This window comes from Talpa occidentalis, unplaced genomic scaffold, assembly GCF_014898055.3.
Source record: "Talpa occidentalis isolate TD23 unplaced genomic scaffold, MPIMG_talOcc4v2.1 talOcc4.8, whole genome shotgun sequence".
In the NCBI taxonomy this organism is placed as follows: domain Eukaryota; kingdom Metazoa; phylum Chordata; class Mammalia; order Eulipotyphla; family Talpidae; genus Talpa; species Talpa occidentalis.
Window position 1 is genome coordinate 108232911 of NW_023605194.1, and position 1019004 is coordinate 109251914.

At 41.8% G+C, this 1019004-nt stretch overlaps 5 protein-coding genes, 3 long non-coding RNA genes, 1 other non-coding gene and 3 pseudogenes across 22 annotated transcripts; 6 read left to right on the forward strand and 6 right to left on the reverse strand.

The window, feature by feature from the left end:
- The first annotated feature begins 66152 nt into the window (after positions 1-66152).
- NR3C2 (nuclear receptor subfamily 3 group C member 2) lies at positions 66153-356695 on the forward strand. Its single transcript, XM_037497992.2, has 10 exons — positions 66153-66191; positions 67189-67464; positions 68858-70607; positions 212380-212519; positions 277528-277644; positions 304538-304888; positions 306056-306200; positions 329205-329335; positions 334148-334305; positions 356508-356695. Exons 2-10 carry the CDS (start codon positions 67398-67400, stop codon positions 356661-356663), a joined length of 3015 nt encoding a protein of 1004 aa, XP_037353889.2. The 5' UTR covers positions 66153-66191; positions 67189-67397; the 3' UTR covers positions 356664-356695.
- On the reverse strand, positions 349588-358303 carry LOC119234905 (uncharacterized). 4 transcript variants are annotated; one of them, XR_008549933.1, is made up of 6 exons: positions 357752-358303; positions 356384-357402; positions 352740-355550; positions 352082-352230; positions 351896-352001; positions 349588-351754 (listed from the first exon to the last, which is right to left on the reverse strand). It is a non-coding gene; the product is annotated as an uncharacterized LOC119234905 (long non-coding RNA). The 4 variants fall into 4 exon arrangements; XR_005122707.2 differs by having other exon boundaries at positions 352082-352224; positions 352740-357402; XR_005122708.2 differs by having other exon boundaries at positions 349588-350080; positions 352740-357402.
- A 5016-nt stretch (positions 358304-363319) lies between these two features.
- ARHGAP10 (Rho GTPase activating protein 10) lies at positions 363320-616597 on the reverse strand. 7 transcript variants are annotated; one of them, XM_054690272.1, is made up of 28 exons: positions 616284-616597; positions 614014-614188; positions 610921-611041; positions 604838-604935; positions 595394-595487; positions 589442-589551; positions 527830-527925; positions 527695-527756; positions 511704-511775; positions 503976-504077; positions 501726-501836; positions 499806-499910; positions 494390-494519; positions 489902-490008; positions 488081-488175; positions 473355-473436; positions 471101-471146; positions 468881-468946; positions 452502-452576; positions 446399-446486; positions 439095-439153; positions 431560-431665; positions 430052-430211; positions 405155-405305; positions 389199-389343; positions 370375-370527; positions 369214-369305; positions 363320-365670 (listed from the first exon to the last, which is right to left on the reverse strand). In XM_054690272.1, the coding sequence occupies exons 3-28, from the start codon at positions 610968-610970 to the stop codon at positions 365582-365584; spliced, it is 2544 nt and encodes an 847-aa protein (XP_054546247.1). In that variant the 5' UTR covers positions 610971-611041; positions 614014-614188; positions 616284-616597; the 3' UTR covers positions 363320-365581. The 7 variants fall into 7 exon arrangements, with proteins under 7 accessions (XP_054546247.1, XP_054546249.1, XP_054546250.1 ...); XM_054690274.1 differs by lacking the exon at positions 610921-611041 and adding an exon at positions 608762-608895 and having other exon boundaries at positions 616284-616596; XM_054690275.1 differs by lacking the exons at positions 614014-614188; positions 616284-616597 and adding exons at positions 608762-608895; positions 610346-610595 and having other exon boundaries at positions 610921-610956.
- Positions 382116-386899, forward strand: LOC119234602 (uncharacterized). 2 transcript variants are annotated; one of them, XR_008549934.1, is made up of 4 exons: positions 382116-385677; positions 385788-386002; positions 386236-386348; positions 386718-386899. It is a non-coding gene; the product is annotated as an uncharacterized LOC119234602 (long non-coding RNA). The 2 variants fall into 2 exon arrangements; XR_005122663.2 differs by lacking the exon at positions 386718-386899 and having other exon boundaries at positions 386236-386437.
- LOC119234763 (AP-3 complex subunit sigma-1-like) lies at positions 610987-611533 on the forward strand (annotated as a pseudogene).
- Positions 616598-617147: 550 nt separating the features above from the next.
- Positions 617148-633178, forward strand: PRMT9 (protein arginine methyltransferase 9). The gene is made up of 12 exons (XM_037496282.2): positions 617148-617352; positions 618810-618958; positions 620112-620348; positions 620883-621050; positions 622584-622686; positions 624011-624117; positions 626176-626365; positions 627815-627998; positions 629408-630116; positions 631686-631839; positions 632233-632355; positions 632621-633178. The coding sequence occupies exons 1-12, from the start codon at positions 617164-617166 to the stop codon at positions 632834-632836; spliced, it is 2529 nt and encodes an 842-aa protein (XP_037352179.1). The 5' UTR covers positions 617148-617163; the 3' UTR covers positions 632837-633178.
- An 857-nt stretch (positions 633179-634035) lies between these two features.
- On the reverse strand, positions 634036-648336 carry TMEM184C (transmembrane protein 184C). 2 transcript variants are annotated; one of them, XM_054690278.1, is made up of 11 exons: positions 647991-648168; positions 647720-647745; positions 643064-643194; positions 642939-642975; positions 642036-642241; positions 640694-640768; positions 639565-639658; positions 637577-637689; positions 636201-636300; positions 635553-635724; positions 634036-635340 (listed from the first exon to the last, which is right to left on the reverse strand). In XM_054690278.1, the coding sequence occupies exons 1-11, from the start codon at positions 648121-648123 to the stop codon at positions 635075-635077; spliced, it is 1353 nt and encodes a 450-aa protein (XP_054546253.1). In that variant the 5' UTR covers positions 648124-648168; the 3' UTR covers positions 634036-635074. The 2 variants fall into 2 exon arrangements, with proteins under 2 accessions (XP_054546253.1, XP_037352280.1); XM_037496383.2 differs by lacking the exon at positions 647720-647745 and having other exon boundaries at positions 634037-635340; positions 647991-648336.
- Positions 648337-683128: 34792 nt separating this feature from the next.
- On the reverse strand, positions 683129-731597 carry EDNRA (endothelin receptor type A). The gene is made up of 8 exons (XM_037497531.2): positions 731548-731597; positions 727352-727834; positions 707160-707287; positions 696300-696498; positions 691910-692062; positions 687963-688096; positions 687125-687233; positions 683129-685641 (listed from the first exon to the last, which is right to left on the reverse strand). The coding sequence occupies exons 2-8, from the start codon at positions 727769-727771 to the stop codon at positions 685501-685503; spliced, it is 1284 nt and encodes a 427-aa protein (XP_037353428.1). The 5' UTR covers positions 727772-727834; positions 731548-731597; the 3' UTR covers positions 683129-685500.
- Positions 731598-795388: 63791 nt separating this feature from the next.
- Positions 795389-795523, reverse strand: LOC119234963 (U11 spliceosomal RNA). The gene has a single exon (XR_005122734.1). It is a non-coding gene; the product is annotated as a U11 spliceosomal RNA (small nuclear RNA).
- A 45011-nt stretch (positions 795524-840534) lies between these two features.
- On the reverse strand, positions 840535-842375 carry LOC119234764 (putative elongation factor 1-alpha-like 3; annotated as a pseudogene).
- Positions 842376-899063: 56688 nt separating this feature from the next.
- LOC119234541 (uncharacterized) lies at positions 899064-976968 on the forward strand. Of its 3 annotated transcripts, none has more exons than XR_005122644.2 (5): positions 899064-899130; positions 911569-911681; positions 944739-944927; positions 946946-947039; positions 976804-976968. It is a non-coding gene; the product is annotated as an uncharacterized LOC119234541 (long non-coding RNA). The 3 variants fall into 3 exon arrangements; XR_008550118.1 differs by lacking the exon at positions 976804-976968 and adding an exon at positions 961854-961908; XR_005122643.2 differs by lacking the exon at positions 976804-976968 and having other exon boundaries at positions 946946-947318.
- Positions 900877-901285, forward strand: LOC119234540 (cytochrome c oxidase subunit 7A2, mitochondrial-like; annotated as a pseudogene).
- Positions 976969-1019004: the final 42036 nt, after the last annotated feature.

Below are 1019004 nucleotides of genomic sequence, written 5' to 3' on the forward strand. Positions count from 1 at the left end.
CGTGTACTTTGGGCCTCACCCACTTTTGGTGCTGGGAAACTTTCCACCACCAAGTTAAGTAGCCCAGGTTAACCTCCTGGAGAATCACAAAGCATGTGGCACAAAAATGAGCCAAATCTGCTGAAAAGCTCTAGGCTCTCCAACCTGCCAACTGACGTGCATGCAAGTGAAATCCAACAAGACCATCCACCTTGGTTGAGTTGCCAGCTAACTGCAGGGATTATCAGAGCTGGCTTAGCAAAGAAAAATCACCCTGCTGAGCCAGAAAATTGTGAGCAAATAAAATGATGATTATTTTCAGACACAAAGTTTTGGAATGATTTGTTATACAACAGTAAATAACTGACATTTGCCACGTTTTAGGGTTGCATAAGAAATCATTTCACTTGTTTTAAACAATTTCTAAATTTTAATCTCTGGTATAGGAGGAAGACCTCACAGCAGGCAAACTTCACCTCTGCTATGACTTTAACCAGAAAGACATACTCCACATAAGCATATTTTAGAGACACATCTTAAGTCATGACAATTTAAGTAACTTGAAATTTAATCATAGTTAATAGCTTGGATTAAGTATGAGTTAAGACACAAGCAGCTTTAACAAGTTTTTACCCTGTAGCTACTCATTCCCAAACTTCCTCATTGTCTTGAAGACACATAATCAGAGTTTTTAACCAAACAATACAGTAAGCTTATGACTGGCCTTTTATTTTATTTTTGTTTTAAATCCAATAGATGTTCTAAAAGCTATTTGAGATGATGCCATGGACATTTCTCAGAAAAATTCAGGATGTAAATATTTCCTAATAGATATGCACATTGCCACAAAAATTTCACAGAATTCTTTCAGAATGCCCATCTCACAAGATAAAATTAGTTTTCTTAAGATCATTATGGACAAATGTTATGAATTATTCATCTTTGTAACACCCATACTCCCTCCCGTTTAGGATGTACTTGATACATATTTGTTGAATGAGCAAGTGAATGAATTATTGAGTGAGTGAATGATTAATGGGCCAATTGCATTGTTTCAGACTTTACTGTATGTGGTGGTTGTGCTTCGGGAGATGCGATTTGACCCATGATGCTACTGTCTCGATATAATTAATGAATCATTTCATAATAAGGTTCTACCAGTATTATACTCATAAGTGAAACCACGCTAATGACTCTGAAAGAATCATCTGAACTAAGAGGTCCCTCTAAGTAAGTTAGATCTGCAGTTTCTCTCCAGTATCCATAAGGGCTTGTATTCTCTTTGAAAAAGAATAATTTCAGCCAATCTAACTTCCACTGAAATTACAAATTGTGGAGTTATACACTCAGATATATAAAATATATACTTATCTTTATATTTAGAGATAACGCTACCAATGGCGATTGTTATCTGAGTGAACAGGTGTGGCTGGAAAAAACCTTTGCCTGACCAACTGTTCCTTCCCTACTGTACATATATAAAGACTATTCTCTGGTTGGCAGCTGTAGCCCCTATTTGCAGAGCCCACAGCTATTTGCCACTCCACCATCTAAGATCATACTTTGTCTATTACCATGATGCATTAATAGCTATGCATCTAACTGATGCTAGTAAAGATGTTCTGCCTACCATTGCTTGGGATTCCAGAATTGCACTAATATGCAGTTTTCCACTGTTGAATCTTTATGGCTTTTTGTCGCTCGCTCTGCTGTTGCTTGCCATCTTTCAGCTTAGCAAACAGCACCTATTTGTGTTGACTATTCCACAGGAATATACACACACTAGCTAAGTGTGTCTGACTTGCCTATTTAAAGTTAAACTTCACTCATGAGAGGAGCAGATGAACAAATGAAGCTATTCAAGAAATGCTTCCTCTCTGCAAACTAGGATGTGATTTTGTTCTTTCCAGACTTAGATCCAGGCTATGGTGCTGTGTTTATTCTGCCAAGCTTTCCATATGTTTTATTAGCACTACTCCTCTGTGTCCCAGCTGTACTCCAGGTGTGCAGGTATGGGCTCACGGCACGCAGAGCACTCATTTACCTACTTTCTGTGTCTAGGAGCTCAAGCATCTTTGAGGTTTATTTATTACCTGGTTATTTATTCCCAAGACGATACTTTAAATATGCCTCAAGAAAGCTATGAAATGTCCTTACTACAAAATTTCTCTGACAAATCCTACCTACCTTACTTCATGCATCTTACTAAATGTAAATTCTCCCCCCAAAAAGGTTTTATTGGTTATACCCCTAAATTTACACTCAAAAGGTTAGAGGCTTTATTATCTTATCCAAGTTTCATTTCTCTTTGGACTTGTAAAAATGCTATGCATTTCCCAGCCTTTGCCCACTATATAATCCAAGAGCAAGTTGGAGTGGAGGCAAGAGAGAGAAAGTATGATAAAGATTATTAACAAATAATAAATCATATACTTAGAAAACTAGGAAAGGCAAGTAGGTAAATTGATTTGTATTACGGTCTGGATAGCAGAATTCTATAGCAGAATTTATGAATATATTTGTTAAAAACTCCGACTGTAATCTCTACCCCTGAAGACCCAAACCATAGCGTAATCAAAAAGCAGTGTCTATTTTGCACCTTCTATGTTCAGAGCAACAATCAAGTTCCTATGAAAAGGAAAAGATTATCATCCTCCCCCAAGAATTTCTAAAATTGTAGTGAAAAGACCAGATTATGAGATACATTGCCAACAATAAGATGGCATTTCATACTGTTTCACCAAATTGCAAATATCATCATCATTAAAAAGACAATATCAATGGCTAATTGAGTGGTCCCACTAACTAGCACTAGGGGGATGCCCAAACAAGAAGGCACTGAGTAGTCCGGGGACTTCACACAGAGCAAGTGTTCTCAAAAGAGGGACCATGTTTATATAGTTGCTCCTGGCACTTGGGTTCTTTGGCATGAGGGAGGAATTAGCATGTAAGTGACAGCTGGTAGGGGATGGGTGGACATGTGCCACACTTCCATGGCTGTGCAGGAACTTTTGAACACACTTATAGGAGGGAGCCTTTGTATCCCCCTAACACAGAAGCTAGGAAATTTCTTCCCCAGCTTTTCTGGAAGGAAGGGTATGGCTCATGCCCTGGGCCTCTCCAGTGCATCTCTTAGAGACGCAAACCTGGAATAAGGTGGCGTGAATGGAGGAGCGCAATGTTCAACTAATGCTGCCAAAGGGCCAAAGATAGTCAGCCTTCAGCCTCCCCTGCAAGCATCATAGCTTATACCCAGCAGCCAGCTGTCCAACAGAGTAGGGACACACAGCAACTTGGAGAGTGTTTCTGGCTACAAGGCCTCAAGCTGACTTTTGCAGAGACTCTGATACCTGTGATAACAAACAAACCCTATTATTCTTTATCTTATTCTGCTTACAATTGTGCAGATTGATTGTTTTGTCTGTAGCTACAACCTTAATGGCGACCAGACTGGTGAGAGCAGAATATGCCTCTTGAATCAGTATTCCTCTAAGAAGAAAGGGAGGGGGAGTAAATTAGTAAAAATAATAAGTTCAGAGCAAGTTCTAGAAAATCAGGGAGAAAAACAATGAGGAAAAAATACCATATGGTAAATGTAATAGAATGGTGTGACATGCAAACCAGCACCAGAGCTGAAACACAATATTCAGAAAAGTAGTTAACCACAGGGGGTGGGAGAGAGGAGGAGGGGAGTAAATTAGATCTTCAGCAAATCCTATAATAATTATTAATTTGAACATTAATATGGCCAGGTTTGCATGGTAGACGTTGGGCCTGTCTATTTTACACCACCATGTCAATACTATTTTTTCTTAAGATTCTATTCTATCATCTCTTCTTGTCATGCTGGCTCATATTACTCTATCTTATAAGGATATATACTTTGTCTTAAGGTGAACAAATCTGCTTCAGCTCATGTATTTTACCAATAATTTAGCAGCAGTTTTTGTATAGATGTCAAGGTCATTGTGAAGGTTGTCCATGTTCCTGTCCTACTTAAGTGTCAAAATGCTTGCAAGAGGGTAGTCTTGATTTTGGGGAGTTGGACACATAATCTTATTCCTTACCTCTTTCTTCACCCTCATATCAATACTTTACCACTTTAATCATCATTTCTTTATCATGACTTGATACTATACCATGTAAGATCATGTTTAAGTTTAGTTTTTCTTTTCAGATTACCCTGGCTAATCTTGATCCCTTACATTTCCCCATAAATATAAAATCAATTTATCAGACTTTACAGATCCAACAAACAAAAACTGTTTTTTGTTCTTTTGTTTTCTTTTTATACTGTTATACTTAATTAGGTACAGACAAAATTGGGAAGAACTGTCATCTTTATAATATTGAGTGTTTCAATTATCAGATTTGGAAAACTTCTATCAGACTAGGAAAATCTATCTGACATGGAAAATATCATTTTATTAAGTTGTTACTTATATCTATAATATTTATAGTTTTATATGGAAAATTTTCTCATTTTTGGTTAGATTTATTCATAGATGTTTGATCTATGCTATTTTTTTAATTTTGTTTTCTAGTTTGTTGCTAGTGTAATAAAGTATACTGTTCTATGGACATGAAATTCATTTTTATATTAATCCTAAATCTAGTGATTTTTGCCAAATTCACTTATTAATTTACACATTCTTTAGAGTTTTATATGTTAACAATCATTTTGTGTGAATAATGACAGTTTCTTTAGTGCTTATGGGTCATTTCTGGGTTTATTTAATTTAATTACTTTATTTATTTATTTGCTTTGTTTTACCAAGACCCCAAATACAGTGTTAAATGCAAGTGGTAATAGCAAATACCTTTCTCTCCTATCTTAAGGAAATATATTTCAATATTTCATGACTATGTTTGCTGTGAGTTTTGTACATGCTACTTGTCATATTGAGGGATTCCCTTCTATTTCATGTTTGGTAAGAAATATTTTACCATAAACAAGGATTTATTTTTTAGAAAACACTTCTAATGTATCGATTGAGATAATCTTATAATTTTTCTCCTTTACTCTGTAAATGTGATGGATTGATTTTTGCATGTTAAACCATCTTCCAATCTTGCTTTTTTTTTTTAAACTTGGGTTCCGCTAAGACTCTGAGACAATGATTTCGTTGTAATCAGTGTATTAGGGAATTGAGGGAAACTTTGACAGGGGGAGTGAAGGAGTGACGCGCGAGAGAGAGGGAAGCCAGCAATAGATGAATGATCGAGCCCGTGAGCATGGTGGGTGCCTGGAGCTTAAGTCCAGCAAGAAACTCCAGAAAGTGGTGCAGGCACATGTCTCAGAGTTACCCCTCCTGAGAGAAGAAACTGGACTATTTATAAACAAAACCTCCCCCACCAATTGTTTGTTGAGGACTGTTCCTAGAAAGTGTTAATTCTCTAGCATCTACAGCCTCCATGCATAAAGACAGAAGTCTTCTGAGTTCCAAAGAAGCCCTCAGACAAGAAATGAATAGACTGAAAAGTAAAAGCTGACACCCCCTCCCTACACATACACACAGCCTCTATCTCTGGCACTTATGAAATATTCTTTTATTATGGGAGTCGCTTCAAAAATACTGTGTTTGGTATTTTTGCTTTTATATTCATGACTGAGGTGACCTGTTAACACTTTTTTGTTAAAGTGATTGTTGGCAATTTCTTCCTTAAATATCTGGAGCATTGATTGGATCTAGATACTGGTTTCTGACAAGATTTTAAAAGCAGATTTCCATTTCTTAAATAGAACTATTCTCACGTTGTCTTCTTACATTAGTTTAATAGGTTAAGGTTTTAAGGCGCTGGTTAATTCTACCTGAATTTTCAAATTTATAGTCATACAATTTTATCTGCAGTACGCTTATTGACACAAGATAATATCTTTTAACCAGAACACTTGACATCTCTGGGATAGATAACTTCACTATCATTCAGACCCACCCCAAGATTAAATATTAGTCTTATATTTATATCATTTCAGAAAGCAAAGATCTGCCTCCACAGCTAAAATTTGCTAGTTACTCTTCATTGCAAATCATTTATTGGAAACACAATTCCACCTCACCTGGCACTAATGACACAAGTTTTAAAAAGTCAAGAAGCCACTGCAGACTCAAGAGTGCAACTCTGGTATCAGATCAGAAGAAGAGAGTTACATTTTCAACTATCAGAGTAGCCATGGCAGTTGAAGTCATTAGAAAAAGTCACATACCAGAAAAATATGGAGGAAATTAGTGCCAAGTTTAAAGAGGGGGAAAATAGAAAGAAATTTCCAACAAAACTAAAATGAACAAAGCAAGGGAAGGAAAGAGTGATGATGCTTAGGATATCAATGAAGGAGCAGATCAAGAGGAAAGAGTTGGTATCCCAGCCCATAGTGCTCCTGGAGAATGTCAACTAAGACCCTTTGCTTTCCAGTGACTTTCCAGAAAGGCATCTTAGTAAAGCAGTAAGTGTTAGTAAGGTAATAAATCATCAGAAAATGTGGATGATAGGTTGTTTCTCTGATTTCAAGGACAGGCCCATGCTGAATACCTATAGTGCCAAGCACTCAAAAGATTTTGAATTTTCTGCATAGAAGAGGGGGGACCATTCTACACTATAGCCTCAGCAATCAAGGTGTGAGAAGGAGCAAAAGGTGATGTAAGGAAGTGAGGGTTAACACCCAAAGGATAAGGAAATGACAACCCAGAAAATAAACCCTTCTTTCTTCAACCTGGTATTTAAAGTCCCATAAGGTTTATATTAAAAGAAAACAATGATTTTCTTCTGACCTCTTGTATCACTTGAGGTGTTTTATCAATCTCTAGAATAAAAGAAAAAATACAGCAACTCCAAGAGGAGTCATCACACTCTGTCCTTTAGGTATGTTTACATGAGACAAAAGGTGATGTACTGTCTGGGAGACTAAGCAGAGTGAACTCCTAGTAAGGGCTGTGAAAACTTCAGGGATTTCTAGAAATTTCAAAGACATTGGACCACCCTTATTCCAGAAGCTCACCCTGTGATAAGTTGAAAGGTCCTGACCGTGGGATTACTGCCCAACCCTGTTTTGAAGAGTATTTTTTTAAAATCTCTTACTTTCAGGGGGGAAACTTCTATTGGAAACTTGCAATATCTTCAAAGAAAATCTTTTTTTCTTTTTTGGGGCGCTAGGGGTGTCATTAGTACATGGAAGAAGCTTGCTCAGGAAGACATCTACTTGACCAAGATAGTTCTCATGTTACTGCAGAGTAACTGCAGTGCTTCAAAAGAGTAATCAAATTGCATAAGAGCAAAGAGACTAATTATTTACAACAAATCTCTGTTAAGCACTTATTAATGGCACAAAAGATAGGGATTTCAACTAGTCCAGGGTCCCAGTGTCGCAGGGTACTTTTTAGCTCTGCACATTCTTTCTCTGTGACAGCAGCTCCCCTTTGCCATCTGCAGTAGAGGTGAGAAGACCTTCTTCATTATGCCTATGCTATGGGGCAGGGCGTGGGAGACAGAAGGGAAGAGCTGAATCCTCAGGAAGCTTCCAGGCACCCCCTTCCTTATTAGATGAAACAGTGGACATTATTAACTTGTAAGGCTGGTGGATTTTTGTGTTTGTTTGTTTGTCTGTTTGTTTGTTTGTTTTGTCATTGCTCCAATCAGCTGAAAAAAAATTTCCTGCAACTGAATGTGTGCAAATGAAATAAAGACTAGGTGAGTTATTCCTCATGGGCCGTGTGAGTTGCATTGTCAATGCTGTAACATGGTGGAATAGGAAGGGCCTTTTCGAAGGTTCTGGCCCAAACTTTTCATGAAAAGTTTAGTGAAAAGGAAATGAGGGCCCAAAGAGTTGTAATTACTTCTCCTTACTTCCTTCACCAGAAGATTAAGCACTGAAAGGAGCTGTGTTCTTCACCAAACTTTTCTCGCAAAAATAAATAGCTGATTACATCTTTTCCTTTTTTTTTGTTTCCCTTTTCGTCTTTCCTTCCTTCCTTCTTCTCTCACCCACTCTCTCCTTCCCCCATCCTTCCATCCCTTTCTTCCTTCACCCTGATGTTTCATCTTCCTTCTTTGAGTAAGAATTGAAAGCCAAGATTAAAAGCATTGTGTACTGTAACCCACCACACCGGCTACCTACCCTCCAGGCTACATTTTGAATCTTCAGTTTCTTTGAACTGCAACTTGTCATACAGGTTTTCATCCTAGACACAGCTCATTATTTGTTTGTGTGTGTGTGTGTCTGTATATTTGAAAATAACTCAATGTATTTTTTATTTTTTAACTTTGCAAAACTCAGTCTATCACTTACTTTGGTTTCCTCTATATGAATGAGAAACACAATCGTTAAGCCATTTAAAATATATCCTTTGAAGCCATGAGTGAAATTTTGTGATGCATGTCAACAAAATTTAGCACAGGATTCATGCATCTAGATTTATTTCAACACATTAGATATAATTTTAGCTTGACCTTTACACTAGTAGAATTTCAAAATTGAAAGCTTAAACTTGAACACTAATCTAGTTTTTCAAGGAACTGTTCTCCAGAGGAGTTAAATGGCATGCAGGCCAAAGTCATGTAGGTCATATACAAAGGAAGCTGCACTAGAACCCAAGCCTGCTGGCTGGACTACCTGTTCATTTATTTACCCCACCACCCCTTGTTGACCTTCCCAGAAGGATTTCATAGATGAACACAGAGTTATTTGCATTTTTCTAATCTTAATGTTCCTAAATAGAGTTTTATCTTCAAGGTTTTCTTCAATAACCATCTTCTTTACTTGGGGGAGGAGACGATGATTTGATTATGCCTGCCTTCCTTGGATCTACTTCCCTTTCATCTCTGGGCTTTTGCTTCTCCTGCCTTGATGAAATGGTAAACAAACCTCTAGGTACTTGTCTGATCTCACCAAAGAAGAAGAAAGGCAATAAGTGCTTTGTGCTCTGAGAGTGGGGCTTCAACAGCTTCATGCTAATCCACATGCCAATCACATGAAATCTTTGAGACCTGGAGTCTTCTACTGACCTCCAAATGTCTCCCTACTTCTATAATCTCCTGATGATAATCTTTGCCAAAAGTTTCCATTTTACTTGAATGCTCCACAGCATAAGACCGTCAATGACTTTTCGTCACTCCTTTCTTCACACTCTCAATTTCTTTGACTATCCAACCTACTTCCTCGCCTGTGTTTCCCTCCAACACTCCACTAATCCTTAAACATGGCACCTTCCTCAATTCTCAGTACACAGCTCTGCCAGCCAAATGCACTTACCCAACCAGCACACTTAACTGATCTCGCTCTCACACCTTAGAGATAATATCTAGAGTTATTCTGTCCAGTACAAAGGCCACTAGATACAGGAGCTATTTAAATTAGTTGAAATGGAATAACATTTAAAATTCAATTTCAACTTTTCACTAGTTACACGTGGCTAGTGTTAAGTACATAGAGTATTTTCATCAAAGCAGAAAGTTCTATTGCATAGTGCGGCTCTAGAACTTTCTATAGATAGCATCAAAAACCAGATTTCTTCCTTAAAATACCTAAAATTGTTTTTACATGAATGTCTAAACCTGCTCCTTCGTATGAATTTTCTGTCCCCTCCACATGAATCCAATTGCTATTGGCTTGTTTCCCATATACTATGGAAGAAGAACCTAATGAACATCCATTCCTCTCCCCACCCCCAAATTCATTTTTCACAATACAGTCAAGGGTCTCTTTCCAAAATGTAAATCTCTTGTGTTAATCTCCTAGTGAAAATCTTTCAGTGGTTTCCAGTGACTCTATGAGGTGACCACACTATCTATTATGGAAACCCAGGTAATTTTGATAGTAAAAACTTACTATTAATAACTACACTGCTACAATTGGACTAACATGCAGCTCTCAAGTAGATCAGCATGTGTGGTCACTGTGCAGGGAATCTGAATTTCATAGGATGGTTTGAGGGGCTCTTGCATGATCTGGCTCTGTCTAGCTCTTCAGTTCTGTAGGTCTACACAGCATTCACCAACTGTGATTTTTATACTTCTGTGAACTTCCTTATTCAGATCCCAATGCCTAGATCTGTTGTATATCCTTATCATACATGCTAAATATAAATTTTAATATATGTAGATAAACACTATTACTCTCTTATTCCAAAATATATATTTCCTGCTTGTCAAATAATGTATATACTCAGAGAAATTTGGGAGATAAAGAAGTTTTTAAAAAATAACAAAAGTATCCACATTTCTACCACTCAGAGACTACCATTTTTCTTTAGTTGTGTGTACAGATATGTTTTGTCCCCCCAATTTTTTCTAACAAGTTTTTATCATATATTATTGATATTTGTGACTTATCATATCATAAATATGTATAATATGAGTTTTAAGTCCTAGATAATAATTTATTGTATGAAGATGCCATAGATTGGTTATTCTTGCATTAGATATTGTTTGAAATTTGTAAACTTTATAAGACAATTTAATATGTTTTCTTATAATAAAAGCAATTCATATTCACTGTAGACCTTTGGAAGGGCAATACACAAAGAAAGGGAATATTTCATATTCTGAAAAATGATTTACATGATGTTTGAAAGATAAGTCTTATGAAAACACATTTCTGAAATTGCTATTAAGTCAAAAGAAAAATATTGCATTTCTAGAAATACAGACATGCAAAAGTTTGAGAACACAAATTTTGTACAGAGGTAGTATTTTTTTTACAGCTGCTGATAATTTACCTTTTTTTCTGAAATGTCTAATACTGCCACTAAGTTAAATTCTTCTAAATGCATATATGTTAAATATGTTTGTAAGAAATGTTTAAGACATGTAACATCATTTCAGAAATTTCACCCAAGAGTATTAAGGTGGCACATAAACTTTCTGAGAATTTCCACTGTGCTTTAATCACAGAAGAAATAGAGATTCATTTTTTAAATGTTATGTAAAGTTTCTGAGCTGGGAATTTTTGAAAATAGAAGCTGTTTTTCCCAAAAATCTAAGACTTAACCAAGCATAATTGTACCTGAACTCATGGTTCTAGACAGCATAAACTTAATGACTGTCAAAGGTAGAGGCGCCATTTGAGATTTCACCCAAGTAAATGGTAGACATATGAAGAGATGGCAGTGGAGCGCTGCCCCAAATGCTACCATAATTTTATTTCTGTCACTGTTCTGTAATTTTAAAATGACTTCAACCTCATTTAAACTTTTGACAAGCTATACCTTGACACTTGTTTGGCAGGAAAATGTCACAAACTTATTCAACTTATTCTGATGGTGTCTACACACTTACCTATGCAGAACAACTTTAACTACCTCCTTTCAAAAAGAAGATATCAAAATATTTACAACAGATAATGTCTAAGCTAGGAAACAAAGTAACTGAGTAGCATTAATATACAACTGAATCTTTAAGGAAATACTTCAGAGCTACAAGAATATCAAAAATTCTTCTCTACTCCAACACCTAAACATGTACATAGTGTAAGACCCAGAAATTCTGGTTGAGAAAACACAACCCCCAGAGACTGGGCAGAATCTCAGCAAACTCACACCAGCATGTAAACAATGCCAGCCATTAGGCCCAATTGTGCTGGAGAAACCAGGGTGTGCAGGGCACCTTGACCCTTCTGAGTGGGCCTTGAGAAAGCCTTGCTACTTATTCTTGTGGGTGGAGTCTCAGTGTATCTGGGAACCATGAGCTTCGAGTATATGGCCCACAGTCAGCTCACACTTGTGCAAGCTGATAGTAGAAATGTAAAAGTGCCAGCAAACACCCCTCGGGTGTCTGGCTAAAGAAGAAAGGCAAGGTCAGCAATGGCTCAGAACAACTCTGACCACACTGAAAGAATGCTGGTTATTTCACGGAGCATAGCCTGGATATGTTTACCAGCGAGCCAAGCGTGGCATGTGCGAACGCTGGCATGAAAATAGGTACTAATCCTGATGTTTAGGGATGAGTCCAAACCAGTTCAGAGATACTAGTTGGACTCACCGTTCAGTTTATTTGAGGTCATTTAAAATTGCCAGTACGTTGATAGCAGAAGAAGGACCTAGCTATGCTTGCACGAGTCTTTATGGATGCTGAGTCTCCATGGCTTTCACGAGCCCCAGAGGGAGGAGCAGGTGACAAGTGATAGCAGAGTTGATACCACTTGGCTGGGCCACTGAGATAAAACCTACAGCTGTCCTGGCACCGGTGAGTAAGCATCTCCTGTGACTTGCACTTTTCATGGTGAAATGTCTAATTACTCTCTTGACTCGGGCATAATGCTAACCTTTTTTCCTACTGCATTTACAAACATTCTTCCATGCATAATTATTCACACAAATGCATTTTTTTTTTGCTCCTTTAGCTGTAAATGTGACTGACAAAACAAATATTTTTTATAAATTAAATCACATTTTCCTTTGGTTTCCATCACGATTTTGTAGAATAGTCCTTAAGGCACATAAACTAAATCAATGATCATGGCAGGCAAGTAAAAGAAGGTGTCTTGCATAGTAATAGTGCTTTACTGTTGCACAGGTTTCACGGGTTTTAGATGACTTTTGCATAGATTACTTCAGTGTATGCCCACAGCGGCCTAGTAAGTAGAACAGGCTTAATCATCAGCGTACCTGTGAGTAAACAAATCTGGGTTTAGAGATATTTCATGTGTTGATCAAGGTCCCATGACTGGTAAGGATTCAGGTTTTCTGATTTAGATTTCAGTATTCTTTCCTGTACCATGTAATTGAATTATTGCCATATTAATTCAAACACACACACAAGTTTCCAGGCAATTTTCTCTAGATAAGTTTCTTATATGTCTCTCTACATTGACATCTTTATCTGGCAATTTACATAAGGAAATCTATATAAAATTTATGTATATGTTATATGTGTGTTATATGTTATACATATATGTATATTATGCATGTATATGTGTCTGTATGTTTGTATAAAACTCTTATATGAGTTTTTAAAGAGGAGAGACCTTGTCTACCAATATTCTCTAATTCCACCCCTGTCATAGCACTGAGAGAGGACAGGACTAGAACATTACTTTGGAAATTCAGGTAGATTAGGAGGCAGACCCTTCGCTCTGCCTACATGGGAAGAAATGCAGAAGTAAGTAACCTCTCCTGTAAATACATACCACATGAGTCATCTACTTTGATGTTATGACAATGGTTTTTATATTCCAAAGTCATTTCTTACACTTGAGAAATTTAGCAGAATTACCTCCAGTCAGGAAGTGGGCTATTGAAAGTTTTATTTAAGTGATCTTTCTTTTTAGCAAAGTGTGAATGTGAAATTTCCTTCCACTCCTACAGACCTTAAGGCTGAAATAAAATAGGGAAAATAGAGGAATAAAAACACCAGTAAGAGTTGAATAAATGATACAAACAATACTACCAAAGTACTAGATGTCCCCAAGACAGTTAGGTACAAAACATGAAAATATCATGAGAAGTGAAGGTAACATTTATCTCCTGTGATTTGAATTTCTTAATCACTTAGGAATTTTTTTATTAATTGCAAAAATCTTAAGAAATATTGAATTTAATTTGTTAGTGCAACATCGTTGGGGCTTAGATCTTGTTTTATTTGGCATTGCGGAGCAGCACTTTCACACAATAATGTCAACACATTGAGTTAGCCTTTGTCAAGAGAGGCAAGCACATGAATTGTTGTCAGTCAGCATTTCAGTATTAAAAAGGATCTAAGAGTCAAGAACAATAGACAGCTATTCTCGGCTTCATTACTCTCTCTATTTTGATCTTCTCCTATTGACACTCTTTCTCAGACACATCTGGGCAAGTCTAGGTACACTAAGCCCGACTCAAGGAAACTGAAAATTCCAGTGAAGTTCTCCACTTGACTGAAAGATTTTCACTCTCAGGAAAAGTGAAAATTGAATTTGATTATCTTCCACTTTGAGGTTCATTTATACTAGGAGCATGTGCATCAAAGCTAGGTTGGGATTAGAAATGAAAGGAAAGAAACTGCAGTGATCATTTAAGTTCAAGATGCCACCAATTTTAGCATGAGTGGGGCAGAGAGTTTGACAGAGAGATGATATCAAGGCTAGATTAAATACCACAAATCATCTTAGTCAACCCCTAGGACAAGGAGTAGGAGGACCGTTCCATCATATATTTTGAAATGAAAGCAGACATATTGGGGAGAGACCATAAACGTTTAATTACCAATTAGATACATAAATATGACTTAAGTGGTTCATACTTCCTAAAGTAAACACTCAGAAATGATGTTTAATTCTCTTTAATAGCATGTTAGAAATGTGGAGCAGAAAAAAATTCCATTTCCTGAAATTGTCTACCTGTACCTCTCATGCTACCAGTATTTTTAAGTGGTTTCTTTGTAAAAATGGAAATATTTTTAATTATTTTTAATCCTAGATGTAATCAGAGGCCCTGCCTCTCATTAAAGGTTATTGAGGGAGATTAACTATGTCGAGGCTTTGGGAATCTTTAAGTTTACATTCCACTGGGAAAGAAGACTCTGTCTTTCCAAGGAAGGTTTAAAAGAATGCCTCCATAGGAAATAAGTGCCGACTTTAGAGACAAAATGCAAGAATCAAATGGCTGCTTTCTATTCGTTTTCTCATAATTATTTCTTTCTGTCAAATAACATTTGGGCACCTGAAATCATTCCTACAGATAACAAGCAGTTGTGTTTATCACCTTATTATAACAGGTAACTACCAGACTCCTTCATGAGGTAGTACCACTTGGATAGGGGTCTCTTGTTCATTGTGTTCAACAATATAGACTTGGCTCTCATCGCAATGCTTAGGATATAATAAAAGTTCAACAAATATTTGCAGAATAAATGAGTGAATTGCACTGCACATTTAAACTGACTTCTTAAATATTAAACATGTCAACACCCCTTCAGAAGGTGCATGAGGAAAGGAACACAGACTTTACAGGTAGACAATTCTGGATGATAATCCAGGCCAGTTGGTTTCTCTTATATAAAATGAGATTTATAACTATCACTGCCTAGCAGCAGAGTAATTTACAGAAAATGCATACACCGAGTCCAGCAATAAATCGAAATTATTTTTACCATTTATTTAGTACCTAGCAAGTTAAAATGAGATGTCAAACCAAAGACAACTGCAACCTCTCATAGGTGAGAAAAACTGGTCTAGAAAGTGCAAGTGATTGGCTGAAAAACCCAAAGCAAATACGGAAAGCAAGTGCTCTTCAGGGAAACAGGAGCCTGTAGCAATGCATGTTGAAGGGCTTGAGGATAGATTGCATTGGATCAGTCCTCTCTCTTTAATTGCATTTACTTTGGTACATATCAGCATGTTTTCTTAAGTCCCACAAAACTAAATATATATAGATTAGTTAGATAATCTCTTTTCGTATCAGTTTTTTATTAATCTCTTTTAAAGACCTTCTATCACCAAAACAAAGGATATAAACTTAGCCTATACGATGAATTAGCTCTCCAAATGGTTCTAGCAGGTGTCAATTTAGATCAGTTCCACTGGATCATTTCAACTGGTTTTTTCTTTGGATGAATCACTTCAACTTTTTAAAGTTTAATTAAGAGCTAAATAATGCTTGGGAAAATGCTCCCTCACCTTATAGAAATGCTTGAAAAACTCAGTCTGTGCCTCAGGTAAGGCGTGATACTGTTAGATGGCATTCTGCCACTTTCCAGAGGCCTCAAATCACACCATTCTTTTAGCAAATTAAAATTATCCTGGATGGCTTGCAAACACCTGCAGATGCTGCGGGCTCATCCACCTCTTAGCTCCCAGTACTGCAGTTTGCTCTATCGTAACTGCCTCCCACCATCACTCCATGTCTTATCCCTGCTTCACTAGCCACTTCTGTCCTAACCCACTGTATGCAGTTGGGGGTAGGTCCCACCAGCACATTTATCTAGCATCCACTGTAAACTGCAGTTGTGAGACACGTACAGCAGTGAGCATGGATTCAGGACAGATTTTAAGTCCTATCATACAGAGGCCATGGGCCTTAGCCATTCTTACCTCCCTTGACTGAAGCTACCTCATCTGGATATCAAAGGTTGTGAAAACATTGACTATCACCATTCTTCAAGGATATTCAGAAGCTCCAAGTCTGTGAAAGCTCTTTGAAAATGTTCAATGTCCCACAAATATTAGTTGTGAAAATAGAACTGATACCAAAAGATCTCTTTTCTCCCAGGCTTGATTGCAACTTTAAAGTAGGAGTTGATAACCACTCGGGGGGGAGCTACAAAATAAATGAACTCAAGTACCCAGAAGCAGCCTTCATCAACTTGGGTTGCCATAGCAGAATAACATAGACTGATAGACTGTGCAGCTTAAACAACACATATTTATTTCTCACAGTCCTGGAGACTGGTGAGTCCAACACCAAGATGCCTGAGGATCGGGTGTCTGGTGAGAATCCTCTTCCTGGTTTGTGATGTTCCCGCCCATGGTAGAAAGAAAAAGAAAGTTCTCTCCTTTTTTTAATTTTTTTTAAAAGATTTATTTATTTATTTTATACAAGGACCAGGGTACAGACCAGATGCACGGGAGGGTGAGAGGATTCACCAGAGACAGAGCGCTTTCCTGTTTCTTGTATGGACACTAATCTTCTCATGAGGACTCCACTCTCATAACCTCACCGAATTATTATCTCCTAAAGGCCCAACCTCCTACTGCCACCACATTGGGGGTTAGGGTTTCAACATATGGATTTTTAGGGCACACAAATATTTAATCCATAACCCAAAAAGTCAAATAATTTTGAAATATCTAAGACATCACAATATATGAGCAATGTACTAAACTGGGAATTAGGTATAAAAATGTTAATTCACACTCTTTTATACTTTTATCAACTGGGAAAGTCACGTAGCAAATTAGCAATTAATTATTTGCCATATATCATGCTAGCTATACAATTCACTTACATCTTAAAGTATTACAGCAAGTTAAGTATAATTACCCCAGTTTTGCAGATAAGAATGTGGAGACTCTGAGTGGTTTAGTAGCATACTACGAAACAGTAGCCCCAAAGAACTTGGGCCCAAGTTCTTTTCCCAAAGTCGCTCTTCCCCACTCTGACATGCTACTGCTTTCCTCCTGGGTTGTCTTATCTCTGAACTGAGCGGTCACTCCAAAGGATTTCACACGTCCCATTGAGCTCTAAGATGTGATGATTGACTAGAGGTGATGAGAATTTAAGCCAGTTAATGGACTGCTCAGATGAGCCATTAAAGTCCCCCTAAATAGCTCAACCTATGTGCCTATGAATAGACTGAGTATTCCAAGATGTTGAGGTTCTTACTTTTCAGGCTTGATAGGAGAAGACTGGTCCTTTCACTGTAAGAACCTTCGTCCATTTATAGCAGTTTGTTATGCACATAAGATTATTTTGGCTGTGTCATGGCCCAAAGTGTTTGAGAAGCTCTACAATAAATAAAACACATAGCTACAAATGACAAGAGATTGCAACTATTGAATTTATATCATGTGGGCCATGTCGTGGCTGTAGAAAGGACTTGGTTTCCCCAGCAGAAAGCCACCACATAACACGTAGATTCTTTCCCTTGTATAGTTGGAGCAGTACCTAAATTGTAGAGGCAGATAGACTGACCAAACCAAACTAAATATCAATCTTTTGGGCATTTCTAGGTAACTACATGAAATTTTATTTAAACTAGAGTTTGCTACACTTTTAAGACTTTATTAAAGTTAACAAGGTTTTATGTGCCATGTTCCCCTGCCACTGCTGACCAACATAAGTTTTGAATAGTGCAGCACAGTATGAAGTTCTACTTAAATGTACTAATCTCTTTCATTGATTCAGTCATTTTTAAAGTATAGTACATTGTAGAAATATGCAGAGTAGTTACCACAGAATATACTCACTGACCTTGTAGATGTTTAAAAGGTTACCAAGCATGTACATCTTTGAAATATTAAGATTAGATTTTCCTGGGCAAATTATAAAAGTTGGTACTTCCTCCTGATTTGGAAGTCAGCTTCTACATTTTAGAAGCAGAAACTGATCTTGACACTCTTCTTCATGAGCCTGAGCTGTGGTAGTTCAGGTGTCTGTGACTCCTACAGAGGCTTTCTTTCCCATCAGTCTTCAAGGGATGAGATGGACATGAAGGGACAAAGGAAAAAGATTCAGAAATAGTTACCTGTGGGCAAAACTTCACCCATGCAACTAACTAAAGCTGCAACCCATTAAAGGGATCTACAAATCAGCATACCACAAATCAGCTTTTCCAAGAAAAAGGGCAGATATTGCAAAGTTAGTGAGAATGTACCGCCCTGATTTAGGACAAGTAGGGATACTCTCCTCACATGCAGAAGAAACCAAGTCTCCACTGATTCTCTCTCTAGTCTTTTGCCAACCTGTACCTGTGTTTGGCACAGATGACTGTACGTAAAAAGTTGTAGACCTGTTCACACTTAGAGTTAAGAGGGGCCTCCCTAGTGGTGCAGCAGGTTGTGCACAGCACTGTGAAGCTGTCCTCAGCCTCTGCAGCATGGGTTCAATTCCCAGCCAGCCAGAGAGAAACCCACATGATGTGGCAGACCTCTCCTGCCTCACCCGCTGCTCCTCTCAGCAGTGTCTTTGGTCCGTCTGCCTGTTCTGCTCCCCGCTCTGTCTCTGGTGAATTCTCTCACCCTCCCACGCCTCTGGTTTATACCCCAGTTCTTGTATAAGTAAATAAATCTTTAGGGAAAAAATAGAGTTAAGAGGAAAGTAAACTTTTCTTTAATAGAGAAAAGGAAATTATTCATTTTAATTACGAATCATAAACCACATTCTCTGTCAAGTGCATTTCATACTTAAGATGAATAAGGTCAAGGTTTTGTCTAACACAAAACCTGGTGACTATTGTTGTTAACACTATATGGTACAACTGAGATTTGCTAAGAGTCTAGAACTTAAAAGATCTCACCAAAACACACACACACACACAAAAAAATGTAAATATGTGAGCGGAAGGATGTGTGATTAACTAGATAAGGCAAGTCCTTTCATCACACACACACATACTCACCATAATGTACCCTATAAATATTCATAATTTTATATGGCAAATATTCACAATTTTATATTTTATATACCTCAATAAAGCTGAAGTTTCTTTAATGTACTTCATTATTTAGGGTGTACTAATAATATTAAACATTTTAAAGTTGGATACTAGTATTTGTGTTAGGTTTAGAAAAGCAAACCATTCAAAAATATAAATATGACAAACATTTATGTCTTCCTCAGAAGTCAAATTACCATTTCACTTTACTTCCTGTCTTACAAATGAAAAAGTTGATTGGGGCTCAAGCTTATTATTCTTTAGAGCTTTCACAAATTACGAAATGAAGACAAGTTAGTTTTATCCACATATAAAAAGTATCTCTAATTCAGTTTATTAAGTATAAATATTGATTTTTTTAATGCAAAATGCAATAGACTTTTAAATAAGGCCACCAGATTTATAAAAACCTTCACTGAGACTTTCCAGATAGAAGCTGGAAGTTCCAGCCACCACCAATCCTATCAACTAGTAAGTTTGGTGGAGCATTTTACAAAGTTAGTAGCAAGTCAAGCAGCCAACAGAAAGTGTTTTGTTTTGTTGTTTTTAAAGCTCTGTGTCAATTAGGTGTTTGTTTTTGTTTGTTTTGTTTACTCTTTTCAAAGAGAAAATGCCCAGAGGCTCTGGTAAACTCCACTTCAAATTGCTCACTGAGCGTGGTATATGTACCAGGCCTAAGTGCTGTCCACAGTCGGCTCCCCTTGCCTTGAGTGGCCAGCACTTTCTTCTCCTTCTGGCAAATGCAGAGTCATCACTTAAGACCCAGATCCTATGTGACCAACTCAAGTAAATCATTTTAAGTCTTGGTAAGACTGGTCCATGGCTTGACACCAGTTTTTCTCCCATCCTTTGGGGAACAGTACAAAGATGTCTAGTAAAAGAGCACCCCAGGCCCCCTCCAAGATTTGGGCTGATCCCCACATTGTCTTGCAATCTAGCCCTTCTATTATCCTCATGAGTCACACTTCTGCAGCAACTTTCCCCTCAGTAGGGTTGAGAAATGCAGTAGTCTCTTTACATCAGTTCTTTCTTTCTTACTATTACAAAAATAAAAATAACAAAAGACCTGAACTGAGCTGTCTTGTAGGCTGACTTATTCAGTAGAGATGACAGCTGAAGTCCACACAATCCAGGAAAATGAAAAGTTCCACATCTGTCTCATCATAGCAACCAGGACAAGAGCATGAATCCTCTCCAAGAGACAATGAGAGACGTCATCACCTAAAAAGATAAAGAAATCGAATGAGTTGCATTATGGGCTCTTTAAATGGCTTTTAAATTGTCTGTGTTTTACATTCTTCACTTGCCTTCCTCATAAGCTGGTTAAGACTATCTAGCTGAGTGCCTGTCTCTTAGTTGGCAAGAGGAAAACTGATATCAAGAGAGAGTTGATGGGGGGAAAAGGTATATTTTTGCCACCACCAGATTCTTCCCTGTGTGATTCTATTCTTCTAACACAATCCAAGGCTCTGGAAAAGCACTTGCTTGGGGAAATCTCAGTAATACAGTGACCGTTTTGGAGCCAAACAAATTCTAAAAATGTGTTTTTAAGAAATTGAATTGACAGACACAAGTACATGAATTAGGTAAACATGAAAAATCACTAGATCAGCATGTATACTAGTTGGATATTTTATTTATTCTTACTAGCTAACTTCCAGCTGATCAGGATAAACAAGATTAATTTTCTGCTTAATATTGCTCAGAATTTCTATATTCAGGATTTTTATAATATGGGATATTTTGCTTAACTGATTTTTATAAAAATTAAATAGAATATAAATCAAATGTCATAAATTTTAGAACTTTGTCATGTTAAAAGGTGTTATCACTAAATTTCCCCTTATTGAGTTTCTTTTGTCAAAGTCTTACTTTGTCATATTTTAGAAAGAAGCAAATGATGAAATAATAATTATTCTGGGGTTGATTTTCTCAAAATAATTCAGAACTGGAGGAAAAGAGAAATTCTGACCAGGGAATGTTACTTTCAGATTTCTGATGGTTACTTGGGGGGTGGGGGGTCACTATATTAATCTCTCTATTTTTATATATATTTCACACGTCCCCTGTCAAAGAGTTGAAAATAGGAAGTAGCACTTAAAAATTGAATAGGATAAAGACCAAGAAGAAAATAAAGACCAAGAAGAAATATGATAGGTAAACATGATTTTAAAAGGGAACACTGGACGCATGTCAGGGTGAGTCAGGAAACTTCAGCTTCTCTGGTTTAAGCATTTGGAATCCCCAGGGAACCAAGCTTGTTATCTCCTGTCACCATTGTGGACATTGATGGGGGTGTCAGTCATCCCCGAGAGTAGTGCTTTGGGGAATAACACTGTTGTGTCAGTGCCAACTGGTGCTTGTGCTGTTGTGATATTCTCTGAGGTCTTGTCAGTCAGCAGCTGTAGTTCTGAGAAGAATTTAAAAACCAAACACCAGAGAAACTTTCCTTATCCTACTAAACTAATAATGGTGTGGCAAAGTATCAAGAGGCAGATGGGCCTCCCTTTCTGTCCATTGACCTTAATCTTGTGGGTCCCACAAGATGAAAAAATAAACTCATTCTAGAATTATCTATTAAGTGGTATGGGGTCTTACCGAGTGTTACAAGGAGTACGCAAAAGCATCAACCATCCTGATTTCTCTGAAGGGCTCACAACCAAGTTGGAGGTGAGACACAGGGAGAAATCAGTTCAAAAGACAAGGTCATGATGTTCAGATTAGGGGAGGGCCTGGAATTGGGGGAGTAAATTAGAAAAGCTTTACTGAGAGAATGGGATTGAAACAGAGGTGTCCACATTCACACCCAAGGAAGTCAAGCACCATACTAGAGGCACAAGGTACAGTGGAAAGAGGGAAACCAGAGTCAGATAGACCCAGTTCGAGTTCCAGCTGCTATCTCTGAGCTCTGCTCTCTCATTTTAAATTCTGCAAGGCTGTTACAGAATTTAAATCATGAACATTTCGGGGACTGCCTGTCAGTAAGTAGGCCCCCTGAAATTGCTTTCTCTTTCTTAGTATAGGAAGTCCCAGGACAAAAATTGCAGTCAGATTGTAGAGACCTTGAACATCACACTAAGAGCTTTAGACTTTATTCTAAAGGTATCCAATGGCATTAGCAGAGAAGGTCACGATGAAAAAAGTATTTGGAGAAGATTAAGGTTATTGCGTGGTTATGCAACCCAGTTGAGAAAGGAAACTTGATCTAGAGAAATTCATTAGATTAAGGCAATGATCTGACACAAAGTATTAAGGGACAGAATTAGGGTTGTGGCCAAAGGTGAATTTACCATGAAACTCATAAAACAACTTTTGTCCACTTATTTGTGTGAACTCTATTCAAGGACCTAGAAAGGTTTCTGGCACTAGCTTCACGCAGTCCTTTGTCAACTTTGCAAAATAAGACATATTAGGTTAAGAACATTCCTTCTACCCTGTCTTAGCTTGGGCTGCCATAACCAGATGTTAGACTGGGTGGCTTATACAGCAAACTTTTTTTTTTTTTTTTCCTGGAGCTTCTGGAGGCTACGAGTCTGTGCTTAGGGCACCAGTGTGACTGTTCTGTGGTTGAGGTTTGCACTTGGCATATACATCTTCCTCTATGTGTGTGGGGATGGAGAGAGGGCAGGATGGACATCAAGATCTTCCTCTTCTTATAAAGTCGTTAATCCCATCAGGAGGTCACCACCCTCTTGACCAAATACCATCACCTTGGCGGTTAGGACTTCAACATATGAATTTTGGAGGAACACAAACATTTAGTCATAACACTCTCCTACTTTCCTTCCATGTCACTTTCCTCATGTGCTCTGAAGCTGTGGGAACTTAGAGAATTAGATTCAGGGGATTTTAGTTGGAGAGAGATTTAGATTGAGTTTCGTGAGGTATATTTATGTGGCTTATAGTCACCTCCTCGTATGCTTAAGTTATTACTAGCTTTCCCTGTACAGAAATGGTTTCAGAAATACTCCCATGCCTCAGTACCAGCTTACCTGGAGTCTTGACTTGAAGGTTAGGCCACAGGCTGTATTTGCACATAACATGTCCTAAGGCCCCAAAGATGTGGGTAGTAGTGGAGAGACACATTTTGAGATGCATGGAGCCAAAGTCTGTGGAAAATGCTTCCAACCATCAGATGTGGTTTGGTTCTCACTGATAACTAATGAAAACAGGCATTCTCTCCTGTAAGGAATATTGTTGATAATACATATACATTATGACTATTAAACTATGCTGTAATTTAAAATACAATATAAAATATAGAGAATGTATCAGAATTCTTAGGTTTACAGAACATAAACTTTTAGTCCTAACTCACTAAATGTCAAACACAGCTTGTTTATGAAAAAATCTTCATAAAATTTTTTATTTTTTATAAATTTGAGAACAATCTAATAGCATTACCAATAATGAGCTGCGATACTGAAAGGACTTTTTCGAAACTAAACTATTAATATGTTTTTCTTTCAATTCACCAACATGGAAAAAAAGATTATTTTGTTTTTCTGTTCTTTTTATAGAAAATATAGCATAATCTTTAGCCTATGAAGAGTATCAACAAGTATATAGCCTATACAACGGGAAGATAGTGTGGTGAGGTCCATCAGGCATTGCATTAACAAATGTATCACTTAAGGCCTCCCTGGTGGCGCAGCAGTTGAGCATTGGGTTGCGAAGCTGCCCGCAGCCTCTACAACACTGGTTCGATCCCCGGCTGCTCCCTGGCCACCGGAGGAGGGTCCCACATGGTGTGCAGACCTCTCCTGCCGCCCGCTGCTCCCCTCAGCAGTGTACTCATCATTCTGCCTGCTCTGCTCCCTGCTCTGGCTCTAGTGAATTCTCTCACCCTCCCGCCCTTCTGACTGTACCCAGTGCTTGTATAAATAAATAAATAAATAAATCTTTTAAAAAAGTAAAAATAAATGTATCACTTAATGGAGTTTGTAATGTTGGCTATATTTATCAGTTATGATTCCTTTTTCCAGTCTAAATGAAAATTAATGTACATAAATAATTTCGTATTTGTAATGTTAAATATTTTTCCTAAAAGCAGCCCCTCTGAATCTCGATCTACCCCTGGGAGGGAAGGTATCTTACCCTAGGTAATTGGACTAATGAAAGCGTCATCTTGAGTTGGGTTTTTAATTAGGCTGGGTTGAATTAGAGCAGCTCCAAAATAGAAATACCTAATATATACTAGAGAATTCCAGAATTCGAGCTCAAGACTGTTTAAGGTAACGTCTTTCCTAGAATGATCTTAAAGCCTGCTTAGTAAAAGTAAAGTAGCCCTCAATCTTCTATTCTGTTCTGTGCAGATGCTGTGTGGTACTTCCAAATGGCAAAGACAAAAGTCTGTGGGTTGTTTGTGGGTATTGCATGAAAGAAGATATTCCCTGGCAAGTATGTTTGGGAAGCTATGGATCAAAGAAAATTGGACTTCTTTCTTTCACAGCAATTTCTCAGATCTTTCATGGCTAATATGCACGTGACTCTCCTAGAGAAGACTGCTGTTTTATTGGCCAAAGAAACATTTCCCAACCCTCTTTGGGGTGAAAGATTTTCTAAGTGCTCTAACGACACAGTTTAAAACACTCGAGACTAGTAGAAAATAAACAGAAATTCACCCCATGCCCTCAATGTTTCTCTGCCACTACCTGAATTACCTTCTCTCTCACCTGCAGCAAGTTCCCAGGGCTCCCCGGAGAGCTATGTTATTACTCTAGCCGTGGCTGATAGGTCTCATTCCCTGCACTCTGGAAGTTTGAGATGGAAGGAGTCAGTGGTCACGTGTTCATTTATCTGAAACTTAGAAGCCGAGGTGTCATCAGAGAGAAAGTAGATGTACAAAGATGAGTGTGTTGATGGCATTCAAGTTCTTGCTTTCAGCTGCCCCCGTAAACTAGCCCCACTGCACCTTTGGATTCTGTAGATGGTACAGCATATTTATCATAAAAGTCATCTCACTTGAGTTTGTTGAGATATGTTCCAGGTCCTGGCATTCCAGGTCCTTTACAAATGCAAACAACTTATAAAACTTCTCATGATCTACACTCTGTTTAACTATCCAAGCTCTTCTCTGGCTACTTCCCACTTCATCTTGAATGTTCATTCAATACCACAAACATGTGAGGCCACTCCCACCTCCAACCCCCTTCTTATGCAATCTCTATTAAGATGTATCTCCTTACACAGATATTTGCTGACTCCCAAGCCTGGGTCACATGGACGTCATAGCTGCTGGCCTCCTAGGAGAGGCTTATCTGACTGTACATCACTTCCTGTTTATTTGTTGCCTCTATTTTGGATTTCTTCACCTCAAACATCTTCTGAAAAGGTGGAATCCATGACTATCTCATTCATTTGTTCTATTCTTGCTTTCTAACACATGCTTGATAATGAGTAAGTAAGCTAATTATCTGTCAACATGAACAAAATGGCAGTAAGTGAACAGAGAATAGCTAAGCATCCATGAGCCTGTACCTAATGTTAGAAGTTGAGAACCACTGAATCCAGACATTCTCCATGCTATTCCATTCTTCATCTTGCCACCCAGTAACCCCCTAAGGTCACCACTAACCCTGAATTTGTTTTCCTTTTTCTTATTGCCTCGCTTTGTCTCTAGTCATACCACATATATAGGTAAACCTAAACAATAACAATGTGCGACATTTTTAACTCTTTTGAACTTTGTGAAAATGGCAATGTACAATAAGAAAGATGTGACTTTCACATTTAAGGACACAGTATTTCTGTTTCCTCCATGTTAATGTATGTAGCTAGAGTTCATGTCTTTCACCACACTGTAGTATTACTGCATTGATCAAATTTACTATCAATTTAACCATCTTGTTCATGTTCTTCTAGCCACCCAACTCCTTGACTCTAACAGATTTTATTTTCCAAAGATGACACATCAATATTTCTCATACCCTTTGCTCTTTTAGTATATAACTTTGCCACTACCTCACAAAGAAGTGGAATTTCACTTCTTTCTCTTGCCTGACCAGACTGATAACTCCTTCAACAAACAAGGTATAGTGGAAGAAACACTGTGGTTTCTGAACCATAGATTTATGATGCAGCTTCCAGTATTTACTGACATGCTTGGACTTAGGAACCACCATGTAAGAAGTCCAAATGCCTGAGGGCACTACATTCTGGTGAAGTCAGCTACATGGAAAGACCATCTGTGGGAATTCCACGTGGCTTCCTTAATCTTCAAATTAGTGCAGGCGCCAGACACAGGAATGAAGGAGCCCGAGGATCTATCAGTTACTTCTGGCCTTTGAGTTTTACCAGTTGAGGTCCCAGATATCCTGAAGATATCCAAGTTAGCCCCATGTGCCCTCTCCAAGTTCTAACCCATAAGCACAGTAAAAAGGAAATTTCTGTGAACTACATTTTGGGGTAGTTTGTTGTAACTGGATAACCTCTTTAGTAATTGTCCCTCCTCCAAGCACCACAGGGACTTGGCAAAAATCCCCCCCTTACCTTCAAGTTTCTTCGAACTCTTATCAACCGAAGTCTTGGCTTGTGATTCCTGCTGTAGCTCCTTCTAAACATATCAACTCATCATTCTTTGTTAAGGTTTTACAAAAATCTGCTAAAATCCTTTCTCCCTGCCCCCATCAATTTCACAGATCTTTCCGCCTCCTGCTCAAGCAGAACTGGCAACCATTTGTCTCTCATTACAACATACAACTTCTTGAAAGACTTCTTGACCTTTGACTGAAGTTCCCTAAACATCGCTTCTCACAGTATGGTCCACAGACCATCTGCATCAAAAGCACCTGGGTCCTTCCTGATGCTACAATTCTGGGCAGCACCCGGGACGTGCAGAATCGGGACGTCTCCATGTGCAGCGAGCACTTCAGGTGGCCTGAAGCACATTCAAGTGTAACAATCTTGAGTCTCCTGGGAACAGTTTGGCTGAGGGAGGGGAGTAGCATTTGGCAAAAATTTGAGAAAAGAGACCTGGAAGAACTCAGGCAGAAACTCTTTTCTCTTTGCCAACTAAAGCAATTAAAACCCCAGTGTTCTAGACTTCTGGAACCTGCTTCTTTTCCCAGGCACTCTAAAATTATGATGCCAAAGTTATACAACCTGAGAAATTCTACCAAATCTTGAATGTATGATGACTAGATAATGAACAAATAAAGAATACATAAATTATTGCCTACAGCTCATTCCAAAAGAGATTCTGATTTTCAGATCATAGTAGGGACTAATGTCGAGGCTGGGGAATGTAGTTATCATTTTCAATGAAATCAAAAATACATAATGATAACAGGAGTAGACATGTGACAAATATTTTGTGTCCTACCCCAGGAATGGCTATTTTAACTAATGTTAAACAACCTATCTCTAGAATTTGTCTACCACTGTGTGCCTTTATAAAAATGCTTTACATTTTTATTCTCCAATTTTATAGTGAGTTAGGTGTGTGTCTGTATATACCTGTCTCAGTTCACAAAGGCTTTGGAGTATTTGCTCCATGTATATATAGAGACAAAGAGGGGTCAAGAGTATTATGCTCCTGTCAACTGTTAACCATATTAAAGGATAAAAAGCAAGAAGCAGACTTCTCCCCACTTCCATTTATCTGAGAAAATTATAAAATTTGCTCACTGCTTAACTGGTCATGAAAATATCCACTAGTGTTTAAATCTAACGTTGAGAAACGTGTTCTGAGCTATGCTCTTGGAAATATAGTGCATTGTTATATATTCCTCTTTCTTAATCACTATGATTTGTATTCTTGTAAATCACCTTAAAATATATGTACGAGAGGCAAGAAAAACAAGAAAGGAAGGAAGAGGGCAGTGTGTGAATTGATATAGACAGACATATTCCTAAATAGAGAAATCCAGTTCTTTTGTTGTAAGAAGCACTGAATTCTCCAGTCTCACTGTATGGTTGAGTTGACCTGATACCTGTCTCACCTCTTTTTCTCTTCTACTTTGCTTTTTTTGTTTCTACAGTCTTCCTCTAGTAGTTTATAAACTTTTTGAAGATAGTGATATAGTGAATTTTCACTATTTCACATCAATATTACAGCAGTTGCTACCTGTCCTTCAAATTTTCCTTCAAAGAATTTCTCTTTCAATGAGACAGAAAACAGTTGATTTCACAACAATAAGCAATAAAGTACAAATGACAATGGCAATGAAATTGAACATAGTACTTAATAATAACAGAGCACATGTATTATTTCATATAACCTTCACACACCTCTATAATGTAGGTGGAAAAGAAATTATTATTTTGCTCAGGCTTTTTTGTGTGGCCTCCCTTCTTCCAGAAATGCACATTGCCCTAATATACACATGCTTTCTCTCCCTCATTTCTTTCAAGTTTCACTCAAATGTCACCTATTCAAAACTCTTCCTTGACTATCAAAGTCAAATAGTGTCTTTCTCCCCAAAAGCACTTTTTGCCATTCAACAAAATATGGTTTGTATCTGTCTTTTTCTCCTTGAGTACAAGCTCTGTTGGATGGGAATTTATTTTGTTTGCTGCTATTCCCCTAGTCCCAAAACAGTGCCTACCATTTAGAAAATGTTCAATAAATAAACAATAACTGCATCATCCCCATTTCATAATAAGAAGTCAGGGACAGTAGGCTTAAGAGATTTGATGAATGTGGCATGTTTATGATATTAAATATTATAAGCTATTAGACTTTATAAGTTATTAGTGGAAGATTAGTTCCTGGATCTACAGCGTTAATTCCAAGTCCTACTATATTTTCAGGACCATTAAGAAACATTGTGCTAACTTGATTCACACTGTTGACTTCACTGGCTTTAATTTCTAGAATAACGTGAGATCTGGATCCCCTTACTTTTATCATTTCATGAATATTATCTAGACCAAAAAATGAAATAAAAGCAGGTCTCATTTCCTGATACTGGATAGAATGGTAAAACAAAAAATCATCAAAATTGTGTATTAGTAAGGCAGTCTACACCACACCAAAAACTGATGCATATTTCCTTGGGTGCTAATCTTACATGGTCAGTGAACAATCCCTTGGAGAACCATTCCAAGGTAGTGTTTGTCAATAAGCAAACTGTTATTTCTGCTACAATAACAGCATCTTGAGATATGATGCTATTAAGGTAACAAAAGCCATTCGTTTCTTTCCATTAGGGGACCATTTAGCAGCATGAAAAGTATATGATATCATAGGAGCACTGGAGAGGGGAACAGGCTTTGCAAATGGACCCAATAATTGGAGCTGAGTCTGATTATAAGGATAGCAGTAAGGAACACCAAACGTTTTCTGCAGCATTTTCCACCGTTTTTAAAGATGACTAAAACACTTCTAATACTAAACACAGTTTTATTTAAATTAACTCAGAAATAGAAAACCTTCCTTTGCTGACATTCTATTAACCTAATAACCTGCCTATCTCCTAACAACCCACACTTTTAAGAATTCAATAGAAGTAAAGGTTAATATGTTAAAAATATTAAAAATTGCAAAAGACCTAACAAATCATTCATTAAAAGCCCATCACTTTAAAGGTGAAGAAATTTAGGTTACATTGTGTTATCAGTCATACCAGCCAGGAAGCAGCCAGACTTGAAATCCCTAGCGCTCTTTCTATTGCGCATAGTAGGATCACATTTTTCACAGGTCTGCCATTTCCAAGCTGGTAAGGGAGAGACTCTGAAATGAAAGGCCTTGAAGTACAGCAACATCATGATGTAATTTCGAATAATTTGTAAATCATGGTAGGGCTATTCACTAAATGATCATCATTGTACTTTTAGTGTTCTTTGATTTTTTTTATAATTTTTTTTTTATTAAGCTGTCATTGGTTTACAACACTGTATGTGACTCAAAAATATATGCTCCCTGCCTCTGGATCACTTACAGTGTTGCAAACCAATGTTTCCTCAATATGAATAGATAAAGAGCAAACAAACAAACAAAAAGAAATACAGGACCCACCTCTTCAGATTTATTTTGCCGCATTTATCTTGTTCTTTAGATAGTGGTCAATTCTGAAAATTAACAATGTCCATACGAATTAGATATAATAAATATTATACATGAAAATAGTCAATAAAATCAATTTTCTGATCATGTTATAATTAGACATAGGATATAACCATGTGCACAAAATTGTTTTCTCGAATTACATGTTAGAGGCCAATAAAGAATCTGAAAGGCAAGAACATTGATGTAGAATTACCTCAGCTAGTGCCCATTCTATCATAAGTGAATCCACCCACGCACAGATACTAACCATATCCCACGGGCCAGAGTGGAAGATACTTATTGGTGGTTCATCAAACCATTTCCCTTTTCCTCCTGGGCATGGCAAGACTGCTATTTTCAGCCTCCATTGCACTTAACAGCATCATCTGACTGAGTTCTGGCTGCATTGTTGGAAGCAGCAGTCGGGAATGCCATAAGCACTCCCACATGCGCGCCTCCACTTACTGCCCTCATCTTCCAACTCGAAGATCCTGGAAGAGGGACTAGTGCAACATTCCTAACCCCAGAAGATGGCAAAGCCACAAAGGAGAAATGTCCTGAGTCCCTGAATCACTGTTTGGAGGCAATAAATGAGTGCTGTGGGAACACTTAAGAAAGTCTTTAAAATATTTTGAAGTCATTGTATCAGAGATGGACATTCAACTAAGATTTAAATTGGAAGAAAAAACAAACTCACCCTGGATAGAAGAGGAAAGATATATAGAGCTTCAAATAATAAAAAAAAAATGTTAGGGTAAATGTGTGGCTGATACAAGAAATTGCTGAATGTATTTGGAACATACAACAGAACACAGGCAAAGCTTTGAGCTTTGAGACAAGTGAGGTGTGTTTATGAAGAATCCTAGCATGTGCCCACCTAAGGAGTTTAGCTTTTGCCCTATAGACATTAGAATCCAGAAAACATTTGAAAGGTGGGGAAGACTTAAACAAAACAGCCCAGTCTAAGGTAAACTCAGATGCAGTGTGAACGGTAAATCAGAACGGGAAGCAAGTGTTGGAGAGAAACTACCAGACTAGTGGTCCAGACATGAGATAACACACGGGCTGCTAGTTTGCATCGGAAGAAACGGACCACAATAAGATACAAGAGGCCATTCAGAGAAGGTATGTCAAAGGCAAAATGTTCAAGTAACTATGAGGTGAGAGATAAAATAATTTGAAGTGAGGCAGGGAACACAAGATAAGATACAGGATAGAAGAAAAAGATGGTGAATTCACTTTTAAAGATGTTGAATTTGAAGTCCAAATTAGTGCAAGTATCCAGTGTGCAGTTTGCATTACATATGTAGAATTCAGGAAAGAAATTCAAATTTGGAATTATAAATATGGGAGTTGGCAACATGAAGATGATGGTTTAGCCATGGAATGGATATAATCTGCCAAGAAAAGTGTATAGAGTGAGAGGAGAAGGAAGGAGAACTTTTGTGGGCATTTGAAAGAGTGGCTAAAGGTTTAAAAAGCTTCAAGAAAGGAGAGTGTCATGAAACCAGGGCAGGGGAGACATTAAGCCTCCCACCCACACAGCAGAGTTTAGACCAGACCTAGGAGGGAAATGAGATATGCTAAGTAGGCATAGAATAGGATGATAAAGCCTGGAACTCTATCAGACACTGTGGGCATGTTGCAGAAATTTGCCAGAGAATGCAAATCTGTCATCAGATTCAAGTGATAAATGCTGGCTGGAAATCAGAGATGGAGCAAGAGTTCAAATATGAAGTAAATGCAGAACCAAGGAGGTGAAGGATCTCGACTGGGAAGGGCAGAGAGACCCAGGATTTCTGCCAGCACGCCTCTTATCATGTCCTGACCGGATGGTAGACTGTGTCAGAGTGAACTCAGGAGATGGCCACAGTTCCAGTAACGAGAAGCCCAAAGGACTACGGGGATTGGCAACTAGATGCTGGAACGATAGTGTTAGTTTTGGAGGCATAGGCCGCGTTGCCCTGGCGTGAAGGCGAGCGCAGTAAGTGAAAGTATGAATTAAGATGTCTTCCTCAAGATAGCTGGACCTTAATGGAATTTTGCAATGGGAGCTTGAGTAACAGAGAGTTAAGAGAAAGCTTGTTTAGGATGTTGGTAGGCTGAAAGGAAGACTCTACTGAGATAGAGAAATGTGATCTTAAAAGAGCACAAAATTTGAGGAATCAAGGAAGAAGCCACAGAGATGAGAACAAAGTAGCTATCAAGTCCTTAGATGGGCAAATCATCTTGCACCTTGCTTTACCTGCTGTTAGGGAAAAAAAAATAAAGAGAAGAAAAATAGGACTAAAGAATAGATGGTGAGGGATATTGAGCAGTTCATCACTTTTGGCCTTTCTTTTCTTAGTGAAGCCAGATAGGGTCATCAATAGGAGAACAGGTAAGGGTTTGAGGAGAGTCAACTCTGGGAACTGCCGGTGCCAGGAAGGATGGCTGTCTGGGCTGCCTGAGGCAATGAGTCAAAGCAGAAGGATGTTTTCTGGCAGTGATGAGAGTCAGAAGGTCTGCAAGGGGGAAAATAAATAAAACAGTTGTTTTGGAAAAACTAGAAAAGAGGATGAGGAATCCAAAACACTTGCTGATAGTCTGATGAAAAGTCAGGACTAAGATGATGGCCCAAATCCAGAGCCGGCACATAAAAGGCGCTCAGTGCATATGGAGTGAATGAATGAACCAGCACATACTGGAATTTCAGGCTGGTTAGTGGGAAACAAAATGGGAGAACCTTCGTAGATGGAAAGCTACAAAGCACTTGAAGCAGGAATGTGTGATGAGGCAGAACAGGTTTTGTGAGAGAGTCAATGAGCTTGAGAAGAGAAAGAATACAAGGTTGTGAGCAGAGAGAATTATTTCAAAATTCAAATGTTTAAAGGAGCAGTTCCAGGTGATGAAAAGGTCCAATATGAGCTTTTATCAACAGGACTGGTGGAGTGAAATGGAGGTAAAAGTCAGTGTGAGGGCTATTGATGTTTATCATGAGGTCACTTAGGATAAGGACAGATGCTAAAAAGAAACTGAGCCAAATTCCCAAGTCCTTGAGACTTAATAAGAAAAAAAAGAAACAAAGGTAATGTAACAAGAACCTATATATATATATATATATATATATAGAGAGAGAGAGAGAGAGAGAGAGAGAGAGAGAACCTTATATATATAGAGAGAGAGAGAGAGAGAGGAGATATATATATATATATATATACATATAGATAGATATCGTTAAGATAATATTGGCCCTTCCTACCACCACAATTCTTGTGGAAATCAAAAGAATAATTGTATAAATATTTTTCTTGGGAAGTGAGAGACACAAGTGTGCAGCATGTCATGTAAAGAAGAGCAACTGATACACCAAAAGTAGAAGAGTTTGTCGGGAAGAAGTCACAGGGAATCAGGATAATGCTGAGTCCTCTCCAAGAAGTCAAATTAGAAGAGCAACACCTCAAGTGTTATGGGGGAAGCAGCGTCACTGGGTTTCAGTCAAAGGAAACAGCCAGAGAAAATCATTTTAGCTACTAATTATGTGCTAAGTTCCAGGAGCTTTAACGATTATCACCTGAAATTTCCAAGGCAACCAGGCAAGGTAGATATTATTACCTTCAGACGACAAATGTGGAACTGGGACTGTGGTTAAGTAACTTTGCTGAGACTTCACGATCAGTGCACAGAGGGGTAAGAATTAGAGCCCCACTCGGAGATTAATCCCATTCTTTTGCACTTGACTGCTTCACATGAAACCTTGATGCATTCAGTTTTTCTAGAGGAAGAGAGAATCTAAAATGCCAGAATGCTGCACGAAGAACTAGCAGGGAACAGAAGCAAAGATGATGGAAAATGAGCTGGAGGAGATTAAAGGATGAGCAAGGGCAGTTGATAAGAGGGGCCTGCCATTACTGACCGATGGCTCTGGGAATGTCGGAAGCTGGGAGGTAGGAAGGAGAGAGTAAATGAAACTGAGTCTTGAGTTCCAAATGGAACTTTAAATTTCAGTGGTTTTACTGCCTGTAGCAAGTCCATTCCCACTAGCAGGGAAGTTACTGCTTTTTTTTTTTTTTTAATTTACATGAACAGTCAAGCTGCCATCTTGCCATTTTAACAAGCACCCTTGAGGAATCAATTAAAAATTCCCATCTCAGAGGACTTACATATGTACAGTAACAGCTTGGGTTAATTTACTAATTCATCTAATCAGCCTGCCATATTATTAGCCAATTTTCCTAAATCTTGTTATAATTCACACATTAAAGAGGCAATGCCTTCTGATTATCTTTGTGTAAAATTAGAGAAAACATATAGATATATCCTGTTCAATCATCAGTCATGACTTTAATGTATTTTATGGAGGACAGTTGATTAAATTGTAGTCCTAAAGTATTCAGGGTGTTTGAAAATTGCTCTTTCAAGCATTCTGAGTGTCATTTTTATGATCCTGTTTGTGGTGCTTTTTTCCTTGATAAATCCCTTCTTTATATATAGCATAGAACTACATATCAGCCAGGCCCCAAATGGCTCATCAAAAATTCTGAATTAGAAAATTTAGAATAAAGAGAACTATTATTTAGTATAAATGCTGTGAATCAGAGGCAGCTTTCAGAGCCGGAGATTTTTAGATTTGCAAGAAATCTTATGTAACCCAAATATGACTGGGCCTTTGGAGCTAACTTCTTTTCTTACTTCTAGTCATGTTCACCCCTAGATGCACTTAGTTGTACTCGTCAATCTGTTCACAACCTCTTCCAAACCTGCCCCATTATTATAATTCCAAAAGTATTGGCAAGATTTATGGTAGTGACATCTCACTTTCTCTACTTGGTTTTTAAAAACCTCTCTGCTGTCCTCAGCCATTCAGCTTTTCCTCACCATCCTTTAAAATGCAGAAAGTAATTAATTTGTTTAATTGCCCTCTCCTGGAAGGAAATCATATATACCAAAACTCTAATTTGACTGATCAAAAACTATTGTCTAAAGAAAACATGTGCGACCCAGGTAGGGACAGAATAGGATTTTTTTTTTTACACTATTACTCTTTTTTACCCCCATATTCAGTAATCTCTTTAGTTCCCTCTAGCTTTAAAATTGTGTCATTTGTCTGCTCTGTGGCACATGATGAATTTGAGCATTGATATATATATATAATGACCTAAATAAGATTATAATAATGTGAATGGGAAGTGGGATGAGACAGGAGGGCTTCATGTCTCTACTGTGATAGAATAGTCCTTGACTGATGTGAAATGTCCAAATACAAGGGAGAATTAATGGCTTTTCATCATATCATGCACATACAATGGCTAACTGTGCATAAATCTGCTTTATTCCTTTTTAGTAGGTATGGCAGGACTTGTTTGAATCATCTCTTTGGTTTTCGACTTCTAATTATTTAATATTTGACATGTCAATTAATCAAGCAGGAACACATTCTTTGTATGGTTCTACATAATGTAAAAATGTAAATGTTTTTATATGGTAAATAATGTTTTAAAGTCACCAAAGGCAGTGGCAATAAAAACTGTATACAGTTTTGCAAAATACATTTTAACAAATGGTTTAAAGGTGTTAGTCCTATAGAGATGTGGGTTAATGTGCTGTTGTCTTCAAGTCATGAATATATTTAGCCTGTTCTCTGCTGGTGCACCACTAGTTAAGGACACTGGGGTATTAGCAAATGACATTATGTCTGTGTATCAACTTGCATTTAGCCCACAGCAATTTAGGCTAAGTTCAGCTGGGAGGTTGTTCTGATGGCAGCTGGACTCCATGGTCAGCTCTCGACCCATTTCAGGCCAGATCTGAAGCTTCAGGTCAAGTCTTGACCTTGGCTGTGTTCCTCAGGTGTCTGGGGCCACTCTTAGGATAACTGAGCGGACATAGTTCTGGTCCTTGTAGTTTCTCCCCCTCTAACTAATTAACCAGATCTGAAGGAAGAGGTCCCAAGAAAGTGGGGCTCTAGATTCCATGTCTTGATGAAAAGATCTACAAATCACGTTGCTCTGAGCATGGATACCAAGGGTATGTGCCACGACACAAGCAGGTCACAGTGAGCCTCCAGCACACTGTTTGATTTCTCTAAAAATGTGTCCAATTAAATATTTAATGCAATAAATGCAAAGGACATTACTATCCTAGGGTTATCTTAATTAACCCATAAAACAGACTAAGTAAATTCTTCACACCTATTAAATATACATAATTGTATGCCAACGTTGCCTTCATAAAAATAAAATGAAATGATAAAGTGGATGCATAGCAAATGAAACTACAAAAATGCTTTAATAGAGAAAACTCTATTTTATAAACACAGAGTGATCCTGAAAATGGACATGATCCTTCATAGGAAATTCTCACTTACTGGGACATGGGCTAGCTGAGCTCGTTACATGCTTTCCTGAAGGCTGTGCAAAGACAGCAACATTAGTGTCTCATCTGATGTGAATTTGCTCCTGGAATTGTCTAGGTAAACAACCTCTTAGGAATTCCTCCAGCCTCTTCCCTGATAGTGGTTCAAGCAGCTTTACCTACCAGACACCAAAAACTTTAAATAACTTCAAAAATCTTTCATTGTACCAGGTCATAGCACTTCTGAGTCTATATTCTGTAGTTTATAGACTAAATGTTGGTTGAAACCAGCATTTTATGAAGTGCCACAAGATAAGGAGTTTGTTTAGAATAAGAATTTAAATTGTTTTCATTCTCATTCATTTGATGAGCAAAGTAAAACCTGAACCCAATTTTTAAGAAACTAGTTCTATACCCTATAGCTTCATTCATCCCATTTAAGTCTTACAGAGATGCTGAACTGGCAAGGCAACAAGACAAAGCTCTACTTACCTACTTGAAAATGCTGCATTGATTTCACTTTTTACACCAAAAAATGTGGAATGCACTTTTCTGGGTACCTTGTCTAGTACCCTTATTCTTTTTGAAATCTCACTCTGTGAAGCATTTTAGTTTCTTTGGTTGGTAGTTTCATGTTTTATTCTTTTATATTCAGTGATACTGGATTCAATGGCAGATTTCTTTCTTACACATTCAGATGTGAAAAGATATGATCATTTTTTACTTCGCTGATGAAGACTCAATTATAGATCAGAACTAGAGAGTAGCTGTTTACTGGGGCTTTAATTAGCATCTTACCAGTGCCTCGTTGTCTTAATAATTAAGTGCCATCTAATTTAGTATAAGAAATTTGCCAAAATGGCTGTTGATTTATGAACTTATGAATGTTTTAAACTACTTACCTTCAATGAAGAGAGTAATTAATTATATTTATTGCATAGCTAAGCTATGATTACTTTTTTGTATTTGAATGTAATATGTAACATTACACAATAAAAGAAGCAATAGAAAACCAAATAGAAAGCAAAACCTAGATTCAAGACTTGAATATTTATGTATTCAGCTTTAAAAAGACACTTTAATTTTCCTTATCTGCTAACATACAGTATATTTCGACAGAAAAGGATAAAATTAATTTCAAAGCAATATTTTTTGATTAAATGTAGCACTTAAAATTATTTTTTGTTTGAAAGCCTATTTTCATCCTAAGTTGTTGGGGTTATTTTAGAAGAGTCTGAGAATCAAGATTAGAACTTTCTAGAAGTTGTTACTAATCTCAAACTAAAATGATCTTGGAAACGGTCCTCCCTCGTGGCTCAGGCAGTTGAGCACAGTGCTGTGAAGCTGTCCTCAGCCTCTGCAGTGCCGGTTTAATCTCCGCCGGCCATGGAGATACCCACATGGCGAAGCAGACCTCTCCTGTCTCGCCCACTGCTCCCCCCAGCAGTGTATTTCGTCAGTCTGCCTGTTCTGCTCCCCACTCTGTCTCTGGCGAATCACCTCACCCACCCGCACATCTTGTATAAAAATAAAAAATCTTTAAAAAAAAATAAAGTGATCTTGGAAATTTTTGAGATCAGCATTAACCTTTCCTCTTTTCTGACATTGAAAACTTTGAGTTGGAGCAAACCACACACTTTTAGAAGTTGGGGGTAGGGAAATTTAGAGAGAAGAAGACAGAGGTTTTTTAATTACCAATAACCCAACTCAAGAAAGTAATTACTCCAATTTACAAATAATGGGGATCATCCTTTTAATTCTCTGGAGGATTTTTTTTTATTCTGGCTTCAAGGCAATAGGAATGATTAACTATAGTGATAAAAATAATGTCCCACTCCAAATCTCACAGCCATTCCTCATAATTTAATTAAAATTTCTAATTGACAGGATATCATCATTTAATATGTAACTTAAAAGCAATCAATATATTTATGACACTGTATTTTGTTCTCTAAAATTAATTTTTTTTTGTTTGTGTGGTCTGACACTCTTCTTAGAGAAAACAATTTCAAGTCAACATAAAATATGCCGATTTCTATGTGCCAAAGATAAGCCAACTAAACAATCACAATGACTTTGAACTCTTCATCCCAAAGATGCATTGGGTGCATTTTTTATAAATTGAAATAATAAATAATAGATTGGGTCTAAAAGTAATTTGTGTTTTTGCTGAGCCATCTACTCCCAAAATATCTGGATTGTGAGTCTCTAATACATTGTGCTATGAATTTTATTCCTATCTCCAACTCGTACATGTGTAGGCAAATGCAAGACTTTGCTCATTTTTTTGTGTTTCTTTTAAAAGTTTGTCTTTCTTCTTGTCATTTAAATAGTTCCCTCTTAATTCAGAATACATATAAATAAAGAGAAGAAGTTTAGAATTTACCCAAAATTTTGTTCCATTCATCCCGGGGTGTCAACCACTCTAATTTATTAAAATGTGGTGTTTTCATCAAAAGAAGTAATTCCTTACCTCATTTAAATTTTGCAAGGAGAAAAAAATGTATAAAGGCACAGGCAGTGCTCAGTCCTGCCTCCTGATTCCTAGGGGCCATTTTCTCAGCCTGCAAGTGGTGCTATAATTTGCAACAATGAAAGGTAGGCAGGCAAGCATTTTGGACCTTATCAGATAGGGAACGTGGCAAGGATACTTTTGTTTTCTTATATCACAGTGGAAATATACAGAATGTTCATCACCCTAGTTGTTGTGCTTAAGAATTTGAGTTCTTATACATCACACTCCAAGTAAGAAACTCAGAATAATATGACTGACTGAGAGCCCCAAAATTCAGGGAGCCCTTGATTCCTGGTAATATTCGTGGGAGGGAGACACCAACTCCGCCCTCATGGAGGGATCCTGGACAACCTCAAGGCTCTGTCTATACATACTCATCTGGCAGTGATGATATATTTACTTTTGTTTTGCTTTCTATGTGTCTACATAATATCTTTGCAGACATGTTGCAGTTTTAGGGGATTAAGAACCTCCTATCCAATACATATTTGTGTTTCCTGGCCTGCATACCCTATCTGTTCATTGATTGACTTTGAAGGCAACTAAATGTTTGGGCTTTGTTTTACAAGTCGATTCTATTATGATTTTGTGCTCATAGAAAGGCTTTTAGTTTTTGAGCCTATTGTAAATAAGTCCCAGTTCCATCCTCTTCACTTCTAAGTAGACCCGCTGGGTGTATTTAATTCGAATGGAAAGAAGAAGATTGCTTAGGGCATAGTTTCCAAAAATGTGTTCCTCTGTCAGATGTTAATAGATGTTATTTTTAGGGTTCCATAGTCAAATGAGTTTGTGAAATGGAAGATTAAAATTAGTTAAAACAGGTTTCTTTATGGAAAGACTCCAGTGGAAACTTAATATGCCAACAAGCAATTATAAATCCCTCATAGAGTGATACAGTATGTGGCTTCCTACCTAGCTGATCATACAAGCAGAAACTTTGGTGAGTAGTTCTGATGACTAGTTTTCTGCAGAACTCGTTTTGTGAAACCCTAGTCTAGGAAACAAACAAGAATGACTAATAGATACAGAAAAAGAACTGCAATTGGAGATGGCAAAAAAAGTATTGAATCAATACTATCAATAGCTAGTATCAGCCCAGATACCTGGGAACAAATAATTCCAATATATTAGTGATTTGTAACAGTGTTTACTTTTTGTTCATGCCTAATGTTGATCAAAGATGGCCGAGTGTTTTGTTGCACACATTCTACTTTAGACATGCAACTACAAGAGCCTGTGCAGGCTTGGAGAGTCACAGATTGCAGAGGCAGCGGGGTTTTTGGAGAATCACATCTGGAGTATTAAAAATTTCTACCCGGCAGTATCTCATGTAACTTCTGCTCACATTCCATTGGCCAAAGCTTGTAACATGGCCACACCTAACATACAGGGCACAAGGAAATATAATTCTACCGTTTGTCCTGGAGAAAAAAATGTTTCCTGTGACTACAGAGACGCAAAGGAGAACATCTCCCAAGGTCATGCGCCTTCCCACTGCCACTGACTCATCCTGCAGGAGACCAAAGGTCAGCACTCTCACCCCGACTCAGGACAATTCCTGTTTCCTGGGCTTTTGGAGGGTTTAACTGAGGCCTTTGTTAAGATTGCATCGAGATCCAAAGTCTCCCTTAGCCAATCTTGCATCCTCCATTTCCTTCTCACATACTGTTCCCAAAAAGCTCTCCTTAGGAACCTTCTGCTTGGCTATACCTGTCTCGGGTCCTGGTGTAGGGTTACCCAGTCTGCTGTACCATATACAACATAAGATTGTGACTGATATCAAATACCATTCTCTGGCATTGTGTTATACATATTTTACAATTTATCTTTTCCTTCAGATTACGCTTTTGGAATTTATTCATGTTTATTCATGTAATTTTAAATCATTTCTTTTAACTGATTTTTTGAAAATACAATTAACTATCATCCTATATATAAGAATTTGGGTTTTTCCCCATTTACACAATTAAAATTTTGCAAAGGGATAGTGTACGTATCTACTTATTTACATATACTTGTGCTTCTCATATATGTGTGTGTATATATATGAAGAATTGTGTTAAAATAGGGTATGTGCATTCTTAATTTTATTAGATGTTTTAATTTACCAAATACTAGTAGACTATATACTATGTACTAGTAAGCAAATGGTCATTTCCTTTACTTTTTTCGTGAATTTCCTATTCATTTCCTTGCCTATTTTTTTCTATTGAATTCTTTTATTGAGCTTAAAACATGTTAGTTCCTGATACCATTCTTCATCAAATACATGATCTGAAACGTCTTTTCCTAGCCTGTGCCATGCCTTTCAACTTTCTGTATGATGTCTGTTTTTATAAATAGACATTAAATTTTAATGAAGTGAAATTTACTCACCCTTTCCCTTGTATGACCTTTGTATTTCTGTATTATTGAGAAAAATTGTCTCTACTTCCCTATTATGCCTTGAAAGCAATTTGTATTTTTCTTGAAGATATTATAGTTTTTGCTTTTTCCATTGGAGGCATTAATTTACCTGGAATTTGTTTTATTTTTGTATGTGATGTAAAAGGTATATTATTTTTCATAGAGTTAACTAATCGTCCCAGCATCATTTTTTTCAACTTGATATTCCAGACTAATTTGTAATACTCTGTGTGTGTGTGTATGTGTATGTTGGATTTAGACCTTGCAATTAGTCTATTTGTCTCTCTCTGCACTAGCATCATTCTGATTTAAAGACTATAGCTTTAAAATAAATCTTTGATATCTGTGAAGTTAAGTCCCTTTCTCAATTTTAGCCTCAATCTGTTAAATCCACCAAATAAAATTCTCAATTGGGGTTTATTGGACTTGCAGCAGATTTTTATATAAATGATGTTTGTATGATATTGGATAGTCCCACCTAAAAATAGTATGTCTCTAGAGAGATTCTTTTTATCAGATGCGTACCCAAGTCCTGCTTCTTCGATATTATGATTATCTAAGGGAGTATAAGAGTGAAGAAGCAGGTTACACCCATGTCGTACCCTCCTGTTTTCTCTTTGGGTATAAATAGATCAAATCTGGCATACATGCAATTTGCAATAAGTTCAGTGGTTTAAGAAATACCAGTGCAGTATTTGAAATTATCTGAAAAGCCAAGAAATCCCATGGAGGAAGTATCATCATGAGAGTGAAGAGAGCTGGGGAAAGGCCTTCAACATTAGTTGGGAAGGACAGAAAGACTGGTCTTCAGTACTGGAAGCCCTAGTCAACTCCCAGCATGTAGGACTAGTGAGTCTATCGTTAAACTTATAGACTTATATAACGCTGAGACCTCCCACTTCTTGTCTTGAACCCCCAAATCTAGACTTAGTCAGATGTCAAAACTCTTCTCATACTTCCCGCAAATTGCCAGGCACTTTCAAGGTCACTCTGTCTGTAGCACCTGCATCCATGTGTGTTGCTTCTGTTTTCTCCCTTGACAATCCACACCCAAAATCCTATCCCTTCACCAATTTCCATAAAACACACATGCTCTCCAAGCATTTTATGAGTTTATTTTAATTTCCTGAGCAATCGTGAATCATGGGGAACAACACATTGGACTGGCCACAGCCTCCCAATTCATTCTTCTCTCCCTCTCCCCTCTGCTCTTCATTTCTGCTCTTCTGAGTTGCTTGCAAGAACCTCGTATTCTGCTCCTTTTCATGAGCCCAATTCAGTTCTCCATCAATCCTTGTCCTAAGCCATCATACCCAAAAAAATCAAGCTGCTCATGAACAGAGGATGATCGCCTCTCTTAAAGGCAGTTAAGTTTGTAAGTAATAAGCAAAGCGAAGTATTCTCTTACACAGAAAACATGTCAGAGAACAAACCAACACAGAAAAGTGAGTAGGTTTCGGACAACCTGGTAAAAGCTGGGAATAGAAGGGCTACAGTAGCTCAGAGGAAAAGATCAGTGAAGAAAGGGTTTCAAGGAGGAGATAGGTCTTGAATTGGACCCTGAAGAAAGTCTAGAATTAGTGTTGCAGAATGAGGGGCGAGAGGTCATTCAAGGTAAGGAAATAATTGAAAGAGAACCACAGAGGGAAGAATGAGCCTGGCATCTGGGAGAAGGCAGCTCTCAACAGAGAATTTAGACGCGAGATAAGGCTGACTGGGTGCTGGAAATGCCGGATTGTCAGACTCAAGGGTTTGGACTTACTCCAATAAAAATCAAAAGAAGCTCTAACAAATATGTTTTGGAAGGCAGGACACAGAGAAGCTTTGAAGGGGACTCTCAGAAACCAGAAGCAAGGGTCCAATACCATCAGAATTCTCTGTTTCTGGAAGCTGCTGCTTTCTGTGCATTTGAATTCAATTTCTTCTGCTACAAATGAGTTTTCTCAATCCAGAGACTGAGGTGACTCAGCAGATTCCTGGCTGACCATCCACGGAGAAAATTCTCTTGCCTCTTAGCCCAGCTCTACCAGGGGATTTAACTTGGTTGGAATCAAGTGCCCCTACCCAGAGCCAAAAAGATTCAGGGAAGTGGGAACATGGGGAGTAAAGAAGGAGACAGGGACATGGCCACTAGGGGAGACTTGTGAGTGAGGAAACAGAAAGAGTCTGTGGCTAAGATTTGATCCACTGGCAATTCCTATATGAAGAAAACATTTATTTTTAATTTTTTTTAATATTGATTGATTGATTGATTGATACAAGCACTGGGTACAGTCAGAAGCGCGGGAGGGTGAGAGAATTCACTAGAGCCAGAGCGGGGAGCAGAGCAGGCAGAAGGACCAAAGCACACTGCTGAGGGGAGCAGCGGGCAGCAGGAGAGGTCTGCGCGCCATGTGGGACCCTCCTCTGGTGGCCGGGGAGCAGCCGGGGATCGAACTGGCGCTGCAGAGGCTGCGGGCAGCTTCACAACCCAGCGCTCAACCGCTGTGCCATGGGGGAGGCCCAACATTTATTTTTTAGCAAGCATTATTGACAGCCTATTATTCTTCAGTTTGTTTCATATCTCTTATTTTTTTCTTCACTTTCTTCAAATTTAAGTCATCAGCCAATTTTGTGTGTGTGTTTCTAAGCCACCTTCAATGCTTTCTGAAAAAAAATGGGGGAAAAATTAAAACCAAGTCCTTGACAGTTATTGGAACACTTATTATTTTTAACATATACTTCCTGTTTTCAAGGGGCTCTTCACCTGGGGGTAAAGATTCCGTGTACACAAGTGATTATTACAACAGATAGGGGATGATAAATGTCACCAAGAGGCAGAGATAAAATTGAGTTCAGAGTATATCTGACTAAAATAATATTATTGAACTGGGTATTTTGAAGTAGAATTGACTAAATTAAATAGGCAATCAAATCTGGCATACATGCAAGGACCTGAAGGAGTAAAGAGGAGTAGTTAGAAACTAGTAGTTAAAAACTAGTTTGGAAGGAAAGAGCAGGAGATGTGCAGACCCAGCTTCTCTGTGACAGGAGAACCCTGACTCTAAAAGAGGAGTCAGCCAAGAGAAGTGGGACCCTTCCCCACCAGTCCACAGGCGATCCTCAGACAGCCCTGGGAAGGTGACAACGTCCATGTAAAATGTTTATAGAAAAATGTTTGGATCATGCTTAGCGAAATAAGCCAGAAAGAAAAAGAAAAGTACCGGATAGTCTCACTCATAGCAGGAATCTAGAAAACTTAAATAAGGGACCAGGAAAAAGAATAACTATAAGAAAGTGAAAATCAAAATCAACAAACAACTATGAACCAGAGACACTCTATGGAGGGTGGGGGGCGGGGAGGGGAGGGATTGGGGTCAAAATAAAGGGGGTTGCAATTGTATGGGGAATATAAAAATAAAATTTATTTAAAATAAAATAAAATAAAAATGTTTGGGTTATTGTGACAGGATGATCAGGGACCATATAAGAGACAGAAGTGCAGGAGGTTGGAGGTTTTTAGGGTGATGACTGAGCAGTGTCCTGGGCAGAGCTGCCTTAGATGGTAAAGTTAACCTCACTATGAAACAAGATCATCTCTTGTTTCTGGAGCCCCAAGTTGCAACCCTAATTTCATGAGAGGCACAGGGAGAGGAAATGAACATCTTCATGTGCTCCCACGCTCAGCCTTGCCAGGGTGGGTGGGCCTCTGGGGAGCTGCACGGGCCTCCGCCAGTGCTGTAGAGTGCTCCTGCCCCTCTAGGCCCAGAGGGGAGTTATTCAAACCCTCTATCCCTCCTTATGGCAATCCAAAGATTTTGGTGCAGGCCATCTTCAGAATGCTTACTTTGTTCCAAGATGCCATTTCCTCTGAACGAAGAAGCCTTTTCCTGTGGGCAGTCCTGTTCCACACCACGTCAGCCCAGACAGGGTGCCTGTGCTTGCTCAATAGCCACAGCTTACCTGCTCTCTCGTGGCGCTGCTGTCCACAGCAGGCTTTTCTGAAGGCTGGGGATGTGGAAGAGGGTCCATCTAACAGAAAACAGCTTTGAGCTGCCTTATTTTTTTTTAAGTTCTATTTTATTTATTTTTTAATTAATCTTTTTTATTTTCTTTACATCATTGTTCATTTTTAAAAAATATTTGCTTCCCCCACCCCCTCAGATTGAGTCCCCATGGAGTTTCCTTCCCCAAGGCACCCGTGCACCATCACCTCAGTCCCCTGGGCTCCTCCCTCCCGCCCTCTGATCCCTCTCCCGCCTCCTCCCCTGCAGGATGTCTCTGATTGTAATTGTCCATTTTTGCTTTGCTGTGTTTTGTACTGTTACTGTTTTTTTACACTGATGTCTTATTTGGTTCCCCTATATTCCTGCTGTAAGTGAAACCATCCGATATTTTTCTTTTTACTTCTGGCTTATTTCACTGAGTATAATTCCTTGTAGCTCTATCCACGTTGCTGCGAATGGCATGAGTTTATCTTTTTGGATTGCTGAATAATAGTCCATTGTGTATATATGCCACATCTTCTTGATCCGGTCATCTATTTTTGGGCATTTGGGTTGTTTCCAGGTTTTACCTATCGTAAACAGTGCTGCAATAAACATAGGGGTGCAGGTGTTCTTTTGAATCAATGTTTTTGTGTCCTTTGGGTAGATCCCTAGGAGTGGAATTGCTGGGTCATATGATAGCTCCATTTTTAGTAGACTGAGGAGCCTCCAGACAGCTTTCCATAATGGTTGGACCAGTTTGCACTCCCACCAGCAATGTGGGAGAATTCCTTTTTCACCACATCCTCACCAACATTTGCTGTTGCTTGTTTTTTTTGATATGTGCCATTCTCACTGGTGTAAGGTGGTATCTCAATGTGGTTTTGATTTGCATTTCCCTCATGATAAGGAATGTTGAACATTTTTTCATATGCCCGTTGGCCATTTGCATTTCCTCTTTGGAGAAATGTCTTTTAAGTTCTTCTGCCCATTTCTTGACTGGACTGTTTATTTTGTTTTTGTTGAGTCCTGTGAGTTCTTTGTATATTTTTGTGATCAGTCCCTTATCAGTTGAATGGAGTGCAAATATTTTTTCCGAGTCAGTGGGGTGTCTCTCTGTTTTGGTTAATGTCTCTTTTGCTGTGCAGAAGCTTTTCAGTTTGATGTAATCCCAGGTGTTTATCTTTTCCTTGACTTTCTTTGCTTTGGGTGATGAGTCTTTAATGATGTTATTGTGGTGTATGTCTTGTGGTGTTTTACCTATATTTTCTTCTATATATTTTATGATTTCAGGTCTTATGTCCCGTTCTCTTATCCATTTTGAGTTGATTTTTGAGCTGCCTTTTAGATATACCCGTTTGGGGGTTTGTTTTTAAAGCTTTCAATTCTGCCATGACTGATGATTTCTCAGAGGCCACTTCTCCTCACCCAGCGCGGGACCTTGCATTATCTAGAAAGCTCTTCCCACCTCACCTCACTTCTTCCATATGGCAATCCTCCCCTATCCACCACTCCCCACTTTTGAAACTTCTCACTCAATTGCACGGAGCAGAGCTTTTCAGTCAAGGGTGATATTGCTCCCCAGGTTGGCAATATCTCGATAAATTTCTAATTTCACAACTTTGGGGTGGCAGGTACCACAGGCCACTAGTGCATTAAGGCTGGCAGCGATGCTGAACATCCCACAACGCACTGAGCAGCCCCCCACAACAAAGAGCTGTCCAACTCAAAGTGTTGATAGAGCCCAGGTTGAGAATCCACGATGGAAGGCTGCTCTCTCCAACCACCACAGTCCCATACTCCGGTGTCCCCCATCATCATATGTCTGTCACCTTTGAGGCATCGTCTCCTTTAATTGCAGGGACCATGGGCTCCTATTTAACACACATGAGCATCAGACCCTGAAATTTCCTTTAACATGAGCTGCCCTTCTTAGAAAAAGTTGTGGTTTGGAATAGAATTGTTCCTCAATCCATATAGAATAAAGTTCTCATCCATGCTCAACTATACTGACTCTGCCAGGAAGAGAAAGAGAGAAAGAGAAGAATGTAAACAGAGTGGGTGATTCTATCCCACGTTCCACTAGAGCATATGCCCCAGAGGAGCGCAGGGAAGGAGATGTGAATCTGGTGTTCCTTCAGCTGGTCTCAGTTCCTGAATTGCTCTCATAGTATGAGCCTCTCACCATGCTGAGTGTGATTCAAGTGTTTAAAGATACATTTTTTTTTGGTACAACATGGCCCCTAAATGCAAGCCAACTACTTCATCAGGTGTTTAGCTGAGAAAACAGCAATCTGTTCCAATGCTGGAGGAAAAACTGGCTGAGTTGGATGGTTTATCAGCTTCAAATGTGCATTTTAAAAAGTGGCCATGTATATTGTACTTTAAGTGTAAATTAAGGGATTTTTTTTCCTAAGGTGCATCTGACTTTATATGATTTTTCACCTTACTTACCGACTTTAGGGTCGCACTCTATGTAAAATGCAATTCCACATGGAGGGGAGGGGAGTAGAGGTCTTAGGATAGAGCTCTGAGGGAAAATATAGGTTGGAATGGCGAGAAAGAGAAAGGACAAGAAATAGTGAATGAAAATCAGAAAGGCAAAGAAGCCCAAGAGAGCACAGAACTACTCTCATTGGTATTCAGGGACATCTATTTGATAATTTAAAGAAAAAAATTATTACTTTTATAAAAGCAAGGCTATACCCAGAGTGGGCACTTCAGGAGACATTTACTGAACAAAGGAAGATCCTATTGTCATATCCACTATAATATCTGTTCAATTGTTAATTCTCTTTTCTGGGTGCCTAATGTAAGAGTTTGTCATATTGTCTTTTAATTCAATTTAGGTATATATGATCTGGTTATTTTAACTTAAAATGTTACCAGTCTATACCATAAATTCTAAACAATTTGTTTAAATATTAAACAGCAGTTAACAATGGCAGCTCTTGCATGTGTGCCTTTGAAGTCTGTTGATATTGTGTGTGCAAGTGGCTTGGGTGTGTGTAAACAGAGCAGTGGAAAAATAGGTGAGCACTACTTATCTCCGTCTTTGCTGGTGCACTTTCTGCCTATGGTCCACCCTCAATAATTTGAAATGGAGGCTATTCTTCTGATTATTAAAATGAGATAGGGAAAAGGAAAATTAACTCATGAATATTGCATGGGTCAAGAAATGTGTGTGAGGGTTTGAAAGATAAATTTTATTGTAATCATTTCAGAAATTCCCATTTTAATTAAACATAATATTTTCAAAACTGTGCTGTGGTCCATAGCATAGGTTTTCTAACTTGGGAACTTTCTGAATAATGCACTAAATAAAGGAGAAAGTGTTCTCTAACTGCTGTTTTCAAAACATTAAATGTTATATTGATTATATTTTATTTGGACACAAATTAAGCATATGGATACTTACTTTCTCTGGACTAAATTGCTAGACTTTGCTGTCAAGAATTTAGACTAATATTCCCATAAAGTCAAATTTATGAAAAGTTCTTTGGGGTGGTAAATCACAGAAATTACATGTTGTAATATTGGACCACTGGAAAGGGTGGAGGGACAGAAGAAAGATACTTGCCAGGTTTTAGTTCATTACCCAATTACACTATTAAAAAGTATCATCTGTATTCCAGAGAGAACATAGAAAAGTCAAAGTTATAAATGTTTGAGATGGAATTCGAATCTGGTTCTGTGGGATTCTGTAATCCATATGCTTTTCTCTACAACATTCTGCTCAGCTACCTAAACAACATAATGAATTCAGTAATACTGTTTCTTTAGTAGAAATGCGTGCAAACTGCCCTATAATGCTATTCGCTGTAGACTTATATCCTGTCCAAATACTTCTGTCTGTACCATCTAAATTAATCAGTGCCATGCAGCCAAATCTCATGGAATGTGCACACTAAAGATTGATTTCCCACTCACATCACAGTCGATTGCAGTTCAGGCACCTCTCCTTGGTAGCTTTTCTCCAAAAGATGACTCTGGTCTCCAGATGCCTCCCACACTCTGAGGCTACCCTCTTCTACTTGAGACCTCCCACACATTCATGGTCAGGGATGCAGGCATTCAGACAGCCACTGCAGGGGGTGCCTGGCCAGTGGACGCTATCTACCAATATACCAAGGTCCAGAACCAATCATGTAGACCCAACCTTAATGCAAGGGAGGAACCATGTTAGCTTCCCTAAAGGAGAAAAACGAAATTGAATTTGGTGACTCCTTAGTGGTGTCTCTTCCACAACTCCCAAGGGAATTTACTTCTGCAAGTAGCAAAAAAAGACCCTAGAAATATTAACTAGAGATTGAGGTCAAGTTTATGTCATGGAACCTTAGGTGACCATGAGGAGTGGATCTGTGGCATGGGAGTAGCGTGTTTAGTAAAAGGTGATTTGAAATAGCAGAGGAAAATAAGTTTGAAGTTACTGGGAGGATGTCAGGTAGACAATTTTGAATATCAAATTACCCAGTAAGGAAAATACCCAAAAGGGGGAAAGTGATCAATAAGGTCCTATGTCAAGTGTAGGAAAGAATGTGGAGAGGAATGGGTAGAAGCAAATGGCTTAGGATTAATGCTATGTGGACATATTATATTTCATGCTTATTTTGTGTGCTTTGACCTACCCATTATATAGGTTGATAGTCCTCATAACAATTCTATGAGCTAAATTGTATCATCTCATTTTATAGATGTTGAAACGAAACCCACAGTTTAAATGATTTACCCTGAGTCACCAGCTACTCAGAGGCAGAGCTGGAATCCAAACCCAAGCTCATTCTAGCCTCTGAGCCTGTATTTTAACCTTTATACTTTACTGCAAACATTGCTGATGTCCTGTTTTTTGTGATACCTGGTTTATGATATAGAGGCAAGTTCTCAAAAGAAAATGTAAAAAGCTAATGTCAAAGTTCCAGTGCATTTCATCACCCACTGATTCATCAGGCTATATTGGGCCTTTCTTCCTGATCTCATTTCCTCTTTGCAAAATAATTATTTAAAAGGCTAAACAAACTGATAGATACTTTATTATATCAACCTGCTTATAGATAGCCCTCTGCCTTTGCCTTTTCAGATCAGAGGAAATCCTACTTCTAAATTCCTCCAGACTAGGAAGTTCACAACTTCCTTTGCATTCTGTCTCAACATGTTGTAATGTGTCATCTCAATTTGTTATAATCCAGATGTGGCATCAGGAATGTATGGAAAGTCATCAAAATTCCAGGAAGGTCAGTAAATTCAAAAAAGCATAAGAATCAAAAGTGGCAAGATGCATGCTTTCTGCAGAACCTCCCCATCTATCTCACAGTTGTTACAGATTGGAGAAGAAACTACCATTACTTCTCTTCAGAATCCTTCCTTGACCCTTTGATCTAAACAACCTTGAATAGCCCCTCAGTGTATCATATGGGTTATGCTCAGTGACCTGTGCACTGACCAATCAGGCATAAGCTTCAGGCATGAGTGTCAGAAGGGACACAGGAGTCCATGTATCTCAATAGTGACCAAGGGCATATCAGTACTGCCCTTAACCTTGTGCTTTGGTTCAGCAGGCACACTGAAGGAGACAGTGACTTCCTGGCCTTCCTCCTGTGCTAAGGTCCATGCAGAAGGTCATACGCTAACTCTCTGGCATATGTCAGGCAAAGGTTACGATGGGAGCTCTTTGGGCTTTCGATCCAGTAATATCGTTTGGCTTTCATACTCTACTGATTTAGCTCACATAATTGGAATTGTATTTCAATAGTTCTTTTGAGAGTTTGTCTCAGATACATTGCTTCTCGCTTTTAAAAAAATCACTAATTATATCTAGTCTGTTCTGCAAACTTACATGTGTCTTAGTGAAAGATTAGTGCAGCTTCACCAGGATATTTACTTACCTGATTGTATTATATGATTTATTGCAAAAGATGGCCTTCTTGATTTCAAGAGTTTCAGTCCTGACCCCAGCATCTAGATCCCAGCTCCTTCTTTGCTCAGTGGATTGTAAATTATCCCCTATATCTATTCTCCCCTTGTCAATTTACTACTAGTAGAACTCCAGTTTTAGCAGGGAACTGGGCCCCTCAACCTTTATCAAAGATTGCTCTGGTTGATGGAATGGAAGCAAAAGTGACGTGCAAATTACTTGGTCAAGGTTTTTGTGGATGTGACATGAAAACCATGGATGTGATGGTATCTGCCACAGTACAGGCAAGGACAACATTCCATGGAATTGGGGAGTTACCAGGGACCTGGGTTTCTAAAGACCTCATGCCACAGAGCCTCCCATGCCCCTGGACAACACTTATTGAACGTGATTTGATGTGAGATATAATTAAAATCTACCCTATTTGAGCCACAGTATTTTGGAGGTCGCTTTGTATAGGAACTTCATCTGTACCTCACCAGTATATCCATATATATATATATATATATATATATATATATATGAAATACCTACAGATTATTCATAGCTTAAAGGTCAATTGATTGACAAAGAAAATGAGAAAAGTAGTGGTTAAAAGTAGTGGGATTAGGAATACCTAATCCCATTGCTATATAAGTCTAAAGGCTTGTTTTCCTTCCCCAATTTTATGTTGAAACCATAATTCCTTGGGTGATGGTTTTAGGAGATGTGGTCTCTGGGTGATTCAGTCATGAAGGTGAAGCCTTCATGAAGGGGATCCATGCCCTTATTCAAGAAAGCCAAACGAGCTCCCTGGGCCCTTCCAGGCTGTGAGGATAGAATAAATCAGAGATAAGGATCCTCACTTGGATGTACTGGCACCCTGATTTTGAACTCCCAGCCTCTAGAACAGTGAGATATAAATTTCTGCTGTTTATAAATCACTCAGTCTCAGGTAATTTGTTACAGGAGCCCGCATAGTCTAAGAACCTGCCCAGTTTGGACTGTACAATGGCCAACCAGTCAAATCATTGTGCAATGATTTTTTTTTTTATGTCAATCCTGCAATTCGTTGAGTAAAAGGGGGTTAGAATTGAATGAGCTAAGAAGATCAGAAAGTGACCCAATAAGCCATAGCACTGACGTGAACTCAGTTTGAATTGCTCAGTTCCAAGAATCTGTTGCTCCTAGGTTGGCAGTTCTCGTTGCCCTGAAGTCATCTTCATTCCTGGGGATCTCATGGAAAACTTTTTAATCCCTACCCTCAACTGAACCCTTGAGCTGGTACGATCATACCAGTCTCCTTTTGAGTGTGGTGTGGATATAGTAAAAGCTAATTCCCTAGAGATCTGAGGGCAGGGACACTATCCTCAGGGCTTATAACAAAGGGGGTGAAAGCACCAGGGGATGAAATTTCTACCACCTATACTCTGACTCCCTCCCTCTACAACAGTGACCCCGATCAAGTGGGAAAGTCTCACTGCCATGCAAGTTTTAGTACTTCTACAGCAAATGAGACAAAATGTTCCCACCTCAGAATATGAGGGTGGCGATTACATTGGAACCTGTGATTATTTTTTGGTATGCTTGAAATGTTTTATGAAAGATTTATAAACTTATAAAATATGTTATGCTTTATAATATTATAATTAAATATTAATATGACAATATTAAAAAAAAGCAGCAGTCAGAAACTCTAAGTGATTTTCACAGTAGCAAAAACAAAAATGAATTCATTGAGCTACGCGACTCCCTATGATTCACTTAGCATCATACCATCATCTACCAGGTAAAATATATTTTTTTAAAGATTTATTTATTTATGTGTACAAGAGCTGGGGTACAGGCCAGAGATGCAGGGGGTGATGAGAGGATTCACCAGAGACAGAGTAGGGAGCAGAACTGGCAGATGTACTGAAATACACTGCTGAGGGGAGCAGCGGGCGAGACAGGAGAGGTCTGCTGCGCCATGTGGGTTGCTCCCTGGCCGGGGATTGAACACATGCTGCAGAGGCTGAGGATTGCTTCATAGTGCGGTGCTTAACCCCTTGTGCCACCAGGGAGGCCCCCCAGGTAAAGGAAATTTAATCACTCCAATTTTTCTCATATGTCTTACTGCCAAAAACTGTTAGTGATGTTTGTCTTTCTTTCTAAACTGTTTCTACAACCATGGATGACATGATCTAACCCAAATCCACTGCTAAGTGTAATACCAAGTCTCCTCCTAAGTAATTTATCATACTCATCCCTTTTTATCTTACCCCAGGTCAAGTTTAAGGTAACACTGGGAATGTGACTTTATTCTGTTTTTATTGGTTTTCCTTGATTGGTCTTCAGGTCCATCTTTGTAAATAGAGGAATTTGAGCCACCTTGAATAAGTTTCATTTTTCAACTTCTTAAGGTTACATCTTCTGTAAGTGGTTACATCACTTCCTAATAAAGGGGAAAATATTATAGAAGTGAATAGGAGACTTGGGTTTCCAAGAAAAATATTGGAAATCTCCTTACAAAATGATTGGTTAAAAACTAGGAATAATCAGTATAGTCCTAGCATCATCATGGCCAGTTTAACTAATGTTGCCTTTTCATTGGATGAAAGCTGAGGGGGTGTGGGGGGAACATAGGTAAAATCTAATTCAAGGTAAATGAACCCATCTTCATAATACACTCAGGACAGAGGGAAGAAAACGATGTGGCCACCACGAAATCTACAGAGGTGAATGAAGTTGTAGCTTATCAATTCTCAGCTCTCCCGAACAAACCAGTTTATTAGTGATTTAAGATAATACAGTAATAAAGTAGTAGTTTCTTTAAGCACCTGAAAGAGGTAAACACTGATTCAGGGAAGAGTCAAAGGGTCATGAAAAAACCAACTTACATTCTGAGGGTTGTGTATTGAAAGACAGAGGAAGTCCTTGCCCTCAGCTAGTCAGCCAAATTATACCCATGATCTGTGATTGTGAAGACCTCCCCCCTTTTTATCACCACCTGACTCGTCCTTTCTTCTGTTCCCTAATTCCTGCTTCTCAGCCTGCCTTCTGCCTCACCCCCAACAGCAGCTGCAAACAATGACTTAAATTTTGCAAAAGAAACAACCCAAAGGCCATCACTGCAGTTACTGGATTCTGGGGCATTGGTTCTCAAAGAGTAATCCCAGCTCAGCAGCATCAGCATCAATGAGGCATCTACTTGGAAACCTGTTAGAATTATGCCATTGTTAGGTCCCACCCAGACTTCCTGATAGGGAGGCTCTGAGGGTGGGATCTAGCTGTCACTTGGAACACGCTCTCCAGGTTATTTTGATGCATGCTATAATTTGAGAATCACTATTTTTGCAAAGAGAATTCTTTGAACATTAAATGCTTTGAGGACCTCAAGAGAAACTAATTCGTGAGGCACCTCAAGAACCCTTTGAGTTAGAATCAAAATTTTCAAACCCGGAAAGAATCAATCTTGATTTTCTGTTACAAATCTCTGGAGGTAGATATCTAACATTTTTTTGAGAGCACTTACTAGGTAAATACCACAACATATCCTATTGTGGTAATAATTTTGTTTTGACAAATGAGAAAACCTAATTGTGCAAGACTAAGTAATTTTCCCTGGGTCACAGAGTCAGTAGGTGATAGAGCCAGGATTGTAAACCACACAAGTTGACTCTACTGAACTGATTGATTTTCTGGTTCTGTGAAAAGGGCTGAAAAGTTTCTGGATTTTTCATTTAAGGAGATTAAGTCTTAGGGCTCTTACACCTCAAGTTTTTTGAATTATCCGCAGGAATTAGTGTTTGCTTGACTTTCTTAGTGAATGTACTTATTGTGGTTAATAATCTTTAATCTGCTACTAAGTCAATATCCTGTTAATGTGCTAATGGTTCTAGAAGTCTATTATTATGATGCCATGGAAATAACAAAGAGTGGATGAAAAGATATGAACATAAGATATTGCATTGTTACTTGACAGTTTTTATCAATTAATAGTAATTTTTAAGGTAACTTTTTAAAAGTTAAAAAGGTAACTTTAAAAAAAAAGTAGTTATATTTTCAAACAGAGTTTCAGCTAATATACTCAAACTGGAAATAAAATAAACATAATTTATAAATAAGTGGGGTAGTGATATAAGTGGAAGTGATGTATCTGGGATTTTTCTTCTTTGAGATATAAAATTATTGTAAAAAACAGGTGCTTTTGCATTAAATCAAAACAAAAGAGTTACATTATAAATGTATTAGAAGAAAACCTAGGACCAAGTAAGCACCTAATTGCTATCCTATATTTGCACCTAATCCTATAAGCAAGCAATCTCCACTGTCACTGTAGTATAGCATTGGACACTCACTCAGCCTCTACTTAGAGGACATGGTTCCACCACACTCATGGTGAAGGCCATTAAAAAGCTTTTTTTTTTTTTCTTAAGTAATGAGCTAGTTTAAATGGAAACGTCTACTTTTTTGATAAAATATTAAAGTTAGCTATAATTAGCACTAAGCGCTTGAAAATAGATTGTGGTTTACACATTAATATTTGATGTGGTCTATAAGTCCCATGTAGAAAGTGTTTATACATGTTTCATTTTTATACATGGATAGTTAACATCAAAACTTTTGCACTAGAAAACTATCCAGTGCTCTCTGAAAAATTATCAACACCAAGAGATTTACATATGCAGGGGTTTGTACTGGGCAAGAGGAAAGCATGTCTAACCCAAATTTTTAATAAAATTGAATGTCTGTTGAAAAAATTCCTAGCCAAAACGCTTCACTGTGAAAGAGTTAATAGTTCCGTGCCCCACCCCCAGATTAGAAAGAACAAATGCAATAAATAAAAATATCATTTGATATAAGAATGCATAAATTCCCTACTGTGCCAGCTAGATGAAGTGGGAAATACTCAGCTGCCTTACTTGGGACAAACTCAAAACTTGGATTAGGGCCTCGAAATGCACAGATGACCTCTGAATAAGATGATTCAGTATGCTGTTTTAATAATATTCCATTACCCATCCTTTCCATGGAACAAAAATCACTCAGTTTGGGGAGACTGCAGGTGAAAGGGAAATTTGACACTTGCAGAGATTTAGTTTTAGTTTGCTTTGTAATGTATTATCCACAGCAAATTTACCTCTATCTTTAGGAATAAAGATGACATCTGTCACGAAGCTTCTTACATTTTCCTGTCTGCTATCTCCAGTGTCATATATCTGACATGCGATAACCTCCCTTTATAAACTCGAATGTTAGGGGAAGATTTTATTCATTTCGGGTACCCGCATGGCTATTCTTGACCTACTTGCAAATATATATGAGAAGATAGAGTGCACATTCTCTTATTCTGACGTTTCTATTTTTGACATTGAACACCCCTTTTAAGAATAAAATCTGTATTATGTGTACATAGGCATCAGAGAATGAAATGTAAAAATCCACTTGGCCTCATTTTATGTGGATACCGTATTTCCTGCCCTTGATGTCTTATTAACATTTTCTGTCATAAGAAAATATCTTTTGTATTTCTCATAGCTAAACATTTAAATCCTGAAGCATTCTGCTTCTTTGCAATCATCTTTGTTAGAATTAAAAAAAATTAGTGTTGATCAAAATGTTGTCTTAGTTGTTACTGACAGCTGTTAAAATGCTGCTAAAAATAAAGCACCAACTACTGAAAAGCTAACTGCTCCTGTGAAGTCCTAATGAGAAATTCTAAATGAGTTTTTTATCAAGTTCAACAGAGACTCTTATGTTCCCCACACCTGACCCGATGCATTGTTTCACTTTTCTGTGGTTGTTATTGCACATAATATCAGAGAAACAGTCTGCATGCATAATCCTAATGAGCACACAAACCATGCAGTTATTTATGTAAGATTAGCACAGTTATTTAAAGGTGATAAATTCCCTGTACTAAACCAAGAAAAAGAGAAAAAGAGAAGAAAATGAAAATATCTTTATTTTTACTAATATATACTGCTGTAGGTTCCCCCCCCTTTTCAACTACTGTATATTATTTCTAAATTTAGAACATCAGTGTAGGCACAGTGAAATCTGATTTGCTTCTAATAATATGGCATACTAATTGTGATGCATGCGCTGTTTGGTGCTCTGTCATCTCAAAATCTGGCCATAGAAATGTATTAGGTTTGTGTGTTTTCTATTTCAAATGACTGCAAATGAAATTAAGGTGGACAGATGAATAAATAGCTAGGTAAACAAATGGAGAAATTAATGAATAACCAAAGCTAAGAGACATATTCTAAGTAGTCTAGAATATCGTGTTTGGTCTATTTTGGATATTAACAAAAACCCTGATATGTTTTGTATCTTTCTTCTGGTCCACAATTTCTTATTTGCTTGCAATGTTTATAAACTGTAACATGTGTGTTTTGCAATAAACAAAGAAGAAGTTCTATCTTATATTATTCTCCTATTCATCTCCTCTCTCCAACTACCCCCTCCTTCCTCTCTCTGACTCTCTCTGTCTTTCTCAACTCTTTCCAACAGCTGGTAAGAGACAGGCTGGGGGGGGGTGTGTGAGGGAGGAGCCTAGCATTTTAGAAAGAAAAAAATAAGCCAGCATGGTTAGGTTCATTAATGAAGCTAATTATGACCAAATGCTTAGACTTTTAAAGTTTTTTAGATTATTGCGTGCAACGAAATTTGAGGATGCCTAGTGGTCTTTACATGTTAGTAAATAAAGATAGAAAGGAGAGGCATTTAATACATTTCAAAATCTATTAATTTTTTTTGGCTTGTGATTCCACAGCTTAAAAAAAAAAAAATCATGCCTTCTTAATTTCTCCCCCAGTGTGAGCTGTTCAAAGAAATGGGATTAAGATCAGGGAGCTAAGGGGTGGCTGTGCATAAAACTGAAATAAAGAGAAGGGAGGATTTTTTCCAACACAAACTTAAATGATATTAGGCTTTGTATCTGAAGTTATGTAAGAGAGGATGTGATGTCACACATGTAAATTGCAAACGCTGAGTCGTGCACTTTACAGTGGCAAACCTCAGGGAGTTTGACACTAATGGTATGAGGGAGGGAGGTGTCCTGAGGTTCAGCGACTGTGAAGGGGGGAGGGGTGAGCAATTGTCAAGAGGAAGATATTTGATGCTGCTTGGAGATTTAAGACTATTTGGTACCTTTAAATTTAGAGTCTCCAACTATTTGTAGATAAAATTAAGGTCCTTTTCTGCACTTTTCTTTCTCTTTTTCTTTTTTTCCAAAGGAATATACTTGTCTGAAAGGATGCAAAGGACAAACTTTGTTACAAGACAGCTTTAAAAATATGCCAGAAATGACATTTCTAAGTGTATAGTTTTAAGGTTGATAGGGGCATTTACTAATAGGCATTGGAATGAAGAATATTCCAAACAACAAGAAAACCCTACAACCCCATCTTTGATGGAATCTCTCAGAGGCACCACTTGTGGGGTGATTGTCAACAAAGCCAGTGGCAACTTCTCTTCAGATGAGGGAGTCTCAGACTTTATCCTAGGGCTGTGCAATTTCCTTTTGGGATGTGCAGGACCACCTCTCGCCTTATGCCAGCAAACCAATAAAGGAATGAATAAATAATAAAATAAAGAGAAAATGAAAGCTTAATTATTCAAATGTTTGCGCAAATATTTAAAGATGGATATTTAAAAACAAAGCTTTGCCTATTGAAAATTGCAAGGTCCTATAACATTTCCCCCAAAGGATGAGAAACTGATATGTGTACGCATTTGGAACCACCCTCCCAAACCTGTTTTGTTGTGAAAAAGTTTCAAAATAATGGCAATATATGCTTAAAAACTCAATTTAAGTTTTATAATAACAATTTTAAAGATAGGGAAGATTAAAATCTGAGAACAGAGGAAGAAAAATATAGGAAAAAATCTCCTAAATTTCGAAAATGTTGCTACAATAAAACTCTACTGTGCACAAGTCTGATCCCTGACAAGTTGTCTCTTATGAAAAGTATTGATTTTAATATTGATGAAGGGCCTCGGTGAAGATTTTTATGGTACATTATTTTGTAAAGGGGGAAGGGAGAATAAATACTAATTGATCAATTTTGTGATCAGAACTTACATCTTATAGGTTACCTGAAATGAGGGATTTTTCCCTTAACATTTGATTATGAACAATTTTAAACAGAAAAAAACTGAAGGCCTGTTACAGTGAAGACCTGCACACCCCACCTACCCTCTACCGTGGATACCGTGCTATGTACTGTTGCACCACAGCCACCCTCTGTGCAGTTTATAATCCATCAGCGTCATGTCATCTGGTTTATGACACATTCCAGATGACAGTCTTTGCCATCAGTGCGCTTCTAGACGGAGGTTCTTTTAAAAGTTCATTGAATACAGATGAACATTAATTTCGAAAACATGTATTATGTGCTTGATTTCACCTAAGACCTTAGCAATAACATTTCTACCTATAAGAAAACTGGCCAAAGACTGTTCCTGGTGCACCCAAGAGCCCCCTTGAGCCCCCTGAGAACCGCGCGGTGCCAGCACAGTGGGCGATGGAGGCTCGAGAATCGGACAGGGGGATGTGGCTGAAGAAAGGCAGAGATGGTCTTAACAGGAGCTTCGCGCGTGCCACGGTTTTGCGTGGGAAGGGATGAGCAACTTTCACGGCTATTTAAGAAGAAAATGGGAAAGAAGTGTCTGGGGGGGATCCACAGAGCCGCTTAGAGAAAAGAGTGTCCAGCTAGGAAGGGGGTGTGCGTGGCCAGTTCTCGGGGCGCAGCCGAGTCAGGACGCGTAGGGGCGCCCACCGGTGGGGGTGCCATTCACCACGCACCCCTCTCCGCCCCACTGTTCCCCCAGGGGTAGGTGGAGCGGCGCCCTGGCAGAGTCTGGGGCAGAAGCGTCTCTCACACACGTGAGTGCGCGTGAACACGCACACACACGCGCACACCTATCTCCTCATGGAGGTGCTCAGTGGATCTGGCGGTGGGGGCCGCGGGGCTTGGGGAGGCTCGGGGGCCGGGAGGCGGCCGGGGCTCCCCGGGGCAGCGGGACCCGGGACACCCCGGGATCTCGGGTCGCCGCTCCATCCTCCGCGCGCGCGCCGCCGCCCCCCGCCGGGCTCCTCGCCCCCCCTTTCACTTTCGCGTGTGCGTAGGTGTCTGCCCGGGCGGGCGCGAGGGCGCGGGGGCGCGCGGGGCGGCGCGGGGGCGCGCGGCGGGGAGCACTCGGGCCCCGGGCCCCGGCCCCGCTCGCCCCGCCGGGGGCCGCCCGCGGCGCCCCAGCCCTGGCAGCGCCGGGCACCCGCGCGCGCCGCGCCCCGCCACTCCCGCCGCTCGCCCCGCGCGCAGACACCGTCCTGCCCGGCGCCGCTCCCCCTCCACGGTGGGGGTGGGGCGAGGCGCGGGAGCCCGGGAGGGGGAGGGCGCAGCCTCCCGGGTGGGCATCGAGGGCGCAGCCAAAGAAACTTTTCCCTCCCGCCCCTCGCGCCCGGTCCCCAGCCCGCGCCGCCCCCCGCGAGTAGGAACCGCACCTGAGGCCCCTGCGCGAGGCCGGGGCCGGACTTGGGGGGTGTGAGGGGGTGGAGGGCTCCGTGCATCGGGGTGCCGCTTTCCCTGCGCCTCCCCGCTGCCGGTAGCCGGGGTGCGAGCGCGGCCCCTGCGCCCCCCGCGCCCCGCGCGCCCCCCGGCCCCGCGGCTCGGGTTCCCACCCGCCGGCGGCTGGACGCCGCGCAGCCTCCTCCGCGGGCGGGCGAGGGTGTGACCCGGGGAGGGGGCCGCGCCGCCGCGGGCTCCCCCTGCGGTCGCCCCCGCACACAGACGCGCTCCGCCGCCGGAGCTGTCACCGGCCACCCCGGGCCCGAGGAAGGGGCGCTGCGGGGCGCGCAGCCGGGAGCGGGCGCGGGGTCCTCCCGCCGGACTCGCCGGCTCCCGGGACCGCCGCCGTCCACGCCCCGGAGCCGCGCGGCGCGCAGAGGGGCCGCCTGAGGCCCGGCGGCCGCGGCTGGGGGCGGGCGGGCGCCCGCGGCCCCTCCGGCGCGCTTTGGCGCCGCCGCTCTCCTCCCGCTGCGGGGTGGCAGCACCGCGCTCCGGGGCTCTGCCCGCCGCCACCGCCTCGCCGCCTCCCGCGCGGTCGGCCAGCCCTGGGCTTGCTGGCGGCGGGTGCCTCGCGCCCCCCCGGGCCCCCGCCCTGCGCCCCAGCCTCCCCACCATGTCCTAGAAAAGGTGAGTGCAGCGGCCGCCACTTGGCGCTGGCCGCGGCGGGAGGGGCCCGGGGTGCGCGGGGCCGGCCCGGGGGACCCCGAGGTCCGCGCGGGGAGTGCGGGGTCGCGCGCCCAGGGGGCTGCGAGCGGAGGCGCGCTGCCCGCCGGGCCGCCTCGGGCAGGGGTGCCAGGCGGCGGGCGAGCGCCCGCGGCGGCTGTCCCTGCTTGGTTCTAACCTAGATTTTGCAAGAAGCTGAGATCCAGGGCGAGACCGGCCCTCCGCAGAGGAGGTAAAAACTTAGTACGAGACGCACGTCCAGCTCCTTGAATAATGAATAACTGGGCAGCGCCGACGAGCCGCCGCCTCCCGGGCTGCCCGGGCGCCCGGCCCCGGACCCCCCTCCCGCCGCCCGCCGCCCGCGCGCGGCCGGGGCGCGATCGATGCCGTGGGGAGAGCTCTCGCCGGGCCCCGCGGGAAAGTTGGGGCACTTGGCGGGGACTCTCTGCGTCGAGGGCCGCCGGGCACCGGAGTAGGGGTCCGGACCTGCTCGCGCGCGCCGCCGCGGTGCTGCCCGCCGCCGGGGGGGGGGTCCCCGTGGGGAGCGCCTGAGTTTCTACGTGGAGTCTCCTCGGGGTCAGGGTTTGGACGCTCAACTGCAGGGAGAGGAAGGGCCTGTGGGCACCGGATGACTCTGCGCCCCAGGACTTTGGCGGGTGCGGGACGAGGGTGAGGAGGGCGATTGCACAGCCGCCGGCGCCGGGCAGCGGGGGGCCGGGGGTCCCGATTTGGGGGTGTACGTCACTGATGGGACTCTGGGCCAGCCGGGAGCCTGAAACGGAGCTTCGTAAGCGGAGCCTCAAAGTCCGGAGAAATCAAAGTTAAGCAGCTCATCCTTCTGCTTAGTAACTACGGCGCTGGGGTGGGCGGGAGGGAGTCCAGGTGGGGGCGGCTGGAGGGAAACCGAAATTTCCTTCTGCAGACGCTGGATCCTGAGCACATAGTTTGCTTCCTTTCCTCCCGCTGTATGTTGCTCCCCATAATGTGCACCCCCTCCCACCCACCATGGAGAAGTGAATATCCTCGATGGTTCGCTCCTTCCATTGGAGCTAATGGAAAAACCCAATCCTGAAGCAGTAAATACAGCAACAAAATTATAAGGAAGGAGCCCAGCTGCTCTTGACCCTGGCTTGCTTTTTTTTTTTTTTGTGGGGGGGGGCAGGGAGGGAGGGCATGTTTAAAGGGCTTTGCCTGCTCTGAAATCACCCGCTTATTTCCCCCCCTGCACGTTTGCACCAAGGAAATTCAAACTGAGTGGGAACGTGCTCCTCTCGCTCGCTGGCAGCGGACGCTGCGACTGCCTTGCTGGAGGTAACTCGCAGGACCCAGCAAAGGGGCCCGCAGAGGAGCCCGGGGAGGTGCTGGGTCGCGCGAAGCCCGCCCGGGGTTCCCCGCTGCGCACGAGCGCAGTGGGCGGCGCCTGGGGCTGGGCTGCCGCTCACCTGGCGCTGCAGGTGGAGAGCCGGAGGGTGCACCGCCCGGACTGCCCGCGGTAAAAATGACTTCTCCGCGTCCCCACACTTTGCACGTCTTTGCAGGCATCCCGGGGTCGGGCGGGAGGGGAGCCGCGTGGGGTGGGGGGCGCGCGCGAGTTTGGGGCGGTGGCGCGCGCGGAGGGCGCCCGGTGCCCGCGGCCGTCTCCCTGCCCTCACCCCGGGCGCCCGCCGGTGCTGCGGCTTTAAGGGAGCTGCGGAGTCCAGGCTGTGTCGCAGCAACTTTGTATCAGTCATGTCGCCTCCCGGAGACTGACAGCGCGCCCGGCCCAATGAGCAGCTCGCCTGACCCGTGCAGCGTGGAGCCTGGCTTCCCTCCGGGCCAATGGGAAGGGCTCCGGGGGGGCGGGTAGGCAACCTGAACTCTATGTGGACATGTGACCCGCTTTTAAAAGGGCCGGCCCCGGCGCTGGCCCACTCCCCCTCCGGGCTTTCGCCCGCCCTCTCCGCCTGGCTCCCTCCCTGCTGCGCCCGCCCTGGCCCTGGCCGTGGCCCTGCCCCTGCTCCTGCCCCCTCCTCCTCGCGTCCCTCGGTGCCCCGGGTGTCATTGGACTGGGGAGACGCCAGCCAACTTCTGGCTGCTCGGAGGAAGCTCGTGCAGGCACCTGGGTGCAGGAGCGTGGCTGCCGGGCTCCCCTGCAGCAGGGAGAGCGGCGCTCGCCGGCCTGGATGTGGCTGGATGTGAGGGGGCTCCGCCGCGGGGGTGTCGTGGCGTAGGCGAGCGCTGCAACAGGTAGACGCGGAGACGCGGACCCCGGCCGAGGCAGGTGTGTAGGGGCGCGCGGCGGGGTGCCCGGCTCGGCGTGCGGCCGCGGCGCGGGAGCGTGCGCTTTGCAGGGAGAAGCGGCTGCGTAACCCGGAGGCTCGGTCGGGAGGGTGCTGTGGGCTTGTTGTTTTGTTTGGGTTTTCCACTTTTTCCCCCCTTGGGCCGCCAGAGGACTATTTTGGGAAAGTTTGGCCACTTTGGATAAATGCCCTCGAACGAGCAGCTTGCAGCCGCCTTTGGCAGTGGGAGGTCTGCCACCCTTCCCTGTCCGCAAAGATGTGTTTCACATCGCTTTCCTGGTGCACGTTTTAAAGGACGCTTGAATAGTGTTTCTTTCCTCTGTCCATTGCGGAAGCACCCACATCTCAGCTGGAGGTGTAGCCGATAAGGGCAGTTGAAGGAGATACGGAGACTGATAGATACTGGTGGAAGGGCGCACTGGCAATTCGTGCACTTCCCTCTGCCTCGTATTCACGAAAGTCCTGAGAAGAGGCTTTGCTTTCCGGGGCATCCGTTGAATGTTTGGGCCACCAGAGGAGGTGAAGCTGCTTTGGGTGGCATCCTTACCCGCCTAACTGATGTTGGGTGCGTGGCTTTTCCTGCTGAATTTTCAAGGATCAGGTGTAAGTTATATTGGTCAGTGGCACCGCCAGGTTTAACTGTTTGTTATCACATGGAAGTTAGGAAAACTTTTGATAGCCCCGAGGTTTGGGGATCGCTGGCTTTCAGATGCCCTAAATTGCTTTGAAGCGTTTGTAAAGGCCTTTTCTCCAGGTGCTGTTATTGACGATATTTGCATAGTAATGATACCAGCTTCCTCCATCTGTGAAGGTGTGCTGTGAAGTTTTAATTTTATACTTGGCTTCATGGCGCGCTGTCATGAAAATATTTCAGGAGAAAAGTTTTGTTGTTGTGTTGTTTTTTGTTTTTTAATAATCTAGGTGGGGAGCTTTTTCCTTTAAGGGAAATAGTTTTGTTTGGGGATTTAAGAAAGATCAGGTGGCTCAGTGAATTAGGTGAGTGAATAGAAATCAGGTGTGCTCAGTTCTAACTGGTTCTCCAGCTCTCTTGGGTGACCTTGGGCAGGTTTCTATCATTTACCTCATCTGTAAAAGCGGAGAACATACTAATAGGTATGCAGTGGGCATAGCAGAAAAATAAAAAGTGAACTTTGATACTCTGCAGCCAGTGAACATTATAACATTCTTAAAGTTCTGTTTTTAAACGGTCCTATTATAGTGAAATAATTATAGGAAAGGTTGCATTGAAAATGGGACTATGTTGGGGGGATATTAAAAGTGAAAGTATTTTTATGCAAATTTGCAGGAATCTTTGTTAATATTCCTGGAAAAAAAAAAACTGCTCAGGGAAAGGAAGAATTTATAAAACAGACTGTAAAACAAAACATTGTAAACTCAGTTTTTCCTTTGCAAAAATTGTGCTTAAGAGCATATATTTGGTTTAAGGTAGCGCTTCTATGAGTGCTTCCCTTTATGTGAAATTTCTTTATATTTTGTGGGGAGAGAGCACTAGTAGGAAAATTAAAGGGGTATAATATTTTTGTCTTTGTCCCTAGAGGGTCTCTATTATAGTTTCCATTGTGAGGGAGACAAGTTTGATGCAATGAAAGCTAGATTTGTAAACCAGTATCTGCCTCATCTTATACTTTAGTAACAAACTTTCCCTTTACTCTCTGGATAATAAGTTCTATGAGCATCATATTCATCAGTTAATATGTTCAGTATCTGCTACTAAGTTCAGGTTGACTGAAGTTTCTGCTCCAGCCATAGTCAGTATGCCAATTCCAAAAGGACAACCTGGGTTTCCTGGACAACGCAGGAAACAAATTCCTAATCTGGTTCATTTGTTTACGAATTAAATAATAGAGTTATAAATTAAATAATAGAGTTATGAATTAAATAATAGTTATGAATTAAGTAATAGCGGTATTGTGCATAAAATATCTCAGTAAACCTAATTTTTAAAAATCCTGATCTTTGAAAATGTTTGCAATGGAAGCCACACAGATGTTAGTTAGACGCCCTCCATTCTTTTGTGTTTGACTGTTGCCAACCTTTGCTCTATTTTCTTTGTGGAGAGCTGTATTCAATTGGTAGATGAGAACAGTACCTCAAACAAGCCCTCATTTAGATTTAAGAAAACCTTTTGCAAATTCTTTAATGATAGCCTCTCTCCAATAAATGCAGGTTGTTTTATATTATTGTTAAGGGCATTCAAGGCTAGCCAAACAGGACTTGGAAAATGGTGATCAGCTGCATGATGTTAGCTGATAAGGTGTTTCCTTGTAGAGTGCTTTAAGATTGACCTTGTGGCCATCTCCAATATAGTTTCTCTGCAAATCTTCACAGAGCCCCACACATCTGAGATGTGGCTTGAGCCTTAGGACCAGTATGGAAATTGTCCCCCAGAATATTAGCAGGCGTTCTGTGCAAATAGGACACAGTGGCCAAATTATGTTGGGAATGTTCGATTAACAAGGAAAAAGATTTCTGCACCTTGGAACTCCCCAGGAGATTTAGCATGCAGCTTTACTCTGTGAAACTTCTAAGAAGTAAGTGATCTTCCTTTCCAAAAGACAATTTGGTGGATAGATTTTTATAGAAGATCAGATGAGGATCCCCCTTCAGACCCAGGGGCCTGTAGATAGGCCTGTTGCCTAGGGCCTGGGCTGTAGGTGTGGGAGTGGTGGCCTCTGCAAGTCCCAGGGAAGGCTGACTTCCAGGCCTTGGTGGAGAGGGTGGTGCATTTCACTAACAGGGCATGTGCTTTAGGGACATGGTTGGGGGAGGGCAAGATACATGGAAGATACTTAGTTTTGAACATGAATAGACAAGTTTCCTAGGGTGTTCAATAAATTTGAACCACGGACACATATGCCTTAGATATACATCCATTCAAGTTAGATATGGGGAGGGCAGAATATTCTTGGGTAGAAGTAGCAGCAGCGCACATGTACAAGGTGTTTTTCCATGCATGGCTCTGAGTAAATGTTTTTTCTATTAAGTAGATAGACCATTCCTTTATTATTTGTGATTTAGGTCCGAGTTCACTATTATATTTTTTGCAACTTTTATTTGGCTTTCATCCACTCTGAAGATTTGGCTAGAATTGCCAGAGCACCACGTCAGACTTTAATTTGACATATTTTCCACTGATTTGTGATTAGTTTGTGATTAGGAACTTGTGGAATAATGAATGTTCAAGTAAAAGGATGCTGTTCTCTATAACTGGTAGATTTTAATGTGCACAACTTGTCAAGTGATGATTATAGAAGCTTGATTTTTTTTTTTATTTGCACGATGCTATCTGCTTAGTTTATAGAAGTGAATAGATGAGTTTTCTGTCTTCTCAGAACTTAAAATCTAGTGCAGGACACAAAAAAGTAAGAGGTAATTACAATACTTAAACAGTTTGGGCATTAAATTTTATTTTAAGCCTTAGGTATCTAATGCCAATTTAGTATAATTATTATATTTCTCTAGTATAAGTTCTATACCAAATAGACTTCCGAATTTTGTTATTTTTTAATGAATTTTTTTTTATGAAAGGCAGGTAAAGAGGATGGAGGTAGAGGAAGAGAGGCCTGCAAAATATCTGTGCAAAACTGCAGAAACTGCATCTTTGAGATACAGACCTTTATTTCAGTCAGCGATCACCTACCCATCTGAAAGGATTTGAAGACTGCATGAAGATTTTATGAGTTTAAAATATTAAAATATACAAAAATTGTTCTGAAAAGGAGTTGATTTCCTTGGATATGTGTTTTGGAGCAGTGGATCTCAGCTGGGGGGGTCATCAGCCACATCTGGAGACATTTTTGATTGGTAAATCTGAGTAGGAGTGCTGCTGGCCTCTAGTGGGTAGGAGGCGGGGATACCCCTAAACATCTTACAGTGCCCAGTGCCTTGGGACTGACTTCCACTACAAAGAATTACCTGGTCCCAAAACATCAGTAGTGCCAAGGCTGACATACCTTGGTGGGTGGGGACAGACTAGAAGTCAGATATTCCCACTCTGCCACTTTGCTGTATGATCTGTGACTCAGTTTCCTCACTAGTGTCATTGCATAATACTTTTACCAACGTACAGGGTTGTTTGTCAGCATAAATTATATATGTGAGGCTAATAATGTTGCTTTGAATTATATCACGAATAAGAATTATAAGAATATAGCCTATTGTAATAATTTTATATATAAAAGAAATTCAAATAGCGAGCCAATGGATTTGATTGCATGTCTGAAGCAGTCCTGAGGGTTCCCTGAGGGTGGGGCTGTGCCCCTCTTGTTTACCACTGTAGACTCAGTGACTGGTTGTAAGCCCAGGATGTAACACACACTTGATAAATATTTGTTGAATGAATGAACACATAAATTGTGAAGACCCATCTTGAACTTCCTCCATTGACTGTTGAGAATAAAAATGTCTGTTGGGAGTGTTTTTAGCAGAGAAACCACTAGGTTAGGGTGCATGAGAAAATCCTAACTAGTGTTGAAATACAGACCAGAGAGTCTCTGCTTTTTCAAGTTTTCAGAGACTTCCTGGGCTCTTAATCTGCTTTAACGAGATAGGAAACATCACCTTTCAAAATTAATATTAAATTGTCTTTATCACGAGTCCATTTTAAGAAAATCATTGTTCTTCAGTAATTTTTAATTTCTCCTGTGACAATTTAGTTGATCAATATATATTGGGAAATGTTAACATCAGTTGCATCTCTTTATTGCTTTTAATAAAGCCATGCATTAGCTATGGAAAGCAGCTTCCATATGCTGCAAAGACTCCAAAAGCTTTGGAGTGACAAGATTTAAACTCAGCTTTGTACCTACTACGTCCTTGACCTTGCGCAAGTCACCTACCTCTGTCTTAGTCCTCAGTTTCCTTCTCTGCCTCATCAGTCTCCAGGGTTACTTTGAATACTAAATAAGTTCTCACATTTGTAAATGTTCTTTGCAAACTCTAAAACCTGTATTATAGCATATATATATTGCTTTTATTTAGATGCAAAATAGTTTTATATGATCGCTTATATTCTTGTTATAGTCAAAGCTGTTATATCAGCACTTAAAAAGATAGCAACTTTGAATATCACTGTCCGTGTTGCTTTTAACAAGGAGACCGTGTAAATATGTCTAGCTCCGTAACTGCAATTTTAGAGGGTCCTTTGGAATAATGTTGCTACACATGACTAACTTTTTAATTTACATTTATTTGTTAGCTATGGAGACCAAAGGCTACCACAGTCTCCCGGAAGGTCTAGAGATGGACAGACGGTGGGGTCAAGTTTCTCAGACTGTGGAGCGCTCTTCGCTGGGGTCCACGGAGAGAACCGATGAGAACAACTACATGGAGATTGTCAACGTAAGCTGTGTTTCCGGTGCTATTCCAAACAACAGTACTCAAGGAAGCAGCAAAGAAAAACATGAACTACTCCCTTGCATTCAGCAAGACAGTCACCGTTCTGGGATTTTAACATCTGATATTAAAACCGAGCTGGAGTCTAAGGAACTTTCTGCGACTGTGGCTGAGTCCATGGGTTTGTACATGGATTCCGTGAGAGATGCTGACTTCGCCTACGATCAGCAGCACCAAGGAGGCACGAGTCCAGCGAAGTTGAGCCAAAACGTTGACCAGCTGGTGAAATTTTACAAAGAAAATGGCCATCGTCCTTCCACTCTCGGTGGTGTGAGCCGGCCCCTGCGATCCTTCATGTCTGACTCGGGGAGCTCTGTGAATGGGGGGGTCATGCGGGCCATCGTGAAGAGCCCCCTGGCTGGCCACGAGAAGAGCCCATCGGTGTGCAGCCCGCTGAACTTGACCTCTTCGGGGTGCAGCCCCGCTGGCATCAACCCCGTGTCCTCCACCTCGGCCAGCTTTGGCAATTTCACAGTGCACAGCCCCATCACCCAGGGGACTCCTTTGACGTGCTCCCCTAACGTGGAAAACCGGGGCTCCAGGTCGCACAGCCCAGCACACGCCAGCAACGTGGGCTCCCCTCTCTCAAGTCCATTGAGTAGCATGAAGTCCCCCATCTCCAGCCCTCCGAGTCACTGCAGCGTAAAATCTCCGGTGTCCAGTCCCAACAATGTCCCTCTGCGATCTTCTGTGTCCAGCCCTGCTAATATCAGCAACTCAAGGTGCTCCGTGTCCAGCCCTTCCAACAACAGGTCCGCGCTCTCCAGCCCCACGGCCAGTACCGTGGGGTCCATGTGTAGCCCTCTCAACAATGCCTTCGGCTACGCCGCCTCGGGCACCCCTGCCGGGGCCGTGGCAGCCCGGGATGTGGTCCCCAGTCCAGACACACACGAGAAAGGTGCCCCCGAGGTCCCTTTCCCTAAGACCGAGGACGTGGAGAATGCCATCTCCAACGGCGGCTCGGGCCCGCTGAACATCGTCCAGTACATCAAGGCGGAGCCTGATGGAGCCTTCGGCAGCTCGTGTCTAGGAGGGGGCAGCAAGATCAGCTCGGAGTCCCCCTTCTCGGTACCAGTAAAGCAAGAACCCACCAAGCACTCGTGTTCAGGCACCTCGTTTAAAGGGAATCCCCCAGTAAACCCGTTTCCATTCATGGATGGCTCGTATTTTTCCTTTATGGATGATAAAGACTATTATTCTCTATCAGGAATTTTAGGACCACCGGTGCCCGGCTTTGATGGGAGCTGTGAGGGCAGTGGGTTCCCAATGGGGATTAAGCAAGAACCGGATGATGGGAGCTATTACCCCGAGGCCAGTATCCCCTCCTCCGCCATCGTTGGGGTGAATTCCGGGGGACAGTCCTTTCACTACAGGATTGGTGCTCAAGGTACCATCTCTCTGTCACGATCGGCGAGAGACCAGTCGTTCCAACACCTGAGTTCCTTTGCACCTGTCAACACCTTGGTGGAATCCTGGAAACCACACGGTGACCTGTCAGCTCGGAGAAGCGACGGATATCCGGTTCTCGAATACATTCCAGAAAACGTGTCAAGGTAGGTTGACCTTTTCATCTCGTTTTCGGAAAGTGGGCTTTGATAAAATGTTGGAAATTGGCATTTTCTTTACAGTTGGAAATTTGAACACATTTCAGTTTACCGTTTTATTTTGAAGTTTGGTCAGGTCATGCCTTCCCCTGCATTTTTGTAACAGAAAGAGAAAAAACAAAGAGTTCTTAAAATTTCTTAGAAAACATTTGAATTGATTTTCAAGGAGAGTATGTAGGTGTTTCTCCCCCATAGTGCCTGTTGCAGGTGTTTGGAAAAGTTTTCTGCTGCCTGTTACTATGTTGACTTTAGTGGACTTGTGCTGTTTTTTTTTTTTGTTTGTTTGTTTGTTTGTTTGTTTGTTTTTGGTTGTTGTTCATTAGCTGTATACTGACTAACTAAAATCACTCTAATGTAGTTTCTTTGCGGCCTGAGTTTCTTCTTGGCTTTCTTTAGTAATCACTTCATTGGGAAAAATGAGATGAACCCCAAATCTGTTACCCACAAGTTCCCCCACTCTCTTCATCCTTTTCTAGGTCAGTTAATTGTAAGTTGTGGTTTTCAACCCAAGTAACAACCCAAATAAATCATTTCCTTAAATGTTAAGGGTTTTTAAAGAGTCAGCGCATCTGAAATTACTAAGTGGGCAGTCCTGCTCTCTTATATTGGAAGTGAAACATGTCACTGCAGTTTTCAGGTGGTTTAGTTTAGACTTTTAAGGTCTGCAGAAGACATTCCTTACTGTAAAAGATCTCTTGGCTTTCCTTGTTGTAGATGGCACATTGTATATATTTAGAAAAAATAAGGAAGAAGTTTTAGATATGACTGTAAAGGGTGGTTCTAAGTTATATAATGAACACTTGCATTGGACTTTGCTTCAGTACTATTTTTATTACATGGTTGTAATAAATGATCTTTTATTGAACATATAAAGAATAGATTTCCTACATACAGTTCATCCTTTTGGCATCAGAAGTATGTGGCTATTTTTTCTTAAACACTTATTTTGTGGGAAATCGGTCCATCCTTTTGACAGGATGTAGGGTTTACTATCCTTTCTCCTATACCTTTCACCCTGGTTTTTGTTTTTTGTTTTTTTTTTTTAACCCAGCAAAACTTTAATTCTGCTTTTTTCCCCCTTTCTTTGACTCACTCCTTGCTCTTCTTGCTTTTATGGAAGCAAACCTACCATACAGGATACATTCTTATAACTTTCAATAGCATAAACGATTCATTCCCATTCCAATACTACCTTAGACTCTCAATTCTGTACGGTAACACAGTCATGAGATAACATGGTCTTCATCGGCCCTAACTCAGTGTGTGTTCTTGGAATACTTTGTTTTACTTCCAGACAAGGAAGTTTGGAACATGATGTGGATACTTTTTGAGTGATGTTTTTGGTGAGTTAGTGTGAGGGAGTAGAGCCTGGTAGCTAAAACTGTGGCTGGACACTTGTTTTGTGTCCCTGTGCGTATCCCTTCTCATGTCTGAGCTTTAGTTTTCTCATCGGTAAAAAGGGGGTTAAATAGGTAGTTAAGACAGTGAAGTGACTTAAATTATGAGAAGCATTTTGAATAGCAGTGGCACATAGTATACAGTATATACATTTTAGCTATTATGGCGAACATTGAGTCCCATTTCCATAATTGTTAGTTTCCCTTTCTTTGGTTTTCTATCACAAAATCCTTTAAAAAATATACATAAAGGAAATATTTGTTGATCAACCTATGATTAATTTCCATTGATTTTTTTATAATTAGGCACCATAGATTTGTGACTACATTTTTATTTATGCTCTTCTAATTTGAAGGCTGATGCTTTAGCTAGTGAAATTTCTAGTAGAAATACTAGATGTATAGTAAATGCAATAATTAATTTTCTCATATTTGTTTCTACTATTTAAATGGTAGTTTTCACACTCCATCTATGAAGCTCTTTACAGTCCAGTAACCCATCACCTTGAACATATAATCTCAGCAACTTTGACATTCCTTCCTTTGTAGGCCCTGGAGGTTTTGTCTGGTGTCCCTTCTTGAGTATTTCCAAATTATGTATGTACTTGTTGATATACTTTTTGGGATTCATTCTGTCCACATACAAATGGTTACTGTTAATATCAGTTTTCCTAAAACTTTAACATCAAAGTTTTAATCTCATTTAAAGTCTCTTACAGATTACTAATTATTTACATTTTTCTTGGTGTGAATATTACCCAAATCTATTTGCTTTGGTCTTTCTCAGGATAAATTCTCAAGGATTGGAAGATACTTGGACCATTTTCTAGATTTCAATCTGTATATTACTCAATGTAACTTCATCCATGGTTCATTGGTTCCCTGTCTTTGACCAATGGACAACCCTTTGGCTATTTTACAGTTTATGTTAATGATGATCCAGCATTCCAGGGGAATGTTGACTAAATTAATGAGTTAAAGATTGGAAAGGATCAAGGCAGTACATAGCTGCTTGTAGGTTAAATAATATCTTTCATTTTTAGGTTGAACTTTAAGCTCTTTTCTTGTAGACCTCAAAGTATAGTTTGGGCTTCTTGAGATCCTTTCATAGAGGCTCATGGAGTAAAAAATCCTACTTTGGCTAAAGGTTCATTATTCAAAATTGAAGACAGACCCAAGGATTTAAATGTAATAGTGTAAGAAAAGTCCATTGATACAGTTCCAGATTCCACATGGCCACTAACCTTTAAAAATCTACTTACTGTAGTTTCAAATGTAGTTTCAATGTAGCAGCAAAGAAATGTATCTACACTTCACTGGAAAAACCATTACAATGTTCCTTTTTCCAACAGTATAGCTGTTGAAGCAGATTTTCTTCATTACTTGAACCCAAACTTATCACCCTCTGAATGCAATAGTAGATATGAAAAGCCAGCTGTTTTCCATTAAGTGAGACAATAGCCTCGCAAACATGTAAAACAATGCCTCTCTTCTCACCAGAGTTTTTTTGTTTGGGGAAATAGGTTTTTTTTTTTCTTTTTTCATAAACAAATGTTTATATAAACATGTAGGAATTTATTTTAAAATGATCTAAAATAAATATTAGTTTTAATCTCTAATATGGTAAATGTCACTAGATATAATCCACAAAAACAAAAGCCCTTTGATATCCTTAATACATTTTAAGAGTGGAGAAATGTCCTAAGATACCAAACCACTGGTCTTGTTTAGCCTGTACATTCCTTCCAGGTCATTGAAGAGAGAGGGTGTCTCTTTGTGTTACCCTTACTGCAAATTATGGTGAGGCAGTAGTGTCCCATTCAAATAAGAAAAATTATTCTCATCTGGATTAATTTTTCAGGCTGGTCGATATGAGTAATGGCTGTGAAGTATGTTGTCTTCATTTCAGTGGAGGGGTATTCAGCGAGTGTGGTGACCAAAGTCAGCTGTCTGTTAATGATTTCCAGTGACTGGGTTGTCTGAGCGCTAAATGGCAAAGTAAATTATGACAAAGCTGGATGTAAAGCTCAGGGTGGACGCCGGACCTGCTGCTGGTGTGTGGGTTGGAGTTTCGCTGCCGGCTGGTACACAAACAAACTTTGACCTGGAGTGAGTCATAACTTTTCCGAGCCTCAGTTTCTTCATTTTGAAGGGGCGAGTTGAACTGGATGGCCTCTGGGTCTGCCAGTGAAACTGTTGAGGGACCTTATTTTTTCTCACGAGTAATGGATATTAACACTTCAAAGAGTAGATCTTCACACCTTTGGGGGTAGGTTTTAGTGACAAGCCTAGCTTTGGAGCTACCAGGGTAATCTGTATAGAAAGAGCTTATTACCATGTACCATTAAGCAAAAGTGAGTAGGAGTGACCTCTTGTTTTAAAGCAGAGATTTTTTTTATCTGATGTTTTCCTCTGATAATATCTCACACTCACCAAGCATTTCTTGTTCTTTTAATTTATACTATTCTTTTGGATATGGTATTTTGCTGTTGACACAACATCAGATGTTTATAGCATAGTCACAGCCACTGGTGGCATGACTTTTGAATTTAAAGTTCACTGTTTTAAAAGGGATGTTCTGATAGTTTCCAAGACAAGTAATTAGGTATTTATCTTAACATGGTTTTCCATGAATGGAACCATTTAGTAAATAACTTATTTTTTTATTTTTCAATTCTCCCTGGAGCTTTTTGAAACTCACCTTCTATAATAAACCAAAAGCTTCAAAATTAAACATTTGTCAGAAAATTTGTCCTGTCGCTTTGTAAACTTCCTGAGACCAACCGTGGACATGTAAATATCTCTGTATAATGCAAAAATGGTGTGGTTGGGAGAGTGAGAAGGGGTGCTTAGTATGACACATTAACCCATTACAAAATTACTTAGAAAACATGGAACATTTTCTAATTTGTCTCATTTTCGTTTTGAAATTGCTGATGTACTTAGAATTTCTCCAGGTTAGCATTTTAATGATATTTTCAGAATGATGTTGAATTAAGACTCCTGATGTTTCATTCATTTATGGTATTTCTGGTGAAGGGGGTGATAATTTTGTTCAAAACAATTTCAGTGTTTTTTATGTGCAATTCACTGTACAGTGACTCTTTATGTAGTTTTCTCTTAGTATCACATGTACCCTACATTTATATGTCAGTATGTCTACCTTATGTCATCCAAGTTAGTGGAATATTTAGAACTGTTTACACCATGCTTAAAAGTTGTGATCGAAGCCATGGTTTCTGTTCAGTAAACTCAAATTATTCAATTTAAGGCAGTTTTTATAATTCTCCATTATTCACCATAGGCAGTGGTTTGCTGAAACGGAGACCCAGAGAGTCGTCATTTATAGATTTCATGTCTTTTGCAATATTGAAATACTGGGTGTGTCTGACCTTTTCCATCCATGTAATTTCAGAGTAATAGCAGATGTTATATTGACCACCAGTAATTTAGGAGTAACACTTCACTTCCCCTAATGCTTTGATGTCATTCATTATTTTTCCAAAAAATAATACTTTTTTCCAGACATTGAACTGTGTCTTTAGTTTTATATTACTCATCCACTGATAAAATTTCAGCTCTGCTGTTAAATGTGTTGCTTTCTTTCATTTACTAAAATCAGATTGAGAGAAAAATACTGGATTCTTGATTTCATTGATTTCATTTTATTTAAATTGTATGGTTTTGTATACTGCATTCTGAAATTTCATGAAATGTTCAGTTTTAAATAGGTAAGATGTTCCTATTAAATGTTAGAATTTCTATTTTTAAATTTTTCAGGTATAGATTTTGTTTTTAATTTAAGAGTTTTATTTTTTCCAAACATAATAATGATAAAAATGTAATTATGTATAAACTTGTGTTAACTTAGTTGATGCTGTGGAAACATCTGGATTTATGATAGTCAGCAGTATGGCTAAGACCATACCACTTTTCTATGCAGAGAAGAGAAATAAATTTTATTTTGTGTAAGAAATAGAAAATTCTAGTCTAAGAAAAGAAAACCAACAAAATGTAATTGAATACTTAAGATGTTAATACGCGAGGGAGAGAGTCTGAGATAATAACTGGCAATCTGAATTCATAACTGTGGCTATGACTTAATTTCATTAATGATTCATTGGTATGTAACCTCACCTTATATACTAGGAATTATTGAGACAGACAAAAATTGCAACCTCAAACAGAATGAAATGAGACTAGGAATGGGCAAAGTTGACTTTGGGCATGCTGATAGAAAAAAGATTATCTTGAAAAAATGTCTTAGAGAATGAGATTGAGGGTGTGTAGAACTGGTGTTTATATGTAGCTTTGAAAAATTTGCAGGGGCTCTGGTGGACACTTCCCGGCGGAGGGAGTTTCCTGAGCAAAAACCCTGGAGACAGAAAATACCAAGTGTGGTCAAGCTGTGTGCCTGGCTGCAATTTAAGGAATCAGGGGCAGAGAGCCTGGAGAGGTTAGTTGGAGCTAGAAAGGAGTGAAACTAAGAAATTTGTACTTAATTTGGCAGGTAATGAGGAGCTGTGGAACTGTTGGAGTAGGGAAGTGGCATGAACTAAAGGACACTTTGGAAAAACCTTAATGAGGCAGTGGTTGGATGGTGGATTGGGCATAAAGAGCCTCGTTAGGAAGTTATTGCAACAGTGCAGGGGACTGGGGACTCGATTGTCTGCAGCAAGATTGTCGGGTAACGGTGAAAAAGGGACAGATGGGAAAAATTACCAAAGACGCCTTTGTAGGAGTTAATTTTGTATAAAAATTTTATTTTGAAATCATCATAAGCTAACAAAAAATTAGAAGTGCATTGCAAAGAACTCTACGCAAGGACAGCCTCTTACAAACCCACGCCACCATCATCAAGAGATTGCCATTAAGTTGCTGACATCTACGCCTTGGACATCACGCTGGTTTTACCAGTTGGTACGATAATGCTTTTTCTAGCAAAAGGAGCCCCTTCAGAATTGTGGATTCTGCTTCCTGGCCATGTTGTATACAGTCTCTCCCCAGTCTTTTCCAGAGTTTGAGTTTACAGTGATTTTGAAGAGTAAAGAGCAGTTATTTCCTAGCAGGTCCTTCCATTTGTGCTTCTTGTTTATTTCCTTGTGATTACATCTGGGTGTCAATGCGATGCTCTCTCATCACTGTGATGTTCTCTCATCACTGGCCAGTTTCTCTTTGTGCTGCTACAGGGCTGAATTCAGGTTCCCCACAGTAGCGTTCCTCTTCTCCCCCGTATTTTGGGGAGAGGTACTTTGACATTCTAAACAAGTCCCTTTCTTCATCAAACTTTGTTATGCCATGCCTTGATTTAACTTTCATTTTTGTCTTTTTCAAGTTGGTCCCATTGCCCTGTCATGCAGATGTCAGGCGTGCGCCATTCAGAATCACACGTGTGCACCCCGAGAAGCCTCCTGTGTTGACACCTGTGTGGCCTCTCCCTCCCCTGCCCCCGGACTACTGTTGATGTTCCTCTTGCTGGTGATGGAGCCAGTGGGAGCCCATTCAAGCTGGTCGCTGTCCTTGTACCACATTCCCATCCTCCTCTGAGCGCCTTTTCGCTTTAGGCCCATCTGTACTTCTCCTGCCCCAGGTCTGGACTTAGTTGTTCCTCCCAGGGCTATCCCCCTGACTGTTCTCCCCTCTGACTGGGGTCTTGCCCTATGCCATGGATTGCAGAGCCTTAACCTCCCACTCCCGTGGGGACCCTCCTCACCCTGCTCGGCCGTTGACTCCTGCGCTGGGATGTCTTCACCCGCCTTGGGTCCTGGTTCCCTGCATTGGGCGTCACAGCCACCCTTGACCTCGATGCCCAGGAGGGCCACCCCTACCTCGAGTGCTGTGAATGTCTACTTTGCTCTGCTTGTGGAAGGGCTTGAGGACTCAGTTGTGAAGCAAGAGGAAGGAGAAGAGTTGATATTTGAGTACAAGTGAAAAGTATGTGTATAGTGGGGAAAAGTCCTGTGAAGAGCTTGGTGGTCCTGGCTGATCTTGGTGGTCCTGGCTGATGGTGAGCAGTCAGGAGGAAAGGAGCGGTCAGGAGCAGGCTGGGAGAGGAAGTGATGACTTGGCCTGGGCTACAGAACTCTTAAGTACCAGAACTAGAACTACCTCTGATGGAGGAGCTCTCCCTGCAGGAGGGCGTACAGGGGCGGAGGTGTGGGAGGTCTCCTCAGAAGTGGGGGAGGAGGTCAGTGTGGGTGCTGCTGCTTCTGCTCAGGAAGAGAAGGCACAGTTGACTCAAGTGTAGTTTCCAGTGCATTCTGCTAGGGATTTGGAGGAAGAGAACCCCAATTAGGGGATGAGCAACACAGCTAATAAAGGAGACAGGGAGTTGTTTAGAGGCTCAAGATAGTGCCGAGTCATGGATGCCAGAGGGGAGAATCACGTAGTCTTCGAATTTCCAAATTAGAATCTCTAAGGCCACCAATAAATCCCGCCCTCTGTGGGCACAGACACCCAAGCCAAGGCCCAGGAGGTCACCTGCCTTTTCCAGTCGCTTACAAAGCGCTTGGTAACAGAGCTGAGGGGAGAGGCCCTCGCCCTTTTGTCTTTCTGGTTCCAGTAGGAGGCAGTGGCTCCAAGCCCGAGGCTGGGGCTGGAAGACCAGGAATTAGACCCTAGAGCTGGTGACAGGTGTGCTGGCGATTCCTCCAGGTGGAGCCCGCAGAGTGGGGGGGGGGGGGGCGGGGGGTGCGCTTAGACTGGTGAGGCCGAGGATGGGCCCGTGGAGAGGAGCAGGGGCAGGACGGGCCCAGTGGGTGCTCTTGGAGGCGCGCTCAGTGTGAAGAGGAGGCAGGAGAGGGGAGAGAGTAGTGCGAAGAGACCACAGCACAGGATCGGAGTGTGGATTTTGGGGACAGGCGAGCGTGAAGAGGGCAGGGAGCTGGGGCAAGACGGGGCTTCGGCATCCAGGAGGGCAAGCAGTGATGGATGGGTGTGGGGCTGCAGAGGGGAGGGTGGGATTCGCCATCAGTCCTGGACCTGGCCTCGGGTGATGTGACAGGCCTGCATGAAGCCACCCGAGCCGCTGCTGGGCCCGGGGGTCTCCTCTCCCGGGTCCTGAGTTGGACCCCCACACACCTGAATGTCCCCAGCCGCAGGTCCTGGGCTAGCGAAGGCCCTGAGGGCAGTGAAGAAACACTGGCTGGAGGGAGAGCAGAAGGAAGCTGATTGCCCCCAAAACAATAGGCAGCCAGATGGGGCTCTTTGGAAACATCAATCAGATTATAAGGCTGACATGCAGCCCTCCGGTGGCTCCTTGTGGCAAGCAGCATACAGCCCAGTCATCCAGGGCCTGCTAAGCGCCAGGTGTGGGGCCTCTGCCGACCTGATTTTGTGTTTCCTCCTTACCAGGTTCCCCACCGACCCTTGCTGTGGCTTAGGCCAACCCTGCCCCTCCTCGGGGGCCTCTGCTTACTCTTCCCTCAGCCTGAGGGCTCTGCCCCTGATTTTAGTTTCCTGCCCATTTCTTGTCACTTCAGAATCAGTTCAGTGTCACCTGGTGGCCAGAACTTCCCCGGCCATGTTCTCTAAGGCAGTGCCCCCTGCCACCACCCGGCTCCTCCTCACAGCTCCCCCTCTCTTGTTTCCTTCACAGCCCGCACCTGTCAGAAATCAACTTTGCTTTCTTCACTTCTAATTAGACAGAAACTTTCTAGTATCAGAGACCTGTGACCTGTCTCCCTGCACGAGGGCCGTCCCTCAGCCAGAGCAAGGGGCCGACGGGCTGCTCAGCGAACCCTGGCTGAGTGGACGAGTAAAAGGGATGGTTGGTTGTGGGGGCTATGATGAGGGCAGGTATGGATCTGGGGTGACTAGATTAAGTGTGGTGACTGTATAAGGTTAATAAAATTACTGTTCAAGTGAAGGTTTAGCAAAAAAAATTGTTGTGACCTCTATCAGCTTATTTTTAGGATTTTCATGAAATAATCAGTCAACAGATGCTCTTCTTGCTTTTGCTAATGCCAACATAATAGAGTAGTGGGTATTGGTGTGTTCCAAGCTACATGGTGACAAATTCTTAGTCTTTATTATGAGGTCATTTGTGTATTTATAATTTACAAACAGTAAGATACTCTTTCTTGTGCAGTTCTGTGAAGTTTGCCAAGTACATAGTCATGTAACCGCCGCTTATTAAAGACACAGAACAGCTCCATCAGCTCCCCGTTTACCCTGTGTTACCCCTTCATCACTCAGCCTTCCCTGCACTCACAAACCCCACCCACCGTAAGGTCCCCATTCCTGTGGTTTTGTTGTTTCTAGATTGTCTTACAAGTGGAACTGCCCTTTATGTAGCCTTTACATTCTGCCCTCTTTTCTTTAATTTAGCATAATAAATGTTTGAGATTCATCCATGTTGTGCATGTATCACTAAGTACTTTTTAGTGCTGTGTAGTATTCACTTGTGGCTATTACTGTTTCTTAATTGATTCACCTGTTGTTGGAGATTTGAGTTGTCTCCACTCTGGGCTCTTCCAAATCAAGTTGCCATAAATCTTCACATACCAATCTCGTAAGGACATATGCTGTTATTTTTTTCTTCAATAAATACCCACAAGTGGGATGGCTAGATCATAGGATAGAGGCAGGGTTCGTTTTTAAGAAACTATCAAACTGTTGTTGCGAAGACTGCACCATTTTAAGTTCCCACTAGGCTGTATGTGTATTTCAGTTCTATTCCATGGTGGTCAGTGCTTGAGAGAGTAAGTCTAATCTTTTTGACTGTAGGTAACATGATAGGTGTGCAGTGATACCACATTGTGCTCTAAGCTGGCATTTCTCTCAAGCCTAAATGCCACAAAACATCCTTTCATTGCTTACTTGCCAACTATATATCTTCATTTCGTGTCTGTTAACACTTTGGTTTATCCTTATTGGGTTGTTTTCTTTTTAGCATTCTGTTGTCAGTATATTTCTGTGTTAGATTTTTAATAGAGGACCTAGAAATAAGGGAGAAACAGCTACTCAAAGTTTTACATTGGCAGAGAGAAACCTAGTAACCAATTTTCAAATTATTTGGTATCTACTGTGTTCTGAATGTGGATAAACAAGCCAAAGGAATAGGAAAGAAACCAAGTATCCCCACTGTATCCCCCACCTGCCTGGGGAGATGTAGCAAATCCTTGTTGACAGCTTTTGCTGCTGCTGTTCCCCTAAATTGTGTTTGATTAGATGATGCAGATAAGAACTCTTAGATTAGCTAGAGCAGGGTTCTGTATGGGCTGAAAGTCAAGGAAAGTTCTCCTAGGAGGTGAGATCTGAGCTGCTGTTTGAGGGTTGCTGCTGTTCGGTGAGGGGTAGAGGGGGCAGAGGAGTGATTGTTAGCATAGGTCCGGCATCGAGCCCGCTCGGAGGGGTGTTGCTCGTTGGGGAGACTAGAGTATGGAGTCTGTGATGCTGACGAGGTGGCTGGGACCCTGCACCTAGCACTGGGGAGGACACAGACGGGCAGAAGGTCAGCCTGGTTAGGACGGTAGGAGTCCGTGCCCAAAAAAAAAACAAGCACTTGAGAGTTGGCCACAGTGGAAATCCAGGCTGAGGGTTCCAGCCTGGTGGAATGGCGGACGAGGGAAGGATAAGGCCAATTTAAAGGGAGAAATAATTGAGTATCATAGAAGTCTGTTCATGCCCCCCATACTACTAAGTCATGGTGCATGTTGACAGGCCCACAGAAAGATCGCCAAGGAGTGCAGGGGAGAACAGCTGAGTTTTATAGTGATAAAGAGAGATTTCAATATAATTATGACTCTAAGAGTAAAAGAGCTCATTAGTTTTATTTGGATGAAGGTAAAACCCAACCATTTCAACATCAACATAGAATACTTTTCATTGAACTGCAGGGAAAAAAATAAAAACCCAGGGAAATGGAGACAGGAAGAGATACTCCTGGTTTGCCCAAATGGGGAAGCAAACTGGTGAAAGATGATGGAAACGAACCAGAAAATAGTGACCTAAGGAATTCTGATGGCATCACAGGACAGAAAGGAACAGGCTCTGAGGCTGAGGAAGGCCGCCTGTTGCGTAACAAAGAACCGGTGCTCTTTCCGAATGTGGAAAATTGCCCCTTTTCTCCCAGCACAGGGTAGCGTTTGTATTTACTTCAAAAATATTTTTGAGATAAGTTTTGAGAAGAGGCTCTGAGTGCCGTGTTTGGAAGTGTAGAGATGTAATGAGAGAAGATATTCATTTAATTTACTCCAGTTTGGATAGGCTATTTTTGAAATGGAAATTATGTTCAGAGTCTTTTGCTCTTGGAAACTTTAAGGTATGACTGGAGAATTTGTGGTCCTACAAGACAAAGTATTTTTTTCTCCATTTTGAGACCCAGTTGAGGTGAGTGTACATGTGAGACATGCCTTTGAAATTTCTGCAAGTGTTTTGAGCTTTGTATATGTGGTAGAAATAGGATAATTTTGTTGACATATACCCTGTATTTTGGACTTGGTTGCTATGATTTAGGTGAAAACAGCACTTTTTTTTTTTCCCTCCTCCTAAGTGCTATTTTTTTAGCGAACTGAAGAAATTGACAGATGCCCAGAAAAGGGGAGGGAGGAGTTATAAACACAGCAACCTTTCATCATGAAAATCTAAACCTGGTAACTCTTGCATTTATGACTTCTGAAACATTGAACTCCATGGGTGGCTCCGAGATGCCCATCAGCAGGTACCCCCTATTTTTTGAGCTGATGTTCATTTAAAAAGCCAAAGATTTTTCCTAAGAGTATAATTGTGTGAGCTGTGCCTTTTTTTAGAGGGTGAATTTGTTGCCAATATTTGAGAATGGAAGAAGTAAAGAATAGAACTCTAACTGTGAACACGGCCTAGTCTCTCTGATTTCATAACACTGATGAAATCTGCTGTTTAAAAGATTTAATCCTTGCCAGTTCTCCTCTAGCAAAAGTAATCAAATCTAGTAGTAGGAAGGTTTTGTGGAAAGTAAACATAAAACAAGTTTAAATAAATCAGAGTTTTATTTAATGGGGAAAATGATTAAATTTCCATGATTGGGTCATCGTCCACAGTCAGTCTCTTCCAGACAGGACTCTGATGAAGAGCAGCAGGCCCCTCGTCAAGGCTGTCAGTCAACGAAAAGGATTCAAGAAGTTCATCACGCGGCCCTCAGATCTGTTGTGATGTTTTTGATGTTTCAGTTACCTGGCTTTACAAGAGGGTGCCCTGCCCTGGACCTTAGCCCAAGAGAGAAAAAAAGAGAGTATTACAAGACAGAGAACAGAGATTTTTAAAAGAAGAATATGCTGCTACCTATAAATAACTAAATCAAATACCAGTTGTATTTACTAAACTCCCTAGAATCTGTAACAAAGGACAAGGCACATGAAAAGTACTTCATCCAAAAACGTACCGGATGTGGCTGTGGGGATGTTTGCACAACAGTGTGAATGGATTTATTGCCACAGGCTCTCCCCTTGCAAGTGGTCAAGATGGTTAATTTTGTGATAGGTATATTTTATCACAATAAAAATAGCATGTAAGCATAAAAATGGGGAAGGAGAATGATGCCTTGCATGGATGGAATTTGTCACACAGTAAAAGATACCAGGATGTAGCGAGAGTCTGGAATGTGAGCCCCTTGGGCAGAGACTAAGAAGGAGTCACGTCACGCCCGACTCCTCTGCACTCATAAGTCCAGCGTCGCACAGGTGCTCTGTTCAGTGCTAATTTTCAGGCAACAGGCTCTTACTGAGCACTTGATTCTGCAAAGCATAGTCCTGCTTGTGTAGTCAGAGCAAGAATGAAAAAAATCCTCCTGCTTTAGGAGCAGCCAATCTCGATAGATCCAACAGTCCTTTGCAAAGCAGAGGGTAGCAAATAATTTTCTGGAGCTACTTTGAGATGATGGAGAGAGAAGACTTAGAAATTATTAACTTTATTCATATAATTACAGGATGGTCATAAGTGAATTTAATGTGATTAGGGGAAACTCTTGGTTTGTGGACAGTATAGGAAACCATCTCATACTCGCTTAAGCAGATTGCAAGCTCTTGGCTCATGGGAGAAGTTCAAGGGGTAGACCTGGGCTTGTCTACATACCAGGTTTCAAATTGTGTCACAGACTTCTTTGTCTCTCCATCTGTTGGACAGTTTCTATTTTCATTCAACTTTGTTTTTGGGATCTGTGGCTAGCCCCTCTCTGGGCTTGCATTTTCATTAATTATCAGGTGCCAGGGAAAGGAATAACCTCCTTCTTGACAGCTTGAGATCAGCCTGCGTGGGCCTCATGTCTGATGTTGAGTAAGCATGGTGTGTGGTGCACGTGGGGTGAGTGTTTGGCTTCACTGACAACCCTGGGGACAAAGAACACAGGAAGATGTTTCTCCAAAGTGTTCTGGGCAAGAAGACACTGAACACTCAGTGGTTTCCAAAACTCCTTGTATTATCAGTTATTAATTATCCCCGGTTGAGCTGAAGTATTAACCACATGGTTTGATTCTGTACGTACTATTAAGAAGACTTTAATGTTATTCAAGTGAACCATCTAGAAACATTGAGAACCTGTGGAGGACAGAAAATTGATGATTGGACAGAGCCAGTGTGACTATTATAGACGGAGCGAAACTCTGTCTTTTTCTTGGAATAAATTTACAGATACTTTAATGATGAGAAAAATTAGTAGTAACCAGATGTGCTCCAAGAACAGTGCACTGCAGACTCAGTTCCAACTCTGATAGGCAAGGAAAAGTAGCATTGATATAACTCTAAATGGTTCATTGAATTGACCACATTGCTAAACACGGCCCTGGACTGTCCAGCATTGGCCATCATTCCCACCTGGGGGCACCTGAGAAACATTTTTTGACTTGTTTGTTGAAAGCCTTTACCATTTTTTTTTTTTTTTTTTAAATATTTATTTACACAAGCACTGGGTATAGTCAGAAGCGCGGGAGGGTGAGAGAATTCACCAGAGCCAGAGCGGGGAGCAGAGCAGGCAGACTGACGAAACACACTGCTAAGGGGAGCAGCGGGCGGCAGGAGAGGTCTGCGTGCCTTGTGGGACCCTCACCTGGTGGCCAGGGATTGAACCAGCGCTGCAGAGGCTATGTATGGGCAGCTTCACAACCCAGCGCTCAACCGCTGTGCCACCTGGGAGGCCCGCCTTTACCATTCTTGCTACAAGCATTTTCTTAGGATGGGAGAATTACTTAAAAAATGTACTTGTACTTGTTCCCCAGTGCAACATGCATGTGTGTTTATACAAATCACTTTGCCTACAATGTCAGACGATTCATGGCCCTCCTCCACCAATCATTTCACAAACCTGTGAAGGCCACATTACAAACCACTTCTTTTGGTCATTGTTAAACCGATTTTATAACTACAGAAAGAGGACCATGGTGACTGGCCACCAACGGAACATTTATAGTGGAAGGTACAATTTGAACTCTTTGTGCAGCAGTAGCTCACAGCATCTGATAATGTGAATATGCAAGATGAGTATCTGGGCAAAAGAATCCCTTGGAAATGGAGTGCTTTTGTGACCCGTGTAAGCAGGCCTTAGATAACAGCTGAAAAAGAAGGGGATCAATAAGTGTAAGATGTTGACAGAGAGAGAGCATTGTCTAGGGGGGATAGAATCAGGAGTCAGAGTGGTGGTAATTTGGGGAAAATATAAACAATGAACATGGAGGAGAATGGAAGTAAGTGGGTGGAAGGCCAGTGTTGCAGGCAGATTTCCAATCGCTTCTTGTTGCCCAGGGCAAATGACCTACCCTCTGATTGTGCATTTCCACAATCAGATGATACTTCCAAACTCCAGTGGCTACTGGGAAATTGTCTGAGCTAATCCATGTAAAACGCTGGCAGATTGTGAGCACTCAGTAAGAATCTTATTTCTTACCATTATTGTTGTTTTTTTTTTTTTTATTAGTTTCACTTAGGGTTGAAATAGAGGAATAGGAACAAATAGGAACTACATGAGTAAATAATTGCTCACACGCAAGTATGACTTAAGTGATTCTGTCGTGAAAAGAATTAGCAATGTAGTTTTAATAAATTCAACCGCAAAACTAACATTTTTTTTAGAGAGAGGAAATCCTTCCAATTCTTTGTGCCCTCGTGAGATCATTAATTGAGAAGTCTATTCTTCTCTCAATTCCAAAAATAGAGATTATTGTGAAGATGGTTTAGACTAGTGATTCTTAACTCTTGTTCAGAGCAATGCAAATGAAGATTAATATTTGCATATATCCCATACTCCATGGCAGATTTGATTTAAAAGCGTTGCGTGGGTATGTGTGTGTGGGCAGTAAAGCAAATAGCACCGGGAGCTTTTTGTTTTTGTGGTATTCATAAAAATCAATAGTCGACATAAAATTATTACTCACCAAGAATTGCCTATTATGGGCTGTCACATAGATAAGATAGGCTGCACAGTGACACACTGATGGTTTTAGCTTCTGCCTCTTCTCTCGCTTGTGAAAATATTAGAATGCAAACAAGTGAGTTGCTTTATTATAGGAAGAATCACAAACCTGTTCTGTGTTTTCATTATTCCTAGACGTCAGTATCATTATTAACACATTACTTGGTGCACAGCTCACAACGGACCATGCCCTGCTGGCTTCTGCTTTGATTATAGGGGCCTCTGGTTTAGAAGAAAGCTTGAGACATCAGCACAAACATCGTCTCTCCTCCTCCAGCAAACAGTTGAAAGCCCTACCTGTAATAATGCTGTTCAAGTGTAAGAACTGTAAAGCTCTACTATACACATGGTTGCTATCTTTTTTTTTTAAGATTTATTTTTATTTATGCATACAAGAACTGGGGTGCAGGCCAGAAGTGTGGAAGGTGACAGGATTCACCAGAGACAGTGGGGAGCAGAAAAGGTGGATCTGCTGAAATACACTGGTGAGGGGAGCAGCGGGTGAGCCAGGAGAGGTCTGCTGTGCCATTTGGGTAGCTCCCTGGCCAGGGGATTGAACTCATGCTGCTGCAGCGGCTGGAGTTGGCACAGAGACTTAACCATGGGGGGCCTATAGTTGCTTTCTTCTAAAGATATCAGCACAAAATAAGAAATCCTATTAGAGATTTGAAAAATCTGCTGACTTTTTGTATTATTGTTAAACTTTAGGCAAGAATTATTGCTCAGGGAAGGTCCACGGCAGCTTTAATTCTGTGGGTTGTTAAGGGAAGAATAATCTTCATGTTTGAGATGCTTTTGATGTGGCTGCAACCAGGACAGAAGTGTCTTAGATTATGAATTTTTCTCAGATTGAGTAATCCTGCTCAATAAATCAGCATATGTTACTGTCTAGTCTAAAAACTAAACAAGGATTAAAACATTATGTCAAGCCATCTCTAGTACCAAGTCTTGACAATTCCACTCTGCTTAAGATTTAATGCCAACAGCGTATACCATATAATTTCCAGATGGCTTAAAGAGAACCTCCGTGGAGAAAAACATTTCGGTGAACACACATCTCACTCCTGGATAGAGAGGTGCCTCATAAGAATAGAGAAGTGCCTCATAAGAGTAGAGCAGTGGGAGAAACACACACACACACACACACACACATGCTCACGTGTATACACACAGAGAGAACATTTTGATTACGTAAAAATTCAAAATACCTATATACCAAATGAAGACTAAGGATGGGGAATGGTGATTAGGTTAATATCTCTATATTAAGAGCTAATATAAATAGATGAGGCCATGAAGACTCCCAGCAGGAGTGAGAAAAAATAGACAAACAACATGAGGAGACAACTCCTAGAAAAGCAAATATAGATGGATGACCTTCTGGACTATTTAGTCATGCTAATAAATAGAAATATAGAAATGAGAGCAATGTGGAGATGACATTTTTCTAGATTGGCAGAAAGCAGAACAAATGGGGGGCAGGCAACAACTCTGGGAATGACGTCAAGGAGGTATAACGAGGGAGAAATACTTTGGAATAATGAACTGGCAGAAGCAAGTGATGCAGTTCCAGAGCATGAGCTCTCCAGCTGTGTGGTGCAGTCTCAGCTTTACCACCTGTGTGACCTTGGGCAGGTTTCTCACCTTCTCTGTGCCTCAGCTTTCTCACATGGGAAATGGTGATAATGATAACGTTTTCTAAGTAAAATTGTTATAAGGGCTCTATGAGTTAGTGGATGTAAAGTGCTTCAAAAAGTACTGGATCCAGGCCTCCCTGGTGGCCAGGGGTTAAGTCTCAACGCTGACATCACTATGGCCTGAGTTCAATCCCTGGTCAGGGAGCTAACCCACATATGATGAAGCAGACCTCTCCTGTCTCGCCCTCTGCTTCCCTCAGCAGTGTATTTCAGAAGGTCCACCTGTTCTGCTCCCCACTCTGTCTCTAGTGAATCCTCTCACCCTCCTACCCTGGCACCTCCAACTTACACCCCAATCTTCTAAGTAAAAATAATACTCAACCCATAGAAAACCCTATATAAATATGTTATTATCGTTGCCTTTATGAACTTCAGGTCATTTCAAGCACTGTGTTACCAGAAAATACTATACACGTGGACCAAAATTTATTTTTAATGGAGTTCATTTCACCATAATTTATTTTAAAAAATCTAAATAGTCCCTTTTCTGATGAATTGAGGGTTAGCCAAGTCATACTAAATTTCATTTTGTTGTGTAACATATGCAGCCATTTCTGTGGAGAAAATAACACGGGAAATCATTAAAATCTAAGTGCTTTCATTTTACAGTATATATGCAACTGTATTTACAGAATGCATGCATGCATATATGTGTATATGTATATTTCTTTCTTAGTGGAAATAATGTGTATATTTCATCAAGAGATGGAAAGACCACAAAATTATTAGAGGCTATCTCTGAATAACATAATGACTACTTAATTTTTTCTTTTTTAATTAAAGATTTATTTTTATTTATTGATGCATACTAGAACTGGGATGTAGGCCAGAGGTGCAGGGGGTGAGAGGATTCACCAGCGACATTGTGGGGAGCAGAACAGGTGGGTCTACTGAAATACACTGCTGAGGGGAGCAGCGGCGAGACAGGAGAGGTCTGCTCCATCATGTGGGTCAGCTCCTTGGTCGGGGATGGGACTTGTGCTCCAGTGGCTGGTGATATCTTGATAACGCTGAGACTTAACCCCTTGTGCCACCAGGGAGTCCCTAATTTTTCTTTCTTGTAGTCACCAAAATTTTTATAACAATGTATTTCTATGCTAAGAAAATTATTTAAGGTGCACCAGAAATGGTTTCATTTGAGAGTATAATACATCTGGGGTCTGTAAGAACGGGGGCATCTTTGCCTCCAGGTGGCGCTACCATTTTCACAGAGAAGAGTTCTGGGGTGCTGGGCTGCTGGTTGAGTGGTGATCTGTGCTTAACAGATGTTTTCTGTGCCCTCCAGTCCAGCCCTGGAAGACCCTGGGTGGGAGTAGGAAGAAGACAGTAAGAGACGGGAGGGCCCTGCACCCCTCAGAATGCTGCTCTGTTTCTTGTAGGTTTTGCTGCTTCTAGAGGCTTTAAGGGGGTAGGACCGTTTGTTGTGTAACAACTACTAAAACTACTTGAGAGTAAATTAAATTGTTATGTTTATAATTGTCTGAATAAGCAAGCATGATGAATAAAGCAGGTTTTTCCATAATATAGTTTATTTCTTAAGCTAATAAAGGAACTTAAGAGCTATTAGGACAGAATAAAAATATTGCATAAAAAATCCATTATCCTCACATTTATTACTTCTCTACCTTAATGATCTTTCCTTCTGTTCTGTCATGGGGTCCTAATTTTATCAGGCCTGAATTCTGAGGCCTTCAATTACTGAGATTTTCTAAGAATAGTGGTTCCTTCAAGTACTTACATCAGACAGACAATCCTTTTCTTTCCTTCCCATTTATGTATTTTTTTATATTGTACTGTTCTCACATAATCCTTTAGCTTTATGATGAGAAGAAAAAAATGTGTAAATAAATAAGAGCTTTCTTTATTATATTAGGTGAATCTCTAAAAGCATGTTGAACCTGGTAGCTATTTTTGATGGGCTAATCACTTGTAAAGTATTTCACATGTAATTCATGAAATTATCTTCTTAATTCAGAGGTTGCGTTTTTGCTTCTCCTTATATGCACATGCTCCACTTAACCCTCCACCAAACTATCCTTGTCAACTCTCCCTCTGCCTACCCACCCTGCCCCATTCCCTTCTGCTCTCTCTGGTAACCATTAAGTTCTTCAACTGAGTTCGATATCTATTCCTACTGTATTTTGTCTGGTTATGTCTTTTGGTTCTTTATGTTTAAACCATTTGATATTTATTTTTTACTTTCTGACTAATTTCACTTAACATTATCACTTAAGGCTCATTCATTTTGTCCCAAAAGTTACTATTTCATCTTTTTCACAGCTTAGTGGTATTCCCTTGAGTATATGTCCCCCAGTTTGTTTATCCATGAAAGTCTTAGTTAGAAAACCCCTAATATTGTTAATAAATCAAGGTTAGGATTTGTTCCCTGAGTGGATAGTATATTTATTGGGGCTTTGATTACCATGGAAATAGTGATTTATCTAGATTTGTATTTATAATTTTTATTTAGTCATTACTGCTGAGGATTATGTTTTTATAGATAAAAACTGAATTGTTGATGAGACAAAGGAAAATAATTTATACATAAATTTCCTTTCAGAAGTTCTCATGTTTAACATCAGTCTGTATGACAAATTATTTTTGAAAAAGAGGGCCTTCCTGGTGGCGCAAGGGGTTAAGACACAGCCTATGAAACTGTCTGCAGCCACTGAAAAACGAGTTCGATCCCCAGCCAGGGAGCTACCCACATAGTGCAGCAGACCTCTCCTGTCTCACCCGCTGCTCCGCTCAGCAGTGTTTTTCACTCAGTCTGCCTGTTCTGTTCCCCACTCTGTCTCTGGTAAACCCTCTTACTGCCTCCCCACACCTCTGGCCTGTACCCCAGTTCTTGTATGGATAAATAAATCTTTAAAAAAAAGAACTTAAGGTTTTTAAGTTTGACTTGGCAATAATTTGGGGAGTCTTTTTCAAAAGTGCATAAAGTTCAGGATGGAACTGCTTACGGTAGGCAATATTCAACCTCCATTTTTGGGCTCTCCAAGAAGCTGAATCAGTGAGCAGACATAGGCGACAGATCAGGAATTTTCACATCATCCCTTATTTACCCCTTTCTTTTATATTTTTTAAATTAAATTACCAAAGACAATAAGAGCCATAATTTGCCACCCAGAAGCAACACATTCTAATTTGTCATTTGTTTCAGATCTTTCTTTAAAGGAAAGACAAAGCATTACAGATGAAGTTCAAGTCCTATTTTGATCCTTCCCCCTTCCTTTTCCTCTCTCTGTCTTTTTAAAGACAGTCTGAGTCAAGAATGTCAAGTGTATTCTCTGCCCCTGTTTCTTACCCTGTGTGTGTCTGTGTGCACTGGAGCATGTACTTAACAATTTTGCAACAAATGTAATCTTACCCTTGCAAAACATCTAACAATCTTTGAGCCCTCTTGTGGTGATGCCTTAGTTTATTCCACTTTAATTGCTTTATATAGTATTATCTTGCTTATCTGGCTTTCTATTAGTGGACATTGAGGTGGTTTCCAATTTAGTTGCTAATAAAAATTGTGCTGCAGAGACCACTTTTGTAAATGTCTCCTTATACACATGAGCACAGATTTCTCAAAGATGCACAGAAGTAGAATCTGAGTCATGGAGAATGTGTGTGTCTTGTCTTTTACAAGTTTTGCATAGTTCCAGGCAGCATATTTGTCCTGGTTTACATTGTCAACAGCTCCGTGAGGTGCTAGTTCCAAGTTCTTGTTGAAACACTGTAAGGAGCAAGCAATGTCTCGTTTTTAGTTTAAGTGTGGATCACCTTATTAGTGAGAATGGGCACATTTTCATAGTTACACCAGACTGGGTTTTCGCTTCCATAAATTGATGTTCTTATATCTGTTTACCTGAATTTCTTTTGACTTCTGCTTATTGATGTGTAAAAACTGTTCATCCATGCATTAAGCCTTTGGTTACATGGACTGCAAATACCATCTCCCTTTCTATGGACTGTTGCTTAACCTGGTTAAAATACTCTTTCTTATACATCTGCTTTATATTTTGATGCAGTTTAATTTTTTTTGTTTAGTTTGTGCTCAATATTCCTTGAGCAGGAAACCTTTCCCTTCTTCACACTCATAAAGGTGTTTTCCGACATCCTTTTAGTAATGTTTCTGGTTTTCTTTGTTTCTACACTTTTAATGGAGTCAACCAAATAATTAATTTTTCCAGAAATGTTATTCCTCTAGGAAAGGATGCATTGCTTGTCTCATCCTCCAAAATAATCTTCACAACAACAGGAGTAATTTCCAGTGACATGTAGGATCTAAGAGCAGACAGCAGTTACACATGGGGCTGCTGCCCCATTGCTGCTTAGAACTTTGATACACTTGGGATGAGGCACAGAAGTCAGTGTTCTGTATTTCTCTTTGGGTTTTGAGTTTCAGATATTTGTGGAAGTTAACTGCTGGTGTGGGAAGATGAAATAGAGCAGATGTGTATTTCGATGATCATGATATTCAGTGGAGATTACAGACCTTAAATATTCCAGTAGTCTAAGTGCGTGTCTTGCATTCTCAACCCAGTGTATCCCCTGAAGTGTGATGGAGCACTTTGTCCTCCTTTGGCAACGACCCTAAGTAAGGCACATTGACTCACAGTGGAGTGGGTCAGATGTTAAAAGACAAAAATGACATTCCTTTAGAAAGAAAATTGAAAGAAGGGTCATAAGCTTGGGAAGTGCTGGTAGTTGAATTTCCGAGGCTACAGCTGGTCCTGCCCTTTCTGAAGACTCACACTAACCAATTTTTTCTTCCTAAGCAAGGAAGGAGCAATTTTTTAGTGTCTTTCTCAACTTCTCTCGCTTCTGCCTTCTCTCTTCAATTTAAATTACCCATAGATACTTGCCTGCATTTTATCATTGGAAGGCTAAATCTGAATCCCCAAACTGTGACTACTTAGCCAAGAAGCTAGTTAGAATTCCAGCTTGATCTTTTTTTATTTCACTTACGTATTCTAACACAATTTCAGTCTTCCAAAATTTAACTAAGTTGAACTGCACTTTGAGGAACAAGCCAATCCCTAGAAAATAAGCGATTGAGTTGAAGAGACTCATGACTCTCCTGACAGTCAGGTGGTGTGGCTGCAGCTCCTGCTTCCTGCACAGAACAAGCCTATGGACACAGGGGAGGTCAGCTGCCTCAGCTCCCCGAACTTTCCTTGCCTTGGTCTCTGTGGCAGCCCTGCCACACAGGTGTGCCAGCCTGCTTTGCTGATGAGGAAAACAGATGCTTCAGAGAGGCTGATCCACCTGTCCTAGATCTCACAGTAAAGGCTAGAACCAGGCATAAGACCCGGATCTAACAAACTTGAAACCCCCTTTTGTCTCTTTTTATGGACGAAACATTGCAGTGTAAGTTTCAGGTGTTGACTGTTGAGAAGCCGAGTGATTATACTACATGAAGGTCACCCACGGGAGTCCAGATCGCTCCCTCACCTTACCACTGTCCCCTTTCTCTGATTTAGCTACCCCAACCCTCTCGTGTCTGATAACCACTGACTGGTTTTGTAGTCCACGAGGTTATTGTTTTATTTATTTAGTCCTTTTGTTTCCTCCGCATACCATGTATGAGTGAAATCACATGCTCTTTGTCTTTTTCAATCTGGCTGCTGTGTTTTAGCACATTTCCCCCTCCCTACATCTACGTTGTTGCAAATGGCAGGATTTCATCTCTTTTTAGTAAGCTGAATAGTATTCCATTGTGATGTGTACCAAATCTTTATCCTTTGTTGATGGGCATTTAGGTTGTTTCCATATCCTGAGTGTTGGAAATAACACTGAAGTCAACACCAGAGTGCATGGATCTCTTAGAATTAGTGATTTTGTATTTTTTTGGGCAGATACCCACAAGTGGGATTGCTGGATCACATGGAATTTCTATTTCAAAATTTTTGTTAACATCTTTTTTTTTTTTTAGATTTATTTATTTATACAAGGACCGGAGTGCAGGCCAGAAGTGCAGGAGGGTGAGAGGATTCACCAGTGACAGAGTGGGGAACAGATCAGGCAGACTGACAAAATATACTGCTGAGGGGAGCAGCGGGCGAGATAGGAGAGGTCTGCTGCACCATGTAGATAGCTCCCTGGCCATCTGGGAATCCAACCCACGCTCCAGAGGCTGCAGACAGCTTCACAGCACGGCGCCCAACCACCTGCGCCACCAGGGGAGGCCCTCTATTTCAAAATTTTTGAGGCATCTCCCAACTATTTTCTGTAATGACTGCACTGATTTGCATTCCCCCAGCACAGGCAAGGCTTCCCTTCTCATCCTCTCCAGCTCTTGTTATTTTTTATCTTGTGTATAAAAGTCATTCTCACAGAAGTGTGGTGATAGCTCATTGTGCTTCCATTTGCATTTCTAGTAACAAGAGATGAACTTCCCTTCATGTGCCTGTTGGCCACCTCTGTGCTTCCTGAAGAACTCTCTTCAGAGCCTTTGCCCAGTTTTTAAACAGGTTGTTTTATTGTTGAGTTTGGGTTCTTTGTGTAGCTTAGATTGCTAACCCCTTGTTGGAGATATGATGTGCAATAATTGTCTCCCTTTGGTGCAGTGTCTTCATTTTGATGCAGCTTTCTCTCACAGTGCCAAAAAAACTTTGAAGTTTGACTTGGACCCATTTGTTTATTTTTGCTTTTGTTTCCTTTGCCATTTTAAATGGCACAAAAATGAGAGTAGGACACTATCGGTTAGTGACAGGAAGAAAGGCACTCAAATGGCTGGTGTGCAAGTGCTCACTGCGCACCGGTGGGGAGACTTCATTCCCCTCAGAGTCTAAGATGCTGGAGTGAGCACGCCCATGGAGAAGAAAAGTCATTTTTTGGGAGACCCTGCCTTGGTCCATAGTGCGGGCCCCCAACCTTATCCAGCTGACCACAAGAACCTAGCTTGTGATCTAATTTTATTTCTCTATCTTTAAAACTTTGATTGAAACTTCTGCAATTAAACTAGAATGTGGTGTTAACAGTTCCCTGAATTAAGTCTATAAACTTGAAGCCCATAAACTCCTCTTACTGCTCAATTAAAGGGAAATATGCTGGGAACTGAGGATTTGAGACATTCTGATTTGTTATCTTTTGTCGGATGGTCTACCCTCGTGGGAACTTCTCTGCCCATTGTCATATTTTTAAAGTTAATTTTATTTAAAACTCTGTCAGTGACTTTTGTTTAAAACTCTGTCAGTGACTCTGTCAGTGTCATTTCATTTATTGGCAGTATAGGAGGCGATTTGTTTGGGAGTAGTACATGTAGGTAAGAAGCAGCCACCAAGTTTAGTATGAGCTTGGTTCAGAAAGCAATTTGGTAACTCCTTCCTTTTCATAGTAACTAGAAGCTTATGCATACAAGATTAATAGTATATTTTCTATAACTTTGAATGGTTTTTGAATTTGACAATCCAGAAATTGAGAAATAAGTAAACATAGGCAATTCTTTCCTTTTAAAAAATAAAGTAGTTTTTTAAAAGGATCAAAATTTTGATGTGACTTTCATATAATTTTTTTTTAATAGAAAATACCATCTATGATCGCTTTTGGGATTTATGAAGAGGTTTTCTTTATTTTTGTTTTCAACATAAGACAATTTAAAAGACTTTATAAAAGACATTATGTCATTTAGATTGATCACATCCCACTTATGTGGGATTTTATCTTACAGTCTCCATTGATAAAGTACTAACCTTCATGACCATGACTAGGAATTCTTTTTTAGATAACTAACTCTCTGGGGAATAAAGTTAATATTTAAATATACTTAACTGTAACTAGAAAAACGGTCCATCAGAAACAAGGAAGTTCAGATTTACAAGCTTTGACAAAGGTATTTTACAGCAATGCCGATAAGGCCTGGCAAAGAAATACTTGGAAGTGCCTGGTTACCCTGAAAATGGTAACTCGTGGGTTATTAAAATTAGTTCTGAGTAGTTTAGGATCAAACTGATAAGGGAAAGCACTACGATTTTTTTTTAAATAAAATGTGATTGGGTAGTGAACATAAGAGATGTTTGATCTCACTTCACATCAAACAAATCTATGTTAAGACAGTATTGCTTGCTTCCCATATTGACAAAATTTTGAAAACAGATTGTTTTTTAAAATGAGAGATGCACATGTACTTCTAATGAGGGTATAAACAGCGATGTCTTTTCTGGAAGCAGTTTGGTAATATGTTTGGAGCCTTGTCTTTTTACCCTTTGACCTACATCCCCACTTCTAGGAAACTATCCTAAAAGAATAATGAGAAAAGAGCACAAACATTCGCTGCAGTGTTAGCGAGACCTAGAAAGCATCGTGGGGGAGCCAGTCAGCAACCTTTGGGACACTCCTGCCATTTGGGATAAACAGCTAGAAATATTTTAAACATTTTCCAACAGCTTTCCAGAAATACAAAAATATTGAATAAAAAGGGCAGGGTAGAAAATAATATATTCAGTATGATCATACACATGCAAAAGTACATTCTCATATATATTCATACATAGCAGTAGATTCAATGATGTACACTGACGAGTAGAATATTTCTCTATTTGGTGATATGAGCGGTTTCATTTTTCTTAATGCTTTAAAAAAAACCTTATCTATAATTAGTCTATTTTTATAAACAGAAAATGAAGTTCACAGCAACTGCTCATTAATAAGCAAAGAAATACCTGGCATTTAAAAAAGTCTTTGAAATGTAAAAAGTTGTTATAGACCATTTTGATCATTTCACCTGAATATAAAAATGAGTTTGATGCTACGGAGTATAAAGAATGATGGCATGTTCTCTGCCTTGCAGGAGTGTGAAACTTGATGGGGGAGATAAGATAAAGCCCCACGAAAGTCCTACAAATGAGTTCTCTCAGTTTCCATGGTCTACCTCTCTAGTTTGATTAAAATAGAGGGTGGAGCCAGAGAAAGACAGACAGAGGACAATGATGTGGTAAAGAGTAGAACTGTAGTTTAAGGGCCAAACTGAATCTGTATGCATGTATATACACACTTTGCGTCTCAATTATGAACCTGAGGCTTGCGTGATGTTAAAATGCCATGGGTGGGCCTCCCTGCTGGCGCAGCGGTTGAGCACTGGGTTGCAAAGCTGCCCACAGCCTCTGCAGCACTGGTTCGATCCCCGGCTGCTCCCCGGCCACTGGAGGAGGGTCCCACATGGTGCGCAGACTTCTCCTGCTGCCCGCTGCTCCCCTCAGCAGTGTACTTCGGTCCTTCTGCCTGCTCTGCTCCCCGCTCTGGCTCTGGTGGATTCTCTCACCCTCTCGCGCTTCTGACTGTACCCAGTGCTTGTATAAATAAATAAATAAATCTTTAAAAAAATTAAAAAAATAAAAAATAAAATGCCATGGGTATATAGAAGATGGAAATCTAGTTTATGCCCTCATAACTACCTGATAATTGGCAGGGATTCATAGAATTATCCATTTTAATCATTAATTTTTGAAATCTGGTTTGGCTTAGATTTGTTCCATGTGGCATGTTACACAGCACTCATCACCTTTTCCATGTTTAGCTGAAAACTTTGAAAACACTTACTTGGAAATCCCTGCTTATTTACAGAAGACAACTAAGAAGGGAGCCTTTTAATTTTTAGCTGAGGATATTAATTTGGGTTATCTCCTGCTATAGCGTAATACAGGAGAGGGGTGGTAGGAGGATTCTTTAAATTTTTTTTTCATCTATAATTGTTGCTTTTTAATTTCTAGGAAAGTTACGAGGGCAGGTCCACCAGTTGTCAGAAATGTGTTTAAAATAATTTGTTAATATGAATTGTTGAAAATACTAAGATTCTAGACTGAGCACTTTTGCAGCAGTAAACAGTGAGGTGGCAAGGACACTGATCTTTTATTGAAGTAAATCTGGCATTTTATGGTGCGAGAGTGATACTAAAATAGTTGAAAGAGCTGATAACTGATGTAACAATGGGACGGTGAACTCATTTCTTTAGGAGGATGTATTTCTAATGAAGTGGGACCTCTGATAGATTTGAGTGATTTACATTCATTTAGATTCATTATGTGCATATGCTTGCAAATCATATTCTAAAACTATGAAAAAAGATATTTGGCATACTTGGAAGTCTAGTGAAATCCTGTCTATCCGTGGTAATTTATGCAAACTTTAACACTGTTTTCTTTGAAGAATAAGCTGTTTAATGAGTGGATCAATAAAATTTCACAAAAGTAAACCATTCAATCAAAACTAATTATATGTTTGGGAGGCATGATAAAATCATTTAAATATGGAAGATTACAGAAAAAGATCTTTTTATGACCACATATACAGTTTAGGACCATAGAATGATTTTTTAAAGACAAATCGCAGATGGTTTCACTTATATGTGGAATATAAAGAAACAAAATAAAAGGCCAGATAAAGCCAAACCAGTAACAAACCCTAGAAATCAGACTATAAAATTGAGGCTACCAGAATGGAAGGGGAGACAGTAAAGTTGGGAAGGGTCCAGTGAACTGTGGGGGGCGGGGGGGCTGTGGGTGCTTGGGAGGTGGGTGAGGCATGGTGACATGCACCAGAAAGGTATGATCTTCCACTGCTAAATCACATACATTGTTACAAACCAATGTCACCCCAACAAGAAGGTGGTTCAGAAAGTCTTCATCTGAATGATTATATTCAAGTGAACTCTTTGTTTAGCCAGGTTTTGCTATTGTTATGCCCTCTTTCTCTAATATTATAGGTGTTATTTCCTAATAGACATTTAAGAATCTTATGTTTCTTTTTCTGTAATCTTCCATATTTAAATGATTTTATCATGCCTCCCAAACATATAATTAGTTTTGATTGGATGGTTTACTTTTGTGAAACTTAAGAATCTTAAGTTTCTTAAATGTCTGTTAGGAAATATGTTAGGATGACTGTGTAGCAGAGGAGTATCAAAGCTGACTTGCATCCGAATTCTAGTTCTAGACAGTTGTTAATATGGTAACATTAGAAAGTGTTTAATTTCTGGAAGCCTCTGTTTCTCCATTTGTGATAACTGGCTTACTTCGTTGGGTGGTTGAGCACGGAGACTTGATGAATTAAATACATAGAGTACTCAGCACACTACTGGGCACTGACGGGACTGTTCGCTAAGTGATTGTTTGCCACCATTTAAATGAGATATTTATTTTCAGTTGTTTAGTATTCTGCTATCTTAGATTAAAACATACCAGTTGCAATAAGTTTGCAACTTTAAACTCCCTGAAACTATCAACTGTCAGATTTCAACTCTGAGAACACTGAGATTTTATATTACATTGTAATATTGTATTTATATTATTTACTTATCATGTTGTGATTTCCAGACCATACATCTAGATGGTCAGAAATTGAAGAAAAAGTTTCTCTTTCACAATGATCTTCTTATGGTGATGAACTGTTTTAACCTTCTTAGAGTTTAGTCACACTAAATGTTAACATTTAGGCTCTTGTCAATGAGGAATCTTGAGTTCTAACCATTGCTGGTTTCCATTATCCTTAGGATAAAAAGTCCAAACTAATATGCCCTGCAGGACCGGAGTCTGGCTCTCACAACTTAGTTTTCCTGCCCAGACCAATTCTCTTTGCAGATCTCCCAGCCATACCAGTCTCACTAGTCTGTCCTGCCTTCTAGGGCTCCATGAAACATTTCTCCATCACGAAGGCATTCCAGACACTATGACCTGGAATTCTCCTATATATGCTTTCCATTTGTCATACTTCTCTATCAAATCTGTGTTCTTAGTATTGTAACTACTAGTACAACTACTGTTTTATAACTTAACTGGCCATGCCTCTAGAATTCCTGCCTCATGTGATCAGTACTCTGTCTCTCATACTTACCCTTGTCTTATAGGGCTCACTGTTTGAAGGTTAGAGACCACTGAGTTGGGGAATATTCACCAGGCCAGTGAGAGCTGCTGGGGCCAGGTGGCACCTTCTGAGTGGTTTACACACAGGTGCCCTGTCCCTGCCCATTGAGTGTGAAGCTGTTACTTCCCTTTAGAGAACTTCCTTAACTTCCCTAGAGACCTTGCATTTACAAAATGCTTTGTAAAGCCAGCCATCGCTCCAGCTGTCATCAATACACTGCATTCAAACTTTGCTGGAGGTGGGCTGATTCCCCTTAGTGTAGGTATAACCCAGTGATGACTGGCTGAAGAACTAGTCAGGATTTTATTGCAGTGGAATTTTTGTTACACTTGGTAACTTCCCCAAGTGGTGTTTCTTACTGGGGATGGGAAGCCTTGTGCCTCTGCTGTGCATGTGTCTGTGAGAAGAGGTGATAGGGTCCCCAGGGTTGACGGGTGACTAGGTGAGAAAGGTGTGTGTGTGGGCATGCATGCATGTTTGTGCATGTGTCTGCGTGTGTGTGTGATCACATGTGTCATTGGGGAAAGACCTGCAAGATTTTGAGAGTTAAGACAGGAAAAGTGATAGATGCATATAATGTTCTTCTTATCACCCTTTGGTGCGAATAGCCTACGTATTTTTCTGTACAAAGCCATATTGCTTGTCAAAAACATTGATATGATTTATTTCCATCTATTCAGTTTTCTTTAAGAAAAACCAGTCTGTTTTGAATTTTGGAGGTTATACGAGCAGAAGACAATCTCTGAAACATTACCATCTTATTAGAAATTAATCTTTAAGAATATAAAGTGTTTGAAATTTAACACTCCACTGACCGTGTGCTGAAGTAATTTGCGTAAAGTCCAGCACAGGTATTTGAAACCATTTAATCCTTCACATGCATTTTAATGTATAGGTTTAGAAGGTTCTGCTCAACATGCGCTTTTATTTCTGGTTATTTTAAGTCAGTTAAATTTGATTATAATTTTTTCCTTCAGGTAACATTCTGAGATGCAAATATTAACAAATAAATTGTGAGCGTAAATGAAAAACATTACATAGACTTTTATCATTACTGCAAGTATGCCCCTAAGTACATTTCCTCTTTTTTATTATGTTTTCTTATGCTTTAATATTATGTTTTAAAATCATTTTATCATTTTTCTTCCAAAAAATCATCAAGATCCATGTTTATTAGTTTGAATTTGAATGTCTAGATGAGCTGGTAGATCATAAGTGCTAGAAAATGATTCCTTGAAATTAACAGAGCATTACACTAGCTTGATACTTAAGCTTATGGCAGGAGATCTGAATTATTTTCTGTTTGCATCTTTGTATGTAGATACGTCTCTCCCCTCCACTCCCAAAGAAAAACCAAGACTGGGAGACTTGGGTTTTTACCCAGTAACAAAATTTTGGCTTTTAGCTACTAGTCTACCTCATTTAATGAATGTGTGTTCATGCTTCTCTTGTGAACTTAAGTCCCATAGATCATATTTAAAGTTTATTCAGAAGAACTTTAATTTTAAATGAATCCTAGTCTAAAGGAAAACACTTTCCACTGTAAATAACCAGTGAGTACTTTCTGTTTTGAAATACACATTTTTATAAACTAGTTTTATGCAGGTATGCCAAGCGTTAAGCTTATTCTGTAAAATGAAATGAAGACAAATTGGTCATGTATTTATACTCCAATGAAGAGTTTCAAATAGAAAGCACCAGGAGTATAGATTTCTGGAATTAGGTATATTTGAATTCAAAATCTTACCACCTCTCTTGAGCTGTGTATGTGACAGTTTTCACACCTGGATTTTTTCCATCCAAGAAATGGGGGTAGTGCTTACCCAAGAGAGCAGACAAATATGTAAAGTTTAAATGGAATGTGAAACTTCATATATTTAACAGATTATCAGTGGCTTCCTCTGGGTAAACATTCTCCCTTGTACATTTAAAACAGCAAGTAAAAAGAGGACTTAAAGTTTGTGGCACTTGAAAAGACTTGGGGGAAATGTACCTTTATTTTAATCATAAACTAGTGATCAGAGTACATGTGAATATGCTCTTAACTTTTAAAGTCACGAGCTTCTACCCTGGTACTTTTTCTCCTGCTTAGATTATTTGGAATATTTCAATTTGCAGATTACTGCGGTCAAATCTAGTACAGTAAAAAGCTTGTTTTAATTTTATGGCTTCATTTTTCATTCAGTATCTGGATCTGTAGAAAAATATATCTTCTGAAGCATGAGAGTAATTTGTAAAGAACATTCAGAAATAAAATTGAGTGATATTATAAAGAGGGCAGGCGGTGAAATCTGCTGGAAGGAGACATTTCCCTCCCTCTCATTAGAAAATGGAATTTCTCCCTAAACTCGTATTTTCCTTTGGGCCTGATCACCTCCCTTTCAGCACTTGACTCCTTTCTAATGGAAGATTTCCTTTTGAAGTCAAGAGGGATTTAGTCTGTAATAAAGATATTATTACTCAGTAAATGGAAAGCAGACCATAACAAAGTATAAAAAAATTAAGGACTGGTGGACTAGAGAATGCTCTTTTTCCTTTTAGTATGCAGTATATGGTTTGTATCTCAAATAGTAATTCGTTGACATTTGTAGTAATATGGGAGGGAAATGTAAAGATTTAATGTTGTAGACATTTTGTGATTTCAGTTTGTGAATTAAACTAGGTATATCTTTTTGCTTAGACTCCTCAGGGAATTTAAGTTATTTTAAGTGCTTTATTATAGAATACACTTTTAAAATATATGCATGCTAGCATGTCTGTGTATATACATACTACTATATACATAAAATGATATACAAACATATAGTATAAAATGTTGCACATTGCCCACCCCACTACCTCCAAAAAAAATGCTATTCTCTCAGAACCAAAAGGACCACCATTTGGTACGTATCTTTTCTGAGATTTTTCAATGTATTTGCCAATTATTCTATTCTCTGATAGTAATTTTAATTTAATAACAACTTTGGGGCTTATTTCCATGTCAGACAGGAAGACCAATTGGTAATTATTGAGAATTTTTTTTTAATAAATGACAAATTATTTCAGCAGTACCACAGACTGACTTAATATCTGCTTATAGTGCACAGTAACCACCATGGGTGTAATTAATATCTGTCAGTTAAAATTTTTTTTTCTTGTGATGAGAACATTCATATATTTTGAAAGTTACCTTTTACTTAAATCTTTTTGTCAAGTGTTTACTGTGAATTTCTTAATTTCCTCTCTCCTTGATAAAATGAAGACTCCATGAGGGTAGAAATCAGTTGTTATGGTTACAGATTTAAAACTGCAGAGCATGCAGTAAGTATTTTTGAATGAATGAATTGGGAATTTGAACACCGCCCCACCCAGCACCATCCCTTGCTATCTGGGCGGTAACTTCAGACAAATTTAATATTTAACCGTTTGAGTCTTTTTTCCCTCACTTCTGCATGTGGAATACTTGTATCTTGCTTTCCTGTCTCAGGTTATCTCCTGTGAAACAGGACACACCTTGTGTGACACGCTGAGGGTGGAGCATGTGCGCCCCTGTACAGAGATGTGTCTGTTTCATAGCATGGAGCTGTCAGAAATGGGGTTCCAGAAAGGCCAGGATAACCTAGTCAGGAGAGGGGCTACTTGTTCCCTTCCCCCAGGATGGCAATGGAAGGGGGAGACCAGTTCTATTGGCATTTCCTGCCAGGCAGCTGCTTTGTCACATGGTCCATCTCTGTAAAAGGCCAAGGTAGTTACTCCAGCTCAGTACGGTTCATCCGGAGAGTTTTGATGCTGGAAGTCCTAAAGAACACCTGTAAACAGTTGTTTACACTTCATACTTAAAGCCTTCAAATTCTTCAACAGGTAAGGGTCTTGCATTTTAAGGATGTGCAAACATCCGCTTCCACAAATGGAGTTGTTCTTTCTGGACCACAGTAGGGATTGCAGAGAACCTCTTTCTGTCTTGTAATGTACTTAAGTCGTAAGGAAAAGTGAGGGAAGTTAATGAAAAGATTAAAAGTTGCTTTAAAATTATTCAAAGTTTATTAGTCAGACTGTATTAAGTTTTTCGCTAATCAAGAGTAAATTTTACCTTATGGAATACACTCAAATGAACATTGTGTGAATTCTAAATGAATTAAAAATATCTTATAGAGCCTACACTGTTTTCTCAGAAGGTAGTTTTATGGGAACGTGTTTCCTGAGACTTACACATTTTTGTTCCCATATTATCATTTAGGTTGAAAAATATCAAATTCATGACATGAAAAATACTGCCTTTTTTTTTTTAATGAAAATGTTTCCACCGACTTACTCAGTTGACTATAGAAAGAAAATAGTCTCTTCTTCTGGGATTGAAAAATCAAGTTAAGCTTCAATTATTTTCCTAAAGTCTTTGTTAGTGAGAGGCCCTTAGTTATAGCAAGTTGAGGGTAATTTAGATGTATACAGAATGGTTGGATATAAATTGTTCTCAAATTGCTTGAACTTTTAATGGATAAAATGAAGAAACTTTGCCCGAGGGAAAACATAACCATTTCAAGTTTTATTACTCCTAAGTACTAACATATGAATTTTTAGTCTCTGTTTATATATGTAATTTATTTTATGTGCTGCTTTATATTTATATGATGTATCGTGAAATATTGCATATGATATGTTCAGCACAACTTTGGCATTGGGATTGCTCCAGAGAGCTGAGAGTTTGCTTAAAATTCAAGACGATTTTGTTTTAGACATTTGGAATAGAAGTCTGTCTAAAATAAATTGCCTGTATTCCTGTCTTCTTAAATAGATTATACTAAGCAAAAAGTCTCTCCTTGATGAATGATCAAGCTGTGGCTTATTTTAAGCAACTTGGGAGCTTACTTGCTTTTCCAAGGGTAGTGAAGTGACTTCTCCCTAATTTCACTCCTACTTGGACCTGCTTGTAAGTACCCTGGAGGCACAAGCACTATGGTTTGTCCCTGGGACCTAGCATGGCACATGGCTGGTCATTGTAGTTGAATGAATGAAGCCATCATGTCCAAGGTGATGCCTTCAGACCAACTCACATATTTTGTGTACTTATAAAAAAAGATTTATTTATTTATGCATATAAGAGCTGGAGTGCAGGCCAGAGGTGGGCTCTGAGAGGATTCACCAGAGACAGAGTGGGGAGCAGAACTGGTGGAGTGACTGAAATACACTGCTGAGGGGAGCAGTGGGTGAGACAGGAGAGGTCTGCTGCGCCAAGTGGGTAGCTCCCTGGCCAGGGATTGAACTCATGCTGCAGTGGCTGCTGATAGCTTCATAGTGCTGATGCTTCAGTCCTTGCACCACCAGGGAGGCCCCATGTATACTGTGCCTTCAAAATAAATGATCTCAGGCTACTGTTGCTGTTTCCAGGTTTGGGCAGTCATCTTGTCCACTTTGTAGAGCTCCTTCTAAACGCCTGTTTCACCTGAGTCTGGACAGTCTAACTGAGCGCATGGCTTAGTGTTCTGTAGCGTGAGGGTGAAGAAACTGAGGAGGAGCTTGAGCAACTCCAACAAGGGCGCTCTGCACGTGTTGATCCAGCGTCCTGTTGGGAGCCCCAAGGTCTGTTTTTCTGAAATTTTCTGCCATTTCCTTCAGTCATTTCCTTCTGAGATGTGAATCATGAAGATCGGGATGATCCTTGGGGCACAATTGTAATCCATGACTTCTCATTTCACGCCCACCTAAGGTAATTCCAGAATCCCCAAACTTGACTTTTCTCCTCACCGCTCTGCCTTTTCCACCAGGTAAGCCCCTCCCCCACAAGGAGGGGAAGAAGGGTTCTGGATCCATCCCCAACCAGCAGCCACAAGAATGAAATTTCTTTGAAGTCTTATTTTTGTCTTAAACCCTAAGGCCAATTTAGAATCTCTACTCAGCATAATCACAGTTACTTTAATGTAAAGAGTATTTTATATATTCAGTTTAAATAGTAATAAAATAGTGTGTCTATACACACAGGTGCGCAGTGAAATGTAGATCTTGATTTTTCAAGTATTACTCAGCACCCACCCCACCCCCACCCCCAACACACACATTCACATTGGTCACCCATCCCTGAACACTTGGAGGATGAGGGGCAGACATTTCCAACCCACCAAATCCTGGGCTCTTTCCCCACTACATTCTGCTTGCAAAGTCAACAGTTCCTTCTCCAACATGTCTTTGTTTGCTTGTTTTCTGAGGCTTTATTTAGGGCAACTTAAAGAAACCAGGTTATATAATCAGCGCTCTTTGTAGAGATCTTCTTAGCCAGATCAACCCGTACATTAAGTTCAGGTTTTATTTTGCAAGTTATCTCAGCGAAGATGCCCTGGCTTGTTTCACCACACAGGCTGCTCTGCCTCTGACTTTTAATTGTCTACTTTTTCCCTCGCTTCAGTCTGCCATCAGATCCAGAACTGATGTCACATTCTTCAGTGTTTTATTAAGAGTTTTTATTTTTGACCTTTATTATGGCAACATTCTACTTTCTACCATTATCTGCTTCAGTTTTCTCTCTGCTTAATCAACCTCCACTGGCTGGCCAGTGGTCAAAGCAATGTCTCTTTATTTGCTCAAGATTCCATATTTTGGGTAGGCCTGGCTGGGCCATCTTCTGGGCTTAGCTGGGCCCTCAGGCAGCAATGGTCATCCCTGGCAGGATGCATCAGGACTGCAGAATTTGTGCTAGGGTTCTTGGGCTGGGTATCAGGCAGATGGGAATCTTCGAGGTCCCGTTGGTCCCAGCTCTGGGACACAAGCAGTGTCACTTCTGCCATGTTCTGTTGGTCAACATAAGTCACGGGCCAGCCAGACTAGGGGCAGGAAAATGAACCCCACTGTTTAGTGGGAAGAGCCACAAAATACTACACCCATGCTTTTGCAAACCACTACCCACTGTTCTGTCCTTTGTGAGTACTCCAGTCAAGAAGCAAAAATCATTCAGTGATATTGATTTCCTAAATTGTGGATCACAAACTCTTTGCCAGAGCCTCAGTGTGATGGGGGCTTCTTTTAAGATTTAGAACACAAGCAACTTTTGATTCAGTGCAACCCAGAATTCTGTTTTCTCTTAACAAAATGGAAGCCCTGGTTATGCCAGACTTGCTTCCTCCAGAGAGCATGAGCTATATAGGTTGCCTCTTTGTGGAGAGGGTGTATTTGCTGTTAATGGCAGCCCTGACTGCTGTCCACTTTTTAGTTCACATTACCCATCTGGCTCTCAAGGCCTGTGGGCCCCTGTGGGTTCCTCCTCAGCTATGGCTGTGTCAGTCACTGTGCAGCATTTAACACTCAGGCCGCGACCTGAGACCTCATGAGCTAGATCCGCTGGGAAGCAGGAGCGGAGTAGGTGCATTTCCATCCAGCTTCACAAGCGAATACACACCCATCCCTTAGAAACACTGACTCAAGAGAAGGTTCCCACTTATTTGAATAATATTGAATAATTGAGAAATGACTCTACTTTGAATTTACTTATTTCTCTACTAAAAATATGCCATGTGCTTTCACATTTTTCATTTTTCCTCATAACTGCTCTGTGACGAGAGTACAGGATGAAACTAAGATAGGGAAATTAATTTGTGAATTGCTGGGAAATTTAATTTTGTCTCCTGAAACTCTACCTTTTTCATATTTCAAACAAAAAAAATCTTTGGCATTTATTATAGCTTCAGGGATATTCCACTTATAGGAAACGCAAATCGAAACAATAAATTTTAGCAGCTATTCTTTCACTAGCACCTGCTCTCTAGCTACTGAAAGATAACTTTCTAAGGAAGGAACCGAATGGTGCACATGAACAGCTGCTGGTGACTTGCAGACGGTGCCAAGGAGCTAACACCCTCTACCCTGAAATTAAGGGCAGTTGATGAAAGGGAAGAAGAAACAGGTATGTATCTTTCTCCTCTGCCTCGGAAAGCGGCGTATTTTACAGGATTTTAATTTTTTTTTTAGTAAGATGCTTGTACTTGACAATGATCAGAATAACATGTTTTTGAGATGTGGTCAGCACTTGAGTTTCAAAAGAACCATCTTTGAAGCTACGTCCCGCCCTCCCACCCCTTGATCTGTCTTCTCAAATTTGGTAGTCAGGTCTGCTCTACGGTGCAGTGCAGGTTCAAGTGTCCTGAACAGATAATGGCTGGGTCCTGGGGACCCCAGCGAGCCCCGCCTGCCCTCAGCGAGCTTGGGAGCCAAGTCCAGCGCATTATACATCCTCTCAGAGAGTCCCTGTCCCCCCCTGAGGAAGTTATTACCGCAAACTCAACTGTTGCAGGCACATTGAGAAACACACTTGATTCCCCGGATGAATTCAGTGAAGTCTGAATCCTGAAAGCAGGACAATAAGTGAATTATTATCTTTCCTGTTTCATATTTTCAGTTATTCCTAGAAAATCTGCATTGATAATATGAAAACAGGTTTGGTGTCTTTAAACTCTCTACCAAAGTCTCTTTTGATTCGAGTTTCTCTGTGAATATTTGGTGAATGCATCTTATAGTCCTGTCACATTTTTTAAGTTGGGTGCATAATTCAGTATATTTGGCTGACCAGATTCTTTTTAGGCCTTAGAAATATTGCCCCAGATTTCAGGTAGTCCTACTCTCTGTTTAAACCAAATACTGGTAATATTAATTTTGTATTAGAAAATTATTCCCTATCTTTAGACATGTAGATTTCTTAGGTTCTGGAAAAGCTTTCTGCTCTTTTATTATCATAATGGTTTATTATATAAAAAAAAAACATTTCTCACAGAGTCTCTACTACATTAAAAAATGACCTTTTATTTAAGTACTGTACATATTACTTATTACTGTAAGATCTGTCAACATCCTGGTAAATTTGGATCAGGTCCATGGCATTCTCTTGGAGAAGCCTCTACTTACCCCAGCGATTTGGTGGATGGACAAGGTTAAATAAAAGTGTATCAAGGTCAAAGACATGATTGTATGAATTATACAATACACTATTTAAAGATTTTCTAAAATTAAGAAAACCTTGGTTTTTTTTTTTTTTGTACTTCCATATTTTTACAGCTCACTTTAAGTATCTAAGTCCCCAGTTGTGAATCAAAATAAGAAATAGAACAGAAAACCATTTGTGTTAGCTATTTCATGCATTGTTACATGTCGTGGTTTTGTGAAATAGATTTTATAAGCCTTGGGATCTAATAAGAGGCTGAGGCCCTGTTTGGTTTATAAATATGTGTGGGATATTATTTAGGTCTTCAGAAATAAAAGCAGAGAATCATTTCCTTATGTTATCAGTTCCTCTATGGGAAAGCATATTAAAATGTAGAAAATATAATAGTATATAATTTAGCAACATAATATACAATGTGGGTTGAGAGACAATTACAGTGTTTTATTTCCCTATATTTTCCATTTTAACTGAATGCATTTTAGCAACAATTGGTTTCTGGCTGTACCATTATTTTAGCTGTTTCATAAAGCTTTATAGCAAATTACTGTGGTGTACCAGATAAAATAAATTCCTGACTTTACTCTTAAAAGTCATATTATGAGCAGGCATAATTTTTTTACTTTTATAGGTAAGTGTGGATTTTACAACAATTTTTGTTCTGTCAAAATTTTAGTTCATGATTGGTGTTCCTGACACATTTTTGTGTTTTCCTCTGTGTTTAAGGTTTCATTTTACACAACAAAGGGAACAGCCTTTTCTCTGGATCAGAGTAAACTGGTCTACACTACACGGGACTGAATTCTGGGGTCATGCTTCATCAAGTGAAAAGCCTCTGCTTGGATAGGGTCTTACTCTGTTCCTGCCTGCAGTGCTGTCTCTGCAGAAACTCCAGTTTCGGCTGCTGCTGCCCCTGCCCCACAACAGTAGGCTCTGCCACTGTCCCAAACACAGGTTCTTCTAGCGTCTGGCACTCTTACCTGACACCACCTGGTTATGTTTCACCTGAGAATATGACTATTTCACCCTCCAGTTTTTCCATGAGAAAAAGACTAGAAAATAATAGAACAAACATTCTTGCATGCTGATTTGTCAATGTTTTTGCTATTTCTTGCCCATCCCCCCAACCCTTGCCTTTTTCATTCTGTTTTATTTATGTATGCATACAAGAATTGGGGTATAGGCCAAAGGTGCAGGGGTTGAGAGGATTCACCAGAGACAGAGTGGGGAGCAGAACAGGTGGATCTACTGAAATGCACTGCTGAGGGGAGCAGCAGGTGAGACAGGAGAGGTCTGCTGCGCCATGTGGGTAGCTCCCTGGCCCCGGATCAAACTCAGGCGACAGTAGCTGTTGATGACTTGATAGTGCTGAGACTTTAGCCCCTGTGCCACCAGGGACCCCCACCTGCCTTCTTTTTAAAGGTACCTGTCATTGGAAGTTCTCAGTCATCCTTTCCCTCCTACCTCACATTACCAACCTCCTGTTGTTTCCTTTCTAGAAAGAGCATGTTTTGCACTTTTGCCACATTCCTTTATATCCACAAGCAATTTGAACTATTGCGTTACATGTTCTTCATTCTGTGTATATGAAAAAGTAATGAATTTTAAAATTGAATCAGTGTTGCGGGTACAATTTTAAGACTTTTTTTAGAGTAGTTTTAGATTTGCAGCAGAACTAAGTGCAAAGTGTAGAGATTTCCCATAAACTGGTTGCCCCTAATATCCATAATCTCCGCTATCAACATCACTCAGCAGAAGGGTGAGCTTGTTACCATAGGTGGAGGTACAGTGACACATTATCATCACCCAAAATCCAGCTTGTTGGGGTTTTCTCTTGGTGTTGTATATTCTGTAGGTTTGAACAAATGTTTAATGATGTCTCTATCATTATAATATCAAATATTTTCACTGGCCTAAAAGGCCTCTGCTTTGCCTATTCATCCTTGAGTCTCTGTGGTTTTGCCTTCAGAATGTAAACTTTTCAATTGGCTTCCTTCTATTAGTAACACACATTTAAGATTCCCTCATGTATTTTTATGGCTCAATAGTCCCTTTCATTTTAGTGCTGAATAATATTTTATTGTTTGGATGTAACACAGTTAATCCACTCTTACTGAACAACATCTTGTTTGCTTTCATTTTTGATAATTATGAATGAAGTTGCTATGAAAACTGGTGTTTTGTATGGATTTAAGTTTTCAGCTCATTTGGGTAAAAACTTAATGTGCATGATTGCAAGATGGTATAAGAATTTTAGTTTTGTGAAACAGTCTTCCAAAGTGTCTGTAATATTTTGCATTCCCACCAGCAATGAAGGAGCGTTCCTGTTGCTCCACATCCTTGTTAGCATTTGGTGGTGTCAGTGTTTAGGGTCTGGCCATTCCAATAGGTGTGTCAGTGGCATCTTGTTTTAATTTGGATTTATGTTCCTGATTGCATGTTGTATGCAAGTGAAGTTATTTCATAATATGATTATACTCTTTACAATTTAAATTTCTTAATTCATTTTCTAATATGGCTAGGAGCTTGTGAGTGCAGGTGTTGAGCCTCAGCAATATTATTTATCCTTCCACTAATTTTGTTCTTACTACTCTTTTATAGTTAGTAACCAATAGTGTGCCTTCTTATAATGCAAATCAACTAAAATATATGAAAGACTTGATTATCTCAGTGCAGCAACTATGAAATGCATAGAAGATGCAGGGTATCTCAGGCGTAGGGGAAGAAAGTTCATTCTTGTTTTCTTTTTGTTTCTGAAAAGTTTACCTTTTCATTTCTTTCTGATCAGATTCTCATTAAAAGGTAAACTGCCACCCTCTTGAAATGAGGCCTGGTTCCTATCATGACCAGAACAGAAACTTCATATTTCACAGAAGTAATAATAGTAGGAGATAAGTGAAGAAAGGAAAGAGCAAAGGACAAGATGACTTCTCAAACTACCCAAAAGTATATTTATTAAATAAACTGTAATGAGCAAAGGGGTGATTTACTCAATTTCCTGACACTAGTGCATTTACACTTGAAACCTGCAGCCAGCCCACTTTTTGTGGATACTACAGAATCATAGCAAAGCCCCTGCCATCTGTTCTTTTCAGACACAGGTAGACCAGTTTCTCTGCTCACCTGGGGCACTGCTATTTCCGCGAGACCTGGCCAGGCCCCAGAGTTTGTGGTTAAGAGACTTTCCTTGGGTCTTAGGAAGAGCCTTATGTGATGCTTTGGGAGATGAAAGTGGACGGCTGAGATCAAAGCTGGAACTCTAAATTGAACATTGAATCAACTGAGATTTAACATATGTCTCTTGAAATATTGACAGGTAGCCCAACTTTGTTATGCTTTTTAGTCAAGCAAAGCTTTCTCCTGGGAGCCAGCCAGGCAGCATGTATGAGAGCTCATGTCCCAGCCAGCCTGCTCACTGTGGGTGGATGCCCCCCCCCCCCCAGGCCCCTCACCTCTAGTTGTCCATCTGTTAGGGAGCCAGGGAAACTGCTTTCTCACCTGGTCTTCTGCTAAAGAGGACCTGTCAGTTGCCAGATCTCCCTTCTTACTGTTCCAGTTATCACCCCTTGATGAGTATTTGGACAAAAGGCTTACTAATACATTTATAAGAAATACATTTGTTTTGTTCCAAATAAATTATTTTTAATGTTTGCCTTCCTACCTCTAAGCATCTTATCACTTTATGATTTTCTATGTTGAATTTGGTGTTGATGGGCGCTATATTGGGTTGTCTGAAAAGTCTTGATGTATTTTTTCTATGGTTTTGTTGCAAAAATGTGGCATGGCTTTGCTGACAACCCAATATTTGTATGTGGAGTTGTGATGTGATGTAATAGCCTCTCTGGAAGAGTAACACTTGTGTAATTTAAAATTTAGAAGCATGTGTATCTACGGCTGGCAGAGCCTTGCCACACTTTATTGCTTTGCCCTACATAGTGGGCTTTTATTTACTTGCCTGATTTTCTGAGAAAAAGTAAAGGAAACTACTATAGCATATAAGTTATTTTCTGAAGCCATTTCCCCATTTCAGCTTATTAGAATTTGCTAATGAGACAAGAATAAAAATAAATGTGTCTGGCAGGGGTAGTAGCAGTTGAGAATTCTTGGTTCATCTCAGGATTGATAGAAAGGGACTTAGAAATGCAGAATTTTCTGTGGCATGGTTAGTATCTGTTTCTGGCCACTAAATGTTTGAGGGAAAAGGGTAATTGATAGTCTCCATGTCCTTTGTGCCCACCTAGAAGATGCTGCTTGTTCTAAATTTCACATTTAACACACTGAGACAGCGACTATTTAGAATAAAAGCACGTCCTTCTGAGGACACAGTGTCCCCAGTTTATGTAGGGGATATTGCTCACCATGCAAGTGAGTGACAATTTATGTCTTTTTTCCTCGGATATACGACCATTTTAGCTCCCTGTGCACTGAGGTGACTGATTTCTACAGCGGGATGTATAGATACCACTTTCAGGCATCACCTTCTACCCCAGCAATGGCATCACATGTTCATTCAAATAATCAGCGGTCAGTGATTAGTTTCAATATGCCACCATTTTTTAAAAAATGAATTATATAAGAGCATATAATATGGTGGGGTTTTTTCCCTCTTGATCATGGTAACATCCACTGACACCTGATACACAAACCAGCAGTAATTGCAGCCGTGTATAGCAGAAAACTCAAGCACAGTGACTTAATCCTATTGAGGTCTTTCTTTTGCTCTGCTCTTAGAGGAAGGCAGCCAGGGCAGGTGGGGCGGGGGCTCCCTGGCACCATTGCAGTTTAAGATTTTTCTATTCACCACCCCCTTCCCCTGGTGTTGTACAGTTTTCTTCTTCAGCCTTCTTGTCTCATGATGGCAAAGTGGCCACTGCCCCTCCATGATGCCCCTAGTAACAAAGGTGGTGAAAGACAGAACTAGTCAAGAGCTTTTCTGGAGGCAACCCCAGTCAGGTGGCTTCTGCTTCCGTGTCCCTGGTGGGAATTCGGTCTCTTTGTCCACATAGCCGAGCGAGAGGCAGGCCAGTTTCTTAGCTGGGAGCTCTGCACAAAATAGGGGCTGGGTCTCCAAGTCACAGGAGGCGAGAGGGAGGGTGAGGACCCCTCCAGCCTGTGAACACAGTAGACATGGTGGAGAGGCAGAGAGGGCCGTGGGAGAGCACTACACTGTACAGCAGTGACTTCCGAGTTAGACATAAAACTCTGAGGAACCGCAGCAGAAGTTAGCATTCGGCGGGCCTTTCTTTTGAAATTGACCCAGGGGGTTCTCAAATGACAGCAATTTGTAGCGTAAGAGAAATGCTGCAGACCCCTGACCTTGGAGACCCCAGCTTTGAAGCTGGCCCCCCAATAACCTTACTTGGTTATGCTCAACAAATGGCTGCTTCTTCTTGGCACAGAGGTTCCCTTCCCTTATCTCTATGATGAGGGAGTTGGGCTCACCTGGAGCCCCTCCAACCCAGCACCCTCTCCCCTCCGCCTGGAAAGGCCTTTGGATGATCTGAGTCTGTTGCTTACAAACTTCCTCGGCTGGACTCCAGATCCGGCTGGCTTTGTGACACCGCATATGAGGTGGATTCGATTTATATGGGATTTGTGGTCCTTTTCATGAGACGCAGCGGCAGGCTGCTAGTTAAGTCTGTGGTTTGCAGGTGGGAAGGCGAAGGCACGCCGTTTCCTGGAATGTCGCCCCGGCAAGACTCATCTGTGGCTCGGACCTGTGACCACAGGAGGGTGTGAGAGGCCCTGCTAATTTTGGTGTTCGAGTTGGATTTGTTTCGTCAGACTCTCTAGAGCCAGTGGCGGGGAGGGCAGGGGTGGTGGGCCTCAATTTCAGGTGCATAAGGGCAGCACATTCTTGGAGGGCCTCCCGGCTCAGACAGGCAAGCTTGCTGGGTTCTGTTCCAGTGGGCATTTCTGTGTGGCCCTGCCTCTGGGGTGCTGCATCCCATCACCCCTGTCCAGTGGGGAGTACTTTGGAGACACCATGTGTCTGAAATAGGCAGAGGATGAAGCCAGTGTCTTCAGGGGCACGAAGTGCAGAAAGCTGCCCGCAGAGGCTGCAGGGTGTCTGCTGATGGTCCTGGAAAGTGGTCTGGCCTGTTGGCCTCAACCCCGCCTCCTCGGGGTTGGTGGACTCTGAGAGCTGCAGGAATGGGCGGGCTTGGGGCAGTGTGTACAGGAGGAGCATCCTCAGGCCACCTTGTCAGACACGAGGTTGGCTTAGGCTGACGAGATTGTCTGTTTCCTTTTTCTTTCCCACCCCCACTTCCTTCCCCACCCCCAACCTTGGTCTCTTTTTAGCTTTAATTTAGTATTTTCTTCTAAACAAGTATATCTTTGTATTCAGCTGAAAATACTGGATAGAAATTTTTGGTCTCTTAGGACATTTGCCCTTGCATGGGGAGGGGGGAAAGTTTTCAGATAGAAATCTGAGCAACCTGAGGTTTCTGTATGGAATATAAGAAGAGTTGTAATGAATAATTAAACAAGTTATAGCTAATAAAATATACAGCACATTGCTTCAAACTAAAACATTCTCACTCTGCCTTAGGGATGAATGCTTTTCATTATTTTTTAATTGTTGCCAGGGTTGACCTTGAAGGTCTTTTCTGGCAGATAATTTGTTATGGTAAGCGTGAGATCACTAAGCATTTTAGCGCTAGCTGCATGATGCATAGAGTTTCTTCCTATTATACAGTGGCCGTGTACGGAGTCTGTTTCCTAGGAATTTATTCTTTCATTGAGGTGGCAGTTAATTTCTCAGATCCTGTTTGCGATCTCAGCTTTGCCTTCTGACAGGAGAACTTCAGGTTATAATGCAGCTCTCGAAATATATGTCATATCCGTCCTTCTATGTCCACTAAGCTCTGAAGACCCCGTGGACACCATTTGCTCTATTTCAGTAGAACAGACATGGCAAGATCAAGGGCCTACTTCTCCCCTCAGGAAGATGGTGTTCTGGTAGGAGATGCTTCAGAGTCGTGCAGATCTTGCCTGTGGCCTCTGTGACTAGTCAGGTTTCCCTCACAGATATTATGGGACTCGTAATCGCTGTGGTTATCAATGTGCTAGGTTACTGGGATTTTTACAACTGATTTTGAAAGGAAGCAGTAAAATGCAATTATGTGGATTATTAATTCCTACTTCTCCATTGACATTGCTGCTTATGAAGAACAGATAATTAAATATGTTCAGTATACAATGAAAGCCTAGGAAAATCTATAGTTTTCATCACATAGAACAATGAAACCTGTTGTATTCAGTTGAATATCAAGTGTAGTGAATACAGTTTCTTGTTTGCTTACAGTATTTGTAGTAAGTTCAAGACCACATGGTGTTGATTTGTGCAGTATTAGCAACTCGAGGTACAAGTTGAATTTTTTAAAAACTCAGTTGACTGGGTCATATGGTATGTCTGTCTTTGTTAGTAACATCTAGAGTAAAATAGCTGTGCAATTCTCATGATCCTTTCATATTAACAAAGAAAATCCGGTATGCTTTTCAGTAAAGATGAAGATTTACACTACATGTGAAACACACAAATGAAATCACCAACATGTATTCACATACTGATGTGTAAAATTTTTAGCTTCTGTTATTCCATGTAGAAAATATTTGCTTTAACTCTTAAAAATATTTTTGGCCGTAAGAAAACATGAAGCGTTTATCGCACCTGATCATTTGAATTCCATTTCAAATGTGCAGAACAAGAGTTGGCAAGGACAGTGTACTTATTAAATGTGTTGTTTTCCTTTTCCTGAAGTTGCCAATGAATCTGGGTTCTTGGAAAACAACAAAACCCCAATGATAGTTTACTAAGTTTGTAGCTTCCTCATTGCTGTCATTCTGCTTTAAAAGGGACTTGTTTATAGACCTGCGAAGTCAAACCGTGTCCTTGGATTATGGTGTTAAAGTTGTAAACTTGGACCCTTTGCACTGGCGATGTTAGTTTACATTTGGTATGAAAAAAATCTCTAGTTAGACAGCTGTGTAATTTATTCTAACTTCCTAAAATTGTGGCAAAGCTGTCACATTTAATTTCAGATACATCCAAAATATAGAAAACCCATAATTGCTAACCAAAGGCAAAAGTATGAACTCATTCCCAAAAAATCTACCAGTTTTCTAGGTTACTATAAACCGGAGCATAAGAAAAATATGACTAAGTTGTTTCGATTTACGTGAGGGTAAAACGCTTCTTCAGAAAGGAGATTATCTCCATCCCTCATGCCTGGGGCTTGGTTTCCTCAGCTCAGAAAGGGAAACCCTAGAAAGTCATTGCAAATCCTGCTTTAACTCATAGTATTGCAGCCGCTCGTTATGTAATTTGTTGCAATGTGCAGCATGATGGATTCATGCTGCAGAGTGAAAATAGTCGAGCTGTGGCTATTTTAACTCATCACAGATTAATTTTGAGAATATTGTACATCTTCTTATGTATACTTCAGGTACATTAGCTTGTGGTTACAAGCCACATTTGAAGAGGCTGTCTGAGGAAATGGAGACTTAGCCATTTACATTTTATTTCATCATGGGGTGAGTAGCAGGTCTCCTCTGTTGGCAAGAAGACTTAATATTATTCCAATGCTTTTTTGTGTTCGCCCACTTTACTTACTAGATCATTCTCTTTATGTTAGTTATGGTGACTTTTATTTTACTCTTTTCTCCGAAATAGAGCTCTTGATTGGCAACAAGAACTTAGTCAACTATAAACAGGTTGTGTTGTTAAAAATGCTAGTAAATTGATTACTGCCATTCACAGCATATTTTCAAAAGAGATGTTGTTATGAAGTAAAAACACCCAGGCTTGCCATACTATTTAACGTATGGCAGCATGGAGATGATAAACATTAATTTTATGTGTTATAAGTGCGTAATGACTGCAGGTATATAGCATGTAGTTTACATTTTTCATGCACTCCTTACCCAGGGAGCTGCTCGAGGCTGTGTGGCTGGTTGGTTCTGGAGCTGGGCACATTTCTCCTTTGATCCTGCCTGCCTACTGGTTGGCTTTGGGAGTTTGGACGAGCCCTGGAAGTTAGAAGTCTATTTTCTCTAGGCAGTGGATACAGCAGTCTGCTCTTCTGGAGGTTAAAAATAATGCAGGTGTGCAACAGCTGCACAGGGTAGGTATTTGACTAGGTATTAAGTGCACCACAGACCATCTTTTTGTCCTTAGCTCCTAGTTCAGGATCCACTTAGGAGGAGGTCGAAGAAATGTTGAATAAATAGTAGCTGGTTCATTTAGAGAGCCTCTAAAGGATGCAAATACTTTGTGCCTTCCAATAAGGAGGCTGTTCTCTGTGACTTCATTCACACCTTCCTAAGCTTTTGTGAATGGGAATGTGACCTTCTCTATAGTTAGCCAATCTAGCTTTAGCTTTGATTCTTCAGAATCAAGTTGCTTTTATCTCCCTGTGCAAATTGAGCACATTGACATTTAGCAATCGTTTAACTGTTCAGGGGAAGCTCTAGGCAGGTACAGCTTCCTTCAAAATATGAAGCTTATGTTGGAACTGGGTAGATGGCTGTGGTGAGGAAGAAGATGCAGTAAAGAAAGTTCCAGATTGGGAGATTCCCAGGAGCACATGTCTAGAAGTTGGAAGTACACCATATAGCTGGGGGACAGGGAAGCTGGTCAGTGGTTAGATCAGAACATCTAACACACACACACAAAATAGCTCATTGGAGGTTTGGTACTCTCATTGGAAGAATTATGGTGTGGTTGACTAAAAGGCAAGGTCAGCTTATCCTGAAAGACCACAGCCTGAGCGAGGCAACTGCTGCAATCGGCAGTGCCTGGAGCTTTTTATTATGTTTTTAAAAATAAATATTTTAATTGAATTTCCCATGTTTTAATCATTAGTCCCTTACTAATTTTATTGAGCAGAGGTCTTGTACACGATGAGTGTAGGCATGGCAATAAGTTTTGCTGTGAGCAAGTATACGTTCAGCTGCACAAATGAAAAATGAAATGTTTCTGAATATCATTAAAGTTCATATTTTGATCTGGTGAATAGAAAGGTCATGGGAGTAAGTTTTAAATAAATCTAAAGACTTTAACAAGCAAGGAAATGTTGAGTGATTATTTAGAATTAGTACCTTTTTCTAGAGAATAATAAATCACATTTGAATAATTGTGCTAGCTCATTTACTGTCATTTTCTACTTAGCTATAATATACTTAACTGCTTTTTTCCTAACTTTATTCTTCGCCTAATAGTCCTTTGATCAACCATTTTTGCTACAGGAGTTTGTGTTTTATAAGCACATAAATATATCAAATTTTGTATCATAAATTCATGTAACTTTGTATCAGTGCAAAAAAAAGTTAGATTAACATTTCTATCATGTAATAGTTAACATTTCTAAATATCATGTAATAGTTTCTTTATTCACAATAAAAACTTGCATAAGTCGGGCCTCACCTGGTGGCGCAGGCGGTTGAGTGCAGTGCTGTGAAGCTGTCCAGCCTCTGCAGCACAGGTTGGATCCGGCCAGCTAGGGAGATACCCACCCAGCGAGGCAGACCTCTCCTGTCTCGCCCGCTGCTCCCCTCAGCAGTGTATTTCATCAGTCTGCCTGTTCTGTTCCCCACTCTGTCTCTGTTGAATCCTCTCACCCTCCCGTGCATCTGGTCTTTACCCTGGTTCTTGTATGCACGAATAAATAAATCCTAAAAAAAAAAAAAAGGGTTGCTCAGCTTCACTAGTAATTAAGAAAGTGTAAATCCAGACCACAGTGAGATAGTGCTTCATGCCCACCCTCCAATGGCTGTAATCACACACAGCGCCCCACATTTGTAGATATGGGGAAATGAGGGTGTTCATGCTTTGCATGCGGGAAGGTAAAGGGGCACACCTGTTTGGAAAACAGCCTGCTATTTCTTCCAGAAGCTAAATATAGAATTGTGATGTGATCCAGCAATTCCAAAGAAACTGAAATATTTGATCACATGAAAAATGTACAGAAGCATTATTTCATAATGGCCAAAAAATGAGCCAAAAAGTCCCTGAGCTGATAATGGATAGCACATGGGAGGTGTCTACTTCTACACTGGAATGCAACTGAGCTCTAAAGCGGAATGAAGTACTGATTCCTGCAGCATGTACGAACCTGAAAGCAGATGCCTGTGAAAGGAGCCACACGCCAAGGGCCACAGAGCCGGCTGCCTTATGCAAGTGTCCAGAGCAGGCAACTCCGCAGACAACATTAACTTAGCATCGTCAGAGGTGGGGCTCTTGTCTGTCACTCACACATGGCCCTCCAGCCTTTTACACCCCCTCTCACCAGGAGGAAGGGAGGAGGCACATCCCTGCCTGGATTCACTGACTAATCTCTAACTGCTTCCATTGAGAATTTCTGGCATAAAGAATACTTGATTTACAATCTTCAGCTGAAGTTTTAAATAAAAGCTATTTTAATATAGTAACAGGCATCCATGGAAAGAGGTACCTAATTTTCAGTAGAGCTAAATTTAGACACATAATTTCCTCTTACCCTCATTCCTTTCCCCCTTGAACAACCACTTTATTTTTCAGAGTCCAGGCATTTTTTTTTGTTGTCATTTGTTAGTTCCTTTGCATTGGTTATTTATATTCCACAAATGAGAAACCATCCGGGAGTTGTCTTTTACTCTAACTTTCTTTGTTAAGCATAATTGCACGTTCCCTCCATGCTGTCACAACAGGCAAGACTCCATCTTTTTTAATAGCTGAGTAGCAGTCCACCCAGTGTATACATTGCAAGTTCTTTAGCGACTTATCTGTCCATAGGCATTTAGTTTGTCTCCATGTCTTGACTATTGTGAATAACAGCTACAAACACAGGGGTATGTGTATCTTTTTGAGTTATTTTCATATTATGAGATAAATTTTAACTCCCAGTCCTTAGATGCTTCATCTCTCTGTAGTGTTGTTTTCCAGCTTTTAATCTTCACTTAATATATCCGTATTATATATTCCTTAATATGTATTTTGCACCCTTTTGTATTTTGCTTTCTGTGTTTATCTGCCAATTTTTTTAAAAGTTTTTACTGGCACAGGTTGATTTACTAAATCATTTTCACTGCTTTATAATATTCTCTGAATATGATTTATTTCCTTTTGATGAAAGTTTATAATTTTTCTCTAATCCAAACCCTAGTGCAATGAATACTTATTTTATGGGTATGTTGTTGCAAAGGAAATTGACAGGGTGTGGGGGCTATGCATATTTTTATTTTTTTTCACTTGTTGCCAAAGTTCTTCTATTTATAGTTCTCATTTTATGAGAGTCCTTCTCATTTTACATTCTTGCCAACACTGTTAATAGAAGAGTTTAAGTTTTTGCTAACTCTCATGGATAGGAAGGTTTTCTTACTGTCTTTCAGTTTCTCTTCTTGTCTTAAAGAGCCCCTAAGCAACCACGTTGGAGGGAAACAGAATCTCCTAGTTTATATTGTTTTCTCTAACCAGCTCTGTGGCTGATAGGACAGACCCAGCGCTGCAACACCGAGCTGAGAATTTGGGGAGGTCATTCTGGCTCTCAGCAGACACACCCTACCCCCATGTAACCCCTTCAAGTGGTGCTGAGATTGCTATGCCTGAACAGTCTCTATTTGCACCCCCCGCTTCCCCAGGTCCCAGGAACTGGGAATCTCTGCTGCCTGTAACTCGGAGAAGTCCCCCATCTGTCCCCACAAGGAAGGAAACGAAACAAAACAAAGCAGCGGGAACAGATCATAAAATCTCCACTTAGGACCCTGCTGTCCGAGGCTGACCTGGTCTCGGAGCTCCCTCTCCTTGACACCCAGACCCTCCTGAGCCTCCTCAGGCTGCAAGAGTTTACAAACGCTCATCACAACGTCCAGCTGGTATAATAAATCTCTTAATATTTAGAACACTACCCAAAACTTTTTCTCCTCAGGTCATCCCCATCTGTTGCTTTGCTGCTCCTTTTTCATCTAGTTTTTTCTTTTCTGTTTTCTTAGATTCTTTCCAGCTGTAGATGTTTCTTCTGACCCAAAGTTATTTCTCCTCCAGTTTTTTGGGACTAGCCTTGATGGTTAAAACTTCTTGCTGTTTCCTCCCACTGTCACCTCCCTACCCTGCCCACACTTTTGGAAGGAGCTAACTGAGTGCAGAAAGCCTGTACTTTCAAAAAATTAGGAAGGATGTAAAATCATAGAGCTTCATTAAAATTTTTTAAATTGAAAAAAAGAGTGTTTACTTATTCCTTTGGAAACCCATTGGCGCTGGTCAGAAGGCTCTTGTCCGACCCCTCAGGCTTGTTCCTCCTGCTATGCAGAAGTGGCTACAAATTCTCCTTCCCTGAGACCTTTCCTGCTTCCTTATCCATAATTCTGTTCTCCCTTTCCCACGTTGCCAAGTCAAGTCACCTCATTCCTTCTTTATTTTTTCTCAAAGGAAGTTTCTACTATCTAGTACTCTGTATCACACTTAACTTATTATATTTATTTACCTTGCTTTTGTTTTCCTTTTGCACTAGAAGCAAGATGTTAATGAGAAAGCCAAAAGTTAAATCAGGGATGTGTTATCCTTTGCATTGTTACTTAGAGTGAAAACTTTTTTCCAACTAAGCAACATGTGGTTCCAGGTACAATTAACGAAGTAGAAATTTCGGTATATTTAATTTTAGTTTATAGAATATGTGGACATAGTTTCCAAAAAAGTATACCTTTGAGGATAAGAATTTTTGTTGATGTTAATATGTTGGTCATAAAACTGCAACTCCATAGTTTTTATTTACTTCTGGAAATAAACTAGGAATATATGCTCTTAAAACAGGGATTGTGTTCCTAGTATAATTTCCCTAATGTTCAATGCATTTCTTTGCTAAAAATTTCTAATAATGGAAGGAATACGTAAGAAATCATACCAAGAAAATTGCAGTTAAGGCTCTTGCTTCATATTTACCTGCTCTTGGAAAACAGAATTACCGGTGTTGTTAAACATCATGTGTTTTTAAGCTTTTGACATTTTAAACTTCAAACAGAGTGGATATGTTGCCGTCCTCATCAGCAAAATGAATGGTTATTGAAAGCTGAAGCTACAACTCTTTGAGCTGAAAGCTTTCTCGTGCACTCAGATGGAAGCTCTTGACCGTAGTTTGAGTCATCAAAGAGCCATAAAAAAGGAAAGGGTCTATTGCCTGTGGGGCCACCTTCCTTCTCGCGACAATATTTGAAATGCACAAAACCAGCAGCATTACACTGAGCCCTTTGTTCTTCCTGTTGAGCAAAACACTGGGTAACTTACTGTAAATATGGCCGACTGCCAAGCTGTGGCGCAGATTCTTTTTTTTTAATACTGTAAACTGGCCCAGGCTCAAGAATTACAGTTCTTCCTTTTATTTACTTTCTCCTTCCACACTGAAGAGTTTCATCTATCATAAGAGAGAAAAACAGTTGTTGTGGTCAGGGGATCAGAGTGCCCAAACAGTCCATTTTTTTCCTGCCTCGCTCCTAACCTTCGTTAGGTTTCTGATGACATAAGCAGAATAACTGTCTCACTCTTAAATTTGAAAAGAACGATGTCTTGTCATTACAAATGGAAAGAATTTGGGTTGGACAGGGTGAACTGAGTTGACTTCGGAACACTTCTTGATACCATGCTATTTTAAAAGTCGATTCTGTGTTGATGTTTTCTCTGCTTCTCGTTGTTATTGTGCTTTCACTTCAGGCTGTCCTAGAGCCCTTTTTGTGCTGGAGTCCAGTTCTAATGAGCCTGCTTGATCTCTGACTTCACCACCTTGCCTTCCCCTGGTGTCATCATTTGTGTGGCTGCAGATGAGTTGAATAGAGGTGCAAGGAAATGAGGGCTGTGGAGTCTGCCTTTCAACTCTGGGACTTGACCCCATTTAAACTTTTTTTAATGTAAGAAAAGTCTAGGGAGGTTGTGGATTTTGTTTTCTGTTTTGAGATAACACTAGAACTCAGCACCGTATGTGATTTAGAGGAACAAGTTCACCCTCCTCAGATGTACATAATCATATCATACCACCACCCAAGCACCCATAGTCCTTCATCCTAGACCACGGGCCCCTGTCCACCCTTTGTTCCCACTCCTGCCCTCTCTCCCCTTTTAGTAGCTACAGTTCTGCAGTCCTATTTCTAGGGTTTGATTGGATTTAGTTTTGTCAGTTTGTCAGTTCCTTTGTTCTATTTCTCTATATTCCTCATATGAGTGAACTCATCCAGTGTCTGTCTTTCTCCTTCTAACGTATTTCACTTAGCATATGCCCCTGCACTTCCATCCATTTTGTTGCAAATGGTAAGGAGTTCATCATTTTTTATAGCTGAGTAGTATTCCACTGTGTGTGTGTGTGTGTGTGTGTGTGTGTGTTTGTGTGGGTGTGTATGTGCACCACCTTTTCTTAGTCCACGCCTGTATTGTTGGGTACTTGGGTTGATTTCCATTTTTACAGGATTATTTACCATAATATTAAACTAGAGGTGCTAGGAAAAAAGTAGGCATTTTGTCAATTAAATAATATCATTTTTTAACTTTTGCAGTTTTATTAGTTTTGCATGTAGAAAATTTTAGATCTAAAAGTAAATTAAATGCTTATTATGGTTATTTTTTTTAAAAAGCTGAGAATCTATCATCCTCACCAACTTCATTGAGTTAAAATTATCTGGGTAACTTCGTTTTGCTCATTAATTGAATTCTTATAAAAGAACTTTATGGTGATATAATTGGGATATTTGCTTTGTCTTCCAATACAGTTCAGGGTAGGGATTATTATACTGATAGCCTTTTAAAGATATATTGAGGGGCTGAGAAAGCATAGGAGAGTAACAAAAGTTGGGAAATCTGATTTTACAAAGATGAGCTGTCAGTTACTGTGATTTATTTTCTTTGTATCCTAATACATTAGTATTTTGAAGGGGGGATTTTCATTGGACTAGACTAAATGTATTAAAATTTTGGACAAAATGTATTGGCTATTTGTGCTTCAGATTTTTCACATGAAGAAGTAGTATTATAGCTGAGTAGTATCTAAAATTTCCACTGAAAGCATATACATATCTGGATAATGAGAATGGAATGAATGATATGGAAAAGTTAGTTGTAAGAAATAATGGAAATAATCTTTAATCCCATCAGAAATTGGGATTACTTACATAAAGTGCTGGTTTCTTCTAAGATCTCACAAATCTTTATTTACCTCCTTAGGATATTTTTTTCCCAAATTACGGAACAGTTGTGCACATATGTGCACATGTGTGTCTGCACACATGCAAATGTATATGAAATCAGATCTTGCTGAAAAATCTTTCAGTTGCAAGTGGCATTTAAATTCCCCTAGCAGTGACAGAGTGCTGTACTCCTGATTTTTTAACTGAGGTATAAAAGTTACTTACAGGGATTGATCTGAAGGATACTCAGAATCCTGTGGGAAAATAGGCATATCCCATCCTCTGTTGTCATCCTTAAAAACATGCTCTAATAAGCTGACTTTGGGATTGATCCATTGAAGGTCTGCATTTAAGGGGCAATCAGTTTGAAGAATAAAAATATTAATTTGGTAAGAAATCATTTAAAATAATGTTTCCTGACACAGAATTACAATAAGCTCCTAATGCATTGGATTGCTTATAGGCATGTTGCATTTCTGATTGCCAGTAGGAAAGGTTTTTCTCAGGCCTTGAGTCAAATATTTTCTTACATATTAAAAAAGCCTTTTTAGTGTTTAGCTGCATTCTTTCCGCTTTTGGGAAAGCCAATATGACCAGTCACGTCATCTTCAAATATATGAATAGAATCACTGCGAAGCATTGGCAAATGCCAGCACTTTTGTTTGAAGAAAATATTAACAGGGCGTGTAAATGAGAGGAAATAGCATATTTTAAAAGCAAGAGGTCATGGCATAGTATCTAGAATTCTATTTTTGCCATTGTCACTAGTACATTAGATTTTTCAGACGGCAAGACGTCTGTCCACTTTGGTTTATATATCCATAGAATGAATTTTTAGGAGGCGGTTTCATGTTCTGCTAATCAGAGAGTAGATTGTCATTTAAATTGGTTATGTTGGAAATATAAAAATATATTTGTTATGTTGGGAAGACTAGACTTGATCTGTGGAAACATCATGCCAGTGTGTTTTATTCTTAGTTTTAGATGTAGATATATAAAATATTATAATGATAAATATTATACTATTTTAGAGCTATATTATATATGTTCTACTAAAATTTTCTACCTGATTTCTTTGTACATGAGCAATAGTCATTCCTTGTTATTCTTTTTCTGACTAAGGCACCAACTGTGGTTAGTTCATGTTAGTAACAGATGTGTATGGATTGAGTAAAGGACAAATCCAGGGTGTAGAAATAATCATCTTCATAGTTAAAAGTTGAAAAGTTGAGTTTCTTCACCATGTCTACTATATTGTACTATTTGGGGTGCTGTCACTCACTATCTCATGAAGGTAAGCAGAACCCTGATTTTCCATGTCTTTAGCTGTCATTTAACTATCAGTCAGGTTATTGAGAATAAAGCTTGAAAATGTTTTCATTTAACAAAATTTTAAGGGAAATGTTTGGTGTAGCTTCTCAATTCTTGAGGTTCTTGAGTGTTTTCTCCCTTCATTTTTTTTTTCTCCTCTGGTGAATTAGAAATGACAGTTACAGGGCCTGTTTGTACACAAGACTATTAAGTATAAAATTTCTCACTTCTCTAAGATGGGACATGCCTGTTTCAGTCTGTGGTGTAACTGTACCTTGGCCAGCCTCTTTAATCTCTGTATGTTTATGGAATTGTAGAATTCTATAGTCATCAAACCAAGCATCCAGGCATTTATCTAGTTTCCTGTGCAGATAGGTCCAGGGAAATTGTTTCCCAGCTGTCCTTTTTCCCACATGCTAAAAGAATTAGAAGTAATAAATGGAACTTAGCTTTCATAACTTATTCTCTGAATAAATACTTATCATTGAGATTATTCTCCTTTATTTTAAAGCAAACCAGACTAGGGGCGTCTCCTGTTTTTCCCTAAAGATTTGAATTCTGCACCCCCTCCCTTTCATCCATTCACATTTCTTAAAAACCCCAGATCTAGGGAAACTCCTCCTGAAACCTCTTGATGTTGACAGCATTCCGTGCAGTTCTACCCCCAAAATGCACCTGTTTCTTTTACATGTAGATACACTGACCTAAACACATATATGGTATTGAAAATCTTGTTACCTAGGAAGGCTGATCACCTGATTCTCTTAACCATACCACTTTTGCAACTGTCCATGAGAAAAATGTGAACAATGTTAATTGCATGGCACTCTTTTCATTGCCAAGTGAAATGTTGTTGTTACAGCTGATTTATTTTATTTGTCTTGCACGGAGGCTGCCCCAAGTTGATCCTGGGAGGCAAGCATTGCCAGGACGAAATCCTTGCTCTCTGTGCTCTGTTGATTTCTGGTGCCTTGCTTCCCTTCTTGCACCAGGTTGGTCGTGGGCTTTATGGGGCCCAAGGTATGGGTTTCTTTCCATAAGAAGCAGGAACTCTGCTTTGTGCTGTGGTCAGAGTACTTGGCTGACACTGTCCTGCACCTGCCTCTGGTCATCTGTCCCCACAGCAAATCTTGCCATCCACCCTGCTAGAAAACCACTTCAAAGTGCCTGCCTCCCTGTGGGTGGACTGACCATATCATCTCCAGATACAAGAAAGCATGTTGTTCCTGATTTGGAAAGTTGCTGCTTCTAACCATGAGCTCAGAAGCAAGCCTTGCTGGGTTCTGCAGTGCACTCACCTCCATGACTTCCCTTCTAGAAAACAGTGGTGTTTGTTTTGTCTTGTTCTTATAAACATTCTGCCAACGGGGCAGATAGGTGTCGCTGGATGAGGAGTCCTGTAGTGACATCAAGGTGCACAACACCCAGGTGCTGTGGAGAAATGGCAGATTATGTTTTAAATTCATAGAAACTCTGAAGTGAAATGTTGAGCGTGGTGATGATACTCAGAAGTGCTGAAGATGTATTTAAATGTCAGTTTTCAGATCTGTTGTCAGCTAAGTTCTATCAGTTGATTCTTATACTAACACTAATTTTTCATGCTGCAAATGAAATGTATGTTTGTGATAATGCCTCCATTTGAGGCATTCAAATGTCTTTGGACAAATGGTACAGTCATAGAATGTAACTGGAAAGTGCAAATTTAAGAGCATCAGGAGGGGCTTTTATACAGCTATGTGAAATTGTATTCTGATTGCTTTTTAATAAATGTTATGGCACCTTAAAATTCTAAAGAGCTCTTCATTTATCCACCTATAGCAAATATTTGAAAAACTACTTAAAATAACTAGTGTAACACCACACACAGAATCACAATTTAGATACTTGCCCTTGTATTCCATTCTGGATCGTTTTTTTGCATAAAGTCTCTCAAAGGAAATAATTTTTTCCCCAGCTAACAGGTGATTGCCAAGTGTGACCAGTCCCTACTACTTGCGAAGAATTCTAAAGTACAGTTTCCATTTTTACAGAAAATAGCTTATGACAGTAAGCAGTAAAAAGTTGCTGAATGTAATAAGTTTAGAAAAGGCCAAGAAGGAAAATTAGTGAGGACCAGGGAAAATATCCACAGTCTGGGGTAAACAAGCTGTCTCCACTAGGCTGTGTCCTCTGGGAAATCATTGCTGGACAAAGTGGAGCCAAGACTTAGGCTCTAGGTTGATCTCTTTCTGGGATATGCCCTAGTAATCATCTGTGCCTTTCACAGTGTCTTCTCCTTCATTCCTGCTCTCCTAGCACAGCTCTTTCTGCTGCTTCGCGTTGAGAATTCGCTGGACATTATATACTGAGAGAACATATACGGCTTCTGTGCACTCTGTGTATCTAGAAACAAGATAAAATATGTGAGTGTATGTTCAAAATAAAATATAAAATAAAATGTAGTGAACTTTTAAAAAGCATTAAAAACCTCTTTTTCTTATGTTTGATGCCAACATATTGAAAATCAGAAATAGAGAGCTGAGAGACCCAGCAAGGGGTGGTGATGTCTGAGGGGGTGTGGAAGAGGAGCAGATGACTGTATTCTGTGGAGAGGTGGGTCTGTTACCCCAACAAGAGCCTTCAGACAAGTGATGGATCTGGGAGATGCCTGAGTGTAATAGGTTTATGTGATGGACCTGGGACCTGGTCTGGGCACCTGGGTAGTTGGTACAGGAGATACAGCAGGATGGCAGGGTTTTTGAGGAAAACTGAGGGCACTTTGGTGTCTACGGATGGAAATATACCACATAGGGTGCTGACTTTTGTTGTATATTTAAAGAGGGATGTATTTCTGAGTTTCAATATGTTGGCATCAAACATAAGAAAAACAGGTTTTTAATGCTTTTTTAAAAGTTCACTTCGTCCTCAAAGACTGTTCTACTTTTTCCTTGGCTGTCAGTAAAGTAATGCTGAACATAAATCCTTCATGATGTGAATAATGAAAAATTTGTGTAGTTCTCTAAACTTAGGAGGTATATTACACTTGCCTTTGTGACTTTATGGATATTAGGTTGGGATTGTGGTTAAGCTAATGAAGTGAAGAACTCAAGCTGATGGCCTCATCATTCAATCCAGCAGCTTGTCTTAAATTTCAGGCTAATATCTGTGTTTATACATGATTGCTTAGCTAGAATTCTTTTGGTATGTTAACATTTTTCATGTTAAACCCGAGCAGAATTTTAATAGACATTTTTTCAGTTTGAGAGGAGCTTTAAACTTTTAAATATTTTATAGTTTCCACTTAAAAAATGATTCTTTTGATTTAGTTTTACTATGGTATTTATGTAATATGACACAGGCCAATGAAATGATTATAGTACATTGAAAGTTTACGTCTAATATAGTACATTGAAAGTTTACGTCAGCTCAAATGATTGTGCATTCATTGAAACCACTGCTTGATTTAAACTTTTTAAATGTAGCGAAGCACATTATCTCATGACAAATCCATTTGATTATATGCATATTTTTTGGTATAGTGACTGTCACATGTAGATGTACTAGAACCTGTTTGCATTTTTGAAGTGGTATGAATTCTTTAAAATGGGTAAAACCTTGCAGGTGACAAACTCAAGACTAGATTCATCCCTTCTGAACCCTAAAATGACTGTTTTCCACTTAACATAGCATGTAGTATTGCCATAGCCTCATAGGATGTAAGTCACCAGACACAGAACATAAGAAGAAAGTATTTTTTGTAGGTTGACATTATTGAAATCACATCGCCAGAGTAATTGTACATTTTTTAAAATAAAATGCAAGAATAACTAACAGAAGGCCATTTTACTATTGGATAATTTGAGATTCTAGAAAATTCCTTTCTATGGTAATTCCTATAGAGATTATTTTCTTTTGGGTAAGTTTTGCTTTTGATATGCAGGATGAAGTATAATTGCTGGGTTTCAGTATGTGAGAGCAAGAGGAAATAGAATTTTTTATGATTAGATGGGTCTTATCCTTGCCTCACGTGTGAGAAGCCTTGTGAATTGATGAGAAAAGAAGAAAGCCATTTGTTTGCTTTGAATTTCTCAACTTAGATTTTACTAATTTAGTAGGTACAACATACTGAAATTTATAAATGAATTCTAGAACCAGTATTTTTTTCTTGTATATGTCTTCCAGAATATATTTCTTTAAAAAAATAAATGCATAAAAAAGTGAGTAGCTAAAGTTACTAGAAAATTCCTGAGCACTTCAATCACGTAATTGGCCAAAGACTTACTTAGGTATGTATACCAATTATAGTATAGGAGACTCAGCCTTATCTTTAGGAAGAGAAAGAACCTGCCCACATGTTCTAGGAATTGTTCCTGGAGCATTCTAATGTCAAGTATTTGCTTTACTTGTCAAATCATGTCTTGGGTTTAGAAACTCTGGTCTCTATCTACAAAGAATGAACTTGGGGCTACTTGGAGACTCCCTACTTTGAGAACCGTGATGCTAACTAGGGCTAGGATGACATTGAAGATTTCAGGGAGAAGCAGTGAGTATACAGAATTCTTTGGAAAAGGTCTAAAAATGAGGATTTTGGAAAAGATAGAAACAACTGTCTCCCACTTTGTAATTTTAAGTATCTTGTGTGTGGCTACAGCTTTTGTGTTAACTTTTTCCTTGCTTTGGAAACCAAAGTAAACTGATCCAACATTGTATTTTCAGCTAGTCCTAAAATCCATATTTCCTGAAATCTTTCTAGAGATTTATGTAAAGATTTGATATATTAAGACATGGAAGTTGGGACATAAAGCTTTGAATTGATGAAACAAAATTTTCTGACTTACTTTGGGTTTGATTTTGATATCGGAAGCTAAGGATGAATTTTTGTTATGTATAATGACTGGCCTGTGAATAGGTGAATTTTGGGTTAAGAATTGGCAAGTGTTGTAATGAGTTCATCTTTTCAGGAGAACTTCCAGGAGTTTGTGAGCGGGCATGGGCAAAAAATAACTAATATCTAACTAAAATGTAGCATTTCCCTTAATTATGAAAATAAGCAGTAAACTGCAGTAATATTGACAGCCTGTGACTTTGCCACTGGTAGAAATCACATATATTTTCATGTCACATTATAATTGTCATAGACAGTATCTCAAAATGTTGAAGCTCATCACTGCTTTAAAACTGCAGCATTTATTAGGTTCACAGCCAGATCTTGTTATTAATGCATTAATATAGGAGCTTATTACTATAACACATTTTAAAATATTTTGATATCTGCCAATCTAATTACTATCTGTGTAATCCAGTTTTAAATTTAAAAGAAAACATCATTCTGTGGATGGCCCCATATACTATTCCAGATTGCCAAAACTATATGATGTAAAAAAGGGCCCTTGGGCAGGGGAACAGAGGAAATGATTACTCTGGAGCTGACTTTATAAGAATCCCACTGAGTGACCTTGGGCTATTAGATCATTTGGCACACTTGGGCCATATGATGGTGACTCCTATTAATTTATGAAATTATTGTAAAGATAAATTATAAGAAAAGTCTTTTTGAAAAATTTTAGTATTATAGAGAAAATGTTATTAAATTCCATTATAAGAGTATAAATGAGCTATTTAATAGAAATTCGACTTTCACTCCAGTGTGGCTCCGTGTCATGGCACCTTACAGTGAACCACTCTGGAAACACCCTCCAAAACATTCCCACTCACACAGGCGAAATAAAAAGGGCAAAGCTAGCAGACAGGCTATATCTCTATACATCAGAGACATTAAGCAGTGGAGGGGGCAGGAGAGCGATCAAAACAGTGAGGGAAGAGTACAAGGGACTATGGTGACCGTTCATGGGTATGTTGGTGGTGGGAATTTTATGGGGATTACACCTGAGAGGGGAATTTATAAATTAAAAAAAAAAATTGCTTTTCTCTCCACATATTCCTTCAGTTGCATTTAAAATTTGTTCTATGTTTGTTGTCTTTCCATTCTTAAAACCCCAATTTCTGTGAGGTCATCTGTAAACAAATACTTCAGAAATTTACTATAAGGCGCCAGAATATGCCATAAATAACACATGGTTTCTACCTGGTAGGCGCCTAGAGTCCAGTGAGGGCAGGACACGTAGGTCATCACAGCCCAGTGTGGTAATGCCACAGTGGGACTTGAGCGACCTCCTGGGGTGGATGTTGAGGGTGACAGCTGTGGTCAGAGACATCTGCTCCCACCCTGGAGCCTCAGGCCTGCAGGGTAGAAGTTGCCATTATACTTCCTCATGGATCCGTATTTAATATTGCGCCGTAAGAGATGTTAACTCTATGTAATTGAAGTGAAAGTTTAAAATACCTGCCACAACGCACATGAAGAGTTTTTAAAATTCTTTTATAAACCTGGTCAATTATAGTGTCCATTGGACTCCTGCAGAATCTGAATGATCGTGTTTCTAACATTCAAAGTATGATTTTGTGGCTAACCCAGCCACATCCTAAATCCCAATAGGAGTGATGACTCTTTAATTAACATGTCTCCGATGCTGTCAAGTGTAAAGAAAAAGTTCTTTAGCGGAAAGAAAGTATAATTCTGCTTATAACAAGGTTTTGGAGATGCTTTTGGCTGAGCTACTTGCCTTTTCTGTGAGCACCTTAGCATCAGTCTCTTTCTACCCTTAGCAAGGAGCAGACGTTAATCCACATACTCCTGCAGTTACATAGCGTGTGGATTTTGGCCTGCGGTCCTGTGATCCTGTTTCAGTTGAAGCTTGTTTTGGGTTTTGTTTAAAGAAGCTCACCCTGTACAGGGGAGGAGCATACATGCCATCTCTGTACGTGTGTGTATGTATAAATTAATAGTGCTAATTATGTATAATTAGTTTTATTTTTATATAGAAGTTAAATTATTTTTATAGAAGTTAAATCGTAACTTCTATCAGGAATGTGTGAGAACAATCCAATAAATCCTAAAACTTTTATCCATAGTGCTTGATGCTAAATAAGCCAAATGATAATGAAGGATGAAGTAGAGGGAGATGAAAAATGCCTTTGTATTGCCAAGATTTTGTTTAATGACATGCTAGCCCTTCTATCTTTTGTTGCTCCAACAAGCTAGGCCTGCCTTAAAAAATTCCAATCCTTCCCAGACACTCTGGCTAAGAACTTTCTTCTACTTTATTTTGCTACTTTGCTTCCTGCTTGAAATGAGCAGAGCAAACCACCCTGTGCACCCCACAGACATTCACCTCTGCATCCGCCTGCCTCAGTCACAGGCCTGCACTGCCCTGTCTCAGTCCCTCAGCAATTGTAGGACGTAGACAAGCTGATTGATTGATGGTGTGTAAAGATACATGACGCAGCCTTTTCTTTTTTTTTTTAAGATTTATTTATTTATTTATTTATACACGCACTGGGTACAGTCAGAAGCGCGGGAGGGTGAGAGAATTTACCAGAGCCAGAGCGGGGAGCAGAGCAGGCAGAAGGACCAAAGTACACTGCTGAGGGGAGCAGCAGGCGGGCAGGAGAGGTCTGAGTGCCATGTGGGACCCTTGCCAGTGGCCGGGGATTGAACGGGTGCCGCAGAGGCTGCGGGCAGCTTCGCAGCCCAGCACTCAACTGCTGTGCCGCAAGGGAGGCCCAACACAGCCATTTTTAAAGCTTATAAATTCTTAATTTGGAAGCTTCAATGTGTTTCTGGAAATTAGGTCTACATTTTGTATCTAAGTCCATACACAAAGGGGGGTGGGTTCATAGCTGGACCTCCAGGGGTTTGGAACATCAAAAACATGAAGGAAAAGGAGGCACTGATTGCTGATACTATCCTGTCCTTTTCTTGCTTTTTTTTTTTGTTTTGATTTGTTTTGTTTTTAACTAAACTCTGATTCTTGAATAGCAGTGAAAGATGTAGTGATGACTAATTTATTTTGGCACATAAAAATGTAGTGCTAGTCATTTGTTTCTCTTATGGTTTTATAGTTATATCTGCCAATTATGAGTGGTCAGACCAAAGGTAATGAGAATCCTTTTGTTTGGGGAAGGTACAGCTCCTATGTGTGATCCTAGTGGATTTGAGAATTGTAGGTCATGAAAATGCTAACTTCTGGGCCTCCTTGGTGGCGCAGGCGGTTGAACACAGCCCTGTAAAGCTGTCCGCAGCCTCTGCAGCACACGGATTCGATCCCTGCCGGCCAGGGAGAGACCCACATGGTGGTGCAGAGCTCTCCTGCCTCACCCGCTGCTCCCTGCTCTGTCTCTGGTGAATCCTCTTACCCTCCCATGCCTCTGGCCTCTACCCCAATTCTTCTGTAAATAAAAATCTTTTAAAAAGAAAGAAGAAAAAAAAAAGAAAATTCTACCTTCTATCAGGAATGTGTGAGAACTATCCAATAAATTCTAAAACTTTTCTCCAGGTTATGAGGTGTTCAGATTATTAGCTTTTAAGAAAAAAATATTTATGGTTCAGATAAAACACAGAAACGAACATTTGGTTGGATGTGGTATTCTAAGAGAAGCTGCCGCAGGTCTTTTTGCAGGATATCCAAATTGAATGGTCAAGAAAAGAGTGAGGATTGTGTAAGGAAATAGGACCAAAAGTATAATTAGCACAAGCAATTCATTGACCCCCTAATTCTAGCTTTCTTCTGGAATGATGATGCTAAACCAAAGATACACCAAATAGGTATCTTTTGGTGACCAAGTCTTGTTTTGTGAATTGTGGTTTAGCCTATTTTATATTATCTACTTAATAGGTTGTTTGTTTTTTGTTTTTTTTTTTTTTTTGGTAGATGCTTTCTCTTTTTCAAGACCACACTTAGCTTATGGAGACACTATTATTGGTATGCTGTTACCATGCTTTAAGGAAATTGCCAATTAAATATTAACTTATTAGCCAAGTTCTCTAATGGACCAGTATATACACAGTTATAAGTGTCTTGGAAATGGGAACCTTTCTTTTTTTTTTTTTTTTACTTACAAGTCTAGGACCTTCTACTTTCAGAACCTCAGTGATTAAACAGTGTCATATAATTTAAATTTAGCAAAGAACTGAGGCATGGTATTTTAATAAGGGGTTTACCTTGTACTGGGAACACATAGTTGAATAAATATAACCCTTTAGAAAGAGGACACTTTCAGTGCATTTTCATAATTTATATTCTGTACATTGAGAAGTAAGTTTTTTATAATACTATGTGCATCTAGAAATAAAAATTTCTGATGTCAATAATTTCATCCCTTTTGGACCCCCTCCTTACCTGCATAGCCTTATTTACATTTTAACATGCTAGGAATGTGTGGCTTATACTGCCATGGCATTTTCCTTCTAATGATAATCACAGAGGAAAAGTTTTCACTGGAATTGATAAACAGTAGAAAATCAACATAACAAATGTTACATGGCTGCAGAAAAAAAATTATTTTTTTTTCAGCAAGAGCCCCTGGAGATTTTATTATACTTCAAATCAAAGCTTATCATGATGCCATTTTCTTGGATTCTTCTAGGAAAAAGTTTAAAGTCTTTTAGGTGTCACAAACATGATTTCTATTTGGAGCAATATCAGTGTGCACTAAGTTTGCTTAACTTTGGTGAAATTATGACTTGGAAGAGACTACCTTGTTATAGCTCCTCTATAAAGAGATATTGGTAGTCTACCCATTTAAAAGCACATGAATATATATTGGGAAACATACCTGGGGATTCAATGCTCTCACTACAGAGGATGATGAAGGGGGTAACATTTTAAAGTAGGTGTATTTTTTCACTAGATAAATGGGCTTGTAGTATACTAAACCTTTAGGTACAGAAGTGAATGGATCCTAATTTTAAAGACTTGCAAATGAAGATTTAACTGGATTATAAAGTTCTGACTGGGGAGTTGTGGCAAGAAAAGTTTTTATTTTGCTAACAAGACTCTACTTTTACATCTACACACATATGCTACTGTGACAGTGGTTTAGTAAATGAGTCTGTTTTGGGATATATGCCACATACATCAGGTGGCTTTAAGAAGTGGTCTCTCTGATTGTGAAGTAGTGTCCTAGTAATAGGTGCTAAGACTCTCTTTAGCACGTTCCACTGTCTAGCAGATAGGCTTACATGAATAGCATTCATATGTAGACTGATATCTACCCATGTAGAAAATTGCATCTCAGTAAGATGCAAGTTGCAAGATGTGCATCCTTTGTGGATGAAACTACTGAAAAAAATATTCCATCCCCCCCTTGGATGTCTATTTCACAGATGTCTGTCTTCAGCTGAGAATTTGCTGTCTGCACATTTATATATTTTTCCTCAAAATAATATATACACACACAGGCACACATTTAGTGGTATGAAATTATAGTTTCTTTCAGTATTTTCAGTACCCGTAGTGAAATTTTCTCAAATAGAGAGCAAACTTCCAATATGATAGCAACAACAGCTCTTCGGTTTGATAAGGGCAACATATAAAATGTTTTTATACCTTGTCCCTTTTCCTGATACTCACCTGCACTATGAGAGTTTTGTTCTGTGTATCTGCAGTTATACGTTGATTCTATGTGACTTCCATGTTCACGCTCTTGATCAGCAGACCCTGTCTGATCTCGTCCCAAGACACCTTGGGAGCACTGTCCAGAGTGCTGCCTGGGAAATATGGCGAGAGCTTTCTTCTGGCTTTTACAACAGGACAGGTTAAACAGTCATTGATCTGGAAAAGAATCATGTGATGGTGTGGGGCAGGGTGTTCAGGGGCAAAAGAGAGAGAGAATAAGCCACACCAGATGTCAGAGATCGAATAAGCCGGAAACAGGAACTCAGGATAAGGGTAGAGCCTGTGAACATGTTGATGATTTGTGTGAGATGCACTTTTTTCTTTTTTCTTTTTTTAATTTTTATTTTTATACAAGAGCTGGGGTACAGGGCAGAGGTGCGGGAGGGTGAGAGGATTCACCAGCGACAGAGCGGGGAGCAGAACAGGCAGACAACCGAAATGCACTTTTGAGGGGAGCAGCGGGCAAGACAGGAGAGGTCTGCTGTGCCATGTGGGATTCTCCCTGGCCGCCGGGAATCAAACCCATGTTGCAGAGGCTGCGGACAGCTTCAGAACGCTGCGCTCAACCCACTGCACCACCAGGGAGGCCCCACTTTTTTCTTTAGTGAAGTAAGAAAGAAATGCCTATCTTTGAGATATTCTACCCATAAGGTTAAAAAAAAGTAAGGGGGCATTGTGTGGCTTTTCTTAGGATTTCTCACCTCTTTGCACTCCTCATTTGCCCCAATAGAGGTGAGGGTCTCACCTTTGAGTTCAGGTTGTCTCCGGAGACATTGAAGAGGGGTGTGAAGAGTGAGAAGCCTCCTTCCTGCATGAGGAATGTCTACTTCTAGACAACCTCTGGTGATAACAACAGCTTCTTTTAAACTTTGCGATATTATTCAACTAGGTGGTAGTTTAATTTTGCTCAATTCCAATAAAAATTCTTATCCCCCATCAAAATAAGTTATTGATGTTAGTTCTGTAATAGTATTTTTTTAAATATAGCATAAACAGCATAAAATCATCAAATCACTTTTTAATTTCCCTTGCTAATTTAGAGTGTAGTGTTTTGTTGTTTTATATTTCTACTAGCTACAAGAGATGTTTAATTTTATACTTATAAAATGAAGCTAGCCTTGATTAAAATGAATCATTATCATATATAACTGGTACCATTTTATGATAAATTTTCATAAAAAATTCATGAATTATCATCTTTTGGAGATACTTTGTGAAACAATAGCATTGAAAAAAAATTGCATTTTCTTATAATTATGAGTTTTTTATACTTGTGCCAGGATATTTCATTTAAAAATATCTAGCACAGACTTGAAAAAAATTGATGTTTACATCTTTTGACAGATATTTATCCTACATAATAATATAATTCACTTTATAATACAATTCTTCAGAAAATGTATTTCATTTTTCGATGCTTACTAAAGGTTGTTTAATTATTTCTCTTCCTGGGTGCATGGAAATTTGCAAAGTATGAGTAATTTTGAAATAATTTTCACATGCCCTGATACATAGGTTAGGACTTGTGATTTGTGTGATAAGTTTCGAGCTCTGTAATACTACATTCAGGAGATGGGGGAGAGGTTTTCTTCCTACGTGAAAAGGACATTAAGCACCTCGGGGCCTCCCCTGGTGGTGCAGAGGTTTAGCGCTGGGCTGGGAGGCTCTGCCAGCAGCACTGGTTCGTTCCCTGGCCGCCAGCGAGGGTCCCACAAAAAGAGACATTAAGCACCTCCTCTTTTATATGCAGTGAGACATTAGTAGGATGTAGTTCCTTATTTACAGTACATGGGTTGGCCTTGGGTAAAACTATCCTATAAAACCATAAAGTCTTGATAAAATATGTTGCCAGTAAGATAAATAATGGATCCTCTACTGTTACTCATCAACAGGGAGGGTGTTGTTTTGCAAAGCAGGACTGGTCTTTAACACAAGAATAAGTGATAGAAAAAAAAGCATTTTTCTTAAAGGTGCAGTTTTACACTTTATAAAAACAAAACACATTTATCAGAAAACTTTGGTGTTAATTATCTCTGTAACCACCTCCATTTACTGCATCTTATGAAAAATTTCCAGTCTTGTTATACACCCTAGAATATATAATATGGTGTGTGTGTATGTGTGTGTATACACGCATGTATGAGAATGTCTATATGGTTATTTTATGTTGATATATTTAAACAATCCACTATTATTAGGTGTATTGTTTCTTATTGTGTTTTTATCAAGCAACAAAGTCAGCATTCACTCTTGCGGATTTTCCATAATTTAAAAATTAAAATGAATTTGTATTAATAAAAACATTGTTGTGTCAGTTTTATATTTTTAGAATTAATTTTAGTTGTGTTTTTATTATACGCCTCTGTGTTTTGGGGAATAAAACAGGATATAAATAAATATTAAAATACATTATTTGGATTAATCATAGCTTGGAGCATTACTTAGGCATTTCAGATCGAGTCTACTAATTTAAGCAGAATAAATAAGACCTTTCTAGTTTTCTAAAGACTGACACATCACCCTAATGTGAATATCACTTTTTTGCTATCTGTAATTGATGCAGTCTTTGAGCTTTTTAAATGTTAAAAACTGCATCACTCCTGGTGTTGTATGAATGTTTGCTCATTTATTATTTGACTTTATATTTTACATTTTCTTTTCCAGAAAATGTGTTAACTTGTTAGCTAGTCTACATTTCAAAACCACTTATATATCTATTTCTCAGGGGTTTACTTAGCAAGGTTAGTATTCAGATTATTTGCATATTCATCATTAAAACAAATCTAAATAAGCAGGTTGTTTACTATTTCCCAAATATATGTTGTTAGTAAGATACAGTTGTAAAAGCATGAATAATCTCTAGTTTTCCCTCTACTGGGATTTTGTTTTGTTTTGAGAAATCTCGTTGCTGATTGACTTCAGGAATAAAATATATCACTGACTAAGCTGAGCATAGTTTCTCATCCTCTGATTGCTGATACCAGGAAAGGGAACCCACAGTGACTCTGGCAGGCAGACCGTTCAGTTTGGTCTGAGCAAGCACCACTGGCTGCGAGTCCCACGTTATCCAGACCCCCTGGCCACAGAGACTCTTGAAGAAGCAGCAGCAATTTGGCTCGATGAACAAGGGCATGTATTGTCATTGCTCTATGTAGAGTTAAGATTTATTGTTTTAATTAACACAGAACAGAGGAAACAAATGCTCTGAAATGACCTCACACATTAAGGACAAAGTAACACCCCATGTCACCCCACAAACAGCCTCTTCTCAAGATGACGTCCAAAAACAGAGTCCAAAAAAGATTTTCAGGTGTTTCATGGCTGGAAAGTGGGCAGGAGTTCACCCAGGAAAATGCTGCAGAATCTACCCTCATAGCTTAGGAAAGTCTCCAAAGGAACACACCTGATCTCCCTATAGCGCTCCTCCCTCCAGCAAGTGGACGATTAAATAACTTACATTTCCATTGGTTAGTTCAGAATAAGTTTCCAAATTTCATATCTGTGCAATTCCTGTTTCCACTACCCTTCTGAGGTCAGGGTGTATAGGAAGCATCCTGTGGTACTTGATCAACCAAAGCTTTAGAACAGAATGGAGACCGACAGATGCAGAGCAGACTGGTAGTGGCCAGAAGTAGGGCGTGCATGGTGGATGAAAGAAGTCAACAAGTACAAACATGCAATTAAGCATAAATAAGTCCTGGACATGCAATGCATTACTTGGTGACTATCATTAACAATATTGTTTTGCATATTTGAAAGTTGCTAGGAGACTAGATCTTAAAAGTTCTTATCACAAGAAAACAATTTCTAACTATGAGAGGCGACAGACTCCTCCTGGTAATCATCTTGCCATAGGTACATACAGCAAATTATGTGGTACGCCTAAAATCAATACTAGGTCACATGTCAGTTATGTCGCAGTTGAAATAAAAGAATGGAGAATGCTGTCTTTGGGGGTGTTTCATGGCCTCACTGACTTGTTATTAAGCAGTAGGGTTGGGTATCACATGGGACATTAGCCCCAGCTCCACAGCTGGGAAAGGGGAAGGTAGAGCATCCTCTGAGAAGCAAGGAAGTAGCTCTTCCCATCAGCAGGAAGAAAGAGGCAACAGTTACACATGAGAAAAGCCAACATGGTGTAGACTATGACACTGATTCTGAAACTGAGGACTTACTTGGATTTCATTTTTCAGTGTTAAGAAATGGATACATAAAAATAAATTATTTTTAAATATTTTGTAGAGGAACTGGGGTGCAGGCCAGAGGTGAGAGAGGTAAGAGGATTCACCAGAGACAGAGTAGGGAGCAGAACAGGTGTGTTTACTGAAATACACTGCTATGGGGAGCAACAGGTGAGACAGGAGAGGTCTGCTGTGCCATGTGGGTTAGCTCCCTGGATGGGGATTGAACTCAGGCCATAGAGAGTGCTGCGACTTAACTCCTAGGCCACCAGGGAGGCCCAAAAATAATTTTTTCTTGAGCAACTACTCCAGCACACCAGCTCCTTTGGTTTTCAGAAATATATACGGCATTGTTGTTGTTTTTTCTCCCAGGATGTACAAAAAGGAATAAGACATTAAAAAAAAAATAGGAGGATAGAAGAGTATTTTTGGCTTTGTTTAAGGCTATTATTCAGTTCATCACAATAAACATTTCTTGAACGAATAAAATGTGTTTCTTGTCCTTGAGCTCGTAGCTATTTTTATTTTATTTTGCTGTTATAAAGACATTGTAATTTATTACGTGTCCTCCCTGTTGGATCAATAGGTTATATTTAGTTTTCCATGCTTAGAAGTGAGTCTATAGTTTATATGTTTTTGCATATCAATGATCACTTCTTTTGTGTAAACACCTTGATTTTCTAGTTCAAAAAGTATGTACGCCTTTAGGATTTTGATGCTTGTTGGCAAAATATCCTCTAGAAATGTGCCAATTTTCTCTCTCCTAAAAATTCAATCAGCATGTCCATTCCTTCATGTCGTCATCAATTTTACAGATTTAATAACCAAAATTTTCATCTCATTTTAGTGAACCTATTCTAATTGCTTAGTTAAGGGAGAGGGTGATTTTTCATGTTTGGTCATTCTATTCTTTCCTTTTAAAATTCTTTTAATTTAATTTAATTATTTTTTTATTGAGATCACATTGCTTCATAGCTCTGCACGTGATTTAGGAGCACAGGCTCTCCCCACACCAGATGCAGGTGTCCTCACCATCCCCAGGTAAGAGAAGTGAATGGCAGCCCAGGGCCTCTGCACTGTGTCCAGGGCTGGGAGTGTCCAACAGGGAGGACACGTAACAAATTACAGTGTCTTTACAACAGCAAAATAAAATAAAAAATATCACGACCTCAAAGATGTTGTCATTTTGAAACTTGGTTTAAGAAGAAGAAAAAGAAAACAGCCTTGTAGGGATGATTCTAAGCCTTTGAGCTTTTTTCATTAATGCATGAGCCAGTTTAAGTACAAGGTAAGAGTTGGCCTTATTTATCCAAATGTACATCAACCCAAAATCGTACTCAAAGGTAAGAAGTAGCAGCTCCATTAGTTATAATCCACCCCTTGAAATTACCTGGAAATTCAGTACTGATCAGGGTATATATAGATGATTCCAGAAGGATGAGCATGCAAGGGACTGACTTTAGAATCAAACAGCCCTTCCTTTGTCATTTGTTAAAGTGGCTCTTGGACAATGTAATCTTTCTTAGCCTCAATATTCTCAGGTATAAAATGGACTTAATGCCTGATTTTCTGGCCTGTGGAGCTAGGGGGATAAGTGTGATAAAGACCAACAAGTATCTAACACAATGCTGGCTAACAGTGTCAGCTATATGTAAATGCTTCTTGTATCTATAATAAAATTATCTTTCAGGAAAGAAAACTTCATTGTAATTCGGGGCCACTTGGTTCATTTTGCCACTTGTGTAATAGGACCCTTGTTTGCATATTTCCTTAATTTTATGTTTATCTTTTATTCTTCCTCCAAATGTTCTCCCTCAGCCTGATAACACTGCCTTGGGAGCAGTGTAATGCCTTGTTATTTGATACCAACAATATACAACATAAACCTTTCTTTAACATTTTTCTGGGGACTCAGAGAAGTTTAGCAGATAATGAAAAATTGTCTAATGGGAAATGGAAGTTGTGAAATTAGCTAGAATATTGCATGTCATACACTGACATCGACAGCAAGAAATCGAGTCTGCTGGAAACACTGAGGAGAGTGGTCATTATGAAGTCTTAAGCAACAACAGATGCAGATGATTCTCATCCAAAAGTTTTGTTCATCTTTTAGACCAGGAGGCATTAGGGACCCCTTTCTGTAGGAATTTTCATGGGGCTACCCTAAGGAAGATGACCAGCATTCACATGCCCGCCCTTCTCTGAATAAGATTTCTGTTCTTTCAAGTGCATTTTCTAGCAGACCATAGTATCCCCAACAGGTGAGATCCTGAGCTGTCCCCGGGAAGTTGCTGCATCTCAGATGAGGGTGAAGTCCCAGAGAGGCATAAGGAAATTAGGAAAAAAAAATTTAGACAGCCAGATAAAATGAAAAAGGAGAGACTCTGTGAGGAGAACATTGTTAATACCAGAAATAGGAAGATTACTTTATATAGTATGTAATCAAATTTCCTGCACTCAGAGGTGACACATTTTGAAACTATTATTTTATCCATGTCAGGTTCCAGGGTTTTGATAGTAAGGTTGCTTACCCGCCAGACCTTTAGAGGTGGTTAGCACTTCTCTGAAACAAATTGATTTATTGCATGTTAGGCTATGCTGTTTTCCTTGTGCTTGGTTTTAATGCTTTGAATGCAAAAAAAAAAAAAAAAAAAAAAAGTATAACAAGTTACCCTTAAGGCTTGAAAATGCTTAGAAAGTCAGAAGGAAGAAGGGATAAAAGTCATCCTAAAAGTTAAAATAGAGATCAGAAAATTCATGCACTAAAACTCACACTCCTTCAGTCAGGCCAATAAATATGTATCAGTTTTCATGGATTATCTTGTATGCGAAGCAGCAAATTAGGGGATGAGAACCAACATATTGAAAGTGGTAGGAGAGAACATTAAAAACCCTTACAAGCACTTAGCACAGCAATTAGGGAGCTATCTGTTAGCCAGGCAAACGACCCCATAAACCTCATTAGCTCCCAATGGCATCGCTGCATTTACAACCAAGTACAAAAATTGGAGTTCACGATGATGACCCTGGGAAGGTAGAGTTACATTTATTCTGCACTATACAAGAAAGCAGACAAAGAGAAGATTTTGGTTAAAAATAAAAGTTTGCACATATTATGTGCATTCATTTCCTAAATTTGCGAAGTTTAGTTTCATTCATCTAACCTGTGTTTGCAGAAGCTCTCCTAGCAACTTTTCCTGGGAACTTAGAAAGATAGGCCAATTTGCTGTCTTCTTGGAATGTGCAGAGCAGAAGGGGAGTCAGGCACAGGGTCTGAGCCACCACCTGGCTATGCTGCTCTGGGTTGTAACCTCAGGCACATAAATGGTGACTACAACAGCCAGATCTCGGAGTGATTACTTCTGCCCAGGCACTGTGTGCCTCAAGGACTGGCTGCTCTGTCTTGATTTTTTTTTTTCCCCATCTGTAAAATAGACCTAATGAGTAGGCTAATCCTTGCATTCATTGTGAGAGTGAATTAAGTAATAGTTGTAATGGGCCTAATGACATGGTGATCGGCGTTTGCCAGCCTTATAAACTGCCATGGCTGTCGTTACTTCTATCACTCTGAAGCAAAGCAGTTTATTTTTGTGCCACTAGATTGTAAGCCCAATGAGAGCAGGGACTTCGTTTTGTTTACTGGTGTTTCTCCAGTGGGGCAGATAGTAGGCTTTCAAATACTTGTCACGTAAATGCTTTGGGGGAGTCTGCGGAAACATGCAGGTGTTTACTCACAATGAGTGTGTTTTGTGAGACTGCCATATCTTGGAAGGACACTGATTCTGTGGAGGACAGAATGAATAATTATGGGGAGATGTATGTAAATTTGGAAGAATTTTAGAGACCTAAGTCAGAGACTGAAGTCATAAGCAGACATGACCCAGTCCAGCCAATAGCTGAATCTTGAAGCAAGATGTGGTTTGAAAACAGTGGGACTTTATTCTGCTCTTTGATATGTTTTAAGTCATGGTAGATCTGTTTGAGATTTTAATACTGAAGGGTATTTCAGGAGTGATGGTGAGTGGCTCAAGTTAATGAAAGGTGAAAAACTTTTGATTTAAAAAAAATAAGCCAAATGGACTATGATGGAGGGTTATGGGTGCTTTGGTAGGGGTATGACATAACATCTGAAAAGGGGTGAACTTATACCCATGGATCACATATAGTGTCATAAGCCAATGTAACCTCAATGAGAAAAAGATACAATTGAATAAAATAATATGGCAGTTGTAAGGCAATGCAATAAGAATATTGAAATTTGTAAAATACACATAAATACAGGTAAATTAAGTGACTAATGTAATTGTTTCTTCAGTATTATTTTAGAGACTGTGTTCTTCTACCTGTGTTCTGTCTTAAATATGCTTTTGAGGCCTTGTCTTACTCAACCACCCAGGGGCACTGGACCCTGCTGTTAGCTCTGCTGGTCAATCTCTGCATGTCTCCTGTTGTGCTGTGTCCATCGTCCAGCTTGATCACCTCACCCTGTGCTTGCTGCAGCTCCTTGTCACACCCACGGTGTATTGAGCCCTGTAGCTTCCTCAGAGACTAAACTTGTTAATATTTTTTCTTACCTAACATCACTACCTGGACCAGTGCTGCCCCATAGAAATATGTGGATTGCAATGCCAACTTCATATGAAATTTTAAATTTTCCTAGTAGCCACATTTAAGTTAAAAAAAGAACTCAATTTTAATTTTTATTAAAACTGATTTTATTAAAACTGATAAACCTAATTCAACATAAAAATTACTAATGATATCCTATATTCTTTTCCACACTGTCTGAAATCTAGCATGCATTATAGATATAGATAGACAGACAGACAGACAGACAGATATAGATATATCTCACATCTGTTTGGCTTAGCCTTCTCCCTGCTGCTCCATAGACTCCTTTGCAGACTGGCTACCATATTGGATCCTGTTCTCTTTAGCCTACAACTTTCACGGGGCTGTAGATCCAATTTGACCAGGAAATCCCTCAGACTCAGCCAGTAGAAAACTGAGCTCAACATCTTTTCCTACCCCCAACCTGCTTTACCTTTAGTATTTATATCCCATAAACTCACCTGCAGCTGCTAAGTTGTCCACATCATGATGCTTCACCTGTGCCTTGACTTTGCTTTCTCTGTTGCCCACACATCCAGTCCTGCCACGTGTCACTGACAAATCTTTATACCTCATCATTTGCTCTCCAGAATCACTGTCAGTTCCTTGGGCTGTGTCACAATCATTTCCTCTCTGGACTGTGGAAATAGCTTCCTAGCTGGTCTTCCTGCCTGTCTCCTTGCCATGACACAACGTGGCCCATAATTCTTGCACAATTCTAATAATCCTTCCACAGTTTAAGATCTCTCGATGGTTTTTATTGCTCTTCAGATAAATTCCAAACATCTTTGTTGTGCCCCAAGTCTGTCCCCTGCCTTCCAGACTCTACCCGCCCCGCCCTTCATTTCAGCCATCCTGGCTTTCCTTTCCTTCTTAGTCTTTCCTCTGCCTGGACAATTTTCTCTCCTCTTGTGCAGCTAACTTCAATTTGTCCTTCCTGTGGTTTTGGTAGAGAAGTCGCTCACTGCCCCAGGTCTCCGTCTCTCTCTCAACCTTCCCCTTGGCTCTCATCTGGTCTGTAAATCCTTGTAATCTATCTTCTCTACTGGACTCTGAGCTCCAGGAAGCCAGACATGGGCCTAGCTTTTGCCCTACTGTACATGTAGTGTGTAGTAAGGTACTGACTTCAGTAAATGTTGAGTATTTAGAAGGATGGGAGAATAAACAAATCCAAGAAGGCCAAATGTAGAGGTTTCCAGATCTAACTTGCCTGCATCTGGTACACAAATTACCTTTGCAACATCCCAGCCTCTGCTTGAATACCTACTGATGGAGTCTCACTAACTAGAGGGGCATTTCTTCTTTTGAACAGGTCATTATTAAAAAGCTATTTCATTATATAAACGATAGAGATTTATTATTCTAAATACTGTTTTGACTTGTTATTGTGTCCAGTTAATATCTGCATCGTGGATTTCATTTATCATTGAAAAACAGGGGTATGTGTGTGTGACTCTGATTAGTGTCTACAATGAAGAGAACTAAAACGCATGTTGGTGTGTTTTCTGTCTTATTTATGTGGGTCTGTGTGTGTGCTCATATACATCTGTGTGTATATGTATTACCTGTTTCTTGCTGGAAACAAAAGTGATCTTTCTAACTTTGAAGCATCCAGTGTTTTCCATTAGCTCTCGTTTGTTACACATTTCTGCTTTTAAATTACTTCTGAACCACAGACTCTGGCAGGCCTCATTGGAAGGCATTTGAGGATAACTACTCTATCTGGAATCCAGCCATTTACAGTATTTGAAAGCAGAGAACAAAGCAAAGCAAATTGAGATTATTTCACTGCATGTTTAAAAGTTTGGGAAAGAACAATTAAACTTAAAAGAAATCAGTCGTTGCTGAATGCTTTGAAAATACCAAATTTTCTCAATCTTTAATTTTGTGCATCTGAAAATGAACTTGAATTTGTTTGTCTTTAATCCTTTACTAATCAGTGGAAAGTAAACTGGCAGAATTGCTAATCTTATATGGCCTTGGAATAATGTTAAAAGGAACCAGCTTAGTTTATAGGTTAATCATTCTTTCTACTCCTAGAAGTAGATGCAAATCCAGCAGAGAAGCACATTTTGATCATGTGTGTTATCCCAGTTCCTCCGCAAAAGAATTGAGACTTCAACACCTCATTTGAGAATTTCTAAACTTTGAATCATGTTAAGCATGTTGAGCAATAGCAGCCGTATTGACCTCAGACTAATAATGGAGAAGCCAAGGGGGCAACTCCATGGGCTTTGGAGGGAGACGGTTGCAGACTCCATCCCTGGCTCGCCACGTCCTGTTCCCCAGCTCCCGCTCGGAGCAGCTACCAGGACCCGTTCTGAGGAGGGCCACGCACGGCACTGGTGCTCCAGGTACGTGTTCTCACTGACGCCAGAGTGGCAGCTCCAGTTTATAAACGACAGAGGCTGAGGACGTGTCAAGTTGATGTAATTCCCAAGAGAGTTTGAGCTGCAAGCCTGGTGTGAGGCTCTCTAGCCCCTTCTTTGCCAGCCACGCAGCCTGCGTGGTGCTTAGGTTTCTTGAATTAGTAGCTTTGCCCCAACTTGTAATTCAAAGAAGACACTGTATTTTAGAAAATGCTGATAACATCCTAGTTGGACTGAATATAAGGAATGCGCTTGAATTTTTTCAGGAGTTTAAAAAGTGTTAGTTATTCTTATTTCTGAAGATACTAAAAATCAATCATTTCTATTCCTTTAAGAGAAAAGTTGGAAATGAGTTTTCTTGATGGAGTAAAGTCAATCCTAGAAAACGGAATAAAGGTTCTAGAAATATTTGTCGGGAAGGGTCTCTTGTCCTTTTTCTGGATACAGTCTGGGCCCGAGCTGGCATTCAGCAACCAACTTAAAGGTCTCTCGGGAATTGTCAACAACTTTAGTCCTGCTTATCGTTCCCAGGGCTCAGCAAACACCCATGCTGCCAGCCTGGTGATTTCATAGCTGAGCCAGGTGCTCTTGCTGCCTCTTTCTATGGCAGAGTCCTACTTCAACCCCCAAATTTTGAAGTCCCGACCCACGAGGAGACTAGCACTTATTACGTGTACTTTTACTTGGCGGTTTTGGGGCGTGGATATGTCTGTGTGCCCGGGTCTCTGTCACTCAGGCTTCTGCTGCCTAATCTGACTGGCTCCGACTTTTCTCGTAGATCTTTCAAGTGCTGCTTTGGGGGAATTTTATTTCTCACCTATAGAACCCTTTAGCCCTAAAATGTTTAGTTCTAAAAGTTTAGGTTGGAACTGTGAGCAAGCACAGTGAGGAATCTGGTCTATGTACCACTCAACTCAACCCAAAGCCTTGAGAGATTAAAAGGGGTGAACTAAGGGATGGTGGAAAGGATGAAAAGGGGTCACAGGGTGCAGACTTGCAGTTACAAGATCACTAGGTTGGGGATGTGATGTGCAGCCTGGTGATGACAGTAACACTGTTGTGTGTTTGAACATTACTCAGGGTAGATGCTAGAAGTTGCTATCACAAGGAAAATAAAATGTGTAGCCCTGTATGGGGAAGGTGTCAACTAGACTTATTGTGGGGATCATTTTGCAATATATACAAATATTGAATCATCACATGGTATATCAGAGACAATGTTCTATGCCAATCATATCTCAGTTTCTTGGAAAAAAAAATGTACGAAGTATATGGAATAAGTGTTCAGACTTTGGACAATGGACAGTGCGGGATTACTATCCCCAAAGGATGGGAAACCAACAAGGTGAGCCCTGTAACTACCTGTGTTTCTTTCTTTTTTTTTTAAGATTGATTGATTGATTGATTGATTTATACAAGCACTGGGTACAGTCAGAAGCATGGGAGGTGAGAGAATCCACCAGAGCCAGAGTGGGGAACAGAGCAGGCAGATTGATGAAATACACTGCTGAGGGGAGCAGCGGCCACGGCAGGAGAGGTCTGTGCACCATGTGGGACCCTCGCCAGTGGCCGGGGATCGAAGCGGCGCTGCAGAGGCTGCGGGGCAGCTTTGCAACCCAGCGCTCAACTGCTGCGCCACCGGGGAGGCCCTGAAACTGCCTATGTTTCTGCCTGTAGACAGTTTGTACCTGAATCATGGGGAGGTGAGGGGAGAGAATGGGAGAGGATCTCAGGTAGATGATGGTTGCCTCAAAAAAAAAAAGGTCATCTAAAGAACAAACCTAGTAAGATCCTTTCGACCAGTCAGTGTGGGGGTCAGTGGGGAGAAGGCAGCTGGTCTTACGAACTCTCCCCACTTCTAGTTCAGGTTGGGCAAGAAATTGGGACACCCTCCGTTGCATTGGTGCTTAACCTATAAGATGCAGGGAGCCAGAGCTTGCCTAAAGCTAAGGTTCTAAACTCTTCCATTGCTTAACAAGCTCTTTTTCAAGGGCAACAGAAACTCATGAAGACAAAATAAGTGAACTTGGGAGAAAATAATTCGGCCCAAGGGAATGGAAGGAAGCAAGGTGATGGGTCTGAGAGGTTACCCATGGCAGGAAGCCCTGAGGTGTTGGGGTGGTGGGGGTGTGTCTTTGCTTTGCAGTTTCCCGAGTTGGGGCTGCTCAGTCTGACTAGGGAAAGAGGGGTGACAGCAGGCTTGATAATTACTGTGCAGCCGGGGGAGCTCCAGTGGTGTTCCCTAACATACTCATCTCCACTCATCTCCTCTTGGGCTCTGTTTTGCTTTCCAGAAATGGGCTAAAGTTCTGCACTTGTCTTTAGTAAATAAAGAAGTGTTACTTTATCTGCGAAGTAGTTGCATCCATAAGGCGTTCGTCTCGTGCCCTTTGGATGTCTCAGGGCCCGTAAGAGATATCAGTTAACCTGAGAGTTGAAGTAATTCACAGACAAAATGACTGAAATAGTATTTCCGTGAAAGTCATGCTGTTGTTCTTTTTAAAATGGTGAGGTTTAGAAATAAGATAAGATTTTTCACAGTTCTTTAATGCTGCAGCATGATAATTGCATGTGTTAATAATAAAGGCATAGCAGGGGATTAGAAGTTTTAGTCACTGCTAATAGCAGTTTAAAAAAATCCCACAGCAGGTTCAGCTATGCCGGGAAGGATTAGAGAAAAAGCACAGCTTAGCCCGTAAGGGGCTTATATGGATCAGCCAGCCAGGCACACCAGACGCGAATACAGGTGTATCCTCAGTGTCTCACTGGGCTCCGCCTGACCCTCACCCTTCCTGTGTGGAGCACCCGGCCCTAATGGAGGCGTTTCTGCGGTGCTTTTAAAATGTCCATTCTCCAGCTGCTGGGTGCTTTTAAAAGGCATCATGATATCAAAAACAACCCAGTAGATTTCCTCCTACGCCGTTCCCCTCACTCACTCTCTCGAGGGTGCCTCCTCTGAGTGGGAATTCCTCTTTGTTCACTTGCAGGGCTCCCCTCTGGTTGCTCTTTGCAGCTCCTTGTGTATGTCCTGAAGCTGGATTCTTTAGAAAAAGCTGCCTTGGGTGCACGCTGCAATCTTTCTTCAACATTCTAGGGCCTCCCCTGGTGGCGCAGGTGGTTGAGCACAGTGCTGTGAAGCTGTCCACAGCCTCTGCAGTGCCAGTTTGATCCCCACCAGCCTTGGAGCAACCCACATGGCGCAGCAGACCTCTCTTGTTGCGCACGCTGCTCTGCTCAGCAGTGGATTTCGTCAGTCTGCCTGTTCTGTGCCCCGCTCTGTCTCTGGCGAATCCTCTCATCCTTCTGCGCATCTGGCCCGTACCCCAGTTCTTGTATAAATAAATGAATAAATAAATCTTTTTTAAAAAAGACATCATCCTAAGTGATACAGGAAATGCACGCTTCCCCAACTTCGTGTTTCTATCATTTGCTCTCAATCCTTGGAGTAAAAAGAGAAAAAGAACACACATTAATTCACGAAACAGAACACTCTCCATAAAATTTAATGCTGAAATTCAACAAGTGCACTTGCTCCTGAAGTTGACCCCTGGAGTCCGGTTCTGTCTTTCACCTTTCCATCCAGTAGTGCAGACTAAGAAACAGTCACCTACAAATGGTTCCCTTCTTTACGATGCTCCATAGTTCCCCTTTTCTCTGTTCTTGGCAGTTGTGTGTTAGAGAAACAAAGAGCCGTTCCTCATAACAAAACTGCACAGCATCACTTCCTAAAGGCTAACTCAGTGGAAGTTCAGCAGAACAAAGGCAGGCGTATCTGATGGTAGCACTTTGCCTGCACCGAGAGGAAGGTTAATTACTCCCTTTTACTTTCTTGAGGGAGAAAGAATATCATCTCCTGTTTTCATCAGAATGTGCCATCGACAAATCACGGAGTTGGTTTTCAAAACTTTTATGTAGCTGGACTAGATCACACTTAGATGAACAAGCATTCCTTGAGTGACTGCATATTGGGGCAAACTTGTTTTTGATCCATTCTTGGCTGACTAAAATGCTTAAGCATCATAGAATTCATTCTTTAACTTACTTGTAGTCACCATTCTGATTTTTTTTTTAAGATTTATTTATGCATACAAGAATTGGAGCTCAGGGCAGAGGTGTGGGGGGTGAGAGGACTCACCAGAGACAGAGTGGGGAGCAGAACAGGTAGACCTACTGAAATACACTGCTGAGGGGAGCAGTGGGTGAGCCAGGAGAGGTCTGCTGCACCATGTGGGTAGTTCCCTGGTCTGGGATCGAACTCATGTTGCAGTGACTGCGGATAGCTCCACAGGTTGTGTCTTAACCCCTTGTGCCACCAGGGAGGCCCTACCCTTCTGATTTTAGAACGAACAAAAACACCCTGTCTGTACCATTAAGAACTCTTAAGAGTTCAAGTCCAAATTTCAGGAAAGCGTAAGTGTTTAATCCCTTAAGAGAAAAGCACAGACTGATTTAGGTTGTAAAGCACTTCAGAGAGAGTCTCACCTGTAAGGAAAATAATTCATGTCAAGTTTTTAAAGACCATGCTCTTGCACATAACAGATTTCCTAGGTGTCCGTTGAATTAAGCAGCTATTTTTCTGAAATGTAATGTGACCTTCATGTACCTTTGTCCTGAGAACCCAGAACCACAATTTGCATATGTGCATGTGCTGTATTATTTATAGTACTCATCTGAACTGTTCAGTACAGAAAAGCCACAGGCCCTTTGGTTGAGTGCCTGGCGATATTCTGATCTGTGGTCAGATTGGCAACGTGACCCTTCACCAGAGGTCCTGGCTCTGACTCTGGGCTCTGTGTGGCTCTCTTTGTCTGGGTGTCTTCCTGTCTTTTTTTTTTTTTTTTTAACTATCAGTTCTATTGTTACCAGTTGGATTGTCTTCAGCAAGCTACTCTTCCCCTAGACTGAATGCAGAGCATGTTAAACCAGAGTAAGAGAACTTAGAAGGGGCATCAATGTTTTCTATGTATGCCCAGTGTGGGAACTTGTAACATGTTTGCTGCTCAGAAGCTGTTTTGGCTTGTTGGTTGGCTCTAGACTGTGTTGGGGCTTGGCATTGTTTAGGGTTATCAGGATTGCAGACTGAGTAGTTATTCTGGTTTCAGGTGCTTTTTATTTAACTTGAAAAATAAATGGATACATCTTTAAAAAAAAAAAAAAACTCAAAAAGAGATCAGACTGGTGGATAACAGATATAGAGGTTGGGGGACCAAGGAGGTCGAGAAAGAGAGAGGACTGAAGGGAAGTGGTCAGAAGGTACAGCCTTCCAGTTATAAGATTAATAAGAATCAGGGAAGCACCATGCACCACAACCCACAACTGTAGCTGACACTGCTGATGATCCAGAGGAACAGTGTTTGGAGTAAATCCTGAGACTACTTATTTCAAAGAGAATTTTTCATTTCTTTTTAGTGTATCCATAAGACAGTGATGAGCTTTAGCTGGACCAACAGTACTAATCCTCAAACAGTATGGGTGAATCAGAACACTGCTCGGTGTGCCTTAACCAGTGGTATTTGTCAACTATTTCTCCACCAAAGTAGAAGGAAAAAAATCAGAGGCTGTGTTCTAATTAGACCTATGCAGAGAAATGCAACTTTTTTGCTTCAATTTATTTTTCTGTTTCAAACACCCAAAAGGGATGTTGCTGAAAATGTTGCAGGTGATTGGGAACACTTACATCACAGGTCACAAACTGCCACCAGTGCCAAATATGTCCCTGCACTGTGTTTTATTTGGCCCCTGTAATTTTTTGTTGTTGTCATTTCAAGTTAAATTAGTCCCTAACTCTTAAAATCAGATTCTTTCTGGTTCTTCATGGGAAGAGACCAGACTGTCTGGTGCACTGGGGTCTGCCCTGTCCAGAAAACATGCTGCTCTGGATGCACGCGACTGCTCCTGCCTGCTCCAGCCATGGCTCCACATCACCAAAGTCGCCGCCTTCCTGCCACGTTCTTTTGTGTTAAGACCACAGGTGTGTTGCCATTCAGCACAGATGTGCACCTTCCCACCCCCAGAGATTTCCCCTTCTGTTTCACCTACCCCACCCTAGAAACATTTGAGGTTTCACCTCTGATTTTTACATGAATGGACCAACCCCAGGTAAGTCGTTGGAAAACTTTTGTGTCACAAAAGGAAAATGTATTGGTAGGATTCTACCCTCACCCCTATTTAAAAAGAACTCTTTGAAAAATCACAGTACATTTAACCTCATAGATACTCTGTTTTTATTATCATTCTGTACCTGTACTTTCCTGAACTTAATACTTGTCAGTAGACCAGATGCCTGAACTTGGGGAGTGATGGGTCTGCTTGATTTGTCTCTGACTTGACAGATTTTTCATAACTGGTTGGATTTTGTGTTATAGTTCATTAAAGAGGAAAAAGTTTATAACAAAGTGTGTTTTCTTCTAATGTAGTTAATACTGTGAGAAACAACCAGGGTTTCTAAAGGGAAGGCGACTTTTATGAGGCCTTTGATACCATATGCTTTTGCTGTTCCCCATAACAAAAGGAAGCTTTCCTTTTTGAGAGTAAGTCCTGTTCCTAGAATAACAATAGCAACGGGGAGATATGCGTATGCGGTGGTGCTTGCTTGTTGACAAGTATTTAATCCTCACAGTATCTCAGAGTGACCAGTTCTCCCGATGTGATAAGGTGGGGTAACATTTAACCAACATGCGATTTCCAAAACTAAAAGGAAAAACATCCTTTCCTCATCTCCCCTCCGTCAACAAACAAAGATCAGAAAATGAATCCCCACTTTGTATATTGAAATCATTGCATCATAAATGTGTTAATGAAAATACTGGTCTTTTTGTTGTTGTTTTGCCTGAAATGATCGCTTAATGTTGAAAATGACCCGTATATTTTTGCTTGTCCAAAGGAACACTTTTTCCTTTCAGTTTTTAAAAGAAGCAGTCAGACTTAAATATTTACCCAATACAGAAACCAGAGCTTTTCAGACCAAATTAAACCTGTTATAAAAACAGATATATTACGTTGAGTGTTGTTATCAGGAAATCCTAATTCTTAAATATATTTAAAAGTTTAATAAAAAGGCTTTTTCTCCCTAACGTTTCTACTTTGCAGTGTACCTGCTTACAATCCAGTCAGCCAACGCTTGAACTCTAACTCTGTGTCAACAGGTGATGCTGTGAAGGTCAGCACTCATGAAAATAATCAGCCACAGGAACTAAAAATCAACTTCAGTTTGAAAGGAAAGAATATTCTAATCATGTATTTATTTTGAGTTGTTTTTCCATTTTAAAAATTAATGCTCCTTTATTATACTAAAAAAAAAAAAGAAACTAATATCTTCTCTTCCCATCCCACTGAAAAAGAAGAAACAGCAGCTTTTGGCATTTTGATTATATTTCTTCACAGGCTTTTTCCCTCTGTGCCTTTAAAAATGACTTCCATGTATTTTTGTATTTGGTATTTGTTCTCCATAACAGATTACAAAAACTTCTTGACATAATTAAATGTTCTCTTGGCATTTTAATGGTTAAGTAATACACTCTTGATCTACAAACTGGAGTGTGCAAGAAAGTTCTACTCCGTTCTTGTAACTTTGAGCAACCCTGCGCTGACACCAGGGAGAGCAGTGTTCAGCCTCTCACCTGTGGCTTATTCCTCCCAGGGCCTGGTCAGGATCCGAGGGCCGGGGAGTGTCGGGGTGCAGGATCTTACATAGTCCCCCAGTTATGAGTCCTGTTCACCCCTTCTTTTCCAAGCTACTTTGAACCTTCAGAGTTTGCTGAATCCACATCTTCCTTGTGCCCTTGGGCCTGAGAATCCCATCAGGTCTGTGACCTCTGGAGCATGTGCTCTGCCTACAGAAAGCCGCCAGATCACCATTTCTGGCAGCCGACTGCCTCCTCCCCCGACTCCATAGGCCTGCCCTCCTCTTGGCTTGGATAGATCACTCTTGGATAGATCAATGCTCAGCCTCAAGACAGGCTCCTCTCTTCCCTTCCCACCCATGGAGCACAGGTCTCATCCCATTCAGAGCGCAAGCTTCCGCGAAGTGTAAGAGCACCTACCTGTCTGAGGAACTATCACCTGAGCAAGAGGAGGTCTCCGGGGTCCTGCTGCATGTGCTCACTCCTACACACATGCACACGTGCATACACACACACACACACACACACGCACACAGTGCGAAGATGGTAGCAGATATCAGTGTGATGCAGCCATGGATTCCCAGCAAACCACCAGAAGCTAAATCAAAAAACCCCATTTTAACCATATTTTTATATTCTTAATAGTTTTTCTGCAGGCTGGTATAATTTTTACTTAAGTCAATTATGGGATTCTGGTTGTTGCAAATCCACCTTATTGTTTTGTGTTTTCTCCACTTTTCAACCTCACAATTTCTATTTTCTAATTATCAAGCTATAGTCTCAGTTGAAAATTGTAAATGATTTTGATTTCCTAAGTGTACCATCAAAAATAGAATGTACAAAACACTGGTTTTTATCCAGTTTTTCAACAGTATTTTCAGGGAAAGCTAGCTTGTGTGGGCTTCTTGGGGCCAGCCTGAAATCACTAATTCCCACTTTCTGATTACAGAAACAAGTCTAGGGGGCAGAGTCCTAGGCAAAAACATATCTATTTCACGTGGAAGCAGACTTGCTTTTCCTGGTATTTTTTTATTGGACACACTAGGTTCAGCTGTGCCCACACACTGGGTGGTTTAAGTGTGATTCTCATGGAAAAACAAAACAAAACTGTCCAATGTGTCCAGTGATTATCTTGGAGGCATGAAAGACTCAGGGTCCTCCCTACTTTCCCTTCTCCCATTCTAGGGAGATTTTTAAGCCTTACTGGAAGTTCCCTGTGACCGTTCTGCTCATAGCTCAGCAGCTGGAATGGGATCTCCTGGTCACACAGGGACCGGGCAGTGTGGACCTGTGGGCAGCAAGTGCCCAAATTAACGTCAGACTGACTTTGCTCCCAGGGTGTCCTGGACATTGGGTATCCACAGATGGTCCAAAAATGCCAACTTTTCTGGTTGTTTACCAGCAAAGAAAGTTGTTTTTTTTTTAAATTGAGTACATTTGTTATGAAAAACATACAAGATTAGTACATATGGAAAAGACATGTACATAGATACATAGATTTTACTTGTACTCTTATGTCCACATACAAAAAAAAAAAAAACCTTTGGGAAAATAATTAAAACTTTCTCCCAGAAGAAATAAATTTGATATTCCATGAAAGGGTGCCACCGTATCCCATGGCACGCTGGAACATTCTGCTGTATTCTGCCCTGTGCCCATGAGATACGAGGACCCTGTGTGAGAAGCAAGTTTCTGGTCCCACAGAAGCATTTCCTAGTCTTGCTGCAGAGACACGATGCTTTGACTTTGACTGAGATGTTTTGCCACAGATACTAGCATCCTAAGGACAGTCAGATAGCTATTTAATGACAGGGTATTTTGACACAAATCATAAAATCAAACAAAGATCTGAGAGATAAATACTGCTAGCAAGTGCTGGTGTCTATTCTTCTACACTTGATAGACAGGAGGGCTTGTATACTCATGTAAATATCACTTGAGAGTTAAAGAGGAAAAGAAGACATTCCCGGTGGGATTCGGTCTCAATGATTATAGTAGTTTTACTATCAATATTAAAGACTTATTGTGGGGGGGAGCCTCTGAAAAGAGTGACTCAGTTTCCTATAGTAGTACACTTTTGTATTTTGTAACCTTGGGCAAAAAAATTGAAGTGATTTTTGTTTGCTGTATTTGATTGCCATGATTACCTACTTGCGTAGACTTCTTGAATCTGTTACTTTGCTGAATTTTATGGAGATACAATGCACATACCATTGCACAAGCCTCTTTAAAGTCTGCAGTTCACCGGTTACTGAAAGTTTATAGACAAGTGTAACCCACCACTACAGCATCATTTTTTTTTTTTTTACGGATTTCAAAAATCTTTTCAAGTTCTTATTTAATCTGATTTGGAAAGACTAGCGTTTAATCATCACAATCTGTTGCTTGTATATTCTTCAAGTTTGTAAATTGCTTTACCATTTTTAAAGTCCTTTTTTACCCTAAAGAATTAACTACCAAGTGTTAGGATTTCTGGTTTCCGTAGAGGGTCTTGGAACACTTTCCAATCCAGCATTCATAGGACAATACTGACCGTGGTTCTGATCCTCTTATTAACCCTCAGCCTTCTAAATTTCTCTTTAAGAAACAATGTACAGGTATTCTTTTTAAAAAATACTTATGCATACAAGAGCTGGGGTACAGGCCAGCGCTGTGGGGGGTGAGAGGACTCACCAGAGACAGAGTGGGGGACAGAGCAAGTGGACTGACTGAAATACACTGCTGAGGGGGGCAGCGGGTGAGCCAGGAGAGGTCTGTTGCACCATGTGGGTAACTCCCTGGCCAGGGATGGAACTCATGCTGCAGTGGCTGCAGACAGCTTCATAGTGCTGAGACTTAACCCCTTGCACCACCAGGGAGGACCAAAAGCAGATATTATTACTGCAGCTCAGAGCTAAGAAGAAGGATGGATGATCCCAAATTGAGAGCAGACAGGTGCACTTATTACTTAGTAATTAAAGATGAGACTCTTGATGTGACAAGGTCAGATGTCCTGCAAAATGTCACAGTGTGTTCTTTCACACCCTTTGTTCTCCTGGTCCTGGAATGTCAACATCTGTAGGTGTCTCGTGTCTGCAACTGCACTTTTTCTTTTCTAGGAAGCTGCTTATTTGCTTTCTGCTTCTAACATCAAAGTTTGTGTATCGGTGTATACCTATATATTTATTAAAAGGATAATTTTTTCTTAGCATTCATAGAAATTTTGCTTATGTGTGAAAGAAAAACTTAGGTTTAAACTACTTCGGAGCCTTGTAGAATGTTATTTACATAATTTCTTCCTGGAAAGACCTTTACTTTGTCAAAGTTTTCTACTTGTCAGGTGTTTACTTTCGGAATGAGGAGCCTCATGTTGGTCATTAAGGACTTATTTGCCCCCAAAAGACACTGTGACCCTTTGCTCCACTGAGTGGACTTTACCAAACCCTTAGCCACTGACACTCTTCACGTTTGGGGCGATCTTTTTTCATACTTTGACCTGTCTTTTCTCTTATAAGAAGAAAGTTCCAAAGACTTCTAAGTATAAGTTTTGCTACTGGCAGAATGATGTGGGTTTTGGTTTTTGATTTTGCTTTTGGCATCTGTTGAGATTGTCAAAGACTAGAAATAGATTCCTGTGCTGACTTTCTGTTGACCAGTTTGGGAGAATGTGTGTATCTTGTGGAGACACTGGAGTGTCTGGCATTTCAGGTGTGTGCATTTTTCTGAAGGTTGGAGTTTTAAGAAAATGAAAGCGTGTAACTGATTCTGTCTTTTCCAAAACTAGAGAAAAATATTAGTAATGCAAGTATAAAAAGATTGTATGAGATCCATGATTATACACTGATGTCTAAACTGGTTTGCCTCTGCTTGTGCCACAGAGGAAGTTAATTCTGGGAGTTGGCAGTTCTGACCTGCCAGAAGGCAATGCCAGGAGATTGGATGTGAGGCCCACTGGAGCCTCTGGGGAACCCTGGGTCATCCATGGGTGAGGCTGAGCTTGTTTTTGTACCAGGGCTTGTGACGGCCAGTTGTGAATCTAAGCCCCTAATTCATAATGCATGTACAGACCTCAGAAATTTTGAAACCACAGTCTGGCTAGTTTTCATATGTCTGTTGAGAATAAGTTTGACCTTATGTGGTCAGATTTTATGAGGATTAATTAGCTAATATTTGCCTAGCTTTGTGAAGATGAAAAGCATGTGTAGGTGCTAAGAAGCATGTTAATTTTTCCACTTACATTAGCACCAAAATATTTTCTAGATAAGGAGAGATTAACCTTAGAATCTCACAGTTGAATTTTCCACTTAATCACCCATTATTTTAAACTTGCCCTCAAATTAGTACTGCTTCGATGTTTACATTGTTGGACCACACACTCCCTGTCTAGTCAGAGAGATAAGAGGGAGCAGCAGTGCTGAGCAGGTAAAGGCAGGAAGTAATCTCGGAGTGCAAGGCTAAGCAGTACTGGTTTGTTAGGTTTCCTGTGAGGCTGAGGAGTTAAATAAAATATTTTCCTGTTTCTAGATGACAGTTCATAGAAAAATCACATAGAATTTTTAGTTGAATGAATTGTTGACTCTTGAATTGGTCAGCGTTCAATTCCAGTCTTCACACTTGGATAAGTTACTTAAACTTTCTCCACCTCAGTTTCCTTAAATGTTATCTCGAGAAGTTCCCAGAGGTTTGTCTAGTTTCTCCAGGAGTTGCTGGAGGTTGGAGCAAAAGGATGAAAAGGTACTGGTGGTGCTCCCTGGCAGGCGGTGGGTTGGCTTCCTAACTCCTTTTTATTTTACTTAAAGGAATTACCAGTTAACAGAGATGTCTCTTGCGATGTCAGATTGGCATTGTGGAAGGAAGGGACATAAGAAAAGAGCTACGAAGTGTAGAATCTGTTATGATTCTACGTGAAGACGTGAAAGAAACCCTAATGGTTGTTGAATGACTTGGACAGTGAAGATGTTTCAATTTAGATGATTCATATCAAAGTAGGAGTTTGAATGTGTGTTGAAAAAATAAAAGAACTGATACAGAATATAGAATGCACACGTGTATGAATATGTATATGTGCGTGTGCATGTATATTCATTTTCTAGACTCCAGTGCTTTCTAAGATTGAATCACATCAGTGGGGGAGGCAGAATAGAAAAGAAGTATAGAAAAAAGAAAAGGGGGTAAGTATATTACTCTTGCCAGCACATAAACCAGAGAGGTTCTATAAAGCTGCACCCTCGGATGTTGAGGGGACCTGGGCAGGTGCATCTGACCCCCAGACCCTGAGCCTTACTGACTCCTGGGTTCCTCCTACATGCGACTGGAATCACTGGGCCCCTGAAGGTGTTTGCAGATTTAACCTCTGATAGACGTTCATCGTGGGATCTTGTTTTCTAGTCTGCTAGAGATTTAGAATTTTGAAATTCCCACAGGCATGGAAGATGAAAGGGGAGAACATGAAAACTAATCCTACCCATAAGAAACCTGGCAGAAGTTTAGATGGCGACTGGTTGAGATTGTGCCGAAGGAAGGTTTGGAAATAACTGAGCATTCATTTGGATCAGAAACCCCTGGGGCGGGCTCTTTGGTCACCGTTAACCTGTCCTTAATTTCTGAGTTGAGAAATGAATATAGTTCTGTATTACTGTGTTAATCATGCTGTCTGTGCTAGTTAGACTAGAGGAAACAAATTTAAGGATCTGAATTACCAACGTGGTTACTCCTGAAACTGCGGACAGGTAGCCCGGTTGTGTTGCTTGCTAAGGAGAAGTCTTTTTCTTTGCTTTTCTTTTATTCTTCCGCTCTCTCTCTCCCCCTTCCTCCCACCTTTTTCTTTCTTGGGTACTTCTAATCCCTTTATACTGTCCAAAGCTGGTCATCACTTCTGTTTCCTGGGCAGAGAAGGACAAGGGATGGTGTTAGGATCTGCTTCAAAGGTGAGGCTTTAGCTTGAATCTTCCTTTGGGGCATCTCAAGAAAGAGAATCCAGAACGTCTGCAGGTGGAAGCAGGTCTGTTCTGTGCCACAGGGATGCCCTCTTTCCTGCAGGCATATCTACCTCGCCTTGCCCATTCTTTTCCCTCTCCCTTCTCCCTACGGTGGGGAAGAGAACCTTCCGTCATTGGCAGCCCCTCATGCTTGTGCCCTTGTGACTTCGGTTGCTGCAGGCAAAAGGGAAGCAGAACAGCTCACTCCTCCCGCAGCTGCTGCCCCCTCTTTCCTGTCATGCCCGTCATTTCTCCAGCAGATGCAGCCCAGGCTCCAAGAGGCAGAGCCCTGGCCGGAAGCCAGTGGGGAATAAATACCCACAGCGGGTGGGTCCCGCTGCTGCCTCCAGTAAAGGACAAGCTGGGGGGAGAAAGGACAACTGCAAAGACCACTCCCCACCCCAGGAAGGAAGAGCTGCAGGGACCAGGGCTGGGGAGATGCAGCCATGAAGTGTGGATTTGCGTGCTCTCGGGCTCAGCTGCATAGCTTTACTGGAGGGAAGCGCATGTACGTGAGAGGAAAAGTATGAAGGAAATGGAGAGAATGACTGGAAATCTAGCTTAAGTCTGTGCTGATAGGACCGGACAATGTCATCTTGGTTGGGTGAACTTGAGTCCTTACGTAAAGCTTATGATCTGAGGTCACTTTATAAATAAATGCATTCAAAAATGAAACCTCAGTGATGCCTACACCAACCTGGCTTCATTCAGTGTTCTTGCTGGTGCACTTCACAGCTCAACTTAATTGTGAACTCAGAGATTAAGTATGTTTTTGAGGATCAAAATTCTTTGTCCAGAAACTTGGAATTAGTGGTGACCAGAAGGAAAGTGGATGAAATGGGGAGAGACAGGACAATTGTGTGGTGATGGATTAAATTAGACTTTTAGAGGTGAACTTAACGTAGGATGATGCACACGTCGATTCTCATGGACACATACCTAAAGTTATGTTACAGTACAGTGTCACCTCAATAAAAAAAAAAAAATTAAATACTGCATTGCATGTTTGAAAGTTACTGACAGTTGCCCTTAAATTCTCATCATGTGAAAAAAAGCTACAATGATAGATGTTCATTAAATTTATTGCAATTGTTTTGCTCTCTGCATGTTGTACACCTTAAACTGGTATGTGTTAAATCTGAATAAAACAGAAGGAACCACAGAAATGATATGATTCACAGAACAGAACAAAACAAAGTCTACAGAATCTTGTTCAATACCAGCATAGTCATGTATATGTACATCTCCGGCTGAACAGACTAAACAAGATCTTAAATGTCACCTAAGTACCATCTACTACGCTAGGGCTGCTCCTCAGAACATACCAGGGGATAAGCAGTCCTGCTTTCTTGGCCGTAGTGGCAGTCTGGGTCTCTCTCCTATGGATAGCTCCTCCGTGGTGTCCATGTTGACAGTAAACTTCCATGCCACCACACACCCGATGGGTGCTGGTCACTGTGGGACACTCTGCTCTCATAGGGAACACCCTCTTCCCATGTCGTCACAGGGATAGCCTCACAGGACTTGCTCCTCCCAGCCTAATCCAGCCCTCTTTCTCGCTGACTGCAGCACTCCTCTGGGGGGGTGCCGTCTGTGCCCTTAGGGGGCAGATGACTGGGACTGGGTGCTAGAGAGAAGAGACACTAAGACACAGACCACGGGACGGCTTTGTAACTCTACTTCCTCGTCTCATTTTTTCGTTGGTAATCCGGTTCCTAGTTCTCTTGGAATTTTGTTAATTCGTAAAGGCAAGGTAGGAAGGAATGCCTTGCTCAAGGTTGCAAAACTAGGAGTGATGAGAGATTTTCACGTGAAGGGATTTCATGCCCACGGTTGGTCTTATTCGCCGTAGAGGCGCACTCCGCCTGCTCTCCTCACAGCACAGGCCTCGTGGCGCTTACATTAGAAAATTGTCTTGTAAATTAATCCCTAAGGACCAGTTATCCAGTCACCTGTTGATGTCCCTGCTATAGGATTTTGTTTTCTCTCTAAGATCCTTGAAATGTTTGAAGTCACTTGTGACTTTCGCACAAGTATTCCGCAGAGTGTTTAAGTTGCCGACCTGTGGCCTTTAAAAAATAGAAGGCCAGTGATTTCTGCAATAGAGGTTAAGGCAGAGAGAACCATTCCTTATCCCACTAAAGATAGCCAACCTTTCTCAGCATTCTGGCATTTTCTCTGATGAATGTTGGAGCATAGAGAAGATAATAGGAAGGCCAGGTCCTGGTCTCGCAGGCTGTGGTTCTGCACGGGCATTTAGGTCCATCTGTGTGAGTGCTCTGTAAAGGTTGGAAATGAATTATTTTGTGAAATGAAAACAAATGCAGAATTTAAAATTATATCGTGTTTAGAAAAGCCTGGGGAATTGAAGACTCAAAAGTAAGACATCTTTCCTTTTTTTTTTTTTTTTTTTTGTTTTAATTTTTACTTTTCCAGCAGACGCATCAGCTTTTCATTTTTTACTGCTAACATTTCTCCTTCATTTGTACATATTTATGAAATAGTGACTAAATGATTTATGACAAATATTTCAAGGGACGTTAAAATGAAGTCCCTTTCTCTTAGAGATCAATGTGTACTTGTTTGAGTGACTCTTCTTCAAATTGCTTCCCTCCCTCTCGGCATCATCGTCAAGTCCACGCCACTTGGATTTTCTTTTCATGTAGTGTTTAATCTTGTTATGTGTGGCTCGAAATAGGTACAGAGCAACACAGCTGAGTTCTATTTAGCTGGCCCACTGCAGTTGCGAAGAAAACTGATAAGATAGTGTTGCCTTGACTTTTATAACTGGAAAATTTTTAAGTACTTTTTTCCCCACTCAAATAGCTGTCTTAGGTGTGAGTTTTTTAACATATGGGTTGGCTGTCTAGTGTCAGACATCAGTCCATTCCTATGCATTGGTCAAACTTTGATTTCCCCCATAAAAATACAAATCCTAAGCATAATTTTGGTTACTGATAAACATTTCCTCAAAACAAATTGAAAAGAGAATTTCACAAATACCTATGATTTTGTTTCTCCACATTTTCAACACTGTATATGTTGTATTACACCAGTTTCTTCATCCCATCCTTTTGCAGAAAATAGAAGATCCTTCCCCCCTGCACCCCTATAAGAGCTGGCACTTGGATTAAACAGTGCCTTACAGTAATTTGTCCACAGAAAATTAAAGCTACATTTACATGGGTGGTTTATTCCCAAAAAGTAAGTGTGTTTTTCCCCACTTAAAAAGGGAATAAAAATAATTCACTCTCATTATAATATATAAATATATTTTCTTTTAAATACATATAGCTATATATTTGCATATATAACTAAAAATTAAACCATTGTTATTAACCACATCAAAGATAGTGATTATGGATATTTTATATATTTCTTTGCAGTCTGTATGTGTGTGTACTAGCTCACATGTATTGAATATGTGACATGTTTTATATTCCAGTTTTCTGCTTTTTCAAGTTAAAACATAAGCATTTTTAATAGACATTTTTGTGTCTGAATAAACTTATAAATTATCATATCTCATATGTTTAAATTCTCTCTTTTTGACCATTCACATCCATATTGGTTTTTTCTCATACAGCTCCTGTAATGTCCATATTGTACTTATTTTCATCTGAATTCTGATACTTTAAGCTGAATTCCAAAAGAGGGATTGTAGCATCAAAGGGTAATAATTTTTAAAAATGTTTTTTATGAATGTAGTGCAACTTACAATTCTATCCACATTAATTTTCAGAGTTCTATGAAAACAAATTATCCTTATAAGCTACACCAAGAAAACAAAATTCAGAAAGCTTTGCAGGATCTTGCAACCTAAGCATCGTTATGAAGCAGTATCAATTACTGATTAGAGGGAGCCTCTCTGGTGGTGCAGGGGTTAAACTATCAGTGCTGTCAAGCTATCCCCAGCTACTGCAACATGAGTTCTACCCCCGGCCAGGGAGGTGTAGCAGACCTGGTACAGCAGACCTCTCCTGACTTGCCCGCTGCTCTCGGCAGCAGTGTTTTTCTGTAGATCCACCTGTTCCACTTCCCACTCTGTCTCTGGTGAATCCTCTCACCCCCCGCATCTCTGGCCTACACCCCAGTTCTTGTATGCATAAATAAATAAAAATAAATCTTAACGAATATTATCGGTTAGAAAGAGAGTAGGGAAGGAGGGATCAGAGATTTCCAGAAAAGTTTATTTTTATTTTGCTCAAGTTTTATTTAGGTGCTGGATTTTTGGGAAGAGGAAGAACCAAGTATATTAGCTTGGAGGTGGCAGGTGAACTCAGGCAGTGGAGTAACTTCAGACCACCAAGAGTGACTGTGGTTTGTCATGAAATGAGTGTCCAAACAGCCGAGGGGGTAGGAACAACACTGGGAAGACCCCAGTGGACAGCGCCAATACTGGCAGATCCTCAACAGAAGAGTGATCCCAATTGTAGGAAGAAATTGAGAGCTGGCCCTGACTATTCTGGTCCCATGACATACTGCAAAAGCAGTTTTTAAAAAATAAATTCTCCTAGCAACTTTAATACTGTCAAAACATTGGTTATTTAAAACTCCTGTTTCCTGAATTATAGATAATCAAGAGTGTTCAAATACATAATTGTCATTTATCACATAATGTTGGCAAGACTCTTGTCACTGGTAGGACCTTACATTATAGAGATTTTTATATCATTTTATAAAACACTCACATTGTTTACCATGTTAATTGAAGACACTTGGGTAATTACCGGGTATATGTTTTCTTAGTTATGAAGACATTATGGTAATTTCATTTGATAACGGAAATAGGTATAGAATTAGCAATGGGTTTTATAAATGAGTTGTAATTGAAGGCTTTGGGTTTTAATATTTTTAAATCCTCTGGATGATTAGGTAGATTATTAGAAAGCTGTTCCTTAGTTTTCACTTCACAACCCATATACACGTTAAATACCAGCAAAATGAGTCATGCTTCTAGGAAATTGCAAAACTATCTTTCTTAATAACATCAAGATCATGTTTAAAATATGGGCACGAGGGTAGTTTTTTATTCTATTAAAATACTATATTGAATAAAGGCCTTGGGCACTCAATTTTCATAACGGTAAATTGCAAAATATAATATAAAATTTATTTTGATACCAATTAGACCATTAATCGGAAAGCACCTGTGAAACTGTGGGCATGTTAACTCACAGCACCTTTTCCATGACTGATACTGAGTCAAATGTGAAAACTATCTCATATTTTAATTGTGGTTATAGGTCTGAAAGAAGGGTAATGCTTTCACAGAATGGATAAATGGCCAAGTTTAATAATGTGCAAAAAAATAGTGCATTTGTATGTGAAACCCAGTGACTTTCTGGTGAAGTGTGGGAATGCAGGGCGGGATACTTCACTTTCTTGGGTCCTCCTTGCTGTTCTCTTTCATTTCCACCTGAATCTCTGTGATCAAATTACTTTTGAAGACCTTTCCCCCCTCACTGTCCTTTTGTTGATTCTTTTAACTGAGTCCATTCTTAATTGCTTTCAGTAGAGCGTGAGTCCTGAGCCCATTCGAAACTGCAATGCCATGCACTTACCCTTATGATAAAATACACCACTTGCAAAGCATAGTTGGGATTCAGGCAGCTTCTGGAAATGAGACCCTTCTCATTTACATCCACTTTCCTCCTAGAAAAGATGTAAGACTCAGGTTATTTCAACTTTTTTTTTTTTTTTTAAACAAAGCCTGCAAGTATGTGCTAGCAAGAAAGACTTGCTGCAGGATTTGAGATCTTCTTGTTACTCTTGAGTTTAGCAAGACAGTGGCTTGGCCTGAGGGTGTGTTTCCCACCTTTGCAAGATGCTTCCTACAGGAAGGAGCAGAACAGGTCAGAGCAAATCGCATTTAAATACTGATATATAACAACAATTAGCAAATGCATTGAAAATTTGGAAACTTTCTTGCATTTTTAAAAAGGGGTCAAAATATCCACCCAAGCAAATTTGTCCCCAGATTGATTGATTGATTTACAATAATACATTTTTTATTGAACTACCATGTTTCATATCCTCGTTCATTTTTGTTTTTACACTGTTACAGAATTTGCCCCCTCAGGAGTGGTCAGTACAGTTCTCTCACCACCAAAGCCCTGATAGTCCTCCACCATAGTCCTTTGCCAGCGTTGAGCTAAATGAGCACTAACAATGCTGTATTCTTTTTCCTTTGTAATGTCAATTGCAAAGTTTTGCAAGATCCAGTGCAAGATCCAGTAGGGACCACATCACAGTGCATTACTGCTGTCCACTAGCTCAATTTTGTCACAAGTGCAATGCACTGGATGGTGTACAAATATTTTCATATTTCAAAACTTGCTCTGGGCATGCTACAGGTTTGAAGTCTTTCAGGACTAAGTATGTAAAAACTGATAATGTTGTACAGGTTTTCTTTAACCGATTGTAATAAATGTACTTACCGCTCACAAGAGAAACGTTATTGGACTGTAGCCCAAGGACTTTCTAAAGACTGGACCATTTCCTTTCTCTGGTAAATTATCTATCGTGTTTGATCTTACTCGGGTATGGCTTATTCTGTGCAGTTGGTAATAAAAGAGAGTCCTGGGTCGTTTAAGCAAGTAATTAAGAGGACCATTCGCTATTTTGTGCCTTTGAAAAGTGTTAATTTTATTTGTTGTGGGTTAATGATGCATTTATTGTCTGTACTTACAGCTTCCAGGAGTTCAAAGGTGAATCACTACAACAGTTAAAAAAATTTCGTTAATATGTCATTGTGTTAAAGATCTATAACTGAAGACGTAAACTTATAAAAAAAAAAAAGGCCTTCTTCCAAATTTGCTGAAATGCAGTATTAAATGTAACTCTGGAGCAAAAAATGGATTAATTTTAGAAGTATGATTGTTTGGAAAATGCCAGCTGTAGCTAAGTGGAATCATCATTTTGTGAGGCATTTCTTTGAATTAATGTGACATTATTTAATAGAGGACTAATAAAAAGCTGTATGTGACTTGTCAAGTGAGAATACGTAATACCTCTGCAGTTTCTTTTGTGAGGCTTTTTCAAGGGACTTTCAGAAAAAGACATTCTCTCATCCTTTCACTCTTTAGTGCCTACTTTGTGCCAGGCCTAGGCGCTGAGGAGAGCCGTCCGGGCGGTGAGAAAGGCAGCACTAAACTGATGATGGTAAATGTTTTACCAGCTTCTTTCCCATGTAGGGAAGAAGGTCCTCATTGTCAGTGTTTCTCGATGTCTGTGGTGTAAATGCTCCCACCGCAGCTAATTTTAAGTTAAGAATGTGACATCATTGAAAGTAAAGTTGGGAGATGTTATTAAGTCATACACAGTTATACAGGGTTTCCACTGTATTGATGAAATAACGTCCGTGATCTGAAGAGTGCACCATAACATGTTGTAATGTAACTAGGAAGCAATGATGTAAGGGTATGTATTAGCTTTGTTTTTAATATAATTATTATAGAAACTAATTTTTTAAGATTTATTTTTATTTATTTATGCATGCTAGAACTGGGGTGCAGGCCAGAGGTGTGGGGGTGAGAGGATTCACCAGAGATAGAGTCGGGAGCAGAGCAAGCAGACTGAGTGAAATACACTGCTGAGGGAGGCAGCAGGTGAAGCAGGAGAGGTCTGCTGTGCCGTGTGGGTCAGCTCCCTGGCCAGGGATCACTCATGCTGCAGTGGCTGGGGATAGCTTGATAGCACTGAGACTTTAACCCCCTGTACCACCAGGGAGGCCCAATAGAAAGCAATTTTTATTTTTGTTTTTATTTTTTATCTTAACATTTATCATTTTTTACATTTTTTAGACAATATTTGCTTCCCCCCAACCCCCAGATTGAGTCCCCATAGAATGTCCTTCCCCAAGGCACCTGTGCACCATCACCACAGTCCCCTGTGCTCCTCCTTCAGAAAGCAATTTTTAAATGATAGCTATAGTTTAACAGTCCACTGGCAAAACTCCTGAAAATTTAAGAATTGAGTTTTATCAGTAGATACACGCTGTCTCTCGTACACCAGTGTGGGACAAACAAAATAAAAGAATAAAACATATTAAATAGTGATAAGTGTTACCAAGAGTCAGGGAAAAAAGTGGCCTAGGAGTTGCTGGGTGGGGGCATGCCCACCACACATGCACACACCATGCTTTAGGAAGGGGTGTTAGTGGAGACCTTGCTGAGAGGTTGACATTTGAGCCACCATCTAAAGGAGGGACCGGAAGCAGGCATGCAAACTCTGGGGAAGAGCATTCCAGGCAGAGTGGCTGGCTAGCAGGTGCAGAAGCCCTAGGCAGGAGTGACAGCACCTTCCAGAGTCCTCAAGCTCACCAGCTGGCAGCTAAGGGAGAGGGTAGTGTGGGAGGCGTGGGGGCAGTGATGAATGGGCCGTGTCATATTGGTCCTTGCTGGCCTTTACTCAAACTCAGGCTGTTAATCAAATGAGATAGGAAGCTACTGGGAAGCTTTTGGACAGATGAAGGACATCTGTTTCAGGTGTCACGGGCTTCCCTGGCTACCCTGTGATTCTGGGGAACAAGGACAGAGACAAGGAAACCTGCCAGGCCCTGTTTGATGATCACTTGGCCATGGCAGTGGCAGTGGAGGTGGTCAGAAGTGACCCAGTCCTGGGTAGGTTTTGATCTTGGAGGTGATGGGATTTGCCAGTGTGAGGTTTTAGGGAGAAAAAGATGACCCCCAGGATTTTGCCTTAGTAGCCATAAAAACGGGGTTATTAGCTGAAAGGGAGGACGGCTGCTGAGTTGGAGGGAGAAATATGTCTGTTTGGATGTGGTCACTTTGAGGTGCCTCTAGGCATCCAAGCAGGTTTGCCTCAGAATCTGGGGAAAGATTGGGCTTGAAAATTTATTCAAGAGTCATAGCAAGAAATGGATGAGGTTACCAAGAAAATGGAGAAAAGGTGAAGAGAAATCTACCACCGTGGGAAGGTGAGGAGCTGGTGGAGGAGCACACTGCCAAGAGGTGGCTTCCAGTTGCCTGTGTGTTCTTCTGTGAAAGGAGAGGTGTCCATAGATATCTAGATACATATGAGTCTGAATAGACTGGGGAAATGCACCGGGATGCCTAGAAGATTTATGGGCATCACTAAAGGTTCACTTGCATTTATCCGTGTTCAAATGAGACCTGTTGATTGAATCTCATGCTGTGTCATGCACATAGACATGGAGCTTGTAGGTGGAGACATATGAAAGCAGGGCTGGGATTTCCTGGGCAGGTGTGATGGCACAAGTGCTAGGTGCAAGAGGAGCTGTGGATATATGCTAGGGGATGGCTAAGATACATGGATTGGAATCCCCTAAATTCTAGCAAGTCTACGTAAGGATCTCAGGAACTTACACAAGATTTTTCTGTATAAAAAATGTTCCAGTTAATAATTATGATTAAATCATTGAGTCACATTCATTGTAGTTCTGAGTAGCAGGGATAGTATCTTCACAAACCCATGGTTCCTTCTTGATCCTCTCTTCCACCACCTCCTACCCCACCCTGGAAAATCTGTATGTTTTGTTTGCTCATTTATCACTCATTAAACTTGTATTGATCAAATGGCTATGATGTGTCAGGTGTTATCATCACATTGTTCACTTAACACATCTTGCAAGTTTTATAGTTGCTGTGATAAGAGATAAATAAGGAATGAAATGATTTGAATTCCCATACCACATGGCTGCATGTGAACTGAGCGATGCCCATGATTTTCCAAGACTTCTAAAGCCTATTCCTGCCCATAAAAACACAACATATTGGGCCTCCCCTAGTGGTGCAGCGGTTGAGCGCTGGGCTGCGAGGCTGTTTATTCCCCGGCCGCCGGCGAGGGTCCCACAAAAAAAAAAAAAAAAAAACACCCACAACATATTTTTCCCAATTATTTTTGTTAAAGTACTCAAAATTTACCATGTTAGCCATCTTTGAATATATGAGTCAATGATGTCAAGCAAATTCATAATGTACTATGTCATCTTCATCGCCAAGCTCTGTTCATCTTGTAAATCTGCTACTTTGTACCAGTGAAGCAGGAAACACCACATTTTACAGTCAGGTATATGTCTTCTTACTCAGTTGTGAATCCCTTAAGGATAAAGTTGTGTCTTGTTCATAACTGGGCACATTCTGTAAATGTTTACTAATTACATGCATTTTAGTCTTCAACATAGAACTTTTATAGTTGGCATCGCTTTTGTTTTCTATTTTACATAATATTTTCCAGCACCTAATAGGTACCAATTGTCTTCTTTTTACAGATGGCAGGGGTGTAATAATTTGATAACAGTGTACTTCAGATTATATGTCTCTTCTTGATATGGTTGTGGATTTTAAGTAAGCAAACAGGGTGATGAGGATATTTACAATTCAAGTTATTTCCAGCTTTGCTAACATATTCCTAATATTCAAAATGTCTGGGGAAGGTTATACTTTAGAAATTTTCCCCTTTGATGCATAAAAGCATATGTTCCAATATGGATTTTTATTAATGCATCTGTGTGCATTTATATCTGGTGTTTTGGGGAAAGCAGAGTGGCCTTTGGTCTGCATGGATCAGCAGATGCTACTCCCACCTTTACCAGGACTGGACCTAGGCTTAGCTTCCTCCTCTCTGGTTTTTTCTAAAGAATCCAAACAATGTAAATTTTCTTAAATCTTTTGTCAAAAGGCTGTTGCATCTCAAAACCCTGCTGGGTAACTTATCTCTTATAGGCCCCTGGTGACAAAATTCTTTTTCCGGAACCCCCACCTGGTCCTGTTGCTGCTCCCTCCCTAATAACCCTGCCCCTGGCAGAGTCCAGCCTCTGCATCCTCTATGCCCCACTCATAGATTTTTTATAATTCATTTGTTTATGTGTTTTTGCATCATTGTTCATTTTTGTACCACTCCTAGATTTTTAAAAGTATCTTTAAATGGCCCTTTCCTTTATGACGCAAGGATTAGTTTTAAGCTAGCCCTTTGCCTACACACAAATTTACTTCAAACAGCTTCCTTCTGCCCTGTGACCCCCCACCCCTCAGGAGCACAGTTTTCATCATCTCTTGGCATGCACTCTTCTTGGGGGAGAAGCCTGTTCTGAGTGTTTCTTTTTAATGAAGTAACACTGGTGCTTTCAACTCAACTATCAGAAAGGAAAAGGTGATGTCATGCTTTTGCAACAACATAGTTGGACCTCAGTGTCCAGTGTTTCCCAAGTAAGGTAACCCTCCCCACCACCAGGCAGTGCCAGCACCATCTCCACGAGATTGTGTATTAACTAGCTGTGGATGGAACTCCTGAAGCAAGGCCTCGTCTTAGCAAGACCTCAACAGGGGTGGATTTGGGGTTCTATCTGAGCATTCGTGAAGTGCAATGTCTTGGTGACTTTTGTATGAGATTCTTTTAGTGCTACTTGCTTTGTGTCCTGCACACATCTCGAATGTTCTCTGAGTCTCTTCACTGGTCAAATGTTGTTGCCAATCTCATTTTATCCTTGTACAAATCTGTAAATTAATACTATAGGCAGTTACATTGAAAATTATAAAGCGTGGTAGAAATGCGATATGGAATACCTGCTTCTAATTCATCATTTCACTTTCACCTTCTGATTAGATCTGAAATAAGTTAGATCAGAAATCATCAAAAATGACTGCTCCGAGAGTGAATTCAACAGGGAAAACTATCTTAAGTAGAAACATTTATTCAAAGATTGTTGTCATTTCTCTTTTATCAAATATATCGCTTTGCATTTTTTGCCTAATACAATAACTATCTCCCTAGTGTTTGAATGTGACTTGGTTTCTTTTTAATGAGAAAATGGAAAAACATTTAAATTCAAAACTCCTAAGCTGTCACAAAAATATTGGTTAAAAGGAAAACCTTTCCTCTTATACTGTGTTACGATATTAAGATGTAAATTAAGGAAGTAGTTTCAAGTGTTATTTATAAAGTTGTCACATTTAATCCATTAATTCTATTAAAAGGGACAGAGAATTGTAAACAAGTGTTATCTCTTAACTAAGAGCTTATCCACTACAAAATGCCTTTTATCATTTTATTTGCCCCATCAGGCATTCTATAATCTATTTTTAATGTCTTGCAATGTATTTATAGGGTGAAATTATGCATTTAAATCTATGGTATGTGTTCAGAAACCATCTGCTAGAATGTATTAGAAAATGGAAACTCCCTTCATTAATGTGATTCCTTATTTTGGGAGCTTACACATTTAATATTACCCTTCCTGGGTCACAACTGAAATAATTCTATTATTCTATATATAAATGAGAATTTTATGTGGGTATGTGTGTCTGTATATATAATATATATGAGAATAATGAGAAACATTATTCAAATGAATTCTGTTGTGTTCCTGCAGGAAAATTCAAACTTTACTGTTTTATATTTTAGAATTGTTGTGTTACAAAATTAAACAGTCGTGATTTACTAACACAGCCAAAAATGTGTCCAGTTAATAGAAACTTAGTATTTGAATTTTGGGATATGTTAGAAGAATGTTCATGATAGACTTGCCTGAGATACAGTAATGATAAATCTGTTTATCTGAAAATTTTACTTGGCCAGTTGGAGAAAGCAAAATCGGGGGGTGAATTAAAAAATGAACATACCATGGTCCATGGTTTCAAGGAAATTTAATAGAACTGTAACATATGCACAATAATTCATAACCAAGGAATGGAATGTATCTCTCCGAAGAGGGCTATAAGAATTTTGCACAAATTGATCCCAATTTATTTCAGTGTAATCAGTCAATTTATAGGTAATTGCTCTAGGAAAACTTTTACTTGCCTGACTTTCATCCCTTTAGGAAGTGAATTGGTGTTGTCAGATGTGTTCTCTCTCTTTGTTATTTTCTTAATATCCAGAAAACTTTTACTCTTTCTAAAAGTATATGAAGTCCCCCAAACCCTCAAAAATTGACGAAATGCTTATAGAGGACTTTAGGTATAAAATACATTCCCTTAAGAATTGCAAGGGCAAATATCTGATTGAGCTACTATAAAAGTTGTCATAAAACAAAAGTAGATATGAAGGTATTCATGATGTTTGCGTCTATTTTAACACATTTCAGCAAAAATAAAAAAAAATATGTAATAGTCAAGGTTGGCCAGGGAACCAGAATGTGTGTGTGTGTGTGTGTATGATTGACTTGTGCAATTATGGAGACTGTCAAGTCCAAAATCTGGGCCATGAGCTGTCAGTCTGGTGAGCTCGGGAAAAGCTGACACTGTACTTAAAATCTAGAATCTCTCAGGCTGGAGATGTGGCAGATCTGATGTATATAAGTCTGCAGGCTGCAGAATCCCCTCTGGGTCAGAAGAGTTCAATCTCTGGTTAGATTCAGGTTACCAACTGCTTAGATGGGACCCACCCACATTATGGAGGTTAGTCTACTTTAACTTAGAGTCTACCTATTCAAATGTTAACCTTATCGAAAACACCTTCGCAGAAATATCCAGGATGAAGGCTGATGGAATATCAGGGTGCCGTGGCCCAGCCAAATTAACCACTGTGCTGTATCTATCCTACCTATGTATTTATAGACTGAAAACAACTAAAGGAAAATGTTAAGAATTAGTTAATCTGGGGAAATTGTCTCCTTATATTTCTAAGCCATCCCACTCTTTGTAGGTTTGAACATTTTCACACTCAAAAGTTGGGGATAGCAGAGCAAAGTATGAATTATGATTGCCACCATGCTCCTTGTGATCCTGGTACTTTATAACATCTTGCACCCCCAATTACAACTCCAGTGGACAAAAAGATAAGGTACCCCAGGATGTCTATCTTGAATATCAAAGAAAGAAATGCTTTTCCTTCCCTGGGGACCACCTGCCATGCACAGTCCCTCACATGTATGCCAGAGAGGAGAGCATTGCCCTTCCGTTCACAAGTCTACCTCTCATTTTCTCGGATGGCAACTTCACATACTTCCTTTTGAGGGGAAGTGTCATTACAATTGCCTCAAACAGTGCATGAAATTCAGCAGTAGAATAAATTAGTTTGTAGTAACATGTCTTAGACACTAACGTGCTTTATAGACAAATACAGAGCAGTGGCTCGGAGTGTGCTGTTGGCTGGGTGGCTTCTTGGACTCTTTCATTTTAAAATAGAATCAGCACATGTCCTTTCCTCAGTCAAGCCTAAGGATCACTCCTTGACACTCCAGCTCCTGCCAGTCTTTCTGGGAACCCGGGGAGCAGCTGCTGGTGTGGTGTGTACCAACACAAGCAGCCGGAGTAGTTGGGCCACATATTGAATCTGTAACTTCATGCATTTCTATAAAATATTGACACTCTTGAGAGAGTAGTCACCTGTTTTAGTAGGAACATTTCTTTCTTTCTGACCACCTGCAGTTCCCCCTGCCCGTGCCTCCCTCTTGTTTTCATGCAGAGATGAAGTAATGTCCCTGCTCACTCACAGAGGGGCTCTTGTGTGCACAACTGGAAATGAAGGTCTTCCTAAAGTTCCACCCAGACATAGCTTTCCCTTCATTTTAGAGTCTTAGGGAAGTTTTGTAAGTAGCATTTTTTTTTTAAAAGAAAGAATGGGATCCTTGGCAGATTAATTGATCCAGTGGACACAGTACCTTGGTGGCCTTTGGAGAAGATTGTGTATATATTGAAGGGAAGCAAGGAGAAGTCTCTCTTCCCCCTGGATCCCAAGGAAATTTGACCAGGACCAAACTTGAGGAAAAGTGAAGCAAGAATGTGCATTAATTAAGATGGAAGATGAATGACTTTATTCTACCCTTTTCAGTATATGTGAAATAGTATTTAAAATGTTCCCAATGATACAAAAAGTGCCTTGCAATTTATTTTGCAAATGTGAACTTTTTTATTTCATCATTTCATTGACCACTCAAAAATAAGAAATGGTAAAGAGCATAGAAAACTACCTACACGTTAAACCTGAGTATTCACTAAGGATCTTTTCTAAATGTGAAAGCTGTAAGTTTTGGAAGACATCTTTGCAACAGCATTTGTCTTTTCTCGCCAACAGGAAATGAGAGTTTTTGTGCCTTTTTGAACTGTGCCGCCTACATGCTGATTCACAGTGGATGAGGAGAGGCTAACAGGGCATGGACGGGTCCTGCTGAAAGTTCTCTTTGATGGTTATTCTGCTGTCTTTTTTTGAGATATCTACATCAACCATTTGATCCTTTGTCACAACTCAGTGTCTGAAGTCATTGTTACTGAGTTTTGAATTTGCCATGCTGCTGCTAGTAAAGACGAAACTAAATTAGCAATTAATTTCCTCTTCTTTTATTCCAGTTCCTAAATTTAGTTAAAAAGCAAAACCTATAAATTCTTAAAATAGCCCTCAAGATACAACCCATTTCCATGACCCCATTCATTCCCTTCCCTCATCTTCTTCCAGAGGCAAGAGTTGTTTTGGGATTTGTTTTGTTGTTTTATATTAGGTCAGTTTATCGTGTTCTCAAGCTTGATATAAGTGGAATCACATAGTATGTTCTTCATCTACTTATAAAATTTTAAGACTTAGTCATGCCATTATAAAATTACTCATTGTTCTTTTTAACAGCTGCATAGTATGCCGTTGTTCAAATAAATCACAACTTACCTCTTCTAGTGATAAATACCTAGCTTTCCCTCCAGTGCTTTTTGGCTGTTAAAAATAAAACTTCTGAATATTCTGCTTTCTTTGAATAAGTGTCTAGGAGGGGAATTTCATCTTGGAGGGGAATTGTTCGGCCATCGGGCTGAGAAGTGTTTATTCTTAGATAAAACGGCCAATCTTTTTTTGAGCAGCATTTTAGCACTCCAACTGACATCTGACAGTTCCTTTTCCTTTCCATGCTCACCAACATCTTGCATTATCCCTCTTCTTTAATTTTAGCCATTCTTGTGACTGGATAGTGTGTGATTTTTTTAAATACATAGGTATATTTTCAAAAATTCTAAGGTTAATTTGAATGCTGAGTTATACATACATAATGGTATTTTAAAAATTCAGAAAATGTAGACTCTTCAAACTTGCAGATATTTTTGTTAATTGGTTTGAGTTGAGATATTTAACAATTAAAGATTATAGGTAATTAGGTACAAAAGATAAAGAAACTAGGCAATTATCCTTTGCATTTAATGTGGAAGCATTTTAATAGTTTTGTTCACTAAATCATTTATTCACTGATTCATACAGTTTTTTATTGTTATTAATTAGCAGCACTATTCAATAGAACTTTCTGTCTTGATGGCCATGGTCATTTTCTGCTACTCAATGTGTTGGGCACTGGCCACATGGAACTTACTGAGCACTGAAATGTAACCAGTGCTACTGAGCAGTAGACTTTCTAATTTTATTTTTTGTTATGGTGAGTGGCTGCTTTATTGCATTGTGCATGTCTAAAGAAACCTATTCAGGTGTTACCTGGTCTTAGAAAACATCTTACTTCTATACTAGAAAGTGCAAGTCTGGTTGTAATGATTACATTTAACACACCTCAAGTTTTTGGTATTTGGAATTGTTTAAATTTTTAGTTGAAGATTTCATTTGAATTATTGAGACTAATGCTCAATACACATACAGTTGTGAGAATAAAGATCTGGAATGCCCTTTAGCCAGCACCCCCCCCCATGTAATATTTTGCAAAGTTATCCTATAACATCATAGTCAAATATCTACATAGATGCAATCAAGTCAAAATGTCCCCGGATTGTGAAGGTGTATTTTGCATATACTTGATCTGATGCTTAGAGTATTTAGAATTAATAGCCACCTATAAATACACATGTTCTGCTGGTCAGTTGTTTCTGTGCATGAAATGAAATGGGCAACTCACTCAGAGCCCCTCCATTTAATGGTGTTAGAAACTTTCTCATATGTTCCGTTGATGTTATAGGCACATGTGTTTTTGAAACGAGTTGCATCATAATTGAGCAGATTGAAGTCATAAAGACAATGAATCATTAAAAACAATCCAGTTTTCTTAAGAATGAAGTCATTTGCTTTCAATGATTATGTGATTATGAAAGGTATAATGTCTCAGTGTTAAAAAAGAAAACAAATAAAAGATCCTAATTAGGCAGTGTTCTCTTTTATTATTGAATATAATGGGACAAAATAAAATAGCACTTCTTCCTGGTTTTTTCCAATCTAGAGTCTTTTATAGAGCTGAAGGAATAACTATGAATACTGTTTTTTGGTTCAATTCCCAGAAATGTAGTAACATCTTCTTAAGTGATGTCGGAACGTAGGTAAGTGAGTTGAGTGTAAAAAGATTACTTTCATCCTTCAAAATAATCTTTTAAAATAATAGGTGTTAAGTAAGTAGATGTTTGGGTAGTTGATTTTAGGGAGATATCAGTCCACTAAGGTATTCTGTAACCTTCCTAAGGTCTGCCGGCCCTGTTTGGGTGACACGGCTCCATTCTTTTTTCTTTCCCCTCAGCTCACATGAAGGCGCGCTCTGCTGCAAGCAGGTGTTCCCTTGAAAAAAGCTCTTCTGTGCTTTCTGTGCATGCTGTGGATGAAAAGGGTTGATTCTGAAGTAAAACATAGATCTTTGCTAGCTGCTGTCAGGCCTCCATCTGTGTGTGTCCTGAGTTGTGTACAGAGAGGTGTCTGGGGAGGGGAGGTACCTTCAGCGCCCATCTCTTGATGCTCTGAGTGAGAGTCGCTGGGTTGTGGTATGTGGAGGGGAACCACTGCTGTGCTGGCTGTCGGGGTCTGTAGAGGAGGGTGGGTGTGGAGCTGAATCCCAGGGGCCCCAGCTGTGACATCTTGGGGCTGCAGGTGTTGGTGTTTGGTCACTGTCTTACAGGGTGGGCAGGATTTTTGGTGAACCAAGATGGCAGGAGTAGGCTCCAGATGGAGGGGTGACATGGGTAGTGACTTGGAGACCAGAAATAGCAGAAGGGTCTGCCTGTTGGTCTCTGGAGTAGCGTGGGGCAGAGGGAAGCAAGAAATCTGGGAGCAGTGGTTTCTAATCAGTGCTGTGACTTTGGGACTTTTTTCAAGAAAATACTTATTTCACACTTAAATGTACTTCCCAGTTCATTCAGTATTCGTATTTTCTCTACAATGTTTCCTTCCCTTATTATATCAACATGTCTTAAATATTAATTAGGCTTCTGAAAAGATAACCTGACAGCATATCTGATTTTAAGGCGAAACCTCCATTTTGTGTAAGGTCTCAAGTCAGTTAAAATTTAGTGGCCTCTCCCCCTCTTTTTTGTCTTTTACACTTTTCATTTCTTGCTAGATACATTCAAATAGATTTTAAGACATTTCATCTTTTGTCAGTGTCCAATAATACGGGAATGCTTAGCTCCTTGCCATTTGAGTAACAGTGCTGCAAAGGGATGCTATGGTTTAAATATTTCCAGACAATATAAATATCAGAAGTAGCAAGGCACAGGTTGTGTATGAAAAAAAGTAAGGCAGATATATGTAGGATACTGATGAAATCACCTCAATTTCATTAAAAATAAAGAATGGAACTGCCATGCAAAAAAATTGTACAAATTCATGTTGTAATTATTAATACCGAGTCCTGATCCCGTGCCTACTCCTGTGTCAGGCATTTTTCTCAGTGTATCCCCAAATCTCCAAGCAGGCCCTGTTCCCCTTTACAGGGGAAGAAGCTGTGGTGCTGAGCAGCTCAGGCTCAACTCACAGCCTCACGTTGCCAAGTAGGACACTGATTTGCCCCTGGAGCTGCTGCTTCTACCCACCAGCGATCTCACTGGGCCAGCTGTTGGAAGCAAGTGCTGGCACCTAGGAGCATACCCAGTAGGGCCAAAGCCCTCATCTGGGGGAGGGGTTCATGGAGAAGGACTTTGAGCTTCAAAATCAGCCTTCTGACCTGCCGTGAAAACAGGCATGACCCTGGAGAGGACTTGGTCCTGACACAGAGACCAGGTGAAGGGGTGACGGCCAGGGTCGTGTGTGGATAGGACTTTCACAACTTTTGCCTCTGGGAAATCTGAAATGATGATGGCTAGCAGTGAACTACCACACTGATCCTTACTCCACTGGAGACCGTGAGCACATCCTACATCCCGCAGGTGACTTCGCCTCTCCTCCTGGCCCCTGAAGTGTCCTGTGTATGTAGCCCAGGCTCTCTGTGGCTTGTGTTGGATGCAGAAAGCACAAGAACACATTTCTCAGAAGAGCAAGGCCAGTTGTGATTGTGAGAAGACAACTTCAGGTGTCAGCATTTCAGGGGAATACAGCTTGTTAAGGCTGTTTCTTGTCAGTGGTGGGCTGGAGGAGGGAACAGCTCACCCGGGCTGCACCAGCCTGAGCACCAGGAGCATCCCTGACAGCTGAATTGTGTCTGGGAGTTCCCAAGCAATTCTCATTCCACAGAGTATCCATGGCATAATCTGATGGGATGCCCTTTATTTTCCAGTGATTTTGATAGGAGTTTGATCTGGATACAACCCTCACAAAATTATTTCCCCACACAGTGCCCAAGTGAGACATTTTGTCTTCCAGTGAATGGTTATAAGTTCACTCAGCATTTTTTTTTTGAGAAGTGTTAATACCTCACTTGACCTTCCTGTTGGCCAATGTTCTCATATCAGCCATACTATATATTATATATTGCATTTGTTGAAAAAGGCTATAAAATTTTACTCATTAAAATCATAAGTTAAATTTTTTAAAAAAGTGCTTACGTAAATTCAGATGCTCTTATTTTGAGCTTGGTCAAGGTCTCCTAAGCAAGGTTAATTGTTAACTTTGTTTCATATCATGCATTCTTTCAAAAGCTCTAAATCAATATGGTTTTTATTCTGAATAGCTGTTATTCAATATCATCTCTGTATGCCCCCACCTATCTAGAAGGCAGTGAGTCCAGTTGAATTACCTATTTAGCTGAGGATATAAAATATTCTTTTCTAAAAGGTTATCTGTCAAAGTCTATTTTTTATAGGCTTTAACCTAACATATCAGAATAATGGCTGCTTCTGTTGCCCAGTGCCTGGCACTCGATAATCTAAAGACCTTTGAGGGCTACAGTTGGGAGTCAGTCAAAAATTCAGCTGTTGGATTTTTTAAAAACCTTATTAAAATTCTTTATTCTCTGATTCCCCATTCCCGTTCAAGCCAAGTCTGAGAGAGACTCACACCTTGTCCACTAATCTGGAGTGAAATGGAATATTTGGAACTTAGGGGCGGTTGGGCAGCATGTGGGAAGCCATGCTGATTTTACATTTAGTTCTTGACTTTCCAACTTTATAAATCAGTATAGCAATATGTTGTTAAAACAATAGAATTTCTCTTTTAAATCCCTTTTTAAAATGTGCTATGTATCATATTAACCTGACATTTTATATCTTGATTCTTAAAATAAACATTTAGTGGGTGTTAATTCATGCCAGACAGCATTTCAGTTGTGAAAGTAGGAGAGGTAAATCTAGCACCAGAATACCAGTTTCTTGCAGACATTATCAGAATGACAGCTGCTTTTACATGAATGAAGTAGTTTATCTTCTCTATGCTAAATATGAAATCTACCCATAGAGAGTATAGATCAGAAGGAGAAAGATTTAGAAAAATAGGAATGTAACAGGAAAGTTGGGGAAAGCTAAGTTTACTCCAAATAAAGAAAAACACTACTAGAAATTGATACAAGAGAATACAGTTGAGAATGGCAATGCTTCAGTAGTAGTTGCTCAATGAGGAGCTCGATAATACTTTTTAAAAATTTTAAGAAATTCACGAAAAAGTAGCTAAACATCTCAGCTACTAGAAAGTAGCTGAATATCTCAGTTAAAAAAAATCAAGGGAAAAAAGGCAAGCAGACTTGCTCATGACATAAAAATGCAGGTAAGAACACAATAAAAGGTAATGCTTACAGAGAAGAATTGAATTCCATTTGCTAATTTTTAGTAGCTTAATGAAATGTTTGCTAATAACAGGAAAAGAAATAATTGCTTTTAAGATTAATAAAAATAATACATAAAAAAATACTGTACAAAGCAGTTCTCCTAAGATTTCTCTCCTAACCAACAGCTATATTAAAGACTAAACCAAAAATAAAAAGTTTTTTAAAAAAGATAGCAACTCCAAAAATATAAACACAGACATTTTTGGATAATAGTTATATCAAAAGGCTGAATTTGGAAAGTCATCCATAATTTTTACTTTACATAGTAAGCTAGAAATTCTTAGCATAAAGATTTAATTGGCATTTTTGAAATTATTAGAAAAATAAAATTCTAAATCATAATCTAGTAATAGGTTTATAACAAGGAAGCATTTTTTGGCCTTTAAGTATTGTTGATCACTGATACTAATAAATGGAATAAAGGGTAGTTGTCAGTCTAGAAAGGTGATGATACCTTACCTGTGCATCTTCAGTAAAAATGCTGACTGACTTGATTAGGGCTGTAAATGGACGAGGCTAAGGGTTGTTTTGTATATAAAGGTGAATGAAAGGAAAGAAATAGAGATGATAAAAATCTTTGTATTGCTTATTCTAAAGGGTAATTATAAACCTAAAAATCAAAATGATAAACACAAAGCAGAGATGACCATCCCTCTTTTTGGCCTTATAAACCTCAAAGTTTTCAAAATACTGTGTTTTAACAATATAAGGGCTGGAGGCACCAAAAATACTGACAAACAAGGACATGATGGAGAGGCATTTGAGATCTGGAATTGGTGCTCACAATCTGGACATGTCCCACATTCAGGCATGATAGTAGCTCAACGATTATTGGCACTGGAAGACCAGCAGTGACCACTTCAGGCATCCATATCCTCAAAGCAGAGGGAACAGACTTTTAAGTATATATTAGAGTTTGTATAAAAAGTTTCAAGAAAGGGCCTTCCTGGTGACTCAGTGGTTGTCTGAAGCCTCTGTGGTGCTGGTTTGATCCCCTGCTGGCCAGGGAGATTCCCACACGGCATGGCAGACCTCTCCTGACTCCCCCGCTGCTCCCCTCAGCAGTGTATTTTGGCCCTTCTGCCTGTTCTGCTCCCCGCTCTATCTCAGGTGGATTCTCTCACCCTCCCACACCTCTGGCCTATACCCCAGTGCTTGTATAAATAAATAAATCATTTATAAAAAGTTTTAATAAAGTTGTTTTGTGTTTGTTAATAAAGTTGATTTGTGTCTTGCCCAGAATTCTTCTCTTGAAGCTCCAGCACTCAGCATCTCAGAATGTGACTTATTTGGCGATAAGATCTTTGAAGATGTAATTAAGTTCAAAAAACACAGGTAGGGTAGGTCCCAACCCAACGATATGACTGATGTCCTTATTACAAGTGGAAGTCTGTGTGGGGACTCAAAAGACAGTCTTCTGTAAGTGAAGGAGAGAGGCCTCAGGAGAAAGCACCCTCAACCTCAGAGTCCTAGCCTCCAGAGCTGTGTGCAAGTGAGCCTCTGTGGTGTAGGCTCCTAACCCGTGGCCTCACCACTAACACACAGTGTCAAGGGCCGCAAACATGTCAAGGCTGACCTAGGAAGGATCGGCCACCAAGCACGCCCTTGTGACTGTTAGCTGGACTGAGTTCTTTGCAGAGTCTTCCACTGGGTGCATCCTGTTTTTCACAAAATGCTCTAAGGTCCAGGGGCACTGTGCATAGGACAGCTTGTTGTGGCAAAACAAGCAAGAGAGAAAGACAGAGGAGCGGGGGTCTCTGAAGTGACAGCTCACGACTTCTGCTAAGAAGTGAGTCTCTGGACCCTGCCCGGGCCTGGAGGAGAAAGAGGGTTGTCTAAGGGTAGAGACTGGAGGTGCTGGAGGTGGAAACCTTGGGGACTGTCTCAGGTCTGCCCACCATACCTGCTTGTCGGAGGGTTTTACCATCTCTCTAAGGACACATCTGCCATCATGTTTATCTGTATAATAGAAAAATATCAGAGTATGGGTAGAGACTCATCACACAGTAGTGATTACATGTAATTTGTAAATCATCTCTTTTCCTTATGGTGGTTAATGAGTCAGTTTAATTTTTTTTATGCTGTAATTGGATTACATAACTTTTAGTACAAAGGTAATAACTTGTGTAACTAAAGGAGGTTTTAGGAATATTAAGAGTCAATAAATACCAATAGACATGGAGCATACCATAGACAATATTTAAAAGCTTTTTCTGGTTCAATATATCAAGTATACAGAGAGCCAAGAGAGGCTTTCATTTGGGGCAATTTAGCAATTGCTGACTGTTATAATGGCTTATTTTTTAGTTTTAAAATTTACTTTTAAAAGTAAAATTACCAAGAGCATGATTTTTCATCTCTGAATAGTTCTGTGCTCATTTTCTTAAAAAGCTTGTTTTGCTACATAACATACTGGCTTAGTAATACTTAGTAATATAACCCATATTGAGTACCCACTTCGTATTTAAACGTCCCAGGATCATTTCAAACTTGCCTTTCCGTGACTGACTTGTTCAAAGCAGGAGCCTGTTGAGAACTCCCCAGTTCATTTGGCTTTCTCCTCTGGGGAGTTCCTTCCAGCCTAGGCTATATCCCAGACCCCCCTCCCTCACTTCTTTTTCTGTCCATTGACTTGTTAAAGAAGGAGACATATTTTAGGTCAGTGATTGTTTTTTCCATTCTCCAAACATTCCTTTAGTACTGAAGTTATTTATTCACAGCAGAATCTTGCACTGGAAGCCTAGCATATTAAGTAGAAGGCATAGAACATAAAATAGAGATATCTCTGCAATGTAGGCAGGGCTGAGAGACCTGTGTCCCCAAACCACTGCCCCCCACTACCACCCCCTTCCCCAGGCACCTTCCTGGCTGAAACCCTGCGTTTGTTGTAATTCAGAGGCCTGATGTTAGACTCCAGAGGGTTGAGATTGGAAGACCGAGTAGGAAGGAAAGAAAGGAACAGCCAGAGAGGATGAGAGCTGCTCCTGCAAAGCAGCTGGGCAGGACTCTCAATTCTTACCCCTTTTGTAGATTCCATAATGGTTGGAGGGGACCCCAAACCTGAGGTGGGGAAGTGTGAGGACCTGCTGATCCAGGGGCCAGGCACTGGCCTTCCTGCCACAAACCAGCCTCTTCTTGATGATTCCTACTCTAGCAACAGACCCACATAGGCAGAGCCTAGAACAGTGCCTGGCAAGTAAGCCTGCCCAGTTAACACTGGTGGAATGAATGCAGAGATGAATGAATTGCAGGTGAACTGACATATGCACAGTACTCATTTTATGTTGGTTAAGTTTTGTGTCGTTCACATAATTAATAAATTGTTCATGTTCTGGGCCTCCCCTGGTGGCACAGCGGTTGAGCGCTGGGGTGCAAAGCTGCCCGCAGCCTCTGCAGCGCAGGTTCGATCCCCGGCCACCAGCGAGGGCCACACATGGGGCAGCAGACCTCTCCTGCCACCCGCTGCTCCCCTCAGCAGTGTATTTCATCAGTCTGCCTGTTCTGTTCCCCGCTCTGGTGAATTCTCTCACTCTCCCGCTCTTCTGACTATAACCAGTGCTTGTATAAATAAATAAAAAAAATAAATCTTAAAGTGTTCATGTACGACTGGATCCTTGTGGGGGTAAGCATCCACCCTCATCATCTTACAGATAAGGAAACTGAGCTGCAGAGAAGTTGGAATTTGCCTAATATCAAACCAAGGTCTGGAAAACTCTAAAATACTTAATGCTGACTTGAGAAAAACTAGCAAGAGCTAGGAGAGTGAAACTAGAAAGAAAATGGCTTTTTTTACATGCTATTGACAGACTTTCATTTTATGAACATCATTTTGGTTTTCTCTTCCACCCCTTTATAAAAATTGTAGGTAATTATATTTATTTTCATGGCTCAATTTTGAAAGTAAACTTGATAAATGTTTTAGAAACTTTTAGAAAAAGCTTGCACTCCATTCTCCCTTCCCCCCCCATAGTGTCTACTATAATGTTTAGCATGTAATTGGCACTTAAAAATTTTGTCAGACATTAATGCTTCTGAGTGATCATTTATACCTGTCATTTTGGGCATGGAATGTCTTTGTAGTACCATGTAAACAAAACCACTATACACTTCTTCAGGAGTTACTATGGATAAATAATATTTACCATACATGACCAGGGAACTGTGTGAAGTATTTTATACTGGAACTTCGTTGAAGAGCAGAGTAAACAAACATGAAATTAATACGGCACCTGATTATTTTATCACACTTTCTCATGCTATTCACGTTAATAGAATTTGAATTTTTTACGTATAGTCATTTTATAGGAAAACTTTGACAGTTTAAGTTGGCAATTCCAAATCAACCCACTCATTGTGTTCACGAAAGTGTTCTTCCAAAAATAAATGAGTAGGCTGGCATTGTGTTTTAAACATCAAGCTAATTTTGGTTAATTATATAAATCTCAAAGCCATGGGCAAGGCAGCAATTCAGTATTACTAGATGACGATCAGTGAAATTGCAAGACAGCTTGCTGAATGATGCACATCAAGCTAATAACCTGAATGCATTGTGTCCAAGAGGACAGAGCCTGGCAGAGCATCAGATAGGAATCCTTCCCAGTGCTTTAATAAGGGGCTTGTGAAAGCTTGCAAAAGAGGGTACAAAGTTAGAAACAGTAGTAACAGCTCTGATCGGAATTCAAAAACATTAGAAGAAAAAAATGGTTACCATGCATCGCTAATAATTTTCTGCTAAATAATGGAAAGCTGGGATTGAGCAGTCCTGAGGGCCATGCCTTACTAGCTCCTTATCTCTAGTTTTTTGTTTAAATAAAAGGAGAGAGCTGCATTCTGTGGGGCTTTCATTTAAATTAGTTGAAATTAGCATTCTGCCACTAGCTAGCAGGAAATACAGATGCAGAATAAGAATGTAGAGGGGCAGGGGAGTTGAGAGCTCTTGATTCTCTAAAGGCTTCCCCCTTCAGAGAAGAATCATGGCTCCCTCTATACATGACTGTAAATAAGAATAGGCAGAAATTATGTGAGATTTTGGCTGTAACTGAATTCAGTTGCAGAGGTTGTGTTGAAATCTACAAAATACGTGGTTGAATTTATTAAAATATTCCTATGATCGGTGAGAGAATTTTTTAACCCTCTATTCGTCGCCTATCTGGAAGAGGCTGTATACAATTCAGAAGACCTCCTTCAGCTTGATCCCCTTATCTTGATTGGATAATCTGTGGTCATCTCCCGGATTCGTTCAGATGAGGTGCATGTGTCCTTCACCCAGATTCGGTTGGATGAACCAAGAATGACTATTCAGGCAACTTTATTTCTTGAAGTAATAGATTTGACTGATTTTCTTTTTTCAGTGACCATGTAGTCATTGTTGGATTCATGCAGTATTTGTAGAAGTGAATCACCAAGAATTTTTTTAGATTGATTTTTTTTTATGCATACAAGAACTGGGGTACAGGCCAGATGTGTGGGGGGTGAGAGGATTCACCAGAGACAGAGTGGGGAACAGAACAGGCAGATTGACTGAAATACACTGCTGAGGGGAGCAGTGCGGAGACAGGAGAGGTCTGCCGCGCCATGTGGGTAGCTCCCTGGCCGGGGATCGGACTCATACTACAGTGGCTGCTGATAGCTTCATAACATTGCGTCTTAACCCCTTGCTCCACCAGGGAGTCTTCAACAGAGAATTTTTTTTTTGAGTCTTGACTTTTTTAATTTATTTGAACCTTTATTTTTTTTTTTTTAATATTTCACTGCCTCCACCAAACCACCTGTGCCCATACTCTACCCACGTCCTTACCCCATCCCTGCCACCCTTCCCCTTACTTACTCCCTCTGGTAACCATTATCTTTTTTGCCAAGTTCAAATTTTTATTTCTTCTATTGTTTGCATGTAATTGATTTTTGGTATTTACAGCTTCAGGTGAGTGAAGCTGTTTCTCTCACCAGATGTGTTGCTTCTCTTACCGCAACTCTAAAAACTGCACTTGAACCTCATTCTTCTGGAGAGTTGGATCGTCTTTGTCCTCCTTGATTCAAGTTACAGATTAGAAAACCCTGAGTATTTTTTCAAGTGTTCCCTCCATGAGAAAGGCTGCGACAAATGGAAAATCACTTCCTTCTTGGGGCAGAAAGCACTCTGGGCCCTGATCTCTTTCACTACCCTCCATCCACTTTTTGGGTCTGATTACCCCCGAGAGTTCAGGAGCAAGAACATGAGAGCTGGGCCAGCTTTTATCCCGAGATCTGGGCTTTGGAAACAAGCATGTGTTGTATGATCCAGAGAAATGGAAAGAGAACAGGCGTCCCAGTTTTACTGGCCAGGTTGAAGCATGTCTCTGGCAGACACCGCCCTGTAAATGGGGGGTGGTTCTTTTTCGCCTTTTCTGGACCTGAGTTTGCTATGTATAAAATGAGAGTGGTAATCTATAGGAGGAATGTTTGTTTGTAGAATTCATTAAAATAGTATATGTAAAGACTGTAGCCCCCAGTGCTCTTAGATTCCACACATGTGAGTTTCCTTCCTCCTCCCATGAAGGTCGGGAGGTTTGGACAGCAGCCGGGGTACAGTGCTGCAGGCCAGTGGGGCATCCGATGGCAGAAGTGCTAATTGAGCTTTGCCTGTCAGCGTCCCATAAAGCTTGGCTCACAAGGTAGAAAGTAATGGGTCCTGGGCCTCCCCGGTGGCGCAGCGGTTGAGCGCTGGGTTGCGAAGCTGCCCGCAGCCTCTGCGGCACCGGTTCGATCCCCGGCTGCTCCCCGGCCACCAGAGGAGGGTCCCACATGGCGCGCAGACCTCTCCTGGCGCCCGCTGCTCCCCTCAGCAGTGTACTTCAGTCCTTCTGCCTGTTCTGCTCCCCGCTCTGGCTCTGGTGAATTCTCTCACCCTCCCGTGCTTCTGACTGTACCCAGTGCATGTGTAAACGAACAAACAAACAAATAAATAAATAAAACATGCCTCTATTAAAAAAAAAAAAAAAAAAAAAAAGAAAGTAATGGGTCCTTTCATCTTTCTTGTTGGTCAAAAGACTGTAACGGGGAGATTGTTGAGGACAGTATGATGGCCTGGCAGGAGTCCTTACGGTAACTCACCAGAAAGTATTCATGGACCCAAATTATTACAAAAAGACGCAAATCTGGGCCTCCCCGGTGGTGCAGCGGTTGAGCGCTGGGTTGCAAAGCTGCCCGCGGCCTCTGCGGCGCCGGTTCAATCCCCGGCTGCTCCCCGGCCACCGGAGGAGGGTCCCACATGGCACGCAGACCTCTCCTGCCGCCCGCTGCTCCCCTCAGCAGTGTACTTCGGTCCTACTGCCTGCTCTGCTCCCCGCTCTGGCTCTGGTGAATTCTCTCACCCTCCCGCGCTTCTGACTGTACCCAGTGCATGTATAAACAAAATAAATAAATAAATAAATAAAACATGCCTCTATTTAAAAAAAAAAAAAAAAAGACGCAAATCTGTTCTTTGTCTAGGTAAGAATAACTATCACTGGTCAGTACCTAAACTCAGCCCTGCTAGGAGTGGTCTTTGGAAACTCAGACACATTCTTGTACCCTTGGTTCACTCATTGATACAGTGATAGCTGCAAACATGCATTAAGTATCAGTATATGTCAGATTTTTTGCTGGGGGAGTCATTAAGTATATGGGGGTGCATATGTATGCAGAGAACCCAGAGGAATCAGCATTACTGGGGCCACATCTAAAGGGGCCCACCTTTGTTGTCCTGTCGTGCCCTATCTCTTCACTGTCCCATTCTCTGCAGCCTTATCTCTTACCTGGTATAAGGTACAGCATAGGTGAATGAATAATTTCCTAAAGTGAATTTTATTGGTTAGGAAACAGCTTAGAAGTAGTGATTACTCACAAGAGTAGAGGTGAGCTGGTACCTTTCCTCATCCTACATGACATGAAGGGTTTCATGCAGAATTGGGGCTACCCAAAGGGGCAGGGGAACCGGTGGTCTACGGTGGAGGATGATAGTGGCTTTGACGGTGGGTGTGGCTGCAGCATACACCTGAAGAGCTGTGAACCTGTACTCATAAATGATAGTGTTGTAAACCAACGTTACCGCAATAAAAAATAATATGAAAAATAAATAAATAAATTTTATCATTACCACTGTTTAAAATTGAATAATGATTTACTAGAGACTGATGTAATCAAATATGGATTAGTGTGCTAAGTTATTTGTTGTCCAACCAACAGTTATGAATTAACCAAGACTCCCATTATAAGTTGCTGGTTTTTATTGTATAGGTTGCATACTTTTTTAATACTTTTCTTGCTCTATTCTGAAGACAGAAAAAATTTAAATGCCTTTTGCCAGTTGCATTACAAAAGGGGACACATGGGGCACTGAATGTATACTGTCACTGCAATTCATCTAAAAAACATTGTCTGAATTTGAGGTTGCTAATACTACATTTCTTGATAGTCTTTCAAGATTCTTAAAGCACTTGTCAGCAGCCATCACAATGGGAAAAAAACTAAGAGTTGTGAGGATCAGAATCGTTCTTGTGTTTCCTTTATGGATGGGTTCTTTAAGAAAATATTCCTTGGTATAAGAAAACACAACTCAGAAGTCCTAAGGATTATAAACCTGACATCATTTATGTAAAAGTTTCAAGTATTACTGGCTCTAAAATAAATTAGTCACTTCTTACTTTGTTTTAGGGACACTATTTCTATGTACTTTGTAGGATTACTACTATGGATGGTAATCTTTACATATATTTGTATTTTCCTATTATTGTCTCCTAAGGGCAGAAATCTGCTTTCTACTTTCCAAAGGATTTGGCATGGTGCGCTGCGTAGCGTGGGTACTTGTTGACTATTGTTAGACTGCGTGGAGAGGTTTAAAAGTGAAGAAAAGGAAATCTCAGGAGGCATAAGGCATAGGATGGAAAGGGTCAGTGGAAGCTTGGGAGAAGATTAGGACTTAAATTGAGAAAGCACAAAGTAGAGGACCTATTACAGAAAATGCTGATTTCTGAAGCTTTAAAATACATGAGTCGGGCCTCCCCGGTGGCACAGCAGTTGAGCGCCGGGTTGCCAAGCTGCCCGCGGCCTCTGCGGCGCCGGTTCGATCCCCGGCTGCTTCCCGGCCACCGGAGGAGGGTCCCACATGGCGCAAAGACCTCTCCTGCCACCCGCTGCTCCCCTCAGCAGTGTACTTCGGTCCTTCTGCCTGCTCTGCTCCCCGCTCTGGCTCTGGTGAATTCTCTCACCCTCCCGTGCTTCTGACTGTACCCAGTGCTTGTATAAACAAAACAAACAAACAAACCAGCAAACAAACAAATAAAGCATGCCTCTATTAAAAAAATAAATAAATAAACTCATTTAAAAAAAAATAAAATACATGAGTCTTTGGTTGTTTTGCACTTGAATGTTCTTGGTTGTGAAGGAGAAAATATAAATAAAAATATCTGCTAATGGCTGAATGTGAGTAAAAGTACATGAAGTGCTCATTCTTTTAAATTAGAAAAGGGCATAAGTCATCGTAATAACACACAGCAAAGAATGCATTCATCAGTGTTCAAATATATTGAAACTTTGTTTCAATTAAATTTAATTAACTAGAGTTCAAAAATCACATTTGCATAGGACTAGAGGCACTAGTTGTAGAGAGGGAAATTTAAAATGCTCTCTCTCATCTTTCACCCACTTTCCCCATGGCTCTAACTAATATCATAATCGATCTTCTCTCTTTTTGGAATTACAGTTCAACCGGAGGGTGGGGAAGGAAAGGCATGCCAGCTGGAATTTGGGAAGCTGGGGAGCAAGAAAGAATGACTTGGCAGTGGAGATGAAGTGAGACCCAGGCTGAGTGGCGTCTCAAGGCCATGGCCACACAGGCACCCTGGGCCTCAGTTTCTCTTTCCACTTCTTGCTTTCCGAAGCTCACCTTACTCCTCTCAAGCATATTTAAAGGAGCAAAAATTAGAATCAAAGCAAACAGGAACCTGTTTCTCTTACCTTCATGTAGGTTTACTGGAGAAATGCTCTTAAATAACATTAATCCTATTACTTGATCTACGAGGGCAAGTGAAAAGTCTTGTCCTTTCTGTTTCTAAGTACACTGAAGTTTTCTTTGCCATAATTGGCATTCTTTTAGGTATTGCTCTTTTCTTTCCAGTTAACCCTTCTAGGTAAACAATAACTGGTTTACACACTGAAAAAATCACAGAACAAGTCAGTTTTATTTCCCCCCGGGAAATAGGATCTCGCTAGCTTTGATAGTAGTTTGCACAAAGTACATTTCGGAAAAATTGTGCAGCTACATTAGGTTTTAACATTTCTTTGAGCAGTTGTTGAAAACTACTCCCAGAGGAACTCAGTGAAATTCTATTCAAGGATAAGCTTATCTGCTGTTATTAAGTTTTCATTTTTCCTCATGTAAACAGAATAGTTTAAGGTAAAAATAAGGTGTTTTTGTCAGCTTGAAGCCAGCTAAAATCACTACTTTACAGTGGTAAGGAATGAATGCATGCTTGACTTGGCTCAAGTTAAATTCTTAGTTCATCGACATCAAGGGTAATAGCGCATTTGATGTTTATATTCAAATTTGTCAATATAACTTTTGTAAAGGCTTTGAACCCTCTGGTTGGTGCTCTGAGCTGGGAGATGTAGGGTTTGGCTTTGCTCTTTCTCCCTTTTTTTTTTTTTTTGAATTGTTAGTCACGAAGGTTTAGAGTGTGTTGTTTCCTCTTTCCATGAGCCTGGCATCAAACTCGTATTCTTGATAGTTACAGCACTTCCAATAACAGGAAGACAAGGAATTAAAGATTGTGCTCATTTAGTGTTTTCTCTCCACCAAGTTTTGGCCTAATTTAATAACTTACTTTGCTTGAGAATAACAATTTCGGAAAATTTTCCACCGACATGTTAGGATGAAATTCCACATTTCAGCCAGCCAAGAAATCCATTTTGATTTTTCCCTCTTTGCTAATACTTGAGCTCACCACTCAAGATTGCCTTCAAAACTAGACTATTTTGTTTTGTTTTGAAAAGCGAGTTCTCGTGTTAAAGAAAATCTGCTTATTCTCTGCTTGGTTGTGTGAAGTAGAGTCGATGGCATATGTTATGTGTGACGTGTATTTTAAGTCCATAAATTAAGTGCAGATGAAGTCTCCTAGAAAGGTATTTTCTGACAAAGTCATAAGAAAAACTGAGGTTTCTAGACATGAGAAGGTTTTGGGGTGTGGTAGAGAAGAGCCGTACCCAAAACCTTGAGAAAATATTCAGGTCATGACAAGAGTGTCATATTTAGTCACTTCTATCTTCCTCTCTCATCAGAAACCAGGGTCCTCTGGAACTTGTACCCACCATGTAGCAAATCTGAATTCAGTTTGTCTTCAACTAGTACAATCGTGGTTACTTCAAAACTTGTTTCTGGAGGTCCTTTGAAACGTTTCTTTCACACCATTGCTTCAGCTGAATGATGTCATTCCTAGCAGGGAGTTCCATCCTGGGATGGTGAGGAATGTGGGTTTTTTTTTTTTCTTTTCCTTTTCAAGAACACAGTGTGGTCTCCAGAAAAGCTGATTCTTACCTTGCTGAACTGGTGATTTTGAACTGGTGAGTTCAGCTGAAGTGCTGAGCACATTGATTTTGAAATCAGTTAATTTGTTAGAAATTATATAGTTTATGATATTTTAACCTGTGCCTCATTTCATGTGCCTCATATGAAGTGAGTGACCCCCAACTCCGAGGGTGCCAAGCCATATTGTTTCCTAGATCTTGATGAATCACTTTCATTTTCTTTTTTTTAATATTTAAATATTTTATATAATTCTTACATTTTTTTTTCATCTTTGCACAATGTATGCATTTTCATTTTGGTTATATTCCCCATACAATTGCACCTCCCCCCTTATTTTGACTCTAGTCCTTCCTTTCCCCGCCCCCCTGCCCCTTAGTGTGTCTCTGGTTTATAGTTACTTGTTGATTTTGATTTTTACTTTGTATTGATTAGTCTTTTTTCCTGGTCTCTTATTTAGGTTTTCTAAATTCCTGCTATGAGTGAGACCATCCGGTATTTTTCTTTTTCTTTCTGTGAATGGCATGAGTTTATCTTTTTTGATTGCTGAGTAATATTCCATGGTGTATATGTACCACATCTTCTTGATCCAGTCATCTATTTTTGGGCATTTGGGTTGCTTCCATAGCTTAGCTGTTGTAAATAGTGCTGCTATAAACATAGGGGTGCGGTGCCCTTTGAAATTACTGTTTCTGTGTCATTTGGGTAAATACCTAGGAGTGGAATTGCATTTTCATAATCTTCAGATGCCCTTTTGGGTATTCACTAACTTGCTTAATATTACACAGCCAGAGATTTGAATTTTTTAAAGCTGAACTTTGTTTACATATTAACACATTGTATATGATTTTATACTAATACATACTTTTAAAAATAAAGTGATGCTGATCTTCAAGTTGTTACTCTGTTAAAATGTTTGAAGCCAAAACAAGATATTACTTGTGAGTGTTCTGAGTTTCTTGACTCCTCCTATGAACTGAAGATTTGCTCTGGAAGATCAAGTGAAAGCCATACTGTAGTGCGGTATTAGCAAATCACTAACACGTAGTAAATTAGGTTCAGGCTTCATCTTGCTTGAAATAATATGCAAACCAGTGTAATCAGCTATTTTAAATAGAGTGAAAGATAGCTGTCAATATTCTCGAAACTGTTCATAAAAGAAATGTATCACTGGTTTGTGTTAATGTTATAAAATTAGCAGTGAATTATTTCCTACTGTAAAAGAACAATAGTAACACGATTGTCTTCTACCTCTGTGAGAGTATTACCCCAGTTTCTCTTGAACAAACAATAGGAAACTGGCATGTTTCTGAATGATTGACACTTGCTTCTCAGCAGCAGCCTATTACTGATTATGGGGAGGAAGGGCGTCGGACTCATCTATTTCCATCCAGCTCCATTTGCCGAACAGACACCGTTACGTAACTGTTGTCACCAGACTGTAGTCCTTTATCTAGTTTTGGGGAAGGCTTGCTGGGACTGTCTTTAGGCAGAAGAAATCCCTGTTGCTGTATTGCTGTAATGCTTTATTTGTTTGATCCTTATTCTGGGTCTTTTATCTTTATACAATTACAAATAAAAAGATGAAACTCTTGCTGTCTATTACTGTATTCTGGGTCAACTTCAGGATCTATCAGATGCAAATCCTAAGACTCACGGCATCAGAGTTACAAGTAAATAACAGTTAAATATATTCAAATTAATTAGAACTTGCAATTACTAATTGGTGTGCAGAGTTTCAGTGGTTAATAGGAAATCATCAACAAAATAGCTCCTTATGCCTGTGGTGTCCCCCACACTTGCTCTGTATACCTGCTCCCCTCCCCTGTGCCAGGAAATATTCTCAGGCAAAGCGAATGAAGCCCTTACTGGGCTCCAAGGATCAGAGAGAAGGGAATATTGTCTGTTGGGTTCACTAGATTCTGTATGTTTTAGAATGAGTTAAGCAGTAGTTTTAAGAAAAAAGATATTTATGAGTAATATTCAAGTAATAATACAAAATTTCATGAAACTCCCTTTTTTCATTATTGGCTATTCATCATACATAATGCATTTATTTTCACAGGCCTGTAAAAGCTATTTTTCCCTATTTCAGGACTTGTCCATTGAGTTATGAGTTTGTTCAAAGTTGGTTGGTATCTGTTGACTCTTGGAGACTCCAGTTTTCCTTGTTAGTTGCATGTCATGTGGTGATATTATTTTCCTCATGCTTCATATTTTTCATATGGCTTATAATACAAGTTAGCCTTAGCTGCATTACAAGCAATTGAACTCATAAACTCCTCTTTGCGTTTTTATTATTTAAGTTCTAGAAATAAAAGTAAACAAATTTTAGCTTCATTTTAGACTCAAGAAACTATTTTCTCACCCTGCAAACAACAGCAGAAAAATTTTCTAACAAATCCTTTTTCCTACCTGTGATTTCTTCTGACTTATCACTTTCTAATCTTTCCACTTCATGTGGCAGCAGCTATTTCAATTAATAAATAGTCATCTCTGCCTGGAAGATAAATACTAAACTTAGATGCATAATTCAGAATTATTTTCTCTCTATCTCAAATTTATTTCTATCATTATGTTCCTGTTCCTTCCTTGGAAATACAAGCAATTTTTAGGTAATGTTTCTAACAGAACTTGCACATGTCTACCTTTCTAGGACTCCAGTAAATTATTTGCCATTTGTCTCATTGAACCCCAGGTGTTTTTAGCAGCAGTTCCTTAAAACACTTACCATGTTTGGAAACTTTATGCTGCTTGTGGACACCTATTTTTTTTAAAGATTTATTTATTTTATTTATACAAGCACTGGGTACAGTCAGAAGCACAGGAGGGTAAGAGGATTCGCCAGAGCGGGGAACAGAACAGGCAGACTGACGAAGTACACTGCTGAGGGGAGCAGCGGGCGGCAGGAGAGGTCTGCGCACCATGTGGGACCCTCGCCAGTGGCCAGGGATCGAACCGGCGTTGCAGAGGCTGCGGACAGCTTTGCAGCCCAGTGCTCAACCACTGCGCCACCAGGGGAGGCCCCACCTATTTTTTTCCCCAAAAAAGATTTATTTTTCTCGCTTTCCCTTCTCACCTGTATTAAATATCTTTTCTTCATGAACTGGCTTTCTGTCACCTGTTGAACTTGCTGGCCTGTCTTACTGTGACATGGTCTGGACTGAGCAGCACCATGGCTGGAGTGGCAATTAGTGGGGCTCCCAGGGTGGGGTGAGCCTCTGAAATAGAGAGCTTGTCCCTCCACCCCAAGCCAACCCCAGCCTAGGACAACTGAATTGCAGGTCAGCTGCCTCTGAAGGCCTTGCCCGCTGCACATTGGGCCTGATTCTGCAGCCTGCACCCCCTGATCCTTGCTGAAAGGACCTTCCTGTCTTCTCTGTGGGCATCTCTGAGCTCACAGGCTCCAGCTGGCTGCCTTCCTTGGCCGTGGAGCTGCTCTGCCTTGCAGTCTGCTCGCTCTTCTGCTACCTGACCACTGTCTGCTTGGAAGTCACCTCCTGCCCTGGCACCCCCCTGTGCTGGGTTCACAGCACATACCCCTCAGAAAAGACTGTTCTGAGTTCTTAAAATTCTATTACTGGTATTGGATCCAATTTACAAAATTAAGGGGGACAGTAAAGGTCTGAGTCCTGAACATTATTTCATAAGGTTACAACCATACTGTGCAACTCTATTCTTTACAGCACAGCAAAATCAGCCCGTGTCTATGCATGACTGCACCTTTGTACCACGGTTGCTACATTGGAAAACACTTTTTTCATATTGTTTCAGATTTATTCTCACTTTTTTTAAATTAAGGCTTCATATTTTTAGAGGAGTTTTAGGTCCATAGCAGAAGTGAGGGAAGCTGTGCCCTCCCAGGGCTGCCCCCATCAGCGACGCCCCCCATAGGGGTGTACACTTACTGTGTCCTGTGAACGAACATGGACACGTCGTTGTCATCCAAAGCCCAGTGTTTACTTGAGGGTTCTGAAAACACTTTCTGTTTCTCTACCAAAAAGTGTGTGTAGTGTGTGCATGGTTTCAAACACTAGAAAAAATATTGATACAGATTTCTAGAATTTTCTTGCATACAGGTGTGATCATGCGATGATAATCCAGGACACAGGCAGCGCTTGAAACCAAGTGGGGTGCTTCTTGCTTCTGGGTTGATGGCCCTGAAATTAAATCTAAGAGCTGAACATTAACTGAATGCAGAACATTTTGTTTTCTTTGCAGGTAGGAGGGGCTCTCTGATGAAGGCGTCAATTTGATTTTGGGTGTTTGCAGATGATAAAACAGAAGGGCCAGACTCCCTTACTTTGGCACTGGACTCTCAGGGTGGGTCCGGGTGTTTCTTTCTGGCTGCCATGTGGCACGGAGACTTGAAGGCAGGCAGATCTGAGGACCCGCACTGAGGCCCGCCTCGTTGCAGGCGCGGTGCAGAAACGCCCTTCCTCAGCTTTTTCACCATCTTTCATCAGTATTTCTAGGTGCACTGAAATCTTTTTTTTTTTTTTTTCCTTCACAACTCCATGGAACAACTTCTGCCCGCTAAACAATGTCATGTTTGCTTTGATATCTATGCCATTTGCCATGTTTTTAAAAAGTTTTTCATCTTCTCTCAGATCTATTCCAAAGGCAAAAGTCTAACTTAATTTTTAAAACTTTTGAGAAAAGCTTTTATAATTGCTTTTAAGAATGTCAGGGAAATGTTAAAAGTTATTTGGGTATGAGTTAACAATTGTCTTTTCCAAGTACAGATTTTCGCAACTTTGGGAAGTAATTTAATTGAGCATTTAAGCCAGTAGTAAAAATATGGGTCGTTTTTCATTTGAAGGACTACCAGTTTTCCCTGAAAGCAAGAAAAGGCTGTTACATTTACTTAGATAAATGCCAAGGATATTCACACACACACACCAGAACTAAGCATTGAACAAGTATGTGTTCAAATCCTAATCCACCACTCTGGGGAGCACTTGTTTAATCTCCATGATTCTCATCTCATTTATTCATTCAGGTTAACTGAACATAGAACTTCAAATCTGACTTTTCTTGCATCAAGAAAGTTATTTTAAGTAGGCTTGATCTATTTCTGGGAGATTGAAAAAAATAAAATGGGGGGGCCTCCCCTGGTGGCTCAGCTGTTGAGCACAGGGCTGCAAGGTTGCCCGCAGCCTCTGCAGCGCCGGTTCATTCCCCAGCTGCTGGCAAGGGTCCCACAAAAAAAAAATACAATAAAATAAAAATTAAAATTGTTTCAGGAGTTTTTATATATGCATTATATAATAAAATGATAGATGCATAAAATATATTTACATATAATATATATATAATTATATGTAAATTACAGGCAAACATATAATGTATAAATATCCCTTTACTTTGCAGTAGAGACTTGTCTACACTCCTACCACCCCTACCCCAGCACTGGAACATGACCTCAAAATGCCAGGGATTTTTATGTATTTTATTAGCTGATAAGTGTCAGAGACCCAGATCTCTGCCTGGCGTTTGCTAGGTGTTAAGTTGTGTTGAATAAATGAAGAGAGGGACAAAACATTGTCTCAGCACCTCCTGGTTGGACATAGCCCACAGCCTGCCGTCTTGGAGAGAGAGTTGGGGGTCGCTCTTCCTGCTTCCTTGTACCAGAACACTAATAGGAGTTCTGCAAAGCAGGGGCGGTATTAGTGAGCTTGACAGAAAAATGGTGGGCCCTGATGAGTCTTCCTTCTTCCACTCCAAGTGCTGGCAAATATTTAAGTGATCCTCTTAATTTAAATATTTAAGTACCTTTTTAAAAAAAAATTGTATTTATTGTCTTTATTAAGGAAATACTGGTTTTCAACGTTGTGAATGACTGAGAGACATAAGCTCACAATTCTTGGATGGTTACCACACCACCCCCTCCACAAGGCCCCTGCAGCCCTCTATCCCTGAGCCCTGGGCCCTCCCCCCTCTTGTGATGCCACCATCCCCCCAAGCCCCTACCCCCGTCTCTGGTAGACACAGATTTCTAGGGATTGTTTGGTTTTGTCTGTTCCTTTCTCGTGTTTCTTTACATTCTACATATGAGTGAAATCCTCATCCAGTATTTGTCTTTTCCCTTCTGATTTAATTCACTTAGATCATCCTTACCAGTTCCATTCACGTTGTTGCTGCTCTGATAAGACCATAGACACTCGAAGCTCGGATAATAACAGTGGCTGTTTTTCCTCAAATCCCAAAAGTATGTCTGAATGTTGGTGAAGCAGGAAGAAGGGAGGCAGAGATGGGAAGAGAAGGAGGTACAGAAAAGGCAGAGGCAAAGTCTATGGATATGTGTTCCTGATTTTTCCTTAAGCATGAGGGAGGGTATAAGAATCCGCAGGAGGTGGCAGCCACTGGGCCGATCCCACATTTGTGCACAGCGTCGTGGCCCATCTGGAGCGGCACTGAGTCGGTGACCTGTGTTAGCCAGCGTGTGCCCGGACCATCTCGGCCCAGACCTGCCTTTCTAAAACTTAGGCTTCAAATGCTTGTGGAGAGAGGAGATCAAAGAAACAGCCCTGAACTTCAAGCCCTAAGGAAACAAAGCCCCAAAGAAAATCCTCAGGATTCTGGCATTGTTCTGTTCATGCCAAGTCAGGAAATGAGCCTACAGTTTTGTTTATTAAAATCATTCTTAAAAAAAAAAGCATTAAAATTATAAGTAAAGAAGTTCATCCAAAAAATGAACAAAATGTATATCAATTTGAAAAATAATAGCCAAAAGTGGTGGAGAATATGGAAATGTTAGGGAACTCGCCTGTCTGGGAAAGAGGGTGGGCCAGGTGTCACCTCACCTCTGTACCCCAGCACCACCTTGGGCACCTCAGCCTGCCAGGCTTAGTAGAGTTGTGTCAACACATAGTTGGAAATGGTCGTCTTCTTCAATGGGAAGTTCTGTCCTACTACAGACCCCAGTTTTATCATTAAAACCGCAGGCAAGGCTAGAAATGTGCTACCTGGAACCATAAGAAATCCCTGATTTTTGCAGCTTAAAAGTGATTGAGAAGCAGCAAATCTATTCGATCTTATTTATATGTACATTCCTTAGCACCTTCAATGTCTTGTTGTTTTCTTAGTAGTTTTTGAGGGATGCTGATCTGTCCAAAATCAGACACTGAGTCAGTTTCGAGTAAATACTGCATGGTGTCACATCAGCAGAAGTACTGTGGCATTGCCATTACATGTCATCGATGCCCTTAACTTAAAGATGTTGAAATCAGCTTCTCTAAACTCATCACAGGTAAATTCTTGAAATAACAACGGCTATCTCTTTATTCTATGTGAAAGAGACTTAGCATAAAGCAGGTAGCCCAAATGGTCCGAGTTGATAGGAAAGCCCTGGAATCTTATGCACAAGTCATATGTGGCCATAGGAATAGCTGAATTAAGTTGACGAATCAGAGGGCAGTACAAGCAGCAATGAAAATGATTAGATCTAAAATGCAAGAACAACCACTCAGGGTTGAAAAGCTGAGCTTTGGCTCATTAATTAAATTTATAGAACGAAGACATATTCTGTTGCTCAGAAAGGCCACAATAAAGTGAATTTTGCATCAACTTTTTGAAAATGTGCTAAAGAAGAAACATGCTGAAATCAGTAACTTTTAAATTACTCAGGTGCATGGTTCACAGCGAGGACCAGTACCCATTAGCACTTGGCTTCTCCTGCCATCTGTACCCACATCTAGGTCTACATTGTATCACAGAGATAGTTAATGTTCAGGAGAAAAAAAAAGATCATGTTTAATATAGTGTGTTTCAAAAGCAAAGTTCCTGTAATTAAAAACACTCAAGCATCTGTCATAGCTTGCTATATTCTCCTTAGACATATTCTGTGCACTCAAGCAAGCATCTCGAGGTAATCTCCTTAAAACATATTTCATAAAGTATGACCCACAGACAGTACAGTAAGTGTGTGATTCCCTCCCTGGGTATTGTAAATAGCTTCTCATGCCAGTGGTGGCAGAGGCGAAATAAAATGGGCGGGCGTTTTCTTAGCACATGTATCTGACATGTATCTGGTCATGCTTTTAGCAACCACTGATCGGCATGTACGTGTTCACCAGATGTTTGGAGATGATTTGATGTTAGATGTTTTTAAAGAGTCTGCATATGCTCAAGTGTATTATACTACCAGGTACAGTTAAGTGACAAAGATAAGTTTCCTGAATAGGGAAAGTTTTTTTTTTTTTAAAAAGATTTATTTATTTTTATACAAAAGCTGGGGTACAGGCCAGAGGCACAGGAGGGTGAGAGGATTCACCAGAGACAGAGTGGGGAGCAGAACAGGCAGACGACCGAAATACACTGCTAAGGGGAGCAGCGGGCACGACAGAAGAGGTCTGCTGTGCCATGTGGGAATCTCCCTGGCTGGCCCGAAATCGAGCCCACACTGCAGAGGCTGCGGACAGCTTCACAAGCGCTGTGCTCAACCCACTGCACCACCTGGGAGGCCCAGGGAAAGTTTTTAATAGAAAACAAAGGGAGTAGTTTGCACTTCAGTGTGGTTTCTAGATCCCTCTGTAGGCATAAGAAACCATCATTCAGATCAGTGGTATGAATAGTTGCCACATCCTCAAGGTCAGAGTTAAACCTTGTGCTCCTAGTGACATTTGACACTTGACCTCCCTTGACTCTCCCATGACTCCTAGCCATTGAGTGTTTCTGCCTCAGGTTTGGTGGCTGCTTCTTCCCCTGCCTAACCAGAAATGTCAGTTTTTGTAGATTTCCATCTGTGATCCTCTTTCCTCCTTTTTTCAACTGTTCCCTGGGTGAGTGCATTCTTTGTTCTATGAATAAAATTTAGAGACCTCTCTCTCTAAGAATAACCTGTTGTTGAAGTTACAAACTTTCTCTTTTTTTTGCTGTTTTTTTCCTGGAAATATTTATTTTTTAATCAAATTTTATTTGCCATTTCCCTTACAAAACTATATAATTCAGGGTGTTTTTAAAATGAAATTATGTACATGCTTGTGTGGTTTTCAGTTGCTTATGATCCAAACTATTTTTTAATCCATGTCAGTATATTTTCTTCTGTGCTGAAGCTAAGCAGCCTTGATTATAATTTAAATCCTGTATGTGTAAAATGCATTCATTTAAAAAATGAAATTTAGAACAGAGAAAATATATAGCTCCCACTCTGAAATATTATTAATGGTATAAACTGTTGTGAAAACAAAAAAGTAAATTTGAAAAGGCTAACAAGCAATTGTGCTTTGTTTTATTTTTCAAGCTTGTTATGTCCTTGACTTCCTGTGTCAGTAACATTAGCCTTGACTTTATTCCAGCAGCTGAGGTGGTAGATTGCATACCAATTCCTTAACTCCTATTGTGGTACACTAGGAATCATGACCTAGGAGATGAACCTCACTTTGTTTTGGGGCATGAGTTATTCCCCAAGGCATGAATGATTCATTTATTATCAATGGTTATACCATAAAAGAAAATACACCACAAGAATCACTCCCAAACATTCCCCCTACGTAAAGGGGAAAACCAGAATGAGATAGTTCAGGTTAAAGTTTGCAACTCAAAAAATACAGCTATAAAAACAAAATAATGGGTTTGGGTAAGACTATTTTATATATATGGGTAAAAATAAGGATTTTGTAAACCCGTTGTTAAAGGTTGATTTACATTTGTGTTGTTTTTTTATTGCATTTTTTCCAAATTCTTAGCTTTCTTACATTTAATGTTTCCTATAGAGAAGAGTATATATTTGAATCTCCATAATTATTTACCTTCAAGATCTGATGTGGGTGTTTTCCTACTAGGAACCCAGAAATGCACATGCAGGAAATGCACCCACACACCCAGCACTGCCTGCCAGGAAATAAACCAGTGGTAGCTATTGTAGTACCACTGTTTTGTAGTATGTTTGTTTTTTCCCCAAAGTTTTGGTTTTTTTTTTTTAATTTATTTAGTTATTTATGCATAGAAGAACTGGGGAGAGGTAGAGGTTGGTCAGAGGTGCAAGGGGTTAGATGATTCACCAGAAACAGTGTGGAGCAGAACAGGTGTCTACTGAAGTACACTGCTGAGGGGAGCAGCAGGTGAGACAGCGGAGGTCAGCTCCCTGGCCGGGATTGAATTTAGGCCACAGTGGTGATAGCATGTTAGCGCTGAGACTTAACCCCTGAGCCACCCAGGAGGCCCTGTTTTGCAGTATGTTGTGTGTGTTTTTTTAAAATTAATTAATTTTTTACATCATTGTTCATTTTAAAACAATGTTTGATTCCCCTCCTCAGGTGTAGTCTCCATAGAATTTCCTTCACCAATGTGCCTGTGCACCATCACCTCAGCCCCTTGTGCTCCTCGCTCCCTCCCACTGTTTTGTAATGTTTTAAAAAAATGTTTTCTGCTGCTTCTTACCAGTGTTATACATGCATATAGAAAAGCAGAATCCCCTGTAATTCTCCTATCATGATGATGGTTTACATATGGAATCACTTAACCTAACAACCTCTAGGACCCTGTGTTATCACTTCTTCATAGATGAGGAAACAGGCCTAGAAAGGTCAAGTCTAGTCCCCCTTTTTCCCCTGGGTAGGATGTTAATATTACTGTCCTTGTTTCACTTACAGAAAGTACCATGAGAGCATACCAATATTGTTCAACAACCATGAGATCCAAAACCACAGTCCCTCACTCTGTCTTCACCAGCCTTAGACATTGATTAATATCACCACCATCCAGGTCTTCTGCTAGTTCGCTCAGTACTGTCTACCTGAAGTATAGGGAGAAACCCCTCAATCCAGCTTTTCCTTACTGTCTTTACTACTTTCAGCATCATCTAGGCCATTATCGTTTCCTGTCTGCATAACTGCAGGAGCCTCCTTGGCTGGTCTCCCCACTTCCAACATCACCCAACCCTGCGGTCCATTTCTACCCACAGCCAAAGTCAGTTTCTAAAATGTCAGTCAGATCATGTTACCTTCTGCTTAAGCAGTATCCACAGCCCTCGGGATGGCACTTAGAATAGCATTCTAACTCATCACCTTGGCCTCTGTGACCCTGGGGTCCATTCTACCTCCTGCTAGGGCCTCACGTCCTGCCACCCTGTCCCTGCCTCCTCCATGTGGACAGTCATAGTCCTTGCTTCTGCCTGTGGAACATGCCACGTTCATTCAGGGACTTTGTGCTTGTTCTTCACCCATTTTTGGCCACTTCACTTTGCAATTTCAGACTCCCCAAAGAGGCCACTTTTCTGAAGAACACTGTCTGACCTTTTTATCCCCCACCATCCCATCTCATCTCAGTCTCTGTCATTTTCTTCATATTTCTCAGTAGCTACAGTTATTTTCTTCTGCATTGTCTCTACTACTGCAATAAAAATTCTCTGGGAATAGGGACTATCTCCTTGTTCATTGGAAAGCCCAGAACAGTAGGGTGCATAGTAGGCTCTCAATAAACCATCAGTGAATGATTCAAATGTACTGGTGTGTTCAGGTTAGTGTGTAAGAAGGCTTGTGTGTTTAGGGTATGGTTTGTACAGTCCTCCAGGTTCTCACTGTGCTCTATACAACTGAATGAATGCTTGCCTGAGCACACAAGGAAGAAACTCCTTTGAGTAGCTGGTGGTGGTCACAGATGCATGTAGATAATGGAGAGCGCAAAAGAAGCTTGTTTCATTTAGATTGAGTGAGGTTAGGAATTGAGACAAGGTATTTATTCCATATGAGGTTTCTGGTCACTGAATACTGGATCGATCACCACAGTATTGTCATGTAGTTGTAAAGACAGGGAGAGAGCTTCACATATGGTAATTTATGCAATAACGTAGTACCTTATAGAGTCTCAGTGAGCTGGATTCTCCAGTTTCCTTTTATTTGGGAGGTGTCTTTATTGATGAATACATGACATAAGACATCATGTTAGTTACAGGTATATGGTATAATAATTTGATATTCATATATATTGAGAAATAAATGATCAGAGAAAATCATGACTTCTTGCCCAGCTTCTTAATTTTTCTCCCAAAGCATCCAACCATTATGGAGACAGTCCAGTAAGTGTGTCTTGATGACTGGCCGGTCTTTCTCCTCCCAGCTTTCCCCAGGCTCAGCCTTTACCTTTGGTCAATGTCTTCAGTCTCTTTGCTGGGTCATTAGAACAGTTCTATTTGGTACTGAAAATAGCTGCAGCTTCCTTGTGTTTCCCTACAAGAAACACTGTCTTTGCAAATAGAAATATGATACCCACTCAGGATGCATTGTAGTATTTTTAATGTTCATATAAACTCCTAAGAACTACCTTTCTTGATTAGAACCTTCTTTCTATCAACAGTGTTTCTTAGATAACCAAGACCAAAATGATCAGTTTGGATGTTTTTTCCCAACTTGTCAATATTGAAATAGATAAATACATTAGTACATGTAGATTGTCTTATGCCTGATTCAAATAATGGTTATTTACTCCCTGGAGTACATTGTCTTTAACTGGAGGTTGAAATTCAACTTGGATATTACCTGACCATGCAGACTGTCCCATTTATCTTTTGTATCCATCTTCAGTAAAAGGGTATCTTGGGGCCTCCCTGGTGGTGCAAGGGGTTAAGCACCGCACTATGAAGCAATCTGCAGCCTCTGAAGCATGAGTTCAATCCCCAGCTATCCAGGGAGCTACCCACATGGCACAGCAGACCTCTCCTGTCTCGCCCACTGCTCCCCTCAGCAATGTATTTCAGTCAATCTGCCTGTTCTGTTCCCCACTCTGTCTCTGGTGAATCCTCTCACTCCCCACATCTCTGGCCTGTACCCCAGCTCTTGTATGCATGAATAGGTAAATCTTAAAAAAGGGGGGGTATCTTTACAAAGATCTCAGAGAGCATCTGATAGTCAACCATTTTATGGTGAGATTTATGGCGCAAAGTGGAGAGGTGATTTTGCAAAGGATTCATTGGGTGATGGCTGAGCCAGGACCAAACCCAGGCTTCGTTCTTGAGTCTCTTTCCTTCCTAGTTCTTGCAGGTTTGGCCCTATAGTTTGGATCTCACATCCGGTGTTGATGCTTCTTAAATAGGTTATACCATAAGTGTAAATTCTGACCTACAAATTCACTAAATAAGCTTAGCGTTTTGATCACCCTAAGAGGTAAGTTTCACATCTGCCTCCTCTTCTGCTCCTTCCCTCTCTCCCCGACCTGGTGAATATGCTAATGTATTTCTCAAAACTGGATCTCTGACCTCCCAACCGTGTGCCATCTTTCAGTTTTAAATGTAACCACATGATGGAGCATCAATGGAAACTAGTTTTCCTGTCCATCCACACTCCGTGGGCTGCCGTCTGTGCTAATAACGCATGTGTTGGTGAGACAGCTGGCAGTGTTTTGAGAATCATCTGTGTCCCTGGATGTTATTTTTTTCCCCTCTGTGCAAAACGAAATGAACCGCATGGGAATTGAACCAATAACCTTGGCCTCATTAATTTAGTTTCTGTAAAATCGCCTTTTGGAAATTTATGTTCTACTATAATGAGATTAGGAGTGCAATTTCATTCGTTCAATAAATAGAACCAGCTCTATTCTAATGGCAGCCGGGAGCACAGAGATGTATAGGACAAGGATTTTGCCCTCAGGGCCTCTAGGATGTGTGCACAGGTCACTAATATCCAGTTAAAAGTGATGACTGCTGCAGAGAGGGGTTAGCAAAATGCTGAAATCAATCAGGAGTGGTCCTTCCTGCTGGGTGAACATCAGGGGCCCTCAAAGGATGGGCAGCGTGGCCAGGAGTGGAGGTGGGGAGAGCAGTGCTGGCTGCTTAATGGTGGCGTCCACAGCCCTGCGCAGGGGTGTGGGGTGGGACTCCTGAGGCTGGGAAGTGTGAGCACCTGCAGGGGAGGGGTGAATAGGGAGTACCACTTAAGTGACCTGTTCTACTAAGGTTACCATTTATGGTGGCATTGGGGAGGGACACTCAGAGATTAATGAACTAGGAAGTAGAACAGTTAGGCCTCTTTCTCAGCAAAGTTCATTTGTCACCCACTGCAGAATGAACTGGAGGTAGGAGACTCTGGAGTCAGGGAGAACCCTCAGGGACTCACAAGGGACTGAAGAAGAGTCCCAACAGCAGGGTGAGGAGAAGGGAGGCGAGAGCATGCCAGGCAGGAAGGAGCAAGACTTGGTAGTGGATTAGACTTGACAGGTAAGGTTTGAAGCTGAATGATAAGCAGATGGCAATCCCCTTCCAGAAGCTAATAGAACAAAGGGCAGTTCTGTATAGGGAAGGAAGACACAAACTTGGAAGATGGAGAGGTTGGAGCTGGATGTGAAGTGTTGATAAGCCGGTCACCCGAAAGCTGCTTGGGCCAGGCCAGTGGATGAGGTTGTTGAAAGGTAGAATATAGAAAAAGGAGTAAAGATGGCTAAGAACCAGCGACTCTGAAGAAAACTGACAGTCAAGAAAATAAGAACTTGCCCGAAATAGAGAAGTTGTCCTTAGGATAACAAGCTCAGCACAGCTTTACAGAAACTGAAGAGGCCGAGAGCTACAGAGAGGCTCCTGGAGACCGCTTGGCAGTTTTGTCATGGAAAGATGCTAGTGAACAGAAGGGAAAATCATTTGCTTGCCTTAACTGTGTAATTGAACCGTGGTTGTTTAAATCTGGGCTGCACAGTACTTCCTTTTTTATGCTAGACTTTCTCTTCACCTTCTCTGAACTTAGTGCCTCTGTGGCCTTTATCATCCTTCAGACAGTCAAAAACACATCGCCTCCCTTTGTAGGAGGCAGTAGGGCTTCAAAGCTGGCCATGATGGTTCTCCTGAGAAGGCTACCACTTGCGCAGTTGGGAGCCTGCGGTGTGGCTGGGACAAGTCCAAGCTCTTGGGTAACAGTGCGAGTCACACAGGAGAAAGTCTTGGGCTCTGTTGAGCTTCCTTTCTTGGGTGGTTGAGCCGTTAAGTAACAGAGTAAAAAAGTAAACTAGACAACACGTTAGACATGATAGGTGCTATGAAGAAAAATAAGGCAGAAAGGAGACAAGGGCGCTGAGGAAAGAGACTTGTCAGTAGAGCAGTCAGGGGTGTGTATCTAGGAGAGTGGCATTTAAGGAGGCGCGGGGGGGGGGGGAGGGTTAGATGTGAGGGGGAAGACCAAGCAGCAAGTGTAAAGGCCCTGGGGTAGGAGCACCCTGGTGTGTCTGAGGTCAGTGTTGCTGAAGCAGAGAAGATAAGGCATCAGGTTAGAGACATGTCAGGAACCAGACTGCCATCCTGTGGCTACAGGGATGACCTTGACTTTGCTCTAAGTGTGAAGGAAAGCTGTTGGACGGCTTTGAGCAAAGGAGTGAGTGAGGATCATCCTGGCTACAGGGGAAGGAAAGGAGCAAGCAGAGGAAGCGCAAGTAGGAGGCTTTTTTCAGTCTCGGGGAAGTGGTGTTGACGGGTTGGAGAAGAGTCCTGCAGAGGTTATGGGAAGTGGTCAAATCATGGCTCTGTGGTGAGAGTGAAGTGAATCTCATTGGACAGATAGGGTGTGTGGTGTGAGGAAAGAAAGGCTTCAGGGTGCAATCCAAGGCACTCTGCGTTTGCTGGGGCTGCCATAACACAGCACCATAACCAGGGAGACTTGAACTGTAGGGATTTATCACCCCACATTTCCGGAGGGTAGAGCTTCAAGGTTACATTGTGAGCAGATCCTCCTGAAGACTGAGAGAGAAGCTGCCCTATGCATCTCTCCCATCTCTGGAAGTCTGGCAACCCTGGGCATTGCTTGGCTTGTGAAAACATCGCTGCCTTCATCTCTGCCTTCATCCTCACGTGTCCTCTCCCCATGTGTCTGTATCCATCTCCCCTTTTATATTATACTAGAACCGGGGTACAGGCCAGATGCACAGGAGGATGAGAGGATTCACCAGAGACAGAGCAGGGAACAGAACAGGCAGACTGATGAAATACACTGCTGAGGGGAACAGCGGGTGAGACAGGAGAGGTCTACCGCACCATGTGGGTATCTTCGCGGTTGGTAGAGATCAAACCGGCACTGCAGAGACTGCAGACAGCTTCACAGCACTGCGCTCAGCCGCCTGCGCAAACATGGAGGCCCCCATCTCCTCTTTTAAATGAGGACACCAGTCCCATTGGATGAGGGGCCCCCCCTACTCCACAGTCATCTTCTCTAATATCATTGCTCAGAACCGATTCCCAAATAAGGCACATTCTGGGGTTCTCAGGACTGGGATTTCAACGTGGGAATTGGGGGATAGGACACAATTCAGCCTGTGACAGCTGCCACTAACTTAGGTGGAAAGTTAGGGGCAGAGCAGCCCTGTTCAGGGAGCATCCTGTGGGCGGTTGGTAAAGTGAGTCTCAAATTCTGGGGAGGGCTGTGGGCTGGAGATAAACACTTGGATACCCCCCACATTTGGGTGGTACTTAGACACAAGACTTGCCATCCCCAAGAAAGTGAGTTTGGCTAGAAAAGGAGAAGTCTAGTGACTAAAGCTGAAAGGCCCCTAAGTTTCAGGCGGTGAATACCATCCATGCACGCGTCCGGCGGTGAGAGAGCAGTTGCATCCTCATGCTGATACTCGGTTATGTTCTAAATGTTGACAAAGTCGTGGCATTTCCCTGTGACGTGGAAGAGAGTTGGATGGAATGTGGACCGAGCTTTACTGGCTAATACACTGAAGAAGTCACTGATGCCGAAATGGAATGTTTTGAATGCCATAAAGAAGTCAAAGGACACAGTAAAATCAGTAAAAGGCACTTTTCTCAGAAGCAGAAACAATGCTGGAGGCTTGGTTTCAGTCCCGGGTTTGAGAAGTCATTTTCTAGAAAGTCTGTCATGCCACAGTGCTCTGGGCAACTGAGTCCTTCCTTCATCTCCTTTCAGTGAGAGTCGTTAAAGCGTTTAAAACCATTTTTTAATTACCTAAGCAATATGACCTCGGGGTAGCTAATTTGAAAAACAGATCATCGCCTGCACGTGTCCACCCCACCCTTTCCCTCTGCCCCTGAGCGGGCCCCTGCGTCTGCTGCTTCTCAGGGCGACAGGAGCCGGGACAGCCAGGCGCTGTCCACCCAGCTGGTCTTCCCAGCCCCTCCAGCATTTCTCTGAGCCACTGCACACTCTGCTTCCTCTGTCACCTGCGCAGGATCCAAAACTCACTCCAATGTCACCCTTTGGGCCCTGCTCTCTCACTGGGGTGTCCCCACCTTCCCAGCCAGGAGGGCTGAGCCCACGCCGCCATCATCACTAAGCAGGAGCGTTCAGGTGCCCCCAGGGCAGGGTCAGAGGTTGGGGTCTCATCACTATCTCTTCAGGACCCCACACAGCACCTGCAGGTGAACACTCACTAAATGTCTGCGGATCGTGGGTGCAGAAAGTCAAGCTCTTTGCTGTGGGTACACATCTGTCGCCGAACTACGATTCTTTATTAGAATGTAAAGCATTTTGTTCAGAATGTGCCACTAACAGAGATGGTGAGAGAGATCTTGAGAAGCATCTTCTTAGAATGTTTCTTTTTTTTAATGAATTAATTTATTTATACAAGCACTGGGTACAGTCAGAAGCACAGGAGGGTGAGAGAATTCACCAGAGCCAGAGCGGGGAGCAGAGCAGGCAGAAGGACCGAAGTACACTGCTGAGGGGAGCAGCGGGCGGCAGGAGAGGTCTGCGCGCTGTGTGGGACCCTCACCTGGCGGCCGGGGATCGAAGCAGCGCTGCAGAGGCTGTGCAAGCAGCTTCGCAGCCCAGCCCTCAACCACTGCGCCACTGGGGAGGCCCCTTAGAACGTTTCTTCAAGACTGTTGTTTGAAGGGCTGCACTTGTCCCTAAAGCTGGTTGCCTAGAAATTTTCCAATGAGCAGGCACAGAATGAAGTGCTTTGAGCAAACCTGTATAAGGTAACAAAAAATGCAGGAGCTTGGAGGGGTAAAATTGCTGGCAGTCGAGACAAGACAAGAATTTTTTAAATTGTTTATTAGTGGATTGTTTTGGAAAGGGAAGATTTTTAATCTGGCATAATTGAGACATATAATCTGAGTCCAGGTGAAGAGAGTTGAGAAGTATTTTAATAGTTTTTGATGCCAAAAATACTTCCCCGATGACTCGACTCAGGATTCTGCTACTCGCTGCCCACCTAGAATGTAAAAGAAAAAAAAAAAATTTTTTCCCTTTGGTAAAATTTCTCAATACTAGAAAAGGCAGAATAAAGTTTACATGTGGTTACCTGTTTCTCAGTTTCTCTGTACTGAGAAGAGACTTTGCTGCACAGAATCCTTGATAGCATTTTTCCACTGGGGGAGTTTGAACCTTCATTCTCTAAGCCACCGTAATATGTGACCATACAGACGAAACTGGTTTTCATTTATGGGACCGTGATTATGATGTTTTGAGCTAAGCTGAACAGCGTGTCAAATGTACCTTCACAGTGTAGTTACTTAAATCTTGATTTCTTTCCCCAGCTCTACTTTACGAAGTGTTTCTACTGGATCCTCAAGACCTTCCAAAATATGTTTGGTGTGTGGGGATGAGGCTTCAGGATGTCATTATGGGGTGGTAACCTGTGGCAGCTGCAAAGTGTTCTTCAAAAGAGCAGTGGAAGGTAAATGTTCATGTGGGTGTTCCTTTTACACATTTTTTTTTCATAGTATGTAGTTGCACAGTTAACTCTATAGCATTATTGCAAAATTCCTTAAAGCTATTTTTTTATGTCATCTGTTAGTGACAAACAGTAATCATGCCTTACCTAAAACTACTGTCTGGAGCTCTTTCACTGAGAAGTATTGAATGGGCAAAATGTGAAATTGTGAACTGAGATCAACTGATGAAGGGGGGTTTGTTGTTGCTGTTTGTCTGTTTTTCAGTGAGACTGAGAAAAAAATCATTCTGTCCTCATAAATTTGCATGATTTGGAAAAGCATTTCACCAGGCACATACGGAATACACCATTGCTACATTTTCTGTGTTGCTGTATAAATATACATGTTTGGGGCAAATAGAATATTGATAATCAGGTTCACGGCTTTGATTGAAGTTGTGTGCCATGCATTTTATTTAACAACTGCTTTAGACACCAGGGTTGACTTTGAGTTCAACCTTTGTTCTGACTGAGGATGTGCAAATGAGTCATTAAATGAAAAATGTGAGATTCTCTCTTAGGCTCACTTTTGCTTCTGTCCAAGTAACTGCACGTCCCCAGGAGGAACAGTCTAGTTTGTTTCTGCTTTCCATCTCCCTCTCTCAGCAATTAATTAACAGCAGACTTGGGCCAGATGGTTTTATTGAAGCTGAATACTATGACTGGTGAAAGTGTAGACTTGTTGCTATTAGGAGAAGTCTTATTGTGTCATTGACACTTAATGTTCAGTAAGAAATTCAACATTAAGATGCCCGCAGGTTTACCTCTCAGGGCAGTTTTCTAAGAGATGAATCGGTGCTTCCAAGACTTGAGCATAAAGGCTCAAACATTTCATGTCCGTTTTGCTGGAGATGGCAAGACAGTGCCCTTAGTTCTGGGATGAAAAAGCTGAGCAAATAATTACTTCTTGGATTCTGGGATTGATGTCGCACTATTTCACTGATATTAGGTGATTTTGCATTATTTACCTTTCCATTATTTAATAGTCCCCAAAGTCCATATTGAGTGGATCATAGGAATTCATCTTTCTCAGGACATGGGTCTCAGTCGCGAGTGACAGAGACTTCAACACGAACTGGCTTTTATGCCCGTGCAGCCCATTGGTGCACGCAGACCCAGAATGTCTAGCGTGGACTTGGCCTCCAGGCAGCCGAGGGCTTCAGCCAGGTGGTTAGAACACAGTCCCTCTTCCCCATCGTTTGACCTTGCTCTGTTCTCACGCGGATTCTCTTGTGGTGATGAGCCAGCTCCCGGGTATCCCTTAAGAAGAGATTTTTTTTGTCCTGATAAAGCTCCGTGGACTATCCTTAGGCCAGACCTAGCTCACAGGCCCCTCTGAGCCAGTCGCTGGGCCCCGGAGAAGCAGTGGTTGAGAGGCGTGTCCTGGCTGTTTGCCAACGTGAACCATGTAAAGTGAATTCTTTTATAGAAAGTCAATTTCCAGCAAATGAGAAAAATTTATTTGTGCAGTATTAAAATCATTATTATTTTTCAACCCCCCTCCCCTTCCCTTTAGTCAGTAGGAGATTGATAGGTGAAATTAATCTCTGGCACTTTCCTAATAACCACCTTTCAGCTTCCAATGTAAGCCCTCCCCACCTAGGCCCATGAACTGGTGAACAGAGTAAGGTGGTGTGTGAAAATGAAGCACTGTAGAGAGGGGCATTCTGGGGTAGACAGGGAAGGCTCTCCATTCCCCTATTTCTGGACCCACTGTTGCATCAGAACCCCCGTGTTAGCTACTTCTAGAATCTGCTTTTCTCTACTGCTGCAGCAAAGAATTTTCTAGCAATTTTAATTAACTTTTACATTTTAAGCAGCTTCTATGGAAGTAAATGAGGAAATAATAGTGTTTGTTACTAAGATATGAATAAATATGAAAAATTCTAAATGTACATTTTTCTCCATTGTGGAAAAGCTGATCAGTTGTTAGTGAAGCTTGATGCATGCCTTTTAAGACTTTTCTTACTATAACTTATTCCCTGTTTATTTGGAAATTCAAATTTTAGCAGTCACCCACATGAGACAAGGTTATAAATTAAAATTTTAAAGTTGATGAAAGTAAGACCTATTCGTTGGCTTTTTAGTTTGTTCTCTGTCTTACTGTTCTTGTGTGAGAGGGTGTGTGTGAGTGAGAGGATAGCTATCTTTGTATCATAACTTTTGGATTTAATAAGAAATAACTTTTAGAGTACTTCCTATAGTGTGAAGCATTCATTTGTCAAATTACACCCAGAAGTGTTACTTATTCCCCTTTACAGATGAAAACATTTGGGATCAGACCCAGTCAACTAATCTGTTCAGAATAAGAGGAAACTTAATCCCATTGCAAGAATTTGATTCCAAACCTGGAATCCACTGCAAGTCTCTTAATCCAAACCTCACAAGCTCTTCTTTCCATTTTCCTTATCGGTTCTCAAGTTCATGAAAACTATCATTTTCTTCATGCCTGCCTGATGATATAGGCAGCAACGGAGGCATGAAGAAGACACAGGCGACACCCTTAGGTGTGTGTGCGTGTGACTGTGCACACTCACATAGACAACGTCCATGTCTGTTTTATAGTTGAATCTTTTGCTAAGTTTGTTCTCTATTTTCCCTTGATAACTTGAAGCACCAAGATATAAAGGCAGATAATTCTGAGCAGAGCAGGTAGAGGGAGATGAGATGAGGGGCATCTGTCAAACCGAAAGGACCTCCAAGATCCGGGGGCAGAAGCAAAGCAACACGGGTCTGACTCTTGAGTTTATCAGAGCAAGGCTTCCAGGCCTCAGCTCCCGGCTCCAGGGCTTGCTGTAACAGCACAGTGGCGACTGGGTCCGGAGACAGCAAGTCATTTTTAAAAGCATAAATTTTGTTTTTTGTGTTCTGTTTAATGGGGACGTGTGTATGTGGTTATTTTTTTCTTCTGAAACATTTAATATAAAAAAACTTAGGGGCCTCATCCAGAAAACCTTTTTTGCCAATAATGTCAGTTAAAAGCTATGTTGTTGTACCTTACAAATGGAAGTTTATAATTTTATTTTTAAATTTGAGTTGCTTATTTGCCTTAAAGTTTTTTCAAGAATAAGCTTGTATTTCATATATATATATATATATATATATATATATGGAATATGGAATATACATGCTATATATGGCATACATGCTTATTCTTTTTTGAAACCTTTTTTAAGACCTTAAAATTGTTTTTTTGTTGTTGTTTGTTTTTAGTGGAAACTGTATAGGCTCTGAGATCAAAAGAATTAGTTTTAATTTCTGGATCTGCCACTCACTAGTGGTGAGAGTCAGGCAAATTGTATCAACTTGGGCCTCAGTTTCTTTGTCTGCAAGGAAATGTCCTGTTTCCCTGCCTTAACACTGCTATGAAACAAAATGCTTTTGCAGATTTTATAAATTGCAAAGTGGCGCCAAAATGTGCAATCTTTATTGTCTCAAAGAACAAATGTGCAAGTTCTCAGGTAATATCTGTGCAGAGAAGCAGCATAAATGATACGATAACTTTACAACATTGCTCTGTCATCTTCAGTTTTTTCTTGCTTAGACCTTCATTTCCCCAGCAATTTGTTACTTTTGTCCATAGAGCCCCCTGGTAGGATTATCCTTGCAGACTTGCAGATCTGACTTGCAGATCTCAAAGGACATGGCGGGAAAGTAGGAGGAGTAGAGAGTCTGTCCAATTTTTCTGGAGGAACTTCTCTGCATTTTCCAGTGTGAACTTGATTGCTGAGACTCTTCCTATATGAACCGCTGCAAGGGATTGGACTGTCCAGCTTGAGGACCTGCACTTAGGGGAATCCTTGAGACCCCTCATCTGTGCCCATGCACTCAGCTCCTCTCTTGGACATCTTTGGGAGTAAGACACAAGTCTTGGCTCCAGAGCCGAGCAAGTCTTTACGCATTTAGCAGCCACCAAAGAAAGGTTTGACTATGCACAAGGATGTAGCCCTATGGCATAGTGCAATCAAGGTTAAAGGACTCCCCCCAAGCAGTAATTTAACAGAAACTGGCCCCAGAATTTATGCAGGCCATTGAACTTTTAATCTCTAACTTCTAAATCAACTCTGAGTTTTTACTGTCTCGGTCTCTTTCCAACCACAAATTGTCCTGAGTTTTCTCTCACGTGCATTTTACTCAGTGCTCCCTCCCTGTATAGAGCTGACCATGGTCGGCACTGTTTTATAACCTAATTTCCTTTGTGGGTACTCAGTACACAAGACATGCCTGGGAGACTCAGCTCCCGCAAATCACCAAAGAGTTAGTTATAAGCTTGTAAAAGAAAAGCTCATTATGTAAAGTCAACTGGGCTTACACTTTTTTGTTAGCCAGGCCTCATAGCCAAAAAAGTCCACATCTTAGTAAGGTCAGTTGAGTTACAGGATGTCGCTTCCACACCCAGGCACTTGCCTTTAAGTGAGAGACTTGATCATGTATTTCCTGAATGAATGAAATTGCTTTACAAGATATAATTGTAGATTATCTCGGCGTTTCCCAATGCAATATTTTTACAAAGAGCCTGCGAACATGTCTCATTCCTTTCACTTGTGTTTAACAGCATGTAGGACCATGGACTTTTGAGCATATAGATTGATAATGCTATGGGGGAATGGTTTTAAGGAAATATAATGGTTGAATAGTTGTTCCTTGTTTTTTTTTTTTTTTCTTTTCCAAAATTAATGAGTAAACTGAACCTCCTTTCCAAAGAAAAGCCTGACTTACTGTGTCCTATGCCCAGAGCACCCCATCTCATTTAGGGTGCACATGTTCCAGAGGAGACTGACATGGGGGCCAGGAATAGGCAGTGCTACTGTGCCACACGATTTGGTGGACACAGGCCAAATCAGGATGGAGCTGTGTGGACTGAAGCTTCGCTGTCCCCCTATAGCTGGCCAGATATAATTGAGGAAATGAGAAAGCCAACAAATAATGCATATTTAGTCTTCAGTCTGTGATGTGATGCCACAGCCCTCATTGTTCCTCAGGGCCATGTGCGGGGAAGGCTGATGGACATGAGAAACCACTGTCACGCCTTCCAAAACACCAAGTCAGGGCTAGGAAAACAGCCACTTGGCTGGCTTACAGTTTTCTCACAGAACACTAAGTTTTTTTTCTTTGCCAGAAATTAGGAAACAGGTAACTTGATTTTTTTTCTGATTCCTTCCTAGAAGAGCTTAAATCAATACCTACCCAAGAGATCCTATCTAAGGTTTTTATAAACCTTCCTTTCCTCTTTACTAACGCTTAAGGCTTTAGTGTTAATTGCAAATGTTTGCCCGGATTTTGATATCCTTGCCTTCAGTTGGTTGCTATGGGAACACACAGAGCCATGACATTTAGGCCAACCTGGAAGGTCAGAGAAAGGTTCTTAAAGAACTGACCCCCAAACTGTGAATCTTGAGAGATTAGAATTGGCCATGCCGAGGGGAACAGGACAGCAGTTTCCTGCCCCCCTGGGAAAACCCAAGGGGTGAGTTGATAGAAGGTGAGGCTAAACGTGCAGCTTGGGTCCAGATGCTAGTGCAAAGGAGGCTCCTGAGTTTATCCTTGAGCAGAAGAGACCCTCTGGATGTTTTCATGCAGGACGTAAACTTGAGTTGGCATTTCAGCATCTAGCTGTGGGGCGGTGGGGGCAGTTCTGGTGGTGGCTTTCAGCCACTCGAGTAAGCGATGCCCAGGGACAGCTCTTGAGGATAGTGTCAGGGTGGTGAGGAGGGGGCAGTAACAGGCTGAGAGGTAACACAGGGTCCTTAATTGGAGGTGGAGAGGCAGAGACCTAGAAGGATTCCCCACGTTTGGCAGCTGACGCCTTCTGCTGAGGACATCACAGAGAAGGGGCTTTGGGGGAGTGAGAGGGAAGGCTCTTTCACTCAGCAAACATTTCGTTAACATCTGCTTCATCAGTGTCTACTGAATGCCAGACACCATTCTAGGCACACGTGGAGAGACAACTTGCATAAAATGCAAGTGGACATAATTGACAAAGATCTCTGCACTGATGTGGCCACAGTGTCATCGGGGATAGGGGAGTGATTGAACATAAGTGAATCATTTATGCAGCATATAAAATGTTGATAGGTGCTCGAGCAGGAAACAGCACTGCCAGGATGAAGAGGAATAGAGCAAGGTTCAATTTCAGACACGTTTGAAATATCTATAAGTCATTCAGAAATGTCTAAAGGGAGGTTGTATGTGTGATTCTGAAACCTGGGGAAGAAAGCGAAGTTGAAAATGAAGATTTTGGAATGATCATCCATTTAAGTAGATACATTTGTCTAAGAAATGGGGATTTAGAGAGACAAAGAGCAGGCTAAGGTTAGATGAGAGAACAGGGATCCAGGATGTGTGTGTGTGTGTGTGAATATTGGTTTCCTTTTCTTTTGCTTCATCAAGTTGCACAAAGAGTAGTCTTAATTACTTGGTCTCTGGTTATTCAAAGTTCAGCTGAACTTCAGACATGATTGCTCCTGAGGAATTTTGTTCTCAGTTTTGGTTCTTTACGTATCCTGAAGCTTTGAGTCGTGATGGATCTTAGCCAGTCCAGAGTTCACAACCAATCACGCTCTCAAGGGTTGGATTTGCTGAATTGTGCAGAGATAATGCCAGACACACCACAGGTGCTCCAGCCACATTTGTTGATGGATTGTTTGATAACAATTTCAGTATATTGGATGAGACTCACCCTGTTTATGTCACCATGCCATGTGATTACTTCTCAGAAGCAGAAAATATGTTAAGGCAATTTATTAGAAAAGGACAATGTAGGGACATGTGGACCAACTTTGTATTATCCAAAGAGAGCTTCCTATGGCTTAAAATTTTTATTTAAGATTGTGTGCACATGGCAACTTTGAAAAGTATAGGTTGGGGTGTGGCAAGTCATCTTCAGAGTTACTCCCCATGTTAATTATTTGGTCTCTGGTTATTCAAAGTTTAGCTGAACCGCAGACATTTCTCGTTTTAGAACAAAACCAAGGCATCTCATAGATTTGCACGAATTAAAAGGAAACTTTGAGTAAGTGAAGTGAAAGACTGCAGAAAGAGGGGATGAGACCAAGGAAGAGAAAAACAGGGGTGGGGAGAATGTGTGCTTTAGGCCTATATGGAGATTAGTTACTTACGTGGTTCTTGGCTTCCTAAAACCAGCCTGAAAACACTGATGAATCCCCCGACCTACTGTGTTCTTAAAAACTGGTTTAGGGGTTTACCTTTTATTTTTAAAAAAAGTCTTCATGAACCACTTTAGTTTTAATGTGCCTGTTCTCACTGTGTGAATTGTAACCTGTGATTTAAAAAGTTGCTGCCTCATTGGTATTAATGGAATAGTTTGGTTTATCTTGAGCGGCAGTGCTAAAAAAAAAATTGCTTTCTTCTGCCAACCACCTGCTGCTGTATAAATAACTACCATTTATTGAGCATTTACTAGATGCCAGGCACAGTGCCAAGTCCTCCATGTTTTATCTCATTTAGTCTTCATAACAGCCTTCCTCAATCAAGTTTTTGTGAGTTTTGAAAGGTAATTATCTTTACATCCAAACCCTGTAAGTCATTGTTGTGACAGGGAAATCACTGAGGATTTCTAACAAGACTTAATGGTATGATCCTTTCACTCTTCAAAATAATAGCAATAATAGTAAATATTTGAGTACTTATTTTGTGCTTTATAGTCAAGTCTGAATTCTCACAGTAATCCTATGAAATCAGTATGATTATTATCTATCCTCATATTAGTAGACAACAGATCAGTCATTACCATCATCTAAGACCTAAGTCATTAGCCCAAGGTCACGCAGATGGGGAAAGTGGCAGAGCTGGGATTTGAACCCAGAACTCTGTGCACATAAGGCATAAGCTATACTGCCTCTCATAGAGTTATATCAGATCCCGACTATTTTTACCTGTCAAAAAAGTAGGGCAACATCTCTGGCTTCAGAACACTTAGGAAGAGCACATTATAATTTAGCAGTTATCTTGCTATACTCTAAATAATTAACTCCTAGCCATTCTAAGTTGAAACTCTCATTTGAATTTCTGTTGCCCTAATGGGAAAGAAATTGGGTAGTCTCTATTTTTTCTTAGGTAATGAACTCTGTTTTTAAAAATTATCATTACCATCCTGCACCTCTTTAACAGCTTGATATTAATCGTGAGTTTTATTTAAAATTTCTATCTTCCTGTGTTTTATTTCCAGTGTGTGATAAAAACTAGATGTAACTATAGAGTTTAGAGAACCTTTGAGAATGGCCTTCCTCCCACAAAGCTGAAAGCTACTAACTCATCAGTGTCCCTGTTAGGCCTGGCGACTCAGGGTCTAATTTGGATCATTCAGCTTACATGAGAGAAACTGCTGACTTGACTGCAGTCATTTGCCCAAATAGATCCCTGGAAGACCAGGGAGTATGAGGAGGCAGCTGGGCTGACAGACGTGGGGGTGGGCAGTGGAGACATGGGAAGGTGGAGCCCCAAGTTGGAGCTCCGTGCGCTAGAGATGTGGAGGAGACTGAGCAAGACAGAGGGCTCAGGTTATGTGAGGCTTCACGTTAACATGAGAAATCTCAGCCCTTTTCTTCAACAAGCGGATGCTGTTATAAGAATCTTCTCTGTGGAGAAGTCAGCAGTTGCTGGGCAGTTCTGTCACTGGTTCCATGCAGGGTTCCTGAGGGTGGGAGGAGCCAGCGGGGTGAGACTGTGAATGGTGGCCTGAAAGCAGGCCTGAGCTGGAATGGAATCGGTAGGGTCTAGTGGAAGGCCTGAGCTGAGAGGTCAGAAGGAGGAATTGAGGATCCTTTGAGTGGGTTAGTTGTGGGGATGATGGTTGTCTCAACAGAGTAGGCAGAAAATACCTGAAGGACAGAGATGGTGAGTTTAGAACAGTTGGGGTGGCAAGGTCATTTCTCCAAAAGAGATGAAGCAGTCCAGGTAAATAGGAATAATAAAGCTCACTTTCTACCTGTAGATATTTTCTTTAAAAATATAAAGAAACCGGGCCTCCTTGGTGGCGCAGCTGGTTGAGCACTGTGCTGTGAAGCTGTCTGCGGCCTCCACAGCACCGGTTTGATTCCTGGCCAGCCAGGGGGGTGCCCACATGGCGTGGCAGACCCCTCCTATCGCACCCACTGCTCCCCTCAGCAGTGCCTTCGGACTGTCTGCCTGTTCTGCTCCCCGCTCTGTCTCTGGTGAATCCTCTCACCTTCCCACAACTCTGGCCTGAACCTCAGCTCTTGTGTAAATAAAAATAAATCTTAAAAAAATATATATATAAAGAAGCCACATAGTTAGGTGTTAGGCAGGGTGGCAGATGGGCTTAGTCTTAGACTCCAGATGTAAGTGGCTGCTGTGGTTATTTGCCACATGGGAAGCTGCATATTGCAGTTGCAAGCCGGGCCAAGGTGCTGGCACCTGCAACCCAGGGAGCAGGTGTAGTGTTGTCACTCCTTGCCATGGAGACACTAAGAGACGATTGTCACAGCTCATGCCACTATAGGAGTCACAGCGTAAAAGCATTCATGATTGAGATGTCAAAAAAGCCCTCTAGCAAATTAAAAAAAAAAATACTAATGTTTCAAGTCCCCCCAAATTTTCCAATAATTGTTTGTTCTTTAAGAACAGATATTTCTAGGAGAGTAATTTTTTTCCCTTTTAAACTTACTCCAAAGTATCGACATGCACCACCCATCCTGACCACTTAGATAGGAAAAGAGACTGATAAAGATTTTTCTAGAGATAAGCGGATATGGGTAAAGCACATACAAGCACACCCACACTTCAGAGCTCACCCACCCTGTGTTCACTGGGTGATGGTGCCCTGGGACTCGGGGGCAGGTGGGGAAAGGGTGAACGTCAGCAGGAAGACTTCAGAACAACCTGGGCTTATTGTGAAACCAGCTGAGCCCAGGCTCACAGTCTCTCTTTCACACACACTTAACACACATCCCTTCAGTAGCACCCACCAAATGGAGACGAGAGCAGACTGACCCCCCAAAAGCAAGTTTGTTTCCATTTGCCCTGAAGTTGCCCCTACTGAAGCTGTTTAATAAACACCACCTCTCAGAATCTGTTGACAATGACATTACGTTTGAAAAAACATCACCTTCCTGTATGTGCTGTGTTGCTAATTAGCAGTGAGCGCTCATACGTCACATAGCAAACAAAGATCCCTGAGGAAGAGTAAGGAGTGCATTTTCTCGCCTCACAGGTAGAAGGCTAAGGGCTCCATGGGGTCCTGGGCCTTCCACAGCCTCATGCATCTTGATAGGAGTCTTTTGCTTACTTTTCTAATGGTAAACACATGAAAGGAAGCAAACAAAATAAAACAAAAGATTAAAGGCCATAGGGAGCCTCCCTGGTGGTCCTGGCTGGCCAGGAGCAGCCCACATGGTGCAGCAGACCTCTCCTGTCTCGCCTGCTGCTCCCCTCAGCAGTGTATTTCACTCAGTCCGCCTGTTCTGTCCTCGCTCTGTCTCTGATGAATCCTCTCACCCCCCGCATCTCTGGCCTGTACCCAGCTCTTGTATGCATAAATAAATCTTTAAAAATAACAATAATAAAACCAAAAGATTAAAGGCCATAAATCTAGAAAACATCCTAATGTCCACAAGAATTGAAAAGTCACTTATAGCAATATCGCTGAGAAGTCGATGGGGTAAGCCTTCCAGGAAGTGTTAGCTCATCCCTCCATGCCCTGTAGGTGTAGCTGAGGCTCATTAAATTACATTTGTGGCAGTGGGATCAAAACAACATCGTGCAGGGGGATGGCAAATGCCACTTCCTCCCTCCTGATCACTTTGTGTGCTTTTCCTGCTCCAATTCAGAAGGAAGAATTAGGGCTGGAGCTTGAAATCTCACGTCGCCCTCTTAGAAGCCACACTGACCACTTCCAGAGTTTTTAGGGAAAGGCCTCAGTAGGAACGCTTCACTGTGAGTTCTCAAGTGAGAAAGCGTGAAATCAAGTGCAGCCGAAATAGGTTCCAAGGTCACTTTGGGTGAGGGGCAGTCTGAGGGGGGAGGAGCTGGCCCCACGGGTCAGACTCACAGGACTGCAGTCCAGAAACCCAGTGCCCACTCTGAGACTTTGAGCCCAGAATCAGTGTTTCTTCCCCCATCTAGAAACAAGTTGTCAAAGCATCTGCCCATCTGTCTCTCAGTTAGGAAGATAAAAAAAAATGAATCTGTGTGTGTTTCAAGAGCTTTGCAGACAATAAAGGCTGCTTTGCAAACATTACATTTTAAAAAAGAATGTTCCCCTTCAAAACCTGCAAAACTGGGCCTCCCTGGTGGTGCAAGGGGTTAACATGCAACCTATGAAGCTTCTGCAGCCACTGTAGCATGAGTTCGAGCCCCGGCCAGGGAGCAATCCACATGGCACAGCAGACCTCTCCTGACTCGCCCGCTGCTCCCCTCAGCTGTGTATTTCAGTCAGTCTGCATGTTCTGCTCCCCAATCTGTTTCTGGTGAATCCTCTCACCCCCACACCTCTGGCCTATACCCCAGTTCTTGTATGCATAAATAAATCTTAAAAAAAAAAAGAAACCTCCAAAACTAACTTAATCAATATACCTTAGTTCTCAATACAACTTGGGCTATGTGAGGGTAGCAACTTTATTTGCATGTTCACTATTTAATTTGCAGGGGGGAACAGTGGAAATGAAAGGAAAGGTATCACTCAAGGCCAGACTAGGCGTTTCCACATCCCTGCCCGCCTAGGCTGTGGGTGTGTCTGCAGAGTTCCGGGTACTGTGCCAGAGGCACCCGCTGGGCATCCCTTGTGTCTAAATGGCAATGTCAGTTCGAATTGCCTGAATATTATAGCGTCAGACAAAAACAAGGACCTTCTCCGCACTCTTTCTGTGTCTTCAACAATTGGGAGGTTCACAACTCCTTTTTACCTTCTTTTGTTATTTTTTTTTTTTATTATGCAAGATTTGAAAACACACTGCATTCCCCTACCTTCCTGCTCTTGTTGAAGGACTTAATTGGAAAACCAGCACAGAACTGGCCCAGGTTGATTGTTTTCATCTGGCTGCCCCATAGCATTTTCCCAGTTGAACTGGGCTAGGGAATCAGTATTGCCAGTGTTACGTAAGCACTCATTGTTTTGTTTGTTACTATCAGTATCAAGATGCATTTAAAAAAAAAAAAAACAAAAAAGGACAAAAATGAAGGGTAGTAGCTACCATTAATTCGAAGTCTTAGAACCACTCTTGTGAAAAGAGAACAGGTGGAGAAATTGTGATAGAAATGCCACCATGAAATATTAGATTGAAAAAATTCCTTTTCCAACAACCTTCCCTTTCGCTTTGAAAGCTAAGGGTACTCCTGACACATCTGTTAGGGTTAGCTTGACTTGAAGAGCTTCCATTGCTGTAACTGGGGAGAAATAAAATTCAAAATATTTGTTACATCTCCCCAAGACAGAAGTAGCTGCCCTTTGCCTGAGTGGACCAGTGTCCCACATAGCAGTGTCCCACTGGTGACTAAGGTCAGAGATCACGGAAACAAGAAAAGCCAGGTCCAGAATTTGGAGAGCAGGTGTTGAGAAGACAAATGAAAACAGGTGGGCCCTCCAGGTAGAGAGCCGACCTGGGAGAAAGCAGTCCATGGGAAGGGAGCAGGTGAGCCTGTGCCTCTAGCTCATCTCCAGGCCTGTAAACCAAGGTTGTCTCTGTTTTAAAAAGTCGTAAAAAAGAGTTACCATGACTTGGGCCAGTGTAGACACAAACAGGAACCGGGTATGTTCCATTCATGCTGCAGATATGCGTGGCCTTTGACTACACAGGAGGCACTGGGCGTGTCCCACACAAGGGCGGGCCCATGGTCCCGATGGCACCCTTCTTTCTGAGCCATACCCCTTTTTATAAATCAGCTACTGTATCTTGAAAATGGCCTAGAAGGCAAAATAATCATAGTGAGCCTTACTAATGAACTTTTTCTTTTCTTTTCAAGATTTATTTATTTATTTATATAAGCACTGGGTACAGTCAGAAGCATGGGAGGGTGAGAGAATTCCCCAGAGCCAGAGCGGGGAACAGAACAGGCAGACTGACGAAACACACTGCTGAGGAGAGCAGTGGGCACAGCAGGAGAGGCCTGCCGCGCCATGTGGGACCCTCACTGGAGGCCAGGGATCGAACCAGTGCTGCAAATGCTGCGGGCAGCCTCTCAGCCCAGCACTCAACCACTGCGCCACCGGGGAGGCCCCACCAATGAACTTTTTCTTTTTCCATGAAGTGGTATAAATTGTGCCCAAATCCAGTGGAACCAGGAGAGATTCCCCTTCTTGTTTCTCACTGGTGAACTTACTTTACCAAGCATAACATTGGAGTTTTCAAGTGCTGGTCGTGGTTTTCTTTCTCAGATGGTGTAATTTGTAATTTATAATTGTGACCCACAGGGAGGGTCTGGGAACAAAAACCAAAATTACTTCAGTAGCAAAAATTAAAATATTCTTTGTAAAACAAACAAGAAAATTAAAGGATCATTTTTTACATTACCTGAAACGGTAAGGAAATTGTTTCCTACAATGAGGGGAACCCATCAGAGTGTAGCTGAGAAGGATGAGTCTTCGTTTTCCATAGGAAAGGAGAGTAGGCTTTCTGCTCTGGCTTTACCATAACTTACAGAGGTACTTCTTCCAACTATTAATAGTTTTTTATAAAAATCATTGTTTTTTAAAAGAACATCAATGGAGAAATAAGAGAGTTGCCATTATTAAATGGTTTTAGATAAAAGAATTTCTTGAAACCTTTAAAAATCTTTAAAGGTTCTCTTGACATATCTCACTGTAATTGTTTCCAAGGTCATTGCAGAATCAGATACTTGTAGTATTTGCAGTAATGTATTGTTGTTATTTATTTTTTATTTATATATGTATTTTTTACATCATTGTTCATTTTGAAACAATGTTTACTTTTTTTCTGCCCCCTTCAGGTGTAGTCCCCATAGAATTTCCTTCCCCAATGTACCTTGCACCATCACCACAATTCCCTGTGCTAGGCAACATGGTGTAAAGCACTGTGGGGGCTCATCCCTCTGCAGTGACCCTGCTGCACCAAGGAACCCAGGTCTACTCTGTAGGAAATATTTTTTACAGTTACTGCAAAAAGTTTTAAGATTTAAGTTGAGACAGTAGTAGATAATTTCAGTATGTAACTGGCTCCTTTAGTAATTGCATTATGACATCATCCTGCTATACATTATGAGTGATTTGATTTTTTATTGTTTGAGGGGAAACAGTTACTAAAGGACGTGTCATTTTGCAGAGAGAGGTGTGTGCCTGCAGATCACCATCACTTCTTATAGACCTGTCTCCCTCAGAATCCAGCTTGCCACTCAGAGTCATGGAAGTGTCTTCTGCTGCCTGTCCCCTCCTCTGACCAGGGGGCAGTGGCCACTGTCTAGAGCTCACTGCATGTGCCTTCCTTCTTATTGACTCTCCAATTAAGAAGTCCATGGGAAATCAATCCCAGCCCATTTATATTATCCAGGTAAATTATAGGATAAAATTCTTCCCACTGTTTAAGTCTCTGTAAAGGTCATAAAAATGCAATAATTACAATAATACAGTAAATATAGTACAATAAAACAAGTACTGTCATATAAAGTAGACCCCAATTCTGTCTCATCACACAAAATACTCACCCAAGACAGTGTTTCCAAATTCATTCTAATAAAACCTCATGGCTTTAATTATAGTAAATTCCATATAACATGAAATTTATGTTCTAACCATCTCTAAATGTACAGCCCAGTGGTATTAAGCACATTCCCTGTTATGAAACCATCACCGCCATCCATTCCTACAGCTCCTCATCTTGCAGATCTAAAGCTCTAGGCCCAATAAAAAACTCCCCATCCTGCCCTTTAACCTGGCAACTACCATTATGCTTTTTGTTTTGGGTGGCTTTTTTATTTGACATATGCTTTATTTATTTATTTTTTTTGTAATTGCAACTACATGATAGTATCTCATTTTCCAGATTCTGTTTAGATAAACCACGCTACAGCAGGACTGCAGGACTCCTAATCTTCGGAGGCTGCGTTCAAATTCTAGTGTGACTGTAGATAGTATTCTTCATTATTAACATTTATTAGTGTTTCCACAAGCCAGGCACTGAAATGGACACTGTGGCTTTGTTTCTGTATGTTTTCTCTAGAAATTAAGTCGTATCCTTATTTTTGAGGAAGTTAATTAGAAGAGTAAAGCACTTTGCCCATAGTCACACAGTAAAAGACTGAGACAGGAATTGCATGAGGTCCTTCTGACTGCAGACGCTTTCATTTGCTTCCACCATGTGGGCCTTGGGCACGTTACCCAGCCTCTCCCTGATTCTTAACAGTAAAATGAAAATCACGTAATATCTAGCTTATCATGCTGTTTTGGCAATCCGAGATGATGTGTGCCAGCTGCCTGGCACACATGGATGTTAAATAAAAGATAGCTGTTCACAGTGCTCTCATTACTTGTTGGGCTGGACATATACCACCCAGTATGCAAAACTAGCTAAGTGGTTACTTGATGGAATGCTACATAAAATGTCAGAGGCACAATTATCTGCTATGTCAGATACTAACCCCTACCTAGGCATTAAGTATAAAATGTGTATTTGAAACCAGTAAGGAGTTGCTTTGCATCCTGGTGAGAGTAAACACCATTGAAATTGGATGTTGGGCCAATTGAAATTGGCCTAGGGCCAGCAGCTTTTCCAGTGGTTAAGATGACTCTTGTTTCATTATCAAAGAGGATAATGGATGACATTAAAAGCTGTAATAGTATTTTTCTGTTTTTTTTTAAAGATTTATTTATTCATGCATACAAGAATCAGGGTACAGGCCAGGTGTGTGGGAGGGTGAGAGGATTCACCAGAGACAGAGTAGGGAACAGAACATGCAGACTGACGAAATACACTGCTGAGGGGAGTAGCGGGTGAAATAGGAGAGGTCTGCCACGCCATGTGGGTATCTCTGTGGCTAGCCGGGATTGAACCCACACTCTAGAGGCTGTGGACAGCTTCATAGCACGCACTCAACCACCTGTGCCACCAGGGAGCCCTATAATAATACTATTTTGGAGAAGAGAGTCACTGAATAATATTAGGTGGGGTGCACAGACCAAAAGTCCTAAACTATAATTTTTCTAAAAGGAAACATTTACATACTAGCTTGAAACAAAATTTTACCAAAATTCTGTCCCCGTAGACCATGGTACAAATGTAGCCTTTAAAAAAAAAAAATTAGAAGAGAAGGGAATGTAATGATTGATTGATTGTGTGTGTGTGTGTGTGTGTGTGTGTGTGTATGTATATGTGTATACAGCAGTTTGTTTCTCTTCTTTCAAGACCAGATCTACAGAAACTGATCCACTGGCAATCTTGCTCAGCCTAAATTAACCTGTGGGCTCGCTCCCCAGGAGGATTGCTCAGCAAAGTCAAGCTCCATTTCTTCATGTGCAATTGTGATAATAACAGCCTACATTTGTACATGTCTTCATACCAATAAATGCTTGCAATTTAAGTGACTTAGGCAAGATCGCATAGCTAATAAATGGCAAAGCTGACATGCAGTCTTGAACCTGGCTCCAAAGCCAGTGCCATTCTCTGACAAAGTTGTTAACGCTGAGTGAGGCACGTGGGAGGAAGTGGGGAGAAGGTTAAAAAGTGGCCCCTTGGTTAAGCATTTCAAACAGGAGTTGATTTACTGTGTCCCCAAAATAGCTGTTTTAAACTGCTAATGGTTTTGCCTGGAAATTCCTGGGATGCCCCACACACTCTGGTCAAAACCTGTCGCACGCCCTTTCGAAGCAAGCACGTAAACTAAGATGAAGTGGGGTCTGGATACTGAGAATGGCTTTGTGTTGCAGCTACAAAAACCAAGGGAGTGAATGAAAATCTCAGGACCTGGCTAGGCTCCATCTGCCAGGCATTGTCTTGTCGGGAGTGGACTGCCAGTTCCACCTAAACTTGCAGCTGACCCTCTTGGTGTGAAGCCAGAATGTGCCGTGATATAAATGCATTCTCTTAGTGACTGTCCCTCAAACCAACCCATCTTACTAATTTCTTACACAGTGCCAGTTGTAGGTGTTTTAACCACAGGAAACAGTGCTGCTGCAGAAGTGACAGATTGTCACATAGCACTTGTCTTCAATAAATGGCACCAAAGTCGTAGCTCAGTGTTCAAGTCAACAGACGATTTGCTTTCCAAGGTTCCAGAGGCCAGTTTGGGGCCATCGTTAGAAACTGGAATGGCTTCTTGGTTTTGATCTGAGACTGTGTCATGGTGGACTTTCTTTGACATATTTGGAGTAACAGGAAACTGGTCGCAGCAGTGTAATGAGCTGTACAGGGCCAGCCATTTAAAGATAGCCCTCCGTGGGGATGGTGTATTTGTTGACATGAACATGACGATGAGTCTTTAGGGCAGATATCTTACTCCTCTGTGTGTGGGGAGATGCCTGAAGCCTTTGGAAATCCAGGGAAGCAGGTCTAGACTCAAACAGAACTCTGAAAGTATACTAAGTAGGTACTGGAAAGCCTTCTAAAAACAAATTATTGAGGCAGTTAAATAAAGTAAAATTAACTTTGCTCTGAGTTGTTTTTTATAATGGGAATCAGCTTATTAGTGGTACTTGAGGAAACCCTTTCTATCATGCAGTCATCTTTCCCAAAATTAGACTTTATATCCAGCTACTTGTCTTACATAAACAGACAAATCAGAAGCTATCCTGCCCCCTAAAATGGTGCCCTTTGTGCAGCTAAGCGATGTTCCTGCTTCTGTTAGAATCAGTAAGTCTCATTGAGTAAACATACAATTTTTGACTTGGTAAAATATTTTAGAGAATTAAACATTGGATTCTTAATAACAGTCACCCTTAATACCTCATCTTCAAAGAACTTACTTTGTACTCGACTTTCACAACCTCTAAGCCTAAAGAATGGTTGATCTAATGATAAAATTGCCTTGATTTCATCATCTTTTTTATTAAGCTGTCTTCTCCCCCACCTTCTTATGTAAGAAAATATTTTCTGTAAAATTTTAGGAAAGAATGAGGGAAACAGAGAAAACATCCATCCTTAGCATGGCAGGGAATTAGGGGATGGCAGAGCCAGCAGGGACAGGGTGATGTTTGAGATCTGTGTCCCGGAAGCGCAGGGCCCAAAGCAATCCCCAGAGAGGTGAAGGTGTGTTATGGGGTCATGCCCTGTGGAATGAGAAAGTGGCCAGAAAGACTTTCCTCTGTACATTCCCACTTTTATTACATGTCCTAGGTTTCCAGGCCAAGAGTTCTGGATCACGTAGGATTATAATTTTAAGAAATGTTGCCAGGCGCTTTCTAAGAGATTGAAATAATGTACATTTGCACTAGGAGTGCCTGTGAGTACCTTCCTCCAGCCACAGCTACTGCTGTGCTTTTTGTTTTGTTCTACTTCAGCGTCCATCATTGTGATTTGTTTTGTGGTAAAATCCACCTAGCATGAAATCTGTCATCTTCACCATCTCAAGTGTGTGGTTCCATTCAGTATGCTCACAACCACTGCCCCTTCCCTCCCTGAAACTCTGCATCTTCCCTACCTGAAACTCTCTCCTTCGCTTTCTGGTTCTGTGGATTTGGTGACTCGGGGTATCTCGTGTGGATGGAATCCTACAGCCCTTGTCCTGTTGCGACTGGCTTGTTTCATTTAGCATAATACGCTCAATAAAAAGATGTTTCTTGTGATGAAAGATAATTCCTCAAGATGTGATTCACCCTAGCACTTAATGATGGACGTATATTTGAATAGCTCTCATTTATTCCTGTAATCATGAAATATTTATTGAGCATCTCCAAGGTGCCGGAAGCTGTTCTGGGCACTGGGAGCCAAACAGTCCTATTGTCCTCACAGAAAATAAATTTCAGTGGGGAAGGCAATTTACAAATAAGCAAGTAGGTAAAATAAGGGAGGAGAAAGAAAAGAGTGATAAGAAAATAACTGGGGTACAGGAGAATTGTTGTATTAGTGAGATTTGGAAAGACTCCCCAGACAATTAACTGGGACATGAAGTAGGAAATAAGATCCCCCAGGTGTGGCCTGCAGTGTAAAGGCCCTGGGGTAGGAGTGGGGAGCTGATGTGAAGGAGGAAGAAGCCCCCTGTGACTGAGAGCAGGGGAGAGGGGCATGAAATGAGGGTAAAGAGTTGGGACTCAGAGGAGGTGAGACCAGATCATGTAGAAGTGCAAAGACAATAATAAGGAGCTTGGATTTTATTTCTCTAAAGACACTTGGAAGCAAGTCCTGAAGTGGTTTTCATTCTTTATAGTTCCAGGCAGGTACACATTTTATCCTAACAGTAAATCCAGGAGGAAGTAAGAAAAATGACAAAGGCTGACCATCGGGCTCAGCCTTCCCCTGTCAGCCTGTCTCCGAGGTGAGGAGGCCACCAACATCTAAGACTGGCTCCCCGCGGCCTTGCTGCAGCAGGGAGGGGTCGAGCAGGGTGTTATTCCTGGACCCTTGGTCTTTTTATTTTTAACCACTTTCTTGAGATACGATTAACATATAAAAGTTGTTCTCAGACCTTTGGTCTTAAATAATAGGAGTGGATGTCCACCCCTCCACACCCTGCACTTTCTTCCGCTGCCCCTGCCGATGCTGGCTGGTGCCCAGTGAAACTAGCACAGCCTAGCAGGGTGTCTCCCGAGTCCTGGGCCAGCTGCCTCTGCCCTGAGACAGAGGTGTGTTCTGAAAGTTCATGGTGTTTGCAGATGGAATGGTCAGCGGAATTCTCTGACCTCACACTGTCTGGTACAGCACCCCTCATCCCATGAGGCGCCCCAGAACTTGACATGGGCCTGGTCCTCACGGAGATGGGTCGCCAGGGTGATGTACACAGTGGATCTTGAAGATTTAGCATGAAAAAAGTAGGATGGTAAAATATTTAAAGATTGCATGCTCATTATGTGTTAATTCGATAATATTTTGGCTAAATTGAGCAAAAGAAGGGATCACTAAATTCATTTAGGTGTCTCCTGGCAGCACCTCCCAACACCTGACCAGTCACCTGTGCTCTGCATCTTCGTAGTGACACAGATCTTTCCATGTATCAGACACTCAGAGGGTTAGAAGACGTGACATTCCTTGTCCACTTTTGTGTTACCTTCAGTCGTCTGCACCAGAGGAGACCCGGGTGTTCTCAGAGGGCAGACAGGTACCAAGGTCAGGAGCAGCCAGGTGAGGGGGGACGGGGGCCAGAGCGCTGAGCTAGCAGCAGACCAGCGAGTCCAAATGTTGTGAACTGCATGGGCAAACTCACCTTCCCAGTCTAATGGCCCAGGCTCAATGGAAAGTTCTGTCCACTTCATTAATGTTGCAGAAGGGCCCTTTGGAATCACTGCAGTGAGGGGGTTCATGGGGAGCTGCCATGAGCAGGTGAGCCGACCCCACATCCAGTCATCCACTCGGCTTGGCTTTTTGAGATTCCTCGAATCCTCAGCATTTTATGAGTTTTAGAACCTGTCTACACCTCTAGCTTCATTGCCATCCACTCACCCCTTGAAATCTCTTCAGTGGCACTTGACTTGCCAAACTTTCACCCCCTCCCATCTGTCTCACTGACCCTCCCACCTCTAGCTCTGCCCAGGCAGCACCCCCACCCCATCCCATCCCCTGCATCTGTGACACGTGAGCGTTGAAGGCACTATTGGAAGGGCCCGCTTCTGTCTCCAAACTGGACCTCCGTTGGACCCCCACGGGGCTGTGCCTTGTTGAATCTTTCATTCCTACACGTTACACAGTACCTGGAGCTTTGTGGGAGACTAAATAACTGAATGAGCTGGAACTCACCCATCTCCTCCAGGCCACTGCGGATGCTAGACAGCTGAAGGTCTGTCTTGTTTCAGATCTTAGAAAATATAATATTTAAACACTTAACTAGGGGAGAAAAGTGGACCCTTGCCATCCCTTGCCTGGGTCTCTGCAGCGCACCCCCATTCAGCCTCAGGGATGGTCTCCTGATGTACTTTGTGTCTGTTACTATTTTTGAATTTTTTCTCATACTTTTGTTCCGTTTCTGAGTTGGTTTCTCTGACCTCTCCTTTGTCTGGAAAAATGACCTTTCTTTGTTGCCGGTGTTAGTCACGGTGATTTGCTCAAATCTCTCACATTCTCACGGTTGGTGTTGAGAAATTGAAGGCATTTTTGACTTACAGGATCAACCCAATGGGGAGATTCAGCAGAGGGAAAACACAGGCTGGGCTTTAGGAAACAGGCCACAGAGACAGGACGCCATGTCCATCTGTGCCAGCACGGCCCCCCCAATGCTGAGGGCCCCTTAGGTGTCTGGCCCAGCCCCTTCCTCAACCCCAGACCCACATGCTGACCACGCCAGGTGAGTGCAGTGTCCTCAGAGGGATTTTGCTGTAAACACTAGCAGAAAAATTATATTAATTGTTTCTTATTTGGGCTCTTCAGAATTTCTCCTAGAATCTGCTGTGCTATTGTGTATAAATGGAATAAACTGTCAGAAGCCAGGCGTGAGCTTCCACTAAATATCAGAGTATTTAGGTGAATGATGTTAGTCGCTGGGGAAGCTCATTCAAAAATAGTTTGTGCCTGTATATCCTTGTGTCTTCAGGGGGAGAGTCACATCGAAGCTACTTAATTCTTAGCCTCATGGAAAAGGTAGGGCCCATGAGTTCACTCTACAGATGGAGCACCTTGATATATTAACGGCCCTAACTTGATTTTTAATGCCACGGAATTTATTCTCTCATTTTCAAATGTAAGTCATTTTGACTTCTGCGTAAAAAAGCCTCAAGAAAAAAAAAAAATCCCCTTTTCGCTGCTGGGCGGTGCTCCAACTTCACGAAGTTATTGAAGTGCTGCAGTACGTAAATTCATTTAGTTAGACTAATAAGTTCATAAAATTGGGCCACACTTCATTATAATCTCTTTACCGAAGTGGAAAATCCTTTTGGTTTATAAATTCCAGCTGTTTTTAAGTTTGATTTGGTTTTAATGTTCATGGACACAAGTGCTGCTGAGAATTTTAATTATGGCGTTTCTATGCCGGGAGACTTGAACGGAAATTAACTCTGGTTCTCAAACCCTACGGCCTTCCAAAGGATACCAGCAGTCCTGGGAAGCTCCTCTGGGCGCCCTCTTTTTCTGTTTTGGATTTCTAATTAAGTGTTCACTCTGAGTCTCAAATTTGTTGTTGGTATTTTACAGCGCATGTGCATTTGGGCAGTATTTCTTAAGCAATTAAATTATCCAGTTGGGGAATGAAAGTGTCTTCACTAGATTGAATGTTGTTTTCTGCATTTTGTGGTTGGGCGATTGTCATAATTCCCATTGGATAAATTATAATTATTTTGTCATTTCTATATTGTTCATAGTTCAGTGACGTGTACTGTACGTGCAAAGGTAAGGATGTTAATGGTGCAAAGGTGAAGCATCAGAGTTAAGGGGGTGGGACTAGCGAGGTTGTGTTTAGCTCCCGACTGATGGCTGAAGCTTTCCTAAAGGAGAAGCTTGAGGATAACTACAACCCTATCCTCACCCCAAATGTGGAACTATAGCTTAAAACCATTCATCTTAGTGTTTTCCCATCGACTTGCTTGTGTCCATTTTGCTTGGGGTGGTTTTTAGCTTATGCCTGTCGCCTGGTGTGATTTTGAATGATACTCCTTTCACGTTCAGAAGTGTTTGGATAGTAAGTTGGGGTCACTTCACATGACATGTGATTAATTATGATCCCGAGTGTCTGGCTACGTATGCAACAGTTCTCCAAAAGCGCTTAATTTTTTTAAATGCTCAAAACAATGAAATATGGACATGATTACGGGTTGTGCAATCATAATTTTTATTTACCGTGTCCATATGCCTTGAAAAGTTTTCTGATTTTTTTTTGATGTAGAAAATATCACTTGCTTCCTGTGTATATTCATGTGTCATTACATGTTATCTTTTTTGCCTATAGACAAATCTATAGGATTTTCTGAAGAAGAATTAGTCTTTCATTTTCATTGTAAAGTCTGCAATTGTGTTCCAGTTCCCAACTGAGACTGAGATTTGAAAATGAAAGCATAAATACCTATTCCATGAACTGAGACTGAAATAGCACAGGAAGATTTATATAGAAACAAATATCAGAGGCCATTGTTAGCTGGATGATAACTTACCTCAACACTCTAAAGCCTGGGTAGAAATGATGGTGGAACATCAACAAAATTGAATTTCCTGACAGAATTTCCCATGTAGCCTACTCTCAGATAGTCTTTTCCATTTCCTGAGAAAAGGGAAACATAAATTATTTTCCTCCCTTCCCAAGGGGACCCAGGATGGGGGCGAGGGATACCTCTTCCTGAGCTCCCCTGGTCTAGTCCTAGAAACACAAAAGAGCCAATTCAGTCCCCATGTTTGCCTGCTGCTGTTCTCTGTTCTGGGGAGCAGTCTGCCAAGAGAGAGGTTTCATGGGAAGGGGGATAATGTGTATGTCTTCCTTATAACTTGGCAAGCAATAAATATGTCAATAAAGATGGAGAAAAAAGACAGATTTAGTCTCAAAATATAGTTGCTGATAAAGACTTTTTTTAAGGATTACTGATATTTCAAGAAGAAAAAAATGGCATGGTTCTAAAGCATAGCTAAACTTCTGTGCTAACCATTACTTAAGAGACACTTAGTTTCACAACCAAAATTAAAGAATACTCCCCACAAGAAAATTCTCCTGACTTAAAATTAAATCATTGTTCTGTTGATTGTACAATTGTACGAGCTTACTAGAAATCCTTGAACTGTACACTTACAATGGGTAAATTATATGGGTATAAATTATGCTGCAGTAAAACAGTTAAAAGTTTAAAAAAATTATTTTTTAGAGTGGTTTTATTGTGTGTTTACACTGAAATTTAAAAGTCCACTGAACCACTCTATTTCTAAATACTTACATCTTAAATATTTGTAACTTTATTAGGGAGAATTTTTTAAATGTACAAAGAAAGATGAAAAAGTATATCCTCGTGCATCTGTTACCCGGGTCAACAATTAATGCTATATTTCCTTCCCCGCCACACTGGGCGATTTGAAAGCATGCCCTGGCCTTTTGTAAATACCTGTCTTTAAAAGATAACACACACATATATAATTGTCACTTTAATATGTTATTATCACTAAAAGAATAAAATGCTATCATTATCATATAAAAGAAGAGTCTTTGAAAATTTCCTTAGTACTGTATCATAAATGTCTTTTTATGTTTGTCCAAATCAGGAACCAAGCAGGCTCCACAAATCTTAATTTCTTAAATAACATCTAACTAGAATCTTAGAGGCTGTAAGTTGTCATTTTAAATGTGATTTATTAATCACACCAAAGGTCTGGTAAATATTTTCACAAAATATCATAACAGATATAGTTTAGCCCAAATATTTTGTGAAAAAATATTTTCACGTAAAAATTTTTTTAAAGATTTATTTATTCATACATACAAGAACCAGGGTACAAATCAGACGTGCGGGAGGGATTCACCAGAGACAGAGCGGGGAACAGAACAGGCAGACTGAGGAAATACACTGCTGAGGGGAGCAGCGGGCAAGCCAGGAGAGGTCTGTGCTCCATGTGGGTTGCTCCCTGGCCGACCGAGATCGAACCCGCACTGCAGAGGCTGCGGACAGCTTCACAGTGCTGTGCTCAACTGCCTGCGCCACCAGGGGAGGCCCATAAAAATAATTTTTAATTTAAATTTCACAAGACACTATTATTGCCACCTTCCTGAAATCCAACATGAAGCTACCCATTGTTGTGATATATTCAGTAGGCAGAAGCCTTAACAACCTCCATTGTGAGGCCTCCATGGTGGCCTTGAGATTAAGTCTCAGAGCTATCACCACAACGGCCTGGGTTCAATCCCTGGCCAGGGAGCTACCCACATGCTGCAGCAGACCTCTCCTGTCTCACCTGCTGCTCCCCTTAGCAATGAATTTCAGTGGGTATACCTGGTTCTGCTCCCCACTCTGTCTCTGGTGAATCCTTTCACCCCTGACACCTCTGTCTTACACCCCAATTCTTCTATGCAAAAATAAATGAAAAAACAAAATGTATTCAGTGCCTTAAGATCCTTGACAGTCAAGGCAAACTTGCAAGCAGAGGGAGTTTTTGGCCTTTGCTCCTGAGTGACAGTCTCGTAATTACTCAGTAAACATGGGCCATTTATTTCAAATGATTTATAGGTAAGTTACCATATCCTCACAATGAAAATACAAGTTTCAACTGTCATGACAAGTCTAGTTTGTTTTTTAGGGGAAAAAAGATAATTTTTTTTTTATTGTAACAATTTGTAAACACTGAGGTGACTGGGACTTACAACACTGTTAGGAGCGCAGGCTCACAGCTCTCTGACCATGTGTCCCCACACTTCACCTACCGCCAAAGTAGCCCTCCCTCTGCACCACAGGGTGGGCCTCTGCTCCCCGTTGCTCCCACTGATCTCCCCCTCTGTAACTTCAGTGCTCCAATGAGAATCCAGAGGTTGGTTTGGGTTTGGTTTTATCTGTTTCTTTGCTTTGTTTCTTTACACACCACGTGTGAGTGAAATGTAGTATTTGTCCTTCCCTTTCTGACTTGTTTCACGTAGCATCATCCCGTGTTGTCATAAATGTCAACTGAGTAGTATTCTGCTGCATCTATGTACCATCTCTTTCTCTAGCCATCCGTTGTGGGGCTTTCAGCTTCTTTCCATATCTTGGTTATTGTAACTAGTGCTACAAAGAACATAGGAAAGCATGTGCTTCTAGAATTTAGAGTGTTTTATATTCTTCAGAGGGACACCTAGGGGTGGGATTTCTGGATCATATAGAACTACTTTTAATTTTATAAGAAACTTCCATATTATTTTTTCAGAGGTTGCAACAGTTCACGCTCCCACCAAAAGTGTGAGAGAATCCCATATAGATAAAATCGAAAGTTTTAGTCGGTTGAACAAAATTATCACTAGTTGTTTTTCTGGACCTGGACCATAGGTCTTTATTTCCAGTAGAGAATTGTGTCTCTTAATAAGTGGCACTTCTAGACATCATGTCCAAATGCCACACTTTCAACAGAATACTTTTAGAGATGATTAATATGTCATCGGAATTGGACTACTCACTGAGCGTGAAAATCACCTTGACAAATAGGATCTGAGACACCCTCTCGATGGTACTAAGAATAAAAATCCATCTTATTTGCTAGGCTATATGACCACCTTGCACATTTATGAATTTCACATGTTGGAATTCATCTCAAGTTGCTATTACAAGAGTTTATTTTCAGTAACTGATGTTTAAATTTTGAAAATTTGCTGAGCACATCTTTCTTACTCTCTAGCTACTGCTGAACTTTAATGTGATACTGAGAAACTGCATGGTCTGGTGAATCGAGTACTAAGACTTAATGCAGAACTACATCCTCCCATTTTTCATGTGGAACTTGAACTTGTACTTTTATTTCATCCTACTCTATGGTTAGAAGTGAGCTTGCAAGCTTAAGTGAAACATGGGAAAAATTAATTAGCTAAGCAAAGGTGTTGGGTGTTAAGTAGGATATTTTCTCATTTGGGATGCCTTGGGCTCTAAGTAATTTTCAAAAGTCCAATGCAGAATATTACTGATTCGCATAATTGCAAATATAGAGGGAAGGCAAGTATAGAGATTAGTTAATACAAGAAAATAACAATATCAAAGTCCAAGCCCTTATCATCTGTCTGTTCTCCCTTCTAGGTGCCTGATTTTAAGTATGTGATTCTTACTATATACAGGAGGAGAGAGAATATGCTCTGATGAAAATAAGAGTTTTATTTTTCCAGAAGCCCTCAGCGAACTTTGAAGCTAAGACTCACAAGCTCACTGTGAACAGTTGTTGACTAGGGGGTTGGAATTAACCTGTAGGACCTAGTGTTTCCCAGAGGAAAGCGCTCCATCTTAGGGAGGTAGCTCCCTTGAAACACATCAAGGAAGGAATGGAAAGGGGACCATGTGGAGTTCTCTGGGAAAAGGAGGAGAAAATGGGTGGTAGGTTGGCTGCAGTGTGCCCACCACAGGGTCTCTCTAATTTCAAGTGCTTATGAAAGAGTAAACATTCTTTTGGTACTTAAATGGGCATCTGCGACTTTGACTGGGGAGGTGGGGGTGTTAATGCTTTGCTCTGGCAAGTCTCAGCACCTGGGAATTGCAGGACAGTCTGTGCCCTGCCATGACCTGCATCTGCGAGCTGAGAATCTCACCCCTTTCTGCCTGGAAGCCACAGCCCAGACCTAGTCTGTTTCCTCAGGGTCAGAGCCTGGGATGCTTTCCAGTCATCGAGCAATCATGTACGCTGGTCTGTGATATCCCTGGCCTTGGTCTGCTCTGCATAAAATGCTAAGACAGGGCTTTGTTACCTACTCCTTGTTTCTCTCCTCAGTGGCCTTTTTCATAGTGTCTCATTATTATGTTTTCCACAGACCAGCGATCTTTTACCATAATTGCGAGTAACTCCTGCGCCACACAAATCTTTTTTTTTTTAGTTTTATTTTTAATTATTATTATTATTTTAGTTATATATATATATTTTACATCATTTTTCATTTTTGCACAATGTATGCATTTTCATCTTGGTTGTATTCCCCATACAATTCCCACCCCCCTTATTTTGACCCTAATCCCTCTTCCCCGCCTCCTCCCCATAGTGTGTCTCTGGTTTATAGCTGCTTGTTGATTTTGATTTTTACTTTATTATAATTAGTCTTTTTCCTGGTCTCTTATTTAGGTTTTCTAAATTCCTGCTATTAGCGAGACCATCTGGTATTTTTCTTTTTCTTTCTGGCTTATTTCGTTGAGCATGAGCCCTTCCAACTCCATGTTCCTGCAAATTGCTTGAGTTTATCTTTTTTGATTGCTGAGTAATATTCCATTGTATATATGTACCACATCTTCTTGATCCAGTTATCTATTTTTTGGCATTTGGGTTGTTTCCATAGCTTAGCACAAATCTTTTATTGACATCCTACGGAAGTTTGCTCTATGGCCTTGCCTTTCTCCCCTGTCAGTAGTCTGTGTGCAGTGGAAAGATACTCTGAAAGTTGTTGTTATATAGACTTGAATATGAGGTTTCCAGAACTGTATTTTTATAGTTTGCATAGTTGATATTTTAAAAAAAATACTCAAATTTCAATAACTCTGAAGAGTTTTAAAACCTTTATTCTACAAATTGTGCTTTGAAAAAATTGCCCAGTAAAAAACTGGCAAAAATTCATTGTAGCTTGCTTTTTTAATGCAAGATATTAGAAATAACCTAAGTTTTAATACATAGGTGAATGATTAAATAAGCCATGATTTATCTGTGCAAGATAGATCTTCTTGAATTGATATGGAAGAAATTTCGTTAAGTAAATAAAAAGCAAAGTACAGAAGTGTATCTGCACAATTCTGTTCATATGAGAAGGAAAATACAAGATCCAATATGTTTATATTTGCATGTTAGTACAAAAGTAATACAGCAAAGGTAAAACAGAAATCAGTGAAATTGGTTACAATTTAAGTAATGAACCCTGTTTCATTGGGTCGGAGCAGGAAATAGCAGTATGAACTCATGATTTAAAATATATACTTAGATGTACACGTACATATATGATGTATATTTATTTACATACATATGTACAGTTTCTTGTTCTGTCTCCCAAGAGCAGTGAAACCCAGTAGCAATAAGCACACCTAGTATTCAGATTCTGGCTTCTGATACCATTCACCAACAAGAGTCAGTATGAGAAATGAGATCAGGGCAGGGAAAATACAAGATCATCTTGAAACACCTTGTGGCACCAAGGAGTAAGGATGACTTAAAAAAAAAAAAAAAGATGGAGACATGTCAGAAAAACACATGAGTCAAAGGAACTCCAGCAATAAATATGGAAAAACTGCACCAGCAAAATAGATGAATGGTAATAATGAATTATAATGCCTAGCATAAACTAAATATCCATTATTCCATTTACAATAAGTAAAGAAACAAATCTTCTTTATAGTACAAGTCCTTCAATGAATGTTGAGAATGAGTGTTAAATAGAAAACCACCGCTTGGGTAACACCATAATAATAAGTATGGTTACTTACAAGTAAGAATGATTAATAGGTATAAACTAGTGGGCAGAAGTATTTAAAGCAGGGTGTTTGCTTAGTCTTGAAAATCTCCCCATGAGATACTGACAAATAACAAAAAGAAAAATAGTAACAGTAGTGGAGAAAACTGGCAGACACCACCTTAACAAAATCATCAGTTAATATTCCCAACTGTGTACCTCCTGCTATGATGCATTGAGAAGTCACACCATCATTTTTGTCATACTCTTTCCCAGAAGGCCTAACCTGAATTTAAATGGGACTTTACATCAGACAATTAAAGCTAAGAAACAGCCTACTAAATAACTGGTCAGTAGCCTTCAAACAATGACAAGGTGACTTTCCCCAATCACAGGAAGGAATCTAAGAAGACTTGATAACCACGTGCAATGTAGAATCCTCGGTTGGATCCAGAACCAGGAAAAGGACATTGGTGGGACAGTTGGTGAATTATCAATATGGTCAATGCATTAGTTAATAATAGGGTATCATAAGTGAGTGATAATTCTACTGTGGATATGAAAGATATCAACATTGGAAGAAATTGAATGACAAATAAAAAGAAACGTTGGAATTTTTATCCCAAATTTCTTTCCCCCCTAAAGATTTATTTATTTATTTGTATAAGCACTGGGTACAGTCAGAAATGCAGGAGGGTCAGAGAATTCACCAGAGCCAGACTGGGGAACAGAACAGGCAGAGTGATGAAATACACTGCTGAGGGGAGCAGCGGGTGCAGCAGGAGAGGTCTGTCGCGCCATGTGGTACCCTCATCAGGTGGCCGGGGATCGAACTGGCGCTGCAGAGGCTGCGGGCAGCTTCGCAGCCCAGCACTCAACCGCTGCACCACCAGGGGAGGCCCTCCCAAATTTTTTAAATCTAAAATTATTTAAAAATTAAAAGTTAAAAATATGAGCTAAAAAGATTTGAATACACACTCCACCAAAGATGCAGGCCTATGACTCATAAAAAGATGTTTACATCATTAGTAGTCAGAGAAATATTCATTGAAAATTGAATCCTCAATGAGACACTATTTTTAACATGTAAAAATCTCTGCTAAAGACAGATATCAGTAAGTGTCAATGAGAATATGTTTTAGCTAGAACCTCTTATAATTTGCTGGTGGGAGTATAAAATATGACAACCACTTTGAATAACAAGTTGACAGTTTCCTCTAAAGTTCATATATATTTACCCCATACCTACCTAGTACATATAGGTAGTACCCAGTACCCTGGAACCTGGAAATATTTCCATACATATGCACACAAATATGTGTACATGGATATTCATAGCATCTTTATTCATAATATGATAAATTAGGCATATTCATATACTGGACTATTACTCAGCAGTGAAAAGGAATTAATGACATGTACAACAACATGGATGAACCTTAAAATTTTATACTAAGTAGGAATGAGGTGCCAAAAATTGCTTACTGTATGGTTCAAGAAAAGGCAAAATCAAATTATGGTGATTGCAATCACAGCTCTGCTTGACTGGTAGTAGGTGGGTGGAGAGTGCCTGAAAGGGGATACAAGGGCACTTGCCAAGATAACGGAAATACTTGGTATCTTGATTTGATGGTTCTGTGCGTTTATCCAAATTTATCAAATCATGCAGTAAACTTTATCACAAATGCAAAGCTGAGAATGGAGCAAAACAACAGCTACTGAATAAGCTCTTAGTAAAATTATGAAAGAAGTATAATTTAGCAAGAATGGCATGTACAAAACTGGAAAATTAATATTTATTTGTTTTAGTAAGGATTAGCTGGTACATGCCTTAAGGAAATTTTACTGTGATTATCTTCTGATTAAACATATATCAGGAAAGACTAAGAGTTTATTTAAAATTTATAAATATATCTTATGGATTTCAGACTTCTGAAAATATCTACTCTTCAATCAACTTCTGTATAAATCTAGGATTGTTATCCGTGAGTCATAAACATCCTCTTTGAAAGAGAGAAAATGACCCAACGAGTAATAGAGTAGATTGCCAGATGCTTGTGCACAGCTAAGAGTGTAAAATATTAGGATTATAATCTCCTAGATTCGTCTGCTGTTACATACCTTGCATTCATTCCATTTTCTCAGGAGGTTGGTTTTTGTTAATAAAAAATGTTTTTCCTTTTTTTTCAGTGACATTTTCCTGGAACTGAGTAAATCTATTACTAGTATAGAAGAGATATTGAACTTTCCTTTCAAGACAGCTCTAATTATTTCAAATTAGTCAAGTTTTAATATTCAAAAATTATATGTAATTCATTAGGTGATGATGGGAAAGAATATTTCTAAATGAATATTTGTCAGTTGCAGCAGAGAAAAAAATTTCCTTAACAGAATTCATAAAATTATTGTGTATAAACTTTCAGAAAGTTCCAGAGAGGAAGGAATTTATATTTTTACATGTATCTTTTGAGGCATACATAATTCACATTTTTTTCATAATGAATTATATTTGCAAACATTAACTCATATTTCCTAATATGTTGGCAAGTAAACTTTTCTGGACACTCACATGGCATTTTATAAAGACTTATTTTATCAGTCCTCCAGCAGAAAATCTGTCAATTGTCCATCCTCTACATATTTCCTATAGTCTACACAGGCCCCAGGGATTTGGTGACAGGATTCTAGAATCTAATGTTGTTGGGGAAGGTATTGAGAACACTGGATCCAGTTAGATGAGTAGGCTTGCAGGAAAGTTGGATATGATAGATCTTTTTGTCAATAGCATCTTCATGCTTTCCACTCTGCCCCTGAAAATTTAAGGTTCCGGTTCTATACATGACATCCTTGCTTCAGTAATAATTCCCTCACACTTAAATCCTCATACATCTTCTTTGTTCATCAGTTTTGCCTTGATTTGGCAGAGAAGTACTTGACTGAAACAAATGAGATGCTGAAATTGGCTTTCCTGAAATAAGGAAAATAAGCTGACACTGCTGATGCCTTCCTTAGTCAGATCCTATCACATACACTCCCCCTTTCGCTCCTCGTAGCCGTCCTGTTAGATATTGCTATTCCCATGCTTAAAAGAGGACAGTGATATGTGCCATTCTCACTGGTGTGAGATGGTATCTCATGGTAGTTTTGATTTGCATTTCCCTGATTACAAGTGATGTTGAACATTTTTTCATATGTCTGTTGGCCATTTGCATTTCCTCTTCAGAGAAGTTTCTTTTTAGCTCTTCTGCCCATTTTTTGACTGGATTATTTTCTTTGTTGTTGCTGAGTCTCATCAGCTCTTTGCAGATTTTTGTGATCAGTCCTTTATCATTAGTGTTGGGTGCAAAAATGTTCTCCCAGTTGGTGGGGTTTCTCTTTGTTTTTGTTATTGTCTCTTTTGCTGTGCAAAAAAACTAGCAACAACAAATGTTGGCGAGGGTGTGGAGAAAAAGGAACTCTTCTGCACTGTTGGTGGAAGTGCAAACTGGTCCAACCACTATGGAGAGCTGTGTGGAGATTTCTGGACCTACTAAACATAGAGCTTCCATATGATCCAGCAATTCCACTCCTAGGTATTTACCCAAAGGACACAGAAACATCAATTCCAAAGAGCACCTGCACCCCTATGTTTATAGCAGCACTGTTTACAATAGCTAAGCTTTGGAAACAACCCAAATGCCCAAAAGTAGATGACTGGATCAAGAAGATGTGGTACATATATACCATGGAATATTACTCAGCATTCAAAAAAGATAAACACATGCAATTTGCAGCAACATGGATGGAGCTGGAAGGGATCATGCTCAGCGAAATAAGCCAAAAAGAAAAAGAAAAATACCGGATGGTCTCACTCATAGCAGGAATCTAGAAAACTTAAATAAGGGACCAGGAAAATGAATATAAGAAAGTGAAAATCAAAATCAACAAAAAACTATGAACCAGAGACACTTTTTGGGGGTGGGGGGCGGGAGGGGAAGGATTGGGGTCAGAATGGGGCGTTTGCAATTGTATGGGGGAATATAAAATTAAAATTTAAGATTAAAAAAAAAAAAGAAATGGAAAAAAAAAATAAAAATAAAGATGTTATTGAGCACTTTAAAAAAAAAAAAAAAAAAAAAAAAAAAAGAGGACAGTGAAGTCGTTCCTCTGGGAAACTATGGAGTTTTAAAAGAAACAGCAGCACTGGGACTCTCACCCAGATTGTTCAGCTCCAAAGCTGTATTTTCTGCTGCCGCTCTATCTCCTGAAGTTTACAATCTGGTGAAATCCATAAAACGTGGCAAGATTTTAAATGACCTTCAGCCATGGAATATAAATACGGGATCTATGGTAGAGCTGGGTGAGCCCTCATTTTCCCTGGTCTCTGGAAATCCAGTGTATCTACTTCACTGCTCCTAAGCAGATCCCTTTTGCACACTCTGAGGCATTTACTCACGGCTGGCTTTGAGCTGTTCAGTGTGGAAATAGATGAAATCATTGTGTTTTTTTTTTTTTTAATAGAGGCATGTTTTATTTATTTCTTTGTTTGTTTGTTTGTTTGTTTTGTTTATACATGCACTGGGTACAGTCAGAAGCGAGGGAGGGTGAGAGAATTCACCAGAGCCAGAGCGGGGAGCAGAGCAGGCAGAGGAGCGAAGTACACTGCTGAGGGGAGCAGCGGGCGGCAGGAGAGGTCTGCGCGCCATGTGGGACCCTCCTCTGGTGGCCAGGGAGCAGCCAGGGATCGAACCGGCGCCGCAGAGGCCGCGGGCAGCTTCGCAACCCAGTGCTCAACGGCTGTGCCACGGGGGAGGCCCTGAAATCATTGTGTTTTGAATGTCAGGTCATAATATAGTTACCTTCCCTGCTGACTGATCTGTCTACGTGCATACAGTCTTTTATGAAATCTATAAACTAAGATTCAGTTTGTCCCTTAATCATAAATGTCTTGATTATCCAACTCATTTAACTCATTGCAAGACATCTTACTTCTTCCTGAAGTTAGGGACATCCATATTTTCTGTGCTAAATCACTATTTTCCATATACATTTTTGGGAGTGACTTCTCTGACTCATATTCTTTCCACCTAAATTGGGGTTCTTGTTCATTTCTTTTTCTCATCTATTCAATCAACATACGCGTGGAAACACTCCCAGACTAAACCCTCTCTCTGGCTTCAGTCCTCAGCCATGTTCTACATGTCCCTTTTCCTATAGGAACTTTCTATGCATGTAGTTTGCAGATGCTTAAAAACAGTAAGATGAGAATTTAACTTCCAAGCCTTCCTGCAAACTGAGCAGTTCTTTCTAACTTCTGCATCATTATTGGTACTAAAACCATTATTACTTCAAGGCTAAGGTTTATAACCTTAAAGTTCACATCTATTTTCTTTTAAGTTAACTTTGGGTTACAGCACTGTATGTGATTCAGAGGCACCCCCTCAGATACATGGCACCCCAACACACCCACCACTCTAGCACTCATAACCCTCCACCCTAATCCATTGTGACCTCTCCCTTCTGTCTCCCATCCCCCCTCAACCTTGTAGCCTCCGTTCCACAGTCAGATTTCTAGGTTTGTCATTGCCTTGGCTTTGTCTGAACCTTTGTGTGTTTTCTGTATGTTCCACATGTTAGTGAAGCCACCCCATATTTGCCTCCTCTGCCTTATTTTGCTTAGGTATTATCCACTCCAGCTCCATCCATGTCGTTACTTGGGTCATCTCTTGCCTTTGTTCTTTATGTGAAATCATTCTTCAAGTCTTATTAACATTTCATTCAAAATATCTCTGCTCTCTCCTATTTATTCAGGTACTTACTCTCTTCTTTTTTTGGCAGGTGTTTATTCTGTGTCACTTGGCAGACCCTCCCCTATACTACAGCTCAGTGTTCATTCCCCAATATCTATTTCTTTGTGCCTGCCTTTAACATGAGCTTATCATAGCTCAGTCAGGTTGACTTGGCTTTTAAATCAGACTCTACCTTAATCAACTACCAACTATTTATTGGAAGCCTGCCAGGCACTGTAGGGGCGCACAGATTTGTATAATACACAGTCCATGTGCTCAAGCAGTTTATGGTCTAGTTGGAGAATTAAAACATATGTGTGAAAACAACACTAACAATACATGGCAGTGCTTAATGAGGACCAAATGAACGCTTCCTTATGGGTCTTCAGCTGAGTCTTGGAGCATAATGAGACTTGCAGAAACTGGGAAGGATGTGTTTGGGACTGGGGAGAAAGATGAGTGGAGATTTGAAGGGGACATAAGGTATATCTGGAGTGTAATGTGTGGCTCTGTATTCTGACTGTCAGTGTCAGTGTGGGCAGAGTAGATGATGAGGTTGAAAGTGGGGCTGGCATCAGAGTACTTGTTTCTCCTTTAGCTATTCAATTGTCCTCCCATTTTTAATATTCTTTCTAAAGCGTTTCTAGAGAAACTTCATCCCTGTTACTCCCTTTGACCCAGCAGCCCATCTTTATACTTCACTATATCTTTACTATACATTTTTACACCTGCTATATTTCTCTTTCTTCTCCTCCTTTCTTTATCTCGCCTTCCCACACATCTGTGTATATAGACTTGTCACATCCAGCCTGTGCCATGAACTCCCCAGGGCAAAAGATGTTATCTGAAACATCTTTATATTCCTTTTGCACCTACGAAGCTGGCAGGCACACAGTATGTGATCAATAAACACTAATCTCATTGGATTGCAGGAAAATAAATGGTAAACTTCTTCATTGCCTGCTTCTTTCTAGTGGCTATTTCACATGAAATGCTATAAAATTATGTGAACTAAATAAGTAATTTCATGTAGAATGAATAGCCTGTATTTTTAATTGCATTGCTTTTATTATGTTTTCTTAATTTCCTACATGATAATATTTGTAATGAAAAAATGAAGTTTACTGAAATTTTCAGTCAATAATTATAAATCAGTGTATATACCACTAGGTACATTGTTTCCTCTCCAATTATCTTTTATAAATATCAAGAATTATTGCCACTTTTACCAGGCAGCGGAGTTGCTATTGAAGAAAATATTAATTTGTCCAGCTTCTTCTTAGTAGCACTGGATAACCAAGATGATTTTCTTTCAGGTAAATAATGCAGGCTAAAGTGGGCTCTGGACTCTTTTACTAAATCAACAGGATTTCTTCACTTAGCAACCCCCCATCCTAAGAAACAGGAATCTGTTGGGAAATTTCCATTGCTCATGCTCTCCTCATACCCTATAACTGCAAATAATAAAAAATTAGTCCTTTAGATAATGTCTCCAGATGTTTTAATTCCAGTGATGTTTCATTTAATTTCAAGGCAATATAGTGATGTCCCATAGATCAAACAAATAAACCTATTTAATATCAATGAGTTTCTCATGTATCAGTGACAGTCATGAAAGCTAACACTTACTGATTACTACTCTAGTGGTTAAGCTAGGTAGTAATCTTAGTGACTGCCAGACGCAGCCCATCCTTTTACATATTGTACTAACACATGTAATACACACACACACACACATCTCTAAGTTATTATAATTATTCCCTATTAGAATATTAAGATTTTGGTACTGTTCCTAAATGGGCTTTGCAGTCTAATAGAGGTGTGTTTTAGCTTTGATTTGAATCTTGAAGCTGTTGAGTCTCACTAGATAGAAAAATCTCTGGTCTCACTAGAAAGAAAAAGGGTAATGAAACTTCCATCTATTTGTTTTGAAGACACTTTTATAATTTATAGTTTCCTCTTCCAATTTTTAATCACATTTGTTTTTTCATTGGTGATGACTCGTGACATATTGTGACCAGCAGCTACACAGAGTCCCCCTTCAAACTCCAGCATGTCTAAGAATAAAGTACAGTCATAGAGAAAGAACCACTCTTTTGAGTTGTACATCTCATTTAGAGATGTAGTTCAAAGAGAGTTTTTGCTAAGGTCACATAATAGTCTTGTAATTCACCTTTCAAGCCCTCCCCCAGCTGCACACCATCTGACAACAGTGTCCCGGGAGGTGAATGACAGAATGGTGTTGTGTGGGGGAAGCCTCAACCCACAGGCTTGCTGGTTTAGACCCATATAATGCACAGAACAGGCTACAACAATAATCTCATGAGAAATGTGGCCTCACCTCTAGATACTCTTTATACTCATTCTCTTGGTTGCCGGTTTCTTTATTTCACTCCTCAGCATGTGATGGCAAAGACCTCAAAGCTTTCAAAAATGTTTATTGAATGTGAAGTAAAGAAGCAGATGTTAAAACCCTGGGGTTAATAAGAGGCCACTCTGGGTCTGGAACCCCCATGCAATGCGTTTTCCCCATTTCCCCCACCCCTTCTACCCAGCACAGATGAGGAGCAGAGACATCTCCCACCCCTGCCAGCCTTTTCAGACTGGAACTGGTCCTTCTTGGCTGCACCCCCCTGGGTTCCTGCTAGCATGAAACATGCTTCTGATTGCTTCTGTGATCACAAGTCACTCCAGTATTTCCTTAACTTAGGGTTTTCCCACCTCAGTGGTTTCTAAGTCTTTTGTTTGCAGGATTTCTTGACACTTTTAAAAATGTCAACGATCCCAAAGAGCTTTGGTTGGTTCAAGTTAGAGCTGTCTGTATGTTTCACATAAGAAATTAAAATAGACATGGTTAAAATATGTATTTTAAGGATAGCACTAAAAAAATTCATATTAACATAAATTATATATTTTTATAAAAGAAATTGGTGAAAAAGTGGCATTTTATTTTTTGGCAAGTTTCTTTACTATCTAATTTAACAAAACAGCTGGATTGTCGTGGTGGTGGTGTTTTTTTGTTGTTGATATTTTTGTTTGAGATAGATGAAGAAAATCTGGTGTCACAGAGATAAATAATTGGAAAAGGGAAGTGTGTGTTCAGAGCCTTTCCTATAATTGACACTTAGTTCAATTAAGTGACCACTTAATTGTGGACACTTCTAGCCTCTAGAAAACTCCATTATGAATGAAAGCATGAGAATGAAAAGGACAATGAATGTCTTAGTCCCTAAATATCAAGATACTCTGACTGCTTGGACCCTCTATAGAACAGTCCTTAAGACCCTGGACCACAACTTGAGACCACCCCCTTTTCTCACTCATCAAAGGAAAGTTAAAATTAAATTCTAGAATTCTGTGCAGAATCTAAGCACTGGCTAGGCACTTGTGTCCAGAATAAATAAAGAATCCATATAGTTGAATAATAAGAAAAAGACAACCCTTTAAAAACACTGAATAGACATACCTAAAAAGATACATACATGGCTAATCATCTCGTGGCAAGAGTTTTAACATTATTAATCATAAGGAAGCGCATGCTAAGCCATGGTGAGATTTCACTTCACATCCACTAGATGGCTATAATAAAAATATAAATATAATATAAATTAGATAAAAACTAAGTGTTGGTAGGAATGTGGAAAAACTGGAACCCCCAAGCACTGGTAAATGTCTAACCATATAAAGCAGTTTGATGGTTTCTTAAACATAAATTACCTTACAACCTAGCAATTCCACTTCTAGAAAAATGAAAATAGATAAATAGATGTCCACACAAAGATGTTTATATCATTGTTCATGGGAGCATTATTTGAAGTAATGCTCCAGTAGGACAACATGGAAACTACCCAATAGTAATCATGAGTGAGTAAATAATGTAGAATAGCCACTTCATAGAATATTCTGCAGCAGCAAAAAAGGAGTAAACTACTGGTACATACTTTAACATGGATAAATCTTCAGTACATCTTGCTAAGTGAAAAACACCCATATATATTACATTATATTTCATGGTTCTATTTCCAAGAAATGTCCAGGAAGGCAAATCCAAAGAGACAAAAGGCAGGTTAGCAGGAGACCAAGGTGGAGGAGAGGATTGACTTGGCAGGACACAAGGCCCCTCTTTGAGTGATGAAAGTGTCCTGAAGCTGAATTGAGGTGGGGGGAGCCCCTCCATCTGTCAACTAATAATTTTTGAGTTATATACTTACAGCAAGTAGGAAAAATACATACCTCTGTGTTTTAAAACATACTGTGTACCTGAAAAACAAGACACGCACCAAAATGTTAACCAAAATAGAACCATAAAGCCACTAGGCTCTAATATTGCACTCTTAGTACCTTCAAGACAGTACGTGGTTATGTGTGTGGCCTTTTAAGACCCCTGAGAACAGAAGCATTTCCTGTGATCCATCACACTTGTGAGAAATTCAAATGTAAACATTTTGTATTTCAGGATACACATTGGGCCACTCTCTCAAAAGCACCATTTTGTTTTTGTCTTTCTAGTCTTTTAAAAAATATTTCCAGTGGCGTCCTTACATCCTTGGTACTGAAATACCCTCCTGATTCCATTTTTTTCCCCTCTTTAATGCCATACCTAATCGTCGTAACTCTCCAATTTCACCTTGTTTTCATAAGCTTAAAGCACATTCACAGCATTCGCACACACCAGACACTGGACTCGTAGGGCTGTAAGAAGTTGAGACCAAATGTTGGTGAGTTTTTCTTTTACCACTTTGCTGAAGTTACACGGTATCCCTGAGAAAATGACATCTAGACGGCAAAACTATTTATCTGATGGAGTAAACCTCCCAGCAAGTGAAGACATGTAGCTGCAGCACATTTGCCCTGGTTTTAAGAGGTTTTTATTGGCCTTTATATTCAAAAATGCCATTGCTGAAGTTTCTTGCTAGTGCCGATGGGTGTTCATTACTAGAGCCGCGTCCATTACGTGGAGGTTCTGTCGCCCAGTAGATGTATAGGCCTCGCTCGTCTCTCTGCTGGTTGCTCCAGGCTTCTTATCTGATAAGCAGCAAATGCCCAGTCCCCTAGCACACGGTGAAAAGTTTTAATGTATTCTGGGTGTTGGTTCCTGAATCCACATTTGGTGTCAGTGACATGTAAATTAGTCAAAAGGAAGGAAAGGTTGGCCAGTGGCCACAGACAGCCTACAAGGGTCATCAAAAAGAAAAAGAAAGGGAGGAGGCAGAAACTGTCCTGGGAGGGTGATGCCACAGCAGGGGGTGGAGATCCCCCACCCCAGCACTTCAGTAGAGGCAAGTCACAGCACCCCCGCGGGCACCACTGGCTTCTAACAAGAGCAAATTCAGGAAAACAGGATTGTCCCTGTCCCCAGGATGAACATCTCTGAGGTGTCAAGTACCAGTGGGCCTTGAGAGGTTCCCTGCTCCTACCCTGGAGCTCCCCAGGCTTGGCTTCTGCGGTCGGAGCACACTCCCTGGGCAGGTTGCCTTCTGTGTGGTTTCCGTGGGCTGAGCTCTAGCCAGGGAGGTCACAGCGCTTCAGAGGGTGGGGCTTCTCACGCAGAGACTTCAGTACTTTCCAGAGCTAGAACGGGGTTTCCCACCAGTGCACAAACCCATGGAAGACCCACAAATAAATGGGTCACCCCAAATCAGGTCAGTCAATCTGTGCTGCTTCTGTTTAAATGTATTATTTAAACTTCATACGTCATCCGTTGCGTTTCCTCACAGTCTTGCCTTTTTTTTTTTTTTTGCTCCTGATATGGTTTAGGCCTCCAGTTTCACTTCAGTTCTGGCTCATCCCCAGCTCTGTGGCAATAGTTTTCAGCAAATATGGCTTTGGTCATAAGGCTCTGGGCACCATCTGGGACTTAGCTTCTTGTGGGCCTGATCTATAACTTGATACCTATAAAGAACATGCCTGCGATTTTGAACACTAAATAATAGGTTCAAATAGCAGAGTGACCTGCAGGCAGGATACATACAGTATTTATCAGTAAGTAGGTCCATATCATGCTAATCTGTGGTCCCACAAAGCAAGGCTCTAGGTATATAATAGGTCCTCATTGATCTCCAGATCAATGAGTGGGAAACTTGTGTTTTAATATCGGATACCAGGGTCCCCTGTCAGCCAGTGTTGCTGGCTGAGTACATTGGGGGCATCCAGGTGTCTTTTGAAAACGCCACAGAGAGAGGAACTGTCCCCTGACCAGGGTTAAAAGCCATTGTCCATTGGTTGCCTCAGCATGGAGCCAGGATGCTTGGCTCCAAATCTTGACTCCTTGCTCCCTGTCTGTGTAGCCTTAAGACAAGTTACTAGTCTGCTCCAAGCTTCAATGTTCAATGTTCTCTTTTATGCTCTGGAGATATAAGAATATACTTCATAGGGTTGTTGTCATAGTTAAATAAGGTACTTAGCACAGTCTATGTCTGGTTATTGAACCAGAAAATGCTAAAGTCTCCTATTGTCTCTAAATCAGAGGCCAGATCTGGCCCACTGACTATTTTAGTATGGTCTGCAGGCTACGAGTGAAAAGGGGAGATGGAGGGGAATCCAAAGAAAAATAATAATTTGTGATACATGAAATTCACATTTCAGTGTCCATAAAGTTTTATTGAAACACAGCCATGCTCATTTCACCAGATCCTGGCAGAATGGAATAGTCATAACATAAACTGCATGTCTCACAAGGCCTCAGATGTTAACAGTTTGGCCCCTCTGCTGGAAGTCTGTCCGCCCCTGCTCTAGATCCTTCCGTGCAGCACTCAGAGCCAACCTGTCAATCGTCCACTCTCTCAAACAGGCTAAGGAATGAGGAAGGCCTTTCGCCTTGATGTCCTTGTTTCAGTTTGGGGGTGTGGATGCCCAGTGCTCCTTTTCTGGGGCTGGGGAAGGAAGCCCAAATTCAATAGCTCTTTTCATTCCGAGGTTGGGAGCCGGTCTTAGGTCGTGTGTGGCGTCACTGTGATTCCAGTGAACCAGGGTCTCCAACTTGTTTCTCTGTATCCAGCTGCCCCTGGGCACTCTCAGAGGCCCACGCGGCCTCCCTCAAGGCAGAGCAGCCCCCACAGTACAGCCCAGGGTGGGTACATGCCTCAAGGGCATTTAATAACATTTGCAGGTTACTGAACTGGAATGGTTTTCCAGAGCACCACGAGTCGATCTGAATGTTTTTTCCCAATACTCTGTGAAAGGCCAGCGGCACCGAGCCCTGCATCCCAAGGGCAGAGGGGACGCCTTGCAGAGACACACCTGCATTTCACATGTCCAGTTTTCCCATCTCCTACTCTGAACAGGGCTGGGTTCTCTTCCTGATGCCAGTTTCCAGGATTTGCTGTAAATACATAGGCATAAAAAAACCCCACAAATGCAGAAGGCCAGATTCCTGCCCGGCAGAGCTTTGGTGGTGGTGCCACTCCCTGCTCCAAGCCCCCGTGCAGCTGTTGAAGGTTGCCTGCAGCCCGGGCCCCACCTTGGCGCCCTGGTCCTTCCAAAGGGCTTATACTCATCTTCCCAGATTGAAATTCAACTTGCTAAGGTGTTTTGTTTGACCAATACAGATTTTGGGGGGGAGGGGAGTGTTGGAATGTTTGAATCCATTGGCTGCTTTATAAAGTCAGGAGATTTCATATAAAATCTAGATGCCCAGTCTCTTTTGAAGCAGTGGAAGAGATGGCATCCCCACCCGTGCATTCCCGAGTGCCAGCAATTGGCAAGCCCAGCGTAGCAGCTGTAGCAGCTGCTCCTCCTTGGAGCCAGGGCCTGTGTCTCCTGTAGTTTGTCTCACTGCACGGTCTCTGGGCCCAGCTTCCTTGAGTTTGCTCGCCTGACCTCTCCTAGGTATTGCTCAAGTGACCCTTCAGCAGAGTCTTCTCTACTCTGGCTTCTTAGTTATGGCCCATTTCCAGGTGTCCACCTGAAATCCACAGTGGTCACAGGGCCACTTGCATTTATTTTGACCTTAACTGCAACTTGGGAAATGGTTTGGTTTGGTTTGGGGATGCTGAAAAGACAATCCAAATTATAGAAAGTGGGTTCTTGGCTGTTCTATCACTCTCTGTCTCTCTGTATTCTGTATTTAGCTTTTCAAAGCAGAGCAAAGTAAAAACAGTCCAGACAATATGCGGGACTGACAATAGTAGGTCTTGCTTGGTTCAGGGCTCAACTTCGTAATCATGTGTTAATACTGAGCTGTTTACAAACCTACTCAGTGTTATATTTGGCACCTTAAATCTGTCTTTTTTCCAGCCTTTACAGTACTCTAGCAAGGTAGATTGTATTTTTGCAATTGTACAGAGGAAAAAACCAACCCATAGGAAGCGACATAACTTATGCCAAGTTACACAGCTAGTAACTTGAGTTTGACTTCAAACCCAGGTCTCCTGATTTAAAGTCTGGCCTCTCTCTGTTGTTATCTCCATGACCTTGGGTAAGCCCTATGTTGGAATGAGCTGTTTTCCTCCAGTTCTAAAATTATATAATTTTCTAAGTCAACAAATAACAGCCTTTTCTTCTATGAAGAGTAAATCTTTCCATTCCATAATTCAAGGTAATGTGTAAGATTCAAACTTCAGGGAGAACCATTTGTATCATTTTCCCCTGCCCTTTTTAGAGCTCAAATGGGGCTGTGCAAGGTGGAAAGAGTTCCACAGACAACCATGGTGAATGTAGTTTCATGCCATTTCTTTCTATGGCTTGACTAGATGAAAAGGAATCAGATTACAAGGATCTCATTTGCAGAAGTTCTAAGAACCTTGCATGCCCTATTGAAGAGGATTTGATTTTAACGTTAATCAGAATTCAATTTAAATTGTGTGTTTTTAGGCAGAACGGCCATCTGAAACATAATGTCTCCTTTTCTTTGACCATTAGATTGTATCGAGTACATGAGAAAGACCATATCCTTTAGAACTGGTGCATAATAATGTTCAGCTTTAATTTCTTATGGAATAAACATTCAATTCAGAGTACTATAAATATTAAAGTGGAAAACTGATTCTTTAGTAAGTCATCAAGTAACTCTAAGCCTCTGTAAGAATTCCCTCAGTTTGGGGGGTCAGTTTCTCGCCTTTTGACATTTCTTGGACTTAAGAATCATGTCTAATTTCTATTTTTTTCCTTTAGTTTGGCAACAAGATTCTCTTGACTAATGTTTTTTTACATTGTTTTATACTGACTTTACAGTAATTCCATCATTGTTGAATTTTATTACACACTTAATGATTTTTCTCAATCCTACATGCATACATAGCACGACTGTGCTATGCAGTCGTGTTGAGGCAGCTGTGGGGTGTGGTCTTGTCTGGCAGAAAGCATCTTCCCTTTCCTTTCTCAGTTTCAAGAAATTGCATCTGTCCCATAAAGTCTAGATAAAAGATGACGACTTCATCAAATCTTCTAGTCACTCCTGCTGTCGTTCCTTCTTCCTTGTCCATTTCTTTTTCCTCTCTGATCTCATACCATTTTTTTTTTCAGCTTTGTTAAGGTATAAATGACAAACAAAATTATACTGTAAAGATACAACATGGTAACTTGATACACACACACATTGTGAAGGGGATTCTCACCATCAAATTAACAAATCCATACCCTGACATGTTTAGTTTTTGGTTTGTTTGTTTTTTTCCCCCTTCGTGAGAACGCAAGTTCTACTCTCTTGGCATATTTTGTACAATATATATTACCAACTGTAATCTCCATGTTTTACATTAGATCACTGGACCTTATTTATCATGTAGTTGAAAGTTTGTACCCTTTACAAGCCCCTCTCTTTCTAACCCCCAGCCCCTAACAACCACCATCTTACTGTGCTTCTGAGTCCAGTTGCTTTTTTTATTCCACATTTAAATGGCATTTCACTTAAATGTGGAAGGCCACTTAAATGTGTTTAACTTTTCTTTGTGTGGTTTTTCACTTAGAATAATGCCTTTGGTTTATCCATGTTGTCACAAACAGTGGGATTTCTTTTTCAAGGCCAAGTAATATTCCCATGTTGGGCATGAGTGTGCACACACATCAAGGCAGTTGATATATACATGCATATATTTCACATATTCTTTGTCTTAAGTTCTTAAGTTGTTTCTATACCTTGGCTTGTGAACAATGCCGCTGTGAACATGGAGATACAGATATCTCTGCAAGATGATGATTTTATTTCTTTTGAGTATATCACCGGACATGGAGTTACTCGATCATATGGCAGTTCTGATTTCTTGAGGAACCTCCATTAGGCTTTCCATAGTAGCTGTCCCAGTGACATTCCTGCCAAAGTGCTCAAAGTGTCCTTCTCTCCCCATCCTGGGGGAGAATAACACTCGTGATCTTTGGTCTTTTGGATACTCACCATCAAATGGGTGAGAGCTTCGTTAGATTTTGTAGACCTTAAAATGCACTTGGCACATTTTATCAATGGGAATTGTATGTACTTACATGAACTCCTTGTGAGCAGCGATTTATTTTTTTAGACCCCTTTGTACACTTAATACACAGTGATGCCTGCCACACTGTAGGTGCTTATAAAGACACAGAGGCTGAACCCATGTGATTCAAAAATACTTTTGTTTTCTCACAATCATTTTGTATCATAGGCTCAACGTGGGACTAAATGAGCATCTATTTCTTTAAATCTCATTGCAGACCACTAACAATAGTCAGTTTTGTTTAAATTATCTTTCTGTTCAACCGAACTCCTCATTCACATTCACCAATTTTCTGGACCCTCATGTATTTTTTGCCTTGTAATTTGGTGACATGATGACAAATATCTCCTCTGGGGCAAGATTGTGAACTGCTCTTTTCTGCATTAAGAGGAATGGGAGGAGATCACAGCTCACAGACTAGGTTTGCTGCATCAGGTGAGAACCCAAGGAAGGCACCCCCACCCCAGGCACTGCCCTGCTGCTACACAAGCGCACTGTGCACTTTACCTCTGAGAGTAAGGGCACAACTGTCTAGGCCATATGCATTTGCCACTTACCGTGGACCAGGCCCGCAGGCTTCATTGATGCTTACAGCTGGCTCCCTACCTCGGCAGTGTTCGGGCATGGGTATGAGGATGTGGCATGCAAGCACTCAGCCTTCATGTAGGACAGCAAGCAAGAACTGCAGGCCAGAGCTTACTGGGGTAACGAGAATATGAAGTGTGAGACATTTTTATCGTATCTTGTATCCTCACCCATCTTCATTAAGAGAATATAATGTTTGGGACCCAACTCGTAATGCTTCTCCACTAACATTAGCTGGATGCCTGAGGTTCAAATAAAGCATGAGGGTATTTCAAAGAGAGGAGATATTTCTGTCCAAGGTCAGAGGAGATTTTGCACTATGCTGAGGCTTAGTAGAGGCCTTAGATATGTTTAGAGAAGATGTGTAAGTGCTCCCACCCAAGTTTCCAGAGAGGGGGAATGGGCTGATGATAATACCCTAGTCCCCATCGCATAAATATTTATGGAGAAAAATCTTTACTTGATGGCTGATTCTTATTATGGATAATAAAACTAAGTCCCCCAGAAAACTGAATTAGTCCAGTTCTGCAAGCTCTGCTGGTATCAAGAGAATGCCATCTACCTTATTTTGACAGATGGAATTCAGAGTTGGGAAAAATGAGGCTATTTTTGGCCCACAAGCTGTATTTTGTTTATCGCCATCCTGCTTCATACAGACACATCATCTCAAGTAACTTGATCTAAGGTGTTAACCACAGAGTACCTCTTTCTTTAAAATTCTTCCAGCAAAACCACAGCTTATCAAGTGGAATAATCTCTATGTTTTCTCTGACTTAAAATACTGCTTCTAGACCTCTTGCCAACACATTTTAACAGTTTCATAATTATAACATGAAGATAAATATGTAAATAAAAAGGCCTCCTTAAAAACTTTCAGGACTGTAGTGAACAGAGGGGAGAAAGAAGAGGGAGTGAATTTTCCATTTCTGCATTTTATTATCTTGTAATACCTAATGAAAAATGCTACAAATTTTTTAGAACATTGCTTCAAGCTTGTCGTGTGATCTCTATTTAAGTTTCAGCACTATTACAGCTATTTAAAATATGTGGATGAATAGCTATCTGTGCACATATGTACATAATCTTATTTTTGTTTTTATTTATCTCCTGGAGCACTTTCCTTAGAAGTTGTTTTTTTGGTTTTTGTTTTTAAGTAATTTCCCTTATCTTTGACTGCTTTTTTCATCAAAGGCCACAGTGGCTGCTTCTGAATTCTTTTAACTAATTTGCAATTCTAAGACTCTTACATGGAATAAGGATGGTGATTACAGCTCCCTCTCCAACCTTTAGCAATTTGCTCTTGCTTTGCCTTAACCTGTTATACTGTGCATTTCTACAGGGCCAGGTAAAGCCTCATTGCCCTGCTTACTGCCTGTTCGTTCTAATGATGGCTTTCTGTCTTTCTCTCATCTGTCCCTCTTTCCAGGACCACAAAGGCAAAGTGTTAGTGGAACAGAGAGACTACAGAGAACATCTCACCCCAATTCTATGTTTATAGCTAAGAGAAGGGCCTGAGAAAGGCTATTTCATGACCAAGATTTACAGATTGCAGAGCAGTTCATAAAGCTTTTAACATGTTAAAGTGATGATGTGTTGGCACTTGTGGATAGAACAGGTCAATACATCGCCACTTTGTCATAATTCTGGATTTCTTCATAATCCTTCTTAGGGAAAGTAAGAATGTGACCTAGTGTGGAAGGGACAGACCAACCCCCAGTCACAGTCCAGGCAAATGTTTGTCATGAGCCCTCAGATCATGGAGCAGAGGGATGTTGTAAGACTAAGACTCCAGGTAGATCATGGGCAGGTTGGAAATTTTACCCATGTCTGTGGAGCTTACACCACATTGTAAGGGAGCAAGAGGAAGAATAGGGACTAGTAAGCACCCCCAGGAATGTCAGACAGATGTCTGGGAAGACAGCGTGGTTGGGGCCCAAGTCCAAGGTCTAATCCTGCTCCAACCCCAGCTCTCCCCCACTTTGGGAGGATGCATACGAGCACTGACAAGTTTGGAAGCCAGTTAGCTTTATTATAATTCACTTGGCTGCATCCTGACCCCCCTGGAGAGGATACTAGAAACCCAGAATGATCAGGCACCACATCTCAGCAGGCAGGCCTGTCTGTTACCTTCACTCTCTGTTAGCAAAACGGGACTGCCCTCTAGAAGCTGATCCATCCAGACCTTTCTGTAAGGAGAAGAGGACATGGAGTGGAAGAGCTTTGCAGAAGTGTGACCTGGGACCCAGAGGGAAAAGTCAGCCTGGGAAACTGGCCCAGTGGGAACATTATGCACAAGAATTTTTGTTGCAAACATCACAATTTCTGAAACATCTCTACTGGAATAATTGGAGAAAAAGGACTGGCTGGCTTGGAATTTAAAGAGAGACATCCACTCTGTCTTGCCAAGCTAAGCAGGTACATCCAGGGCTCTGGTTTCATCTCAAGCACACGCGTTTTCTGCTTTCTCTGATACCACGACGGGACCCAGGAGGTAGAAGTCAACCAGGTTGAGCTCCGAAATCAGGAAGTCGTGGCCTATTTGCAAGGAGGACCGGAAGTAAATATAAGAATGGCTCCTGCTTCCCTCACTTCGGTAGTGACTGGATGTGAAAACAGTTAAAATGGGGAAGACACTCGGGGCTGGCGAGTACACGTGAAAGTTGTGTCTCCTGCCCACCCTCCTCTGCTGGAATTACCTGGATTCTGAACTGGACCAGCCCCATCACCCCTTCCAGGTGACCTCCCTAGATTCGGAAGTATTGCTGGAACAAACAGCCTGAAACCCAAGTTAGACCTGGACTGCCCACCCCATGCCTGAAGAAGCTTCCTGTCTGGACCACACGCCATGTGGAGCAAGTCTGCAAGGCGCGTTCAGTTCCTCCACATACACCTCCACACCATGCCCACCTGGTCCTAAACACATAATGTCTTTTGGCAACCTTCAATTTTATAACACGTTGTTTCTCTAGTTCAGAAACTCCTTTGACTCTCTTTTACCCATCGACAGTCCTCAAGATGCAGGCCTACTGTTCCTACCTCTGGGAAACCTTTTCTTACTTCCCTGGCAAAGATCACTACTTCCTCTTCTGGGCCCCGGCTCAATTCGGTGCTGCACGTGCTCCCAAGATTTGCTATAGTTAGGAGCATCTTCTTCCCCAGACCCAGATCACAAGCCCCTCAAGGATTAGGATTCTGGGCTGATCACAATAACTGGCATGGAATAGCCACCCATTAATTATTTGTTGAATAATCAGTGAAAGAATAAGCGCATATATTGAATTAATCATGCCTAACTTATACCGATGTTTACTGTGGTTAAAAACATGTGTGCTAGGAAACCTCTGGAAGGATGCAGAGATATTGGTAACACTGAGAAAGAGAACTGGGTAGTGAGTGGATAAGGAGAAAGTTTTTGACTTATGCCCCGTATGTTCTTTAATTTTGTACTATGGGGGTGTATTCTGTCATATATTCAAAGCCAATCTCATTTTGTATGTCTCTGTGTCAACAAAACAATCTCCTATCAATGATTGCAGAATTTCTTTTCTAGCAAAAACTTAGGTTGCCAATAGAAGTATATGATAGAATTGTCCCCTGTTAGTAATATAGCTCTGAGTTTCATTTGGGCTTCAAGCTATAAAAGTGTTTAGAAACTACTGGACTATGCCTGAGATAGCAAATAAGGACCCACTGAGCTGTGTGGAGATCATCAAATCTTACCAAGTAGTTTGAAGCCACAGTGGCTGAGCAAAGAGTCCCTTCTCTCTGCCTCTTGAAATCCCAGGGGATTAAATGGTTGAGCAAAAATGAATGAAATATGGTTATTAAGAACCCAACACCCAGGATTTCTCAATTCCTGAAGAGCTGTGCACACGTCTGCTTCAAATCTGGAGTTTATACCCCTGGATCAGACAAAATGCAGTGGGTCAGGGGGTTTATCAGTTCGCATCCTAATGTGTGGTCAGGATGCACCTTAGACGCATAAATTAAGTGTTCGTAAATTCATGCAGTTTCCTTTTCCAAGTGTCAGAGAACTGATGTTTAGAGTACGTGTCATCCTGCGTACTGTCTAAAGGCTTGTTACTGCAAAGATTCTGCTTCTGTTCCATTCTACCTCCCAAGTATAAATATCTTAAGGATACGTCTCGTGTTACAGAGCCACAGAGACAGTGAGCACCGTCGTGTATAAGCCCCAGACATGAGTCCAGCCTCTCAGAGTGTGTTTCCATCCACAAAATGGGAATAATAAAGCCAACCTCCAGGCAGCACCACCCCTGGGATTTTTTTTAATTAAGAATTAAATTATATGATTGGTAAAGCACTTGCCATTTGATAGGAATTCAATAAAAGTTAGTTTCTAGCCCACTGCCCTGAATACCTTATTAGTTTATCTAGATAACAGGTGTTTCACATAGTGAAGTACAACTATGTGAAATTCCTACTATTAAATGTATGTAGGATGTTAAGTTGCTCCTCCCCCCGAGAAAAAAATGTTCCTTGTTCCTTGTCAATAACCTGCTCTCATTGCACATCATGATAAATGGTTCTCAAGGTTAAAAGCATCCAGCGCTTGATTTTTGTCAATGCTCTTTTCTTTAGCTTTTACTTAAGTATGCAGAGTGCCTAAAGTTTAATGCATGATACTTAGAAGGTCTATTTTTTAATTAAAAACTAACACCGTTCCCACTGAGAAGAATGTTTATCTGGGAATTTTGTGCTTACCCAGAGAAGGACTCTGGAAACACCCCGGGGGGGGGGGGGGGGAAAGAAGCCCAATCTGACTGCTCAGTGAAAATCTTAGAATCCCAAAAACATAACTTCAAAAGATTTCTGTTTAAAGGTGGCACAGGCAACCTATACTTATTTCTCAAGTGAGTTGCTTTTTTCCCCCCCTGGCATTTTGAAGCATGTTAATCCAGGCGCTCTCATAAACCTCAGCGGCAGGGGATTGCTGTTCATTGGTTTCTTACGGGCAGACCGAACTGGTTTAAACTGAGCAGAGGAAGTTAATTATCCAATGTTTTAGTTGGCTCCGACAATGAATAACCAGTTCTTGTCGGACACTGTCTTACTCACCCTGCAACAGTATGAGAGGTGGGGAGGTGAGATGAGAAATCGCCCATCAGAATCTGCAATGAGAGAATTTGCAGGGACTGCCCTAATCTGTTTCCCAGGTTGTTCGAGCCAGTTTCAAGAGCAGTTAAACAAGGTTATGTAAGTGACATGTGATGGAGCCCAAAATAGTGACTGCAAACACAGGCTGCTGTTGCTGGGCAGTTGTCAACTGCTTAAAAAAAAATCCTCCAGCAGGACAACAAACAGACCTTTAAACATGAAAAAGATTGAAGCAAAAAATGAGTTTTCAAAGGGAGTTGGTGAAGTTGCCCTTCTGAATGGGGACGCATTTTTGGATAAGGAAGCTTACGTTGTATGTAAGGTCTGGTTGTTTGAGTTTCCGTGGAAGGATCTTGAAGTGAGGAGGACTCTAAAAGTTTGCTTTCCTGCTCGAGCAGAGATCCCTGTGGTATGGGCAAGCGACAACCAAACCAGCAGATTCGCCTGTAACAGTGTTGAGTTACGTATCTTTCAGGGCATGGTACATATTGAACTATTTTAGTTACTGTCCCTTTTAGTGAGAAGCTCTTGTAGCTTCAAGGTGTGAAAAAGAAAATTGCACTTCACAGGACATGGTAAGCAGGAAAATAAGGCTTGAAAAGAAAGCAGGATTGTGGTGAAATGTCTTCGACGGATTATGTTTTTAAAGGAAAACAAAAACACCAACAGAAAAGGGTTTAAAGTATGTCTGCACTGTCATCAAGAGGTTTGCACCCAGCATTTGCATTCCCACAGCAACCACATCCTCTGGGTGCCCTGCCTTGTCACAAGCTGCAGATCTGGGAAATTGGAACTCTGGGAGCAAGAGACCGGGGAGCAGGAGAGGCCCCCCCTGGGCTGTGTTGCTGGAGTCAGCCTCGGAACCTTCCTTGCCTGTGTCCCAATTACAGACCTGAGCCTCAGCAACTCTAGTACCAGGCTCGCTCTTGATCTCTTAAGGGACCTGTGAAATAGCCCCTCACTTCCCCACCCATATTCTGGACAAATTGAGAAATAAAACAAGAGCAGCTGGTGAAAATGTTAGCTTTGTTTGGTAAATAAGTGGAAGTTTATGGCTTAGTGGTAAAAGCCAGGAAAAAAAAAAAAAGGCAGGGGGAATGCTTTCTGACCCCAGGAATGAGCCCAGGTGCAGGCAGTACTAGTGAGCCAGATGCCCCCCCCCCAAACTAGAAGCTGCACCTGTTCCTTGGGGAGTTCAACCCCAAGAAGGAAGAGAATCGAGCAAAGGAGGCAGATTTATTCTTTAGACTCGGGGACTGAGAGAGGACTGAGGTGTGGCATCCCTGGAGCTGCCTCCAACTGGATGAAAATTGTGGGGGAGGCGGGGGGGAATCCGCCTGGCAGAAATGTTCCCCTCCAGGAGGCTGGATCTGAAACCCCAGACACAGCTGCTTCAGGAGTGTAAGGAAGGACCTGGGGGGTGCGAACGGGGGCAGCTGTCCGCTTTCAGCATTTCCTTATTTGTCACAGTCTCATGTGTAGAGAGTTGTGCTCTGGACATGTGAGGTTAAGTCTGTTTTTCAAAACATGCAACTTCAGGCATTCTGTTGAGACGAGGATCACTTTAACCTCCCACCTGAGTAAGTGCCTGCTCCTAAGGGCAAGTTCAGCCACCTCCTTCTCAGTGCACTGTCTTTAAAGATTCTAAAAGGTGTTTGTAGGTTTCACTGTGGATTTAGAACTTCTAGAACATAGAACTTTCCTCATCTAGTTTTGTCTGAAATGGCAGCCTTTGACTTGATACCAGACAACTGATGTGGTGATGAGCCGAACCGATGGCTCCGCTTCCAAATGGATAAAGGAGGTGACATATAGTTCCAGAGGTAGACAGAGGAGCAGAGTATTGCTGGAAGCTTGAGAAAGGTGTATGCATCTCAGTACTACTGAATATGAAATCAGTGGAGCCAGAAGAAAGCAGAAATAAGACTCCTTCCTAAGGTAAAAAGGAAAAAAAAAAAAAAAACCAGCAATGGGGCAAATGTGCCACCAGAGAGAGCTGCCACAGCCCAGGCTGAACCTCAGCCAAGGTCAGCAGAGCCCAGGCCTGCACCCAGCCAAGGTCAGCACAGCCTAGGGCTGAACCCTGCCAAGGTCAGCAGGTGGGGCATGCAGACTGCAAGTGGCACCACCCTGAGCTTTTAACATGCCTCCAAGGGTGGTCTTTGTGCTTTAGGGCCCACCTGTATGAGTATTGCAAGTGTAGAGAGGACCAGTCCTCTGCAGCTTCCTGTCTTGTTAAAATAAGCCACAAAATATATTGTCTTTCACACTAATAGTGATAACAATAATAAAAACAGCAATAAAAATAACAACCCAGTGTTATGGGATCCATGCTCTGACCCCAGCTCTGCTGCCTTTCCTGAAATGGCATTAAGTCTTGCTGATAAGCACATTTGACTCCGCTCACCTGCTCACCTTCCCTCCTGTGCCCGTGGCTTGGTGCCACTTTGAATAGGGACCCAGAAGTTTCAGACTTGGAGGCGTAGGTAGTGAAGGACTCTGGAAGACCCCATCAGAAGGATGAGGTAATCCTACTGAGGGTTCAGAGGGATCACCAGCAGGCTCTGTGGCAGGTGGAGGCGGAATTTCTCCAGAAGCGGGTCTCATCCCCCACTCAGATGTAATCACTTTCTTCGTTATGGGATTCAGCCCCACATGATTTATCTCAATCATTTAAATTTCCTCAGCCTCACCCGCTGCCTAGAATGTAAGGCCTTGGAAGGAATGAACTGTGTTAATTAACTCTTTATCATTTGCTTTAAAAAATTTTGCCAAATGGAGTTTAATGACTATCTGGGGACACATATAAAATCCCAGAACCTGGGTCCTTAAAATACCTGCTCACCCTGCCTGCTCATCCTCTGGGGTGCCCTCTCCCTCCAGGCTCTTGGCAGATTGGAATTCAGCCTCCCAGGTTCCCCTTCCGCTCTGCCCTGAACAGCAGGCTGCTTACTGTCAAGAGTTTTGATATTAAATAATACTAGAAAACGGGGAACATGAGCAACAATGCAAAGAAGTCATAGCTTTCCAGAATCTTGCACCACTGTGGCAGCCCCCTCCTCTAGAACCTTTAGTGGAGCTGCAAACATCCAGGCGGCTTGTGTGTTTACCCTAAGGGTCCAGTTTCCTTCTCTCACACCCTCGCAGGCTTTAGGGAAAGTTGGGGCTTGAAGACAACATCAGGGCTGAGTAGTATTTGTCTTGTCTCAAGTGGCCCTTTTCATGGAGAGCCTTCCTACCTTGGGGTGATACTGTGCTCCCGCAGGAAGTTCTTCACTCACTTCTACTTCATCAAGAGCTGACTGTTTGTTCTTTGGGTTTTCTCACACTACATAATTTTTTTAAAAGATTTATTTATTTTGTACTAGAACCGGGGTACAGGCCAGATGTGCAGGATGGTGAGAGGATTCACCAGAGACAGCGGGGAGCAGAACAGGCAGACTGACAAAACACACTGCTGAGGGGAGCAGCGGGCAGCAGGAGAGGTCTGCGCACCATGTGGGACCCTTGCCGGTGGCCGGGAATCGAACCGGCGCTGCAGAGGCTACGGGCAGCTTCACAGCCAGTCCTCAACCACTGCGCCACCAGGGGAGGCCCTCATACTATATACTTTTGAAAAGACTGAGCTAGTCAAATAAATAAGAGATGATAGAATCACTGAATCACTATCACCTTTTTTATTTTTCTGAGTGCTAACTTCAGGCCAGGCTTTGTGCTTCTTGCTTTCCAGGTGTAAGGGCAGGACAGGACACAGTGCAGGTTTTCCGATCCCATGCAGACCAGGTAAAGGAGGAGTCAGAGTCCTCAGTGGTTTTGCAGGTCTTTTATTGGGGTTTAGCAGGTACGTGCAAGGCAGGGGTGCTGGCTGGGGGGGCGGGGGCTGGGAGGCTAGCAGACCTCCCAGCCCCCAGCAAGTCTTCACTCTATCTGGGCTCTCTAGCGTTCGTTCTGCTACTTCTCGGCTTCTCTTTCAGCTTCTGCTTCGGCTTCTACTGCTGCTGCTGCTACTGCTGCTGCTGGCGTCCCCGTGACGCCGCCCTTAAAAGCACAGTCTCAGCCCAGGTGAATCCCATCTACCTATGCCCACACCCTATTCCAGGTTCCCCTCCATCAGGCATGCATTCAGGACAAGGATCCATCATCTATCCTGATGGCGGGAGGGCAGAAAAGCCTGATATTTTCTTTACCCTACACCAGGTATTCATTCAACCCATCCAGCACCCTACAAAGTCAGCATTATTATGTCTGCTTCATGGAGCAGGAAACTGAGGCTCAGGAGCCTTAAGCAACTTGACCAAGAATCTCAGCTTTCCTCCTGAGAGAGGATTGTTACTCAGCTGGATTTGGCTTCCAAAACCACCGGCTCTTCTCACTGCCCTTCTGCACCTCCACCTTCGAGTCATACATCTTCCCTCCTCTGTGCTAGTATCACTGATGCTTCAGGGCAAGAGCCACGTGCCACCCCATCTGTATTTTCTCACTGGGGACCAGCCCAAGTACAATAAAACATTGGTTTTTGACTTCAAAGTCATTGAACACTTTTCAAGATAGTGTTTATTGAGTTCAATAACTTCTAAAACAGTGAAGTTAACTTTTAAACACTTACTGAATTACTCTACACTTCAAAGCAATACCACAATATAATAGAAAAAAGTGATAGTTTTATTTTTTTATTTTTGAACTTTTATTTACTTCCTTTTTTTTAGCACATAGGCATCCTCTCTTTGATTTCAGTACTTCTGGGGTTCCTGTTCGTCTGTGATTTATATAACACATACAGTAATTGACCTGAGCCTCTGCCCCATCCAGATTTGTTTCACCCTGGCAGTTTTCTGTTATCTAGAATGACTGTGTTTTCTCTATAGCTGCCACTCCCTCAACCAGAAGTTACGTTGAGCTAGAGGGCATTCACGGATGGGTAACTAAAGTCTTCCAAGTCCGACTGGACAGATTTTCATTCTTAAAACCAGATGCTTTTACAGTCTGGATTTGCCATAAAAAAACTAAAAATGGAAATGCTGTATGACCCAGCCATCCCACTTAGGATCATCTGTCGAAAGAACATGAAGTCATCAACTCAAAAAAAAAAAAACCCAAAAAAAAACTGGGCTCTCTACATGTTTACCAATAACTGTGAGTTCGTTCATTCTTTCAACATTTATTCAGTATCAGCTGCGTGCCCAGAAGTATGCATTTTGTAGCCTCTGCTTTCTCAATTAGCTTCTAGACTAATTCCCCACAGTGTCCAGTGGCACACCATGTGCTTGGGGATGGATGCTCACCAGTGTGCACAAAAGTTTTATTTTAAAGGGATATTTTTGAAATCTTCATATCGTATTTACTAAAAGCTTTTATTTACCTCCATATTGTGGAAACATGATTTTTTCCCTTTCAGTATCTGCTAGAATGGTTATTAACTGTAAGACAGAAATTTCTCTTAATTTTTAAGAGCAAAAATAATTATCCATAAGAGATCAGGAAAAAGACTGATTATAATAAAGTAAAAATCAAAATCAACAGGCAACTATAAACCAGAGACACACTACAGGAGGGGGAGAAGGGAGTAGGATCAAAACAAGGGGGGGGTGGGAATTTTACAGGGACTATAACCAAGATGAAAATGCTTATATTGTACAAAAATGAAAAATGATATAAAAATATATAAAATAAAATGTAAAAAAAATAATTATCACTTTGAAAATAATGAGCCATTTTCCCTATTGGCTTTTGTTTCCAAGTTTTGGCACAGATTTCTGCACATATTCGTATTGGTATCCGACATTGATGATAGGTTATAGGATTTGGGATTTGATGGGTGGCTCACTAGATTACATTCATTATTGAAATATTCCATGGATGTTTATTTTCTTCTAGAGGGAAATGTATAGCTTCTCATAATATTCTGAAAATTTTTGTTATTTGTGCAGAGGGCCCTCAACTTTATAGAAATTAACAACCAAAAAAATAATAACCTATAACCTTAAAACATAATGGTGTTCTAAACCAACATTACCTCAATTTAAAAATAAAAACAACCAAGGAATAATGGTTTCATGCTTCTGAGAGGAGCTGCTGTGGAGACTGGACCTCATGCTCTCATTTCATGGAGCTGTTCCCCACTGACTTCCTGTCTATTTCCAGATCTTTGCCTTCTGCCCACAAAGTAAGATGCCAGTTCCTGCCCCCTTGTGGTTCGGTGGGATCATTGGACTAAGTCTGAGCAATGAGGAGGAATTTGTTCCCTCTGGGCTGGAACATTAGATTTCCTAGATTCTACAGCACCTTTCCTCCAAGGCTCACTGCAGTCCCTAGGTAGCTCTTCCGTCAGCCTGTGGCCCAGGGTGAGGAGACATGAAATAGAGTCTCAGCCTGTCGGCTAAGTGGCTCCTTCAGTCCAGCTTTACAAAGAACCAAATTTGGATTTTGTTGGTTTTTCCCTATCACTTGTCTTTTTCTGTTGTCATTGATTTCTGTGTTATTTATTCTGTTGACTTAGGTTTAGTCTCTTTTTTTTTCTGACTGCTTAAGATAGAATCTTCAATCATCAATTGTATACTTTTCTTCTTTTCTAATATAAATACATAAAACTAAAAAAGTATCCTGTGATTAGTTCTTTACTTGTATATCACAAGTTTTGGTATATTGTTTTCATCAGCACTCAATTTGAAATATTCAGTCATTTCTCTCTGATTTTTTCTTTGAACCATAAATCATTTAGCAGTGTACTGATTAATATTCATATAAGTGGTGCTTTTCTGGATATCTTTTTTATTTCTAATTTAATTATTTTATGAGCAGAGAACAGATTGTGCATAATTTCAATCCTTTTAGAATTTAAGACTTGGTTTATAGCTCAGGACGTGGTCTAGCTCAGTAAATTTTCCATGTGTACTTGAAGAACACGTTTTGTGCAGTTGTGTGACCTAAGTGTTAATTGGGTCAAGGTGTTTGGTCATACTGCTCACTGTGTTCAAACTGATTTCTATATAGTGATTGCTCTATAGGATGTTGAGGGGGATTTTTATATCTTCAACCATGATTTTGAATTTATCTTTTTTCCATTTTATTCTGTCCATTATTACCTGTGTTTTGAAGCTCTGCTACTAAATGAATTTTTATTTAAAAGGTTGTATCTCAATGTAATCATTATAAAATGACTATCTCTATCTTTGTTGATGTCTGGCCTTAAAGTCCACTTTGTCTGACTTTAATATAACCACATCAGCTTTTTTATGCCTATGTTATGATTTATATCTTTTAAACTTTAGCATGTCTGTACCTTTATATTTAATATGCATCATAACACACATAATGGGATTTAATTTTTAAATCTAGATTACCATCTTTGACTTTTAATTGGAGTGTTTAGACCATTTACATTTAAAGTAACTATTGCTATACTTGGGTATATGGGTATCTGTTATCAAGGTGTTTGTTTCCCTTTTGTTCCTGTTGTATTCCCTTGTTTTTCCTTTTTTTTCCTCTTTTGGGTTGAGTATTTTTCCTTTTTTTGGCTGAGTATTTTTTTACTATGCCATTTGATATCTCCATTACTGTTGAGCAAATTTCACAGTGTAATTGTAGTAGTTGCTTTATGGCACTATTTCTCAGATATTACATAACCTGAAGAGTTGTATAATTGGTATATAATTGATTGGTAGCCTGGAATGGTCCTGTGAACTTAAATTTCTGATAACTTCTTAGGTGGTGCTGATACGCTTATGCAGAGACTATGCTGTGAGAATTATTGCTTTAGGGATTACAGATGTACTCTTACACAGTCTACCCTGAATTAATTTATACTATTTCAAATACAATGCAGGGAACTTACAGCATACAATTTCATTTATATCCCTCCCTATTCTCTGTGCTATGTTCTCAGATATTTTTCATACATATTTTATAATTCCCTTAATACATTTTTTATTATTTTTCTTTATACAGTCATTTGGCTTGTAAAGAATTTTTTAAAAGGACAGTTCTTTTTACATGTAGCTATTTATTTATCATTTCCAGTTGATTCCTTTCTTTTCTGTACATCCAAATTACTATCCAGTATCATTTCTCTTCAACATAAAGAATTTCCTTTTTCATTTCTTGTGAAGTGATTCTGTTATCAACAGATTTTCTTAGTTTTAGTTTATCTAAAATGTCTCTATTTTACCTTCATTTCAACAAATACTTTCATTGGTTGTAGAATTATGGGTTGACAATATTTAAAGATACATATAGTCTTCTGACATTAAACATTTCCATTTTGAAAAATCAGTTATTATTCATAGGCCTGTATCTCTTTGTTTAATGTAATTTTTTTTTGTTCGGCCTTCTTTTAAATTTTTTTCACTAAATATTTGTTTTTTAGCAAGTTAAGTTTGTTATGCCTTCATGGATTTTTTGTCTTTGGGAGATTTGGGAAACTATAGGTTTGTTGGTTTTGTTTTAGTTAAGCTTGGAAATTTTTGTTTATTTTTTCTGACCTATTTTGTCTCTCCTTTCCTGCGGGCTTCAACTTGATGTCCATTAAATTGATTAGTGCCGTCCTACAGGCCACAGAGGCCTTATTCACTTACTGTTAATATTTTCCCCTTTGTACTTGAGTTTGGACGATTTCCATTTATATGTCTTTAATGTCACTGATCAGTTTTGCTTAGTGGGCAATATGTTGTTAATTCTAACCAATGACTTTTATTTGTGATACTTTATATTTTAGTTTTTGGATTTGTATTTTCAGTTTCCAAAATCTCTCCTGATGGTTCCCATTGCTTTATACCTTTCATTCATATTTCCTTATACATTCTAACATATCAATTTAACAACCCTTATCTGCTATTTCCAACATCTGAGTCATTTGTGAGTTGGTTTCTACTGACTAAATTTCCTCTGGACTCTAGTTCATATTATTCTGGGTTTAAATATAATAATTATTATATTCCAGACATTCTGATATTCCAGATTCTATTATATTTCTCTGAAAAGTGCTGTTTTGTTTCAGTAGTCAGTTGTATAATTGATATCAACTGCGTTTGTAGTCTTTGTTTGATACTAGTTTGGGATAGGTTGCTCTGGCTATGCCTTCACCCCTGGGATAAATGCCTTAATCCTGAGATAGGGTGCTTCTTCAGAGGGCAGGAACCAGGTAGAACTTCCTTTGAAAGCTGGAGGTGCATTTATTCTAATTTAGTGGGATTCCAACCCCCTCTTAATGGCAGCAGCTGAAATATCTGTTCAGCTCTCGCAATCTTCATTTGTTGCTTCACCCCCAGACTTTGGAGGTTCATGCTCAATTCAGGGGTCAGCTAAAAATTTGAGGGAAGTTAATACATACTTTTCATCTCCCTCCACACCCCATAGCATACTTCTTTCCAAAATACCCTCTTTCTATACACTGTTTTAAGTCCAAAAGCCTGCTCTCTGCCTTGTCAGATTCTAAAGCTGAGGCTTTTGCTTGGTTTCTCTCCACCCTACACTGAATACAAGGTCCAAGGGGAGAAAAAACATTGAAATGTGAATCTATGGTGATTTTCTCTTTTCAATAATTTTGTTTCTGCTTTTGGTTGCTCCTCGCTGCCATCAAATCTTTTTTTCTTCCTTTTGTAGATAATTCCTAACGGTTATCTGTAGATTTATCTGATTCAGGCTATTCTGCTACTACAGAAACTGAATGCTTCTCATATTGGTCATGTAACTTGAATGAGAAATAAGTCTTTATTTCCTTTACCACTGAGATTTTTCTTTTTTAACCACAAGATTATTTCTGTGATTATAAATTCTAGTATATAGCTACCAACTTGCATTAATGATCATATCTGAGAGCTTTGAAGCAGAGTATTAATCATATCACCTACTTCTATTTTGCCTACCTGGTATATAAAGTCCAGATCAAGGTTCTAAAACACATCTTTGACTTTGACATTCTGTAAGCGGGAATCTGCACTGATGATTTATCAACTGCTGAATAAAATGAGTTCCTTAGCTTGTCATTCAAAACCTCTACTCCCCAGTCCTCTGTGTTCCTGTTGTCTTCCCTGTGGAAGCATCACAGTGGAAAGTCCTTTCCCCTCAAATCCAGCATGTCACTTATTTCAGATTAACTATCTTAACACTAGGAGAGCACAGTGTTTTAAAAGGGCACAATCCTAAGTTGTTTTAAAGTCTTCTAGGTGCATTTGCTTGTTTTCATTATGGGTTTTTTTAATTTGGATTTTTGTTAATATAGATGCAGGAATAGAACACATTACATATGCATGTAGGTATACTTGAATCATTGCTGCTACCACAACTCAATATGTAAATGACGGAGTCGTCTGCAAACTGTCCTACCATTCCTGCAGCCATCACTTCCGATTGTTCCCATCCTGTTTGTGGAAGATGAACTGGTGGCTGCAACCACATTGCTTGTAAGAAACCAGGTGCCCTGTTCAGATGTTGCACCTACAAGGAAACTGTTCTGTAACTGTTAAAGTGACGAATTTTTTAAACGTGTCCATGTCAAAAACAAACAAAAAAAACTATATAGAATAATCCCAGCTTTTGAAGTCTCTGTTCTTAAAACTCCCTAAGAAGAAAAAGTCTAGTATGTATGTAGGATAGTGACCGATTCTTCTGCATTCTTGTATGCCTACAATCTAAGACACTCGGTTTTCTTTTTTTGTAGATTCACAGAAGTGGAAAGAATTATCCCAAGCTTGAGTGTTTTGTGACCTTGCACACATAGTAGGTTTAAATTAATATTTGTTGAATGGAAACCAATTAAAATTGCACTTAGCTCTCTCTTTGGGCTTTAAATTGTACTCAACCATGTAAAATTATTAGTGAAATAATAGGGTTTTCTACTGAATTTCATGCCATGCAAAAGTCATATAAAGCTGGTTGCCAGTGGAAATACTGGTGCTAGTGTAGAAAGTGCCTGGTTCAACAAATGTTCCTTTGCTTATTTTCTTTGAGGAGCCCTCTCAATATCCTGTTGGATCAACTTTAAATTATATTTGCAAATGAATATTTAGAAAAGTCTCTGGCCCTAAGGTGCGGTAATAATGTGGCTCTTCTGACTGGTTTCCCTCCTGCCTGTAGGGACAATCCCTTGCCTGTTCTGGCAGGAGCCTCTTCTTGTGAACAATAGCAATGCTGATCTTGCCTGTGTCCTGGGGATACTTACTGTCAGGCTTAAATAAGCTAGTGCTCTGTAGACTGTGCTGGAAGACCAGGGTGCCTTGGGTGTGGGTGTGGTGCACTAACCTGCATCTGAATCATATGCAATGTTATAAGCCAGTGCAACCTTAATAAATCAATTTTAAAAATGAAATAGGGCCTCCCTGGTGGCCTAGGGGTTAAGACTCAGTGCTAACACCACAATTGCCTGAGTTCAATCCCAGCCAGAGAGCTAACCCACATCAGGGAGGTGACCCATATGGCACAGCAGACCTCTGCTGCCCCGCCCGCTGCTCCCCTCAGCAGTGTATTTCAGTACATCTGCCTGTTCTGCTCCCCACTCTGTCTTTGGTGAATCCTCTTACTCCCTGCACCTCTGGCCTACACCCCAGTTCTATGCAAAATAAATAAATAAATAATCTTTAAAAAAATCAGAACTTTGAAATCGGACATTGAAAAGCAAAGTTAGCACTCTAACAGGACCTTAAAATTCTATTCTAAAAGGGGTAATGCCTTCTAGACCTTACCGTGCTGTGCAGAGTCAGACAGTGTTGCATTCGTCAATCCAGTCTTCGCTGTGGCACCAGCAGCCTTGTGTGCCTGTATCACTGAGCACCCTTAATTTCTTGAAAAATCATTAGATTATTCTGATTGTAGGTTTTACTTCTTCATTTTGGTGGATTCCCCTCTGCTATTAATGTTGTTTTACTGCTATCATTATTACTAAGATTTACCATAATGTTGTTGAGAATGGGCTTAGATTAAATTATTTTAATTACATTAAGTGATGCATATTATTTTTATTGCATTTTTACTGTAATTTACTTAGTCATTCTCGGCCAAGGGAATGTGATGGCACAAGACAGAGGGGGTACTTTAGGGCCTGTTCCCGGCTCTGCAGACCTCAGTGTGACCCCACCCTCTGTCTGCACGTCACCCTGTCCTGAGGCTCAGTCCTGACTTCTCTTTCCAGTCTCTGCTCCTTCTCACCGTGACCATGCTCCGCCTTATGGACGACGTGTCCAGCCTCTCTCCTCACCATAGCCTGTGTGTCTGACTGCTGACTTCACACGGCCACGTCGAGCCCTCCCAGGCATCTCCAGCCTAACGTGTGCGCGGCTGAGCCGGGGCAGTTCCCCATCAATCACACACTTCTCTCTCCCCTCATTTTAATTCATGGTGATTCCACTTTCCTCAGCCAGTGAATCTTAATGCCTCTTTCACTCCTGACTCTCTCCCGTCCATCGGCAAATCCTTGCTTCTCTCTCATGGCATCCCGAGCAGTCCTGCTCCGCGTGGCTCTCCCTGCTGCCACCCCGGCCACCCACCGGCATCTCCCACCTGATCAGTGACCACCTCCAGCCCCCACTCTGCCTGCCTCTGTCCTTGGTCCTTTGCAGCCATTTTTAAACACAGCAGCCGGAGTGTAAATGTAAATCAAATGTAACGTCAAATGTCAGTCATCTCGAGACTTGTCTCTGCTCCCAGCCCTCTAGGGTAGCAGCTTCCCATCCTCTGAGTAAAAGTGAAAGTCTTGGACCTGAGCCACAGGTCCCGCTTCACCTAACTCATGTTAGCAGTTTTCTTCATCTCCTCTTGTTTTCTAGTCGTTCTTTCTGCTCTTTCACACTTGGATCTTCTTGAAACATAAAGAATCCTCCCGACTCTGTCCCTACCTCATTTGCCTTTTCCTCTGCTCAGTAGATTTCCTCCCTGCAGTGTTCACACAGCACCTTCATTTCCATCAAACCTTTGTTTAAAAATCACCTTTCAGGGCCTCCCTGGTGGCTCAGGGGGTTAAGCACCGCTCTGTGAAGCAATCTGAAGATTCTGCAGCACAAGTTCAATCCCCGGCCGGCCAGGGAACAACCCACATGGCGCAGCAGACCTCTCCTGACTCGCCCGCTGCTCTCCTCAGCAGTGTACTTCGGTCAATCTGCCTGTTCTGTTCCCCACTCTGTCTCTGGTGAATCCTGCCACTCCTGCATCTCTGGCCTGTACCCCAGCTCTTGTATGCATAAGTAAATAAATCATTAAAAATAATAAAAATAAAAATCACCTTCCAGTGAGACCTTCTCTGTGATTTTTCTAAAATTCCTGCATCCTCCCATACCTTTAGCATATCGTTCACACCTTCCTTTCATTTTGCTCCCTAGCACTTATTACTAACTGACATTTGCACATTTTACCTAATTGCTTTGTCTGGTGTCTGTCTCCCCCCAACCAATGAAAGTTAACATGAACAAGAACGTGTGTCTTATCCACAGCCCTAGCCCCAATGTTTCTGGTAATGCCTGCCATTATGCCTAGTGAATGTTCAGTATATGCTTTTTAAATAAATAAATGAATGCTAGAGCTAGGCGATCACTGTATCTTGCCAGTAGATGCCACATTATAAGCATATGTTGTGCCCATGTCTGGATATTTTCAGTTCCAGCTAGTTCTGCAGAGTGCAGTAAGCATTTCCAGTTGTATGATCTGAATGTGTTCTCAGGAGGTCACATGTGTAAGTGGTGGACAGGCTTGTCCACTGGAACAGCTGCAGCAGCACCATTGCTTAGGTCGCTGCTGTTGTGATGTCAGGATGAAATCTGCATCTGTCTCCTGAATCTGGGCTGATGCAGCTATCAGGCTCCAACATTGGGGGAGAGTGACTTTACTTATGTGACAACCTGTTGAAATTAAACAGTACCAATCTTCTCATCTGTCATCAAAAGTATCAGCTGTGTTGAGATGGTCTATGTCTAGTTTATCTGCAAATTATGGTTCCCTTTTACTTTTGTGAAGATTTCACAGCAGCACAGAAGAAAGTTCCATGTTCTGATTGTATGTTTTAGTACTTTGTGTTAGCGTAATAGTCTAACAATTGCTTTTCATTATTTTAATCAGGGCAACACAACTATTTATGTGCTGGAAGAAATGATTGCATCATAGATAAAATTCGACGGAAGAATTGTCCTGCCTGCAGACTTCAGAAATGTCTTCAAGCTGGAATGAATTTAGGAGGTAAGTTCTGTGTTTTTAGTTTAAAAGGATTAATATTTAATATAACACCACTAGACTGTTTGTGCTACCAAAGTTAAGATGAAGTCAACATGGAGCAAAGATTTCTAAAAATCTAAGGCGTCTTGTTTTCATGCTAAAACATTTTAGGGGAAAATTATTTCTTTGCAGGAGTTAAAATGAAGTATGTGATGTGGCTATGTTCCTAGTGAAGTTTTCAACCCTAAGTTTGCTAAGGTTTCAAGAACTGGGCACATAACCAAAACTAAAACAAAAATGAATGACTTTTTCTATAAAACTGTAGCTAACAGTTTTTATTTCCATGTCTATTTAGAAATAAGACCTAGGTATGTTAAACATTAAACAGATAGGAATAAATCCCTAACTCTAGGAATAAATATAATAAAGGAAAACTTATATATAAAAAAAAAACTTTTAAATGTTACAGAAGCTACCAAAAGAGTGGGGGAGGCAAAGACTTGAACCAAACAAAAAGTATACAACATCCATGAATGGGAAGATGCAACATCTTAAAGGTATCAGTTTTCACTAAGCTAATTGATCAGTATAACAAAATCCTAACAAAAATACCAGTTGATGATTCCATGATTCTGAAGAACAGCCAGGAAAATTCTGGAAAAGATAAGTAATGATGGCACTTTGCTCTATCAAATTAAGCATTTGATACAGCTACAGTGATTTGAATTGTCTGTGTATTTAGCATTGATTGTCAGATTAACAGAAATCAAGAAATAGATTCAAATCATATGAGAATTTTGTAAATAATAAAAATTGGCATTTCAGATCAGTGGGGAGGGGATAGAACAGAAATTATTGTTATAACCAGGAAGCCATCTGCAAAACAAGAAAGTTAATCAAAACTCTTACCATATACCAAGATAATTTCAAAGATTTAACCTTGAAAATATAACCATAGAAATAATGGAGGAAAAACATGGATTTTTTTTATACTCTCCAAATAATGAAGACCTTTCTGAATATGAAATAAATCCAGAAACTATGAAATAAAAGAATTGAGAAGAATGCTTCTACTTTCAAATCAAATACATCATGTATTATTCCAGAGGCAAAAAATAAATTAAAAACTGGAGGAAATACTTTTAACTTACACAAAGTATTTATTTCTAACATTGACAAAGAACTATAATTCTGTAAGAAAAGGAAACTAACTCATTAGAAAAATGAAAATTAACAATATTCATAGGTAATATTCATAGATAAACAAAATACAGTTTGCTTTGAAACACAAGAAAATATTCTCAATCTAGTCATAGTAACAAAATTGCAAATTTAAGATGAGATTTTTCTTATAAATGACAAAGAGAGAGCATTTTATTACATATTATTTTATGAATACAGAAATTAAGTGAAGCTTGTGGTCATCTCATGCATTTTGGTATAAACTGATACAACCCCTGTGGAGGGTAATTGAGCTATTTCAGTAAAATGCTAAAAGCACACATCCTTTGAGTCAACAGTTCTACTTTTAGGATTTATCTAAAGTATATCCTTGCAATGTATGTATGAAATGATATACATATAAGGTATTCATTGTAATGTTAAATATCAGGATTACATTAAATATTCATCTGTTCAGGATCAATTATTTAATTGATCTTCAGACATTGGTAAAAATAAGGGGAAGTCTGTATGGACTGAGCTCCAAAATGTTTAGTGAAAAAAAATCAGGTTGCAAAACAGTATGTTTATTAAAATCTATATATCTTTTTCAAAAAAGAATATAGAGATTTGTGGAATGCTATATAACAAATCATCAATGGTGGCTATCCCTGTAGGTAGCTGAGAGATAAGGATAGAAAGAATTGATTTTCACTGCACATTCTTCTGTGCCTCTGAATTTTGTGTTGTATTTAATACATGTGTAGGTAATATCAGAATTACTGATTTAAAAGAAATCAAGTAACACCTAAAAGAAATAAACTTGAGATTTCAACCTTTTTGATGAATGAATTAACTGGCTTGCTGGCCAGGACTCTGAGGTGAGCACAACTCCTTGCCAAGCAGAGTGACTCTTAGAACCCAGGAGAATGAGCTGGGCTGCCTGAGGCCATGCCTGTACCAGCCTGTCCTCCGTGCCTCAAGCTCAGCTAAGAGGCGATGCTGGTAAGAGGGCAGGCTCTGGAGCCAGACTGTCCGGTTCCCTTGTTCTGCCATTTCCTGACCTTGCAGCCCCAGGCAGGCGACTGCCTTTCCGCGCCTGTTTCCCTGTCTTCAGCTGCCTTTGAACATCAGTGATCTACTGTCTAGGCGGCAGTGTGGGTTACATGAGGCGATACCTAGGGAACAGAGTGGCTCATTGCAGTGCCCATGCAGGTCCACACGTGGTCAAAAAAATATCGCCCCTTGTTTTGGAGATGGTGAATCCCTAAAGATGCCATTGCCCCTAGATCCTAGATCTCCGGACTCCTGGTTCTTCTAGTAAACCACACTACACCCTTGATGGAATATCCAAATCATCACAGAGGTGGCATAAAGGACACCATCTAAAGCACGTGAGAATAGGGAGAAATTTATAACTTAAAATCCAGATGGCATAAAATTACCATTAGATGTAAAGTGAACTGTCAGTCAAATTTGTAAAATCCATCATCTGAATTGAATCACATCTACACACTATGAAGATATATTTCAAATATCTATGTAGAATGCTGATGTAGCTTTTAAAATATTGTGTAATGCTACGTAACATACTATACATATTGTGTTCTATAAAATAGGATTACTATTGGCTACTATAAAACGATAACATAGTGGTCATACTCACAGTTCCTCTCGCATCTCCTGGAGCTGTGTTCAGGATTAACTGAGTTCACACAGCATCTTTAGACCAGGGTTGTCAGCCTCTGCCCTGCTGGCATTTAGAACCAGATAGTTCTGCGCTGTGGAGGCCCAGCCTGGGTAGCAGAGGAGCTATTCATTGTGAAGCCTTTAATTGTGAGATGTTTTCTGCTAAGATATACATTCCACCCAGGATTGTTGCTGGCTTGGACATTGCTTCATCCCAGTGGCTCGGGCTGTGCCTGGCACCAAGTAGGTGCTGCGGAGCTTGCTGCTGAATGGGTAAAGGAGTGATGAGTGGTCTCAGGACCTCTGATTCTGAAACTTTCTGCTCAACCCTCTCAATGTGTTATCCCTTTGAAGCCTCGTGTAACACTGTGCAGTACATACTATTAATCTATCCTTTTTAGGAGTGAGTTCGTGAAGGCACAGGGAGTTTAAACATCTGGCCCAAGGCCACACAGCCAAGGAATGACAGAACCAGAACTCAGATTTCTATTTCCGGCACCAACGCCCATGCCCAGCACTCCTCTGCTGTAGACACTGGGTCCATGTTAGTAGGTTAGTGTTTCCTAGCCCAGATTATCTAGTAATGGCAACCGGGGCATCCAGGGTATTTACTTGGGTTTACAATGGTCTGTAAATGAGGTTTGGACAGTACATGATACAAAATTTGCTTAATTTGTTGTTGATTTCTGTGTATGCAGAATAGGTTTTTGTGGGTTTCAGTAAAACATTTTGCTAGCAAGAAAGCTTATTTTTAATCCTTAGGTCATTGATAGGAGAGATTCCCAAAAAAGGCAGAGTGAAAATTAATATTCATGAGTGTAATGTTTTTAGGTTCAAGCTATAATTTAACCATTTCTGGTCCATAAGCTAAATAATTTACTCGGAACCTCATTTTTTGTTTCCATTTGGGCAAGAAGAAATGCAAGTGATTTTATCATATTAAAAAAGGAGAAAATGGGGCCTCCCCTGGTGGTGCAGCGGTTGAGCACTGGGCTGCGAGGCTGCCCGCAGCCTCTGCAGTGCCAGTTCATTCCCGGGCCACCGGCAAGGGTCGCGCAAAAAAAAAAAAAAAAAAAAAAAAAAAAGGAGAAAATGTAAATGTTGACCTCTCAATGTGAAAGTCTTTTAAAATGTGAATTAAATGAAAACTTTTTATACATGTTCCAATCTCACCCATGTTTTCCTGGCGAAACTCATCTGTCCTGTCTTTTTTTCTCCACCTGCTTCTGCTCTCACCCTTGGGGCCTAAGGCAGATAGCAACCTGGTAACATGCTTGGAAGACATTTTCTGTTCATAAACTCTTATGTCTTTAGGAACAAAACCCTCTACTTCCAAAGGCTACAGGAATCCCAAGTACTTTAGAGTCATTTTTCCTGTCTACCAACTGCTGAGTGTGGAATACTGTCCATATCCCCAAACTAGCCTCTCCTTTCGAAAGTGGAAGAAGAGTAGAAGATTGTTATTTCTCAGAAATAAATTAAAGCTATAAAATGTGCCTCTTTGCTTTTCTCTAGCTCCGCTCCCTCCCTCTTCCCACAAGTACTATTCCTTTTCTTTAAAATCCTGCTGAGCTTTAGGCTGCATGCAAAGGAAAATAGCAGAAGATGTGAGAATGTCAACAGAGAAATTGAAAGGAAAATAACAGCTTTTCTGGCCCCAAGCTGGGCCTGCCACTCATGCTATAGCCCCCATTGGTAGATCTTTAAAACTCATGGTTGTGTAGACATGAGAATGTGCTTCTTGCTTAGCCCTGCCTGGAAATGATCACTTCTTTTGTGCGTGCCAAGGTTCTGAAGAAGTTGAGCTGTGCATGTCCTTTAAAGCTTCCCCTGAAATCTGCAAAGCACAGGGTTAAACCTAAGTGGCCTTCAGAGAAGAATTAGTCCTTTGGGATATCTGGAGCTTAACTGCCCTCTGACCACAGGAGATAGGGGAATCTCAGAAGCCTTCCTACCCTTCCCCTCCCATTTTACAGACGAGGAACTTGGAATCCCAAAAGCAAATCATTGGAGATTTGAAAAGTGCAAGGCAGGGACTCTATTTCAGCCTTTTCTCCTTTCCAAACTACCCCTCTTGTTTCACTTTTCTGGATTTGCTAAGAATTCCACTTTCACAATCCTTTCCTGAAGTCTCTGAAATATTACCGTCTTGCTTCAGGTAGCTGTGAAAATACAGATTCACAAGCCACGGGGTGTCCTTCATTTTACTTCCAGCTTACTTCCAGTGGCTGTCTGGAACTTTCCTTAACCTCATCATCACTTTCATTTAGTTTAGCAGGAACCTTCAAAGGCAGTCACATCGGGCCACCTTCTCCTCTGGATGAAACGTGTGGTGTGGGAAGAGAGAAGGCTCTCAGACCCAGAAGCAGGCTCAGTGGTAGCCGTGAGCAAGAAGGCAGCTAAAAGAACAAGGAAGGGGGGAGCACATGCTTAAATGCTGGGGATGGTGCAAGGAAACAGGTCCTTTAAGACTGGAACCAAGAGCAGGAATCATTTCAACTAAGGTCCATCCCTATAATGTAGTATTAATCAGTCAATAGCTGATAGCTGTGAAAATCCACAAGAGTTTGCAAAATCAGGTCAGTCACTTATTCCTGTGATTACGACTCCATCTGAAAACACCTGCAGGACTCAGAAGGCTTAGAGGAAATGACAAGCTAGTGGAGTAGGATCAGGAACTGGGTCCTCTTCTATGTTTTCTAGTTTACTCATCACGCATCACGATCACGTGTTTCGTGATATAATTGAAAGAACATAGAGTTGGCCATTTTGAACTAAAATGAAGAGGATCTTCAGACTAGACAATATTACCACTGAGCAAGAGAGGTAAAGATCTAGAGGTTCTGAGAACAAAAAGACTGTGCCCTGAGCAGGAAGACAGAAAACAGGAAGCGTGAGGGAACTGGGAGACATCAGTAAGTGGAGAGGGCTGTGAAAGGCTTTAAACCTGAAATGGAGAAGTGAGCCACGGAAGGGCAGGATTACTCCTGGCTCAGCAAGCCCAGAGGCCCCTGGAGCCGAGGAAGGTGGGCTCTGGCTGCCGAAGGGAGCGCCAGGCACCTCCTCGGTCACCTGCAGATCTCACACCCATGCGGGCCTGGTGAGAGAAATTGTGGAATCACTACCAGGGAGAGTGTAGGTTAATATCTGAAATCCAATAAGAAAAAGCATCTTTTATATCCATGAGGGTCTCCTGAGGCAGGATATGCAACCGTCTGCAGAAGTTTAGAAGCCCAAGCGTGCCGAGTTTTATGAAGAAATACCATTCCTCGGATGATATTTTTACTTCCATCCCTCTTGCTTATAGACAATAAGAATTTCAATGGGACCTTTGAACAGTGACTTGTGGGGGGAGAACACGTTTTTATAAACCAGTGAAAGTGTGTTTTTTGAATCTTCCTATGTAAGTTAAGCCATATTAATTGTTCTAGAACTATAACTTGAGTTAAACAACTGGCTTTTTAAAAAATTCAGCAATTGGTTTTGTTTTAGAGAATATTTGAGAGAAATTGAGTTTTTTTTTTTTTAAAAATTGTTAAATGTACAGTCTGATTAACTTCATTGTTAGAATTGCCACTTCTAAAGCATGAGGCTCTTACCCCACGTTTTTAAAGTTCTTTCTCTGGTGATGACCTGCATTTGTGAATAACTGTAAATACAGTGTCATTTATAGAGCTTCTTCCTGCTTATGTGCATAAAGTTAAACAGAGATAACATATAGAGAAATGGAGGAATGTGTGTTCTCCTTGTCTGGATACTTGAACCACTGGCATTTTTATCCTGCCACACTTTCTGGAAGAAAGTGCTCCCAAAGCAGATCGAATTGAAAGATTTTCTCCACTTCTTCAATTCCAAGACTTACTTTCACTTTCATAGTTTAACTATTGTGATTAGAACCTGCGGTCAATAGGTACTTGTAATTTTCATTCCTTTCCCTCAAAACCCTGACTTGAATTGCTGTTATTTTCGGATTGAGGATGTTGCAAAGCAAAAACGGGTCCAGGTCCTCAATGCAACGGGTTCCTCCCTCCCAGAAATCCCTCACACCCCCGCACATGCTCACGCCTCATGAGCTCTCACAACCAGCTCCTTTTCTTGGGTCTTTTAAAATAAGTCACCCCGGGGTGCTGGGAGCCCTGTGCTTGGACGCAGTAAAGCGCCCACTTACTCTTTAATTCTCATATGCATCCTTCCGGGTGGGGGTGACACCCCCGCTTTACTTAAAGGGCCTCATTGCTTCCTGGCCTCTGGGGCCCAGGACATCTTGTCATTCGACTGGACGGGCTCGGGAGATGTAGCGTCGGAGGCTCCCTGTCTTCTGAGGAGCGTATCAGAGACACGGTCCCTTGGCCCGTCCACAGCGCCTGTCAGCTCCTGTGCCCCTGCGTGCGCTCTGCGATGCACCTTGTTTCTGACTCGCTAAAAGACTGGGATTTTGATGATTCTGTTTGTTTGTGGTGCTTCACACTGTTGTCACTCTGGCAACTTCAGATGATGGAGTTTTATGATAAAAACGGTGATCAGTTCAGCTAGTCTGTGGGATGTACCGGGATGGCATGGAGAACAAAGTAAATTTCAATTTCTAGGCTTTTCCACTTTTACTATTTTAACTTACTGTTGACCTGCTTTCTACCAAGTTCTCGCCTCCTTGCCCTGTTGCTTTTGCTTGCAGCTTCTACCACACATTCCCCCCAGCTTTCCTCTAGCCCTCAGCTTCATAGTCACCTGGACTGTCTTGTACTAAAATTCCCCAGAAGAGAGTCAGGTTCAGCGAGACAGTGCCTCCAGGACGGAGCTCCTGATTGCTCCGAGTCCTCCTGAGCGTGGAGACCGGAGGCTGCGTTGCCTCAGCCTTTGCTGACCAAGGCCCCGGTGGCTCAGAGCACGATGACAAGATACAGTTTGACTCCATTTTTCAGAAGGGAGCTGTGAGCATAGCGTGAAATCAGCCACAGCGGCCGCCTCTCTGGCACCAACCCCACCAGCTCCCGGCATCTTGGAATCGTGGCGCTTCCGTCCCATCATAGCAAGTTTGCCCACACCCTGATTTTTATTCACATATTGTAAATTATCCCTATATTTAGGAGTAAAAGTGTCCATTTTTAGTAAGCAGATTGATGAAGCAAAATAGCGGCTTTATTGTACTGTTCATGCAAGGCTTTGCTGTAGAGCTCAAGACTTTCTGATAGGGCTACTTGGGAAATACACAACACAAAACACAAACAAGCTTATGGGAAGCAAACTTACGCCTTTGTTTTCAACCCCAGTTAACATATAAAGTAGATACTTTCTCTCTCTACTTGAATGTTCTCTATCCCCAAATGTCAGACTCTAAGATCATGGGGGAGTGGAGCCCCCTGGGCAGATTAGGGGTGCAGGGACACACTTAGGGCCACAGGCCACAGGTTTGCTGCACAAGTCACCTTAGAAAGGAGCCATCAGCCTCACGAGGAATCATGTAGGGTTTGCCTCAGACTCTGGCTTCTTCAAGTTACATTCATCAAATTCCTTTACTTTCAAGTAATTGGCATGTCCATGGAGCAATAGAACAACCTTTTATTTTCACCTGAAAATCTAGTGGGTAATTATCTGCTACTCGTAGGCTTTCTTTATCACTCACCTCTTCTCCCTTTCTTCACAGTCAAATATTGTGTTTGTGAAGACGGGGAGGAAGCTATTTATGTTATCATAATTCCTCTGCATTTTCACCTCTCAAATGTGCAAAACGCCATGCAAGTAACTCTCCGTAGATATTTCATGTCATTGTATTTTTCAGGGTGGTGGTTTTTCTGGGACAGATACTATGTCTTTTAAAGGCTAACCCAAATCTAACAGATTTTTAAAGTATTTTCATTGCTGTGTGAAATTATAAAACACATCCTCATTCTAGTGATTAATAAAGGCAGAAGTTCTCTGTAGTAAATTGAGGGAGTAAGAATAGAATAACAATCAAGATTGTTATTTGCGTTATTTATGATTAAAAAGTAATGCTTTACATTTTGACACAGCGGCTCTCAAAAGCTGAAGTAGCTGAGCTAATAAAAATGACTTCAGGGCCTCCCCTGGTAGTGCAGGCGGTTGGGCACAGCGCTGTGAAGCTGTCCGCAGCCTCTGCAGTGTGGGTTCAATCCCAGCGGGCCAGGGAGAACCCCACATGGCGCGGCAGACCTCTCCTGTCTCGCCCGCTGCTCCCCTCAGCAGTGTATTTCAGTCAATCTGCCTGTTTTGTTTCCCACTCTGTCTCTGGTGAATCCTCTCACCCTCCTGCACATCTGGCCTGTACCCTGGTTCTTGTACGCATGAATAAATAAATCTTAAAGAAATAAAATAAAAATGACTTCAGAATGTGCTACCTTGTTATTTTGAAGGAAAAAAAAAAAATCTGTCAACAGTGATATAAAGGCGGTCATTGAGGCAGGTCCTGAGAATAGGAAACTCCAAAGTGTAATTGTTCTGTGTTCTTCCCTCAGTGTTTTGTACAGTATTTGCTTGGAGAGTGCAATAATGTGAAATAATGTTTAAATAGTGATGAGGATAAACAGTTCTCCATTTGGTGTCATTTTCGTGTGTTATCCTGAGTTTACACAAAAGGGCTCATTGTGTTTGAAAAGTGCATCTCTGGTCAATGCGGCCATTGGTGGCCCAGAAGGGCCCATAGCCTGCCGCTGCTCTGCAGGTGTCCAGGTGACAGCGCAGAGAGGTGGTGAAAGGGCCAGCTCCCAGCTGTTTTCAAGGACTTAAGCTGTGTGAAAGAAGAGCCACTTTCACAGGCCAGATGAGTGCCAGGCATGTAGTAACAGGGCACTTGAGAGCACCCCTGGGGTTAATGGTGGCCCACGTCTGAGTTCTTTCTCTTGGCTTTGGAGAAGGCATCTATGGCGTCTTGACTATCTATCGAAGCAGGTGTTGGCCCTCAGGATGTCATGCTGTGTCCAGGCCTCAGTACCGAGTGGCTTCACCCCAGGAGCTTCCATTATGTATCAATAGATCCTGTCCACTAGCCTGATGGACTCTCTTGTTAGATCCTTGGACTCAGGCTATGAAAACCAGCTCTTTGCATTCTCACCAGAAGTCTGAATCCCACTTTACTGTAAAGATTTCAAGCCACCTCAGACTTTGTTCAGCCGTTTCTCGACTGAGGATGACAGGCCAGGGCAGCTCTGGTCGATCTCTTGAAACTCTTGTAACAGATAATCAGAGGGTTGTGTCTCAGGGTTAGATTTCTGCCATGTCCCTTGGGTCCTCATCCACCCTGGCCTGTCACTGTATCCCTGGGAGCTACATCTCCAGCAGCTGCCAAGGAGGCAAACTTTTAAAGCCAAAAATTTTTAATCCTCAAAGATTTCTTTCAACCTAAAGTTGTCTTAATCTAGCCATCTTCAGACCCAGCCATTTGTAAAATTAGACTCATTCGCCAGTAAAAATTCAAGCAGTTTATCATTATTTCCTATAAAAATGGAAGGCATTTTATACTAATTACATGGAACCATTTGCTCACTTTTGAAAATTTTTAAAGCAAAAGTTTAAAGCCATTGGAACAAAAACACTTTCCCATTCTGTATATAGTCTTTTTTTTTTTTTAAGAAGTTAATGTTGAGTCAGATTAGAAATTTTAAACCAAGTTCAAGTTCACAGAACGGTAAGAAATCAAGGCTATAATTAAGTGATCATATTTTTTTTTAACCTGAAGTAACATTGGCCCCAGTGTTTAGTTTTCAGGATACAGTTCTCACCAGATGATTGTCACATTGTGCATACTACCCAAGGTCCAGTTACTATCCATACACCCCTCTACCCAGCTCCCCAGCCTCTGCCCTGACTGGTCACCACTGTTCTGTTGTCAGAATCCAAGGGTTTGCTTGTGTTTGGATTTTGTTTATTCTCTCTGTTCCATCCCATCAGGCCATTGCTCTTAGCTCTCACTGTGTATGGGATTCATCTGTTAAGTCTTTGTTTTGTTTGGTTTTTAAAAGATTTATTTATTTATGCATACAAGAGCTGGGGTAAGACCAGAGAGGCAGGGGGCGAGAGGATTCACCAGAGACAGAGCAGGGAACAGAACAGGCAGATTGACCAGAAGTACACTGCTGAAGGGAGCAGCGGGCGAGACAGGAGAGTTGGGTTGCGCCATGTGGGTAGCTCCCTGGCCAGCTAGGGATCGAACTCGTGCTGCAGAGGCTGCGGATTGCTGTATAGTGCGGTGCTTAACCCCTTGCACCACCAGGGAGGCCCTTGTTAAGTGTTTGTTTTAAACGTGCTCCTCTGAGCCTGCCCCTGGAGACTCCCAGGCAGAAAGTCTCACTGGCACTGGGGCAGTTTCTGTAAAACTCCATGTCATACATCGCTGGACCAGAACTGAGAAGCACTGCTTCTGGGGCTGCTGTGACACCAGTAGCATTTTTCTTAGCATGTCAAAGCCCTTTCATCAACTTTTAAAAACCTTTGGTCTTATTTTTCTACTTAGTATTATTATATTTCTCAGTTAAATCAGTAATTAGCATTTAGTAAAAATTTCTTCATAGGGTGAAGTCCCCTAAAAATGGCATTTAAGTTCATATATTTACATTTATCTTGCCAACCTTAAAACAGAGTCTTCTAAAGTTCCACATTAACTTAGTCTGCTGATTTCACAAATTGTGTCCCTAACTAAGCAATAACTTTTAAGTTTTGATAAGTTTTGATTAGCTCTACACTTAAATACTATAAATATTCAGAGAAGTTAAGCTCAAAGGTTGAAGAAAGGTCCTTATCCTCAGAGAGGACAAATACGGACACAGTGACGTCCATTTCTGCATGGAGAGCCAGCAGTTGGGGTGGAGACAAGCAGGTGAGGAGTCTTGGGAAGAAAACTGAGAGAAGGTAGCCTCCTTTTCTTACTGGCAGCTGGGGGTTAGGAAGAAATGTCTGTGTGTCTCTTCCGAGGCTCCCAGCAGGTCCGCTCAACTCCCTTCTCCCTTCCTTCAGAACAACCCCTTCACCCACGTGTCCATTCATGGTCAACAGAGTTGCCTTGGGTCACATTAAACATTCTCAGATAATATTAGTGGGGACACTATTGTTGGCTCTCCAGTTGCTTTATGCTTTAAGAAAAGTTCTAATCTGACTTTAAATATTATATCAGACTTGGGTTGATTCAAGACAAGACTTGGCTTTACTTGATTTATTTACTCTAATACTCACTAACTCCCCTGTTCCCAAACAGACCTTAATTCAGTGGGTCAGTTTTTCTCAAAATGTTGGATTTATTTTCTTGTTTAATAAACAAAATCTGAAGCCTTCCCTTAGGTTATTGAAAATTCAAAATAAATGGAATCCTATGACCAAGTTGGACTGAAAGCTATTGCAACTGCTCCCCACTCTCCTTTCTGCCTCTACCTGCTGCCCTGTACCTTAAAAGGTCTTGAGCCACTCGGAGGCTGTCCTAGGTAACTTGCCCTGCCACTACTACACTGTACCTGCGCACAATCAGCTACTCCTCCTGCCTTCACTCCCTCTGGGCCCGGTGCTGTGGGGCAGTTTCTGCACCTTCATCAGCCCTGCTGAGTTAAGTTGTGCCTCTTTGTCTGGCATAGTGAGGCATCTCTTTTTCACAAGGGACATAGGAAAGTCACAAGGGAGCTACCTGTACTCCTCTGTGTATGAGTTTACTGTTGCTGCTATAACAAGGATCACAAGCTTAAAACCACACAGATATATTATCTTAGCCTTGCAGACATCAGAAGTCCATGGGTCTCACTGAGCTAGAACAACTCTTTTTCCTTTATAGAAGCTCAAGGAGAGTTTTTTTTCATCTCCTGTGTGTTGTTTGCATCCCTTGGCTTGTGGCCTTCCAGCCTCAAAGTCCTATTAAATGTGTTACGCCTACCTCTGCTTCTATCACCACATTCACTTTTCTGCCTATTTTTCAAATCCAGTCTCTTTCACACTAGGGAGACCTTGTGATAATATTGGACTCAACTGGACAATTCAGGATAATTTACCTTATTTTAAAATCCTTCATTTAGTTAAATCTGCAGAGTGCCTTTTGTCATGTAACATAACGTGTTCACAGATCCTGAGGATTAGGAGATAAAAGTGTTAGGGGCATCATTATTTTGCCCATCATACTAGGCCATGGTGAACCTTTTCCAGCAAGACAGTTTACCACTCTGAAAGCTGTCCTGCTGTGGACTCTCTGCATACCCATCTCGTCCCCTTCCCCCCTAACCTACCTCTCCTCTCCATCAGACCATTCTGGCTTCTTCATAGCCTTCCATTTGTGCCTTGTGCACAGGGTCCTAAATCTGCATCTTTCTATCCTATGTGAATAAGCCTCTGTTGCCCTTTCGACCAAAAAACTCACCATCTCCACATTAAATGCACCCCTCACGGATCATGGTGGAAAAATTCTCGTCCCCTTTTAGATAGTTCTAAATTATGTATGCAAAAAATATATTAAGACCTCACCTTTAAAGCGCTGTAAGACTTCCTTAGATGAAGTTAATTAGTACCTCCTATGTGCTGCTATTGTAGTGCTCATCAGATTTTACTGTAATTATTTGTTTATAGGTATTTCTTGCCAAATAGTCTTTGAACTTCCCAGGAACAAGGCTGTTCTTTTCTCTTTCTATCCAGATCACATAGCACAAGTAGATACTTAATGCAGTAACAGTCTACTGAGTAAGTGGATGGAATGGATGAACATATAGTAAACTTTACTTATAGATTACTGAGTCAACTTAGCAAAAAATTTGACATTTGATTATATAATTATTAAAGACACAGTAGACTTCATTGTAAAACCACTTTTGTAGCAAAGATATGATGGATGGTATTTTAACGGAAGTCTGATTCAATTTTATTTTTCCCATCCCTGTGCCAGGAAGGTGCAGTTGCCAATAAACATGGAAAAACATGAATTTTATATTGAGTGATATAATATAATTTGGCAACCTCTTAAATGATAATATATTTCAGAAAATATATGCGTGTTTATTCCCTGGTAAGGAATATTATTAAGTAAGGTTTGAGCTTCTCAATTCTATTTAACCACAGTTTTGGGCACTAGCATGGGGAATGGCATTTCAGACAGCGTTGGTGCTGTTAAGGAGGGAATTCCAGCCCTGATCTGATGGTTCGTAGTGAAGCATTAAGTTCAGGGTCAAGGATGTCAGGGTATCGACCTAGAGAGAGTTGGAGTGAATTTGGAGGCATGCACCTCCAAAGTACATGTGTAAAGAAGAAGAGCTCATGGAAACAAAAGAAAACAAAGGAGCAAGACAAACCGAAGATAGGTAGGTTCAGATAAAGATTTATTGGAGAGACTTAGTGGAATAAATCCCAATGGCCACACGTTAAATCAGTAGAACCCACAGTCTCCAAAGCAGTTGTAACCCAAGGTCACGGTCAGGGACATGTGCCGGTTTCAGGTGGGAGAAGGCTCTGCCTTTGCAGGGGCTTCACCCAGGTGGGCAGAGACTCCCAGCCCACGTTCTGTGCCCAGCTGAGCAGAGTGGAAGCAGGCAACGCTGTGTTCACGGCACACAGGCTGGTTTCCAGCCCACTCCTGGGACACAGAAAAGGCTGCCGGCTGAGAGGAGAGCTAGAAAGCCCTTCATTCATGAGAAGAAAACGCGCCTGCACACCTCACACATGAGCAGGGTGAAGCCACACTGAGGGTTGGATAACTGCGCGGGCTGTGTGGCTGGGCATTCCTTCCCTGGCAATCATGCTCATGTGTCCACGTCAGCTGCTGGGTGCAGGGCTGCCATTCATGGGGCAGGCGACAGGGTGCAACTTGGAAGAGGGAAAGCAGGCTATAAAACGAGGGGTGTGGACCTTTAAACCTCCTGGTGGTGTGTGTGGTCAGTTGACCAGGAGAGCAGGGCCCACAACCCTGCTGAAGGAAGGATCTGTTTGGGGCAGGTTTGGTTTCATCACAAGAACAAATACTCTTTTCTAATGAATGGGTAGGAAGGAAGCTCATTGGAGAAAGCCCAGCTTGAAATTTAATACAAGAATGAATGTTGAAATTGGTCAGTCATTACTCATCTTTTTATGAGTGTAAGAGCACACAGGATACACACTTGTCAGGCAGTATCCACACCCTTTGGGTGTGGTGGGGCTGTCACTGTGCCTCATGGATTGAAAAGCCCGACATTCGGATCACGCTGAATTGCCGGAGCTTCCCTCGGATTCCCTGTGCCCTGCTGGTGTTGCTCGTAAATTATGTTTGCAGCTAACAGGTGTGGTGCTGATAATAAGATTTGGATTTCCATAAAACTAAGTATGAGTTTTAATTAGATGAATAAGTCCTAATCTTTTACAGCACCAATGATTTATATTAAGAGTTTGTATAGAATCCGCCTTTCTAGAAAACATAGCAGAAAAACTTCACTGACCCTCAAAAGGGGTGACCAGCTCTCAGCTGCAGCCATTTGTTAACACGGGGGAAAGTGACAGATGGTAAGATGTCTTTTCAGGTATCAGAAATAGGCATTTTTGCGTGAAATAGGCCAAATTCTGAAAGATAAAAATGAAGTTTTAAAATTATAGTTAGCTTGCTCTCTAGTTTGACTTCTGCTCTCAAGGAAATTAACTTGAGGAGCTCTATGAATTAGCCTGCTTTTTGTTTCAGTTCCTGGTTGATTGTGTTTTATGAGGTCTCTTTCTAGCATGTTGTTCTTGTTTATAATAAGTGGCTCAGGGTAGACCAATGGTTTTCTCAGTCAAGGGCAATTATACCTTCAAGAAGGATATTGAGCAGAGTCTGGAAATATTTTTGGTTGCCACACGTGAAGTGGGGAGATGCTATTAGCATCTAAGGAATAGAGGGACGGGGTATGCAAAGTGTTCTACATTGCACAGATAGGACCCAACAACAAAGAATCAGCTGACTGGAAATGTCAGTGATGAAGAAGTTGACACTCTGGCCTAGCCCATATTTTTATCCCCGTCACCACATTCCACAGAGCCACATAGCTGTGTTACCATCACGACACACAGCTTGTTGGAATGAAGGGAAGCCTGGCTTCTTTCCTTACTGCCCCCCTTTTAAGCAATTTATTTCCCCAGGTTCTCTGGTTCTCCTTTTCTCATCTCAGAGCTTTTAGTTTGGTAGTCTGGAATTTCTTAAAAATGAAAACTCCTGCTCAGCATTTGTAGATACCCTGATTTGGGACCTGGGGTGGCCCAAGATTCTGGATGACCCAGGATTCTGCCACTTGGGCCTTTTTAACCACCACATCTCTGCATCATTATTTCTCCCACAGTGATTGACCAAGGGGAGGACATTTCTGATAAAACCCTTTCTCCCCACCCCCACCCCCAAAAAGGAACCCATGCTGATGGGTCTAAACCAGTGATGCCAGTTGGGCCTCTTTGACTTGACTCCTTCTCTGGAGTGTGTGTCAATGAAGATAGTGAGGTGAAAGCTTCCTTTTGACATCTCCCTTCTTCATCTCTCTTTAGACCTTCTCAAGGGTAGACAAGGCTATCTCTCGGGGGACATCCAGCCTGCCTTGGTTACCAGAGTAAAGCTGGGTTAAGCCTTGGCTAACATAGTTTGCTTGGGAGACTTACCTGGCTCTTTGGGATGAAACCTGACATCCTCCCTGTATTTCCCTTAAAAAGTTTGTTAACTTTCCTTTAGGAACATGGAATAAGAAATCATGACTTTATAGTTAATAAACCAGGAAAATCCAAGAAAATAGTATGACATATTTATCATGTGTTTTATAATCAAGTTAGGTCCAAAACACACTTTGTTAGAGAATGATGGCACCAGTCATCACACTAAGAAATCGAACAGCTTTAGAAGGTCCACGAGGCATTCATTCATTTTATATATACTTTCGTCCACTTTGTCCAGTAAGCACTTAGTTCACACCTACTGTGTGCCATGCAGTAAAATGCTTAGATAAGGATCAGCCCCGCAAGACTCAGAATCCAAGCACATGAACACAGGGCATGCGGCCTGCTGCGCCACATGGCCTCCTGGTCTTGGTTATCTCTTGTCCTATCTGTGAAGGGAGCGTATTTTCATCTAAGAGAATTTCTAATCTGGGCCAAAAGGAAATACCAGTAAAGGACAGAAATTCTCTAAAAGAAAAATTGTAGGCTGGAACCATCCCCATTCAGTTAATGGAAGTTAAAAGTAGGGGTTAAAAATTGTATTTTACACTGCATGTGACTTAGAACCAAATGGTCCATTTGGAAATCATAGCATGAAATTGCCCATCACCCATGTCAGCGGTGAAGAATGGACCCAGATCAAGGCTTCTGCTCGGTGGTGGCAGCTAGGGGCCTGTTCTGACATTTACAAACCCACCAGTGGTTTCCATCACCGCATCCCGCAGAGCCACGTAGCTGTGTTACCATCACGACGCACAGCTTGTTGGAATGAAGGGAAGCCTAGCTTTGGAACATAAGCAGAATTACTGTAGGAAAATGGTGAGCAACTGGTGATAGAAGCAACTGGTTTTGTTTAATCTCCTGTGGTAAATGTGATATTGCTTTAAAAATAATAGTCACTTAAACAGGAATCACAACCCCAAAAGAAATACTTTCAGAAATGGCTCTGTTATCCTTCCTGAACTACTTAAATGATGTTCAGAAACCCTCCTTGGGGCACCTCATCATCACAGCTTTGATGGAAAAGGGCTGAGTTGTTTCCACCTACGCCTGTGGTTCCATCTCAGACGTGAAAAAAAAAGTACAGATTAGAAGAAGCCACTGAAAATAAAAAAGCAGTTCACGTTTCTTCTCCTAAAAGTTTATTTTTGCTGAGAAACATTTTTATCATATTTATGAAGAACTTTTATAAATTCTCCCCTGGACTTTTTTTAATGGTGTTAAATGAGAGAAATTTGAAGAATATTTTTGAAACTTAAATGGAAACCATATTCTTTTAAAGATGCTTTTGTTCAGCCTGCTGGGCTGCACTGGGTTTCGAGAGTCACCAGAGCTCTGGAATTTACACTGTGGCAGAAAAACAAGTGAAAAAATAGCAGTTAGTCTTCTCCACAGGCCTGGGCTCTGCCGCCATGGCCCTGGTCACCGCCGGCCGGCGAAGAGACTCCTGGTCAGCTCATCAAAGCACCTCAAGATGTTCCAGTGCTAACCCCGAGTGCAGAGAGGAGCCGAAATAAAAACATGGGGAGCAAAGGCAAGAGAATCACTTATTCAAAAAAAAGAAAAAAAAAAGGGGGCCAGTTGGTTTGGCTCAGCATTATCTGGGAGTTTCCAGACCAATTCAGCCTGTGTCCTGAAGAGATCCCAGCCTAGAAAAATAATTTTTTTTCAAGTGCATGCTTCATTGGCTACTATTAATTCTTAATTTAGCTTCATTCTGATAATGTCAGCGGAATAAAATGTAGAGTAATATTTATCTAAAATGCATAAAAGCTGTAAACATTGACATTTGTTTTCTCTTCCCTCAGTCCTGTTTAATTCTCCCCACCCCCAATTTGAGTGACATCCTGTTAACTCATTAACATGTAGTTATTAAATGCGGTCTTTTTTTATTCTAGTGTCAGCTCCTAATGGAAGATTTTTTTTAAAATTCTGCTTGGCTGCTTTGTCTTGTGATGTAAAATGTCCTTTGAACTAGCGATAGCCCTCAGAAACCCAGTGTTTCTGTGTTATACCAATTGTGGTATGTTTTAGTATCAACTCAAAGGGATTACTGTTTTATGTTTGATTATCTGCCTCACCAGTTCTTTATCTTACTAAGCAATTTTAATGATTTTTAAGCATTCAGTTACCATTGCAACACCGGTAGCCACAGCTCAAAATCTAGTCAGCTCATTTTCCATATAAATCATGTAGAGTATTCCTTATAATTTGATTAAAATTAAGGTGATATTGTATAAAGTGTGCTGTTAAATGATAGCCTTTGAAAAAAATTCTAACGATGAGGATGTCATTCTGAGTAATTATTTCACAGAGTGACTATTGAGCTAAGAGGTATGAAATAGACGAAAACTGCTATTGGGTTTATGACCATTCTCCCAGTTTGTATATTTTTCCTTTCCACTCCATAGTTTTAATTTGTATAGATACAATTGCATGGATACAATTACAAACCGTATTTTTTTTTTTTCTGAAATTAAATGTAGACGACTTCCATAGTTGCTTTAGAATTCTTAGATACTCCAAATTGTTAGTACTCGACACAATTAAAGGGACCGAGATGTGGAAATAATTGCAGCAGATGCTAAGAGGAAGAAACAAGGTGGTTAATTTTAACTTAGGCCTAAACCTAAGTGCCCAAGGACAGAAGAGTAAGATGTGGTGTATGTCCACAGGTGTGTGATGGAGTGCCACACAGCTATAGAAAAAGAGGTGAACTTTTGTCATTTGCAACCACATGGGTGGGACTGGTCATGCTAAGCAAAGTGGCAGAAGGAGAAAGACAATCCTGGATGGTGTCACATCCATGTGGACAATAGGGAAATAAAGCAAGGGAGCCAACAGAAGCTACCCAGTAAGCAACCCTAGAAATCTGAGTGTGGAATCTAGTCCCAGTGGAAGGAGCACATTGGTTGCCTTGGAGGTGGGTACAGAGTGTAACGTGCATCTAAAGAGGTGTGATCCTCTACCTCTAAACCAGTGTTGCCTCAATTAAAAAAAAAAAAAATAGAGCAGGCCTAAAAATGATGAGAAAACAAGTGTTCATATATTATACTCTACAATTTCTTTGAGAGCTTCTTTAGAGACTCTTCTGAAAATTTTATAATGAAAATTGCCTTTACCCAAGATAAATAACTTCCTAATACATCTATTGGGTAAACTTGTGTGGGGGTGAGGCGTATTGCTTGAGGCCACTCCTGCCTAGCAGACTTGCCAGATTGCGGAGATGTGCACCGGACCCTTCCTGTGGATTTGCTGCCCAGTTTCTGTTGTAGGTTCTGACCAGTTGGTTTTGGCCCGAACCTAGAAAGGATCGCGTGAGGATTTGGGAAGGCACCGCATGTTCACCTGGAGCTGTCACCTTCTTCCAGGTCACTGCCTTTGGCCTCTTTTTCGTATCTTGTTTACCCCTTGACCTTGTTAGAACAGTAATATTTCTTCATAAAATATTTGTAATGAGGCTGTTTACCTTGCATTCCCAGTGAGATCGTGCTTCGTGCAATCAATTCTCTGCTCAAGCATAGACCACGGGAGCAGCCCTGGCAGCTGTTAAAGAATTACCTTTTTAACTGAGGGAGGGACCATTTGCTGGGTGTCCACAGCTAGCTCTTTCCTTTGTCCAGCCCCCAAAGAGCCCATTTTAAATCCAGAACTGCGCAGAGCTCATGGTGAAAGTATTTTTAAAGATGGGGTGGGGGTGAGCACAGGGGGCGGGTGGAAGGGAGCAGGGATCTAGGGTGTTTCTTCCCTGATGCTGGACGTTCCTGCAAGCATGAGGTCAGTGTTTGTTTGCCTTTGAGCATATTTTGGAAAAATATTTCTAAAATTATCTCTTAGCACACTTACCATTACTAGGGCTTTATTCCTATTTTTTAACCAAATCTGAACTGGGAAGTTCTGTTCAGACCAACAGGACCGGACCACACATAGGGTCTCATTTGCATCCTTGGTGGGACCACCTCATCGCCGTGACTTATTCAGTTACGTTCTACCTCAAGGCAGCCTGCACTTGGGCGCACAGGGCACCTGCCAACTTGTTCTTTAGAGTCTTTGGAAAGGAATATTGTGTGTTAGTGCAGGTAATACATTCCGGTCTCTCCCCAAACACATTCCAGGACACTTGGAGGAAACGCTCCTGAGGTCTAAGCCTTCTTCGTCCCTTTAAACCCTTTATATCTCACCCTGACCTGAATGGAAGTAGAAACCAGATGTCTTCCATGGTTTGGCAAATGTCCCGTTAAGTATTTGAAGTTACTACTGGTTTTCTCATATTCCTCGCCCTGTACCCTAGAATCAGTCAATCCCAGTCTTCCAGAAGCATTTCAGTCCCAGGCTTAGGGCGAGGATTTGTCAATTTACTATGCCCTTCTGACAAGTCTTGGAGATAGATGTCAGCACAACATCAGCGTGGCCCAGGCAGCCGGTGTCCCTTCCAGTAAATCTACCACTTACCTGGCAGGGGACACACCTGCCTCATTCCCCACCACTTTTTGCTCTTCTTCAGAAGAGGTGCCAAAAGGACTTTGGGAATCATAGTGACTCAAGCCCACTGCCACTCAGCCCAGCAACGGTCTGTTATTTTAATACAAAACTAGCTAAGTTTCCAGCAGAACAAAGTTCTGGAAGCTTTCTCTATCAGCTAGGGGCTGTTGTTTGACACACTCTTCTCTCTTTGGAGGTTCCTTCTTGGTTTAAACCCAGTCGTGACCTGGCTGGAGATGGAGCCCTCCCCATACATGCTGTGGTGTCCACATGTTCCTGAGTCTGGTTGACATTAGGAGAAGAAAAGGAGAGGAAAAAATGTTGCTAGATATTAGAAGATGAAAAGGAGAGAATAAATACAGAAAATATAAATGCCCTAAAAATAGCCATGTCAGCCATCTGTCTAGCCCCAGTAACCCCAGCTACTGGCTTGACCCCTCTGACTCCCTGTCCCAGCAGGGAAAGTATCAAAATGTCATTGGGGTTCTTTTAGAACCTTGTTACTGTCTCTGCAAAATCAGAGACCCCCTAGCTCCCTCAGATTTCCTTTAGTCTCAGACCTGTCTTCTGGTCTGAAGGTCTCTCCTCAAGGGGCATCATGGGTTCTGAGCTTTGGTTGGTTTCCTAGACAGGCAGTTAGCTCTGTCCACTTGGATCCACAGTGTTACCTGAGTCACACCCAAAGCAAACCAGGGTGTGGTGGGAATTCACAGGAGCACGGTGTGAGCCCCCAGGACAGTGCCTGCCCTTGGCTGACCCAGAACTTACCATGGCCCACCTCAGAGACCCTCCTCTCTGTCCTCTGTACTGATCCAGCTCTGCCAAGCTGTAGTCTCATGTCTGGCCTCCAATTCTGTCCAACATTTCATCGCTCGCCACCCAGAACACTAAACGACGAGTGGATGTTCCTTCTTGTCTAAATCATTGATAATCGTACTGTACAACAAAACTATATTTAATATAGATATAAAGACACTGTGGATACACGTGTTAAAAGTTAATATATAAAGAGATCTGTTAATTCAGAGTGTATTTTTTCCAGATTTATTGGGGTTTGATTGACAGATTAAAATTGTTTAAAATGGTAATTGATTTAAGTAGACCTAGGTAATGACTACCACGATCAAGCTAACTAGGATTTCCATCACCTCACACGGTTGCCAATGCCTGATAGGGTGAGAGGGACGTGGAATGTCTTCTAAAGTGGTCAGAGGTTGCGTTTGAGTTTGCCTTGCCATATTTTCTGTGCTAGTAAAACCAGGAATGGTTGTTAATTTATTAAATTTTCTAGGTTAATCATGAATTTTTAGTGATACTTTAAGAATACCTTGTTTTCAAATTCCTTAGCCACCGGTGGGGTGTTTGTAAACAATGGGGTGCTCCCACTTCTTTGTGGCGGAGCTAATGACTTGCTCACTAGGCAGCACCTCCTGGACTCAGTTCACTTCCTGCAAGTTCCTTCATAGCCACTCCTGGGCTCTCTTTCTATCAGTAAGAAATGGCTAAACCTGAAGAAACATGGGGTCCTTCTTGTGGTTTCCTGACTCACAAGTAGGAGGAGGCCCCCCTAACTCAGAATTTCCTTCTTCTGGCAGTAGAAAGAAAAGCCTGACAGCGAGGAAAATAGACAGGCTTCCACAGGGTAAGGGGGGAAAGAAAAATTGTCTGTGACAGAAAGAGGGTGGGGGCGGGGGCTGTGATTGTCCTATGGGTTTAAACCAGTGATTACATTTAGCCTGTGAACAGAAAAATACATGTTTTCATATAACCTCAATATATCCTCTCCTGTAGTTCCTGCCAGGACCTAAAAGCTCAAGACCTGGCACGAAGCATTTCTAAAATGACAGAATTCTCACTCTGAATTTTTCCAGCAAAAGGTTGTGATTGAAAAATTCCATATTTCTCTAGATAGCAGTTTTTTATTCCACTCCAAAAGAAAAAAAAAAAATAACCCTTCTGATTACCCACTTACAAGATTAAAGAATCTTTAATTGAATGTACTTGAGAAAGGCAGTGATGAAAGCACCTCAAAAACTCTTCATCTGCTCCTTTTCCTGGGGGATGCAGGAACATTCCGGCCGGTCCTCGTCCCACACCTATCCCAGCCTCAGGACGTGGCGCCAACCCACAGGAAGCCTCTCCTGCCATGTGCCAAGGCCTTTGCGACTCTTGAGATCCCAGTGGGAATTTTTCTCAGTTCTATAGGATACCACCTGGATTGGTCAGGGTGGGAAGCATGGCCTTTCACAGCACAGCTCCTGGGGATCACAGAGCAGCACAGTTCTGTTTCCCAGAGGCATCATGAGAAAATAGTTGCCATTGTGCTGCTGGGAATTGAGGACTTGGCACCTTAGGGCAGCCACAGAACACTAGTCCCTCGCAACATCCAGGCAGAACAAATGAAACTCCCCCGGATTTAAATGGGACTGGGAGATGTTTACAGACATATAAATGCACCCCACCTGCTCCCCTCCCCACAACACACAGCCACACGGCGCTGTTGCTGGCAATGGAGAAATGCACCGTAACTCTGGCCACCTGGGAGCTTGGGCACCCAAACCCGATGGCCATTAACTCTGTGTTAATTTAGTAGAATGGCAGGTAGGTGTTCAGAGCCAAAATGTACGTTCACGGTTGCTTGGGATGATGGAAACATGTTCATTAAGTATTTTTGGCCAAAGATTTTCCTGTGTGATTAGCAAGCATCTTAATTACACTCTTGGATTTGAAGCTTGTGCTCTCTGGAAGTACAAAAATAATACAAATTAGATAGACGGAGGGACGAGAGGAGAGTCTGCATACATAGAAGTTAGGAGGCGGAGGCTGAGCCATGGCTGGATTCAAGTCCAAATCCTGTGGATTCAAGTCCAAGCTCTGTGACCTTGAAGTCCTTCATCGCTCTGAATAGGTTTCATCACTTACAAAATGAGCGGCGTGGTAGGCAAAACACCAAACGAATGGTTCAAACACCAAAAAGTGTTTTGAACTATGCTTGGCACATAACTGCTTGGTAAACATGCCCCCTGTTATTTAGATGTGGCACTTCAAGAGTACGACTCTACCAGTGGATCATTATGCAGTAGAAGTTTTGAAAAAGAATACTAATTGGCAGTTCAGAAATTTTATCTTGAAATCACAGAAATGTGTCTCCATTACTTACATAAAGTAAATTGATAGGTCACTTGTGGAGCAGAATAGTTTATTAAATAGTTTATTAGCAGTATTGAATTTATTCAAATAGTTTATTTGAATAAATAGTTTATTAATAGTTTATTAATAGTCTATTAGCAGTATTGAATTTATTCAAATTTGAAATAAATTTATTCAACAAACATTGAGTTACTTATAAGCTTCATGGAAGTAATGTTATTGGAATACATTAGACATTGTTACCAACTTTCAGGAGCCTTAATTTTAGAATACGGCATATATTAGAAGAGCTCTATAAAATTTCCAAGCATCAGAAAGACTACTTTGAGTAATATAGTTGCAATTAATTATGTCACTGTATTCCCCACACTTTTGAAAGAGATACCAAGTGGATATACTTGGCTGGAGAATCTGTGCACTGAAAGTATTTGTTATCTTCTTAAGTATAGGTTATTACTCAATTCCAAGTATATCCCACATATATCCCCAAAATGACATCGAGTTAAATGTAACTGAAATGCCATGATAAACAATGTTGACAGCTGCTCAATTGATTGTGCTATAGGCCACAGCCTTGTGTGTAAGTGCCAAAGAAAATATTAAGCATTCTTCATAATTTTTCATGGCCTTGACCTTAAATCAATGATGAGAATAAACACAGCACTACAAACTTAAGGCCTAAAGCAAATAATGAATTTTATAATTAATTTGCAAGCAAATACCACACTTAATAAAATTTGAAAATATCACCCAGGGCTGTTTGTAGTTAATCAAGTGATGGTTATCATCAGATAAAGTTTTGTAAAGGAGAAGGATAGTTTCATAATCGTTTAAAATTTTTGCAAAATTATAGAAAAGGGTGGAAATAATGTGGAAATGTTTCAGATGTCAGTAATAATTTTGAACATGGTTTTACTTTTCTTACCCATTTAGCCCTCTGTGACATGAGAGGGAATTACTTTGGCGTCCATTTGTGAGATGAGTTACCTGAGGCTTAGGGGAGAGTTTATGTGACACACAGTTCCCAGATCTCTTTCCTCAGATGACCAATATATGCTCGTGAGGATTTTCTCAAGCTCTTACAGAATCATCCGTCACCGGCATTTTTCATTATTGACATCTTAGGTTCTCTCTTGCTGGTCGAGTTTTTTGAGCTACTTTGCCAATTATTTCCTCCATCATCCACTCACGCCTTCATCAGAAACCTCATTACCACTGAACGCTCAGCTCCTGGGCAGGACCTTGTCAGCAGCTACCCATTAGCAGACGTGAATATGGTGCATCTATTTTTAATTCAAATAAATCTAAAAACATTGTTCTGTCTCAAATCTTTTTTCTGAAGGAGGCAGACTATATCAAAATGAAATTATTTGATGGAATAACTGAAAATATATTTATTGTTCTGCTCATTTTAAATTCCTTAAAGATAGGAATTATAACTTGTTCATCTTCTAAGCCCAATTTCAGTGTTTCAGGAATGTGTGGCAGATGCGTGTCTATTGTCAGATACCGGCTTGTCTTTTATCGAAATCAGTGTTTCTGTGAGGGACGCGGTGAATGTTCGCATAGTAACTGTAAACGTGCATTTATTTTAATCAAGTCCATTCGTGTGGTATAGCCCCATTCTGTGCTGAGTTTGTATCCTGAAATTTCCTCCCATTTATTAGAACTAAGTAAAAGGTATCTGGTTCTTCAACTGATTTTTACATTTAAAACCTTCAAGAAAATAAACCTTATAAAGTAAGTTATTACCACAGCTCAGAATTCATTTGGGTACTTCTGAACTTTCTTTTCTTTTTTATCCTTTCATTGATTCAACCATCAGTGCATCCACCAAAACTGTTCTGGACAAATCAGACCATGTGGTGACTTGTATGTGGTATGTTTTCCTAAAAATCTAAAGTTGGATTCCTGTGTAGTAGTATATTTTTTTCAGTGATAGGTTATATAATGTGTATCATTTGTCTTAAAAATACAGTGTGGGGCAGGTGTTTACAGATTCATCAGTGCAACTTACACCTGAAGAGATTTGTATTTGTCAATTCCTATTCATTGACTGGTTAGCACAACTTGGGATCATCCGGATATTTAATGTCTGTATGTTGCTTACTCTGAGGTTGATTTTTCTGTTCTTTCAGTGGCCATCTCTACATCACTTTCTTAGGTCCAGCATTTCCCAAAGTACCCTAGTGACTGCCGAGACCACGCAGCCTTCCTGTGGTCCAGCAGTTAACCATAGAGCTGGGAATAGAAGACCAGCAGCACTTGCACAAAATCATTAGTTGGCATAAGCAAGTGATTACAGATGGTCCATCACAGGAGAAGTGGCACAGAAGCACCCGCCAGGAGGAAGCAAAGGGGCCAGGAGAGCTAATGAGGGGGCAGAGATAGCGCTAAGTTCATACATGCATGAGGATATTCTAGCACTTGCTGGCAATTCTTTGATGGATAGAAAGTGGGGATTATTGGCTTAGATAAGATTTAGTTACGAATATAGAACTTACTAGCCCTCTAAGTGATTTATCCTTCCTCTGCCCACATATCTATTTCACATACACTAGCTGTGTGATCTTGGACAGATTTCTAAACCCTTTTAGACTCAGGTTCCTCATTATAAAGTGAGAATCCTAATAGTACCTATTCATAAATTTCTATAATTCGTTAATTTGTATAAAGCTCTTATAATAGTGTCCGGTATTGACTGTTGACATAGTTAGAGGAAAAGTATGCTGGAACCCATCCATGATACTGACTGTGGTTTACCTCGTGGGGTAGATCCCAAACATAATTTCATTTTGCCCTTATTGTTTATATATTTTTATAGCTCGAAAGTCAAAAAAGTTGGGAAAGTTGAAAGGGATTCATGAAGAACAGACGCAGCAGCAGCAGCCCCCGCCTCCGCCCCCGCCCCCCCAGAGCCCTGAGGAAGGGACAACCTACATCGCGCCGGCGAAGGAGCCCTCGGTCAACTCAGCGCTGGTGCCCCAGCTCTCCGCCATCTCCCGGGCACTCACGCCATCCCCCGCCATGATCCTGGAAACCATCGAGCCCGAGGTCGTGTATGCAGGCTACGACAGCTCCAAACCAGATACCGCTGAGAATCTGCTGTCCACGCTCAACCGCTTAGCGGGCAAACAGATGATTCAAGTCGTGAAATGGGCAAAGGTACTTCCAGGTAGGCCGGCCGACCCTCCTTCCACAGCCTGATCCTACCTGGACAGGTGGAGGGGACACTCTCCACCATGCCCAGGGGCCGCTTGGAGTTAGCTTTCTGCACAATCCTAACTTTAAATTGGAAATTGGCATCAAGTGAATAGGCTGTGTAGAAAAAAGCCATTGATTGTGTTCATTTCTCCAAGGCGTTAGGAGTAAGGGTTCTGTTGTTGATTTAGCATACACATTACTGTTGTTGATGATTAAAATGAAAATTTTCATCTTGAGGCTTTAAATAAGGTAACATGCATTGTGAAAGCACTGACTGAACCCATTATTAGCAGGCCTCACCTGAGCATGAATCAGGTAGACCAAGACCTGTTGTAGGAGGGATGTTGTATGAGACCCTAAAAGACTCTTCTTTCTAAAAACACTGTCTTAGCCCCAGTATCCTTTACGTTGTCCTTGAAATTCCTAGTTGTTCTTCACATTGTAGGATTTTGTTGCGATGGCCCCTTTTCATCTATAGAAACAGCACTTAGAATTGCTGTCACTCTGTCCCTGTTTGTTCATCCAAAGTGGTTTCTTGGGTCACCTATGGAGGTGAAACTCTAGAGAGGGAACACTGTCTCAAAGCCACTGGATACACATGGGATGAGAGAAGGGTCCAGAGAGAGACTTAAGGCCCTGCAAGGCAGACAGTAGGAGAGGTGAGGTCAGGTGCCATGGCTGCTTATCACCTCCAAAGTCTAAGTCTGGTATTACCCCAGACCAGGAGGAGCAGAAGTAATGCTTTTCAACCCCACAGACTCATGAAAAGTAAAATTTTGCACCACTAGTATAGATGTGCAGGTGTGGACAGTTACTAAGTCTCCTTTGTTTTGATGGTTTTAATTGTGAGGAGTTACAGGTTAATACAAATTCTCTCTGTCTAGCCAAGCATGTTAAACCATTATTCACAGTGAATCTCCCCAGTTTTATTTGCCCTAGCTGTTCACCTTCATTGAGAATTTAGGGTGAATTTGAATGTTGAACAGGGCCTGGCACATCATGGGTGCCCCATAAATGACAGTGGAATTTATTGTGTCTATTCAAGAGAGGTGGCTGTTTGGGGGTTGACTTAACAAGCATCTTCCTGGAATGTACTTATGCTAAGTGTATTTCTGTGATTAATTGTTCTGTTCTTCAGGATTTAAAAACTTGCCTCTTGAGGACCAAATTACCCTAATCCAGTATTCTTGGATGTGTCTGTCATCATTTGCCTTGAGCTGGAGATCGTACAAACATACGAACAGCCAATTTCTCTATTTTGCGCCAGACCTCGTCTTTAATGAGTAAGTACCTATTAATTAGCCTTCATAAAATAAACTGCAGAGTTATTTGTTATGAATTTTTGTGATTTCTAAACAGATGTACGTTTGTGAAAGAATCCACTAATAACTAGCTTTTTTTAAGAGTTAAAAAGCTATCATTCAAAAACTTAAAAATAACTTCTTACAGAATAATAATGCCCCTGTCTACGCATCTATAAATCAGTGTATATAGGTCTCACGTAAGAATATGTAGGAACTGTCCCAAAAGAGAGATGATCCAGTTGGCTCCCAAAACTTGACTGGTACAAAGCCACAATTAATAGAAAACAGTCTCTTTGGGTATCTGCTCCAGTTGGGAAGACGATCTAATTTCCAGGAAATGTGAGTGTGTGAAGTGCCAGGTTTTGTGAGCTTTCATATAATGGTTCTTTTGTTAACACTATACAGCTGTTCAATGTGTTTTCATGACAATCATAATTACCCTTCTTTGCAATCATAAAAGAAGCCAAAATGTTATTCTGTAGTAAAACATTTCTAGTTTTATGATGCATATTAAAAGACTGAAAGAATCGTAATAGATTTTTCTTTGGCCGTGAACTCCTTCCTATGTTAAGTTTACATTTTAATAGTGTTTGCATTCCACATTAGCACATTTCACTTGTGTTTATATCCAGTGGTGCTTCTTTGTAATTGTTGGGTCAAGAAATACTTAAAATGAAAAGGAACGTTTGAATTATGATAGTATCCACAGCCACATTCTAGCAGATGGCTGGCTCTCTCTTGAGATGTGAAAATAGGCGTTTTCAGTAGGGAGGGAAGCAGATGAGAAGTAAATGGGTGATAAAAGAAAGAAAAGCTGTGCAAAAGATTAAAAGTGGACACAGCATGCCAGACACCTATATAGTAGCAGCAGGTATTATCTAAGGGCACCGATTGACCCAGATCAAGGATACCGTAAAGACTATTGTATTCCAGTGATCAATTAGCTGCTGGTTCTCAAAGTGACCCCTCGTTTGGCAATTAGTCAGAAAGAATAATTCTAGTACTGAATAAATTTTCACCAAAAGCATGAAGTGAGGCCAAACAAGTGACATGCACATTTTCATTTACTTGTTTTCGTCAGTAGTAAGCTGATATTGTTAAATAGTAAATCTGTTTTGAAATGTGGCCTATAAATCAAAAGAAAAACATACTAAAGAGGGTCTTTGTTTCACAAGTGTGGGTAAATAACAGTCTCTATTAGTGCCATCCAAGGTGTCGATGTGATTATGTTTTAAGAGAAAACTCAAATAATCCTTTTAATCTTATTTAGTCCATCTATTGATTTTTTTCAGCATAAGATAGATAAAACTTGGAATTTTCACCTTCACCATTTTGAAGTGTGTGACTCAATGGCATTAATTATATCCACAATCTTGTGCAAGCATCATTACCATCCATCCCTGTACTTTTTCATCATCCCAAACACAGCTTATGAGCCCACTAAGCAATCTCTGCATATTCTCCCCCAGCCCCTGATAACCTTTAGTCTATGAATTCACCTAGATGTTTCATATAAGTGCACCCATACAAGAGGTGTTCTTTGTGACTTACCTGTTTCATGTAGCGTGACGTCTTCAATGTCTTCAAGAGTCCGCCATGTTGAGCGTGTATCAGAATTGCACTCACTGGCTGGATAACATGCCACTGTATGTCCATAGAGTTAATCACTGCTGTCCACAGATGTGTGAATCGGCCTTTGGCTCCCTTTATTTGTGACCTCAGAGTCAGAACTTGCAAAGTCAGCACTTGGCCGTCATTACAGATCTGCACAGAGTAGCCATGAATTTGATTCCCCAGGCGTGCACAGCTCGGCTGCCAGCCGGTCTTCTTGATCCATCTCTTATCTGATACACAAGTGTTCTTTTCATGATCTAGTTGGTGCCACATTCTTGGCATCTTTGTGCTTCATGTTGGTGATTTCACTCTCCGAAGTGGCCCCCAGGCATAAGGCCGAGTGCTGTCTGGTGTTCCTAGGAAGGCTGCAGTGTCCCTCGTAGGCCATCACATGTGTTAGATAAGCTGCTTTCAGGCCTGAGTTGCAGTGCTGTTGCTGTGAGTCCAGTGCTGATGAACCGACAAAATCTGTCAATGAGGCGTCTTTAAACAACGTACATGAGACAGGATGGCGTATAGACTAGCAGATGAAGGTGTCCTCACCACGGGCTCTCCAGAACCTAATCCAGCATGCCCCTACGAGGACCAGTTCAGCGATTGCCAACTCAGTGTTCCTGCAACCCTATGGACCATCACCAGCTCAGAGAGAACAGGCCGTGTCTGTGCACACACCCCTATGTTGATGGCACCTGGAGTTGTTTCTACCTTTGGGCTGTTGTGAAAAATGCTGCTGTGATCTTTTGTGTGTAAGTGTCAGCTGGAGTTCCTGCTTTGGGGAGGTAGAGAGAGGATTGCTGAGGCAGGTGGTCACCCCACCTTTAACTTTTGAGGAAGCACAGCAGTTACATCATTTGACATCCTCATGGCAATTTACAAGATTTCCAGTTTCATCACATTCTTGCCAACACCTGTTTTCTGGTTTTGTTGTTGTTCTTCGTGGCTACACCAGTAGGTGTAAAGTGGTCTGATCCTGGTGGTTTTGATTTGCATTTCCCTAAGGATTTAGAATGAGCATCTTTTCATGTGCTTATCAGCCAGCTTGTATCTGCCTTGGAGAAAAGTCTATTCAAGTCCTTTACTTGTTTTTAACTGGCTTGTTTGTCCTTTAGTTTTTGAGTTGGAGGAATCCTTTATGTATGCTGAATGGAAACAACGCGTGCACACTTTCTCCCATTCAGGGGCTGGTCTCCTCACCCCTCGATAGTGTCCTTTGTGCACTTTAAAAATTAATGGTTTTAATTTTAAGACCAGTTTCCCCATTTTTCTTTTGTTTCCCATGCTTTTGTTATCACCTATTAATTTTTAATTGTGTGCAGACATCTGAGTGTACAGATTCCAAAGTGCAAAATTGTAAAAACCCTTTTTAACAAGCGAAGCTTAGGGGAAAACACCTTATATTTGAAACTGGGGAAATTAATGTCATTAAAGGGTTTTAGAAGCCAATAAGAAATAAAACACAAGGAAAAGAAAATAGAAAAGGTCATATACACCTTGTTTGCATTTGTCTGGTCTAGAAAATGAGTAGAGTTAAAATGGAAACAAGACAAATTTGTTTTATAATGTTTTATAATGGTATAATGTTTTATAATGTTATAATGTTATGTTGATAAATGATAAGTGAAAATTTTGTTCCTTGTTCTTAAAACTGTGCACCTCAACTTGTATGCATTCTATTCAAAGAGCATTTACTAACTGTTGCCTGTGTCCTAGGTAGTGGCTTTAGAATAGTGAGAAAGAAAAAACAAGACCCAGTCCTGCCTCCTGGGACATGCAGTATAACAAGGGAGGCAGAAAGTAATCAAAGATCTTAAAATTATAATCGTGACAAGTGTTGAAAGGAAATGTGCGTTGGGAGCGGTTTATAGGAGACATTGATCTGGTCAGGAAAGGCGTCCCTGGAATTGGTTGAGTGTCAGCCAGGTGCCAGAAAGAGCCATGTGTCACATTCTGGTCAACAGTGGATGCTATAACAGTCTAGTGGCCCCACTAGACTGTTCCATCGAGCCTAGGTGTGTGGTACGCTGGGTTTGCCTGGTTACAAGGAAATTGCCTGGTGACACATCTCAATATATCCCCATTATTAAGAAACACGTGACTCTAGAGGGGGAAAGCTGGTCTCGGCTGTGGGGCCAGAATGTGCAAAGGTCCAAGGGCAGGATGGACACGGGAGCAAGTACAGTGGCTGGAGTGCCGGGGTCGGCCAGGAGCCTGGAGGGGAGCTAGAATCAGGCCGTTTGGGCATTGGAAGCCAATATCAGATCTTGATTCCTTATTCTAAGAGCAGTGGAAAAGCCAGGGAAATATTCTCAGTGGTCAGATAACATTACCAGATTTGCTTCCAGAAGAGATCTCTCTGCTTATAAAGAGAACAGCCTGGAGGTGAGCAGAGCAGATGCTGAAGACCAAACAGGGGGCTGAGATGGAAATCCAGGGAGGGAAATAGCAGCTTGGACAGGGACAGTAATAGACATGGAAAGAAATGCAAAGAGGTTAAAGGTGAAACCAACAGGATCAGGTGGAAGGATTCTGGTAAACATTGTAGGGGAGGAAGAAGTTGGTATCTGAGGGAACTCCCCTGCCTCTGCCTTAGGTGCTGACTACGATGGGATACTACTTTGGGGAGCAAGTAAAGAGGACCCAGGTTTGGAGGGGAAGGAGAGCTTGACGCTGGTTTTGAACATGATAAGAATGAATTGCATTTGACAAGTATCGAAAAGAAGATGTCAAATAGGCAGTTATTTATACATGTCCGTCACATAAAGAGATGTCTGTGCTGACGGTAAACTTTGAACTTATTTTTTTAAAAGATTTATTTATTTATTTATACAAGCACTGGGTACAGTCAGAAGCGTGGGAGGGTAAGAGAATTCACCAGAGCCAGAGTTGGGAACAGAACAGGCAGACTGATGAAATATACTGCTGAAGGGAGCAGCGGGCGCAGCAGGAGAGGTCTGCGTGCCATGTGGGACCCTTGCTGGTGGCCGGGGATTGAACCAGCGCTGCAGAGGCTACAGGCATCTTCGCAGTCCAGCACTCAACCGCTGTGCCACCAGGGGAGGCCCACTTTGAACTTATTTTTAAGGCAGTAGTTAGAGAAAGACAGCAGTGTATTATGTCACAGACCCCAGGCCCATGTGAAATGCTATTGCTGTCCCAGCCAAGACCTCACACCTTTGTGTGGCCTGAACCAGTCCCTGCACTTCCCTGCCTCTGGTCCTTGCACTTCCACCCTGACAGGAGTGACCCAGCGCTCAGAGCAGGGCATGAAGAGTGAGGGTAGAAGCTGCAGCTGTGCTGCTGCCTGGCTTTGCTGGCCCCTTCCTGCCAACCCCCTTCACCACCACTACCTCCCACTCCCCCAACCCCGCTGTTTCAGAACAAGGGGCACCTGCAGGGACCTCCCCTACTTGGACCTCACCTGCACAGGCAGCCCTTGTGTTACTGGCACCTCCTCATTGAAATCACAGGCTCCGAGTTAATCATTTTTAGCTTCCAGCGCCCGTCATCATGCCCAGGTCATAATAGAGACTCCGTTAATATTTGCTGAATTATTGCACAAATGGAACAGACACCCGGTGGTGAACCCAGAAGAGACTTAAGTTACCACGGCTTGCAAGGATGAGGGAGCATGTGAGCGGTGAGCAGTGGGGGTGTCTTCTTTTCATGAGTGGAGCCATCGCTGTATTTAAAACAGCGACTAACACTTGAATAGCTGATCCCCTGTGCTTGCCTCCACGGTGGAAATGATCTAAAACTTCCCATAGATCTTATCCTTCGGCTGTGTACTCGGCGTTATTGGAATTGGGGGAAGGTGGGAAGTAGGGAATAATTAAGGAAGACATTCTTTCTGATTTTTTATTAAACATTGGGGTGAAGATATGAGTTAATACTTTAAATTAGCATAGAACTTTTTCTTATTATAAACTCAAAACTTTTCAAATATGTGTTAAATGATTAATTATTCAATTTTACCTTGAAACTGCTTATCACATATTGCTACAGATCGCTGCAAGTATTCAAATTCCTTATCAATTCAACACACATATTAAAACTCCTATTTAAGCCTGTAATGAAATTCCTTCAAATTGTTTTTCTTTAATTTCTGAAACGAAGATGCCCTGTATTCCTCTCTTAAGAGTCTTGGCCAGGGCCTCCCCGGTGGCGCAGCGGTTGAGCGCTGAGCTGCGTAGCTGCCTGCAGCCTCTGCAACGCCGGTTCGATCCCCGGCTGCTCCCCGGCCACCGGAGGAGGGTCCCACATGGCGCGCAGACCTCTCCTGCCGTGCCCGTTGCTCCCCTCAGCAGTGTGTTTCGTCAGTCTGCCTGTTCTGTTTCCCAGCTCTGGCTCTAGTGAATTCTCTCACCCTCCCGCGCTTCTGACTGTACCCCGTGCTTGTATAAATAAATAAATCTTTAAAAAAAAAAAGAGTCTCAGCCACTACCGGAGGATCAAAAGTATATTTTAAACCATGTTTATATTGTCTCAGGTAGCAGCCCCATAACATGTTTTGGGGGTGACCTCTCCTGTCCCCTAGTTCCACACCTTTCATGACAGCCACACACTGAGTGACGATGCTGTGCTCCAGGACAGACTGCACCGGGACCCCTGCCGCCACGGGGTGGAGCCGTCTAGGCCTGCTCGTTGCCCTCGGCGACGTCTGCACGCCTGTCACTGATGGACATGTGGCCGTATTTGGGCACAGAGCCTGTTGGTGAGGAGAGGGATGTGGTCTCTGCGCCCAGGGTGGCTGAGCGCCTCCACGCCCCGCCACATGCTGGCTGGAGAGGGTGTTTGCCTCCGGACTCGGGGACCAAGAGAGCTCGCCCCACGCTGTCCTCATACTAGTCGCGGGCTATGCTGGCAGCACCAGTAGGAAAGCGCTTGACTCAGGGGCCAGTCGTTGTCTGTCCTGTCCCTGTGTGCCCCCAGTGGGATCACTGTGCTGCTCACCTGGTTGTCCTGCTGAGAGGCCCTCCCTGCTCGCCCTGCTGATGGGACTGCTCGCTCGAGGTCTCTCTGGCCCTAAGGCCGGAGCTCCAGCAGGTCCGGCTCCTCCTGAGGGCACAGGGCCTGCTCACTGGGGTCAGGCTGAGGTCAGGGCAGCTCACAGAGCATAAGACATTGGAGCTAGATTGTGGGGCGCCCATGATTGCAGGGTGTCCATACTCCTGGGCCAGCAGCGGTGACCATGTGCCGGGACCCTTGCTCCGACGGGGCTGGGGTTCCAGCCAGAGGAACCAGGGAGGCAGGATGGGGGAGTCAGCTTCACATCAGCCTGCTCCGTTTGTTTTGCTCTCCCGTGTCCAGGCCGCGATTTCCTTCCTTTGTCCCCTTCCTGCCTCTTTCAAAAGGGATTTCTTATTTCCCCTCTGCCCAGCAGGACACTGTCCTGTGCAGATTCTGCAGTTTCCAGCCTCTGAGGCCCTCCCTGTCCCACCCTCTTCCCCATATTCTCCTCCCACCCCCCACTCCCTCCTCCTTTTCTCCCTGTCTCTCTCCCGTCTCTCTCTGTCTCTCACACACTCACATTCCTTTTCCTGTCACTGAGAAAACAGCAGCTTTCTTGAGATTTCCATTTTTTTGGTGGTGTTCCTAGGTCACTATGAGGAATAGACTTTAAAGAAAAAAGAAAGTCCTTCTCCGGCCTGGCCAGTCTTTCCATTGGTCCCTCTGAAAACCTAGGCCTGGTGCCAGTGGCCTGAGGACCGGGTCTGTCCCTGGCTGTGCCTGACAGGATGGTGCTTTCCCCGCCCGCCAGGCCCAGGACTCCCTGGCCGCCTGCTCTTTTGCACCTGGCCCTCCCAGACCTGGTCCCTGTGGGTGGTGAAAGAGATAAAAGCAGTGTCACCTGCACAATCCTTGCCTGCAAAGGGTGGAAGCACCACAGAATGGAATTCTCTTGCTTGTCACAGAGGCCTAGAGGCCTTTTACACTGACAGGAACAGGGCAGAATGGGCTCCAGGGAGGTCCGTGGGTCCCAGCCACGAGCGAGAAGTCATCACCTGTCAGACAGAGCAGGGCACACGGCAGCTGGGTCCCCCACACAAGAAGTACTTCCTTTGCCTTCTTTTTTCTCCCTTCTTAATTTTTATAAAGATTTATTTATTTATTTATACAAGCACTGGGTACAGTCAGAAGCGTGGGAGGGTGAGAGAATCCACCAGAGCCAGAGTGGGGAGCAGAGCAGGCAGAAGGACCGAAGTACACTGCTGAGGGGAGCAGCGGGCAGCAGGAGAGGTCTGTACGCCATGTGGGACCCTCGCCCGGCAGCCGGGGATCGAACTGGCGCTGCAGAGGCTGCGGGCAGTTTCGCAGCCCAGTGCTCAACCGCTGCGCCACTAGGGGAGGCCCTACTCCCTTCTTATTTAACAGTATTTCTTCCTCTTCATCAGCCTGGCATAGTGGTAAGAAGTAGAGTTGGTATAAAACGGCAGCCATTTCAGCAGAGGAGCTGCGAGGAGGAACATTCTGAAAGGAATGAGGAACCTGACTGTGGGTGCTGTTCTGCCTCTTGGCTCTGCTCAGGAGCCAGGATCCCTTTCCCAGAGATGAGACAGGCCAGAGGGTATTAGCCGGGCTCTCTGCTTCACTTCACCCGGCAGCTCTTTCGCCAAACCCTGCCTCTGCCTCGGACCTCTCAGGAGGAGACAAGTGGCATTATTTTTCCAGGGCACTCATGAGCAGATATTCCTTGAGCAACTTCAATATGCCACGTACGGTTCCCGGTGCTGAGGCTGCCGGCTGCGGCTGCCACGTGGCGCTGACCCTCTAGTGCGAGGTGGGTGGAAGAGGGGCAAAACCCACCCGCCGTACCCCAAGGATCGCTGCCCCGTAACCGTCCAGCATCCTTGTATACGGCCACGAGAGAGCGGTGTTGCAAATGCTGTGCTGGGTGGTTGGATTTTTTAATTATTATTAATTTTCTTTCGTCGTCATTAATTTTCAGACATTGATTTCTCCCCTCACGTGTAGACCCATCGCCCCCATCCCTTGTGCTCCTCCCTCCCCTGGGATGACGCCTCTCCCTCCCCCACCCCGATGAAAATCTAGGCTGAGATTTTAATGGATCCTTTGAGAGGCGTCCCCAGGATCTCTGCTTGGCCACACGGACCCCCTTCTCCTTTGATAGATGCAGCCCGTGACTCTTGCTGTCCGCTCCGCGCAGGAGGGAGACGCTGACTCACCTTCTGTCTCAGCCCACACTTTCCCTGATTCAGACAGGTCTCGCCTGACCCCCGGGGCAGTGCAGACCCCTCTGGCCAGCCCCTCCCACGAAGTCACATTTGCTTTCTTCCTGCGCATCTCCTGCCCCTCAGGGAGAGCAGAGCCCAGGCTGTCAGTTATCTTCGCTCTGCCAGCGCCTAGAGTGTGGTCTGGCATTGGTCTTGATGAACTAATTAATTTTAAAATGCCATTTTCAGCGTTATTTCCTGCTGTTCGCCTGCGCCGGCCAAATTAGCCTTATTTTCCCTCACTCCACAACTCGCTGCAGGCTCGTTCCTGGACTGTGGAGCTGGGTTCTCCGGCAGCTACACACAGCGTAGAACTTTGGGGTTTGGAGCAATGCTGGTTTCATTAGGTGGTTTCAGGGACTGAAGACCAATCATATCACTGTCTTTTCTCTGCTAAGACCTTGGTTCCTAACATTTTCATCCTCCCTCCATTGACCCCAGCCAGAAGGACACTTCCTGTGGACTTCTCTTACCATCGAAGTCAAGAGTGACTTTTCCCAATAAAACCTCCCACCATCACTTGTTTTCTAGATTAAGCATTTGGTGCTTTTTTGTGTTGTTGGGTGTGTATGTATTTTTCCTATTCTAGATGTACTGTGACTGTTAGAGTAAAGAAAGTGTACTTTTCAAGCCTTTTCTATAGTGTCTAGCAAAATACTTTCTACATAATTGGTGCTCGGTGACTATTTATGGTTTGGTAATGAGTGTTCTAACTTCAAGGGTCAAAAAGCAAGAGTCTTGCTGTGGGCTTACTCTCTGGGGCTTTGGGGGCCCAAAGCACTGGAACTTAATGAAAAGAATCCATTCTTGTTCAGCCTTCTTGTTCAACTTTGACTTCAAGAACACTACTGTCCATAGCTCTCTCTGGCCTGGTGTTTCTCGCGCTTGAGAAATGTTCTAGGCAGTTAATGACATGGGGTGATTGCCAGCATTGTAGGAAATTAAAGCCAAACAAATAGGAGACTGCGAGCAGAGTGAACTGTTCCAGCTACATGAAACTATATTGGGATCACACAGCATAGCAGTGACGTCAGAAATCTATCCAGGCTTTACCCTGGCTAACTAGAGGGCACTATTATTTTAAAGAGAAGTCAACACCAGTTTAAGCTCCTGTGTTATCTTTAAAAGGCTTAGTGAGGCGAATATTCACATGTTGCTTATTATTCCCATTGACATGCTTTCGGACTTCATCTCTCCCATGAAAAATACTCCTCAGCAGGCTTTTACATGAGGCATCTCATTGACAGATAATTAAATTTTCAGGCCGGTGTCATTGTCACTGTTTAATAACGATGCAGCTGCTGTCGCCAAGAGAGTCCAGAAGAGGATCCAGGGTCCCAGGGCTATTGACAGGCAGACCTAAGATTTGAGGGTTTCCCCCAAAAGTACCTGCTGTTTTCATTTTACCACCTGCCTCCTCTGCAAAGGAATGGGGACAGAAGAGTATAGAAGGTCCCTTCCAACCTCCTTTCATTTCTGCTTCTGTGATTTCGCTTTACCAACAAGGTAACTTATTCTTAGAACCATGAGAACTTGTGGTTAGAACCAGGCGGACTTAAAGGAGGAGATGACATTGTAAGTGAGCATCCTGGTCACTTCCCCTGAAGTGAAGTCTGAATCTCTTTATTTTCATTGTTGAGCTCAAAAGAAAATTGAGCACCGGCCAGTGTCCATCCAGTCCGTGGTGAACACTGAGGAGCCCGACAGTATGCAAAGGGCTGTGGCTATTGTAGGGAGTCCCACGAAGCGAAAGCCCCCGTTCCTGTCCCCACCCTCTAGAATTCTCCCAGGCGGTCGGTGAGTTATGACAAGGGGCGGAACTAGTGGACCAATAAGATGAAGCTCACGGCAAGTGACAAATGAGCTTTCTTTCAGGTGGGTGCGCCAGGGGCCCAAGGGAGCCAGGAAGCTTCCCTGCAGAGTCACCGAACTGGCTTAAAGGCTGTCGTGGCTTTCAGGACGGTTAGCCCTGGGTCAGGCAGAGTAACGAGGTTGTACAGCCCCGCCGCGAGGAGCTGGACCCGAAAGGGCGCAGGGGTGGGTGTGTGAGAGGCAGAACTGTTGCTGTGGAGCCGTCAGGTCCTGAGGAACGAGGGGCTCACACTTCAAACAAGGGGATCACTTCTCCCACATTCTTTTTTCTCCCTCGCCATTTCTGCCTCCCCTCCTTTCACTGCTGCTTGACCCTTTTCTACCCATTTTCTGGCTTGCTTTCCCTCCTGCCCCCTTCTCCTCCTTCCCTTGCTCGGGCAGCGTGAGGCCGTGTCCCCCAGTAAAGCATTTACTGAAAAAAGTTACATCCCCGCATCATGGAAGTCGGGCCTGAGGAAGCTTTCATCCCTTTCCCGGGGAGAAGGAAGTGGGCTGTGCGCTGCTCTGCGGAGCGGGGTGAGATCAGCCTGGAAGCCAGGGGGCGGCTCCGCCGGGCAGCTTTCCTTGCTCACGCGGCCAGGATCTGAGATGGGAAAATTTCGTTCACAAGCTCCACCAGGCCTGGTCTTAAAACCATTGGCCCGTCAGTGGCAGCAGTTACTTGAAAGAATGACTTTGCTGTTCTCATTTTCAGCAAAAATTTCTGCCCTTTGTCCTGTGGCAGAAAACACGGGCACCCACTAGCTGTCTGCATGCACGAAGTCCCAGGTGCCGAGCAGGGCGGGGTGGAGCGGGGTGGCACTTGTCTCTGCGCAGGGAGCTGGGGCCTGCAGGGGGCTTGGCTATGGCTGGAGGGTCCTTCTGCTCTTGTATCTCCTTTTGAAGGGTTGGCTTGAACTCCTCTGAGCCCCCTGAGCAAGGCACACAGAAACCCAACGGGTCGTGTGCTTGTGAAAGAGGAGCTCATGCCTGTCGCCCTGAGGTGAGAGGAAGTTCAGGAGTCCAGAGCATTTCACGGGAGAAAGGGACGCATTAGCCCTGCGCTCAGCTCTCTGGAAAAGCGATTGTCCCCAGCGGGGGAGCATGGCTGCACCCCCAGCCTTCAGGAGTCCCCGAGGCCGCACAGGAAAGGCTGTCCCTCCCGGTGGCCTGCAGTGTCCTCACTGCTTCCCACAGCCACGAACCATGTGGTTGTTCAGAATGTCCTGAACAAAATCTGCTTTGTGACAGATGTGCAGAATCAGTAACCAGAAAGGACATGTGGCTAATCTCTAATTAATTAATTGAGTTGAACACCTTTTTTTTTTTTCCAGGCAGATGATTTATCAGCTTTTAGCAGGATTCAAACAAAAGAAACTACCTACCTCCCAGAGTGAGGGGACCCAAAAATGGATTCATGAGTTGAATCCCCATTGGATTCATGAGTTGAATTGTGTCTGTGATACACGGACTCTGGAGGCGTTAGCTGTTTTCTTCTCCCAAAACGAGACTTGGAAGTGCAGGGAGGGAATCTGAGATCCTGTACAGTGAACACAGTCACTTTCTCGCCCCCACAGCCCCCCGCCCCCCGCGTGCACACACTGCTGTGTCACCTCTGCAGGTGTCAGCCACGCCCGCAGTGCCCTCAGAAGCACGGTTGCTCCCCAGCCTTTTGCAGAGTAAATGTCCTTCCTTATAACCCACGCCTGCTTCTGCTCCCAAGAATAATGTGCTTCTTGCTCCGGGAAGAATATGACTCCCAGCGTGGCAGCTTAATACACATTCTTGATTCTGCTAGGGAAGAGTGATTCGCTATCACCTTTTACCCAAACAGTAGCCTCGCAACACTTCTAAACTCAGCAATTAGCTTTTTTCTTGAAGAGTGCGCAGATAACGAGCAGGAGTCTTCCCTGCTCCGGCTCCGTCTTACAGGTGAGGCAGCTACAGGTGAGGCAGCTACGGCCGTGCGGTGAAATGTAGTGTTGCCTTTGAGTGCGTACCCCACTCGCCCCTGCTTGAAGCAGCAATCGCTCCCTGAAGGGGTTGGTCTTCTAGGAACCCTCTGTGTGCTGCACATCGTTACATTTCTGGAAACTTGGTGTTGAAGTCTAGAGCCTACCAACATGAGGCTTGAGAATGAAAAACCAAATTCTTTCATTAGCAAAAATTGTTCTTTTGTGTCCTTTCTGGTTGTGGTGATTCTGGTAATAAGTTGTATTAGCTGGGTTGGCGTTTATTAAGAGCTCATTAGATTCCAAGCATGCTGGTGGGTGCTTTGACCTTAATGTAGCAGCTCAGAGTGCAGGCTGGGGTGCAAATCCTGCAATGCTATTTTCAGGGCTGTTTGACTTTCTGTCTTTTTAGTCTGCAATAAATAAGGCACTTTAGTCAAGAACTAGAATGTGCTCCTCTGTCGGGAACATACATAACCCTCTATCCCAAACCTAGAATCAAAACATTTGGCTCACTAGGTCTTTCTGGTGGGTAATCAGGCTGGGCTGTGTGCCCGCTGCTAGGAGGTGTTCATCCACTTGCTGATGCCACAGGCCCCCGCTCACCCTATGAATGATCGACAGTGAGCTGTTTCTCCACTATCCTTGCTGTGTTCCTCACCTTGCTTTAGAGTGAGAAATTAGTCACGTGTTTCCAGAATAGACGCCCCAGGTGAGAGGAGAAGGAGACTCATGAAAAGTGGCTTGGAAATCACCTCCCTGAGTGAACTATATTGTAACTGGCCTGAGGCAACTCACAAGTGAGTGAACACTCGCATTCAACCTTCGGTCAAGGCAGAACATTTTTGTAATGGGATTTATCACGGTTCCACCCAGTTTCACTTTCTCTCCAATCTGAATTTTCACAGTGGGTTATGGCTGTGTGTTTTCTTTCCTCTACCAAAAGAAACTGACCTGTGTAAATATTTAAAAATCTAAGGTGCAAAGGAATGTTTTTACCAAAAGACTATATATAACATTTATGATCCAAAAAAATGTTTCTTCTAGACTTCTAGCACCATCCATGGCCACGGATGGTTGCCATTGTAACCAGGCCCCATCTAGATTTTTAGATTGTGTTGTTTTGACCCGTGTCACATCCCTAAGTCAGTGGAAATTATGATGCTAAGTTCAGGGCCAGTTCTGTAAAAAACACAGCCCTTCTGGAACATCAATTAAGGTGACAAACACAACACTGAATTACCTTTTAACTACTACTAGAATTGACCATGTCATGTTCATAGAGACCATGTGAATGCGTGGGAGACCACGGGAGGCCACGCCCTGCAGGGCAGTCCAGCAAAGCAAACCACAAACATTCTCCAGCGATTCCTAGACCCGAGTGAGTGAGTTCTGCCCTGGTGGGAACTGAATGATATAATACTATAAAAATGAACAGACATCAAAAATGCAACTAGAGGCCTCCCTGGTGGCGCAAGGGGTTAAGCACAGCACTGTGAAGCTACCTGCAGCCTCTGTAGCATGAGTTCAGTCCACAGCCAGGGAGCTACCCACATGGCCCAGCAGACCTCTGCTGGCTGTCCCGCTGCTCCCCTCAGCAGTGCATTTCATTAGACCCACCTGTTCTGCTCCCCACTCTGTCTCTGGTGAATCCTCTCACCTCCCTGCACCTCTGGCCTGTATACCCCAGTGCGTGTATGCATAAATAAATAAATCTTAAAAAAAAACTGCAACTAGCACAGGGTCCTCCTATGGATATATCTTTCTCAGTTAAGGAAAAATCCAGTAAGACCATGAAAAAATTTCTAACTGTCAACTGGAAGGATTTGAATGCTCAAATTGAGGTCATTTTTATTCTAATTAAGGTTTGAGGGGGAAAAAACCGTGTCTGCATGCTGTTTTTTAGGAGAATAACAAGCCTGAGACAGGGACCATCTGTTACACTGACCAAGTAACAAGATGTTAGATTTATTCAGACATAATGGTGTGGTTTGCAGTATCAGACATGAGGTCTGGTCTTCAGATCTGCTGTGGTCTGTGCGTGCACCACAGCACTCAGGGTATTTCGCTCTGTTCTAAGATTGATGCTCTTTCTGCATACATCCTAACCGTGTAACACATGCTCATGAGCGTGTGCACACACACACACACACACACAATCTACGGGCAATTTTTGGACCTCATAGTGTGTCAGCCACCATGTTTGTTAAGAGGCCTCTTGAAACTCCAAAGACTTCTAGGAGCTCAGCCTGGAAGGAGCGTTGCTTTGTTTTGGTGGTATATCTATTTCAATAGCAACTCAAAGGTGAAGCCCAATGGATGTACCTGCTCTGCCAATGTCTTATTAACTGGAAAGACACAGACCTTACAAAGATGAGAGTTGTCTATTTTTTAGTCAAAGAATGAAACATTCCAAAGGGTTTTGTTTTGTTTTTGTCATTATTTACTAAGTAAGGAGCGCCTGATATACCTGCAGGTTACTTAGGTGACAGCATACAGTTCAGGACACTATTGCTAAAGGATCTTGAGTTTGCAGTCACAGGGTCCCTGTGCAAGGCTCCCACTGGGGCAGGATCTGGGACCCTCCTGTGCTTTGGTTTTCATAAAATCAGCCCATGTGGATGGGTTGTGTTCACTAAATGTCAATTCTTGGAAAGAGAAAGGATGTGATAAAGAGAGTTCCATTTTCTCTTCCCCGTTTAGGATACTGCAATTACAGACAGACCTTCGAGGAACTGTTTCTGAAATTATGGTTTATTAGGGAATCATTAGTTTTCCTGCTTTCAAAAAGCATACAGCACTGCCTTACTAAAATCAGATACATAGACTAAAAATCCATCAAGACACACAAAGGCGAAAGGCAAGTAATAAAAATAGAAAAAGAGAGTTGATCCAAAAGAAGAATGGATGAAAAGCTTGATCTTAAGTGAAATATTTAATAATTAAACATCTTAATTTCTTAATCACAATCAAACCATAGCAAGTAAACTCATGGGTTGCAATGATTTTGTTTTAATTTTTGTGATAAAAACCCACATCATAAAATTTACCATCTTAACCATTTTTTAAACTATACGGGTACAATAATGCTCAACACATTACTATTTCCCACTGCTCACTCCCAGCTGCTGGTAACATCCTACTTTCTGTTTGCAGTATCTATCATTTGTAACTGGCTTATTTCACTTGGTGTCACGCCCTCCAAGTCCATCAGGCCATAGTCTATGTCAGAATATCCTTCCTTTTTAAGGCTGAGTAATATTCCACTGCATGCATGTTCAACATGTTGTTTACCGTTTATCTATTTGCCTTGCTTTCACCTGTTGGACATGGCAAATAATGCTGCTGTGAACAAGGCTGTTCAGGGAACTGCTTTCAGTTCTGGCAGAGTCTTCCAGAGCAGTGACATGAGTCTTTTTGTAAGGATGATGGGGACAGAAAATGCAAGTCATTCCAGCAGCCAACTTGCAGAGATCTGGGGCTCTTCCAGCTGGCCTGCTTCTCCAGGCAGCGGTCAGTAAGGGCTGATGTTATAAACACTGTCTCTGTAAGAAGCGCTGCCTTGGAGGCCTGTCTTTCGGACTTTCTGGTGGCCTGGCTTCATGCCAGGGGCCACCCACAGGTGGCCTACAAGAAGTGAGAGGGAAGCGTGCCCCTTTAACCATCACCTCAACAGCGAAGTCCACTGAGCTCATGACAAGATCATTGCCAAGTTGAGAATGGAGCTGGCTGGTGCGGGCTTGGAACAGCTGGGTGGCAGGTTTGAAACCATCACACCAGTTCCCAGGTTGGAGCAGAGTGAGCCCAGCTTGCATCCTCACGGTCCCCGGCCAGAGCAGGAGAAATCCCTGCAGGCCTCTAGCCGAGGCCCTTAGCTCCTGAGCATAGCGGCTGCCATGCCTGCAAGGTTTTGGGGTTGATCAGATACAGACTTCTATCTGAGGAGAACATGAATAGGACCCCAGGATTGTGTCTCGTTTAGGGCAAGAATTTCCCAAATCAGTGCCTGCAGATGGACCTGCAGATACCAACCAAATTTTGGGCGTACATTGTTGGCAGAGTCTGGATAAGCCAGCACCTGAATACTGATGGAGCAGGGTCTCCTGACAGTGGCTGGCTAGTGGTTTTGATGGACTTTTCTCTGATGTGAAACAGGGTGACACTATTAGCATAGAATGATAGCAAGAGGGCTTGGGTCTGATAGCTACAAAAGCTCTTCAGATTATTTAGCTACTAAGTTAAAAAGCAAGCAATTAGCATACAAATCTTTGCATCTTGACTGCCCTTCCACACCAATTTTAATAGGTTTTTTTCATAAATCACACTCATTATGTGAATAAACAGCTGTCTCCAATCCCAAATTTCTCACTAGCCGGGAATAAGATATCTTCTAACCCTGTCCTTATTCACTTTTGTGCCACACGAATCAGGTTTGGAAATGTTAGATTATTTAATAATTTAAAATTATGCCCAAATGATCATATGGTTGTAGTTGAGTTTAATGTATGTTCAGGATGAACATCCAGATGAAGTTACAAATAAAATAGGTTTCCTAGTTTGAGAAAATAGCAAATTTATAAAACCACTGAGATGTTTCATTCCCTTTAGTATTTTTTTTTAAGTTTTCTGCAAAATATTTTACAACAGGCATTCTCACAAATTCTAATCCAAGGTCAAGGTCTGTGCACATTTTGGTGGTTGTACATTTATTTCTAAAAGGAGAATTTATCCTGTTCCTGCAAATGAGATGTTTAGAGATGGATGATAGGACCCCGGGCTCAGAAACAGAGATGGACAGCTGTCCGTCAGGTCTGGGGTTGATTTTAATACAGGGATTTTCTCACATCAGACCTCTCTAGCCATCTTTATTAGGCCACTGTCCGAGGTTGACTTTGACATTTACATTTATTTTTCAGAAGATTTACTCAAAAGAAGACTTTATCTTTTACATTATTCTACTCAAAATGAAGTAAGATAAAAACTGAAGTACTTCGGTGAAGTGATACTGCACAGTTAACACTACCAGTTTCATACCAGAAGATTGTCTTTGTCTTCAGCTTCTTTGGATGCACACTTCTGTGCCTTTAATCTAATTGTGCAAAAATGATGTGTGATATAAAATGTGTTTTTAAGATAGTCTATTTTCTTGAAATGTCAGGCTATATTGAGTCTACTGTACTCTGCATTTAGAGAACTCAATTTCATGCAGTGCAAATAGGAATGGTGTTTGAAAACACAAATCTAACTACATAATGGGGAGCAGAGGATAAACAAATGAGTGGATGTAATAAAGCATATGAGGTACCAAATATCACATTAGCTGTAGAGATACTCAGGGGAAGAGCTAACTTGGCTTGCTTGGGCTGGCAGCTTGGAAGGAGGAAAAGACCCAAGTGAAGTAAAAAATCTGGCGTTGGGTCCTGGCTGCCCTGTATGTGTTAATTCGTTGTCATGAGACTGAGGATAACTCTTCACCAGGGACTGAGAACTAGCAAGAAGTCATGGCGCTTTGGGGCATGGTAGGCACGCGGTGAGTGGTTGTGTGAGGACCGCACAGTTATTCAGGTAATGATTCTCAAACACAAGTTGGAGATGCTTTCTTTAGGTGTTTGGGCACACATCAACGTTCTGATCTGTTTTCAAGTAGAATCTGAGACCTCTCTTTAACCTTTGATCGTCTGCGGATGTCTTGTTAACACATCGGACAAAGAAACACCTCAAACCAGAGGTGTTTGGTTCTCGTGTTCTGCTCTGTCAAGTCACTCCAACCTCCCACAAAATCTCCATTGTCTCTGGTTTTTCTCTTGATTTGCCATCTACTGTTTAAGTAACAATAATAGCAATTTTATTTTCCTTAAAAGACATTTTAAGAATTTGAATCTTACTAAGAAGCATTCAAACCAAAAAAATATATATATATATCATTTTGCTTCAACCCAAACAATCATTGGTCTCTCAAGGAGATGTTCTTTCCCTATGTCCACAAAAAGAAAAGTTAACATTGGTGCAGTGCTTTTTGGGGGGGGATTATTTTTTATTGAAGTATCATTGACGTCTAGCCTGTATGCATCATTATAAATCCATGTGCGTATAGACCAGCTCAAAGTCACCACTTAAAGTCCATCCCATCCTTTTCAGGCTTGACCCCTCATCCATCCACCCGCTCCCCTCCCCTCTGGTAGCTGGTGATTTAGTCTTATGGTCTAAAAGATCTATTTTCATTTCATACACTTCACTCACTGCATATGTTCCAGTGTGAGTGAGACAGGCGGTGTGTTCTTCTCTCTGACTTTCTTCACTAAGCATAGTACCATCCGTGTTGCAGATGGAAGGATTTCTTTTCCAATAACTGGGTGGTCATCTCTTGTGTGCACAGACCACATCTTCTGTCCACTCATCTATCAATAGGCCCTTAGCTTGTTTCCAGCTCTTGGCTATTGTAAACAATGCTGCAGTGAAAATGGGTGCATATGTCTCAAATGAGTGTCTTAGTCTTCCTTGGGTGAATACCCAGATGTGGGATAACTGGACCGCATGGAATTTCTACTTTTAATTTTTTGGGGAAATCCATATTGCTTTCCATAATGACTTTGCACAGTGGTCGATTCTTTAAGAATGGTCACGCAGCTGCTTCCTACATTCCTGCAGGCTTGGGATGATGACTAGTAGCCTGCTTTTACATTGGCTACATCTGGTCTCAGAACCGAGGTTCAAAGGTCCCAAAACCAGTGCGCTGAAGGGTTAGTGGGCTGCAGTAGCCAGGCCAGGTCCGGACCGCTGCTGGCTGGAGAGACTCTGAGGGCATCGTGCACGCAAGAGCACCGTGCAAGTCCCAGGTCCGTGCAAGCTGTGCTGGGTCCCCTGCACATTCTGGTCTGCAAGATGCTTTACCCCATTTCACCACCTAAGTCTCTCCTGGGCTTATTTTTCTTTTTTGACAAACTTTTCAAGAAGTTGCCAATACCGTGGTTTTTTTAGGCATTTGATCCTACTTTCTGTAAATTTGCAGCATTACCATTCTCTGATCATCGTCACCGTATGCAAATCTGTATGTGTTCGGTTCGTTCGGTTGCCTGCGCTTGTTCTCTTTCGTGAAATATTTATTGAGCAGAGGTTGACACGTGCACTTGTCTGTCGTATCTTTAGCATCCAGAAAGGTTAATCAAACATGGATTCTGCCTTTAAGAAACTTAGTGTTGGCGATCAGAATGGTGGGACTGAACTGAACCTTTTTTTGCCCTCTAAACACACAAAAATTCTGCATTGAAAAAATGCCCTGGATATATAGCCAAGCTCAAAAGAATAAAAAAGTTCAGGAACAGAGACTTCACAGCCAGAGCAGTTTAACATGGAGGCAGCACTACAGTGACCCAATGACTAGGGGATGCCGATAAGTGCCTTATGGGAACAGGGAGACAAGAGTAAGTTAAGAACCCAGCAAGCCTGGGGGCTGAGATGGGAACCCCGGCATAAAGTTGGGCTCTGCAGAGATTCCTCTGACTGTGAACCAGGACAGAGGACTCAACAGCCAGCATGCCCAGGAAGCTGAAAGTAATCAGAAACCCAAGCCTGCACGACATCAAGTGCACAGTCTAAATTTAAACTATACACATCTTGCAAAAAGCAGTTAAATGGAGAAATCAGAATAAAAAGTGGCCCAGGACAAGTGACATGCTTATACCCTGATAGTTACAAAAGCTAAAACTTCACGTAGCAGCCCTTCCACAGGAGCCTGGGATTCACCCAAAGGACAATACCCGTTAGCACCGTCCCTTAATAGCAAAGCATGCGCATAAAATGCATTCAGAAAAACTGAATTAAAAAACTGAAACTGGGCCTCCCCTGGTGGTGCAGCAGTTGAGCACTGGGCTGCAAAGCTGCCTGCAGCCTCAGCAGCGCCGGTTCGATCCCCAGCCGCCGGACGAAGGTCCCACCGGACGAAGGTCCCACATGGCGCGCAGACCTCTCCTGGTGCCCGCTGCTCCCCTCAGCAGTGTACTTCGGTCCTTCTGCCTGTTCTGCTCCCCGCTCTGGCTCTGGTGAATTCTCTCACCCTCCCGCGCTTCTGACTGTACCCAGTGCTTGTATAAATAAATAAATAAAATCTTTAAAAAACAAAAAAACTGAAACTATCAAATAAGCATGTTAGACGTTTTTGCAGTTATAATAAAGATATAATGTAGAGAAAGGAGATATATTGACCCTAAGGTAAAAAATTTAGGTGAACTTTAGATTTTTAAACATACAAGCTCATGATTTAATAATTATTGGAAGAGTAAAAGTGAAATGGACACCTTCTAAATCCAATAAAGAAGCAAAGAGGGGCTTTCTTTTTTTTTTTTTAAGTTGGAGCAGTCCAATAAAAGCAAGGAAAGGAAGGAGAAAAAGAACAAAGTTCAAATGGTGGGAAAAAATCCAACTATATCAGTAAATATGGTAAATGAAAAACAGATTAAACTGAGCTGTTAAAATACAGAGACAGATTTTTTTAATCCAGCTTTTTTCTGTTTATAAGAGACATGTGTGAAATATAATTATGTGGGAAGTTTGAAATTTAGGGACTGTGAAAGGGGCATATCAGGCAAGTTTTAAAGCGAAAGAAAAAGACAGGAAGGGAGGAGGGAGAATATTAATCAGACAAATTTTTAAGGCAAAAAATAATGCTGTGACTAAAGATGTTCTTTGTCAAAAGGCTGGCAAAAAATACATCAGGAGACGCATCTCCTAAGAAAACCCCATTTCTACCCAAAAGAAATGGCCAGCCAGCAAATCTTTGAAAAAGAATCAACTTCTCGGGATAATGAAAATGCAAATAAAAGCAACAATGTGATTGCCCTTTCACCCCTGTCGGAGGGCAAGTCAGCGTAAACCGGATGATGGCCGCGTGGGCCGGAGGTGGACCAGAAGGACTAGCTTCTGGCCTCACGCTGGAGTGAAAGGGCAGATGTGCCCAAATCCGTGACTCGGCAGTTCTGTTCCACGCTGTGTCCTAGGCCGTGCACGAGGATGCATCACAGAAACAGCTGGAAAGAGGAGGGGACCCACGCGCCCGTCAGTAGTGGTGCAGATAAAGAAACTGTAAAGAAATGAAACTTGCAGCAATGGAAATGGATTAACTTAGAGACGCCTGTACGCAAATGGACACGCCTCAAAGTGGCAAGACTGCGGAAGAATAGGTTGCAGGAGAAGGTGCATGTCTGACTTCCAGTGTGCAGAGAGCAGAGCAGCCCTGTGTCTTGCAGATGCATGCGTACACGGGAGTATGTTAAAATACATGCATCTGAGAAGGAGGGATGATCAGAGCGGGCTGTTCTCTCTCCTTGAATGAGGACGATGAGTGGGAACATGGAGGGCGGCTGAGTGAGCCTTCGCTTTGCCATGTTGAACAGTTAAAGATCGGAGGATAGCCTGGCAACATTACGTGTTATTTACATCGTGGGTTCTGGGTGGTAGTGCCGTAGGCTCATTGTGGGGAGAACAGAGATACTCATAATCACGCAGCATGAGTGTCCTCTGTTACGCTGTGCGTCCTTTACAGCTGGCTTCCAGAGTTGAGAGGAGAGAGATTTCTGCCAGCCGCATGGACGCAGAGTGTGTCGGCAGGTGTCATGTCTTTATCAAGTCCTTCCCTTCTTGTCACTCTGGTTATCACGAAGCAGGACTTTCTCAGGGCTGCCCAAAAGATCTGCTATGTTGAAAAAAGAAAATCTACGTAACAAAGCAATGTTTTGCTTACTTTACAGAGTAAGAAGAAAAGCCAACTTCAGTTGACACATAATGTCGATTTTTATGGAAACATTTAGATTCCTGGCGGGAGAGGGGTGGCGGGTTGTTTGAAGGGCAGTGTGCAGTTATGACACCCACCCGGCCAAATGCATTTCCCCCAGACTCTCACCCTTTAAAGTGTTGGCTAATTCCCCTTTGTCTGTGGGGTGCTGCAGGTCACTTCCATGTGGAAATAGGCCAGGCTTGCCCTCGATCCATCCTGGCAAATGATAAGTGTTCGGAAATGATCTCCATATAGCCCGCACTCGGCCAGCCGCTGTTACTCTTGACGTCAGATGAAGTAATGGCACACTTAGGGAAAGGCTGGTTTCCGTGCTTCTGACACAGTCTTACAGGGTACTAGTAAATAGCCCAGCTGAGGGTTCTAGAAGCAATTTGCCACTTCCCGTGAAAGGCATCAAACTCATCTTTAAAGTACACCTCTGCTCCAGGTTGACACCAAAGGAAAACTCTGACTCAGATCTCATATTAAGCTGCCTTGAGCTGCCAGGGAGGATGTGATAATGAACTCCACTTCTCAGTCTTGTTTCTTTCTCGTCCTCTTGCAGAGAGAAGATGCATCAGTCAGCCATGTATGAGCTCTGCCAGGGGATGCACCAAATCAGCCTCCAGTTCGTCCGCCTGCAGCTCACCTTTGAGGAATACACCATCATGAAGGTTCTGCTGCTGCTCAGCACAGGTAAATCGAGGGCACTTTTTCTGAACTGCCAGGCCCCCTTCCCTTAGGAGGGTGGACCATCTGCAGAGTCAGGTCAACCCGCACCTGAGCCCGCAGGTGTATGACACAGATGACAGGGTGGGCAGGGCCTGGATGTCGGGCGCACTGAGCTACTTGCAGCCTCTCCCTCCACCCGTCCATCTCTCCAGGCACACCACTGGCCAGGTTCCATGTTGTTAGCATGTGGTGGGTTTGGGGGAGTTTATGCAGTGAAATAAATTCACAGATCATTTCAACGCATTGGGAAGGGGATTATCCACATTGAGAGAAAAAGTATCAGGGTCACTCAGAGAAGGAAGGAGTCTATTCTGGGGATCAGGAAGAGGCCTCTGGTGAAGCTGAATCATGAGGAGCTTTGCAAGAGCTCTAGATGGTGGGCTGTGAGGCGGGAGCTGGCATTCCTGTTGGGAACAAATGGTGGGAATGAGTGTGGGATGGGGTGGAGGGCCCAGCCAGGCAGCAGCGCTCTGACCCAGGGCATTGTTTTACCTCCTCATTTCTTCATTTTATTTCTGTACCCATCTAACTTTTCACTGAGCAGAAGCAGCCATTGTAAGGGTGTAGTCAGAAGCGATGCGGGTGTTGAGCACAGAGAAATGACTAGGATATTAGGGAGGCCTTGAGGAGACATGTGCTGATGCCGGGCTTGGAGACAATTTTATGGGACTAAAAGGTGTTCCAGTTCAGATGGGCTTGTTTTCAGGTAGAGGTCGGCAGATAGAGAAGCCTGGGGCTGGGACGCAGAGGACAGGTTTGGGATTGAGAGAAGAACTTGACGTGCAGAAGGCGAGCATCTAAGCTCCACGGTGAGTGTGGTTGCCGAAACACAGGAAGGAGCATCAGAGGGCAACAGAGGCCCAACTGTCACAGGTGGTGAAATGGGGCAGCCAAGCCCCGTTTCCAGTGGGGCGCAGCTTAGAGTGGAGCTCCCACAGAGAAAGTTGGGACTCTGCGCGAAGCCTGCTGGAGCAGCCCATAGGCCTTGGGCAGGCGCCAGGGTCAGAGCCCTGTGCCTTGATGGGAAGCTTCTGGAACTGAGTGTGATGGTGATGGCCTAAAGGGCCAGAAGAGATGAGAGAGGACAGGTCACACAGTAGCCCACAAAGTTTCCAAGGGGGACAGAAGCCTCTGAGGATGCTTATATCTATGAGGACAAGACCAGGAGCCAGTGTGGAGAGGAAATCTCTGAACCAGTGTTGTGGCCACAGGGGAAACTGAGGCATGTTCTGGATGCCATGGCCCGTGGCATGGAAGGTGGCGAGTGGCCATGTGAAGCAGAAGCATGTCCGGCATGCCCAGCCCTCCTCACCGGCGCAGGGATTGCACTGGGGAGAGGGACAGTGGTCTGCGGAGTCATTTGGGACAGTGAGGCAAGAGGAGATGTGACTTCCAGCCGAGAGGGTCTGAGAGGAGCAGGACCGAGCAGGATCAAGTATAACACGAGCAAGGAGCGGGGGTGACAGTGGATTCCAGTCAGCTCCACAGGGCTTTGTACCTCCCAGTGGAGGAAGTGCTTTTTCCATCCATTGTGTAATTTAGTGCTTAAAAAGAGAATGGACAGGCCTACTTGACAGTTGCCCAAATAGAGTCACCTTGGCACCCGCTCGCTGTCCTCTGTGAGGTAGGACTCAGGCCCAGGACTCTGGACATCAGGGAGCAGGGCCACGAGGGGTGGAGGGGCAGGCTGGGGGCATGGCAGCGGCAGGAGAGGGATGCACAGGCAGATTCTGGACTCCAGCAGAGGCGGCAAACCCGCAGCCTGGCCGGGCAGGGCCTGCATTCACAGCTGTGTTTTGTTTGGCCTGTTTGGGTTTTCTAGGTTGCTCTTGGCCTCACCTCTTGTTTTATGTTCATGGAGCTGGATTGCCCGGAGCCAGGCATGTTCTCTCCAGTTTGCCACAGGCCCCACCACTCCCTACTACAACACGCAGCCCCATCTCCCATTGTCTGGCGTGGACAACCTCTCGGCTGCAGGGCCCCAGCAGTGGACTCTGTCTCCCTGCTGCCCACATCCTCAAGGCTTCTGGCGTTCCCGTGGATCCTTGCCAGAGCATAGGTTTAGAAATACAGGCTTTACATCCAGTGATGGTGACTATTCCCCTTTTCTGGTGGTGTCATTAACTAGTACTGGCTAGCAGGATGTTAAAGAAAGAAAAGAAAAAATTAGATGGGTGATAGAATTTAAATGAAACATTTTTTCCTCAAAATGCCTATGACACTAATTCTATCTAAATTTTGACTCCTCGATCTTAATTAGTGTCTCATCCTTTTACCTCCATTTAATCAGTGAGTCTATAATCGATTCTGATAACATTTTGAAGCTTCCTGAATTAATTTATTAGCCTCCAAGTAGCTCAAGGCTTTCCATTCTAATTTGTGTAGAGGCAGGAAAAGCAGCATAAAAAGGCAGGAAAACATAAGTAAGGAATGTTGTGAATCATTGAAACTGCAGACTTTAGCAAGCGTATTTTGCTAATCGATGATAAAAAGGCTCCTCATGTAGAATGTTCAACTGCACACCCGCCGGCCACTGTGTCACCGATGGTTTTCAGCACTGACATGTCTATGTGCTTACAGAGGAGAGCGGATGAACTTCCCCCCTGTTGTCTCTTTGCTCTTCCCCAACCCATAGACGTTGGACGATTTCCAGCAGCCCTGCTGCATTTAATAAGTAAATCAGAAAATCTGGGCACATCTCCAAAAATTAAGGTTTTGCTTAAGTTCTCTTTATTTGTGGGTTTGTTTCAACTTCTAAAAAATCTGGCTGGGAAATTAGTACAATATACTGCAGCTACAGCAGTAAAATACAGGTACTTTTTAACACAGGTTGTTCACAACTTTGAGAATTTTTGAAATATTTTGGTCATCTTGAGAAATAGGAAGGTCTTTGGTTAGTCTCAGTAGAGGGACCCGATTGCACTGACCTCCTGTGGAAATTTAGATAATTTTCTAAGGTCTAGGATGACATCCATAAGTATCTGTATTGAAAAACTAAAAGTTAACTCCATAAAATTTTATAACTTAAAAATGAGAATGTTCATCCACCACTAGGCATTTGATGTCCGCTTTTTACTTAAACTCTCGGTTTCTTTCAGAAAGTTTTAGGTTGACATTAAAATGTTGGTCGAAAGTAAATGTAAAATTTTACTACTAACACTCTGGTTACCGTCAGCCTTATATTTGATTTTCATACTTTTAAAACAAAGTTTTAATTTTAAACAAAGAAATCGTTACAGCCTGGTGGTATTTAACTCTCAATATTTGAAATCACATTGTGACAGCTTCTGGGTTCTCTGCACTTGCTGATAGGAATTTACCCCCCTCCCCTCCAAGATAGACTTTGATGAGCCACAAATGTCAAGTCCCAACAATTTAAACTCAAGTAGAAGATTATTAACAGAATACTTGCAGCTAATTTGCAAGCTGATCTGTCTCTTTATATAGGACAGCAGGGTTTATTTGGAAACAGTGGGTATTCCTGGCTTCCCTGGTGGCACAGAATACTTAGAAAATGTGCTTAACCATTCCAAAGTGTTGATGACCCGAGTAAATTATTATCTATACCAGTTCTCATAAATTAGCGAATGCGTGGAATGAAGAAGTAAAAGTAAGAGCCGCTTCCAATTCTGCATGTTAATATCACAAGATGAATTCTCATTAGGTCTTCCATTTCTAAAAATAGAGTTCTAAGTGGCTTTAGTTTTCAAAGTTCAAGCATAAACATAGCTATTTATTGGCTTCAGGAGGAAGAAAAGAAGCGTGTGTGTTGATTTTCAGAAGGTTGTCTTCGGCGTAGGCTCTGCGCTGTACCTTCCAGAAGGCAGGCACAGACCCCCTCTGTCCACAAAGTACCTTCACGTGTGTCCTGGGGAAAAGCAGCTCCTTTGCACAGGTCACAGAAGCACTCAGTAAGCTTCTAAGTCCTGAATCCCAAAATACTCTGTGTGAAAGTTTTTAAATTTCAGTATAAACTCATCACAGCATGAAAGAAGAAAACACAATCCTTCATTTTTTTCTACCATATCAAAGAGTAAGATGAAGGTGTTAGATTTTGCTGGCGGGCAGAGCCTCCATTGCATTTGCCCGTTGCACACACAAACCAGTGCTCAGCCCCACTGAGGCTGGGGGTGGGGAGGGCACATGACAGCACCCCCAGGCTCTTGTGACCCTAAAGCACAGAGAATCGAAGTGGTGCTTTGCATGTACCTCTTCTTTCCTTGGCAGACAGCCAGTTTCTGTCTTTGATATTTGAACTTGAATATGAAGGTGTTGCCTTTTAATTCTAGTCCCAGCTAGGACTGTGGGCTCTTGCAGTTGTGCTGGAAAATCAAAGCATAGTTTCCTACCTCTGAGGTATTGACAAGCCAGGATTCATAAGGCGCTGTGATGACAGGCCACAAGGCAATGTGGTGTTGTGGTTAACAGACAGGCTTTGGAAACAGAAAGACCTAGGTTTACAAACCCCTTCTGTGCCACCCACTTACTTTGTCCTTGGGCAAGAGTATAAACCTGCAGTCTCTACTTTCCTCATCTACGAAAAGAGAATAATACGTTGGTTATGTCATAACAGGCTCACGTATGCAAAGTATATGTACAGGCACCAGTTTGCCAGTGGATAATTCTCTATTAACTCATCAGAGACTCAGTGCCAATGTGGTTTGAGCCTCACAAGCTCAAAAGAAGTTGCTAACCTAAACTGCATCAACCTAAACTGCCAAGATGCTAAAGCTGTTTTCCATCCTGGGAATTTACATGCGCATGTTCCTTCAACAGTTCCAAAGGATGGCCTCAAGTGCCAGGCTGCATTTGAAGAAATGAGGACAAATTACATCAAAGAACTGAGGAAGATGGTCACCAAGTCTCCCAACAATTCTGGGCAGAGCTGGCAGAGGTTCTACCAACTGACCAAGCTGCTGGACTCCATGCATGACGTAAGTAGCACCCCTGGGTGCCTGTTAAATCAACACTCACACACCACTGACCAAACAAAACCAGAGAGTTGAAAAGAAGGGGGTGAATTCTCCGTCGGACAGCGATGAGAGGTAAGAACTGATTAGGAAGGAAATTCTCCTTCAGGTCACAGGTCACCTTTGAAACAGACCTCGTTGAAAGGCCGGGGTGTGGCTCTTGTCCTTTCTGAGCAGGGTCAGAGAAATGCGCCCCGCCAAGGAGAAGGCCTGGGCCCCGGGCAGGGAAGGCCCCAGATCTGCTACAGGTGTCAGGTCGAGTTTCACATTTCTGCTGCAATTTAGGGGATGCTGCTGAATGAAAATGTTTGCTTTAGCATTGCATAAATAGTGTCCGTCTTCGACAGCGGCTCATCTAATAACCCAATCTTTCACAAACATTATTAGTGGTCCAGGGCCAACGTGGGTCCTCTCAGTCTTGGCCAAATTTTGAATCCTATATTCATCCTTCTTCACGGGGGTTGCCTTTCTTGTCTTGGGTAAATATAGAAAGTAAATTCTGAGCTGGCTTCTCATCGAGTCAGTTGTGGAGGGCATGGAGGGGTTGTAGTTTCTACCCAAGAGTGATCCGGGTGACGGGCTGTTGTCAGGACAATGCTCTTCTCGTCACACTTTGCAAGCAGCGCCTCCAGGTCAGCCTCAAAATACATGGTGACCCTTTGATGCTTTCTGTGGGAAAATGTGTTGCCCAAGTTCAGCCCAGAGGATTTGTTTGAGAAATTCTTTTTTTTTTTTTTTTTTTTTTTTGGTATTTCTCTCTTGTAAAGGAAAACGCGGACAGCCCGGTGACCCATCCTGGGTGGCCACACCAGGGGTGGGGCGGTTTCCACCTCTGGGGGTTTGTCTGTGCTGGTGGGATGGGATGGGCCACGTCTGTGGGTGATGGAGAAAACAGCATAGCTTCCAGCACGTGCACTGAAGACCGCGGTGCCCTTCAGCTTGACCTTGGCTTTCTTGCACTTTCTGTGTGATGGAAGCTTAACTCCCTTGCGAGTTGAGCGGTAGTGGCCTGAAGAGCATGATTTAGTGGAAAGTCTTAGGAATAAGATTTGATGGCAAACAAGATGGGGGACACAGCAGACTGGTCCCCACGACCGCAGGCACTTAGAGCATCCCAGACTGTGATGCAGTTGGCATCACCACACGTGACCGGAGGCGACACAGTAGAAGCAGTTTGCATGGGACAGAAGTCAGAGCGTGTTTCCTATGATTTTCAGGGTGTCCCTTCCTTAAGCGGAGCAGCAGGGTGGAGATTCCGAGGCCACCCCGATCCCTGTGTAAACCATCCTCTGAGTGTCTTTTCGGTTTTCTTTTCATCAAGCTATAACGGATGCACAGTAAACGGAATGTATTTAAAGTGTCCACTTGGAGAACTTTGACACACACATCTACACAACCAGCAACTCATCTGTCCCTTACCCCAAAAGTTTCCTTGGGCCCCTTTTAGCCTTTCCTGCTCCCTCCTGACCCCCGGTTGCTTTCTCTATCCCTTTCTGACACTGTCGATGGTGACATAGACTCTGGCTTTTCAGACCAGCGGATCGTGCAGATGCCACCCTTTTTGGCCTGGCCTCCTGACTTTGCATGACTCTCTTTTGAGAGTCCTCCACGCCGGCGCGCGTATCCCAGCTCCCTCCTCTCTGTTGCTGAGTAGCACCCATTGCATGGGTGGCCCACGTTCCGGCAGTCCCGACACCTGTGGTGGGCATCTGGGTTGGTTCCAGGTTGGAGGCTGCGAGTGCCCGATTCGTCCTTACGTGGGCGAACGCCTGATTCCTAGGGTAGGTGTGGTTTTATTTTCCACGAGGCTGCCAGCGTTTCCCCAAGGACTCATACAAGCATACGTTTGCGTGAAAAGCATGAGAGTTTAGACAGACCCACATCTGGTGACACTGGGAATGGCTGATCTTTCTAGATTTAACCGTTCTAATAACCCCGGCTTTCATCTGCTGGCCCCTCGGGATTAATGGTCTATTCGTGTGCTTTTTTGCCATTTTTACAGCATCTTGGCAAAGAATCTGTTCTTTTCTGAACTTGGAGTGCTTGTTTTTCGCTCATTGTGCAGTTTCAAGGGTTCCTTCTATATTCTAGATACAAATTCTTAGTCAGGTACAGGATTTGCAAGTGTTTCTCCCAGACAGTGCCTTATCTTTTCATTCTCTTAACAATGTCTTTTGAAGGGCAGGGCTTTTCAAGTTTAATAAAACCCAATTGATTTTTTTTTTCCTTTTGTGAATCACGTCTTCCTCATTGTATCCGTGAAAGCCTCATCTAAACCAATGTCACCAACCTTTCCCTGCGTTGCCTTCTAGAAATCAGTTTTTCGCGGAAAGGGAGTGTATCGAAAAGTGTTTGTTCATCTCTTGTTTTCCTGAGCATTTGTGATGGTTTCTGGTGGACAGTAAATCCATTCCATCTTACTCCACCTTGACAGAAAGGGGAACATTTTGGGGGGAATCGATGGAATCCTTTTCATTTTAAAATCTTTATTTGCCATCATCAGAAATATTTGATCTTAGAAGTAGCCTCACACAGGCATCTCGAATGCTCTATTTATATTCCTATTCCAGACAGAACATTGAAAAATGCATTGTAAGTCTAGAGGGACCTTTCTAGCATTCACGCTTACTCAGACTTGAGACTGCCTACAGCTTTTTCATTAAAGTAAATTAGTGAATCAACATTTGTAGAATCTTCTTCCAGGGAACAAAGCGCTCCACAGCGCCTGCTCGGAGCCTGGCGCTGGTCACCTTGTGGGGAAGGAGCATTTGTTCCGAAAGCCCCTGGAAATAAACCTGTGGGTGCACAATGATGTTCTCCTTAAATGCTGTGCCCAGTACGCCGCCATGCAGGGCACAGCAGCGCCAAGATGAGTAAGAGGAACATTCTCTGAGAGAACAGTCAGGTATTTGGTCACCATCTTGAATGAATCATCAACCCTGAACATCAGCTTTCCCCAAATTACTCTTCAAGAAAGCAGCTGTGGCCGGGCTCCCCGACATGGCTGTGTTTTTGCTTGTACCTGTGCGTCGTGCGTGAAGCGCGCAGATCCCCTTCTCCAGAGAGACTCGGCAACTCAGAGTCATTTCCTCGCGATTACTGGGGCGGCAGTTCCCTAGATTGAAGCAGCGCGTTTCTAATGAATTTATGGGCAACTTCTATGCATCTGTAGAAACGGAGGACTATTTATGTTATGATCAGTGTGTGGAGCCGCTAGTAAATCCTGAGTGATGACATGAACAGTATTTCTTACAGGCAAGATTTGCCCTTTTTCTATTCAGTCCTTTCAAGTCATACATTGTAATGCACTTTACTTCAGAATAGACGCTTAGCACAACGGAGCCCTCGCCTAGCAGCACTGGCCACGCTGCAGAGGCTGCAAATGTGACCCGGACCTGCCCTCAAATGCCTTAGATTCCAGGGAGGTGGCTGGTGCGTAAAGCAAAGTGACAGGTGCCAAACGTACTCACTGGGGCTAGGGGACCTTTGAGAGCACACGTGTGCACCTCCATTCATTGTCATTCATTCGTTCATCCACGTCCACAAGCCCCTGCTGTGGTCCAGGAGAACACCCTCCTCAGGACCCCGCTTGTCCGCCCCAGGAGGCCATGCATCTCATCCAGTGAATACTCTGGTGCCTCGGCACGCCAGCCGGGCAGGAGGGGGAGCCTGAAGCCTGGTCCCTGGAGCTCTCAGTCTGCCCAGGGCACCCAGCTCCGCTCACAGCTCTGCAGGGCAGTGTGCTGAGACTCCTGGCGAGGGCTGCGCACCGTGAGCTGTCAGCTCACTGACAGAGCCAGCTGGGCCGGGTAGGGGCCCTGGGGCTTCCTGGGGTGTCAGAAAGTCTTTACTTAAAGGAAGAGGGGACAGAGGCCAGCAGCAATCTGTTAGTCTGGAATCCTCTGGAATCTCTGCCCAGGGCTCCCGATACCACCCTTGTGATGAGGTGGGCCTTGGAGGTTGTGCCTTCTCTTTGGAGGTCAGAAAACTATTATCTAGGAACATTAAGGCAGCTGCAGCCCTGTCCATACTCCTTGGGCTCTTCCCTGGCATCCTCTGGAAGAGCTTCTGTGAGGGGCAGGGGACTTCGTGGAAGGTGGGCAGCGAAGCAGGTGTTTTCAACATGTCCCAACACAAGATGGAGACTCTGCCTGAACAGGGGCTGAGCAGGCGCCATCTGGAGGCTCCTGTTTCTGCGGGTGATGGTGAAAGTGGGGTCAGAACCTGCCCGGGCCCTGGGCTGGCACTGGCCTGTCGCTCGGCTGGCCTCTGTGTGGCCGGGCACTCCTCTGAGGGACCCGTGGTGGCATCTGGCTTCCTGTCGCTGCACAGGAAATGGCTCTTCCCTAGCAGGGCTCAGGACCCAAGGCTCCCCTTGGGGGTGGGTGGTGAGGACAGGTCCCTGGCCACGCAGCACACGCTTCCCTGCACTCAGCAACTGCCAATTCCTTGGCACAGCAACCAAAGAAGAGAGGTGTCTCAGGCAGTCACGATGGTTAATACACTGTCTTGAGAGTCTCACCACTCATTTAATTAGTGGGTGCTTTTGTATCCAGGCCATGGTGGTGGCAGTTTCCACTCTGATGGCACCATAGGTGGTTTGGAGCGAGGTCCATACCTATTTTAAGCAGTGTGGCTGCCTCCTCCGGTGCTCCCCTGCCGCCCGCCCCCACAACACGCTGCGCAAGCCACTGGCTTTCACAATGGATTTTGTTCTGTGTCTATTTCCGGTTGGTGTCACCCTAGAAAGAAGTTCTGAGGCCAAAACAGGAGCCCACCATGGGAAGGTGACTGCTGGGGACGACAGAAGAGCCTGGCCAGGGCGGAGGCTGGGGCTGCTCCCCCTGTATCTCAGGTTACCACCCTCGGTCTCCCCATCTGTAAAGTGGGAATATTGCTCCTTATTGGGCATTTTGAGAAGTGAGTGAAGTAGCACAGGCACTGAGGCCTCCACCACATGACCAGCTCCGAGTAGATGTGGGCCCTCTGGTCCGCCTTTTCCCACATGTCTGAGTCCCCAAGAGCCTCCATCAGCATTTTTAGCTACTTTTGAGCACAGAAACGCCCAGCAGGTGCATGGCATGCGTGTTCCAGCACAGAGAGAGTTTGCTGCAGACGCCGGCAGGTGATGAGGTGGTCTTCAGGCGGATGGGGGTCAGTGAGGATGGGGGTCAGTGAGGATGGGGGTCAGTGAGGATGGGGGTCAGTGAGGATGCGTGTCGGTGAACTGAAAACCCAGCGGATGGTAAAGACAGGCCACACTGCAGCAGTCGGGGGGGAGAACTTTCCCTTATGTCCTGTGTTACTTCAGGCGGCCGTTCAATGAGCTGACTTGGTTCTCTACCTGTGATAATGCGTGCATTGCCGGCCATACTGTGAGTGCGTGTGTGCATGCATGTGCATGCGTGTGTGAGAGAGAGAGAGAGAGATTGAGATCCAGATTCAAAGCCACATTCTATCTCACTGAGCAAAACTAGTTAACAGAATTCCTAGCAGTGTTCTTCTGCCTTCTTTGACAAGGCCATGACTAAGAACGATTCTAAATAAAGGCAGATTTGTTTATCTCAGAGCCAGCGAACTGAGCAGAGCCTTGTATCTCCCAGGGCACTGGAGGGAGGAAAGGATGCTCCTCCCCAAAAAAGAAATCTTCCTAAGGGGGTAGATGGAAAAGAACCCAGAGTACACTGATAACTGACGTGGTGGGTCTTGCTCTGCACCCAGTCGGCGTAACCAGCGGGAGGGGCCAGGATGAATGACCTGCAGGGTCGCTCTGCGTGCCCAGCTGGCAGCGGCTGGCATGCGCATGTGCACATTTCCCAGTGAAATTTGCAGGGTAGAGCGAGTTCCCAGTGCAGTGCCCAGGGTGAACTGTGCCCCTGACTGCTTATTTTCATTTCAATCATTTGTGGGGTTTGTGTAGTTGAAAAGAATGCGTCCAGTCTATTTTAAACATGGGGGACGTGGGGGGGAAAAACAGGTCAAGAGTCTGTTAGGCCAAGACGCATAGACGGGGAGGTGGAGGTCACGTGGTGACCTCAAGGAAGGGAGAATTTTGTTGCCTCCAGGAGGCTCGAGGCTCGGAGAGGACTGGAGGGCAGGGGATGGGGAAGAGGAAGCGCGCTGTGAGCCACGCTAAGGAAGCTGCTGGGGGGTTTCAGTGCCTTTGCAGAGAACCTAGAGCTGCTCCCTCCAAGACAGGCTGTTTACGTTGAGATTAATTAAAAGTAAAACGCGCAGTCGCGCTGTGGTCGCACGAGCCCGATTCAAGTGTCGGTAGCTGCGTGGGGCCGCCCCAGGGCACCTCTCACCGGCAGGAGAGGGGAGCCAGGGCCGGCTGAGGTGCTGGCATCCAGGTACGACCTGGGGGGCTGAGGTAGAGCAGGGCTGGGGGGTGGTGCTCAGAGCTGGGATTGGCAGTGCCGTCATGATGGAAAGGAGGTGGGGGCTGAGCTGGGAGGGAGCAGCTCTTAGATGACCCCCAGGATCCAGAGGGAAGAGCCCGACCTGGTGGCACCAGCACGGAGTAGGAGACCCAGGGGGGAGCTGGTGGGGAGAGGTCCTGGATTTGAGTGCCCTCCGCACTGCCAGGTCCACCCCACAGGGGCTCTGGAAGTGCAGGAGGGGGGTGTCGACGCAGACTTGGGGGCTCAGTGAGTGGGTGTCCACCAAGCCTGGGAGAAGAGGGCCTCTCCCGGCACGGCGAAGTGAGAAGAAAGCAGAGAACTAAACCCGGAGGAGAAAATGGCCAGTGGGCCAGCGGCCAGGAGGCGCCTGCAGAGAGCACGCAGGGAAGCCGCTGTGAAGCGAGAGGAGCAGCAAGAGGGACACAGGGGCCAGCTAGGAAAGTGCCCCCACTGTGCAAATGAGGGGTCAGAGAGCAGGAGCTGCAGAGAGGTCGGGGCACATGCTCTGAAGACTGTTCAGTAGCTTAGCAACAGGAGACTGTCGGGATAAAAGCTGGTCGATCCCGCGGCGTGGACGCTCTGGGTTTCCAAGAACGGGATCCGCGGAGCAAGAGGTCAGTAGAAATGGTCGCAGGACTGCCGGGGCACGCGTGTCAGCGGGCACACTGGATGTGAAGGAGAAAAGGCAGTGCTTGTGCTTACGGGATTAAGTGCAGGACAGAAATGACAGTAACGAGCAAAAAATGATCCTTGCAAATGACCCCAGGTGAACTATATCCCCGACAGGATCCAGGTCTGGGTCATGCTGTATTAGTGCAAGGTTTATTACACACTGTGTGTGTGTGTGTGTGTGTGTATACTACACGCATATGTGTGTGCTACCTACAGATACGGAGATGTGGACACAGCGCAGGGAGATATCCAGGTGTGCAGACATGGTCCCGTGCGGGCGTGTGACTAGGTCAGGACAGACACCGAATTTGGCATCGAAGGCAGCCAAGAAGCCTCCGAGCTCATCTTGCATCCCAGCTCGTGATGGTATTAGTGACGCTGGACCCAGGTCCTTTCTCACCCAGCGCTTTTGCATCACACTCGTTATCATGACGGTGAATTTCCACTTGCAGCCACGGAACTTTGTCCTCATTGTTTTTTCTGGGTTGGGCGTGGCTTTCTGTGACTAAAGGTAAAATCTGGGTTATTTCTTGACCTCTTTGGGAAAGATTGGTTTGAAACATTCACATAGTTTCAGTGGTTAATGTTCACACTATTAAAAGCAGTGCTTTCAGCTGCTGGTCCATAACCAGGTAATAGCCTTAGGGGTGGTTGGATTAGATTTTAGGGAAATGAGGGGAAATTCAAATTAGGAGTTTTGTTATTCATTTTTGAAATTGTTGTAAAATGCAGACAGAAAAATGCACGACTTTAACCATTTTTAACTGTAAAGTGCCGTCACATCAAGTAAATTCACATGCTCGCACATCCAGTCTCTAGAATCTTCATCTGGCAAAACTGAATTTCCAGACCTTTTTAACAGCGTGCGGTTGCCCCCCCCCCCCCAACACCACCACCATTCACTGTCTCTGTGACTCTGACTGCTCAGGTGTGTGAACGTAGAACTTATGCAGTATTTGTCTTGTTGAGACTGGTTTATTTCACATAGGGGAAGGACCTTCAGGTTCATCCGTGTTGTCACGTGTGTCGGAATTTCCTTCCACATATATAGCACATTTTGTTTTATCCATTTATCTGTCAGTGGGCACTTAGGTTGCTTGTATCTCTTAACTGCGGGAGCAGCGCTGCTTGGAATACAGGTGTACAGCTTGTCTCTGAGACCCTTTTTTTCCATTCTTTGGGTGTATCCCTAGAGGTAGATTGCATGCTGGATCATACGGTCATATATTTCTAGTTTAACCTTTTCAGGAACCACCAAAAGTTTTTCCCCCACAGTTTTTTTGGTGTTCCCACAATCAGGACACAGAGTTTCCAGTTTCTCTACATCCTTTCGAACTTGTTATTCATTGTTGTTGTTGTTGTTGATAGCAGTCGCCCTCCTGGGTGTTAACATGATCTCTCATTGTGGGTTTGATTTGAGTTTCCCGAGGATTAGTGAGGTTGTACACCTTTTCGTGTGCTTATTGCCACTAGTTTCTTAGAGAACTGTCTATCCTAGCCCATTACCCATTTTTTAAGTTATTTTGTCATTGTTGAGTTGCAGGAATTCTTTATATACTGTGGCTATGAACCCCTTATTCAGATGCATGATTTGCAGATATTTTCATGGGCTTTGTTTTGGTGTCAGCATCTTTCTCTTATGAGCATATAATGATGATAATAGTCTGTTGCTTTAAATCCTGGACTGGCAAAATTAAAAGTTGTGTGTGATCCCAATTTATTTAAAGGGAGGGAGCCTTTCTTAGGATTAGAACTCTCTTGACTTCATTACTAATTGAAATTAATAAGGTGCCTGTCCATGGAATGTAAGTCATTGTTCAGTGCTAGTTTTGAAATTCTGTTAAGTGAACAACTTTCATAAAAATTCTGGGGAAAAACTAGGGCCTTCTGTGCATTTCACCACCACCTGAATCTACAAGATTTGTGATGCTGGAGGGTGAACTTGCTGGAAGAAACAAAATATCAGGTAGAACTACTGCAAGTCTGGTCCTAGAAGCCCTTCTCAGAGAAAATCACATCTAAATCTAACCTGACACACAGGAAGCTCTTCTTAATCTGATATACATCTAGGGAAGATGCTGGAAAACTGCCTCATTGTCTAACACCTGTGTCAATATATCCCTCCTTCTTATGCAGCCTAAATCCCTCTTCTTATGATATAAAATAACTATATAATACCTGGGATTTACTTAGTGCCTTTCTTCCTAAGTCCTGTCATTAAATCCTTCTAATATCTCCATGAGACAAGGAGGAGTAAATATTACTATTTACACTTAATCACCTCACCGTAAGTCCTTTCTCTCTAAGAAGTGAATAATAGCAATATTTACTCATATTTTCACCCTTTTTAGGGAGAAAAGAATTAAGACAGTGATTAAGTGCATTTTCCCAGGTTCACAAGTGAGGCGGGGCCCCAGGGCAGGAGCGGTGGAGAGAAGTGGCACCTGTGGGAGAGGCTGGTTGCAGAGCCAGCCCCTCCCCACCCTGACTGCGCCAGCATGGCGCCCCTGGTGGAGGGGTCCGGGGCGTGACATAAGGCTCTTCTGCCACCATCTTGAAATTCTTAGCAAACTTCAAATAAGAGACCATGCATTTCCATGTGCATTCATTGGCAGCCCATCCTGGGCATAGTATAATCTATTTAAAATCATGGTGACTAGAGGAGCTGATGAGCGTGAAGAGCAATTTGCAACACCAGCACACTGTGCAGATGTGTCTTGGGAAGAAGGTGGCAGGGGTGGGACAGCCAGACAGCTAAAGTGGAGGAGGAATAGAATGGGAGGACACGAGATGCATCCATACACTGCAAAGGAGCCTTAAACTTAAGCCTCATGGGACACACCAAGAGGGAAGACTTGCTGCATGTGGGAGATGTTGTGAAGCAAGAGGAAAGAGGACAATAATGATCAGTGCCATGATTTTAACTGACTGAGATTTAAAAGGGTAGGAAGATGCTGGCTGAGCAATTTTTTTTTTGATCAAGGTCATGGTTCAGGGGCCCAGAAAATGTGTCTGGTTACAGTGCACATAGTCAACCCTCGTTATTTACAGATTCTGTATTTACAAATGCGCCTGCTAGATCAAATGTATTTATAGCCTCCCAATCAATACATGAGCACTTTCACACTCATTCACAGACACATAGAGCAGCAAAATATTTGCGTCATCTAACATGATGTTTCCAGCTGGGGTCAAACAAGGTGATGGGCTGCCTTCTTTCTCAGCTCTCACACTGCAAATATGCATCCTTGGCCATCCTCGGTGGAATGCTGGTTGTTTTTATATTTTTAGATTTTTATTGGTGACTTTGTTGTTAAAATGGTCCCCCAAATGTAGTGCTCATGAAGTGTCTAGTGTTCCTAAGTGCGAGAAGGCTGTGGTGTGCCTTATGGAGAAAGTGTGTCTGCTAAGGTTCCTGTAGAGTTTATAATGTTGTTGCCCATACGTTCAGTGGTAAGAAATCAGCAATGAATGTTAACAAGGCGCCATTATACAGAAACCCACATATTATGTTCTGATCGTTTGATAAGAATGTTGTGACCAGTAGCTTGTGGGACTCTAGCCCTGGATTCCCCTACGAGCAAAGGGTTGAATATCTGCTCAGGCACTGTTCCCAGTGGCTTTATGGAACCGGCCGCCATGGATAGTGAGTCAGCTGTAAATGTATGACACCTACAAGGACTATAGGTTCGAAGAGAATGACTCTAAGGAACAGTCAAATAAAAGGAAGACCCAAGAGATGGTGTATCTCCATTTTAATGACAAATTCTGAAGCATTTCCTAAAGGTTCAGGGAATCTATAGACACACTGTTTGGAAGGCCAGGTCTAGGTGCCGCCATATTTGATTTCACACTGTCTTTTTCCACAGTTCATTACTTCCGAAGTCAGGAAACATTTTATGCTTGATTTATACATTTTAGCAAACAACCAAAACCTGTTCCCCATATACTGTTCACCTTGTCACAGGCCCCGGCTCTGCCATTGGGGATGGAAGCAGCCATCGGTATCTAAGTGACAGAGCATGGCTATGTCCCAATAAAACCATTCCTTTTAATTCCCACATCAAAAACTATTACTTTGGACATTTTTTTGACCATTGAAAACTTCTGTAATTTTTTTCCATTTTTAAAATAGTTATTAGGCCAGATTTGGCCTGCACACCATAGTTTGCCAGCCCCCCAAACTGCCTTCATTCACTAGGACCACAGGGACAAGGAAATAAATGCGACCACCTTGTCCCTACTGAATTCAAGGCTGCTGCCCCTGACCTGCCGGGGGGGCCCCCATTCCTTGGTGTTTCTTTTCTTTCGGAGGCTGAGACAAGGATTTAAGTTTCAAATCTTCATTTAACCCGATATTAAAGTTAGTAACTTATAAACATGAATTGGTGTAGATTTTTACATTGCTCAGTTTAGTGTACATTTGCAAGAAGGATCTAGAAAATATTGAAAACAAAATTAGGAAAAGTTCATACTTCTATATACAGTAACATGCCAATGCGTTTCAAATACAACCCTTTCATTAGAATTCCTCTTTTCAGCAATGTTCTAATTATCCCTTTATCTTTAAGCTCTACTTTCTCCTTTTCCATTGTGTCATTTTTCTTTGTGTTTTTTACACATACAATAGACTTTATTCACAAGGAGGCGGAGCTGCGATCTGGAACAGGGCTGGTAATACAAGGAAACTTAAGCGGGGGGAAATTAAATAGATTTAAGTACAAAAAAAATTAGAAGGAAATTGAACCCATCTTGCTTAGCACAGCATCCAAATAACCTATTTGGAAGGTTTAATACTCATCACTGACCAGAATCAATGACTAGTGTTGAATTTATTATAAAAATGGTAATGAGGGACAAGTTAATGTGACATCAGATAACAATCAAGTGCTAATTTCTGGGAGCAGGCGTGAGTTTTCAGAAATACCCTTGGTTTTTTATGCGATGGTGTACAACACCCACTTCCACCCCAGCAGCCTGTCCACTCCTGGACTGCGGGTCTGGCAGGCCTCCCAAGTGAGCACACTGGACCCAGCCCTGGGGGGCCACGGGGCAACCCTCCCTCAGGAACCAGGCAGCCTCGCCTCAATGGACCAAGTGACAGGGTCGAACCCCCTGCCTGGAGGGCCGTGGCTTTGCTCACCCTCATGGGAGGGCTCCCCACATGCTGAGCTCCCATCAGAGCCAGCAGACCAAGGAGGCTCGTGTCCTGCTGCAGGGACACACTGAAGCCAAGTGGCCCCTGTCCATGGGCCTGCCTGGCCCTGAGCAGAGGACTGCAGTCTCTTAAAAAGGGGAATCAGTAAGACCCCCTTCCAGATGGCAGCTTGACGTCAGAGCTAACACAGAACCCGAACTTCCCATTAGTTATCCAGATGGCTCCCCGGCCTAACTTAGCTGGATGCACTGAACTTGCTCCCTATTAAACTTTTGACCAAGAAGTGCCTTTTGCTGTGCATTGAAAAACCAGCCTTTTTAGATAGTTTACTGACAGTATCTTTTTTATTGCAGTGTAATTGACATGGTGTAAGTTTAACATATACAACATGTTGATTTATACTTAAAAAACGATACATGGATATACTGTAGTACCACTACATAGGGTTAACACACCTTTTTTGGTCACATCATGTGTGTCCGATGGTGGGAACAATTCAAATTTAGCCTTAGCAACAGTGAGGTTTACAGCATTGTGTACATCAGATCTCCAGGATGTATTTACCTACTGATGGCAAATTTTTCCCTTAAATATCTCCCCACTTCTACCATCTTCCAAGGCCCTGGTAACCACCATCTTAGTCTCTGTCTCTGTGAATTAGGCTGTTTCAGACTCCACCTGTGGGACTTGTCTCTCCCTACCTGACTTAGCTCACTCCAGGTAACGCCTCAAGGTCCACCTAGGTTGTCACCCGTCACAGGGTGGGATTTCCTTTCTCAAGGTCAAATAATACACCGTTGTGTTTGTGTATAAGGCATCTTCTCTGATGGGCGCTAAGGCTGCTGCCTTATCACAGCTATTGTAACCAACGCTGCACTGAACACAGAGTGCAGATATTTCTTCAGTATCCTCTTTCCATTTCCTCTAGAGAGAGGCCCATGGCTGGATCATATGGTGTTCTATTTTTAATTTTTTGAGGAACTTCCCTGCTGTTTTCCATGCATAGTGGCTTAACCAATTTGCATGCCCACTAACAGTGTGCCAACTGTTGCACTTTCTCCATGTAGCTGCCAACGCTTATCTCTTCTTGATGACATCCTACCAGGTACGAAGTGATACTTCATTATGGTTTTGATTTGCATTTCCCTTATCACTAGTGATGCTGGCTGTTTTTTCAGGTACCTGTAGGCCATTTGGATATCTTTATTGGAAATATTTCTGTCTAGCTTCTCTACACACTTGTTAATCAGATTGCTTGTTTTTGTGTTAGTGAATTGCATAAATTCTTAATAGTTTACAATTATTTTCTCCCAGCCTGTAGGCTGCCTTTCCATTTTCTGTGTGTGCTGTGCTGTTCTTTTAGTTTGACATAGTCTTGTTCATTGAGTTTTGTTGTGTTCTGGTGTCATTGCCAAGACCAATGTCAAGAAGCTTCTTTCCTGTACTTTCTAATTAGTATCCATTCTGAGTTACTTGCATGAGTCGTGTGAAACAGGGGTTCCAGCTCAGTTTTCTTTATGTGGTTATCAAGTTTTCCCAACACCATTTGTTGACGAGATTATCACCCTTTCCCTATTCTTAGCTATCTTATCTAAGATGACCTTAAATGTAAGGAAAGAGTTCTGAGCTTTCTATTCTGTTCCAAAAGTCTGTCTGGTTTTGTTTTTTTTTGTTGAGGTCACATCGGTTTATAATGTTCTGTAAATTTCAGATGCACATTATAATTTCACATCTGTACACTTGACCCATCACCGGATATACAATCGACCCTTCCCCCTGGTAATCACCAGTCTGTTCTATTCTTTGTTTCTTAGAGTTTGTTTTGTTTATTCTTTTTAAATTCCACTGACAAATATATTTGTCTTTCTCCATCTGACTCAGTTAACTTAGCAGAATACCCTCAAGGTCCATCCCTATTATCATAAATAGCAAGACTTCATTCTTCTTTTATGTCTGAGTAGCCCAGACAGTGAGACTCTACTGTGCTATATATATCACAGCAGCCTTGTTCATGCCCCAACAGCACTTAAGTAGTTTTCATATCATTGCTATTGTAAATGATTCTGTCATTAAAATATACATCTTCAAATTAGTATTTTCATACTCTTTGCAAAAATCTCCAGGGTGGACTAGCTGCATCAGATGGTATTTGTACTCTTAATTTTTGGAGAAATTTCCACACAGTTCTCCATAGTGGCTATACTAATTTACATTCCCACCAACAGTGAATGAGTTCCCTTTCTCCGCATCCTCTCCCATACTTGTTATTTCCTGTCTTTCATATAATAGTCATTGTAATTTCCGTAGTAATTATTGATGTTGAATGTCTTATGTGTTGTCTTTGGAAAAATATCTATTCAGGTCCTCTGCCTAGTTTTTAATCACAATTTTGTTGTTGAGTTCTGCGTTCTTTATAGATTTTGGGTATTTACCACTGATTGGAAATATGATTTGCTAGTATCTGTCACCATTCAGGCAGTTGCCTTTTTGTTGTGATGATGGTTTCATCTACTATACAGAACTGTTTTAGTTTGATGTAGTCCCCATTTGTTTACTTTTGCTTCCCTTGCCTTGCCATTGGAGTCAACTCCACAACAACTTCATTAAGCCCAATGTCAAGGAGCTTATTGCCTATATGCTTTTTTCTAGCTATTTTATAGATTTAGAATCTCTGTATGTGATGCAAGACAGTAGTCTTTTTTTTTTTTTTGTATGTACCTGTTCCACTTCCCCAGCACTATCTGTTGAAGAAACTGTTCTTTTCCCATTGAGCGTTCATGGCTATCAACTGACTTTACTTGAGTGTATTGTTATGCCAGGACCATATTCTTCTAAGCGTGAGGCTTCCACCTTTGTTTTGTTTTGTTTTCTATTTCTGTGAAAAATGCTTTAGAATTTTGCTATTTATTTGTTCAAATTGATTTGTCCAAGACTGTTTTGCTAGGTTCTAGAAATTTACCAATACAGTCTTGGACAAATCAATTTGAACAAGTAAATAGCAGAATTGCTGGTCTATATTTTTTAAAGAAATATGTAGTTTCTTATTATCCTTTGTATTTCTGACTGGAGTCTTTTGAGTCTATCTAAAAAAGGTTTGTTTATCTATTTGAAAAACCAGCTCATAGACTAGATCAATGAACTGTTTCCACTCTGATCTTTGTTATTTCTCTAGTTCCTTGAAGTACAAAGATAGATTGTTCATTAGAGAGCTTTTAAATTTTTTATTGCCATGAAATTACATAACCTTTTATTATACCCAATATTTCCTTAATATAGTTAGGCAGTCTAATATTGGCTGTAAATATATTTACAATTGTTATATCTTCTTGATTAATTGGTCCCTTTATATAGTGGCCTTTGTCTTGTTACACTTTTGGCTTAAAGCTTACTTTGATATAAATATAGCTAATACCTTGTCTTCCACTTGCATGGCTAGCTTTCTGCATCCCCTTCATGTCCAGCCTATGTGCATCCTTAAAGATGAAGTGAGTCTCTTGTAGAGTGACTGAAAGAATAAAAATAATAATGCCCAACTATGTATCTTTCAGTTCATTAACTCAAGCATTTACATAGTTATTACTGATATGTAAGGACTTATTAATGTCATTTTTAATCATTGTTTTTCCCGTTTCTGCTCAAGGTTTTTTGCCTCATAGTTACCGTGAGGCATACATAAGACATCTCGTAGAAAAAACATTTCAATTTTAAGCTAATAGCAACTTAACTTTGATCATCTATACTCCTTATACCCCCTTTTATATTTCTGATGTCATGATTGACTGCTTTTGTGGTGCGTTCATTAGACATTACAGTAGCTACACTTGTATGTTTTCATGTCACTGATCAGTGTCTTTCATTTCAACATAAACTTTAGCACTTCTTGCAAGGCTGGTCCAGTGGTGATGAACTCCATCGCTTTTTCATGTCTAGGGAAGTAGTTTTCCTGCATCTCTGGAGGATAATTTTGTCAGAGTATTCTTGGCTCATAATTTTAATGTCAACACTTTGGAATATAACATTCCATTCTCTTCTGGCCTGTAGAATTTCTGCTGAAAATCTGGTAGGCTAAGAGGGGTTCCTTTATAGTTACAATCTCTTTCTCCCTTCTTTTTCAGTTGTTTATCTTTGGGATAATCTATTAGCTTTATGAACCCAGATGTCACATTCTCTCCCCAGACTTAGGAAGTTCAGTCATTTCTTAAGCTTTCTGCCCCTCTTCTTTCTCTGGTATCCCGGTTCTAATATTCTGCATGTATTGTATATTCCATTCTTTTCCTCTACCTGGGCTATTTCAGAATTCCTATCTTCCCCTTGTTCTACTCATATGCTCTCTGTTGCATTTTTTATTTCATTCCATTGAGTTCTACAGTTCATTCTTTGCGTCTCAGGTATGCAGAATGACTATCTTTTGGTGATACCCTAACTCGATTTTTCATTTCACTTACGGTTTTTTATTGCTTCCACATTGAAAGTAAAAGACACTTTAAATCTTTGCTGGTTGCCTTCAGATGGGGTCAGCTCCTCACCGGTGCTGTTACTAGCTAGGATTTTCTCTGCCTTGGTAGAGGTCCACTGTCCCACCGTGACAGAATTCTTAAGCAAGTTTCCCATGCAAATAACATATCTGTAATCTGTATCTGAGCTCTCCAATATTCTTGGTAGGTGTGAGCCGTCAAGGTTCTGACTGGCTTCTGCCATGTGAAGTGAACAAAAGAAATGTTTCTGAAACTCAAGAACTTTCCCTTGCTCCTTACACCTCACCGGACTAGAAACCTCTCTTCCACTTTCCAAAAGGTGGCGCTACAGCTCTAGTCTGATTTACCCTTGCTCACCCTGGACCTTGCGCTCAGTGTCGCGGCGCCGGCAGGCCTGGTAGGGAGGGACCCACGAGTGGACTTCTGCTGAACACAGCGGGAACCATGTCCCATGAAGGCCCTTTGCTGTTCTCGGTCTCCTCCAGTCACGGAGGTCCGCCGTCTCTAGGGAGGCTGGGCACCCGCTTACTGTTCTTTCCCGGTTGCAGAGGTGACTGCTGCGTGCTGCCTGGGCAGAGCTGTGGGGACAGCGCTGGTAAAGTTCTTCTGACTCTCGCTGCTGCGTGCATGCTGGGGTCTCTCCTCAGGAAGGATGGTCTTCTGTGATCTCTTTATTGCCTCTGGCAAGACTCTCCAGATTCCCCCTGTCAGCGAGAAGATAGGTGTTGCCCCACTGATTTAACATCCTGCCTCTCTGACCTGCCCCACTGGCACTTTATTTTGTGGATGTCTAGTTCTTCGTTGAAAAAAGGAGACAAAAAAAGGGAAGTGTTGTGCTGACATACCTCCCTGCTGGTATCTTTCTGGTGCTTTTCCTCTTAGATGCCTCTGGACTCTCCTGCCAGGAGCACTCCGGGTTGGCACTGTGGGTTCAGGCTTTCTGAGGGCAACCTGCAAGGCAGTCATAGTATAACCTTGTGTGTTCCTCTGGGTGTAGAAACAAACAATATTCAGTTTGGGGGCTCTGTTACCTTTGCACCATGTTACCATCCCATACAGCAGACTTTATGCACGCTGGGCTGGGGCTTTGATCAGGGTTGACTCCATGTGTCATCCTTGCACGGCCCTGTCCTGTGCTGCAGGGACACCTGGAATACGTGACTGCCGGCCTCTTCTGTTACTGTCAAGGATTTAGAGCTGAAGCTTTATGTATCTTTGCCCCTAGCCAGGGAGCTTCCAACCTCCCCTTCCCGCCCACCCCACAATGTTCATTTCAGTCAAAAACTGGGTCCTGGTTAGAACATGCAGGAGTGAGCAGAGTCCTGTGGAGGTGAGTAGGTGTTGGCAATAGCGGGACTCCCTCCAGGTGCTCCATCACCACTGGAGATTGTGTGACTTAGCGGTGCTGGGTCCTCCTGCTTATCAGGGAGCAGGGGAAAGGGATGGACAGTGCTTGCTCCTGTGCTGAATCCTTCCATCCCGGTGCCATCAGCCCTCCCATGACCTGCCAGGCTCCCGACAGCCGGTCAGGCTGGATAAATGACATGGAGCATCCAGCTCAATTTCTTGATACAATTTGTACAGAATGAAAAGTCAACACCCACGACTTTCTGTGACTCCTAATACCGTGGGACTCGTCTTACTGATTGTAATGAGGGTTCTTACCCCTCCACGAAGCCTGGCACTTACCAGGGAGAGCTAGTGGGCATCAGAGGGCTGAGCCGTTTCTCTTTGCCGTCCAGGAGTTTGTGCGGATGGAGCAGCAGGTGGAGCTTCTCCTCGCTGTGACTTCCTCCTCCCACCTCAGCCAGCCCCTCCAACCACCGTGAGCAGTGACCGGCGGGTGGCACGTGTGGGAAGTCAGGTTAAAACCCATCCTAAATGAGTCAAGAGCAAATCTTGGGGGGGGGGGGGGATGAAAAGGGTTAGCCCCACGAATTGAGTTCTGCTTGCTTGCTTACTTAGACGTCGACTGTCATTACCTGGTTTTTGCTTGACATTACAGTGAGAACTAGCCAATGCTGCCCTAAAAATAAAGCCTAAGATAAGCCACTCCCGAGCACTCACCTACACGCTTGGAAGTAGTCGGAGGAGCGAGGCCCCTCGCGCCCGGGCCAGGGAGGTGGGTCCTGCCCTCCAGGAACCTGCAGCGGTGAAGGGGTCCCCGTAAGACACGTGACCCACGCAGCGTAAATGTGGACGTGGGTCACCTGGTGAGTTCAGGGGTGAGGAAGGATTTTTCCAGACCAGGGCGCCCCATGAGCAGGGAGACGGCTACGGAGACCAGGGCATCGGAGGGGGAAAGGTGCCTGGAAAACCAGTAAAAGCAGCTGCAACTTGCATCTCCTGAGAGAGTGACCGAGGAAAAGGCTGGTTTCTCTCTGAGGGCTGTCCGCCTGTCCATGCAGAGATGTCTGTAAGGGGTTTACTTTGAGGGGCTGGGTTTGCCACCCACCTGCACCCCAGGACTCAGCTCTTCCCTGTTTTCTGGCTTCGTGGTAGGAATAGTGTTGGGGGTGCAGAAGTGTTTGGAGTCATGCAGAGCCCAGTCCTGCCTGAGAGGGGGTGCCTGGGGAAGGTATGTGCCCTGTACCCTTTGTGTACCGTTGCTTCCTGGATCCTCTGGGCTGGAGACCATGCTGGGTTCCTGGGTGGGTGCCCCGGCCTGGGGCTGACACCCAGCAATGAGCGGTGGCGGGGAGTGTGGCTGTGACAGCAGTTGGGCTCAGGAACCAGGGTCCATCCTGGCCGGTCAGTGCCACTGCTGCACCCCCTACCTCAGATACCTGCTAAGGGCCTGTGGGTCCTGTCCTGAAGGCTTCTGACCTGCTGGCCGGGTTAGCCGGAGGGCGCTGCAGGGCAGAACACTCCCCCTGCTCCCTTCCCCGGGTTTCATCCTCACTCAGGACCCATGAGCTGAGTCCTGCAGCGATTTTCAGCGTTGTCCCTGCTCAGTCAGGCTGTGCCCCCTCCGAGCCCCTAGGCAGCTGGCTGGGCTCGGCCTGTTCACATGGACCAGAAGTGCGGGGAGACGCCGCCCTGGCTCCGTTTATCAGTGTCTCCTGGTTGGTGCTCGCGCTGGGAGCTCCCCGGGGCAGCGCAGCGGTGGGGACAAGCCCCGTCCCCGTGCACGCTGCCTTGTGTGCAGCAACAGGTTTACTCTGCTTCTGCATGTGGGTCATTGTGTTTAACTGCAAAGCTGAAGTGCCCTGCCTGGCCCGTTTGTGGCGTTACTCGGACAGGTAGCAGGTGCCCTTTCCCAAGCTCCTGCTCCACTCCCTGCCCCCCCCAGCTCACCATCGAACCTGAGGCCGCAGGAGCAGGGTTTTGCAGTGGGGTCTGTACTCTCCCCAGGCCCAGTCCTGAGCAGAGGCTGGGAATCCGGACGGTGGATAAGGACCCTCGGATGCAGACATGCAGGGTGATACAGAAACTGATGCATACCCTCGGTGTAACGTTCTACAGCCCTGTAGGCACCCACGCAGATTTCTGGGGAAGGCGAATCCAGGTCCCCCATAGCGGGGGCCAGGGCTCTGTTCTCCCCCTTGAAGGGTGTGCCCCGCTGGTTGTGGCTCTACAGCTAGATAGGGAGACCCTGCATGGCTGGCTTTTAGCTCACAGCCAACTAAAGTAAAAGTGTGGGGGCTGGTCCTTAACCTCTTGTCTGGAAAGGCAAAAACAAAGCTCACCTGTCCCCACTGATGGGGGTGGGGGCATCAGAGGACGAAGTTGCATGAGGGTGAACGAGAACAGGTCTTACAAACTGGGTCCCCCGGAGAAAGTGGTTTGCGGCTGAATGAAGGAGTCTGGGGCAGTGGGAGGACAGAGCCAAAGTCGCACCCCAAAAGCACCTCTCAGCCTCTTAGACCCAACATCTGCTCAGCACGAGTTTCTGGCCAGTTCTCTGCAGCAGCCCTGGGGAGCGGATCCTCTTGATGCCCCCAGGTCACAGGCAAGGGGAGGGTGGCTACTTTGTGCAGAAGGCGCCTGCATGTCTCCCACCTTCCGTGGCCCAACGCCCCGGGTGCTAATTCTCTCTCAGTCCCATGAGCCCACACAAGGAGCCGCCACCCTGCAGGCTCATGTTACCCGGTGAGATTTTCTCAATTTCTGCTCCGTGCTAAAGGCCTTTACACTTCTTTCCTGCCTGCCTCGGCTTGCTAACTGAGTTTTTTCCTAAATCCTAAGGGAGGGTTACACTTGGTCTACAGAGAGATTCAGGGCAGGTCATGTTCACAGCAGGAAATGACCAGAAGTCACTCTCCCCAGAAGGACAGGGAATTAAGAAAAATTAGCTTGTTTCTCTTATTTGAAATCCTATTTCTAGGGAGTAGACTAGCAACTTGCGGTGCTGTATTGAATTTGGGGATCGCTTGGTTTTTAACTTACAGAATTGGGAGCAGTTCAGGCCCAGGAGGTTGAGAAAGGTCGTGGGGTCACCGTAGGAGAGTAGCCCAACAGGAGAGGTGTCCTTGATGCTTCCACGCTCTCGATGTCAGCCTGAAACAGAAAGTGGCCGAGAGTGGGTACGGGGATGTGGTGGGTATGTCTTCCTCCACATGCGTATCGGACTATTACTCAGCCCAGAGAAGGGAAGCCATTCCCTCAGGACAGCACGGATGGACCTCGAGGGTTATGCTAAGTGACAAACATCAAGAGAAAGACAGTGCCGTAGGAGCTCCTTCTATGTGGCGTCCAACGAGGACCAACCTGTAGCAACAGAGTAGAATAGTGCTTGCCGGGGGCCCGAGGAAGTGGTCAGAGATACAGGGAGTTCACACTGTTTGATAAGTCCTGGGGAGGTGGATACACAGCCTGGTGATCCCAGTTAACAAACCTGTATTATGTACGTCCACGGTGCTAAGTGAGCGCATCTTAAATGTTCTTGCCACAAAAGAAGTGGTTACGTGTCCCGGAGATGGTCGCTTGCCAGTTATTTTGCCCCCACTGTACTTCCATCACTCACACAACATGTATATAAATTATATCTCAAAAAGAAAGCAGCTGAGAAACCTCAGCCCTCAGCTCCTGGGGAGCCTGAAGGGGGTGGGGGGTGCCCCCACAGCTCATCTAGAGACTGTGGGATGTGCCAGCAAGGCCCACTGTCCTGCCCCTCACTCCTGGCTGCCCACCACCTGGCCCTCCACCCATCGCCAGGGGCCCAAGATACACATGTGCAGGAATGAGCTCTCGATGAGACCGCTGCAGGGAGCCCGCCACTGGGAAGGCTCACTGTCCCTGTTGTCAGTCCCAGACAGACAACTCTGGGCTCAGTCTGATTTGCACGAGATGCACACAACAGGCAAGGGAGCCCCTCCGCCTCGGCCCCTCACCTGTGTCCACTAGGCAGCTCCACAGACCTGGCCTCCTGGCAAGTTTCCGCAGCTCCTCGCGCAGACGCCGGAGGGCCGGGGCCGGAGCGGGGCCCTCGCCGCATCACCTCTCTCTCTCTTGCAGCTGGTGAGTGACTTGCTGGAATTTTGCTTCTACACCTTCCGAGAGTCCCAGGCGCTGAAGGTGGAGTTCCCCGCGATGCTGGTGGAGATCATCAGCGACCAGCTGCCCAAGGTGGAGTCGGGGAACGCCAAGGCCCTGTACTTCCACCGGAAGTGACACGAGACCGCCCCCCAGAAGAACTTTGCCTTAAGTTTCCCTGTGTTATTCCACACCCACGAAGGACCCAAGAAATCATATTTTTAACATGTGATGGTTGATTCTCACTCGTTCAGCAGTTTCTCAAGTTTAAAATCACGTCAAGGGTTTGGAGCCGGGAAAGCAATTGGACGTGGATTCGGCAACACCTGAGTGGTCTAAAGGACTCTTCCCTCTCCACTCCCAGCGCTTAGAAACTCGTCCCTGCTCCTCTGGATGAAAAGCCATATCTAGTCAATAACTCTGATTTTGCTATTTTAACAGATGGAAGTTTTAACTATGCCATGTAGTTTCTGGTATCGTTCGCTTGTTTTCAAAGGGTTCAAGGACTAACGAACTTTTTAAAGCTTACCCTTGGTTTGCACATAAAACGTATAGTCAATATGGGGCATTAATATACTTTTGTTATTTAAAAAAAAAAAACACACAAAACAGAAAAAATATATCCAGATACCTGTTGTGTAATAACAGAGCACGCGGCGTGGATTAGCGTTCTCTGAGGCTCCATTTGCCCACGACCTTCTGCATCACTGGTAGACACACCCCGTAGCGTCCATTTATTATTTAATTAGAATGGATAAAATGTTGAAACAAACGCCTTGGTTTCAATTTCTAGTATCTATTGTGTTGGCTTTACAAATAATTTTTTGCAGTCTTTTTGCTGTGCTGTACATTACTGTATGTATAAATTGTGAAGGACCTGAAATAAGGTATAAGGAACTTTTGTAAATGAGACACATACAAAAAAAAAAAAAAAAAAAAAAAAACTTTAATGGTTAATAGGATGAATGGAAAGTATTTTTGAAAGAATTCTATTTTGCTGGAGACTATTTAAGTACTATCTTTGTCTAAACAAACAAGGTAAAAAATTTTTTTTTGTAAAGTGAAATGTTCTGCATGCATCACGAACCGTTTACAGTGTATTTAAGAAAGGGAAAGCTGTGCCTTTTTTAGCTTCATTATCTAATTTACCATTTTACAGTCTCTGTTGTAAATAACCACACTGAAACCTCTTCGGTCGTCTTTAAGCCTTTCTACTTTTTCCGTACCTTTGTTTTGTCCTCGGTCTCCCGCTGGAGGTGTTGGGGGGACGTCACAGCAGGTCGGGTTCTGCTTCATCCTACTTCCATCAGGGAGCAAGGGGCTGGGGGCCTTGCAGCGCCCTGAGGTGTCACGTGACAAGACGCACGTGCCAGGAGGGCCCCCGCGTGCCACTGTGTGAGGTGCGGCTCCTCTTCCTTGTTCCTCAAGAGGCAGAATCAACCTGCAGAGAGTGAGACCTGGAGACCCCACGGCTCAGAGAGCACATGCTCAGCCCATTTCAAGAAAACTGAATTTTCTCCTTGGGGGGAAAAAAAAAATCCCATGCACTCTAGGTCAGTACAAGGTGAAAGGTTCACTTCTGGTCGTGGACAGGGGCTTGGTGCTCCCAGCACCGCACACGGGCACACACAGGCCCCTGCGGTGGCACCACCGGGGACACGCTGATGGGCCTGGGCCAGTCAGAGCAGTGTGGAGACCACACAACAATTAGAGGGTTTTTAGATTTTTAAAAGGTAGGTTTTAAAAAACATTTTATACATAAACAGTTTTGGGGGAAAAAAAAAAACCCTGCAGATCATATAAGCAAGACAGTGGCACTAAAATATTTTAATTCATCTGTTTGACACAGATGCAATTTACGGCTTTTCTCTCGCCCCAAATCACAAACCTGTATGTCTTTGGGGAAACTTTAACAATACGATTGCACTAAATAAATGACTCTGAATAGAGCCCAAATTAATCTTTGAAACGTGATGATAATCATCAGGTACTCAGTGAAAGCATAGTCTTTTCCAAACCTAAAAGCTGTACCTGGAGAAGCCCGAGGCAGGGAGAAGGCAGCGCTGGGACCGACACTCTTCTCCGGGGTTCACCACGCAGGCAACATGACCTTGTCTCAAAAGACACCTGCCTTATGCCAGGGGAAACCTGTGAAAGCTGCACTCAGAGGGAGGAGTTTTTCTTACATAATTTGCAACTTCAGGAATTTAATTTATAGGCAGATCTTTAAATGCAGTCAACTTAACATGCACAGCAATAGGAAAGCCGCACTTGGAAGGTGATAAATACACAGCATGCAGACTGGGTGTTTCTAGAAAAGAAATGGCTTACAAGAGCAACACTGAGCTCAGACTGACTTTTCATGAAATCAGAATTTCGACGTCACGAGGTCTGGAATGGAGACTGTCTGCATCAGCTTTTTGTATTAACAAAGTTACTGGCTCTTTGTGTGTCTCCGGGTAACTTTGCTTGATTAAACAGCAAAGCCATATTCTAAATTCACTGTTGAATGCCTGTCCCGGTCCAAATTGTCTGTCTGCTCTTATTTTTGTACCATATTGCTCTTAAAAATCTTGGTTTGGTACAATTCATAATTCACCAAAACTTCATATAATTTAAAAAAAAACACTAAATTAGTTTAAAATGAAGCAATTTATATCTTTATGCAAAAACATATGTCTGTCTTTGCAAAGGACTGTAAGCAGATTACAATAAATCCTTTACTTTAATCACCTGTTGTTTTGGAAACAGTTCATTGGAATGTCTACAGGACACCTGGATCCTGTGCCCTTCCAAGTTGAGTCCATGTGCTTCTGCCTGAATCCAAGATGGGGTGACAGTTTTTTTCCATGTGAGAAAAGTACTGTGTCAGCCACATGTCAATACTGTTTTGGGACTGAGTAGAGGCCTTATTTTTTTACTGTTACTATTCGGGGCACTCAAGTATCCCTGTAACTAGTAGCAATTGTTACCAGGTAGCTGCTAAATAATGTACAGCACTTCCCGATTTCTGTGGTTTCAGTTACCCATAGTTAGCCATGTCTCAAAATACTACAAACAGATATTCTAAGACCATATTCACATATTTCATTGCAGTGTAGTATAGTACTATTATTACCTTACTGTGCCTAATTTTTATTTTTTTATTTATTTTTCTTTTGGTGGGACCCTCGCCGGCAGCCAGGGAACGAACCGGCGCTCCAGAGGCAGCCTCGTAGTCCATCGCTCAACCACTGCGCCACCAGGGGAGGCCCACTGTGCCTAATTTTTAAACTTCCCCTGGGGGTGTATGAGAATGGCAGTCTGTGTGGGGTTCAGTGCTATCTGAGGTCCTAGCATCTCCCCCACTGGCAGATCCACATGGCCTATTATCATCACGATCACATGAAAGTGTGTTCGTTGTACAGACTCGCGAGTAGGCCAGACACCCGTCCAACTCCAGCATTCTCACTCTGTGAGCTCTTCTCGCTGTCTCACCCCTGTCCTCAGGCTGTCTGCTCCCCACCAGCCGGGCTGCTTCTCATCCTCACACTCCTGACCGCTGCCCAGGATGCCACCCATTCATAAGGACCACAGAAGAGTGTAAGCCATTATTAGTTCACTGCACAACCAGAAAACATTTCCCACGAGATAAATGCATTTTCAAGGTGTCATTTAACTGGTGATGATTCAAACCATTTGCTTTTTGAGAGTAACAAATCCACCTTTGCTTTAACACAATAGATTTGTGACAAAGCTTATTCATCAAACAGCACAAAAAGAAAAAACTTAAGTGCTGTGCACAAATCCATTTGTCTAACATCTATAAACGAAGATAATTTTCTTAGAAAATTTGACCTATTGGGGTGCAAAGTGTTTCACAGACCACCCCTCCTGTAAACAAAAGCAGTCTTAGGCCATGAGCCCACTGAAGCGGGCAGGAGCCACAGAGCAGGCATGCTTGGTTGAAGTGGGAACGCTTTTTGAATAGAGCAGGCTTCACTCTTGGGTCAAGTATGGATGTTTCTAAGAATTTCTAAAAGTGCTCTCAGGCCCAAAGAATCCAGCTGCACATTTAAGAATCCTCAGTCTCTGCCCCTGAACCAGCCAGCCACTGCACAGGCCCAGTGACACATCTATAATTAGGGGGCTGGTAGCTTCTGTATGTTGAATACCCCTCAAGCAAACAAAAACACTGTCCCTTTATGTTACAATCAGCTCTGACATACTTCCTGATAAACCACAAGTATACACAGACTAAAATGACTTGATTACAAGGATCTCTGCGAGTATAACAAGTAGCTCAAGTCATCGAATTGCAAGTGCAGCAGTTTTCTTAGAAATAAAAGTGGGTGCCTTCACATCGGATAACAAGCAATTCAGACTGTTACCTCTCAGCTCGGCCAAAGTCTGGACCCAAAGCAAAGTGAATAGTGGAGCAGAGGAGCAGGTAGGTAGGTGGCTGCGGACCACCCCCAAACTTGGTGGTTTCAATGGGCCATGGCTGATTCTTGGGACTTCATGAGTAAGCAAAGGCCACTCCGCTGGGCGGTTATGCTGGGCTGCGGGCCCTATCTCTGCACAGGAGTCCAGGGTTGCTCTGCTCCATGTGGGCACATGGTATTCTGGCAAACAAGCCTGGGTTTATTTTCCTAAGAGGCAAAGCTCTGAGGCAGTGGGGAAATAGAGCACTTTCGAAGTCTCTGCACCATTTGCTCCTGTCCTATTGGCCAAAGCTAGTTACAAGGCCAGGCTCACAGTTGGCATGGGTGGGTTCCCCTCAAGAGCATGGATCTGGGGTGAGGAGTGAGATCTGGGCTTATGAAATCAATCTACTATTAGCAATCACTCAGATATTTTGTCATAGAACTTAAGTCACCAAAACAGTGATTTCCAAGTTTTCCATGGGCTGAAAAATCCATTTGGATTTTCACACCCTGAACCAGCCTGGTCCAAAGACACGGCTTCTATGAAAAGTGGCTTGATCTGGGTCTGATCACACTCCCCTACTCCCCCAAGTGTGGGCCTCCTGTGTTTTCTCAGTTGCTAAATCCTCCCAGAAGGGACAAATCTAGCAATACATCACCGAAGTTCCAAGAGCAGGTCCCCTGTTGGACAGAAAGCCCATCAAGTTGATCTTCTGATAGGAAAGATGTCGTCTTCTACCCAGTAGACTGTCACACTTTAAGCCAGAGATTAAAGCACCGGGAGAATCTGCCAGATTACCCAAGTAAGGTAGCAAAAAAAGGTAAGAGTGCTGACAGGCATCTGAGAAAGCAGGGCAAGGGGCAGTCGCTGAGGACATGGCCCGGAGTCACACCTTCGGACAGCGGGCAAGGGAAGATGTGCGCTCGGGAAGATGCAGAGGCCTGGAAAACACCTGGCTGAGGAAGGCGTAACCCAAGCTGATTCTGAAGACCTGAGGGGAGCCAGTAAGGCGGAGAGACTTGGGCTAGCAGAGGTGACAAGGCTGAGAATAAGGAGACAGCATGTGCCCTTGGGCAGGAGGAGATAGGCCCAGAAATGCAGGGCAAAGAGAACAAGCAAGGGAAGGCTTTGAAGAGATTCTAGGGGGCAAGAAATGAGGGGCTGGGAGATGAGAAGGGGGGCAGAAATTAAACCACCCACCACCAGGACCTGGGTTCTCCCCTCTTCCCCGTTTACTAAACCCAGTGTCCGGCCCCGCACCCCTCAAACACTTACCATTCATTATCACTCGTCACAGCCTCCCGATGGGGCCAGCACTGCCCTCTCCACAGAAGGACACTGGAGCATAGAGGGCAGCTGAACTTGTCCAAGGTCACCAAACAGACTTCAGAATTGGGTGTGTTTAGCTCAAGGCAGGCACTTGTGGCTACTCTGCTCCCTAGGGCCACAGCCCGGGTGACATAAGCAACAGAGATTCAGTGTCTCCCAGCAGGGAGGCCACATGTGCAAGATCAAGGTGTCCCCTGGGTCTGCTCCTCCCGAGGAAATAACCTTTTCCAGACAGTTTTTCTCCCTGATGTGTAGAAAGCCATTTTCTCCTCATCTCTTCACCTTGTCCTCCCCCCATATGCCTGCCTGGGCCCACATTTCACCTTTTCAAAAGGACGCGCCGTTGGACGTCAGCCCAACCCTCCATGGTTACACCCACAATCATGTTTTTTCTAAATGAGGTCCATGGGGTGTGGACATGGACCTGAATTCAGGAGAGGGCACCCTCCACCCCAACATTCTCATTCTCCTGACTGGCCCCCAGGGGCAAGACCGTGCCGCTGAAGGACCATGCAACCAGCTACCTGTGCACAAACCTCCACCTTCTCCTGTATAAATGGCTAATTCCTCCCAGCTCAGCCAATCACTGTAGGGAAAGAATGAGGTGAACCTCTCACTGGCTCAGACAACCCCTGCTTTCCCCAACATGCCAAATGGCAGGGGCTCCTGACACCTCCAAGGAAGGGGTGGGGATACAGGCCCCACAAGCTCCTTCCTGTCACAGACTGCCAGGGGGCATCCTGGCTGACACCATCAGACACCAGCCCCGCAAGAGCCACTCCAAGCAGGAAATACAGAATCTGAGTGTCCTCCTTTGCCCAACGCCCAGTCCGGCCTCATGAGAAGGCACTCAGGCTGCAGACCTGGTGCAGGGTAGCTGAGTGAGCGGGGCAGCATACCCAAACCCCCCATGACACACCTTGTTCACCTGCTGGGAACCTGAAGATCTGCCAGTGTTTGCTGGATGTTCTGGGCCAGGGCCCAGGGACACCCCTACTCTGGCCAGCCTGCCCCACCCTTCCTGCTAACAGAGCAACCCACCCCTCCCCCAGCCCCAATGCCATCCAGTGCTTCCTGGCTCCCAAAGAGTTTGCAGTGGCAGCCCCTGCAGCTAGTTATTCTGAGGCTTGATGCCAACATGCTGCCAGCCTGTGGTACACAGGTGGCCCTGGTCACCAAGTGCAGGCCTAAAGCACTCACAGCACAGGCACAGCAGCGCCTGGCACCATCGCACCAGCGGTGTGATGGGCAGCTACTTGCATGAGGGAACCGTTCTCTTTCTGGGAGGCAGGGACAGAATCATAGAGTTCATTTAATTTGCCCCAGATCACACAGGTGGCCAGATTCGGTGGCAATTTCCTTGACAGAGTAAATGGTAATAAGTACCTTAGAGGGTTAATAGCACTTGGAGAGGCAGTAGGTTACCTCACTCTGAATGATGGGAATATTCCTCAAGCAAGCACACAAGTCCAGTCCTTGTTGGAAGTTCTTATGTCCACGCCTGTGGGGATCCATCCATTAGAGATACAGCCAGGCCATCACTCCCTCTGCTACTGCCTCTAGGCTTTGTATTTACCCCCAGAGTTTCTGTAAAGTGGGGTGCACCAGTAACCCCTGCTCAGAAGCCAGTTTTCCCTTCTATATCCCCAAGCAGTGGGCAGGGAGTACATCTAAAAACAGGACAGGGGAGGGGAAGTTTATGCCACCCCCACGCCTGGCCCAGCTGCCCAGTGCACAGGCCTCAGGGCCGGCTACTGTTCAGCAGCCCTGAGCATCTCAGCTCTCTCAATACTTACCACAGTTCATTATTTTAAATTGCACCGCACTGAGCTTGTCTTTACTTTTATGTGCTTCCTGGATCCTCTTGAGTGGGCCCATCCCCCTGTTCACATAGGACCCCAAACTTGACAGCCTGTGCGGTCTCAGTAAGGCGACTTGGGAGCTGAGACGCAGCAGGCTGGTGGATCAGCCGGCCTGGGGAGGAGCAGAATTTGTCCTCCCTGTGACAAATTCGCAGGTGACAAGTCCAACTGGCCCAGGAACTGCCATAGAGAAGAGGCGCACCAGACCCCCAGGGCAGGCCCTGGCTTCAGAATCCTGAAGTCACCAAAAGTGAAAGCCACATTCCAAGGGCTCGTGACCAGCAGACCAAGGAGAAGTCCCTCTTCCCCGGAGGCCGGGCGAGCCTGCTGCTGGCGTCTGGAGGCTGCGAAGAATGAGCGCGCATCAGAGCCACCCTCACTTGGGGCTGCTTCCCGCGGAGTTGTGGCCGAGGCTCCTCCCGGAGGGTCTCAGAACTCCAGAGGGAGACGTCAGTACCGAGGCCTGGAAAACAGAGGGGCGGGGAGAGGTGGGGAGAGTCGCACAATAAACTGTGTCGTGTCGGGAGGGCCGGCCTCCAGGGCGCAGGAGCAGCTCCCACACAAACCAACAGCAGGCAAGTCCCCACCCAGCTCCCTGGCCGGGGGTCACGCAGGCCAGGGGAGAAAGGCCCTTTCAGGTGGCTGGAGGCGGCCTTCCAGGAGGGCACTTGGGAACATGCTCAGGTGCCAGAAGCGAGGCTCCTCGTCCATCATTTCTACCTGCGAGAGCGCCGGCATCCCAGGAGAACGCATCTCCATCCAGCGGCTGCCAAATCAAAACACGTTACAGAGGGAAGCAACAGCACCGTCTCGTCCGTCCCCCCACCGTGATCACACAAATCAAATAGTAAATTACATTTTATTTTATTTACAGAGACCTTGGGGCAAAAAGGTGGTGTCTGGAAAGTAGCACACAGGTGAGAAGCACCAACAAGAAGCCTGTTATAAATACGCCGTGTGCGCTGGGGAGAGTGAGTCTGTGGTCTCCGGCAGGCCGGTGAGGAAGGGGCACCTTCTGGGCTGAGCCCACTTAATACCCTGCCCACCAGCAGCGGCCACCTCCACGCCTCCTCTGCCAGAGCTAAGAGCACCTCCTGCAAGCAACACTCAAGGAAGGGCAGGTAGGTCCGTCTCAGATCTCCAAGGGGATGTACGGAGGTGTTCAGTGGCACAACGGCCAGTGGAAGAGGTTGTGCTGGCAGAAGACACCCCCTGTCCTCCCGCTAGAGGCTGGAGAAGGAAAAAATCACAAGTCCCAGGCTTGCCGAGGGCAGAGTCCTTTCTGCTCATCTTCTCCCACGCCACAGAGCACTCATCCTGGCCATGCGTCCCTCTCCCCCCAGCTCTGGCAGTCTGCACCCCCTCCCCACCCCCGGAGAGCCGATCCGTGATGTGTGATCCCCCTGTGTCCAGGAAGGCAGGGGCCAGGGTCTGTGTGGGGTCCTCACAGGCCAGGTGCTACAGCAGCTTGACATAATTCTGTGGAATGAGGCCCCTCTTGCCGTTCAGGGTGCCCTCCAGCCAGCCGGGTTCCCGCGAGGTTTGCACTGAAAAGGAAGAGAAATCATTTTTTACCAAAATGCCCACGAGTACTTGCTTCCTGTGTATTCACTGTAGAGAATGGGGTCCATTCTGGAATATCTTGTCATAAGGTTTTATTTAATAGGATCTGCTCTTTGGCCAACACGGTCCTTATCCACAGCAGCCCACCAACCCATCTCTCAGCTTCCGGTCTGGCTCCTTCCAGGCCACATGCACAAAGGAGCTCAGAGAATGTTCTTTATCATAAGTAAAGTCCAGGCCCACACAGTGAGATAAAAGAGAAAGGAACTGAGCTACTTAATTTCTAAGAATCTCTTTCCTGTCTAGACACCAAGCCAGGGCAACTCTAGGCCTCCGATTCTGTCTTCTCCAAAGGCCATAAACTGATTTCTTCTGTTTTCTGAATGAGTCCCAAAGGGAGGCGGCACTGCAGGAGCATTCAGGACAGCCAGAAGATTCCACATGGACAAGTGGCACAGGAGAAATGTCTCAGCGTTTCAGAGCCACCTACACATCACGGCCCTGCAGGAGCCAGGGTTCCTGGCCAGTCTCACCTCTGTGCACACAGGGTCATGCACCGCCTGGCTCTCTGGAAGCAGAGGCCGGGTCTGCCCAGCAGGTGTCTCCAGAAGGAAGCCCCTCTGGGTCTCCCTGGTGGTGCAGTGGGTTGAGCGCAGCGCTGTGAAACTGTCCGCAGCCTCCGCAGTGCCGGTTCGATTCCCAGTCAGCCAGGGAGATACCCACATGATGGGGTATCTCGCCCGCTGCTCCCCTCAGCAGTGCTATCAATCTGTCCGCCTGTTCTGCTCCCTGCTCTGTCTCTGGTGAATGTTCTCACCCTCCCACAACTCTGGCCTGTACCCCAGCTGTTGTATAAACAAAAATAATTCTTTAAAAAAAAAAAAAGGAAGCCCCTCAGCCACGGGAGCAAGAGCTCCACCAGGCCAGGTCCAGCCATGCACTTTTCACTGGCTGTAAATTCTCCAAGAAAGCAACTGTCCCCCGAAGATGAAAGTGCAGGCACACTCGGACAAGGATAAATCCTGCTCAAGAGCCTGTGATTTAGAACTGACCCCAGAAACAGCAAGGTGGGGCAGCACCACAGGAGGAGCAGCCCACAGGAGATGCAGAGCTCAAGTACCCCTGTGGGGAGGGGGCATAGGGAAGGGCATCAACACAGCAACCAGGCACCTGCCAAGCCGCCAGCCTCGGGAAGGGGCTGAGGAATGGCTGAGACGCCGGGGTGCCCTGGTGAGCAAGGCCAGACACAGCTGGACACAGCATGGTGGAGCCACGGGAAACACCTTGGCTCAAGATGCAGCCACGTCCCTGGCACGCCAAGACACTGCACGTGGGCGTGCATGAAGCACACACGCATGTGTTTGTGTGCAAGCAGATGTGTGCTTGTGTGGGTGCACACGCAGACACACACCTCTCATAGGCATCTAGTACTTAGAGTCAGGCCACTGCAGCCTCCAGGCCAGGTACCTCTCAGCACTTTTCCTGTTACTCAGGCTAACGGGACCGGACCCAGGAGGGGTGCTGACCCACACCCGAGGTCTGTGCGCCCAGGGCAGTGTCCCTGTGCCCAGTGTGGCTTTGGTCCAAGTCCCTGCTGGTGATGACGCAGGGTGAACCACCCCACTCTGGCAATTTGAGACATGTGGGTGGTAAAGCAGGTAGTTCGGGAAATATTTTCTTGTTCTTTAAAAAGGAACACGAAGGGCCTCCCTGGTGGCACAAGGGGTTAAGCACCGCACTAGGAAGCAATCTGCAGCCTCTGTAGCACGAGTTCAATCCCCGGCCAGGGAGCAACCCACATGGCGCAGCAGACCTCTCCTGCCTCGCCCGCTGCTCCTCTCAGCAGTGTATTTCTATCAATCTGCCTGTTCTGTTGCCCGCTCTGTCTCTGGTGAATCCTCTTACCCCTCTGCATCTCTGGCCTGTGCCCCAGCTCTTGTATGCATGAATGGATAAATCTTCAAAAATAAGTAAATAAAAAATAAAAAAGAACACGAAGAAGAGGCACCACTTCTGCTGGGGTGGCGGGTGGCCGTGATGCCCGGAACTGTCGCGCCACCTTACCCCCAGCTGGGTGAGCAGGCTGAGGACAGTGCAGCAAAGCTGGAAACGTCGTGTCGCTGAGGGCAGCTTTAGGAGGACCAACCCCGGAGTCCCTGCTTCCAGACTTCTTACTGATGAGTCAGTCCTTTTTTATGCCTGATTTAGTGATTTGTGTCAGTTGTTACTTGGGCCAAAAACATCCCAGCAAATACACCTTCTACGCAGGTAAGCAGTCGACCAGTGACACTGCGCGGGGGGTGTCTGAGGCTCCCACAGAAATCTAACCACTCAACCCACCCAGTGTCACTTCTCAAATAGAGGAGTTCCGTGCTGCCAGCTCAGCTGCCCTCCTGCTGGCTGGCGTGCTGGTGGGTGGTAGACCTGGGGCAGGGAAGCTCTTTGGCCCCACTGTCCTGGCAATGTGCCATGCTTCTCCGTGCTGGTATAAAGAGGAATAATCATGCTTCTATTCCCAAAGCAAAATTTCTCCACAAAATACAAGTCTGTTGTCTATGGGCTTTTTTTTTTTTTATTACAGTTGCTTGTTTTCTGATGCTATCAGGAGCCTCTGGCTCTCCCGGGCTCACAGCACCCATCTAGAACAATCTATTCTACATGAGGCAGCCTGCTTTCCTAAAAAGAAAAACAAGGCAGGGCTGCATTACTGACAATATACCACTATGTGCTGTGTTGACACATTCTAAACATTCTGGCAAATCAACCATCCCATCCCAAGCCTCTGAGGTTCTCACTGCTTCCCCAGAACCATCTTGGGCAGCTACACACAGACAGACAGACAGACACACACACACGTGCACATACATTCAATATCACCATTTCCACAGCAACCAATGAATTTCCTAATGAGCAGGACCTGGGAAGGAAAGACTCAAGAGGGAGAAGCAAAGAGACATCACTGAACCATAAGAGAAATGAGTGAACTATTAAGCCGGGCAGAGCTCCGAAGTGTCTGTATATTAAACACTCAAGTATAATCAATGGCCTGGTTTCAATATGCAAAGTCAACCCCCCTATCTAGAGATTCACATGCTGTTCCCATCAGCAAGTCATGGACAGCACCTGCCTGCTAAGGGAATTACAATGTCTCGAGCATCGTCCACCTCTCTGATAACTCTGACTTGGTAAAGCTGAGGCAGTTAGGAAGCGTGGCTGGCGATGCTGGCGGCGGAAAATGCGGATGGCAATCAGAAACACTTCCAAACTGCGAGGGAGCCCTACTGTTTACATCGGGAGAAAGACTTTCTAAAGACCAGAGAGAGCCCAAAGGGCTGAAGAAGTGACTGAGGCCCAAGAGTTACAGCAGCCATCACGACAAGGGCCTGGCGTCAGGCCCTGAGGTCTCCCATCCCGGCTGCAAGGGACAGACTCATGCCCCAGACGCCACACACCAGGGACCACTTACTTGGGATCATAACCCCCAGGTCATAAAACCCAGTATCCCACAAAACCCCATGAACACTTACCATCCTCAAAAATTGCTCCAATTTCAAAAGATAATTCTGAGCTGTGTTCTGCCTCACAGGGATACACCGCACGGGCCTTTCGGCTGCTGGCGCTAGAAGGGGACATGAGGACACAGGTGAAACCAGGATAAGCTGGGAGAGAGGCGCCTCCCCTCCCAGATTAACACATCTCGTGTCCATGTCACTGGTGGCGTGTTAACTCCTTCCAGAAAAGAAATCAGTTGGGAGGTGAACTTCGGGCAAAAGCACAGCGCTTGGTTGTCCAGGAAAGGATGTTTCCACATTGCAACCTTTCTGCAGGAAGCCTCTGAGAAGCTTGCTTGGAAGCTCTTCACCTGGCCCCCCTCTGCAGGGTAGGTGCCGGCGCCTACGCTGAGACGAGCAGAACCACACACGCATTTATTTCCTAGACACTGGGAGTGCCTATTAGGAGAGTGTCTTGAGACAGAAGGCGAGCAGAGGGGCACGCATGGCCAGTGCGTCAGCTACGCACCATGGGCCCCACTCGGCCTAGACCCACGCTCAGCCTCCACGCTGCTGGGTAGGGGTATGTCGTTCTCATGAGGGTCTTCTTTATGGAGAGCCCATCACTCCTACCCCCCAGAAGGCATATCAGGCTCAGCACCTCACTACTTATCACACCATCCAGTGTGCCCTGTGGGAAAAGGGCCTTCCGGGCAAGGATGAAGGCTGTGCTGGCAGCCAAATCCACCTGTAGGCGGCCCCCGACTGAAGAGGGGGCAGCTAAAGGGAAGAGACCTGCAGCCGCCTGCCCTGGAGGACGGGTTTGCTCCTGGGCCTCTGGCCTCACGCCTGCTAAATGGCAGCCATATTAACTACTGCCTCCAGTGCCCAGTTTACTTTCCTTTAAAACAAAGAATGTGCTTTATATCCACATATAAACAGTTCGTTCAAAATCAGTGGTTTCATAAAAGCACAACCAGACCAAAACAAAGTATGTCCAGGTATGTGTCATGTGAGGCAAATTTCTCTTACTGAAGAACTGAGGCAGACAAGGCTGTAAATGTCCTCTCCACGAGGTCCAGGAGCAATGTCCTGAGCAAACCTTCTCTAGCAGAGAACACAGGGCTGGCCTGTGTTCACCCTTGGGCTGGCCCAGCCTCTCTGCCCCCATATTCTCCCCAGATTCCAATCACATACCTTTCAGGTGGCTTTTCAGCTACAGAGGCAGGAAGAAGGCTGGGCAAAGGTGAGGACTTGGGTGAAGGAGGCGTAACAGCTGGGCTGCAGCTTGGTGTGCTTGGAGACTGGGGGTTAAGCCACTGGACCAGAGATGGCCGGGTGTGGCTTGGGCTGAGGAGAGAAGGTAGAAGGACAAGATTAACACACAGGCAATAAGAAGACCAAGCACAGAGCACCCCGATCCTAAATGGCTGGGGTGAGAGCTCCCTCATCTCTCCTGATAACAGGCCTGTCGTTCCAAGAACCATACCCCAAAACTAGAGGTGCCCTATCACCCTTATCCAGAAGATCTAACCTTGTCCATCCCAGCACAGTGAGAGTTCATGAGCTAGTACACCTAGAGCCAGTTGCCTAAATGAGCTAAAGACCTACATGAGCGAGTACACCTAAAACAGCTGCTTGCATGGGTGACCCCATGTTTTCTGCTCACAAGGAAAGCCACGAGAACCTACAGTCAAGCCCGTGTCAATGGCTCCAAAAGTTAACGTTTTAAGCTCTTTTATCTGGTCATATGCATCTGGCGACGCAGAAAAAATGGCCGCTGGACACTGAATTCTTAGAGAGGAACAGAGCCTACTGTCAAGGGGAGACACCGAGGAGCAACACAACTCCTGGATGACCCCCAAATTCCTAAAATGTGCAATATTTCTGTAATTTAATGTAAAAAGGTCAGTAAACAGACTTCTGGAAGTGCCTCCAAACACAAGGCAACAGGCAGAGAGTGCAGTTACCTTAACCAGTGCTTCCGCACTTAATAAATTTTTTAAACATGATGATCTGAATTATTTTCCAAGTATCTCAAAACCGGAGGCTTGTGACCAGGTGTATGAAGTTTACTGCAGCAGGCACAGTGCTGAAAGCTGTCACTTCGTCTACCCCATTTTCAACACGTGTGCATTCAATGCTCGCCCCGATGCTGGTCACCTGAAATTCACCCTCTTTGGCTAAAACCAGTCTCCATGAGCTTCCTTGTCTTCCACATTCCTGAGTGATACTTTTGACAGTTTCTTCTTCTACAGCAGAGCCCGCTTTCCCCTTCTATTGGAGCAGCGCCCAGGTGTTGCCTTCACAAGTATGAGGCGCGCCACCCTCACCGCCTCACGTAACCATAGTCTCCAGCCAAGCCCCCCATTCCCTTCCTCCAACTTGGCCTGCTCTGCTGAGCATCCTCAGCCACCTTAGATGCCATCTGCCCAATCTGCCTCCCCAAGAACTAGAGTGCCCCCTACCCGCTAGGGGCACTTCTGACTGTCTGTCTGCCTGCAGCTGCCCTGACTTTACAGAGCACTCTGCGCATGCTCAGCTCCAGCTCTGCCACTCTCAGTCTGCTGGAGTCTGTCCTCTCGACCAGCTCCAGGCCTTCCTGTGCCCCGCCGCCCCCATAACACCTGCTCTGGCCTCTCGGAGTCACAGGCCTGTCACTCTGATAAATGGACGGCAGTTCTTCTGTGATGGTATCTGATATTCTTCCCTTTGGTGCAAAATCAGGCCTTTAGCTCATTTTTGCAGACCTCACAAAGCCAGGTAGAATGGTAGGCCCATGAAATCGTGCTCAAACCTCTGAGCAATGAACTCACATGTTCTAAACCTAAAACTGGATTTCATAAATCAGGGACATGAAGGACTGCATTACTGACTTGATATTTAGTACATCCCTATCCTTTGATCAGGAAAAAGCCAGGGGGGGGGGCATTGGGAAAAAAATTATTCTTTGAACACCTTATTTACAATGTCCCTATCCCGCCATTCATTTGGAAGTCATAAAACCAATTTCATGCCAAGCAAAGACACCTATAAATCTCAAAGTGATCTGTATCACCAGCAGCAAATGTCACTCAATTCTTTTGCAGAAAATGAACCTTTAATGGTGCCTGACTAATCAGGAAGGGAGCAGAAGGGATGGATGAAGCTCTGACAGAGAATTTAAGACCACAGTTAGCCAAACAATTGCCATTTTATCTCCCAGCAGTTAGTCAAGGTACTCAGAGGGTGGTGGTGGGGGAAGATGAGATGTTACACCACGCCCCCAGCAACCCTTCCCAGTCATAAATAGTCAAGCAATTAAATGACGGCCATCCATCTGCTCACGAGAAGGCCGCTAGGGGATGGAGACAAAGCAAGCGTGGCATTACATAAGGCTCTTTAAAAATAAAGATGATACATTTTCCAGCTATTACCCACTTAATCCTCACACCTCTTTGTTTTTAGAATACGAAGTTGGTTTCTTTGCTTTTCAGTTTTGGTTTGGTGTGGTTTGGTTTGGTTCTATAAAGGGAAAGCATCCCTTCTGGAAAAGGAAGGGGTTTACTGGAAGAGCAGATGCAGAAGGTAAAGGGGCAGCTTCCTCCATTCAGCTCCCAGACAGGAACTGAGAACCAGCAACCCGTTCCTGGCCGAGCTCTCTGCCTCAGCCTTATCGTCTCGTTTATTTTCTGTGATCTTTTGTTGTTGTTCGACGTGGAAGTGCTACATGACTCAGTACTAACTAACTGGTTCACCAAGATAACCTTCCAGCCTTCAAGTGGAGACTGAAATGTCTGGAGTGGTTCCCCCCTGTCTCTTGGAGGCCCGAGCTAGGTCTTTCTCCTTTGAATTTCAGAATCTCCCATGGGCACACATGTTGAGAGGTGGAAGATCGTCAAGAGGGAGAAAATACAAGTCTGGGAACCATCTCTATGGAGAAGAGACTGTAAGTTGTGTGGGGAACCAGGAGTCCTGGAAGAAGGAGACCCAGGGAGCGCAGCACAGTTCAGACAGAAAAGAGCCACTGCTTGGGTACAAGAACGTTTTTGCTAGTTTCTCCATTGGAAGGGGCAAGGATGAGGCCAAAGAAAGAAGCAAAGGACTTGACACCTGACGTGAGTCTCGCCCCAGCCAGCAGAGGTCAGGCAACAGTGTGTTTCCCAGGTATCTCCCCAAAGCAAACTGCCCATGCGTATTTGAAGGCAAGAAATTATAAATGTGTGTCCTTATATAAATCTTCTCCATTTTTTTAGAAGTAGATATGGGCATTCGTTTCGTTTTGGAAATAATTTTTGTATGATTCTTTAGAATAGTTATAGTCGCCCCAAAAGGTAAAAAATAAAATTATTCTCTTTCCCCTCTTAGATTTAAAACATTTTGGAGGAACGCTAGGCATTTTGGGGAAGGCAGGCCAGAGCAAAGGTCTAGCATTTCTTCTCAACCTGGGTCCAAGGAGAGAGTCAAGTGTAAAGCATCCATACGGACAATAAATGAGCCCCTCTCCTACACACTAGACTGGTTCTCGATACCTATGTGTCAAGAGACAATTCTCCCCAAGTCTCCTATGCTTCTGTATTTCTAGTGAGAGGAAGTAGTAGCTGCTGTTGTCCCAGACTATCTTTTCAAGAATCTTTGTAGAACAAATAGCCTTGGGAAAAAGAGACTATCACCCTGGTGCACAAAGCAGCCTTCACTGCCCCTCATCAAAGCTCAAAGTTCCTCTCCTGGCACACCCCACTCCGCTCTGGCCTGTGGGGCACCACCCTGAGGGAAGTGATACGCCACGTGCGCCATCTCTGTGACTGGTCCCCTCCTGTAGTTGGATGTCTTCTCCAACATCACAAAACCATACCAGGCAATTGTGGCGGCTTGCAAGCACAGTCTAATTTCAAACTTCACAGTTCTTGAAATTACCATCCCTGGGAGAAAATAGTCCAATAATTCCTCTGGTCTCTGATCGCTTTTTGGTAACCAGTGGTTCAGGGGTGAATCCCAGTTGGAAAAGGCTTTGTGTTAAAGATCAAAAATGATGGGCGATCTTAAAAAAAAGTGCATTACCTGCTAGAACATAATCCAGTATTTCAAATTCCCTCTTCTACTGCTTCCTAAATTTAAACACCTTTTTTAAAATTGATTTCCTTCTTCCTGCTGCCCCTTTAACTAGTATAGATGCACCTCCATGAAAGAGGAAGCAGCACAAAATAGGTGCCATTTTCCCCACCCATGTTTACATGCAGCCACCTGGGACTACAAGTCCCAGCATGCCGTGAACTGGATTTCCTGATGGGGGAGCTAGTGGGAGTGGGGTTGAGTGTCCAGGTGAAACTATTTAACAAGGAAGGCAGCAGGAATGATCTCTTGCTTTTTTGGTTCTGACCTGCACCCTAGTACTGCTGGAGGAGACACATGGAGGGAGATACATGGAGGACAGACATGTAGAGACACTTGAAGACTTGGGAAAGAGGCAGATGGGGGACAGATACACAGTCCTTGACAGAGACTATGGCGTCCGTTAACCTGACTCGTGGTGGGTTAGTATCCCACCTGCCCCAGCTCTCTGGGGCCGCCTAATCCCTTATTTGTGGTTCCTTATCAAAAGGTACTTTAGACTTGTGGCAAGTTTTCAGACTTCATTGTCTCCACTTCATGCTCAGCCCATTTGGCTGGTCATTTGCCCACAAGGAGACAGGTGATTTGGGGAGTTTTACTGGGAAACTATTACCTGGAATTCTATGTACACTAAACCCATTATAAATCTCATGGTAAAATTCTGCTTCCTTTGTCTTTGTGTGCAGAGATGACCAACTGAATCCCTTTTAGACCTTGTACTCCTTAACAGTTTCCTGGGTACCCCTCAGATGTGCAGAATATAACTAAGGTTGTTAATAGGCAGCAATGGCAGGATCACTAATCACCAGTCTGAGTGAAGGATGAGCTACCAACCAGTCACTAAGATGTCCCTACATGTCACGTTTCCGGACATGAAATTGTGTTGACAAACATGAGAAAGACATCAACCTTTCCTGAAAAGCTCAGAAACCATACATAACAAAAAAATAAATAAATTAAATAGCAATACTAATGTCTTGCTATCTTCCCAGTTTCGTGCATTACACTCAAAGAATCTTCCCCTTAGGTAGAGTCCTCTCCACTTTCAGTACAGAAGAGCCAACATCACTGTCTTTCTTGAAGAAGTGCTTCCTTCTCCAGGAAAAGAAACAAACAAGGTGAAACAAGGGGGTTTTGATAAAAACATGTACAGATTTCATGTTGCTAACTCATTAGCTCACTCTTAGAAATACGTAATGTTAGAAGTTCACCTGACTAATCTGCAAGGATGGTGAATTATCCTGCGTCTAGCAGAGCACATGGGGTGCAGGGGCTGGGGACACCAATAAGCAGCTAGTCAAATACGCATCTGTGCAAGTGAGGAGAGAATTCTCTCCTGTAAACAGAATCAGAACTCTTGCTTTAGAAAAACAGGTCTGCATTTTATGTAAAGCCCCAATAGCTGTGTGTGTGTGTGTGTGTACACTTTTACAGAGTTTATTTTTATAAAATGGAACAAATCAGCAGTATTAGCTGCTTCTGATTCAAACTGTGACCCAATCTCTCCAGTACCAGACTCTATGAGCCATGCATATTTAAAACTTTTTTGGCAGTAGAAGAGCACAAACATTTCAGAATTGGGAGTGGTGGTGATGTGTGCTTAACTGTTAAAATTCATCAACAGCTGAACCAGTCACAGGAGTATTCCCACACCTCACACACATTTCTTGCATAGCAGAGATGGGCCAGGCTTTGGGCAGGGCTGATGGTTACCTGATTCCAGATTTCTGGAGCACTGGGCAAAATTTACAATTCAAAGGACGCAGAACAGGGGAGAATAAATATCCAGGAAAGAAACAGCTGCTTATATGAAGTCATTAAAAATCCCCCAAATACCAAGATGGCTGACTATGGTTATATGATATCAGAACCAAATCAGAAGCCTGTGCACTGAACGAAAGATTTCAAAACCTCATTTGCAAGGTCTCCGAGCAGAAGCTAACACATTAGTGAAATGATCTTCCATTCCAGCCTGGGAAGCATACAGCATAAGTCTAGAACAGCTGTCCTGGGCAAAAGTGTTTGAAAATGTTAATAAAGACAGAAGGAAATATTGTAGATCTGTATATTATGGGAAATCTCTGTTCAAATAAATGCCACAGTTATTCCTTAAGTGCCAGAGAGGGAGAATTCCACAGCCAGCACAGAGCGGGTTCCAAATGAGCCCATTTGGGAAGACAGTGGTGGAGAAAAGCGAACAACCTCTGTGCAAGCAGGGCATTAGCAGAGTTCTAAATGGACCCTGTTCACTCATCATTTACTCTCTGAGAATCACAGGACCCTTACTAGATCCGGGGGCCCCTCCCAGAGGATTACGACATCTGCTCTCCATGAACACCCAGTCATGTGAGCAGAGAATAATAAATTGATGATGATAATATGGTGCGGTGGTGGCATGCAGAAACGGCAGAGAAGAGGTGTCATCTATTTTCCACTTGGATATCTGGGAAGGCTTTCTGGAGGGAGCAGTGTCTGGCCTGAGCTGTTAATACCATCCTGCCATTGTCAATATCATCACCACCTCTTTACACTCAGTCCTGGTAGGTACCACTTGTTTACATTAATTAATTATCCCCGGCAAAGCTATAGTGGAGCATCACTTATGGGAAGACTAAATCTCAGAAAGGTGAAAGTCACTTTCGAGGTCATGTGCCACCTTGTCATAAACCCCATTTTGATGCAATCATATAGTGTTCACAGCTCAAGTTCTTCTGAGTGGTTGGAGAAGGATACAAGGAGAAAAATGGAGAGAAATGGGAGTTAGATCCTCTCGGACAGGAACCTATGATAAAGGCAGGGGAGGGCTGCTGGCGGGTGGTGGGTTCCAAAACCACCTCTGCTCATGTACCAACTTTTTAATCTCCTTAAGCTTCTTACTTTCTTCATAAATCAAAAGGGACACTTCTCCTGAGCTACAGTCTGCGGCAAGGAGGGAGAACATGACTGCAGAGTGTCTCTGGGAGGCTACAGCACAGCTGGCATTACTAGCCTCGGTGTTAGGTCAGTGAGCACTGGAACTTGGGTGCTTCACAAGCGCTAGTCCCTGTTACCTACACTACAATGAACAAGGAACTTCAGAGGGCTGGGTCACTTGCAGTGCAACTGAGAAGATAGGTATAAAGCACTCAGCAGGGACCAGAGCACAGTAGGGCCTCAATACAATGAGCCTCTGCTAACAGTATTTGATGTTTCTGGGTCTGACCTACTCTCTGGTTTCTCAGTGATATCACCACTAAGGCATTTACTGACCAAAAGTCAATAAATAATCTGTGTCAAAGAGGAAAACTACAGATATGAAATGGATGATGCCATTAAAAAAAAAAAAAAAAAGCTAAATGCATCCTGGAATGGATCCTGGAACAAAAAGAAGGTCATGCGTGAACAAACTAGTGAAACCCAAATAAAGTCTGCAGTCAGTGCTGTACCAACATGGATTTCTTGGGTGTTTTTTTTTTTTTTTCCATTTACACCAAAGGGCCATCGTTTTGTATAAACCGTTAAAAGTAGGGCCATGGTTCTGTGTAAGCAAGATGAGTGGGTCTACAGAAACACTTTATATACCCTTCATAACTTTCCTGTAAATCTAAGGCTATTATAAAATAAAATATTTTAAATAATAGGCTGTAAAAACAACCACCCCAGGGCCTCCCCTGGTGGCGCAGCGGTTGAGTGTTGGCTGGGCTGTGAGGCTGCCTGCAGCCTCTGCAGCACCGGTTTGTTCGCCAGACACCGGCGAGGGTCCCACAAAAAAAAAAAACAAAAAACAAAACCAACCAACCAACCACCCCATATAAACTCAACAGCACATCCACATATTTTAGAAGGCCAACATTACTCTGATAACAAAAGCAAACAGGGACATCACCCAAAAAAGACAACTACAAGCTAATATCCCTGAGGAAGAGAGATGTAAAAATTCTCAACAAAATCTTAGCAAATTCAACAATGCATTAAAAGATTGTGCATCATGGGATTTATTCCAGGGATACAAGGATGACATCCAAAAATCAATCAGTGTAATTCACATCAACAAAAGGAAAGATGATGATCATATGATCATATTCAATGATGCAGAGAAAGCACTTGACAAAATTCAACACACATTTATGAGAAAAACCCTCTAAAGTTGGGGATAGAAGGAACATACTTGAACATAATAAAGGCCATAAATGACAAAACCACAGCTGACTTCATACTAAATGGTGAGAAACTGAAACCTTTTCCCCTAATATCTGGTTCAAGATAGGAGTGAAGACTTTCACCACTACTATCTAACATAGTGTATTGGAAGTCCTAGCCAGAAAAACTAGGCAACAGAAAGATATAAAAGGAATCCAATTTGGAAAAGAAAATAAAACTAATACTAATGTAGATAACATGATTATATAAGAAAACGCTAAAGATTCCACCAAAACAAAAAACCCTGTCAGAAACAATAAACCATTACAAGTAAAGCTGGCACATTACAAAAGGAATTTACAAAACTCAATTGTATTCCCATAAGCCAACAACAAACTAGAAGAAATAAATTTTTAAATCCACACAATTAGAACATCAAAAACTATTAAATATCTAGGAATAAGCTTAATAAAAGTGGTGAAGGACCTGTGCAATGAAAACTAAGCCACTGTTAAAAGAAACCGTAAGAAGGGTTAGGGTTAGGGCTAGGGTTAGGGTTTAGTTTAGAAAAAAAGAAAAAAAAGATAAAAGAAACCAGAAGACACTGTTAAAAGACAAAAAGAAGTCGAAAGATATTCACTGCTTGTGGACTGGAGGACTTAACATTGTTATAATGGCCTTCTTACCAAAGCCAATGCAATCCCTATCAACATTTCAATATTCTTCTTCAAAGAAACACAACAAACACTACTGAAATTTATATTTAACCACAAAAGATCCAAATTAGTCAATGCAATTCTGACAATAGAGGAAAAACAGAGGTAACATTCCACGCCCAGATGTTGAACTACACTACAAAACTATAGTAATAAAAATTAGTATGGTATTTGGAATAAAAATAGACACAGGACAAGAATTGAGTGCCCAGAAAGAAACCCACAATTATACAGGCAGTTAATCCATGACAATGGAGCCAAGAGTATAAATAAAGGAAAGTCTCTTCAACAGTGCTGGGAAAAGTGGATACCATATGCACAAGAATGAAACTAGACCACTCTCTCACACCATACAAAAAAAAGCAACTCAAAATTATTAAAAACATAGATGTAAGACTAGAAAACATAAAATACACAGAAGAAAACGTGGGTAAAACACTCCACAACAATGGCACCAGTGATGTATTTGGGGAAACAAAAGCAAAAATAAATAAGACTACTTCAAACATAAAAGCTTCTGCATAGAAAAATAAAGTAGCATTAAAATGAAAAGTCACCCTACTGAATGGAAGAAAATACTTGCACATTATACATCCAACAAGGAGCTAATACCAGTATCTATAATGAACTCATAAAATTCAACAACAAGAAAAAATTCAAAAATGGGCAGAAGAGCTAACGTGACACTTCTCCGAAGAAGACGTACTGATGGTCCATGGGCACATGCAAAAAGGGCTCCTCATCACTTATCAACAGGGAAATGCAAACCAAAACCACAATGAGACAGCATCTCACCCCTGTAAAAATGGCCTTTATCAAAATGTACAGAACCACGAAGTGCCGATGAATGTGCAGAGAGAAAGGAACCATCATACCCTGCTGGTTGGTCGAGCCCCTATGGAAAACAGTACAGATTTCTCAAAACACTGAAAATAGATCTTCCATATGAGCCAGCAATTCCTCTCCAAGGTATCAACCCAAAGAATACAAAACCTCTAATTTGAAGGGATACATGCATTCCTATGTTCACAGTAGCACTATTTCAAGAGCCAAGTCATGGAAATAACCTAAGTGCTAAAGAATAGATGAGCACACGGGCCTCCCCGGTGGCGCAGCTGTTGAGCGCTGGGTTGCGAAGCTGCCCGCAGCCTCTGCAGCACCAGTTCGATCCCCGGCTGCTCCCCGGCCACTGGAGGGGGGTCCCACATGGCGCGCAGACCTCTCCTGCCACCCGCTGCTCCCCTCAGCAGTGTACTTCGGTCCTTCTGCCTGCTCTGCTCCCCACTCTGGCTCTGGTGAATTCTCTCATCCTCCCGCGCTTTTGACTGTACCCAGTGCATGTATAAATAATAAATAAATCTTTAAAAAAAAAATAGATGAGCACAGTAAGAAAATGCGGTATATATTCACAATGGAATACTACACCTCTCTCTCTCTATATATATATATATATATATAATATATATGAATGAACTCTTTTCGTTGTAACAACATGGATGGAACTGGAGGAGTTACGCTAAGTGAAACAAGTCAGAAAGAAACAGAAAAATACTGGGTGGTTTCACTCATGTGGAATATAGTGCAAAAAAAACAAAGGGTCAAATAAGACCAAACCAAAAATAAACCCTAGAAATCTGAGCATAGAGTTGAGGTTACCAGAGCGGGAGTGGGGGTTTGGGAAACAATAGGGGTAAGGAGCCCAAAGGCCTGTGGTGAAGGGCTGCGGGGGCCCTGGTGGTGGCTGTGGTGTGCTCGCATACATCTGAAGCCTGGGCCTAGGCCTCTGAACCACACACACTGTTGCAAACCAGTGTTGCTTCAATAAAGCAAAAAATTAAACATGGCAATGAACAGCACTTTCTGAAACTGGGTTTACAATTCATGGGCTTTTCCAAAAAGATGAGTGTCATTTAGAGATTAGAGGTGAGCAAACTTCTGTAAAAAACCAGAGAGTAAAGGGCCTCCCCTGGTGGTGCGGTGGTTGAGCGCTGGGCTGTGAGGCTGCCTGAAGCGCTGGTTCGTTCCCCAGCCACCGGTGAGGGTCCCACAAAAAAAAAAAAAAAAAAACCAGTAAAAACTTGAGGCTTTGTAGGCCATGGGGTCTCCCTCGTCACTGCGCACCTCTGCCACCACCACAGTGCAAAAGGAGCCAGCATCACAATGTGAACAACTCGGTGGCTCTGTTCCTATCAAACCATCTATAGGAACATGCAGCATGAGCCACCCTGTTGACCCCTGGATGGGAGGGGTCAGATGACAGTCCCTTGGGGGGTGAACAGTGAGGAGGAGATACAGAAAACGATGATGATGCCGGTGAACAGCTTGCCTCTGCTCCCCTCCTCCCCCATCCTCACCGGCTTGATGATGAGGGGCTCCCTGTGGATGGCAGATGCCCCCCACAACATCCCAGGCCCTAGAGAGTCCTTCACCAACTGCACACAATCACCTCCCACGCAGGATGGAGACAGCCCGTACATAAGCCAGTCCATAAAAGCAGTAACTTGTTCTCTCTTAAGAAAAGTGTCCTCTGCATCGCTTCTCGGCCTTTTGGCTAAGATCATGTGTAGAAAAGCGTCCTATGCAGGAGGAGGGTGGGCAGAGAAAGGAAAAGCAGGCAGCGGGAACGCCCTGGCACAGACACAACAGGACATTCAGCCTGCACCCTGAGAGATGGGGGGCTCTGGGCTGGTGTCTGCCCTGCACAAGAAAGGTCACCACCGAGCCACCTCATGTCGTGCAAAAGTCCTCACCAGCAAGATCCTTTTCTTGGGTTTGGCTCTGGAAGCTCTGGTGGAGAAGGACATTTTGGACCCATCTTTCACCCAGCGGGTGGTCCCTGCATCCCAGTGTTCTTGCGTCCAGGTGATCACAGTGGAATTAGGTTAAGAGGGGGCTGAACTTCTGCTTGCTGGTTCAACAGCTTCATTTCAGAAAATGAGGGGCTTCAGAGTTCTTGGCATTGTGGTCCTCACGGTAACTACCAGGAATGTTTCTCTCAACAAGGTTCTTACATGGAAAATAGCTGCCACCCCAGCTGGGCGCTGCATGTATACAGAGGGGCTCCAGAAGGTGCAGGAGCACCATGTGAAGAAAAATCCTGCAGGTACTATGCTTAAAAAAAATTGCAACCAGTTACGTGACGCGATAGGTAGTTACCCACTCTGCTGAGAATATTTACAGTGCTGCTGGGTGCCCGTGGGACTCCCAAGCCTTGACAGGCAATGTCCAAGGTCCTGTTTTCATGGCTCTTACAGAGGAGATGTCTGCTCAGAGGCAAGGAGAGGAGCACCAGCCTAGCCCAGCCCTCCTAGATTAATTACAGGAACTGCTAGAAAAACACAACCTCCAGTCCACATCTAAGGCTTCTCCGGGACTAGGAGGGCTATTTCCCTGAGCTTTTTAGTGAGATTACATAACTGATGAACCAAGAAGTCGGGTCAAGTTAAACTGAGAATACCCAATTAGTTCTCGGGGGAAAGGCACGTCCAAGCAGGTGGCTGCCTCGAGCTCTCAAGGGGCAGCGGCTGGATCTGATTATGCACGGCACCTTGAAACCTCAGGACAATGCAGAGGGTGCAGGTTATTCTCTTTTACAGATAATCTGGCTAAGCCGTGGTGTGCTTAAATAATTTATATAAGGCCTCCAAGTTTTTAAGTAGCAGGATGAGGATGCGAAGCCAGTCCCATTTGACTCTTAAATCAGAGCCGCCTAGTCTATTCAGTTTTCCAACTTAGAGAGAGCTCATGAGGCCGCAGCCTGCAGTCAGATATTGAGACACAGCCAGCCAATCCACACACCACAAACGATCAATTACCAGGACAAAAACCACTGAAACTAAAATGGAACACAAAAGCAAGACTAAGGAAAAAATTTGGGTTTTTTTTAGTCTTAAGCAACAGAAAAGCTACCTTAAATCTCAGACATGAGGCTTCATTTGGAAAGTCGTTTTCATATAGGGCTTTAATTTTATATGAACAATTAACATTCTGGCTTGGAAATCAAACCTCTGCACATTTCAGAACCTGTGGTTCCAGCAGAGCAATGGTAGACCTGAATCAGGCCACAAACCAGTGCCAAGAACACAACACAACACCAGGAATGCCCTCTCCAAGACACAGTCACGGGTGTGCAAGGATGTGGATGCTAAGCGTCACTATGGCATAATTTCTATAAAAAGTTGGAGAGAAGATTCCAGAAAAGATACAGGAAAAAAACTAACTCCCCCATGCTCCAAAAAAACCCCCACAAAAACCTGAAAGTGAACAGATATTCATGGTCGATGGCCAAGTATGTGGGCCTGGTGATTAGCTTCAAGAGCTCCCTTGAAGCTCAAGGGAGACGACAGAGCTCACGCTACTCGCAGAGAGATTATGGATGCTGCTCTGTGGGCAGGATGCCCTTCTCCCCAGCCCCAGGCCAAGGTACAGGGGGCTGACTGTGCAGCAACCAGATTTCAGTGCTTATTCCCGCAGATAATCATAACCCACAGCTCCTGAGTCCATGCGCAGGGCAAGCGCCCCCTCTTCCAAGCCACGGCAGTGACCACTGATAGTCACAGTGATTCCTCGGGGGTTCAGCGTCGGATGGACTCCTACAATTCAAATGCACTGGAGAGTGTCAGTTCCATGGCAGGAAGACTCTGAGGGAACCACGAAGCCTGCACAGAAAGATCAGGGGCCAACTGCAAGCGTCCCCGATGACCCATCTGGCTTGGGGCATTTTTCCTACCCTTTTTGTGAGGGCCACCTTATGTTTAAAAGGGCCACCTTATCTTTAAAAAAATGTGCTATATCTACCCCTACTGGGTAAGAGTGAGGATTAGGATAATTTTTAAAGTAGCGAAAACAAATCCAGTGCCCCCCCAACCAATAATTAATGTTCCATGGCCTTTGATTTTGACAAATGCAGAGTAACTCACATCAAGCCCTCTCTGCAGCCACTGCTGCAGCAAAAGGCTCTGATGCCTGTATGCCCACCTCCCAGGCGGTCCAGAAAGAAGCTAGCTCTGAGCAGACACTGCAAGGTTGCTGTGGGCTCCAGCACACTTGCCCTGCTCTTCAGAATACCTGAGATACGTTGGCCCTCAATCCTTCCCAACCCACCAAGGAACTCTGAAGCTCACTGAGGTGTATGGGAGAGGGCACAAGCTTCCAGTTCCTTCTACCCAGCACCAAGACACACACCCTCCACATGTAAGCACCAGCTCTGCTGGAGATCTAGGTCGATGCAACCACCATGGTCGATGAAGAGGACCAGCCTGCAAGTACGCACAGAAAAGGTACCGACCCTACTGGATGTGCTCTCCCTTCCAGTCAGTAAAGATGCTGGAAATTATTAGGATGGGCAGGTCTTTCCTTTGGGTTAATTAGCACCTTCTTCTGAGCTCTTCTTAAATGTTCATAGCATTCCTTCCCTTGTTACGAAAGGATTATGTGTTTTAGTCAAGTCAACAAAAACCAAAAAGCAGACATGCAAAAAAAAAAAATTGGGAGAGAACCATGTAAAGATAAATTCTTTACTTTCTTTTGAAATGATCATCACAATAAGAGAAGGAGAGGAGAGACCAACTTCCAGGCTGAACTGACCCTAGAGCTGGCCCTACCCCACAAGAATCAGGAGCAGTAAGTAAAGAGCGAGGGAATTGACAAACCTCTCCAAAGGCAAAGGGAAAGAGAGAGAAGAGGAGAGGAAGCAAGGACAAAGTTTGCCTAAAACCTCAGAATTTCTGGTTGTATGACCAATTTCAAACATCTGTTAAAAATTATTTTACAATTGTTTTTCTGAACTTTGGAAAAATCCGCCATGGTCTGTTGTGGTATACTAAACTGCACGTCGCAAAGAAGGGGTACTTTGCTATCTCCCAGTAAGGTCCATCGCCATCCCGAAAAAGCACCATGAATCAACCAGAGTCAAGTCATTCCAAATGCCAAGAAGCTGTCTATGGGGAAACTCTGCCGGGTGTAAAGGAAGTTACTTCACTGACAAGAACAAAGATGGCTGCCAGTGAGCGTACACAGTCCGTGGATGAAGGCAGAGGCCACAGATGGAGAACGGAATCCAGTGACCGTAAGCAATGACACCCAATCTAGACAAGCCGAGGGGTAGATGCTCGAGGAAATCTGGACATTCAGGAGCAATGAACCAAGTCTCTTGTGGGGTGACAAAAATCTACTGCTCCTCTGAGCCACCAGAGCAGAGTGAGTGAGCTATGCTAACATTTCAGCGACAAAGTCCTCTTCTAAGACGCTGCCATCTTGAATACGGGAACTTGCCACGCAAAAAGAGGTGTTCTTTTCATTTGAAATCTGTAGACGAAGCAGAGAGCGATGCTTGATCTTTCTGAAAAGAGATTTTCTTTTGTGGCAGCAACCTAAAAGGATTACTTGTCAAGAATCTGCTCCATCATTTACAATTGAAGAAAACCTGTTTAGAGAAAACTGCTTTATTGGGGGAAAAAAAATGACTTTGGAACATTTGAAATACCTTGACCTATGATGTAATGTCCTCCAAGGAGACTGAGCTAGCAATTCTTCACTGGCAATGAAGTCACCCGTCACCTTGCCGCGTGTACAGGTAAGTAATAGCTCTAGATTGATTGACTGCAATGAATAATACCCACAAGTCATAAACATCAGCAGAAAACCAAGAAATCCAATTCTGCTGTATTGTTTTCTACCTGTCAGATGCTACAGCTGTATTTACACACTGCCTAGATCTGAATCTCGGCTGCTGGAGGTTTTGCTCTGTAAATTTGTTTTCTGGTGGCTGGGGTCATGACATTTCTGTACAACAAAGCTACCGGGATCCTGTGCGATCCGTACCCACTTGGACTTCATTTCTCAGGACCTGATAAGTGAGGAGCGGAGAGTCTACCCTGGATTAAACCCAGGCAGCTCAGGTAACTCCTCCCTTTACAAACTCTGAGTAAATTGTAAGGACCCACATAACAACTATGGTTTTAATTAAATTAAAACTGACACCCTACTGCATTCAATACTGTACAACTCGTATAGAGATGATGAATTTTAAAAAGGGACACACACACACAACAAAATTAAGTTTACAGAATCCTAAGCAAAGACAAATGCTATAAAGAGATAATGAGGAAATTAATTCTGTGAATTCTTGCAGGGAGAGTTTTTCATCTTCATAATAAAGAAGGATGAAGGAAGATGGACCAGAAACCAAACAGAGTTGCTAAGACATCCTCAGTGACACACAGATAGAAATAAGATTTTCCAAAGGTGAATTTCTGTTTACGTACATAACAATTAAAATGAGATTTATTAATACTATGTCAACGTCACTACAAAGGTTTTAAGACCCATTTCTAATTAATAAGAATTTTATGATCTTTCCAAGAATGAGGAAAAGATTCGCTAGTGCTATGGCATAAACATCTGTATCCCCACCCCCATCCCACAAAAAAAAAAAAAAATCTGTACATTGAACACTCCCACCCGCCCCTCTTCCGAGCAATGGTATTAGGAGGCAGGGTTTCTAAGTGGTAGTTAGGGTTAGGTGAGGTCATGAAGAACAGGATCCTCCCGGTGTACTAACAAGGGTTGTGAGACAGGTTGCTCTTTCCACTCTCTACCACATGACGGCCTGAGACTTCAGCAGTCTGCAAACCGAAATGGGTTCTCACCAGAACCAGCCCTGCTGACACCATGATCTGGACTTCCAGCCTCCAGGACTGTGGGAAATAAACTGTTTGCAAGCTACTCAAAGTATTTCTGTTGGAGCACCCCAAAGACAGGTAGGTCGGAGGGAGGAGGGACAGACAGGCAGAGATACTAATACAGATACACACACACCACTCAGATATCAAGTAACGCTAAAAGGTCAATATTAACGAACACTAGAAGGGAGTATTTTCTTAAAGTCAAGCACTGGGTGCAGGCAGAGACAAGCACTATTTAGAATCCCCCGGCAGACAAGAACACTGGAGAGGCTTCCTGAAGATGAAAACTCAATCAGACCCTGAAGATAGGTCAGGATTGTCTTGAGCAAAAACAGAGAGACACTACAGGCAGAAGGAATCAAAGGATGCTGAGCACCCAGGGCTCCATGATAAAGTGAACTCACCCTCCTGGAGAGAATGGCACCTTCCTGAAGACACTGCTCAAGCTGTCTACACCCAGCTCGTGCCCAGGCCCAGGGACAGTGCCCTCTACCAGGGTTTACCGATCATCACCTGGGCTGATGTCAGAAATGCATTTTCATCTGCCCCTCAATTCTTAGATGGCTCTGGGGAGGGGCCCAGCCATGTGGGCCCAGCAAGTCCTGGGTAGAGGGGGGGCCTGGTGGCCCTCACAGTAGAGGAGTTCCTAGCTACAAGACAAATGTGGACCCGCCACACTTGGAAATCCTGTCAAAGACACACAAGAAACTTCTACACACTGAAGAGAAACAGAGCTGTCTCTTCTCCACTGCACAGGAAAAACAAGTTCTCAAAGCAGGAGAAAGCCTACATTTCAATAAAAATCTCTCTTCCAGACTTGCTTCGACTGCTCGTTACCCCCCACCCCCTTCCTGGCCTCTCGAGGTTGGAGTGCTTTCCGCGACATTTTAAAATGTGTATGAATAGGAAGCTGGGGAATTCACTCCTCATTTGATTTATGACCAAAAATATCAAGCTCTTCATGTTTCGAGCACGGACGTGCTGGGAATTGAGCGTGGCTGGATCGTGCCGCGTAATGTCGCTTTTCCACAGAACCACCGTGGATGAAGGATGACCAGCTACGCTCTCTCCATCGACGGTGATGGATGCCGACGGAAGAAATAATTAGAGAGACGGTTCCCGCTTCAAAAAAAAAATAAAGTAAAAAGGGCCCAAATTCCACTGCAATAGTGTTCAGGATGACAGGTTCTGGGTTCCTATGTAACCACTGTCACAGCTCACAGTACTAAAGTAAAAGGGTATTTTTATTCTGGACAAAGGAAAGTAAAAGACTGCAAGCATGTTTGGGTAACACATAATTTAAATCCAAAACACCCAGCCCCTGGCATGTAAACAAACACATGGGTGACAATTTGCCAGGAAATCCTACCTGCAGAGTGTGTCTCCATACTTGAGTTTCACCACAATTTTCAAAGTCTTCAGGTCACCCCAAAATTCGAGCATACCAAATATCTCCCAGCCTCTTTTAATACTTAATAAGTTCATAATGATTTCATGTGAAGTCAGCAGTAACTATAAAAAGCCAAGTAATGGGAGGCATACTTTCCAATTCCATTTAAAGTCCCGAGAATGCCCAGCATGACATCACTATCTATGATTTATTTTAAGCAACTCTGGGTTGTTTTTGTTTTTTTTTTTTTTTAATTTTTTTTTTCAAGATAGGACACTCGAATGCTATCAGGCTGAAATACGAATGTACTGTGGGCTGTAACTTGATGAACTAATCAAGCAATGCCATGTCATCATCAGGGGCGTTTGATGCCCCAGCGCCCCTACTCTGTGCTGATGACTCCACAGCTCCGTTCCGCAGCAAGGTGCACCCTCACGCGGCCAAGCCTGATTATTCACGGTGTTCTGTTTGTGTCGGTATTGTTTGTTCTAATATATTTGAGTTGATCTGCCCATGCCCGGCAGGAAACCAAACCGAACAGATAAAATCAGATATTTCATCCATCCCTTGTCAAGTATGCAGGGAGCAAGAGAGCAAATAGAGCAGAATGCGAGCATAAAGCTCTCAGAAACCCACATAACTCAAACATCATTCCACAGAGAGTTCCAAGAGTCCATCGATCACAACGCATGTCTTCTCACATCGCCAAACGTTTGCATAACTAGGAAGCAAACAGCAAAAGTAGGACATAACAAATTTCCTCTGTGCAATCCCAAACTGCCACGAATTGAACTTGAAGACAGATCTGAGAGCGCACCAGTCACCCCTTCTACCCTGGAAACACAGAGATGTTATTCCAGAAATGCTTCTTCTGTGGAAACTCAACCTTTCGCATCCCCCGCCACTGGAGAGCAAAGGTCCTCAGATGTTAAGGCGGCAGTACCCGCTGTCCACAGAATTCGCAAAAGCAAGATCCTGGTCCGCCTGCCCTCAGCAACAAACACAAACACAGGTACTTACGCAGGAGATGCCCAGTCCCCAAAAGCGCCCCCATCTGTGGGAAGGTGGTTTTTGTCTGGTCCAGCCACTGATGTGGGTGATGGGGAGGAAAGTGAGTCTAGACTGCCAGTGGGGGTGCCCTCCTTTGGAGGATTAGGGCCATCACCTGGGGAGGGAAAGAAAAGGTGTCAACATTCAATCAGAGGAGAAAAGGCAATTCCTCCAGTGATTATATGGCATCATTTGATTAGTCAATCAAATTATATCCAAAATTACATTTACAATTCAGCCTGAGAACATTTAGGTATCCAAACTTGAAAGCCTTTGCCTTTTTTTTTTTAAACCAAAGACACTTAAAATAAATCAGAGATAATACATAGTGAAGGGTTTTCCCCACAAAAAAAAACACAATATCAAGTCAGATCAAATGGAAGATGAAAGCCTTAATGGCGGCCACCATGACTCCCCAGCCCATAAGCAGCACAGCTGCGTGTGATGATAACCTCAGGAGCAGCTCAGAGCACACACCCGCCCCCCCACCCCCAGGACCCAGCCTCCCCTCCTTGTCACGACGCTTCCCAGGGCCGCTGCCAGTCACCACTTAGCACATAATAAATTAAACAACTGTAGAGGAACCTCGTCTTCTGGGCTGGCGTCTTGAATTACAACTTAATGGCTCCACTTATTAAATCCCGGACACAGAGAAACTTCCATTTCCCGGTGAACATTTAGGGAGGATGTTATATGTGAAGAAGGCCCCTGCAGCGGCCTGAACCAAAACTAAGGAGCGTTTTCTTAATGGGCTGCATGCTGTAGTCATTCATAGAGGACCGTTTTATGAAATAGGTTTAGTGTCATTTGTGCGCATTATGGGCTTGGGTGGAAAATCAGAAGACAGGAAAGGGAACACGCCAGAGCAGCTGTGTCCCTGAGCTGGGGTCTTGCTTTCACAGTGCTCACTGCCACCATCCACCTGCCTGTATAGCGCCCACTCAGAGCTTGGAGCCCCCAGCCTACTTCACAGTCCCCACTAAATATTACCTGCCCCCTGGGGCCTTGAAGAGACAGCGACATTCTGTTACAATGGAAGGACTTGGGGTGGAGTTTAGAGGGGTTGGGTCACCACAGCTGGTCAACACACTGCTGTGGAAGCAGATGACAGACAACATGGAAGTGCAGCTCTGCCGCCCGCCGGCTTCCTACTGATGGAACCTTTATTTCACCTCAGTCTTAGGTCCAGAAACAGAGCAGGCATGAACGCCAAAAACAACAAGGAACCTGCTCTGTGGAAACCATCTCAGATGGATTTCAGTTCTAGTAATGAAGCACAAGAGAAATGAAAGAATCTAAATTAAACTAGATCCCAAGATGCTAATCACAAAGACAGACTGTGCAAAGTCATTCTCATTTAACACTGACCGAGCTTACAAGTTAGACTAAGAAATGGAGATCTTTGAAATGGAGATCTGGAAAGACTGGATGCAGGGAAGGAGCTAGAGATGGTAGTAACAGCCACAAGAAGAGATTCTTATGGGAGTAGTTAGAAATACCAGGATGGTCCTGTGTGGAAGATTCTGGAAAGGGAGAGTTCTCTGAGATTTTTCCTTCCTAAGCGTGTTGTTAGGAAGCACAGGAGGTACAACGGGCAAGAGTTGAATGGGATTTCTGCAGGCAGAGCTCCTCTCTGGCAAGTATCCCTGTGAAGGTTTGCTCTGCCCCCATCACAAATGTGCAGTCTAGAATATTCTGACTCCTCTTTCAGTGATGTCATTTTTTCCAGAGCTCTTTACCACAAAAGGGTCCAGCTAATTGGAGTAATTCAGGCTCAAAGACAAGGGTCAATATTTTCAGGCAAACAAGCAAAACTCGCTGATGCATGACTATGCAGGTCTTTGATTCTTATTCTGAGATACAGTCCACTTTGAAACAAAGGCTGCTTCTTCCCCTCTCCTTGTCAAGCTCAAGTCCATCTAATTCTTTTCTGCAAATGAGCCTCAAAGCAAAGGGCTGGACCCTACTTTGGGTTCCTCAGTCTTCCTCAGCGATGACTCCCTTTAGAATTAAGAAGGTACCAAATGTCACCCCAGCACAGAGTCTAAAGTAAAGTCCGGAACATTTACTGGCACCAGAGCCGCCCACTCAGGGCTTGGCTAGAAGGAGCAAAATACGCTCGGTTCTAAAGCAGAAGAGAATCACTTCAACAGAAAGTCAGATGCAAGCAGCTTTCCTAATTCAGGAGGCTGGATCCCGGCCCTCTGCTGTCTGGGCTTCCTCCCCTGTCTGCACAGCAGGGCATGACACAGCAAAAGCAGTAAATGAGAGTCTTGGACCAGCTCTTCCCTGATTCATTCCTACCAGGAGAAACCTGTCAATGAGCAGTGTCTGTGGAGAACTGAAGAGCAAAGGTCTAAGGTTACTTTCAAAAGATGCCTGAAATGTTTTTACCAGCAAATACACTAGCTCGTCATGTGGCCTCAAACCCTCTTTCCAAGGAGGCTGACACAGCACAAATCACCATTCAATATATTAAATCATAATCTATTAAGATTTTCTCTCTTCCTTCCTGCCAACCCTCGAGTAAAAAGAATACTGGTAAGAACACAAAAACCAATCAAAGGGGTCCTCCACCCCTCCCCGTGTGCACAAAATTCCTTTCTCCTTCCTGTTGGCTGAGCTCATCTACAGAGAATCACTGAATTCCAGGGAACACTAATACTGGGCACATAAACATAAATATGTCGAATCACTTCTCAAAATTCACCAAAATCAAAGGACTGCTTTTGACCTAGTAGGAAAGTAATGTTTGTGTCTTTTTTCCCCCATTATTGTTCAACAATTTCTGGAATCAAGATTTTTAAACCTTATGAAACTAATTTGTACTTGAGAATTAAAGTCAGATACTCTCATCATTTTCCACCTTTCATTTCTTTTGAGTGTCACACAACCTCTCAGGTGTTACCTTTCACAGGTATCTACAGACAGACAAGCCACCTGTGAGGAACGAGGGTGTTCAGAACGAGAACAAAAATGGAGCTGAGGGACTTTTGTTATGAGCAGGCTCCGAGATAAGAGGCTCACCAGAAATAGAACCACCATCAAGAAGAGAAAACATCTTCCTCACAACACCCGCTTAATTCCCACCTTCTCCACCCAGCACTTGCCAACCGCCTGTTCTGCCTGGCTCTCTTTCTCACAACTACGAGCAAGCATCAAGTTCGAGTTTCACTGTCACCTACTGAGTTCATGACCTGGTTTTAGCTCCCTGTGTCCACTGTGCATTTTTGGAGGGTGGAAGCTATGTCTCAGGCTTGGTTATCCTTAAAGCACACAAATCAGCCAGGCCTGGGTGGCTGGGGGAAACACGGTTTCGAGTTTTCCCTCCCTCTTCATTCATTTCTGCTTTGTCTTGCTCTCAAATGTACTTCCTCACAATGATGATGCCAAAGACAGTTCCCTCTGAGTCCCTTACCTTTACTTGCTGCCTCGCACTTAACCTGAAATGGTGGATGGTACAAAGCACAGGGATTTCCTGGATTCCTCAGAAAGGGATGGTCTACTCAACAGTAAAACTATTTTGCGCCCCTCTCTCTTAACTATCATGGCATATGCATTAGCAGAAGGAAGAAGAAAAAAAAATAAAAAGGGGCAGGAAAGACAAAAGGGAAGCACAAAAAGAAAAAAAAATGTAATGTATCAGTTGAACTTAATTCTAACAAACTTCCCAGTTATGCATCTGGTGAACTGTGCACACTATTCAGGTGCTCCTGGCAAACAAATTCACTTTGTCAGGTCAGAATGATCTTTGGTGTTCTAAGTATCAAAATCTAAATATCAAAAAGTTGATCATTGGAATCAAAAGAAAAAAATAGTAGAACAAAGTAATGGTGCTTTTAAGAAACCAGTAATGTGTTTACAATAAAGGCCAGTCAGGAAATTTCCAGTCAAGATATTTATGAGATGTGAAGTGAAAACTCACCTCCTCTGCCACATAATGTCCAACAACCACAAACATGACAAAATAACACTTTAAAAATAAATAAAAATATATAACTGCACTGAAAAAAAAAACATTTACACCTCTCTGAGAGACACTCGGATGCAGAGGTTGGTGGGAGCACACAGCAAAGGCCTGCTGACTCCAACTTCATCTACACATGCAGAAGCAGCTGATGTTCAAGTCCTCTGGTGTCCCTACCACAACACACCCCAAAACACCTACTAAGTGCAGGCACTCTATTTGGAACTAGGGCTGGGAGGCCAAAACCCTATGCCCAAGTTTCCAGTTTGCCTGGAGAAGTAAATTGACACACCTCCACACCCTGACTACCCCAAGGATAAGCGCCATGAGCACGACCACCAGTAAGACCTGGTCCTGAACCCAGTAGAGGTGAGGCCCAGAGAGGAAGGAGGAGGAAGTGATGCCAGATGCACCATCCTCGTGTGTGCACACAGTTCACACAGGACTTGTTAAAGACAGTTTCCCAAGAAAACTAAGATCATCAGCAAACTCAACAAATGTCTTAAAAATTCAAATTTATTACAGATCTGTAAAAAGGAGACAGTAGTAAAGTGAAATTACAAATATCCAATCCCAGAAGAAGCAATAACTTGAAAGAAATATTTAAATGAATAAAAACCAATAACCAATTCCTCAAAGTTAAAGGAACTTCAAAGACCTTAATTTAAGGGACTCAAGGCCAAAGAGGAAACTACAGAAATATTTCACGTAAGATATAAAACTGGGGCCTCCTGGTGGCACAGGGGTAAAAGTCGCAGTATTATCAAGCTATCAGCAGCCACTGCGGCATGAGTTTGATCCCTGCCAGGAAGCTGACCCACATGGTGCAGCAGACCTCTCCTGTCTTCACCCTCTGCTCCCCTTAGAAGTGTATTTCAGTAGATCCGCCTGTTCTGCTCTCGTCTCTATCTCTGATGAATCCTCTCACCCCTGCATCCCCTACACCCCTATTCTGGTATGCATAAATAAATAAATCTTTAAAAGACACATACTTGAAAATTTTAAGAACATCAAATATGTAGGGGGAAAAAATTACTGCTATAAACAAACAAAAGACCAGGACTGGCATCCATGTTCTCAATAGCGATAGTGCGCAACAACACTGAATGATGGGTTTAAAGTATTTAAAAGAAGAAATTTGAGCATAGCATTGTATATTTAAACTACCACTCAAAGGTTTGGGTATATAAAACAAAGAGACACCCTACTGATTGGGAGAAAATTTTTGCACTCCATACAACTGATAAGGGACTGATTACAAAGATCTACAAAGAATTCACATGACTCAACAAAAACAAAGTAAACAATGCAGTGAAAAAATGGGCAGAAGAGCTAAAAAGACACTTCTCAAAAGAGGAAATGCATATGGACAACAGTTATATGAAAAAGTGTTCAAGATCCCTTATAATCAGGTAAATGCAAATCAAAACCACAATGAGATACCACCTTACACCAGTGAGAATGGCACACATAAAAAAACTCACAACAACAAATGTTGGCGAGGATGTGGAGAAAAAGGAACTCTCCTGCACTGCTGGTGGGAGTGCAAACTGGTCCAACCACTATGGAGAGTGGTGTGGAGATTCCTCAACCTGCTAAAGATGGAGCTTCCATAAAGTGAAAAGCTAATATGCTTAACCACTATTTTATGAATTAATGGCATGTCAGACTTTCTTGGGTGGGGGAATCCTAAATCCTAAGTGAAACTGATTAGAAAATATGATCCAACATATAAAACTCCTCTTGACAACAGAGAAATAAATGACATGGCTAAACACGATCTCTTTCACTGTTCAGGGTGGTGTTGACCAAAATTAGGTGGAATCTTTCACCAGCAGGGGTCAAACAAAGTTTCTGTGGCTCATATCCACCCCTCCCCTGCTCCCTTAGTGCCTGCCTTCATTCTCCTGTCCTGCTGTTTGCTATCATTTAAATGGGGCTGCCCCCAAACTACCAATAATGTCTTGCTTAGAGCCTTTCAACATCATCATGGCCCAACTGGGTATGTGCTCTAAGAATGCAGCACCAGAAGATTCAAGCACCAAGAAAACAGGCTTAATATATGAAATTGAAGAGGACTCTGAGAGTGAGGAGGAGACATGGGCTACATACTCAAGGATAAAGCAATCTGGGTAGAAGTCACAGCAGAAAGACAACAGTTCTGGGAGTGAAGTTCATGGAAAGAGCCTGAAGCTGGGACGGCTTTATGAAATGCTGCAGTAGAAGGAGAGTTTTGTTTGTTTTGCTTATATAAGCCTGTGCAAAACATAACCTTTGAACTAAGCAGAAAATATGCATGCTGCCCTAGTTTCCGCCATGTGGCAGATATTATGACATCAATAAAACCTCCTCTGAGCCACATTAGTTTTTCTTATGTTACCCGGGATATACAATGGGCTGAAAAGGACAGGGGAACCTACTATGAGAAACAGTACTCCCAAATCACTTCACATGTATTCTGACCCAATTTCTGCTTTGTTAAAATAAAGGTCGAGATGCTCTATTTCACCACACCAAAGACTAGTCTCTATTGCTGCACTATTATAAATTAGAACAAGGAGTAATGCTGGCTTCCTTCTTCTCCCCTCCCCCCAACCGTTCAATGTATTGCTGGACTTGGCACTGCATGTAAAGCCTAATGCTGAAAAACAAATATGGAAGTGACCTGTCAAAATAAAGCAAAACCTGTTAAGAAGCTCAAAACATAGGCCAGGAAGAACTATATCATATAATCTTACACGTTAGTTTTTCTGAACTAGAAAAGCACACACACGAGCACACACACATGCACAGGGTTCCCTTATTAAATTAGTATGCTAAAGATGGGATGGAGAACTCAAGGTTTGATTTTAAAATGGAACTTTTGAAATTGCTAGTGGAACAGGGTATCTTTCTTTAAAATAAAAATCCAACTCTACCATCCAAAGGGAATTCGGCACCGTCCATGTAGTAGGAGGCAGTAAACGAAAAGGAGGTGGTCTAGGCTGGATGATCAGAAAATCTTCCCTAAGTCTTACATTAGGGAAAAGGGGGAGGCGTATAAGAAATCAACCCTGCCAACTGCCCATTAAGGCAAGAAAGCTATCTGTGTCTCCCAGCAGTGGGAGGTGCACTGAGAGACGGGTGATAACTGCCGTGTGATGGGAAAGATTCTAAAAATCCCACTTACCCCAATTCTCAGTTCACTGCAAGCCAAGGCAGTGTCCGGCTGGGCAGAGGGCCAGGCGCCCCAGTTCCTCTCATTTCATCTCACCCTCAGCAAACAAGGCAAGTCATCGTGGGCAGGGTAATAAAGCTAATAACATGCTGATTAATGATAGCCCAAGGTCAAATGAGAATCATTCACTTGAGTAATATGATTTCTTTATCTGAAATCACGTCTAGGAAGCAAAAGAAATGCAAATGGAATAAGCCCCCATCCCCCAACCCCAGAAGCACAAAAATCGAAATTATACAGACATGTGCATCTCAGGAAAAACAAGAGAAAAGGAGGGCAATTCCTGAACTATAAATTGAAGTCATTACTTTAAGGTCTGAAAAGATGTATTGAAATTGTCATAAAATTATAAAACAGATTTTGCTTACTATTGCCTAGAGATTAAAAAAATAAGCATCATGCTTATCCCCCAAAGCTACTGGACAGCTGTGATATGCAGAAAGTATATGGTAGGAAAAGCCGGGGAGGGAATCAGCTATGTTAGAATCACATGACATAAAACACAGACCCCATTACAGCGTTCTAACAGCAGCTAATAAGCATTAGGTTACAACTCCAGGAACCACCTCTGCAACTTGCAAAGGTCGATGGGAGTCTGTAGCAATTCAATTATAAAGTGAGTAAGAACAGTTTGGTTGCAATGTCAATAGAAGTCAAAGCAAATTGCTTTACTCGGTAAAGCAGAGGGCATTTTTATATCATAATCACAGTCCTGAGGCATTATTTAGAGACCATGATTTCTGCCTACATAAACAAATAAAAAATATAACAACCATGTGCTATTATCCTTAGGAACTGAAAAGTAATCAGATATTGAATCAAACTGTCTTCCATAAACTTTAGAGGAAGGCTGACACCTTGACAGCTCAGGAAATTTAGAGCAGTATGCTCAGAACACAAGCTCCAGACCACAGAGGCCAGGAAGCTTGTGCACTCCTGACCTGTCCCCTGCCCTCCCCACCTGTGATTCTTCTCAGCTAAAGAACGCCAATCATTACCTACTGCCAGGCTCAGAGGCCAGTAATCCTACACAGTACACTGGCCCGGGGGAGGGGAGGTGGGTGGGTGGGTGGGGAACAGGACATATAAAAGACACCATTACATTTCCTATGAAAGTCTGCCAAACATGAAAAGGTATTTGGAGCCTTGTACTTCATAATCAGGCTCAACTTACTTGTCCTTGCCGGGGGGGTTGGGGGGAGAGACATGAGAAATCTTATTGCCCCAAATTCATGAGGCTTAAAAGGGAAAAAATGTAAAAGCAAGAGGAGGACAGGTATTCAAATCCAAGCAAGTTTAAATTCAAGCGCAATCACAAACAAGTCTACTATTCAATAAAACTCTTTGTGCCTAAGTATTTCCAGGGAGAGCAACCCCTTAAATGCTAGATGCAACCCAAGGAGTAGGCAGAAGACACATTTCATCTCACAGGAGCAGCTAAGCAGCAAGAGCATCACGTCCAGTGGCACGGCGAGGTCTTTGCGCAACACCCAGGAGGGGACACACTGCTTTCTAGAGCTCTGCTTCATTCTATTTCAAAATCTTCAACCTATACTCAACCTACCAGGGGCCAAGCACAGCTTGCATCTGTGTGGAGCTGAAAGTTGCATGACTTAAATGCACATATACAGGAGCCCCCCTCATTCGTGGTTTCGCTTCTCCCAGTCTCAGTTACCAGAGGCCCACCTAAACACAGTAAGCTTTCTTCTTCGTCTCCAAAGCCATAACCCTGCAGCCCGTACAACACCACCACCCATTCTAAATGGAAAAACTAAGAAGCACTTTCAAAGTTAGAAAAGAACAAATCACTGTGTTGTTTGAAATATACAGAACAACTCTAAAGGATGACGAGAACCAACCATGTCTGCTGACTCCGGGAAGAGCTACTGGCTGTGGGACTTAGGATCAGGATGCGGAAGAAGGGTGAGGAACCAGACCTTGAGGTCAAGCTACCTGTCTTGAATCCTGGTTTTGTCAATGAGCACCTGTGAGACCTCGGTGAGTGTGACCCTTGCCAGGCCTCAGTTTCCCAAACTATAAAATACCTGTAGGGGCCTCCCTGGTGGTGCAAGGGGTTAAGCATCACACTACGAAGCAATCTGCAGCCTCTGCAGCATGAGTTCGATCCCTGGCCGGCCAGGGAGAAACCCACATGGCGAGGCAGACTTCTCCCATCTCGCCCACTGCTCCCCTCAGCAGTGTATTTCAGTCAGTCTGCCTGTTCTGTTCCCCGCTCTGTCTCTGGTGAATCCTCTCACCCCCCACATCTCTGCCCTGTACCCCAGCTCTTGTATGCATAAATAAATCTTTAAAAAATTTAAATTAAAATAAAATAACATAAAATACCTGTAGGATTATTATAAAGATTACCTGGTTTACTACAAATTAACTAACAGTTTCTGGCATATCATATGGTGGATGTAGCTGTTCACTATTATTTCCCTCCAAATGTTGCCTTCTGTTGAAGTCTTATTAACAATTTTAAGAAAAAGAGTTTACCTTTAAAGAACCAAGATAATAAACAGAGACTGAATCACTGTTTCTATTCTGACATGGAGAGAAAAATAAAATCATGACCATAACCACATTTCAAGCTCAAAATATCAAGCTGCTGATCACAGAGGGCAAATATTATTAGTACATGCAAAATGTCAGCCCAATAGTTCATTTTAATAGACTTGAAGATGTGTTGGTCACCCACCGGTGAAATTCGACTCCTCGAAATATTGCTCAGAAGGCACCCTGGGGTGCCATGGAAGGAAGGAGAAGGAGCCTCCTGAGGGAGCCAAGCTGCCAACTCACTAGTGAGAGCTGGTAAAAGGCCAGCAGGGAGCAGCGGGTGCAGAGTGCTCTCCACATCACTCACTCACACCCATGTTCTTTTTCCTCAAGAGCTCGAAAGGAGTCCATAAGTACAAACAAACCGGCCACAAGTTTGTTTAGTTATATTAATTATAAACAAGTCTCCTGTCCTGGTAGTTTTTAATCACCGTCCATAAGGGTATTCTAAGTAATAGGAGTGGCTCGGAATGGGTGACTCTAAAATAATACCTTCCCCTTCAAGATTTCTCCTGCCCATCCTTTTGGCTACCAAGGAAAACATCTCAAATCAGTCACTCTTGACAGCCTCAAAAATTCTATTCCATTCAGGATAAACAATACTTTGGTTGGTTTGAAAAGAAGTTTCTTAGACAGCCCGGCTACCTCCTACGCTGTAAGAGTTTCAAAGAGGGCTATAAAGAGACTGACAGCTGCTTGAATTCAGAACTAGAAATTAAAATAAAAGCTATTAGAAGTGAAGAAAGAGCCCACACCGCAGGGAGACAAGCTTGAAAGAATTTTTCTCTCTTCTATAAATTCAAGTTACCTGCCATGAACTTATTTTCACCACAGAAGCAGCCATGTGCTTTTTAATGGCATTCAATAGGCTTTTGCCTCTCCAGAGAAAGAGGAAAATGTTCGTCCCACACAGAAGCATGGTTAAGATTACATAGAAGTCACACAAGACGTTGCCTTTTGCTTTGTCACTGGCGCTGGGGGGCTGAGCTTCCGGGAGGCTTCTGGGGAGAAGCCAGGGCAGGGGAGGAAGCTTGCATGATTTATGGGCACGCCACAACTCAATTACAGCCCAGAAATTTCTGGCTGCCTTTTCCAACCCATTGATCTCATCATTGTAACAGTGAGTTAAGAAATAATCTGTCTACATATGCTGTCACTGGTTCAACCTGGTCTTGGATTTAACTTCACAACACAGCCAATCATGCTCTGAGGAGGCAGCGAGAGGCCTTGGCTCCCGGGGAAGTATTATCCATCCAGAGTCCACCCATGAAGCGTCATGCAAAAAAAATGAAGAGACTCAGGATTGCCAAGCTTAAGACAAAGACCTGCTTGTGCCCAGTTACTGGAGCAGATTATAATTCTGCGCCAGGCTGATGAGACAGACAGATGAGGGCTCATCAACTGCTATGGGAAGGCCCATGTCGACACGGTTTTTACACCGGTCCTTCTCACCCACAAGTTTTCCGACGACATTTGGGGGCAGGGGGCGGAGATAGAGTAGTTGCAATTCACGGACAAAAGCAAATTTCCATGAGGGAGGTTTCTAAAGACACTTTCCTGAGAACTGAGATCATGCAGCTATCTTAAAAGTCAGCAGACATCCCTGACTTCTACTAAAAATCAGTGTCTCTGACTAGAGTGGGCGCCTCTCATCCTTTAAGAAGAGCCAATAAGTGAATGTCGGTGTGTGTCTGTGAAAAAACAGGAGAAAAATGAGCTCTATGTTGTTCATAGTTATGAGATGCATCTTCCTCTAAGAAGATACATCATTTTAGTAATTACTGAATTTTTTCCACTGACTTTCCATATACACTATTTTGATATGTTTTATACAACTTTTACTAATCCTCTTGTCCAGGGCATTTATATACAGCTATAGGTTCTGAAGACATTAACAAAGTAAAACATTTTTTTTTCCTTTTGATGGAAAGCTGGCCTAAATATTAAAAAATATACTAAAACATGGCTGGTAGCATCTGTTTTGATTACCTTAGCTTCATCCTCAACGAGTCAGTTAAAAGTCACAACAATTTGTTCTCACATCTCTTCCAGATATCCATTTTATTTTCCAGTCCTGCTGTTAGTCAAAGCCCACTTCAACCTCTGCAGTGGTGGGGAAGTCGTGCCACATCTACCTGACCCCCAAGATTGGCCACAGGTCTGTCTCAAAAAAAAAAAAAGGTGATGACATCACCTGGGCAACTGGGGGACTAGAAGGGTCTGAGGATAACAGCAAAACTGATGCTAACTCAGAATAGACAGGTCCAGATTAAACTGATACCTTCAGCCTCTGCCTCATCATCAAAGCCCTCAAGGAACCAAGAGGCAGGAAATAGCAGAAAAATACTGGATTGTCGGAAAAGTCATGACACAGTTTTGCTTGAAAAACAGAAAAAAATACGTCATGACTTTTCCGACAACCCAATATTATGCACAGTGGAAAGCTCACTTCTGATTAGATTGTCAACACAGCCCCACAGCTGTGGCACTGATCTTTAGCTACAGAACTTTCTGGAACAGTTAAAGGTCCTGGGGAATGCTTAGTCTGTGGCTGCAGGGTTGACAGCTGCCAACCTCAGGGCGTCACAGGTGACATCAGCAGAGGTAGGTGCTGCAGAGTCCAGCCAATTAGGAGCTACAAAGAAAATGTTTCCATAAAAGATTGTTTGGCACACACACAAAGAGAGGTAGTAAGGACATAACATTGGAGTGGGCAGGAAAAAAAAAAATAATACATTAAACCTTGTTAGAGTTACTCTAAGTTATACAGAAATTTAAAAAAACAAGACAGTAAGAGTGAAATGAAAGCAAACCACTGACTTCTTTTTTTAGCACTTACATCCTACTTCATATTTTGCTATTTCACACCAAACAACTTAGTCAAATCTACTCAACTTCGAAGTTCATGAGTTTCTGAAAAGCTATATGTAAAAGAACAATATGGTTTCTACAAAATAACAGTGGGCATTTCAGTAAGGATATAATGGCTGCTCTATTTTAAGAAATCTGGCTGGATCCTATATCCATTTCTGTTCACATCAATCATCATTAATGATCCTTAAGCAAGTAATTAGAATATTAACATCTTTTACAAATAATAAGTTTAATATCATTTTAATCATATATTACAAAGAAACATAATGAGCATTGTGTATGCAGTATGGTTAAATGTGCCAGTGCCAATTAAAGTCATTATGAAAGTAAAGATACTAAGTGTTTTTAATTAAACTGGTCATCTCTCAATTGAGAGTGGTGTGGGGTTGAATAAAACATAATAAAAATCATATCTGACAAGCCGAGGGCTGGCTAGCTAGTATTCCCTGCATCCAGGCCCACCCTATTTCGGTTTAGGCAAGCAGGCTTGCTGACTCTGCTAATAATGACTTTTTGATCTCCTTGATGGTAAATGGAAACCAATTCTGAGTATTTCCAGGGCTGGATGTTTGGTACATCCCAAGTTTCATACTCTAGTCAATGTAGAAGAAGAAATAACATACCACAAACCACTTCACTCAAATACCAAATCTGTGACCAAATCCCAGGGCTGAAAAGAACCTCTAGCCATCTAACCTGGGTCCACGAATCCTGGCAGATAATCTACCTAACTATTGAACAAAAATTATTTATCCTGGATTTTATTAAGTCAAATTGAACTAACACTAGAGTGCACAAATAGGAGGGAAGAGAACATTTTGGCATATAAAGTTTCCATAAGATTCATATCAAAAGAAAAAAAAGGAAATCACAAAAATAATCAGCCAGAGTTGATTGGATCAGCATACTTTATCCAAAACTAGAACATGGGAGTGATGCTACTGCCATCAATAAGAAAAAGCATAACAGAAGATTAAACTTCTTGAAACCTTCCAGCAGAGCTGAAAATTAAATAACTGAGGTCAGTCACTGAAAAACATTTAAGCCCCAGTGACACGGATAATTTTTTTTTGGAGGGGGTAGAGTTTTCAATATGCTAAGTGACATCCAATGGCATAATTTTCAGTATCCATTCCAGGTATGCTTCCTTGTAAAAGCATATGCACTATCTCTCTTCATTTCCCTTTAAGTATATGTAAGATACAAAGCCAACTTTACTTTCCCTGAAATAATTTTCTTCCATAAGCTTAAGTTTCACTGCCTAACAACAAATAATTGGGGGAAGGGGAGATAAGTACTATTTCCATTTGCTTTATCTCATGACTGCTAAGGTCAAATAAAATCATTCTATCACTAAACTCATTGACTTTCCTCAATCTGATAACTTTCCCAAAGAAGAAAAAAATCCAAGACTGTAATCAGAAGGAGTAAAGTTATAAAATATAAAATATAGATTAAAACATATCATGACCAGAAAACAGACTAAAGGAGCTAACAATCTTCTTTATTCCCTTCCAATCAAATGATTAAGAACTGTTCTACCACCTAAAATAGAGGAAAGCCGTGACTGTACACCATCTCGAATATTTCCATTAAAGATGGGTTGAATAACACTTCAGAAGCTTGCTCCCCATTCATAGTCACTTAGCAGTCGAGATAAGTACACGTGCACATATGATTGGATATTATGATTTAATTCTCAAAAGTACCAGAAAAAGAGCTATGGATTCTAAGCCAAAATGTCCCTCTTTGGTCATGCCCATTATGACATAGGGTCAATAAGCCAAGGATGGCATTGGCCTATGTCTTCTTGATTTCTTTTTCCTCTCCCACTTTCTAACATTTGCCTCTTTCACTATTTATTAACACTGGAGGACAAGTGAGAGATTGAAAAAGGTGCAATTCAAACCAGTCTGTTTTACTCCTTATTAGCAACTCTGCTGAGATTGAGTGAAAGTGAGAAAAGAGAGAGAATTAAAAAGTTAACCTGGAATCAGAAGTTGAAACTCATGTCTAATGGAAGTCTGAAATTACAGGCTGATTTTAACGAGTCATACCCTTCCTCTCAAAAATAAGAAAGAAAGAAAAGAAGGATCTGACTGTAAAACTAATACTTGTAAGATGTCTCAAAAGAATACCGGAACACCTTAGCCCCCCGTGTTATCCTGGGAGGCACTCTGAGCACCCTGAAGACCCCCCCTGAGTCAACAGAATGGAAGACTGGCTGCTGTTTGCTTACGTGGAACTTTGGATACTGATTATCTGGACATTTGATACTAAAGCTTCTTAATATGAAGATGAGGTACTCTTGTTTCTACCTTCATTCCCTTCCTTCCTCTGACAGTCATCTTACAATTCCAAACCAATATAACCTAAATAGCTTGAAAGGATAACAAAGATAGCTCCTCATCCCCCAAAAAAAGGATGAGAAGAGGATGAAAAATGAAGACTAATTCCAAATTCAGGAAATGGCCACAAAAGGGATGGAGTTCCACAGCAGAAGAGGCACAGTGTCAGCAGACACACCAGCTGAGAATGCAGGTTTGGAGACCAGGATTATCTTACTCCACACCAACCACCACGAGATCACAAATCAGCAATTGGGGGCCCCTCCAGAACTCATGGTCTTGTTTTGTAGGGACCTGTGCTTAAAAGTCAATATTCCAGGCTTTCTTTACAAAGGAGGCAACGTGGCAACACTGGGACAAGAGGGTTATGTGGCCACAGTAGCTGGCCCATGCTGGCTTGGAGGAGACGCGACAACTTGGCTTTGCCAGCATCTCACTGCAGCCCAGTCTCCACGTAAGCACCACAGGCAGGACAGTTAGCCACTCTGGCCATGTGATGAGATACCTGCCTGAGGAAAATGTCAGAAACGCGGCAAGAGAGGTGCAGGAGCCACAGACTCATGTGCAACTGTGAGCTGTGCCTTTAATCTGGATGCATTTAGCATTAGACGACTCTATCAGCTCCTCTCATAAAAGATCTGCTTTAATTTTAGTTCCCTTTCCATTTGTCTCAGGGTTATGTAACCTCACAGGAGGTCACACAAGTCTCCCAAAAAAGAAATTTAAGCTGTCTTTTAAAAATAAAAAAAGAACCATGCATAGCACAAACACACAACTGAAACTTGCATTCTCTCCCTGGCATGAAAGCTTTACCCTCCCTGTTAATCTCAAAAATTATAATCTTAAGGGAACAAGAAATTAAAACACAAAGCATAGAAAACTATAGCCTGCCCTGGGGACATATGATATGTCATATTCTCAACAAGCTGTCAAGCAGAAAAAAATAGAATTAACACCTTACCATCCTCCAGCTCAAGACAAAGATTATACACAGCCACGGGTCTCTTAATCCTCTGGCCAAGTCTCTTCGATTGTCTTGGTGGCGCATTTGGGGGCGATGTGGACTGGGACATTGGCTCAGGCAATGTGGCATCAGGCAGGGTCCTAAAGATCTGTCACCGAAGCACAAAAGACATTAATTATTTCCCATCAACAGAAACCTGTGTACTGCAACTGCAAAGCGGCATCAAACAACATTTGCTATGTTCATTTAAAATGGGCTGGAGCCCAAAATCTGCTCCTTTGAACTTAAGGGAGAGGTGATGAGCCTTTTATTTATTTTTCCTAACTGAACCTTTCAAAATCAAATTTCTTATTAAGTAAAAGTGGTATCAAATCGTTCTATTTCAAAATAAATCCATCCCCTAGCTGAGCAAGTATAATTATGCTGACCAGGTGTAGACATTCCCCCACTTCTACATCCACAAATGGAGTAGTCAGGAAAAAATGCTAAAAACAAATACCCCATTAGATTTCACACAGGGTTATATTTATGCCAACATGCCCGTCTCAAGTTTTTTTCAAAGTACATAAACAGAAACATATGACTGCAAATGATTTTTACACATTTAAAAATAGCTCAGGCCTATGAAGTTACCTTTCGGATTCCAAGCACAGTTTTCATAAAACGCTTTGCAGATTTTATCAATTCATTTAATACCTTCCAGCTTCTCTTAATTATTTGCCCCCCATTTATGAAGCCTAGAATATCAGCACCTTGACACTCTACACAGTCATTCGCATATCAGCAATAGCCTTCATTAAAATGTGCTGCTTCTTTGCTCAGCAATTGTTTTCATTCGAGAAAAGCAATCTGCAAATGTCACACAGAGGTGACTTATAATAAACCTTTCCACAGCCACCTTGATCTGACATCAGAGGCCTCCTGTACCCCCCATGAGTGAAGAACCTTCAGTCTTCAGTGAAGTCATAAAATATTTTGAGACATCAACCTGACATACACTGTCTCTCCGGAGGGCTGACATTCCTCAAGTGGAAGCAGGAAAGGGGAAGCAAGCAAGCCAGCATTAAACACAATGTAAATATAAAATTCACAGTAAAAACACCGTGGGGAGGCCCCTCACTGCAAGGAAGTGGTTATTTATGCATTTGACTTGCCACATGGGCACATGACCTGTGTATACAATGAGGGCATCACTTACATCCTTGTATCACATTCAATAACAACCATGTCGGAGTTACAATCGCCAAGACTAAAAGTTCTCACCTAAAAACTATTATATACCAATAAAAATATAAACCATTTCAACAGAGCATTTGCTTGATAGTACCATACTGCCCCCTCATGTGTAAATGGAATAAAAACTGATTTAAATGACTGTGGACAAATATTCGCTAGTGAAAACTGAATTGAATGCTCCAGTGGGTAACTGCTGGCGCCATCTTTTCCTTTACCCTGTGCTCCCTTAAGGAAACAATCTGGGAAACAGCAAACTACTTCTCTGCCTTTAAAATCCCTCTGCTTTCTAGACTCTTGCCCACAGCTGGATTTACTGCCATCTGTCATTGTTTAAGTTAAAGACAGCTGTAGAGTGGTGGGGACAGGAGAGAATTTAGGTTCAGAGTATGACCCTGGTGAAGGAGAGAAGATAGGAAAACTTAATTCTACAGAAAGAAAACAGTGTCTATGTGTGAACCACATCTGGAACAGCTTCTTAACTCACTTATGTTTGATCTTCACAAGCGTGGCCAATGCCTTTGGGATGTCCCTGGAATAGCAAAATCAAACAATATGAGACACAACACAGCCAAAGTCTAGAAAAACCATGGAAGAGTCAGATTCCAAGCACCAGCTCTAGAGATGTGATAACCTTCCCAGTAAAACTTCCAGGAAGATCACAGTGCCTGGAATGGTGCAAACACTGAGAATTCTTGCTTATCCTCTTCTTCCCCCTCCTCCTTCATCTTCAAGTGAGAAGGTCATGCAGGTAGGGGATGAGTTGTGGGGATAGCCCTAGTCTACAGAGCCTAGTCCGTAAAGCTCCCCAGGTGACTTTTTGTGTAGCCAAGACTGAGCAACAACAATGTCAACAAGTATCCCATGGCATCCTACACTTGAATCAGAAGGAGCAAAGTTAATATACAAAAATCAGAAAAATTAATCTGGGCAAACTGGTACTGACCATCCGTTATCAATTCCTCAGATCTTCTCAAGTCCTAATGTTTCCAAAATTTTAAAGACCACCCTTTCTCCCAATAAGCACGACTGCATTAGCACTTCAAGAACGAAACTATCATCCAGACGAGTGGGCCCCAGAGCACAGAAGCTCACTTGAGAAGGCACTGTCCTGGCTAACACACAGTCCCAGTCTAGACCTATTGCTCATTCTTCTCATGTGTATAAACTGAGTGTCATAATACCTACCTCTCAAGTTACCAAAGGAATTAAACGTGCCAATGCTTAGAAATGTTTAACACAGCACATGACACAGCAATAATTGGTATAAATTATACACCAGAAATATATGGCAACTATTAGCCCTGGTAATATGACTGCATCTGGTAAATAATGACAAAATGATTACAGACCCTCATCACTCCCCCAGCCACTCTTTTGATAGGGCAGTAACTTCTTGGCATCTTGAATATTCCTCAAATGCAGTTTGCTTTGATTCTGGTGTTTATGGAAATGCTCCTCAGGCAATGGGCTAACAGAAAGCAGTCAGCAGAGTGCCCTGTCAAAAGTTCGGTCACCAGGAATCAAGCAATTGCTTTAAGTATTTATTTCTCCACTTCAGCACTGAAGTTTGAGATTTATTACTTCCTTTTTCATTGAAAACATTTAGCATTCAATAAACACCTACTAGGTGGTAGGCCTTCTCCCATTCAAGTTAATATGCTCTGCAACCATTGAGGTAAGTGATGTTCCCCACATTTTAAAATGAGAAAAGTTCAAAGATTAAACAAATAATCCAAGTCTCCACAGTTTGGAAAGGTAATGTCTGAATACCCAACTCTGAATCCAAAGCCCATTTCCAGGTTATAAAACAAACAAAATTTAATGCTTAGGAAAAAAACGTACTAAGTACAGTGTGCTGTTTCAAAAGACTACAACTGGACAATATTTATATAAACTCTCCACCAGTGTGCTATCCCCCTAGGTGCTTCCAGAATGCATTACCTTTTACATGCATTTACCTGTCTGCCAACACACAGGCCTTCGTTCTAAATTATTATTTTTCTAAGCTACAAAGCTAAGCTCTCAGGGTTCTTTCAAAGACCAGAAATAATTTGAAGGGATATTCTTTATACATTTAGAAGATGAGGGAACAGTAAACTATTTACCTGAAAATAGTAAGTCTTTCTTTTTTTTGGGGGGGGGGTTATAACATTCTAGAAATTAATTAAATTTTAGCTTATTTTGTCCCATAGAGCCAAGATGTGCCATCTTTAAGTATAACACTGAATTTCAATTCTAGAACCACTGCATGGATGCAAATTCCTCTACCCCCTGGGTCAGCTTCCAAAACCATTTGACTCCCCTAACTTCCCTTAGCATCAGGTACCCACCTCACCTTTGTTCTGGGACAGATGGACTCCCCAATAAGCAGTATTAAGAATCAAGAGAGCAAGTCTACGTGACACTTTTTTTTTTCAGGGTAGAAAATTTCATCCCTGCACCTACGTATTTACAACATAAAAAAAACTTAAACCAGACAATCCAATGACAAAAAACAAAACTCCACGCGTAGGCGTTGTCAGGTAAGTAAGCACTTATTCAGGTCTCCTAAGAGTGCCAGCCCAAACACAAGTCTGGCACTACTGTTTAAGGTCACAGAATCCTCAGACTGACACACGATGTTTATGCCCACGGGACTCAGCCACACGTGTAAATCTCTGACTCCTCCCTGGCCTGCCACCAGGGCCCACATGTGGACAAGAACAGACCACTTCCACCAGAAATGCTGTGCAGATAACAGAAAATAAGGTTGGTCCCTGAAAATGTTTCTTCAGTACCCAACTCAAACCTGCAGCACTCAGCTGAGTTAATGAATATCATGGTTCAAGGAAACATGAAAAATAAAGGTCATTCTTAATTTTTAAAGCTGTTTCTACAGGAGAGTCTACTGACCTTTACAGTGATGGGAAGATTACTAATAATTTTTATATTCCTATCATCTGGAATAACAGCTGCAGCTCCTGGGTCCTGGAAATGTACCTGCATCATGCCAAGTACTCAGCCAACAAAGATTTGAACCCAGAGCTTCAGATCCCAGGGCGCACATCTGGGTGACCATGCTCCCCACCTCCACTACCACCCCGTCATAGGAAGTGGAATCTAGGCTACGTCCTCAACAGTGATGTCACATCTCGTATAACTCCACCTCCACATAGAGACACAGGTACAGCCAGGAGAAAGCTGGAAATCAACATAAGCCATTGACAGAGAAAGGAGAAACAAGTTTTCCAACACTATTTCTAAAATATGGACCTGCAAAGTGGCCAGTATCACTTTCCGTGTCAGTCTACAGTGTGTCTGGACAAACACTTCTCACCTCGGGGGTTCTGTGACTTTCAACTGGCTCCGAGGCAGCCTGGCCTTCCGCCTCCATGGGACAGCCTGGAACTTTCCCATGGCCTGTGCTTGGAGCAGGAACAGTGACCCCCTTCGCTGAGTATGTGTCTTTTAGAGAACATTTAGCTGAAGCTGACAATAGGGACTGACAGTAAAACACCAGTTGGGCTCAGGCAGGGCGCTAGAAATATTCTAAAGCTTCATGGGTGTTCTGGTTCATTCAAATCAGAATCTCAGAGCTGACAAGGACCCTGGCTCTCCCTTAGCCAACCTCTGTATTTCACAGTGAACACACAGAGCAGCCTTGCTAGTGCTCACAGGGTCTTGATTAACTCAGGCCTCAATGCCAGGGGCCAGTCCCCCATCCTGCTGGCTCCGACCCCTTCTATCCCACAGGCGATCCCTGTGCGCGGCCCTCCTCGTCAGGGAGTGTCTGCTCAAAGGCTGACACTGTTCAGTGTTCCCACAAGCATTACATGCTACAAGCCTGACACACAGGAGCGAGCTGACGCTGAGCATGTGCAGGGCCTGGCTGGTGCTCTGCTGTCGGCACGAAGCCTGTCCTTGAAGTCACAGCACAGTGAGGAGGGCGGCCAGGCTGAAACAGGGAGAGGAGGCACAGACATTCCTAGGCTAGCAGCCCTTTAGCCCACAGGCCTCGTCTTAGCTGAAACTTTTGGAAAACCAATTTCAAGTTTGGTTTACGACTTAAAAAAAAAAGTAAACAGTAATATTTTTGGGAATTTATCAAATTGATAAGAGCTTCTTTCTGCACTTTTAATGTTCAGACCCCCTTCCCAAGTCTCACACTGATTTCTGTAGTTGCTCTCTGCACTACACAGAGTTACTGACACTGGTTCCCATCTTCGAGATTTCAGTAAATGAAGTGATCAACTGGACTTTATAATATGGAACATCCTCCAGGATTCCCTGCCCCAAACTATGGGCATCTTCAGTGGCATTAACTGTAGGTGCAACATCAGTGTTTTCTGTCTTTCCAGGGTTTAACAGAGAACAGCAGACATAAGAAGAAAGAACTGGATGATATATTGGAAACCAAATGGCATTTAAGACATTTTCAAATGCTCGTTCAATTCTTTAGACTGGTCTCCATAAGGTGAACCTCTGATTAAGCCAAAGCCGCACAACTCTGAAATGCATAGTGTGAACGTATCTACCCAATTATAAAATGTTGTTTTCTGGTTTGCAAACCTTTAAAAACACTCCAGGTGCAGTTTTATCAATTTGCACCTGCAAACATTTGGGAAACGCAGCACACACTTTCCAAGTCAGAAGAAAACACTTTCCCAAACACAGCTGTAACTCTGACTTTCATAACCCAAATGTCTACAAATATTCTTCACTGAATAAAAAGGCAAGACTAGCTAGAATGTTTTTTTCAGTGTGTCCTTTGTTCACACGCAAACAAAAAATTGTACATTTTCACCATAAAATCCTAGAATAATAATGAAGAAATATACTCTGTCAATTCTCAGGCAAATTCTGTGATAAAGGATATTCCTTTTATTCTCCCTTCGGCCTTCCATTTTGGGATATAACTTCTCAGCTTTTTTTTTTTTTTTTTTTCCCATTCTTATTCTTTCTGGGACTCAAGCCTCCATCAGAATTCACTTGGCCCTGTAGCAGCACAACAGATCACAGCCCAGGCGCCCACCGCTCACATTTCCCCCAAGGCCAAGAAATCCACAAGGAGGTGTCTCCACCATCTCCCCTGGCCCAGGCAGGGCTAGCACAGTCATGACAGAGAGCAGGACCCCCCACACACACATCCCCATGTTACCTGGAAAACTCTAACCTGGATACAAGTCAACACGTTTAGAAATAACTAATCTCATGACATTTTTTCTTTAGGGATACAAGTCATGACCTCCGGGGAGGCTGGGATGACCATGTCCCAGCAAAAGAAACTACATCCTGACCTAGTAATTCTGCAAAAAGAAACGTGTGAATTTTAATCACAGTGAAGAAAACATTTCCCGAAGGCATGTACATGATTATATTTATCACAATCATCTGGAACCTTTTCCAAGTATGTGTGCCCCAGGCATGGCCCTCATTTTCAAGAGATAATGCAACACAACTCCTTTTTTTCCATTTTAGTTCTCATAAAAATAAAAAGCCTAAAGCAAAAACAAGCTTTGAAGGTGGTCAACGGTGGTACTTTATGAGAAGCTGCAAGAGAGTTGGGGGAGAGGGTAGGATGGGGGTAACCACTGCTCCCAAAATTTATAGATGGTTGTTTGCGATTTTCATTTTTCATAGACTTTTCCCAAATTACCATGTATTCAAGTTACAGAGGTGATAATATCCATGACACTCCTTGTAGTAATGTTGGTAAACGCACACCCAAAGAGTTCTCCAAAAAGGTTAAAAAAAAATACCCAGCATCTCATGCACAGAAACATTTCTGCTCAAAGTTGGATGATTATTCTTGAGAGGTTTTTTCTTTCCATGCAGCACTTGCCAGCTTTATATAAGTGAGTGTTCTCAGCACAGCAAATGTGGATGTGAGGCGCTGAGACCTTCGTAGTATTCAAGACCCTCATAACAGGTGAGAGGTGGCCTCTACTCCAGGTGAGATTCAATTTCTAAATACATTAAGGACAAAGCTCAATTTCACCTTCCCGCTAAAGTGTTTCTGATTAGAGGGTTAGAAAATATTCATGCATATATTTTAAAAACAGACCCTCACCCCTTTCAACTCAAGTCTCTTTGAGGGTCACATTCTGGAGCCCCCAACACCAATGTCCCCTTCTGGGGGCTCTGCCTTAGGGATGGTAACGGCATAACCCGAACCCAGTCCCTGCATCTGAATGGCAAAGTCTCGACAGGACAGCAGTTGGGTTCCAAGCACAAAAGGGAAGTTTTCTTGACAGACCTCAGGCGCAAAATACACCCAATCACGAGGAACGAGCTCTGCTGCCTGGAGAAGGGCATTCTGTTGATTGGAAGGGGAATGCAGTCTGGATCAAATAGCCATTAAATAGTCATAGACCCACACTCAGGAGACAGCGCACGGCATCCTCTGCACTGCCACTGACGTGTTAATCATCAAGAGTTGGCACCCACATCAGGAGCGAATCTTCAGCGCCTGCCAAACCGGGTCACGCATGCTTACCTTCGTCACAGGACAATTTCAAGGACTCTTAACATCACACGTTAGTTTACGGGAGGGTGAGCACACTCTACTTGGGATTTTTATGTAACTTAAATCCCACTGACAAATGCAGAGGAACCATCGATGAACGCTAACACTTTATAAAGGATCCTGCCCAGAAAAAGGATTCTTCAATACCCTCAGGGTGACTCTTAATGGGTTCCAGAAATTGTAACTAGAACAAAAGTGTGTTTACAATTTAGAAACCTGTGGTTGTTTTTAAACATGGCCGCACATTCTTCACACTCTAACCCACCAAGAGGTGGCATCTATGACCCCGCCTTGAATCTAGATCAGCTCCCAACCGCACCCACCAACACTGCGTGCCTTCAGGATGCAAAACGATGTCTGACACTGGATCATACAAAGCCCTCTGGTATCTGCCTGTTGGCTGGGACACCCCCTCCCGTGCCTGCCGTGCCCCGTGAACAGGCTGGTGTAGGTGCCTCTGCCCGCCAGTCCCAGAGGAGTCCAGCCTGTGTCAGGAACAAGTGAGGACAGAAGCCTGCAGAGATTCCAGCCCCAGCCAAGGAAGACTCCCCAGCTTATACCTTTAGGAGGATCAGCATCGTTTATCTACCTCCCAAACACACATAACCGTCATCTACTCATGAAGAGTGAAGTTAAGGGTATTTCACAAAACAACTGGTCTCTTCAAAAGCACCAGTATCATGTAAAACAAAAGCTAGAGAAACTATCCTACATTATGGAAGACTAAAGAGTCACAACAATTACATCACATACAAGGCCTGCGACTGGAAGGCATCCTGAATTGGGGGATTTTTCTACAAAGGTAAGGTTTGACATCTAGCCAATATGAACAGGCTTCTCAGTTACACATCTACAAGTCAACGCCTGCTCAATTGCAGGCTCTGATTCAGCAGAGCTGGATGGGAGTGGGAGCTAATTTTCTCATTTCTAACAAAATGCCAGGTAATTGTCCACTATTAGACCATGAGCCACACTCAGGTGATGTATAATATTATGTAACTAAATTGTGTCAACTTCCTGTATTTGCCCTTGATTTTAGAAGACCCTATGCTGAGTATTTACAAATGAAGGTGCATGATATATGGGAGTGTAGTCTCAAATGGTTCAATAGCAGCAGAAATCACAACGAATTCTATGGCAGAGGATATACCAAATGCCTTTGTATTTGTTGGCAACCTTACTGTGAGTCCTAAATTTTTCCAAGGAGAGTTTGGAGAAAGAAACTGTATTAGGTAAATTAGTATCATCAACCTTATAAGGTTGCTAGACTGATTTCAAGGATACAGATGAAAAAATTGAATTTCTTGGAGAGATTGCAAAGATGAAAGAGTGAAGCACTAATTTTTTATTAGTTTTTTTAATTATTTTTTTACATCATTGTTCATTTTTAAACCATATTTGCTTCTCCCACCCCCTCAGGTGTAGTCCCCACAGTTTCCTTCACCAATGCACCCGTGCACCATCACCTCAGTCCCCTGTGTCAAGCAGTAATATTCTTGCAATTAAAACGTTTTGTAGCCTTGGGAGAGCAACTTAACCTCCTCAGGTCTCAGTTTTCTGATCCAGACAAAAGGGCCACACCAGACTAGAGGATTCCTCACCTCTCAAAAACGTGATGAACACAAGTCAATGCACCCTTTGGTCATGTATAGTGGCGGTAGAGCGAGAAGTGATTTTCCTTCACCCTTCATAGTCCAGGGGAAGAATGAAGGCAAGCATATACCCAAACTGTCTCCACACGACCAAGAGCAAGTTATTATAAAAATACCTCTGACCTCACAGACACCTAAGAGGATCTCACGGGATCTCCTTCTAGTTTGACCATCCAGACAAGGGACAGAACTACATTCCTCTAGACCAAGCTTCTCCTCCTCAGCACCACTGACATTTTGGTCTGATCTTTCTTTTTCAGTGGCAGGACCATCCTGTGCATGTTCGGCAGCGTCCCTGGTCTCTACCCCCTAGACATCCGTTGCACCCCATACCGGTGTGACAATCAAAGATGCCTCCACATTTTAACACTGTACACCTGAAATCTACATAATGTTATAAACCAGTGGCACTTCCGTTTAAAACAGCCAATGTTTTTACACATTGCCAGATGTCCGCTGGGGGACAAGACCCCCAAGGTTGACATCCACCACTATCAATTAGGGACGTCCTCCAGTAGGGTGCATCTGAGCTCTGGTTCAGAATCTGTTCACAATGGCTGAGTCTTCACTGGCAGATGACATGAAGCTGAGATAGCTACTGGGTAACTTTCTGAGCAAGCAGTGTGTCCAAGAACCTTTCAGCAGGTTGGACTCAAATAAACCAGCCGTCCAGGATTCAGAAGGAAAAATCCCTCCGGCAATTCCTACCCATTTAAATAGCAGCTGCACAAATACCCCATGGAGAATATGGGATGAAAAAGTCAAGCAGGACAGCAGGGCAGGACGAGGCTAGCACGGTCCGCAGGGCGCGCCGATGACATGTTCACATTAACAGACGCAGAGACACCTAGAGCGAGGAGGGCGTGACCCCAGCTGCAGGATTCCTGACTGCCTCCCTCGCGCATTCCATTCTGACCTATAGCAAGAGAATCACTGAGAAACAGGTGTGTCCCCAGAGCAGTGTGACCAGGAAGGCGGGAAATTGAAAACCAAGTCACACAACTGAAGGACCTAGAAAAAAAATGCAACTGGCCCCAGTACCTGAGAACTCCAGATTCTAAAAACACCCTCATGTGGAATCGGCCTTGTGTGTGGCCAGAGGTCAAAGCCAGGGCTGGTGGGTTGAGAATGCAAGAAGGTAAAGGTCAGCTGACTGTGAGGGGAAGCCTTCCCAGTTGTGGGATTTATACAACTCTTGTGCAGGTTAATTCTGGGGACAGTGAGTTTCATGTCACCAGCTGTCCAAGGGCCTTTCTAAAAGAGGTTCAAACAGGACGCAGAGCTTGAGCAGCTGAGCCATGAAGCTGTGAGTGAGAGAACAGATACCATCCCCAAAAGACAGTCTCACCAAGCTATCCAGCCAGGGACTCTCCTCAGTACAGATGCTGACCTGCCACCCTTTTCTCCAGGACAGAACCACCCTTCCCTGACCCTGTAAACACACACACACAGCACCACGCCGAGACCTGCGCCCCCTTCGCTCCCTGGTTCAGTCAGTGGCACTCTGGGTTCTGATACATCCTCGGTGTTCCACCAACAGGCCGGGGGTGGCCCCGGTGTAGGGGAAAATCACAGCTAAGAATTCCTTTTATTCCCTTCCAAAAGAAGAATGTGTCGGATATTCACAAGTACATGAAAAGGCTTTTGTAAACTGTTATTTCATAAATACATTCATCATAAATAGTGTCACCCTTGCTTGGCCCCTGAAATCTAACCTTTTAATTCTCCCACAGACATGAACAGAGCAAGATGAGTAACCTCTTAGAACTTCATCTAAGCCAGAGCATATATATTGTCCTCTATATCCTATTATGCAGAAATGTGCCATTTTTAAAAAAAACTATATAGATAACAGAGTAGTACAGAGCACTGTTCCGAAAAAGACCAGGGAACCTATTAATAAGTGAAGTGTGTGTGTTAAGGACGCAGCAGGGAGGAAGGCAGGGTAAGGGGAATCAGCCAGGTGCCTACAACTCTAAAACTGCTGTCAATTTGCAATAATTACATGAGAAGATAATTAATCACCTGCAGATCCAGTACTGTATTTTCATTTTTAGAATTTGTATTGTATGAAAAGATGCAGACAACATGTTGTTGTTCTTTAAATACATACCCTGTAAAAATATTCCAATTTCCACTAAAAAAAAAAAACACTCCTCTGAAAGTCAATGGGGAAAGAAAAGTCACTAAAATTCATTTTCAGCGAAATAATGGAACATTCCTTCTGTTGATCACTTGTCAAAGACCTCTCCAGATCTGTGTGGTATCAAACCTCCACCACTGTATCAAGCTCACAATTCTCTAGCTCAGGAATCTGGGTGTGCAGCCTCGGCTGGGGTCAGTCAACTGACTGGAGATAGAGGGAGGATGACAAGGGCTGGACATCTGAAATGTCAATTTCATTGTCAGTGGACATGCTTGGTTTTGTCTGTTGAAGTCTGGGGATGACTGGGTTGTTTTTTCCATCGGTCAGATGTCTGAGGTGGAAAGGCCGCATGAGCTAGGGTAGGGCTGGCTGGCATCTCTCTTGCCCTCTCTTACACCTCTTAGATGGTGAATCTGGGTTGTAAAGCCTGGTGATCTCACAGAGTTGGACTTCTTCCAAGGCAGCTGACTTCCCCCAGAAGGAATGTTCCAAGAGGAAGGAAGTGCAAGTTGTCAGTCTCTTTAAGTCATGGCTAAGAACCACTTGTGCCTTAGTCTAATCATCCAAGTAGTATCAGGGCCCACCCAGATTCACAGGAAGGAGACATCAGCCTTGCTGTCTCAAAGGGAGGCATGTTTAAGATCTGCGGGCATCTTTAATATGCCACAAAGGGGCACATTTATTTCATGTCCTCATCTGTTATTATGTGTATAATAACCAGACGATGGTTTGGATATCATCAAAACAGCTTAACAATATAAATGCTTCCCTAATAAATGGAATGTGCTAACAGATCAACTATTTCTCCTACCACTACATCAAGCTTTTGCCACCTAAGGACAAGATGGCCACACAAAGGGGTCATTCATCAGAAAGGATGGATGTGAAAGAATGTAAGGAGCTCAAACTCCAAAAAGAATCAGACTCACTATGAAAAGTTTCTTTAAACTGAAGCCTGATTTCTCCAGCAATTTCTAGTTTTATCTAACAGATTAGTCAAACTGACAGATATCTTGCACTCTGAGATACAGAAGTAGAATAACTATTTGGTGATTTAAGTATGTATGTGGTAGTTGGGAGTCTTTTTTTTTTTAAGATTTTTATTTATACAAGAACTAGGGTACAGGTCAGAGGCGGGGGAGCGTGAGAGAATTCACCAGAGACAGAGCGGGGAGCAGAACAGGCAGATGACTGAAATACACTGCTGAGGGGAGCAGCGGGCGAGTCAGGAGAGGTCTGCTGCGCCATGTGGGTAGCTCCCTGGCCAGCTGGGAATCGAACCTGTGCTGAAGAGGCTGTGAACAGCTTCACAGCGTGGCTTGTTCAACCTGCTGCACCACCAGGGAGGCCCTAGGATTTTTTTTAATCAAAGAAGAAAACTACAAATGGGCCATAATTTCCCCAACCTGATAACACTTTGATAATATTGACACATAAAGAATACTGGAAAAATACTAAGTTTTAATCCTCCCCTTCTCTCCCCACAAGAAAATTTGTCAATTATTATTTGTCAATAATTTCATTGAGTCTAGGAAAATAAAAGTTGCCTGTGTAGAGAGCTGCAGGTATGTATAATTTCTATGTATGCCTTTTAACACACAGGATCATAATAGAGATTTAGCTCTATACTTTGATTTTCAGCCATGCATTCAAATATTAACTGAATGCTCACTATGAGACATGCAGTGTTCTAGACATTGGAAATGAATGAGTGTGTGCAAAGGCCCTGAGGCAGAAATAAATTTCACATGTTCCAGGAACACCAAGGAGACCAAGGGTGCCTGGAGTTTGACAGATAAGGGTATGAATGGGAATCTGCAATAAGTGGCATGCAATTTTTTATTTCATTCAGAATGTGGAAAACGCTAGCTTCTTGAAGGATCTTTCTATTTCAGTGTATTCACTTTCTATTAGTGCATAAGAAATTACCACCAACTCTGAAGCTTATGACAACACATCTACTATTATGTATTTTCTGTTTCTTATTGTATATACGGAAACCGTAAGTTATCTTAAAGCTTCCAAACATCAAGAATTCAGGCCCATTGTAACTGGTTCATCTGCTCAAGTCCTCAGCTCACAGGGCAGTGATTAGGTATCAACAAGTCTGCATTATGGAAACTCAACAGGGGATGAATCCGCGTACAGGCTCGTTGGAGTCACTGGCAGAATTAATTTCCTTGCCACTGCAGGACTGAGGGCTCTGTCTTCCCAACAAAACATATGCCTGGGAAAGATATCCCATCACCCTTGATTCTTAAGATTTATTTATTTATACCTACAAGAACTGGGGTATAGGCCAGAGTTGCAGGGGGGTGAGAGGATTCACCTGAGACAGAGTGGGGAACAAAACAGGCAGACTATCCAAAATACACTGCTGAGGGGAGCAGCAGGCAAGACAGGAGAGGTCTGCGCCATGTGGGTTGCTCCCTGGCCGGCTGGGCTGGGGATCGAATTTGCACTGCAGAAGCTGTGGACAGCTTCGCAGTGCTTCGCTCAGCCCCCTATGCCACCAGGAAGGCCCATCACCCTTGATTTTACTGGCTAGAATCAAGCCCCACTCCCACCGGCACTCAAGGGTCTGGATCACTGGAGGCCACCCTTGGTTGTGTCCACCTCTGTCAGTATTTACAAACCTACCTCATTCTTTTTATGGACCACCAAGAGTTTCCTCTCATAGCCATCACATAATTTATTGACTCCTCTTGCCCACCGCTAAAGGCTATTTGTTTCTGGAGCTTTCTCATGAAGATGCATGTGGCACTCTATGTTGATACGAAATTTGGGGAGAATATCTGTAGAGTGCTTTGTAGCAGACAAACTGCCTTCAAAGCATGAATGCATTTTAAAATTTTGCTGTCCAGCTGCCCCAGAAAGGCTACTCTAGTTCACATTCGCACCCACAGTGCCAGAGACAACTTCTCTCCCGTCATTTACTGGAACTTTACAGCCTTCTTCAAACAGGTGTTCTTCACCTCCTGATTCAGGCTGATGGAGACTCAGGTAGTTTATCTTTTCTTGATTTGGGCTTCCACTCAGGTAATGTAGCTTTTGGGATCACAATTATAACAGATGCAATCCCCCACTGTATGTTCTCATTCTTACTGCTTTTAAGAAGCCATTTTAGTTATTACTTTTAGTCTGTTACTACAAGGGATCATTTTAGTTTATCTAATAGCACCTCAATCTGTTCTCCTGCACTATCTAGGTATACCAGCTGATCTGTAAATAACGTAAAACCTTCCCCTTCAGTATTCTATACCTCCTCCTTCTTTTCTCTCCTTTGTTGTCTAGTATTTTTAATACAGTTTTGATTAGTAACAGCAAAGTGTGTCAAGCCTCATGTTCAAAGGCTTGATAAGCATATCAACAGTTAAAGGAGCACACAGAACACTAACTTAAGTGTTAAAGTGTACATTTTAAGTTATTTTTAGGAAGTAGTCATGATTTCTGCTTTATTAAAGTACTGGATTAGGAACTGATATAAATTCTGCCAAGTGCTTTAAAGGCCTCTAATAAAAGATTTTCTCCTCGGACTTAATAACATGGTATGTGATATTCACGTTTCTTAATATTGAATTGTCCTCATTATTTCAGGGATGAACTCAACTTAGATTGAAATATTAGTCTATTAAAGTGCTGCTGTTATTTGTGGATGTATTATTTAAGATCTCTGCATAATATTCATAAATAAAATTGATCGACAACTTTCTCTCTTACAGACTTTGGCATGACGGCCCTCCTGGTGTCATATATAAAGAACCTGAATTTTACCTTGACTCTGCCAGGAACCAGTTTAAATACCAAGCAATTAAACTGTTTCTTCCAAGTTTAAAATAACTAACTTTTGACAATATCGGAGTCTGGTGCTTTCTGAGGAATGGATGGCAGAACTTCGAAATGGTGTCTTTTGTTTCTCCTCACTAATTTCATTCAGATTTTCAAAATTCTATGTATTGTGTATCTCTGGTTATTCCCATATTATTCCTGTTTCTATATGTGAATCTTCTCACACACCCCTTACCTTGCTTTTATCTTGACAAGTCTGGCCCAGTTTATCTGTTTTTCTTTATTTTGCACCCTCACTGCCCTGCCCCCATAAAACCTGAGATTTATTTTTTAAAAATACTTTTTTTCTTAATTTATTAATTTCATCTTTTATATACTTTCTTCAAATTGGGGGATTGGGTAGTGGAAGTTTAACTTACTTCATTCTTTCTGGCTTAGTGGTACAATTACTTAGGTTATAAGCTTCCTTCAAGATATAATTTTTGCCCTTGTTTTAAAGGTTTGATATGCGTCTTTTCCAATTTTTCTAGATATTCTGTAATTTCTTAAGTTTCTCCTTTGACCCATAAATCATGAAAGTTTTTAAATTTCACACGTCCAGGGAACTTTCTTCCTTCTATCATTATTACTGTTGTTAATTTCTAGATTTCGAGTGTTATGATCAGAAAAAGCAGTCTGCATTGTTTGTCTTTTTGAAATTTGGGGTTTCTTTTTGCCCAAAAGTAGATATTCAAGACTTATAAACACTACTTTATTGTCTTCTGAGCTGCTGTAGGAAAATATGAGGCGAGCAGATGTACCTTCCCAAAGGAATTTTTTTTTCCTCAAAATCCAATAACAGAACCACAATATTATCTCTCTAAGGAGAAATTCTGGATGTCTTAAAATACAGAATTGACATTTCCCCAAATTCAGTAAACTCTTTGATCAGATTAAGGTCTCCCGTTGATTCAGGAAAAAAAGTTTCTTCTATTTCACCACCAAGATTATTTCTGCCCTCCGTGTTTCTCTACCCAGCAGAGTCTTGAGAGAGATCTCCCTCACCCGCCGTGTGCACTAGTTTCTGACGTCCTATATCTTTCTAATTTCAATGAATACAACTGTTTCATCGCTGGTGGTACAATCTATTTAACTTTTGAGTCTATTCATTTCCATTTTTAATTTGTTCATTTGTCTTGAAATGTTTTTTTTTAGGTGTCAGTCTGCTTTCTTAGCAAGTGCCTTTTAAAAATTGTCTTTCACCACTTTATTTTTGAACTCCCTTTTTACTGGAAATTTAGTTCCTCCACAGACATCAATTTTAGTAACTTCATTTCTTCTCTTTCTTAAATCAGTATTTCTTCCAAAATAGTTTCTTCATCCACAGTTTACATTTGTCTCCTCCTGCTGCTTACATTCACGTAGCTCCACACGGGTTATTCTGGGCTGATTTCAATTACACTGATGTTTTAAACGGGCAGCTCTGTCAACACTTTCCATTCACACCACTACACTACGGGTGACATCTCCTTGAATCTCTTCCCATGTTTTGGGTCTGTTTTCTTCTTCTATGTGCTACAATTTTGCCTGCCCAAAGTTCTACAGACTGAGCACATGGCATTTAGGTCAGCTAGAGTTGCCACAACAGAACACCACAATGAGAAGGCTTAACCAACAGGAATCTATGTTCTCATGGTTCAAAAGCCTGCAAGTCCAAGACCGAGGTGACAGCAGAGCTTGGTTTCTTCTTCCTTGGCTTGCCAATAGCTCCTTCTCGACGTGGCCTCACACTGCTTTTCCTCCATGCAAGGAACATTCTCTGTCTCTTCTAAGGACAGCAATCCTATTGGGTTAGGGATCTATGACGATGTCAGTTAAACTTTAAAGACCCCATCTGCAAATGTAGTCACATTCAAAACTGTGGCTTTATGAGTCCCCATGAATTTCAAAGGGACACAATTCGAACGTCCATCTCTATCCCAGGGCTATAAGGAGAATAAGGACTCGACCAGGGCAATTTGCACACTGGCCTTTGACTTCAGGTTTGCCAAAATGCCCACCTCTAAGTTCTCTTGCTTCGTAGCCCCGTACAGGATTCCAGCAGAGGCCTGGCCCTTCAGCAGGAGTGTCTGTCCTAAGTGGCCAGTGCAGAAGTTGGATAACTGGATCATATGGATTCTTGTTTTTAATGTGTTAAGCAGTTTCTACAATGCTGCACCAATATACATCCCCACTAGAAAAGGGTCCCATCTCTCCTCATCCTCTCCAACACCCATCGTGTCTTGACTTTTGGATAACAGCCCTTCTCATAGGTATGAGATGATATTTGAAGCGGTTTTGATTTGCATTTCCAAAGGGGGACTTTTGTAGATTGCATAAGCATCTGATCCATTTTGCATCCGTGGGAAGCTGAGTTAGAAGGAAAACAGAGCTGAACCATGTGCTTTTTTAGAAACTTCATTTGCTGGTCCTGCATCTTTTCCTCCATTTGGCTGATAATCACCAAGGCATTTTGTTTCTTTTAAACTATTTTTGGTTTATGCTGTAAGATTCTGAGATCTGTCTATACTCTGCCATCTTAAAGCATGTACCTGCATATCTGTTTTAGATAACAATCAAAAATAAATAAGCAGAAAGTAATATACTATCACCATGGCAACCTGCAAGTAAAGCTTGATATACTTCACTACTGCCCCCACTCTCTCCATCGTCTGTAAATGGGACACATTTTCATGGAATTACTTCATCCAAGCAGGGGTCCTTAACTAAGATCTCCCATAGACACTGTGTTTGTGTTTGCCCAGGAATCGTATGTAAACAGTGTATATGCATTTGTCATTTTTTCAGAAACTGGGATTGTTATCTTTGATCAGATCCTCATGGGGATATGAAATATAAAAACCGGTAAGGAATCACTGATGGAAAACAATGAACCAGACAGCTGCCAAGAATAGGAAACAAGAGAGGATAAGGACCCTTTTACAACCATTTGGATTCATCTGAATAATAAAGTTAAGAGAGTTTTCTTTTAAGTTACATGGAACTTGGGTAAAACCACTGCAGACTTCCAAAAACATTCAAAGTAGATGTGTCTGCGGCTTTAGGAATTGTAGGCAAAAGCCCAAGCCTGCAGGAACCAGGGAATAAAAGAATAATACTCTAGAAACAATGGGCCTTCCCCATCCATCCATCAATACACACTGCTCACTTTGCGCTCGTTAGCACGTTAAGCACAAATGACCTAATTTCTTCATCAAATTTTGAAAATGATGACTAATCCGCTTAGCAGTCCTCATTTCCACCTCAACAGAGAAGCCCAGCCTTTGAAGCCTTCCCTGGAGAAGGGATATTTCCACGTTTACTTATTGCTGAGGTAAGGAAAGAAAAACAATTACTTAAAAAAAGGCAGAGTCTATAAATAAATTCCACTTTCAATATACCAAAAAAAAAAAAAAAAAAAAAGTAAAGTTGATCCAGCCACAAATTAAAGAGAGCAGGGGGCAGATACTGAGAATAACAGGTCTAGATAGGATCCAGATCTTGTCCGTGTCTGAGGCACACTCTTTCCTCACGTGAGCAAACACAAAATGACTGGCGTTCACAAGGGATGATAAACCTCCTTCAAAACCTATTAATCCAACCACTTTAGAGATTTGGTTTGGCACAATCTACTATTTGCAGCCCATGTGCACTTTTGGTAATTAAGAATAAGGAATAATGACGACAAACAATACACCAGCTGGGCACTGATTAACCAGAACTTTCTCGTGCACATGCCCAGGCCCTGGCACGCACAGCTGTAGTGACTATATAAAGCGCGTGACTTCACGAAATCAAATACAGAGATTTCCTTTCTTACTCCCACACATTCCAACAAAGACATACATAAGCACTTTTGTGCAATTGAAACTTGGAAGCAGCCATGTAGAAATATCGGCGGAGACACTATGCATCATTTAAGCTTAAAAGGAAAAAAATACAGTCTTGTTGTTTTTGGGACCAGAGACAGACCACAAGGTACTTCTAACTGTGGGATTTAACTGCTTGAAACCCTTTTTGGAACCAGACAGGTTATGAATGAATAAAGCAAGCTGTGCAACCTTGGACAGGTTTATGTCGACTCTCCAAGCTTCGGCTTCTTGCATTCACCTACAAACTGCAGAAAACACTACTTACTACCTGGCCTCTCAGGCAGGGCCAGCTGTTTGTGCACAGACCGGAGGAACAAGAGCCAAGAGCATGTGCAGCACCAGGCGCTCTGGAACCCTTAGGTGGAACTGCTTCCCTAAGACACCAGAATGCTCAGGAAAAAGAATCCTGCATTCTGTAATTTTATCCACTATACTCACTGCAGGCCCACCTCCCTGGCAGTGAATGGAATGGGTAAGTATCTTCTAAAGAAACAACAAAGTTGATTCACAAAAGGAACTCCTACCTAGCACATTCCACCTTGGAAGTGCAGAATGGGTCTTAACTCAGCATTGGACAAAGAAAGTTACTAAGTTTCTCCTAGGTCCAAACACAAGTTAGGCCACATCACTAGATTTCTGCTGAGTCAGAGCTGGTGGCACTGCTGTCTTTCTCACTAAGTGCTGGACTTCTAGAAAACAAATTTTTTTTTTCGTGAGGCAAGGAGGGAACAGCTTAATAAATGTGACTTAAGGGCCTCCCCTGGTGGCGCAGGCGGTTGAGCGCAGTGCTGTGAAGCTGTCCACAGCCTCTGCAGAGCCGGTTCGACCCCCACCGGACGGCAAGGGTCCCACATGGTGCTGCAGACCTCTCCTGTCTCTCCCGCTGCTCCTTTTAGCAGTATATTTCATCAGTCTGCCTGTTCTGTTCCCCGCTCTGTCTGTCTCTGGTGAATCCTCTCACCCTCCCATGCGTCTGGCCTGTACACCAACTATCAGGTCACTTTTACCATGAATAACTTCACACACAGATGAGTAGATAGAGCAATGATTTAATGGAGAGAACATAACACATTCCGATGTGCATATCACTTAGTGACATCAGTCACTGATCCATGACCGATCTTAGTTCATCAATATCTCCAGATTATCCTGAACCAAATACCAGGTCAGGACAGCTCTTTAGTAAGCTCTGGGTAATTAGGTTTCACTCTCCCCTAAATTGTGGATACTCTTATCTCTAGTTAATGAGCAACATAGAATACTGCAACAGCTCATAATACTACAGACCCACAGAATTTATCACTACCTGATCAAGAGAAGGCCGATAAAAGTCCCCCGATCTCTATGGCTTGGGGGTACTTTTCCTATGACTACCTAAGAGATCGTTAAAAGAAAAACAGTAATTCTAGAAATACCTGTAGGAGAAGAAATAAAGACTTTGAGCAAGCCCATGGAAGGAGGAGGACAAGTTTGTTCTGGATGGCTGACTCACCTAAGGAATACTGACAAGACTCCAGTTTTTAAAACTTTTTAACATAAAGGTTTCTTATCAAAAGCTCAGAACACAGAGGAGGGAGCAGATCTGAGGAGGGTGAGTGTCACCTAGACCTGGCCAAGCCCAGGCAGAGGGGTGGGGGAGCTTTGACCAGAAGCAGAGAGAGCCCGGCCGCCGACACTGCAGCACCCGGACCCTTGAGAAAATGAGGGGACTCATGGGGCGCGCTCAATAGAGCTTATGTGTGAAAACAGAAATAAAGCTACCCAAACTGATTCCTGCCTTCGGGGTCATGCTCAGGAGAAATTAACCAAATGGAAAGTTCACACACGGAGGGCCTTTGAGGGACTTTCTGTGCCAAATTAATCCAGTGACATAAGGCCACATGGCCCCTAATTATTTATTTTTTTGGAAGCAGAACTTGAGTTTTGTTTTTTTTTTTTCCTATGTCCTTGTTTGTTTTTCACAACATAGGCTTCCTCCCCTCGGGTGCGGTCACCACAGCTTTCCTGATTTTAACCTGTATTGACTACTGTCTCTGATAGCCCCAGGCTGCTCAGTCAAGTTCACCTGCACTTTTCAAATGGCTGAGACACAGCCTTCATGTGGACTGGGGAAGGCACTTCCACAGCAAAGAGGAAGGAAGGGCTCTGCAAGGCCCAGCGACCTTCATCTCTGCTGGAGAAACAAGTCTTCTGACAAGTCTGGGTCCCCGCTACCTGCAGGCTGGCCAGGTGATAGCACCCCTGAGCGCAGCCTGGATGGGACTGGTCCACCCCTGCCCGCACCAACTTCTCTCCCTATTATTAACATCATCAGACCCTTCCGATGGCGTTCTCATCCTCCCTCTGAGACACCCCACGAATCTAGTCCCTGGATTTGATCTCACACACATCACCAGAGACACATCACCAGAAGCTCTCCACCCTGGAACTCTCACCCCAGACCCCTCGCTGCCTGTTATCCCTCTACTGTGATGACCCTCACTGCCAGCTGCAGCCTCCTGAGGCAGTTTACCTGGAAGCCACGCAAGGTCCCGGTATCAGTAAAACCAAATGAAAGCCCACAGTGGCGCTCTCCAGCCTCCCGTACCTGGCCGCTGCCTTTCCACCTGCTCCCAACAGGGGCAACCCTTCCAGAACACACTAGCTCTGTGCTTCTCTGACGACACAATCCTCAAGCTTCTCCACCTGTCACACCCCATTCCACAACCTCTTCAGACACCTACTGAGGAATCTTTCCAAATCCCTCACACTTGGACATGCCGGCTCCTCTGCAGCCTCAGCAGTTTTCTGTCTGTCTGTCCACACCGAGTCTCCAGCATGTCTGCAGTTACCACCGGCCATGTCTTCATCGCCCCCTTGGACACACTGTGAGCCCCCAGTCTCACATCATGTCCGATTCAGAACAGACACACACTTCAAATGTACTCAATTAACCCACAGCAGATACATGTTAATATGCCCAAGTGCTACGGCACAGCTCCAACTTGAAACTCCCTGGGAATTTCACAGCGTGCTGGTCCACCTGGGAAAGGCAAGAGCAGCAAGGCCTTGGTAATGTTTCTGGCCTCCAAACACTTCTTTTAAAAGAGAGTCTCAATGTATTATGTGGCAATGAAGCCAAAACATATGGAATAAGTTTCCTATAAAGTACATATGGGTTTTATAAAAACAGGCAAGAGGCTAGGATAAAATGCGATCGCCAACCAGATTAACGAGGAGTTTTTTTCTTACTCCAAAATTAACAGAGAACCTTCTTGCTTTCATTATAGGTTGAAAGTTGCCTCTTCTGCCTGGGTGTCAACATTTTTCACATTCTCAGGGAGGAAAACTAAGTAACTGAAGAAAAGAAATCATCTTCCTTCAATTGTCATCCTCCACAGCCGGGTCCTCTCCTTGGACACTACCCAGGCCTGCCGCCCCCTCTCCAGGTTCCCATCTCTGCTCTGCTTATCTGTGATCACCACTTCGTATCTCCTCACAAGACAGTTCTTCTCAGCCTCTCCTATCTCTCTCCTTCTCTTTCCCACTGCAAACATGTCTGAGTGGCACTGCCCACCCCCCCACCCCGCTACCCTCAAGTCAAACACAGGTGCTATGGGTGGTCTGTGTGGGCCAGTTGCCAAGGAAACCTGTGGCTCATCCGGGGACAGAGTCCATACAAAGTATTGCTGCGCACCTCCTCGTCAGCAGAAATGGTCCCTTCATAGCAGAGCGCAGACTCTGAAGAGAAGCCCAGCTGAGCTGGAACAAAGCTCAGGGGATGAGCTTGAGTGGACAAGGATGGCATCAGAGAGAAAAGCCAGGTAATGGGGTAATTGTTCTCAGAAAGATGAACTAACCCAAGCTAACAGCTTCTCCTCCTCCTTCCCCCAAAGTAGGTACCCCAACTACCTCTGCTTCCAAAGGTAAACTGATGCGCTCCATGAGGAGTCTGAGGCTCAACAGTGCACCCCTCACACCTTGACAGGAACCCCAGGATCTGAATTAACACTGGCTGGGTGTTCACAGCACTGTGGGGCCTGGCCACCGAGGGAGAGGGAACCCAAGAGCCCTCCACTCAGCTCTGGAAAGCTTCATCTCCGCGAGCTGGCCCCATTTGATCTGCTCTAACTATTATAATGGGATCATCGTTGCCACTTGGAAATTCCTGTAAGATTTGTTAACAAGGTAAAAGCAGCACTATCTACTTCCCAGCAGAAAAGTCAGGTACTTAACGTCCCAGCTTCAAATAAGAGAAGAAAATAGGAGCCGCAGCATGAAATGCCAATCCTTTTATGCCAGAGTAAGACACAGAGCCCAGATTTTCACAAATAAATTGCATAAAAGTTCCCTAATTGGGACTTAATCTAATGATGGCTGTGCCACCAAACATTGTCTCAAAGCTGTGGTCTCATTTCTTTTTCTGTAAGTGCACAGTAGCCATCATTCCATGAAGCTGTCTGGCGAGCCCAGTGCATGTGGCTTAAGGACAGTGAGACAGGATTATAAAAGCAGGCATAAATTCATCACCAGCTACGGCCCCCCAAAAGATATCCAAACATGTCTATAAACAAATTGCTGTCACTATACTGGGAAAGAAAATTTTCCAATCGAGTTTCATCTTTTCAGTGGGATCCAGTATTTGCACAAGCTAGAACCCCAAAAATCTCCTGCCCTGCTCCCCGTAAAGGGACCACACCTGTGTTGCTCAGTCTCTTTCCCACTTGGTCTCTCCCCTCAAACCATACTGCATACATCAACTCATCATTAAGTGTTCCTGTGCATCTGCTATGTACCACATATTACTCTACGTGTACAGAAAGACCGCTGCCCTCCAGTGTCTAGCAGGGAGAAAGAGCTAACAACTAAGAAAATAAGCAAATTACGTAGCACGTCAGACAGGGGCAAGGGCGATAGGATACAGGCTCCAGAACAGGGTTCTAACTCCCTTATTTGATCTGCTTTACATCAGGATTGTAATAAACATCCTTACATCCCAGCACCAAATGCACGCATTTCACAGAATCTCAAATTAAAAAAAAAAAAAAAAAAAAAAAAAACACCTCACTGGAAACATGTAACTGCTATAATGCAATCGATAAAAAAAATGCTAATCTAAAAAAAAAAAAAAAGCTTTAAACAAATGACCCCGCATTTAAACAGGTCTCAAATTCCCTATCTTTTAAGGCAGAAGTGAGAAAAATGATTAGCAAGGTCCAGATCTATCACTGATAGAATAAAAAGTCTAAAGGTTCTTGAAAGACTCTAACAGAGAACAGGTAATAAGACGTGTCACCTAAAAGATTATTCACTTTAAACCAGAGAATATTAACCTGGGGTCCCCCTGAAATTATTAACACAGCTGGGGGAGTAGGCTAGCTAATACGGAAAAACAATTTCAGTGAGAAATCCAAAGACAGGCACAAAGGCTACAAAATTCTAAATCGTTTACAATGGCATGGCACAAATTCACTTTCATCACAAATGTTTCTTCCTTAAACCAATGAGACAAGAGAAGACCAGGGAAGCGTCAGGTTATGGAAGTCTACCAGGGCTGAAGCTCAACGAGAACGTCACAGAACCAAGCTCACCATGATAATAAAATCATATAAAAACAAAAGAAGGGAAAATTCAGAGGCTCTTGTACGTCACATGGTCCTACAGCCAAACCAGCAACTATTAACGAAGAAGTCTTACCTTTTCATGGTTTTCAATTAAGATTTCCACAACAATATTCTGAAACTTCAAATCCATGATGGCAGCCACAGTTTCTTCCTGTGGCCTCATCAGAGTCGGTCCAAACACCACTCCTAAATTTGCCACCGTCATCAGGTTCTGCTTGGAGTGATTTGAAACACTAAGATGGAAGAGGTGAATAAACAAAGGTCTCTGGGTAAAAGGCAGGCAATAGCTGCAAAGTACAGGATTCTGCTCTGTCCATTCCGCTCTATTTCCCTAAAAACCAGGAGTCCAAGATTTGGTTGTCCTCATGGTCTACCCCTAAAATAAGCAGATCTGACAAAACTCTACGTGCTGAGGCCCTGTCTACTTCCCACTTCTCTCTGAACTCTGCTCTAGCCACACTGGCTTTCTGAGTAATCCCACATATACCAGATGTGTGTCCTCACACCGGCTGTTCTCTCCTACTTAAAACACCCCTTTTTTCCCCAGATTATTATGCCCTTGCTTCCAGAGACTCTAAGGCTACATGCAGTTCTAAGAATTTCCTTCAAAAGCACACAGAGCTTGGTCAGAGTATTCATTCTCACCCCTTCAGTCCACAACTACTTACTGTGCAGTGAGCAACCTGGACAACTGTCCATGGTCATCCTGCCCTTGAATTCTAGTCTCCACTCAAAGGTCTCATTCACAATGAGATGTTCCATAACAACCCTCTCTCTAGCCTCACACCTGACATGTATTTTCCACCCCCTCACTTCACTTTGTAAATTCATCTGTAATCTCCCTCATAGAAAGAAGGGACAGGACCTCCTCAAACTAGAGACTCTGTCTATCTTATCCAATTCTGTATCTTTGTATTCACTAGCACCTCGGCCAAATGAATGATTGGCTGTACTAATATTAGGGCCGTAGGCAGGTGTCAATACCCTCTGGCCTTCAGTTTTCCTTTTTGTTAAAATAAAGGTCCTAAAACACAATGTTCCCTCATCTTCCTCTCGTCTCTAAAATTCTGTAATTATTGTGACGTAGGAGTCATTTTTATGTGAAGAAAGAGTTAATGTCTCAACTGAATGATTCAATTTTGCTTACTTTTTTAAAAAGGAAGTAAAAAGAAAGGAATGGACCCTATGAAATAACTACTTATTACTGGATTAAGTAAACTTAAAGGACATGTTTAAACTTAGAGAGTTAGGTAGGTGTGAAACCAAGCTAAATATGCTAACAGTCTTATAATCACATTTCCAAAATCTGTGTACAGGGAAATGTGTAATATTCTCTTCTCTTACTTCACATCAACCCCGAGTTGCTGGCAGCGATGTTAAGCAAATAATTACCCGACTTTACGAGAGCATCCTATTTCAATACTCTTGTCCAAAACACACACAATGAGTCAAATCTCCAGCCTGCCCTTCCAGGTGCGGTCCGAGGTATCGTGTACACTGCCTCAGTTCCAATCGCTACGACTCCAAGATCCCCACACAGCACCCAGAGCAAAACAAAGTTCAGACGAAAAAGAGGCTTACTTTGTTAAGTGTTTCACCAAAATATCCAACATTTCTTTATTTTTCTCTGGCAGTTTGTGGACCAGGAAATGGATAGCATTAACACGAGATTCTGGGCTGCCACTTTCTTTAAGAAAAAAGAAAAACAGTTCAGTTAGGATGGGACTCAGAACCAAGCATATTCCTAAAAATCGATTACAATGGTTCATCTGTTCACCTTTTCAACCAGAATTTAAGCACATGTTGCTACCTGTAGGAGGAAAAGGAGCTTATCTCCTATGCCCCCCTGAAGAGGTAGTTACATCTGGCACCTTTTCCTCTGTTCCTATGGAAGAACAGAGCTCCTGTGGGGCCTCCTTCCAGTGCACTTCATCTGTTCACCACACATATGAGGGAGGCTGGTCACTAGATCACAGCTCCACAAAAGGTTGCAAATAAAATACCAGCAAATACGATATCCCCTGTTTGGATTGAATTTTATTTCCAAAAAAAGAATTCTACCTTCCGGTACTTCAACATGCTTATTTGAAATGCAATCGGGATTTCTTTTGCTCAAGTGTGGTAAGACACGCAGACACAGAAGCGGCTGTCATGAATGAAGCAATTTACACCAAGAGGTCCCCAGAAGCAGGGGACCTGCCATACCCTGCTGGTCTACCAGGGGAAGCACCAGGGTCAGTCGAGGAAAAACGGGGCAAGAAGCTGTAGTGCAGTTTCTGTGGAAAGGGACAGGAGGGAGAGAGTAAAGAGGCCTAGGGTTGGCTGGTTGTAATTTATCAGGGGCCTCTGGGACACAGGGGCTAATGTGAGTTATCCGGCACCCAGCCCCCAGCCCTGATGTGACCAGGACAGGAGAACACTGGTCTAAACTTCAAGAACATGAAAGGGGGAAGAGGATTCCATGTAGGTTCTAGATTGGTTGATCACAAGGGCTTCTGGGGTCCTGATAATAAGCAATTTCTTGATGGAGAAGCTAATTACATGGTATCTTCACTTGGGGAAGGGTCGCTGAGATATACACATTAGTTGTGCATATTTTGGTTATTTTACAACACAAATTTCACTTAATAAAAAGTACCCATGACAAACCTCACTCTAAGAAGGATGAGTCAGGACCTTTTAGGTTTAATCCCTCCAGAGTTTCCCTTCCTTTTTTGTAATGAAATGTTTCAACAGCCTAGGTCATTGAATCTGTCCGTGTCATTAAAGGGACTTCCTCACCATCGATGTTATGAAAAGTCAAGTAGCTTCCAAAGCTTGGACAGTTAAGTTTGTTCCAGTTCACCTTCCAATAGTCTTATTTGAGAGTAAGCAATGACATTTCACAACCGAGGACACTGAGACAGTGGTTACTAATAATAAGGAGGCAAAGGTTATGAAATGAAAAAGGTGAATGATAAACCAGAAAGCAAATCATCAAAGCTTGCTACAGGACTGAAAACTTGGATGTGGACTCAATTTGTCACAGAAAGCAAATGGACAGCTGTCAAAAGGCAGGGAAGAAAACATAATCAAGTCTTTAGCAATAAAGCCCTATTAAATAAAAGCTGGTGAAAACTTAAGGCAACAAAAATATAATACCATTTTCCACCACAGCTTTGATATGAAAAATAAAATTAAAGCAGGCGCTAAAAAAAAGTCAGAAATTCCAAAAAAAACAAAGGATAACTTTCATTTTGTACATTCAAATATTTCAGATTGAAAACTCTGCGCTAAAAAGCTATTCCTAAGTCATTTGACTACTCTATCATGAATTAACATCTCTCTCCAAAGAAAACCTACTTTTAATATTTTTAGATTTGCTAGGGAAATAGTTTCCCACCCTCTATGGATAAGGCTCTTCGTTTCTAAAAATAGCAGAATCAGTTTTGAAAAATAAAGTCAAAACCTTCCACGGCCGTTCTTGAGTCCTCTTCCTACTCTCATCTTGCTTGAAATCTCACACACACACATTTTTTCCAAATCTGCTCTTTCCCTCTTCTTCCAAAGAAATATTTTTCAGTAAGGCTTTAAAATGCAACTACATTCTTCATCTTGCTTGTTTTATGTTGACATTAACCAGAGCTTCCTATCAATGGCCATTTCCACATGGCGACAGCCCAGTTATAACTTAAAGTACTCCAAAAAGTCTTCTAAGGTAAATTTTCTTCAGTTGCTAATGCTATATGCCTCTTATTATATTTTTATTGCTATAAAGAGATGTAGAATGAAAAGTAAAACTTTTTTTTGAAACTAGGATACCAAATTAATCATAGCACCAAGTTCCCGAAGCAGGCCCGAGAATTAGGAGTTTACGGAAACAGTGAAAGCATTTTTAACTGTGAAGCCTTAGGTCGGCATCCACAACAACTGGCTGTCTAGATGCTTATGATGCTGGGTCAGCTAATGGCGACTAGAAAAGATTATTTTAATTTACTAGAGTTTATTAAAGACACACATCAGATGAATGCCAATTATTCAATTTTTAGATGTCATAAGTCAATAAAATTTTGGGAAGTTTGGGAAACTTTGGTGAAGCATTAGCAATAACCACCCAAGGAGCAAGGAGTTTTGATGAAAGACAAGCACCGCAGCTCTTCTGTGGGGCATACATCACTCCATCAGCTAAGATGGTTCCATGTCACTTAAGCATTCCATTTCTTTAATTTGCACGCTCCTGCGTCTTTTCTCCCAAGACCACATGCCTTCATCTTGTTCCTTGTGCTGGTTTACTGACAAGGATAGAACATTCTGGGTATACCAACAGGATTTAATGCCCTAAATCCTACAATAGTTCTATTTCTCACCATAAAGGATGACAGAGTTTTATTGGTTATATTTTTGCTTCCCAGGTGGCTTGACTACAGGAAGAAAACATACCGAACCTGGCAAGACCTAATACAAGGAGTCGTGCATGGCAGTGTTACTCACAGCAGCCAAGTCAAGGAACCAACCTAAATGCCCATCAACAGCTGACTGGAGAAAGATACTGTGGAACACATACCCCATGAAATACTACTCAGCTACACTAAAAAGATGAAAAAGTGCCTCTGGGGACAAAATAGTGGAATTGAGGTGATGATGCTTAGCGAAATAAGTTAGAAGTGAAAGACAGTTACCGGATGGTTTCACTCATTTGCAGAATATAAATAACCAAAGCAAACAAGCTGTCATAACACAACAAAAAAATCATTCTTAGACTCTGTGAAAAATATAATGATTACTGAAGGGGGAAGGGTGAAAAGGGGGTTAGTATTGACATTGGATCAGAGAAACCTGTGCCTCCAGGAAGGTTGAAGATATAATCACATAATTACATAGCTGTGCAAATAACTGGCAAGTCAATGAAATGAAGGAAAATACTAAAAAATAATATAGCAAGACAAATATTCTCATCCTTGGGAAATTTTCCATGTGACACCACATTGGGCACCAGGCTTTGGCTGCCATTCTTTTAAAAAATATATACATTTATTTATTTATGCATATAAGAACTGGGGTATGGGCCAGAGGTGCAGGGAGTGACAGGATCTACCAGAGACAGAGTGGGAAACAGAACAGGCAGACTGACTGAAATACACTGCTGAGGGGAGCAGCGGGCAAGACAGGAGAGGTCTGCTGCACCATGTGGGTAGCTTCCTGGCCAGGGATCAAACTCATGCTGCAGTGGCTGTGGATAGCTTCATAGGTTGCGTCTCAACCCCTTGCACCACCAGGGAGGGCCTGGTTGCCATTCTTAACCTAAGTTTAACGGGAGTCCAACCCTGACACTTGGGTCATCTCTTACCAGTGTTGTGACATATCAAGGACTCCGAGCCCAAAGGCCCAGACACTGGCCATGACCTACAACACCTTCACCATGTGGGCAAATTCGCTAGCTTCCCTGCACAGACCAAGTATAAAATGCATGCTTAGTTTAGGAATTTCTGTACCGAAAGTTCATTAGTCCTCTCACAAGATGGTACGAAATAATAATAGCTGTGTGGTTGTGTGCGTGTGTGTGTTCCTCACACAGAAACCTTTTTTTTCCTTATTTGTTCATGCATAAAAGAACTGGGGTGCAGGCCAGGGGGTGAGAGGATTCACCAGAGACAGAGTGGGGAGCAGAACAGGCAGAAGGACCGAAGTACACTGCTGAGAGAAGCAGTGGGGAGACAGGAGAGGTCTGCTGCACCATGTGGGTCAGCCGCCCCGGCTGGGGCTCAAACTTGTGTTGCAATGGCTGGCAATAGCTTGATAGTGCTGTGTCTTTAACCCCTGTGCCACCAGGGAGGCCCCTCACACAGAAATCTTAAATCATTCTAAATAAAGATGCTCAGTGAATATTTTGTTCAAATTTTAGTCTTTGCACCTACTTTCTGACACAGAGCTCCTAGCTGGGGCCTCTGTAATTTTCTGAGTGACAGGGGAGTATCTGAGACCCAGGTCCTAAATCCCGTGGAATTTCCTGACTGACAGGAACATCATTCATTGAAAGGAGGTGACTTTTTTGTTGGTTCCTAGAAGGGTGCTGGCTGACAAGAGCAAACTATGATTGGAAACTAAGAATTTTCAACCACATTATCAAAGAAGGGAGAGGGGATGGAAATGGAGTTCATAATCAATTTTACCTACATGATGACACCCCATAAAAACCCCTATAGCACAGGGTTCCAAGAGCTTCCAGGTAAGGGAACACATCTATAGACTGGGAGGGTAACACCCAACTCCACAGGGACAGACGCACTCAGGGCCTGTCTGGACCTTGCCCTGTGTACTTCTTCACCTGGCTGTTCATCTCCTTTACCAAGCCCTTTATTATATAATCATCTGGTAAACCTAAGTTTTTCCCTGATTTCTATGAGCCATTCTAGAAAATTCTCATATCCAAGGTGGGGGTGTATGGGAACACTGATTTATAGACAGTCAGAGGTATAAGGAACAACGTGGGAATGGTGACATGTCTGAAATGGAGGCACTCTTGTGGGGCTGAGTCCTTAACTGATGTCACCGCTATCTAGAATCAGAACCGAACTAAATGAATTGGTTGGGGGGAGGAGAGGCACCATTTGGTGACCAGAAGTCTCAGGAGTGAAGTGGTGTGTCTGTGTAACTATAGGAAAAGCCCAGGAGTAATTTTCCAAGACAGATGGTCTCTCATTCCTTTTAACAATTTTAGTTAACTCTCTGAGCTGAGACTCTTTTAATTATCTCAAAAAAAATTTTTTAATTCCCCAATACATTCAGCAAGTCAATTGATTCTTTTAGAATGAAGAACAAAACATGCTTCCTTTTTTTGTGGTAACAACAAAGAAATGAAAGTCCTATTTGTATAATGAACTCCAGAAATTAACTCATAGGTGCTTTCTCAACAGAACTCTGCAGGAAAGAAACGGATGAGAGAAGATAAAGGGACCCAGGGAAACCTTGAGAACTCTCAGCGGGGAGGGTGGAGGAGACATCTCAACACCGCGGAACAGATGGAAACCACCACAGATGACTAAAAGGAATCAAAAATGAGTTTCCATGCTGAAGTGGGAGGCGGCAACAAAGATGGTGATGCTGGGCAATTTTAGCCGTCGACTCAGCAGACAGACACTTGAGCAAAACAAGGCACTCTCTGACATTGTTAACAGAAAATGATCGCATATTTTAACCGCGATTCCAATTTTCCAACAATATTCAAAAGGGGAAGCTAATGTTGGTAAACGGTTTTATGCAATACTTGAAAGTACATGTGCAAAAGATTAAAGCATCTGAGAGAGGCACATGAGAGAAGAATCCTCGCAAGGGATTCAAATACAAAAAAATTAAAATCTACACTGGAAATGCTGGGGCCTAAAACACACCCATTTAATACACTTACTTTTTCTCACTAAATTAGGTAACCACAGGTCCATTCCAACCACATCTCCACTTAGGAAAAAACCTATGCCAATAACTACAGTCGTTTCAGTATTTCTGTAGAACAGGCCTGCAATTCAAATCACTGTAAAGACTCTCACTGCATCCCTACTAAGTTAGCAAGCCATCAGGGTAGGTGATGATACTTTCTGTCTTTATACCACCTCTCCCACCACATTATTCAAAGAGCCTCGGCAAACTCTTTAAACCCATGTCTCACCACCAAGGACTTCATCACCACTTGATGAAGTGCCTTCATTTGGCAAAATATACTAACACTCACATCTCAGACTCGCTGGCTTCAGTTATAAGGCATGACCATTATAATGACACTAACTCATAATTAAAACCTTGTTTGATAATCACTTTATCTCTCTCCAATTCTCAAAGGATTCTAGATTAAAACTGGCACATTTCTGCTTTTTCCAGTTTTGCAAGCGAACATGAAACAATTGTCTTCCAACCAGAGTTTCATTTCTCTTCCCCTGGTTTGCCAAAAATGCCACAGGGAAGAAATCAAAACAACGAAGCATTTGCTTGAGTTTTTGCCAAAAAAACTTTCCCCCACTTCCTTGATCACACAAACTCTCTTTAAAAAAAAAAAAAAAAAAACAAAAAAAAAACTCTTCCATATGAAAAATAATGTGCATAGAATGGTATTTTTGCTTTTTCCAAAAGCCTATTTTATATATAGTCTAATTGAACCTATACTTCGCTTCTTTACTATGAAGCTTTACATTGGCTGGAGTAAAGACCTCACAAGAAGATAACATTTAAAGTGATGTTGGGGCAGCAATAACATAGGACCCAAAGGAATTGCTCTAAGTTTTTCAACAGATTAAACTATGGAATGCTTCCAAGGGGGAAAAAAATCAAGGAAATGAAAATACAATTACAGCTACTGTCCAGTGCACCTGTGAAAACCAGTACCGGTTTTAGCCGGCAGAGCTGGGTTTTGAATTTTAAAACAAGATCCCCATAATCTGGGAAGTTACTTAACACATCTCAATCTTCACATCCTTAACTCTTAAATACCTAGCACCACCTTATTTCAGAAGACCACATGTTGAACATAAAAACTGAGGTGTATAATATAGGGAAGACAAGAGGGCTTCAAAGACTAAAACGCACCAAAACCCAATATCATAAATATTTTACCAATTGCAGGCCTTTTTCATTTTCATATTCTATCGCATATAATTTACTCTCTATCACTTACTGTGTGGGCTTCTAGAATTATCTGACAATATTCCTTTTGCCTATAATTTCTACCTAAATATCTTTCAATGCGAAGCCATTTCCAACCTACTGATCTCTCCCTATCAGCTAATCTCCCCAGCCTTCTGCAAGCTAAATACTTCTGTGTTCCCATAACATTTTCTTCATGTTGTCAGATATGTATGTAGGTCCTAATACTTGCTAGAAAATTAGCCATTATCTTCATGGTTCTATATATCCAGTGTCTATCACTGGCTCGCACAAAGTTGGCAAGAAATAAACATCTATGAATGAAATGAGTATCATAACTGCCCCTTTTGCACCTTCTAAAAGGATAAAGAAACCAGACATCTTCTAAAACCATCTCTATATTTCACACAGATAACAATAACATCAAATTAAAATTTTCATATGGAAATTACAACTTATATATACCGCGACCTACAACACTCTATGTACCTCCAAAGAATACTTACTGGCTGGGACAATAAATTCCCCATGTAACTCATAGGTCATAAGAGGTTCTGGAAGACTCCTGTATGAAAAGACAGTTCAGAATTATCAAACAAATCCAAACAGGTCATACTCTGCATGCATTTTTTTTTATAAAGGTATATTAAAAGTGTGTGCATTTCTTAGATCATGTGTGAAACTTCCTTAGGGGAAAACTTTACATATCAAAAAGATACATAAATCAAATGTTTGCTTTATTGTTATCGGCACCAGGCACTATCAAAGCACAAGCAGCCACAATTCCCATCAGATCTGAGGCACGGTATTTTATATTTAATCTTGGAAAGCACCTTTAGAAACATCTGACTTTATATATAAAACTTCTTTCCACACACTGATAGATTTAAAATCAAATATTGTACCCAACCAGAGGTAAGCACATTGTTTTGAGAATCATCTCTAGGATAGTAATCGGGCCACCCCAGTGGCACAGCAGGTTGAGCTCAGTGCTGTGAAGCTGTCCACAGCCTCTGCAGCACCAGTCCGATCCCCAGCCAGACAGGGAGAAAGCCCACATGGCGCGGCAGACCTCTCCTGTCTCGCCCCCTGCTCCCCTCAGCAGTGCCTTCGGTCCGTCTGTCTGTTCTGTTCCCCGCTGTCACTGGTGAATTCTCTCACCCTCCTGCTCCTCTGGCCTGTACCCCAGTTATTGTACAAATAAATAAATCAATCTTAAAAAAAACTTAAAAAAAGATAATAATCGAAGATGCCACAAAAAATATTAGAAGATATTAAATAAACTAGAAGAAAACGAATTCTCTCCTCTTATGTAACTATTAAAAAGACTCATTTTTTTTGCTTATATATAACAAGAGACACAAGATATAACACCACAAGAGACAAAAAATATAACGAACTGCTGACAGTTTTAAAAATACACATTTTAATTTTCTACAAAACAGATTACATAAATTCCACAGTCCAGTCAACCTTTACACATATCTTAAATTTTAAAACACCAGATCTCCCAACTTTACAAACACTGAAACAATGATCAATCTGTACAGCTGTTCTGGAAGGCAATCTGGCATAGTGTTAGGAAATATAAAAAAGATTTAAATCACATAACCCAGAAATCCCTCTTCAAGCACTTTCAAAAAATCAGAAATGCCCCTCCCTTAAGAAACCTTCAACATAAACAAAAGCCAAGAAAAATGTCAGGGATAAAGTCATTTCATACTGACAAAGGGGTCCATTCAAGAAAATATCACATTCCTAAATGTTAATAGATCAATAACAGAAACTTCAAAATACAGGAAGCAAAAAATGATGGCACTGCAAGAAGAAATGTACAAATCTACAACCAAGGCTGGAGAGTCAAAAATTGACAGAACAAGTAAACAGAAAATCAGTTAGGATGCAGGATGTCTGAACAAAGACATAAAGCAATTCACCTAACCGGTATGTCCATCACCTAGATGACAGTCCATCCAACAACAGCAGAATATTCATTCTTTCCCAGTGCTCATGGAATATTTATCAAGGTAATCCATATTCTAAGCTATGAAACAGAACTCAATACATTTTAAAAGTTCCCAGGTGTTTCTCTGATTAAAATTGTAACTGGATTATCAATAACAGAAAGGTATCTGGAAAACCCCTTTGTCCATTTCATCTAAACTGTTGGCATTTATGAACATAAAATTATTCATACTGTAACAAAAAGGTATCTGAAAAACCTCCAAAAAAGGGTAAGTAGGAACTGTTTTGAACTTAATGAAAACATAACATATCAGAATTTGAGGGATGTTCATGAAGCAGTAGGGAAAATTATACCAGTAAACACCAATATTAGAAAAGAGAAAAGACCTTAAAACAGTAACCTCACTTCCCATCCTAAAGAGCCAGGGGGAATAAAAGAGTAATTTGAACCAAGGTAAGCAGAAGAGAAAAAAATAAAAAAGATGAGAGCAGAAGTCAATGAAATGTGAGAAAAATAGAGAAAATAAATTCAAAATTGGTTCTTTGAAATAATCAATAAAATTAACAAATCTAACCAAATTAATTAAGAAAAACAGGAGAAAACAAACTATTAAGAATGTCAGGAATAACAGAGGTAATGACATAATCACTGCAGGTACAAAGGTATTAAAAAGAAAACAATGGTATTAACAGTCTCATGTCCATAAATATCGACAATTTAAATGAAATGAACAAGGCTCCAAGAGTCATGAACTACAAAAGCTTATTTCAGAAAGTAATTGGTAACCTGCACAGTCCCACCTCTATGAGAGAAACTGAATTTGTAATTAAAATCTTCCCAGTAAGAAAACTAGATGCCCACATGACTTCACTGGTGAATTCTACCAAACAATTAAGGCGGCAGTAATACCAATTCTATACAAATTCTTATAGAAATAATGAAGGACTAAATCTAACTCATTCTTTGAGGCCACCATTATCCTGGCACCAAAATTAAACAAGAAAGTACTAACCAATAGCACTCCTGGGCATGGATGCAAGTATTCTAAATAAAGATAAATAAAAGGATAATACACATTGTGACCGAGTTTGTTAAAGAGATGCAAAATTGTCTTAATATTTAAAAAAAAAAAGCAATGTATTCCATACACTAGTACCAAAAAAAAAAAAAAAAAGAAAGCATGATCACAGTATGATCATCATCATCTCAAAAGAGAATTCAGAGAAAGAGTTCTTCCCACAACTGTCCTAGAACCAGACATTGACACACAAAGATGAATTTGGATCCAAACCTGATATCTGATGTAAAAATTAACTGAAAACAGGTATCAGATCTGTGTTAAAACCTTAAATTGTAAAACCTCTAGAAGAAAATATAAAACAAACACTCCTGTATCTTTGAACTAGGCAAAGATTTCTTGATACATCACCAAAAGTACAGTCCATAAAAAGAAAACTAACTGCTTTGTGAAAGAAACTATCAAGAGAATGAAAAGACAAACCACAGCTTAAAGAAAACATTTGCAAAGCATTTATGTGAGAAAGGACTTACATTCGAAATAAATGAAGAATTATCAAGATACAAAAACAACCCAATTTTTTGAACTGCATGTAAGACCTACATAGAAACTTCACCCAAGAAGATACACTAATGACAAACAAGGACAAAAAGTAACATTTAACATATTGATCACCGCAGAAGTACAAATTAAAAGCACAATAAAATATTTCCATTCACCATTTAAAGGGCTAAAATTAAGAAGACTGACTTATCAAGAGTTGGCAGGGATGCAGAGGAATCGCCACTCTGCTACAATGTTGGTAGGGATGTAAAGAAATAAAACCACCTCAGAAAAATCTGTCAGTTTCTCAGAAAGTTAAAAATACACCTCCCAGGGCCTCCCCGGTGGCGCAGTGGTTGAGCGCTGGGTTGCGAAGCTCCTCGTGGCCTCTGTGGCGCCGGATCGATCCCCGGCTGCTCCCCAGCCACCAGAGGAGGGTACCACATGGTGCGCAGACCTCTCCTGCCACCCGCTGCTCCCCTCAGCAGTGTACTTTGGTCCTTCTGCCTGCTCTGCTCCCCGCTCTGGCTCTGGTGAATTCTCTCACCCTCCCACGCTTCTGACTGTACCCAGTGCTTGTATAAACAAACAAATAAATAAACAAATAAATAAAAATATATGCCTCTAAAAAAAAAAAAAATACACCTCCCATAGGATCCAGACACTGCATTTGTAGGATTTACCCAAGAGAAATGAAAACCTGGGTTCACTGAAAGATTTGTGCACAGAGACTTTTAGTAACTTTATTTATAGTGGCCAGAAGCTACCAAACAACCCAAATATTCATCAAGAGGTAAATGGATAAATGTTAAAATTGTGATAATACAATGCAACACTAGCTAATAACAAGAAAGAAGGAACTATTAGTATATGCCACAACATTAGTGAATTTCTAATTATGCTCAACGGAAGAACCAAGGACACAGATATGGAAATAACCTAATCGTCCATCAATGAGCCAGTCGATAAAGAAAATGTGGTATAAACACACACACATACACACACACAGAAATACTACTCAGTTGGTTTCTTTGTTTCTTTTTAAAAAAGATAAAAGTCTTGCCACTGGCTGGCGAGACTTTGAGGAGATCGTACTAAGTGAAATAACTTGACAGAGAAAGATAAAGACAATACTGTATGACTTCATGAGGTGTAGAATATAAAGTAATGAAGCAAAGGACCAAACAAAACAAAGATTCTAGATACAGAGAACAGACTGGTGCACACCAGAGGGGGAGGGGGTGGGGCTGGGTAAAATGACAGGGGGTGCTGACTATACAGTGATGGACGGAAACTAGATTCTGGTGGTGATCAGGATGAAGTACAGACAGATGTTGAAGTATTCTGCACCTTGAAACCTAATGTTGCCTAAAATAAAAACTGATTTCAAAAAAAGACCCCAAATATTTAAAAATTTTATGCATACGGAATTATAGCAAATGCAAAATTTAATATATCATCACAGAAAGCATAAGGAATTGTGGGTGTGAGGGTAGGTTCACTGTCTTGATTATGCTGCTGTCTTTACAAACGTACACGTCAGACTTACACAGGCACACTGTAAATATGTGCAATCTATTGTGTATTAATTAAAAAGCAAATCAAATAGGTGGAAGATGGATTTAGAGGTAAATTGCTACATACAATTTAAGATCCTGGGTGCACACACACAGACTCATGCATGGTAACCACAGACACAGTCACTAAATTTAGAGCATTAGGGAAGAAAAGTGGTTGTGTTATTTCCTCTCCCCTTGCCTCTGCCCTGCCATCCCTACACTCTCATTGAAAGAGCAAAATGAAATCAATTATACCACAGCCTAAGTAAAGAGAGAGAAGGGGCCATCAAAAGAGTAAACCTGTGGGGTTTTGTTTCAAACTATGTACAAGCAGCAAGTAGCAAAGAAGGCGAATGGTGGCCTGGCAGAAATTAAAGAGTGTTGAAAAGAAAAGGGGAAATGAGAAGCCTTCAGAAAACCACAGAGAGCATTTCTTTTCCAATAAAAATGAATTTGTATCTAAATATCTTCTACAAGCTGCTTATATCATTGCCATATGTCTAACCGGGCAATGCAGCATAAACAATAAGTATTAAATATCGTTAATGTTAGGGAAGCAGTAATAAAAATGACAAGTTCCCCATACAAAATTTACTCATCCAAGTCACTGTACCTGTCAAGTTTCCACCCATCATCTTTGTGAGTTAGTTCTCCTTCGCCATCCTCTGTGATAGAGTTTGGGGCTATAAATCATAATAGTTAACCTGATGTGGCATTTTCTTCCCCGGAAGTCCTGCTCCAGGTAAAATCATTTTCCTCCAGGTAAAATCATTTTACTTAAAACATCACAAAGCTACTCATTTGTCCCCTCACAATGGGAAACTGCTATAATACACACATTGCTGGAAATCAAAATTATGGTCTGATCCAAACAGACAGGAAACCTGGTATTCAGTCTTGTAAAACACTGAAAGTTAGGGGGGGAAACTGCCTGAAGTCAGTAGAAGAGAAAAGCAAGATGCAGTATCCATGTGCCTCCCCCTCTTTCGGAGGTTCTGCTTCTTGTTTTAGTTTTGTGTTTGGGGGGTTGGCAATACTTTCCTCCAACGAGGTACCTGGGTCACTTGCAGTGAGACAAATTCAAGAGCAATTTGTTTTTTGTTATTTGGGGTTTTTTGGTGAGAATAGCCATATAAGGCTTCATGGCAGAGATGGGATTCGAACCCAGGACACTGGCTTTTGAGACCATGCTCTTGACCACTGCGCTGACACAAAGCATTAGCTTGGAATATAAACTTACAGTCGAAATGAAGGGAACGAAAAACTTGGTTTTCTCTCATTTTGGTGCATCAGCAGAGAAAGTGTCAACTATGTCTTAATTACGGCATTTTCAGTTGCTAAAAATAATGTTAGTGGAAAAGAACAGCAGCCTCAAGTTCAAATCTCCCAAGGCATCTGCCATTTGACGAGAACCACTTTATCACATTCAAGCAGAATGTGGATGTTGTTAGGAGCGAAGTAATATAAATAATAGCATCTCCTAATGTTCTACAGGCAACGTTTGCATCTAAGTGGCATTCAGGAGGATGATGCGAGGCAGTGAGTGATAAAGGCCAAGAAAGCAACACGAGACCAGGGACTACAAGCAATTAGCTTCAGAAAGTATCAGGAACCAAGAAGAAATTGTACATACTGAATAAAAAGATCCTCTAGTTTACAGACTAATTCCCCCACAGAAAGAACGAACCATGTGTAACAAAAGGTGGGGGAGGGGAGATGCAATTTATTGCAAAAGCACTGGACTGGGCCCTAAGTTTCCCACCGATCACTGAATCACCCTTGTCAATTTCTCCAGTCGCACCAGCAGGAGTTCACCAAACTGTGCATTGGGGTTTAACTCCCTCCAGGAGCGGCAGCATTCTTGGCTGGGCAGGTTAACCTGAGAGGTTCATTACGTTGTTGCACGACTCACCCATCCGCCCCTTCGTCATCTTACCAAGAGGCGACCTCTGCCACAGTGGACTTGTGGGGGGAAGGGCGGGCTGCCGTCTGCGCTGTAATGACTTTACCAGCCCATCCCTGCACTGCAGCCCCCAGATGCTATTAGCACCCTCTCCACCGATCTTGGCCACCCGAGAATGAAAGCCCCACGAGAACCAGAGCTTGAGTACAGCTGTGGGTTTTTTCCGTCTTTCTCTCCTTTTTCACTCTGTGCATGTGTTTTCATCTAACCTCAAGCACTTTATCATTAAATCCCTTTCTTTTTTAAAGAATGGGTAATGACTCAGACATACTGAGCTATTTGTTGAACTCTAGTGCTAAACCGTTCCTGTAATAAATGCGAAACTTAAGTTTATCTTAAAACCTCGCCTTGGAAACATCTCTCAAATAGCTGCGTATTTACAGATGTTATCATTATAAGCCTGTAAGTTCAAGTGGCTAAAGTGTAAGGTAAACATATCTTTATTTTATCCTAAAACATAAATAAAAGATTTAGTGGCTTCAATATTAGAAACATACTTGCTGTTTCTTAGCATTTAATGCCTAAAATGTCTACAATGATGACTTCAAAACCCAAGTCGATTCCCATTCTGTTCCGTTGCAATTTACTTCACAACAGGTGATGTTCGCCTAGTAATTACCTCACATCCTGGAACATACACCCTAAATGTACTTCTCTTTAATAAAGTGTAACTGAACGATCAAGACTCAGGTGCCAAGTTGGCATCTGTTGTGTGTTTGACATTCAGACTGTCCGCTCCTCTGTTACTGAGGGGAGCTTACCTCAAGTACTGCTTCAGGGCGCTTGTTATTGTTTTCACTTCCCAGTCGATGGAATTCTCCAGGTCCACCTCATTGCATGTCTTTACATCTAGAGCAAGACACAAAGGAAAAACATTTAAGACCTTCGACATCCCGAGGTCCTCTTGACTGGCTCACAAAACTTCCATTTTTCAATGGCCAAACCACAAAAAATTCATTCTGTGGTTTCTTATGAAAACATTCTATACAATTTCTTGTAACAGTATAAATCATGTTCTATTATTAGCCATTTCTAGCACTTAAAAAAACCTGTAATGGGGATCAAATTAAGGAGGAAAGGACTGGGCTGGGCGGAGGCAGCTGGGACACAGCACAGCACTTCAATATTCCCAAGTGCAAACCACGCACAGAGATTGTCGTGATTCTTAGTGAAGGTGCCACTCTGGTCTGTGCTGTGTCTGTGGCCACGGCTCTGTGTCCTAACAGGAAACAACCAGCCCCTTTTATGACAAAATGGCAAGAAGAGGGGTAAGTGTGGTCCAACACTCCTAAGATTCGTACTCATCAAATTAGCTTTCCGAAAATTAATACATGATCCACCAAATTAGAAACACGATGACGCAAACCTAAAAAGTCATTTATGTGGAGCTCCCACGTTAACACTGTAATTTACACACCCCGCCAGGAAATGTTTACTGGAAGTCTCTGCGGAGCACTCCTGACACTCCTTCTAAATTAAGCTAGAATTCTTTGTCTGAAAAGTGTGGTTATAAGGTATTTATTCCTAATGCCCTTTCAAATAGCTAGTAAGTTCTAAAGTAAGAGACCTGTGGCTGAGCGGGGAACAGAGACAGTAAGTGCTGGAGTGGAAAATGTCAATCCTGAGCAAAATGAAAAAGCAAAGGATGGTGGGGAAGGCCAGCACCAGCATGATGGCAGCTTTGATCCCGTAAGGCTGGGCCACCACACTGGGCTGTGGCAGAGGTTGGGGTGTGGTGTGGTGTGGAGTCACCAAGCTGGGCTTAAATTAGCCCTACCCACCCCTCAATCCTGACCGCACAAGTCAGTTCCAAAGCTATGTGAATTTCACATCTTCATCTGCAGGATAGAGAGGGAATGTAAATGCTCTCCCAGAACTACTGAGAGCACAGCAAATCAGGAATGTCTACGGGTTTCAGAAATTACTAAATGAGCAGGTAATTACCACAGCTGAGTGGCTGGAAGGTGGTGGCACCTACTCAAAGGGAGGCTCAGTCAAAGGGTTCCCGTGCAAGCCGGCAAACCACCAGTGCAAACTTGCCAGGTTCATGCGCTCCCATCATGTAAGGGGGAACATAAGGTACCTAACAGAAACACCGGATCTCCCTCACTCCAGAATGATGTATCAACTAAGACCAAAAAGAAAAAAATCTAGCTCCTTTGGGGCGTTTTCCTCCCTTACCCTGTACTTGTCTACAGAGGCAAGGAAACATCTTGTTAGTATTTCCTCTCAAAAGGCATGAAAAAGAAAAACCTGTCAAAATAGGCCCAGCACATTAAGTCACAGAGGCCACTTCAAAAGTTTTTGGCTTGGGCATGAGAAAGGTTGAATGACGACTCAATGTTATCCTCAAACTTTGGGGGGAAACAAAACATTGAAACAGGAAGTGATGGTTAGTTCACAGCCGTAACATCATACATATGAAGTCAATTACTCAAAAGTCTGGAGGCTTTTTAAAGCACTTCAACAGTTCTTGATTACAGCAACTGACAGCAATATGCAATAAACTACAACAATGGCAATTGACACTGATTACATTTTGATCAGTTTCTACAATTCAGAACTCATTTGTTACTGAGCTTGTCAGACAAGCCACAGATACATTCAAGAAATCAAATTAAGCACCCTGATTAGAGGTGCAATCCTTTATAACTAGGACTAAATAATTCTGTTCTAAAGGCTTTGCCAACCAATTACTTCAGTAACTGAATATTCTCTCTCTCATTAAATCAATTATTTAAATCTCATTTTAACATACAAGTCAGATAACATTTTCAATCAACTTGCTACCAGAAAATCATCACTTTATAATCCAGGAGGCTTCTAAAGGAAATCTTTTATTTTCAAGTTTCCACTAATTTATCATTCCATATTTTGAGATCCGTACTCTCTTCTATGGAAAAATAAGTCATGCTTTGAATTCATGCAATAAAATGTAGCTGTCACATCAGAAACTAATGACTACATAGTGTCTGAGGTAACAATCCTCTATTAAATTTTCACTGTTTTCAAATAACTCAATCATGCCTAGGAGTTCTTTACAATCAGTAGATGCACTGGGATCAGGCAAATTTGTTATAACTTATTTGGAATTAAAACTTAAAAATGCATTGTCATGTTCTATTAGAATACAGGTTCTACCACAAATAAAAATTTTGCTTCTTTTCTGACCAAAAGACAAAACCACAGAGATTAGTTAAAAATCTAAATTAACAAGCCAAGGTACAAATAATTGTCTTACTGGAGGTTAACGTTTCACAATTATAGAACCAATGGCCACTTGTTTAAATACTGGAAGTTTCTAGCCTGACCTAAATACAAAGTGTTTGGTTCTCTACTAAGCCCTAGTCTGTTTTAAAGTACCTGAAGAAGCACAATGATTGAATGATCTTTCAAAACGCACTTTATACTCCAACAATCAATATTTATTAGCTATATTCGGTTTCTTCCCCAATCTACATGAAAAGATGTCCTACTAAGTAAATAATGTTAATATTTTTAAAATAAAATTCTTCTAAATTAGTCTTATTTTCTATGATTCTATCTCCAAATTAAATATAATCATCTAGTCTTTCTTGCAAATTAGATTTAGAAATAACCACCAAATTCACCAGCATGTACAAGCGACCATCACATGATCTTGCAGCTTCCCTCCCCTGCTCTGATGTTCTCATTCCCCGTCAGGCAAAAAGGAAGAAGCCATGACAATTCTAATTTCTATCAGCTCTCATCTACCAATCAGTTCTGTAATTAATCTGCAACACTCTCAACTCACTAAGAAACCCTGACTCCCCCAGGACACCTCCCTAGGTGATTCTACCTCCTTCCCCAACTACTCCAAATTTTGTTTCTATTTTAAAAGATAGGTTTTTTAACTTCAACCTCACGCCATGTGTCTTCTGTTAGAGCAAAGGGGGCTGGAAAGGAAAATGACTTGGAAAGGAAGGTAGTCACTCAGTTGGGCACTTTCTTTGAGAAACTTAATAAGCATGGTCCAGGGAAAGGCTAGAAGGTTCGTGGCAGTCCAGATGACTGCTACTTCTGCTCGAAAATGTTAGACAAATAAGAAGGCTAACAACTCCCATCCCCCCAGAGTGCCAGGCAGTCTCTGCTCCCTTCCTAACCTGGAGGGCAAATGACTTGTCTACTGTGAGAACTTTCTATGATCAGCTACCATTAGTATTTCATGTGGAAAGCACAGAAGAGAAAACAAAGGGGTGGGAGGGTAGAGGAGGAGGGAAGAAGACTAGAAACAGGTTTCTCTATTTCAATTGTGAAGGGGGAAACTGCAAAAAAATAGACAAGTGAAGAAAACAAGCAAGATCTAAGTACCCTGTCTTTCCTAGAAATCATCACGAACTTTTACACCTGCTTATCTAAAGAATACTTTAAGTATTTTAAATTAAAAAAAAATTTTAAGCAAAAAAAAAAAAGGCAAGAGAAAAATCGTATAGTAAATAATGAGCTCTCAAGAACCCAGTAAACAGAACTTCCTGTCAAAAAAAAATACAAAATGACTTGCAAATTTTTCTTACACTTAAAAATTAGATTTTTCATTTCTACAAAGATAATGACATTACAAATAAGAATACTTTTAAGAAATCAAATTTGACAAAAACATTACTTGCAGGCATAGTAATTAAAAATAACTGCATACTACCACAAATGGATAAAATTAACCAATGGAAGAGGACAGTGATTTAAAAGAACAAATTTTAAAGTGATTTAAAAGAGCAAATTTAAAATTTACCAGTCTCACCCAACTTTTCCCCATTAAGATATGTAACTTTAAACACTAGAGAGCTGGGGAAAAAGAGAGAAAAAATACTCACAGATAATGTATATACAACTAGTCAGAAACTCTTAAAATCCTTTTTAGAAGAGGTAGAGATAATTTCAATTTCAATGCTCACTAAATCAGGACAAAGTAAAGTATCATCCTAAGGAAATCCTACATTTATTAGGAAACAGTGAATAAATCTATTTTGCTAAGAGTCAGAGTATGAGTTGGTAGCATAAAGTAACCAAAAGATGATACTAATGCTAATAAAATCCAAAGTTTGTGATTGACAATCTTCAATTCATACGAAGAATTATTTCAAGGTTAAGTAATTTCCATTGTGTAGCTCCCTGAAATGAATTACTTAATAAGGAAATAACAAGTCAGTATTTTCAATTCTCGAGCTTCCTTTCTTTGCTGAATGATATTACTAAAAACAGCATTTCCTTTGCCAGCAACATGAAAGAGGCTGTGTCACGCTTGTGTCTTGGACTTCTCTGGTCCGAGGCTCATGGAAAGCGAAAACAGTTTTTCAGGTCACAGATTTTTGTGGGGCTAGATATTTCAAAACACCCTCAAGTAAAGGACTATCTTGAGACATTTCCAAGTGACCACCTGAGTTCAAGGACGCAGTGTGCGTGGGGTTTTAGGAGATGAAGAACAGTTTTCCAGACAGCTTAACCCTTCAGGGTGACCACAGAGATATCCATGTTAAAACTTCTCTTGCACATGAACCAGAAGATAAACAAAATGCTAGAATTCCTAAGACCAATTTGCTGCCAAAGTAGGTCTTTCAGTCCACATCTCCCCTTCTGATACCAACAAGTCTTCCAGCTCCCATCATTATAACACCATCTTGCAAATGAAAAGTGTTTCTAATTTTAAAATTAACTAAAAGCAGATGCCGTAGCCCCATTAAACTCTTCCAGCTGCTACTGAACCCCTGGCAACCTGAGCGTATTTAATTTGGAGACCACTCATGGTAAAAAGGAAAATCTGACTGCCAAAGCTGCACACCCAAGTTAAACCAGAGAGGCAGAAAATGAAAACAGCTCTTGAAAGCAAATGTACTCTAACAAGGCCCTCCAACTGATGACGGGCAATTTTTCCTGTGGTTAATAGCTAAAAAAAGGTTGCTGCTTATTAAATCCTTAATTCAAATACAGCCAAACAAGCAATCCTATCCGTAACAAGTCAGCTGATTTTATTTATCTTGGTTTATGCTTCCTAAAAAATGAGTCTCTGCGACAATGCCTTAAAATGCAGGCAGGTTTACAAGCACTGACAGCATACCTGAGGGCATTGTTAATATTGATTAATTAAAGTGAGATATCAAATAAATTAATATTTAGCAAGGTCATAATGACAGATTGGTTTGACACACAGGCCCCCAAGCCTGATGAGTTTTCATCACTTCTCAAGAGGCAGCCTGCTCTGGGGTAGGAAGAGAAGTGGAGTGTCTTACAGGTGGCACTGAACTGACAGCAGTGGGTAATGTAAAAGCGCTTTGTCATTCACATAATGTCTGGGGTAATGAAATGAATTCACTTGCTGGCTTCCTCTAGTCTGCAGTGCCAAAGAACACTGTGTTATCAGCACAGATGGAGCAGGCATGGTTCTGGAGGAGAGCCTGGTGCAAACTACAAAAAAGCCACTGTGAATACCAATGAATCCCTGAGAATCAGACCCTTGCTGTCAAATGACAGTTTGGGAAGCTCCCTAAAGCTGAGCGAGTCCCAGTGGTCTTGTCCAACCAAATGTACTGTCAAGACTCTGGACGGCCAATCTGGAAGCTGCGCAAATTGCAGGGGCCGGGATGCCACTGTCTCAAGAGAAGCAAGCACTCACGAGCTGCACTGTCTTTCATTTCTTTGGAAGGAAAGAGAGAGCTGATGATCTGTGATGATGTAAACACTAGTCTACTTCTGTCTCTCTCTGCTCAGGAGAAAACTCATCGAGGCAGTAGGATTAAAAGATGGATTCCCTTGTATGCTGCACGTGATTAAAAAACATTAAAGTCAAAATATCAAAGTCAATGAACATCAACAAACAATGCATGGAAAATGATTAGAAAAGAGGCATACCCATCAACATACTCAGAAGTCTCTGGACCTTTGAACTCACCCCCACAACTCGGTATAATCCTTGGTCATTTATACCTATTGGAAGAGATGAAATGTTAGCAAAATACAAAATCATATTTTAAAAGCTGTCAACCAACAGTTGCATTCAGGATCTTTACTAAATGACATTAGCAGCATTCCTGTTGACTATAAAAATAACATTTGACAAACGCAAGTGTTTACCAACTTGTTTTAGCAGCTTGGTATTCATGAGTTATGGCTGGAAAATAATCTCCCAAAACAATGTTGCATGTGGACAAAATGTAATGAGTCCATGATAATGGAATAAGTTGATAAGTAGCACCCACATATGCCAACGGCATTTGTAAAGAGTGATCATCAATTTCCTGTTTGTTGAGTTTACTTATTCTTGACATTTTTTTAATTTTAAAGTTCTAGTCTTTAAAAATAATATGGTGATTAGTACACAAAAACAAACATTGTTTGGATGCTTCCTGAAGACCATGGAAATGCATTCAAAACTAAGACGTAATTGTTTTGTTTGTTGTTGTTATTTTTACAAACTGTGTCCCATGAGGAGCAACCAAATACAATAAAATGTGTGTCCAATCACTGCATCCTCTCTCTGCAGAGACCTGGAAACAAAGTGTCCCTGAGTGTAACAGACAAGACAGAAAGGCAAGAAAATTTATTGTCAAATATAATTTAATGTCTTGAACGTAATGGCCTTGTTCAGATTCTGATCTAAGGAAACCAATCACAAGAAGAAAGCAATCGGGGAAACTGAGTGGCATTAAAGGTAAGTTAGAAAATGGCTACATTTGTAAACTTACTTACATGCAGAAAGGAGTGAAAGTAATCTAGTTTGCATTCCTTTGAAGAGAGAGAGGAAGCAATAGATGAAGAACTGTAAAAAAAAATCTTGGGAACTGCTGAGGCCGAGTAATAAGAGGGTGGGAGCTCACAGGACTACTCTCCACTCCTTTTATCCTTCTAACTTTCACGCTAAAATAAGGACTTAGGAAAAAAAAGTGGCTTCCTATCTTTATTTCTCAAAAGAGTTGCAGCTTCTCTGCCTGTGTGTTTATTTTCTGCACTACAAATGTTAAAGCTAACAAGAACATGGCTGGCTGACAAGGAGATGTCTTATCCCCAAAGTTCCCAAAACAAAACAACACAACACCAAGAAGGCCATGGAATGCGCCCAGAGGGAGCTTACTTTCTTCTTGCTGCCCTGCTAGGGTGATGAAAGAACACCAGTGCGGGACTAGAGGACTGTATTCAAGTGACAGCTCTGACCCTCCTGAGTTCTCAGATCCTGGGCTGGGCAGGAAACCTCTCTGAGCCTCAGACTTACCTCTAAGCCCCACACCAGCAGCCATGTGCCCTGGGCTACATACAGAGGAGGGCAAGGAGAGGCCCATCACAGAAGACAAAAGTGTCCACTATCCCTTGCACGAGAGTATTTCTTCCCCTTCTTTTTTTTTTCTTTTTGCCTTTTATCAATTTGCCCCTACTCTTTTTAAGCTTCTCTAATACCCCATTTGCTTACATGTCATGGACTCCAAAATTCCCATTTTAGAGTCTTAACCCCCAGAAAGACTGAGACTTACTTGGAAATGAGGTCTTTAAAAGAGGCAACTAAGCTAAAATGAGATCATCAGGGTGGACCCCACTCCAGAATGACTGGTGACCTTTGAAAAGGGATCAGGACACGGACACGGGAAAGCCTGTGAAGACACGGGGAGAGACACCACCGACCTGGCAGGACGAGGTCCTCGGATAAAAGCCAACACCCTGATCTCAGACGTCCAGTCTCCAGAACTAGGAGAAGTGAACCCCTGCTATTAAGCCACCCTGTCTGCGGTGCTGTTAGGCAGTCCCAGCTCTCCTGGTGATCTCACAGAGCTCCAAGAGCCAGCCCTTCAGTCTATACACGTCCACGCAGGATGCAAAAGAGCCAATGCAGCAGAATGGCACCATGCGAAGGGAAGGCTCGCTGGCCACAAGATAAGAGGGCAGAGCAGTCACGCCGCCAGGAGTGGGGGCGAGGAAACGAAACTCAAGAGTCTGAGCCCACGACAGAAGCAAAGACTAGTCTGTCCCTTCCTTCTCCTGGAGGTCACAAAGCTACATGCCAATAATTTAAAATACTATATAATTAAAAAGAATTTTGACCTTGGGGCCAGAAGCCAAAAGAGCAAGACAGTCCACAGCCAAACAAACCTGCCTCTATGAACGGTGCCTGACATACGAAATATATGGAGAAATGAAATAAGAACATTTCTTTGGCAATAATCATCACTCTGTGCTAGTAATTACGATCAGATAATTGATCAAGTTCAAATTCATCAACCTGAGAGAAGTGGAGTTAATTGCTAATGCATAATGGAAGGGGCATAGGGGAATCGATGCTACTCAACACAGCTTTTACTTTTTGAAAAATGGGATTTAAATACACTTGATACAAAAGCAGCTCAGAAATAACACATATACTTGTGGGCCAGGCAGGGCTTTGTTTCCAGTTTCCTTGTTCAGAAATGCTCTGGCCTAAGAAAACTGGGACATACTTTATATCTATGAACACGCACATCATACGAAAGAGATCAGATGTTTCCAGAATAGCAATCAATCAATCAGTCAATCAATGGATCGAATGCCAAATCCAATCAGTGGGTTTACCATATTCTCTCCAGTTTTTCTTCTACAATGTCCCTCTTTCAGCCAAAGGGATCACTGCTTCTAACCCCCATGCATGAGAAATATGACCTTTTCTTTGACTTCCTTCCTATCCCTTTTCTAACTCAACAGGACCAATGTCTACATTTTATTCAAACTTCCAATGATCTCTACTACCTCATCAACACTCTTGAATTTTGCCTACATACCTTAATCAAGGCGTCCCTGCAGGAAACAACCACAATCCATTCTGAACATCACATTTTCTTTTCTTACTTTTCAAACCATTTTGATTTTCTAAGTTCTCCCCAAGCACACACGCCAAAGTTGAGCAAGCATTTAGGCATAAATACTAACATCCACCAGACCCCACCACACATGCCCCCTCTCACACCCCTGTCCAGCCTCAGCAGAGCAGACCCTTGACCACTGCCCACAAATAACCAGACTCACTCCATGCTCTACAACTGCCTTCAAGCGAAGTCTGCGCTGACGGGAATGTTCGTGCCCTTCTCTTCACAAATCACTCTTCTGACAAATATTTATTCATCAAATATGTGCCAGTTGCTATTCAAGCTGCCCTAGATTCATCAATGAGCAAAATGAAGCCCCTTCCAGACCTTGAAAACCAGTCAAATCCCACCTTTTCTGACACCAGCCCACATTAATATTCCATTGTTTCTGAAAATGACTCATAATTAATTCCTTTTAATTTAACACTTGATTACATTTTCAAAGCCCACATCCCTTATTTACAATTCTCAAATTCAAAATTATGCCCTTAATGTTACATATATACCATGAATATTACTCAGCATTCAAAAAGATAAACACATGCATTTGATTACCATGGTCTCACTCATAGCAGGAATCTTTAAATAATTGAAAACTATAAGAAAGTTTCAACAAAAACTATCTTTTACCATAATCAATTGTATGAATTGGGATGCCTGACCGGACATCAGGTTATTTTAAGGCTTTATTTTTCCCCATTCAGTATGAATATGCATATTTTAACGTACTAAAAATAATTTCCCCAAACCTATCCGGAGTATGTCTCATATACCATTTAAAAAAAAAAACACTTCATCCCAAAACGCAGCCAACCTCCAAATTTTCCAACCAGGGTTGCAGACCTGTGTTCGATCTTTTCTCCCCAAATACAAAGAGGAATTCTGGGAAATACACAAGGTCAACCTTGCCTTTTGTTCACTGTTTTCACGGCTTTCACTGTGCCTTGCCTAGAAAACTCGGGTGCAGAACAGGTATGGTTAGTTTGACCTGGCTTGAAATTTAGAACCATAAACAGGTTGGACTTGGGCCAACATAAGACATACGAGGAGCTGAAAAGTTAAAATACACAATTTTTAATAGTTATTTAATCAGCCTCTTTAGAAATAAACGAATCCTGAGCTTTAGCATCACACACGCACGCGCACAATCATTATCAAAATTTTTTCAGATATGAAGATCCATTGACAGATATCGGATTTTCTAACGTTAAAACAAAAACATGTTATCTGGTCAAAGTGTTAGGCCCAAAGACCTATTTTTTTTTTTTTCTTTCAATAAATGACATTGGTTCTGCTCGGCAGGGAGAAGCAGGAAATGCTTGGGAATGAGCAGCTGCTGAGGTTGACCAGGGTTCGTGCAGCAGGTGAGGCCAGACATGCCTCCCCGGGGCGCCTGTCTCCTCCAGCACTGCCTGCACCTCCCTGGAGGACAGGGTCGAGAAGGGGAAGGAGTGAAGTTTCTCCAGCATCTCTGCCCACCTCTCCCCCTTGGCAGCCCGAATGAGGCTCCCGGAGCCGAGTCCATTCAGCTGCAGGAAGCAGCCGCAGAGAACTAGCGAAGGTCAGCGGGCACCTCCGAGAGCCTCGTGGGTGAGCTGGAGAAGCAGAGGGAGGAGAAGACGCCTGGGACAATAAAAAAACGACATAAAAAGGAAATGAGAACCTAAGGTGTTGGGTAAATTCATTTCCCAAGAGACGGAAACAAAGCTGGAGTGGCCCCAACTGGCAAGTCAATGCAGTAAGAAGAAAAGAGAAAGTGGCATCGAGAGTTAAGGAAGCCGAGGCGAGAAGACAGGCCGTTTACATCACGTGTGCACACAGCAAGGTACACAGGGAGAGGACAGAGGGACAAAAAAACAGGAAATAAAGGAGAAAGAAAAGGCTAGAAATTCTATGACATTTTCCAGTTAACGTTATAAAAATGATCATGTACTTACTATCTTGTAAGCACCGAGGCAGAATTTAGTAAAGACAGAGAGGAAAATTTTTAAGAGAATTCAAAAAGAGCAACATCAAGTCTTTTCTTTCCTCTCTTTCCCTTTTTGGATTCAGATTTTAAACCTGGCAGCTCAGTGGCCTTAATACTCTGCGTGGTTCTCAACACTTAGGCTAGCCCTAACAAATGAACCGAGTAAATTAATAAACTGAATAAATGACTAATGATGTGAAGGCTGACTAGTAAAGGGATGCAGAAAGTAATACAAGACAACACGATGACGGACAACTAGAAAAAAGACATAACCAAAGGAGAAGGACTCAAAGGGAAAAGAGTATGATGGAGGGTAACAGCACAAAATTATTAAAAAGCATTTTGCAGGTGTATGATTCTACCAAAATAAATGATGGAATTCCATGGTCCATAAACTAAAATTCACTCAGCTCTCATCTAGTAACCAGCAGAGTACTTGGCGTGGAACATGGTAGTTGATCAATATTTGCAGAAAGTCTGAGTCTCTATTTGCACTTGAGCATGTTGACAGCACAGGTAAAAGGTCATTAATATTCACGTTCATGTTCGCCTTCAAAGGCCTTACATCCAAAGTCTGCATCGGCATTATAAATGCAGCACGTGTGCGCAGATACACAGCGACATGAGTGCAAACCTAGTTTTATATCCCACCAGCACTGCAAAGGCAAATTCTCCTACTGGCTGTGTAACATGCACACATGCCTGTGGACACACACAGATGATTTCACATGCATATAAATATGAATCAAAATTCTAAATGCTTTAAAATTCTATTTTCATACACAATTACAACAATAGTTAATCTTGCAAGAAAAGGGAAAATGCACTAGAGAGAAAGCGATTAGGAAAGATGTGAGGACGCATCCAGCAATAAGGCCACAAAATGAGACACTAGAAATAGGCGACTCACAAGAGCAGTGAGAGGCTCATGGATAATGTGTCAGGTCACAAGGGAATTATAAAGACCTGATTAGGTGTCCCTTACATATATTCATAACTAACCCTCAATAAACACCATGTGCACAGGTCTAACTATACTAAATACTTCCCAGGCTACCCACAGAGCTCAGTTATGTGAAAATAACCAGGTTCCTACACAGAGAGATTCTCCCTAGATACTGGGCATCTCCTAACATGCTACGGTGAGGTCAGAAATACATGTTCATATTAAATTAGTCTTATAGGTAAGCACACAGAACCAAGAATGATTCAGGCCTTTCCAACCAAAGGCGCCCAAGATTCAACATCCTAAATTTAAGACACTGTAATTTTTTAAGTTACAGAATTCTAGAACTTTGGAAGAAGTACACATACGCATTATTTGTAACACTTACAATGTGTTAAATACTACAAAAAGTAGGGTAAGCGAGGAGTTCTAGCACTGGGATATCTTGTTCACTGCTGAGGCAAGATGAGCAGCTCTACATAATACTAAACTTTAACCTTTAGAGAGTTGATTCTAGTCAAAAAAAAACAAAAGGCATAGCCTGGGAACACAAATTTGTTGAGGCTGCAAGCCATAAATTATTACAAGTCAAGGTCATGATATTCTGAAAGCTTAACACTCTACTACCACCCAGCTGCCTGGCCTGACAAATTAATGTGGATCTCAGCTTCCTTATCTGAAAAATGTGATGATGGAATAGAGTTGTTGGGAAAATTAAAAGTTAACATTCGTAAAGCAGCAGCACGGGCCTCACATACCAAGCACTCATTAAAATCTGCTGTTGCAGCATAAAATTCAAAATCAATATCCAAAGAGCTCAGCACAGTCCTGTCCATATAAAAGTCACCCTAATCCAGGCATGCAGTCCACACCGCATTTTCCTAAAATATAACACATGCTGGGAAGACAGTCAAAGTTTACTTAATATGGATGACTCACGGAAAATATAAAATTCCTGTTCACCAATAACATTTGGAGTATCAGCCCTGGGTGGAAATTATTTGGGCGGCAGATAGAAAAACATTACAGACAGCTATCTGCCAGGAACGCATCTTCATTTTCTCTTCCTACAAAGTTGCTTTCACTTTCAGGTTAGCCCTCACTCTTTCCAGGTTAGCCAAACTCTTTCCAGATAAACCCATTTGTGTCGCACGATGAATAGCCTCCTCACCCGCAGGCACTTTGAGGACGGGCCTCATGATTTCATTCACATGAACTTCCGGCACTCGGACCAACCAGAGACTGAGCTCAGACATCAGAGAGTCTGGCAAAAGAGTTCATCTATACCTACTGCCGCTGGCCATCACCTCTACTTCTGTCAGTGCTTCCCACTCCAGCTTCAATGAGAAATATGGGGAAAGTACAGGGCAAACATCCTACTCCGGGCCTAAGACAATTATCTCGGAAGTACTGATATATTCTGGGTTCTCTAAGCACATACACGTTTAACTCTAAACCTCATCCTTTCAAACCCAAGTCTCAAATACCAAGGCCATCTGCGTGATTAGCTGCTACCTTTGTGCTAGGGCCAGAATAACCAGCACTGTATGTATAGCCCCAGTACTCAGAGCGGCTGGCCTCTTTTCCAGTTTCCAGCCAACACCAGAGGAAGCACGTTGGCTTCAGACCAGACAGCCCCTAGTCATATGGTTACTCCTGGCCCATCGCCCAAGCCAGTGGTGTCTGGACAGAAGCTCAAAGCTACAAAACAACTCAGAGTCACCTCTTTCATTATTATCACCTGGAGTTCCAAACGCCCCTCAAAGGTCTGAAGACAAGCGGTCCCAGGATCTAACGGAGGCACCAGCTCAGCTCATCCAGTGTGCTTGCTCACGGTGCAAAGTGTAAGTCTTACAGTATAAACCTGGGGGAAGGGGGATTTCATGGGCTCTATGTTTCCAGTAGCATGCAGCAACCTGGTCACGACTACGTTGTGTTGTCAACCAACTCTTCCTCTCGCCCTCTGCCTAATGCCTTAGGGTAATTCTGTAGAGTCAGGAAACCAGCATCTAAGCTCCAGCTCTGCCACTCTCCAGTTGTGTGATCTCTGGCAGGTTTACTCTGAATTTGGGCCAAGTCCTAGGCTCCTCATATACACCTGAGTCTAATAAGAAAGACAATTTTGCTCAAGTAACTACTGACTTTCGTGGGAATGGGGTGAACCAGTCTGTAAAATAACTGGAAAACATAAAATATATAAGGATTTTAGGTATTGCCAGGTTCGGGTTCCAAACTGACATGATATCTTGCCACTGAGAGACTTCCCAAGGTGTTGCTGAGATTCTCTGTGAAGTCAAAACTTTCTTGGACCCCGAGAGGTCCATGATGGCACTGATATAGAAAGAAGACAGGCATAACTTGCAAATGACTTCATCTCAAATCCAGGTGAGCATTTCAGAGAGTAATGCTTGATTCTTCCATCCCTGCTTCCCTTGTCTCCAGTCTACAATTTCAAACTTCCTGTTCTTTCATCATCTCCAAAATTTTCAGATGAGCCTACAGAGACCCCATCTCGTTACATTCATTGTGGTTAAGAGACCAGCACTAAAATTCTCAGTACTGGATTTGAGCTGCTGTCTGCTACGTTCTAGCTCTGAGACTTATACAAGTCAAATCATGTTTCTTCACTTCAGTTGCTTATGTGAAATGGAAAAATACCACTGCGTCACAGCATTTTTAGGAGAGTATCATAGAGAAGCAGAACCTCAACCCAGACTATTCTCGATTCTTGCCTTCTGATCACTAAATCAAAAGCAAGTTTCTGGTCCTCCTGAATTTTCTGAATATTTGACAGTTCACTTGCTCCTTGGAATCCCCCATTTTCTGGATTCCTTCTGGTGGTTCTCCTACCCCTTTGTGCTATGTCTTCATTATTGGAAAATAATGCCCTACATGCAATTGGAAAATAATGCCCTACATTCAATCCCCCCAAATTTATGCCCTTCGCCCCATTATGTTCTTGTCTCATCACCCACTAAATATGACTTTGACACTCAAAACTTCACCTCTACGAAAAAAATTCCTTCCATGACTCCTGTTACTTTGTTTCTGACAGAAATGTCACAGGGATCTTAAATTCAGACTATCCAAAACCAACCTATATTTCTCCCAAACCTGCTGCTCCTCCCGCATTGTGTCTTGGCTGAAGATGTTTCCTTCTATCTTGGCTGGAAAGTTAGTCTTGCTTTTCCCTTTTCCTTGCCTCCTACATCCAACAGGTCATCAGATTCTGTTTTTCTGCTAAGTCTGCCTTCCTACCAATGTCTTCTTTACATTGCCAACCTTCCATCATTTTCTCCCAGCATTTATTCTAAAATCCAGCCAGTCATCCTGTCTCCCAACAATTCTATTGCCTGTTGAAGATCTGAACACACCCCTGTTCAGATCTGTCACCACTACCTGCAGAACTGAGACAAACTATGCAACACAGCACCTGGGATCTGCCTCACTGGCCTTGAGGCCACAGAGCAACATCGCACACCACAGCCTCCCACTCATAGATGGCAGCAACACTGTCATGTAGCTGAACACCATCTGTTCCAGTATCTCCCCCTCTGTGGCAAAGAACGGATTTGTCTGTGGTCCTGCAAAGACGTAAAGTGCAGATAGCATCTGAACCTCTTTGCAGTGCCCCTGGGAATCAATTGGGGATCCAGGAACCACCACAAAACGCAATACTTTGGCTACTGAGAGTAACTAACCGTCCTGTCTCTATTTTAAGAGTCTCACATCGTCTACCATGAAACTATGCAGGATAACTTATTCATGTGAAAGTAGCATAAAACCCCAGTGACTCCAGTCTTGAAAGTAGAGCAAAGGTAATCTTGAAGAACAGAAACTGTATCTCCATTTTTTCTACCAAAATTCATCTTACAGGAAGCAACCAAAAAAGTGATGCTTGAAGTCCAGCTAACATGTGCCTTCTCAGCCACCAGGAAGTGGTCATGTATGTTGGAATGGATGAGGCAGTTAAATAAAAGCAGTTTTCCTAAACTCGTCACTCATGGAGCTCAAGTTCAAGTAGAAGCACAATATTACTTATATAAAGTAGAAAAGACTCACACACTCAAGACAAAAGTTGGCTGTCCAGGAGGGATGACCCCCCTGTCCTTCACCGTCCTGTGGATGTTCTATTTCTCCGGATACTCAAGTGTCCACAGGACGCTAAGGACACAAGGTTGAAAGCCAAACCCATTTACTGTACTGCTTGTTATAAAAGTCACGTAAAAATGACTAAAGTAAATTCAGGTGATTTATTTCCCTATGTAAAATTTAAGAAAAAGCTAAACCAAGCTGCTCAATGCTCCCAAAGCCCTGATCAATTAATGGCACTGCTGCATTATCTGGCCACAATTAACAGATTTATCTCTAAATAAACAACTCAAATTTACTGCGCACTCAATGTGAGCCAACATCTCAGGCATTCATTCTCATTCCCACAACACTACAAAACAGACATTACCATTATCCCGCATTACACACGGTGACATCAAGACAGAGCTTCAAGAACTAAGTGCCATGCTGTGGAGTAACTGTGACACTGAGATTTGAATCACTTTTGAGCTCATGCTCCCACCACAAAGCTGAGAGTGTGCAAAGGGCCTTGCAATAAAATGCCACAGACCTCAGCAGAATTTGACCCACAGACATGAAACCTGGCATGTCTGCTCTGCAGCAAGCTAGTGCTACCATTTGCCCCTTTGAATTTCACTCAACCACTCATCTGGAAGCTTATTTGTTCTTAAAACAAGTAAAATCACTAATTGAGAAAATAATCAATCCTGTCTCGCCTGAGTTGAGTATTTCAGTTTTGCATTTGCATTTCTGCAGAAGCACAAGACTCTTCAAGCTTCTTCCCACATAAGACTGTCCTCTGGATCCACCCACACTCATCTCACACCCATTATGATTAAAAAAGAAAGAAACTCTAGTTTACTTGCTGTAAATTTTCTGGGGACAGCTGTTCTTATTTTCTTCATTTTGCACGTAATTTGCCCTTGGCAATTTAAGATTAATGTGCAATCATCATAAAATATGATGCAAGTTCACTTTGGGCGGCTTCCCTCATGCAAAGATTAATACTGAAACTACATACATCATCTTCTGTAAGATACATCTTGAGACCCTCACACAATTCCAGAAGTGCTCTTGAAGCAAAAAATCCTCAAGTCAACGTGAGATTTTTTTCCAAACACCTAACACTCTGCTTTCCAAAGAAAGAGAAATTCACTTTTACGTGCAACAAATCAAAGACTGTCAAATGTTAGAAGTGGCTTCCGACTTCTATCCCATGAATTCACAGCTTGTTACAATGCTGAATTTGATAACTGACAGCTTGCTTAGACCGACATTTTAATGCCATACTCTAGAAGTTAAAGTGAATATTCAAATTATTCACATATGGAAGATTTTGTAAGAGCAATTTCATAAACAAAAGTGGCATACAAATTCACTTTTAAATCATGATGACTATTTAAAAAAATAGCAACTAAAAGGAGTTTACATAAGCCAAAGTCTTACTTTGCTTTTGCATGTTTTATAAATGCATGCACCTGAAAAAATGGGTGTCATGCAATTCCAAAAAAGAACAATATACTGGGTATGGGAGGTAGCTCCTTTTTAGGAAGAGGAGTTATTTACTTGAAGAGATTATGTAATTACTCTCTAAGCTCTGAAACCTCAAGAATCTTCACATGTAATATGATGGAGATTTCTATCTATAGCTAAGATCCTCCCCATAATTCGGAAAGATACTGCCAATACCTAATGCAGGGAAAAGCAATCCTATGTGTGTTATTTAAAAGCACTGATTCCATGGGCCTCCCTGGTGGCGCAGAGGTTGAGCGCTGGGTTGCGAAGCTGCCTGCAGCCTCTGCTGCAATGGTTCGATCCCGGGCTGCTCCCGGCCACCGGGAGAGGGTCCCGCATGGCGCGCAGACCTCTCCTGCCGCCCGCTGCTCCCCTCAGCAGTGTGCTTCGGTCCTTCTGCCTGCTCTGCTCCCCGCTCTGGCTCTGGTGAATTCTCTCACCCTCCCGCGCTTCTGACTGTACCCAGTGCTTGTATAAATAAATAAATAAATCTATTAAAAAAAAAAAAAAAAGCACTGATTCCAGTCACATATAAGAATAAATTCTTCTGATACTTTTACCAACCACCGGAACCCAGCATCCTGTCACCAACGTGGCGTCTTACTCCAATCTCTCACCTCAAGCAAAAAGCAATTGCTTACGGGGCGCTGACTACTGTTTACGGTGCTGACTGTGCTTGGAAACAAGAGTCAAGTAAAGAATAAATAAGACATTTGCTCCACTCCAAGGAAACGGGAAAGTCCCAGAAATAAATATGTGAAGTATAGAGACCACCACTAGGCAAGGCAACTGCCACAGGGTTGGGTGGGGGGTGCAGAGGAAACAGCATGGTTAAAACAATTCAGGGAAAGGGTGGGACGGGGAAATAAATTCATTTAAAGCCTACTCTCCACGATGTAAGTGAGCTTCCTTAGCCTTACACACATGAGTGTGGGGAGACAGGATGAATACAAATCCTAGTCACATTCTTTTAGAAACATGGGGTCCAAGAAGTGAAGATTCTTCCCCCAATGCCTACTGACTGCACTGCCTTTGGCACTTCAAACCCTGCAGCGCCCAAGCCACCGAGGGAGAATGAACCTTCTTGGAGTAACAAGGACTCCTCGGCAGCGCGGTGACTCTCGGGTCAGAGGCAGCACATTCCTTCAAATGTCCTCTCATGGACCCCCTCTCTTCCCCTGCCAAAGTCCTTTCAGACACCCCAAACTCATGTACCTGGACACTTCCTCATCACCCTTTGGATCTCAGCCCAAGCACTGGGTCCTCAGGGACGTTGAAGTTCTTATTTCCAATAAGGTCAAGACAATGGGAGAAAGGCCATGTAAATGGCTTAAAAATAACGGGGTGCTTTTCCACAAAGGGACAAACTACCACAAGGCACAAGTGAACAGGGGGACACCATGAACACTTCTGAATGTGCTCTGAGTTCACCCACAAAGCACTTGAAATATGAAAGCCCTGAGCTGCCAATGCACTGACACTGGCCACCTTGGGCCACTTTGTTATTTCTTCTCCCTGCCTCACATTTTAGGAGGGTCTATGCTACACCCCAATGCTCGCTCTCAGTGCCATCATCCCAAAAGCTACGTGGATCTATGACCTAGGGTACTCTCTTGAGAAAGCCCTCAAGGCTTCTTCGTTCCTCTAAAAGTAAAAGGAGACACATTTCCCCTCTCCACTTGACTCTTCTTGGTGGACCGCTCACTGTCTAAGCAGAAGCCCAGCTACCCAAGGTTCTGACTCAACAGAACCAACTGTGTCCCAGAATCTGTGTTTTCAAGAAGCACCCCTGGTGGTCCCAATTTATATCATCAGGTCTGCCGTGGACTCCAGTTTCCATGATCTCCTGCACCTGCAAAGTAAATCTTTGAAAGTGTAATTCCTCACAGAACTCTGATCTTCTATGTCCACCCAACTGCTAAATGTAACTTCAGCTGCTAAATCCCTGGGGTGTTTCCAGGCTATCTGACACCACAGACAAGTCTATTCTGAATCAGTCATGGAATATTCCAACCTAGGCTGAATTCGAGGGCTCCCTCTCACTGAGCCATCCCACACAGGGCTACCAACACTCAGTTTTAGGCCTACCTTTCCAAGTCTGCGGCTACTCTGCTCTCCCCCACCCTCCGGTACGTGCCCAGTTCCTTCACAACTAAATCCAGATGCCTGAATGCCAGCTCTTACTGTTTCTTCATGCTTCCTTTCCAATCCAGTTTGGCTTACTGCTGTCACACTCTGTCTCCACATCTTTGCTGAGGTTTCTCAAAATGCCAAAATAGACTTTCCTAGCCTCTAAATCCAGGAAGCCTATTACCGAACTCAGTCCTCAATTAACAGCAAATATTCTGCAATCCATCCGCATGCATTCAAATTCTCTTAATCCCTGCAAACTTGTAACACTTTTATCACCTGGCATACTTCAATTGCTTACAAATCTTTCTATTCTCTCTACCTCTAATGGATCAAGGATTAGATGGAAGCGACCTCCGTTTGTATCGCCAGGCGGCTACACCTGTGGTTGCACAACAAACACCGGTCAGCTGAGTGGCTTCAGATCAGAACTGGGTTTAACGGGATCTGAGTTTAACCTGTTATTGAGGGAAAAGAACACTGTGGTATTTTCCTCAGAACTTTTCTGTTATTTTAAAAAAGAAAAGATCCTTGCGTAGCAGGGTATTATTAACATGAAGGGAACGAGCGTGTGCCCATAGCTGTCAAACACAAGGCTCTCTTCCCTCTTCTCCCAGGGCTGAGGTACCGAAGCATTAAAATCCCCCATGAGCCTTTCCCAGGCCCAGCTCACAGCTGACCCATTAGTTGTGAGCAAATGTGACTCACTTCAAGGCCTGTGTGTTCGCTTGCTGGTACAAAGCCCTTCAGAGCCATTTTCCTTGGACAAGGCAACCAGGAGCCAGCAAGCCCAGGTCTTAGGGATGAACAAATCCTCCCATTCAATGCCTGGCGTGAAATACCTCTTTGCTGTTTCAGGCCAAGACACATGCAGGTTTCTTATAATAGGAACATAAAGTAGCTTTATCCTAACTAATGAAAAATAGTGCTACAACTGTAGCATAAAAAAATATCAACAGCCATCATAGCAGATTGGGGGAAAATCAGTTAAGAGCATTATTCTTAATGGAAGGAACTTCCAAATTTAGGACAAAAGCCTTAGAACTTCTACAAGGTTCCTCATCATTTCAAATAATATGACCCAGCCCTTGACTCCTTTAACTATAGTTTTCATCTGCTACTCCATTAAAACCGAAAAGACTAGAGTAATGAATGACCTTTAGGAACAAATGATTTAAAAAGAAAAACATTTTTTGCTTTTCACTGTTAAATGAGAAAATCTTGCTTAAAATGTGCAGACTCATTCTTCTGTTAAAAGGAGGCAATGATTTACTACTTATAATAAAAATACATTCAATCATGCAGAGTCTAGTCTACATATTCCATTCAATGTACTTAACAATCCATACGCCACACATATCTATAAGAAAATAGTCTAGATAGATTTTTATCAGTTCAGGCAGAATCAAGTCATGCAAAACATCGCTTTTGGGAAATAATTTCTCACAATACTAAGAATGCAAGTGATATAGTCAAGGTTTTTAAGCAGTTCAAGAGCCACAAAAGTATAAATGATGAAGAGAGACTTAAAAATCACAGTATTTTTCAAAATTTTGGAAATTTTTAAAGCACTAGGAAAGTGAAGACATTTGAATGAAAATCTGTCACAGCCTGAATTGTCATTGTGAGAGTGTCAGGGAGAAAAGGCTTTCCAGAGTTTGGGTTTTTATTATAGATGGGCAAATCCCCAAATCATAAAACAGCTCGTATTCATCTGTTATCCAGGACTCTTATTTCACAGGTGGCATCCTGGCTTTATAACAAAGACCTTGTTTTGACAGAAAACGTGAATGCACTGCTTCATCCCACTAAGTCACCCAAGTAAGACTGGGACATACATTCTAGAAAAGGGAATTAAATGTTCAATTTATCCATACTTTCCTAAGTCTCTGAACAAAAAAGAAAGTCAACTTCCATAAAGGGATGGGTTTGTAAGTCTCCTGAATGGCTACAGGGACTAAAATAAAAAGGCTCTGAGCTTCTGGATGAGGAAAGGATTCATTTTCTTTACATTTAAAATGGAAACAACCCAAATATTTATCAACAGGTGAATCAATGAGCAAAGTGCAGTATTCCCCACATAATGGATACTACCTAACAATAAAGAGAAATGAGCTGAGGATATACCCACCAAGAAGAATCTCAGTATCAGCTAAATAAAGAAGCATGACATGAAAGACTCTATAGTCCATGAGTCTATGAGCAGAAATGCTTTAAACAAACAAAAAAAGGCAGTTCATTGTGCGAAAGCGCAAGGGGAGAATAGGGCTTACTTGCACAGGGGAACAACAGGACTTTGGAGGGAGACAGAAATCTGTGACTGGGATGGTCAATACACAACTACACACACTTGTCAAAACTCATCAATTTAGGCAATTAAATCAGTGTGTTTTTCTGTATGCAAATTACACTGACAAAACTGATTTTTTTTAAGAGGCCAATGAGATAGCTGACCATGGGAGTGTATTCACAGCACATGAGCACAAAGTGGTTAGGACTGGGTGATCAACACTGTTGATTCTCCTAATGACTGGCATTTAAGCAGTAATTTGTTTCAGTGTTTCACTGCTGGGCAGAAATATGTAAATAAAAAGGAAACTCGCCCCTTGTCATTGTAAACAAACTACTGAATGTCTGACACCATGGATGTGCACTTTGCATTTCCTTTTTTCATTCTCCAACATGTAATGTTGCAATAAGCCTTTTAAATGACTCTTAGATTTTACATACCTAGAGCCTTTCATGAATACCATGATTCAGATAAACATGTTACCTCGTGTTTCAACCGCACTGATGCATTTTCTGAGAATTGTGAATCCCATCTTATCCAACTGTGCACCTAAAAGAAATACAGTTATGAAATATTAGGTGTGTACTTATGTTTCTCTTCCTTACAAAAGTAGAAAAAAATTATTCCAATCTGGTTTTTATTTTACAATTAAAAAAAAAGAAAGTTATCACTCGTGAATTCCATAAAACATTTTAGAGAGGAATGAATACCAATCTTCCTTAAACTCTTCCAGGAAACAGAGGCAATAACTCCAAACTCATTTTACAAGACTAGCATCACTCTGATACCAAAGACATAAAAAAAAAAAATTATGGGCCCATAGCTCTGGTGAACCTAGATGTAAACATTCTCAACAAAATTTTAGCTAAGTGGATTCAACAGAATATTAAAAGGACCTTACGCCATGACCAAATGGTATTTATTCCAGGGAGGCAAGAGTGATTCACAACCACAAAATCAATATATGCACCACCATTAACAAAATAAAGATAAAAATCATGATCATTTCAACAGATACAAAAAATATCTGACAAAAACATCTGACAAAGCTCAGCATCCATCTAGATCTAGAGATAGTTAAGACACAGTTCACCAAAAAAATTTATTTAATGATAAAGTAAAAGTTCTTAAATTACTATCATGACTACTTTTTGTAATCTGGGGGGGAAATAGAAGAAACTATGTAAAGAATTATTTGGTAAATCATGTACACTATTATAAACCAATGCTACCTCAATAAAGGAAATAATAATAATTATAAACAAGTATTATTTAAGCTAGGAACTTCAAAAAGAATTCCGTAATTTATACCATGCTCTAAGTTTCTTATTTTATTATATTCATAATGAATTTAAAACAGATGATTCATATAAAAAGATTATTTTGAAAACATTTCCTTTTATTCCTCATATAGACACCTGCCTATGATTAGGCCGGTATATTTGAACGCCCTAATAAAAGACAGTTCTTGTTTCAAAAAATGAAATCAGGGAAAATGAATACTTGAGTCTGTGTTTAGAAGTAGGGAACAGTAATATTAACTCCTGGCTCTCAGAGAGGATAACGTGAACAATCCATGAATATAAACTTTGCAGGCTTAATGCTAAACTGGAGGAGAATTTTAATGAAGAAAATTGGGCAGTGGTTTACTGTTAAAGGATCCACTGTGCCAACATTTTATAAAATACAAGTGTTTCTTTCTGCTTAGCAAAAATATTTTTCCCCAAAAAAGGCCTATTTTTATTTCTCTATTAAAAAAATAAGAAGGGAAAGACAAAAAGGAGAAAAAGGAAGAGGAAGAGAGAGAAAAGAAAGTAAACGAAAGGAAAGGAGGAGGAAAATCAGAAAGGAAGACGTCAGGAGACTTACAAGCCCCCACAGCACCCTGTCAATTTCCTGCCCAAGGCTGGAGATGTCTTTCAGGTCAGCCTTGGCTGCTTGAAAGGTAGACATATCAGAGTAATTTTGGAATCAAGTGCTACATGACAATGTTTCCAAACTGTGGACATTTGATAAATGAAACCTCAATTTTTGCAAAAATTACAAAAAGATTCATAAAGAATCCAGCAAATCTAATTTTTGTTTCATCTCACTGAAAATCAAGAAGTGGCACAAACAATACACGTGAAGATTATTGTCTCAGAATATCTAGATAAGCCTGGTTGTTAAGTGTTGCAATTTTCAAGATGCAATGATAAACCATATGCACAGTCCATATGAAAGACTACAAGGATAAAAGATATCAAGGACCAGGGTGAATAGGGGACCCTATAGCTTCCTCCCCTACAACTTAGGGAGTTGAAAATTGCATACCTGAAACTGTGATGTGTTTATTTACAGGACTAAAAATCAAAGTGGCGCTTATACCACCAAGCACAATTTATATATACACATTCTTATATATTCTTATAAATACACACATATACATATCTCTCTCCCACACACATACACACACACACACACACACATCAAAGTGAATTGTAGAAAAGGATTTAAATAAAGGTTCAGAGATGGGAAGGACCCATGAGGTTACAAAGTCCAGAAAATGTGAGGTGTCTCAGCAGATGAAAAGAAAACACACACACACTCCTGGGGGGACTAGCTCAGAGAAGCTGCAGGGAGTGAGCACCCAGCTAAAGTTGCACAGCCACAGGAAAATGAAGTCACTCATGAGAACAGCCATTTTTATAAATTAGCACTTACTTCCTTCTGGCCTTGGGGTGATGGCTCTATTAAAACTATGGTACAGCTAGTGAAAGAGAAAAAGAGAAAAAAAGCATTTTTAACAAATCAATATAAATGATTCAAGTAGGCATACCTGTGACCATGCAAAAAATAAATAAATAAATTGGTATTAATCCTACACTATCATGTGCTCAAATACAAAGATAAATAACAAAAAGAGGCATCGTGTATTCCCTTTGCCTCTGACTGAGGTATGCTTAAGTCGTCAAGACAGGGTCAAGGGAACATGATTCTTTAGGAAGTTCTGAGAGTTTCTGAAAATTCAAAGTGCTGGGCCTTCTGCATAGAGAATGACAAAGTAAAATGCTGCATTCTCACCAATAAAATGAAGTTCCTTTTTTCACCACCATTTCTAAAATCTGTTATTTACATAAGAAAGAAATGATTCCTACCCATAATTTAAATAACGACATCTGAAACAGTTAAGTGACAATTCAGGCTGTCTCTAAGAATTCTAGTGCTGATCCATTATTTGCAGGTATATATATAGCACCTGGAAAAAAATACACAATGTCTGAAATATGCTCACTTAAATATATATCTAAGTACTTTCTTCCTGAAGATTTGCCTTAGTCTGTACACTTTAATTACTTTGGCTCTTTATAGGAAAAGAGAGGTGATATATGTCTTCAAAACTGGGGGGACAGGGACACTGATACTGAGGGACAGATGTTGATGTTCTGTGGTGAACTGAATGTAGCATAGACAACATTGATTCTCAAGGATGACCACCTGAGACAATTTCATAACACATTCTGACCCCAATTTAAAAAAAAAAAAAGGTATTGCCCAGCCTCTTGTACTTCAGCAACAGAAGTATTTCTCAACAATTTAGTCATGTGATTTTGCTATGTAAACTCTCTTTCCAAAGAACTTCTTGAATCACTGGGGATTTAAGTTCAAGTCAGTGCCTTGTCTTTACTAGAAAGAATTAGTATAATCTTTCTTGGATCTAAGGAACTATTAATGCTCTAAGTACTCTTGACTCAGAGCTAAAAATTCCAAGAACAAGAACAGGTAGATACAAACAACAGGTTGAACAGTTTAAATGCAGATCAAATATAATAAAATGATACACAGATCTGACTGCTACTTTTTTCTCCCAAGAGTGATGCACATTTCCCTATACAGCGTCTACTTTTAAAATACATAATTTGGGTTTTTGTTTTTCAATTGCCACAAACACTTCAGCCCAGTCTTTGCCAGTTAAATTCTCATCAGTGTGCTCTCCCAGACCTACAATGCTTCATGAGCTCTATTCTGACATCTCTTCTACTTTTAAAATCACATTCTTTTCCTTCTTTTAAACCCTGCCAGATGCTGGTGAAGGACTATGGGTGTTTTGGTGGTGGGTGTGGTGTGGTAACATAGATGAAGAGGAAAGAGCCTGCACCTCTGAATCATATACCATACCATGTTGTATATTTTTAAAAATATATTTTAAAAATTAAAAATAATAAACCCTACTGAAAAGGCCAACACTTTCTAGACAAGCCTGCCTGGTATCTGCAAAGGCAGTTACTGGAGTCGTAATACTGACACAGAGTTTATTTAAATAGGTTCTACGGTGTTTTCTATAATTATCCTAAGTTCCTACTTCACTACATGAGCTGTAAGATTCTCAACTCCCAGATTCCAGAGGCCCAGGAGTGAAAGTTCGGCTGGAATCAAGTGGCAAACAGACTGAAACCGGTGCTCCGGATCTGCATCAACTGCCTTTCATTTATTCTTCCAACTACCTGGAGACAGAGGCCCAGTTGTGAAGACTACTGGATACTGCACAGTGTAAACCATTAGGTTGAACCATAAACTTTCAAATCAAGGAAAATAATTACAGCAGTTCTTTATGAGAGTGCCTATACTGCTTCATATTTACAGTTCCATCTCCACTGAGATCAAAATGAATTGCGAGCATTTATTATGTTCATCATTCAAAATACTATCAAGTAGGAAAGAAGAAACTTGAGAGTTCAGATGACTTCCTCAAGCAAAAGCAACGTCCAGAAAAAATCAAAAGAATGAATGCTATACCTAGCTGTGTGCTGCTACCTCAAGCAAATTACTACAATACTCAATGTTTCCAAGATGAATTCAAATACCCATTTCGGCAGGGAATGACTTTTCAAATACTGTAAAACGAAAATAACATAAAAATAAATACAAGTCAGTTCTAATGGGTTTGAAATAAAACCCAACCACTGATTATCCTTACCGCTTCCTTTCCACCCAGAGCTTCCAACCATTGCTTCCTTTCCTCTTCGGAAAACGCCTGCAAGGTCAAGGAAACTCCAGGCCTAAAAGACAACACAACACAGCAGGTTAGCCTTGGCCACTAAAAGGAAAACCCATTCTCTACTTATCAGGGTTTTTGTGTGTTTGAATATTAAGTTGTGGGGTTTTTTTTATTGTGATGAAATATTTATAAAATATTTTCCATCTTAACCATTTTTAATTGTATAACTCAGCAGCATTGAGTACATTCCTATTACTGATCAACCCATCTCCAGAATATGTCATCTTATAAAACTAAAACTTTTTACCAGCTAAACGACTCCCACATTCCCCTTGTCCTGTCCTCCTCAGTCTGTCAACCACCCTCTACCAGGCTCTGTGAGTCTGACCGCTCTCTGTAATGCTTAAGTTGAAGCATACTGTATTTGTCTTTAGGGGACAGACTTTTTTCACACAGTATAATATCCTCATTTTCCGTGTTGTATCATGGACCAGAATTTCCTTTCTTAAGGAAGAATTCCATTTCTCCAAAGAAAGACATACAGACGGTCGACAGACACATGAAAAATGCTCATCTTCATTTATCATCAGGGAAATGCAAATTAAAACCAAAATAAGATATCACTTCACACCCCTAAGAATGGTCCATATAGAAAAAAAATTTTAAAAAACCCAGACACAAGTCTTGGTGAGATGTGAAGAAAAAGGAACCTCCTCCGTACACGATGGGAATGGAGACCGGTCCAGCCTCTATCAAAAACAAGTGAGGAGGTTCTCAAAATATTAAAAATAGATCTACCATATGATCCAGCAATCCCACGCCGAGGTATCTACCCAAAGAATGCAAAGACACTAATGCAAGCTCACATTTGCACTGCTATGTTCACTGCAGCACTGTTTACAATAGTCAGTTATGGAAAGAACCTAATAGTCAAGCTATGCCCAGGGACAGAGGAGTGGATGAGGAAGATGTGATATACATATATATACACACATATATATACACATATATATATACACATATATACATATATACACACATATATATACATACATATATATATGTATGTGTATATATATATGTATGTGTATACACACACACACACACACACACACACACACACACACACACACACACACACACTGGGATACTACTCAGCTATTTAAAAAAGACGAAATCCTGCTATGGGCAACATGGATGGAACTGGAGAGGATTATGCTAAGCACAGTAAGTGAGAAAGAGATAAATACCAGATTTCACTCAATGTGGAATACAGAGAAACAAAAGAAAGGGACAGACTCAACTAACTAAAACATAGCCTAGAAATCTAACCGCAGAATGGAGACTTGGGGGTTGGGAATAAAAAGGGGAGAGGGGTCTAGTAAGACTACCGCAAAGGCTTATGGGCGCTTGGGTGGTGGGTGTTGTGTGGTCACACGCCTCTGAAGAAGTGAGAACCTGTCCCCCTAAATCATATAAACGTGTTGTAAACCAACATTACCTCAATTTTTAAAAAAATTTAAATAAAAAAATGAAGAAGGAAAGGAACTTTCAACCCTATCCCCGCCAACAGCCCTCGGTCCCTGGCGTCTGCACTAACTCTACATAATGTCAGAACTGAGTCAAGTTACAGGACGTGCAGTTGGGCTCCCAGAGGGCTGGAGAACGGCTTGGCTTGGAAGAACACAGACAGTGGGAGAAGAGAAGTGGGAGGAACAGGCTTTTTCCTCACGCTGGGTCAGATGGTAACTCTATTTTTAGTTTTTGTGCAAAGGCCATACTGATTGCACAGCAGCTGCTCTGCGATGCATTCTCACAGCGGTCCTCAGGGCTCTCATTCCTCACACCCTCATCAATGCATCTTTTCTTCCTCCCTCTCTCTCTCAAATGAGGTGTGTGAGATGGTAGTGATGACTGCATTTTTATTTCTAAATGAAATACATGCTTATCTCACTCAGGCATGGACAGAGTAAACCACAGAGTTACTTTTCACCCCACCCAATGCCACTTCCAAGACAACAGCCCTATCACCCACTTAGTGTGTTTCCTGCCTTTGCTCTTAGGACCCTGTGCTGACCCGCAGGGCCAACTGTCAGCATTCCCAGTTCGGTTTATTCCAACATTTGCAATTCAGCCAGAAATTTCTGAGAAGGAATACTAGGTAGAAATCATCCCAGTTAACCAGCTACTGATGGTTTCTCGAAGGAAACAATTTGTATGTATTTGATCAAAGGTATTAGAAGTATGCTTTTCTGGCAAGGAATTAAAAGGGAAAACACACTGAAAGAGAAAGCTGGAAGTGAAAGCAGATGCTGAAATTGAAAGTATTAATTCCCATTTGATATTGAATATACTTTTCTCAAGTTACCACTTCTCATTTCTAACAACTAATCTTTTTCAACTAAAGCAAGCTGTAAGAATCAACTGTAATTCAATAATCACTACAATCTAATGCACTGCGAAGTATTAAGTATTCCAAGCAAACATGAATAAGCAGAGCTCCCAAGGCCCCACAGGTGCTAAGCTCTGTCCCCATATGATGGTTATGAAGCACAGAAGTTATTTGCTGAAACTTCACTACAAAACCCAACAGCTGCATTTGCTAGACTGTCATCTGCCCCATTTTCTCCACACTATAAAATCTGTGGAGAACTCACCATTAATTCCCACACCCCACTCCAGAGCAGCAAAATGGCTCCTACACATCCCCACAGTACAGAACCCAGGCTGTCCTGTCCCTCAGCAACAGGGGAGAGGACACAGGCTCTGCATTCCCTAGCTCTACACCCAGCCCCTTCTGGAGCAAGAATTGAGACAACCAAGCTGTTTAAAGACCCCCCACGTGGAGGCACACTGGCACCGGATGGGGGACTACAATGTGAGAAAACTATTTAGCGTGCATGTTTTTTTCTTAATCAGTGAAGTAATAAAACAATCTCAGGTCTGCCAGAATGCTCCATTCTCATAAAGAAGAAAAAAACCTCTAGAATATGATTATATTTATGTTTAAGAGACATATTACTTGTTCGATCAAAACAAGATAAAAGCTGTATTTATTGAATTATCGACTATGTAATTAAGTGAACAAAGGTAAAAGATACAAAATAAGATGCGACAGCTAGAAGGCTGACTGCTTTTCTAGTCCAGGAACGTTGAAACAGGCCCCACGGCCAAAAACGGCAACTTCTGTCACGGAGAGATTAACATGGGATTTACAAACGAGGGGTTCAGCAAACGATGGCAAGTGTCTACTAGGCTTCAGACCGTGCCCAGAGGGTCAGCAGTTATCTACAGAACACCACGTCATGTGCTAGGCACTGGGTTGGGTGTACAGTCCACAAGCACATCTATTGTCCAGCGGTGAAAACAGAACAGAAACAAGTTACAATCAATTAAATTTAACTGTACAGAGCATGGAAAGGAGTCAGTATCCAAATGAGAGACGCCAGCTACCCGGGAGAGAAGCAGGATAAGGACGTCGGAAGACGGACGCCTGAATATGAAAGCGTTGACCTTCAACTGTGTTCAAACCTGCGGTCAAGAACTTGCCTGTTCATTGTCAGCTACCTGTCTCCACTGGCAACATCAGAGTTTCCAGTTGCAGTGGGAATACGAAAGCGGGCAGACCTGACCCAGCCCTGGGAGTCAGGCTTCCCTGGGCGCGGGACACTGAGCTGAGGCCTTAAGGATGAGTGAGCCCAGGGAGAGCAATGGGCCTCTTTGTGTCCCCCTACCATGCTCCATCGATCTGTGAGGAGGAGTAATAGCTGCTAAGGGTAACGGTTGGATACTCTCTCCCAGATGATGCTCAGATCAGCAGAGAGACAGACGAGACAGAGGAAGAATGTCACTGGTAACTTGGAACAGAGAAGAAAGTGTGGGATGATGAACCATTTAAAGAGTCATGAACCAGAATGACAGCTCCTGAAGAGTGAAAAAGCAACTGCCAGGCTTCAGATGCAACAGCCACGTACATGTGGATAAAAACCTAAGGTGGCACCGACGCGGGCATGGAGATGGCGCCTCGCCCCCTCCAGCACAGTGACTCAGACTGCGGCGCCCAGCCCTCCGCGGCGCACAGAGAACAAACAAACGTGTTGAAAGATGAGCGATTAAGGAGAAATATATCACCTACAAGGAAAGAATTCTATTTCTGTTTACATTCTGACAAATAATAACATGGTAACTCAAAACAATTCCACTTTTGAGAATTAATTCATCACACTACACATTCTTCACAACACTTCACACTCAGATCACGTTAAAAAGATCAGCCACGAGCATTAGAAAAGGCTGGGTTCCCATCCCATCCCCAGCATGCTCACATGCACCCCCTACTTCCTCCCTCTACACACTGGGGTGGGAACACTCAGAGCACCCGAAAACACTTTTACATCTCTCAGGTTTCTTTATAATCAATTGCTAGGAAACCATTAAACAAAAACAAGACTTTAGGAAACATCCAACACATTTTAAACAACCACTTTAAAAACATCGCACTGTTAAACCAAACGGAAAAATCTTTAGCTTTTGAAAACAAAACAAAACCCAAAAAAGACATGTTTTATTAATAAAACTGAATGGCTCTAAAAGAACACAGTAAATCCAAGGACAGCAAAGGTCAGGAAATTTTAACACAACGTGCTGATTTATTCACATTCACATGAAGACATGGCAGTTAAGGTAACAATGCCGGTGACGCCACTGGATGGAATAGGATGGAGAAGTTCTCGTTTTTTGGCTGGTGGAGCCAATTTTGCTGCAATGCATTACACGGGTCCAACTGAGGGCATGCCATGCTCTTATTCATCTAATTATTCCCTTCAACCAAACTAAGAGCTGAGTACCTGTCACGCCAGGCACTGTGCTAAGCTCTGAATAACTTGGGAAGCACCCCAGGCAAAGTTGACTCAGTGAAAACAAAGGCAACAGTATTTAATCTTCCTGAAGAAAAACATGGACCAGGTGTAAGCGAACAACTTGCCAGCATAGTCTGTCCTTGCAGAAGCTGTGTTATCTGCAGAGCTTAGCACTGAGAACTGAAATCTGAAGAAACACTTAGGCTGAACAAGTTTGTGTTCTTAAATCAGCATCTCAATCTCTCTTCATTCACTCATTTTTTTTTTTTAAATGTGCTCTTGTGCATCAGGCACTATGTGAGGTCCCAGGTGAGAGGCAGTCTAAGAAGCGAGGATCTGTTTTCTGCATTTGACCCCACAGCCATTCTCTTTCAACTGCATTTTTTTTTTTTTTAAAGATTTATTTATTTATTTATACAAGCACTGGGTACAGTCAGAAGCGTGGGAGGGTGAGAGAATTCACCAGAGCCAGAGTGGGGAGCAGAGCAGGCAGAAGGACCGAAGTACACTGCTGAGGGGAGCAGCGGGCGGCAGGAGAGGTCTGCGCGCCATGCGGGACCCTCCTCCGGTGGCCGGGGAGCAGCCAGGGATCGAACTGGCAGTGCACAGGCTGTGGGCAGCTTCGCAACCCAGCACTCAACCGCTGCACCACTGGGAGGCCCTGCATTTTTTTTTTTTTTTTTTTTTAATTCCACCAAAGCATATGGAGGACATGTAGTTTTCCTGATATTTTAGGAGGAGAGATCAATAAGCTTGGGAAGCAAAAAATATACACAAAAAGATACAGTGGAGAAAGCCACGTGTATGAGTTGTTGAGTGATGACATATAATGGTAAACAGAGATATTAAGGAAATACACAAAGTAGCAGCTAACAAAATTTCGGATGGTAACCGTCAGAAATATGCTCATTCTTTCGACCATAGGTCACGCATACATTTTACCATGAAAGAGCCCAACAAGACAGTTTTAAAAGTTACAGAAATGTAGCTCTCATGAAGGTTGCTGGGGGAAAATTTAAAGTAGAAATATATGAATCACACATTTTTTCCAGATATGATAAAATTATGTTGCTTGATTATAATGTGGGTGAAGACTTCATAATAACTTCTCTCTTCTGTCCACCAAAAAGATGTCTCAAATTGATCAAGTTGACAATGATATAATCAGAAGTAGGGTTATATCCTCCAAGAAAAGTGAATTCCAGTTATTAATCACTGGAGAACTGCTCTTACAATGTAAAAAGTTGGAAGAGAGGGCCTCCCTGGTGGCACAGCGGGTTGAGTGCCACTCTGTGAAGCCACCAGCAACCTCTACAGCGCCAGTTTGATTCCCCACCAGCCAGGTTGATACCCACATGGAGAGGCAGACCCTTCCTGTTGCGTCCGCTGCTCTCCTCAGCAGTGTATTTCTGTTGTCTGCCTGTTCTGCTCCCTGCTCTGCCTCTGATGAGTCCTCTCACCCTCCTGGGCCTCTGGCCTGTACCCCAGCTCTTGTATTAAAAACAAAAAAAAATCTTAAAAAAAAAGTTAGAAGAGTATTCTTACCCTGAAACAAGATAGAGTCAACAAAATCAGATTTTTTTAAGCAAAAAAAAAAAAAAAAAACCCACCATAAAAGCATAATAAATTACAATGCAGAAAACAACAAGCCCTTTTTTGGAGACAAGATACACACATGTGTATTTTCATTCTTTGTGAAATAGCAGGACCAAGAAATAAAGTTTTAAAGGCAAGAGGAGGACTGATGTGATGGTTTAGAACCCACAGACACGGAAAGTCTAAAGGACCCCCCAGCTCCTGGCCAAATCCTTCCCTGGGACTCCTCCGGGTCTCAGAAGGAAGGAAGTCAGAGAACAGAGCTCAAAGAGACACCCTAAGCTGTGCTGGCCAAGTATGAGGGGGAGGGCAGGAGAACTTTCAGAGAAGGTTCAGATGACATCGTCAAATCACAATGAGGAATGGTAGCTCAACCACCAGGTAAAGCAACACGCCTACAAGTCAGCAGCCCAAGGAAGAACAACCACATCCTTTACCCTCTACTGCTCCCCCCAAGTCTCTGCCATCCAACCAACAAACAAAAATCACAGAACACACAACAAAGCAAGAAAATAAATCCAGGATTAAGAAAGGGAGCAGTGAAGAGTCCCAGACCCTGAACAGCCCTGGTCTTAGAGGGAAAGGATCAGACAGGAAACTAAACAACGGTGAGCAGGTTAAAAAACCCAGTACCAAAGGTGCACAAACGGATGGGAAAGATAGAAACCATTCTATCTTTCCAGCAAAGATAGAAACCATTACAAGGAAACACATGGTTTCAAACATAATGTAATGGGAATCCCAGAAAGTAAAGAAAGAAAACGGGGCCGGAGAAGTATCTGAACAGAAAATGGCTAAAATTTTCTAAAACTGATAGGAAGTGTCAACCCACATATCCAAAAATTTCAGTGAACCCCAAGCAGAATAAAATGAAGAAACCATACATAAGAGTACCATAAAGAGAAAATCTTGAAAGCAGCGAAAGAAAAAGACAGCTTCCAGGGAACAATAAGGAAGACAGATGACTTGTCACGAGGGAAAAAAAGGAGACCTGAAGAGAGTGGAATGACTTCTTTGAAGTGCTGGGGAGGGAACCCATCAATCTAGAATTCTATATCCATAAAAAAATGAAGGCAAAATAAAGACATTTGCAGGCAGACAAAACATGAAAGAATTCTTCTTCAAGACCTGCATTACAGGAAATGTTAAAATTCTATTAGCCTAAGGAATTTAAGGGAAATAGCACAAGACAGACACTTAGTTCTGCAAAAAGAATGAAGAAAATCAAAATGGATAGTCATGTTTTATTAAAAAAAAAAAAAAGGACGGAATTAGAAGGGATTCTGCTAAGTGAAGTCAGTCACTAGGGAGGAAAGCAAATATGAGATGATTTCACTCATGTGGAATATAAAGAAACAAAACAAAGAAATAGATAAAGCAAACCCTAGAAGTCTTATTGCAAAATAGAGGCTTACCAGAAGGGGGCAGTGAGGGTGGGGAACAAAGCAGGAAGGGTCTCCAATGGACAGTGGTAGAGATTTGCAGGTATTCTGGTGATGCGTGTGGTTCTGGTAACCTATCTGAAACAGCATGAACCTAAGCCCCCTAAATCACACACAGTGTTGTAAACCAACAGTGTTGGTATACACACATACACACACACAAATTGGAAAATTTTTAAAAAATATATAAAATACAAAAACAGAACTGAAATTTTAATTAAAAAACATGTATTTGGGGCTTCCCGGTAGCGCAGAGGGTTGAGCACAGCGCTGTGAAGCTGTCCTCAGCCTCTGCAGTGTGGGTTCGATCCCAGCCAGCAGGCAAGAATCCCACATGGTGCAGCAGACCTCTCCTGTCGCACCTGCAGCTCCCCTCAGCAGTGTATTTCAGTCAGTCTACCTGTTCTGCTCCCCACTGTCTATGGTGAATCCTCTCATCCTCCCACGCTTCTGGTCCTGTACCCTAGCTATTGTGTAAATAAAAAAAAAATCTTTAAAAAATAAAAACATGTACTCACTTCACATCACACATACTTTCACAGTTCATAGACTAATATAAAACTTAAGAAAACTGGAGCAAATATCTATACAATATTGGAATAAGTATGTCTTATAGCAATAACTCCTCAAACAAAATTTGTAAAAACTGATTAAATTCATCGAAATTAGAATGATTTCCTTCTCATTAAAAGACTGTAGAGAAAACAGAAAAACCATGTAACAAAGAAAATATTCACAACTAATGTACCTGATGAAGAATCTGTATCCAAAATATTTAAAATAACACCATTAATTCAATAACAGAAAGACCAACAACATAGTTTTTTAGATGAACAAAAATGTTCATCTAAAGTATTTGCAAAAATACTTCAAAGAGAAGAAATTCACATGAAAAGAGTTCAATATCACTCATCTTGATTAACTAAAATAAAGACTACCATAATCGAAAATTGGTCATGAATTAGAACAAATGGAACTCTCAAACACTGCTGGTAGGAGAGAACTGTTTTGGAAACTGAAAGTTTCCATTAAAAGCCAAATATAAACCTATATAGTAAATAGATATGAAATTATTATATAACTTCATTTTTCATGGTATATAAATGTATGCAGGACATATATGCGCGTATATGCACACAGCATAGACTCAGACCGCCCCACTCTGAGGTACTGACCCAAGAGAAATGGAAATGTGTCCCCAGAAGCCATCATATACATGTGTTCCTCACAGCTTTCTCTACAAAATGCTTTATTTACAGAAGTTAAAAACGTTTCTATGACCCACACTCCAATGTCCAATTCATATCAATGTCAACTCAGATTCCATTTACGTGTCAGCACCAAGACAAGATGTGACTTTCAGTGTGCTGCTCTCAACGATACCATCTTAGGGCTAAAGACCAAAGCCTCACATATAAAAAATGCTGTGTCTAATTCAACCCACTCCATTTTTTACCAATTCCAACTAAATTCTTTTAAGAACAGCTTCCTTTCCTGTTCTTTCTACACTGGAATCTTAAAGCGCTTTTGAGGGCCGCACCATCCCTGAGAAGATAAAGCCACACAGCCTCCCACATTCTAGCTTTACTCATCCCCTGCACTGCAACCTGGTAAGAGGCAATTACATTATACTTTTTGAAGCTGAAATAGATACCTTATAAGTAAACTCATGCAAAAGTAAACAGATAATTCCATGTGATTTCACAGTCATTGGTTTGCACTACCATCTTACCAAACGCTTTCAAGGCAAGGCTTCTTGCAGACGACACTATGGGTGTGTCAGGTCAGGTGATCAAGTCCTAGGTTGGGTATTTAGAGCATGCAGGGGCCTCCATCCATTGCCTGCCCTCCCCACCCCACACAGCCTCCCACCCTGGCGGTGGCAATAAAACATCTCCAGTCACAGTTGAGAACCTCTGACTTCAAGGACTATCTCAACATGTCTCCCGAACCTTGTAGGATCCCTTTTGCCCTGGACCGGCCCTCATCCTCTCTTGCTTCCCAACCACACTGAATCTTTGAGATTCAATTTAACAACCAATTTTCCTGCCAAGTTCTCCCAACCAGCCCTACACCCTCTGGTTTCTCAGCCTCCAAAACAACTTAGACCTCTGAACCACTGTTTGTAATTCCTCTTAGTGAGTTCTGCAGGGCAGCCGTTTTAAGTTTCTGGTTTGTTCTTACATCCTCAGAGCCAGACAGTCAGGTTGTTGAGGTGCCTGAATGACACACACGTGCAACTCTTACAAATAGTGCCACAGTTAATGTGTTACAGAATCACTCTGCTATCATTCAGTCCAGTTGCATGAGCTTCTGAAAGCAACATGTTCATAACTCACTCTTTTAAAAGTGGCCAACAGTGTGCACCGGCACAGAGGCATCGGTGCAAAAGCACTCTAAACACATTCAGATACACAGGTGACTCCGGCCTCCCACTGTCACTGTGAAAATGTAAATGGGTGAATTATAAAAGTCAGAAGTATCTTGTCATCTTTTCAAGGGCAATCTATTAGGAACTAGGCAAAAAATCAAACCAGATATATGAAATGTCAGATTAATGAGAGAAAAATGAGAAGCATTTTCTTTAAGCAGTGCCTGAATGGGATGTGTGGGAGAACCTCACAGAATGATAATTATTTATCAAGCGTCTGTGTGGGGGTCACAGCACAAAGCAGCATGTGGCAAGCATGTCAATGAAGCTAAAAGCACCTTACATAACCAAACTGGCAGGGGAGGGGGGCGGTGTTCCAGCCTTGGAGGAGCAAGCTGCACCTCCTGACAGACTCCAGCTTGCCGTGGGGAAAACGACGGCACAAAATACTCTTCTCCTACCCCAAATGAGTGACATGATCGTTTCACAGCCCAGGGTATTTGAAACATGGCTGGCATCAAGTCGGGGATGTTGATACTCATTACAAGAGCCTGATTTTAGTTACAGTAGGGCTTCTTTTTGTGGCTGTGTTCCTTTTCTTTTAAGGCTTTTGGAAACAACATTCACACCATCAAATGTACCTATTCAGCGTGCACAACTCAACAGCCTTTAACTGCTGTAGAACCATCATCAAAATCAACTTCAGAAAGTTTCTATCTTCTCCCCGCCCCCTCCCTGCAAATAAAACCACACACACTGGCAGTCACTCTTCACTTGCCTCCAAACCCCCAGCCCAAGGCAGCCAGTCAGCAACTTACTTTCTGCCTTCTTAGATCTGCCTATTCTGGACATTTCACATAAATGGAATCTTACAGCAGGTGGTCTGGCTCATCACAAGGCGTATACTGTTCTCAAGGTCAATCTGCATTGCAGCATGCACTAGTGCTGCCTTCCTTGTTATCTCCAAGTCACATCCCACTGTGTGGACATACACACTGAACTGGCCTCTAGTCAGTCCACACAACCTGCGGGTCACTCCCACCTTTAGCTGTTACCAATGACGCTGCAATGAACATTCATGCACAAGTATTTATGTCACCCTAGGCTCTTCCTTCCCTTGCATATACACCTAGGAGAATTTCTAGGTAACACGGTATCTTTATGCTTAACATTTTGAAGACCTGCCAAATTGTTTTTCAAAGTAGTTACACCACTTTAAATTCCTATCATCTGCACAGGGGAGTTCTAATTTCTCCATAGTCTCACCCACGCTTGCTAGTGCCTAGCTTTTTAATTATAGCCATCCAGTGGATATGAAGTGGTATCTCATTGTGGCTTTAACTTGCAGTCCCCTGATAGTCTGTGGCTAACAATGCTAACCATCTTTCCATGCGCTACTAGTCACATGTATATTTTCTTTGAAAAAATGTCTCATCTGATCTTTTTTGCCCATGTTATGGGTTATTTGTATTGTTATTAGCATTGTTATTATGATGTCCATTTTACTAGGTTACTTTTATATAGTTATCTTTTATAAAAGTTCTTTATATACTCTGGACTAGAGTCCCTTATCAAATATATCATTTGCAAGTAAGTTCTTCCATTCGTTGGGTCGTCTTTTTACTTTCTATTGTTGTTGGTGGTGTTCTTATATACTATCTCCCAGCTAAGAGAAGAGTAATCTTTTAGTGAACTGGTGGGGAGTAAACCAAAGCATCCATCCAATCTAAGCATTACTAACATAAGCAGTAATGGTTACTCAGACACCCCTTCCCAAGCCAGTCTCCCTTCATTTTCAGTAACAAGATTTCCCAAGTATCAGAACAGCCTATGGATGTCTACAAACAAGAGAGCAATTTTTCAGCCTCCTAAGAGTAACACATACCTCCATCCAGGCCACTGGTCTGTGAGCAACAGCAGCGTGTGCACCCCCTGCAATGCGTTCCTAGGATGAGGACACCACACAAACAGGGGCAGGATCGTGGACCTAAGGTGACTCGAAGGTCAACCATATATAACAGGGAGTAGGATCCGACACCCAGAGCAATCATATCAACCCCCATCTAGCCCTTTCTAACAAGAGAAAAGATAAATTTGTACATTGTTTGAGCCACCTTACCTGGAGTGTTCCTGTTACAAACAACAAAACCTGATACAAGGCATACAGCTATTAAGTGAAAGTTTTGATTCACATCCACACAGATCAAATGCAAGCCCAGGCTCCTTCTTACCATTTATGAAGTACTACCTACTGTTCCAATGTTACCCTGCTGCTTTTTCAACCCAAAGAATAGAAAATAGAAAAAAAAACTGATAGAAAAGATGCCAAAATATATTTATATTAAATATATGCAATCAACTGTGAAATTATTATATGAAGTTACCCAATAGGAATTTTGTACAAACTCCATCAGAAACACATTACCAACACCCACATGCCCCCCAACAGGCGAAGCTTCTTTTCTTTAAGAAGAATAAAACGCTGGCACTCCAGTGTGCTGTGCGGTACTGGAAGACAGGGGCAGCAGACTGACAGCTCCTTGATTGAATCTAATCTCAGTTCTGTCACTTCTAAGCAACAATTCAATATTGCTTAATCCTGTACAAATTTGGTGAATGTTCACCATCCACAAACATTGCATTGGGTACCAAGTGATATTAAACCAGGGTTTTACATTACCCTCATGGAACTGATACCCGAACAGAAAAGGAACAAATTTCTTGTTCTTCCCAGTAGGCGATTTAGCCAGGAATCCGGGAAACAGACAAGAGAAGAGTCTAGGTTGTTCAAACTTTTCACTGAAGAATGCCTTCAAATTCCAAAATTAGGGTAGATAGCTCAGAACACAGGCCTTCTCCAGATTTTGCTCCAAAGACGGAAGGCTAACAGCAATACACTGATAGGGGGTGTGGAGGTGACAAGAACCTAAGAGCTCCCCAGCACCATCCACTGGTAACATCAAACCTAAACAGACGTTTGGCTTTTTCGAAGTGAGCAAATGGGAGTCTTATAACCCAGTTGAACAATATCATGATCCTAAAGACTCAAGGAATAGTTAACCTAAGACCTTTGGAAAAACTTACAAGTATTGTCTTTGGGGAAAAAAAAAAAGATTTATATGAGAATGAATTAACATGCCTAAATAAAATGCTAAATCCCATAAAGAGAGCACACCATTTTCCCCAAGAATTTTTGGAAAATTTACAAAAACCAATATAACTTGGGCACCATTTGAAATCCCTATCAGACATCCCACACACGATACTGATGAGGCAGCTGAGTAGCAAATCCTGGAGCTCAGGGAAGAGATCCAGGTAGAGATCATAAACTTGGGAGTTACCAAAAAGGAATGACACTTAAAATCATAAAGCTGGATTAAGACCACTGAGGTTGGTTTAGAAGTTAGAGGGTAAGGTTGGGCAGGAAAGAGTTAAGGACTGAGGCCCTGAGTTCCCACATCAAGAGGCCTGGGAAATGAGGAACTGGAGAAGTGGCAACTTCCCAGGCTACAAAGGAATCACTATGTTATCAGCCACTGAAGAAATACCCCACAAGGAGCACCACTTTCCTTGGTGCTACAGGAGAACATGGAAATAAATGCCAGACAAGACATCACATTGAGAGATGATTGTTTTTCATTTTTTACTTCCCCCTCTCCAGCAAAATTTTTTTCAACTAAATAACTGAAAGTCATATAAGAAATAAGAAACTGATCTTCAATTCAGAGTTTACCTTGGACCCTCCTCACAGAGGATACACAATGAAAGTTCTAAACACAAATGAATCTGCTCTGACTCAACAGCAACGACGACTGTCTTTCCTTAGTTTTGTTCACCCATGACCTCAATGTCAATCAGTATTCTCTCCACACTGTGAATTAGGCTTGGATCAACAATGAACGACTCCAAGGTTACGTTTTAAGTGGCAACACTGACTAAAATGACTATGAGCTTTAGCCTAGATGAAGCTATGGCTCCACAGCTAAACACGGTGAGCAAAATTGAAGAATTCCCCATGAATACATAGCCTAGAACTAGAATAAGACAACATTCTTCTAGGCCATGGGAATCTCAGTGGCAATTACCCTCTATGTTTAAAATAACTGGTGGGGGCCTCCCTGGTGGTGCAGGGGTTAAGTTTCAGTGTTACCAAGCTGTCACCAGTCTCTGCAGCACAAATTTGATCCCCAACCAGGGAGCTAACCCACATGGCACAGCAAACCTCTCCTGTCTCGCCCGCTGCTCCCCTCAGCAGTGTATTTCAGGGGATCCACCTGTTCTGTTCCCCGCTCTGTCTCTGGTGAATCCTCTCACCCCCACACCTCTGGCCTATACCCCAGTTCTTTCATGCACAAGTAAATCTTCAAAAGATAAAATAAAAATTATCAAAAAAATAAAGTAACTCATTCTTTAAGTCCAGTAATGGCAGTAACTTACCGGTCAGCAGCTTCTACATCAAAACAAAACCTTCGATCAATGGAGTCGGTATGTCTTTTGGTACATTCTTTCAAGGAGAACACCTCTCCATCTCCCTGCAAATAATTATTTCAGACATTTTCAAAAACTATAGCACGAACATATACACCTGATGCTGAGGGAAGGGGGTGGCAAGGGTCAAGGCTAAGTTCCCATGTCCTACGCTCACTGAAACTAACTTATTTACTACAACATAGGTTCTTAATCATTTTTGTCATCCTCTTTTTCTTAAGGGTTTCCAGATCTCACTTTGGTTATAGTTACATTAAGCCAGACCTCATGATCTGGTTTTAAAAGGTGGGTTAACAATAGCGTCCACCAACTAGAATATTTTCTATTCTTCTAGTCTATTCTTTCAAAAAGAATATTTTTATTTCACATGACCGGTCGGCATGTGACCATTTTTCGCCTATAAAAAACTCAAGCCCGGGCCTCCCCGGTGGCGCAGCGGTTGAGCACTGGGTTGCAAAGCTGCCTGCAGCCTCTGCAGCGCCGGTTCGATCCCTGGCTGCTCCCGGGCCACCGGAGGAGGGTCCCACATGGCGCGCAGACCTCTCCTGCCGCCCGCTGCTCCCCTCAGCAGTGTACTTCAGTCTGCCTGCTCTGCTCCCTGCTCTGGCTCTGGTGAATTCGCTCACCCTCCCGCGCTTCTGACTGTACCCAGTGCTTGTATAAGTAAATAAATAAATCTTTAAAAAAAAAAAAAAAAACTCAAGCCCACATGAATCTACTAGAAACACACTAGGGGCTTACACCAGCAGCTAAGGCCATCAAAATGCTAGAACCACTCAATCTACGTGGCTTCCCTATATCCCAATTTTTTTTTAATGTGGTACAATTTTACCTGATTTAACCACCCTCACTAAGAGCCTCATTAAAAAGAGGCTCACCCTCTTTAAAAAGTACCCTCACCTCATTAAAAAGAGGTGGCAGACGCGAGAGAGAAGCGACACAGGATTACAGGGACTCTGGAAAGAACTGTGAGAAATCCGAGCACACAGTTCTAGAACATTCTAATGGTTTTTAGAGTAGATCTTCAAACAATATTACACCTTCGGACACACAAATGTCTGAATATCAGTCATACTTTTTAATGTATTTTTTATTATCTGATGACTATAACAAAAAGGCCTCACTAAGCAGGTATGCCTTAGGATTTGAGTTATCTCTGATATGGATGAGAGACTAAAACCTTAAGCTTCATGCCAACCCCATCAGCCCCCAAGGGTTACATCCTCAATTCCTCTTCTTCTCATGGCCCAAATTCTCCATATTTGTTTCATTATAACCAAAAATAAAGAAAATGTATTTTTATTACAAGCTGCTTTAAATATGCTTCAGGAAAATGCAAAATATATGTAAATAGAAGTGATGTGTTATTTCTGTATTCACATATGCCAAATGATGGCCTTCCACACAGTCAGCAATGAACTAACCTTCTTCCTTAAATTCCGTTACCAGTGATGTTCAATACTGGTCAGAACAGATTTTACTCTAGACTATGGCTTATTCTTATTCAGACCCCTGAATCACAAAAAATTGCTGTAGGTGTAACTTTCTTCTAAGAACAGAGACATGGAGAAAAATGAGACCAGAAAAACTCATGCACACAAGTCAAAAAACACAAAAACTTTTTTCCCTATTTAGAAACACAGAAAGTGCAAACTGTAATCCTAGAAACAAAATTAAATGTATTGATGACTGACAAAGGCAAATAACAGTAAAACCTCCCCTCCACAACACCTCTCACGGAGCATGCAGAGTATACAATCACATACTTACAAGCTTCCCCCCAGATCTGTGCTCAAATGGGATTATGTTGAACTTCTTAGCTGCTTTCCGGTACATGCAGTAGTGTTTGACCCAGCTGGAACCGAATGGAGCAGGCCCTTCAACAAAAAAGACAATTTTTCCCCCTCAGAAATAAGCAGATATATGGTGTTCCAAACACGTTACTAAAGAGGAAAAAAACAGCAGTCACTGATATAGCTGCATGAACTATTTTTGCTTTCTTGGGTATTGACCTAAAGTGAATTTCAGCTGGGACTACATCAAATTAAAGAGCTTCTGCACAGCAAAAGACAAAGTCACCAAAACAAGGGACCCCACCGATTGGGAGAAAAATTTTGCACAAAACACTGATCATAAAGGACTGATCACAAATATCTACAAAAAGCTGATGAGACTCAACAAAAAAAAAAGTAAATAATCCAGTCAAAAAATGGGCAGAAGAGCTAAAAAGAAACTTCTCCAAAGAGGAAATACAAATGGCCAACAGGCACCTGAAAAATGTTCAACATCACTTGTTATTAGGGAAATGCAAATCAAAACTACCATGAGATACCATCTTACACTAGTGAGAATGGCACATATTAAAAAAACTAACAACAACAAATGTTGGCGAGGTTGTGGAGAAAAAGGAACTCTCCTGCGCTGCTGATGGGAGTGCAAACTGGTCCAACCACTATGGAGAGCTGTGTGGAGATTCCTCAACCTGCTAAAGATGGAGCTTCCATATGATCCAGCAAGTCCATTCCTAGGTATTTACCCAGAGGGTACAGAATCATTAATTCAAAAGGGTACCTGCACCCTTGTGTTTATAGCAGTACTATTTACAATAGGTAAGGTACAGAAACAACCCAAATGCCCCCAAATAGATGACTGGATCAAGAAGATGTGGTACATATACACAATGGAATATTACTCAGCAATCAAAAAAAAAAAACTCATGCAATTTGCAGCAACATGGATAGAGCTGGAAGGGATCATGCTCAGCGAAATAAGCCAGAAAGAAAAAGAAAAACACCGGATGGTCTCATTCATAGCAGGAATTTAGGAAAACTAAATAAAGGACCAGGAAAAAACCTAATTCTAATAAAGTAAAAATCACAGTCAGCAAGCAACTATAAACCAGAGACACACTACAGGGGGGTGAGGAAGGGGCAGGATCAAAACAAGGGGGGTGGGGACTATAAGCAAGATGAAAATGCATACATTGTGCAAAAATGAAAAACAATGTAAAAAAATATATAAAATAAAATTAAAAATATATAAAAAGTAAAATAACTCATAGGATAAATTTTTATTATACAAACATCTACAAGAACTTTGGTGATGGATGCAGTGTTCAAGATTGTTGGTTCTAGCACACAAGGAAAAGGGGGTGACAAAGAGAGAGCATAGAGAGGTAATTTGAGAAAAGATTCTGACACTTTCACAACCCAGAAGCCATTTAAAGACATATTTTTCAAATAGTTTCGTAAGTCGTGCCATCAAACCTGAAAACTTACAGTAAGCTTTGGTTTGTTTGTATCTAAATATTAAGAACTCAGGAGGGTTTCAAGAATTTCAATCAGCACATGTGATGGTCCTGGATTCAATTCTGGCCTCTCAAAATGACAGAAATGTGGAACCACGGTTCTGAGGCATAGAGCCTCAAATCCCACTGGTGTTCTCTCCCACTCCAGCACCTTGGAGAGCAGCTGCCGCTAGGCCCCATGGAAGGCAAGGCTTTGGCAATGAAGGGTAAGGGGGATGGGTGAGCTGCCCACATGTGCCCAGGACATTCCCAGACCATGTTTCACCTCTCGCTAAGTCAGTATTCCCACGTCAGAGCGCCTCAGAGACAGTGGGGCATGCCAGCATGTTCTAGCATTTCAGGTGCCAGGTGACGCACAAGCACAAGACTGGAGCCCAAGAGAGGGTGAGCACTGTCTCTTTTACCAAGACATTTTTAAAACGCAACTTATATCTTATTCACCATTATTTCATATCCTTACCAAAAAAAAAATATATATATATATATACTTTTCTATCTAGAAGTCAAGAAGGACAAACTCAGGAGGGGTGAAAAAAGGCCTCATTTGAAAGAAATACATTTAGTTTTAGGAAAAGCTCCTACCATTATCTTGGGGCTAGAGCTGGGGAGAAAATGAAAGGGGTTGCCAGGCCAAAATAACCTCATCTTGTACCATCATTATTAATCCAAAGACCCGAATTTAGGAGCTACTGGCATGAGGAGCACCAAGGGCTAGCATTGGTACTATAGTCCATGGGTCACAAAATTATCACTCAGATATCATATTCAATACTATGAAGAATGGGGGGAAAAACTCAAGGGGAGGCTGACCTTGTCTTTTTAATCTAAAGAACATTAAGCTTAGATCTAGACCCAACGCCTAAGAAATGACAAAGCCAAACCTCAGATTATAGAGTCTCCAGGCCGAGGATCAAGATGATCCCACTAAGTGGCTGTGTACTCCTGATCCCACCTGACCCTACTCAGCTGGCTCATTTTTTTCATAGGTTTTGGGTTTTTTTTAAAGATTTATTTATTTATTTATACAAGCACTGGGTACAGTCAGAAACGCGGGAGGGTGAGAGAATTCGCCAGAGCGGGGAACAGAACAGGCAGACTGACGAAACACACTGCTGAGGGGAGCAGCGGGCGCGGCAGGAGAGGTCTGTGCGCCATATGGGACCCTTGCCGGCGGCCGGGAATCGAACCGGTGCTACAGAGGCTACGGGCACCTCCACAACCCAGCGTTCAACCGCTGCGCCACCAGGGAGGCCTGGTGGTTTGTTTGTTTTTTTTTTAAGATTTATTTATGCATACAAGAACCGGGGTGCAGACCAGATGTGCAGGAGGGTGAGAGGATTCACCAGAGACAGAGGGGAACAAATCAAGCAGACTGACTGAAATACACTGCTGAGAAGAGCAGCAGGTGGAGTCAGGAGAGGTCTGCTGCACCATGTGGGTATCTCACCGGCGGACTGGGATGGAACCCACACTGCAGAGGCTGCTGACAGCTTCACAGCACTGCGCTCAACCTCCTGCGCCACCAGGGGAGGCCCTCATAGGTGGTTTTTAAGGCTCTGAGTAAAGAGGCTTTGAACTTGACTAAGTTCCGCAGCAAGAGAAAGCACAGCATGGGCTCCAACCTCAGAATGGCAGCGTTCAGGAGCTGTGTGATCTGGGGAGCACTGCTCACCTTTTCTCATATGTAATGGGGGTAAAAAGAGTACTTTGCACTGCAGGTGTTTTGTGGTTAAACAAGACTAGCTGTACAGTGAGCACAACAGTTGTTTACAATGAGTGAAGAATTGTACCACTATTGTTTTCACTATTTTTTCCATCGATTTCCAGCCCGATTCAGGTAACAGTTAAGATTCTAAAAATCAGATTTTTCAGGGATCTTTCACTTAGGCAGGTAATGCAGCAATTCGATCCTTCTCATGTCTCCACCCTGTATTTTCATTTCATTCTTTCACCTTCAATAGATGAACAGATTAAGAAGATGAAGCATCGGGATGATCCGCGGGTCCTCCTGGCCACAGAACTGTTCTCTGTGAGAAGTGAGGGCTCCACCAGCCCGAGCAGGGCAGTGAGGAAGGGCAGAGCAGCCTCCATTTTCTGAACTCCCACTGCAGCACAGGGCAGGACCACGCAGGGGTGTCCTGAGTGGGCTCTCTGTCCCTAACATGGGAAGTTCAAAACCCTGTGACTGTCACACTTTACAAATGAAATGAACACTCTCAAGCATCCTGGCTACCATCAAGGTGGGGAAGAGAACAGTAAATCCAGAAGCCTTTTCACCTTCTCTTCCTTCTTGCTAACCAGCATCTGGGTTTCACAGTTGAAGTAGTAACACATTTTCAGAGCTTGACTATACAACGAAGAACAAGTTGTCACCGTTTCAAAGAGTTTGGGGGTGTCTCCCATTTCAAAATGAGGACCCCCTATGCCCTGCACATTCATGGAGACAGCAATGACCCCCCAAAATTCCATGTGGTGAGTCCAGGTGCCATCTAGGAAGATTTTTCACAGCCATCTCCAATTGCCATAATTTTAGTAAAAACAAGTGATCCCAGATAGGTGTGGCCAGAAGTGGCAAGAAGGAGAGACTTGCATAGGCTGGAGAAGGGGGGCTGAGACAAGCAGGAGCATTTGTGTATATTTATGAATGTGAGTGTGTGAGAAGGATGGGGTGAGGGCAGAGGAAAGAGGACACCCCGTCACAAGAAAGTGTTAGCAAAGCGAGGTACAGGATCGGGGTGTGGCTGGAAAGCAGGGCTCTCGCAGAACTGCTACCTCACAGTCCCTGCTTCGCAAGCAGTGAAGTGTTTTCCCATAAATGTAAAATACACCTTCTGGACAGGAGGGGGCACAGAAAGGAGCATAATTACTCCAATCACCACGTCGCTGTAATTGCAGTAAGAGTTTTAAGATAATTTTCTGGCACCCATTTGTCCCCGTGTGAGGGCGCTTACTTTTTTCCTGGACGTACAGGTAGCCTTCCGCTGTGAACTGACCAGGCCTTTTATGGTCCTTTGGGTTCTGTCTGATCTTGTTCATGAGTTCTTCCACTTCTGACCTTGTTCCTTCAAAACGATTCCGCGTCTGAAAAGGAGCAAAAAAATTTTAACCAGAGTTGTACCTTGTCGTGTGAGTTTGTTCACATGCATTTTTCAGTCTCAAGATAACTACAACTAAACGTGTTGTATTTTTCTACAGAGTTTTCAAAATATATCCATCTCTGCTGAGATTATTCAAAGAAAAGAATCAGAGGCAAAGGGACTAATAAAGGACTATATACCAAGGGAACTAGAGGCTATTTCAATTATGAAACTCTCCAACACCAACAATCATTCTATTATTCAAAACAGGCTACACATCCATTGCTCTCCAGTGTCAGCGCCACCTCTAGTTCACTAAGCTTCAGAGAAGGGTGAATAAGGAGGTCTCTCTGCCACGGCGGGTACAGAGCTAACTGCCCACACAGCCACTGGCCATCAAGCCCCAGTGAAACAACTGGCTACAAAAGCCACTTGTAAGAGTGCGCCCTCCACTGGAAGACTGAAGAAACTTCACCATCACAGGCCTGGTACTGTGGCACTTGGTGCAATTAGACAGACCCAGGCCTCTGAACTTCTGATTCACAAACTTTCCTTTCAGCCTCTGGTGACAGAAACTGCTCAGGAACAGATCTGTGCTTCTAGATCGCAGCTACTGGTGCTTGGAAGGAGGCAAGTGAGGCCTGTCTGGTTGGCCTTTTTGAAGGCACCAACCTGTGTGTCATCCACGGCAAACATGCAACCGTTATGCCAGAAGACATCCAGGTAGCTCATTGCAAGCATGGAGGACAGGCTGAAGAAGCCACTGTGATGGGAAACATTTTGTTTTCAAAAAAAAAAAAAAAATTTTTTTCCCTCTCTCTTTTCCTATTATTGCAGTTCTAAACATTAGATATTTCCCTCCATGGGATCAAAAGGTGCCTGAGTGTATGACTACAAGCAGAAAAGCAGGGAACAGAAATCACATGCTGGCGGTCTTTCCATTTTCATGTGTGTGCGAATCTTTAACATAAACGCAGGGACACAAAGCATGAGTGCAAGTCCGAGTGTTTCGGTGAACAAGTTTCAGCAGTTCATCTTGATAACAATCCAACAAACCTGTAAATTTTTTCTGCACCATGTCAGTATTTGGAATTTTTTAAACAGGTGAATTTTTGCTACTGACAGCAAAAATAAAAAATCCCTACCACCACGTCCTGCGGTGTTACTAAATCTTAGATTTAAAAAAACATGTGGGGCCTCCCTGGTGGCGCAGGGAATTAAGCACCGCACTATGAAGCCATCCACAGCCTCTGCGGCATGAGTTCGATCCCCAGCCAGCCAGGGAGAAACCCACATGGCACAGCAGACCTCTCCTGTCTCGCCCGCTGCTCCCCTCAGCAGTGTATTTCAGTCAGTTTGCCTGTTCGGCTCCCCACTCTGTCTCTGGTGGATCCTCTCACCCCCCACATCTCTGTCCTGTGCCACAGCTCTTGCATGCATAAAAATAAATAAATCCTTAAAAAAAAAAAAAAAGCAGGTGACTGCATAGCTGTTTTACAGCTGTTTAGATGTCTTCCCTTGTGCAACGATGATAATAATAATGAGTTGATAATGAGCTGGCTCACTATTATTGTTATTTAGGCACTAAGTTTAAGGATTTAGACCCCCAAAAAATTAGCTCCTTTGCAAACGCGTAAAGGAGTGTCATTTCTTCCAGGCCACGGCCATCGCCCTTGAAAACGAGGACTCTTTCCCGCAGCAGAGGGGCAAGGAGAGAGAGGCACTCACTACAAATAATGTCTGATATCTGAAAAGACAAATCACATTTCTGAAACCCCGGAGACGCGGGTGCCGATATCGCCGGGGAACGGCTGCCAGGGAAACGCTGCGCCGGGCGAGGTGACAAAATTACCCGGCGGCTGTGCTGAGTCAGCGCCCACTCCTGGCCCTCCTGCTCCTCCACACTCAACAGTGATTGCATTAATACTGAAGAACTGCTGACGTGAAACTGCGGAGCGGGGCCGAGATGAAAAATGATCACTGAAATATCTACCTGTGAACGAGGTTACCAAGGGTCCAATAAGCACAAGTAGAAAGGCCGGGGTTTTCAGGGAGATGAGATAAATGTAGATGATAAAGGAGAAAACATCTGCAGAGCCTTACACACCAGCTGAGAGGTTTTCAAAACTCTGTCTCTCTCCCAGGGGAACACACGGCTGCCCCAGAGGGCCTCACCTGCCACAGCCAGACCCCTCACCTGCTCTCTCGCCGGTGTCAAGGGCGCGTCGGGCTCTTCTTAACCCTCATCTTATTCTCCGCCCTTGTCACCTTATTCCCTGCAACCCTCATGTCTTTACCTGTGTGAAATAATCACACACATATGTACCCACACGTATGCCAGATGCAGGAGCACACGCCCTTTTGATGCCCCCAGTCCGCCAGTCCCAGTCCTCTCACTACTGACGCTGATGCCCACGTTGTCCTGGATGTGGCCTCAGGGCTCTGTGTAAGTGGTACCCATGCCTTTGGCCCCCTAATTCCCTGAGTAACCCCAAACACTAGCCCAGAAAGGTATCCTGGGTCCATCTTGCCTTTCCTAGTCTAGTAGAATCTGCTGTTTCCCCGTGTCATTCCCTATGTGCCCCCCCCCTCAGGGAGGTGGTACAGTAAGAAATGGAGTGTGTCAGGTGCCAGGTGCACAGGTGACCAAGTCTAGAGATAGAATCAAGATAAAATTTGGCTGCCACCCAACCCCCGGCACAGCTACCTTCAGCTCTGCACAATCGTTGCCAACCTTTACCCCAGTTCATCATTTCATTGATCTTTTCTCACAACACAGTAACAAGATACCTGCACAGGTTCTGACATTCTTGACCATTCTTAGTATCTTCTTAGGAGTCTTTGTGAATCCCAAGATTTCTTACATCATAGACCCTTCCTTATAGTGTGTCTTTTTTTTTTTTTAAGATTTATTTATTTATTTATTTATTTTATTTATTTATTTGTACAAGCACTGGGTACAGCAGAAGCACGGGAGGGTGAGAGAATTCACCAGAGCCAAAGCGGGGAGCGGAGCAGGCAGAAGGACCGAAGTACACTGCTGAGGGGCGCAGTGGGCGGCAGGAGAGGTCTGCACTCCATGCAGGACCCTCCTCCGGTGGCCGGGGAGCAGCTGGGGATCGAACCAGCGCTGCAGAGGCTGCGGGCAGCTTCGCAACCCAGCGCTCAACCGCTGCGCCACCGGGGAGGCCCTTATAGTGTGTCTTAACCCACGTTCCTTTGCACACAAAGATACGAAAGTTAAAATTCATTTTTTAGGATATCTTTCATTTTGATGCAATGTATATTCTTCTGGTAAACCGATTTTCTAGAAGCCATCTTGCTAATTTTTGCCTTCTATTTCCTTTCTCTTTGCAAAAGCTGAAGAGTGAGCAGCCACTTTTTACCATTGTAAAATACTACAAAGTTGACCACAATTTTCTATAGCAGAGAGCACAGCTAGCTGACTTTAAGATTTGGTTTTAACATTTGGGTATGTTTCCTTAAACTCAGAATTAAGTATATATGGCATAAAAAAATGGCAACTGGGGGGTCTCCGCTGGTAGCGCAGCAGTTGAGCGCTGGGCTGCGAGGCTGCCCGCAGCCTCTGCAGCACCGATTGTTTCCCCGGCTGCTGGCGAGGGTCCCACAAAAAAAAAAAATGGCAACTGGGTTTCTTCCTAGCAACATGTGGTTTTATGCAGTCAGCAGGTTCCCTTTCATATACTAAAGCTGACATCACTGGCAAGGAGACCAGCAACCAAGACAGGCGTCAAGGAGGCCGCCCTGCCAGACAGCAGGTGACAGAGGAGCACAGGTCCCTGTGCCTCCTTTATACACAGGCACCTGTCCCAAAACTAGCTCCGTGGACTTCTGACAAGGACTGAAATGTGACCATGCATACCCCAAAGCCTTTTCCAGAAGAACGCTTTCCAATCAAGTGACACGTTGAGAAGGAAAACTCACCACCTCATAATCAAAATCACACAGAGGTGCCGGCTGATAACCAGGTCCATCTCGGTCCCTTTACCCAAGGACCACTAGTCCGGAAAGGGATAAAGGATCACAGCAACTGTGGACAGCAACGAGCAGCGCATGTGCACAAAACACGAGGAGGGAACGCCAGTGAACCAGGAGCCCATGTGTGGAGAAAAGCCAAAGGAGACAGACAGGCAAGATGAAGATCACTATGTTTAAAATATCTTAAATCTAGGGCCTCCCTGGTGGCGCAAGGGGTTAAGACGCAAACTATGAAGCTATCCGCTTCTCTGCAGGACGAGGTAGATCCCCCGGCCAGCCAGGGAGCAACCCACATGGGGCAGCAGACCTCTCCTGACTCGCCCGCTGCCAGTGTACTTTGGTCAATCTGCCCGTTCTGTTCCCTGCTCTGTCTCTAGTGAATCATCTCACCCACCACACCTCTGGCCTGTGCCCCAGCTCTTGTATCCATAAATAAATATTTTTTAAAAGTCTTAAATCTACAGTGAAGTGCTCTTCCGTCTGCTTCCGACAGAGAGGACTTAGAAATGGGATAACAAACTAATAGCTTACATCTGTGTGTATAAAAGAGCAAAAAATGAGCAAATCCTAAGTGCTCAGGGGGGCAAGAGGGGAGTTGTAACTATGAGGTGATGGACATTAAGGTGATCATTTTGCAATCTTTGTGTATCAAGTCACTACTCTGGACCCCTTAAACTTAACAATGTGGTATTCAATTATGGATCAGTAAAAGTAGAAAAATAAGCAAAACAGTGCAATCTTGATTATCCATAATGGGGCCTCCCTGGTGGCAGGCAGTTGAGCACAGCGCTGTGAAGCTGTCCACAGCCTCTGCAGTGCTGGTTCAATCCCGGCAGGCCAGGGAGATATCCACATAGCGTGGCAGACCTCTCCTGGCTCGCCCGCTGCTCCCCTCAGCAGTGTACTTCATCTGTCTGCCTGTTCTGTTCCCTGCTCTGTCTCTGTGAATCCTTTCACCCTCCCGCACACTGGCATGCACCCCAGCTCTTGTATAAATAAATAAACCTTAAAAAAAAAATCCATAGTGACTTTTTTAAAACAAAGGCATGGAAAATAAACTGCAAAAAATAAAATGATTTTTTGAAAAAGAGCCACCAGGTGGCAGAATTTCCCGAGTTTCACCTATGGGGAGAGACGCCTGTTACAAGAACTGACCAGAAGGTGGCACCATCGGCTCAGTTTCTAGGCACTGCCAGATGCCGCTTGGCCTGCGCTTAAGGCTTTTCACAGACCCAATCAATAACCCACATCTCAGCTGTCTTCCCAAACCAGAAAGCTCTCCTCTGCTTACGTTCTGAATGTTGATCTGCAGTTCCATTTTGTAGTGATTGAAGTCTTTGGCAAGTTCATGGCCCTGATGGTAGAAAGTAAACATTCCCTGAAAAAATGACAGCATCTAAGACAAAGGAGAAAACGCAACATTAGCACAGGTGAAAAATATTAGGAGGGGAAATAGTAATAAAAGCAGCCACGTATTTTCCTCATTTCAGGGCAAGCCTTCGAAAGTGAAATAATGAAAAGGAAGTCACCAGAATTAAACACAAATGCCTATTACTTACTAACTGCTCTTTATTTTAAAAGTGAAAGATTTTGATAGTTTTCCTTAAATGCCAGGACAGCTTTTATAAGAGAAATGGAATTCTTTGTAGCCCATTTGCCCTTTGTGGTGAAGAGAATTTCTATACTCGTTTATAATTGAGACTTTCCCACCGTGGACCAATCAACACAGAATGTCGGGAAAGTAAAAATCACAGATTAAAAAAGCTAAAGGCATCTTCTGATGGCCGCCTGCACAAGTGTGTCTTCCCTGTTGACAAGGGCATTTGGCGAGGGGGGCAGAGGTATCGGCAGGCCTGTAATTAATCCCTGATTTTCCTGCCACCACCAGCCCGCCCATCTCTTGATTAGTGGGCAGCGGCTTCTATACCGCCTGGAAGTAAACCCAGAGATGTGGTCTGCAGGGCAAGGTAAGGAAGCCCTGGGGCCCTATCTTATCCCGGCCACACAGCCCCGTAGTGAGGAGCAGGGACACTTGTCAAAGGGCCGTCCAGGGTCAATCCCAACTTCAGCCACCTTACGAGACCTCGGGCCAATGACAGAGTTTCTCCCCTTCTGTGTCCTCATGTGCTGCGTGGGAGAATGAAACCCCCCAGGATGAGTGGGCGGGGAACAAAGTGTGAGGACAGCAGGTGCCGACATCAGAGATGTGGCGAGGACTGAGCAGGTAAATGCTCCAAAAGAGCCAGTCAGGATTTCAATTTTCAATAAAAAGAAAACTTTAAAGAGAGTCAATGTTATCCTCTAGTTGTTTGATTCAGGTTAATTCTATGACTCCAACTGCAACAGACTTTGGTGAACACTAATTTTTAATCAGGCCATTAACTGACGGTTTTGTTTCTCAAAATCATCCCACAGCGGGCGAAGTGCGCGCACAGGAGACTAGTTCAATGAAGCACGTGCTTTAAAGCTCACATTCCAAAAAGTGTCTTAAAAAATGAAGATGAATCTGGAGATGCAGGAGTTCCCCACTTCTGTTATTTTAGCCAAAACAATATAAAAATACCTTTTACACTTTGATTCAGAAATAGAATCATAGATTTACATTAACATATAAAAACTGAAGTTATTAAAATAAATGTAAACACAAACAAAAATATTGAGTTTCTAAAATCACTATACAGAAATGCCAGAGCAATTCACCAACCAGCTTCAACTGTTCCACACGAGGTGGTTCATGTGCGTTGCTACAAGCATCGTGCATTAGAAATAATGTAATACCGATGGCTGCTGAAGTACTAAGATTTAAGTATCTTCAGAAAAACACTTAAGAGTCTCCCACATACCCTACCACTCTCACATTCCAATATAATTGCTTTCACAGGGAATTTGTTTGCAAGGTAGAGCTACAAGCAGGGTGGCAGAAACTGCACCTGAGTGCACTGTCCTCAAGACAGGGCAGCAAAAGGGAGAACAGCAGTTTCTGTTGCTCCACAAATGGATGGAGACCCACTGACAGAGGTGACCCCTAACCTCTGGCTGGCTGTGTCCCCCGACCTCTGGCTGACCGTGTCCACCCTGTACAATGGATGGCGTGTTGCTTCATGCATCAGCTGTCACCCTGAGGTCTCCAGCCACCTTAAATTGGATCTGGAAAGACATTTCTATTATATCACATAAATCTAAAAGCACAACCACCTGCTGTCATACTTACAGGTTCCACAAACTCAAACTTCTTCCTCTCTTGGATTTCCTGAAGCTTACACACATACTCAAGAGACAGTTCATAGAAGTGCTTCCGGTTCTGCTCCACTTGGATATCTGCCTATTAAAGATAATTGAGCTTGGTCAAGACTACAGTCCACAGGCTTTTCCCAGAAGAGGTCCCAGAGAATCTTTAATTAGAAAGGAAATGGGAGAGGCTCCTCAGAGAACCACAGGGAAGGAATTCTCATCCTAAACACTCCTCGTCCAAGGCTTCCTGTAATCATTTTCCTTATGTAGCTAATTTACTTTTTAAAGAACTGAGCTAGATATCTCTCCAACTCCATCATACTAATGACAGTGAGCACATGCAAAGATGCTCTACATCACTGATCGTTAGGGAAATGCAAATCCAAACCGGAAGGTACCACCTCAAGTCCATGAGAATGGTTACTACCCAAAAAGACAAAAAAATGAAAAACCAGAAAACAACAAATGCCAGCGAGGATGTAGAGAAAATGGAACTCTTGTGCACTATTGGTGGGAACACGAAATGATGCGCAGGGGTGGGGGGCGGCGTGAACTGAGGTGCAGGGTGACTGGCACTAAGGCGGCAGGTGAGGTATGCATGCAGACACTCGGCTGAAGAGGTGTGACTGGTCCTCCTGTACATGGCTATAAACCAAGTTAGCTCAATAGAATTAAAATTAAAAAAAGGTTCTGCCTGAGTATGACCTTTAGAATGAGATACCTAATTAGAGTGAAGAAGACATGGAAATGTGCTCAGATATGGAAACCCCCTCAGGGTGCCAGGAAACAGAGTAAGGACAGTGGTAGGAGAACCGCTGTCAAAAGGAGATCCACAAAAGCAACAGCTGTCACTTCAAAACTAACCAAGGGTAAGGGGTGGGGAAGCCTCTGTAACAAGCGCGTGGCGTTCCACATGATGTGCCATGAGGAGAGGACGGTGGCCTTCCTAGCTACAGTATTGTGGTCAGGATTAAGTGAGATAAAAGCTTCTTTCTTCCATATGATCTTTCAAATGTCATCCAAATGTCAGTCAAAGGCATCAGACAATAAAAAATGAGACACACAGAAAATGTCAGAATGACCTTAGGCTCAAAAGCCAAAAGCTGCCATTTAAAGGCAGGTTTAGGGCCTTCCTGGTGGTGCAACGGGTTAAGATGCAACCTATGAAGCTGTTTGCAGCCTCTGCAGCATCAGTTGAATCCCAGGCCAGGGAGCAACCCACATGGCGCAGCAGACCTCTCCTGACTTACCCACTGCTCCCCTCAGCAGTGTACTTTGGTCAATCTGCCTGTTCTGTTCCCCACTCTGTCTCTGGTGAATCCTCTCACCCCAACCCCCATACATACACACCCCTCAGGGCCTGTGCCCCAGCTCTTGTATGCATAAATAAACAAATTTTTAAAAATAAATAAATAGATAAATAAATAAATGCAGGCTTACAGTCCAATTTTGCTGGCACCATTTTGGCACCTCAGCAAGTACACATAACAGTGGCACCTTAACCCCAGATTTCTTACATGTTTAAAACTAAACACGTAAGAAAAAGAAAATCACGCTTTTGTGGGATGAGTCAAAATCAAACAGCTGCAAACAACGTTCGTTGTAATGGAAGCATATGTTCTCCACTGTGAACCGGTAAGTTTCCAGTCAAGTGAGTGAGAAAAAACAAGTGGCAGGGAATTTAGGAGACAGAAAGAGAAAATGAGAGAGAAGATATAAATTCCTTTCTCCTTACATACAGCTCCTCCAAAGCAAATGAGTCTATTAACACAAGTAAAACATGTTCTTTCCAATGGAGCTGAACTTCCAGAATCTGTAGCGTTAAATAAGATTAATGCTGCCTTCACATAAAAGCAAAATGGTATATAAGCCTATTAAATTCAATTAATTTCTTCAAGAAACCTTGAAAGCCAATTAATGAATCTATTCATGAAAATAATATATCTGTTCTTCAGTAATGATGGTTAAAATAATTGTTCCTGTGAAAATATACTCAGAACCAAAAATTTCAGTACCATGAATTCCTATTGAATTAATCACTGTAAGATGTATTATTTCCTGTCTTATTTGACAAGAGCTCTTTTTTCTTAACTCATGATGTTACCTGTTGATTTTTTTTTAATCTCTAATAATTCCAGATGAAAAGTTTTCAAAAGGAAAGCACATACATAAAAAAAGTCTCTGTATTGTTTATTAAACTTCACAATTAAAGGAAAAATAAAAACAATACCTCTTGCAAATGTGAGTCTTTCTTTTTTGCTGATAAAGTCAAATGTTTATCAATGAGGCTATAGTTCTTTTCTGTTTCTTTGTCAAACTTCTTTTTTTCTTCCTGCAAATTAGAAAAACACAGACAACTATGATTAAATGGGAAAAAAATGTATTCACATAGTTAATCCACTGGGAAGCTCAAAATATGAAAAACAGCTGAAAATAAAAGAAAGTACCAATGAAGTTATCTGAAATGTCTCTCTGCACCTACCAATGTCTCCTATCAAATGTCTCCTGCCTATCAATCATCCTGAGGGGAGCAGGATTGAAGAGCCATTTTTCTTCAAGGGGCTTTTCCCCAAGCCTGTTAGTTTTCTTCATTCTGTATAAGTTTTTGGGGGAAAAAAAACATTTACCAAGGCAGATTCCTAGTTCTCTTACTGAAAAGAGCAGGGATTTTTTTTTTTATATTTGTTCATTCTTAGATCTCTTTAACATAAAATTCTGTGATTCTACAATTCACCTATTATGGGAAAACAGTTACACTTATCTTGAAACACCAGCATTTTACTTTATGCCCTTAGGTTTCAGTGGCAGCTATTTAAAAATGTTTAAAGCACTAATATATGGTTAATCTCCTTCCTGTTCATCATTATGCTCTTCACCAACTATTTTAAGAACAGAAAATAAACTAAGACAAACATATGACTGTGACTTCAAACTGTTTTAAAAAGTTGATGCACTCCTGAAACTTACATGTCATACTGCAATGTTACTTGGATTAAAAAAACAGAGAAGTTAAAAGTTGCCCTTCCAGACTGCATGCTGGATGAGGCGTTGGAGACTCCAGTTCTAGTCCTGCCACGTGGCCAGCACACTCCACACAACTGCTACAAAGCAAGGTCCTACAGTAAAAAACATTCCTGGTCTTCATCGATTACTTACCAGGAACACTGAAAATATTTTCACTCATTGGATTTCATCTGAATCACAGGGCAGGACAAAGGAAGCAGTGAGGACAACATGGGCATCAGAACACCCAGCGTGCTCAGCAACAGTGGGGGATGTAAATGGCACGTGGGGTCAAATTGGGTATGAATGAAAGGGGTGACCTCAAGGTTTTGTGAAAAAAGAATTTCGCCAAGAAGCAACACTACACCCATCAGCGAGAGTGGAAATCCATCTGCTTGTGCTGGTGCATGGCAGCCAACCGCTGTGCTTTGTCTTCGAATCTTAGACTTAGATATAACTCTTCTTCCTGCATTTGCTCTCAGTAGTTGCCACCACAGAATCGTATTCTGTGTCCTTGTGTACAAATGCCTTTTTGTGCTGAAATAATAGGAATTCTAAAAGGACGATGTCCAATGAGCATTCAATAAAAATGGCGCGCTTTTTCTTCCATAACACACACACACACACACACACACGATAGGGATGGATACAGCTCTATGTATACATGTCTACATATGCTCTATGTATGCGCGTCTATGTCCATCTAGATAGGTACATGTAAATAAACAGATACATAAAATAGAGCAACGTGAGAGAAAAAGCTCTATTAAGGGCCAAATTTTTATAAAATAGTATTACAAACTCAAGCGAATCTGAGGCAGACAGTAATACAATTCATGAAGCAAACTGGAAGTAGAGCGCAGTGTAGGAGGGAGAGGACAGACAGCCTGAATCTAACTCAAGATGGGGGTGGCCATAAACCACTCCAGCAGATTTTTGCCACGTGGAAATACAGACCTGGTATCCAGGCCACACATGTCCACCAATTTTTTGGGAACAGCTGAAAAATCCAATTATTTTTAAATGATGGCAGCATTTTTTTTATGTAATATAAGCAAGTCAAACAAATTTATGTTTACAGATTAAATATGAGTCACAGGAAGTTAGTTTTTAACCTCTTATGAAACTCACACATGCAAAAAAAAAAATAGTAAGAAAGTGAAAGATAAAGTACTAAAGCTATGACTCAAAATAGCATTAAGTGGCCAAATAAAATGCACACTATACAAATGGTAATGGAAATTCATCAACCTAAAATAAAAACTTAAATAATTAGGTGTCAGGAATGCATTAGAAAATAGGTATTTATTTCATGAAAGGTGTTACCACAAGAAAAAGAAAAAACTGAGTCAAAAATAATAATAAAAATATTAAACACTGGTGCTGGTATAACTGGTTAACTATTTGGAAATAGAAGCACCATATCATGTATCAAAATTAACTCCAGATGAACTGAAAGGGTGCCAAGTAAAAAATGCAGCCATAAAAAAGAGAAAATTTTCATCCGATCTAAGAATAGAAAAGGGCCTTCTAAGCAAAAAGAAGAAAAAAAAAGAAATGAAGAGTCATAAGGAGTTCCGGATATCAAAAAACACAAAAGCTATATATGTGCACATACACAAAATAAGCTACAAGGCAAACAGCAAAGCAAGGAGGAACTGCAACTGATATCTAAGAAAAGCAAATGTTCTGAACACCAAAACCATTCTTTATTAAGCAACTTTTTGCTAAAATCACACGTTAATACTTCCATGAGAAAACAAAGACTTCAGAACAGCTTGAACATAACCGTGAGTCATCCATTTTCCTGGAGTACAAGAATTCTTCCTTGTTTTGAAAGAGGGGGTTGGCTTTTAAGATACCAAGTGACCTTTTTCTTAATTTTCAGTATTTTATAAATTTTCTAGAATGAGGAAATAAAAAAACTTGTTTTCAAATGTAAACATTAAATATCAAACTATAAAAATGATCCCTGAAAGTCTTATAAACACGAGCTTATTTTATAAACCCTCTGCCCTTTCTATTTCAATAAAGCAGGGGGGTAATCCCACATGTACAAGAAACAAGATTCAAGCCACAGCAGCACACAGGTAACCTGCGCTGTCTGTCTAAGCCAAATAAAATGTACACTGCACAAAATGGTAACGGACCCCAGCAGGGCCCAACCTCGCGCTCCCCCCTTCTACCATCACGCCAGTCAAGGGAAAGGCGCCCTCATCTTCAGTCTCTCCTGCACCAAGCATCACTCCTACCTGGCACTTCATTTGCCCTATCCAAACCCCAGTCCCCACTAGCCTTTTAGCTCCTTTGCCTCTCCAAAGAGATGGGAATTGGGCTTTTATCCCCGCAGAAAGGAGCACCTGCGTCTACACCCTGAAGGTGAGTCGAGGAGGAAGCCTTGGCTGCCGCAGTGCCGACCCTGGCAGACCGCCACCACCAGCTCTGGGACAGGTGGCTCCAGAGTCACCTACCCGCGTCCTCGGCATTACGCGGGCAGCATGGTCACCAGGCCAAGTGTGCTGGCAGCTCACCCACCTGCAGACAGTGGACGTGAACCTCAGCAATTCCTGCTCGGCCAGCTGACAGGGAGCAAGCCAGAAACAGAATCACAAAATAACTGCACCTTTGCACGCCAGGTCCGACGTCAGAGAGCTGGAATCCATGATGGGATTCACTGAATCCTTACGGGGACATTCTGGCACAGGTGCTGCTTGTCTCATCTTACAGCTCAGGAGCCTGAGACTTGGAGCTTTTAAATAACTTGCTCCAAATCCCATAGGCAGATAAAGGGCAGAAAAAGGATTCAAACCAGGAAGAATCAGGTCTTCCCAAAACACCATTCTGACCTGAGCTGGCAGCCCAGGGAATGTTCTGGGGCACCTATGCTGGCCCCAGGAGGGTATTTTTCACAGACTATTTTTCTTGCCTTTGAACTTGGCATCTCCTCCCCACAGAGCTGCCAACTTCCTGAAGGCCAGTCAGTGTCTTCACAGACTGATGTAGCCCAGGGCCTGCCACACTCTGTCCTACGATCGGCACAGGTGGGTGATTACTAACACCAGAGGACTCTAATCAAGTCGATACCTCGTCTTTGCTTTATCAACCATAACTTAATATGAGAATTTATTGAGAGAGAGAAGATTTTCACCCACCTCTAACAGAATCTTGGAGAGTCCATTTTCATTAAACATTTAGTCATAAGAATTATAAACTTAGAATTATAAAAGAAAGTTGGGGTAAGAGTTTGGTAGTACCTGAGGTGAGAAGTTATAATACATGACATGAACACTTTTTTCCACTTTCTGATTAAATTTTTTTGACCAAATGACAACTACTCTTGATAAAACAGCAGTTACATATCATCACTCTAGCTTAGGGGGTTCTGTTATCAAAATAACACTGTGGGCCTCTCTGGTGGCGCAAGGGGTTAAGCACTGCTCTATGAAGCAATCGGCAGCCTCCGCAGCATGAGTTCGATCCCCGCCTGGCCAGGGAGCAATCCACATGGCACAGCAGACCTCTCCTGTCTCGCCCACTGCTCAATCGGCCTGTTCTGTTCCCCACTGTCTCTGGTGAATCCTCTCACCCCCCACATCTCTGGTGTGTACCCCAGCTCTTGTATGCATAAATAAATAAATCTTTAAAAAAAAAAAAAAAACCAACACTGTCCTGTAACATTCCGCAGGTTCAGGTTGGCAGGTGGGCTGCAGGCAGCGTCACCGTCTGCCATCTGCATGCTGCTGCTTGAAGCCACATTTTCACTGATATTTGCTCAAGCATCTGAAAAAGCAACTTTAAATCCTCCACTGTGACTAAGTTCCAGTATTTCTCTGAGCTTTTACTCAACATATTTGGCTCCTATTTGCTCGGTACCTGTATTAATCTCCTGCAGCTGAGTCAACGTTTACCGAGCTATGGTCACAGAGTTGCGCGGACTTGGGAACACATGACAAGCTCCCAGGGAAGGGAAGCGCTTCCAGGGGTGAGAGCAGAGCTGGGCCTAGACAGGGCTCATGGCGACTCGCTCTGATGCGGCAGGCACACACCTGCGTCCTGCGATGGGAGGCTGGGACCTTTCAAACAGAGATCAGAAGCTGGGCAAGCAGCTAGGAAAATCAATAGTCCCTGCAGAGCAGAGGCGGAAGGCAAACCAAACAGACACAACTGAAGGAGAACATCTCCACACAGAAGCCAGAGGAAAGAATGCCAAGGGGGTGGGTTAAAAAAATCCAAGCTACACAAACCACCTACCAGCTCAGATTACGTTAAAACCACAAGTTACATGGTGTCACTGGGATTCTGGAAAGTGGAGAAATCAAGAGTAAATGAAACCAAAAGAGCTTCGGTTTAAATACGGCTAAGGGTGGGGCATGCTCAGCTGGGGAAAAGGCGAAAGAGAAGCTAAAATGTCCACACTGTGTCTGAAAAACTGCTGCTGTCGTCAACTTTTGAAGACCTTTTTTCCTAATCCCTACAAGAAAATGTGGCTATGCTGATTCAGAAAGGATATATAACCTAAGAAAATAGTTATTTTTATGCACCCCATATAAGTAGATTAACCAGAGGAACAAGAACTTGTGTCCACCAAACTGTGGTGAAATGCTGAGAAGCACAGATGGAGAGAAAGTACTCAAATACCAGATGACAAATATTTGCCTGAAAAATAATTTTCTCCAATTATTGGTTTAATAGGTTATTTATTAAGTTCCTTAGAGACTAAGGCAGGGTAGAGGATGGGAGACTGTAGAAAATGAAGAAAGGAAGCCTCGTCTTTTAAAGATTTAACAACCTAATGAAAGACAGAGATGTCTGTATATTACTTTATAGCCTAGCAAACCACCCCGATCTACTGTTTATTATAACAGACAAAACTGTGAGTTGAAAAATAAAAAAGGCTTCTTCCTGTGACCCACCACCACTGGCCTCCTCCAAGGTAACATCAACAGGTGAGACAGCCAACATAAATACTACCTGAGCAAGAATATCAGAGAGGGCCTTCCCGGTGGCGCAGCGGTTGAACGCTGGGTTGCGAAGCTGCCCGCAGCCTCTGCAGCACCAGTTCGATCCCCGGCTGCTCCCCGGCCACCGGAGGAGGGTCCCACATGGAGCACAGACCTCTCCTGCCGCCCGCTGCTCCCCTCAGCAGTGTACTTCGGTCCTTCTGCCTGCTCTGCTCCCCGCTCTGGCTCTGGTGAATTCTCTCACCCTCCCGACTGTACCCAGTGCTTGTATAAATAAATCTTTAAAAAAATAAAATAAAAAATAAAAATAAAAATAAATTTAAAAAAAAAAGAGTATCAGAGAAATCCTTCATAAGACTTGAAGCCAGAAGTACAAAGGTGAAGTGAAGAAATGGGTCGTCAGGATAGAATCTGGCCAAGGCACATACTAAAATTATGAAAATAATATTGACTTTTAATGTGGCAACTTATTTGCCAGTTACTTCACAGGATATACTCTGAACAGATACAGTATCAAAAGTTTGCAGGTATGGGGGGGCAGGGGAGAATCAGGATGAGAAATTTGTAAAAACCCAGTAGAAGAGATGATAAATAAGAAGAAAATACACTTAAGTCACCTGATTTTTCCCTTCCATGTTAAAAGTCTTTACCCACCATCATCCAATTTAAAATAAACAAGCAGACTTTGTTTTCTAGCAATGAAATGTTAAAAGAACCAAGATGTTCAAACTTTAATCAGCTTGAGGAGACAAGATCACAGCAAACAGAATCATAAAACCAGAAGAGGGCCAAGTCCCAAGTCCTCCATTTTATGGGCAAGGCACTAAAGACAAAGACATGCTCCAGGTCACGGATGTGAAACCAGAAATCCAACGTGGTGCTGCGAAGCCAGAGCTTCTTGCAGCTCAGCGAGCAATCCCGAGAAAGGGACTTGGAGTACATGGCACCCCATGTGGCATCCCCTCAAAGCACAGCCCTCCTAAAAACTGAAATATTATGCTGCAAAGAAATGTGTAATAAGCTAACAAGCTCCTTAAAGGAGAACGGATCCCCAAACTAGCAACTACCCCACTGGCTCCTTCACGGTCCACCTGGGTCCCTACAGCCTTCCAGGCCACAGTGGGTTTTTGCACAAGAGGATTTTAATAGTGTGTTTAGGAAAATAAAGAAAAAGACATCAAATCCCTAACCATGTGCAGAGAAAACCGCAAATCTAAATGCTCTTTCCTTTAAAACTGACACTATTCTCTTCCCTTTGGGCCAAGTCCCCACCACATGAAAGCTGCTTCTTTCCTTGAGAACATACACAAAATGCAGGAAAAGTGGGTGGAAATTATTTCTCTGGGACCATTTCAAAGCTCAGTTTGCAAACTTTGGAAAATGCTAAATATATCCCAGGCTCCCTGTGGCAGTGCTGACTACACTGTTCCCAGAAGTCCTGGCTGAATCCCAGATCCAGGAGTGCGGACTGGGGTTCTCTCCTCTGGGAATCCCCAGCTCCCGATACAATACTGGCATGTGACGAAAGCTCAGTATCTTTATCTCTCTGCAGGAAATGACAGCCCGATAATCTCATCCTCTCTTCCTCCTTTCAGTGGCATCATGAGGCAGCATCATTTCTAATCTTAAACCCTCGTACCTGCCCCACAAGCCCACAAAGCTGAGGCGTGCAGGGCAGGACCTGCACTCCCCGCAGAGATGAAGGGCTTGGACTCTGAGTCAACGTGTTGTTTGGTTAAGAAGACTGTTCAAACTCGATCTGGTTAGGAGCAGCCAAAGACCATTACTGGAGGGTTTACCACGCTGCCCAGGTGTTTGTGTTTTGTTTTCAATGGCACATCCCCCAAAGAGGAAAAAGCCCACTGAAAACATAAAACAACAGATGGTTCACTCTGGCATCTCCTTCGAGCTGCCAAATGGGAATCACGTGCACGCAGAAGCGGCAGAGGCGGCTGCACATTCTGTTTACAAGTGCACTCAAATGAGACACCAACCTTCACAGCTCCGAGTTGCTCTTTTCTGAATTTCTCCAAGGGTTTAATCAGGGTTTCGGTGACACTCAGTGCCTGGAGAATAAGAGTGATAACAAAAGAGCATGGTGTTAGGTTTCCAAAAAGGAAAAAATTAGTATTTTATTTCCCCCTTCCACCCCACCCAGGACTAAAACGAACCACAGATTTAACAGCTTTGTTTCCCTCTGCCAATGCAACCATTAAATCACTTGGAATTTATTAACACACTAGCTGTCCATAAATATTTTTAGGGATGAGGGTGTGAGGCAAAGCACCAGTGAAATGGGCCACACGGTCCCAACCCAGCTCCTGCAGGGAAGTAGCCAGAGCGGTCTGCAAACAAAGGGCGATCGGGGGCATGAACAGAACCTTCTGTTGGAGAGTTTTTTTCTTCCACCCCCTCCTCACAAATTTAAAAGTCAATTGCATTCCATGATGGATAATCAGACTACATTATGTGAAGGACGAGGCCTGCCAGAAGACTGTTCAAACTCGATCTGGTTAGGAAATACAGTACGTCTGCCCTTCCCGACTGAAAATTCCTCCGAGGGATCTGAGGTCTGTCCGCCAAGCTCACTGAGTCGCCGAGTGGCCACGCCGGCCAACAGTGCTTAAGGGTTGGTGGACATGATGGGCCATGCACACTCTAAGCACATGCCAAGCACACACCAAGTACCCCGTTCATTCTTCAGGGCTGCTCGGGGGTGGGGGCGGGGGTTGTTTCACAGCAGGATATACAACCAGCAGTGCAGAAAATGCTAAAAGAAAAAATGCGGGGGAGGGGGTCGTGACCTCAGGAGAAAGCCTTTACCACCCGTGTGCTGCTGCTCCATCCAAGGGTTTTCTCACCCTCCACTTCCAAGAGACAAGAAATGTCCAGAATGGGAAAGGAAACCTCAAAACACCTCACAATCACGTGCAGTCTGACTTTTTACAAAAAAGTCCCCAGAAATCCAAACTTAAAACTATAAAAATCAATGACTTGGACTAGAAAACGATTCTAAATGTAACCAAAGGTTCTTTTGCAGCGTTGATTCCATAAGGGCTTCTCCCACAGAGACGGTGACACAGGGGGTCCTGAACCAAGTGCTTACACCCAAAAACAGGTGCACAGAGTTTGAATTCACCACCCCTGGCCAGCAACGGGGTGGTCCTCACTCCCACCCGACAACCTGCTGCTTGGGTGTGTAATGGCTGAGGCAACAGCGATAAGAAGAAAGAATTAAGAGCAAATCAAGGAAAAAGGATCATCTTCAACATGTTGATTTTATCCTCTCTCGGGGTCGACCAGGTGACCGACAACGAGGACAAGCCAAAAAAGAGGAAGGACCAAGCAGGACAGTCCAGGAATCCCAACTCCCCAAAACTACATGCCGTCCCTGGTCCTTTTGGGAAAGCAGTTGCGAGAGGTTCTAGCACACATTCTAGAAGTGACACAAATTGACATACACGTCTCAGACTAATTTAAGCCACATCCGGTGGGAACCAGTGTCACTGCCCAAGCTCCCCTGTGTGGATCCAGGCTTCTTGGAGGTCCTGGATTAACCTACATGTAATACAGCTTCCGTGGAGGCCGGCAAATGCAAGGGAAGAGGGTCAAATAGAGACAATGAAAGAACCATTGCAGTCAGCGGGCAGAACACACCCACGGCAGGGCCACAGGCCCTTTGAGATGGGGAGCAATTTATGAAGATAGGCATCTGCCTTGACGGGAGGTTTTCTCTAGCAACCGGGGATGAGGGAGCAGTGGGGTGTGTCTCCCTGAGAGTATTTCCAAGAGATGCCAACACATCAGAGTAATAGGACAAGCAGGGGCAGCACTGGGGAGCCACCCAGAGGTGGCAGCCATCTGGGTAAGAGAATTTCTGAAGGGGGTAAGGCAGAGCTGAACCTCCAACAGGGCCCAGGAGTTCTCCAGGCAAAGGTCAAGAGTGACAGGAAGGGGCTCATGAGGAGAGGGGCAACAGCAGCCTCAGGACAGCACACTATGGAGAAGTCACTGGCACTAAAGCAGCTGAGAAGGCCGGCTGAAGAGATGGGATGAGTAGCACTCACCCTCAGGACGGGACCTAGGAAATGCTCGGTAAATGCTAGATAGAGACCCCGCTAACATGGATATAGGGAGGCCTTTTCTAATACGCACCCTAAAACTCCATACTCTGGGGAAAGCACTGCCCTTCAAAAAAGGACCAGGCCCCAAAGAATACACAAGAGCAACTGCAGTCACCCAGGTGGTTAGGGGAGTCGACCTGCAGAGGTCATAAAAAGGAGCAGCGGGTCCCAGATCCTCAAACTCAACTAACAATAGTTCAGTGATTGAATACACAAATTTAGAATTTGCTAATGAATAAAAATCTGCATATGAATGGACCTTCATAATTCACACCCAAATTTTCCAAGGGTAGACTATATTTGTCATTAAATCCAATGCAATATCCAGCTGACTTCCACAGACTGACACTAATATAGGAAAAATATAAGGGGGTTCTGCCTTAGCGTTTACAGGTCAATAAGCAATTTTCCAGAACAAGCAGTTGAGTTGTGGTAGATACGATTATATCCAATCTTTCATTTAAAAAATCTTTTAATTAAGAAATTTGAAACTTAAAATTCATTATCATTTTTCTTCTTCAAGAAAAGCCTGATGTTGCAACTTCTGAACTGAATCTTAGTCTTCTTAAGAACAAAATGATGAAGCTGATACTATCTGCTCCAGTAAGGCACTGTTGAATGAGCAACATGGATAGTTTTTCTTTTGGGGGGTCTCCATGTGATCTCAGTTCCTTTTATAATTCCACAGAAGTGTTACATAGTATTTGTTAGTAACAAGCATCACTGATGTTTGAATCATGCCAAACCATGATCTTCTTCCTCAGAGACAAATGATATCAAATCTAAGACTATCCCAAAAGCTAGAAAGGCAATTCTAGTGATAACAATTTCCCACTGTGAAATAGACAGCTGAAGTAATCATATTAAGTGTTCAAATGCTAGCACTTGAGAAATCAATCATTCAAAGCGATAGAAAGCATGTATAGAATGTGATTTTACAAAGACACTTGGAAGAATATAACACCACACTTCTTCCCATTAAATACTTGAGCCAGGCACAAAAAGGAGTTACAAAAAAAGCTTTTGCTAATGAGTCTTGGAAAGGGTTTTGGAGAGTCCTGCTTAGAAATAAAATGCACTACGTCAACATAAAACATGTTGGTTGATGTCACCTTAGAATCTATTTCTATAAAATGCTAGGTAGCAAGTTAGGCTTTGCAGTCACATTGCTTCTGTTACAACTACTCAATTCTGCCCCAGGACACAAGAGCAGTCACACACAGCAGAGGAAGAATGAATGTAGCTGAGTTCCAACAAAATCTTATTTACAAAACTGAGACACAGCTTCAGTCCCGGAGACCATACTGGGCATAAGATAGTCTTTTGCAGGGGAACAAAAGTTGGGAGGAAAGGTTGAATGCTACACAAAGAATCACAGATCAAGTAGCCCTTAAGCTGAAAAGAGAGATTTAAAGGCGGGTGGGACAACTTGTCTGAGACAAGCTTCCTGCCAGAGTTCAGTGCTGCAAGCAATTGCTCACGTGAAAAGGTACCTTAACACCACTCTTTGTGAATTTAATAGCAAGCTTTAACAGGGGATTTAGCCACCAGAATTTGAGTTATCTGAAAGCTGAGCATGAGCCAAAGAGGTCACAAAGCACCCCAACCAACACATACCCAGGTTACTTATACTGTCCCAATCCAAACAAGGTCATCATTCAACTGTGTTCCACAAGCCAGAACCTATCTCAATAGCATCATTACTACATTTTAAGAGCGGCGTTTTCCAAGTGGGGTAAAGAAGGAATGTGATCAGAATGCCATAACATGTTAGGTAAACTAGGCTTAAGGGGGGCGGGGGAGGGTGCTTAATAGAATCAGGAAGATATCTTTAAATTTAAAGATATCTTTACATATCTCATGTATTAGCCACATGGCCTTAAAAATGTATTTTTTCCCTATACAAGAAGGAAAAATTCACTTTGATTTGCTTAAAGAGGGCAAACCCAGGTCTAATGGGAAGGAACTAGTGCACTAGATTTGGGTCCCCTGTCAAGAGGAACTCAGCAGCACCTACAGTGCACCAGAGAAGGCAGAGACCTGGATCTAGCTCCTACCACATAAAAAATAAAGCTCAATCACCAGTGTCCAGAGAGCCTCTACTATGGATTCCTGCATTGAGAGGAAGTTGGCCTAGGAGACCTATCCATCTCTAATTCAGAGAGTCCACATAAGTTGGGAGAAGCAGAAAAGCAAACTCCGTTTCCAAGTCGCTTCCTAATGCCATGAGCACAAACCACAGAATGCATCAGAATCTCCTGGTTCAAAGTAAAAGAATGAGGTAACAGCCTGGAAGATTAGAACTTTTCCTATACTTAGTTACAAGTGAAATCCTTTTTCATTAGACATTTCGATATAAGAACTTCAACGTCTAAAAACAAAAGGACTTTTTTTAAATTTAATGTAAAACAAAAAGTAAAGCAGCAGTAGGATGAGCTTATTAGTTACCTCTAGTTCAAGCTAGAGCTGATAACTGTGGACAGTGACAACTGGCGAGCCAAGAATCACACTGCACTGTGTCTGGGGGTGGGGGGAGAGGGGTACTGGGGCTGGGGGAGATACTAGGATTGGGGAGAGGGACAGAGAACTTTAAACTTCCCTCACATCTAAGAACAAAGACGAAATTTTGATGTTGGCAGTCCTGAAAGAAAACGGGGTTTAGTGCTGGGAACCCTTACTCTCCATAAAAAGACAAAAGTACAGCCCATGATACATTTAATAACAGCTTTAGTCTTGGTCTAGGCAGAATAGTAAGTCGCTGTAAGTACTAGATCACTGCCTTTCTAGCCACTCAGTACGAAAAAGGCTCAACTGAGTCTAATGAAACACAAGGAATTATGTCTGGTCCCCTGCCTCGTTATTTTAAGCCTGGCCCAGTGCTCTTGACCCTAGAGGAATGTATAATCTGAGAGCAAAGGAGAATGTCCACTGTATTCTCCCATGACCTTGCAGATACTTCTCATTTTACTAGACCAAAGGGAAAACTCCTCTCCAATTCCAATGTCAAGAATAACAGCAAAGAAACTGGACAGCAAGGACAAAGTCCTTGTTTTTCCTTGAAACAGAACTGCAGGAAAAGGTGCCAAGGAACTATCAAAATTTAAACATAAGGAATATTCTTCCTAAAAAATATTACTCAAAAAAAAAAAAAAAAGGGCCTCCCGGATGGTGCAGAGGTTGAGCGCTGGGTTGCGAAGCTGCCCGCAGCCTCTGCAGCGCCGGTTCAATCCCCGGCTGCTCCCCGGCCACCGGAGGAAGGTCCCACATGGCGCGCAGTCCTCTCCTGCCGCCCGCTGCTCCCCTCAGCAGTGTACTTCGGTCCTTCTGCCTGCTCTGCTCCCCGCTCTGGCTCTGGTGGATTCTCTCACCCTCCTGCGCGCTTCTGACTGTACCCAGTACTTGTATGTATAAATAAATAAATAAATCTTAAAAAAAATAAAATAAGGGCCTCCCCCGTGGCGCAGCGTTTGAGTGCTGGGTTGCGAAGCTGCCCGCAGTCTCTGCAGCGCCGGTTCGATTCCCGGCCACCGGGTGAGGGTCCCACATGGCGCACGGACCTCTCCTGCTGCCCGCTGCTCCCCTCAGCAGTGTACTTCGTCAGTCTGCCTGTTCTGTTCCCTGCTCTGGCTCTAGTGAATTCTCTCACCCTCCCGCGCTTCTGACTGTATCCAGTGCTTGTATAAATGTATAAATAAATATATAAATCTTTAAAAATAAATAAAATAAAAAAAGGGGGGGAGCTTCCCCAGGTGGCGCAGAGGGTCAAGCACAGCAGTATGAAGCAATCCGTGGCCTCTGCAGCACAAGTTTGATCCCCAGCCAGCCAGGGAGCTACCCACATGGTGCAGCAGACCTCTCCTGTCTCACCCGCTGCTCCCCTCAGCAGTGTATTTCATCAGTCTGCCTGTTCTGTTCCCTGCTCTGTCTCTGGTGAATCCTCTCACCACCAGCACCTCTGGCCTGTACCCCAGTTCTTGTATGCATAAATAAATCTTTTTTTTAAAGGAAGGGCGTTGTCCATACAAGAATTCATATAGTGTCTCCTTAAGGAGTACATGCTCCATTATTTTCATCAATAAAGCATGGTTTGAGGAATCTTAGCTTGAAACAGCCCCCACCACACCTAGTTTCAGATGCCTAGAGATCACAAATGGGTCAGATTACAAAAACAAGGGGAAGCTAAGAAATGGAAAAGATTTACTTGTCATTATGGAGAAGTTACTGTTTTCATAAAGGAAACAAGGTAAGGGGTTCAAAGGAACAATGTAAGGGGTTACAGAAAGAAAAATCAGGAAAATAACACACCAGGATACAATTTTCAAAGACACTGTCCAGATGTGCTGCTAATGGGTACGTAGGGTTCAGATAAAATTCCCTGAGAAAGGCTCAGAAAGAGATTTTAAGAGGTGCCATGTCTCAAAGAACTCAGCTGTAGTCATGAGGTGCTCTGGGAAGCTGTGCTGGCAAAATGACAATGTGTCCATGATAAACAGCTCCATGCCAGAGATGTCAAGTTAGAGTTGTTGTTGCTGCTGTTGCTGTTTTCGTGAAATCAGTGGGAAAACTATTCCTAACAATTTTAAAATACAAGCACATATTTCATCAACTAATTAATGAGATTAGACATCCTCTCCTACAGCAGATACACAAGTGCACCCCTAAAATGACAGACAAGCTATGCAAATACTTCTCATGAGAAAACAATGTCACCTTTCAGTGCACCAAAAACATCATGGACAGTGGGAATCAGTCTCCTTCTACCGATGACACAGTTCATCATCCGCTACTAAGGGGAAGGAGACCGGGCAGGCGGGGCTGGTGGATGGTGCCACAGCAGTGCGGTTCTGGGGGAAGCTGGCCGAGGCACCACAGGCTCTCCCTGCAGATGGAGACCTTGAAAGGGCGTCCTGGCTGCCACTGGGGTTCCCTGGACCTCGAATAACCCCACCACCATTTTACTCCTGCATTTCATTCAACCCAACAGGCCACTAACAGTAGGAAGCTATTAGTTTATAAATTATTAAGGAAAAAAATGCTGCTAATGAAATCCTGATTTAATATCTTTATACTTAGATTTTTTTTACATTTATTGAAAAGGCTCTTTTGAGATCTAGATACTGTTTTATCATGTATCCCTTTTACAAAGTTATCAAAAGATAGTAAGCAAAATATATTTAAGGTATTTCTAAAACATCTTCAGAGTCTGACTCCTCTGAGTCACTTCTCATCTTGGTGACTCACAGATGGTTCCCCCACATGTGTTCTCCTGTGTCTCCAAGAAGACTGGAGAGGCATTATTTTTCAGGGGTGCTCCACTGTGGTATCCAGGATTTTCTTCCATGATGGTGACACATACTCTTTAGTACTGATCCTGGATCCTCCTTGACCTCACCAGAAGGTCAATGGCAGATTTTAAACAGGATTTGAACTTCTGTGATTTATCGGAGGCTCACTGACAGAATCATGGAGGGGCTCCCTCTCCACACAGGCCAGGAGAAACCAGCATCCATTTCAGCCACATTCGGAGGTAGAGGGATGGGTGCTAAGTCTTACACAGAGCTAAAGGCAAGGAATAATGGCCTTGGGGGCCAGGAGAGAGCTAGGAAAATCTCACTCCGCTCCAGTCCCCTCCTTTTTTAAATTTTTTTTAAGATTTATTTATGCATACAAGAACTGGGGTACAGGCCAGAGGTGTGGGGGACGAGTGAATGAGAGGATTCACCAGAGACAGAGCGGAGAACAGAACAGGCAGACTGACTGAAAAACATTGCTGAGGGGAGCAGTGGGTGAGACAGGTGAGGTCTCCCGTGTCATGTGGGTTTCTCCCTAGCTGGCCGGGAATCGAACTGGCGCTGCAGAGGCTGGGGACAGCGTCACAGTGCTGCTCTCAACCCGCAGCGCCACCAGGGGAGGCCACCTCCTTTATTTTTAATGAAGGTGTTCAAGGTAAGTTTTCCAAAGTTCCCCCAGTTCTTTGGTTTAGGAGCTGAGGCTGATGGGAACTTCGTGACATGTTCAGAATGAAAATATTTTCCTCCCATAATTATGGATTCAGCTGAACTAGTTCCCACTGATAGAACCACATCTCTGGATTAGACAATAAAAAGAGTGGGGGGTATGGGGGGGCGTGGGGTGGGGGTGTGTGTGTATGTGTGTGTGTGTGTGTGTGTGTGTGTAGAGTTCATGTCTGTTCTATGCTCTTTCAGGTCAGGATGAACTACTTTATCGAAAAGCAGCTGATGCCTCACAAAGAGAGAGTAAGTCTAAGGACATATAGGAATCATAAGTTTCAACAGAGAAGTGGACTCTGACGGCAGCCAGGCTGTGAGAGCACAAATGACAATGAGTCACCAACAGAGAGTCATGAGTTAAAGTTGCTCACGAAGGAGCTGGGCTCTACCCTCCCCCTCATTCCAGAGTTTTGATTTGAGTTCACCCTGACTGTAACCTTCAGGGGCTGTGGTCAATAAAAGCAGAACTCTCAAAAGGTGCATTCTTGAGAAACAGGGTTCCCAGTGACCTCCACATCTAACTGAATTAAAATGGGTTCACAAGGAAAAAAAAACAGGGCCTCCCTGTTGGCGTAAGGGGTTAAGATGCAACCTACGAAGCTCTCCACAGCCACTGCAGCACGAGTTTGATCCCTAGCCAGGGAGCTACCCACATGGTGCAGCAGACCTCTCCTGACTCACCCACTGCTCCCCTCAGCAGTGTATTTCAGTCAGTCTGCCTGTTCTGTTCCCCACTCTGTCTCTGGTGAATCCTCTTAACCCCCCACACCTCTGGCCTGTACCCCAGTTCATGTATGCACAAATAAATCTTTAAAGAAAAAAAAAAAAAACAGGAATTGTATGAGCAGTGGGGAGTTGTCAATTCTAAAGGTCTGTTCTAAGGAGAAAAATTCTTCAGAAATTTAGGTCACTGACAACTTTTAAACTGACAGATACTTTTGAAAATAAGTTCAAGATGGATTTTTTTCACATTCTGAATGTGCCTGCCAACAAAATTCCACATAAGAACATGTCACTTTATCTGTAAAATAACTGATTAAAACAGGCCTGATATGTCATACACAATATTCCAACAAGATGAAACTAAAGGTACAATATTTCCAATAGAATAATGCCTGATCACATTATAGGAATTTTATAGGAATTCACAAGCTATGCTGAGCACGAGTAACACTAAAATTCCCTAAAGCAGAAACCTGTTCTGTTAAAATAAATGAGCTGTAGTCCAAAATCTTCTGGAAATAACAGGTGAAAGTGTAGATTTTTAGGGACTATTTTAACTTCCTTGTAGACATCAAGTCATCAAAAAACCACAGTGCATACAACTTTCAGAAAAGTTAGCTTTTTCAAAGACATGAATGCCAGCCTGTTTCATGGCACCCAAGCCAGTGGTTCTGATTTAAGCAAGCTTCACAAAAATTTACTGAAGTTATTGTAGAGGGCTTACTGAAGCAGGCCCCCTTCTTACCTCCCTCCAAGAGTTTGGGATTCAGCAGGTCTGGGGTGGGGCCTAAGAGTCTGCATTTCTCAGCATATTGCAGCTCCCAGGGTGGCAGCTGCTGCTGCTGCTGCTGCTAGACCAGGACCTCCAGGACCACTGTTCTCGGGTGTACTAAAGAAACATTACGGTGAACTTTCTCCCATGATGCAAGAGCTTTAGCTCATTTTAACCAATACAGGTTATCATACTTTCGGAAGAAACAAAAATTTGTGTCCAGAACCCCTACAGCTCTAAGAAACCACTCAACCACATGGCCTGTGAGATACTTGAGAAAGAGGTTCAGTGAAGCACACCAGACAAGGGTTGAGTGGAACCTTGTCTAGCCTGGAACCATCTAAACTTAACAAAAGCCGTCAGTAGTTGGAAGCCAGTGCCTTGTTTCTGGGAGCACAGCTCACCAGCAAGTGATTCCTGGCCCCAAGTTTTCATGAGTGCACAATCTGCACTGGTGAAAACAACACAAAATGAACAAAGGTGGAAAAGCCTCCAGAGTCTGTGAGTCCCGCTCACACAGGGAAGGACATGCTGCTGGTAGACCAGATGCCACCTCGTGCCTGGCAGCCCAGCCAGCCCCCAAGGATGGGAAGGGAGGCCCTGTGCGCTCCATGGGCAGCTTCCTCCTTCTCGCTCCTGGCACCCCTCGTCCCTGGAGCTTTCCTCAAGCTCTGGACCTCCCCCAACAGCCCTGGTTTTCCAGAACCCTCAGAAATTGAGCGTTCCTCTTCAGGCAAAGGACAAAGACTAAAGAGAAGTAGATACAAATAGGGAGGGCTTTTAAAAGAACACCGTCCACACGACAGCACTATTTTAAAAGCCCTCAAATTCCTGGACAGCTGCCCACCCCAGATAAGTACGCCATGTCCTGCCATGCCAGAGAGAACATCTCAGGAATCTGGCAGCCAAACACCACCCAGTGCTCTCCTGGGGGAACATGTCCGGAAGTGAGCAGAGCAATTCTGGCCACAAGCTATACACTCAGATCCCCAACTTGAGGTATCCACTTTCACAGGCGAGGGTGGCAACTTATCAGCAGAAACCACTCACTTGAAAACATTATCTGGAAAGGGACAATACTGGCCTCTTGAAGGGCGAGGCACAGCCATTCATAAAAGCTGGACTTTGGTGTATGAGGGGAAATGCTCTGACTTCCCGGCTGGCCTCTTCCCACTGCCACCACCGCCAATTCCTAGCTACAGATCTGGACACTAGTGGGCACTAGCAAATACACTTGCCCCGCTTTCCCAGACTCAACGAGGGTTTGCGTCCATCTTTCTTGACCTGGCAAATTCTAATTCATCCACCAACTCAGCTCTAGGACAGGGTCTCCAAAATGCCTTCCCCAAATTATAACTGTCCACTGGAGCACAGTTATGAAAGCAACCAAGTGCCCAGCAAAGGATGAGTAAAGGTATGGGATTTTAATTCACTTCCTACCATTCCCCAGGACCACACTGGGCACTCTGTAAGGGAGGTATCCCTTTTTTTTTTTAGCTATTTTTTTTTTTTTGCAAATTAATTTTTTAATATTTTATTTTATATAATTCTTACATCATTTTTCATTTTTGCACAATGTATGCATTTTCATTTTGGTTATATTCCCCATACAATTGCACCTCCCCCTTATTTTGACCCCAGTCCTTCCTCTCCCCGCATCCACCCCTGCTGTAGTGTGTCTCTAGTTTATAGTTGCTTGTGCTTGTTGGTTTTGATTTTTACTTTGTATTAATTAGTTTTTTTCCTGGTCCCTTATTTAGGTTTTCTGAATTCCTGCTATGAGTGAGACCATCCGGTATTTTTCTTTTTCTTTCTGACTTATTTCACTGAGCATGATCCCTTCTAGCTCCACAGAAACATTAATTCCAAAGGGCACCTGCACCCCTATGTTTATAGCAGCACTATTTACAACAGCTAAGCTATGGAAACAACCCAAATGCCCAAAAATAGATGACTGGATCAAGAAGATGTGGTACATATACACAACAGAATATTACTCAGCAGTCAAAAAAGATAAACACATGCAGTTTGCAGTTCTTATTCAAATGCTGTCAACAAAACAAAAACAGACCCTACTGGATGGGAGAAGATACTTGCAAATCATACATCCAACAAGAGCTTGAGATGCAAAATACTTAAAGCTCTCATACAACTCAACAACAAAACAACCCAATTAAAAAATGTTCAGAAGATCTGAAGAGACACTTCTTCAAAGAGAACACACAGATGGCCAACAGGCACATGAAGAGGTGCTCACCATCTCTTGCTACTAAGGAAACACAAAATCAAAACCATGAGATATCACCTCATCTCTATGGTAATAGCTGTTATCCAAAAAAATAAGCAGCAAGTGTCGGAGAAGATGTGGAGAGCAGGGAAGCCTTGGACCATGCTGGTGGGAATGCATACTGGCACAGCCTCTCTCGCCAACAATATAGACTCCCCCAAGATTTAAAGTAGACATTTCATACAGTGCAGTTATCCCACTTCTGGTTTTTTACTCAAAAATATAAAAACTAATTTGAAAAGATATCTGTGTGCACATGTTCACGACAGCCAAGAGTTGGAAACAATCCAGCAGCCCGCCAACAGACAGGTGACTGGATAAAGAAAGGGGTCTATACACAAAATGAAATACTCATTATTAAAAAAAAAAAAAGACAGAATCCCAGCATTCGCCACAAAATGGATGGCCCCAAAGGGTGTTAGGCCTAGTGAGGTAAGTTCAGAGGAGAAAGATAAACTCTGGATAATTTCACTCATATTTGATTTCAAAGCAGAGGGATAAACTAAATAAAACAAAAACAAACTTTTAGATTATAAGATCAAATTAGTGGTTACCAGAAGGTAAGAAGATGGATAAATCAGATAAAAGAGGTCAACTGTATGGTGAGGAATAAAATGGGACTTACTGTGGTTACTGTAGTACTACAGATTTATAATGATGTACACTTGGAACCTATATAATGTAACCAATGATACTTAAATTTAAAAAACTTTTTAATTTAAGGCTGGTGCCTGGTAAAGCATCAATGATTTCATTACTAATTACTCAAAGCTATTTCAAGAACCAAAAGTAGCCATAATTCCTTGCACTATTTGTGGTAGAAAGTGATAAGTGACTAGAAAAAATATCCAAATATCATCAACATGCGTTAATGGCCAACTTTTTCACTTTTATTATTATAACTCAGTGATATCTCAGATATAGTACTATTTTAAAGGTCTTTTAAAGCTAAGAGAAAAGATCAGAAATTATTCTCAAGGGAAAAGAAAAGAAAAGAAGGGAAGAGAAACCCATAGATGACAAGAGGACACTTCAAGTGTGAAGTGTTTAGATCTAGACTTAAACAAAACCAGTGGCGGCGGGGGTTGTGAAAGAATATCAAAACTAATCTAACCTAATTCTTTACGATAGTAAAGAACCCTTGTCCTGTTTGTAGGTGTGACAGAGATACTGTGGTTCAAAAAAAAAAACCTCCTTTTTAAGGCTATAGACCGAGGTGTGGCTGAAACAATAATGGCAAAGGTCAAGATAATGGGGAGGAGCAGGGCAGAGGAGAAAGAAGACTGGCTATGTGGCGATGTTTACTGAAGCTGGCCATTGAGCCAGTAGTTTAATATTTCTCTCCCTACTTATGCACACACTCAAAATCTTCCAAACTAAAAAGCTGGGAAAAAAAATAGATGTTCCATTCATTCCTTGGTTGCTCATGGTCATGCCCCCACTGCTTTGGGGCTTACGTGGTCTCCCCCTGTCCAGCAGGCTGTGCTGTTCCCACAAATGCCCCGCTCCTCTCTGAGGTACATGGCTGGTGCAGACGGTACCCTGCTCTTTCTTCTACCCCATCCCAGAATCCCAGTGCTGTCATCTCTCTCCTCCCCGAGCCCCAGGCCCTGTCAGCCCCCATCACAGCTGAAGACTGAATCAGTAAGCAAGCCAGCCACTGATAACCTTGCTGTGGACAGCAGGCAGCCTGGAGCAAAGACCACATTCCAGTTTGTTTACCTAGTCGAGTCATCTCAAGGAACATGAAACAGTAACAGAATATCGGGACAGACAGCAGGCCACCCAGTACGCAGGTGCCACCCTGCCCAGATACCACGCTGATGCCTCACGTCCTGTGCTAACAGGGCCTTCCCTCCCGTTCCAGATATGATGGTACCCCGCCCGTGCCTCCCTGACTACCTCCCCTCCTTTAGTTTCTACTGTAACACTTACTGCTCCCTGATAATGATTATAGGTTTATTATTACCTCCCCTTTCTAGAATGCAAGCTCCGTGAGGGCAGGGACTTCGCTTTGCTTGTCTCGGGGTGCTCAGATTCCAGACAGCAATTGGAACATAAGAGGAGATCAGAGACAGTCGCTGAATCCTCAGGCTCGCAGGGAAGTACAACTAACTTTCCGTGAGGGTTGAGAACAAGAAAGCTGATGCTATTAACATAAGCTAACAACAGGCACTTCGAGCACCCACACGCTGGCGCCCACTCCGCGTGGCAGAAAGGCTACGTCACAGGGCTATTTTTATCCATCACCACATTTAGACTTTCCTAAACAGTTGAAAAATCAGTGGCTGCAGGATCGTGTCAGTTTGTGTCAGAAAAACCTAACAGATCATAATACCCGCCACATGCCCTCTGCAGTGTTTACAACATACACAAACTATCACGGAGCCTGGAGACAGGACAAACTAGGTTTCTGTCGCTTTTAAACCACAATCCTACCTCTTCCCTGACTGCACATCCACAAAGCAGAAATGCCCGCCAGCTACCACCTGGAGCGTACAGGACATCCAGGAAACTGGCCATGAAGGCAGGGAACTCAGTGTGCCGGCTGCTGTCATGACCAGCTCCGGCTCTCGGCTGCCCCTGGCCAAGGGTCTGAGCCGCCGTCTCCCGGAGTGCTAACAGGCGGCAGTACCAGAAGCTCCCTCTCAGGGCGGAGAAGGAAACAAGGATATAAGGCAAACAGCACAGACTGCATGGAGAGTAAAGGTTAACCAGCTTAGCTATCATGGTCGGTGTTGTTACCACCACACCTGAACCCACTCATGCACCTACACATCACCCCACTTTCTAGGTCACACTCATTCTCCAGAACAGAAAAAATAGCTTGCCATTTCTTTTAAAACCTAAGAATAGGGAGTGCATAATATTTACATAATCCAGGGGCAGTAGCATAATAAATCACTGTTGAGTGGGAGCAATATACCAGTCATGAGAATGGAAATACAAGCTTGTTAAGAAAGGTGGGAAAATTTTTAAAAAATGATAAATGTTTAAAAAAAAGACAATTTTAAAAATTAAAAAAAGAGAGAGAAATAAATTAGAAGAAGACACTGAAGGAATGTCCAGAAAAATTCAAAATGTAATATATCCTACAAGACAAGTGACTTTGTATCTTCAAACACACAGCATCTGTGTAAACAATGTCAGGGAGGCTGTTTTCAAATACAAGAGACTAAAGAAACACAATCAAATGTGTTGTATGGACTGTAATTATATTTTCCTTTTTCAAAAGAAAAAAATCTATTCAAGTTATATTAAGGGGTAAAGGGAAAATCTGAGTGCAGACTGGGTCTTAGGTATTATTAGGGAAGTATTGTTCATTTTCTTAAGTGTGATATATATGCTTTTGTGGTTATGCAAACATGTGGTATGAGATGCAGGCTCAAGTATTCAGAGGTGAAGAGTAGGTCAGCAACAGAAATAAATATATAGCCAATGATGCCCCCCAAAAAAAGAAAGGTGAGAAAATAGTCTTCAACACCCTTAAATCTCAAAGCTGAGTGTGTTAAATACAATCATCTGCCCCATGCACCCGGCATGTGGACAGCCCCCAGGAGGGCAACTGCATTACTGTGATTATGATTCCGAATCTCCAGGCAAAGTGGGGCTTCCAGGACTCCAGGCTCACGTCCTCTCCCTCCCACGCAGCCCAGAAACTGACAGAATATATATGAGTCAGGGTCCAACGCCACCCTTAGAAAGACCCCCTTGGCCTCTCAGCTTTTTTGTTCTTATCGTCCTGACCTATAGGTTGCATGAGACTCAATTTAAATGAAAATGCTTGACAGCTAACAAAAGTCTAGAAAGCACTGATACAGTGCAACCCACTATTTTGCAGACAAAGCAACAGAAGCTTGGTCTAGAGGTGCAGCAACACGTCTGAGATCTTACCACAGCCAGTACCATTGTGGGACTAGAAATCAGGGTGCTGAAAAACTCTTCTTGGTCTCTTCCCAAGACCTCTGCGTTCCTTGATCCATAAAGACATCAAGTCTTCCACCAGAAGCAGTTTCTAAACCCAGACTTTCTCCCACTGAACGTTGGACTTTATATCCCACAACTCACCATAATTTCCCTCTGTTCTTCCAGATTCTTCAAAAAATTTGAAAATTCACGTAAGGAAGCATCTGTAAAGAGAAAGCAATGATGACTCAGTGGTCCAAGCCAAGGGAAGCAAACTAAAATCTCTCATTTCCATACCTATGCAGCGCTCGTCGTCCGTCTCCGCATCTCCGATAAACTCGAATTTAAAGTCTCTGAGTGAATGAGCAAACTTCCGCTGGGCTGCTGAAAGACCTAGAAAGAAAGATGGGAGATTACCTGGGTCCTTGTCTGGAGTCTAGGCTTAAAGAAAATCTATTCCTCTTAAGACAAAGAGTCGTGGTGCTCTCCTCCGCTTAATGTGTGAAGAGACTCCATAGACTCTTTGGCCAAGGTGCCTTTCATCTTGAATGTGGTGCCCTCTTTGGGCTGCTTCTGTCCTCTGTGCCACTCTCAGCACAGAGCAGGTGCTGGAGGGATGTTGATTCGCTCCTCCACCCTCTTCTTCCTCATATCTGACTATTTCACATTATTGCTTACGGCATTTTTTTCCTCTTAATGCCCACTCAGGTCAGGACTTGCTCAATTAAAAAGCTCAGGAACACAAACACCTGATAGCATCCCCAGGGCTTGGTGATCTCTGGCTGGAAGCCAAGGTCTCAAACACAGGATCTCATATGCTCAAAGTCGGCTAACCAGACAGCCTTCCCCAGGGTCAAACTAAACCCAGAGAGACCCAGAAGATTCACAGAACGTTCAGCACCAACAGCAGCAAGGAGGTAACTACAGTCCACGCTTAAATGTTAGAATTTGCTCTGCAAAAGGCCCACAGAAGTCCTCGCCATGTTTGACTGGAGATGAAAATACAGCTGATCCTTGAACATGGGATTGAACTGCAAGGGTCCCCTTATACATGGATTATTTTTCCTGCCTGTGGCTTCTCGCATTCATGGATTCAACCATTGCTTGGCTGAGGTTGGTTGAATCTGTGGCTACAGGACCTGAGAATACAGTGCTGACTATTAGGGACTTGTGCTCAAGTCCCTAATTTTGATATTTTCAAGGGTTCTGAAACCAATCTCCAAAGATACCAAGACCACAGTTAGTTAAGGTTGGGAATGGGGAGAGAGTGAAAAATTACATGTGGATATCTGACCATACAGGGTTGGTACCCCAAGCCCAGTGTTGTTCAAGAGCCAGTTAACTATGGAGAAAAAAAATCTAACTTTTAAAACAGGCTAATATTTGCCTTAAAGTCACTGGGCATTTGGTTAACACTCGAGAGAGATATAAAGTAATCTCCATGTTACAGTGAGAGTTTAAAGCTCAGGAATGTAAAATAATTTGTCCCAAGGTGTACAGCTACTACCACAGGTTGGATTTTACTCCAGAGCCACTGTCCACAGCCCAGGCCCTGTCCTGGGACAAACCCAACCCTATTCCTAAGCAAAACAGCTGCTCAGTGACTCCTCATGCCTATGGTTCCTTATCTCAGAGCAATGAATATTAACAGGCTGCGTCAACATGCAATTTTACATCAAGCAAATTGAAAAGCTGAAAAAACTAAAATATAGTCCAAAACTGCTGATCCACATACTCACACAAAAAATAAATATGGACAAAAAAGTGAAGCAAGCAATGTCAAAAATGAGAGCTGTTTTCAGTAAGAAGCTAAAATAGTAGGAGTAATTTTCTTTTTTATTCCAGTCATTATATGATAGCTCACAAGGAATGAAAGCCAAAGATTCTTACATTGACATTAAAAAAATAAAGTAACAATTTCTATCCAGAAAGATTCAAATGAAGAACGCTAACTGAGCAGAAAATTCACATAGGCGTGTTCCATATCACCACCCACCCCTACCTATTTTCACTGCTCTCTTGAAATACCTTCAAGGCTGTGTGTATGGGTGACACCACTCCCGAGCATGCACAGAAAGACAGCTAACTAAAAAGAAGTCATGTGACCTGCACTTTTCATAGAGTCTCCCAGGTTGGAATTTTTAAGCCATGTATCTACAGACTGATGGACGACAAAACACAGGCCATGCGAGCTTTCCTGGGGTAAGGAGAAATGGAGCCAGATTTGATATCTGCTCATCAAGACATAGGACACCACATGGACAGACCCAACCTCACTGTCAATCTGGGTCTGGAGAACCTCCAAACACTGGCACCAACTGCCACTGTTCACCCACGAAGATCTTCAAACAAGGAAGTAGCTTCTCACCCCATCATCAGAGATGGGGTGGGAGACCCCGTGGACTAGGAGACACACACAAGCCCCTGGAGGGACAGAATAGCGCATCTCGCTTCTCTGGTGGGTCCACTTCCACTCTTCAGTTATCAGCCTGGTAACGAGGGTGGAACCACACACTCTCACAACTTCCCCTGCCACCAGTCAAAGCACAAATGGGGATACTTGAAATGTCCCATGTTCTGTCATTCTAGGCTTGAACATAAAAACCCAACCCAAAGAAATGAACCTGTCTCATTATGAAATTTGAAACACATAGGCCCCTTCACAAACTACAGTGGCTTCTAGAACTTTTCTCAAATAGGTAAATTGCATTTAGCCGCTCACATTCCTTTGCATGTAGGGACGCAAATAACTAGATTATCAAACATGCCACAGCTAATGCCAAACAGCTCTGCCACCCATTCTGCATATCAAAACACGTACCAAATTCCTCAGTGTTTTGTTGGGAGCCACACAGGGGACAGACTCTAAGAACTGACTATCTTCCATGCCAGACTCCTGCCAAGGAAATGCTGCAGATGTTAATGTAAGTAACGTGAAAGGGAAACAAAATTCCTTAGGCTGACAGGCCGGCTTCACAGTGTCCTTGCTTTCCAGGCCTGCAAAGCCGGCAGCAGCACTGAGCACAAAGCAACGTGGCCTCTCCATTAGGGTCAAAAGTATCAGTCAAGAGGTGATGGTACACGGGTGCACTGGTGAAGGAAACTCTATGGGGACTACATCTGAGGGGGTGGGGGGAAGCAAATATGGTTTAAAAATGAACAATGATGTGAAAAAAAATAAAAATATATACATACAAAAATAAAACATTTAAAAAAATAAAGTGTTAGTCAAGAAAGAAAGGAGATATCCCACTTCACATATTTTAAAAAAAAAAAAAAAGAGGCACAAACATCTCCCAAGCCCTGAATGCATTACTGGCCAGTTGAGGCCCAAAGGCCAAATCACAAGCTGTTCTGCAAGCAGCTCTAGGCAGCATGATCTCCACAACTGCTAGGTTAAGGCGTTCCTGGCCCTAACTCTCCAAGTCCAGTTTAACTGCACTGTCCATGAAGTGAGATCTTCTTAATCATAGAATAAGCAATGTCTGCAGCCACCAAAATGATTTGAATTGGCAAATGCATAGGGTGAAAGGAAAACAAGCTGAGTTCATGAGGCATATGCCTCAAAGCAAAGGCATACACCCTAAGCGCAGGCCCCGGAGCCAAGATGGCATGAAACAGACAAGCACATACTGTTAGTGAAATGAACATCTCGTGACGAAGAACTCTCCAGAAGGAAGTGAGTTGCTCACAACTCACTTTTCACTCTCATTCACTACCGAGAATCCCACAGGGGTCCCACACTGGACATCATCACCCAAACTTCACCCTCCCCCATCCCGTATCTCACTGCACACTTTCAGCACAGGCGGAGAGCCCCAGGGTGGGGCGCCGACTACAAAGTCCAGCCCCCACAGCAGCTAGACGAGAGGTGGGTGCTGGCAATCACCTCACCCACTGGTTTTCAAGCTGTCTGGGGCCACGGATTCCCTGTGTTCAAGGAAAACCTTATTTACAGAGTGACAGCTAATATACAGAAATCCTATTTAAATGACATCAGGAGACTAGGAGAGAAACCTGTGCAGTCAGCAAACTACAGGACCCCATGAGCCTTGCCTCTCTGTCCCAGCTGGTGGAGGACACATCTTGGCGGGGCAGCCCCCTCCGAGGATGCATAAGGGGTGCTGGCTCTTGGTCAAGGGCAAGTGCACACGAGCTGGTCAGCAGACCACTCTTACCCAACTGCTTTTTCGTTGTTGTTTCAGCATAAACCCATTTTGGTTTTTGTCAGTGTAACAGCTGCTTTTTTGTGGTCAACAATAGTAAGAGCAGAAGAAACGGCTAGCCCTTAGCAATAGTTACCTATTGCTGCTATGACTAAGCACCACAAGTGTGACAACTTAAAGTAATACAAACATTATTTTACAGTTCCAGAGGTCAGAAATCCCATTGCCTGTGGAGACTCCAGGGGAGAATCTATTTCCCTGCCTTTCCCAGCTTCTAGAGGGGCCTGAAGTCCATAGCTCGGGGCCCCCAACCACCAAGTGCATCGTTCTGACCTCTGCTTCCATCATCATTTCTTCTCCAGCTCTTCTAAGATCATCATCACAAGGGGGATGATCAGGACGATCCAAGATAACCTCACCATCTCTCTTATTTTCTGGCCATTATGCAAACCCGGTGGAAGTACCTACCACACCTTATAAAGCCAGGTACTCTTCTGACCAGTTTACACTGATCCCTTCAAGTATCACAGCAACTCTAAGAAGCTGCTACTATTACTATGCATGTCACAGAGGAAGACAGTGACATGCAGAGGTTAAAGAAGTTGCCCAAGATTTCAAACAGCTAGTAAGTGGTAGAACCAAGAGAGAACCAAAGATTCTCAGGGAGGGCCTCCCCGGTGGTGCAGCGGTTGAGCGCTGGGTTGCGAAGCTGCCCGCAGCCTCTGCAGCGCCGGTTCGATCCCCGGCTGCTCCCAGCCACCAGAGGAGGGTCCCACATGGCGTGCAGACCTCTCCTGCTGCCCGCTGCTCCCCTCAGCAGTGAACCTCAGTCCTTCTGCCTGTTCTACTCCCCGCTCTGGCTTTGGTGAATTCTCTCACCCTCCCGTGCTTCTGACTGTACCCAGTGCATGTATAAATAAATAAATAAATAAATAAATAAATCTTTAAAAAAAAAAAGATTCTCAAGGAGAGGTAGGTTAAAGAATGCTGCTGTACAGTCCCCAAAGAGACTGCCCCCGACAGAATCCAAACTGAAAATCACAACAGGCTCACCACAACTTTGATCTACCAGCTCAATTCCACACATCTAGTTCAAGTAGATGTCAAACCAGAATCCGGGTCTTAGAGTAGAATCCTAGCCTTAGGATGGTCCGGGAAGGCCCCGGATGACCGTAACAGGTGCAGTGTGAGCGAGGAATCCGTGGTCCCACAGGACAGCATGTCCCAGGGGAAGGCTGCAAAGGGTGTGCACACGAGCACTGGAATTGGGTACGGGGGGAGGAGGGAGGGGTTGTTGCGGTAAGGTTCAGGGGTGTGTGCATGTATGTGTGTCATTGTGGTAAGATTCTGGGATGTGTGCATATTGTGGCAAGCTGTGGCGGTGCGTGGTCTGGGGGAAGGAGAAGTACTTAATGAACATTCAGGCCAAAACTCTCCCGACAGCCTCCCAACGGCCACCTTCTCTAGTCACACTTGACAGAAAACAAAAGGGCCTGCCTGGCCCCACAATCAGTGTAACAACAAGACTGTGGGAATGAGGATGGCGTGGCACTCCCAACAAGTGTCTAAATCTGAGCACCACAAACGGATGGCCCTTCAGACTCATGTTATTTGTCCATCCCTCTCATTAGAAGTTTAATGTCAATCTGTCCAACTGTCTAGTTACCACTGGCCCACTACTCCCTACTGTCTTCTATGCATTGGTCTCACACATTTTAAGTAATTGCTTAATCCCTGGGGGTATTTTAGAGCGAGTAGAGGTTTCTCTCTAAAATAAAGAATTTGAGCAGGGAATGTAATCTTAGAGACCATCTAGTCTAACAATCCTATTTTATATAACAAAAATCAAAGGCATTGTGTGGGTTATGAAAGGAGAAAGGCTCTAGACCTCCACAGACATAGCTTCCAACACCCCCTCCTCTGTGTTTGTAGAGTTGTTCCTGTTTCCCTTTGTTATAAATGAACTAGTGTCTCCCCTCAAAAAGAAAAATATTCCTTTGTTGAGGTCCTAACTCCCAGTGTCTCAGACTGTGACCTTATTTGGAGATAGAAGTAATCAAGTTAAAAAGAGGTCACCAGGGCAGGCCCTGCTCCACAATGACAAATGCCCTTCATAAAAAGAGAAATTTGGACAGAGACACACCTCTAAGGTGAAGAGCATGTGAGGAGACACAGGGAGAAGAAGTCACCTACACGCCAAGGAGAGGCCCAGAACAGCCCCTTCCCTCACCACCCTCAGAAGGAACCAACTCTGCTGACACCCAGATGTTGAACTTCCAGCCTCCAGGAACTTAAGACCATAAACTTCCACTGTTTAAGTCACCCAGTCTGCAGTATTTTGTTACAACAGCCACAGCAAACTAATACACCAGGATTGTTTGTAGAAAAATAGGGTAACCCTGGGGTTAAAAGCAATATACAGAAACACAACTGGCAAGTACTATATTCAACAGATTAGGAACGTTAAGTTCAATGACACATAATATTATTCAAACATTTTGGTACTGCCTGTAGTGACTTAGTCAACAAAGTGGTTTCCAAAATGTCCAAAGAAAGGACAAACACAAAGAGAATCAAAACCACAAACAGGGGATAAAGTCAACACAAGGTACCTTGTCTCCCACAGTAGAAGCTTGAGGCCCAAAGCAATACCAGCCGGAAACAGGTGACAGGTGGCAGGCAGGCTTAGTGAGCGAGAGCTGCTCTGCCCTGGCAGGAATCCCTTTCATGGCACAGATGAGGGAAACTTAGTTGCCAACCAAAGTCACGAGCTACTACACAACTCTCCCATTTCTCTCAAAAGCTGCAGTATTTATTTTCTTTAATATTTTTAAAAGTAAAACAAGACTCCTCCCATAGGGACCAAAATCTCCTGTCTTGCCTCCCAATTTAAATGAGGAACAAGGAGCTGAAAGAAATGCCCAGGAAATGACCTGCATCCACCAAGCACTCTGCACAGACCAAGGGGCCTAGGAAATAGGAAGGGGGAGGTGCAGGGCAAGGGAGTGAGTCCATCACCTCCCAGGGGAGAGAGCGCCAGCACACCCCACACAGGAATGGCGAGTCCAGGTGACAAGCTCCATGGGCGCTGAATGGAAGACAAACGTGAATTCAGGTCATAAGGAGAACACAGCCAGTAGGATCCACACCATCCACAGCCTCTAAATATCTCTTGCACACACAGGTCCAGATCGCCGGAAAACTAGCCATGTTCAAAGCACACTATAAGTTGTTTCTTTGAAAAGTCTCATCACAAAAGGCCTCAGCCTGTGGTGTAGCACAGACCTGGGCTCCCACTAGTGTCACCAGGGAGTGGCTGGAAGACCCTGAGCAGGTGACAACTTTTCCAAGCTTCCCTCACTTCACTGACAACTCAATGTTATACAACGAAGTGTAGCAAAGGAAAATAATCAGTGAAAGATTACTAAGTTACCCTGTCTGGGGGACACAGAAGGACAGAGAACTATAAAAAAGGGGAGTCAAGAGAGGATGCCAATTCAAGATGAGGAGGGAAATTACTGTATTTTGGGTGTTTTTGGAAAGTAGCAGATTAAACAAATTCTGGAGGCAGCTGAGAATAAAGGTCAAGTGCAGAAATTATAATAGTTATCTGCAGAGAGGGAATAAAGTCAAAGAAAAAGTACAGAACATCTAGCCCTAAAAATAAAGAATTAAACCTTGAAGAACACTCAGGATTGGAGAAAAGAGGAGGCAGAAGATGACCGAAAGGCAGTGGTAAAACTGAACATCCAGGCAAAAAGTGACCAGGATAATGAGGGTTCCAAAACCCCATCCAGCAAGAAACCATTTTATTTTTTTTTAAAGATTTATTTATTCATGCATACAAGAACCGGGGTACAGGCCAGAGATTGGGGGGTTGGAGGGGGTGAGAGGATTCACCAGAGACAGAGCGGGAAACAGAACAGTCAGACTAACTGAAATACACTGCCGAGGGGGGCAGTGGGTGAGACAGGAGAGTTCTGCCACACCATGTGGGATTCTCACCCACCGGCCGGGATCGAACCCGCGCTGCAGAGGCTGTGGACAGCTTCACAGCGCTGCATTCAACCACCTGTGCCACCAGGGGAGGACCAGAAAACCATTTTAGAGGTTTACACCTATCCTCCTAGATACAGTGTTGTAAGCCAAAATTATCTCAAGAAAAATGCAAATTTTAAAGCTTTTTAAATTTTTTAAAATAAGTGAAATACAGTTTAAAGATTTAAATAAAACCTAAAGAAAATAAAACACAAAACTCCCAGAAGAAAATTTGGGGAGAAAGCTCCCTAACATGGGTCTCAGCAATGATTTTTGGGATAAGACCCCTAAGGCACGAGCAACAAAATCAACAATAAGCAAGCGGGACAACATCAAGCTATCTCTTACACAGCAAAATAATCAACTGAACAACAGAACAACCATATATCTAACAAGGGGCTAATATACAAAAACAAAGAACTCATACAACTCAATAGCACAAAAAATAATAATCCAATTTTAAAATTGTCAGAAGGTTTAAACAGGCATTTTCTTTACAAAAGAGAGACCCAAATGGCAAACAAGTACATGAAAGAGTGCTAAACATCACCACTATGGAAATGAAAATCAAAGTCATAATAAGGTATCATCTCAAGTAATTTACAATGGTCATCATCAAAGAAACAAGAGATAATAAATGCTGACAAGAATATGGAGAAAGGGAACCCTTGTATATTGTTGCTGGAAATATAAATTGGTGCAACCACTATAGAAAATATTAGGGAGGTTCCTCAAAGATTAACAAACACAACTACAATATGATCTAGCAATTCCACCTTTGGGTATAGATCTGAAATAAACCAAAAAAATAAAGAAGAGCTAGCTGTACCCTCACGTTCACTGAAGCATTATTTACAACAGCCAAGACAACCTAAGTGTCTATCAACAGACAAACGGATCAATAACTTGAGGCAAATAAATACCATGGAATATTATTCTGCCATAAAAAAGGAAATCCCACCATTTGCAACAACATGGAAGGACCTTGAGGGCCCTGTGCTAAGTGAAGTAAGTCAGACACAGAAAGACAAATACTATGAAATAATGCATGTGTGTAATCTTTTTCAAAAATCAAACTCACAGAAAAAGAGATCAGATTTTGATTACCAGAGGAAAGAGGTAGTGAGTGGTGGGATAAGATGAAGGTGATCAAGAGGTATAAACTTCCAGTTGTAAGGTAAATAAAAACTGGGGATGTAACATAATACATGATTACTATAGAACACAACTGGACAGTATATTTGAAGGTTCCTGGAAGTAGATCCTAAAAGTTCTCATCCCAAAGGAGGGGAAAAAATTTTTTTTCTTTTTCTATATATATGAGATGATAGATAGTAACTGAATTTACTTCAGTGATCATTTCACAATACTAAATCAAGTGATTATGCTGTACACTTTATACAATACTGGTTGGCACTTACAGCTCAATAAAACAATGAAAAATGAATCAATCTTGGGAAAGTTGAGTCATCACTTCGGTTCATGAATTGAGGGACATTAAAAAGGTGCACCCCCCACATATTCCCAGAGACCCTTCTAAGCCAATGTAAGTAGGAAGTTAAGGGGAGGGGATCTGGAGTAAGGTACAGCACAACTTGTTAAGTTATGACAATTAGCTGCCCCACTGCAGGCATTACAAGACATCACCACCCCTTATGTTACAGCGACACCTTACTGAAGATGGAGGTCAGAATAGTGGTGGGAAAAGGTACTGTTCAAAGCTAACATTCTCTGATTCCAAGTCAATTAAACTGTTGCTGAATTACTGGCATTAATGTTAGTATTTCAATTTTAGCATCACAACGCAACTATGGATTTAGAGAACACAAGTTTGAATATTTTAACCATCACCTTATATAGGTTGTTTGGGAAATTTTACTACAAACCTCCCTGGTGGCACTAAAGTCTCCACACTATCAAGCTATTGCCAGCCACTGGGGCATGAGTTTGATCTCCAGCCAAGGAGCTGACCCACACAGTGCAGCAGACCTCTCTTGTCTCACCCACTGCTCCCCTCAACAGTGTATTTCAGGGGATCCACCTGTTCTGCAGCCCACTCTGGTAAATCCTCACCCCCCTGCACATCTGGCCTAGTCCCCAGTTCTTGTATGTGTAAATAAATAGGAATAAATATTTTAAAAAAAAGAAATTTTACTCCAAATTCTACACAACTGATTCAAGCATAGGGATTACCCACACGAGAGCTTTACCATGAGTGATGGGAAAAGTTCTCCAAAGTCCAGTATGTTTAATTCTCTTCTTCCATATAGGGATCAGAGACTTTCATTTTCTACAAGATTACATAAGTAGGGAAGAGCAAGAGAAGACAGAAGCAGAAACAGATGAACAAATGCACAAAGTGGGTGGGGGGAGACTACCTACCCAAATGACCTTAAACAGCCAGACTTTATTTAGTACTATTTACTTGTACCACATTCTTGCTGTGGGTGGAAAGTCTCAGGGAAAGATGTAAATGCCTCCCTCTTCCCATCTCAGATCACCAGTTTTGGATCCTATTTTCTTTAAAGCACTGGAGATTTCAAAAACAATTACAAATAACCCAATGGCGAACTTCTGGATTTCTCCATTTCTACAGCTCTGCAGTAGAGGGAAAAAGCTTCTTGGGGAAATAGTGCACTGAGTATCTAATGCCTGTAGAGGACACAAAGATAATCCAATAAAAGCCAAAGAGAATGCTAAGTTATGGCATTAATTTGTTGGGAGGTGCCACCAATCTAATTATATTTTTTACTCCCTTTGAAGTAGACTGAATAATGTTGATAATCATCAGTGATAGAATTTTATTTTGCAAAACGGGATATTTTGTTAGGTCATACATAAAAACAAACAGTATACAGTAAAATGGAAGGAATGTTACTTTTGAATTTTTCAGAAATGATTAGTGTTAAAATGAGGAATGAACAGCATGGCATCAGTCTTGGTCAACAAAATCTACAACTGAATTCTTTTGTATTCCAATAGGTTCTCCATTTGGGGTATAAATTCTTCAATGTGTTAATGTTATGAAGCCCAGAGGACTATAGTTCCTATCCAGGTAATTCTCTGTCTCTGATGCCCACTATGAAACAAGTACTAGATTCCTCACTAGCATCCTAGTTCTAGTCTAGATTCTCGAAGTAACTAGCAGTGGGACCCCTGGGCCTGTCACTTCACCAGAATAGCCCTCAAGTCTCCTCACCTATATAGTAAGACAGCTCAATGGTATGAGCTGAACGCAGAAAAAATAATTACTAAACTTGCATGACAGTTTTCATTGCTTTCAAAATGTCAACATTTCAGAATGAATGACTAGGGACAAGATAGCATAGACTTATTTCTCTCTGCTCCTCCCTGCTAACCATGACAGATCTACAAAAGTGAAAAAGACAAACAAAGGAAAATTCTGAATAATCTAAGAAAATAAAAGAAATGGTTTATTATTCCAGAACTGGAGAAACCCACAAAGGGGTTCCTGTATCCTTCCCCCTGAAGGAGGCCACATGGACTCCCCCATTTCCCAACCTCCATCCAAATAAGAGGAGCCATGCCCAGCAGGCTCACCCCTTCCCCAGAAGGAAGGAGAGGCCCTCTGGAAATATCAGGAAAACCTTCCACCTTCCAAAAGGGGGGCTTGATCTAAAGTCCTGCCAAAAACAAGCAACTGGTCTTCCCTAGTTGACTCAAGGGTAGTGGACCCAGTGAGAAAAACCCAGGCATACATGGCGCAGCCAGAAGTCTTTGGGGTTGCATCCTGAGACTCCTTTCCCTTGCCCATGACCTTGGGGAGGACATGGGACCCCAGTTAAAAGCTCTCACCTCAACAACTGGCCAGATCAAAAAGACTATCTGTCCCCCACAGGCAGGGAGATCCCTCCTCAAACAGGAAAGTCCCTACTTTCCAGGGGCCTAAAATCTACCATCCTCAATGACAGACACCAGTGGCCCAGCTTAGGGAAAACCCTTCCACAGCCAATACCATCAGGGAGCAACACAAGCTCTAGCAAACCTGAACCAAGCAGGTAAAATAACACCAAAAAGACTCTGAAAACTAGCCTGTTGCTGGAACCACAGCCCACCAATGGAGGTCGGCACCCATGTGCTAAACGAAAGAGTGACTGCTTGTTACAACAAAAGGCTGCAATGGAAGCCAGACTATCCTGACATGTCCAGACTAACCAGATGCAACAGATAATCACGTCACACTAAGGACCAGGAAAACCACAACTGGAATGAGAAAAGCCAATCAAATGATGCTACACCTGATAATAAAGCAGATGTTGAATACCTGCTTTAAGAACTTTATTGTTTTTTATTCTAATTCACATCTTTTTTTTTAAAAGATTTATTTATTTATGTATACAAGAACTGGGTAGGGTAAAGGCCAGAGGTGTGGGGGGTGAGAAGATTCACCAGAGACAGAGTGGGGAGCAGAACAAGCAGATCTACTGAAACCCACTGCTGAGGGGAGCAGCAGGCGAGACAGGAAAGGTCTGCTGCGCCATGTGGCTAGCTCCCTGGCTGGGGATGGATCATGCTGCAGTGGTTGTGGATAGCTTCATAGGTTGTGTCTTAAGCCCTTGTGCCACCATGGAGGCCCTGCTTTTAGGACTTTAAAGCAAAAAGTGCTTCAAGTTCAATTAAAAATTTCAAGCAAATGGAAAAATACAAAATCTCAACAAGTAGAAACTATAAAAAAAAGAAACAAATGGAAACTATAAACAAGAAATGAGAGTACCAAATAAAAACTCACTTGATGGTCTCAGCAGGATGACAGTGATGACAGAGGGCAGAATCCGTGAACAATAGAACAATCTAAACTGAGAGAAAATCGGGTGAAAATATGAGCCCAGCCTCAAGGACAGCAGGATGAGGAGAGACACACCATGAGCGTGAGAATCCGAGGAGAGGAGTGGAATGACATTTAAAGAATAATCAAAGAAAACCTCACAAATGTAGTGAAAGTCACAAACATACAGGTTTACGAGGCTGAGCAAACTCCTGAATCAGGAAAACCCCACAGAAATTCAAGACTCCCTGGATAGCAAGGCTGAGGGTGGACGGTAAACTATCACAGCCTGGCTAAACACTGAAGGAAAAGGTCTTGGAAAGAGGCAGAGGAAAATGACATTCATAGAAGAAATGCCAATTCAAATGACAATGGATTGCTCATCAGAAACCACGGAGATCAAAGAAAGTAGCGCATCTTTCAGCTCCAGGTAGCCTACTTCTGTCTCAAGGGCCTAAGAAAATTAATTATGCTCCCCCAAAGCACGAAACCTAGCAGTATGAAGGCCAACCCTGAGAAGACACACCCACAGATCCGAAGACACATCCACAGATCCTGGATGCTGGCAGGTGCTCATCTGGCCCCTCCCACCCAGAGAGCACCAACTCCCTGCCAGGCCCCAAGGCTGTAATGCACAGCTGAGGCAGCTCCCTTGTCCTGAAGAGGAGGCTATGGAGGACTCCCCTGGGGAACCCAGCTGCAGAACCCATGAGCACCCCCTCAGCAGGCCCAGGGGAGAACTGCCTTGGCCAAAGGGGTGCATCTGGGGCTGTAACAGAACCAAGATGACCTAATCACAAGGTTTCATGGACAAGGGGAAGATCCCAATAGGAGCAAAAGGGGAAGAGTAAGAGCATCGCCCGCTCTTACAGGGCATTTCCAAAAGACAAGTAGAGTCTGCAATAGACCTGCCACCCCCTCCCTCACCCTCCCCTTGAGCAGCTCCCGGGGAGGCCCTGGGGGTGGGGGTCATATTTTATTAGTGGTTACACTACACAGAACCAATCACAGTCAACTGCAAAGAAACTGGAAATTTTAAAAACATAGTTCAAATACTAAAGCTGGATCTTTTTATGGGCAAGCGTAAAGGGTAACAAGCGAGAAAGCACCCAGAATCCATCAGCAGGGGACGGCCACGTCTAGTGCTGTGTGCTTCTGAGACAGAGCACCCGGGAATACCAGAGGGCATGGTTCAGAAATCTCCCAATTGCACCAGGATATGTTCATTACTCTCTACAGGACCTTGGCCCACTTCACCCTCTCAGCCTCCACTTTCCTCATCTATAAAGTGGGCTCATGGGAAACTAGACAACGATGGAAATGAATAATCTACAACTGCACACAACACAACACAACAATACAGCTTCTGTATGTTTCCATTTCTGGAAAATAAAACTTGCTAGCAGAAGTCAAGGGAGCCTGAAGGGGGCTTCTGGGGCATCTAGTGTAGGGATTATTCTTGCTCTGGGTGTATTCAATTCGTGGAAGGCCAGTTGAACACACAGCAAAGTGCACTTCTGGATAATATGCTACATTTCTATAAAGAGCTTTTTAAATGGTGATAATTATAGGCTCCTTTTCATAGGGACGTTGTAAGAATTTAAATGATGTAGAGATTAACTATATAAAATGTTTGCTGCCTAATACATGGGTGAATATACAATAAAGATCAGCTACTCCAGTAACGCTCCCCATGCTGACCGCATGAGAAGCTCTATTAAATGATGACTGAATTAACAAATTCCTCGGGTGAGATGAATCATGTCCAACCTCGGCAATCCCAAAATTACTTTGAAAATTTACTACTGCATTGGTTTTGCACCCCACGAATTTGTGTTCAAACGTATCACTTCCCTGCACTTATACCTCCTTGGGGGCACACAGTGCAAGTATCTGTCACAGGACACAGCACAGCAAAGATACTCAATAAACTTCTGATGATGCTGCAATTTGGAGCACGTTCTAAGCATGGAAGAATGATTAGAAAATCGTAGAAATCTTAAAGTGCAAAATGGTATTTCTAAGCTTTATGTTTTTAATGTGTTGAAAACTTCCCTTGTAGGTGAATTTTAAGTTTTGCTCAACACACACAAGTATTTCTACTTGTTCACACATTCCTTCATTCTGAAAATACCCTGGTATGCAAAGGTGCATAGGATCAGACTCCCTCTTTCCAGGAAGCTGGCTCCTCAGGGAGAGATGTGTCAACAGCCACAGATGTGTTTCTGACACACCTCAGCCAAGGGACATCATGGACCAGGGGTAGGTTTTTGTACTCATTTTCCTGGACTTGGTAATTCCCGGAAAACCTGGGCATGTGAACCCCAGGAACTAAAAGAACACCTGTGTCTCGTGATTTTAGAATGAAGTCAGTACTTCATCCCCTACCCAGGGCGCAGCTGAGATAACAAACGTCTCTGGATTTCTGAGTTGGTGGGCAGCTTTTGCTGGTCCAGTCCTTCACCAGATGAGTGAGATCTGGGAGAAGATCCCAGATCCAACTCCTTGCACAAGGCCTCGTTCTCTCTCCCCACATCAGCTCTAAAACTGCAAACCGCTTTGGGCTGCCTCTGCTGAACATCCAAGCAGCGTACTGCTCAGGAGCTAGGTCTTTTCTTCATGGTCAGATACCAGGTATTTTCCTAATTTTTTAAATAATCACAGCTCTGCTTCTAATTGGATGTTTGTTCCATTTTATCCAACACTTCAAAGTATTTTATAAACTGAAACCCTTGTTCTGTGTTTTTAGTATACCTTCCACCAGATCTCGCAAGGTTACCACAGAAAAAGATCGACTGAAAAGAAACTCACAATCCAAAATTATAAAATGCACAATGAAGACAATTCACCATGAATAAAACCTGTTATAAAGAGCTGGGATTAGACTCACTGTGAATCTTAAATAATAGACCCATGAAAGCAGTAAATGCAAAATGATTACAGACATAAAAGCCAAAATCAAATACACATGAAGACAGACACTGAAAACTAAGTCCACTTGGCCAGTCAGCAAATGTCAGGCTCGTCCCATAAACAACCCCTACCAGCTAGCGAGGCAGGCTCCTGTGTTCCTGCTCTACCCTCCACCCGAGCTGGCACACTACCAGGCCAGGAAACCAAACCTTACTAACCAATCCCACTAAACCAACAAATGTCTATGAATGATGATTTTACACACAAAAAGAACTACAGACTCAGTAAAAGCTCTAGAGTAACCTGGTCCATGGTTTATATAAATGGCACAATTTAGAGGAGGAAAAATGGACTAACAAAGTTAAATGAGCTATCCAACATTTTCAACCCCATCTAGTATTCAAGACACTATCTTGACCATGTCAGCAAATCTCACATATATGGATGCACATAAAAGAATGGTTCGTAGTAACAACAAAAACAATTGTATAAATAACCAAATGTCTATTCAAAGTTGAAAAGACAGGGAAAATGAGTGTACCAAAGTCGATGCAACCACCTGGACCAATCATATTAAAAGTGGGGGATGAGAGAGGCAGACCACACAGAGAACGAGGCGATAAGGAATGATCAAGTTCAGGACAGCATGGGGGTGGGCGGAGATGCAGGGGACATTAGATCAAGCACATGCAGATGCTAACTTGTTGGTAATGCTTCAGACTTTGATGAGTTCAAAGGTATTCGTGACATTTAAAATGGAGATAACTGAGTAGGTCATGCATAACTCAATGACTGACAGAGTCAGGAATCAAGAATTATGACTAATTTGTGCCCATTCACCTTAGTCCCACCATCCGCCACCAGTGCAGAAGGAGGGGAGCAGGGTGTGTTACAAGCAGGCAATACACAGAAGCAGCAGCCTGAACGACCAACAGACTTGTGAGAAGATGTTCAATCTTACTGCAATCAGGAAAACACTGTTGTTACTAGAAAGAGTAAGAAATATCTTTCACCCAACAGATGGGCAAAAATTCAAAAATCTGATAATACCAAGAATTAAAGAAGACACAAATCAACAAGATCACAGATCTATTGTGGGGGGAGTGTAAACCCAGCAGACGGTCTGAGTCATAAGATGTGCACAAATAGGGCTGCCCCTGGTGGCCCAGGCAGTTGAATGCCACGCTGTGAAGCTGTCCACAGCCTCTGCAGTGCCGGTTCGATGCCAGCTGGCCGGCGAGGGCCCAACATGGCACAGCAGACCTCTCCTGTCTCACCCGCTGCTCTCCTCAGCAGTGTATTTCAATCAGTCTGCCTGTTCTGTTCCCCGCTCTGTCTCTGGTGAATCCTCTCACCCTCCCGCGCCTCTGGCCTGTACCCCGTTCTTATATAAAAATAATCTTTAAAAAAAAAAAAATGTGCTCAAATAAATACTCGCTGAACACATGAAATAAGCAAGTAAAGTCATCAACAACTATTGACCTAGTCATCTGAATTTTTTTAAATATTTATTTATTTATGCAAAAAGAGCTGGGGTACAGGCCAGAGATGTAGGGGGGTGAGAGGATTCACCAGAGACAGAGTGGGGAACAGAACAGGCAGACTGAGTGAAATACACTGCTGAAGGGACCAGCAGGCGAGCCAAGAGAGATCTGCTGTGCCATGTGGATTGCTCCCTGGCCAGCAGGGGATTGAACTCATGCTGCAGAGACTTTGGATTGCTTCATAGTGCGGTGCTTAACCCCTTGCGCCACCAGGGAGGCCCTCATCTGAATATTTTAAAATACATTTAATCACATTTGAAAAAACAGTATCACCATGTGTTGTATTTGAGGGTTCTCACCAAGAGCCCTGTGGGCATCTGTGAGAAATGAATGTCCATTGTTTAAGCCACTCCATCTATGTCATTTTGTTGACGCACCCCAAGCTTAGGCACTAGGATAACAAAACTACAAAAGCCCTCTGCTTGTTAAGATTACACCTTCTTAACTGATGATAGAAAACCAAGACTTCAGGGAGGCCTCATAAGCCCCTGCCCAGGAGAGCTGATCAGACTCCACAATCATTTGGATCCTGTCTCTTACCCTGATTTTAAAAGACTCCGTTGCCCTAAATAAAAGAGAAAATCCAGAAAGTCTGGGTTCTGATACCACCAAGCTCTGTGACCAGGGGGCGCACTGAATCTCCATGTACCTGACAACCTCGTCTAAAATGTGAGGTGGGTCCTGGGGACCAAAGTCTTTTCAGTTTCAGAATTAGGATCCTGCACTATTAGGAATTTCTGGGCCCCAGGCCATACTGGGGCCATCCTCAGCCCGCTCAGGCAGAACCCCCATGCATAACGCGCTACTTTGGTTGGGCAGCCTGAATTCAAGACAACAGTTAAACTGATTTCCACAGAACTGAAAAGCCAGCAGGTAACGCTTATAAAAAGAGCCTCTTTGCCCAGAGTTCACTCCCCAAAACAGTTGGAGCTAAGAGAAGAGATTGGTCTCAAAAAACAGAAGTTTTCATTAGTCGCATTGGTCTGGGGGGAAAGTCTTTCCCCGAGGAGGGCCGTGGCTGCTGCGGGCCGGTGCACTGCCCACCTGGGCGCCCCAGTTATGGCACCTGACAAACATGTGCGGACCTTCCACCCCCCGCCCGGATTTACTGCACTTCAGCCACCTCCCAAGTGCTGCTTCATAGCTTACAAGTAAAAACAAAGCACGAATATTTGCACAGGTAAACAAAACATCTAGCTTTCCTGACATCACCGGAACCTACCAAAGCCCTTATGATCACCGTTCCCTACAAGTTCCTCAAACTATTTTTTCTCCCATTTTTTACCCACAAGAAAGATCCAACATACATTTCATTTCTTGAAATAAAACAGACTGTTTATTACCCACTGCTGAAATCCCATGCACAGAACATTCCCAAATGTGTGTAAAGGAATACCCCAGGGGCAGCTAAGGGGGGGGGGTCTTCCCTTGGCACCCCACCCTGGAGTCACTGCCCCCAAGTTCTCCAAGGTTTGGATAAACTTCCAGAATTTTTTCTTCATACTTTGTCTTGACCTCAGGAATACTCTTGTAAAGAAAAACCAAGCTATTAGGGCATCCACATGGGGCCTTGAGGGGAGGAAGCCTGGAAAGGAAAAGCTAACACCTTCAAAGGAAATTCCTGTGAATTTGTTTCATCTCTGGGATGCCTCTTTGGAAGACAAATGCTTAGCCCTGATTCTGCCCTAAGCCCCTCCTCCTAACCGGGTCCCAGGCACCCACCTGATATCGCTGACACCCTCCACACTCCCCTCGCCCTTTTTCGAAATCACAGACCCACAGAGAGTGGGTCCTCCGTGAGAACTCCAACCAGGCTGCTGCTGATCTCCCCCAGGTGCCAGGTCTGCTCCCCAGATCGGTGCGTTAGTGTGTGATGTGTTATCAGAAGACACGAGTTATGGCTATTGTTTCACTGTGAACACAGGTGATAGGAAATCAGAGGTCCCTGATCACGTGCCCAGGTGGCTCAAGTGAAGTGACCGGAGGACAACAGGGGAGCTGGTCACAAGCGCAACAGGGAGGCAGTGATCAGGACGTGGGCTCCCCAAGGTCAAAATGCCCAAGAAGAGTCGAGAGGAGAGACCCAAGTGAGGGTTTTTTCTTGTTAATCCCACCGGACAGACTGGTGCCCATCAGTCTCGCCAGTTCCTACAGTCTCCCCTGGGTAAAAGCCATTCAGTCTACCCAACAATACCCCAAATCCTGTGGCTGATAAGCCTTTCAAGACCAGCAAGAACCCACACTTGGTCTCCTCCTGCCTGCACCCACCTCACACCACTCCAGCCAAGGGAATGACTCATTTTAACCTTCACAAACTCCATCTTTCCCCTCTGCTGACGTTCTGCTCATGCTGTTTCCTAAATTGAAAATACTCTTCCCTCATCCAAGCCGTTTGTTTAAATCCTGCCTTCACTCATTCAAATATTGAGCCCTGTTGGGCCAAAGTGCCTCCCACATGCCACTTAACAAAGTCATTCCCAGGCCTAACAGAAAAAGCACCTGACCAGCCAGCTTCCCTCATGTCTTCTGAGGCCAACAGAGCCTTCTGTGTGAAGCCCTGGACTTCGAGCTGGGTTACCTGTGGAGCAGATAAGATTAGTGAACAAGAAAACTTTCTTTGGCCTAAGGAGGGAGCCCTCCAGGCCCAGAACAGGGAAGGAGGGGCTGTGAGAACAAAGGTATGACTTATAAATAGCAAACACCGACAAGAGATAAAGAAGTAAAAAGCTGGGCCTCCCCTGTGGCGCAGTGGTTGAGCGCTGGGTTGCAAAGCTGCCTGTAGCCTCTACAGCGCCGGTTCGATTCCCGGGCGAGGGTCCCATATGGCGCGCAGACCTCTCCTGCCGCCCGCTGCTCCCCTCAGCAGTGTACGTTGGTCCTTCTGCCTGCTCTGCTCCCCGCTCTGGCTCTGGTGAATTCTCTCACCCTCCCGCGCTTCTGACTGTACCCAGTGCTTGTATAAATAAATAAATCTTTAAAAAAAAAAAAAAAAGAAGTAAAAAGCATCCACCACACTGAGGGCAAAGACTGAGGTGTGACCTTGAAAACTGTCATCAATAGAGTAGGGAGAACAGACAACAGGCTGAGCAGAGAAAAATGAGAAGGAAAGCAGAGACTGAATACAGATTCATTTTGTACCCACCAGTTCTCCATCCACACCCCCAATAATCTTAACAGGTCTGGCGTGTTCACGAAAAAATTAACACTAACACAAAAACCAGTTTGAACCCTCCAGCATACACAACCTACATCAAATCTCCCAATGATTTAGCTTTTAGTTACCATTCTGTCCTCTGAGACACGTAACTTTTTTCTCTTTTGATCCTAAATATGGGAATGAAGAAAATTCTCCCTATAAATCTGAACCACCCTTTCTCCCTGCCACTGGGAGGAACTCAAGTTTTTTTTTTTTTATGGCTGCCTCACAGGGTTCCACTCTCACAGGGCAAATATTTATGGGCGGTCACAGGGCTTGAAAGTGGGTGTCAGCAGATTGACAAAACACACAGTAAGAAACACTCTGGTCAACTCTCCACAGTCACATTAATGCAAATCAGTTACTTGATAGGGTGCAGCTGAATGAGAGGGGCTTCCAGGCGCTTCAGCCACCCCTGAATGAGGCTAGTTCCACTTAATAGCTACGTTCACACATGATTAGAATTTCCACAGCTCCAAAGACCTCATTTTGGCCTCCCCTACCCTGTCTTCAACCAAAAAATTGACGTTATGGGAAAGGTAACCTGCAGATAAAATGAGCAAACAAGCATCTTTCAAAGGTTCCGCCTCAGAAAAATTCTTTCCCATGACAAGAACACACCAACCTCAATTTTCCTTAAATCAGAAACAAGTTAATCCTGTAAAAGGAATTCGTGGGCTCTGTTTTTCACTCCTCTCTTGGGACTTTAGAAATGTATCCAGTGATAAGTTATGAAAATAGGGAGTGGTCTGCATACCTAAAGGATTAAGAAAATGAGCGTCATTTCACAGTCATCTATGAACCAAGCCTTCAGAGTTACTTTAAAGCCTATTGTAACTTTAGAATCTCAGAGTATAATCTCCCTCATGGGAAATGACTGCTGAAAATCCACACTAATTGGCCAAAGTCACAGAGAACCATGAGAGAGGGAAAATCAAATCCATGCCCTCCTCGTACATAGCTGCAATGGACTTACTATCCCACAAAGAGTAAAAAGCTCCAACTTGGCAATGCTGTGCAGTGTGGGGATTGCATGGATAACCTTTTATGGAAGACACAAACCACTTATCCTTTCTTTACATGCAGGGTACCCACATTTGTGTCCATTTCAGGGAAGTCCAAGGAATTCAAGAAGGTACCTAAGATATCAAAAACACCATCTTTGCAACACTCATGTTCTAAAAGTTACACACTATTAATCCAAAGGGCAAGACAGCTTCCCCTTACATCTGACATTGTCACATCATCTTTCAAAAACAGCTGGGAATGTGCATCCATAAAGGCTAAATCTGGGACCAGCAAAATGGAACACTAGATCACGGACACAGCAGGCATGAAACAAGTCATCCTTAGAAAATTGGGAAATCTGGGCCTCCCTGGTGGTGCAGGCAGTTGCGCGCAGTGCTATGATGCTGTCCATAGCCTTTGCAGCATGGGTTCGATCCCAGCCAGCAGCGGAGACATCCACACGGTGCAGCAGACCTCTCCTGTCTTGCCCGCTGCTCCCCTCAGCAGTGTATTTCAGTCAGTCTGCCCGTTCTGTTTCCCACTGTCTCTGGTGAATTCTCTCACCCTCCCTCACATCTGGCCTGTACCCCAGTTCTTATATGCATGAATAAATAAATCTTAGAAAAGGAAAGAAAATTGGGAGGCCTCCCTGGTGGCGCAGGCAGCTGAGCGCAGCGCTGTGAAGCTGTCTGCAGCCTCTGCTGTGCCAGTTTGAGCCCTGCCGGCCTCGGCGCAACCCACATGGTGAGCAGACCTCTCCTGTCTCGCCCTCTGCCCCCCTCAGCAGTGTACCTTGGTAGATCTGCCTGTTCTGTTTCCCACTCTGTCTCTGGTGAATCCTCTCACCCTCCCGCGCATCTGGCCTGTACCCAGGTTCTTGTATAAATAAATAAATCTTTTTAAAAAAAAGAAAAGAAAATTGGGAAATCTAAAAAGGCAGAACTCTGCCATGTGGTTTTATTTTTAGATTTACTGAGACTTCAAAATGCATACAACTCTCAAGCTTCAACCTGATGTCTTTAATCATCAAGGCTCTAGGAATCTAAGAGTCAAGGAATGTCTTCCCCTCTCGCTTAGGTGGCATTATCGGAGTTGTACTTACAGTAACACTTTATTTTCTTGACAAACAATCATCCATATACTTCATCGTTTGGGAAGCAACTGTGATCTATCATATATAAAATATTGAGAACATCCTTCCTGGGCCTCTTAAATCTTTAACGACTAGTTGAGCTGAACTCAGAAATACTATCAAGCTGACCAGGAAGTCCTGACATGTGAACTTTCCCAAAGTTTCTTCCTTCCTGTTTGCAAACTGGTCTGACCCCTCTGAGCAAGTTGTAACAAAGTCGGTAATCAGCACCTGAGACCAGGCTGGCATGCGGCATTGAGACATCAGCCGTGGCTGTGCCAATTAACACACGGGTTTTACAAAGCACCTCCGCTTTATTAGGCCCAACCATCTGCACACACTGTTTCCTCAAAGCCAATTTCTCGGCTTCAGTTCTTACCGTGGTAAGGAGTTTTTTGCTAACAACCCTTTCCAGAAAACAGCATTCTTTAACTAGTAGCTGACTAGTACCCTCGAAAGGCTGACTCACACTGGGTTTCTGGAGAAACCCACTCCAGAAAATGTTAGTTTCATGCTAAAGATAAAATAGGTGTGTAAAAGACGCCGTCGGGCACTCCATGAGGTTATACAACTGTCATCACAATTATGTTCTTCATGAAAATTACACAGCCTAAACACACCCGATACTTGATCTTTCAACTGTACTGTGCAAACAATAAAAGCAGGATTTTCATGGTCAGGTATTTCTTATGCCCACATCCAGCACGTCCACCACAGTTGTTGTAAATCCAGGGTCCACCAGACATTTGTTCTAGGGCAATGTGGAAAACACTGCATCAGCAGCAAGTGTTTTCTCTTTATTGAAGCTACTGCTCCTTTGTAACCCCTTTGTAGCCCGAGGTCACGAGAGGAATACTAAGTGCTCAGCACTCTTCAGCGACTTAAACAATCACTTATTTCCCAGCAGTTCCAAGTCGAAGTCACTCAACTGTTTTTCCACTTAGAAATTCAGATATACATCCTTCTCCCGGCCTCCGCTGTAGTGTGTGTCTCCGGTTTATAGTTGCTTGTTGATTTTGATTTTTACTTTATTATAGTCTTTTTCCTCAATGAAAATGCATACATTGAGCAAAAATGAAAAATGATGTAAAAAAAATTAAGAAAAGAAATTCAGATATAAATAAATGCCTAGAATTTGGTGATACAGTTACACAGTCTGACTCATTTATTCTACTTCTAAGAAACGGACTGCCATGGAAATACTGAGACACACAGCAAAATGTTTTGCTGTCATTTACAGTCAAAGCGCTGGAGATGAATCGGGATCAGCACCGGTATGTAAGGATAAATGAGGTGCACTGACGAGAGGAAACACAACCAGCTAATTAACAGTAGTTTTAGTAAAACATATGGTATAGAAAAATCATCCTAATATAACAACTATTATCTTTATTTTTTTTCTGAGGCAGGAAAAATAGAAGTATGAAGACAGTCTGGAGCCTTGGGAAGGAGGTGGTTAAGGTACAAAGGCAGCTCCCCAACATTTCCTAATGTACAGACGTGACCTGGATGTCCCTGGTGTCCGGGATGAGCCCAGCTCCTGGCCGCCGGGTCCAATCCCAATGTAAATATCACCAGGTTCCGGGTTGGTCAAGAGATTCAACAGTCAAGAGATTCAGCAGTCACCCTACCAACACCCAAGAGCTTCTGGGTCCTAAGCAAGGTCACTAACTGTGACTGTCACATGTCACTTAACAACAGGGATATGTCCTGAGCTTTGCGTTGTTAGGCGATGCTATCATTGTGCAAATGTCAGTGTCATTCCCCAGAGCTTGATGGCATCACCTCCTCCATCACTAGGCCAGAGAGGCCAGCCTGCTGGACCACTGTGTACACACAGTTCATTGTGCACTTAAACCTCAATCGCGATGCATGGCCGAACCCCTAAGAGCAAAGATCAGCAGCCTTCGGTGTTACCTGCTATTCCACTCCATGACTATGGCCCGCTCTGGCCACCCACTGGATGAGGCTGACGGTCACTGACCTCAAATGTTTCCTTCTCTCCCTGTACCAGAGGCAGGTGACTTCACCTTCTCAAGTCCCTCCAGGAGGACAAGCAACAGAGCTGTGTGGTCCCTGCTGTGACAAGTCACTCGTTCTGCTGTTTCCAGCCTCCCCCAAGCATCAGGAGGCCAGATCCAGAGACCAGAATGAGCATCTCAGCGATGCTGGAAGTGCTGCCCTCTTTACCTCTGGCCAGGCTCCTTCCTCCCTACGTTGACATTTTGATTCATTCTTGGGAGGTCAACTGTCCCTCCCAATAATCTGGCTCAACACGAAATGTATCATGTGTAGCCAAATACAGAGGTAGGGGAGAAAAAGGAAACCTATCGCCTAGCTCCACACCCGCAGAGCGCACCCCAGTTCTCACCCACCCAGGCACAACTCTGCCGCTCAACACCTGAGGCCCTGGGAAGACCAACCACAAGAGCTCGATGGGAAAGATATGATTTGTGGGGAGTTCACAGCTGATCTTTGTTAGCCTTTTAACTGAGCCCCAACTGTTCCACAACCAGCACGCATTCCTCTGAAGAAAGAGGAAAAAAAGCTTCTGGGTGTTTCTAAGGAGTAAATCATTAGAAATTGATACAGAAAAAATAAAGGGCTATACCGCAACCCAATACAACTAGATTTACATGGCCAAAACACAAGTGACTTGTACTCACTCTTGGGTAAGACTGTAAAAGTCCAGAGAAAACAACAGCGAAATGGCTAAGTGAGCTTTTAAACAATATTTCCCCATATAAAGCTCAGGAGAATGGCCTCCCTGGTGGAGCAAGGGGTTAAGACACAACCCATGAAGCTATCTGCAGCCTCTGCAGCAGGCAGTAGATCCCAGGCCAGCCAGGGAGAAACCCACATGGCGCAGCAGACCTCGCCTGACTCGCCCGCTGCTCCCCTCAGCAGTGTATTTCAGTCAGTCTGCCTGTTCTGTTCCCGCTCTGTCTCTGGTGAATCCTCTCACACACACCCCCCACCACCACTACTGGCCTGTCCCCCAGCTCTTGTATGTACAAATAAATCAATCTTTAAAAAAATAAATAAATAAAGCTCAGGAGAAGACAAAGGTCAGTGGGGAGACAAATGATTTCATGTTTAGAATCATGAAAAAGAGACATTACGGACAGAACAACTGGCGGGCGTGACAATGACCAAGACCCTTCGCCTGGAAGTCAGGATCATCGACAGCTCCTTGGAAGAGAAGGTAAACAGTTTAAACTCAGTTTAAAAATAACAGAAGTTTCCCCCAAAGCAGCGCTGCTCTGATTTCCCCTCCAGTCAATGCAAGTACCTCCTCCAGCTTCCCAGCTGAGGGGGATGCTTGGTCATCATGCTTCTTCTTTCTTTCCTTCTGACTCTCCAAAGTCCACTTCTGCGAAAACCCACCCACTGCATGCGGCCTCCTCCCTTCCCCTTCCGCTACCACGCTCACTGCATGCAGCCGTCACCCTCCTGTGCTCATCAGATTCTTCACTGGCTTCTTGCTCCCAATGTTAAAGAGCGAGTCCCAGCTCTGAGCAGGGAGGCGGCTTTCCCCACTGGGGAAGAGCCGTGTGGGAATGGGGACCCCTGAGCTGAGGAGCGCAGTCACCCCAGACACCTGCCCTGCCGGAACACGACCTTCCTGCAGCTTCTCTAGTCCAGCCCTTGGAGCGGAAGCATCAACGCCACCAGGGGACTTAACAGGCACATGAAAAAGCTCATCCCCCTCAGCATCAGGGAAATGTAAATCAGAACCAGCTGAGACGCCACCTCACACGTGACAGTGACCCACATCAGAAGACCAGACACCGTAAGTGCTGGCGAGGGAAAGGAAGCCTGGTACGCTGTTGGTGGGAACGTAGGCTGGTCCAGCCCTATGGAAAACAGTATGCAGGTTTCTCAAAACATTACAGAAAGATCTAGCAGATGATCCAGCAATTCCACTCCTGGGAATCTTCTCAAAGGATGCAAAAACATTAATTTGAAGGGATAGCTGCTCTCACTGCAGCACTATTGACAATAGCCCAGTTATGGAAACAACCTAAGTGCCCATTGCTAGACAAGTCCATACAGAAGATGTGGTCTATATCTACCAACAGGATAGTACTCAGCTACAGAGAAATAAAATCCTGACATTTACATCAACATGGATGAAACTGGAAGGGATTACGCTAAGCGAAATAAGAAGAAAAGAGACAAATACCAAATGACTTGACTCAGATGCGGAATATAAAAAACAACGGAATAACAAAACTAAACCAAGCCAAGAAAATCTGTTTTGTGGAAATCCGACTGCAGAACTGAGGTTACCAGAAGGGAGGGTGGGGGGTTGGGAGGGAGGAGAGGCCTAACAGTCTATGGTGGAGGGTTACTGGGATGCTGGTGGTGGGTTGTGGTGTGGTAACATCTGTAAAGGTGTGAACCTATATCCCTAAAACATACACAGTATTGTCAACCAATTTTATCTCAAATCATTTTTTCGGAAGAAATGCAAATTCTAGGGCCCTACCACCAATCTACTGCAAGGGAAACTCTAGGGACATCAGCACCTGACTGATACCACACTGAGACCCCCCAGAAATCCTCCAAACCTACCCAACCGAATGTTCCACGACCCCAAGACCAGGGTTTGTTCCTGCTCTTCTGTCCTTTGTTCACAGGACAGCCACCGCCCTGCCATCTGTCTACCCCGTCCACCCTCCAAAGCACAGCCCAAGTCCTCCCTCCACCACCAACTCTGCTGAGCCCGCTAACATCTGTGTCCTCCCCTGACGCCCAGCAGAGCTTCCGCGCCGCACGCACACTCAGCACTGACAACATGACAGCAGGGCAAGAAGCTGATGACACCCCTGACCCCAGGGCAGGCATCACAAATGTGTCAGTGTTAAGCAAAAAGGAGTAACAGCCAGAAGTTCTGGGTTGCGACTCTGAGGCTAGCCTATGACAGGCAACACCTGCTCCTCTCCCCATCCCCCCAGTTTAAAAATGCACCCAAGGGGCCTCCCCCGTGGTGCAGTGGTTGAGCACTGGGCTGTGAAGCTGCCGGCAGCCTCTGCAGCACAGGTTCGATCCCCAGCCGCCGGCGAGGGTCCCACATGGCACGCAGACCTCTCCTGCCGTGCCCGCTGCTCCCCTCAGCAGTGTATTTCGTCGGTCTGCTTGCTCTGTTCTCCGCTCTGGCTCAGGGGAATTCTCTCACCCTCCCGCGCTTCTGACTATACCCAGTGCTTGTATAAATAAATAAATGTTTTAAAAAAAAAGAATGCACCCAAAAGGATCACATCTAAGCCTGGCTCAGAGAATACGGGACCAACTACTTCCCTATATCCAACTGATGTTACCAGGCATTGCAACAGGCTCTTCCCAGTCACGAGCCCTTGTGGTCTTTCTGGGTGAAATCTCCACTGGAGCTGCAAGCCTCCGAGGGCAGAGGCCGACTTACTTAACACTCTCATTTGGAGCCACACAGACTGGGAGGAAAGGAAAATCATGCACTGGTTGGGCCTGCAAAGTCCCTTTTAAGCTTCTGGGTTCCAATTATGTCACTGTCTCCCCACCTAAAGGAAACACTCTAGTCTTAAGAAACTTAGTTCATTCAAAACACAAAACCTATGGCACCCCCAAGGTCCACAAAGTGTAAGTTCGTTTGTGTGACTCAGAGTAACCAAAAGCAGAGCACTCGCCCTTCGTCCCCCAATTCCTATCACTATTTAGAAAGGCCAACGTTCATCCCAGGCGGAGGCCTTGTGAAGACACAGCTGGGAACGACAAGCACATGAATCACCCCCAAGCCCATCAGCGTGATTCACAGTTAGGAGATCTGCCTGACAGGAAGGGACGTCTCCCAGCCTTCGGTTCAACACGAGGTCAGTGCTTAAAAGCACACCCTTGTCAGATGATTCTATCCAGACAGCAGACCTCAATTCAGCTGGCCACACAAGAAAACCAAACTTCTCCTGGTCAGCGGAGACAGGTGGGCAGCTGAAACGCCAGTACGCACACCTCTCCCAAAGCAGCTTCACATCAGTAGGTACTTAATGTCCCGAAAAAGGAAGCCCATCGCGAAAACTATCAGCACGTCACAGGCGTTTCCGTTGCCAGGTCACACCCAGAAGAGGTTTTCTCATGAGTCGATCGTAAATACAGTCAAGCCTCAATCCCAGAGCCTCGATGGGACTGCGGGCTGGTAAGGAGGAAAAGCAGACATGCTCTCCCACAGCAGAGAACTTGCCCTCCTATCCAAATCCCTCAAGTTTTTGCCATGCCCCAGGAACATCCCCGAAATGCTGAACAGAATGCGAATGAAGCACCCAAGTCATCTTAGCCTCACAGCAGAAAAGGAAACTGTCCAGGCTCCAAATCAAGCCCCGTAGCCAGAGTTCCCCAAGCTGCCCACGGCCAGGAACAGCTGCCCGCACCAGCCTCCCTCGGTGGCAGTGGTGCTCCAAGTCAACTCGGATTAAGCAAAAATACAAGAGGAAGTAAAAGGGTCTGCAGACAGTGTCACCAATTTTTCGGAAGACATGGAATATTACTCAGCTGTGAAAAAGAGATGAACTCTGGCCATTTGTGACAACATGGATGAAACTGCAGGGTTGTGTGCTAAATAAGGAAAAAAACACTGAATGATTTCACTCATGAGCAGAGTACAGGAAAACAAAACTAAAATGAAACAAATTGTAGAATTATGACTAGAGAATTGAGGCTAGGGTAGGGGTGGGAATAAAGTGGGGAGGGAGGGGTCTATGGACTATGACAGAGGACTATGGGTGCTTTGGTGGTGATGTGATATGGTCAACATACATCTGAAAAGCTGGAATCCTATACCCCTAAATCATATACAATATTGTAAACCAATGATGCCTCAAGAAAATATGTATTAAAAATGTATAGTCAAAAGTTCTAGCCTGCTTGTTGTCTATGGGGACACCACAACAGGTGGTCTCTGAGGAACTAAATATGCTTCACCTTGAAGAAGCAAAGCCACCATAAAAACTCCATCCATGACATCTGCCGAGAGGACAATTTTGTCTTTGGGGGTGGGGGGGTGTATCTGTTCCCAATGGAAATGCCACAGAAAGTAAATGCATCAAACATACAAAGGCTATGAGACTTTAGAAGGAGCTATATTTTAGGATATTGAAAGTGCTAGAAATTGCCCCCAAAATTACACATCTGGATAACTGAAAAGCAAAAGTTTGAATGCTGGACTGGAATCTAAGCTGCAGTGCCAACATGTTCAACATACTCCGTCCTTCTGTGCCTCAGCTGCCTCCGTTTCCTGGCATATAAAATGGGGATGGGGCCTCCCAGGTGGCGCAGTGGGTTGAGCGCAGTGCTGTGACGCTGTCTGCAGCCTCTGTACCGCAGGTTCAATTCCCAGCCAGCCAGGGAGCTACCCATATGGTGCAGCATATCTCTCCTGTCTCGCCCGATGCTCCCCTCAGCAGTGTCTTTCAGTAGATATGCCTGTTCTGCTCCCCACTCTGTCTCTGGTGAATCCTCTCACCCTCCCACACATCTGGTCTGGACCCCAGTTCTTGTATGCATGAATAATCTTTTAAAAAAATAATAAAATGGGGATGATGGCGAGGTGAGGGTACAGTGACTTGATGCGCGTGACATCTTAGGACAACACCTGGTGCTCAGTGAGTGCTCCCCAATGCTAAATATTATTGCCATCATCGTGGCCCCCCACAAGCCAGGCGTACTCGCCGTGACTCTACACTTGGGGGCAGGGGGGTGGGGGCAGGAAAGGCCATGCTCCAGAGAAGAATTAAGGCTCAGTGTGATTTATGACCCTGTACTCGAGGGAGCCACAGAGCCAGAGCGCAACCCAGGGAGCCTGACCACAAGCATGGGGCTCTGTTGGGGCTCTGTTAATGAACAAGTGTTTATTTTCTCTCTGCCCAAGAAAAAAAATAAAGCACCCACAGCCGCAGCGTAAAAGCCCTATTTGCATGTTACATCTCCCACAACACACAAGCAGCAAATTCTGCGGTCCCCATGCCACAAGAGAAAGTCATAGGAAATAAATAGGCCCAGCCGTAACAGTCAAAAATCGTAACAACGAACATGTCCTAGTACAGAAAAAATACAAGAGGGACAAAGAGATGAAAGAAAACTTTGATCTCAAAGTGGTCCTCATAACCCTGATCTGAAAGACACTTCAAACCCCACATGCACAGGCCCAGCTCAGGGCTCCCCAACCCCACACTTTTAACACGCAAACCAACCCTGGCAGACACTGGGTTCCTGCAGAAACAAGTTCCGCCACGAACAATGCCACAGAGAATGTAAGAGCTAACGGTGGCCTACCCCAGGGGCCTTAGATTTCAGTTGGAGCACGCCAGGCAAACAGGTCAGAAATGGGGCACAAATAAAACTGGTTACTGGCCTGGCCTGAGCAGGACCAAATAGGGGAACTCACGAAGATGACAGAGACAGCCAACACTTACACAGAGCTAACCCTGTGCCGGGCACCTCCCTCCCCCCTGACAAATGCTAACAGGTCATTCGCATGACAGCCCTTTCTGGATCACTATTATGCCCATTTTACAGCTGATGAAAGTGGGACGCAGACAGGGAGGACACTTGGCCAAGCTCTCACAGCTGAACGAGCAGAACCCGGTATGAACCACCAGTCAGGTCTCGAGTCTGTGTGCCTAACCAGACATCTAGCTTCTCCAGGGGCAGCAAGACTCATTTCAGGCTGCATCCTAGAACTCGTCCGGGTCTGAACGACTCAGCAAACCCTGCCATGAAGGGGTGTTCAGGAGCTCGATGCATGCCTCTGTCTGTTATCCAGGTTCTTAAATGTGCTGACTCACATTCCGAAGCTCTAAGGTGGAGAGCCCGGCCCTATTTGTACCCCTCGGGGTGGCCTATGGCTCCACCCTAATGTATGCTGTTACAAGCACAAGCTTCTACGACAGACCATTTTCAACTTCACCCACGAAAAAACACATCACTGTTTTCAAAGCCTTACTGATGGCATCACAGCAACGTGGGCACCACAGCACAGGAAGCATCAGAAGGCCCATATAAGTCACAACTCGGAACATGACAGTCAAGTCCCTAATGCCTAATACAAACTTGAAAACATAACTGTGCTTCCCAAACAGTCACCGGGTAGCTGGACTCCGAAAATGTCAACCCCGTGGCCTGTGGCCCTCTTAATCATGCTTGATAACAATCCAACAGAGGTTCAGATTAGGCAGCCCAAAGGCTACTTTGCACTGGAAAAAAAAAAAAAAAATTATTTCTCTTTCCAAGTGGTGGATGGGATGGAGCAAAATTCAAACTAGTGATAAACTAGACAGAATGTTATACAGCCCTGTAAAGTGTTTAAAAGCTCTTAATGCCAATAATAATAGTAATGCCGTGTTCAGACATAGGCACACTCCTGAGCAGAAGACTAAACTAACCCACAGTGAATAATCTTATCTGGGGAAGGGAAACGTGCCATTTTAAATATTTCCACAGGACCCTATCTTGACTACATATTTTAGCACTTTCTTAATATAAAGTGAACCACCACACCCCTTCCCCCCCACCCCAGCAAAAAAACTACAGCACAACACAAAAGACATTTACTTGGATACTTTGCAGATGAAGTGTTCTTTTTACCACTTAACTCCAGAATGTAGGAGTTCTGTCAAAAATCTGCCCTAGTAAATTCCAAAAGAGGTCCCGCTGCCTGCCTATATGCATAGCTTCTGGAATTCTAATCGGTTCCGCCCACCCGATGAGTCAAGCTGAAATATGAAGAGATAGGAACAGCTGTACCCATGCACCACCAAGAATAGCTTCAGGAAGCCAAGCTCCAGTTGGGAAGCTACATTTAGTAACTCTTCTCACCTCTCAACTTGAGAGAATGCTCTGGGGAACTCCTCCTGTGGATCTGATGGTGAAGCTGCCTGAGTCGAGTCCTTAACAGCATCTATGAAACGGTTTTTCTTGTCCAAGCAAGCAAGGAAAATGATTCTGGGCCACCTATCCTGCAGGACTCTAAAGGCATGGGCTTATTTGGAGTGTTCTGGGGGATGAAGGCTTGCTCATGCCTTGTCAATTGTCCCAGAGAGCATTCTCAGAAGCACCGGTGGGAGCGAAAACAGAAAGTCATTCCAAGTCTGTGCTCATTTCTCCTTTGGCACTGCTTCCTAGCCATCTTTCCCACCCGGCCCTAAACCTCTGGGCTGTGTGTACAAATGAGATGGGGGAGTCAACAGACTGAATCTAAAACACACCAACTGCGCCATTTGAAAAGCATCTCCTGGAAGACACACCCCTACTCCAGGCAGCACCCCAAAGATCAAGGAGGAGAGAGTTGGACTCCACTCCCTCCTCTGAAGAGTCTCAGGCACCGCTGCCCACTGCGTGCAAGGGAAGGCCAAATGAGGGGAGAATTCCCCAGGAGAAAAGGGCAGCCTGGAAGCACATCACTCATTTGTTTGCGTTAGTGAAGAGAAAGGAGGGAACAGGGAGACAGCTAGATGCTGAAGCACAACTCCACCCATGTTAACTGCTTATTCTCGGATGGGAACTCAATGAACACCAGGTCTGTCCCCCCTCCAGCCAGGAGAGGGTTAACACGGAGCACCCCCAAAGTCCAAGTGCCAGCCCTTTGCCTATATTACGTCAGTTCATCCTCACAACAAAACAATGCTTCAGGCACATACTGGTTTCTAGGCTATTATGGGCTGAACTGTGTCCCTTAAATCTATGTGTTTAAGTCTTACTCCCCCGACCTCGTAATGTGACCACCACGTTTGGGGACAGGGTCTTTAAAACAGGAAGTTCAAATGAGCTCATTAGGGAGTTCCCTCATCCGGCGTGATAGAAGCAGAGAGAAGATGACACAGCATGAAGGAAAAGCCACATGGAGACAAGGAGGGAAAGCAGTTACCCAGAAGGCAAGAATGGCCTCAGAGGAAACCCTGGTCTCAGTCTGCTAAGCTGTACCAGCCGCCCAGTCTATGGTGCTTTGCTAGGACAGCTCTGGCAAACTGACAGGCCGGCTACACAGAAAATGGCTGAGAGGTTAAGCAACTTGATCAAGATTGAAAGCCCTGTTTGTGGCAGAGTTGGGATTTAGGTGGCCTAGGGGTTAAGTCTCAGCACTATCACTGCAACAGCCCAGGAGCTGACCCACATGGCGCAGCAGACCTCTCCTGTCTCACCCGCTGCTCCCCTCAGGAGTGTATTTCAATGGTTCTGCCTGTTCTGCTCCCCACCCTGTCTCTGGTGGATCCTCTCACCCCCACCCCCGTATCTCTGGCCTACGCCCAGTTCTTCTACACAAAAATAAGTATTTTTAAAAGTAAATCAATCCAGGCCAAAAGAAATTATTCCTTCTAACTTGAGTACATAGCCTGGCCCAAAGCAAGTGCTCAATAAACACTAGCCAATCCTTCTTTATGGTCAAGGACTAAGAACTGAACACAGACACAGACACGCAGTCATAATACCACCTGATTAGGGCTGTAATTCCCAAGTGCTGGGATCAGCGATGCCAGGGACTGGAATCAAGGACATGATTACTGAGGTGGCAGAGGTGAGACCCGATGATGAGCTGGCCTGAGAAGGGGACAAATGGGCAGGAAGGTATGTCTGCTGGATGGACTCACACTCCGTCTCCCAGCAGTCAAAGGTGACAGCTCAAAGTCCTTTCTTATCCCTGCTCTCCTGACACTGTTATCTGGAACATGTGCATAAAAAACAGCATGACTTTTACACACACACACACACACACACACACACACACACACACCACAGACTGTAATCACTCTCAGCCAAAGCTTACCTCACAGTCCATGGTCAGGGAAAGGTGGTGGTCACCTCATGTTCCTCTCTTCCTCCTCCAAACCCCAGCTGAATTCCAGAGAAACAGGTTCTGTGAGAGCATCCCCATGGTTTCTTATATAAAATGGTGGGGGAAAAGGGCTTTTAACCAAAAGGAAAAAATGTATCACACACTGCCTCAATTTTCAAGCAAAAAGACAATAAATCTGTGACATAAAAGTATGCTTAATTAAATCTTCAATGACGCAAGAGGATTTTGTAGATCCTCAGGGTAAATCATTACAAGCATTAATCATCACGCAGAAAGAACCCATCCAGCTGTGGAGATTCCTGGGTGATACAGTGAGTTACAGACAGGGGATTTCACATGGAAAGAGCTGCTCTGAGGCACACATCTGAACAAGTCTCGATGCATGACTTGCTTTTATGTTTGCAATGTGATTAAAATAACACACAAAATTTAGAGATATCCCCTAATTAGGGGGTTACCTGAAGTTTCAAACTATGGGCCATGCTGCCTAACTTTCATTTTTCCCGTCTACCTCCAGACTATCAACTAATTTCCCTGAAGACCAGAACTACTACCCATGGTGAGAAAATGCCTCCTCGCTGAAGCAGCTGAGTGCTGCCTTCAATACTACCCAGTTTCTGAGAGAGGCAACTCTATGGCCGCTGCATAATGAGTATTAAGTACTTAAGAATTTAAATAGAAACTCTGAAAAACATGAGCACTGAGATCAAATTCTTTCACTTTCTAGTTTCTATCATCCATTCCCACTTGAAAATGGCAAAAGCATGTTTTGGAAAAAAAAGAAAACTTGGCAGAGGGGCGTCTTAGGATGAACAATTTTATTACGAGAAGATGCCCAAGGATCTGAGAAAATTTAGCAAAAGTTATTAAATTCAAAACTGCTATAACTTTTCCTTAACTAGGGGAACAGGATGAGCGAGACAGTCACTAACAAGTCTTCACACTGATGCTAACAGCGGAGTCTCTGGAATGGTTTGGCAATAGGTGTTCAGTGTCTCCAGATACTCCAAGCCACGTGGATGTTTATATCAGGAAATATTTTACAATAGAATTAAGCAACGCAGGCGCTGCCGAGCTCAGCTCCATGATTCATGGGCCTGAAGCCAGGCTGCAGCAACAGTGGGTAGGGGGTGGGGAAGCAAAGGGGGTGGAAGTAGGAAAAGTTTGCAGGAGGCCCAGAAAGGGGAAAATGCCACTCAGAGGAACTGCCCAGGGGAAGCAACTTCCCTGAAATTGACAGGCCTCTCCAAGCAGGAGCTGCCTCCTCCTCCCTCCCTGAGGAGTCAGAGCTAGGGCACTGGCCGTCACAGGCACTCGGTCCATGATTTCTAGGTGAGCAGAATTAAGTATTAAGGGGAACTAATCCATTCATGACATTTTCATGTCTTAAGACTTATACTATTTTGCCCCACACACCTGCTAATAAAGTTAACTTTTTTTTACTATTTAATTTTATATAATTCCTATACAGTTTTTCATTTTTGTACAATGTATGCATTTTCATTTTGGTTATATTCCCATACAATTGCACCCCCCCTTATTTTGACCCTAGTCCTTCCTCTCCCCTCCCCTCCCTCCCAGCCCCCCCCCCCCAGGTAGTGTGTCTCTGGTTTATAGTTGCTTGTTGATTTTGATTTTTACTTTGTATTAATTAGTCTTTTCCCTGGTCCCTTATTTAATAGGTTTTCTAAATTCCTGCTATGAGTGAGACCATCCGGTATTTTCCTTTTTCTTTCTGACTCAGTTCGCTGAGCATGATCCCTTCTAGCTCCATCCATGTTGCTGCAAACTGCATGTGTTTATCTTTTTTGATTGCTGAGTAATATTCCATTGTGTATATGTACCACATCTTCTAAAAAAGTTAACATTTAAATAAATTTTAAAGAAAGGAAATGGGGATAAAAAAGAAAGTAAAAAGCAAGCAGGCATGCTCCCTGGTGGCGCAGGGGCTAAAGTCTCAGTGCTATCAAGCTATCTCCAGCCACTGTGACATGAGTTTGATCATCAGCCAGGGAGCTGACACACATGGCACAGCAGAGCTCCCCTCTCTCGCCCGCTGCTCCCCTCCACAGTGTATTTCAGTAGATCTGCCTCTTCTGCTCCCCAGTCTGTCTATGGTGACTCCTCTCACACCCACACCTCTGTCCTAGACCCCAGTTCTTATATACATAAAAAATAAAAATCAATCTTTGGGGGGGAAAAAAAGCAAATAGACACGTATTTCTTTTCACAAACCTTTTCCCTTTGCACAACCAGAGCAGCAACTCTCCTGCCCACCTGTGACTATGCAGGTGCCTCCCTCTCTCCTTTTCCTAATAAATCTATCCTTTTAAAATGTGGAAAAGAAAAAAAAAACTATTAATACCAAATTACCACTGCACATATGGAGCAGCTGGAACTACACTGCTGTTACTAACCAAGACAGTATATTTGGGAAGACATTTTAATATTTCCTTTACAGTCAAGCTTACACTTATGCTACACAGCAAAACCACTCGAAGAAATTTACTTAAATTTAATGTCTGTCCAGAGAAAGAACTTTACGCCACTAATGTTTATCTTTGTTTTGTTCATAATCACCAAAAAACCAGAAACTATCCAAATGTCCAACAGCTGGTAAGTGGATAACAAATTACTGGACACCAAAAAATGCAGTACCACCTATTCACGAAAGAATGAACAACTGACACACACAAATGCACACAAACATAGAGCATTTGGGGGAAGATACTCTTCAGTATATGCACATGTAATATCCTCCACACTCTCTTCTCCCTACGTGAAATGTTCTAATTTATCTGTGCTATTACTTAAGGCCCATTTGTCCCCTTGATCACTGCAGTATGTTAGTCCCTGCTCTTCCCCTGATGGTGATGGTTTTCAAATTAGCAAATGACACCATGGGAAGGACTCCAGTTCAGCAAAGGACGCCAGTTGAGCTAAGTCACAGTGTACATGAAAAAAACTGCAAAGTGTTTTTTAAAAGATGATTCTTGATAGCTTCTTAATATAGTCTCTCAGGCTTCTCTTATAGAAGCAAGTATAGCTATTTTTAAAGGCACTGCATAGGCAGATCCTGCTCATCGTACAATGTTTGTCAAAATTCTGACACCAGATTCGCAAAGGCTCAGTGCACACCCAGAGGCCTACAGAAGTCTTCCCACATGAGTTTAAAAAAAGAAAGTAAAATTCTGCAGCTCACACACATTAAGGTTCTATAGTTCATATAGGCAACTTTGATTACAATAAGTTAAATTAATATTTCCCTATCTTTATCTTTGAGAAGTTAAAAGTATGTTTTTGAGAAGCGAGGTCCTGTTTAAACAAACTTAGAAATGAAAGGGTGTAAACAAAGCTAAAGAGCTTTCTCTACTGCCAGACTTTAAAACAATCACGTGAGTAGTGTATCTTCAAGACAGGACAGAACATGCCATGAGTTACACAAGGATTTTGACTCCAGATACTGTTTTCATGGAGTTTCTTTCTATCATCACCAGCATTCTCCAGAAAACACACCAGGCATTGCCAGATTAAATCCAACCTTGTGTTTTACTTCAGAAGACCTAGTAACAATGGACACATTCATCACTCTGCCAGTCAGGAGAGACAGTCGATACAGCACATTGAGACACACACACACTACAGAGTACTTTAATTATCGTACTATGATATGGACACATTTGGTTGTGACACATGCAAACTTCATTCAAAAACTATTTGCTAAACAGATGTTGAATTACTCGTATGTCATGATGAATACAGCTAATAATAAAAGAACAGAAAATGTTACGGACATCTGTATTTCTCCATGTCCCTAAAATGAACTTGACATCACAGCTATTCCAAACTCCAAGCATTAGTTGACTATCTATAAACACCTCCAGAAGTTATCAATTGACACAGAGTATCCAAAAGTCCTAAAATCGTAAGTGAAATGACATGTATATTTCTGGGAAAGGCAGTTCGTGCTTTAATTAGACGCTCAAAGGGTTCCATGGCCTAAAATATGTTTAAAACACTCCCCATCAACTGGAAGTCCTTCAGCATTATTCTATTTAGTACCCCAAAGTACCAAATATTATTCTAGTGAGATTTCCATCACATGAGCAGCTACTAGACTTTTCTGCACCATGATTTGTGCTCATCAATGTGAAATCATGCTGCACACCCAAAAGCGAGGTAATGTCAAGAACTAAAGTTGGATCGATTAAAAAAAAAAAAAACAACTTCCACTGAGTTCTGACCATATTATATTATATTAGAGTCTGGGCACAAATAGAAGCTAGTCACTGTTTTTCTCCCTGGTCTGGGTTTGGGGCCCCGGATGTTGGCATCTGCCTCTAGAATTACATGTTACATAATCTGCCTGTTACCAATAAATCATTCTAACATGTTACTGAAGAACACTCTATAGCTCCTTAGCCAGAAGAGACATAGAAGAGATAATGTTTGCTTAATTATCTTATTCCAAATTTAGGTTTTAGCTCAAGTTTTATTACCACACAGGAGCTGATATGAAACGAGACAGTACTTTCCAAGTCACTGACCATGTAACGATCACCTCCTACAACGTCAAGGGCTTCTGTCTTCCCAGCCGTGCGTGCTGCCTCGCCGGTTCAAGGCCCTGCTGAGCCAGGCTCCCAGCCTCAGTATCTCCAAGGCTAACAATGCAAAACTGAAGCATCTTAAAAGTGACTTGAATGCCCTCCACCAAAACTAATTCTATCAATGCCCCAAATCCCCCCAGTTTTTATTTTCCCACCCACTTTACACCCAACTTTCTGATACTTGTCCAACCCCATTCAGTTCCCAGGGGTCTTATCATTCCCATATTCTACACTCTTACAGTGTTGCTTCAAGGGTAGTCCAAGTTCCTGCATCAGACCCAGGACAGAATTTGAGTAGAGACCAGGAAAGAGCACTTTTAATGCGCATAGGGGGACTGAGACTTCCCCTTAAATTCCAAAATGATTCCCTGTGCAATTCATGGTCTATACCGGTTATTCTCCACCCTGGCTGGGAAGTTCTCAAAACCACAGGCGATCAATCTTCATCAAAAAGCAAACAGAACAAAGACATTCATTTTCTTTTTAAGACATCTTTTTTTTTTTTACTTTTAATTGGATTCTAATGCATACTGAGTTGAGAACTACCATTCTATCTATCAATCATGTAATAAATCTTGCACACCTTTATATCTATGGATCTTGTTTTTGTCATTAGTTGGTTAATTCACTCTGATTCTTGTATTTACGTTTTATCAAAGTTTATGTCTTATCACCTGAATTGTAAAAATCCTAGTATATGGGATGGAGAGATGAATGGAAGGTGTCTATCTGTCCCTTGATTAGTAACAATCCATTCTACTCCCTATCCCAGACCACTGAGTCACAAGAAAATCATAGAATAGAAATAATGTATCTTTTTTGGCCATCTCACCCACCCCCAATTTTCTCAATTTCCTTTTCTTCCATCTCTACACCAGGGAACCATTTCATGTCTATTTCAACTAGTCCTGATGAAATAGACCAATGCGGGAGGGATCCTTACACAATGGGCATGTATATCAAGTCCTCATGTTAGACACTTTAAGTATGTTACAATTGTTTTGTCAATTTTCAAAACAAAGCAAACATATATACATACATCTATGCTAAAGATTGTATCCACCAAAAGACAGTAACCCAATAATTTGTGTCATACTTGTATTTCTAAGGAATGAATTTCAAATGGTGAAGAATCTGGACATTTCTGATCCAGGTAAGAGCATGAAAAACCACAATCTAGACCAGGGACACACGATAAGACACCACTGATGTACTCTACTGCTACAGAAAGGCTGGAGCAAGTAGCTACTCATTTAATTCACTTAACTTTTTGCATTCTTGTTCTTAGTGAAGTCCTAAAATGGCCTTCAAAGTTGCTTAGCACAAAATCTTAAGCGTACAATACTATGAAAGGTGAACTAGTTCACAGATTCTGAAGACAAATTTCCCCAGTTCATACTGGAATTCCCAAATCCAGAGTTACCTGCAAAGGCATTTTACAGTGAATAAATTTAAAAGCTTGTCACAATGGCTGACTCCCCAGCAAAAGCATCCCTCCTATTCATGACCAACTCCTGTTCCTCTGATGGGGCGGGTGGAGGCGAAATCCCCAAACCTCAAGGCTGCAATCAGAGAGAACCACTGAAGTCACTCTGCAGAGGCCTATGGTTTGAACTCAATACTATCGCCACTCCCACCAGAAAGCACCAAAGATCCCACATGCAAATGCCAAAACCCCTGTGGTCAGTGAAGAAGTTACATCAAAAGGGGAAAACCCTAGACAGTTTTAAACAAATTTAGTTCAAGGATCCTAGAAAGGGGATCACCTTCAGGCATGTCAAATAAGCTACGTCTCAGAAACGGTAGAATTGAGAAATAAGCAGCCCCCATGCCAGGATCCTAACTTTACTCCCGTTCAGTTTTCCCAGCTCAGTTCCAGTTTTCCAGTTCAGTTTTCCCAGGCCAGCAGCCACCCACACAGTGGCCAGTGACCTCCCAAGAGCTGGGCATGACCCGCTCTCCCCAAACCTAACCTGGAACAATGGTCAGTAGCCAGCCAACCATTTCTCTGAAGAAGCTGACTTCAGTTAAACCAGAGCCATCCTGCAGGGGAGGAGGAGGGATCGGAGGGAGAGAGAGAGGAGCACAGGGGACTGAGGTGATGGTGCACGGGTGCCTTGGGGAAGGAAACTCTAGGGGGACTGAATCTGAGGGAGTGGGGGAAGTAAATATTGTCCAAAAAAATGTAAAAAATGTAAAAAATGATAAAAGCATCCCTTTTTTTAACTTTAAAAAAGTAAAAAAAAAAAAAAAAAAAAAAGAAGCTGACTTCAGAACAGCCATGGACCGACCACGAGGCCACAGGATGCAGCCCAGGAGTCAGGCCCAGTTTGAAGGAAGCGGACACTGGAACTAAACACAGCCAGAAGCGCTGCCTGGATGCCCAGCAGGGAAAGGAGAGTGAAGACGAGGGACACAGCGTGCAAAAATGGCAAAGTTTTGGTGCGAACTAGCCAGCCTGTGTCCAGGGCCTCTCCTCCTGGCTTCTCATATTTTCCTCCCGGAGCAGGCTGAAAACTGCATCTCCGATGAAGGCTTTTCAGCACATCTAGGCGGCCACTGAGTCCTGCTCCCGTGTGGTCTCACTCATTTCCCCTTCATTCTCTTTCTCCACCAACCTACACCACAGACCCTCTCCCCTCAGGCGACGCCAGGTCTGTCACCGACTCTTCTGTCCCATACAGCCACTTTGTTCCGCGCGTGGCTCCGCAGGACACAGAGGGATAAATACCCCAAGATAAGTCAAGGAAAAATACACTGCAAACAGCCACTGACTCACAACGCACGAGAAAACACACGCACACACACTTGTTGAGGAATGTCACACACACGCACACACACGTTGGGGAATGTCTTCCAGAAGAGACGACCAGGAGAACATCACCCACACTACGTAAGGGAAGAGAAAGGCGAAGGACAGCACCTCTTTGCTGTATGTGGAAGAGCAACAGGAAGGCGACTCCCTACATTACCCAGCAGCTGGCAAAGAAAAGGCCAAGAAGGCCTGGGCAGATGGGGCCGAGCTGCCCGCAGCAAGGGTCCCCTCCCGGCCCCGCCACGTGGGACGGAATGGCGGGCCATGCTCTGGGAGAAACGTCATGGGAGAAACACCAGGATCCCAGCACGTCCAGACTGAGTTTATCACAAGAACTGGTTATGTAAGGAAAAAATTTTAATAAGGAAAAACATGACATTTTGTTCTTCTTAAAATAACAAGACCTTCGAATATCACAGCTTTGGTTTCGCTTCAATCCTCTTGCCTGGATTTTATCATGACTCCTTCAGAATTTTTTTAACGCTGTCAGTGTGAAAGGATTTCAGTATTCCCTCCAGGACCTTGTCCTATCATAAATCTAATAAAAGAATGTACAACTTAACTGTGTAGCAAAATCACCACATTTTCGTCTTTTTCTTCTTGTTTTTCTTTATGTGACACAAGTTAAGCACCGGGACCCCACCTTTCCTCGTGTGCCACAGGGAAAATTCACCCTTGGCCTCAGCGTGGTAAATAGCAACAATCATTGGGGATGACGAGAGAAAGTCCACCAAGAGCAATAAACCACTCTGAGCTTCGCTTTCCATCTGGAGGTAGTTTGGGGCCCTCCGAAATGTTTGACTCCTATCCCGACTGTGCCCGCCTTCATGCTTCAAAGATTAGTCAACTCAACTGAGACCAAAACAACTTTCTCACCAGCCTGGAGCCGCGTTCACATCCCGAGTGTATAGTTTCGATTGTTTTCATCAGACATCAAGAACTCCAGGGGCTGTCCATGGAGCCGGGACCACCTCATGTGGCACGAGGGTACAGCCGACACCGCCCTCTCTAAGTGACTCCAGACTAGGACAGGACTTGAAGGCCCTGGATAGCCTCACGCATATCTGCTGCTTTCCCAGGGTCCCCCAAACACTCAGACTGCAAGGAGAGCTAACCTGAGCACATCAGGAACCAAAAGGGCATTTATTCAGCAATTATTTCTCCAATACCAATGTATGTGCCAGGCACTGTGCTAGGCACTGATGGGATCACCTGATGCAGTCCCTGCCCTTAAATTAAGCCCCTGCCCTTTTAAATTAACCACAGTGTCTTTACAATGTCTTCTTAACACCGTCTGACACCGCCACCTGATTTTGGACAAATAAACTTCTAGATAGCAAGTTCTTATCTGGAATTATGAGATAATTTATTTCAGGGTCAATACATTCAAATACTATCTATCAACACAGAGAATGAAAATGCATCTATTGATAGAAAAGAGGAATGGCTGAAAAAGGTATGGCTACTGGGCCTCCCTGGTGGTGCAAGGGATTAAGATGCAGCGCTGTGAAGCTGTCTGCAGCCACTGCAGCACAAGTTCAATCCTCCAGCCAGCCAGGGAGCAACCCACATGGCGCAGCAGACCTCTCCTGACTTGTCCCCTGCTCCCCTCAGCAGTGTACTTCAGTCAATCTGCCTGTTCTGTTTCCCGCTCTGTCTCTGGTGAATCCTCTCACCCCCCACACTTCTGGTCTGTACCCCAGTTCTTGTATAAATAAATAAATAAATCTTGGGGGGAAAAGGAATGGCTATTACTTGAGAAGAAAATAACATGGCAATTGCCACTTAGGGACATGAGATAACCAGCAAATTCAAGAAGGTGTTCAAACTGGCAATAACTGCAGGGCATCCATCTGTAAAACAATGGGAAGTGCTTGTCCTTTAAGGGGATAAATCCACTGGTCTTTGCTGATCAGTAAAGAACCACAGAAGATGGTGAAGAACCATGGCAGATGGAAATGGTGACAATATCCAGGGTGTCAAACCCAGGCTTTTCTATCACTGTTTGTAACATTATTTGTAAACTGGTGCTGCCCCCATGTTAAATGAAAATATAACATGACCCGCAACAACTCTCCTAGGTATTTATACAAAGACTATGAAAACACTATCAAAATTTTTAGGCAACCCAATGCTCATGCAGAGCAACATTATTCAAAACAGCTACGACACGGAAACCACTTAAATGCCCACCAATGGGTAGATGGATAGAGAGGCTGTGGGACACGCTCCAGGGAATATTCCTCAGCTATGTAAAGAGATGAGATCTTTGCCGACAACACAGATGCAACTTGAACTGCTTATGCCAAATGAAACAAGACAGAAAGGGAAAGATAATTTATTGATGGCTTCTTTCAGACGTGGAAAATAAAGCAAATGAACAAATCATGATAAAAATAACTTTCAGACTCTATGAAATAAACATATAGTGGTAACCAGAAGGGGTTAGGGGAGAAGGGGTAGGGGGTGTCAGCCTGATAGTGTAAGGGCACTAGAACTTACGTGGTGGTTGAGGTCAAGCTTATACACATACACAGGTGAAGATGTGCCCCTAAATGTATATGGTTTTGTAAATCAATAAATTTTTATTAAAAAAAAAAAAACAGCATTCCTATTTCAATTCAGCTCTGGCTACAAAGGAAACAGCAATATATTTTGCAATACAAGTTACCAGTACAGCCACTATGCCAGACCATCTGAAAATGATTTCCTTGCCTGCGACATTCAGGAGTTTAAAGGAAGTTTCAGTCACTCCATGGAAATTCTTTAAATTCCCTAAAGTCAGTTTTGCAGATATCACTACATGGCTTTACCCCCAGATAATGCCATAAATCAAATAGGTGTCATCCCATATGTCAATGTCAATAAAACATGTTCTAGAAAACAAAAGGCTTTGAAAAATGTGTAACTGGCAGGGTCACACAGCTGTCTAGGTGAATGCTCTTGAGCAAGTAACTTAACCTCCTAAACCCTGGCCCCTAAGTTGCAAAATGTTAGCTGTTGTAAGAGTACCAAACAGGACCGTGAGAAGTAAATGCTTTCAACGGGAAGCCTTAATAAGTGCTCAAAAGGGAAAAATCCTATCATCTGCTACTACCACCCCAACTGCTACCATTATAATTATCACTTCTAGTAAATTTACACATCTCTGATAATGTCTACCATAGCTAAACTTATAACTAGATTGCCAGGCCAATTAAAACAAAATATATTTAATACCAAACAGTATAATCTACTCATTGCTGTTTTAAAGTGGAGGTGTTTTTTATATTCTAATTGAAACAAATTCCACATATAAAAATGGATATGCACATATACACACAATCTATGTGCATGTGTGTATATTAAAGGAACCAGTACTGACCCCACTGAAATAACGTAGGTTAGCCACACCTAAATTATGACTGTGTGTACACACAAGCATGCATGCATGCACGCACGCACACACGCACGCACGCACACACACAATGTTAGCTAGCTTACGAAGCTGAAAATGTACTAATTCCATTCCATCCAGTTCTAACTTTTCTTCCTAAGATGAGCTCTGTTTTATGATACACATTCATCAAGCTCAAGTCATACAATCCAGCACCCTTCACCTGTGGGTGGCCCTCCAGCACCTTCCAAAGGGCAAATGTTCATGAAGCTTCCACCACAGAACCAACTCCCTCTCCATTCCTTCCCACTGTGTTCTCACCACATACATTAATCCCAGAAAGAGCATTTGCTCGAAAATACGCTTTGAGCATTAGTGCTTTTAGAATGACAATTTCAAAGTCACAAATGTGAAGGTCTTTACTAAGTTGGCTCTTTGTTCATTGGACAAATAAGCACTTTTAAAAAACATTCTGTTCTATGATTTTCAAGATAAATCTGTCCTGCAGACACTGTGGTAGACCCTGCCAAAACCATCTTAGAGCAAACAAAAAACTGTTAACTGTGGTTAAGTGACACATCCTGTTCTGGACTAAGTCTGCTCATCACCAGGTTAATCTGCATGGCCACACAAACCTTCAGACAGCATCAACTAAGACACAGAATTACATTCTAAAAGATTTCAGAGTCCACTTGACAACATGAAAATAAAAAACCTAATCAGAAAACAGACATGAAAGTTAAATGGCCACTTCTCCAAAGAAAACATACAGATGGCCAACTGGCCCAAGTTGCAAGCACAAAAATGCTCATCATCATTGATCATCAGGAAAATACAAATCAAAACCACACTGAGATACTCTTTCACACTCGTGCGAATAGTCCACCGCAAAAAAAGACCAGCAAGAAAAAATGCTGGTGAGGGTATGAAGAAAAAGGAAGCCTCATACTCTGTCGGTGGGAATGGAGACCGTCCAGCCCTATGGAGCACAGTATAGCGGTTTCTGAAACTATTAAAAATGGATCTACCCGGGCCTCCCCGGTGGCGCAGCGGTTGGGCGCTGGGTTGCGAGGCTGCCCGCGGCCTCTGCGGCGCCGGTTCGATCCCCGGCTGCTCCCCGGCCACCGGAGGGGGGTCCCGCATGGCGCGCAGACCTCTCCTGCGGCCCGCTGGTCCCTTCGGCGGTGTCCTTCGGTCCTTCTGCCTGCTCTGCTCCGCTCTCTGGCTCTGGTGAATTCTCTCACCCTCCCGCGCTTCTGACTGTACCCAGTGCTTGTGTAAATAAATAAATAAATCTTTAAAAAAAAAAAAAAAAAAAAAAATGGATCTACCCTGTGATCCAGCAATCCCATGTTTGGGTATCTACCTGAAGAATGTAAAAGCACTACACTTCGTGCACACCTATGTCCAGTGCAGCACTTACAACAGCCAGGTTATAGAAACAACCTAAGCGCCAACACCAAAGCAGTTAAGAAGATCAAGATGTGGTATATACGTGCAATGGAATACTTCTCAGTTGTGGGAAAAAAAGATGAAATGTGGCCATTTGCAACACTTCAGAATTTTCAATTAAGTCAGTAAATCACTATTAAATTCTAAAAATATTTTCTTGGGTAATAACAAGTTAAAAATGGCATGCACTATTTTGATCCAAGTTTTTTCTACAATGATCAGAAAAGTATCCTTGCCACTTCCACTGCAGATAAATACTAAGATATGGCCATTAACCACCTCACTATATCAACAACCTTGATTGACCTTGTACCATGCAAGTTTGCACAGACCAGTCTTCATTTCCATCCTCTCACTCCTCTCTCTTCTCTCCCATTTGCCTTTACTTTAGCTAAAATTAATCAGCCCAGCAATAAGATACAGTAGAAGGCATATTTATTTTAACCTGCTAGCTTCCCATATCCTCACTTGCTTGCCCCTTCACCAGAGCACAACAGGACTAGTAAAGTCACTTTCAAAAATGCAACTTGTCTTCCTGCTGAACATCAGGTTTTGCTGTGCTCTGACTCTGGTTGTTATTCCTGGAAGTAGGCACATGTCTGCAGCTGACCCCAGTAAACCATCCGCCATGATGTCTCAGTGACTAGTCTAGGCTGGTAAATGACCCAAGACTGAGAAGAGGGCAACCCACTTGGGCAAACCAAGCTTACGCCACACAATCCTAGCTGGTGCTGATGTCCTGGCCTGATTATACTCTCCAAAGTGTCCTGTGACGGACAACCTGGTCTCCCCATGTGTAAGGCAAGTTTCTCAACCTCAGTACAATTAACTTGGAGCTGGATCATTCTTGGTTGGAGGAGGCTGCCCTGCGCGTTTCAGGGTGTTTAGCTGCATCAATGGCCTCCACTCCCCTGGGTGCCGGCAGCACCTCCCAATCAGGACAACTGAAAATATCACCAGCTGGTCAAAATCGCCCATTGGGGAACAAGTGCTCCAAGGAAAAGGACTACCTGTTCTCTGGGATTCCAGAGCAGTATGAAAGATGTGTGTGTGAAGCGATGCCACTGGGGCAGAGCACCACTCTGCAACCCAGCCAACCCAGGGACCTGTCAGCGACGCAAAAACACAGTCTGAGCCCCCAGGGCCAGGGGTACCTACAGCAAGCCCCGCTCGTCAGGGCTTCACTCGCACGAGTCAAAATTTTTCTTTGGGGCTTCAGCTAGTAATTTGAGCCCGGTTCTTCTCAGGTGCAAGGGGCAGCGATGAACGAGGACACACAGTAGGTGTGATGCCAAAAACCTGTCGGTAACTGGTCTTTGAGCAACACAGGCTGAGCCGCACAGGTCACTCACAGGCTGGTTTTCTTGTAAACTTACGGGATGGATAAATACAGGAGAGTACCAAAGTCAGTTTCTCTAACGATTTTCTTAACATTTTTTCTCTAGTGTATTTAATGGTAAGATTACCTATAACATAGAAAATACGCGTGAATCACCGGCTCATGTTATCATGAAGGCTTCCAGTAAAGAGCAGGCTATTGGCCCCTAAGTTTTGGAGGGAGTCTAAGGTTATACACAGACTTCTGACTACACGGGGGGTCAGTGCCTCTAACCCCAGCAATGTTCACGGGTCAAATGTAATTGTAAACCTATTCTATCTGCTGTTCCCCGAGACGGGCCAGCTATTCTAGTCCTGAGGACACAAGCAAAAAACTGGTCCACTGAAGTCCTGGAATCTCTGCCTCTGAAGAATCCCAGAGATTCTTGAGGACAAGCTGTGTGCCTGGATTTGGTGTTTATCTGATGGAAAGAGAAGGGCTGTCTACACACCCATGCACTGGAAGAGTTAGTTTTTCTTAAGCATTTCTTTCTTCTAGGAATTAGTTCTCCAAATAATGGGAAAGTAGGTAGTTACCTAGAAAACAGGAAGAAAAGCTATTTTTAGATCACAGATAATTGCAACAGTTTGAACTCTCACAGGTCCTACTCCTCCTCTCCTCTCAGGACCTGGAGTCCTAGAATCCTCCCAGATGTTGCCAGAAGGTTTTCTTCTCTGCAGACATCCAAAAAGCAGCAGTGTGATTCCTCTGAGTTTGAACAGAAAAATCAACGGTGTCTCTCAGCGGAAAGGAAAAAGTGCTTCCGTCATACACTTTTCTTCAACCAAGATTAAGGACTGTTTGAATTTAAAATATTCAAATTGGTAGAATAAAGTCTGGAAGAGACATTTCTTGGTGTCCTGAGGGTTCTTTATCCTGCATTTGAGCTGGTCCATTCCCTCCTGTTTTCTGAAACATTTCTCCTCCCTGGTTTGGGAGAAAAGGCTCCCTGTGGCCTGTCTCTCAGTGGCTACTGCTCTCAAATACAGTCAAACTCTCCCTCAACTCTCCCTGAAAAGCTCAGATTTCCCTGAACCACCCTGTCTCTCTGGGCCAGTTCACTGTGCAATTGATGGTGCTGCTTCCCATCCATAAGCTGTTTCTGTTCCTAAGATTTGGCCTCAAAAAGGAAACAAACTGAGGAATGGGTGAACTGCCTCTCTCAAAAGCACCTCCTCCTCAACACATCCAAACCAAAATATGGATCCTCTCCCCACAAACCTGCTCTTCCGGCTAGACAGCCTCCAGCAGCAGTGCTGACTGGCACAGACTGTAAGGGAGGAATCACCTCGGATGTCTCCTTCCTCCGGGCCCCAAGGCCAATCACCCCCTAAGTCTGCTACAGCCTAGAAATCCTGATTCCTTGAGAATTTGCCTCTAGCTGGCAGCTGACTTCCATCGCTCCAGCCCGGCTCTCCTCAGTCATCCTCAGCACCTCAGGGATCTGTAAGTCCTTTCTAATGCGCACTTCGGAGAATGCCAATCCCCTTCTCAGAAGGTTTCAGTCCATCCCAGCTGTCCTGAGAAGGAAGCCTGAAGTCCTTAACTGGCTCACAGACCTTTCAGATCCACCCCAGCCTCACCCCCACCCCACTCCCCGCTACCTGGAGGCTGCAGTGATGCTCTCTGGCCCCAGGATGCCTTTCCCTGTGCTTGGAGAATGCCTCACTCTCTGCATGGAAAGTTCCCACTTCTCAGAAGTTACTACTGACTTGAAGTCTTCTTTGACCCTCTACGCTAGCCAGTCCACTATGGTGTGGCTTCAGCCTACAATTTTTTTTTTTTTTCTGGCTTCAGCCTACAATTTTCAAGCAAAGATCTTCAGTAATATGTTGGGTTTCAAAACACTTACAGGTGTTTTCTTTAGTACAGGAGAGGCTTATCTTCAGGCCTGTTTGTCAAAATATTCTTTGTTTGGAAGAGAGAAGGACGTGTTCACCGGCTGAATACAGTCGCTACTAGTAAAGTCACAATGTGCTCAAGCTCAACTAAAGGAAGGTGGGACAGTGCTCTTTCAATGTCAACGGTCACCATCTTCCAAGAGCCGGACCTCCCAAGATCTGTCACTACGTCTTGTGAGAATGAAACTCCACCACCCCACGAGGGCAGACCAACTATTTCCATTTACTACAAAAGAAACAGAAAGCTGGGCACTGAAGGTGCCAGTAACTTGACAAAGTCACACTACTAGTAGGTGGTGGAGCTGAGCAGCAGCCATCCTGGTTCAGACCTGAGGTGACATTTTTCTGGCCCCACTGCTTCCCTCCAGTCACACACCTCACAGTGACTCACTGCCAGAAGGTGACGGGAGGCCTGCCTGGCACCCAAGGACAGACAGCGCCTGTGGGGCGACAGGTTAACTAGGAAGAAGTCACACTCACTGCTGAAATATTAAGTGGCACAGGTCTGACATCTACCTCAGGGAACAGAGAGGAAATTCGAGTTCAGCCAGGGAGGCAGGCCTAGCAGAGCTGGCAATGCAAGTATGATTCTAGTTCATCTCCTGGCTTAAAGAGAAGTCTGCCCTGAGAAGGTAAAATGTCAGGTGTAGGGGAGCGGGGTGGAGTGGGGTGGGTGGGTGTGTGTGTGTGTAAAAAGAAGTCAAAGCTTTTTCAATACAAAAGCATCCCCCTGACCTGTCCTTAAATGGTGCCCTTTTGGTGATTCCTGTTTGCTCAAGGCCACAGGACTCCAAACAAGTCTAATAATCCAACTCATCCGACCTAACTGGACTGACGGTCACCAGCTTCCTAATAAGACTAAGCACATTGTATTTACGACTAAGCACGTTGTGTTCCTCTTTGCATCCGGGTATTGGAAGTCCAATTTCAATGACGCACAAAGGCTTTTCCCCATATTTTGTTTTTGACCCATACCAAGTATTTCTTAGAATCCTGAAATGTACTTCTACAAGTTCTGATGGACCAGACTACACAGAAAATATAAAATCAGAAAGAAAACATGTGAAATGTCTTCAGGAATCATTGTTTACAAACTGTGGTCAAGCAAGTGATCCCAAAATAAATTACAGTAAGGCTTTCATACTGACTACTCCCGAAATGCCCTGTTTCACAGTCCAAAACACTGCATGGACTGGGCCTCCCTGGTGGTGCAAGGGGTTAAGTCTCGGCACTAAGTCTCAGCACCATCTGTAGCCACCGCAGCACTAGATCCCTGGCCAGGGAGCTGACCCACATGGCACAGCACACCTCTCCTGTCTTGCCCACTGCTCCCCTCAGCAGTGTATTTCATTTCAGTAGATCTGCCTGTTTTGCTCCCCACTCTGCTTCTGGTCAATCCTCTCACCCCCACACCTCTGGCTGTACCCCAGTTTTTGTATGCATAAATGAACAAATCTTTAAAAAAAAAAAAAACCGCATGGACATAAGGTTCACCAAAGAGCATCTAACATGTCTTGATAGAACTACATATCAACCATCAAAGTCGTTTTAAATGTGCACTGTCAGCACATAGTTGAACTAAATCAGGTAAAATTAATACATGCATTCACGTGGACAAATTTGACAAGCATGATGTTGACGGGTAAAAAAGTTGCAGAAAACAGTATGAAATCATTACAAGAAGTCTGAAACATGCAAAACACTTTTATTTAGGCATATACACAGATGTAGAAAGAGACCTGGAAATACTAAACAACAGACCTGACATATATGCTACTTCCTAGGGAGAAGGATGGTTTGCTACTGGGACAGACAGAGGGGAAGCTTTTCTTTCTTAAACTGAGAAGCAAATACAGAGAGATTAGGAGATTCTTTCCAGTTTTTTTATTTCTCAAATATCTCCTATTTTAAAGGAAAGGGCTAATATTAAATGAGAACAAAATTAAAACTCATTGTAGTAAAGGGTGAGCCGAGCAGTCCAGAGGAAAGGGACTCTAAGAGAGGAGGAGGTGCGAGAGTTGAGTCAGAGAGAGACTGAAGGGAAAAATGACTTTTTTAATGGAGGTCTTGCATGTATTCATTGCTCCTAAATCAACCCAATGTCTGCATGTCAACATTTACACAAATTGGTGATTGGTTTTATGTGCAATCATCATTGCAGGAGGCCTTATAATCCAGCAAATTTTTAATCATGATCCTTGTGCTGTGTTAGTAATACACACACATTTCAGATAACCAAGATTTATCATAATAACTTGCCTGACTCAGAGCACAGTTACAACCCTTACAGACAGTTTATTGTCTGTGGTTTAGGGTTTTGGAGTTAGACAAATGTTGGCACATTCCACCACTGACCAGCTGGTCATCTGTACAAGCTACTAACCTCCCCAAACTCAGTTCTCTAACCTATAAAATGGAGCACGTGTTAGCCTATCTCCTTGGGTAAGTCTTCACTTTAATACAGTGCCATGGGCCTCCCCGGTGGTGCAGCAGTTGAGTGCTGGGTTGCGAAGCAGCCCGCAGCCTCAGCAGCACCCACCGGTTCGATCCCCAGCTGCTCCCCGGCCACCAGAGGAGGGTCCCGCATGGCGCGCAGACCTCTCCTGCCACCCGCTGCTCCCCTCAGCAGTGTACTTCGGTCCTTCTGCCTGCTCTGCTCCCCGCTCTGGCTCTGGTGAATTCTCTCACCCTCCTGCGCTTCTGACTGTACCCAGTGCTTGTATAAATAAATCTTTAAAAAAAAAATACAGTGCCATGCTGAATTTAGCACAAAGTAAATAGTAAATGCTCAATAAAAGTTAGCTACTGTTATTAAAATTATATACTTCCAATAAAAAAAAACAATTTTCAAATGGAGCTCACAACTGCCCGTTTGTCTGTGAAATGTAACTCCAAGACACCCTTCATTGGCATTATAAACTGCAAATTTCTAAACACTCTCCCACAAATCCACAAATAAAGCCAACTTGCAAGTTTTCTTTAAACAATATGTAGAAAGTCAAAGGCAACACAAGACCACACTGAATCCTATGACGCAGTGTTTTCATAGCTATGTTTCTAAGAGCAAAGTTTTAAGTGATGAGACACCATTTGCTATTAACTGTGGTCAAATATAAACATTTTACTTACTGTCATAAACAGTCAGCAATCATGTAAAACACGATCTGTGGTGCCCTTAGGAGACTACACAATATATTTTTTTTAAAGATTTATTTATTTATTTATACAAGCACTGGGTACAGTCAGAAGCGCAGGAGAGTGAGAATTCACCAGAGCCAGAGGGGAGAACAGAACAGGCAGAGTGATGAAATACACTGCTGAGGGGAGCGGCGGGCAGCAGGAGAGGTCTGCACGCCATGTGGGACCCTCGCCAGCAGCCGGGGATCGAACCAGCGCTGCAGAGGCTGCGGGCAGCTTCGCAGCCCAGCTCTCAACCACTGCGCCACCGGGGAAGCCCTACACAATATTTTATATCCTTCATAATTCTCACCTCTCTGACAGTGGGGAAAAAAAAAACAAAATCCTAAGGTGATAAAACAGCTATTGGAGTCACAGAACTCAAAACAGCTTCTCTGGAATCTGCCCAGCCAAGCTTGAGGATTCTGGGTAGAGAATAGCATGACCTAACAGCTTGCAGCAACATCCCTCTCTGGTATCTTCTGGCTGCCTGCCTTTTCTCATTCTGAATTTCCCGTAGCAAACACCAGCACTGTCCATTAAGTTAGGGTTTCCAGCATGCAACAGGCTAGAGGGAAAATCCTCAAGAAGTGTCACTGTAATTTTTAAGTATCCGCAGGCTCCAGTCATGGATGTTGTCACTTGACTGGAGCGCTCCAGCTCATCCTCAGCTGGTCCTCATCAGACCCCTGCACGAGGCCCATGGGCAGCCCTGCAACCCAGCTGTCCACGGCTGGCGTAATTTGCAGGCGCTGCAGTGACCCCCTTCTACTCCACCTCAAATCTTCGTGCATCTGAAATGAATTCCAGAAAATGTTTTCCCAAGATACCACTTAGCTTTGATGCATCAGCATTTCAAGCATGCTGAACTACAGTCAAACTCTGGAAGCCTTTCCAGAGCTGCAGATCTCTGTCTTCTCAGTCACCATGAAGGAACAGGGGCGGGCGGGGAAGAGGGATGAAGTCCAGGGTAATAAGCACTAACCAGGTTAGACACTAATCTCTGAGCCAAAGCAGTCATTTTTCAGGCAAGGAAAGGACCTTGATAATAAAACATGCCTACGATCGGATAATACATCATAATTATTAATGTTCAAGTGTTTATTCTAAACACTAACTCATTTAATGCCACAAGCAACCCATTATTGTAGGTAGCATTTTCAACTGAACAGAGGAAAACACAGAGAAAAGCTAAGTAGGCTGACCACAGGTCCACTGTTAGCGAGTGGCTGAGTGAGGGTATGGACCCAAACAGACTCGTACCTCGGCCTGTGCTCTTAATCTCTACTATACTGTCTTTGTTTTTAATTATGTACAAAAATATGCTCCCCTAGTTTTTCAAAAGTCAATGATGCTCACTGGTCACCCCCACCAAAAAAAAAAAAAAAAAAAAAACTAGGCAAAAAGGAAGTGGTCCAAGGAATCCCAGCAGATGGGAGGAAAGGAAAAAGGCAATTATGTCAGATGACTAACCAGTAAGACATTCCCAATACACATGGCTGGAGGACTCTAAACAGAAACTACCCTAACTGGAGTCAAGGACCACCTACAGGGAGCAAAGGATTTTAAAAGCTTTTAAAGATTGTCTGGGTCCACATCCCTGCTCATGTCTGACAGTAATTACTTTTATAGCAAGTCCACATGTATAGAGACCAACCCACAGCAGTAAAACCCCAAGAAAGAGTTTACCACTTATCAGGTGACACTCCGAATTGTAAGGGTCCACGGTGATTTCTTTGGGGGAAAAGAATATACCCAAGTATCCTTTTCCATGCAGGGGGAAATACTTGTGATTAATTTTTAGAATAGCTTTTATTCCTATACATCTCTAAATTCCACTTTATAGGTGCAGCAGCTTAAAATTTACAACTAGGATATTAACTAAGAGGAAACCCAACTTGAAGTGGCTTACATTATTTAATAAGCTATTCAGAAGTGGGCTTCAGGCACAGAAGAATCTGTGGCTCCCAGGATGCTTATCAAAAACCCAGTATGTTTGCTTCCTGCTCCTTACCATGGTTGTACTCATGGTCCAAAATGGCAGGAGTAGCTCCGGGCATCACATCCAATGTCACAGCTGAATATTAATCTTTTAGGAATGTTCGTCTCGATGCAAAAGAATATTGTAGGGTAAGTAAATGACATGAGGCTTTTCTGCCCTCCCGCCACTAGGATGGATGATGGATCCCTGCAGTCCTGAATGCATGCCTGATGGCAGGTACCTGGAGTAGGGTGTGGGCATACGTAGATGGGCTTCACCTGGGCTGAGAGACTGAGCTTACAAGAGTGGCGTCATGGGACGCCAGCAGAACCACGAGAGAAGCAGAGAGAACGCGAAAGAACACCAGAGAGCCCAGAAAGAGTGAAGACTTGCTGGCCTGCCAGCCTCCCGGCCCCCCAGCACCCCTACCTGCCATGTACCTGGTAAATCCCAATAAAAGCCTGAAAGGCCACCGAGGGCTCCAGGACTCACTCCTCCTTCACCCGTCTGCTGGAAACATAGAAAACCTGCCCTGTGCCCATTTCTGCCACTACAAATATCTTTCCCTAAGTCTCCAGTAGACTTTCTATCACGTCTCCCTGGCCAGAACTAAGATACATTCTCATCTTAAACTGGGCTTAATAACCGAGAGTGCAGTGATCCTCAGCCCTAACTGCATCTTTTTTTTTTCTTTTCCAATCCCCCAGGGGATTCTAATGGTCAGCTAGGACTGAGTCACAATCATCGGAATTACCCCAATCATTCATCCCTTGGTCATGTGGGGCAGGGTGTAGACACCTGAATATAATTTGAATTGTCAAAGTAACTACGTTGGCTGGGCCAAGAGTCTACACTGCCACTTCACATGTGTGGTTTCTAAACGCTTCCACACCCTTTAGTCAATATTCAACCCTTTCTGCAACAGGCCCATTTTACGAAAAAGGAAACTGGGGCTCAAGTTTACAAAATGCAACTCTTAAGTCTTCCAAGTCCTCGCATGTTTTAATGCAACAGCCACTGGAAACTCATTTCCTTGAAAGGAGTTACCATATGAATCATTTATATGAATCATTTCTCTGAAACAATGAACACAGATGGCAAAAGGGAACTTTTACACTGGACTGAGAAAAACAATGAAAAATCAAAGCCAAAAGAACCCAAACCAAAGACTAGAAGAGTCAAATTCTAGTCCTAGTTGCCACTAATATCCTTCTCCATGTCTGTGACAGAACAGGCTCACTTATGTGGGGTGGGGAGAGAGGGGAGAGGTGGCGGGGAGAGAGAACTCTCGAAACCAAGCACTTTAGACAAGCTAAGTTCACAGAAGATGATTTCAGATAACTATGTAAGCACTTAATAACCGTAAGGGCTATTTGTTAAAATATCTATTTCCCTCTAGAACATAGCTCTCAAGAACACCTGTTGCAATGTGGCTTAGTGCTGTTTCTGGCAAATATGCTACTCATTTCTACATATCATAAGCATCTGAGACTGGAGGTACCTCATGAAAGGCTTGCAAATGTTTAAACTGTATTGCAAGGGGAAATTGTTCTAGGAAAGGAGTGAAAATTTTAAAACTCCTCCCTCGCCTTCTGCTAGCTCCCAGCCAGCCCTGCAGATGTCAGATACTCTTCCTCCACTATTCTTTCCCATAATAGCAGGCTTCTGCTGAAAAATCTGGGTGATTCTGCCCAGGAGATAATCCACGGCCCCACCCTGCTTTCCTGGCCTCCAGCCTATCCTACTCGAACTGAAATCCCCACTCCAGCCAAACAAGTCGCCTCATGGGTTCAGCCTTCTCAACTGTTTCCAGTCTGACAAGGTTCTATGCCTTCCTTTAAAACACCCCCATGAGTTCCCAGATTCCCAGTAAACCTTCCCCACCCTAATCTAAAGCAACAAACTGCTGCTTCTACCAAGTTAGGGTACTTATCACTTTTTAACCTTTTAACCGTGAGTCTGCATCTTACACAGTTTAAGAACTGAGCCTCATGCAAACAGGAGTTCAAACACGTTCCCTGGATGGAACCTGATCCAATAAACTTAAGCACAAGGGTCTGTGTCTTGCTACCCTGGGTATCTCAATCCCAATACTTAATACACTGCAGATGCTAAGTATTTGCTGATTGCTACATAACTGAACTCAGCAGAAAGCCTTCAGGCTCCTCAACACCGCCTCCAACTTCTTTACATATTTTTACAACATTCAAGACATGGAAATTACATAAATCCAACAATTACTGGGTGGATGCAGGAGGAATCTTACAGGGCAGTTACAAACAGAAAGTATGTAAAGACACAATTCCGAAAAAGCACAAGACGCCGTTTTTTGACAAATATCTGAAAACATAAGCGATTTGACCCAGTTGATTGTTATTCTCTGTGCAGCTCCTCCCTCTACCTCCCTCAAGTCCTTCCTTGACTTCTTGACTCTCAGATGTTCTAGAAAGGCTCAACTGGTTCAGCAAACAATTGACCTAGACTGCAATTTCAAATGACCTAAACAAGCCATTTCCAAACACAGCAGAACCCACTAATGCCTCCTAGAAGTAGGCCACGAGAAACGGAATCAAGTGACCTGCTCCATTGTCCTGCAGCCTGGCCCTAACAGCAAAGGAGAATTAAACTCAGGTGTCTCGACTTAAGTCCAGTGTCCTTAAGTCTTTGGAAGGAACTAGAAGTGGAGCAACCTGCACGAGGGCAAAGTGGTGCTAAGTTGCCAGCAGCACGTGAGCTAATGCTGGGTTTTCGTCATCTTCTGGGAAAGATTTAAACCTAAGAAAGAGAAAAGCCACTCTGTTGCTCTCTTCAGCTTACGTACAAATACACTGCTGCCGGTAAAGGACAAGAATTAACAGGAGTAAGGATACTGTAGGGGTAAAGAAAATATCAGGCTTTTCTGCCCTTCCGCCATCAGGATAGATGATGGATCCGTCCTGAATGCATGCCTGATGGCGGGCACCTGGAATAGGTGTGGGCATAGGTAGATGGATTCAGCTGAGCTAAGACTGTGCTTTTAAGGGCGGCGTCACGGGGGGACGCTAGCAGCCCCAGCCAGCAGCAGTAGAACCTGAAGGAGAAGCCGAAGCAGAAGCAGAGAACGCCAGAGAGCCAGATAAAGACTTGCTGGGGGCTGGGAGGCCTGCCAGCCTCCCAGCCCCCAGCCAGCACCCCTGCCTGCCATTGCCTGGTGAACCCCAATTAAAGACCTGCAAATCCACTGAGGACTCTGACTCCTCCTTTACCCGGTCTGCATGGGATCAGAAAACCTGCCTTGTGCCCTGTCCTGCCCCTACAATTGGCGTAAGTCGGCAAGATCCATGCAGACGGGTATTGGAGCCTCCGAAGACCTGGAGGGACAGGAGAACAGACTGCCTGTGACGACGCTGGAGGCACATGGCGGTATAGAAGATGGATACGTCCACGAGCTACAGGATGAGACCTGGCGTGAAGGAGACGCCCGAAAGGACCAGCCAACGACACGGAGGACCAGCCAACGACACCGGAATAGGACCAGCAACGACACCGGAAAGGACCAGCCAATGACCCCTGAGCAGCAGGCCATTGCTGAAGCAGGAGAGGCCAATGGACTGATAGACTGATGAACTGATGATTTTGGACTGACAATCCTGCCAGAAGGCGGAGGACCTTAGCAGGTTATGTTTATTTTTGAGAATCTGGGGGTGCCAGTGGGCCTAGATGGCCAAAGCAGCTGTGTATGCCAGTGGCCAGGTGGAGGAGAAAGCCAACTGAGAAAGCAAGCTGGTACTGATGATAAGTTGAGAAGCCCTGAGCGGCTGTTAAGCAGCCTGGGTATGCTGAAGAACTGTGAGTCTCGTAAAATCACCTGTGGGTGATGCCCTGCTCATTCTTAGCGAGGTGAGGAGCTGAGAACCTGTCCTTGGGGACGGGTGGGGAAATGTGGCTTGGGGTGGAGCCCAAGCCGAATGCAGAGTTTGGATCCCCTACCCATGTGATTGTGCAGTGGTTGGCTTGAGTGCAGGGGTCTGTGAGTCGCATGGTGGCCATGAAGGCCGAGTGTTGGAGCGACTGCAGACAGAAACCCTGAGGGTGGTGATTACCCCAACAGAATAAAATTGCAATCCCAGAGCTAGTGCATCCTGGGGTGGATGCTGTGTGCCTTGTAGCCTAGACGACAGCCAGAGAAGCCAGGAAGCCTGACGGCTCCTGGTATGTTATAGTAGATGCCGTGAGTGATTCCCTCCCTCATATGAGCAGTGCCTTCGGCAGCAGATTTGGTGGCTCATCTGCTGGTACCAATAATTGTCTTTTGCACTTGGTTGGTGCCCTGCCTGGACTTATTTGTGTTCTGTTGTATTTTGTATGTGTATTTTGTTATTTGATGTATTTGCTTTTGTGGGCCATGGCTGCATTGTTTGTTTGCTTAGAAATTGTATATATATGTATAGACTATATGGCAGAAAACCTGAGGGGGTGGACTGTAGGGTAAAGAAAATATCAGGCTTTCTGCCTTCCGCCTCAGGATAGATGATGGATCCTTGTCTGAATGCATGCCTGATGGCGGGCACCTGGAATAGGTGTGGGCATAGGTAGATGGGATTCAGCTGAGCTAAGACTGTGCTTTTTAAGGGCGCGTCACGGGGGGACGCTAGCAGCCCAGCCAGCAGCAGTAGAACCTGAAGGAGAAGCGAAGCAGAAGCAGAGAACGCCAGAGAGCCCAGATAAAGACTTGCTGGGGCTGGGAGGCCTGCCAGCCTCCCAGCCCCAGCCAGCACCCCTGCCTGCCATTGCTGGTGAACCCAATAAAAGACCTGCAAATCCACTGAGGACTCTGACTCCTCCTTACCCGGTTTGCATGGGATCAGAAACCTGCACTGTGGCCAGTCCTGCCCCTTACAGATACTGATTCACAAATTCGGATAAGCCTAACACTCTGGAAAGGAAAGCTGACAGCTGGCCCCCAGACCTACGAGCTGCTGCTGGAACACAAGGCTGGTGTCCTGCTGGCAGAGCTAATGCACAGTCACATAAATAGCTTTCTATCAGTGGCCAAACTGGCTTTGCCTTCTGCCCCTCTCCAGACCTCCCTCTTCATCTCCCTAGCTCTGCAGGGAGCTGCTACAGCTGGTCTAAGGGCAGAAGGATCACCCCCACTGCCAGGGACACTGATGAAAAGTAAGCTGGAGCAGCAGTCTTCTCCCTCACACTGAGCACACACCCCCACACCCACACAGGTCCTCTTCCCATACCCACTCCTGGGCATTACAGTCTCTCGCTACCTCCCACCCACACACATACTTAATGCCAAGGCACTGGAGCCCCATCAACCAAGTCAGTTCCCTAGTCACATGTTCCAAACATAGTGACTCCCCGTCCACACTGTGCAAAACCAAAGAGGTCACACAGCCAAAAGGAACCCTGGACACCATCCAGAAAAGTGGAGCAACTTGCTTCCAAAATTACAGGGATGGCTCACTAAATTCTTCCCATTAAAATGTATTTCAATTCATTTATTGAGTATCTCCTGTTCCGAGTAATGTGCTTGGTACCTGAGACATGATGTCCAGGAGCTTTTAATCTCTCATAATGCAAAACGGGGGGTGGAGGGGTGGGAGAAGTTGACATGGAGTACTTTTCCCAGAAATGTCTGCAAGCCAGTGAGAAGAGACAAATTTTCTAGGCAGAGATTGTTGAATTGAGAAACCAGGGAAGAGATAAAGTCCCAGACGACACAGGTCAGGCTAGATGCACAGGTCTCTTGAAGAGGTTAAAGGGAATGCACAGGCATCCTCAGAAGCACCTAGGACTTACAGGTGTGGTCAGATAGGTTACAGGTGTGGTTAGGTGGGTTGCAAGTGTGGTCAGGCTCCTTCCTGGAGCTAATACCTTCCCATTACCAGCAGCATCCCTAAGTCGGCGCTTTGGCTTAAATTTCAGCCCACCTTACAAAGACTCTTCTCAGCTACTGCAATTAAGCACATCACTCCCGTTTCTTCTGCAGCCACCCAAGAGTTTGACAAGCGTCACGGAGCAGGAGAGGAAAGCATGGAGCTTGACCAGGGTGGAACTCCCGGCTTGCAGGCAGTGCTCACTCAGGCCAGAAGGCAGGCTGTCTGCTCACCCTTCCAAGCGCCAATCTTTGAACCCTCCCAGGCGCTGGAGGAGGAAGGAATGTGCAGAAAGCGCACACGGCCAGGTGAACTTTCTGGTTTGGCGAATTTAAGACCAAGACCAGACAGTCGGGGGAAATCAAAAACACAGAGAGGGTGAGCGGAAGGTGCTCCGGAAGCGCTCGACACCCAGAAGGTTTTCCAAGCATCCTGCAAACTCTCTGAGAGGCCAACAGACAAAACGTGTCACCCTATAGGTTGTTTTGCACCCGTCCGCGGGCAGCCTTAGTGTGCAAGGACCCGAGCGCAGGTCCGGTTCAGTTCAGCGGAGCCCCAGCACCCAGGGGTGCTGGCGGAGGCCGCCCGGGCCGCGCCCCTGCTGGCTGGGCGAAGAAGGGTCCCGGGCCTCCAGCTGCCGAAAAGGTCTCCCGACCCTCCGGGGACGCGCGAGGCCCGGGACCGCCGCCTCCCCGGGGAGCGGCTCCCCCGGCCTGGCCGCGCCGCCCCGCGCGCGCCCGGCCCCGCTTACTCTTGGTGGCCGCGATGAGGCTCTTCCCGTCCTTGATGAGCTCTTTAATGAACTTGTTGGTCCGCTCGAGCTCCGCTTCGTGGGCGCGGATCCGCTCCCTGAACCACGGGCTGTCGAGGTAGCAGTCGCTGAACTCCAGGGGCTGCAGCCCCATGACGGCGCGGGGCGCGCGGCGGGGCGGCCGCCAGGTGCGGGGCGCGGGCGGGCGGCGCGGACCTGTGCCCGGAGCGAGGCCGGACCGTGCGCGCCAGCAGCCGCCAGGCGAGCGAGCAGCGCGGCGCCCCAATCCGGCAGCCCCCGCCGAAGCCCGGGCGCCCGCCGCCGCCCCGCCCCGGGCCCCCGCGCCGCGCGCCCGCCCGAGGCGCGAGGCCGCCGCGCCCCGCCCCGGGCGCCTCCCGGGCCCGCCCCGCGCGGCCCCGCGCGCCCCCGGCTTTTCCCTCCGCCTCCCGCCCCCCTCTCCCCTCCTCGCCCCTCCTCTCCCCTCCTCTCCCGGCGCCTCTGCGCCTCTTCCCCGCGCCGGCGCCCCTCCCCTTCCTTCCGAGGCGGCCCCGCGCTAGAATCTCGGCCCGCGGCTCTCCCCACCCCGCGCGCCTCCCCTGTCCTCGGCTCCTCTCGGGGGTGACTCGGGGTCGGCTCCCCGACCGGAGAGCGCGCCCGGCTCGGGAAGGGGTGTCTGCCCAGCGGCACGCCCTCATCCCGCAGCCGGCGCCCCAGCCCGGGGGTCTGGCTGGCCGGGGGACACCCCAGAGCTGGGAGGGGACGCGCACGCGGGGCTCTCCTTTCCTCATTTGCGCCCCCGCTTCAAGGAAAGCGCGGGTGGCGTCTGCGCTGTGGATGGAGAGCTTTACCCGGGCAGGACGCGCGCGCTCGGGCGCCTGGCGGGGGAGAGCGGAGGGACAGGGCCAGGGTGGCGAGACCTGCCCCGCGATCCGGTGGGGAAGCGGGTCTGGGTGGGCAGCCGCGACCCTTTTATCCTGCACGGCACGTGCCCAAGTCCGTGTGGCTTTCACGGGAAGGGGTGACGACCGGCCGTGAACGCACCCCAGTGCTGCTGGGAAGCCGCTGGGTTCTGAAACAACTCACAGGTGCGCCACCCGCCCCCCCCCAAAAAAAGTTGACATTTCACTTATACCTAAAGGAAACCGCAATTGGTCGTTGGAGTCGCTTTTCATAATAGCCACTACCAATTTACTAAGCAGTTACGCGCCCAGCACTCTCCAGCAGACCTACAGACATTTCCCCCAAGCCCACACCATGTGTATGCGCAGAGGTTTACTGAGAAGGGTAGCATCACCAAGAAACTTCAAAGGGATTCTTTAAAACGTTCAGACACTGAGCTGGGTAATTAAGAATCTGTTTGGACAGCACGTTGCAGGAGAGCAGCCCTCCGCAGCGAGCTAAATAAGCCTCCTACTCAATGAGCTCTTTTGTTACAAAACAGTCCTCGGAATGGCTAAGCCGCAGATAAACAGATAAACATTATTACCTCAATGTCCATCCTCCAGAGAATTCAAAATGTTTTACCAAGCACGTTTGGTTTGGAGAGTTTCGGTTTCCAACCACCCCCATCCCAGACCAGCAGAGGGGCTGGAGTCTCCAAAGAGGAGAATAAAACAGGCAAATAAGGGGGGCGGGGGGAGGGAACACTTAAGAAGGGATGTCAGTAAACACTGTCTCCATCCTCTGAGCAAAAATCCCCCCAAGAAGGCCTCCTGACCCTCAAAGAGCTTGGACCAGCGACTGACTCCCTACCTGTAAGCCCAAGAGACACGGAAAGGTAAGTCCAGGCAAATCCTTGTTCGTAAACGCATCATTCGTGGTAGCCAAAAAGTGGGATGAACCCAAGTAGAAAATGTGGGTATCCAAAGAGTGGAATATTAACCTCCAATAAGAGGGAATGAGGAACTGGTGCCTGTTACATCCAAATTTTGAAAACATTTAATGAGAAAGACGTCAGTCACCGAAGACCCCATATATTATTCAGCGCAGATGAAATATCCAGAACAGAAAATTACCCACAGTCCATCGGTGGTTGCCAGGGGCTGGAGGGGGGGTGGGGTTCAAGAAGGGTTTCCTTAGCAGAGGATGAAAACTACTTAAACTTAGATTTTGATATTAGTTGCACAACTCTGAATATACTAAAAATCGCTGAATGGCCTATGTTAAATGAGTTAACTTTTTTCCCTGGTATGTGAAATATATCTCAATTTAAAAGTTTAAAAACACATGTATTGATCCACAGCTGCCTCTCCTTTATTACCACTTTCCACTCCCAGTCTCCAGAACTCTACTTCACTGAATGTGGTTTAAAACAACACAACACTGCAAGTGTGTGTTGCAACAACACATGCTGTGAAGTATGTCATTTTACACACGAACACCAGTATTAAAGGGCAGGTGGATAGAAATCAAATTTCCAATGCTAATAAGGCTACTGTGATCGCAGAGAGAAGAGGGGCCTGCCTAGTTTGGTTTTATTCAATCACGCCGTGGATATAGTGCCTGGAAGAGATGATCAGCAACTGTGGAATGAGTGAGAAATCTGACCAAGTGAAGAGAAATCATATGGGTCTACGGCAAGACAGGAATTGCTGGGTTCTGAGTCAATTTCATTATTTAATAGTTGTGACCTGACAAAGGTACCTTTTCTCTAAAGCTCAGACTGGCCATCCATGAAATGGAGGTGCTGACATTGCAACTGCAGGTTGGTTGAGAAGATTTAATAAAATTGTGTCTATAAAGCACCTGCTGAAAAGTTAGAATGATGATGCCTGGGAGATGGAGAATGCAGTGGGAAGGATGTACTGAAGAGAGGGGGTAGGGAGGAGGTGAAGATTCCCATCAGTATGGGAAAAGTTGGGTGGGGGGAGAGAGGGAGTCTATCCCCTTGAAATCACAGCTTTAAATCCTAAAACAGAATCCAAGGAAAGTGATCACAGATGCGGATGCTATGAGCTCCCAGGTCTCAGCTGACTCTGTTCATTCATTCATTCTTCCCACAAATATTTGTGGTTCTTCTATGCACGTTAGCCACTGTGCAAGGTATTAGAGATGCAACAATACACAAAACCCTGTCTGGCATCACTGTGCTTTTGGTCTATGGAGAAAGACTGACATGGTACCATTAAAAAAAAAATTCACACAAATATGTACCTAATTTAAAATTAAAGTGCCACACAGTTCATGGGTGTGGGATTGATTATAATTGGGGGACTTGATGTAAATAGAGTGTGGCCAGGAAAAACTCATTGAAGAAGTGTCCTTTAATCAGTGACCAGAAGCATGAATAGGAGTTAACCAGTAAATAGGTGGGTGGGAGCAGAGTAATCCAGAGTAATCTGGCCCCTGGGATAGGAGAGCCTTTGCGATTCAAGATACTAAAAAAGGTCAGACTCCAACTCAGTGTGGACTCTGTCCCTAAAAGTAGCTGTTACAAAGCATGAGGGACACCACAGGTGAATAAATACTGGTCCTACCTGAAATACAACTCATGACCTGAACTCTCACTAGCCCTTCGGAGCACTGGCACCAAACTCACAGCAAGAAAAGATCACAGCTTTGCATGGGTAAGCAATTGTTGATGCTTCAGCCCTCAGTGAACAAGATTTGGGTGATGTTACCTTCTCCAGTAGCTACCGAAGACTGGGTGGTATTAGAAGTTCAGACCAGATTTCAGCAAATCTGAGCTGGGCTGCGAGGATTACCTGATAGAGAGCACTGGACAATGGATCTAGAACCTCAGAGCAAGCCACACTGATCCTTTCAAGGCTCTCCTCCATGCACCTTCTCTCCCAGCTCTACTTCCAGAGTTCCCTGTGTGTCTATGAGCAGCAGACAAGGAGTACATGTCTGGGTGTCGCATCACCAAGCGAAAGGGAGTCATCAGGTTGAGGAACAGATCCCTATACTGTAGCAGATTCCCCAACCCAGAGTCTCACAGCTGTCTAGACTGTGGATGATCCAATTGAGACAAAACAAGATGGGGGCAGATATTTGTGGCAATTTGTAATCACCAACAGCAAAGCATCAACATAGGGGATAACTGGCTTGGGAAAAACATTGAAGTTGAACTCAAGCCATATTTCAAAACTGATTATAAATAAAAAAGTTGGGGACTGAAGCACAGTAAGTGGGAGGAGCTAGCTTAAGAATGCACTGGGGGTTGGAGGGTGAGGGAGGACCCAGCTCGTGCAGAGCCTCAGAGGCTATGTTTAGGATTCAAGATTGTATCCTAATGCATTTGGGAGCCTCAAAGAAGAGTCTTCAGCATTGTGTAATGTGATCTGCCTGCTGATTTCTCTCAAGCTACAGTGTGGAGAATGGGAATCCAGACATAAGACTTGTGCAGCTGTCTAAGCAAGAAAAGGTATCTCTTAGCCCTCCAGGTGACATGGAGACAGAGAGAAATAGACACATCAAAACATATTGTAGAGGGGAATTCTGGGTCTTGACAATGGCCTCAACATTAGAAATGAGGAAGAAAGTGGGCCTCCCTTGGTGGCGCAGCGGTTGAGAGCTGGGCTGTGAGGCTGCCCGCAGCCTCTGCAGCGCCCGCCGGTTCTTTCCCCAGCCACCAGGGAGGGTCCCACAAGAAAGAAAAAAAAAGAAAAAAAGAAATGAGGAAGAAAGTGACGTTGTAGAGGAAAGTGAACTCTTGTGCACTGATGGTGGGAACATAAATTGGGACAGCAACTATGGAAAATGGTATGGAAGTTCCTCAAAAATTTTAGAACGACCACAGAATCTTCCATTTCTGGGTATTTAACTGAAAAATATGAAAATGCTAACTGGAATGGTAATATCAATAATGCTGTGTTGTAGGGCCTCCCTGGTGGCACAAGGGTTGAGGGCAGCGCTGTGAAGCTATCCGCAGCCTCAGCAGCATGAGTTAGATCCCCGGTCAGGGAGCTAACCACATGGCACAACAGACCTCTCCTGACTCACCTGCCACTCCCTCAGCAGTGTATTTCAGTCAGTCTGCCTGTTCTGCTCCCCACTCTGTCTCTGGTGAATCCTCTCACCTCCCATACCTCTGGCCTGTACCCCAGTTCTTATAATCATCAATAAATAAATCTTTAAAAAAATAATGCTGTGTTGTATATTTGAAATTTACTAAGTAGCGTATCTTAAAAGCTCTAACATACAATCGTAACTGTGTGTGGTCCTAGATGTTAAGGACACTTCTAGAGCGGATCATTTCACTATATTTATGTATATATACTGAATTTCTATGTTGTACACCAGACACATAATATTATTTCAAATGTGTCTTCAGTTTTTAAAAAATGAATAAGAAGTTGTCAAAGACAGCCCCCGGGCTCGCGGCACAGTAAGTGGATGAATATGAACTTTAGTGAACATTCACTAGAAGAGTAATGTGGACTAAGAAATCAATGTGGTGACAGGGAGGACTGTGATGGACAAGATCGGTTTCATTCTGACTCATTAAGTTTGAGTCTGGGAGAGGCATTCAAGTATGTATGTCAGGCAGGTGTTTCTATGCTTTGCTCAGGACCTGTGTCATTTAAGGATTTGGATCAACCCAAGGTGGCCAAGTCCCAGTCTAGATAAAACAGAGATTATCCTTCCCCAAAGTAGGTCCTGCTATATATAAAGCTCTTTCCCTCCTGAGTCGCTAAGTTGCTGCCCAGTAAGCCAAATACAGGTCATCCTGCGTCTTTTGGACATATTTCAGGCTGTGAGTCTGTTAGAATTAGGTTCAGACACATTCTAACAGAAAATTCAAAACAGTTTAAATTGTAAGCTTATTTTTCTCACATGCACGTAAGAGAAGTTCAAAAGCAAATACTCTAACATGACTCCACAGCCCCCAGGGAAGTGCTGGCCCCTATCTCATCCCATCATCCAGGATGTCTCCTAGCTCCCCTTCTGTGAAAGCAGGGATGGCAAAGGGTGGATCTCTTTTCCAGCTGAGTCAGCCCCTTTCCTCACCTGCTGCAGGTTGTGGTCACACTTCCTGCGAGGGAAAATGGGAGATTCAGTCTTTTGTCTGGAACATCACCACCATAGATGAAATCCGAAGGTCCTTACAAAGAGGGCAAAGAGCAATAGTTTGTAAGCAGGAAACTGGCAGTCTCTACCGCAGGTTGACACCTTCAGGAAAGAAGGAAACATAAATGTTATAATGAGAAGACAGAAGCTGCATCTTTGGGTATCTTCCAAGATGCATTACGCTGCTTTTTCTCCTAGGTATTAAGGGAGGAAATGCCAAAATAACTTAAACAAGAAATTACTGGCCCATCTCACTAAAAACCTCCCAGGAACAGTAGGGTAAACTTTAGCACTGCCCCAGCTTCATTCCTCTGTGATTCTTTCAGCCTTGCTCTTCTTAAGTCCAACCTCCAGAAAACTTAGACATCAACTTTCCAGACTCACCTACAAACAACATCCCTGCCTGTGCTAGGAAGATAGACCCTTATTACAATTATTTCCACGTGGGTATCAGCCCAGTTGAGGAGACTGGTCTGTCCTGACTCCCTTAGCCCTGGAGACCTGCCCCTCAAGTGAGCACTAAGACAAAAGTAGGGGTATTGCCAAGTAGCAATACCCCAGGAGCCACCCTTCGGGCTGGAGGTGGTTATGAGAGTGCTGTACAGTGAGTTGTGAGCTAGTAATCTATACAGTGCAATGGCGGTGGCCGCAAGCAATGTGAATATACTTAATCCCGTCAAGCCAGACACCTCAAAATAGCTAAAATGGTAAATTTTATGTTATATGGATTTTATCACTTAAAGAAGCAAATGTAAAATGAAGGAGGTTCTCCCCACACATAACCCCTGACAAAAGCTTATTGTGCATCTCTTCTTAAACATGAATCATCACAGAATAATAACTCTCCAGAAAGTGTTTAACATTTTCATTACATCTGTTTTTAAAATAATTCTTTCTTCACAGAACACCAACTGAGAGCTCTTGAATTACCAATCTAGGTAATACCGATGTGAGAAGTATTACTGTGCTGACTCAACAACACCTGGGGAGTGTGCACTCGCTCGCTCTCCGTCCGTGTCTCTCTCTCTCAATAAACAACTAGTGGATGCCCAGAAGCTTAGGAAAAAATTTCCCACCCTGTGTCCGGGAGGGTGTCTCCAGAAGAGATTAGCGTTTGACCCCACACCCTGAGTGAGTAAAGATCACTGCAGCAGAGCTGGTGGGCACCATCCAGCCCATTGGGGGCCTGACGAGAACTAAAAGGCCAAGGAAAGGCAAATTCCCTCTCTCTTTACGCTGAACCTCCATCGCCTCTTACCTCCAGAGGTTATCCAACCTGCAGACTTAGACTAGAACATACACCCCCAGCTTCCCAGGTTCCCCAGTACTCCAATGGCAGATTACATGGGGCCTCATGGCCACCAGAGTTGTGTTAAATAAATCTCTGTAACCCTGAATAGTGAACATACTTGCCTCTCCCGGCAACATACTGCAGAGGGCAGAGTCCTGTCGTGTGTGAAGTTTTCCTTGTTCTAGTATTTGCTGCTCGCCTATTAAGTGCCAGGACACATGCTAGAACTAGAACTGCCATAGCGACCAAAACAAGCACAGCTCATGCCCTCAAGGAGCAATTGTCTCCAATCAGAGAAATAATGGATCATGTAGTCACAAATATAAAGATTGAATGAAAACTGATGAATGCTAGGAAAACTACCTGGTGCCGGGACAGGGCAGTCAGTGAGGAACTGGCAATGAAGCTGAGAGCTGAAGGATGAGGTGCTAGTGGGTAAAAGTGAAGTGGTTGTGATGTGGAGAGAGAGGGAACATGTCGAGAGGAAGCTCTGTCAAAGAATTAGCACAAGATACTGAAAGAGGCCAGGTGGCCGGAACACATGGGGTACAGACCCTGAGGAAGGGAAAGGGGTTCCCCCAGCTTTTGGAAACGCCTGGTGTGCAGAAGGGATAGGGGTTCTGCTTTCGCACAGGTTTCTTCCTTTCCTGGAAAACACTGGATGTGGGTTCAGAACTCCACCAGGGTTCTCTGTTTGTTTCCTAAGGAGAGCTCACCTTCTCCAGCCCTCCTAGACATCATAACTTGGGATCCCAAGGAAGTTCTAGAACTAGCCCAAACCCAAGGATATTCAGCCAGCAAACCAATTGAGTAGCTGGAGCGGGCAAGGCACTGTAGTAAGGGCAATAAGCAATACTAAAGTTAGGAAATCCCTAATCTCAAGGGATTTACATCCGGGTCCTGTAGCCACAGGGCACATGCTGACACCTGGGTAACTATAAAACAGAGCACAGGGATGCTTCATTCAGCATACACGGTTGCTGGGTGTTCCCCGTGAGACCATGATGGGGAAATACCTAAGGAATGTGAGGGTGAGATGCAGGGGAGAGATTTTCCAATTCTCCCACATTTAAATTACAATTCTCTGGGGCCTCCCCGGTGGCGCAGCGGTTGAGCGCTGGGTTGCGAAGCTGACTGCAGCCTCTGCAGTGCCGGTTCGATCCCCGGCTGCTCCCGGCCACCGGAGGAGGGTCCCGCATGGCGCGCAGACCTCTCCTGCCGCCCGCTGCTCCCCTCAGCAGTGTACTTGGGTCCTTCTGCCTGCTCTGCTCCCCGCTCTGGCTCTGGTGAATTCTCTCACCCTCCCGCGCTTCTGACTGTACCCAGTGCTTGTACAAATAAAGAAATAAATAAAAAATAAATCTTAAAAAAAATAAATAAATAAATTACAATTCTCTGAAGCAATGCAGGACTCACCTTTTCAAGTGTGGAGTTAGAGGAACCTGGCTCAGGGCGATGTGGGCTAAGTCTCATAATCAGCACCCTGCTGGGCAATCATGCTTCCCTGCCCCAGCTTTTGGAAACGCCTGGTGTGCAGAAGGGGGAGTTATCACCAGGCTGCCTGCAGATCCCTCAGGCAAATACTATCCTCTTTCCTAAAACGTGGATCAACTGACCTAAGCAGTGACCTGTGGTTGATTTTGTCCAGATAGCAATGGATATTTAAAAAATTGTTTGTCATTAGGAAATGTATGTGTTTCCAGCATCCCAAACACGCTGGCATGACCAGGAAAGAGGTTTCCACAGGGTGACCTTCAACCGGGCAATTGTCCAGCCACTGGAAAGTCAATCTGCCATGACTAGAGGCATGTTCTCAGCGTCCATGGGACTCTGTGTTACAGGGAAATGGAAAATGAAAAAAAAAAAGTATAAATGCAAGTCTTATCTTATAACCCAAGAATTCCAGGCCTGCCAATTTGTCCTATGAATTTTTTTTTTTAAATGTATATACTTAGGGGTGGGGAGTTCGGGAATGAAAGCAATCAAGTGATCTGGAGAATAGTCAAACGAGTCAGCACATACCCCTTCCAGGGGCTCCTGGGCTTTGATACCATTAAAAGGATCTCTACTTTTGCTCTCAGTGGTAGATACAGACATGTTGGGATGCTCAGCCTTTATCCCAGCCTCCCAAGAGCACCCCCATTTCCAGCTGGGCCGTCATTTCCCCACATAGCCTGAAATCCTAGTGACATTCAAGTGCCAGCCTAACAGGAGGAAAGCCAAAAAGATCCCTGGAGACTGGTACAAACCCTTGCTCTCGGGCCTGCTGCAGCCACGGGCTGGCACATGACCTCAGCTCAGCCAGCCCCTCTTTCCCAGGACTTTGACTCTTGAGCACCATAGAGCAGTGGCGGGAGAAACAACGTTCCCTGTTGCAGCCAAGAGTGTGAAGGAGACCTGCTGCCTGGCAGGCTGTCCAGCGTCCTGTCCCAATGCGGGTTCTTGGGGATTCTGATGGTACCCCCATCCTTCACATGAAATGCCTTTTTGCTTAAATTGCCATAATCAAGGAATTATTTATTTATTTGCAAACAAAAGAGTAAGTAGATACCAAGCTTGGTACTATACAGCAGTGGGCCTTCAGGGAAATTGGAGCACTTGGTAATTGTTTTCTGCTGTGTTAAAACGGAACACAGTAATACTCCCATTTGTGTCCTGAGAAGGGAGCCCAGAACCCCTGGCGCATGTACACTGGGGCAACAAGTCATTAAGTTGTCATCTTTGATGACCTAGTTCTGAGTCATATGACCCTAAGTCTCCTGTGTAGTTAATTTGATGTGCCAACCTGACATGGCTATGGGATGCCCAAGAGCTGGTAAGACATTATTTCTGGGTGTGCCTACGAGGGTATTTCTAGAAGCAATTAGCATTTGATTCAGCAGAGTGAGTGAAGAAATCCACCGTCACCAAAGTGTGCTGGCATCATCCGTCCAATCCACTGCAGGAGCAAATAGAAGAAGCAAAGGAAGGTGAACACCCTCTTCCCGAGCTGAGACGTCTCCTGCGCTCAGTGACAGGCGCTCCAGGTCCCGAAATCTTCATGCTAGGGCTTTCCTGGCTGTCCAGCTGTTAGATGGCAGGTTGCGCGAATTCTCATTCTTTGTCGCCACGTGAACCAATCCCTGTAACAAATCTGCCTTCCTTTATGTTGGATCTACGTGTTGGTTCTGCTTCTCTGGAGCAGCCTGACTAAAACATCCTTCTTTGCTGGGAACTCGCCTGTTCTATGTCTATCGTCCTGATAGTCCCCCGCCTTTACCATGTCCTCTTGGGTTTTTCACGTGTAAATGGAGTTTGACTATAAACAATGGCATGGAAAAGATGTTTAAAAAAAGCCAGGATGGAATTGCTGAGCTGCCCTGTATTCCAGCTCCTGGTCTCACTAGCAATGTTAGTGACAGAGAACAGAGTTCTTATTTTGACTTGTGGATAATCTGAAAGATCACCTATCTCTCTTTATCTGACATTTCCTGAAGCAAGGTAACCAACACACACCTTTGAGCATGAATGGTGAACGTTCTGATAAAACGATGCTCTCTGGTATGTGAACAGGTTGGAACAGCTCTTCCTTCCAGTGGCCATAGAAGAAATAGCACCTCTCGCTAGCTATTTGATGTAGCAGCCAGTGACCTGCAAGACGGATGAGGTTTCCAGGCCACCAGTCAACAGGGTCAACAGGAAGCACAGAAAATTATAGGCTGAGGGTAAAGCTATGCAAGCAAATGGAAGCTTGGTAGAGCAGCCGCGGAGTAGTCCACAGAGAGAGTAGTCTCCACCCCATCACTCAAATTGTTGTCCTTTATTATAGGTACAAATCCTTAACTATTTACATGCTGTACTTCCCTGTCACCCTTCTGATTTGAATGAGAGAAAGGAAAGTGCATGTTTAATGAAAAATTAAGTAGCAATTTTCCATTTCTCAAAAAAGTGGCTTGTATTTGTCAACATTATTTGTCATGGCAAATCACATGAAAACCACTGTGACTGTGCTTAATGCTACTGAATTGTCCGGTGAAAATGGTAAGTGGTGGAGGGCCCCCCTGATGGTGCAGGCGGTTGAACACAGTGCTATGCAGCTGTCCACAGCCTCTGCCGCACGGGTTCGATCCTGGCCGGCCGTGCTACCCACATGGCGCAGCAGACCTCTCCTGTCTCATCCGCTGCTCCCCTCAGCAGTTTCGCTCAGTCTGCCTGTTTTGTTCCTTGCTCTGTCTCCGGTGAATCCTCTCACCCTCCCATGCATCTGGCCTGTACCCCTTTCTTGTATGCATGAATAAATAAATCTTAAAGAAAAAAGAAAAGAAAATGGTATTTCTTTCTTTCTTTGTTTTTTTAAAGATTTACCCATTCATTTATACAAGAACCGGGGTACAGACCAGATGCGCGGGAAGTTGAGAGGATTCACCAGAGACAGAGCGGGGAACAGAACAGGCAGACTGACGAAATACACTGCTGAGGGGAGCAGCGGGCAAGACAGGAGAGGTCTGCCAAGCCATGTGGGACCCTTGCCAGCCGGCCGGGATTGAACCGGCACTGCAGAGGCTGTGGACAGCTCCACAGCACGGCACTCAACCAACCGCCTGCGCCACCAGGGGAGGCCCGGTAATGGTATTTCATTACAATTAAAAAGTCCCCCTTTCAACTTTTTCTACTAAAATCCTCCAATCACGGTAAGGGTTAGAAAAAGCAGCACTTGTACATTGTTGTTGAGAATGCAAATAGGTACTTTTTTTTTTTTTAAGATTTATTTATTTTTACAAGAACCAGAGTACAGGCCAGATGCACGGGAAGGTGAGAGGATTCACTGGAGACAGAGCAGGGAACAGAACAGGCAGACTGATGAAATACACCTCTGAGGGGAGCAGCGGGCGAGACAGGAAAGGTCTGCCGCGCCATGTGGGACCCTCACTGGCGGGGATCGAATTGGCACTACGGAGGCTGCGGACAGCTTCACAGTGTGGAGCTCAACAGCCTGCACCACCAGGGGAGGCCCTAGGTACTTCTTTTTAAGGCAGTTTTGGTGATACTTATTTAAAGGCCTTATAATTCTTCATTGCTCTTCTGGGATACTCTACTAAAGTTTAAAAAAAAGTAATAATTTATAACATTTTATAAGAAGTGACCACAACCCCGCATGGTTTTTAAAAGCCAAATATGTGAAACCAAATTTGACTGTGGTGGATTGATTAGGCAATTGAAGAAATACTCATACAATTGAGTACCCTGGAGCCATTGAAAGTTATGGCATTGAAGAATATTAAGTGAGAAATATTGGGGAAATATTACAATAGGATGTTAAATTTTAAAAAATAATAAAGTCTGGGTCCTAATTTGAACAATAAGTTCCTAGGTTAGTTTAAATGCACTCTTCTTAATAGATCTATGCTGATATTCAGTTTATGAAATTATTTTCTAAGATTGTTAATTGTACTGGCATTATTCTAATGACAAACTCTCTAAACACCTCAGGATACAATTTATCTGGGCATAATACCACACGTAAAGATGATTGAATTTTTAAAAGATCTATTTCCTACCTTCCTTGCTTTCAGATTCCTTCCTGCCATTACTCTTACATCCTTTCTAGTAGTTATGGCAAGAAGACTAGAGAAGGGCCTCCCTGGTGGCGCAAGGGGTTAAGACACAACTTATGAAGCTGTCCTCAGCCACTGCAGCATGAGTTTGATCCCCCAGCTTGGCTAGGGAGCAACCCACATGGCACAGCAGACCTCTCCTGACTTGCCCGCTGCTCCCCTCAGCAGTGTGTTTCATCAGTCTGCCTGTTCTGTTCCCCACTCTGTCCCTGTGAATCCTCTCAACCCCACACCTCTGGCCTGTACCCCAGCTCTTGTATGCATAAATAAATCTTTTAAAAAAAAAAAGAAGAAGACTAGATAGATAAAAAGAAACTTTGGTTAGTTCTGCTTTCTCTGTTATCTTTTTAACATTACATCATCTTCCCCCTCCACCTTTATGCTTTTGTTCTTGTTGTGATCATGACCTAAAAAGGACCTTTCTGGTTTTCACTATTTTTCACATCTCTAAGCTCATTCTGGACTCTGCTTTTCCTGGTATTGTTATTCAAGGATTGTGCTGTGCTCCAGTATTTACGTAAATGTACACATCTGTCCATCATCTCATATTCTGAACTCAGTAGAAAAATGCCTCCTGCAGTCACTCTTTATTTTTTATGATCACCCTTCTCTCTGGCTCTCTCTCTTCTATTGGAATTATTTAAGACAATAATCTTCAACTTGAGTTATAGCCACCCTCAAAAGTATCAGAAAACTTTCTAAGGTACACTAATAATGACAGGCAGAAATTTTATTTTTAGATCCTCTGTTAGTATTTGTATTTGTCTTTTTTCCTAAAATTAATATAACCCCCAAAAAGTTTTTTATATTCTCACACCCACCTCCCTTTTCACAATAGCCCTATTCCAAAGAAGTGGAGGTAGAAAAGCATACTGGAAGTTTCATTTGTATTAATTTATCCACATCCTCACCCTAAAAGGTAAAAACCTCTAGGTAACAAGGAGATAATGTGAAATTTTTTTTTTTTTTCTGAAAGACTCATGTAAAGGCTAACCTACCATAGTGCTCCTTGTCTTTTGTCAACTTATGATACATTTCCTGCCTTGTGCATAAAAGTTTAGGTATTGCCTTTAGAAACTGTTGCGTTGAGATATTTAAATATATAATAAGGAGGGCCTCCCTGGTGGCACAGGGGTTAAAGTCTGAGCACTATCAAGCTGTCACCAGCCACTGCAGCACAAGTTTGATCCCCCACCAGGGAGCTACCCACATGGTGCAGCAGACCTCTCCTGTCTCACCCACTACTCCCCTCAGCAGTGTATTTCAGTAGATCTGCCTGTTCTGCTCCCCACTCTGTCTCTGGTGAATCCTCTCACCCCTGCGCCTCTGGCCTAAATCCCAGTTCTTGTATGCATAAATAAATAAAAATAAATCTTTTAAAAAATAAAAATGACTGTCTTTAAAAATAAATAAATAAATGAATTGTAAAGAGAGGTGGTGAGAGTTAACAATTTCTCTTTAATTGCCTCCCTGACTTAAATATAATCAGAGAATGCATGTTTCTTGAAGAGGAGACACATGAAAGTCAAAAAAGATGAAGTTAGCGTTGGTAAGAAACATCAAACACTAAAAATGGCTCTAGTTTTCTCCTTTTGAACATAAGCTTTTTCTGGCTCTCCTCAGTATGCTTTCCTAGAATTTGTGTTGTCAGCTGGAAAGAAAAGCACCTTTGAACAGATTAGTCATGCCTGTTCTTTAAAGCCTAACTGGAATGGACACTGTAACTATTGAGATGATTGAGACACAGGGGTAAAGCTTGAGAAGAAGAAACCTAGATGGTTTATTTCAAAATAAGTTTGCATCACTCAAAAAGGAATCAAAACATTTCATCAGTTTATTTTATGAAATAGTTATCAACTTAAGGGTTCAATCTTTCTGTGCCTCAGATAACTCTTTTGTAAAATGGGCTATAATACCACTTTATTGAGTTGCTTTGAGTATCAAATGTGTGAGCTTACAACCATGCAAAATACCTAGAACAATGTGTGGCGCTGAGCAAATGCACTTCGTGTTGCAATGCCCCTTGTCCCGTCTTTGGCCCATTTCTCTTTATACTTGTTCCCCTGCTAATCTCACCAGATCGCCTGACTATTTTTTTAAAGGTTTATTTATTTATGCATACAAGAACTGGGGTGTAGACCAGAAGTATAGGGGGTGAGAGGGCTCACCAGAGACAGAGTGGGGAGCAGAACAGGCAGATCTACTGAAATACACTGCTGAGGGGAGCAGCGGGTGAGAGAGTAGAGGTCTGCTGCGCCATATGTGGGTTAGCTCCCTGACTGGAGATCGAACTCATGCCGCAGTGGCTGGTGATAGCTTGATAGCACTGAGACTCTAACCTCTGCACCAAGATCACTTAACTTTAAATATCATCTAAAGTGATTCCACATTATAGTTCCAATGCCTTCTCATTCCAGCACCAGCCTGGGGTGCCTAGTAGATTTCTCAAACTCACTCTCTTCAGAATAATGTCTGTTCTCTCTCCCCAAACTGCTCTACCTGCAGCCTTTTCCTTGATGTCATTGCCATTGGTCCAAATGCTCAGGTGTCCAAAACCTCTTGTACTTTCTCTCATTCTCCACAGCCAAACTGTCGTCCTGCAAAAATAGATCCAGAATCTGGTAACTTACTGCCTCCACTGCTGCCCCCTGCTGCAAGCCACCCTATTCTCTGTCAGGGATTACTGTAATAGACTCCTAACTGGGCTCCCAGCTTCTACCCTTGCCCCTCCAGTGTCACTTTTCAAGAAGGTGAAAATGATCAGCCGACATGATCATTTAAAAATATTTAAGAACATTATCTGTTGAAGATAATTAGGATGTGCTTAGAGATTCAAGTTCAGGGATGCTGATCAACAATATTTATACCAGGCAAAAGGTGACAATAGCCTAAGTGTTCAACAATAGGAAACTAGTTTAATAAATCATGTTATAGTTAGAGGATGGATTATTTTGCAAGGTTGCAAATGTTTCATTAATAACATGTAGGTAATAAAATTATGAATTAGCAAGTATAATATATTCACATTTATATATTAATTTGCAAATTAAAAAATGTATATGAACAGAACAAAAGACAGGAAGGAAACACACGGTAATATTAACAGCACACAGAGGTGACCTAGAACTCAACAGTCCTAGAAGAGCTACTATTACACCTTAGCAAACCCCCTTGGAGCAAATTCAGAGTGCATGTGCAAATTCTAATCTACACTTCCTGTAATGTTCTGTAGAGTCAGCTTAAGCAACCTGCTCTTGCAGGCTGCAGATACACTCACAGGGTACAGCCCATGAATACAAAGACATTTTTACTCTAAACTTGTTGTAAAAAAATGATTCATATACAGATAGGTCTCTCATAATTTTTTTTAAAAATTCATATACAGCATGTTTAGCAAATAAGGGGGGAAAAATCCCCTAATGCTTTTAGGAATTTAGATCTTTTAAGTCTGCCAGATTAGGATGGGTTAAGCTATTTTTTGCAATGACTGATAAGAGTTTTTCAATAGCTTATCAGCTTTTAACTTGCTTTAAAAAGTAGTAACAAGTGCAAGGCATATGTTTTGGCTGGCATATTCAGGGATTACTATCTATTAGTCCTTATTTTATTTTTGTTTTAATTTATTTATTTATACAAGAGCTGGGGTACAGCCCAGAGGCACGGGAGGGTGAGAGGATTCACCAGAGACAGAGCAGGAAGCAGAACAGGCAGACTGACTGAAATACACTGCTGAGGGGAGCAGCGGGCGAGACAGGAGAGATCTGCTGCGCCATGTGGATATTTCTCTGGTCAGCCGGGAATCGAATTGGTGCTTCAGAGGCTGCGGACAGCTTCACAGTACTGTGCTCAACCTGCTGCACCACCGGGGAGGCCCACATTTTTCTTAGTCTTTAAATGTGGAGCTTATAAGTTAGTTCTTAGCATTTTATGTTTCATGGTTTCTTGCTACTTACAAAATGAAGTCATCAGAAGGAGAAAAAAGATTCTAAATTCACTTCTTCTGTCCTACTCAGGCCTTAACCATCTTTATTCAGAGACCACATTAATACGATCAAGAAGTTTTGTCTTATTCTTTACATAAATAAAGTACAGATAACCACTCAAGCTACCTACTTGTTTTCACCTAAAGCTACCAACTTGCTTCTACCAAATGAAAAGCAAAGAATGCAAAGCTCCTAAGCAACAGAGTGAGCCACAGTCTGTAGGAAATGACCTGAGAGCCAGGTTTGCGGATTTTTTTTCATGAATCAAGTAATAAAATTCAACCACAGCAGGCATCGGGTATGCGATGAAATAGACTAACTTCAGCACATTCCTTTCTTTTATCACTTAGTTCAAATTAAGGCAAGGAGGCTGCCCTAAAAAACCCACATCTTGAAATGAGCACACGAAATTTTGCAGGACTTGGTTGCAGAAATGGAAGTATATTTGAATACAGTTACTTTGCTCTTTTGAATATAAAGCAGAGTTTAGCAAACAACAGTTCCCTTGAAAGAAGGAGAGAGCTGAATAAAAGTTTATGAGAGTTTGAGAGCTTTCTTCTTCTTCTTGTTTTTTTAAAGATTCATTTATTTATTTATACAAGCACTGGGTACAGTCAGAAGTGCGGGAGGGTGAGAGAATTCACCAGAGTCAGAGCGGGGAGCAGAGCAGGCAGCCGGACCAAAGCACACTGCTGAGGGGAGCAGCCGGTGGCAGGAGAGGTCTGCACGCCATATGGGACCCTCGCCCGGCGGCCGGGGATCGAACCGGCACTGCAGAGGCTGCGGGCAGCTTTGTAACCCAGCGCTCAACTGCTGCGCCACTGGGGAGGCCCAGCTTTTTTCTTCTTAAGACTATTTTGGCATTCTTTGAGAACAAACTAAGATTTTCTTGTCTTCTGGAAGAAGAGAAAGGTAGAAAATACTAATGTAAAACATGAGCTTTGCACCAGTAGCAAAGCAAGGGAATGAACTCAAGGATGACTTGATGGGATTGTACAAAATTGCCCATTTTGGTCACCTTCGAAGGCAGGCTGAGTCTACACTGCTCCCATGTCTATCAAATTTAAAATCTGAATGTTACTGGCATCAGAGTTAAAACCTTTATAAGAATGTGAACCAAGGCCTCCTTGGTGGCACAAAGGGTTAAGTCTCAGCACTCTGAAGCTATCCCTAGCCACTGTAATACCAGTTCAATCCCCAACCAGGGAGCTAACCCTGCTAAGAACTCTGTGAATAGTAATCTTGCATACATATTTTTAAAATTATTGAGTCGGGCCTCCCCGGTGGCACAGTGGGTTGAGCACAGCACTGTGAAGCTGTCTGCAGCCTCTGCAGCACAAGTTCTATTCCCGGCCGGCCAGGGAGATACCCACATCGCATGGCAGACCTCTCCTGTCTCACCCACTGCTCAGCAGTGCTTTCTGTCTGTCTGCCTGCTCTGCTCCCTGCTCTGTCTCTGGTAATACTCTCATCCTCCTGTGCCTCTGGCTTGTACTCCAGCTCTTGTGTAAATAAATAAATCTTTAAGAAAAAAATTATTGAGCCGAGCTACTTGTACTTTATACTAAAGGCAAGAGAGGGTGTCCAGTACACATTAACTGATGCATTGAGATCAAATCGTGGTTTGACCAGTATTTCTTGAAAACCACCAAAGTTTACACCATCCGCTTCTTTTGAATGAGACCTAGTCTTGAATATCATGTGAGATAGGAGTATTTGCCACGTCCTCTAAGCTTACAATTCTTTTTTATTTCTGTGAATAAGCTTGAACATAAAGCAAGTAGAAATTATAAATGAAGTATAATAAAAGTGACTTTGACACTGACATTTTATTTTCTGAAAGGGTTTGTTCACCCTTGTCCTGGAGCAATGAATGCTACTGATTCTGGATGGAGGGGGACTGGCTATAGGGAGGGGAGCCAAGAACACCCGGGAAGATAAGAAACGCGAATTATCTCCGAATGGTATCCCACCACCTTCACCAGAGTGCTAATATTAACAAATATGTGATAAACGGTAGGCGGGGGTGAGGCAGGCCCCCTAGTGGGCATTTGGAAACATGCAGGACATTTTTCCTCACAGTGGTAACTGTGGATACAGACCGGTCATTTGATGGTTGGAGGGTAGGGATGGTCAATACCCTGCAATGCACAGGGCAGTTCCTTGACAAATGCCAACAGCCCCCTGCTGAAAACGGTCAAACACACTCATCCATACAGGGGCTTTTCCAGAGCCTGGTCATGTCCTTGTTACTCTACACGCAGCTCCCAGAGCGCCCGTCCTGGGCACCAGGCCTCCTCGCTTACTTCTGAGGGCTTACTGTCCCTCTCCCCAGTTCCTGGGGCTGGTCTTATACCTCACACAGTCTTAGCGTTTTTCCAGCCTGAGTTGTGTGAGGGGGGAGCGATCTGCTTGGGGAGGAGTGTTTAGGCGTTCTGACCTTCAACTTCAGGATCTGCTTCCACCCTGACGAGCCCATGGACTGGGTTAAGCATTTGACTCTGAGCTGGCTGGGCCAGCGTCTTCCAAGAGAAATACACAACAGTTCTTCTCTTGCTTCTCATGATCATAGCTCTATGCAAGAGAAAATGTGAAAGATTCTGTATTTTAGTTCTGTCACTGACCTTGGGCCACTTAGTACCTCAGACAACTTAGTTTTTTCACTTGTAAAATGAAGGAATTGGGCTAGATGATCTCTAAAACCATTTCAGCTTTGTGCTTCCATTAAAAAAGAGACTTGGTCTAGGATTTTGGCACATTTTACTTTCCTTCCTTTCATAGGTCTTTTAATTTTTTTGCTAATCAGAAGTCAGTGGCATCTTCAGTAAAGGATAATTTGATTATTTGGGCAAAAATTAGAATTTTGGAAAATTTGTATCCACTATGTTTATCTTGACAACTTCCCAAAACATCAGGAATTTCTGATGAGATTAGGGGCAATACTAACACATGCAATTTTTGATACTGTGTAATGAAATTTGTTAAAATTTAGAAAATCTGTAGAATTCAGTGAACTACTTTTCAAATGACCGATTTATGTGATTTATCAGGCATGGGTCAAGATCTATTAAAAGTGTGAGGTAGGGCCTCCCTGGTGGTGCAGCGGGTTGAGCTCAGAGCTGTGAAGCTGTCTGCAGCCTCTGCAGTGCGGGTTCAATTCCCTGCCGGCCAGGGAGATTCCCACATGGTGCGGCAGACCTTTTCTGTCCTGCCTGTTGCTCCCCTCAGCAGAGCTTTCGGTCTGTCTGCCTATTTTGCTCCCTGCTCTGTCTCTGGTGAATCCTCGCACCCTCCCATGCCTCTGGCCTGTACCCCAGCTCTTGTATAAATAAATAAATCTTTAAAAAAAAAAGTGTGAGGTAGACTATGCATTTTAATATAACAGTATAAAAAGTCAATTGATATATATTCAGATGCCGTATTCTTATTAGCCTTGAAGAAACTATAATTTGGTGGGAATGTAAAATGTCCAGCCCCAATGGAAAACTGTGATGGTTTCTCAAGATCTGCCTTTGATCCAACAATTCAACTTATGGGTATCTATCTGAAGCACTAATTTGAAGGGATATATGCACTCCTATGACTATTTACAAAAGCCAAGTTACAGAAACAATGTAAGTGCTCAATGACAGATGAGTGGATTAAGAAGATGTGGTCTATATACAGAATGGAAGCTGAAAAAAAAGAAAAGAAATGTTGCTGTTTGCAAAAACATGGATAGAACTGGAGGGGATAATGCTAAGCAAAGTAAGTCAGAAGAAGAAAGACAAACATTGGATTGCTTCACTCATGTGTGGAATGTAAAGAAACAAAACAAAGGGACAACCTAAACAAATCCTAGAAATCTAACTGCAGAACTGAGGCTTCAAAAGGGGAGGGTGGAGGTTGGGGGCCAATGGAGAAAGGGGAAACAGGGAACCCTGTGGACTGTGGGAGCTTTGGTGGTGGGTGTGGCGTGGTAACAGACATCTGAAAAGAGGTGGAACCTGTACCTTTAAGTCATATAAACTGTTGTAAACATTACCTTAATTTAAAAAAAAATAAGGGTTTCCCCTGGTGGCGCAGGCAGTTGAGCATAGCGCTGTGAAGCTGTCCGCAGCCTCTGCAGCGCCAGTTGGATCCTGGCTGGCTGGTGAGGGTCCCACATGGTGCAGCAGACCTTTCCTGTCTCTGCTCCCCTCAGCAGTGTATTTCGTCAGTCTGCCTGTTCTGTTCCTTGCTCTGTCTCTGATGAATCCTCTCACCCGCCCGTGAATCTGGCCTGTACCCTGGTTCTTGTATAAATAAATAAATCTTTAAAAAAAAAAAAAGTTCCACCAGCAAGTCCTTCCCCAAAGACTCAAAGTACAGCTGTCTACACATGGTGGGGGTTGGGGGGGAGGGCGGGGGAGGGGTGTGTGTGGGCTCAAACTTCAAACTGCCAGGCACTGCCTTGGACAAGCACTGAGCTGGTAGTTGGAAGGACTATCCAATGCCTTTGGGGACCTCTAAGAGCAGGATGTTCTGCCCCCTGACCCAAGCTCCCTACTTCATTTCTACCAGTTATGAAATTCACCATTGCTGCCATTACTTAGCTGAAAGAGAGCCCGCAGAAGGCACCTGGCAGCATCTTTGTTCACTGGGAGACTCTTCCCTCCTTCTTTTACCATCTGCTAGAGTTTCAAAGCAATCCTGATCTTCAGCAACCAGGGGAATTTTCAGCTTCCAAGTTCTAGCAGCCCTACAGTGAGGATACACAACAATAAATCATCAGGGAGACATTCCACTTGGTTTCCAAGAAAGTTGAAAATATAATTTCCTAGGAGGAGGATTAAGTGGAGGATCTGACAACAAACGAATTATGGATATTGAGGGAACATTACATTTTGTCATCTGTGTGGATTCTTAGTAAATGAACTTGACATTTTAGGCCTAATTCAAGTGTTTGTAGAAACATTAGACAAGTGGTTTGAGAATGTCTGTGAACTGGATTTAATTTTCCAAATAGACAGGTTCACAAGATTCTTGCAGAAACGGTGCTGGGGAGTGGCAGTGGCGACCAGCATGAATGGGATGAATGAACTGGAGAAAGCTGAGGTTGGCTTAGGGGACTCTCCAGCCCAAGCTCTATCAGCTATAAAAGAACATAAATCTTCCTAAGGTCCCAAGAAATATTAACATTGGTGAAATTACTATAAAAGTGCTAACCCTGCCTTTATGTATTGGATCTTAAAATATTTTATTTTAAAATAAACTTAGAAAACGTGAGGAACAGAGAACATCAGAGATTACCTGTGTAAAGGGAAAGGGACCGACCGCAAGGATGAGTGATGGGGATGGTGGAACTGCGAGCATATGGGTTGGTTGCACAACACACAGACTGGACACTAAAGGATGATTTCACTGGATGCAAATTGTCAATTTTTAAAGACAGTGGAGAGCCAAAAACTTAGCTGATGTAAAAAAAAAAGGGGGGGGGTTTATGGTTTTCTCTTGCAGTCAGAAAAGACAACTCCTTTGGATGTACAGAAAGGAACTATGACGGCCTCACCGGTGGCGCAGCGGTTGAGCGCTGGGCTGCGAAGCTGCCCGCAGCCTCTGCAGCGCCGGTTCGATCCCCGGCCACCAGCGAGGGTCCCACATGGCGTGACAGACCTCTCCTGCTGCTGCTGCTCCCCTCAGGAGTGTACTTTGTCAGTCTGCCTGTTCTGTTCCCTGCTCTGGCCCTGGTGAATTCTCTCACCCTCCCGCGCTTCTGACTGTACCCAGTGCTTGTATAAATAAATAAATAAATCTTAAAAAAAAAAAGGAACAGTGAAATATGAGATATCTTCACTATCAAAATGTTTTCAAGAAAAATAGCAGGGCCACTCTGGTGGCGCAGGAGTTAAAATCAACACTATCAAGCTATCAGCAACTACTGCAGCATGAGTTCAATCCCTGGCCAGGGAGCTAACCCACAAGGCACAGCAGACCTTTCCTGTCTCACCTGCTGCTCCCCTCAGCAGTGTATCTATCTCAGTCAGTTGGTCTGTTCTGTTCCCCACTCTGTCTCTGGTGAATCTGCTCAGCCCCCAAATCTCTGGCCTACACCCCAGTTCTTATATGCATAAATAAAAATAAACCTTAAAAAAGAGAAAAATATGCATAGGCAGAAGTAATATTTTTTTCATACCTAATAATTTGGTGTGGAATTTTTCTCTCCGAATAAAAGTGTTGGAAACATTTACTTTAAATCTCATTAAGTCTCAGGTAATAAGCAAAGAATGAGAACAACAGAGATTAGTTCCACAAGTCATTTCACTATGAAACTATATACAGTTCTTTAAAAAGAAGGAAAAATCATTGGCTTACATTAAAAAACAATGGACTTTGGACAAATAGTCAAAACAAATTTTCTTGAAATACAAAAATTCCAATGTAACATGCTGTCTATAAACTCCAACCAGGTTGTTCACAAGAATTTCAAAAATACACATACATGAATTTACACAGCTAATATTTCGCAGCTCTTCAGAATCTCTATGTGAATTAAGAAATTGTCTGAAATGGTCTGCCTGGACAGCCTGCAGCTGGAGCAGATGGACTGGCAGTGCCCGCTGTGCTTTGTTAGTACTTTGCCCCTTTCTTGGCACCTCTCACTGCCGTACCGGCGTGTCAGAGAAAGGCTGCATCTGCCTTACTTTCCTTTTGGCCAGTGACAGTCTGGGTGGGTCAGATGCAGTGTACCAGCCAGGAAAGACTGCAAGTCTCTGAAGAGAGGAAAGTCATGGGTTGTGGTTTCCTTTACAACACTGGTGCCCTTCTAGGGCCCTATTCATCAGGCTGTTTTTTTTTTTTTTTTAAAGAAGTCAGTTAATTTTTTTTTTTAAAGATTATTTATTTATACAAGCACTGGGTACAGTCAGAAGTGCAGAACGGTGAGAGAATTCACCAGAGCCAGAGCAGGGAGCAGAACAGGCAGAGTAATGAAATACACTGCTGAGGGGAGCAGCGGGCAGGACAAAAGAGGTCTGTCACACCATGTGGGACCCTCACCTGTGGCCGGGGATCGAACCAGCTCTGCAGAGGCTGCAGATAGCTTCGCAGCCCAGCGCTCAACCGCTGCGCCACCAGGGGAGGCCCTGGTTTGTTTTAAGATTTATTTTATTTATTTATACATACAAGAGCTGGGGTATAGACCAGAAGTGGGTGGGAGTTGGGGGGAGAGGATTCACCAGAGACAGAATGGGGAGCAAAATAGGCAGAATGACTGAAATACACTGCTGAGGGGAGCAGCGGGTGAGACAGGAGAGGTCTGCTTCCTCATGTGGTCAGCTCCTTGTCTGGGGATGGAACTTGCGCTGCAGTGGCTGCTGATAGCTTGATAGTGCTGAGACTTAGCTCCTTGTGCCACAAGGGAGGCCCCTTCATCAGGCTGATTTTTAAAGCACTTTCTGAGTTTAGACTCACCCAGGGGACTTTTAAAAATACCCAGTCCCTCTAACAGCCCCACCTTATGTCAACTAAATAAATATATCTGGGTATGAATTCCAGACATTGCTGTTATCTAAAACCTCCTCAAATTACAGTAAAGTACACAAAGATTTGAGAACAAGGGCTTCAAGCCACAAAATAAAACAAGCAAGATCACATGAAAAGCTATGAAGGTATAAACACAAGAAACCTTGTGTGTAGCACTGCTCATCCCTTGTTAATACCACGCCCTCTTACCCTTCAGGCTCTGCACACTGGAAAGATGACCTAGAGCCTTTCAGTTAATTTTGCTTCCTTGTTTGGCGTGTGTGGTTTGCTGACAAGCTGCCCAGGCCATGGTGAAAGCAATTGCAATTAAACCTGCTGTGGAGTCAGGGTGGTTTTCTGCATCAGTGAGATTTTTCTTAGAACCCTGAAAGAAGGTAAAAAAGAAAATGAAAATGAAGGAATCAAAGGAATCTCAAAGGTAGTTGAATATAATGTTTTGGTTGTAAGGAGGGAAAAGGGGCTGTTGTGAACAGAGGAATGGTATTTTCAGTATTTCTAAGAAACCTTTGATAAAGGATCAAGAAATAAAATCTATACCCTGCACTTGTTTTGCATTATACTGCTGGGGTCTTTGTGATGGGGTATAGAGCTCTTTCAAAAGGATTAAAAGGTGACTACAATGAATACTATTCACTTTCAATATATAGGAACAGTTTAATAATTAGTAATGAGGCAACGTAGGGAAATAAGTCGTTATACTTTTTTTTAAAGATTTATTTATTTTATACAAGAACTGGGGTACAGGCCAGCCAGATGCGTGGGGGGTGAGAGGATTCACCAGAGACAGAGCAGGGAACAGAACAGGCAGACTGAAGAAATACACTGCTGAGGGGAGCAACAGGCGAGACAGGAGAGGTCTGCTGCGCCATGTGGGGTTCTCCCTGGCTGGTGGGGAATCGAACCCGTGTGGCAGAGGCTGCGGACAGCTTCACAGCACTGCACTCAACCACCTGCGCCACCAGGGGAGGCCCTATTCCAGTTTCTTAAGGTGACCACAGTCCATGTTAGTTGTATCAGTTCTATCTTTTTCAAATGATCTTCTGTGTGTAGCGTCTAAACTGTCAATGAACTACAAAGAAACACAAGTAATCCGTGATTTCTTTAGACTAATCACATTTTAGCTATGTCCTAGTAACTCACACATTTATCTGAAGTCTTTTGCAAGGGCAGAAGTATCCCTTGCACTTCTTTGGCAGATCCTGCCCATAGCTTGATACTGTGGGTGATAATGAAACAAGCAAAGTGGGCTTCTCTCATTTCTCCTCTGCCCTCTCTCCACTTCCTACCAAGCCATTCCCCAGTCCCTTAGCTTATCTGACTTACCAGATGTCCATTTTAAGCTTCAGGAGTTTAAGTTCCAGTTTATCTCAACAAACCAAACAGACCAATAAAACAACAAAAGGCAAAACAAGAGAAAAGAACACCCTCCTCCCAGTAAAAAGTAATCTGTAAAGTGATGTTAATTTGCCTGATATAGGGACTTAGAGGTGACTAAAGTGATATACAAGTGCTTCCCTGCTAACTCAAATCTCTGGGAAGATGGAGAGGTCTCCCTCTGCTTTCTGGAGTTGCCAGCCAGTTAGATTTGGCCCTTAAAGGATATACGGTTCCGTACATCTGAGGAAATGCTTAAAAGTTGTTAAAGACCTAATTTTTATTTTAATAATTCAGATTAAGTTTTAAATGACTCTAGGTAACATTGATGCATAACATTAAAAATAAATGTATATTTTATACATATAAAAGTCTTTTATACATTATTTCATTGGTTGCGAATTACTAATTTTGTGTCCAGAGTAGGAAAGGTAGCTATATTAGGCCTTTCTACAAATAAGTGACTCATAAGGAAAGATTATTGGCTAGATGAGGAAGGACCATGTTTGGATTAGAAAGCACTTTTTTCTTTAGTTCAATGGCCTTTTTATTTTATTATACTGGAACTAGAGGCTTTAGCATTTCAATCTTGTTAGGGAAATACCATGTAATTAAGTATTAAATTGTTTAGCACAAAAAGTAGCAACTGAAGATGGGAGAGAAAAAGGGCTCTTAAGGGCTGGGAAAGTCTCCATGCAAAGCCAGGGAGTGCGGGATGTATTTTCTACTAAAACTTGAGTTTCTACTAAAATTTGAGTTTTGACTTGGGGGCCACTCTGCTCGGTGTCAAGTTTACAAACATGGTTTTCAGAATACATTCTACCTTCAGGTACTCACTAGGGGAACAGACCACAATCTAGTGAAGCAGATTCTGAAGAACTGATTAGGCTTTACGTAGGTAGGAGCTCACGGGCAGGGGAGTTTAAATAAAATCAAAAGAGAAGGCAGACAGGCAAAGGACGGAATTTTGAGAATTGGTGGGCCCTTCCCAAATAATTTGTTAGTTTGATATGCAAAATGTACTTTTTCCTTAATAGTCACCATTAACAGGTTCGAAACCAGAGACAAAAGCAAATAAGCGAGACCTCTTTCACTGTCTTTCCCACACCCAGAAGGCGTCTCAAGCTTTGAGTCTATCTCTTAGGGCCACAATTTATGCGGAAAAACCGGAGCGCGGGGAGACTCTGAACCAAACACTCCGCAAGCGCAGGTGGAAACAAGAACAGGTGGTCGGGGCACCCGGGCTCGCGCGCTGCCGACGCTTCCCCGGCGCGTGATCTTGGCCAAGTCACTTAAGGCCCGTCTCGCAGGGCTGTGTGTGCGCAACTTAAACCAAGACTGAGAAAATATTTCCTCTTTCAGTCCAGGTGCTTCTGCTACGCGGCGTCTGCTGCCTCCGGGCTCGCGCCAGCCCGGCCATTTTGGGCTCCGGTGCCACACGACGCCGGCCGCGAGCACCGCACGGAGGCCTGGCCTTTCCTCACGCCCACCCCCGCCTCCTCCCGCGCAGGTGCTGCTCAGCGCCGGACGCGTCCGGGGAGGCGGCGCCGGAGCCGAAGTCACGCCTTCCCGGGGGCCGGGGAGGACACCCAAGCCCGGCAGGGGCAGGTGAGCGTCGGCGCGACGCCAGGGAAGACCGTGCGCCCCGCGCCTCCCTGTGACGGAAGCGGGTGGGCGCTGTGGCACGTCGGGCGCGTTGACGTCCTTCGCGCGCGTCGACGTCACTCGCGCGCGCCGCCGGCCGGAAGGCGTCGCGGTCCGCGGAGCCGGCCGAGCGGGGCGGGGCGCGGGGTTTCGGGGCGGCCGTGGGGGGCGCGCGGCCCGCGCCCCGGGGCTGCCGCGCTCTTGCGGGGTCTCGCGCTCCGGGGGCCGCGGCGCGGTGGAGCGATCGACGCAGTTTCCTCGTTCCGTTGAGCGCAGCAGCCTCCCTCGCCCCGGCCAGCGCAGGTGGAGGCCGCTGGCTCCATGCCGAACTCACGGCCCAGGCCCCGCCGGGGCGCCGGGCGCGGGGCCGGGGCCGCGGGGCGCGACGAGCTGGTGTCGCGGTCCCTGCAGAGCGCGGAGCACTGCCTGGGCGCCCGGGACTTCGGCACCGCCTATGCCCACTACCTGCTGGTGCTCAGCCTGGCCCCGGAGCTGAAAGACGACGTGAAGGTGAGGGGCGCAGCCAGAGCTGCTGTTCCGGAAAAGAGGAGAGAGTGAGGGGAGGCAGGAACGAATGAATAAGGTGCTGAGGCGAGTGGCTGATGGTTGCTAGTTACTGTTCACCCTTGTTTACTGTTCACCTCTTTTGTTTACACGCACAAGCAGCTCATCAGAAGGTCCTGTGGACTCAGTCTTCGACTTAGATCCAGAAGCTTCTCTCAACCCCTTCTTTGCTGCCCTGGCTCCAGCTTCAGTCATCTCCTACCCACGGTTGGAATAGGCTCGAATCCAGGCTTTCCTGCAGGCGGTCACCACATAGCCCGCCTGCACTTTTCATAACACTTCACTATTTCAAAACTTCCATCTCACTCGAAATTCCAAAGACTGCTTGCTACTAAGGCCTTTACGCTGCCAGTATCTGTTTCTAGCATGTCCCTACCTCAGGACCTTTGCACTTGTCTTTACCCTGTGCAGAAGAATGTTTAGAATCAACCTAATCATTTCATGATACAGTCTTTAAAAAATGGGATGTTTAATTGACTTCACGTTGCATTGTAGCATAAAAGCTTCAGATGTGGATCATTAAAAAGCAACATGTATATTCTCCAGTGAGTTCCACCTCTGAAGGGCTATTTCTGGCCTTCATCATGCAATCATCTCTTTTATTCCGATTTACCTATTACTTTCCCCCTTCCTTTCTGGTAACCATTAATTGGTTTTCTAGTCCAAAAGTTTATTTTTGTTTTATTCTGTTTGATGACGCACTTTTCATAACACTCGAGATTCAATCTTTGGAATATTTGTGGTGGTTATTTGAAATCCTGTACATTTTTTCCCAGTTATTAACTTAATTGTGCATTCACTTTTCAGTGTGAAGCCCTCAAGCTACTTTGATTTATTTCACCCAGGGTTTCTCAACCTCAGTACTGTTGGCATTTTGGATGGGAGAATTCTCTCTTGTGACGGGCTGTCCTGTCCTTTGTGGGATGTTTAGTAACATGGTGATCTTTAATCACTAGAAACATCTGTACTTTCTTTTTAAAGATTTATTTATTTATGCATACAAGAACTGGGATGTAGGCCAGACGTATGTGTGTGTGTGTGTATGTGCGTTTGTATGAGTGAGAGAGAGAGAGGGAGGGGGTGGGGGGAATCACCAGAGACAGAGTGAGGAGCAGTGTTACTGAAATACACTGCTGAGGGGAGCAATGGGCAAGGCAGGAGAGGTCTGCTGCACCAGGTGGGTTAGGTCAAGCCGTCAAGTTCTGTATGTCACCACCAGGTAGGTGGTCAGATTCACTCAGGTGTGCATTTGCTTATTTAGCAAACAGTGCCTACTAAAGCTAAATAACCTTTAAGGTGATGCTTCATAATAAGTTTTATTCTCTGTGAAATCTTCAACCAGTGTTGTATATTTTCTCATTATTTATGTTATTGACTAATTTGCTGTTTTCTATTTTGTAAAGGAAACTTTTCAGTATACTCTCTTCAGATGGGCTGAAGAGCTTGATGCTCTCAGTCGAACACAAGACCTGCTTGGTTGCTATGAGCAAGCCTTGGAACTGTTTCCTGACGATGAAGTCATCTGCAATAGTATGGGGGAGCATCTCTTCAGGTTTGTGGGGACTTGTGTTAAGAATGATTCTGTGTCTGTCTTGATTAGGGATAAATTATACAGTAATTTAGAAGGAAAAGTTTAATATAAAGACTTATTAATTATAACAGGATCAGAGTAATGATCACAGGGGATTTATTGTAAATCTGTTCTCTGGAACTTGTTGAAAACTGCTGTTAGAATTTCTGTCTATGCGCCATAGAAACACTGTAATTCAGGAAACTGGTAAAAACCAAACATTTTTGTTTCAGATTTGTTTTAATAAATCTGGTCTTCCGGCCTTGTACAAAGGGAGAATTTTTGTTTAGGAATAAGCCCAGTTCCATATACTAGGTCATTCTACATGTTCCAGCAGTTGTCCTTTGCTTCGTTGCTTTGCTTATCTGGTCAGATAACTAGTCAGCCTCAATAATGTGCTATTATGCAGCTTAAGTCTGTTTGTTTATTCATTTATTTTTTGTGTCAAGGAAGTGGGGTGTAGGCCAGAGGCGCGGGGGGTGAGAGGATTCACCAGAGACAGAGCGGGGAGCAGAACAGGCAGATTTACTGAAATACACTGCTCAGTGGGTGAGATGCAGTGGGTGAGACAGGAGAGGTCTGCTGCACCATGTATGAGTTAGCTCCCTGGCTGGGGATTGAACTCTGGCCTCCACGGTGGGCCCTTGCAGTGATAGTACTGAGACTTAACCCCTAGGCCACTAGGGAGGCCCACAACTGATTCTTGATGACCACATAGCTTAGTTGCTGAGAGAAAAGGCATTTAGGTCCAGCGGAGCCTATGAGCCAGAGGCATTAGTATGTTTTACCTGGGTGGGGTGGAGGGGTGTATGTGTGATTTTTAGAAAGTGCTGGTGCTCTAGTGAGTTGGTTAAATGGAGCATGGCTATGAGAGCTTCTGTACTTTAGTACAATAGTAATATATAGTCAAGTACTGTTAGAGTCCTGGAATGTAAGTACTAGAACAGGGTTCAGAAAAGGAAGAGCTGATTCAGGATTGCCATCCTCACAAGAAACTTCCCAAAGGAAATAGTCATGGGCTGAGTAGGATTTGGGGTGTGGTATGGGATCTTCAAGCCAAATAAGTGGCATGAACAAAGGCTACTATAATTGATAACACATTGTGGAATATTTTGTCTGTCATTTTTTACTGTAGAATGGGCTTTAGAGATGAAGCAGCAGGGTATTTTCATAAAGCAGTGAAGCTGAATCCTGATTTCAGTGATGCAAAGGAGAATTTTTATCGAGTTGCAAACTGGCTGGTAGAACGCTGGCACTTTATCATGCTTAATGACATCAAAAGGAATACAATTTATAATGCAGCAATCCAAAAGGCCGTTTGTTTGGGGTCAAAAAGTGTTTTGGACATTGGAGCAGGAACCGGAATACTAAGGTTCGTTGGAATTGTGTTTAAATTATATATAATATATAATATATAATATATATCTGTATATTAATGTAAATTAAAGTTGCTAGCAAAATTGGAAAAATTAGCAGTGTAATTTACAGAGTTTAACGTACTTATAATCATGTTTATTCAAGCAACTATAATTGTATTTTTCACTGTAACTTTTACTTTATAAAAAACTGGACATAACTAAGAGAAACTGGGGTTTTTTATGAATTTTTGAATAATGAATTTTAAGAGTTCTTTTTGCATTAACATTCTGGTTGAATTTAGTTGTCTTAAATTAAAACATATTAGTGTTCATCAAAACCAGAGGGTATGTTCTTAATGAGGTGGATTTTACGATTTATTGTATGGTTTGTTTCTTGATAAGAGTTTTAGTTCATTTTTTAATATGGAATAAAATATTGGTTCTGTTAGTTAAATGCAAAACCCTATGTTTAAGCATCATTATTCCACTAAAAAGTGAAAAAAAACAGTGATTTTTTTTTTTTGATGGAGCACTTTTTCCCATTGTAGCATGTTTGCTAAGAAAGCTGGAGCATGCTCTGTGTATGCCTGTGAGTTGTCCAAGACCATGTATGAACTTGCCTGCGACGTGGTGGCAGCAAACAAGATGGAAACAGGAATCACTCTCCTACATATGAAGTCACTGGACATAGAAATTCCAAAACACATCCCTGAAAGGTATTAGGATATAAACATTGTTTACATAAAATTTTGTTTATAAGGCAGTTTCATTTAAAAAAATCAGTACATTACTGGCTTCTTGTTTAAACAAAAATGCTAAAACCCTTATAAAAATTTGGATATAGCATAGTTTAACATAACATGGAATTTTATAACAAGGTCATATTCTTGGTAAAATATCTGAAGGTTTATTTTTATTAAAGATTTATTTTTTATTTATGCATACAACTGGGGTGTAGGCCAGAGGTGCAGGGGTGAGAGGATTCACCAGAGACAGAGTGGGGAACAGAATAGGCAGAATGACTGAAATACACTACTGAGGGGAGCAGCAGGTGAGACAGGAGAGGTCTGCTGCGCTATGTGGGTCACCTCTCTGGTCAGGGATTGAACTTATTCCACAGTGGCTGACAACAGCTTGATAGTGCTGAGACCTTAACCCCTGTATCACCAGGGAGGCCCAAAAAATTTGAAGGTTTTGAGAAAAATATGTGGTAAAGTATTTACTATATAAACTTGACTTTTGCAAAATTACTTTATCTTTGTTGGTTTCAGTGTTTTAGTGATAAAATGGGTAATATTGCCTATGTGATCAATAGTTCTTAATTTTAAGTACTATTTAAAAATAAAATGTTAGGGCCTCCCTGGTGGCACAGGCGGTTGAGTGCCGCACTGTGAAGCTGTCCGCAGCCTCTGCAGTGCAGGTGCGATCCTAGCCGGCTGGCGAGGGTCCCACATGGCGATGCAGATCTCTCCTGTCTCGCCCGCTGCTCCCCTCAGCAGTGTATTTCGTCAGTCTGCCTGTTCTGTTCCCCACTCTGTCTCTGGTGAATCCTCTCTACCCTCCCGCGCATCTAGCCCATACCCCAGTTCTTGTATAAAAATAAATAAATCTTTAAAAAAATAAATAAATAAAAATAAAATGTTAGTCGATTAGACTTGAGGGGAGGCGCAATCATTGTCTAAGAGGTAAACAGCAAGGATAATGAGGTAGAGGAAGGATTTTGAAAGGGAGGACTTTTCACATTAAATGTTATTTGTAGATCAAGGAAAATGAGAACTGAGAAAGATTATTCACTTTGATAAGTATAGGAGTCTTTGATGATAGAGTATCTTTAGTGTTGGGAATGGAAATTTAATTGCTCAGCAGTAGGAGGGGGACTGGTAAGGTAAAGACCCCTCTTAAGGGGACTGGTAAAACCCCCACTTAAGGAGTCTTTCATTTAGTCAATGAAAGAAGGCCTGAGGAGGCAGCAGGGTCAGGTGAAGGTTGTGTGTTGTGTCTTCCCCTCCTTCCTGTCCTCTCCCCACGCCAACCCCCCTCCGCCCCAGATATGCCAGTAGAGAACAGAGGAACCTGAGGAACAGTAGTCAGGTTCCTCAAGAATCAAGGGTAGATAGTAAAAATGAAATGTATTAGAAATTTTACATATGACTGTTTCTGTAATATACTCTTCCTTCTCTCAGGTTTGACATCTTTATATAAAAGCATGATATTTTACTTACGTGTGTCTTTAAAAAATCATTCTATAGAGTGTCCCTAGTTGTAACAGAAACTGTCGATGCAGGTTTATTTGGAGAAGGAATTGTGGAGAGTTTGATTCATGCATGGGAGAATTTACTTTTGCCCCCAAAGGTAAGCGATTTTAAAACACTAAAATTTGATTATATTCATTATTTCAACAGATATTTATTGAACCCCTAGTGCTAGGTGTAAAACAGTATGAAATACACCCTGCTGTCAGGATCTATACTGGATATTTGGAAAGAAATCAACACAAAGAGCATTTAATGACATAATGTAATGTATGCTTGTGTGCTGGGTGGGGCATATAAAGTATTTCAGGAAGGAATTCATGGAACTGAGGTGACATTGTGGAGAGGCTCACTGTGGAATTTTTTTTTCTTTTTATTACATTTTTTTAAAATTAGTTTTTAAATTTTTTTACATCATTGTTCATTTTTAAACAATATTTGCTTCCCCCCACCCCCTCAGGTGTAGTCCCCATAGAGTTTCCTTCACCTATGCACCCGTGCACCATCACCTCAGTCCCCTGTGCTCCTCCCCCCCTCCCTCTGATCCCTCTCCCGCCTCCTCCCTTGCAGTTTGTCTCTGATTTATAATTGTCCGTTTTTGCTTTGTTGTGTTTGTACTGTTGCTATTTTTTTACACTGATGTCTTATTTGGTTCCCCTATATTCCTGCTATAAGTGAAACCATCCCATATTTTTTTTTTCCTTCTGGCTTATTTCACTGAGTATAATTCCTTCTAGTTCCATCCATGTTGCTGTGAATGGCATGAGTTTATCTTTTTTGATTGCGGAGTAATATTCCATTGTGTATATATGCCACACCTTGATCCAGTCATCTATTTTTGGGCATAGATGACTATGGTTTTACCTATTATACATAGTGCTGCAATAAACATAGGGGTATAGGTGGTCTTTTGAATCAATGTTTTTGTGTCCTTTGGTTGCAGATGCTTTTTATATGTACTGTAAATGAAAGGATTTTAACATGTAATAATTCATTACGTTATAGAAAATGACTTAGATTTAAGGTAGCTAAAAGTTGAACAGAAGAATGGTTAATTTTTCAAATAGGTAATGATAATTTTGGCTTCTCAATTAAAGTTATATTCGTTCCTCTTGTGTGCATACTTACATCCCTCCTTTGTTTATGCTGTTAAAAGTATGTGTGTGTATACACACGTATACATATGTAGAATGGAAAAGAAAACATTGAGATGTAATTGATATAGCATGTCGTTTCAGGTGTACAACATAATTTCATATTTCCATATTGTGAAATGATCACCAAAATAAGTCTAGTCAACAAAGGAAACTTTTTAAAGATTATAAAAGTGCTTGTTCTTATTGTTTTTAAAGCTTTTTTCTTAATTTTCATATATAACACATTTTTTTATAGGTGTACTGAACATAATTTTGTTATATTTTTAGGCCAAAGGTGAAAGTGGTAATTATGAAAACTATGGGAAAGTTATACCAGCAAGTGCTGTTATATTTGGGATGGCAGTAGAATGTGCAGAGATAAGAAGACATCATAGGTAAGGGATTATTTAAATAGTAATTACTAAAAAAACAGTATTTTAAGTTGTAGACTATACTTCAAAGGCTATAAGGATGAGAACTTGCAGCTTTCTTACCTTGAAATTCACGTTCTTCCAGTCTTAATTTTCTTTTTCCTTTTTTCCCCCTTTTATAATAGAAATCAAAAATTAAAATTGACTCAGATTTTTTAGTGAAAACCTTTTTGGCCTGTGATATATTCAAACAGAAAAATTGTTAATATTCAGATTGTCTTTAGGCGAAAGTGAGATAAAAATTTCCAGTGTGAAAATAATTTTTTAATTTTATTTCTTCTATTTCCCTCTTTTAAAAAACCTGATTGATACTATGTTTTGTGTTTGAATGGGATGAAATTTTAGTATTTTTCAAGCTTTGAGATTCTGAGATTTACTTATTAAATATAAACATGAAAATACGACATTAAATTTTTTACTCTAGTAGCTTCTCGGTAATGTTTTTTTTCCTGAACAATGAGTGTTTTATTTTGCTCAGATATTGGTCCGTATTTTGTTGGGGCGTTTTAGAGTGGCCCCTTCCAATACTTAATAGTAAATGTAACACATAAATATTTTTGGAAATACTATGAGTAAAGAAGAACATAAACACCATCTTAAGCTTCTCACCACTGGATAACTACTCTGCATCTTTTTTGGTATTCTTCCTTACCCTTTTCTGTGCCTCTTACGGGGTGACATGTAAACATGTTTTGCTATCAGGGCACAGACCGAACAGATGGTGATTTTACACAGCAGATTTGCTGAATTAGAGTGTACTGCTTGAGTTTCAGTCAGCTCTCCAAATAAATGTGTGTGATTAAATTTAATTTTACTTCAAAAGTATCACTAACTGGATTTGCTTTTTCTTTGTGTACCTCTTCATGTTAATAGATTTGCATCATCACTTTTTAAAATCAATTTCCAAATATAGTCCTCAGAGTTTGGAATTCTTAAATTGTTTCCACTTTTTTACTTTTAAGAACAAGGGTAAATATCTGTACTTTTATGTTTCTGTAGACTTGTCTTTTATTTTCTTTGGAAACGTCGTAATACAGAGTTACTGAGTTAAAGCGTATTTCTTAAGGTGCAGAAACATGTTGCTGAATTGCCCACAAGAAAAGCAAGGTTGTCTCTTGTAACATGAATTCAATAATTTCTCTTTACATTTTTCAGGAAAACCACTATAATTTTTTGTCTTACCCAATGTAAAAATTAAGTGACAGGTAGCTACCATTTTGAAAAAGGAGTCCTTCAGTGGCTTGCGCATTTTTTTTTTTTATTAAGATTTATTTATTTATGTATACAAGCACTGGGTACAGTCAGAAGCACGGGAGGGTGAGAGAATTCACCAGAGCCAGAGCGGGGAGCAGAGCAGGCAGAAGGACCGAAGTACACTGCTGAGGGGAGCAGCGGGCGGCAGGAGAGGTCTGCGCGCCATGTGGGACCCTCGCCTGGCAGCCGGGGATCGAACTGGTGCTGCAGAGGCTGCGGACAGCTTCGCAACCCAGTGTTCAACTGCTGCACCGGGGAGGCCCCAGTGGCTTGCTTTTTACTTTCTTACCGAATATCTTTTGATCAGCAGAGATTTTTTTATTTAGACCTATTTCTCACTTTTTTCTTTTTTTTTTTTTTAAATTATTCATTTATTTATTTATTTTGAATATTTATTTATTTATTTATTTATTTATTTATACAAGCACTGGGTGCAGAGAGAAGCGCGGGAGGGTGAGAGAATTCACCAGAACCAGAGCAGGGAGCAGAGCAGGCAGAAGGACCGAAGTACACTGCTGAGGGGAGCAGCGGGCGGCAGGAGAGGTCTGCGCACCATGTGGGACCCTCCTCCGGTGGCCTGGGAGCAGCCGGGGATTGAACTGGCGCTGCAGAGGCTTCGCAACCCATCGCTCAACCGCTGCGCCACCGGGGAGGCCCTCATTTTTTTCTTTTATTGTTAATGATTGTTTAAATAACTGTGTTTAAGAATACTTGCTCCTAAAACAAACACATCTTTCTCCCCACCCCCTCCATTTCTCCTTTTACCAGAGTGGATAGTAAGGACCTTGCTGGGATCTCTTTGCCAATAAATGTGAAATTTCAGAGTCCGGCTTATTCTGTAGCTACTGAAGAAACAGCTGAACCTTATACAACTGAAAAGATGAGTCGAGTTTCTGGGGGCTATTTGGCTTTGACAGAATGCTTTGAAATTATGACAGTAGATTTCAACAATCTCCAGGTAAAAAAAAAAAAAAAAGTCCAGTTACTATTTTTGAGTATTAAATTTCATGCATTGTAAAAAATAATATATAGGACAATCTTATTTTAAGAGTTTACATGGGATTCCATTTACTGAATGTAAAACAAATAATTAAACAGAACCAAGTACCTTGCTGAAGTCATTGGCTTAAACACAGAAAAAAAAAAATTTCTTTACATTCGCTGGAGTCATATCATGTGCCAGGCGCTTCCGTGAGCCCGTAGGTCACGTAACGTGCTGTGTGCACTGCTGTGTACTCTCGCGCTCTCCAGATGCGGTAACTGTTGCTTGCGTGGATATTCCCCACATTGTGCAGCTTGTGACTGCAGTGGCAGGAGTCCAACCTGCAGCTTCCTGATGTTTTTCTGTTATGCTGTCATTTCAAATTAATAGTGTTCATTGAGATGAACAGGAAGCACTCCCTTGATCTGGTGTGTGTGTGTTAGCAGCCATCACTGGTTACTGGGGACTGAGCGGTTCCAGAGACACACACACTGGGATGGTCTTGGTTGAAGCAGAACCAGGTGATCACCCGGCTGTATCAACCAGGCTGAGAAAGGTTACATAGAATTCTTCTCTGAAGATACTTAAGATTAAATGTTCATAGGTACATAGTGTACATAATGTCAAAGGTATATACTGTCTTAGAGGAAGTCTGCCTGGGGACAGAAGACTTTGTGAGGGGCATTTTAACCTAAGATTTCTATAATTTAATAAAAGCTTTCTCCTATTAATTGTTACTAGGTTTTCCTTGAGGTGGTCTGAAGCGAAACAAACATTTTAGGTTTGATTACTGAGAATGAGTTTCAAGAGCATTTCTAGGCTGATACTATGTTCCTATAAGTACCCCAAAGCTAGCCTTTTGTTATTTTAATGTTTTTATTTTAATTCTTTGCACATAGAAAAACCCTTACCTTATTGACTTTCATTTTGAAAGTATTATCTGCCTAGATTTAGCACTTTCAGATAATATAGGTGAATGGAAAGGAAAAGCTATGTTTCTTCCTTTTTAAAATCTAGGCCCTTTTCTGCCCAGGTCACTATTTTGTAGAGCATCATTTTGGACTTGCTTTTCTATTTTTACGCACACGCACACGCACACACACACTCAAAAAAAAAACAAACAAAAACCCTATTGCTTTACCACTTGTGTTCAACAATGTATCATGATCTTCCAATGTCAATAAGTATCTACCTCATTGTTTTTAATAACTGCATAATATTTTACTGTAATAGATCAGCGCCTCCTAGCTACTGTGCCTTAAATTGTTAAAGGTGCACTGAGATACTCTGGGTAGGACCAAGAACACAGAAACGGAAGTGGAATGGTATTGGGACGTGTGTGCGTGTGTGTGTGTGTGTGTGTGTGTGTGTGTGTGTGTGATGTTAAATGTATGAAATCCTTGTATTCCTTTTGCATTTTGTCAGGAATTAAAAAGTCTTGCAACTAAAAAACCTGATCACTTTGGTATTCCTGTGGTTAAAGAAGGCATACTGGATGCAATTGTGGTTTGGTTTGTACTCCACCTTGATGAGGAGCACAGTTTATCCACAAGTCCTAGTGAGGAGACGTGTTGGGAACAGGCTGTCTACCCTGTACAGGACCTTGCAGGTATAGCTGGTCTGATTTTTTCAACTTGTTTTTGAAAATTGTTGCTTTAATCCTCTATGCATTTTAGTCATGCCAGAAAAATTACTTTGAATATAGTTTCTAGTCAGAGGAGATTGGTTAAGTCAGAACTTTTTTTTTTTAAATAGTTTTAAATAGTTCATGCACGTCTACACACACACATACATGAAGAGACTAATAGAAAACTCATGCCACTCAACACTCAAAAATATCTAACATTAAATCATTGCTTCAGCTGATTAGCTGTCAGAAAGAGACAGGATAGTCCATTTTTTGTGGAACATAGCTGAAAAGGTATTACTTTTAGTGCAGAAGTTCTTGCCACTTTTAGAACTTGAGGGTGTGTCTGGAGCCCCATGTCACAGAAATGTATTTTCACTTGACTCTAGGACTGATAAGAAGGGATTTTTATCATTTTACATTGACAAGTTTTACGAAGTCTGAAAGCATGTGTGAAAAACATGGAATCCTTATTGCAGGACCTAGGCCTTCCTTATATTTTCAAATGTCTGAACATGCAAGAGTGCCTAAATACTTGCAATTAAAAACTATTACTGGGCCTCCTCTGGTGACGCAGGTGGGTGAGCACCACGCTGTGAAGCTGTATGCAACCTCTGCAGCCCCGGTTCCATCCCAGCGGGCCTGGTGAGGGTCCCACATGGCACGGCAAACCTCTCCTGTCTTGCCCGCTGCTCCCCTCAGCAGTGTATTTCGTCAGTCTGCCTGTTCTGTTCCCCACTCTGTCTCTGGTGAATCCTCTCACCCTCCCATGCATCTGGCCTGTACTCCAGTTCTTGCATAAATAAATAAATAAATCTTAAAAAAAAAAAAAAGAAACTATTACTGACAAGGTTCTACTGAATCCTGCTTGCCCTTTTGGAAATTTCTCTTAGAGAAAAGCATGTGCCATTAAGCCAAAGAGCAATCTGGCATTGATGTGGGATTTTGATCTTTGGTACTTTTGGCTTCCGTACCACAGAAAGCTGAGAGTCCCCTTCTGCTCCTCCTCTGCCCTCCCCTCCCTGCAGCTTGGGAACATGATGGTCCCTACAGTGATTGCAGTGAAAGCACTGTAATATGATAGGTGGGTCCACTAATGGAACTCTTGGATCATTCTGTTACTGTGATTTATGCAATCTTCAAACTTTAGTCCTGTCCTCCCCTCCCCCCGTTAAAGCTAGAGGAATTTTCCTACTAGTTTTTTTGGTAGGAAATAAATAGGTTAAGTCACTTAATTCTGTTCAGTGATGGAATGTCTATTATAGATGTAATATCACTTCCTGTAGTGATTTAAAATATGGAGCATGGAATGGGAGGATGGGATGGTGTGATCCACAGGCTTGTGTTCATCTCATCACTTATTTTTTTTTATTTCTTACTATTCTATGAAGAGTACTGGATAAAACCTGGGGACCGTGTGATGATGGAAGTGTCTTGTCAAGATTATTATTTAAGAATCCAGAGTATTAATATCTTCAGTTCAGAACAAATGGATGTTGGGAAAAGTTTTACCAAGAAGCAGGATTTGCTCCCTTTAGGAAATGAAGCTGAACTCTGTAGTGCCCTGGCTAACCTTCAGACCAGTAAACCCGACACTGTGGAACATTCATGTGTACTGGAATCCACAGAAATTGCTTTGCTTAATAATGTTTCGTATCATGATGGCTTTAAGATGGCAATGAGAAAAGTGTTGTCTTCATTGAGCCCAGAGAAACTCTGGCAGGCCATGGATACTCACAATCAGAGTGACGAGGCGAGCTGTGGACAAAACACTTCCGAACAGGGCGTGGCTGAGCCCTTCTATGTGTTAGATGTGTCTGAAGGCTTCTCCATTCTGCCTGTAATTGCCGGCACACTCGGGCAGGTTAAACCTTACAGTTCTGTGGAGAAAGACCAGCATCGTATAGCACTGGACCTCATCTCTGAAGCCAATCATTTTCCTAAAGAAACCCTTGAGTTTTGGTTGAGACATGTGGAAGATGAATCTGCTGTGTTACAAAGGCCAAAATCAGACAAGCTGTGGAGCATAATTATACTAGATGTCATTGAGCCATCTGGACTCATTCAGCAGGAAATAATGGAAAAAGCTGCAATATCCAGGTAACACCCAAAATATAACTTTTTGAGCTCAATAGTTAAATTCTTTTAGTTCTTTAATGGCGTAACTCTATAAATGAGTCATGATCATTATATGTTGCTCACACGTGCTTTTCTCATTTCTTTTGTGTGTTATACTGACTTCCCAAGTGAATCCCTGCACTGTTGTGAAGAAGTGAGGCTGCTTTACTGCCTTTGTATAAACATGCATGTGAAATTTTAATCAGATGTTTTTGGTGGCGTGTAGTACAAGGAACAGAAAGGGTTCAGATCTAATCTCAGATTTGTCATTGACATACGGTCTTGCTGCTTTAGTTTCTCCTGGGTGCTCTTTCTGCTGTGCAGCCTTCTCTTCTGGTGTAGGAACGATCTCTTTCTCAGTAAAGTCCTCTCAGTGTATATACGTTATAGTCACACTTAGCATGTAACTACAGTCCAACTCATAAATTTTTAATATTTTGTCACATTTGCTGTTATTCTCTCTAACCAATTTAGAAAGTTCGATATCATGTGCCTTAACCCCAAAATACTTTGGTATTTCCTAGGAAACAGGACATTCATATCTATAATCCTCATACTCTTATTAAGATCAGACAGTTAATGTGTACACAATACTGGTATTGAATGTATAAAATTTAGGCATATTTCACCACATGTTGCAAAAATATCCTTTATGGCTCTTTTTTTGTGCCTGGCCTAAAATCCAATCCAGGATCACATATTGCATTGCTTTTATGTCTCTTTCATCTCCTTTTTTCTGAAACAGTTCCTCAGTCTCCTGACAATAATTTGTAGGTCACTTACTTTGTACAATGTTCATGTTTTCTTATTAGATTCAGATTATCTATTTTTATAGAGGAATACCAGTTTTGTCACATGAGGAGGCTCATGATGTTTCAGCCTATCACTGATTTTAGATCAGTTAGTTTAAATTGTATCCACCAGGTTTTTTCACAGTAAGTTGCTATTTTTCTCTTTGTAATGAGTAAGTCATTTTGAAAGTATGTAAATATCCCTTTCCTAATCACACTCATTAATTTTAATATCCATTATACTTTTTCTGAACCTTGAGACTTTTATCTACTCAGCCAACTGATTATTTTTCTTTGCTACATTAGTGGTTAAGTTTGACTTCTTGGGAAATAATTTACAGTAGTATACCATTCTGAGCTACCAGTCCATCACAAAATCCATTAGACAGTATAGAATCTGTTGCTCACTGATTCATCCTGATTTAGTTATTGGTATATATAAAATGCAGGGAATCAAGATGCATTTTAAAATATTTTACCTTTGGGGCCTCCCTGGTGGCGCAAGGGGTTAAGTCTCAGCACTATGAAGTGATCAGCATGAGTTCGATTGCAGGCCAGGGAGCTAGCCCACATGGCACAGCAGACCTCTCCTGTCTCACCCTTGCTTTCCTCAGCAGTGTATTTCAGTCAAGCTGCCTGTTCTGCACCCCACTCTGTCTCTGGTGAATCTTCTCACCTCCCACCCCCACACCTCTGGCCTACACCACAGCTCTTGTATGCATAAATAAATCTTTAAAAAAAAATATTTTACCTTCTCTAGGTGTTTGTTACAGTCAGGAGGCAAGATCTTTCCTCAGTACGTGCTGATGTTTGGGTTGCTTGTGGAATCACAGACACTGGTGGAAGAGAGTGCTGTGCAAGGAACAGAACGAACTCTAGGGTTAAATATAGCACCGTTTATTAACCAGTTCCAGGTAAGTGGAAATTCAGTCTGTTGGCTCTTATCTAGCTTATCCCTCTCTGTAGTTTTATCTAGTTGCCATGTTTAGTTGGATTAGGAAGATAATCAGTTTCCTACAGCAAAGGAATCTTTTATGGATAAATAAAAGGGGGGTTGGATTAGTCAAGGAATTCTGTCTTATGAATTATGTGCTCTGAACCACTGTTACAAATGAAAATAGCAAATTACTTAATCTTCCTAAACCTTGGCTTGTTCCTATAGAAAACTGGAACCATCAAAATACTTATGCTTAAAGGTTGATGTGGAAGTTAAACTAAATGAGGTAACAGATGTAAAAAGCATTAGCACTTGATGAGCCTTGGCTACAAAAAGAATTGATAAAAATGGAAACTTTTATTTTCCTTAGGTACCTATACGTGTATTTTTGGACCTACCTTCCTTGCCCTGTACACCTTTAAGCAAGCCAGTGGAACTCTTAAGACTAGATCTAATGACTCCATATTTGAACACCTCCAGTACAGAAGTAAAGGTAATATGAAACAATCACTCTTGTCATATTCAGAATAATTTCCTTAAACTAGGCAATACTTTATATGTATACCATAGTTTTAGCCACTTTCTTTGAAGACTTAAATGTTCTTTCTTTTTGAACTTAAATTATATTCATGAATAAAATCGATACCAATTTGAATCAGGTGATTAGATGTATTTGTTGAATTTGGAACTAAATTGACAAAAATCCAGACTTTTTTTACTTTGATGATGAAATTTTCATGATTTCTTGACTTTCGTAGGTGCACGTTTGTAAATCTGGACAAGTGACTGCCATTCCGTTTTGGTATCATATGCACCTTGATGAGGAGATTAAGTTGGATACCTCCAGTAAAGCCTCCCACTGGAAACAAGCTGCGGTTGTTTTGGACAATCCCATCCAGGTGGAAATGGGAGAGGAACTTGTTCTTTGTGTCCAGCATCACAAAAGCAATGTCAGCATCACAGTAAAGCAGTGAAAAGGGGTTTTCTATGAAAACTGCTTAAGTGGAGGAGCAAGTACATAATTTTTCTGGTCTGAATTAGTGGGATTGTAATTATAAAACTGATTTAGTTTCTTGTAACAAATATTTTTTTTAAATTGACATTAATAAAGTATATTTAAAATATCCAAAATTAAAGAGTAGAATTATTATAAAAATATTGCTGCAGACTTTTCTGGGAAAGTGTTAACTTTACAAATTAGGAAAGTGTTTTTGTTTGGTCTTACATGATGTCAATTACATTTTGCTATACCCGTCTACACTCTAAAGCCACTAAGATATTTTTCGTTTTCACTATCATGTATCCTTTTTTTTTTTTTAATAGAGGCATGTTTTATTTATTTATTTGTTTGTTTGTTCATTTTGTTTATACATGCACTGGGTACAGTCAGAAGCACGGGAGGGCGAGAGAATTCACCAGAGCCAGAGTGGGGAGCAGAGCAGGCAGACTGAAGTACACTGCTGAGGGGAGCAGCGGGCAGCAGGAGAGGTCTGCGCGCCATGTGGGACCCTCCTCCGGTGGCCGGGGAGCAGCCGGGGATCGAACCGGCGCCGCAGAGGCCGCGGGCAGCTCCGCAACCCAGCGCTCAACCGCTGCGCCACCGGGGAGGCCCTATCATGTATCATTAAGTACAGCCTGAGTTACTTTTTTAGGCATCTTGGCTTTTTTTTCTTAAATCCAAACTCACAATTGGAAACATCAGCAACTTGACTTTCCCTGAAGACTAAAGGTTATGGTTACTTGTAAATTCCAAGCTTGTTCCTTTTAAATACTAAGTATACTACTAAAAACACTCTCTCAGGTTTGTTTTTGGGAATACAACCTGGAAGAATTTAAGCTATAAAGTAAATGCAATTAAGAGAATAAAAGGGGGGGGAAATCTTCTGGAAGCAAGATTGTTCCTTGGTGTACTTTCGCAAAGAACCAAAAAGCTGCAAAGCTTTTTTGATTTAGGTGCACAGTAAAAGATATAAAATAACAGGGCCAGTTTTTAAAGACTTGAAATAGGGAGATTACTAAGGAAATTATGTTTTACGTATACTGTGTGTGCTCTTTGTAAGCCACCAAAAAAAAAAAAAAGTACCTTCTCTCCACATTGCTTGTTCATCTTTCACTAATATACTACTACCTAATTTTAATTTCAATAGAAATGTTTAGAGTATAATAGTGGACAGAACAAAAACTTTATAATTAACTAATGTGAACCAATTTATAAATGGGTGTGTGTGTGCACACATACATATAAATACATAAAAGCAAAAGTTTTGAGAAGCAACACTTACTCTTGAAATTCACAACATACTACACTCCGGCATTATAAAATGTTAGACATGACCCAAAGGTTTGATTAACAGAGAAACTTCATTTTGAGTAAATTTCTCCCCACTAGCACTTACATGTCTTCTGTGGTTTGGTAAGACTCCTCAGCCTAGATTTACATTTGCTGACACCTTGAACAACAAAGAAAATTTATACTCCATAGCTATCATTTCTTATTCTTCCAGTTTTCTGTCCAGGTGTTCTGTTCATCTCAAAGTCCTGGGCAATCTACTACTCTATTAACAGTACCACAAATATGATTTTTAAATAATAAAGTTTTAAGGTGAATAAAATAAAGTTCTCAAGATACTTTTAGGAAGATAATTTTTAACCCATAACTTTTTTTACTTATTTTTGCCTCTACTCATGAACTTTTTGTTAAAGGGTTTTTGATTAAAGAGACAAAAGTTTCAGAAAATAAATGATAAATTCTAATTTATTGAAAGACATCCAGTTGAGAAATAGAGAAATAATTGTTAGGTAAGCATATATGGCACATGATTAAGTTCCACTAATTGATATTTCTGAATTACTTTCTGCTAATTCCAGAGCATTATATTCATGCAGCAGTGTTAGGAAGCATTGATTTTTTTTTTTTAAATGTTCATCCTCTTGATAAAGCAACGTAGCATCAGGAACATTTAGTAGTGTCATTTCCTATCATTTGAGTATGTGATACTCTAATGTTAAGAAATCAAGTCTAAGTCTAGATATTTAGACCTATCGTTTGATATACAAAACTCAGTTATATAAACCCAGTAGTTCTACCTGGCTTCTGCCTATCTCTGAGTTGAAATTCCATCACTTACGGCCTTTCCCAAGCACACAATCCTGAGCAAGGGGCCGCGAGGAAATGCAATAATGTGGCACCACAGTTCGCGTCTGCACGCTCTTCAGGAGGCCACGGATTTAGCTGAATGTTCTTTTTTCTCTTCTGCAGCATCATTAAACATTTCGTCACGTATCTTAGCCGTAGTAGGTGTAGTCTGGGGAGTCACAGTGTGTCCAAACCCTTGGTAGTGACCCGCAGGTGAAGGTGGCACAGAGGAGGCAACAGAAATTGCATCTTGTGATGATGATGACAACAAGCTTGTGTGTTCATTTTGATCTTGATCCTCAGGAAAAAATTTTTTCCTAGGATGTCCCATGACAGTCCTTCCTTTAAGATACAAAGGTTTCAAAGTTAGCCCAAAGTTTTACTTTTGCCAAGATAAACTCATGCTAAAAGCAAGCTCCCCCCTTTCCTCCAATTTGAGGAGCCTTACTGTGGTACTGCTTCACGCAGTCCCTTCATCTCTTAAATAGCTTCTAGACTCTAACAGAAGTACAATAACCTGCCAATCTGGATGAAATTACATGACTGGTACTTACCAACATGTCTTACTTGTTCAGAAATATCATCTCTGATATCTGAAACATCCCACATGGCAAGGAAGGAATCAAAGCATGAGCCCTCTTCTGCTTCTTGAACGTACGGCTTATATGAGAACGTGTAGTGGTGAGCAATAGCAGCGAGGAACATCTCGATACAGATAATAAAGTCCTGCAACAGCAGCAACAGGGACATCATCAGTGTCTTTTGAGTTTCGGTCTAGTGGTGTAGGTAAAGGAGTTCTCAAGTCTTAACAGCTGGTTTTTTTTTTTTTTTTCCATGATTATATTCATTATTTTGTTTTTCAAAATTATTTCTGACCTTTTCAAAAAATTTCAATCTGTCTTGTGCTTTCTTGAGCAAATATTTCTTAGCAAAGTACAATGCATTCTCAATCCACTACCCAAGGACTAAGTGGAGAAATGCAGACAGAGAAATGGACTAGGAATAACAAAATCTAGGTTCTACTCCTGGTTCTGCTATCAATAACTATGGCCAATTTCTCTAGGACTCTCCCGTTTCCTCGCCTGTAAAGTGAGGATATAATAGCCCAATAGTCTAAAAGTTGTCAGATTTAAGAGACAATATGTAAAAATGCTTAACAAAAACAGTAATGTTTTATTGAGTTCAGACATGGTTCTACTTACCTGCAGTCCTGTAGCTACAGCTTCTACAGTTTGCCATTCCCACGTATGCTTTTCAGAAATAACGCCAACTTTTACCAACAAAGCAATAACTACTGCTTGCCTATATGTTAGGAAAAGGTAAACGCCAAATCTATATCAAGCATAAAATGGGCAGTTGTTTTAAAAATATGCCATTTAAAAAAGTTAAACCCCAGTACAATCTGTGGACTACCCCCACCACCCCCACCACCACCCTGCCTTCAAAGCATATTCTTGAAGACACTGTGTATATTAAGTACATTTATTTGCCGTATAAATTTATTCTGCTTGTACAGTTTTGTCACGTGAATTTTAATTGTTCTTAGAACTTCAGTATTTGGTTTATGTCTTCTGTTTTTTAAATTACACAGTTCATTATATTTTTAAGTCCTCCCTACACATTCAAGATGAAATAAAGGATGCTCAAATGTTATATGCACTTGTATTGATTATTCAGATTATTTTTCAAAACAATCTTTTAAAAGTCATCTTATTTTAAGTACTGAAACTAGAGACAAACTCGGGGGTTGGGGGGGGGTCTGCCTCCAAGACAGAGTCATGCTGAGCATTTCAAGCACATCTGGGGACATGACCCTCAGTTAAATACAAACAGCTATTAATGAGACAAGCTTTCACAGTTCTATAAAGAACAGTGCTGGCTTCAATATTGCTCATAATATTAAAAAAAGTAAGAACTTAAATGTCAACAGGAGATTGGTTAAGAACTTATCCACACAACAAAATAACAAAAACCTAAATAAAATTATATTCTCATTTTACTCACAAAAAATATCTCTGGTATACTAGACACATTGAGTCATGCAAGTTTCTACAGTATGAAATTATTTCTGCAGTTTTACATGGCATGATTGCACCAAAATGTTGATTATTCTTTCTGGGTGGTGGGATTTCAAGGCTTTTTCTTTTTCCCTTTTTTTAGCATTGTTAAATTAGGTGCATTTGTTTCTAGGCTACCATCACCTACCACTTTATAGAATTGGGACCATATATAGTTTTGCACTGTTTAAAAGAAATGCTTTTACTTATATTTCCCAAATCATTAAATATTCTGTAACATGCTTATCTTATAAATTCTTATACATTTTGTTATTTGTTAGGGTCATGATTTATTTTAATGATTCTTCTAGTGTTGAAACATTTAGGTTGTCTCAAATTTCTTCTTACAAGTGTTACAATGATCATCTGATTATAACAAACCAAGAGGGGCTAAAAGAAAGGACTTTTACAAGGTAAACAGACATTTAAATTGGACTTTTAAGATTATTTTAAAAATCCTCTTTAATCAAATTTTATTGCCCTTAAGAAAATCAGAATATTTAAGAGAAAAAGATACTTACCAAAAAGAAACAAAAACCACTAGCTTTACACAAAGAAACTTGCCAACAGGTTGGATTGGACTCAGTTCTTCCTTCAGTACTTTATAAAATAGCAGGAGACAATACATTGCAAACTAGAAACAATCAAGATTAACAAACTTCTTCAATAAGAAAAATTAAATATGGTAATAGAAATATGTAAGTAGTAAACCAAAGACCTAGTTCAGAGAAATGTGTTACGTAAAATCTTTTCTAGGTTTTATTATGCTATTTTTAGATTAAAATATGTGTTCAGAAAACTGAACAAATGATGGCTAAGAAGGGAAGAAAAGGCTCTCAAGTAGCCAAAATAACATCTGCTTACTTATGGCTTCTCCACACAAATTACTGTTAACTTTTTAAGGGCTGGGCTTATTTATCAGTATATCTAATATTGTATGCATATTATTTATAAGACAACATATTAAATAAATCCAATTTTCACAAAGCTGTGACATATCTAAAGGAAGGAGTGAAGGGAATAATTTTTCTTGTGGGTAGTATGTTAGTCCAGCTGAGTTTACTTTTTAAAATAAATGCTCAATATTTGATAAGCATTTTTAGAAATCAGTTGTACTGAACTAATACAATATTACATAGGAATAAAGTTTTCCTAAAACTTTTTTTTAAAATATAAAATGCTCATTTAAAGTACCACAGAATATGAAAGCAGTAAAGAGTAAAGTTATTCTTTTTTTTTTTTTTTATATATATATTTTTTTTTTTTTCTAGAGGCATGTCTTATTTATTTATTTATTATTTGTTTGTTTGTTTGGTTTATACATGCACTGGGTACAGTCAGAAGCGTGGGAGGGTGAGAGAATTCACCAGAGCCAGAGCGGGGAGCAGAGCAGGCAGAAGGACCGAAGTACACTGCTGAGGGGAGCAGCGGGCGGCAGGAGAGGTCTGCCGCCATGTGGGACCCTCCTCCGGTGGCCGGGGAGCAGCCGGGGATCGAACCGGCTGCAGAGGCTGCAGGCAGCTTCGCAACCCAGCGCTCAACCGCTGCGCCACCGGGGAGGCCCAAGAGTAAAGTTATTCTTTGTGCTAATATGCAAACATTTTTACACATTAAGGTAGTTTGTAGCAGGTATCATCAACTAAATATAACACTTTGTCACCTGACTTTCTCCCCCAAAGTACTGTACATATACTTCATAAGAGTTATTTTGAATAATCGCAGATATTTTGGCCAGTGGAAGGACTATAGTTTATTCAACCAGTCACCTTCCCTGGGCTTTGGATTGTTTCCAGCCTTTGGCTAAAATATAAATAATAGGTTTTCAATAATACACAAAGAGAGTCATTTGTTACTTCGGATCATCTATTAAGGATCCATTCCTAGAAGTGGAAGCGTGGGTTCCAAGAGTTTGAACATATGGAAAAACTTTAGATATACAGGCATTCAATTTTTATTACAAACCTTAATAGCATAACGCGTACCACTGCAACTATTATTTTGCTGAAATAATTAACCAAAGATTTTAAATAAAATGTACATTCTTAAGTAGAAAAAAATCAAACAGCTTTATCTTTATAGTATTATAGCTCTGAGAACATCATTTTTTCAAACTTGAAGTTCTTAATTTTCCTTTAGTTTCAAATTAATATCAGAGAATTTTAATCAAATCCTGTACTGTCACATAACAATTACACACTCTCTCTCACTGAATATGCACAGGATAGCTGTGGTTTTTTTTTAAAGAACACTAAGCTTTTATTTATGACATATCCACATAACTATGCAACGATCAAATGAACACAATCAAAAAGTAAAGGTATAAGTCATCAAATAATTAACAAAGACATTACTGTATCTATATACATATATAAAGAGCTATGTTAACATTCTTCCTATAAATCAAATTTCAGATTAAAAAGTAACAAGTTTTATTTCAGGAAGAAACTTTCTCTAGGAAAATTTAGAGCTAGACATTGAGCACAATTAAAATAGATAAATCTTTACTTACCAATTGTGACATATTATTTATTATAACCAAGTAAGTCCAAGCATTCGAAAAACTAAAGTTCCCTTCATCATAAATACCAAGCAACTCACAGATTCTAGAAAATGGTAAAAATTAACATGGTTAATTAAATCAAAATGTGGTTTAAAATACAGCACTGACAGCAATAATTAAATCTAGAAGTTATTTTATTTAAAGCATCCTGTTCATCAATTCAGTTTTGTCATAGAGCTGGGGGAAAAAAGAAAAAAAAAATTTCTCCCTAGAAATATTGAAGAAAACGATGATTTCTTGCTCAGAACACTGCACTCATGAGATATTCCAAGTTATCTCTGTAGAAAACAAGACTGTAGCTAACCTAAAACAGCACACTTTTAACTTCATGTTAACTTTCTGTGAACGTTAATGTTTGATAAAGTATCTTTTTAAAATATTTTTTATTGTGTCAATATTGGTTTACACCATTGTTTCCATTACAGAAGCACCGGCTCCTCATTTCAGTCAACATTTCAGCGTCCACCACCAGAGGACCCACAGGCCACCACCACAGGCCCTGTGCTCTGTTCTTTCTCTGCTCTCCTCCCTATTTTTTAAATGCTTTCCAGAAAGCTCTAAAGAGAACGTTTTTTAGAATAACTCCGTGGTTATTATTTGCATGTAAATGGTCACATTATTAATTTTAGAAGAATAGAGTTTGTATTTACTGTTTTTTTTTTTTTATTAACAGGCTAGACTTGTATTCTAAATCAATATAAGTAAACAAACACCCTTCTTAGGATTTTTTAATTCAGTTGTTCCACATTAAGGCCATGAGGATTTAAAAAAACAACATGAGGGCCTCCCCTGGTGGCGCAGGCGGTTGAGCACAGTGCTGTGAAACTGTCCGCAGCCTCTACAGCGCTGGTTCAATACCGGCCGGTGGGCGAGGGTCCCACATAGCGCAGGAGACCTCTCCTGTCTTGCCCGCTGCTCCCCTCAGCAGTGCTTTCGGTCTGTCTGCCTGTTCTGTTACCTGCTCTGTCTCTGCTGAATCCTCTCACCCTCCTGCACATCTGGCCTGTACCCAGTTCTCGTATGCATGAATAAATAAATCTTCCCAAAAAAACCAAAAACATGAGGTGGGTGCACTTACAAAGCAACGATGGTGGTGAATGGTCTGACGACTGTATACTGCAACACACCCAGTTTGCACCTAAACAGCAATACCCTGCAAAAGAAAAAGGGTTGAACATTTCAACTACTCATTTAAGTAATATCAGATTATACCTTCAGAGTCCCCAAATTAAAATCACTTTAACAAATGATACCATGTTTAATTTAATGATTCTAAATGGCAATACTATTTTTCAATTTAGTCAACAACTATATATTCTGAAAGACCTTATTTTGTGCATACAGCCTCATACTCCTAAAAAGGGTAGTGCAGAACAAAAGGAACAATAGGTTTATGCTTCTGGAAGAAAAACTGAGTAACAAAGGAATTACGTGTGTATGTGAAAATGTATTTGGAAAGTATTATTTACACTTAGCTTTCAGTTTCTTTTCATGTTTGGTATTTAAATATACCAGCGAGCACTGATTAGATACTCTGAAAGGACAAAGCAAAGATCCTGCAAGAGTTTACATTCTATTCCTGTGCTCACGCTTAGGGGGCTGGGAGGCACTTATAAAGAGTAACAAACAAACACACACAAAAAAAAAAAAAAAAAGTCCTGAGAGAGCAGTATAAAGTCCTGTTCAAAGACCAGCTGCCCGGTGGCAAAGCTTACCTGGCAGCTCCTGCACCCCTAGGAGAACGTCACCTATTGTAAAGTCCCTAATCTAAGAGTTAGACTGAGTCAGGCAGAAAGACCTTGAGGTGCTGTGTTCTGGACTGAATAAAACCAGGGGAACTGTGTGCTGACTGTGCGCTCCCACTGATGCCTCCGTGAGGGCGGGGCTGCTTGACTGCACTTGGCCTTGCCGCAAGACCTCCTGATGAGGATGCTCTGGCTGGACATGCTGGGCTTTCTGTCCCAAACTCTTTTTTTTTTTTTTAAATTAGGGAACTTTTTTTAAGATTTATTTTTTATTTATTTATACAAGCACTGGGTACAGTCAGAAGAGCGGGAGGGTGAGAATATTCACTGGAGCCAGAGCGGGGAACTTTGAACAGGCAGACCGTCTGTCCCAAACTCTTTGAAAGATTAAACTAAGTTGGAATTGGGTTAAACCAACAGTGTTTCATGAATTTATTTTTAAACCAAACCTGAGATCACTCAGGATGTCTATGCAGATGGTTAAACATTCAATTTAGTACCTCTGAAAGGTGTGGCGAAGTCAAGAACTGGAAGGCAGAACTGAAGAAATGACCCAGAATATAGCGAAGACTGAGACTAAGACACAAATGCACTTTGCGTACTGCTCTGCTGAGTGATACTCAGAAACTCGGCTTAACTAAAACCAAAACACGAATTAAAACCAAACATACTTACTCTCCCATAGTCCATGGTGGACAACAACATAAAGGAGGGAAATGTTTCTGCTGATCTTTGGCTTCAAGTATTAATACCAGATTTGGATATCGGTTAGTTAGGTAATTGGTAAGGAACCCCATAAAGTTGTAAATGACATAAGCTTCATAACATTCTCTGCAAGTATCCACGTATATGGCGATGCTAGGATATTTCAAAGCTATCCACTATGAAAAAAGCACAGATGTTAAAGAAAAAAACAGCTGCAATTAAGATAAAATGAATCACTACTCTCAATTCATGGTACTCAAAATAAGCTAATTTTTAAATTTGAGATGTCTTGTCACATACTTATATCAAACTTTCTAAAATTTATCATTATGAGGGCTACCAGACAATCTGCGAAATGAATTTTTAAAAGTAATAAACATTTTGAACACTGGTAAACAAAAACTTAAGTGAATATGAGGAAGCTAAATTATATACTTGAGTTCTTAAGTATAATCTGAAGTTTATCTTGACATGCCCACACAAACTGGTGCTAGAGAAATTTCTATTTAATCAAACTAAAGTAGTTATTACAATTGCAAGTGTAGAAGAGATTGGGGGAATTTTTTTTCCCCAAATAAAAGATTTAACAAATGAAAGGGATAATATAAAATATTGTATTTTAAAAGAATAAAGAGCTAATCTGAAATTTTAAATGATTAAGCAAACATCTATAGATTAAAAATAATTAAAACATCTGATTTTCTATTACTATATTTAATCTTTATCAACATTAAAAACCAAGTGAACCTTTTTTTGTATATTAATCTGACTCCTTATTGCCAAATGACACACTTTTGTTAGCTTAAGCACTCTATTAAGCATAGTATCATCAACCATAGTTTTTAGCTAACAAGATAAATAAAAGATACTTACACTATCTAAGCTGTATATGGGCACCATCCAAAGAATCCTATTTGGAAAGGAAAACAAAACCATTTTATAGCATAGTTATGACGTACGCCAACACAACACTAGTAGACTCAAAATAGAAAATTTACCTTATAATTGGTTTCTGTAGTTCGGGTTGTGTATAGTGCACTAAGTGCTGCAGTATCACCCAGAGTGAAATGGGTATAGTCAACAGCAAGAAGATCCCGGCGATAAACCACGCCTTGGTGTGTATTCCAACCTCGAGAAGCCAAAGAAATGTCCACATCAATTCTCTGATATTCAACTCAGTTTTTTCCCTCAAACTTTCATCTATTTGATGATTAAAAAGGGGTGATATTTTCTAAACGATTAGTTACTATTTTTATTTCTTCAGTAAAAATACCCCACTTGTACTATTGGGGTGATGGGAGGAGGCAGATTTTTCTCACGGGCCTACTGTAATGGTGCTGTATACATTAAGAATAGTCACGTCATGTCATGTCCCCCCGTCTGTTATTTACTTTTAATAGTTGATCACGGTGGCTGGAGATGTAGAGACGTTTTTAAATTCCCTGCAAGTTAAATATAAAAATCTTTTACTAGTTTATTCCTTTGCTTTTTATCTGTAAGGTATATAAACTTATGCAGATTTTCTGCACACCTCAGTGTTCCCCAGCCCTAAGTGCTAAACATTTACTGAGTGCTGCCTCTCTGTCTGATACTTTGAGTTCTTTACAGGCATCATCTCTGTTAACCCTTCCATGTGATAAACACTGCCAATATTACTGTCCAAACCGTTCTATCACACGCTATCCCCTAGATGTACAGCAGCATTAACCTAGGGTATTATTATTTAAACAATGTCTAATTTTGTTTGTAGGTCAGTAACTGATCACTATCTTATTCTTTAAAAGTTCAATTTCTAAAAACATACTTTGAACCATCTCATTCTAAGGCAGAGTTGCAGTTCACTCACTATCTGGTAAAAACAAATTTATGTGAGACTCCATTTGAGGGATACTGGGGAACTGATTTTATACTAACTTGTACCCTTGCCTTAAAGACTGTGAATACTATTAAGAAAGAAAAAAGCACTTGCTAACTTTTCTTTTTTTTTAGATTTATTTATTTATACAAGCACTGGGGTACAGGCCAGAGGCGTGGGAGGGTGAGAGAATTCACCAGACAGAGCAGGGAGCGGAACGGGCAGGACTGTAGTACTCTGTGGAGGGGAGCAGCGGGTGAGGCAGGAGAGGTCTGCTGTGCCTTGTGGGAATCTCCCCAGCCGGAGGGGAATCGAACTAGCGCTGCAGAGGCTGTGGACAGCTTCACAGTGCTGCTCTCTACCCGCTGTGCCACCAGGGAGGCCTCACTTGCTAACTTTTGAAAGGGAAAATGTGTGCATTTATTTTGGTACCTGAGAGGCTTTGAGCAATTAACTATCAAAACAGAACTGAAGTCCACAACTTATAGTATCACTATTCTGCACAGGATCTTTTTCCCTCCAAGGGCCAAAGACTAAAGAAGTAAAATACAAAAGTATGAAAAACAAATGTATTTTACAACAAATGGATTTCTAAATAAAAATGTAGGGAAAACGAAATACAAATACAAAAGTCTTGCTGAACACTGGAGATTAATCAAAGCAGTGAGAGGAAAGCAAGCATGTATAAAAGAAACAGCTGAGATTATAGTAATCATTTTCCAGGGATTTTTGCTTTACACAATTTCACTTAGAGTGCATATTTAACAATGATGTAAAATAATACTAAAAACATAGTCTAAATATTCCCTATTACAGGGTGATCATTAAAAGCAGCACTGCCAAGGGATTTTAATGCCCACGTTTGTTTTTACCATCTGTCTGTGTGCCAAGTAGTCTCTAGACTGTAGAGAAAAAACGATGCGCTCTGACTCATGAAGGTCAAACTCCTGAGTGTGTTGGAAGGAGGAGAGTTCTTCCCAACCATCATTAAGGCAAGTGACAGGAGACTGAATCATGACAGTACGGTGATGCCAGATTAAAAATAACAACAAAAACTTGCCTGGCAACAGAGTTAGTACCACTTTTACATGGCAAGTGATAATTAAAAAAAAAAAAAATCATCTGTCCACTTGAATGCCATTATGTTGAAAGCAATCGTTTTATAGTCACTTTGATTTTTAGCTATATAAAAAGTAATATGCATAAGGAATCGGACCCATTTTATGCGTGTACCTGTTTACCATTTTAAGTCAGCATTAGGTACCTGCAGAAATGACTAATTATCCCACTTATTTACCTCTAATTTACAATGATCTCTAAATAAGTTAGACTGATGTAAGGATACATTAACATCATTCTAGAACGTATCAGTCATGAGTGGGGTGTTTTCGGCTCACGATATGAGGAGATAACTAGGGTAGATTTTCCCTCTTAGGTAACTTGAGAAAAGGAGAGGAAAGAAGAAAAATTAGTGACAAGCCTCCAGGGGTGAGCTGGTTCTCCCTCCGCCAAGTGCTTGCAGAGCAGAGAGCAGCAAGGAACAGGCAGAGCTGTCTGAGTGCAACCCTCCTGAGAGAAGAGCAGGTTGAAGGCAAGGCATGAGGACCAGGGGGCAGAGAAGGGACTACAGAGCAGCATTGTTTCCTGGCTGCATTTAAAGATTTGACTTCAGTTACACACGCTTGGCGAAGTGAGAGAAACAGTTTTAATAGTGCAGGTGCGGGCATCCTGCCATTCTAATAAATGAACACATGTCCTATTACGGGCATGGGGCGCTCTCTCTGTTCCCACTGCCTTCTCACAGTGCTCATGTGGTAACACTAGGGTTTAAGACAAGTATTTTTCATGCAAAACTGTCCGTAAGCATTAAATTATTTTATCCAGTGCTTAAGTAAATGCAGACAACTTTGCTGTAGGTGTTCAATGGAGAAACTAGTCCCAACTAAGAAGCTATTCCATGAGAAAAAGTTGTTGCTCTAATGTAGTAATAGTGATATTTTAAAAGCAACACTAATTGATGCTTACTGAGCAGCTACAATGTGCTGGGCACAGTGGTAATGATTTTGGATACATAAACTCATTTACGTGAATAATAATAATAAAGACAATCATAAGGATATTGCAGGCATGTGCTAAGCACAATGTCACTTAGCCACTTCCACTCTGCCTCAGTTTCCACATCTATAAAATGAGGATAAGTCCTAAGTATCAAAGTTTTTAAGATTAAATTATACCTAAATCTTGGGGTCATGCTCTATTTAGTGTCTCTAAGTTTACTTTTTAAAGTTTTATTTTATTTATTTATGTATACAGGAACTGGGTTGTAGGATGTGAGAGGATTCACCAGAGACAGAGTGGGGGGCAGAACAGGCAGATGTACTGAAACACACTGCTGAGGGGAGCAGCAGGGAGACAGGAGAGGTCTGCTGCGCCATGTGGGTCACCTCCCTGGCCAGGGATTAAACTTGTGCTGCAGTGGCTGCTGATACTCTCTTCAGTCTTTTTTACTTCTTCCCCATTATAATCTCATCTCTCCTTAAGGGTTTAAATATCATCTTTATTGTGACAAATCCCTCTCTCTCTCTTTCTCACGCACACACACACACACTTACTTCAGTAACTGACACCATTTACCTGCTGTCCAAGACAGAAACCTCAGATTGGTCCTTGGTTTCTTACTCTCTCACTGCTTCTCCCCCCAAAACCAACCCACTGCCAACTCCTGCTTCTTCATTCCAAGGAGACTCTGAGTCTGTTTTCTTGACGTGGGCCATGCGTCATCGGAACCCGGGTACCACCTCTTCTTACCAACCATAAAGAGCTTTCTAACTTCCCTCCATTTCCCATTGCTGGCAGAGTGATCTTTCAAAATGTGCAATAAGATTGCCCAGCCAGTTCATTTCTTAGATTTTTTAAAGTTCCTCCACAGTATTTTATTCAATTTTATTTCATTGACCTGTTTTTGGTGGTTGTGTGAGTCTCTACCACTAAATTCCAGAAAGGTAGGTGCTGTTTCTCTCACCATACGGAAGATAAGCCTGACTTATCACTGGAACTCAAATAATCATTTATTAATGCAAGTATCACACAACGGGCAGGAAAACAAAATTAGTAAAATACATATGTAAAAAATAGTTTCTATAGTATACTCTCAAAATTACTTAAAAGAGATCTTCATTTGTATTGAAATATCTTTACTTAAATTTTGGTAGAAAATTATAGAATTAAGTTAAATATGTGACAAATGGAAGATATTTAGTGTAGTGGAATATTATATTAAAAGTAAAAATAATTATACGGACTATGCCAGTATGGAAAGTCAACATAAAATAATTTAATGAACATACAGAAAATAAATGTATGCTAAACACATTGTTTAGTTACGTAAAAATCTTTTCCATAACAAAGTGGTTAAAACAGCCACAGTCTCCTCAGTCATAGTACCGGTAAAACTGGTTTTGTAAGTAAAAAGTATTTTCTGGCTTTTTAACTCCAAAATGAAAGCTCATTTTATAATTTTTGTTAGGTATTTTCCTTGGGGTTTCCCAGTTTGTAATACTTTATTGATGTCATAATAACAAGATGACATCAAAACTAAGCAGGAGACTTTGCAAAACCTTTGTTGGTTAAGAGCAAATTTTTAAAGTAAAAACGAACAACAAAGTTAAACCATTTAGAATCCTTTAATCCAGGAAGTTCGTTAAACGCTAGTAAAATTCTTGACAGGGTTTTCCAGCTAGTTTACTTGGTTTAGTTAAATCCAGTATCTGAAGAGATCAGATTTCAGGAATAAAATTACCTTGCTTTCAGGAAACCGAAGAACACCTGCAAAACAATGTCGCACCTAAGCTCTATCTTAACACACCCTATTCCGCCCCCCTTCAGCCCCCACCCTCGTCCCGCTAGTAGCTTGTTTTGAAAGACCCTGAACAAGAAACCAGGCCGGGGTGCGTGGCTCCTTTACAAGGCACCGTCTTCAGGATCCCAGTCTGGGGGGGTCCAGGATAAGGACCTGCAGCCTCGGACGGGCAGAGGCAAGAGTGGCGGCCGCTTGTGCAGGAGCCTCTTACCTCCAGCTTCTGCAGCTCCCACACGCACAGGGGGACGGCGACCATTATGGACACCAGGTAGACGACCACGGCCAGGGGCCGAATCCACTGCCTCCAGTTCCTCCAGGTGCAGGTGCAAGGCATGTTTCCGCATAGGTCAGCTCCGTAGCGCAGGGGAAGAGAGCTCCAGGGAGACAGCAGTGGGGAGCCCTGTTCTTGGGCTGGTTTGTCAACTTGCATGCCCCGGGGAGGGCCGTGGGGCGACCTCACCAGCAGCTCGAGTCGCCTCCTTGGCCTGCGCTGTGCTTTCCGCAGCTGCTGCCGCCGCAAGCGCGGCCGCTCGGGGTGCTACCGGGGGGCAGCGCGGGCAGCATCCTCTCCTCCGCACCCCGCATGCACCCGGGCCTTCCGCGGCGGCGCTCCGGGCGCGGGGAGCCGGGCGGGCCGCGGCCCTCACCTGGGGACGGCCCGGGGCTCCGCCGGCACCATGGCCTCGGGGAGGGCGGCGGCACCGGGGCCGGCCTCGGGGGACCCGGCACGCAGCTCGCTCCGGCCCCGCAGCCGCCTGCCCGCTCGCGCTGTCCCTGGGCAGCCGGCCGGGCTTCCTCCCGCGCTCGCCGGCGTGTCTAAGCCCGAGGCTGCGGCCAGGAAGGGGGCGAGGACGCCAGCCCGCCGGCCCCAGGATGTCCACACTCTCCCGCGGGACAGCCCGACGGAAGCCCGGGCCAAAGCGGGACTTCCGCTTCCGCCCCCGCTGTGTGAGGTTGGTGATTCGTCGGCAGCGCCCACATGGGCCCGCCCCATCCGGCTCCCTGAGCGCGCTCTGATTGGTCGTTGGCGGGGCGGGGCTTCCGGGGGCGGGGCTTAGGGCGGGGCTGCAGGGATGTGGTTCCAGGTGAGCAGACAGGTGGAGGGGGGACTCGAGGATGCTCGCCGCTTGGGCCGCGGGCGGGGAGAAGGATGCTGGAAGCTGCGACAGCTGTTGGAGAACACCCGAGGAACACTTGCCACAGTCCTCTGCTGGCTGTATTACGGCTCTCAGGAGGCCTGGGGAAGAGGCAGGTTGTTACCTTCCAGCCGAGCCATTTTCTACGCTGAAGAGCTCTGAGTCTCCCTGGGAGCAGACGCGGAGCCCGCTGGAGTCAGGAGACAGGACGGGTAGACCACGGCTGCCGGGTTTTTGCTCAGTTGCTACAATGTAGGAGTAGGGCTGCTTAGTTACTTCGGGATCCTGCAGAAAGAGCATGCTACGGAAATTTTTTTTTTAAAAGATTTATTTATTTATGCACACAAGAGCTGGGGTACAGACCAGAGATGGGGGGGGGGGGTAAGAGGATTCACCGAGACGAGTGACAGAGTGGGGAACAGAACAGGCAGAGTGACCGAAGTACACTGCTGAGGGGAGCAGTGGGTGAGTCAGGAGAGGTCTGCTGCACCATGTGGGTAGCTCCCTGGCCGGGCCGGGGATCAAACTCGTGCTGCAGTGGCTGCAGGATTGCTTCATAGTGTGGTGCTTAACCCCTTGCGCCACCAGGGAGGCCCCCTAAAGATAACTGTGGAGGTCCCCTAAAGATAATTGTAAACAGAGTTGCAAATACTGACTATCCTTCCTGCATTTGGAACCTGTATTGAAAACTCGCACTCATTTAAATTTCAAAAGGCTGACATTCCAAACTTTTTATGTGCTTAAGCCTTTTAGTGAAAACTATAAACCGTGTAAATATGGACATCTCAATCTGATATACAAATGGCTCCTATAATTGTCATTTTCTGAGGGGCAGGCACTGTACTAAGTTCATAACCTATGTTGTATCCATTGCTCTGCATAAAAATTCTAAAATGTAGGTAGTTTTCCACATTACAGATGAGAAACCTGATTCGGGTGGTTAAATAATTTGCTTGAGCTCATCGAGCTGGCTACCGGCAGAGATTCTAACCTTGGTCTCTGACTCCAGGGGCCCTGCATTTACTATTTGAATTGTCAGCCTCTGCCACCTGAGAAGTTATCCGTAATGACCAAGCGGGCAGGTAGGCCTGCAAAAATGAGTACCCCTAACCTAGAATTCTCCTAGAGTTACTGAGGGAAGGTGATTCTAAGAGGAACAGTGGGGAGCCACTGCCCAGCCAGTGGGAGGCACTCATAGCCAACTCCATGGTAGAAGGTGGAGCTCTCTAGACTACTGCCTCTTGTCAACTGCCTGGTAGTTTAGAGCTTTCCACTCTCCACCCCCTAAGTAGGGACTGATGGGAAATGGCACTGGGCTGAGGCTTTGGGGCTTTGGGGGGACCTTTTGGTAGTTAAAACCACTGAACTTTTGGGCACTTAAACTACTAGAAATTTTGGTATTTAATCTGTTGGGACTCCTGTCAGTTAAGCTGCTGAGCTTCTGACAGTTAAACTGCTAGTGAGAAGGGGTGTCTGTAGAAGCTGCCAGCTTGCCACATGAATTTTGGTCTCTGCTCAGTGGACATGATCTATGGTAGGACAAGCCACGGCTGGCCATGTGCTAACCTAGTCTGTCTGTCTCTCTTACACTCTGTCTCCTTCCCTCCCTCCCTCTCCATCCATAGTCTTTTCCCCATGCCCTAGTCAATAAATCCTGATACTGTAGTTTCACACCGTGTGTCTTCTTTGGGAGTTGTGCCCTGTACTTGCAAGTTGGTGAGGCCCCACCAATTGGTCATCCCTTTCTGGGTTTGCTCAGTTTCATTATCTTCCCCAGTGTCATCTGTCCTAGCCAAAGTCTGGAGCTTGCTGGCTGCATTTCTCTCAGAATCTTCAGTATCTCCATTTTGCTACCTGGCCTCTTTTAAACAAATCGCTTACTTAAAAGGGCAATGGGTCTTTTGCTTGTTCTTCCTAAGATAATCTATAAAATTTACATAGTTATTTCCTGGTCATTAAATTAATGATGTTCCATTGTTAAATTCCAGAAAATAGAAGAATAAAGAAAAGACTCTTTGGGTCCCAAAGAGACTGTAGACTTGTGGACCAGACGTGAGCCATTCCTGCTCTGTCTTGTCCTAATTCCTGGCCTGAAGTATCCATGAACCTCAGGGAATTAAAAGACAAAATACAGACTGGCAGAAAATATTTGCAGGACAACTCTGAAAAAGGACTGTGTCCCAAAATGTATAAAGAGCTCTTAAAAGTAAACTATAAGAAAAGAAAAATGCAGTGGATCAAAGACCTTAATAGTCCTCAGCAAAGAAGATGTGTCAGATCAGCATATCAAAAGATGCTCCACACCCTTTGTTTGGGGAAGTGCAAATTAAAACAAGGAGATAATGCTGTGCACCTATTAGAATGGCCGTAATTGGGAACACTGACAACATGTAATGCTGACTAGAACATAGAGCAAAAGTAACTAACATTGGTGGGAATTCAAAGACATACTTTGTAAGACAGTTTGGTGATTTCTTATAAAACAAAACATACTCATATTTTACGATCCAGCAATCACATTCCTTATTATTTATCCAAGGATTTTTTTTTTTTTTTAAATAGAGGCATGTTTTATTTATTTATTTATTTGTTTGTTTGTTTGTTTGTTTTGTTTATACATGCACTGGGTACAGTCAGAAGCACGGGAGGGTGAGAGAATTCACCAGAGCCAGAGCGGGGAGCAGAGCAGGCAGAAGGACCGAAGTACACTGCTGAGGGAGGCAGCAGGCGGCAGGAGAGGTCTGCGCAGCAGGCAGAAGGACCGAAGTACACTGCTGAGGGAGGCAGCAGGCGGCAGGAGAGGTCTGCGCGCCATGTGGGACCCTCCTCCGGTGGCCGGGGAGCAGCCGGGGATCGAGCCGGCGCCGCAGAGGCCGCGGGCAGCTTCGCAACCCAGCGCTCAACTGCTGCGCCACCGGGGAGGCCCTATTTATCCAAGGATTTGAAAATGTATCTCCACACAGATGCTTATAACAGCTCTATTCATAAATTGTCAAATTTTGGAAGCAACTAAGATGTCTTTCAATAAATGAATGTATTAATAAAGTATGGTATATTTGGAAAATGTTGTCTGAATGTTGGAATATTATTCAGTAGGTAAAGGAATTTAACTATCAAGCTGTGAAAAGACATGGGGGAAACTTAATGCGTTTTATGTGAAAGTCAGTCTGAAAAGGCTACATAGTATATGACTTCATCTTTATGACATTCTGGAAAAAGGCAAAACTGTGGAGACAGTAAAAAGATCAGTGATTGCCAGATGGGGGTGATGGAGAAATGAATAGGTAGAGCACAGGGGCCTTTAGGACAGTTAAATATTCTATGTGTTACTTTTTGGGTGTAAATCCACAGAATGTACACTAAGAATGAGCCCTAATATAAAATGTGGACTTTGGGTGATTTTATTTTGCCAATGTCGGTTCATCCTTGGTAAATAATATACGGTCCTGGTGAGTGATGACGATTGGAGGAAGAGGCTATTCCTTTGTGGGGGCAGGTGGTATACAGAAATTATGTGTCTTTGTCCTAATTTTGTTTTGTAAACAGAAAACTGCTTTTAAAGTATAAAGTTTTAAAAAAAATCCATGAGCACAATGAAATGATTGTTTTACTTCACTGAATCTGTTATGTCTGTTTCACTGAATAGATAACTGAATCTCTTTTGTCTATGTGTTAGGGGGAAATGATGTCCTGAGCTAATCCCATACAGGCTTTGTGGACTCCACCTCCACCCCAGACCAAAGCCATCAAGACATTGGGAAAGACACATCCCGTCACCACCAAAGGGGAGGTGGCTGGGACCTGAGGGTGGAGTTGGGCAGCCAGGTTGGGTATAAAAACCAAACACGTGGGCTTTGGGCTGGCTCGCTGTCACTCGCCTCCTGGCTTCACGGCTCCTGGCTCGCTGCCAGCTCTCAGAGCGCCATTTGGGATTCCTGATCGGTGGATCAGGTAGGACTCATTTAAAACTTTGTCTCCCACTTTTCTCCCTGAGCTGTACATTTCCTCATTTCCCCTGCCCTTGTAAATAAACCTTTTATTAACCTTTCACGTGTGCCTGCAGTAGAGCATTGATAAGTCCTTTTAAGCGCGTGGGTGAGGACCCACAGTCAGGCAACCCATTTTGTATTGGGGCTGCCCTATAACATATGTATATTACCTAATCTGAAGGAGGCTGCTGGCTTAGTTTTTTTTTTTTTCTTTTCTTGTCTAGTGCTAACTTTAAATCTAGAAACGATGACTCAGGTTTTTCTTTTTTTAGGAATATGTTGCTTTTAGAATCAGATTATGCTAACCAAAGAGTTAAGGGCATTTTAAAGTTCACAAAAACTTTAAAAAAGGGAGAGAACGATCTGAACAGATGTTTATAGTAGGCTTAATTTTGTAATGTGGTATTTTTTTTCTCTTCCTCCAACGTAGGAGAAAATGGCTTGTTATGCACCAAATAAGTGGGGAAGAAAATAAAAATGGTACAGGCTGCAATAGCAAACTTTCAAATCTGAATTGATACCAAATACTTTGCCTCTTTTCAGTCTTACTTAACATCTTTCAGACTACTTTTTAAACTTCCTTGCAGATACTGTTATAGGGCAGCCCCGATACAAAATGGGGTGCCTGACTGTGGGTCCTCACCCTCCTGCTTAAAAAGACTTATCAATGCTCTACTGCAGGCACACGCGAAAGGTTAATAAAAGGTTTATTTACAAGGGAAGGGGAAATGAGGAAATGTACAGCTCAGGGAGAAAAGTGGGAGACAAAGTTTTAAATGAGTCCCACCCGATCCACTGAACTGGAATCCCAAATGGCGCTCTGAGAGCTGGCTGCGAGCCAGGAGCCGTGAAGCCAGAAGGCGAGCGAGAGAGCCCAAGGCCCACGTGTCTGGCTTTATACCAACCCTGGCTGCTTAACTCCACCCTCAGGTCCCAGCCACCTTCCCTTTGGTGGTGATGGGATTTGTCTTTCCCAATGTCCTGATGGCTTTGGTCTGGAGTTGGGGTGGGATCCACAAAGCCTGCATGGGATTAGCTCAGAACATCCTTTCCCCCTAACAATTCCACAGTTCATTCATTTTTACCTTCCTTATACCTCTTAACATAAAACAGATAGGGCTTATCTCAGTTTGTATATGCATCGCCATATCTCAGTTTGTCTGTATATATAATCTGCCTCATCTTAAAGAGCCCTGTCAAATATTTTTTAAATTAATGTAATAGAGTAACTGAAAATCTGTATAACATGTGAACAATAAAATAAAAATGAGTAACAATGAGTTGGACATTTTCTTGAGTTTTTCGTGGCATTTTGTTCATTTTGTTTAGTGGAAAAGATCCAGAACAAACCATGGTTGATCCAGAACAAAACTATGGCCTGAACCCAAGCTTGGCCTGAAGTCTTTGTGGTCCATGAGCTAAGAGTGGTTTTTACATTGAGGGTGTGCACGTGTGTTGGGGGGAGGGGGTCAAATACACATAATTGTAAGCATCTCTGAGTGTACAATTCTATGGCATTAAGTCAATCTGTTATAGGACATGGAGAGGGTCAGCCCAAACCCCGCAAACCTGTCTATTCTAAATGGGTTTTGCCATTCGCCGCATCAACACAAAACATAGGAGACTTTAATGGGAAGGAACTTTAATTAAACTAGGAAACAATACAGGTAAGGCAAAGAGTCTAGTTTCTAGATGAAGCACCCAAAGCTACCCATCCCCTCGTGGGTAAAAGTCCATCCATATGGGAATGGCGCAGAGCAAAGCCCCAAAGCCTGCCACAAGTCTAAAACATCTTCCAGTGGGGACCCACAGAAAAGGGTCACAAACAACTGGACAAGCCCGGAAGGAAAAGAGCAAAATCAACATCCAGATAAAAGCTGCCATTGTCACCTCCCCACGGGTCTCACCCACATCTGTGTCACCCAGTCCACGACCAAAAGACAAGCGCAGTTTCTTCACGTGTCTCTAGGCTCCATGCGCCTCCTCCAGGTCTCCTGGTTCCATCCTGCTTCCTTCCTCAGTCTCTTCTGCAGCTTCTTCTTTCCCTGCTCAGCTCCACCCTTCCTTGGGTGGGGCAGGGAAGCTGGAACCTCCCCCTTTCCTGGGGACCACCCTGTTACACATCCACAGTGTTGTGCTGCCATCACCATAAGCCATTCCCAGAACTTTTTCTTCTCTTACTGAAATGCTGCATGCATTTAACACTAGCTCCCTCCCCCTCTGTCTGAACATGACCTTTCTAAGTACTTCACACAATACTCTCCTTTTGCCTCTGACTTCTTTTGCTTAGCATAATGTTTTCAAGGCTCATCCGTGCTGCAGCCTGTGCCCTTAGGGGCCTTTCGTTCTTTGAGAGTTCCAGCTACACATTTTGCTGGTCTGAGGCCCATACAGAAAGGCCCATTAAAAAGGTTTCCGCCTTTTTCCCGCCTTTGCGACAAAGGTCAGAAAGTGGAGTGCACCCTGCCTGGGCTTTGCAGCAGCTTGGGTGCCCCCGGGCTCAGCCCCCAACCGCACTGCACCTTAGTATCAAGTGCAGCCCGCAGAGGGGATGTGGAAGAGGTTTGGCATCCGTGACCCAGGATGGACTTGGGACAAGCTGATGCAATTGCAAGGGGAGAGGATACAAACACACAGCACAAGAGGATGCGCCAGAAAGTGAAGTCCTGTAGGAGCTGAATGTGAATTTGCATGGGATTTCGCTGGGATGGCTGATGCTGTAGTGATGGCGGGAAGCCGGACTTTAACCTTGAACAGCATGTTGGTTTATAGCAGGTTTACAGGTTTTTTTCATCATGCAATGATTGTCAAGCAAAATGTTGTATTTCAAGCCTCGCACAGAAGCCACAGCTGATGCTGGGCTTTGGCCTTGGATAATGAGGTGGGCAGACACAGAAGGTATAGTCATTAGTGACCTGCCTGCCCTGATGGATTCAGGCCACAACCACTATTGCCTTCACCCCAGTCTCCTGTACCTCGCATCGCCCCAATTTCCAGCATCTCAGCCTAATGCACCCTCGCCTTCCAGTGGGCTGGCTCTCGCCCATCCCGGTAAGTGAAGCCACACTGTGCTCAGCATTATTTCTACTTGATAGCGGTTTTGCATTTATTATATGAGATTCCTGCTTTTACTGTATGCCAGTGTTACTTTAGGTTTTAGGTATTCTTTATTATGATGCTCAAAAATATTTTCCCATATAGGTTAGTGGTGATTTCTTCCCTTTGAATCATTTCAGTTTATGGTTTCGTAAGAACACTCTCATTTTGGAGACTGGGGAGAACCTGTATGAACATTTCTTTCTAAAAGGCTTAAAAATATTTCATGTGTCTATGTACCACCTTTAGCCATCCAACTGCTGGTGGGCATTTGGGTTGTTTCCACCTTTTTGGCTATTCTGATCAGGTTGCTATGAACATGGTGTATGTACTTGGAGTGTGTGGTGATTCTTCTCCACTGCTTTTTTTTTTTTTTTAAGAGATTATTTATTTATTTATTTATACAAGAGCTGGGGCACAGGCCAGATTCGTGGTAGGGTGAAAGGATTCACCAGAGACAGAGCAGGGAACAGAACAGGCGGACTGACGAAATACACTGCTGAGGGGAGCAGCGGGTGAGACAGGAGGGGTCTGCTGTGCCATGTGGGATACTCGCAGGCTGGCCGGGAATCGAACCCGCGCTGCAGAGGCTATGGACAGCTTCACAGTGTGGCACCCAACCGCCTGCGCCACTGGGAGAGGCCCTCTCCCTTGCTTTTGACCCTGATCACAGAGCCCTCCTTTGTACTCCCTCTTGCTGTCCAGTGCACAAGGAAAAATAGAAGAATTATTAGTTCAATGGGTACGGTCCTTCTGTTTTGCAAGATATAAAGGGATCCGGAGATTGATTGATGAGAATGTGAATATACCACTGCTTTCAATTGGACGTTCACACTTTGAGTTGTAAAAAGCAATACTTACAAATATTTATTATCTGACCTTTTGCAGAAAAAGTTTTGCAACCCCTAATTTAGAGTGAATTTTAGAAGTTTTATTGTGGGCTGTTATGAAGTTGCTGAAAGAATCTCAACATAAAGTTCATTCATCTTCTTGCTAGGAAAGTACTTAAATTCTGGTAGACTTTCTCTCACTAAATATATTGGAAACTCTAGTTGTTTCCTCCCCAAGTAAACATTAAAGCATTTTGTTGTTGTTGAGAGTAAGAGCACTGATTTAAAAGCAAGATTAACTACTTAAAAAGGATCTTGCAGTAAAGTCAGAGTAGTTGGGCATAGGGTTTCTTTCTAGCCAGGATCAAGTGCAGGAAAGGCCCTACCATGTCTAATGGGATGTGTGACCTGCCCATGGGACCCTCGCATGTCCCAAACATTCTCGTTTCATGGCTTCCTTAGACTCAGCAAGTTTTCCACAGTGTTTGAGTCAAAGATATATCTAATTTTTCCATTTATTAAGTAACTAGGTGCAACCAACATATTTGTAGCCATATAGGTTTCTGTGTCTCTTTCAAAAAACGTAAAGCACCCCACGTTACCTCTGTGAGTCCACGTCTTGTGGCCCATAGACGCACAATCCAGAAATTGCAGTCCTGGGTCTTTGGCGTATGCTTCTGACTTGGCCTCGGCCTTTGTTCTTGCTTTCACCCAGATACTATTTTCTGTATTTCCTGGACCTACCTAACCATTTCTGATGGCTTTCTTTTTTTTTTTTTTTTTTTTTTTTTAAAGATTATTTATTTATACAAGCACTGGGCACAGTCAGAAGCGCAGGAGGGTGAGAGAATTCACCAGAGCCAGAGCGGGGAGCAGAGCAGGCAGAAGGCCCGAAGTACACTGCTGAGGGGAGCAGCGGGCGGCAGGAGAGGTCTGCGCGCCATGTGGGACCCTCCTCCAGTGGCCGGGGAGCAGCCGGGGATCGAACCGGCACCGCAGAGGCTGCGGGCAGCCTCGCAACCCAGTGCTCAACCGCTGCGCCACCAGGGAGGCCCTCTGATGGCTTTCTTTACAGACTGATTTAATGTTTACACTCTTTTTTTTTTAAAGATTTATTTATTTATTATTTATACAAGCACTGGGCACAGTCAGAAGCGCAGGAGGGTGAGAGAATTCACCAGAGCCAGAGCGGGGAGCAGAGCAGGCAGAAGGACCGAAGTACACTGCTGAGGGGAGCAGCGGGCGGCAGGAGAGGTCTGCGCGCCATGTGGGACCCTCCTCCGGTGGCCGGGGAGCAGCCGGGGATCGAACTGGCGCTGCAGAGGCTGTGGGCAGGTTTGCAACCCAGCGCTCAACCGCTGCGCCACCGGGGTAGGCCCAGTGTTAACACTCTTGATTTAGTTTTATTCCCTCGGCACGTTGACTTTAACACTGGATTTTTTTTGGTGAAGACTTTTGGTGTGAAAGACTGAAGTATTTAAGGGAATTGAACATTAGCCCTCATCTTCAAAATGTTACTAGAATTACTGGATTAATGACTCTAAGGCTCTCTAGTTTCCTCACAAAATAGGAGATAAAGGATCTTAAGCCAATCGAGTAGTTTATGGTGTTCTTTGTCATACAAATGAAGAAGATGCTGTGAATGATGCAAACAACTTGCATTGTTAATGATAAAACTACCTTCTTTTTTTTTTTGAAGGAATATTTTATTTTATTTTTTTTAAATTAATAATAAATTTTATTTTTATATTCCCCATACAATTTCAACCCCCCCATTCTGACCCCAGTCCCTCGCCTCCTGCCCCCCACACCCCAAAAAGTGTCTCTGGTTCATAGTTTTTCGTTGATTTTGATTTTCACTTTCTTACAGTTATTCATTTTCCTGGTCGATAAAACTACCTTTCTGATAAGTTATTACTGATGAACTTTCCAGTAGCTCTACTGGTAGGGGAAGTTCCCCGCCCCTTATCTCCACTGATACTTTATCTTCAGATGGATTTAAGTAACACTCACTTCTGGCACACCAAGTTACAGGCTAAAAGGAATGTGAAAAGACTGAGTTAATTTGCCTTACTAAAAGAATCCTAGTAAAGAACAGATTAAAAGCTGAATGATTCAGAAGATTTAGGAGAAGTTAGGAAGAGGCTGTCTTCTTAGGAATAGCATGGGTGATACAGGGTTCCTAATTTCAGTGAGGGTGGGAGGGTCCACACATAGTACAAGCCAAGTAGTTCTTAAATGCCTAGAGGAAAAGTGATTTTAGTAGGGAGAGAAGGCAGCAGGCATTGTTACAAGGCAAGCCCAGGGAAGGGGGGGATCTGAGTTGTGAGTCCTCACCTTTGTGCTTAAGAACATGGAACAAGACAGAGAAGCAGACAGAGAGAAATTCAAAAGAAAAGGGAAGGGGGAGTTATTTACAAGTGGGAAGGTGTGTGTGAGGAAAGTGAGAACAGAGAAAATTAATTATTGACACATCCTACTAGCAACACTGTCTGAACTGAGACACCAGGTGCAAGTTAAAGCTGAAAATGCAAGCGAGCCAGAGCTGTTCAGTTTTAAGCCCAGCATGGCCACTTAGTTCTACCCCTGGTTCCCAGCAGGGGTTCGTGGCATGGTGAGAGTTGTAGTCCTTGGCACCTGAGATCTCATTGACTTGGCAAGAGGGGGTGGAGTCTGTTCAGGGCCTGTAAAGGCAGGACAGGACACAGTGCAGGTTTTCTGATCCCATGCAGACCGGGTAAAGGAGGAGTCAGAGTCCTCAGTGATTTTGCAGGTTTTTATTGGGGTTCAGCGGGTACGTGGCAGGTAGGGGTGCTGGGGGGCCGGGAGGCTGGCAGCCTCCCGGCCCCCAGCAAATCCTCACTCTATCTGAGCTCTCTGGCGTTCGTTCTGCTGCTTCTCGGCTTCTCTTTCGGCTTCGGCTTCGGCTTCGGCTTCTACTGCTGCTGCTGGCGTCCCCGTGACACCACCCTTAAAAGCACAGTCTTAGCTCAGCTGAATCCCGTCTACCTATGCCCACACCCTACTCCAGGTGCCCGCCATCAGGCATGCATTCAGGACAAGGATCCATTATTTATCCTGATGGCGGAAGGGCAGAAAAGCCTGACATTTTCTTTACCCTACAGGGCCTCATTCACTGGCTTGGAGTTTACACCTCCCTGCTCCTCAGGCAGCATGATATAGAATGCATGGCTTCAGGATGGTGACTTACTGACCTGGGTGTCCTTTGTCTGTTAAGAACTGGGTAGAGTCTGAAATTTATATGTTGATAGTCACTTAACAGGTTTGCTCGCCATAGTTTTATAGCTGCTGACTGGACTTTCTACTCACAGCACAACAGGAGCTTCATGTTTGATGTGTGAGGGAGATTGAAGGCTGTGAGGGGATGCTGGGGTCATAGGCTGAAAGAATTCACTAGAGACAGTACGGTACAGAGAATAGGTGGATTTGTTGAATTACTGTGGAGAAGCAGGGTAAGAAGAGAAAGTGTCTGGCCACTGAAAGAAAAGTTTGATTCTTCCTTACACCCGAGTGTGTAGGATATCTCTGAGATACATGTCTGTGCTGACTGCCTCCTGGTGTGTCAGGCCATAATTAGCCCGTGTGTTCCTTTAGAATTTATTCCTTTAGAATTTGCATCAGCCTTTAGTGGCCACAGGTGTGCTTTATGGCACTGCTTCAATAATAATCAGCTGGTTCCCTTACCGGCCCAGGTTCTCAGGGCCTGGTTCCCGTGGTAACTCCAGTTTCCCTGGTCTGTTTAAAACTTCCTTCCCATGCTTGTCAGGCAAGGAAGAGGCTGAGCTTTTAACTCTGCAAACCCCAAAAACGTTTCCATGGTTCCCCTTTGCCTCCTCTGTCCCATGGGGCGAGTGCAGAGGCCCAGGTATATGCTACGCACAAAACGGGTTTGCAGCACAGCTGAGGGAGAGCCTCCAAGCACAGAAAAACCCAGTCTCTCAAGGTTTGCCTTGAGCAAACATTGCCACGCTGTAGCCATGTAGGAGATGTTGTCTTGATTATCCTGGTCAGGAAACAGATGTGCCCTTTGCCCTCAAAGGAGACGCCATCTCTATTCTTCAAGAATGTTTGGTAGTGGTTGAGTCAACTTGGCTTTGTTGCTTGACTTCCCAGAACCATTTCAGTAAAGGCAAAGCCACCTCCCCTTAAGGAAGCACTGTAACATGATGTGAAGGTCCATTTCACGAATCTTGCCTCAATCTTCGTAAGGAAAGCATGCGCAGGTGGAGGGAAACAGACACCCACAACTTTTGTTATTATCAAACGTTCATTTTGAATTAATGTTCACTGCCAAGTAATTCTCAATAATGAGTATGGCTCAGAAGATCCATTCAAAGTTCCAACTGTTCGTACAATTCAACCAAGGTTACACATGGTCAAGCAAACTGGGTGATTAGAGGAGAGTTTAGTAAATGGATAGTTTACAAAGACTTGGGTGAAGAGCTGGGAAATCACTTGGGATGATGCAGTAATGGGACAAGGAGGAGGAAGGAGTAACTGGAAAGACATGGTGCGCAGAGGGGCCATCCCTGTGATTGCCTTCCATGGAGGGGGAGCCCCACCCAGGGCAGCTGAGATGGTCATGCTGAACCATGCTCTCCTCCCTTTCTCTAATGCCCATTCATGCCCCCCTGTTGACCTACTGGAAGCCTAAGGACAAAGGAGCCTGTTGATATCATCCCCACAGACCCACTTTCCAGGTCACAAGAAGGGCAAAGAAGGGCTGAACCTGGATTTGGATGGACAAGTGGAAGAACACCAACCCAGCATAACAAAACAAAGTATTCAAAATAAAACTTTAGTTTAAAATATTCCAACTCCTGTTACTGGCTAACTTTTCTTATTACAAGAGAGAATGGGCTGGAAATTAGATGTTTGGGGTAGAACTCTGCCAAGTTGATATAATAAACAGTATTGTTTATTTTTATTCTAGACCTATATAAATATTAATGATTTACATTATTTTACTGACTAGTGTCCTTCGGAAATTGGCTGACATTTTACCATCACCACTCCTATTTTACCCTCAGAGAATATGATCCATTATGATTTTTGAATATGCCCTTGTTTTTCTATGACCACTAAACTGGCCTGGTGCAGATTTGACCCAATTATTTCAGCCGTCTTCATGTTTGATTCCCGTCACTGCTGGTGGAGGGCCTGCGGGCATCTACACTGATTATGAAGGGGTGGCAATGGGTGATGGAATCAGCAGTGTCACAGCCTGGTCATCCTGCACAGGAGCATTCTTCTCAAGGATGGGCTGAAAAATCAGCAGGAGGGAAGATGCTGACCCTTTCAAGTTCTTTTCCACCTGAATTTTCAGCTACCCTGTCACCAGTAATTTCTAAAGCTAACAGAGTTGGACAGGTGTCCTGAAATAAGTGTCCAGCATCGTTGGACAGAGCAAATGGGTGAGATATCCAGATCTGAGTTTACACCAACACCGAACTGACCATACCAGTTAACCTCAGGGAGCCCCAATGATGCCCAAAGATTTTCTGCGAGAGGTGAAACAAGGCAGAGGGAGAGCAAAATTTGAAACCAGAGGCTAGTAACATTTCATGCAAAAATATATAATACAAAATGAAGCTTGGTGGGAGTTTTCTTTCCAGTTATAGTGAAGTCTTAAAATTTCGAATAATGAGCTTTTATCATTAGTTACATGAACTATGTTGTGGTCCTATTCACTCATGATATTAAAGAATTTCAGCTCTAAGAGGGGCTCTAGTTCCTTAATCAGAATCTTTGAAATATGGGAGATTGTGTGTGTGTGCGTGTGTGTTTGTGTGCATTTGTGTGTAAGTTTCAAATTCTTTGATCTAGCAAGGTTTTATTTTTCCCCAAGAGTGATTTATCAAGCTAGACATTTTCTTATTCCTTATTATAGAAGCCTATTGATATAAATTCATAACCATATTTATAACACATTTTGTTTACTTTTTACAAATATTATGTTCTGTATTACATATGTAATTTATAATTATATTTAATTTGGAGGGGCCCACATAATCAGGCTTACTGCTGATTATTTTTTTTTTTTTACTTTTCCTCCACATCTTCACTAACATTTGTTGTTTCACGTCCTTTGGATATACAAATACATTTTCCTTTTAAGAATGAAAATGAACTTTACTAACTAAGCTTTTGTCACATGAACTTTGACATCTAGGGGAAAGTCTTAAGAAAAATACTTTGTGTGTGTGTTTTTTGAGGGGCGTGCATTGTACCCAAGACACAAATGGAGAAGAATCCTCACAGGGTTGATATTTTGTTTATGTTATCACTGATTAGAGATTTTTTTTTGCGCACAATGCTTGGAACAGTGTTCATATATTTGAAAAGGTCATAAAAAGGGGGAAAACACATTGTGAAACACACACAATGTTAAAAATTCATTGTGAAAACACATGAATGTTAAAAATTCCGTCAGTTTATTCCACTCACTCATCAGTAATCTTATCAGACTGTTCTTAAAAATATATTAAAAGCCAGAAAAACTCCATCTGTAACTGTGGTCTTGGGGAGCCATACCACAGTTCTTTTTCCTGATAGATTTATTTTCTAAAAGCCTAAACAGACATTCCAATTTGGATTCTAATTGTGGCCATTCACCCACAGAAGCTGCGGTAATAATAGTAATTACCACTAGGTTGCGCTGTAGTTCCACAATTGAAACAGACGGGTTTGTAAAGCGAAGTCTTAGTTCAACACATTGTTTCTGTCCCCCCAAGTCCCTGGGCAGAGGGGTGGAGACAAATATTTCAAAGGAAAAAGAAGAGATTTTACTGAATATAAAGAAGTTCAAATTCATTATGATTTAAAAATTGCTATTCAGCAAAAACAATTAAAATATATATATATTTTATTATTTTATTAGAACATTATTACAGTTCCTCTTAACTCAGTCCTGTTAGTTAAAACTGTTTTCTTCCCTTGGCTGGATCCTCTTCAGGCCCCCAAACTGTAGAAAATATTATTTCCTAGATTATTTAGTAGATGGATAAGGCTATTTTTTTTTAAAAATGCCAAGATAAGGTATACTTGATTTAAAAACCAATGTGGTATCTTTGATATAAACCAGTCTTTGGAAAGTATATGAACATTTCAATTGTAAACTTTTTTTTTTGAGTGAATCCATTTTTTTTTCTGTTCTTATTTTTCCCCAATGTCAATATTTATGAGTCAGGGGTTGTGGGAAATGTTACCTAGAGTTGTAAGGAGCTAGAGTTTGTCCCCTTGTGTCCCTGGGGCCCGGATTCTGAGTGCCAGAGGGCAGCTGGGCTGGAGACACCCTGTCCCTTCCTGCTTTGGGCCCTGGCTTTGCCCCTTGAAGTGAAAGAAAATTCGGTACCCAGCTGTGCTTCATAAGATGTCAATTCCAGAGGAGCGAAGCATATAAGGTATGTACAATTCTTCTGCTGTGAAAACAGAGACCGATTTCTAGAAAACAAACAAGGCAGAATTATGCAAGTGATTCTGAGTGTTCCTTCAGACAACATATTCACAAGTCTAAATAATCTGAATAAGAACAATTTTTGGCCATATCACTGTCAAAACACTGGTCACTTCAGGTTTTACCGCTTCTACGATTTCAGTGGGGTTGGTTTTTGGCCATTGTAAAAGGCAGAGAATGTAAGGAAAGCCTCAGAGTATTAAGACTCTTGTGACATGTAGGTAAATTGTTAGTTACTCTGAAAATAAATGATTATCCATCAAAAAAAAAAAGAAAAAGATCTTTATAATCCAAGTACCTTACTTTAGTCTGTTTCCTTTCAAATTGTTGGTCATTACGGCCTGACCAAGAAAATAAATGCTGAAAATAAACAAACTTCATTCCCTAGGTGGGAAAAAGCTGGAGATAAACTAGAAAATTAGGGCCATAAGCAAGAAATATTAAAAAAAAAACTTTTTAATAGTTGAAGAAGAAGAACAAAAATAACAGAAATCACCAGTAAAATAGGTCTGTAATTTCAAACAAAATGCCCCAGTATTAATTCTCAACATTCTCTTGCATTTGTTTTCACTATCTTCTCTTATTTGTTTCTTAATTTAAATCTTTAGCCTTGCACCCCTAAAGATGGTTAACTCCCAGTGTCTTTTAACTGAGGATTATAATTTTTATTTTTTGTTCTCTTGCTTCAGTTGTTTTTTATTTATTTTTCTTTTCCTGTGTCCCCACCCCAAACGCTTTACTGGTTCAGCACTTAACTGGTTGTTTAAGACTCCTTATATAAATAACGAGATAAGGTTCATAGCACATTTTATTTTGTCAGATTGGCACTTTTCATTTTGGGAAAAACCTGAAAGAGAAGTATTGAGGTTAATGAAAAAAAATTAAGGAAGGTTACATCAGTGTTCTTTTTTTTGAAGGAAAAATTCACGGTGGGAAGATAGTTTCATTTTATTTTTCAACACGTGGGTGTGGCCTTTCTGGGTTGGTTTTTTACCCCCTCTACCAGCAGTCATTCTGAATTCAGAATGCATTTTTCTTACTTGCCAGTGGTGTGCTAACGTTCTGTGTTTAAATTTCCTGAGCCTCAATTTCTTCATCTTTAACTGGGGATAAAAGTATTTAGCTCAGAGGTATCGGGAGGACTAAGTAAAATGTTCAGTCCTGGGTGTACAATAGGTACCCTACTCTGGGGGCTGATTCCGTCCTGCCTTTCATCATCGACAGAAACATACACACAAAACCAAAATACAAATTTACCAACCATAGATACCTCTTGTGGGCGTAATACAAGTGCCTAAGATGCCAGCCTATGCCAGCCTGGCAGCATGGGCAAAGACCGGCTTAGGGAAATCAGCTCTGGACACAGCACTGTGAGTAGAGTTAATATTTTAATATACTGTTAATATTCAGAGGTACATTAATATATGATTGCGTGGGTAGCATTGACTCTGACATCCAGATTGTATCTCTGAGCTTTTGTGTTTGTTTTGGAAGAGAGCACTAAAGCATAATTCTATGGTGGTATTTTAGGCTTTGCACTTCTTCCAAAAACTGAATTGTTAAATAAAATTTTACCCTGTAACAGGCTGAAAAAGAGCCAGCTCCCCTTATCTAGCCATTAATAGCATGGGGTGCCTGGAAATCAAGTGAGGGTAGTCCGCTTGTCTTAAATGACAATAATATATTTAAAGGAAACTCATCCTTTTCAGCATTGCTTTGGAGGTCTTGACACTCTTGTATTGTTCCAAATATCACATCTACCCTTGGAATTATCTTTGGTAATAACTAAAGAATCATATTAAAGAAAAGGCTATTCTTATAGTCCACCTCTTACATAGGCCCAAGCAGTCTGACCCCATCAGTGACCATCTACCTTCCTGAAAGCCTTCGTTACTCCACAGTTGAAATTTATACTGATGAGAAGTTTTTTTTTTTGTTTAATCATTTAGGATATTCAAAGTAATCCCCTGCGTGTATGAATAAAGGCAGTTCCGTATGGGTGTCTCAAAATTATTTAAACAATAGCATTATCCTTGTAATATTGCTACCTGTCTGAGGGGGGAGCATTATTTGTGTGGATCCAATCAGGTGTATTTCTTAAACCCAGCAGGCCTGGCCTTACAGTCATGTTTTTGAATGTAAATACCTATGACATCCTATACGGATCCTTCCAGGCTGATGGACCACCTAAAAAGACAAACACTACTATTTAAAGAGGAATATTGTGGATTTTTATTCATTTTGAATTTTTAGCCTAGCATCTGCTGTTTTAGTTCCACACCCCAGAACCTCCTGAGAAGGAGGAGAAAAAACACAAAGGCCTTTGTGCCCAGACCAGGCCTGTGATCTTTCTTTTATCCTCACATGGATTTGTTTAGTGAATTACTGAAGTGCTTGTGTATATGATTAAATCTAAGCTCGTCATCATGGAATAAAATCATAAAGATGACGTGGCTCATATTTTGAAACAGAAGCAGGGAAACAACATGAACTCATTTGAGGATGAATCCAGACTTTGATCTTGGCAAATATATAAATAGTAACAGGATAGAAATAAAGGCTAAAAATATATGCAACTTATTTGTGTTTGGTTATTAATAAAAAAGGTAGAGATTGGTAAAACAGGGCGAGCTGAAGAAGAAAAATATAGCCTCTGCTTAGGTATGTTATTTAAAAAATAAAGCTGTGGAAGTCGCTGGTGCCCAAAATCTGCCAAGCAGGCCCAAGCCTTGGATGGATCTCCCTGTGCCTCAGCGTGGCTGGGCACTCCTGAGGCCCCGGGGCCCTGCTGGTGGCCATTCTCAGACCCTGAGCCTGGGGGGCTGCCAAGCTGCTCCTTTCCCACAAAACTTGAGCAGACTTGTTGTCTGGGCTGCATTCCCGATAAAACCATATTCTTTCAAATGACCCACGTGGTAGGAGCCAGCCTCTGAGCACCCTGGGATCCTTGGAGAACTCGGTAGCTGTGCTGTGTCAGCTGTGAGCTCACAGCTCATTGGAAATCATCTTCTGAAAATGATTCTTAGAATTGAGGTATAGTGTCCATTGCTTTTTCCAGAAATACTTCCTTGTCAAATAAAGCCCATGAATCATTTACTTTGTGGCCAGAGACATTTTTATCATTTTTATCAAGATGCCAAGTGTCAAGGACAAACATCCTTGTTACCCTCAGGCCTGCTTAACCTTCTGACCTTGGGATCCCGCCAGGTCACTTTTGGGGAAGGAAGGCCTCTTAGACTAGGGGACAAGAAGTGTCCTGTGCCAGCTAGTGTTTGGCTGCCTCAGACCTCTGTGCAACGAAAAATAAATGGTACAAAGCAGAATGTCTGAGGCAGATATGTCACAGATGAGGTACCCCTATCTTGATCAAGTGAAAATGTTGGTGTCGTTTTAAAGATTCCTCATTCAAAATGGTAGTATTGAAATTATATCCTCTCTATTTTTTTTTTTTTTTTTACTGTCTCTTAGCTGAGGGGTGTAACATACTTTCTTAACTAAATGAAGGAAGCCAGACTCAAAAGGCCACAGTGTTTGATTCCATTTATATGAAGTCTCCAGAACAGTCAAATCTGTGGAGACAGAACACAGATTAGTGGCGGCCAGAGGCTAGTGGCAGTGGGAGGGAGAAGGGGGCCTTGCTAGGGGATGAGGTTGTTGAGAAAGTTCTGAGACAAGATAACAGTGACGGTGATGTAAGATGGTAAAGGTACTGAATCTCACTGAACTGTACACTTGAAAATGTTAAAATGGTAAAAGTTTTTTTTCTTCTAGGATCAAGTGCAGATTAAATGCTAATAAAGAGAACTGTTGTGAAGTGATTTGCTCTCATCGATATCTTAGTCATTTCTAGGACAATTAGGCAGTCTTGTCACAAAGCTCTGATTATTGGGCAAAATCTGAAAACTGTGATGAACAGTCAAGGTTTAGGGTGAACTATGAAGAACATGGGTCAAGGGGAACTGACCTGCGGTGATGGCTGACTTTCTGTGTCAGCTGAATTGGGCCACAGGGTATCCAGTTCAACTTTTTTTCTGGGCGTGTGTGTCAGGATGCTTCTGCATGGGAGTAACTGACTGAGTAGACGGAGTAAAAGAGATTGCTGCCCCAATGTGGGAGGACCTCACTCAATATTTTGAAGGCCCAAATAGAACATAAAGGCTAAGTAAAAAGGAATTCTTTCTCTCTGTCTTACTCCATTTGAACTTGGACTGGAACTTACAACAGTGACTCTCCTGGGTCTCCAGTTTGCTGACCACAGATCGTGGGTCTTCTCAGCCTCCTTTATTGTGTGAGCCAACTCCTTATTAATAAGTCTCTTTGAATATACCTATCTTTCCGTCCCATCCATCCATCCACCCATCCATCCATCTACCTATCCATCCACCCAATCCATCCATCCATCCATCTATCCATCCACCCACCATCCATCTCTTATTGATTATATTTTTCTGGAGAACCCAACCTAAGACAGATTTTGGTACTAAAAAGAGAGAGGCTGTTGTAATAAATAACTAAAGGAAGCAGCTTTGCAATTGGATAAAGCCTGGAAGAGATTTGGAGTATACCATAAAAATTGGATATTAATGGTGATTTTGAAGATTTAATGGAAATAAGGAACATGTTGTTACAAAATGGAGGGAAGGCAATCCTTGGAGGAAGAATCTGTCTGAAATGTATTCCAGTATTTTGTGGAAGGTAGAACTTTTAAAAGATGAAATGGAATATTTAGCTGACATTTCAAAAAAAAAAAAAAAAAGGAGTTAAGTCTCAGTGCTGTCACTGCTATGGCCTGGGTTCGATTGCTGGCATGGCAGACCTCTCCTATATCACCTATTGCTCTCCTTAGCAGTGCATTTCAGTAAATCTCTTTGTTTTGTTCCTTATTCTGGCTCTGGCTCTGGTTAATCCTTTAAACCACATACTTCTGGCCTACACCGCAGTTCTTCCATGCAAAAAAAAGGGGGGGGGGTTGAAGGAGAGGCCTGGCTCCTCCGGATGCTGATAGTAAAACAAGTGAAGAGGGAGAGGAATTGAAGAGGGAATTGTAAAGCAAAATAGAACCACAAATCAAAGACTTGGAATAGTCTCATCTTGTCCATTTTGCAAGAAATGAAAAAATTAAAGAGAACTCTAAGGGTGAATGCACCATGGCTGGATAAAAGCCCATGGAATTACAGAGCAGAAACACATGCCTGTTTGAACATGTCTCCGTGAGAAGGGTCAGAGCAGAAATGATGGTGGGCACGAGACGGGAAATTGCTGAAGGCAAACTTGCTCTCTTGTGTTTATTCTGCTATTTTTGTGCTTGGAAGCAGGAAACCTTAGATTTAGGCAACCTGTCATTTTATCAAAATGGTGGTTCCTCTTCTCAGACCTCTCTTCATCATAAGTTCACCAGATACAGGAAGTCATGTTCCTGCGGAGAGTCCAGTGCTGATCATTGCCAAGGCTGTTGAAATATCACCTATCCATACGCCCCTCAGGAGACCAAAATCAAAGGGCATATGTGCTTGAAATTCTTTGATTAAGAAGAGCCACAGTTTTAGACCGGAATTCTTGGGTCCTGAATGCACCATCTAGTATTTGGAGTTACAGCAACTCTGCATGTTACTTCCACTGGTGATTGCTCAATGATTTCCTGATGCTGGAGGGAGAAGAGGGTGTTTGTGTGGGGAAACATGATCACCCCCATATGTTTGCATGGAGAAAACCCCAAATCCCAAGAACACATCTATTTTCCATAGTTATACTCTACAGAAAACTTTAGGGTCAAATGGCCTCTTGGTATTTTTCTGTGGGCAAATGCTAGTAGTTTGAAAGCAGTGTATCTCAAATGAGAAACTTCAGAAGTTTTATCTGTAAATTTTGCTGAATTGTCAAGAAGCAGATCTGCTTGAATCCTCCATCTGTGCACCCCTCCACCCCCCAGCAGTGCAGGGGGCCATGCCTTTCTCTTATCTTCATAGGTTTGTGCCTCCTATTCCTTCCTCTCTCCCCTCCAGTCCCTTTGCTGCAGCCTCATTAAACTACTTATCCCTGTTCCTGAAACACTGGGGTCCTTTGAAGCATCAGCCTTGGCCTGGAATTTCCTTTTACCTACTCTGTTTCACACACTTTCTTCAACTTACTTGCCAGGTGCCATCTTATGAGCTGTAAGAGAGCTTAGAAATCACCTCACATTGGCCAGCAATGAAGGTCAGAAGCAACTCTTGGGACAATCTAATTTGCCTTCCCACTGAGTTTTTTTCTTTTTCCTTTTTTTTTTTTTTATAGAGGCATGTTATTTATTTATTTATTTATTTATTTATTTATTTATTTATTTGTTTGTTTGTTTGTTTATACAAGCACTGGGTACAGTCAGAAGCGTGGGAGGGTGAGAGAATTCACCAGAGCAGGGAGCAGAGCAGGCAGAAGGACCAAAGTACACTGCTGAGGGGAGCAGCGGGCGGCAGGAGAGGTCTGCGCGCCATGTGGGACCCTCCTCCGGTGGCCGGGGAGCAGCTGGGGATCGAACCGGCGCTGCAGAGGCCGCGGGCAGCTTCGCAACCCAGCGCTCAACCGCTGCGCCACCGGGGAGGCCCTGAGTTTTTTTCTTAAGATAGAAAAGATACCCCGTGAATTAATTGAACTCAGTAGAAAAAAACATATGAACGTATTTTGTGAGAGCAGTTTCCTGAGGGTGAGCCACCTGGAGGGCGCTTGCTCTGTGGAAGAAGCACATTCCTGAATCCCATCAGGGGCGCCTGAGCTGTCATCTGTGGCAGCGATGAGAGGCCCCCCAAACCGTGCTTTGTCCTGACCCAGTTGGGAGCCTGAGTGTGGTTCCGGTGAGGGGAAGGGTGAAGAAGCAGCCAGAAGGCCCACTTCTCGTGCTATTATTATCTTCCTCTGGTAGATACTGAGCAGTGACATCAAAGAGGTTTGCTCATCTAAGTTTGTGTTTGTTTTGAGGTAGTTTCTTTGGGATCATTAAGGGCAAAGTAGCATGGAAGTGACTTGTTTCTTCCATGTAACCCATGTAATCCTGTAATAATGACAAGTTACAGTCCTTCAGTTCCCACGAAGAGGCCTGGATGTGTGCACTGGGGTCTGGAGAGACAGGAATCTGAATATAAAGGAATTAAATCTTGAGAAAGTAAGAGAAGAAATATGGGCCCAGCGTGATGGAAAATGTAGAGGAGGGAGAACAGGAAGACAGAGCGAGAGAAAATGGAATACTATTCATCCTGGGAACAAGCAGTGCCCAAGCCACATGATGTTTGCTTCATAATATCTGTTGGGTGAATGAATGACTTTCAAGTATCTGGTATACAGCAGGCATCAAATAAATGCCAGTTATTGCTGTTTTTCTTTTTATCAGATTCTTCTCTTCCCCGTCTCCTGCCACCCACCTACCAGCTTTCCCAGGGGACTTCTGACTTCAGTTACTACCCTTCTAGTAACTCGATCTCCTAATTTCCCAGCTAGTCAACACAGGGCAGCCAGAATATCACAGTGTGTGGAAACCAGCACAGAGAAACTATTTGCAAAATAAAGTCAAGATTGCAGTAAGTACCTAGGACCTGAGCTCTAACTACTAATGGGAAATCTATCCTTGGCAATCTGTTTAACCCTACTGGAATGAATTCTTGTGAAAATGAGGGGGCAGGACTAGATGATTTTTTAAAGAACTCTTGCAGCCCCAGCATCTTGGATGCTCCGTGGATGAACAAAGCGCGCGGAAGACCCCGTCTGCTGGCGGCGCCACTGCACTCGGAGACACTTTGAAGTTATGCATGTCCCTGAATGACAAAAGATAATTTGGTCCGACCTTTATTTCCAGTCAGCTGCAAATAAACAGACTTTATTCTAGGAAAAATCGTGATTCTCAACTTTCCAAGTCTCTTCTTGTCTAGGTGACCCTGTCCTCACATGTAATCCAAAATGACTTCCCTTCCTCAATTGATTATGCTGAGATAAGAGTTATTTATGCCCCAAAATTACTGCCACCAGACTTCAGGGATTTAGTCTTGGTATTTTTATTTCGGAAGTAAAAGGCTTTGCTTTATTTATGAGAAACGCCAGCACTGGAAAATTGGTGAGAAAATGCTGCAGTCCTCCAGATTATATTTTGTTTAACGCAATGGATCCTGTGAGAATGGCCAATATCAAAAGGTCCAGAAGCAGCAAGAGCTGATGAGGATGTGGAGAAAAAGAAACCCTAGTACCCTGTAGGTGGAAAGGTAGACTGGCGCAGCCCATGGGGAAACTGCATGGAGGCCTCCCCGGTGTATTTTTTTAAAGATGTATTTATTTATGCACACAAGATCTGGGGTACAGGCCAGAGGTGTAGGGGATGAGTGCATTCACCAGAGACAGAGTGGGGAACAGAACAGGCAGACTGACTGAAATGCACTGCTGAGGGGAGCAGCCGGTGAGTCAGGAGAGGTCTGCTGCACCATGTGGGTCACCTCCCTGGTGGGGGATTGAACTCATGTTACAGTGTCTGCGGATAGCTTCATAGGTTGTGTCTTAACTCCTTGCACCACCAGGGAGGCCTCTCAGTGTATTTTAAGCAATGTATCCTCCCTTTCCTCTGCTCCAGGTTCCTCAGATATATTTTTTGTTTTCTGACATAAAAATAATCCTATAGTTTGCATTTAGTGGTAACTTTCCTTAATTTTTTTAAAAAGAATACATCCATTGATTGCATATATTTTGAAACCACTGGTGTGTGATTTGACCATTGGAATGTATTTTTTTTTTTATCAAGATTGGTATTTTTACTCCATCTATTGGAAAGTCAGTGTTGTCAACCCCACCTTAGGGAGTCTGCTTGCTAAAAAGCAGCAGAGTTTAAAAAAAAAACACACTGAATTTATTTAAAGTATAAAACTTGGCTGAAAAGTTTGTGCAATGCTTTAAAAATAATTGCCTTTCAGATTTTGATCTTCATCAGCATTTTCCTTCCCCACCCTTGGAATGAGCAAATATTAATAGGAAAAAAACAGTATTAAACATTTGCAAAACAATGCATTTATTTTAAGCAGCCCACTTCAGTGAACACCAGAATGATGAAACAATTTGCAGGAAAAAAATCAAGAACAAGTTTGCATTAGAGAGGATTTCACATACCCATTCTCACTGCGTTGTGGCCCAAGAATGGGGGGAAGGTTTGGTCCCTCAAATAAAGCTTCTATCTTATTTCAGTGCTGAATAAGAGACTTCTTGATCACATTTATAATATTAGTAATTTTATTGTTTTTTATTTTGCTTTATATAACTTCTTAGGAAATAAATATTGTATTAAATAAGTGGGACTTAATTTGCAACTTATTTTCCTTATTCAGAAAAAACCCAAATTCCTTAAATAACAAAATACTTACCAGGAAAATGTATATAGTATCTCCCACATTACTGTAGTAGAAATGTCTTTCTCAATGCATATGTATTACAGAATTGCCTGGATGCCCAGAATTTCTGATAATTTTAGAAGTTTTATTGGACACCAAATTTCTGATAATAATAACAGCAGTGTGATGTGTGACTGCAACAACAGTAGCATGTGCTACTGTTTTATTTGTATACATAGTCTCAAGTGACCCACAGTATATCCAGGTAAGGAAACTGATTCTGAATCATCAACGCACTGGCCCAGCGCCAGGCAGCGTGATGTGCTGAGAAAGTGTTTTACAATCAGACTGCCCAATGGCCAAGCCAAGGGCGGTCACGCACTAGCGGACAACAGACTTTGATCCACTTAGGATCCTCTTTCCAATGGCCCTTTTGGGGTAATGAAGGTAAAGTGCCTATGGCAGAGTGTCTGGCACATAGTAGGGTTCTCTTTCCTTTCTAGGACTGCATCCTGGTCCTGGGCATCCTTGGGAAAATGGACCTCTTATTTATGGACTGCCTGGGTTTTTTTTTTTTCTTCTTTTATTTTTAAGGATATATATAATTTAATTCAAGTAACACTGCATCATAATGTTATATAAGTTTCATTATACTGCATTAAGTTCATCACTGAAAGTCTAGCTCTCTCATTCCCCATACAGTTGATACTTTTTCCCCTCAATAGTTCATCTTTTTTTTTTCTTTCTTTTTTATTTATTTATACAAGAGCTGGGGTACATGCCAGACGGGCGGGAGGGTTAGAAGATTAACCAGAGACAGAGCAGGGAGCAGAACAGGCAGACAGACTGAAAGCACTGCTGAGGGGAGCAGTGGGTGTGACAGGCGAGGTCTGCCGCGCCATGTGGGTATCTCCCTGGACAGCCAGGAATTGAACCCACGCTGCAGAGGCTGCGGACAGCTTCACGGCGCTAGGCTCAACCTGCTGCGCTACTGGAAAGGCCCACAGTTGATACTTTTAATCAGATTTCGCCGCCCCCTTTCCTTTTTCTATTCTCTCTTTTTCATCTTTCTGAGGGCCTCCTGGCCACTGTCATGCTCTTGTAGACCTGGGTGGCAGCGAGCACCCTAGGATGGCAGGTCCAGGAAAGCCCAGCATCCATTCAGCTCTCACACAAAGTCTGGCACACACTTATGTGTTGTGTGCATTATTAAGCTATTGAATGAATGCTTATCTTTTGCCCCTAGACATAGCACAGAGAGCACTGTAGGGTGCCTGACGCCCTCACAGGGAGTTTGCTCTGGTTGGGTTAGTTGCACAGTCACCTGTGAAGGCCCCACCTCCCTCCTGCCAGGCCCGGGCCTTTCCAGTAGAGAGCAGACTGTTTCAATTCTCGCTTCCATCTCATTCTTTTGAATCTCTGAGACAGGTGACCTCAGCCCTGTTCCCATGACCCGAGAGGTTGCCTCTGATGCGCACCCCCAGCCAGGTGGTGGAGGTGGGATTTGAATAACCTGCATGCTGGCGCCCACCGTGGTTGTGCACGGAAACCAGCGGAGCCTGTTTCTGAAGGTGTGTTTCTTCGTGCAGGTCTGTTGTCTCTTAAGAGCATCCTGGGAAGGAGAACTTTTTGAAATCAAAGAGAACTATGTGGAGGAATTCTGAGTCTGGGATAGGGGTGGGGGGCACCGAGGATCCGATGGGAGCACCTCATTTTTATATTCACACTTCCAACTGAAATTAGTATTTCCTTGAATTATGTGAATAGAGGCAGCACATCACAGAGGTGTTAGCAGTCCTGTGACTTTGCTGGCAGGGGAAATCACAGAGATCTTGCCATCATACTACGGTGGTTGGCAGATCTCTTAACACCTCACCTGTGCTCATCACGCCTTTCACATTAGGATGGTTATTTAACCTTTACTAGATACCATCATTAACGTGTGGATGCAGAAGACATACATTGCCCTATCATAGTTTGTTTTAAAAAGACTCTGATAACTGTATTTTAATATTATCTCTTGATTTTGGAAGTCATGAGATTTCCATAGAGACCCATAACTCAAAGAGTCACAGCCCCTGCTATGGTCTGAGTGTTTGTGAGAACCCCCCTCCTCACCCCCATCCATATGTTGAAGCTCTTATTCTCCAAGTGATGATTTTTAGAGGTGACATCTTAGGGGGGTCATCAGGCTTAGCTGAGACCTTCAGGTGGAGTCCTCTTGATGGAATTATTGTCTTTATAGGAAAAGGAAGCAGCCTGCAAAGATAGAGCAGGAAGGTGGCTGCCAGCAAGCCCGGAAGCAACTCTCCCCAGATACTGAGTCTGGTCTTGCTCCAGGAGGTCCCAGCCTCCAGAACAATGAGAAGTGATTGCTGTTTTAGCTACCTGGTCTATGCAGAGAGCCAGAGCTAACTAAGTTCCGCACCAGGGGAGACTTGAATGGGCAGAACTAGTCACAGAGGGGGAGTTGGTGAATGGCAGTCCCTGAACAAAAGACCCTTTCTTCAGGTCTCTTGCAAAAGCACGTGATGCTACTTAGCAATATTGTGATATCAGAATTGTCCCCAACTAGCATGGTGTCCCTATCAGACTCAACTAGTTGTAAGGTATGAGAAGTGATAGGTTAAGCTATTAGATGATTTAAAGCAGCAGACTGGTGCTTTCTGGGGAGCAAGACTTCAGAAAAACTTAACTGTCCCTTTGACTCATGGTCTTGGCGTCTGGACAGATATGTCCTCCCTTTGGGCTGGTGTCTCGTCTTGTTTTTATTTTTATGTCCTGTGTGTTTGTGGGGATGGATGTTTCTTCCATTAAATGTCATTTTATTTATTTATTTTCTCCACATATAAACATTTCCCTTTGGAGAAATCAAGAGGTATAAATTATTGCTGATTTATTTTTATCGAATGCTTTTATTTGGCCTTGTATGCATGCCGAGTGCTCATAGAAGGTATCAGATTAATGAGTCTGGAGACCAAAGTCTTCTGTTTATCTACTTATTTGGGAAACAGAAGATCTCAAAGTCATTGAGTGTAAACTTGCCTGCTCTATGTAGCTAATTGCCTCAGACTTATCCCAGAAAACTCTAGGGCTTTAGAATAGGGATCTAGAATAGGGCCATAAAAACACTAACTACCACATTAAACCATCATGTGTGGAGGTCCTTCTTCCTTGTCCTTTTATCCCCTGCCCCCTTCAACATTAAAAGAAGGCTACAGGTGGGTATTCTGTCGCTTTTCCCTTCCCACTTACATCCCAAATTCTGCAGGTGGCATTGCTCCCTCTCTCTAGCCTTTCCAAGATTCATTGGTTCTTTTATTTACTACTTCTCCTAGCTTCTATCTATTTTGCTTTATGCTAGTTGTTCTTGTCAATTGCTTTCTGGACTAAACAGACAAGTGGATTTCCAGTAAGATCCTGTGATATTCTTTTCCTCATAATTTGACACCAGGAAGGGGAGACTCTGATTTTTCCAGTTCTGCTTCTACCAGAACAGTTTTTATCCTTTTTCATTTATCTGAACACTCCCAGTTAAATTGTATTTGAACACAGAGTTCTGTGAGTAAAGGAGCTTGGATGCCACTGTTCTAGAAAACAGTGGCATAGTTGAAAACAGTGGCATAGTTTGCCATCTACTTTACATGGCCCTGGCTTGGGGAAGACCTTGACTGCCAGTCTTAGTTTTTGACTGGCAGAAGACTGGGGAGCATGTGGTCTGGAGTGCATACTGTGGTATTGAGAGATGTTGAATCTTTGTCCTGTGATATAAGCATTCTACATGTCGGTAACCACTGCTGTTGGCCCCTGAAGCCACATGCCTGTCTGGCCAAAGGATAGTTTTGTGGCTAGTTATTTGTCTTTTAGAGTTGTACTGGGTTGAATACAGTCTCTCCAAAACCCATGTCTACCAGGAATCTCAGAGTGTTACCTTATTTGGAAATATCTGGAAAAACTACATTTGCAAATGTAATCAAATTAAGATGAGGCCATACTGGGTTAGCTTGTGCCATAATCCAATAACTGGTGTCTTTATAAGAAGAGGGAAATGTGGGCACACAGACACAGACATACAAAGGGGAGAAGCCACGTGAAGTCAGAGGCAGAGAGAGAAGTGATGAACCCAAGCCAAGGATTTCTAAGGATTAACTATAAACCCAGATGCTAGGATTGACACAAGGGATAGGTTAGCCTTCTGGCCTCTGGAAGGAAGCACCTTGGGACTGAGCGCGGTCTCCCAAATCTGCACTCATATGACTCCATGCTGCACAGTTCTGTAGTGTACATTGCCATAGAGGAATTCCAGAAGAACAGAAGGTTAGGTGGTAGCACTTGATGACCTGAGGCTTGGTGGATATTATCATGCCAGTCAGAAAGAGCAGGCTTGCATCCGGGCCACTGAGATGTGCAGGGAACTATGACAATCTCTAATGGCTCATGGTTTTCAGGAGTTGAATGAGATCAAGAGTGAGTCAGAGCATTGCTTAACCAGGAAAAAAATGAGAGCCCCTGAAAGGGGTTCTGATACCAACTGTCATAGTGGAAAATTCAATCTCTTGTCCAGTCTCCAGATCCAATTCTCATACATGAGCCCATCAATTTTACAGGTGTGATATGACCCCTTTAATGACACTGCAAATATATATGATAGTTTACCAATTTGATCTCAAAGGGAACCATGACTGTTTAATAGAGTCAGTGAACAGTAATAAAAAGAGGAAGGCTTTTGATAGCTGTTGTTATAAGGTCTGAACTGACACATTATCAAGGAATCTGAAAACTCCTCATGGTCCTACTGTCCCATGGAGACATATGGTGTCTGGGCATTAGATAGAGTTCTGACCCAAACCCATGGGTCTAGTGATCCCATGGAGCCAACCTATAATCATTTCCCCAGTCCTCTTGTGATTAAAGAATGCTCAGTGGAGTAAGCATGACCTGTGACATAAGAATCATGATGATAGGAAGGGCTAATTGGTTGAGAGCAACCTCTTGGCTTCTGGAATTTTGAAATTGTATCATTCCTGAAATTGTTTCTCCCAGAAAAGACAGTAAGTCAGAAAGAATGCTGCATCCTGGGTGGAGTTGCAGAAATTCATGCCATTTCAAATACTTAAAGGAAGAATGCAGAAAGGGTGGTCTGCATCACATCCTCGTTCAGTTCACTGCTATCAACCCTGGAAAAAATAGATAGGTCAAGATGTGTGATGCTGAACTTCTGTAAGCTCGGCAAAATGGCAGCCCCTCCAAAGCAGTATCTTACTAAAGCATAAGATTGCAGGTCCCGGTTCAGCCTCTGGCACTTGGCTCATGGCTACTGATCTGACAGATGTGTTTTTTTCCCACCTGGAAAGAGGGTCAGAACACAGAGCATTCATATAAGAATGGTAATACATATTCCTAGCTGCAAGGCTGTGTCAGTCCTTCTGGCTGTCATAGTTAGGTAGAGAGGGACCTTGATCATCTTGATATTCCATGGAACATCATAGTAGTCACTTTATAGATGTTGGTCATGTTAATTAGGTTGATGCATAGAAAATTACACTTGATCTTAGCCAAAAGGCTGAGAAGCGATGATGCATAGAAAATTAAAGTACTCTGGATACCCTGGCAAGATGCATGAGTGCCATAGCAATTAAGGTTTTTTTCATCTTTATAAAGTTTTCAGAAATGTAATGGTTTGACCTATACAGGGATAGTCTTTTTAAGGTAAAGGAAAGTTATTGGTCTTTGAACTTTCTACACACACAAACACACACATGCATACACCACATGCCTAACACATACACAAAAGGAAGAGCAGTAATGAACCTGTTTGGATTATAGGCAGCATATATTAGACTTGAGAATATCTGACTCATTTATTAGGTAAGTGGTAAGGGTACTTTATGAGTGGAGTGTGGAGGAGAGGTTTCAGAAGCAGGCCCAGGCTTTAGTGAAAGATACTGTCTTTCTTTGTCATAAGCTGCTTGACCATATATGCCTGGGTTTATTTCTGGGTTCTATTCTGTTTCATTGATCTATATGTCCGATTTTATGCTAGTACCATACTGTTTTGGTTACTGTTGTTTTGTAATATAGTTTGAAATCAGTGCACATGATGTTTCCACCTTTGTTCTTCTCTCTCAAGATTGCTTTGTCTGTGTCCACATGGGTTTTCCTTTGAGAAGTCACTGGATCCCCCACGCCTGCTACAGGATTGACCCTGCGTAGCCTATACTGGAAGGCAGAATTCCTTCCCCCTTGACTGGGAGGAGCAATGAGTTAAGACTTACCTCACTAGTTTTCATAACAGAGAAAAGACTGGACATAGGGTATCAATTTTCCATTATGCACAAATGTAGGTCTGAAAGGGCCATATGTTGCCTTCACCTGGTTACATTTTGTAGATTTTCTGATTGCAGGGTATTTTGAAGACCTAAATATTATGTCTTAATATCCCAATTGTCACACTTTGGAGTAAAGAGAAAATAGTTTTATTCTGCAAAAACTGCAATAAATGGAGTGAGTCAGGCTATGCCTGATAGGAGCTGGGGCCTGTGATTTGGCTGATGATGTGCTACTACGTAGTGCGTTGTGACCCATTCCTCCCTGGAGGCCTGAGACAGATCTGCCTCCAGGTACACATTGTACCTACTGTCATAGAATCAAATTGCAATAGGATAGGATCAGTTCCACATAGATACATTAGATAGGGGGGCTGTGGTTTAGGACCAAAAGGCAAAAATTTGTGGTATTCTCTCTACTCCCTGAGGAAGATTCCCTGCCTCTTCTGGTTCTCACTGGGCTTGGCATTGCTGTTGTGAATTTCTTACCTCCCAGGAAGAGAGACAGAATCTACTGAAAAATATTGATGCTAAAAGCTGGGCAAGCCATTCACCACATCAGAATGAACTGTCCTGGGTGCGCCTGGCTTGGTGGTGACAAGGCTGCTTTCAGCCCTTCAGATTCCCTGATTCTGGGAATTGTGGCCAGTCTTATTTTCAGAGACTTTCGGATTCAGAAACAAAAAGTCAAAGACCGTGAGCACTGACCAAATATAGACACTGGCTTGTCGTTGTGCCACTTAGAGGAAAATGTGAGAGAAGCTTCCCCGAATGTAGGATTATTCAGAAAACCCACTGGGTTTTTCCATGTAAAGTCTCCCCTCCCCTCACCCCCCTCATGAAGTTCAGAAAGTCAAGTGCATATGGTGGCCTTGTATCCTGATTTAACTTTTCTTGACCGAAAATGGAGAAAAATCAGCACGTGCAGTGCTATACTAGATGATGTGACAATACCAGGTGCACACTCAGAATTTCAGGCTTGGAGAGACTTGAGGAGACTGAAAGTTTCTTCCTTGCACACATAGGTGGTGTTTTGTGCTAGATTGGATGAAGAATAGGGTTGAAAATGGCAATAGAGCTAATGGACAGGTGAAAACTTCCTATTTCGACATTTTCCTGGATTTAATCTCCAGTTATTTCATTACCTTAATAATTGAAAATTAACTCAATAGATTTATTTTTGGATGGAGAAAACTTCTGTTCTTACAAAAGCTTATAATGTAGAGACAATGTGATTTTTTTTTTATTACTTAAGGATTTGTGTATTTATTTTTTATTTATGCATACAAGAGCTGGGGTCTAAGCCAGAGATGCGGGGAGGATTCACCAGAGACAGAGTGGGGAGCAGAGCAGCAGACTGCTGAGGGGAGCAGCGGGTGAGACAGGAGAGGTTGCTGCACCATGTGGCTCGGGATCAAACTCATACTGCAGTGGCTGGTGATAGCTTGATAGTGCTGAGACTTAACCCCTGAGCCACCAGGGAGGCCCAACAATGTGATAGTTCTTATTATTAGTCCATTCAGCAGCAACTGAAGTTGCAAGGCTTGTCCTGCCTTTATGCCTTTACCCTCCCTAAGCTGATGGCTGCTGAGTCCTCACGAAGCGCTTCACTGCTACCATATAAAGGATTTCTTTACATTTTAGATGAGCACTGGCTGCTGTACCCCTTTATCCCTATGCCAGGGGGCTCCCTATGACAAGCTGTGCATTTCTGCTTGGACCCCCGAAGAACTCGCTGCAGTTCTTTATTTCTACATCTGCTTCATGCCCCCTGCAAGCAGCGCTGCGTCATACGGTGGCTGTTCACCATGGTGGTGTGAAAAGACAAATCAAGGGAAGGAAAAGTGGAGCACGGGGTTTTTAAAAGCACGGGGTGTTGCATACCCCGTGGGTGACTGTCACTGTAGCTGTGTCCACCCCGAAGAGTGAGAGCTAACCAGTACTGGACTTTCCTTAATGTTCATCCTGGCTCATCAGCTGCCACAGACACACCACGCTAATGCATCACGGAAACAATAGGGGGACCTGTGTACCTGGGACAAGAGGGTGATAGGGCATGTGGGAACCCTGCACTTTCCAATTTTTCTGTCAACCTGAGAATGCTCTAAAAAACCAGAAAGCCTGTTCATTTAAGTAACAACAGCAACAGGTAAGTCAAAATAACTTAGATGAGATGGTTTTAAAATGTGTGCATTGTAAGCAACAGAAAACCACATTTAGCTGGCACAGACACCGAAGGGAATGTGTTGGCTGCTTCCTCAGGCTATGGCGAGCATTGGGGAAGACAGCAGCCGGGCACTTAGCTGCTCCTCTTCATCTTTGTGACATTCTTCATTGACTTTCTCTGTAACGCTGTAACTATAGGGGCCAGCAGCCCCAGTACCCCAGCCTCCCAGGCTTGCCACAGTGGGAGAGGGCTCTTTCTTTCTTTAGTTCTGGAAAACTCTCCAGAGGATGTTGGCAGCCTAGCTTGGGAATGGGAGAGGGTTTGAGAGAGGGGCACCAATTTAGAGTGTTTGTTCACAAAGCTGCAACCAAACAGGCATAGTATTGCAGTTATCCTGGCAGGAGATGGTGGTGGCTCAGAAAAGCAAGGCAGAAGTGGAGAGATAGAGGGGCTTCTGGAAACATTCTGAAGGCCGAATCATGCCATGGCTATCCTGGTTTCCCAGCTTGCAGGTGAGATCAGGGCATATGTCAGTCTCCATCACTGCAGGAGGCAGCTGGCATAACAAATCTCTCACATCTACGTGAGCGCTTTGGTTCTATCTTCTCTGGAGACTAATATGTGAGCAGAGAAACAACAGGGCAGCTCATGTGAGGAGGATATTGTCTTTTGTTTTGAATGTAGCCCTCCACTCGGGGATGTCAAATCAGCAGTTGGATACAGGAGTCTCTTCCTCTAGTTTTCCTCCTGGCAGAGTGTTCATGGTTGTCCAAAGCCACCTTCTAGAATGCAAGTTCCGTGAGAGCAGGGACTTTGCTTGTTTTGTTCACTTATATCCCCAGCACCTTAAAGAACGGCTCAGACACAGTAGATGCCCTGTAAATTTCACTGGAAAGGTGAATGAAAGAATGGATGAGCGTTAAGTGTTCAGTACAATGAAGTAGGTTGAGAATAGAGTAAAAATTCCTACCTAGTATTATTGAAAATAAAATTTTATTGAAAGTATTATTATGAAAGTAAAATTTCCTACCTAGTATTATTGGGACAAGGTCTGCAATGGGCATTTTATAACAAACATTTTCTATGAAGAACTATGTACAAATGAAGAGATGCTTGAAGGCTTCTGTAAACTTTTATTTTATGCTATGGGCCACCGCCAACATATGGTCTTGGCCTTTGGCTCATTTCTACAGATGGAAATGAAAAGATGTGAAAAAGGTAGAAATTGGCAACATTCCAACTGGTAAACACGGTTACTTTTCTGGTCCATAAACAAAATGCATGTTGAAGCCTGTGTGGTTATTCAGAAACCTATGACTTTCTGAGCCTATAAAAGGCATTTTTTTATATGCAAGAAACAAAGCATCTTAAAAAAAAAAGAGACAGCTGTCTAAACAAAATGGTGTGAGCCATTTTTTTTTTAATAGCATCTATCACTGCATATGAGGCACAGTGGAGTAATGGAAGTTGACTGCTAGCGCAGAAAGGAGCAGTATTTCTTAGCCCTACAATTGGGGCAACTGGACCTCAAATCATTTCACACTTGACTGTGCTAAAATATGGCCCAACAAATCATTTCATCAGCATGTTGAGTTGAGCACTGGGACAATATAATACTTCAACGTTTATGACTTCTGCTCCAGCACAAAAAAATACAACCCCAAATACTGCTTTATTCATCCACCAGTGACCCCCACCATTCACCATGACTTCTCCTTTCATGCTGCCTCCCACATTCCACTTGTGAAGGTCACATAGTCACAAATTATGAACACAGTCAGATGCAAACCACAGAGGCAGGTTGTTGTGACCAACCACCTAGATGCCACTCAGAGCATGTGCTTTGGCACAAATCTAGGGCATTATTGTTAGATTATACTAAGTCCACACATACCAGCACACATATGCACACATCATGCACACAGATGCATTCCATAGAGACCAGCACAGGAAAATCAGCAAAAAGAAATGTACAATTGTTTATATTTATATACACACAGTAAAAGATCTTTTTCTGCTCTACTCACAGTCTGTAAACATCTTGGAAAATGCCCAACAGAAGGAGCTGTGGGCCCTTTGAAATGGTGACCATGTGAGGTTGGGTGGGGGGTTATGTTCGTACTGGAACTCCAGAGAAATGAACCATCATAAATCCATGGGGGCATCATTTAGGGGGTAAATACACTCAGCTGGACACTTTGAAATTTCCTATATGGTAAAGGGAATGACTGAAAAAGTCTTACTGCTAGTTAACACTTTCGAAGAAATCAAGAGGATGAGGTGATAAGTATAATGTATATATGCACATGCATATACACAGTACACACATGTATCTACACAAATATGCATGTATACATATATACATGCTTAGGGAAATAAAAATATGCATATAGGTACATGCTACTACTGTCAAAAAAAACTGAATTTTTTTCAAATCTTCTAAAATCATTCAATGCTTTTCTCCTAGGCTTGCTTTAGACTTCTATGCATTGCAGAGACTGAAAGTCTCAGGCATAGTTAAATGACACATAAATTTAAATCTTGGTACATGATATTGATATTAAATTAAAAAGTTACATTAACAAGAGTGGGCCTGTGAAAAACAGAACTGTTTGGTTCAAGCATTATTTTTAAATTTAACATCAAAACATTTTCATCATCTGTAATGAAAAAAAACCTAAAAAAAGAAAATATAGGTTCTGGAAAATTCTTTACAGAGCAGCTACTAAACTGCCAGATGTGGTTATCAATCTGTTCTTTAAGTGCTTATATTTGTTGCAGCTTAAAAATGTACATTTTAAAAGTAAAATGGCATGAGGAACATTAATCTGAATACTGTTCTACTTTTTTTTTGGCAAAATATACATAAATAACCTCAGTCATTTTAAGGCTACTATGCAATTTAAAAACATTGGCACTGAGTGACGTTTCAATTAAAGGTGACTTCATCTCAATTCGTGACCAAAAAATAAATCACTTAACAACATAGAAAACCTGGTCACAATCTCTGACCTTGCGTAGTGACCAGGAGTCCAGGGACATTGGACAGAACTGCCAGGAAAGCTGGTCATGTACTTGACATGCAATTTTCATGCAAAAGTTGTAAATACCCTTTTGTTTCATTTAACAGTCTCCTTCCCACGACTCCCACCATTTTTTTAGTGCTAAATGGAACACGTAGAGTGTGCAACCAGGCCAGTTCAAGAAGCAAGCCCAGTCCGCCCACCGACGTTTTGGAACACAATTGTCCTGGGGTCAGAGTGATGGGGGAGAGGCTGCGTGAAGACATTTCTGGCGCCACCGTTGCTGTGTGACTGTTTTCTCCAGCGGGGCTGGAAGGAGTACGGGCTTCGGCTCCCCGAGGCTGTTCAGTTGATGCTGTCCTTGTGGCTGCTCCTCTCGGTGTTGTGGTTGTTCTGCTCGTGGTTCTTCCACTGGATGCTTGTTCCGTTCATGGGGACTGAGGTCATCAGGCTCTTGGACTGGTAGCAGCAGCAGCAGAGGCAAGACTGGCAGGAAGAACAGACTGTGAGCACGCGAGCCTACTGACCCACTCCCAGCCACAGTGGCGGGTGGGGTTCCCGGGGTACAGGTGCACACACACCCGCAATCCAGAGGTGGAGCCTGCAGTTAAACTGTCCTTCTAGTGCAGGGAAATCCACCCCTCGTTTCTCATTTTAATGTATTCGCTAAGTAGAGAGGATAGAAGCAGTGACAGTGGAGGGAGAGTATAATCTGGAGGGCACAGGTGGAGGAGGGCTGGAGTTTATTGTTCCTTCTGGGCATGCCACTGTGTGTGCCTCTTCCGATATTCACAACAGCCCGGGGGGCAGGGGTCATTTCCCACCTCAGTAGCCAGGACAGAGAGGCCCAGAGCGGAAAGCAAGGGGCAGAACTGGAAGTCGAACTCAGGGCTTTTGCCCCTGGGCATGCCGCCTTCATAAAAGAGCTGTCGATATATGCATTTAGTTTTTGAGAGTTTGTACCTTGATTTTCCCTCCCCGTCTTATCAATAAGTAAATTAATCAGCCAATGATGTCAAGCCCAGCTTCTATAATGTTAATAATGGCTGTATGTCAGGCAGTCTTACTTAAGGCAGAGCATTTATTGATTTGTAAATATTAAGTGGACTTCGAAAATGAATTTGTACTAGGAGCTTATTTCAAGCTCTATCCTGTATTAACCTGCTGAATCCTACTAGTGAGACAGCTACTCTTATTATCTGATTTTGCAGACGAGCAAACTGAGGAAGTGGGAGGAACCACACCAGACTGGGCTTGGCAGTTAGCAAGTGCAGAGCTGGGGTGTAAAGCAGGACCGCTGGCTCCCAGGGCGGTAAACTTAAACATCCTGGTCAAAGATAACAGAATCCAGGGAGGATTAACCCTCTACTAAAATGGTTCTGAGAAGTGGAAAATGACAGATCAAGAAGAAGAGCTTGGGGCTTCTGGAGGATGTGTGTTAGCTTAGCTGCAAAGAGGTTCGGGGGACAGAAGGAAACTGACTTCAAATGAAGTTATATTAGTTCAGATTTCCAGAGCAAGAGCACTTGCCTTTCTTGATGAGTCTCTTATTAAATATGCGATTAAATAGCATTAAGCAAGAGATTTCACAGCAACACTGACTGTTCATGTTAGGCTGGGGCCCTGGTTAAGTCTAAAGACAATGTGAGGCAAGACTAGACTGTATGTATCCTTTGGGGCCCGGACCTCACATTGGAACATTTCTTTTTAAGACATAACTAAAAGGGTCTGTTATTTAGTTCTTTTTATTTCAACCTCTGAATATGTTGTTTTCTGAGTAGGTATTGCTTTTCTGCTATGCTGACAATCTGACCTTTTTCTGGGTATCAAAATAGGATTTCATTTCTTTATTGACAAATACAGCTGAAGAAAGAATATTTATAAATATTTACAAAAAGAATATTTATAACCAGGCTACTTAATATACTTATTTGGTGCTCTTTAAAAAATACTTGTAAAACAGTCCTACCTGGAAACAATTTTTAAATTTCTTGCTCACAAAATACAGAGCTATTGGGTTTATACACGAATTCATGGTGGCCAAGTTAATACCGATGTAATCCATGAGCAGCAGGAAACTAGAACAAAAGAAACAGAGTAGGATCATTAGAATATCAGGTTTTAAAATATGCTAACTAGCATTTCTCCCTAGAGTAAGCATTTTTCTTGCCCAGGAGCTATTTCTCATAGATGGCAGTCAGATTTATTTCTCTAAGGTGCTTCTTTAAATAAATGGCAGTTGCGGTTCTGAAGAACATTTACAGATATGTCTGCCACTCGGTCAGGTCTAACTGTAACGCACAGCCTCAGGAGGTGAGCGGCCAGATTACAGGATTGGTGGTGAGCAATGTCAGCTAAAGAAAAATAATAAAGCTTGCAGTTTTAATTTTCAGGGCTGATGAGAAGGTAGACTAGCTGGCTTGGTAAAAGGACTGTACGTGTGAAAATCAAAGAAACTCTTTTTTTTTTTTTTAAACATGATGATCACCTAACTTTTTTTTTTTTTTTTTGATTTAGTTATTTATTTATACAAGCACCGGGTACAGTCAGAAGCGTGGGAGGGTGAGAGAATTCACCAGAGCCTGAGCGGCGTACAGAACAGACAGACTGACGAAGAAATACACTGCTGAGGGGAGCAGCGGGCAGCAGGAGAGGTCTGCGTGCCATGTGGGACCCTCGCCCGGTGGCCGGGGATCGAACTGGCGCCGCAGAGGCTGCAGGCAGCTTCGCAGCCCAGCGCTCAACTGCTGCGCCACCAGGGGGGGGCCTGAAACTCCATTTTTTTTGATGGGTGCACAGGATCGTACCTAAGTAATTCACACCGGTTCTTGTCCGTCTCATCATACACGGTTTTCTTCAAAATACGGCTTAAATGTAGAGGGAACCAGCAAAGAGCAAAAATGACAACCAAGCAGAAAACCGTTTTTGCCACTTCTCGTCGCTAAAAAGAAAGAAGAAAAAAGTACAGTAAGTTTAGTAAGTTTAGGGCTTTGCTACCAGATGGAAGGGTTACCTCAGAAGGAAACGTTAGCTGAGGCAGAACTCGATGAAGCCAGAACAGTCTGCTCTCAAGGCCTCCATCCCTTCAAGATTTGGAGTCCAACTTTCTAACTAAGGAGTTGCTAGGGATTTTTTGTTTTTGAGGTGTAACTGACATAGTTTCAGGTGCATGACATAAAGGTTCAATATTGTATACATGGTGAAATGACGGTGGCAGCTACTAGAACAGATGGTTATTGAGGTTAGGACAGTTTCAGTGGCTGGACAGAGTTGAGCACTGGTGGCATTGAGTCAACTCTGTGGCTGAGTCTGCGTGAGTTGTGGAATGTATGTGTGAAAGGATGAGCTAAAAGTCTCCGTAATAGGTAACTACCTAGCATGGGGAATGTCAGGGCAGTCAGGTGACCAAACCTAGCATGATAGAGACTGGACAAAGCTGCAAGAAATCTGCACAAGAACAGCAGTAGGAAAAAGAAAAGACAAAGCAAGTCAGTATGTTCCTCCATTTGCAATTTTAAAGAAAGCTAGCATTGAGATGTTTTTGCTTTTAACATTCTTTTGTTATTGACATGCCATTTGCAAAGATATACCGCTTGCAAACAGGGATGTGAGTAAAGGATTATCAGCAATGGTGATTAGAAAAACTGGGACATGCTGACCCTTGACTGACTTCCAAGGAAGGTTTCCATGCTTTTGAGTCTGCACAGAATCAGAAAAACCATAGGTTAGGAAAGGTCTGCAGCCAGTCCCGTGTGTGCGTAGTGTTCGATGTCACCATGCGTGCACTTGGAAGCCTAACTAGGAAGTAAAATGCAACTTGTCTGTAACTGGAATCAGTTAACGTCAAAATAAAACTGATTGAAAACAGGGTTTGGAAGGGTAAAGCACATAGCATCATGTGTGGGAACCCTACAATACAGATGCATGATTAATAGAGCCATTGGAAAAGAATTCAGGACAGTTGTCATATATTGCTACTCAGGTCCAAAGAACTGGGAGTTCTTTAATCTTTCAGAGTTACTGGCTCTGTTGGGATATGACTTCAGAGGATACATAAGCTGGATGATGATGGAGGGAGATAAAGGAAGGATTTCTATCTGCAGAAAGGAGGGGGCCTTCTTTTATCTTTATTTTACATTAGATCACTTTCAGTGGAGGTAATCCTGGTTTGCAATACCACATATGGTGTAGGGGTGCAGGTTCTTACCGCCTCAGCTGCATGTTACCACCCTGCACCCATCACTAAAGCACACACAGTCCCGCATCATGGTCCATTGGCACCTCCTCACTTCTCTCTCCATCCTATCCCTTGCCCTCTGGCAGCCTCACTTCTGTGGGCAGATTCCTAGGGTTTGTTTTGGTTTAGTCTTGTCTGTTCCTTTGTTTTGTTTCTTTATATTACACATCTGGTATTTGTCTTTCTCCTGATTTATTTTGCTTAGCATAAACTGCGAGTTCATTTTAAAGGGTCATTTTCTGCATACAGAAAGACAGTGTGCCCCAAAAGGCAGAAAAGGAGGTATTGGGAGAAAGGTTATCTCCCCTTAGCACATCCTCAAAAAGAATAACCCTTCTTAACAGTAATAATAATGCCATGCCATGAAAATCTGATATTTGCTTAGCTAGTATTTATTCTTCCATTTTCCCGACTATTAATAAGCTCCTAGATTCTGTGATGGCATCAGATGAGACTGCATGGCCAGTCGATACAGTTTTAACCAACCAGGGGAAGTAGAAATTTGCCATGTGTGATTTCTGGAAATGCAACTTAAAAGTAGGGGATGATCTTTGGGTGCATCCACACGAGTGTGAGCTTTGCTCCTTCCCCTTTTGTTGCCAGAAAGCAGCATGAGTGGACAGCTGCGGCTGCTGTCTTCGAACACCCAGCACAGCTCAACAAAACAACAGAGCTGGGGCCTGTGAGTGCCTCAGTAACATCTGGACTTGTTGCCGTGGGAGAAAGATGAACCCCTACATGGTCTACTCAATGTTATTTTGGGTTTTCTGCTACCAGCATCCAAACATAATCACCGAGAAATAAAAGCTGTCAGTATAATGAAGAGCAGTTTGAAAAAAAAGCACGCAAGAAGCAAGGGCAAGAATCCTCTAGGCTATTAGTCAGAGGGGCAGGAGTGGGGCTTTCCTCTCTGGGCCAACACGCCCACAGCTCCCCACCCCCCCAGGGCTGTCCAGTCTGGTTGCTTTTCTGCTGTTAGAGCCTGTAGCTGCCGTGAGCGTGAGGCAAGGGAGTGACTGCTGAGTGAGGCTCAGGTCTTGCGTTCCAGTCTCCAGGTGGTGGAGACAAATTTAAAATTCTTCAAAAATTCGAAAATGCTGTGTAAATCGTGTTGTTTTTGCCCCAGTCCCTGTCCAGATCCTTTCCGGTAGCTTCACTCGGAGACCCAGTGGGCTCACTCGTGGTGCTAATGCAAAAATCAACATTGAAAAAGACTGTTTCCCACTAATCTGTCCTAGTGAATTTCCTGCATGACAGGAATGAGAGGTAAAAATTACTTAATATGTCTTACAACTGGAGTACTTGAAATTGTCAGGCCTGAACAAAGTCACCCTCAGTATAATGTTCCTGTTAAATTTCAATAAAAGCTAATAGCCACCATGGGTATAACTGGGTAGACTTTACAGTGTACGTGTAGACACAATAATTCCTTTGATTTCCATAATGACATTGATTCATCTATTATTATGCCCAATTTACAAATAAGGAGTTGAAGCTCAGAAAACTCACTATGGTGGCTGAAAAGAGTTGCTGCTGCTTGTGTGGTAATTACATAGGGTGGATTTACAGACTCCATCAGCCACTTTTGGTGTGGTTGGGTGTCGTCTGTTGAGACAGAGCACTTACCTGCACTACTAGTTTTACTCTTTGACTTAATATAGATCAACATTTTCTGAGCATCTTCTGAGTTGGGTTCTTACATGCATTAGGCAATCCCCTTGATGTATTATTATATACCTTTTATGAGGAACTGGAAACTCAGAGACATCAAGCCATTTGCCCAGTGTCACAGAGCCAGCAGGTATAAGCATCATGCTCTGTTTGTTGCCTGGGGAGAACCAACAGCAGTTTCCTACTGACATGTTCAAATTCCTTCCAGAACTTTGGGCCTCCAAAATTGGACTTACTATATACACAATTTCATTTCCTTTGATGAGGCTCATCTTAGCCGTTGCTGTAATGAGGTTCTTTGCCTTTTCCGATTCCCTAATGCATTGACCCCATTCTGTAGTCTAGACTCCTGTCCTCCCCCCTAAAATGCCTCCGTCCTGTTCCCCCATCCAACCCACTCATCTCCCATGAAGATGGGAGAACATTTCTCCAGGACTTTATCTTATATGCTCCTTGGCTTTCTATGGCATAGACTACCTTCTCCTCCCGTGGTTCTGTTTTCCAATGATTCCACGCATGCGTTTTATTTTCACGAGCAGCCTGCTGCATCTGCTGGGGCAGAAAGTCTTACTCTTCTCTGTCTTGTCACACACCAAGCCCAGCTCAGTGTACAGACACACAAACACATATGTTCAATATTCTGTTGGCAAAAGAAATGAATAGTTCCATTTGGGTGTGGCCTCCAGGGCCACCTGTTTCACGGGGGCGGGCTCCCTATTTCACAGGTGGAATTCGTCCTGCTGCACCTATAAAGAAAATAGCTAGGAGGCTGTGTTTTTGTTTTCAGGAGGCCAGGCTAAGGGCAAAGCAGTCTCCAGCAGACGTGCAGGATCTGATTAGGTTTACCTGCTTAAGGTGCTCACTGAGGGCGATTCTCAGGCTGCCGTTCCTTCTGTTGAGCATCTCACAAGTCATGAGGGTGTAGAAGATGGCGGTGCACACCAGCGGCATGCAGAAGTAGAACCCGAAGAGCCACCAGTCCTTCACATCTTGGTAGAACTTAGGGGGAAGCAAAGAGGGAGAAAAGGAGAGGCCTTAGGAAGTGCGAGAGCCGTGTGGTGTCTCGGGGAGCTGAAAGCCTTCATGCTTCGTGCCACGCTTGCAAGTCCACACTCACCAGCTGTGGTAACGGGCTTGGGGGGCAGTGCTCAAAACTCCATGAAACTGGACAGTCCAGAAATTCTCCTGGCTTTAATGGCACACGAAGAGGCGGTATTAAAAAATGATCTTGATTTGGTGTCAATTACACAAGGGGCCAGATAAAGTCAAACTAGAATTAACCTTAGAAAATTGATCGTAGAACGGAGGCTACCAGAGGGGGAGGGGCAGGATGAGGGAGAGAGCAAGGTGGGGAGGGCACACAGAGGGTGGTGGACTATGGGTGTCTGGGTGATGGGTGCAGTGTGGTAACAACCTGTGGTGGTGGTGGTGGCGGGGGTGGGATCCTAAACTTGTAATACACAGATAACAATGTAAAGAATGTGACCTCAATCAACAAGAAAAAGAATTATCCTGATAAAGCCTTTTCTTATAAACTGAAGTTGCTTTTTATTACACAGCAGAAAAACCCTAATCAATAAAAAGAATTCCCTTCCAACATTCATAAATTGTGTATTTTTTTTTTTTTTGAGACATGCAGGATATATATTTACTGATGAGTCTCAGAAATTTGGCTGGCTTGCTGTTGACTGTTGTGGTTAAAGTACCGAGGCGAACATGTTGCTTGGGAACAGCCAAGGCTGGGACTGGCTCACTGGCTCGGGTGACGCGTGAACCTCCAGCTGGTTAAGCCTGCTATGTGACCCACGCCAGCAGCTGCACCCCGACCACAGCCCTGCCCTTCTCGCTGCCCTTTAATACTTTCCACCTGGAAACCAGCCTTGCAAGTATCTTATCTGAAGGCGCATTTAACTTTATCTCCTTGTGGGCAGGAGCCCCAAATACTAGGATTATTCACTTTTGTATCTTTTTTAAAGGAGTGAAGTAAATACCCTATAAAAAGGGAAACTGGAACTTGTTTCTAAATTCTTCCTCCCACAAAATCACCAAGTTGGGAAGAAATGCTTTCCCTTTCCTTGTTCTGTTTCTCCGGCTTGTTTATTTATGAAGGATAATGCAGCCTCTTGTGATATCTCAGTTCCCACAGTAAAAAATAATCTTGCTGCTCAGTTTCTGAATATAGAAGGAGGCCAGTGGGCTCCATCTACAAATGTCTATTAAAATAGTCTATAAATGGTTCCTGAGGGCAGAAGTTCTGGGCAGGGGTCCTTAGCTATTTTTATGCCATGCGTCCCTTTGGAAGACTGGGGAAGACTATAATCCCTTCTGGGGATAATTCTTTTTTGTGTATATAAAGTAAAATAGATAAGATTATTTCAAAACACAGCTACCAAAATATTAATAAAATTATAATATAGTAAGATGTGCTTATTAACAAGTGAAATGGCAAATCCGAGAGCTGTAATAACTACCAGAACGATGAAGCAATGGTGAGTGTAAATACTATCAGCATTTGGAGTTTATACACCTCTATGAAAATGTATGAAACACGTGCATGAAAATGTCTGCTCTTTCAATTAGTGAAAAAAAAAGCGGGGGACCATTAAATGGTACAGTAACTGGTGGCCTATTTCATAATGGAAGGAAATGATACATTTCAGTTAGAAGTTAGTGCAAAGAAGTAATTTATTTTCCCCATCCAAGTTCATGGTCCCCTGAATTCTGTCTTCAGGTTAAATGTAAACTCCCAAAGGGGGTGGTTTGTTCAGATCTGTTCACACAAAAATTTCCCCATCAGGGTGTAGAAAGGTTCAGTCCTGAATTAAACAAAAATTAAGATGGACTCTTGTTTTTGTTTTTCTTTAAGTAGGACACAAGTGGTTTTTGGAATATCCTCCCTGTTGCCCCCTCGCTGCCCCTCAATCCACGCTGGCCTTTTGTGCTGAGGCTCAGAAGCAGCTGCAGAGGGTCTGGAAGTTGACCCGCCTAGGGGACATGATGGAGCCCCATGCCCCCTATTTGACAGTTGCCTGCAGGGAAAGGGTAGCACATTTCTTTTCAATGATGTCACCAGCAAGGGTATGGAGGGAACCTCACCTCCATCTAGGTTAGAGCAAAGTTGAGGAGCAAAGTGTGGACCACGAGGGGAGAGGAAATAAGAAAGAAAGCACTGGAGGAGAAGGAGATTGCTGAAACTGTAGAATTGGAACAAAATCTCAAATTATCAGTTCGCACTCAGGCTGTTTCCGGTGCCCCTGTAGGTACTCTGCTGAGGGCGGTGGCCCTGGGCCTGTCCACTCTAGAGAGGAGACTCAGGCGCTGACACCCAACTTGCTTTACATTGTCCAGCTCAGATGGTGAGTAAGCACCTCTTTAATTTGGACCTCTTCTCTCTAATGTTTTAGTAAGGATATCTATATTGCTTATTCACAAGGCCCCAAATCTGATAACCTTTCACTGTCTACTTTGTTTTTCACTTTGGAGATTGACTTAATTTAAAAAAACAGTAGATAAGTACAGGCTTTGATTTTAAGGCTGCCCATTTGGCAGTTTTTATGAGCATTTTAAATTTTAAAACAAGAATTCCCAAGCTGGATAACTGGTCAACTGTAAAACCACTAATTTTGTGAATTTTCCAAGTTCTGAAAACATACCTTGTGATGTCTGTAAATGATTAAAGCTGCAATCTGAGCGGCATGAAACTTAATCAAAGCACTAAATTATGCTGATTTAAGAGAAATAGTTATCCTTTTGCTTCCCCCCCTTAGTCCACATGTGACTAGTTTTGCGAAGAAATATGCATTTTAAATATGTTTCCAATACACTCAGCCATTTGATTAAGATTTTCAGAGAAAATGAATCAGGTCGGGTGTATTAAGCAACTGAATTTGTCAACTAAAACACTTACTAAAAAAGTTCTGCAAATTTATGTTATTTGTAGATTATAGCTGGAGTATCCTGGGGATCTCACCCTCTACAGCTGCCCCCCCACCAAAAAAAAAAAGCAAAGACATCTTCACAGTCTCCATCCTACATGCAGGAATCTGTTGCCTGAAGGTAGAGTCAGCTTTTTCAGATTAAAAATAAAAAATGATTTAACAATGGGTACTCAGCCTTTGCATCTCTGCAAAGCATTTATCAGCAAGGAATAAAATTAAATCCTTCACTGTCCCCTTCTAGCATCAGCATATCTTTAGGGACAGCTTAGAATCAGAAGCTCCTCCTTTTAAGAATAAAACATTATTAATGTCAGTGACTCACTGTTCCTACCTATGTAAACTAAATTCAAACTTGTGTTATTGGAACAGCTCACAGAGTAAAATTGGTTGGACTGCTATCCAGGTTCCAATCCTCATTTTGATTAACTATCAAGAGTAAACTCTTTTTTTTTTTTAAAGTCTTTGTCTAACTATTGTTGAGACTTCATTTTCAGTGAACAGAACCCATACTAATATAAGTACATTTGTGTATAACTTCCTTTGAATTAAAAAAAAGTATAAACAATGTTCATTTCCCCAAGTAACTTAAAATAATGATCATCATGTCTGTCAGATGGCAATTATCGTGCTGTATTTATTATAAAAACAAATATCACTATATGCATATATGTCATCTCTGTCTCAATTGTTTCAGAATTATGAATTTCTGTGCATATCAGCAGCTGTATCTCTAGTTATGTTGTAATATAAGAATTGGGAAAAAAAATAGATGTTCTATTTTGTAGAGATAGCAATGATAGGGGGAAAGTATGTCCTGAGCAAACTCCATACAAGCAAACTCCATACAACCCCATGATCCCCAAAGGGAAGGTTGGGAGGATCTGAGGGTGGAGTTAAGCAACTGGGCTCTCAGTTTGGGTATTTAACTGGCCATGTGGCCAGGGGGTCGCTGGTTTGGCCACAAGGTATGCTAGGTTTTTGCCAACTCGGCGGGTCATTGGGATTCCAGGTCAGCGGAACGGGTAGGACGCATTTACCAACTTATCTCCCTTTTCTTCTCTCTGAGATATTCATTTCCCATTTCCCCTTCCCTTGTAAATAAACTTTTTATCAAGCTTTTGTGTATGTCTGCAGTTTAGCATTCATAAGTCCCCTTAAAGCACGCGGGTGAGGACCCACAGTCAGGCAACCCCATTTTATATCGGGGTTTGCCCTGTAACAGCTATAGGTCTGGGTCATGGCAAAGCACTAATGAAGACCTCCTCCCCGCCCTGTTCGTGCCCTTTGAACTCCTGTACCTCCATGAATTTCGACGTGGCATTGAGCATACAGGTCTTGTGCTGTTCACCCCTGTATTCAAAGGGCACCATGACGAAGCCGATGGCTTCAGGGATGGCCAGGATGAAGGACAGGATCCAGATGGAGACGATTTCAATGGCAGTGATCAAGGGGATCCCGATTCCCTGAACACGACTCCAGGAGGCTACTGCTCTATACCTGGAAAAAAAAAAAAAAAAAGGAAATTTAAAGTTCATTTCAATTAAATGAAAATTAGAAATACTGGAAAGTTCCTTCTCCTGGCCAGTGACAAGCTACTGGCTTTTTAGGAACTTTCCAAAAGTCCTAGTGTAAAAAACAAGTGGAGCTATTAAGAGTTCTATTTGGACATGAATTATCTTGTAGGCCTGAGATATTGGGTGTCTAGCAAAATCTTGTGAGAATTTAGAATGTGGCAGCATCTGGAAGGTCAGCCCCTGGTTTTTGAACTGGAATAAAAGTGGATGATGAGAGGGATCTAGAAAAGCTACTGCTACTTGCTCTGTTAATAGGTTATTTTTCTTTACATAGTCTGAAAAATACTTATGTTTGAAATGGATCGAGAGATCCTCATGTGAATACTGGCCATTGATACGCCATCATTTTCACCCTCTACAAAATACGATCACTGTGGGCTTGTAACATACGGCAGTTTTAGTAAGTAAATAATATTTCTGGTAAATGTTAAAGAATGACTATGCCTTTCTCATTATGGTCTTGTGCTAGAGTATATAAAACTGAGTTAAAGACACCTTGGTTCCTAATCGTTTGGATTTATAATCCAATGGAAAAGAATTACTCATATAGAAGTCATAAGGTATTAAAGTAACTGAACAATTATTTCTATCCAAAAACAATTGCTAAGAAATTGTGCTTACATTTTTTTTACTTATTTACATCTTTTAATATTTTGTGATCATAATCACATTTGAATGTTAAATCTAAGAAAGGTTTGATTTCAGAAACTATGTTCTTTGAGGGTCTGGTGTTAACCGGTCCTAGACTTACTATTATGAAGGGATCTGTGACGCGAAATGGTATTTTTTGTGGCTTCATTCTTGAAGTTTTTGTTGCTGTTGTAATGGAAAGTAAACATTCTCTTTAGAGCTTTCATTAGTGCCAGAAGGCGGCCGTAAAACGGACGAAAGCATTGAAGACAGGTGTTTGTGGGTTTGCAGGACTTGTGACTTACTGTGGAAGATTAGTCAGGAAAACTAAGCAATCTCCAAGCTACCCATATCCTCCAAGATGAGCTCTTATCACTATTTAGTGTTATGTCTCAGGTCATCTACACAGGGTATATCAGAAAAACACAGCTCCTAGGAATTATGCTCCCTAGTTCTATACTGGAATTGCCTGTAGATTAGAGCCTATAGATTTGGTAATCACAAGGAAACTGCATGATGACTATAAAGCACATTTTGTTAGAGAAATGTTTTGCAAAAGATTTTTAGGGTGAGATTAGTGTATAATAGGATTCTCTAAAAAAAAGTCCAGATTCGTTCAGAATGGAATAAAATACAGCTATGCAAACAGATCAAGAAAATCCTTTCACAACATAGCCAAGACTGCATTTTTAAATTTATGGCTAATTCCACGGGGGTAAAGACTGCTATTTATTTTGCTTTCCGCTTCTGTTTACTTTTCTTTGTAGCCTTATTAGACTGGCTGCCTGATGGCCAGTAAAAGTTAAAAGGAGTGGAGACTGGATGTCTATATCCCAGACTATCAATGAGTTTTATCTGTTTTCTCTCCTTCTCTTAAATCAGTTATCAGGAAAGATCATTTAATGAAACACTTTAGCTTTAAAAGGATAAGAAAATAAAATTTAAATTAAAAAATAAAAAATTCAAAAAAAAAAAAAAAAAGGATAAGAAGCCAGATTTCTTAGGCAAGATTGGCGAGAGAAGGTGGCTGAAATAAGAAAATGTCGTCGATATGTTCTCATGATGAATATTTTGTGCCACAAGTTCTCAGAATATTATGGATCTATAATCCATTATAGATCTAACATTTAACATCGGTAGAAGTAGTTTTTAGTGTCCAGTTTAGCAAATGAGAGTTATGATAATTCCCATTTGCAATCACTTTAGTCTTGATAAATTGTCTATGGGAAGGAAAAACAACCACAAACAGCAATTAAGAAGAATCATTTGTGATGATGGGTTGGGGACAGGTGTGGGAAATAAGAAATATTAGATATTCCAAAAAGTGATTTCTATTTGGAACGTAATGTATTAATACTCATATGTACACAAATATGTTCTCCTCATGAGGTGTGATAATAACCAGTCTTCAATCTAGTTTGTGTTTTTATATATACATGTATGACATCTTCCCTTGTCATAGAAAATCTGCACGCACAGATCCAACCACCAGCTGATATTCCAGAAGCAATCCCTCCTCTCTGAAATGCTGTTCTCACTTGGCTTCAACTACATTCTCCTGGTTTCCCCTGCCTTACACCTTTCAGGGCACTCCTCAGCTCCCTGGCTGATTGTGTCCACTCCTCAAATTCTTCGCGTTTGATTTCTCTTTAGTTTTTCGATTGCTTTTCTGTCTAAACTCTCTTAGTGACCTTGTCCATCTCAAGGTTTACAGTAGCATTTAACTTATTTATATGCTGATAATTCTCAAATTTATTTATTTATTTATTTATTTATTTATTTATTTATTTATTGTGGGACCCTCGCTGGTGGCCGGGGATTGAACTGGCGCTGCAGAGACTGCGGACAGCCTCGCAATCCAGTGCTCAACCGCTGCGCCACCAGGGGAGGCCCGAGTCTCAAATTTATAAGCTAGCTTAGACCCTCACTTCTAACTCTAAGCTTGTATACTCAATTGCCTCCTTGAACTCTCCACTCAGGTATCTAAAAGGCATTCAAGCTCACCCCAATCAGCCTCCTGGTCTTCTTTGACCCCTAACTTGCTATGTCCCCACTCTTAACCTCTCAGGCCTAAAGCCGTGAAGGTAGCCTTCATTCCCCTTTTTTTCTTCTACCGTGCATCCAGTTCTCGAGCAAACCTCTTGCAACCTCTTCCTTCCAATGGAAGTTACCCAATGCAGCCACTTCTCCCCGCCTCTCCCGTTTCCCTTCGGCCTGGGTTACTGCCACATGTGCTGCCTGGGTTACTTCCCACATGTCTCCTGGTGTCCTCTCTGTCCTACTCCAGTCTACCCTGACCACTGCGGCCATGGCGAGCCCCTAAAATGCAAGTCAATCACGTGAGCCGTGTGCTCAAATCCCCAAATGCTTTCCCACCCAACGGGAATCCCAGGATGTTTCGGAGCTGCTTCCTCACTTCTTTACTCAACTGTCTCTTTTCACAGAGGCCTTCTCTGAGCACCAGATTTGAAATTCCCCGCCTTCCCTCTAAACTTACTTTGTCCCACTTGGATAAATTTTTCTCCATAGTGCTGATGGTCATGTGACCAATCAAATATTTTATTTATTTTGTGTATTGTCTCTACCCCTCCTTTTAGAATATAAGCACTACACAGCAGCTTTGCAAGTTGCTCACCACACCTACAGCAAGAAGGTGCCGAATAATAAATACATGTAGTATTAAGCCTCTTTGTTTCCTTACCAGGCATTTCTTTTTTATTGGCTAGAGCCAATCGCATACCATGACCTGAACATTTTCTTATTTTTCAAGTCAGTCTTGAATTAGGCAACAGATACATAGATTCATGCTTTTATTATACTAGTATCAAAGATAAAAAACAAACAAGCAAACAAATAGAAAACCAAAAACCAAAACCAGACAGAAATTTTGGGCTGATCTTTCACCCCTTCTGTTCTGGTTGGGAACCTGAGAACTGGCGTGTCACCAAATCCTCTGCCTGGTCTTCAGTGAATTTGGGGAGACAGGGCTGGGGCTCTGGTCTGCTAGCTCCCAGGGGGGGTCTTTTCTCATGATATCACCTTGTACCCTGTCATGTGAAATGCCAAAATAAAATAATAAATTACATGTTTTATTTATGTAGAAATCTTTTTTACTGTGTATGTCTATAAATAGATTTTAAACAAGTTTTCAAGAGCAGTGGCATTTAATGCAAGTTTTTGCATCTTAAGGTATGGTCTGGGACAATCATTGATGTGAAAAAGATTATTATTGAATATACTTTAAAATAGTATAAAATCAAATTTAAATTCAAATTGTATTACTTCAACAAAATCCATTCTTATTTCTTCTTACTCCTTGCTCATTTCTATCCTTTTAAGTACAGTTTGAATATATATTATAATCTTATTAGTTGCAATTTTATTTTCAGCTGTATTCACTTTTCATTTTAAAAATAGTCATGTTTCTACATAGGCATGAAAATTTATTAATTTAATGACTTCCCAGTGTAACAAGACAGTGACACATGTCTTGTCTGAAAGTCTTCTAAGTTCACATCATAGCTAGTGTTTCAAGTTTGTGAATAACATGCCTATAAATGTTTTATACATTCAGAAGTTTTTCTCTTTTTTGAATTATTTTCATGGGCTAATTCTCTTGAGGGGGATTAATGAATTAAGGGAATAAAAAATACCATAAGAACCCTAAAATAATATTTCTTGACTTAAGTGTCCAATGACAGAGTGGAATACTACTCAGCTATAAAAAAGAGGAAATCTTGCCAAACAAAGGAACAGACAAAACTAAACTAAAACAGACTTTAGAAATCCAATGGTAGAATTGAGCCTACCAGAGGAGGAGAGTGGGGGGCTGGGAGCAAAGTGGGGAGGGGCCACAATGGACTCTGGTGGAGGACCCCTTGTACCTAGGTGGTAGGTGTGATGTGGTTACTGACAACTGAAGAGGTGTGAACCCATACCCCTGAATGATATACAGCATTGTAAGCCAGTGCTACCTCAATAAAAATAATACAACTTTTAAAAAGAAAGAATAAAGAAAATATTCTTTGTAAAAAAAAAAAAGGTTTCTACCAATTGCCAGTCAGTGCTCACCTACATTTGAATTTATGCCAGCTGAAGTTATTTAACATCACGACTGCCACTTCCGAGGGTCCAGCAGCACTTTCAGGTTCCCCTCTGCACATCTGTTTTTTTTCTTAAAGGTTTATTTATTTATGCATACAAGAGTGGGGTGTCAACACATCTTTAACTAATGCAAAGGTGACCATTTGTAATGTTTCATGACTAGGAGTCTTCCTGTGTTAGACAAACCATTCACCATACAAAGGTTTGTAGGCAACAGTGTAGGAGTAAGGGTTTTAGAGAGGAAATAGTCAGGGTAAAAAGGGAGCTGCTAATTAATGACTTGACACTTCTGCAATGTGGTCCTTCAGGGGGCTGACTGTGCCTGCTGTGACCAATTGAGTACAGATGCTGTGACCTCTTGCCAGTCTCTAGCCTGGCCTCTAAGTGGGGTAGAGGGTCCTGCCCTACAGCCCTAGGCCTGCTGGAGAGAACGCAAGGAGAGGCCCTGGACTATGTGAGAGCAGCTCAACACCCAGCTGCTGCTGCCAGCTGCTCCAGGCATGTGAGCCTTGCCCTTCCCCCCCCAAGACAGGCGTAGCTGCCAGCTGAATCCACCAGGAGACCCCAGTCAAAGTGACAAGTTGCAGAACCTCCAAATTCTGGCTCCACATCATGGTGAGAAAGAAAAAAAAAAAGGTTGTTATTTTAAACTGCTATGTTTTAGGATAGTTTGTTATATAAAAAAAAATGAGGTAGCCTAAAGAACCAGACAACCGAATTAAGATAAAAGAATGAATAGCTCCGGGCGACCAGGGACAGGCCCAACAGGAGGCCCTGAGGTCTTCTGTCCCCCGGGTCTCTCTTCTGGCCCAGCCATTTCCTCCAAGGCTTCACTGTTGCCACGTGACTCCACGACAGCAAGGCAGAACCAAGTCTAAGTCTAAATAAAAATGAGGTCTTTCTGGAAGTCAGTTCTGTGCTCTTTAGATTAGGATAAACCATTGGGATTCTCAGTGAGAACCAGCAGTTATTGGCAAGCACGGGCTAAAGAACTAACATCAGCTTTTGAGGTTGAGGCATATCAAACACAGTCGCCTTATTTATTAGGTCGTTGGAACTTTCCCAGGTTCCTGATTACATATCATTCTGGACTAGGTGTTAGAAGTGTTTTATCTTTTTTTTTTTTTTAAAATATTTATTTGTACATACAAGAGATGGGGTACAGGCCAGAGGAGTGGGGAGGGGGCGGTGAGAGGATTCACCAGAGACAGCGGGGAACAGAACAGGCAGACTGACTGAGATACACTGGCTGAGGGGAGCAGCGGGCGAGACAGGAGAGGTCTGCTGCGCCATGTGGGTAGCTCCCTGCCCAGGGATTGAACTCAAGCTGCAGAGGCTGCGGACAGCTTCATAGGCTGTGTCTTAACCCCTTGAGCCACCAGGGAGGCCCAAGTTATATCTTTTTACAGCCTCCTTCCCCAGGCAACTTTAAGTGCAAGCTGGCTCTGTACCCAGATCTTGTTACTGGTCTGACTGCAGTCATCTTCCACTTTAAACACCACAGTTAAACTGCACAAAGAACAGCTCTGAATTCCCTTCCCCCCTCACGTCTCCCTGTTTTTTTTCCATCCAAACTCCAATAATATATAAAGTATGTTGCTTACAGCAGGCAGAAATATCTATTTTAATTATTGGTAATATATCATTATTCATATTTAGTTGGGAAAAAGTTCATTCATTTCACAAGGATACTGCCTTTGCATTAAAAAATGATTTCAGGGCCTCCCCGGTGGTGCAGCGGTTGAGCGCTGGGTTGCAAAGCTGCCCGCAGCCTCTGCAGCGCCAGTTCTATCCCCGGCCACAGGGCGAGGGTCCCGCATGGTGCGCAGACCTCTCCTGCCGCCCGCTGCTCCCCTCAGCAGTGTACCTCGGTCCTTCTGCCTGCTCTGCTCCCCGCTCTGGCTCTGGTGAATTCTCTCACTCTCCCGCGCTTCTGACTGTACCCAGTGCTTGTATAAATAAATAAACAAATAAATCTTTAAAAAAAAAATGATTTCAATGATGAAGCTGAATGGGGGTTCAAATTTCTTTCTAAATTTTCTCTTCTGAGATTCCTGTTTTCTTTTCAGTGACTAAGGACATGAAATAAAAGTAAATAAATAAAAGTTGGACTGGAGGAGGAATTGGTGAAAAGATGAAATGAGACAAGCCCATAGTTGAAATTAATGAAAGTTCATCCACTCTGGAATGAGTTAGATGCTTTCTTTTGCTGCTGGCTCACCTTAACCAGAGAAACAGGCTGTAGTGAGGAAGCTAGACCTTTTGTTTAATCTGACAGTATCCCACAGTCACTGAGCAATCTGTTCTGATGAAGTCTGATTCCATCCTTTATTTTTAAAAAGGAATTTGATATTCATATATCTACACATCTAAATTATATTTAACATCCTTATCCATTTCCCTAACCTGGGTAAAAGATTGCTTTCAACTTTTTGCTGTAAACAATCTCGTAAAGAACATCTTCGTGTATAATCTTTGGATTGTTTCTTTACAACAGATATTGTAATTACAAGGTCCAAGGGCAGACAAATTTGTAGGATTGTACTTCACAGAAGGGCTATTCAAATCTCTACTCCCACCAGACATTGAGAAACATGCCTTTAAATCAGAGTTTCTTTGATTATGTGAACATTATTCATGTTAATTAGTCATTTAAATTTCTTTGTTGATTTTTATATTCATACCCTTTGTATATGGATGTCTTAGGATTTTAATTACTATTTATTGGGCCTTTTAAACACCAAGAATAACCATGTGTTGTAGTTTTTGCTGCAGATATCTCACTCAACTTATCACTTTGTTTAGTTGTTTTTTAATTTTATGTCTATCTTAATTCTTTAAAAATTTTATCCTGAAATACACTTATAATTCCGACCATCATTTTTAATTTCAGAAAGCCTTTCTTTTTTGTGATCAAAAAGATATTACTCTATTTTCTTCTACTGCTTTATGGCTTGCATTTTAACATGCTTGAGCATGGTGGTTAAGAACACAGAAGACTTATATTTGATTATGGGCTCCTGTAGTTGGTAGCTGACTGGTCCCCATTAACCTCTTTCAAACCCCGCTTCCACATCTGTAAAATGGGGATAATTACAGCATATCATAAGGAGTGTTGTAAGCATTAAATGAGATAATTTTTGTATTTTTAATAGGGCCTCATACATACTAATATTCAAGAAATTGTTATTATTGATATATAGCACAAGACTTCAGTGTCCTTTTTTTCCCCTACAACTATTTATTGATGGATCTTTCTCTGACCCATTATGCTCAGAGTGATTTCAGCCTCTCTTTCACACTTCTATATTGTAATATGTGTTTCTGGCTTTCCCAATGATTTTTCAATGCATTTGTATTTGTGTATGCCATTTTTTTAAATATCACAGCTTTAGAATATTTATTTATTTATTTATCTATTTATTTATTTATTTATATTTAAGAACTAGGGTACAGGCCAGATGCACAGGAGGGTGAGAGGACCCACCAGAGACAGAGCAGGGAACAGAACAGGCAGACTGACAAAATACACTGCTGAGGGGAGCAGCGGACACGACAGGAGAGGTCTGCTGCACCATGTGGGACCCTTGTGGCCGGCTGGGATCAAACCAGTGCTGCAGAGGCTGCGGACAGCCTCATTGTGCAGTGCTCAACTGCCTGTGCCACCAGGGGAGGCCCAGCTTTAGAATGTTTAACAATGTCATGTAGAAAAAGTGTGCATCTAAGACACACTTTTTTAAATTGTTGTGATTATATCTCTTCCCCACATGGATTTTAGAGTTATATTTTAATAAAAACATTAATTGGATATCTTAGTGAGAAAATTGTTACGTCACTGAAAATGCATCTTGATAAATGCAGAAAAAATGGACACATTAGTAATGTCCTAGATATAATTTAAAGACTTCAGTTTTTAGACAACAGTACAAGGAGGAACGATGTTCTTGGGATGTTCAGAGCGGGCAGTTCACTGGTGAATACAATCCAGATTATAGATGCTTAGTTCTAAAGGCGATCACAATTAGCATCCTCTGTTATTTAATGAAGTGGAAATGATATGGTGGCTACCTATGGTGTGCAAATATTTCACGCCCTTAAAATCTGATAGGATGCAAAAAACCCTATGTAGACCTCAGGATTTCCTAAGAATGGCTGACAGATGGTGAAGCTGATTCTGATCCTTGTGTTTACCTTACAGTGACAGCAGCTTGGCCAACAGCATCACTGCACTTTAAATACTAGTGGAATTGTTTTCTGTGCTTTACTTCTGGGAATAAATTTCTTTTTAATAACACTACTAGACATTTTGTTTATTGTTTCACAGTTGTTATAGCCATAAATTTATAACAAGGATACCATTATAATTTTTAAGTACTAATGTTTAAGCATAACAGTTTTGGTCCTAAAAGTTAATTGTAAATGATAAATACCAAAATAGCTGCAAACACTAAATGTTCTTTAAGAAAGGGCAACTCTGGGCCTCCCTGGTGGTGCAGTGGGTTGAATGCTGTACCTTGAAGCTGTCCGCAGCCTCTGCAGCACAGGTTCGATTCCCAGCCAGCCAGGGAGAAACCCACATGGCACTAAAGACCTCTCCTGCCTGTCCCGCTGCTCTCCTCAGCAGTGTCTTCAGTCTGTCTGCCTGTTCTACTCCCTGCTCTGTCTTTGGTAAATTCTCTCACCCTCCTGCACCTCTGACTGTACCCCAGTTTTGTATTAATAAATAAATCTTTAAAAAAAAAGAAAGCAAGACTCAAGCATTCTGAAAGATTGTCAAGAGTATGAAACAGAAAGAAATGGAAACCTTTTCTAAATTGTAGGAAAGTCAATTGAAAAAGCACATTGAATAGCATGTGCAAAAGATTATAGTCAATGCAAAAGAGACTAAAGGAAGAATGTATCAGAAAGTTCCTAACTTCATTCTTTATAATTCGTGCATGGAAATTAGAAGGTGAAGAAAATAAAATCTAGAAGTTTATGGAGTTAAGGACTTCTTTTTTAATAATTAAAAACAATTTTTCTTACATGATTGTAGTCCCCATAGTTATCCTGCCCCCCAAATCACCCATGAACAATCATCATATTCACTGGTGTTAATCCCTGTTCTGGTTTGCCCCACGCCTGCCCCTCCTTGGCTATATGCCTCAGCTCTATGGTCAGCTGCTAGTTTTGACTTTTTCTTGACCTTTTGCCTGGTTTCTCTATATTCCACATATAAGTGAGTCCATCTGGTATTTATTTTTTTCCCAGAAGGGACTTTTCTTTAAAAAAGTCTTGACATCCATGTTTGAGGAATTTTCTGGAAAGACTAGAGACATTTGATGGATCTTTCAGAATTGAATCAAGGTGTGCCTTGATTATTTCTTTTAAAATCACGAAACATTCCAGGCATTCAAAAAAGCACAGACAAGAGCCAAACAATGTTGCACACTTACCACTCAGCTCAGCTAATCCAGCCTTATAACTGTAGCTGAATGGTGTTTTCTTTAGTGCCATAATACATCTGCCATTGAAAGCACAGTGTCTGCATGTTCTAGAATCTCTTTCCAAAGTTCATTCCACCTAATATGTTCATTCTCCCTTTGTTGCCATCGGGATGCCCAGTGTTTGTAACTGGCAAATGTTCTAGACACAAATCGTCTGAGCCAAAAATGGTGATCATTAGCCAGCGTGTAAGATAATTCTAAACAGAAGAGCAAGGCTGCTAATATTTTAGTCCACTTAAAACCAACTGGCCAAGGCACCAACTCTCAGAGCTCCTTGTCTTCGCTCTCCCCCTCCTTTTGTATGTGTGTGAGAAAAATGCTTTTCTAAACCAGACGAAAAAATAAAAGGAAAGAAACACGTTACCTGTCGACGCTGAGCGCACAGAGATTGAGGACAGTGATCCCCACTGAGGACTTCTGCAAAAAGGGGAACAATTTGCAGAGGAACATGCCGAAGTCGTTGTGTTCGAAAGGCCAGCGCCCGGCCAGCAGCTGAAAAAGGAGACGCAGTGGTGAGAGATGGGGAGCTTGCTTGGGTACCTGCACACGTCTAAGTATGCCTCTGAGCTTCTCAGCGTCATTAGTCACTGTGCCTTCAGGTTAGCATGGTAGCCATAGAGTACTGTCATTACCATCATCATCATCACATATGTATTATATATGTCATCATATAGATATAACAATTGCTTATATATATGCATATATATAAATATATATATTTTTTCAAAGCCTCAGCAATATTTTATCTGGAAAGATATGGAGAATGAGACAAGTAATGAGATGAACCTTTGATCACACAACAGGAGGCAGCAAATGTTTAGATTTTGAAGCGAGAAGTGGGCAGCCATTGCTTATCAGTGTTTACTAAGTCATGAATTAAGCAAGTCATTTTCAACTAGTGGCCTTGGAACATTGTATTATCTCCTGACAAACAGCCAGAATGCTGAAGGAGAGACCATGGAGAATACTGGGAAATGAAGTGACTTAGGACGCACTGACTTGAGCTACTCTGAATGTACCTTTTCCTCTGAATTTACTTACTGACTCTGCTTCAATAGTTGCAATACAAGTGGCTTATGTGTATTTAGGGTCCAACTTCCCTTTATCGTACTGAAAAATGTGGTTACCGTTTGTAGTATTTGCAGGCAAATCTATTATTTCATGCTGCCAGTGTAGAGCACCCTCTAGCGGCTGTGGTAAGTTGCACACAGCTCCCCAGTGACTGCTGACATGTGGCTCAGTAGGTCTTGTGCTGGAGCTCCTTCTTAAATGTTTAAAGCTCAGCTACCTAAAAGGGGGAAGGCGGTCCCTCCTGAATTTATGGTGCCTTTCCAAGAGTAAAACACAGTATTGATTTCCTTCCTAGTTTTTGCTTAGTGACTCAGAATTTAAACTTGCTCTACTTAATAGGAAACACTATCCTACTCATTTGACAAACTTGTCTTTTGCTCTTTGCAAAGTACCCATTGCCATAGTAATTCTAAGCTGAGCTTCAACGTCTACCATTTTAAAAAGACTATGTGAGGTTTAGTTTTATGGTCAGTGTGGTCATTAGCATGAGTTATTGACGGAGGGTGGGGACTGTAGCTCATAGACACAAAATCAGAACCTAAGCATTCTGAGAATTTAGTAATAACCACACTCTTCTATAATTCTATTTTTTATGGCTTAGATTTCAGAAATTCCTTCTTCTTAGTCTTGTAGCAAGCTTTCATTTGTTTTGAAGTGTTTTCTAAAAAGAACTTTTCCTTTGATCCAATTCTGTCTCTGGCCTCCCTTTCAGTCCCACCAATGCTGGTTGGTGTTTTCTCAGAATTTCCAAATAATCTTTGTCCAAGGGTAACTGGTGGGCTCAGTACCCGAGAGCCGCCTTAAATACTGACCTTTCTCATGGAGCTAACAAATAATTACACCCTTGCCGACTGCTGGTTATTAATGTTTGATGCAAGCAAAGGCATAAAACACAATTTCTGGGATGAATCACCACCTATAAAGAAAGGAAAACCGTAAAACTGCTTTTCATAGATTGAGAGTTTAGTACTTTGGTCCAGCATTGTATTTCTCCACAAAGACTACAGAGATGTAATTAAAACATGTAGGAATTGTTTGTGGTGCACTTTGAATTGAGTAGCTGAACTGTTATGGTTGGTTCATTCCCCAAACAGGATCCTAAAATTCACATTGGGATGAATTTCCCAATGCACAATCAAACGAGAGAAAAGGATGTTTCTTGCTTTACAAAGAAAACTGATGTCTCATGATAAGTGCTGAGAAAAATAATCTAGAAAACTCAACAACTGAGCATGTGTTAATTCAGACCCATCCAACTGCAATTGGATATTTTTTCCTTTTCCAAGCTTCCTTAAACTTTCAACTTCCTTGAACTTAAAGTAGGTTAGGTATAAAGGAAGGGCAGAAGGCAAAGAGATCATGGAATTGGTGGTCAGTAAGCAAGATCACAGAATTGTCTTTGACACAATTAGGTTTTTGTTTTTGTTCAGTGTTCCCCTACTGATTCTTCCTGGGAATTATAGACAAAGGGGAAAGATATCATGGAAGGAAAAATTTTCAGTACAATCATACTTTAGACTTTTTAACCTGTGCCTGCTTCATTCTGAAAGGGTGTGTAGATAGTCATTTCTAAAAGATTGCATGAGGTTTAATTTCATGGTTAGTTGGTGGTGATTAACATGAGTCCATGGAATGAGAGTGGGAAACTTTCCCCCTCTCTGGAAAAGAGTCAGCTTTCTCCCTCTCTGGATAAACATTCCTTTTCCAAGAGCCATCATTAATTCCCAATCTCAAGTGGGACCTGCATGTTAGTGCCTTTCATGGAACCAGTGTTGGAGTCATCTGGCATGCAGAGTCTCCTTTCTATTCTGTTTTAGCAATAAAACACATAAAAGAACAAAAATATTGAAAAGGCATAGAGAGAAGTTCATCTCTTATTTAGAAAAGACATTTTGAGGCTCCTAAAAGACTGTTGGAAGTCATCTTTTCTGTTATTTACTAACAGTTAAAATTAAAAATACAATATATAAATGTTAAAAATTAAGCTGTACAAAAACACAATACAAGTGAGTTTCCCTTCCAATCAAGGTCCCTAAACTGCTTGCCCAAAGGCAACCACTGTTAATTGTGTTTTTTTTTTTTCCAGCAAACTTCCTATGTACATTAAAGCATGTGTTCTTTTAAAAAAGACAAGTGGGAACATATGGAGATAATAAAGGCTATTTGATCTTTTTTTAGTATTAGTAATGGTATTACAGACCATTATGATCTTTTTTCTAGAATTCTTTTCTGGGAAGTATTTCTACTGACTAATTAAAAGGTTTTGATTTTAGAGGCATGTTAATGAACCAGTTTAGACTGGGTTAGGAAAAGATAAGTTAGTATTTAGACTAAACCTAAGACCATGGCAGAAGAACTACTTGACCTTGTGAATGTTAACACGCTCTTCTCAATTCAGTGAAAGAAAAACCAAACTAGGCTGACAGACTGATAAGTCGAATTAGTCCAAAGGCTTAATCTGGCAGCTTGGAGCAGTCATAGCTTATTTTTGTGAGTATTTATAGTTTCTAAAGACTTCTCACAGTACCTGATGCATTTTGGGTGTAGAATAAATGAATGTTTCCAACACGTTAGGACAATATATTTTGAAGTTAGTCCCAATTATGCCCTGAAAACACGTTCATCTCATAATTTACTTTCTATTTAAAAGTTGTTTATCTATATTCCAAAGTCCACTTGACCCTTGAACAACACGGATTAGGCATGCACAGGTCTGCCGACACCATTTTTTCCCTGCCTCTGAGTCTGCATTCATGAGCTCAACCAACCTTGACTCTTGGATGAAGAACTAACAAGAAGAGACTTGAGCATTGTGGATTCTGGTGTGGGGGCATGGGTTCTGAAGCCAATCCCTGCAGAGACCAAGGAATGACTATAGGGAAACTTGGGGGGAGACAAAATTACGCTTGGATTTTCACAACTGTAGCATTTCCTCTCTGTGTTGAAAGAGACTGTGCACCTGCCAGCTAGCTTTTTTTTTGAATATTTTATTTTATATAATTCTTACATCATTTTTCATTTTTGCACAGTGTATGCATTTTCGTTTTGGTTCTATTCCTCATACAATTCCCACCCCCCTGATTTTGGCCCTGACCCCTCCTCTTCTCCCTCCCCCGCCCCCATGTAGTGTGTCTCTGGTTTATAGTTGTTGTTGATTTTGATTTTTCTTTATTATAATTAGTCTTCTTCCTCTGCCAGCTAGTTGTGAGGAGTGGAGGTGCAGAGTCCAGGTGGAAGAGGGACTGCCACAAGCCCCTTCCTGGAGACCTCTCACTTTGGGCTGTGATGAGACAGCCCCCGAGCAGCACTCAGAGGGGATGCCCATCCTCTGATCTGAGTGGGCACCAAGTTCTCACCTCCTCCGGTGGACCACAGAGAATCTCCCATAGAGCAACAACCCAGGCAGGGAAGGGGCACTTGCACGTGCCGTTTTAATGGAGGACATTCACCTTAGTCCAGCCTAGGGGGCTTTGGGACATCCTGCTTTGGGATTTAGTCATTCTAAAAAATGGGTGCTTATCAGTGTTTCGTGTGGTATAAATCCTTAGGCAAACCTGGCTTATACAGGCTTAAAAATGCATTCTACTTTATCGTGTTGATTTAACACCATCCAAAGCAGCCACACATACACAGTCTTGTATTGCTTAACGATGGACCTCATAAGTGATGCTGGTCTCCACAGGCTAGACCACATGGCACGAGTGTGTAGACTACACCATGTAGGTTTGTGTACTGACACTCTATGGTCAATAACAGCGTTGCTTAAAGGCGCTTCTCAGAGTACCTGTTATTAAGTAACACCTTCTACATTCATTCGTGCCATGCAGTGGTGCTTTTGTTTTCAGGTGGTGCTCAGGGACTTTATATTTCAGGTACTTTTCTCTTGGGCAAATAGCCTGATTCATCATGGGAGGTTGAGTTATTTTTACTTTACACTGAATGCTCTCTGGTTGTTTAGCTTTGATTGTTCTTTAGTCCATTCTACATCCAAAGTTCATCAGTAGGAGCCCCACAGAGAGGGACTTCTCAGTGTGTCTGTACACTGGAAAGATTTAGGAAGCATTAAAAGCTCCCAGTGCCTGGGCTGTATGTCCTTGAACTATGTGCTGATTTCAGGGTAATTTTACTGCTCTCTTCACACCCATACCCCTGGCCCAGGGGGCATCTGGCAACGTCAGGAGGCATTTTTGGTTATTACAACTAACTAGTAGGGAGGATACTAGAGGTAGAGGCCAGGGATGCTGCTAACCTTCCCACAACGCACAGGGCAGGCACGCAGTGAGGAGTCAGCCGGCCCCATGGCAGTGGTGTTGAGGCTGAAAACCCTGTCCTAGCTCAATGAAACCTGAATCTTCGGGGGGGGGGGGGGGTGAAACCCAAGCCTCAGTAGTTTCTAAAGCTCCTGGGTGATTCCAATGTGCAACTGAGGCTGAGCCCCAGTGTCCCCACTATTGTCCTCTCACTTGCATACACAGAAGCCCCTGGAGGGCAGGTCATAGCAGAATGCTGGGCCCCACTCCCACAGTTCCTGACTTGGTGGGACTAAGGAAGAGGGGCCTGTGAATCTGCATTTCTAACACAGCTCAGGTGATGTGCAGATGTTGCCTCTGATGACATCTGACAACCACTCCTGTAGGAGCAGCAAAAGCCAAAACTGACAGCCAGACTATGGGGGAGGAGCAGAAAAAGTGCCCAATGTAAACTTAAGAAATCAAAAATAATAGTGGTTGGTCATTCCTTACCCCTCAACACTGTCGTCCCTAAAGGCATTGGCAGACAGAGGCAGTTCAGTTATGAGAACTGACTGGTACAGCAGCTCCTCCTGATGTTGTTCGCCAAGTATCCTTTTGTTATAATATTGAAGAGAGGGAAAAAGAATGGTTTCTAGAGGGGCCGCTGTCTGTGGGGAGCCTGCAGCTCTCCCCATTTCTGGCTGGGTTTTCTCTGGGACTTCAGTTTCCTCCACCACTTTCCAAAGATGTGCCCTGGGGTCACTGGCATCTCCAAGAGAGTGAGGGTGGGCAGGGTGCTCTGAGCCTAGGATGGAAGGGCGTCCTGCCCGGGCTGGGACCCGCCTGAGCTGCCAGGAGCCGCTCCAGCCACCCCCACCCTGATCTGGAATAAGTGGTTTGGAAAATGAATGGAAAAAACTGATAGTTTAATATAAAAAGTGCTTTGGGTCTTTATTTGGAAGTTTGGTGATATTTTGGGGACCGGAAATATGCTGGAGGAACTCAACTCCTGTTCATATCAATTAGCCTATGGTCAAGTTGGTTACCATAGGCATCATTTTGCAAATCACACTTACTAAGGATATGCTTGGCTGCATTAAGGCAGGCTTTGCTGCTTTGGCCTCATGTTGTAGCCTGTGCTCCCAGCTGCCGGCACTGCAAGATGAAGCTGCTCTTTCCTTAAATTCAAATTAGGTAGTGAACTCATAGGGCTTAGGTTCAAGTTCAAGATTTACTGGATAGTAACTCTGTAGCCTTGGATAAGTCGCTTTTCTGTTATTTATTAAATGGTGGTTCTCATACTTGCCATGTGGCATGACCACTTGGGAGACCCCAAGGGGGCGATGTATATGAAGAGTACACACTGCACAAATGCCGCTACTTTGAACTGCTGTAGTTTGTCATCATAAATGGAAAGGTCCTGTTAATGCATGACTTAATAAAAAAAAAAAAGGAAAATATAAGCGAACCTGCCCCTTTTTAGTCATTCCAGATGTTACTAGCCACTGCCGCTCAATGCTATTATTTGGACATTATTTTGGTTATTGTCATGGCATCTTAATAAAACTAGTGGCACATTTTCCTTTGTGCTAATTTTCCTTCCACTCCATCCGGTGGTGAGGCTGAGAGAGAGATTATTCTTCTCCCCTTCACTCACTCCACCCATCCCGAGTAGAAATGAGGGATTTATGAGACTATTCTGTTACGGCTGGGAGCTTCAAAGTGTATTAAATATTTTCTTCCCCTCAATATGATTTTTGTAGTGTCACTGGAATCGGATATAATGACCCAGCTACCAGTCTTCAAAAAGTAGGGTTCTGGGTTCTTCTTCTTTCTTGCTGGGGAGAGGCTGGGATGGAGAAATTGCAGCACGGTCAAATCAATAGTAAACAAAAACCCTTCCCTACCGTGCAGACTGAGATGATTATAAGGCCTTGATGTCTAGGACAGGCCTTGAATGAGAACAAGAGCCCCGACTATTGCAAATCTCAAATCAGATTCAATAAAATAAATAAATCACTTCGCGTGACTGAGGCTGGAGTTTGCTCTCCCATCGGGCATTAATTGCTTCAGGATTGAGGCAGAGCTTTCCTAGAAATAAATGAAACAGAAACCATGGCATCTACCCCATCCACCCCATCAACAGGCCCCCCTCCACCGCCTCCTGAGTAGCCCCAGATTTGGGGTATAAGACAGATGCAGAGCGGAGCAGGAGTGCTGTGAATGTCCTTGACTTTGGCACTGGGTGACCTTGGTGACGTGGAGGCGGTTGGGACCAGAGAGACACTCCTTTTTAATTAAAGCAAATGACTTGACATAGTTAAGTGCGTGGGCCCTGAAGCTCGACTCTCGGGGTGGAACTGAATCTAAACTCCACATGTTCCCGACCGCGTGACCTTGGCATGTTGGTTGACCTTGCTGCTTCCCCGCTTCCTCCTCTAAGAAATGAAGATAATGATGATTACAGATGTCCCCTGCTCACTGAAAGGAGAACTTTCTATTCGGTATAATTTGGTAGATTATTTTGTGGGATCTGGGGACACTGTTACTGTGAATGTATGTGGAAAAATCTGTGAGTACTTTCTAACCGAAAAAATAACTCACCAAGTAGGAACACTGTGCTTTCAGACGGGGGAGGGACCTGCATTGTGGACAGGGGAGAAGCCCCACTAGACAGGGCTCCGTAGAACTAAGAACCCAGGAAAGTGAGCTGCTCGCCCAGCCTATGCTTATTCCTCTCACCCCTTTGTCCTGTTTTTCCACTGAGATCATGACGGCGGGTCATGATGGTGGCGGATGGCACAAGCACAAAGACCCCGCTCTCAGGAAACCACCAGCTGGAAGCGGAACATAAATAATAGTTCCAAAACGCTGTCAGTGATATTTGCTGAGAACCCAATGGGAGAGGCCTGGGGCACCCTGGCAGGGAGGATGGGAGGACAGCTGCTCTGTCCTCGGGCACAAGTTGGCCAAGGTCGTGCTCCTCAGCAAAAACGGGACATAAGAAGAGACCCGATGCCCAAGGGCTGGCGTGAGCACGAGGTGAATCCACGCACTCAAAGCTCTTCGAGCAGGGCCTGGGGGTCATGTGCTGCCAATGACGGCATCTGAGGCCCGTCCTCGCCTGCCCTGCTTCTCTGCAAAATCCTGAGCTTGTAGCTACTACTTGCTACTATGTCCTTCACCATCGAACATTCAGTGTCGCGGATTTTGCTGAGGTCTTAACTTTTTAAATCTGATGTTAATAACAACCAGGTGGAGTAGAAGGAACAAAAGGAGGAAAATTGGTTTTTAAAACCAGAGTTCCAGGGCTACGAAAGTTTTTTCCTTGGAGGGCAGATTGCTCACCCAAGATATGAGGTTATTTTTCCCAGTAGTCTCTGTCACCTAAAGGCTAACAATGAATAAGAAAAGGTCTCTTTTTAATAACTCTGGTTGCTGCGAGGATGCCAGCGTTGACGCCAGGGACTTGAGCCTTGTATTTTGCAGGCATCAAACCAAAGGCTATTGGATGAAGAAGGATAAAACGTCTCTAAAACAGACAAGTGAAAGGTACCGCGTATTGAGTATTGAAATTACACAGGTTCGTGTCAAATGTATGTGCCAGTGCTTGACGATCTAACTCCTAAAGGAGGGAAGATTTATGCTGGGAAGAAAGAACCCCGACTTTTCCTGAAAGGAGACTAAATTCCACTCAGCTGCTGTGAATGGAGTCTTACATTTTATCCTAACAAAGGACAAAGATAGTTAATTACAGAAAATAGTTGCTCTGACCCAGACACACGATGAAGGCTCTGAACTTAATGAAAAAGTTTTATGGTTAGTTTTAATCAGCAGTTTCAGGGGTAATACGTGCTAGTACTTATTTAAACAAGACAGGCCGGCAAACCCAAAGCAGAACAAAACAAATCAAAGATCCCACATAATAGACTTAGGCAGGAGTCCCCTAAAGCTTATCAGAAGCTGGCAATAAGGAACAAAATGGGCAAACCAACGGCGTGTTTGAAAGCATGCAACTTATTTAATGATTGAATATATAAACTCATCAGAAGTGGAGTTAGGTCTTCATCGTAAGGTATGTCATGTGGTCACAATTACCCTGTGTGGGGATGGAAACAATGACCCCACAGCGATGTGGCATGCGGCATGGAGAAACAGTGCCATATGTGTCTGGGGGTGGGGCTAAGAGAGAATACAATTAATGTGGAAGCTGGCGTGTGATAGTAGGTAAGGTTGGGGTGACTTTGAATATTGAATAACAGAATTCGTCAGAAAATAACATTTCACAATTTCCAGTAGCTGAAAAGCAGCACTGTCATAGTTCATGCACGAAAGTTTTAGAAGTCTGCTGTCTTCTCGGAAATGCTGTGTATGGGACAGAGTGTATTAAAGTCCCAAAAGTTATATTTGATGCAAAGAGGGGAGAATGGGAACACACTGATGGGGAAGTGAGAGATACTGGCTTCCAGCTCGAGTCCTGCTAAAAATCTTTGACCTCTGCTCAATGAGAAATGGTGGACTAAAACTACGTCTCCAAATTTATAGACTCTCTCCATTCTCTGCCAGTTCGTCACGTGTATTTTTTTTAAATCATAATTCTAGTCTGTAACTGGTTTATATCATTAACTCCATTTATCCCTAACTTAAGTCCTTCACGTCGCCGTATAGGATTCATTTTGTTGTCATATTTTTTTTATCTTTGTCATCAATGAGTATGTTAGCCCTTTATGTTTTTTTCTACCCCAAAGGACTAAGAATGTCAGAACCTGTAGCTTGAAGGCTTGAGACTATTTATTTACCTTAAATCTATGAACAGTATTTTATCACTTTCCAGGGAAAAGCTAAAATATATAGTAAATTTGCCAAGTGACCTGCAAACATCATTCTGTAAATATAATCCTAACTATATATAAAATGTAGGAAAAAAAAGTAGGTGACTATTTCAAGCTTCCAGTTTAGCTCAATTATAAATAATGATGTAAAATTAAGGCTTTAATATAAGTTTTGAAAATTAGTTTGGTAATATTTTATATATCAGTTATGGTTATGCATTTATTGTCAATGTCTCAAGAGAACATTTTTGTACTAGACAAGAACAGTAGCTTTGAGTCTAGTTTAACTTCTAGCCTTCTGATATGATATATGATATATTAAGTGTAAGTATTATGTTTATTTTTAATATTGTTGTTTTTAATAAATGATGTTGGAACAATTGGATATGCTTGCTTATGCAAAAAAAAAAAAAAGAAAGAACTTAGATGCTTACTTAACATCCTACATAGAAATTATTATTATTTTTTAAAAGATTTATTTATTTATGCATATAAGAGCTGGAATACAGGCCAGAGATGCAGGGGCTGAGAGGATTCACCAGAGACAGAGTGGGGAGTAGAACAGGCAGACTGACTGAGACACACAGCTGAGGGGAACAATGGACGAGACAGGAGAGGTCTGCTGTGCCAATGTGGGTAGTTCCCTGACTGGCCGGGGATCAAACTCATGCTGCAGAGGCTGTGGATTGCTTCAGAGTGCGGTGCTTAACCCCTTGCACCACCAGGGAGGCCCCTACACAGAAATTAATTGTGATCATAGATCTAAGTATAAGAGTTAAAAATATAAAACTTCGAGTGAAGCATAGGTGAATTCTTGGGTGTAATTTTAGGCTTAGACAAGGATTTCACAGATGTGTCAGAAAAATGATCCATTTATATCCCTACATCATATACAGTGTTTTAAACCATTGTTACCTTAATGCAAAATGATACAATTTAAAAAAGATAAAATGAAATTAGTACTATTAATGAAGTTCCATGTTCAAATGGTTGTGAATTTAATGGAACCATTTCACAAAAAGTATACTTTGTTTTCAAAAAACAAGTTTTTAAAAATTGAGAATTTGGGGGCCTTCCCGGTGGTCTAAAGGTTAAATCTCAGTGCTATCACTGCCAAGGCCTAAGTTTGATCCCCAGCCAAGGAGCTAACCCACATGGTGCAGCAGAACTCTCCTGCCTTGCTCGCTGCTCCCCTCAGCAGTGTATTTCATCAGTCTGCCTGTTCTGTTCCACACTCTGTCTCTGGTGAATTCTCTCACCTCTACCCCTGCACCTCTGCTCTGCAGCCCAGTTCTATGCAAATAAGTAAATAAATAAATAAATTGAGAATTTGTGACCCCTTTTTGAAATATCAGTTGACTCACATTCTAAAAGTTCTCAAAGGTCTTGATGCCTTCACATCCCCTTTGTAGTTCCTATGCATCTGGTAATCTCCTAGGGAGGAAAGTCTAGAAAGGCACCATTTAATTTTATCAATAAAATCTGATATTTCACCCATAGCGAAACCATGGCTAGACTTTTACACTCATTTTTCTGTATCACATTCACAGACAAGTTTCCCATCCTTTTCAGTGATAACTAGGGATACCCATTTGGTAAAATGTGTTTCCCTGAGCGTCCGAGCAGATGTATGTGTTTCGGCAAGAGTTCCATCAAAGGACTCAACCTTACTTTTTGGTTTACTTTAAAATTTTTCTGGCTTCCTTCTGCCTTGGCCTCACCAACATGACAATGAGTGTAGAACACACAAATCTGTGGACCAGATGTTCCAAAGCAGCCTGCAAGATTTGCAACAGAAAGCATATTCTGGAGCTCAATTTCTGTATCATACACATTTTCCTTTATAGTATGTTACTTGTGTCTTAAATAAGCAACTAAAGAAGCCAATGGATTTAATGGGGGAGAGAAAAGGAAATGACTTCTTTGAACACAGTCTTTGAAAATATATTTCTGCACCAGCGATGACATTTTGGTAACTTTCAAGTTTGCCTTACATGGTGGTATGTGGAAAAGATACTGTTTAGCAGCCTAGCTAACGACTTGGTCTCTGAGCTCAAACAGGATCCCGATTGCTAGTGGTGTGACCCTGAAATCCCTTCAGCACTGTACCTCAGTTTATTCATTTTTAGAATCCAGGCAATAGAAATGCACTGTAGGTTTGTTGTGAAGCTCGAGTGAGTTAGCCTGGCATGGAGTACATGCCAGTTAAGCATGGGATAATACTATTCTCATGTTATACATGGTATATGGACAATTTAAGACCGCATATTTTCCCTTCATTGATTTTGGAGGAGCTTCTCAACACAGTAGTGAGAATCCTCCTGTAAAATTATAAACCAGATCATGGCATTCATGTGCCCAAAACCTTCTAGATGCTTCCTCTACTGGAAAAAAAGCTAAAGGCTTTTTATAGGTAGGCCGACCATGTTTTCTGGTTTATCCAGGGCAGTGTTGGGTTACGCCTATTATCCAAATGCTGTTATTGAGAGTCTCCTTTCATGCTTGAAAGTATACTACTTTGGACAATAAGTTATATGGCTGCCGTACTATTTGACCCTTTGTTATCTGCCTCCCCCCATCTCCTGCTCTATCCTCATATCCCTGTGACCTCATATACCACCCGTCTCTCACTTTCACTCCACTGCCTTGACCTTTCTGCTGTTCCTTTCACCCTCCAGGCACATTCCTGCCAGGGCATTTGCACTTGCACTTTCTACTGGCAGAGTGTTCTTCCCTTAGACAGCATGACTTGCTCCTTCATCTCTTTTAAGTATTTTTTTTTAACTGTCACCTTCTTTTGAAGCCTTTTTCAGCTACCTTTTCTACAATCAGTGTCTTCTCCCTCTTCTTTCTATTCATCTTCCCCAACTCTCCTTAGTACTTAACTTACATATTATATATCTTCTTTTCAACTTGCTTATTGTCTCGTTCTATAGAATGTAAGCTCCAGGAGGGCAAAGCTCCAGTTTATAGTAAGAGCTAAATAAATATTTGTTGAATGCAAAGTGAAAAGCATTTAGAGAAGAACCGAATGTAACTGAGTAACCCCAATGGCCAGCCAGTCACCATTCTCATTACCTTCGAATATAACATTTGATCTAAAATAGCAGAACCCCATGTGGGTTATAAGAAGCATGATTTGACTATCTCCTCTGATTAATGCTATTCTCCAAGTAAGTTGTCTTCAAAGTTGTGATAGCAAGTGATGTCAGACTCTTAGAGATGTTTCAATACTAAAAAGTGATCTCTAAGTTTGTACAAAAATAGCACGAAATTATGAACACTAAATTATGAAATTAAGAAAGTGTTTATATGAATACTCTGAGGGCACACCTGATTTTGGCTCCCCAGCCCAGGAACACTGAGACTTCAAACCTTATAAACTGAAATAAGCATTTCAAAGTTGTGATTTTGTAAAACTGTTGATGTTCAAATTTAAAAATTAGGCTAATAATACAAATGAATACTGATCCATACTTATGCTTAGTTCTATTGTGAAATTTAATTTCAGCTATTAACTTTCTAAGGTAGGAAAGTTTTTCCAAGAAAAACTAAACCTAGTTAAAAATAAATTTGTTACTATAGAAAACAGTGATTCTAACTCCCAGGAGATATGGTAGATCCAGAAGGCAGTTGTAGACTTTCTGGAACTAGACCAAATTTATTTTGACAGGATTTCCTAGAACATTCCTTATTTAACCACTCTAGCCTTACAATCAACTTCAGAGAGTAAACTTGGTTCCCCATCCCCATTCACTTTAGTTTACACACTTTTTATTTCAACTGTATAAACTGTGTATGATAATAAAGGAGTGATACTCAGATCCTAGCAACTCATAAAGACTAAACAAGTACTTCAAAACAAAATAGCCTAGAACATTTGTTTTTATTGATCAGATGCTGGAATCAATGAATCTTTCTCTCTCCCCCCCACATATATAATATATATTATATATATGAAATGTAAAAATTCTCTTTCTCAAAAGTAACACTTCTATGTATCATCCATTTTATGTTAAACTTAGAATAAGCACGCTCTTCCCTGAGCTGAGCTGTCAGATGGAGGACTGTCATGAGCCTTGACGCTTTTCCATCTCAACACCTTCCTGATCATAATGGAAAGAAACTCAGTCCCCCTCCTTAGCCCTGGGAAGAGTCTTGCAGTTCTGGACGGTGCCATCCCCCATCTCTGAAATGAAAATAACTGCTGTGAGCCAAACACCGAGGGTTAGCTGCGTAACCTCACATGAGAACAATTATTTAACGTGGCCATGAGAGAAAGCGATGAGGTTCCCAGGCACAGGAGACGGAAGTCAGAAGGGGAGCTGGAGAGGGCTCTGAAGCCTTTCCAGACAGCAACTTCCTCAGAACAAATAGCAAAGTGGGTAATAAATTTATCACTGTCATCTTATATGTACATATATTCTTAAATCAGCTGGTTAGCAAAAGGAACTTTTGCAATCCACCGTGTCCTAGCAGTGCCAGAAAATCAACCTATTTTCTATTCTTGAAAGAGCCAATAAAATCTCATGTGATCTGAAGTTCATTTCAATGTTCCAAATGGTGGATTTACTATTTCAGTCGAAATGACAGTGATAACGATGCCCAAAGAATGCATATCGCACAGAAATCCTGGAAAGTGACTATTCAGTTGGTTGTGTGTGTGCGCGCGTGCACGCGCATGTGTGTGTGCGTGTGTGTGTGTGTGTGTGTGTGTGTGTGTGAGAGAGAGAGAGAGAGAGAGAGAGCAACAACACAGTGTCTGGACAGAGGAAGGGAGCTTTTGACAAGAGCAACAGGGAAGGGACGCAATCTTGTTAGAGGTGTTCTGCTTTGCAAATCTTTCTCTCAGGTGTTTGGAACTTGAGACATTCTGACACGCAGAGAAAAAAGTAGACATTCACTCTACTCAAAGAACAAATGTACCTTTAGAGCTGGAATTTCATGGGAGCACACAGTGATAAATGAGAAAGATGGCAGCTTGCCTCAAGGAACTTGGGGCCGAGTGGGGTTGACAGGCACTGAATGGGCAAATACAATAGAGTGTGTGTTCAATGCTATTGCAGGGTTAATAGATGGTGTCGTGAGAAAGCACTAACCCAGACTGGGTCGTGGATTATTTGCCAGATGAATTGATGTTTAAGCTGAAATCTGAAGACTAAAGTTAGATAAGCCGGAAGAAGCATCAGGGGAGAATATCCCAGGTAGAAGGATCATCTTGAGGTTCTGAAATAGACTGCAGAAGCAGGAGTAGATAGAGAAGAGTGTGAAGAGAGATGCAGTGGAGAGAAGGCGGGGTAGAGAGATTTAAGAATAAAACAGCTGGCTGGGAAGCCAGGTGCCAACAGGAGGTTGCCATCTTGGACAAGGAAGCATGTCCTCTCTTAACATTCAGGGAGGACAGTCTTTATGCTTAATTTCATGATCTCAGCACTATTACTGCATCACATGAGAAGGTTGGTATTAATTTGCATGATGATGGGTAAAAAGGGAAATACACCCTTGATGGAATTTGGTGGGTAATATCAACACAATGTCCTGTGCTTTGTCCTTAAAGAAGAATGAAGAATCCCTGACAAATCATTTTTAATGAAGAATCCCTGACAGATAATATCATCATCATCTTCATTGTCCTCATCATCACAATATTTTGAAGGTCTCAGGGCACTCTGATTAGAAGTTAATTTCACCAACAAAGACCTTAATCAAAGAAAACCATATCAATAAATATTTATTAACTACTTCTGTATTGCATACCATCTAGAAATTGTGGCAATTTATTTCTGTGACAGAAGTGCCCTAAGTGACTTGACATGTCGCGAATGACTTTTGTGTGGCTGTCCCTACAGGAAGAACCCCAGTTGCATAAGATGTCAAAGGCTGTGTGAATATGGAGATAACTGGCTCTGGGTGAACTTCTCTGGCTTGCACAGCGCTCAGATCTTCTGCCAGAACAACATATTGGGAGTCTTGACTTTCCATTGCAAAATAGTCCTGATAATTTCATACTGAAATTATGTTTGTTTATTTTTCATTGTTGTCTTTAACAAGAAGTGGTTGCTTGGAGTGCCCTGGATTAGTAATCAACACTTAGTTACTAGATTCTTTCACTGACTGTTCAGCTTGTTCTTGCAAATCTGCTTTCCCCCATGTGCTAAATGATTCATGAGATTATGTTCATACCTTGGTGTGGTGTTGAGAGGGAGAAGAATTATACTTCTGAATATAATGGAAACCCTAGAAGTAATGTTTGTGCATGGATGAGCCAAGACATGGCGCCATGTGCTTTCAGGATAACAGCTTATCCGTGTGTGCGCACAGATACACCCATAAATCATTCAATTATTCACCTAAGTATTATCTGTGGCATCAATTGCCTGCTGTGCATGGCAGAGATTTCTGTGAAAAGCCATCGGACTCAACACCGCCCTTCTTCCCATGGACACTATTCTAAACATCTTTAGTTCTCTCCTATGTGGATTTCCCCACATTCCTGTTTCCACTTAAGAGAGCAAGGTGTGTTTATGGACATATCTGTGTACACATCCGGGTAGAAGTGCACAAGGCAGCATGTCTTGGCCCACCCAGCAGCAAGACATCACCCAGGGCTTCTACACTATTCAAATTATAATCCATCTTCTTGGAGCCGAGCATGAAGGAATAAACAGAACCTCATCAATCATTAAAGAATATAATTGCTAATGTCTATACTTCTATATTGTCATTTAGTAATTGGGGGTTATTTTTGCCTCTAAACTCAGATATTTTAATTATTTTATTGTTTTAATGAATATAACTTTTTTATATATACACAGATTAAACTACTTGCCCAAGTTTTTGCATTTCTTAAAGATTCTGGATATCAGATAATGTAATTTTATAATTAAATTATTTCCATAGAGGTGGTAATGTGGTTTCTTTGAAAGTTGAATCCATGATCAGCTTAGGAGATAAGCAAGGATATTTGAGAATCTCCTAATTCCTTTCTCCTATTTTCTTCTAATTAAAAATTAGATGACTTTGATAAATTTAGTAGTAGCTTTTCTTTAACATTGCTATTTGCAAGGTCATCGTGTTTGAAAACCAAGAAGGTAACTGGCACTGATTTGCTTCCTTTCATCCCTTCTGCTGTCTACTTCGTTGTCTCTGTGTGAATATGTCCCAGGTAGTATATGCGTGTGTGAGCATGACCCAGGGTCAGAAATACCTGTCTACTTTTTGGTTATTTCTTCTTATGCAGCATACAGAACTCCAGCCCTAACTCATTTTCAGTTTAGATCTATAAATGCTTCAGCAGCAGCAATTTGGCAGCTAGATCCATGTTCTCGGAGATGTGATTTCGGGCACAGGATGTTATGTAGGGTAGTGCTGACACTCTGACGAGAACTGAGTATGATGTTGGGAACTGGCAAGATGTAGGTAAAGTGGGGCTAGAGTGAGAAGGGCCTTGGGCACTAAACATGGCAGTTATTGGGTGTTTATGAGCAAGGAGTGACACTCACTAAGTAGAAGCAAAGTCCAGTGTGGGGTGGAAGGAAGAAACCCTGAAGACCCGGAGGTCACTTAGGAAACATGGCGGTCCAGGTGCGGTATAACACCCCCCTCCCATGCCCACATGCATCCAGAGCCTCACAGGACTGGTAGCACAGGTGACAACCGACCAGAATCAGCTCAGTTGCCCAACACTTGCTGCATTGCTTTTCAGTTGTGTTTCACATCTCACTCATCTAGGAACCCCCTTCGGTGCTATTTTCAAAGCTAGATTAAAAGGACTAAAATGTGAATAGAGAGAACACTTTATCCATCCTCTCCTATAGTCTGATCTGCAAGTCTGACCCGAAGGCACGATCTCCACACTGTCTACTTCCACTACTGCAGACTCTGATGTGACGCAAGGCCACTTTCCTGGACTGGGGACACCTTAGAACTGAGTATCGAACAATCCATAGAATTGTTAAACACAAGAACCCATGTGATTTGAAAACATCTTTCTTTAAAGAGCACAGCAGTTACTTTTACTTTCAACAATCCTTTCAAACTAATTTTACCAATTATTCTACACATTATTGGTGTAAGCACCTAGGCATGATGGAAAGTTGCTACACGTCCCCGCAAGGCTGAGAGCCAGACATGGTCTGGGCACCCACAGGCCTGGCAGGCGAGACTCCAGGCATCAGACAGAGCAGGAGGCAGCTGGGGAGGAAAAGCATGAGGGTCTGGGGCCTATGTTTCTTGTAGGACTTCTCTCAACTGTCCTGGGCAGAAGTCAGAGAGCAGCAACATGTTATGGTCTCCTGAACTAGGAAGAAGACAGAGAGAGGAAGCAGAAATCCCCTCAAATTGTGAAACTTGGTTTGCTCCAATGCTTTTGCCTTTTCCTCTGGGAGCAGTCTGCAATGACTAACGACAATATATTTTTTAGCCCCAAAGGGATCCTTTCTAAAATTAATGTCGGTTGAATGACTCATTATATAAGTTTTAGAAAAATGAATATTACACAAATGTACGCCTGCAATGTAAAAACACCACACTCCAACTGTCCACATTATTTGGAATGGCCATAAGGTACATGAAGTTTTCATTTCCCAAAGAGGGAAGAACCATATGGCAAATAAGGATGCATTAATCTCAATTGTTGTTATATGACTGTAAGACCATGTTATATTTGAATTTTTACCAAATTTGGAGGTGTTCCAGATGACCTTACTGAAAATGTTGGTATGGAATAGAAATGAAGTTTAACCTGGTGGTTGGTAGGTAGCATCTCAGAGATAAGCAAGCCCATTTCTTTCCCAGAAGTTGTAGATATTGATAAGAAACTGCTTTGCGCATGGTCAAATGGGAATTATTGATCCAGACATGGGTAGTTATTCTCCTGAGTGGTGACGGGTTGGCTAACCAGTGAACATGTAGGAATAATTGATGATTAACACCCTACACTGTGACTTCTGAAGAGTGAAATTTTGAGTAGCAGTCATGTCAACGTTTCCAAGACTATCATTAAAGAGAGAAGTTATGAGAAAGTCAAGTGTTGAGCACATATAATATTTCATTAAGAGAAAATACTTTTTAAAAACAAAAATCAAAGTTCTGCAGCATATGCTAAACATTGAAAGGTAATTGTACATTTTCAGTTTTGCCTCAGAGTTTGGTCCTAAGAACCCTGTTTTAAGTCAAAAAGAAAACATGAATTGATACTGTTCTGCGGGAAAGGATGCTCTGTGATTTTATTTTTTGATTATTTGTTGTCTAATTCCCCCAATTTTGCAAGCAGGCCAGGGGAGTCATGTTGGAATGCTTTTATTTGTAATGTTCAAAGCTCTCCCTGGTTTTATCTCGCGTGGCAGATTCCCAGTGTTCCTGGGGGACTTGTGCCATTTCATCAGATTCAGTGTCTCTACTAGGACCTGAGAGGCTACTGTTCTACTTAAAACTTATCATGACCACACTTGCCATTTGAGCTCACATTTCAGAATATTATTATTGCTCAGAGTAGTTTTGTTTCTATGGTTAACACATAGAACAAAAACCAAGGCTGGAAAAAAGTGCTCTCTTCCGCAACATCTGGCACAGATCATGTCATTTCATTTGAATTTTTGTTCATTGGAATTCCTACAGCAATTCCCCTCACAGCCACCAGGCCAACTATGGACTATGTAATTTCTCTTGGTTTTAGTTGGTTCCGGTATTAAATAGTCCCTGCGGCGGGGCAATCAGGGTGACAGGGGGACAGTGGGCTTCTCTCCTGCTCAGGACTAACTGGATCCGTAGTGCCCCCTAGCGCTCGGGGTGGGCACACAGTGGGCGAGCCATAAGTGTAAACTGAGGATGTGAAACCCTAACCCTAACCCTAATCCCAACTGTAACCCTATTTTAAAGGGTGTTAAGAGTTGCCACCAGGCGTTATCTCTCTCTCTGAGATAACAGGGACACCCGCCTGCTCTGCTTTCAAGCATCAATCCAAACAGTCACAATTAGTAGGCACTTTTTATTTCAAGTCATACTGTGGATATCTCGTTTCTCAACAGCATCATATTAAAAAAAGTAAGCAAAACTAAAGGTATATTTAGTCTAAGGACTTTAGGGGCTCATAAGTCTCACGGTGGAAACTGAATCTCAGAAGCCTGATGATCTTTCCAAGATTGCCCAGTGGCCCCCGTAAGCTCGGCGCTGGCAAGACAATCTCATGCTTGAAAGGCCATGACTTTGAAGAGTCATCCCTGAGAGAGGAGCTGGCTAACACATTAGCAAATAAGTCTAATAGTGAACAGATAATAAGACTTTAAAGCTGCACTGAGTTTTGAGACAGCAGATAATGTTCTTAATGAGAACACAGACTAAAACTCCCAAGGTCAGAAAAGCGTACAGCACCTCTTACGGCAGGATCAGAACACATGTTCAAATCTGCAGTTACTTCCTACCTTAAATACATTGATAGGGAGGTCGATGACCACATAGATGAGGTCTCCAAGGGCAAGGCTGGCTATCAGCGCGTTGGGGCCATTCCTCATGCACTTGTTCTGGTAAATGATCCTGAGCAGAGTCGCATTCCCCACCATTCCCACGATGAAAATAGTACAAGATATCACAGTGTTAATGTATTTGAAGGCTAAAGTGATCTTAGTCTGCTGTGGGCAGTAGCTGTGCATGGAGCCATTGCTGGGTAGGGCTAGGTTGGTGGGTCGATGGGTGGTAGCCAGGAAGCTGAGCTCTGTCCCTCGGAAAGTGGTGAAATCATCCACGCGAGTGCTTAGATTTGTGCTGTAGCTCTCAGGATTGTCTCCGATTACGCATCCAACCAGCACGGCCCAAAAGGAGACCTTGAGGCAAAAGGTTTCCATCTTGAGGCAACTTTGAGGAACGGTCTCTTACTGTGTTGTTGTATTACCCTCACTTTTTTTCACCTGGAAAAAGAAAGGGGGGAAATAATTTAGCTTGCAAAATCCAGTTGCTGATAAGATTGCAGTCAGTGATGATTTGCTGTTTCAGTTATTAAGCAGGATATATTTGGCAACTAGATACATCTCTCAGGTTAGTCCCCAGCAGAACATAACCAGTAAAGACCAAGGATGCATTACAATGCGTTATATCTTAATCTCTGTCCCTCTCACCTCTATTTTTAGTTAAACTTGCATCTAAATGATGCTATGGATTCCAATATGTCAATGTTAGTATAAGTATACAGTGGATAAAAAAATTAGTTTCTCTCTCTCTAGTACCCTTAGGATGATAACAACCTGAATTATGAAAGCTGTTGAGTTGAGACACAAAATTTTATTTATTATTGTAAGAGAAAAGACATAATATGTTGAGTAAAAGTTATATAGTGTTAAGGCACAAAATGACTAAATTCTGTAATTGCCAATTCAGTATTCCTGAATGTGTGCTGTTTGACACAGAGCAAATTATGAATGTGGGAACAGTAACACAAGTGTTACAAAATGGTAATTTAGGGCCTCCCCGGTGGCCCAGCGGTTGAGCTGGGTTGCAAAGCTGCCCGCAGCCTCTGCAGCGCTGGTTCGATCCCCGGCTGCTCCCCGGCCAGGAGGGTCCCACATGGCGCGCAGACCTCTCCTGCCGCCTGCTGCTCCCCTCAGCAGTGTACTTCGGTCCTTCTGCCTGTTCTGCCCCCCGCTCTAGCTCTGGTGAATTCTCTCACCCTCCCGCGCTTCTGACTGTACCCAGTGCTTGTATAAATAAATAAATCAATCTTAAAAAAAATTGTAATTTAAACCTAGAACACTGGTTAACCCCATCAATACATTTAACATCTTAGTGTTAATTAGACATTATACGATTGGTAAAGATACATTTTTTTAAAAAATTGAAAACCTTGATGATGAACATATAGAATCTATACCTTCTGACAAGGAGGGTTTTTCTTTTCATTCCTCAAAAATTGTCATCACAATATTTACCAAAGAGTAAAAATGGGAATGAAGGACATTCCCAGGCCAGGCAGACCATTTGGCTTGGTTCCAAGGGATGGATTTCCCCTGCTCTCTATCAGACATCTGCTAGAGCTACATTTATTATGACCAGTCACTGTGCTAAGCACTTCTCATGCACGATGTCATCTGGTCCAGACCAGGCCCTGGGAAGCAGATACAAATATAAACATAGTGAAACAGGCTCCGAAGGTCAAGTAGCCTGTCAGGCTCGCAGGTGAGGCTGGCGGGGCTGTGAGTCTGTGGCAGGTTAGCCCAACTGCTGGCCTGAACTCTGAGCCACAGAACACGCTCATGCTTGGGAGGGGGATTGAAAACATCATTGATTGAAAACGATTGTTCATCCTTGGTATCAACCACTTTTACAGATTTTGACAGTTATCCTGGGAAATGATTAAAACTTGAGTTGAATCAATGTGTGGCTGAAACAAGATTTACTCAATTTCCATCAGGGGTGTAAGAAGGTGTAAATATCACCTACTTTGCCCATCCCAGGAACCTGAACAGTCATTACATTGTACATGGAAGTAATCCATTACATATGTATCTGCTATCTGACTTGAACTTTGCCACTCTAGTTAGGCAGGGCTAATGTTCTGGTTTACTTGTGAAAACTGAATTTTGGGGAAATTAAGTGACTTGGTCCAGGTTTCATGGCTGAGATGTGGCAGGACAGGAGGGCGCTTCCTTCATGTTGCTTACAGAACTTGACTCAGTCTGATTAAATGAGAAAATATTGATTTTTCTAAGTTAGGTCTATACTATATGCCCATCAGTCCTGCCTAGACTTAATTAGAAGTACTTTACATTTTTTTCCTGTCTCTCCCAATTTGACATTAGTATCTGGCCAAATATTGATGAACCTACAAAATACCGTCACTTCCAAACCACTGCAGAGACCAGTACTATAAGGACAAAGCATGTTGCCCTCTTCAGACTGCAGACACGGGAGAAGAGAAATCCCCAACGGCATGTGCTGTTCAACCACTAACGCCTCCCAGTTAGTTTCGCAGTTGAAATGGAAACTTCAGTAATTGTTTTCTTAAAAATAAGAGAGAGAAGATCTTTTCTAGAATGCAGTGGCCTTTGCTCGAGAGTAGCAAAGGGGCTATTTCGTGAACAGACCTGGCTATTGTATGACGCCACTCAGGAGCAGTGCAGCTGGTGTTTGGACATCAGCCTGCTGGTTTGCTTTCCTGAGCTGATTACAACGGGAGCCAAGGAGGCCATGGCTGCGGGTTCTTATCAAGGTGTGAGCCAGCTACCATTAAAACCACTTTCCTTCCCACTCCAGCAATCATTCTGATGGCATCTCCGCCTGCCCTCCAGACATATATCAAGCTGCAGAGCTAAGAGATACTTGGCCAAGGCATGCAGACACCATATTATGGGGCGGGGTTAGAGGGGGGAGAGAATGCAATCCACCCCATGAAATGTATATTCCCCTCAAATGCATGTTCCTCTGAGGATGAGTCAGTAGGTCATTTCCATGAATCTCAGTCATGTCGGATTTCAAATCATCAGTCATAATCAGTCATAGCTCTAATGAAGCATCTCAGGTTAAGACCTGAAGGACAGAGTTTATAGATTCAGCGTTCATCTTGGGGGTCTAAGAATTTGCTGGAGTTCAAACGCTATTATTAAAGAAGAGGACTGAAAGCCTTGCTTACACTTGAACCATTTAACATCTCAGACTTTCAGGATCAAAGTTCACCTGTAATTAGTAATTTGGAAATTCCAACCTTACCAAAATGGCAGGAGTTTAGAGCAGGTCATTTCAATGAAATGATTGCCAAGGTGTTTCTCAGTTAGTTAACACTTACACCAAAGTGTGTGTGTGTGTGTGTGCAAAGTGTGTGTGTGTGTGTGTGAGCTGTAGCCTTAGCATCTACATAAAGAGGGCAAAAAAAAAAAAAAATCAAACCTGGAAACTTTTTACAAGTTTTCTGTCGGTTTTGCTCTCTGGGTAAGAAATGAGCAACACCCTGTCCTGACAGCCCCGACTGTAACAGGCCTCCCGCCCCACCCCCTCCGCAGCCAGCTCCAAGTCTGAAGGCCCCAGGAAGGTGTAAACAGACGCTGATTATCTAGAAACAGTCCTTGTTTTCTGCACGTGAAAGGCAACAAGTGCCCTTTAAAGGAGAGCGCAGAACAGAACGCCCAGACCTCCCCAGGCCAGCTTCCAAACTGGCTGCCCTGGGGGTCTTCCAGGACGCATCGGTCCCCCAAGCCGAGCGCCCTGGGCTTCCCTGGCGCCCCAGGGTGCGCGGGGAGAAGCCGGCGAGTGGGGGGAGACACGGCTGTGGGGCAAACTTCAGCCGGCTTCGGAGCCGGCCCCAAGGGCGTGACGCCCCACAAAGTTCTTGCCAGCCTGGGGGAAAAGGAAGACCCAAGCAGACCCTTCCACGAAACATCCAAATCCCGCCGCGGAGCGGAGCGATGCCTTCGAGCAGCGTCCCCAAACCCCAACATTCCCAGAGCGCACCCCTCCCAGGAGGGCGCCCCCCGCGCCGCGCCAGGCGCCCCGGGGCAGGTGGGTGCCAACCCCCGGACGGAGGGTCCCCGCGCCCAGGGCGGCCGGGAGCCTGGGCCCTGGGCTCCTTCTCCGCCCAACAGAGGGGACCAGCGGCGTCCCCACCTCCGCGCCCCGGCCCGCGAGTTGTACCCACCGTGGAGCTCGGCGGGCGCCGACGGCTGCCCGACCCGCTCGCGCGCAGGGGCGGGGGCGCGGGGCGCGGGGCGCGGAGGGCGCGAGTGTCCGGGGCTCCGGCGCCGCGACGGTCCCGCTGCGCTCGCGGAAAACTTGCCGGGCACCGCTCCTCCCCGGGGTCTGCCCGCGCTCCGGCCTCCCGCCGCCGGCTGGGATGGAGCGGCTCCAACTCCGGTCCTCGCCGCCAGCCCGGAGGGAGGACTGTGCGCGCGCGCGAGGGCTCTGGAAGGGAACCCTGCAGGGGAACACGCCTCCCGGCCGGCCGCCCCTTCGCAGCCAAAGGCTCCCAGAGCTCAGACACCCCTGCGGAACAGCAGGAGCCGCCCAGCCCGCCTAGGAAATTGCTGCTATAAAGCACAGAGCTGCCGCCCCCTTCCCGGCCCTAAAAGGCCTGTCTTTTAACTATTTCCTTCCTGAGATGAAGGAGGGAGGGGGCATCATGCAGGGAGCAGAGGGGCTGGACCCACGGGGCTGCGAGCCGGGGAAGGCCTCACCTTCCCAGCAGGTCGGCGCCCGTGCGCACGGGGAGCGGTAGATGCAGCCAGAGGCCCAGTGTCCGTGCCCCTTGGCCTGGGTCGCCTGCTCCCCTTGAGTTTATAGGAAATCAAAGGCGGCCAACACTTGACTGGATGTGTGCACTTTCCCGCTCTCTTGTCCCTGGGAATCTGCAGCCCAAGCCCACTTACCACTACCCCTGGGGAAGGCAGGAGCCCCCTGGAGCGCCCTGTCTGTGGTGGGGAGTGGTGTGGGGCTCCCAGAGGCAGTGATTCTTCAGGAAATCCGAAGTCAGGGCGCAGGTCTGGAGGACAGAGCCTTTACCCGAAGTTGGCTAGTGGCAGAGGGGAGGAGGGATAAAATCTGTTGTCTGTGATATGTGAAAAATATCAGGGCTCCGCAGAGAAGGCCTGCCTTCCCCGGAACCCTTCAGGTGCAGTGTGGAAATGTGTTTGGATCCAGTCACATATTATGCACTGTTTTGGTTCTCTGTCGTGGCTAGAGGACCTCTCTCTAGAAGCCTTAACTTGAATTCATAATGGCTAAAACAACAGCCATCGTTGACTTAGCAAACTGCGTTTGGGCCAGGCTTCACCTGGACAGCCGTCTTTGCCAGGGTGTGGAGGTCCTCCCCCAGCATGGTCCACTTCCTTGGTGATGAGTGTTGGCTTTCTCCTGCGGTGGCTGGCTTCCAAGGAGATTGCCAGGAGACAGGAAGCTGAAACCACCACTTCCTTCAAGTCTGGAAAGTGGTATAGTGTCACTTTTCCCACATTCTATTAGCCAAGCAGCCACCATCCCAGATTCCAGGCAAGGGGATATAGATGCCACCATCAGTGCAAGGAGGGGCAAAGACTTTGGAGAGCATGTTGCAAAGGCACCAAAGAGAGGCATAGAACACCACCTCTGAAAGGGACTTGGTTGTCCTCTCGTCCAACTGGACTAAGCTTACCTGTGTGTGGAGTATTCTAGCTCCAGCTTTCCTTGATGGAGAGTCAGCCAGCATAATCAATTGTTTTTCTAAGTGTCTTAGTTTGCATTAAAAGGAAGAGGGGGGCGGTGTCCTCTTTTAATGCAGCGGTTGAGCACAGAGCTGTGAAGCTGTCCACAGACTCTGCAGCACCTGTTGGATTCCCAGCCGGCCAAGGAGAAAGCCACATGGCACAGCAGACCTCTCCTGTCTCGCCTGCTGCTCCCCTCAGCAGTGCCTTCAGTCAGTCTGCCTGTTCTGCTCCCCACTCTGTCTCTGGTGAATCCTCTCACCCTCCCGCACATCTGGACTGTACCCCCGTTCTTGTATGCATGAATAAATTAATCTTTGAAAAAGGAAAAGAAGGAGCAAGGGAGGGAGGGAACATTCCAACATGGTTAACGTGATGCATTTATATTATGTACATTTTGCTGGAATAAAAAAATATTCCTCCTCACATTAAGATGAAATCTGCTGGGCCTCCCTGATGGCGCAGCAGTTGAGCGCTGGGTTGTGAAGCTGCCCTCGGCCTCTGCAGCGCCGGTTCAATCCCCGGCTGCTCCCCGGCCACCAGAGGAGGGTCCCGCATGGCACGCAGACCTCTCCTGCCGCCCGCTGCTCCTCTCAGCAGTGTACTTCGGTCCGTCTGCCTGCTCTGCTCCCCGCTCTGGCTCTGGTGAATTCTCTCACCCTCCCGCGCTTCTGACTGTACCCAGTGCATGTATAAGCAAAACAAACAAACAAACAAACAAATAAATAAAACATGCCTCTATTAAAAAAAAAAAAGATGAAATCTGCCTCCCTATGGCATTTCCTGTGTTGCCCCAAAAGTTCATAAAATGAGTTTACTGTTTCCACTAAGAAAGATCTCCCATTATAAATAAATGTGGATCCTCACCATAGAGCTGCCTTTGTAAAAACTGGGCTTACCTCATTCTAGGTGAGAACAACACAAACTTTTTTTCCTTGTTGGACATTTATATTTTCATCTTCATATTGAGGAAAACGATGTCGGTGGATTTAAATCAGCTCAATCAAATGATTTACCTCCTGAACACCTTTCCTGTAGCTAAGGCTTTCTATACCTGCCCCACCTCTGTGTTCATTGCTCTGTACTTTTAAGGAACATGTAAATAATGTATTTGACTGAGTTTTTCAACTTGACTTCCAAAGGTTATTTCTTTTTCATGAAAGGTGGTTTGGACTCCTGGGTTTGGCAGGTCTCCTGGGTTTCAGGGAAACTTTCCTGCACACACATGACTTCTGGTCCATGTAGCTCATTAAGGGGGCTTTACTGTAATGGAGATCCCACTGCCTTTTCTCAGCCTATTATCATCATTATTGATTTCCTGAACAATAATTGCTGAAGAGAGTAAGAAATACTGAAGATAGCACTTAAAAGCCAACTTTTCACGGGTCTTTAGAGTAAATGTTCTTATGAATTCAAGTTTCTTGATTCAAATTTGCAAATCCATTTCACAGTCGCTAATTCCTAAGATCCTCAAACTTGAAATGCAATAAAGGATCTGAGGCTCCCAGTAGTTGCTAGGAATGTTGTGTTCATTTTTGGCCTCCCATGGGGAAATAGACATGAGAATTCAGAGAGGAACCACAGAGATAAAGAAAGCCTGGATAGCTGCTTGTGCGAGGAGAGGCGGAGAGAGGGAAGAGGGGTATGGGGACCTCAGCTGTCACTGCAGTCTTCACACGGGTCAGGCCTGGGGCCAAGACCATCACTAGCCTGAAGGAGAAAAAAACAAGCCCTGTGAGTTGATGCTCCATTCTAATTATATATATATATATATATATATATATACATACACACACACACACATATATGCATGTGCATTTGTATATACACACACATTTATTTACTGAAGTATCATTGTATTACATACTTTATATATAATGTATTGTAATATCATATAAGCTTCAGGTGTGATAAATCAACATCCGTATACACTGCCTTAAATTCACACTCTAAGTCTAATTCTATCCGAAGCTCCATTTTTAATTAAAAGTTCACCACAGGCAGTTTGTTTTCAAAATGAAATACAGGTTTCTTCTGATTTTTTTTTTTTTGTGGGACCCTCACCGGTGGCCAGGAACGAACCAGCGCTGCAGAGGCTGCAGGCAGCCTCGCAGCCCAGTGCTCAACTGCTGCGCCACCAGGGGAGGCCTGCTTCTTCTGATTTTTGAAAGTTTATGTGAAGTCACTTGCCTTTCATGAAAGACCTATGTTAGCTTTCCATAGCTGAAAGAAATCTGAAAAGGATTTTCACTTTTACTACAAAGGGCAAACAACACAAATAGTGCTGAGCATGGATTTGCAGCGCTCATCTAGAGACAGCTTGTACCCCAGGGAAAGAGAGTGACCCCTAAGGTAGGTGGTAGGGAGAGACCTAAATTCCAACATGTTAGTCTACCGATAGATTGTTGAAGTTTCTAAAGTGTTTTCTTGCTGCAAAATGTTACGCGTGGTGGTCAAGCCTGCAGGCAGTCTCATCCATACATACTTAAGACAAAATGGAGCCCGGTGTTTGTAAGCTTCTGATGGCCTCATTGAAAGGCAGAGAATCCAATCAGCATCATTAGTGATGGGACGACAGGTATTGGGCAGCCACTAATTGTAACACTGAAATCCAGGGATCCTCCATCAATGCACAGACATGCCAAAGATGTGCCGCTGGGGTCCAGGAAGAGGAAAGGCTTTAATGTAAAGCTAGGTCCCAGGAGAGGGGAACCTCAAGACTCAGATCTACCTCCTCTCAAAGACAGGAGAATGGGCTCATAACGCATTTTGGCAAGTGGGGCGTAGGAGAACAAGAGGGGTTTCATTGACTGGGGAGTGAACTGGTTCGGCACAGGTCACTGGGCACAGGGTACAGAGGACTGCAGGGTCGGCAAAAAGGACGTTGGTGGTGGAGGGCACTGGTCTGCATATGGGCTGCTGGTCACTGCCTCCTGATGCATAGATGCCTCATAGACCAAGGGCTGGATGCGGGTTGCTCTGTTGTCTAGAGAAGCAGAGTTGTTCATGAAGAACAGCCTAGTCTTGGTATTGGGCAAAGGGTCACACATTATCTACTTTATCTGGCCAGGCTCTGAGCAGAAAGTAGTTAGATTTGGTTAATACCTGGGCTGAGGGCAGAATGAATGAAGTTTTGAGATCAATTTCAGCTTTGGGGTTTCATGAAGTTTCATGAAGACATAATCTATCTGGTCAACAACATTTAACTTGTATCAAGACTTTAGCAATTTCAGTTTCTAGGAAATATAGAAAGAGATTAATATTATAAATGTCTTCAATACCATTAGGGAGCAAATAGACAATTCCAGAAAGTAAAATATTTTACAAGACAGCTAGTCCTATCTCTTTGACAAGTCAATTAATGAAAAAGGGCTGTTTTTCTGTTTTTATTAAATGTGAAATTAATTTTATTAAACAGGATTATTTGGGGCATATAGAAGAATGGTGTTATCTTTTAGAGATTGTTTGAGGGGAAATATAACTTACCTTTAATTATCAAAGCAGAAACAAAATGACATGAGTTTTTAAAAAAGAGTGAAAAATACCTAAACATAATAAGTACCTGCACGGAAGAATTCAGTAAATGAGTATTCCTCACTTTCCTTTGTCCCTTCCTTGTTTGCCCATGAGATGACTGGTAAAGACACCATGAGTGACTTCAGGAGGGTGTGCTGGCAGTGACCAAGGCCCGGTTGGCGAATGGTATTCCCAGAGCTGCAGGGTAGCTGGAAGCAGCTCTGATGCCTTAGTCATGAGAACCACCATCCACAGCAGAGTTTAGGGCACAGGACTCAAGACAGAAGTGGCCTGAGGGTTCCAGAGGTTTCTCATGAGGACTAGAGACCAAGATGGGTGGGACAATGACACCATTTTGACTCTAACTCTTGAATGTTCCCTTAGGCTGGACTAGCTTGGTAATGGTGGAGTGCACTTAAAAGAAGATTAAGGAGACATAATCAAGGGGTGACAGCAGGCCTCCAGTATCTTCCACGCAGGAAAGGTAAAGTGATCAACTTCTAGCTGATTGTTGAGATATGTGAGGGCAACTTGGGCTAGACTCTGACGGTGGTGGGGAAGGTTACTAAGTGTCTGATTTAATGCTTCTTCGTCATCTTTGAGCCACTCTTCAACTTCGTAAGTTGTAGGAAACAGATAGTGATGTCAATGACTTGTCCATAGGCATGAACGTTTCACCTGGTAAAGATGCCAAGGAATTTTGCCTCATGGGTGTTGACCCATTGTCTTAGTCATCACAGGCTGCTATCATAAAATAGCACAGACTGGGTGGTTGAAACAATAGATACGTATTTCCTCATAAGTTCTGGAAGCTGAAATTCCAAGCTCAGGCTGTCAGCATGCTCATGTTCTGAGGAGAGCTCTTCCTGGCTTGCAGATGGTGACTTCTTGCTGTGGCCTCACATGGCAGAGGGAGAGTGAGACAGATGAGGGGTGGAGGTAGAGGTAGACAGACATGAGGATGAGAGAGGAGAGAGGTAGAGTTAGAGTAGACGTGAGCTCTGGCATCTCTTATAATCCCATGAGGACGACCCCCCCCCCTCAAGACCTCATATCACCATAAATGCCCCTCCCCCCAGGTCCCTTCTCTAGGGACTCTCACATTGGAAGTTAAGGCTTCAACATATAAATTTGGAAAGGAAGGAACACATTCATTCCACCTCTTCTTCCCCTGCTCTCCCCAAATTCATGTCCTTCTTGCAGGAATGTGTTTTGTATGCAAAATACATTCACCCCACCCCAATTGCTCCTTAAATCTTAACTCATTCTAGTGTCAGCTCTGAAGTCTACAATCCAAAGTCTCATTTAAATATCACCTAAGTCAGATATGGGTGAGACTGGAGGATGATTCATCCTGGGGCAAGTTCTCTGCAATTGTGAAGCTGTGAAAGCAGAGATGTTACTTTCTTCTAAAATACAATGGTGGGACAGAGATAAGGGATTAGTTTCCTTACATGTAAGAGGAAGTTGTACAATTATAAAATCTAGAGTTTTTTTGTGCTTTAAGAATCTAATCATCATTTCTCATGGAGTTTATCTTATAATGGCTTTAGATTCAAAATGGGTATATTGGGTATAAAAGTAGATATGTGAGCTATAATATGGATTTTATATTTAGTAAGGAAGGTTTACTTATTGATCACTGAAGGACATGGCAAAATAAAAGTTTTAGGAGGTGCATTTGACAGCAATATTTTACTTATCTGAATAGAAACCAGGGGTAGGAAGATGGATTGGTGTGTTATTTTAGTGTGAAGCAGGAGCGTAGAGAACACAGCAGCGCTGGAAACTGCTTTAGTGGTTTGGAATAAAGTTTAAGGCACTGATGCTAGAAATTTAGATTGAGGACCAATTGCAGCAGGTTATGTTGTATGACACCCTGCCCTCCCAAACAACAAGCACCACAGCCTACTGAGTTAAAATAACAGTGGTTTATTGGTTGATAATTTTGTTGGTCAGCAGTTTGGGTTGGACTCATCCGCATGGGACTCAACTAGTCTTGGCTGGTCAGGCAGGGGCATTTCCTACATTGTCTACAGTCATTTGGCACCCGGGACTTCAGCCATGTATCGGGCTCTTGACCCAAAGCAGTTATCTTTCATTATCTACCAGGTGAGCCTGTTTCATTCATCTGCTGGTATTAGGGCTCCAAGTGCAACTAGAAAGTACAAACTCTGATCCTCCTATGAGGTATTGGCCAGCGTGAGTGACACTATCAAGGCCAGAGTCCACATTGGAGGAAACTGAGGACACAGGGAGAGAGCAGGGGAATTACTGCTTTCGTTGTGCAGACAACCAAATGCAGCTAAGAATTGCTTTGGGGTTGGGGCAGAGAGGATCTAGGGGATGAAGTTGGAAGAAAAAATGTCTCAAATTTCCTGGGGGGAGTTAAAAATAATTTACCAATATTTATTGAGTAAATACTGTGTAGCAGGTTCTGAGCTAGGTATACAGATAAAAGAAAGCAACGACGAATAAGACATAACCCTATCCTAAAGAAACCTAAAGTCCCATGGGGAAAACAACAACAACAACAAAAACAACAGCTTAAAAACAACCCCAGGAGAGAGCCACTTGCTAGGTAGCTTTTGGGAAACACTTCCTGTAAAGGGCCATCTAATAAATATTGATATTTTTGCTTTTGTGGACATGCAGTTTCTGGCACAGATATGGAGCTCTGCTGTTACTGCAGGGAAGGAGCCAGCAGAGTGGCCAGGTCAGGAAGATTGACGGGGAATCCCTAACTGGAGAGGGAAGTTTGGTTTGTGGGGCAATTGGGGCTTATGTGGAAAGAAGAGGAATTCCAGCTAGCTGGAATTTCAGACAGCTAGTCAATGCTCACGAGGCCGTGGCATTAATGCAAAGGGGTATGGAACTATGTGCCTGGGTCTAGGTGAGAGCTTTAGGCTGGAAGAGGAGTGTTGTAAATAGTAAATGAAGTCGTGAGTTGGAAGCATTTCATTTGGAGGCAGAGGTAAAAATAAAAGTGCAAAGAAACCTTGTACAAAACAATCAGGTAGGATAAGCAACAACTAGAAGCTTGGCAAGAAAGAGAGAAATGTCAGAGAAAGAACCAGGCAAGGGCAGTGTCTGTGACATGAAGAAAGAAGTGAGTTTCAGGAATGAATGGTCAGGAGAGGTCAAAGGGAATGAAGAGTGAGAACTTGTCAAGGAGCTGGGCAATAAGGAGGGTATTGTTTAAGGATGGCAGGCCTCGCCTGTAGGCAAGATCTGTTTTACACGCATTCAAAATAACTTAGTAATTAGAAACAGTGCAAGGAGACATGCAGAAGCATTGCTATGTAATGAGTATAAATATTTTTGCTAAATTTATTTTTATAATATGTAGAAGAAAAATCAACACCATCTAGAATTAGCTTGTGCTACATTAGGCTTCTTTTCAAGACCTCATGGAAACTTTTGGGAAAGGAATTTTATTGAGAAACAATCCTACTTCTACTTTTATGTAGAGGTGAGCACGAGACAAGGATGCTTGCTTCCAAGAGAACTTTTCTAATTTATATTTCAAAAATGTAAAGTTTTCCATGATCTTATCTGAATTCTGAGTTAAAAAAGCAGTAACGGGCACTTTCAACTCTTAATGTATATTTATTGATTACCTTTAAGGACTGTTTGTTGCAGAGTATGTTCTGTAGCAAAACTTTTTAATTTTTTTCCCTCATTGTCAACCAAAGCTTTAAGTCCTCACTCAACATCTCAACAGGTTCTATACTAGGCTAGTGGATATAAACAAGAATTAAATTTCTAGGGCCTATTTCTGGTCACAAAACATAACCAAACTTCTAAAGAAAGACCCTGAACTACTCTAACACTGCACAAATATTTGTATTCATTCATGCATACATTTTGCTTATTCTGGGGCAGGGTCCTGGGTGACCGGAGCCGCTCCAGGCAGCTCAGGGACCAAGGCGGGCTCCGTCCTGGACAGGACAGATACCCTTCCACTGGGGGCCCATCACGCCTGTGTCCACGCCCCCTCTGACAATGGAGATATGCCTGTGAACCGCATGTGGCATCTTTGGGCTGTGAGTGAGGTCGCAGCACTGGGAGAAAGCCCAAGCAGATGTGGGAGAATGTGCAAACTCCACAAGGGCTGGAGCCCAGCTGAGAATCGATTGTTTTTTTTTTCTTATCAACATTATAATGAAACTGTGTTGAACACAAATGTTATTTGAGAAGCTGTTATGTGGTTTTAAAATAGAAACCAAACCTGGTTGCTAGGCATGTGACTGAAGTGTACCCAGGGACCCCAGACCATAAAGGGGTGCATGGTCTAAAAGGGATTCAGCCATCCAAGCACACAAAGGCAAAGGAAACATACTGTTAGTGTGACAGTTTTTTTTTTTAGATTTATTTATTTATGCATACAAGAACTGGGGTACGCCAGAGGTGCGGGGGTGAGAGGATTCACCAGAGACACAGCAGGGAGCAGAACAGGCAGATCTACTGAAATCTACTGAACAGCAGATCTCCCACTGCTGAAGGGAGCAGTGGGAGAGACAGAGGTCTGCTGCGCCATGTGGGTAGCTCTCTGCCGGCCAGGGATGGAATTCGTGCTGCAAAGGCTGTGGACAGCTTCATAGTGCTGTGAACAAAATAAAATTTCCCTTGAAATATTTCATTCTGTTTAAAATATAAGAATATTTTCCTATTAAATTTATTTGTGACTTTATTCAATGTTTTTTCTTCTCAAACAGATGAGTTACATTTTGATTTTTTTGGGAAGCATTTATTTTTTGCTGTCCCCTTTGAATCAGTGGTATCCTCAAGATTGATGTTTCATTCACATTTTATCATACATAATGAAGTCTTAATTCTGTGCTAAAAAAACATCAGAAATGAGGATGTAGGTGAGTCTCAAGGATGTGGTTATGTGTCATGACTCATCATTTTAGTAATTCTATGTTGATGTTAGTCACTACAAGTAAAGTTTATTCACGCTATTTTCTGATTTCTGTGCATATGAGAAATTTAAAAAAAATTTGTGTTAAGGATGCTGATTTACATACTGTTTTTTTTTTAAAACATTGTTTAATGGTTTATGTTTTATTTTCCCCAATTCTGGTTTGTGATAATGTTCCTCCAAAATATTTCTTTTCTTCAACCTTAATACCTGGTATATATGAACTTAAGAGTTCATACAAAAGATTCCACCCTGCCCCCTTATTTTATCTGAATTTAAAAGCAAGTTTACAATTCTTAGAACCATTGTTTACCCAGCTTGTACTTACACCCCCATCCTAGAATCCTGCAAAGATACCCACTTTCTTCTACCTTTGACTACATTGAACTAAAATTCTCTTATCTCGCCATCAGCACTACAAGTAGAAATCCTACTAGTCTGTGTTTGTTACTTGTTATATATATAAGCCACTACTATTGAACTTACCTGCTCTCTGAACTTAGTCAAATATCTTTCACAAAGTGCTATCCAATTTCTCCCATTCCTGCTATCTGGCCTCTGTATTTACTTGTCACTGTTACCAGACTTCGTTCCTAGTTCCTTTCTAGAAACACATCTCATCCTTCACTCATAGCCTCTGACTCACCTTACCAGTGACCTCCTTCCAGACAACTGAGTCCATTTATACTTATCACTCTGGGAGTTAGGATATATCCATTTGTTTTCTCTTCTAGATGACTTTCATCTTTGTTTAAATACATATTTGTAGAAAAGAATATAATATAGTGGAAAAGAATATAATATAGTCCCCAGTGCCATAAAAGTTAAAAGATAAAAAGGTATTTAGAGCAATCCTGCTGTTCAGCTTAGGACAGATTATTTCCAGGGTAGGGATAAGATTTTTATTTTTTTTGACAATGGTTTGCACTTAATTCACTTAAATTTTTCAAATTGTATTTATGATCAACATTTTTAAAGCCTTAAATGGTTTCTGTGAGAAAAGTAGGGCAGCTTTAGGCACATCTAATTTCTTACCAGAACTTCTCTGGGAAACTGCATCATAAAATGGATCATTGCAAAGAGATCCTACTTTCCCAAGGGAAATGTTAAATTTGGAGGTTACGAATCTTACTGAATACCCCTACTTTTCTTAATGCTACTCTAAAAACAGTATAGTAGGTGCTCAATAAAAAATCTGATAAACTGCTTTCAGATTTTTTTTCTCACTTGTAGCAATCAATTTGGCAAAAACTGATACCTTTACTAATGAAATACTCCTACACAAAAAATAATAACATATTTTGATATTTATTCATATTTTTGGAGAGATTTTCAGAAATACTTAATATTCTCAGATATTTTTGTTTGATTATTCTTAATATATATAAACTTTTAATATTTATTGGAAATATTATTTTTATTGCATGTGCAGGTTATTGTTGATTTATACTAATGCAGTTAACTTGGAATACTTGTACCTTGATCCTTCAGGAAAATCTCTCATTAGTTCTAAAATTTTTCAATTGATTATTTTGAGGAATAACTACTCAAAGACTTGTCTATATTCTTCTAATATGGTTTTTCATTTGTGTTTTTACCTTTTTGTATTATCTAGGAACTCCGTAATAATTTTGAGTAACTGTTATAATTGGTCATTTTTAATTCTTTCTTAACTTTTAACCTTAAGAACATGATTTGCTTAATGTTTCAGATATACTTTCTATCAAAATAAAGAAATTTCTTTCTAGTCTTAGATTTCTAAAGGTTACAAAAGAATCAGAAAGATTTAAGAATTTCAGTGTGTTTGTATGTGTGTGTAACCATTTATTAAGTGGTTCTTTGGAACCATTGAACTATACTAACTACACTGACGTAGTGAATTTTGTGAATTAATTTTCTAATGATAAACAAGTCCCAGTATAAACTCTAGTTATATTGCTTTGTTCTTATCATCTGTGCTAGATTTTATTTGCTAAAATTTTAGTTTAATTAAAAATTTTGCATTTATGAGTGGAATTGATCTGTGGTAAAAATTGTAAACTCAAATGTCTAAAGGATCCAAATTTATTTACAAAAGTTGAGTAGATGGGGCAAAGAGATAGGCAGAAACTGTAGTAATAAGAATGGATGTTGGGTCTCCTAACATTTTCTTCAGTATTAAATAGAAGCTATCTAAGCTTCTATTTTGCAAGACAGGTTTGTTCCTTAGAAACCAGCTTGCAGCACTTGGTTTGTGTATGTATGTGTTTATATTAGTTTCACGAATGAGCAAGGAGGCTTTTATTTTTTAAATGGCTAGAAAACTATTTAAATAAAATGGAGATTACTGGTTTTACTGAGAATAATTCACCCATAAAACAGGTTGGACTCAGTACCTTTGGAGGGCAGAGATTTTTCTCCCCAAAATATTTAATTTCTCTTATGGTTATTAACCAGTTTGGATTTAAAGCTTCTTTTGGAACTATGGATGTGGATGTTTTCTAACAACATTCATTTCTTCTAGAATTAAAAAAATTTCTGTCTAATAGACATTCTTTCTTTAGAATATGTTGGCTGTGATTAATTGTGTAGGCTGAGAGAAACTGGGATTGCCAGTGCAAGTTGTGTGTGTTTGTGTATGTGTCCACTGTGGCTGTCTAGAGTTCTTGCAGACTCCACTGTGCTCCTATTTCTTGCCCTATGCTAGGAGTCCAGCCCAATTAGAGCCTCTGGAAGCAAATATCCCTGCTGGAGGATTTCCATGGACAGGGAGAGGGTGGGGCCCAGCTGGCTCAGTTGTTCTGCAGATATTTCTTTTTATCTGATTGCCTCGTTGTCCACTTGGCCCCCACCCCCCATATTTGTGAATTCAGAGCCTGCATTTTCTCTAAGATGAAGTTCTTAGAACGAAGACTTGTTCCAAAGCCATCTCCTCCATTCTATTGTATATTGTAGTTTCTTTCTGGTTTGGATTTTCCATCAGTCTGATCCCATCTGCTTTTTATTTCCTCAAAATTTCTGGTCTACTGATTATATTTTTCCTTGTTTCCAGTGCTGTTGGGGATTTATTCTTTAAAAAAATGTCTTTTTAATATTTTCTAATGGGGTTTTGGGAGTAGTGAAAAGTCAGTGTATTTGTGCCTCTGTCACCTTGAACTGAAGCCTCTGGATTCTGTCGCAAGTGTCTTCACTAGATTCTCACTCAGTCTCTTTTCTAGCAAGCACGTTTCCTCCCCCTCTGTTGCTGTTGATGAGTTAATATTAGATAGAGTTTAAAGAAATGTTTTTACACTGTGGTCTGTGGTATGAAAGTAGTATTGGCTAGAATATTTCCTTTAATAACTTCTAAATCTTAGAATTTACACTCATATATATATATATATATATATATATATATATGTTTGAACCATAAATGTAATTTGACATTGAAAGTTTTTTTTAAAATACAAATTCCATGCTCTTTGTGGTAGCCAATTTGGTGAGTCCAGTCTGGAACCCAAATACTAAATCATCTGAGAAAGGATTCCTGTGTGACCTCTTGAAAGCAAGGGCTGGACTGATGGATGACCTTTGGGTTTGGAACTTGAAGTCTTATCATTTTGCATTTTGAAAGTGCCTTTTGCACTTTCTAGCTGTGGGGCCTTCAGCCAGTCCTTTAAATTTTGCAATCTTAGTCCCTTCATCTGAAAAATGCATTGATAATACGTGCCTGTCCCATTCTTGCAGACTTTGAGGAATGCGAATGTCCTTTAAGAAACCACATTAATCTTAGCATTGTTCCCTCCAGTTCCAACCATGTTATCATAAATGGCAAGAGTTTATAATTTCTTTTTTTTTTTTTTTTTTTTTTTTTTTTTTATAGAGGCATGTTTTTTTTATTTATTTATTATATTTGTTTGTTTGTTTTTTTGTTTATACATGCACTGGGTACAGTCAGAAGCGCGGGAGGGTGAGAGAATTCACCAGAGCCAGAGTGGGGAGCAGAGCAGGCAGAAGGACTGAAGTACACTGCTGAGGGGAGCAGCGGGCGGCAGGAGAGGTCTGCGCACCATGTGGGATCCTCCTCCAGTGGCCGGGGAGCAGCCGGGGATCGAACCGTCGCCGCAGAGGCCACGGGCAGCTTCGCAACCCAGCGCTCAACCGCTGCGCCACCGGGGAGGCCCAAGAGTTTATAATTTCTTATAGCTGAATACTATTTTATTTTATCTGTGATGACCACATCTTCCTAATCCACCATGTCTTTGGACATGCAGGTTGCTTCATAAGTCAGAAGGAGAAAGACAAACATGGATGGTTTCACTTATATGTGGAATATAGAGAAACAAAACAAAGAGGTAAAACCAAGCCAATAACAACCCTAGAAATTTGAGTGAAGAACTGAGGCTACCAGAGGAGAAGGGGAGGGAAGGGGAGGGTGAACTGGGGAAGGGGAATAAAGGCCTGTGGTGGGGGGACTGAAGGCATCTTGGTGGTGGGGGTGGTGTGGTGACATACATCTGAAGGGGGTGATACTGTTCCTCCAAATGACGTACAGTGTTGTAAACCAGTGTTACCCGGTTAAAAAAAAAAAGACAAGAAAGTTAGGCAAATGTAAGTTAGTGTTAGTATTCTCATACTTTACCAGTAACTATCTTCAGAGATTAGATTTAAACATCAGTAGAGTTCTTTCTACCTTAGAAATAAGGACAGTTTGAATTCAAATATTTGTTTTTATATTTAAAATGAGACCCTTTAATATGAAAAAAAAAACAGATGTGAAATAATATGTTCCTTAATAAAGTAGAACAATTCATTAGAGTTGATAAAAAAGAGCATTTTGCTGTCATCAGTGTTTCAAAATTATACTTCCCCAAAGGAACCAGTTTGGGGATGTTTTCATAGAAACATCTGGATAGTGGGTCAGAAATGTTTAGAATGTGCTTGGTCTAAGGATATATATCTGATTTATTCTGGCTGGTTAAGTCTTCTCTGGAGCAGACATTTAGAACTCACCTTTTCCTGATTAGTGCTGTGTGGTAAGTAGTGTTGGTTGCAGAGATTTTTCTTTTAATCAGGATGCCTAATCCAGCAGTCTGTGTGAGTCAGTCTTTTGCCAGGCAGGGGATTGTATAAGAAACAAGTTTCAAGTCAAGCCATGAGAACTTAGGGTTCATTTGTTCTGCCTAATTCACCAGGGAAAAAATAACCTTGGGGTATATTTATTGCAGAAGAAAATTAAACATTCTAATGGATCAGGATTAAGTCTTTGAAAAAAAGGATTCATTATGAGAAAGTCCCTCTTTCCATGCAACCTTCTGGTGACCTGAAGTTTTGGAAACAAAACACTTGAGGTTAAAGGGGAATGGTGTTCACAGAAGTGGAAAAGAATAACAGAGCTGAATGGAGAATGCATGCCATCTTGCTTTCAAGATTCAAGATGCACTTTAGTCATTTAAAACACTGATTTTATTGGTCTAAATATACTTTCAATTTGCTAAACTCTTTGGGGTAGTGAATAGGTTGCATGTATGCAACATTCAAGTGTTGACTATGAGAGATTAAGAATGCAAATTAACTTCAAATACTTTAACTTTTTTTTTCAGCCTCACAAGTTCTCAGTTTTTCTCCTTTTGTGATATTTTCAATGTAATTGTGGAATATTAAAAAAAGGATAAAAGACTAGAGGCTTACTTAATTAATTGGTGGGAAGAATATCCTTCTTTGTTTCATTTTCCCCACCAGTTATGCCCTAAATCTGTTCCAATTAACAAAAATTCTTGAAAGAATTGTCTATACTCACTGTCTAATAGCTCTTTTCCCATTACCCTTTAAATCCACTAATGTTAATTAGCCCAGACCATTAAGTCATGTGACTCTTAATTCTCTGGGTAGATAATGGTAGCCACGAGACAGAAAAACAGGAGGTTGATATTCCTCCACTGTTTCATGACCAGGTCAGTAGGGAAAGCAAGGTCAAGAGCAAATTCTGATCCATGCACATTTATCAGTAAGCAGGCACAAAAAGGGTATTAAAAAACCCTCAAATCTTTGTCCTTTTAGAGGTTCTGACCATACTTTGTTTAAAAATGTCATTAAGGCAAGTGTGACGATATACTAGAGGCACCATCCAGACAACTAGCCTCCCTGGATTCAAAGCTGAACACAGGACCCCACAGAGGCCTTGTCTAGCCTGCTCCGCTGCAGAGCACAGGCTGGGGCAAACCAGACTTACAACGTCTTCATGAGGAGCAGGAGGGAGGGCTAAAGGCAGCTCACACGATCACCCACACTATTGGTGTTTACTTACACACCTAAGTAAACACCCACTCAAACATTCATGATCATAAGCAAGATCTCTGGTGCTTGTCAGAGGTAAAAGAACAGAGAAGATTTGAGTAGCTCTCTTTGTAGGGTGCTCTTTGTAGTTTTAGCTATGCCAGAATCTCTTAGAGAATGTGGCAAAACACTGGTTCCTGGGCTCCCACCTCTACAGCTTCTGATTCAGTAGCTATGAGTGGACCTGAGAATCTGCATTATCATCAAGTTCTCCAGCAAGGCTCTCTCTAGTCTAGGGTTCTCTTTGAGAATCCTTGATATGACTGCAAGACTAAAATCATGTAATGACATTTCAGTAGGATGGTGTCGGGCCGGGGGTCATAGGCTAGAATCTAGGTTTGTGTAATAACACTCATGACTTGTGCACAGCAACATCACCAAGGTTCATTTCTCAGAACATGTCTTGTCATTCGGGACAAGTGACTATTTCCAATATTCTAAAGTAAATTTTAGTAAATTTAGAAAATGGCATATTTCATATACATTTTGAATCTTAATTTATGAATTTGTTATCCTGGTCTTTTTGAAGGTACATATTTAAGGTTAAATTGTTGCTTTGAGTATCACTTTGTTGGCATTGTGCAAGTCTTATCTACAGCATTTTGGTCGACATTCAGTTCCAAGTAATTTATACTTCCCTGTAAAATTTTTATTTCTTCAATGAATTATTTAGAGGTATGGTTTTCAGTTTCTGATTGTATTTTTTATAGCGATCTTGCTATTGATTTCTAACTTTGTTGCATTGCTCTCAGAGAATGATGTCTGATTAGTATCTGTTCTTTAGTATTATCTGAAACTTCATTTGGGGTATAGAACATGGTTAATTAATAAGATTTCCACAAGAACTTGAAAACATTTTATTTTTATTTTTTCTTTATTTTGTATATTTTTACATCATTTTTCATTTTTGAGCAATGTATACATTTTCATCTTGGTTATAGTCCCCATACAATTCACACTTGTTTTGATCCTATTCCCTTCTCCCCCTAACTGCACCCACCCCCCAATAGTGTCTCTCTGGTTTATAGTTGCTTGTTGATTTTAATTTTTACTTTATTATAATTAGCCTTTTTCCTGGTCCCTTATTTAGGTTTTCTAAATTCTTACCATGAGTGAGACCATGCGGTATTTTTCTTTCTGTTTCTGGCTTATTTCGCTGAGCATGATCCTTCCAGCTCCATCCATGTTGCTGCAAATTGCATGAGTTTATCTTTTTCGATGGCTGAGTAGTATTCCATTGCTGAGTAATATTCCACATCTTCTTGATCCAGTCATCTATTTTGGGGCATTTGGGTTGTTTCTATAGCTTTCCTATTGTAAATAGTGCTGCTGTAAACATAGGGGTGCAGGTGCCCTTTGAATTAATGTTTCTGTGTCCTTTGGGTAAATACCTAGGAGTGGAATTGCTGGATCATATGGAAGCTCCATCTTTATCAGGTTGAGGAATCTCCACACAGCTCTCCATAGTGGTTGGACCAGTTTGCACTCCCAACAGCAGTGTAGGAGAGTTCTGTTTTCTCCACATCCTTGCCAACATTTGTTGTTGCTAGTTTTTTTAACATGTGCCATTCTCACTGGTGTAAGATGGTATCTCATTGTAGTTTTGATTTGCATTTCCTGATTACAAGTGATGCTGAACATCTTTTCATATGCCTGTTGGCCATTTGTATTTCCTCTTTGGAGAAGTTCCTTTTTAGGTCTTCTGCCCATTTTTTGACTGGGTTATTTGTTTTTGTTGAGTCTCATCAGCTCTTTGTAGATTTTTGTGATCAGTCCTTTATTATTAGTGCTGTGTGCAAAAATTTTCTCCTAGTCGGTGGGGTGTCTCTTTGTTTTGGTTACTGTCTCTTTTGCTGTGCAGAAGCTCTTTAATTTAATGTAGTCCCAGCTGTTTATCTTTACCTTCCCTATCACTGCTTTTACACGACATACACCTCAGTAACATCTTTAAAGAACTTGAAAACATTTTAAGGGCTCCAGATATCCTCTTTTCTCTTAGGTCCTTTCCTTCTGTCCATTCTCTGAGTTTCTTGGCCAGTGGTATGATCGCCAACCGCCTGGCAGAGTCATCATTAGAGTTTTGCATTCAATGCGTCAGGTGTGGTTGAGGAATTTTGCATACCTAAGTTTCCAGGTGATGCTGAAGTTGCTGATCTGGGGAACACATTTGCAGAACTTCAGGTGAAAATATAAAGCCTTCTCTATTTTTATGTTCCTCTGTTGTCCAATGCCTCTCTTTTGACATGACAACCCATTTCTGATCCTTGCTATCCCTATTATCTCTACCTGTTTGTGGGGTTTGCTTCATCCAAGAAACTGAGACCTGTTTGCAGCCTGTCTCTAACTTTGTATTGTTTCACTTCCCTTTTCTAGACCTTGAACTCTAGCTCTGTTGATTAATCTTTGGTCAGTAATTTTCAGCCTGCATTCCTAACAGAAACACATCTGGAGGTTGTCAAATACCTGTTCATGAGCCTCTCCTGGAGATTCTAGGGCATGGTAGACCATGCACAAATTTTAAATGCTTCCTAATTGAGTCTATTGTGTGGCTTGGATCAGGATGCATTGACTACATGGGTTAGCAGTAAAGACTTTTCCTTTCAGTTTTGTTGCCTGCTGTGCCGCTACAACACTTATTTGAGAACATGTGATATGAGATGGTGGATGTGTCTCCAGTGGACTCTTTCACTCACTAGAATAGAGATTGAGCTTCAGAGGTAAGGCTGGACAAATACAGAAACAAGAAATTATGAACATAGAGATGAATATTGAAGCTATGAGGAAGGATGCTCTGTGTGTAGGGTAAAGGATGGGAAAGAGGAAGAGAGGGCCAAGGACTAAACCTTGAAAAATGCAAACATGGACAGAGATAGAAGTAATAAAGAATCACTTATGTGGGGGAAACAAGGACTCCAGGGAATGATCAATTAAATTCATCGTTGTTTTTGTAAAATCACCTCTACCATTACTGTTAATAGAGATATCATTTTCCTATTCGTCCAGGTCACTTTGGAGCCATCTTTCATTCTTCATTTTTTCTAGTCACCCCCAACTTAGTCAATGGCTGAAATCTGACATCTCTATTTGTAATGTTTCTCTTTTTTCTCTTGTGCTCCATTAACAACTGTTCAAGTCTTTTATCTATAAATCTTGCTTATCATCATGGTTTACTAATTAATCCTCTAGCTACTGGAATCCATTTTGTACATTACTGTCAGATTCATCTTCCTAAAATGTCATTTTATTTTTGTTTAAAAATCTCTGTGGTTTTGTTTTTGTCACTAACAACCAAGCTTTCCAATCTTATATTTCTCCACTCTAGGAAGAACTAAATTTTCTCACATTTTGGCTTTTGCTCACACATTTCCCTAACAATCTCTTCTGCATTTAGTTTTCACTAAGAGGAAATGGGTACTTTCCACTATCCATCCATCAAGACCATCAATTCTTACTTCCTTTGGGCCTCCATTGACCTTATACCCTGAAGCCAGAGTGTGTGGATACAAATCTCAACTGACAGTTATTAGTTGTATGATGTTGAACACTTCATATTCCCTTAAGAGCTTTAGTGACCTTGTCTCTAAAAGAGGATAAAGACTTATCTCTTAAGTTGTAAAGCTTCAACAAGTGATTGCATATAAAATACTTATGGTATCATGTCCATGCCACATGAAAAGCACTTCACATGTTAGATATAGTGGTGGTAGAGATGGTGTAGGTCTTCCCTAACTATCCTACATCCCTCCTCTTAGCTGATTTATTGACTAAAACACCCATGTAGTAATTGGCAGTGCTGTCTTTTTTATGTTAGTTAACTATCCTTAAACTATTATCATCTGTTTTAGATGCTAAATTTCAAGAGAGATTTCACACTTCTCTGGACTTAGAAGGCCTTATAAACATTATATAGCTAGGGTTTGAGGATTGAAATAAGATTGATAATGGTGACTAAGAGAGAAGTAAAGAAATCTAACTAAGGTAACTCAGCCATTGTCCTAAGGTGAAGTCAACCTGGAGAGATCGTTTGGAATATGCTGATGTAAATCCTGAATATAAAATCCCACTCCAACTATTTCTTAGTGATTAGTGCTTTGAGCAAAGCAGAAGGAGCTGAAATATTCTTACATTCTCCACATCTAGCTAGCAGTCTGCTTCATTGGCTGGAACACATGATTTTTCCCCCTCAGAACACTGTTTTTTCTTTTGAGAAATTATCTTCCTGGCTACACTTTAAAAATAACAACTGGGTTATAGGACATTGAAATGGATCTCTCTGATTAGAGCTTCTAGGATTTGGCTAGAGCGAGGAAAAAGGTATCAAGAAGCACCGGCTGCCAAGAACTAATGATTCTGGTATTAATTGACATGTCTGGGCTAAACTGTCTTCAGAGACAGTAGTTAAAGTAACAGCGAGGTAATAATTATTTACTCCAAAGAACTACATGCTCAGTCTTGGCAGTCTTTGGATGAATAAAGTGTTCAATAGAGTCTTTAAATGTACATTTAAATAGAATATGAAATACTATTCATTACATTAGAAGAAAATCATCCAGTGGCTAGACCAAAAGCAGGTAAAAATAATAATTCAGTAATGCGTTTAGAAAAGACCATAAATAAAGCACCTCGTCTTACCTGGCATGAATTTTTTTACTAAAATAACCACAATAGATTTTCCCCAAAGACTAGATCTGCTGTAAACCTGCAGTCTGACGTTGAGTTAGGGTCTCTGAGACTTAGTTTAACTATCTATAACATCGAAGTTGAATTTTAAAATCTCCTAGGCACATTTCCACTATAAGGCATTCAACAATATATAATCGCGTGGGCATTCTCCTCAACTTTATTTGGTTGTCCACATTTCCTAATATTCATCCTATTCTTCCTCCCATCCCCCTTTTCTCTCTCACAGCCTCTTCTCCTCATTTTTTTCCCTTTCCAACATTCCTTCTTACTTACTCCTGCTCCCCTCTCCCCAATTCTGTCTCCCTCTCTCCACCCTTCCAGTCCCTATAAATGCATCAGTAATCTTTATGGAAAACACTGTGCCAGATGTTTTCATATTACTCCATTTAACTCTATTCATATTCTGTTATTGTTATTTTACAAACAAGGAAACAGGTTCAGAGTTCTGTAAATTGCCCCATATCACAGAGCCACTGAGTAGTAAATAGGGGTTCGCATCCAAGAGGATCCTGCTCTAAGTCCATGCTCTTTCTATCTGTCCTGCAGCTTTTCATCTTGCCTCTTTTCTTTCCTCATTTCTGTGTAAATTGCCTGGGGCATCCTATTCTTTTTCCCTTTTGTTTGGGTACTGCAGCAAGAGTTTCAGGCTTTGATTCCTGATGTGGATTAACTACTCCTGTTCTGACATAACATTAACTTGATATATTATATATTCTAGAATGATGCCTTTTTTTTGAACTCTAGGTAACCCCTTGGATCCTCAGGTTGGTTTTACTATTTTTTATTGATATAACATTGAATTATAACTTTCTCTAAGTTTCAAGTGTTTATCATTGAGAATCACCCTTAATCACTACATTAAGTTACTAATTTTTTTTTGAGTTCTGCTTTTTTTAAATTTATTTATTTATACAAGAGCTGGGGTACAGGCCAGAGGTGCCAGAGGGTGAGAGGATTCACCAGTGACAGAGCGGGGAGCAGAACAGGCAGACAGACTGAAGACACTGCTGAGGGGAGCAGCGTGCAAGGCAGGAGAGGTCTGCCCTGCCATGTTGGTATCTCCCTGGCTGGTCGGAAATCGAACCCACCCTGTAAAGGCTGCAGACAGTTTCACAGTGCGGCACTCAACCTGCTGTGCCACCAGGGAGGCCCAAGTTCTGCTTTTTATTTATTTTTTTTTTTTTAATTTATTTATTTTTTATGATTCAAAATTTCATTTATAAACAATAGTTGAAAGTTATTACTACAGGCACTAACTCACCTTATTTCTGAGAAAAATATATAATCAGAGCATATATGTATCTTCTTTGGTGACATATATAAATTGTGTCTTTGTCCAATTTTTAAAATTGATTGTATTCTTATTTGGTGGGACTTTAAGTCTTTTCATAATTTGGTAAATGCTATGATTTTTTGCGATTATGATTTTGCAAGTATTTTCTGCCAGTTTGTGACTGTATTTACAAAGAAGACATTGAATTTTATGAAAATCTGGCTTAATCATTTCTTTCTTTCATGGCTCATGCTTTAGTGTGGTTTCAAAAAGTAATCACTAAACCCATCATCTTTAGATTTTTCCTGTATCATCTTCTGGAGCTAAGATTTGAATTTTACATTTGGGTCCTGTGATCCACTTTAATTTTTTGAAGTATGTAAAGTCTGTATCTATATTCATTTTTTGTTGCATGTGGAATCCAGCTGTTTCGTATGACTTGCTGAAAGATCATCTTTTCTTTATTTTTTTTTTTTTTTGGTTTTTTTTTTTTTTAAATAATAACATTTTTATTTTTATATTCCCATACAATTGCAGCCCCCTATTTGATCCTATCCCTCCCTCCCGCCCCTCACCCCCCAAAATGTCTCTGGTTCATAGTTTTTTGTTGATTTTGATTTTCACTTTCTTATAGTTATTCATTTTCCTGGTCCCTTATTTAGTTTTCTAGATCCTGCTATGAGTGAGACCATCCGGTAATTTTAACTTTTTCTTTTTGGCTTATTCGCTGAGCATGATCCTTCCAGCGCCATCCATGTTGCTAATTGCATGTGTTTATCTTTTTTGATTTGCTGAGCTGTGTGGGATTTCTGGACCTACAAACATAGAGCTTCCATATGATCCAGCAATTCCATGACTAGGTATTTACCCAAAGAGACAGAAAACATCAATTCCAAGAACACCTGCACTATGTTTATAGCAGCACTGTCTACAATAGCTAAGCTTGGAACAACCCAAATATCGATGACTGGATCAAGAAGATGTGGTACAATGCTGTACCATGGCCCAAGTTCTGCTTTTTAAAGCAGGATTTTCAGCAACTTTTAATAATTTCTTTTCTAAAATTCAGCATTTCCTAGGAAAGTCACCTGTATCTTTCTCATGCTTTTCTTAAGTGTGGCTCACACTCATTCCCTTGTTTTCTATTGGTAAATACCTTTATCCTCCACATCTTAATCTTTTCTATAACCTTTCTACATGTTCCAGTATTATGCTTTTGCAAAGACAGTTTTCTCAGTCATTCTAAAGAAGAGGGATAAACCCATGCTCCCTACTTCTGACATTAAAATGGAAATGAACTCACTACACTCAAAAGGCTTTGGACCACAGCAAATTATCCATATTCTTCAAATCCCACTGGCACGATCATTCTTTGGAGAATGCTCACTTACTGTGAAGAGAAAGATGGCTCCTTATATTCCTTGATAGATTTGAAGACGGAAACCAGTTCTGTTGGATGCCACTATGGACTGCTGTCTGACTAATACGCTAGTATTTGTTTATGAATAACTGAAAGTAAAACTTCAACATATTGTCCATGCTCTTATACATTTTTTCTGCAACAATAGAACTGTAACACCATTAGCATTCGTTATTAACCTTGGAATAAGAACTGAATAATACATTTATATCAGGATACAATGTAATATACTCTAAGAAATGCAAGTGCAAGCGACTCCTTCCATGAGATCTCAACTGTTATCAATTATTGTTTAATCTAGTGATGAATGCTTTTTGGAAAATTTATTACCAGAAACAAAAGTTTTCTCCCTTGAAGCATTTGTATGCTTTCTTTGCCTGGCATTATATAACTTCACTGTGTTTTCTTTTGGTCTTGACTGCCAACAAGCTTGGGGCCAAGTATAGAAATCCATCACAGTAACTGTATTATCCTTTGTGGTTAGGATATTTGTTTCTCCTATTCTGGTTTTAATTTCTATTTCAACAATATGACTTTACTCCTAACTTTAACAAAAAGTTATATCAAGTCTGCCTCTCCCCCTTTCAAATAGGCAAGAAATAATAACAAATAAATGATAATGAACTTATTTCTCTGGATAAAATAGAGTTCATTTTGACTTTTTTTAAGAGTGAAAAATTTGCTTCTAGATCCTACTTATCTGACAGTAATTTAACTTTACATTAAAATACATACGTGCACACATTCTGTGTACAGCAACTTTGTAATTGAGTCTTTAATTTCTTTCTCTTCATCAGAAAGGAGACTGTGGTTTTCTGTTTGGATTTTTTAATTAACTATGGGTTGTAGTTCTCTCTTGAGAACTGAAGGGCTCAGTTCTTTTCCTAGTAACTGGCATCTGTGGCAGGGGGGAGGGGTTGTTGGAGTGGGTAAAGACAAGAACCAACTTTTAGAAGTTCCCTATATGTCTTTTAGGGTCAGGAGGAAATTCTCATAGCAACCTAGTCATTTATTCTTCCCAACAATTTGTCTCTTTAGTTAGATTATTATTATATTTAGCATAGAGAATTCAAAGTTTACAAGCTGGTTAAGATCTAAAGGTCTTTGCAGGCAATCTTAAAGAAAAGTTTCATGAAACCTTATGAGAGTTTTGTAAAATTATATATAACTTATAAAACATACATGTGTGTATTTTTAGGCATTATATATGTTACACATGTGTTTCAGGCAATAGTAAAGCTATCTAAACTTAAAAGTTGCTTATACCACCACTATCTGAATATACTAGATTTAATTTTTCCTAATTAAAATAACAATTTTTGTATTATTTTAAATCTGTTGAAGTAAAATGGAATATTTAAAATAAGTTTGTGGAATTTACAATATAGGTTAAAAAGTGACAATCTTTATGGTGAAGAGATACTGTGGTTGTGGAGTATTGCTTTTTTAGTCTCAGTTTTCACTCATTTTTTGTCTTCCTTTTCTTTCCCCTTCAATCTTAAGAATTTCCTGCTTTCATTGTTAATTGACAACCTTTTCCTTTTCCTTTCCCTACTCCCTTTGAGAAATAATTCAACACGATAAAACTCATATAAAAATAACAGGCATTTCCTCCTGCTATCAGATGTATCCTTTACATCTTTTACATTGGCTTAACTAATGTGCTCCCTTTTTCTGCACTTTCCACATCAAATGAGAAAGAGTTAAAAAGTCATTATGAACAACCTTGCCTTGCATTTTGAAAGGTCCCTCCTATCCAGCCTGTGCCATTAGCACATAGTCATCGTATTTGTGTAATTCCACAGAATGTCGTGACACTAAATCAGGCAGACTTGTCAGCAAAGCTTGTCCATGGAAAGTGGCTGCTGCCTGTGGCTGAAACTCCTGGACTTTGGTCAAGGAGGTTCTTGTGCGTTTTCTCAAGATCACAAGTCACAAGACTGCATTTTTTTTTAAAGATTGATTTCTTTATTTATGCAAGTGCTGGGTACAGTCGGAAGTGTGGAAGGGTGAGAGAATTCACCAAAGCCAGAGCGGAGAGCAGAACAGGCAGACAGATGAAGTACACTGCTGAGGGGTGCAGCGGGCGGCAGGAGAGGTCTGCACGCCATGTAGAACCCTCACCTGGCGGCTGGGGCTCGAACCGGCGCTGCAGAGGTTGCGGGCAGCTTCGCAACCCAGCGCTCAACTGCTGCGCCACTGGGGAGGCCCTCAAGACTGCATATTTTGAGACCTCAAAGGACCTGGGCTTTTTCTTGCTGAGAAGAAGAAATGGACCTGGACAGCCCCTCCCTGACCCTTCCTAGAGCAGCGACCCTGGTGGGCTTGGCAACACTGTCATCCTGCACGCCAGCAGAGCCTGCCAGCCCACAAGAAGGGCCCTGACTTGACCTGGATATTATAATTTCAAGTCCTCAAAAAAATGCTGTTTCATTCGACATCACTGCCTGATAATGTTGGTGAGAAAAAACAAAATAAAACAGTCCAGGCCAGCATTGAATGAAGTGACATTATTTGAGGACTTGCTTTTGCTTTATGCTTTGCTTGAAGTTGCCGTTTCCAGGGACCTATCACTGACTCTAAATGAGGACTCACTATACTATCTTTGCAGGGTTTGTCTTTAAAGAGCAAGGTTTCTGCCTGTGGGGGAAAAGATTCTAAGCTGCTCTAGAAATAAAAATTTCCCTGACAATAAATCTAACACCCAGGCCTGGCTCTTTCTCTACCTCCCTTGCTCCTGTTTTGCACGAGCTTTCCCTGCCTCCAGGTCTGGAGCTACAGGTTGCCCTTCCTACCCTACACCAGGGTGTTTGGAGGAGAAATAGTAAATGCAAGTCAAGACTTGGAAACCTCAATCCCGTCAAATGGGAGTGTGGCTGGCACAGGAGTCGAAAAAACCAAGCTACTGGCCTCTGTGCTCTAAACTTCCTATGTGACCTTCGGAAACATATTTTATCTCTGAGACTCTATTCAACTCAAAAATGAGAAAAAAACTATCCTGCCTACCTCCAAGGATTCATGAGAATAAAATGTGATGATGTATAAGGGAGAGTTTTAACAAGGCTTACCCTTTATTATAGTAGCTGCAGCTCACCGTTTTGTGTTTGTCTAGGAAAATTCAGTGGCATAACTAGGAGACTCATCTTGCAAGAATAAGAGATTGGGGCAATTCTGGGAGAGTGAGCATGTCCTGGTTCTTGCTAAAGTGTCTCCTTTCTACTTCTCCACATCATTTCTCTAAAGACATCTCCTCCCGTCTTTGGGATTCAGTGGGCTAGGGACATATGCTACTTGATGGGAGCACTGGGACTTGAGGAAGTTGTATTTACATCTTAACTTGGACTTGTGCGGCTATCCCTCTTAGGAGATGTTTCCATTCCTTTCTATCCTGTTTCATTTTAAACCATTTTCTGGGCAAGAGGCATGTTAGGTGCTGGAAGAGAAAGGAAAATGACGTGCAGTATATTTTTGAGTTAGATCTCACAAATAATGAGGTGATGCACAAGTAACCCCAAACCAAAATGTGATTAAGGCTCTAGCTATGGTAAAGGTAATGTTTTGTGAAAGTACAGAGGAAGGAGAGATTAATTTTTTAAAAATATTTATTTATTTCGTTATATAAGCACTGGGTACAGTCAGAAGCGTAGGAGGGTGAGAGAATTCACCAGAGCCAGAGCTGAGAGTAGAAAAGGCAGACTGACGAAGTACACTGCTGAGGGGAGCAGCGGGCTGCAGGAGAGGTCTGTGCGCCATGTGGGACCCTTGCCCGGCGGCCGGGGATTGAACCGGTGCTGCAGAGGCTGAGGGCAGCTTCGCAGCCCAGTGCTCAACCACTGCGCCACCACAGGAGGCCCAAGAGAGATTAATTTTAAGTAATTAGCTTTGGGAAAATTTTTGGAACATATGAGGGTTTCATTGATAAGCACCTAGCAGGTAAGACTTTTGATGGGTCTATGAAACAGAAGAGTTGAATAACCAAGGGAAGGGATGACCTTGAGAAGGTGGGTTGCAAGGCAGGGTAGGTGAGGAAAGCAGGAAATAAATCTCTAATGTGGAAAGATGGAGCAGGGCTAAGTTATAGTCTGTCTATTTTTTCACCCAGTTTGATTGAATTTACTGGTTTCATTTCCTGAATTGACACTATCAGAATTAAGTTTAATTACATATATTTATAAAACCCAGTTGTGATAGGATTTGGTCCATGAAATCTTTCAAAATCTACATCAAGAGTAGAAATAAACCAGTGTCTTTATGGCTTTAAAGAACTACTTTGATTGTCTTTTCTTGTCAGGAGCTGAAAGTAACTGGTAATCATGGAGGTTAGTGGTGTCTTGTGGAATGTGGGTTGTAATATTGCAATGGGATTTGCTCTTTGACCAAATGCTTAGAAAAAAGCACCCCCGATTGGGCCTCCCCTGGTGGCACAGCGGTTGAGCGCTGGGCTGCGAAGCTGCCTGCGGCCTCTGCAGCACCGGTTTGATCCCCGGCCTGCAGCGTGGGTCCCACATGGCGCGACAGACATCTCCTGCCACTCCCGGTGCCCGCTGCTCCGCTCAGCAGTGTATTTAGTCAGTCTGCCTGTTCTGTTCCCCTCTCTGGCTTTGGTGAATTCTCTCACCCTCCGCGCTTCTGACTATACCCAGTGCTTGTGTAAATAAATAAATAAATCTTTAAAAAAAAAAAAAGAAGAAGAAAAAAAGAAAAAAGCACCCTTGGGACACTGCCAAGGCCAAGGCAAAAAGCTATATTGGATATTAGTGACTGGGATTCACAAAGTTTATGGTTAGACTTTGAAATAAGTGGTAAAGGTGATCTATCCCAGAACTTGCCACCTGAATATTTAATATCACCATGGTGAGGAAGGGTTTCTATAGATTTATAACTTAATTTCTTCTTCATGTAAGGTAGTACCACTGCAGGCTATATACTCATCAGTTATGAATGTAAAATTTGGAATAGTTGAAGGCAGAAGGAAGTACTCCTCTCATGGACTATGAAAACATAGTCAGAAAGAATTCTTTTTCTGGAAAGTAAGCAAATTTTCTCCTCTTCTGTATTCCAAAACAGGGGAAACTTCAAGTTGTATTTTGAAGCCTGAAATGGCTCTTTTAATAAAATCCCCTTCTCTTCTCCAGCAGTGCTCATTTTTTAAGATGCTAACAGTAGTTGACAAGTATCTTATTGAATTTCCAAATTTCAAAGTGGTCGTCTACTTAACAAAACACAATTCCGAGTTTCGATGTCTTGGGTGAGCTTTGGCAGAGGGGAGTTTGAGGAAAAGAGAATGGCCAACACTCTCTGCTCTGCCCTTGTTCCAGCGTGGACATTAGGCATCCCGTTCTGAAGTTCATAGACTTTGCATTGTTAACAGCTTAAAGTAAGGCCAGTGACAGGCGACTGCCACAGCCAAGTCTGCTGTTGTTACATATTTGCTTTCCTTACAGTCACCGTTGTGTTGCTGTTAAGTTTGAGGAAAGAGGCAAGAAAAAGTTGCTGAAAGGGAGCCCCAAATACTAGGGAACTGGAACCAAAGGTTTCCTAACTTCTAACCCCCCCGTGACGGCTAATTTTCTGTGACAGCGTGGCTAGACTGTATTATCCAGTTGTTTGGTCAAACATCAGCCTAGATGTTGCCCTGAAAAAGTTTTTTTTGGATATGATTAACATTTAAACCAGTAGACTGAGAAAAGCAGGTTACTCTCCACAATGTGGGTGGGTCTTATCCAGTCAGTTGAAGGTATTAAGAGCAAGGATGAGACTCTCCTCTCCGGTCAAAGAAGAATTTTACTTCTAGACCTCTTTCAGACTCAAAAAACAATGTTAACTCTTCCATGGCTTTCTAGCCTGCAGGCCTACCTTGAAAATTCAGACATGCCAGCCCTCACAGCCACATGAGCCAAGCCCTTAAAATAAATCTTTTCATGTTCCGATGTTGCTATCTCCGTCTATCTTTATATATCCTATTGGTTCTGTTTCTCAGTGGGATCCTGATTAATACATCCTCTATTTATTATTTTTGCATTCAGTAGTTGAACTGAGAATTCTGGATAGTGCTGAGCCATTAAGTGAGCGCCACATCACCTATACTATTTTCTCACTGTGTTAGTTTCCCTATCAGGTTGAGAGTTTGACTCATAAAAATAAAGGGTAATGAAAATGGCTTTGGAATAAAACAGGTTTAGCATCAGCTGCTCTCTGTTATCCATCTATCCCTTTAGCCCATTAATGTCACATTCTATTTGAGGTTGAGCTGAATGGCACTGCGCTGGGAAAAAGGAATGTAAATGTCTTTATTAATGCGTCTCATGTTGTCCTGACCTTACCTTATATGCTTTTCTTAGCATTGATGGTTGGAATTTTATAGAAGACCATTCAAGATTTCACTTTTTGATCATTTCAAAGTGGATGCACCTTATATTCTTCTCATTTTTGTTGGATAGCTGGACCCTCTTCACTTTAGCACTACTCACCAGAACTTTCTATGATCATGGAAATATTCTCCCACACTGCCCAACATGGTGGCTGCTAGCCAGTTGTAGCTACTGAACAATGAAAATGTTGTTGATAGTGGGCCTCCCCGGTGGTGCAGCAGGTTGAGCACAGCACTGTGAAACTGTCTGCAGCCTCTGCAGTGCAGGTTTGATTCCCGGCCGGCCAGGGATATTCCCACATGGCGAGGCAGACCTCTCCTGTCCCACCCGCTGCTCCCCTCAGCAGTGCTTTCTGTCTGTCTGCCTGTTCTGCTCCCCACTCTGACTCTGGTGAATCTCTCACCCTCCCACACCTCTGGCCTGTACCTCAGCTCTTGTATAAATAAAAAATAAATCTTTAAAAAAAGAGAAGATGTTGCTGATAGAGCAGAGACTATATTTTAAATTTTACTTAATTTAAAATCATTTACTTATTTAAAATCTTGACCTCATCCAGAGGTCAAGACAGCAGCCTGGTGGGAGTCTGGAGCTGCTTCTTCGCAACAGGTACAACAAACCTACATTTACATTGGTGGCAACTACCTTTGAGAGAGAACAGAGGATTTGAGGATTGGTGTCACCACAAGAAAAAATGATAGAAATCATTGTAAATGGTAGGGATGCCTGACACAGTCCCACTGGGCATGCGAACAGAGCACTGTGACCCCAGGTTGGGAGGGACATTGGGGGCGTGGAGCTTCCCTCTGGGGACTGAAGGACTTACACCCCCATCGGGTGCCCTGGGACCTGGGGGCTGCACCAGAAAAGGGAGGCGCTTCCTCTGGAGACCCAGAGCCTGAGTCCGTTGATGAAGGGTCACAGACCTGGACACTTCACCTTGGGTGAGGCTAAACTCAGTGGATCCACCTTGTTGTGAGCAGAGACACACGGTGTCCTCTCGAGCTTCCTTTATTGCTTCAGCTCCAGCACCACCCACACCACACTGGCTGAAACCAAACACGGAGCCAGGGCCAGCCGGGGCTGAGCCACTCTGCCCTTCTGCCATGGGACGCTTTGCGGCTTCCAGTCAGTTCTCCCATCTACCGGCTGCACAGCCCACAATGACTGCTGGTGCTTGAGCTTTCAGGGAAAACCCAGTAGAACTTCCTGGGAGCAGGCAGTGATGGCAGCCCCCTCCCAGGGCTTTCCACAGGGCTGGTTCCCAGGAATATCCACCCCTCCTCTGCCCTGGCTCTGGGGGCTTCCTGGGCTCATGCGGCCACAGGACCACAGGGGCAGGTGAAACTTACTGCGAGCAGTCGGTGGTCATAGCTCTGGCCCAGGGCCCGCCTCCAGCTGACTCCCTCTCCCACCTGGGCTTGGCAGCCTGCTACAAAGACGGGAGCCACCCGTGGTCTGTGCCTGTGGCTAGGGCCACCTCCCCTCATGGCTGTTCTCTTGCCTGAGCTTCAAAGGAAATGCTGTCTCCAGAGCCTACAAGATGGAGCTGAGCTGCAGCTGAAGGGTCAGTGGTGGCCTGAGGCTGCTGGGGAAGCTCTGCCAGCGGAATCTGCCTCCAGCCCACAGTGGCTGCAGATCCTTCCCTCAGATCAAGCAGCTGCAGCACCACGGGAAGTTTGAGCCACTGGATGCTGCAGCAGAAACCGAACTTCCCACCACCCCAGGCCCCAGCCTAAAGAGTGGACTCTTGGGTGACCACCCTGTACTGGTGCTTGAACTCCAGTTGTCTTGATTGGTGACAGGCTTCAGCCTAAACAGCAGCAGCATCGTAGGCCAACGGCCAAGGCCTTACTCTGCAACCTTCCATTCTAATACAGACCATTACAGCAGCGCAGGGAGGAGAGCAGTCTAGCCCACCCATGGAAGTAGTACAGAGCACCGAATGCAAGCAGGAGGTAGAGGAATTCACCCCATTGATGGATCAAGACAAAACCCTGGGGAAAAATCCAAGTGTAATAGAAGGAAGCAGACCACCGAAAGGACACTTCAAAGCAACAGTCTTACTGCCGCTCACTGAGGTTAGCAAAATGAGAACGACAGAGAAAATATGAGCAAGTTTCCAACAGAAATCATAGAGATGAGGAATACAGTAGTTGAACTTAAAAATACAGTCGAGGGGGGCCTCCCCTAGGGGCACAGCGGTTGAGCGCTGGGCTGCAAAGCTGCCCGCAGCCTCTGCAGCACCAGTTCGATCCCCGGCTGCTCCCCGGCCACAGGAGGAGGGTCCCGCATGGCACGCAGACCTCTCCTGCCGCCCGCTGCTCCCCTCAGCAGTGTACTTCGGTCCTTCTGCCTGCTCTGCACCCCGCTCTGGCTCTGGTGAATTCTCTCACCCTCCTGCGCTTCTGACTGTACCCAGTGCTTGTATAAATAAACCTTTAAAAAAATACAGTCGAGGGACCCACAATCTACTTGGTGCAGCAGAGAATAGAATCCACTAGCGTTGTCGAGGTCGGGCGATGACATGACACTGGGCGTCTGGGGCATATGCTTCCCCAGAAGGACCCTTCAAAACACCTGCCCCTCAGACATGGAGCTCATGCTCAGGGAAACCACTGCCAGGCCACGAGCAGCCCCTTTGCTGTGTTTACAGGTACAAATACAGTTTCCCAAGTGGACTCTGTTTGCAGAACTCTGGCTGTCCAGGCCCCTCTTCTGCGTAGGTCTTTCTATGCCAGAGGGTGTGCTGAGCACTGGAGGCAACTTCTGAGGAGAGCCAGGGATTTAAGTTGTCCTTCCATGCAGTTCCATTAAAGAACCACTTCCCGCATTTCAGAAAATGAGGCGCCCCTTAGGCCTGCAAGAAACTTCCCCAAGGACCCAAAATAATTATTTGCCTCCCCCACCCCTCCAATCTGGCTTCAATTCAATATTTACACTCTGGATATACATGAGTCATCTGTCTTTTTTATTCCCTGCTCTTCTCCCCCTGCCCCCACCCACCCTGCCCCATTCAAGCCCTTATTTGAAATTTAATTTTAGACTTAGAGTTGTAACAAGAGAGTAGAGTGTTCTGGTAGTTTTCAACCAATGTTATGCTAACACCAGACTTAGTTAAGATACAATTAGCAAAACTGAGACATTACAATACTCTTTACTAAACCGCAGACTTCATTCATATTTCTTCAGTTTTCCACCAATGTTATTTTCTGTTTGAGGATCCAAGCCAAATCACACACTGCATTTAGGTGTCTTGCCTCCTTAGTTTCTTCAAATTGGTGACAATTCCTGCCTTCCCTTGTGTGTTGTAAACTTGAAACTGTTTAGAGCATTGGTGTTGTGTAGAATGCCTATGAATTGGAATTTGTCTGATGTTTCCTTACGGTTAGATTGCGGTTGCTTTGGAAATTCCTGTTTCCTAACAATTTCCTTACTGGTTATGTTAGGGGAAAAAGGCTGTCCCAAAGCTAATTCCATACAGGCTTTGTGGACTCCACCCCCACCCCAGGTCAAAGCCAAAGACACTGGGAACTCCAAATCCCATCACCACCAAAGGGAAGGTGGCTGGGACCTGAGGGTGGGGTTAAGCAGCCAGGTGGATACAAAAGACAGACATGTGGGCTTTGGGGCTCTCTCCATTTTGGGGCCCTCGGCCAGCTCGCGGCGTCCGTCTAGCTCTGAGAGTGACTTTGGGTTTCCAGGTCGTCGGATCGGGTAGGACGCATTAAAGACTTTATTTCCCTATTTTCTCCCTGAGTTGTACATTTTCCTTATTTCTTTTTCTCTTGTAAATAAACCTTTTATTAACCCTTTTGCGTGTGTCTGTAGTAGAGTATTCATAAGTCCCTTTAAAGCGCGTGGGTGAGGACCCACAGCCAGGAACCCGTTTAATATCGGGGTTGCTCTATAACAGCTACTCTTTATTTATTTATTTATTTAAATGTTCTTTTTTTTTTTTTAAAGATTCATCCATCCATTTATACAAGCACTGGGCACAGTCAGAAGCGCAGGAGGGTGAGAGAACTCACCAGAGCCAGAGGGGAGAGCAGAGCAGGTAGACTGACGAAGCACACTGCTGAGGGGAGCAGTGGGCACGGCAGGAGAGGTCTGTGCACCATGTGGGACCCTCGCCCAGTGGCCGGGGATCGAACCAGTGCTGCAGAGGCTGCGGGCAACTTCGCAACCCAGCACTCAACCACTGTGCCACCCGGAAGGCCCCCTGGATACTCTTTCTGAAATACTGATGTTGAGGTTAATAGGGCTGGTGTGTTTCCACTAACAAGTGGAAGGAGTTGCAATTGTATCCCCTGGCAGGAGGAGACTGGATTGGGCAGGAGAGAACCCAAATGCCTTAGTATTTTTTTTTCTTTTTTTTTATGGTCAGAAAGTTGTCCTTCAAGAGAATTGTAATTACCTTTATGCCAAAAAGGGAAAATAGGAACCTCTTTTGGAGCTTCTCCTTTGTAAGGTTGGTGGGTTGGCCTGTTGGAAGTAGGTGGTAAGTGCTGTTATATGCAAACTAACCCAGGCAAAGGGGTTGGGAAAGCCTTCACGCTCAAGGTTGAGAAAGTGTAATGAAATGTTGGGTTCAAAACAGGTGTATTCTGACACCTGTTATTGTATTTAAGGCAACAATAAGTTTGTTCACTAAACATTCATTACCCAATTTTCTTCATCTGGGGTACTGTCTTCCATCTAGTTCAAGATGGCATGAACAGATTGGACGTATAGTCATGTGACGAGTAAGGATGTTTTGGTTAACTTCGGGCCTAGTTTAGGGTGTGGTCCCGTAGGTCACAACGTAAAGCCCAGGTGTTTGAGGCTACACCTCCAGGCTGGAGAGATGACCCTATGTGATGGTCACACAGTGACAAAGTCACCTAAATATGCCTTTCTCAGTCCCTGTCCTGTCATGAAGTGACATGTGATTACACAATTTGAGTCTCATTATTCACAGTAGTTTTGATTTGTGAAGTTGGCATGAACACTGAATTAGCAAATACCAAGCATTGCTCCTAGGGGAATAAAGGGTTAGGTTCCCATGAACCAGAGGGTCATAATATTATTGTCAGCCAATCATTATGTAATCTTATTTTATGTGTTTTTCTGTTCAAAGACACCTTATTTAACCTATCTTGTTGATTCATTAACATTGAACTCTAGAACTCACGCCTGAAAGAAAGGAATCTAACATATGTATTGTCTCCCAAAGACACATCAGAGTATTCTCGCACTTAGGAACACCAGGTGGCCATTTAACACATCAGAATCATCAGCACAAAGTACAAAAATGTGAAAAATGTGGTATTAAATAGACTGTGAAAAGGACAAGTGTTTATAGTTTGAGAGCAGAAATAACAGGACTGGCTCAGCCCTAGCTGGAATGTGTGGATTGCACCTAAAAGTTTTCCCTGCCCACAGCATATTCTCAAAGGCTCATGAAATGACTTATGAGCATTGATTTGGGGATTACAAATATATTTTATCAGGTCAGAAAAATGCATAAATATGGAAGCTTTGAATAATAAGAATCCACTACAATCTTCATCCACACTGTGGCAAGTAAGTTATTCTTTACAGATTAAAAAAAATAAAAAGCCTGAGGTTTAAGGATGCTGAGTCACTTTCCTAAGCCTAGTCAGCTATTTAGTGGGGTAGGTAGAGATAAACCATGCTACTCTGGCTCACAAGTCAGTGCTCCCACCTTTGTGCTACGTATCTCACTGCATTTGAGAGAGCTGAGCTATCGCTCAATAAATTCTGGAGTCATTTGGTGCTGTTCTCTCACCTTATGAAGCTTTACTATGTGAGACATCTTATATACCCCTAAACTGGTCTCAACCAGGGTTGAAAGTCTGCTTAATCAAATGCATCTACTTCTGAAACTGACATCCTATTTCTAAGAGTCTCAGGGTAAGGCTCTTTCTTATGGGAGTCGTACTTTGCCTTATAAGAGGCAATACTGAGGAGGATGGATACTGTTTACTGTTTATATCTTCATTATTAGGACTGTTCTCTTTTCAGAGGCTTTTTCCTAAAAGTTGATTTTCCCTCATTGTAAAAGTAAACCATGCTATTTTAGTGAATTTTGAAAATACAGAAAGGGCCAAAGAATAAAATACAAGTCATCCATATTTCTTACACCAAGAAATAATCATCATCAGCACTGGGTGTGATTCTTTTCATTCCCCAGTGTGTTTATGTCTGTTCAAATAAATATACATACATTAGGAACTGGGGTCATATTCTATTTGCTATTTTTGACTTTTTCACATAAGAAAATATTTCAGAGATTTTTAAAAAATGTCATTTTATAGACATGCCATAGTTCTTTGAACTACTTAAGTTACTTTCAATTTTTAGTTATTTCAAGTACATTTTAAATTGAGCATTGTTCAGATGAATATCAGTATACCCTTAATAACTATAAGTACTATGTGATAACCGATTCTGCTGCTGAGCTGCACATCTTCCTAATTAGCACGTGGGAAGAGAATTGTCCCATCAAAGTGCATGGACATGGTAAAGGCTTTTTTATAGTTACTGCTCAATTGCTTTCAGGAAGGTTGTGTCAATACACTTTCCTCACTAGCTCTGTCCCCAGTGCTTATCTCTCTGCCTACTTGTTAATGGTTCTAAATTGCTTTATTTTAGGCATACAAATGCTTTGCAATCATATGATTTTATACTTTATTAACGATAAATATATAGTTTTTTACAATGCTGCTTTCAAACTGAACTACATTTTCCAGACCCCATCCCCCAGCTGTCGCTTATAGGAGTCGACTGGTCCCGTGTACCCTATAATGAGTGGCGCATTAAGTGGGAACGCAGGGGAGATGACCCGTGAGGGAGACAGAGGCTGAGGAATGTCGAGGGAACCAGGGAAGTGGATGTCACCAGGAAGAGGATGAGGCAGTTTCCCTAAAGCTGCAAAGTTTCCATGACAAAGCAGTGTAAATGCTTCATAAAGAATTCCAAAAGTAAGACAAAAGTTAAAAATTGTCCATTTCAGTGAGCATAAAGGGAGGGCAGAGCTCGGTGTGCTGAGGCCGAGGAGCATGCATCAGAGACCTATGTTCCTGCATCTGCCTGTTTCTGTTTAGTTCCTGTTGGATTTTATTTTTTTTTTTTGACTCTGTGTGTGGGGAGTAATATACAAACACGGATTATTCTGGAAGCAGCTGGTACAGTTTGCTTCAGGCCACCTGCTTTGGGGAAGCAACAATTCCATAAATGCAAGGAAGCAAATAATTGCAGATACTATCTGTCTGCTTTTGAATCGCCATAAAAGGCCACTTCCAATTTTGTTCTAAAAATGGGCAAAAGTTTTCAACTGACCCATCATTGATGAGATATTTTGAAGATGAATTTCCAGCCATGGGGCAGTGCTGTGAACTCTCTGCAGGAGGCAGTTATTCCAGCAAAGAGCTGAGTATCACCCCTGACCCGGGGCACCCATCGAAATGGCACGTTTTGTTTCAGGGTGTGGCTTTGAGTTTACATTTGGGGTTGAATCTTGTTTTCAAATGCCCGATTTAGAAAGAACTACGTTGATTCTGGCAACTACCGAGCAGTGACTGCTAAGGTTAAGAGCAACGCACCGAGTCCTGGGGTCCACACAGAGGCTTCCTGGTGACAGGGACACTTCTCCGGGACAGGCATAACCTATACTCTGAAGTGTCACTTGGGACTGTGAAGAGCTGACTTCAATCTGAGAAGGCTTAGGGAGTTCTTTCCATTCTGAGCTTTTTCTGACTCTGCCTAAGAAGAGAATGTGAGATAATGGAACAATAATAAGATAGTGCTGCTATTAATAGCTGACACACACTGAGCGATGACTCTCCAGGCTATGTGCAAAGCTCTTGACATGTATTATGTAATGCGAGCCTCGCCATAATACGTGAGATAGGAACCATTAAGTTTTATAGATGAACAGTGTGAAGGACAGAGCTGTTAAGCAACTTGCTTGGGACGGCTAAGCTAGTGAGAGGTGAAGTTGATAGTCAAACCTTAGCCTCTGACTCCAGCGGTGTCTTCTCTGTAACATGCCCCGTACAATGCCTGGCACATAGTAGGTCCTTACCTTTGTTCATTTCCAGGACTGAGGCCGGAATGGTGGGCCGGGCGCATGCCAGTTATCTGTTATCAGAGGGGTGGCCACACACCATGAACACGGCTGGACTCTGGTCAGCTTGGGCTGGAATGACAAGCATGGGGAGGGCAAAGGCTGTAGCACTCTCTGGACCCTCTGGGGGATTTGAGAACATTATATAACCTTTTGAGTCATTCTTTGTTATTTTGTGGTATTTCTTGCTTACATCCTTAGCAGTGGTTCATGATTTTTGTTATTAGCTAAGTCTTTTTAAAAAGTTCTAAAAACTTTTTTCTTTACTAGTGAAACACTGATTGCTGTGGTTTGTGGTGGTGGGAAGGCATTTGGAAGGAATGTTTTTTATCTGAAACTCCAAAATATGCTATGTAGTTAATAGAGAGGCGGCCTTCCTATGGGTTGGTAGTTGGGAACAGCTGATGAAGAACTGAGTTTCAAGTTCTAGAACTGGAGGGGAAACTGGCTCTTGTTCTCTTTACACAGACACAAAATTTCATTGCTGCTTTCAGCCTTCAGAGGCCTCAATGAAAATGGAGAGCGTCCAAAGATGAAAGTCAAAGCTTACAGTTTCTGACTCCCCTGCCCATATTTTGACTTTGCTCATGGAACAGGTGGATGAAGTTTTCAGTGTCAGAGCCAAGTCCCTGCTGCTGGTGGGGGCAAAAAGCCTCCTACTCTAGGCACTTGAGAAGCTGCAGTAAGTAAGTGCAGCCACTTCAGACTTCGCCTGGCCTCGGGGTCCTCCCAAGCACTACGTAAGTGCAGGTTGTGGCTTCCGCTATTGTCGTTCACACTTGCAAAATGGCACATGTCCCTGTAAAGACATCAGGAAAGAGTATTAGGGAAATTTGTTGATAGATTTTGCAGGGTTCAAATGTTTTATTTTTTAAAACAGAATCTGATATTTATTTATTAAATTTACTGATAGCACAAGACTGTTTTGTTCTCCCATCTTAGTTACGGGGCTACCGAATCTTTGATAAATTTAGTCCCTTTTCTCTCTGAACGCTTCTCCATGTTTTGTAAAGGGGAATAGCTCCTTTGGAACTAACATGCTCTATGACCTCAAGTTCTAAATTAAGGGGCTCCCTATGGTACACGCTGACAAGATAGAGGAAGTTTTGATGACCTTTAGAACGAGTCAGTGACTGTGATTTATAAGAAGTTCAGAAAGTCCAATAAAGGCTTTTCCTTCAGGCTATTCTTTATTTGCCCCATCTTTGTCCTCTTCCTCCCCCTGTCCCTCTTCTACCCCCTTGTCCCTCTCTCTTCCCCTTCCACTTAACCTCAGAGCCTTGTGGTCTATTAATGTCCACTAGTTTTGGTATTTTACTTTATCAAATAGTCTGTTTTATAAATGTCCAGTATTTGTTTTTATCACTCTGTGTTGCTTTAATATATATAATTCCCTTAAACAATCTCTAGTTTGCAGAAATTTGTGTCCAAGGTTTATATAAAAACAGTGGGAGAAAAAAATCAATCCACAGTGGGCAGTCCACAATGGGATGGACTTCACACCCACCAGGGTAGCTATAATTAAAAACAAAAAACAAAATGGAAAATAACAAGTGTTGGCAAAGATGTGGAGAAATCAAAACCCTCTTACAATGCTGGTAGGAATGTAAAATGGTTCAAATGCTGTGGAAAATAGTTTAGAGATTTCTCAAAAAGTTAAACTTAGAATTAACATATGACCCAGCAACTCCACTGCTAGGTTTATATCTAAATGAACTGAAAACAGTTACTCAAATAAATACTCATACTTGTTCATAGCAAGACTATTCACAACAGACAAAAGATATAGGCAATCCAAATGTTCGTCAACAGATGAACAGGTGAACAAATTAGTAGTACAAATGGGATATTATTCAGCCATCAAAAGGAACTAGGTACTGATCTGACTTTTGAAAATATTATGCTAAATGAGATGTCAGAATCAAATGTCACATATTGTATGAGTCCCTTTAAATGAAATATCTAGAATGGAGAAACAGCAGATTGGTGATTGTCAAGGTTTGGGAAAAAAGGAAGGAATGAGGAGTAACTGCTTAAAGGGTGTGGGGTTTTATTTTGGGTTGATGATGACTTTTTGGAACTAAATACAGTTAGTGGTTGCACAATGTTGTAATTTTACTAAATGCCACTTTAAAATGGTAAATTTTTCAGTGTTGTATGAATTTCACCTCAATAAAAGTAACACAAAATTAGATAAACTGTTTCTGATTATAGAAAACTTTTTATCTAGGTCACCGTAGCCAAAAAAATCATTGCTAAAAATTCTATGATGTGTCTTTTAAAATTATTCCACTTTATTATTATAATTTACATGTCATGAACAGAGTTTAGATGTGCAATTGAGTGAATTTGAACAAATGTATGTATACATTAACTATCACTAGGCATATACAATTTTTAGTACTACAAAATTTCCTCATATCCTGTTCAAATGATTAATCTAATTTTGATTACCCAAGAATAGTGTTGTCTCTAGAAAGAGAATTGTAATTATAATATTATGGACTCCTTTTTTAATATGACTTCTTTCACTCAACCTGATGTTTTTGAGATTCATTTATTGTGTGTAAGCATTTCATGATTGCAATCATTCTACACTGTATTATTTTTTTTAAAACTACATGCTCTTTCCTTCAGAAAGGTAAGCCTGTAGCAAACTCTTGAGTCCTGATATTAATAAGGAGAAAGTTTGATTGACAAAAAATCACTTCCTTGTAATATGTTCTGTTAATATATTTCTGTTGAAGTGATTGTCAGGAATTTCCACACTTTTATTAACCTTAATGAAATCGAAATTATCCATGGGTGTTGACTCCATGTTCAGAGAAACATTTTGTTCTGTCTTTAGAGGCAGGTCAACAATGGAAGGTGGTATCTTAGAAAAGCCAAAGATGGTGCCAAGATTTTTGACTCTGGTTTTCTTTTTTCAGTGTCTGGGAGTTTACTCACATATTGAATGAACTCCCTTTTACACTATAGTAGAAATCTCATGATTGCCAAAAGTAGGCCTCATCTGACATGTTATTAAATTAATAGGCTGATGACTTGACCCAGTATTAAAATGTGTGTATGTGTTGGTTGCACCTTTGAGGGAAATTAGGCACAGAGGTCTTGGTGGTAGTGATGGTGGTGGTGACGGGACCACTGTATCATGTTAGGGATGTGATTTTGAAAGCTACAAAAATCCAATCATGTGCATTTGCGCTTAGGTTGAAAGAGTCAGACTATATGCTTGGGCTTTTCCCTGTCAAAGGATGAGGGTATTGGGAGATCAATTTGAGTCATCAAATTACCTCATCTTATCTGATTATTAGCTTAGAGGCAGGTAATGCCAGCAACCTATAAATGGGGGCCTGAAGCATGTCAAAACGGGAGCAATTCACTCTGTAGAGAAAGATGCTAGTTAATTAAAATGTTGACTCCCTGCCCATGGTATAATGTTTTTTTTTTTTCTTAATCTATATACTGGCTAAACTTTTTTCCATGATGCAATGTGCCAAATTTGCCTAAATATGAATTCCTTTACATTGTTAGAAATTATTTTCTTTTCCTTTTTATTTATCACTGTTATTACATTGTTAAAGGTTGCTCATTATATCCTAAATGTTTTAAATTCTAAACAAAAGGAAGTTCAAATTTTTACGTGATTATTTATATATGTATGTATATTTAGTGTATATGGATAGGAGTTTTAGATAAATGATATTTATATTTTCCTTTTCTAAAGTAGTATATGGCATGAAACATGAATATAATGATTTGGATAGTATTGCTTTTTAACAAAAATAATAATCTGCTTTACATAGGATTGTATAAGTTTTGGATTATTAAATATCTATGTATATTAAATAAAATGGAAGGTTTTTTTTGCCTTCATTAATCAAAAAACTACCTGTCATGCAGCCACTATTAATGACTTTCTTTTAGGTAAAATGGGCATATTTCTAGTCCCTCATCAAACACTTGGCTGCACAACATGCTCATTTTCTTGTCTTTTGGACACCAGAGATGACTCAAGGGGTACCCATGCTCTGGCACACAGATCCTTTATTTTTATCCTTAACTTAAGACAAGTATTATCAAAGAGAGAGAAAGAGAGAGAGAGGGTGGGAGAGAGAGGAGTATGAGAGAGGCGAGAAAAAAACAGAACTGGTGAGAGAGAACATGCAAATGGAAATTTCCAGATATTAAGATTAAGAAGAACCAAAGAATGCGAACTGTATGCTTCCCATTTTATACTCAGTAAACTACAAAAATAGCGTTTGGACTACTTTAAATTGAGAAAACTCTTATGGATTGCTTGCTGGTGGAGAAATCCACTTAAGTATGAAGGAAGAAAGTATGTAGTTACCATAATATGGGCTTCTATTTATTGGCATCTACTCAGGAATATCATCTTTTGGTCCAAAGATGGAAATCTGGACATGGCAATGAACAGAATTTTCTCACTTTTTCTTTGATTGGATTTTGTCTAAACATAAGGATGAAATCAAGTATAGAACTTTGTTCCCAGAGATTTTATCTCTGCTATAGAAGCCTGCTGATTTCTGATAACCCCTGGCTATGTTTGGTATGGGTGGCTTTGCTGCAGCTTTCATAGAAACCATTCACATGTTTATTCATTCGTTAGTTCATTTGTACAGCAAATATTTAGAGTGCTTGTCTTAGATAAATGTGCAAGTCTTTGGAGATCTGTTGGTGAACAAGACAGGCAAGGTCCCCTGATCTTAGTGTGCTCATACTAGTTGGGGAAGACAGAAAACAACCAAACAAACAAATGAACAAGCTGTTGAAGATAGTGAATAAAGTTATAAAGAATATACAACTGCCAAGAATGAGGGACTGACCAATCATGGAGGGAGAGAACTACTCAGGGGAATGAACTGGGAAAGCATTTCTGAGGATGTGACCTATTTGCTGAGTCATGAGTGACAAATGGGAACAAGCCAGGCAGGGACCTGGGGGCAGAATGTTCTAGGCAGAGGCGCAGCAAACTGTAGATCCCCCAACAGGCACAAGCTCAGTTTATTTGAGGAACAGGAAGAAGGTTGGTGTGGTTGGAGAAGAATGGCTGTCTCTGGGCTGGGAGGCAAAAGGAAGGCTCCATCTTATTACATTGTGTTTTGGAAGCCAGGCTTTATTTGATTTAGGAAAAATACTGCCCCCTTTGTGTTTTGTCAGCACATCAACATAAAAAGATGTAGAGTGAAAAATCTCCTTCATTGGTGAATTGTAGGTGATGAAAAATCACCAGTTTGACTTGTTTTCCTATTAGATTATAAACTATGTTTCAGGTATGTAAGGCCTTTGGATTTGACATATGCTGCAGAACATAAGAAAAAAAGGAAAGAATACAGGTAATTTCAAATGACATATCACTGTGAGGAAACCATGCTGTTAGAAGCTGACCCCTCTTTAGCGCCACTGAGCTTTGGGTGCAGCCTTTAGCCAAGTCTCCATAGCCAAATATAACATGAGGCTTAGCACCTCTTGCTTAACAATGTTGGGGAATCTGTAATGTCAGTGTGTGTGATTCATACACTCATGATGGAGTTGTCATTAAACCTTTGAGGCTAGAGAAAGATGGATAAGAGCCCAAGAAAGTTCAAGTATGGGCATGTTCTAGGATGGCAGGTTCTCAGTAGTAGGTAAGAGGAGCGCAGGGAGAGACTGGGGTAGAAGAAATATCTGCTGTTTATTCAATTAACACCCCAAGCCCAGGGTTGATGGGCTTTCCAGGGTAGATAAAGTGCCTCATTTTTTATAGCTACTCTTTGATTGCAAAGCTTAGAGAGCAACCTGGTCTTATTTCAATATGATGTGAATTTTCATCTTCATTTTTTTAAACAAGCTGTGTTTTCATTACCTTCCTTTCTTGCTGACTATCATGAAAAATGTAAGGTTTCGTACAAAGATATACTACTTTGGAATAGTCAAAAATACTCTTTTCCTGATATGCCTTTGCTGCTTCTGTTTAATTTTCCAGTCACTTGATCACTTGATTTTAAGTGACAGACTCCATGGTAAAATGCATCTCCAAGCTCCAAATATGGCCTCTTTGGTGAAGCATTGTTTTGTAATGTGTGAGGTGAAGTGGATAGATAGATAGATAGATAAATAGATAGATAGATAGAAAGAAAGATAGAGATTGTATTACGGTCTGCTTCACTAGAGAGCAAGCTCCTTGCGGTGATTGTTCTGCTGGTTTGTTTGCTTAGCCTGCAGAATTGTCACTACACGGTGTAGGTCTCCAGTATTTGGTCAATCAACCAATGAGACTTTCACCATCCTTCCTAGTCAAATCAATTTCTTTCTCTTTTATTTTTCCAAAGTACTTTCTCTGTACCCATTTCAGAGTATTTATCTTATTCTAACAGCACAGAATTGACCTGCATATTACTTTTCTCTCCCCTTGGATGGCTATCCAGTGCTGAGCATGCCAGTGCTTAATACATTTTTAAATGAATTGAATTTACACTCTTGGAGATATTGTATTATCTTTTTACTAATTTCCTGAATGACTATTGTCTAACATTCAAAACCAGTCACCTCTTAGACATTCAGTAGTTTCCCTCTCACCGCTGATGTGAACAGTCCTTCCAGGTACAGATTAATTATATTTACTCCGTCTTCCATATTTTTAAAATTTATTCTTTCTTTGAGCATATATGGTTTTCTTGTTGCAAGGCATAATATTTGACATTTCTGAGAACAACCTCAACTGTCAATAATGATTCAAGTTAAATAAAGTTTGAGGTTTGAAGTTTATAACATTTAAAAGTGATTTTATTTTATTTTATTTTTTTTTTTGGATTTTTATTTTATTTTTTTCTTTTTATAGAGGCATGTTTTATTTATTTATTTATTTATTTGTTCGTTTGTTTTGGTTTTTTGTTTATACATGCACTGGGTACAGTCAGACGTGTGGGAGGGTGAGAGAATTCACCAGAGCCAGAGCGGGGAGCAGAGCAGGCAGAAGGACCGAAGTACACTGCTGAGGGGAGCAGTGGGCGGCAGGAGAGTTCTGCACGCCATGTGGGACCCTCCTCCGGTGGCCGGGGAGCAGCCAGGGATCGAACCGGCGCTGCAGAGGCTGCAGGCAGCTTCGCAACCCAGCGCTCAACCGCTGCGCCACCGGGGAGGCCCCTAAAAGTGATTTTATAATATAAAAAGGAAAAATAGGAGAAAACATGGGGATGGGAACGAAAAAAAAAAGGTAGATCAGATTAGACAGCAGGTGCCGGTCAGTTATTCAACAAGTACCTGTCACTCAACACTTCGAGAGATCGAAGACTATTCCCAGGGCCCCTCTTGTAGAAGGTGCTGGGTAATTGTTCAGACTGTGCACAGTACAGGATTCCATAAGGTTTGCATCTAGACAGTCCTGTTATATGGAATTTTAAAAATGATTTTATCCTAATTGTTGACTCCAAAGAGGAGGAACATGCATATTTACTATATGACAGTTTTCTGGCTTGTGACAGTAAGGGGTTTTGTTCTGTTGAAACCAGCATAGTATGACAAATTTCCTACAGATGGAAGTTTAGTGGCTTTTGACAACAGAGAACATGTGTATTGCTCTGCTTTGTCTACAAAAGTAGGAATGAGCTTAACATTCAGAAAAAAAATTTTTTGATCCAATAACCTGGGCCTTTAAACAAGGATCATCTTACTGAATATCTTGAAGATCTTAAAAAAAGATCCCCTATTGGTTTTAGTACCCTGGCTTTACTGGGTGACATATGCTATAGTTTATGCCATCTGCTATGTGTTTCCTGGACCAGAATTTTAAGTTACCAACTAGTCTACAAGTTCTTACATTATGACACAAATTACTATGTAATGATCCAATTTTCATTAATATTCACCAAAGTATGTTTTATATAGATACAAATTAGAGATTACCATGTAACAATTTGTTCATTATGTAATAACACTGCCTTTTTTGGTTACCATGGAAATGTTGTTACAAAAATGTACTTAAGATTTGGAGACACTTTAAGATGTTACAAATTTTTAAAAATAGATCTACTTCTCCTCAGAGGTTGAAAAAAATTAAATGAACTATCAATATCAGAAAAAGAAATAATTGCAACAATTTTAGAGAAAAACTAAAAGCAGTGAAGCAAAAGAGGATGAGAATGGAAACCACTCAATCTCACTCAATCTATGCTGTTGTGTGAATTTTTTATTGTTGATTTTACCTCCTATCTTTACATAGGCAGAGTGAAGCGGGTTCACAGACCCTGCTAGAATTTGCCTTATATTTTAAGGACAAAGATTAGTTCTATAGACACCTTGTTGTTTTTGACAGGACCTGTCAGATCTCTGATCAGCACAAACATAAACTAAAGATGTCTTCAGGAAAAAAAAAATATCAGCAAGGTTGAAGCCCATTGGCTTGTAGTTAAAAACACCAAAATCCTCTAGAATTGTATAGTCAAACAAAACTTTTTTTAGAAATAAACTTTGAAACGCATGAAGGGTGTTTGAAGATAAAAGGAACGATGTTTACTAGCCAATGATGAAAGTGTGTAAAGGGCCACAGGTATTTTGTAATAGACATCTGGAGATCTCATTAGAATTTGAAAGCATCGTGAGGAAAAGAAGTTCTTTAAAGTTAAGAAAGGTTGGCTGCACTTGAGTGGGGTGAGTCACACCTGGAAGCAAGGATCTGAGGGGAGTTTTTGTCCTGGTGATGTTGTGTAGACTGATAGGGGTTAGTACTGAACATCAATATAGCTCTTGGTTCTTGTTATAAACCTTTTGAAAGTAGGATATATAAAAGGCACAAACCTAGTGCACCATCTCCCTTTTAAATCTTTCACATGGCCTGTATATTTGAAAGCTTTTTATTCTGTTTCAAATATTGAATGACAGATGGTTCAGTGATAGAATAGTTAGTCTTGACAATTGTTTATTGTTTTGTGGGTGTCCTCAAATTTGTTGATTTATTGATTTGTGAGTGTTTACCCTGGATAAACTCATTATTGTGTAACATGATGGACTTGTTGACCCTTACAGGAAAAAAGACAAAGCTGTATTAAGTATATTAGATGTTATTTGGCTTTCTTCCTATAGAAATCGGATGTGTTACCCTTGAAATATAATTTATAATAGCTCCATGCAATTGCAGAAAAAGAAGCTGAAATGAAATTAACAGAAATAAATAAAATGGAAAATGAATAAAAGAACATTGAAGATCAAGGCTGGTCTTCCCAAATAATGAATACATTGAGTAAACTACTGACAAAATTTATTTGAAAAACTTGTATTTGATAAGAGTAAATATTAGTTAAAATTAGCAGTGCAAAAACATCAATTTTTATTATGTTAATAAATTTGGTGCTCAGGGCCTCACCGGTGGCACAGCAGTTGAGCGCTGGGCTGCGAAGCTGCCTGCAGCCTCTGCAGCACCGATTCGATCCCCGGCCACAGACAAGGATCCCACAGGGTGCACAGACCTCTCTTGTTGTGCCTGCTGCTCCCCTCAGCAGTGCACTTCGTCACTCTGCCTGTTCTGTTCCCCGCTCTGGCTCTGGTGAATTCTCTCACCCTCCAGCACTTCTGACTGTACCCAGTGCTTGGATAATTATATCTTAAAAAAAAATAAATTTGGTGATCAGTTAAAAAATAGTTAATTATAAAATTGACACAAACCAAATAAATACAAGAAAAGAAACATAAATTGACTGAGAGGATAAAGTAGACAAGGTGACTAAGACTTAAAAACTGAAGCTTGTTACTGTGTTGTTAAACTGTGAACTTCCAAATTTCCAGCAATATATTCCTTGATAGATACACTTTTCTAAATATGTTACTCGATTTAGTTAGTAGGGAAAAATACACTTTTGAATTCAAGGATAAGAACATTCTAATATTATGAAATAAGAAAGGAAACAGGCAGTATTAAAGAGAAAACCATAGGAAATTTAGCAAGTATAGTCATATGGTAGAATATACTCTAATGAAATAAGGGTGTTGCAACAAAGTGAATTGTACCTACTGTGTGGGTGTGAAAGAACACACAGATATTTTCTCATGGTTCTGGAAACTGAACATCAGTGATCAAGCTGCCAGCACGGTCCAGTTCTAGAAAGGACTCTTTTGGGCTTGAAGATGGTACTTTCTCACTGTGTCCTCATAGAGCAGAGAGAGAATGACAGTATCACTTCCTCTTCTTATAAGAGGCCCAGCCCTTTTAGATGAGCATCTTTCCCCACCTCCAAACAGGGTCACACTGAGGGCTGGGACTATAAGAATTTTAGGCAGGGGTAGTTCTTCAGCCCATGGCAAGGAACGGTCTACAGAATCCCTGACCTCTACCACTGGGAAGTATCAAGGTTACCAGACACAGGGTAAATCTGAGAAACTGTTACAGTCCAAGAGGAGCCACAGAGACAGAATGACTAAATGTGATGTGGAGCCCCGAGGAGTCCCAGACCAAAAAAGGGACACTGAGTAAATATTAGAGAAATCTAAATAAACCATGGATGTTACCTAATAATAATAGATGGGCAGTGGTTCACTCACTATAACGAAAGTACTGTCCAAATTTGCCATCTAATACCAGGGGAAACTGGCTAGGGGTATATGGGCATTCTGTATTTTCTCCAAAATTGCCTGTATATTTAAAACTGTTTTAATAAATAAACACCTTGCCTGTGATGTCACCAGTTCTTATCTCTGTCTGAGCTGGGTCCCCTCAGACTGGCCCCAACTGTTTGCCATTTGATCTGCCTTGGAATCTCTCGCTAGTTCTCTGACCTCTGTGGACCCGCCCTTCCTGTGGCATCCTGATGGGCTCCTTCCCTGGCTCAGTCCATCTGCCTGGAGCAAAGCTGCTCTCACACTGGCGGCCTGGGTCCTGTGGGGCTGCCTGTCTCTCTCTTTCCCCTAGCTCAGGAATCCTGTAGAGCTCTGCCCTGGATAGTGATGTTGCCTGTGATGGGTGCTTCCAGGCTCTGCTTGCATATCCTCGCGTGAGTCTTAGGCATTTAAATATATAAGAAAAAGCACATTCTGTTAATTAATAATAGGACAAATTTCAAAGAAAACAGCAGAATGACAAAATAATAGATAAAATTTGTTGCCAAAATATATGTGCTATGTATAAGAAAAATGCAATGATATAAAATGCTGCAATGCTAGATAAATTTATATAAATGTGTTATATCAATACTAAAGCCAGTTCATGATGCAGATGAGAAGACAACCTGTGCATGCACAAGAAAAGTGAGACAAGACAACCTGTGCATGCATGTGACAAAATACATGGTTTCGCTCAAAATTGAGGATATGAGTCCTCATAGGATCTGAGTTCGAGAGCATTTCCATACTGCTTTATACCTATTTATATATCATAAATCAATAATGAAAGCAAAACATAATATAATGGAGCTCAGTGGGCTTTGGGGAGGCCCTGAGTATAAACAGCTGGCAGAACTATAAATTGCTTAAGTCCTTTTGGTGAGCATTCTGGCAAAATTGAAAAACTAAGTACATACTTCAATACTGCTCCTCTGCGTTGATATGGCCATGATGCTCAGACCAGGCTTGCAGGGGCAGAGAGGAAATGTGGGTGGGTGAGGCTGGGGTTTTTCCTCTGCCACTGCGTATGTATTGTGTTTTTAATGTTTTTTTTTTTTTTATCATACTTACAATGAAATTTTGGATAAACAAAGAAGCAACTAAAATTTAGTTGAAGCTAGAGTTCCATGGAAGTTTTCTAAAGAGAAAAATGTAAACCACATGAAGATATTAAAAATAACTCAGTTTAAAATAGGAGAAAATAAAATACAACTTTAAATGCCAAAAATATACCCCAAATCAACAAAAATATGGTGAACAGTAATAGCACCGCATAGGAGCACAACCTAACTAATCTATGACACAAAAAAGACCAGTATGAAGTCTCTTTAGCTACAAATGGAACAGTCAATAAAATGAAAAAAAAAAAAAGGCAGAATATAAAACACAATGCATACATGGGATAATAACATAAAAATATACTTATATGTGTGCAGTGACACAAGTTGGAAGATATTTAGAAAAATATAAATAGAGCTAATGTTCTTTAGTTCCTTCTTGCTCTAGAAATGATTAGGTGCAATTTTAGAACATTTTCTTTACATATATAGAACAACATGGATTGTTACTTTCTTAGATGGGTGATGCAATTAGAATGAGCTTAATTTATTCATGCACAAGGGCAATCTACCTGGTTTTTTTTTTTTGTTTTTTTTTTTTTGTGACTTTCTGTAAAATTAATTAAAGGCCTCTGAGCATATTGGTTGAATTAGCTTGGCATGGTAAACCAAGTCTTCCAGACATTTGCAGGCATATGCTAGTGTCCGCAGATGCATAAACAACAAAATGATGGATCTTCTCCATGTGGGAGTGTTTTCCAATTTCAAAGTCAACATTCAAAGAAATACACAGATGTATATGCAGCTGGAGAGCAGTCTTATTTTTCTTTCCCATGCTGGCTATAGCGTTTTAATGCTTAGTTTGGGTTGGGTTGCTGGGCTTCAGCACAGTCTTGAGGAACCATGATTTCAAAGATCTCCAGAAGAGTACAAATGGTGACAAATTAATCTGACATTTGATAATGATGAATTGCAGTAGAACCTACCCCAGCCCCCAAGATAAAAGTGAAAGTTCTGATAAGATAACAGAATAATGGTGATAGAGGATAAGGTTAAATCAGAGTCTGTTTTTTTAAATGGAGCTGGAGAGGACAAGATGATCTGGCAAGTGTCCAGATTAGGTGACAAGTTGAGATTCTTTTCTAGGAAGAACGTGAGATATAGTCTGTGAACTTCATTCCCAGATGCAGAAAAGAATCAGATGGAAAAGGGAGGAATCAGGTGAGAGCTGCTGGCACAGACTGTGGACTCTTGGTTGAGAAGGAAGAGAGAATTGTTCATTCATTCATTTGCTCTCTGGCTCTGTGATCCATGGTGACTTATTCCACTTCTCTGAGCCTCATTTGTAAATGCACAAAATGACTGCATCTACCTCGTGAGAACTGCTGACATTAGATGGGGCTGCACGTGCAGGCAGGGGGCACGTTCTCAGTACGTGCTAGTGGCTGTTGTCTTTGGTAGAATGGGAAAGTCCATCCTAAAAATGAATGTGGTTTTTAGGTTTGATGCCATTTGGTAGATTATGTTTTGGGTCTGGGAAGGCTCACAGTTTTTTCCCACATGAATGAATGGTGCTCGCTTTTTCACCTCACACTATTTGGGCTTAGGCAGGGTTTTGTTGAATCGCTCCCTATGCAGATAGTGCAGGAAAACTGCATAGACATGGTCAGCCTCCTTCGCCCTTCAAATGACTTTGCTCAAAAGTCACCTTCTTTCAAGGCCCTTCTTGACCAATTTACACTCTCTTCCCTTCCCAGAAATCAAGATGCTCCTTCCCCTACCTTTTTAAAAAAAAATTTCAAAAACAGTCACACACACACACACACACATATATATATTTTGGAGGAGATATTCTATATTTATTTATTTATTTTTATACTTAATTTTTTTTTTCATTTTTATATTCCTCATACAATTGCACCCCCCTTAGTTTGACCCCAATCCCTACTTTACCCACCCCCCGATAGTGTGTCTCTGGTTTATAGTTGTTTGTTGATTTTGATTTTTCCTTTCTTATAGTTGTTCTTTTTCCTGGTCCCTTATTTAGGTTTTCTAGATCCCTGCTATGAGTGAGACCATCCGGTATTTTTCTTTTTCTTTCTGGCTCATTTCGCTGAGCATGATCCCTTTCAGTTCCATCCATGTTGCTGCAAATTGCATGTGTTTATCTTTTTTGAATGCTGAGTAATATTCCATGGTGTATATGTACCACATCTTCTTGATCCAGTCATCTATTTTTGGGCATTTGGGTTGTTTCCAAAGCTTAGCTATTGTAAATAGTGCTGCTATAAACATAGGGGTGCAGGTGCTCTTTGGAATTGATGTTTCTGTGTCCTTTGGGTAAATACCTAGGAGTGGAATTGCTGGATCCTATGGAAGCTCTATGTTTGGTAGGTCCAGAAATCTCCACACAGCTCTCCACAGTGGTTGGACCAGTTTGCACTCCCACCAGCAGCGCAGGAGAGTTCCTTTTTCTCCACAACCTCGCCAACATTTGTTGTTGCTAGTTTTTTTAACACGTGCCATTCTCACTGGTGTAAGATGGTATCTCATGGTAGTTTTGATTTGCATTTCCCTGATGACAAGTGATGTTGAACATTTTTTCATATGCCTGGTGGCCATTTGTATTTCCTCTTTGGAGAAGTTTCTTTTTAGCTCTTCTGCCCATTTTTATATTTAGTGACATCTTCTTACTTACTGTCTGCATCTCACCACTAGCTCTTGTAAGCTCTATGAGGGCAGGGATATTTCTATTGACTGCTCTATCTCCAGTGTTGACAATGAATACCTGACCAGGGGACCCTCTAAATGTGGATTAAGTCTTCGGACAAATGCTTACAACGTGCTAGACACTGGTAGCCATTTCCTAGTCCTTTATCACTTAAAGCTCATAACTATTTTTATAACCCCATGTAGGTTGTGGGGACTGGAGTTTATAGTGGTTAAAATGCCACAGGCCATATGATAAGGTGGACGGGAGCCAGGGTGTGATCCTGTGCCCTTACTTCAGACAAGCCCTTCCCACTGTCCTACGCTGTGGCCGGCTCCACCAACACGATCATCACCTATAATTTTAAGAGTCAAGAAACCCTACAAATTGGTAATGAAAAACTATTTCCTTGTCTCCTAATTTCCCAGAAGACACTTCCAATCCTTAGCTGATGTTTGGTTTTGTTATTTTCTTCCATTTTTCTAATGTTATGTTTCTAATTCTGTTCCTTTATTTTTCTCCTCCACTTTTTCACATAATCTATAGACTTTACAAGGAGGAAGAGGATTTTATCTCACTTTCCTCCTCTTTCTTCACCCCTGTCCCCACCTACTCACCCCCACACACATACTCAGGCTTGCACACTTATGCACATGCCTTTACACACACAGACTACACCCCACTTACATGCTTTCTCCCATCCCCCCGGACCTCCCAGTCTAGGCCTGTTATACTTTTGGTTGGCTCGACAGCAAGGTTTATGTTGTTGTAATCTCTGTGTTCTATTCATAGATGAACTGTGTGCCAGTACTGTTTTGTTCCGTCTCTGCATGACTTTCTGTATTTCCTGAAGTTGCCTTGTTTTAAATTTGCTTATTTATAATCACACTCACTACTCTCTGAACTGCCTGGCTCTCACCATTTTCCTGAGAGTTTGAGTCCTGGAAATGTCTGAAAATATCTGTATTCAACCTACAAACTTGACTGATGGCTTCGGTGCTCATAGAATTTAGGTCAGAAATAATTTTCCTTCAGAATTTTGAAGACACTACTCCTTTAATTTCTAGTTTTATTGCTCTTGTGTCTTTTGAGACTATTTTATTCTGTATGTAACCTTTTTTCCTCTTACCCTCCAGAACTATTTGCACTTCCCTTTACTCCCAGGGTTCTGAAGTTTCTCAGTGGTATGCCTGGGTGGGGCTATGTTTTCATCCATTATGCTGAATGCATGTTCTTCAGTTCTGAGAAATTCTCTTGAATTTTTCATTGCTTTCCTCTCCCTATTTTCATTGTACTCTTTCCTAGGAAACTTGTTAACCAGATATTAAATTTTCAGAACTGATCCTTCAATTTTCTTTTTCCTCCCTTGTCCTACTGTCCATCTTTCCCCCATTTTGTTCTAATTTCTGGGAGACTCCCTCAACCTCATCTTTCAATCTTTCTGTTGAGTATCTAATTTCCACTCAGTCCAGGGCACACATTCTCTGCACTTACCTGGGAAGGGAGTTCAGACTATCTCCCCAGAAGAAGTGGATTGTTGGCTCCTGAAGGAGCACTTGGAGGTCAGTGCCTGGCTCTAAGGTGGACACATAGTATGTACAGCCTCAAACACCAGAAGAGATTATCCACAGGAACAAGGTAAAGGCAAAATAAATACAATTGACGCTAAAAGTCAGAGTGGGTCTAGGGGAAGGGTTACCTAGAAGGTAACCTGAAATATCCAGCTGGAGTTCCTTCACTGTCTTCTGATCAACGATTATATTGGATGCAGATTCTGGGGGATGATTCCATTATGAAACATGCTCACACGGCATTGGCTTCAAGCAGAGGGAGGTGCAGGAGCTCAGAACTTCGTGCCTCATTTGAATGCTATTTTCTCTGACCTGGACATACCACAGCCAAATTCTCACCCCTGTAAGGGAGCAAAAATCTGCCCTCCAAATATGTCTTCTTGGCAAGGAGTTTATTTCTTAGGAGGGATTCTGAAGGCTGGGTTGGTTAGAAGTTGCTGTGGATATTTATGTTAAACTTTCCCCAGGAAGACCTAATATCCTTATTTCTTTTCAGTGGAGAAGGCAGAATTTGAATTTGCATACCTTTGTTTACTGTGGTTTCCTTGTTAAACTCCCTAATTGAATTTTTCTTTCTTCCCCCAACTTTCCTCATCTTGGTTAAGCTATTTAAGATGGCATCTGAAGCTACATAGATGAGTTGCTCAGTTCTGCTGAGTCTGTCTCATGTATGGGAGGTATACTGTGATTATTAAAGTTCTTTTTAACTTGTCTTATCAATCTGTCTGATATTTGTCAGCCTAGAAGAACCCAGAGGACTATGTGATGATTTCCTTTGTGCCCCTATACTACACTCCTTCCCAGTTTCAGGAGCATCATTGGGATTGCTACTAAATATCTATAATATGTTTATCCACTTGCTTCAAATTATATTCCTCCCCACTCCCATATTTCATGCCAAAAATGATGGGGTTTGACTGCCAATAAAATGAAACAGATCTATAGACCCCAAGGAAGTAGTTAGGTAAATATTTACACACACAACTGAATTTTCTAAGCATCGTGTGTCTTTGATCTTTATGGAATGTTATGACTTTTGTTAGCAGTTTAGTATGTTGGGGGACATGAAAACAAACAGATGTATCATTCCCAAGAAGGAGATGCCCGGTTGGGTCTTCTGTCAGTGGCTGCTGGTCAGTCTCAGGCTCTGGATTTAAGCCCCGTGTCTCTTAATGGTTTTCTTTCTGACAGCCTTGAGATCAGGATTGCTTCTATTCATTGCTTGTTTTCCTCCTGACTGTTGAGTAAAATGCTATATTCCCATCTCTCTCGTTATTTATGTCCAAAAACACAGGCTTTTTTCATTTAAGGACTTACTGCCGATTCCTTCTTGGGGATCAGGCAGGCAACTTGTCATGAACTTTGTGACTCATTTCTACTTGGAAGATTAATAAGCACCACTTGGGTTTGTGTTTACTAAGCCAATGAAAGCATTTGTATATGATCTCTAATGACTTTCCCCAGATATCTCCTATAGTTGTATCTTCTGTCTTTCCTTAAAATCTCTTTGACTTGAACCCCTGTCATTGGAATCTCTCCTTCACCCATGTCTTCTGGTCTCCCAACACTTTCTCTGGAGCAGTGCTTCACAAACTTGTGCAAGCAAATGGATCGCCTATACAGCCCATAGAATCACAGATTCTTGGGTTCCACCCCAAGATCTCCAGCTTTAGAAGGTCTGGGATGATATCGATGCAGCTGAGCCCAGGTTCACACTTTGAAGGGCTGTGGTGTAGACCTTAAAATTGTGGTCTCATGTTGTACAGACATTTCTAAGCTATTGCTTAACCCCAGTATTCCCTGAGTCCTCATGGTCCCAGTGAATTGGTTTGTGGTATAACTTTTCTATGCAACAGACTACTCAACCCCCCCAATTTTCTAGTGTAGGAAGAGCGTGAACTGTTAGGGAGTGCATACTATGCAGGTGCAGAGCTAATACAATTGTGCATGTACTTCTTTAAATGTCACTATAACAACTAATGGCTTCAGTAAGGCTGATCTTATTTCATAGATAAGTTCAACCACCCACTCCATATCATCCAGTTAGTAATCAGGGAACAAAATGTGATGCAGACCCTTATCACCACCAGGCACTGTCCCTTTGCTCCCAAAACCGCATCCCTGTGTTGAACCTCTCTATAAGTTTATCTTTCAACTCTGGGGAGCACCTTTAAGGAGACCAATAACTGAACAACTAGCTTCTCCTGGTTGAGACAAAGATCTCTACTTCCTCCCCTGGGGGCAACTCCATCTGTTGCCCTCTGCTCCCATGAAAGTGCCGAGTGGAATTACAGATCAGTGATGCCAGATACAGCTATTTACCAAAAAAGTAGTATAGACAGCTTCTACCAGTGGATTAAAATGATTTTCTAATTGACCTATACAGAAATCAGGCAAAATCTAAGGAAAAATCAGGAGGTAGGTCTAATAAGGTAGTATATGTTATTTCTTCCTTACAACTCTTTGTTTCCTTTATATTTGATGGTCTTTGAGAGTAAATTTGCACTTTTGTGTAAACTCTTAGTGCACATGATTACCATTATTATCTTGGTAGAAGAGAGTAATATTCAGAGAAATGTAAGAGGTTACGCAGCTGTCCAAGGCTGGCATCAGTCGTGATCATCTTGGGTTTGTCTGTGTCCTGACTCAGCAGGTTGTGGGTTTCCAGTTCCCGGGGGGTGAGTGTGGGTAGCAGGTGCCTTCTGTTTCCCAGTTGCTTTGGTTGGAGGGTTTTACTCCTTGTCCTCCTTTGAATTCTGAATCAAATATAAATTTTGTAAATCTCACATCATTGTAAATTATTGCCACATAATGGATGGAAGGAAGGTCCTGCTTCAGGATTGTGAGGTCCTGGTTTTCTAGTCCAAGTTTTGTCATGTACTTAGGAACAAGCCAAGTGTTTATTTGACATGTATGATCAGGTCATCAATGGCATGCATTCAGTGACAGGAACATGGGCAAATCACTTCACTGGGTCTTGCTTTTGTTTTATCGGGAAGGTGAGGGAATTGTATTAAATTATCTTGAAGATTTAACGTTCCATGAAAGTAAAATTGCTGTAGAGACATTTAAATCCCATTGTGAACAAGCCAGTCATCCAGACTATGACAACTTCCATGTAAATGCCTAAAAGACTTTTTCTTAGTATGTTGGCAGCTCATCAAGTCTTCAAAATCAACTTTTTTCTAAAACCTTTTAGATAGCTCACTGAGTTGTTCTGGCCTGTTCCTTAATTATTAAGAGTTTGAGCAGAATAATGGAATGATGGACAAATTGATTCTTCTGTTTCTCACTTAAAAGCACTGAAAACTTTGTCATTTGCCAGTGGTGAGAAAAAGATACCAGTGTTTTCAAGAAACTTCTGCAAAATCTGAAGCTTTGGGGAGTCAGACCACAGGACAGCCCAGTGACTCAGCTGTGACTTGGGCTCCACTTCCTGTGGAGAAGCAGCAGGCACACTGAAGTAGGAGTGGAGAAAATTAGGGAAAGCTGAATAACTCCGAGAAACCGCATGTCTGACATCTATCTTTCCATATGATCAGATAAGTTTTTAGAACTTATCCCTTCTTTAAGCCATCCTAAGCATGGACACTAAATAAATGATCACTGTTTGGAGTAATGATTCCACGGCCTACATGAATAGGATGGGCAGATGGGGGCTACCCCGATGTTGGGAATCAGGTGTTGTTGCCGGAAACTTGTCTGCTTTCTGTTCTGTAGCCTGCCTCCTCATGGGGGGTGTAGGGTGGTCCAGCCAAAGGGAAACCCACAACTAGGCAGGTCAGTTTAGTGCCTAATAAAAGACTGAATGCTCTTTAGTTCAGTGATGTCCAAGAAAACAACTATGCAATCAGACAAAATGAATCTGGCCTTGGCAGAACATATTTGCTTTGCAAATTAAAAGCAATTTCATTAATGGATTTCTGGCTCCACAAAGTACCTCTTTGAAAAAAGTGAAGTGTCAGGATGGTGCTGGGGCATGGACACCTGCATACTCCTGAGACGTGATGTGGAGCCAGATGAGGAAGGAGGAGATATACATGGTGGGAAAGTCACTGTCCCCTGGGATCCAGCCCATCTGTCCAAGCCACAACTTTCTTGGTTGTGCCTTTCATTCCCCTACATCCTCAAGTGATAAATCAAGCCTTTGTTGGTAACAGGAGCAGCTGGACTCCTCTGACTGAGGGGTCAGCTGCAGGAAACGTTGTTGATGTTGGACTATCATTTCCTGCAGAGAGAAGAGTAGCTTATGTGGGGAATCTGCCCTCCAACATACATTTGCAAAAATGCCTGTTCATGTATTTTGCAGAGAATTCCCATGAGAACTTCATAATGTGACATTTTTGGGTTTTCTGCAAATTCTGGTGATGAATCTTTGCATGTGATCAACTCCTTCTGATAAAGGCTGAGACTGAACTGCTTGGTGCAGAGGAGAAATAAGAACAAGTTCAGAATGAGTCAAGAATGACAACACAATCTGGAATATATTGTTCTGTAATCTCATTAGCTGAATTTCCTAAAAGAGTTTAGTTGGTGGTGAATGCTGCTCAGAAACCGATCCCCATCAGCCAGGGCGGACTCTTTTGTGTTCTGAATGAAGATTTAGCGGTGCAGCATCTTTTGCAACGTCAGTGATGCTGAGAAGGAAGGTGGCTGCCCTGAACTCCTTCAAATCCTCAACCCACTGTGGGTTTTGTGTCTGCTTTGTTCACATTGCCATGTACACGAGTCAGCTGCCAGACGCCGACTTGCCCAGGGTCCTGGGAAAATACCCCCTTGTTTTGATCTCTCTTTATTAACTGTTTGTACAATTTCCTTTCAAACTCAAGTTTAATGAGCTCCTTTCTTCCTTGGCTTTATGGTGTCCTTTTCTTTACCTCCTCTCTCTCCCACCCTTCTGGTCCTTCACCCAGACAGCTTATCTAGCTGGAATTTATTTGATTCTCTTTCCCTTCCCCTTGTTCTCTGGGAAAGCTCAAGGCTAGGCTCCTTTAAACATTTATGAACTCAGTTCATGCACTCAACTCCCTGTGGATAATTCGAGTTTGACCCCATTACATGTCTTTTAAACAAGACTTGATTGGAGTGCTTTAGTAATGAGAATGTAACATATTCTTCAGATTGTAGGGCCCCAAATTATACTTAAGATGCAGAACAAAGAGACTGACCTTTATACCACATCTTCCATGTTCCAAGTCTAAGAGGGAAAAGAATCAGGATAGCCTAGCTGAAGCCCATACCCCAACTTCAACAGTGCATGTGATTGTGGTTCTACCACATAATCATTGCTGGTGTCACCTCTTCACCCACCTCCCTTCCATCCAGACGAGACTGGGAGGAGAGAGAAAAAAAAAATGAAAAAAAAGGAGAAAAAGAAAAAACAGCTGGTGGTGTTTCCTATTAAAATACCATATGAAGTCTAGTTTGAGGTTCAATTAATAGCTCCTAGATATCCTTTGCCTTTTGTATCTGTTGAGTATCTGAGGCTATACAAATGGGTCCTGCATTTCAGTTTTCTTTAGAACTGCTGATCTGTTCACTTGGGATACGTATTGCTTTTTGCGACTGATCAAAATTTGTCTTGGCAGTGGTAAGAAGCTCTTTGTTATGGACCCGTGTTATTTATTTTTTTTTAACAGTTCAGGCAATGATGAATGGGTCTCTAGTGCTGCTAAGCAGTTGAGGGGGCGGGGAGGGAAGAGGAGAAGTAATAAAAGGCCAACTAACTCTAGACTTATAGAGAGCAGGGGCAGGAAAAGGGAAGAAAAGTTTCCTATTTCAGAGAGAAATTTTGGACAGAGTTAGAACAGGGAATAAGCAAAAATACTCAAAAGTAACTTTGTAGCCAACTTCCCATGTCTTCATGTCTGCAGGATAACTTAAAATCTTTTCATTATATTTCCCTTGCAATTCAATTTGCTGATGTTCCAAGAGAAATAGGAGGAGGGTGGGAAAAATCCCTTTTTTTTTTTTTTTTGTTCGACTGCACAAGGTTTATTAGGCCTTTTAAAATTGCCATGCAATTTCACAATGGTGGCAGCCTTTATGATACTTTTTTTTGGTGACCTTATCTGGATAAATGAAACCTGAAGGTGAAAGCAGAATTTCTAAACGTGGGGCACTGCATCCAGCAAGCTGATGGAGACTCTGTAGGCAGCTGTGTGGTCATAATCTTGAAGATAAAGTCCCTGAGTTAGGCTGAACATCCCAGTGGCTTCAGTGTCCCAGGAAACAGCAAGATGGCAGTAGATAGGGAGAAATTAACATCCATTAACCTGCTGATTGCAAATGGGTGGTTGAATGGCCCCTGCTTACCTGCATGCCATCCTTATCTTCCGGGCCCCCGTGTTTTCTGGCACCTTTGTGCATCCCCAAATAGGATTGCCACAGACTCCAGATGCCCTTTGAGCTTGTCTTCCCTTCAACTCCATGCTAAATCTCCTGGGCCTACCCTGACATCACAGTATCCACACAGATAGTGACCAAGTTTTTCTAAGGACAAATTAAGACACAAACTGTGACTGATAAGAATGTGCCTGTTGGCAGCCAAAGATGGGATTGAGGCTACATGGAAACAGGATGAAATGACAGTCTGCATTTTGACTGTGAGATTCCCCTGACTTCATTCCCTGCTCTGCTCTCAGGATCTGGTGGGCGGGAGGGGAAAGAGCTGAGGGCTCTGAGAGGCCTGGGCATCTGCCAGGCATCCTACAGGGGCGTGTCATTTGCCAAACCACACACATGGAGTTTCCAGTAAGGATTTGGTGGTTGACCTTTAAATACGAAGAGTTAACCAAGAGGAAAGGTTGCAATTTGATGACAGGAACCAAAATAATAAACAGAAAAAAAGAAATCAGGGGGAAAAATACAATGCAGGGGATCACACACAAAAAAATGTTAGAGAGAGAGAGAGAGATTAATATCATTGGAAAGACAAGACAATATACATCAGACAAAAACAAGGGTCTTAAAAAGCATTTATTAAGGACTAAGGCTCACAGAAAATCAAAATCAAAGCAATTCAATAGAAAATTTAAAGGATAAGCTTGAGGAATTGTAGAAGGTAGATCAAGTCAGGAATGAAGATTAGGAGAGAATTGTAAAGAAACTGAATATCATATCTAATATCTGATTGTAATCTAACATTGAAATATTAGGTAACCCCTAAAAGGAGAACAAGAAAATGGAGAGAAATATTGTTAGTGATTTATATAGAAAATTTCACAACCGAAGGATATGAATTTCCAGATACAAAAGACCAGTTAATATCTAATATGATGCTTAGAAAAGGACCTACTTAGGCACATGTGATCATGACATTTCAAAAACTTGGACATTAGGAGGCGATCCTAAAAGCTTCCAGAGAGAAAACAACAGAAACAAGTTCCATACAAGGGTCTGGACTTAGAAAGACATGCAGTCTCTCAACTGCAAGGCAGGGAGCCAAAGGCTCTGGGACATTGCTTCAGATTTCTGGGAAGAAAGATTTGCATCCTAGAAATCTGTGCCTCATGAAATCACAATTCAATGTGACATAAACATAAATATATGTTCAAATAGGAGAACTCTTATAATTGTCTCTCAATTTCCCACACATTTTCCCAAAAGTCACTGAAGGATGTATTCCTATAAATCCAGGCATTAAATCAAGACAGAAGACCAGGGATCCCAGATAAAAGGGGTCCATATTTCTTCTTTGAGCAACTCTGTGGGTGGGAAAGGGATGGATTTAGGGTGTGTGTAGCCACATTGAGTTTGAGATGCATTTGGATTGATAACTGTGGAATATAGAATAAAAGTTTAAAACAGGGATATAAGTTTGAGAGTTGTTAACAGATGGGTGGTATGCAAAACCAAGGAGTGAGTGAGCGCTCCTACATAGAGAATGTGGATGGAAAAGAAAACAGAAAACAGGACCGAGACCAGAGCCCTAAACTTAAAGGTCATGAGGTAAGAGAAAAGCCAAGGAAGGGAATGAAGAAACAGGTGGATGACAATCAGAGAGTATAAAGTCAGATGCCAGAAGACAAGAATTATAGTTTAAGAAAGCAGAGGTAGTCATCTTAAAGATGGAATAAAAAATGAGGACATATTAATCTCATTGTATTTGACCATGTAGAAGTTATTGGTGTCTCAATAAAAGTGGTTCCAGTGGAGTTTTCTGGATTAGACTGAATTGGAAAGGATTATGGGACAAACAGAAGGTAACGGGGAAGAGGCAATGTGTATAAACAGCTCTTTATGAAAGACTTGCTCTAAAGTGGGGACAAAGAGGTAGCTAGAGGAGACTAAGGTATTAAGACAGACTTGAGATTTTGTTTGCCTTGTTTTTTAGGTTGAGACATACCAAAGCTTACTTGTAAGCTCCTGGACATGATGTAGTAGAAACAGAAATGTTGATAATGCAGAAAAGAGAAACATTTGAAGGAGAAAAACCCTTGCAAAAGGATGGAGTCCAGAGCTCATAGACAAGTTTCAATGTGGATAGGATAAATCAGTTACATCAGAATACAGTTTCAAGAAGGACATAGTGCACATGCCAGTAGGTGTCTAGGCTTGGTGTTGCGAAGAGTATGGGTTTTCCTGGATGATTATTCTACTTTTCGCAAACATAGATCATCAGATGAAATTATTATTTGGAGCTAAGTGGGATAGAAAGGCTAACACAAGAGGAAGGGATCTGAAACTGTCCTCTTCCAGACGAAGGCATGCACCAGGAGACAAAAGTGTGGGGGTTACTTTGTAGTTTAGCTTGTCAGCCACCATTAATTTGGCAGAGGACAAATCAACCCAGCTGGGAATGTGTTGGCAGCAGATTCATACTACAAAACACAATAAAATCCAATGCAAATGTATCTGATCTGCAAACTCTGCCAGTCCTGCGATGGTGTCCTCATGAACATACAACCACCAAAGTTGCTGAGGGAGAGAGGGGGCACGAGCAGATGGTGTTCCAGATGTTTTACCCTCTCTGCCTGAAAGGTACACACATCACTAATGCTCACACCCCATTGGTTAGAACTAGTCAAATGATCCTACCTAGAAACAAAAGGGCAGTGAAATAGGATCCTGAACTGGGCAGCTGCTTACCAGAAACTGGACAGGGAGCATGCATCTTTGGTGGCTAACTAGCTGTCTCGATCATGTTACAAATGGAGACACAAACTATCAGGTGGATTTGAAGTAGATCAGTGTGAAAATCTGGAGTGATAGGAGCTGTGTTCTAAATAGGATACTCACCGTGGACCTTTGGGAAGGGGAAATTTAAATAGAGGCATGAAGTGGCAAGGGAGATAGACAAGTTGACTGAAGACACTGTTTGAAACCGAGGAGACACCAAGTGCAAAACCTCGTGGAAGGCTGATTTCTGATGTGTTCCAGGTGGAGGTTGTGCAAACAACTGTGTCGTCAAAATGCAGTCTTTGAGGACTGTTCACGCTCTGATATAACTACTCTGCTCTGTCACTGCACAGCCATAGACAATAGGAAAACAAATGTGTGCGGCTAATATCCAACAGAACTGTGCTTACAAAAAGAGGTCCACAGACTGGATTCAGCTGTGGGGCATAATTTGTCATCCTCTGGTTTAATGGAAAGCAAAGGGGGCAATGTCTAGTTGGAAAGGGGGGTAGTGGATGATAGTGAGATTGGAAAGGAAATCAAGAGTTGATCAGAAAGAGCCTGGTAGGCTGCATTGTGAGGGTTTTGGATTAATTCCAAGAACTTGGGGAAATTGTGGGAAGATTTTATTTTTTGGAGGACAGGGAAGAATGTTGGGACAAATGATCACCAGCTTGTCAAATACCAAAAACCATTATGCTTCCAAAATCTCTTGATGTTGATTCCACGTGAAGAGCAATTGAGCTGCTTGAGTGTGCTGCTCACGCCAGAAGCCCTTGTGGGAATATGGCAGTGTGGGTGCTCACGTGGTCAGGTTCTGGTGCGGATTCTATTCTCCTCTTCTATCCTCACGTGGCAGAGGACAAGAGAGCTCTTTCGGTGTCTCTTTTAGAAGGGCACTGATCACATTTATGAGGGCTCCATCCTTCTGACCTAATCACCTCTCAATGGTTCCACCTCATAATATCATCATGGTGAGGGTTAAGGATTTCAACATATGAACTTTGGGAAGACACACAACTTTAGTCCATTGCAATGTACATTAGTGTGTATGTCTCTGTATATGCTGTAACTCAGAAATAGGCACACATGTATGTATAGCATGCTTGTGATGTATAATCATACTTATGCAGAAATAATTTACTGCTTTTAGTGAACATATAAATCAATCTCGATAGGCATTTGTAGATTGCTGTGTTGTCTAAGGTCATTTGTAAAATAATCCATACAGTAAGTATTTCCTAGAAGATAAGTAACTCTTAAATATATAATATATTCTTTTGTTCAGGTAAGAAATGTAAAGTTTATCATGGACCCTTGTTTTCTTTTATTCCTAGATAGCTCAGAGTTGAACCTAATTTTTGATGTCATCCTTCATTTTCGATAATAGCTTAGTTTTCTACTTCTTAGAATTAGTTCTCTCACTTCATTTCTAACTTCTGTGTTGAATAAGTATTTATTATAAGCTACTTCAATCATTTTTCCAGTGTCACAAGGAAATAACCAACATACTTCAATCATTTTTAAATAAGGTGAGATACAATCAAAACATTTAAAATATATGAATGTGCCTTAGTATCAGATGAATTTTCACTCGAGAGAATGATGTTAATGCATTCTAGAAAGGCTGGAGAAACAAACATTAGGACCTCTTCACATTAGTAACATTTGTATTATTAGTTTATGTAATAAAATAGTTCAAATAGTGGAGACGAGCTCCCCAGAGAGCCTCTGGGCTCAAATGCCTATGGTTTAATGCATTCTTTTCCTCACTCTTCATAATCAGCTATTTAGAAGAACCCATGGTGAATCATCCTTAAACAAACAAAGTCATAGACTTCATATCTCCATTTTCAATCTACTTTCCAATTCACCTCCTTTTTTTTTTTTCTAACTCAGAAAAATGTCTTCTTGGAGGAACAAATAATTTCTTTGGTTATTGGCCAGTGTCAGATTATTACCTTACATGTAAAAAGTCTCCTATGTTGAGGCATTTTTTTTCACTTTTGAAATGGGGGTTCAAATACATGACATTCATCACAAGTATTTCCAACAAACTATAGTGTTTATTATGCAATATATTGATAATGCTCCAACGTAAGTTCTGTTGTCATATAAAATAGACTCAGCCTAAATAGGCTATTTACTTCTAGAAGGCTGGTATCAACCAATGAATCCATTTTTATCCTCCAATTTTTACAAGCAAAGGAGGATTTTAAATCTCAAATTTCTTATTCCAGAAATTCTAATCTTTTCCCACAAACTTTTAAACCTTTAATTTTACATTTCTGACATTTCTCCTGGCTGCTTGATTTCCTCATCACTTTTAATCCTTGCCATTAATTTTGTCAACCTAAATAAAGAAGTGATCTGAGACAAGAGTGAATGGGCCGGAAATTAAGTTTATAAACTGGAGTGGCCAAGGTGTTGCCATTTGGGAAATACATAGTATAGCAAGCCACAGGAGCCTGTTAAAGGTCTAGGTTGGGCTGTGTTTGTGTGTGAGGAGAGAAACAGGGAGTGATCAGGACAGGGTCTGAGCAATAAGTTAGCTGGCTTGAGAAGGGGAAGAGAGTCTTGGTGGATGTTTTCTGGTAAGGAGATAAATCTGTCTTCTGGAAAGCAGGCATTTATGGGAAACTAGTCTTTCAGTTAACTTTCCTTCTTGAAGGGAAGAATCCCTTCAAATTCTTCATTTCTTATTCTCAGGTTTCATTTTAGATTAAAATTATTTCACATTTTCAGGCAAGTTTTTTGAAATATTAGCTCCCAATTCATGTTCCTACTGCATTAGACCTTTCTTTGATTTTTCTTTTCTCTCCCAAAGAATTCATTTTTTAAAAATCTATGTAACATTTGCATTTACATTTAGGTTTGTGTTTGCCTTGCCCCTTTTAGAAGGGATGTGCAAACAATTCAAAAGGGTATGGGAGCGTGAAACCACAATTTATGATGAGAAATACATATTCAGTCTCCCTGGCACAGAGCTCCAAAATGATTGCAATTTCCAAAGTGATAAGAGCCTGGGAGCATTTTTTGTTATAATACTTGGTCTTTTGTCCTTCGGTGGGTCCTGAGAGTTCAGAGATATAAAGATGAGAGGAGCGAGTTTGTTTCTCCTAGCAAGCCCCTTTCAACTATGCTTGAGTTTATGTTAATGAGACGATTTTCCCAAGTCCCTGAATAACTACAGAATGGAGGCGAGGGGCTGGTTACCACCCGAGCCAGTCTGTGGTTAGAGAACCCACCTTTGGCCTTTGTGAGGGTTGAATTCATCGCTTTTGGCCAATGATTTAGTCGATTGTGCCTCAGTCTTGAATCCTCCATAAGAAATACTGGATTTGGACAGCTTCTGGGTTGGTGACCATGTGGTGATTGGGGAGAGTGGTGGGCTTTGAGATGATGTGGAAATTCTGTGCTCCTTCCCACTAAGCCCTGTCCTTCACATCTCTTTTATCTGGCAATTCCTGAGTGGCATCATTTTTGAAATAAACTGATAATCCAGTAAGTGAACTGTTTTCCTGAGTTCCAAGTCATTCTAGCAAATTCCTGAGCCCAAGAGGGGTTTGTGGGAAACTCTGATTTACAACTCGATGGGGAGAAGCTCAGGTGACAACGTGGATTTGCAACTGACATCTGAAGCGGGGGGTCATTCGTGGGACCGAGATGTGAGCCTGTGATTTCTAACCCAATTTCCAGCTAGATGTTGTCAGATGTGAATTGAGCTGTAGGACACCCAGCTGGTGCCTGCAGAGAATTAGAGAACTGCTTGGTGAGGAAAACCCTCCCACATTTGGGGACCAGAAGTATTGAGAGAAGAGTTTTGAGAAGAGAGTTTTTTCGGGAGCTGCAACATGTCATCCACTTAATAATTCAACACACTTTACTTCTTCAGGAATGGCTTCCCTGGCAATCTCTTCCATGCATGCCCAGTAACTAGCAGGCAAGTAAGCAAAGATCTGTCCAGGGACTAAAATAGATATGATTCTACTCATTCAACTCCCTTTCAGGCATTAGCGGAGCCTGCCCCCTTGACATGTCTCCGCAACTGGTGGTATGTGAGTTTCTAGTCCATAAACAGATTAAAGCAGAATGAGGTTGTGAGTTACTTAAGGAAGTTATCAAGAAGCTCAAGAAGTTGGTTTGACAGTCTGTCAACGACAAGCAAACAAACCAAGGAAAGCACCTATAAAAATTCAAAAAGCAGGGCAGGCCCAGGAACATGAGCAAAATCACAAATGACCCTGTAAGTCTAATAATCTCGAGAACAGCATTCCATTGCTAGAAGGCACAATGTTTGCTGTTCATGATTATAGCTCTGAGTTGCCAGAAAAATGTTATATTGTATTCACATAGCCAATTTCAAAAGACATGGAAAGATTTCCACCAAAGCTGTTACTACTGTTATTATTGGTGTCTGTGCCTGAAAGTGTCAAGTTCTACTCATGGGAAGATTAATTGTGTTATATGACTCATGACCATCGTCCGCTCATATTTTTATGAAGCATCTACTACAAATCAGGTGCTGAAATACTGCGGACAAAACAGACACCATTGCGGGGTGGCACTGGAGACAGTTATTAAACAAGCAAAAATGAAATCCATAATTCAATGTTATGAAAGGCTGATCAAGAGGAAATTATGTGGTGTGTGAGAGAGAACTAAGGGCGTGGGAGTGAGGTGAGGTGACGTAGAACATGCTTGTTTACACAGTCCTCAGTGAGGGTCCTAGAACCACGAAGCTGATGGGGCCAGCAATGTGAAAGGGGGAGGAAGCTGCCCCAATCGCAGAAATAGGAGGCAAAGGACTCGAGAGAGGAGAGAGGTTGGCAAAGCAGGGAAACCATGAAGAGGATAATGTTACAGGAGAAAGTTCTAGAGAGGGCCAGAGGGAGGATTGAATATCTTGGAATTGAAGAAGGAGCCAGATCACAGAGGACTTTGTAAACCACAGTTAGGAGTCAGGGTTTTATTCCAAATAGCGTGAAAAGCCTTTGAAGGGGTTCAAGCTGCGTCCCTGGGTAACCAGCTCTAAATGCATTTAAATGCTGTAGTCATTTTTTTCCTCTTTGCTTTTGCTTATGTTTGGAGAAATGAGGAAGGGCTACTTCTGCAAATGTGTGCTGCACAGATGAATGAAAATTTGAACAACCCTAAATCATAAACAGTTCAGTAGGGCCTCTGTAAGAAAAGAACTCCATGTTGCAAATATAAAATTAATAAGAGTTGACCTCAGAAGGACATCCTGCCAGTGAGGGCTTGGGGGTTCTGCTTCTTGGTGTCACAATGTGTCTGTCCATTCACTTCTGGAGCCGTGGGAAGGGTTTTGTAAATAGATGTGGCTTTAGGTTGAAAGCAAAGTCAACTAAGTTTCCTCCCTCTCTTGCATTCCATTATCTAATGCTTCCTGACTCAAACAACCCTGATTAAATCGCTTATTAACCTTAGCAATCTGACTGTGGGATTGAGACTCCAGAGGGGGAGGGGGAGCGGGAAAACAAAGTGGGGGTTCAGTGGATGATGGTGAGGACTTGAGCACCTCGGTGGTGGGCGTGGTGTGACATGCATTAGAGGAGGGTGGTCGGGTGCCTCTGTAGCACATACAAAGTCATAAAGCAATGGTACCCCAATTTCAAAAAGAGAAATAAAAATCCTGATTTGTAATTGTTTTAGGATTGATTTGGGGTCTCTCCTATTAATGATTTCAGCCTTCTGCATGTTACAGCCTTTGTTACAACATGCTGCTAAGGGTTAGCGTGAGAGGTTCTGAAATGTGACGGGGCAGGGACATGGCAAGAAAAAGAGGATTAGGGTCATATATGTTAATAGTCACGTTTCGGAGATTCTGTTCCTCAGAAAGAAAAACACTGGCAATATCCCAGGAGACTGTTACAGTGATGTTCCAAAAGTTCATTTTTTTAAGATCAAAAGTGCTGGAAGTTCAAGAGCCTTTGCCTCTTTTTGCTCGATATTCCCATATTCTTGGAAATCTTATTGAACACTGGGGCATATCTCTTACCCTATTTGTTAAGCTGTTTTACTGTAAGAAATGGTGTCTATTTCATGAAATGCTGTCTCTAAAGAAACAGTATTCTGCCTTTTATGAAACATAGAGGAAGGCGAGTTGGCTAATTTATTCCATTCCAAATGCTTTGTAACAAAAGTTGAAATGAATGAAAAGGATTGAGTGTGCAGGCCTGGTCTGCAGATATGAAAAACTGCTGGAGACCGTTGAATGTGGAATGGCTTTAATTTACTGCATGGATCTGAGCCCACGATATGCCTGCTTTTTGTTAACTTTCATAAAGGAAAACGAAATACAGAGAGCAAAGACTTTCAGAATGGCTGTAGCTGAAAAGAACCAGTGGTTAAAGCTGGAAGATTGTTATTTACTTTAAACAATGGGGTATTGTTCGGGAGGAGTGGAGGTAGGGGCAGAACTGTGGGGAGCACGGAGTCAGGCTGACAGCTCATCAGTGGGAACGCGGCCGGGTCACGCTCTACCAAAGGCTCCCTCTATTAGCAGGTGGGCCTGGCCATGCTCTGGGACAGGATGACCAAGGTTAGGATGGAACAGAGTAAGGAGGCCATGAAAGCATAGCTTACCTCTGGACGCCCAGAAAATCACCCCACTGTTGTCTCCGTGCAACTTGTTTGCTATCGATTGGACTGGGGAATGATCAGTGCTGCTCATTCTTTTATCTTTCTGCTCCAACAGTGATGATTCACTAAATGAATATAATGGCATCCCGAGGTCATACCCACCAGGTACAGGTGTAGCACATCCCTCATCCACCTATTTTTTTCCACCTCAGTTTCCACATTTTGCTATAAATGCACAGCACCACACTGCTGAGAACAGTGACCCCAACTTCCCCCAGACTACTGGAGTCTGGCATCTGAGTGATTTACAGTCACAATTAGTCATCAGGTTTCGGTTTGCAAGTCTCATAAACATGGGGAAGAACGTAGCCCCGACCCCCACCCTGTAAAGAGGACAAACAGTTATTCATGTCTCATTATCATACCCTTAATCTTCTTTTTTTAAAGGTAGTATTGAAACCATCTGGTCTGCTTTGAAGTCAGTTTATTTTACTAAATTAAACTTTCTCAGAGTGTGCCCTTTTTCTTTACACTATGCCATGTAGCAGTTGATTAATTCTGGCACAAGTACACCTGTGTTTATAAAGCTGACAATTTAGTCTGTAGCTAAAGGAAACTGGAGTCAGAAATTCGTGCCAAATTAAATCTATTGGTTGGATCCAGGTTTTTTTTTCTCTCTCTCTTCTAAATATGATTTTAGATGAAACATTTCCCTGTGTGGAAAATTATCTTTGACTTTAAGTATCAGTTCACTTAACAAAATCATATAGTATAAAGATAAAAAACATACAAGTTACAGTTGGAGAGAACCAGGTTCAAATATCCAGACTATAACATACTGTGCCACTCTACTTCTCTGGGCCCCAGTAGCCTCAGTTATAAAATGGCAATTATTGCAGCAATCCTCCAAGATGGCGCCAGTGATCCTGCCTCCTGGAACTCATGCCCATGAGTGGTCTTCTATGTTGAATGGGGTTGAGTTGCATGACCAGTAGGATATTGTGGAAATGATGGTGTGTGGCTTCTGAGGCTAGGTAAGCAAAGACATGTGGCTTCTGTCTTGTCCTTTATCTTAGAAAGCTCAGTCTGGTGGAAGCCAGTGGCCATATTGTAAGGAGAATCAAGCAGGAAAGGACCCATGGTGAGAACTGAGGTTTCTTGCCCAAACCCAGCACCTGATGAGTGAGCCATCTTGGAAGCACATCCTCCAGTCCCAGTGAGAGCTTCAGAGATCTGCAACTCTGATTATGTCTTGATTGCAACTGCATGAGCTAGAAGTGCGCATCAAGTTATTCCCCAATTCTTTTTTTTTCTTTTTCAAAAATTTATTTATTTATGCATACAAGAACTGGGGTACAGGCCAGAGGTGTGGGGAGGGGGTGAGAGGATTCACCAGAGACATTGTGGGGAACAGAACAGGCAGATTGACAGAAATACACTGCTGAGGGGAGCAGAGGGCAAGTCAGGAGAGGTCTGCTGTGCCATGTGGGTAGCTCCCTGGTTGGGGATCGACCTCGTGTTGCAGTGGCTGCGGATAGCTTCATAGGTTGCATCTTAACCCCTTGTGCCACCAGGGAGGCACTATTCCCCAATTCTTGACATAAAGGAACTGAGAGAGATAATAAATATTTATTGTTGTTTTGAACTACAGAAACTGCATTTGGGAAAATATGCTATGCAGCAGTAGATAACTGATACAATTATAATGATTGTAGGATTGTTGGAAGGATTAAATGTGACAATTTAAGGCTTTGCACGGAGTCTGGAACACAATAAGTGTTATTCAGAAAGATAAAAGCATTCATTACACTTGTTGCAACTTGACACGAGAACACTGACTCTCCTCTGTAGCACTTGTAATCCAAATGCTTTATATGGGCTCCATGTTTAGTTGATGAATAGCTGAGATTTGCAGCAGGATCCTGAGTGAGTGATAGATAGAGCGGCATCTATGATATTTCTTGTGTCCTGTGTCTTATCCCATTTTAACATTTCAGCCTTGCTGTTGCAATCATCTGCAGAGTAGTATTAGACCAATGCTACAGGGGACAGCATTGGGAATTAGTGTTGGTCAGGAAAATTGTCAACAGATTTCCCTTGTTGTCTTCTGAAGGACTAGGATCTTCCAAAGGGGAACCAGTGCCATGTATTTCATCTAGATCCAGCTGTTAACAGAGGTTTGAAGGCTATTTGAAGGCTAGAGATATTCTCTTCCTGTAAATGAGATAACAGTGAACTAAGTGAATTGAACTCACTTCTCACTCAGCCACAGAGGTCCTCTGTCATGGAGATGACCTCTTCTTTCCTCTCCTTAGGATCAGAAGGGACTCAGATAACACAGTAAGTTGTTACTAATGACCAGATAATAAAAATGCACAGAGAAGACAAAGTCAATAGGCAATCCTAGAAATTAAGGACCAACCAGATTGTTAAAAATTAATTCCTAGGACAAGATGGAAATGATCTTGAGTTCAATGTAGATCAGTGCTTCTAGAGTATGAATGGGCATCTGAATCACCAGTAAAATTAAAATTTGAGTCGGGCCTCCCCTGGTGGCGCAGGTGGCTGGGCTCTGCGCTATGAAACTGTCTGCAGCCTCTGCAGCCGGGGTTTGATCCTGGCCGGCCGGCGAGAATCCCACATGGTGGCAGACCTCTCCTGTCTCGCCTGCTGCTCCCCTCAGCAGTATATTTCCCTTGTTTGCCTGTTCTGTTCCCCACTCTGTCCCTGGTGAATCCTCTCACCCTCCCGCACATCTGGCCTGTACCCCAGTTCTTGTATGAATGAATAAATAAATCTTAAAAAAAAAATTAGAGACACAGTAACTTAAGTGCAGCAATTCCGATACATACTAAGGTTTGAAAGTCACTCACCCAGATGTTAACATCCATTTGGAGATGAACTCCCTACCATGCTTTCTCTCAGATTCCTAGTCATTGGCCAAGGTAGAACTTCCTATGGTGCCTTAAATAACTCTTTTTATTTCAAAGAACTTGTATGGGGGGAAAAAAGATAATCACAAAAATTGAAACATAGTAAATTCTCCTAGAAAGGAAGATCATGTTAACTAAGACGGCTGTATATGACTACAGGCACTGTGGCTCCATGTCAGATCAAGTGTTCCTTTGATGAATTGGGAAACTTTGTAAAATATTTTCATTTGTTGCTATCCAAACACTTAGAGATTGGGCCTAAGTTTGCACCCTTACATCAATGACTATGAAAGTGGGGATCTTGAAAACTGCAAGGGTTTTTACTTAAAATGTGTATGGAAGCAAGTAAATCTGTTAACAGAGGGGGAGTGTGAACTGCATTAATGGGGCTGGTCCTGATAGTTACTAAAACCAGTGGTTTGAATGACTGAATTCCACAGAGACACATGTGGATTTGTTCTCTCCTTTGAGCATTATTCAATTCAATGTATATTTTTAACTAAAAGAAAAAAACACCTTAAAGTTTGCTAGATTATATAAATCCTTGGTTAGGCAGGTTTGCAAAGATTTCTTTCTGAAAGATGGTGGGAGTAAGTGTTCTTTGGATCTCTCAATGCCTGAGAGTGCTGTAGAAAGTGTCCGTCTTGTAGTACAAACCTCTATGGCTAAAATTCTTTACAAAAGCAGTGGAAATTTACCAGAATAAACCATAAATTACTGCTGTAGTTGACTCCAACAAATTAGGGTGGCAAACAAAATGAACATACAATGAAAAGTAAAATTTGGCAGCTCTAGTTATTATTTTAAGTATAATTTAGCCCCAAGGAAAAATAAAAAAATAAGTTATGAGTTGAATTGTATATAGCACAATAGCATGTGGCTTTGAAGTACTAATAGAATTTAGAAACTCTGACAATCCTTGTCTAAGCAAAAATCTTCTCTCTCCTTTGCTGTGTTTTCTTAAGCTAGAAGCTCATTTAGTAGTTGCTCTAAGTCACTTCTTCCTTGATGATAGTATTTGATACTATGATACCCTGAAGTGGATGTTGCTTATCTTGGGAGTGGTGCTGAATGTTGAATGAATATGGGAAGGAGTTAAAGCTATTTAATAACTGTTTGCAAAGGTTCCAGAGTTCTGGGGTGGGAGCAGGAAGTATTAATTTAAAAATAGTTGCTGCAGCCAAAAAGAAGAGGGAAGACATAAAGGATTTTATTTCTTAATCTGTTTGGATTCCCTCTAAGGAGATGAGTAATAAGCGAAGTTCAGGAGCAGGACTCAGGAAGGGCTAAGAGGCTGTCTAGACTCAACTCACCATCCTTTTTCACAGGACTTGGCCAGCACTCTTTAGGGAGAAAATTTGCTGCAGTATCCTGAAATACTCTGAAGGAAAAGGAATTAAGAAACTCTGAATAATGTGTATAGTATCTGATAAGCTTCATCATCAAATTTGTTTTCTGTGAAATGTTGTTTACCTTCTTTGATTGTATTATAATTGTACTTTCGTAGGATACATCATTTTTACAGCTTAGATTTTTTTTTTTAATTTTTTGGCCTATGAAAAATTGGTCAGTTATTTTTAATTCTAAGAGCTCTGCAAAATCACTACTCCTTGCCCTAACATTCCAAGTGAGATGTTAATTTAGCCATGCTAGTTCTCTAAGTCAGGAACAGAGATATCTCTTTCTTTTGTCCTGGGTGTACCTTATACTGCTATTGGAAAAATTTTCTAGTTAAATTGCTTATTGCTTCCATATATCTTTCAGTGTCCTTATGAAAAGTTTAAACATACAGTTTGATAACAGTAAACTTTGTCCATGAAGGATGTATTTCTCTATATTTCCCCAGCACCAGTGCTACGGAAGGGAAAGAAAATAGTTTTAAAAAATAAAACGGTGCCACTGCTGTCAGAGCAGGCTCTGGGTGATTGTTTCTACAGCAGCATTTTATATAAATGAATATACAGCAGATCCTGGTGAGCAATGACGGAGATTCCCTAATCGTGGGATCGCTACACAAGAACTGGAAACCAGTGGCTGTTCCTTTTCCCAACAACCCCCACAGGCGGGGTGGCTCACTAGCCGTCCTACTCCCCAGAGGGAGAAGCCGCCTGTCTGGTGGCCTCTCACCTCCCCTGCCTTGGAGCCGTGTCCCACTTCACAATCCCTTTACCTTAAAGAGCATGTTTGCCTGGCTGTGGCCTGCGTGGGGCTTGGCCGTGGAACAGGTGGTTTCCTCTAACTTCCTTAGGAGGAGGCCTCCTCTGTTGTTAACAGCTCCGGTTCAGTGGGGACAGGTAGGAGGTCTTTCTTGGGAGCCTTATTTGCATCTGTTCTAACGCCTGCCTGGTTGGCGGTTAGGAAGTTCTGGGTGCTGCTCCCCTTTCTTCTGTTCTGTGCCCAAGCCCTGAGCTTCCCTTTTGATGAGAAGTGCATATTTTACAAACACAGCAATGAAAATTGTTTAATAACTTACTACTTAAAATGCGCACCTGTAAATTTTGGCAGATACACTTGTTGAAGAGTTACAATGACTAAACATGAGTTTGTAGTAACTTGGAAAAATGCTTTTGTTAGCCATGAAGTGAGAAAAGCAATATGCAAACTTTGTATACACTTTGGCTATAGCTACCTAAAAAAGGAACTGTGCTTCTTTCAAAAACACTAAGTCTAGAAAAAGCCTGCACGAAAAGTTACTAAGCCATGGTTGATGATGAACAGTAAAAACACTGGCAATTCCCTTTTTCTCCACTTTAATTGTTTTCAATTTTTTTGTCACAGGTACGGTACCCCTCTACTAGTGTAAATAAAAACTCAGTACTTCGCCTTTAAACAAGAAAAACTCATCATCAGCAGATTCCTTTTTGCGTTTCCATAATGTGAAGGAACGAGTCCTCATTCTCTAGTTTGTGTCCACTGAATGTCATAAGAAGTGTACAAACATATATATTTAATGAACAGCTAAATGGCTGAAATGCTTCTGTAGAAATCCAGTTGCTACTTCCTATATTAATTAATTTCACTTTCCAAATCTGACTGACAATAGAGAAGATATCATTTTGATTAAAGCCCTTTGTTAATGGAAATAGAAGTGGTTGAAGACTTTAATCTCATAGGGCCTCATTTATTCATGCTTATCAAAATTTATTCTGGGATAAATTCTTTGGTTCAGAGATATAGAAATGGAGACTCCGTGAGCAGAGCGATTAGCCACCATGAGCGCCTTGCTGAGGCCAGAACGGCGCTGGTCTCTACACTGTCAGTGCAAGGCCCTCCGCACCAGGATTCTGTCTCTCCAAAGTCAAAGTAAATCCAGAGTGTTCTTTGGTCTGGAACAGTTTTAATTTTGCATGGCTGTTTCATCTGACATGCAGTGTGAGAGAGAGCCAAAGAACATGAGAACAGTTTTCCATATGTTTACTCTGCCAAAGCTAACATGCCTTGGTGACTAGGCCACCGGGACCACTTAGAAGTCTCTAGAATGGGCTGGCCCTCTCCTGCATGAGGCACTTGCATTGGGTGCTTGCAGATGACCACCACACGCTCTTTGCACCAGGGAATGGGACATGACTTTGGGAAAGGATTCTTCCAAAGATGCTAATAGCCACACACAACTAATAAACAGACCCAGCAGGAGAAGTTGCTCCCCATCTTGAAGGCAGGCACCAGGGAAAAAGTCTGTGCTTCTTTTCATCTTAGAGTTAAGGCAGAAGATGGGCCTGGATTCAGTCTGACATTTTGGTATGTGTTGTAACATGGCTGTGTTTGCTGCTCTGTTTATCATTGTTTCAAGAAAAAAGCAAATACAACAAAAAACACAGTTCCTAAACATCGGACAATGATTTCAGCTAGTGGGATGGAAGTTTGCATTTTCTGTCTTTTTAGAGGATGTGGACTAAAGAGAGTATGTCTTAGGGGACATACCTGCCTCCCATAGTTGTGTATGTCAACCTGTTGGGAGATTATCTGGCTTGGGAACTTGTGACAGATGTAGAGTTCTGTATCAGTGGTCATAGCCAATGTGCTCTGAGGTCTAACCTCACAGAAACTTTGTAAATTAAAATAAAGTAGAATGTCATTTCCTGCATCACCTTTAAAAACCCTTGAAATCTCATTGACTGAAAATGCTCTTTAGCAGGTGTTTCTTATCACACCCCTTGGAAGTGTGTCTCATAATTTGTATTTTAAAAATGAAGGGTATCTACACTGCACCTGGAAACTTGTGGTGATGCAGGGTCTTCCCACGACCTCTGTTCAAATTTCATGTCCTTTCTCCGGCCCCTCTGATTTCTGGCCCCGCAGCCGGAGAAGCCCCATTTCATTTATGGGATAAAACTTCACTAAAACTTTACGTATTTATAGTAAAGCTCTTTTGAAATTTTACATTGTTACTTGCATGAGCCTGTTTACTCTGCACTTTCTCTCAGTGAGGGAAGGAGTGGGGGTCAATAGTAACTTTAGAAGTTTCTCTGGTTTTTGGTAAATTTAGTTCATATTTAAATCCTGGAAATGGTTATAAATGGTGGTTGGATTCAAATAATGCTTTTTATTGGACTTATCTTTGTGCTTGGATTTCATTCATTTTTTTCAGAAAGTGCAAGCATGAACTCAGATTTAGTAATAAAGAATAGTGATATTTTTAAACTCAGATTTTCTACTTTAATATTTTGGCCACCAGAGAGGAGGGCATTAGCATTGAAAGAATGCTCTGGGCTCTTTCACTAGCAGTTTTCATAGAACATTCCATGTTTTCTGTTTTTGACAATGTACTTTAGATTGTTATGGGTGTCAGTAAACGCTGACTGTTTCAATATGTTTTTTATAACCCGATCCTATGAAACGGGCACAAGTAAAAATATAGGTATTGTTTGTCCACCTTTTGTTATACTATTCTTCAATGTCATTTTTTTTAAAAGATTTATTTATTTATTTATACAAGCACTGGGTACAGTCAGAAGCACGGGAGGGTGAGAGAATTCACCAGAGCCAGAGCGGGGAACAGAACAGGCAGACCGATGAAATACACTGCTGAGGGGAGCAGCGAGTGGCAGGCGAGGTCTGCGCGCCATGTGGGACCCTTGCCGGCGGCCGGGGATTGAACCAGCACTGCAGAGGCTGTGGGCAGCTTCGCAGCCCAGCACTCAACCGTTATGACACGAGGGGAGCCTCTCTTCAATGTCATTTTTTAAAAAAAAGATTTATTTATTTATGCATACGAGAGCTGGGGCGCAGGCCAGAGGTGCGGGGGTGGGGGTTAGAGGATTCACCAGAGAAAGAGTGGGGAAAAGAACAGGCAGATCTACTGAAATACACTGCTGAGGGGAGCAGAGGGCGAGTCAGGAGAGGTCTGCTGTGCCCAGGGTAGCTCCCTGGCCTGGGATCGAACTCATGCTACAGTGGCTGTGGATAGCTTCATAGGTTGTGTCTTAACCCCTTGCACCACCAAGGAGGCCCCTTCAATGCCATTTTACAAAATGCCTTTGCACATTAAAAAAAAAAAATTATTTTGACTTGAATCTATTGTGAAATCTGAATGTAGAAGAATGAGTGACCTGCCTGAGATCTCCTAGTCGATAGGTAGTATGGCTAGGATTTGAATAGAGTCTATTTAACAAAGTCATACACTGAACTGCAAAGAATTAAAATATGTGCTGTGCATGGGCGCACAACATGTGCATGGGTGGGGGGAGGGGAGAGATGAAAAGAGCACAGACATGGGCTTCCCTCTTCCAGCCCCTTTAAAGGGAAGCATGTTGTTTCAAAAATGCAGCAAGCTGGGGTCGTGCAGTCTTCTTGACAAACTCAGTGTTGACGACACATAAATCTTCATTATTCTCTAATGCTAAGAAAATATGGTTTGGAAGGATTTCAATGGGAGAACAGAGATGGGTGTCCCTTTTTCCAAGAAAGAGACATTTTCCCAGTGATCTTTATTTTCTGACTTTTGACAAATATTTCAGTCTTTAGTATTTAAAATCCTGAAGGATGTAATGATTACAAATGACTTCTTTTATGCCTTAAAAAAATGGGAACTAATTTCAACAACACAGAGTGATCTTTCCCCTCTGCAAAGATCTCAGTGCTAAGTGTTATGGAAAGGATGTCATAGGAAATGTGAACATGCTTTGAATTATTGACCTAAGTCTGGTCAATCCAGGACAAAAGAAGAGAATTGGCCTCAAGCCATTGTGGCTCTAAGTGTGATCCACAGATTGTTATTGAAAGCCAGATTGTGAACAGTTTTACAAACACCGAGTGTGTTTAGAAACTTTGTACATAACAAAGAAACTTGACAGTGTAATTTTATGCCCTTCAATATAATGATCTGATCAAAATAATGGAGTGTCTCTTTTCTTTATGATTTGCTTTTATTTTCTTTTTTCCCCCTCCCATTTCACTGAGGTATAATTGACAAAATTGTACATATTTAATGGCAGGTTTGTTTTTTTTTTTAAAGATTTATTTATTTATTTATACAAGCACTGGGTACAGTCAGAAGTGCAGGAGGGTGAGAGGATTCACCAGAGCCAGAGCAGGGAGCAGAACAGGCAGACTGATGAAGTACACTGCTGAGGGGAGCAGCGGGTGTGACAGGAGAGGTCTGCGCACCATGTGGGACCCTTGCTTGGCGGCCGGGGATTGAACCGGCACTGCAGAGGCTGCGGGCAGCTTCACAGCCCAGCGCTCAACTGCTGAGCCACCAGGGAGGCCCTTGTACATATTTAAAGTGCACAACATCATGATTTGACATATGTAAGCATTGTGAACCTTAATCAGTTAATTAACATGTCCATTGACACAGTGTTGCCTTTTTTATGTGGTTAAAACACTTAAGCGCCACTCTTTCAGCATATTTTAAACATACAATATAGTATTATTAACTAGAGCCACCATGCTACACATTGGATTTCCCAGAACTTACTCATAACTGAAGGCTTGTATCCTTTTATCTGTATCTCTCCCTGTACCCTCTGGCCCCCCCACCACTTTCGCTTCTTTATAATCTCCATTCTACTCTCTGTTTCTATAAAAGTTCAACTTTTTTTTAAGATACCACATGCAAGTGATATCATACAGCATTTGCCTTTGTTTTAGTTAGTTCACTTTTAATGTCTTCAAGGTATCCATCATCATTGTCACAAATAGCAGGATTTCCTTTCTCTTGGCTGAGTAATATTTCATTGTATAAATAGACTACATCTACTTATTAAATACCCTACCATCTATTCATTTATTCACCCATTCACTCAGTGATGCCTGAGCACCTACTAATTGCCCAGGGGTATTCTCTCCATATTAGGAAACACACCAGGAAGAATTATATGTGCACACACTTTTAGAGATGATTTCTATCTAAGCCCTTTGAATTCCTGCGGTAACCCTGAAGAACTCAGCCCTTTAGCACCTTTGCAGAATGTTCTAGCTGATTGGCCTTCAATCCTGCTTTCTCTGTTTTCCTGGGCTCATTATCTGTTACCCCAGTTTCCTTATCTACTTTTGGAATGAACCCTGCAGCTAACAAGTGGGAGAGTAGGGACTCAGAAGAGTGTGATAGCTAATGATGGGACGCAACAGCAGAGGCAGCCTCTTTCACAAGTATTTGACTTTGGCCAGTAGGGAAGGAGGTGGGGTAGGTACGAGACCGCCTAGGACACAGTGAGGACATGGACTCCAGTGTCATTTTTAGCTAAGTTTAGCAATGTATATGTAACATATCAATGGCATAATTGCTTATTGATGAATCAGTGAGTCTTCTTCTTTATCTGGAGGAGGAAAGCAAGATTATAGTAAAATTCCTGCTAGAATCCCCACTTGCTAAAGTGTAACCTCTTATACGCCATGCGGTATTTTGAGAGTTCTAATGACGTCTAGAAATTAACAATCTTTTCTTTTCTTTTGACTTTCTTCATTTTTATTTTCACTGATTTATCATTAAGAAGATTGTTGTTATCATAAAAGAGAAAGTCTCCACATGGATGTCATTCTCGATGCCAAGTTGTAAAATAGTCCATTTTACTGATGGATGTCCAGATAGCATCGAATGGGGAAGGGCTAATTATTCAATCCATCAGCAATTAGGGTGGATTCATAAACAAGAACACATGTTGAGACTGAGATATTGACTGGAAGAGCTAGGTACTGTTCTCGCCAGGTTTACAGAGTCTTGATTTTCCTCCATGTGGTGTACATGAGAGAAGTTGGGGAGGTCAAGAGAAAATAAGCACAAGTCAAAGGGAGACTTATAAAATAAACAGCAACATCTGGCAAATGACTTCCTCCCATGTACATAGGAAAGACTCTCACTTAGGGCAGTGAATGAGCAATGTTTTTCTTGGCAGTGTGTTAGCTCAATATTCATCAGATCTGGGAATGAGGTTTACTTAGGTTTATAGTATTTCTCTTGCTGATGGTGTAGACGATCAGTCTTGGTGCTCTCAATAGCGATCATCCACTTGGCCATTCTTAAGAATCACAGTTGGACTTTGAAGCATTATTTACCCTGGAAAGATCTAGTCCTGCATTTCTCTTTGATCAACTAATGAAAAGAACATTAAATTCCAATAATTCATGGTATCAGTGCAAACATTCCATTACAGTAAACTCTATAATTTTCTTGATAAATAACTATTCATGTTAAATGATTAATGAGGAATTTAATGTGTGATAGCTTACAATATGTTCAATTATTCTATCACTGACTTATATTCTATTATTGACTAAAAATAAGCAAATTATGTACATTATATATTAAGAAAATAAAATAAAATAGAAGTTTATAAAATAGAAACCTTTGGGATCTTTTGTCTATACCTAAGGAAGCAACAATTCCTTGACTTTGTATAACCTGGGAAAAAAGTGTTAAAAACATTACTTTCACATGGTAGTCACTATATTTAAGTTACTACAAAGATAGCAGAACTTTCCCATTTTGTGGTGGGAGTTCAGTAATTTATTGTTTCTCAGCGCAATAGGCATTGAGAGGTGTTTTCTTTGTTACTGGGATGAGAAGGGATCATCACATAGTCCCCTGGAGGGGCCGATGGGATAGAATGTCCACTTAATTTCCCATCTCACTCACTGCTCTTTCTTTCCTCCTATTTTCAATCATCACCATTTATGAAAAGCAGATGGAAGTAGAATGATTTATGCATAGACTAATTCTACTTTACGTTGTGGGAAATGCGGATGCCCTGATTCCAGGATTTTTTATGATGACAATATTTTTTTAGGTGCAAGGCATTCACATAGTGAAACCATCTGTTTTTCCAAAGCCGCATATTTCTTTGTGGAAGACTCTCAGAAGGCTCGTGGGCTTCAGGTGGGGATCTGTGTCCATGAACCTACGAGGGAAAGAGAAAAATTCCATAGATGGGGCACCTGAGTGTCGTTTATCTGAAGAGCAGGCTACCAGAAACTAGCAGTCATGGGAAACTGCTCGCCGCCCTGTATGAAGAACACTCACAAACTTAAACACTAGGTCCCCTACCTCCACCCACCGCATGTTTTAGGAAGAACAGCAGGGAGAATAGACTTGACCTTGCAGACACCACAGTGGAGTTTAGGGAAGGGAGCAGCTCTCTCTGCTTGGTGACATTGACACAAGGAGTAACGTTTGAGTTGGAGACTAGGTTGGTGGTGGAGCCATGTAGAAGAACATCGAAGAAAGAGGCAATAAGGTCAATCATCATTTCACTTTTCCAATGAAGAGAGGCCCATGCTGCTGACTCTCTGTCTCCCTGACGTCACGCTTTGTCTTTGTTTCTTCGCCTTTATAGATTCACTTTCCTGCACGGTGTGAATGTAGCAGGCAATACCTGGCTGCCCCATGGCTCATGTGTTTATATATCATACTTCCAGATACACAAACAGTTTGAGTCAATTCTCTCTTAGTGCTTATTCCTTTTAACAAAGTCCAGCAAGGCGCCGAAAGTAATATAGCCTCATCTCAACTTCTGGCTTACAGCATTGAGTGAAGTAATTTGTAAAAAAATATGTAGACAGGACAGATTCATGGGTAAAATTCTTGACAAAGGAGAGGTAGGAAGAAATTGCACTTTGTCTAAAAGATCAGCATGCCCTCTGTAGTGGTTTATTTCTTGCCTAATGAAAATAGGCCACCACTGTAGGGGCATGGTTTCCGGTGACATTGCGTGTTCCAGAAAAGTAAATTGTGGAGGAATAGGAAAGACCAGGCTGGAACTGGGGGCAGAGGTGGGAAGGGTGAGATAGATTTTTAGTTCTAGCTTTGAATAATGGACCACTTACCGAGTCATAGGTAGAAAGCAGCAAGGCAGACAATTGAGCACCATTGGGTTGGGTAAGAATTGCAGCTGCCACTGCAGACGTTTGAAGAAAAGGCTCTATCTTTAGGGAAAGCTGGGTTTCAAATATGGTAAGAATATGGGTGTCATTTAGAGATTACAGAGGGTTTGTTAATTTGAAAATAATAATTCTTGAGGGTGCGGTAGGAAAAGTCTGGGGTGGGGGGCAGTTCTGGGGCAGAGTAAGAGCAGTGCTTCCTAATTAGAATGTGTCCGATGCAGTGTTCAAATGCAGATTGTTGTCTAGTAACTCCAGCGTGAGGATGGAGATTCTGCATCTAACCAGCTCCCAGGTGATGCCAATGCTGCCATTCCCAACTATTTTCTCAGGGGATTAAAGAACACATTTGTTTTATTTGGGGCAAAAGGGGAGGGAATACTCTTTTGGTACTGATGAATGAAAGCAAGGATAATATTAATTATCATTTATTAGGCAAGCTATATGTGAGAGATTCCCTTTATATACCTTATATATGTAAAGTACAATCCTTCTATCAAGCCTTTGAGGTAGGCCCAATTATTACTCGTTTTTACAGATGTGGAAACTGAGGCACTTGCTCGAGGACATGCAGTTGATAGTCAGAGCCAAGTCGTGAACCCAGCAGTGTTGGCCAGAGCTGCCTTGCTTTAGCAGGAGATTAGTTTCAGAGTCTCTGTCAGGAGAATAATCACTGGGACTAGTGATCAGGGGCTTTGTTTTGTTTCTCCAAATCCCACATATAAGTGATAGCACGTCATATTTGTCTTTCTCCTTGAGACTAACTTCATTTCCCATAATCCCCTTCAGTCCTATCCATGCTGTTGCAAATGGCAAGTGTTCATTTCTTGTATCACTGAGTACCCCAGATGATGCTTGTGTGTGGGAAGCCACATAGTGACATAGCACCCCAGTTATCTCGTGGCCCACCATACTACATTTGGATAAATCAAGATTCTTACCCTTAGTGGGCATCCCTAGTGCCCACTTGTGGGTCAACCCTTTAATACTGGTAAAATCGTACACAGTCTTTCTTGAAGAGGTTGGGAGGCACTCAGAGGATTCTAGAAACTAAAATTATCCTCATGACAGATGGATCATAATATCTCCATCTCTATCATGTAGTGCAGGCTTGTTATATTCTTTTGGCAAACTGATCACATTCTTTCCAGTTCAGCTTTTGCTAGAATTCTTCCTAAGGGAATTTAAGAGAGAAAGGAGTAGAAAGATTGTTTTATCTTTCATGAAGAAAAAGTCCAAATATTTTCTGTTTCAAGAAATTCACTCATCTAGAAAGATGATGTTGCCTCAGGCAGGACTTGTAAGCAGGGATTGAAACCCGTGCAATGAAAGAGACCATCCTTTAATTCAAACAATATTAGCCAGAGATTTCTTCTTGTTGATTTTATACCCAATGGTAAAGGACATGAAGGGTCTTCAGATCTTATATTTCATTATTAAATAATCTGGTCTCTGCTGGAAAATGTTCATAGATTGAAAAGAGTAGTGGTCCAAGAGTTGTTAAATAATAAAGTTGTTGGTGTCAGTATTAACTTTTAGATCTGTGACATTTCTGAAATCAAACTCTGGAAAGAGTAAGTGGAGTGAAAGGTAAAGATTAGGTTGAAAATTCTCCTTTCGAAAGGAGAACTTGGCCTCTAATATGGTCACTTTCCTCTGTAGGGTAGTTTCTTGAAGAGCAACTTCAGCCTTCAAACAGGTATAATGCAGTCAACACGTTTTAAAGGAAATGAAACATATACTTTTAAAAAATTTTTTTATCAGGGATGACCTAGTGCTGTTGTTTATTGAAAGGCTAGCTTGCTAACTCCTGTCTTGATGGCGCACCAGCCTCTTACCTCAGTTCCCATTTGTCTATGTTTATTCCCCTACCTTCCATTCTCCACCCAGCAGCCAGAGAACTTTAAAAAGCAAACAAAAAATTCATGTCCCATGCGTGCTTGTCTTAAAACATTACAGTGTTTTCCCTTTGCAATTAGGAAAAAAGTCCAAACTCAAGTGATATGACCCCTAGCTAGGCCTCTGCCCTTTCTCATACCACCCTTCCCCTGCTCTCGTCCAGTAGCCTGGCAGCTGGTGTGGGTTTGTCCCTGTGGGTCACTGCATCTGCTCCCCTCCCAGGGATGCTCCTGACTGGATCCTCACATATCTTTGCTCCCTCAAATTTTGGAATGCTCAGATTGTTGGATTTTACACAATACCTCAGTTTTGTATAAACCCAGTGCCGTGCCCATTACATTTTTGTTTTGTTGACAAAGCCATCCATTTGACGAGAATGTTTACTATTTTTAAAGAGTTATAAAAAGCCCTGAAACTTAAAAAAATTATTTCTTTTGATAATATATTTTAGAAACACTATACAATGTATACTTCTACACCTTAGGAATAGAAATTATATTAATAAATAAATTATTTTTGGATGACTGAGGGTCATTAGTGCATGTAACTGTAATTATGGCTTAATATAGACATGTTCCCTGGGCAGCTGAGCTGCTCTGACTTTCACTAAATTACCCCATAATGGGGCCTCCCCGGTGGCACAGCGGTTGAGCGCTGGGCTGTGAAGCTGCCCACAGCCTCTGCAACGCCATTTCGATCCTCAGCCACCGGCAAGGGTCCCACATGGTGTGCAGACCTCTCCTGCCGTGCCTGCTGCTCCCCTCAGCAGTGTACTTCATCAGTCTGCCTGTTCTGTTCCCCGCTCTGGCTCTGGTGAATTCTCTCACCCGCCCGCACTTCTGACTGTACCCAGTGCTTGTATAAATAAATATATAATTCTTAAAAAAAAAAAAGCGTTTAAAAAAAAATAAAAAAATTACCCCATAATGCAGATTTGTTTTTTATAGTTTTATTAAAAAAAATCTATTGTTCCCTGTTAAGCTAAGCCAGCTAATATATCTTATTGCTTTCAATGACTGTTACTCCTCTTTCCCAGTTTTTTTTCTTCTATTATGATATGTCTGAGAAAAACAGATTGTGGAGCCAAAAAAAATTGTGCCCAAATAAAGGAAAGTGGCTCTGAGGGATATTTAAAGTGCACTTTACAAATGAAGTGCACACAGAACAGCACAAGTAGTGACTGTGTGTAGTTAGACTTCTTGGACCATTTTCTAGTTTATTTCAGGTCTTTGATAGCATGGCTGTTTCACGACGATGTGAGAGCTGGGTCGCAGCCACCTGACTGACTGCTTTTATTATTTTTAAAGGTCTGTAAGATTTTGATCCTGTAATTATCTTGTGATTTTGATCAAGATCAGCATGTAAATTTTTTAAAATTTGTTTTTCCACCTTTATTGAGATGTCATTGACATATAACATTGTGCAAGTTTAAGGTGAAAATGTGATGATTTGCAACATGTACCTACTGTGCAGTGTTTACCACAATAGGGTAAGTTCCTTATCCTTCAGCTCACATAAGTACCATTTTGTTGTTTGTTGTTATGGTGAGAACATTGAGGTCATATTATCATAACAGCTTTTATATATAATATAGTACCTTCAACTGCAGTCTCTGTGTCATCAAAGAGGTCCCTGGGGGATATTATCTAACTAACAGTGGTACTTTTGACCCATGTCTCTCTATTTCCTCTACCTCTCAGCCCTGGTAACCATTATTCTGTTCTATTGATTGCTTAAGATTCTACATATAAGGAGGTCATATGGTATTTGTCTTTTCCCTAGCATTTCATTTAACATAATTTCCTCAAATGCCATCCATGTTGTAGAAAATGGCAGGATTTTCTTTTTTATGGCAAAATAATATTATACCCCCACAAACATACATACCACATTCTTCTTCACTAGTAATTTGTGCACTGTTTTTTAGTTTGGTGTAGTCCCACTTGCTTATTTTGCTTTTGTTTCTTGTACTTTTGGTATCATAGCCAAAAAAAAATCATTGCCAAGACTGATGTTAAGGAAATTCCTGCCTATGTTTTCTTCTAGACATTTTGTGGTATCAGGTTTTATGTTTAAGTCCTTAATCCATTCTGAGTTAATTATTGTGAATGATATAGGATAGGGGTATAATTTTATTCTTTGGCATGTGGCTGCCCAGTTTTCCTAGCACCATTTGTTGAAGAAACTACATTCTGCATTGAATATTCTTAGCCCCCTTGTCAAATATTAGTTAGCCATATATGTGTGGACTCTCTTTTGTTCCATTGATCTGTGTTTTTGTTTTTATGTCAATACCATACTGTTTTGATTACTAAAGCTTTAAATATAGTCTGAAATAAGGAAGTTCTATGTGTCCAATTTTTTTCTTTTTCAACATTTATTTGGCTATTTGGGGTCTTCTGGTGTTTGATAGGAGTTTTGGGATTGGATTTTTTTGATTTCTTTGAAAAATGCTTTTGGAATTTTGGTTGGGATTGACTGAATCAATAAGTGACTTTGGGTATTTATTTAACATTTCAACAATATGAATTCTTCTGATCCATAGATATGGGCTATCTTTTCACTTATTTTTGTCTTCTTCAATTTCTTTCATCCATATCTTATAATTTTCAGTGTATATATTTTTTACTTTCTTCATTAAATGTATTCCAAATTTATTGTTTTTCATGCAGTTGTTTTGTTTATTTCTTTTTCAGATAGTTTATTGTTAGCGTATAGAAATGCAACTGATTTTGATTATATAATACAACTACATTTCAAGTAGTATAGATTTGACCATAGCAATTAGTCCTCCTAGAAAGAATCTTTTGGAGATTTAAATAGAAATGTCTTGTTAAATATTCAGTGATATTTGTGAAGCATGCTTTAAACCACCAATTACTGCCCAACATCATTTTATATCGTGGAGTAAAATTTAACCACTCTGTTAGTATTTGTGTTGCAAACCATATTGTAAGCTATTGCTCTAAATTATTTAGTGTTTCATCTTGAATTCATACAATTTTTTTCACTGAAGGTTGCTTTTTTAAATCCTTTATTTGCCAGAAATACACTAAGGGATAAGCTGGTAAGACATATGATTTCATGGAAAAATAATGTAGATTTAATATCAAATGGCAGAGAAACACCTTTGGAAAACTTGTAGATACAATGCAGAAAAAAACAAACTTAAAAAAATTTAAAATTCCATTAGTTCAGTAGGTTTATATGTTCATTTCTTGGTTTAAGTTTTTCATTAAAGTTGTCTTAAGTCACGGTTGATGGCAATACCTCAACCTATTTCATAGTTTCTGAAAGATGATTCCCTCCAAAAAAAAAATTACTGACAGGTTACAAACACAAAAAGACAGCTAGCACAGGTTAAAGATAGTTGAAAGAAAAAGAAGACATAAAGAAAACCTAAATATAGCCTGAACATTTATCTAATTGTTCAGTCATGCATATTAAGTAGGTTCTTTACCAACTCTCCTATGTAGTCTCCTAAGCCTTATCCTTCAGTCCTTTAATTTGTCACTTTTTGCAAAGGTAAAATTATTCTTGGAAACTTTCCTGAAAAGTGTTTTCTTTTTTAAAAAACTGTTCATATTTCTTTCCTTTTGCATTTACTTAAGGTAGGGAGGGTTGTATGAGGAAAATACTTGCGATCAAGTGTTGAAGGAAGCTCAGCTTAACCTTGTTATATACCAGGAGGAGCGAGTCCCCATTGCAAGTCCTGCTATCAATGACCTGGAGGCATTTCTCTGTCACTCTGTAACAGCTCCTTTTTTTTGCCAGGTCATTAAGATCCCCTGCAAGCCTCTGTGACAAGCTCTGCCTCTCAGGAACTCAAGATTAATACTGTAGGGTAAGTTTGGGAATTCCTTGTTATCAAATTGATCTATGAGAATTTTTCTTTACCCATTGGTGTCAGGGTTGCTATAAAGTAAGTCAAGCTAACATAAATATATGCATATATATATATAAACATTTAAAATCCATTCTTTCTAGCTTTTCTTATTTATCTAAATAGTTATCTCTTCTCTGAGATTTGTTTATGTTCTAGAAAAGAAAAATTCAAGTCTGTGTTAGGTTAAGTCTATTACTTTAGTTTGGAGGAAGAATAATATTTCAATGTGATTTGGATAAAGTTGGTGTTACCCTAAGGTGATTTTCCTATCAAATTTCTAGAAATCTTCCTAATTGACTGGAGTTGTCTTTAAATCACATACTTTCTTTCCCACACCTCACCTTTGTTAGTTGAGAGAACCCTGAATGGATTGAGACCTTTGACAAAGCCAGTCACCTTTCTGAGCTGTGGTTCTCTACTTGTAAGGTAAAAATTTGGATTAGATGATTGCTAAAGTGATTCCAGCAGTCTGGGCTGCATACATTACCCTAAGACCAGCTGCAAGCACCACACATTCATTATCAGATCTTTGAACATGATGTATACACTGCTGATTTTGCTGTCAAGCCCATGTATCAGTTGCAACACGATAAAATAAATAAGGATAATCTCTGAAACATATTTGTTTGGTAAAGTCAAATGGTTTAGTAACTGTGATAGAGTTCCTTGAAATTCTACTTACTAGTCAACCTTGATATTGGTATTTATGATGAAGGTGAGGGGACAGGATGACTATCAAGGGGATAATTGTTCCAGTTCAAGTGACAATGTTATCTTGAAATAGTAATGAATAGAAATTTATCATCATAAGTGAATGCCTGTTTGCTGCTGGCATTTCTTTTCTTTTGGCTCAGAAGAGTTACTGCCTGTGTGTAAAGATCTTTAAACTTGGTTGACACAAACATTCCCATCATCCTATCTTAAAACCATACAACCATTATAGTTTTTAAATTAGAACATCTCTCATGGTTATTGGGCAATTCAGTAACAACTTCCATGGTCATTTAGTTGCTCTTTATTCATTCATTTTGGCATTTCTTTGTTAAAAAAGACTGGTAGGTAGAGGCCGTATCTCGGTGGCTTCTATGCTAAACTCTAAGAACATTTGGTGCAATGAAGATGGCAGAAAACCAGTCAACCAAAACAGAGAAAGTATTGGAGAGAGGCTGAGGAGGAAAAGGGCGATTTTTAGAAGTTTGGCACCTCCAGAGAATAGACTTATTCTGTGCAAGGTGAAAATAAATTATCCCAACAATGAGATATACAGGAGCACCAGTTATAAATAACTACAGGTGATCATAATTAGTTTGCAGTTGTTCCTGCCAAGGAGTCAAGAGCAAATATTCAAACAGAAGTAACTATTCTGATAGCACTTTCGGATCCCTTTCACTCTGTTAAGTAAATTGGAGGAAGCACATGGGGCTCAGTAGATCTGTGAGGAGGGTTCAGTTATTCTACAATAATAGCAATAGACATGAGCCTAGTGTGGGGAGTGTGGGGGGTCGAGGATAAATTAGTCACCTTTTGGAAATGAATTAACTGCTGTAGGTCCCAAGGATGCTGTTCAGTACATACATTTTTGCACTAAATAACACCCTTGGGTGCAAATATTAATGCAGGCCAAGAGAAGGGTGTGTTCTCCTGGCATCAAGAGCAGAAGGCCCATTATTATTGTTTATAATAAAATATTGTACTTGACCCACATCTTCAATCAAAGACTTCTTTTCCTTTTCTTTCCAAAACACTCTCATTAATCCCAGCACTATCGCTGGGATTAAGTGGCTGAAACATTGTATTATTAGCCCCATTTTTGAGAGGAAGGTACTAGCTCAGGGAGGCAGCAACTTGTTCAAGCCCCGGTGAGTCAGTTGTGGAAAAGGAACAAGAAATCACGATTCCTGGCTTTCCATCTTAGACTAAAAATATCTTCGCTGATGAAAAGATGTCGGGAACTGACTCCCGAAATCAGCAAACACTTTTATTTTTCCCACTTACCTCCTTCTTATCCATAGTACTTCCATTTGATGGAAAAGCCATGGGGAGTTTCTTCTTTCCCCAAGATGACTAAAAACATTCATTGGTCCAAGGGGCACAATCATTTTATTTTTAAAGTATCCCAAGACTAGTCCTCACATGACATTTAAAAACTTGGAAACTGAAAAAAAAAAAAAAAAAAAAAAAAAAAAACTTGGAAACTGAGCTGATGATACACTGGACAGGAAAACCCACTTGTGGAAGATCGTCTCACAAAGTAATCTATCCTTCCATTATTTAATAAAACAAGAGTCCACTTTAACAATGGAAGCAATGGAGAATTCATGAAGGTCATTGAGCACCTAAGCTTTTGAGTACTCAAGACTCGGAACTCCCGCTGAGTAGGCAAATGACCTCTGAGCCATGTCGCTCGGGGCCTTTTCTCCCTATGGGAGAATTTTCCTCTCCAGTTTCCAAACAAAATCTTTATTCCTTCAAATTATGGGCTTTTCCTGAGAAATGATCTGTAGTGTAAAAATAGAAGACTATACTTTCCATGACAAATTGGTCCATAGCAGACTCCCAGGGAAGGTAGGATGAACCATACCAAGTTTGGGTTTCCTGTTCCTATGGAAGCATTGCAACCTCAGGGGACAGGGACTCATTCATCAGAGCTTGGGTAAATGAGGTCTGATAAAGAATCACTTTTCTTTCTGGACAGAAATAAATGTGTTCTTTTTCTTTTATCACTGTGTTATTGCTATAGGATAACTGCTATGTCTTTGTTAAAATTTATGGTGTTACCAAATGGATTCTGAAAACTAATTGTTGAATATGTAACATAGCAACAGATGAAATAGTGAATTTAATGAGCTTACACAACACCTGACATAGAGTAAGAAGCCAATCAATATTGAATATTATTATGAACCACTGGTACTCTTGAGTTTAAATAAAATGAAATTTAAAAATACTGTTGACAGTGGCCGCAATTTCAATGTTTGGTCCATTTCCTTTGCCCATTGTGAAGAAACAAGAAAATTGCTAGAGAATCCATGAAATCCCTATGTCTCTAGTTTATCTTCAGGGATTGTAAAGTCTACAGGTTCACTGCTCAGACCTCTCTCTTCATCTAAAATAATTCAGTCATACCTCAGACAATGATTTTGAGTGACTTTATGTCATAAGTCCTTTACCTCATGTAATCAGAGAATAATTTCAATTTAACAGTGTTTTGAAAATAAGTCACAGATTTTGCATGTTTGATTATAACTAATTTATGATTCGTGTTTTGTTTCTGTATGATTAGGGGGAGAAGATTACTATAGGGAAGAGACTCTACTACAGTGATTCTTAACTTTGCAAGCATATTAGATCTTAAAAATTCCAATGTCCAATGTCTACCTCAAATAATTCAGCATAATTTCTGAGTGTGGGGACTGACTTTCCATTTAAAGCTCCTACATGTTTACTTTTGCAGTTAAAGTTGGGACTCACTCTAATGCTGGTCCTACATTTTAGAGAGTGTCAGAAATATGGAAACCTGGTGAGTCCAAGGACACCACCCAGAGATTCTGAATTTTGTAGGTCAAAATTAAGCCTGGGGGATTAATTTTTAAGAAAAGACTCCCAATATCTCCTCCCTTGGATGATCATAGATGAGTAATCCTAGGACCTCATATTGAATAACATTGCTGTTGAGGAGTAATCTAGTCAGAGATCCTGTGTGAAATTAATGTTTGCCTCTAAACCAGAGAAAAATCTCATCAATACCACACATGATTCCATCTCTATAAGGGACTTCAGTTTGCTTTGAGCTCTGTGGTAAAATTTTTGGTCAATACCTCACAGATTAGGGATTGTTTGAAGCCACCACTGTGAAGTTTCACCAAGAGGCCAGGACTTGAGATGAGCCTGGAAAGGTCTCCAGAAACTGTCTACTCCAAGGCTGGATTTTATTATACTCTAAAAATAAGCTTTCAGAGTAATTATCATTTAGGTTTACAGCAATCTACTGAGATTTCCATAACTCTACCCTGGTTTCATTTCATGAATGACTTTCTGATGAGCCTTTTGTGAGTCCAATGCATTTAATGTCAGACTTCCTGTTGACTTTGTAATGAAGTACAAATCAAATTTGCACATGTTTAATTTTTCTCAAGTCTCCTCTCAGCTTCTTGGGCTTGACATTCCTTGGAGACACACCATGCATTTCCCTTCTTGTGAAATCTGACCTGTAAGCATACTCTGTTTAACCCCTGCAGCTGACTCCAGTATAAATTGTTCTTGGGAAAGGCCACTGGGGTTTGACTTTTAAAACTCTTTATTGAGATTTGAGTCAAGTATACGCTACACACAACAAAAAAGAAAATGGAAAAAAAAAAAAAAGAAACAGTGTTAGAGCCTTAAGTTTTTAGGGCCTAATGTTCACTAAATAACAGCAAATATATAGTCATATAAATCAGTTTTTGAAAGAATTGGGGTACTGACTAGTTAACATGGCCGTGTGATGATGTCAAGGGCCCTTCTGAAGCAGCCAAGTTTATAATTTATGACCTGTGAAATTTTGTAATCTGAAAATGATAAAGCAGATTGAGAAGAGCCATTGCAGCTCTTTATCCTGGATTCTGAAAATAGTTATGTATACAGCTGCACTTATCTCTGCTGTTCATTTCATGACAGCTCTGGACATTACTCTTGTCTTGAGCATTATCCTCAGTATGTAGGGCAGAGGTGTCTTGGTAAGAGGCAACTTCTAATTCAAGGTGATGTCTAACTCTGGAATTAAAATCTTCCTAGTGACCCAGACATACAGGACCAAGGAAAAGGTATCTCACTGAACTGAGGTGAAGCTTAGTCACTGTGAGAAAAACCTAGTTTTGCCCAGAATATACTTCATTACCAAGAAATTATACAGTGAGGGGAACTTTGGTGGGGAGAGATGTACCTTCAAATACATCCATTCATTCAACAAAACTTTTAGATCAATTACTATATGTCAGCTACTCTTTGGGCACTGGAGATACAGTGACAAACAAAGATTCCTATCCTCATGGAGATTACATTCTAATTAAAAGAGGTGGGGCCTCCCTTGTGGCGCAGCGGTTGAGCACTGGGCTGCGAAGCTGCGCAGCCTCTGCAGCGCCGGTTCAATCCCCGGCTGCCGGCAAGGGTCCCACATGGCGTGCACACCTCTCCTGCCGCCCGCTGCTCCCCTCAGCAGTGTATTTCATCAGTCTGCCTGTTCTGCTCCCCGCTCTGGCTCTGGTGAATTCTCTCACCCTCCCACGCTTCTGACTGTACCCAATGCTTGTATAAATAAATAAATAAATCTTTAAAAAAAATTAAAAGAGGTGACAAAAAAGGAAATGAAATAGTGAATTCGACATAATATAAGATAATGTAAGTGCAACGGAGAAAAAGAAAGCAGCAGAGGAAAAGGGGAGAACAGGGGAGGTATTGTTGCAATTTAAGAAACAAACAGAAATTGAAGAGCGTTATTTTCATAGTGACCTTTGTATGAAGTCCTGAGGGGAGAGAGTTATGTGAGTCTTTGGGAAGAGTAGTCCAGGCAGAGAGAAAAGTGCAAAGGTCCTGAGGTAGAGACTGCCTAGCTGGTCAGAGAGACAGAAGACTTGGGTTCTTAGGGTGAGCTGGAATCCACTAATTAAAATGCTTACGCACTGGACTTGGCAGTGGTGACCCCTCCTAATGCACCACTGTTCATCTTCCTCTGTTCCTCCTCCACTCCCTTCTCTCTGTCTCTCCCACATTTGTGTGCGGAGCTGTTTAAAGTTTACTTCTTCTTGCAGACCTCCCAGCAAGGAGACTAAAGATTCAGAATTAAATGGCCATGGGTTTGTTCCCCTAGGGAACATTCCAAAAGATGACCCTGATGCCTTATAACCTTATATGAAGATGCTTCTAGCTTTATGAGAACCACATGTGAGAGATAATTGCATTTGAAAATCCAGCTTCACATAGTGAAAATGAGAAATGTCAGTCTGTGATGCAAGATGGGCCTATGTTCTGGCCTGGAGAGAAAAGGAGTTAAGCTGGGGCGACATCTCTAGGAAAGTCACACCGTGTGGGAAGCATTGGGCACAACGGGACTGCAGACAGATCGGGAGTCTGAACCCTGGTAATGAGGTTTTCTGAATCTCAGTTTTCTCATCATCATTACAAACTTAAATATATGGCAAACAACTCATTCAAAATGGAGGGCAATAAATTGTAGGAGCTCCTATGAATGTTAAGGCATAAATGGTGAAAGAAATCCAGAAGAGGAAGGAAAGAGAGAAGGAAACAGAGTAAAGGGATTTCTTTTAGGAAAAGAGAGAGGAGCATGTTTGTTGGATGAAGGCAAAAAGTCAGAAGAGATTAGGGAGGTGAAAGGTCATGCCCTTTCACTTTTGTACATTCCTGCGGGGGAGGCTGTATACAGGATGCTGTTGTCACCACTGCCTTAGAAAGCTGACTCTGGGCCTCATGGCTGGTGGGGTCTCATCAACAGACATGGTGGAGTGACAGGGGCCACTGGGACCCTGATGGGACCATGTTTATCAATAATTACCTTCTGGGTGTGGGCTCAGAGCTTGATAAGAGTTTAGGATTAACTGGTGTGATTTATGGCCTGTGAACACGGTCTGTCATGAAAAATAATTAGGGTAAGTCCTCTTTGGTGACAAGGTGACTTTCCGTTCCATCCTTTGAATGCTCATGCCTAAAGGAATGACTATGAAGCCCTTCTGTAACGCCTGGCATGTAGGAGATGCTCATGCATCTCATGGCAGCTGGTGATGGTGGTAACTTCGAGAACAAAGTTAAATACACATACCTCTATTGAAAGATTATTGACTTTACTGTAAATGTGGCATATTACTAGTACATTTAAGAACAAGTAGTATTACAGAGGACAAAATTAACCAAACTGGAAATAGTGATAGAGAAAATATTAGTTCATCGCAATAGCATTGAGGCTGGCAGGGAAAGATGTGCTAACCCAGAACGCACAAGGTCTTGCCCTGGCTCAAGAAGGGCACTTGTGTCAAAAGCAACCTGGGACTTCCTTTCTGTTTGATCTCTCTAAATAGTATTGTTCCTCAGTTTATCCTTTGGGTCAGAAAAAAGCAAAATAGTTTTAAAGTGTAACTCATCACCATCCTTGTGGAATGAGAAACTGCTCCCTCTGCTAATAGATGAGATGACTCCATAATCACGTACATGTGGGAATGGAAGTAAAGTCCAGAAAAAGAAATCCTGTGAACTGGACTTGAAATCTGTGTGTCACCAAAAATTTGATGAGGACGTGCTGACTTCCCTCTCCTTGGTGAAGAAGAGGCTACTGTTAGGAGAGAAAAAATAGAAGATTTTGGGAAAATGACGCATTTCTTCCTATATTCTGAAATTCATGCGCTTGTGTATGAAACACTTTGGTACTATTTTAGTGCTTCCTACTATGTCCTCGGATATAAATATATTTCTCACTTTGAACACACAAACAATCTCATGAGAGAAGCAACCCTGTTTGCAGCGTTATTCCCAACTGCAGATGAGAAAGGGGTGTGTTTTCCTGGTACCAGCTTGCATCTTGCATAACCCTACAGATGAGGTCGGAACACGTGCCTATGTCCATGTGACTAAAAGTGTGTTCTGTCCACTCAACCATGTTGATGTACAGAACTAAGTTGTCTCTTCTCATTGCTTGACTTCATGCTCTGCCTTCTAGACTACTCCAGCCTACACCTGCCACCTGCTGCCCTATTAGCTTTGAAGACAGTGTCGGACAGGAAGTTCCTCTAGGGTGATACAGAGTATGGCCCTTGGGGCAGTATTGGGCATTGTCTGGAAGCTTGGTAGATAGGCCAGCAAATTTAGAGACTAAACTTGGCAAATGGAAATTGGCCACATATATTAACAGCTCAACATTTCAGTTTCATGAGAAGCATAGAAGGAGACATAACAATGAACATCAGAACTTTTATGGACCTACATCACGTCTTAGCCCTTTTCTATTTGCTCTCTTAGATGTTCTGATCTCATATTTGTGAATTTGATATTTTTCTCCGACTTGTTTTTTAGAAGGCACATGTGTTTTTTAATCTATCATGACTGATCCAAACCACTATAGAATACTCATCAGAAACTAGAACTCCTCTCAGTGTAGATTGTCATGACAAACACGTAGAGATTTATTTATGTGTAATATGAATCTTCATGCTAATGGTAAAAAAAATATTTCCTAGCCTGGAGTGTTATCTTCAATGTTTTTATAGCTCAGTGGTCATAGAAAGCTGATTGCAACTTATCTCACTGTGGGGCCACCACTCTCTGATGCTCTAGGGAGGGAGGGATCTTAATGGCAACCATTTCCTCCTGCATAGAATGGAGAGAGGCTGCTCTGGACAGACCCATTATGTCTTTGAAAAATAATGATGACGAACAGACAATTCATGGCCTGGTTGAATCTTATCTGCGGATGGTTGGGAGGCAAGTTTCCATACCTCTAAGAACTGGAATAATCATGAACATCTCTGATTTCATCTCAGCTCATGCACACAATATGAAATGTGCTTGGGGAGAGCACATATCTTTTATGTCAGTTATTCAGGAAAAGTTAAAATCCACTACTTGAAATGAATTTGCAAGTATCTATTCTCCTTCGAGAAAACATGAACATTTAACTTTTCTTTCTGAAAAAAACTTTAATCTTCACCATGGTTTTAATTACTTTGGAGTGTCTCCTGTGCCTTTGGCCTAAAACAATCCACATTTATGAATCATCTGAAAAACAAGTGTGTAAGCAATTAGAAATGATTCTGAGAGACAAAGATAGTGTTGTGAAGCATTTATTATACATATATCTTGATTTCAGCCATGTGAAATTTGTTGATATTTGGAACATTGTTATATGTAAGAATAGCATAGGAAATGTACATTTTTGTTTTTAATAAATATAACTTGGTGCATTTCATGTGTTCTATAAACATTCTGGTAGAACACTAAACGTGATAGATAGCTATTTTGTGCACTGGAAACGTATCATTTTTCTGTTTCTTTATGAGTGTTTCCCCATCTACCTTATCATGATGCAATCACAGCCATAAAGCTGTGTGTCATAAAGGAGAGTGCACTAAGTGCACACTAAATGCATGTTCTCAAATTTTAATGTGCACTTAATATAATCTGCCAAAGAATGAAAATACTTACAGAAGGAGCTTGTTCTTACTTTCCTTCAGTGAGAAAAGAAAATTCCATTTAACAGATTAAAAAAGATACTCAGCAAGAATAAATATAAAAACCAGACTGGTGAATCAATGAATGAATTAGGGTGAAAGCTCAAATAGCCAAGCAATGTGCATAGATTTTTCTGCTGCTGAAAATATTTCTGCTGGTTGAGTGAGATGGTAAATCAGGTCTGCTTTGGGACTTGGTTGCCTCTTTCTTTTTGATTTGTAAACTACAGAGATCTATACTTTACTACTGATTTTATCTTAAATCTCTCCTCAGTAGTTTTCCCTTTAATATAGAACAAGTATTATCTGACTATAAATAAAAATCAAAAAATTATTCTGGATTAATATTCAATATATTTGGCAAAAGAGGTTCAAGTAAGTGTCCCTAAGTAGCCATAGGTACACAGAGAATGGAAATAAATGAAAGCTGGGTAATTGATTACTAGATTTGTTCATTGGTTTCTTTGGTGTTCATTACAAATCACAATTTATGATGCATGTTTCTTAAGGCAGTCAAAAAAAAAAACACAAACAAAACAGCACCGACTTTCCCTCCCTGTTACTGATGCCTTCCTTTTAGAGTTTGAAGTGTTGGTCTTCAAACCCCGGAGACTCGGAGACTCTCATCTGTATGACTTAACTTCTTTTTTTTTTTTTTTAAAGATTTATGTATTTATTCAAACAAGCACTGGGTACAGACAGAAGCACGGGAGGGTGAGAGAATTCACCAGAGTCAGAGCGGGGAGCAGAGCAGGCAGAAGGACCGAAGTACACTGCTGAGGGGAGCAGCGGGCGGCAGGAGAGGTCTGCGCGCCATGTGGGACCCTCCTCCGGTGGCCAGGGAGCAGCCGGGGATCGAACCAGCGCTGCAGAGACTGTGGTCAGCCTCGCAACCCAGCGCTCAACCGCTGTGCCACCGGGGAGGCCCCTGACTTAACTTCTTGATGCCTTATCATTGGGATGTGGTTAAAGATGCTTGATTGACTGCATATTTATTGCTCTTCCTCCTGAGTCCCAGTCCAGTGGCAGCCCAGATGTAAAAGTCAAGTAGTCCAGGCAGCGGGAAAGCCCCGGCATGCAAAGGGAGTGCAAATGGGGAAGGGAGTGCATTCCTGGCAGATCCTTGGCAGATGGAGATTCGGGGTGAAGGCAGTGCTAGAATTAGGGGGCCTGCTCAACAGTCGGTAGTTGGACTCCAAAATGCAGACAGATAGGTCTCTAAACCTAACAGTCTTCAGTGGAGAGCTGAAATTCAGCTTTCTCTGCTCTTTCCTGCTCATGGAAAGTCTACAGGAGGAGTCTACCCCTAAGACCAGGGGCAGAAATGGCTTCTTGGGAGATATTAGGTGCGCCCTTTCCCTGCCTTCCTGTTCCTCTCCCTTTCCACATGCTCTGGGAGCCCTGCGCCAACAGGTAAGGGATCTGACTTTTCAAAACTTCCAGTCTGGAATGATAACCAGGACAGACTGCGCAGAGACCGAGAGAGGTCTGCGGAACCCCAAGTGCTGCAGCCCCAGCCTTTGAGCTACTCTAGAGGGTGCCAAGTAGAGCAGAGACCAGGTGTCCCTGATTAGCCCTGCCCCGATTCTAGAGTCGCAGGCGAAATAAATGTTGCTTTGGTTTCAAGCCTCTGCATTTTGGGATGGTTTGTTATGCAGCATCAAAAAGCCAGATACACACACACAACTACAGGGGGCTCTTAGAGTGGAGAGAAGGGACATCTTACTCCAGAGGAACCTGAAAGGAAGCTTCTAATCAGTGATCTTCCGTAATCAGAGACTTCTTTTCCGTTACTTGGCTCAGCAGTGAACAATGCCTACATAGTCAGTTTTGTAAACATTAATTAATTATTCATTTGTCTCAAACTTGTGCTGTGATTAGGAGGAGGTTGGGAAGGGGAAGGAGTGGTTATAAGAGGACTCGATAATTTTCAACCACAACTTAGTCAATAAAGTAAAAAATAGATTAATCAAGTGCTAACCATATCATTATATGATTTAGAAAAATGGAGATAACTTCCAGGAGAAATAGCCAGAGCGCTAGCCGTGCTTGATGGTGGAGAGTGAGATGAGCTGTTGGAGTGAGTCAGGAGCTGCTACTTTTCATCAATAGAGGGACCAGATGTGGTGGTTTATCTATGACAGCTCTGTCTTGTGCCTACCATCCCATCTCCTGTTTGGTTTGATAGTTGTGCCGCACACAAGTGTCCCAGTTTGCATAAGTTACAAGACCCTTTAAATATAAACATTTTTGCTTAACCCTATATTTAAAAAAGATATATGTATTCCTTTTTTTCATAAATTAAAAAATAAAAGTGTAAACATAGAAAAAGATGCCTATTGGTTTGCGATCTAGTCTTTGCTCAGAGAAGGTACTAAAGGCTGAGAAGCCTGCATAATATTAGTTGAAATGGTCGAGGAATGGAAGGGGCAAAGCTGACACGGAACTGACAATACCCTCCTTGTCCTCGTGGGACAGTTCAACAAATACATCATCAATGTCTTCTTACCTGGTGACTGACAGAAGTGGACTCCGGGGTCAGATTAGCACTATTTCAGAGACAGGCAATAGTTGGAAGGCTCTCAGAATTGGGAACTTTGGGTGTATCAAAATGAATCCAGGCACAAGAAAATGAATGCTGTGTCGACTTTAGGAATATCTTTCTGTGTGATTTGAACCCTGCTGAAAGTGAGTGGGCAGCAACCTAAACCATTTTAACCTGGATATAGTAGAACCTGAGTCGTGTGAGCTTGGACTATAGCCCGGCATGTGCTAAGACCAGAGAGGTAGGATGAGAACCTGTGTCCCCTCTGGGCACTGGTACCTAAGGGTTTATGACTAGCTTGGTAATCACTGGAAGTCCTGTATCCCCATATATAAAGCTAACTTTCCTCGAGATGGGGAAGGCATGATGGAGATAGAGGTGGTGGTGGGAAAATTCAACCTGACCTGTTGTTTGAAACCAGCGATGGATTTCAGTCCAGCCCCAAATTTTGTTGGAAATTTTCTTGTGAAGCTGATTGGACCAAGTCAATCAGTCCCCATTTTCTGTTGCTTTGGGAATGGTAATACCCTTTGGATATGTTTTCACTTATTCAAGCTCTTAATGGACATCTTTTTCTCAAAATCATCAAATTGTTTAAAGAAGGACTTAAAGCCATCTAGCCCTAATCTCTACTGAGAAGAAAGCAAACATTCTGGAACATGTAAACACTTGACTGAAATCTCCAGGGATGGGGGGAAATAAAGGAAATTTGGCAGCATCACCATTGTAGATGGTTCCCAAACATTTCCATTTAGGGCCCTGCTTACTTGGAATAAGGATTCCTAAATTATATTGCTTTCTGAGAAGATGGTGATTTTGTTAAATATACTAAACAACAAATGTAAAGAGATGGTTTATTTGATAAATAATAATATTCTATGAAGCCAACAAAGGACCATCCTTTTGCCCAAAGGACGACCCTGGGCCCCAGATCCAGAAATATTTTCCACAAGAGAGTAAGTGTTGGATTTCAAATCAATATCCTTGTGCTTTTAAATTTCTCCCTTCCAGCATCTGTCCACAGGGCCCAACAGATCATTCTGATTTTATAGATTAGTTTGCCTTTTCAAGAATTTCATGTAAATGGAGTCATATGGTGTGATGTTGTGTTTAGTAGTAAGAGAGATGCATGTGGACTTGGTTCCCAGGCCTAGCACAAAGCTCCTAAAACCCTGGGAATCTCCTAAGAGAGGAGAGCAATATGAGATTCTTTTGATAAGTTAATGAAGTGACTTACGGTAGCATCAGAGCTTGGCAACTGGTTGCCAGTGAAGCCAACCATGTAATTAGAGTTTTGGAACTTACTTGCCTTCCACCAACCTGCAGAGAGGGTAAGGGCCTGGAATTGAATTCAGTGTTTTGCTATGATTAAGTAATCAAGAAAAGGATATACGAAGTTAAAACTAAATTTTGATTTAGCCAGTGTTACTCTGAAACTGAACCATCAACACAAGTTTTTTTCCCTACTTAGTGTTTATTTCTGTTCATTCTGTAAGTGCAGAGCTTGGTTGTCTGGTTTCTGGGAACAGATAGTGAGACTTTCAATGTGTGTGTGTGTGTGTGTGTGTGTGTGTGTGTTTGTGTGTGTTTTAGAGCCCTGGTGGTTTCTACACGAATTGCCCTCTCTCGAAGGTGAGCACTCACTCTCTGATTCTGTGTCTATGGTAACCTCTATTTTAAAACCAACCATCTTTCTTTTTAACCACCTCCACATCATCTCATCTTGTACCTTTTTTTTTAAAGATTTATTTATTTATGCATACAAGAAATGGGGTACAGGCCAGAGGTGTGGGGGGTGAGAGGATTCACCAGAGACAGAGTGGGGAACAGAACAGGCAGACTGACTGAAATACACTGCTGAGGGGAGCAGCGGGTGAGTCAGGAGAGATGTGCTGTGTCATGTGGGTAGCTCCCAGTGGGATCTCATGATTCAGTGACTGTGGATAGTTTCATAGATCATAGGTTGCATCTTACTCCTTGAGCCACCAGGGAGGCCCGTTGTACCTATTTTTATGAAAAAATTAGTTGTGTTCAGTAGGAATGTCTTAGTAAACTTTACATTTATTGATAAAGACAGGTTTTATGAAATTTTGATTTTTTAATTATGAAACTTTTCTATTTGAAAAATATATCAATTCCCCAGGAGTTGTAGAAATACTAGGGAGCGATTCTATTACCAAATACTCCTTATCTAGAGACCTCCAATGGTCATATCTTGCAATAGTGCAATGTTACAAATGAGATCTGGACATCAATGACATGCACCAATTTTATTCATATTTCTTGAGTCGTAGTTGTGTACATGTGTTGGTGTGTATGTGTCTGGTTCCATGCAGTTTTATCTTGTGTGTATTAACTGCTATATAACAGTCAAGATGAAACCAGATCACAATGATCACATTGCCTTTGCTAACCATGCACTCCTACTCCCTCCTACCCCACTCTCACCCCTCATCACTGGCAACCACTGACCCATTTTTCAAATGTTGTCATTTCAAGAGTGTTACCCATAACCTTCATATATTCACAAGGAATTGCAAAGATAGTCTAGAGGGGTCATGTGTGCATTTTATGTAATTAAATCATGTGATATGAAACCCACAAAGCTGACATTAGACAAATGTAATAGTTCTCTGCCATTCTGTGACATGTGCAGATTTGTGAAGACACTCCTGCTGAATATGGTTGAGTTCTGTAGAAAAAAAAGTTTGAAAGAGTGTGAAATTTCTGGAGAAAGATCCAATAAATATGTACACATTTTGTGGTGGATTAAATCTATCCACAAATTCTTTGATAGTCCTCCCTTCAAGAACTGGGGCCTAATTCCCATCCTGTTGCATGGGGGCCCGACTTAGTGACCCAGTTCTTTCAAAAAAGAAGAGCGTGTTCTTCCGTGGAGTGAAGGTGTGCAAGGAGAGAGATAAGTCGGGAAGGGCCCTCTCTCTGGAGCTCCCCCCAGGTGGAAGTAGGTTGTCTCCTTGTCAGCAGCTGTGGAGATGGCCATCCGGGAGGAAGTGAGCCTACCTGCAAAGACCAGGAGAGCAAGCTGTCTGCGAAGGGCATACTCCTGTCTCGGTAAAGCTTTCTAAGATGGCTCTGACTGACATCTTACTGTCAACCACCTTATGAGAGAAGCTGAACCACAGTTGCCCAGCTAATCTACTCCCCAATTCCTGAACCCAGGAAACATAGATAATAAATAAATCTGTTGTGTTAAGTCCCTAGATCTTGCAGTAATTTGTTATGCGATGATGTATAGCGAATCCAAATATCTATTAGAGACTTGGGAGAATATATTTAAAATTGTTGGAAAATCCTACAGATTACTTGGCTTTTGTAATTGGGAGCAGTGGTTTGGGAAGATGACAATATGAGGCCTGGAGACTCATCACTGAATTGCCTAAGCTGTGAAGAATGTTTGCTTCACTTTTTCTAACTGGGCTAAAGGAGAACCGAGGGTTAGGACATTCCAAGTTTCACCATCTTCCCTCCCACACACTCCTGGCTGTGTGGTGTCTTCTCTGAGGTAGAGGGGCATGAGGGGCCTCATGTTCAGGGGCATCCCAATGTCTTTGTGCTAAGAAGTGTCACAAAATAATTATCCAATAGTCCACGTCTACAATGATTTATTGTTGGAATTTGAAGGCCAAACTGGCATGTCTTTTGAACATGTTATTTTCTCAGTGCTCCAATTAAGTTGTAGAAGAAAATGAGAAAACAGAGTCTATGATTTAAATATAAAACAAAGGGCTTCCCCTGGTGGCGAAGCGGTTGAGTGCTGGGTTGCGAGGCTGCTTGCAGCCTCTGCAGCGCCAGTTCTATCCCTGCCACCGGCGAGGATCCCACCCAATATATATATATATATTATATATATATATATTATATATAATATATAAATATTATATATAATATTAAATATAATATATAAATATTATATATATATATATATATATATATATATAAAACAAAGCTAGAAATAATCATTTCTCAACTCGCCTGTTTAATTTCCATAGTATTTCTGCTCAACTACCTCATCCTTCTTTTGTATCTATCCTGAGCTATTATTTGATTTCAAATACACTATCTTTGAGTCTGCTATCATCAGCCTATGTAATATCTATGGTAACCTTAGAGCAATCTCTGGCAGCTCCTGACTGTTTTATAAAGGTGCTTTATGGAGTGGGAATCTAGTAGGAACTGGGAGGTGGGGCATTTGTTTTGAAGCTATATTAGTGGTGTGACAAGCGATCACAGGGGTGGTGGCTGGTGGCTAAGCTTTCCTCTCTTCAAGCCACTTGTTGGCGCTGCTAGTGAAAGCAACAGTCTACTTGAGAAACTCACTTTCTCCATCTCTCTTGTTGGCAGTTCTTCTCCCCAGTCCTTTAATTCATATTCCCCAAAGCATTGGTTCTTAAACTTCAGTGTGCATCAGAATCACCTGGCAGGTGTGTCAACACAGATTTCTGGGACCACTTCCAGAGGGTCTGATGCAGTAGGTCTAGGAGGGGGCTCTGAGAATTTACTTTTCTGACCAGCTCCCAAGGGAAGCTGATAGCTATGATCTGGAGACCTCACTTAGGAACCACTATCAAAGTTCCCTTCTTGGGGAGTAGTTGAGGTTCTGAGGACAAGGTAAGCACTGGAGCCAAAGCAGCCAAGGTCATTACCAAACTACGTTGCATGAGGAAACAAAGGGAATGGGGTTTTGTTCTTGAGAAAGAGGAAATGAAGCTTAGAGAGAAGGAATAGAAGGGACATGAGTAAGATCGCCTGAGGCTTAGGGCAGATAAAGATCAAGGCAGTTGTTGAAATAAACCTCCCAGAGAGACATCCTGGGAGATCTTTCAAAATCCCTTCTCCACATCTGGGAAAATCTTGCACTATATGAAATTCACTCATTTCCTTAAGAAACGTATGTGTGTGTATATGGAGGAGAGGGAGAAAGTGCCTAAATGAGAAATTAAGACAAGACGTTGATTCTTCTAAGGGTTGCTGGAGTTCAGAAGAGAGACAGCATATTTGAGAGGACCAAGAGGACAACAAACTAAAGAACCTTTATGGTGATGATGGTGGGAAACCTGATCTTTGGGGTCTTCAGGAATTCTGTGTGCAGTCTACTGGTTTCTCCTCTCTTTTCTCCTTTTTTCCTTATCAAGGTATAACTGACAAAAATTGCACCTAAGTCAAGTATGCCGCTTGGTATGTTGCTGTAGGTAGGCATTGTAGAATTACCACCACTTCAATAAGGCTAATGAACATTTTCAATAAAGCTTATGGCACTTTCTTTCATGATGACACTTTCTCGGTTCAATTCTACAGTCTGCTTCACACACTGAGTTCCTGCCCAGGAGAAAAACTCTTTTCCCAGCTTAACGCTGGGAAAGACGCTGGCGCCTTGGTATATTCTACAGAGCAGAGACCGCCTCTTTCCAAGCGCTGGAGCAAGGCTGTAATTTTTGCACTTCAGGCATGTGCCACCCCCTATTTCCTGCTGATTCTGTGCTCCTTGCCTCACACACACTGTTCTGGAGTTCCTTTGCGGCATGTTCTGATTGCTCTCTACCCACAAAAGGGAAGGTGTGTGAGAGCTGCCAGTTCCAGGCATTGTACCAACACCAACTGAATCCTGTCCGGGCTCCTCCAGGAGGGTGAGCCGTCTTCCCTGACAATCAACAATGGAGAACGAGGACGGTGGCCACTGGGTTGCATAAGAGGCGTCTGATTGCATGCTTGGATTCTGGCACTCACACACGGACCCTTTATTCGCACCTTGTAGAACAAAACCCAAAAAGGCTTTATGGAGGAATCGTTCTTGAAAAACACTAAAAAATAAAAGACTTTTGATCATTTTGCATACTTGGGAAAAGAATAAAGGTTGGAAAATATTGGCAGCTTGTAGGATTGTTGGGAGAATTGAGCCACTGAGAGCAGTACCTGTGCTGGGTAAGGACAGGAAATAGAGGTCTTGTCTCTATTCAGGTTTACAACCTGACATTCTATGGCCAAAAGAGCTATGACAACCTTGGGAAATAAATTGTTGTTATTGTTGCATCAGAGTAATTTGCATAAATCTTCAGAAAGTGTGGCAAGTCTTGGAAGGGAACTCTTATCTTTAAATGCCAGGGCTGTAAACAGGATTGATTACAAAATTTATGGAGCACTTCACCTTTAAGTCAAGAGTATAAATGCCCCATCATGTCTTAATCTCAACGTGCAACAGCATGCCTCCAGAGGAGAATCTATATCTCCAACTTTCCTTTATTTTTCTTGCTCATGACAGAAAATATTATGTTTCACATCGTTTAAAGTGATAACTCAAAGCATAATGCTAATGAAGCTGCCAAGTTGTGACCTCAAAGAAGAGAGAGCCTGGCCCGATGGTTCAAGTTGCTGATAATAACATTTTGGGTTCTTCTTTCTTGCCCTAGATTGATCATATGTGGTGTTTTTAGTCTCTGGCTATTTGGTGAATAATCTTGAAGGCTTTTGAGGATTTGGCCCAATTTCCAACAGTTTCCTAATTAGTGCCACTCAAATCGGGCAGCTTTTATTTGATAGATTTGACTTAATGGGAATGGGGAGAGACTATCTAATTGGCTTTATGAAACTTCCTTTTTAGGGAGCTCTTAGGTGATCTTCACCACCGATCCTTTCTTGTGCAATTTTATTGCTTGCTATCAGATGACTGTGCCGCTTTGAGTTTTCCCTTGAAAAGGTGGCGGTGGTTTTGTTTTATAAAATGTATTTAATAACATTTAAGAGCATCTCCCCTAACCCCAAAATCTCTGAAATGTTTAATGAACAAAAATATGTATGAAATACTCTCATTACAAATGAATTTTTTGAGAAACTGCCATACTATTTTCCATAAAGGCTGCCCAAATTTACATCCCTATCTTAAGTATACAAAGGTTGCCTTTTCTCCACATCCTTGCCAACACTAATCTCTCATCTTTTTGCTTAGTCATTCTAACAGGTGTAAGGTATTTCTTTGTGGTTTTGAATTGCATTTACCTGGTGGTTGATGATTTTGAGCATCTTTTCAAATGTACCTGATGGCCATTTGCATGTATTATTTGGAAAGATGTCTTTGCTTCCATTGTCTTTGTGCTTTTTAATTTGGAATCTCTTATCAGCTGTTTCTCCTGTGTAGAGTCGGGCTCTGGAAGGGAACTATCACTAATTAGGTTTCAGAGTTCATAAGACTCGGTCTATTTCATCAGATTCCAGGCAGGTGTGAAAATCTATTCCATTTAACTGTTTTTGCTCAAATTGTTCCAACTTGTTTTCCCTTGTGTGTCTGTTGTCTCTTGGTTTTCTTGTTGTCATGTCTGGTAGACGCCTTATTTACCCTAGAGGCACATGCTAGACTCCTTAAACTATTTCAGAATTTATCATGTGAGAATGCACATTTACTCTAATAGCTGGGAAACTAAAACTTGAAATTATCCCAGGAAATGTACTCGACAGTGCCGTAACTACAAAAAATTTTGTGGGAATCACATAGAGTTCACTATTACAGAATGTGGCCCTCTCAGAAGCTTACCTATAAACACACACATGCATGTAAACTCTGCTTATCTGTCCTAACTTGAAGGATTGCACCCACAGAAACCCTTCTGTAGCTTTTTATTCTGACTCAGCCTTTTACAATGGAGAAAAAGCCAGAATTCCTACCCAGAAAAAAATAATCTAAAATTGCCAACTTCTGAAATTCCACCAGATTAAGAGTAACTCTCACTGAAACCTTTGCCTAAGAGGTACCATTATACATGTTGACCAAAGGAAGACACAATTTGCTCACTAAACTTTGTTTTAATGGGTCTCAGATCTTGACAGATTTTTGGTCAAGTTGTCACCATTAAAATGTATTGCTTTGGGGCCTCCTCGGTGGCGCAGCGAATTAACGCTGGGTTGCGAAGCTGCCTGCAGCCTCTGCAGCGCCGGTTCGATCCCCGGCTGCTCCCCGGCCACCGGAGGAGGGTCCCACATGGCGCGCAGACCTCTCCTGCCGCCCGCTGCTCCCCTCAGCAGTGTACTTCGGTCCTTCTGCCTGCTCTGCTCCCCGCTCTGGCTCTGGTGAATTCTCTCGCCCTCCCGCGCTTCTGACTGTATCCAGTGTTTGTATAAATAATAAATAAATAAATCTTAAAAATAAAATAAAATAAAATGGAGACCTTAGCACCTGTTTTAAAAAAAAATGTATTGCTTTTAAAAACTAGTCAATTAAAATTGCCACCCACAAAAAAGCAATCATCCACAAAACACTCTCCAATGCATTGTTATCATGAACCAGTCTTTGGCTGTCAAACTTAAAAGGCCAATTGAGACAAACAGTTCTGACACCATTCGTTCTTCCACCACTGATTAAGACCGGGTAGCAGGCACTGGGGATAATATTCATTTAGCCTTCTGAGCATTCTGGGAAGACTTGGTGACCTTGTTAATTCTAGTTACCTTCTCATCCACTGCTTTGATGACACTCAGAACAACTGCCTGTGTCATATCACGAACAGCAAGATGGTACTTGAGGAGATGGAGTCAGAGGTGCTCTCAACACACATGGGCTTGCCAAGTCCACACTGATGGCACTATCACCACATTTCAAGATTTGAGGGCCATCTTCCAGCTTTTTCCCAGAACGACAATCTCCCTCAGCTCAGCACACTTGCAAGCAATGTGAGGTACGTGACAACCCAGCATATCCGGATTGACCTGGATGGCTCAGAATAATCACCTAAGCTGTGAAGCCAGCTGTTTCCATTGGTGGGTTCTTTTTCTGTTACCAGCCACATTGCAGAGATGAACATCTTATGTTCTTGATTTTGATGCTCACTTGTCCCAGGAAGAGCTACAGGAAGCACTTCAACAGACTTGGCTTAACTTGTAACATTAACTGGAACAAAGATGGCCACCATGCCAGGTTTTAAAACACCAGTCTCCACCAGGCCCACAGGGATGGTCCCAATACCATCCCTTCTGTAGACATACTCAAGGGCTAGTGCAAGGGCTTACTAGTTATATGAGTTGGTGGTAGGATGTGACCCAGAGCTTCCAGAGCTTCCAGCAGTGTGATTCCATTGGCATGCCATCTGGGGTGAATTTCAACCCCTTGAACCAAGGCATATCAGCACTGGTCTCCAGCTTGTTGGCACCATTCCATCCAAAAATTGGCACAAATGCTAGTGTGCCAGGATTATAGCCAATTTTCTTAATATAGGTGTTCACTTCCTTAATGATTGCCTCATATTTCTTCTGGCCATAGGGTGGCTCAGTGGAATCCATTTGGTTAACACCAAGAATTAGTTGTTTCTCACCCAATGTGTAAGGCAGAAAGGGCATACTCATGTGTCAGCCAATTCTTGAGGATACCAACTTCAAATTCATCAAACCAGCTGCAATAATCAAGACAACATATCCCAACCTAACATGTGCCCATAATCATGTTCTTGATAAGGGTTCTGTGTCCTGGGGCATCAATGATGCCCATGTAATGCTTGCTGATATTGAATTTCCACAGGGAGATGAAAATGGTGACACCATATTCACGTTCAAATTTCAGCTTAGACAAGAAACACATTACTTGAAAGAGCCTTTTCCTAGAATCTCGGCAGCCTTTTTCTTGAATTCTTGATTGCTCATTTGTGGATCCTGCCACATTTATAAATCACTAGTGTTAGACTTGCCCAAATCTACATGTGCGATAATGATGATGTTAATGACTTTTATCCTTTGTCATTTTGGCTTAGCTTTGGCTATGACTTTCATAACATGTATGTTCTGGTGGCAAACTCTTAGGCTTAGGATTTCTAGGCATGTATGTATGTCTCTATCCACTAATATTTGGGGAAGGGTGGAATACCTTGTCACCTGGTTTTGTTTTAGATTCTGCCCATTTAGTTTTGCTGTCTAGTGACCTATTGCGTGAGAATAAAATAAAAGTGAGAATAAAAACTATGCTTCCAGTGCTACTGCCGCTTTATCAGAATCTTCTTAACATGGAATTTTTGATTCTTCTTCATCTCTAACCTATATTTACTAAATTTTCTCCATATCAGTAAGTGGCATCAATCAGCAGTCACTTATACAACCGAAATTGTAGTTATCATCAGTGATGGCTTTTCCTTCATCCTTCACTTCTTTTGCATTGACAAATCCTGTTTGTTATATCTCTAACATGCGTGTTAAGTGTATTAATTCCTCCTCATCTTCATTATCATTACTCAAGTCCAATACGTCATTTCATACCCAGATCTCTATGACAGCCTATCAGCCTCCTTGCTTATACTCTTCTCTTCTAAAAGATAAGTCAGAATGATTTTTCAAAATGATAAACCAGATCATCACATTTCTGTTGAAGAGGATTTGAATAAAGTTTAATACGTTTAAATTTTATGATGCTAGAATGAGATATTTCATTAGCATAACATCCCAACTCCTTTTCATGTCCAAAATGTCCCTAGATATTGTATGCCTGCCTGGGTTTCCAAATCTCATTCTTCCACTGCTTTCTTACTTTCTCACTTCTTTCTATCCACAGTGGTATCTTTTTTAGGTTAAAATAACTGGCTAATAGAATGAGAAAAAATAAAGACGTAAAAATCTGATGACCTCAGTGAGGTAGGGGAACAAGCACTGTGAGAGTACAGAATCAGAACAGGAAAACTGGGAGACTGTGGTCAGGAAGAGGGCTGCTTGCAATTAATATTTCGGTCATGGGTCAGTTGCAGAGGAAAATAATTTCAGGGTGTTACCTATATGTGGGTGTGAGGAATGCTCTTGGAAAGCAGTTAATGAAATCAGAGACTAGAGTGTGGGATGGGTTAAATTCAGGGAATGGCTTTTGCCAAGTGTGATGACAATTCTAATGGAGTAAAGAAGAAAACAATGATGAGTTTATGGTTGGCATCACCACGCCAAGTGTTCATCCTGTCTACAGAATTAAGAGAGGTCTTAAAAATAAGTGAGCACTGTATATACAGAACTGGAGAAATATTAAATTACCAACTTTTTTTTTTTTTAAGGAAAGATTTGATTTAGGATTACCCAGCTGTTAGCATCATGTTTAAATTGTCTTTTTATAAACATGTACTGATTGCCTCATGAGATCGGCACCCTGGGGGATAAGAAAATGATCCTTGATTCCAAGGACATTTAAAAATGAGATATAATTCATATACCATAAAATTCATCCTTTTGAGTGTACCATGCAGTGCTTTTTAGCATATTCACAAGGTTGTATAACCATCAGCACTAATTCCAGAACATTTAATCACCCCCAAGAGAAACCAGGAACCTATCAGCAGTTACTTTTCACTTGTCTTGGCTCTTCACGGCTGCTGTAATAACATACACGACTGGGTAAATATTTATTTATTTGTTTGTTTATTTATTTTAGATTTATTTATTTATTTATTTATACAAGCACTGGGTACAGTCAGAATCACGGGAGGGTGAGAGAATTCACCAGAGCCAGAGCGGGGAACAGAACAGGCAGACTGACGAATCACAGTGCTGAGGGGAGCAGTGGGCGTGGCAGGAGAAGTCTGTTGTGCCATGTGACACCCTTGCAGGTGGCCGGGGATCAAACCAATGCTGCAGAGGCTGCAGGCAGCTCTGCAGCCCAGCTCTCAACTGCTGCGCCACCAGGAGAGGCCCAACAACAAATATTTATTCCCTCACAGTTTTGGAAGCCATGTGGGCCTCTTCCTCAGAAATGTGCAGACTTCTTAGGCTTCTTGTATCCTCATGTGGCAAAGGGATTAGGGAGCTCAGTGGTATCTCTTTTCTTGGAGCACTAATCCCATGCATGAGGGTACTGCCCTTAAGACTTGTCCTCTCCTAAAATCCTCTTCCTGCTTCCTCATACCATCCCCTTGGGGTTAGGATTTCAAGTGTGAATTCTAGGGGTACACAAACATTCAGATCATAGGACCACTTCTACTTTCTGTCTCTGTGGATTTAATTATTCTGTACATTTTGTAACAATGAAGCCTGTATATATTGGACCTTAAATCTGACTTCTTTCAATAAGCTTAATGTTTTCGAGGTTCACCCATATTGTAGCCTCCATCAATACTCAATTTCTTTTTATGGCAAATAGTGCATTGACTGAACTGATAAAATAGGATTTACATCTGCTGTTTTGTTATTTGTTCTACACCTGTTTTAATCCTGTATTTGTTCCTGTAGTCCTCAGTGACTGCCTTTGGTATTAAATAGATATTTTCTAATATACCATTGCCTTGTCATTTATTTTACTATATGTTTTTAGTTCCTTAGTTATTGCTCTGGTAATTGCAATGAACATCTTCACTTACAACAATCCAATTCTGACTGATACCAATTTAATTATAACGGTATATAACAACTTTGTTCCTACATAGTTCTGATCCCTCCCTGTTATTGTCATGCAAATTGCTTCTTTGTTATACCTTGTGTACTCCTCAACATAGATTTAGAATTATTGATCTCTAGTTTTCCTTTTGATCATAAAATGGAAAAAAAGTTTAAAAGAAAATCTTTCATTTATACCTACCTATGTAATTACATTTACCAGTGCTCATTCTCTCTCTCTCTCTCTCTTTTTTTTGTTTTTTTGGATTTGTGTCTAGTGACTTTTCATTTAACCCTGAAGGACTTTCTCTAGTATTTCGTATAGGACATGTTTGCAAGTGATGAATTCTCTTGGCTTGTGTTAGAGACTTTGCCATCTTCTTGCTTGCAAGAAATTTCCTGAATCACTTGTTACAATAGATATGCAAGATTTTTAGGGCTGCCTGGAACCAATTTTCTTAAAATTCCTTGAATTGAAGGAAAAGTTCTTGCCCTAATTGCTTCCTCTGAGATCACCACAGTTCTAGTGTGGATAGATATGGATGGAAAGGGAAGGTGAGTCAGGAGCAGGAAGGAGGTTACCTGCAGCAGCACCATTATTCCACGTGGCCCCTCATTTTTCCTTTGTCACAGCAGCTTCAGTCCAGGTTCATTGTCAGAGTACCTGTTCCTGGGGCAGATGTCGGAAGTTAAACAAGGGGCAGGAATTAAGGAGAGGGATCCCAGCCACTTACAAGTGCACCTTTTGGACAGAACTGCTGGTGTTTTTCTGAACTCAAGAAAGATCACTCCAGAGTTAACTTGTAGAGAAAAATAATTGTTGGAGAACCTGCTCTTCATTTACTCAGCAAATTGTCTCATAATACATGTTGTTCTGACTTGTTTACCAATATGACATTCCTCAAAGCTCACAAGTTCTCCCTAAATAGTATACTTTTTTCAGCATAGTTGAAAAACTCAGTGAAAATTAGCTCTTGCTTATGAAAATGCATTAATTTTATTTTATTGCTGCAACTCAGTGATTTCCTATAAGAGAGGATGACCTATACACAAGTCTAGTTGAAGAAGACTTTATTGTCAATATCAGCCCTAGTCAGCCAGCTTTTATGAGTTTGAAAATAAATATATCTCATTTAAAAAAATAACTTGATTTCTTTAAAGACATCTTTCACTAGGAAATTTAGAATCTTTAGAAGGAAGGAGACAGGAAAATGAATACATTGTCCCTTAACATGGTAAAAATTGGCTTTTATAAAAAAAAATTGGCTTTTAGAAAGGAAGTAGCAAGTTTGTCTAAATGAATCCTGCTAAGAGAATAGAGAAAATGTGCCCAAATAATAACGATGAAGTACAAATATGAAGATGAAAACAACCTACTCTAAGTAGAATGAAGCTGGCAGGGCAGATGTTTGAATGGGAAACCCAGGAGGGATGAGCATTTTGACGTGAGTTACTTATTCTTTGAGCTTTTAAATATCTGATTTCAAGCAAAAGTCGTTATTGAACAAACTCTATTTTGCTAAGATCATCCCCATAGCATTTAATCAGTGGAAGGATGGGTGGAGATTTACTTTGTGAATTACTCTGATTGTGGAGTCACTTAAAAAGTGACTCATCAAGAGCCCTGTCTTAGAGAGAGTTCATGGCTGCTAGGATTTTAAACTGGAAAAAAGTTCCATTGATGGATCAAGAGTGATTGCTCCCTATAAAACGAGTTCAACTTGAGTCTTGTGTGAGATGGGTTGAATTTGGGTAATGGTTTTGCTGGTGGCTTAGTGTCTCCAGAACATGGATGGCTTTCTGTCTGAATGATCATTTAGTCTTAAATTATTGCATCAAACAGACTGAGAAGAGGGAGGAAAAAAGATTCAGAGACAGAAACTGGAGCAAAGGGGCACTTGCTTCTTATTACTCATGCTCCAGGTCCCTGGCTGGGTTAGTCTATTGTTTTCTGTACTAGACAGCAGTGGCCTTTATAAATTTAAAACACATGTAATAATTATTTCTAGTCTCAGAAATGTCCAACTTGAGGGTTTTAATCAACCCCTAGAAGTTTTAGAAAAGTCCTTGTGGTTCTTACATTATCTGGCTCAGTCAATGGGCATCTCAATTTGGAGCATTTCTCTGGATGGAAGGGGATCCATAAAATCAGTGTGTTGCTTATCTTTTAAATGCATTTGATTCAATAGGGACAATCTATATCTATGCTTTGGATAATAAAATCATGTATTGTAAATCCCTTTCAAATGTATTTGAACTTTAGAGGCACTGAATGGTCCCTGTTTGCTGGAGTTACACATCTGTGATGCCTGCATTCACTTAGAGAGGACAGAGAGGTCACCCAGGGTGATACTCACCCCCAGGATAGTGAGCAGCACTGGAGCTCCTATGGGTCTACATGTTCATGTTTAATGTTCTGGGAAGATTGAGCAGGTTCAACAGTGGTGGTAGCCACTCTTGACCACAGCCAAGGTCTACCTAACACCTTCCTCAGGGATTCTGGGAGCAAGAGCATAACTTGGGGGATATTTCAGATTAGAGACCTCGTCTATGGTAAGCTCAGCTCTTCTTGGCTTGGCAAAGTTGGGAAGTTGCACTAACAGGAATTTCTCTCTCTGCCCTTGTTTTCATTGTTTTCTCTTTTGTTATTCTCTCTAAATTTCATCACTTAGGAAATAAAATCCACCTGGGCACCCACTAATTTCCTGATGCTTTTCTGAGTGGTAAACCTGACCTTTTACCTTTAAATCTTACCTTTTATAGGTTGCATTGTATGTGTATGATGCAATAAACAAGGTATATATTTTTGTGCCTCTACTTGATTAGATTTCAAGTCATTCTCAATAGCACAAATAGCATGGTTTTAAAAATCAGAAAGCCCGTGATGCAACAAATCGAAAATATATTTCCTTAAACTTCATTCAGATAGAAATACGTGGATGTGTGTGATCAGTGATATTTGTCTGCTGGTACCATAGAGTTATTGAGGTGAATATCGTCCTACCCACAAACGTATGCACTTTGAGTGAATAAGAAGGCATAAATAATTTCTAGACAGACAGAATGCTGCTTCAGTTTTTATTATGCCTTTCCCCATAGCTAGCTTATTGTTTTAAGACAAAGTGAAAAACTAACGGGACAATTTTGAAAGACATTTCCACAAACTTTGCTCTTGGGAGTATAAATTCGTACAAAATTTATGGAGGATCATCCAGCAATGTATTTTAGAAGGTTTAAAAAGCTCATACTCTTTGAATTCAATAATTTCACTGTTTTGAATTTACTCTAAAGAGAAAAAAATCACAAATATGCAGAAAGATTTATATTTCATGATTTTTCACATCAGAGTTAATAATAGTAAAACATTAGCTATTCAATAGTTGAGAATGGTTGAATAAATTATGGCACATATATATGATGAAATACACTTATGCTTTTAAGTCCTATTTATACATCAAAGTCTACAAGGAACAATAGTTGCCTAGTAATATTTCTTAGTAGTATGTTTTATTCCCTTCATTATACTTTTATTTACTCATCAGCTTTTTCTGCCTTGAAAATTGATTGATTTTTAATTTAATAAAGTTTAAAAATTAAAATAAGGAAAAGTCTTTGTTCTAATTATTCTTAACCAGAACCATTACTCTATTATTAACTCGATTTTTTTAGGGATTGATTGTTCATCTTTTTGATTATCTAAACATTTCATTTCTCTACATTTTTTTATTCCTGAAGCTCAGTTTCACTATTTGTCAGCTCTGTGATTCTTAGCGAATGAATTGGGAGATAAGAAAGCAAACTTGTATCACCTTATGGACTGGATTTGAATACAGCTTTTATTAATAAGAAGGGAAATCTTTTTGTCAATAGATTTTTTTTTTTTTAGTAACTTGTTTTTATAGAGATAAAGTGTTGAGAATACATGAGGACCAGCCGCAGACTTTCTTAATGACTTCTGGCTCTTTGTCTGAAAGAGACAATAGGAGCAGAAAATGTGTGGGAAGAATATCAAAATGGCTGCTTCCTGTATCAGCTTAGCTACTGGAGTTTCTTCCCTAGGAGAATCCTGAGGAGAACTGTGGACCTGGCACAAAGGGCTCAGATTTCCCTGCTTCGTTCCCTTCTAATCTCATCTCTTCTAAAAGTCTCTCAGTCACACACACACGATATGCTTGAATATTTAAATCATTTCAGCTACAGAGTACTGAGCAAGAAATTTCTTCATAGCTGCCTGCTCCATATTATGTCGATGACAACAGACTTGAAAATTAAATCCATATGTTTGGTAAAAGATTCATGTTCCTCTACATTTATCTTCTACTTGGTGGGGACTTAGACATTTCTGTTTTTATAAAATTAACATAGTCAATAGCATGGACCTTTTTATGTTGTTGGCCCCAAACAATGGAAAATATAATGTAAGACATTACACAAGGGTTTCCCAGGCTTGGCTTTTTACCTTTTAACTCTATGATGGTTTAAGACTTTCGGTGACCTATACGAAGGCTGAAAGGAGCTGATTTGTGTCTAGGTGGTTAGCCCAGAAGTTTCTCTTAATTGCTTCATTACTCAAAGCCCAAAATTCTTTTATTACAATTGGAGACTTTGCAACTAAAACCTTTCAATTGCAAATCTCCTTTCTCTCTACTCTATTCAGTCATGATTGCATCCAATCTATGCTGCTGGGCATTTATAGAAAAATTAAATTAGTCTAGGAAAAGCACTCTATTCCCTCGAGATCCATTCAGATATCATGCCTCAAAAAATTTCCCCCACTGTGTCAGACCCTAGTGGTACACACTCCAGAGTGGGCACTGAGTCCCTAGGTTGCTGTGATAAATCATAAAAGCCTCTGGTTGCTTAATATTATATAATCTATTTTGAGAAGATTTGCAGGAGACCTATGGAATGTGGGTATTTTCTTATGTGTCCACTCAGGAACTTTAGTGTATTATTTTCTTTTTCTATTTATAAAAGTAAGTGATACTTACTGTAGAGAATATGAAAAATCCATACAGGTTTTTAAAAAATAAAATTAAAATTGTCAGTAATCCATAGATGAAGGGGTAAATAGTTTTAGCATTTCATTATATTTACCTAGTCTTTTTCACTCTGCGTATTTGTATATTTAGCATGGTTGAGATAGTTATTATAGTTTGCTTTTTTCCACAAACATTATATCATGATTGTTTTTCTAAGCACTGATTTTTTTCAGGATATATTTTGGACTTAAATATATAACAAAAGAACCTCAAGAATCCCCTATTTTGGGACATTTAGGTTGTTTGCAGGTATTAATTATTATAAATAATGATGTATTGAACATCTTGTGCATACATTTTTGCTAAACACAACTCCTTCTTTAGGACAAATTCTCAGAACTAGATTTCTGAGTCAAATGGCACATTTAAAAAGTTCAAATTCCTATTGTCTCAGGTACCATTCAAATCAGATTTATCACAAATCAGATTTATCACTGGGAAATGTAAGGCTGAAAAAGACAAGATCGTAGAGGCTTATCAGAATTTAAACATTGTTCTCAGCTCCTGATTAGTCATAATAGCCTAGACTCTTGGCCAAGCCACTTCAATTCTTCCTGTCTTAATTTCCTCACTGTGTGGCATAGTTAGATAATACCCTTTTTTCTTGATGCCTTTTTCAAAAATTTAAAAGCAGACTGATGGACTCGAGTTTTTAAAGTTTCAAAAATTTAAACACGCTGCAGTGGAATCAGGAGTGACAATCTGGTTATTTGCTTTATGTCCCTGTGTACCCAAATCAGATGTTTGGAGCTCTAGTAGTTAGAGGTTTGGCTGGGAAAGCAGGAGACAATGAGACTGGCCAAAGCTGCCTTTACTGTTCGGTATAATTTCAAAGGTATGCTAAGAGAGAGAGAGAGCTCAGCCAAGAATTTATGACTCGGTCAGAGGCAAAGTTGAGAGCTCTCGCCTGTTCAAGGAGGACAGCTTTGGATGAGTTCATATATATGCACGACACTCTGCTGCAGTCTAACTTTATGACTTTTAATGACTCCGACCACCTAATCACTTGTGAAAGGATGTGCTGGAGTTTGCCTTCACTCAGCTTGACAAGGTGATGGGAGGCATATATCTTCCTTACATGAAAACACTTGTCAGTTGCATCATATTTGGTAAGACAAGCACCAATGTCACCTTGGGGGGAAAGAAAAGTAACTCAGCTGACATCCAATGCATATGAGTTTCCAATATGCTGCAACATAGCCTAATTTCAAGTGAAATATGCAAATACACCCTATTTTGTCTGTAGTTTTTATTTTCCTGATGCTTTCTCTAAGTGCCACATCTTCTGCTGATGGAAACACTGTGTAGCTTCTTCTTGCATATTTAAGTCTGCAAGGTGAAGAATTTTCCGTCTTTGAGTAGAAGCAACATGGCAAACCAAATGCAAATCTTTCAGTCACCTGTTCTTATTTGACTTGTTTTTATTTTAGGTTTGGGCTTGGGTTGCATGTATATCACCAGTCCACTTTAGTTCAAACTGATGAATTTTAGATTTTTTTATGGGTAGACCCATCAAGTGAAGTTGGTTAATTAGGATTTAGGACTAAGCTACGTGGGCAGCAGAGGAAGATGCTGGGATAGGAACAAAGGATTTAGGTAGGTCATAAATTCAATTCCCTTTCTTTTTCCTTTCATTAAACTTTAAAGAAGAACCTAAAAGTAAGTGTATTTTTGGAATCCCCATGGTGGGTTTGTATATTTATTTAGTTTTGATTTTAAATCAAATGATTTTCTGCATTTGGATAGGAAATCTGAAAAAAAAATCTAGGTTTAATGCATCCAAAAGACAAATACAATGGATCGGAAGAAGATCCTGAAGCAGAACAGAGCGTCTGTGGCTTTCAGAGTGGTAGAATCCTGTTTCCTAGGGAAAAAAGAGATTCAGTAGAAAATGGGGCTGCTATTAAAAAGACATCGGTATAAACTTCACCCATAAGAAAAGCAGAAAGCCATCAAGGTATCTTACTGTGACTGCCCTGTTGATTGCACTATGGTGTCCCATGGAAAACAAAAAGCTCAATGTAGACCATTAGACTTTCCGTAAGAAATACCCTTTTTTCTAAGAGATGGTTGTCTTTCTTGGAGAACCCAATCTATAAGAGTTTGATTTGAGTTTTCTAGGTCACTGGTAAGCTTGTGAAGCCCAAGCTCCCATCGGCACCTTTTTGGTTTAACTATTCATACTTTTACTATTGCTGGCATGCTCTTAAAATAAGCTGGTCGGCTGTTGCAAAGACAATGGTCAAAGGTTCCATTTTATTTCATATTAGGTTTCCATCAGTTGCTGTTACCACATATATTTCATCACTTCTGAGTGAGTGGAATGAACCCTTTTTCTAACTGAAAAAGTTAGAAAAATTTGTAGTATAATTTTTAGTATAAAAAATTTGTAGTATTAAAATGTGTAGTATAATTTTGCGAACTTGGGAAACAAAAATTGCTTGTGGGTTGGTCTGTATGTGTAGAGCAAACGAGTTTTGTTTTCAATTTGATATAACTTTACCTAGATTTCACTGCTTCCCATCATGGAAGAATGAGGCCAGGGATTTGTGCTCAGCCAAACTGTTGCCCCACCCAAGAAACAAAAGCGCCCCGTCACCAAAATCTGATTCTTCATCTGCTAAGTCTCTGCAGCACTAATGACAGCAGATGAGGGTGACTTTATAGCTTTTAGAAGTCTGGGAATAAAGAACCCACTGTCTCCATAGATGCCTAAGGTGAATGTGCAGACATCATGTGATGTGGCTTCGTGTTCAGTGCTACCCACTTGGAGAGAGGGTTCTCCTTCATTCAGAGGAAAACACATCTAGAATTGGAGGGCCCGTTGCAAAACACTGTTCCAGAAGATGTCAAGCTTGTATTTGTGGCCATCCACAGAAATAGGTTTTCCTTCAAGCCACTAATCAACACGTGAGAGAAAACCATTGAGTTTGCGATGGAAATCAAAGCAGCTTCTTGGGGCTGGTAGGTCATGTCAAAAAGTCTCATATTAAGTTTCAAGCCTTTGTTTCTAACACTCGTCACGCATGCCTATGTGATGTTACTTTTTTCCTTTTTGTTTGTTACTATTTCTTTTTCAAAAGTTGGGGAATATGATATTTAGAGATCTTCTCACTAGGAGTGAATTTTTTTTTTAAATTAGAAGCCATTTGAGAATGAAATCAGCAAACCTCACTATTCATCTGAAATGCAATACCTATCAAGAAACAAATATTTTCTCATCATTCAATTGTCTCTTACCAGGTTGCTAGAAAAAATGATTTACTTTAGTGTTTATTAGTGTGTAGTTCCTTCTGCATTGGGTCCTTGGGTTACAGGTTCCCTGCTTTTGCTATTGTTCGGTGGTGGAAAAGGCAAACAAAAGAAATGCACTGAATTGTCACATGACTGTTTGGGCTAGTCACAAGCAACATTTTCTTCTTGTATGAAACAATAACATTTAAATTTGTGGTTATGTATCTTGAGTGTCTGACAGCAGAAACCATTGTGATTGGCAGGCAGTAGATTAAATTTATGGGTTTTAGGCTTTTTTTTTTTTCTTAATAAGGGTACCTTGAGAAAGTCCAAGGGAAATGAAAGTCAGTTTTGTCATCTCACACAGATTTCAAAGGCAGGGGGCTACACCAGGGCTTGAAAGGTCTATATTACATGGCTGCTGTCTAGCCATACTTGACAATGAGACATACTGTATTTGCTCACGGTGCGGGAGTTTATCATGCAAGAAGAGTAATTATATTTGAATTGTGTCAGCCAGCCACCCTAAAATGAAGGAACGTCAACGAATGTTGCTCCAAGGAGAAGGAGATGATTAGTTATAATTATACTCAGTGTCCAAGAAAAATGCTTCATTCCCTCATTCTGAGAGGAGAAAAAATCCAAAAAAATTTTTTTCAGTACTTCTCTGTATTTTTAAAAAACTTTTAAGGGGGCCATTTATTGTAGAAATTTCTGACAAGCTCTCTGGTGTGGCCATTTAACTATCTGAGGACTAGCTGGGTCTGTGCACCATTTTATAGTGTTAATAAAAATAGATAATGTATAATATATCTTCTAGATTTTTCTTCCTCATCATTTGTAGACAGTCTCCTAACAGGGAAATGTTTTAACAATAAGAAACAAATTTCTTAATTCACCTAACTGGGGTTTCGTCTACATAGAGTGAAGGCACAAAATATGGCCTCACAGCCAGTTATGAATATGGTGATTTGGTTTATCCTTCTTGTCAAACAATCTGAGTGGATGGGGTGGATATCCCGGAGTGTTGCTGCTTTTGTGTGTGAATGGTTGTCTAAAACTTAGATTTCACTTCCTAAGATTGCACATTTTAAAATTTACGTGACTATGAGTCTTTTTAGTTGGTTCATTTTACTTATTATATATTCAATTTGTATATATTATAGTTTGTATACTTTTTTTTATTTAGTAGTTTCCCATAACAAGCTTAGAGAGTTTGAGGGGTATCAGTTTGTTAGTCAGTTCCCATAATGGTTGATTTGTAGAATTTCGTATGTATAACAATTATTTGGCTGATATTCTCAGTTCAGAATTTTTTTTTATAATGTTGACAAGATGATGGACTTGGATTTTCCCTCAAATAATATATATTATCCTGATGTTTAAAGAATTATAATTTATAATTATAATGATTGACTTCTATGTAGATTCAGTAACTTCCCAAGAGGTTTTATGAATTTAATATTATAAGTAATGGTAAGATGAGTAGAGATGATGGATTTCACAAGGGTTGTTTCCAAGATTTGCTGGGAAAAAAAATCAGTGCTAGCTATTTTACATAGCATTTAGCTTCTTTACTCATGAAGACATAGGTCAATACATTTTAAGTATTACTTCTATTATCTAAGTAATATAGTGTATCAGTTTTTAACTGTATGTGTGTAATAAACACATACATATTTTCATAAGAAATTGAATATTTTCACAGACATTAAAGTGATAAAAAATCATAGAGACTGTCTAGTTTCCATATTGACATGTGGTTGGAGAACTATTATGGATCATTCATAATCACTCTGATTAGTTGTCTTTAATCTGATCGCTTTCCTTTCACAGAATTTTGCAAACTCTTATCACACAATGTGCAGTGTAACTGAGTCTTACCTGTATCAAGTGGTCTGGGGATGTGAGTCTTTATGCACATCATGCCCCATTACTTCACCTGAAACAGCTAGATCCTTGAGACAATTTCACATATAGTTGTATATGTGGATATATATAGATATATATAGATATGATGTATAGGTGGATATATATCCATATATATATATATACACATATTTAACGTCAAGCTATAAAATTATAGTCAAGTACAATTTGGAAATTGTAAAAATCTTATATTGAAAATTTTCATTTGTAAAGTCTTTTTATGGATCTGGTTACATTTAAACACATGAAAAAAGAAAACAATGTCAAGGAAAAGCCATCAGAACAGCTTACTGTAACTGTAGGGTTCACATAGCACATTTGTGTGTGATTGTGTGATGTATATATAGATATATATATATATCTGCATATACAAACACGTGTATATACAAACACAAATAAAACACATGCACATATGCTTTTCTCTTAAGCTCCTCAGTACACACACACACACACACACACACACACACTCACTCACACACACACGCTCCAGGTGGTGGCTACCCTACTGACAATCCCGACTCTGTAAATTGCACACAAATGTGCTATGAGCCCTACAGCTACAGTGAACTGTTCTGATGGGTTTACCTTGCCATGATTTTCTTTTTTGTGTGTGTTTAAATATAACCAGATCCATAAATAGATTTTACAATTGAAAAATTTCAATATAAGATTTTTAAGATTTCCAGATTGTACTTGATAGTAAATACTATAGCTTAAGGATATCATCTATCTATAATTTTCTGCTGTCTTTCACAATATCATCTTCTTTCCCTTCAGATGAATTTCATTTCTAGTTTTGGCTGGTTGTTTAGAAATGTTAGTTTGTCCTGTTGTTGGTAGTCAGGGGCCAAAGTCTTTTATACTTTTTCTTTCTTTCATTTTTTTGGTCAAATGCTCAGGATGGAATCAGTCACAGTCCCCATTCATGGCCCACTGTGCACAAGGTCATAGACTGCCTAGTGCAAGTCTCTCCTGTGTTATTTTATCTTCCCAAATGATTCCCATTCTCCACTCTTGTGCCCTGGCCCCATAGATAGATGCTCTAATGCACTTAACGCATGTTCTTGCAATTCTTATAGATGTGGGTGTATAGATACAAGCATAAAGATTATACATCACACACAAGATTGTTATGCATGTAATTATACATGTAGATGAATTTAAGTATATGCTTGAAAATATATCATATTGCTTTAAAATTTATATAAATGGTATTATGCTATATATCTCACTCAGTTTCTTTCTTTCAAAAATTAAGTATTATGTGTTTGAGCTCTCTTTAGGTTGCTAACTGTAAATCTGGTTCATGCGTTCTGCCTGCGTGTGCATATTTGGTATTTTACCCATTCCCTAGAGGGGGAGTCTGTTTGTTCCTCTGTTTGCAACCACAAGCAATCCTCCAGGGGAACATCCCACTATATATTCCTTTGTGGATTTGTGAAGTGGGTTTGCTGGGCTGGGGGACAAGTGCTTATTTCCTTGTGATATAACCTTTTCCACTAAATTTTGACTGATGAATGAATGAATGAATGCTGGTTTACATTTTGGAATCACCTTGGGCCATTCTCTTCCACTTGTTTGGACATCAACATGTTAAGTAATGTCTTGAAAGAAAAATTTGTCCCTATTTTCCCCTTTCATGTCACTAATCAGTAAGTTCATAAATATGCTTTGATGTATTGTCACTTTTTAAAATGTAGGAGTAAAATTGATAGGGTTTTATGTTACATTGTTGAAAATATTTATTCTAGCATTATAATTGATAAGTCTATTTGTACAAGTAGAATGTTTATTTTGTGATGATTCTATATTTACTTAGATGTCTAATAAAATAACTTCAATGATATGATTTATCATTTGGATACATTCTTAACTGCATTATACACACATATTGTTTAAAAAAACAAACAACAAGCAGAAGAGTGTCCAGAATGTGCAGTGGTGCTGTGTGTGTGTGTGTGTGTGTATACATAAGTGAGCTCATTTTCTGGTTAACTTGTCCTTATCAGAATTTCTTCCTTGGTTTACATCTTTGTGCCCCCCAAATCCAATAAGCAATCCAAAACAAGGACTTCCAAAAGACAGTGAGTATGGTGCCTGATGAATGATATTATCTGCTGGGTACATCTGGGAAGCTCAAGGCTATAGAACCCCCATTTACATGAGTCCTAGACTTTGTTGAATGCATCTTTGTCCCACTGTATATGCAGATATTATAAAACTTACCTCCCCATTCAGGTGGAAGGGCATTTATGCAGACGCAGCAGTGGCTAGAAAGCTAAACTGAGATGATCTGGTCAGTTTCTTATGAAAAATTGTATAAGCTTAAAAATTACTTTGGTGTGCTTTTCTTTCATGTTTTACTGTCCTGTCTTTCCTGGTATATCAGCACTTCAAATATCCAGAATTTCTGCAATAGACATGATTATAAGGGAAAATATGCTATTTAGCTTGGTCATGAGAAAACTATTACATGGTCATTTAGATAAACCTAAACACCATTTCTTAATTTAGGAGATTGGGTGACAACATTAAACAGCATCATGGGTTTTTTCCTCTATACAATCAAGAAAGAAAAGGCATTCTGCTATACCCCAGCCACACCAGCCCTTCACTCCATGTTCAAGTACTGGGTAGAGCAGTGATTTCTTTCTCTATTTCTACCTTTTCTTAGTGTATTTGTACCTTTTCTTAGTGTACAAAAATTTCTGACATTAACACTGATTTATGCAACAATTACTGACCCCCTTTTAAAAAGTAAATATTTGAACAGATTGCACAGCAATCATGAAAACCAAATTCTTTAACTTTTAATGTACATCTTTTAATGATCCTGAATACTCAGGAATTGAAAAGTCCTTTCTGACTTGTACTAGGACTGGGCATAGTTATTAATTCACGAGGGAATGGTGGCTCCACTCTTAGGCGATCTGTCTTTCTTTGGCCCTGGGGGCCAAAGGGAGTGAGAGGAGGGGGTGGGCGAAAGACAGTGAAGGGAAGAGGAGAGACAGGGAGACAAAGCCCGAGTGGGAGACGATGACATTAGAGGTGACACCTAGCTATCATGGACTTCCTCCTCTGAGGGAAGAATAATGAAGGGTTTTCCCTGCCTTCTACAGCCCGAGGACAACCCCATGGCCACGGCACCTTTTCTAATCCCATTTTCTGTCTGTGGCATGTCATAATCTGTAAGGCGCTGGTTCCAAGAGAAAACACTGAATCCAAACAGTGACTGGGTCTTGTATTTATTTGCACTTTAAAACTATAATGCATGGGAAAACTTACTCTTAAAAAAAAATAGAGGGGGCAAAAGCAAACAGCACCAGGGCTATGTTGAAATTACATGGAATCCTTCTACCCAGTGAGCCTGGGAATTTTAGTTCTGGTCTACAGGAGTATTTTACCAATGAGGGCAAAGCGCGGGGTGGCTTTAAAACTTTTTATAAAAATCTCTCCCTCCTTGGACTATCTCTGCATCTTGCAATTTAGGGTTCTATGTAACAATAAAGCAGTTATCCTAGAGTCTGGCTGACCTAAGCACCCCAAAGTCTTAGAACCATGGACGCTACAGTAAGGCTGCTGAGTGGGAAGGAGAACAGTTTTCCTAAGTGCAGGGACCTGGAGCAGCGTTTTCTAGTGCGTGGTAGTTTCTGGAAGAGAAATGGGAATAACCAGGAAGAAGAGCCTGCATGCTGGGTGTGCTGTACTCACCAACTTTCCTCCAGCAACCTGGTAAGTAGAACAGCATCAGGGTGAAAGGATTTTACCCTTCTGGAAGGAGAGAATTGATGGTTTAAGGTGTGCAAAGTCTGTGTGTGTGTGTGTGTGTGTGTGTTTCAAAGGTATGATTAATATTTGTAAACGCCCTGAGACTCCTGCAAACAGAGCCAGTAGGAACTAGAGGGAGCTGACTCATTAGCATTGTAGGGGGGGAGGGGACCCCTGAGAAGCTGGAAAACAGGCAGATTTCTGGGGCTAGCTTCGCTGTCAGCTGAGGAGTGTCCCAGTCAGAATTTAAGAAAGAGAAACTCTTGCAAAAAGCCTATTCTAGTCATTTTACAAATGATGACTCACCATGATAGTGTGTAAATATTTTGTTGACATAGAAGAATGTAATTGTGGTTGAAAAAAGCATTATCTGGACTTTTACTTATTCCAGTCCTATGGGGAGTATGTTCACTATTTGACTGCTTTAACGTTTGGCTATTAGAGATGTGTTAAGAATTTATTATAACATTCTATTATGAAATTGCATTTATATATTGCAACTCTAAAGCAAAAACAATAATTGATTTTCAGCTAGTTTATCCTACTAGAAATATTGACGAAAAGTATTGCTCAATAATATTTACTATTTTTTAGAAAATAGTTAAAGTGGTTTAAAAATTTAAAAAATACTGTAAGAGAAGCTTTTAAGTGGATGGTAATTTAGTTTTATAAATTCTCCTTATCCCACTAAACTTCTTTCATTTGCTTGTGGCCAATTTGGGTGTACATAATTTTTCTGTTGGTCACTTTCTTGGGCTAAACGTTTACTCTAATTATGTAACAATCCAAGGCATATACTTTGTTCACTTTTGGTTTAACAGGATTTCTTGGCTGAAGATTAGAGAGTTGGTTAAAAAATCCACAAATGCATACTAAAAAAACATTCTTTTTTAAAGATTTATTTATTTATACAAGAACCGGGGTATAGGCCAGATGTGCAGGAGGGTGAGAGGATTCACCAGAGACAGAGTGGAGAACAGAACAGGCAGACTGATGAAATACACTGCTGAGGGGAGCAGCAGGTGAGACAGGAGAGGTCTGCCGCGCCATGTGGGTTTCTCTTTGGCCAGCTAGGATCGAACCGGTGCCGCAGAGGCTGCGGATAGCTTCACAGCGCTGCACTCAATCACCTGTGCCACCAGGGAGGCCTGATACTAAAAATTTTATAGTAATTATGCCTATTGGTGCACTAGTAAGAGTCCTCTACTTTAAAAAAAATATGGAATTAGGATAATATGGAGTGAAAATGCTTGCTGTTTCAACCAGTGTGTGTCTACTAACTTGGCCAAAAATGCTGTTTGATTGGTAGCATTCTATAAATGTATAGTCTGGCTCCTAGAATTTTATTATTATTAGATCTGGCCTATCAACTTGAAGGAAGAATGATGAACCATCCTTATCTAAAGGAAAACCATTTTTAAAAAATCAGCATTTTTCACTGAAATTATAAATTCAGCTTTTATATCCAAAAGAATTTACTAGTTCCCAGTAGAATGTCATTATTTTTACCCTTCTCTATCTGGTAGTTATTTATAAAGAAAACACAAAAGCATTACAAAGAGACCACTTCAGGTCATTTATCACTGTGTGTCTAACAGAATTTTGGCTCATTTAGTACATCCTCATTTCAGAAGAATTAATGGATTACCCCAATGAATAAATAGACCAAATCATTTGTGTGCATTACTAAGCCAATCTTCTATTTTTAAAATGATAATATTCTAGTAAAAGTCTCCTGGCCCTGCATGTCTGAAGGTGTGAATACGTTGATAGGTAGAATTTTACATAAATGATGGATGCAGACTTTGGTTTCATTATGATGTCATTGAATTAATATTGTCTGACCTCAGATTCCTTATCTCTAAAATGAAGACAGGGGAGGAGGTAGTCCCTGGGTTTTTTCCTTTTGTCCAAAATGTCATGATGTAGAAAACTGAGTGTCCGTGGATAAGACTGTAGTTACCTTGATAGTATAATTGAATTAAATTAAATATTGGTTTTCTTTTTCAGGCCCTCAGTATTGTTGATAAGAAAATTATATATCCTTAATAATCGATTCTGACTGTTTTATTTGGTTTTGCTTGATATAATATAATCTGATCATTACTAAAAGTACAAAGAGATAAAGCACAATCACTTACTATAGCTTAGAAACAACATCACACTTTGACTAGTTAGGAATCTACTGGTTGCAAGTGGCAGAACTCCTACTCAAGTTGTTTTAAGTAAATAAGGCAAATTTTGTGGAATCAATAGTTACATATCAAGGATGGATCAGCTTCAGGCACAGGTTAATTGGGGGTTTCCAATGATGTTATTAGGGTTTTGTTTCTCTGTTCCTTTGTCCTATTTTCCTTTGTCCTATTTAGGTGAGAAGTTTCTCAATACGGTAAGAAATGAAGCCCCAAGTGTATATCCTTTTAAATTTTGATTAAAGGGAAGAAAAACTTGCTCTCACATCAAGCATATAGCATATAGCAATGCTAATGATTAGATATTCAGACAGGTTTTCATTAAGTCAGGCACTTACCCAATGACTGTGCTTGGTTTGGGGATGGCATGTTCTAATTGGCTAGCTGTGAGTCAGCCGCACACCTTGTGACAGCAGGCAGGTTCCTACACCACACTCAGGACGAGTGGGCTCTCCAAAGGATAGTAGGATCCTGCCATCAGAGGTGCAGCAGACATGCTGAAAATGTCACAGGGCAGAGTGTGGGGCACCCCAGCACCCCCAAACCAGCCCCCTCTACATAGGTTCTACCATCCGCCACATCAAGACAAATATACTCTTGTGTGTAAGACCTTTAATGGAAAGGAACTTTAATATAGTTAGTGTGCAGCAAAGACAAGAAACAAGGTTTTCAAATCAAGCTCCCTAAGTTACCCATAAAAAGGGAGTACAAGAGTCCCTGCACATTTGGGATAAAAGGAGCAAAATCAAAATAAACGCTGCCATTGCCAGCCTCCCCACAGATCTCTCACCCACATCTGTTTCAATAGGTCCAAGACCAAGAAGCGAGTGCAGTTTCTTCATGGGTCTTTCTGCTCCATGTGCCTCCTCCAGGTCTCCTTCTTGCTCACCATCTTTCTTTCTTCCTTCCTCCAGTCTCCCTTCTAGCTTTTTCCACTCCCTGCTCAGCTCCACCTCCCTTGAGTGGGGCAGGGAACCTGGAACCTTCCCTTTTCCTGGGGACCACCTGTTACAATAAGACATAACGAACTATTATAGCACTCTACCACAACCTTAGATGGAATATATTTTGGTAGTTGAAAAATTTTAGCAGAATGGATAATCTGTAGACATACTTAGAAAACAAACAAAACAACGTTTTAAATCATTCAAGCAGGGAGATGTCAGGACTTTTCTTGAATTAATTTAAAATTGATCTGCCCAAGGATTCAGAAACTTTGCTCACTTTGTGCATTTATTTCATTATTTTAATAATTTATAGTGGTGAAGTTTGTGCTTCTCCATGGCATGCAAGATGGAAGCCTCAATTTTCTTGCCTGTTACTAGAGTCTAAGTTTGACCCTATTCTCCTTTTGAATAACATGGAAGAGAATTAAAATGATTTTCAGCATATTTAGGATATTTTTTCAAAGCAAAGAACAAGATGTTATCCTTTCTGACTTCTGCCTACTATTTCACAAGTGACAAAAAGTGATTTAAACTTTCCACTTGGTACCCATAAGGCATTGATTCAATCTTGCTCTGAATCACAGCAATCTTTGGAACCATATCTGGTGTAGAAGTCCAAGCAACATTTACTTTTGTCATTTATCATAAAAACCCAGCGACAGGGGATGAATGTCACTCAGTTTTTATTAGTCAATAACTACAATTAGAGATTTTTTTTTTAACTGGCAAAAAGTTCTATTTACAATCTATGCAGTGGAAAAAAAATTCACTGGTGTTGTCTCATTAGATAATGTTCATGCCAGCATAGTGCAAAAGAAAGAATGTGTAATTTGGCAACACATAAACCTAGTTCCAAACCCAGCTCTTCCAATTACTGGTTCTGTGGCTCTAGGCAAGTGGCTTAACCTCTCTGTGCCTCATCCTTATTTGCAAAACTGGGCGAGTCATAATCCTCCTTCACAGGATTCCTATCAACATAAAAATGAGGTGTCTAGGTGCCAACTCCTTGAATAATGATCAAAATTTAAAAGTTTTATTCAGTTTTTCTTTTCTTTCTTTTCCACATTTGTCTCTTTTCTCCTTCCTTCCTTTCTCTTTAATGTGACTAGCCATGAATCTGTTGTTTGCCACGTATTTTAATTAAAGAGTAAGTATAATAAATTGAGGAAACAATTAATTATATATCAGTTTACTTAAGAAGGAGAAAAACGTACATCATCAAAAATCATGTAGATTTTTCCTTATTCTTAATTGGAAATGGTTTGATCTAAATTCTACACTCTTAAGTGACTTTTGCCTACCACTTTTCGCTCAACAGGAAAGCAGTCAAGTGAAATTGTTTTACTGCTAAACATAAACTACTGATTAACTGTATGTTTATTGTCTAATTTGGCTAGAAGAAAGGGTAAAAATAGTCTATAAGATGCTGGAATTTTATCCTTTTTTTGCGATGGAGGATAAGAATAGAAAAACTGGGAAAGCGGCATGGCAGACCAGACCCTTGCTCACACAATGCCAAGAGCTGGAGGTGGGCGTAGAAGACATGAGCAGAGCCATTGACCCAGCTATAGGAGCTAAGATCCTTAGGTGCCAATGCCTAGATCACAAAGTACAAGACCCCAGCAGGGATCAGGCTGCTGTAGGGGGTGTTCACCTGAAGGTGAATATACGGAGGTTGAGGGCCATTGTAGAAATCGGGCCCCTTTCAAGTTCTACACAGTTTATTCAGAACAAACCAGGAAGGAGTGGAGAAGCAGGCTCTATCAGTACAATCTCTGCACTGATGGGGGCAGCAGTCCTTCTGCCCACCTGTGACTATGCAGTGCTCCTTTTGGCCAACTCTCTGTCCCTCTGCAGGGCAGCAGCTTCCTGCCTGCCCATACCATGCTGAGGCTTCTCTTCACTGACCTCCTTCAGCAGAGGCCGCTCTCCTCGAGGCCGTCCGCCTGTGACCATGTCCCTTTCAGGGCAGCTTTCTCTGCCCATTTATGTCTATGCAAGTGTCCTTTATTTTTCTGTCCCTTTCCCTAATAAACCTGCTTTTTAAAATATAGCTGATGTCTCTGTCTCATGGAGAAACTCCCCTGGGAAACTCGCACATGTTGCTGAAATGGGCGTGTTGCTGAAATGCAGAGTGGACCCAAGGACCTCCTTCTCCAAACACAGCAACTCCAAAAACTACATCATTTGCATTCTTTCTATAATATTTGAAAAAAAGCTACAGGGTGGGCCTCCCTGATGGTGCAAGTGGTTAAGACACAACCTATGAAGATAGCCACAGCCACTTCAACATGAGTTCGATCCCTGGCCAGCCAGGGAGAAACCCACATGGCGCAGCAGACCTCTTCAGTCTCCCCGCTGCTCCCCTCAGCAGTGTATTCCAGTCAATCTGCCTGTTCTGCTCCCCACTCTGTCTCTGGTGAATCCTCTCACCCCCCACACCTCTGCCCTGTACCCCAGTTCTTGTATGCATAAATAAGTAAATCTTTAAAAAAAAAAAAGCTACAGGGAATGAGAGAACAGAATGAATATGTATAAGTTGGCATTGGAAGTGGATAAAACCCTGACAGTGAGTGTTCCCTAGTAATCAACCCTGCTGTATGGTAAAGACCGAAAGTACATTGAGTCCATACTATATAGTTCTACCTTAAAAAAAATCCTTTTGGTTGATAATATTTTTAGTACTAAAGAAGGAATGATTTTATCTTGAAGCTTTTTTACTATGGGGAAAAAAGGAGAAAGCAGTAATTCTTTGTTTTTCCTGAATGAGATCTTAAAGAGATTTCAGATGATACCACTGTGTTCTTCTATATTGTGAAAAGTCATTGAACTCTGAGAAGTAAACAGAACAAAGGCAAATTCAAGTGAGTTGTTTCCTGTGGAAAAATAACAATAGCTTCCTAGACCACGGCACTGGAGTCACTCTTCCATTAGGGGACGGGGCCTCAACAGTGGCTCTCTGCTGGCCGATGGGCAGGGCAGGGACTGTACATTAAGGTTTTTGTTTTTTAAAGATTTATTTATCTATCTATCTATCTATCTATCTATCTATCTATCTATCTATCTATCTATCTATTTATTTATCTATTTATTTGTTTGTTTGTTTATACATACATACATACAAGCACTGGGTACAGTCAGAAACGCTGGAGGGTGAGAGAATTCACCAGAACCTCCTCTGGTGGCCGGGGAGCAGCCGGGGATCGAACCGGCGCCGCAGAGGCCGCGGGCAGCTTCACAACCTAGCGCTCAACCGCTGCGCCACCGGGGAGGCCCTGTACATTAGGGTTTTAATGGCTATTTTGCTCTAAGTTGTGCCTCGCTGTTTCAGTTAACTCTCTGGTGTAAAGAATCCCTTGTCCTCGTCTTGTATTTGATCACCTGATGGAGAGAAGCCTTAGGGCCCGTGTTCCTTGGGGAAATAACTTTGGGCAGCATGGATCTCCCTCCTTCCCCGCCCCCCCAGCAATCTATACAATCTAATTTTATTGTTACTATAGCAAATGAAATGTAAAAAGGAGTAGATGTGGTATTCATTTCCCTGTTTTTTTATTAGTGCTTTCAATACCATGTTTTCAGCTAGAAAAGGGTAAAGAGTTTATTTAATCATACCAGTGTTAAGCTTGTGTACAGGGAAAAAGTCAAGTGGAAGGAGAAGTCTGGAAAGCACTCAGATACTGTAGATAGTTAGACCAGGGAGGGTGATGCCTAAAGAAAATTAATGACCAAGGACCCCAGGAAACTCCAGAGCCAATAAAGCCTAGGAGGAGTCAAGAAACACCCTGGGGAAGAAGGCAGACCCCCTCAGCACTGATGCTGGGACTGATAAAACTATTATATACCCCAGAGCACAGTCGAAGGGGGGAATAACTAAGAAACTACTGCCTGGACCAGTAAACCAACACCCCAAGATTGCCTGTGCAGTACACTCCAGAGAAGGACTGCTTGAGCAGCTTCTGGTAGCCCCATTTAAGCCAGTGACTATTTAAAATAACCACTGCAGTAGACTATTTTCATAAGATAGCTTGAGGCCATGTTGGATGCTTAGGAACATTTGTTGATGTGAGTGCAAAATAAGGAAAAATCCAGAGAAGTCAGTGGGAACAAGAGTACTGGGCACAAAATCACACTCATTTCTCAGGACAATGAGGATTGGAACATCTCTTTCGGAAAATATTTTGGCAATTTGGTATCCACTGAGACACTCCTGAGGTACAAGAATGTATTATTGAATAAGTATGTGTTAGGTGAGTTGAGTGAGCAGAAAGGACTTCCAATGAATCAATGAGGGAAAGGAGCTGGTAGGATCAGGGGCTACCTTTCTGGTAAACACTGGAAAAAGCTAGAAGAAGAGAGAAAAAATTGCCAGCTTGCTTTTAACTAAAACTTTTCCTCCCACCTTCAGTCTATGTTGATGGCATGACCTAACAATTTGCAGAAGGCCTCAGCCACAGCATAGGGTGGTACGAGCGCCTGGGATATTCGCTGTCAGAAGCTGGGAGAGACTAACTTTGTGGGAAAGATTTTTCAGTCTTTTTCCTTCTGACTTATTTAATTTACCATAATCCCCTCCATTTCCATCCATGTTGCAAATGGCAAGATTTCATCTTTTTTTTTTTTTTTAAGCTGAATAGTGGTCCATTGTGTCTACATCCCACAGCTTCTTAATCTGTTCATTTTATTGTTGGACCAACATAGTAAAACCAATGCAGGGACCAATACAGTAAAACAATGCCAAGGTTGGCTTTCTATTTTTAAAACCAAAGAAGAGGGCAAAGATGCAAAATTCCCAAAGGAACTTTAGACGAGACCCCATGCATTTCTGAGGAGACAGTCTGTGTTCACACTGTGACATCAATACATCTAGGTGACAGTGAGATCTTTGACTTTCTAGTGTTTTACAGATTTTCTACACTCTTTTTTTTTTTAAATCTTGCGTTCTATTGACTTTGGGTTTATTTTGCTCATTTTCTGATCTCTTGAAGTGAATGTTTCTATTGTTGATTTGAGACCTTACTTCTTTTGGAATATAAGCATTTAGTGCTATAAGTTTCTCTCGAAGCACTGCTTTAGCTGTGTCTCACAAACTCCTAAATCTCATGTTTTCATTTTCATTCAGCTTGTTGTATTTTTTATTTGCCCTGAGCCTTCTTTGACCCATTGGGTGTTCAAGAGTGAGTGCATTGTTGAATTCCAAGTGCCTGGAGATTTTATTACCCTTCTGGTATTGATTTCTAGTTTGATTCCATTGTGGTCAGAGAATATTTTCCATATCATTTTAATTTTTTTTTAATTTGTTGCAGTTAGTTTTGTAACCCAGAATGTGGCCTATCTGTTGAATGTTCTATGTGTCCTTTGAAAGAATATATATTCTATAGCTATTCTGTGGAATATTTTGAAAATGTCTATACTAGATTCTCTAGGTTGATGGTATTCTTTAGTATACGAAAAAATCCTTGCTGATTTTTTGTCTAGTCATTCTGAGAGAGGGGCATTGAATTATCCACTATAGCTTGCATTTTTTCTATTTCTCCTTTCTGTTCAGTTGCTTTTTGGTTGATGTGTTTTCAAGTTCTTCTCTTTGGTGCATACGTGGTTAGAGATTTATTTTATTTATTTATTTATGCATACAAGAATTGGAGTGTAGGCCAGAGATGTGGGGGGTGAGAGGATTCACCAGAGACAGAGTGGGGAGCAGAACCGGTGGAGTGACTGAAATACACTGCTGAGGGGAGCAGCGGGGGAAGACAGGAGAGGTCTGCTGTGCCACATATGTTAGCTCCATGGCTGGGGATTGAACTCATGCTGCAATGGCTGCCGATAGCTTCATAGTGCTGAGACTTAACCCCTTGTACCACCAGGGAGCACCTTCCCCTCCCCCTGTCTTCTGAACAGATTTACTGCGTTCACTTTTCACTTAGAATTTATATGCATCACAAGTTCTCATTTTTCAGATACTTTTCCACTCACATCACTATGAGAGCATTTTTTCCCCTTTTGAGAAGAGAGTAGACCAGAAACCTGTCTTTCCATGGAAGGCGTCAAGGAGCCTCAATAATTAGGCACAAGGCCTGACAATTTGCCTAAGGATTGGACAGAACCACAGGTCCCTCCACTTCTCTCATCCCACTCCCTTCTGTATATTGTCTGTTTCCTAACAGATTATCAACTCTGGTCTAGTTGCTAAGGTGATTAGTTTTGGAAATTTTCAGTAATTGGAAGTGATGATTGTGGTCAAGAATTGGTGACTTCTTGTGCAGAACAGAATCTATAGTTGATAATAATCTAATGCTTACCTAAAACTTTGCTTAGAGGGTATATCTGAAGCATTTTTATAACACTAAATGGTACTGTTTATAAGTAAAGAGAGTGGGAGGAAATTTTGGGGAGATGGTGATAGTTCATGGTGTAAAATTATCTCTAAATTCACCAAGTTGTGGGTGTTAAAGAAGTACTTATTTTTGTCAATAAAACCTCAGTAAAGTGGCTTAAAAAAATCCCAAGAATGCGGACACCAGTTTATTTTTTTCCTTTTTTTTCTTAAATTTGAGATTTGAATGTGTCCACTGTTTTGAGAATACACTGTATCACTGTATTGAGTTTTTATTCCTGTCTCTTGACTTAATGGTGCACTCATAAATATTTAAAGATGATGCCTTCCCTGCACACAACTTTTAAAATGTTAACTTATAAATAAATGTATTCAAACTTGTAAAAGCATGCATGCTTCATGGGAGAGTATGTTAGGGCTATTTCAATAATTCAGCTACTTCAAGGCAGTCATCTAATAAAACTCAGATGCAAATTTTTTTTTATTTTAAAATGGAAAACATGTTAAATTTCATTACTAGCTTCAACCTTGAAATTAAGCAGTATCCAAAAACACACCGAACAATGGTTCTTATGGAAAAAAAAAGGTAATACTCCCTTTCCCAGATTTAATATCAATAGTTATTTTCTTGTTTTTTTGGAATCTGTGTCCTGGAGATGATTGGATTGTTCATTGCTAGTAGGGCATGCATTTTTCTCTATTATATAAAAAACAACAAAACAACAAGCAGACACAGTGGCAATGTTCGTGTGAGCTGAGTCAGTATTAGTTCATTAATCAATTAAATTAACATTTATGTATATTTAGTACTTTTTGAAGATAATTTACAAGTTAAACTAGTAACAAAGAATGAACAGGTTTTTTCCAATGGAAACAAAACTACCCAACCTATCCTTGGCCTGTCTTCAAACAATGTGAAATTTGGCTGAACAATAGAGAAAAACAATTAGTTGACTTTGAAATGAAATTTAAGTAGGGTTAAGGACCTGATGGCTGCCACTGAGGGCAGAGCTCCAGCACTTTGACTAATGTACTAACTTGTGTGGTAAACACAGACTATACAGTCATATTTTTAGGGACAACTATTCTATTGGATGCAAAAGATCAGTGTCCTATTTCCAAACTCCTCCACACTGGAAACTTTTGGTTCAACCCCATTCCAGGGAAAGGAAGTTTTGAATTTTTGCACACTCCAATAATCCAACTTAATATACCATATTCTAAGTGTGTAAAATTTTGAGACAAGCAAGTGAAGCCTTTAGAATACCTGACTTAAGTTAGATTTTTCCTGCAGGACACAATTTCTTCACCTGGTGTTATCTTTTTATGTACAAAGTAGAACACTCTTCAGTAATAGTTTCACTCAAAATTACCTGCACTTATCTTTCTAGAATCATGAAGGAGATAGAAGTTTTTTTCATTCGCTCTAATGCTCTTCCATTGAGTGAGACCCACAGAGTTGTGCTGAATTTGAAGGTTCAGATCAGTTCAACAAAATTTGTCCAGAGGCAGCTCTTCTGTACTGAATGTGCCAGGTACTCTGCCAGACACAGTGAGGTTTGCAAAGCCACAGGAAGAGATTTGGCCAATGCCTAGAGCCTTCACAGCAACATTCTGAATTGAGTTGAAACTCTTTGATTGAATGTTCATGCAAAATATTTATCCATGAGGTTTCTCTTTGAAATGTTGTTTTCTGTAAGTTATAATAACATATAATCTTGTTAACCAAATACCTTCAGTTCATGAGCTAAAGTATTTTCTGCACATACAAATATTCTTCCTTAATTGTAGAAGATGTTTGAATGTCTCAAGAAATTCTTGATTTTCATTTTGGGTTGTTGTAATTAGGTTATTTTTAATGGTTACAATAGAATCAGAGGAAAATCCACATGCTGAATATGCCAAAGGCAAAACTGGGATATTTTATTTTCTTTTAAAGCTGAAGACTCACATCTCTGTTGTTCTTTGCAGCTCGTTTACTGATTATCATGACTGAGTTATAGGCCCAGTTTTACATTACTCTAGGGTAAAGCTCTAGATTTCACCACTATACAAAGAACACTGGGGATAGAAATCTACCCCACTGCTGAGACAGGTAAATCTCAGTACCCTCTCATTTTGTGGTTGATAAGAACCTTGTGGCCATTTTCCTTATCATTGATGTTAGTACCATCAAATGGAGGTATCTTGGTTTTGTTCACTGACATACCCAAACACCTAGAGAGTGCCCAGCAGAATGTATGAATAACAATTTGTTAATGGAAAGATTGGTTTCAATAAGACTTCTAGTCTATCATCCCAGTCTTTGCTTTTACCTTGAGTCCACTAAGTTTGTGATCAAACATGTTCCAGGAAGACACTGGGGACTGTCTTCTATGTTTTAAGGACCCATGATGACAGGAGGTGCTCATTTATTTGACCGAAGTCTTTCTTTTAAAAGAAGATTTATTTATGCATAGAAGAGCTGGGGTGTAGGACAGAGGTGAAGGGTGGTGAGAGGATTCACCAGAGACAGAGTGGAGAGTAGAACAGGCACAATGACAGAAATACACTGCTGAGGGGAGCAATGGGTGAGACAGGAGAGGTCTGCTGCTTCATGTAGGTCAGCTCTCTGGCAGGGAATCGAATTTGTGCTGCAGTGGCTGCAGACCGCTTCATAGTGCTGAGACTCAATCCTCTGCACCAACAGGGAGGCCCCTTGATTGAAGTCTTGGTTTGGAGAGTTATTTGCTTTTTGTGCAAAGAGAGCATGGAAACTGCACTTAATAGGAATTTTAGTGAAGTCTTCCATTTTGGCTTCTATTGGCTACCTTTTGTTGAAGAGCATTGCTTCTGGGAACTTTGCTTTAAGATATAGTCTTGGAAGAGAAATGATAAATTTTAATTCCTTTCTGAAACTTATCATTTTAATAACAGTGTTTAAGCTTAGAGATAATGACAAAATACTAAAGAATTCAATGTTTCTCATACTTATTCCAAAGCAGAGTTGGAGCTTTTATCTTCTAGTTATGACAAATGAAGGGAAATTGAAAGTCATTTCGGGACAGATTTGTTTGACAACTTAAGATGAAAACACTTTTCTGGTTCATACAGTGTATGCTTTTTTGTGGCCCCTCAGGAATTAACTTGTTGAATGCTAAGAGGACAGCATGGCTAATTTGGTTTGGCTCATAAATATAAAGTCGTTTATTTCATTTGTGGCCCTTCTCAGCACAACATGCTTCGGTGAGATGATTTTTTTTTTTTAAATTACAGGTTTTTTTTTAAAGGTTTCCAAATTTTAGTCACTCAAGATTTATGTTGCCTTTAATGTCTAAGAATTTTTGGATTTATTTAGTGTTCCAAATAAACCCTGGATTTATTTCACTTGACTTCTTCTAATCCCCTATGATTATTTCTACTGTTACACATTTAGCAATTCTGTCTGTTTCAAAGTGAAATTTTCATTTGTGATTTAATGGTATAAAATTATTATTTGATATATTTATATTGCTTTGTATCATGACCTCTATTTCCCACTGCTGAAATAGCTTATTCACATTAATAACTTTTAATATTCTTTGAGCTGAGTCATTAGAATTGGTAAATTTACCATTTTAACCCCATTCTTCACACTTGATGCTTTCTGTGTTCATAATTTGTGAAGAAGTCTGGCCAGATCTGTAAAGTTGTAACTTGCTAGTTTACAAGAAAATATAGATCACAAGACATGAGGCGTCTATCCTGATGATTTCAGGACACTTAGATTTAGAGCGATTTTTGAGCTTTAAGTACTCATTGCTGTTTTGTTATGACTTTGGTTTTTTCATTTGACTTGTCTTTTTAATTATTCTAGGGCTTCCTATTATATTTTGCTTAAGTTCCATTTCTTTTGTCTCGTGTGTTACTTCCCTATTTTCTGTTTGATGGTTCTACTGAGGTTAGTATGTCATCAGCTATTTGTGTCTTCTGTATTGAAATGATTGGGAAGATGGCTAAGGGCCAAATAGTGGACTTTTTTTGTCCTTTACTTATTTATTTTAATTACTTTTTTTATTAATGAAGTGCCATTGTTTCACATCTTTGTTAATATTTCAACAGTATTGGATTTCTTGCCTTACTTGTGGTCACTGTAGCTCTCCCACCACCCAAGCACCCACAGTGCTCCACAAACATTGGAATGAAGGAAGTTGGTATTTATCCTGTGGGACAATAGAAACGAGGATATAACATGATGCCAGTGATAACCTGATGGCAGTACTTAATACGGAAGGATGCAAGAGGTGTGCCTTACCCTGAACTGTCATGTGGGAGGCTGTCTTGGAAAGGAAGAAATAAATGTCCCCAATAATGTGACTAGATCATTGAATGGTGGAGGTGACCAAGAGGTACTTTAGGTGTCCTGCATTACACATACTAGGAAACTAGGATTTTAACTTTTCATTGGAGTGAGAGCTCTTTAGTAACAGAATAACATAAGGGGAAAAAAAAGAATAAGCTTGAACCTTGTCCAATGTAAGGGAGGAGCAGCACAGTCCAAGTAGAAATATTCAAATGGCCCTTGGAAATGGAGAGCTGGCTCTCACAGGAGGGAGGGTTGCATACTTTAGTGAATCCAGTGATGTTCAAAGCTGAAGTTACTGTGAGATCTTAAAAGAACTTAAAGACCAGGCCTCCCCTGGTGGCGCAGTGGTTGAGCACCGGCCTGCGAAGCTGCCCACAGCCTCTGCAGCCCTGGTTCAATTCCCAGCTGCGGCGAGGGTCCCACATGGCGCGCAGACCTCTCCTGCTGCGCCTGCTGCTCCCCTCAGCAGTGTACTTCATCACTCTGCCTGTTCTGTTCCCAAGCTCTGGCTCTGGTGAATCCTCTCACCCTCCCGCACTTCTGACTGTAGCCAGTGCTTGTATCAATAAATAAACAAATCTTAAAAAAAAAAAAAAGAACTTAAAGACCTTGTTAGAGAACTGGAGAAGGAGTCACTGGGAACACCCACTTTTAGGAATTGGAACGAAAAGAGGAGGCAGCAGAAGAATCTGGGACAATGTGATTGGAAACATATGGAAAAACCAGAAGAGGCTGGCACTCAAGAAGAGGTGTTGTTGTAACAGTTTGAGTTGGGACACATTGGTAAAGAATGAAGACAAGGCAACTGCCTTTTGAATTTGTGGTCAGGGGATCATGGATATGAGGGGAAACAGAGTTCCAGTGGGGTGGGGGAGGAAGCCAGAGGGACCCAACCAGAGTGATGGGAGTTCATCCCCCACTCCAGGGGAAATTGGATTAAACATGGAGGAACCAAAATGTCATTTTCAGTCAATTCGTTTAATTTTACATTCAAAAATGTAAGGGAACTTAGACATCATTTAGTGAAAAGAGAGTCATCTGACTGCCTTGGGGGCACATGTGCTCCTCAGGCTGGACAACACCATCAGATCATTTTTGTTTGGGCAATAGTGTGCTTATAAAATTAAATTAGGTGTGAACATTTATAATGGAGAGATTTTCCATAACAGTCCCTGATTTCTAACTTCTCTTGAAAAAAAAAACTGGAAATTTGGCAATCCTTGGCCTGCACTTCTGCATATTATTAATCAGCTGGAGTTGAATCGCAGTTTACCCTTTGGATGGGCAGAAGGTTTTCATTACTCCTTTAGCCACGTTCTTCACTTTGCCAGGGTCCTTGCTCTACCTGGGTGGATCCTGCTGGATCTTTGTAGGTACTGGAGTTGGCAATCCATAATTAAGCCCATCTTTCTCATTTTATAGATAGGAGGCTGAAGTTCAAAATGGAGGGTGACTTGTCTCAAGAGTCACATAACTAGCCAGAGGAAGAATCCGTTTAGAGTCCATATCTCCTGACTCTTAGTTCAGTAGGCCTTAACTTAATGTTAATGCATTAAGTTTTTCTCTGGCTTGGTAATTATTGAAAATTGACCCATGGCAATTTCTACCCCCTTCCCAGTTTCAAGTGTTGCCATGTGGCGTCAACCAGGTTTGTCTGGCTCTACCAGGTCACGTTCTTAGTCCTTTTTGTGTGGTCCAGCTGGTGACCAATGCTGTTGCTCCTCAGAGAAGGAAGCTCTACTGGACACCAAGTCCGAGAGCACTCTTTTTAGAACTTTGGCACAATGGGAGACATAATTTCCCCATAAGTTTTCTTTTATGGAGATTTTTGAGGCCTACGTGGAATGATGCTAAATAATGACTATCATGAGTTGCCTCCCAGAGTAGAAAATTAATTTCAGCTTGTTGAAATGAATACCAGACCCCACTCTCCAAGTCCCTCCACCCCAGATCTAGAGTGGGTCTTTCAAGGGAATCTGAATATTGTGTTTGGAGGAACATATCTATGCTTTCTTACATATCTATACTTTCTTAAGTACAAAGTTGTAAGATAACAGTCTTTTAAAAATCTCTTTCTAGATATGAAAACTCACTAGTATTTCCAAAGTATTCCTGTGAAATTTAGGAGAGGCCATAATGCTGTAAAAAACAAAAACAAAAAAGACCTGACAACCCTGTGTTGTTAGCTGGGGCATAAACAGTCTCTAACTCATAAAGGACTTCTGAAATCTTGGGGTAATGGCTGCACTAATTCCTTTCTTTCTCCCCACCCCAAGCTGTTCCTCCACCCTCCAATATGAATAGGCCTGATTTAAAAATAGAGCAGCTGGTGATGTTTGGTTAGTAGATTTAAGGTAGACAGTCCTAATTGGTTAATGTTAAAGATAGAATGGCCCTGTGGAAACGTGGAACTACTGCTGTTTCAATGAAGCATGACTGCTGAGGTACATTTGTATTTTCAAATGTTCCAACCCAGTCAATTCTTTCCTGAGCTTATCACCTTCATACATATCTTGCGAAATGCGGTCTGCACTAGCCAGCATGTACAGTGATCTGATTGTCTTCTACCTTCTTACTCAAGAACTTCTGACTTAGCAGGCTGTCGTCTGTCAAGTCATCGTAGACCGCAGTTTCACAACTGTTTTCTTTCTGCATAACTTAGATCACAGTATTTCCAACCTGTGATATCAGCTGGGTATGGCGCAACAGAAAACAAGCTCTGGAATCCTAGGGATTTAGTAAATAAAAGATGTTTCGTACTGAAATTACTGTCCAGTGCAGCTGACGTTTCTTCCTTCATTTAACCATTGGGCTAAAATATAACATAGTTCACTGCTGTATAGTTTTCTTTGATTAAATCCAGGTGGTTGATGCCCCATCCTAAAAATGCACACATTCAGCCATTAAGTGAGTGATCAGTTCTATTAAGGCTGGGAGGAATCAGTGGCGTCAGGTGCAATTGCCTTGAAAATGACTGTCTGCAAGGATTGCAGAGTAGCGTGTGCGTCTAACCCACGAGACCATAACTTGCGCAGAATACATTCCTAGCCACATTTCCTATGGAATTGAGGGCTCATTTCATCATGAGAGATATTTTTCAATGGAATTTTTTTTTTTGGCCTTTGTCCCTGTCTGTACATTTCTGATGTGGAGGGCTTCAATTGTTTGTTTAAATAAGTCTGTACTTCAAGGAATGCGATAGAGAACACGGGAGCATTTCTGGAATTCTGGGGAATGCTCTGCTCTTTGCAAGAACTCCCCTGCCTCCAGCTCGATGTGCAATTCCCATGGATGTCTAGTGTGAGAAAAACCTGGATGTTACCCTCACCTAATGGTAACAGATAGGTTTACTCAGCACACTTCACACCACACGTAACTGGTTGAATCGTCATGACACAATTTTGATAGAAATGCTAATAGGGTCACTTTGCAGATCAGAAAAATGCAGTTGTCCCAGATAATAATGTTGGAGGACTTGGTGCCCGGCATCTCCGGTACCAGAGTCGGAGGCTGCACATCTCCAAGTCTCACGAATCTCTGGCATATTAGTGGGTGCCATTCATTCCTCTGAGTAGTGGCTTGTTTTGCTTCTTTGTGCCAAAACATTGTATCTGCCTCTGATCCTTAGAATCACTTTGAAGCTCTACTTGTATCTGTGAACCCATGAGGCTATGTTCTCCCTCTGCTGTCAGCTATACTTCCCTTCCTGCCAACCCCAACTCAGCTGTGACCTTCCTAGGGACCTCTCTGCCCTGAATTCCAAGGGGGAGTAACCCCTCCCCCCCAACACACACACTGGGCTGAGAACTCTCTTTACTTTACACTCCTTTAATGTGGTTATCAAGTTGTTGCATAATTATTAGCATTCTTATCTTCTTCCCTCATTAGGCTGGCATCTATTTGAGATGGAAGCAACATCTCTTAATCTCACATTCTCAGCAAGTAGCAAATTTATGAGTAAACTCATAGACAAGTGGTAGGGGGCCTGAGCTGATGGCAAAAACAAGAGGAATTAGTCCTTTGAGAAGATTTGAATAACCACACCTCATATTTAATTATGCAGAAAAGCACTTGAGTTGATAGTCTGTATTCTTCTGCTGAAGAGCAAGTGTGGGTATTCTAACTGGTCAGGAAATTTAAAGCAGATTTTGCAGATTTATAATGATTCTCTCTCTTTTTTTCAATTTTTTTCTGAGGAAAATTATTCTTACTTGCCACACGTAGCTGGCCCTTTTCTCTGTCCTGTCTGTTAAGGCAAAACAGACACACATCTCAAAAACCAGAACTTTTCTTTCGACTGTCTAGAAATCCTCCATTGTCCGGTTATTTTGGATGGTGCTTTGCTTTGGTGGCTCTGACATGGCACTAGACGTGGGCATTGTCGGCAGCTGTTGGCCAGTCGGTGGGCAGCACGTCTCCACAGCAACCAGGTTGTCTCTTGTCTTTTCCTACGTCAGAAAGATTTCTCTAAAGAGAGGGTCTCCATGGACTTGTCTGTTGGAAGCCTGACCACTATGAGAGCTACTGGCTGGTACGGCTGTAAATGTGGGGAGGGTGGCCTTGCATATCCCTGCTGCCAGCAGTACTGACCAGCAGTACTGACCAGCGAAGTTCTGCAGCTAAGTATGGCAATGTCTGTGTATGCATATATATGGATACAGGCCTGGTTCTTATTACAAAGCATGTACTAAGAAGTCTTTAAAAATATGTAATTTCAGAATTGGAAATTCCATATCTAGGATTTTTTTTTAACATCTAAGAAAATACTTAGACACGTGTGCCAGGATATCCCAAGATGTTTAGAAAAATCAGTTTGTGACAGGAAAAAAATTGTAAATCCCCCATCTGGCTATGAACAGTGGATTGACTAGAAACTTCACTGATACACGAAAGGTCAGGCAACTATTTAAAACTATTATATGTTGTATATATGGAAACTATTTATTATATGTTTCTATAAAGGATTATAGTTTAATACATCCCATTTTTTGTATCTTTACCCTATATACATTTTTATTTGCATAGAATTGTCAGAAAATATAAATAAGTATTACCAACAGTTATCTCCGATTGTGGGATTATGAATGATTTTAATTTTCTTTTTTAAATTAATTTTTCTAAATTTTCACATGAATAATCTCTGTAACTTGTATAATAAAAATGATCCTGTGGAATGGTTTGTGTATAACAAAGAGTGTGTTGCAAACTATTTCTCCCTATATCCTTAATTAGAAACATTTGGACATTTGGAAATAAATGTTAACGACATTTCATTATGTCAGGTGGAGAAGAACAAGGTGATAGCTTTCCAATGCTGATTCAGTAATCCCAGAGCTAAAATCCCTTTTGGTCTGTCATTTTGTTGACTTTTACAGAAATAGGGCACCATAACATCAGACCTCTCTTGGGTTTAGCTTGTGGACTCTGATTGATACTTTCAAATCTCTGCTATAACATCCAGAAAGATTGTCTTCCCTGTGCTCATCATGTGCATACGGTGGTCAAAAGAAGTAAAGAATGAAGTGAAACTAATATAGGTATTTGATTGATATTTTGCTCAAATGTTCTAAGGAAACACCATGAATGCCCAAGATTCTATGGTATGAGTTGCTTCCTTATGTTCTGTGCCATTGAATTTTTTGGTATATTCTTACCTGCAACTTTGTGGCCACATTACAAAAAACCTATTGGATGTCCAGGGTCCTTATTAAATGCCTTCTCAGATTAGTGTTATTTCTATGAAAAGGAAGAAAAATCTGTGATTATGGAAGGTTGGGCATTGGGTTTTAAGCTTGTTTCTGAAGCTTGTTGAGTGCTGCATGATCCTGCATGATGATGATGATGATGATGATGATGATGATGATGATGTAACAATAGCAGTAAGATCACTATTACTAGTATTAGGGGATAGTATTGACTAACAGTAATAATAGCAATTCCCTCTTGGATCCCTTCCTCTATGCAAGGAACTCTACTAAATGTCTTGTATACATTTTCTTTTCTTTTCTTTCTTTCTTTTTTTTTTTTTTGTGGGACCCTCGCCGGCGGCCGGGGAACAAACCGGCGCTGCAGAGGCTGCGGGCAGCCTCGCAGCCCAGCGCTCAACCGCTGCACCACCAGGGGAGGCCCTGCATTTTCTTATTTAATCATGAAATCTTCCTTGAAAAATAGGTATGGTTATCCTCATTTTATACAAGAGGGTGTTGAGGTTTTGAGAGATGAATTAACCTGCATGAATGACACAGTTAGTTGGTGGCAGATGTAGGGATTGATCCCAGGTTATTTGCCTCTAAATACTGGTGTTCTTTTCACACCACCTTCCTAAACCTTTTCTAATTTCTGGAACTTATAATTTTTGGTTCACTATTAATAAAATGAGAAGTTTATGCTAACTAGTGAGTGTGGCTCCTGGTAACCAACTTTCTTGCAGTCTATATGCATTCCTATAGAAAATTGAAATAAATATAAAGCAAAAACAAAAACCAAACAAAAAACAACCCCACTAATTGCTTGGGTTTATATCTTGGCTTTACAAGTTGTTAGTCTTGTGATCTCGCCTTGTCACCTGATCTCTCTGAGCTTTTCTTCCCTCCTCTGTAACAGGTGCCTACAATAGCTGCTTCATAAGACAGTTGTGAGGGTGGAAAGGGATATTATATGTACAGTGCCTGGTACACAGGAAAAGCTCTATAAATGTCAACTTTATAAAAGTCAGGTCAGATGGAGAACAATGAAGTTCTAGAGTGTCAGTCCCCAACCTGCGAGGGGGGCCCTCCCCTCTCTCGTCCCCCTTTTGGGTGGTTCCCTAGCTCCATCAAAATGCCTTAGCATTTCCACTGGAATATTCAGCTGAAAAAAAAGACTCCCGTTTTCAATCTTTCAACTGTGCATTTCCAGTGCAGTGGCCTGAGTAAGTGTCGTCTTGAGATGTGGCTGAGGTGAATGTGGTAGGATGAAGAGATAGAAGAATCTCAACCCATACATTTGAGGTCCTGGGGGCAAAAGGCAGGTGAGAAGGAATGTCAGTCCCCTTGTGTTGACTGAAACCTCTGGTGACTGGCAACACGTGGTGCACTTGGTGGGGGAAGGAGCCAAGGCACCAGGCACCAATGATTCCAACAGATGAGTGGCTGGTCGTGAAAGCAGATCCAAGGGCCCGGTGCCCTTTCATAGCAGGGCATGTGGGCAGGATCAGGGATACCAGTCATGAGGAGCCAAACTGAGTCCCCAAACTGTTCAGGGACAGACTTTCAGGCAGGGTTCATAGAACTGACCTGTTGAAAGGCAGTTTAAGGTAGCAGAGGACTAGGGGTCATGAAGGAATTCAGCAAAATCCTGATTATTTGAGTCGGGACTCAAGATGGATACTGTAACTCCATGAACAGGTACAACCCACTGATCAAACGTGGGGTTCCCAGACTGGGGGAGAATATTGACAAGAGTGACTTCATGCTACCCTCAGAGTGTTGGTCTTTGTCCCCTAAATCTTAATTCTTTTTAAAAAAGATTTATTTGTTTATGCATATGAGAACTGGGGTATAGGCCAGAGGTGTCGGGGGGGGGGGGGTGAGAAGATTCACCAGAGACAGAGTGGGGAGCAGAACAGGTGGATCTACTGAAATCCACTGGTGAGGGGAGCAGCAGTGAGACAGGAGAGGTCTGCTGCACCATGTGGGTTTCTCCCTGGCTGGCCAGGGATCAAACTCGTGCTGCAGTGGCTGGCGATAGCTTGATAGGGCTGTGTCTTTAACCCCCTGCACCACCAGGGAGGCCCCTTAAATCTTAATTCTTGCTCTACAGTAGGACTGGCCTCTAAGACACTAGTTCTTAGTCCTTACCATGAATCACTTTAAATAAGTCAAGATTCTGAAGCATCATTTCCAAAGATCTGATTCAGTAGATTTGTATTTGTGGTGGGTCCCAGGAATGTGCATTGTCTATGTGTCCCCACCCATGCTGGGGTTGACACACTGGAAGGTCAATGCTAGGAGACCCAGGTGCAGACTGCAGAGGCAGGAAGGGAAACAGGCCTGAAGACACTCCCATTGTCACCAGAACTTGAATTCCAGAGCAGGGATGGGATCCCAAATTCATTGCACCCAAGTTGGCTGCTCCTTAGATTGTGTGTGGGATTCCTTCCACGTCATGCTTAATCAATACCTTTTGTTTTCTGCATATTGTCTTAAATGTCTGCTACGGCATATTCTTTTTGTGGGGCATTTTCTCTATCTGTGAATCTTGGAATTTTCATTTATTCCTAACAAGGAAATCTTCTAACTTTGACTCTGGGGCACCCTAATGACACAAACACTATCTTCCAACAAAATTTTCCTTACAACCAGCTGGAAATCTCCCAATCTCTCTGAGAGCTAAAGCAGGCCAACACTCCCCCGCCAGAACTATGGGCTGGACTCTTTGTGAGCTTGGTTTGCTGATGTAGGGTTACTGAGCCAGTTGAACCAAAGTCAGGACAGTTTGACAAATACATTATTAATCCCAAATGTGGCCTCAGAATTCACAGGTTCTCTATTTGAAATCAAGGACTAAAGAGAGCTGAGTGTAGTTTTAATGAATGACTTCAAGAAATCAGGGCATGTTGTACAGATTAAAGTTAAGAACAATTCCAGTTTCTGATACAGCCAAATCAGACATGCATGTTTCTGGCCTGGTTATAAAAATGAGCAATGACTATGAGGTTTGAAAGCCAGGGAGGAATGCAGTGATAGAGATGAAGATGTCAGATTCACATCTTTAATAATTTAATCTTCAATAATAAAAGGCAGCATGATGAGACTGAGTGGGCAATTAGCTTGCACCTTGTGGTGGAAACAGAGGGAAACACAGTTCCTGAGACCTCCCAGTCTTTGTAGAATGCAAAGAATTTTGGAGCAATACAGCAAAGATTCCAAAACTAACCATTTCCAGTAAGAGTAAGTATTGTTCAATATGTGCAGCTTTGCAAACACCCTACAGAGTCTAAAATTGTTATATGGTTTCCACATAGGTTGAAAAGCAAGATAAGCCATTGTATTAAAACCTATTCTATTACTGATAGTTTCCCAAACCTACATCTACAAATTTGCCAAGCACCTAATGGGAATACAGTGTTAGCCCTTTAATACGTTGAGAACATTGCTTTCCATTTATGTGTTTTTCTTCCTTTCTAATTTAGTAGGTAATTGGAAAAGATGAACATTGCTTTTTGGAATAGGCTGCTAAAACTTGCTGAGGCCTTGAGAACTCCAGATCCTAATTGCTTTATTCAAAGAAAATGTACTTCTTGTTCATGCAAAATCCAACGAGGATGACCCTGAGCGTTCAGCTGTCCTGGCTGTCTTTCCTCTAAGCAATCATTCAGATACTGGGCCTCTTTCTACTTCATGTCTCCACCATCTGGTGCTTTTAAGGTCATTGCAAGGTTACCCAAGTGGTAGATGGAAAAAAGAATTCATGGAGGATCCTATACTTATACATGGATTTCTTCTGGAAATGGGACATGTTACTTATATTCACATTCCATAAAGTAGAGCCAGTTATAAGTTCAGCGTGATGCAATGTGACTTTAAAATTGGTAGATACTTCCTACAAAATCATGTAATTTTCATGAGGAAGTGGAGCAACAATCTCCATGGCCTCAATAGTCACTGCAGCAGTGAGTGCCCAAAGGGAGCTCTCTCCATGAAGCGTGAGGTGTCATGAGGACTCTTGATGGAGAAATAGTTTCCCTGTCAAATGAAGGGAAGTACAGACAGAGAAACATTTACAACAGCTAAATGACTGGCCACAGGGATGGAAACAGGAAGCCCCCCAGTGGCAACAGACAGGGAATGGCCTTACTGGCTAAGGCTGGCAGAGAGTCCAGATTTAGCATGGAAGCTATGGGAGCTGAGGCAGGAGAGAGTCGTAGTCATCACCTCACGAGGAGATCTTGCCATCTCTGTATAGGTGCTTAGGGCTGTTGACTATTTACAACTATGCTTTTAAAGGTGGCTTCACATTAAAGTAAGGGGAGCTGTTTCTTACTGCGCAGTCCTAGGGTCCCCTAAGCCTCTTAAACCAGAATCTGAGGATAAGACTCAGGCATCTGTTATTTTAAAAGCTCTGTTTAAGGGGAGAATGTATAACCTAGATTGAGAATAGCTGAACTAAAGTTTCTATTAATTGCAAACAAGTATTTGGTCGACTTTACCAGTATTTGGTTTTACAGGTATTTGACTATGAAAGAAGCAGCAGAGAAATACTTAAATTGAGTGTTGAAAACCCCGTTTTAGTACAGGTAGCACAATCAATGACTGACAATGTCTGCAAACATAATTTTAATCATCGTCAAGCACCTTTATGAAATACCTGTTTTGGGGGAAGCAATTTGAGAGAAAAAAAAAATTCTGCTCAAAATCTTTCAAAGACTTACAATTTTCTATTAAAAGGAGGAGATTGTCTGATGTCATGGATAAGGAGACGTGAATTAGACCTGCATTTGAATTACATTTTGTCATTTTCTAATTAAGTTACTTTCTAGGAAGATTACTGAACTTCTGGAGAAATAGGGTGACTTTCTCTGAGTTTTTGCTTTTGTAGATGTAAAATAAGGTAATCATTGTGCACAGTGCTGCTGGTTGCCTCCCTGCTCCCCTCCTCCCTGTTTGGGGTGGCATCGTGCCCAGCTGAAAATCTTCATTTCCCAGGCTCCCTTTAAGTCAGTGCCCAAGACAGAGGTGATGAATGAGGAGTGAGCAAAGGGGAAAGTAGTCAGTTGTGAGGTTAGAAGAATGCGAGCAGACATACTCTGTGGGGCTTTGAGGCCATTTAGATAGAGACTCTGGATTTTACTGTGAGTGGAATGGAAGCCACAATGAGTCCTGAGAGATGGATAATAACTCTGGATCCCTTGCTGAGAGTCAACTGTAGAAGGGGAAGTGTAGAGAAAGAGATGAATCAGTGTTCGCGGAGCAGACCCGCAGTCCAAGGACGCCAGGCAGGTTCTCTCTCATTCTTATCTTCAGTGAGGAAAGAATTCAGTGTCGAGACCAAAGTTACAGAAAAGCAAGAGATTAACTGATAGACAGGAGGAAGAACAGGAAAGCTCTCTGAACAGAGGGTGTCCTGAGTGGGTAGCCACTGAGGGGACCAGAATAGGTGCTTATATGGGTACAGTGGCCAAGAAGTGGGGGTTTGGCCATTGGTGCCGCCACTGCTTGGCTGAGCCCATGGGGTCTCTTAGGCTACCAAGGTCAACTGAGTCTTCCCATATCTGCCCTGCCTTCTGGAACCAGCTTTGACGTATTGTGCTATTGTGTTGGTGTTCTGAACATTCCACTTTTCATTGAGCTGTTGGGGCACCCTCCTGTCCTCGTCCATGATTGTTCTCCAGTCAGTCTGATGAATGGACCCAGGGCACCTGGGCTTTTAGGGGCACTCTCCTTGTTCCAACCAATTGTTCCTCAGTGAGGCTGATAAATGGACTTTGGACACCTGGGCTTGGGTGGGGCCTCCTGGTTCCCAGTGAATGTTCAGATTGATAAATGAGTTTGGGGCACCCTGTTCCTAACTGACTGCATATCCCCATATCCTAAGTTCCTCCTTCAGTAGGAGATAGTGCCTGCTGGGTGTGCCTTGGAGGAAATGGAAGGAGAGGAATTGGAAACAGCAATGGGGGTGGCTGTTTTAAGAAGTTGTAAAGCAAAGACATAAGGGAGTTTCAGAGGGAAGGTACAATAAAGGGCAAGAGAAGGGGAGTAGTGTGTGTGTGTGTGTGTGTTTAAAGATTTGAGAAATAACATGAAATTTGCTGGGTAATAATCTAGTGCATGAATTTGATGATGCTGGCAAGAAGAGAAATTCCTGGAGTGATAGCTTTAAATGGGATGGAGGGGATTTAATCTAATTCATATTTAGAGGGGCCTGGAACTCTTTACCTATGCCATCTATAGTGTAAAGCACCATGGAGGATATGAAAAACCAAACCAAACCAAACCAAACAAAGCCTTTTACCTCAAAGCACTTATAGTAATTAGAAGTCTTCCTCAAAACAAAAGCCCAGCACCAGATGGTTTTACTAGTGAATTCTACCAAGCAGCCAAAGAGGAACTAATATCTATCCTTTTCAAACTCTTCCAAAAAATTAAGGAAGAGGAAATGCTCCAAAATACATTTTATTTGGTCAGTGTGACTTGGATACCAAAAGCAGACAAGGATATCACAAGAAAAGACAGCTATAAACTGAATCCCTGATGAACACAGATGCAAACATACTCAACAAAATCCTAACAGACTGAATTCAACAATACATTAAATGGGTTATACATCATGACCAAGTGGAATTTATTCTAGGGATGCAAAGATGGTTCAATATATGTGAATCAATCAATGTAATTCATCACATTGACAAAAGAAAATACAAAAATAATATGGCCAGTATTATCTATCAGTAGATATGGACAAGGTTCAGCATATATTTATAATAAAAATTCTTAGCAAACTTGTAATAGAAACAACATAAAGACGGTATATGCCAAACCCACATGAGCATCATTCAAAGGTGAGAAACTGGAAACTTTTTATCTAAGATCAGGAACAAGACAAGGATGTCCACTCTCACCACAACTGTTCAACATAGATTTGGGAGTCCTAGCTAGAGCAATTAGGCAAGAGAAAGACACAAAAGGACTGCAAATTAGAAAAGAAGAAGTAAAATTATCACTATTTGCTGGTGACATGATAATATACATAGACAATCTTACAGACTCCTCTAAAAACTACTGGAAAAATAAATCAGTATAGTAAAGTGTTGGGCTACAAAATCAATACACAAAAGTCTCTTGCATCTCTATATGCAATTAATGAACTAGAAGAGAAAGAAATCAAGAAAAACAATTCTATTTACGGTAGCATCAACAAGTATTAACTAGGAATAAACCTAATAAAGAAAGACCTAGTCAACAAAAGCTAAGTCATTGCTAAAAGAAATAGAAGACACAAGAAAATGGAAAGACAGCTCTCTGAAATGATTTGTGACTGGTTTTGATACGGGAGCTCTTCCCTGAAAAGAAGTCATCTGGAAAGATAGTCCATGACTGGGGTGGGCTCAGGGGGCAGTGCATGAGGTCAGAGCACCTCTATGAGTGAGATTAATCTAGTTGCATGGACCTTTCAATGCTTTTATATGTGATTATACAAACTGGCTGCTTATGCAATTATGAGATCCAAACCTTTTCCTAAAAATTACAAAATAGACATTACCCCACCGTCATTTGGTTTTTAATGTTGAAGAAAAGAAATAGGAGACTGACTCTACCTGGATTCTGGTGGTGTTCTCTCTTTATTCTTGAAACTTAATTTTATTCCTCAGGAATCTATCAAAAGGCTTGTCTTTCTTCAGTGACATTACCTTAGAAATGATAACTCATTTTGTTTTCCGTAGTCTATCTATTTCAGTTCAGAAATCTATCTAACATTTACATCTTAATTCTTTTCTATCTGTTTTAGACTCTTTAAAATAATCATTCTTGTATTAGATCATAATAATCATTCTCCGTCCTCTGCATCATTCATGTGGTCAAATCTTCTGTTTCATTTTTCCCCTTCTAATAAATATTTTAATGTATCCAACTGATTCTGTTTCCTTGGAGGAATATTTTATCAACTGCCACTTAACAGTTCATTTTTCATTCTACTCCCATTTCTTCATCTCGACTTCATTTCACATTTGCATTTTGAACACATAGGGTGTTTTTCTGACCAATATTTTGTTTTCTCTTTAATGCCATTATCAGTATTATTCCTTTCTTCTTTATCTTGCATGACATTATTCCTCTTTTATATTAGAAGAATCCCTTTCTTTCTGTCCTGCATGAAGAATAGGCTATTTATTTATTTATTTATTTTTATTTTTTTATTTTTTTGATAGAGGCATGCTTTATTTATTTGTTTGCTGGTTTGTTTGTTTGTTTTGTTTATACATGCACTGGGTACAGTCAGAAGCGTGGGAGGGTGAGAGAATTCACCAGAGCCAGAGCGGGGAGCAGAGCAGACAGAAGGACCGAAGTACACTGCTGAGGGGAGCAGCAGGCGGCAGGAGAGGTCTGCGCGCCATGTGGGACCCTCCTCCAGTGGCCAGGGAGCAGCCGGGGATCGAACCGGCACCGCAGAGGCCGCGGGCAGCTTCGCAACCCAGCGCTCAACCGCTGCGCCACCGGGGAGGCCCAAGAATAGGCTATTTAAAGTCCTGAATAGAGTGGAAGCTGTTTGCGATCTCTTGGTACGCCCATTTGTACATCCAGTGTTTGGTTGATAGAAGTTTAAGTTACTTGCTTATTCATTAGCTGGGCTGCCAGAGAAGGCTTTTGGAGAGGAACTGCAGTTCTTGGGCTGTGCTAGTAGGGTGCATTTTTTTTTTTTTCCTGTTTTGGATGAGCAGTTTCATGTATCCATTCTCCTGCTGAGTCATCCATACCAGCTCTGTGGTGTGTCTGTTCCCACCTTTCTTTATCATGTGAACATTTGCTACCATACACCAACACCACTGCCCCACTTCATAGAGAGTCCCCTCCCCACACTTGGCTTTCTCTGATGCACTCATTTTATGTGCTGTTGGGCATTTTGTCATAATTGTTCTGAATGTAGCTGATTTCAGCTGCAAAGGGTCTTTCCAAAGGACATACTGCTTCTTTTCCAAGACTCACTCTTGTTATCAGAACTAGCTCCTATAAATCAGGTGCTTTTGAAAGGATATTTTCTATTATTTTCAGGCTTTTCCTTATATCCATTTCTACCCTACTTTTGTTTTCTGAAATAATAAACCAATGTTGCAAACATTGGTTTGTAACATTACATAAAGTTCAGGTCACAGAACTATAATTTGCCATCGGTCTACACTGCGTCATGATCACCACCAAAAGTCTAGTTTCCATCTATTACCATACCATTGACCCCCCCATCCTACTCTCCAACTCTCTTTCTACACTAGTTTCTTAAGAGGCCTCTGTGTTAATTTTTCTGTTGCTGACAAAAATGAATTCTCGTACAGTTCTGGAGGTCAGAAGTCTGACATACATCTCACCAGGCTAAAATCAAGGCATTGGCAGGCCGCACTCCTTTCTGTAGCCTAGGGGTAGGAGATATTGCCTTGCCTTTCCAACTTCTAGAAGCTTCTGTGTTCCTTGGTTTGTGGTCTCCTTCCTTTGTCTTCAAATCCAGCTAAGTCAAGCCCTTCTCACTCTTCACCTTGATCTCTTCTGCCTCCTCTGACACTTTGAAGAACTCTGTGATTATGTTGGGGCCACCAAAATAATCTCACTATGTAAACATTAGCTACAAATTTAATTCCACTTTTTATTGTAATGTATTGTATTATTTCATATAATATACCGTATTCATAGATTCCAGGAAATAGAACATAGACTTCTTTGGGGCAACCGTTATTTTACCGACCACAGTGTCCATATTTTTTCAACTGTGTTCTAGTCACATGGCAACTAGTAATAATTCCTTAACATTTCTTAATATGGTTTTAATGTTCTTTCCTACTTTCTATTACTAACACCACTTTCCCCTCTGTCTTATGTTTAATGGGAAAGTTACCTACATCATGCCCAGGTCACCATTTTACCTGGATGTACAAATAAAATTTTATCAGGGGGAGTCCTATGACTTTCTTGGGAAGATTTTCCCATGATTACATCTACATATTAATTATTAAAGTGGTTGTTATTCAAGTTATATTGTCTCTATTTCCCTTGTTTCACGGCTTTCTCATGTTCTTGCAAGAATTTCTCCCAAAGTTTCATTTTACAGGAATTCCCTTTCTCATCGGCATTTCCAGCACATGATGGCAAGAATAAGTAAAACAACTAAATTTAGTCCATTTCAATCCTCATATTTTAAAAATAAATGGGCTGGGGACTAGATCCAAAGCTGTCTTTTTCTCATCATCAAGTGTACTCAGATGAATTTAGCACACGTCTCCTTTATTGAGCTCTAAAATCTACTTATCAAATGTTTGCACACATGTTTTCCATTAGCCTTAAACTCTTGTGAATATTTGGAAGATATTGGGGCTTTTGATGGTCCCTAAAGAATTTTTTTCTGGTTCATGTTGCATCCATTTAATTGTGTGAAAGCGATGCATTATTCTACTTTACATTGGATTTTATAATGTCAAGGGTTTAAATTTCTATGAACAACTTCCTTGAAATTTGTCTCATGAATTAGGATTCCCATGGGCATCTTGTTTTCTTTCAGTTTTAAATTTTCAGGATCACAGGCTCTGTAGTGTTTAGTTATTCTCCAGGCATGTGCTGTCCAGAGAAACTGGAGATGGTCTTGTTTTTTTGTTTTCATATTTAAAAAAATCCCTCCTTGGCTCATGGTTACACCCAGATCTCTCCCGGTACACTTTAGTACAAATAGCCTGAAGAATAAACTACCTCAAATGGCCCAAAAATAATATATGTAAAACAATATACAAGTCACTCTTTCTTACCAACAAACCGCAGGATTAATTTCTTTGGTTCCCTCCAAATAGCATTTTATTTAGATTGGAGTCATTACCTCGCTTTTGTCTGGCTCCGGAGTCTAAGCTCTGTGTGGATCTACTAATGGTATAAGCCTTCTGTGCTGACAGGACACCCCATGTGCTAACTTTCCACTTCGGTTCCCCGATATAAAGTCTGCTGATAAACGTTGCTCAGCACTATCAGGCTTATCAGTGGACTTCAGTGAGGAGTGTGGCATTTCAGTGACACCGAGCCAGGGACCAAGCTGTTCAGACATACCATTCATCGCCTCCTTCCTCAGGGCCTGAACTGACATTCCTCTTTTAATCAGTCCTTATAAGGTCTCGGAACAAAATCAAGGTGTCTGTGGCACCATTGTGAAGCAATATTTGTTTGTTTGTTTGTTTGCATAGAAGAATTGGGGTATAAACCAGAGGTGTGGGGGATGAGAGGATTGACCAGAGATGGAGTGGGGAGCAGAACAGGTGGATCTACTGAAATACACTGCTGAGGGGAGCAGTGGGCCAGACAGGAGAGGTCTGCTGAGCCATAGGTGGGCCTCCCTGGCCGGGGATCGAACTCGTGCCATAGCAGAGATAGCGCAGAGATTTAACCCCCATGCCAGCAGGGAGGCCCAGGCAATCGTTGTATCTGGTGGTTGTCAGATGGGTCCTGTATTAATTGCTTTCATAGCAACAGGTTGCTCAGAAATGGAAGGAATGAGTAGTGGTCAGAACAGCCATTCCTAGGTGAGGCCTGCACAGACCTGGGGGTTGGGGGTTTCAGAGAAGCCAACTAGAGCAGGGGGTGGCAGCCAAGCAGTAAAAATTTGGAAACAGGCCCTGTATGTGTCCATCTTCATACTCCAGATGACCGTGCAGTGGTGGCATCTGTGTGACGGTCAAAGCCTTGAGCAGAAGCCCAGCTTGGGGTGGACAAACCTCACTGTGTTCCTAAACCTGCCAGACGCAGGGTCTCCACCCTGTCCTGATTGGCACATGGTCTGTTTGTGGGGTCCTGCCAGTGCTCTCTGCTGGAGAAGGTCCCCTCAACACCCCACACTAGCAGTTGATGGGATAAAATATGCTTCCTTACTAAGCAGATTGTGAGGGAGTCATGAAGCATCACACTGTGCAAGACTATCGAACACAGTCCTCACCACAGCCCATTTCACCCCCTCCCCACTTGCTCTCCCTCCTCCCCACCCCCTCTGGTAGCCTCAATTCTTTTTTTTTAATTTTTAAAATTTTTTAATTTTAAATTTATTTTTATTTTTTACATCATCATTCATTTTTTTTGTTTTTTTATTTTAACGTTTATCATTAAAATTTTTTTAAACAATATTTGCTTCCCCCCACCCACTCAGATTGAGTCCCCATAGAGTTTCCTTCCCCAAGGCACCTGTGCACCATCACCTCAATCCCCTGTGCGCCTCCCTCCCTCCCTCTGATCCTTCTCCCGCCTCCTCCCCTGCAGGATACTGACAGCCTCAATTCTACAGTCACATTTCTAGGATTTATTGGTTTGGTTTTTTCTGACCCTTTGTCTTGTTTTTCTACATTCTACACACAAGTGACACCACCGGGTATTTGTCTTCCTCTTTCTCACTTGTTTCCACTTAGCACAATCCCATCCAGTTCTATCCATGGTGTCGAAAAAGGAAGGAAAAAAATGCTCACAGCAAATATTTCAAGTCTGAGGCTACTGGTTTTAAAATCTGTTGGATCAGATTTAGAGTTATATAGAGAATATTTAATCCTGAGATTTGGATTATATCGGATAGAAAAAGATTGAATATATTTTTAGTAGAATTTAATTCTTATTTTATCATTTCAAGGGTCATCTTAAAGATGAATATGAAAAAACATCTTTTCCAATATGTGAAACTATATGAAAAGTTTTACATTTTATAACTTTCAATGGGAAAATGAAAAAGTTAAGCCAATATTATAGAAGAGTTACTCTTTATTTGCGTAAGAAGTTGAATTTGAGTGATAAGTTTATTATTATGTGGAGGTTTTGTACTCACAGTTAAATTTATGAAAATTTGATTTTATATCCATATTACTTATTAAGTACTCAGTAGATATATATTTTTTTTCCAGTAGTTTTTCTTTTTTTAATGAATGAATGCCTGTTTTCACTCAATTCACAGTCTCACCACTATTGCCAGGGACAGAACTCAGTGTTCATTTGCCTTTTTTTTTTTTAAACATTTGTTTACTTATGCATACAAGAACTGGGGTACAGGCCAGAGGTGTGGGGGGTGAGAGGATTCACCAGAGACAGAGTGGGGAACAGAACAGGCAGATTGACCGAAATATACTGCTGAGGGGACCAGCGGGTGAGACAGGAGAGGTCTGCTGCTCCATGTGGGTAGCTCCCTGGCTGGGGGTTGAACTCATGCTGCAGTAGCTGCGGACGTTTCATAGGTTGTGTCTTAACTCCTTGAGTCACCAAGGAGACCCTCATTTGCCTTTTGACTAAAAGTATCAAGTGGACAGAAATGGAACTCACCAGTATGGGGATGTGTGCTGAGTAGGGATATGAAGTTGTTCTGTCCTCTGGGGTAGCCATGTGCATTTAGTGTTGTTTCCGGGGCATAAAAAAATTCCAGAGGTAACTTTTTGAAATTTTGATTAATTTTTTTTTTATGATACAGAGGAAGGAGACAAGAGAAGCTGAGCAGCTTATATAATGGTGAAAACATTAATAACCTCTTATGTGAGTGAAGCCAAGGCTAGAAGCCACTGAATTAGGAATCAGATTACTTGTCCTCTCTGTGTGCTTTTGTAATTAACTTGTGTCTCTTGCTTGCTCTCAGTTTTTTCATGTATAAACTCAAAGGATTGCTCTAAAATTAGTCGTTTCAAGTGGCAGCCCCAGGAGAGATATGGTATCTGGCCAAGGTCATGGCCAAGGTAGGTAGGGTGAAGGGAGAGAGAGGAAGCCTCAGCAGCCATTCTCATCTTTCTGATCAAATTGCCAGATACTACTTGTGTTTGCAAACTGGTCAGGTTTTTGATTTTTCTTTTGATGGCTTCCCAAAGCAAAAGAAATGCCAATGTAGACTCATCTGGACTGGAGAAACATGGAACCACTTGTTAAAATGGGTGGTGCTAATGCAAACTTTATTTTAATACATATAATGATGTTTGAGAAGTATTATTTAAAGGCGTGCTTTCTCTACAGGATTGCAATTAGTGTTTGCAACATTCTTTGTTCTAGAGGTGTGGTTTTATAGTCGCATGTTATTACCTTCTGTGGTTGGGATGAAATCAGTCATCTGGTCGCTAGTGCTAAGTAGCCCTATAATTGAATGGGAACTGGTGCTGAATAAATGGTCCCTGATGGGGACCCGGTGCACATGCGTTCTGTTCTCACCACTCATTGGCTAGAGGAAAGGGAATAGTATAATAAGATTTTGTGCTTTTTCCTTTCCCCATTAACAAAATAGAGCAAACACATGTCAACCATCAATCTCCAGTGGGTTTTCCTGGGAATCAACTCAGACGGGCTCTCGGATGCTCTCCCGGGGCTGACATCATTTATCTGTGTACATCTGAAGGATGGACGCCAGCTCAGGAAAACAGCTTCACCAGTGACCTACAAGTAGTAGAAATGCACATATATTTTTTCCAAAGATTACCTCCTATTTTTGAGTATGGGCGAGGAAGAAAAAGAAAATATGGCAATATTTACATAAAAGCCTCTATCTGAGTGTTATCAATAGAACAAAATGTGGTGGCATTGCCTCCTGCTTCGGGTGACTAGTTGTGCTGAGGTCTAGAAAATCCCAGCAGGGCCTGATCCATGACAGGGAGACTGACCGGCTATGTTTCCATATGTCATCAGCCACATGAGTCTCCTGAGGCTTAATTGTTTTCCCAGTATGGGAAAACAATTTTTACCTTCTCTGGTGAAAGGTCTGTCTTATTTCAGATTTCAGGAGAATCTAGCACTTGTAAAATCCAAAGCCAATGTTGCATAAAGACCCAACAGGTTTTTTTTTTTTTTTTTTTTTTTTAAGATTTATTTATTCAGGTTTACAAGAACCAGGGTACAGGCCAGATGCACGGGAAGGTAAGAGGATTCACCAGAGACAGAGCAGGGAACAGAACAGGCAGATGGATGGAAATACACTGCTGAGGGGAGCAGTGGGTGAGACAGGAGAGGTCTGCCTCACCATGTGGGATTCTCGCTGGCTGGCTGGGATTGAACCCGCGCTGCAGAGGCTGTGGACATCTTCACAGTGCTGTGCTCAACTGCCTGTACCACCAGGGGAGGCCCAAAGACTCAACAGTTTTTTGAGAACTAAGTAAATGGTTCATATGATGCATCTACTCTCATCAAATAATCGAAGACTTTCTCATCAGTAAAATGGAGATTGCAAACAAGCCACAATTTTCTAAGGAACCAAGTAGATTTAGTGTTGCCACAATGGATTTCCAGATTGCAAAAAGAAGACACTTCTGCACCCTACTGACGTTACTTCACTGCGTGAGGTATGCAGGCTCCTCTGTGTCTGCTAGAGTATTTATTCCTTTTAATTAATTGTGTGGAAGAAATGAACATACATTTGTCCTAAGTTATAAATTGTTTCATTTAAAAATGCAATAGGTAATAAAGGATTGCCTACAGACTATTGATGGAAATGATTAAAGCTTTTGCTGTGAGAATAGAAATTTCCCTTTCCAGAGAGGATCAGATGATTTCTTGACTGTGTTTGACTGGTTATTTTAAGTGTGTTCATTTTCTTCCACATAGATTTTCTCATGTTGCTTAATTCGTCCTCTTTTCAATCCCTTGCATCACACCAAGACTTGCTCAAGCCCCAGTCCCCATTCCTGCTTACAGGAAATCTTTCTCGCCATGAATGGCCTACGGCATACCCTCTCTTCCAGGAGCTCTGTTAAGTATAGAGTTAAGAGTTTCCTGGGCCTCCCCGGTGGCGCAGCAGTTGAGCGCTGGGTTGCAAAGCTGCCCGCGGCCTCTGCGGCGCCGGGCGCCGGTTCGATCCCCGGCTGCTCCCCGGCACCGGAGGAGGGTCCCACATGGCACGCAGACCTCTCCTGCCGCCCGCTGCTCCCCTCAGCAGTGTACTTCGGTCCTTCTGCCTGTTCTGCTCCCCTCTCTGGCTCTGGCTCTGGTGAATTCTCTCACCCTCCCGTGCTTCTGACTGTACCCAGTACATGTATAAACAAAACAAACAAATAAATAAAATAAATAAACATGCCTCTATAAAAAAAAAGAGTTTCCTGATATTTATTTTTCAGTGGTCATCTTATCTTCTATGTCTTTGGTGGTTCCCGCAGCATCTAGCCTATAAAGCATTTGATTATCAAATGCTGTTGATCAGTATTTCTAGGATGGATGAATGAACAGTCTCTCAACTATAACAAATGTTTTCTTGAACTTTAATGGACATATTCTGGGAACAATCACAGGCAGTCTACAACAATGACCATTTGATTAGCAAGTGTCTGTTTTTGCTAAACTTCTGTATTGTTTGAGGATGGATCGGGTGAACAGGCGGAAGACATGAGTGTAGAGCATAGGTTACTGGCAGAGAGAGGGAATGGCAGTCAGCGTGTGGGTGTGGACAGGGGCACTCAAGACCCCATGGCTGGTCTAGATCCACTGCTGACTAATTCTAATTCACACCAGTAGGTTCATCCCTACAGAACAACTTCTTGATTGATTATGATATGACATCTCATGTATGATCATATATGAGATTATAGAATCTTCAAACAGAGGCAATTTGACCTATTCCATTCCAATTTGGATTCCTTTGAATTCCTTTTAATGCCTAATTGCTCTGGCTAGGATTTCCATTACTATGTTGAATAGGAGTAGCAACAGGCATCCTAGTCTTGTTCCTGATCTTAGATGACCAGCTTGCAGCCTTTTACCACGAATAAGATAGTGACTCTGGACTTGTCATATATGGCCTTTATCTTGTTGAGGTATGTTCCTTCTACACGCAGTTTATTGAGGTTTTTTTTTAATGAAAGGATGTTGAAATTTGTGAAATGCTTTCTCTGCATCTATTGCAATGTTATTTGATGTTTATCTTTCATTTTGTTAACGTGATTGTAAATTAATTGCTTTATGTCCCAGAGAGAAATTCCACTTTATCATGTTGCATAATCATTTTAATGTGCTGCTGAAAAATTGGTTTGGTAATATTTTGCTGAGAAATTTTGCATCTACATTCACCAGGTCTATTAGCTTGTATTTATTTATAAGTTTGCAGTCTCTATCACTGTTTTGTTAGAGTTATCTGCTACCCCAAATCTGCACTGAAGAAAACCAGCTGCCTGCTTTAGTGATCACATGGGAATGACTATTGCTGCATTTTCTGCCTCCCACTGGCTGTAATGTTTCTGGATTTATTATCTGCCACAATGTGGTAAAGAAAGAGGCATTTCAGACCCTCTTTAACTTGCCTGTGTTCAGTGTGGACAGTGTGTGGGGAGGGATGAAGCAAAGCAGCTGTGGGTTTAGACCAACAGCTGGAGGCTGTGTGAATTAAGTAGCTTCTTATTTCATAATCATAGGTGATTCCTTAAAAGGGACCCTCACATCTGGGGAAGGGCCTATCTAGGCATGAGCTCGAAGGCAAAATTTTAAAGGTGGAGTATAGTTTTCAACCCCTCTGACTTTGTCTTCTAAAAGAGATAGTACTTGGATTTTTTAAAGGTAGGGAAATGTTCGAAAATCAAATTTTTCCGGTACTGTACCTATTTAGTTGAGCCGTAGCGATTGTGATGTAGAGAGCTGGCAAAACTACAAATAGCAGCAGTTACGGGGGAGGAAATTGATTTGGAAAAGACATCCCAAGGGGAAGAGGCTCTCCATTCGATCTTGTGGAAGCCTGTTGTCCTTTGTGGGCATGATCCTGGCAGATGCTTTGTATTTCCAGCATGCCCCATCTCTGTGACTTAGGGGTACAGTGGGGCTTGTTTGGAGGTTGGGTGAGGCTGTGCCTTCTTTACTGGACACAAGACTAGGATGCCTACTGTTGCTACTCCTATTCAACATAGTAATAGAAATCCTAGCCAGAGCAATTAGGCATCAAAAAGAATTCAAAGGAATCCAAATTGGAAGCTGCTTCCCGCTGCCCAAAGTCCATCTTCATCTGTGTGGACTTCTCTCACTGCTGTCTTCTGGAATATCTCTCTGCTGGGAGCACCATGCATTTTGGGTGACAATGTTTGTTCCTAAGAAACTGGACTTGAAACAAGCTAAGCAAAAGACTCTATACACACTTGGCGTATCATTACTAACAAAAAACGGTAACTGTTGTTGCTAAATGTTGTGTTGTGTGTGCTTAGTCTAAGGGACTTGGTGGGCCAACCTTGAGTGGTAGAAGGTGTGCTTTTGTTGATGAAGGAAACTTGGGTGAGTGCCAGCTCTGTGAAATGGATGGAGTTTGCTTATGCTCTGAAGCCTATAAGCAAAAGCTTTCACACTACATTGTACAAAAATGAAAAATGACCTAAAAAATACATTAAATTAAAAAAGAGTTAAAAATAAATAAATAAATAGATGTTTTGATGTCATTCTCCCTCAAAGAAAATATTTCCCAGGATCTTTACTGGTCAAAAGTGTTATAATCTCTATAATCCTACACCTGAACAAATGCATCATTTTTTTCTATCAGTTTCCTTTATCCTTTTCCTTACATACACACATTTTAAAGCTTTATTGATGGCACAGAATTTCTTCAATTGCTTTTTCTTTTCACCAGATTTTTTGCTTTCTCCTTATCTCTAAAGTGACTTGTAGACTGCTTGGCCTTGGTTCGAGCTCTCTCCTGAGAAGTCATCCGACTTCCCACATTTCCCTCCCTTTTTCTCATGGTCTTTTTCACTTGGCAAAGTAAAATATGTATTTCTTATATTTATATGTAGCCTTTTTGTATTGTACTTGGTATTGATAAAGCTAAATTGATGAAGAAAATGGGGTTCCTGGCAAGGAGACACCCTTGTCTCAGACTCGGTTACCATCGATGAAGGACAGGTGTAAACATCTGCCCTCTGGTGGTAGTAAGCTGCAGCTGCAGGTCGGAAATCCCTGAGTATCCTGGATCCATTAACCCACAAACTGTCTAGGGCCGATTGATTTTCAAAGTTCTCTCATTGTGACAGCGCTTCCTTACGTCAGCTAGGACACATCTGCTCTCTTCTTTACAAAGGACTTATTTTATAACTCAGTTCCTCAGAGTATAGTATTCTAAATAAGTATTACAAGTATTATAGTCTTCCAGAAACATTTCCTTAAAACCACCAACCACTACCATCCTTATCATCCTGCTATCTGATGATTTATATAGAAATTTCAGGGTGAAGACTGAATTGCTAGATCTTAGCAAAAGAGGACATCAGCGAAATTGAAATTCCATTTTTTCCCCAAACATCTTGAAAGGAGATACACCTTATCTCCTAAGCAAATGTTTTCAGACTTTTTGGCTTTCTAGATATAGCTTTTTTAAAGTAAACGAAATGGTCAAAAAGGATTTTCAGATATCATCACTTATTATGCAAATAAAAGAGAATAATAAGGATGAAGAAAATAAAATTAGAGTGAAGAACTCACAAGGAGTTCTGTTTGTAACTGTTTAAGAGGATATGGGAATGACACTCCCTTGTCTCTGCTCGAGAAGCAACGTTGTGTATTAAACTGTGACTATTTTGCTTTTACAAAAGTCTTGGTGTTGATAGTATTAGGGTGAGTTGATAGGCACAACTAATAGCTACTAATATGGTATTCTGTGTATTTGTCCACAAAAACTAATTGAAACATTAAGGGTTGACTTAATTCTAGCTGCTCATTTGGCTCATACAAAATGCAGAATTTGAGGCAGTTGACATTGAAAATGATAGGGTGTTGTATAATTTCTAGCTGGATGACACATTCTCCTTCAGTTCCAACCCTAAGGAGGTGCTAGTGTCTGTGTTATTGTCCACAATTTGGAAAGGAATTGATGGTAATAACATCTTTGCAAATTGGTACATCCACCCTCCCAGCGTTTGTGCTATTGACCTTGAATTCAAATAAGTGAGATTAATGTCAAATAAGTTAAAATAGGATTTGAGTGTGTCTCAAGTTCACTCCCCAAACTGGAAAGTCAGGCACATTTTCTAAAAGCTGATTAATGGTTTCTGTCATTTGAATACATTATTCTAATTATATATATATATTATTGTTAATAAATCTTTGTTATATTTGCATTCTGGTGGCAAAAAAAATTCAGAAAATAACCCATATATATAAAGAGGAAAAGAATCACCTCTTTTAAAAGTATTTTGACATTATAATTCATTTGAAACTATCCTTGATTTCCTTATTATTCAAGCAGAATTAGCAAAAAAAATTAAAAATTCTGTTTTCTGTATGTGGCTGTGCCAGGTGCTGTTTTCTGTCTTTGCAGGTATTACCCCGTGAGAAGCTCACATGGCATGCCCATAGGGTAGGGACTATTACTGTCCCTAATTCTATAGATGGAAAAAGCTTCAGGAAGTTTGTCCAAAATAACACAGCAAGTGGCTGAATGAAAGTGTCAGGCCAGGTCACCCATGTGAAGCCAGCCTGTCCCTTCACAAAGCAAAGGTGAAGCTGTCAGCTCTGCTCACCACCAGCCATTTGCCCTTCATGGGCCCTGCCTGAAAACGCTCACGGCCCAGACATGGAGAACAGTTTAATTAGCGTCAGTTGAGATATTTAGAAGGCCTTATTTACTATGAATGGATTTTACTAGAATGCAATTTAAAGCAAATCAGAGATATGTGCATATTTGACAACATAAGGTCAGCATCTTTGCTTTCAGAGAGTCGTCTATCCTGGGTAGTTTGAGCAGCCAGGAATTGATTTAGAGAAGGAATTTCTTTTCTATTTCACTCTAGTTTCAGTCTTTTCAATTCACTGAACTAAAAACAAAAATGTAAGTCACCATTACAAACCATTTTTCTTGCTAGAAATTAATTGCACTTCTGGAAAGTGATTTCATTGTCTTGGACTTCTGGGTTGTCCTTTTCCTAGTTGCTGCGCTGCCCCAGCTCCCATCCTGATCCAGCTAGTCCTGTGAGGGTGAGAGGAAACAAAAGCAGCAGAACGCAAGGGCATCGTGGGAGGAGGAGGATTGGGGGCGAGAGGAGGAGCCTCAGTGAGCCAGCCCTGAGCTACAGGCCAGGGAGCCTCACTCCTGCACACCCACCTCCACAGCAGGGAGCTGCGGGCTCCTGGGTGAAGGAAAGGCACCTGGGATGGGGGCAGACATGCTTTATGGGGCCATTTGTGCAGTTTCCCGGTGAGGAGTGAGGCAAAGGTCATGTTAGTAATGCAGCTTCTCTTTTTCCAGAACGGAAAGAAGGTTGAAGAATCTACCCACAGAGGTGAGCAAATGATGTTGGCTGGGCGGGTCTAGTGTGCATATTTTACTTTTGCCTATTAAAGTGTGACCCGCCCTGTCCCTTGAAGTGCACCACTGACAAAGTCTCTTGCTGAGCCAGTGTCAAAGGCTTATCACTGTAGTCCAGTCAATGGACACCACTGCCACTCACACCTCCTAGCCCTTCCTCCGGGGCGGGGATGGCCATTGTGCTCCTACACCTCCCTCTCTCAAAACCCCTGGGCAGACTGTGACCTTGACACCTGCCTGGACAGTGGAGCAAGGCAGGGTCCTCCAGACAATTCACCCACTGCGTCTGGTGGTATGGAGAGTTCATAGGAAGCTACCTTGGCCAATTCCACAAAAATGAGAATTGTGGGTGGTTGTTATTTTATTTTTTTCACAAGGGGAATGTAAGGGCTGGATTCTTCCAGACTAAGAGGCTGTTTCTGAGGTCAGAGGTAAGGAAGACCATGTCTGCTGAGCTAAGGGCAGAGCTCCTTCTGGTGGCCTTTCCCTATCTTACCTGATGTGGGGCTGCGGCCTCTGTTCTCCTTGCCTGAGAGGCCAAGTTCCAGAACCTTGGAGAATCGAGGCCATAGAACTCATCTCCAAGAGCTGGGCCTGTGGTATGGGTGGGCCTTTTATCAGATGCTGGAAGTGGTTCCTGCCTTAATTCTATGGGCCATAGTCAACACTTAGACACCTGCACTCACCTGGCCTGTTTTCATCTCTGTCCTTTAATCTGCGTTACTTCACAATTGATGGCTATCTGAGCCCACTAAGAATGCTGAGTTTGTACTAAATACAAAGTTTAGTACCTAAGCCAGGTGAGGACATTTAAAGTTTGGTTGTTATTCTCTCCTCATTCTGGGTCCTGCATGACCTGGCTGATCTGGTCTAGTGAGGTCTAAAAAGCCTGCTAGAAACCCACTCGGACAGGCTGATAAATGGCCTTTCCTGCCTGGTGACACTCTATGGTGAGTGAGCAGGTTAAATAAACTGCAAGCATGACTCAGCATTAAGGTGGGTCTTAGGGAGCTAGAGGGGTAGGGCCACCTCACATTTTTAAAACCAGGCAAACTCTTGCCATTGACGACAACAGGGATGAATGAAGCTAGAGGAGATGATGCTACATGAATTAAGTCAGGAAAGAGAGATGATGCCTGGTTTCACTTTTACGTGAAACAGAGAGAAACAAAGCCAAAGGCCACCCCCTTCCCTGGAGGAAGGACTAAGGGGTGTGAGTGACAATGGTGTCCATTGATTGGGCTACAGTGATGAGCCTTTGAAACTGGCTCAGCAACAGATCTACTGCAGTCGGAGGGAAAAGCGCAGTAGAGCAAAATGTGGAGGGGACACAGCGCATGTGGTGGGGGACTATGGGTGCCTTGGGGGTGGGTGCAGTGTGGCCACAGATATATGAAGAGGGGGAACCTGCACCTCTGCAGCATTGTCAAGCAATGTCACCTCAATTCAAAAAACTAAACAAGAAATCCAGATTTTTATACCCTGGGTCTGGAGAGAATTAAGAAAGAGGTGAACTTTATTTTCTCTCCTCTGGTAATTCTTTCTCTGGCTCTGCCTAAGTCAAGTTAGGAGCGTGTGTGTATGTGTGTGTGAGTCTGAGTGTGTGTCAGACTGTGGTTCCTCTCCCAGTTTCCAAAAACGAAAAATCATTTACACCTTCACTGTATCACTGATCAAGCCTTTTAAGTTCTTCACTAAGAATGGTTCCACAGGAAGTTCCTGGTATTCAGTTGGCGCGGTTGGTGGACAGTAACTGAGCCAAGATGCTGTGAAATCTGCTGGCTCTGTGTCAGATTACCCAGAGGACCATAAGTACTGCTTCATGCAGACAGTTACAAAATAAAGTTCCAGAGAAACAAAAGCTGTTTCAGGAGGAAAATGGAATTCCAGTGCATCTAAAGGGTGGGGTAGCTGATGCCCTCCTGTATAGGGCCACCATGATTCTAATAGTTGGTGGAGCAGGATATGCCATATATCAACTGGTTATGGCTTCATTTCCCAAGAAGCAAGATTGAGTTCAATTTGTCATCCCAGCAATCAGCCGGTTCAGTGGACCAGTAATCTGATAAATAATCTGAGTTGTTTGGGGATCAATATTTATTGACTTGTACTGCTGTCAACAAAGCAGTCGTTACAAAAAAAAAAAAAAAAAGAATGGTTCCATAAGGCAAGGACAGTGTTGTTTGGTAGAAATGTGTCTGTTTTTCCTCATGTGGATCATGTCTTCTGAACTATCCTCCCCTCTCAGATGTTGTGGTCAGTCTTACTCTTCATTCAGAATTTCCTAAATGGTCGTCAACAGCACTCTAACCCTTTCTAAAGAGAAAATATGCAAATAATTCCTAAGGGAAGATACTGAGCAGAGTATAGGGTCAAGGGGAAATGACTCTGTTTGTGTTGAACTCTCAAGAAGATCTGTTGACTGACCAGAGGTGACCTCTACATGACTCACAACCGAAGCGGACAAGGAAATTCAGTCAAGAGAGCACTTAAACTTAAATCCAGACAAAATGTGATTGCTTTAAAAATGCTGGTCAACTCATAGGAATATTATACAATATTTTAAAAAATTGTTCTCTAAAACCTGTATGTCTGCACCTACCTACTTACTTGTCTCTTTGTTGCTCTGCAATGGAAACCATGTAAACTGACATTTCTCAAAGTGTGTTCCATCTGCAAGTTATTCAGGGCAAAATAGCTCCATAGAAAATAAGTTTGGGGATCACTGTCTGCTTAGTATGTTTTTCTCATTGAGAAACTTTAAGGACTCTCTTCCAAAGAGAATTCTAAGAAGTTCTGTGGTAAACAAGCCTACTAAACTTTATTCAGTCGAAGTTTCCCAAACTTACCTGATTCCTTGTCCTTGTCCAGGATTCCTCCTCTTTTACTGATATGTGTTTTGGATTCTTTTTTTTAACAAATGCAAAAAGATAAACAAATTAGTTTTAATGGTGAGTTAAATTTTACCAAAGTTGACGCACAAGAAAATTAAAATATAATTTGATTGATAATTATGGGATAAAATTTTGAATTCATAAAAATTCTTATAGATCCCTATGTTACATATTTTTGTGATTTGTAGAAATTTTTTTTTAAAAAGATTGATTTATTTTTATACAAGAACTGTGGTACAGGCTAGATGGGTGAGAGGATTCACCAGAGATAGAGCGGGGAACGGAACAGGCAGACTGAAGAAATACACTGCTGCGAGTAGCAACAGGCAAGATAGGAGAGGTCTGCTGCACCATGTGGGATTGTCCCCGGGTGGCGGGGATCAAACCCACGCTGCAGAGGCTGCAGACAGCTTCACAGTGCAGCGCTCAACCGCCTGCGCCACCAGGGGAGGCCCAGTTTGTAGAAATCTTTAAGGAACTCATATTTCTTATGCCATCTAGTAAAGTAAGAGATTGTTTTGAAGCATATAAAATGATGGATAATCTCTTTGCTGCAAATTCCTAGAAAAGAGCTTCACCCTGCCCGCCTCTCCTCCCTAGCTAAAGAAAGCTTCAGAACATTTGTTAGAAATGTATGTGAAGGAATCTTAAATTTGAAAAATTCCATTAAATCGTATTCCTTCATATACTTAAACAAATCCAACATAAGTAGCTAGTATTAGCCAGGAATGTAAGGGCAGTTTGTTTATTAGGATACCTATTTACCCAATTATTTCAAATGGTTAAAATGATAAAATGTGATGATTGAAAATGATTTTGAAAGCCCATGATGAACTGCTTTGCTTCTGTATAAAACTATCTAGGACTGAAAGAATAACTCTTTAACAAGACAATTTAAATTCCCACCTCAAGATGTTAAAATCAATTGCCACCATTTTATTTAATGGTGAAAATCTATAGTCATTCCACTTAACATCAAAAATTGGATAAGGGGCCTCCCCTGGTGGCTCAGCAGTTGAGTGCCACACTGTGAAGCTGTCCACAGCCTCTGCAGTGCCTGTTCAATCCCAGCTGGCCGGCGAGGGTCCCACATGGTGCAGCAGACCTCTCCTGTCTCACTCCCTGCTCCCCTCAGCAGTGTATTTCAGTCAGTCTGCCTGTTCTGTTCCCCACTCTGTCTCTGGTGAATCCTCTCACCCTCCTGCGCATCTGACCTGTACCCCGGTTCTTGCATAAATAAATAAATCTTTTTAAAAAATTGGATAAGAATGGCTGCTATGACCACTAATATTTATATTTAAAACCAATCCATCTACAAAGCAGAAACAGAGAGTCTGCCAATAATATAAAAGCACAAAATGACTTTTTTTGCCAGGTAATATGTTAATTTAGGAAATCATCTAAAAAACTCCAATAGTTCAGATATTGTAGTGTAATATAGGCTAGGATAGAATGAATATGGGAAAAATCAGTAGGGTTTTCTATTGCTTCTACTCTATTAGCTGAAACTAAAAATTGTACCTATCTCAAAACACCAAAAATGAGATGAATCCCACAAGAGGAAAAAGTGAAACATTAGCTGAGCAATTTTGTGTAAATGGTGATGAAAACAAACAAAAACATGCTCCGTTCTCTGGGAGTAAATTTATTCAAATAAATACATCAGTTCTTCCTATTTGAAGTAAAAACTCAAACTGCTTTTTTTTTTAAAGATTTATTTTTTATTTATACAATAGCTGGGGTACAGGCCAGAGGTGTGGGAGGGTGAGAGATTCACCAGAGACAGAGCAGGGAGCAGAACAGGCAGAAGGACCGAAAGCACTGCTGAGGGGAGCAGCGGGCGTGACAGGAGAGGTCTGTCGAGCCATGTGGGTATCGCCCTGGCCGGCCAGGAATAGAAACTGCACTGCAGCGGCTGCGGATGGCCTCACAGCACTGTGCTCAACCCACTGCACCACCAGGGAGGCCCTCAAACTGTTCTTTTAATTGAAAAAAAAATCCTCATATTAGTTTAGAAAACTAAAAAGACGAGTAAAAGTTAAAATGTTTTAAAGAACTAAAGCAATGGCCAGGAGGATTACTCTGGCAGATAGTAAAACTCAAAAAAAATACTATGGCCTCAGAAAAGAATGGGTAAGCAAATGAATGGAAAAATATATCTGGTTTTAAAAATTGCATATTGCGGAACGGTGTTTCAGAAATTTTTATGGTCAACTACTGGATCTTAATAGACTCCAATAAGTGAAAGTATTTTGTACACATTCTCAATAACTGTGGTACATAGCATAACCTTTATATTTTGCTCACATATGTTGAATCTCAAGAGAGGAATTTAATATGCCACATTCTCACAGTCATTTAAACATGAAACATTTTAAAAAACCAGAAGTTTGTTGGAACCATTATTGAAACATTTTTTGGTAAAAGGCTTGCAAAAATGAGTCAGAAGCAGAAAATACTTGCTAAATCAGAAACCCTCCTGGCTTCCTAGCATCTTCAGCAAGTTTGTCTCCTGAATCCCTGCTAAGCCCTGCATATCTCAGTGTAAAATACCAGCTTGTCTATGTCTCACAATTTCTGCTCTTGTTGGAACACCAAACTTCTCCTGCTATTTAGATACGCTGGAAGATACTGTTCAGCATCATTTACCATCTAGATCTTACTATTACTAGCTGTGCTTAACATGACATATGTAAATAGCCTTGGAACAGAACCACACAAGAAAGGTTCTTAGCTCATACACATCCAGGAAGCTACACATGCATAGGAATATACACATAGATACACGTATATAGGAATTCCTATGCATATAAAGGAACATATACACATATACATATATACTAACGTGTGTGTATGTATATATGAAGTTTACAACTTGGCTCTGAGGAGGTTAATTCTTTCTAACCAAGAATGTTGGGGAGGGGGGTGTGCTGAGACAGCTACGAGTTTTGGGAACCTCTAGCTGTGTTCATGCCCCTAGTCCTTCTGTGGATTATAATTAATATGAAAGTTTGGTCAAATTATTAATTTCCTCATTTGTCACTATTTTTCAAATTTAATTTAGACTATAAAATCATACCAACGACTAAAAGTCAATTTTCTGATTTCCCAGGCAATGTTGGGGTGCTCTTAGTATAAGTGAAAGCATCTTCCCTGTTCCCATTTCCACCCATCACTACCTTGTCCCCGTATAGGTAGCTTTATGACAACTGGGAATACTGGTTTCTCCTCTGGTGTATCATTTATGCTCACTATTGAAATTTAATGCACTTCTGCCTTTTTAAACTCCTTTCCAGTCCTTCCTTCTTCCTTTCATCCCACACCCTGCCCAAATCGTCATAGGATCACTGCTCTGGCTGGGTACATCCTTTGACCCATGGCAGAGCCATTGCTAAGGGGCCCGGCACCCCTTTCTTTCATCCTCTGGGGCTGCCTCAATGTCACACATCATGGGTCAGCAGCCATCTGAATACAGCTTGAAGGTACAGTGGCCTGGGAGCAATTTTTGCATACATCGTGGATTGAAAAGCCACACCATACAGCAGAGTTTACTGCCTGGGCTGCAATTTGGTTATCAAGTCCAATGAGTGTCAAGCAGCTGACTAAATGGTGCTTATTAGCATAACTCGACCTTTCTGCATTTGTACCTTCTCACTCCATCTTTAAAAGATGGAGTTAAGTCAGCAGTTCAACAAGCTGGACATGTGTATTATGCAAAGTTAAAAATTAGTTTCAGCTCCTAAATAGCATGCTTTCTCTGTACACCTTAAGCAACACATAGTAGCATCAAGGGGCAAAATGTTTAAGCCATTACTGCAAATGGCAAGTGTCAATCTCATCAAGAATTTAATTGTAGACCAGAGATTTCTTTCCTGATGGGATGTTGATTCATCTGAGTTTATCAACTAGAAGGATATATTTTCAATGATTTGGGTGACAGTACCCTCCTCCAGCTGCTTTATACCAAATATGATAAAACATTTCCAAGACTTAAAAATAGGGTAACTTTTGCTTTAAATTATTCTTTCTCCTAGACTATCACAGCATCCAAAAGCCTTTGATTGTAAAAACTATAGGCAGAAGTTAATTATATTCTATTTTAGGTTGTGAAAATGTTTATACATATTGCATTATAAATGAAAGGCAGCTTTTCAGGGCAATTCACTAAAAAAATAGAGAGAGTCAATGATTAGATTGGGTGGGCAAGGTGTTCAAGCACTCTGAATGAAATATAAATTTATAGGAGCTAACCAAAGGAAAAGCTTCCATGGAGTAAGAAGTATGGCAAAGAGGTGGATTTTGCATTTCTCGTTTATGGTGCTGAGAGGCAGATGCCCTGTTCATTTTTATACCCACATGGATAAGATGTGCCTGGGATGGATGGTCTCAAAATATGCTTGCAGAGATAAGAATTCTGACAAGATCAAGAACTGTGGCATTATTAAATCATAAACCACACTCAAGGAGGAGAACACACTCATTTTCATTTTGTAATGCAAGCAGAAAAGAAAAAATTACTCCTGAATCCTGCATATCTATTAATAGAAAAAAGAGTGTGTTTAAAGATATGAAGAAAAAGAAGATAAGATAGAAAAAAGGATCAAAAGAATTTTTAACAAGGTTGGAAATTGATCGACACACATGGGCGTCATCTTTCACACCATTATATTGGTAAAAGGGGAACTCATTAGCAAAACTAATAAATTATATAAAACCTACAGTATGATGGTTTTATTAAAATCTGTATTGTACATTATTTTGCAAAATCTTTTGAGTTTGGTGTACTTATATATTTTTATAAAATAATGAACTTCTGAAAAATAAATCCAAGCAACACGGGCTGCTAAAATGACTATTTCAGACTTACTAGAAAAAAAGAGAAGGCTATAAAATTTATATAGGTTAATATCAGGGAGAAATAATGAATTTTTTTCCATTCATATTTGGGAAGAGAAATTACCTTGTCCATATTCCAGAAGGAAAATGACATTCTGGTTTGACTACTGTTGAATTTCGAAAGAACTAATTTTAAATGGAACAGCATGCAGAAATAGGGCGAACAATGCACTGGTTTTAAGAAATGACAGACATAGATTTAACAATAGGAAAAAGCCCTCAGAGGGAAAAACTGAATTCAGCAATACTGTTACGCAAAAGGACATAATCAAATCAACAGTTTTGCTTTTTACAAGTTATTATTGAGAACATTCATGATGATATAAAAGAAAGGTAAGATATAGAAATTATTAGTACATCTGTTCATATGGATAAATAGTGAGTTTGTTTGATGACAAAAGTAAATATATTCCTACAAATGTGTAGACCTAAATAATGAGTTTTTCATCAACTGTACTAAAATAAAACTGTATAGAAAAACTTGCTTGCAAAGCAAATGACACATAGCAAGTTTCTGAACAAAAACCGGCAGTGAATTGGATGGGTTCTTATTTCAAGTTCGTATTTGTACATTGTCTTCTGGTGTAATCAAAAATACCGCAAATGCCATCTGTCTTCTGAGCTGATATCAGTACTTGCCAGGCAGTGACTGTCACCCCAAGAGTTGGTTCTATTGTGACTGAAGCCAGATTTTCCTAAAAGCCTTGGAGATTACAGTGGAAAGGTGGACTTTGCATGGTTTTCTATTAATTGTGAAGCAATTGTTAGAGACCCGCAGGTCTTGAAAACTTTCTAGACCACCCACCACCTTCTTGATATTGGCAAAGACACTGCGGTTGGTCCTCTCTGTCTCCATCCGTTCCTGGGAGATAGAGATCACATAAAATAAATCTACCCTTAGAATTACTGAAAAGACTAGTTTTATGTCTTATGGGTATCCACTGAACTCACTTGAATTTTATTCATGTCATGTAAATTAGTGATTCAGATCAATGATAAAAACTAGATAGTAATACACATTAAGACTAAAAAATGATAGGTCACGAGTCTGTAGACATCTTGATGCCCTTCACTGTCTACATTAAAGGCCTTTCATAGTCTTCTTCCTTCCTGGAAAAATTCATTCTTCAGCCATTGATGGAACAGAGCAAAGATGGCATCGGAGGCGTTTGTGAGTTGGGGCAGGTGGCAGTGGCCCAGAGCCCAAGCAGGGTGAAGATGGGTGTCAAAGACCTACCAAGTGAGGGGGCTTGGGTGGGGATTCAGCCTCTTCAGGGAAGGAGGAGGCATATTCAGAGGAAGAAAAGCAGCTCAAGCTGGACAAGCAGTGAGCCCAAGGGTAGGGTGACCCAGTAGGCAGTCGGAACAGCGACATTTCAATGAGCAGTGAGCACATCAAGCACTCAAATCCTGGCTTTTAACTATGATTTTCCATGCAAAGGAACCAGGACTCCTTGAAGAAATGACTAATGTCAGGGGAAAGGCAGGGAAAACACTGGACAGGGCATTTTGTGCCAAAAAGCAAGGACACATTGAAAGAATGTCAAAAGGAAACAGAAGTCAGCTAAGTAGGCATCTCTTGCCAAATGTGGGGCAATTTGACCATTAAAATAGGATAGTAATGGATTAGAAGCCATTAAATGAAAATGGAAATCCATTTAGCTATAAATTCATGAATAAATTGAAAATTTGAAGATCAGGGTACTTATATAAGTTTCAAGGTTCTCCTACAAAGTCATTAGTTTCTAAGAAGGGGAGACAGTGGAGTATCCTTACAGACACCACTTCCCCCAAGAGACCAAGGTCAACATCAGCAGGAATGGGCTGACTAGAAATCACTTGTCATCTAATAGAATTAAGTGAGAAGAACATATTAGCACTTCTGAAATGTTCTTGCTAGAATTGCGCCATCTGACTCTAATCAAGAAGCAACATCAAATGAAGCCAAATGGAGGGACACATGATGAAGTAACTGGTCTGCAATTTTCTAAAGTGTTTGGCTAGTCAAGGAAAGATTGATGAGACTAAGGGATACAGCAACCACATACGTGATTACACACTGAATCTTCAGGTTGTAGAGAATGTTCTTGGGAAAATAGGCAAAACTTGAACAGAATCTGAAAATTAGGTGGTAGCATTATCATAAAGGATCACTGTTAATTTCCTGCCCTGAGGGATATTTGTGATTATATAGAATATTCTTGTTTAGAGGAAATATACACTTAAGCATCCATGGGCAGTAGGCATCAGTTCAGTAACTAACTTCCAAATGGTTAAGAAAACTAAAATGTCAAAAGCTTGCAGCCATTTTTCCCCCTCAGCCCCTGATGAGGGGGTGGAGTTTGGGAGGCCCTGCCTTCTCCTGTTGAGTTGGCTATGAGCACCACCCACTGGCTCATACTCACTGTTCCTCTTACACTATCATCCATGTTTCCCTGAAATCTGTTTTTCAGTCTGAAGTCAGGATCACTGTTCTAAAACAAATCTACCTTCACAGCTCCCCCACTTCAAAACCTCCAGAGACTCCCACTCCCTCAAATAAAATTTAAAATATTTAATATCATTTCTGACATCCTTCACAACTTCTCTCCTGCTTACCTCTTTGGGAGACTGAGGATCATCCACATATTCTACCTCTGTATCCCCAACCTTTCCACCCACACCAACCCATAGCCCCCCCCCCCCACCAATATACGTAATTACATACTTGTAATTTCTGGAATGTGTAGCTCATCCCGGGAATTTTGCAAATATCTAGTTCTGATTAGAACAATCTTTCCTTACTTCTTTGCTTGGATACATTCTTCTCATCCATTGTGTTTCAGTTTGGATGTTATTTCCCTTAGAAAGTTTTTTGAACTTCCCCTCCAAGACCTCCAGTAATGTGCCCTTGTGGTATAGTACTTACCCTTTGTCATGGGATTCCCTGTTGTCTTGGGTTACTAGGATTTCAGCTTCTCAGGGAGGGGCAGAGTCTCTTTCTCTTCCTAGTTTATTCGTTTGAATAGAGAAGATGCACTTGATGAATGTTTGTTAATGAATGAATGAATGGTTCACTTTAAAAGGGGGGCGGATGATATAATGCTAGCAAAAAAAAAAAATTATGGTTAAATCTTTTTAAGTTAAAAAAATGAGCCTATGTTCAGAAAAACCAAATAATTCAAATGCAGCTAAACTGTATCAAAATTGGTGGTCAGGACTTCCTATTTTGCACAATAATATTAGTGATTGTTGCTATAATGGGAGAGACGTGAAGCTGATGAGGATGGAGAGTTGGAAGAGACATTGCTTAAATAATATTTTGCAAATATATTTAGGGGTTTTTTTCCTTACTGTGAGGAATGAAAGTACCTATTCAGAAAAGGGGGAAAATAAGTTCTACTTTTTAACAGCATTTACTGAACCGTGATGGAGTAATAATGGAAAGAAAACAAGAGTTTATTACTCTTACCAGAGCAGATTTAGGGTTTCAACATCCTCCTGTTTTCCCTGCCTACCCAGAGTCCCTTCTGGACCCGACAGCCCTGCGCCAGGTGCTGGCAGCTTACACATGAGTCGCTCTAGCTCACATTTCCCTGAAATCTAATTTCAAGATATGCAATTCACTCATCTTGTGTTCACAATGCACAAAGCACGGCCCTATAAATACTTGCCGAATAAACAATGAGTGAGAGTAGTGGTCTCTTGATCCGGGTCTGGAAGGGTCCTTTCCATGCTGTTCTTTTCTTATCGTACCCTTTCTCTTATGAGATTGCGGGATATTTAGCTGCTTGTCATTATTACCACTCTGTAATTTCACAGTCCTATTACATGGTCGATGGTAGGACAGCATTTTAATGAGAAACTCTTAGATTCAGGCTCAATTCTGTCTGCTTGGGCAGAAGCACAAGTATCAGAAAGACGTTGCCTCATATTGGTTCTGTTACTTATGAAATTGAAGCCAAGTAACTTCCTTGCTTTTTCTTTTATCACTAAACCTGCCATTTTCTGCTTTCTCCTGAAGTTCACAAAACCTGCTGCCCACCCAGGGTCCTTGCCTGTTTTCCTTCCTATCCCACTGACTGCTCATGACAGCGAAATTGCCTAAGACTGAAAGAAGCTCAGCTCCCAGGTCTGCTGGCCCAGAGCAGGTGGCAGTCCCTGGCACACCTCCACAGATGCAAGGTCACCCCCACTCTGGTGATGCTTTTCCTCATAACCCGGGGGCACATGGAACCCAGCTGAGGAGCCAGAGGTTGGACCAGCACTTTTCCAGCGGGAACGCTGGCTCTGGTCTTCCTCACAGATGTAATTTTCAGCCTTTCTAAATGAGTCAAGTACGTTTGCGGGAAGAAGGCCACCATGTTACTTGATTCAGTTCCCAGCATCATAAACTTCTGATAAGGGAGTGCCTAGCGGAGAGTAAGCCTGTAATTGACCTTAATTCGTTAACTAAAAGTGGTTTATTTATTTATTTTTTTTGCCTAAGGAAATGTCATCTCAGGAGATTGTCTTGAAAAGTAGAAGCTCAAACTACACAAATGTGTCAAAGAGGCAAACAGCCACATAGAGATGTTCCTGGCCCCAACAGTGAGCTGATGGCACTGTTTACGTCACTGACTATTTCCTGTTTGGTTCCACAGGCTCATGGCACACCTGATGCTCCACCAGGCCGTCCAGGCCTGACTCGCTCTACCTAACTCACCTGCCCTCTGGTCTTGTCACATCTTCCTGGAGCTGAGCCACCGAAGGGGAGGTAAATGTCCAAGTTTTAATTCTTTTTCTGCTCATATTCATGCTTTACGTATTTCTTTTGCCCTTCCTGCATCTTAAGCACTGTTACAGAGGCTAGAGAGATGCAGTGAACTCTAAATTTCAGTGCGTGACCACGGAGGGACTCTGAAGACAGGTGATTAATAATGAGGTAGAGAAAATGCCAGGTAGAGAGAGTGCCACATAGTTAGTGTATGTAAAAAGGGGATCTGATGACAATGACAGAGGGTTTGGGGGGGAGGCTGGGGAGGCTGCCTGAGCAGAGGACTTCAGCTCACGCTAATGAAAGGTGTCGGGGGAGGCAGCCACACAGAGAGTGGGGGTTCCCCACACTGACAGGAAGGCACTGAGGACCTGAGAGGCAGGAATATAAAGGGAGACGAATTGGAGGCCTAAGAGGGAAGGGGTTGAAGAAAGGCCTTATAAAGCAGGAAGAGAACTTGTCTTGATTCTCAGGTTCTGAAGACCCGGAGGCCTGGCTGCTGGGGGAGGCTGGAGCAGAGGGAAGAAGAGGGGCAGCCAGGGGACCAGTGTGCAAGAGGGTGGTTGGCCACAGGGATGGCGATAACAAGCCAGCCCGGGACACATTTTAGCAGCAATCGGAACAGCTCTTTTTTTAAATTATTTTTTTGTAATTTTATATATTTTTTGCATCATTTTTCACTTTTGCACAATGTATGCATTTTCATCTTGGTTATAGTCGCTGTACAATTCCCACCGCCTTTGTTCTGATCCTACTCCCTCCTCCACCCCCCCACCCCGTAGTGTGTCTCTGGTTTATAGTTGCTTGTTGATTTTGATTTTTACTTTATTAGAATTAGTCTTTTTCCTGGTCCCTTATTTAGGTTTTCTAGATTCCTGCTGTGAGTGAGACCATCCGGTATTTTTCTTTTTCTTTCTGGCTTATTTTGCTGAGCATGATCCCTTCCAGCGCCATCCATGTTGCTGCAAATTGCATGTGTTTATCTTTTTTGAATGCTGAGTAATAGTCCATGGTATATATGTACCACATCTTCTTGATCCAGTCATCTATTTTTTGGCATTTGGACAGCTCGTAATCAAGGTGGGGCATGGATGGAATGGAGGGAGCAGAATAAATCCAGAGCGGCCTCTAGACTTTCGCTTCCTTTCCCACCTCTCGCCATTGTCTGTGGCCTTGAGAACCTGGGAAGGATTCTGCCCACGAGTAAACAGGCATCTGACGTTCCAGGAAATAAGTACAAGAAGGTCTTCAAGACCGGGGGCCTGGGAGCCAGTTTTTTTCATATTTCCCTCTAGACTGGGAGAGGGGCCTCCCCGGTGGCGCAGCGGTTGAGCGCTGGGTTGCGAAGCTGCCCGCGGCCTCTGCGGCGCCGGTTCGATCCCTGGCTGCTCCCCGGCCACCAGAGGAGGGTCCCACATGGCGCGCAGACCTCTCCTGCCGCCCGCTGCTCCCCTCAGCAGTGTACTTCGGTCCTTCTGCCTGGTCTGCTCCCCGCTCTGGCTCTGGTGAATTCTCTCACCCTCCCGCGCTTCTGACTGTACCCAGTGCATGTATAAACAAAAACAAAACAAAACAAACCAGCAAACAAATAAATAAAGCATGCCTCTATAAAAAAAAAAAAAAAAAAAAAAAAAAAAAAAAAAAAAAAAAAACATTTCTTATAGACTGGGAGAGGATGTGATTATTTCTAGTCCTTGAAGTTCATTTTAGGAAAACACTTTTGGTTAACATAGAAATCACTACAAGCAATTACTAAGAACCTCTTTATGAAAGTTGTGTTGTATGGCAAACTTCTCATGTTTCATCTTAAAACAGACTAAATTCACTCTGTGTCCTCAGCTCTTGCTATTAAGGAAAGAAATATGATGAACCTTTGTTTGGGGGGTTAAGCACTCCTATGGTTACAGTGTGGTGGTAGAAAATGTTCTCTCCAGCACGTTATTAGTTATTCCATTTCTTGATAAAACAGACATTTAAGAACCGGGCAGAGTCTGGAGTGCAGTGGGGTGGGGAACCCAAACTCTGTGAAATGCTTAACCTTTTAACATAGTTCAACAAAGTTTAGATTTCTGGCAAAACGCCTAGACTTTGTAAGATTGTGCATGGTTGCAAAATCCGACAAGACCCTAGTGCTTAAATTATTCTGGCTCAAAAACCGAGACAGTGTGAGGAGAGCAGGGAAAAAGAACACACCCTGGGCTCTCCAGCTGGGTTCAGGGCACAGACTAAGTCATTTCGGAAAAGGATGTTTGGGGGTGGGTGCAGTGTCACTGATTACAAACTATATCTCCTGCAGCACATCAAATGTGCTGTTAGAAAGCCAAATTATCTCTAAAGGGAAGGTAAATTCTGCATTCAAGGTAAAGGACCTTAAGAGCACATGACAAACCAAATACATCACAGATAAGCAAGGATTGTTGATTTCACAGAATCACAGGGACTGTCCTCACAGAGAGGCACAGCAGAGACCAGTTAGATGTCACATTTCAAGCATTTATTCCAGAAAGAGTTGTCTCTTTCCAGAAATGCACATACAGGTTGGCTGCGAGTATCAGCAGCAGCTTCTTAGAGCCAAAGAAAATGGGGAATGCATAACTCGTCAGCATAACTCTAATGTCATTACTCCCTGCCTTTGTTTGGTGTGCGTGGACATATGGGTTGAGTTGAATTCCCTGGGAGTTTCAGGAAAATTGTTCACAACCTATGGGTCATTTGAAAATATGAAAATATACAATATCATTTTTAAAACAATTACAGGTGAACGCAGTATGGTGTCTCCCATGTAAGGTCCTAAAAGCACTAATTCTGAAAGGTGGACAGCAGAGACAAGGGACTGAGATTAAGAAGCATCTGCACGTTACACAGATTTCTATAGCATAGTATTTCTACTGTTTTAAAGCCTGCAATAGATTTATATATATATTGTGAAGTTCTAGAAGGGGGCAGAGGAGTCAGTTTTTCAAATATGTTTGATCACAAAACCCTCCCTATTTCTGCCGCAACCCTCTGTGTTGTTTGTTTGTTTGTTTTTGGTGTCATATATCATCAAATGTGTGTTCTGAGGCACACACACTAGTAAATACTAGTTTAATACAACTAGTTTAATAGAATGTCTGCAAAGTGGACCTGTGTTCACATATGGCTCTAAAAACAGTGCAATAGGACCCAACTAAGAAAAAAAAACAAATGAAGTAATAAATCACAATAATTGCATTTGGCAATAAATAGGTTATAAGAGATAAAATGCTTTTACCTACAGAAAAATACAACCACATTGACTTAAATAAATAAAGGAAACTGATGATTTTTTAAAAATTTATTTCGGCACCTTAAAATGTTAGATCCAAGATTATGGCATTTCTCTTGGCTGTTCTCTCATACTTGCAATGTAGCTGCTGTGGCTCTGACTGTCACATCTGCATCCAAGGCAGGAAAAAATAAGAGAAAGAGAAAGGGCTTGGGAAAGGCTGTTCTTTTAATCCAGAAGATAAAATATTTTCAGCAACTCCACAGCATGGTGGTGAATATATCCAATTAGGTAGAACTCTGTCATGTAGCAAAGAACTATAAATGAGATTAAATTGGAATTTTATGTTGATCAACTGCACATTTTTGGTGACTTTAAGTAGTAACAAGACAGAAGTAAGAAAAGGAGTTTGGAATAATTTATGTGTATTTTTACCATAGAAATATGAAGGTGGAATGTGTTGTTGTAGATTAATCCTTCAGGCAAAACTTTTGAAGTGTCTGTGCCCTTCATTTCCTTTTAAAGATTTATTTATTTATGCACACAAGAACTGGGGTACAGGCCAGAGGTGTGGGGGAGTGAGATGATTCACCAGAGAGAAGGGGGAACAGAACAGGCAGACTGACGAAATACACTGCTGAGGGGAGCAGCGGGCGAGACTGGAGAGGTCTGCTGTGCTATGTGGGGAGCTCCCAGGTTGGCTGGGAATCAAACTCGTGCTGCAGAGGCTGAGAATAGCTCTTCAGTGCTGTGCTTAAACCTTTGCGCCACCAGGGAGGCCCAGTGTCTGTGCCCTTAAAAAAAAAAAAAAAGAAAAAAAAAAAGGATGTACTATCCTACCTTCTTTGGCTGTCTCAAGAAAAATGTACTCTCTTCAAAAAATACACACACACAGGTTTAAAGCAGGATCAGCCACAGACTGTCCCTCGATCCCTGGAAACTCTGGCTAGTGGCTTGTCATCAGATCCAGGTCAGTCACTTGCCAGAGGACAGAATGTTCTGGGGCCTTTCCTCAAGTTACTAGTAGACTTTATTTTTTTACTAGATTGGATCTTTCAAGACCTAATCCAGCCCATCGCTTAAAACATGAAAGTGTTTAGAGACCGCTAAAATAATTGCCACAGTTTTTACTCTCAGGGATCCTAATCGGGGTACATATGCACTAGGAAACAAAGTGGCTCCGTTTGCTTGTGAAAGATCCTCTGGTAGCAGCAGCGGTGCAACACTGTTGTCCGCAGAATGGAATTTATTAAGAGGAACGCCCAGGAGGAATCCCACAGAAGGGCCTCTGACTTTTCATCTGTGAACTACCAAAAAGGAACTTTTGCAGTCAAATGATGTCTTCTAAACTGGCAATTACGTGGGCCTCTAATTCATGGTATAACCACGGCCCCCTGGCGTTCCCCTGACACAGAAACTCCAAGCGCGTGCATTCTCCTGGCATGTTTGTTTTTTCATTAAAAAAGTAATTTAATCCTCATTACTTTGAAAAACAGAGAAAAATACTACTCTGAAGCCAAGACTCCTAAACATGACCGTGAGTTGATGGTGCAGCCTAGTGTCCTGCTGCTGTGCGAGTAACTGGGCTGTTTCCAGTTTTTTCTCCAAGTGTTTTGAACCTGTATCATCCTTCTCTGTGTGGCAGTAGTTCTTGCCCATCGACACAAAAACTATTCTGTTAATATTTTGAATTCTTCAATATATTGTATTGATGACCTTCCAACATACGTGCAAAAAGTCTTGGGGGTGATAAGAGTCCCAAACTGTGGGAGTATGTGAGGAAAGTTATACATATGGATGTTCAGATGGATTATAGGTGCTCTGTGCGGGAGGTGAGTGACAGACAGCAGAGACTGGAAATGAACTCAGCTTGCAGCCATGTAGGATGTGGTTTAGAGAGGTGGGGACGGATGGGCTGGGGGACATTCTAGGCATCGGAGGGGGGAATTCACTGAGTGTGTGTAGGAAGCGGTTAGTTACATTTATGCCTGGTCAGCAGAATGGAATTTATTTTAACCTCAATTTTTTGCATTTCCCGAAGATAATGGCTTGGCACCTTTACATGCCGAAAATAATCTCAGTTTTCTTTACCTGTTTGTGTGACTTGATCAGGAAATGGATAGTTCATGGTGATTAGACACAGCGTCTCCTTTGTCCTAGTGTGAGCTGCTTTTCCCAGGCTCATCTCTTTGCTGTAATATTTTGCAAAATCTGAAAAAAGAAAGGTTCCTTTCAAAAAGAAATGCAGACTTGACCTTATCAGAATTTTTGAATTGATTATATTTTGGGTCAAAATTGGAGTTATTATTTAATCTGAAAATATCTGTATTTTTCTTTGTGAGAACAGTATTAAAATGTATGTGCAAGCTGGAGAGGGTTTATAATCACAAGGCTTGGCGAGGCCTTGTGCAGATCTTACATTGCCCACCCAATATTTTTCAAATACCACATCTTATTTAGGTGTTACGTTTTCCAATTCAGTGAAACCTTTACCTTTAAGACCACATGAAAATCATATAAAACCAGATCCCCCTCTTTAAACACGTTGCCTGAGTCTCTAATGTTTTTGAGGACACAGATTGAGAAAACGTGTCTGTTCATTTTACAGATGGGAAGATCCAGTCAGTCTCAGAAAATCAAGGGCTGTTTAGAAGATGTCATGATTTGAATTTTATTATGGAGGTAGATATAGTCAGGATTCAGCATCTTGGCTGACTCTAAGACTTTAAACCAGAGATGAATGCATTGCTCTGATTCAGAGTCACTGGTCTTGGTCCTCCCTTGTCCCTTCTCCAAGAGAAAAAACTAGGCTATCTTTTCTAAGCATAGGAAGCTGGGACAAGGTGAAGGGCATCCTCAAATGGTCACTAGATCCTTTCCTTTCAGTTCCTCTGGACCCCCTTGTCTGGGCTTCCTCCTCACAGGACCCCTAGAAAGCTGGGACGCCCCTGATATCATGTCAGCTGGTTCAGTAAGGCACCAGGTTCAAGGGCACCAAGAAAGATGGCGACCCAGGGCGGCCATTCTCCTCTTGGAAGAAAGCATAGGATTAAAAAACAACTCGTTTTACTTTCTGAAAAATTGCTTCTTCTCAATTCCAAGCCTTGAAATCCTTTAGTGAGTTGGTTCTATTACCCGTGGCTATTTACAAGAAAAACCTCCACATGAACTGACTGAGAGACTTTCTGATTCAATATTTCCACAGTTATCCAATATGCCTTGATGCTTCATGAAAAAGATGTTGCCTTGATAGGCTCACCTTTCCATCATGCCAATCCCTTTTGATTAAATCTACCCATGGGACACATGGCCATGCTTGTAAGGTGGCTAACCTACAGTGGTGTACCTTGCACAGACCACAAATTGGCGAACTAAGAATCAAACGTGGCACACATATTTGTTTTGTGTGGTGTGGGTGTGGTGTTTTCAACATTCAGAATTAGTTGCCAAAACATAAAAAAATAAGAGCTTTCCCATAAAAATCCAGCTACTGTTGAAAAATCAAACAATTGGGCAATACTGTTTCCAAAGTCTTCCAGATTGCTGGCGGGGGTAAACTTGGACCTGAATTGTGTGACACTTGCCCCTGTAGATGGCATGCACATTCCTCCTGCCCTGCCCTGCCGTGTAGCCCAACGCTATATTGGGGTGCAATATTCCTCTGTTATGCGCATCTCTGTTAAAAGCAAGACAAGAAATATTGACATGGAGTGCCCGTGTTCCTTACATAGAGCTGGACTGATGAATGTAAGTGATTTCATCGGCCCTTTGGGTCTTTGAGTTTGCTGCCCCTGAACAGCTTGTGAGTAGAGGATGCTGTGATCTGCTGATTCTAAGCTGCACATCTTTTCTCCATGTTAGCTCCTTGAAATTGAGAGACATTGTAGCATTGCTGTCAGTGACCAGTTGTCATGGTGAAGTGGCCACTGCCCAAAACGTGGTCATACCTAGTCATGTTGCTGTGTCGTTAGAGCTTATGTGCTGTGTTGGAAAGGTACAAGGGGAGTGTAATTGCTGTGTCTAACATTTTAACAAGAAGCTTTTAATTCAGCCTTGACTTGAAAAGTGACTGTATATCCAGGAAATAGTAGCTGGTCACAGACTTTCTAAAAGTGAAACAAATGTCTTTTGTCACACAAGTGACTGTCATTCCTTCTTTTCTTGGAAAGAGCCAGGAAGTGGGATGCAGGGAACTTAATGAGGAAAAATCCTACAGGTCTAAGAGGATTTCTTATATTTTATTACTGAGATAAGTGTAAAAGAATTCTTACAATCTGAGCAATTCAATAGAAAGCAAGAGAAAATGCCAAAAAATTTGGAAAAAATATATTTCTGGAAGAAGTCTGCATGGTCCACCCAGACTTCAAGCCCTGTGATTGTTCAAGTGTTGTATCTTGGCTGGATAGGAAGTGTATATTCTTTTTCTTATTGATGCATAATGCAGAGAATCTCACAATCAATGATGTCTTTGAGTCAATGAAATATGTAAAAGAAGGCCAGAGAACAGGAAGGATTTAACATTTTCTGTGCTAGATATTGACGTGGTGCATTTAGCTATTGGCTGCCTGTACCAGCTGTCTGCCTCTTTCAAAACTGCTTCCTTGCTCTTTCTGACTACTGGGTGAAAGTAAAATGTGGGCAAAATAGATAAACAGTCAGGAAACACTTAGTAAAATGTTGTTTAATATCCTTAAATAGAACCTAAAATGTATGCTCGGTCATATTGAGTGACACAACAACCCAAGTTGCCTCTAAAACTTTAGAGGCAACACCAGAAAATTATCTTTCAAACATCAGAAGATTATCTTTCCAAACATTTGTTGGCATAAAAAAGCCTTTTTACACTATGTGATTTGCATATCAAAGACATCTTTACAGACACATCACCCAAAGCAGTGATAGTGAAGGCAAAGATAAACAGCTGGGACTACATCAAATTAAAGAGCTTCTGCACAGCAAAAGAGACAATAACAAAAACAAAGAGAAACCCCACCAACTGGGAGAACATTTTTGCACCCAACACTAATGATAAAGGACTGATCACAAAAATCTGCAAAGAGCTGATGAGACTCAACAACAACAAAGAAAATAACCCAGTCAAAAAATGGGCAGAAGAGCTAAAAAGAAACTTCTCTGAAGAGGAAACACAAATGGCCAACAGACATATGAAAAAATGTTCAACATCACTTGTAATCAGGGAAATGCAAATCAAAACTACCATGAGATACCATCTTACACCAGTGAGAATGGCACATATTAAAAAAACTAGCAACAACAAATGTTGGCGAGGGTGTGGAGAAAAAGGAACTCTTCTGCACTGTTGGTGGGAGTGCAAACTGGTCCAACCACTATGGAGAGCTGTGTGGAGATTTCTGGACCTACTAAACATAGAGCTTCCATAGGATCCAGCAATTCCACTCCTAGGTATTTACCCAAAGGACACAGAAACATTAATTCCAAAGAGCACCTGCACCCTTATGTTTATAGCAGCACTATTTACAATAGCTAAGCTTTGGAAACAACCCAAATGCCCAAAAATAGATGACTGGATCAAGAAGATGTGGTCCATATACACCATGGAATATTACTCAGCATTCAAAAAAGACAAACACATGCAATTTGCAGCAACATGGATGGGGCTGGAAGGGATCATGCTCAGCGAAATAAGCCAAAAAGAAAAAGAAAAATACCGGATGGTCTCACTCATAGCAGGAATCTAGAAAACTTAAATAAGGGATCAGGAAAATGAATAACTATAAGAAAGTGAAAATCAAAATCAACAAACAACTATGAACCAGAGACACTTTTTGGGGGGTGGGGGCCGGGAGGGGAGGGATTGGGGTCAGAATGGGGCATGTGCAGTTGTATGGGGGAATATAAAAATAAAATTTATTATTTAAAAAAAAAAGCCTTTTTAAAAATTGCATTATATTTTCTTGAAGTAACATTAGTTTACAACACTGTATATGATTCAGGTTCACAGCTCTTCACATGCATATCACCACAACCACCACCTATACCCATAATCCTTCACCACAGTCTACTGGGCCTCCTTCTTTCTCTACCCTCCCCCTCTGAGGCCTCAATCCTGCAGTCTGATTTCTAGCGTTTGTTTTGTTTTCATTTTTGCCTATTCCTTTGTTCATATGGAGTCACATCTGAGTGAAATCATCTCGTATTTGTTTTTCTCCTTCTGACTTATCTCACTAGCATCATCCTCTTCAGTTCCATCATGTTTTCACAAACAGCAAGATTCTATCCTTTCTTATAGCTGAGTTGTGTATCTGAACCATATCATTATCCACTCATCTGTTGGCCACTTATGTTGTTTCTATAAATTGGCTATTGGAAATAGCGCTTCAATGAACATGGTGTTCATAAGTCCCTTCAAATTAGTGTTTTTGTATTCTTCAGGCTGATACCTGGGAGTAGAATTGCTGGCTCATATGGTAGATCTAGTTTTAATATTTGGAGACACCTCCAGACTTTTCCGTAGAGGCTGGAGTACATTCTCCCCAGCAGTGTACGAGGTTTCCATATTTCCCACACCCTTGCCAGCATTTGTTGTTTCTGATCTTTTTAATATGGGTCATCCTCACTGGTGCCAGTGGTATCACACTGTAGTTTTGATTTGCATTTTCCTTGCAATAAGTGAGGATGAGCATTTTTCATGTGCGTGTTGGCCATTTGTATGTCTTCTTTGGAGAAGTGCCTACTTAGCTCTTCTGTCCATTTTTTGATTGGGTTTTGTTTTCTTTTTGTTGAGTTATATGAGTGCTTTTTAGTTCTTGGGTATTAGCCTAAAAGTTATACTGTTAACTCTTACAATTTCACCAGAAGCCACAATGGACGAGCCAGTCCACTGCCTCGCAGGCACCAGAGCCTGGTGCTCAGGACAGTGACACATCCATTCCCTGTCATGTGTTATTACTTACAGTCTGTGTCATGGGACAAATGTTTGTTATTAACAGAAGTTTCATGGGCAAGTTTTATCATCCGTTTTCTGGTCCACTCCAATTTAACAACAATTTTATATTTTGCCTGCAGGCTAGAAAGCTGAGTTTATGCCAAAGACATTTCTATTTGAGCTGTCATGGCCCCAAATGAACATTTTGTTTTTAAAAGAAACTGGAAAAATGCATGCAAGAAGGAAAATGTAATTTTCTTTTTTTGACATTTTCTAAAATAATTAATTTCAACCAACAAAAAGCTAGCTGTTTGGTCCAGTTGTCTTTCCAGAAAGTGACTTTGGTTTGATTGGACATGATTTGTCTTTACTTTGTGAAGATCGGTCTCATTAACATACACATTTAAGGGGGCAGAAGGTGGTCTTTTCTCTCTGTTCAAAGACTCTGTAAATGGCTTCCACGATGTACATCACTTGGGTATTTTCTGTTTCTCACATTTTTAAATTGTGATGAGAACCAAATGACTTGATAATTGGAAATGGCTCCATCATACTCCTTTTTTGGCAAAATCCTTGATTTTCTAGACTTAAAACATTTTTAAAACAAAATGAAAAAGACCTTTCATAAAAATTAAAAAACATACTCCTCTCTTTGAAGGAAAATAAGGGCTCAGGGTGAAAGCACACTTTGCTTAACGGTTTTATGTTTTCACTTTTAAACTGCTGAATGATGTTGCCTTTGGGCTGACATTTTTCATACCTTTTACAATTTTCTAAGAGTGAGTTATTGGTAATTGAGTTTTGAAAGTGTCAATTGCAACATATTTGAAAGCCAATTGAAAATAGCCACCGTTCATTGCTAGAAATTTTACAATGGAATAGAATTACAGCTGGAAGGTGTCAGAAGGTTAGTGGGGGTGGAACGCATCAACATATTTTAATGTTTTAAATGCAGGACTTTTCCAGCACTCCAGGGCAATAAGAAAGAGTTAAACAGATGGATATTAGTTTACAGAGTCTGATACCACGTAGGTGCTTAATAAGTATTTGTTGAATAGACTCTATAGCATGTGTGTACACATGTCTATACATCAGCTCTGTCTTTTGATAAAATTCAAAATTAGCACATCCTACTAATGAAATATTTACCATTACTCAGCAGATGAATTTAATAGTGATGGACATAGTAACAATGACAATTTTTATTGTAAGTAATTATTATTAGTACTCAAGTTCCCTTTCCTTTTCAGTTCTCTGTTATCTCCTACTCAAGTAGTACAACCAAGACCTCAGTCAATTACAGGGACATGAGAAGTCTTTAGCGACGTCTCCATGCCCAAGCTATCAAGTCACAAATAGCTGCATCTTCTTCCTCTGAGAGAACAATAATAAAGAAGGAATGCTTAGCCCAAAATAAAACTAATAGATGGCCCTGATAACATAGCTCCGAAGGCAGTATAAAAAGAGGAGCTGCATTTAAACCTGTCTGAGACTCTTTGGACCCCACACCCTTGAGGATGCTAAAGCTTCTCCAGGTTTTGGCAATAACTAGATTTTGCTCAGAGGATCAGCCCTCCTCAGCCAGCTAATGCTACCAGGGAAGCTCTCAACCCCAGCCCCTGGTCTCGGTGTGGTCTTTTGATCCTCTTTTTAGTGTTTTTTGTCCCTCCCATTTTTGCTACCAATTGACTGTATGTTTACACAATTGTAATGTGGGTCTCCCCCGACACGAATAATCATATTTTAATTATATGTGATTGGCTTGAGTTGTAAGTGAAATCTCTCCACTCAGGTATAAGTTGGCAATTGAGGTCCAAATAGTATATTACGCTGGATATATTTTGCTTTATTCATTTGACCATTGGTTTCAGCAAACTGTTGAAGGAATCTGTGGACCAAAAGTAATTGAAATACTGAAACCCAGAATTAATTCTACTGAAATAACTTAAGAAAAGGAAATAAATCATATAGCCTGTGTTCTTCATGTTCTACTTGGTAGAATTTTGAACTGATAGGTCAGTGATTTGTCCTTCCAAGACAGTGTTGGGGGGGGTAAATTGGAGACAAGTGGAAATGAAGGAACATGTTGACTTGACTTGAATCTGGAAAGGGAGTTATGAGTTTGGTGTCTAGGGCTCTGCCAGGTACAGTTCTACAGTAAAACATCATTGAATTATTTTCTGGGAAAATGCAAATTTGAACATTAAAGGGAAATTGCAAAAGCTATTAACTCTAACACATTTCTACAGTTACATGTATGAGGAGGGAAGGGAGATAATGCGAGTTCTATATTCTGACTTTATTGGTTGATTTGTTGTTGGGTTGTTCATTTATTGAGCATCTGTTTAGCCTGACACTGTGCTAGCTTCTAGGGAAACTATAAAGATAAATAAGATAATTTCTTTAATTGAGTACATTGTTTGGGCACAGAGAAAGATAATTTCTTTAGAATGTGAATGTTTTCTTATATGGCATTGTTAAAAATTTAAACAGTTCTATTTCTACTAAATTTCTTATCACTGGAAATAATTGGATTAACTAGCTTTCCTTTTCCCTGTGATTTCCCAGACTGTTAATATTCCCTGTCATACCAAGCCCCAAATGTAAACTCCCTGAGGAGGGTAACATTTTGAGATGGCAAAATTGTGAAATGTCTCCAAGAAATGGCCTAGGGAGGGAGAAGGTTCTCCTGGCCCAACCTACTTCTCCTAGATGGCCCTAGATATTTCATATCACTCAAAAGCTCTACATTATAGGATAATTGAATTAACAAGCACTAATTATGCCTCCTAGTGACTCATTGAGCCCACTTTCCCTCAGAAAGGAGAAGTTTTGCTAAAGTTGGGCATGGGATAAATAAGAGACAGCAATATAGAAGGTTGGATCACCCTGGGCAAAGCAGAGAGAGGTGGGTGTCTCTGCAGCAGCATGAATGCCAGAGGGAAACCCACCAGTGATCTGAGGAAACCCTGATCCCTCCCCTCTACCAGAGAGAGGTTCAGGGAGCTGCCCTCTGGTGTTTCTGTCCTCTGGAGAGTCCACCTCATCTGTGGCCACTCTAAAGTCAAACTGACCTCCATAATGTTGCTCCCACATTAGAGTTGGCCTCAAATGTGGACACCTAAATTATGATAAATCTTCATAGCACAACTAACTGCAAGCAGGAACATTTGAATAAAATTTTAGTAACCACTTACAGATATCTGAGGGAAGATAGAAACAAGAACATAGTTCTAAGTGATCTGGATTGTAAAGAGTCACTTATGGAGACATCATCAGCAGGACAATGTAGAAGGCTCCTGAATTCAGGCAAAGGATATGAATAGACATGTATAGAAGGCATATCAATGGTCGACAGGGCACAGGAAAAGGTGCTCAACATCATGAATCCACAGGAAATTGCAAATCAAACCAATCAAACCACTGTGCACTATCACCTCACACCTGTTTGAATGGCCATTTTCAAAAAGGCAAGAAATGAAAGTGTCGGCAAGGATGTGGAGAAAAGGGCACCTTTGCTCACTGTTGGTGGAACGTGGTCTGGCACAGACACTAGGGGAGCATATATGATCTAGCAATTCTCTTTTCTGGGTATATAGCCAAAGAAAATGATTCATAATTTTAAATGATTCATAATGATTCAAATTCATAACTGTATCCCCATGTTCATTGTATCATTCAGAATAGCCAAGATATGGAAACAACCTGAATCTGTATGAATGGAGATGAATAAATAAAGAAAATACATACATATAGAGTGGAATATTATTTAGGCATGAAAAAGAAGGAAATCCTGCCATCTGCAACATCATGGACCGACTGAAGGGCATTTTTAAGTGAAATAAGCCAGAGAGAGAAAGTCAAATGCAGCACGATACCACTTACATGTGGTATCTGAAAAAATAAAAAAGGTTTAAGTCATAGTTGAATCCATAGAAATAGATTGATTGCTAGGACCTGGTGGAGTGGAGGAATTGGGAAAGGTTGGTAAAAAGATAAACTTTCTGCTATAAATTAAGATCTGAGGATCTAATGCATGACTGTAGTTGCCAGTACTGCATTATGCAATTGTAATTTGCTAAGAGAGTAGAACATGTGTCCTTACCACCCCCAGAAGGGTAAATATGTGAGTGTCAATGTGTTAATTGACTCCATGGAGTTACACAGTATTCTTGTTTATCAAATCATCACATTGTACACTTTAACTATATCATAATTTTATTTGTTAATTTTATTTTAATAAATCTAGAGGGGAAAGGAATAACCTTTTCTCTTCAAGTTGTGGCCCAGCAGCTCCAGTCCAGCTGCATGTGGCGGAGGTTCTCCTTCCTCCTTTGTCTGGGGAGGGGAGTCTCTGAACGTTCAGGCCCATCTAGGCTCACTAAGGCCCTGACCACAAAAGGAAGCCTCCAGAGATGGGAGTTATCACTGCTGTGGACTGGAACCTTCTTGACAGTGGAGTCACATCTGTTTATGCAGCACCCACCCTCTGCCAGATGCTGGGGGTGCATCAGGAAACCAAAGAGACAAAACCAAACAAAACACTGTCATCGAGTCATGAACAGACAATAATGGAACACTGTCTGGAAGTAGGGGGAGGTTGAAATAAGAGCCATGGAGAAAAATGGAGCAGGTTAAGGGAGACTGGAATGCCTGCAGGGTCCCCGCGTTCTGGATGGGAGGCCTCATAGACAAGGCGATATTGGAGAAGAGACATGAAAATGACTTGGGGTGGTGGTGGGCCCAGAGTCTCCAGGCTGGCTCTCCTGTTTTTGTTTTTTGGTGTGGCAAGAATTTAATGTTGAGTTCAGAGTTACACAGAAAAGCAAGAGATTTATTGATAAAGAAGAGGCAGGACAGGAAATCTCTGAGCAGAGGGGTGTTGAGCGTGGAGCCGCTGAGGAGCCAAAAGGCAGAAGTTTTGATGGGTACAGTGGGCAAGGAGTGGGGGTGTTTGGCTGTTGGGTGTCTTTTCATTGCCTTTTTGTTGATCGGTTGGGTGCCTGTGGTGTATCTTAGGTTACTGAGGTGGAGTTTTTCACGTTACTTGGCCTGCTTTCTTGAAAGTAGCTCTGGTCCTTTGCTTTGGCACTGTGTTACTGTGTTGGTGTTTTAAATATTTTATTTTTAATTGGGTTGGAGGGACCACCCTGACCCCCTGGTTATTATCTGATCTTGTTGTTGGAGGTTGGGGGCGGCCTCCTGGTCCCACTGATTGTTCCTATTCAGATTGATAAATGGGCTTGGGGGCTTGAGGCATCTTGTTCCTTACCAACTGCCTGTACCTGTTTCCTAATCTCATTCAAAGGAGTTTGAAGAGAACTAATCCAGAGGAAGAGCCACGCCTAGTCTAGGAGTTGGTAGCAGGCCCAGTTGATAGGGGGATGATTCAGAGGCCTGGGCAGGTGGAGGTGAGGGCTCCCCTGCAGGTGTCACAGAGGGAAGCAGAGCAGGGTGATGGGTATCTTAGATGCCATCATGAGCTGTGGCTTTTCTTGAGAGAATATTTTCCCTGGAGGGTCTTGAGCAGAGGAGCAGCAAGCTTTGAACTTAAATCTTATCAGAACTATCTAGGAGGTTGTCCTGAAGACAGACTACAGAGAGACAAGGTGAGAGCTGGGGCTGCTGGGGAGGGTGTTGCCATCTTTGGTCAAGAGGTGATGGTGGCTCCTACCTTGGGGTCATGGTACACGTGATGGAAAGAAGCAACAGGATATGGTGGGGGGGGTAGGGTGAGAAAAGAGGCAAACCAACCCTTTTGGGGAGCATTTGGAAACTCCAAGTAGTCATCAACTGATAGTGGGGCAAAGGGAATGAGGATGTTGGGGAGCCAGGATGTGTGGTATTTTGGGACAGAGGCACTGAACTGGAGATGCCTTTAGCTGTCACACGGAAATGCTGAGTGCATGCTGGACGTGTGATCTTGAAGGATTCAGAACAAGCCACTGCAAGATACACCCCTCTGGCACATTGACTATTTTGAGTTGAAGTTGGAAAAACAGCAAACTCAAGAAAAACACTGTGACCTTCCTTTTTCTTAAAAGCAGGCCATAAAATTCCTATATAAAAGATGTTCGCCCTGACAGCAGAAGGAAAGTAACATTCTTATCATCAAGGACAAGAGGCTGACACCAAGAGAATTCTTCTACACAAACAAACCTTGTTAAAATCATGCTTATCTTCCTTTCGACTCCCCACACAGTTGAACCACTTTTCCATAATTGCCTCTCTGTTCAATTTCATAACAAAAACAAATAGGTTTCCCCATTTGTTTGGGTCCTTCATGCCTATGAAGGTCCCCTGAATGATGCCAAACTGGCATTAAGTACATTTGTATGCTTTTCTCCTGTTGATCTTTCTGATGTCAATTTAATTCCATCCCAGACAAAAGAATCTGAAGAGGTTAAAGGGAAGGTTTGCCTCTGCCCTATTCCCCCACCCCTCCTCAAGTCTCTAGTCTGGGTTAAGGTTCAGGCTGAGGAATGTGGCCAGAGGTGTAGTAAACAGTCAATAAATATTCATTGAATGAAAGAATGAATGAATTTAAGGTTTATCTTCCAAGGTCCAATTTTCTGTCTGAGGACTTTTCTCTCTGTCAAATAATTACCACCGAGCTATCTTCTCTCTTTAGTGGAGATATCAGGCTGTTTGACATCATAAGACTGCATTGTCACAATGCAGCAGGGTGAGCCTAATATAAGTATGAAAATACAAATTTATATTTGTCTATAAATTGATTGGGTATGTGGTTGGATGGGCAGCTGTAATAAATTTCACAAGGTGACTGAAGAAATGGATATTTGGGTGGAACCAAGGAAAGTGACTTGGGGGAGTTTTAAACATGCAGGGCACACTTCTAGAATTTATTTGAATTGCCTTGGAGCTGATGGAGAGACTTAGGAGCCAGTCTTATGAAATCAAAACCTCCAGGAGGACCCGTAAATTACAGTTTGACCTGAAAATGTCCTCAGTAATTCAGAGAGGGCAAGAGAGGGCAGAGGTGAACATTCAGATTTTAGCTCCTATGACCTAAAATTTCCTTCTTTTCCTGTTTGTTGCATTTATTTTTCTAGAAAAGTTGTCCCTGTAAGAAGAATTAGCTCTTAGAAGAATTAGCCTCAATAAATTGTGGTCATACTATAACACATCTTTATTTTTTAAAATGAAACATCCTTATCCAGTAAGAAATTGTGTAGATCTTTCATACAAAATATGTTTCTACTAAAGTAATTAAAATAGCATGAAAGAAACACTGATTTGGTGGAGAACCTTTCTAAATAGTCTAGCCAGTTTGTTTATAAGTGTGGTTTTCTACGGACATGCTTGGAATTCTTTGCAAATAAATATTTGCATGATATTTTTGTACAATGATTAATTTCTCCTGGGGTAAATGAGATTTTTAGCAATATTCTGTGCTTAGGATCTTTTAGTGGATATTATGAATTTATGGAGATATTTATATTAAATGAAAATTGGTACATTGAGAAAGTTATTTTGGTGAACCTAATTTAAAATGTGGGCCATATTCAAACTGTGGAATATGCTGTTTTAAATAATTCACAATAGAGGTAGAGAAAGACAAAAATAAATCTGGACAATAGTGGTTTAGCTGACTATTTTAAGAAATCAATCTCACTAGTGGCTAAGGCACTCTCTTTATGAGATCATAATTTTAGAGCATATGCAAATATTGATTTTTTTACCTCTATCTGGGGTTGACTATATATGTGTGGAACATCTTCAAGAAGATACTTTATCTTTTTCTACAAAGAAATGCAAAATTAGTTGTGGGACAAGTCCACTTGCACATAAAACATTTTTTCATGAGAAGGCAATTAAAAAAATTTGCTTCAGAACCAACCTCTGTTTTTTTTTATATATGCCAAAATATCTTTATTATTTGAAACAATATATTTATGTATTTATAGTATTTTTATTTTCACTCAGAAGTTTTAAAATCTGTATAAGTCACATGTAGCAGTTTTCTCTGTGGCCTCCTCCTTCTTCTATGAAGATGTTTGCACAGTGTAGGATTTCTCTCCACGGGTGTGGTCACTGTAGCTCTCCAAGGCACCTGCAGTCTCCACCATGGTCCACTATGCTCTCCCTATTGTGCACAGAACCTCTTTGTTTTACTTCTACCCTCTTGTGCTTTTTGTTTTCATCAAAATAATCATCAAATTTTGCTTGCTCTGATGCTTCCTATTATTTTGCTAAGCAGGCACTCTATTTGTGTATCTTGGGAAAGATACATTTATTTGCTTTCTTGGGAAAGGACTAGAATATATTACTTGACCTTCGCAACAAGAATATTTTCAGGTTTGCTACATGATGACCTGAGTGAGGACAATAAGCAAACTGAGACACCGAGCAGGTATCAGCATTCGAATTACCGAAGTGCAGTAGTTGGTACAACTAATTCAGCTAGTGGAAGACTACACTGGAAACTTAAATCATTTTAAATGTTTGTGATTGTCGATTTAACCTACACAGTTTTTAGTTCCTAAAATATCTGAATTAGTAGATGTGATCTGGTATCTTCAACAGGAAGATGGTGTTGCCACACACATGCACCTCTATATCCTAAATTAATGTCTTCACTCTGGCAGAATTTAGTGGAACCTGGACAATAATAATATTATAAACCTTGTCCTAACTTTAAGGATGAGCTCAAGAGACTATATTTTAAAATTTTTTTATTGAGGTAACATTAGTTTATAACATTATACAGGCTTTAGGTCCACAGCCTGATATGTTAACAGCTGTGTATAGGGCATTATGTTTGCTACTCTTTTACTTGGTCTACTTACCCCTCTTTTCTCTTCCCTTCTGGTAGTCACTATTTTGTTTTTATTGTCTAAGAGCTTGTTTTTGATTTGTTTGTTCACTTGTTCTGCTGATCTTCCACATGTGAGTGGAATCATGCAGTGTTGGTCTTTCTCTGTCTGACTTATTTCACTTAGCATAATACGCTCTAGGTCCATTCATGTTGCAAATGGCACGATTTCATCTTTTTTATGGCTGAGTGGTATTTCATTGTACATTTACCACATCTTCTTTATCTACCCCTGTGTCGATGAGCGCTTGAGTTATTTGCAGCTGGTGGCTTTTGTGAATAATGCTGCAGTGAACATGGAACATGGCTTCAGGCCAGTTTGGCATTGAATATCCTCATGGGCTCCCTAGCTCTGGGCTCATGGTAACAGAGTGAGAGTTCTGACACTTCCAATCTCTCACTTAGCATTTTTTTCCCCCAATACCTCTTTCCAGGTAGTTCTTTTCTCAACTTAAAATTAAGAAAAACTCCCAAGAGAAAGAGAAAATTATACCCCCCCATCTGTGATTCCTTCTTTGTTCTACTTCCAGTAAAGCACACACACAAAATAAACAAACAAAACAAGACACCACTTTAGTGTACTAGAAATAAAAATCTAAAGTAAAAAGAATGAATCTAGAGACACTTCTGAAACACCATACTACCTGCAAACTCCTTATCGTTGAAGTGTGTTGACAAAGGGAGGTCTCAGCCACAGCTCCCTATTTCTATTTTATGTCGCATCACATAATGGTTCTGAGTAGTGTGTTTAAGTGGAACATTTAATAAAGGCATTCAAAGCGAGGGGGTTTGCTTATTTGCTTGATGGTAGTTTACATGTGTCTTTGGTGTTCTGGGCATGGTTACCCAAGTATATTTTATTTTATTATTTTTTAAAGATTTATTTATTTATGCATACAAGAACTGGGGTACAGGCCAGATGTGTGGGAGGTGAGAGGATTCACCAGAGACAGAGTGGGGAACAGAACAGACAGACTGACTGAATACACTGCTGAGGGGAGCAGAGGGTGAGACAGGAGAGGTCTGCTGTGCCATGTGGGTCAGCTCCCTGGCTGGAGGTCAAACTCATGCTGTAGAGGCTGCAAACAACTTCTTAGTGCCGAGTCTTAACTCCTTGTACCACCAGGAAGGCCCCAGAGTTGTATTTTAGAATCTGATTCTTTTTAGACTATGAAATAATGATGTTATTTGCCAGATTACATGGTGTCAGTAGAGGAGTTGCCTCCATAACCAGATCTGGAAACTAGAGGAGGGAGAAAGCAGAAAGGAGAAAGCAAAGGCGTCACGGTGTTTTGATTGTGGGTTCAAGGAAGGAAAAATCCACAATCAAGGTGTGATTCAGGTTGCTGAGGAGTCAGCAGGCCACTGGCCAGGTAGCTGACTTCTTTACAGAGCGAGAACTTGGTAGGAGCTAAGGGTCGTAGACTCGCTATCTTATCTCCTCTCCGGAAAGCCTCCGGCTCGGAGCTTAGTGGTCTTGGCAAGGAAGACTCAGGAAGCTTAAGAGTTTATAGCTTTGCTGGGCTGTTGCTGTACTGATTTGGAAGATAAATAACCCCAAAACTCTCTACCACCTTTCAACCTAAATAAGGATTACAGTTCTGTGCATGGTGGATAGTCTGAAGCCAAAAATGAGAGTAGGAACACAGCCACTATGGCGAGAGATAAGTGTCAGCCTGCTTAGACAACAGAAGATCTGGAGAAACTGAATCCCAGGCAGGAATGCCACCCCAGGAGCTTGAGGGCAAATTCCTAGTCTGTGGATTGAGAGAGAATAATCGATTCCCTTGGCTCATGCAATGACCTGACAAATGATCTTAAAACACGAAAGACACAATTGTGTTGAATTTAATATTTTTATCACCTATTACTTGGTTAACTAAAGGGTTGGCATAACTTAAATTTTAAAAGGAATGTGTCCAGAATAAAGAGAACATTTCTGCAGAGACACAGCCTGCCGTGGCAGAATGAGCCTGGCTTTGGGGACCAAAAATGTGGGTTGAAATCTAAAATCTGCACCCTGCTTCGTGTCTGACCTGACGCCACTTTCCTACCCTCTCTGAACCATGGTCTTCTCCACATGTGGTTAACAACCTACAGATGGTTTTGTGGTGGATGAAATGAGACACTCTCCGGATACCTGGGCTCAGGACAGACACATGATAAACAACAGCTCCTTATGCCACGTTTTAAGGATCTGGGACATAATCTGAATCCTGAAATTCTGAAATGATTTCTTTTTTCTCTTTAGAGATAGAATGGGGTGTAGGATGTGGATAAGTACAAACTAACGGATATGGAATCCCTGACTAGAGAATTATCTTTTTAAAAAAAGAAAACATTGAAGTCCTGATTTTAAAAATAAAGTTCAGGGCCTCCCCTGGTGGCGCAGCGGTTGAGCATTGGGCTGCTGGAGGCTGCCCACAGCCTCTGCAGCGCCGGTTCGTTCCCCAGCCGCCGGCGAGGGTTCCACAAACAAATAAATAAATAAAAATAAAAATAAAGTTCAGAAATGAATTCCCTGCCAACACTTGTTAGCTCGCTCTGTTTCAGTGTATCCATCTCTAAAATGGGAATATTATTACTTACATGTAAGAAGAATTTGAAACAGAGTATAGAAGAATAATTTCATTGCTTTGCAGAGCTACAAAAGTCACACTGTAGATATCTTAACTCTTCCCTTATCTGCACCCCTTGAGGGGCTGAGAAATATTCCAATAGAAAGGCCAGACTTTCTCCTATGATAGAATAGAGGGATGAGGTTTATTTCAAGTGGTAAATCAGTGACACCCAGTGGCTGCTAATTTTATATTGACCTGTTTTCATTTTTCAATTTAAGTTTGAGGGGTTCTATCCTAGAGCAAATTAAGAAGGTGGTGAGAACATGGACATCAGGGATACTTTGAGAACTTTCCCAGAACATGGCAACAACCTAAGAGCCGGACCCAAAATAGAGAGAGCTTGGGAAGGTGGGGACAGCAGTTCTGGAAATTTCCCACCAGCACTGGGCATGTCACTAAGCATGTGCTCAGTCTTCCTGTCACTTGGATTTCCCAAGAGGCATTCCCATCCCTGAAGTGGATGTCATCTGCCCAAATTGCAGCTAAATTTGTGTCTGTAACAGACAGTCGGGAACATTCCCTTCAACCATGAGTATAACTTAACTGGAGGTTTAACACAAAGCACCCCCAAAGCACCTGTATGACACAATAATGGCGGTGAAGTTAAAGGTCTGGGGGTTCCTTTCTTGGATAAAAGACAGTGAATATTGCATTCTAAAATTGTTAGCTAACAACTTAGATGGCAAAGATTAGTATTTTTCCCTCATACAAGCAAGTAGAGTGAGCGTGAAGGACGTGTCTACACCCAAACCAGCTTGTCCATTCTGCTGGTAGATGAACTTGGCACTTATCTTGGGCACATGGAGCCTCTTGAAGTCTTTATTTTCTCATCTGTTCAAGGAGGGTAACAACGGCCTGCTCATGGGTCATCATGAGGCGTTAATGAAATGACGCACCTAGAATGATGGCCTGGAAATTGCAGTCATCCTAGTCTGGTGCTCAGCTGTGCAAGTTCTCTGCTGGCCTCACAACATGGTGACTTCTTAGAAAGCCCATCTCAGACTAGCGGCACTTCTCAGGTGTCTGTGGTCTGTCGACTCTTTCAAGTAATGGCGGGATGGACACAGCCACTGCCATGTTTACAATAAGGGAGAGGACCATGTGCCACACAGGACTGATGTTATCAGGTACTTTGCCTTTCTTGGATGAAAGACTGTAAATATTGCATTATAAAATTGTTAACTAACTAACCTTAGATTGCCGAGATTAGTGTTTTTCCCTCATACAACACGGAGGAAGTTATAATAGCACAGAGATACATGTAAAGCAGGACAATTAAGTAAACCCAATTCATGAAGGATTCCATAGAGGCTTCGCTCAAACAGAAGACTCTACTTCTTGCTGGCCGCTCCTTTTAATTTCCTGATAGCTATTTTCAACAAATGGATTATTAAGCTTTGTAAATAGATATGTGGTCATAGATGGAATGTATAACACCTTTCTTTTTATTTTTAGCATTTGCTAAATTTGTGGCATGGTTGAGATGCCAGGCCTGGAGGCCAGGTGGACTTGAATTTCAACCCTGGCTTCTCCACTCACTAGTTTACCTCTTGGTGTAGATTCTCTAAGCTTCAGTTCCACGGTCTGTGGCCTGGGGTGGTCACGCCCACCACCTCACAGTACAGGGAGGGGAGGGGGGCAAGAGCAAAAGCGCGCTCTTGGGAAATAGCAGCTGGCAAGTAGTTCACGCTCAATATGGCGGGAAGATGTGGACTGTCAGGCCTGCTGGTTCTTCCATAACTCAAGCCCTTTTTATACAGCAAGTATTATTTATGCTTTACGATCTTAAAATGAAATTTTAGAGCCAATAGAAGCTCGCTACTGTATTTTGAAAAGATAGGTCCATGCTTTAACTGAACTATAAAGGAGAGACAGAGGAGTTGGATGCGAGATGGAATAACATGCATCCAGTCTTACGCCCGGGGACAACTACACCCCGACGCCTGCGCCCCCCCCCCCCATCTCGGGGTCCACGGAGCCATGAAGACCAGTTAGCAGTGTGGCTCGGGTGTCACCCGTTGTGCCTCTTTGGGCGACATTTTCAAACTATGGGAGCTTCTTGGTGATACATCAAGCAAGGCAGAGAGGGATCCTCCTTCCTTTCGGCGTTCATTGCCTTACTAGAAACTTTGCATTGGTTCCTATAAAACTATGGTTCACATTTAAACCAGGTAGAAACACTTTGTTAGAGTTATTACTTTTTCGTTTAAAACAATGATTTCATGTAATCCCTCTCGGAGGGGTTTTCTTATTGCGGTCTCTCAAGAAAGGGGTGATGGTGGACGACAGATGGAGGGCAGGGTGTTCTGGGGGTCGGGCTTGACTGGGCACTCAGGATGTGCGCAGAGAGCGGCCGTATGGATGTTGGAAGGAGCTCATTGGGCGCCCTCTGTGGAATCCCTCCTGTGGCCTCTCCTTGTGGCTTGAACTCTTCCGAGCCTGGTGCCTGGGTCGGGTGGTGGGAATATTCCAGGAGATTTGGTCTGCATCTGAGCCACAGAAGTCGAGTGTCACTTTTACTCAGAATCTAGGCCAGTCCAGATGAAAGGACAGAGGAATTATATTCCACATTAACTTAAATATAATTGAATTATCTGCTGCTTTTTATAAGGAGTTAGACTTAGCCTAGAAAATTAAAGATTGGTGTTTCCCCCACACATATCGTGGCTACGATGATCTTTTGTTTGCAGAGTGTCTCTTCCATGGCAGGACATTGATCATCCTTGTCCCCTCCACTAAATACCAATGAACCCCTCCCCCATTTTCATGACCACAAAAAATAACCCCACAACTTTGCAAAATGCCTCTTGCAGGTGGGGCTAGCTTCATGACAAACCAGCGGCCTAGTGAGGCTGGACGTCAAAGCTGATCTTTTGAGCGTCTTCGTGAGTCACGGTTGTGAAAGTCTAACAGTGAAAGCGAGACTGGCATTTCGAACAACCCAGGTTCTTTAGACTCCAGGACGCAGGACTGGCTGGCCAGTTTGGGAAGTCTTTCCCACACCAGGAGGTTGTTGGAAGGAGGAGGAGTCGGGGCTGGCTGAGATGTCTTTCTGCTTAGTTAGGTTCTGAGGGACCCGGGGTGCAGGCTCAAGGGCAAGAGTCACTTGCTCACTCTGCAGCTCTGCAGGGCCCAGACCCATTGGGCAGTGGGGTTGGGTGGATTCTGCAAGGTTGAGCAGGAGGGCCAGACTTTCCCAGATCTTTGCCTTAGTTTGTGTAGGCTCTGTAACAAAAATACTATGAACTGAATGTCTTATTAACAGCAATTATTAATTTCTCACCGTTCTGGGAAGTCTAAGGTAATGGTGCTGGCAGATCCAGTGTCTGACGCTGGCCACGTCCTCCTGAGTAAGATATCTTTGTTCAGATGTAAGATACTTTTGAGTAAGGTGCCTTTGTTCAGATGGAGCTGGAAATGTGTTCAATGAAAAGAACAAAAAGCAGGTCATTTGGCAGTGACCCAGACCTCCCTAGCCTTCCGGAGGGCTCCTTCCAATGTATTAGACAAACCAGCTATTTGAAATGCAGTGTTGCACCCTCTGCCTCTTAAAGACCTGGGCACTGTCTGCTCCAAATATGGCCTTGTAACATGCAGAGATCAAGAAATTAAGGGAGAGGGTCATCTTATTACACTTAAGAAAGATTGTGATCTATTTAAGATCACTTAGACCCAAAGCAAATATTTAATTAAATGAACTGATAGTGATTAGTAGGCCTTTTCTTTGATGCCTTTTCCTTCCTTCCTGAGCACTTGTGGCTAACGCCCATGGACACGTGTACATACCTGTGTGGACACGTGTGCATACCTGTGTGGATACAAAGCCCCTCTCACTTGGCTGATATGGGAGGCAGCTCCTTCCTGGGCCGGAAGGCTTCCAACAAGCGAGGGCTCAGGGGAGGGAGGCTCCAGTCGGAAATACCTGGGGAAAACATGTCAGGGGTGGGAAGGGCTGTGGGGTTATGGGTTATGGGTTTGGGTTATGGGCTTGCAAGGGGGTTATGGGCTCATGCAGACTCAGCAAGTAGAGGGGCCCAGGGCTCCTGCGTTGTGAAGGTTGTGTCACTGATGGCCTGAGAGACTCCAGCGTTAAATTTCACCCTTGAACCACCTACATAGATGCATAAACAGCAGTGAGCTTATAATTTCTAGAAAGTCAAAAGAAATACAACTCTGCTGTCAACTGACCATGACTTAAGGTTCTAGGACGAGGAGCTGACATGAGGTTCAGTGTGTCTGGTGACAGTAATCTGTTTAGCGAATTTCTTTCCATAATAGATCTCTTCTCTGCCGAAATTTGTTTACCTTCCTTCCTGAGATGGTTCATTTCCTTCAACTGAGCGTTTTTTTAGGAGATATTCTGACTTTTAATATCTCCTGTAACCACTAGATGGCAACATTGTTCTTTCATGTCACTGCTGTGACTGCAATAAACACAATGGATTTGTTCACTGAATTTCAAAAAAAATTAAAAAGCAAAGAACAGTAATTTAAATGCATCTCTCTGTACCACCGGAGTAAGGTAGAGCATATCTAATTATAAGTTTGTGATTTCCTTATCTAGAATGTGTACTAAACAACATTTTGTTTCTGGTTCCTTAGAGAACAGACTTGCCTGGTACTTAAGACACAGTGTGACTCGGTTTCTCTGGCCTTTATGGCTGCAAGAGCTGCCCATATGTTGGATGATTTTCTATTTAAATCACTCAACACCTTTCTTGATTTTGCAACAGCCAGGAGCAGTGGTTTCCAAACTAAGAGGCATAATATTAAATAAATACATAGACGATTCCAGGACTTTTCCCCCAAGATCCTGAAGTAAAGCGTGGCTGTCTGGGTTTGTAAAAGCACCCCCACCACTGATAATGCCTCCTGGTTATCCATAAGTTTGGGATCAGACCCAGTATCCTGAACTTCTAGAGCAACAGAATTCTCAAAATAAAAGAATTTTAAATGAATTTTAAATGAATTTAACTTAATTTAAAACACATACACATGTTTAAGGGAAAAAAGTCTTAACTACAGATCTCAATTTACAAAAAAGTTGAAATCCCTGTAAAAATCCTTGTAATTCAAATATTTGCTCACCCTGCATGTCTAAAACAAAGGTTGTCTCCCAGTATATGGGATGAGATAGATAACTTGATAATAGTCTTGCTGTTTCTCTGTATCTCTTATAAATGGGAAACTTTCAAGCTGAGGAGTGGTGAGTTTCTATAGAAATAATTCCAGGTCTCCCCGAAGGATCTTATTCTATTTTTATTCCATTACATTTTAGCATGTATATCTTTAAAAATCATTAATGATCACATTTGACATCTTGAGGGTCCTATAGCTAAAAAACTGAAAAACTGGTTTTCTTTGTCATTTGTCGTTTGTCCCTTTTTCTCCCCCTCTCTCTCCTCCTGCATCTGTTACTGTTTCTCTTGGTGGAGCTGACTCTCTCCGTGTCTTTTTTTTTCCTGTCATTATTTGCTCTGGGTCATTATTTACTCTTCGATTTAATGTGATAGCTTTCAGCTAATTAACCACTGTTCAAATATTATTTGCCTTGACCTGTTTGAATAAACTGACTTCATGAGTCTTTTTCTTTATTGAACATTATCTTTTCCTTTTTGTGGTTAAAAATATCACAGCCATTAGCATAGCATCACCCGTTCCTGGTGGGAGCTGGTGACAATGGAAACAGATCGGTAGTTTCTTCAATATGTTCAGGTTGTAGGTGCTTTTAACACACTATAGAAAATTACATTTTCATAGAAAGGAGCCCCACTGTGCATTAACTTGATTCTCCAGTGTAAGAGAATCAAATTGGCAGCTCATAGAACTATACCCAGGTGAATTTTTGTTGCTACAAGGCAAGATTTGGGGAAACTTACTGCTTTGTTAAATTCCTATATCTTGTTTCTGTGGTTCATTAAGAAATCCTTGAATTGAAAAACATAAGATTCCTACAAATTTTTCTTCATCATAAAAGCCATTTCTAAAATCCATCTTTTTAAAGACAGTTGCAAAACTACCACAAAATGGAACAGTCTATTAAAATATGCATCTGCCTGGGGTCAGATCACACCCTTTAGGGCAGCTGCTTGTTTTTCTTGTTATAACTGGTGTCCACAACCACCACGCCCTGCATTCCAGCAATGGTCCTTGGCGTTGGAACATTCAGTTTTGGAAGTTTTAATTTAGAGGCAGAGTCTCTGAAGCTGAGCTCACCAGAGGCTCCCACCAGGCTGGGCCAGCAGAGGGACCCGCTGCCCCGCTGCCGGGAGCTGGCCAGGGATAAACATCTAGGTGTCCAAGCAAACATTGACTGCCCTGGAATTTTATTCCCTGTTTCTTTCCTTTAAAAAATGCAAAAGAATTATCTGCAGGAAAGCAGTCAGGTGCAGATCAAATCAGAAAATTGAAGCAGTGCTCCCTGGTGGGAGAAGCATCCCTGCCTCTCCCCTCCTGAAAAGTTGTCAGCAAGTTTGATTAGCAGCAATCACTGACACTACAAATCAACCCAGTTTAAATTTTTAAAAGACACTTGAGGTATGTTCACAACACCTCGTGCCTGTGCAACCTAAAAAATTAAAATAAAATAAATTTTAAAGGGAGGGGTGGCGCTCTAAATTTAGAAGATGCCAGATCTTAAGCACCAGAGAACCCTGTCCTGGTTTCCGAATGTTTACTTCTCTGCAAAGCTGGGCCACAGAGCACCTGCTCTCTTCAAAAGGAAACCCTGGCACCTGCAAGCTGGGGCTGACATGGAGAATTAAAATGACTTGTTAATGAGCAGCGCTAACCTGGTGAGGAGCCTGAGGAGGCTTCTGGAAAGGACTGGGTCTGGCGTTTGCATCTGGTTGTGCTGTGTGCGTCCACTGCCCCTTATCTTGACAAGGCATAAAAAGTTGAGAAAGCACGGGCAATTGTTGTTTTCAAACTTACTTGCTAAAAAAGAAACGGTGCCTCTCCTTGCCTGCCTCTGTGGCGCTCAGGCCCTGCGCTTTAAGTGAACAAGGCACGGGGATGTGCCGGGTGGCCAGAGCCAGAGCAGGGACCACGAGAAAGCACCTGCTTATTCTTTTAAAGTACAAGGCCCTGCTCGCTAAGTAAACACTGTTTACCAAATGCAAAGCCTCACAGCCCTCGGGCTGCAGGGACTAAATACCCAGATGTCCTCAACTTCCATGCTGCTGGTTCCACAGCCCGAGTTCCCTGCCGGCCTCCTCCCCCCTGTGAGAGGGTCTCTTCCATGGCCTCCAGCCCTTCAGCGTCTGCTCCCTCTCTGTTTCCTGCTGCAGGCCTGTCTCACCTAAATGTCCTTGTGGTCCCTAGGTCACCTCCCCTCTTACTCCACAAACGCAGAGCCGCCCACTCCCCTTCGTGTATTTTGCCAAGGTAGACACGCCCAATCCCTTCGTTTTACGTTTGTCATTTTGCTTCTGAAGCTTTGGACTTTTCAAGCAGTTCCGTTTTCTCATCTAAATCATTTCTGAAGTCTAACTGAACTGAAAATAAGGAGATATTCAATAACTGATAGATGTTGAGTTAAAAGAAACTAGGGATAAAATGCTGAAAAACATACCTCGAAATAGAGTATAAACCTGCTGTTGGAAAATTCCTAATTTTGTGGTTGTCCTGGAGAATAAAACTGCATTTCCTCTAAGTGGGTGGCTCTCTCCTTTCCTGATCAATAGACTCTTCCTCATTTGCATACAAAGTCCCCCAATAGATTGTTCTTTATCTTAGAAGCCCCAGATTTTTGTATGTAAGATTATTTTCTTTGAGTCTTTAAGAGAAAGGGAGGGGTCATCTTGTTCATAGCCTTTACATTACTTTCTTACGTCAGAGTCATTTTGTGAGGCTGATTCAAGGCTTGGGAAATAATGCAAATGTCTGTGAGATAAAAAGTATGTATTTTAAAAGCAGATGTATACTTGTATATATGTGTATATATGTTATGTGTGTGTGCTTTACACTTGTGCCTCTGTGTGTGTGTGTGTGTGTGTGTGTGTGTGTGGTTCCTGTGGCCAAGAGATTTTCCCCTCTGGGGTACCCAGCATTAAGGCAGAGGGAGCCAGAATTGCCTCGCTTGGCTAATTTTCAGTTTTGATGACCAATCTCCAAACAAACCCAGACTTTAAGACAGGGAGCAAGCAGCTTTTTAACTTCTAAATAAAACAGCAGAAATGCACCCCCCCCCCCAAGAGAGCAGACACTGACAGCTCCCCGGACATTAGGGCAGGAAGGGCCTGAACACCTGGAGGTCTCCAGTTACAGAGGAGGGAGCTGGCCCAGGTGACATCAGCAAGCTGTGCTGGCAGAGGCAGTTCCCCTGCACAGCCGTCCTTGTCCTTCCAGGTCAGAGGGCGTCACTAGTCCTTGCCTTTCTTTCCCACCAACTATCCTCCTCCCCACTCATCTCTGGAATGCACTGTTGCCATGATGCCTGCTTGCTTGCTGGGTTTGGCGTTGGTGAGTGAAGTGACCCCGTGGCTTACGCAGATCAGTGGAGAATGGTGCACTTTGCCTGGTGGGGAACCCGCTCTGGGGAAGCTTGCTTTTATGTGGTGCCCCTGGCTTGCAGCAAGGCAAGTCGGTGTGAGCTGGCTTGGGAGAAAGGCTTCTGCGCCTGTGCAGGGTGTTAAACAGTTGCCACTTCGTTGAGGCTGTGACCCAGATGGGCTTCCCCACTCAGGACCCCCACTCGGGCTGCTCTCTAAACACCTGACTATACTTCAAACCCCGGCCTGGGCAAGCCCAAACAATCAGGACAAGTTATTGGACTCAAGACTTCTTCAGCAGCAAGGCGTGTGGGGAGGAAGAGCTGAGTAGCCAGTGGCTGCTAAATGGCGTAATATGTTAACCTGAGCCCCTTGGATTCAACCAAAGGAGTCCTCAGCCTGATTGGAATTAACCTGCGCTGACTCCTGCTTCCTTTTTCCTAAGGAAACAGGGTAGCAACGGGCAGGCAGGGGTCCTGGTGGGGGATAATGGGAGTGGAAGGTGTTCAATTTCATCTTGTTTTCCCTAAACTATTAAGAAAGAACAAAAAACATGATTTAGAATGGACTCAGTTTCCAGGAGGGGAAAAAAGAAAACCGAGTATTTATTATTCAAGAAAGAAATAGAGCCAAGGTGTGAGGGGGGGAAAGGCCTCTCACATCTCCTGGCCAGGTGCTCCGTGCATATAAATGTTTCAAGCTAAGCTTTAAGATCAAGGGAAAGCCTGTAGGGAGCCTTGTTTCCTGGAGATCGCCTGCTAGAGCAGCTCCGAATGCAGCCTGCCCATTTTCATGTGGTTATTAAGGATTAAAGGGGGTGAGGCGGTTCTGCAATGGCAGCTCTTGGTTTCCATTAACTCTGTGCACGAGACTGAAAGCTTCCACCGCTCGGTTTGCATATGTGGCTCAGGCTACCCGCTCGCCCCCGGCTCTGTCGCCCGGAGTGTTTAACATGGTCACCCCTCCACTCAGGTGCTCGAGCTCCAAGCAAGCTGCCTTGCTGCCAGGATTGAGAATTGCTGTGCTTCTCAGAAATCCTCCTGGTTCTCACAGGAGTGTGGGGGAAGATGAAAAGAATTTCACAGTAGATTGCTGCTGTTTGCTCCAGATACTGTGGCTGCTACTCCCCCTCGCCATGCTTGCTGGGCTTCCTGTCTGAACCCAGGAGCAGGGAGGCGGCCCACTCAGGCAGGCCGGTGCTTAGGGGGTCCAGATCTGCAATTCTCCTTTTCCATGGTCAGTGTCCAAGCTAAAGCGTCTTTGAAGTTCCTTTTGTAAAGTGACTAAGAAAGTTGAGTCATAAAAGAAGCACACACCTAGGGGGTGGTTTATTGTCTCGCTGGGTCATTTTATGGCATTTTATGGCGTAGATCTTGTAAGCTGGGGTCATGGATGCCTGATTCACTAACAGTCATTAAAATAAAGTATTAATGAAGAGCTCAGCCAGAAAGACCCAAGAACCAAAACAACACACTGGTCCTTGAATCCATTCCCAGCAAGCAATATTTTTAAAACAGAACAGGAACTCAGAGTTCATAAAAATTTACACTCTTTGTCTTCAACATTTTTCAACCCCACAATGACCCTGGAGCTTCTATGTTGAGACCACAAGACTAAATCTAAGGGAGGAAAGTGAACTGTGCAGTGTCACCTGCCCAGCCAATCGCAGAATTTTCATTTTCCTGCAATCCTTCTAGGTTTTGTAGCAATGAATCTGATTGAATAATGTGAATGGTGCAATAGTGACTGAAGACTTGCAGTTCTGGGATGGTGTCTCCTCCTGCGCTTGAGAAACCAAACTGTCCAGGGCCCCCAGAGGTTAGCTGGAGGGAGGAGGTCACTGACCTCATAGAGCTTGGAGTCAGCAGGTGCAGCAGGAGGTAGGAGGAAACTGGGGTAGGTGGCATCCTCATTGGGCAGCCCTGATCACGTAGGTGCTCGTGGAAACACTGGTGGAAGTGGAGAGTGATAAATCAGTGTGGACTCAGCACAACCACCCCTTTTGCTTAAGCTATTCAATAATATGATGGCGAGACTCTAATTACTGTCTACTAAAATTCTTGTTACCAATGTACTTGGTGGCAACTTTGTTCATGTTGAGTTGTTTTGGGGTTAAAATAAGAAAACGCAAGGAACATTAAGTCAACAAAGTGAAAGGAGCAGCTTGGATGATCTAAAGAAACCCAGGGTACATATTCCACCCAGACCATTAGTAACTTCTAAGTTATTTATTTCAGCAACTTCTGTTTTCATGTTATAATAACAACATAGATTCCATAGTTCTGGATGGTTTATAAAATTCATTCTCATGCATTTTTATATCAAGATCTTTCTACAACCTTCTGACCATGACCTAGCCAAGGCAGACTTTATTATCCCCAATATACAGAGAAGTCAACCGAGGCTTAGGGATGCATTAAGAATAACCAATTAGTAGAGACTGGAACTTAACTGCACATGCAACCATCTTTTCACCCTCCTATCTATTTATACCCTCCTACTGTGAATTCTAAATCAGGCCTTCAAAAAATTTAAATATGATAAGCAGTTGCATCCCGAATTTTAAGTACACTCAATATGTCTAGGTAAGTAGCTATTTTGGGAGAGAAGTGATCTCTTTTTAAATCATCCACTCTTCCCAGCAACTCCATCTCAAAACTGAGAGTAAATTTGGGAATTTTACTCTCTGTTAGAATACAGAGGATCCTTTGGGAAAATGATTTTAAAGGTTGTGTATCACCAGTTAATTTTGACCGGTATTTTTTTGAGCCAAGCCATCTGGCAGTTGTATCTTATTTCTTCCTGCCTCCAATGGCTGGACCCACACACGTTCAGACCTCACGCAAAAATGCCAGTGTCTGCACATTTTCACTCTGAACAGCATTTTCAGTCAAAGCAGAGAAAATGAGGCTCTGCCTGTCTTTTGCAATAACATTAATATTATCTCTGTACAGATGCTGTTAGAAGTACGAAGTTAAATGCAGAGCCCTGGAGATGCCTGGAAGCACACACGAGATGAGCACAGCCATTCACGGAAGACCTAAGAAATGGAAAATGTGCAGGATAAACTTTTCACCATGACAAAGTAGAGCCATGTCGCTGGTTCCAATATGGGATTGACAGCAGGAAGTAATGACAATAAGGTAAGTGGTGGTGCATTTAGGATGCAGAGAGTGGATGAGATATATATGTGTCCTTGGTTTGAATAAGCCAGGATATTAATAACTACCAATGTTAGTCTGGGATTGGGGAATAAAAAGACTGAAATGTGAAGGCAGCAAAGTCAGTCTGGCTGTAGAGAAGCCAAGGAAAAGCAGATGTGAACTAGACATTCATGACGACCCCTTTGACAGCAAGGACCGTTGTATTAGTGGAGAGCATTTCAGAATTGAGAGAAGCAAAGGGTCTTTGCAACTTGACTTGCAACTGCTGAGTGGAATGTGCTTGGCAAAGTGATGGGAGGTTACTCTTGCAAAGGCAGTGGTTGTCCCTAGGGACAATGAAGAAATGACCCTTTTCATGTTCATCCCTTCAGGACCGTTAAGTGAGAAAAGTGATCACACACACACACCCCAGTATTTGTTTTTCTCAAATATTCCCTCCTTCCCTCTCTCCCTTTACTTTTTTAGTGTGCTTTTAGGTTTGCAGCAATATTGCAAGGAACTTACAGGGATTTCTCATATCCTCCTGCTCTCACTAGGGATCGCCTCCCCCTGTTACCAACCTCACTCACCAAAATGGTACATTTGTTATACTTGATGAACATGTTATAACCACCCAAAGTCCATAGTTTGGGGTTCACTCTCGATTTTGTACTTTTCTGTGGGTTTGGACAAACATAATGATGTGTATCTGTCATATTGAATCATTTGTAAGAGTTTCATTGCCCTAAAAAGCCTCCGCTCTGTGAAAGAAAATGTCAAGAGAATGAGAGGATAAGTAACAGACTGGAAGAAAATATTTGCAAGATATACATATGAGAAAGGACTGGTATTCATAATATACAAAGAACGCTTAAGATTCAACAAGAAGAAAACAAACAATCTGCTTAAAAAGTGGACCAACTACCTTAACACACCGTACCAAAGATGAAATACAGGGGACAAGTCAGTACATGAAAAGATACTCCACATCCTGTGTCATCAGGAAAATAAAAATTAAGACAGCAATGAAGCACCACCCTACGCTTATTAGAATAGCCGAAATCTGGAACACTGTGCTGGCAAGGATCTGCCCAATCATCCCTCTCCATTCTCCTGCCCTCACTCCTTGACAACTCCTGATCAGTTTTTCTGTCTCCATACTTTTGCCTATTCCAGAATGTTCGAATTGTATAGTATGGAGTCTTTTCAAATTGATATCTTTCACATGTCTTTTCATGGCTTGATGGCACACTTCTTTTTAGCCCTGAATAATGTTCCATTTTCTAGATGTACCATGGTTTATTTATATAAAAATCACTTAATTGAAACATATCTTGTTTGCTTTCAAGTTTGTGCAATTATGAATAAAGCTGTTATAAATATCTGTGTGTAGGTTTTTGTGCTGACATAAATGTTCTTCTCCTTTGCGTGAATAACAAAGAATGTGATGGTATCAGAGAATGTTTACCGTTGTGAGAAATCACCAAACTCTGTCCCTCTGTGGCTGTACCATTTTGCATTCCTACCAGCAATGAGTGAGACGTGTATCTGTATGATATTGAATCATACAAAAGGTTTTTATTGCCTGTTACTTCACATCCTCACCAGCACTTGGTGTTAATCCGTTTTCTGGATTCTGGCTGTTTTAATTGGTGTCTCATGGTATGTCACTGTGGTTTAATTTCCTTTTTATAGTTAGATCATTTCTTTTTCCCACTGTTGCAAAATGCAGATGATAGTACTAATCGCACATTAAGTTATTTAATCAATATCTATTCAGTGCCAACTATACACCTCAAATTATGATAAATATTAGGGATGCATAGATGAATCAGACAAGAGCTGTGTCTTATAAAAGCTCACAGTGAAGTGAGGGAGGTGAGGAAGCAGATAGATGATATGAATGCTTGAATTGAGACATGCCTAGAATTGTTCTATATTTGTGTATTTCCCAAAATGGAGAACTTTCCTTAAAACTGGTTATTGCAACAGTAATAAAATGTTTGTTTGTTTTCCAGCTTACAAAGTATTTTCTTCTAAGTCTCAGCAAGATACCTGTCACGTGGGTGTTAATCTCCCCATTTTGCACATGAGAAAGCTGAGCACAGAAGAGTGAGTATCTTGTACCACCGCCTGTAGGGCCTGCATTGATACGTTGTTTGACTTCTGACTCCCAAAATGGAAGCTCTCCTCTTGCATAACACTGAGTTAACAATCACATGAAAGTCCAACAGCAGCGTTCCCTAAGCTTCCTGTTTAAAATGGAATGTTTTTCCCGTGCGCCGCCATGAAGACGTGAATGTTCACTTGACCCGACATCCATGAGTTAATAGGATTCGGGAAGTGCTTCGCAGGGCAGGCCCGTGTCCCATCCACCCAACACAGTGTAGACAACAGAGGCCTGGAGGGAAGTGCCGGGAAAGGACACATTCTCTCCCCCCCTGACATTAGCCTGAAAGGTTAGGTGTACTCTCAGTAGCCATTTATGGCTCTGACATTCATAAATTTGGTCAAAACCTTTATGAATCCATTTACATTCCTTGCCTGTACCTCTTTTGTGGTAATGAGCTCCTTGTGCTTATTATTTTCCGAGTGAAGTAAGACTTCCTTTTATTTGTCCTTAACTCACCTCTCTCAATTCCTCCTTCTAGTGAGGAACTGAGATTTATATGAATCACTCTGCTTGTGGTTACTTTAATCAAGTAGATCGCCATAATTGTCTCGGCTTGTTTTATTTTATTCTAGAGCAAGAATAAATAAAATAGCATATTACATATACAGAGGGACCAATATTTAATTTAATGGTTAAGATTCTGTCTGCTTGTGTATTTTCTCTGTTGTTTTTGATGCTAAAGTTGCTCTAGTTTCCTTAGCATAACTCATCTTGTTCTTCATGACGCTTGTCTGTATGTTGAAGGCAGCTCCACTGTGGTGCTGGGGAGCCTGGGTTCATTTTTGTTCTAATCTACCAGTGTTTTTGTAGAGCATTATATCATATCATGTCATGTCACATCATGTCATACATGTCTCATAATGAATTATGACTGCTGTATTATAGATCATAAAGTAGTAGAACACTGGAGCAAGGGAAAGTGATGTCTTGGGCACTAGCAGCAGCATTTTCTGCCTTCCTGTGTTTTATTTTAAAGAATAAGAAAACAATCTCCAATAACGCTTAACAAAGTGCATCAACATGATACATCTATAATAAAATTTAGTGGTTATTATTAGTTTGATTCATGTTCTGTTAGTATTTCATATATTATTTCATTTAAACAGATTTTTTCCTCTGAATGATGTGGGCTGAATCACCTTTCCCTTTATGGCTGATTTTCTCTTACAGAAGAGTAATTCTGATAGTTCCTGAAAGAGACAAATGGAAATTCATCTGTTTCCCTACGTATCTAGAGTGGCAAAGCATGTATTCTTCAGGGCACATACTTTTCAGAGTATGTGCTTTATAAGTCTGAAAACACTGATAATAACCACCTACTACCTATTAGTTGGGTAAACTTGGGGGAGTTAGTTATTCTGTGTTTTAATTACCTCCTTTATTTTTATTGTTGTTGTATTAAATCTTTTTTTTAATTTTATTTTTTAATTATTTATTTTTATTTAAATATATTTTATTTACATCATTGTTCATTTTTGTGCAATGTTTGCTTTCTCCTCTCTGGTGTAGTCCCTGTAAAATTCCCACCACCATCATCATAGTCCCTTGTGCTCTTCCCTCGCCTGTTTTGCTCCCTCTCCCTGCCCATCCCCTACAGAATGTCTCTGCTTTATAGTTGTCTCTTAACTTAATTTACCTCCTTTTAAAATGAGTATATCTTGGCATGTACCTCATTGGGTTCTTGTGAATGTTCAGTAGGAAGTTCATTTAAAGCAGCATGTAAAATGCTCAGTACAAAGAAAGCACATAATAAAGGTTAGCAATAAGCAAGCCAGGCTGCCAGGACAATGGCTAGTTTTCAATGTGTCTTCTAAAACCATCTTGAACGATAGTGTCACTTTTGGTTTAGATCAATACTTAAGGTCAGGTAGATTTTGTACTAACCACACTGTATTTGGATTTCTGGTGAGCATTTATGGGGAAGAGCAAAGAGACATAACAAACACATTTGTTTTCATAATGACTTGACAAGAGCATAAGCTGTTTCATTCAATTATTTTTGTTTTAATACTTTTGGCTGCAAACAACAGAGCTTTTGTCCACAAGTTTAGGGGAACGGCTTTATTCTTTTCATAGAGCAGAATGCTGGGGCTGCCTACCAAACAGGAGATGCCTTACAGTCTCAGGAAGGCAGCTGCTGCTCCAGAAACATGCCCACATTCAAAGCAGGAGGTAGGGGAAGGGCAGCCCAAGAAATATCTATCTTTTACCAGGAAAGCAAAAACTTTCCCAGAACCTCATACTGTCATAAAACCCAAAACAGAAAGCAAAGGGCCAACACAATTCAGCAGGGTGGGCTCTGCTCCGTCCTAGTAACTGATCAGCTGCAAGTGAAGGATTCACTCTCTGAGGATTCACCAACTGAGAAGCCCTCAGTTACTTTTGTTTTAAAGATGAAACATCCTCTTTGACTCCTTCCCTGTTGTGCTGGGAAGTCTGAGTCCTTCCCACATGCCCCGGGCTGGGTCACAAGGCTTTCCTGGAAGTGGGCCATTTTCATCTCACATCTCACGATATTTATAACCCGCTCTTAGAGAAGAAAATGGCCTCTACAAGGAAGTCATATTAATACAGAAAGGGGATTTAGGCCACCTTAGTAGTAAAAGATAAAGACATAATTTAAATTCATCTGGTGGGAAAGATAAATGCAGATAAAAGCCCAGGAAACAGGAGCCAAATGCTTTGGCCCAGGAAGCAGACAGACAACGGACTTGGCGGTCAGCCGCTGGAGCCCCAGCCTTTGCTGAGGTTTCCTTCTGAGTAGCACATGGGCCCACTGAGGGCCTCCACTGTCCCGCTGTCTGTGGAGGAGAATGGCTGAATGCAAACTGCTGTGGAAGTAGGCACAGGCAGACAGGGCTTCAAAAGGGTGAGGAAGCAGATGGGCGGGGAGGGAGCCAGCCAGGCTTCAAGAGCTACACAGTCAAAAATAGCCTGGGGCCACAGTGCTCAGGAAACTTTTTCACATATGCTCTTTGCTTTTAGGAAAAAGAAACAACAATCCACAGAATTCCTTTGTCCTACTTAGTAGGAAAACATCATTTTTAGTGAGAAAATATATTTATTTAAAAGTAGCTGGAAGTAGCTATTGACACTACTTGGGCTCTTGGTGGCATTTTGCTGGAGCCATGTCATCCTTTCTTTGGTTTAGATCAGTTCAGTGAATATTGGCTGGGAATATGTTATGAGCCAGGTACCATGCAGATTTTTGGGTTTAATGAGACAAATAGAAGACCCTGGAGTGACTTACACTGGGTACAATAGTGCCCTGCAGGGACACCCGGAAATGACTGGAGACATTCCTGACTGTCACAACCAGGAACCATGCTACTGGGATCTAATGGCCAGGGATGCTAGTAAGCATCCTGCATTATGCAGGACAGTCATCCACAGCAAAGATTTAATTGGCCCCAGGTGTCAGTAATACTGAGGTTGGGAAACTCTGCTCTTTCATGAGGATACATGAGTTGGGGTATTGGGGGGGAGTGAAAATAACCAATTGCAATTGCTGGAGTTTGTGCAAAGTGAAGAAGTATCTTAAAGACAGATCTCGTAAATTCTATCCAAAGGAATCTACAAAGGATAGGGAAGTGATGTCATGATGTTCATGAGTTTTGAGGGATGCTTAGGAGTTCACCAGAAGACCAAGTTGAGAGGGTCCTCTTTAAGTGATTAACAAGGAAGACTGTAGGCACAAGCATATTCAACACAGAAAGGCTTCAAATTGCACGAGTTGAGAGGGAGGAAGTAATGCAAAATGAATCTGGAGGGGGAGACAAAATCAAATGATTATAGGTAGGATCGTGCTTGATCAATGAATTCCACAGCTCAGGGCCTTCTTGGCCACTTCATTAATAAGATGCATACAGCACCTACTCCTCAGAGGAATTCTTGACAGTTGTCTCTGAATTTATAACTTCCCTATGTACCTTCACAGCTTCCTGAGATTTTAACTATATTGTCATCACCTATAGGATTTTACCATTGATGAGATAGGGCGGGGCATGTATATTAAAACAGACAATTGTTACTTTAGAAGGAGCATTTGATTTGGGGGGAGAAAGAGCATATAGCTACTGGCCAGTATAAGAAACAAAATAAAGTACACTTTAAGAAAGTAAATTTTCGTTTTTGTGGGGAAAGTAATTCTTGCCTTTTGGGGCATGATGTTATTGTACTCCTTTAAGAAGAGAACAATCAACTGCCTGGTGATTTGGATATTTGCCAGTCACAATGGTTTGGGTATCACTCTTTGAAATCGATGGTCTTCTTTTTCTTCTACTTTGGGTTTGAGTTCTAAGTGAGAGCTGTAGGTTCCAGTACACTTATTTTTTCGAACAAGTATAAGGCCAGAAGCTTCCCAGTCAAGGAAACCTAATTCTATGCAGCTTACGGTTGCTAGCGGATTTCATTGTTCTATGTGATAATGCTCATCACTGATGAATGAAAATTATCTAAATATGTTAAAAGGTATTTGGTGAATTGTTTTCTCCTACTTAGTTATTATTTCTGATTAGCCATGACAAAATACTTACATAATCATATCTATGCTTTAAAATTATTTTAAAATTTTTATGAAGATGTTAAATTTTCTACAAAGAACTGGATTACACCAATCCAATCACTTTTGCCTGCATAACTCCTTTCTTTGGTGCTAAGGGTCACCTCTAAACCCAAATGTCACTTATGACATGTTAGCACTTCCAGGTATACAAGGACAGATCCTGAGGGTCCTGTGCCCCACGCATGGAAATTGGGATTTCTCCCAGGGGTGGAATATGAAGACCATTATATCAGCTCACACTCTGAGAGAGCCTCCCCTTTCCAGATGGACGGAGCATCCTTTGATTGTACAGGATCTTCATCTCTGACCTCTAGCAAGGTGATGGTTGTAAGAGCCTGGAGAAAGCTTTCAGGATTGAATGAGTGCTTGGAGAAATCAGGTAGTCTGCTCTGCCCAGTGTGGTGATCACTTCTGACAATGCTGATAGAGGGGTTTCTTCTGAGTTCATTGATTTCAGTGTCAGGCAGATGAAAAGTAGCATATTGATGAGCCGTTGTCATTACTTTGCCAAAGGTGTCTTGTCAGATAAAAGACCAATAGAGGAAACTGACTTAAGACAGGCCATCACATCAATTTTCTTGGTGCTGAAGGAAAGAGCATGAACTGTGATATTTAAACTAATCGATGCCTATAAAGATACTCTTAAACTCTTACAATAAATTGTTTTGATTTGAAAAAAGAAGCAAGGCATGACCTAAAAAAAGGATAAAGGAAAATGGACCACCGAAGTGGAAGCTAAAAGATTCCCATTCACAACAATGGTGAAGTTCCACTTAGGTCTCTTTTTAAATGTTTATTAAGGGCTTGTCAGCATAGCATAATAACATGACATGCCTTGTGCAAGCTTTAACTTTCTAGCATTGGCTTCTAGAACTCATTGCTGAAGAGCAAACGCCACTATGTATTTTGCTTTCTAAATTCAGAGAGAACTTCAGGCTCAAATGTCAGCCACCTTTGCTGAAAGGAGCGGTTTGAGCAAAAGAAGAGACAAGCACCTTTCCTCACTCCCACGCATCCCATTGTCCACTTATCCTCTGTCTGTATAAAAGGGGCTGGAAAGTGTCCAAGAGATGGCTTGCAGTAGCCCTGACTTCCTCTTACTTCTCTAAAGGAAAGAGAATTAGTTACTTACTGGTTCTCTCCAAGCCAAAGGGAGTGGGAGACAAAAGATTTTCTTATAAAGTTTGTAGGTGTCATCCAGAAGAGGACACTTATTCCCCTCTTGATGTCTCCTGAGTAATAGGATTTGCAGACTTGTTCTGTTTTTTTCTGGGAACAGGAACACTAAGGAAAGATGGTGGGATAACGAAGTCAAATGGGTTCTCTAGAGTATTTCATGGTTCCTAAGATTGAGCTGGGGAAGGGTGTAGAATGTGGAGGAGAGCGAGAGGGGTAGCTGTAAGATTGCTGGGGACTTCTACAGGCCAGGATGTGATGTGATATGGTGGCCCCCGATAAAGCTCAACTTTTGAAGATGCACTTAAACCTCTAAAGGAAATACTTTGCAGTTGAGTTCAAGGCTAGCAGGTCTTGGGATCCCTTCCCACCCACTTCTGCTTTGTAGACCACAGCTAAGTGAGTGCATCTGGCCACAGAAAGCAACAGGAATTTTTGCCCGTGAAGTGTTCTTGCTCATGTAAAAGAAGAGTATTTTGGGTCAACAAAGAAGATGGTCACCTATTTACCATGCACAGGCATGTTGGAAAATGGATCTTCACCTTCTCTCCTTTGCCAAAACTAACACCAGAGCACAAGGACATGGAGGACAGAGCAGAGAAAGGCACTGGAGCCAAAGTTTTGGAGCAGGCATGCTTCTGAGGAAAGGAAAAGCCTTGACTGTAAGAGGAGGTTGATCTGACCAAGTGTGAGTAAGTGAAGATGACAGAAAAACTGTGAGATTGGACTTAAGCATAGTGGGAGGAGAGCTGGCAGCACAACTGATGGAAATTATTGGAAAGTAAAAATTTACGCTCCTACAATTCAATGATTTGAAACCTCTCCAATAAGCCATTGCATCATTTTCTCTAGTAAAATAGTTAAACTAAAAAATAATTACAGGTTTATTTTGGACAGATAAAGAGAGGATTCGTTGTTCATTCTCAACAAAAAGACATCATAAAATTGATGCTAGCACCTGTGTAAATCCATTCCTATGTGGGTGGTGGTAATGGGGGGGTGATAAATCACCCCAGCTCAAGGTCAGTCTGCCTTTGCTGACCTGACATCTGATTGTACACACAAGAGGGAGCCCTTTGGTTAATTAACCAAAATAGCCCAAACTGCCGATCATAGAACTGTGAAGAGTCTATTTTGGTTTATGCCGATAAGCTTTAGGGTATTTTATTATAGGACAAAAATTATCTAATACAACATTATTATATGATGGTTGAAATCATGAAGATCCGTTAAAATAGACTCACCCCATGATCCCAGGGTGTTCTCACCCTCTGACACCACTCAGGGACAACGTAATTCTAATGAACATCATCATTTTTGTCTGTTTTGTTTTTTTTTTTTTTTTCAAAACTTGTGTGAAATCTATACATCAGCATCAGATTTAAAATGCTAAAACTAGAAAAGAAATAAAAAGAAATTTCTCAGAGTGTCTATCACTCTTCAAACTCTGTTCAGGAGTTTGGCTGCATCACCTGTTCATGTTCTCGTAACAACTCAGGGTGTGGCTGTTACTGTAACCTCTGTTTACAGATGACAATACTGAGAATCAAAGAGGTGAACCTGCTTGCCCAGGGTTACATTGTCGGGCACAGGGACATGAGTCACAGCCTTCACGCAGAGCAACATGGAAATCAGACACAAGTTTGCCAAAATTATGAAGAGTGCAAAATGTTAATTGTACTTAATTTCCTTGATATTTGATATAATACAACTAACTTCTTATTGAAAAATTGAATTTGTTGCATGCAGTAAATGGATCATTCCTTATTGAAACAAGTGTCTCCATTTTGTTTCTTTTAAGGTCTGGCTTGATATGAGTTAATTTGGGAGGACTTGATGTCCAGTTTATCTAAAAGCATTATTTATTGCACCTTGCAGCAATGCACCCCCTAAACTCTAAATCACTGTAAATAGTTCTTGTGCCTCATGTTAATTCATTTTTTTTATAAAAGGTGAAACTAGGACATTTATTTAAATACTTACTGGCTAGAGTTCATACAAAGATTGTATGAATGAATCACACCTGATTCATTGAAAGATCACTGAGGAATTGCTTGACATCAGCTTCTGTCTTTTTCCTTAAGAAAAATGTTTTAGAGTCTATGGGTATTTTGTGTAAGGCACTGCCTTAGGAAAAGTTGATAAATATGAAGAAAATCCCTAAATAAATAATCAATGGGTGAATAAATTTTCGAGACACCAAATTTTTGACATAGGCTTTCAATGACCATTACAGGGAGTAGCAAAGTCTTGTTTCAGTGATTTGAACCACAGCATAATTTCCAATTTGAAGAAATGACTTGTGACTAAATTTCAGAGATGAAAGCATTTTTAAGGGGAAAAAGAAAAATGTGATAAAGTTTTAATGGGTGAATATCCAGACCCACATTGCTGCCATTCTTGTCTTTTTTTTTTTTTTTTTTAATTTTTTACTCTTGTAGTACCCAAGGTTAAAAATAAAAATCTCTGGTACTGGGCCTCCCCGGTGGCGCAGCGGTTGAGCGCTGGGTTGCGAAGCTGCCTGCAACCTCTGCAGCCGGTTCAATCCCCGGCTGCTCCCCGGCCACCGGAGGAGGGTCCCACATGGCGCGCAGACCTCTCCTGCCGCCCGCTGCTCCCCTCAGCAGTGTCCTTTGGTCCTTCTGCCTGCTCTGCTCCCCGCTCTGGCTCTGGTGAATTCTCTCACCCTCCCGCGCTTCTGACTGTACCCAGTGCATGTATAAACCAAACAAACAAACAAATAATAAATAAATAAATAAGACATGCCTCTAGAAAATTAAAAAAAAAAAAAAATAAAAAAAAATAAAAATGCAGGAAGCTTTAAAAAAAAAAAAAAATCTCTGGTACTTATGAACACTTTAGAAAATTCTCCATCTCCGATGGCCATTCTCCCCTGGAATCTTTCCTGGGCACTTCTATTTTCCTGGGCCTGAGATCAGACCTCCTGGTCCTGGATAGAGAGCCTCAAAAAGCTTATATAATCGCCCCAGTTCTTCACTTACTGGGTTGGCAGAGGGGAGAACCCAACATATTTTGTGGAACAATGCAAAGGCAAGTATATTTACCACTTTAGAAGAGATTCCAAATAAACGATTCAAATAGTAGTTTCTTTGTGGTGATTTTAATTAATTTCCTTAGCAGTGTATTTAGATTCCATCCCACCACAAAGGAGTACAACCCCCTACCCCCCGCCACCTCTGGCTTCACTCTACTGACCAAATTTCCAGTCGCCTAATAAACATGGCCCCCATTCGTCCTGCAGATATTTCCAATTCGACATTTCCAAAGTTTATGTGGTCATCAGCCCTCATGCCATAAAACTTGCTTTTTTCTGAAGAAAAAGTATCGAAATGCTTTAGCACAATCATATGTTTTGAGCACTTAGTAGTCACTTTTGCACTTAGTAGGTCCATGTAATTGTTGGGGGAAGTGTGGAAAGACTTGTCAGAGATGTAAAGAAGGTTTGTAATTCTTAGCTAAGGGACAGGATGTCTTTTTTTTTCCCTTCAAGTTGCTCAAGCTTCTTACAGTTTGGGTCACTCATAACTCAGAAACAGTTTAATGGAAAACCTTCAAGCATTCGATATATATTAGTCCTTGATGAGAACTAGAATGTAAGAATAATTTTGCCAACATGGATTTAAAGTTTTTTTATTTATTGAAAGTTAATTTTTCTTTTCATGAGAGAGCAACCACAGAGTCCCTACAGACAAAATCATTTTCACCAGGCATCTGGCAATAGTTTAACTAACCTAAGGTTTCATTTTGAGAAATAAAATGCCTAGTTCTTTCTTTGAAAGGACAAAATCTTTGCCATAAAACTATTTCCTGTGGGTCTAAGTCTGTCATATTTACTTCTGTAAAGTGGCAGTTTGTCCCCCGGGTTCTACTTTCATTTGCTCCATATAGTTCTGCTTCACCTTTGTGTAGATCTTTCCAGTAGAAGTCAACAAAATGTCTCTGTCTGTAGAAATGTGTGTTTACCAAAGGGAAAGACGGAGCCAGGTGAAAACACGGAAGGCAGCCAGCATCGGGCACCCTGATATTCTCAGAGCAAGCTGCTTCCTATTTGGGAAGCAGGAGCTCTTTTTCCTCAACTTTCACTCAGGTGAGAACTCGCCACTGGCTATTTCGCAGACAGCAATGGCCGGCCTGGCTTCCCCCCAAGAGCGCCTACGTTGCCTGTTCTGTGATTGAATGTGGTCTAGAGATAACTTTTTAAATGCTTTCTCCAAAGAGGCCTCATGTCTGATGGAGATTTCCCATCCCTGGACAGCTCGTAAGGAGGAAAATAGAAGTCATAGCTTTTGGGACAAGGGCTTTCTCTTCCCACACACACCGTGCATTTCCTAATGCTCACACAGCACAGCGCCTTTGGCCACAAAAGTCCTTCTAAAAGATCCTTTTGATGAAAGAGAACAAACCTCAGCCTGGCTATTATGGAAGGCTAGCATTATCCTGCAGGGATGAAGGAACTTTGGCTCCAAAAAGTCTCTAGTTTTTGTTTTTGTTTTTGTTTTTCCCCAGTTTGATTTGAGGACTTGCTGAGCCATCATTTCTAGGAAGCAGAAGATAGCAATAAACAGGTTAAGGGATCGTTAAGGCGAACCCTGCTCATTGATGGTGTTTGCTCCACATTCCTTTTATTAAATGCTTTTAAAGTTTACCACCGAATAGGTTTACAATGCATTAAAACTCCTGCTGAAAGGATCAATCTACTATAATATGAAAAAAAGATGAAGAACTGTGAAATATTGCCTTGAGTTTATTAGCATAGATGTAGAATAAGCATCATCTTTGTGGTTAACGTTGCCATTATAAACTCTGCTTGTGGTTTGTTGCCCTTACCGCAGTCAATGCAGCCAGCAGACAGAATGTGGACTATTAAGCCACATTGCAAATAAAAGGATTTTCCTTCCAAGGGAGACCTACCTTCCCATAATGATATGCAGACTTTTATCATCTGGGAGGTAATGTTTTGTCTGGACTATCACTGTGAATAATTCCATTAGTATCAGTTAACCCTTGACCCTCTTCTTGTGTTGCTATTTGGGTTTCTTCTGGAGTTTAGTTGCCTTAGTTAGCACATCATGGAAAAATATTCCAAAGAAGTTCTGTTATCTGTTCTGCTTGGTGGGAGTTGTAGATTGGCTGACTGTTCACTTCCAACATTTTTGCACCCTGAATGTGGTCAGGGAGCAGCCAAATGTTGGTGGAAGGGGAGAAAAGGGTTGGGGGTTGTTGATAGAACAGCAGTAATAGAGTCTTGAAGCCCCAACTGGGGAATTAGACTGGGCTAGAAGAACAGCAAGGCCGAGCAGGTCAAGAAGCAATGAACCTTAAAACAGCTTTAAAAAGAAACACATGAAAAGAATGAAGAATTCACCAGGACACAAGCAGACACAGAGGGACCCTGGTAATACTAAAAGCAAGTATGAACTCCTGCCCGAGGAGATGGACGTTCAAGTTGGCTGCAGACACTCGGGGAAGAATACATTTTTGCAGGCAACAAAGGAGATGACACCATATTTTACAATATTCATTTCAGCTAATAGGGCATGACATGGTTAAATAGATTAACAAGAACTTAATGTGATTAAGTTTTGTGAAAGACTGTAAAACTTCTGAAAGATACAACTCATCCTCTGAACCACCTCCATCACACGTCACTCCTGTTTGTCTGACTTCCCCCATGGATACAAACTATTTACTGCTCTCTACTCTCTGAAATAGGGAGATGCTGAGTTAGTTGGGATTCTTTTGGTTGTAAGTAATCAGAATCAAATTCTAGCTGTTTAATGAAGATGGAAATTTACTGGTTCCCAAGACTGATGTCCAGATATGGCTGAACCCAGGTGTTCAAAAATAGGCTTCACAGAAAATTATGTAAAACCTTAAAATGCCAGAATCAGAGAAGTTAAGATAACCATTTTAGAAATATATGAGAAATGGTAGAGGATGATTGGGCCAATTTTATTGATTCATTCATTCTTTTATGCCCATGTGCTTTGCCCTGTCCCTCAGAGGGTTTAAGCTATCATGTTAGAGGAAGGATAGGATTTTTATATAGCAAGAAGGGACACCCATTCCTTGCTTTTTCCTGTCTTTCCTCTCACAGGACATACACTTTACTATCTTGTATGTGTCTGTGTCCCTATGCATGTGTGTATTATAATGTATGAATTTCCTGCCTCTCTCATTATCTTCCTCACCTTTTTATCTCTTTACATCTGTTTGATCTTAAAAAAATAAAATGTTTAAAAATGGTCATCTCCATTTTGATAAAAAAAAAAAAAAAAACAAAAAACAAAAATAGGCTTCATCCTGCTGACTCTACCTTCATGGAAAGGGATCCCCACCCTTAGCTCTGGGCTTATGTTTGATCTACTTAGCAACCACAGATAAAAAGAGAGAGACTCTTTCTTAATCTTTTTAGTAAAGCCCATTCCAAGTGAATCACTCTGTTAGTGATAAAATCATTTTTCTAGCCCTGAGTCAGATACTATGACCAACATGGATAGGTGAGACACACGGGTCTTTGTTTGGCCAGTGTGTGGTGCTCTGAGAAAGAGGAGGACTAGGCACTGGTCAGGCAAAAGTAACAGGTGTCCATTTTACATCCTCAGTAGCCAGCAACTTTTCTTCTTGACTGTCGCATTGCACTAGAGCTTGACTAAAGTGATGTTTGGAAAATGCAAGTCCCCTGACAACTACTTGAATGGTGTTGGAGAACATATAGATAACTGATGCGCTACCTCACTGAATATGCTTATTTAACAAGCTAATGCTGAGTTTCTGCAATGGAGAGTGTGTGGAGTACAGAGGAAGTTGGACTAACTCACCCGGGAAGTGAGAGAAGTTAATGGAAGACACACAAGTAATTTGTAAAATGAATGGCGTTAGGAGTTGAGATTGAAAACCATAAATTTAGAGTCATTCCAACTTAATAAAGCTAGTGATTTTCTCTAGTTCTGAGTAAAGGGAAGCAATTTTAGAATTGTTTTATGCTGGGAATCTTTATTATGGCTGCCATGGAATAACTGAGGGAGAAAGCCAGAGAGTGATGAGATATTACAGTGAAGAGAGCAGGAAGTTACTCACCAAAGCAGAGTAGTCTCTTTTCCAGCTACATGGTTACTAAACACTCCCATCCCTAGTAAACCCCAAATACACCTTGAAGGGCCTGACATATTCCTAAACACCATCTGTTTTCACATGGTTTGTGACAAGTCATCATTCAACTACCAGAACTTTCTTTAAATTTTATATATTTTTTACATCATTTTTCATTTTTGCGCAATGTATGCACTTTCATCTTGGTTATAGTCCCCATGCAATTCCCACCCCCCCCTTGTTTTGATCCTACTCCCCACCCCTCCCACCTAGTGTGTCTCTGGTTTATAGTTGCTTGTTGATTTTGATTTTCACTTTATTATCATTAGTCTTTTTCCTGGTCCCTTATTTAGATTTTCTAAATTCCTGCTATGAGTGAGACCATGTAACTACCAGAACTTTTAAGGTGCGCAAAAGCACCTTCTGAGATGTGGCTTAGTGCACAATGTTGGATTAAAAAGTCCCAATTTCTCTAACGCAATCCATTATTTTGGTGAACCCTAGAGGATAGCTGTTGGGCCTTCTCCATTGTACAGCTCTTGTTCAATGGCCCAGTTTCTGGGCTCTTACAGCACAACATTCTCCTTTGTCCCTTTGTCCCAGGAATGGTACCAGCTTGGACTGTTACCCACATCACTTGCTCCTGTCTGGACCGTTGCAGTGCCTTCTGTCTGGCTTCTTTCCCTCACCCATGTCACCAGTGTCCTGTATTCAATTCTCCATTCGCAACACCTAGAGCGTTTTCTGTCTTCCTGGTTGAACCCCGATTGATGTGTGCATCACAAAGTCCGACCACATGATATCAAGGCCTCTTCAGCCTCAAAATACAGATGGTGTTTAGGAATATGTCAATATCTCAAAATACAAATTAAGAAGCAGAGGGTGACAAGAATAATGTTCTACAGGGGCCAGCTCTGCCACCCCAGTGCAGGTGGACAGCACATACGTTGAGGGACATTTTTATAGGCAGATTATTTTTCCACTTTTATTGAGCTATAATTGATATGTAACGATGTATTACTTTTAAGTGTATAATGCAATGATTCAATATATGAGTATGTTGGAAAATGATTACTACAGTGAGTTAACATCTATTGCATAGTTTAAAAAATATTTTTCTTGTCATGAGAATGATTATTTTCTTTTAAAAAAAAGTCCTAAGTCTTCTTGGTTAAGTTTTGACTTTTATTTAGGGATTTAGGTAATTTGAAAGCAGATTTTGTATGTCTTTTATAGAAATATAAAAGTGCTTGAAATTACCTAAGGAACTGAAATTCAAATTGCTGCCAAGAAGCAAATTGTTTTTTGAGTTCTTGTCATTTCATAGTTCTTTATAGATTTCTGACATTTTAGTGAGTTATTTTTCTTTCATTTGCATTTTGTTCTAAATAGCCCCAGGGGTGATGCTCGTGTGTATTTCAAGAGAACTGCCCACGTATCTACATGTTGTTGTAGTCACTGTATTCTAGTCAATGATTTTAGAAATTTCTATTAGGAACACACCATTTGATATTGTACCATATCCAACAATTGGTAATCCTCCATATATGAACTCTTCAAAGAGCTTGAATGTTTTTGTTTTTCAAAACTTATTGACACAATGCCTTAATATTATATAATGGAGTATAATAGAATACATAATTTTGTTATTGTCATAATGTAAAATAGCATAATGCACTAAATTATTAAATACAGCAGGTTGAAATGATTAAAGGCCAAGAGATTTGTTATAGTTTGGTCTTCTCCTTTCTCTGCCCTGTTGTGTGGCATTTATTTTTAGTAGCATAATGAGACTATTGCATAAATGAATCAATTTTTTATAACAAGATGGAAACCCAAGTGCTGTATTCTTACAAGTTGAAGTTTACATGTCCTATAACTAGTGTCTTATCATAAACAGGAATCTGGAAATTAAAAAAAAAAATCAGATGTTCATTCGAAGAGTATGAGTTAGAAGGAGAAGTGGAGTCATTGCTTTTTTATGTGAGTACAGTCGTAAGCAGTAAAGTAGCTAATTGAAATTCTAGCTATAGGGAAAGCCATTAAGGGTAACATACTTCTGGAGGGAAAAGATGTTCTTGAGGCAAAAGAAAGCTTCCTTGGATTCTCATACAGAGTTTTTAAAGGGATCTTGGTGTTTGTGTTTCTACTTGCTGGTCTGTGGGATATATGCCGCTGGTCTTTCAAATTTCTCTACTGATTTTGTTTCTGAATGTGATTCTGTTTCACATTTCCCTGAGTTTTCCTTAGAAATGTTGCATCAGTGTGTAAGCTGAGGTCAGGCAGGCACCACCCTCTTAAGGAAAACTTGCTGAGGACCTAGCTCTTCCAATGAACAAAAACCAAGTGTTCACAGGCATGAACTTTCAGAGTTTTCTTTCTTCATGACTTTAGTTTTCTCGCTTAAAGCTGCTTTGTCCATGAGACTTTACAAAGTTACTAGCTATATCATTTTATATTTCCTATATGAGTACTGCTAGAATTTCATTCTTTTGTGAACTTCTTTGCAATTTTACTAGTATTTTACTTTGTAAATATGGTAAGTTAACACAATAGGCAGACCCCCAAAACTGCTAACTTTCTGAATGTGCAAGCCCAAAATGTGTTACTGGCTATATTTGGCAACCAAGTTTGGAATCTGGTACTTTTTCAGTTAATCCCACTAATTCAAACCATCACCCTGCACTTCAATCAAAACCCACACAATTTTATTTTAAAATTAAGTAAAGGAAAAATGGCAATTCATTAAATATCAAGGTAACCAAAGTCACCACAACACTCGAGTGCTCATTCATCAATATTAGCATATTTTTTTCGCGTCTCCTCTGGGCATTTTAAATTGAGCATCCTGCAGTTGCAGCAAATTCTTCCTTCGGACATGGCTCCATGCACTCCCTCTAGTGATCCCACCCTGTATAAACATTATTTCTGTGTGTGAGAGATAGAATTTCCCCAGGGGCCCACAAAACATTTAATGAAGTGTGAAGCACAAACATTTCATTACAACATATTGTGTACTTTTGCCTTTAATAACTACATTCTTCATCCAAGAAGTCTCAATAGCTTTCAAAAATGAATTACAGTAGTATTATTTTTCCCAGAATATAGTTTTTCCATGACAGAAACAGCACTTTCCTAAACTATTGTATTTATTAGCAACCTGTTGCCCTTCGACACCAGTGCCATTTTCATCGACCCTGATCGAGTGTGTATCATTTAAACTTCCTTTAAAAATTATTAAAATAGTTTTACGTTATTGGATTCTTTTTTCTTAACTGTACACAACCACCACCGAAAATGATGCACAGAGAGGGAGCGTGTGGAGTCGTTGAGCGTTACATGGAGTGGAGAAGTATGTTCGCCACTGCAGAAGCGCAAGCTTTTAATTAAGGAGTTTTGAGGCAGAGGGGAGAACTTTCTCTGGACTGGGCACAAAGGAAGCCGGAAAGCTCTGGATTCCTGCATTTCTCTTCTCCCCACTTTGGTCCACACCCAAGAAGCTCCATGTTCCTCCTGCCCCCCCACCTTCACAAGACAGCTCACCTGCACCTTTATTCACATCAGGAAACTAGGAAGCAACCTGCCCTAATGACTTTGGTCTTGTGTCACTTAACAGAAGCTGATAGTCGTCCAGCCCCATGACTCTAAATGGACATTTAAAACAATCTTCAATAGACTCGGGTTTACCTGCATGCTGAAGGCCAAACACCAGCCCAGTGGCACATATGGAGAAATCCAGTTCTGTACGATAGGTGTGTGTTCTTAATTTCAAGTGGCATGGGGCTTTGCGATGAAGTGTATTATTGGCTGCTATCGTACAGCACTGCTCTCTGTTTAGAATCATAGCTGCATCTCATTGCCTTCCTAATTGTTCATGTCTATTGATAGTTTATTCCGAATTCTGGGGAAATTATGAAGATGATATAGGATGGGGTTTTAAGTGCTTTGGGGGCATGGCATGTTTGCGCAGGCAGATATTTAGCTGGCTTCTTTTTGTTCCTAATCACTTTTTACTACAGTGAATTGCTACAGAGCTTGGTAAATTGGCTGCCTTTTCTCTCCCTACAAAGCAATATTTCACTAACCCAAAATATATTTATGATTCCTTGAAATATTTGTGTTCACTTATTGGGAATGTTTTATTGACCATTATTTTCATTAGCTATTGTACCAGGAAGTGCTTTTGAATCCCTTAGTAGCCATGGCGTTTGAGTGAGTTAGTCTGTCACTAACTCAAGAAAAGGGGAAAAGGGGAAGGAACTATAGCTTGTTGGTTGGCACGGAGCTGGGGACAGCAGAATTCTGTGGTTGAGATTTTGACTATAAGAGATACTCTGCCTTGTTCAGTGATGGCCTTCATGATTTACTGGTGAATGGAGTTATTTAAGTGTTCTTTGACATTGTTGAATTTTAATTATCACTAGTTGATGTCTAAATAATCATACCTGCAAAACACCCATTATTTTATACGCTGGAATTTTTCTGAAAGGTAAACTTCAAGAATGTTATCAAAATCTATGTTCCTCACTGGTGAATGAAATTGCTTTGGCATTTGATAGGGTTCCTTCAGATAGGTTTTGAAGAGCAGAAATAAGAGAAATAGAAACTTTTTTTTTTTTTTTAGAGGCATGTTTTATTTATTTGTTTGGCATACAGTTGAGAGAATTCACCAGAGGGTGGGGAGCAGAGCAGGCAGAAGGACCGAAGTACACTGCTGAGAGGAGCAGCGGGCGGCAGGAGAGGTCTGCGCGCCATGTGGGACCCTCCTCTGGTGGCCCGGGAGCAGCAGGGATCGAACCGGCACTGCAGAGGCTGCGGGCAGCTTCGCAACCCAGCGCTCAACCGCTGCGCCACCGGGAGGCCCTATTTAGTAATTTATGAGCCTACGAGACATTTACTATCAGTTGTCTAGTTTAGTTTCCATAAAATTTCTAAACTTTTTGAGGCAAAATCAACAAATTTTTATTTTCCTTACAGTGCCAGGATATCCAAGCAATTTTTCGTCAATAGCAAAAGGAAAGAAGGCAACTGGTGGAGAAGACCCTCTTTCTCTGCCCCTGACTTCTTCACAGTGTTTGGTTAAATTCTTTACTCTATTGTGAAGAGTGGTAGTTTGGTTAGTGAAATAAAATAATTATTTAAATAAATAAGGTTTCCTATGACTCCCGTTCTGCTTTCTTAATTCCCCTTTGCTATTATTTTGCACACTGGGTATGTAATCTGCATTTGCTCACACATGCATTTTCAACTGAGTACTATCTATGGGCAAATGGGAGACACACAGATGACCAGAGAGTGAGTGCTGCTGGCAGTATGCCCACTAATGTGGCATATATTATAGCACATTGAATCAATCCCTTCTAAGCCACTTCTGTAATGTCTTTCTGTGTTATAAAGGGTGGACTCCTGGAAGTAACATTTCTCAGATTCCCCTGTAGCTTGAATTCTACATGGGTGCTAGCTTTCATGCCACAAATACACTTGCATAAGACTTTAAAAATGGAAGTTAGCAACATGATCTTGGAGTCATGTATGGGGACATTGAATGTTTTGATGGAAACATTTGGTTTTTCCCAAGACATCAAGATGTTAAACTTTATGTTTTGTCCCTGGTGCTGTAGAGATCAGTAACTGAGAAGAGGTATTGGAACTGGGATTTCTATGCAAACAATTCCCTTGTTGTTCTTTTGGCTGCATTGTTCCTGGATGCAAAACATCTAAACTTGATTCCCTAGCCATTCAGAAATTCTATACACTATGTCATAAACTGTGATAAGTCCCATTCTGAAGAAGATATCTGAAGAGATTCAGATAACTGTACAATATACAATTGACCTTTACAGTATATAATTGAAGATATTATGATCACAAATAATATCAAGTAAACAATAATTAGTGCTATATGGAAAGGTGAAGTGAATTTATATGAAAGATGGGAGGAAGAGCTATTCATTCTTGTTTTGGTGGTTAGAGAGAAAGAAATGTTGATATTTGAAAAGGCTTTGAAAGATGGATAAGCAAATTCCTGGAATGGGGATGGAGGCACAGCAAGTGAAAAAAGAGAACAGAGTAAGATAAGAATGGGATCAGGGCTGGAACACAGAAGCATAATTAGCAATAATGAGATCTAATGAGACATAGTGTTAGAAAGATAATAGGAAATAATGAGACACTGAAATTTGTGTGGAGAATGGAAAAGATTAACTGATTGATTTGTTCGTTTAACAAGTGTTTCTGGAACCCTATCTTGTGTCAGGCACCATGCCAGACAGAACTGTCTCATTATGATTAATTTAGTAGCAAAATAAAGAATAGATTTTAGTGATGAGCACACTGAAGACAGGGAGCCAAGAAGCTTTTACTAAAGTCTAATAAGAGATAATGAACAGTGGGAAAAGGCTGGAGTATACAATACTTCTCACTGTTGACTTTTGGCATGATTTTTGATTTTGCTATATTAGTTTAAAAAATTCTGATACATGCACAGATACATATACTATGAATGTGGTTGGTATATAATTTCATCCTATCTCCTTCCGTAAAATCACAAGTTTCCAATGAATAACTGACTTATTTTAGGCTTATAATAGACAGTTAATAAAATCTTAATAGAAACTCCCAAATCTACGTAAGCTTTGTGGAAATTTATCAGAGAATGCTATGCTGCTATAAAATCAATTGCAAGTCAGATGTCAGCATAGGTCATCCAGGCTCTTGTGATTCAAGGAAAATGGACTCAACCATCCCATCCCCCTCTTACTGCAGTGGGAGACTGCTCCCCTGAGAACCTCTGAATGCCCTTGTGGGATGAGTTTGGGGTGAGCAAGGAAAGTTGGGACTCTTTAGTTGGGACTCTCTGGTCCCAAATTCCTGGATCTTCCAACAACTCTGCCCATTGTGCCTTTTTGTTCTCAAACGAACAGCACCCTGACTCCCTTACGGATCAAAATACCAGCCTTGGGGTAAAGCAGACAATTGCTGATGTGTCAAAACTGCAGGGAGGATATATGTTAAAGCAGAAAAATGCCTTTCAATTGGTTATTAGGACATCCTGCTCCTGCTGGTCTTTTTGTACATCCCAGCTCTGCTGATCTCTCTCCAGAAGTTTCTCTGCAGATTCATCTTCCCAGCACAAGTCTCAGCCCATTCTCTCTTCTTATGATTCTTTTTGTGTTTCTTTTTCTCCATTTCACACCCACTCCCAATCCTCATTCATGTTGTGAGGGGAACAAGCCAATTATTTGTTTGTTGACTACTCCCTCCTGTAAGCCATTCTCTTGAATTAAAATAAATCTAATTTTCTCACCCAAGGACACCATCCTTTATGGATTTCCCTAGGCAAACAGAGGAACTCTGTGTCATCTGAGAATACATATTCATTGAGTAACACAAATATTAACAAAGAACACATATTCCAAGGAGATTTCCTCTGTTGGAGGAGGACTTATATTCCTGTCAGGAAAAAAGAGGTAAAATTTGCTGAATAAATTGATGTCAGTTTATGAAAAATCATATAGACAAAACTAAACTTTCAATTTTTAAATAGTATAAATTGGACAAAAAGGAGGAAGATATTATAAACCTTTTCTTTCTCTTAAAAAAACTTGTCTAAAACAGTAAGAGGCAAACCTATTCACTAATCAAGTCTACCATGGCAACATCAAAATACCAATTTTAAAGGGTTGTGCTTATTAAATTACAAATTTAGTTAAGTATCTTTGGAAATTTAAATTCCAAATATTTTGTTCTGGATCAACCAAAACTTTTGAAAAACTAGATAGGGAGAGATAGATAATCTCTCTCTCTCTCTCTCTCTCTCTCTCTCTCTCTCTCTCTCTCTCTCCCCCCCTACACACACACACACACACACACACACAGATAATACATATAATACATATTTTTAGAACCTATATGTCCATATATATTCTAATATTCTTCCAAAGCACAGTATTTTAATGGTTTTAAATAAATGTCTTTTTATTTTCCCCATCTGTGAGCCAGAGATGTGGTGGCTTCTATGAAATCACTAATGAATTGACAAAGACATCACAGATTTTACTATTTTTAAAGATTTATTTATTTATTTATACAAGAACCGGGGAACAGACCAGATGCATGGGAGGGTGAGAGGATTCACGAGAGACAGAGCGGGGAACAGAACAGGCAGACTGATGAAATACACTGCTGAGGGGAGCAGTGGGCACGACAGGAGAGGTCTGCTGTGCCATGTGGGACCCTTGCTGGCCAGCAGGGATTGAACTGGTGCTGCAGAGGCTGCGGACAGATTCATAGCGCTGTGCTCAACCACCTGCACCACCAGGGGAGGCCCAGATTTCATTTTTTATAAGGAAAAAATTACAACACAGTGACACATTTTTAATGACTGGTCCATGCAACTGAATCTCCATGCCTGTGGTCAGGATGGTGATATCTGTGCTCGTGTGTCTCTTTTATGTACATCACACTTCCCTGAGTATGGCACTAGGAAAACATCCTTCAGCTTTCATCTATATAATTTCTCCACTAAAATGGGACTTTGATACCAGCTCTATCAATTTTCAATGGATAGTTATATGTTTTGATAAGTGGCAATGATACAGGAGCTTTAGAAAGGAAATCTAGAGAAATCCTCATTTTGAAAAGAAGTTGTTCTATTGATATATTCCATGCTCCAGCATGAAAGAAATAATATTGTTGTACTTTTATGGATTTTCTGTCTGTCTTGATGCCCTTCCAAGTACCATCATTGGCTCTGCTTTTTGGCAAAGTACAGGTTGCAACAAACCAGTAGATTAAACTTTGCAGTAGTCCTTCTAAAGGATAGTTATTAAACCCAGAAGCCTGTAAGGTGCATTGTTTCTTTTGTGACTGTAAGTGATCTAAAATAAAAATAGTTATGACCTTTCCATGCCCAGGATACATGTTAGAGAGTTGAGTCCTACGTGCGCCACTGAAACATACTGAGGCAGAGCAGGGTGCCCAGAGCCAGCCCAATTAATTGTCAGGAGCCACCATGAAATAAGGTTGAGAGTGAAGTGATTGGAAGCATTTTGAGACACTTGAAAGAAAGGGCAGAAATCGAGGGAGGCCAAACCCCCAACTTAACTCCATCAAGAAGTGCTCGAAAGCAGGAAAGAACAATCCAGACACAGTTTTAGCACCTCTGGTTTTCAGAACACAGTTGGATGTAATGTCAACATCAAGGAACTGACAGAATGAAGCTAACTGGTGTGAAAAAAAAATCCACCCCACTCTTTCTGAAGAAGCTTCTAAATACCAGTTGTCTAAACCTATTGCTAAGCATGAATGCATTATTAATGAAGCCAGCAGCCTGCCTGGTGCTACTCAGATGGTTCAAGCATTTAGTGGGAGATATTTCTGTGAAGTTCTGCACAAAGTACTGACAGCGCCTGTCTAAATTGAAACAAATGGCCACTGTACACTCTGGGGAGACCCGGCATGAGCAGCTGCCTTCCAGAGACAGGCAGAGGACACCACCTGCCAAAGACCAGGGTGCGGGCAGTGGCCCCTGAATATTGACTTCTTAATAATTCAGGATAACGGGAACCCCTGGTTATTCAAGCATGGCATGGCCCCTTCAGCGCGGCTACTCATCACCCTAATGAGTTACTTGAAGAATTAGGTGGCTAAAATGTCTTCCAGCAATTCTCCAAAGAGTGGGACTCAAACAGCTTCCAGGAAAAGTTCTCTGCAACTCATGGTCCATTTCCTTATTTTATCTCTCTCTTCCTGTCTCTTTTTCCCCTCTCTACCCTGGCTTTCCTCTCTTCCTTCCTTCCCTGGTTCTTATTTATTCCATCCTTGCATTGACATTGTTAGATTGACAGGACAGTACTAAAAAAAAAACTTTGGAATCAACTTTCTGCATAAATTCCAGGTATATATATATATATATATTAAAAGGCCAAAAAGGGTGATACATGGTGGCCTGCTTAGGTTCCTGTAAGAGACATTTGTAGAAGATGGAGTGCTGCGGGACTTTTCCCTTGACGCCTTCCAGAGCCAAACTTGCAGATGAACCCAAGCTTCTTATCATGTCATGGAGAAGGAGAGAAACTATAGATTCAGAGCGGTTGTAGTCACTATACCACCCTGAGGCTCTCCTAAGGGTGACCAGGAAGCAGATCTTAATGGCAAGAGGGAACTGGAAGTTCCATTGGCCACCCGAAGGAAAACATCAGCCCGGTGATGGTTTTGCTTACTTGTTGAATAACGATTTTCTTGATGTTCTTTCCCTCACTTATTTAACAAGGATTTATGGATCTCTGCATGTGCCAGGGATGAGATTGGGTTCTGGGTTTACAACAGCAGTCAAGGTTCCTCTCAAGGAACCACCTTGTTTTAAGGCCAAAAAGTCACCTATATAATTTATTATTGACTAAAAGTTATTTTTAAATAGTTTGCATTTTACTATCTCAAGCTTTGTCAGATAAACATTGAGAAACCACGTGTGTGTGTATATATATATATACATGTACTCATATATTTATGTGTATATATATTTATATATATTTATTTCAACATGGTTTTCAAATTTCAAAAGAAAAGTTTTCAGAGTTCAAGGAAATAGAAAGTTAGAAATCTTTTTCTTGACTGCCGCTGTTCTACCACATAGAAAGAAGAATTCCTTTCGAAAGATGTATTTTTAAGTGTCTTTCAAAGAAGTTTGGATGTGGACTCCTGGTGGTACCCAGGAAGTGAAATGAACCATAAATGAGACACATCAAAAGTAACTTACAAAGAACTTTTTTAATATTAAAATGATGAATCAGAGCTCAAATTAACAAGTAAAGGAGTCCGCCTATAATGAAAATCTTTTTCCAACATAACACTTCATTATAAAGGGAGTTTTTCTATAATAGAAGCAAGTGTAATTACATTTTTATATATAATTAGGACATTATTATCATTTCACCATATCAAAGTTCATTATAAGACATCTCCGATACATTTTTCATAGAGTAAAAATAAAAAGAGAACAGGAGTCCTTCAATTAGACGCATATAAGGACATCCACAGAGACTGAGAGAGGCTGATCAAACAGCTTACATAGCCCAGAAGGGACCAGGTAGAACCCACGTTGCTTTTATGACACAGAAGTTGCTTTTCTGTGTGTCCTGCATGATTTCTAATTGCAGTTTTTCACCCCATTTTTATTCAACCATAAGAAGTTACAGGTGCAGCAGTCTCAACTGGACAGAGTTTTCTCCCAGTTTTCTCTACCATTTCAAGCTGCTCACCACCTGCCGGGGTGTTTACCCAGTGAAATTCTCACTACTGAACACGGACGCCTGGTGAACAGGAGGGAACCCACTAACTGAGCTGTTTCACCAGGTTTACAAAAACAACTGACGCTCCCTTCTTACACCATCAACTTGAAAAATCTTTCGAAGATAATTAAAGTGACTTCGAAAAAAATGGTGTCATGTTTTAAAGCAGATTATACAACAGAAATGTGGTCATGAAAAATGTGTCCTGTGTCAGGATCCGAAAATGTGTGTGCGAATACATTTTGACTTGTAGAAATGACTGTAGAAACATGGTCAAACATTAATGAAGACAAAATGCACTTTTTGTGCGTTACTGTGTGGTTGATGTTTCTTCTGCTGCAGGTGAAATAAGGAAGATGACAAGATTTGGGGAGTGGGCTCTATATTTCCAGCTCAGGGTTTCTTTTTTTCAACTTATGTAAGACTCGTCCCTGGGCAGTGCCCTGGGGGATCCGTCGTGTGTGCTCAGCTTGGTCTTCAGATGTCAGCGTCACCATCGACCACTGTGCCCCTTCCCTCTTTGTTCTTTCCCCATCCCCGTTGGTGTTTCCGTTCTGGTGGAATATGGGTTAGCTGGTGGCGGGTGCACTATGGTGGTAATACCTGATGGGGATACCTCAATGCTGTCTCAGCAGCAACATGGGTGGAGCTGGAAGGGATCATGCTCAGCAAAATAAGCCAGAAAGAAAAAGAAAAATACCAGATGGTCTCACTCATAGCAGGAATCTAGAAAACCTAAATAAGGGACCAGGAAAAAAGACTAATTATAATAAAGTAAAAATCAAGATCAACAAGCAACTATAAACCAGGGACATATTACAGTGGGGGGAAAAGGGAGTAGGATCAAAACAAGCGGGGGTGGGAATTGTATGGGGACTATAACCAAGATGAAAATGCATACATTGTGCAAAAATGAAAAATAATGTAAGAAATATATAAAAGAAAAAATAATTAATTTTAAAATAGTTTAATTAAAAAAAAAATCATCAGCGTCTCCCATAAGTGCAGGCTGTGTGGGATGTTTGAGGGAAAGGTTTTTTTTCTGACCAGAGGAATTAGAACTTCAGGGTGTCAGTGTGGAGAAGCTGTAGAACTTTGCCTTGTGCAGGCAAAAAACACACACACGAAAACACCGTCCTTGACCTTGGAACTGGGAATCTGAACTCCTGGACAAGGACCTTTCTCTTCTTCCCCAGTCCAACAGCGCTTGTCATGTTTCCCTACAACTCCCACACTTCTGGAAAAGAAAAATCATTACCTCTACTGCACAGTCACTCCTTTAGCTTAAAGGTCGTGTGTGTGTGTGTGTGTGAGAGAGAGAGAGAGAGAGAGAGAGAGAGAGAGAGAGAGAAGGCACACCAGCTCAAACACCTCATCCTATTTTTTTGTTTTTGGATAGGAGTGTGGTATTAATTAATGTATATAAAACCAGGGGAACACATGTAGGCTATTTCCAGAATGAATGATTCAGAAGGTACATCAAGAGTTCCAGATTTATAATTTTAAATAGTAATGAGTATTAATAAGTTATTACAGAAATATCAGAATTAGTTGAATTTGCTGATTAATAGAATCAAACTAAGATAGTATATGGCAAGCTGTCCTCGGCTCTACAGATTCTTTTATTCTTTGTGTTTGACCCTTTTAGGTGCATATTATTTCTTATAATATCCCCAAGGATTGCATAGCAAAATGTTAAAGTAGACTTTAAAGAACCAGGTCACACTTGGCAGAGATGGATTTGAAATAATTCTTTTATCACTTAAATCAAACCGCACCACTTTTCAAATAAGTGGTCAAAACTGTGTTTAACTTGTTTGACCATTCACTTGCATAACAGTAAGTACAGTTATTAAAGACAGAATGAAACCCCAATTAAAAATTAACTTGGCTCCCTAATTTCTTAAACTAAATTTAGAGATCAGTCACTTCTTTCTGTTGGGAGCCTGCTGTGTTTTTGAGCTTGCCAGGACTGTCTGGGAGTGAAGTCATTATCAGAGAGAGCAGACAACAGCCCTACCCTCAGGTAGACCTTTGGCCTCTTGCTTTGGGATGCTCGTGAGGTTTGGTTGTAAGTATTAGAGTTTTCCATGAGAAATTATTTCTCAGAATCTAACACTTGCTTCTTTCTGTCTCATACTAAAATATTCAGAGGACAGTAAAATTAAGATAATCTGTTAGTTATTCTTAAAGAGGATAAATCTATTAATGCTTTCTCATGCTTTGCCTCCTAAATTTAAAATCCCTAAATTAGTAGAGAGATGTGTCAATTTTCCCTCCAATTAACCCACAAAGAATCATCTTTCAGGTACATTATTCAGCACTGCTAATTAAAAGTCTACACGCTATCTCCTCTTTTTTAGCTAAAACCAAATTTATGATGTGTTGAAACAGTCAATGGAGGACAAGTAAATCAATTAGTAGATTAATTTCATTGTACTCTTATCATATGATTAAACTATGAAACCTATCCCTATCTCACACTAAGTAAATGCTTGGACAGAAAATGAGCAAGTTTATGTTGCGGACAATCCTGTCACCCAGCTGATTCTGTGCCTGGAGTCTCAACTGCGAAACTGTCTCAAATGCCACCAGCCCATCAGTGACTCGCTTCTGCAAGGACAAATGTAAAGAGTTGTCATTGGTTTTGTGTGCGCAGATTTTCTAAGATTCACATACTGTTTGTCCATAATATGCATTTATTTATGTATGTTTCTTCCATTTGACTATAGGTCTTTTGGGGAAAGAAATCTATTTGCTATTTTGTTTATGCTTTTCCATGTTCTCTGTCCAATGTAGATCTTCAGTAAATATTACTGATTTATTTTCTAACTGCTGATCACTGTTCCATGATGATTTTTGCTTCTTTTTTTTAAGTGATAAGATATCATGATCTCCCTGGTAGGCTAGGCTAAGAATGTCTTCCTTCTAAGATCGTATGAATATTGTGGAGACAACCAGGATTGAAAGGCTCTAATAGAAGTCCCCACCACATTTGTGATACAGTCTAAGGTTTCTGATGTCTTCCTAAGGAAATATCAAGGATGTGCTTCTTCCTTACAGGAGAGGCATCTTTTCATAAATCAAAGAAAGTATAGGTTTTGCTGCTTTGCTTTTGGAATATAGGACTGGGTGATGCATCCCTTTAAGCCTATCAAAGGACCGATCACACGTTCAGAGAGTCTGAAGTTATGCAGATTCATATTTAATTATGTTGGCCAATTATTTTGCTACACTCACAGGAAGGAAGAAGGGTGACATAGACAAGGATTCCCAGACCGCATACACTACTGCTGTCCCTCCCAGCCATCGCTCCCATGCCTGCATAGCCTCGTATTCTTGTTTTTTACAAATGAAACTTTCATCTGTGAAAAGAATAGCATTAAAGTGCAACAGAAGGAAGCTGTGTTTGGCATTGAGAAGATGATGGAAATGCTTACAATTTAGAAATGCAGTTTTTGCTTCTCCAGAAGGAAAACGTCTCAATCTCATTGTGTTTACAGTAAAAGCTCTAGACATGTTTTTATAGTCTTGACTCCAAACTGAATGGCTGCATTACTCTGGGGAGTGGGCGCTCTGCTGTTTAGTTCCTTTGGGTTAATATTATTTTTCACAAAGAATACGTGTATTATATTTGCATTTCTAAGTCATGGCTATAATAGGGACACTATTCAGAATAAAATTTAAAGGGGGCTTTGCAACCTTTAATGAAGATCAACCCTCTATTCAATATGCTATTTTCTTATGCAAGAATAGAAATTTTATGAATGATAAAGTTAAGTATCTAAATCTATTCCCTTTATTAATATTTCTCAGTAAGAGTGAGGGGCAATTTATAAAAGGCTGAAGTGATTTTGTTTTAAGGTTGCATTTGTGGTTTCATATTTGTTCAGACAGAGTAAATCCTGTGATCATTCTCAAACGAAACTTTAACTTCATGTTTCTACTCCAGGAAATTAGGCAGAGGATGTTGTGCTCCCACTCCCAGGAGTGCAGCTTTTTATTTGACTGGACAACCAAAGGGATAGGCTTCAAATGATTTTTTTTATGCCCCGAGAGCCGCTTTGAGAAAGCTCTCCCTCCTGCTCTCCACCAGGCGCCTGTGTTTTGCAGTCATGCCATCAATCCCTTCACCCGTGCCCTTGTGCGAGCTTTCATTCAGCTAGATGCTTGCGGACCGACCACCATACTAATAGCTGCTTGGTGGAGCCCCCAGCCTTGCAGTGACGCGCACCAGGAGAGCACACACTGAGGCTAGTGCTTCCATTATTTCAAAACCAGAGTTGGCTTGCTTCGCCACAGCCTCCTACAGAAGAGTTGCTTCTGTAGGAGTCTCCTACAGGAGACTTGCCCTGGGGCTGAGATGCTGCTCCCTCAGTTGGTCAGGCAGACAGAACCCTGTCTCTGTGAGAAGAGGCAGCCCCGGCTGTGATGCTGGGCTGCTGCACCTGCAGGGCGGCGTGGCCAGCTGTCATGGCCAGCTCATCTCTTGTCTTTCCTGACCTCTTCTGACCTCGTTTCATCCATAAGTAATGTCTGATGTTTCATCTAGTAGATGATAATAAAATTATTAGGGTCCTGCAGTTGACCAGTTGGCCAGATGAGCATGGTGCACAGCCTCTCCCAGATGCCCTCCATGCCTGACAGATGGGTCTGTCAGTGGTATTTAAAGACATGGCATGTGCCAATTTCTTTTCAGGCCCCTTTAAAACTGCACCAGCCAACTTAAGTTTGAGAGAGACGGTCAAACAATGTTACTAATATAAAGCTTGAGAAAACTACTTAGAGGAAATAAACAGAAGAGAGTTTAAAAAGGATGTGATGCGGTCTGCAGGATGGGTGTGTTTGGGCCATTGTCCTTGAAACTGGTCTCTGCAATATGCTTTTCCAATCATCTCAGTCCTTTTACCTGAAAATCCAGGACCCTGTTCTCCCACCTAAGCATGAAAGTGTGAATATGAAAGAGACCCCTCAAGTTTGACATGACTCCTGAATTTCAGTCACTTGCCATCAAGCGGATGGCCTGTGCAGTGCCCAGCCTGCTCAACTGTCCCTGCCAGCCATGTTGCCTATTGCTTCTGTGGTAACCTCAGCAGGAGGCAGTGGACCACTACTCCTGCAGGATGGGGAGCTCACTACCTGCCCGAGGCTCCAGGCATGGACTGTCACTCCTGGAAGCAAATACACCTTATAACTCCATACACAGTCTGTGTATGTCACTGGGAGGCCAAGGTATCAGCATTATAGGCCACTTCCTAAATACATACACCTCAGCTCTACAGAGGGATGGGCACATGGTTCCACAGAGCACAAGTCAGGAGCTTTTTTCTTGCTTAAAATAAATGGGTCACTTTCTGTCTCTCAAAATAAAAGAATAAAAGTGATCTTTGTACTCTAGCAACAATTTTTAATCTAATGCTTTTTACAATGGGCCGGGGTATGCACTCCAGTTTTGTCATTTATTTTATTTATATTGAAGTAACTTGTTTCAGGTGTTGATGACCATTCGTCACCGATTTTGGTTCATGTATTCAGGGATCTTTTCAATGATCTTTTTAGGTGCGGTGAGAGGTGACATGGCAGGTGAGGGCAGGGCTGTTGTGCTCACAACGCTCACCATGCAGGAGGGAAGAAGAATGACATTTCTCCCAGGTGTCTTACTAAGAACTGAGTTCCTCTGACTGGGTTAAAAACCTGGGCTTCTCAGCAAGTTGCCTTGGAACTGCCCATGTCAGGTAAGACAACACTGGAAGGGTAAGGAGGGCATGCAGGTGGCCGCTGGCGGAAATTTTTAGGTAAAGCTCCATTCTGCTCTGCTAAGTCCCTCAAAGTGCTTCCTTGAATCCAGCGTCTTTTCTTCAGCTGGCTATTGTTGTCCCACGTAGAGAATCACACGTATCCTAAATTATCTCCCTGCTCCACTTTCTCCTAAAGAGGCAACATTCCTTGCTCACAGCTCTCGGGAGCTCTTACACAAAGAACATCAGGTCGTGTTACTCTTCTCATTGCTGGAAGCTTCCATTTGGCTTCTTGTTGCCTGTCGGGTAAATTCTAAATGCCTTCTTTTAGTATGTGAAGCTTGTAGAATCTGCTGCAAACCTCCTTCCCTCATTCGGTATCATTCTGTCCCGCACCCCACCCCTCCACCTACTACCACACCTGCAGTCTCCGCTCTGGTCACACGGACAATCCCACCATTCCCCGATGTGCCTTCTTGCTCACCCACAACCCCAGGCCTCCCTACACACCTCTTTATCACCTGTGCCCAGCTGGTAGGCATCTCCTCACACTTTAAAGGTACAAACCCCAAATGAAGTCTTGTCACATTTAGCCTAGTGCTGTTTCCTTCTAGGAGAGCCACAGTGCTTCGTTATTCCAGTAAGAGATGATATAAGTGATTTGCTTACACTGACTTCAGTGGACCCCTACCTTGTGGGAAGGGGTTGTGTCCCACCCATCCTCATATCCTGGGAACCCAGCAGAGTCCCTGGCATGGAGTAACCTGCTAATAAATGGCATGAATGGGATCTTGAATGAATGGAGACCTCAAAGAAAAATTGATTGTGTCTGCTCCAAGCCTTATGCCCTCTGTTCTCCCTTTTACTCATTATTCATAAGAGTTCAGTGAGAGAGTAATTCCGGAGACTTTTCCAGAGTGCGGTGTGGACACCTCTGGCACACATCACATTCAGTTTCTGAAAGAGGAAGCTTTGAATGCGGCTACAAAAAGCCAAGTTCAGGACACAGCACATTACTTCTTAAGGACAGAAACTTGGTCCCTGATTTCTCCCAGCTTCCCCTTTGTTAGCAGTTGGGTCCGCCCCCCCTGTATGAAGCCACTTGCAAATTTTATTTTCTCCATGATTCCTTTCCTCTGGCTTTGAAGAAGTACAGAGCTGTGATTTGGCATCATGGTGATGCCAATGTTATGATGAACAATGTTAGGATGCCTGGTCGCACCTACGACCACTGAGACAAGCCCAGAAGTTAAATTATGAAGCAAACGTAAGCTTTGAAGAGATTTTTATTTAATCTGTATTCCCCTGTTTCATCTGCACATCCATCCAACACAATCTGCATCATTATTAGCCACATCAACTTGCTAAAAAAAGAAAAAACGGAGCAAAAAGTAAGACATCTGTGTTATAGCATTAATATATTCAAAGGTTTTGACTTTCATCTTGCAGGCATTAACAGTGTGTAAATGCAATGTAAGTGCAACTTACAACGGCACCCAGTTAACAGAGGAATCGTGTAGTTAGGAGCAGAGAAAGGGAAGGGGGCTGGCAGAAAAGACAAGGAAAAAAAGACAAGAGAAGAAAATGTGTGTTTGCGTGGAGGGGACAAGCAGGTTGGGATTATGTAAAAAGCGAGTTTTGTCTATAAATACGGTATTTTGCCTATCGCGCACACAGAGCTTGATTTCTAATTGCCAGCACCATTTCTGAGGCACGGAGGCAACCCTCCAGCACTGTGCTGAAGGTGTGTTTGTGCGGCTATGCCCTCTGGCTTGGCTGCCAGTCTATTCCCTTAGATCAGAGCAAGAAGGCAGACTGTTTTCGAATACCGATCACCTCACCCGGACCTAATCCTTTGAGTTCTCTTTGGCATCTATTCCTTCTGCCAGTTTCCTCTTCTGTTCCTCTCTTTTCTTCTGAAGTTGACAACAAAGACATCCTCAGGGCCCTCCTTGATGTAAGACCACTCTTGATGTTATTACAGTGTGTTTTTTTTGTACCCTAAAGTTGTGCTACTTTTATATTCAGCTAGCACAATATTTGCACACCAGAAGATAAAGAAAATGTGAATATGTTATACGGAGTGATCGTTTCTTTTTAATTTGTACCCCTCAGTGTTTTTGATGTAAACCCTTTTCTTTCCCTGTCACTCATCTACATACCTGATCAAGAACCCGAAGGTCTTCCTTTATAGACAATGTTACTTCTGTACCTTAAATTGGCCTGACCTGCCACTTTTAATTTTAAAAATATGACTGCGTGAGATATGGATGAATATGGAATTTCTATGAAGCACAAAACTTTTGAACGGTTCCTGTCCTCTGTGATAGCGAGTTTTAAAAAGGAAATCTCCAAAGAGCTAATTAGTAGACAAGTAGAGCTCAGCCTGAACAAAGCTGAAAAGATAGCAGATAACTAAAAGGACCTGGCCAGAGCTGACAAAAATCAAAGCCCTGACAGAGAGCTGGCAGTAACCTTGGGCTGTAACTGACAGGGACAATAAAAAAAAGAGTGCTGTGAACCCCAAGGAGAGTGACAGCCTAACTGTGGGCTCTGGGAAGAGATTCTGTCTCCATCACCAGCAAGTGGGGATCTTCCAGCAGGCAAAACAAGACCCCTAGCCGCAGTCCTCAACTCCAGAGAGGTGAACCGGTCCGACCACCACTCATGGCACTCATGGTGGGTGGGGGGGATGGAGGCCAGGAGCTTCGAAAAGTTCCTTGGAAAATGCCAGGCTAGTGGTTACGTGGACACTGGGGGTGGTTCCTGCCAAGGTGCCATGAAGAAAAGCTGAGGAAAAACAGAAAGAGCCAATCCCTGCAAGGACTTATCCAGCCCAACCACCCCTCCCCGTGATAGGAAGTGGAAGGAACAGCACTTGACGGGAACTTGAGGCAGGCAAGGAGAGAGTGGGGAGCATAGCAAAGAGGAGCAGCGGGGGTCATGGTTTCCACGGTGACAGCAAGGCGGGAGGCAGCACAACAGACTATGGTGGAGGATGATGGGTGTCTTGGTGGTGGGTGTGATGTGGTAACAACACCTGAGCAGGGGGAGCCTTTACTTCTAATCCACAATGACATAATCCAGCGTTACTGCAATAGAATAAGTTAATAAATATAAACTTCATTTGCGGAAATCTCAGATGTGAGGCCTTCTGGCCCAGCGTAGGTGTGTTCATGTTGCTGGAGCATACATTGTTTCCCTAGGGGTGGCAGTTTTCTGTAAGTTTGTTGTGGCGGAACCAAGAAATAAGGCAGAGGCAGGTTCCTATAGAAATTCTGATTCCATGAGCGATGCTGAGGAGACAAGGGAGGGTGTTCGCTTGCAGAGTCATCTTGAAATACAAAGGTTTTCATTGGCCTGACTTGTCTGGAAGTCTGTCCCTGACCTGAGCTCCTGAACTGTGAATATGAATATTTGGGCTAAGGATTAGTTTCTCTTGATAAATAAACAAGAAACAAATACAGCAGGCGAGGAAATAAACCTTAATTTGTAAGGAGGGGATAGAGCAGAGAGCCCTATTTTAAAACTTCCGGAAGGAAGAGAATACACAAAACTAATCTTAAATCCCACCTCTTCAATTCACCGAGAAGAGAGAGGAAGTTCTGCTAGGTTTATGTCAGGTTTTGGCACTCATGAACCCTATTCTAAAATCCCAAGGGTGCTAAGTTCCTCAGAGGCAAGGAAAAGAAGCTTCCGTTAACTGAGTGTTCTTAAAATTTCTCTATGTGTTTATGAGAGTCCATCATATATTTCTGGGCAAACAATTATAAGTAGGAAAGAAGCCAAACCCTAATAACGTGCTATCACGAAGATGAGGTAGAAGCTGAAAGCGAGCACTTAAAAAGCATTCTGCTTTGAAACCCAAATGCTAATAACATACATTAGGTGGTTTCATTTTCCTAAATAAGGTCTCAGTTCCAGACAAGTTCTTTTGGTTCTATATTTATTCGTCTCCAAGATACTAAGATCTAAATCCTCACTAATACGGTGGCACTTGAAGACATGATCAGTGATTGCAGACTGCAAGATATTATCTCAGAGGAAAATAGGCAGCAAACTCAGAGAAAGCTTCAGAAGGGTAAATCTGAGGGATTTTCTTTTTTTTTAAAAAAAAAAAAAGCATATAAACATCCTTTAATTCAGGGGAAATGCATCTCAATTTGCTTGCTCAGATACCAGTGTCTATAATCACATACCCCAAATGCCCATCCCACTTATGTAAATTATATTATTATGGTAAATGGTATATTTACCATTCGTTTTAAGAGTGTCATCGAATCCTCCCTGTACAAAGAACATGTGTGACAAGTTGAAAAGCTTGACTTGGCTCAGAATGAGTCCAATCTCGTCCCGCTGTCTCAGGAATGACAGATAATGGAGGAAGGTCTCCCAAGAGCCAAGCAATAGTGAGAACATGGATCATGGAAAATCTACCCCATGTTAGACTTGGGGTGAAGGCATAATTTTTTTGAGATGGGGAGTAAATGTATAGCAGAACACTGTGTTTTTTGCTAGGTCTGCCCATATTTGGAACTGAGTATAAAATCTAAAACAAACTTTTTTTTTTTCCTAGCAGGCAACTTAGAAACTATCATAAAGCCTAGGATAGCAGATATTTGCTTTTGGTTTTCCTTAATTTACATCTACAGGAAAAAAGTAAGGATTTTCTGTTTCATATTTAAAAGCAATGCAAACAACTCACCCACAGTAGAACATATGGTTAATTATTTTCTGTAGGAACAGAAGAAGATTTTTGGGAGCCATTTCTAGAACAAAGCCAACCGTCTTCAGCCTAAAACCCTAGCAGGATTCCCTGATCAGGATTCAGAATAATAGGAGGAAGGGCCTGCTGTTGGGAGGAGGTTCCCAAGGTCTAGAAAGGTTGATAAACTAGGCCACTTGATATGGCTGCACTAAGGTCAAGAGCCCAGGCTGACTTTCTCCTGTCACTATTAATATAAAATAAAATAGTCATTTAAAAAATTAAAAAAAAAGAAATGCCATGTTACTATCTGCTTATTATTCTAGTATGTGGATGAATATAAATTGTTCAAATATTTTCCAGTTTTTGAACATTTAATTAGTTTAAAATTTTCAGCATAAAAAATAATGCTCTGAGAACAACAACAACAAAAAAGAAGTGCAGGAATCCTAGTAGTTTAGTCTTTCCTGGCTGGTTGGCCTGCTTTAGTGTAAATCAACTACTGCTTTGACTTTTGGTAAAAATAAACAAGAATTCATGAAATAAATAAACTAGAGATCTTGAATAAAAGGTGAATCTACTCAATCAATTTAATTTTAAAAAATAGTTGCATTAGATCAGTTATGCTGAGAACAAGCCATTAAATTCAATCAAATATTATTTATAAAAGAATTATCTTCTAATGATTTTCTCCTAACTAAACAGTGACTAAATTACCCGTTTTATCCCCATTTAGCCTGTGTGAAAACCACTGATAATAGAAAAAAAGGACATAAAAGTGATCTAGAAAAACATGTCTATTAAAGTAAGAAAGCTAAAAATGTGTAATACTTACCTTTTAAAAAAATCATATTTTAAAGCTCTTGCGGAAACTATTGCTTTGGGCTATTTTTGATTAATAGCATTAAATAGCCAATTACTTATTTCTTTATGATCTATATAGAGAAAGGGGGGAGAGAGAGAGCAAGAGCGAGCGAGAGAGAGAGAGAGAGCGAGAGAGAGAGAGAGAGAGAGAGAGGCTGACTTTCATTTATTCAGTTCAAATGATGAGAAAAAACATTGTGTTATAAAATATTCCCATTGAATGAGGATTTCTTTCTTAAAGCAATTTCAGCGCAGAATTCTCCTGCTCCAGGGTGGAAATGTACATCTTATGTGTTGCCTTCCACGATTACCATGATGTAGACGCGACAGCATTGATCATCGCCACATAGTTCCTTATTTAACCTGAACATAACAATATTTCTGGTTATTTCCTCCTGTTTTCCAACCTTCTTTCTAAGCAACTTGCAGTAAAGAAGATTCAACAAGTAAATACTCTCCCTCTGCTCTTCTTGCTGTTGTTCAACAACAAACATTTATTCCATTCTATTTAGTGAATTCTGTTGAGTGCTTGTGTGTGTGTACACCCACACATACATACAAATATATATATATATACATGCATATATACATACATACATACAGGTAGATAACCTTGAACTTCCAGAAAAGCTCTCCAGTGTTCCTACATAGCTGGCCACTAAGCTTGTCCATGAAAGCTGATCTGAAGGAAATAATCACCTTGGCAATAAAAAGGTGAATATATCCCCCTAGTTAAATTTTACTTTCATAATTTGAAAAGGATATTTGTGCTAATGATATAGCTTTTATTGCCCTTTATTATCAAATACATTTGTTGCATTTATTACATGTTACTATATATTAAATTTCTTCTTATAACTCTTTGGATTAAGAGTAAAATTTATCAGCCGAGGAATGGAAGCAATATCTCCTTATCTAGCTCACTAGCAGACCTCTCCTGTCTCACCCTCTGCTCCCCGCAGCAGTGTATTTCAGTCAGTCTGCCTGTTTTGTTTCCCACTCTGGTGAATCCTCTCACCCTCCCGCACATCCCAGTTCTTGTATGCATGAATAAATAAATCTTTTTTAAAAATTAAAAAATAAATAAATAAAACTCTAGCTCACTTGAGTTTATAGGTTTCCCTGTTCTCTGTTATCTTATTTGTAAAACAATGATTCAAATTAGAGGAGAAAATACTACCAGGTGACTTGTCTTCAAATTCTCTCCTTGAAGGGTTGTTTTATTAGATGAGAAAATGAATAGAAATTCTCTAGCGTCACACCCAACAACATATACTAAGTCTGGATTGCATATTGGCCCCTTTCCTTTCCTCTAGAGCTCTATGTAGATGCTTGTGGTATTCATACAGAGATGCTAAGGGAAGAATTCTTAAGAGCACATTGAAATATTAACCTTCTCTTTTAACTTCACGGCAACCTGTGAATTATGCATCCTGGATTTCTGCTGTTTTCCCTCCCAGCTTTAGATGGCATATCATATCATCTGCTTATTTAATCTAGGCTCTCTACAAAACATATAAATTGGCTCTTGACTTCTACGGATTCATCATCCAAATTAAGCATAGACGTACAGACATAGATTTATAGCAAGAATATAAATGGCTACTTAAAGGAAATCAACATTAAACTCAAGAGGCCATATTAAACCCACATTATATCCACCTGAGCTGCACTTCCCTTGTGACAGGGTAATTGTGGGGCCAGTTGGAAAGCTGAAGTATGAAGTGGCTGCACAGATGGTGTGAGGGTGGACGACAGGTGTTTGAATAGATACAAACTTCCCACTTGGTCTATCCAACTCAGTGATTCTCAATATATTTTTCTTGCCCCACAAGTTCCATTTTTACTCATATTGGTTCTGCAGATGGCTACTGAGTGAACAGTTACAAATAACAGTAGCGTGTCTTTAAATATTAATCATGACACTGACATGGGCTGATCTAGCCATTGGAAAGATAATTGTGTACATCGTGTCCTTTTGTAATGAGAGGCCCTGAGTGTCTCATGTCATCATGGGCAGGAATTCAGCAAGCAAGTTTGGCCGCCTGAAGAGACTCACCAAGTTCTAGGCTATTATCTGATCACTTAATTTGGAGTTAACAGTGCTTTGTCTTCCTTAGTCTCTATCATCACTAGAAAGAAAGAAGCACATTTAATAGGTCAGCTATGTTGGTATCTTTAAAACAATGTTGGAGAATATAGGGAGTTATCTAAAAGCTGCATTAGGCTGAATCAGGCCCTGTCACTTAAACCTAACTGGTCAAAAGTCCTTGAGGCGGTCATCCTGGGGTGTTAGAAAACTGTCCAGCTACAAAGTACAGACTTTGGACACTTGTTTTAGATAAAGCATGAAGAATTAGTGACTGGTTTGAAGGAGACTGAGATTGCACATCAGGAGATGATATGAGACTTGCTTTGAAGAAAGTAGTGTCAAGTAAGTAAAGAACCAAAGATTCCATCTCCTTCGTTTTATACATAGTGCTAATGATGCTTCTCTTTGCTCCAGCTACATTCTGCCCTTTGGCTGAATCTTAACTAAAAAACAGTGCAAATTCTCTGTAACAACTGAGAGATTTTGAGTACTGAGCATCACATTGCTTTCATGGGGCAATGGCAGGCTCCATTCTGCATATGAAAGACTCTCTGTCTTGCTATCTCTGTTCTAATCTGTGGGCCTGCAATACTGAACATCTTCAGAATGATTCTAAGTAGGGGTAGCCCAAGATTTTCTGGCTCCTCTCTTCAAATAATGCATAGAAAACACTGTATATGTTCTACGTTGAGTCTGAATCCTTGAGGTTGTAAACAAACCTAGGATATTAGAAATGCAAATCTCATCTACTCTTCCACCCAACTGATTGAGTGCTTTCATGGAACAGAAACCATGGCAGGCAGGGGGACAGAGTGATGGGAAAAATAGAGCAAATCTCAGTTTTCATAAGACTTGGCAACCAACTTGGACTTACAGGCAGCAAACAAGTAAGTATTAAAGCGTAATGACATGAATTGACTTATAGAAATGAAATGTGCAATGAGTACATGTAACAGAGTGACCTGTCTAAGCTGTGGGGCAGGGAGAGGAAAGGGGAGTGGTGTTAGGTAAAATTGTTCTGAGGAAAGTAGTTATGTCAAGAGGGTGCATGAATATTGGTAAGCCAGATAAAGACTGGGGAAGAGTGCCCTAGTCCTAAGACAGAACATATGTGAAGGTGCTTGGACAGGACCTAGGAAAAAAAGGAAATTTCAGAGTTGAACACAAAGATAAGATGAACAGGGCCAGGGTTATAGTCATCCTTGTGCGAACATGGAGTTATCCCTTGTGCATTGGGAAACTGCTGAAACATCTATGTAGAGGCTGAGGGGCAATGTTCTGGAAGGTTTGGATGCACATATGTAAAGTGGCTTTTCTACAAACTCTTGTCCTATAATCCTTTTTTCCCCCAGCTAATTGGTAAATGAAGCCAAAACATTTAAATTGTATTTCATTTTCTGGGGAAAAAATGGTTTCCCTTTCTAGAAGCAAGTACAGCAATACTTACATTGTCAAGAACAGTATTTAGTGTAATTGGGCAATGCCAGGAACAATTCCAACAACGTAAGGTTAATTCATGTGTGGATAACAATAGATTATACGTGAAGCTATATCACCTCTACCCCTTGATCAATACATGAGGCTTTAACCTAAAAGTTCAATAGAACATTAGACAGCAAAGTTTGTTTATTTAGGATCAAAGAATTGCAATTCAAGGTACATAGCTTTAGGGAGAACATAAAATTTGCCCCCAGAAAGGACAAAGTTAGGGGGTTTTATAGGAAGAAAAGAGGAGAGTAAGGTAAGTAACCAGAGAAATGAGTTGATTAGAGCTAGCAGGCTGAAACTATTTTTGGCCATACATAATTGGTTATTGATTCTATTCTTTGGCAAATAGTCCGTGATCATCAGTCCTTAGAATCAGGCTGTTCATTCTGTTAATTTCTCAAACAAGAATTAGTGAAACAATTGCCATCTGGCTCAGTCCAAAGGTCTTTGGCCAAGTGCAAACAAGACAGGGAGTGCTTTTTCTCCAGCACCATTTTAACATGCTCCACTTTCTTCAGCTTTGTCCAATGCATTGAAAGCAATGAGTTGTGTGTAATGAGCAAAATAACTGTAATGTAATAAGCTTAACTGAAATTCCTAAATGTATCATACAAAATTGAATCACTAGAATCGTAAGTCAACAATGTGTGATTTCTGTAGACCAATTCTCCCTTACCAAGATGACATTGGCTACTCCCTGTCTTAATGTATTTGTGTCCCGTCTCTACCCAAACCACGCTTCCCTACCCAGGTGTCTCAGTTGTCCAGAATTCCCTACATTTCACCCCCTTCTTTTGTGCTAATTCCCCTGCTCTCTGCTTCCCCCTCCTACTCCTTCCTTTTCCCTGTTTGCCTCTAAGCATCCTCTTTGGCAGCCCCACGCCCCTTGAGCTGTCCTTTATCATCTACACTCCACGCTCTATGCTGATTTCTTGTCCTCTCCTGTTCTTTGCCCTTCCTTCTTTTCTGCTCACCCTCAGGATTGCCCCAGGTTTCTACTACTTTTCGCAGGAGAGAGAGAGAGATGTTACGTTCTAGATTTACCAGGTCAGGAAAGAAGCCCCTATCTTTGTTGACATCAGAAGAACCTGGAATCTCCCCTTTCCCTGGGGACCACCCTGTTACACTACTAGTAGTGCTTCCACTACAACTACTGCTCTACTACTAGAGACATTAATTAACACATAAGGCTTACACTTGGCCAAGCATTATTCTAATTCTTTTGCATGCATTAGCTCCCTTAATTCTCACAACCCTCTTTTAGAGCAGCAACTATTGTCATCCCCATTTTAAAAATGAGCCCAAATGGGTGAAGTAGTTTGCGCAAGTGGAAGCATTATATAATGTCAGTGATAAAAAAGGAAAGTGCAGGTCAATGCGCACCTTCTACAAATATGGCCAATGGAGGTAATATAGTTTAGAGAGTTATAACCTATTCTTTGGGACCTGTGATCTTGGCTCAATAGACTAAATCTGGCCTGTGTGACTTTAAGCAAAGTATATTGTTTATTTTGAGCTTTAGATTTCTCATCTGTTAAATGGGGACAATAAACCCTAATTACAGGGTTCTAGGAAGTATAGAGTAAGATTAAATTACATAATGTAAAGGATTTAGCACAGGCCTGGAATATAATATAGACATCAAAACTCAGCAACAGGACTTGAAACTCAGCAATAGGGAAAACAAAATGAGAAAACAAGTTGTGGGGGAATGTTTCTGGGATAGAACATAATTGTGTTTCTTCAAGGGTTTAATAACTCAGAGGACTAAGAAAGAATATAGGGGATTCAGGTCTTTCCAAGGGACATAAACAGACTCTCCCCAAAAGCCATCACTTCAGCAGATGGATCAATACTGGTCTTTGCTGTAGCTTTGCTGGTCTTTGCTGCAGATCTTTTCTGTGCTTAAATGAAATGAAATGAATCTTCATAGTTGATATAGAAACTGTAAAGGGCCTCCCCAGTGTCACAAGGGATTAAGCACAGCGCTGTGAAACTGTCCGCAGTCTCTGCAGCATGAGTTCGATCCCTGGCCAGCCAGGGAGTTACCCACATGGCACACAGACCTCTCCTGGCTCACCTGCTGTTCCCCTCAGCAGTGTGCTTCAGTCTATCTGCCTGTTCTGTTCCCCACTCTGTCTTCTGTGAATCCTCTCACCTCCTGCACCTCCGGCCTGTATGCCAGTTCTTGTATGAAAAAATAGCAAATAGAAATGGTTAAAAAAAAAAAAAAAGCAAACATGTACATATGGCATTTAATTGTTTGAGAAAAAAGAGTTAAAATAATTTCTTAGGATTTCTGAGTGATAATTTCTACACGTTACTGTTATTTGGTCTTATCTCAACATTTTACTAAAGTGTCTCTATCATTCACCTTCTATAAACCAATTGAAGACATGAGGCTGGTAATTATATAAAAAAAAGGAGAGTATCTTTTTGGTTTCATTTTGGAGAAAATCCTTTGATAAACATGCATGTCAGCAACATTTTTAATGCTGTTTAATAAAGCTTCTAGCATGTATTTCTTAGAATATTTTCTTAGAATATTGACTAAAAAAATTCAACTATTTTACTACATGCTTGTGAACAGCATCTCCGTTCTTCCTTTTTGGGAAACAGCTGCTTCCTGATTACAAATGATGTGTCTTTTGTCTAGTTTCTTGATGTTGCTGTAGTTAAAAAATCTCAGCGTAAAGTCAATCCCACTTCAGGGACATTAACATATAAAGGCAAAGATTATCTTGCTGTGGGCCATTGTTATGCCCTTAAATAACAAAAATTTTCATCAAAATCTGATACTGAAGTAGGCGACACCGGCTGGAAAGTTTGCCTTTCTTTCCTATTTTCTTAGAATCCCCATAAACTTATTTATTTCAGTAAAGAGCCCGCCAACTTCCAAATCCATCAGCCTTTGGAAAGCTTTATTTAAATGCGTCCGCCCAATGAAAGCCTCCTTTCATGCCATCTCAAGCCCTGAAGTACCAAAAGGGTAAATAACTTGAAGTATCAGTTTTGACTGACTTGACTTTGAATCAGGTGGCGCCTGCGTAAACAGCTCAGTGAGAGATGCCTCCCTGCCTCTGCTACCGGCTCCCCTGCGATCCCTTATGTTGGGAACAATGATAAACACCTAATTCACTGGACTAATGAGTTAGGGCCAATAGAAAAGGACAAAAACCCATAACTTTTCCACAAACTTAGTTAAATGTCAAGGTTTTTAAAGGCCTAGTTAGCAAGTATATTAGATGAGATATGTCAGTTTCCCAATTTACGGCTCTGACTTGTCTCTTGTGATTCCTTATAGCCTCTAGCCATTCTCCTCTTACCTGAGGCATTCTCTGGCAAAAACCTGATGCTTCCAGTCATTCTGTATTCTTGTGTTTCTTCAAAAATAATTGGACAGGCACCTTTCCATAAACAATCATCATTAGTTATATACGGTACACAGACACGAACACCACACAAATAAGTTTCAATGGAATGTCTTGAGCCAATCGTGGTAATTTGGCTTGTGCTACAGATGTGATTGACAGAGAGTTAATGCACTTAGCACTTTTCCAGAAGGCTCTGAGTATTAGCTCCTTGATGCTCAGAAAGTCCTGCTCCCAGAAAAGTGACATAGACTTTGACCATTGAGTTTGTTGCTATTCAATAGCCAGTTCCGTTTCCATATGATTAAAGTCATTATAGGAACTGTCAACAGGGGAAGAAATGGAAACTGTCACAAAAGTAACTGTCTGAAATGCTAAAGATTCCCATAATGTCGAACAGTTTTAAAGCAGGGGATTTTAACTTAATGAAGATCAACCCAAATTATAAGGCTGCAAGTTTCAGATATTTTCTGCTAGATTGATCAACCCCACATCCCTCTTTTTTTTTTCCTTTTAATCTTGGGAAAATTCTGAAAAAATAGAAATAGATCTCAGTACTTATGGCTATGAACAAAGTTTACAATAAAAATGAATTCCTATCTTTCAAGGATATGTTCTTAGAAGCATGCGGAGACGATAGAAGAGATGAATGCATTGAAAATTTAAACTGAGTAAAATAAAAGCCTGAGATTTGAAGCATTTTAGTAATTATTTTTACACTCAAGGACCATGATAATGTTAACATTCAATAGAACAGTATTTCCAATCTGATGATGAGCCTGGATGTGTTTACAAATTGCTTCTAGTTACTTTTTTCCTCATGTTAAAAAGGAAAATTCATTATTGATAATTATGATTTATTGCTGTTTTATAATCATATGTAGAACCTTGAATTACAAACCGTTAGACTGATTTACAGGTTACCCATTTTTAAAAAAATCATTTAACAATTCTGAGGAACATGGGTCGTTATTAACTTTGTTAGATTATCAACTAATATTTTAGCTCATTTTCTTGTGTATGTACAAACTACATGGGAAGTCTGAGAAGTTGTCACAGACCCAAGGAGCCTCTGGGACCTGCTAATAAGTAGGATATCCTGAATGGGACCCTAGAATAGGAAAGAGACATTAGGAGAAAACTCGTGAAGCCAATGAAGTATCGCATTTAGTTAACCCATGCTGCTTCCTTAGTGTTTGATAAGTGTACCGCCGTAATTAGATGGCCATTAACACACACACACACACACACACACGCACTCAAATATGATTTGTTTATCTGAAATCCACATTTAACTGGTTATGCTGTACTTTATTTTATTTTTTTAAGATTCATTTATTTATACATACAAGAGCTGGGGCACAGGCCAGAGATACGGGGGTGGCAGTAAGAGGACTCACCAGAGACAGAGTGGGGAGCAGAACAGGCAGACTGACTGAAATACACTGCTGAGGGGAGCAGCGGGAGAGACAGGAGAGGTCTGCTGCACCATGTGGGTTCTCCCTGGTGGGCCAGGGATCAAACTCTTGCTCCAGAGACTGTGGACTGTTTCATAGTGCGATGCTTACCCCGTTGCGCCACCAGGGAGGCCCCTTTGCTGTACTTTATCAGCTGCATCTGGCAACTCTGTGAGTTGAGAAACAAGAGCAGGAGAAACTAGATGAAGGATTTGCAGGAATTCTCCGTAATATCTTTGTGACTTTTCTGTAAATCTGAAATTATTTGAAAATAAAAAAGTTTTATTTAAATTTTAAGAGATAAGTGGAAAAACAGAGAGTAAGCATTTTGCTTTAATATTTTTCTTGGAGCATTTTGCACACCAAAGATAGATTAAAATCTGACACCAGCCTAAACTAATTTTTTTCAATATGTAAACAAGTTTGCCCTTTAAAAATGTATGTTTGCACCCCATTCGCCAGTGAGAGGAGAGCCTGATACAACAATACTAACAGTGATATTCTATTTATTTTTCTTTCTTCACCTGCTATGCCCAGGTTTTGACATTAAGAATATTGTGTTTGATGTTTTCTGCATTAAAAACCACTTTAGGCTTTGGTTCCATTTTACTCCTAGTCAGAAAGATCAGAAAAAGCTCAAGTCACACAGTGAGAAACTTTATCCACTGAATGAGACATTATCCATTCCACCAGACTGCAAATCAAAGAGTATCTCTTAGGCTGCTTAAAAATTCATTTTAAAATCTGATCCTGATTGTACTTTTATGGTAATTTCATACCATCAATCATCCTTTTACCTTTACTCTCTGGGTCCACTGCTCTCCCCATAGATCTCATTCACTCTGCCTCATTATAATTCTTTAGGTGAAAATACAGGGTAAGAACCTTAACAGAAAATGAGAGAAAGATGTAAATTTCTTGAGAAAAGTCAGGTTCACTAAGAAGCAGAGCTAATGATATGTTCTGATCTTTTTTTTTTTTTTTTGGTAATTAAAAGATGCAAGGAAAAGGGACCCCCAAAAAGGCAAAAAAAATACCCCAAGTTTCCCATGCAAACAACATATCAATAATCTGTATCTGTGCTCTGCGATATTCCTGCAGGTGTAAGCCGTCAAGGTTCTGACTGGCTTCTGCCATTTGAAGTGAACAAAAGAAATGTTTCTGAAACTCTCGAGAACTTTTCTTTCATTGTGTGACGTCTGCCTGCCCTTCACCGGCCTGCATCCTTTCTAATTCAGCTTTTAGTGGATGAATTATCCCAGCGTGGCTTTATCAACAGGCAGCCCTGCGCCCACAGAGTGGACCCTGCTCTAGGTATATGGGTTCACATGAGTTATAGGAAATCAATAATATAACTGGTTATTATTCTCCATTTGGCGATGTATATGTGGCCACACCAGCTAACAATTAATCACTGGGAAGGAATAGCATTTGGCTGTGTGTCAGCCAGAAAGCGCTCGTGGCAAGTGAAATGATTTCTAACATCCAGTTTAAGTCAAGCCTGCGTTCAGCCTTTTCAGCATGATTCAATTTTACTAACAATAAATGTTATATTTTTGCTCCATTGATTTGAATGCTGACTCCAGTGTAAAGCATATTTCTTAGAGCAACAAGAAATGTAGTAGATAATAAACTCAGCAGCGCAGCTCAGCCTCGGTACATTTAGATTGGAATAAAAAAAAAAAAAGGCCATTAACCACAGGAGGAGGGATGGCTGTCTCTGAATCACCAAGTCCAGCTATTGTGTCATTTTGATGTCTTGAACAAAATGTTGCCATAAACCACAGAATGCCAATAAGAGCAATAATCCCCCCAAAACGGGTTGTTACCGGCAGTTAGTGACCAGTTTCTTAGTTAATGGCCTGAGGGGAAAGGCTTTAAGAAAGCTGTATTCACTATTTCCTCCCAGGCAATTCAACTGGCTGCATTAAACTCCATTTTCATTGGGATTTCAAAATGTTTGTGCTCTGACAAGGCACTCATCTTAAGGTTTTTTTTATTAAATCTCCATCTCCACAGTCTGAAGAAGAACAAATAAGCAACACCTCCATGTGTGGGAGGGAGATAATTGAAACAGTCTCTTAATTAATAACCTAAGTGACAAGTGACGTACACAAAAATAATATGCTGATACAGTCACACGAGCGTCTTTGTTCATGATTCAACTCTTGCTGCCATGGGTGGGGTGGAAGCAGACTCTCAGTTCACTCATTTTGACGATAATAATCCCTGTGCCATATTTGTGGGTTATTGTGAGGGTCAAGACGAGTCTATTTGTGAGACAGATGAAAAGCTGGGGTCTCAGCACTGCGCCGTGAACGGGGTACCCTGGCCAGCGCCTGGCAACCACCCCACAGGGACCCTCTCTCTGGTTCATCCTCACAAATGCCCAGAGGGGTAAATTCTACTCTCTACACTAAGGCAGTGCGGTGGCAGTAAGAAAGTGACCAAGGAAATGAGTTTTGGGAAACTGCTTCTAGCAAGTGATTGCACCCAACTTTAGATCGAAAGTTCAAGATTTAAGGGATTCAACCTTTACGTGGGGGTTCAAAAAGCACCACACCCAATGTAAACATTTTATCTGAGGGAATGGAACACCTGTTTACTGTAGGACAGTTTCTGTAAGAAAAATAATACCCGAGGATGCAAAGTAACCTACCTCTAACTCCACAGACCTGGGACTTGGAAGTGATTACTGGGAATGTTTACATTCCACAAGTGAAAATATAAGAATGTTCTAGTAACTCTGTTGGTGCACACTGCCTGCTGCGTTCTTATTTGATATCTGAATGTTATGATTACAGGAATGTTTTACAAACAAACGAGGGAATAGCTGACCTACGCGTATTTCAGGTGATCATGTGGAACACCATGGCCGAAGTTTCCATGATTGCATCATCATCTCCATCATCAGCAACAAACACATTCCTCTTAAGAGCTTCAAAATAATATTGACTATGCGTCTTTTTCATGCACTACTTTCCCTCATCATAGCTACAATAATTTCTTTTTGTAATTTATAATTCATATATGCAATTAACATATTAGAATGAGGCATAGCTACCACACACTCTTCTCATTTCTTTTTTTCTGTGTGTTCTGAAATTAAATATAAATTTATTTTTATTATTTTTAAAAATTTATATATATTTACATCATTTTTCATTTTTGTACAGTGTATGCATTTTCATCTTGGTTATAGTCCCCATATATAATTCCCACCCCTCTTGTTTTGATCCTACTCCCTTCTCCATGCCCCGCCCCTGTAGTGTGTCTCTGGTTTATAGTTGCTTGCTGATTTTGATTTTTACTTTATTATAATTAGTCTTTTTCCTGGTCCCTTATTTAGCTTTTCTAAATTCCTGCTATGAGTGAGACCATCTGGTATTTTTCTTTTTCTTTCTGGCTTATTTCGCTGAGCATGATCCTTCCAGCTCCATCCATGTTGCTGAAAATTGCATGAATTTATCTTTTTTGATTGCTGAGTAATATTCCCCAGAATAGATGACTGGCTCAAGAAGATGTGGTACATATATACTCTTCTTATTTCTTTGCTCTAATCATAGGAATACATTGTTTTTAGACTTAAATGAAAATGTTCTGACACTATTTGCATGTAGTTCATAATCATGCAGAAATAAGTGTTATTTAATTCACCTGCTTCTAGTCTATTGGTTTTTAATGAAACACCTCAATTACTCAGTAATTGCAAACATTAAGCTAACTTTATAAATAAAAGTAAAAATTATTGACATTACAAAGAAAATGGCACATGAAAGTCACAGGTCTACTCAGAAATTCAATGATACCTTAGATTATAAATACTTTTATGTGTGCAGTGAGAAGACAGAGGTAAAAAGCATGCTCTCTTTTTATCTATATTATTATTATTATTATTTATTATATTACATTTCATTATATATTTGTTCTGTGTGAAAAAAATCAAAGCAGTATAAGTGAAAGAAATCAAAGTCATACAAGAAAAGCCTTACATAGTAAGTTTATCAAATTGAAATCACATTTCAAAGAAAATAAAAATCATTTGAAATAGGAAGATTTTTGCTAAGAACCAAAGTTTATGGTGGGTCTGACACCAATCCCTTTGAATGGGTAGTTGGAAAATGCTGCAGGCAACAGCAGGATCTCTTACCCAGCAGGGATGGAAGATAAGAGTGCCTGGGCGGTTGAGGGTAGAGTTGCAGACCTGACCTGCTCTGAGTCACCATTTGCAATACAAAAGGCTGTGGAGGGCCCCAGTGAATGCAGGAAACATGTTTAGTTTGGGCAGTGGAGGGACATGTTGGACCTGCTTCCTTCACATCTGCTCCCTCTCCCCCGCCCAGTGCCCCCAAATGATAATTTCACCAATGTCTGAAATCTCCATTATAGGGACAAAGCTTTTTAGCCTGCAGTGTGCCTCAGGAAAGGCGAGGTATAAAAGTTCTGGTTGAAAGTGAGGCCATGGCCTGTGCAGGGAAGAGGGAGTTGTACCAGCTGTGGCGTGGAGGCTTGGAAGAGCCTGTCCAGACAGATAACTCTGTAGTTTCTAAGTGTTTCTTTCTTTGGCCAACACTTTTGCTTTTCAGTTCATCTCTTAAGGATGTTATTCAGATTTAAAACAGGTAAAGTAGATGGGTTTTTGTTCTGCAGCAACCATACAGGCTAGTACGTAAATGCTTTCCACTCACTGCTTCCTCATCGGCTTCTTGTTTTCAGACATTAGGAGATTTACTAGAGATGCACTTTCACAAAGACCACGTCACTAACCTCAAGCTACTTATGGAAACACACAGTGCATCCTGGACTTATCAAAATGTGACACATTTCTTGAATGGTGAGGCTATCCAGTCTCCTAAGCCATTAATATGAAACATTTCAGGGCTAACAGGGATAACAGAATAGTAAGTTCAGCTCCTCAAATGTGCTTCCTTCATTAGGATGAAGACCTAATGAAGACCTAATAAAGCAATTTCTTTCAACACCTTTACCTCCATATGGAGCTCCCTTTGCTAAGGACATTGTATTATAGGCAAATCTCAGCATTATGGCTGGTTAGCAGCCGCCGAATGTAAACAATGTGAATAAATCTGATTTGTGCCTATAACCAACATTCTAACAAGGCAGTGAGCACCAGACTCTGTTCCCATTGTACAAGCTGATCCATGGGGTTTTACTCTGTTATATGTTCTTTTTCAAATTTGTAGGAAAAACTTAAAATAGTAAACAGAATTCTCTCTGCTGAAATTTTTACACCACACCCCCTCTATTTTTAAAGCCCCTTTTATATGAGTCTTTAGTATGAACTATTATCTCATTCAGAACAAAATTACCTTGAATTGGTTGTGTTAACATAGCCCATTTCAATTATGATTTTTAGTTGTTCTATTAGTCGAATACATTTGAGACTCACCAGTAATAGGGGCTTACTTTCCTGACCAAGAAACTAGGGCCTACTTTTTTTTAATAGAACTGGACAGATATGTAGTATTTCATTAACTGTCACACTTTTACACTAGTTCACTTTTACATCACATAGCATAAAATGTTCTTTTTTTTTTAATTTTTTTTTTTATAGAGGCATGCTTTTATTTATTTGTTTGCTGGTTTGTTTGTTTGTTTTGTTTATACATGCACTGGGTACAGTCAGAAGCGCGGAAGGGTGAGAGAATTCACCAGAGCCAGAGCGGGGAGCAGAGCAGGCAGAAGGACCGAAGTACACTGCTGAGGGAAGCAGCGGGCGGCAGAAGAGGTCTGTGCGCCATGCGCCATGTGGGACCCTCCTCCAGTGGCCGGGGAGCAGCCGGGGATCGAACCGGCGCCAGAGAGGCCGCGGGCAGCTTAGCAACCCAGCGCTCAACCGCTGCGCCACCGGGGAGGCCCAGCATAAAATGTTCTAATCACATTTCTGGAAATGATGAATTATAAATAACACGCTAAGTTACTTGTTAGTCGAATAGGGGAGCAAGAAAAGAATGAGTGACATACTTTTATCCGGTGCATTCCTAGAGGAGCCCTGGGAAGCAGCTGAGGACGCAAGACCTAGAGTAAGGCTCCAGTCAGAAGGTAGGGGAGTTCCATCCCAGCCAGGTGCTGTCATTGGTTTGCATTCTTAGTAAGTGTTCCAAGTAAAAAAACGTGAGTATAAATTCCAGAATTTCGATCATATGAATCCCAGCAATTTGGATCATGATGAGTCAAGAATGAATCATATTGATGATGAAAGAACAAAGTAACAGATAGAACTCTATTACAAAATACATGGAAAGAGAGTATAAGAAGAAAGGTTTAGTTCATGAAATGGAAAGAAAATTCAAAGAATTTACAAAGCAATTAACCATGTGATCCTGGTTCATCACAGAGACCTCAGCTTGTATATCCTACTTGTAAAAGCTTTTTCTCACCATCCAGCCACAAACAGCCCCAGATGATGGCTGGGACAAAACTGACTGTTTTCAGCATTCAATACTATCACCAGCTTCTATTTTTTTGGTTAACTTTTTGTTTGTCTCCTCTGCATTAAAACTAAGTATCACAAGACTTTATTCAAATATCTCCAAGAACCAGAACAGAGTGACATTTAGTAAGAGTTCAGTAAAATATTGTTAAAAAAAAAAAAAGGAATGAATAAATGAGTTGTCTTGGCTTGTGAAGGATTCATGGTGAAGAACTTGTTGAAGAATGGGTTGTCCTGTGGGCTTATATATACTTCTATATATATCCCAAATGCCAAACTCACAAATTAATACAAGGGGGAAATCAGTTAAACAAGAATATTTTTTTCTGGTATAGATAACACAATAGCTTCTTGAAGGAGATTCTTTTCTTTTCAGCCTCTGATTTACAATGCTCATCAAATATGAACTGTTTTAATTTCATGGGGGTACATTTAAAACTGGAAGTTTTCAAGGGGCTCTTTTCTCATAACTACCGACTTGCTTCCCCAAGACTATGGGGTTTTAGTGTGATTCTTCCCATTCAATGTAGGCAGGTTGGTGGTTTTTTGGGAGGGGGGAGGTTCATGCAATTGTTGACAAATAATCACCTGCTGTGTCAGGAGCCAGCATATTCCTAGGGAGGGTCTTGTAATAGGAATTGACGATGGGCTGAGGGATGGAGTGGTGATGAAGTGGGAATCTGTCCACCTACACTAGTTGGAAAACCTACTTTAAAACTCACCCAGCACCAACTTAATACGGTTGTTACAGGGAATATGTGAGCTGTGATGGCAACGTGGCAGGCCTAATTGGGACCTTCTGAGAGCTAAGAGGACATGTAATTCTAGCAGGAAAATGTTATTCCAGTCACCAACACTATATTTACTGGAAACTTCCTTCAGCCCTCCCTGCCTTCCTTACTTAGCTATTCAAGGGATGTGATCGATGCATGCAAACTTATAAAAATTTAAACTATTTGGGTACTTCTAGAAATGAGCTACAGAGCTCAAGTAAACAACAAAAAATTCCTCCACAAAAATGAGATATTTATTTAGGTATTGCTGACTTCTTTCTCTTGTAAGAGCCGGTCCAGCCAGTCAGAGAACCACCTGAATTTACAGGAGTGACATTTTTTGCAGGTGATTCAAATTCAATCTGAGTTGACCCTCTGAAAGTGAGCCTCAAGGAATTTATAGCTCTGAACATTGACCCTAATTTCCAAATTTAGGTAAATTCTCACCAACCATTTCTTGAACAACAAATGGAAAGTAACATTAGAGAGAAATCTCTACTTTGCTGGCTTAGACGGAGGTTGAGAGAGTGGAAGAAGCTTGTCCTTGGTGGGGAGGTCAATTCTGGTGTCATTAACACCCAGTGAGGGCCACTCCGTGCAGGGGACGCCCGGCTAATGATCTTCTTTTGTCTTTTGCTGGAGTGGACGCCTGGGGTCAACGCACTTCTTGTGTCATGAAATTTCTCTAGGTAATTTCACCTTGATCATGGACAAATAAAGGACAAGAAACGTAATGATTCACAGATGCAAAGAACAATGCCCCCCCACCACTTGTATGCCCTACTCTGTGGTCCTCCATGCAGAAAAGCTTTGAGCAATAACTGTGATTCCTATAGAAATAAAACTAAAAGAAATAAAGCAAGAGACCTGAGAGAAATGTACTTTACCATGCCTCTCCTTTTTATTTGAAATATAACAAAACAGACTTTAAGGTTTTTGTGGGGTATCCAGATTTGGGGGGGGAATTTGAAGTCATTCTTGAATATTTTTTATCTTAGGGCTTGTGCTGCCATTTATTGATCATATACTATGGGCCAGATACTATCAAAGTGCTTTACATACATCAATTCATTTAGTTCTCAACTCTAAGAAGCAGGTATGTTATCATTATACCTATTTTTACTGATAAGAGGATGCACAAGGTCACAAGGCTTCAACATTGTAGCATTCTGATGACAATAAATTACCATCTAGTTGATCGTTTATAAAAGGACTTGGACAGAACTGCAGAAGATGTTTTCCCAAGGCACAGTGGCAGAGGACCACAAGCACCTTAGTGGAGGGTGTGGTGCAGTAACATCCATCTGAAGAGGCGTGATCCTGTCCTTCTGCTTCAGATACAGTGCTGTCAACCGATATCACCTTCATAAAAAATAATGCAATTAAAATAATTTTTTAAATTAACAGTCTTAGACAATACTGGGAAGGACTTTAGGGCATATAACCAGCCGCATTCCAGATGCTGTTAGACACTGGACATGAATACTGATTGGTCAGAATGTCAAGCCCCAGCGACTGTGAACCTTGTAGTCCTACCTTTTCTCCTGCTACCTAAAGTGAAATAAGTTAATTCACTTTCATTACCATTGACTGTGCACCATGCATCCTATGGACTGTTTACAAACATGTTTGCTTTATTTCACGGAAACATTTTCTCTCAAGTGCTGTCAGGACACTCTCTTTGACAATAGCTCCTCCGTGAGATGTTTACCTCCCTTCATCTCGTGGGTAACTTACAGGAACTTCCTCGTTGATTACACTGGGGACAAGGTAGGGTGATGTGTCCTGCCAGCTTCCCCAGCAGCAATTCTGTTTATCCAGATTTCTTCCAGATCGTCTCCAAAGATCTGTCTACTTGCGTTTTATTTCACCAATGTTTTATTTACTGCATCTCACCGAGACCAGGCAGTGCAGAAAGGACCCTGTGTTTTGTGCTAAGTTCTCCTTTCAAAGCTTCATGCTCAAAGAGAATAGACAACAGCATGTCAGGTGACCTTCAGTGGCGGCTTAACAAGCAGGTACCCGACTCTGCACAGAAAATGACTTTATGGGATGTCGTGCTCCAAACCACACCGTGTCTTAGGTCTTTCCCAAGTATTCAAAATTAAAGACTTATTATGAAATACATTTTTAAAAAATTTCACCAGGGGCATTTTATTTTGTTCCCTTTAATATTTTTCTTCCCGGCTGAAACTTACACAGATGTAACGAACATTATTTTCCATTTCTGCCATATTCACTTCCAGAGGATATAATGTCAGACAGAGACATTAATTCCCACTTCGTGTGCGTGCGGCTGTGTTCTCATTATTTGCCATGCCAGCTCTAAACTTTTTCAAGAAGGAAAAAAAAAAAGATCTCAGCATGAAACTCATTCCGACTTATGGGGCCCCATGAACTGTGTTGAAAAATTCAGCAGCAAATGTCCTCATCCCATACATGAAGTTCTCTTTGTAAATGCCTAGGGCCTTGAATGTTAGGAGTCACTTTCATGATTGTTTTTGCAGGGAATCTGTGCTACCAAGAAAAGATGCTACTGTGTTTGGCGTCTCCGAGAGCATAGTGTTCTCCTGGTTAGGAACACCTCGGAGCTGCTGGCGTCCTTGCTGGATTTCACACAAACACTGAATTCTTTCAACATTGCCTTGTAACGCTGACTTCTGAAACCAATGAACCAGCCAGTGGCAAAGAGAGGGAAGTTGCGTCAAACAGTTTAAGACACTGAAAAGACATTGCCCAGGCACCCCAGTCTCCAACTACCCGCATCTGGTCCTCCAGTGAAGTGGAGGGGATAACAGAGAGGAAAATAACACGTGGGGTGACACACCCCAGGAGGGCATGTCCATGCCACTCGGATGGTGAAAGTAGGCTGTTCTCTCTTTTTTTGCTGGTGAAAGTAGGCTGTTCTCTCTTTTAGTCTCCCCAAGTCGTTTCGGCCAGCTCTGCCTTGGCTCCTGTGCTTCCAGTAGATCTGTGCTGTCCTTGAAAGGTTAGGCCAAAGGAGGTTTCCCTTTTTCCCTGGGGGGATATTATTCTAAGCAAAATAAGTCAGAAAGAGAAATACATACATTGGATGATTTCCTTTGGATGTGCAACATCCAGAACAGTAGAGAAAACGAAACAAAGCAGAACAGCAGACAAAACTAAGCCAGTAACAAACCCTGGAAATCTGACAAAAGAATTGAAGCCACAGAGAGGAAGGGGTCCCACGGACTGGGGGTGCCCTGGTGGTGGGTGTGGATCATTCTTTGTTGTGGGAAGGGATTGTCTTGCGCATTCCATGATATTTAGCAGAATCCCTGATTCTACCTACTAGATGCCAGCAATACCTCCTAAGTTGTGACCGCCCAAAATATCTTCCAGACACTGCCAAATATCCACCAAAGGGCAAAACCATCCCTGGTTGAAAGTCATTGAGTTAGGGAATTGTTGGAAGACAGAACTGGGGATGAAAGAATCATAATTTGAGCGCTTTGGCATGCCAGCAGAGAGTACTTACACGGAATTTGATAGCTAAAAATTGTTGGTGAGAGATTTCTGACCTAGGGAATTATAGAATTAGTATCACGGTTTAGGAAGAACAATTAGCATCATGATTTAGGAAGAATAGTATCACAATAAGTTCTATAACTTTGCATTTTGTAAAATATAAGTATGTATATTATATATCAAATAAGGAAATTCTTAATAACCTTGTGCTTCAGTTTTCTCCTGTGTAAAATGGGTATAATTATAGCATTTTCATGAGAATGAATGAGTTACTTCATTTAAAGAGATTGGCTACAACCTGGCACAGTGCAAGTGAAAAATAATTTTTTTGTTAATATGTTACTATTACTGAAAAACAAGGCACTGTTGTGGCACAAATAACATTAGTCATTTTTGAGGTACAGCTCCCATTTCTAATGTGAATCAATCTCGAATAAAATATTCCAAGTCCAAGACTAACCCAAACAATGACACACCATTCCCTTTTTAATCCAGGATTAAAAGCTAAAAATAAAATGAGAGGAAATGATAAAAAGAGGAAGAAAACTGATTTTAAAGCCTCACAAATATGCATCGGAGCTCCCTGAAACCACATCAAGACAGACAGAAGGCAGCAGCCTGCGAGCCCGCTACGGGGGCGACTCTGAAGGGGTTGGCTTCCACAGTGTAATTGCTAACAAGCCACAGGTGCCAAGCCGCGGAGGCCTGATTTTGAGGAGGGAAATGACAATTCTTTACTCATCATTCATCCCAAGGCGTGCCTGTCATCTCTCATAGCACACAGCGAGTTACCTTTTTATTAGAGGCGTTGGAAGTATTTTTACAGGTGAGCAGCGGCAGCACCCTTCACTGCAAAACTGCTGTAAATGAGAGTGTGCAGGGTGGGAGACAGCGCTGCTCCTGCCAGGGGGGTGAGCGTGTGTGTGGCACTCCCGGGCACTGGGATTAAGGGCCCTTTGCTCCCTGCCTGTCTCACTGCACTGACCAAGTTGGTGGCAAAGTGCAGATCTGACTTGCTTTGCTCTTTCCCCTACTTCCCTGGCCCTCTAACCTCCCAGACCTGAAATACAGAAAATGCTTAAAAAGTTTAAAATACAAAAATCAAGTTCATTTCATTGATGGCTTAATAATAGGGTCTTACGTTTTAAAGTTTTCAAGATGCTTTCTCATAAGTCTCTTGCTTGAGTCCTACTGATTCTTTTTTTTAAATAGAGGCATTTTTTTTATTTATTTATTTGTTTGTTTGTTTGTTTTGTTTGTACAAGCACTGGGTACAGTCAGAAGCGCGGGAGGGTGAGAGAATTCACCAGAGCCAGAGCAGGGAGCAGAGACTGACGAAGTACAATGCTGAGGGGAGCAGCAGGCGGCAGGAGAGGTCTGTGCGCCATGCGGGACCCTCCTCCTCCAGTGGCCGGGGAGCAGCCAGGGATCAAACCGGTGCCGCAGAGGCTGCGGGCAGCTTCACAACCCAGCGCTCAACCGCTGCGCCACCGGGGAGGCCCATACTGATTCTTAAGATAAACCAACAGCACATGTATTAGCTGCTCCTCAGGGAAGGAAAGTAACAGGGGATTCAGTGAGGTTCAGAGCCTCATGCATGGATGTGATGTGGCTGTGGGAAGTCTCTTAGTCATTCTGCACCTCGGCACCCGGTCATTCACTTAGCTCTTCCTTTTTCATTCCTGCAAGAATTTACAAGAATAGTCAGACCTTTGTCATTCATTGACTGATTTCTTCAGAGATTCTTGCTTAGTCTTTATGCCTTTACTTGTAACCCCCTCAAATCCTTCATCACCCACTGTTGTCAGAATCAAGTCTCCTCGACACCACCTTGCAAGGATTCCATCCCTTTTCAGTTGCGTCCAGCTGTTGTCCAGTCCCATTCTTGCGGCAGAGATTTGTCCTTTTGCATCTGGGCTTTGCTGCCCATGCAGCCCAAGGTTTTCTTTCCCATTCTTGAGGCAGGTGACCTGGATGCTGCTCACAGGGGTGGGGAAAACATGGTCTATGTCTCTGGTGCCTAATCTCCCTCCCTCTTCTAAGTGAATTTCTTTAGATTTTGAGCAAAGGAAAGGTAGAAGAAATATTCCCTAACTGCTGGGTTGCAAAGACGTCAGGGAACAGAAAGTAAAAAAGCCTTTCTGTGTTTTGGAGCCGCAGCAACCAGGTGTTGAAGCTGGCCCGCTGATTCCCTTCTGTGCTGGAGGCTGGGGCCGGGGGTGCAGCAACTCTCTGTGACCCTGGATCTTCGTTCAGCTGCTCTGACTCCTGGGATCTGAGGTCAGTTCCATGGAGATGAGGTCTGGCTTTTGCAGGATGGCTTCACCATTAAGATCAGAGACTTACAGAACTTTCATGGGGGCCAGTCTATTTGCAGTTCTAGCCTGCTCATAATCTGCCTGTCCATGCACTTCAGGCTTTGACATTAGACACAGATTCTCACAAAGGGGCTAAATGACACGCCCAAGGTCACTTAATTCATAAGTAGTATGAATCTAGTAACTGTTGGTGCTCACAACCTGATGAGGCCCATTCACTTAGGTGGTCTGTCTCCAGAGACTGGGCTTGACTATAGCACAGCTGCCTCTTGCAACCCAAATAAATTTCAAAAATTTTAAATTTACATATCAAATTGGATCACACATTTCCTACCTCTCCCATTTGTATCAGTTATTTTCCATTTATTACCACAATGAGATGCTCATCCTTTATTCCCATGACAGCCAGTCATTTACAGCTCCCCAAACATTCCCCAAGCTCCCTCACACTCCTGTGCCTTCGCACGCCAGTCTTTATTCCCACTGGGCACTGCCATGTTCCTTCTTTGCCACCTTTGGTCCCCTCCAGTAAGTCTGCCTGAGAGAAACCTACTCTGCGCTTCTCTGATCCATCCTTCTGTTGAGGCTGCTGTCTTTCTTATATGGGCATGGAGGTCTGTTCTGGAAATCGGCAACTGGAGCAACAACTTCACAATCTGGCCATAGCTCGCTGAATGGCTAATGCCCGATAAGGGCTCCTGAGGTCATTTCTAGAGGGTGGCTTTACTGTCTGTCTTCAGCCTTCCCAGCGATTTGTGAGCCACTGAACATTCCAAGATAGAATCATTTCTGCTTAGACATGGTGGCGTAGCTTCTGTTCCCTGCAGCTGGAACCTGTCTGCAACATCACAATGGAGTTGTCACGTTTGCCATCAGACTATGCTGATAAACCCAGAACTCCAGCACAGAGAAAGTTCCCCTTCTGTGGACGTTTACTGGTTACTTTCTAAAACAGCAGGTCCTGAATTTTGCTTCACATTAAAATCACCTGGGAAGCTTTAGCAGGCTTAAAAATAGGCAAACGGCCAGGCTGTGCCTCTTAACCAATTAAACTAGATTCTGGGGGTAGACATAGGCATTGGAATGTCCTCAAGGATCCAGCAGAGACCAGTTTGTGCAGTCCAGTTGCAAAGTCAGTGTCCGGGATCCATTAGACATCACCAAACTATCCGAAGACTAATTACAGAAGGTGAAAGGGATTTGGTATCAGAAATGTTTCCTCCCTCTTAGAAGAACTCATTCCACCACAAGACTGAAGCAGAGAGAAGGAACTAGCTGTGGTGGCCAAGGTCACTCCCAGATGGATGTCCTCAAAGACAAGGTCTTTAATTAAAGATTACATTTATACACCAGTTGGTGTCCATATCAGCTTGTGAATCAAGAGCCCTGGTCCTGAGGTCTTGAGTCTTATACTTTAAAAATTGTTTTTTTGTTAAATTATTCAACATTAATTTATTACCTAGAAGGACTTGAGAAAAATGAGGGGGAAAAAAAAGGACCAACACAGTAAATCATCAGCTACCTATGATCAGTTACCATTTTCTTTTTTTTTTTTTTGAAGATTTATTTATTTATGCATACACAAACCCAAGAACCAGGGTACAGACCAGAGGTGTGTGGGGTGAGAGGATTCACCAGAGACAGAGTGGGGAACAGAAAAGGCAGATTGACTGAAATGCACTGCTGAGGGGAGCAGCGGGCGAGTCAGGAGAGGTTGGCTGTGCCATGTGGGTAGCTCCCTGGCCGGGGATCAAACTCGTGCTGCAGTGGCTGTGGACAGCTTCATAGGTTGCATCTTAACCCCTTGTGCCACCAGGGAGGCCCTAGTTATCATTTTCTCTCCCTGTTCCTTCTTTGACTCATCTTGATTTACTGCCTTTTTTTCATGTGTATGAAAAGTGGGTCCTTAGGATTATGAACATTAATTATTACATTTGTAGCATCCATTACTGTTTTCACAAGCACATGTGGTATCCATGACCTCAATCTCTTAGCAATTATTAGAAGCAAACAGAATAAGAAATGTTAGCCCCATTTTACAATCAGTTCAGAAACTGGTGCACAGAGAATGAAGTAAGCTCCAGAGATCAAATGGAGCTGAGACAAAAGCACGTGTTTCTTACAGAAGCTGCTTAATCACCCAGGTAGTGCACACCAGCTGGAGCTTTGTCTACTGTGTTTACAGAAATATGGGTCATGATTATTAGTCAAGTTCACTGAGGCTACACTGAGGACACATTTTAGCAGATGCAACTCCAATTATTTTTCCAACAGAAATATTGTGAGATAAAATAAAAATTGAGGGCTAGCTTATAAAATGTAGGTAGAGCCAGAAATCAGCCTAGAAAAAAACATACATCTTGGGTTGGGTTTGTAGCATCAAGTGTTGCTGTGTGAATGTAGCCTGTGCAATGGATTATTTTTATTTCTCACAGACATGAAAGTTGGTGCTTTGAGACAAGCTGAGCTGTGATCAGTTTTACAGAATCAATTCAATTTGCTCAATTTTAGGCCAAGTCATGATTCTTTCCCATTAGAATGGTTTATCTGTACTGCCAGGGAGATGGCAATTTTTGGGTTTCTTAACTTTCTCAGCTCTCTTCTTTCATTTCATTCCTTGGCTTCCATATCTTCATTAAGACCCATCCCCTAGTCTCCCTGGTGGCACAAGGGTTAAGATGCAACCTATGAAGCTATCCACAGCCTCTGCAGCAGGAGTTTGAACCCCAGCCAGGGAGCTACCCACATGGTGCAGCAGACCTCTCCTGTTTTGCCCGCTGCTCCCCTCAGCAGTGTGCTTCAGTCTATCTGCCTGTTCTGTTCCCCACTCTGTCTCTGGTGAATCCTCTCACTCCCCCCCTCCCCCCGCCAAAGCTCTGCCCTGTACCGTAGCTCTTGTATGCATAAATAAATAAATCTTTAAAAAAAAAAAAAAACCCATCCCCTAGCCCACTCCAGCTTAAAGAGGCTTTGGTTCTGGGCTCAATTTGGCCAAATTAAATGTTTGAATCGACTAACTAGAAAGAAGATATGAAGGATAATCAAGTGCCAAGTCAAGTATCTTACCTGAGGAGAGAAATTTTATCTTGTCACTTACAGTATGTGTTGCCTATTTAGATAAATCGCCCACAGGTCAAAGCTTTATATTTCTATACCTTTCATCACATACTCCAAATTTCAACACTCATGGAAATAAAATACTAATATATCGTTGGGAGTACATTATTCATAATTGCTCATAATTCTGCATTATTACATCCAGATCATACAAACAATTGTGTGTCAAAAAGTAGAATTCCGTGGCAACTGGTGATGAAATTCTCACATGGGTTTTTTTTCATGGCTGCCAGTTAGCATTTATTGCATGCTGATAGTGATACTAAACACTGCCCCAAAAGGAAAAGTCTTGTCTATGCTATATTGGCTATCTATAATTCATTGAGACAAAAAGAAAAGACACACACACACAAATACTCAAACCCACAATCAAACTGCCAGCTAGTCACATGCTCTGAGAGCACATTTGCGGATAGGCAGGCAGTTAGCTATGGCTCCACAGGAGAAATCTGCCCTCTGCATGCTTCGTGTAATCAGAGAACAGAATATTCTTAACCTTTCATGGATGGATGAACAACAAATTAGGAATTTCTAATTGCCTTCTCTCTGAGGGCTGTCTCCCAACTAAGTAGGGAAGGTTCTAGCAGAAAAGTGTTGTTCATCTGAGGTGATGTTAACTTTTTGTGAAATTAAGAGACCTTTATTTGAAAACAGCTTCAATAGCTAGAGGCATAGAATATAAGACATGTACTCCAGGCTGTAATAATTGCTGGATGCCCTGGGAAATGGCTTCAAGGCCAGAGCAGTCGTGGCTTCCTGCAAGCACATCCTCTAATTATTGAAAAACCTGTGTAGAGTCTCCATGTTAATCAGTCTCTCAGAGACTTCAGCTTTATGTGGTTAGTGCAGATTTATGGCATTTTTCTTTTTCTGTTATTAAAACTGATATTTCACAAGGAAGAAACTATCTCCAGACAACTGTTAAAATGCAAAGTTTCAGTCATAAAAGAAAACTGTAAGATTATTCTGAGACTATTCCATAGAGAATTCCAAACAAGGATAAGAAACAACACATCAAAGCCAAGGCGGTAGGAATGGAAAGCAAAAAGGCATGACTTTAAAATATTAACAAAAAAACTCAACAGTTGGCCCATAGAATCAAGAGGTTAGAGTGTAATTAATTTAAGTGCTTGTTATAATTATGGAAATAAACATTTCATGCATAAATGCAAACTGAATTATACATAATTATGAAAGCACTAAACTAATTGGAACATTTGGATTAACATGGTAGGTGCCAAATTGCCTTTATAAACCAATGATAGGGGCCTTGCCTGTATCTTGCATGTCCACAGCAAATATCAGTTAGTAATGGAAAGGGGGGGCATATATAGAAACATCTATTTCTCTCGTGTTAGTGTCTTATTTCTCTTGTAGAGTATGCACATATATTACAGACTAAGTCAGAGTGACTCTTACTGAAGAAGGACAAGCTAGGACTGGCTGGTGATCCTGGTTGTAACTGATCTTAAAAGGTGGAAGGGCAGAGACTCAAGTTTCCTTGCCATTTCACCATCTGCCATATTCTTACTAATGTAGACTTGATGGGATACTGGAGACGGGTGGGAGGAACTGGCCACTTGAGAAAAGTTAAAGGAAAGTTGTGCTTCATCATGATGAGACAAAGATTGAGTGTGTGATTCTCCCTCATCAGATGTCAAAGTTTATGTGGTTCCTGCTATCTACCTTCTGGCCCGTTAAAAAACTTTGTCTATAAATGTATTCTCTGCTCCCAGGTGTACCATGCCCTTGTACTACTTGAATGATGTCTAAGTCTCTGTAATTTATGGGTGTGTGTGGATATGACCCTCCTTCTACTTTTCTTCTGTCACTGAAAACTCACATTCCTACGAAGAAGCAAAATCCGATCATAGCTTGACTCTAGGAAAACAATCTGATTAAACTTTCCATAGGCAATTTCTACAACCAGATAGCCTGGAGATTGGCAGATGTATCCAAAAGACTGATTCACAGTGAGTCTTACAACTTCTCAAGATTGGAAATAAATATGGTCTGAAGTTCAAGATGGGTGGCCAGGTGATAAGTATGAACATCCAAGAGGCTTCCTTGACTTTATTTTTAGGTGAAAGGGACCAGTTGCAGTTAGGGTAAACCAGTGGGAGAAGCTGATTTAGCACAGGTAGGGACAAGGAACAGCAAGGATCGGAAGCTCATGTTTGTGGTATTATACCTATTTACCGAGGAGAATGTTGAGACCTGTGTTTGCCAAGATAAAAGGACAGTCACATTTATCTTTAGAATACTTGTCATAAGTCTTAGTTCTCTGAAAATCTCTCTAGTGAAATGGAACTCATCCTTCACGTCTACGAAATTGACTATATACATGTACACATATACACCCCCCCCACAGCTCCCTGAGATTTTAGTATTTATGCATCCATATGCTCCACTGTTATTTACATGAATATATATTATAAATACCTATCTTAGTCATTGTGAATGTAACTTCATTTAAGAAAAATGAGTCTCATGCTAGTTTAATTCCTATGTATATGGGTTACTACATAAATTCATAATACATAATACATGTGAGTTACTGCATAAAGTAGGGATGAGAGTTTCACTCGCCAGTGACTCATCCCTTGAATGTTTCGTATTCTAGGCCTTTTTTCTCTTCCCCAATCCTATCCTCATGTCTTTTCCATGCATTTGTCTTTATGTTTGCATTGTCTGATAATTTGGATATTTTTATTTGAGATTATTTGGCCTATGTCAGGTTTTCTTCCCTGTGGTCCCCAGGGTCTTGTATCATGTTTTTAACTTCTTCTCTTTCCTTGCTCTCTTTTTATCAGATGTCATCCATTGTGCCTCACTATTTTACCCTTGGGTGTTTCAATTATGCATGAATGAGATCTGCCTCGCAGCCGTGCGTTTCCATTTTCAGTCTAAATAACTGCACAAGAATAAAAGTCTCTGCATTGAACTTGAGAGGCTCTCAGCTGGTCGCGGGTCTCATGCTGGCTCACTCTGGCTCTCTCCCAGGTGCGTGTTCAGAGTGGTGTTTAAACTTGCTCTCCTCTGCCCGCATCCAGCTATTGATAAGGCCCAAGATTTTGCACTCAGCTCTCTTCAACCTTCATTACCATATTCCAGCTAAGTCACTACTTTTATGTCTGTATATTTGCAATGACTGTGGTAACTTTGCATCTCCTGTCGAACAAGAACAGGTAATTTTCCAGCAGTTTTCCTAAGAACCTTAAATCACAAAGGTTCTTAGTGAACATGGTGGATTATGCTTACTAGGCTCCTCAAAGCCTTCCTTGGGTATTTTTCAGTCTAGTTTGATGGCTTAGTTCTCCTTGCTCTATAGTGATTTAACCTTAAATCAATAAGTCACTATTGCCTTATTAGATCCCATGGTTTGAGTCAATCAGAATTTCACAGCATTTCAAACTTACCATGGTTTTGAGGAGGTGGGAAAGAAATAGAAAATATCGTCTTAGTTAGCAGGTGTGTGTACCTAACGTGGACAGAGAAGAACAAAGAGAAGTTATTGGCTAAGATGGTTTCCTCTTGTGAAACATCATTCTCGCCATCAATATAAATTCTCTAGCTCTCCCAACCTGCTCTGTCATGGAACTTACTACTTGTTATCACTTACCCTACTGCACTTATTTGATTATGTGTCTGCAATGCCCAGAACAATGCCTGACCCATGAAAGAAACACAGAAACAAAGGAATAATCACATGACTAAATTAATTGCAAGGATGTTACAGCTGTAACAACAAAAACCATTCTTATGTTACACATTTTAACTATCCACTGTAAATTAGTGCAGTAAGTATTAGGTAGCTGATAAAAACAACTGACCTACATAATTCACGGCTTTATAGCTAGAATAATGTTAGGTGATCTTTTTCCTGAACATTTTTCATATGCATATTTCTTTGAATACAATGCACAAAGTGACTTTAAATATGTCTATGCCATCCTTACATAAGAAGCCTTCTCTGTTATCCATATGATCGGAGCAGCAGGCGTAATGAGAGAAACAACAATACAAAGTCACTTCCTTGCTTGAGTGAACATGGTGGATTATGCTTACGAGGCTCCTCAGAGCCTTCCTTGGGTATTTTTCAGTCTAGTTTGATGGCTTAGTTCTCCTTGCTCTACAGACACTAGCCCGTGCAGTGGAAACGACTGCAGAGGCTGTCCGGGAGTATCGTCCAGGATCTCCTAGCAGCCTCATCTAGAGGAGAAGCTAGCATCATGCCAAGGCGGTGTGGGGGCCGTGTCCTTGCTGTTGTAGCCGCACTTATTAGAGGAGACGTTCTTCCTCGGTCACTCCTATCATGCCACCCGGTCACAGCTATCCATGCCCTGCACCATAATGTTGATAAACAACCGTGCGTTCTCTGTTGCACCAAAATAGCCCCTTGTGACAGCAGAAGAGTGGCTGGAGGTCAGAAATGGTAGCATCAGACATAAGCAAGAAGCCTGCGTTTTCCATGCATTTGGATTTCATGAGATAGAACATTTCAAAATATTTTTAAATGAATGTATAGAGTCAATATAGAGTTGCAAACATTTTATTGCCAAGTGGAGCATTAAACATCTCTTTCTCTCTCTCTCTCTGCCCCCACCCCTCGCCGCGTTTCTCACTGTCTTTGTCATCATCGATGATCAGAACAAAACAGTATTTACCAGAAGGGAAGGTGAACTGGGTGTGGGTAAATGAGGCCAAAGAGGCCAACAGGTGGTGATGGATGGAAACTAGGCTTTGGTGGTGAGCATACTGCTGTGTGCATAGATGTTTTTCTGTAAGTCTGTACACCTAGAACCTGTATGTTATCAACCAATGTTACTTCAATCTAAGTAATTGAAGCTTAGGAACTTCAATTAGCTTAGTAGCCCCCCCCACATAAACATACACCCTACTATTTACTGTCACCATCATAAAAAAAGGACACATTAATGAAAAAAAAAGTGGGTAGGGCATCATTTCAGCAGTTCTTTAAATGGATGTGTCCTTAGTTTTCTTTTTTTGCAAGGTTCAGCCCCTGTGGGTGATGGTTCAGTCTTGGTAACCTCCCTGCAAGCCTCTGCCCCAGACTCGTCAGTAACTGCTTCATACCAGAGACCCCACAGGCCTATGTGGGTACAGGGAAGATGTTTCGATTTTCATTGCTTCTTTAAATAACCAAATAATAGTCTGGGTTTGTACCTGAGGTAAATATTCCACACTCACTCAGCCAATACCCGCATGACCCTCTTGTCCTGTGGATATCCACAGAACAGCACTATGAAAAACCCTGGGATAGAGAAGTGCATAAGAAAACCAAGGAAAAACTGAGTTTTGCTCACTTACCAGCTAAATCTTTTCTTTCAATAGGCTCCACTATTGTTCATTTTCAAGAAAAATAAGCAAGTGTTCATGGGAGAGGTGATCAGCAGTGGTTCTAAATTAGGAACCATGATGAGAAGCAAAGTAAATACCAATCAACAAACATATGACTTTAGAAAAAACAGCACCATGCCTCTAGGGAACTGTAGAAAAAAATTCAGAACACATCAACCTGCTAGAGCGAAGACTGGGTAGATGAGACATGATTATTAGTTAAACCATCTTAATGAAATGTACAGACCTTTGTGCTCTTTGATAGATAATTCATGTGCAATTTTATTATCTTTCAAGGTTTAATTAAATATTTGCCTTTTGGCTAATCAACAGCAATTAATAAGCGATGCTTATATTCATGCAACTTATAAGAAATGTGGACATGGTCTCCCCTGGAACTGCTGTAGTCTTATGGATGGAAGCAAGAGAGGGTGCCAGAGCAGAAGTAAGAACCTGTGTATTTGTTAGGGTTCCCCAGAGAAACGGAGCCTGTAAGATGTGTGGATAAAGATAGAAAGAGAGGGAGACTGATACAGAGAGAAAAAGAGACAGAGGTTAATTTTGAGGAAGTGACTCCTGCAGTTGTGGGAGGTGACAAGGATGAAATCTACCCAATATCTGGGTCACAATGTGGCCTAGCCATGTTGTCACATCAAATCAATCATCACCACCCTAAAAAGAAAACAAAATGAACATCCTTATTTCTGAATACTTTAAGGCTTGAAACAGATGAGAAAGTAAATATAATAAATGCTTGATACAGTCTCTTTGAAATACCCACCTCTCAGCATAGAAGTAGGAATAGGAATTTTACTGATTGAAAGGGAGAGTGTGACCATGGGGAACCATCTGGAATCCTGTTGGTGCAGAAAGTCTTCTTGTGCTCTATGTCTGGATGTGCACTCGTGACCCCCAAAACATGCACATGTGGAATCCTTTCATTGTCTCCCAGAACAGTATAAAAGTTCAAAGTAAAAGGAGGGCACTTATTAGAAATGTAACCAAGAGTATCATTTGTTTCATTGCTTCAAATAAAATAAATGATGACTCTTTGATCCTCAGCCTGGTTGACCATTTCAAGCATGCAAGATCTCTGTGATTACTGTCATAGTCACGTGAAAAATAAAAGATCCAGGTAGGAGCACAATCATGCTCAACAATGAATGACCAGTGTGCTTGGTCCATGTGGACAGTGGTGACAATTTGGGCATATAAGAAGCAATGTCGAGTAACACCCTCGTGGTAATTAATTTGGCCTTTAAAGTATCTGAAGCTTCATTAATGATGTATAGCAAAGAGAGTCTTAAGATACAGGGGTTTGGGAGAAGGGGAGAAAGTTAGACCCACCTCCCCTGCAATCCAGAATGTAGCCAGAGAATTCTGTTTTAGACATCAAGTTTATCAGAATTTGGGGGGAAAAATTATTCAATGGATAAAAAAAGCTTGAAAAAGCAGTATTAAGGCTACTGGAACCAGTGGAGGTTATGGAAATTCGTTTGCAACAAGAGTCCCTACATCTATCTAACCTCCTGGAACCATTTGTTATCATTTTATGAAAAAGTTGACTGGAAGTTCAACGCCATTTTTTGTTCATAAAATAGAGCCAGAAATTTAGCCTTGTTCTTGTTAATCCCTCACTCCTTCACATGATCGAACTTTCCCTGCAGCTCTCTAGCTAGTTATTATTGCCTGGCTTTCCTCTCTGTTTTCAAGTGCTCCTCTGAAATGACTTCTCCGTCCATCTTCAGGCCGGATGTGGGAACCCCACTGTGAATAACCCCTTCATCCAAGGTCAGGGACCAGTAGATCAAATCTATCTCCTTAGCGTCTGTAACCTCAAGGCATGCAAATACTAGCTCTTCTAACATCATTCAAACGTTTACTCTAATATACCTGTCTCATTCTAACATAACTCAAACATGCTATTTCTACCTCTTTTAAGGATTCATTATTTTCATATTCATTATTCATTATGTGGACAGAGAATACAATTTTGCTGTGTCTTCCTTATTTCCTGGATGTTAGCAGAACAGCTGTCTCAAAGTTATGTTGGGACTTTGACTTTATCCTAATTTCACTCATGGTATGTTTCCTCATATGGAACCAGTATTCATAAGCAATAATATGAATGAAATAATAAGATGAAGGAAACTTCTAGCATAAACCTTTCATGTGGTTAAGTAATAGACTCTTAAATACCCACGGTTCACTTGTGATATAGTACGACAGCAATGACTGTTGAAATGTAGATCATATGTACTGCATATCATGCAGTATAGCTTAATTTCTCCCATAAAAAAGTATTCATGCTGGATAATTACTGTTATTCCTCACCCATGGTGGAATACAACTGTACTCCGCCTTATGAAGTTTTACTATTTAATTCTCACATATGTTTTCATTTCTTATATTTTAATAATTGTTACAAGATTGAATAGACCTGTGCTGTTGCTAGTGATAAGAACAGTCTCTTCCTCCTGGTTCTCTGAGAATAAACTTTCTTTGTCACGACTCACATTAGACCCTTCTTTGCCACTTCTTCCATTCTGGTTCACTCTTTTTTGCCATAACCCTTTGTTTTCATTTTCTCTCTGAAAAAGCATATTGAAGTTTCCGAAGCTTTCAGGCCCATACCGCATACCTGTGTCTTGAGAAATAGTTAGACGCAATGAAGGAAGTTTGATATCTTTGTAATGATAATTTAATGGCCATACTACTTGATGTTAGAAAATTCCTCAAAGTGAAATAGTCAGAATGAGATTACAATGTGTGCAGTCATTAAGAATATCTGATAGGCATGCCATGAATCATATATTAAAATGTGTTCTGACTTCAATTTAAAGCATTAGTTTAAACAATTCTCTATAGAATAAATAGTATCTTGACCTAGATTTTGATTATTATCTTTCATTCAGTCTCAGGACCTTCAAACTCACTTGCCTGAGGCACTCGTGAGCTCCAGGTTTTTCATGCTCATGAAAGAAAGATAAGAGTCACTCTTAAGAAGTGAGAAATCCAACAGTAAAAACGCAGTGTGAGGTTATTTTAGTTTCCTTTAACCAAATCATGCTTTGTAGACCCTTAGTTTATGATTATCAATCTATCTTATTTTTTAAACCATAATCCATAAAACTTAACTAGCTGTCATGTGTTAGCACTGATACAAATAAATGGAAGAGAGGGTATAGTTTAAATGGACCCCTTTAGGTAATTTTATGTTAGAGGAAAATACTTTTAACTATCAAAACAAATGACAAATCCCCACTAAGATTTACCATTCTGGAAGCTCACTATCAGCAAACAGCATTACCCCATACTTATACATATTTAAAGTTACTCCCATACTTATGCATAATACAATTTCCTGTATTATCTTTCTTCCAAAATACAATCTCCCTTCCTGTAATGATCAGTCTATTCCCCAAAAGGTGTCAACCCAAAATCCTACCTGTTACTGTATTCAGATCCCAGTCCAAGATCATCCAATAATGTCTGATCTTCCTCAAGTTCTGGTGTGATTCCATCTCCATCTTTGGGCTAGATGCAAGTTTGTTTCTGCAAGTTGCATGTTTGGGTATAGATTAGTATGCAGAATTTTCCTTCTCCACTCTATGTTTTCTTTATTTTTTTCCATTTATTACCTCAGCTAATCAGGTTCTTTTCCTGATGAAATAACTTGAAACTTCAAATGGATATAAGCCCTAAGTACTCCATATATGTGAGATTTTTGTGTCTTCTAATATCTTTAGCCATTAGACACAGAAGCTCTGGAAGGAAGTACAACACTTCATTTACCTTCTCCCTTTGTCTTGGTAGCCATGATGAAGCATCTTATTTAATTCCCTAACCCCTCTAGGAGCCTGAAATACCAAGTAGCAGGCTCTGCATCCCGTTCATGGAAACAAAATAAGACCCTAGTAGAATAGTCTCTCCCTTTGGTACTAAGCACTGTAACTCAGCACATCTTAGAATCCTGTTGCTGAGAAGTAAAGTTTCGCAAATGGGATATTATTAGGTGTAATATCAAACAGTACCACTTTCTCTTTTACCTTTTAGATTCTGTGGACCCACCTCTCCTGGTCCCACTCTGATTCCTGGTTCACAGTGCATGCGGGTGCTGTGGGACAGCACCCCAGTCTTGGAAAGCAGTGTATGCCGACTGGCGGGTAAGTCTTCTGTTGTTTCTTTCTATACTGCTATATATGGGTATGGGTAAAAGCAGCAAATCCATGAGTACTAATGAACCCTCCTACTTCATCCCCTAGAAGCTATTTATGTTGTGGTCATAAATAAAACAGTTATAAGTCCACAGGCGATGCTACTGCCAGAAGTATAGTCAGTGGGCAGGCTAATCTATCTATAGAATCCATGTCTATTCTAATTTGGACAAAATGCTGTCTCCTCTGTGATGCAGCGGGTATAATATGACGAACTTGCTACCAACTGGTGGGTTGGCCTTTCCAGCATATGGCAGCCCATCAGGAACACGGGGTTGTTTGTTGCTGCTTGTAAAGTGGGCTCTTGGTGGTGGCAATGTCCAGGTCATCCCTGGTAAGGCCGCGTCCTTGCTCCTCTGCCTGTCCGTGTGTAACCTCCACTCCTACCCTACTGTCACATTGTCCATAAGTTGTCAAGTGAGCACCAAAAGAAATTCACCCCCCTCTGAGCAGGGAAGTTTGTCTATCTGGTTATCAATAACCTCTTCTCTCCACTCTGGGTCCATTTTAAGTTGTCTATCATATAATTCTTTCATATCAGCGGTCCTATTCCTTCTAGGTCTCTGATCAGTCAGGAAGCCAAAGTAGCCCAGTGTCTCTCTTGGGAATGGTTTGGCCTTACTGCCTCGGTTGCACAAATGTTGGGAGGGACCTGTGGGAGGCCTGCAGCCACACATTTCAAAACATCGTTGCTTTCAAAGGGCTCACTATCTCTGGGGAGATCATATATATCAACCACCGTGCAAAGTGATACTCATAAAATAAAAGTAGATTGAAGAGGAAGGAGTAGAGAGAAGAGATTCATTATATATGGCAAAAGGAAGGACTGTTCTAGAGTCCACAAAGTTTTCAGAAGGGCTGAGTCTGTACATAAAATTGCATTCGAAACTGATGTCCTTTTGTTATGGAAAACAATCAATTTTCTTTTCTGCTTAAGTCAATTTCGGTCAGGTTTTCAGTCACTTAGAATTCCCTAGAAGTGGGAAATCTTACACTATGCAGAAAGAGAAGGTATTTGTCAAAGGACTGTGAGAAAAATCAGCAAGGGGAAGTATAAGGTCAAAAAGCAGAAAGGGATCACCTAGAAAGCCAGGCTACAAAAGCCTCTTGTGAGAAAGAAGGTGCATGGAATTCACAGTGCTCTCAGTTGAAAAGGCAGCTAGGCCAGAATTCTCACAGGGCACAGTGGGGTGCATTACTGATGCTGCAAGCCGGGAGATGCTCTCCTGACAAAGAAGCGGCCCTTCTGGTGTGGGACATGCCTGGAGCCCATTATAGGAATTCTAATGATCAATAGAATGTATGATGTAAACATGCTTGGTGGAAATAACTTAGTTATTTGCTGTAGCAAATCAGATGTTAGAACGGAAGTGGTTGTTATGCTGGTACTCCCAACAGAATCTATTTATGGTTAATGGGATGACTTGGGTGAGCCTCCTGCTGCTTACTCTGCTACAGTGGACAACAGCAGGTAAAGACAAAAGCCTTTTCTTTCTGGCTTATTTTGCTGAGCATGATCCCTTCCAGCTCCATCCATGTTGCTGCAAATTGCATTTGAGTTTATCGGTTTTGATTGCTGAGTAATATTCCATTGTGTATATGTACCACATCTTCTTGATCCAGTCATCTATTTTTGGGCATTTGCTTTGTTTCCATAGCTTACCTATTGTAAATAGTGCTGTTATAAATATAGGGGTGCAGATACCGGATGGTCTCACTCATAGCAGGAGTTTAGATAACCTAAATAAGGGACCAGGAAAAAGAATAACCATAAAAAAGAAAACATCAAAATCAACAAGCAACTATAAACCAGAGACACACTACAGGGGCGGTGGGGGCGTTGCGGAGAGGAGGGATTAGGGTCAAAATAAGGGGGGTGCAATTGTATGGGGACTATAACCAAGATGAAAATGCATACATTGTGCAAAAATGAAAAATGATGTAAGAAATTATAAAAAATCAAAAAAAAAAAACAAAAAGAAAGTCTTGCTCTCCAACACATTTCTACTTGAGAAGGTACAAGCAACAAACCTCGCTCCTGCCCTCTGTATGGATGAGACAGAGCAAAGGTGTCATTTCCTTGCACTTACATGTGAGGAAAAGGAAAAAATGATGGGCTGAGAGGAACAGGCTGACACTCTGTATAAATATAAAACCCTGAGCTCCAGGTAGATATTTAAGAGGTAATAAGAACAGGATGCAGGAAGAGTTTCTGAAAGAGACCTTGAGTTGTTCACCCCAGATCAAAATTGTATTGTTTTTAGAAAGGCATTTGGGACAGGGTAAAGATGGCTCTTATTGCGACAGGGTCTGAGG

Coding starts and splice junctions, on each gene's coding strand:
- NR3C2 (XM_037497992.2), top strand. CDS start 67,398: ATGTGTTTTGGAGCAGTGGATCTCAGCTGGGGGGGTCATCAGCCACAT. Junction 304,889..306,055: donor ATGGGCAAAGGTACTTCCAG/GTAGGCCGGCCG, acceptor TCTGTTCTTCAG/GATTTAAAAACTTGCCTCTT. Junction 306,201..329,204: donor CCAGACCTCGTCTTTAATGA/GTAAGTACCTAT, acceptor GTCCTCTTGCAG/AGAGAAGATGCATCAGTCAG.
- ARHGAP10 (XM_054690272.1), bottom strand. CDS start 610,970: ATGGTAAAAGAAGGAGGGAAGAGTCTCCCAGTGAACAAAGATGCTGCC. Junction 431,666..439,094: donor GGAATTTATTGTCCCAGCCA/GTAAGTATTCTT, acceptor TTTTTCTTAAAG/AAAGTGGCAGCCCAGAATCT. Junction 365,671..369,213: donor TGGAGCAATTTTTGAGGATG/GTAAGTGTTCAT, acceptor CTTCCTTTTCAG/TGCAAACCTCGCGGGAACCC.
- PRMT9 (XM_037496282.2), top strand. CDS start 617,164: ATGCCGAACTCACGGCCCAGGCCCCGCCGGGGCGCCGGGCGCGGGGCC. Junction 617,353..618,809: donor AGCTGAAAGACGACGTGAAG/GTGAGGGGCGCA, acceptor TATTTTGTAAAG/GAAACTTTTCAGTATACTCT. Junction 620,349..620,882: donor GCAGGAACCGGAATACTAAG/GTTCGTTGGAAT, acceptor TTCCCATTGTAG/CATGTTTGCTAAGAAAGCTG.
- TMEM184C (XM_037496383.2), bottom strand. CDS start 648,209: ATGCAAGTTGACAAACCAGCCCAAGAACAGGGCTCCCCACTGCTGTCT. Junction 639,659..640,693: donor TTCACCACCATCGTTGCTTT/GTAAGTGCACCC, acceptor ACCATTTTCTAG/AATCTGTGAGTTGCTTGGTA. Junction 635,725..636,200: donor CTGTAGCTACAGGACTGCAG/GTAAGTAGAACC, acceptor CTGCTGTTGCAG/GACTTTATTATCTGTATCGA.
- EDNRA (XM_037497531.2), bottom strand. CDS start 727,771: ATGGAAACCTTTTGCCTCAAGGTCTCCTTTTGGGCCGTGCTGGTTGGA. Junction 688,097..691,909: donor TCAGTGAGCACCTTAAGCAG/GTAAACCTAATC, acceptor CTTTCTTTTTAG/CGACGAGAAGTGGCAAAAAC. Junction 687,234..687,962: donor AACCGGTGTGAATTACTTAG/GTACGATCCTGT, acceptor CTTTTGTTCTAG/TTTCCTGCTGCTCATGGATT.